The sequence below is a fragment of the Mauremys reevesii genome, linkage group 10 (assembly GCF_016161935.1).
Source record: "Mauremys reevesii isolate NIE-2019 linkage group 10, ASM1616193v1, whole genome shotgun sequence".
NCBI lineage: Eukaryota > Metazoa > Chordata > Testudines > Geoemydidae > Mauremys > Mauremys reevesii.
The window spans coordinates 73,406,797-74,560,229 of record NC_052632.1 but is presented as its reverse complement, the minus strand read 5'-3'; the positions used below and the strand labels follow the sequence as shown (position 1 = coordinate 74,560,229).

The 1,153,433-nt window shown below is 45.8% G+C and overlaps 13 protein-coding genes and 5 long non-coding RNA genes across 72 annotated transcripts; 8 read left to right on the top strand and 10 right to left on the bottom strand.

The window, feature by feature from the left end:
- Positions 1-14,022: 14,022 nt before the first annotated feature.
- LFNG (LFNG O-fucosylpeptide 3-beta-N-acetylglucosaminyltransferase) lies at positions 14,023-33,129 on the bottom strand. Its single transcript, XM_039492213.1, has 8 exons — positions 32,539-33,129; positions 20,868-20,916; positions 19,147-19,246; positions 18,568-18,721; positions 18,132-18,217; positions 17,514-17,679; positions 16,807-16,892; positions 14,023-16,362 (listed from the first exon to the last, which is right to left on the bottom strand). The coding sequence occupies exons 1-8, from the start codon at positions 32,956-32,958 to the stop codon at positions 16,296-16,298; spliced, it is 1,128 nt and encodes a 375-aa protein (XP_039348147.1). The 5' UTR covers positions 32,959-33,129; the 3' UTR covers positions 14,023-16,295.
- Positions 33,130-62,036: 28,907 nt separating this feature from the next.
- On the top strand, positions 62,037-82,122 carry LOC120373858. Its single transcript, XR_005585762.1, has 5 exons — positions 62,037-62,126; positions 78,160-78,300; positions 78,701-78,786; positions 81,680-81,742; positions 82,029-82,122. It is a non-coding gene; the product is annotated as an uncharacterized LOC120373858 (long non-coding RNA).
- A 52,676-nt stretch (positions 82,123-134,798) lies between these two features.
- On the top strand, positions 134,799-140,092 carry GRIFIN (galectin-related inter-fiber protein). Its single transcript, XM_039492932.1, has 4 exons — positions 134,799-134,839; positions 137,657-137,736; positions 137,841-138,003; positions 139,301-140,092. Exons 1-4 carry the CDS (start codon positions 134,828-134,830, stop codon positions 139,463-139,465), a joined length of 420 nt encoding a protein of 139 aa, XP_039348866.1. The 5' UTR covers positions 134,799-134,827; the 3' UTR covers positions 139,466-140,092.
- Positions 140,093-153,220: 13,128 nt separating this feature from the next.
- LOC120374057 lies at positions 153,221-185,965 on the bottom strand. 14 transcript variants are annotated; one of them, XR_005585876.1, is made up of 7 exons: positions 185,709-185,965; positions 184,235-184,324; positions 173,380-173,495; positions 165,797-165,887; positions 165,578-165,692; positions 159,022-159,150; positions 153,221-153,889 (listed from the first exon to the last, which is right to left on the bottom strand). It is a non-coding gene; the product is annotated as an uncharacterized LOC120374057 (long non-coding RNA). The 14 variants fall into 14 exon arrangements; XR_005585864.1 differs by lacking the exons at positions 153,221-153,889; positions 159,022-159,150 and adding an exon at positions 164,178-164,348; XR_005585866.1 differs by lacking the exons at positions 153,221-153,889; positions 159,022-159,150 and adding an exon at positions 164,178-164,348 and having other exon boundaries at positions 185,723-185,965.
- On the top strand, positions 154,585-159,689 carry LOC120374056 (galanin receptor type 1-like). The gene is made up of 2 exons (XM_039493267.1): positions 154,585-154,775; positions 157,286-159,689. The coding sequence occupies exon 2, from the start codon at positions 157,453-157,455 to the stop codon at positions 158,782-158,784; it is 1,332 nt and encodes a 443-aa protein (XP_039349201.1). The 5' UTR covers positions 154,585-154,775; positions 157,286-157,452; the 3' UTR covers positions 158,785-159,689.
- Positions 185,966-199,854: 13,889 nt separating the features above from the next.
- On the bottom strand, positions 199,855-217,681 carry CHST12 (carbohydrate sulfotransferase 12). 8 transcript variants are annotated; one of them, XM_039490194.1, is made up of 3 exons: positions 217,462-217,480; positions 214,648-214,704; positions 199,855-202,001 (listed from the first exon to the last, which is right to left on the bottom strand). In XM_039490194.1, the coding sequence occupies exon 3, from the start codon at positions 201,905-201,907 to the stop codon at positions 200,648-200,650; it is 1,260 nt and encodes a 419-aa protein (XP_039346128.1). In that variant the 5' UTR covers positions 201,908-202,001; positions 214,648-214,704; positions 217,462-217,480; the 3' UTR covers positions 199,855-200,647. The 8 variants fall into 8 exon arrangements, with proteins under 8 accessions (XP_039346128.1, XP_039346125.1, XP_039346126.1 ...); XM_039490191.1 differs by lacking the exon at positions 217,462-217,480 and adding an exon at positions 217,053-217,104; XM_039490192.1 differs by lacking the exon at positions 217,462-217,480 and adding an exon at positions 216,985-217,063.
- Positions 217,682-219,668: 1,987 nt separating this feature from the next.
- Positions 219,669-247,192, bottom strand: LOC120372864 (kinesin-like protein KIF19). The gene is given in 21 exon segments (XM_039490306.1): positions 219,669-220,846; positions 221,429-221,536; positions 222,337-222,502; positions 222,928-223,386; positions 224,771-224,876; positions 226,191-226,327; positions 227,593-227,714; positions 227,941-228,211; positions 229,211-229,403; positions 231,669-231,843; positions 233,019-233,205; positions 233,801-233,923; positions 234,658-234,813; positions 236,335-236,529; positions 237,622-237,747; positions 238,467-238,603; positions 239,025-239,112; positions 241,689-241,799; positions 245,269-245,349; positions 246,972-247,115; positions 247,118-247,192. Coding segments are annotated over 21 exon segments (3,237 nt in total). The 3' UTR covers positions 219,669-220,769.
- Positions 247,193-250,590: 3,398 nt separating this feature from the next.
- EIF3B (eukaryotic translation initiation factor 3 subunit B) lies at positions 250,591-287,996 on the bottom strand. The gene is made up of 19 exons (XM_039492874.1): positions 287,325-287,996; positions 272,808-273,000; positions 271,030-271,149; positions 270,862-270,919; positions 270,295-270,423; positions 269,001-269,158; positions 267,528-267,659; positions 267,351-267,417; positions 266,630-266,676; positions 263,635-263,845; positions 262,956-263,028; positions 262,255-262,377; positions 261,185-261,263; positions 255,966-256,104; positions 255,257-255,382; positions 254,601-254,678; positions 253,886-253,994; positions 253,286-253,404; positions 250,591-251,146 (listed from the first exon to the last, which is right to left on the bottom strand). Exons 1-18 carry the CDS (start codon positions 287,827-287,829, stop codon positions 253,301-253,303), a joined length of 2,451 nt encoding a protein of 816 aa, XP_039348808.1. The 5' UTR covers positions 287,830-287,996; the 3' UTR covers positions 250,591-251,146; positions 253,286-253,300.
- Positions 287,997-288,198: 202 nt separating this feature from the next.
- On the top strand, positions 288,199-325,768 carry SNX8 (sorting nexin 8). Of its 4 annotated transcripts, XM_039492877.1 has the most exons (12): positions 288,199-288,479; positions 291,937-292,019; positions 308,384-308,574; positions 310,641-310,758; positions 314,439-314,560; positions 315,304-315,384; positions 316,462-316,622; positions 317,269-317,401; positions 318,505-318,573; positions 319,411-319,560; positions 320,050-320,199; positions 321,346-325,768. In XM_039492877.1, the coding sequence occupies exons 3-12, from the start codon at positions 308,434-308,436 to the stop codon at positions 321,457-321,459; spliced, it is 1,239 nt and encodes a 412-aa protein (XP_039348811.1). In that variant the 5' UTR covers positions 288,199-288,479; positions 291,937-292,019; positions 308,384-308,433; the 3' UTR covers positions 321,460-325,768. The 4 variants fall into 4 exon arrangements, with proteins under 4 accessions (XP_039348811.1, XP_039348812.1, XP_039348809.1 ...); XM_039492878.1 differs by lacking the exon at positions 291,937-292,019; XM_039492875.1 differs by lacking the exons at positions 288,199-288,479; positions 291,937-292,019 and adding an exon at positions 295,083-295,282.
- Positions 325,769-326,293: 525 nt separating this feature from the next.
- Positions 326,294-332,768, bottom strand: NUDT1 (nudix hydrolase 1). 5 transcript variants are annotated; one of them, XM_039492885.1, is made up of 4 exons: positions 332,640-332,768; positions 331,669-331,800; positions 327,308-327,453; positions 326,294-326,844 (listed from the first exon to the last, which is right to left on the bottom strand). In XM_039492885.1, exons 3-4 carry the CDS (start codon positions 327,405-327,407, stop codon positions 326,672-326,674), a joined length of 273 nt encoding a protein of 90 aa, XP_039348819.1. In that variant the 5' UTR covers positions 327,408-327,453; positions 331,669-331,800; positions 332,640-332,768; the 3' UTR covers positions 326,294-326,671. The 5 variants fall into 5 exon arrangements, with proteins under 5 accessions (XP_039348819.1, XP_039348818.1, XP_039348817.1 ...); XM_039492884.1 differs by having other exon boundaries at positions 331,641-331,800; positions 332,640-332,767; XM_039492883.1 differs by lacking the exon at positions 332,640-332,768 and adding an exon at positions 332,547-332,617 and having other exon boundaries at positions 331,641-331,800.
- A 13-nt stretch (positions 332,769-332,781) lies between these two features.
- On the top strand, positions 332,782-337,307 carry MRM2 (mitochondrial rRNA methyltransferase 2). Its single transcript, XM_039492879.1, has 3 exons — positions 332,782-332,930; positions 333,824-334,113; positions 336,518-337,307. The coding sequence occupies exons 1-3, from the start codon at positions 332,923-332,925 to the stop codon at positions 336,958-336,960; spliced, it is 741 nt and encodes a 246-aa protein (XP_039348813.1). The 5' UTR covers positions 332,782-332,922; the 3' UTR covers positions 336,961-337,307.
- Positions 337,308-339,352: 2,045 nt separating this feature from the next.
- MAD1L1 (mitotic arrest deficient 1 like 1) lies at positions 339,353-842,274 on the top strand. Of its 7 annotated transcripts, none has more exons than XM_039492582.1 (18): positions 339,353-339,447; positions 343,962-344,124; positions 346,669-346,809; positions 348,277-348,456; positions 349,912-350,036; positions 350,735-350,816; positions 352,869-352,999; positions 354,454-354,568; positions 355,572-355,633; positions 393,871-393,957; positions 497,520-497,664; positions 565,987-566,127; positions 606,472-606,528; positions 626,106-626,194; positions 635,552-635,642; positions 684,834-685,041; positions 724,938-725,128; positions 840,864-842,274. In XM_039492582.1, the coding sequence occupies exons 2-18, from the start codon at positions 343,975-343,977 to the stop codon at positions 841,020-841,022; spliced, it is 2,154 nt and encodes a 717-aa protein (XP_039348516.1). In that variant the 5' UTR covers positions 339,353-339,447; positions 343,962-343,974; the 3' UTR covers positions 841,023-842,274. The 7 variants fall into 7 exon arrangements, with proteins under 7 accessions (XP_039348516.1, XP_039348517.1, XP_039348518.1 ...); XM_039492583.1 differs by lacking the exon at positions 840,864-842,274 and adding an exon at positions 740,743-740,796; XM_039492584.1 differs by lacking the exon at positions 840,864-842,274 and adding an exon at positions 732,250-732,433.
- LOC120373761 lies at positions 511,237-562,952 on the bottom strand. Its single transcript, XR_005585699.1, has 3 exons — positions 562,895-562,952; positions 512,735-512,901; positions 511,237-511,454 (listed from the first exon to the last, which is right to left on the bottom strand). It is a non-coding gene; the product is annotated as an uncharacterized LOC120373761 (long non-coding RNA).
- Positions 525,090-537,324, bottom strand: LOC120373760. Of its 4 annotated transcripts, XR_005585696.1 has the most exons (4): positions 537,176-537,324; positions 533,443-533,655; positions 527,278-527,305; positions 525,090-526,844 (listed from the first exon to the last, which is right to left on the bottom strand). It is a non-coding gene; the product is annotated as an uncharacterized LOC120373760 (long non-coding RNA). The 4 variants fall into 4 exon arrangements; XR_005585695.1 differs by lacking the exon at positions 527,278-527,305; XR_005585697.1 differs by lacking the exons at positions 525,090-526,844; positions 527,278-527,305 and adding an exon at positions 527,306-527,425.
- Positions 842,275-874,310: 32,036 nt separating the features above from the next.
- On the bottom strand, positions 874,311-1,045,963 carry ELFN1 (extracellular leucine rich repeat and fibronectin type III domain containing 1). 9 transcript variants are annotated; one of them, XR_005585841.1, is made up of 5 exons: positions 1,040,989-1,041,058; positions 1,040,150-1,040,180; positions 948,182-948,353; positions 944,183-944,288; positions 936,986-937,838 (listed from the first exon to the last, which is right to left on the bottom strand). XR_005585841.1 is itself a non-coding variant. In XM_039493125.1 (4 exons), exon 4 carries the CDS (start codon positions 877,329-877,331, stop codon positions 874,941-874,943), a length of 2,391 nt encoding a protein of 796 aa, XP_039349059.1. In that variant the 5' UTR covers positions 877,332-877,806; positions 948,182-948,353; positions 1,045,447-1,045,734; positions 1,045,840-1,045,963; the 3' UTR covers positions 874,311-874,940. The 9 variants fall into 9 exon arrangements, 4 of the variants coding, with proteins under 4 accessions (XP_039349059.1, XP_039349057.1, XP_039349060.1 ...); XM_039493125.1 differs by lacking the exons at positions 936,986-937,838; positions 944,183-944,288; positions 1,040,150-1,040,180; positions 1,040,989-1,041,058 and adding exons at positions 874,311-877,806; positions 1,045,447-1,045,734; positions 1,045,840-1,045,963; XR_005585842.1 differs by lacking the exons at positions 936,986-937,838; positions 944,183-944,288 and adding an exon at positions 904,331-904,646.
- A 76,685-nt stretch (positions 1,045,964-1,122,648) lies between these two features.
- On the top strand, positions 1,122,649-1,126,702 carry PSMG3 (proteasome assembly chaperone 3). 5 transcript variants are annotated; one of them, XM_039492597.1, is made up of 3 exons: positions 1,122,649-1,122,806; positions 1,124,491-1,124,723; positions 1,126,156-1,126,702. In XM_039492597.1, exons 2-3 carry the CDS (start codon positions 1,124,508-1,124,510, stop codon positions 1,126,306-1,126,308), a joined length of 369 nt encoding a protein of 122 aa, XP_039348531.1. In that variant the 5' UTR covers positions 1,122,649-1,122,806; positions 1,124,491-1,124,507; the 3' UTR covers positions 1,126,309-1,126,702. The 5 variants fall into 5 exon arrangements, with proteins under 5 accessions (XP_039348531.1, XP_039348533.1, XP_039348529.1 ...); XM_039492599.1 differs by lacking the exon at positions 1,122,649-1,122,806 and adding an exon at positions 1,122,969-1,122,988; XM_039492595.1 differs by lacking the exon at positions 1,122,649-1,122,806 and adding an exon at positions 1,123,101-1,123,122.
- On the bottom strand, positions 1,124,720-1,141,527 carry LOC120373764. The gene is made up of 3 exons (XR_005585700.1): positions 1,141,439-1,141,527; positions 1,125,297-1,125,483; positions 1,124,720-1,124,836 (listed from the first exon to the last, which is right to left on the bottom strand). It is a non-coding gene; the product is annotated as an uncharacterized LOC120373764 (long non-coding RNA).
- On the top strand, positions 1,129,175-1,148,208 carry TMEM184A (transmembrane protein 184A). Of its 7 annotated transcripts, none has more exons than XM_039492587.1 (10): positions 1,129,176-1,129,376; positions 1,135,583-1,135,776; positions 1,138,023-1,138,280; positions 1,139,782-1,139,947; positions 1,141,700-1,141,790; positions 1,141,884-1,141,959; positions 1,142,987-1,143,078; positions 1,144,047-1,144,216; positions 1,144,382-1,144,579; positions 1,146,195-1,148,208. In XM_039492587.1, exons 3-10 carry the CDS (start codon positions 1,138,023-1,138,025, stop codon positions 1,146,443-1,146,445), a joined length of 1,302 nt encoding a protein of 433 aa, XP_039348521.1. In that variant the 5' UTR covers positions 1,129,176-1,129,376; positions 1,135,583-1,135,776; the 3' UTR covers positions 1,146,446-1,148,208. The 7 variants fall into 7 exon arrangements, with proteins under 7 accessions (XP_039348527.1, XP_039348521.1, XP_039348525.1 ...); XM_039492591.1 differs by lacking the exon at positions 1,129,176-1,129,376 and adding an exon at positions 1,129,457-1,129,589; XM_039492588.1 differs by lacking the exon at positions 1,129,176-1,129,376 and adding an exon at positions 1,129,908-1,130,057.
- The last annotated feature ends 5,225 nt before the right edge of the window (positions 1,148,209-1,153,433 follow it).

Below are 1,153,433 nucleotides of genomic sequence, written 5' to 3'. Positions count from 1 at the left end.
CCACAAATCCTCAGACTTCAGAATTAAGGCAGAATATTTTGAACCAGACTGTTTTACAACTCCCTGGGGTAAGTCATGAAGGAGTCTGGTGGTGGTGTCCCTGAACAAATATCAGGATTTGGAGGGTAAGAAGGGTCACTCCTACATCTGAAGATATTATCTCTGTGCTAGTGTGTCTCTCATAGAAAGCAGCAGCCACACGCGCTATGCTTGGCTTGAAAGCTATTTGGCACTCTTGAACATTACGCTGCTGTTGGAAACTTCTTTGAAATTAGGATAATTTCTATGAAGGGGGTAGATGTTTTGCTTTTCCTGGTGTCAGTCTGAAGCTGGATGAGGATGTGAACTTTCTTTTTATAGTTCTTGCTTGTTAATGTAACTGAAATCTGTATCCTTGTACTTGGATCTCAGCTAGGAATAATCTTATAAGGAGAGCAGTGTGAGCTGAGACAGCGTTAATGAGAATGCTGTGGCTTTATAATGCAACTGTCTTCCAGGAGACCACCCAGCCCTAGCTGTATCAATACACAGGTACAGTGCCGACTTCCCTATGTTGCCTTGTGAATAACATGGCAGGACTAGTCTCTAGGCAAGACTCCCTTCCCCCATAACCGCCAGCTTTGCTTCATTTCATCTCATTGTGGGCCCTAGGGAAAGCACTGGTTTTGTGTGGAGATGAAGTGCCTTTGTTCTCTACTTCCTTCCCCCCCTCCAACCTTCTATCTGAGATGATTAAACCTGAGCTCATCTCAGAGTGAGTGAGTGAGTCTCTGGCTTCCAAAGGAAAGTGTGAGGAGCAATCATTGACAAGAGAGGGAGTGCCTGTCCCGTTCACTGAGTAAATATTTTACCAGGTTTGATGTCTCCCACCAGGGCTCAGAAAGTGAGAATGCAACCTGCACAATGACCTTTAACAAAGCTATACCTCTCCAATGGTGCTGCCCTGCCCTTTCCCACCAGGGAGGGCTTGAATCCTTGATCCACACTTCTACACTGTCTACTCACGCACCAATATGCAAAGCACAGCTCTATGCTCAGGGACAATCTCCTGGGAGAACCGTACAGCGAGGGTTAAGTATTTGTCAGAATAAAGCGTTGTAGATGGAGAAGCTCAGTGGGAAGGAACAATTCTAAGTACTTTTTGGCAAAGGGAGGTGGTAGCTGTGATGGTGGGCGGTGAAGGGAGGTACAGGGCCATGTTTTCAAAAGCATCCCTTAACTTTTGTGTGCCCCACTTGTCAGTTGAAGTTAGTGGCACTTGCAGGTGCTCTGAAAATTGGACTCAGAGGCTCAAGTTAGGCACCTAAAATTCTTGGATGTTACAAACTTTGGAAGTGACTTGTTCTAAATCGCACACTAGCTCAGGGGCCATTATGTATTGCTCTTGGCTGTCTCCAGTTACAGAAGAGGAGGGACAGGAGACATCCCCTGGCAAACATCTAATGAGAGGGGCAAAATGCTATTTCTGTGGAGCAGGGGCTTCCAACCTTTTCCTCCCAACACAAAATGTGGAGTGTGACTCAGTTTTCTTGTCTGCCTGAATGCACGGGACGGGGCCTGTGCATGCAGCTCTGCTAGGGAGAAGGGGTGGATAAGTTAGAGTCCAGGCTGTCTTCTAGAGGCCATTACGCCACCTTAAACAGAAGTCTGAAGAGAGCAGTTGGATTCGTTTGACCACAGGGTGATGCTGAAGCCCCACCGTGGAGAATGAGAAAAGTCTCTGAAAAGTGAGATGCCCTGAGTACAAGCCAATAGAGGCACAACGTCACTCCCCAGTGGCTCGTCTGGTAAAAGACCCCAGCAAAAGAACCTTTCTCTAGGCCCAGCAGCTTGGGGCACTGCATACGGGAGTGGGCGCATAGCTACATGTTTCATTGTGCTCTGCAGCACAGTCCCATTCACAAACTGGCCCTGACGCTGTGGTTTGGTCGTCTGCCTCCAACCCTGGGGTCCTGGCCAACATTCCTTTACTTCCTACAACTGTTTCTGCACTGCAGGGCTATGGTAGGTTAGCGCTGAGCAGCCAGTGGGATGCCCCGCCCCACCCAGTGTCTTAATTCATTACTCTTCAAACCCTTGGAACAAGGAGCTGGAGGGAAGCAAAATCCCTCGTGGATAATTTCTCCAGCATCCATCTGGCATGATTCCCCTGAGCCAGCTCTAGCCCCTCAACCATAATGGGGCTTTATAAAGCCAAGTGCTGGTGGTGGTTCAGTAAGTGCTGTCCTGGTGCTGGGCGTGTCATACTGGAGGACAGCTGGGGTCCCTGCCGTGTCTGCATGATGTAAATGGGCTGGCAAGATCCTGTCTGACCTGAGGAAGGCTAGTGCGTGGTGCGATGCTGTACTCTAAGTGGCAGGGCCTGGCACAAGAAAGAGAGAGCAGGTGCCAGGCTGGCCACTGCACTATGAAATATGACTGGCCAGGAAGCTCTCACAGAAGCTCCTGTGCTCAGACAACCTTGACTTACATCCCACCCGCCAGGCAGGGCATGGAGTGTGGCTCCCTCCTTGGCCAGCCAGCTAATAACTGTTCAGAGCACCCTGCCCAGCGTGTCTTCTCTGGCTGCAGCCCGGACCTGCCTCCAGGCTTTAGGTAGTGGCTAGGCGAAAGGGCTGTGTGTGCTAAAGGAGAACGTCTGAGTCTCCGCAGGAGAGAATGAAACTCTCAGCGGAGCTGCACAAGGACTTTTCAGATTGCCTCCACCCCCCACCGGCTTGTAACACCACAGTGACTGTGGAGCGTGGCAGTGACACTCTCTGAAGTGTCACTTCCTTGGCTGTCAAAGGGAGAGGAGAGCTGCTGCTGCCTTGAGTGACAGCCCCCCTGGCTGTGTTTGCCATGGGAGTGAGGCAGGGAAGTGGGAGAGGGCCCCTAGCCATGGAGCTGGACAACATCCTTTGTTCTCTGATGGGTGGGGTGGCCTGAGCCAGGCCTGCCACACCCCTGTTTCAGGCAGTGTGATCCTAGTGGGGTGGGGGGGAGAGGAGAGCAGCTGCTCTGGGGCCTGGCTGTGTAATGACAGGCTCAGATGTAAAGAAGTGAAAATGCCTTCCATGGAGGGACTTTCTCTGCTGTGTCCAGTTTCATCTGCTCTGTTTTCAATTACACAAGCATTTACACTGCATTTCCCATGGCCAGTGTGGGATCCCTGTGCTGGGACGGGCTAGGGATTGGACCAATTAAGATCAGGACGTTCCTCACCAGCTCAAACCAGTTTAGAGACAAAAGCCCCAATTGTTCCCATTTAAGTCCTTACATAACTCAGTTTGCCTTCAGGCTGTGCCCCAAAGCTCGGCGAGGGTAGCATCCTGAGTGCTGTACCCATGGGAGCCCCTCGCACGGCCGGCTGTGCCAGCCATGCAGTGTGAATGCTTTCTGTTAGGCTATGGGCCTGATTCAAGGCCAGGGGGTGTCCCTAGTGTCCCTTTTTAATGAGTTTTCACTACTCCTATTCAAAGATTTCTGCTTGGTTGGAAAGGGAGCCCTGTTTTTTTACACACTGCAACCAGCCTGACTTCATAAACACAGTTTATCGCACCGTCATAACTATAAAGGGAAGGGAACAGCCCGCCTGGCCGGAGACACCAAAATCCTTTTACCTGTAAAGGGTTAGGAAGCTCAGGTAACCTGGCTGACACCTGACCCAAAGGACCAATAAGGGGACAAGCTACTTTCAAATCTGGGGGGGGGGCGAAGGCTTTTGTTTGTGTGCTCTTTGTTTTTGGGGTTGTTCGCTCTTGGGACTAAGAGGGACAGAGCGACAGGACATCAATCCAGGCTCTCCAAATCTTTCTGAACCAGTCTCTCATATTTCAAACTTGTAAGTAACAGCCAGGCAAGGCGTGTTAGTTTAATCTTTGTTTTCTCAACTTGTAAATGTTACTTTTTGCTAAGAGGGTTTACCTCTGTTCGCTGTAACTTTGAACCTAAGGCTAGAGGAGGTTCCTCTGGGCTCTATGAATCTGATGACCCTGTAAAGTTATTTTACAGAGATGATTTTTACCTTTCTTTAATTAAAAGCCTTCTTTTTAAAAACCTGATTGATTTTTTTTCCTTGTTTTAAGATCCAAGGGGGTTGGATTGGCACTCACCAGGAATTGGTGTCGGGGGGAAGAAGGTTAATTTCTCCTTGTTTTAAGATCCAGGGGTTTGGATCTGTGTTCACCAGGAACTGGGTGGAGAAGTCTCTCAAGGCTACTGGGAGGGAGATGGGTGGGGGAGGTAGACAGAGTTTCCCAAATAACTCTTAAAGGATTTGAGTGGTGGCAGTAAAACCAGATCTAAGCTGGTAATTAAGCTTAGAGGTTCTCATGCAGGTCCCTACATCTGTACCCTAGATTCAGAGTGGGGAAGAAACCTTGACACGCACTGAGGGTGTGATCAGCTGCCTCAGCCACTGCTTCCCACAAGCTGGGTGAGGCTCCGCAGTCATTTCTGAAACAGTTAAAACACAACCTCCGGCTCCCGCACAAACTGAACTCTTCTAGGCCTTGGGGCTTTTCCAGATCAATCACTTTCTCCTTTAGATTGTACCCTATTCAGAATACATGCAGCTCCTCGGGCGGGCCGCTGTTTGTCATGATGACCTGCTGTACAAGATAGAACAGTAGGGAAGGGTGTGGGGGGACTCGCTGGTTTTCCTCTGGGCCAGCTAGCTGCAGGTCCGTTTGCTCTACAGCAGCAGGATTGCCAACTTCAAGAGATCAAAAATCATGAGTCGGACTCTTAAAACTCATGAGATTTCAAAAGCAGATTTTGTGTGTGTGTGTGTGAGGTCAGTCTCTTGATGTTTGAACTCCCCTGCCCATCCCCAGGGCACGTGCATGTGACAATGATTTTTACCCTCTTTCCCACCTGTATCGGATAGGGAGTTCCTGCAGCAGGGGCCAAATTAATCCTGTCCCTTAGTGCCCCATCGGTTCTGTCCCCTTCCTCCCCCGCCCTCAGTTCAGTCCCTCTGCCCCCCATCACCACCACCCCATCCACTCCCGCTGCCCTCAGTTCACCCTCCCAGCACTCACCCCATCGGCTCAGATCCCACCTCCACCCTATCACACTCCCCCTCCTCACTTCACTCCTCCTGCTGCCCTCTGGCCATAGTTCAGCCCTCCCACCCTCACCCCTGCTCCTCTTAGGGTTTTTCAAAAAAACCAACCCAGGCCTAGGAGGGCTGCAGTGGGTTCCCCCTCCCACTTCCCAGGCTGGAACCCCCAGAAGAAAAATCCTGACATTTGAGAGTTCTATTGTGAGATCATGAGTCAGGCTTAGTTTTACTCAGCAATCACGTCTCTCTGGATGAATGTGTGAGAGTTGGCATGGTTGCTGCACTGTCCCTGTCCAAGCTCCCCCATACCTGGCCTCCCTTGTCCTCACACTTCCATGCTGCCTGGGCCTGGGTTTTGTAAAGCCATTGCTGGATTTAGGGGGCCCGCTTTTCAGCTGTGGGTGCCTGACATTGGGTAGGTGCTTCGGGGGCTCCCGTAATGATAGACTGTTGCTGATTTGTCTCGGGAGCTGGGTGAGGAGGCAGAGGTAGGTACCGGCTGTATGAGTGTTTGCGCTAAACCCATTGGTGACTGGATGATGATTTCTAAAAGTAAGTTTTGCAGTTAAGATGTAGCTATCCTCCCCCACCCACCCAGTAATCAGAAACAAAAGAGAGAAGCCTAACTGGGCTGGCAGGTTTCTAGGTCAACAGAATATCCTGTGTTTCCCTAAATAATATGTTTACAAAGGATGCCCCATGCTGTGCCTGCCAGGGACTGCTGAATGAGCTGATTTGCATTCACATTTACCATGCAGAACACTGATTGGGCTCAGGCCAGTTTTTCCTGTGTGAGCTGGTGTCTGCTGCCGTTAGGGCTGCTGCTAGAAAACTCTTCCCATGGAGCCACTTGTCCTAGAATCCTAGCGGTTAAAAGGAGCCGGTGCTTAAGGTTAATGCCAAAATAAGGAGCATAAAGGAAGTACTTTCTCCTGTGCTCTAGGGTGTGATTAATACTTAGCTTTAGTACAGAGTCTTTCATAGGCAACTCGCCACATGCCTTACAGCACTGATCAATCCCACAACACTCCTGGGAACCTGTTCTGCATAGGCAACTGACACAGAAAGGGATTTGATCATGGTAGGTCAGTCGGAAAGCTAGGAATACAGCTCACATGGACTAACTGCTGGCCCATGTGCCCACCACTGGACCATGCTGCCTCTAGCTGTGCTGTTATATACTTAGTGTTTTCTAGCACCGTTCAGTCATACATCTCAATCTGTTCTAGGAGGGAGGGTAAATACTAGCCTTGTTGCAAATGGGGCACCGCAGTAGGGTGCTCATCTGTCCCGTTTTGCCCAGGACAGTCCCTTTTTTAAGCCCTGTCCTGACTTTTTTGATCAGTTGGCAGGAGCGAATGGGACAAATGCCTACTTTTGTCAAAGACGTGGGGTGCAGTGCAGAGGAGCATGCGGGGAGGGGGAAGCGAGCGGTGATGCCAGCCCCGCACAGAGGGAGAGGCGGGGCTCAGGTGAGCAACGCCACCAGCCCCAGCCTCGTGTGATGTCCCATTTTCCCTTTGGGAACTATGGTCACCCTACAACTGAGGCGCAGAGAATTTGTGACTTGCGCCCGTCCTGGGAATAGAATCCATGAAACTGGACACCCAGCCCCTGTCCTGTCAACTGGCCAATGTGGAGCAGGAAGTTCCAGCTTCCCGTCCCTGTAATGGGCTCGCTGGGAGGTGCCGCATCTGAGACAGTGTGTGGAGACTGCACGGCAGGGGATGCCAGTGCTATTGGCTAAACCCTCCCAAAAGACACAGGCTGCTCTTACACTGAGGAAGCATAAATGCAGCAAGGCCAACGATCGTTAAGCCCTGCGAGGTGCTAGGGCTGGGGTGGCTAGGCAGGGCTTCGCAGTGTAGGACAGAAAGAGGAAAGCAGCTCTAAAATAGAAGCAGCAGGTTTATGTAGGACATTCAGTTAGTATTAGAGGTGACCCTTCTCTGGTTTCAGCCATCAGCTGTTGTCAGGCGGCCTCCCAGAGTCTGGAGCAATAGTGCAAATAGCAATTTAAAATGTCTATATGTGCTGGTAAATTCATTGCCCCCACACCATCCCGTTGGCCTGCCTGTGTGTACACACAACCTCCCGAGGCACATTGCACCCGCTAGGATCGCCCAAGGGCCCACCACACTAGATAGCAATACGTAGCAAAGAGCAGAACGACAAGAACCTGCCACAAGGAAAGTAACCCCCCGCGCCACACAGACACACACACAAAATTCTAGTGTGTCTGCCCTGGGCCTATGCCTTGCAGCTGGCAGTCTTAACAGCTAGTGGCGGGCGGGAGGCGGAGGTTCGGTTTGTGAATGGGCTGAAGATCTGGACGGCAAGGCCACCATCCCACTTTGGAAGCACACGTCCAGGCTTCAGCTTGCCAGAGGAAACGTTGATCTTTGCCCGCCTCACAAAACGTCCCGTGCAAGCTGTAATCACCAGTAGGCTGTGCCTGGAGAGCTTAGGACTGGAAGCAGGGTTGGGGCTGGGGATGAGGGGTGCAGGAGGGGGCTCCGGAATGGGGGGTGAGGGCTCTGGCTGGGGGGTGCAGGCTCTGGGGTGGGGCTGGGGATGAATGGTTTGGGGTGCAGGACGTTGGGGTGCGGGGTCCCGGCGTCACTGCGCTTCCAAGGATGCAGCCGCCACGTCCCTGCAGCATCTAGGCGCATGGTCAGCCAGGCGGCTCTGCATGGTGCATGCTGCCTTTGCGCCCCCCCCCCCCCGACACTGCCCCCCCGCAGCTCCCATTGATCACAGTTCTCAGCCAATGGAAGCTGGCACTGGAAGGGGTGGGGGGGCAGCACGTGGAGCCTCCCTGGCCACCCCGGTGCCTAGGAGCCGCAGGGACCTGGAAGCAGCTGCCGTGAGCTGCACAGAGCTAGGGCAGGCAGGGAGCCTGCCTTAGCGCAAAGCCTCTGACCGGACTTTTTACAGCCCAGTCGGCACTTCGGTGCCAACCGGCACCACCAGGGTCCCTTTTCGCCTGGGCATTCTGGTCGAAACCCAGCCGCCCGCCAACCTGCAGTTTAGCTTCTCTCATGTCCAAAGCACCATGCACTACAGGGGCACAAGGCCCTCGTATGCCAGACCAGGAATGGCCACGTGGGCGTTAGACCAGGTTACCTGCATTGCTCTAATGACACTGGTCAAAGGCCCCGTGTCGCCAAGCCCAAGAACTGCCCGTCGCTGTGCAGGTTCCAGGAAGGACGAGCGAGGAGCTGGTTAAAAAGAGCTGGATTTTTGCCCCATTGTCCCCCCACCCTGCTCTTAGTAACAGCCCAGTGACTCCCTTACACAGGACTGTGGGGGACATGTTAAAAAAAAACACCAACCCTCTGTGAAAGAAGCGAAAGCGCGATCCCACCCAAGCACCCCCTTTCCTGAGGAGAAGTGTCACCATGGCAACGCCTCCCGCTCACAATGTCTCCCCATTGCTACTTGGCCCGGGCTGTTAGGGGAGCTGTCTTTTTGTGCTCCCCCTCTACGGGGCCAGCGATGTGTGAATAAAACGAACCCGGCGCGGACATGCACAAACTGAACAGCGTTCCCAAGTCAAAAATCCACGCTGCATTCACAGAGGAGGCGCTGCCCTTCCCAGCCCCTTGTCTGGTTCTGTGGGTGGGGAGAATGGGATGGTTGTATAAAGTGGCTCCGGTTGGCGCTTGTGTGTGTGGGTTATTTGTTCTCCTTGAACAGAACAATGGGGAATGTTTCCAGCTGTTTTAAGATGCTGCATTCAGCTCCTTTGCTCATCCCCCGCTCGCTGCCTGCCAAATGGCAGCAAGAACTAAAACCTTCCTGCTGTGGCGATGAGGTCAACCCACCCTGGATGGGTGCTGGGAACCCACCGGATGCAGGAGGGCATTCTGGCCTTCCAGTGAATGTCAGGGTACACTTAAAATTCAAGGGGGGGAATTGTTCCCACCTAAAAGGAATTGGGGGGGGGCATGAAAGAGGAAGTTGGAGAGGCTGGTGGGAATGTGTGCTCTGTGCAGACATGGGAAAGCCTGGATTTGATTCATCAGCCAAGCCCCCTCGCTCTGTATACCAGCAGTGGCTGAGAGGGAGCGGAAAGCCTCGCATGGCTAGTCAGCCCCCTACTTGGGTAAGCAGCAGCAGTGACAAGCCTTCCCGCCAGTCCCCCTTGAACCGAACAAAAGGAGCCCTTCAAAGGCACTAGGCTAAAATGTGCATGTGACGGGGCAAGGAAGGGGAACTGTGGGACCCCGTGAGACCCTGTCTGCAGGGCTTTGGGGAGTGCCTCCAGGGGAGGGAGCGTACCAGGTGAGGGGCTCAGTGGGCTTTCACCTTTGGCTACAGGGCTGGTCCAGTAACGTTGCATGTAATCTGATTGCTGTACAGTGCAAAACATAGTTCAGATTGTTCTCAGTTTACTGTTCCTGGCAGCCCTCTCATTCCTGCTTGAAGAGTCAGCAATGAGATCACGGTCCAACCCCCCCCGCCGGCTCTGTGCACAACACAGAGGGGGATCAAAAGGTCTACGTAACTACTTACCTTGAGAAAGGCAGCAGTGTTATGGAACGGCTTTCCTCTCTGCTCCACGCCGCACTCATCGTTAACAACCCCGGTTCTGAAGTCAACTCATCCTTAGGTTGCAACAGAAATGAGTTTAGTGGCACCTGTATGGATGGGGGGTGGTTGTGGTGTGGAAGCTTTGCACTGTGCATATGTGTATGCGCTTGTCTCCCTTCCCATGCAGCACAAAGGTGGAGAATAATGAGTGTCTGTTCAGGTGCTGATGACCAGCCTACATTGGGTTTGACTAGGTACTTTGACGGCCTGGGTTGCCTGTGTTCTGGTTTCCATAGCACCAGGGATTGCTTTGGAAGCATACATACCGGTGTGCCTTTGAAAATGCATTTCCTTTCATTGCATGGGCCATTTTGTGTTCATTTCCCAAGAATAGTCTAGGGCCCAAGTTTATGGGCCAGAATGGCTGTGGAAACAGGAATTTCTAAGTAAATGTGTGAGAATACACGTACTAAAGTGATTTTTTTTTCTTGTACTTGCAAATATTTGCACCAGCAAGCTGATGTAACTGAGAGTTACGCTCGCCCCATCAGGGAATGACAACAAGTCCCCAATCAAAGATAACGAGCACAGCTCAGATATCACATATGCACAATAAACAGCATGTGAGCAATGGGCCAGAAAGGAATTAGTTACCAAAAGTCAGGGGTGACTAGTAAACCCCTAATTGCAAAGAGACAAAAATTAAGCAGATAATTTATTTGCCCAATTTCCTTTGTTACTAAGCTTTCCTACTCCAATGCTGTTATTTCCAACCTCAGCATGAGCAGCGGGTATCATCACCCCTCCTCCCCCCACTATACCCCCCGCCCCCATCCAGGTCCCCTCCTGCAGTTCAGAGCGCTTTACCCTGGCCCAGGCTGGCTGGGTTGGGTGGCCTGCAGGGACTCGGCGGCTGACACGCTGCCAGGCGCATTGGGTGGGGTGGGGGTGCTGCAGCCTGGTGCTGGCAATCCCGAACACCAGGGCGGCGGGGGTGCTGTGATCATGCTGCCCGGTGCTGGGGGGCCATGATGGAGGTGCTCAAGGCTCCGGGGAGGGACGGGGCCTCGGGCCCAAGGGGAGGAACTGCCGAGTCACCGGCCACCCACGAACCTCAGTAAAGCCCATTTTAAGTTCCTCAGTGCGCTGTCTGAGCTCAGCCACAGAGTGAATGAGGAAGTCCTGTTGCGGTTATGGCGCCATATAGTTGCTTGGCCACAGCAGTGGCCTCATAGCAGGCGTTCCAACAGAATGGAGCCTCTTTTAGCCAAGTTCCCAGCCACCCACCCCGAACACATGCATGTGTCCAAAAGGTACACGTTATCAGAGCCAAAATCTTTCTGTCTCCGTTGAGCCAGTTAGCGTAAACAGGATGTCCGGCAGAAGAGAACAGGGGACCAGATGAAAGTGGTTGGGGCAGACACACAAGTCAAGTATTTTAAAACTGCAGGCTTTTCTCTTATGCCTGCAGAAAGCCTGGGGCAGACACTTAGGAACATAGGTCTAGTCAGAAAATTGAACAGATTTTCATGGCTGTCATGACTAGCATGTCTGTATGAACATATGAATGTATGTGTTCTTTGTGCAGCTCTGAATGTGCAGGTATAGGGAGAAGATGCATGTTCGGAGAAGGGTGGCTTGCTAAGGGATTTTGCTGCATTTTTAAAGCTCTCCCCCCCCCCCCCGCGCAAGTGCTTGTGCCCATCCTGTTTTTCCCAGCCTTTTCACACTGCATTATGCCCTGTGACGCTTTACCCTGCCAGGAGACTAGGATGTAAGGACGCTGAGCTTTGTAACTGGCTTGATGCACCATGCCAGGTACCAGTGGGAGTTGCTTTGCCTTATTTTCTGACTGTGCACCAAATAAACCTTCAACACAGGGGTGATGCAAAGCCTACATCATGACTTTGCCCCTGAGTGGCATTTTTTTGCGATGAAGGCGCATCCTGCACGCTAATCTCTGCAAACCAGCATGTTTGCTGCGGGGGACACACACACTCACTCTCTCTCTCTCCCCTCCCCCGCCCCCGGGCTTTGGCAATTGGGGAAGGAGATCAGTGATGCATGAGTCTCTCTGGTCCATGCCTGCGTGCTGCAGGTAGATCTCAAGACCATTCATGCAACTGGTCTGCTAGCTCCCTGAGAGAGAGAGAGCGCACGTGTGCGTGTGTGTCTTTTGCTGCACCCAAGCATTTACACAGGGACATGCCCGGGGAGACTGAAGACCTGAGGCCTGTCTAAGCCAGCCACTTAAGGTGGGGGGGGGGGGTGCACAGGGCCACAAGATGCAACATTTCACAACTGAGTCTAGTCTCACTGCACACCCTCCTTGAAGCCTCAAACACAGCCCTGGAGAGGTGACACCTCTGCCCCATGTACACTGATGGAGACATGATTTGTAATAGCAGCAGCACGGAGAAAAGAACGAGGCCCAGAGAGATGTGCCAGACGTTGAATACAAACCACACAGAGTTGAGTTAGTGACTGGCACGGTGAGTGTGGCCTGTCTAAATCACACTGGCAGGATCCGCTGGAAGTTTTAAAGCATATTGAATTGCTTAGTCTTGCTCTTCTGCTTGCTATTTCTGGCTGATTGAAATTTACACCTAAGCAGTTTTTGGTGGGCGTGCAATGTAGCTTCTGCAGTATGTACCCCTGAGCTAAGAAGCTGGCACGCTGGGCTGTTGAATCTGGCTAGCTAGATTGATTCCAAAGTCTGTATTAACCCCCAGCCAATGAAAAAATTTCTTCAGATGGCAAATGCCCAAACCTCACTGCTGACGGCGCTGCCAGCCACATCAATACTGATTTGGGTCACTGAGGCATTGCAAGCTTTTCATGTGAGCTACTGCACTTTAGTTTCCCAGCAGAGTCTGGGCCAATGTTCTTATGTGTTGAGCCCTGATGAAACCACAACAGAGCGAGCAATAGGAAAATACGCAGGCAAATATAGCCTGGTATCATTTCCCAAGGATGGCATGGGCCTTTCCGGAGCCTGGAACTAGTGAATGGCTCAGGAAGAACTTGCTGCACCCGCCCTGGGGGATCATTTTGATGCTCTCGAATGTGATTCATGTTCCAATAGTGCTTCTGAAGTCTGTTTCACTTGACCTTTTTTCTCCCTGTGGGTGGGTAGTGCTGTGCCCGCTTGCAGTTGGTGCTGGGTGACTCATTGCTCGGAAGGCAGGCTTGTGGGACGTGTGATAACGGAGGAGCGGGCGCAGAAAGCAAGTGCCAAAGCACACCCAGCACCAGCCACCAGAGTGCTTTTTTTGTTTGTTTGGGTGTTTTTTTTGCTTTGACACATGCTAACTTCCTGTTCGGTTTGCAGCTTAAAAATACACCCCAGGATACGCAAGAAATTCAAGTGAAACTGGAATTGACTGTGTCAGATGAAAAGTTTGACACTCGCATCACAAGCCCGTCTGGGGTTTGGGGGCAGGGCGGGCATGGGGAAGTTTCACTCTGGGCCCAGGGTTAACAAATGATTGTTTCTTACTACTGGGATGTGTGTGTGTGAGACGTCGCTGATGGAACCAAGCTGGGGGGTTGGGGGCGCGAGGACACTACAGCTCAGAAGCTCGAGAGAGCTTTTTTTAAACAGAGGGTTGTTGGCTAACGTGATGTAGGCTCCGGGGTTATTGGGGAGTCCAAGTGCGTGTTCCCAGAGAGCAGGAGCTTTCCGCCTGCCCTTGTTCATTAGGGTGAAGTACCAGGGGTTAGCAGCTCTGCAGCAAGCCCCCTACCAAAAAGGGGTGTAGGGCTGTGCCTGCTTGCTGGTGGTACACTGACCGGCAGGAACGTGCATGGAGGTGTGGGGAGGAGGGAAGCAGGACCATGGGCCTCCCCCATAATCAGTGGGGCCACAGTACTCCTCCGACTGCAGGGCCATGGCAGGCAGTGAGCAGAGAGAGCTTCCCGGCCCCAGGGCCACAGAATATGCCCCTGCAAAGGCAGTCAAACAAATTTCCATGCACACCCCTGCAGACTGGCCTAGTTTTGAGGCTCTTAAATGTAAGATTAGTGCTAGAGTTTGCACGGCCCCCGTGGGGAAAAGGGACCGGCAAACCTGCCCCCTGAGTGATGATGGCTGCATAGGAATCTCCCTGTATTTTTTGCAGTCACTGCAGGTGCAGGCTTTTGGAAGAGGGCTCCATTAGACAAGCCTCCTCTTGAGAGTCGGACGTAGGTCCAGGGTGGAGAGAATGCGACGCTGGCTCAGGTTAGCTACTGCAGCCTGTGGGGCATGTTCACGGAACAGCCTTGTTGGGAGTTTGTTGTTGGTCTATCGTGTCGGAGGGGTATGGGCTGCAAAACCTTCGGCCCGAGCCATCCTTGAGGACCTTTATGCAGGAAATGGTTTGCGGTACGTCTTTGTATGGGAGTGATGCCAAATACTCAGGATGCAGTTCAAACTAGAGACAATAACCATGTGCCAGTGATCAGCAAATAAGCTGCTTTATTGAAAGCAAAGAATGATGGTTACCACAGGGTTTCCATGGTAACTATCAGGTTTAATTCCCTGAGAACACGTCATTTCTTTTCCAATCTATTTCTTTTAAACACATACTAGTTATGAAAAGCAGAGAGTGACGTTCCAGATACTGGAACACATAAATTAAGGTAAGTGAGCGTTATAAGACATTTCAATTTCATTTTCAAACAGATTTCTCAGAAGATTTTGTTTTTTTTTCCGATCCACAGAAAATGTATAAAAAAATTTCAACCCTAGATCATTCTCAATTAAAAAAAACAGCACAGTAAAAAAAATTACTGTCGCAATAAGATATTTACAGACGCACCCATTATGGGCCATTTTCACTCAGCCTCTCATTGGAAACATACAGTTCTGCCTCTGCCCACATATCCATGCAGAGCACAATTAGCCCTCACCCCCTGGGCGAGGAAGCTTTAGGTCAATGTTAGTGCAGGAGCAGGGGATTTGCACAGCCAGGAGTGTCTGTCCACTGGAGCAGGTTATGCAGCAAACTACAGTTGTCTCCCTTCAGCTGCGGATCCTCCATTGACCAGAGGGGGCACTGTTGAGCAGCGCAAGGCGCTCCTTTTCCCACAGCACTAAGGCCCAGATCCTCACAGGGATTCAGGCTTCTGACTCCCATTGCGTTCAGCAGGCCAGCGACCATGATCCAGCATCTATCTTGAGTCTCCACCAGGCCCCTAGCTACTGGGCCAGCCCAGAAATGGTGCTTGGGAGAAAGGGGTGTTTCTTGATAGCTGCTTGCCCAACTTCTCTCCTCCCCTCGAGCTCAGTGGTGAATGGGACCAATAGCTGTGGCAGAGACTTATGCATTCAGGGGCTAATGCTGATCTCACAATACCGACGGGACTAACTCCATTGTAGCCAGTGGAATTGCACCAGTGGGGCACCCAAATTGGACCCTTAGTGGCAATCCTCCCAGTACTCTTTATTCCCCATCTGCATGAGCATCTAATGCCCCCGGACAGACCCAGCCTGAATGTTTTCGCTCCACTGAACCTGAAGTATTCATTGGTATACACAGTGCATTGTATGTATGTTAATAATTGGCCCTGATGGACACTAGTGTTAGGGACAAAACATTTGTAGCACTTTTCCCCCTCCGCGAAGATGCTCCAGAGGCAAGGGTAAGTGGGCAGAGACTTTGCACTGAAGGGAGACGTTATGTCTCCATATAAATATAGCATAAACATGGACACAGCATGTATGCATCTCTTTGCAACCCTCCCCCACCCCCTTTATAAATGTCTTTAAATTATCCTATATAAATACTGCATAGCTTTATAGTACTGAAAATATTTCAGTGAGGCATAGGGAACTCCAGTGAACAGAGTCAACATTGATTCTCGGCTTCCACCACCAATCCCTCTCCTTGCTCCCCTTCCCCCAGCCTGTCTCCCTTCAGTGCTACAGTGAGCTGGGATTCTGAGAGTCCAGCTCGAAACACAACAAAGTACAAAATTCCTCCAGGGCATTTCCTGGACTCAGATCCAGTGTGTCCAGAGAACTGCCCCTGGAGCCAGCAAACTTCCCCTGCTCCCCCCAGCATTGGAGGGAGGCAAGAAAGGGGAGCAGAAGGGAGGTATTAAACCCCCCCTCCCGCCACAACTATTATCAATGAACCTTCATCTGAAACAGTATCCGGAGCCGAAGGGTTGGGGGAGGCAAGTGAATGGGGTGGGTAGGTAGTGGAATAAAGCAGCTTGGCTTTCTGGGAAGCGGGAAGAGAAGGGAGCGAGGGTTGGGCAGAATGGGATAGAGAGAACATTTAAAAGTAAAATTCCAGGGGAAAAAGAACGCCATGGCAGTAAAGAGCTGGCCCAGGGCACACACTTATTCCACATACATTCTATGAGAATTGCAAACACTGCAAAGCAACATGTAGAGCCACGCAGGCTGGTGTTCAGGACACTTACCCTTCACAAGCCAGCCTGGACCCTGGGCCACACGTGTAAGTGCTCAGGGCCGAGCCTTTCCCACCTACCCCCGGCCTGTCAGAGGAGGCAGCAGACAGCACCACAAAAATCTGCTCTCTCCGCCTGCAGGGGAGATGAGGGGCCGCACAGCAGCCTATAAACCACACACACTGTGCATTATCACAGCAATAATAACCATTCGCCTCGCAGCAGGGAAATCACATGCACACATACAGGTCCCACAAGCCCTTCGGATACCAGGGAAACTTGGGACGAGGTTGACGGGGACAAGCGTCTCCTAGTACACCACATTCGGGGGGCACCATGGCGTGTCTGGGTACAGCAAGCAGTGAATGGAGCGGAACCTGCAAGAGAGGGAAACACCAGCGATCAGCACCCGAGCCAAGACCTGCTCACAACACTTACACCTCTTTCCCATAGCTGCATGCAGCAGCCGGGCGAAGGCTAGTTCTTTGAGGGTCTGTCTACACTGCAGCTCCGAAGTGGGACTGCAGCACGTGTAGACAAACCCGCACTACAGCAAAGCTAGCTTGAGTAACAATCGCAGCGAAGCTGCACCAGCATGGGTGGTGGCCATGTGGGTATGGACCCAGGGCCCTAGGCAGGCAGCTTACAGCTAGCTCAGGTACGTCTACAAGTGCTGCAGTCCCACCTCCTGATTGCCTGAGGGTCATTTCAATCGCTCTTTGCCTGTCTTTAAAGCCCAGGCTTCCTCGTTGTACGGGGGTAAAAGGAGGAACACATCTGGTTGCACATGAATGTGGGGGTCTGAGGAAGATGCAGCTCACCTGGATGGATCCTCATCAGCGGAGAAAGCTCCCTTCATGTGGATGGAATTCCTCTTGTTTTCAAACATGCCATAGCTCAGCGTCACCTGGAGAGCACAAAGGTGAAGGTGTTGCTAGGGCAAGACGCTGCTCTTGACAGAGGGGCAGCATGGCCCAGTGATTAGGGCACTAGCCAGGACCTTGGAGACCTGGGTTCCAGATCGTGCTCTGCCACAGACTTCCTGTGTGACCTCGGGCAAGTCACTGAGTCTCTGTGTCCTATCCGTACAATGGGGTAACGGCCTTGCCCTGCCTCACAGGCAGGGTAGGAGGGAAATACAGTAATGACTGCAAGGCACTCAGGCACTGTGATACGGTCCAGTAGCGAGGTCGCTGTCTCGTTTACAGCACTAGGAGAGCTCTAGCAGAGATAACCCAGGGGTTTGGAGCCTCCTTCCTGCTGAGGTGGTGTCACTTTGGGTTCAATCCCAGGTTCTCAAGAGTAATTTCCTAAGTTCCTGGCCCATTGTGCACTGGGATAAGGGGCCTGCTGCTCATTGCACACAGCTATCCTGGTCCTGTGCCCATGCAGGAAGGGGGAGAACAGAAATAGCCCCGCTCTCCTGTTCTACCTGTGACCATTACCAGGGCTCTAGGATCTGACTATGTGGCCCTTCCCTGGCCTTTGCACTAACTCTAAAGTGCTTCTTGGATGCGGCCAGGTTTACCTGTTTGTGAATCTCTGTCTTGGGCACCTGGTGGAGGTTCTCCAGGTGGGAGTGGAAGAGATTACTCCGGATAAGCTTCACTCCTAGCACGGACTCTATGATGTACCCGATGGTGCAGTCATCTGGCAGGCGGATCTTCTCTGCTGTGCTCATGAAATGACCCCCACTGTAGGAGACAGAAGGGAGCACGTGAGTTCACCCTGCACTGAGTTAACTATCCTCAACGCTGCGCCAATGGGTCTCAACCCGGAGTTGGAGATGCCCTACCTCCTGATGGGGCAGGGGTGGGAGGAATTCAGCCTCTCTGCCCTTTCAAATGACCTCAACCCTGGCTTACAGAGAGAAATGTCTTTAGGACTAGAGCAATTTAGTCTCCCTCCTAACTTCTTTGTGGGTCTCTTCTGAACACCCAGTCGGATGATGTGGACTTCAGTCCACTAGATGTTGGGATGGAATCAACGAAGTCCACAAAGAGTTGGACTTCAGGATGCAGTTGAATTTCAAGTCACCAGTGATCTCTGATCTCCTGTGTCCTCCCCCATCGTGACCTGCACAGAGGTAATCCAGGACTTCCTAGAAGTTTTATGAAACATCAGTGCCAAGTGCTGATTCCCTTACCTCGCCCATGGGCTCATCTTCAGCGCCAGCCCGCGACTAATACAGAAACCTGCTCCCCCAGTGGCAAACCAGAAATGAACAGGATGCTGCGAAAAAGACAGGAAGCAAAACAGTGAGGCTTAAGACCAGTCCTTTTCCCTGTCTCCTCGTGGACTTCTTACTAACTTAGGCAACACAAAGAGAATTCTCCCAATTGTCTCGACTGCTCCTGGGTGGGTTAAACTGACCCAAATCTCCATCTGCACACAGGAGGCACATCCAAGCCTGGTGCTGAGGAGTGGGTCCCTGTTAAAGTCATCATTTCGGAATGGAGATGGACATTTTTCAACATATCACCAGCTCAGTGAAAGCTGGAAACCCCCCACTTTGGGCTCAGTTGGCCAATGGACTTTTGCCTCCTGTTAGCCCAAGTAAACCCACTGTCCTACTCTCTTACCATCTTGTTCTCACTGATCCGCTCTGTGGCTTGAATGGGTCGGTCCAGACTAGGTTTGCCGATGTAGATGTCCTGTGTGTGGGGGTAGCCAGACAGCAACTTCACCAGGGTCCGGACATTCACATAGTTATCATCATCCACATGGCAAAACCACCTGGAGCAACAGAAGCAACCCAGTTAGTCCGGTAATAGTCAGCACTCCCAGAGCTCCTTCCAGCAGAGTGCTTTACAACGCAACCGTAGGTAGCTGTTATCCCCATTCAGCACAGGGAAAATAAGGTGCAGAGAGTCTGAGTGATTTAATCAAGGCCACGCAAGCAGAACCCGCTCCTAACCCCCTGCACCAGTCACTAGCGCATCCTGGGGCAAGGCCTGTCCATGGAAACTGAAAGAATCAGGCAGCCACATTGTAGCTGGTCACCAGAAGGCTCTGCAGCTTGAGTCCTCCCCCGCATTCCCAGCACTTTCACCTGGCCACACATGTGGTCTCACGTGTGTACAAACTGACATGCATACGGACACACCCAACACGCACTCTCTCGCTCGCTGTCTTTCTCTGGACATTAATTTCCTTCTTACTTTCTCCCGGACTCGATGAACTTGTCGTACTCCACGGCCATCTTGCAAGACAAAGCCTGGCGGCTGTGGGCAGCGGAACAGTTGGTGTTGATGACATTGGCTGCGGTGGGAAGAGGGTGGGGGAGAGAAAAGGGACAGGACAGTCAGTCCGATGAGTCTCTCGCTCGCTCCAAAACCACAATCAAGCTGCTTGAACGAACGAAACTGCCTGTCCACCAGCCAAGGCTGCCCAGGAAGCAGAGGTGGCAGGGAACTGCCCCCTCACTGAGTGCAGGGTTCACAGGCAGCAGCAGGGGCAGCTACTTTCCTCGCCCGTACAAGGGAAGGGAAGGGAAGACAGTCCTGTTATCCTCTCTGTAGCTGGCCAAGAGAGAGCGTCCTAGGAGCAAAGGGAATTGTTTCCAAGGCTGCGTGAGATAAAGTGAGCTTAAGAGTTCTTACAAAGGGGTGTTGCCGAGTCACGAGAAGGAGAAGGGATCGGCCTATCTCAGCACTACCCGTGCTAAGCACACATTTGGCCACCACATCCCTGCATTGCAGGGCTGTGCACTCAGCCCCCAGAAAGGGGGCGGGTGGAGCCTGTGAACTGGATCCTCTAGCCCCTCTGCTAAGGTCTGTTAGCCAGAATCCTGGCCTATTCATGCTGCATTTTCCCAGCACCGGCCACCTGTTATTTGCTGGGCCATCTCAAAGGGAATTGATTCAGGGCCTGAAAGGGAATCATTTACATCAGAAGAATAGGGAGGGCCTGCCCCAGACTCGAGGGGAGGGGCTGCTGAATAAACACTCACTGAGTAAGTCCCTTTCCCGCCCGCTGGTGAAAGCTACTTGGGTTCCAGTTAATCACAGCGCTCTGATGGGAAAAATCCCTAGAAAGGCACCTTGCTGCTCTCCCCTGCCTCAGAAGGGAGGCACAGGATCAAACCGCTGCAGGGCAGATGGCTGCACTGAGCGCTTTACCAAGGGCAGGTCGGGGAAGGGATGATGGCACTGTCGTTTGTGACCTCCATTATCTCTGACAGGGGAATCTCAGCTGGGTATCTTCCCCAGAGGCCACCACTGAAACAAGCCGCCTCGTTCTCAGAGCAGCATTCTCCTCACTCTGAGATCCTCAAGGGGGCGCCACCACCGCATTCAATTTCTGCCCCAGCCTTGAAAGCCACCTCCTGAGTCCTGGCTTGGAGTAAGACCAGGCCAAAGGGCACAAATCGGGGTACTGTGAATTAGTAAAGGGGACAGCCAATGATTTCAGTGGTGTCACACTGATGTAACAGAGGGCCAGACAGCCACAGGTGCTCAGCACCCACCAGCTCCCTTTGTGACCAGCTTTTTCAGAACAGATCTGCGCCCAAATTGCTCAGCTGGCTTGAAAATCCGGCTGCCTGTTTTGCACCTAAATGCTGTTTCAAAAATCTGGTGCCAGCTCTGAAAATTCCAGCCCAAGAGCAAAAGTTGGCCTCTTTTAACTATTTAAGAAAAGTTTTCTACCATCTAAAGCTCCCCCCATCCCACCCCCCAGATGGTTTAGTCCTCTCGTTCCTGAAATCATGGAGCGGGAGGGAGGGAAGTAACTTGGGAGGCAGAACTACTCCAGCCTCAGAGAGCAACGACACGTTCATCTTGCGCTTACTGCTGGATTCAAAGAGCCCACTGAGGTGCCTAAACTTCTACCAGGCTCGCGCCAGCCAGAAAGGAGACCAGCATGGGACTGGTGGACTCACCTGTGCGTTTCTTCAGTTCCTCATCCTCCCCATCGGTGAAGATGAAGGTCTGAAAGAGACGATAACACGTCATTAGAATTGACATGACCGCAGGCCTGCAGCTTCGTGCCTTTCCCTTGGGGGAATCTACGTCTGCTGCATTCCATTTTCCAAAGACTTCCAGGCAGCAGGTGCTGCTGGAGGAAAAGGGCCAGCTACTGACCACGGCTATTGCCCAACCGCCCTAACTGCGGGGTCGGAAAGGGCAGAAAGTGACTTCAGCACAATCAAGGCCTGCTGGAAGGGGGTGTTGATCAAGCTTTTTGTAATGGTTCTGTCTTAGCTGCACTAGAGGCTGAACCATTCAATACCCATCAAGGGGTCGGGGGAGTGGGTGCTTGTCACTCATTTCTTCTTAAGGCCCAAAGCTTAACCCTAGATCCAAGCACCCCTGAACTTGGAGGCAGTTTGGAGACCAGCTCTGAGCTCTGTGGCTCCAGCCCGTCTCTGCTTCTCTTTAAGGAAGCTATTGGGTTAAAAATCTCAGCCTAATGACCATACTGATCACAGCCCATCACAGAGCGAGGATAACAATCAATACACTCATTGGAAGTGGGGAAGAGGGTGGGTACCAGGGCTGTGCGCTGGGATTGCTGGACTGGAGGAAATTTTGGAAAACGGAAGGATTTGAAGGATCTCACTGAAACACACACACAGCAAACGTCTCCCTGACAAGAGGGAAAGGTGCCTACGGTTTCACCCTGAAAGCAGGTGTTTCCCCTTCAAAGTAGCTGGGTGAGATGCACACCCGCTGCGCCTTCCTCTGCAGGGAGCCAAGTGTCTTCATTTTAATCCCCATCTCTGCCCCCCGCCACACACCCCGTAAAAAAAATAAACAGCACAGAAGGCCTGACAGGGAAGCAAAGGGTTAAAGCTCCCCTTGCCTCAGGGGAGAGAAAATGGAAACAGTGTCTGCACCGCCTGCTTCCCAACCTCCTCTGCGGTGGAGGTGTGTCGTCCCCCCCACCCCCCGTTTTGAGCTGCAGTCACAGTTACTTGGGTTTTACCACGCGTGTCTGCCCACATCTCTGGAACATCATTTCACTGCCAGGGCCCAAGTGTGTAACAACATGGGCCTTCAGCACAAAGCCACAGGGCAAGGGGCACAACCTAAGAACGCAGCGGAGGCCTCAGTTTCTTTAATTGTATTGAGTTTTCCATGATCCTGCTGTTGAGCTACAGCATATGCTGTGAATAAGCACCAGTGGGATTGCACCAGATAGATGTGGGGTGGAGAGGGATGTGGGGCTGAGTGGAGGGACCTACAGTCACATGTAATGAGATGCAACTGAGCTGTGGCCTCGCTTAGAGACAACATGCTAAGGAGCCACTCTTGCTCCCATTGAAACCAGAGGGGTTCTGTCACTGACGTCAGTGCTGGCTCAGGCCCTGAGGCTCATGAGTGGAACTGTGTCTTTCCAAAGGCTTGCCCTGGTCAGCCCACCTGGCTCTGCTAAATACTGTGTGCACGGGCCACTGCATGGCTATAAGCAGGTGTGTTTGCACTGCTTGTCCATGGTGTGCAGAGGCAGCCTGCTGGCTTCATCCCACACCTGTGTCAACAGCATGCACCCACTTGGCTCTGTCCCAGCACCCTGAGCTAGCACCCCCCCCCCTTCTGCGGCCTCCACGCCTGTCTCAGAGCCTTTGTTTATTGAGCTGGAGGTCAGGTGGCAGCAGCTGCTTAGCTCTGGCACGAGCCCGGCTTCGCCCAGCTTGCTGGGACCAGGGTGTCAGCCTTGATCAATGCAGCTCCCTGCACCTGTCTGTGTGCTCGTGTGTGTGCAGAGCGGGGTGCACCTCCACCCCTGCACTCAGCCAGCTTCCCAGGTAACTGAATCGCCTTCAACTGCCGCTTGGACTGGTGCCCAACGGCAAACTCCACACACACACCCCCCAATTACCTGAGCCACCTGCCTGGCCGCACTCCCTTATTTACATAGCTAATTCTCAGCATATGTTGGCTGGCTCCAGGGGACCATCTTACTGGTTTACCCTGGACTTTTTTGGGGGGGAATGGGGGGGTGGGAGGCAATGGAGGGGTGAGAAAGCAATCTCAATCAATCAGCGTGTAGCAAACAAAGCCACAGAGAGAGAGAAGAAACCACAACCAGCTGCCAAGCGCTGTAAAAACCAGACACGCACAAAAGCGCAAAGGAAGAAAGACAAAGAGAAATTGGAGGGGGACAGAGGCCTGGGAACGATGAATTACAAGTGAACTGGAAATTCGTCGCCACCCATCAGTCAGTCCAGCCCCACAGTGGGATTTTTTTGTTCCAGGAGTGGGGAACAATAGCTTGAATGCGTCTGCCTGACTTTACTCAGTCCAGGAGAGTTAAGCAGCAATGCGTTTGCTCCCCCATTAGCATACAGCTGGGCTGGTTAACTCGGGGGAGAGGGAGGGGAAGCCAAGTTTGTTTGCTCAGGTCCCCGGGGTAGGGAAGTGGCTGGGAAGAGCAGACACTGCAGGGCTCCTGAATGGAAAGGGGGGGCTGGGCCCTGGGCTCACTGGGGGTGGTGGTTGCAAGTGGCCTTTTTGGTCTAAGAGAACAGAGCTGACCTGAGGCATGAAAGCCAATCTACCAACGGGGGCATGTAGCCATCGCGCAATTGCATATGTGCCAGTGCTTCCAGGAAAGGTACAAGATGGCTTGGACAGACAGCACCTGAGACCGGGGGGGCAAGAGTGCACATGGGCTTTGCTCCTTCCCTAAGAAAGGGGATCCCGCATGGGGGGGAACCTCACACAAAGGGCTGGGTGGTGTTACAATGCCTAAGAAGAGTTTGTCACACAAAGCAAAATAAGGAGGCTCAACTCTCAGGCTTCACGGCATTAGCTGCTCAGTTACAGGGCCCACGGAGGAATGCCCCCCGCCCCCAACATGGGCTAACAGGCATGGGGCAGTCAGTTGGAGGGAGTGTCACGGAGGGCAGGGCATAGGCATCACCTAGCTGTCAGCATCAGGAGCAGGATGCTGCACTAGCGGTGGTAGGGCCCAGGCTAGGTTCAGGGCTGGGGAACGGGACGGTATGACTTGATCCTCCCTGTGGCACAACGGAGATCGCTCACCTGGCCTGGGGGGCGTGGAGGGAGAGGGCAGGCAAGAGAGAGAGACAGACACACACACCCCCACCCACCCCCAACTGGAGAGGCGAGGCCTGTGGCTGCGACTGCATTCTGAGATGAGTTGGTTTGGTCTCAGTCACGGTGACTGCCAATGGTGGGCATCCTCCCCCTACTATCCATTTAATCACTCTCTTTGGAATGTGTCAAAGGGGGCCAGCAGCCGGGGGCGGGAGACCAGATCCCTTGCAGGATGCCCACGGGGGATTTAATGCAGAGGAAAATGTTTGCTTGATTAGATCAGGAACGATGTCTCCGGCAACTGTGTCTTTGCCTGCTCCAAAAATAACCCCCCAACTAATCCTCCAGCTCAGCTGCTATAAATAGGCTGAAGTGAACATTTGTTTATTATTAGCCAGCATTGAAAGTTGTTATTCCGATGATGCCGCCCCTCCCACACACAGGAGACAATAACTATCTCCCGGCCTCTCAGAGGAGCACTCTGCCACTACTCCTCGCAGGCAGGGAACTGCGTGACCCCTTGGACGGAAACTCAGCCTGCCCGCCTGTCTCCCTGCTGCCTGGGCAGGAAGGGTAGAGCCTGCACCCAGCCCTACATGATACCTCAGAGGGACTATCTCGCCTTTGCAGGTTCACCGCCTCCCACCCTCTTCCTGCATCTCCGCAAAGCAGGAACCCAGCCAGAAGGTTCAATTAAAACCAAAACAATGACAGCCTCTCTCTCTCTTTTTTTTTAATTAGCTTGTCTACATTTCTTGTAGATGAGAACTCCCGTTTCTGTGACCTCCCCCCCTCACGGGCAGGTTTCCAGGATCCGCTATAGGACACAGGGCTCTATAGGCAGGTCAGCTGGGAGGAAAGATGTCTGGGGAGAATGGAAGGGAGGAAATAGACCAGAAGAGAGGAAAAGTGGAAAAGAAAGGCAGATGGGGATGTGTTTGTTCCCTGCCAGGATTACAACAAAGCCTGGGGATTCGCTGCCTCTCAGCCACACAGTTCATCCTCCTTGGGCCTGGAGAGTCCCCTCTCTAAGGCAGTTACGGTCTCAGATCTGCTATGTGGTTAGATAGTCAATGGATGCAGCGCCCCATCCTTAACACTCCCCTTCGATTTAGATCAGGGGTTCTCAGACTTTTGTACTGGTGACTCCTTTCACACAGCAAGCCCCTGAGTGCAACCCCCCCTTATACATTAAAAACACTTTATATATTTAACACCGTTATAAATGCTGGAGGAAAAGCAGAGTTTGGGGTGGAGGCTGACAACTGCTAACTTACATTAAAAGCTTTTCTATTCTCTCTCTGCACATCCCAGATACCCAAATCTCCAGCTGTGATGCTCAGGTCACAGCTGAAGCTCTCTTGCTAAAGCACAATAACAGAACTTTGCACATTCCCACTGATGACTTGAGACTCAACATGTATTTTGAAGCTGCTAGGAGAGGGATACAATGAAAAGCCAGGACAGAGCCTCCCAACATGGTCTTCGTTCGTTGGGAAGCCTCATTTAACACTTGAAGAGCCTTCGTGGGGATCCCAGCAAATGCACAGCAGCAGTGTATTGTGTAAAAGCCAGTGTCCCAGCCAGTGGGAGCTCACCACAGCATCTGCAAGGAAACCTTTGGTGATAGGTGGGGAGATAGTTGATTTTTAGTGTAAACTGTAAGGTGCGAGGATTAGCCTGTGCACATGTACACACATAGTGCATCTATCAGCTCTGAGCCTGATTCCCCTCTCCCCCCACGGTAACTCCCCTGACTTCAGTGCAAAATGCTGGACCTGACCAAAGTTACTCCTGACTGACAGTTGTATAAATGGGAGGTGAATCAGGCTCTGTAGGCCTCCACTTAGTCATGAGTTGCACCTCCCTAGATCTGGGATTCAGTTCCATAAATGTCTGGAGGACCAAAGCACGGGCCAGGCTGCTGTTAGCGGGCAGAGGTGCTCTGGCCTCTGTGAACACTCTCCCTTCCCCTCTCCTTCAGAGTCTCTCGCTTGGCATTGGTTAGAGCTACTTCTGCTTTAGGAGTGCAAGGAGTTACATCGCTCTTTTCTCCCCCACGCTTAAGTCCCCTTGTCTCCGCTTGCTCAGTGGCTGCATTGTCTGGCCAGGGACCCTGACTCGGGACACACAGGAAGCCTCATTGTTCTAAAAGCTGCAATTTAAAGAAACACAGGATGCCAAATCCTTCTCCAACAATAGCGGCCACCGAAGAATAAGGCCAGGACAATGCACTTTACCCTGCCAGGTTCCTTAAACTGCGGCATAATGGGGCTTGGAGAGAGACATCAAGCCACTGGTGTGCGCCTCCCCCCCCATTCTGTACCACAGGGATTTGCTAGAGGAACTCAGCTCCCAGCACAGGGTGCTCTCCTATCTGTTCTGCTGCTGCACAGCATGTCCTGCCCAGCCTGGCCCAGCTCCCTGCATGGGGGAAGGAGAGACTGCCAGTCCAGACTGTCACATGGGGGAAAGGTTTTTCCTCCATTTCTCTTTTCTTAGTGACTCACTTCCCCTTATTTGCAGTGAAATCCTAGCTCAGCCCTTGCAGTTGCTCACAGCTCCCCGGCTGATCTTACTTGGTGACTAACAGTGTGGATGGCAGGATCCAGCCATAAGGCTCCTATTCCACCCACCTAGCAACCAGGGAAAATTGGTCCCGACCATCTCTGCTCTTGTCCTTTGTCCAAGAGCGAGTCTCAATTTTGTTGCATCTTAAAAACGGACCAGAAATACCTTCAGAGATGACACTCTCAGGAGACAAACGGCTGTGTCTTACTGCTGACCCTCTCCTCACCCACTCCTGCCTCAATTGAATTGAAAACAGGAACCAACATGATGCATGTTGCACAAAGGACCTTATGACCATCCATTGCACAAGTCTCATCCCTCCCTTTCCCGGCACTGGTGTCATTTCCCCTCCATCATGCGTGACGCTTGGCCTGATCTGGTAAGGGGCTGCGCCCCTTCAGCTCCCATTGAACCCAAGGAGAGCTCAGGTGCATACAGTTTCTGGGGTCCTTGGAGCGGGGGCTTGCCAGTGTTATGTGTCTAAAGCACCATGCTCTCCTGCAAGAAAGAATGCAATGACTTTAACCTGGAGGACAGTGCCTAAAAGTAGACAGCCCTCCCTGGCCCTAGGATGTTTTGGGGGGGAGACACCTGTGCGCATTGGTTGATCTGTCAGGTGGCAACTGTGTCATTTTGAAATTGGCACTGGGAGGATCGCAGCAGGTTTGGCTGGATGGTTCCAGTTCATCGCTGTATCCTCCAGATGGAAAAGTCACTACTCAGGGGAGGAAGGAGGAGAGAATTAGCCGCTGGAACAGGTTCCTGCCTGGCTTTTGTCCCCTTGCAGCACATGTTTACTGCAAACAAACCCAGCTCCAAACAGCAAGTACAAAGCTAAAAAAAAAAAAAAAAAAGGCAGCTGGGGAGAAAGTCACCAGCTCATTTCAATGATTAGTTCGATGGCCCTGGCCTCTTTCTTGCCTAGCTGTCTGAGTGTGACTTTCCCCTGCTGCAGGGGCTGGGGGTGGCACAGAGACCCCTAATCTCAGAACATGATCTTTTTAAGCAACAGGAGCACGTGAATCCTGAGGTTACAAGGCATCCCCAAACAGGAGCAGCGCGCGCTCTCGCCCCTTCGCTTTTCAGTAACAGGAAGAGTCCTCTTCTCTGTAATTTAAAACGCTATTATTTTTAATAATCCCCCTTTGAACAATGAGCTCCTTGTGCAATGAGGGACCCACCCCTCTCTCCCCCTACTTCACGCTCTACACGTGTCTTTCGCAGACTTATATTTCAAGTGCTTTTATTGAAGTCTGAGTAAAAATACCTCATTGCTTGGGGCATGCAATTAACAGCATTACACGCCCCCAGATCATCGGGTGTCCAAGGATAACCCTGCCCTCCATTTAAAACAAATACCGTCTCCCATAGAATACACCCCTGCCTGGGAGATCTGCCTTCATACAGGCCTGAGCCTGAGAAGGAATGAGCATCTACAGCTCCTGTAGACGTCAGCTGGTGTTGCAGCGGGCTTAGCACCTCCCCGATTCAGGCCCCATATGTGTTTGTCTTTAACCTGCCCAGGTTTGACGGGAGAGGAGCTGTGCACTTAACCCAGGGAGCTGTCACTCCCCTCTGGACGGGAACTGCAGTGGAGTGGCCAGAACTGGCTTGGCATGGCTCCGACAGCCAAGTTCCACCTGCTGGGTTGGACAGAGCCCACACCTGTGTTTGGAGTGTAAACAGGACACAGAGCTATACTTGCTGTGTACACATGAATGCATAAGGCCCATTGGGAGCATGTCAGCACACAGCACACCCCAGCAGGCCGTTACCCCCGAGGACAGGGATTCTAGCCAAGGTGCTAGGAAAATTTGGGAACTGCCTGTGCTCTCTGGAGGTAAACACATTCCTCTTAAGTAAACTAGCTGGAATAAGTATTAGGACCTGCAATTATCTGCCAGACTTCTGGAAATGAAAATATCCTTGCAACAGAGTTAATCACGTTGCTCTTCCATGCATCTCCCGGGAGCAAGCCCACCAAGCTGCTCGGAGAACATTCACTCCGGGCCCTGTACCAGGAGCATGGTCCTTGTGCAGTCCTGTCACTGCAACTCCTCAGCCTCAGCAGGAATTCGGGGGGTGGGAGGGCTGGATGAACTTGCATTTATGATTTTGTTCACAATGTTGGGGCTTTTTTTAAGTGCAAACACTCCCCAGACCACTCTGTTGCATGCAAAGTATTGAAGTGCTGAGTCAGCCACAGCTGCAAACTCTCTTCAAAAGATGCTGGCGAGGAGGAACAACCTCTCTCCAAAAAACAGCCTGTCTGGGCTAGCTCATTTGGAGCAGGGGACTAGGCGCAGGATTGGGGGGCAGGGGTGAAGCCCAGGCCTATCCACTCTGCTCAGATAAAAGGAGGGGGGGGTCCCTACCACATGATATCATTGCAATATCTTGGATCAGACAGAACACAGGAAACCGAGGCTATTGTATGTTGAACAAAGAGTACCCATGAAGACAACACAATAGCAGTTCCCCCTTCCTATCATCTCTCCAAACTGGAACCACCTGGCAGATTTAACCCCTTCTCCCCTATTTTACTTAACCCTTTAGCCATTCATTTAAAAACAAACATGGCCCTGAGTGCAATTACAAAGAGGAAGGTTCCGATTTTGATTCAGAAGGGGAAAGGGGGATGGACGGACAGACCGGGAGGGTTGTTCTCTCTGCTTTGGCAGAACTAGACGTGTTTATTAGCCAAAGGGGATTCTGGGCGAGTCCCTAAGAATTTCCACTCCTGCCCTGCAGCCAGGGTGCAGAGTAGCATGAACGCTGGGAGGCTGTTGGCAAAACAAAAAAGAGCTGGTCCAGGACCCAGAGAAGGGAGGCCTGACTCAGACTTTTAGCACAGGCAACTCCTCAGCCGAAAACCCCCCTTAACTAATCCAGAGCGATGTTCGTATGAAGCACTGAGCTTCAGCCAGCTCTCTCGCAAGGAGAAGCTTCCAGCAAAAGCGCAGAGCTTACCCGAGGGCAGGAACTCACCACTATACCACCCACACCTCTAGGGCCCCCCCGCACACTACACTCTAAGGTGCACAGATAGACCATAAGCGAAAGCAAAAGAGGAACTAACGGTTCGGGAAGCCAGGGGCCCCCGAAGTTGCTGTTGCAGAGCTTCTTGGTAGGAGAGGGTCTCAGAGAGGAAACTGTGCAGGGGCAACAAAAGCCGTCAGGCCCGTTGAGATGGAGGGTCAGTTTCCTGGTTACCGCAGCCAGGCCAGTGTGGAAAGACTGGGACACATTCCCCCCACCCCCTCGCTGTCCTTCCGCCTGCAGGAGTTTTCAGTAACTTCAACTCTCTCTCCAAGGCTTCTCCCTCAAGTGCTGTACAAGAGCATCACTCAGCAGCTTGTCAGTTGGGCACCTCTCTGAGCTGCAGCCCCCCTGGCTTCCTGGCCCTCATCTCTAGGCAACCTGACCTGGACACCGCAAGCTCCAGCTCCCCGGTTCCCATGGAAAGCACCACACAAGAGGCTGTGAAGCCTTTTCTCTGCGCTTGGGAGAAAAGAGGCTTTGTTAGCTTGCCCAGGGGGACAGCGTGAGAGCTGAGACTCAGGACTCTGGGAATCCACACGGACAAACGAAACAAAACAAAACGCCAGAAGAAAGCCAGAGCCCATGAGAAAAAGAGAACAGCCATTCCCAGGATCGTCCGTAGGTGCTCAGGGCATTTCTCCACCTCCAGCCCACCCCCCTTCTCAGAGGCTGACGAACATAAAAGAGCAGCTAAGAGTTTCCACTAACTAACCATGGCAGGGAGAAAGAAGCAGAGCCACTGCCAGGCCTTTGAGATCTCCTGAGTAAAGGAGCAGGTCCACTCCCATAGAAGCCAGTGGCACTCACAGAGACCTTACAGCTTGTCAGCAGCAATGTGTGACTGAAGTGTCCAATGGAAGTGGTGCCGCAAGTCGGCTGCAAATTATTCCTGAGTGAGAAACATGAGTCCACCTCACCGCATGGCAGGCCCAGAGTGAGCCCGTAAGGCAATGGGTGAGGATGGAAGGGGATGAATTGGCGAGAGAAAATGGGAAAGTCTCATTCTGTTAAGAACAGGCATAATCTGCTTGGGAAGCTGTTTGATGATCAAAATAATTCCAGAGTAAGGAGAGCAAATGGCAACAGCAAGTTTCCTAAGGAAACAAGTGAATTTACTTTTTTTTTTTTTTTTTAAAGTACTAGAATAACGGACAAGACACTGGTGGAGAGTGTGAGACGACTGCTCACAAATACAGGGGGCAGAGGGAGAACAGATCAGGCTGGTGATGAATTCTCTCAGCCAAAGAGCATACTGGTGGCCAGACACAATGACTAATAATGGTCTCTTCTGGCCTTAAACTCTACAAAACCCCACAGTATTTCTGGTTACCAAAATTTCCACCCAAGCTGACTGTATTCCATAGCTCTCTCAGCCCCAGAACCCGGGGTCAGCTGATCTCTCCCTCTGTCTGTGCATTTTGAGCACACCCACCACTGCAGTATCTGGGTACCAGAAATCTACCCAGTGCCCTGCAAATGATGTCGTAATTCAGACTTGGCCTTGCACTGAAGTATCTAAGTACATGCCTGGCTTCTGAGAGGATACCACAAGAGGAAAGACATCTCCTTAGGCATCATAGCCAAGGTGCTACAGTCTACAGATGCTGGGTTCTATTTCTGGCTCTGCTGTTGCAACTTGGTGTGTTACTTTCCCTATCTGCAAGACTGGAATAATGTTAGTCACCGTGGTAAAGTGCTTTGAGATCCACTGGCGAAAAGTGCTACATGGCTGTATTATTACTGCTTAGGCTCCATATCGAGGTATGGGCCAGACGGAGCCCTCTGAAACAGAAATGCTACTTCCCCGCCATGCATACTGCTAAGACAGCCTTGTGTACAGGCTTTTAGTGAAGGTGACACGTCTCTGAAAATGCAGCTTAATTCCTTCTTTAAATAGTGAGCTGACAGCCTAGACATGGATACTCCAGGCGAAGGAAAGGGGTTTGATGTTTGCGGGGTCCCCCTCAGCAGTCTCTAAACAACCCTGAGAACTCTCAGTCCCCTCCCCTTTTCTTTATGTTAAAGAGCTCTGGACTTCAGCCCCTGTTTTACATCTGACAAATCCAGGCCAGTGACACAAATTGCATTTCATGCTCCTCATCCCCAGTCTCCTGGGGGTGGCAGGCAGAGGCAGCGAGAGGGGGAGGAATAAACAGGCACCTGAGCACTGAATACAGGGTCTCATTAAAGATCCCTGCTGCTGAGAGAACAGAGCGGCTATGCTTCAGAGGCACTTTAACCAAAAGGCTCTGGAGTGTGTAGAGGCCAGGCCCAAGATAGGACCCTGTTTCAGAGCAGATTGTGCCTATCAGCTGTGCAGGGACACTGAGTCCATCAGGATGCACCTGAATCCTCCAGCTGGGGGAAGCAGAGGGCCCCTGCTGAAAAGAGGTGAAACTTTTTTTTTTTGAATACCTATCTCATAGAACTGGAAGGGACCCTGAAAGGTCATCAAGTCCAGCCCCCTGCTTTCACTAGCAGGACCAAGTACTGATTTTTGCCCCAGATCCCTAAGTGGCCCCTTCAAGGATTGAACTCACAACCCTGGGTTTAGCAGGCCAATGCTCAAACAACTGAGCTCTCTCTCTCCCCCCTCTGCTTCACGTTAACTCCCTGGCAGCCCGGGCATGGGGAGGGGGAGATGATCCTCCCAGAGGTCCGTCCCCGCCCCCCCCCAGCAGGTTTGTTAGTAGAGCTCAATAGCAATGGAGGAACAGGGGGAGGGGTCATTGCTGGAATGTGCCTCAATTTCCCTTCCCGGGGTCAAGGGCGGGAGGCTCTGGCTGGAGGCGCTTGGGCGTGCAGGCACTAGCCGGATCACTCGGGCCTGGCACGGCTCCCTGCTGCCCCCAGGCCGGGGAGCTCACCTGCCGAAGGCTGGAGAACAAGCCCCGGTCGCAGGCAGGCTGCAAATCCCCGCGCCCCGCCACTCACCAGGTCTCTGTTCCGGGAGATCCAGGTGTCCAGCAGCAGCTCCAGCCGGGCCTTGTGGAACTTCTTGGTGGTCTTCACCGCGATGAAGACATCCTGGGCGGTGATGTCCTCCAGGGCCGGCCTCGGGGTCCCCTCCCGGCGCGGGGCCAGGCTGCCGGCTCCCTGCGCCTCCCGCCTGCCCCGGCTCAGCTTGCTGAAGTAATCGGTGAAGCTCGTCACCTCTCGCGGGGCCAAGCCGGGCTCGCCCTCCTGCGGCTGCGGCTGGCCCGGGCTCGCCAAGCTCTGCAGAGCTCGCCTGCCCCCTTCTCCTCCCAGGGCCCCCACCTGCCGCTTCTGCTGATCCGCCATCAGGACCAAGAGGCAGGTGAACATGCACCCGACCAGGAACAAGAGCAGTTTCCTTCCGCAGCTCTTCAGCATCTTCCCAACCCCCTTTACTCGGCTCAAGGCAACGCTGGCTGCACGCAGCGGGACTGAAGCGGCTCTGCCAGTGCAGCTCGGCTGCCCCGCTAAGTCCCGGCAGGTGTCCGTGCCCGGCGCTGTAGCCCCGCTCTCTCCGCAGCGACTGCCCCAGTCCGCCCGCTGCTCAGCGGCGGCAGCAATTTAAAAACTCCTCTCCCCACGCCCCCCGCCCAAACTCCCATGCCAGGCTGCCTCGGAGGGGCGGGGCTCGCCCAGGCCCCGCCCCTAAAGGGGCGGGCTCAGAACGTAGCCGGTGTCCTTTGGGCAGGGCTCCGCTCGTTCTGCTGTGGCGGCGAGTCTCCCACGTGGGCGCGCTGCCGGGGGCTGGGAGCAGGCGCCGCCACGGTACTAGCCCGGCCATTGCCAAGTTCTCCCTTATGCATCGGGCCGGTTGGGAGGCTGGGCCGTGACAGCCGCTCTTGAGACAAAGCAGGAGCTGCGCTCAGTGGGTGTTTACAGACCAGCGCCGAGGTTGTTGCAAGAGCGTTTTCTCTCCTGGTAATGCCATTTTAAGGCAGAGTGTTTCATGGGCATGGTCCAGAAAACTCCGGTCCTATGCACAGTGCTTGTACATACGTGTCACCTAATGCAAGGAGTGTTTACACCCCCAAGAAGTGAGCCAGAGAATAAGCATAATGATAATAGTATTATTATTAATAAACTACTTTCAATTGTAGCCTCAAGAGATGCAAACATTTACCCTAAATCGCCATGTCATCCTCTTGCTGTAATCCTTATCCTTCCCCACCCCATCCCTTCCCTGCTTCTCACAGCATTAACACTAGCTCCTGATCCCACCCTCAGATCTACTCAGGGCCCGTGCAAGGATGTTTAGCACCCTAGGCGAAACTTCCACCTTGCACCCCCCGCAGCAGCTACCCCCCTCCACCCTGAGGCGCCCCAGCTCACCCCTGCTCCGCGCACAAGCACCCCGAGCACGCCATCGCTGCTTCACTTCTCCCGCCTCCCAGGCTTGCAGCACCTAAGCTGATTGGCGCCGCAAGCCTGGGAGGCGGGACAAGTGAAGCAGCCACGGTGTGCTCGGGGAGGAGGCGGGGCAGGCGTGAGCTGGGGCGGGGAGTTCCCCTGCGTGCCACCCCCCCCACTTGCTGCAGGCGGCTCTCCCCTGCCCCAGCTCCCTCTGCCTAAATGCCGGCGGCGACTGGGGTGGCCGAAGATCCGGCCGCCGAGGTCGCTGCCGAAGAAAATGGCGCCCCCCAAATCCCAGCGCCCTAGGCGACTGCCTAGGTCGCCTAAATGGTTGCACCGGCCCTGGATCTACTCTCACAGACCCCTCTTCCCCCATCTCCGACCTGGGTGGAGCAGAGCCCACCTTTCTGCACTCGCAGATCCGATTGCAGGATCAGGGCTTTAGAGTGTAAACTCCTTGGGGTGTAGACTATGTCTTTCTCTTTGTTTTGTAACGTTCCTAGCACTCTTCTTGGTATTGAAATAATAGTAATAGCAATGAGCATGTGCCAAATCCCCAGATTTGAGCACCCCTGAATGTTGGAGGTTTTAAAAATGTAAACTTGGAGCCAGATCTAAATTTTGCAAATGGATTCTCTCTTTAAATGGACTAAAACAAACTCTTGATCTGAATACCTTTGAAATATAGAGCTTTCGAAGTCCAGATTCAAATGTTGCTGCTGGAGCTCATCTCTAATGGTTATACATTTGCAGAGGAAAAGTGTGAAAATCAGTCCCGGAGCCAGCTGTATTGCCCAATCGACTTAGCTTTGTCAACTGAGCTTGGGAATTATGTAATATTATCATAGTTTCTCAAAGTTTCTAGACACATTATTCCGTTGAGGCATCTCAGGGAAGGCCGTGAAGAAATTGCCTTCTCTACTTTGCATGTGGTACACCAATGCAGTCTTTTCCAAACTGTCTGTCTGAGCAATCCCCTTGCCACCCACTTTCAGCTGTCTCTAGCCTCCAGTGATTCTTTCCCCCTTGCCTCTATACTTGCTGTTATTTCACAAAGGTACCTTCATCCTCATGATCTCTGTGGTGGTGTTGAATAGTGTCTGTACAGCCCTATTCAGTCCCTCCGTATCCCAGACTCACCATCCTCCTCCACTCACGCATGGTGATATCTTTAACTGAATGGAAGCTCAGTCTACAGTATCTTTCTCTGTGGAACTGTTCCCTGTTCCCTTGTGCAGGAGTTGTCAGCATTGCCTGCCCTGGCTTCTGTCCAGCTATTGCTGGCCCCAGACCCTGAGAATCTAAAGCTGTGTGTTGATCTGGGACTGCTACATGGCTGTGTAGTGTGACCAAACCAAACAGGGAACAACCTTGTTATAAATTGAATTGCCTCTTTGGTTTCTATTTCCCCCACTTTTCAATTTCTGCCTGATTTATTATGGCAGGCAGAACAGTCAATGCACAGGGACACTGATTAGCAGAGACCAAAGCAGGACTGGGCACAGTGGGGTTTTCTCACAACTGTATCCAAGAGGTTACCATGAAGCGGACCACCCAGATCACATACCCAATTCATACTGTAAAGTTTCTCACCGGCCTCTTCTAAGGCTGGTAGTACTAACCCCTCTCCCCCACCCCGCAACACTACTTAATTTCATATTGATCAAACCGAGAATCAGGAGTTTGTTCCCATTCTTGTCAATGGGAGCCTGGGAAAAATCACAGGTTAACCCTCTGGGTCCTGTCTGTACAGTACTAGGCTATTTGCTGTGATTCCCCACTGTCTCAGCTCCACTTTACGGTAGGAGAGCTAGGCTAGATGGTGCCCACTGGCATTTTAACCATGTCATGTTCTCCTGCTCTGCGCAAGGATAGATGACCTGGTGCTTCGAACACCAGCTGCCACCTGGAGCTCTGCATACACAGTGGAGCTGAGATGGTGGGACATTTTAGCAAACATATTCCAATGCAGCTATGTGCTTTCAGTTCCCCGTCTGGACAATGATGCTGATCCTTCCTTGTGAAGCTCTTTGAGATCTATGGATGAAAAGTGCCATGTAAGTGCAAAGTATTGTTACCGGTGTTTAGTTATCATAATCCTCCCTGGAACTATTACTGGAATCTGTTGCTGGGTAGATAGGCAGGGTGGTCCAGTGACTCGGACGTTGGCTGGCTACATGAGATTGTTTCTCAGTGTATTTGCACTGTGCCTAGCAAAAGGGGACTGAGTTGGCCTGGGGTCTGTAGGCACCACCATAATACAAATAATAATGGACTACAGCTCTTTGGGGAACGGACCTTGTCCCGTTCACTGTTTTGTGCCATGTTCATCTCTGATGCTGTATAAACAATGCTACTGATACCAACAGTGATGAAGACAGGGAGAATATTTTCCAAGGCAAGCATGACTATCTGCATTTTCCCATATTTATGATATTCATTGCTCTGCTCAACCCTTTAATCATGTTCCTGGTGTAGGGGATGCACAGGAAGCCTTTAGACATGGGTTTGTTTTGCATGGCACAGGGAGAGTCTGAGGAGGGAGCCATCAAAAAAACCCTCAGAGAAGCCTTATTTTAATAGACATCAAACCAAACAAATACAGTAACCGAATCCCAAACTCATGACTAAACATTATTTCTGCAGCTTGGGGTTTTGATGAATTTTTTGGGTCTCTGAGTTGATTGCACAGAAACCTCCTGTCAAGAGGCTGCAGAAAAGCACCATAGGCAAGATCCTGAATAAAAACAGAGCCCCTTTTTAAAGGAGCCAAAAGGGAGGAAATGTACTTTCTCCTCAGCCAGCTGCTCATCCATTCTCGAGGTCTCGGAAGTGACTGGGGATCAGCGCTGCAGACAGATGTTCAGGTCCCTGGCAGGCCAGCTGCTGCACGGCTGCCAGCCTGCCGTCCATGCCAGCAGTCGCTGCACAATGACAGCAACAATAACGAGTCTGTCTGCTGCTGGGCTCCGAACGATGTGTCAGGAGTCTGTGGAGTCTCAACACTGCAAACATCCAGACAAGGCTCCCAGTCTTCAGGGCACCATGTAAACTGATTACTGGAGCCCCCCGTCCCTGTTCGCTGCAGGCGAGTAGCTGGAGGTTTCAGCTGTATGCAGAATAGAACCTTTCCACCGAGGGTTAGTGGTCAGCCAGCTGATGCCAACTGCCTGGCAGAGGAGACGCCTGACTTTCTTTTTCATTGTTCCCTTCTTCTCTGGGGAATATGCTGAACTCCAGCTGCATGTCCACAGACTTCCTTTTCAGGCATCTCTCTTCTGATTCCATCCTCACCCACAGTAGATAAGCCTCCTGCAGGGGACCTGTTTCCCCACCTCAGCTCAGGAAAGTCTAGCCGACGGAACATCCTCTGGGAGATTCTTCTCCTCTCACCACGTTCTGCACCTGCTTGTGCCCATCCCAAGATCAACATGGTACCATCCAGGCCTTGGAAGCAGGAGACTGGTGTTCGTGATAAGCTCTAAGTTAATTCTTTCCTGCCCTGTTCATTTCTGTGTAGCCACCATGGAGTTTGGCATTCAATGGCATTAACCTGTCTCCACGTATTCTCTGTTCCCTGGGTAATCAGGGAGAGGCTAGCATTGCTAACATGCCAGCTAAATGCATGCCTTAAGGGAGAAGAAAGGAGTATTGCTTATTTGTCTTGCACCAACCACTACAGTGCCCCTTTCTTTTGACCTGCCCTGACCAGGAAAACATGCTATAGACAGACAGCCCTGGAGACTGGACTGTCTTCTATATACTCAAAACAGGTCCAGCACAGGACTGCAAGTTACACACACACACACACACACACACACACACACACACACACACACACACACACACACACACACACACACACACACACACACACTCTCTCTCTCTCTCTCTCTCTCTCTCTCTCTATCCCAGCCCTGATCTAGGGGAACCACCTCTTGGAGGAGAGGGGAATTTGGGCTTTATGGTGTCAGCATTTTGTCTTCTGGGTTCTTGCACGCATGATGCCATTTACGTCCTTGGTCTCCTGCACAGTCAGGCTTGGCAGCCCTAACAAAGAGAGGCACTGAGCTGGATTTTCTTGGCCTGCCTCCTGAAGTTGGGCTGCCAGAATGCAGCCCCCAGAGTGCATGCCCACCCTTGCTCTATAACTGCAGGGCAAGAACAGAACTGATGAGCTGCAGGTTTATATTTGAGATGGCTGAACCGAACCCACCCAACTCTTGTTCCGTTTGGATCTCCATTTGTGACTGACCCCTAGAGTAAGCTAGATGGGTCAGAGCACTTGGGGCTGAATTACCTCCCACTTTGGGGACATTAAACTCCAGCTCCGATATTTGATTGTGCAGGCCCATGTCTGGCCTTTAACTGCTGTTGAACAATCCCTTTCGATAGGCCTCTGAAGACAAATACGTCTTGCCAGTGCTGCCTCTGTCTCACCAAGTTTGAGAACCTCTGTCCTACAGGACTGTTGAGCGGGTGGCTTTTGCAGTTAGTTGTGCTCCTGAGGGATGAGTTGGAGTCTCCCAGTACTATTAAAAAAAATTGCAAATAAACCCATCAGAGTAAAAGTGAATAGATCATCAGAGAGAAATGCTGGGCTTGGTGTGTATACTCTGAACAACTTACATGCCTCGCTGGCCATAGCTTCCAAGCTCTCTCTTGAATACGTCAGTCACTCTATTATTTATTATTATTTTTATATGCAACCACACCTGGAGGCCCTGGCCTCACTGGCCTAGGCACTAACACATTAAAAGTTGGCCCCCAGAGAGGTTACAATCTAAGTATAAGACAAGAAACAACAGGTGGATACATCAACCAAGGGAGGGGAACACAAGGTAGCAATGAGATGCAGTTTCAGATGTAGCCTTCTTCCTCCTTGGGTAATAATCTTTTTCGTCTTCTCATAGCACAAGAGACGTTGCATTAATTACTGTTAGAAAAAATGATGGCACCAAATTTACCCTTCTGTGCTCTCCACTTTTGATTTTAGTTAACTTCTCATCATCTCCTGGGTTTTATTTCCAGCTTTGTCACTGATGTGATGTGTGACCTCGGGCAAGTCGGATTGGCCTCAATTGGGTTCAGGCCCTGCCGGCCTCAGCTTCACACATCCGTCTAATGGGGCCAGTAACGCTTACCCCACAGGGGTTTCATGCGGCGAGCTCCACATAAAGCGCTTTGAGATCCCAGGAGGGAGGCGGCTATAGAAATGCAAAGCGTTATTATTTCATCAGGCTGAAGATGAAGCCTGAGAAAGGTTGAGCAAAAGACACAGTGAGAGGAGGAACAGCAGGGGATTTAGCTACTGAAAAGGAGTTGGGGAAAAAAGCAGAGGAGTCTCATTGTGTGTTGGGCAGAGGGGGTCACAAGCAAGTTAAACTGGTTAATGTATTGGAGCCGTTTCCTCAGCACTGCTGTAAGAAAGCGAAGCAGCACGACAAAAGGCCCAGGGAGCATTCTTGTGGTGAAAGTGGGCTCTCTTTAAAGGGATTTGATTTCTTTTCTGTCAGTTGAATGGAATTTAGTGGTGACTCCTTCAGGTCTAAGAATTTTTTTTCTTTGGTGGTGGCAGGGGTGGGAGGGGATGATTTCTCCCCGCCTTCCCCCTCCCCTCCGCATTCTTCTCTGTGTGGAGACGTTTACAACACCCTTGCCCTGAGATTATAGCCCTCATTGTTGCTGAGGGAGATTGGCTCAGGGAACACAAATGGTCCCGCCAAAACGTTGATCCCAAAAGAAAGCGAGGGGCACAGGGCCATCCCCGCTTGGCCTGGTTTCTCATGCTCACTATTCAGCCTGATTTTGGCGCGGGAGGGAAGTTAAATAGGGTGAAAGGGGAAGAAAAGAAGGTGTTAGAACATCTCCAGCTGATTAAAGGCTGCTCTCCAGCTCTCTCCGAGGCAAGGCCAAGATTGCTCCTCAAGGTCTTTGCCAGCGCAAGAAGTGTGTGTGTGTGTGTGTGTGTGTGTGTGCGCGCGCGCTTTCCTTTCTTGGGGAAACTCATTTTTAATTTTAAAAATATGATTCAAGCTAAAAAAGAAGCGGGGAGGGGAAGCCACCTGCAAGAACCGTATGGGCATCACTAATCCAGCGTTCACAGATTGCGCATTTATCCCATTCCCAACAGTGACTCTGGCCGGGAGAGGCTGGAACCGGACTGTCCATAGCCCTCCACACAGCATTCATTCAGCACACCGATAAAGGCTGGGGTTAGACAGAGCCAGCATTCCTATACCATTCCCGGCAGTGATACCTATTGGGAGAGGATGGGACTGGAGGAGCTGTGAGACATCAGACTGCATGCAGCTTGCATCTCACTGGCAATATCTTTTTATCCCAGCTGACAGCAGATAAGTGAGGCTGGGCATGTTTTGGGGATGGAGTGTTCTGGGCCACAGCATTACCATGACAGAGTGAAATTGAAAGGCAACGCACATTTTAAGCCAATGAAAGAAAATTGTTAATTTCACAAAGCTTCATTTACTTGTGGGACTCACTGCCACAAGATATTAATGAGACCAAGATTTTAGTAGGATTCAGAATGGGATTAGACATTGATGCTGGGATTTTCAGGGGAGCCTATGAGAGTTAGGCACCCAAATCTTATTGCATTTCTGGGACTTGGACACCTAACTCCCTTAAGCTCCTTTGAAAATCCCACCTTTCTGAATAACATGAACAGCTGCAGTTACCTGAAGAGGGTAAATGTCGAGAAGGGATTAAAATGTCCAGGCTTTAGGACATACACTGATAAGTAACTGCAGGATGTTAATAAAAGAACTTCCCCAATGGGCTTATACTAGTGCCTACTTATCCATTATAGGGGTTTATGCTTTCTCTACAGCCCTGGCACTGGCCACTGTCAGACTCAGGCTCCTGGACTGGGTGGACTGTTGATCTGACCTGTTAGAGCAGTTCCTAGGATCCCATACTGCACAGTGCTGACATTGTCCTGATAGTTCGAGGGTCTAGGGTTAGAGCACAGAACTGTGAGTGAAGGATGCCCAGATCCTCCACTGACCAGGCCCAACTCACATAGCCAGTCTGTGCCTCAGTTTACTGATCTGTAAATCAAGTGCAATTACAAATGTCCAGCGGAACAACCTAATTAATGCTTGTCCAGGGCTTCGAATATTTCAGCTTGAAACGCTGATATTACTAACGGCTGAAATTATTTACTAATGAGGCCAACTAGACATCCCCAGAGAGCCGGAGGGGCAGAAACTCTGCTTGCACACTGCATTTAGGCCACAGATTTGCTCATGTACAAGGCAGGGCAAAAGCGCTGCATGATGACATCGCAGTTTAGGGCACTGAGCGTGGAGGATGGCCTCATTGTCGTGAGAGTAATTGGCCCTTGTAACCAGTGATGGGAGTAGGGAGACTTTCACTGTTGATGGCCCGATGTTCCATTCAGTGCTGACTTCCCTAAATGGGGAGCCCTGGATTCCAGTTCTTCCCTGTCCTTCGCCGGACCTGTTCCCCTCCCTACTGCTTTTCCAGAGCTGAGTAGGGAGCAGGGAGGCTGGATCAGGCAGGCTGGGGGCAGGGGTCCCAGCGGGAGCTTGGGCACGTTGGCTCTTGTTCCTCTCAGCCTGCTGCACCTGTCAATGATCAAACCCCTTTCTCCGCCTTCTCATTGCATCCCTGCTCGGCTCCACAATAAACATCTAAGGAAGCAGCTGGTTCCCAGGTGACCTTCACCAGTCCCCAGAGGGTCAAAGGATTTGGTGGCATGTGCTGTAGCATGGATACCAACCTGTTGGGGTGATGCCACACTTTTGGATGCAAGTGTTAAGGTTGGGAACCTGCAGGGAATGAGTTCCCCAGCCCATTACGGACAAGGCAGAGGTAGCAATAGCAAGAAATGGCATCTGGTAGGTTTCTGATGCCCTGAGTCCTGGACAAATGGGCCCAGGAAGGGCAGGACCAGGACATAAGGGAGGGATGAAGTGGAAGCAGGTGGAGGTGCTGTGACACCACAGGCAGAGTCAGACTATTGGCTGTGGACACTCCATACTTCACCCCAGCCCCCCTGCACTTCACCCACATGTGCTGGCTGAGTGGGAGTCACAGACACCCCATGGCTGCCTGCCCTCTCCCACCCCCTTTTCTGTCAGGATGTGACATGAACTCAAGGGGTGACGGAGGCACCATGGCCCCAAGGTCCTTCCTGGGTCCTGCACAGAGAGCAGGTGGCCTATCAGACAGGCTCAGCTGTGCCCAGGCAGCCTGCAGCTCACTGCCACATGGAAGACTCCATTCCATCATGGGCCTGGGTCCCAAGGATCCTGCCACAATAATTCCCTTAGCAGCCACAGGCAGGGACATTGTAGGGCCCCAGCACCCGTTGCTTTAAGGCCCAGATGTTCCTGTAGATTCACATGTGATGCAGTTGCTAGACCAGCTTCTGCTCTCATCTACGTGCATGCGACTGAAAGCGGAGTTGGTTCTGCACTCAGTGCAGTCCCTGTTTGGGGTATTTGCTTTGTTCCTTGGTACAGCAGTCACTGAGCCAGGCTGTGTGCTGTGGTTATTTAATGGCTCTGGTCACTGGAGATGCTTTCTTGGTACAGTCACTTCCAGTCTGTCTGTGCGATTAATGGGCACAGCTTCTGTGTGTGGTTTCCAAATGCAGCTCGCAGCGTCTCCAGCCTTCGTCACTTTCATTGGCTTCCTCTCCATCTCCAGAACTAATTCAAAATTACCCTTCTGCTTTCCAGAGCTCTCCACGAATCAGTGCTGCTCTCTCTCTTTGGCCTCACCCACCCACACCCCTGGGCACTCCCCCTGCCTCTTCTCTGCCACTTGCCTGCAGCTCTTGGCAGAGAGAGGCTGGTGTCCCCCTCCTACTGACCTCCAGCCCCCTGCCCTGCAGCGACCTGGAACTGAAGCCAGAGTCTCTTGAAATGCTTTAAATACTTTTGCCTCTTCAAACCCTTCCAGGAGAAAGAGGAGGCCAAGAAGACGGACAAGTCATGTTCAGACCTCAGCCTTGATTTCACTGGGGTTGCATGTGTTTCACTGGGGTTGCAATGGAGGTTAGAAGTCCATAGACATACAATAGAGAAGCCATGCCGATTCAATCCCAGCCCCCCTCCGGTGAACAGCACTGGCCCAGGGGACTGACGCACCACCCCGACAGAGGTCCCCGGTGCAGGGGACATTCCGGGCAACACTGAGGCATACTGCCAGAGGGAGGAGTGAGTTGAGGCATGGCTGGGGTAGTTCTGCACCACAAGCCCCATAAGGGCAGTGAGAGGTAGAAGTTAGGGTCACCTTAGCCTCTGCCTTGGCAGCTCCTAAATAGGGGAGATGCACACTGTCACCCCGCAGTCCTTGTGCCAGCCCTAGTGCTGGTGCAGGAATGAACTAGGCTGAAAGAATAATGGGAATCCCGCTCCCAGCTCTTCCGCCTTTGACATAAGCCTCAGTGTCTCTCCCCTTAGTGCCGTCCCACAGGGACATGCACCTCCAGCCTGCTCCTTATGCACAGTACAGCTGCAGGGAGCTGAGAGAATCCCAAGTCTCTACTCCAGATTGCCTGAGTTGCCACTCTAAAGGCCCCATTCTTTGTGCTGCAATCAAGTGGGGATGCTGGGTAGGCCCATGGCAGTCCTACCCTCTACAATTGCGAGTGCCACTTGTATGTCACTGAGGCTTCATTATGCTCTTGACAAGCTACGTCTAAATGTTGGCTTCTCCCAGGCCCCTGGGATAACTGGCTTTTCTCTGGCCCCCATAGTTCTCGGCTTCTTCCAGACTTCCAGGTCCCCAGCTGGGCAGTCTGTGATTTGTCAAAGGACTGAAAATAGGTGAATTGGTGAGGTGACATTTAGTCAGAGCTTTCCCCTGCCGTTCCTTTGTGGTCCCAGCAAGACCCTTCTCCACTGCAAACCACAGAATTTGCCTGCCCCTTCCCCATTCCCCTTGCAAAGGGCCATAAAGTAACTTCGTTTTTCATTGGATGTTAATTTAAACAGGGCATCTAACTGCTCAGACTTTGCATGATTTCAGGGAGCTCTTTACTGGAGTAGAAGAGAGGCTGATATTGCTTTGTGAAGGGGGAAGCAGTTGTGGGGTGGAAGACAGGATTAAAACAACTCATTAGAATTTCTGTTTTTGGAAAGCTCTCAAAAATGTTGATATGTAGCATGACTAACGCAGTGCAAATGTCAGCCCCGCTCTGTGATTAGGGGCTCTCCCTCTGCTAGCAACAAGCTGGCCCCCTTTTAAGGCAACAATATACAATGAGAGGCACAATGCAGGAATTCCAATGTGGAACGCTAATTGTTCCCCATTCACTGCTGTTAATTGCTCGGCTGAAATGTTTCAGTGCACTGGGCTGGAGCCCACATGTTTTTCAAATTTAACTGGAAATTAAAAGCTGACACCAGAAAATAGAATGAGCTAATAGAACTAGGAGTTGAGAACAGAATCATGTTACCTAACCAGAGAGAGAGGGATACTGCATCAGCCTTCCAACCTGGTCTGCAAGGGACTCTCTGAAGCTAGTAGCTGGCTAGAAAGGGACAGCACCTTTCAGCATGCTAGATTTCGTGGTATGGAAGCTGTTTAGCCCCAGTGGGAGAGAGCAGAGGTTCGAGGTGCCTTACCCATTGCAGGACAGAAGGAATGGGAGAGGCTAAATGGAGACATGCTCCCTCTAACCAGAAACAGTTGAAAGAGATCAAACATTTTCTTCCAGCTGTCCCGATGACCACTGTGAGGGTAACACACAGTTGAAACCCGTTTAACTCTTCACCTTAGTCCATGACTAGCAAATGCTGAGCTGTAGCAGATAGCAGGTACGATGGCTCCATCACCCCATGGAAATGGGGTAAGGAGGGAAATGCAGGAAGTGGCTTAGTTTAAGGGATGTGTTTGTCTAACTGCTCACCATTTTGTACCTTCTTGGGAAAGTGGAAGTTTAACTATATTCTTCGTCTTGCAGGTGTTCATGTAAAACAGCTTCATCAGATTAATGCACGTGGACACTTTGACCTTCGCTGCATTGGACTCCAGTGTGTGTGTGCTTCCTTTTTAAAGAGATCAGGGTGAGCAGATGAATGAGATGGAGCCTGCATTCACCAACATTTCCTCAGAGCAGTTCCCAGGCACCCTGGGAGTAGTCTATACGTACAGTTGCCTCTGTATCCTTTGGGGTATATTTGTGGAGCTCCACTGACCGCAATGCCAATTTACACCCAGAGGAAATTTAGCCATGTGCATGAAATCCTGACTCCATTGGAATCAGTGGGAGTTTTAGCCAGGATTTCACCCTACATGTCCAAAGCCCCAATCCACATAGGGCGAAAAGAGACTGCGGCTGAGCAAGAAAACTACCAGGCAGGGGATGGAGTTAACAACCTATCCCCTATAGAAGAATATGGTTTTCTTATCGGTACCACTGGGGAACTGTGTCCTCCCAAACTCAGTGCAAAGCCGCTGACTATGTTTACACTCCTGCCTTTGCGATCAAAGCACAGGATCGTTTTGGGAACTTCACAGAAGCCACTCATCTCCTCCATGCAAGCAGGGTTTACTACTGACTCCCCATCTTTCCTCCCCATCCTTTCTAAGGATAGATCCTTCCTCATCCCCCAAATATCCATGGCCCCCGCTAAGCCTGCATCCAGTCTGTGCAATTATCTAGAGCAGAAAAAACAGCTAGTATAGAGGAATCACTTTGCCCATCACTGAAGTGCTGCCATCTCTGGAGTGAAACCCAGCAACACTACAAGGTATCTCTTTATAAAGGCAAATAGGGTGACTCCAGTAGCCAAGAATTCCTTCCATGGGGTTCATAGCTCACCTTGCGTGACACCCCAGGATTACTGTGGTTGGCAAGAAGTTGCCTGCCTTGCCTATGCCAGAGAAACTTGATTTACCATTCGCAGTTTGGTGCCTCTTGCATGCATGTAACCCACTTCTTTTCCATGTGTCTAATGTTCCCAGTGGTGCACACAGGCAATCATGCAACTCTTTAGATGAGCCTTGCCCTAATCAAAACTAACTGCTGTGTGGTTCTCCCTTGTGGCAGCCTCCCCGGTGCAGAGCCAGCTCTTCTCCTAGGCAGCGTTATTGTGCCAGGTCTGGGGACTAAGCTCAATCATTCAAGTGTGACACAGCAGGATTGTGGTGCTGCTCTAAATGCAAACCTCAGTGCAACCTAAACTACAGTGGTGCTACTGACACCTCCATAATATATGTGCTTGGATGGCACCTTTCAGATGGATGAACTTTATGGACTGATTGCACATGCTACATAGGTGGCATAATTCTTCCCTCAGCAACCTAATGAGGTATCACCTGTGGCTGGCTCCACCTTCTCCTTTGGGGTGATGTGTCTGGCCCTTGCACAAGTTTTCAAGGGGGGGGAGGGGTGGATGGTTCCTTCCTTCCCACCTAGCTTCCCGCAAGGGCCACTGACATTCTGGCATATGGTATATAGGACTCACTTTGCCCATCACTAAAATGCAGCCTCCTCTGGAATGAAACCCAGCAATGGCTTCACACCACACAGCAATGTTATGAGTAGGGTGACTAGATAGACAGTGTGAAAAATCAGGACAGGGGGTAATAGATGCCAAATCACAAAAAGCCCCAAATATCGGGACTGTGCCTATAAAATTGGGCCATCTGGTCACTCTAGTTATGAGGCAGTTTAGGACATGAAGAACAGGTTATCCATTTGAAACTAGCAATGCAGAACAGACCAGAGGATAAAGTCGCAGGCTGGGCCTAAGGGAGCCTACAGGTGCGAGAAGGGCATATGTTCCTGTTCTGCAGCACTTGGCTGCAGCAGTGAATGTTTGTATACTTTGGAAGAAGGGTGGTGAAAGCAAGATCAGATGGGTGAGGGCATCTCACTGGGCATATCCGTGTTACTTATGATTGTCTCTAGATAATCGAGGCCATTAATGGAACTTACCCTGTAGTCAGATACTCCATTTTAGCCAATTACAGTCCCGGCTGTGTGTGCATCCTACCAGCCAAGTAGGGTTGCCAGTTTTGGTTGGAGGTGTTCCTGGAGGTTTCATCACAAGGCATAAATTCTAATTAGAGATTAATCTGTAATTCCTGGAGACTCCAGGGCAATCCTGGATGATTGGCAACCCTACAACCAAGATTAAAACCAAGACTCTGATGGGTCACTGAGGGTGGCTATACCAGGTGGAAGTCTTCATGGAAACTCAGCTGGTAGGAAGTGAGCTAAATATCACTTTGCTGGAAGCTAATCTTGCATTTATCAGAGACAGAGGAAGGCAGAACACAGATCATGTTTGAGTGTATATGATCATCAGTGAATACAGTGGATATGACCATGGAGAAATCCAAAGAAAAACCATTCATTTCTGGCTATGTGGGAGTGCAGGTGATGGCAAATTCCCTGCCACATTTGTACTGTAGCAAGGGTGAGCAAGTCCCTACAGTCATTAAAACGAGCACACCCATTCCTTAAGGCAAGCCTACTCAAAAATATGCTGTTTGCATTAGAAAGGGATTTATTCCAAAGAAAGGCTCCAGGGTGAAAAAGTACTGCTGCGTGTCTCTTTTTAAAAAAAATTCTTTGTAAATGCAAATTGAATGCTTGTAAGTCAATATCTGCTCTTGTGATATTGGCATGCACTGAAATAGTTTCTCAACAGAAACATATTGTAACACAGCTGCTCCTGGATCTGGCTAGTTGAGAAGTACTCAGCTCCAATTGTGAAACTCCATTCAAACTGTATTCGTTTAAAGCCCTTGGGGAGTCGGAGTCTTTTATGACAAGTCCTTCTCTCCTTTCAAATCCACCAGAGCTATGGAATGTCCTCAGGGAATTGCCCCTTGGGGAAGGGGATAGTTTGAGCCCCAAACACACACAACTCAGAACAAATCCACACAGCAACAAGATGAACTTTTAGAAAATTCCGATGCTTTTTGAAGAGTAGCCACATGAACACCCCAGAAGAAATGGGCTTGAATATTGTCTCTTGTACCTGCAGATTCCTAGGCCAAAATGTTCAACCATGGCCACTGATTTGAGGCTCCCTGTTTCTGCGTGCTCCCTGGGGACTAGTATTACTGTATTGAAAGCTCTTCAGCACCTAGAGGGCCCAACTGATATCGGGGCCCCATTGTGCCAGGTGCTGTACATACACATGGTAAGATACAGTCTCGGCCCAAACAGACAAGCAGAAGCCAGTGGGCCAGTCTGTTGGCCTGGGAAGGTAAACTAAAGCTCCCAACACCGATTCAGGCCAAGACCCTTTCCCCAGGGCTGGCTTTATTTGCAAACAGTAGTGCAAGAAGGGTGGTACTCTCCAGTATGCAGTACCAGCAAGAGATTTTTAGGGAGTACGGAGTACCGGAAAGACTAGGGGCTAGCCCCGCCTTCCAGGGGAAGGGTGCGGCTGCGCTCTGCTCCTTAAAGGAGCAGAACACAGCTAGGCAGGGGTGGCTCTAGACATTTTGCCGCCCCAAGCACGGCATCATGCCGTGGGAGGCGCTCTGCCACTCGCCGGTCCCGCGGCTCCGGTGGACCTCCCGCAGGCATGCCTGCGGGAGGTCCACCAGAGCCGCGAGACCAGCAGACCCTCCGCAGGCATGCCGCCAAAGGCACCCTGCCTGCCGCCCTCCTAGCGACCGGCAGAGTGCCCCCGCTGGTCTGGAGCTGCCCCTGCAGCTAGGGAGGGCATTCATTCTTTATATGGCTTTAACAGCACAATGCATATGCTAACAAACTTAAACAAAGTCTTTGTTTATGTTTGTTAGCATATGTATTGTACTGTTAAATTGGTCAAGAGTCCTCAGTGGTGGGGTGGAGGGGGAAGATGTTTAAACAGTGTTTTTGATTCTATTTCTCCACATTGGTCTGAATTATTCACGACATTCATACTGCATCACATCAAGTCCAAATCATTAGAATGCCTCTGCTTGCACTGACCAGAGGATGTTTGGATTCTGATGTCAGCCCAGTTCTGCAGCCTGACAGGAATCAGGTGTTGTCCCCAGTGTACATAGAATTCTTCCTTGCAGCCAAACTAGTTTAATATGCATTTTGTTAACTGGAACTGGAGAAGCAAAACAGAGAAAACAAATGCTTCATTTTCCAGCTTTGTGGGTGAGAGAACTATAAGTGAAGATTATAATGCTGGACACTGACGGCCTTAAACCAGCTGCCTCAGGAATCTGCCAAGAACTTTGCTGAAAACATTTCCCTCATCTTAGCAATGGAGCATCAGCCCACCTTTATTCGATCTGACAGCTCCTTCTGATCTGACAGCTCAGGCATTGTCAGTTTCATCTAGAACAATTTACAAATTTGGAACCTAATCCTGTAAACCCTTAATCATTTGATCGATCCCATTGAAGACAATGGGACTATTTGTATGTCTATGGACCACTTTTGTGGTAACGGTTTCAGGAGTCTGTTCTGTTCCTATAAAGGAAGTTGAATCTCCCATTGAAATGCAATGTTTGGGTACAATATCATAAAGCAGTTTAGGATAAGGTTCTACTTAAAATTTGTCTTTTAATAAGTCCTACATATGCTGAAATGACTCCTCACCCAACTTCCATATTCCATCTAAACAGACTGAAATACTGCATATCTGGGGGGCAAGTGAGTAGTTTAGCATGTTGATGTCTGTATAAACAAACACCTATTTCATCACTGTACTGGAAAATGTAGCTGAACTTCATTTTCTATGGAATTTGAAGACAGTTTAACAGCCCCAATTGTTTTCTGTGGTAATCAGTGTGAACCTGAAAAAAATGACAGGCCTTCTAAGAGAGAAGAATCAGTCCACACTTACTGAAAAAAAATTCTTTCCAACTGGTGTTCAGAAGAGTGCTACAAGACACATACATAACCTCATGCTCAGAGGGCGGAGAGGAGACCCTCCCATTATGACCAGCAAAAAAAAAAAAAAAAGAAAGAAAGAATAAAATCCCAAAGAGGAAGAAGTTCACAGATTTGCAAACCTAAAAACCTGTGTTATGCTTTAAACCACCTCAGCACGTACCAGGTTTATGAACATTAAAAAGTTAACGGCAAAGGAACACTGAAGCCCATTAACCTGAATGTGTGCCAGCTGGGATGCCCTCATGGACTAAAGGTGCAGTCACACCTGAACAGCTAAAAATTAACCTTCCCCCTTTAAGCTAAATGGAGTCATGTCACTGGCTCCATCTCCGTCGTTACATAACAGTGGGGCATGGTGCTGGCACATAGGGTCTCAGGTACGTAGTGTGATTTTTCAGAATCTCTTTTGGGAATGTAGTCATGTAGGTGAAATAGCTGGTACTTATGATTATGCTATTTCTATGCATGTATATTCATCTTGTTATCTGAGGTTATGAATATTAACTCTGGTTATTACGTTTGCTCCTGTGGTAACGCCCACAACGTATTTAGCCAGCACATGGAGGGATATGGCACATTGAATGGCCCATTAAGGAACACTTAGCTCACAGTGGACCTTGGAAAATGCCTGTCTACACTTAATGGACTTTTTGTGAATGTTCTAACTAGAACATGGGTGGGGGTGATGGACATGTAACTTGCCCATGTGACTCCAAACGCCTCTTCCACAGGAAGAACAGATTTCCCTTTACTTGGTCCTTGGCAGCAGCTAAAAGGACCTGGCCTGGAAACATCTCCATTTTGCCTCTTTCCTGCTCCAGCCTTTGGACTATGAACATCTACTAATGGGAGCGTTCTAACCAAGGGACTGAGGACTTTAAGGCAATCTGAAGCCTTCATGTTTCCTTGATCCTTTGCAGATGGACTTATGAGTTGGATATGGTACAGAAACTGTTCCAGCCTCATTGACTGCTGATTTCTCCCTTACAATGGACAAAGATCAGATGTCTGCTGACTTTCTCACATGAGTCAGCAGCCTTTGATACCTGTGGTATAAGCAGCACAGCCCTTGCTTGAGTGGTTTTGTTCTTTCCTCTCCAAATGTTAAAGCCCAAACTCCTTTTGATCTTAATGGGAACCGGATTTGGCCCCAAGAGATCAGAGAATGTGATTTTGATCAATTGCTTATCTGTCCAGAGACCGTTCTCATGCATGTTCTGCCAGGCTGATTTCGATTGCCTCTCCTCCATGTCATGCTGAGGAAAATAATAAAACAGTTTGGGCTGTAGTTCTGTCAAGATGCACATGGCACAGACAGTTCTATGCCTCTTTTCCATCAAACCCAGAGGGTGCAGCATCTTTGCTTTCCTAGTGCCTGGCGGAGAGCAATACTTCGATAAAGGCAACTGGCAGAAGCTTAGTTTGGACATAAGGGAGGCACTGATAGTGTGTTAAGGGAAAGTGGGGTGATTATCCTTCCTATCCTTCTTTTATTTAAGAAGTTTTCAATTTGGGGTGCTGCTGGATCCTCAGTGACACCTGGAAGTACAGGGGGCACCCGGGGCCCAAAGCATCACTGCTTCTGTTACAACTGCAGTTGTAAAATTTTAGCCAGGTAAGGGGGGTGTTGGATAGGACGGAGAGAGCGTGGCGGCCCCTTATTGTCCTTGGATGAGAGAGAGAAAGAAAGAGCATCAATGTGGAATTCACAGCAAATATCTCAGGAGAACAGGGCAGCAGAGAAACCAGGCCTTTCTGCTTCCTTCTTGATTTCACCCAAATAATACTTGGCATTTACATGAGGGATTTGTGCTTAAAACACACAGTCATACTCACTTGACAGATTCATGTCAGGAGGCTGGGCGGGAGAGCTGTGTGTGAAGGAAGGATTGGTATAATTTAGGTGAGGGATTTTCAGACTGGGGCTTGCAAACCCACAAGGAGTCAGACAGGTGACAGGGGGTTACAGTCACACTCCCTTCCCTTACTGCTAACTAGGAGGGAGGATCCTGTCCATCCCTGCTATAGAAAAGGTAGGAAACCACTGGTTCAGGTCCACACCACCTCCTGAAATGGATGACAGGACAAGCAGCTCTGGTTACTTTCAGAAACTCGGGAGTGTTGTCTACCCTTCCCCAGGCTGACCCATCACAGAAGCACAAAGTAGCAGCAGGTACAAATAAGAAACGTAGCGGAACAGCGACGATAAACCTTCCCAAGATGGCTGCCATCATGCTCTGTCCATGCGCTGCCCCCTCATTCCAGTTCTCTCAGTTTAAGCTTCTGATGTCTCAGTCCCTTCTGGTGTCTGCGGAATGCACGCCCGTTAACTCTGGCCATCCAATCCATTCATAGGGTTCCTGCACAATCTCTCAAGGGCAACAGGGGGTGTTTCTCCTCTTTTCACTGCAACGAAACTCGTAAGCTGGTTTCACATTTGTTTTTGTTTTAAACTTGAGGCTTTGCAGATATTAAAATATAATCCAGGAAGAATTTGCTTTGTGAAGGAACCATGTGGGATTATTTTTGGGAAGGAGGTCAATCGGGGGCTGATGGGGGAGGAGGGAGAGATTTTCATTTCCCCTCGGTGTCCCTTTGGGATCCATGTTTATTCTTGTCTAGAAACAATAGCAGCTGGTATGGGAACAAAGTCGGAGACATTCAAAATATTCCAGCTTTCACAGAGCCTCCTGAGCAGAGTGTGAAGCAGAAACACTAGCCCATGTCATCTTGGGAGACCAGGGCTGGGAAAAGAAAAAGGGGATGGATGTTGGGGAGAAGCACACAGCAATATCAAAGCTGTTTAGACCAGGCTGCTACTTCACAGACGACAGGGCAATAGGGACCCGGGGAAGAAAAGCATTCAAACAAAAATTGCTTCTGCTATTGGGTTGTTGAGCCTGGTATAAAGAGTTAGTACTCTGTGTTATAGGTGAAGAGAGGAACAAAACACTGGGTATAGGAAGCCATGAGCCCTCTCCAAATCCAGAGACATGTTTAGGAGATAAAGAAGAATTCTAGAAATGTAGAGAGGCTTAAGGTGATTACCCAACACACGAGGCAATAAGGGCAAAAACCAGATCACAGTGACAGAGGAAGCGCTAAGAGGGCAGGCTGATAAGGGCAGTGAGGTCATCACCGCAGAAGTATTGTAGGAAGACTTTCCAAACATAGCTAGAAGACCAAGTTACGCTTACACCCAGCTACCTCAGAAGCTGTGTCCTGTTTTTTCAGCGATGTGCGGGCAGTGAAGGTCTTATTAGCCCAATATTTATATTTGATATGAACGGAGGGCCAGATTCATCCCTGATGTGATTACACTGAAATCAGTGGAGTCATGCCAGGGTTAATCATTTGACCTAAGATCCTGCTATACAGCACTAAGCATTTTGCTTTATTTTAAAGGGAAATGGCTAGTTTGATAAAAAAAAATTAAGTATTGGGTGGTGCAAGCTATTCCCTGGGTTTCAAAATGTGAGTGGCCCTGACTCGTAAATTCTTATAGTTTGCATACGGACCTTACACAGTGTGGGGCAACCCATTTAATGGAAACAGCAGGCTCTAGGGGCTTTGGCTACACTGTATTAATAGAGGCCTTTATATACTACACTTTTAGAAAGCGCGAGTCGCAGCCTTAGCTGACGTCAAACTGTGTAGCTCTGCTGACTTTAGTACAGAGATACTGACTGATAGTCACTAAGGGTCTCAACCCTGGGGAATGTGGATTTGAAGCCATTCAAAACAGCCATTTCTCTTGACTGAATATCAGTACGGGACATGGACCAGAGTCAGAATGAATTTGAGAAAGACAAGCTGCCATCTTGGCTATGGATTTAAGTATGACCCACAACATATGGTGAGATCACATTTTCTTCTATGCTAAATATCTATTAGGACTGCAAGGCACACTAGTGGGATGGTCTCCAATCCACTCTAAAGCCAAATGAGTTTGGGTCAGATGGTTTGTTTAGGTTCCTGATATTCCAGAGAATCAGGTTTCCTATTTATTTTGGATTCATCTAAGGTTGGCAGTTAGGATGCATTCTGCCCTTGTTGTCTGGTCAGTAGCAGTTGTATGTTCAGACTGCCCTTGCTCTGCTAAGTCAAGAAGCATCCATAAATCTTTGTGTGAAGCAGAAGTTCAAGGCTAAATACACTATTGTCCCATAGTCCTCTGAGCTACCACTTTGGCCATTTGAACCTCCACTGACATTAGTAAACACAGAAGTCCCAAGTACAAAATCCAATAAGACGGCCAAAATAAATGTAATGATCTTGTAAGAAGGGTCAAAATTTTCTTTGTGGTTGTTACTGAAACATTTTGGCAAAGGACAAGGGGTTTTCTTGGGTTGTCACTTCTTTGCCGGAAGTCTTCCATCAACAGCAACAACATAACGGCCAATACTTGGCTCAGCAATGCTGTTTCAGCACTTAGCTCTGCAGTAGCCTGTTTGAGTAGTCACAGCACAGTCAATGGGTTTTCTATCACAGTCCACTCTAGCCACAAGAGCGCTTCATCATGGTCTCCTTCTAAAGAAGCATCCTGGAATGCCACCACCATTACCTCATTGGCAGTCTCACTACCATGTAGAATTCCATTGGGTAAGTACATCCTGAGCGCGTTTGTCTTAGGGTTTGCTACTCTGCGTTTGGCATCCTTTCAGAAGTTCCCTTTATGAAGCCAATAGAGAACAACTAAATCTTTTCCATGCAGTTATATTAGACCCATCGTCCCTCTTGGATCACATGCCAGAAAACCAGATTGAGCTTCTCAAGACTCATTCATTTTCCTGTGAGATGTGTTTTTTTCAGTGAGCTGTAGGAAGAGGAATCCGATTCAGGAGGAGACTGTGTGCATTATGATTGTTTGTGCTGATTACCGCTTGATCAGATTTGTTCCTCTATTTCGTTAATCCTTTGCTGCTCTTCCTCCTTTTGTGCTAGATGAATTGCTAGAGCCCTCCACTCAATGGTACTTTTTCCAGTGGTTATTTAAAAGCCCTTGAAATCAATGGAAAGACCAGCATTGACTCAAGTGAGCCTTGAATCAGACCCTGTAGCTAGTAGAAAATCCTTAGTTCTTGCCTCTTCTGAATGCTCTTGGAAAGGGCTGAGCTGACCTGGGCACGAGCTCAGCACTGCTTCCCAGGAAGCATTGGGAGAAGAACAGAGGTAAAGAGGACCATGTGTGAATGGACACATGGAGCTGATCTGCTTTTCTCCACTTGGACTGAGGAGAGGGCGGTGAGGAGGACTGGATTCTCCGAGGCTGTTTGAAGCAGATGCACAGCTGATAGTAGCTGCACACATTCAAGTGTTTGTTTGAATTTCCAGAAAGCCTTTGATAAAGTTCCACATGGCAGGCTCCTGCTGGAACTATACAAGCTCCAGGAATCATGGGAACAGGAAGAACCATCTGTCCATCCGTGAGAGGACTTGAAAGAGAGACTGACCAGCCAAACATCCACATGACTCATTTAGCTAATCACAGATCCCTTCACCAGGAATAAGGAAGGAGTGAACAGAAGTGTAACCCTATAAGAGGTGTAGGAGTTAAAGCAATCCCCTGAGCGAGGACTAGACTGAAACAGGAGGCCTGAGAAGAAAAAGAAGATTTTTCCCTGCTTATGTCCTAGGGTGACCAGATGTCCTGATTTTATAGGGACAGTCCCGATTTTTGGGTCCTTTTCTTATATAGGCTCCTATTACCCCTCACCCTCGTACCGATTTTTCACACTTGCTGTCTGGTGACCCTATTATGTCCAGGCATTATGTGGGAAGCAGAACTGAGAGCTCCACATGCACTCTGCCTGGGTAGGGTTGGTAGACTGAGGTTGGCAAGAAGTCAAGAGAGGGAGATAGAAGGTGAATCTGTGCCCATGGAGAATCCTGTAAACCCTTTCACAGTCACTGTGGCGAGCTGCCCTTTATTTCCTCTCTGGCTGCTGGGTGAAGAATGTTTGCTCAGTAACAGATCCAAAGAAACCAGCTGTGATCCATTACTCTCAAGTCACTGGTCTAATCTTGTAGCTGCACCCATTGCTAGGCCCTGTGAAGATGTCTTACCTAAGATGTCTCCTGTGTATTCCTATCATGTGCCTTCCTATTCCCTTCATCCAGGCCAGTGCAAACATTTAGAAACACCCCTCTTCATGCAGATTTGGCCTGTCATGCCTACACCCACAGAGAGCCCTCTCTGCATTCCTAGGCTGTTAGGTAATCCAGGGGATCATTCCTGACATCGAGCACCCCATTACAAATCACTGCCTTCACAGGTCCAACCTGTTATGCACCCAGTGTTACATATTTCCAGCCCATTAGGTGTGGAGGGAGATCATCCTCCGCCATCCCAAAGAGGGGCACCACTATACATGATTTTGTATAGACTGTATGCACTGCACTGTACCTGCAGGGGGAGTCACTCCTCACTGAGAAGGTGTTTAGACTCATTGACTTTAAGGTCAGAAGGAACCATTGTGATCATCTAGTCTGACCTTCTGTACATCGCAAGCCACAGAACCTCGCCCACCCACTCTTGTAATAGACCCCTAACCTCTGGCTGAGTTACTTTGAAGTTCTCAAATCATGGTTTAAAGACTTCAAATTACAGAGAGACTGCCATTTACACTAGTTTAAATCCATGCCCCATGCTGCAGAAGAAGGTGACTTCCCCCTCCCCCATCTCTGCCAATCTGACCCATGGGAAAATTCCTTCCTGATCCCAAATATGGTGATCACTTAGACCCTGAGCATGTGGGCAAGATACCTGGGAAAGAATTCTCTGTAGTAACTCAGAGCCCTCCCCTTTTAGCATCCCATCAGCGGTCATTGGCGATATTTGCTGCTAGCAGTTGTAGACTGGCTACATGCCATTGCAGGCAGTCCCATCGTACCATTCCCTCCATAAACGTATCCCGCTCAGTCTTGAAGCCAGCTAGGTTTTTTTGCCTCCACTGCTCCCCTTGGAAGGCTGTTCCAGACCTTCACTCGTCTGATAGAAACCTCTGTCTAATTTCAAACCTAAACTTGTTGATGGCCAGTTTATATCCATTTGTTCTTCTGTCCACATTGGTACTGAGCTTAAATAACTCCTCTCCCTCCCTGGCATGTATCCCTCTGATGTATTCATAGAGAGCAATCAGCCTTCTTTTGGTTAGGCTAAACAAGCCAAGCTCTTTGAATCTCCTCTCATAAGGTAGGTTTTCCATTCCTTGGATCCTCCTAGTAGCCCTTCTCTGCACCTGTTCCAGTTTGAATTCATCTACTTAAACCTGGGAGACCAGAACTGCACACAGTATTCCAGATGAGGTCTCACCAGTGGCTTGTACAATGGTACTAATACTTCCCTGTCTCTACTGGAAATACCTCGCCTGATGCATCCTAGGGCTGCATTAGCCTTTTTCACAGCCCCATCACATGGGCAGCTCATAGTTATCCTATGATCAACTAATACACCCAGGTCTTTCTTCTCCTGTCATTTTGAACTGATATGTCCCCAGCTTATGGCAAAAATTCTTGTTGTCACTCCCTAAATGCATGTATTTGTAGGGCCCAGGTCAGAAATCCACCGGTTAATGGTCTGAATTGGACTTAGGGGCTGAGGTGGGCAGTATCTCTGCTCACTGTGAAATATGTTTTCCATGCAAGAATGATCAGTTCAGCCACCGATGCTCATTTGTTTTCTCCCCACTATACCCATAGCCCCCCTCCCTACCCCCCGTGTCCCACCCCCTACCAAACAAAACGGGAACAGAAGTATAGCAGTACTGCAGAAATGGGGCCTTAGGTGGATTAACCCTTTCACTGCCACACCCTGTGTGCAAACCGGCTGTATTCTGTGACTTACAAAAGGAAGTGGGCAACCGCAGGCTGTCTGCAGGAGGACCTCTAGGGGGCTTGGCCTACATTGAGCTCCTCCAGGAACATCCCAGGGGTCACAAAGACACATCATCAGCCTCAGGCCCCAAATCAGACCTGAATAAGGGGGGTTCACGGCCAGGACCAGGTGCCTTTAAACAGGGCAATAGCGAGCAGCCATAAGGCAGCATTGGAGGGCGGCAGCGGCAAAGAGAAGTGAATGCAAGCTTGTTCTTCCTCTTTTGGCAGCCTCTGATAACCGCACTCAGATATTTCCCCTTCCCTTACATGCAGACAGGGTTGCTCACCTACCCTACAGCCGGGGTCAAACAGCTGGTGGGGAAGATGTACACCACAGCCACCCCAAAGTACACCGTGTCCCTTCTGAGTGTCGCTAGCGCCGTGACCCAGTTTCACTGCGGCATGTCACAACCACAAGCTTTTTCCTCTCCGCACTTCCTCGCCTCCCCTCCCACCCCCGCCCACCGGCATTTTACTTTTCTCCTTTGATGCTGACTGTCAGGTCTGGGGAGACAGAGCTTACCAGGGCCTTGTGTCCTCCCAACCTTTCCCCGCCCCATTGTCCTCCCCTGGCATTTGGAAACAAGTGTAACATTCAGACAATGCCTGCCTGACAGGAGTAATACCTCAGGCAAGTATATCAGGTATCGGCTGGCGCAGGGCACCCGGTGGCTTTTCACTGCGTCTTTTTTAGGAAGAGCTTTCTCAGTATCTCTCAGATTAGGTTTTATCCCCAGAGAAACTTGCTGTGTCTCCATTGTACGGCAGCTGTGGGAATGGAGAGGCACAGGTTTTGATTGGATGGTTAGGACAATGGAGAATAGCATCAGCATCTTTACTTTGCCAGAGATAACTCTCTTCTTTTAACCCAGATGGCCTGTTGCTCTCCCCCCCCCCACCACACACACACACACACACACTAAATGTAGAGATGTATCAACAGCTGCTTCTCCCTGCTCCCTTTTCTGTATACGTAAGACACGCAGATTCAAACAGTTATGTACACATGCAAGCAGGAGTGCTGGAACAATTTGTATAGTGGGGGTGCTGAGAGCCATTGAACCAAATTGTAAATCCTGTATGAAATGTGAATCACTTCCAGCCAGGGGGTGTGGCAGCACCCCCACCACCTATGCATGCAAGCACACGATGCCACATGCAAACATATACACACACATCCAGCACATGCACACACCAAGGGCAAGTCCGCCATAGACACATTCTATCTATGTTTGCTTATAAAAAGGGAAATAATGATACTCCACAAACCAATGTTGAGTTTGAGAATGCTTAGCCCAGCAGGGTTTTTTAAGGGGGAAGAGAACACCTAGAGGACAACATTTCACTCTTTGCACTCTCTCTGCCCTGGGAGGCTAGGAACGCTAGTGCTGACAGTGGCACTACTGACCCCATAAAGGGCAGGGAAGGATATGGCTCACTCAGGATCCTGCCTCCCAGGGTGTCAGTAACATTTTTAATTCCCACAGGCCCTGATCCAGCCAAGCATTTAAGCACATGCTTAGTTTGACTTCAGTGGGACTATCCATGTGCTTACAGTTAAACCTGTGTTCAAGTATCTGTATGATCAAAGCCTTAATCTTTCTGCATAGCCTGCACTCTCCAAACCTTTTGCCATCCTGGCTATTCTCCTTGGCATCTTCCTCAGTTTCTCCCCTCTATAACCCAGCGCTCCAGAGTATATGCAGTTCTTTATATGTGGCCTAACTGGCTCTGTGTGAGAGGGGAAAATTACCTCCTTGTATATGAGGAATCTGTTTGTGTGTCCCCAGGCTGCATTTGCCTTTTTAGCCACAGACTCTCACTGAACACCCAGCTTTCTTTTCCCATCAGCCTTTCTTCCCAGAGCTGTTTCTGCATCAGAGCTGTTAGCCAATGAGTTCCCCGTGTTGTGCTTATCATTGTGGTTCTCCTTTCCGATTGCACTTACCCTTGTTACAGTTCACATTACTCTCCTTTCATTTATTCAGCCCAAGCTGGAGTGTTGCTGTATCTTCAAGAATGATCAGATAGTCTCCCCACACACACACCTCACATCCAGGCACACTTTTATGTCAGTACGGGACCCGGGGTGGCGGGGGATTTGATGAATTAAGCATTTTGAGCCATGTGCAGGATTAGTGGGGAAACTGGGAGCACACACACTTTGGGGAGGGAGCAGGCTCCCAGTGGGACCTCTCTCCTGGCACTATTGTCTTCCAGAAGTGATAGGTCTGAACGAGTTATCATGGCTCAGAGTCAGAGGGTCTGCAATCCCATCTCGGGTGTGTGTGGGGGGGAGCTGTGCCTATGCTAGTAGAAGAGGGTAGATCAACCTGCAATTCTACCCTATTCTGGAATATTTCAGGGGAGGGGAGGAGACTGGAAGAAGCTTGTGGTTCTGCTCCATAAGAAGCTGCTCTTTTAGGCTCAGAAGTGCCTCCTGCTCACAGCTGCCAACTTGCCTTGGGAAGCGTGTGAGTGTGTGGTCACAGGGCAGATGTAGACCTGACACAGGGGTTTGGGAGCTGGTCCTGACTCATGCAAACTGGGCCATCTCCTGTGCTGACATCCTCAGTGCAAGAAAAAGGCTCCTTGGCAGAGAGATGTATACGCGCCCAATGGACAGGTCCCTGGATAAAGCCACTTCCCTCCAACACATCTGGAAAATTGATCCCATCTTCTGGCAAACAGACTTTCAGAGGAGGGACTGGACCAGCAGTGTCCTCCCTTTGGGATATAATAGAGCCAAAGTAGGAAAAAACACACTGCGAGTGGAGGATATGGCTGTTCCTACTGTAACACATGCTAAATATTTACACTGGAAGCAAGGGACTTGCTGAGGAAGGGTTATGAAGGGCGTTGTCAGAACCACTGATTCCAGTGAACTTTCTTCACACTTACGAAAAGGACCCAAGGAAGAAGCTGTTTCCTAAACAGAGAGAAACTCAAAGCAAGAAAGGAGTTGGGACAAAAGTGCTTGACATGAAAGGGAGGCGGGTTGGATCTTAGGGAGAGATGCAGGGACTGGCACCAGGGAGGAAGACCAGTCTCTGCAAACAGAAAGGAAAAGGGCTGAGTATTTCCCTGTACCATAATCACAGCTCCAGGATGAACAATGGCACGGAATGTGTTTAACCACAAGCCGAGGGAAATGCCAGGAAAAAGGAAGAAAGAGAGAGAGAGTGGAACTGGGTGGCTAAAGATTGTTAATGAGGGGAGCTGGTCTGGAATTTCCCTCAAAATATTTTTTTGACAGAAAATAGTTTCTGAAAAATTGAAGTTTTCCGGGGGTGGGATTTGGATTTCACCAAAATGTTTCAATTTTCAATTGGGAAAAATAAAAACAAAGCGTTCCATTCTGGGTGCCATTGACGCAGGTGGAAACATTTTGGATTGTCAAACTGAACTGAGATGACAAACAGACCCAAAGAAGCATTTGGTGGCTGTGCAGTGAGGTATGTGGAGTGAGTTTCCTCCTCGCCTTTGTTTCTAGTGGACACATGTCCACATTGGCAAACCATTCCATTCACTCAACACATGGAAGCTTCTGTCTCAGCCTTTCAGGCCCACCCCACCCCCAGATCAAGTGTGAAGCACATTGGTGTGGCCATCTATAGAGGAGGCTTGCCTGGCTGATGTCCCCGCTTGTGTAGAGAGAGGGCAGCAGGTCTCCAGGTATGTCAATCTGACACCCTTTATGACCACCAAATTCAGACTCAACATTGTTTAGGTTTTTTTTGAAAGCATATTGACAATCGATGGAGAAAAAGAAAGGTTAGCATAAGGCCTGGTGCCTGCCGCTATAATGCATCAACTGTAGGTAAGCCAATGCAACAGGGACATGGAAAGAGCAAAAATTAGCTTGTCACAGAGCTGCCCATTCTCACAAGGAGAATTGGTGAGAGAGTGGTTTACTCTACGCAGAGACAGTGGGGATTTGCTTAAATCTCTGGTAATAATAATTCCATTGCAGCTGCCGGAGAGGAGGCCCACAGCTATTTTGTTAGCAATTGAAAGCCCAGATCTGGATAAATAAGGAAGCTCGAATCTCTCTCTAGAGGGGGATAAGAAAAATAGCTTATTCTCCGGCTTCAGGAGACAGCTAGCCCTGCTTGCTTGACTGAGGTTCAACTCCAGGGAGGATGCTGGGAATGAATCTGCACCTTTTGTCTCAAATTCTTTGTGTTGGCCTGGAATTCTCCCTTGTGCCCCAATCCCATCAAAGCTGAAAGTGCTGCCATGTTATTGTTAATCAGCCAGAGGGCCTCTTGCAAATTACACCGGCTCCTTTGTCTCAGTCGCCTTTGGGAGAGCTGCTGTACAAGGCTCTGGAATGCTGGGACAATGGGACCGGTCAGTTCTTAATTAGACTGGATGCAGAAGAGAGCTGGCCCAGAGCACTGGTGTGTTCCAATCCCCTTGGAGGAACTGGGGCAAGAGGAGTGTATGCTGGGAACTGGTGAGCAATCCCGGGGAAAAAAGCCAATGAAGGGGCATGAGGGTGCATGCTGATGAAAGGAGACGTGCAAATGGGAACTTGTTTGTTTCCTTTTCATGCTGGAAATGCTTCTTACAAAGGACCCAGAGTCAGCTATATCTAAGAGCTACTTGGGGGTGGGAGGCAGCAGCTCATGAAGGGTAATTTTTACATCTTGTTTTCCGTAAGGGGCTGAACTACCTGCTACCTAGGGAGCCAGCCAGTGTGTCACCTTCATTAGAAAGCAGGGGGAGTCTTTTGAGTAATGGGGCACAAAACAGCATGTGATTGAACATAAGAAAGGCCATACTGGGTCAGACCAAAGGTCCATCTAGCCCAGTATCCTGTTTTCTGACAGTAGCCAATGTCAGGTGCTTCAGAGGGAAGGAACAGAACCAGGTCTTATCACTTCTTTAGTGTCTCATAGCAAGGCTCCGCACAATGAAGACAGAGATAATTCAGAGGTTTTGCAGGGTTATGTAGTCTGGTCTGGTCCAGTCCAGGGTACAGACGCTTAAGAACACCATGCAATGTACAGTAAACACATGCTTGATTAACCCTGCAGTGAACAGGAACATCATGGTGATGTCTTGCTGTGACATACTGCCTTTCTAGGGGCTACCAGCCCAGGAGCCTCCCTTTACAGCAAAGAGAATCCTTCGATAAAATCCAGGAGTCACCCTGGCTGAGCTTTGACCTGATGAGTTCAGCTCCAGTTCCAGCAATACAGCATCATGCCGTAAATCTTTCTGCAGCAGCACATAGACCTTTATCCACATGCATGGACCATACTCGCACGGCCAAGGGCGCAGACGGTTCCGTGTGTCTAAGACGTGCCCAAGGGAGCGAGCTCATGGAGAACAGGCTTTTCTCAGGGGAATCAGCTGATAGGACTGGGCTCTCCAGAGGAGCCTGAAGGGCAGGGGCAGCGTCTCCAGAGGAGTCTGAAGGTGCCAAGCCCCCTCCGATGACAAGGTGTTATCTAGAACCTGCTGGACATGTACAGCACTTCAGAGCCAGGATCTCAGCTCTCTGCAGTCAGAGTCACAAGATCTGAGCATTTCCAGACACCACAGCTGTGATTTACTGTTAACCATAAGAAAAAGGGACTGTGACAAGCACTAGCATGATGAGTCAGATGCATGAATAGTCAGTGGCTGGAGCAGCTGGCAGCAGGGCTGCCTCCCAGTGAGATGGGAGCTCACCCCACTTGGGCAGCCCGGAGCCCAAAGGACTTTTAAAAATATACTTTGAAGGGTTTTTTAAAATGGGGGTTTGAGGCCTCCCCACCTCTCCCAGTTCAGGCCCAGCAGCGTCTCCTGTGGAATCTCTTAACAAAGGCCTTAGTTCAGCGTCAGTTAAAATGCACCACCAGAGCCTCCCCCGCATCTTGCCACATGGAAGGAGGACAGGCCCATCTGCTCTGGGGAGATGCACAGGGTTCCCAGGCTCCTGTGTACCATACCAGCAGGTTGGGGGAAGGGCTGCTTAAACAGCAATGAATCCTAAGACCAGATGCTCTGATTTGCTAAGGGGGCTGAAGAAACTCTGGACCCAGTTCATGGGAACGCTCCCTTCCCCACCACATGCACATTAACCTCTTCACTGCCACTGCTCGCTGCCCGTGGCTCCATAGCCATCCTTAATGCCATGCCCAGAGAGGAAGGAGGGCCTTGTGGTTAAGGCACAGGCCTGGGAGGCAGGAGACCTGACTTATATTTAGGGTTGTGCCACACACTTCCAGCATGACCTTGGGCCAGTCACGTAATAGTACAGTGCCTCAGTTTCCCCACTTATAAAATGTGGATAATACGAATCCCCTACCTCAGCATGAGGCTAAGCTCAGCGTGGGATCTTCAGACTGAAGGTGCTATGGCCCTGCAAGGCATCATTATTAGTGACTATTGTTATTATCCATTCATTTGACGGAACCACTGGGATACAGGCACCCAATTGTTCAAGAGGGGAAAGGATCTAAAACCAATACAGAACAGCAGGAGATGGAGGAAGATGGGAAAGGGCCATTGTAACATGGGATTTCACTTTGGTGGTGGCTCACTAAAAAATAAAACTGACTCACTCCTACTCTCATGGGTTGATTTCCAAGAGCTAATGCAGCTCCTTCTGCCCAGGCCTTTATTCAAGGATTTCTGCAACACAATCAGAACATGCAGTGGGGAGGCAGGACCAGAACCTTCATCCTCCAGCTCCAAAAACAGGTCCCTTCACTTGAACTGCAGGACAAGCCATGTAGAACGTCCCATTAGTAGCACCCATAGCCTCTGTGTGCAATTCATAAGCACTCACTCAAAGAGAGCCAGTACATGGCACAGCGCCCTTTAACGTCTGAATTTGGGCACAGCTGCGGTGAGCGAGAGGTGGGAGGCCCTGCTGCAACCATACATGGCAAATCACTTAGCATTCCGGGCACCTTGTTACCTGCCAAGTCCTGATGAATTGGAAAGGGAGCTACTCCCCGTCCCATGCAAAGCTGCATCGTAGAACCTGGAAATGCAACGAGGATTATGACGCCAGGTGTTTCAGATCTGATGGGGGAGGAGATGAGCCTGGTTGCTGTGGTAATTTCTCTGCAGCTCTGGTGTCCAGCCCAATCTGTCTGCTTGTTACCATCCCCTGCCTATTGTTCAGGGTCACCCCTACCCCAGAGAGTACAGCCAGCAGCTCTGCTCCAATTAGTGAGAGCTGGAAACAATGAAGTCTGGCGTGGGGGCGCTGGGTGCTGATTTGGCCTCATTTGATTTCCCCATGGATCCACACTCTGGATCGGAGTTTGTCTCTGCGACCTTTCACATCCGCCGTCTTTCCGACAGGCACCTGCCATACACAAAAACATACCGAACACGTCAGCTGCCTGCCTGCTGCCTGGGGGACCGAGGGGGCTCTATCTGGGCAAAGGCTTTGAAGGGGTATGGGAAAATCCCAGCTTGATGGAATGTCTCCCTGTGATACAGGAGCTGCCTCTCTCTCCTTGTGTCCTTCCTGTCACCATGCACGATGAGTGACCCGTACAAACCACTGCAAGGGACTCCCTCTCCTCTTACAAGGCCAGATCCTGCCATCCCACTGGGTCTGATTCTCCACGGCCTTGCCCCATATGGAGCCATTTACACCTGCATAAAATGCTATGATTCTGATGCACTCACATGTGCCCTCTACGTTGCACGGGTAGAAATAATAATACAAAGTAAGGCATGGGGTAATCAAGCCCATTGACTTCAATGGTGCTACTTGCCTGAGCAGAGGATACTCCTGTGAGCAAAGGGTTGCAGGATTGGTTAGTTTCACTAGTAAGCCTACATTCACCAGGATCTCTTCTTTACCTGCAGCCCTAGAAGCTCCCTTACCGGAGATGAACACTGAACAGCATGGCAGTGTTACTTTATACAGCCTGAAGTAGCAAACAACTATTCCCCTGCAAAGCAGATCTTCAGTATATAGCAAATAGCTGTGTCCTATCAAACAGATATTACTGGTTCACAAGAGTTAAGGTTGGGGCTAGCTTACTGTTCAACAGCTGATTTTTCTAAGTTATACATCCTGGCTCCCAAGCATGTATTAGCAAAGCTGTATCTGGCGCATACTATGCAAACATATCCATTAGCCCTTGTAGATGCAGCAAAAGACAGCAGGGTCTTGGGGGCTGACTATGTGACTTGGAACCAGAACTGCTGAGATTGAATATTGGCTGTGCCACTGATGAGCTGAGTAGCTTTGAGCAAGACACTTAACCTTGTTGTGTCTCAGTTTTTTCCCCCGTCAGCAAAGTAGGCGTAATACCGCTCAAGTGCCTGTCTGAGGAGGGTGTAGTGAGGATTAGTTAACTATACGCGTTATAATTATTGACTGTGGTAGGCAAGATTTAGGTTTTTTTCTTTTGTGCCAGAGGGGCCAGCTTGTTTCATTTAGGGGCAGGGGACATGAATGGCTGGGACCCACAACTCATGACAAATTAGCACTAAGTATTTACCAGGGAGTCAGAAACTTTTGACCGCTCCTGAGCTGGTTTGAATTCAAACCAGTAACCTGCAGGTGAAAGGCTTTTAATTCCTTTATGCAGCCCCCTAGCCAACCAGGCAGCCCTCTTTAGTAGCTCCGTTACTCTCTCCCGTTTGCTTCTTTCCCCTCTAAATTCCTTTTCACCAGATAACAAAGTCCCTCTAAGGCCTTTGCGGTCCCAAGTCTCGCTCCAGGGGACCTTACAGGTGGGATGTGAGCCTCTCAGGCTCAGGGTCCTGTTTGAAAAGGCCTTGACTACTGAACCCTGAAAAATCTCGCCCTTTCTGCTGGCTCCTTCCACGCTGCTGGTTCCCACACAGTTCTCCAGCAGACATGTGCCTCCTGGAGAGTCACATGATCTCCCTTCTATCTAGCTTGGTGTTGTGGGAATCCGATTAGCAGACGGCACTGGCTCCGGGACTGGGCAAAGTCGGGCAAGAAAAGGGCTAGTTCCTGGGAAGCGTTTTCCCACCGTCTGTTCCCCCACTGCAGTGACTGCAGAGGAAATCGTCCATATCTAAATGTGTCCTGATAGCTGCACTAATCTAAGACTGAATATGCAGCTTGTGGTGGGCTTGTTGGCAGTGAATAGGGTATTAGTGGAACACATGGCCTGCATTCAAGATAAAACAATGGGATGTATTCTCTTTGCGCTGTCCCCCTCCCCAGCTCTTGCCTGGCCTATTCAGACTTTAACCTCTCAAGTGGAAACACTCAGCCGAGATCGCCATGGAAGAGGGAAGAGGAGAAATCGCTGAGAAATGGGGCCGTGAGATCTGGGGCTGCCAGGCGTAACATTCAAACGTCAGGCGTCTCTTCTTATCCTGAAGCTTCAGGGAGCTTCCTCTGCCCGTGCACACCTTCCATTACCGCTATCGCGGTGCCTCACAGGAGCCTTACTCACAGGCATGGACGCTGCGGCCCGGAGAGGGGAAGGCCAACGTGTTCAACGAGTGGCCACTGAGCTGGAGTTCCACAGTTTCTGGGTGCCCAGGTTGAGACACTGGAGGTCTGAGTGTCAAAGGTGCTGAGTCCCCCAAACTCAGTCAAAGTCAATGGGAGCTGTGAGTGCTCAGAATCAGGCCCCAGAGAGGCCTTGGCTGGACACCCAATGTAAGAAGGTGCTTCCAGAAACTGCGTGCTAAGTGACCTGCCTGGAGTCCATTCTGCTGTCCAAGGCATCTCATAATGCTGCCCCGGGCTCTGTTCTCCACCTGCCAGCCCCAGCTCTGCCCGAGCCCTCTCCCTAGAGCTCCTTTTGCTTCCTTTGCCGGTCTTCATGCCTGGAACATCCTCCCATCTAAGGGCTGTCACCGTCACAGCCTGTCAGGTCCCACCCTCTCCTTTCTTCTGCAAACTCACCTGTTCTGCTGGGTTTTAGGGACTGCACCTTGTTGTCAAGGCCCTGTCTACTCCCTGACAAGTTGGAGCCGACTGCTTTGGTGGGGGGCCCAGCTTCTGGGCTGACTGGAAATGCCACAATACCGTCATCTGAATTTTGAAAATGGAGGTGTTTAATTAATTAGAGGTGAAAATGAATCACACACTCAGCACAGCGCCCCCTGGCTTATTTATTGTGAGGTTACATGCAATTTGTTTTGTGCTGGCCCCTTGGTTTCAGTTTTCAGTGCCATAGATCATAGAATCATGGAATATTAGGGTTGGAAGAGACCTCAGAAGGTCATCTAGTCTAACCCCCTGCTCAAAGCAGGACCAACACCAACTAAATCATCCCAGCCAGGGCTTTGTCAAGATGGACCTTAAAAATCTCTAAGGATGGAGATTCTACCACCTCCTTAGGTCTAACCCATTCCAGTGCTTCACCACCCTCCTAGTGAAATAGTGTTTCCTAATATCCAACCTAGACCTCCCCCACTGCAACTTGAGACCATTGCTTCTTGTTCTGTCATCTGCCACCACTGAGAACAGCCGAGCTCCGTCCTCTTTGGAATCGCCCTTCAGGTAGTTGAAGGCTGCTATCAAATCTCCCCTCACTCTTCTCTTCTGCAGACTAAATAACCCCAGTTCCCTCAGCCTCTCTTAATAAATCATGTGCCTCACCCCCTAATCATTTTCGTTACCCTCTGCTGGTGTGGGATAAGTAATGAGAAACACTGAGGTTGTTTTGCTTCTGAGATAAATTAATTACGCTGGATCTGCGTGTAAAGACCTGGCTCTGGGTTTGTTTTCATTAGTTAATTAACTGTAATTAGGAGAAGGAGCTAGACAGGTGTGTCGGATGTTAATTATCCCAACTAGTTACAGTTGTTTCTGTTACCTTAATTAACCAATTGATCATTACCTGATTGCTGAATGAAACTATGTATAAAAGCATGCTGGGATAGAATAAAGGAGAGCTCTGCTTACAATCGCATTTTTGGCTGTCAGACTCCGTTCCTGTTCTGTGGTCCAACAAATGGTGACCCCGATGTGATGATTGAAGATAGTGGTGGTGGCCTGAGTTGATAAAAAGAAAAAGAGGGACGCGCCTGAAGTTTCAGCGTCGGGCGTCAGAGAGAGAGAGAGAGAAGGGGGCACACCTGAATCTAGAGGTGAGCACTAAAATGGGAGCGTCTGCAGAGGAGAAAATGGTGCATGAAATTCTGACACGCATCACGGAGCGACGGGGAGAAAAGTTCCCCTCTGATGCATTATCCCGCTTACTACAGTGGGGACGTTTAAGGGGACTTTCTGTTTCACCCAATACAATATTTGATAAAACTGTGTGGGAGCGGATGGGCTGTGAACTTTGGAAATCAGTGGCTCAGGGTGACAAGGAAGCCTTCTCCCTGAGTCCAATATGGAAGAAGACAACAGAGATAGTGGAAGCCTTTGCAGCCGAGGCAGGAGTACAGGCGGCTCTCTCAGACCTTTGTCACCCAACGCCCGGAATACCCTCCGTTTTGCCGGTTGGAGCCAGGGATTTTTTTGGTGGTGAGGACACAGTAATACCCTTGGCTTCCGACCCCTTCCCTATGGACGATGTTGCCTCTGCTACGATGCCATTACCCTCCAACGTAGCTATTGGCCCTGATATAATTGATCCTGCTTCGGTCCCGCTACCGCCCGATACACCCGAGCCTATGGAGACAACTTTGCCATATGCACCCCTTTCAAAGCCGTGCCGTATCCACGGGGCCTGGGGGTGTCATGAATGCGGGGAAGCAGAGGAGGCTCGGGTGAAACATGTGCCATCACAGCCATGTTCTGATTTTACTCAGTTTACCCGGTCTGATGCTCTTTATGAGGAACTGCAGCGCCAGGGTCGACAACTGCAGGCCATTTTTAACAAATTGGATCAAAAACAAGGTTTTCCAGCTGGATCATCACGGTCAAGTCTTCACGAGTGTTTCCGTCCGACTTGCCCTTCTGCCCCACCTGACCCCGGGGACCCTCCGGACCCAGTACAGCGTTGGCATGGGGTCATAAAGGAAGCCATCCTTGAAGGGCTGACACCTGAGGCCTTTCCAGTAATTACGCCAGACCCTCAACATCCTAATCACCGACAATGGGCCCCTTTGGATTGGAAATTGATCCGTGAGGCACAGAAATCAATTATGGCTTATGGACTAGATAATCTATATGTACAGTCTCTTATCGAACAGGTATTTACGGGCCAGGCGATGTGTCCATATGATGCAATTAAACTAGCTGATCTATTTCTTACACCCACGCAAAAACTGTTGTGGAAAGATGATTGGGCCAAGAGAATCGACTTGGCCCTTGTCCACAATCTGGATCTACCGGACGGTGATCCCCGGCACGTGGCCACTACTGAGATGCTTTTGGGAGCCGGTCGTTTTGCTGACCCACATCTGCAAGCCCGTCTGGACCCCCGAATCCTGCAGCAATCACAGGAACTAGCTTTGGCTGCCTTTAAGGCGGTGCCCCAGATGGGGAAGCCGCCCTACGCTAAAATTACTCAAGGCCTATCAGAACCATATTCCACCTTTTTGGATCGTCTCCGAGAAGCTATTGATAGATCCCCTAATCTGACGCCAGAAGCCAGGACTGCAGTTGGCCTTGATCTCGCCACCCAGAATGCGAATCCCACTTGCCGCCGTATCTTAGCTACTTTGCCCAAAACTGCGTCCCTAATGGAAATGATTGAAGCATGTAATAAGGCCACTATGTTTGAGGAGACGGATAAGGCAGCAATTCATGCTGAGGCACAGGCCTCTGCACTAGCCGTGACGTTACGACCTCTGCTCGGGCGACGATGGGGGGCTAAAAGATCGACCCGGCCGGCTGGCCCTTGTTTTAGTTGTAGAAAACCCGGGCACCTCTGGCGGGATTGCCCAATGCAAAATGGGCAGCGAACCTCTGATATGTCATCTAGAGCTGCAACAGGCGCTTGTACACGACGTAATAGGTTTGGGCAGCGAACCTCTGATATGTCTTCTAACTCTGCAACTGGTGCTTGTGCGATGTAATAAGTTCGGACATCATGCCAATGATTGCTGGGCGTTACAAGAAAGATGGAACACCGCTGCCGGAAGCGGATCACGGAGCGCCCCTCGGAGGAGCGCGACGATACAAGTACCTCCACCTACCAACCCGGCTGCCTGGAACACCTCACCGGAGCACCCCGTGGCAGTGCCGGAGTGGACCTGGCCACAGCATCAGATGTAATTCTAGAGACTGATAAAGTTCAAGTTCTTCCTTCTAACACTGATGGCCCATTAGGATTTGGACTAAGTGCTCTTTTGATTGGCCGTTCGTCTACATCAAAACAGGGTATTTTTGTTTTACCTGGCCTTATTGACGCTGATTATACCGGGAACATTGGGATAATGGTACGCGCCCTCTGCCCCCCTGTAACTATAATTGCTGGCACGCGCATTGCTCAACTAATACCCTTCAAGGGATGTGTACCCCGATCGACCCCGATTGATCGTGGGTCCCGAGGATTTGGATCCACTAGCCCTCCCCAAATTGCTTTTGTTATGGACATTACCGTGCAAGCCCACCCGCTGTTCGGCTTCAAGGGTCCGATGGGCGCAGATTAGTCCTGACGCCTTGCTGGATACAGGGGCCGATGTGACTATAGTCCCCGCTCGGTTCTGGCCGGAATCTTGGCCCTTGCGGGATGCCGCCACACCGGTGACCGGCATTGGTGGGACTCAATTGACTCGCATTAGTGTAAATTTTATTACCATTTCTGATGTGGAAGATCCGGCCACAAGCGCAAAAGTTCGCCCCTATGTAATGCCGGCTCCGATATGGCTTTTAGGTCGGGACTGTTTAAGTCAGTGGGGCATTGTGTTGCAAAATTCACCTTTTGCTTAGCGGCCACTGAGGGGCGACCGATCCTACAGCTGGAATGGACAACCACCACGCCGGTCTGGGTCGCTCAGTGGCCGCTGCCTAAAGATAAGCTCGCCCGGGTGCATGAACTTGTGCAGGAACAATTGGCTATGGGCCACCTTGAACCTTCTGTTAGCCCTTGGAATACCCCTATTTTTACCATTCCCAAAAAGTCTGGGCATTGGCGTTTGTTACAAGATCTACGCGCTGTCAATGCTGTTATGAAGGATATGGGTGCCCTCCAGCCTGGGCTGCCCACACCTACTATGCTTCCGCATGGATGGCCTCTGCTTGTTGTTGATTTAAAGGACTGCTTTTTTACCATTGCCTTGCATCCCGCGGACCGCGAGAAATTTGCCTTTTCTGTGCCTTCTATAAATAAGGCTGCACCTGCCCGGCGGTATCAATGGACTGTTCTACCACAAGGTATGAAAAATTCTCCTACCATTTGTCAATCTTATGTTGCTTGGGCTATAGCACCCCTGCGATTGGTGCACCCTGATTGGATTATTTATCATTATATGGATGATCTTTTGTTTACTGGCGCTCATTTTGCTGTGGATGCGGCGATTGCTGAAATTGACTCAGTTTTGCGAAAGGCTGGGCTGGTAATTGCTCCCGAAAAACTTCAGCGGCAAGCCCCATATCGGTATCTTGGTATGGAAATTACGGATTCAATTGTACGCCCGCAGAATTTGACCTTTCGGATGGACATTCATAATTTACATGATGTTCAGCGCTTGGTGGGCGATTTGCAGTGGGTTCGCGGTCTTTGTGGTATAACTAATGAGGATCTTGCACCCTTGGTTCAACTGCTTCAAGGTGGACGTGCTCCGGATGAACCTCGCTCTCTGCAGAATCAGCACCAGGTTGCCTTACGAAATATTGCAGATAAACTTGCAACACGTTATTCGGGGCGTATTTATCCGGACTTGCCCATTTTTTTGGCAATTTTTTCCAAAGATGCCTCTTTGGAAGCTTTACTTTTTCAATGGCATGAGGCCCTTTCCGATCCACTGGTGGGCATTGAATGGCTTTTTCCACCTTCGCACTATACCACAACTGTGACTACGCGGCTTGATGCGATTGCTCACCTCATTTCTATGGCCCGATGCCGTTTGCTGGCCATTGCAGGTATTGACCCTCATACCATTTATTTGCCCTTTGATGATGTTACTGTGACTCAGTTGCTTGCTACTCACCTTTCTTTTGTACTTGCCACCATGGATTACGCCGGTTACTTTAGTAGCCATTTTCCCTCACATCGAATTTTTGCTACCACGCTTCCTCTGGAAAAAGCCCTAATGTTGCGATCTAGTCCAGTTGATGGTCTCACCGTTTTCACCGATGCCAGCGGCAGTGCCCAGCGTGCAGGACTTCTTTGGTTTATTGACGGCCATTGGCATCATGAGTTTGTTCTTGCTGAAGGCTCCCTGCAGGTTCTAGAGCTTCGTGCTATTGTTCGCACTTTTGAAAAATGGCCCGATACCCCTTTGAATATTGTCAGTGACTCTCTGTATGCTGTAGGTGTGCTTCAGCGTTTAGAACGCTCCCTGTTGGGCCGTGTTACGAATTCTGTTTTATGGACTGCTCTTCTTCAGTTATGGCATCTCTTAAATGCTCGACGGTGCCCTTATTTTGTTATGCATATTAGGAGCCACTCTGGATTACAAGATGGTCTTGCCGAGGGCAATGCGCTGATTGATCAGTTAGTTGGCGTTGCCCATGTTCCGAATTCATTTGCCCAGGCACGGATTTCCCATGAATTTTTTCATCAGTCTGCCCGTGCTTTAGCACGTCAGTTTGCGATTTCTATTACTGACGTATCGTGGCCTCCTGCCCTGATTGTCAACAGCATGTATTGCCCCTTGTATCTGGTGTTAATCCCGTGGCCTATTGTCACTTCAAGTTTGGCAGTCTGATGTTACTACGCTTGCTGAGTTCGCACCTTGCGCAATATTCATGTTACAATTGATACCTTTTCTGGCTTTATTTGGGCGACAGCTATGGCCTCTACTAGCTCTCGTGATGTGATTAAGCATTGGCAAGCATGCTTTGCCGTGATGGGGGTTCCTGCCCTCATTAAGACTGATAATGGCGGGGGTTATGTTTCTCATCGCACTGCCCAGTTTCTTTCCCACTGGGGTGTGCAGCATTCTACGGGTGTACCTGGCAATTCTACTGGGCAAGCTATTATTGAGCGTGCTCACGCCTCTTTGAAGGCGCTCCTCTTAAGACAAAAGGGGGATTCAGAGGAACGGGCAGACGCTTTGGACAAGACACCTGCCGCTCGCTTACTGAAAGCTCTTTATGTACTTAACTGGTTACATGTTGGTAAAAACAACCAGGTGCCCCCTGCAATTAAACATATCAGCGGGATGACTGGGGAAGAGCAGGGTATGGCCCCCCGACCCTTGGTCAAGTGGTTCGATTATCAGCAGCAAATATGGAAAGGACCAGTTGACTTGCTAACATGGGGCAGGGGTTATGCGTGTGTTGCCACTGATGCAGGTCCCAGGTGGATACCAGCGAAGTGGGTCCGGCCTTGGCTGCGTCCTCCGGAGCGACGGCAGGCAGATGCGGAGGAGCCTCACGAGACGCGCTCAGACGTCGCGGATCCAGAGCCCCCGGAGGAGAGCTGTTTGTTAGCTTTGCCAGGACTTTTTCAGTCTGATCCTTCGTGAATCAGTTACTCGCTTGGAATGATATTTGTGTCTGAAAGAAAATTTGTGTGGCTATATAGGTATTTAGTGTACCATGATGTTTTGTGTTCTCTGTTATGTTTTGTGTTGTCTGTTTTCTGGCCAGAATCGTTGTCGTGTTGTCATGTGGTTTGATGTGTCTTTCTTAAAGACCCCCCACCCTCAGTGTCAGCTTGATCACCTGACAGCTGAGGGATATTTTCCAAAAAAAGGAGGGGGGGGTTTGCAGAATTTTTCTCATCTTCTGTTTATTGTGTCTTTGTTTTGTTCGTTTAATGTTTTTTGGAATTATGCCAAGGATTGTATGGTCATACAGGTTGATTTTATTAATCCTTATTTTTTTTTTGTGTGATAGGTTATAGCGTTATGTTATTATGAGTTGGGAATGTTTCCTCTCTCTTTTTTCTTTTTGATTTTGAATATAGGGGGGAGATGTGGGATAAGTAATGAGAAACACTGAGGTTGTTTTGCTTCTGAGATAAATTAATTACGCTGGATCTGCGTGTAAAGACCTGGCTCTGGGTTTGTTTTCATTAGTTAATTAACTGTAATTAGGAGAAGGAGCTAGACAGGTGTGTCGGATGTTAATTATCCCAACTAGTTACAGTTGTTTCTGTTACCTTAATTAACCAATTGATCATTACCTGATTGCTGAATGAAACTATGTATAAAAGCATGCTGGGATAGAATAAAGGAGAGCTCTGCTTACAATCGCATTTTTGGCTGTCAGACTCCGTTCCTGTTCTGTGGTCCAACATGCTGGACTCTCTCCAATTTGTCCACATCCCTTCTGTAGTGGGGAGACGAAAACTGGACGCAATACTCCAGGTGTGGGCTCACCAGTGTCGAATAAAGGGGAATAATCACTTCCCTCGATCTGCTGGCAACGCTCCTGGTAATACAGCCCAATATGCCATTGGCTTTCTTGGCAACAAGGGCACACTGCTGACTCATATCCAGCTTCTCGTCCACTGTAATCCCCAGGTCCTTTTCTGCAGAACTGCTGCTTAGCCAGTTGGTCCCCAGCCTGTAGCAGTGCGTGGGATTCCTTCTTCCTAAGTGCACTTGTTTGCACAATGTTTGCATTGGCAGCACACTGCTACACTGGAGAAATTGTTCTGGATGAAGCTGGAAGGGTTGGCAAGTGGGTAGGGGCAGCTGGAGTTTCTGGAGTAATAGGAGGCAATTTGGAATTGTGCAGAAACAGATTAGCTGGGTGCTTCTGCCAAAATGATCAGCAGTGAAGTAGTTAACAATGTTGCCATGTTGAGTAACATCTTTAGGTTTCAGGGTTAACATCCATTTGAGACTAATGGGCCATTTGCACTTATGTGAGAGCTATTGTTTCCGGCTGTCTGCAGACTCAGGCAGACATCACTGCATCGGATTGCATTCATGCCACGTTTGCAAGGTTCACTTTACAACCATAAGGACTAGAGACAATGTGGTTTGTTTTTAAATGAAAGCATGGACTGCAGAGCACTGCTCTGTGTGCAGGGCTGGGCTTTGCAATACATCCCAATACACCCCCATACTGTACCCTCCTGTGCCAATGGAGACAAATCCTGTGGTCCGTACACAGGCAAAATTCCCACCCCATGCTCATCCCAGGAAGGGGGCCCATGCAGTACAGGTCTGAGCCCTGGCTCCGATCCATGGGTGACCTCTGTACATAGATCGGGGAAGGGAGTAGGCCCATAGCGTATATATGGCAGAGTCAGGAATGGAATCCAGCTCTCTCCTCTAAGCTCCTTTTAACTAGCATTAGCAGCAAAGCACTGCTGCCCGCTCTCAGCGAGAGCACTGTTGATACCACTCCCTCAGCAATACCCCCTTTTCTCCACTCCTGGCACCCTTCCCCACCCCACGCCCAGCCTCAATCCCAGCTGTGTGAAATCCCTTCTGCCCACCTTCCCAACAGATCCTGGTGGGTGTAAGCCAGGCAGGTACATATAGGGGATGGAGCCACTGATTTAATCAGTGGAAATGAAATGATCATCTCAGGATTCAGTCAGTGTTGTTAAGGGCAGGGGAAGACAGCAGGTTGGCCGGATGGTGAATCCTTCAGCATCGTCCTCCTGGGCCCTGTTGAAATTCGCCTGTTTTAACTTGTCTGTATGCCTCATTGGGGAGATGTACTGGAAAACACAAGGCAGATCCAAGCAGCTTTCTTCACAGGAAAAGCTTTCATCACATAATAGTCTGAGGCTTGTTTGATGCCTGGTTTGAAATGCAGCTGAATAAAAACAGAGAAGGAGTTTGAATACTAATGGGCAGCTAGAATGACAAGAGGCTTTTTCTTCCCTCTCCTGCTGTAGAAAATACCACAGAAATTTTGTGGGGGGGGGGAATGAGGGGTGTTGATTCACAGTTAATCTTAAGACTACGGCTTCCACTGTAAATGAAAGTAAGCACTCATATTCCAGCCTTGTTGCCATGGGGAGAGCAGTTTAATTAACCACAACCCTAATGCCCTTCATGCCACAAAAGTGTCCAGGAAAATATTACGGAATTCTCTATGAGATGCTTCCATTCTGTCATTATTTTCTTGGTTTTTGCTTAGTGCCAGAATTTGCTAGAAGTCCTTCAAGTACTTAGTACAACATAGTGCCACACAGCTTTGCTGTACATGCAAACTGAGCTGGGATGCTGTTGCAAGAAACATGGTATAAGGGCCTGGGTTAAACAGAAAAAGAATTACATTTAGACTAAATAAATAAGACCAGTTTCCCTGGTAGGGTCTCTACACTGGCTGTGGAACTTGCTTACTGATGGGGCATTCCCAGGGAGAGAGAACCTGTCCCTCTAAGCCCCCCTTTATGTTGCACTAGGACAATGCAGAATTGGACTTGTCATCTCTTTATTTGAAAGTACGCACGTGGTATAAATGTGTTTGGTCCCAGCTAAATTACCTGTGGCCAGTGGAATCTATTTAACTAATCTTATGGACTATGGCTTAAACAGGACAGAGTGCTGGGGGTCCCAGCTCCTTGGAGCAAACTGCCTTCGCCTTGCATGGCCTGCACATCAAGGCAGGATGCACATCTCTGGCAGTACACAAGACTTTACTCAAACACAGGCTCTTCACCCTGAGCACAGCAGCAGAGAGACTCTAGCCTAGCGATTGCATGGAGGGGTCTGAGGCTGCCAACCACACTGAGGTGGGGACCTGGCATAGGCACAGGAAATACAGCTGTCAGGAAGACTCCAGCATGCTCACCCATCCCTGCCCTGCAGCTCCCCTTTTTGAAGCGGAGAAGTGCTGTTTGTGTTTTAGACAGTGCTGATCCTGTTGGCCAGCCTCTACCTGCCAGCGTCTGTCAGACACTGCAATAAAGAGTAACCCCAGGGCATGAACAGCCCGCCACAGGGACCCCACCCACAGAAACCTCTCCTCCCCCAGTGATGCAATGCCTTGCTAACCCAGCTGCTCTCCTTCACACCAGCGGCCCCCGGGCTCGGCTTTGTAATGGGTGTCGGAGTGCTCTCCTTCATAATAAGTAAGAGTTTGGCAGATCTTCAAACATTTGCTCAATCCCAACCTTGAAACTGAATCCAAACACAATCTAAGCAAAGCCTCCACCTCATCAGCCCCAAGGAAACACAGCAGGGTGAGGAGCCACATTCCACTCTGGGCTGCAGCCCCTCACAGCAGGTCCGGTCACAGCACGGCACAAGAGCTGGCGGTTACTTCCTTGCAGGAAGGCTGGTCAGCGGTTAGGACGCTAGCCTGGGGTTTGGGGCTCCTGGGGGCCCAGTTGTTCCCTGTTTTGCTGGCTGCCACAGACTCCCTGTGATATCTAGGCCCAGTAACAATGTCACTGTATCTGAGCTCCTTGTGTGGCACTGCCCTGCTGCCTGGAGATAGCTACATTAAAGGTTGCGAGGTGCTCAGACACTATGGTGATGGTGGCCATGTAGGTACCTAATGAAGCTCTTAAAGGAAAACTCTGCTTATTCCTAATCTTCACTGCATTCTGCCATTACAGGGGAACTTTCAACTGAGGATCTGATTTAGGAAGGCATCAGAAGAGCTAGCCTTTCTGAAGGCTTGCGGTTACAGCCCTGGCCCTCTGCTGCTCAGGTCCTGGACTCTTGGGACCTGTCCTAGTCTGACGGCCATAAGCCAGGTAAGATGTGCAGTAGCAAAGGCAGCCAGTCAGATGGGACAGAGAGGGTAGTGGGAGTACGCAGCAAGGGGCTGAATTTATGGCACCCTCTGGCCAGAGAGCTCTGTGTTTGCCACAGACCCAAAAGCCACTGGCTTGGAGATGACGAAAGGCTCAAGGATGATTATCCCTGGGGCAACAGAGACTCAAGGCTGTTAAGTGGCTTGCTCAGGGTCACATGGAAAATCAGTAGCAGAACCAGGAATAGAACCCAGTTTTCCTGGCTCCCCTCCCCTGTACTAACCTGTACACACACTTGTGAGCATGGGAGCATTGCTGCTAAACAGAAGAGAAGTCACCTCTCTCTCTCTCAGACTGTGGAGCCTTCCTACGCCACTCATGCCGTTGTGCTTTTTAACAGCGATGGAACACTGCAGTGCTGCATAATTCTGATCGCTGGAACCTGGAGCGCTCGGGAACATACAGCCACGGAGAGCTACCATGCAGGTCAGACCAGGAGCTGGCACAACTGGCGCTGACCAGGCACACCTAAAACAGGTGTCAATATAAAGGGCGGTGTGCAGTCACTGGGAGCTCCCGGGTACAATGGCGAAATGTAACGTGCCTGGTTGGCTGTGCTCTGCCTCCGCCACAGGGAGCAATGAGGCCAGTTCTTCTCTGACACTGGTTAGGAGTAATGCCACTGAAGCCACCGGTGTGAAAGAGAAGAACAACAGGCCCAGAAAGCCAAGCTGGGTCACTTCTAACTGGACTTAAATCTGAAGATTCAGCCCTGGTGGTGAACTCGGTAGGAGAGCCTCCCTCGGCACAGCAGGAATGAGGAGAGCCCATGTTGTGTGGGTTTGACCTTTCAGTGCCGTGGGATGGCACACCCAAGAGCTCAATAGGATTAAATCAGCCATATCATGCTCAGGGGCATCAAAATCCAGTGCTGATGCCAAAAAAGTACAGTGAGGTTCTACAGGCAAGGTTTTATCAGCCAGATCCTGATCTCAGTTACTCCGGTGTAAATTTGGAGCAACTCCACTGAAATCCGCTTAAGGCAATAGAGTCGATAGACATAAGTGGGTTTACTGGAGATTTACCCCAGTGTGCCTGAGAGCAGCCTTTGGCACAGAATCCTAAGGAGAAAACTGGGGTAGCTGGCAGATGAGATGGGAGATACAGTATTAAACAGGATCCGTAGTGGGAGAAACTTGAGGTATTGCAGATGAGGAAGGGCCAGCTGGCAGCTCAGCATTTTCAGATCATCTTGACCTTGTCTGGAGGGACTCACTTCTCTGCCTTAGTGAGGGGGGTATTTTTCCCTTGGTGCTTCCCTAATTTAGAACCTCATTTCCATACTTGGGCTCTCTTGAGAGCCTGAGGATTCCTTCACTGTTTTTACAGTTAGTGCAGCTTTCTCTCTCCCTCTTTTGCCTTTTCCTCTCACCAGTGACATGAAACTGAATTAAATCTGATTGGGGTGGGGGGAGGGGGAACAGAGACAAAGCATCTCCTGGGCTTTGTGGTTTCTTTACATTTTCCAGAGATATAGACATGACTCAAAATGCCCCTTGAGGTGTTGTCAGACTGAGTGGCTCAAAGGGGTTTGTCCTAAGGCCAAGAATGGGAGGCTGCAGAATTAATAATACTCTTAATTATTTCACGCAGTGGGGTTCTCAGTTCTTTTGGTTCAGGTTCTGATCCGATTCTGCCTGCAGCCCCTGCTGAGGGAGTGAGATGCTGGCGTTGGTAGAATTTCTTTTCGGAGCTCATGCTGCCAGTACCCTCCAGGTACAGGAGAGAGGTGCTGAGTTTGTCTGTAGTAGCCTAGGGTGAGCTGGTGAGACAATAGGTCAGCAGGTCTCGTGCTACTGCCAGGTGAGCCAAGCAGATGGTGAGTCTATGACATTGGCGTCACTGAGATGGAATCTGGCTGAGCCAGCTCTGTGATGGGCTTGTTGTACATTTGTGCAATGGTCTGTTACCTGCACATTGTAGGGCACCCACCTTTACCCAGTTCCTAGGGCTCAAGGCATAACCTGGCTGATTTAGGCACCCCCACCCGTACCCAGTTCCCTAGGGCTCAGGGCCAGTGCCACCCATACCCAATTCCTAGGGCTCAGGGTGTAATCTGGTTAATTTAATTACCCACTGATACCCAGTTCTTAGGCTCAGGAGTGTTCTTCTGCAGGTTTGCAGGGCCTTTTACCAATGAAAGAGCCTTACACAGTAATATCCTTAATCTCTATTTATTAACAATTACCAAACCAGAAAGCGCGCCCTAAGCACACAAGGCTCACCCCTCCCAATAAGGCAGACAAACGTTTCCTGATGGCCAGGCAGGATCAGGTCATCCTAAGACTCCAGCTTCTGCACGGTGTGGTTGGCAGGGTGTTGAGGTCAAGCAGCTCTGATCTTGGGGCTGTGTCCTGGAGCTGGTTCCAAAGAACTTGCTTTTGGACCCCAGTTTATACAGTGAAACTTGAGTCCTGCTTTGCTGTATCTTAACCAATCAAGTATCAGAGGGGTAGCCGTGTTAGTCTGGTTCTGTAGAAGCAGCAAAGAATCCTGTGGCATCTGTTAGTCTATAAGGTGCCACAGGATTCTTTGCTGCTTAACCAATCAGTTTACTAAAGTCTTACAAAATAATTCTTTGACCAATCCTAACATATTGTGAAACAATTCTCTACCCAGTCATACCCCACCACCTTAGTTGATTTACACCTTGCAAAATTAGTTATGTAACAATCAAAAACCAGACAGAAACCAGACAGATAAACAATGGAGAAGTAGGGACCATAAAGGTAAAAAAATAAAGAAGTAGATCTGTCACACCCACAACTGTTGATAAGTGATTCCTTGTCCCACAAAATGCTATCAAACGAAGTTTTCTTTAAACATCTTAAGAGATTCCTTTCTTATCTGGTGATGGTGAGTACAATTAGGCGGGGTGCCTTCTTAACAGCTCCATATTACATTGTTTTGATATAATTTAGAAGGAATGTGAGGATGTGATTTTCTGCCTCTCGGCTCATGGCTGCTGCTGTTCTAATGTGGCTGCAGGCCTCAGCCCTTACAGGTCAGAGTATTCAATGCCTTGCGGGTGCTGCTTACCCTAGCACTGGTTAGCTTGTATCACCTTGCTCTTGTGGTGGCCACCATCTTGGCTGACACACTTGGGACTGAAGTCAGGGGCTCCAGCATTGAGAGCAGCTAGAGCTGGACAGCCCAGCTCTGTAGCTGGGGGCTGAAACAGACTCAGATTGTCTGCGGCTCAGCACAGAATAGGACACGCAATTCACACTGACCGGTGTTACACTCTCATGCGTGTATGTTAATGTGGTGTTTGATGTGCCGCCATTCTGTCTCGTTGAAAGCATGCATCTCTTTCCAGTGAGGTTGGCATGGAGACAGCATGAAGACCGCGTATACAGTATTGCATGAGGAAGCTTGCATGGTAAGAGTCCCCTCTTCCTTGCCTCATTCACCAGCTCAGGGACACGGTCGGGGGAAGAACACTCGTGGGAACTGTCCTAGTTTGAGGACCATAAACCGTGGACAATGTGTAGTAACCAAGGGGTGGTGGGCTAAGTGGGATAATGCAGAGAGGGCTGAATTTATGGCACCCTCTGGCTCCTTTAGAGGTTGCCGCATTTGACAGAGAACTAAAAGCAACTGACTTGGAAGGGGAAGGATGAAAGCCTAAGAGAAAAGAAAGGATTATCTTTTTTTTTTTTTTTAAGCAACGGAGGAAAAGAAGAAACCATAGCAACAGCGGGGGTCCTTTGGACTTAACACTCCACAGACAAGGCCTTGATGTTAACATTCTGCCTGCACTCAGTTTGGACAATCCTCAATAAATCTTGTTAAGAGGCCCCCATCCCGAAGCTCCACACACCCACACACCCCTTCTGTTCCCTGACCTGCCGTTAGAAAAGTGGTTTCCAGAAGATGGAATCAGTCACAGCCCTGTGTTCCCATCTTCTCTGTGCAAAGGAAGAGGTGATGGTGAAGGCGGGGGGCTGAGGGCAAGGGGGTGATCCTGTTAACAAACCTTGGCTAAACAGGCTGCCTCAGGCCTTCCACACAGAGTCTGTCCCCCGGCATTGATATTGAAATAAGGTGCAATCCATCACGCTACCAATAGGCCCCTTTCACAGAGGCTGAAAAGAGCCACTATCAAAAGGAGGGAGAAAAACTTGTTAAGGGGAAGGCCAGACTAAAGCATGGCAGGTGTGTTATGGAGAGGGAGCCTGTTGGAATGAGAGGGTGATTCATTGCCCTTGTCAGGGGAACAGCTTCATGCTCTTGCCAGGAAGGGCTCTGTCAGGCAGCAGCAGAGCCCTGTATGCAGCTCCAGGGTGGGGGCGAGGTGCCCCTTGGTATCGGGAAGGCAACAGGAGAATGATCAGATGCAGAGGAATGGGGAGACAGCTGGCTCTGTACAGGCCCAGAGAGAGCACTGGCATGTGGGATGGAAAATCGCCTTTCTTTGTTCATATTTATGGGAATCCCCTTTCTGTAGGCGTCTAAGTAATTTGGAGAGTGAGATTGGGGAATTCTTGTACATTTGAAAGGATGATGGGGACAAACATCTACTGAGCAGGGCTAGACAGAGACTCCCAAACTCTTTTTACTTGTAACCAGAGCCCAGGCCTCAAGAGGCAGCTTTGTATGTTCACTCACTGCACCTCCTGGAGCCACAGAAGAGCGAGACCTTGGATTAATGGACGCTAGCAAATGCTACTGTGCGATCCCATCACCAAATCAACCCGTTCTAATCCCCACCCTAAATCCCGTTTTAATCCATGTTCCTGCAGTTCTCTTGGGACCACTTGGTTGCCTTATGTGTTCAAGCTCCACAGTAGGATTAGGCTGGTACCCAGTCAGGGAGGTGCTGCACTCGACGTTTGGTGATACACTCACCCTGTGCTGGCGGCTGGGCATGAAGAAGTTGAAGATCACATAGCACTTTTTGAAAAGCATTGGAGACCCTATGAAATAAATGACTTGGTCAATGCCATAGACAGTGGTAGAATTAGAACCCAGGAGCTGATGATGTTAAACTCTGGGCTTGAACTGCTAAACCACTGTGTAGGGTCTAAAATACCTCGTATATCTTAGAGTCCATTCCCCCAATAAGGGTGGGCCATATCAGACAATCAATGGTCTCTACAAAACAGATGCTAGCATCCAGTGCTATGTACAGCATGAGCCACTGCTAACCACACAAAGGCAATGGCATTGCCATATGCAGTCACTGCACTCCCAGTGTCTAACTACCTGAAACCAGATGCAATGGGAAACCTTAAGTCCTAGCAAACTAGAGATAGGCCTGAACCAAAGCACCCAGATGGGAAAACCAACACAGTTTGGGGGAGCAGGGCAGTCTCTGACTCCAGATCCAGAGCTGAAATTCCTAGCAAGCCCTTTGCCTACAATGGGCTGAACTCAAACCCAGGACTCAAACACTCTTGAACTTTGGGGTATTCAAGACCCCGATCTCAGTTTGGTAGGTCTGGCCCATCTCTGTAAAAAAATAATAGAATTTGTTCTACGCCACTAAGGGCCAGGTCCTGCTCTGAGTAACACTGGGGTCACTCCAGAGTAACTCCATTTCTGGCAGCATAGTTACTCCAGACTCACACCGGCTTTGTCCCCAAGTCTCCATATTCAATGAGCACTTGGCCTCAGTTCTACCCACCTGGATGACATCAATGAGCCATCCTGAGAATGCAGAATGACCATTGAGATCCAATTATATCCAATCCACCAGCAGCTGCTGTTTATTTACTAGGCTGCTTCCTACCTATGAAAGACAGAGCAAGGGGACGACGTGCTTCTCATATCCGTTGAAGGTGCAGCTAAGAAGGAGCTGTGGTGCACTGGCAGGGCCATTGTTCTGAAGCTAACAGAACTGACTGTGACACTGGATATTTCCTCCTCTAAGCTGTAAACATTGTCAGGCCCTCGCTGCAGCAGGTTTGGCCTTTCCCACAGCAGACAATGCTGATATGTGGGCTAGGGCCCTGGGGAAGCTCACATCTGCCGGCAGAGGAGGGCGGCCAGCTAGAGTGTCCTCTGGGGGAGGGGGCTGGAGGAAGGAAAGCAGGAGGCTTGGAGAACCACACTAGCCCAGGGGAAGCCGGGGGAGGGGGAATTTATTGGTTTATTTATTTAAAGAAAACCATATAAACCTTGTCATTAATTAAGCAACAAACTCAGACACTGAGATCCTCTGGCTTGCAGCTATGAGAGCATTTCGGCTTCCATGGAAAAATCACTCCCCTTCTTACAGCCTTTGTCATGCTGGTGCCATGCTCCAAATTCAGCCTGGGTCTCTCCATGCAGCAGGCAAGGATTGCAAAACACCCTCCCCATTCAAAGGGGGCACTATGGAATGCTCTTCTTCCACCCAAGGTTGTGTTGTGCTCCAGGGAGCAGCGATCTCTCCTAGCAGCTCCCTTCACCCCATCCCTAATTCTGGCCCACTGTGGAAAGGAGGCCCTGGGGGGTGGGAGGAGGGACTGGAGAGTGAACCTGCCCTGTACTCACCCTATAGTGGTGGTTCCTGTCCTGCTGGAGTGGGCCTGGCTCCCTGCTCTGGGGGTTGCGACCTGGCGTACAGGGTCAGAGCACCACTCAGGTTTGTCCAGGCACCTCTCCGTCATGATGGAGGGGCAGCTGGGCCAAATTTGAGAGAATGCCATTGCAACCTGGCACGTGGAGTTGCAGCCCCACTTGGGTTTCTCTGGGTCTGACTGACCCATGAACCCATGCCAATGCCTCCCCTGCTCCAGAACGTGTCCCATTTCCCCCCTTCCTCAAACCTGCACTTTCTTCAGCCAAGTATCACATGCATCCGACGAAGTGGGTATTCACCCACGAAAGCTCATGCTCCAAAACGTCTGTTAATCTATAAGGTGCCACAAGACTCTTTGCTGTTTCTTCAGCCAGTGCCCAGGATCTGTGTGAAATCTACTCCTAGAGCAAAGTCCCTGGGCTAGATCCCCAGCCCGCACAAACGGATGTTGCTCTATTGACTTCAGTGGTGCGGTCTTGAGTTGTGCTAGCAGAGGATCTAGCTGCCTGTACAGCATATACCCAAGTGTCTCCCACCCTTTGTCTGTCTTGTCTATTTAAATTGTGAGCTCTTTGGGACAGGGCCTGTGCGTGCAGCGCACCTAGCTCTAAGCCCTGCTATCACACTAATACTAAATCCGATGAGACGAGTCCACTGGGGGATGTAACAAGACAGGGGAGTCTATGGAAGGAATCGCCAGTTACCACATCTTACTGGAATTAGGACATTTATATTAGGACTAGAGCTGTGCAAATAATTGCTTTTTCATTTCCCTGCCTGAAGCAAACGACCCTTTTTACACAATTCACCTGGGCTGGACCTGAAGCAAAATATTTGACCTTTTTTTTACAAACTGAAAAATGTTGAAAAAAAATGTAGTTTCGGGGCCAACAAACCATTTTGTTCGCCACCAAAACAAAATGTTTCATTTGCTTTTTGCCTTTTTATAACCCTGCTAACCTACTTTAATGAAACGGAAGCAAATTTCAAAAGGCAGAGTCATTTCGACTCGAAAAATCAAAGTGTTTCGTTTCAAAATGTTGACACAAACGTTTTGGTTTTTTGGAACATTTTCCCCTTTGACTGAAACCATCTGGTGAATTCAGCGCAAAGTCTCAAAGAGTTTCGGTTGCCTCTAATTTGCATTCTTCAGCGAAAAAAGTTTCCATCCGAAAAATTTCACCCAGCTCTAAGTAGGACATAGGAGCTGTCATAGTAGGCCATCAGGTCTAGTACATTCCTGCCTTAGCATCTTTCAGAGGAAGGAAAATGACCCCATAATGCCTCTGTGCCATTCTGAACATTGAAGGGGCTTGAAAATTCAGATGATACCCTGAACCATGAGATTTGATACCCCTTATTTAGCATGAATAATGAAAAATTCTTATTAGCTATATGATCCATTCCCTTTTAAGACACAGTACAATGTTTAGCTTCGTGACCTCCTCCTTATTGTTACATATCACAGGGCAACTCTGTGTTCCCACAAGTGCTTTACCTATCACTTGAGGGTTTCACAGCAGTACCACGAGTTCATTCTTGTTCCCCACATGTCCATTTTACTGGAATATTTGACAAATGCCTTTTGATTATCTGCCTGTAGACACTACATCCTCCTTTATGGCTAAGATGCAGTTTGGTGGGTGGGAGAGGGAAAGAGAGATGGGGGGAAAAGATAAATGCCCTCTTTGCTCCTCCCCAGAGCTTGCCGCAGCTGCTGATACACAGCATATCGCACTTCTGTGACAGCAATCCCCTATATACTGGTGGCCATTGGAACATATCAACAGACCACTCAGGAGAAAGAGGACACTTCCAGTCCATTCCCATACACAGCAATGTGCAGCCTCCTTTAATCCCTGCTGCGTGTGTGTGACAGAGGTTGGAGGAGAAAGAGGTCACAGATGGGGTGTCCGTAGCTACCATGAACCTGTGAAGCCCATTTCCTTGCTGAACTTCACAGAATGTTCCCAGGCCAGGGAAAGTCTGGCTGTGGAACAGAGGCTCCCTGCCCTGGGAATAAGCTGCATGATCTAGACGTAGAAGTATGAACGCCTCTGTACCGAGTCCTGCCAATGGAGCAGGCCTAGAGAAAATGAGCCGATTCTACTGTGTTAGACAAATAAACACAGATCTCTGCGCTCACTGGGTTTCGAAGGCAGTGACCGATGGCAGTTTAACAGGTCACCGGGCCTCTGCAGCTACCATCTGCTACTGCAACCTGGGGGTCCCCGGAGAGAGCAGCGGAGGAATGCGAGCCGGAATGATGAGTATCTGATCCATCCGCTTGAGGGGAGAGGAGCTTGCCCTCGTGGCCTCAGCAAGTCAACGTACAGGCACAGAACGGGAGCCTCTCAGTGAAATCCTCGGTGTGCGGACAAGAGGGCAAGGAAAGTGCCAGCCCCTCGTGGTAGGGAGAGGGCACAGAGCCTGTGATGGGAGGGAAATGGGACAAGGCAGAAGGGAAAGACGAAGAGAGGAATGGTAACAGGAGAGAGCGATAGACGGGGAAAGGGGGAAGGAGAAGAGAAGAGAAACCACTCGATGTATCAGGAAAGCCAGTGCTGTCCTGAGGCTTTCAGAGACAGTGTGAAAATGGACTGCACAATGGGGCGATTTCTTTTCCTCTCTGTGGTGTATTGAGGACAGGGCCGCCCAGAGGGGGCAGGGGCAATTGCCCCAGGCCCCACGGGGCCCCACCAGGGCCCCCTGGGGCCCCCTGCCAGGGTCCTGGGGTCCCTCCCGCCTGCGGGGTGGGGGGGGGGGGGGGGGGGGAGGGCTCCCGCTCCCCCTTTCACTCGGGGGGGCCGGGGGGGGGGGGGGGGGGGGCCCCGCTGACCCCTGCGGACCGCACGAGACGGCCCGACCGGACGCCGCGCCGTTCAGCTGGCGCGGGGGCGGCGGGGGGCCCGCTTCGGACCGGCGGCCGCCCCCCGGGTGTGACCCGCCCCATTACCCCCGACGAAAGACTGGGCTGCGCGGCGGGCGCGGGCCGGCGGCGGGTAATGGCGGGGGGGGGGGCCGCGCCCCTCGTCTTCTTCGGGCGCGGTCCGTCGGGGAAGGGCCCCCGCCGCGGAAGACCCCAGGCCCCGGAATCCTCTGCGGCCCTGATTGAGGACAGTGTGTGTGTGTGTGTGTGTGTGTGTGTGTGTGTGTGTGTGTGTGTGTGTGTGTGTGTAGGGGGGGTTCTGGTGCTGCTTGCAGGCTAGGAGACTCTGTAGGGAAGTGTACGATCAATTTGTCTGCAGAGAGCCATCAGAAAGCAAGGTGGGGTGAATTGTACTTCTTTGCTTTATGGAGCAGCCTGCTTTGTCTCTCTCTGGTTTTAGTTACTGTGTGTTATCATACTGGAGTCTAAGAATAAAAGTAGCGTTATGTTGCAGCCTTCCAAAAGAGTTATATTTGTATCTAACTTTTCTGTGAGTATGCAGAAACATAAAACTCTCCAGCTCTCTGTCCTGCTGTTCTCCCTATACGGTTTCATACCTTTGAGGAGAAAAGGATGCAGAATCCCGCCATTGGTTTCCTTTCTCCTTCCACAGCAAGTTCATCCTTGCCTGCAAAGCTCTGCTCCTACCTGTATTTCTTCCCTCTTTCCCTTTGCTCTGGCACTGCACCCCTCAGCCCCTGCCCTGCCTTTCCTCTTTGTGCCTTCTCCCTTGCTGTCCCACCACACCTGGCTCTCCCTCCAGTCCCAGCCTCCCTGGCTCTCCCTCCAGTCCCAGCCTGCCTGGCTCTCTTCCTCTTGTTTTCAAATACCTTCTCAAAGCTCATGTTGGGCCTGATCCAAAGTCCACTGAAGTCATTACGAGTTTTTCCATTGACTTCAATGGCCTTTGGGTTGGGGGCTTTGTCTTTGAGATCCACAGACATTAGCTCACCTACACATTATAATCCATGGACACTTTCTACCCCCAAAGAAGTGCTGTAGACTGGACCCCTCTTCTGAGTGTGCCAGTCACTTGGTGCCCACTTTGTGTTTTCTGTCATTCACACTGCAGGCTGCTCAGGCCAGGAGTTGCGTCTGCTTCTGTTTCCTGAAGAGTGCTGAGCTCACTGTCAGTGTCTAACAAATAGCACAGAGCAAGGGTGAAGGAAAAACACACTGATTTCATTCCCAGGCCCCTCCCCGTCGCTTCAGGGGGCCATTGACAAAGGGGTGCCATTGTGGTTACACTGCTTGCCCATACTTAGTATCAGCTCTGCAACTGCATGAGTCGGAACCCGAATCTTTGTCCCCGGAGCTCGCTGGGGATTCACCTCTCACCCGTGCGCCATTAGAGCCTGATGGAATCCCTAGGGTTGTCTTTGTCCACTTGAGAGAAAAGCTACGACAAGCTGAACTGGATTTCCTAGCCCGCTTGGCCCAGTCTCTGGTGTTTACAGGGAGCAACGCTGCAGCGTTGTAGCCGGAGAATCCATTTTCCAAGAGAACAAAGAAGAAGAAAAAACAAGATAGTGGCTTGTTTTTAGCTCTGCTGTTAACATAGGGACCATTACACTTGACAACAGTTAAGCTGCTGGCGTGCTGATACTGCTGCCTATCATGCTGGCCAGTGCTGTCTCACTGTTTCCCGGTAGTCCCCCATCTGTATCCACCTGTTATCTCTTGTCTTAGACTTTGATTTTAAGCTCTTTGAGGCAGAGACCGTCTTTTTGTTCTGTTTGTACAGCACCTACACAATCGGGCTTGAGCCATGACTAGGGTTGCTAGATGCTACGGTAATACAAATAACAATAATAATAAACATAAAGGCTGTAGCAGGCTTAACTCTGTGTCCCACCCACATATCTCAACACCCTAGATAGTGCACAGTGGTACCTACTTGGATTAATAAAATGGAGTACAAAGGAGTTAGGCAAATGCACTGTCCACCAGTAGAGTTTCACAAGGAGGGTAAGGTAATAAGTGGAGATATACCAATCTCCTAGAACTGGAAGGGACCTTGAAAGGTCATCAAGTCCAGCCCCCTGCCTTCACTAGCAGGACCAATTTTTGCCCCAGATCCCTAAGTGGCCTCCTCAAGGATTGAACTCATAACCCTGGGTTTAGCAGGCCAATGCTCAAACCACTGAGCTATCCCTCCCCCCAACTGAGGGGCACGCAGTGAATTTGATGGACAGAGGCTGGGTGAAGCTAGCAATACAGGTGCACCAATCCAATCTTTCCCAAATGTGTATGGGCTTCTCCAGCCAAAAAACTAGACAACTAAAGTGCCAGGTGAAGAGAGAGGAGGACAGATAGTCTTGTCGTTAAGGTGCTGGCCTGGGACTCAGGAAATCTGCCTTCAGTTCCTAGCTCTGACAGTGCAACCATGGTGTCATAGGGCAACCCTACCTGGTGCACTCTTCTACCTCAGGCTATGACACAACAGATGTGCCTGCCTCGGTTTCCCCTTTCTTCCATCCATGAAAGGAACATCGATTCTCAGTGTCCAATACAAAGCCCACATCTGGGCATTTTTGCTGATATCCATCAGTGCAGTCACTCCCCCAAAATCTTGTAGTAAAACCATTCTCTAGCTCCCACAGCAAGTCTATGCAAATACAGCAGCATTTTCCATTCCCTTTTCCAGGGACATCACCTCCAAGTCACCCACCCGGAGTCAATAGTAGCATTTTGTTCCCTGTTCCTTTGGTCTCCGATCCAGGACCCCACTCTCCAGGCCTGCCTGCCACACAGAGAGTGACCAGTCTCCTTGCAGCCCTTCACTCAGGTCTGTATGGCTCCCCCTCACACAGTATTCCAGGCCTCCCTGCTCAGGGGATCCACTCTCTTTCAGTAGCCCTCTTGCTTCAAGGCTCAACTTCGCCCAGTACAGTTGGATCTTCCCCTTTTCCAACGGGCCACTACCTGAGCCTTCTGCCCATGCGGAGTCCCCTGCTTTGGTCAGGTCTCACCAACACTTCCATTACAGCTCCCATCCAAACTCAGCTCTTTCCACTGGGTTTCCTGGAGCTCCCTCCTAAGCAACTCCTGCCAGCACTTCCTTGCTGCTTCCTAGCTCTTGGAATCTCAGGCAGCCCTCCCCTGCACCTGACTCTCCCACTCTCCTTCCCTCTAGGGCCCAGGTGCCCTCGCTTCAGTCTACAGCGAGGTGAGGTGGTCACTGAACGTCTTCCCTCTTGAAGGGGCAGTGTTGTACTGTGACACATGGGTAGGTAATTAATTGCTCCGTGCATAGGTTCCCCATCTGTAAAGTGGGAATAATAATAATACTTTTGTGCGCCATGGAGGTGTTTTAAAGATAAAGCCACCAAGGCTTGGGAAGGACTTGGGTGTTAGTTATGTGAGGGCAGAGAAATAAAATGCCCTATAACTGAGTAAATTATAGAGAGGGATTCCCAGCCTTGAGACTAGAAAGACTCTTACAAGGACCCAGGGTCAAAATGACCCAGAGCAAAACAGTAGCTAGCACATTTTGGACTGTGCAGAGGGACAAGGTTTCGATAAACTGACACAAACCATTGTTTATCTCCAGAAGAAGTTCTAACAAGGCAAATGCACATGGAGCCATAAATTACCTGGGAAAAATCCCACTGTGTAGGAAGTGGTGCATAAAACACAACCACAACTCACCGTTAATAATTCAAGGAAAGTCACTCTGGAGTTTTTGTTCTCTTTCAACATACAGTGCAGCTGCAAGAATGCCTCCTGCCTGATTTTAATGAGAGACAATCATATCCTCTCAGCCCTGAATGCTGCAGAGGGGACCCACTGAGATAACTGGCTGAGTCACACAGTGATAAACACGTCAAGAGAATGAAAACTACAGCTTTCTTTAAAAACAAAGGCCCAGATGCTCCCCTGGTGTAAAGCAGCGTGGCTCACTGAAGTCAATGGAGCTGCACCAGTTCACACCAGTTGAGGATCTGGGCCCGCCACACAGAGTGTGATGAAATGGTGCCTGGCAATCAGATTTTCAGTGTTCTCATATTTCCTTATCTAAAATAAACTGTTTGGTGACTGTTATGGTTGGGAGGGATTTAGGGGAGGCTTGAAGGCAGATAGGCTGTAGGCATATGTAAAAGGAGACCTGAATTTCAGTGACGTAGGCAAGGGAGAAGGGATGAGTTTCTAGCGGAGATCTGACAAGAGATGGAGGGTGGGTGCAGACAGTGACAAGGAGGCTGTTCCATTGGGCAGAAGCAGCAAAGGAGAAGGCTCCTGCCAAGCAGAGAGCTAGGATGAGCTACCAAATGCAGCTCTGCCTGCCCTGTACCTCTCCCTGGACTCAGTCCAAAATTGCCGCATCATCCCCCTGTTCTTCCAGGCCTGGACTCCAACATGACTTTGCCAAAGTAAGGCTATTCTGACCTGACCCATCCCAGCTATTCCAGCCTGGGGCCCCTCTTGAGGGGAGGCTGCCAATGTCGTTGAGTCTGTAATGTGGAAAAATGTCTCCTGGGAGCTTGGCTGCAATCAGCAACTCCTCTAACGGGTGGCCCCAGTGCTATCTGAACCCACGTCTCCAGAGGAGAAAAGCTAGCGCACTAGCTCTACCAAATCCTCTAATAACATCTTTAACCATTAGCCTGTTGCCCCACAGGCTTCTCTTCCTTGGCTTAGCAGTGCAGGGCGGGGCCTAGAGGAGACTGTGTGTGGGTCCAGGGAGCTAAGCACTCAGCACTGTCCTTCATGCTGAGTAGGAGTTGACCAAAGCCCTTGCTACACATACTCTCTCACGCTCAAGACTAGGCTGGGTAACAATGGAGTGAGGTATGGGCACAGTTTGTGTGGGAGGGTTGGAGGGAGAGCAAAGGAGGCGCTTAGCTAAGTTTTCCCCTCCTAGGCCTCAGGCTGCTCAGCAGCACCCTAGTTAATGGGGGATCCTTTTGTTCCATATCCTTGGGTGCATGACAGTGATTCAAGCCGAAACCCAGCTCTGCATAAAATCTACAAAATGGAAGGAGGCGAGGGTGTCCGAGGAGGGGGTGAGACATATCCAGGAGGGTGTCTGTAGGGGTGTGTGTGTATGTATGTGTTTGGACTGCCCCTCAGGGTGTCTTGGGAGGGTGCGCCAGGTTTTCCATGTGGAAGAAGAAGAGATGCAGAACTCCAGCCTTGTTGAAATGATCAGGGGCAGGACAGGGGAAGTAGGAGGCTGGCGGTCACCTCCTTTGCAAGATAAACTTCCCAAGCAAACAGCCTCTTTGCTTCCCATCACAGAAGCCGCTTGCGCCGCTGACAAGCTGATGTGCTGCTTTCCCGTCTGCTCATGGCACTGTTGTAAGATGGGAGACTCAGTGATGACCCCCGTCAGCAGGAGCATGTGCATGTGGGATGGGGGCAGGCAGCTGTATTATCCTCAAAGATGCCCCCAGCACATTGCCTGGGTAAAGCACAGGTGTCAGCTGGAAAGCTGCTGAAGAAAATGTTGCCCTCGGTCCTCTCCCCATGGCCCTGAGATGAAAGCAGCTAGCAGGCGCTCAGGGCTTCGGACTAGTCACTGATTAACCAGCGCTGATGGGATATGGGTCTGTGCAGCCTGGCAGGAATTCCAGGGACAGAGAGACATCCCCTTTTATTGTATTTGCACAACAACTGGTTTACTATTCCCCTCTCAGCAGCAGATGTTTCAGCCACACTGGGCCAAGACTGGGGGACTTGGCTGGGGAAAAAACTCAAGAGACAAAAACAATCTCCCTCACTTTCCTCCCTGTCCCCCCGCTCCCCAATTTCCTCATTCTCTCTCTTTTCCTGTCTTTCTTCTCCCTTCCTCCCTGTTGCTTCATGGCTCTGTCTACTCCCCACCCTCTCCTACATGATCTTAAGCCTTGGCATCACGGAAGGGTTTAGCTGAAAGACATGCCAGAGGGGACAAGTCAAGGCACTGCAAACACACAGATGCACTAAGACAGCTCAGCTAAGTGTGTTCCAACAGCCCTGTTTTATAACTCGCTGTCCTCTGTGCAGTACACTCAGTGAAACATGCAGCAAACACATTAGTTATCTGCCCAGGCAGAAGGAAAGTGACAGGAAGGTTACAAGAGAGATAAATATGAGGAAAAAAGGGAAGGAAGAGGAAAAAATAAATATCCCACCACTTGTTTAGGTAAGACACAAGACACCAGTCTCCAGCAACCACCTAGGGGGAGAGAAAATAGACAGTTGCTGGAATCAGGGGCAGTCAGATTTTTCCCTCCCTTTTATATTTTCAATTAACTTTCATTTTGTTTGTGGATTCTTTTCCTGTCCAGAGGCTGCTGCCAAGCGCTCAAGTCTCAAGGAATTCCGCCGGTGCTGAGAGTGCTCAGCAACTCGCAGGATCAGGCCCGTGAAACACATCGAACAACAGCTTGAAAACCGTGTGCTGCGCTTTCTCCTCCCACAACTGTTTGAACAGAGCTGATTTCCACACACAGACTCCAGCCTGCAAGAGCCCATAAACACAGATTAGTTCTTATCTCTGGCACGCAGCAGCATCGTAGGCACAAGCTCGGTGGTAGAGGGGGGACTGAGGCGTGGCCCCGGGTATTCTTGCTGGGAGAAGAAAATTCATTTGAACACTGGAAGACAAACGAGCTGGGGGCAGCGTTTCCTGGGAGAGGAACCCTGAAAAAATGATCAAACCAGAAAGGCCTCTGCTGAAAAGCAGCCCCCAGAGCTCTGGGAAGAGAAGGCAGGCAGGAGATGAAGCAGGGATTAAAAAGCCTGTGCAGTCAGGAGGCAAGAAGTGTGATCAGAGGAAAATCTTTGACTGTTTTACCGTTCTTGATAATCAGCTGACAGATCATCCACAGAGGAGGTACCAGTCCCTTCCTGTGGTCTCACCACTCCACACACCCTGGCTGGGCCCACACCGTGATGTGCTGCCCTGCCTGTACCGCCCATACGGGCACACAGGACTGCTCTGTATCCATCTAGTCTCTGCACATGAAGTGCTGCTCGGTGTCCACCCTGTCATACACGACGCATGCAACACTGCTCTGCATTATGTTATTTGTATTGCAGTAGTGTCCAGGAGCCCCAGACATAGACTGGGACCCCCATCGTGCTAGGTGCTGTACGAACACAGAACAAAAAGATGGTCCTTATGCCGTGAGCAGGCATCTATCCTTTAGGGAGACATTGCTCTGTAACAAGTATGAGCTTCTCAATGCAACACAGCTCTGTAGCCCTCCACGAGACGTACATTCGCTGTTTATACACCCCAGGGGACACACACGCTACACTGAGCCGGTCTGGATCCAGCTGCTGAATGTGTATGCAATGTTCTGCACCTGCTCTTACGTGCAAAATGCAGGCACCACCCACGTACGGTCCTCCAAAAGGAGAATTTCTAGCTTCCTAGAAAGAGGCATGTGACACAGCTCTGCTCTGTCCCCATAGAACACAGTTATATCATCTAGAGTTCATTCTTTGCTATGATTTCTACCAGCCAGCAGGACAGGCAAGTATATACACACACACACACACACACACACACACACACACACACATCTCTACCTGTTTCTGTACAATACAGGGAGAATGCAGGAAGAACCATTGCTTGGGACATTTAAAAACTAAAATAGCTAAAGCACTAGAAGATGCACACCAGAGAGCAATCCTACATTGACCTGGGAGAGACTAGAAATCCCAGCCATTTCTTCCATCAAATGCCGTTCACCAAACCTAGCAGCTCAAGCTTGCCCTTGCCAACCTCACACTCACCACCCTGCCCCCAGACCAGCTCCAGGAGCCTAAGGACCATCCACCCAACACCATGGTTTCTTGCTGTAAACTGAACCTCATCATCCTTTGTGGCTTCAAAAGGACTATGAGACTTATTTTTGGGGTTCTGGGTGGGGAAAATTGAGAACTAGGGGACAAGATGGCCACTTCCAATGTTCTATGGCTCTCATCATCCGTCTCTGCATCTCTATCCATGTTTGTATTTCACAATGTTGCAAGATGGAGTTGCGGTAACTCTGTTAGGGCTGTGGACAGCGAATAAAGAGCCAGAAGAGGTTGTCGTGGGCTATCCCTTTATTAGTCTACATAAAAGTAACATGAGCAAGCTTTTTGGAGTCCCACTCTCTTTATCAGGGCATCAGTAGGACGTTGCTCTGGTTTCTAGTCCCTGAAGAAAAGAGGGCAATCATACAGGCAAGCACATTCACTCATTTGGAGCTGTGTGAGGATTGGTGTACAGTTTGTTTAAATCCAGGCAGGAGGGAGGTTCCAGGCGGAGAAGCAGAGAGAGGGTCTATTCAAATAAAGCTCCTTGTCCAGTGCTAGAAGAAAGCAACATGGTGATTCTCTACCATTATCACACAACAGATGGATTACTCATGCCAGTTGCCTTTGCACTTGGAAAGTGAAGTCAAAGGGCCTATTTGCATGAGCAAGGGCTGGTCATGGGTGCAAGGGTTTGCAGCATCAGGCTCTTGCTATTAGTGAGTCCACAGAAAGGTGCCACCTAGGAAATCCTTTGTTCTTATGTCACAGCCAATTAACACTAGTTGTGCTGCAGTTCTAGAAGCCTGAGCGCTGGAAGAACACTGAAGCCAGCCTAGTGTGCACACCTGGTACAGACCACGCAGATGGACAGGGGATCCGTATGCACAGTTAAGACCTTGACTGTCATTCACAGCAAAACACACTTGCCGAGCCCCTATTCTCCTTACTTAGTAATGTTCATCAGGTTAGGCCAGTGTAAGCAAGAACAGAGTTGGGCCCTCAGCAAGCCACAGATCAGAGACGAGAGAAAGAAAGATCTTTTTGGAAAGCCCTAACCCTTTCTCTTTATCTCCCTAATCTGTATTTCCCCCCTAAAGTCCCTTTCTGTGCAGGATGAAAGTGGATTTCTCCCCATTATTTTTGTTTTCTGTGCCCTTTAGGGAGGCACTTGCTTGAGACTAATTGAATTTTCTGCCCATGGATAGAAAGACACGATGTGGAGTGAGTTAAAATCTGACGTCAGGATGGGGCGAAGAAGCCGTGTTAACTGGTGTGGGGACAGCCCCTCACTTAACAAAAGCCTTTGAGTCTGTCCCTTCTTGTTAAGAAGGAGGGGATATTTATTCTGTTTCTTTCTCAAGGTTTTTCCTTTCAGGTCACAAAGTGCCCCCTCCCCCGAACCATGCAGGCCTCACCCCCCCTTCTCCTCTTTTGTGCCAGAGGCAGCTGGTAGGTTGCAAAGGGGACAGCTTTTGTCTCTGGACACACTTTAACATTTCTTTACAGAACCAGGGAAAACCTCTTCCCTCCCCACCTCATTCATTTTGTTGGGGGAGGAGGGAGGTAGTAGGCAAGTTAAGGCAAAGGAATGAGAGGGGGTGAAATGTCACAATAGAGCCCAGGATCCAGAGCTTTAACATAGGGGGAGAGAGGAAATACCTAGCTTTGGTGAGCAGATGGTGCTGCGGGGTGGGGGACATTACGGAATTCAGAGGAGGCTTGTGTTGAGCAGCCAACTGAAGAAAAAAAAGAAAGAAAGACATGAAAAAGGCCAGAGCCCAATAAAAGGGGAGTTCAGGGGCCGCTTCTTCCCAAATCCAACAAAGAAACCTCTTCTTTTCAATCATTACCATCCCGGGAACAGGCCCCAATTAATCTCCCGGCTGCGACATGTGGGGGATTCGCTCGGTTTGTGCTACAAGCCTGTAGGCGAGCCCCTTTTCCTGTAAAAACCACCATCAAGCCACTAGGGAAGGCGATGCAAGCCCCTGAGTCACCCCAAAGCTATTCCAGGTGCAGGTGGCTCACTCTCTGGGCGTGAACTGGGTCATTTTACAAGCCTGGGCGAGATGCAGCATTGCGGTACTCCAGCTTTACGCCAAGGTAACTGTTGCTTTCAGTAACTCGATGGAGTAACTCAGTGATGGAGCAACCAGGGAGTAACACAATGGTGGAGGAACCCTGGAATAATGGGTGAATCGGGCCCATTCATTTTCTCCAGATGTCTCTGGCTGAATTCAATCTTCAGCAGCCTGAGGAACGGACAGAAGTTTCCAAAGGGAGGGATAAATTAAATACATAGATATCTGCTTGGCTCGGTGATTGAAAAAGGAAGGGGAATGATGGTCCAGTCATTAGAGTTGTAACTTCAGACTTAGGAAACATGGGTTCACATCCCTGCTCTGCTACTGATTCCCTGTGCGACCTTAGTTAAGTCCTTGTGCTTCTCTGTGCCTCACTTCCCCATCTACAAAGTGAGAATAAACTTCCCTCCCTCCCTGTGGGGTTGTGAAGATAACCGTGTTAAAGCTTGTGAGGTGCTCAGATGCTATGACAATAGTGGCCCCATAAGTACCTGAGCTAGTCAGGAGATTAATATGAGAGAGCAGGGGGCAGATTCTCAGCCATGCCAGTGGATATATATTTACCTCAGTGGTCTTGTCTTCCCTGCGGAAAGAAGATGTATTTTTAATTCAGATTCACTAGCGAGAGGTAAAACCCCAGTGAAAATAAAGCAGTCTGTAACAGTCTCCGCCATAGCCTTTAACTTCACTTGCTAACTTGTGTGAAAAGCTACAAACTGCCTTGTGTCACTGGGACTTTCCCTCACGTTAGGTAACCTGAGTTATGAACACACCTTTGTTTAATAGTGAACACGATGCCCCAGGAGCCTGATTATAATTATTACATAGTTACATTATGGTAGCAGCTGAAGGCCTCAAATGGGACCGAGGTTTGACCGGGTTGGGCGCTATATGAACACAGAAGAGACACTCTCCCTGCCCTGAAGAGCTTTCAGTGTAAAGGCACACAAGATGAAATGTACAGACGGGGATACAGCAAATGAGCCATTCTGCTCCCAGATTAGGAGTAACTCCATTAGGAGTAGTGCCATTAGGGCTTATGCTGGCCTAAAGCTGGTGTGAGTGAGGACAGCTGCAGGTCCTGGATTTCAAAGTGCAACCTTTCTCACTCACTGGACATTTCCAAAGTGCTTTGAGAAACAGCTGGTTCCCACAGGAGCTGGACGCCTGGCCCTCAGGAAAATCCCTAGTACATAGAGATGTTCATTAGCCAGATTCTCTCACTTCTGTGGTGACGCTTGCTCGAGTTAACCCACTTTGGAAGATGCCCTCACCGCTTCATAACACACCAAAGGTAAATATTGAGAGAACATATGGAGCAGGAAACCACCTTTTAGCGCACCTGAAACAGCTGCTGTGTCTTGAACTGCCCATGCATCAAGGTGCTTATGCCTAATTAGGCCAAAGGGGGGAATTGCCTTCTGAATGGGGAAGAATGTCTTATGTCAAAGGCATTATCAGAGCCCTGCCAAAGCAGATCACTTATGGAGCCTATGTGGTAGCTTTCATTTCTGCCTTCGTGAAGGATTTGTAACTACTCAACCCCGGTCACTAGGACTCACGGTTGCATTTAGTCTAAGATGGCATTATTCACTTTCACATTTATATAGAAAACCCCCAGTGATGTGTCCCATGTTCCTCTGTGCAGCCCAAGTGCTAAACTAGGTCCACATGTAAATATTTGTCTAAACTATTATTAGAACAGGTGCGTCCACCCAGACAGCAACATTTCTACATCTTACTTTACACGCATGACTCCGCTGAAACACACACCTTTGGAAACAGTGGTGGATTCCTGCCATCATTCTGCAGCATAACTCTATGGCTTTGGTTTTCCAACTGTGGGGTGCACCCCCCATGGGAGGGCATGATGAGGTTATTAAGGGTGGTGAGGTGGGGCATGGGGCTGTGGATGGCCAGGGCAGGGCAGCAGCAGGGAGCCTGTGCAGGGGGTCCTCACTGTTTGGGGGGCAGAGAGCACACCCCTGCCTTGACAGCAGCCTCCTCCCTTCCCTGATCATTGGGGACTTCCTGAGCACTCTCACAGCTGCAGCCCTGCCCAGGCCCAGACACCCAGCTAGCCACAGCCCTGCATATTTTAAACCCTCCAGATCCTAAAGGAGCAAGAGGGTCTGGGCAAGAGGAAAGGAAGAGAAAAACCCTGGTCCACTCTGCCATGGGTTTCTCCAGGGACTGATCCAGCTGGGTCCTGGCCTGCCCAATCCCCTGGGGGGGGTCACTTTCTGCCCTGGATAGGCAGGAGCTGAGGGTGGGGGTGTTATGTGACTCCCACAGAGAAACGGGGCTCAGCAAAAGTTAGGGAACTCTGGGGTGCTCATACAACTGGGCAGATGGTACGGTAAGTATCTGACAAAGGGCTTTTCAGCATGTTTGCACACACAGCATCTTCCTTCAGTAAGTGGGTAGTTTTATACAGAAGTGTTGGGAATTATATGGGCCGGTAAAGCTATAGGTTAGACCTGCATGCAGGGGAGTAAGCAGCATGGGCAGGTCTACATTCTTCATAGGCCCAGGTGGCGTGGAAATATTTTAAAATGATTGAAATGTCTCATGTATAGACCATGGCCCAAATTCATTGGTGGAGCAAACAGGAGCAGCTCTATTAAACCCAGTTTTCGCCTGTGGTGACTCCGCCCTCTGTTTGCTCAGAGGCACTCATTAGGTCAAAATCTACTCTCACATACACCAGTGTAAATCAGCTTCAACAGCAAGGGAGAGCAGAATTCTCCCCGGTGTGTAGTGTTTGTGCACATCCTTAAGGACTCACCAATGCCTCTCTCTCACCCTAGGAATGCACAAGGAGCTGCCTTTACAACCATGCAGCAAACTAACCACAGGCCTCTATAAACTTCAGCAGGACAAGTTTCCCTCTTAGCTGGGGGCTGATGTTTTTTATTCATGTGAAGTTCAGATTATTATTATCTATTTTAGGCTAGTGCCTGGAAGCCCCAGCTACAATCAGGGCCCTATTACAGTGGTTGTTATACAAATATAGTAAAAGACAGGCCTTGCCTGGAAGCACTTACTATCTAAAGAAGCGCTAATTTGCCGCCTCTGCACCTTGCAGACCCAAAGCTGGGGAATTTGTGGGGTGGTTAGCTCTCCGAAGCATCTCAGAGACAAGCTGGGGTTAGATTCCCTGACAGGGTCTATTTTTTCCATACTGACTCATGTTTGAGAAGTTAAATATTTACAATAGCTGTTAAATATTTATACTGAGCTGCCCCTCAAGTAAGAAGCCACCCTGTTGTGGGCTTCCTTGGGTCTGCCACCATGTCAGTCAGATGTCTGCACTCGGCCCATCTTGGTCTGGCTCCCAAGTGCAAAAATGGATGGATTTCATCGGACTGCTTCTGGAGAGTGCTCCATAGCGATGGGATGAAGGGTGGGAGGTTCCTAGGGTGGAAGAAGGGAAAGGGAGGAGTCACAAACTTCAGTACAGTAAAGCCACCAAATAACCAGAAGGCCAATTATTTTGGGGTAGGAGGAATCTGTGGCTGTCTCGCATGCAGTGAGGGGAGACTCTGCCACAGAGGGGTTTATACTTCATAAGATCACAGAGGGGAATAAGAGTGGGGGGAGGAAAGGGAGTCACACATGACAGTTGCTGAAAGAAAGAACCAAAGGCTACCAGGCTTACAGCTGCTGGGGAGCGAGTCTTTCACTCCAGGCCCCACAGGCACCAGTCTGTGTGTCACAGAGAGAACTGCACGCTGCCTTGGGTCATGTATTGGAGGGCTGCAGCCGGTCTGGCTAAGAGAGTCACGTGCACCTGAGTCATGGGGAAGGCGCGTGTGCCATAGAGCAGGACTGCCCTGCGTCGGTGGGTGGGCGCGCGTGTGAGAAGGCGGAGGAAGACAGCAGGTCTGCTTAGGGGACGCTGGGTTCAGTCCTGTGTCTGTGAAAGACATAAGCATGTTCCTGTCTTGGGAATCTTTGCCCATTTCCATTTGCAACGGATGCCAGCTGCACCTTTGTCTTCGTTTCCTGATTTGTCCAGCAGGCTGCATCCCAGCAGGGCCGGCTTTAGGCCGATTCGCCTGATTCCCTGGAATCGGGCCCCATGCCTAAGAGGGCCCCGCGCCTGAGGCGCCTTTTTAATTTCTTTTACTCACCCCGGCGGCAGTCTGCTCCACCGGGGTCTTCGGCAGCCCTGCTCCCCTGGCCAGAGCGCCAGCTGGAGCACGGCAAGCCCCGCGGCCCCGCTCTCCCGGCTGGAGCTCCGGCTGGAGCACGGCGGCCCCACGGCCCCGCGACCCCAGCTGGAGCATGGCAAGCCCCGCGGCCCCGCTCTCCCGGCTGGAGCTCCGGCTGGAGCACGGCGGCCCCACGGCCCCGCGACCCCAGCTGGAGCACGGCAAGCCCCGCGGCCCCGCTCTCCCGGCTGGAGCTCCGGCTGGAGCACGGCGGCCCCGCAACCCCGGCAGGAGCATGGCAAACCCCTCGGCTCCCCTCCCCCGGCCGGCAATCCAAAGTGCTGCTGAAGACTGGGAGCACCGCCCGGTGAGTACAAGCCCCACCCCCAGGAATCGGGCCCCGCACTTGCTAAAGCCGGCCCTGCATCCCAGTGCAAAGATTAGGCTGCACAGCCACACAGCTTTTCCCTACAGGAAATCCCCCTGTACGCTTTCTAGATCAGCGGTTCTCAAACTGTGCATCAGGACCCCAAAGTGGGTTGGGCCCCCATTTTAATGGGGTCGCCAGGGCCGACATTAGGTTTGCTGTGACCCCGGGCTGAAGCTGAAGCCCGAGCTCCATCACCACCCAGGTTGGCGGGGCTCGGGTTCAGGCTGTGCTCTCTCTCTCCCTACCCGAGGCAGCGGGACTCGGGCTGTGGTCTGCCCCCCACGGGTAATGTGACTTTATTGTCAGAAGGGGGTCATGGTGCAATGAAGTTTGAGAACCCCTGTTCTAGACAATCAGTGCATGGCTCCTTACTGAGACCAGGGGGCTCAGTGCAGATGCTTGGTGTGACCAACAGCAGCTTCTCTGTTCGGCAACACTTTGGATTGCCTGCAGTCTGGATCCTCAGGTAGGAGGATGCTGCAGGCATCTGGGTATTGCAATGCAGATTACGCCAGTTGGAGAGTGGCAGGGCATGCGGCATGGCAAACACTCATCATTCTCCTGATTTGCTGGGCTCCGAGCAGCATGGCATGTGGGACTATACCAAAAGCTGACGGCTGGTGCAAACATAGGGATCCTCATCACAGTCTCACAGACCTCTTTACATGACACGCAGCCTGGGCATGGCACGCGAATAGTTGCTTTTCATGCAGGGAGTGTTTGTGTGAGGACGCCAAAGCTGCTTGCTAGGAAAATCCTTATCATGCTGCTCTACAAAGTGCAAGCAATTCCCAGCGCTTCTGGGAGAAACCTGCTTGACCCAGCACGGAGCGAACACCAGCCTCTGGAGTTTGTTTCACTCCCGTCTTCTAAATCTGGCCTCTCTGGGGTTAATGTCTGTTCCAGCCAGAGTGCAGTCTCTCTGCTGGAACAGGGCCAGGTGGAAAGGGCCTCCATAGTTTCCCTGTTTGCTTGGAAAACAGGCCCGATGTTTTCTCCAAAGGGCAGGAGGGATGGCGGCAGAGCATTGTTTATCTTGGGCCGGATTCAATGCAGTCTCATCACCCCTGACTCCTCTGCCCCTTGATTCATCCTGCCCTGGATCAGAAGGGAGGAGGAGAGGCAAAACCTCTCCAAGGAGCGCACAGTGTCAGGCGTCTCCACCCCACGCCGGGGTCAACCTTCTGAGGGCGTCTGCCTTGTGCGAGCCCTCGAAGTGCGCTCTGTACTGCCCTTCCTGTTCCTGGCCCTTTCCTTTCCTCTCCGTTCCAGCAGCAGGCTCAGGGCTGGGCCCGCCCTTTCCTGCTTGGCATCCCGCTTGTCGGGGACAGAGAGGATGCCTGTCTAAAGCCAGCACATTATTCCTGCCCTCTTCCTCCCGCCTACCACAGGAGCCTATCTCCCCAGCATCGTCCCAGGACATTTAGATTAAAGGACATTTAGGAAACTCTGGCTTTTATAAATCAGTAATTGCTACTGATCTGCCCAATTCTATCCCTAAACCTCCCACTGCTGCAGGATGCAAGGTGTGTGGGTGTGGGTGTGGGTTTTTTTCTTGCTCCCACTGCTGCAGAATGCAAGGTGTGTATGTGTGTGTGTGTGTGTGTAGTTTTTTTCTTGCTCCCACTGCTGCAGGATGCAAGGTGTGTGTGTTTGGGGGGTGGGGGATGCTTGTGTGTGTGTGTGTGTGTGTGGTTTTTTCCTTGCTCTCCTTACCCACGCAAACCTACCGCTAGTTTGAGAGTTTTGCCTGAATGAGGACATCATGGTCTGGCTTTTTCAGTTCACTATATCGACCTCTGTACCACGCACTCAGCCTGGTGGGGAGGGGAAAGGAAGATGCATATTTTGGCTCAAGCTTCCTGAAGAGACAGGGGAGAGAAAACACACACATATTTGGCTAACTTTCTAGCCAGCGATTTTCCCAGCGGAGAGATAAAACGAGACAGCAAGAGAAATATCACAAATGCAGATCTTCTCAGCTGATCAGAAGTTGTCTTTGGGCCTGGAGGGGCAGCGGGGGAAAGGAACGCTCCATAGGGACATTTTTCAAAAATAGAGTCATTCTGGTGCAACTCCAGCAGCACGATCCATCAGACATGACATTACTGCTGCCCCCGCTGCCGAAGTAAAGCTGTGAGGAGTCCTGACCCGGCTGAGACGCGCTTGTAGCAACTTGAACACCCCCTCCCCCTTGGGGTCTGTGACAGCTCTCAGGATGAACAGGAGTGCGCGTAGTCAGGCACAGAGCAGCCTGGGAGCCCTACAGCAGAAAGGGATTGACCAGTTCACTTCCCTAATGGTCCAGCAGTCATCTCCTCTTGCTCATCTCCCCTCTCACTAAACATGCCCATTTCTCCCTCAGCATGGTGGTGTGCAGCTCCTGCCTCTGAGTTCTCCTCCAGAGGGCACCCTGTCTGGGCACTCCGCGGCCTGGTCCGCTGTGCGCGGGCAGAGGCCTGCTAGTCATCTTTGCACCAGGATGTTCCCCACACGTGAGCTATGGCTCTGAGAGCCAGGCGGCACAGAGGGCTCTGGGAGAGCTCGGTAGCCAGGAGTCAGGGTTACAAGAGGTGTGAGGCAGAACGGGTAGGAACCTGCCCTCTCATCCCCTCCTCCCAGCATGCACCTATCATGACCTCTCTGGTTATGACCCTACCGCCTTGAAAGGTCATCTTAGCCACCCAACCCTTTCTGGACCCAACCCACGATCCAGGGAGGAGCTGAGACCCTCCATCAGTCCTTAAAGACAGAACTATGATTCAGTCTTCCATGCCATCTACTGATCCCCTCCATCTCCACCCACAGTGACAAGTATCTTGATTCTCCCTCCCCAAGGGTGAGCTCCCCCCAACCACCACTTAGCGCCAACTTCTACCTACACACGTTACATGGGCCCCACAAAGACTAGGGCTAATAGATCAGTAGAATCCCCAGAACATCCTCCAAACTCCAATGGCTTCAAACACTGGGCTCCCTAAATTGACAGCTCCCCTCTTGGGGCTTTTCTCAGCGCAGGCAAATGTCCTGGAATGCTGTTCATGTGGCTCAGTCCAGCACTAACCAGAAAGGGAGGAGGGATCGGTAAGCCCCATGAGAAACACCAAAACGCTCGGTGATTTCTTCTTTCACGGGGAAACATGATGTTGAATGTTCTCTCGCTCGAGGGACAGGGTGCAACTTGGCAGCGTGACTGTGAGCCCGAGTCCTAAAAGGGCTGCTTAAAAATAACTGCGGGGAGGGGTAACAGAGCAGAGAGGTGAGGGGGAGTAGGGACACGAGGGAGAGAAAAAGAAGAATAAATCAATCACTAGCGGAATAATAATTAATGAAGAAAGAGAGCACAACGGTGTGGAGAAGAAAGTGTGGGTAGAGTTGCCCTTTGTGTATAGACAGGCAGAGACGAACTGCTGTTGATGTGGTAGGAGCAGAGACGGTGCGGTGCCCTCTCTGTCACACATACATATATCATGCAGGGCTAAGGAAACCCAAGGCGTCAGATGGCTTGGAGCTGGACCAGCCAAACTGCTCCGGGGCACTTCCTTTCAGGCCCAACTTCCTTATAATAATAATTTTCAAAATCAAGAGGGGATTATGGTGATGATGATCATCCTCATTAACCTCCTTTCATCAATGAAATTAAGCCACCCAATAATCCCCTGATAGCAGCTCCAGTAGGGGAGAGATAAGCAGCAATAACAAAAGGAAATCAACTTCTCCACACTAACCTTTAAAGGGATGAGGGTCAGCATGCACTCCTAGCCTAACACAGGCAGATATTCCTGGCTATTATGCCAAACAGAAACATCTCCTCACGTATCTTTCCAGCTTGCCCAACCCCCGCAGCCAGTACTGTCCCCCAGTGGGCTGACCATTCCTACATCACCCCCTGATGTGAGGAACTGGGACTGGAGCAGCTGGGACGCCCACTAACCCCACCCCTACCCCGCCAGCCAGCACTCCTGTACAGTTTCCTGCTGGGAATAGAAGAGCTCCCCACTAACCAGCACTCTTAGGCCATTCCCTGTGGTGACTCCTGTTAGGCGAAGCTAGAACTGTAAAAGCTGTAGACACCCAACAGCCAGTACGCCCTACAGTGAACCCCTGTTGGGAGCCATTGGGACTGGAGTACCCTGGGCTCCCCCACACCTGGTACTCTTGGGCCATGCCCAATAGTGCCTCCTGCTGGGCAAAATGGGAGTGGAACATCAGTGAGCTGCCCACTACCCAGTTTTCCCCATACCAGCCCTCCCTAGAATGTCTCCTGCTGGGAGGAAAGGAGACTACAATAGCTCACAGTTAGTGCTCCTGCACTATTCCCAACAGTGCCTCCTGCTGGTGCTGGCAGGGACTGAGCTCACTGCAATTCTCCCCACAGCCATGGCCTTGACAACATTTTCTCCAGTGCCCCCTGTTGGAAGAGGCTGTGACTGGAGTGAATTCCTCCTGGGCTACCTTCTTATACCCCTTGTGCTCCTAACATTGTTCAGTGCTACCCGCACCTTATACTCTTTCAGAGCCCACATAATGAGCATCCTGCGAGAGGAAGGAAAGATATTAAGGGAAGAGGAAAAGGAAGGGGGTAAACAAAGATATTTAATTAGTCCATGTCAGAACCTACATGGCTGAACCGAGCAGATGTTAGCAAGACATATTCACAACATTGACATGACAACGATATGCTAAGATCAATGTGCCCTGAATAGGTTTCAGAAAACACTTATCATCCTACCCCATCTCTCTCGCCTCCTCTGCCTTCATTTGCTCTGTTTCAGCTCCATCGCTCCCCTTTCTCTGTGTGGTGCAGCGGGAAGGAAAGGTTATATACAGCAGGCATGCATTTAGGACTCAAACTGGGGTCTAGGAGGCAAACCCTCTCCAGTTCCAGCCACCCACTGCCACCCAGGTGTGATGATACTGGGGCTCTCTCAGAAATCCTATCTCCAGACTGGGCCACCTCACATTAGAGTGAGTTGCAGATCAGCCTCCCAGCAGAGTGGCTCACAAGGAGGTAGGACACACAGCCCTTGGGAGAGGTTCCTGTTTTGAGGGAAGGAGGAAAGAAACAGATGAGGCCACAGGGGACGGCCTTGCTAATAGAAACCCTCTGTGTAAACAGGGAGAGGATCCGACAGAGATCAGAGATGGTTTTTCTTTCAAGAAAATTAAACATTTAAAAAATTTGAGAACACACGCCCTCACCCCCTGGACAGTAATTAACTTCTTCCTGTGCAGAATATGGAACAGTTTCCAAAAACAGAGCTAGATGAATTATTTTTCAAAGGAAATGTTATTGAAAGAATCTTCTGTTATGTCCTAAAGTGGGGAAACAGTCACAGTGACCTAGGAAGAGCGGTCTTGATACACGTGCAGCCTCTCTGGATACCCAAGAACACAGTGGCACTCATGGGGACCGAGTCTAGTGCAAGCTGGGGAGGCTCCAATTTTGTGCATTTGGTGTCTAGCCAGTGAATATGCAGCTGTTCTGCAATGACTAATTGGAAAGTAAGTCCTTCTTGAATCGTTACAAGACTGTACAAATGGATGCAAAGAAAGCTAGTCGACAAAAATCAGTGTGGCTATGGAGAAGCTCCATTTTTGGTGACGATGTTTGTGGAAAATAAAATTCCATAAGAAAAAGGTTCCATTGTGCTCCTGAAAGTCAAAACAAAGGGGAGAGACTGAGATCAACACAATTAGACCCACAAGATGGAATCTTCAATAGAACTGGCAGAAGGATAATTCAGTGTCGCGACAACTTTTGAGGTTTTGACATTTGTTTTCATTCCTCACTGGAACAAAAGCAAAATCTCTCCGATGTTTTCGCAAACCAGACTTGTGTTGAAACAGCAGTTTCCCTATCATAGATCTTCTCCCTACCAAAAGCCTGATTGCTCCTGCAGTTCCTTTATGTAGACGTTGTCCAAACTCGGTTTAAGCATCACTTTAAGCAATGGCACAATCTAAGCCCTGGTCTACACTATGAACTTATGTAGGTATAACTAAGTCGCTCAGGGGTGTGGAAAACCAAACTCCCAGTGTGAACAGAGCTATGTCGATGAGAGAGCTTCTCCCAGGGATATAGCTACTGCCTCTCAGGGAGGTGGGGTACCTATGCCAATGGGAGAAGCACTCTTCACTAAGTGCTACAGTAGTGCAGCTGCAGCGCTGTAAGTGTAGACAAGCCCTAACAGATTTCACTCCTTAAAAGCTTTTCTTGATATGCAGCTTGAATTCTTCTCTTTCATCATTTGTCCTATTACTCCTCATTATAATCCTGCCGATGCTAAATAATTCCCAGTTCTTTCAGATATCTATATACTGCTATTTGCCACCTCAGTCTCAGTCTACTAAAAGATATTACTTCACCCACCTTGTCTCTCTAATATCCTGAGACCGACATGGCTACACCACATACTTCAGCCTTTACTTAGCCAAGCTAGAGAGATTTAGCTCTCATAATCTTCCTCTTAAAACAATCCCTGCAGCCTGCTGATCGTTTTTGGTGCCTTTCTGTGAACAGCTTCACAACTGGTCAATATCATGCTGGTAATTTGGTGCTGAGACCCCAGCTCCAAAGAATCATTTCAAACACTATGCATGTAGGTGGAAGGACAGGGAATAATGATTCAAAGAGAAGCGAGATTCTCCCTTGGGATTGGGACCAGGTGCATTGAGGGAGAGACTATAAGAAAGAAAGAAAGAAAGAAAGAAAGAAAGAAAGAAAGAAAGAAAGAAAGAGAAAACAAGCCATTTTGATAAGGTACAAGGTTGCTCTGTGCCTGTGAGTCTATGGAGCACAAAGGAAGAGGAATGTGCATTGTTGTCGCCAAAAGTGTTGCAAGCCAATCACCTTTGGCTCTTTGTTCTCTGCTCCCTCCCTGGGTATTATGTTCCCAATGCCTTCAGGCAACTCACTCTCAGGCTCTCTCTTTCCCCACCATCTGCCACTGCAAATTCCATCAAGCTTCCACTCTCTAGGAATAGAGTTTCAGGCTATTGTAGAAGTAAGTGTGAGAGAAACCCAACCTGAACAGAGCTCCACTGTATTCTGGTACATTTCCATCTCACAGACAGGAGACGTGTGGGTTTAGGAAGCAGAACTCCCCATTCTTTGCTTCAGTCCAGAAGGTGTAAGGGTAGCAACCAAGCTACCAGCAGGTGCCATGGAGCTGTGGGGTCCCCTGGCCTAAGGCCTTTGCACCTGGACTCACTGTGTCAGTCTCTTCACCAAATGTCCTTTCTCACTGGACCCAGGCTGATGGACAGATGTGGAATGTCATCCTGTGCCTGCAGCATGATCCCACTGCCTTGTAGGGCTGGAGCCATCGGCCTCACAGTCAATGCTAATCCCACTGTTTCAAATTACAAAGCCGCCAGAATCCCATGGAGCCACCTCCGATCAGAGGTTAGCACTGCTGGGCTGCTTTGAAATCTAGACAGGGGTGCCTCCTCCAGCAGGCAGCTTTTAAAACAACAGCTGGAATCCTTCCCAGCAGGGGACAGCGTTGGATGTTGGGGACAGGGATTTGGGACATGGAGCCAGCATCTTACCCACTTCCCCTCTCCTCATTCAGTAGCACTGTCAGTGTTGCTGCTAGGAGCAAACACCCAAAGCCTGTTTCATTAGCTGAGATGATATCTCAGTTTCCAACATCAGATGTTGCACTATTCTGCCTGTATGCCAGGCAGAACAGTGCTGGTAGGGGGCTGTATTAATTCAGCTGCAGTGGCACTGCCAAATCAGTTTCCCTAAACTGGGTTTGAAATATCCCAAAGTGTGAGGGGTTCTGATCAGACTTTTGGTTTCACCCCTAGAGGCTATAGTAGCTACCAACCAAATTCAGATCCATATGCAGAACCCCACTGAAGTTTGAGGGTGTTTGTAGCCAGGGATTTGATTTAGCCAGATCTCTAGTAATAGCAACTATCATTCACAACTTAATAACTAAGTCAGACCAGATTCTCTGCATAGATGTTCTGCCATTGTGTCTTAGCAAGGTAGTTTCTGGATCCAACTCCTCCAGATATTCCCCGCACATCTAGGACTGGGTACATCATAAGGAACCTGGCCCTGGCTCTGTCTGTTAGTGCCTCCTATTAGCTTCTTGCGTGTGACCTTGGTGTGTCTATTTCCCTCCTGTGGAGCCACTTGGCTTGCCAGTGGCAGGCATCTTGCAGGGCACAGTGGCACTGGGAAGCCGAGAGGCTGATCCAATTCTTCATGCATTGTAAGTCCTCTAGATGGGGGTCTGAGGATGAGAGTGCAGGACCATCAGTGGGACAAACTTGGTCATGCCCGGCAACATTCCTGCCTTCAAAAGGCCCCTGGGTGCAGGGGCCTCAGTGGACAACAGCCTAAGAAGATCACATTACTCAGAGGCCTTTGTACATTTAACAGCCATGACAGAGCAGCAAAAATCTACTGGAGCGTGTGTGACTGAGCGGGAGGGTCAGATGAGAAACGATCCTCCAGCGCTCAGCCCAGTTTTAATATCTCTTACAGATTAATGACACTTACTGCTTTGAAGAAGAGAAAAAGGAGAGGGGGGACTAATTGGGAAGTGATGCAGGGGAAAGCCTGAATCTAATCCCCATCTCCTTCAGCCAGGCCTCAGGGGAATGACTTCTTTCCCTCTGTGTCCCTGGTCCCTTATGCGGGATCTCCATTCACCCCAGTGCTAGATGTGTGTCTCGTATATCAACAGCAGTGGATTTCTGAATGCTTCGCTGCTACTCACTCACCTAAACGTGTTCTCAAGAGAAAACAGACTAATTTCTTGGGTGCTGGGAATCCCTCTGAGCTTGCTGGCTGGGCCACCAAATCTCCAGCTGTGTCAGACCCAGTACGAAGGGCCAAAACATTCCTCTGTTGGGAGGATATTACAGACCCAAATCTCTGGAAGGGTACGTGCGAGAACAGAGGGCTACAGTGTCCCTGACTGAGAAGAATCCAGATACTCCAGAGTGCAGGATGCCTGAATACAGTGAGATAAGGGCCTGGGTGAGAGTTTTAGCTTGAGTTGGCCCAGAGAAAAGGTTGGATCTGAGAGACATTGTGCTGGAAGCAGTGGTAAGATTTGGGCACAGCCTGAATGTGAGGAGCGGGCGAGAGGAATGAGTTCAAGCCAGCTCACAGGTTATAGGCCTGGGGGATGGAGAGAATGGTGGGATTTGAGAATGAGAGGCTGGGGAGCATCTGTGAGGAAGGATGAGGAGTTCTGCTTTGGCCACGTTGTTTTTAAGCATCCAGAAGGAGATGTTGAAGAGACAGGCTGGGATATGGGTCAGGACGGAGAACGAGAGCTCCCGAGCGGAGAGGTAGGTCTGAGAGGGGCCGACGTAGAGACGGTAGTTAAAATGGTGCGAGTGGATGAGATCACTCAGCAGTCAGGTGGCGAGAGAGAAAAGGAATGGCCAGAGAGGTAGGCCCACCAGGAAGGGACTGTGCGGCACCAGCTAGCAGAGGAGAAGCTGTTGAGTAGGAGGGTGTGATCAATACTGTCAAACACAACAAAGAGGCAAAGGAGGAGGAGGATGGAGTGCAAACCCGGACATCTGACCGGTAAAGACCTCCCTTCAGGAGTGTGAATAGGATGGAAGCTGGGATGAACTGGAGGCGAGGAATTCAAGGCAGCGGTTGGCTCTTTCATAGATTCTAAGGCTAGGAGGTGAGACCATTGTGTTCCTCTAGTCTGACTTCCTGTATAGCACAAGTCATGGAACTCCTCCAGAATAATTCCCAGAGCAGATCTTTATACACACCCACTGCACTGGCCATGCCCAAATGTCCACTTGCATGGCCAGCTCCATCAGAGAGTGCAGGCCTGATCCCACAGATAATGCTGCCGCACAGCCTGCATATCCAATACACCATTTGACATTCCAGCATCAGAGGCACCCCAGTGCCAGTGGCTAAATTCAGAGCTTGAAGACGTTCCTTAAGCCCTGGTACACCCACGCCTCAGAACCAAGTGCTGCCTGGATAAACCCTGCCTGTTTGCACAGTGGCTGGAGGTATGTTGGCCACCAGCCAGCTTATCTCGGACCCGACTGTCTCCCCTCCACCCACTGGATAAGACACACTCAGCCTGGGAGGGAGTGACAAGCAGGTGACTCACTTCACAGGGTTCTCATTCCTCTTGCCAGCTCCAGTGGCACCACTGGCCTGAGTCGGCCTCCCTGCCCCCACGGTGCTTTGCTCACTCCCGATGACCATCGGCACGTTGCTGATGCAGCGCAGCAGAAGACAAAAAGCACAGCGGGACTGAGTCTGCTGAGGATTCGGCACCTCTTTCAGGATGCTGACACCACTCAGTTCCCCGCTGCCCGCACTCCAAAGAAGGAGGAGCATCATTTGCAGGGGTCAGGAATTCCCTCCTTCCTAGTCTTGAGTTTGCCCTGGAAGAGTTGCCATCTTGGCTGGCCTGGCACCATGGGATTGAACTGGGTCCCATACGAGCTCAAGCCATGGTTCTTCCACCTAAAGTGCTGAAACAGCCCCATATCCTCCATGGCTGAAGTATGCAGATGCCAGGGGGACACTCCCATATGCAAAGCTTGAAAGGCGCTAAAGGATTATCTTTTGCCCACTCTTCAGCTGTATCTGTTTTTCCACTGTCTGCAGCCACAAACATCCCCAGAGCTACAGCTGCTGAAGCCATGTGCTGCTCCCGAAGAGGGACTAAAGGTCAATTTACTCCTGCCCTTTACAGCAGGAGAAGCGCTTAAGCCTTCTGAGCTATATCTGGGCCACTGCGGGCAGGAAAGGAAAATAAACATGCATGGGAGCTCTGGGCATCTCTTCCTCATGAAAAAGTCAGAGGGTCAAATCTTCCAGTCCTTAATCAGGAAAACTTCTATTGCCATCAGCGCCTCCACTCATAGGTATAAACATGTGCTCAATAACTATCCGCTTCATACTTAAAATAGCTGAGCCCTCTTAACCAGGGCTGCATATCCTATGTGCATTGGCTCACGATCTACATTTTCTGGCATATGCTGAACAGTGCTCTGCACACAGATGGTGCCCAGTGAATACAGATGAAGACAATAAGCATTGACTTTATGGACTCTGTGGATGCAATTTCTGTTCTTTGTTCTGGAATTGGCGTGGATACAGCTGAAATCTGAAGAGTTTGAGGCATAAACACATCTGATACTCAGACGACACTCTCTCATTTCTTCCTTTTCTCAAACTCAGAACAAAAAACAGAAACAAAATGGTTTTCAGTTAAAGCATAACATTGCACATCAGCCATTGCCCTACACCCAGCATGGGGCAGAACCTGCCAGTCCTAGGGAGTTAATTGATCTCCTCTCATCTGAGTCACCTTCTCTCTTTCTTCATCCTTCCTCACCTTTGTGCTGCTTTTCATGCTGTCAACCACAGGAGCCAACTCCGTGGGTGCTCTGAGACTGGAACACCCACAGGGAAAAAATGGTGGATGCTGAGCACCCACCCCCACAGCACCTCCCACCTGCCGATCAGCACCTCCCACTCCCTCCCAGAGCCTGTTTTGTGGAGTGCAGACAGGAGGCTCTGGGGGGAAACGGAAGGAGAGTGAGGACAAGGCAGGCTCGGGGAGGCGGGTGGAACTGGATGGGAAGAGGCGGGGCGGGATGGGGCCTTGGGGGAAGAGAGGGAGTGGGGGTGGGGTCGAGCACCTCCGGGCACATTCGAAAGTCGGCTCCTGTGCTGTCAACCATGACACCTTTCCCAATCGCCTGGGACCAGTTGCTGGAGTTTCTGAGACTTGGCCTTCTTGGTTTTGCTTCCATCTATCAGAGTCCTCTCTTTCCTCAGCATGCAGCAGAGAGATAGGCTGGTTGGGTGGATAGGGTGCTAGCCCTGAGAGACCTGGGTTCATTTCCTTAGTGCCCCTAGGGACTTCCTGTACGACCACAGGCCAGTGTCTTAGGGGCAGAGTTTCAAAGGTTTTCAGGCATCTAGTGGGGTTTACGAAGAACCTGATCTTCTAGGCACTTTTGAAAATCCTACTAGCTGCGTAAATACCTTTGAAAATCTGTCCCTTAGTCTCTCTGTGCCTCAGTGCCCCACCTGTACAATGGGGATAACAGCACGGCTCTACCTCACAGGGGGGCTGTGAGGAGAGTGAGGCGCTCAGATACAACAGTGATGGGGCCACATAAATACAACAGGTAGAGCGGAAACTTCTCTATACCACTGCTCTCCCTTCTCCAGGTATTTTTGGCCCTTTCTTTTCTCCTATCCCCCTCACAGCTCCCTCCCTTCTGAATGCAACCTTGGCTGTATTTCTTCTATGCTAATATTATTAATCCCCTGAGGTCTCTCTTCAATACCCCTGTGCAGAGTGATTCCTGTTTTACAGATCTAGGAACTAGAGTGCCTGGCAATGCTTTCAGGTTCATCTAATGACTTCCAGATCCTTAATTTAATTTAATTACCAGGCCTTTCTTATCTTAATCACCCTGCCTCTGTTTATAAACAAAATACTGCCTCCCTGCCCTGGGGGCTGCAAGCTGGGAGCAGCACCTCTCCTCTGCAGAACTCATTACATTCCACACTCTGCTCATTGCCTTTGCCAGATGTCTGCACAGAAAGTCACGCAAGCTGGGACTGGAAATCCCACCCAGGAATGAATGTATACTGGCTGCTTTGCTGCCTCGGCCCAAGTGTTCAAAAGTGGCTTCGTATGTTGGGTGCTTCCATTTTTGGATGCCCAAATTGAGACACATCCTTCTCCCTCCTGAACCTTGGGCCCTCACACAGCAACAGTGACATGGCTGTCACTGTGACGATTGATGATAAGACACTGTCCCTAGGCCCAAGGAATCTAGGGCTCCATTTTCAAAACTGCTCATTACCCCGACACTCGTATTGTTTTCCCTGGAAGATTCAGGGTGTTGAGTTCTTTTGAAAATCTGGCCCTTCGAGGCTAAATAATCCTGTCATGACGCACCCTGGTTATTTCAGTCTTAGGCCTCTTCTGAGCAGAAGTTTGGAATCCTTCCAACGTGGTGGGTTTTTTGGGAGGGTGATTTTTGTCCCCGTGTGAATCTAATTCTAATCTGGCCAAAAGTTGCTAACTCAATCACTTGCTCTATAGAATTAAAATAAATGTCCACAACCTGGAGAGAAAGAGAGAGAGAGAGACCTGGAATCAGCAGAAGACAAATCTGCATGAGGCAGAAATGGAAACCAGCTTTGGAGTGTACGTCAGAGGCTTCCAATAAAAAAAGCACTGACAACATCTGTGCATGTGTAAATGCAGGTTTTTCCATGTGCAAATGGACGCTGCTGTCAGTTCGGTGTGTGCATTTGTGGAAGCGATTGGAAGTTTTATTTCTAAGTTATTTGATGAGAACAAACCCAGATAAATGCGCCCTACTCCCTGACAGCAATGCATTGCTCCAGAACCTGACTGTTCCTCTGGAAACAGAGGTGGACAGGGCTGCATGGGATGGAGGGAGACTCACGTTGGTGGGGAGGGGAGCTGAGGAGTTTAACATCCTGCTTTTATTTTCCACCATCTAGAACCCTCTGCAGTATCTGCTTTGTTACTTAAGCTTCCCTTATGAATCTGCCCTTCCAAATGCCATCTACACTAGAGAAATGACATAGTTGTCCCCTGACCTTATTACAACATAGTATAATGTAGACAGGAGCTAACTGTGACATAACTGGGTTGGGTAACCAGGCTAAAGCCTCGGACATGCCCTGATTGCAACCTGGAGAGGTCCCATCCACACTACAGCCTGCAACTGTGCTGTCACTGGATCCCTGGACATAGCTGTATGTGAAGTGTAGACTGAATCCGTTGCGGATTGTCACCAGCACACTTTCTTTGTAGCCATTGGCCAGAAATGTTTGGGAGCAGCTGGCCCCTTCTTATGGAGAACATTAACTTTTGGTTGTTTTGTTTTCCTGAAAGGCTGATCTCTATTAACCTCGCCTTTCCAATCGAGAGCTCCTCTTACAGAACGTCCTGGGTCACAGATTGCCATGATTCCTTTGCATCATGCTGGGTGAGAGACGGTCATGCCTGAAGCCCAGATACCGCAGCCCAAGGGACAGGTACAAACCAGACATCACCAGACCACAGCTGGATGACACAGAGATTACCCTGCACCAGGCTAATGCCAGTTAGATGATAGCTGGGGAAATATGAGCGTATGCACTGGTAACCGGAGAAAAGGAAATTCAAATGGAGACAAGGACACATGAAGTCCAGAGTGTCCATTTGTATAAAACTTTTCCATAATGCTCACATTCCAGCTCTGAATTTCAGAGAGGATCATCCCAGATCTCTGCAGCGAGAAGACCTTCAGAGTTAGGATTGCCCCAGATATCTGGAAGGAGATCACCAGCTCTTGGAACCACAGCAAGGTTAAACCCCAAACCTTCGGAAGAGAACCACCATTCCTCAAAGCTTTGGAGAGAACCTTCTGCTCCCTACAGGGCATTCAAAGGGCTGGAGTAGCAGCCAGAGGGCAGGTATGTTCTGAACCACAAGTGGGGCGTTCTTCTTCCTGCGGTGCTACTGCTGGTTTGAGGATGCAGAGGTTTGTGAACAGCCTTAGAAGAGGCTGTGTGAAAAGCCCCTTTGTGTTTGAGGTGAAATCCCATAGAAACTGCTTGGGGTAATTCAGGTTGTTCAGCAGATCCCCTCTGAATGAGAGCAGAGAGTGGGGAAGGAGCATGGGCAGAGGAATTCATATCTGGCTCCCTCACCAGTAGGTCACAGGTGGCACACAGGTTTTTCTTATGATAGCTTTGCCCTGGTACCAATCAAGCTTCTTTAATCACTGTTTATCACACACACACAGACTCACAAAGGCACACACAGAGCAAGCGTTCAGAGACAGCCGGCACCTAGCAAAATCATTACGTGCCACTTTAATTTATTTCAGAGCTGACAAAAAACCCCAAAAACTCGCACAATAGTAAAACTTCATAGGCCATGATTAAAGTGTGCAGAGGTCAGCCACTATAAACAGATCCCACCCACCTTCTCCCCATAACCTTCCTGCAAAACAAACCCTGCAGCAGAGCTCAGAATTTATAATGCTCTACGCTCCCCTCGCTCCTTGCAGCCAAGAAGCGTAAAGGGCCTCACAACCCAGTAATGAATTAAGCCTTAAAGAATCCCCGCAAGGTGGATAATTATTATTCTCCCCATTTTTCAGATGGAGAAACTGAGGCACAGGACAGGCAAATGACTTGCCCCAGACCACACATGAAAGTCAGTGGTGGAGCCAGGAGTATAACCCCATAGTCCTCACTTATAGGCCTCTGCTCCAAAAACTAGAGAACGCTGACGCCAAGTATATAGAGTGGGAGCAGACAGCTTCTCGGAGCTGGGAGGCATCTCATACCAGCATCATTCCACCTGTACAATTATACCATATAACTCCCCACACGGAGGCTCTAATATGAGGCCTTTTCTCAGTTTAGCTTATGTCGCTTTGGAAGTGACATTTACTAAACCGGAAAATGTCCTCCCATTCCAGAATACAAGTGTACAGGTGAGCCATTATAGGAGTATCATTGTAGCCGGTGCTCCGACGGCCTGCTTCACCACACACTGGAGTGCCTAACAGTTACTTCTGGATTTGATTCTTTCAACACCCCTGTGAGGCAGGGAAGTATTGTTCCCACTGTACAGATGGGAGCCTGGAGCACAGGGTAGATGGAGTGACATGCCCAAGGTCACAGAAAAAGTCTTTGGCTGATCTGGGAGTGGGACCCAGTTCTCCCAAGTCCAAGTGCAGAGGCCTGGCCAATGCTCCTTCCCATGCTCCTCATCCTTTATTCTACAGTTGCCACTAGAAACAGAGAGAAAAGCATCTATGCACAGAACACATTTTGCATGGGATAATCACAACCTCTCCACTCAGTGCTACGTGCTGTAAACCTGGGGCAGGAGAACAGGGCCGGCGCTACCATTTTTGCCACACCAAGCAAAAAAACATTTAAAAAAAGCCGCCCGAACTGCCGAAGCAAAGAATGATGGAATGCCACACCTTAGCATGTGCTGCCCCAGGCATGTGCTTCCTCTGCTGGTGCCTGGAGCCAGCCCTGCAGGAGAAGGCCATGACTGCTCAGTCCAGGGTGGAGACAGACTCCCCACCCCCCACACCCCTCGGCACAAAGCGACAAGCAAGAGGGAAACTCAGCCTATGTCTGCCATCTCCCCTAGTTGGAGCCTGCAATGAGGGGGGCCATGAAAAGGGAAAACAGTGAGACAACATCCCCTCCACCCCCGCCATCCCTGCCTCATTACCCAGGAGACCCATAAACCAGACTGGCAGCAATAAAAGCTTATCAACTTGTAAAACACCCCCACACCGCCCCCCCAGCACATATCCTGGGGCAGCTCTGTGATAAGAGATTCAAATGCAGGAAACAGGAGTGAAAGCACAATAGAGTGGGCTCCATAACTAGGTTCTTACATAAACAATGACTGGTCTGCGTGTTAATAAAGGGAAGGCGTATACAGCACCTAGTTCATTAGCTGGTGTGTGTGTGTGTGTTCTGCACTAGCACAGTAGCTGGCACAGAGGGCCTGTTTATTGAATGCTTAGTTCTCAGCATCTGGCTTGATTTCGCCACTTAATTCTATGTTCTCAGTCCCACCTGGCCACCTAGAACCAAACTGAGCCCTGCAGTAGTGAATGCAGCTCCCGCTGAAGTCAATGAAAGTTGTGCCAGGGCTGACCTTGTCCCCAAATGTTTATGCCCAAGATGTCAGCTGCTAACGGGAAGGTTAATTGAGGGTACAAAAAGGCCCCGTCTGCCTCGGAGAGTCAGGACACCGCACCCAGTAACTGTTATTTAAATATTTGCAAAGGCAGTCTGGTGTGATTAAATCTGACCTCAGCTTCGTCATGTCATTTCTCCTTGGACAGATAGACCAATTTGGAAGTAAAACATTTTGTTGGCAATTTAGTTCACTCAAGACTTTGTTTTTTCCCCCATGGATCAGAGAGCTGTAGGTTGAAGTCTTTCATCAGGCCTGAGGCTTACGCTCAGTGTTGACACTGCAGGGCAGCACTGGTAGACGTGCCAGCCTTCAACTGGGATATTTAACCCAGGTGCCTCTTACCAGCTCCAAAAGCTGCCCAGGTAGAAGTTAAAGACTCCCTGGTACTCACTGGACAACTGCAGGATGTGCTGGTCAGTAAAACAGTTTGCATTGTTCAAGAATGCGTGCAAACTGTTGACAAGCTGGAGCAAATTAAGAGCTGTATGAAAATGATTCAGGCTGCAAGGGCATGGGCAGCTGGTTTTCTTCTGAGACACTTTCACTGCTTCACGGAATGGGAGCAGCCCCTGGATCTAAGACACCAAAGCCTCCACCCTGCCATTTACAGCCCAACTCCACATACAGGTGTGAACATGACTTAGTGTTCGTTAGAGCCAGGTATGGTATAAGCTAGATGCTCTCCAAGCTTTTCACAGAACTCTGCCAAAGCACCTGGATCCTAACCTGTAGATTCTCCTGCTGTTGCAGTCCTCATCCACCGCAGGGCTGTGCACTTTAGTCTTGTCTTGCAGCTGCACAGCCGTTCCAGGCCAAGGTCTGGGGAGCAGAGACTGCCAATCATACTAAGTTGGGCGGTGGTTTTGTCACACGGACAAATGGCCCCTGGGAGTAGCATGGAATTTTCAAACCCATTTCATATGTGAGCTGAGTCAGGCCTTGAACCTAGGTCTCCAAAGGCGATGGTCTAGTGCATTAACCCAGCTCAGGCCCCGTTTCCACCGGAAGGAACAGATTCCACTCCAGCTCCATGAGTTGTTCCAGATGTTTTGGAAACCTCTTTGCTATTCAGTAAAAGCTCCAGAAAAATGTCTTAAAGCAGGCCAATTTAACAAAAAAAGAAAAAGAGGCTGTGAAGAGCACAACCAAACCCTGGGAGCCTGGAACCCGTCCCCAGGCTGAAATCTGCCTAAAATGCAAAACAGAAGAGATGGGGAGTGCAGGCAGCACATACAGGCTAGAGAAAGGTTCTTAGAGGCCAAAGAGAACATATAGAGTTTTGCCATTGCTTTCAGGCCAGGATTTCACCCACACTCTTTCTCAAGGGACTGCCCCACGCATTGCTGGGTTAGAATCCCAGATATCAGTCTGGACCGGAGGACAGAAGACGTGTTCTAGCGGAAGCAACAGGCTTGATCCCCCACAAGGAAAGTGACTGCTGCGCTTAACTTCAGCATCCCCTATTTGTTGGCTAGAGAGCAACATTAATAATGGCCTTGAAAATGTTGGGTTTCAACCTCCCAGATGAGTAAACCACAATGTGGTGAATGTGGGGTGGGAGGGGTAAGAGGAGAGACTGCAACATCCAAAGGGGAAAGAAGCACTAGTGAAGCTACCTTATGCATGCAAAATAGGGACTATAACAGAGTCCTTTTTCTTTTAAATAGCCAGGGCCTGGGTTTTGTGAATTTCACAGCCCACCTTGGGCTTTTCCCTCTGGAAATAGAGGAACTAGCTCCCACTGGAGGAGAAAGCTCTAATTGCTGGAGCTGTTTGAACAATCCAAACCCTGTCCCATCAGCCACATCTCTGTGCAAGGAGACAAGGGATGGAACAGAGGGTCACCGGTGTGTACTAGTAGTGTAGCCAAGTGAAAGCCAAACAGCTGGAACTGCAGAATCTAGCACCAGAAGGTTCTTTTGACTTGTTTATTTTTGAGCATACCTGAAATGTAGCAAGTGCAGAGCAGGGGCTTGAGTCATGGCTCACAGATTATACACCGCAGCGTATCCATTCCTGCTTGATGCAAACACAGATTCCCATAGCTAATATTGCTCCAGGAGCAGCAAAAACTCAGGCTGGGATTTTGATTGCCTCTGAAGGAATCTGTTTGTGGCCCCTTACTGAGCTAGTCTCAGACATCCAAATCCTGAATGTGCCTCTGAACTGTCCTATTTCCTCCCAGTTTCCATTGCTTCCTTTCTGTCTGAAATCCTGGTCTAATAAGTCTTTGATTTATAAAACACCCCTTTTTGCCACCACCTCCAGCCAAAATGCTTGGGTGCTGCACAGCGGTATCAAAAACAATTCAATCAAACACCAGAAAGCGAGCGAGACCTGAACACCACCCTGGATCCAAACACCACCAAACTCTAGAGACGTTCACAGCCAGATCTGCACTTCTTTTCAGCAATAAAATAAATAAGAAGCCAATACTCCAAAGTGCTAATGCAATGCAAATAAATAAATAAATACATAACAATACTCAGAAAAAAGTGGAGGGGCCTATGCTGGACCAAGAGAGATTAAAACCATTGAACACGTGGGAAAAACAGTGTGTTCCAGATGTTTTTAAATTCAGGGAAGAATGATCAGAAGCAGACAGGTGGCTGCAGCTCAGCCAGAACCCCAGTACCAGGCCTTTGACTCAAGGCATCTTTTAGCTTGCACAAAATGAGGAGAATGTCTGGGTTGCCATCCACTAAGGAGCTCCATCTTTCAAGAGAAAATGACCCACCCTTGCACCAGGATTTGAGAAGTTGAATTTTTATAAGTCAGTGCTGAGTCACCTCATGTTGAGTCACCCAGGTCACATCAGGAAACATATGAATTCAGTTCCCTAAATAAAAGGAGATCTTGGCTAACTTTTTCATTTTTTCCAGTTTTGTTCTTTGTCAACCAAAAACAAAAAATAAAAAACTGAAGCCCCATCTGCCCTAAAAAGGTCAGAGCCACGTCTCTCCCTAGCAACTGTTTATAGATATAAAGTCTCCAAACCTGCTGCAGAAGTTGCCTGAGCTGAGAAGCTGGATCTGACCCTCCCCAAAGTCCCAGGGCATTTGGATTTCATGCCCTGGGTCAAGCATGTCTTTAAGTGGGGTGGGGGGAGGTGTCACATGGCTACTGGTGCACTTTGAGCGGTATAACGGGGCCAGTCTCATATAATATGGAGCCTCTGGCAAGGGCAGGACTAAAGCTGCTGGGAAAGAAAAATTAGGCCATGCTTTGCCTCCTTGTGCATTGGTCTTACTGCCAAGGGGTGGGGGGTGTCTGATGGTGAGTTTTTGCCTGCTAGTCTCTAGTGCCAATAACTGAGAGGTAGGTAGAGCTGGCCAGTAAACGGCAGAACCTGAATGGGATACAGAACTCCCAAATGAGGGGCCCCTGACTGTCTGGCCATCTGCTTTACTAGTTGCTTACGGCTGACCTGGTGTTTCAAGGCATTTAACTCCCAATACTAGTGCCTGTCCGAGGCTTCACAGAGCCCTATGCAGCATAACACTTGCATCATCCCATCAAGCTTCCAGCTCACCTGTGGCTAGGTGCTGCTGCCGATATGTGCTCACACCCACAGAGTGACTCTCATGGGCTTGTGAGTCTCCAGGGCTTTGGTAACCCTCCAGCAACCCCACACCTCCCAGGAGAGTCTGCAGGTGCAGTCGAAGCATCACTTTACAGGGGACGAGGAGAGTGGGGTTTAGGAAAGGGTGGGTCTGATTCCAAACTGTACCTCTCAGGCCTCGTTTTGTACCTCCTGGATTCCTTCTGCGGGCTGGAGCAGTTCCAGGGGTGAGTTGAAGCAACCCCGAGGGGCTGATGTAAATCAGAGCAACCCCCAGGGGCTGCTCCAATTTATGGCAGCCTTATTCCAGGCTGCCTCTGGGTTAATCAACACCCAGAATAGCTGCAGCAGAAAATACTCCAACTATTTCATCTCTAGCTCCATCCTTGCACTAGTGGCTGTGAACAGGATGAAGCGTAGGTTTGCATATGGTGACTCTATACTACATCAGTGCCAGGAAAATTCCCCTGGGGCCATTGTGGTCCCTTGACACCACCACATCTGATGAAAGAGGCCACTGACGGGTTGGAATCCAGCCTGTAATGTCTGTTGCAGCCTGCGGGTGGGATCAGAGGTGGTGCTATGGGTGGGGACATGGGGAAGAAGGAATGGGGTATGGACCTTCTGGAGGAGGATTGGTTCCCAAACCCAAGTATAGCAAGATCTAAGGCTGACGTTGCAAAAAACACCAGTGTGCACCAGTAGCCAAGCAGCGGCTTATTGCTTAGTTCCTGGATGCTTTTCTCTTCCGGGGACCGGAGCTCATCCTCTGCTGAACTCTGTAAGCCCCTGATGTCATTGAGTTCCTTTGTTCTTCAGATCTGGGCAGGGCTCATGCATCTGTCATCATCAGCACTACTAACAAGTCCATAACCTGAGCCACATCCTATTGTGTCCCAGGACTATCCACCGTTGATCTGCCCCAAGGCAAAACCGCACATCCTGGTCTCCATGCAGGAGGCAGGTAGGTGAGAACGGCTTTGCTGGAATGACAGACCTTGCCAGCAGCTCTGACCCCTCCTAGGCTGTGTGTTTGCTGGGATATTGTTATGTCAGCAGCAGCTAGGGCTCACACACCTTTCTGGTGGGTAAAGACCATTTGCATGCTGGGATGTGTGGGAAAGGCCAGCCAGAATGAGGCTGGCATCTGATTTAATGGTGCTGGAAACCTTGTGAACTAGTTATTCACATAAGGGATCAGCCTCAAATGGTGGAAGCCTCTCAAGGTCTTTTCCCCATTTTGGATCTGACCCAGAACCAATGCTGTAGGGCAATTATTCTCAACTATACCAGAGCTCCCCCTCCCATCTAGCCAGTGTCCCTCCAACACAGACACTTACATGATATGGGCAGGATAGTGTGGTCACAACCCCCCTGATGCACCTGTTTGTAACGGCTAGGTCAATAACCAGCTGCTCTAGGAACAGATTTCCCTATCTAAGGTACTTAGATGGCCCCTTTATGGCGGTATCTGACCACCACGCAATCTTTGTTTAAATGTATTTCTCCTCACAACACCCCTGCAAGGCAGGGCAGTAATTTATCCCCATTTTACAGATGGGGAACTGAGGCACAAAGAGCCTAAGTGACTTACTTAAGAAGTCTATGGCAAAGCAGGGACTCAAACACATGTCCTCCTATTCCCTAGGCTAGCGCTCTCACCACTGGACCATCCTCCCTCTCTGGAACCTCAATGACATAGTCAAGGTAAGAGGGACTGGGAACCTGCTCTGTTTGGGAACTTGTGTTCTAACTCACTGGGCTTCAAGCAGATGCTCAGCCATTGACATCCCAGCCACATTCCACTAGAAATGAAGAAGCCCCTTTTGGCTGCAGACTCACAGAGGAACTGAGCCTACAGAACAGCTACTTGTTTAAAGCAGGGCTCGGTGGGGGAAGGAGCGGGAAGCAGGCGCATACTGTGTAAGGAGAGAAAGCAGGTACTGATACACCCCCCATCCTCGTGAGACAGCACCACTGGGGTCAAAAGGGGTGGGGACAATGCCCCTCAGCTCAACGGAGGAAAGAGGGCACTCTGGGCTTTGGGGCTGTACCAGAGGCTGTCTGAAGAACAACCTTGCCAGTGCGTCGGGGTACAGAGGCAGCCTCCTCCCCATGTGGGACACAGCGTGCTCAGATGGAAAGAGGTTCTAAGAGGCTGCTCCAAGTGAATTATGTCTCACTTGAGCACTCTGTCTGTTCCACTTGCCTTTCTTGTTCTCATTCCCAGCTGCTGAATCACTGAAAGCTGCGTCCCACCTTGCACTACAGGTTCTTACAGCTCCCAGGAGTAATGAGAACAGCTGGTAGGAAAACAGCACTGGCTTAGTCATCTGTAACTTCAGAAATCCTGAAGTTACAGATGACACTTTCCATCTAATAACCTTCAGCATGATCTTTGCTGAGTGGCGGGGTGGGAGGGGTCCTGCCACCCAAAACACACCAGCTAGTTCCAGTACAACAGCACTTCATTCATGAATACTTTGAACCCATAGTCACATGAAAGGGTGGAGTTTAGTGCCCACGACACCCTTATGCCTGGTGCCATATGGGAAGTCAAGTTCTTTGGAGAGGTTTCCATGTTCCAGGTAAATTACACAAAAGCGGCAGGAGATCAAGTTAGCTAGACATTGACATGCCATTATTTGTACCCACAGCTGATTGCAGGAGCAAAACTGGAGGCCAAGCCAAGGCCCCTCTGCCAATGTGTCCCTTTGCCTTTTAGGTGGGGGTAAAAAACAGGATTAGCTACTAAGGGCTGCAGATCCCCCCACATTCAATAGAGTCTCTCACATGCTAAATACACTAGGAGTTGTGGGGTGCCTTATCCTGAAGGGACAGGACCTATCGACTAACTCTGGCTACATACCAGTGGGAACCCAATTACCTGCCCTAGTAGCCAGGTATCACAGAGACCCTGGATAAATAGTGAACAGGGTGAATTCCCACATGGTCTCCCTCCTTTCCCAGGATCTGTCATTGTTTTAGCTCTAAGCCAGTGACCACCATGAATGGGCACATAGCACACACCCACGTGCAGCCTCAGGAACATGGCAAGGGCCAAAGCCAGCCCTGAGACGTCTCCGTTACCCCTAGTTAGGAAAGACCCCTAAGAGCAGCAGGAGAAATCAGGCCTGCAGGTAATAGGGCAATTATTTCAGGCTGATCAACTGCTGGCTAAAGAAACCCTTTGCAATAAATGTCATTCCATCCCAGGCCCACTGTTGACTTTTCTCCAGCTCAAGCCTAACACCAGGCTGCAAAAGGATTTTGGGGACAGCAGTAATGGCAATGCTCCAAACCCTCAGATCTAGGGGACTGATTTCCAGATTATGCAAGGAGTCACCCAAATTGGGACTAGAACCTACACCTACTTGTATGAAATGATGAGATATCCCTTGATGAAGGGATGCCTCTGTAGCCTCTAACATCCTTCCCCTGTGTAACTGACAGGAGAATCACTGGTTGTTCCAAGGGGCCTCACCTCTTAAGAAAATATAAACAGATCATTTATCTCACTGATGTAATCCACTGACGAGAGCATTCGTGTAACAGGTCCTGTCTGTGCTGATCTGCAGAGGGTATGAATTGTTGCAGCCCCAGCTGCAGAGTCCTGGTGCTTTAGCTCAAGCTGTAACAGCCGATGATTTTAGCTCCGGAGGTCCCTGTGTGTCAACCATGAGAGTGGCCATCACACTGGCATGTTGGCAGGGATGAGGCAGAAGGGTCACTTTACTCACATTTAAGGGGAATCCTCATATGAGAGTATATTAATCCCAAATCATAAGCCAAACTCCCAGAGAAACATTTCTAATCTGCCCCATGGGGGCTGGAGTGGTACAGTCTTCCTTTAAGAGGCAGCTTGTCTTAAAAGAGAAACACTTTGTATTTCTCTAGCGCCTTCCATCCAAGGATCTCAAAGCATTTTAAAACACAGATCCTGGTCAGTGAAGGGGAGTTTTACCATTTCCCTTCAGTGGGTCCCAGCTGATTCTGGCTTGTGGGGCTCAGGCTGCTGGGCTAAAAATTGCAGTGTAGATGTTTGGGCGCAGGCTGGAGCCCGGGCTGCGAGGGGGGGGGGGTCTCAGAAGCCAGACTCCAGCTCAAGCCTGAATGTCTACACTGCAGTTTTTAGTCTTGCACCCTGAGCCCTGAAAGCTGGAATCAATTGACCTGGGCTCTGAGACTCTGTGCCACAGGTTTTTATTGCAGTGTACATGTACCCTCTGATCCCTAGGCACTTGTCTGAAAACAATCTTTCCTCCTTCCAACATAAACGGAACTTCACATCCAGTGGCTTCAGCAAAGATGCAGCCTGGATGAGCCTTGGGGAAAAAGAGAGCCCCCGGCTGCTGTTGCCTAACTGAGAACACTGTGGGACACTGTGATGACAGCCTAATTAATGGAAAAGCTGACAAAACAAATGAGCAAAACCTCAAGTGATGAAGCAATTTCCCATGGTTTGGCTGCCCCTTGTGGACTCACAAAACGGACACGTTAACAACATATTTGAAACTCCATCAATATATTTTAATATGAAGCTTGACAGATACAGGGCGAGCCTGTGGGTGTTAACTCTTGCCGCTTCTCTTGCTACATTGCATGATGCACTATTTTTATGGGATTCTACTGGTCTGCATCTTAATTGTGGCAACAATCTGTCTCATTTGAAGAGAGAGAGACTGTTGCACACTAAGGGGCTGATCCAAATCCCATCAAAGCCAATTAGGGTGACCAGACAGCAAGTGTGAAAAATCGGGACAGGGGGTGCAGGGTAGTAGGAACCTATATAAGAAAAGGACCCAAAAATCGGGACTGTCCCTATAAAATCATGACATCTGGTCACCCTAAAGCCAATAGGAGTCTTTCCATTGGACCGAATGGGCATTGCATGTGGCCCTTACAGCATCTGGTCCTTACCTCTGTGCAGTATTTTTATTACTAATATTTTTTGCATTAGTGTAATGCCTAGAGTCCTAACTTAGACCAAGGCCCCATTGCATTAAGCACTGTGTAAGCACATAGGATGATACAATCCCTGCCCTGAGGAGCTTGCAAACTAAAGGCACAAGACAGACAAAGACTGGGAAGTGAAAGAGAGGCAAACTGACTTGCTAGTGATCACGCAGTAGATGAATGGCAGAGCTAGGAACAGAATAGAGTTCCCCTGTGTCCCACTGCAGCAGCTGATGAACCAGGCCATATTGTATGAATACCTGCAGAGGAGTAGCATGTAGAGTGATTTTTTATTCTTGTTTTACTCAGTTGTATGTGTGATCACCCGGTTGCACAGGGCCCCAAATAAGATACATAAAGTAAGATCTTAATAATCTGCATGCCCTCAAATAAGGGAGTCGGGGTGCTTCATTACTGTATTATTAATAATGATCAGTGTTAATATATTGATGGGGCTATGCAGTATAAACTTGTGTGATGGGGACTGTGGTAGACTCTCCTGTACGCATGTGATACATACTCAGTGTCCTTGGAAACAGTGCAGGAAGCTTTAAGACGTTCCAAGCTAATCACCTGGTACCCTCATCCCTCTATCCACAAAGCCTTTAAACATATTTACACTCTCCTCCCCTAGTGGCTAAACAAACAGTTGCTAAGATTAGTTGTGCATAGGGACACAGAAGGAAGAATACAGGAAGGTAAATAAAGGCACACCTGTCAAACTGGTCTCTGGTTAAGCATCTTTTACAGGTCAGGTGAATGGTGTTTGCTTTCACATCACTCACAGCCCCAGTTTGCCTGCAGAACAACAGAGGCCTTTTCTTCCACTGATCTTGTTGCGCAACGTGGGGCCTGCTGTGCAGTAAATGCTGAACCACCCACCCTCTGCCTTTCAGGCCCCTTCAAAGTGTCTCAAGTTGGGTGCCCAAAAATCCATTTAGGCTGCAACTCGGTGGATGTGTTGACGCCCAATTTCCCACTGTTGCTACTCCTCGGGCACTGGGACGACAATGGTGAGCACACGAGCATAAGCCCACTCCATGTTGTAACTCCCATGCCCTTTAACCCTGCTCAGAACAAGCACAGAGAACACGTTAGATTACAGCCCCGGTGGGCCGTCAGTGCCAGCTCTCCCGCCATTTCCAGCCCTCACAGAGCTTCTAGGGATTAAATGGAAAATGCCAGAATCGGCGGAGCTACCATCTGTGGCGGGAGCTCCTGCCTGCCCATGTTTTGTGTGCTAGAACTAGACTGGGATTTGATCCTTCCAGGACAGGCCTTTTGCCTGTCATCTAAGCAGGTATTTATAAAGGCCTCTGATTCCAAAAAGAGGCTGCAACCGCTTGGGGCTGTGTGCAGAGAGAGAGAGGTGTAGTGCCCATATGGCTGTAATGAGACTTAAATATGGCACCTCCATATGTAGAAAGAGAGACATTTCCACCATAGACCCTTCCACTGCCCCTAAAACAGGCTCTGCTAAAACCCAACTCAGTGGCCTCCTTTGTTTTCAGTCTGGCCTTTTCACAGGAGAACCAGACTGAGACGGGACAAGCGGGGACACTTTGGAACGAGACCTGTAAGTCCCTGCCAGTAGGGAAGCAGGACACAGAGTGAATCTGATCGAGTGTATAGTCCAGCGCCTCTTCTGGAAACCATTCGGAATGATTCTGAACTGCGTGTGAATAGCAACAGGCCAGTTCACAGGCTGCGAGGCATGGACAGGGTCTGAATTTGGTAACCAGTCTAGCCTTGTCTTTGATACTTTGAGCTTTGCCTCATGACTCCCTCCCCTGAAGTGGTCTCAAATTCCCGCCTCTATTGTGTTGCCCGATGCTGCCATCTGTAGCACAGAACTGGTATTACTGCTCCAGTACATTTGTTTATTGTGAACATTGCCAGCAGCCTGTCACAAGGTGTGTATTTCTCACGGCCACCTAATGGTGAGGTGAATGGAGTCTGTTGAATAAAGATGTCTAACTACATACACGCAAGTCTCATCTTAGGCGGGGGTTTGGTTCTGCGGTTATCGCGTGAAGGAAAACCGCGTATAGCCAAAATTATATCCCCAAGCCCTTTAAACCCCGCCCGCAGCGCCTGCAGCCGGGCGGGGAGAGTTTTTTAAAGGGCTCCACCGGGCTCTCCGCCGCCCTTTAAATGCTGGCCCCGACCCCGCCGCCAGAGCTGTGGGTGGGGTTTAAAGGGCTCCACCGGGCTTCCCACCGCGGCGAGGAGCCCGGTGGAGCCCTTTAAATCCCGCCCGCAGCTTTGGCAGCCGGGCTGGGGCTGGCATTTAAAGGGCCCAGAGCTCCACGGTGGCGGAAGCCTCGGGCCCTTTAGTTCGCCACAGGGGCTACCAGCCACCTCTGCAGCTGGGAGCCCCCTGGGTGATTTAAAGGCCCTGGGACTCCCAGCCACAGCTGGTGCCCCAGGGCCTTTAAATCTTGAGGCCACGCCCCTTGCTTGAGACCACGCCCCCACTCCGGCAGTACACGTATAGTTGAAATCGCGCATGTTAAATGCGTGTAAGTTGCGAGAGACCTGTAGCTGTTTTCATACTTGCTCATGTCTCTCCCGCCAGGCACCTGGTACTCTGTATTGCTTTTCCCTGACTCCCTCCTGCCTCCTGGAGTCTTTCTTACCATGTGCTCTACAAGGGGCCGCATCTTAAATCAACTTGGAAACCACAGCTGGAGCAAAAGACCTACTTCTTAAGTGTTATGTGCTCTGGAATCTGCACTGGCTGCTTCTTGGTTGAGTCAAATGATTTTTACCTATAAAGCCCTAAGTGGTCTGGGATCTCCTCCCTGAGCCCTCCTCCATGCCATGCCACACTTGAACTCAGAGGGGCGGGTGCTTGAGCTGAACCCCCTGTGGTGAGAAAGGAATGAGCTGGTAGCAGGGTTCTCTCTGCAAGTGGCACTGAGCTCCCCAACTGCTCTAAAATAGCCTGAACCTGTGGGTCTTTAGGGCCTGCCGCAAAGCCTATTTGGGGAGGCCTGAAATCTGCAGAGTGGGGGAGGTTTGGTTGAGGGTGTGGGGGGACTTTTAGCTGAGGAGGTTCGGGTTTTGTGGTCGCTCTGGTTAGCACATCTCAGGTTTGTAGCTTGCCTTCATCAGCAGCGATAAAGGTTGTTGGGTTGTCTCTCTGTTGGACTATGTTTTTAACAATCTGTCCAGGGCACCAGAGCCTGGGATAGAAGCTCTCTTTACCTACTGGAAACAAAACAAATACATTAAACAACATCAGCCTTGAGGCCCTGCGTGCACGCAAGGAAAAAGACACCATCCAGTTAGAACAGTCTAACCACAACCTGTGAATTCCTGCCAGATCAATCATGGAACATCCCAGGCTACCACTGGGGAAATATAGCACGTGTTTCTTATGCATTTGCACCATCAAAAGAGGGCAATGCACAGCAGCCAGCCACTAGCAACCCCAGCAATTGAAAGGACTTGGGGAAACAGCAAGATGGCACAAGGCAGCCCTCAGCTGACATGGAAAACCCTTCCCCTGGCATGGAAAGATCATCCACCTGGAAGGGAGGAAATTTTCAGCTGGCAGAGGGGAACCCTGCAGGTGGTATGGCAAATCCTTCCAAGTCGTTCAAGGAGGTCACCAGAAGACATAAGGAAATCCCTCACGGTGGCCCAGTTAAACATCACTGGCATTGGAAACCCAACACCTGGCATCCGAAACAGGGAAACCTTCCAGTAAGCAGGGGTAGAAGAACCCATCCGGCAGGGGAAACCTAGCCCCAGTAAAATCCCACCATGTAGCACAATATGATCCATCCTCAGTCACAGGGAACCCAGGGAGTTGCAGAAAACAGCAGCCTCCCATATGGCACAAGTTACAACCCAGCTGGTTGTGATGATCCTTCTGGTTTATCTGAGGTTTCCCTACCACCGGCATTGGGAACATGCAGTAGGCACGCACAAAAAGATTCCTCCAACCCCCATCTTGGTACAGGGAGTTTCTGGCATAGGAGGCTAGTTGGTGTTGGGGAAAGAGGCATCTATTTGCTTTCTCCCTTTTGGGCAGGGGTGGTGGAGGCATACATCTGTGGGTTGTGCTGGTGGTGGTGGATGTTTGAATTCCTCATTTCTTACCCCAACTACCCTTGATAGCAACCAGCTGCCTCAGTGAACCACCCCCATATCTGCCAGTGCTACAGCAGCAATGACGGATAAGCAGGGGGGCTAGATAGCTGTGCTTGAAGGATCACTGGTGAAATATTTAATGTTGATATTAAATGTTGTTAGGCTTTAGAGTTAACATCATGCTGAAGTGAATGAAAAGAGTTCACACTTCTCTCAGAGCTATTGTTTCAGGCTGGCTGCAGACTCAGGCAGATATCAGGCAGTATAGTCTAACGGGGGAAGCACTGTGGCCTAGCAGACAGCGCACTGGCCTGGGACTGAGGAGAACTGGGTTTTATTCCCAGCTCCACTGCTGGGTACCTACCTATTGTTGCCTCAGTTTCCCCATCTGCAAAACAGGGATAATGAAACCAACCTCCTTTGTAAAGGACTTTGAGATCTACTGATGAAAAGTGCTTTATAAGAGCCAGGTATTATTATCAGTGTCATTGCATCTAGTTACCTTCTGTTCACATTTTTACATTTATTGTTGCAACCACAAGAGCTAGGGGCTTATGTTGTAAGCTTAAATACAGGAGTACATTATGCAGTCACTTAAAAACCCTGCAATATGCAGCTGTTATACATGACAAGCTAATCACCTTATAGACACAAGTGTACCTATTTTGGGGGACACGGAGGCAGTCCTACCTGAAATTCTGTCTTTGGCCCATGTAGAGGTATTCCCTGGCTGAAGTTAATTCATCTGGAGATGTATGTTAAATAGGCAATTCCTCACCATGCTTCCAGCTGAGAGAAACTGATATTACAACAGGTCAGAGGTGCTGGAACTAGGGGTGCTGCCGCATCCCCTGCTTGACGGAATAATAACATCCCAAATACATGGTTTCTGCCTTCAGCACCCCCAACTATAAAAATTGTTCCTGCACCACTGCAGCAGCCATAGGATTCCCCACAGCCAGTGCTCTGCAGCGGTGCTGTGCAATATGAGTCCCCCGCACCCAGCACTTCTGCGCCGTTCCCCACAGCGGCATTTCCAGAACATTGGAAAGCTGAGCCCCCACCAGGAAAAGAAAACCAGTTGCACCCCCGTTCAACCCACTATCTTAGCAGGGCGGCCCGGGGAAAGCTTTCACTGCCCAGGGCCGCCCAGAGGGGGGGGCAAGAGGGGCAATTTGCCCCAGGCCCCGCGCCCCACGGGGGCCCCCACCAGAGTTTTTCGGGGCCCCTGGAGCAGGGTCCCTCACTCGCTCCGGGGTGCCCGGCAAACTCTTGCGGGGCCGGGCGCAGGAGCTTCTGCCGCTCCCGGTCTTCGCCGGCGGGGGGGTCCTTCCGCTCCGGGGCACAAGGACCCCCCGCTGGCGAATTACCGCCAAAGACGGAGCGGGACCCGCCACCGAAGTTCAGCTCGGTCTTCGGCGGCGGGGGGCCCTTCGTTCGGGACCCACCGCCGAGTGACCCAAGACCGCGGCGGGACCCCGCCGCAGAATTACCGCCGAAGACTGGGCTGCGCTTCGGCGGCGGGTCCCGCTTCGGCGGTAATTCGGTGGCGGGGGGGGCCCCACCGCGGGTCTTCGGGGCACTTCGGCGGCGGGTCCCGGAACGGAAGGGCCCCCCGCCGCCGAAGACCCCGGGCCCCCGGAATCCTCTGGGCAGCCCTGTCACTGCCACTCTTCACTCCCCTCCAGAGTGATGCATTCCACATGCTGGGGAAGGCTGCTCTGCAGTGACTCCTGCTGGGGGAGGCGGGAATAGGAATAGTTCTGATTCTCCCATACACACACACACACTCATGTACATAATACTGAACTCCTGCACCATTCTCAACAGTGACCCCTGCTGTGAGAGGCAGAACTGGAATTGCTGTGAGAGCCCCTCACAGCCAGCCACATTCTTACACCAATCTCTATAGCGGCTCTTAGTTTTCATTTCATTTCTGTCCTTGGCTTGGTGCCTTTCAGCTCTGGGAAATATCCGCTCAGCCCCAAAATACATGGATTGCACCGTGCGAAGAGAGGGGTCAATGCAATGTGCTGTTACCAGCAGAGTGTTAAATCCTAATGCGCTGCTGACAATCCAGGCTTTGTCCGGTTCTGCCTATCGGAAGCAGCAAGGGGGCTGTGAGGCGGAAAAGCGGCTGTGACAGAGCTCGAATCAGCTGATTCTAAGACAGGATTACAAATTACAAAGAATTAGAAAAAAAATGGGCAAAATTCCTCCCACATACACAGAAATCATCCTCCTCTGGCGGGGGCAACACAGAGGACGGGGAAGAGGGAAAGAGGCATGGTTACTATTTTCCCCAGAGTAGCTATGTGAACCAAGAAGACTAATATTCTCCCCAATCATGTTCCGGTAGAGCTGCACCAACTTGAAACTGGAGGAACAATGGTGATGCATGTGCTAAGGCTTTTTGACCTATTACATGTGTGCTTTGGATATGCTTTGCTACTTACTTAGGAGTTCAGCACATTAAAGCTGAGTTACAGGTGTTTTATGTTGATACAATATGTATATTTACTAATGTATGAAGTCTCAACTGCTGTTGCACAGATTTTTCCATTAGATAAAATGTCCTGGTAAAGCGTTAGTTAGGTTTTGAATATAAGTGCTTTATCTTACAAAAACACCCAAAACCAGATAGATTTTGGAGACACTCACACTGACAGAATTACCAACTTGAGATCATGTCTGCTCTCCCTCTGCAGTCCATTCCTGCCCAGGGCATGGACCACTGGTATAATCAAACTCCTCCCCTCCAGGTGACTTCTCCCCAGTCACCTCTCTCTCACCAGGAGTCTTGTCCTAGCCTGTGGCAGAATCTCCCAGGGGATTAACCCACAGGGATTTCTTCCCAGCTAGGAGACCCATCCTAACCAAAGGAAGGCCTAGTGCAATAAAGACCACCAGGTGTTATCTGGGTTTGCAACTCAAACTCTCTACCCTTGCTTCACTGTAATAAAATGATGCCACCATGTCCCCATTCTGGATTGTTTTGTTGCTGTTGCTATTGTAAGCAAGAACACAAAGTCTGGATTAGTGCTGAGAGAATGAACTGTCTGACTTTGCAAGGCAGGCAGGGAGTGGATTTTTCCATTCTTCTCCTCCCACCAAGGGTCAGGAGGCTAGCTCGCTCCTCTGTCTCTGATAATTCCGCCCACACACACACACGTGGTCAGCAGCCCTTATATCAGGCCTTGCGGGCTGAACATCCCGCTGTGGATCGGTCTGACAGTGGAAAGGCAGGCGAGCAAGATGGCACTGCGGGTAAGGGAGAGGGACCAGCATCTGGCATAACCCACCAGCTCAAGCTAGTGGTCAGTGTCTGGGGTTCTGCTAATTCAAGCACAGGATAGATAAAGAAAGAGCATTGCAGCTGGGGGAAAAAACCAGAAATCTGGCCAGAGCAAAGCTAGAAACCAACAGGTTCATGGGGGTTCTGCTTATAGGGCTGCCCTTCTGTTCCAGTAATGAGCCCCAAAATGTATCTCTGTTATAATCGAGTACAGAAGGACGTTTTAGGGCAACTGGCCAGATTGTGGTCTCAGTTAGACTGGTGTAAATCCAGACTAACACCACTGACTTCACTGCAGTTATTCCAGAATGACAGTGTTGTGCTGAGATCAGAATCTGGCCCAGTGTCTAGTGGAGCAACCCGAGCAGGTGTCTGTCTTTTGTACGTTAAAATAATCTCTCCCGGGACAACCAGTATCAGAGAGGGAGTTGCTGTTGTGGGGTTGTGGAGCACGTTTCGCCGTATGTGCTGTAGTGACTTTAGAGGTGAGATCCAAGTGAAGGCCAGATTGGGATCCAGCATGACGTCCACCCTGCTTACACCTTACAATCAGCTTTGCATGACCCAAGTGTTTCTAAGGGGGCAAAATGTGTGAGTATCATCATATCTGGTGGGGGGTGGGGGGGGAACCAGCAGCATGAGAATGGCGGGGAAGTGTTTAGTGGGCTCCGTCTTTAGAAGTAGCAAGACAGGAGGCTGGAGATTAACAGCGGAGCTGTCTGAGATGATTGCGTTTCAGCTCCTGCCCTAAGGACGTGCGCATCCGGGAGACGCTAGGCCTGGTTTGAATGGAATCCAGTGGCAGAGTAAAGGGGCTGGATAAGTGAAGCCCCTGAGGGAGAGAGACTGAATGCTCTACACGACGGGGAGTGAGATCTGGGACTGGAGCAGAACCCCAGAGTGTCTGCCAAAACCAGGAGTGATTTCTCCCAGCGATGGGGATGAGCATCATTCAGTGCGGGGAAGGGGATTGTAATAAAAGGGACCATGAGAGTTTATTATTATTTATTATTTGTGCTGTGGTAGCACCTAGGACCCCCAGCCACAGACCATGATCCCTTTGTGCTAGGCACTTGACAACCACAGATGGTCAGTGGTGGGTAGAGTGGAAATACCGCTAGCGAAGGGAAGCAGGTCTCATTCCCCTGGGAGTATGGGGAAGAGGGCGAGCTGTTTCACATGAATTCATCACTTACTTCAGCTCCCTGTTCCAAATCCTTATGAGGAAGATACGCTGAGCCCCAGCACTTCACTGGGTGAGGATCTTACTAGGGAGAGTGTGACACCTCAGGTCCCATCTGCTCAGCATGGATATGACAGATCCCAGGGTATTTTCCAGAAGAACGGTGGCTTGACTAATTTTTCATAGCCAGAATTCCTCTTTTTCCCATTGTGTTGTGCTGAGCTGTGGGCCACTTCGCTCCTGCCCTCCACCCTTAGTGGAGCCGGCTGCATTTCAGTGGTGCTGCTGCTGTGTAAGGCACAGGAGGGAGAGTCAGTGCATAGGAGCATCAGAAATGGGAGGAAATGTCAAGCCTTTCTTATGAAAAATGGGTTGTTCAACAGAAACATGAATTATTGAGAAACAAACCTGCTCTCTCGTCTTTTACATGAGTTTAACTCCTGAGACTGGACAAAGATCCCAGCCTGGAAAGCATGAGGTGCGTAGCAGTGATGGCGCTTATCCAGCTGCCCATGTTCCACTGACTTGAAGGAAACCATGAACAAATAGGAAAGAGTCCAGAGGAGAGCAACAAAAATGATAAGAGGTTTGGAAACTATGACCTCTGAAGAAACGTTGAAAGAACTGGGCACCTTTAGTCTAAGGAAGGGAAGGCTGAGGGGGGACAGTTTTCAAATATGTAAAAGATTGTTAGAAAGAGGATGGTCATCAGTTGTTTTCCATGTCCACCAAAGCCAAGAGGAGAAGCAATCAACTTAGTTTGCAGCACAGGGAAATTTAGGTTGGATAGTTGGAAAAACTTTCTAACTATAAGGAAAGTTAAGCATATATAACCAGGTTACCAAGAGAGGCTGTGGAATCTTCCTTAGTGCAGGCTTTTAAGAACAGGTTAGACAACCATCTGTCTGGGATGGGCTAGGTATGCTTAATCCTGCCTTAATATGGAGGGATGGAAAGTGACCTCTTGACGGCCCATGTCTATGATTCTCTATTCCCCTCTGATCAGTTCCTGCCGTTCCAACCATCCCTCAAAGCACCTCAAAGTCTCATGCTCAGGACTCTGAAGATTTTGCACTGTTGAGGATGAGGCAGGGAAGAAGAATTTCCTTGATTTCTTGGCAAACAGGATTTTATGCAGGTTTTTTGCAGCAAGAGCCCTGGCATTTCTCTGCCAGTTGGTGCAGAGCAGTGATTTCTCAGCTATCAGCAGATGAAACGGGATTGGCCACCCCAAAACATCTTTTATAAAAAGCTGGGCTGGACTGGAGAGAAAGAAGAATTCTGAAAGCAAAAAAGGCTGAGCTGCTTTATGTTTATTTTATGGCATTGCTGAGTGACAAAGAGCTGGAGGGGAGAGAGGAAGTCGAAGACAAGAGGAAGAGAAGATGGGAAAGAGAGCGAGGATGAAAAGTGACCCAGTAATAAAGCTGTGGAAGGAATGGGAAAGGAGAGAGAGGGCAGGGGAGAAAGCTGAGATGTGTTTCTTTATTGCTGGAAAGCTTGTCTCTCTCGCCCACAGAAGTTGGTCCAATAAAAGATATCACCTCCCCCACCTTGTCTCCCTCCATTGCTGAGTATCACTGACGTGGTTTTTTTTCGTTCACAGTTCGAGGCATCGTACCCAGAGGGTCTGTGTCCTGGCTGGAGCATGATACTTAAAGGTGAAACAAGCTCCAATGCAAATATGTAAGGGCATTATCTGCAGCCATTTTTCAGAGCCTCACAGTGTCCCATGGGACCCAGCTGCCAGGCTTTATGGGTTTGAATCACTCATTTCTCTTGTTTTTTAGGTTTGAAATTAATTTCCTCTGCAATGCAGGAGACCAAATCGCTTTCCACTTTAACCCTCGCTTCGCTGACTCCAAAATCATCTGCAACTCCTTCCTATCCAATCGCTGGGGGCCGGAAGAAGTAACTGACACTTTCCCCCTAAAAGCAAAGGAACCTTTCCAGGTAATTCAATATCAACCCACAAATCTGCTGGGAGAGACACACGACTGCCAGCCCTGGAGTTGGGACCAGCAGCACAAATCATTCAATCCTTCCTTCAATGCACAATTCTGCTCAGTTACACTGTTGTGAACCTGGAGTAACTCCACCGACTTCATTAACTCCAATGACAAAATAGGAGAACAGAAATTTGACCTCGTTAGCACTCTGAGCCTGGAATAAAGATGCAGGTGTAACCCCCTGGGCTCCGTTTAGCAGGGATGTAAATGGTAAGGTCAGCTGCACATCAGGTATAAGATGACTATAAACAGATGTAAGCGGTTAAGTGGTGGGGCTTGCACTGCCATGCTATACAGGGGCTGTGCAAAGCAAGTGTAATGTACAAGGCAAGTGGATGGATTAAGGGCACGTGTGATTAGCAGGAAAATAAATTAACAAGAGGGGGTCAGACAAAGCATGCCCCCCTTCACACACACACTTTAAATTATTCCCACAATGCCTATGGGGCACTGCAGACCTGATTTATCCCCTCAGAACACCAAAAATCAGTGTATGCCAGTGGTTCTCAACCTTCCCAGACTACTGTACCCCTTCAGGAGGCTGATTTGTCTTGCGTACCCCCAAGTTTCACCTCACTTAAAAACTATTTGCTTACAAAATCAGACATAAAAATGCAAAAGTGACAGCACACTATTACTGAAGAATTGCTGACTTTCTCATTTTGCCATATAATTATAAAATAAATCAATTGGACTATAAACATTGTACTTACATTTCAGTGTATAGTATATAGAGCAATATAAACAAGTCACTGTCTCTATGAAATTTTAGTTTATATTGACTTTGCTAGTGCTTTTTATGTAGCCTGTTGTAAAACTAGGCAAATATCTAGATGAGTTGACGTACCCCCCTGGAAGACCTCTGCACATCCCCAGGGGTACATGTACCCTGGTTGAGAACCACTGGTATAAACTACATTTGTTTTGCACACTCCCTGGATGCCAAATGGATGCAAGTTATTCTGCTTTGCCATTTCCCATCTCCACCAATGAACCCAAAGCCCCTGTGTTTGCATTCAGTCTAGTCTCTGGGCTGTGGTTTCAGCTACCACTAAACAAAGGGGTGTTATAATTGTTCCCTTAGTTAGTCTGAATGGAAGGTGGCTAGCACACCCATCCGTGTCCTAGAGGGTTGTCATTGACCACAGATCAGACATGCTTTCATTTGTGCTGGATCAGCTTCTCCGGTGATGTTTCAGACCAATACCTGGAGATCCTAACTCTCATTCTCTCTCTTTCAGATCGAAATCTACTCTGACCCAGACTATTTCCATGTTTCCATTGATGAAAACAAAATCCTCCAGTACAAGCATCGGCAGAAACAGCTCTCGGCTATCACCAAACTGCAGGTCGTGAATGATGTCAGAATTTCTTCAATGGAAATCACCAAACGTGGTCTTTATTAGGCACTAAAGCTGGGACAGGCTCTCCAGCCTATCCATCCTTAAGAGCCCTGCCCCAGTAGGCAACTGGTTACCCTCTCTCCTCCCTCTCCCACCCATCATCTGCTGTCTCCAGCAGGAAAGATGTTGCTGGAGAACACTATAGCACAGAGTTGTCATGCCCATGATGTACTGTATCCTAGCAATACAATGGCAATACACAGCGAGCTCGTTAATGTCCGTCAGTCCAGAGCCCTAGAGTCATTCTGACGCCATGTGCCCTATGATGGAGAACTGGAAGTCTAGGCATTTTCATCCTTGTTTGTCGTAATGAACAATGGCCTTCCGCACAGCAGTTTGTTGTGTGTGGCAGTCTGCACTGAAGGGAAAGAACATTCAAATTTTATCTGAGAAAATATTCCTACTCTGGAATAGGGTATGGATTAGCTACACTTCTCAGATGTGGAGGCATTGATCTGTGTAAGAATGATGCCAGCAGAGAGGGGCATGTGCCTACTGGAGCTTGGTACAATGTCAACATGATCACCAATAAAATCTGAAAAATGGCACCGCGTGAAGTGGCTTCTACATTCGTTGACCCCGTGTCCCGGCTCACAAGCAGCCCCTTGTCCTCCAGGAGAGGAGATGATCCCTGACCGACGGTAGCAGAGGACTATGCTCCTTGCTCCTGCCCTCATACAGAATGAGGCCTGCCCATCCCCTTAGAGAAAGCCCTGGTTTAAAACTCCACCAGTTGGTCAGGTCAGCTGAATTATTCCTTCCCTGGGGCTCTAGCCAGGGTCTAATCTCCAGCCACAGGGTACAAGCAACTCTCATTGACTTCCGAGGGAGTCACTTGTATCCAACAGAGGGAAAATAAGGCCCTTTGGCATGAAAGGAGGGTGTGACCCAAGCTCCTGTTCAGAACCTGGGGAATAAAATTTGTCACATAACTAATTTTGCAAGACTTCTCGGAATAATTTTGTCCACACTGCAACGATATGCATATCTGCTCTGCTCTAACCCTGCCAACTCTCCTGTTATGATACAGATCCCAGGAGTGATTTTGTGGTCAAAAAGGGGAGGGGCTTAAAGGAGCACTGAGCCAAGGTGATTTCGTCAGAACGCAAGGCAGGCACAACTAGAGTCCATGCCAAGGGATCCTCGAAGGACCGAGTTCTAGCAATTATGTTTTTCAGGATAAGCACAAGGTGCCATATTTTTAGCGGCTAGACTCAATCTCTCTCTCCCTTTCCTTCTTCCTCCCTTCTCAATCCAATGGAATCAACACACACTCACTTGTTCTCCTGTTTCTCCTTCCCCTTTTCTTCTCTGACATTGTCCACCTCTTTCTCCTCTTTTTGGGGCATTATGTGTATGATCCCTTGACTGCACTCCATCAGAAGGGCTGCTAATGGACAAGCTTGCATACAGTGACATAAAAACATCACCATTGTTAAATATGAACGTGAATTAATTCAAAAGGGCAAGTACAGCTGCCCTCAAATCATCCCCGGCATTAGATAGAGTGTGTTCCAAATGGCAAGCCATATAGGAAGAGGACAAATGGCTGCTATCTGCTGTTGCTGCCAAGAGGATACACTACGTACTCATCACAGCTCCTGTACTATCTCTGGTCATTGGAAGGAGTCATTGGAATTGTTATCTGTCCAGTGAAAAGTCAAAGTTTTGCTCTGGCCTTTTCAGAACTCTTTAGTTTGATTGGCTGAGGTTATTCTCCTTTCCTTCTATTTATAGTCTTAATGACCTAAGAGGAAGGGGTGAACAGTCTGCCAATCACAACACAGAATACTGCAAAATCTACATTATGAGTTTTAAAAGTGTACGATATTTCCAGACTATAACTCGAGGACATTATGTTCTCATTGCAAAGACTGTACTGGGAACACAGGAAGGCCCAGAATAGATGTGGTCACATTAAAAAGAATAGAAAATATGTTTTGTAAATGGCAACCATGCCGGTTACAAGACAGAAGGTGGAAATTGTGATAGATGTACCTGGGTGACAGGAGTCAGCACTTAGTCTCCTTGTTCATCAAGTCCTTACCACACGCCGAGTCGCACCTTGACCTGGAGAATCCCTCTTTTTGGAAGTGAAACACTCTTTCACTCTCCCTGTTCATTCCTTTTTGGAGCTTCCAACCGCTCTGGAGTAAAACAACCACTCCTGGGTTCCACTGCCCAGCTGGGGTTCAGTCTCAGAGGAGCAGGCTTATTTCCAGAGGAGCTGCATTCATAGTCTGATCCAGATCCAAGTGACAGTGGCCGAAATCCACAGTTAACTCTGCTGAAGTCAGTGCAGTTACAGGGGCGTAAAACAATGCAAGTGCGATCAGACATAGGACCTTTATGGCATAAAATTCGCCCTGTCTCTGAGAACGCTTACTTACATTTGGAAGAAAGTGCTCTTTTTATTTGTCCCTGGAGGGAAGTTTCATGATACTGATTATGCTTCATGGGGGAAAACTGATGACGGAATTAATAATAATAATACTTTGCACTAAGCCCCATCTACGTCCCACCACTATATAAATATTCCATTATTCCAATTACTTCAGTCATTGAGCCTGGATGAACAGGGCCAACATATTTCAGGTACAACTAAATAAAAAGAGGTGCCGTAAAAAATTAGCCAGCAACATCCGATTGCGCCGTGTCTCTTCTAACACACAGGCTCCCTCAGCCTGCCCAAGAGCTAATTAGCTGATCTTACTCGTTCATCATTTGCATAGGGAAACAGAGCGCAAACTTTCCTGACACATCAGTGGAGCTGCTGTTGGGGTAGAAATGTTAACCACTCCACCCTCACACTGAAACTTTTGCTTCCCTGGCAATGAAAGGTACTTGATGACACCTGGCTGTAGCATGTCTCATTCTTGCAGATAGAAATGCTGATATGGAGCAACTAATAGCCATAGAGGATCCCTGGAGGCAAGACATACACCATAGTTCAACTAGGGTGACCAGATGTCCCGATTTTTATAGGGACAATCACGATATTTGGGGCTTTTTTTATATGGGCTCCTATTACTCCCCACCCCCATCCCGATTTTTCACACTTGCTGTCTGGTCACCCTAGGCTCAGCGTTGTGGAGTTCTCTCTCTCATGCCTCCACTGGAACTGGGACATACCCCCTGGCTCAGAGTAACCCTCTTCTGCCATTTGTTGATCACTACATTTGAGAAGGAGCTTGAGAAAAAAAATTAAGCAGCCTGATGTTGATGGTGATTTAGGCTTCCTTTGCTGGCCTGCCACTGCCTGCATCAGGCCTCTGGATCAGTGTCATCTACTGCTGCTCAGGTTAGTCTGAGAGGTTTGCTGAGCCCCAGTAGCCCTTCTCAGGAGAGGATGAGGCATGCTGATGGTGGCAGGAGGCTGCTGATTACTGGTCTTTTGGCTACAAGAAAAAGAAACGAGGCCTCTTCCCCCAGCTTTAAACAGGCTTCATATTAATGGTTAGGGAGCTGAAACAGGTGGGAGCTGGTGAACAGGATGCTCCCCCATAGATATATATGAATCCCTTGGAGAGTTTAAAACCCTGTTAGAAGATAGAGGGGCAGAATTGGCATATGTTCTGCAGCCCTGATGGAGACTAATTCACCCCCAGTGAACACCCCTAGTCTTATGCATCCCCAAAGCCATAGCTTCATTGCGTCCCATTTAAAATGACTGTGCACAAGAGCTGGAGCCATGCTCAGAAGCATCACAGAATGCTCCCAGCTCCTGGATATGTGGGGAGAGGCTATCTGTTCTTAAGCCTCCTTGGCGGGGTAAGACATGACTGTAGTTATAAAAACAGAAGCTGCTGCTGCTGTTACTGGTTTATGTAAAAGAGAGAGGAAACCTAAAAGAGATGCTCAGCTCCTACCCTAGAACAGCAAGAGAGAGGAATATTTACAGGCTAGAAGAGACCATGTGTCTGACAATAGCTGAGACCCCATGATTTCCAGTCTGAAAGAGTCCTCTCCCTGCCTGAGACATATTCAGACTGATTTAGCAAGAGTTTCTGGCCTGTAACTGTCTCAGGCTAGAGTTTCTTGCCCAGGAGTTTCCTTACTAGGAGGGAATGCTGAATCTCAATGTACTTAAACAGGTCGATGAGTGTCTTTTTATTGACAGTGTATTTTGTCCCTAGTTGTTGTTACCTGGGACAATAGAGAAGAAGTCCTTATACCTGTAGCAGGGCCTGATCTTTCTCTCATTTATACTGGTTTTACATCGTAGCTCCAGCATCCCTGATCCTTGTAATGGATTCCGTGCCTGCTCTGTGACTCTGCGGTGGCCCCCTGGGTCAGGGCCCCACAGGGCTTCGCTGTGTCAGGCAGCGTCACAGAAAGGAGCCCCGCAGGTGTCTATGGACGTGGTGTCCGCTGATGCCTGTGACAGTCAGAGTCTGGTCATGACTCTGACACTCTTGATAATTGTCACATTTCTCTGCAAACAAGCTCTGGCAGCTCCCCCACAGCCAGCTGAGCACCCTGGCTCACTAATCAGTGGCAGCCACGTCCAATCAGCAGAGCATGCTGTCCAGTGACATCAGACTAAGTGGTGTTCTCTCTGCCAGCCTTAACAATGGGCTCTTCTCTGACCACATGGGTTGCTGGGTCTAGGGTGACCAGATGTCCTGACTTCATAGGGACAGTCCTGATTTTTGGGTCTTTTTCTTATATAGGCTCCTATTACCCCCCCGCCCCCACCCACCCCTATCCCAATTTTTCACATTTGCTGTCTGGTCACCCTAGCTAGGTCCTACCTTGGGAAACCTAGTGCAGGGTGCGAGTGGGATGGGAGAAGTGGCTCATTGCCAGTGCTGACCCATTTGAAAGGTGGAGATGCAGAGCCAGCATGAGGTTTGCAGCCTTGGACAAGACTGATTTGCCCCCACTGCCACTGTAATCCCTTAGCCTTGTTACTAATTCTCCAGTGATCAACTTCCATTCTGCCTTGTTTCATTCCCTGGGCAGCGACTCCTGCTGGAGAAAGCAGAGCTGATTGCGGCAGGCCACTGAACTTTAGCCAGCAATTTTCTGTGAACATCAGCCCGTGTTTCTAAATTACTCCCTTGGCCATTGTTCTATAACACTTGTAATCCCCCCGCCCTTCCCTCCCCACCACACCATTGTCACTGAACCTGGTGCTGGGGCAAGCAGAGCTGATTAGCAATAGGCATCTTCCTCACCCACCACCACTCTGATCTCATCTCAGGATATAGAAGACTCCAGCCTGGGTTTCTCATTTACTGCCCAGGCCTCGAAGCCCCATAAATCCACAGGATTTGTGGTTTGTTTGTGAGGGAACTGCAGGAAATGTGCCTTCTTTCCAAGAAAATGGGTGGGGGGATGGAGAAATAATTCACTATTCTAGGGTGAGACAGTGCCTAGTGCTACCAGCCAGGCCCAGCTGCATGAGGACTGCCACAGTTTGGAACAGTGAGTCTCAGTGGAGACTGTGCTGGAAAGGGGGTAGATGCTTTTTCTTATGGAGTTTGTGGCGAATGGGATTTCTTAAAAACACAGGACAAAGCCTGAAGCATTTGAATCATTTCAACTTGGATGAGACACTCCAGCCTCGTGGCTGTGGGGCTAGGGGTGAGGGCAGGTACCATCCTCAGACACTTGCTGCCTGGTGGTTCTGGAGATTAAAAGCAGGTTTAAGAGAGATTATCTGAAACCAATAGACATAATACAAAGGGACGGGTATTGGAAGCTGAAGTCCTCAGATTATTTGACAGTTGTACTATTATATAATACCAGTGACCACGGAAATGTTATTTATTAGCCTATGACACACTCCAGTTCTTGTGGTCTGCTCAGAACCCTCCTCCATCAGCATATTTGGATGCAGCACCACATCACCTATAGGTAATAAAGCTAATCAAATCTCTTGCTTCATCAGAGCAGAAGATGATTGCCTGTTGAGATCAGGAATTAATTCTGCATCCCATCCCCTGTAATAATAAAAATACTTAGCTCCTATATAGCACTTTTCATCGCTCTACTGCAAAATGCTTTGCAAGGGGAGAGCAGCACCATCACCTCATTTTACAGGTGGAGGACCTAAGGCACAGAAAGAGGAAGTGACTTGGCCAAAGTCACAGAAGAGGTCAGGTCAGTGGCAGAACCTGAAATAGAACCCAGTTCTCCTCAGTGTCCTATCCATGGGAATACACTACCTGCCTGCAGCCTTGTTCTTCATGGCCTTACTCTGAAATCCCAGCTATCTCCTACCAGCCTTTATGGACTAATACACTGGCTTTCAACCTTTCCAGATGACTGTACCCCTTTCAGGAGGCTGATTTGTCTTGCGTACCCCCAACTTTCACCTCACTTCAAAACTACTTGCTTACAAAATCAGCCATAAAAATACAAAAGTGACACAGCCACATTATTACTGAAAAATTGCTGACTTTCTCATTTTTACCATATAATTATAAAATAAATCAATTGGAATATAAATATTGTACTTACATTTCATGTATAGTACATAGAGCAGTATAAACAAGTCGTATGAAATTTTAGTTTGTACTGACTTTGCTAGTGCTTTCAATGTAACCTGTTGTAATACTAGGCAAATATCTATATGAGTTGATGTACTTCCCTGGAAGACCTCTGGGTACCCGCAGTGTTATACCTACCCCTGGCTGAGAACCACGGGACCAATACATAGACCCAGGATTGCAAACCATCCCGTTAAGTCTGCGTTGCACCACTCAGCAAGCCAGATCCCACATTCTGTGTGTCATGCTGGACCACTGGAGTTAGAGAAGGGGCCTAAGCCTGTGAGCAGTGAATTAACCTAAGGTGCATTATCTTCTGCTGCTACCAGCTTTTCTTTCTATGCTTGGGGCTATACATTATCCTTTCTCCTACTTCCTTTGTTTCAGATTCCACACTAAGTGCTGAGCTAAGTGCCATGCATATCCCTGTTTACTTTCCTTGCCTTTAACACAACATCCTGTCCCAAAAATAAGATGTCTGGGTGATTTACAGCACCAGCTGCCCCTTGGCTGTCAGAAACAGGAATAAAACTGAGGCTCGGCCATTTTCAGCACTTAACCTTGGCCTTTGCCCTAAGCCCTAGCTGCGGTGCTAGCGCATCTTGGCTGCCACACTAAGCCCAGAGGTTGCTGCCTCGCAGAGGCCCAGCAGTGGATGACCAGCTATAGCTCTGTAAATTACCTGGGGTGCTTGTTGGAGAACCACTTCACTGATACAGATTATGCATTATTACTGCAGAGAAAAGGCAATCTCCACAGGGGATCCTTTTCTTACCAAGGACTGAAAAATGGGGATTTTGAACCTCTCAGAATGTGGGGGTGTTTGGTTCAGCCTATTAGAGAAAGCAGAAATATTCAGAACCAAGAGTTGGGGTACTCAGATTCCAGGTACGTCTCCCTTTGTTACCCTCCTAAAGGCAGCAGAGCAGGAATCCTCACAATTTCCTGCGTTTGTACAGAAAACATATCAGGTTTTATTTGTAATACATGTCATTTGATCTCCAGCCATTGTTACAAAAATGGCCCTACCACAGCAACTCTAGCTAACCTAAACCATATAAACCCCAGCAGCTCCAAGCAGAAACAAATAGAGTCAGGGTCAAAGTGTCCCCTGGGAGATAGACTTACTCCCTCCCTTTGTATTTTACTTGCTCTATTCTCCCTGAAACCATTTACTGACAATAACATTTTTATTCTAATAGCTCTTTTCCCTCTGCCTTTCCTTCCTGTCTCTTTCTGTTTCCACTCCACTTCCCTCTGTGCCTGCAGCTGGGAGTGGGTAAACCACACTGTCAAATTTAAAGCCTTTGTCATATGATGCCCCCAATTAGCAGTCAGCTGATCCAACTGAAAATCCTTTGTCATGTGATGACCTGGTAGTCAGTTGCTCATGCTTATGGGTGCAAACAGAGGAAGTCTGTTAGAGTTTTGCAAGCCTGGAAGTGTTTAGGCAGACTGAGATTCATGTAGTGCCTTGGTGATTGGGAAATTGATGGTCTCTGGATAATCTAGTAGCTCTTTGCCATCCTGAGCTCTTCTTCTCAGTTGTACTGGCATTATTCAGGTGTAATGCCACTAATGTGAAACCGGTGTAGCTGAGAGGAGAAGCAGAACCACCTGACTGCTGTGGTTCACCAGGTCTTGTTTATTTGGGCTTCATTTTCAGGCAGGTTCTAAGTATTTCTCCCTGGTGATGAAGGAATGTGTGTTTTACTAAGAGAGTGGATGTGTCACTGGTCATCTAAAAACAGACAGAAAAACAAACCTTCACTTCATTAGACTGACCTTAGCTGTAGCCCAGGAGAGAGAAGGTGCAAGACGCTAGTACTGCCTGTTGCTTTCCTGCTGGGATAGGAGGGGCATATAGATTAATGCAACCCTTTGGGGAAATATATGGGTCCTTGAAATTAACAGGAGCTGCAGGATCACAGCCCCTCGGGAAACTTGCACATAAGGTCTGAAATCCTTGACTTTCTCGGCAGGGGGGAATCTCAAAAATATCATCATCTGATTTTCACGAGCACCAAATTCACCTCCTCCTCCACGCCCCAAAAAAATCCTGAGTGAAATAAGCAGTGGCAGCAAGGCTGGTCTTTGCCTGAGAGTTTGTTCCTCTGGTTTTCCCCTTTCCTTCCCAGACACCTCAGTGCATTGCGGTGGGAAATTCACGGCTCCCCTCTGAAAAGCCCATCATGTTATAAAACATATTGATCTTTTGGATGGGGTCAATTTTGTGAGAGAGATGGGTCTGACTGAATATGAGCTCAAGATCACTTGACAATCTTGCTTGTGTATTTGTGCTGAAAGTTAGATACATACAGTATTGATTTCTACTGGCAACTAGTTTCAGAGCTAGTGCAGCTCTGCTGTTTATATTCACACTGGCTCGCTTTTTAATGAGGTTGGGTCAAATCTTCCCCCCCTGCCTCATGCATATGACTTCATTCATTTAAATAGAGGTCCTACAGGGGTGAATTTGGCCCAGTATTTCTCTATCACTCCACAGATTTCTATGTGCTTTCCCTCCTGCTCAATCCAACAACAAACTATTTGGGGGAAAATCACTGTTTCAATCACACTAATGGCAACATGACACATTGTTTGGCCTTGACTCAATTAACACTAAATCAGACCAATTCCTGCCTTTATATAATTATCTTTTTATTCCAGCCATTGCGTTTCTGTACAGCTCAGTCCATGAGACTCCTCAATAACAAGAGTGGTAGCTGCAGAACTTGCCTTACATGTATGTATGAAAACAGGCATCCAGGCAATTCACAGTCATAGATCTAAAAAATGACATATTGGCCATTTAAAGTACTCAAAAGGACACTCAAAAACTTAAAATTAGTCGTTCTTTGATGCTTATAATTATTCTTAGGAAATTGAAAAAATGTCTCTCAGTATTGTTCTCTTCCATTTATCAAACACTGATTTCCCATTTGTTTGTTTTTAAATAGATCTGAAACGTACTTAGCTGGTTTGGTGTATTATCTTTAAATGATATAGCAGATGCGAGTCTGACCTCATGCTAGATTTACACCTATGTCAATCCATTAACTTTGGTGGAGTTACTCCTGATCAAAACTGATGTGAATGCAGAATCAGGCCCACGATGTCTTATGCCAAAAAATCTTTGTGCACCAACAGCATCCATCACGCCAGAACATTTCTGGAAATGGATCGTGTTTGATTAGCCAGCAGAGGGAGCAACAAACCCTAATTTAGTAGGTCCCAGAAGGATGGTTCTTTGTTTTTATCATGGCTTGGCTATGACTTAGTATGGACTTTTTGAATAATAAGGTACTGAGACCTCAGAGGACTTACCCTGTGAGGGTAACTTTGGAGGAGGGTAACATTTAAAGCTAAAGTACTGTAACATCCTCGTTAAGGCAAGATATCAGTCCATACACACATAGAGAGAGAGGTCTCTATTATTTTGTTGCTGCCATTATTCACCCTGCTTGTGTGTTCTATCCCTTCCTCCACCCTGTGTTTGTCTTGCCAAATGGATATAAACTGGACACTAGGAAGTTTAGACTTGAAATTAGACGAAGGTTTCTAACCATTAGAAGAGTGAAGTTCTGGAACAGCCTTCCAAGGGGAGTAGTGGGGGCAAAAGACATATCTGGCTTTAAGACTAAGCTTGATAAGTTTATGGAAGGGATGGTATGATGGGATAGCCTAATTTTGGCAATTAATTTGGCAATTGATCTTTGATTATCAGCAGGTAAGTATGCCCAGTGGTCTGTGATAGGATGTTAGATGGGGTGGGATCTGAGTTACTACAGAGAATTCTTTCCTGGGTGCTGGCTGGTGAGTCTTGCCCACATGCTCAGGGTTTAACTGATCGCCATATTTGGGGTCAGGAAGGAATTTTCCTCCGGGGCAAATTGGCAGAGGCCCTGGAGGTTTTTCACCTTCCTCTGCAGCATGTGGCACAGGTCACTTGCTGGAGGATTCTCTGAAGCTTGAGGTCTTCAAACCACAATTTGAGGACTTCAATAACTCAGACATAGGTTAGGGGTTTGTTATAGAAGTGGATGGGTGAGATTCTGTGGTCTGCATTGTGCAGGAGGTCAGATGATCATAATGGTCCTTCTGACCTTAAAGTCTATGAGTTTATGAGTCTATTTACTTTGTAAATCTTTGGGGGAGGGACTTTCTACGCCTCTGTTTGTACAGCACCTAGCACAAAGGGGGTCCCACTCATGGTTAGACTTAGGCTCACCATAATACTAATAATTTGTATGGTATTTAACAGAGCTAAAAGAGCACATGGGCCCTGCCCTTAGGGTAAAAGGAAAATAGCAGCATGAACTAGATTCAGGCCAGGGCATGGAACTGAAACAACATTAGTGACACTGATGGATGATCTCCTCCTCTCAGTGGATAGAGGGTCCACATCCAATTTCAGCCTCCTGGATCTCTCTGCAGAATTCAGTACTGTAGACCATGAGACTCTTCTGTCATGCCTGAGAGAGATGGCAGGGGTCCAGGGGAATGCACTACAATGAGCTGAGTCCTTCCTGGAGGAATGCACCCAACCACTACTGATGGGAAACTGCCCTTCCACTACTAGATCTCCCACTTCTGGAGTCCACAAGGACCAACTCTCTCTCCAGACCTTTTCAACATCTACATGCAAACACTAGGTGAAGGATCAAACAGTAAGGACTCAAGAGCCAGCAATATGCAGGTGACACAAATCTCTACCTATCCTTTACCACATACAACCACACCACTGCCACCAAGATGGCCTGGTGCTTGGATGAGATCAGCTCATGGGTAAAGAATGGCTGACTAAAGCTGAACCCAAGCAAACCAGAGATGCTACTGATGGGCAAAGGAAAGCACTTGGAAGAACTTGCAGCCATGGTGCTGTCTCCTTTTATGGAAAGTACACAACTGTAGTTAGTCAATTCAGTCCTCAGCTTGAGAGTTCTCCTAGATTCTTCACTGATGCTAAACCTTCACATAGCATCTGCATGTAACCCTCTCTATCACCTTTGGCTGGCTAGGAAACTCCATCCCATCCTGGCGGATGATGACCTGGCCTCAGCTATTCACGCCTTTGTCACCTCTCAGCTGGACTACAGCAATGTGACAGACCTGGCCATGAAGCCTTCAGCACTTAGGAAACTCCAACTAGTTCAGAATGCTGTAGTGAGTCTTGTCAGCAACATAGGCCACCGTGAACATACCATGCCTGTCCTCCGCTCTCTGCACTGGCTTCCCATAGAATTTCAAACCAAGATTGGGGCCTTGTCTTCAAAGCGCTTCATGGCCTGGGTATCTAAAAGACCACCTAAAGCCCTGGGATGAAGACTGTGGTTGACAACTCAGCTTTCGTGGCACAATAGAGCTTGCTACACTAACAGAAAGCTCATCTGTGTCAGAGATAGAACTTTCTGGGGGACCAGTCAAATCTATGCAATGAACCCCCCCAAGAAATAAGGACCATCCCAAACCTCACTACCTTCTGCCTCAAGTGTAAGGTGCATTTCCTTTACCTTGCCTTCTCGAACACAAATACATAGCAACATGTAAATTTAAAAAAACACCTAAAGCCCTACCAAAAGAAGACACTCCACTGCACGCTCTTCTTCCCTCTGGGCAGTGGATGAGAGGAAAAACAAAACATGACAGATGTGCAGTCAAGTTGTTTAATGCACTGGAAGGCACTCAGACACTATGGTGATAAGCGTGGTATAAGAACCCTATAGAATAAGGGCGTGTCTATATGCAGGGTGAAAACCTGGTCCCATTGAAGTCCATGGGAATTTTGTCATTGACTTCAAAATAGCCAGGATTTTACCCACAAACTTTAAGTCAATTCATTACTGACATAAGATAACAAAATATAAGCCATTTCTTAACCATTTTACAGAGTGTCCACTCAGGGGTTTGCAACAATTTAACTAAACTGGTGCAAGCTTTGTGAGACAAGCCCTAACTAATCCTCACATCACCGCTCTGAGGCAGGCAAGGACCATCCTGCCTATTTTCCAGATCAACTCAGAGGATCCAACTGTCTATTTTCCAACTCAACTCAGCTGAGAATAACACTTAATACCCTTATATTTGGAGAGGAGAAAAGTTGAATTGTGGGGTGTCATCAATTGAGTGGTTTGCTGTAACTGTATGCTGAACTGAAGGAGCTACTCCTCTGTTGCACTCCCACGTCTAGAAGTAGATAGGAGTCACATTGGCCACTGGCATAAACTAGGGAAGCCTCAAGGCTTCTCTAACCTATGCTGATTACAATGGGTTTTAGGATTGCCAGAGCAAATCCCATTCCAGCCACATAACTCCCCGCTCTACCACACAGCCCTGGAGCACTCCTACACTATCGTGTCAGGAAAAGGTGGCATTGAGCCAGCTATGCTGCCTTTGCCCTACCCAAGGATCCCTTACGCAGCTGATCCAAAGGCACAGTTCAGGTTTGAGCATTTGTATTATGTTTACATTATATAGGGAACTACTTACTATGAGCTCTTCTGAAATGCTGGCAAAGCCCCAAAGTGGCTGAATTGGCCTGGTTCTCTTTTCACACCAATCTTGCACAACTGTAATTCCATTGGCTTTAATGGGGTTACTTCTGAATCATGCCTTTGAGAGACCAGAGTCAGACCCATAATATGCAGAGGTGAAGAATGGACTCCTGTATATCTGATTTGGCCTTCATACCAGAGTAAACCAGGAACAGCTCCACTGAAGGCCAACTAGAGTGAGAGGCGAGAGAATTTGATGCTCAGTGTGTTCTCTTCATTGGGATGCTCTAGCAACTTCCTTCTGGCTGCATGCCACATCTTGAATTATTTGGTGATTCTGAACTTGTTATCAATATCCTTGTTCCTCTCTCACCATTATATATTCCCCCCCCCCCCCCGTGATAATGTGTCCTCTTGATCTATGAGTTAGAGATGATTAGGCACTTGTGCATCATGCCAATGCAGTACAAAGTTAGATTCACTGCCAATACCTTATTTATATTGCACCACTGATCATCTTAAAATGTTGTTTGAGATTTTAAACTTTAGATTTTTCAGGTTTCTTGACAGTGGGCCATGTAAGGTGCCAGTGGAGTCTGTGGCCATTACTACAATTAAATTCATTAGTTTGGGCTTTTGGAATCCTTTACTGTATGAATATAGGCAGACATGGTCCACGATCTATGTTTAACATCTCTTAAGGGGCACTGGCACATCTCTTTGTTCTTCACCTGGCTTTTTATTAACACCCTGCTAGTGCTGTATGTCTACTTGCCTCTGCAGTGTTAATGTTGTGTACAATGACATGTCTACCTTGGAAAAATATGTGATGTGTGAGCGAGGCCTGGGGGTGATGCACATTTCAAATGACTAGCTCTGGCCTATTCTTGTGAACTGCCCGTTAGTGATGTAGCCGTTTGCTTTTGGCGTAGGTATGAAATTATAGCAGATGTCAAGGATCCAAAAGGGTATTTGTGTATTTCACTGGGAGGGCTGGGGGACTATAGTGTGTGTCTTGCACTTTGAGGAAAATAGTAGAGTTCGTTTGTAGAAGTTGTTTGTCTCTGGTGTCCTACAAATACAGGTATGTGAAACGGAGAGGAAATGGATGTTCACATGACCAGAGCAAACACTGTTCTAAGGCATGCCAAGCGATTTATACCCAGCTCACATTTCCCCCTCAGACTGGAGGTTCTATTGCTGATTTTTATTTCATTTCATGGCAGGCAGACTGGAAATATTTCCCTTTCCCTTCACATAAATAGATGAAAATAGATGGAGGTTTTTCCACTGAGTTCAAGGGCATTTACAATTCATTGACAAACAGCTTCCACCTGTGAAAAGGGAACCTCAAAACCAGGACTGGATTATCATCCTCGCCAGCCTTCTCTTCCTCCCATGTGCAGCATATGGGGAGAATTCATACTTTTTTTCCTCTGGGGAGGCAAAAGGAAGAGAATGAAGACTAACCCCACCATGTTTTTAATTGCCTTCCCCCTCCCCATGCCATCATTTCAACTTTACTCCCTGATGGAGACCTCACACTTTTTAGTGACTTTATTCCATGATTTAGGCCTATGTCTTAGGGCTTGTCTACACTTGCATAGGTACAGAAATAGGTAAGACAATCCCTTAGTCTTCAAAGTTTTGTTCAGGCAAGGACAAGATTCATCCATCCATCTATGGTGTTTCTAGAGGGCCTATTGCCATCATCCTATTTGCATGTCTGTTTATTGATCTGAATTAACCACAAAGATAGGATTACAGTACAATTAAGCAATAAACTTCCCAAGTCTCTCCCACAGGGGGCAGGGCTGCGGCTGAGCCCAAATAATCAACCATATCTGAAGCTCCCCGGCTGTCATTCGCTTCTGATCCATTAGCTAGTTATTAAACCTCTTTATCTCTTATTACTGATCGAAGATCCACTGCCAAACAAGCTTAACTCAGTTAGCTTAAAAGGGAGCATAGTTCGGCTGTATTAAACTCCCCTTTCCTGCCCTGATGGCTTGGAGTCAATGGCTTTTAATAGAACAGCATGAGAAGGTGCTTCAAGTGGGGGGCTGTTTTTCCCCCTAAATGTAAAGCAAGTAAGGATGAGGTGGGATCTAACCCCAACTGAGCACAGTCTCAACCAATCATTGAAGAGTAGGACTGGAGCCAAAGACGCCGGTGTCCTAGAAGCAAAGCTTTGGACACTGATTGGAGACATTTGTCAGCGCTTTCAAGCCACTGAATTGTTTCCAGCAGCGAATCGATCCCTTTCCTTCCCGGCTCTGGCTCTAAACAATCTTCGCTCGCAGCGCCTCTCCCGGCTCCCAGGTGCGCGCTGGCTGGAGGAGTAAGGGCAGCGTTGGCTGGGGCAGAGGTTGCGGCTCCTGGGCAGAGCCCAGTGAAGTAACACCGAGGGGGATTAAAGACGGAGGCTCGCAGCAGCAAGCGGGCAAGCCCTGGCTCCAGGGCCGGCGGGCCGGAGTCCCAGGGACTCAGCTCCCGAAGCAGCCCCGGCGCTGGAGCAAGTGGGCAGCCGTGGGGAGAGCTCGGGGCTGAGGGCCGGCCCGGCTCCGGGGCGGGGGAAGGGGCAGCCGGGAGGAGACAATCAGCAACCCACCGCCGCCAGGCCAGGCGGGGCGAGCCGCAGGAGCGGATTGGCTGGAGCCAGGGGCTGGGCGAGGGAGGAACATGCCCGAGCTGCCGCCAGCCTGAGCCACGCCGGGTTCCAGGCTGCCCCGCCGGGTTCAGGGCTCACTCGGCCAGCGCAGCCGGGCACGGAGCCCGGGCAGCCGGGGCGCAGAGCCAGCCCCGGCCGCTCCGCTCTTGGCGCTGTCCGTTCAGCACCACGGGGATGCGCCTGCCCCTCCGCCAGCAGCCGGCCGCTCCAGCCGCCAGCCGGGGCGAAGTCCGGGGGCAGGCGGGGCCCGGGCCGCTGCCACCGGCTGGGGCTTTTCATGGCCAGCCCCAAACTTTCCTGCTCGGCGCCTGAGACGCCCCAGGGGTGCAGGAAGCGGCAGCTCCCAGCCGGGCAGCCAGCGCAGGGACTGGGGCAATAGGGAGCCAGGCACAGAGCCGGGTGTGTGTGTGTGGGGGTGTTTGTGTAGAGAAGGAAGTGTGAGTGTGTCTGTGTGTGCGAGAGAGAGTGCAGGGGGGGTGTCTGTGTGTAGACGGTGCTGTGTGTTTGGGCGCAGAGGGGAGCGCGTGTGCATGCCGTGAAGTGTGGCTGTGTGTGTGAGAGAGAGTGCAGGGTGTGTGTGTCTGTGTGTGAGAGAGAGCCCAGGGTGTGTGTGTAAGTGCAGGGTGTGTCTGTGTGGGAGAGAGAGTGCAGGGTGTGTGTGTCCGTGTGTAGCCGGCACTGTGTGTTAGAGCGCAGAGGGGAGCGCGTGTGCATGCCGTGAAGTGTGTCTGTGTGTGTGAGAGAGAGTGCAGGGTGTGTGTGTCTGTGTGTGAGAGAGAGCCCAGGGTGTGTGTGTAAGTGCAGGGTGTGTGTGTGTGGGAGAGAGAGTGCAGGGTGTGTGTGTCCGTGTGTGTGTTAGAGCGCAGAGGGGAGCGCGTGTGCATGCCGTGAAGTGTGTCTGTGTGAGAGAGAGAGTGCAGGGTGTGTGTGCCTGTGTGTGAGAGAGAGCTCAGGGAGTGTGTGTAAGTGCAGGGTGTGTGTGAGAGAGTGCAGGGTGTGTGTGTCTGTGTGTGAGAGCTCAGGGGGTGTGTGTAAGTGCAGGGTGTGTGTGTGTGTGAGAGAGAGTGCAGGGTGTGTGTGTGTGTGTGCAGAGGGCAGTGTGTGTTTGGGCGCAGAGAGGAGCGCGTGTGCATGCCGTGAAGTGTGTCTGATCGCGTGTGCGCCCGAGGGGAGCGGGCAGGGGTGTAACGGGTCTGCGGGTCAATGGGAGCAGCTCTCAGGGCCACCCCCGGGACTTCCCCGAGTTGGACCCACCGGTCCGGTTCGCTGCTCTCCGCGGCCAGGCGCGCTGAGCTCTGCACGCAGCGTCGGGCATCGCTCCAGCAGCCGAAGCCGTTCGGCCCCGCTCCGGAGTCCCGGCCGCTCTCTGCGCCAGGTGAGTCTCGCCTTTACTGCGCCGGGACGGGGGACGGGGACTGCGCTGTGCGGACCGGGGAGCGGGGCTTGCCCGGAGAAGGGGGCAGGGCTGCTGGCCACGGGCGAGGGGAGCTGGCTGCTCAGCACCACACCTGGGGCCAGGCGGAAATCCGACTTGAGGTGCCCGGTGAAAGTCCAGCTGTGACACAAGCGCAGGTGGAGGCTTTTCCCCCCTCCAGGGGCATCCCCCCAGCGAGCGGGGCTGACACGCCTGGGCTGTAGCTAGGACAGGCATGGCTCTGGGCTTCTGCCTGCTCCTCTCTCTGGGCGATGCGGGAGGACCCGTTTTTCCAGGGATGCAGTGTCTGGAAATAACCAGAGACTCCTACAAGCAAGGACAGTGCTGTCCAGGGGTCAGAGCCTGAGGCTTCTGCCCAGCATTTACTCAAGCACTTTCTATGGGAGGACATCAGCCAGCCTGTGAATACTGGGGCTGAAATAAAACCTCTCTAGCGGCAGGTTATTCCATCGCATGCAGGGTTCTTACACCTTCCTCTGAAGCATCTGGTGCCACCCATTGTCACAGCAGGATAATGGACTAGATGGACTATGGGTCTGAGCCAATCTGACAATTCCTATGTTCCTAAGGATTTAAAGGCATTGCCCTATGCATGGAGCTGATAAATTCACCGGGAATCCATTTCTGACTATGTACAATTTCCCACACATGACTGAGCAACAATTAAGAAAGGAAAATATTTACAATAGAATATTCTGACCCCTCTTCATTTACTCTCTTTCCCAGGCTTGTATGAGTCCATTGAAACATGCTAGAACCGCTCCGGGTCCAGCGGTGGCAAAGGAGCTTCCAGGTCATAGCACCTTAGAGTTCAAAGCCGGAAGAGACCACCAGTCTACCCCTGAGGGGTGGTGTTTCCCTGGCTGCTTCTGTGTGGCTTGTAGGGCGCAGCAATGAATTCCTCCTTCCCTTTCCCAGAGAGCCACCTCAGCCTGCTGGAGCTTTTGAAAGGGGAGAACGTGTCCCTGCCTGGAGTATGGAATGGGAGCCGGGGGCTGGACTGGGAGGAGCTGGAAAAGATGCTCTTCCTGTTTGCAAAGGAGCCTGTCACCATCAGCCTGACCATCCTGTACCTGGTCTCTTTTGTTGTGGGATTTGTTGGGAACATCATGTCCATCAAAGTGCTCACCAGGAAACGTAGCAGCCGGATGCCCAGTCTGAGTGCCACCAGGAGCCTCCTTATCAACCTGGCCATCTGCGACTTGATGGTGGTGTGTGTCTGCATGCCCATCACAGTGGGGAACTTGATATACAAAGCCTGGGTATACGGGGACTTCCTGTGCAGGGCTGTGCCATTCATCCAGGCCGTGTCTGTCTCAGCCAGTGTGCTCAGCCTCACAGTTATAAGTGTGAACAGGTATTACAGTGTTCACAACCCTCTGAATGCCAGGTCCTTCTTCACCCAGAGGAAGATCCTCAGCGCCATCCTGGTGGTGTGGGTCCTGTCCTCTGGGATCTGCATGCCCCTTATATTCATGAACAAAAGGGATGAGATTGGGGCGGTGGAGGGACTGCCACTGGTGTTCCCAATCTGCAGGGAAATATGGCCTCAAGAGAAGCTCAAGCAAGCCTACAACTTCCTGCTCTTCTGTGCCCTCTACTGCCTGCCCGTGCTATTCAATATGGTCATCTGCTTCCTGACCGTGCGAAGACTGTGGAGCTGCACCAGCCAGTTGAAGGAGTGCAACTCACTGAACCGATCCCTGCCAGCCTCCAGGCTGAAGATCCGCAAGAAGGTGGCCCAGATGGTGGTGGCCCTGGTCCTGCTGTTTGCCATCTCCTGGCTGCCCGTCTACATGATGGACATCTGGATTGACTTCAACACCCCCAACTCTTTGCAGGATGTGACTCCATCTCCCTGGGTCCTGCAGCTCAGACCTTTTGCTCAGTGGCTAGGCCTCACCAACTCCAGCCTCAACCCCATATGCTATTGCTTTGTTGGGAACCTCTACAGGTCAGCCAAAGAAATGAAGAGCAAATACCATCAGAGGATGGTCTCCCTTTTTAACTTCTCTCTGTCTGAAGGGACTGCACCTTCTTCTGTGCCTGAGTTGCTCTCTTACAGGAGCTCCATGGACTCTGCAAGGAAAGAGTCCAGCTGCACCCTAGCAATGGGAAAGAGGTGTCAGGGGGACTCTGACCCTAAGAACAACTGTGAAACTCTACTAATGTCCTGCCAGCCTCTGTCTCTAAACACCACGTCTAGTGAAAAGACTTCTCTATAATCTTGTTCAGGAAGAACACCTATTAATACATTCATCCTTACTAAGAGGTGCATCAGACACAGCTGATGCCCATGTAGTAGGTTTTTCTGAATCTGATATTCTAAAGAGGGAGAAGAAACCTAACATGCCCTCTCCCCACCTCCCCCGCCCCCAAATAAAGACAGAGGAAGGAAAGAGAGATAAAGAGAAAAAATGCAGAGAAAAAGATTATTTCTATTTAAACGGAGATGAACTTACCAAAAAAGACAAATTATCTCTATCAGAGACACCTGGGCACAAGAAATGCACAATCCTCTCTCATGTTAAAAGCTTTCACACTAAATAGATAAACTTCCAATCAGATGTTCTCCTCCTGCAGCTCCATCTCTGCAAAGATGCAGGTTTGATACATTAGCAATTATACTTTGACCGCTTGCTGCTGCTTACCCTCAGCTGATAAAGTCCAAATGAAACAAGCTCTCCTCGCTCCAAATCACATCAATCATAGTTGCAAGCAGTAAAGAAACTCTAGAAACCATATAACATAAATAGTATTAGCAGAAAATTTCACAGGCTCTGCCACTTGAGACGTCATTGTCTGATCTGTAACACACCAAGCTGCCATACAAACAAGTGCTACTGAAGTGAATTGTCTGTGACATAACCATTACAGTTCTCTATTTGGAAATTCAGAAGCGATAATGTGGCCTCAGAGCCCCTCTGAGAAGTGCAGTAGGAAAATGGGCTCTTTTGGATTGGGAACTTTTTCCTTCTGGTGGTTTGGATATAACTGGATTTCTGTTAACACATTTTACACTCAGAAAGTCAGCTCGCCCACCGCTCTACCTGTACAAAGCAAAGACAATGGCATGTGAAAAGAAAAGTAAAAGGTGTTTCCCAACAATAAAATCAGAACCAAACAGTAATCTGTAGTCCTGTTATATTTCTCTGGGGAGGAGAAATTCAAAGTGCTTTTATTTTCCTAAAGAGGACATGCAGGTTAAACTGTGTGCTATTCGCACTTCTAAAGGAGTCTTTGCTAAGTAAATAGTCGTGATTGTTTATTTGTACTATAGTAGTGCCTAGAGCAGAGGTGGGCAAACTACGGGCCGTGGGACCATCCTGCCTGGCCCCGGAGCTCCTGGCCCAGGAGGCTAGACCCGGCCCCTCCTCTGCTGTCCCCCTCCCCCACAGCCTCAGCTCGCTCGCTCCACCGCCGGCGCAGTGCTCTGGGCGACAGGGCTGTGAGCTCCTGGGGCAGCGCAACTGCAGAGCCCGGCCTGAGCCGGTGCTCTGTGCTGCATGGTGGCAGCGGCGGCGTGGCCCGGCTCCAGTCGGGCAGCGCGGCTGTAGTGCCGCCAGCCACCGGTGCTCCAGGCAGTGCGGTAAGGGGGCAGGGAGCAGACAGGGGTTGGATAGAGGACAGGGGAGTTCAGGGTGCTGGTCAGGGGATGGGGGTGTGGATCATAGGGGTTGGGTTGTCAGGGGAACAGGGGTTGAATGGGGCAGGGGTTCTGGGGGGGCAGTCAGGAAGGAGAGGGGGTTGGATGAGGTGGCAGGGGGCAGTCAGGGGACAGGGAGAAGGGGTGGTTGGATGGGGCAGGGGTCCCGGTGGGGGGCAGATCGGAGGTGGGGGCCTCCTCTAACTGGCCCTCCATACAATTTACGAACCCCAATGCGGCCTTCAGGCCAAAAAGTTTACCCACCCCGGCCTAGAGGCCCAGGCCCAAATTGTGATTTCATTGTGCTGTGCAGGGGTTCTCAAACGTCATTGCACCAGGACCCACTTCTGCCAACAAAAATTGCTACACAACCCCAGGAGGGGGGAGTGAAGCCTGAGTCTACCTGAGCCCCACTGCCCTTGACAGGGGAGGGGCAAATCCCCAGGGCTTCGGTCCCAGGCGGGGGGGCCTATAACCTGAGCTCTGCCACCCAGGGCTGAAGCCCTTGGTCTTCGGCTTTGTTCCTGGGCGGTGGGGCTCGGTTTTCAGCTTCGGCCCTGGCCTAAAGCAAGTCTAACACCAGCCGTGGTGACACCATTAAAACGGGGTCACAACCCACTTTGGGGTCCTGAACCACTATTTGAGAACGGCTCTGCTAGGGATTCTCAAAATGGGGGACATGACCCCTCAGGGGGTCGTGAGGTGGTTACATGGGGGCTGCGAGCTGTCAGCCCCATAGGGCTGACAGGCCTGAACCTGGTCATGCATGGGGCTGACAGGCCCAACCTTCCATTAAATTAAATTAATATTCAATTAAACTAACTTCCCCATGTTTAATTTCTAAGGGGGAGTCACAGTCAGAGGTTTGCTGTGAGAAAGAGATCACCAACAGAAAAAGTTTTAGACTCACTGGTATATATTAATAATAAAAGACCAAGCCTCTTCCAATGATCTGACAGTCTGAATAGACAGAACAGGTAAAGGGTGAGAGAGAAAGATACAACATACAAGTAGAAGATTGGGATGAAAGTCCAGGACCACTTCTTACAATATGTCTGCAGAGTGCCTACCACAATGGGGCCCAAATCTGGCTGTGGCCTCCTGGTGCTACCACAATGCTTTGTTCTGTGCTTACTCACTCAGCAGCGCTTCGGAGAGTAGGGGTGTTGTGTCAGAAAGCATCAAAATGAAGGAAGCAGCGTCTGTGGCAAAGGATTTCACATACTGTGAAACCTAAACTTTGGAAGACTAGAAGCAATCTTATGAGAGAGCAGGGGACTCAGTGTTCTTGGGGAGCACACGATTCAAGTAACATCCCACTGCCTCCCAGGGAGCCTTTTGCTATGAGAGTTCAGAGAAAGCCAGACCGAAATAGCCATCTGTCCCAGCAGGATTTCCACCTTTTTAATGATCATTAAAGAACATTTCATGTTACTAATGATCTGCCTGGAAAACAAAGGATTGTCTCCTAACAGACAGTTGCATCCAGAGTCTGTTTTCCCTTCTTTGTGTTAAATGGGCACAAAAATCACAATTAAGCATTTTTACAGCGAGTGATAAATGTCTCCTGACTGCTGTGCTCAGTGTGAAAATGCCATTTGCATTTCTGCAGGTGATAACTCAAGGGACATGGACAGCGCCTGTTGCCTGGTACATGAAAAGCTGCCTTTTAATACCCTTCAGGGGAACATTTGCAATGATTTAATTTTTTCTTTCAAAGCGTATGTTAGTGTTGGTGAAAGCTGCCAGGCTGAGGAGAAAAATCCATTGATGTCAGGGGGCTTTGGCTCAGACCCTGTAAATTGAAATCCTCTACCCACAGACCAGGTGCAGCACAGCACTGCAAAACTTCCCTTATGTTGCCTTGATAATTGTACTCAATCTTGTTCTGAAGGATCTGTGTCTAGGGAAATGAGGGGAATATAGGAGTTGCCATATCAGATCCATCTGGTCCAGTATCCATCTTTGAGAATGGCCAGTAGTGGATGATGCAGACACTCGTACAAGGACTCCACAGTGAACAATTATGGTATAACCTTCCCGTGGGAGAAGTTTCTTCCTGACCCCATCATTTATTGGGTTTATTTGTGCCCTGAAGTATGAGGCTTTATGTATCCCTTAACAAAGTCTTTAGAATCCTATTGAATGAAACTGTGGGTGTTGTCATTACCGATAAACATTTCTAACCCTTTCATGACTCCTACAAAGCTCTTTGCCTCAGTGATATCTTGTGGCAATGAGTGCCACAGGCCAATCATGCCTGCCTAAAAATATTTCTTTTTATCACTTTTAAATGTATTGCCTTTCAATTTTATTGAACATCCTCTTGTTTCTGTGTAAAAATAGGAGTGTCCAGTTTAACTTCTCTGTACTATTCATTACTTTGTCTGCCTCGGGAGGAGAGGAATAAGAGGGAACATCATCAATTAGAGCCTTGGTCTTTCCACAGAGCAATCTCTCCTTGCTTCTTATCATCATTACTGGTACTGGAATCTCCTTCCCACTCCATACCCATTCACTCCTTGACCTCTCTGCTGAAACTACTCAGAGGCCTATCAATTATCCTGGCTTGTTTCTGGGACATGCACAGCTGTTTACTACTGAGAATACCAATTTATTTTACTCAATCTACACAACAACTGCTAAATAGTAATGATTTTCATTCTCTATCACCCCAGGGCAGATTTGAATCAGTGATGTAAGCGTGAAAGTCTCTGTGTCCCATGAGACACCCTGTCCCTCAATAGGTCTGGGTCATTCAGCCGTGTCTGTGTGACGCATGCAAGCTCGCCGAGGCACAACCGCAGCATTTGGGAAGGTGGCGTTTTTCCTCCCTGCTCTATGACAAGACACAGCTATTTATAGCAGACCAGATCCCCTTGGGGTCCTGCAATCTCCGTGTTTCTAATGCCTGACAACCTGACGGGCGTCTAAATGCCATCGATGCTTCAGGCCCTGTGAGGAATACACAAGAGACACATCTTTGTATACCGAACACAGATGAATTCCCTGCAAGGAGCCAAAGCTAAAGGTCTTGCTCACGGTGTGTAGATTAGCAAACATATTTCTCTGTACACAGTGGGGGCTGGATAGTCTGGGAAAGTGCATTTGAAAGATACTGAATCTTTTCCTAGGAAAGCCCCAAGAAGTCCAAAGGAAATGTCGTAACTATCCAATAATCATTAGATAGTCCCAGGAGCAAATGGGCCCAGTTTAAAAAGCTCTGGAAAGAAAATGCAGCCAACAGTCATCATGGTTTCACAGTCTTTGTTTCTCTTTATCCCCATCAGTCCTTGTTTGCCTCTGCTGAATCCCTCTCTCTGGGAGCAGTCGGACAGGACAATGATGACCAGAGAATGGCATTGCTGGGAAGCTGAATTGGCCTTCCTCGTTCCTAAGGCCCGTGGGCCTTGCTGAGTCCAAACACATGAAGGCTTTGGCCCTGGGCCATAAGAACAGCAACACAGGATGCATTTTGGCTTCTTGATTAAAAGACGACTCAAGGTAACCACGACCAAACTTTCTTCTGTCCCTCCCTAGGGCTCGTGGACAATCACTGCCCAAGGGTGGATTTCATCAACTGAAAACACACCCACGCTTGGATCTTTGTGCTGCATTTAGTGAAAGGCTCAGAGGTTCAACTTGAGGTTAGGGGTTCTTCTTATTTGAGCTAAACTCATTTCTGGTCCCTAGTTACTAACCTCTCATCACATCACATAGCAACTACCCAGGACATGGAGGCTTTGTGAAAGGAGAAGTCTAATTATCCAAGCAGTAGAACTACTAACTGTTTCCACAGGAAACAGACAGTGAAATAGGTTAAGGGCATTGACTCATTTTCCATTAACAATGCGGTTAATACACCCCAGCTCCACTGTTTACCCTACAGGACCTCACCCTATTCTAAGCTTTGTCAGACTGGCTGTAGTTTTGCCATTTGAATCAATATGGGCAAATATGCTGCAAGGTGGGTGGGTTTAAAGTAACTTTATCTGAATCCCTTTGCTGCTGCAGGAAGTCACAGATGGTTGCTCTGTGGTGCCTGGACTGCCCTACTGTCTCATCCTCTGCCAGCGGTCTTGTGCTCTCAGTTTTGTCTCAAAGCCTTCAGCACCTGGGGATGTATTTTCTGCCAGTGAATCACTGAGGAGACACAAAGCTTTCACAGTAATCTTATTCCAGAGACATTGGTTCTCTCTCACTCCTATTCATAAAGACATGGGGGGCTGAATTCAGACCTGGTGTAACTCTATTAAAGGCAGAACATTATGGGTTACATGGGACATGGACTCTCTCCTTGCCGGCTGCAATAACTAACTGTACATTAACGCGGACACAGCAGAGACTGGGGAAAGCTCTTTCATTCATTAACAAAACAAGTGAGTGCTACTGGAGATGCTGCAGGGGTGCCCCCCCCCCGCTTTCCTCCCTTCACCCCATTTTCCTTCACTGCTCTCTCAACTCTCACTCATTCCCTCCACCCCCTCGGCTTCTTCTCCATCATCTGCCCCTCTATTCACTGTCTCCATCCTCTTCCCCAATTCTCCATCATTGCTCATCAATGTATTATTATTTATTCCTCACAAGTATTAGTAATGATTATTAATAATAATAAGGGTGTATATGTTGAGTCACTGATGTGCATAGCCATGAGCAGAGACATTTAATATTCTGGTCTCACTTACACTGCTGTAAATCAGGAGTGACTCCGTTGGAAGCCGAAGATGTTATGTGGGTGTGAATGAGATCAGAACTGGGCCCATGATCCTGCCCCAGAAGTTTGTCATTTACATGGATTTCCTTCAGCCTTCACCGCTTTGATTTTCCCCCATGGCTGGTCTCCAACTGCAGGCCCAGATCCTCAGCTGTGCCAGAGCACCCCAGGTTGCAGACGAGGACAGCGGAGGAAGCACACATCACTGTCAGCCATCTTTCTACTCCCTTGAACTTGGGACAGCTAAGTTGAACCTCCGGCATAAATTAGAGCAGCCTCAGGAATCCCCAGCTGCCTGGTTTAAAGTTGCTATTCTGGGGGCACAAAGCAGCCTTAGCAGAGGTCAGGATCTGACCCTGTCTTATTATTCACCACCACTTACTCCTCAAGAATCTCAGAGGGCCTGCCCCATGCTTGCAATAATCCAGAGCAGGGCAAGAAGAGGGTTTTGCATATTTACTTAACTAACCCCTGCCCCCCCCCAGAGATGGAAATATCAGGCAGGTTAAATGCAAAGCCAGCAGCACAGGGGTCAGCTTTGGGTTTCCCCTTCAAAGCTCTTTTGTTCTGGTAGTAAGTCCACCACCCAGACACTTAACATACTCTAAAAGTAAATCAATGGGAACAGCAACGCCACAGGCTGGCTGTGGCCTCCTACCTTTTCTTATGTCCCATATGGTGGAGAAGGAGGAAGTTCTTAAGAATATCATCCACATCTCAGTTTTCCCATTTGATATTATTCTCCTGACTGCATGGAATTAAATCAAAGGAGGCTGTTGGGAGGAAACAAACAGGAAATGAAACAATGACAAAGATATGGTACTGCCATAGCTTAAGGAATACTCAGGTGCAGAGGGCTGGGCTGAATGGAACTTACCCAAAGCTTGCAAGGTAAGAATAAAAGTTAGGTCTGACCCAGGCGGATAGGCCTTTTGTTGTTTTATCCCTATGCTCTGAATGCGATATATCTGTGGGTAATAAATAATATTTTGCATTGAAGAAGCTGTTTGAGTCACTTTAATCAGCTGCTGTCACAAGCTCCCCGAGGAAAGGGGTTAAACACAGTTGGGTCTGTCACCTTATCATGGTTGGTAAACAGGATGACTGCAGCCCTAAGACCCAGCCTAGGACCACGGGGCTCTATCCAGAGAGAGGTGAAGGTACCACAACCTGTCACTAAAGAGGTGCACTAAAAAGGGTCTAAAGTGCAGCTCTCCCTGTAACCACGATCTGTGTTATTAGTGAAATCCTTAAATCAAGCCTTTGGATTCAATGGTAAAGTATCATGATTGCAGTGTTCTTATAACAGCGAATACACAGCCAAAGTTCTGTCCCAGCATGCACTGGGCTCACTATAAAATCTGGGATGGACACTGTCAGAGGGAGCCTCGTCTTTTGTTGGTCTAGAGTCCTGGTCAGGCATGTGGAAGGGGTCCCCCAGCACATTATATTCATCTCTCCAGTATGCACCTTTTTTGGGCATTCATAGGAGACATACTCCAAAACTAACAAGTGGGGCTGTTCCTTATACTTGCATATCTCCTGCACTCCAGTCCAGCCAGCAGGTGTCCAAACAGTCCCTTTGCCTTCCCTAGCAAGGATCATGCCTCCAGATTCCCTTACAGGCCAATCCAGGATTCAATTCTCTGCTTCCTTAGCAAGTCACTTAGTGTCTCAGTGCCTCAGTTTCCCATCTGTAAAACGGGAGGAATGGTACGCCCCTGCCCGCAGGTGTCTTGTAAGGATAAGTACACTAGAGACTGTGAGGTGCTCAGATACTACAGTAGTACGGACCATATAAGTACCTAGATAGATTCAACACTTGCAAACCAACATTTTTCCAAGTGAGGTGTCTCCAAATCAAAGTCCTTCTGCTTGGTGCCCCTTGCTGATTGCAAGAAGCAGCCTGAAGAAATCATTGCCTGGAGCATTACAGTAAAGAAATGGTCTGGGGCTGGCAGAATCAGGGGCTGGTTAGTTTGTCGTCATCATCATCACTGAATGGGGGAAGAGAGTTTTCATGGAGCTGAAGTGTAACCTTTGATTTTGCACGTTTTCGGTGCAGCAGCCTGTTCCTGTTGCATAGCTCCATGTTAGCCAAAACAATGCGTTTTGGCAGATAATTAAAAAAAAAAAAGGCAAGTACATTTCAAATATCTTTTATGGGAGATGATTCCTGAACTCTGAAAATACTCAGGAGGTGGGAAGCCTTGATCCCTTCCATACAAGCTTACAGACAAGAGACAGATCGGAGGGTACTGTTCCCCATGTAGAATTGTTTTATAATAGGGAAGCAGTTTATCATTGGACCTGACTTTCAGAGGTGCTGAGTTTCCATTGACTTTGGCTGGGTTTGTGAGCGTTTAACACCTTTAAAAATGAGGCCTTTATTATTTATAAATGCCTCTCTGCTCACCGTGCAGTAGCTTCCTGGGTCTAAAATGGGTGTTTCTTTGTGTATGTCCAAATATGATCAGATGTGTTTCTGATATGCAAATCTTTGCGAATCCTCTCCAGAACATAAACTGATCCCCGTCCATCTCAGGTGCAGTTAGCTTCATACAAAGTGAAGGGTTCTCTAGCTTGACTCCCCTTCCCCATGCTGTGCAGCCCAGAATTTTGTCACCCTTAGCCGGTGCAGGTTGGTGAGGCAGTGAGACTATCAGTCATTTCTGATTACCTTAGCAAAGCTGAACTTGCGAGGGATGGTCATCCCTGAAAGCACCTTTCTCCACGGCTGCCTATTGACTATGAGTCAGAGATCCACCATCTGTCTCCGACTCCTGCGTCAGATATGGATTACACATCAAATGCATCCAACTCGGGTGTTGCATAATCCATTTTCCACTTGAGGGTTTTTTATTCAATTCCCAGGGTTTTTTTCTCAGCTATTTGTTGCGGAAAAGTGTGGCTGCTTATGCAGGATGTGAATAAAAAAAAAGCGTATGATGAATGTATTGTTTAGGCAGATTTATCCCATTATCTAGTGCTCACAAGCTAAGGAGTTGTTATTTCTCAGGGCAGTGAAGGAAAGTGTAATACACTATATGGAAAATAAAAGAAAGAAAGAAAAAAGAAAGGAAAGATCTAGACAGTGAAGTGAAACCATCTTAAACTAGTTACTGGCAAAAAAATAGAACTACTAATAATATTAAAGCTCACAAGTACCTGCTAATACATTACGATAAAGATCTGGACAGTTAAACTAATAAAGCTATGAAATCTGCAACAACCACACAGCCTGAGGATCTCAGAAAGCCGTTAATGCTCAGAAGAGGCCTTTCCATTTCCAGAGAGATAAGGACATTTCCATATATTAACATGCATAAGCAGCAACAGGTAGATGGTATGTGAAGCCCAGATGACAGTATCAACCTAATCCCCTGAAGCTCCAATATCTCTTTAATTGTCTTGACTTCCTCCAAAAAAGTTTGCAGGTTGACGCATGTCAAACGTATTACTAGTGATGGGTCCAAAGCATCTCCTTGCCTTCTTTCTTGTCTCTCACGACAAGTTACATTATTTCGTTACTTCTGCCTAGTGCACGGGGATCTTTCTGCAGTTCAGAGCATACTCTGCATAACAACTAGCATGGAACCTGCTGTTTTACAGGCTATCTGCCTAGGTACCTAAATGGCACCATTATTGTAATTCCTCAGTGCTTCATGATCATTAATAAATGTATCCTCTCGGTGAGATAGGAAATTAGAATTATCCCCATTTTAGAGACAAGAAACAGAGATGCAGCGACTGGTCTAATGTCACACAGGGGGTCTCTGGCAGAGCAGGGAAATGAACCCAGCTTTCCTTTGTCCCAGCCTAGTGCTTTAATCACAAGACATCCTTCTTCTAGACTCTCTAGGCTCTTTTGGGGGTACACAGTATTTATAGGAAGAACTGACAGGTTCCTTTACAGCTCCATAGTGCAGCTCAATAGTCAAAGCTGGAGTGGCTCCCAGAAGCTCATCTGGGGATGGGGAGTACCACGTAAAAACTGATGGCACAATATGGCAGATGAGCATCAGGGAGAAGATATGCTACAAAGACAGGAAAGGCAAAAATTCTCCTCCTAGAGCCACCTTGGTAGTAGCCAGCTTCGATATTCTGCTCTTCCTACACATGGAAACCTGCACATGCAAGGACAGCAGCACTGCAAAGTCAAGCCTTAGCAGGAGGCTTGTCCTTTATGGGATGGTAGGTGTCCTCTTGAGAACTAGAGGTTCTTCAAGTGAAGTTGCAGGCAGAGGAGGAGCTCTGTAAGGATAACAGGTTGACCTCCAGGCTTATATGTTCTCAGGAATTTGCAAATTGCTTTGTTCGGCGTACAGGTCAAGCAGTGATTTTTCTGACTGCCAGCCCTGTAAGCTCCAACTCCGATCTGAACATCAAACAGGGCTCTGTCTGCCTCCCACACCAGCATCATCAGGAATAAATATAGTCGAGCATTTTATTGATGCTCAGTACAGAAGAGAACCCAGCCTGCTTTCCCATGCCAGTGTTGGTTCTGCAGTGCCAACAGTAGCAAAAACTCAGTAGAGTAAACAGATGTAATTCAGTGACTGAAAACACACAGGGCTTGATTCTCCTGCACTCATTCTGCACCAGTGGAGCCTGTTGACTTTGGTACACTTATTTCTATTAGTGTGAGATTGGAACAAGGCCCGCAGGGAACAAAATACAGTAGATGCAAAGTTACTGTCATACCAGTTGCTGTAATTCCGTTGACTTAATATAGTTACTTCTGATTTACAAGTCAGAGCTGGATCAGGCACCAGAGGCAGAGTAAGAAGGTGCCATTTTTATATTGTCAAATTTACTTCTGAGAACAAATACCAAAAGAGCACTTCCTAAGGGTTCCTAGCTTCAATGTGCTCATTATTCTGCCTATGAAAGGATGGAATTCTCATTAATGCTCTCAGGTAACCCTGAAGTCTCAATGTCTGGTTTGCAGCCATCCGTCTGCTCTGCATGTGCCCTCAGGGACTGACGGGGCAATTGCATCCTTAAATAAATCTTTAGGCAATTTGTGGCATTGGGTATTGAGTTGCCCTCCTGTTGTCTGGTATTTCCGGAGAACAATGCAGTGGCATGATGAGGCCCGTACAGTGATAATTCCAATAATAAAGAAAGAGAGAGATTTTCATCCACATGGGCTTTTGTTGGAACTTTCAGGAACCTGATCTCAGCTAATAACGACCTCTCCATCTCAAGTTCCAAACAGCCCCGTTCTGCCCAATTCAGTGAACACCTGCCTGACTGCAGACTCTGCAAACAAGCAGCATTTAATGGGCTATACCAGCCACACACCATAAACCAATAATCCAGCACCAAGTCGGAGCAAAGCTACTGCCTCCACACAGCTCCCTCCTTTTTAATCCCCCAGTAAGAAGCATCTGGTCACAGGACACAGAAATAAACCGTTGTCCTGCTGGCTACGACACCAAGTGTGAAGCCAGTATCATAATCCCTGCACTGAACCAGTACTAGACAATTACCATGCAGAAGTAAAATGCCCATCCACATTGCCAGGGTATATACACTGCTATGAAAATGCTCCCACTGGTGGGGACATAGATGACAAAAAGACATTGGAGTGAAGAAGCTCACACTGGTGGTACCCCAGCCACTAGCAGAGGCACATACCAGATCATAGCTGTTAGGGCAGAGAACTGCCGAGGAACATATCACGCTGCTTAGGGCCTCTCTAGATGCACATCTAATCCAGTCTATTTCAGGTATTGCTAGGAGAGCCACTACAGGAGTACCCAAGCACCCTACACACGTATTACATTTCCCATACAGATGTTTGCCATGGGCATTGGGATGTACGCTCTTATGAGTGGAGTTAAACTGAAAAGGGGGGACTTTGCAGAATAACTAGACACCGGGTCCTGGAGAAACCCATTCTACAGTAGGTAACAAGCAGATGTATTGCAGTAACTCCTCAAACAGGGACTTTTCCTTGCTGTTAAGGTAAAGAACAGTTAGTTCTCTTGGCCCTTGCATCTGAGTAGTGAACCGCATGACCTCTTCATGGCCACACCTTGGGAGTAGCTCTCGACTACTCTGACGCCCCTTCCTTCGGTTGCTCACTCCATCTCTCTCCCTCTCTGGACTCGATTGCTCCCTCTTCATGGCTCAACCCTTTGAACAGGTCACTATAATTTTCCCCTTACAGGATACCAAAGTCCCACTGGACAATCTGTCTCAGGCGGTCTTCTGTTCCACTGCCCAGACCATGCCACATCCCTAGTGGCTGGCAGGGGAACCCGGGCCTGCCCACTACTCTAGGTTCCAGCACAGGCACCCTATGCCCAGCAACCTTGGTCTACCCAATCTCAGACCTACTGCAGTTCCCCTGGGCTCTTCCTTTCTTCGTCTACTGGCCCACCCTCCAGGTTACCACTGGAGCCTCCTATGGTTACTTCACCCTCTTTCAGGTTCTTGCCAGCTTCTGTATTCTGAGGCAGGATCCCAGGGCTTACACTCCCCCTAGACCTGCTCCTCGTCTCTAGCCCACTCCCCTGCATTCTAGGAAGTGACTAAGAGTTCCTTCCTGTACCACCAATTTCCTCTCTATATGTCTCTCCCAGCTCTTCCCCCAGCTGGGCTTCATCAGCCGTTAAGCCCAGCCAGCCCTGACTCTCCTCCAGGTGCAGCCTGTGACAGGGCTAACTGGCCCTTTTTACCTGCTCAGACCTTGTCTTGTTGGGGAGACCCCCCCACCACCACCGTGCCGTCCACAACATTTCCCGTCTCAAGTCCACGAAGGAGCACTCAGAAGCCAGAAGATTGATATAACTGTCAGGCAGGCAGTAAAGTGGTTCCTTCCAGGGACTAGAGTAACTGAGCTTCCCCTCCACACCAGGATCAGCTACTTCGGTGAGGAAAACAAGAGATGATGCTGAGTCTCATCCACTCCCATTGCCTTCAGGATGTCCGGCCTCTTGTGGCTGGTAATGTTCATGTTACATGGTTCTGAATACACTTCTACTGGCCACCGAGTTGTGGCAAAAATAAACTTCTTTCTACCTTTTTCTGTCCCCAAAGGCTATGTGCAGTGAACTGTCCACTGCCTTTCAGTGCAGGGTCAGCTGGCTGTAATATGGGCAACATGACTGAATGGCAAAGACCAGAAAACTGATAAACTGATCATGTATCAAAAAAACTTAAACAACGAGCCGTAGGCAGGAAAATGTTACAGGAAAGTAACATCAAACAGCAGAAGTTCTTTATCTGACTGAGGTCTATATCCTGCTTCAAGACAGCAAAGTTCTGTCAGAAAGACGGACAGAAAGGAAGCGAGAAAGAGAAAAACCACAGTGTTTAATTTATAACCCTCCATTTTCTGCATGTGCTGATGAGCCCAAGCATGTTCGATCAAGAGGCTTTTTCCCCAGTGGGTGTGTTCTGATAGATTGTTTTCTCAAGTCCTTCCTCAGCTGAGAGAAAAGTTAAGAACTTTCTTTCAATATCTTGGCATTCTGTGCTGTACAAGAGAATTCTGCAACTAAATTGGTTCAGGGGGTGCTGTGTTTTCAGACACACAGACCCAAACAAGCACTATGAGTCTAAAATGACTGATTGCAGATTAAGGAAAACTAGCAGCAAGAAAGAACAAATGTAACGCCTCCAGGAGAGAGCACGGTTTATGCCTCTCCTCTGTTAGTAGCTGCAGCCACTCTAAGAACAAGATGGCTGAGGGAAATTCACCTGCAGAGGGCTAGTGCAATGTCTACGCACTGTGGTGAATATCCTACCCCATAGGGAGCTCTTGTTTGGATAGGAGAACTTTTCTCTTAGGCTGGGTTACAGATGCATCTGCATAAGATATAAATGCAATGTTTAAAAAAAATTAAAGCTGAAAACCTGCAGATTAGAGCAGAAATGGAGGCAAGGCCACAGAGTGGTGGAATACAGGGTTGTTTTTTGCATGCTTGTGATTTTCTCCCATTCCTGCATATACAGCTGAGGGTGGGTCTGTTAATGATTATTAATAATGAGCATTAGGCTGGAATGGTCGCTTTACCACCAGCCCTGGCAAAGGGCAGTGCTCACTGTGCTGCCCCTGGAGCAGAGTGAGATGCTAGTCAGTGCACTGGGGGGCAGGGGCAGAGCTCAGATCCTGTCCCTTCCCCACCATCCACCTGCACAGTAGGGAAGGGTTTAGTGGCTCTGAATTACCTGCTGTCTTCTTCATGCTGCAACCGGGCACAGGTAGCCGATGCAAAGGAGTGAGGGATGCCTTCCACTCCCTTATGCTGCCAGGCCATGAGTTAGTCCTTATGAAAGGGGCTTTAGAGAGAGATCTAAGATGGACGGTTCCCAGCCTGAAGGGGATTGCAATCAAAAGCCTCAACCTGGCAAAGAGTGGATTGGGGCCATACAGATCCCACTGCAGGATCAGGGCTTCTATTAATGGATGGTTGTTCACATATATTTGCAAGCATTGCTGTTCACCGTTTCCTTTCTTTTTTTCTCTCCTTTTATTGCCAGTTCTTTAAATGACAGAGATGAGATCTCCTCTGGTCTCTTGTCCACGGATCCATTAAACAAAGCATTCAAGCAATCCATATCTATTAAATAAAACAGTAAGAAAAGATAAACACATTGAAACTGCCATCCATTAATGCCTGCTGTTCCGAGGCAGATATAAGGATCAAATTAAAGAGGAAAAGCAAGAGGGGAGGCGAAGACAATTACTTCAATATGTCCCCGTGGCATTCTCCGATAAGTGCGATAAGAGAATTAAGCATCATTTCGATATACTTTGCCTATTTATGAGGTGTTTGCACTGCACAAAGTCACTAAGCAAAGTAAAAGAGGGAGAAGCAGCAGCAGAAGAAAAACAAGTAAATCCAGGGATCCAGGTGACTACGCAGCCCACAGCAGCATCACCAAGTGCAGGGTCAGACCCCAGACCTCCTCTGGCTATTCTCTGTGCTCCTAGGGCCCAACCTTGTGAGGTGCTGAGAGCCTTCTGCAAAATGCTCAGTGGCTTCAACTCCCATTCATTTCACTGGGGAGCTGAAGGCACTCAGCACCTGACAGAATCAGACCGCTAAGAAAAGACTTAACGGGCCAGATTCTGATCCTGACTCCAGCCCCTTTGCACCTCTCTGGCAGGGAAAGGGGGATGGAAAGGTGAGGAGGAATCCGGAGCAGGCTCACCCAGGGCTATGAAATGTGAATGCCAGAGGGCCCAGGAGAGGATGGGAATTCCAGAGATGGGAGAGGAGCTGGAGTGATCGCCAGCTCTCCGAACGGCCCTTGGGGGCAGGTACGAGTTGCCAGCACAGGTTGCATCCCTGAGGAGCTTTGGAGCAGCTGAGGGTCCAGCCCTAAACTATCATCAGATTGACAGAATATGTATAACCCCTTTGTATATCAACTGTAACTTTGCCCTCCTGGGGCCTAGTCCCCCCCCGCCCCCCTTGCACCAATTTGACACCAGTGTAACTTCATTTCCCACAATGGAGCTGATCCTGATTTATCTCAGCAAGAGGAGACTCAGACCCTTTGCATTTATGCTTTTAACACAGTCCTTCATGGAGGACAAACATCTTCCTTCTATTCTGAGCATCATTCTATTTAGACGTGCAAAATATTAAACTCGCTGACCCTGGAAATTTCCTCCTTCCACATGCCGAAGCTGATCCTTCCCAATAATGGAAGAAAAATAATTAATGCAGCACCAGTAGCAGGTTACAAATCCAAGGTTATTTCCTCCGAGTTACTGGCTGGCATTTAAAGGTAACTTTCCCTGACTGAATTCTGAGTTTATTAGGCATGTGAGACATTCCGTCAGCGTGCACAGGCGACACGAAATGCAGACACAAACCCTCGGCCGGCGATTGTTCAGCTTGATTGATCCTTCTCCTGTCCAATTGTCAGCCCCAAGATTTGTACAGTGTATAGCTGCTACTTCGAATCAGAGTTTCTACAAGTTCAGACTCCTATCTCCCCCATTCATCTATTTCCCTTGCTTAGCTGTTTATGAATCGCCTCAGAACCTCCACTCAGTTCGTTCCTATTAAATAAAATATTTTCTTTGATGAAGATATCCTGAGAGAGCCCTGATTGCAGGGCTCCCAAGAGTGAATAGAGGTAAAGGTTCCCCAAAGTATCAGGGCAAGTGGACACTTAAAACGCTGCATCGGCGCAGCTGCACCAATGCAGGTGTAGTGTTTTAATGAAGACACTCTAGGCCAATGGGAGAGAGTTCTCCAGTCGGTGTGGTTAACTCACCTTCCCGAGAGGAAGAAGCTACGTCAGTGGAAGAAGTCTCCCACCGGCATAGCGCCGTCTACTCGGGGGGTTAGGTTGGTATAACTGCATCGCTCAGGGGTGGGTGGATTTTTCACACCCCTGAGTGATCTAGCTATACAGATACAGGTCTGTAGCGTAGACCAGACCTCAGATTCGGTGGATGTGACATCCATTCTCTCCTCTAATCCTTGGAACCTTGAAGCAAGAGTCACCTTCCTGCTCCACCAATAAATGGCTCCGCTTTTTAAAGAGACCCCGCACCCCAGCTCCCCATTTAGTGCCTGCGGTTCTGACCCCTCAGATGACTACTGGAGTGATTGACTGTATGCAGCCAGCTGCCTCCATGACTTGCGGGGGCCAACCATATAGTCAGGCAGCACTTGCACACGTAGTTAATTGTATTGCAAAATCACTTTCATATTCACAGAGAATTCCAGGCCCTTAACATCAATTAATCATGTTGTTAAAGTTGCTGCTTTATATGCTGATAGGACTGGCTGCCTGGTCAGTGTGAGGTGTACAGAGGTCAAATATGCCCTGAATATATATTGTTAATAAGTTACTATAACTCCCTTTCTGCTTCAATCAGGAAGCAATCAGTCTATTCCACACTCCATGACAAGCAGGATTTAAGCAATCACTTCTTCGCCTTAGTCAGGAATAATTGAGTGTCCTGATTTGAAAAGTACTGTCCAAAGTAAAAGTAGATGTGAAAAGAACCTGGGGTTAAAATTAGCAAGCTAATGCTCCTGAACTCAAGAAAAATGATCATCACCTTTTTGGCAAATCTGAGAGGGACTTGACCTCCTTGCAAATCAAGCACCAGCTGTACTGATCTCTGGCAAGGAGCTTAAGATGGTCTGATTGTATATTAAGTTTCTGTTCATCACTGTCAATCTTTTCCTGTTATTACAGCTTTTGGTGGCCACATGATCACAGGCCATGTAGTGGCATTGGGATGACCAGGTGTCCTGATAAAATCGGGACCATCCCGATATTTAGGTGTTTGTCCCGCGTCCCAAACGATCTGAGGTCGGGACGCAATTTGTCCCAATATTTCACTCCGCCAGCAGCACTCAGCTTTTTTTTTTTTTTTTTTGCTCCACCGGCGGACCCCCGCCATGTGTCCCGATATTTTTTTACTCTCATCTGGTCACCCTAAGTGACCAGATGAGAGTAATGCCAGATGAGGCATTCCTTGGTACACACGCTTCGGAATTCTTTGGTCTTCCTTTCTTATATGTCTCTACCGAGTGAGCCAATAAAATCAACCACATAAGGTCTTTAAAACATCTAAAACCGTCTTTCACCCATTAAATGGGATTGGCTTTTTAAAAATTCTGTACTGAAGTTCAGGGCTGGCCTCTCAGTCTGATATGGTCAAATTTTCAAAAGTGCCAAAGTCACGTAGGAGCCTAAGGCCCATTTTCAAATGTATCATAGGCACTTCAGGGGCCAGATTTTCAAAGGTATATAGACAGCTGAAGAAGTAGACACCCAGTGAGATTTTCAATAGTGTTTAACCAGCTCAGGTGTTTCTTTGAAAATCCTGCTAGGCACCTATCTGCTATTCTGACACCTAAATACCTTTGAAAATCTAGAGCGTAAAAAACCTAAGTCTTACTGAACATCAGTGGGACTTAGGGTCCTGAAGGTAAAATTTTAAAAAGCATCTAAGCTTAGAAGTTTAAGTCCCATTTTCAAAAGTGACTTAGGAACATAGGAGCCAAATACCTATTGATTTTCAATTAGCTCCTAATGCCCAGATTTGTAAAGGTATTAAGGTATTTAGGCATTTCTGTGCTCAGCATTGAAATTCCTAACTGATTTAGAAGCCTAAATATAATTTTCAAGAGGGTTGGAGACACTTAGAAGCCTAAATCCAATTCACAGTCAATGGTATTAAAAGGAGAGTTAGGCTCCTAAATCAGTTAGGTGTTGCAGTACTGAGAGCCGTAAAGCCTAAATGCCTTTTAAAATCTGGGCCTATGTGCTTTTGAAAATTTTGCCCTAAGTCTCTTTTGAAAATAGGTCTTAGGCTCTTTTGAAAATGTTATCCCTAGTAGCTTATTTTCTCAAACTGATGCAGAATTTACCTTAGGGCTTGTCTACATGAATACTTAGTTTGCGGCAAGCTGGGGGGTAAACCTACCCCGCACTAGCTTGCCATGCTCTAAGTGTCTGGGTGGACCCTGCTGCTGTACACTAAGAGTTCCCTAGTGTGCTTTAATCTATCCCTGCTTCAAAACAGGGTTTCAAACCCACTGTAATGGGTCCTTCAAATGCTTTGGCTGATTCTGCATTAGCAACTAACCCATTTTCTACGCCAGTTGAGGGAGCACTGGAATTCTGGTTAACACCTGTTGTCAGACATGGGTCCGTTTTCCTAGAGTAGCGAGTCAAACACTGAGGTCTGTACTTTGCTCTGTCATCTTGGTCACCCTGACTGGTAATAATGTGTCCGTGGAAGCATTTTGTTACCACTTACTAAGCCAGTGCTATGCCTCTCCTTCCCCGAAAGCAGTGGGAGTGCCGGAGTCTGGAGGGCAGAAGTTCTCTTGCTCTGATGCTGGCACTGGTGTCTTTTCAGTCTCTGCTGCCCAGGTTTTATTTTCACCTGCTCAGATGTAAGGAGGGAGGGGGTTGGGCAGAACTGGCTGTCAAATGCAGGAATGAGATGGGAAGCATTTGAATTGGTTTGGGTCTCAGTGACTGGCGAGGCAGGCTCACAGCCATCCTCCTGCTGCTCTCTTACCGAGCCAGAACTCCAGCCGGACATCTCTAATGGCAGGAAAGGGATCCGCAGGCTGGATTCCATCAGAGGGCAGGGCACATCCCTCAGGCTTCTGCCCCTCCCAAACCAGCCCCTTTCCTACCTGCCTTAGTACTTAATTGCTCCTGTGAATGAATTACTTTGACCTAAACTGTTGTTACCGACTGCAGACACAACACTGGGCCATAAACTGGCCAAGGTAGACCTGGGGTGCCTATGGAGTGGAATCAGTGGGGACTGGAAGGGGGTCCCTGCTGGGAGGGCAGGGACTGGAATTTGCCCCATTCACGAAATATCTGAATTGGCACCACTGCTTCCTGTGTTGTGAGTTTTTGTGCCTCAATCCCTGAGCTTTGCAGGATTCAAACAAAACACTGACAACGATTTAGTAGTGATGGTGTGACGCTCGGGGGTGGGGCTTAATCCTAAACCCACTGACGTCAGTGGAAAGACTCCCATTGATTTCAGTAGGCCTTAGATCAGGCCATAAATGGTCAAGTCTTATTGCATCTGCCTATCTGAGATGAGTCAAAAGGTGCATTGATTGCTACTGCATCTTGGGCTTAGTGGGTATGTGACAGGGTGGTTGCATTATGCTGGGGACAGGGGTGAAAATCATAGAAGTGATGGCCAGATGGCTTGGTAGTGGTGGTGGAATTTGTGTACCCCTGGGGGTCATGGGCATGGTGATGTGTTCTTTTGTTTGCGTGAGGAGGGCGGTGGTGGTGGGTCTGATGAGGTGTAACTAAAAGGTGCAATTTGAAACATGTTTAGTTAAACCAGTGCAAACTCCAGTGTGGACATTTTTAATTTGATTTAAACCTAGCTCCCAGCTGTTTCACTTAGTTCTGCTGGCAAATTTACAGGCACAAGCTCACCCAAGAGAATCGATTCTAAACCCAGCTTTGTGTCCCCCTACAATGGTTTTGTGTTGATTTAAGTGCATCTTCGGTGTGTGCACATGGCCCAGGGGTGTCTGTAATTCTGCCAATGCAGAGAGTGTTTTGATTTTGTGTTACGAGGACATTTTGGAGACTGTGTGATGTATGCACTTGGAATGTCATTGATCTCCTGTAAGTTCCATTTTCACTGCAGTGACCCAAAGGTTAGCAGCTGCCCAGCAACTCGGATGCTTTAGGCCTATGTCAAGGAAGAGAGATGTCAGGGCTCTAGCCGTAACTTCACTGATTATGTGGAAGAAGAGACCAGGGGCGGCTCTAGGAATTTGGCCGCCCCAAGCAGTCATGCCTGCGGGAGGTGCACCGGAGCCGCGGGACCAGCGGACTTCCCGCACGCATGACTTTGGAGGGTCCGCTGGTACCGCGGCTCCAGTGGACCTCCCGCAGCTGTGGAGGCAGGGCGGCAGCCGGCTCCGGCGGACCTTCCGCAGTCATGCCTGCGGGAGGTCCACCCGAGCCGCGGGACCAGCGATCCGTCCGCAGTCATGCCTGCGGGAGGTCGAATGGGGCCGCGGGATCAGCGGACCCTCCGCAGTCATGCCTGCGGGAGGTCCGCTGGTCCCGCGGCTCCGGTGGACCTCCCGCAGGCATGACTGCGGAAGGTCTGCCGGAGCCAGCTGCCGCCCTGCCGGCAAAATGCCGCCCAAGAGCGTGCTGGGGTCTGGAGCCAGCCCTGGAAGAGACTATAACCTTCATTCAGGTTTCCTTAGCAAAATTAATCCATGTTCCTTATACTATGGTTGGCAGTAACATAGAGTAACCCCAAGGCCCTAGCAGGGAGGGGACAGTAATTCACTGTGACCATTCAGCTTTCTTTATATACTGTTAACTCAAATCTGACTGGAAGTTCTGAAACTGACCGACAGCCCCAGGCGCTCAATCAGGAACTCCACATTGCTTCTGCAACAGGCTGCATAAAACACCGCGGAGAACCTATCCGCTAGTCCTCCCTGGGTATGTGCATAGCACCCTGTCACTGTGCAGGAAGTCAGACTAGATCATCATAGTCGGATCTGTAAAAACAACAAAAAATGTGGCACCTTATATAGACTAACAGACGTTTTGATGAGTTGAGGTGTGAATACCCACTTCTTCAGATGCAAGTGGGTGAAAGAAGTGGTATTCACCACGAAAGCTGCTGCTGCAAAAAAACTGTAGTCTATCTAGGTGCCACAGGATTCTTTGTTGCTTTTATAGATCATCATAATGGTCCCTTCTGACCTTAAAGTCTATGAGTCTACGAGTCTCATTTGGAGCACCCTAAATAATTCCCTCCGTCCTCTAACTTTTCACATACTTGCACTCCTGGGGCAAATCCTGGCCCCACTGAAGTCAATGGAAACATTGCCCATTTTGAAGTCAGTGGGGCCTGATCTTTAGAGAAAAGAAGGTGCTGAGGGTGTGTGGGCTGGTTTAACACAGGCTGCCTTTGCCAGGAATGGAGTCCGGAGCTGCTGCTGGGGTAGGGGTAGCCCTGTTACCCAAATTGAAAGGAGTGAAGCACCCCCTCTACTCAGCTCTTTGCCACTGTTTTTCCCCTCCCTGCGTTTGCTGTTTTCTTATTCCACTGGAATCAGCCCCTCGGTGTGATTGGTGGATCTGGCAGTTTCAGCTTTTAATACGTCCTCAATCATTTCTGGCTTCCCTTCCCTGACAAAAGCGCTCCCTCACTTGGCCATAAAACATTGCATAAAGCATTTCCCCTCATAGCCTGGCTGGAGAGAACTGGAACAAACCACTGGAAATTTCATCCTGCAGGCTGTTTTCTTTAACCCTGAGTGTGCCACATTCCCCAAGTGTGTCCATGTAACAATCATTCTTTGCACTTATAGAGCCCCTTTATTGGACGTCTCAGAGCACTTTATCCCCATTTTACAGATGGGGAAACTGAGGCACAAGCAAGGTAGGTGACCTTGCCCAAGGTCAGTGGCAGTGAGGACAATGGCCAGGTCTCCTGACTCCCATTGCCACTTAGTCTATTCACCAGAATACGCTACCCTCCTGGTAGTATCCATGGAGGTAACTGTGGGCCACAGGGCTGCCCTGCTGCTGGCCAGTTGTAATAACAAGTGACAGTAGTGCAAGGGGCAAGTGGGGAAGGGGGTTGGGCTGGAAGGATGGCAGCTCACATACGTAACCTCAAGGACAGTAGACTTGAGAACAGGGTGAAATTAGGGGCAAAGTATCCTCACAGCTCTGTCAGGGATGCAGGAGATTCTGGAATCGCTTACTCCCCAATCCATGCTGCGTGACTGGAAGCCATTCAACCCTACCTGAGATGATTACAGGGGGTGGTGCTATCCATTTCACAGGTGGGCATACTGAGGCTCAGAGAGGCCATGTGGCTGAGTCCTGGGCAGAGCCAGGACCACAGCTCAGGCCCTGCACTCATTCCTTCAGGCCAGGCTGCTATCAGGGAAGTTAAATTAAAAGCAAACAAAGCCAATGTCCCTTGGGGGGGGGGAACGAATAATTTCACAAGGAGCCACCTTGGCCAATAGAGCACTGCCTGGAAGTCCCACCCCAACACATGCATGGGGAGGAAGCTCTCACCCCTGCTCTCCCCAGCTCCCGGATTATCTTGGCTGCACAGTCAATTAACCACACAGGAAGGTGAAAGTCAAGAATCATTTTGAATATCTCCCCGCCCCAACCCAGCCTGGTTCTCGTTCTGAACCCAAACCTTGCGAAGCCAGAGAGAGCAGCTCCCCCCCTAGAAACCAGAGACAGGCACAGAGGTTTGGTTACTCCGCGGCTCTTGGCGTCGAGCCAGCAGGGGCACCGACTGCACTACAAACAAGGAAATGAGCGGTAATTTTCCAGCCCTACTACTGCAGCTGCTGTGAGCGCCCGATCTATGCCAGTGGGCACTTTGCACTGAGCCAACCACTCGCAGGGCCGTGTAGCCGCAGGGCAGGCAAAGCCATCTTCACCTGGAAAGGTCTGTAATGCAGACACAGGAAACGTAGTTCTGTACAGCAGGAGTGTTTTCGGGAGACCAACGGCACCACCCAATTCAACATGGTGTTTGGAGTGGGAGAGGCACCCCTGCCCATTACTGAAACCTTATTGGCTGTCTGGCTGAGAGGAAGAGAGACCTGTACTTTTGGGGTGGGCTTTGGAGACCCAATTTCCAATATAATTAGTGGGAGCTGGGTGCCCAGGTTCTCTGGGTGGCTTTGAAAAGCTCCATCTTTTTGCTTTTCTAATGACGTGCACAAAGTCACGCATACTGTCACAAACAACTGCTGGGAGGGAGAATCCCTGCAACCTCCTACAAGGGCTTTAGCTCCCCTCCCCCCACCACCTACCCATACAAAATTCAAGCACTGGTGTAGGGGCTTTGTCCATCGCTGGGCATTTTTATGTTAATAGAACCCTTGCCAGAGCACCTGTCTCCAGAGAAATGCACCTCTCCACATTCTAATCCAAATGATTAATAACATCCATTGTGCCTGGGTGTAATCTGGCTCTGAGTCACCCCAGGGGAAGAATCTTTGGCTTCACAGGGATCAGTGGAATCTGAAAACCCTCATCCCGCATATAGATCAGGACAATAGACTTACTGCTTCTTCACGGGCAGGTACCAACCCTCTCATCCCTAAGCAGAGAACAACTGATGCATGTAGCAGGTAACAGGACAACACATCGGAGTTGGTTCTTTGTCACAAGGGGACCCAAGAAGGGCACTGAGGTGAAGGAGTTTGCAATGCTGGATTTCTAACTGGCCCTGAAGCAAAGAAGCCTCGTGAATTGGCAAGGGCAGATACTATGAAGGACACACTTGGCATTGGGCACAGCTGCATTCTTTTACTACTACTTCTATGTTTTGGTTGAATCCTGCAAAGCTCAGGGATTGAGGCACAAAAACTCACAACACAGGAAGCAGTGGTGCCAATTCAGATATTTCTTGGATGGGGCAAATTCCAGTCCCTGCCCTCCCAGCAAGGACCCCCTTCCAGTCCCCACTGATTCCACTCCATAGGCAACCCAGGTCTACCTTGGCCATGGAGTCTCCCCTCTCTCTGGTACCGTGAGCTGGTACCATCAGGTGTCAAGTTCTTGGCGTACAGGAACAGACTCCCTGTGCACCAGGTTCCCATACCATTTGGCCCGGGTGCTCCTCCAGCTGGATGGAGGGGCAGCCAGGCCAAACTTGACTGGCATTGCAAACCTATGTGCCACTCACTGAAATATGGCGGGCTTGTAAACTCCCTTGCTTGAATAGTCAGAGAAAGTGAATCAGATACCAAGACGGGCGCTGAGAAGATTGGGTTGCCAACTCTCCAGGATTGGCCAGGAGTCTCCAGGAATCAAAGATTATGTCATGTGATGACATCTCCAGGAATTTGTCCAACCAAAGTTGGCAACCCTATGAGAAGACCTTAAACGCACGCACGCACACTAAGAGGTGCAGGCACCTGCCTAGGGGACTGAGATGCATTACACATTGCAAACCTGACAATGTCCTCGGCCCACCATCTTGCTTACGGCTAAACATCAATTCAGTGAAACACACAAAGACACAGCTCAGACAGAACAGGGAGCTCAGTGAAGAACAATCAGACAGGGACAGGAAAGTGACAGCAGCCAGGCGGACTAGAGGAAATGGTAAGGGGGATGGGGGCGGCTCTGGCTTGCTTGGTTTCTGAGACAATTCTGCCCTCTGCTGGTCCACATCATTGACAGTGGTGGAGAGCAAAGATGCAGAACTTTCCTCCGGGCACGTTTCCTGCAGCAACTCTGCCAGGTTCAGTGCTTTGGATCTAGCTTGTTCGCCACGAGGAGTTGCTGTGATGGACGGTGGTACATGGAATGCTCATGGGTTCAGAGGCCAGCAAAGGACCGCTGTGCTCATCCTGTCTGACCTCCTGCATAACACAGGACATAGCACTTTCCCTAAATCAGTGGTTCCCAAACTTGAACAGCCCGTGAACGCCTTTCACTAAATTGTGAAATCTTGTGAACCCCTTCCTAAAAATGGATATTTCCAGGGATTTCAGTTTAAATTTCCTCAGTGTGATGGATGCGCTTGCTTCGCTCTGCACAGTTCTTGGAAGTTCGGAACCACTGCCGGCTCCCCCGCTGATGGGGGCAGGGCTCGGGCTGCCAGCCCCAACTGCCCGGCCCCGCTCTTCCTGCGGCTCACGCTGTCTGCCCTGCAACCGGGTCCCACCTGCTGCCTCCAGTGCCCGCCATTAGTGAAAATTTTCTGGCAAACTCCCTGTAAGTTCTGCGAACTCCCAGGCGTTCGCGAACCCCACTTTGGGAACCACTGCCCTAAATGATTCCTGCGTGAACTACAGTTTCCTACCTCACTGCTGCTGCTTCTGTCATTCTGGCTCTGAAGGGCCTGGACCAACCTCAGGTGAGTTTTCAAGAACAGAGGGGTGTGCATTTGTGCCTGGCGAAGCAAGAGACACTGGGTGTCTTCCTAGAGTATATTGCTGGGAAGCGGTCAGCCAGCCCCGCATGTTAACATAAGAGAGACTTGGATCATTTTCACAATTCGGGTTTGCACAGCACTTTGAAAGTGCACAGTATCATTGGGCTGGATGCTGCTGTCCTTGCTCAGACAAAGCTTCCCTTTAAAGTCATGATATATTATTATTTTAACTGGGCAAATGAGAGACAGGAGAGGAACACCACCCACTGAGAGCTGCCATTAAATTATTTCATGCTCCTGGGTTTTAAATAATCCCCCTTCTATCCTCCCTCTTGACACCATTAGGGCTACTGTGAATTTACCACGTCTTCATATAACTTTTCTGCTACTTCTCTCTCCAACACAGACCCCATCCCCACCCGCACTCCCTACTTTATCAGCTCCAACATCATATTAAGTGGTAGCAGGGTACATAGGGTGACCAGACAGCAAGTGTGAAAAAATCGGGACGGGGTGGGGGTGATAGGAGCCTATATAAGAAAAAGACCCCAAAATCGGGACTGTCCCTATAAAATAGGGACATCTGGTCACCCTATGGGTACATGGCATTAATATAATCCAGTCTTTCTGCCTCTTTTATCCTGGAGAGATTGTGCTAATTGATGTTTCCAGAGACCTGTCAACTTCTTATCAGAGTTCACATTGCAATGAGGCAATGATTTTATATCTCCAACTGTTTTTACAGCTGAGGAAACGGAAGCAACAAGAGGTTAAGTGACTTTGCTGAAGATCAGAGTATGAGCCAATGGCAGAGCTAGGAAAAGAACCCCAGGCTCCTACTTCCTTAATCATATGTCCTGGCCGCTGAAAAACAGCCACCTTCATAATGCTCTGTATTCTCAGAAAAGGGTAGATGAGTGTGATTCCAATACACGAACACCAATGTGGGGTTTATTAGTCATAAACTGCCAGTTAAACAGCACAGGAAGGTGACTCAAGTTTCCTCACACTTCATTTTTTCACTTAGCATGTTACAAGATTTCTCTCTGTTTACAGGGAACATCTCCCAGACGAGGATGAGAAATGTTATTCAGGGGAACAGAACCTTTACAAGTCAACAGGCTGCCAGTTAACCCATTGACTGCTAGCATTTTCCATCTTGCCAGCCGAAGGAGAGCAGAGGATAACAGACAATGTATGTCTGCGTATATTTCAGAGGGGATACTTACAACATCTTTCCAAACTGAGTTCCTGATAAGATCTTGCTTCATAGTGATAAGGAAAGTAGGTTACTGTTAGGAAGACTGCCTCCTTATCTGTCCCTCTTAAAGCAACAATTACAGACGCCTGAGTTAAAGTTGTTAGGGGGCTCTCATCCCAGGGCTGAATTCTGCAGACTCACCTAGTAAAACCCACCTGTGCTGACTTGTTCTTAATTTTTAGGCCAGGGTAAAGTGAAGGTTCATTCTTTTTTATTCTTTGTGCCTCTGAAAAAAAATAATGAAAAACAAATCACCTCACTGTGACTTTATGGATGAAAGGTTACACATGGAAAACTCACGAAAGTCAGTTAACCACCGCAACTCTGTTCAGGCCCCTTGCCTGGTGTTTTCTAAAGTTATATAGCGTAAGGAATAAAAGTTAGGTGCAGTGTAGCAGTTACAGTTACCATGGGAACCATAACCGGTGTGTGAGAAAATTCCACACCAATTGTTTGCATCAAAACAATTTCTTGTATTTAAAACAACAGGAGTGAATGACCATCAACCAAAACTACAAGCCTGGCCCTACAAGGAGCTGATTTTTCAAATGGGGGGTCAGGACCCCTCAGGGATCACAAGGTTCTTACATGGGGGGTCGCGAGCTGTCAGCCTCCAACCCAAGCCCCGCTTTGCCTCCAGCATTTATAATGCTGTTAAATATGTAAACAAGTGTTTTTAATTTATAAGGCGGGGTCACACTCAGAGGCTTTCTATGTGAAAGGGGTCATCGGTACAAAAGTTTGAGAACCACTGGCCTAAGGTCACCCTGAGCTAGGAGCACTGAACCCACAATACAGATTTTGTTAGTCATGTTTTAATCACTGAGACATGTTTAAGAACATAAGAATGGCCACACTTGGTCAGACAAATGGTCCATCTAACCCAGTATCCTCCCTCCCAACGGTGGTCAGTTCCAGATGCTTCAGAGGGAATGAACAGAACAGAACAATTTCAAGTGACCCATCCCCTGTTGGCCAGTACCAGCTTCTGGCAGTCAGCGGTTTAGTGACACCCATAGCATGGGGTTGTGTCCCTGACCATCTTGGCTAATAGCCATAGATGGATCTATCCTCTGTGAACTTCATTCTTTTTTTAACCCAGTTATAGTTCTGGCCTTCACAACATCCCCTGGCAACAAGTTCCACAGGTTGATTGTGCGTTGTGTGAAGAAGTAGTACTTCCTGTTGTTTATTTAAAACCTGCTGCCCAGGAATTTCACTGGGTAATCCCTGGTTCTTGTGTTGTGTGAAGACCCTGGTTTTGAGTTATGGGAGGCGCAGAGTATCTTCATTTTCCACTTCTGAAATCAGAAGCGTCCTAGGTGCAAAAAAGCAGCCAAATATTTGTTCAAAGTATGAATGAAGCGCCCATTTTCCTCTCCATACTCTCTCTCTCACCCCAAACTAACTGTTGCTGATCTTCCTGGGGAAAATATTTTCTTTGGGTTTAGACCACACAAGAAAAAAAATTTCAGCCTAAGGGTTAATCTTTGTGGATACGTCTAAAAAAGGCTTAAAGGACAATGCTTCCAGCTCTGACCTCAGCACAATGCAGTCAAACTGCTGCTGCTGCACCAGTGAGCTGCAGAAGCAGAGTACCTTGAGATTTATTGTTAGTGTCAGAAAGGCTGCCCCGAAACCAAAACTCTCTGGATATCCCCCTTTTCTAGGGCTCTGCTTGTAGGCTCAGGACTGAGCCCAGAGAGAGAAACAAAGCCGCAAAGTCACCAAATGAGATCCTGGGCAGCATCAAGCAGTCAGAATTGTAACGATAGAGACTGATTCCAGCTTTGTCAAAAGAAACCCCTGCAAGAAATCCTTCGAGCTCAGTGTGACAGATGGCAATTTCCCAGCAATATCCTGGACAAACCTCATTGAATGAAGCTGAAGTATTTTGGGGTCCATTGTATTAAAACCACAATTGTTTGCGTGTTATGGTGAGACTGTATGCTATTTCGCTGGGATGAGGGGGGGTTATGTTAATGAACTTCCTCCACTGAGCAGCTCTTTGAAGCTTCACCCCGGGGAGTGGGCCCATTGTCTGGCTGATTACCTATTCAACATCTCTTCAAAGGTTCAGACTGGATTCTCTGGAGACTAGCAGACAAAGAAAGGATGTTGGGATAAAGAACCTGGTGGCGAATTGACGCAGGGCTTTTGTTCTTATGCAGCCAGGCCTCTGGTCCACAGAGGGCCCCAATCCTTAGGGAAGGGTTGGAAAGACTTTGACCTATGAAGGCCCCTTACGACTGAGTTCTCATTTTGAGCAAAAAGTGCGATGAACTTGAAAACCCAGGGGAAATCCCTGTGGGGGAAGAGGGACATTTTGAAGGACTGCTCCTGCCAGAGCCCTTGTTGGAGAGGGATGGTCTCTAGTAAGCTTATTCGCATGCATGTCGGTTCTTTTATTGTTTCTAATATGTTTTCTCTGTAGTGCTTTTACCTTAAGAATAAAATAGGCTTGCTTGGAAAGAACAGTGTGGTCACTTATAACTGGGGCAGTTATCCCATGTACCCTCTCTGAGGGGAGAGGCAAAGCAGGCCTGCTTAGGCAGACTGTCTTTTGCTGGGAATTACACAGTGACGGCAGGGACCTGTTCAACCTGGAAATACCCCAGTCAGAAGGGAGAGAGACACAGGCCTCCACCCAAGAGAGGTGATGGCTGGGAAGCGAGAAGCCTGCAGTGGGTGATGCCCTTAAGGACATAAGAAGGGCCATACTTTGTCAGACCAATGGTTCATCTAGCCCAGTATCCTATCTTCCAATACTGGGCCCTTTGCTGGACCTCTGAGGGGAAATAAAGGTGTAGTTGCCTACAACTGTGACACTCGTTGTTTAAAAAACAAGTCAATGACCATTTGTTCCTCCAGGCAGAGGACAACATCATCAAACAATCAACACTATTTTAACCAAACTGGATCTATAGAGAAATTACATTTGGCAACTGCTCTGTGCTGGAAATTCTCTCCCAGTCCCTGTCCTTCCAGAAGTCTTAAGTCTTTAAATGTCTCTTGTGGAAAGAAGCCAACACTTTCAGCATCTACAACGGAGACAAAATTAGAGATGAACATCCCAGCTCAGAGGTGAACTTTGCAGCTGGGCTGTATTGCTACAAGCTGGACTAAAACCTGGGATATAAAAAAAGGCAAAAACTTTCTTAAAGTTTAGAATTGTAGGCAAACTTAATGGCTCTTCCCCAAGAGAAAAAAAACACCTATGTAATAAATAGAAACTGGGACACTATTTGGAAACTGCTTGAATTCATATTCACACTTGCTGAGGACTGAAGCTCAGCATCATCTTCATACAAATTCACTCTCTCAGATACAGAAGTCATGTCTGCACTAGAAACTGCTGTGCTGGGGGAAAGCAGTTCAGCATGGTCAGCAGTGGTAAGGTGGTGCAATATGAGAGGCCTAAACTGTATGCTAAGATACATGTCTAATCCATGCTGCATCCCTGCTAAGTGCGAGGCTGCAGTATGGATCAGCAACATGGCTGGGTTCCATCTCGTCAATGCTGCAAGATGTTTTACTGTGTAACAACCTCAGCCCCTATGACCCTAGTTTCTACAGCAGAGGGAGAGCCCAAATGTGCAGACAATGTAAAATGAATACCGAGGAGAGAGCGATACTCTGATCTGGAGGTATCAGTGGAGTTACACCAGGGAGGATATTGGCCCACTGTATAATGTATTCTTTGTCCAGCTACATGCGATGGTGATGGCTATTACAACTTGATGGGAGAAAAGGATGCAAGAAGAGAAAGATGAGTCTTATGGAGAAGAGGAGAGACTGAGGTCTGACTCCAATATGACTTCAGCTTCAGCATTCTGAGCCAGGGACTGGCTCCAATCTCTATAAAACTAGGACTTGCAGCAATACGTAAGTCCCTGAAAGAAAAACCTTATCGTGGGCTCTGCAGCCACCTACTATGGATGTGTTTAGTTTAATGTTTAGCTGCTAATGCTGGCTCGGTTTCAATCAGGAAAAACACAGCCAGGCTGTAAGGCCATGGCTGGAGAAATGTCCACACCCACTTATAAATACAGCTTTGAGTCTCCCACACCCATTGCAATAACAGCCTGCAGCTTATGGTTACAGAATCTGAACATTTCCAGGACACGAGTATTTTTATATACAAGGGGACTCGTTTGGAGAGCACATGGAGAAAGTGAAACTCCCTTCGTAGAAATGTAGAAGGGCGCCCCTGTGGCTTGCCACCCCAAGCAGGCGCTTGGAGCGCTGGTGCCTGGAGCTGCCACTGACCTAGGCCCTTTGTTGAGAGATTCTCAGGCCTAAATTGCATTTGCCTTTTGCACAGGCATGAATGTCACTCTTTACGAAGTTCCACAGTATCTGGTCAGGCATTTCTGACATGCTTGTTACAGTGGGATCCGAGCACTCTGTTACCCTGCGTGTGTCTTCGCACAAGGCAAAAATACATATAAAGATGGTGAATCTCAAACGACAACAAAGCGAATTACATTAATGACAAAGCAAGACACACTGGTCTAGGATTAATTAAACCAGTCTTTAATGTTTATGTAGGAAACTGTAATCTGGGATATCCATGGGGAACACAAACCCGGATCTGTGATGTATTTCTATTATGTATTATCAAGATTGAGGTCCCATTGTGGGAGGCACTGCACAAACACACAGGAGACGCCTACCCCCTTTGAGTTAACTGATTGCTAATTAACTCAAGGGAGCTAAAGCCTTTGTAAAGTTAGTCAGGACACTTCCAAAACATTTGTTCCAGGCTACAAATGTTTGTGGTTTACACTAGAGATCAGCCTACCACAAAGAAAAACAGACCAGACAGACAAAGGTTGTGTGACAGTTACGCAGGAGGTCTGTGGCACAGCATACAACCAATTCCTGCTCTCCGGCACCCTTACTCTAACCGACCACCTTGTTGAACCACTTTAAAATACTTTTAACAAAGCGCCTGCGGAGCACTTAGCTCACTAGAAGCTGGCTTGATTTTTTCTTTTAATATTTTTCTGTGCCGTTTTCATTCCTATCAAAGGTGCTGGGTTAAACAACAGGCTCATCCCCTGCTTGGACTTGGAACTTGCAGAGAAGTTTCAGAATTGGCCTAGGACCTCACAGCAATTCCTACACCCGCAGACGAGTGCCACAAACACTGAGCTTATTGCAGGTCGGGCTGGAGAAGCTGGGCTGTCAGAGGGAACCTTCTGATTCCAATGTGGGTGAGAAACACCCTCGACTTGCTGGCAGAGTAAATTGCTTTTTGCAGAACTGCTCTTCACTTCCAACGTCTGGAAGCCCCAGCCATCTCTGCTAAAGCAATCACTATTTCAACGGCTGGCTGCCCCCGATTCCTCAGCTTTTGTGCAGTATGTTTTGGCAAACTCCAACCCAGGTCAAATTAATTAGTTAATTTCTATGCTATTTCCTTATCATCTGCCCTTGGCTCCCTGCTCTTAAAAAGCACAAGGCTTGATGCTATTCAAGATTCCATATGCTTTCTTGATATTCCCTCTTGCTCATCTAAGGCCTGGTCTACATTACAAACTTATGTTGGTAAAACTACGATCCTCAGGGGTGTGGAAAATCCACACTACTGAACAACAGTTATACCAACCTAACCCTCAGTGTAGACAGAGCTATGTCGACAGGAGGGCATCTCCCATCAACATAGCTACCGCCTCTCAGGGAGGTGAAGTACCTACACTCAGGGCCGCCGAGAGCGGGTTCAGGTGCCCGGTGAAAAAGTTTTTTCGGGCCCCCAGCAAGGGCAGACCAGCTAAACAGGGCCGACGAAGCTGGGCCCCAGGCCTCCTTCCAGACTGCCTGGTCCCGGTAATTTGTACCAGCTCCCCCCCCACCCCCCACCGGCCCTGCCTACACTGACAGAAGTTCTGCTGTTGGCATAGGTAGCGTCCACACTAAGCATTACTACAGCATGGTGTAAAAGTGTTTATCCATCGAGCTGTAACCCCTTTTTTAACAGCCCTCTTGATTTTCCTCCTCCCCAGCCTCCTGTCTTTTATACTTTGCAAACCCACAACCCCAGCCCCGCTCCACTCCCCGCTGAACACTCCATTGGCTGCTGGCCTGCTTTTGACACATTGGTTTTATTGCCTCTTCTCTATCCCCAGAGCCCCTCCCGTTTTTCCACAGAGAATTGTCCGGGGTCCAAATAAAACAAGCCTCTTTTCCAATCTCATTTTCTTCCCTCCATTTTGAATTCCTGCAACCCGGGGAAATAAACACTGACACTGGAGCTTCTTTGCTGCAAAGAGCAGCTCTCCGAGGCCGTGCGTTATTCATCTGCTTGGCAAGTAAAAAGACAAGTCAAGTCAGTGCACTGCGACTTTTATTCATCTGTCAAGCATTCCAGTCTGACTTGGGGTGAAAACACATTAGATGCCGACACGTTCTGGCACCAGGATCCTGCCTAGATCTGATCATTTTAGTGACAAGGGTCTGTGATAAAATATAGAAATATTAAAGACAAAAAGCAATGGCCCCTTAAAGTGACCAGTAATGTCCATAGCAGGCTTAGTCCCTCTCCCTCTCCCTGCAGCACTGGGGAAAAAGTAGAGCTATGCAGCATTTCCCTGCCTTTCCGGTTACCAAGATGGAGCCTGGAAACTCATTTTTGCTGCTTAAACATCTGGGGTAGCCTGGAAGCCATCCCAGATGTGGAATGCTAAATAAAACACTGACCCACACACATTTCCCAGTCTGACTCTTCTCTGGGGACAGCCCAAGCACTTGAGATCTTCATGGGGCAGGCCCTTCTGCATCCGAGAGCCTGTAGGTTAGACTCTCATGAGAACAGCCTTCCAAGGTCGCTCTTTGGTAAAGGAAGTCTGAACTGAGTGGTGTTGCTGCACTTTACATAAGACCAATCATGTTTCGCTATCGCTTGCACCAACATAAAGAAGGGAATAATATAACCCCCACACTGCTATCTCACCTCCCAGGCAAAGAGCTTTACAAATTAGTGAATCACACCCTACAGCCCCGCATGAGGCAGGCAGTATCTCGCCCCCTTTTACAGATGGGGAAACAGCACCGCACGGTTGAGTGCCTTGCTCAAGGGCGTACAGCAAGGGGAGCAGCAGAGCTGGGAATACGAACAAGCCCTTCTAAGTCCCTGGTCCTGTGCTTTCACAGCTAACCCCTGGTCCGTCTCAGACAGCTCTGTCCTGCGAGGTGCCAAGCTCTCCAAATTCCCACCGAGCGCAAGGACTCGGGCCAGGAGCACTACGACCACTGGATGATGGGGCACAGGGGGCATTTAGGACTCAGCGCTGTGATGATTTCCACAGTGATCATCAGTGAGGCAAGAAGAGTGTGTCTACACTGCACCTGGGAGTGAGCTTCCCAGCCTGGCTCCACAGACTCACGCTAGTGCGCTAGAAAGAGCTGTGTAGACAGCGCTTTGACCTTCCAGTCTGGCACTGAAGCCCGGCCTCCCAAGCCGGAGTTCCAGCTGGAGCTGGAACGTCTACACGGCTGTTTCTAACACGCTAGTGAGAGCCTGTGAACCCAGGGTGGGAGGCTTGTTCCCAGATGCAGTGTACACATACCCCCTAGGGCCCACTGCTGGGCAAACCAGATGTCCACATTAGGAATGTCTGGGCCTGTACCCAGCTGTGTTTGCATCAGCAGCTTCTGCTGTCGCACTCTGCCAACTAGGCCTGGCTTCAGCTCCCCGTTCGCAGAAGCAAAGCTCCCCATATGCATCAACAAGGAAGATGGCTGGTGAGAGCCTGTACACAGGGGAATGAACAGGGTCAGCGTTGGAGGGGGAGCACTTATCGCTCTTGACTACCCAGTCACATATCCCACCCCCTCCATATGAAATTCTATTAGACTCTCACCCAGAGATGAAACCAACAGGGTTCCAGGGCCGCCCAGAGGATTCCAGGGGCCTGGGGTCTTCGGCGGCGGGGGGTCCTTCCGCTCCGGGACCCGCCGCTGAAGTGCAGCCAGGTCTTCGGGGGTAATTCGGCGGCAGGGGGCCCCCGCAGTGGGTCTTCGGGGCACTTCGGCGGCGGGTCTCGGAGCGGAAGGGCCCCCCGCCGCTGAATTACCGCCGGAGACCTGGCTGCATTTCAGCGGCGGGTCCCGCTTCGGCGGCGGGGGGGTCCTTCCACCCCCAAGCAAAAGGACTCCCCAACGGCGAAGACCGACCGGGAGCGGAAGCAGCTCCGGGGCCCCCAGAGCGAGTGAAGGACCCCACTCCAGGGGCCCCGAAAAACTCTCGTGGGGGCCCCTGCGGGGCCCCGGGCCTGGGGCAAATTGCCCCACTTGCCCCCCCCCGCTCTGGGAGGCCCTGCAGGGTTCTACAGAAATTACTCTACGAAACCCAGAGCTATGAATAGCAATTTCCTTTCTATAGGCTTTTTGGATCCATCCTGCAGAATTCTGTAGCAGGGGTGCGGTTCTCGCCTCAGGCTGACAGGATGACTCGAACAAGCCGCCAGAAAGACGGCCATTCTCTGCTAAGTGCTACAGCCGCTTTCCACAGCCTGAGCGCACTAGCCTCTCCCACACCCCACTCACTGCTCCCCACCAGGAGAGAACGAATGGTTACACTGAGGCAATGGAAAACAGGATTTATCCCGTAGAAAAGGAACCGTCAACCGCACAAAGCCACTTTCTCCTCTGCCAACTGCGTCGGCACCCTCCTGCTGGGTCTTTGGCACACTCATGGGCCTTAGCTGCAGGTCATCACCTTGGGCATACAGCACTGCTCCTTCGAGTTTAGCGGTACCTTTGCATTTGGGGAAACTATGTTCTCTGGGCACTGGGGAGCCGGGCCTTCCTAGTGTGGCTGAGTGTCCTATGTAGGTTTTATTTAGGGTGGAAACATTCAGCTCCATAGCTATAGGAAATGCCATGTTTTCAAAGGAGACCTGACTCTGCCAGAACCTCGTGACAGCCTCAGTGGAATTCTCTCCCCACACAACCAGAATGGCTTTCCACTTTCCACATGGAGAATTCTCTCTCCTGTGGCTTTTTTAAGGCCGGGGCACCAGACCTAACATTTCCCTCACAGCAAAAATCACACCCCAGTCTTGATACTTGCATGATCCTGCTGCTATGCCTGTCCCACTTACATTTACTATATCATGGAATAAGGAAAGGAACCTGCTGCAAAAGCAAAGCCGAAGCAGAAGAGAGAGCCCCCTCCCCCCTGAGAAAGGATTAACCAAAGGGTCCTGTTAGAACTGGCACCTCTCTTAGCCCTTTGAAGGGTAATTCCAGTGTGCGCAGATGATTAAGCAGCGGCCGTAGAGCTGGTGTGAGTGACATCAGGTCTCTATAACAAGCATTGTAACAAAGGAGGCGACCCCACCTAAGGTACCAGAGCGTGCGCTGACGGAGCACTTGGGAAGTTTTTACTTGTTGGGAAGGAACTACCACCAAGTAGGTATTGGGGGGGCCTTCTCCTCCTACCAAGACAAAGATGACCAGGGGACCTCTAAGGCCTTATGTTACTAGTAACATCTGGTAACAGCAGTTTGCCCAAATAAAACTCGCTTGAACATTTCATCCTTAGTTCAAGGCAGAGCTGTGTTTTCTTTGGGAGTTTAACTAGCTTCAGGCTTCTTACTCTAACAGGATGGGGAGGGGCTGCACTGCCCCAGTCTAGAGCAGGGACTCAAAGCGCAGGGTAGAACGGTCGGAGCCTTGTTCAAGCAGCCAAGTGTCCCTGAAAGAGGTTTGAGATGTTCCCATTCAGGGACCCACGCTCGGGAAAGCGAAGCTGTGCACAGCTCTCCGTGGGAAACAGGACTGAGAGCAGCAAGTCTATTGTGCCTGGGCCATCACCTGGCACTGGTTTTCTATCCCTGCTGCCCTGGCCCGCACAGGGACCAAAGGTGAGAGGATCTGCAGCCCACATCCGCTTTCCTGAACCGTGCATTCCCCTTCCAGTTATCTGCTATCAGACTGCAGCATCTCATTACAAACCCACCAATTCAGCTGTGGCTCCCAGCAAGGTCTCACACAAAGAAATCTCTCTTCTGACTGTGCCCAATCCAATCCTATCAAGCTGTTCTGATGACAAACCTTGCGCCCCCATAATGGGAACTGCATCCTTAATCTACACATTGACTTAATTCTCTTTGTGGTTAAATTACAAGTGTGCCGCTCACCCTTTGGTCTCTCAGATACACACGATCCTCCCCTCTCCTCACCCACCCAGGACCCTCCATTCATTGTTATCCTTGGCTGGAGAGTTTCCTTGGGGAAATAACGTGGACAAGACTTTTAAACTAGTCACATGATCACTTTCCAGTCACCGCATACAACCACCTCCCCAGTTTCATCTTGTACCTCAGCAGCACGAGATACAGACAGGACACGAGATGTCTCTGCTAACTGCGGCAAAGGTTCTGCTTAGGCAAGAACAACCCCCCCTCCTCCCACATTCTTCCCCACCCCTTCAGTACTGGCATTCCTCCCCTGCTCATGCTCATTCTGAACCCCACCATCAGGAATTCAAGGGCACGGTCACAATCTTGTGTTTTGCAGTCTCATGTTTGTCGGCAGATCTACCCCACGTTTGTCCTTTGCTATCAGGATGGCTACTCTGCCCTCCTCCCCCTAACTCAGCAGCCTGGTAAATCTTAAATGGTTAAAGCTGCTGCCAACTGAGATACAGACATAATCCACACACATCAAGCCCTTAGCCGGGAATTATACAGACACAACCTGTGAGGCAAATGCCTGCACAACTTCACAAACGTGGGTCTAGCTCTGCCGTCCTTACCTAGACCTTCCAATGATTTCAAGGGGAGCTCTAGGTAGGTAAGGACTGCAGGATCAGACTGTGTCCATCACGCTGCAGCAGTGCACGGTACATCATGGCGTGTGCAACTGCACTTACAAAACGGTTGCATGGAACACATCAGCTGAGACGCTAAACTGACACCGTGTATGGTCTCAGTTACACACGCCTTGGAATTCTTCAGTCAGACTGTTCCTTATAAAATCCCTGTACGTTCAGGCATCTACTCACAGGCTCAGTCCAGTTAGCAATGCAGCACAGCAGGTGATCAAGCATGGACAAACCTTACTTTAGACACGGAGTGCATCTGACAAAGCCAACTTTACTCATACATTGGAATGGGGTGGCCTGGAGGCACCCAATATTCCCCAGGAAATTAGTACTGCCATCACAGCTGTCTCAGGCACTGCAGTCGGCCAAGGTTTTAGCCCCTCTATTGCTTACAGTATCAGTACAGGTGCTCAAAAAGATTTCTTCCCCTTCCAATCAATCCTTTTCCATTTGCCAGGCCTGGCTTCCCTGGGTTTCTAATGGAGCTGAAATTAACATGCCTGGCTGTACTCCCCACAGCCCCCGTTCGCATCATCAGAACAGTCCAAGAAGCGTGTGGCTTCAACTCGCATCCACCCACAAAGCAGGAGGGTCCATATCTCGGCTCTGGGAACGCAGTTGTGTCACCCCAAGGTTCTTGGCGCTGTCCGTATAATCTTGGGCTTTTTAACCACAATTAACCAGCAGAGCGGGAGAGACAAAACAGCAGCAATGAACAGACATTTTAAAACTGGAGACCGTTTCCTGCCAGATGAATGTTCTATGGAAGGTCAAATGTCAAGCTTTATTGTTCTACCCTGTAAGGTCCTGAGCACCCTAAACTCCCATTGGTACACAGGCCTGTGGCTATGTCTACACTACAAGCTGGGGGTGGGGGGTGATTCCCAGCTCATCAGATAGGCTCACATTGAGCTGGCATGTTAAGAATAGTGTAGCCACTGTAGCACGGGCTAGCTGTGCCTGAAGCCCCTGAATGAGCACTCAGCATGGCTAGCTGTGCCACCGCTGCCCTACTACTGTTTTTGGCGCGCTAGCTCGAGGTCTAGCATGTCTACGTGAGCTGGGAATCACACCTCTTGAGCCAAGTGTAGACATCCCCCTCAGTCCCAACTGGGACAGTCATCCTGCTACTTGGCTTTTCCGACTCCAAGGAGCTTTCACGCAGTAGAATGGAATTAACTGTAGCCACATCCTAGACTTATAGAGCGGGAGATTCAGGAATTCTTTCTCCAGCGGGCACAGCAGAAAATAAACAGCCCGGGGTGGCAAGGCAAAGGGTTCTCCGTGCCACCCTTGTCATTCTGGGCTGCTGCTGAGGCCCCCAGCATAAACCGGAGAGCCTCATGCTGCTCTCATTTGCAGCAACCTTCCAAGAGTTGCTAAATAACTTGGAGCAGCACAGAATCTCCTTAGCACACCACACTATGGAGACTCCCCTGGCATCCTCCTCTCGCCCCTGGGGCTTGAGGGAGGGGTGGAGAGGCAGTGTGGGGATGACTCAGCACCAAGGATAATCTCCCCTGTTCAGCTGTGCCTCCGGAATGGGGCACAGAGGCTGTAGTGGAGGGGAGAACCTCTCCCCATTTCTCTGGGGAAATACCACTCGGCTCTGAGAGGGTGGAGCAGTTTGCCATTCAAATCTTGCTGAACGTCAGCAACATGGGGTTTGCAACTGTTTCATGAGCTCCCTGCCAATTGCAAAACCAGCCCACTGCCATCGAACATGACACTGCACTAACGAAAACAGTCGCAACAGCAACCGCCTAGCAACCCATTTCTACTCTGTCTGTATCAAGCAATGTGCCTCTGGTGATCTTAGCTGAGACCCCAGTGGACTGTGTGGGGGAAGTAGGAGGAAATGCGTGTGGCACATGATGTTTGTGGTATGTTTGGCACTAAGTCTGCATTACATTCCCGGCCTCTCATGTCCACAAATATTTAACACCCATTAAATTCACCAGGGTAAAAAAATAATTGCCCAGAAGATGGATGAAAACATCCAAAATGTATTTTTAAAAAGCAGAAGCAGGGTTGACCGACTCTAACCACCCCGCCCTCCGGAAATTAGGGAGCTGGGAATCATCAAGAGACCCCCATTACTACTCATTAAGTGAGATGAGACTCTTGAGCATCTTTCAACTTCACAGCAATTTGCTGGGGATTGAAAAAATTAACAAGTGAAGAAGTCAGACTTGATTTATTTTTTTTTTTAAAAGCTTGGAAACGGTTGCTTCCCTTTAACCCTTCCTTTTCGGTTCACTCTCAAACACTCCAGTGCAATGGAGGGCTGAAAAACACTCTGAGGACCTGATTCTGGTCTCCCACTGGTGTAACTACACAGGCAGGATCAGAATCAGACCCTCCATTTCTAGTCTGGCCATGAGGTTTTAACCTTTCATTGGCAGGTGACACGTTTACTGCAGTGGCTGAGTATTTATCAAGAACTGGAGCCAGGAGCATATCTAGCAGAATGGAGGGGAGAGAAGGCAATAGCAGAAAATCTGGGAGGCAGCAACAGGAGAGAAGACTATGTAAGGAAGCTGGAGAGAGCCAGAGAAGACGGAAGGAGAGATCCCTGCCTGCAGACGCCCCTGGAAGGAAAATGAATAAAGGTAAGAACTAAGGTAAGATCATGAGGCCAGGCACGGTGGTAGCATCTGAGGAGCTGAGCAACAGGTAAGTTACCAATATCACTTACAGGCCTGTGAAAGGGTTAAATACTGTAGCCCATAAAACGTTCACCAGCCTACCCAGAGTGCTGGATGCCAAGTCCTTATTTAGTAAGAGCGATGAAAGAAAGATTCGGCCAGAGACTAGAATATTTCTAAAAGCATAAATTTTCTTTGGGAACAGCCCACATGCCTCTGGCACGGCAAGCAAGCATCCCTCCCTGCCGCAGTGTCCATCAAAGCAGATGATTAAACCCACATCAATCATTTGGTGTAAACAGAGAGTCAAGGGGACTAGGCCATCATGGCATGAGCAATGGCAACACACCTCTCTGCTTTGCTTTAACACTCATCTGGCAGCAAGTATCCCAGCCATGCCCCCCCTCCAGGTTCTCTTAATGAGTTTGGGGCTGTGAATGTGTCATGTGTCTAGAGATTGCATGTGTTGAATTAGAGGCCAGTGATAGAGCCAAGCGGCTTGGCCCTAAAAACAAACACCCGGACTTAGATGGATTGATGCTCCCAGGTGGCTGTTCTCTGTTTAGCTGCTTTTTGTTTATTTGAAACCCGGTTGCTGATATCTGCAGACGGCGTCATCCAGGAGCAAGCTCAGCACACAAGCACGTGGAGAGGTAGGAACGACCACATAAAAGAGAGAAGGAGAACAGCCTCGGAGCACTGACAATGGCAGATCTGAGATAACAGCCCACTCCCACGCGGTTACCACAGAACAGGATGCTGTTAACACAGCCGTACCATGCACACAGTCTGACGGAACTGCCACGCTACTGCTGAGGAAAAGAGGCTTTACAAGTGATCTGGACTTCCTATGGGTGAAACTCCCGCCGATGCCTATACACTCACACAGGCCCATGGAGAATTTCTTCCTGAAACAAGAAAGGGGTTTTAACTCTTGGGCACCAAGCGTCCCATCCCCTCTTCCAGACCCACTCTCTTTGCCCGACCTGCCTTTGCCAATTCCCCAGTCACCTGCTTTGGTCCCCATGCACCAGTCTGTCATTGCTTGCACTCCAGCTGTGCAACGTCATGCTCAATCTAACCTACTGGGGGCCAAATTCAGACCCGGCATAAGCAGGGACAAGTGCCCTAAGATCAACGGGGCGGTGCCTGCACACACCAGCTCTGAGTTTAGCCTCCAGTGTTTTGTAAACCCCGGGCACTCCTGGAAGTGGTGCCTCCACAGCACACGACAGCACTGAGACAACACATAAGGGCAGGGGCATTGTTTTTTACTCCACCTCTTCCTTCACCACAACACGCAATTTGTATTAAATATTTTAAATATATTAATTTAAAAAAAGTATTAATAAAAAGCGACCGAAGGACACAGCCGACAGAGTGAACGAGGAAGTCTTCTGATTGCAAAGGGAGGGAGGGGGGAGGGTCTTCTGGTGATGCTCAGCTGGCTGGAGTATCCTGGATTCTTGCAAATTTGGAAGGGGATGAGTAGAAAAAATATAATACATTTTATCTTCCTGGGTTGGGAGATTAAAAGGAGGATACTGTGAAGTTTTAAATATTTTTGGTAACCCCCCTCCCCCCATTTCCAATTGCTTTTAGTCTTTAAGCAAATTTTCTGGTTTGGGGTAGCCAAAGAGTACAAAATCAGCTTCGTAAAGTTTGTAGAGCTGCTGCCTCCAGGCCAGAGGGATTTTGGCAAACCAGTCCTCCTCCCAGCTGCTGGCAGTCCTGTTCCGGTAGCTGGGGGGGAAACGGAGGAGCCTGTCCACCTTGAGAAGCTGCAGCAGATGAGCCGCGTCTTCGTTGAGGGTCTCCAGCTTCCCAACAAAGTCATAGTCTATCTGGCACGGATGGCACAAGCGGTAAACTTGCCTCCAGTGCTCATTGAAAGGGGCCATCTTCTCTGTCCGGGGGTCCAGTAAGTACTGGATGAAGTCAGGGAAGGAGACTTTGAGGCCCGCCCCGAAGGCCTCGCTAACAGAGGTGGGGAGGTTGGTGTGGTTGGAGTAGAGCTTTAGCATGGGTATGGCAAAGCGCCGGTAGAACTCCTCATTCTCCAGCTCAAACTTGCTGCGGAAGGCAGAGATGAGCCGCACGAAGGGATCGCGTACAAAGAGGAACTTGGTGTATTTCTTCAGCTTGATCTTCATGAGGTGGCGGGAGAACTTTCCGTAGCGGCGCCAGAACTTGTTGAAAGTCAGGTGGGTGCTGGAGTTGTGGACGTGCTCTCGGGGAATGTCCAGGGGGTCCCGGTAGGGGGCACCCTGATCCAGCAGGCTCTCACTCAGCACGATCATCACCCGCTTCCAGTTGGTGCAGGCCACTTTGGGGACATAGCAATAGATGATGCCGTGGCGGTCATCCACGATCAGGTGGTTCAGCTCGTAGTTGGGGATGTCGTCAAAGGAACGTTCCTTAGCGGGGAAGGCGAAGCTGGAATTGGCACAGAACTCACGCAGTGTCCTCCGCCGCTCAGCCTGCAGCTTTTTCTGGTCCAGACTCACTCTGGCAATGCGGGTGGACCAGTCATAGCCTCTCACATTCTCCTCCAGGTTGCCCAAGACAGGCCTGCTGGAGCCCTGAAGTGGGGCCTGCTCCATCTTTCTGTTCAAGGGGCCATTCTGCCTCAGGCCAGAACTCAGTAGCTTCTCTAAAAACTCATCCACGTCCAACAAGCCTTCGCGGTCTTCATCCTGAGCAGCGGTGGGTGGAGTGCCCAGTGCATGAGGCCTGGAGAAGGACGTGTGCAGGTAGAAATGAGCCGTCCCCACGTTGTCCCAGTACACGATGATCAGCAGGATCATGAAGACGGAACCCAGCACCACCGAGAGGCGGAACAGCCGTGCTCTGGTCATCCTGGCTGTTGCTAGGGTGGTCTCTTTCTCCTGAGTTCACCTCAGCCTCACACAGTGGTGCTTGGGATACCACATTGTGCTGCTGACAAGGAGCCTGGAAGGGTACAAAAAACAAAGTTAGTCAGTCTCCTGAGCACTCTGATGTGGAGCGACCCTGCAGGGTAATGGCTTCCATGTGGCCATACATACTCCTCACCATAAGGTTTTGTATGACAGGTGCTGTATGAAACATCCTGTTCTCACCCAATTACACAAAGACCACTAGCCCTCATGAGGTTAAATAAAGGCCTTCCCCCTTGATGTGGCCCAGCATCAGACATACAAGTCGACAGCATAACCAGTTGCTGCCACCCCACTTACTGGGTTGCAGGCGGTTGGGGATCAGAAAGTGAAAGTAACTGGGTTCTTAGGCATGGTGCTGCATGCAGCCAGGTTAGTGCGGACAGGCCCTGCCAAGAGAGGACTCTGGCTACATTAGAGGATTGTTGGAGTCAAAGTCAGTTGTCATCTCCTGCAATTTCATCATGAGTGTTGCAACAGTCGGTGTTTTTCTTAAGGACTCCTGCTCCGAGAGTCATGTGATTACTTGAGACTCTCCACTTCCATTACAAAAAAATAAAAATAAGATTCCAGCCTGTAAACATGAACCACTAAGTCTCAAAAAGCAGAAAGAATATAAAAATTAGACAGAAATTATTTTTTTAAACTCATTTTTTAAACCAATATTATTCATGTCGGGGGGCCTGCCTCATGATTTTTGAATACTTGACGTTAGCAATCCCATAACGTGGTCTGACCTCCTTCATTCAGATGCCCCTAAAGCCACAATACTGTGTTGAAAATAGAGATTCTATTAGGTGAATGGGCATGAAGGGTGTCATTGCTGGGGACATCAGAGGTCAAAATTCCTCTCTCTCTATGGACTGTGAGTTGGCCCAGTGCTATGTCTTATCTAATCTCTGTTTGAATGTATCCCACGGATGATAACTCAATGACCTCTCTTGGCAGTTACTCCCTTGTCTATTTGCTTTTGCCACAAGGAGTTTTTCCTATGATTTAATCCAAACTTGCCTCTAATTTATAAAGGGACCTGGCCCCGATAAAAATCCTATTTAACGTTCTTCAGGGTTTTACATTGGCTGTGTGACTACTGAGATCATGCAGCTTCTGGGTTCCTCCAGCCAAGAGAAACCTGTCCTGCTTTTCTGGAACGTGTTCAGCAGGGGAGCTCTTGTCAGGCCCAACATATTTTGCATTTCTTATAGCATCCAAGCCATATTAGCTAAGCCTCACACGCCCCGTGGCAGGCGGTGCTATCCAGTTACAGATAGAGAAATTGAAGCACAGAGGTTAAAATACTCGCTCAGTGTCTGTCACCATAGATTGTGTCAGAGTATGGAACAGAACCCAGATTTCCTAACTTCCCCTCACTAGCTGCACACATGGTCCCAGAGGGAGGTTTGTGGAAGGGCAACAGCTGTATACCCAACTCCCAAGCACGGATGCATTTTTTCTAAGCAGGGTATCCATGCAAGGTGAGGGCTGGGGAGCCAAGCAAGCTGAATGCAGTGGCCCTCAGCTCCTCCCCAATTTAGCTCTTCATGTAGTCAGACCCGCAGCAGGGAAAAAGCTTGAGAGCTGAGGACTGCCCCACAAGCAAAGCCTCTCCGGTGGCTTAATGCAAGGTAAGAGGGAGCAAGGAACAGACAGCGGGTCAGAGCAGCATGGCCCAGTGGACAGGACACTGGACTGGGGACTCAGGTTCTCCATGGTCTATTCCCACCTCTGCCACTGACCCGCTGTGTGACCCTGACAGGTCACTTCACCTCCCTGGACCTCTGTTCCCGCTCCCGTCAACTTTCTGTCTGTTTTGACTACAGAATCATTACAGCAGGAGCTCTCTCTTATAATGGGATTGTACAGTGCCTAGCACAAATGGGCCCTATCTCACTTGGGGCCTCTAGATGCTACTGTAATACAAATAATCAATAATAATACACAAGAGGGGAGAGAGACACTGAGTTGCCTTTTTGCACCTCACTCAGCATGGACGGGGAAACTGGCCAGCTCTGTTTATTGTCAATTTCACATCTTAGTTGTGATGCAGGAGCCGGATTCTGCAGCATTCGGCTCTCACAAAACCCAAACTGTTTGCACTGAAACCGATGTATTTATTTACTTTGAAGTTTCATGATTTCCCCCCACCCACTAAAATTCTATTTATTTTCTGTAAACAAAACCAAGGTTTTGGGGATTAGTGTCATTCAAAGGTCATCGCTCCTGATTTCCCCCCGCCCCCCAATCAACTGCAAATAATTCTTCTCCTTGCCCTCTTGCAGTATATCAAGACTAATCAGCCACTCTCTCTGCTCCTTAAAGGACCTTAGAAGCATCTTAGACAGTGCTCCTTTCATGAAGGTCAACTCAAACTAGTGAGGGCAGGACAACAGTTCAAATAACTGAGCTGGGACTAAGTTGGTGACATTTGGAAATTCAATTCATAAACCCCAAGCAATTAGTATTATTCTTTGAATTGCTGTAGCACCTAGGAGCCCTAGTCATGGCAAGGAGCCCATGGTAGTAGGTGCTGCACAAACGCTGAACAAAATAGATGATCCCTGCCCCAAAGAGCTTACAAGTAGCGGTAACGCTGTGAGCATTTGTGCACAAGTTAACTTCCTGCAAAATACACGTGATGCTTCCCCCTCATTGATATTAATAGCACTACATGCACATGTAGAAAGAAAACAATTTGGAAGGTAACTGAGCAGAGTCATGTTTGCAGCCAGCAGGATAGCAATGCAGGTTGCTTGGCTCAGCAGCCAAGGGAAAAATGGTCTTGCAGTTAAAGCAGAAGGCCAGGAGTCAGGAGATCCAGAGTCTATTCCCAGCTCCCTGTGGGAACTTGGGCCAGTCACTTGCAGCCAAATGTTCAAAAGTGGCCTCTGATTTTAGAAGCTCAACTCAAGGCACCTTGAACGCTCTCAGTGCTCACTGACTTCCAACGGGCACTGTAGGCACTCAGCACTTGTGGAAACCGGCCTCTTGTTGGGCTCCCAAAAACCGACCTACCCAAAATAAGTGACCACTTTTGAAAATGTTGGTCTTGGCCTCCCTGTCTCAGTTTCCCCACCTGTAAAATAGGTACAGTGTAGGTGAGTATTATGACAGGGTAATTATGCTGTTTAGTTCATTAATCTTTGTAAAGCCCTTTGAGATCATTGGATGGATGGCAGGCAGGGGCCAGGGAAGTGCAACACAGAGTGGTTAGAAGGTTCCCAGTATTTTCAGAGAAAGAATCATTTATCTATTTTAAAACCTCTCTCTTGGATGAGATGTTACTTAGGAAGGTGAATAAAAAAGGTGTTAACTGCACAATCACACTCCCGAGGAGCATTTAAACTATCAACAGAGAAAAGCACCAATTAAAAAACCAAACCCCCTAAAACACAAAAGCAGCCCTTTCTGCTGACATCTCCATTCTGTTTAACAGCCTCAAAACAAACCATATCCACATCAGTTATGAAAACAAAACCATTTGTGCACATTAAGTAGCTCTGAAAGGAGCCTTTTCAAAACCAGCGCTGGGTTTCTTTCCTCCCAAAACGCTGAGGCTGTTTGCCAGCCAGTTCATACACACATGGCCTCTCAGGGCAGCAACAATTCCACGTCGTAAAGGGAGAGAAATTAAAAATAAAGAGCACCGGCCAAATCCGAGCAGCGCCTGGCAACAGTACGTTTGATTTAAAATACAACATCTGAAGCGTATTGGGATTCATGGCTAGGAGGGGATTCTTCATGGAACCTCATGTGCTGCACCACACCCAATGGGCACGGAGACTGGGATTGGTTAGACAAACTCTGAAATCATCGGTAGTGAATTTTCTCTACATATGGGAAATTTGCAGGGAAGGGAAGAATCTAAAGAAGCCAAGAGCGAGGCCGTTGGATTATTGGCATGCAAAGTTAGCATGGAGTCAGCATCTGCTTTGAGACACTGCACTCCATCCAGATGAATCAGGATAAACAAAACACAGCAACCAAACCCCTCCCCCGGTTGTAAACTAAACAAAAATGGCGCAGAGGGAAAACTCCACAACAAAGTCCAGTAACACAGCTCTGGGTACATGTGCCCTGGAGACAATCACACTTCCCTCTTTCCCACATGCGAGCCAAAGCATCACAGAATCATAGAACTGGAAGGGACCTCGCGAGGTCATCTAGTCCAGTCTCCTGCACTCATGGCAGGACTAAGTATTATCTAGCCCATCCCTGACAGGTGTTTGTCCAACCTGCTCTTAAAAATCTCCAATGATGGAGACTCCACAACCTCCCTAGGCCATTTATTCCAGTGCTTAACCATCCTGACAGTTAGGAAGTTTTCCTAATGTCCAACCTAAACCTCCCTTGCTGCAATTTAAGCCCATTGCTTCTTGGATCTTCAGAGGTTAAGAAAAATATTTTTTCTTCCTCCTTCTTGTAACAACCTTTTACATACTTGAAAACTGTTACCAAGTCTTCTCTTTTCCAAACTAAACAAACCCAATTTTTTCAATCTTCCCTCCTGGGTCATGTTTTCTAGACCTTTAATAATTTGTCGCTCTTTTCTGGACTCTCTCCAATTTGTCCACATCCTTCCTGAAATAGTGGTGCCCAGAACTGGACACAATACTCCAGTTGAGGCCTAATCAGCACAGAGTGGAGCGGAAGAATTACTTTTCATATCTTGTTTACAACACTCCTGCTAATACATCCTAGCATGATCACTTTTTTTTTTGCAACAGTGTTGCACTGTTGACTCATATTTAGCTTGTGATCCACTCTGACCCCCAGATCCCTTCCCGCATACTCCTTCCTAGGCAGTCATTTCCCATTTTATGTGTGTGCAACTGATTGTTCCTTTCTAAATGGAGTACTTTACATTTGTCCTTATTGAATTTCATCCTATTTACTTCAGACCATTTCTGCAGTTTGTCCAGATCATTTTGAATTATAATCCTATCCTCCAAAGCACTTGCAACCCCTCCCAGCTTGGTATCATCCGCAAACTTTATAAGTGTACTCTCTATGTCATTATCTAAATCATTGATGAAGATATTGAACAGAACCAGACCCAGAACCGATCCCTGCGGGACTCCACTCATTATGCCCTTCCAGCATGACTGTGAACCACTGATAACTACTCTCTGGGAACGGTTTTCCAACCAGTTTTGCACCCACCTTATAGTAGCTCCATCTAGGTTGCATTTCCCTAGTTTGTTTATGAGAAGGTCATGCGAGACAGTATCAAAAGCTTTACTAAAGTCAAGATATACCACGTCTATCGCTCCCCCCCATCCACCAGGCTTGTTACCCCATCAAAGAAATCTATCAGGTTGGTTTGACACAATTTGTTTTTGACAAATCCATGTGACTGTTACTTATCACCTTATTATCTTCTAGATGTTTGCAAATTGATGGCTTAATTATTTGCGCCATTGTCTTTCCGGGTACAGAAGTTAAGCTGACTGGTCTGTAATTCCCTGGGTTGTCCTTATTTTCCTTTTTTTATAGATGGACACTATATTTGCCCTTTTCCAGTCTTCTGGAATCACTCCTGTCTTCCACGACTTTTCAAAGATAATCGCTAATGGCTCAGATAGCTCCTCAGTCAGCTCCTTGAGTATTCTAGGATGCATTTCATCAGGCCCTGCTGACTTGAAGACATCTAATTTGTCCAAGTAATTTTTAACTTGTTCTTTCCCTATTTTAGCCTCTTCTGATCCTACCTCATTTTCACGGCATTCACCATGTTAGACGTCCAATCACCACCAACCTTCTTGGTGAAAACCGAAACAAAAAGGCATTAAGCACCTCTGCCATTTCCACATTTTCTGTTATTATTTCCCCCCCACCACTTATTGAGTAAGGGGTCTACCTTGTCCTTGGTCTTCCTCTTGCTTCTAATGTATTTGTAGAGTGTTTTCTTGAAACCTTTAATGTCTCTAGCTAGTTTGATCTCATTTTGTGCCTTGGTCTTTCTAATTTTGTCCCTAAATACTTATTTGTTTATATTCATCCTTTGTAATTTGCCCTAGTTTCCACTTTTTGTAGGACTCTTTTGATTTTTAGATCACTGATCAACTTGGGTTTGTACCCCCACAAATGCATTGCAATGTAGACAGACTACAGACCAGGCCCTCTGCTGCAGCACACCTGCTTAATGCTGCACCAATGGCAGACTGTGGCTGTAAAGCCAGATGATCCCTCCCCAAAGGGAATCCTCTGCTTAGTAATAGAGATGGGGCTGAACTGAAATCCCCAGGTCTGAACATCCCCAGGCTGTGGGGAAGTTCAGATCCAGGTTCAAATGGGGCTCCCCCTTCTGTAAGGGGCCAAAGTAGCCATCCAAACACCCACAAACTCATCCCTGCTCTCTGAGCACTGTCCTAATCATCCCAATTAGCATTTTGACCCCACCCCACCCAGGGCTCTCAAAGTACTTCTCCAGCTTTAACTAGACCCTCTCTGGGAAGACCATTTCAAAGCCAGGAAAGAGACTGGATTTTCAGAGATGCGAAGCACCCACGCTCTCACTGACTTCAAGTGGGGTGGTAGGTGCCCAGCACCTCTGAAGTATACACAGGCCCAGGTGGCACAGTGGGTCCGTGACAGAATGGGATTAGAACGCAGGAATCCCATTACCTAGCCCCTGGATCTAACCACTAGGCTACCCGATTAGGACTAGGCTAAATACGTGCTAATAAACAGAAGAGCAGTGAAAGGTTAGGGCTTTGAATCAGCGTTTCAGCTCAGTTTGTCCAAAAACACTTAAAATGCACAATTTAGGGATTTTTTTTAATGCATTTGCTTGCACTGATGAGGTATGAAAGGGCCAGCGACCAAGAGTGGCTGGTGATCTATCGCTTTGCACTGCAGCACCAAGCATTGAGATATGGGTCTTGGACTCAGCCTCTTGTTCTGTACGTCAGCAGGGATTGGAAGAGGATAGAATACATTCAATTCTGAGGAGTAAGAAGGCAGGTATTACTCAGCAATAATTCTCTAGGCGAGGTCAGTTAAGACGAGGACTGACTGGATCTAAGAGATGCCTAGGAAGATGCAAAGGGGTAAACGGTAACGTGTGTGTATATGCAGGGCGCATGGCAGCACGCCCTGGCTTGAAGTGGTTTCCATCCTATACAGGGTTTACAGTTTGGTTCAATGGCTCTCAGCACCCCCACTATACAAATTGTTCCAATGCCACTACGTGGATGTTTATATGCCAATACTTAGGCACGCAGTCTCAGCCCCTTCATGGGAGATTTGGAATGCTGCTGCTTGGCAAATTGCTTTTTTGTTGTTTGTCTGTATCTGTCGGCCTGGCTTGTCGGTAGGTCTGTGAATTCTTTGCAGAAGGGACTGTTTTCTATTCTGGGTGTGTACAGTTGGGTTTGGTCCTGCTTTGAGCAGGGGGTTGGACTAGATGACCTCCTGAGGTCCTTTCCAACCTTGAGATTCTATGAATAGTGGGTTCCCCCAATTCTGGCTGGAGGCATTAGACGCTACTGGGATGCAATTAAATAATAATAATAATGTTTCAAAGAGAATCATTCACTTGCAAACGCTACACCAATCAGCCTCCATAACATGGTGCAGACACAGCAGCCTGCCAGCACTAGTGTGAAATCTCCCACGCCAGGACGCCCTTTCTCAAGTAACGGAAGTGTTAGCCTTACCAAAACGCAGCGTTTAGCATTGTAACAAACACTCACAGCCCTCTGATCATTGGAAGGATGTTCATTTTGAAAGCCACTGAATCCATGCAGCTTTACCCAGCCCACCCCAAGGGCTCAAGCCTGCTTTCCAGGGTACAGCACACCATCTGCCAGAACACAGAATGATTTTCCAAGATACATAGCAATGATCGGCAGAGGATCAAACCAAATCCTCTCCTGTTAACTCGGTCAGTGCCATATTCACCGACGGGATTTCTATCAGAAACCCTTAATGGGACTTAGTTAAACTAAGCCAACTAATGCAGGGGGAAAAACAAGCACATTCTGTCAATTGTTATTTTCTCTCTTTTTCAGTGTCAGTGTGATTTTAGTACTAATAAAAGATGCCAGGCTGAAAGCATTGGAGACTAAAGGTATCTATATATACACACAGAGAACAGGGGTCTGAGCCAGGTGCCTGAGCCATAACCTGAAGAGACAACCTCTACAGGTGAGTAGGGAGTTTGCACACTATATGGCACATGCAGCCCTTGGTCTCAAAGCTGGGAATGCCAGCAAGAATAGCCTTCAATGCCAATTAAGGTGGTGGTATTTGTGACGTGGATGCCTGCCAAGTGGGACCTGGGCTAAGCACCAAACTCATTTCATACAGGCCAGTTAACAGCTATTGGATGGTAATAACTTTTAGCTACGACTGACCTGGTCTGGATTGGAACCAGTGACTGGCTCTCCCTCTCATTAGTAAGCATGGCTATTTATCTCAGGTGACAACAGGCACAGATGTCACCGTAACCACCAGAGACAGTGGCTTCTAACCTCTGGCATAGAGCCAGGGTGTTTGTCATAGGTGATACCAGACACCTCTGTGTTGTTGGGGAACCAGGGTGCAGTATCCAGCCTGACTCATGAAAGACTTCCCTCCCACCCCCCAGCCTCTGCTTAAACCAAAACCCATCAGAGGAAAAAACTTGCAGAGAGCAGTGAAGGGTGTTGGGAGACCCCTCCTGACAAGGGTGACAAGATTAAGACATCCCCATTAGCATACAGAATGGAGAGCAGAGACAACTCCCCTAGCCTTATCTGCATGAAAGATGGAATAGGAAGACATCTCAATTTGCATACGGAATGGAGAACCAAGAACCACACTGAATTCTGGGACCAGAAAAAGCAGGGAAGCACTGCATCATGGGAATCTCTGCTCCAGATGCTAATGAACCTATGTCTGCACACACCCAGCTCAGCAATTATCAGACCAATTCTAGTAATGAATCCTTAATTGATATCCAAATAGTGAAGCCCCTAGTTGCATTGTGAGCTCCCTGGAAGAAAACACCACCCATAGCCAAGAGTGATCAGCTCCTTTTGTCTAGTCTAAAGAAAACCCTTGAGTTATCAGCCTTGCCTATAAACAAATCTATTGTTCTCCCTTGAACAATTGTATTTTCTCTACAAAAATCCCTACTCACCCTCCAGTCAGGGTTCTGATGCTTAGATCCAAACTCTGCATCAGTTCCACTAGGACTCCGTACTCTCCTGACTGATCGTGCTGGGGAGTCTGCCTGCCTCCTGCCCTCAGGACTCTCAGCTACCAGCATCATCTGGGAACCCCGACCAGTTCAAAAAAGCTTCAGGGAGTGGTGAGATCCCCTTCTCTCTCTCTCTCTTTTCATTTTTCCTTTCTACCTTAGGTATTAACCTTTAATAATGTAGGTTATGTTGGTTTAGGCTCCTTGTGTAGTTATCACCAGTATTCAATAAATAACTTGTATGGTTAAGCTGGTTGCTTCTCTCTCTCTTGCTGAACCTTATTCTTTTGTGTTTTTAGTTCCCCCATTCACTCTGCAGCAACGCTTCTTTTACCTAAGCTAAAGATCCCTGCAGTGCCCAAAGTACTGTGGGGTTTGCTCATCAAGTAGGTTACTGCCAGTACAATTGTGATGTGAGAGTGGGGACAGGGCCGTGCTGAATCTGGGACGCATAAGGGTAACAGCTTGAAAGTGCTGCTTGACCCAGTCCATGGAGCCCAGGGGCATATAAGGAGAGTCAGCTTGAAAGTGCTGCTTCCTCCAGCCCAGTGAATCCAGGGATATATAAGGGGTCAGCTTGACAGTGCTGATTGACCCAGTCTGCTCAGACTTGCTCTGTTAATGTATGTGTGGGTGGGTGTGTGTTCACCCAGTTCTTGGGCTGGAGAAACAGGTCCTGCAGGATAGCTCCATTGGAAGGGGACTTGTAGAAGGGAGAAGGAGAGCTCCATATGAACACACAAAGTGACACAAGCAGTACATTGACAGAATTACAGAATCCCCTTCCCCAGAAAAGTAACCCGAATAAATGAGCATACCTCAAAGTAATGGGCAAATCTGGTAACATAGGGGTCAGTGCCCACTGACTCCAGTGATTATTATTGCAATGGATTCCAGGACCCCCTCTTCCCCACTCCTAGGACTTCTGGCTACACTTTCCCCTCCAGAGAAGCTGAAGATGCAGACCAGGCCCTCATCAATGAGGCTTAAGAGCTGTTGCTATGACCCATTTTCTTCTGTTCCTGGTCCTTTAACATTTTTTTTGGCGGGGGGAACTTGCACAATATAACAGGACATGAGACTTTAGAAAAATTGTCGCTTGCATTTTTTTGCCAAGACTTACCACATTTTTCCCCCATGACTGCCAGGGAACTCTGCTGTCCGTCACCTGAGCCATCCAGCCCCCTGACTCATAAATCACCAAACCTCCAGCGGGATACGTTTAGTCAAGCGCATTTCAGGTTTTTATTTCAATATATGGTATAAAACGTTTGAGACCAACTCAGTGCTGAGGATCTGCTTTCTCCAAGAGGGGAAGCTCAGCACATTCTGACATCAGAGTCAGACCAGGACTGTGCTGATTTAGCCAAAACCAAGAAAGAATTTTGCTTATTTTCCCAACATTCAAAATAAACTGCTTCTCCCCCACACTGCAAAAATGCAAAGGCCTGTCTAGACAAGATACATTTGCATCAGTGTAACTACATCAGTGTAGTCACACGGATGCAAACCCCTAGTGCAGACACAGATCGGGCTTACGCTAGTGCAGCCGTTCTCAAACTGTGGGCTGGGACCTCAAAGTGGGTCGCAACCCTGTTTTAATGGGGTTGCCAGGGCTGGCTTAGACTTGCTGGGGCCAGGGGCCAAAGGCCAAGCCCCAATGTCTGGGGCCGAAGCTGAAGGGCTTCAGCCTTGGGGCTGAGATTACAGGCCCCCGTCTGTGGCTGAAGCCCTTGGGCTTCAGCTTTTACCCCTCCCCCCCGGGGCAGTGGGGCTTTGCCCCCCCTCCCCCAGGGTGGCAGGGATTGGGTGGGCTCAGGCTTCAGTCCCCACTCCTGGGGTCATGTAGTAAGTTTTTTTGCTATTGCATCTTAGCACAGTGTGGGCTATATACCTGGGGGGTTGCAGAAGGCTGCAATTCATATTGTCTGAGTTTACACTAGAAACCCCTTTTGTAAGGCCAATTTTCAAGTGTTTATAGCTTTAGCACATTTATAATTTACAGCTGTGATATTTTACTCCGTACTGAAACGTTGCCTATTGGGCTTCAGTGCAATTAATAAATTGCTTTATAGCTTAGTAGCTTTATAGCTTAGTAGTTAAGTGGGTTAGCAAAGGGCAAGTTCTGATGGCAACACTAGCTTGCAGCAGCCCACATGTTTATGAAACAAAGATTTCCCAGGTAAATGGTCATTTACCATTTTTCTTTCTGTCGTATCTGATCAAAGTCTGCTGTTCTCTGGTCTTTAGAGCCCAGGAGAGGGGACACAGACCTCAGGCTATTTCATACCCTGTCCCAACTCAAGAGTGAAAACTTTTTAAAATGTCAAATGGGCTATTTTAAAATTATAACCCTAAGAGTCAGAGAGAAAAAGAGAAGCATAAAAACACCAGAGTGGGGATTTCCCCATCCAGTCACCACACCACAAACTTGTGAAGACCAATTAGGGACTGCCAGTTTTCAAAGCCATGGAAATGACCTGGGCTAATATAGGAAACACACAACTGAGTTACAAACCCCATTACACCGTGTATTGAAACAAACATGTTATTCGGCTGCACGTGAAAGTGCAGAGTTCCCACACGTCCCAGCCAGCCAGGGCTAGGACTATGGAGGAAGATGACTGCACCACTCAAGTATCCTCTAGGACAGTGGTTCTCAAACTCTTTTTTCCACAGACCACTTGAAAATTGCTGAGGGTTTCAGCGGACCACTTAATGAGCTTTCCAAATGCTGTTTGTACCGTTAGCTTTGGATAAAAGCGCTATATAAAAAAAACCCTTAATAATAAACTTTTTTTGTTCTACAAATAAAAGCACACAACTCATATTTTAATATCAGTAGTCTTACCTTTCTAATGCGATTGATGTGCTCTCTCTACCCCGCCACAGCAGCCCCTGAGCAGGGAAGGAGCGAGGGGGGGAGGCAGGGGGACATCTCTCTCTCTCTTCCCCACCACAGCAGCCCCCAAGCTGGGACTAGGATGGAGGGGGGTCTCTCCCTCTCTCCAACAGCCCCCTCACTGGGACTAGGATGGAGGGGGGTGTCTCTCCCTCTCTCCCTCGCCCCGGCAGCCCTGAGCTGGGGCTGGGAAGCAGGGCCGTCTCTCCCCAGCAGCCCTGGAGCTGGGGAAAGTCGCCACTTTCTCTGGCCGCTGCAGCCCTACAGATCCCAAATGCCCCCCTCCCCCTCTTCTCACCCCACTGCCCCTTCCCACCTACCCCCTATTCCCCCCAAGGTCACCACCTCACCCTTACCTGCACATCTTCTCCAGGGTCCAGGCATCTAATTAGTGGAGCCAAGCCTACGTGGCTCCACTAATTAGGCAGGTGGCCCTTCATTTTCTTGTGTGCGGCTGCCCAGGCGCGCACCTTAGAGGGAACTTTCCACTGGTGAGCCGCAGACCACAGTTTGAGAACCTCTGCTCTAGGACTTAGCCACAGAAGAGAATTACAACTTCAAAAGGATTTACCAGCCCTTTTAGGCATAGCATACCTGCTGCTGATCCACTGGTGAAGGGGTGGGCTACATAAAGGTCTCATCATCCAGGGCCTAAATGCATGAAAAGAAGATACATGACCTGCTACAAATAGCAGTCGATACAGATTATCTTTTATCAGATTTCTGCTCCCTTCTAAATTTCCATGCTAAACCCATGCAGTTATTTAAAAACCTAATATTACAGATCTGTTGTCCCAACTGTAGCCAGACTTGCAAATGTCTCATTTCATCAGCCTGATTGATATAGGGTAGTGAGGCGCTGAGCTAACCCTTTGATGGTTGCAGTATAAATACAGAGTGTCTCCACACCGGTTTGGAACCAGAGTAACTTCACTGACTTCAGCTGAGTCACTTGATTTACAGCAGTCTAATGAGCGGCGAATCAAGCCCAAAGATTAGATTGGGCTAGAATCAGGGCCATAGATTCCCACATCATAAGACTAGGGCCTTTCCCATCAAGGACAAAACATAAAACCCAGTCTCCACGTAGGCACTTCCACTCCTTCCCAGCTATTACTCTGCAATCTTGCTTCTATTTCTAGCTTCCACTGATTTTCGTTCAGATCCAAGCAAAGAAGGAAAAAGGCAAACGGATGAATACACACGAAGGGGTGGGGAATATAGCAGGTCCAAAGTGATAAAGTACAGCTGGACGACATAAAGGGAAAATCACCCACCTCGTACCCATATCTGTATCAAGCAAAGTCCAGTCACAAGTGTAAAAGCTGCTTTAATGCTACCAAATTCCAACATCTGGGTTTGACAGAGATCAACAGAGACTCCCCATGGCCCCCATTCCTGGCAGCCAGCTGTTTCCAGCACCCTTGATATCCACAGCACTATCTCCCTCCCGACTCTCTGTCAGGTAATATCAGGAGCCCTGGCTGGACTTAGGCTCCGATGCTGCCGAGAGTCCCCTGGAACCGTGGCCAGCAGCATTCCTAGCCCGTTCTGTGCTTTCCCAGGGGCACCCTGGGCTACACAGAGCCCTCTGAAAGCCTCACCCACAGCACCTGGCTTTCTGCCTTGAGTGCAGCTGCAGGCACAACAAGTCACCCCCGCACTGCCATCCCTCTGCACATACGCGGGCCACCAAGATCAATGACAGGAAGCTGGGCAGCTGGAGGAGGAACTGAACTGGTCGGTCTGAGCTTCCCCATTAGTATTCACATTAACAAAACCGACGCAGCATTAAATGCAGGGAAATAAACCTGGGGTCAGCAGCACTGATGGCCAGCTGTGCCTAGAGGGGAGGGTCAGGTGTGCTGCACCCCAGGGCTAGCAGGAAGCCAGCCTGTGCCCTGGTGGAAGGGGCAAACCACATACCGTTGGCCAACTGTGCCCGGAAGGGAGGGGCCGTTGCACCCCAGGGATGGACGGGGGAACCCAGCATCACTGGCCAACTGTGCCCAGAAGGGAGTCACTGCATCCTGGGGATGGAGAGGGGAATCCAGCACCGCTGGCCAGCTGTGCCCGGAAGGGAGGGGCCGTTGCACCCCGGGGATGAAGGGGAGAACCCAGCACCCCTGGCCAGCTGTGCCCGGAGGGAAATGGAGGGGAGGGGTCGTTGCACCCCGGGGATGGAGGGGGGAACCCAGCACCCCTGGCCAGCTGTGCCCGGAAGGGAGGGGCCGTTGCACCCCGGGGATGGAAGAGGGAACCCAGCACCCCTGGCCAGCTGTGCCCGGAGGGGAATGGAGGGGCCGTTGCACCCTGGGGAAGGAGGAAGGAACCCAGCACCTCTGGCCAGCTGTGCCCGGAGGGGAGGGGCCGTTGCACCCTGGGGATGGAGGGGGGAACCCAGCACCCCTGACCAGCTGTGCCCGGAGGGGAGGGACCGTTGCACCCCGGGCATGGAGGGGGGAACCCAGCACCCCTGGCCAGCTGTGCCCGGAGGGGAGGGGCCGTTGCACCCCGGGGATGAAGGAGGGAACCCAGCACCCCTGGCCAGCTGTGCCCGGAAGGGAGGGGCCGTTGCACCCCGGGGATGGAGAGAGGAACCCAGCACCGCTGGCCAGCTGTGCCCGGAGGGGAGGGGCCGTTGCACCCCGGGGATGGAGAGAGGAACCCAGCACCCCTGGCCAGCTGTGCCCGGAGGGGAATGGAGGGGCCATTGCACCCAGGGATGGAGGGGGGAACCCAGCACCGCTGGCCAGTTGTGCCCGGAGGGGAGGGGCCGTGGCACCCCGGGGATGGAGAGAGGAACCCAGCACCGCTGGCCAGCTGTGCCCGGAGGGGAGGGGCCATGGCACCCCGGGGATGGAGAGAGGAACCCAGCACCCCTGGCCAGCTGTGCCCGGAGGGGAGTGGGACGCTGCGGACCCCTCGCACCTGGCTAGCGAGTCACGGCTCCATCCCAGCGCCCGGCCGGAGCCCCCGCCCCCGGGTCCCGCTCTCACCTCCGCCCGGAGCCGCTCGGCCAGCGGAGCCTCCAGCGGCGGCAGCCCCGACTCCGCCCCCTGAGCCGCCGCCTCTCGCGAGAAGCCGGCCGGGGGTCCGGCCAGCGGGGCCGCAGCGCAGGCGCCGCTCGGTCCTGCCGCCCCCCCGAGCCCCGCGCCGGCCGCTCGGCTCCCCCCGCCGGTGCCAGCAGCCCCGAGCGAGGTTCGGCCCCGGGCTCTCGGGGCGCCCGCCCGGCAGCGGGACCGAGTCAGGGCGCGCCGCAGGGGTGAATTCCTCCCGGGCAGCCGCGTTGTCACACCCGGGAATGACTCTCCGCCCCCCTTCTCCCACCATAGCGGCACTGCGTGCAGGGGGCCACGGGGATCCACTCCACGGGGAGCAACAGGGTGGGGGCGAGGGAGAACTGACCTCTAGTCCCCACTCTGCCACCGACCTGCTCTTCATCCGCGGTCAAGCTGCTTCACTTCCATGCCTCAGTTTCCCTGTTTGTAAGATCTGGGCAGTACCAGCCTCTGTAGAGCACCTGGAGGCTCATGTGAAAGGCTTGCTATAAATGCAGAGTATGGATCCAGGCAGAAGGGCCCAGAGTATTTGGAGTTCATCCATCCAGGCTGAACGGCCTCTCTGTTCAGTCTCATTCACTGAGTGATCTATTCATACTGCCTTAAAGCAACTCTCTGCCAAGTCCCTCGCCCCTGCATTGCCTACTGGGACAGCTCTGCTCCCTTCTCTGGGACTTTTCCATGTCTCTTTCAGGGGGCAAATATTTCCTAACGGAACTAAATTGTTTATCCCTGTGGGTGGCTCTCTCTCACATATTCATTTGCATTCTAATAGCAAACAAAACTTCCCCCTCTGCACTGGACTGGAGTCAGCAGGAGAGTTTGTATGTAGCATCTGAGCTGAAGGGCTGTCAGTCAAGCAGCAATGGCAAGCCTACAAAAATGCTATACAACTTCCCCTCTGTAAACCAGGCCAGAGACTGAGGGATTATAGTTGGCATCAGATTAGAAGGCAGTTTCCATGAATATGATCTGTTGCTTGTGGCTCAGGTGCCAATAGCAACAGGTACTCAAAGCCAAGGATTGCTCATATTCTCCTCTCAAGCAGACGAAGCTAGACGAATATGGGTATAACAATTAAAAAAGAATCTTAGCTCTCTTAAAGGATGTATGGGAAACCCCCTGCACTGTAAAACTATATTCCAACCAGTTATTGGTGGTAGGAAAACTTGTTAGTAGTTGTATTAACCTAAAAATCATTATTGAATTGGTTATTGATTTTGTAACCATCTTGAAGGAGAAAAAATAATTTAGGCAAGCTTATTTTGTGCAAATATTTAGTTTTGTGTGGATCGTGGAATGCCGGGTGCCTAGAGATGAACTGACAGAAAAGACCGGTCGTGCAGCAGGGCCTCTTTCTGTTCCAGGCTGGTGCTTTGGTTCTGTGCTTTGGGGGAGAGAGGCCACTTAGAAGTGACCTGCTCGGAGGTAGGCATCTCGGCTGTGCAAATTTGCATGGTGAGACCTGTGATCTCTGCCTGCTGCACCTCCTGTGAAGATGAAGGCAGCTACAAGCTATCCCATTTGTGCAAATTCAGTGCAGCCCTTGGGCTTCCAACAAGTTGTCAATTATGTAAACCTTAGGTGGGCAAAGTTTGAGCTCCCCTAATTTAACGCACCTAAAAGTTATCACACAAAAGGCCCAGAGGAGTTTAAATTCTTGTCTCTTTCCTCACGCGTAAAAGGCAAGAACAGGAGAGTCTGTCATTCCAGGTCAGAGGCAATGTCCTTCATCTGCGTTCTGAACATTAGTGCCTTCTCTCTCCCCTATGATAGGGACACTCAGCTTCAAGAGATGGGAGACCGACTCTTTGGAGTGCAGAGCAGCAACACAGAGTTACTGACTTCAAGTGTCTGAGGTCTCTCTCAAATCTCTACATTCATATTTTTTTAATTTGCACATTTTAAATGTAGGAAAATGATTAAAAAACATTGCATACAATGGCTCCGATTCATCTTCAGCTGTGTGGTGTTCCTGGAAAATTAGCATCAGGTTCCATTTGTTTCCAAATGCAAAACCTCCAGTCTGAGTTATGTCCACAAACCAGTGCCTTAGTGTCAGGATTCAAAGTAGCAGCCTGTGAGGGGAACAGAATCTAGCTTCTGAACACTGTGACTTTTCAGAGTGAATCAGCCCAAAGGTATTTAGCAGAGATGTACACATTTGGAACACATTCATGGTATTCCATCGCACTAAGTTTCTTGCTCCCATCTGGTTCACATGGTGTCCTGTAAATAGAAGACTGGCTCAAGGCCTGCTGGAATGAGTTTATTTTCACAGGGTCTGTGTTTATTTTATCTAGGTGTGCTTTTTATTTCTTTGAAAGTTCTCCTGGCTCCTCTTGTCTACCGTGTGACTCATCAGGCTTTCTGCTATTTAACAGAACTCAAAGAGGAGTGTCCATCAGACCTTATTACATTCTACTGAAATAGTGAATAATTCGTCATAATACATACTTTGCACTTGTATTGCATTCCATTCAAGGATCTCAAATCAAGCCTCTCAATCCAAGGTGAAGTAGTGGATTATTACTATCCCTAGTGGACAGATGTGGAAACAGAGGGCCAGAGTGGTTAAGTGACATGCCTAAGGTTGCACAGTCAATTAGTGGCCAAACTGGGGACAGTATCTAAGCATCCTGACTCCACTGTCCTGTGCTTTAGCTGCACAAAGACCCTTCATAATTTACGTTCCCCTTGAAACTGAATGAAGTCATAAAGATGACATTTCCTTACAGGCTTGCACTGACTACCAAGCAGGTGGCAAAGTGGGTGTGGAGAGAAGCTATTCATATTGGGGAAATAAAGGCAACATTTATTCAATGGAATGGCCACCCTGTGCCACTTTATTTGCAACGTGAAGAAAATAACAGGGCTAAGAAAGGAAAATGGTAAGTCTAGTATTGATTTACAAAAGGCATGTCCCTCCAAGAAACCAGGGAGAGAACTGCTGGAAAGAGGGGTTTGGTTTTTAAGAAGAAAAACACATTGCCTTTGTTCACCTCCAACTCAGCTCATAACAAAGTCTCTGCCAGCCACCAAACCTCTTTTTCACGCTCCTGTTAGATCTGAAATGCTCTGCACGTGGCCAAGTGCTTAGAACGCCGCTGGCTGCTCCCACCGCCAAACATCTGCTCAGCTGAGCAGCATTCCAGATAGGCTTCACCTTTTGCAGCTCCAAGACAATGTGTATAAACCTCTGAGAAGCGGGTAGGGGATACTTCAAAAGAGTGCAATTTCTTTTGATAATTAAATAGCCTCCCCCCTCCCCCCCACATGTGTGGGAGGTTTCCACAGAAAAGAGAGGATGTGCTGCATGCAGAATCCCACATGGTGGACTCCATACTGCTGTCTCCTGGACTAAGAATGCTGATGGACAAATGGGGTTTCCTTTTCTTTTACATGTTATTAACAAAAGAATCCGCAGTTCATCTTAAAGGAAACTAACAGCTGGAGCACAGTGAAAAAAAAAAAAAAACTGTAGAGAGGCTGTGGGGGAAGCACCAATGCAGTGTGCACACCTCCCCTTCCACTTCCCACAGCCTCAGAGCATACTGCTTAAAATGCGTCTTAAGAAAAACCCTCCCTACTTTTTAGTACCCTTGTAGTCCTGGTCCCTCGGGAACAGATGGAATCTTGCTCTCCCTGGTGATTTTATTTTGACCTCGGCAGGTTCTTGAAGCATGTGATCGGTTGGTTCTTCGGCTGCTTGCTGGCACCATCTATGGGCCCTACGTGTGAAGGAAGATTGAGATGTTTTTTATCATCATATTACAGGAGAAGTGTCTTGCCTCAGTCAGTGTCCCAGAGTAAAGGAAGCACTAAGTCTTGAGCCTCACTGATCAGCATGAGGCATTCTCAGAATTGGTCAGAGCTGGAAAGAGATACAGGTAGTTTTGGGGCCAGATGGAAAGCCAGCTTTTCATTCACTTCCTTAAGCGCTTGAGAGAATCTTAGTGCAAGGCATTAAATAGCAGGAGCACATTCTCATACAGCTAGTTCATAATACTGCAGTGCTTCCTACATGGATCAGACGGGGATTGTGAACACATCTGAAAATGTTCTCCTCTCCCCGCAAAGGAGTTAGTTTTGGCCAAAGGGGAGGAGCAATGTAACTGAGATGTTTGGAATGTTGTGAGTTATCTGCTGAAGCGTGTGGCTTAAAAGTTTGCCTGTAAGAGACATACCCACAGGATTGTGTTTCCAAGCATGCAGCTTGTGTGGCACCTACAATGCATTCAGTTAGGCCTACTACAGAGCGTGCGTCATAAGGAAGTATTTAATAGCGGAATATTGATGTTTTCCATACTGACCTTTGACCCGCTTTTGTAGGACCTGGCCTCTGGTCTGACCTGCATTGCTCTGCTGAACGGTGCTTGGGGGAGTGTTGCTTATCTCCAGCACCTGTAATGGATTTTCTTCTTGATAGCATTAGAGAGAGACAGAGACCTTTACTAGAAACAGTGGGAAAGGAACACAGCTTATGTAGCAAGCAGTGACCATTCAGTATAGGATTCACTAATGGACCAGCTGAAATAAATGGAAGGGCTGCAAATGAAATGTTAACAATATCTATCTTTGGGAAACAAACTTAAAAAGGAAAGAATTTAGCAGTGGTGGAAGGGACCAGGATGGGGATTGAGACTTTCAAAGTCTTCCCAGGGATCTGAATGCCTGACTCCAGTTAGAATTGAATGGAAATTGGGCATCCCGTTCCCCTAACCAGCTTTGAAAATCCCACCCTGAAGTCCTCTGTGTTCAGCCACAGATTGGGTGTAGCAGTCTGAGCACAATGTGCCTCAAGCCTGACCAGGATTGGCAAGCCCTTGGGCTGTGAGATGGTTATACAACAGGCTTATTCAGTCTTTGGCCTTTGCTGAGGATGCCGAAATGGAGGTTAGCTAGTTCCATTTGTGGACACCTGTCTGCTGGGCACTGGTCAGAAACCAATAACTTGTTTCATATACGACACTGAACAGAAGTGAGATGATAACTTTTGGTCACTACAGTATAGGGACATATCTGAGCCAGCCACTTCCAGAATCCCATTACTCATCAGGAGCCATCAAGTCTACCTGAAACACAATTTGTGTGTGTAAGTATAAGGCTCCTTAGATAAGTTCATTTTCAGCATAAACCTCTACTGTGGCTTGTTTCTCAGAGACTAATCCACATGTTGCAGCCATACAGATGGAGTCACATCAGGAACCTTGGGTCCTACCTGTATGGTGACTGATGGGGAATTTGACCTTTGTGGCAGCAGGAGTGGCATGGGATAAATTGCTCATGATCTTCAACGGCTGGAAAAGTTTAGCTCGGGGCAGCTGGTCCTCAGAAACATTGTCCATATTGTGGCTTGAGGGAGTCCGATGCTTTGCTTTGGAGATCTGAAAGACACCATCAAGGATGCTGTTGACTTAAACCTCCCAATTCAGGAGGCTCTATTCTCTGACCATGGGCCACATTACACCAAAACAGGTTCCCTCACTCCCTTGTCAGTCTCTTTGGCTCAGGCTGCCCTTTAGGAAGGGGACAGAAGTGGTGTTGGGAATGTGTGACATGTCAGCGTGAGTTATTTAAAACATTATCTGTGTTATAGCTCAGTGCTCCCTCCATCTTTGGACATAGCTTTATCCTCTGGCACTACTGTATGTGGCCTGTTTCCCCACCCACCTCTGTCTGCTGCTGCTGCACCTATCCCCAATGGCTTCCTTTCACTACTGCCTCCAATACCACCTCTGCTAAGTCCTCCACCTGGTCTCTACCTCTTGATCTACCCATCCCCCCTGAAAGAAACATACAAAGTGTCTACCTTTTGGGAGGTTGGTTCAAGGGAACGAGATCTTTTCTTCCTGGCTTTCCTCTCAACTGATTTCTCTCGTTCTTGATCCTTCTTCAGTTCTCTCCTGGCTGCATAGTGCAGCTGCTCCTTTCTCTGGGACTCTGCTGAGAGGCTCTCGATACTCACGGTGTCTTTCACGTGAGGCTCTGGAGTCAAGCTGGACTGCAGATATTTCGGCTCCAATATATCCTCCTCAAAGAAATGCCCCAAGGTGAGTTCACTCCCATGGTCTCTGTGTCGAGCTCTGGAACGCCGACTGGCTGCAATGCGGGAGATGCTTTTGGTGCTAACAGCAATCTCTGTCAGGGCCTCTGGACTCAGTGGGGCAAGAGCGATCTCTGCAGCTGACTTTCTCCTATTTAAGTCCAGGGAGGTGGGGGAACATAGCTTGGAGGTCATCTTTCCTACAGCAAAGCCAGTTGGTTTCTGCTAAAAATCAAAGCCATGGAATCAGACAACTCAGGATTTGCTTTTTACTTAACACTTAAGGCGTTTTTCATCTTCCAAGCATGTTAGAAACATTAATCAATCACTACCATACTCCAGACAAGTTGGTAGATGTCAGTATATCCATTTTTGCAGATGGGGAAACTGAGGTAGCAAGAGTAAGGGAATACCCAAGGTTACAAAAGGAGTCAGCCTCGGGATTAGAACCGGGAATAACTAAATAATAATAATAAACAACTGCCTCTTGGTCCTGTGCTCAGGCATTAGGCCATTGTCATAATCTCTCCCAAAGTGTCCACAAATTAGCCCCAAAGGAATCATATGTGATTAGATTCTTAAAAGAATTTTACAAAGGCATCATTACATGAGATGGCACCAGAAAGTACCAAACTCCATCCAGCTTCAGCTTTTGCGGGGAACATTCCTGGGCTGAGTATTGCAACATCAACAGAAATGTCAGAGAAGCTTGACACCCGAGCAAGAGTCCCTTCATCATCTTCCTCCCTCCAGATAGACACGGGTACAAATATTACTTTGTGCCTTTGATGCGCTGAGTAGAAAATACATTGGTCTAGAGGAACTGGCTATTGATCTGGAGGTATCTGTCATATCAATTCCATGTCTCATAATTTATGTTGTATCTAGAATCATAGAATATCAGGGTTGGAAGGGACCTCAGGAGGTATCTAGTCCAAGCCCCTGCTCAAAGCAGGACCAATCCCCAACTAAATCATCCCAGCCAGGGCTTTGTCAAACCTGACCTTAAAAACCTCTAAGGAAGGAAAATAATTGTAGACATACCTATCTCCTAGAACTGGAAGGGACCTTGAAAGGTCATTGAGTCCAGCCCCCTGCCTTCACTAGCAGGACCAAATACTGATTTTTGCCCCAGCTCCCTAAGTGGCCCCCTCAAGGATTGAACTCACAACCCTAGGTTCAGCAGGCCAATGCTCTAACCACTGAGCTATCCCTCCCCCTATCAAGGTATTTATATGACTCTCATCGCAGGAGTAACTGAGCATCCCACAAACATTCATTTATCCTTCCCGCCTGTGTGGTAGGGATTACTACTGTCCCTGTTGTACAGATAGACAACTGGGGCCTGGAGAGAGCAGGTGATTTGCCTAGAGATCAGGTGATTTGCCTAAGTCTATCATGGAGGTGGGAGTAGAACCCACAGCACTTGAATCCCAGCCTGTGCCTTATTCCTTATCTTCCTCATCTAGAAAACTAGCCTTGGACTCCTCACTGCATCATACAACTTGCAGCCACGATGGGTCTGACTGCTCCGTGCACCCCGCTCTTGCCAGAGGAAAGTACTCTCTGTGGTAGCTAGACCTTGAACTCTGTGCCTGCCAGTACTGACCTGGTGCAGTGGGGTTCTTGGCAAGCGAAAGAAAGTAGGGCTGAGATGGGTATCTGGATTCCCCAGTTTCCTAGCAGGTGTTGTTTTAGATGATCTGCAGCTGTCACTGTGAAAAACACACACACGGAGGCGTGAATAGATTGAATTACATGTACAAGAGCCAGGCACTGGGCCCTTTAGAGGGAGAAGGGAAAGCTAGTCAGCCTTTCTGGAGTGTTTGGAGACACCTGTTTGGATTAACTCCTCCAAAATGTAGGGGAAACCAGGACTGATTTAAAAGCAGGGGTGGGGAGGGAAGATCCAGGGTGGAAAGAGAACTTCAGAACTCAGGGAAACAGAGAGAGGACCCTGACCCCACTTAAAAGAGCTTCATTAACATACATTGGTTAAACTCTTTCACGCTGATTGGTTTAGAACCGAAGTCCCCCCCACCCTACCCCACCCCACCCCACCCGCTCACTCCCTGGAGAAAATTCTAAAACACAGAGCTACCTAGCAATTGCACAATACAACAGGGACTTCTTTCCTATTGGGTCCCTTTTCTGGGGGTTCCTTTAACATGGTCACTCGTTTGGGGATCTGGCCTCTAGGAACCAAGTCTGGCTTGGGACTCACATTGGAGCGACTTTGGGGGGCTCTGCATCATTGGGCAATGTTGACCTTAGTAAATATGTTACTACAACATCTTGGTTTCCCTTTTCCTCTCCCCTGCCCAGCCCCCATAGAAAGCTCAATGCAAACAGCTAGCTGTTCGTACTGTCTGTCAAGTCACCTCTCACTCCTGTTTTATTCTGTCATTAGTTTGATCTCCGCATAATAAATTGCAATTTTATATTTTCCATGTCAGATGATACCTTCCTGGGCCTGATCCTGCTCAGACTGAAATCAATAGGGGTTTTGCCACTTAGTTCAATGGGATCAGAATTAGGCCCTTCGTGGAACATCTGTGTTATTGAACCCGTGAAGGACTAAATCGCACAGGGTGAGGGGCAGAGGTTTCCGAAAGGCTACAAGATTTTTCACCTCTGTGCTTAGCAGATGGCATGTTCGGAAAGTCCAGGACTAGGGCAGGACATGAAAAGACTGCAGAGTTCAAACCAACACCAAACCCCTGTGGCCCATGAGAGTCACACATCCCTGATTATGTGTGGCAGACTGATATTCCTTTCAACCCACCCATAACAGCAGATAGTTGGTGCTTCAGCCACATTCAGAATATAACCTCAGGCTCTACACCAGCCACACACAATCCAACTCAGAAAAGATAATGGGCAAGTTACATAGTATAAAATGACAGTGCCGACAGACCTCTAGCCATAGCAGCACAGGTAGCACTCTGAAATTAACTGCTGAGCTGCAAGGCCTGGGAGAATGGGGCCAATGATGGGCACCTAGACAGACTAGATGGAAATGCATTCACCTGTCTGACTCCAAGACAATGGACGGAAGCTCAAACTTTGCTCCAGAAGGAAGACCCTTCCTGTTGCCAGACAGCCCTTTTCTGGCCTCTTCTTTGTTTAGGTCCAGCTGCTGAGCTATATTCAGAGCAGAGCCACCCTGGCGCCACAGAAAAAAAGGGAGGTTGGTGGGACTGTAGGCAGACACAGCATAGATTTTTTTCAGTACAAACCCCTCTTCACACGCAGATCTAATGCAATAGCCACCTGCCCTCTCTCTTGAATCCCTCATTACAACCTGTATTTTATTTTCAGTTTGAGACATAGCTTTGGCCTGGCACTGAAGGAGCGAAGAGAAAAATCTGAAAGCAAGGGGCATGTAAGAGGATTTCCCCACTTCATCTGCAAACCCTCCAGCCCACAAACCTAATGGGCTTTGTTTGGCTCAAAAGGCACCAATCCACAGCACAGCACATTTTCCTACACATGCTCAGTTACTGTTGGAGCCTTTGCAACAGATCTAGCCTCCTAATCAAATGCAGGGAAGTTGGCTGATGAAGCATGTGTGGTTTCCTTCTTCAGGATTCAAAGCCACAACCTGCCATCACCCATTAACATTAAAGAGAGTGTCTGGAATAATTTTGGTTTCTGTATATCAACATGACTGACAGCAAGTTTATTATTCCGAGTGAAAACCAATTCTGTGTCAGGCTTATTAGAGACAAGTCATAATAAAAGTGAGGAGCTGCCACTGGGGAGTCCCACCTGTTATTACAAGACATTAAGACGTTGTCAGTAAAATATCACCATCGCAAGAAATACTCACAAAATCTGCAAAATGAGCAGAGACTGGCAATGTCTTCCCTTTTCCTTCTGACCAGGAGGTCCTAGGGTTCGAATGCTGGCTGTGTTTTAGGCCACAAGGACGCCTTTAGAGGTGATGGACACCTTTGGTTATCGGGAAAGCAGGTTTACCCACAGTAACCCTGGTTCTCCAAATGTATTGTCTCCACAGAGCTCCACTGTAGGAACTGACTGCCTGGCCACAGAATCTTCTGAGTCGTATTTGTCAGTGATGGGGGGTATATATATATCCCTCAACCCAACATGATGGGTACTCAGGGGAATAGCCTGCCCCTTCCAGCTGTCTCTTGGTTCCTCTCTACCTCCAGCAGCCCGAGGCCTTAAGCTCTGAGACAAACAAGAGTGTAGAACCACTAAATAACAAGAGTATCTCCACTTAGGTAACACCTGAACACTAGCCAGTCCTCAGGAGCTGGGCTGAGAGGACCATCTGCTGAATGGTGACTGACCTATTGTTTTCCCCAAATCAGCATGCGATGTGCTATTGAGGCTCCAATCCGGAAAAGCCCTTAAGCCTGGCACTGAATGGAATTCACTGAGCTGGGTTCAGCTCTGCCTTACCCTCAGCGTGCTCGACATTACAGAGTGAAGCAGGAGCAGGCGGCTCAGGGTCCCCTCCTCTAGCTCACGGCAGTGCAGCTGATACAGCGTCCCCAGCGTCTCTGGGACAGGGATGTCATGGCCTGGAGCACAGGGTGGGAAGGGAGAACGTTAGGGATCACGGCAGAAGGAACAGCTGGCCTGATTTTTCAAAGGTGCTGAGCACCCACAGCTTACATGAAAGCCAATGGAGGACAGTGCAGAATTTGGCCCCTGAGCAGGATGGCCTCTAGATGGAATTATTTCTAATGTTCCCCATTTGTCATCAGCTGCTCTCTCTCCACAGCAGGAGTGGTGCTGGAATTTTACCTTTGATCAGCATTTGCTGCTGCTGAATGATTTCCTCGCAGAGCAGTCCGTGCTGCTGCTGCCGCTGGATGACAAAATCCTTTTGGCACAGCAAATTCTCCTTGTACAAGGCATTCGCCTGCAACTCCGTGTGCCCCACCTCCAGCTCATGAGCCTTGCAGAGAAGCCTCAGCACCTCTTGCTGGTCCTCACTGGTGATTTGTTTGGGTAACAGCTTCTCCATCTGGGAGGCTTTTTTCTTGGCATTGGCTAAGCGCTGCTCCAGCTCCGACTGAAAAGGAAAATGAGGTTTTGTGTGCACCAGCAGGTCTGCACTGAGGTTTGGTAACATTTATTTATTAAATGCTCAAGATACAGCTCTGGTATCTGATCCGGTCCAGCTATCTGCAGCAAGAGATTATACTTCCCTCTTCCTGGAAATGAGACCGAGGCGCATTTTGTTTAGCAGTGATGATGGTGAAGATCATACGTGTTCTGGTATTGCTCACAATGTGGCTAGGTAGTGTCCACACACACAAGAGGAGACAGTCCCCAGCCTGAAGAATTTACCAATGTGAAATGCTGTCTAAGCATAAAGAATTACTGGAGTACCCTGCAAACACCAGCTAATGAATCCACACAGCACCCCTGCAAAACATGATTATCCTCATTTTACAGATGGGGAAAAGGAGATGGCCAAGTCACAAACTCTCTCTAAGTAAGAAGAACTCAGTGACAGAACCAGGATTAGAACTCAATAATTCCTAGCCCCTACCACTATCCATGTTACCCATATTTAAGTTCCTGTAAACACCTCTGCATGAGCATCTGAAATACTGGTGTGGTAATTTCCCAAAGCAACACTCCCCAGTGACTCATAACAAATATCCCTCTGCTTCCCAGGGAGAAATACAGGTACAATCTCTTCCCCTTGCTTTTATCACAGTACGTGCAGCAGTGTCCCAAAAGCCTGTGATATAGAGCCGTCTGTATACTGATACCATATTCTCAACTTCTCAGCTTCAACCTGCAGACAGGGCTCCCAACATCCATCAGAACTAGGGTTATATGCTGAGCGGCCAAAGGGTACGCGAGGACCTCTGCACAGAGTTGACTGCTCATGTGCATTTTCTATTTCCTCTTTCAGGTCCTCTAGCGTCTACAGTGCTGGCTCTGCCTCCATGTAATGGCCCACTATGCTGCTGACATCACAGCCACCCTGGGACTCCAGCTGGAGCATGGAACCAGGTTATGGAGAGGTCAGGTAAGTGCTTTATGCTTGCTCTCTCACCTTTAAGGTTGCTGTTTTTCGCAGCTCTGCCAACAGCATGTTGATCTCCTCTCTTGCTACAGTGACTTCATGCGGTTCAGGGGAACTTGCCCCCTCTACTTCTCTGTCTGCCTCCTCCATGTTTTCATCTTCCTTTCCATTCACCAGCTTGTTATAACATTTCCGAGCATGCTGAGTCTTCTCTCGTTCCCAGCTGCCAGCAAAAATACAAGAGTGAAAACCCTTAACCACTACGGGCCCAGCAACAGTCACTCAAATACTAGTTAGCCAGTGACCCAATGCCATATTTGCCCAGTCGTCTGGTGCTTTCCCCATCTCTGCTGGCGTGGCAACCTCTGAACTAACTACACTAAGCCTGACAGCACCATGGTCAAGAACATCACCTATAGTAGCCTGCAAACAATGTCCTAGTTCTGGGGTAGATATAAAGAGAGTCGCCAGTGAGATGTTTAAACAGCAAAGGGAGCACTGCCTCTGACATTACTACAAGATGCTGTAGCAGCAGCTGTATAGAGATATTTACTGGACATACGTAATGTAATGGAGATTATTTTTCTGAAATTTACCTGAATTTTATAGTGCTATAAAAATGTACAGAGGTGTTGAACAGACTGACAGATAACAAATAAGCACCGTACTCAGAACTTACCACAACTCATAGTTTGTCCAGTAGCAAGGACTGGTTTAGCTCTGTTTACAATGGAAACCTGTACAGCTGCAGTATGGGAAGGTGGAGAGAACACAGCAGAAGTACAGGGCAAGATACCCCAGAGTTGAGGATGTTAAGGCCAACAATCCAGGTTTGCCATGACGAGATAACATAGATTTCAATGAAAAGTCAAGTCCAGGATAGTGATCAGACACAGGCCTTTTTTTTTTTTTTTGGTGGGGAATCTACCATTTGCACTCTCAATTGTGGCTCTAAACTTTATGCTGGAGAAAACGGGCAGAACCACCTGCTCAATGTAGTATCATTACTTTGTATCAATGATACTTGTGACCACAAGCAGCATCTATGAATGAAGAACTAGTCTAACTCCTCGCTTACATTTCACAATGGCGGCTAAAAGCCACAGAGCTTCCCATGCTGGAGATCCAGTCCCTCTGGAAAGACACCATCTTACGTTTCTACATACTGATGTTGCAACTGTAACAGATAACTGCAGTGTGTTGAAACCTGACCTCAACTGTGCTATCTCACTCCCCTCAGAAGCGCAAGGAGGGATCTGGTGCTTGTGTCCAGATGGCAGAATCTCCCTCCTATCATAGTGCAGCACCCAATTAAATCATTATGCCTCTATTAGGTTATTCTGTCTAGTGGTCTGAGACTCTCCTGCCTCAAGACCATGTTGAACTACCGTGGATGTTTTATCCCTTTTATCTAGAAAAGTCTTGTTTCCAAACAAACTCAGATACAGATTTAAATATTTTTAAAGGAGTCTCTTCCCCCTGCAGAGCCCTGAAATAGTGAAAGCCACCAAATTCTTGCTCTGCAGAACCCCCTCCCCACCCTGGGGAATGAACACATGCAGGATATGCAGGGAACAATTGACTTCTTGCTGGATAAGAGACATTGTTTACAGGCTCCATCTGTAACAACCCAGTGCTGCAGTAGGAATTGAGGGCACTTTGCTGGAGATGCCAATGTCCAGGGGCGGCTCTAGGCATTTTGCCGCCCCAAGCAAGGCGTGCCTGCGGGAGGTCCGCTGAAGCCGCGGACCAGCGGACCCTCCTCAGCAAGCCGCCGAGGGCAGCCTGTCTGCTGCCCTCGCGGTGCTAGCAGAGTGCCCCCCGCGGCTTGCCACCCCAAGCACGCGCTTGGCGTGCTGGAGCCTGGAGCCGGCCCTGCTCATGTCCCTCCATAATCAGGCTTGAAGGTTGCTCTCGCCTTGTTAGTTCAATCTCTCTTGTGCACAGATTTCCTCTAACCACTAGAACAATTGCCAAAGGGACAGTCATGTGAGCTGTTCTGTATACATATATATGAGACTGGTGTGTGGCATGTAGTGAACCAAAAAACCGGATCTGCAACACTGTTTCTTACTGAAAACGTAGGCTACGTTTACACTGCAATTGGGAGGCAGGATTGCAGCACATGTAGACATCCCGGTGCTAGCTTGGATCGAGCTAGCTCACTACAAATAGCAATGTATCTGTGGTGGCATGGATAGTGGCACAGGCTGCCTGCCTGCCTATGTCCTCAGGGTCCCAGGCCAGACTGTACTCAGGTGGCTAACTTGTATCGCCAACAGTGCACTGCTATATTTAGCAATCTAGCTTGAATATGCCTTCACCGGCTGTAGTCATTCCTCCTGTTTGCTATGTAGACACACTCTAAGTGCCTTTGGCAGGGAGCTGCATCTATGTTACATTAGGGTTTCTCATAGTGATGGCAGGGATCTGCATATTAACTTTGTGCTCATCAGTAAGCGCCCAGCTATGCAGTGCTCGTACTCACTCGGCAATCGTTAGCAAATGCCTGGAGGTATCAATGTGTAGCTCAATGTTGGTGTTCTCCAGCTCCATGAGGCTGCGGCGCATCTCCATTTGCTCCTTGAAAGCCCCAATCAGCTGCTCCCGTAACTTGTTCATCTCTTGCTGGCTGTACGCCTCTGAATCCTGACGTGCCTCCACTGGGGGAGAAAACAACAGCTCTTCTGTTTCCAATCTGCCAGCATCTCAGAACAACCCCTGGGACCGCTAAGGCCCAGAAGAGATTCCTTTGGGGGCTATCATCCATTCCATGTGTTATAAGGCATGCCTGATACGAACCTTTGTTATTCGGCACTCCAGTGGGTCAGTGGTAGCATTGTACTTTGAAGCCAACGGGACTATTAACTTTCAACATGTACTTAAGTGCTATGTTGTATCATGGCCGCTTAGCCCAAAATAGTTTTCATCGGTGCTGCTTGGGAGGGAGTGGTGAGAAGAAGCCTGCATTGCAGGGGCACTTACCTAACTCTCAGGGAGGGAAAATCAGAATCTGCTGCATTGTTTTCCCCTTCCTTGTTACCTGGGAGCTGTTTTCTTTGAAAATGGTTGAGAGTATTTTTGGCTGAGATCCACTAGCCTTTGGGGGCAAGGGGGATTGTCTATCAGACACCTTTACTATTTTCTGTTATTGGAAGGAACATTCCCCACGGTGAGATCAATTGAAAAATTACTCTGAAAACAAAAGTACTCCAGGAACTGAAACAAAGCTCTCTGGCCTGACACAGTTAGTATCAGAGCCTGGAGATGCGTGGGCAGCAAAATAATAATTACATGATATCATTTGCCCTTATATATAGACTGTTGTCATGGGATCTCAAAGCACTTTTCAAAGGCAGATAACCCTCGTTTTCCAGTTGAGGAAATTGAGACACAGAGAGGCTAAGTGTCTGCCCAGAGTCACACAGCAAGTCAGTAGTAAAGATTGGAATTGAATCCGGGTTTCCTGACTCCTAGTTCTCTGCTCGGACCACTAGACATTGCTGCCTCTTCCACCTTTTTAAAAGCACCATATGTCAGCTCTGTAAATGTAAAAATGGGACAAGGGAAAAGACTTGAAAAAGCCTCTGTAAAGGAGACAAGGACAACTCAGATGTGATAAAGGGAGACTAGAGGGGAGAGTTTGATGAACCCATACTATCATAAGTGTATAAAAAAAAGGGTTTGCTACAAATATATGATCAGCATCTGGAAAAGCTAGAGCCCGTCTACAGGAAAGCCTTTAAAGGACACATGAAAGGGACACTATGGAGGGTTTATGATAATCACTCTCATCAACAAGATGATTACAGAGAGGCACAATAGACAGAAATGGAACCTTGACGAGACCAGCATCTGCTCCCAGCTCTTCCTTGTACATCCCTGAGGTCAGAGCTGATTGGACTCTTCTCCTTTTCCTGATTTTCAATCTTTGCCTTCAGACCCTCAATCTCCCTGCGTAGATCTGAAATGATGTTGGTGTACTGTGCAATGTGATAGGAGACATTCAGCAGGTTGCGTTTTACCTGGTGGGTGAGAACACACATGGTCATTAATCCCACAGCCTGCTTTGTCACTTCGGAGCACTGAGAGGGATTAAGTAACCCTCATTCTATGGGATAATTGTTTGTAGATTGTTATCTATCTACCTTCACCCCGCAGGCCTTTCCTTCTGCCACATTCACCAGCTTTCCATTTTCTCTGTCTCCATTCACTCCTTTCTGCTGTCCTCTCAGCCATTATGGTATCTGCCCACTTCTTCTTGCCATGCGCATTGCTGTCTTCCTTCCACCACACCCCGTATGCTGTACGTTGTCCTCTCCCTTTCCATTACACTGGCTTCCCCGTCCTTTCGCCATGTTACTAACTCCCCGCCTCATTGTAAGGCCTTCTCCCCACTGCTTTCTTCACCTTCAACCAGGCGGCCTTTGTTCTCTCTCCCATCAAGCCTTCCAACATGCATGCTGTGCCAACCACTTGCCCTTTCTCTCCCCACCATACACTGTATCCTCCTTTCCAAGCTCAGTGTGTTTATCCTCCTTTCCCCCCAGCATACCTTCCTTTTCCCCGGGCACGCTTTTAGTCTACACAATTTAGCTCCTGGATTGCTTCCTTGCTTACCCTTGTCTTGATGTTTTTTGCTCGATAAGCATAGATCAAGGTGGTTCGAGATTCTTCAAAGTAGATGCTGGCAGGACTGATGTGGGCAATCATAACTGTCCTGCTGTTCCCCCCTAATGAGTCCTAAAGGAATGCAACATTTCCACTGTTTAGCTTTAAAAGAATAGAGGCCAGGCGTGTTTGAAGAAACAGGAAACACATACCAAGTGAAAACATACAGACCCTAAAGAAACACTCATTAAGATGCTCATTTAGATTCCAATGGAGGATATCAACTAAAGGCTATAGGAAAAGCTGGTCAAAATATTTTCAACAAACAGCTTTTTTTGACTACCTGGGATTTTTGCTGGAAAATCTCTGTTTCCATCAAAACACCAAAAACGTTTCACATTTTTTATTTTAAAAGTCTACACATTATTTTAAATGTTATTTGTTCGTTTGTTTTCAATATTGTGTGTGTTTAAATATATTTTTCAACCAGCTATAGCAGTAGGATCAACACCACGTACTTGGGCTGAGATTCATGCCGAAAGCAATGAAAGCACCCTAGGATCCATAAACAAATACACCAAATGGCCATGGTTACTCAAGTCACCGCTGAAGTTCACCATGTTACCAGTAACAGCGCACTAGCATAGTCCAGGACTTCCAAACCTTGACCTTTTATTTATGTGGTCACAATAAATTACTGGGTGGGTTTGAAATCCCACACAAGATCCTGGAGTGATTTCCTAAACTTAGGAAGATAAAGGGGTCAGGACATGAGGATCAGCTCTCAAGTGCCACCTGACTTGTGCACCGGTACAAGCCAGCAATCCAACATGTTGATTCCCTTCCTAACCAGTTGCATACAGTACCTTCAACAAGCGTGTGAGTTTGCTGTCTCGAAAGTTGACATACTGGGCCCGACTTCCTCCCTTCTCACTCAAGGCACTGATGCAGTTCCCCAGAGCTAGCAGCGAGCGGTTGATATGGGCTCCCTCCTTCATTCTCTTGCCTCGGTTCTGAGTCTGCTTGGAGAGGTAGAGAAGTCACTTCAGAAAGACAGAGTTGTACTGTGGGAATGGATTCACCCATGCAACGTTAACATCAGGATCTGCATTTCAAAGCATGAGCTTCTCTCACAAATCTACATGGAAACCAGGACCAGTCAGCTCTGACATAAGTGGGTACAGTGTCCATTGAAATCTCACAACAGAACTGAATCTGACCCACGGTCTTCATTAGATGTTTTGCAGTAAACTAAAAATCACCCTCCCATGATGTGTTTTCTGCAATTGGGGTTGCATAACATAGAAGATTTAATATCTTTCTGTGGAAACATCCTTCCATCCATTCATTCCGATATTGGTCTTCTACTGCCAATCATTTCTGTGTATCTCTGTTGATATATAATAATAATGCCTAACTTATACGGCATTTGTCATCAGTAGATCTCAAAGCGCTTTACAAAAAAGAGGTCAACATCACGCTACCCATTTTACAGATGGGGAAACTAAGGCACAGAGAGGTGAAGTGACTTGTCCAAGGTCACCAGCAGGCCAGTGGGTGAGCCAAGAGTAGAACCCAGGTCTCCTGAGTCCAACCAAGTATAGTGCCCTGATGGCATCCAGCCATCTCCTTATCCCACCCTTCTTGTCATTGACCCTCCCACTGATTCATAAATTCTTCCTTCCACCAAGAGGAGTCCAAGCCATGACCTGGATGCTGCTGGAGTCCTTGGAGTCTTAAGCCAAGGCCCATCACCAGCATCATCACACATTTTCAGGGTGAGGACAAAGCTAACCATTTGTAGATTTTTACTGCTTATTAATTCAAATAGCAACAGATTTATATTCATCTTTCAGGAAGCCACAGGCAAATGCCATGGTGTGTAGTGTGTTGTGTACATCCTGCCAATTGCACAGTTTGTTATACGGCTGTTTAGTGCAGTCCTTGGGCTCTTGGCAAATTGTCATGGTGGCCTTTAGTACTGCAAAGTGTCAGTACTTTGCTCTAACCATTGATCTGGCCACCTCTCCTTCAGTATCTCCTTCCATCCATCTAAATATTACTTATCCCCATCAAGTGGTAAAGAAGAGTACCAAGAAGTGGCAATCAAAGCCTTCAATTCTCCTGCCTGCTTGTCCACCTCTTTCCCACCCAGTTCCGTATTCAGTGAATACATTTTCACTTTCCTTTTGACATCCATCTACCATTCTGAGCCCTTTGCCTAAGAGTCCATCCGTCTTTTCAGACAGACTGCATACCAGTCTTGTGCATCCATCCTTTCTGTCTTACAGCATCTGAATTGAAATGTTGTAGTCTCACAGTTTTTAAAATGTCAAATACTCATGCAGTAATCTTTTCCAGGAGAGTAAAACACACACACACACACACACACACACACACACACACACACACACACACACACACACACACACACACACACACACACACACACAGTGTGTGAGCTCTTTCATATCTACTCATTTCATGACATGCCAAAGAATTAAGACTTGTCTTGTGAAAGGCTGATGAACTACAAGTTGTACCTGGGCTGCTCTCTCAGACCCTGCCAAGTCAACCATGAAAAGCCTCCCCACTCGCACTTCCTCATTAGTATTCTTCACCCGACTCTTCTGTTTCACTGTGACCTGGAGGACTGCATGTGAGCGGGAAGATGTCTTGTTGGCAGCAGTGGGTTCCTGAGTGCGTTCTTTGTTTCCTTTTGTTAACAGCTGCATGATCTAAACAATGCAAAATATGCAGAAGTTTAAAGATCTTCTCAGGTAATAGCATGACTCTCTCCTTCAATGACAGCCTCCTAGAGGTGTGACAATGAGTAAGCAAACAAGATAAACCATCCTGCGTGTTTGCCAGCACTGGACCAAGTTCGGGTCTCACTGAAGACGATGGGAGTTTTGCCTTTGACCTCACTGGGACCCTGACTTGGCTCATTGACTACTAATTGTATCATTATTGGGGTTTCACTTTAGGAGGCTTTACAATGGGCTGAGATACGTTACCCTGGGATGCACAGGGCCTTGGCATGTTGTCTCCCATTCAACGCAAGGCAACACTGCATGACACAATGGAATACAATAACATGATGCTCCCTACCCTGGTAGCGTGGCATAACCTTAGAAAAACTGCAAATCAAAGGTCAGGTTAAAGTCCTAGCATAACTTACCTCACAGTACACATCAGTGAATTACAAAAGCATGTTTCAGTTATCTCCTCTCTACCTCCAAACAGTTTTGTTTGATAGGGCTTGTGAACACAGGCCTTGGCCTTCCTATCCTTCCAGAAAACTGGCAGTCACTTAGGGTATGTCTACACAGCAACGAAACACCCCCGGCTGGCCCATGCGAGCTGACTCAGGCTTGTGGGGCTTGGGCTGTTAGGGTTGTTTTATTGCCATGTAGACATGTGTGCTCGGGCTGGAGCCCGGGCTCTAGGACCCCGTGGGGTGAGAGGGTCCCAGAGCTCAGAAGTCTACACAGCAATGGAACAGCCCCACAGCCCGAGTCGGCTGGCATGGGCCAGACGTGGGTTTTTCTTTTCTGTGTAAACATACCCTTAGCCTATTACTGACCCATATAGCCGATCTTGACTGCTTAGCTACGGATTTCATCCCGGTTTCTACTATTCTTGTGCCTGCCTGATTAATCCTTTCTGAGCAACTCACTTCATTAAGTAAGTCCCCATAGGATCCTGTTATATGATATGGCTTATACCAAGGAAGGCTATGCCAATATGTAGATGTGAGAGCCTCTTAAAACATCATTATTCTAGTGCACCGAACACCTCCCTCCCCCTGTAATTTCTTTCAGATTTACCTCCTGCGCATTTGTAGTGGAGACTTCAGTAATTCCTGCTATCTGAATGTTACCCCTAGCATCCTCTCTGAGGTCTAGGAATCCAGAGGATGGATTCAGGAGGTCACGGATCACTTCGTTATAAATCTGAAGGTGGAAGAGAAAGGCAAAGGAAGTTTGTATGTTTGCACTGCTTTGTCCATAGGTCAATAATAAGGATGGCGTGCTATTTAAAATATATTGTGCGTTACATTGGCTTGGTAGAGGAGAGGCAAGCTGAGCCCCACTCCAGTGCATGGCTGATACAGGAGATAACAGAGATAACATGAATGGATGATTGAGGAAATGCCTGTTACTACTGAGAGCTGTCACAGAAATAATGGCAGATATACTGCTTCTGCTTTACAGTTTTGTTACAGGGAGTCTGAGGCAAAAAGCCATTTATCAACTCCTTTATGTATCTTAAATTATACCCAGGGTGAGTGCAATGCATTTGTCACTGGCCCCGACTGTGAGTCACCGGTAGGGAATGAGCCTGGGATTATCAGCACCAGAAGCGCAGGCTTTTACCACTTAAACCAGAGGCATAATGATTAGCCAGTAAAAGTAGTAGGTTCTTATCCTCTATGCCTCTCTAGGGAGAAATGTCACATTTAGCAGCATGTTATGCATTAGAATAAAAGAAAGGAAACAAGAATTCTAGACTCAAGGTAGGAGTCACCACAGGGGAATGAATGCAGGAGCCCTGGCTCTGGATTCCCAGCTTCTAGAAGTATAGCTTCTCCCAGCAGGAGTGTCTCTACGCTATTCTTTCAAAGCATCTTCTACACAGAATTGGTCCATATGACAAAACAAAGACACCTCACCTCTAGGTACGACATGGAGACAGTGTAATCCATGTTGTCACTGGTTGCCTCAATGGCTTTAAAGAGGTCATTTAGGGTGCAGATGTAGATCCCAGGATCACAGTCTGTCCCTAGCATAGTGTAGGTTTTCCCTGCCCCTGTGAAAGGTACAGGGAAGAGCAGCACAGATCAACTTCCAGAGGAAAAACATCTTCTAATATAATCCACGGCAGTTTATCAGCAGCCGGATGTGCCCTCCTGTGTGATCATCACACACAGACTCAGCTTTGCACAGAGAAGCCCTCCTTTCCCTCACCCTTTTTTGAAAGGAAAGATTTCTCTCCAATGTTAAATCTATTTTCAAAGTTACTACAGCTTTGCTGTTGCTTTAACTTTTAAACTAAAGATTCACATCTCGCAGCCAGAATGGTATTTTTGCTGCTCTGCTCTGAAGTGATCAATTAATTGGCCTTGTTACTTCAGATCAAGTCCCTATAATTATCGCTCCTCAACCCTGGCTCCAAATCCAGTCCCTGCAGCTATTGCTCCCTCTGTGGTATAATATTTTATTTATGTTACCTGTTGGGCCATATGCAAAAATGGTTGCATTGTATCCAGAAATGACTCCTTCCACCAAGTTTTTGGTCGTGGACACGTACACCTCCTCCTAGTCAGTCAGAAACAGCACAGCTCTTAGGTCAGGCATAAAAATATTTTCCAGCTGACACAAGTATCCAATGTCTAAACTTATCACAACATCCCTCTCTCGTTCTCTATGGTTCACTCAGCACAGTCATTTTCTCTTTACAAAGTCTGTGGGCTCCAAAACCATTTCTGGCTTCACAGAACAAAATGATTTTGCCAAATCATCAAAACAACTAACGAGGTAGAGGTCTTGCTGAAGTATCTAAAGATGCGTGCGGCATGTCAGGGTCCAAAAATAAAGTTTGATTATTTTCTTAGATTTTGAATTGGGAACGTTTCATTACAGTCCTCAGTCCACCACAGACACTTTTTAAAAAAGATACTTTATTATAATATAACCACAGATGTGGAAGTTACATACAACAGAGAGACTAGATGAAGACACTCACACTGCATTCCCTCTTTCACACATACACATATAATATATTTTCATAAATATACAATCTACTAATTATAATATCACATAAGGCAGCGTTTCTCAAACTGGGGTCCACAGACCCCTAGGGGTCTGCAAAGGTAACACCAGGGGGTCTGCCAGCCCCGCTGATCAACTCCTCCCCCTCCCTCTCCCTCCCAGTGCCTCCTGTACACCGGGGAACATATTCAGTGGCGTGCAGGAGGTGCTGGGAGGGACGGGGAGGAGCAGGGACGGGACGCGCTCGGGGTAGGGGGTGGAAAGAGGAGTGGAAGAGGAGGGGCAGGGGTGTGACCTTGGGGGAAGGAGTGGAGTGGGGGCGGAGCAGGGGCCTTGAGGGTCTGCAAAAAAATTTAAATCAAAATGGGGGTCCTTGGGTTGCTAACGTTTGAGAACCGCTGATCTAAGGGAATACTCTGTGGGGAAGTATAAAGGGTCTGTCGCCACTCATCTGAGATGATTGCATTACTCACAAGAGCCGCGGCCATGTGTGTAATACAGACCATCCCGAATAAGTGCCAATAAAGTCTTCAGATCACACCATAGCGTAGATGCCAAATACAGCATAACGCAACAAAATCATTAGCTATATGTTAAATATGTTAAGGAAAATTTCTTTATAAAAATGCATTGGAACTCTTTCTTGTATCCCTCTGCCTGTAAAGCCAGGAATTGGCTGTGCCGGGCTCAGAGGGAGAGAAAAATTAAAATTCATAAATGTAAAATCTTCAAAAAATGACCCAATATAGATTTGCTTTACATAAATATCACTGTTCTAAAGTCCAGTACCCAGGCCCTTCCAGGGCTAAAGCAGGGTCTGTGACCCACTGGAAAGCTGGAATTACCCCCTCTCCATGGTATAAAGCTCCCATTCTCCTATTTCTCTCCCCACGGGACCATGAGTTATTGGAATTTAATGCAGCGACATTTTTATTTTAAAGCTGTGGACTGAATCTTGTCCATCCTGGACTTCAGACAAAAGGATTATTCTACATGCAAGGGGAGCCCTTAGGGAACCTTGTCTGGCAGGTTCTTCTAAAAGAATGAAGTTCATAGCTCCATTGCCTCCAACAGAGCCGTGACTATTTATACCAGCTGTGGATCTTCCCCAAAGTGTCTGTGTGAAGCTGCTAACAGGTTTGGAATATTTAAATAAGTCCCAAGGAGATGGATGAACAGGTGTTGCAGTCATAGACCTGTGATAAACTGCACCAGGCATGTCACCTCTACATGCACAGGTGGTATTCTCAAGGGGGTGTAAGTCTGGAATGGGCTATCAGTAAGAGAGACCAGTAAGCCGGACCCTGGCCATCTTCAGAATATGCTGTGACACCCACCTAATTAAGGAGCCTTCTAGGGCATACCATGTGTCAGGGATACACTGATATGAGAGGCAATAAAGAAATACTCTAGAAGACTCCCTAGAACCTCCACTATGCAGTCAATTCTGGACCACATATTGTGGAGATTAAATACTTGTTGGTTGCTTAGAAGATATTATGATGACAGGCTCTACAGTAAATCCTTAGATAAATAAACTGTGATGTCTTGATATCCCTGTGATAGACCCGTTAGGCATTTGCCGATAGGCAGAACAAGTAACTTCCCATGAGTCCATTATTTCATGCATTGATCAGTTTCTCAGCTCATCTCACCCCTTCTATTGCAGCACACAGCTGTGTGCATCAGTCCTGCCTAACTGGACTAGGGCTCAGGAACATGCCTCCTTTTACAGAGCCTTGTCCATCAAAAACAACAGAGAAAGATGAGAGGAGCACACATAATAGAAGGACCCAAACCAGATAACTATGACCTCATTCACCAGAGGCCCCAGGAGTTCTGGCTCTCAGTTACAGAACTCTGCTTACTCATAGTGTAGAGCTGGGTGATGCTGTCCCTAGGGAGGGAGAGATAAAGAGTGAGTTTTATACTGCAGACCACAATAAAGAGAAGAGAGCCTTTGCTGCCTGCTTCTACTTAGCGCTACTGCCTTTTCACTGGACACCACGTAGATTCTGGGATGCACATTATTACTCACATTGTCAAACCAAATATCCATGGAAAGGAAAGATTCCCAATTGTAAACCACACCACAAACCTTTTGGAAAGAGAGGGAACGTTACCTGGGTCACTTTGTGATCAAAAACCATATCAAATATAAATGTCTTCTCTCGGGATCGATTGGCTCGCAAGATGTCGTCCGGATCTTCACTTGGGTCCATCAGAACCACCATCTGTGACAAAATAAAGATGGAGAGAAAATCTTTATATCCTTAACTGGGTCTGTAACGGAAACCAAGTGGAAGCTGCAATCAAGAAAAGCCAGTGGTTCTCCCAGTCATCTATCTTAGGATCTTCTATAATGTCAACTACTAATATTTATGAACCATCCCAGGAGTGTTGCATTATGGCAATATGTGGGGAAAAAAACACATACATGCATAATACCAAGTCTGAGATGCTTTGCGGCCTAATTTAGTCACACTGAAGCACTACAACTCATCTTATCACCAGCTGAGGTCACATGGGTAACTAGCAATTATGGCAGAAGACCACCCTTTACTGTGCATAAGAGGAGAACTGGCCCCTTCCATTTTTATTGTTAGGCACAGGGTGGGAATTGGAATATTCTCAACTGACAAGGGAACCAATAAAGAAACAAATTAAGTTCACTGGGATCAAAATTGCATGAGGAAAATGCCTCCAAATCTTTCCTGTGTAGGGATCAGTGGAAGTATCAGCTCTACTCAAGACCAGAAACTTGCTCCTTTGGTGACTTTTATTAGAAAAAAAGGGGGAAAGACAAAAGAAAAATATTTTATGGCAGGTTAGAAAACAGGTTTTGTTTTTCCTGATTCCCTTGGGACCAATTTTGCTCACTCACATAAATACGTAATTATGGTGGAAAAAGTATATTCCTTCCCTTCTGCTGGAACAGCTCATAAGAGGTGTTCTGGCCTCAAGAGGAGAAACCATGCACCATATCCTCCCCAGGAGCTTTTGTCCTCTCTCAGATAAATACCTAATTAAGTGTTTACAGTGCAGATCATCAACCACCTGATCTACAAAATAGTTACAGCATTTGGTTGCTAATCTGTAGTAAAATCATGTAACTAGATAAGGCAGATGTAGGGCAAATCCCCAGCAGCTGGCCTGGAAACTTCAAGAGCTTGGTGGGGTTTTCTGTTCCTCTCCCTGAGCCTAAAATTCCAAAAGTATCCAGTAACCATCCCAGGCTAATTACTTGCACAATTTCACTTGCTAGAGAAAAGCAATTTTTTCTGAGCTATGCAGATGAAAAAGAATTGAAAACAGTAACTATCTAGGGGCAAACGCCCAAAAGAGCCTCTTGATTTGTGCCCACAATCTGTAGTTGTGCATGCAAAATGGGTAAATGCATAAGCGTCTGTCTGTGTGATTTAACATTGGATTCCACCCATACAACTGGGCACAGAGAATTTATGTTAGGCGTTTTCTTTGAAAATGTGAGCTGTAATACGTTTAGGCCCTGATCCTGCGACTGATTTCATGTGGGGTCGGGATCAGTGCATCAATGGAATCGTATATTCCACCTCACTTTAAAGTTTATTTTTAATTAGATAGCGAAAACAAGGTTAGTTTCATTCGTCCAGGGTTAATGCCTTGTTTGATTGACAGGCACTGTGAAAACGTACACAAAATTATAAACCATTCACTAGTGGACTGAACTGCTGCGGCATAAGACTTTCAGTTTTGTTTTAGGCATCAGTGAAGGGATGCAAATGGCTCCAACTAAACTATACTTGAGATCAGAATAGTAACGTTATCTAAGAAAACATCAAGGATATTCAACTGCCAAAGAACCCATGTTCACTTCATTTGTTACAGTCATTTTCATGGCTAAGAGAGAGAGATTCTCCAGGGTAAAAATTATCCTTAAACCAATGCAATATCTGAATCCTTCCCTGTCCACTGGAGGAAAATAGAGCTCAGCGCTGGTGAGGGGGTCTCTAAATAAGCTCTACAAAAATAAAGTTTGTGATCAAGCCAGCTTGATGGCCTTTAACGAATGATGTCCCACAAATAACTCAGTAAATGGAAACCATACTTGTAAGATAATTTGTACAGGGAAAAATAGATTTGTTCCCTTTTCCACTTCTTTATGATGTAAAAGGCAGCCTGGATGTTTCACAGCAGTTCCTAGTTCCCACATGACACAGTCCTAAGGTCTGCTCAGCTGGAATACTGTGTGCAGTACGGTACTGGTCACCCCATCTCAGCGAGGCTATTGCAGAATTAGAGGGAGTTCAGAGAAAGCTGATGAAACTGATTAGGGACCTGGAGAAAATGTCATACAAAGAGAGATTGAAAAGAATGGGATTGTTTGCCTTAGAAAGGTGATGATGAATAAGAGGGGACATGATGAAAGTCTATATAAAAATGACTAATCTACAGAAGGTAGATGGGGAGCTTCTGTTCTCCCTTCTCATAACACATGAACAATGGGACATTCCATGAAATTAAAGACGGCAAATTCAAAACTGCTAAAAGGAATTTTTTTCCACACAATATGTGCTGAAACTGTGGAACTCGTTGCCACAGGACATTGTTGAGGCAAAGAATTTAACAAGATTTAGAAAGAGATTGAACATTTCTATGGGTATCAAGAACATCCATGGTTATAACAGTTCATGTTAACATAAATTTTAGAAGGAATATTAAACCGAATGCTTCATGGTTTAAAGCAGCGGGTCTCAAAGTGTGGGTTGGGACCTCACAATGGGTCACAACCCCATTTTAATGGGGTCGCCATGACTGGCATTAGACTTGCTGGGGCCGGGGACCGAAGCCTGAGCTCCACTGCCTTGGGTGGCAGGGCTCAGGTTACAGGCCCCTCCCCCCGAGGACGGTGGGGCTCAGGCTTCAGCTTTGTCCCCTGCTTGGGGTGGCGGGGGATGGGCAAGCTTAGGCTTTGGTCTCCCCTCCTGGGGTCGTGTAATAATTTTTGTTATGAGAAGGGGGTTGTGGTGCAATGAAGTTTGAGAACCCCTGGTTTAAACCAATCTCTAACTACTAGGGATTTAGAGACCTGATGCTGGAGGGAGATTATCCTATATCTGCCTAATGCGAGGTTTCTTGCGTCTTCCTCTGAAGCTGCTGGTACTGAGCATTGTTGGAAACAGGATACTGGACTAGATTGATCTTGGGTCTGAACCAATCTGGTAATTCCTATATTTGCAAAGTTTCCAAAATTCATGGCTTTGTCTTTGGATATAATGTCTTTCAAGCAGCCCCGGTGAATCCTCCATGGTTTGGTTCCTGGGCAGTTTCATGAACTTAGCCCTGCAGGCAGTTCACACAGGTTGAGAAAGAACCAACTCCTGTAGGAGTTCTCTCAAGGGTAACCTCCTTTTCTTCCCTTCCTTCCTCCCAAACAAATGTCATGAAAGCAGCTCAGTCTCCTACCTTCCTCTTGGCTCCCAGCCCTGGGAATCTGGGGACTTCTCAGGAGTCTGCAAATTTTGTAGCTACCCTAACGATCACTGCCCAGGTTAGCAGAACTTTTAACACCTCATAACCCTTTCCATGTTCAAGTGAGTCACTGTGTTTGTTCTTCATCATGACAGAGGCACCAGCACTTAAGCCCCCGGGTTCTCCTTCCAAGAAACCATCAGCTACCAGCTCAGCTGTAAACTCACCCATGCTGCTCTGCTCCAACCTCACCTGGTCACCCACTCTGTGGGCTATGATAGCAGCGTTTTCCTCCAGCTCGGCTTCATTGATTGGACGAATCCGAAGAGCCACCTGCACACGTACACAGCAATTGCCCTGGTTATAAATACTCCCCCAGCCAGCTCAGACTGATCCATCACTGAGTCATTCTCTCTGTTCAAGTGACATGGTTACCTACTTAGAATAACTTTATATTGATTTTTTTATTCTCCAGGATTTTTTAACCCACTGGAGAAGCTTAAAATATTTAATTCCCCAATAATTTTCACTTTTTCTTTTGACGAGTGCTAATTCCCTATTACCCCCTCTGTTTCTAAAGTAACAAAACCCAAGACCATTCCGTTTTGCTTACTTCTCTGCCCACCAGTTCTATCCCCATTCACAGATGTGGGAGTGTTTCTGGGTGCTCCAGAGCTATTAGACACATTCTGTTTCTATTGTGTCCCCAAAACACTAATTACAATTATCTTATTTACTTCTTGGTGTCAGAGTAGTGGAATTTAAGTTGAGTGAGCACCCAGATTTGAACATTTTGGCCTTAGAATTTGAACATCATAAAAAAATTCTCATCACTTTATATATTAAAAGGACTAAAACTTAAAACAAACATTAGCTGAAGAAACTAAAGAGGAGCCCTCAAGTCTCTTGTTTAATTTCACTACCATATGGGTGAAATTAGCCATTTTGCAGGACCTACAAAATCACAACAGTTTTTGCTCTTTAGCGTCCTCATCTGAAACGATAAAGAGCCATAGACTTACAAATCCAGCGACAGTCAGGTAAGTACATTTTCAAATGCAATGAAGAGTCCTGTGGCACCTTAACAGACGTATTGGAGCATAAGCTTTCGTGGGTGAATACCCACTTCGTTGGATGCATGTGGTGGAAATTTCCAGAGGCAGGTACAAATATGCAGGCAAGAATCAGTCTAGAGATAATGAGGTTACACCTCAACTGCTAGAAGAGGGCCTCATCCTCCCTGATTGAACTAACCTTGTTATCTCTAGATTGATTCTTGCCTGCATATTTATACCTGCCTCTGGAAATTTCCACTACACGCATCTGACGAAGATGATAAATATTTTACATGCTATTAGACATTATTACAGAAGAGAGTCCCGTGACCTGCAATAGTTACTATATGGTTTAAAGCTCAAAGTAGAGATTTCTGCAGATGCAAGGTCATGGCAAAAATAAGTCTGAGGAGTGAGAGATTTTTGTAAATTATATATATAAAAACACACACACACACCCCCAAGAAACTTGGGAGCAGGATTAATTAAAGAACTGTCTCTGTGCACAATCATTACTGAAAAAACAGCAAATGATCCACACAGAGAAATGTCAAAATCTTGGAACTCTGATGAGTGCAACCTACCTGCTTTCTACAACAGACAATTTCAATTCAGATGGAAAAGCTCAGACGCTCAGTTGCCTTGGAAAAGTCTTATCCCAGGACGTCCAGAAGGAAACATGGGGCAAACCTGCTAGCGCATCCCGTCCCACCCTCTACCGCTTCAGGTCTGTCCCCTGCAGGGTGCTTGCAGCCCTCCGAGGCGCCAGGGCTGGAGCGGAGCTGCACGGGGGTCGCAGAAGGGGTCTGCGGGTGCAGCCGGGGATTGCGTAGTAGACGGGAAGGCGGGTGCCTGGCTGCGCCCAAAGCAGCCTGAATGCCCCGGGGCAGCCGGACTCACCGCGAGCTGCTGCTCCACGCTCGGATCCTTCCCGGCCGAGCTGGGGCTCGGAGCCAGGCCTCCTGCTCCTGTCCGCCGCTGCCCCGCGCTGAGAGGGCTGCCCAGGGGGGAAGCCATGGGGCTGGGCCCGGCCCCGCCCGCGGGCTGCAGGAGACAGGGAGAGCGGGTCGCAGCCGCAGCCCCGGGGAGGAGACCTGCGATCCCCGGGCGGCAGGTGACATCAGCGCGCGGCTGTAGCAGCACGGGGCGGCGGCGAGCAGCTCCGAGCTGCACCAGCCCCCGGGAGCCACCGGGCGGGACAGAAGCGCTCGCTGCCCTGGCGGTGGAGGATGCAGGGTTTGCGCACGACTCCCGCACGCCCCATCAGTGCTACCCTACGGGACCGGCCCAGAGATGCTCAGCAGGTGGGTGGCCCACCCGCCCTCTGCCTGCAGGCTAAAGCGCCGCTGGGTTGTCGGTGGCCGTGCCCGATTAGCGCCTGCAGCTCCAGCGCTGGCTGCTTTCAGCGCAGTTAAACCCGGACTCGGCCTGGAGCTGGCGCCCTAGCAGCACAGGGCTCCTCGCCTCTGCCTCACCGTGACGGCAGGGCACCTCCTCTGCCCCCAGCCCATCAGCGCCTGGGGCATAGCAGACTCCACTGCTGCCCCAGCTCCTCCTGGAACTGCAGCTCGGGAAGAACCACGTTCAGGGGGCCGGAAGACCAGGAGCCCTGCTGACCCCTGGGAATTATTTGAGATGCAGGGAAAATGAACCCCATCGCTAGCTGCATGTGGCTCCTTCAGCAAGTCAGGGACAGCATGGTTGAAGATGCCTGTTTTCCCAGGCACCTTCCCTACCCGCTCCCGCATACTTAAGCACTAACCCCGCCGTTGTAACAGTTATAGATGTTTGAGGTACATCGCCTTAGTGAAATAGTTGAGTTTAAGAGGCTATTGTCCTTGTTCCTAGTCCTAGGTAGAATGCTTAATAGTGGCAGGTGAGAGGGGTAGACCTGCAGCTCTTAGAGTTCCTGCTACAGTTTGCTGCACAGTGAACAAGGAATATGCCTTCTATTTTAATTACTGGGGTTTATTAGTACAGAGAATTATACCAAGCAAGACTGAACTAGATGAAACACTAGAGCTTTAATTTAGAGGGCTCAAGCCTAAGCCTAGCCCTAAGAGACAACCACTGAGGTTAGTTAACAAAGAAGAAAAAAACTGGGTTCATCTACTTCCATTCACAGCAGGAGAAGGAAGAGGGATTGTTTAATGAAAGAAAAACATTTCAGGAGAAAGTAATTTTATTTTTTATCTAAACAAAGAACTTGACTAATTTTTAATATAATGGACCCTGAGCTGTCTTATTTTAACAGTGGTGGGACTAAAGGTATTTCAGAAGTCAGAAAAAACATGAAGTGATTGAGGCGCACACACGCTTTAAACACAAAACAGGATAGAGCAACCACTAGATAAGGGGAGTCTTCTTCCCAGTACAACTCCTTTAGTTGTCTAGTGCCCTGTCAGATGGAAAATATTGGGGATTGATCACACACTAAGCACACTGGACCAGGACACTCTTGAAGGAGAGGCAGGAAACAGGAATGTAGATGTTTCCCCTCTAGATAGAAACATTGCAAATGCTCATAGCCTCTCTCTTTAATTATTAAAGATTCAATGACATTTCTCATACAAAAAAGTGTTAGCAGCACTGTTCCAGGTAAAATGCTTAGAATTTTCCTATAGTCAAGTGTTGAGTAATGTTGCTCTACCACATTATTGAACAGCTGTATTTCAGTGGAAGGCAGAGAGATTGCAAACTGTGTAGTGTAGTAAAAACACTTAAGGTAAGTGCTACAAAAAGAAACTCCTCTAGAGCAGCAGCATGAGTCGCTAGTGACATCAGTCAATATTGAAGTTAAAAAACCCAACTAATGATTTGGTGAAAGGGTACTGACTGGTCTTCCAAAGTGCCTCATACAACATGAGCATAAGTAGCAGACTACATCATAAATATTTAAAAAAAAATACACTCCTTGTTCACTGGTGACCTGGAGAGATAAGAAGTTAATATCTTTCATCCTGAAGGAGCCCAAGGTTCTTTACAAACTTATATACAACTGTAGTATATAAAGGTCTCACTTCACGCATCAGTTGTGTGCTCTGAGAGGGATAAGGATTAAACCATAATAAATCCACTTAAAACCAGAAAGGAAATACAGTAGACAGGATTTCTTGGCTTGTGATTGTAAGGTACAAAACAGACCTTGATATTATTTGCATTAGTCTAGTGCAGTGGTTCTCAACCCTTGGCCTGCAGACTGCTTGCTGCCTAATCAGCACACAGCTGCAGCCCATCCTCAGGGTGTGTCTCTCTCTCTCCGGATCATGATGCTTTAGGTTACTATATCCAAACACATGTGTCCAGCAGATCTGTCTCTAGTAGTTTCACCGCTCATTATTGCCAAAAAGTACAGAGTATCCTGTACCAAAAGGTATATCCATCACTGTAAAACTAGAAGGCATATTGGACAAGACTAAACTTATTCTCCCAACAATTAAACAGAAATTCAGATCACAACAATGTGTTATGGGAGAATATTTCCCTCTTCAGAAATAGTCAGAACACTTACCTAGCTGTCAAAATGGCAGACAGTTTGACATTTCACAGTAATGCGGTTCACAAGCTGAGTTCTGGGACTGTTGATGGGTAGAGGACAAATCACCCCCACTACAGGAATTACTCCAGTCCCATAATAAATCCTGTATGCCAACCATGAACAAAACTTATTGGCAACTGATCTTTGGACTTCCACAAGACAGTTTCTCACTACTGAAGTGGTATTAAAACTACTACTTTTATTTAAAAAGTTAAAGTATTCCTTCAACATGCTATAACCTTGCAGAATCACATCTGAAAGATTTAAAAAAAAAGATTAAGGGATAAACTTGATTATGGATTATCTAAAAAAAATTTAATTATCTACATTCAGTGTGGGTATCTGGAATTCTGTTTACGTCACCCATGATAAATATTGTTTATTTTTCTGAAGGATGAAAGTTGATGGGTACAAGAAAGACAGTATTGATTTGTATTTTCACCATAAAACATGTTCATTTAAGAGCTCTTATCTGCTAAGAACTAGATTCTTAAGGTTTATTTGGTTTTGCTGCTGCTGCATGGAAGTCTGCTCAAGAGGAGTTGATCCAGAAGTTAAGTACTCTGTACTTTCTTCACCACAAGGCAAGGGCTCCAGACATCAGAATATAGGCTTCCTTGTATATCCAAAGGTACACATGAAGAGTGTGCTCCTCTGAACAGATTTTCAACCAAAGCTTGCAAATAAAACCCAGGAAATCTCTCATAATCCTGCTGTTGCCAATAGCTACACCTTGTAAGTGGGTCTCAGAAATTCATACACTGATCTTCAAATCACTGCACTATAATTATTAAAAACATGTAAGCCAGTCTGCCACCTAATACACCATGGACTAAATAAAGATCAGTGCAGCCATGAAGGAACTGGGATACAAAAAACCAAATGCAGTTGCAAATTCTGAACCCTGACAGATTCATATTCAGATAATGATCAACTCTGGTCATTCAGGGGAAGATTTCTACAGAACACACGGACGGCCTGTTTTTAGTATAGGTCTGCTTTTATTTCCACATTCAACCTGTTGAATCCTGTCACAATCTGAATGGAGGAGGGTACAGCCCACTGTAGTGCTGCTTCAGCACACTAACATACATCATATGAAAAATGGTTCTCCTGCTGATCTTTCCCCATGCAAAACAAACACCTGTCCATGCACCTGGGACATAAAAAGAGTCCTCTGCAAAGAGAAGCATCGTGAGCGTGCAAGACACTGGAAGGTGCATAGATAATGCTCACCTACTGGCAACAGTTCAAAATTGCCAACTGGTAAGGAATGCTCAGGAGTCAGACAGCAAATACTGGTGGTGGATTTAAAAAGAAAGACAACCCCCTCCTAAATGAATAAAAATTTAAAAGCAGTGCCTTTCAAATAGCCCCACTGCTGACAGCGAGGTTTAAAGGCACTACAATATGTCAGAATGGAGAGAACCTGGTGCATTCACCGTCCAGAGTGAGAGAATATGGATTAAAAATTCCAAAGATGGTGTAGGCTTTCTGAAAATAAATGAACCCCTTTTCAGTACAAGATATGGTGGTGCTGCAGAGAAGGGGAAAAAAAAGGAAAAAGTCAGTCAGTACCTGTGCCTCACACAAAAAAAATCAGAACTCTCACAGCTGCTAACAAGGGAAAGGCAGTTCTCTAACTGCACTCCACTCACCCTTCGCTGTTGTGCTGCCCCAGTAACTCATTAGTTGAAGCCTACTTAATCCAGAAGACTGCTTCTCCCCCTTTTTTACCTCCACTCTTCCACATCCCCCAAATACTGGCAAGAGGACGTACCTGGCCACTGGAACTAAAAACATATTTAGAGGGTTTAAGTGACATCTGTGCATTTTTGGATGGGTGAGGGGGTTTTAGTATTCATCCCTTACACTGATGGGGCCGCTGCCTTAATTCCAGTCACTATGTGGTTAAGTGACTTGCCTATGGTCAGACAGAAGTCTGAGATGGTACAGGGAATTAAACCCAGATCCCTTGAGTCCTGGGCTAGTGCCATAACCACTGAACAATATTTCCCCTCTAACACAAAAGTGATTTAAGCCTTCTAAGTACACGTTTCTCAGATCCAACAACTAGGGCTATCCTCTTGTGACAATCTGGGGAAATCTCTGTATGATTTAGGAACTCATATTATTAATTCTATGCAACTTTATCAAGCTGTAAACTCCATTCGGAACGGTTTGCCCTTTCATTTCTCTGCCATGTTATTACCTCCATGTTGGACTGAAATTCCAAGATGTGGTGGCACAGGGCTAACAGTCTTGATAGTTCTCTATTGAAAAAACAGCATCTTGAGACAAAAGCCTGGCTCCTACCCAGGAAAACTGTCAGGGGAGATGTTGCCTGGCAACAAAGTTACCTGCAGGGGTCTGTAATCACCTGAGGAGGCTGATCGGAGGTAACTTCACAGAGGAGACTAGAAAGTTAGAGGGCAAGAGCTGCTATACTTGGGGTCTTTCTTCAGCCATTTCCCCTCAGTTTGAGCTGGTGAAGCTACTGAAGAAGCCAGATGAGGCAGGAGGGAATTCTGCCTATCTGAACACAGATTGTCCCTCAAAGTAAAGATGTGCTAGAGCAAAGGGTACTGCATTCAGGGTGTTATCTTGTAAGTGATCAGTGCTTTCTTGCTGAAGTAAAAAGCCACGGTGTCTTTAGAATCGCATGCAAAGTCTGTGTGTTTTGTGCTACACCTCATGTTCCCCTGAAGAGTTAACTTGAAACTAGAGCACCCACTATGGCTGGAATTCTGGGAGAGGTGTGTTTAAGCGACAAGGGACCCTGAGCAGTCAGCACTGGTCCCAGAGGTTAGGCTCGGCTCTCAAGAGGGGGTGCTAGAAAGAGGAACTGCATCCTAACAGTGTGCCTAGACACACCAAGCCAGACAAGTGCCCTGTTCAGATTCCAGAGGCCTACAGTGGGATTCAGGGTTTGGATCTCCTTCACAACAGTCTGGAAAGTATCCAAGAAGGAAAGCTCTACTAGATCTGCAACACCTATTGCCAATATTTGGGGGATATATTGGAGTATGCAGCAAGGTAAGCAGCCTTCTGGATGAAAACAGGCTTCAAATAAATGCTTATAATGAATAAAGCACTTTCAGTAACACTAAATACAAATGTTTGTTACATGTTGAAATCTCAGTGGCATTTTTAGGAAGAGGTAGCAGAATGCATGAGGACTTTTGTCAATTCAAGAGCAATACCTGACTTAAGAGTATGCAACAAATTTGTTCAGTAATTAAAACCTTCTTACATAGTGCATGAGAACATTGTTTACACCAATTCAAGGTTATATGGTTCCAACAACCAGAACACAAAATTTACCCCTCCTCTAGCATAATTATAAAAATTTCTCATACTGCACAGGCACTTTCGTCAAGTGCCTGCAATGCATCATGTTTAAGAATTGGCTCAGAGAAGGATGCACTCTGCAAAGTGCCAGTAGATTTACAAGCGGACCTAACCATTCACTTCGAAGAAAGAAAGCCTTTATCATTTCTGGCCACTAGCACTACAATTGCCAAGTACAAAAGCCAAGTCAAAGGTATAGAAACATTCATTTTTGCACTCTATAAGCCTTAAGCTTTCCCATAAAAAGTGCTTTTACGCAGGTTGGAGGTAAGCTGCAACAGCTGATAGGAAAGATATTTCTCAACTGAAAGGCAATCTGTCTTACCACAGTTTTATTGGACTACTCTGGTTCTGCAATGGTAATAATTTCTTCATTGATAAAAAACTCAACAGTCTCCTCTTCCCAGTCATCTACATTGCTGTCCAACTCATCTGTGTCCACCCCTGGAGGAAAAGAAGAGGCATTAGTCCTGAATACCTCCACCAAGGCGGCAAAAATGCCTAATGTATTTGCTAAAAAGGAAAATACACAGCAGAGAAGCACCTTTAAAATAAGGCATTTTAATATCATCACTGGCCTCCAGCACGTTATGGGCAAAGCCATCAGTACTGACCACACTGGGCAGCAACAGTAGCCTTCTCCCTACTCACCACCTCAAGATAGCAGATGGAAAAAACAAAGGATGGGAAAGAGAATAGCTGAGGAGTGAGCAAACGTGCTAGGGCCTGGGTCGAGGGATTATTTTTGGCAGGAGGGGGAATGTTAAAAAGGGACCCCAACCCACCACAAAGAGGAGGTCTTCGACTCCCAAACATTGATCCACTACCAAAGACTGCTTCTATAGCCTGAGTGATGTTTGTTTGGTGCTTTTAAAAATTTACTGATAAAGCCACATCTTTACAATGCTGCCAGTGACTAGTTTACCTCCTCGCAGCTCTAGACGCTCATTCTTCTGTTCCAAATACAATTCTTGTGCCATCTTGCGGTATTTCTTGAACTCCTCCATCATTGTACGTCTTCTTTCTACGAGCTCCTATAGAAGCAAAACAAGAGGTTAATAAGCCCATCAGTAAAGTGTGTCCTTGTGGGATGCATTTGGAAGTGATCTAGGGGTTTTCTGCTTATGAATGCAGCTATTGACAGATAATCATCAGAGTTTAAGACACCTTTCTCCAGCGTGGCAAGATGAGTTTATGGTTTGTGAAATTTTTATACTAAAACTGGCTAACAGGCAGCCACCAGGAACCCACAAGTCCCAGCCAAGATTACTCAAGTATCTTTACTTAACAGAAATTTTTCCTGATTCCTCCTCCAACATATACCAGTAACACCATGCCTCAGTTTCTTCAAGTGAAGAACCAGCAAATTCTGCCTTACTGCCTTCTCTACACATATGCTTGTGCTTGAGTTCATAATGTTCCTGGCTGGGTCATGTGGGGACTGAATCTGGGAAACCAGGATCTAAAACACAATGGCCTCTCCTACTTGACAAAAGGGACAATGTCTATTAAAATGGAGGCAGCAGCAGACTCAAAACTATATGGCTCAGTCAGTGAAATGAGACAAAGGCACACTAGATTAGTATGGATTACAAGTGCATCAGCTGCCTTTCATTGATTGTGTCCCAGAAGCTTCTTACCTTTGAGGCTTTGGTTTGGCTTAGACGATCCTTCTGTTCAAAAATCTTGGAGTACCTCTTCAGGTCCTTCTTAATTTGCTGCAACAGAGAACTTATGTCAACCAGTACTAGAGACCACCATAATGTATAAGAGTGCCACTTCAGGCCTGCTTTGGCATACCCAGCATTTTTGCAAGTTTCCTTATGTCTATTAAAAAAAAACAAAAAACCCAACAACAAAAAACACCCTCTCTATCATTTATAGTTTCTCTTCCTTGCTTAGGCCTATAGATACTTTCAGTTTTTCTGTACATGGGCAACCACTGGAGTTTGGATAGCCAAAGTCTGCTCCTTATCCAAGTTTTCAACAGTCCTCTCTGCTCCTATTACCTTTCATTCTAGTTTCCTCAGAACGTTCTCCTCCCCACCCCCCCCAACACAAAAACAAGTTTGTAATAGGAATAGTGACAACTCAAACTGAGTACTGTTACATACACTGAACCATTTCAACATACAGATTCCCCCAATGAATTTGTGAACAGCTCTCACTAAGCACAGAGAGAAAACTCTACAGCAGTTTTCCATTCCCCAGTTTAAACCACACCCTTGTGACTCGACCACTCTTGAATTCTCTACACCAATGCCCACACCAGAAGAGTTAAACTGAGATACAACACCTTTATCTGATCCTGGCTGAGCAGGGTTGGAGGTCGGGGTCTCCACAGTAGCTGGCAGAACCTGTCTTTATTGTTTTTCTGAAGGAGACGACCCTGGAAGGTCCACAGCCAGTATGCATTGTCCACCTGGAAAACAGTAAGTGAGAAATCTCACTCATGTCTAAGGGTTTTATACTGCGCTACCCCATTGCCATATATCTGAATGCATTCCATGGGAAAATCAACAGGAAAGTCCCTAATGGGACTCGAGTCTCTGGAACTTCTACCTTTTCAGAGTGAACACACTGCTTGAGGTAGGTTTGGTGTTTTGGTTTCTCCTCCCCCCCCCCCTTTCTTATTTTAACTTTAAGTTGAAGTAATGTTCCAACAACAACAAAAAAGGTTATACTGCTTCAAAAATGAAGCACCTATGAAGTATCCAAAGCAGAGGTATCCACCAGCACTTCCAAGATATCTGAACTGCAGTAAGAAAGCTCCTGAACTAATCCCAAAGACTAAAAACCTTGTACTTGCATATAGAAAAGATAACAGTACACTGATTGGAACAACAAGGAAGTAGTTCATTGACACAGGAAAGCAACGAGTTGGTATGTGGAATAGGCATGCAAGAGATTACACCAGGAGCTATTACCCACGGACAGATACAAGCAATGACACACACACACACACACAGATACCCAGGGAGACATCACAGCAGAAACTTTAGTACCTTGTGGCTCCACCAGGACACAGATGTCACAACGTATCGGCCTGTAGGATCCCACTCTACATCCGAGGCTGTATAGTGTTCAGCAATATTCATCACGGTGCAGTCTGATGTATCAACAAATGTTAAGGCACCATTCATGCTGCAAAGACAAACAATGAGGAACAAGATGGAAAAGTGATCCATGCCTGCTGACACTTTCCTCCTGACACCCCCCCCACCCAAATAAATAAATAAATAATAAAAAAAAAAACCAGCGGGATCTATACTAGGAGGTGACATTCTTTATGAACACACCCACAAAATTCCATCAATATTAACAAGATTACCATTTTTTCATTGCTGGTGTTTAAATGGGTTCTCTCAAGGTTTTTAAAAAAAAAAATCACACCTGTTTCTTCATATTTTTGTGAACAAACAATGGGGAATAGTTTTAACCCTTGTATCCTTCTAGGCTTAAAGTTCCTTAACATGTTTTTCCCCCTCCAAAGTCATAATGAAACCACATTATGAATGCACTTGGGGTACAGTCAAAATTTCACAACCATGGTGTAAATATGGTTATTTCTGTAGCAAAGACGAAGTAAAAAATAAAACATTTCTAAATGAGAAGCAGGGCTTTTCCATTAAGGTGTAAAACCCAGTAGTACACAGAATAATCACATGGGTTTTCATAGATTCCAAGGCCAGAATGCCATTATGATCATCTAGTCTGATCTCCTGTCTACAGGCCATAGAACTTCCCCAAAATAATTCCTAGAGCATGTCTTTTAGAAAAAAAATCTTAAATCTTGATTTAAAAATAGTCAGAGATGGAGAATCCACCACAAACTGTTCCAATGGTTAATTACTTTCACTGTTTAAAAAAAAAAAAAATCCCCCCCGCCCCCCCACTGGATTGTGTTAAACCTGTTAGACTGAAGAATCCATTGTTAAATATTTGTTCCCCGTGTAGGTCCTTATAGACTGTAATCAAGTCACCCCATAACCTTTTATTTGTTAAGCTAAATAGACCACGCTCCCTAAGTCTATCACCATCATAGCTGAGTGGCAGACACACCCTCTCTACACACATGCACATCATTTGAAAGCTTATGAGATCTACTTTAAGATGAAGTATGAGAACTCTCAAGTGGTGCCATTACCACAGAAACAAGGATAAACAATGACACCATCAACATGTTGAAATGACCACTTTGAAAAACGTGTGTGTTATGACCCTATGTATTATTTCAAGGCATAAAACTGAATTTCTTTGAGATCTCACAGCATCACAACAATCTAAAAGGATAAAACAAAATAATCAATTTGTACAGGTGTCACTGAAATGTAACACTGTTGGTCACATTTCTAGTCAACATTATCATCTTGTCCAGAACAAAGTGTTGAGAGCACATGGATTACCAATCTTCACTGCCTTCACAGTTCTGTGCAGTGAAGGATTGTTCTGACTACAGACAGCTGATTTTGCAGTAACCCTTTACTAGTAATGGCACAAATAAGGTCTTGTAGATGCTTAGAGGACATTGAGCCCTTGAAGAAAATGGAAGTAGTTCATCCACATTTTTCCATCCATGTTGCAATGGTGATCCAATATTTGGTTTACCTATGCACAAAGACATCCAAATCTTTGTTTGCCAAGATGCTCTGCTGACATACTCTTCAAAACCATCCTCACATAGTGGGAGTTTGGCCAGTGACTTGCCCTTTTTGATAGCTAAGCTGAAATGCAAGCATTTCAGGTCTCTCTGAGTCTCCTTTTCTCTGTCTTGTAATGCAGCACTGCTACCAGATTCCTTGCTGCAGAAATTGTCACTGGTCAGTCACCGCTTCAGAGATCTCGCCAAATGGGGAGTAAGTTCCCTATGTTTCTATAACATTAAATTCAGATTCTTTCTGCAATATCAACTAGGGAGAACAGTCACAGCCTATTAATGCATGGACAGCAGGAAATATGTTGCAGAAGTCAGGAGGGAGTGCATCTAATTGTATGCACAGGTATGAAGTGACGCTTGTCAGTGGTGCTGGTAATAATGCCAGTTTCAATCCATATGTCATCTGCATGTTCCATTTTTGGAAAGTAATGAACAGCAAGGACCAAAACATCTGTATCAATATGGTTCCTTTGACATCCAGAGACCCAAAAGCCGTACCTGGGACATAACAGCATTCAGAAGCATCTTTGTCTCTGCTTCCTCGAGTACTGTGCTAGTCTGAGCTTCTTTCGACACTTCTACTGGTGATTTATTTTACTACTTCCCCACTGGAAAAGCCTCCAGCAAGAAGGTGTGTTCGTACCCTGGTTGCTCCTACACTGGTGCATTTTGAACCATATATTCACAGAGGAATTTTACAAGTGACTGCTTTTTGGACACCAACTTTAGAATTTCTCCATATGGAAGCAGAGGGCATCCAATTACTTGGTATTTCTTGCATCCCACTTTGGAACCTGCCCAGCATGATCTGAATGAGTGAAACTTGTCTCCAGCCATCATTTGTATGACCGCCATTGCATCTCTGACGTACACTGTGGAAAACAATTTTTGGACTAATAGCTGCTCTGATAGTCCCTCCTTTTCCAGACTTAAATTTGGTGGTCTTGGCCATGTCAGTAAATGTCTTAATGCCAGATTTCTTGACTGGGCTGAAGCTGTTTCTCCCATCACAATACAACACATCTCTCACAAGTCTTCCAATTTGTTCAACAACATCTGCTGTTTTAAGTAGAGACTCTTTTATATCTGATGTTACATGCAGTTCAGTAGATATGTTGAAAAGCACCTCCAGATTCAGGGTCAAAAGGGTTTGTCATATTGTTGGTAAGAGCTGTAACCCATCTCCAGTACAGAGGCAATGACTGTCTTCACTATTTTTTTTTGTTAAATCACTTCTCTCATAGCTTTTGCATATTCATAATTTGAAGCTGTAAATTGTCCTCTCTGACACTGACATGTGCATTGTCACTGAATTAAAAAGCTAGTTTCTATACTATTTCAAAGTTTAGTACTGCTTGGACAGGCAATTTCAAACTAAAACCTTCTACCAGGCAGACTCAATGCTATACTGTAGACACAAAAGCTTACAAATGGAGAAGCATTACATTAGGAATTCATATGCATTTCTATCTACCCACTATGCAGCACAAACTGTGGGCATGCAATCTACTCATACTGGTGCACAATCTTCAGTCAGAGACTGATCTGGTCAGCAAGTTTCAACTGAAAATATAGAAAATTATGATAATCACTTGAGATATTTTGACAATTAAGAACATGTGATGTGAGTACATTTCATGTTAGTATATTGCAAAACACCGATATTCACTATTTTTGCCACATGCTAAAAAGCTTAATCTTTTCTGGAGAAAAAAAAAATACTACCCATGCAAATCCGATGAAAGTCTTAATACATTTTCATTTGGTAGCTTTGACCAATAAACACTACATTAAGGTGTTGAATTTAACAAACATTAAAAACTGTAGTCACAATCGTGTTGCAATGTTTCTGGAACTATGCATAGGAGGACACTCGCTTTGGGTTCTATTGTTTCATCTTGCCTAAGGCTTACAGCTAAAGGTACATAGCATAAGCTTTGAAATGACATATGATGTGGGTGTATGTAAGGTGGGTACATTAAACTCTAAAAACATAGCTTTTTGGAGAATTGCTGCATGCCTAGAAGGCAAATTTTCTAATCCTTCTCATGGCTCCTCTCCAGTTTTTCCAACATCCTTCCTGAACTGGATACTGTATTCCAGTCACCCCAGTGCCAAATACAGAGGTGATAAAACCTCCTTACTCCTACTAGAGATTCCCATTTATACATCCAAGGATTTTAAATAACTGACTAAGAGAATGGTCTAAAAAAAAGTTACAGCTAACATTAGTATGGTTAATGAAAAGGAAAAATGGTATGTACAGGGCATTTATAAGGACATACAAGAAATCTTTACCTTAAGAAGCCATGACCTGAATGCAATCCCTAACTTTTTGAGATCTTCTATGACAGGAAGACAGACTTGAGGAAAAAGTGATTGCTCCCTTCAGTATCAGTTATACTTAGGCCCCTAACAAATTCATGGCCATGAGAAAACACACCTCAGACTGTGAAATCTGACTGTTGTGGGAGAGTCATGGTATTGCCATCCTTACTTCTGTGCTGCCTTCAGAGCATGGTAGCCAAAGAGTGGCAGCTGCTGGCCGTGAGCCCAGCTCTGAAGGCAGCGCTGCCGCCAGCAGCAGCACAGAAGTGATGGTGGCATATGGTATTGCCACCCTTACTTCTCCACTGCTGCCTGAGAGTCAGATTTTGGGTCAGATCCCCAGTTTGAGAAATGCTGACTTAAGAGGGTTACATGTTTTAAATACATATTCATGATTTATGACAAAGAAATTTAATATTTAAATAATATCTGTAACCATGAAGGTCAAGATGATTTTAAAATGCTATGACTGATTTACCAAAATTGGCAGGGCTCCCTAGTTATATTTAAGCCACAAAAAGCCCTGTTATTTTACCTGAGATTTTGAAAATTCTTATAAAATAAGTCATTTGTATTGCTGCCTGGGGGGAGAAATCTGAGGGGCTCCCTGAATAAGTACATCTTTATATTTAAACTAAGGAAGTAAACAGCTGAAGTGAATTCTAAACTTAGCCAAGAGACCAGCATGGTGGGTGAGATTAAAATAACCTCATTCCTCATCTTATATGACGGCAGAAGAGATAGCCAATATAAACACAGGCATCTCATTAGTTGTTTTCATAGACTAAATAAAAATGGATTTTCTGCTAGCCACAGAACAAGAGGTGTTATCTTATCTACTGCACTACCTACCTTTGCAATAAGGAGGCCAGCTACTTCAGGAAATTAAATTTCAGGCAGAAGAGGGCAAGATGCATATGAAAATACGTAGACGTTACAAACAGGTAGATTTATCTTCAAGAAAAACTCAATCACTTGCAAACAAATTAAAATCCATGTAGACCTTGGAAAGGCCAGCTGACAGATTACCGTATGTCAAAATTAGATTCTTCCAAACAAAGATAATCCTCTTAATACAAGCAGGTTTTCTACCATAGAATTGACAGATGGTTAAGATTTTGGCTATTTGTCTTACAGATGTCTTTACACTGTAGTGTGATGAAGACTTTTTTTAGATCTTGGAGAGCATTACACGGACTTAAAATGAGCTCGCTCAGAATGTCAAGTAGTGATACCCACCTTCTCAGGCCAGCCAATACTAAAAACTGCCCTTGCGGACTCCAGAATATCGTATTTGCTTGCTGCTTGTCAAACGTTTCTGAAAGGAAACAGAATTTGTATTTATGCCAACATAAAAAGGATGGAAGTTTCCACCCAATGGTATCAAGAAGCTTACTAGCAACTACACTGACAGGCATTCCAGAGAGTCCTCAAAAAGGCACCTCTGAGCTCTGCAATTAACAAGCAACATGTCTACTACAGTAGTACTTTAATTGGAAGAATGAAACCCAACATGGATCTGCTCTCACTGATTAAACTGAAAACAATGGGATGATCAAACATTCAAAGAAGTGCATGTGCAGGCAGGGAGAATCAGGAATCCCCAAAGCCTTAGCAGACAAATTGTACCAATTTAACTAAAATTGTTTAGAAATGGATGTAGTTAAATTGGTTCAACCTCTTATGTGGATACCTCTTCTGGCATAAAAAAAAAAAAAGAGTGCTTTTTCACAATTTAGTTTAAGCTGATTCCTTGCGGACTTAAGTTAAATCAATATAAGGCACTCAAATGAAAATGGAGGGCAGGGAAAAGAAGAGAAATGTCCAAACTGAGAAAGGGAGGAAATCCTTAAAATACTGGGGAGGAAGTATAGAGGTGGTGAATTAATGGAGAGAGGAAAGGAAGTTTCAAAAATGCATTTTTTGCCCTGTCACAGGAAGGTGGTATTTAACTTTGCAGAATGTTCCCCTTTTGCTGGCAGTCAGGCAAGGCTGCAAGATTAATATCTTACCAGTGAACTTTTCAATTGCAACCCCCAGACTCTGAATAAAATGGTAATTTGGCTCTCATTACAGAATAAATTGACACCCCTGCCCTCGGGGCTGTTCTCCCAGCCCAAGACAGCTGGAGTGCAGCATGCTCAAGACATGTTCCCTCCCATGCCCTCTGCCAGGGCCCAGAAGTATCATAATCTGTCTTTGAAAAAGCAACTGTAAGAAGTCTACAGGGTAAACAGGTTGATACCGTCATGTAAAGTGCTTAATGCCTAGATTCTTCCACCTGTACTTCTGCTGTCAACTCTACTTACTGATAAGCTCTATTTTCCCATTGTTTTTGACATGATAAAAGGAGATAGAAATTCTGGGAGGCTCTCCATGCAATACAGCAAACTTGCTTCCATTTGGTTCCCAGGCAAAGGCTATAATGCTTTCTGTAACAGATGTAAAGAAGTGTCAAAACCCAACACTGTACAACGAGAAAATTATTGAGTTAAGTCAGTCATGCTCTACACAACTTCCCTTCCAAGCAGTTACTGTATACAGGACTGAAGAAATCCTGGATGCAAAAGAGAACATCCATTATGAGGAGCAATTTGGTATTAAGATTTCTACTGCTGTTTTGCTTCTAGTGAGCCAACCAGATAAATGCTTATGGGGTGTTCAAAATCACGTACCCCAGCTTTTCTCCAGCCTGGTACAGAATATCCTCAGACAGAAAAGGTAAATATCAAATTTAGTCACCAGTCTCCCACTAGGGAAGCTTCTCTTTTGTTGTTAAAGTACAGCAACTGAAGCAGAAAACAGTCTGCCGGGCAGTCTTTTTAGATTAAGAAATAGCTGGGCAAAGAAAGAGAAGTTTGCCACCCAGTTGTCCTTCATCTGTTAAGAGCCATTAGTTGTAGAGCTTTACACAATATTTTGTCAGTTTATTCACTGATGAAAACTGTACGAATAAATACACAACATCAGCAAAATAGCTAGCACATGTATCTCTAGGTCCATGATTTACCTTTCATTTCTACCACATCCACAGGGACCTGCTTCTCTCTCATTCGGAAGATCTCAAAGTTGGTCACCACACCCTGTGAAAGTCAACAAAGGTCAAGTATCTAGTATAATAATTGTACAGAAAGTCATTTTAATACAGGACTAAGAGGATGACTATGCAACTAGTCTAGTTTAGTACTTCAAGATAATAAATCTAGACTCTTTGGTGCTCATTTCCTTAGAGGGTGGAAGATAACACGGAAAGATCACTTATTTCTAAACAGCACCTTTATTAAAATAGGATTTTCTTCAGCAAGTTGTGTGTTAACAAAAAAGGCTCTCTCTGGTACAGAAGTTGAGACTATTTCAAGAGGACTGAAACGTATGGTAGCTCATGCAGCGTCACCTGTGGGACCAAAACCAGCTGAAACAAATACAACAAATGCTGAAAGAAAGGGGTCAGAAGTAAGACAGGCATACTTGGATTGATCTTGCAGAACCCTGATAGATAGTGATGTCAAGTCCAATGCTCATTAAGTGCCCATGGCAGCTCACACGTAGCCCTTAAAAACGTAACTGAAAAAATGAAAGGGTTTTGACACCAAGTAATTAATTTACACATTTCTATCAATCCATATGGAAATGCAAAAATCAAAGCAGAGATAGAACCAGTTTTATGAACACACCTAGGAAGCACATACCTGTGTACCTTTAGGAGTCCTGTCTACCTTCACACACAGATAATCTCCATTCTTTTGCCAATGCAGCTTGCAATCCACCACATTGAACAGATTCCGCACACGGATTTCTTGTCTGGAGGGGAGCTGCATCAGTGTCACTCTTGCTGGGATATCTTTGTCTTCAGGCACCCAAAACGCAATTATGTTACCCCCTGGAGACCACGAGAAATCCCTACAGGATTGAAAAGAAGGAGACAAGATTTCATTAAAAAAAGTCCAATTTAGTAATCAGTTAAAGATATGTTGCAAGCAACATAAGGAACAGTATTCTGCATTGAATTTGATACATTATGGTGAATCAATCAGTTCCCAGGTAGCTTGATACTAAAGCTAGGCTACAGACAGGAATTCTAACTCTAAATTCAAGTGCAATGAGAACGATTAAAAATAAATTTACCAGGACCAGTTTGGTGACCCTGCAGAAAACCCAGGTTTGATTTGCCATTCACAGGCAGACAAGGAGTGATGCAGAAGCAATACATTTACATCTAGGAAAGGTAGAAAGAGTACCTCATCTCATACTGCAGAATCCCAAGTGATTTGGGAGATAGGTTAATAAAATGAATTACAAAAAGACAACCCATTAAACTATGTAGGAGAGAAGTGTACTTTTAACAATCTGTCACACTTAGATTTCTAGCTCCCTTGTTCTGGAAGCTACTTCACAGGTCCCCATTCTCTGAGAAGCCTTTTGGAACCCTGGAAAGGTGAAAAAAGTCAGTCGTTTCTTTAGGAATTATGATGAGACTCATATAGAATTATACAATAAGCCTAGCTACCTCAGTGCCAGCAGGTGCGGGGAGGGATAGCTCGGTGGTTTGAGCATTGGCCTGCTAAACCCAGGGTTGTGAGTTCAATCCTTGAGGGGGCATCTTAGGGATCTGGGGCAAAAATTGGTCCTGCTAGTGAAGGCAGCGGGCTGGACTCAATGACCTTTCAAGGTCCCTTCCAGTTCTAGGAGACTGGTATATCTCCAATTATTATTATTATTATTATTATTTTTTTTTAGTTAAAGTATAGTGCTCTCTTACTTAAGACTATGGAAGGCCAAATATCAGACAAGATATCCCCTTATTGATGTAATATCCTTAACTCGAGTTAAATGCATTTTGGTTCATCAGGAAGTACCATTTTGCCAACATGTATCAGGAACATCAAAAGTTAGGTCCTTAGATCATCAAGCAATTAGATATTTCAGGCATCATTGCTAAGTTCACAAACTGTCACCAATGCATGGAAAGAGAGAAGTAGTAACAAACAGATGTCTTTACTTCTTCCCCATAGGTAGTTTCTCCTCAGACGCAGAACACACAACAGGATCATCATCAAGGAAAGTATAAACATTGACAAGAAACATGCTATCCTATTGAAATTCTAAGTATTAGTTCTATTACTGCACCAAAAGCATAAGAGTTGAAGAGTAATATTATTCTAGTTGACTGATAGCCAACACACACTGAAGGCTTGGCTACACTTGAAAGTTACAGCGCTGGGAGTTACAGCGCTGGTCGTGCAGCTGTGTAGGGACAGCGCTGGTGTGTGGCCACATTTGCAGCGCTGTTGGGAGTGATGCATTATGGGCAGCTATCCCAGCGTTCAAGTGACAGCAACGTGCTTTTCAAAAGAGGGGGGGTGGGAGGTGGCATAGTGTGACAGGGAGCAGGGGGAGAGAGAGAGAGAGAGAGTGGATTTTTGGAGCCAACACTGTGTGCTTAGCTTCCTGCCTTGAAAAATCAGAAAATGTTCCCGATCCCTTAGTCTTAACTCTTAATTGCAAACAGCCTGCATCCAAAGGGACTCCCTTTCTCTGTCAAGCAAACACTCACTCCCTGCCTGCCTCATTCACAGGGATTATCTCATTTGATTGTTCACAGCAAACAGGAGCAGTGTTTGTTTTTTAGATAAGCAGCTCCGGATCACGGAGTTCACAACAAAACAAAGAGAGGCTGCATAACAAAACAAAGAGTAATTTATAAAAGCATTCTGGGATATCTGCTAATACCCTGGAGGCCAATAACAGCGCTGGTGTGTGCCCACACTTGACGAGCAGCGCTGGATCACCAGCGCTGCAATCGCTACACCCCAACCAGACCAGGTGTACAGCCAGAGCTGCAGCCAGGGAGTTGCAGCGCTGGATGTGCTTTGCAGGTGTGGACGGTTACTAATTGCAGCGCTGGAAAGCCTCCACCGGCGCTGCAACTTTCAAGTGTAGCCAAGCCCTGACATAGGCATCTGCCTCAGCAAAAGAGAGATTAACAACTCCTACTACTGACCACCAATATAGGAAGCAGATGGTTCTGGGCTAGATATTTATTAATTCTTCATTGTGTAACCACTACACAAATGCAAAGTTTTCGGTGCAAATAGATATCAGGCTGAAAGGCTGATCCATGACCTAAGAAAGGGGATGTTCTGGGAAACAGCATTTAACACTCTCCACCCAGAACTACATCTTATAATGAGAAAAACTGAAAGAGCTCAGTCTGCTTTTCTTTGAGAGGCAAATTGATTACACTGTATAAGTATCTTCATGGGGAGAAAATACTGGGTACCAATAGGCTCTTTAATCTAGTGGAGAAAGGACGAACAAGAACCAAATGACCAGAAGCTAAAGTAAAAAAAATTAAATTAGAAATAAGGCACACAGATATGGTTTATTTTAACAGTGAGGGTGATTACCAGTGGAACAAACCATCAAGGGAAGTGGATTATCTTTCTTTTGATGTCTTCAAGTCAAGACTACATGCCTTTCTGGGTGATATGTTTTAGTCAGACCCAAGTTGTTGGCCTCAATACAGGGATAACTAGGTGAAATGCAGTGGCTTGTAATATATAGGAGGTCATGATTTAATGGTCTCTTCTGGCCTTTAACTCCATGGTACTAGAATCCTAACACAATAATATCTCAAGAATAAAACAAAAGAAAGCAGAACACTTCGCAAGAGAATAAACTCACTTTATCCCGTTGATTTTCAAACTTTTCTTGTCCAGCAAACCCATGGACTGCAAAAAGAGAAAAATGATGAATTTGCAAGTTAATTTAAATAGAAATACTTACATAGGTAGGTTAACACCCTTATGGAGGTAGTGATGAAATGGGGACATTTCCCTATCTGGATATATAGTATAAAACACTTGTCACTCATCCCCATAATCCTAATTCTTGCATTAGCCACCTAGTCACCATAACCCTGCAAATTAAAAATATGCAATAGGATGAGGCGGCATACTGGAAAATGGAAATACTGTTGCTTACAACCTGCTCTATTAATGGATTTAGGGGGGTTTTCTGGTAGTGATCTGCTGACAAAAGTTGGGAAGTATTAAACAACTATGATACTGTAAGACTGTATTTTCTATGCTCCATTAAAAAATTTAAGTTGCTCTCCTCATCTACTTCCTTCCAACCTTTACTACCCCAGTGGAAAATTAAGGAAGGGGAAAACAAAACACAAAACAAAACCACCACACCACAATCCCTGAACAGTGGGGATGTTGGGAGCCCAAGGAAAGAGCAAGACAAGACGGTGGGTTTCTCACCCTTTAATAGGTATTTACTGGAGAGTCAGATATTTCTTTTAAAGAAATTTTAGCAGTAACTAGCTTCAAAATAAAAAAAGCAGCACTTCAGGTACAGCTGACATTATAAAGCAGGTTTTATGTAAAAACGCACTTACAGGTGTTTCATAGATGCTGAGGGTGTCTAATGTCATTCGGGCAAAAAATTTACCATCATGACTCCACCTGAACAAAGAAGAGGAAGACAAAGCATCAGATCTATCATGTTACCCCTCTAGTAAGAAGAGTCTAGTCATTTAGTGTGCTCTGTCCTCTACTACTGTTACCCAACCTACTTAAAAATGGGCCAATGAGCTGAGCTTTCACAGTGGAACCCTCGCTTCTTCTGTCCAGTTAGGGTATCCCAGATGATTATGGCCTGAGGGTCATCTTGTGTGTCCATTAAAGGGCTGAAGGTCACTAAATACCTACAAAAAGGGGAGAGGGAAAATGACTAGCTTCACTTTTCATATGGTGTAATGATCATTTCAGCACAAATATGCTTTCATCTAATTGTGAGAAGAATCTGCTAAGCAAAGTTCAAGAGGCATGCACTGAAAGAGGACACAGCCAGAATTGGGGGAACGGGTAGAGTACAAACACTTTTCTCCAATCCACCCCTACACAAAACTAGTGAGGGAGTTGAGGGATGGCTTGAGTATTAGATAGCCACCCATACACCCCTTTTTAATCGAGGGGAAACTCTCTAGGAGTAGAGTAGCAGAGAGCCTTATTCACCCATCTCATGAACCAGCAGTTACTATGGAGATGTGGAGCAGTACCACAGTGTAACTGTGTTCCTGCATGTTCTAGGAGGACAGAGTCCTTTCTCTTTCAAAAGCTAGAGGGGATGAAGCTTTGCCAGCATTTAGATAGACTGTCTGATTATATCAATGTTCCCAGGCAGGGTCCAGCATTCTTTCCAGTACCTAGATGTATCAGGGGTGGTGTTAGGCATCCAAACTATGGTATTGCCTCTGGATTCCTCTGGCCAAAAAACCACCCAATTCAAGCAAGAAACCCACCACACCTGGGTGTTGTCATACATTGATGATGATGATGATGATGATGATGATTCCCCTTTACAACTAATGAGGTACATAGTATAAAACATGATGGCCTGGAAACAAGAATTTATCAGATGGGAGCTTTCAGGACAGGAACATGTTTTCCTATTAAGAGCCCAAGCACATCTTAACTACAATAAAAATCTAAAACCAAAATACTCCCAACAAGTCAATCTTTTCATTCATAAACACAAGACAGAAGCTTAAGCTTCACAAGAGATAAAAATAGGTGAAGCCTTCACAAAACCATTTGCCTGACAATCTCCACAGATGCCATCATAAAACAAAAAGCATGAAGAATTATTCATCTGAAAATTACAACCCTTGAAGATGCTGAAAGACCAGAACTCAACTCACAGGCATTGCTGACTGAGTTCAAAGATACCATCTGTGTGTGTATTAAGGTGCTTGTACCAGACAAACTGAAGTCAATGGGGAAGATTTTATTAAATACTGTCGATCATTACTCTGGATTGTGTTCTTTAAATACTTTTTCCAACTTAAAAAGTAGAAAGTCATGTCAAACAGAATTATGGATACACACAAACATTCTAAAAATATTTAATGAAAAAAGGCAGCAATTCCAAAGAGCAGAGAAATGAAGATTGAAAACCCATGATACCTAAAAGTAGGTAAGGCAGAATAAACATGCTTTGTGTTCTGTTCCCTAAGGCGTGCTCTCAAACTGCTTTTATACCATACCTTTCACAAGGTGAGAAGTCGATAAGCTGTACCCCCTGGTGACTGAACCTCTGAATCTGTTTGAACTTCTCTCCTCCCCATAGAGCAATGCCTCTCTGATGGAATGTAGCCAGGTAAGTACCTTTTGGAGACCAGCGTACATAGGTTTCCGTCCACCGCTGTAGGTAAAGTGTACAGTATACATCAGAGCTGAATTACATTCAGAAGACTCAGTATGTGCAGTTTGTAGCTTCACTCCCCCTCAAGTAATCCAGCAGCCACCATTTACACAAGCTTAAACATGACTGGAGTGCAGTTCTTATTTCCTTAGTCTGAATGTTTCCTGGAAAACGCCTTTGAATGAAACTTCAAGTTTCAAGCACTCACTAAACAGAAGAATAAAACTAGTGAGCTAGAGGTGGATGCTAGTGGGAAGCCTTCAGCACTGTCTAGAACTACTGAGAAGCTCAGCATGCCACTTGTTCTCTGACTACTGGGAAGGATGTGTTCTAATCTTCCTAACAAAACATAGCTCCTGATCCTCACCTAGTGTGAGGGAAAGGGCATCTTCTATATGAACCTTGGTTAATAAGCATCTAGTGATTTGGAATAATGTTCATCACCCCCAAAATCAATTTCTCCCTACTTCTTGCCTTCCTCTAAACCATAACAGAGGAGCTCCTTGTCCTCAGAAAATTCTTGTTGAGGTCTTCCCTGGGCTCAAGAGCAGATGACATGTGAGCTGCTGGTGATGGACTGCCTCCAGTACTGAGCCTACCACCAATCTTCAGTGCTCCTTCTCTCAGCAGAGACACAATAAAGAGGAGCTAGGGAGTAGCATGCACTTGACAGCAGTAAACTCCCCCTCACCACTGATGTGCAAAATCAGAGTTTGACAGATCTCTGCTCATCTAGGTCTTTTGATTCAAACATCTTAGTCTGATTATTATCATCCCTAATTTACAGATAGGGAGGTTAATTGAAAATCACAGCAAGGTAGTAGACCAACTCAGTTCACATTCAACTTTATTTCCTTTCTAAAACAGGCAACCCTGCCTCTAAATGAATGACATTATCTCCTTTAGAAGATTAAAAACAAACAAACAAAAAAGTACTCTGAACAGCAGGAAACGGAGAAGTTGTTTTCATCAAAGAAAGCGAGTGTTACAACTCTATTCTGCACATCCCAGCACACAACAATTGAACAAGATCATCATCTCACTACTGCCCCCGTTTCCTGAGTTCACCACTTTTTCAGAGCCTTAATGACCATACTGCATTTGGAATATGCAGCTGTTCCTTCAGGGACACTCACTGGTCTTTCTTCAATTGCGACTGGTTCCTTTGCATCATTCCAATAGATGCAAGTTCGGTCTCCTGACTCAAAGATCACACTGTATTGATCCCTACAGTCTGGGTCCTCCAACCAGTAGCGAAGATTCCCCTAAAAAGAGAGTCAGGAGCTAAGGAAGCAATTTCTCAAATACCATATTCATGCTCCAAGATAAAAATTCTACTTTATAAGCACATGCTAAAAAAACAAAGATAATTACAAGCCACAAGTTAGATTTCAGAAATTTAATTCTCTAGCTATATTGGCTTAAAACTTTGGAAAAACACATTAGCAATTTGAAATATCTGGACCTCATTTCCCTCGTTGCCCAAGAACTATGGCAAGTTCTTTGGATGAGCTGCAGCTCTCCATCATGGGGAAGATAATTCTTATATAGTAGCAGCGGTCATTATGAAAGCAACATAGCTTTGTTCTGTATTTTTTGTATGAATGCCACAGCAATAAAGAGTTTTAGAATATGGAATATTTTAATTTAAAGCTTCACATAACATATCCCTTTAATCTTTCAAATAAACAAAAGAAACATACCAAGTCTTTAAATGGCTGTTTCTCTGGGATGTCCCATTCTTCACTGATTGTCATGTATCTAGAAGAGTGATTTGATCAGTTACACATATTACAGATGCCTTTGATCAGAAGTAGGCTACAACATGGTCTTTAGGAATAAAGACAAGAGAACATGATGGCTACACTCACTTGTCAAAATCTGTGAAAAGGTTGACTCTGAAAGTGTGCTGCTTGTCCAACTTGTATCCATCTGCATTTTTCACAGCATCCACTGCATGTGCTGGGGACATGTACTCCAGGAAAATATACCTAAAATAAATGAGATAAGTGTGATTACTCAGTAGCAACCTGCCTATAGTCAGCATTAGCCATTCGGTGGGTGAATTAACTGAAAAACTGGTACTCAATCCAGAAGGCAAGATTGAAGAAGTTGCCATTTCTGGTATAGGAGAAGGCAATTAATCTCCACTTTGCTCAGATAAGTATTTTTCTTAATCATATATACATGATTTGGATCAAATTTTTCTCTGCCTTCTTCAAACCGCATGGAACAGATTATGAAGGCATATTCTCACACAGCAGAATTGCAATAAGCGCTACCATCAGGTGGATGGGTAAGCAGCTAGGTAATAATTGGAGATATACCAATCTCCTAGAACTGGAAGGGACCTTGAAAGGTCATCAAGTCCAGCCCCCTGCCTTCACTAGCAGGACCAATTTTTGCCCCAGATCCCTAAGTGGCCTCCTCAAGGATTGAACTCACAACCCTGGGTTTAGCAGGCCAATGCTCAAACCACTGAGCTATCCCTCCCGCCTCTTCCCATTAGAATGGCAGGACATGTTTGAGAAGTGAGCAAATTCAGAGTGCTACATAAAACTTTTTCATTCATATGTTCTGGGCCCAAAACTACTACTCTTCACCAATGTTCCCTCTAATTTTTTATATCCATGTGCGGAATTAATTTTGTCATGTGCACCAATATGGAGGTGATGTGTGGTGAAGGTGGGGCCGAAGGGTTCAGAGTGTGGGAGGCGGCTCAGGGCTACGGCAGAGGGTTGGGGTGTGGGCTCTGGCTGGGGGTGTGGCCTCTGGTGTGGGGCCAAAGATGATGGATTTGGGGTGCAGGCTGCCCCAGGGGAGAGGCGCCTCCCCCTGGCCGTGGCCCTGCACACCCCCTACCTCTCTCCTCTCCAGTCCAAGCCCCCGCGGCTGCACAGCCCTTGATAGCCTGCTGTGTGGCCACGCAGCTTAGAGGGAATTTAGCTCTCCACTTAAACAAAATTATAATCAAACTCCTCCTTTCCAAGGAGAGTCCAGTCTGTAACTTAGAAAAAGCCAGAATTCATGGAACAGTGGACGTAGGACCTAATAATGTCCCACAGAAAATTATTTTCAAGGTACCTGGATTTGTTTTGTAAGTTTTATCCTGACTGAGTTGAAATCCCTCCAGCCCACAGGAATTATTCCAACCCTACAACTCTAGGAAGCCTATACTGAATAATTTGACAACAAATTACATTCTCTGATCTGCCATATTAGGTCTCCAAACCCCAAAGAGAAATATGCTACTCTCCAGCCACCTTACCAGTCTCATTGAGCTGAAAACTGGGATAGTGATAATCAGAAGAGAAAAAAATAGTAAGTAACTCAGTATTGCAAAACAACAGCTAAAATACTACCACCCAAAGTCTGTAATTACCTTCCCCCAAGCCCAAGATGTTTGTTACCCATTTGTTCAACATGACTACATCTATCTTCCTGTACAGCTATAGTCTAGGAAACAATTAAGCCCTTCAGTGTCCTGAGGATCTTGTGTCTATATCACTGAGATAGCATGCCAAAGTGCCTGTATGGACATCATCCTATTCTGTTATGTCAATGTCAGAATTTTAGCCCACAAATGTCTGTCTATTAGCATTCAAACAATGTTCCAATCCCATTTACAGCAGGAGTTCTCATTACTCACCCCTTTGTCTTCCCATCTGCTTCTGGGTAAAATTCATTGGTAATTTTCCCAAACTTGGAAAAGATTTTGTGAATAACATTCTTCAGTTTCTCAAGACGGTCTGGTCCAACTTGGGGAACATTATCCACTAAAATTACTGAATCGATTCCATCTGCCTCCTGTGGCTGGTCTTTTAGCACATCACCAAGTAATTCTGCAAAGAGAAAGAGGGAAAGACTCAGCACCAATCTCTGGATTGAATGGGGAAGGGAGGAAAAAGATGAGAATTCAATAGCTAGTTACCTACACCCTTCTCAAACACCTTTAAAAAGTTCAGGAGTAACTGAAAACTGTATGGAACACTGAGCTTGACTGAGTTTAGTAAAACATTACCAAAATCCCCCCCGGCCCACACTATTTTAACATAGGTGTAATCTACTAGGACATGCTCGCTATAGGGCAATTTCCTGAAGATCACAGATGCTAGCTTGACATGACAGACCATGTTCCATTGTTTCTCTGGGAAAGATCTCAACACTTTATATTTAAAGACATTGTCCTACGAGTCCCACAAAATTGCTCATGAATCAGAGAACTACAACAGTTACCCACAAACCCACACTGAACTAAATGCTGACATCAAGAATTTTGACATCACCTTTCCTCCCACATCAAAAAAGCCTTAGCATGATTCTCCATTGGAAGCCCTGTATGTTGCAGCATCACTGTAATTATGGTTGGGAAGTCATGCTCATTCTAAACCTTTAATTAGAACTTTGGAGATGATGCATGGGGGGGAGGGGGGGAGGAGCACATATGTCCCCTCCCCCCAGATTTCTGCCAAGGAGGGTTCACACCAAAAGGTGGCCAGCAGCAGCCTTTCAGCACTGTGCTGGCAGGAAGGGATGGGAGCTGCTTCCAGCCATGGGGAGGGAGGGGAGGAGGAAAAGGAGGAGGGGCAGGGAAGAACTGGCCCATGTCTTTGCAGAGCTCATCCCTTCCCAGATTCTTGCAGGCTGGGCTGGAAATTGCTTACCCTCCCTACTCCAGCACTTATCTGAGGGGGTGGGAGGCTCCCCTGTGCTGGTGTTACAGGCGTTTGCACATGCAGGGCGTGACTCCTCTTGGGCAGCTCCCTGAGCACCGACTCGACTCGGTCAGAGGCAGCAGGGGAGGAAGGAACCTGCCAGGCAGGCTGCAGGTGTGTTGAGCGCGCCCGCCAAAGGCTGGCCCTCCACACAGCACTGGGAGCAGAATGTACCCTGGCAGGGGTTTATGGAGGAGCAGCGGGGCTGGTAGGGGGCAAAGTGGAGACAGGACAGCGAGGAGGGGAGCATGTAAACGGCAGATGGGTGGGCAACAGAGGTGACATGTAGGGTGGTCACATTACCCCCTCAACCTTAATATTATTCCCCCATTATTGGCAGTTACAAGTTGCCTATGGAAGTAGGGTTGCCACCTTCCAACTGCACAAAACCAAACACCCTAGACCCGCCCCTTCCCCAAGGCCCCGCCCCCACTCACTACATTCCCCCTCCCTCAGTGGCTTGCTCTCCCTCACTCTCACTAAGTTTTACTGGGATGGGGCATGAGGGTGGGGTGCTGGAGAGGTGAGGGCTCTAACTGGGAGTGCGGGCTCCAGGGTGGGGCCAGAAATGAGAGGTTATGGGTGTGGGAGAGGGCTCTGGGCTGGACAGGGAGTTGGATGCGGGAGGGGCTGAAGGCTCCGGGATGGGACCGGGGATAAGGGGTTTGGGGTGGCAGAGGGGGCGGGGCTGAGGGGGGCTGCGGGTTGAGGCAGTGGGCTGGGGTGAGGGGTTTGGGGTACAGGAGAGAGCTCCAGGCTAGGGCCGAGCAATTCAGAGTGTGGGAGGGGGTGAGGGCTCTGGGGTGGGGCCAGAGCTGAGGGGTTTGGGAAGGCAAGAGATTGGGGCACAGGCTTAATTTGGACAGCTCCTGATCAGCAGCGCACTGGGACTAAGGCAGGCTGCCTGGCCTGGCAGCGTCCACACTGGGCCTCAGAAGTGACCAGCAGGTCCAGCACCTAGGTGGGGGAAGGAGGCACCACATGCTGCTCTTGCCCACTGCCCCTCCCAGCTTCCATTGGCCGAAATGTGGAGCTGATGCTTGGGGCAGGGCCAGTGTGCAGATCCCCGTGGGCCCCCCCCCACCTAGGAGCCATACCTGCTGGTCACTTCTGGGGTGCAGCCTGGTGCTAGGACAGGTAGGGACTAGCCTGCCTTAGCACCGCCGACCGGACTTTTAACGTCCCGGTCGGTGGTGCTGACCAGAGCCACCAGGGTTCCTTTTCGACCGGGTGTTCCAGTCGAAAAGCAGATACCTAGTCACCTTATATGGAAGCGAGGAAAATTTGTTAAGCCATTTTAAGCATGTGGCAACTGAATGTGTCTTCTTAACCCTCTTGACATTCTGACAGGTCATCTGTATCCTGCAAACCCTCTTAGCCCCTCTCCTACAACACCCTTTAAATTGCCTGAGAAAAAGCTTAGCTGGTAGGATGGTACAATGCTTCAAGTTTCTATTTGGAAGAGGAAGTTAAAAGCAAAAAATAGTCTTACTCTAATATTATGGTTAACTCCACCAGAGAGGTCCTTTGGGGCCATCTGCCTGTCCCAAGTCAGGGTAAAGGAGGAGGGTTGGGCGTGGGGCTAGCAACTCCACCCTGTAAAAATCAGCTTGCTACAGAAACGCCAACAATAGAGTTAACAGAGACTTTTAGCCTGGAAAAAGAAGGGTCTTCAACTCGAAGATGCATGACGCTGGGTGGTGAAAGCCGTGAGGAAGCCACTAAACCGATCACCCTTCTTGCAGCCAGGAGGATTACCATCGGCACATGGAACGTGAGGACCATGTACGAGTCAGGAAAGACGGCGCAGGTTGCAGCAGAGATGAGGAGCAACAACCTGACCCTACTAGGCATTAGCGAGACAAGATGGACGCAAGCTGGACAGAGACGACTGTTGACAGGAGAGCTGTTGCTGTATTCAGGACATGAAGAGAGCGATGCACACCACACACAGGGAGTAGGCTTCATGTTGTCCAAGCAGGCACAGAGAGCACTGATTGGTTGGGAAGCACATGGTCCCAGGATCATCACAGCATCCTTCAGAACTAAAATGAAGAGGATTAAGATGAATGTTGTTCAGTGCTACGCTCCAACCAATGACAGTGAAGAGGAGGACAAAGACTACTTTTACAACAGACTCCAGAAAATATTAGAGACTCTCCCAGACAAAGACATTACCATCCTTATGGGAGACTTTAATGCCAAAATTGGACCTGATAACACAGGATACGAACAAGTCATGGGGACCCATGCTCTGGGAGAGATGAGTGAGAATGGAGAGAGATTTGTGGATCTGTGTGCACTTAACAATCTGGTCATAGGAGGCAGCATCTTTCCTCACAAGCGGATCCACAAGAGTACCTGGGTATCGCCAGCAGGCATGACAGAAAACCAGATCGACCATGTCTGCATTAGCAAGAAGTTCAGAAGATCCTTGCAGGACGCGTTAGAGTTAGAAGAGGAGCAGACGTGGCATCCGACCATCACTTAGTGGTGGCCAGATTGAAGCTGAAGCTGAAGAAGAACTGGATAGACGTCAGACAGAAGAGCGAAGTACAACGTCAACCTTCTGAAGGACCATAAGACCAAGGAAGATTTTGGATTGACGCTGAAGAATAAGTTTTCAGTACTACAGGATCGGTCTGAGGAAGAGGAAGACAGTGTACTCAACAGATGGCAGAAAGTGAGAGACACACTTAGGTCAGCATGCCAGGAAGTGCTTGGAATTAAGAAACACCAGCAGAAAGAGTGGATCACAGCAGAGTCCTTGACAAAGATAGAAGACAGAAAGAAGAAGAAGGCAGCAGTCAACAACAGCAGGACTAGAGCAGCAAAGGCCAAAGCTCAAAAGAGTATGCTGAAGCCCACAGAGCAGTGAAGAGGAATATTAGGAAGGACAAGAGAGATTATGTGGATGGACTGGCAGCAGAAGCAGAGCAGGCAGCATACAGCGGTAACATGAAACAGCTGTACGATACTACCAAGCGACTGTCTGGAAAGTTCAGCAAGCCAGAACGTCCCATTAAAAACAAGCAGGGAAAGTCTATAACAGGAATAGAACTACAGATGAACAGATGGGCGGAGCACTTTGAGGAACTCCTGAACAGACCAGCACCACCAAATCCACCAGACATCGACCCAGCCAACGAGGACCTCCCAATCAATTGCGATAAACCAACCAGAGACGAGATCAGAAAAGCCATCACCATGATGAAGAACAGGAAGGCAGCTGGACCTGACGATATCCCAGCAGAGGCCCTGAAAGCAGACCTGGATGCCTCAGTGGAAATGCTGTACCCCCTCTTTGAGAAAATATGGGAAGAAGAAGTGATTCTGGCTGACTGGAAAGAGGGATATCTCATCAAAATCCCCAAGAAAGGAGACCTCAGCAACTGTGCCAACTATAGAGGAATCACACTCCTGTCGGTGCCAGGGAAGGTCTTCAACCGAGTCCTCTTAGAGAGAATGAAGGATGCCGATCCACAGCTACGAGATGAACAGGCAGGTTTCCGGCAGAACAGATCATGCACGGACCAGATAGCAACGCTCCGCATCATAGTCGAGCAGTCTATGGAGTGGAACTCCTCGTTGTACATCAACTTTGTTGACTATGAGAAAGCATTCGATAGCGTGGATCGAGAGACCCTCTGGAAGCTCCTTGGCACTATGGCATCCCAGCAAAGGTGGTCAACCTGATCAAGAATTCATACGACGGCATACACTGTAGAGTGATCCATGGAGGGCAGCTCACAAACAGCTTCCAGGTGCGAACCGAGTCAGACAAGGATGCTTGTTGTCACCACTTCTCTTTCTTCTCGTCATCGATTGGATTATGAAGACATCCACTTACAAGCGTAGGAATGGAATCCAATGGTCATTGTGGACCCAGCTTGATGACCTGGACTTTGCCGACGACCTTGCACTCCTTTCGCACAGTAAACAGCAGATGCAAGAGAAGACCAACGTAGTGGCAGCCACGTCATCACAGGTTGGCCTCAACATCCACAAGGACAAGACCAAGATCCTTAGGATCAATTCCATCAGCAACGACCCAGTCACACTGAATGGAAGCCCCCTGGAAGAAGTGCAGTCCTTCACCTACCTAGGTAGCATCATCGACCAGCAGGGTGGCACAGACGCAGACATCAAAGTAAGGATTGGTAAGGCAAGAGCAGCCTTCTTACAGCTCAAGAACATCTGGAGCTCCAGAGAGCTGTCTTTGGCAATAAAGATTCGACTGTTCAACTCCAACGTGAAATCAGTCTTACTGTATGGAGCTGAAACCTGGAGGACAACCAAAACAACCACCAGGAAGATCCAGACCTTCATTAATAGCTGCCTCAGAAGGATTCTCCAGATCCGCTGGCCAGACACCATCAGTAACATCCACCTCTTGGAGAGGACCCATCAACTCCCAGCAGAGGAAGAAATTAGAAGGAGAAGGTGGGGCTGGATAGGACATACACTACGCAAGCAGCCAACCAACATCACCAGACAGGCACTGCAGTGGAACCCCCAAGGCAAGCGGAAAAGAGGCCGCCCAAGAAATACCTGGCGACGCGACCTTCAGGTTGATAGCAAAAAAATGGGCTATACCTGGAACCAGCTAGAGCGAATGGCCCAGGATAGAAGACTATGGAGATCTGTTGTTGGCGGCCCATACCCCGGTTGGGGTGACGGGCATGAATGATGAATGAATATTATGGTTGAGGTTTTACATATACAGAACTCAGGAAATTCAGAGCTATAATTCCTACAGAATGTACACTACAAATTAAGTTCTCACTAGGGAGATAGTGGTAGTTCAAGCTATAACTGAACTTCTATTCTAATCCTCCATTTTCACACACATATATTAAGGCATAAACATTATGTATGTGCAATGTATCCAAGGTACAATTGCTCTGGGAACCATAACTTTCACATGCACATAAGTCAGAGCATCAACAACAATGTTGCATTTATGTAGTTTTTCCATTTCATATAATGCAGGTCAGATTTCTGGGTATCTCTAATTCTAGGAGTGTCTAGTGACAGCCCCCCCCAAGATAAGAAACTGACAGACTCTAAACTAATCCCCAACATCAGTACTAAGACACGCACTGACATCAGATCCATTAATCAAAATGACATCACCCGGACATGTATAGAAACAAGGACTAAGTGCCAACTTTATATCTGCTTTATCTAGCAAAGCCCAAGATTTATAAACAGTGCATGCCATTACCTCGTTACACTATAAGACTGAAAAATATCTCCTTCAGTTTTACCAAGGGTTCTAGTTATGCTACCTATCTGACTGAGCGGAACAAAGTCTATTGATGAAAAGGCTAAATAGGGGCAGGAAAAGGAGATCTGGAAACAACTGCAGAGCAGAAATAATTCTGACAATCCTGGTTCCTTCACATACTCAAATAATTATCTGAATTCAATCAATTTATGCCTATAATTTCCAAAAAAGATGAATCATTGCAAAAAAAAACCACTAAAAAAATATAGCTCATAAAGAAAAAAAGAGATAGGTGTCATTTCACTTTTGAAATGCAATTTAAAGATGCAGTCTGGAGAGTCAGACTGTGTAGACAGCATTCAGAGATCAGGAAGATTTAATAAGCACCATGAAAACACTTAAATACCAGAAAATGTTACAAAGTGTTGGCAGTGCTTAGAGCTTTAACCACCAGTTTTTGCCAGTTGTCTAGTAACTGACGTGATCAGAATTTTTCAATTATTTACCCAGAGGCTGAAACTGGCAAAGAAAAGAGGACAGTGTTGGGAAATATGTGGCATTGATAAATGCTTACTCAATTTCAACCAATCAGAAAACAGAAAATTAGGCCTTGTGTTATTTTTAATTCAGTGAATATACAATTCACTTGTCTGTTAAGCCTGCTATAGTTTGTTCCAAACTGTTCAGGTTTATGCATAACATTACCAGGACTGACAGTTACTATACAGTTTTTGGCAAACTGTTATCTACCCTTCATTATAATAATACTGTGGTGCTAAATGCAAGGGTTTTTTTTTTTTTGTTTCTTTATGATGCAAGAAGTCTATAAACACAGATTCCAAGGCCAAAAGGGACCATTGTGATCATCTAGTCTGACCTCCTGTATAATACAGGACACAGAACTACCCCAAAATAATTCCTAAAGCATATCTTTTTGAAAAACATCCAATCTGGATTCAAAATTCACTAGTGATGGAGAATCCACCATGACCCTTGGTAAATTGTTCCAATAGTAAAGTACCCTCCCTGTCAAAAATGTACACAATGTTTTCAATCTGAATTTGTCTAGCTTCAATTTACCACCACTGGATATTATATCTTTCTTTCTCTGTTAGACTGAAGAGCCCATTAGTAAGTATTTGTTCCACATATAGATACTTATAGACCAACCAAGCAACCCCTTAACCTTCCCTTTGTTAAATTAGACTCAAAAAGTTCAATCACTAAAAGGCATATTTTCTTATTCATTAATCATTTTTGTGGCTTTTCTCGCCAATTTATCCACATCCTTCTTGAATTGTGGGCACCTGAACCAGACAGTACCCCTGCAGCAGTCACACCAGTGCCAAATACAGAGATAAAATAACCTTTCTAGTCCTGCTTGACATTCCTGTTTATCCATTCCAGGATCACATTAACTCTTTTTGACCACAGTGCAGTCCTGGGGGAATTCTGCACCACTGTGTTCACGCAGAATTCGTGTCCCTCAGCAGAATTTCTTTACTTCCCCACAGAACATGATGAGGAAGCAAAGGAAAGACACACAGAGTCAGGGGAAGGGCTAGTGATGCCCATGCGCATAGTTTTTTGGGGGGAGAAATTGCCCCCCAAATAAAGGCAAGGCATGGGGGGGAAGAATCATGTGGGGTCATGCTCCCGCCATTTCTGTGAGCTTTCTGTGAGCGCAGAGCTGCCCAGCTGAAGGAATGTGCAGCTCAGCTCTGCAGCTGGATGCCACCTCCTGGATCCTAGTGCCAGTCATGCTCCCTTTCTGTGTGCTGGGAGCCATCCTGTTATCTGTACAAAAGTGAGGGCCTGCAGTGGGGCAGGGCAAGGGGATGGCAAGGGGGAATGGGGGAAGGAGGATGGGATGTGGAAGAGAAAGGGATGTGGGAGCCCAGCATGTGGCATTCTTTTGGCGGCAGCAGCTGCTGCTGGGGATCCCGTTAAGCAGGCCCATCAAACCCAAACTCCCCCTGCACCTGGACCACCCCGATGAACCCCCCACATCTGGAATCCCAAGCAACTACATTTGGATCCCCACTCCCCCCAGCACCTGGACCCCTCCTGAGAAGCCCCCTCCTCCCATGCCTAGACCCCTGCTCCCAATGAGCCCTAACCACCTGCACCCAGAACTCCCCTCAATGAGTGTGTCTGGATGCCCTACTGAACTGCCTTCACCCAGATTTCCCCATACAGAATCATCTCATCCCACACCTGGATCCCCCCGCCATTTGAGTCCTGCTGGGCTGAGCCTGCCTGCCTGCACCTGGAATGGAGGGGCAGGCTCATCTCTTGTGCTACATTAGGGTCAGGTGCAGTAGGGTGATCTCCCACCTCCATGCAGCCAGTGGCCTGTGCTCCTCCACTGCCATGCTGGAGCCTCCACATTTATGTATTGACAACATTTGTAGAATTTTAAAATATCATGCCCAGAAATTTTATTTTATTGGCACAGAATTCCCTCAGGAGTAACAGTGTCACATTGGGAGCTCATGTTCAGTTGATTATGCTCCACAGCCCTCAAATCCTTTTCAGTCATTTCTTCCCAGGACAGAGTCCCCCATCCTGTAAGTATGGCCTATATTCTTTGATCCTAGCTGTATACCATTTACATTCAACTGTATTAAAATGCACATTATTTGCTTGCGCCCAGTTTATCAAGTGATCCAGATGTCACCAGATTCAGATCACTGTCTTCTTCACTATTTACCACTCCCCAATTTGTGTGTCTTCTGCACACTTCATCACTGATGATTTTATGTTTTCTTCCACATCACTGATAAAATTGTAAATAGCATAAGGCCAAAAACTGATCCCTGTGGGACCCCGCTGGGAGGGGGGGTGGAGGAAAAAAAAAACACCTCACTTAATGAGGATTCCCCCTTTATAACATTTTGCAATCTAGCAGTCAGTTTTTAATCCATTTAATGTGCGCCATGATAATTTTATATCATTCTAGTTTTGGGTTTTTTTAAATCAAAATGTCATGTGGTAACAAGAACATAAGAACAACCATACTGGGTCATAGAATTCGTCCATCCATCCCAGTATCCTGTCTTCCAACAGTGGCCAATGCCAGGTGCTTCAGAGGGAATGAACAAAACAGGTAATAATCACGTGATTGATCCCCTCTTGCCCATTCCCATCTTCTGGCAAAGAGAAGCTAGGGACACTTCAGAGCACGGTTTTTCATCCCTGCCCATCCTGGCTAACAGCCATCAATGGACCTATCCTCCAGGAACTTATCTAGTTATTTTTTGAACAAGTCAAACACCACTAATTTTGGATAAAGAATGGATTTGTTAAAAGATTAGACACATGTCCCCTACAATTCAGGGGTCAGAGGTCACAAAACAACCCTGAGACCCTGCAGAGGTCCTCCAGTGGAACCTGGGGAGATTAGACAACATTAAAATAGGTAACCTTAATTTTTTAATTTTTAATTTTTATTTTTTCAAAAAATGATCTACTATACAAGTAACAACTAGGATAAGTGAGGAAAGGTTAGCGAGCAACCCCACCACCCCTTTTCCATTTTGTTGTCTTTGCACACTTGACAGCAGTATGCATAGTCTATGTCACTGTTTCTGCTGCATAGTCAGTTTCTCCTGTTTGTGTTGGGATTTTAAAAACAGAGGAAAGAAACATTCAAAATACACACAACTGTAAAACCATAAATTGCCAGGAGGAATCACAGCATAGGTGAACTACATTAAAACTATTTCTAAATGTTGAAACCAACTACAGTCAAGTTGATAGTACCTATTTAAAAATGACAGATTATATATTTAACAAATTTCAGGATCTCTCAAATATGCCTACTACCCATATTGCTATACATGTCAGAAACCTGGACCCTGCTACAGGCAGACTTGGAGCCGCAAGAGGCATTCTATATGGGCTGTCAGTACCGAATCCTGAGTTTAAAAATAAATAAATAAAAAAAATAAAATAAAAATGGATGGCTTTGTGCAAGATGTCACAATCTCACAGACCTAACCTCCCTTCAGTCACTCACCATATCCAAAAGTGGCATTGCATGCTTTTCAGCCATGTCACCAGGATGAACAAAAGCATCCCAGGACACCGTGCGCTCTCCAATTTCCACTGACATGAGAAGGGGTGCACTCACTGACCCTACCTGGCATTGCCTGTGGTGCCACCCCAGAGACAACAGTCCTTAGTAGACTGTGCATTGTATTAATTAGAGTGACCATGGGCAATGGCATCACACTCGGCATTGTGTAGCGAATTTCTCAGAGCTTAATCCTGTGACTCAATGAATTTCTGAGGCAGCATGTAAGAGAACATATTAGCGTTGTGACGTACTGTTTCTCTTCTTGTCAGTGTTCACAAGTCTCTTGTCAAGTCACTACATGGTAGGCCTTTAGGATCTTTAACTTACGAGGAAAAGATCAAGCAAAATTTATTTATGTGGTCTTATCCTGCTGATAGCCCACAGCTGACACAGAAGCATGTTTATCAGTTAATTCCTCCTCACATAGAGGTCTGGGGCAGTGACCATCTTTTTGTTGTGTTTGTGCAATGCATAGTACAGTGGGGTCTTGGTCCATGACTAGCACTCCTAAACACCACCATCACCAGTTTGACTGCTACTTGCTTTTAAGGTTGCATTTACATTAAGAAAGTGGCCTACTGTATTGCTGACAATGGTGATCAGCAACAGGTCCCCTACGATGGGCCAGTTGTTAAAACTGATTTAACTACCACTGAGTGAAATCAAGATCCTCCTCCACTGACTCTCAAATCACATTTTCTGCAGTGGTGTTGAAAATAGGTTCACCTAGTTCACATTACCTCTTAGTTCAGGACAAACTGATGCAGATGACTTCTGTCAGAAACTAATTAATTTTCTAGTGCATACAGGGCTCTCAGGATGCACATCCAGAATTTGCAATACCATTCTCCTAGTAGCCAAGACAGCAAAATACATGAAAGACATGGAAGTGTAATCACTCTTGTCTGGGATTTAGGTATTGGTAGTTTAGTTTGTATATGCAATAGACACTTCAGGCCCCAGAGTGAAAGAAGGAATTTTGAAATCTCTGCAGGGACATGACAGCTAACCAGAGAGGATGAATTTTAATCAAACATCAATATGTTATTTTACAGTATTTTTCCTTGCCTTAGCAAGAATTAAAAATATTTTCATATATATAACAGATAGAAATGGAAGCATTTCCCAACAAGAAGTGACAGACCAAAGGCCAAAGAGGAGAAACTCCACTGAAGAAATGTTTATGATCAGACAGAACCACTGACTGTATAAGGAAATCTCACAGTTAAGATTTCTGAATGTCTTAAAGTCTTTTACATAATCAAGTTCCCAGACACCTAGATAGACTGAGTAATGCATATTTAAACTTGTTTTCAGTAGATTCTCCCTGCTGTACTATATACACATAAACACAGCTTTACCTGGATTGAATTAGGGTTGCACTGCAGGAAAGACCTACCAGACCAGGTTCCTTGGCCTGCTCTCCTCATGCGGCTCCTAGCTAGCAATAGCTCATAGGGCACAGAGCTAGTATAGCCAGCATGTATACTCCACCCTACAGTGCAGACAATCATGTCAGGCAGGGATGGGGTGCAGTGCTCCTGGAATCTTCAAGTGACAGATGTTCCCTTGGGGACCATTACCAGCTGATCTAAACTAGGGAGGACATGCAGACATTAGGAAGCCATTAGGAACCCCCTCCCCCAAGATACCTGACATAGCAGAGGATTTGGTCCACTGCAAAGTAAAAGGAATTAACTTACCAGCACAGTCACAATCAGTGAAGAGTCAGTGGATCAGAGTGGAGAGGGTTGGGACTAAAGATATTACAGAAAAAAGGCTTTCCAATGGCTTTACACAAGCACAAGATTATTCTTAGTTCAATGACTGAGATGGACATATTACTTCCTTTTTCCTTCAAAAAATAGATCATCAAGGGAAAGGGAGAACAGTTCAAGAAGCAGTGAGCAAAGATGGAAGCGCCAGGCTAGCTGGCCAACTAGCAAGAATTAGATTAAAATCCTGTATCCAGGTTACTTATATGACATTACCTAAACACCAGGAAGAGTTTAACCCTTAAATAATGAAGTGGGAAGGGAGAGCCTACCTGGTTCTGGAATGGAATGAAGATAAAAACTAACATAGTCATTCCAAACTCAGCACAGGGTATGTATACTCCACAGTTTAAAAAAAACTCACAGCAGTTGACTCAGGCTCACAGGGTTTGGGCTAAGGGGCTGTTTAACTACCTCGCAGGATCCTAGAACCAAGGCTCCAGCAGTAATGTCTACATCCCGATTAAACAGCCCCTTAGCCTGCACGACCAGCCAAGGATGTCTAATTGCAGTGTAGACATACCTAAAGGGCATCTCCCAAGATGGGGTTAAAAAAAAATCTAACCAAGCAGTTTTCACTATCTGCTTTAACTACTGCACAAGTTTAGAAAAAAACAAAACAAAACATACAAATAAGTTTCTTAGTCTAAAGCAAATTTTGTACAGTTTTAGAGTTTAACTGTTCTAATGTAGTAAAGTAACATCTCACTGCCCTGCAATATACACACCATACATGTATAGTTTACTAGTGGAAATAACTGATTTTCTTATTTAATTTATATGCAAATCAGACACTGCACTTACTAATTATAGGCTCTCATAATGTCTGTCTGTTTCAATACAGTAAATACAGGTACAGAACAACATTGCTTACAAGATTCCACTGCGTGCAAGTTTAGCTGGTTTACCAAGGTCTCACTATAGTAAAGACATGGTTTTTGAGTTGTTTCTCCACCCCCCCACCCCTGACCACAACACAACAAATTATATGCATCTCTAGATAATTACACAGGATAGCATTCAACTATATTTTCCACATAGTCACACAGCTTGGATTCACTAGTACTACAAAAATTACTCTTCAGCTATTGCATTCTGAAGATCACATAAGAGCAATCCTATCCACTCCCTGATTCAATGACCCTTCCCCACCGTTCTCAAAACTTTTCACTCGGTAGACTTTGAGGAGGGGTCCACCAATTACTGGTGTTGACAGGCTAGTCTGAAAATTCCTGTGCTAGATAATCCAAAATAACTAAAGGATGAGATCTGGGAAGGATCAAGTGAATCACTTCATTGTCCTTCGCTGGCAAATATGCAGATACTTACAAATGTTAGTGGGTTTAAGAATAAAAGGCAATTAAGTTTACCAAGTATTTTATGGTACATTAATATGAAAGGTACTTAAGAGGTTTGGTTTAATAGGTTTTATATGATAATAAAAACACTTCTTTAGCATGCTTCTTGTTTGTGTACTCGAAATACAGCAGTACTAATACATTGTACTAATACAGAAGAGGCTCTCTACTGCTCACACATGTTCAGAAGCCACCTGCTAACATTGTGAGCCCGTCATGATAGAGACTATCCCCACTGTGCATTTGTATGTATAACGAAGTGAGCACCCTCTCCTGAAGGGGATTGTGAATATGCTGCTGTACTAGAAACACCACATACTAACAGCGTGGCTGGCATGTGCTGGATGTAAGAGACGCCTGCTCTGGGACCCCCGGTGCGAATGCCAAGTAACACTACACACCGCGCAGCAGATCATAGGGGCTTGTGATAGCATCAGCTCGAGCTGTACTCACTCCCTCCCCCCGGTGCAATCGGACCAGCTGGCGGCGGGGGGGGGGGGGGGAAGAGGGGGAACCCGGGGTCTTGAGGACACCGAGCCTCCCGCGCACTCCCAGCGGCTCGTCAGCAAGGGGACCAGGATACACGGCCCCTATGGCGCCGTTGCAGTGGTGCCCCAGCCTTGCTCTTCTCAGCAAAGGGAGCGCTCGGCGAGCCGGGCCTAGCGATTCCCCTCAGGCCGTCGTCCAGCGAGAGCTCGGGCAGAACACGGGCGCCGGCCTCCCTCACGCGGCGCCGGGGACGGGAATGCAGGGGCCAGCGCAGCACGGCCTAGCTTGCGGACTCTACGCCCCCGCACCGCGGCCCGGGCAGGCACCCAAGGCCCCGGCCTCTGAAAGCTCCGCGCGCCCCGCAGCTCGCCCCTTCCCGCCTGTCCAGTTCTGCGCTATTCCGGCTGCCTCGGGAGGCCCAGGCCCACCCCCCGCGCCTGGAGGCCCGGCCCGGCCCAGCCCAGCCTGAGCAGGCCGAGGCCCCCGGCGGCCCAGCCACGCAGCCCCGGCCTCCGCACCTTCCTCGCTGATGTCGTCCACGAAGTCCTCGGGGTCGCTGAAGGAGATGTCGTCCTCGGGCTCCTCCGCGGGCTCGGCCTCCTCCCGCTCCTCGCCCTCCGCCTTCTCCTGCGGGGTCTGCTGGCCGGGCGGCTCCGCCTGGCTCACGCCGCCGCCGCCGCCGTCCTCCTCCTCCTCGGCAGCGGGCGGCTCCTCCCGCCAAGTGGGCGATGGCGGCGTCTCCTGCGAAGTGGGCGATGGCGGCGCCGGCTGCTCCTCCTGGGAGCCGGGCGACGATGGCGGCGGCGAAGACTCTTCCTCCCGCTGGGGGGGCCCGTCCGGCTGCTCGGGCTCGTCCCCGGACCCCTCGGCTCCGGCCGCCGCGGGCGCCTGGCTCTCCTCCGTCTCCTGCATGGGGAGGGGGTCGCTGCTGGGCCGGCCGCGCTCAGTCAGGCTCTCCGGGGAAAGGCCGGGGGGAGGGGAGACTCCTACTGCTGGGCCATGTGCGCGAGACCCGGCGGGCATGGCGAAGCAGAACACACCAACTCCTAGTGCGTGGGGAGGGGGGTGTGGGTAATTTTCCACCCAGCACCTTCCTCTCGCCACACGCTCTATAATCACCGGCCCGCTTCTCCCTCCTGCTCCCTACAGCGCCAGTCGCGACTTCAATCCCTACCTCCCATCAAAACCAAGTCTCCCTTTTTTCATACACCCGTTTGGTTTAGTCCAACATGGTGGCCCTAGGTGAGGCCTGACTGAACCATCTTGGAAGGTGGAAAGGGAGAGAGACCAAATATCCCTCTCTGTATAGATTAAAAATAAAATGCACCCTGGGTATCAGATACCGCAGCATATTTAAGACAAGGGGGCAAAGTGAGAAAACGGTGTAACAATAGGATAATATATCCCGGGTACTCCCACAAATGTTGTGTAATGGACTTGTCCAACGCGTGGACGCTACCAATGCCAATCGAAGGGAGAGTAATATGGGGCGGTAAAATTAGAAAGACCGTTTGAACCCCCAGTGAGAAGGGGTCACGTTCAGGATGGTACGGTCCAACGAGGGCCGCCACATCAGCGCTCGCTCTCTTTCACGTGGTCGGAAGAGCACTTCTGAGGGAGGTTTCCAGGCGCTGGGAACAGGGACGTGTGACCGCCATGACACTAGAGGCAAAGTATGAGCGCGAAGTGACCCTGGTGTACCAGGGTTACGATGAAACTCTGTTTTCTGTCTGGGGCAGGGACCTTGGGAAAAGGGGTACGGACTTACTCACCTCCAGGCGGGAGGGATAGCTCAGTGGTTAGAGCATTGGCCTGCTAAACGCAGGGTTGTGAGTTCAATCCTGGAGGAGGCCATTTAGGGCAAAAATTGGTCCTGCTAGTGAAGGCAGGGGGCTGGACTTGATGACCTTTCAAGGTCCCTTCCAGTTCTAGGAGATTGGTATATCTCCAATTATTACCTTTACCAGGGAGTCCCCATCCCAATGTCACACCTGAAAGGGGCTAGGCTCTGGGATACAGAGCAATGAAGCTTTAGGGCACCATCTGCAATCAAGCCACAGCCTAAATAAGGTATGGGATGATGTGCTATTCACATGGGGTCCCATGTGCAGTGAAGCCTTAGATGGATGGCCCTGAGTACGGGGACATGGGGGAGCCACTGCCTCATCAGAAGCAGTAGAAACCAGACACAAAACTGTTTTCTCTGTTACTGGTGCCTGGATAAAGAGTGGCTGAAGGTGCCATTTGCTGATGCAATGAGAGATAGTGACTGCCTCAAAACTATTTTTTTAGAAGGACATCGTCAGCTTGAAATCTAGTCATTTTGTAAATATTACAAAAGTCATTTCAGGTGACTACATCAGTTGCTGTGCCAATTTTTGTGATTTTATAATCAATCACATTTTCACCCCTTTAAAAATATCTCCTCTGCCACCAGCCAGGACACTGTCTGATGAAATGACTATTTAGGAGAAACACTGAATATAATTCTATGTAAAGTGCAAAGTCATAACATAAAACTGGAAAACTAGAGAAAAATAATTTTTCTCTAAGCTCTTTTCCGTGCTCTCTAAGTGTCATTTGTAACAATATTGGGTTTTAAATTTCAGTGTGTTTTCCCACATTTCCTACAGAGGCGATCGGCAAATTATTTTCTGAGCAAGCCCACCTATTATTTATGGGTGCATTACCTGCCAAGAAGCCATGTAAATTCTGGTAGGAACTCTTCAGGCCTAAGGCCAAAGGAAAGAAAATATGAAGTATCATTTGAAGTTTGACACGTATGATGTATTCAGAGTGGCATATATAAGTCAGGATGTGAACATGGGTCTTAGAGTTGATTGTGGATATCTTCTCAATTTTAAAGTGACATTTAGGAGAAGAAACTTGAGGGGGAAAAGTCAGGAAATCCAGATTTGTTATTTTGCAAACTAGTCACAAGATGTCACTCTAACTCCTCTCTAATCTAGCTGACTTGGTGTACAGTAACTCCTCACTTAATGTTGTAGTTATGTACCTGAAAAATGCAACTTTAAGCAAAATAATGTTAAGCAAATCCAATTTCCCCATAAGAAATAATGTAAATGAGGGAGTTAGGTTCCAGGGGAAATTTTTTCACCACACAAGACTATATATATATATATATTACAGTATATATATATATATATATATATATACACACACAGTATAAATTTTAAACAAGCAATTTAATACTGGTTGAGGCTGAGGAGTCAGAGGGTGGGATATTTCCCTTACTGCTAAATTATGAACTAGCAATTGGCTGAGCCTCAAAGGTTAACTCTCTCACTACAAGGCAGCAGGAATGTGTGTGTGTGTGTGTGTGATGTGCATTTGCCCTTTAAGTACACTGCCTTGTTAATTAGATCAGATCGCTGAGACTAGCTGCTGCAAGCTCCCTCTGTCCTGAGCCCTGATGTGTGTCCCCCCCCCCGCTCTATGGAAGATGGGGTAAGTGGGGTGCAGGGGCGGCTCTAGCAATTTCACCGCCCCAAGCACGGCGGCACGCCGCAGGGGGCGCTCTGCCGGTCGCCGGTCCCGCAGCTCCGGTGGACCTCCTGCAGGCGTGCCTGCGGAGGGTCCGCTGGTCCCGCGGCTCCAGTGGACCTCCTCCGGTGGACCTCCTGCAGGCGTGCCTGCGGCAGGTCCAGCGGACCCTCCGCACGCACGCCTGCGGGAGGTCCACCGGAGACGCCTGCCGCCCTCCCAGCGACCGGCAGAGCGCCCCCCGTGGCATGCCGCCCCAAGCACGCGCTTGGCGTGCTGGGGCCTGGAGCCGCCCCTGGCAGGGTGGAGGGGGACACTCTGATATTAGCCCCCCTCTTCCTTCCCTCCCCCCCCCCCCCCAGCAAGCAGGAGTCTCGGGGAGCAGCTCCAAGGCAGAGGGCAGGAGCAGTACATGGCAATGGGGGAAGGGACAGCTGCAATTGCTAGCCTGCTGGGTGGCTGCAGCACAGGAAACTTAGGGGAGCGGGGAGCTGCCGATCCACTCTGGTTCCAACCCCCCATCAGCTAGCTGCAATGGGCTGCTCTTCCTGCAAGCAGTAGACAAAGCAGGTGGCTGCCAAATGAAATTAGAAGGGAGCATTGCACAGCTTTAAATTAGCATGTTCCCTAATTGATCAGCAAGGTAACAGTGAAACAACATTAACTGGGATGACTTTAAGTGAGGAGTTACTGTATTTATCTGGCAGTTACATATTCTCCCCTGGGCCCCAATCCTCAATGGTATTTAGGCATCTAAATAACTTTGAGGATCTAGGCCCTGAAGCTCTTAAAGAAGGAAATTTAGAATGGGCTATTTTTATGCAATGAGGGATCCAATAATAGATTTTTTTTTTCAGTTAAATTGTTGATTTGCATATCAGGATCTTGACTTTAGTCTGCAGGAACATTAAGTGAAGGTGCTAGGGATGGAGCAGAACTACCTTCAAACTAACCATTCTTCCTTTTGTTACCACTTGAATTAAACACGACCTTTTCCCACTCTCTTTGCCTCTGCAGTCCCCCTTCATTTGCAATAACTTTCAGCTTCTCTTCTTTTTTTATTTCTTTCCATTTCTATTGAAACTGCTCCGCTGCCCATATGCCAGCTGTTTTTCACTGCCTTTTCATTGTCTCTCTTTCCATCCTTAATCAGCAGTTTCAGGATTGTGTGGGTGTGACAGAATGTACCCCTGTGTCCACACCCTACACACTGTCGTAATAATCTTTGTATAAAATAAGGCTTGTGAGGTATCATCTGAAAACTCATAATTTGCTGGTCCATATTGTTCTGATAAAATGTATGTGTCAACATTGTATGTGAAGTTATAAGATTTCCCTGTATAATGTTGTTAACATGTTCCAAACCTGGCAAACAAGTCTGTCTCAAACAAATGAATTTGTGCTCTGATTAATTTACATTTATGTAGCAAACAGCATCATCAGGCAGGAAGGGTAGACAAAGAAACTTCAAACAGGTGAGGAAAAGCAGCAGGGAACATCCTTCTCCGTAGACTGTCTGTGTCTTGAATCTCAGCCGGGATGGGGGGACTGACACTGTAAAAAGAAGGAACAAACACTCCAATGTGCCCTCCCTCTCTCTTTCTGTCCATTGATTCACTGCACCAGAACAGATAAAGAAAGCAGCCACTGAACCGCTGAAGGGGTCCTGAGATAAGAAGTCTAATTAATAAGACTGTTGAGAACATGTGGTAAGAAAACTTTGCTTTGAATTTAACATAATTTGTTAAGTTGGGGACCAGTTGCATTTTATCTTTATTTTTTTTTAACCATTTCTGACTTATTCCTCATTACTTGTAGCCCCTTAAAGCCTATCTCTTTGTACTTAATAAACTTGTTTTATCTAATGCAGTGTGTTTAAACTGAAGTGTTTGGGAAACTCTGTTTGGAACGTCAAGTATGTGCATATTATTTATATTAAAGCAATAACACACACACACAACCTGAATTGTCCAGGAGAAGGCTGGGCAGTACAGGACATACATTTATTGGGGAGGGAGGGGGAAATCTAAGAGTGAGTTGGGGTCACCCTGCAGTATAACTGAGGTTGGCATGAGCCAAGGTATGGTTGGCTAGCTGCAGCACACACAGAGATATAGCTGGGAGTAATTTGCCTGCTGGAAGCTGTTTATGAGCAGTCCAGACTGGGCTAAAGCATCAAAGCATTGTAAAGGGTACCCCAGGTTAGAGAGTAGGGATGACACAGCTACTCATTAGTCTGGATTGTACACAATGGGGGAGTTTCTAATGCTCAAGGTTTTAAGTACTGACAGTTGGGGCTGATCATGTAAACTCTTTACATACAGGAAAATGTAGGTACATACCCACTATGTTTGTAGCATTGAGCTCATTGGTTATTATTTATATTACACTAATTCCTAGGGGTATCCTATCCACTAGTCCATGTTGCCTCTTATTGTGTTTATCATAAAAATGAAGGGGTCAATGGCTTATGCTAAAGAAGACCTTTTAAACCCTATTCAGATACCATTTCTGCAGTTGGATTACATTTTTCCACAATATTTTTCTGCGTGACTACACCTATAGTGTGCAAAAGCAATTCTAAATGTAGAATGTCATATTTGTATTTGGGCATAATAATAGTTTATGAAGATAAATACAATCCAAGACTTATGGCTAAATGATTCTGCTGTATATTTTGTTTCCAAATTATACTGTATATCTACACAGAAAAGAGCATGGGGCTTGATTTTTAGAAGCGCTGAACATTCACAACTCCCTCTTCCTTTCCCGTCTATGAAAAGTACAAATGGCCTAGCAGCTCAGATATCCTCAACCCATTCCTATCACCCTGTACAGAAAAGGGCTCCTCAGCTTCAAGATAGCCCTACTGGTTTGTTAAGAAGATGGAGTATCTGTGCTGTATTCTTTTAATTTAATAGTCAGTTTTACTCTGCTTTCTATTTTATTGGGGGAGCACAGCATAAGAAGTGCTAGGGCAAGAAGGAGAATGAGAATCTTTGGGTCATTCACATCTTTTGGGTGGGGAAGCAGCATGAAAAAAATCCAAGGGAGAGTAGCATGCTCATGATTAGTGAGGTCTACAAGTCTCCCTTAGTAAAGTACCTTTCTGTGTCTCAGTTTCCCTATGTAATAATGAGAATACTAGTTACCTATCTTGCAGGAGTAAAATGAAGATTAATTAGTGAATGTATGTACAGTGGTTTGTAAATTAAAAGTGAAAAGTATTACTGTACTGTAGGTCGGTAGCATTGTAATGAGAAGATTCAGAATTCATAAATGTTAAATTTTACATTCCCTCTGCTTTCTTGGATGTGTTTTCACAAAGACCATTATGCAATATGTCTTATTTATACTAGAATCAGCCATCTACTTCCAGATTGAGAAAGAGCTATTAGTAAAATAAGATGGAGTTATGCATGTCTGAAATCCTCATCTTATGTACCTTTAGAAAATACATCTGTATGACAAGTTTCTCATGTTTGTATGCTTTATGATGCATGAAGCATACAAACAGTCTCTACTGTATTTGTATCTCATGCCTCTGTTAGAATGAAAATTATATAACTATTGATACAATATTTTCCCAATACCTTTGGAAAAGACATTAGATATTTATTTCAGTTTGTTGTTTATAGTGGTGTTGCATAGAAGTTGACATGCATCATAGGTTTATAGTGGCTAGAAAGCAAAACATTTTATTGAAAATGTTGAATTTTAGGGACATTGGGGGAACTTTCTGATTGTGTGATCAGACAGCAACAAAATTTCCATGCCATTAACAAAAATTTAGACTCCGCAACAACAACAAAAACCAAAAGTTTTCCTGCAGTCTCTCAAAGGGCAGGGCTATTGAGGTAAGAAATTTAGCCCCACTTTGACATCAATTACAGGTACCGACAGCACTGAAGGGGCTGAACTTTTCAATTAATTATTGATACGAACTTATTTGTCTGCTTAATTTGTTTCTCATAGTATGTGTGGGGATATCTACAAGGAACTTTATATCTCGAGTAGCCATTCTGGAGAGCAACCACTTTATACACCTCTACCCTAATATAACGCAATCTGATATAACACAAATTTGGATATAACGCGGTAAAGCAGCGCTCTGGGGGGGCGGGGCTGCGCACTTCGGAGGATCAAAGGAAGTTTGATATAATGTTGTTTCACCTATAACACGGTAAGATTTTTTGGCTCCTGAGGACAGCGTTATATTGGGGTAGAGGTGTAGTATCCCCTTCTGGTTTCCAGTACAATGTTGGTTCTACCTTCTAGCAAAGTCTGTCACTGTCAGGTAACTGGTTGTTGGACTGGTCACCTACATAATGTTTTTTCTACATTTTATGATGTCTTATTTATTATGAATCAATATTAAAATGTAACTGCTTTTACAGTACTCCAAGACCCTCAGTCAGCAGACAGAGATTACCACCTGTTCTAGTATTTTTGAATTTAACAAGGTTGACGGTGAGAAAGCTGATGGGTCCCAAAATTATCTTGAAGCCATGAAATTTAAGTGTGTGTGTTAAGTGCTTTGCTAAACCAGGGCCATTGTCACGTTGTGGTAGGATGGCATTTAGCTGGAATACAATGATGTCTGGATGTGATGCGCTCCTGTCAGAACATCGCAATGTTTTGTGTTGTGGCAGGACCATGCAGCATAATGGTGTTGCATCAGAAAGCCGTGGTATGGGTGTCCCTATCTCCCCTCTCTGGGTCCCCTCCCTGCCTGGGGACCCCCCCCCCCGGCCCCCTTCACTTCTCAGCCTACAAGGCCCAGCAGCCCCGGACACCTCCCCTCAGCCCGACCCAGGGCAGGCGGAGTCGGACTCTCCCGCCCCCGCTCCGCCCCCTCAGACGGGCGGGCGCTGAGGAGGAAGGGGAGGGAGGCCGCTGGGATCCCGGGCTCACATGACCGCTGGCGAGATGGACGGGGAGGTGCCCGCAGGCTCGGGGGGAGCTGGCACAGGTACGGGGCTGGGGGGCTGTGAGGGCTGCTTCGCCCCGGGAGCTGGGGCTGTCTCTCCCCCTCTCCCCACCACCGCCATCCACGGGAGCCGGGCGCAGGACGAGGGGGTGTCGGGGTCTGTCTCTCTTCCCCCCTAGACCCAAGGGAGCTGGGCGCAGGAGGAGGGGAAGTCGGGGTCTGTCTTCCTCACCACCACCCAAGGGAGCCGGGCGCAGGACGAGGGGGTGTCGGGGTCTGTCTCTCTTTCCCCCTAGACCCAAGGGAGCTGGGCGCAGGACGAGGGGGTGTCGGGGTCTCTCTTCCCCCCTAGATCCAAGGGAGCTGGGCGCAGGAGGAGGGGATGTTGGGGTCTGTCTTCCCCCCCTAGACCCAATGGAGCTGGGTGCAGGAGGAGGGGGTGTCGGGGTCTGTCTTCCCCACCACCACCCAAGGGAGCTGGGTGCAGGAGGAGGGGGTGTTAGGGTCTGTCTTCCCCACCACCACCCAAGGGAGCTGGGCGCAGGAGGAGGGGGTGTTGGGGTCTGTCTTCCCCACCACCACCCAAGGGAGCCAGGTGCAGGAGGAGGGGGTTTCGGGGTCTGTCTCTCTTCCCTCCTAGACCCAAGGGAGCTGGGTGCAGGAGGAGGGGGTGTCGGGATCTGTTTTCCCCACCACCACCCAAGGGAGCAGGGTGCAGGAGGATAGCGTGTGCCAGGGCTGTCTCTGCACCTCTTCCCTCACCTAAGAGTGTCGGGCAGAGGAGGAGGGGGTGTCGGGGTCTTTCTCCCCCCCCACCCAAGGGAGCTGGGTGCAGAAGGAGGGGGTGTCAGAGTCTATCTCTCCCTAGGGCCGGATTTCCAATTAAGCGTGTGTCTACTGTGCCTAAGGGCGCTGGCATTTTAGAGGTGCCTTACCTCTCTCAAACTGTGTGCAAGAAGATGATCAGCTAGGGGATGACAACGCTGAAGATGCTGTGCCTAGGGGCGCGTAAGGTGTAAATCTGGCCCTGTCTTCCCCACCCAAGGGAGCCGGATACAGGAGGAGGGGGTGTCAGGGCTGTCTCTTCCTTCTCTCCACCAACTGGGAGATGGACATAGGAGGTGGCAGGTTTCAGGGCTTTCTCTTTCAGTTTAACTGGGGGCGTCAGGAATGCCTTGCTCCTCCCCGCCTCCCCAAATGAGTTAGGCAGGGGAGGGTGTTTGTCAGGGCTGCCTTCTCCCCTGCCCTTACCCCTGACAAAATGCTGAGGAGGAGGCATGTAAGAGCTGCCTCCCACTCAGGAGAGCTGGGCGGGGGCCATGTGGTGGCGTGTACCTGGGCTGCCCCACTCCACCCATTTCCAAAGAGAACTAGACTCACAGTGTTGGTCTGCAGAGATGCCTCAGCCAGTCCCATTCCCCAGGGACTTGGGCTGAGGGGTATTGATGTGCCCTCCCCATATCTTGGTGATGACCAAGCCACAAAGAGGCAAACTGACGTGCCTAGTGACTCTGTGGATCATGGGCTCTGTTAGTACCTGGTTTACTGAACTAGTCTTTCCAAGGTTTTGACCTCAGGCATGAGTCGAGTCCATTCTCATCTTGTGTTTAGCCTGCCTCCTCCTGTAGGGAGAGAGCTGGTAGTGAACTCATGTATCTTGGCTGAGGTTGGTGCCTGCCTGTAAGGGAAGCTGTTACCACTGGAGGGTAGAGAGAGTTAATGGATTGCAAAGTCAAATGGTTTTTATACTGAATGAATTGTGAACAAGATCGCAGTATGTTCAGGGCACTATTTGCATTTGTTAAAGATGTGGATACATTTTTAATGGTTCCCTTCTCCATAATTTAATCTGAAAACTGAATAGTCTAGCAAACTGTGAAACACTCTCACTGGGAGTGATAGAGTGGACACTTTCATAGCTGCTAAAATGAATATTTTTTAGTGTGTATTGTTTTACTGTGGCTATGTAAGTGGATTCTGTGACACTTTAAACACTTGGTGAAATTTATGATGCAGTCTGCTAGGTACTGTCATCATAGACAGTCTGGGCAGACTCTCCATGACGTGGAATACTTCTCCTTTCCCAATTGACGCAAGCCAAAAATAAATCCTAACTTGAAAAAGACATTCAGCTGCATTTTCTTAAAACTTCAGCATTGGGAGCTGCTCTTAAGATCATGACCTTGGGTGAAACTTGCAGCACTTTCTGCCAGTGTTGGTTATCCAATGAGAAAGGGAGGGAGCTTCTGATGTCTTATTTATTTATTTTTAATATATGTTTTTTAATTCACTAGACTCCTGGTAATTAAAGATGGGAGGGTCAGTTGTATGATCATCTCCATCTCTCTGAAAGGTACGTGCGTCATTTTGTTAACCCTACAGATATGGGGTTATTGCATTTCTCCCCCTTGGTCATGTTTGTAAAATAAATCTGGGCTGTTGCTGCCAAGGACCAGTGTAAGAGATTAAAAGAAGTGTCTTTGTGAGATGGTGTTCTATAGTACCAGAGAGCAAGCTTGGTTAGGTGTGTCTGTTGTGAAAAGTTCTGATCTGGCTGCTGTAGGAGGCTTATAATGATGAAACAGTGATGGTGTTTTAGCATAGCCTGTTTCTAATCTGATTTTCTGTCTGGTACTTCTTTAACTGACTGACCTGCTCATCTTCATTTGTCTTCCTCTGACAAATCTTGTATTGTAAACCGTGGGAGTGAATCCTTATTGGGTTTTAGTGAAGGAAGCCTTGGCTGTGGAAGGGAGGGTAGACTGGATGAACTTGCAACGTTACTTTTATCTTTAGCATCGTGGTGTGGGTTTTATGGTCCCTGTTTAGTTTGAGATGGTTGAGCTCCTTTTCTGTAAACCACCATAGTTTGGCTGCGTATGCTCTAGGAAGGCCAAAGTCTTCTCTTCTCTACAATAGCGAGGCTTCAGACAGGCTGTTGATGGATTTTCTGTTGCAGGACAGGTGGACTACTAATCTGTTTGCCTTTCTTTGTCCCTAGAATGAAAGGTACTTTTTAACAGAATCTAATTATAAAAGGTTAAAAAGTAATTTATATTATTGATGCAAGTCACTCTTTCAGAAAATAGCTGGCACTAGTAAGTTAACTTTTTGGTTGTTTATGCCTGTACTGCAGCTTGTTTGGAGCTGATGATTATTATGGCTAGTCCTGAAAGCCAAGTGCACTGCTAAATCCAGATGTTTATTTTTCTTTAGTGGTAAATCTTTAACTGTGTGTGCAGACCCTGTGCACCAGAGAGGAGAGAATTGTACTGGTTGCAGGCAAGTGGAATTTGCAGTCTCCCCTCCCCCTGAAGCTTTCAGTTCTGAACATAAGGTCTGTAAATGCATTGGCTAGGAATTCTACTCTTCAATAATATTTGGAAGGGGGGTGAGAGATTGGTTTAATTGGTGTTGTCACCAAACTGGTCTTTTGCCAATGCACTTGTTTTACTGCATGATAAATCTATAGTTAAAATACTTTGTCCCTAGTTTTCGTCTTAGATAGCTGCTTCACGTGCAAGGGAGGAAAAAATGATGATAGAGCAGGATAGTTGTTTCCTTTGGATGAGGTTCTTCAGGCCTGAGTAAACAAGGCAGGGGGACTGCAGAAGCTTGACAGTTTCTAACTTTAGAACTTCTCATGGAATGTACCTAATGCAGTTTCATCTTGCTGGGGGATTCTAGCAAGGCTGCTGTGGCTGGTGACTTCCTGAAAACCATCTTTAAACAGGAAAGTCTTTTGGACAGCAGTTACATGCCTAGTCATTAAGCTCAGGTTATCTTTTGAGTTTAGGGTGCTAAGCTTTGTTTCAGTTACTGTTTACTTGCTTTTTATCTCTTGTCACACCCATATGTTAAGAGCAACAGTTTATTGATCTTGAATTGAGGATTGAAATTTGCACTGGCCATGACTTTGCTCTCTCTGTAGTCCATGGGAATATTCCTCAATGGATTCGTTCCTATAATCCTGCTATTTCTCCAATTTGTAGTTGTATCTCACTTTATTATTATTATTTGTATTATTGTAGCTGCGCATTGGGACTATGATCTTCTGCCTGGTTTGTGGATGGAATGTGCTCTGTGTACAGTATAAGGACTCCTTGTCTTATCGAGACTTGGAAAATCACTTGGCGAACAAGCAGCATGGTTGAGTGGACAGGGCACAAGGCTGGGACTCAGGAGGCTTGGGATCAATTCCTTGTTCTCACACACAATCACTGTGTGAGATTGGAGAAATAATTTAATTTGGACACAGGTTTCCCTTCTGTAAAATGGGGATAATGATACTTATCTTTTTTTGTGAAGCATTTTGAAGTCTGTGAAAGGTGCTGTAGAAATGCTAATTGTCATTATTTTATTAAACAGTCTTCAGGTAACATAGTACCCGAATGTTTTGAGTGGTGCCATTAACTCCCTGCCTGATCCACAGAATCGGAAGTGAAGGCTGGAGCAGCCCTTGCAAGTGCTGAAGCTCCAAGACACATGCTTGAGACTAAAAGGTTGTCACCAGGAATGCTTGGGTTGGACAGACATGAAAAGTGAAGAGCAAGATCTTTCTAGTCCCCACATCATAATGCTTTGTAATTATCTATTATGGAATTGAATAGGTGTCCTTTTTGGGTGTGTGGGAGGCCGGTGTGGGGTGGAGGTTGCAGGCAGCTGAATATTGGTGAGAAGGGAGGAGCAAAGATAGTATAATTCACAAGCCCTCAGCTAACAGAAGTTACAGTTGAAGGGAAACCTAATGGATAGTTTACTTTGAACCTGGTCAGAAGAATGCCTTCTCTTTCATGTTGAACACAGACCTGCATAGTAAATAGAAGACTCTCCTGGACAAAGTGGACTGGATTCTCCTGGGTCTCGCCCTGGTAGATCAGATGAATTTACAGGAGATTTAAAAACAAGAAAAACTCCTGACAGCTGAGTATCAAAAGCATCCTAGGCCCCGTGATGGGGAAAGGAAGGGCTTCCTTACAACACACTTTTAGAGTTACTGTTTTCTGTTTGAGATTTCAAACTATGTAAGACCTTTCAACATAAGATGAAGGAGGGAAAACAAATTGAATTTTCAGTTGGGGGACAAGCCAGATGTTCAAGGAAGGTTGGTATGGACAAGAAAAGAGGGGAATTAAGAGGTGAGGGGATTGAGAGGGGTTGACTGATACAGTAAATAGATTATATGTTTATTCTGTAACTCCTGAGGTTTTGGTGGAAGGGAAAGGGAAATGCTGATGAATGATACTTATATTCTTGTTTCAATGCTCCTGGCTCAGAAGTGTAAGTGAAACATCTGTTTTTGCCAAGGGGAAATCTGAGGTCTCCCCATGCATAAATGTACAGCTCTGGCTTCCCTCTTTTGAGATGTGAAGCCACCTCTTCTCCCTGAGGCTCTGACCTGTGATAATGATGAGGAAATTTCAGCTTCCCTTCCTGAAGGGTTAGCTTTGTTGCTTCCAGAACATTTTTTGTCGTCTTGTAGGAAATCTGCTGTTGCTAACATAATAACTACTTCTATGGCACCTTATATTGGATGCCTAAGCCCTTTAAAACCATGAATTAATTCAGCCTCAAAACCCACTAGTGAGGTAGGGAGTTGTTAGTTGTTATCCATCTGTAAAATGGGGATAACAAAGTTTGGAGAGTTTGACTTGACAGAACTTGACCAGGAATAAAACTCCTATCCCTTGATTCTATGTCCTGTGCCTTAACCACTAGACCAGGGATTGTCAGCCTTTGGCACTGGGCCCGTCAGGGAAATCTGCTGGCGGGCTGGGACTGTTTGTTTACCTGCAGCATCCGCAGGTTCGGCCGATCGCAGCTCCCGTTGGCTGTGGTTCACCATTCCAGGCCATTGGGGGCTGTGAGAAGTGGTGGCCAGCACATCCCTCGGCAGCACATTACCTGCCCGCCAGTGGCTTTCCCTGACGGGCCGCGTGCCAAAGGTTGCCGATTGCTGCACTAGACAAACCTTCCTCTTTTAAAAGTAAATGTGCATACATGCATGCATACAAAAATGATGTAGTGTAGCAAAGAGACCTGCACTGGCAGGTGGAATCTGCACAATATGGACTTGGAGGTCTTGTGATCCCATGGATGACCAGTTATAGAGAGTGCAAATTGGGAGTCTTCCTGTCTTGTTGAACTAGGTGCATGCATGCAGGAATTTATCAATGACTTGCCATTACTGCAATGGATGGATGGTATCCATGACTATTTTTACCCATATTTGTGTATCTTGACATAAGAGTGCAAAAAGAGCAGCTTCCTTTGAGTTATTCTCTAGGTAAAGGGATGGATTGCAGAAGGTAGCTAAATTCCTTCTGTTTGTTACTAACACTCCCTTATACTGTCATGGAGCACTTCATACCTGATATCTCTGGTATATATACTGTCCTATATATGTAAACCTTACTATATGGTGGTCTGCTGAAATCGAAGGGAATGTTTTCACAGGTGTAGCTGTGCAGTTCTACACAGGGCATACATAACAAGAAGGGTTAAATATTTTATTATTTCGAAGGGGGTACTTTTAACTTCTATCAGTTGGCTGAATGCAGCTTCTCATACCAATGAATTCACACCATTATTCACTAGTTCAGGCCAAGAATCTTGGGTCTGTTCCTAAACTGGTTTCTTTGTCAGTAGAGTGAAAAATGTTGAACAGCTTTAGAGTGTGTTGTTCTTTAGGGTTAATATTAATTCTCTAGTAGTGTTTTTCCCAAAATACTGGCAGCTGTTCTGAAGTTATCCTTTTGTGTTCTCTGACTGTTGGTCTGAGAACACAAGCAGCACAAGTGCAAGTTTAACCTGCTTGGTCACCCAGGTTGTATTACACATGCTGATGTTTTTGAACAATTATTGTTAATATGAGGGCTGTCAAGTGATTAAGAAAAATTAATTGCACGATTAATTGCACTGTTAATAATAGAATACCATTTATTTAAATGTTTTTGGATGTTTTCTACATTTTCAAATATATTGATTTCAGTTACCACATAGATTACAAGGTGTACAGTACTCACTTTGTATTTATTTTTGATTACAAGTATTTGCACTGTAAAAAAACAAAAGAAATAGTATTTTTCAGTTCACCTAATGCAAGTGGTGTAGTGCAATCTCTTTATCTTGAAAGTTGAACTTACAAATGTAGAATTATGTACAAAAATAACTGCATTAAAAATAAAACAATGTAAAATTTTAGAGCCTCAAGTCCACTCAGTCCTACTTCTTGTTCAGCCAATCGCTCAGACAAACAAGTTTGTTTACATTTGCAGGAGATAATGCTACCTGCTTCTTCTTTACAATGTCACCTGAAAGCAAGAATAGGCGTTCTCATGGCACTGTTGTAGTCGGCGTCGCAAGATATGTATGTGCCAGATGCACTAAAGATTCATATGTCCCTTCATGCTTCAACCACCATTCCAGGGGACACGCATCCATGCTGACCCACCCATTCTGGGGTTCTGCTCAATAACAATCTAAAGCAGTGCAGACTGATGCATGTTCATCTTCGTTATCTGAGTCAGCTGCCACCAGCAGAAGGTTGATTTTTCCTTTTTGGTGGTTTGGGTTCTGTAGTTTCCTCATCGGAGTGTTGCTTTTCTAAGGCCTGGTCTACACTAAGGGGGGGGGGGTCGAACTAAGGTACGCAAGTTCAGCTACGCGAATAGCGTAGCTGAACTCGAACTACCTTAGTTCGAAGTACTCACTCGTCCAAACGCCGTGGGATTGAAGTCCGCGGCTCCCCCGTCGACTCCGCCACCGCCGTTTGCGGTGGTGGAGTTCCGGAGTCGACGGGAGCGTGTTCGGAGTTCGAACTATCGTGTCTAGATTAGACGCGATAGTTCGAACTCCGAGAAGTTGAACGCTACGCGTCGACCCGGCAGGTAAGTATAGACGTACCCTAAGACTTCTGAAAGCATGCTCCACACCTTGTCCCTCTCAGATTTTGGAAGGCACTTCAGATTCTTAAACCTTGGGTTGAGTGCTGTAGCTATCTTTAGAGATTTCAGGGGAACGTGAGGTACCTTCTTTGCATTTTGTCACATCTGCAGTGAAAGTGTTCTTAAAATGAACAACGTGCTGGGTCATCATCCGAGACTGCTATAACATGAAATATATGGCAGAATGTGGGTAAAATAGAGCAAGGGACATACAATTCTCCCGCAAGGAGTTAGTCACAAATTTAATTAACACTTTTTTTTTTTTTTTTTTTTTTAACAAGCATCATCAGCATAGAAGCATGTCTTCTGGAATGGTGGCTGAAGCATGAAGGGGCATATGAATATTTAGCATATCTGGCACATAAATACCTTGCAGTGCCGGCTACAAAAGTGCCATGCACATGCCTGTTCTCACTTTCTGGTGACATTGTAAATAGGAAGAGGGCAGCATTATTTCTTATAAATGTAAACAAACTTGTTTGTCTTAGCGATTGGCTGAACAAGAAGTAGGACAAAGTGGAATTGCAGGCTCTGAAGTTTTACATTGGTTTGTTTTTGAGTGCAGTTATGTAACCAAAAAAATCTACATTTGTAAGTTGCACTTTCACCACAAAGAGATTTCAGTGCAGTATTTGTATGAGGGGAATTGAAAAATACTATTTCTTTTGTTTATCATTTTTACAGTGCAAATATTTGTAATAAAAAATAATGTACACCAATTTCAATTACAACACAGAATACAATATATATGAAAATGTAGAAAAAACATCCAAAATATTTAATACATTTCAATTGGTATGCTGTTGTTTAACAGTGCCATTAAAAGTGCAATGAATTGCGATTAAAATTTGTAATCATTATTAATTTTTTTAGTTAATCGCGTGAGTTAACTGCGATTAATCAACAGCCCTAGTTACCACACACATAAATGTGTATTATCATAATTGATGCATGCACGCATAGACATGCATGCATCGACAGTCTTGCAATTTAAATAAGCTACAAAACATTTCAGGAGAGATTGGGTCTGGGGATTATTGATGAGGAGAAGGGATTCTTTAAAGAGGTGGGTGTTAGGCAGGGGACTAGGAAAATAAGGGGGTGCTTGATAATAGATGAAGACAGGAAGAGTATTGCAGGTTTTAGGAGTAGCATGCTAAAATTTTGATGGGTAACACATGTCTGGCAGAGATCCTCAAGATGGGCTTTCATTCTGCATTTTTTCCCCTAGTGTGCAGTGTGAGCCCTAAACCCCATGAGGAATCTAAGGCCATTCACATTATTAACCCTTTGGAAGCTGAATACTTTTCATAGGGTTGCTCTGAACATTAATTTGGGTGGATTTATGCCAGTGTTCTGAGGGTTACAGCTAAATGTTGGAGGATTCAAGATTCCTCCTGCAGGTTCTTTTCCCCTATGGTCCTCAAATTTTGGATGCCTATCTTTCCCCTCCTGTCTGTTTCTAAGGATTGCCATTTCTTGCTGAATCTCTGGTTTGGAGGAGTGCAAGTGTCTTATTGTGGAATTTTTACTTTATTTGTCAGCAAGTAGGGTGATGGGGAGTGAATACTGGCATACGGAGGAGGGGGTTTTACATTAGCGTTGGTTGACCCTGTCCTCTCAGAAAATGGGTGGGTCACATTTTAACCAGTCCCTGGTTAGAAGATTGTTTTCCTGTCTTTCTTCCTCTGAACGTGAGTTACTCACATGACAGCGCAGAGAACCATGGAGTTCTATGTGAGGTGCTCAGATAGCCCTGAGTCTACACATGACATAAGTTATTAAATAACCTGAAGGTGGAAAAGGGAGCTCTCAGCGAATTGGGTTCAGGTATGGGGCAGGGATACAATAAGTCCTCTCCACAATGGGATGTTCAATTGCATGTTTTTATAGATTCACAGATTTTTATTACCAGAAAGGACCATTAGATCATCTAGTCTCATCTCCCTGTGTATCATAGGCTACTAAATTTCACCCAGTTATCCCTGTATTAACTTGTGTTTGGCTAAAGGATATCTTTCAGAAAGGCATCCAATCTCCATCAAAAGATGGAGAATCCACTTACCGTAGGACAAGGGCTGAAATGCTATATTCTGCATCTGGAGACAGTTACTTTAAGCATGCCCTTGCGCCAGGCCTCCTTACTCTGTAATTTGGAACAAGCACTGGGGTATTTGTTATGTAAATGGTGCTGCCTGTGTATGCTGCACTGGGAGAACTCTGCCAAATAGAAAACCAGTCTGTGTCCCAAGGAGTTTCCAGGCTAAATGCATGAGAGGGTACAAATCAAGAGAACAAACTCAAGCTGTCCCAGTATGGTCACTATTGCTAGAATGCTTCATGGGAATAGGTGGATATTCAGAAGCCTTGTGGTGGTGGTGGTGAGTTTGGTATGCTTCAGAAGGCTGCTACAGATGTCTGAGGCAGCATGGAAGAAGGCCTGAAGTCAGAAGTGGGTGAAGTTGCTGAAGAGTGGTTAGGAGAGAAGCTTGGATGGCTCAGAGGGCCTGTGGGGTGTGGAAGGAGAAGAAATACCCAGCTTCTTACACTCAAAGAGCTTCTGAAGCTGATCTAACTAGTGATTAGTCTCCCTGATGAGACAGTATCTCTGTGAAAGAAGCTGTGGCCCCAAATTGTACACCTCCTAAGAAGGCAACCAAGTAAGTAATTGAAAATCCCCCTTGGTGTTGGATTAGGAAAGGAGAAATCATCTCTTTCTGGGGCTCTTCTGGTTGTAGGAATGTGAATTAATTCTGTGGATTGATTTTTAACATTATGGGATGATTTGAGTCTGTTGGGTACTGTTGACTGAAGTGCTGCCCTATCAAAGATGAAATGGGGGAGGCTTCTTCTACTGCATTAGAGAACCTGTCTTTTACCTCACTACTTTTGTCCTGACCTCACTGTTTTCTACCTCTCCTTCCCTCTTTCCTAGTCCAGTAGAAGCCTTTGTAGCATCTGTCTCTTGGCTGGAAGGACAGATATGTTGCAATGTCATCCAGGAGTAAACAATATTAACATTAAATCAGATTGCACTGTTTTCTTCCAAGTTACTGGCACGTAAATCTTCTAGAAGCTATTATATAGGCAGTTGCCAGGTGATTTGTTATCTTGAGCAATGCTGAGGTTTCAAGGCTCGCTTCTTTGAGTCACATTAGCAGGAATGTGACGACTAACTAGACTTGTGGGGTATGGTCATTTGTCCTGGATTTGGTTTGCTTTACTTAACAAAAGTCAAATATCTGTGGAAAACTGAACAAAGTGCCTGATCTCTTGAAGCAGTGTGTCGGTGGAATTGCAGATGGACTAGTTTTCTGCTTTATCTGGGCTTACAGCAAACAGGATGTAAAACCTTATCATAAGGACAGGGCTTTCAAGTTAAGAAAAGGAACCTTTGATTCTGCCTTCTATGAATGAATTTCCTTTTCCATACCCTAGTGTTATACCCTATTCCGTGCCCTTCTGTTGAGCTATTACTTGAAGCCCCTCTGTTATGTCACTGGAGGATGTTAACATCTATTGATCCTAAACTAGCTAGCTCTTTTCTGCTCACAAATGTTTAGCCCAGTTCAGCCAGCTTGGCTGCTTGGAAGGATAGCATGGTTATAGCTTCCCTTTACAGTGGGATTGGAAACAGGAAAGGAATCTCTATTTCCCATGACCTGGGAAGCACTTATATGAATTTACCTGTTGCATAGTATGTGTAATTATGCAGTAAAGTCAAGGTGTGTAGCTGAGCTGCAGTATTCTAGTAAGGGAGTACCCCAGATTATCACCCCCTTTCTGTATTAGGTTGTTCCCTTGGGAAGTGCTCTGTATTTCAGAGCCATTCTGAGTCACTGATAATGCATTGCTTAGAATTGTTGGGGAACCTGTCTGTCCAAACTGCACAGCTGGGTGCTTGATTTCATTGTAAGAAGCCTCACCACCTAGGATGCATAACCCTTGGTATGTGAAGTTGGAATCATATCCAGAGCTTGCTCTGAGTGAAAATTTGCCCAGTTGGCTGCCCTATTCAGGAAGCCTCTTGTCTGGAGCTTCAGTGCATGGAGGTGCTAAAGTTATTAATGGGGCTAATTAATTTCCACATACCCCACTGTACTATCATAGAGATTAATTAAGTTCTGTCAAGTGAAGTGCCTCCTTTCTTTCTAAGGCAGGGGCAGGCAAACTTTTTGGCCTGAGGGCCACATCGGGTTTCCAAAATTGTCTGGAGGGCCGGTTAGGGGAGGCTGTGTCTCCCCAAACAGCCAGGCATGGCCCGGCCCCTGCCTCCTATCTGACCCCTGACGGCTACCCCGGGACTCCTGCTCCATCCAATCACCCCTTCTCCCTGTCCCCTGACCACCCCTGGAACTCCTGCCCCGACTGCTCTCCGCCACCCCAACCAACCTCCCCCCTTCCTAATCCCCTTGTTCCTTGCCCTCTGACCGCCCTGACCCCTATCCACACCCCCGCCCCCGACCACCCTGCCCTCTATCCAACCCCCCGTTCTCTGACCCCTTACCATGCTGCCTGGAGTGCTGGTGGCGCTACAGCCATGCCTCCCAGAGCACCGGGTCAGGCCGCGGCTCTGCAACTGCGCTGCCCGGCCGCCCAGAGCATTGTGCCTGTGGTATGGCACGCTTGAGGCTGCAGGGGAGGGTCTGGGGATTAGCCTTCCGGCCCAGAAGCTCAGGCAGGAGGGTCTTGCAGGCCAGATGTGGCCCACAGGCCACAGTTTGCCCACTTCTAAGGACATGTGAAAGTAATATATTAATTCCTACTCTGCAGTTTAAAATAACAGTTTCTCTCCTTCCACAATTTGTTCTAGACAGGATCCAAGAGTGCTGAGCAAGGTATTCACTTAGCTTGGCAGATTCTGCTGTGGTGGGAGCTGCACAGACAGGAAATGCAGGCCTCATAGCTGATTCACAGGACAAATCTGGCCTGTAACAGAGAAGCAGAGCTGGCTTCATGACTAAGTGTAATAGGCGATGCTCAGGGTGTTGTGGAGAGGGAGGTACCGAGTATGCTAAGAGTGAGAGAGGTAGTTAAATGGGCAGAGCCTCTTGTGGAAGGAGTGCCTTGGTTGCTCTTCTGACTTGTGTTGAGGTGCTGTGAGAGGACATAGCAGAGGAACAGGATATTTTAAGATGACTCCTTCTTTCATTCAGTTTTTCTTCCAAAATCTGCAATTTTCTCTTCTTTCTTTTAGACTTGGCAAAGCCTCCAGTAATTGAGCCAAAGGATCCGGAACAGCTGCTAATGCAGACGCCCCAGGGAAACCCGCTGCTGCTTTCCCACACCCTACAAGAGCTGTTGAGCAAGGACACTGTGCAGGTGGAGCTTATACCTGAGAAGAAGGGCCTCTTTCTGAAACATGTGGAGTATGAAGTTTCCAGCAAGGTAATGTGGGAGAACACTCGTGTCTGTGGGAGAACGTGTTCCCGTAGGAGCTTCCATGCAATTGTTTAACCTGTATTAAAAAGCCAGATACTTTTTTTTTTTTTAATCTGTTCAATGTATCGGTGATGCTGGTTTGAGTCAGGCTTTCATGTAGGTATCTTTTACAGTTTTGCCACTGCAGCTTAATCCTAACCTCTGCTTTTCCAATACTGGGCCTCTCCAGAGCAGGGACTGACAAACACTGTTGCTGTTTTGTAAGGTGAATGGACATCTTCTGAGGACTAGAGTGTAACTACCAAACTCACTTGAAGACTAGACTGTGTATGAATGCACATACGGCCCAGCCAGCAGCAATGCAAGTTCTCCCATGCCACTCCCAATTCACTTCCCCAATCCTGACTGTAGGGACCACCTTTGGAGCAAGAGGGGAGTTCAGTTTCTATGTCCCATTCAGTTTTTATCCCCTTTGTGAGACTGCTCACTAGTGTCTCTTGTGATGGGGTGGGTGTGTTTTTTTTTTTTTTTAATGAGGCTATCCGTCCAATAAGAACTGGCCCAAGAGCACCAGCTCACTCCACATAGGTCACCAAAGAAGCAACTGTCTGATAGTGTTGTAGCAATTTTCAGTGACTATTCTCCTTAGCCAGAGTCACCTTCGGATCACAGCTTTGAGAGACTTCTTAACCCATTACCAATTCCCTGAACCGTCATTCTTCCAACAGTTCTCTTTCTGTGTAATGAGATTCTTCATAAAGAGGCAGTAGCTGCACCTTGGGCACCAGCTCAAATCTGCAAGAACAAATCAGACTGCTGATTGCAGATCGGATATGAGGAAGCCCTAAGAGCTGTATCCATTATGCTCCAGTTATTTGTCCCTTTGGGTTATTTCTGAAATTGCACAGCTCTGCAATAAGAACGAGCAGTGTACGATGCAAATGTAATGTGGATTGATGTGATGACATTTAGTCTTTTCAACATGCTATTTCATCAGCCAAATGTGTTTTTTAAATGACTTGCCAACGTGCCTTTCAAGTGTCTGTCTTTATGTGCTACATCACTCATTTTGGACCCAAAGTAATCTCCAAAACCTGGGTGTTCTCACTGTTCATTCCTGCACCTGACATCAGAAATGCAAAAATCTTGAAACTAAGGTTATGAGAAACTTTAAAGCTGTTTTAGGAATCCCACAACCAGCAGCGGCTCCAGGCACCAGCACTTCAAGCATGTGCCTGGGGCGGGAAGCTGCGGGGGGCGCCCTACTGGTCCCTGCGAGGGCGGCAGTCAGAATTCGGCGGCGGATACGCCGAAGCTGCGGGGACCAGGGACCTCCTGCAGACGCGCTGCTGAAGGCTGCCTGCCTGCCGTGCTTGGGGTGGCAAAAAAGCTAGAGCCGCCCCTGCCCACAACAATTCCCACTTTCTCCTCATTCTGCTGCATGACTCACTAAAAAAGGTCAAACAACTGGGTTTTGGAGGGCTGGGAATTATGTTTGCTTAAAGCTATTTTGCTTCCCCTGTCATTAGACCTGGTTTGGTGGATGTTACCAGGAACTGGAATCGTGACTGGAGTACATCAGCATTGAAATGCTCCTTTATGATGATAGGGTGCTCATTGCAATTGTATTGTTCCTTTGTCTTTGTGTGATGCAGAAGAGACACCGGTTTGGTGGAGGAATTATGTGGAATCACAGCAAGTTTAGGGACATCTATCACCTCCTTCCAGTAACCCACAGAAGACATCTCCCCTTTCCTTTATAAAATGTATTTGCCCCATGTTTTGTGTGAATGGAATTTGAAATGTACCCTTTGCTGAAACTCTTGTTCCCAAAGGGACCTAACCCACCAGCAAGATATCCAATTTATATTAAGCCATCCAAGGGCATCATTGAGAGGTGGCTGAGGGTTCTGTGTGACTTTTATTATTATTATTATTATTATTTTTAAACTGTTAGCTTAAAGCAAGTCATCTGCAAATCCAAGAAATGTACCAGCCACTCTTCTTTAACTTTACTGAAATGCTGCTATTGTTCCTGTCTGAGTGTTCTGAGGTTTCTTTCTCTATTGCAGCGCTTCAAGTGCTCTGTGTACAGGCGATACAATGACTTTGTGGTATTCCATGAGATGCTGCTTCAGAAGTTCCCATATCGTATGGTGCCTGCACTTCCTCCAAAGAGAATGCTGGGAGGTAAACCTGGGTCTTCCTAGTGACTGGATGGGCTCTGGTATGAATGTGCTCATGAGAATACAGTCAAGAATGCATGTGTCTCGAAGAATCCATAGCATTTGTTCTCTGGTTCAAAAAGCAGTGCTGACAGTGTAGTGCATACCTTGGGGAGGCCAGCACTGCATTGCTGGAAGTCATTTTCAGATAAGACATTAATGTAAAGTTCCACTGGTGACTCTCCAGGTGTAAGTTGAAAATCCTATGGCATTCATGAAAAGAATAAGGCTAGTGCTAGGGTGAGGGATAGACCTAGAATAGGGTAGAGTTTCAGCTATTTCTTCCCCGGTAAAGTAGGTTATAATGTCGGTGGTGCTGACGCACATTGACGAGTGCAGAATGGCTACTGTACCATTAAGCAGTTGCAGTATGTGCTGTAGCACATTGCTTTGTGAAGTGCTCTGAGTATGAAAGATGCTTTAGATACCCCTTCTCTCTTCTGTGGTGGGAGAACCATAGAGATGGAAAGTGGGGGAAAATTCTTTGCATATGAAAAGGTTTAAACACTCCAGGAGAAATTAGTGTATAAAACATGTTCACATCCCTCACTGAGAGTGTGGCTTACTCCAACTTTTCTTTGTTCAAGCTTATGGCCTTTATTTACAAGCACGGAGACTGTAAGTAAATAGCTTCTCCAGGCTGTGTCATCTCTCCCGGAAACCTTTCTATACCAATATTGGCCACATGAATAAAGTAACTGTCCATATATAAAAGGTATCTTCCTATCAGAGAGATTCTTGTTCTTCTCTTACAAAAATCACCTATCTCAGGAGTAGCTTTTTTCTTGTTCTGCTTTAAAAACAGATTGCCTAGTTATGTAGAGTCAAAATAGAAACTAAAAAGATGAATGATGGGTTTGGAATCAGACTGTCATTTCCTTCATATTCTTATGGTTACAATGTACTTGTGGATAGTGAAATACTCCAAGCTTGACTACACATCAAAGCTACTTTGGATACATTTTTCTCTAGTCTGAAATCTTGACACTGTTTTTAAGTTTTATTTTTATTATTTAATACATTACATAAGTCTTTTATACAGTTTTGTTTTGTTTCTGCTTTATCTGCTAAAGAACAAGCCTTTCACTGTCTTGTCTTCTGCCCATATTGCCAAGCTTAACATTTCACAATAAATTATTCATTTAATTTAAGGAGTCCGCATTATGCCATAGAAAAAGAAGAATCAGAAATTAGTGAACGGTTCTGGCGCAGTGTTTAAAGTGAACCAGAACAGGCCAGAATGATAATTCTGGAGCTACTCTGGTAGTGTTGTCAATCTTTGCAGAATGTAAGATGTCAGGGGCGTGGGTTTTTAAAAAAAATATAACTCTTGAGGTTTCAAAGATAATTATTGAATATCATCTAATGCAGTGCAGTCTGTGAGAATTTGAAGACCTACTGCCTGAAACAATACCTGTGAGAAGAGTGACCTGCTCCTGTTAATATTAGTGGAGAGTTGACGCTTAAACCTAACCATAACTAATGGCAACAATACGGAATATCAACACTATTTCACTGCTGATTATTTTATTTAAGAGGATTTATCAGTGAGTACAGATATCATAGAAGTTAGAGATGCAAAACATCTATGAGGTTATTGTTTTCCAGCCCCATATTAGTACTGGATTATTTTCTACTGTGTATCTTCCACTCCTTTATTCTGTGCGTTTCTAAATAATCCACATGTTGGCGCTTCCATCACTTCCCATGGGAGACTATTCTGTAGTCCAACAGATCTCACATTTAGGAAGTAATTTGCCTTCTGATTTTTTTCCCCCCATCTTAATTTTTCCTTTTTAAAAAAAAAAATCTTCTTGTTGCTAGTTCTCTCCAGGGTTGTGTATGAGCAATAAAGAAAGGGAGTGGTAGCAGCCGCTAGATGGAAGCAATTGGAACGGAGCAGAGTTTCACCACTCTCTCCTTCCCTTCCTTGCACTTTGACTTGAGTTTGTCTTTCCATGCGTGGTTGTAAGTCCTGATGACCTAGAAAACTTTACAAGAAATAGAACTACTGTTAAAATTCGTCCTGGTAATTGCTGTTTCACTGCATGTTATTAGTGGGTGGATATGTCTAGTTAGATTATTAAAACAGGGAAGCTGAATTGCAGAGCACAAGGTTTTAGTGGACTTGTGACTCGAGCAACTGAAAATCACTTGGAAGTTAAGGATCATTACGGGACCGCTGGTGGCCAACAAACTCAAGTTAAAGGTGAACTGGGAGGCAAAAGGCTGTGATGTCCTTCACTTGTCCCTTTATGATGTGAAATGTTGCCAGGGACAATTCTAATAAGTTGTGGTGCGGGGTCACTAGGCTATTTGTGTACTTAGAAGGCTGCATGGTTTTCTTTGCAACCCTTTCTTCGCCCTTTAAAAAAAAAAAAAAGTTGCTACTTTTTTGTTTTGTTTTTTAACTTTACAAATATCAGCTCTGTTCTTCACTTCTTCCTGGAAGACTTTTTAGCATGATGTTTGAATTACTTGGATAAGGACATGACAGTAGTCTGAAATCTGAGCCCCTCCCATTTCCAAGAGGATGAGTTGCTGAACTTCTTGCAGCCTGACAATTAAGATCTCGGAGAACTGCACCTTAGGGTTTAGTTTATTGTGAATTGTCCTCCAAAGGTCTCAGCAAAGTCTTCCATAGAAAAGAGGAAAACCAGTTTTAACAAAACAAAAAACAAATTAACAACAACAAAACACAACACACCAAACCAAAACAAAGAAAAAAATCCCAACCCAAACAATGTATGGGGCAAGGGAACTTCTGGGGAAAATATTTTGAAGCCATCTTTCCACAACATAGAGGAGCAAAAAAGGGTACAAATGTTCATTTTGCTTTGCACGTCATCTATTAAAGATATGGGATGATTTACTTGTCATTGGACCAGAATTGGTAGCTGGTGCTTATAAAAATTACCTGTATTGGAGTAGTGCCCAGATGCTCCACACAGGATAAGAATCCCATTGTGCCAGATGCAGCATAAAAATAAAGGAAGAGAAACTCCGGCTATGTCTACACTATAGACGTTGCAGCGGCTGCAGTTGCGCTGCTATAAGGTCTCCCATGTTGCTGCTCTTTGCCGACGGGAGAGAGCTCTCCTGTCAGCATACTTAAACCACCTGCAACGAGCGGTGGTAGCTATGCCAGCGAGAGTCGCTCTCTCGTCAGCATAGCGCCGTCCATGTCGGCGCTTCTGTTGGTGAAACTTACGGGTCGGTCAGGAGTGTGTTTTTTCACACCCCTGACTGACAAATGTTTTACTGACAAAAGTGCTAGTGTAGACATAACTGTACACAAGAACTTGCAATCTAAGGCTCCAGTCCTGCAAATTCACATGTGCTTAACTTGACTCACCCGGGTAGTCCTGTTGAGGTAAATAGGTGCAGAAGGGTTTGTGGAACTTAAGACCAGCTTTAACAAACCATTTGAGGGAGTGGGGGTTTGCAGTGTTCTGCTAATCAATGGCTAGACCAGTGAACCCAGCAGACCTGTTGCATGGAGCTGCCAGAAGGCACAGGATTTTCTTGGATTTTGCTGCAGATGTAAATGCAAGGGAGCAGTTGGACTTGATGCTGCCTTTCCCTCTTTCTGAGCCTGTTGCAATGCCTGATACATTAACGCTAATGTAGTGTTCCCTCCTGCAGCTGACCGAGAATTCATAGAGTCTAGGCGGCGGGCTCTGAAGCGTTTCATTAATCTGGTGGCTCGACATCCCCCTTTCTCAGAAGACGTGCTCCTGAAGCTCTTTCTCTCCTTTAGTGGCTCGGTGAGTACTTGTTGGTGATGACACGTGTTTGCATATCCTCCTATGCACTCAGAAACAGTTACCGAGTTTAGAGCTGCCTATTGCCTGCACATTTGTCATCCCCACAATTGTGATCCTGGCTACAAGGAGGTAGTGGAGCATATCGTCCACACTAGTTACCTCTGCTACTGGACAGTGAGATGTGTCATCTCTGCAATGCTGTAGGCACGATCTCTTGAAAATAATGCTCTTTCCTGTGTGGCAATATATATCACACCACTCCTTATCTCTGATACTCCCCAGGAAGGTATTTGACCGGGGGGGAGCTAAGAAACGTTGTTGTTCTAGGACTTCTGAGTCTCCTAATGCAGACTTTTAGCACAGGAAGAACTTTCTCCTCAGATGAATGCAGCATTTGAGGTGGAGGGTTAACATTTGTATGTGTTTAAATTTTAGGGGAAGAGGGTGATTCATAGAGATGGGTCAAGGCCTACAAATGGGCTCAGTATATGGAATCACTTTTTTCTGTGCCGCTTTGGCATGAGAGGTTGATTTACCCCCCCTCCCCCCCGGAGGAAGGGTTAAATGCCATGAAAAGGTGGACCCTTTCCATGTGTAATAAAAGCAACCATCAACTGTGGATTGTTGCTTTAGTGCATGAGGAGGCCCAGGTTTTAACAAGATTGAAATTGCCTTTCATTGTCACTGTGAGAATTGCCAGATGGGTTTAATTGATTGGTTGGTGGTTTCTTTTGCTTTTCCAGGATGTGCAGAACAAGCTGAGGGAGTTGGTCCAAGGTGTGGGAGACGAGTTCATGACTTGTCAACTAGCCACCAGGGCCAAGGTATTTTTCTTTATGGTGCATAATTGCAATCTTAATCCTGGTAGCCCATGTGCACAAGGTCTTGTATCTGTTGGGTAAAAGAGAGGGGCTATAGTTGAAGAGGAAAGGAACAATTTCCACAGAGAACTGTAAGGGACCTTCTTTTGACTTGATCTTCTGTTTTCTTCATCACAAAACATATAGTTGGTTATTTCCAGGCCCAGAATGTCCAGCCTGGATCTGCTTAGTAAAATGGTACAAAATTAGTGTAAGAGGAGTCTTTGTCCAAATGCACATTCTTTCAGTAACTATAAATAACCTACACAGTTTGAACGTTCATCCTGTCGCTTGCTATTCCTTTGTGTCACAACCCCTCTATGTCTATGAGAGAAGCTTTGAATCTCACCATGGTTTGTTTGTTTGGGGAAGGCTGCTGTACCCTAGTTGTGTATCTTGCTTGCTGAACTTGACATCACTGCTCCCCTGAGTTGCTTGCTTTTATGGAAGTTCACCCTGGGGTGAGGGGAAAATAAAGCAGCCAGTGAACGGTTAAATGTTGGTTATGGGTTTTTTTTAAATAAGGCTTTTACAACACCTAGTATAATGGGGCACTGGTCTGTGACTGGGCTCCTAAGTGCTATCACAATACAAATTAATAATAAAGATGGTCCCTTTATTACTCAGCAGTCCTGCCCCCATGTGTGTATTATTCACAATGCTTGACACTAGGGACTATTCAAACTTTTACTGATGTTAGCTCTGATGTCAGCTATGGGAGACTGAGGTGGATCCTATTGTGGCCCATGCGTCACCAGTGGAATTGTTAACTAAGCTCTGGTTGCACAATCTTTTACTGATGAGGTACAAGCCAGAAGCAGCTCAACTCAGCTTGTAATACGTGGCTAAGTTTGCAGGGCTGCAGTTAAGCGTTCTGACCTGGAGTCACTGATAGGCCTGGAACATCATAATGCCATTTTCAATGGCTCCTCTCAGAGCATAAAACCATTTTCAGTATCACCAAGTTAATACTCCTAATCTCTCTCTTTGTGACTTATCATGCAATTGAGTCCATTACTAAGCTTTCTTTTGCTGCCTCAGGACTTCCTCCCAGCCGACATCCAGGCCCAATTTGCTGCCAGTCGAGAGCTTATCCGAAACATCTACAACAGCTTCTACAAACTGCGGGACCGTGCGGAAAGAATAGCTTCCCGAGCCATTGATAATGCCGCAGATCTTCTCATATTTGGAAAGGAACTAAGGTAGATTAGGGTGTGAGGACTCCCTCTAGAGCACACTTCTGTGAACAGTCTTGAGTTTTAAAGAGAGCAAGAGGTGTACCAGCAGAATGTCTATGGGGATGAGGCATGTATTTCTGAAGATGCATGGCACAAACCAGGTTCACTTTTTCCTGTTGCTGAGAGAAGAAAACATAGTGAGTGTGTTCCCCAGGGTGAGGGAGAGAAAACAGGATTGACATTCTGGATCTGATTTACATTTGCATGAAATGGTACAGCCCCCAAGTACATGGGTGTGTGGTCGTGCACATTCATAGACCCTTTTACATGCTGTATATGTTCACACACTCTGCATTTTTGTTTTAAATTGAAAACACTAACGGGCTTGCTAGTGCACAGTTCCTTTCATTTTCTCTCGTGTGTGTGTGCATACGCTCACCCACATATACATGTCCCAACCTGCTATCACTGCACTTTGCTGCTAACTTGACCCTTCTTGGGGAGTAGATATAAACTTATTGCCACCTGATTCCTAGGGGACTCTATTTCCCCAGAGCCTACTAGTGAGTTTTGAGGGGGAACTTCCAGTAACTGCTGGGATGGGTAAATCGTCAGACCAACCTAGCTGCTTAGTGGGATCTGACTCACTGCCTCTTCTTTCCTCTCCCAGTGCTTTGGGCTCAGACACTACACCACTTCCCTCCTGGGCTGCTCTGAACAATAGCACGTGGGGGACTCTGAAACAGGCCTTGAAAGGCTTGTCTGTCGAATTTGCGCTGTTGGCCGATAAGGCTGTACAGCAGGTGAGTTCCTCTGCCATTTGCTTCTCCTAGATAATTGCAATTGCTGCATTGAGAGAGGTGTGTTTTGCCTAGTGTCACCTCTTGATTCAAAGGCCTTCTAGGCATAGGTGCCCCAGAAATTACTCCCCCTTTCTTAGCAGCTATGCAGGTGTCAATCTAAAGCCATGTCCAACTGGCCAGGTATGCTACTGGGCTACATGTTCTGACTGGTGGAATTAAAAAACTCAAAGGTGTTCAATGAGGAGGGGGAAAGTGGAGGGGGGGGAACTTTTTAAATAGGTTTAAAAAATAAAGTAAATAGTGACTGTCCCAAGCTGTTCAAGAATCCTGCCCTCTGCCTGGCTAAGATCATATGGTGAATATAGTCCAGCAAAACCTGTCTCCGTATCCAGTTGTGACCTTCACCACTTGTTAAACACTACATGAAACTCATTCAGACAGAACACAAGAGGTCTCATTGCTGTTGAAACGGCACGGTGTGATGATGAATAACACGAGCATGTGACAATCCAGAAAGACGAGTGATAGTTTCTCTTCACTGCAACCATCACTTCATGCTGCTAAAGATGTTCTGGGTGCTTTACAGATAAATAAAACCAGTTTCCTGCACCAAGGAGCCTAAGTTCTAGAGAGCCACATTTGTGACACAGACATAGGAAGGGAAAAGGGCATAAGAAACAAACAGGCAAGTGCTGAAGTTTAGTTCGTGTCTTGTCAGCTCTGCTTTTTGTTTCATTAAGTCTTCTAAGGAGGAAGTGCTGGTGTTTATAGGTCACCTGGAATAAGTGTGTCTTAAGGAGGGAAGATGAAAACCTGGTGGATTCTATGAGTGCAAGGGTTCCAGACAGAGCTGCATGGAAAACCTCAGAGGACTCTTGATGCCAGCTTCTTGTTGCAGTGATCAGGCAATCCGAATGCTGTTCCTACTCCAGTTAGTTCTGGGTTCATCCTGCTGTCCAAGCTTAAGATCCTCCAGTCTCATTGTGATAGCCGGTGCGCCCTGGAGATTACTGTGGAGGGTCAACATACTGGGTGGGTTTGAGGAGCTGTGATGTGAGCTCTTGCCAGGCTTAAATGAAATGTACTTGTCTCTTGTTTTCTAGGGAAAACAGGAAGAGAGTGATGTGGTGGAGAAGCTGAACCTTTTCCTGGATTTACTCCAGTCCTATAAAGTGAGTGCTGCTGTTTCTCTGCCAGTGAGACAGTTGTTTAGAACAGTTTTGTGCTTTTTAGAGGGTGTAACACCAAGTGAGTGGAAAACTGGCTGGACAGTCAGTTCAGAGGCAAACTGGCATCATGTAGAGTGAGGGGAGTGATTCTCATCCTTGGCTAGCTCTGAAGTGTTACTGATCTGCTCTCGGCTCGAGAAAAGTTTTATGGACACCAGACATTGCAAGGAGTTGAAGATATCCATCTGCTTCACTTGTAGGAATCCGCTAATCTTTTTCATAAGTCAGCTATTTTGGGGGCAGGGAAAGAGAATGAATTAGTGGACCTGCCTTTTACATGTGAAGACATTAGTTCAATTACAAGTGAAATGAGTTTTACGATCTCAGCCTACTCCTTCATGGACACCCTGCAAAAAGCATCTAAATACAGTTCAACACAGTTGGCAGCCTTCCTGAAGAGGGGCTCTGTCCAGGATTGGAATAGCAGGGCACTGCAAGCTAACCCGAGGTTAATTAGCAATGCTTAATATTGAAAAGGGATACACAGATAGGAAGTTTTGGTGTTGGTAAAGTTCAAGGCACATTGACAGAGATGCAGCTTCAGATCACCTGCTGTACCCTCTGTTTTGGATCGGAGCAGTTCTGGTTCTCATTTAAAAAACAAAGACTTTATTTGAAATATTCCACAGTTTAGAAGTTTCATGGGACACCTTTCATGCCCTCAGCTGTGTACCTCCCAGATGTGCACGTTCTCTTCTCCCCACCCTCTCCCATGGCTCGCTTTCCTGTATCTAGGCTCTGATATGGGGTGAGTACTAGTTGTTTCCCTTCTTCCTGAAGGATCTGTGTGAGAGGCATGAGAAGGGAGTACTGCACAAACACCAGCGAGCTTTGCACAAGTACAGCATGATGAAGAAGCAGATGATGAGTGCCACTGTGCAGAACAAGGAGCCAGAGTCCGTGGAACAGCTGGAGTCACGAATTGTGGAGGTAGCGCAGATGTTTTTGTGTGTAGTAGTAGTAGTAATGTGTAGCATGTGTGTTGGATGGAAACCTCTTCCTAATACTGCCATAATGTGGCTTATCAGTGTTTTTGGAACAGGCAGAAAGGGTCACCCATAGATCTTAGTCTTATTCAAATTAATTGCTGTTCTGTAAAGAAAATGCATTTGTTCTACTGACACTTACTGCTGGTGTTTGGTGTCAAAAACAAGGTGGTCCAATATAGCTGCCTGTAGGAGGTGCAGAAATGCACAGTCTGCATGGTGGAAAGTACTCGCTATGTGACCTCTCCAGTTGCTGCCAAGCAAAATGGGCACAGGACTGTGTTTTTGATTTTTGGTAAGTGCTTGAGTTACAGGGTAGAGAGAACTTGCGCTCTGCTGGTGTGAGTGGACACTGAAGATGATGCATTTCTTCCAGCCGCTCTTGCACCACCCTTCTGGGCAATGAGGTTAACTGGTTTTTTTTGTCTCTCAGCAAGAGAATGCCATCATGACCATGGAGCTGCGGAATTACTTTTCTTTGTACTGCCTGCACCAGGAGACACAGCTAATCCATATCTACCTGCCTCTCACTTCCCACATCTTGGGAGCTTTTGTCAACTCCCAGATCCAGGGCCATAAAGAGGTAAGTTCTTCAGTCATCTTGCTTCCCTTTCCCCAGTTGAAAATACGTATTTGAGCTGTTTGTTTTTTCCCTCTTTCTCAAAGAGTGGGGCTGTCCTTGGGAAGGTGGTGCTGACAAACCCAGGGGAAGTGTAAGTGTGTGTGTGTGTATGTATGTGTATTTTTTCCAGTCCCTGCACTTCCCAGGGTGACTTTAGCTTTGGAGCTGTCTGAGATAATCATCTGTGGAATGCTGGGTTATTCAGTTGTGGATGCTGTATATTTGCTACATGGATTTGCTTTTTTGCTATGTGTTAAACAGAAATTATATAGCAAGTAAAAGGACCTAACACAGGGGTGGACAAACTATGGCCCATGGGCCGCATCTGGCCCATCAGAGCTTTTAATCTGGCCCTCGAGCTTCATTGCCCCACTCTGGCTAGGGAGTGGAGTTTGGGGCTTGCTCCGCTCCGGCACCCTGATCCCGCTCCCCAGCAGGAGCGCGGGCTGGCAGGGGGAGTGGGGCAAGCCCCTGACCCCGCTCCCTGGCTAGAGCAGTGGGTGGTGGAGTGGGACAAGTGATGGGGTGGACCTGCTTTGGATGATAAGTGTGTGGACCACGGCCCACCCAGACCCACTTGTGGCTACGTCCTGGCACAGCGTGCCTTTTTGGATTAAAAAAAAAAAACATTGTCATCACAGCTCTTCGTTCATGGCCTGCCATACAATTTCCATACCCAGATGTGGCCCTCAGGCCAAAAAGTTCCCCCCTTCTGCCCTCCCTCTCCCCTCGCTCTAACAGGTTGCCTTGTTATGTGTTTAAATAAATCATTCAGCATTTCCTAGGTTCAGACTTCTTACCATGCATTGCTTCATGGAAATGTGTGTTAGGGGAGACAGTTTCAGTAGAGGGCTCTAACCAAGCCTTCAAAACTCTGTCTCTTCCCTGCCTGCCTATTTTGGTAAGGATGACAGAATCTTCAGAGAGCTGCATTAGAGCACCAGTTTGATGGAGAGGTGCTCTGGACTTGCTGATTTTTTCCATATAACATTTCTGCAAATGCATTGGCTTTTGACCAACCTCCAACACAGCTTAGTGCTGCCATGAACTCAGGCCTTTGAGTGTGCTATGATGACCCACTAAGCTGTTTTGCTTTCTCTTCTCCAGATGAGTAAAGTTTGGAATGAACTGAAGCCAAAGTTGAGCTGCCTGTTTGTGGGACCCCACAACATGCCAACACCACCATTGTCACCCCCAGAGGGCAACTTCTTTGCCAATTAATGCTCTGAGATCTGACACTGACCAAGTCAAAGTGCGGTCACGAGAGGGGTGTGACCTCTATCTCCAGATATTAAAAGGAATCCTCCAAACAGCTATTTTTATACTGCTGCTTTGAGCTGCTCTCTGACTTATGGACAGACTGGAAACAGAAGCACATACAGAGAGAGAGAGACAATCTCTTGATTTTTGTTTGTTGTTCTTTATTTTGAAGTGCCCTGGGACACGACTGAGATTCATTGCCCCAGAGGCCCTCTGCCTAAGGACTGGAAGTGGCTTGGTACATCAGGTGCTGCAGTTCAGCTGTTGCTGAAGTCCCATGCTGCTCATACTAACTGCCCTCTTACAGCTATCAACACGTATACTAGCCAATGTGTAAAGTGCTGAGACGCACAGGATGTCTGAAGCATTCCTTGCTATTTAAGCTTGGGGCCCAACCTAGAGGCAAATATGGGTAAGGAGAGCTGAAGGCTAGCCTCCCTTTCTCCCTAGGTTCATTAGTTAGATGTTTGATTTCACATTGCTAGATCCACATGCAAAACAGGGGAAAGCTTCTGGTGGGCTCTCTAGCTCTGCTGGGTGGGTCAGTGCTGGAAATGATGTTTCCCAGTGTGGGAATTGAACTCATGTCACAGGAGAGCACAGGGCATATTTGCTTATGAGTAGTAGTGTGTGACCAAAGATGACCTTGTTGAACAGCATTTCTTATGGGAGTCTGCTGGTCACATGTGTAGAAATTAGCTGATTGAAACTACGATACATCCCTTAGAAAGGGATAACTTTTCATACTGTTGAAGGACAGCTCTGGGGTGATCAACTTTCCTGGGAAGAGCTGGAGTCTTCACTCCTGGGTGCCTGTGTTACACGCTGGTATCCTCAGAGGACGGCTGCCTGTAAGAGCCTGAACTGGCTAAGGCTGATGTTCCCTCTGAGCTACTATCAATTGTTACATAACCAGGACAGGACTGAAAATGTTCAGTTCATCAGCAAGAGTCAGTATTTATCATGGTGATGCTGCTACTCTTTTTTGGCAGTACCACCATGATCATCGTCTCTTGAAGATGAAGACAAACGCCTTGAGGTGAAGGAGGCACTAAGCTTCAAGTGAGTGAAAAGGAAACACACTTAACTAGGAAGAATGAGCTGTCAAATTTGGACCATAATTATTTCCCTATTCTAGGCAACTTGCCCATTAAGGGGGCGGGGGTATATTCAACTTCTCTAATTCTAGAATTCTGATTCTTATAGTGTTGGCTAGTTTCTACTGCAAGAGGAACTATGATTGAAATAACCAAAGTTACTTGACATATGTCAATAAGCTAATCAGTGTTCTGGTGTCTGGGACAGGCAGGGCCCTTTCACCTTTGAGAAACCACCACTGTGGAACAGGGGCTACGCTAGATTGTCCTACATACAACACTGTTTGTCTACACTGCAATCATCAGATGTGACTGCAGCATGTATAGACATCGCCAAGCTCGCTTTACCCTACCTAACTCAGCTACTGGGAGCAGTGAAGCCCTGGCAGTGCACAATTCAGCACTTACTGTACAAATGTGTCCAGAACCTGGGTGATTACTTGGATGACTAGCCCATGCTGCTATTGCTTCACTCCTACTCACACACAAGCTAGCTTGATTAAACTAGCTATGTGAACTGCAGCCACACTCTATTAATGCAGTGTAAACGTGCCCGGTGTGTGTATCTTGGTGCTGGGGCTAGGGAGAGCCGTGGCTTTTGACACTCTTAAAAGGGTGAATGTAAAAACAGATCTTACACAGAATGCATTGCTTGTTAGCAGCTTAAGTGCTAACTCTTTCTAATGCTTGCTCAGAATGTTTCCCTTGCAACTAATCTACCATGCTTTGCAAGAGCCTGAGACAGGTGCTAGCGACTCTTTGGCAGAGAATACAAAGCAATACAGAAGAGATTCTATTCACAAACCAGGACAAATTGCTAAGACCATAAATGTATGTACAGTGTAATAATAATCTACCATCTTGAGTGGTAGACAGGAAACATTTCTCCATTTCACCTTGTTTAGACTAGGAAAATAGGTTGCTTTATGTTAGCTTACATTTTAATGTGATTTTAAACACTAGTGCAGACAGTATCAATGCTTTTAAAAATGTGTTGCCTGGTTGTGGTCAACCCCAGCTCCCGCACCCCCAGCATAACTCTTTTTATTTGTTTGGTAATCAAAGAGTAGCGTGTCTACTGTTAAATTAAACAAATAATCAAAATAAGAAAATACTGTACATTATCTTGGAAAAGTTTGGATCTCCCATATAATGGGGAGCTGCATTGCCTGCATCAGTTGTCTGATAGAGGGTGATTGTCAGCATAGCAAAGAGTTGGCTCTAGTAGAAAGAAACTTTGCCCTTTACACAGTTATAAAAAGCCTGAAAGTGTAACAACTATTTCTAAACTCTTAAGCTCATATTCAAGTTAGCTGTCCAAGGGATAACTGTTCATTGCTGTTCTTTAAGCAGCAGCCCTTACAGGCTCTGTTTATGGAATTCAGTAGGATAATCAGGTTAAGCCTGTGACATATATAAATCTATCTTAAAAAGAAATGTTTCATTGGAGTCGCTGAGTGAGAATACATCCATTCGTGCAGTTGCCTTGTTCTAGCCCCTGAATGAAGACAGGGATGAGCATACACTGTTTCAGTGAGGACTGCAGTTGCCTTTCAACAACATCTGCTAAATTTTGGGCAGCTTTCAAGAGAGAATGAGTGCCTCGTGTTCATATACCTGATACAGCCAATGCCACATCCTGGGGGACTGCCCTGGTTACTACTCCCTCTGTAAGCATCTTCCTCTCATACTGGAGTTCATACAAGCTTTAACTTGCAAACCTATTTTTATAGACTTAGCCATTCTGGTCTGAAATCCAAATGGTGGTGGCATGACTACTTCCAGCAGCAGCAGAGAAGGGGCTTCTGCACTTGTATTCTCCTCTCAGTTTAGGGTCAATGCAGTTTGCAGAGACAGCGTCTATTACAACTTCTCTGCTGTGGAAGAGGGCTGGGTAGAAAAGTCAAACTGACTTCAGTTCTCTGTATGGGCCATATGCAATGTAGAGGAAGCTAAAACAGCTGCTTCCATGGTCCATGCTATGTTCAGACTAACAAACAGAAATAGTGAAAACAAAACATAATGCATTGAACAAGCAGTTCCCAACACCAGAGCTGGTAGGGCATTAGCTTGCCCAATTTTCTCTGATGACTGGAATTAGTTTTGAATTGATGTTAAGCACAACAGGAAAAGAGTTGAAGAGGGCATGCCAGTTAGCCAAGACCTGCTGTTGCTGTGAGCTCTAGAACCAAAAAGTTAATGTGCCTTTCTGAATGGAAGCTTTCTCTGCACATATTGACCTCATGGGGGCTTCCACCCATTTGCGATGTGACTTTGTAGATAAGGCATCCAGATGTATAATTTTCAGTGCGAGTGTGTCTGCACCAGAATGTCTTGAAGAAGCCAGGTCTGTAGATGAATATGAAGCCGGAGAAGAGAACCTGACTCTTCAGTACCGAAATTGGTCTCCTTTCCACCAAAAGAGCCATGTAGCCTGCCTTTCCTATTGCCACTGCTGTTTCTATCCGGAAGGGGACAACATGCGGTGCCTACTCTGACCAGCCGCACAGAAGGTGTTTACAGATGGGGAAACTTTCCAAAATATCACTCTCTGCTCCCCTCCCCCCCCTTACCTGTGACTTGCTCATGGGATCACTATGTTTAAACAGGGCCTTATTCTCTTCTTGTCTCTGCTCCATCTGCTCTTCCTTTTTGATCACCCATGGAAGTCACTGCTGAATTTGTAACAGGCTAGCTGCACAAGTTCAGGACTGTGACTTTACTGAAAGATGAAGCAGCAGCTCAGGTGAGGACAGAATTCAAAATACTGGTCTCCGCCATAGTAGCAGAGGCAATAGAGTGTAATACAGAATGAATGGCAGGGGTACAAGGCACTAACTCTTATCCTTTGCCTTCAAGCCAAGGCTTGCCACGTGCATGAGGAATGGCACTTTGACTAGTACAGACTATTCAGAGCAGCTGGATGGAGATAGGAAGAAGCAGGCTTGGTTGGAGGATGTGAATTTTACCTGTTTGGGAAAACCCTGTATCTTTGCTTGGCTCAAATAGTCTTATGTATGAAGCACTTTATCAAACTGCAGGAATTAAAAAACTATTACTACAGCTGATAGACTGGAACTGTTTACAGATTATATTACATTCCAAGATTCTGTCTCCAACTGTTTAAAAAATATGTATTTGTAAGACAAAAAAATACTTGTATAAGAAGTTAAGAGTGGCTTTATTATTTCTGGTATGGACTGATTAAACTCACTGCCCTGCATGCTGAGTTGGGAGCAGACCCAAGCCCTGTACAGCTCACCTGCTGCTGTCCTGGGATGAAACCTATTAGAAAGCCCCTGCTGAAGGTTCTGAGCTTTATAGCACATGTTCACTTGTCAGCATCAACAGCTGAGCAGGAGGGACAGTTAATAACCATTTAAACAGTGAATGAATAGTTAAGAGAAATGAGAACCTGGGCAAGGCCTAAGCAATGCTATGCAACCACATTGCTTTATTTTACCCATTGCCACAACCTCCTGCTGCTTCGAGAGGAAAAGAACTAGAGCCATGCACAGGTCCATGCCCAGCTAGCCCTGAATAAGAGGAAGCAATAGACTGTCCCAGTTTGTAGGATGGGTGGGGAAGAGAATTAAGGGGAGTGCTAGTTCCAGTGCTGTAGCCTGTGAAGAAAATGGTTAACTATTACGCTCCAGTCTCTATGCTGCCTGGGGGCACGTCTCCTGCTTCTGGGCTACTTTAAAGGGCCTTTCAGAAATCATCTTGTCACTTCCCTGGAACATGAATCAGACCACGAACGCTATATTCATTTTAGTATTTTAATGTAAAAGAGGGCCATCTGAGAAGGAACAGATTATTGAGCTAACTGTTAAAGGAGAAGGGATACCATTGAATTATGGGAGTCATTACCAAGCCATAACTGAAATACCCCACACCTTGGAACTGCACCAGCACAAGAACTGCTGTCTTTTGTTCTCCCTCAAGTCTCCTCTGCTGAGAAAGGAGAGCACTGCATAAAGTGGTCACTGCTATGGCGGGTTAACACCCAATAGTTGGGGCCTGGCCCAATATGGGCAATGATGTATTTGGTGAGGGCGGAATGCTGCTGTTTCCTCTTAAACCTCCTCCACCTGCCTCAGCGTGTACTCCAGAATAGTGTCTAGGCCCCGGAACTTAAAATAGCCCCGGAACAACTTCTTTTGGAGCAGTAGGGGGAACCAGTAGACATCATCTGGCCACATGTGACTGAAAGGCACCTGATCCAGTTGAAACCACTGCGGACGCATTTCTAAAATAGGAAGGATAAAGAGGTTTGGGTAAACTTACTTCACTGCTCTTTTTTTTCATGCGGGGTGTCCTAGGAGGGAAGGAAAGCACTCCAACAACTATGATCCATAGGCCTGCACAGCTAGCTGGCTTCCTTATGGAGGGATTGTAGGGGGAAATTGTCCAGAGGAAGAAGCAGGACTCAGGGAGGCAATGGGCTGCTAATGTTGCTCAGACAACATATCCCTACTCAGCCACGACCTGCTTTCTAGTAAACCCTAGCAGGAAGCTTCTGATCAGGAGAATGAGGGCTGAAAGTCTAAAACTAATATTGAGGGTAGGGGGGGAAGAGAAATTCAATGTGCATCACAGAGGCCCACATAAGATTGGGACCAGCATCCCCCCTTCTCCACATAAGCTTTTAAGTATTAGGAAATCGGGGCAAACAAATCTTCTTTGTGCTGCCACTTGCCCTGTGCTCCTACCGTCACTTTCTGTTGGCTCTCCGTGAAAGGTGTCCGCCCGGAAGACGTGGACTTCCATGAGCTCAGAGTTACCTACAAACTCAAAGGTGATCTGACCCATCTTCTGCAAATTGTCTACAGTCAATCCGCTCTCTTCCAGCAGCTCCCTGCAAGAGGCACAGATATCTTTGCATGAGGGCGAGCAGTGGGAAAACACAAACTCAACAGTCAACGTCTATACACACACCACTCTGGGGTGAAAGCAGAGAGACAGCCTGCATCTTTTGCACAAATGTGGACAGAGAAATTGAGGGGGGAAGTTGACAACTTTAAGGCAGGACTGCCTAAAACTTCCTCAGCTTACGATCACATTGGCAACTTGTCAGGAGTGTAGAGGGTGCACCTGCCAGTGTAAGATGAGAGCAAAATGTAACTCAAAGTGCATAGGTCCCAGCAAGTATTGGTCCAGCTTGAATTCCAAATTGCCAGCCTACTTGGACCAAGATGGCTTGGAGCATGCTGGGACCTGCAATCTGCTGGGGCCACACACCTGTGTTAGATGAGCCCTATTAGAGCAAGGGCTAATGAGCCATTCCTAAATGATACATCATGAAATCCAGAAAGCAGGGAATTGTTAAAACTTTGTGTGTGTGAATGTTGCTGTTTGGATAATAATGGTGTATTCCAGACTCTACATGGGAGGATTGGCAGAAAATGGCACCCTGTGAGTAGAGATCTCAGTGGATTTAGGACAAGCCTACTGCCCATTGCCGGAAGCAGGCTTATTAAAAATGTTGTATATACTTGTTATAGGAAAAAAATCAATATTTAAAAAAAGAGACATTCTGGAGAAATTAGGTAGAGGAAAGATTAGGTTTAGCCTTTTACAGTTGAACTCTGTACTTTTGTACTAAATCAAGTTATTCAAACATTACTCCTCTTGCAAGGGGCAGATCCTTTTTAAGATACACTACAGCTGGGTGACAACTCTCACCATCTCCACCCTCACTTTTAATACTGAGCAGCTTTATGGGATCCTTCCCCAAGGCAGCACATAGTGCTTTGCAAATATCAGTTAAGCTTTCAGACATGTTGGTGAGGAAGGTAAGATATATAGGGATGTCTGCATTTACAGTGGAATTCAGCTACTGCTGAGGCTGAATGAAACTGCTGTTTAATAGCACAGGATACTAGGTAATGGTTCGAGACAGGAAGTCAATACTATATCCAGCTGAAATGCAGGGGGGATTTTGGAAGGTTGGATGCAATGATCAAAGCTGAAATTTGTTCAGAACTGTTGGGCTGGTATGCCTATTGTTATGAAAAGTGTCAATTTCTTCTCTGATGAGCACAAATAGCCACGTTTACATCTTATCTGAAAACACCATGCTGGGGGCTGTGCCACTGACCCAGAGAAGAGTGTTACTTTTGACTTGTCATCTCTGCTTCCAATGTGCACCTAAGGACCACAAAAGGTCTCTCATTTAAGTATTGATCTGGCTCCCCTTTTAATTCAGATATTCTGAATCTTCAGCAGTATTTTATTGGTCAAATATGTAACAGCTTTCATTTGCAGGTCTGAATTGCCAGTACAAAAACCTGTAGTGAACTGTGTTCAGAGGACAGAACTGCTGGGCTTCATTCCAATACTAATGCAGGATATCATCACAATCCATGTGATGCCAAATATTTTACATCTTATTTAGACCAGTGTAAATTGTGTCAACCATTACAAAAAAGCAGTGACTACAGTGAACTTGCTGTGTACACACTATGTGAAAGTAGGAGAGGCTAAAGGATATACTTAAAATTCTGCTATGTCTTCTCTGAAGTTGCCAGCCAGTTCCCCACTTCATCACACAGGGCTTGGGCCACTTGGGGAAAAAAATAGATGAACTGCTTTATTTACATAAATGCACTTTAGGCAGTTTTTTGCCTGCCCCTGACAGATTAGGTATGGAACTGTGAGCTTAGTCCAGGGCTCTTCCAATGTACAGCAATAACTCATAGTTTGAAAGCTACTGTATATTCAGCTGCAGTATTTAATTAAAGTTAGACTTGACTTTAAAATGAATGTGCAGTTGGATTTTATTATTATTTTTGGCAGGGCAGTAACTCCCAAGTTAAGTGTAATGGGAACCTTCTGTAAGGTATCAACCTCTCTCTGGCATCAATCCCATTTCAGAATTACACACTGATTTCATGGTTTGACTAATTTTAGTTGATCTTCCTGGAATAGATGATAGTGTCTAAAATAGATGTTTTCTCAGCAATAGAGCGTAAAGCTTCATTTCACAGGCTTCATTTCACGGGGTGTGACACTGCTATGGCTTTCTAAGCAGTTTGATACATCTGTGTACAGTCCAGTTCCCTACACCGTGGCTGGAAACATAATGGGTAAAAAATTAAACTAGAATAATGAACCACTTCAATGCTCCCTTAATAAGATAATGACATGGTGAACAATGTTGGGCGTTTGGGGGCTCTAGGGGATACTGTGTATCAAGTGAGGTACAGTAGCCATTGAAGCAGGAAACATAATTTGATACGTCTCAGATTAACAGTTAGTCATTATGTAGGCTAAGCCCTACCCAGAGATGGGATGGCACGAGAGAGCCAGATCCAACAGGCTGGTGCAATTGGTGGCTGAGCTAGTTCCCCAGAGTGCCACTGCTGCCAGCTCTGATGAGCTGCTACACGAGGGCTCCAGCTCAAGCTGCTACACACAGTCCAGAGCAACCTCCTTTGTCAGGGTGCTGACCACGCCGCTTGTGATCGCTGAAACATTCCAAGTATGGCTAAAAACTCCTACATGTTAAAGCCAAACAATGGTGCAAGTGGCCAGTGTACACCTATGAAATAGAACCTCAGTGCTGGTGTGCAGTACTTTGAGAACTTTACAAATACTTATTTAATGTTAAATTATTCAAAGCATCCCATTTACCCTATTTTCAGCAGTAGCAAGAGCCTAACAAACCAACAGCACACTGAAGAAAGGAGGCTCATCTCCCTCCTGCCATAAACTGTCAGTAACTCATCTGAAAGGCTGTTATATAAAATGCAGCCGAACAAGCTCTGTGAGAGACCAGTTGTCTGCAAAGTAAACTACTCTATGCAGAAGGGAGCTTCGGAATTCCCAGAAACAAGCAAAGCTAGCCAGTGTAACATACCCAGAGATTTACTGTAGCAATGCCAAACTCCCTGCCGTTCTGAAGGAAAATTCAGGCATTTGTGAAAGGGCTGGGAGGTTGGGAGACATGGGCTTATGTCAGAAGAACTCTTCTATATGAAGCTGACATTAAATTTTATATGAAATTACTGATTCAGCTGTGATCTGCCATGTTACCTTCTGCTGCAATCCCAACAGATCTCAAGACAAATAGGAGTGGGCTGGTTCAATCAATAATTGGAGAGAGACCCAAGTGCTGCAGAAAGTCAGTATTGGTGACTCAGTAGCTGGCACTCTTCCTTTCAGCCCTTACTGAAACAATCCCACAACACAGCCAAGGCAACTCTGTGCTGCTTATCTTTTGGATGAAACTTAAAACAGGTTTACCAGAGTCTCTGGCACTTTCAGAAAAACAGAGATATTAACTTGGTATCCTGGCCAAATTACAACTCATGTAATTACATTGTTTAGCACACTTCATCAGTCACGTCCTCAACTCATGTAGTGCATAGAGACTATTGCAATAGGTGCTACTTACAGCTCAAGGCATTTTCAGTGATGGGTGAAGTGATTCTCTACATAAGCCTTAGTAACCTGCCATACTTAATTAGTTTACAAAGTGCTCAGTGATCTTCCCACAAAAGACTTGCCACGTAATATTTAACTGGGCTAAGGCTTTTGTAATAAATTATGTTAAGGGGGGGGAAAAAAATCACCTGATCGGTGCTGCCGACTCTTGTGATTTTATTACAAGTCTCCTGATATTTGATGTTTTTCTTAAAGCTTCAGCTTTCATTTTTCAAAGAAAGTTTCCAGCCCTCAACATTGAAGATAAAAAACTTGAAAAACACAAACGGGAAAGATTCAAAACCCAAATGGCAAATAAACCCCCCAGTGTTTTTGTTTTAAATTATAATTTTTAAAGCCATCATGATTTTTTTAAAAGGGAGGCTGACTCATGGTTTCTAAATGCTAGAAGTTGGTGATACTCTCTTGTTACACACCTGACTTGGAGATGCCTGGCCAAATGACAGTTTGAATAGTTCAGAGAGAGGGACCACCCAGTCTGCCTGCCCCTTCTGGTTCAGTAAGGAGTCACCAACTGACCCATCAGTGCCCCATGTGGTCTTGCCTCCCACACCCCCACAGCACACATGTGCCCATGCAGTGCCCCACCCATCTCACCTGTGGGCTGCCTGCTCTATGGTCTCACCCGCTTGCACTTTGCCCCCGAATCCATTCCAGCGCCCAGCCCCGAATCCACGTTTCTTCATGCCCAGCAACACCTGCTGGGGCTGCACCACCAGCACCAGTGTGAAGAGCTTGCTTGTGAACATCGCTCCGTCTGTGCAAAGGGGAGATGGGTCTGAGCTGGGCACTGCTGGGAGATTGTGATCACACACCGTGGCCTGCGCCCGCAGCGCATGGGATACACAGGCAGGGGTGCTAGAACAATTCATCTAGTGGGGGAGCTGAGAGCCATTAGCCTAAACTATAAACCCTGGGTGTGTGATGGAAACCACTTCAAACCAGGCTGTGCGGTAGCACCCCCATTTCCAGCACCTATGTACACAGACTGCGTGCAGAGAAGGGGCACTAGTCAGTGGGTCATGCCCGCCCAGTCCTGTCCCCCACTTAGCCCCGGAGATTGCTGATTAAAGCCAATCCCCTCCCCCCCTTCAGCGCCCAGCCCATCACTGACCTATCCGCTCTCGGCCCGGCCGCTCCGCCCCCACCACCCATCACTAAGCTGGCCTGGCCTGGCCTGTCTCGCCCGCCATGACTAACCTGGTCTGCTCCGCCCTGCCCTCATCACTAACCTGGCCCAGCAGGACTCCCCCCCATCGCTAACCTGGCCCGTCCCGTCCCGTCCCGTCCCACATCAGTAACCTGGCCCAGCAGGGCTCCCCCCCATCGCATCACTACCTGGCCCGATCTGCTCCTCCCCATCACTCACCTGGCCCAGCAGGACTCCCGCCCCGTCCCGTCCCGTCCCGTCCCGTCCCACACCAGTAACCTGGCCCAGCAGGGCTCCCCCCCATCGCATCACTCACCTGGCCCAGCAGGGCTCCCCCCCATCGCATCACTCACCTGGCCCAGCAGGGCTCCCGCCCCGGCCTGGACCGTCCCACACCAGTAACCTGGCCGCCCCCGGCTCGGGCCGCCCCGACCCCCATCACTCACCTGCTCCGCTCCGCCCCCCGGCGGCCCCACGTGGAGCGGCCCGGCGGCGGCGGCGGTTGCTCCGTCGAAAAGGGCCCGGACGGAAGCAGGAGGCGGACCGGGCGCCCGAGCGAGGCTGCGGCGCGCAGAGCCGGAAAGCCGCTTTCTCCCCACCCCAACCCACCCCGCGCGGGGCCCAGCCGGAACCCGCGGCGCAGAGCGTGTTTCTGGGCGGGGAGGCCTCGGAGGAGACAGCGGGAGCCGGGCGCGGGGCTGCGGAGGCGCTTGGCTGCCGGCCGGAGCCATGAGCCGGTGAGGGGCCCGGCGGGGGGCTCCGGTGCTGCTGCCCGGGATCGGGGCGCTCAGCCCGGGTTGTTCTTCCCGCGGGCGGGCGGCACAGCGGGGAGCAGGGAACGGAACCGAGTGACAGCCCGGTCTAGAGACACTTGTGACTAGCCCCAGCACCGGCCCCTGGAGAGAGGGGTTTGAGGGCTCGCAGGGCGCTCCCTGCCCGTGGTGCTTTACGGGGCGCGGGGTGTGACTCCCCAGTGCTAGAATAAGACTCATTCCATCTCCCTTGTTCTGTTCCTCGCTTTTTGGGCCTGGAAGAGCTGTGTGCGCGCAAACAGCCTTTCCCCAAGGCCTGTCGCATCGGATAGGGCAGGGTACCACTTTTGAAAAACTTCAGACTTGTTCATATTTGAAATCTAGAAATAGGGACAGTTGGGGAGAAAAAAGGTGGGGCGCAGTTGTTGAACTCACTCAGTGAACTTGGTTTGAAATCTCTGGAACGGAAAGAAATTTTTGGTAGAGATGCAGAGGATTAACTGTTGTATGCTAAAACAACTGTCCCAAATGGGGAAATCAGTGTGTTATGGGGACAAAATTCTACTGCATGAGTCTGACACTGTGATGTTGAGCTGATACATTCCTTTGCATTATCATTGCATACCATGTGACAATGGGTTATGGCCCCTGAATAATGTGATACAATAATGTGACGACAAGCAACATCATCGAGAGGCGTCGCCGCCGAAATGCCACCGAATTTCGGCGGCATTTTGTCGGATGCTCGACCCCCGCCACGATCCTTCGTCTGGTGCCCGCCAGACGAAAAGGTTGGGGACCACTGCTTTAGAGACATATGGTTGTCAAGTGCACAGTGGTTATGCAGAAACAGATTAACTTCCCTTTCTTTTTTATAGTTATCAGAGGTTGGTGAGCACTTCCCTTCAGTGCCAATGGTTCCACACTGCAGCAGGACGTCTAAAGAGCAAAACGGGGGCAGAGCACCGCTGGCTGGAGCGACATCTTAAGGATCCATTTGTGAGGGCAACAAAACAACATAATTATCGTTGCCGGAGTGCTTTCAAACTGCTGGAGATAGATGACAAACATAAGGTTCTTCGTCCAGGGCTCTCTGTGATAGACTGCGGGGCAGCTCCTGGAGCTTGGAGTCAGGTTGCTGTACAGCGAGTTAATGCTTTGGGCACTGGTGAGTGCACATGCTTCGCACCCATAAGAACTAGACAATGCTGACTCAACCTGCAGTCTGTGAGGAGTGTCTTCTGCGCTACCAATAGATTTAGCTGAATGTGGGTGTGTGCTTACATTCAGCACAGTCATTAAGAGCTGTATAAAGTTTTAAGTATGTGGGGCTTTTTGTAACCATGATGGTCATAAAGAGGAGCAATTCCTATGGGGTGGAGAGGCCATCTTTAGGGACTACCCAACATTTCTCAAATGCGGCCACCTAGGCTTTTCTTGCGGCCACAGCCTCCTGGACAGTGATGGGGGTAGGAGGGAGCAGTGGCCCCTCCACCGGGACTGCCAGCAGTGGTTGGGCCCTGCTCCCCTCTGGAGACACACAAGCTGGAGGAGCAGGCGCCTAGTGAGTTCCCCACCTTCCCAGGGGCAGTGGGGTCAGGCTTCAGCCCTGGCGTGGTGGGTGGCAGGCTCCAGCCACGGGGCTTTGAGCTTCATTCCCCGGCCAGGTGGTGGTGGGCTCTAGCCCTGAGTTCACCCCCCATCACCCAGGCCCCGTCTGCCTCCCGTAGTGTCCCTCTGCCCTGGCCCCCTCTGCCTCCAAACCCACCACCCCATCCAGGGCTTGCCGGGTGGCTGAGTAAGTCTGCTGTGAAAAGTGATATTTGTATGTTTGTTAATATCACTTTTCACAGACTTAATATCTAGCAAGTCTTTAATAAAAAAACAAAACAAAAAAGCAAAAGAAGCAACAAGAAAAAAGACAAGAATGTGCAAAGCATCTTATTTGTGTTTCTGTTCTGTTTAGGTCCAGTAAAGAATAGAGACAACTGTACATTATTTTTATTCTTGAGTTTGCAAAAAAAAATCCTACATAAAAATAAATTACAATGATTTGGACACGTATATGCATAGACACCAATTTCCTCTTTACCCTGGGGAGTGCTCAACCCCCCTTCTGCCCCAGGCCTGCCCTCACTCCACATCTTCTCCCAAGCCCTGGCTCTGCCCCAGTTCCAGACTCAGCTCCACCTGAAGGCCCTGTCTCGCCCCTTCCTGCCTCTGCTCTGCCCCCAGCCCGGCCCCCACTCCACCCCTTACCCCAAGGCCTCATCCCTGTCCCACCTCTGCTCTGCCACTGCCCTATCTTTTTCTGCCCCCCCCCGAGCATGCCCCATCCCTGCTCCTCTCCTCCTTCCCAGTGCTTCCTGCATGCCGTGGAACAGCTGATTGTGGCGGGCCGGGAGGTGCTGGGAGGGAGGGGGAGGAGTTGATCAGTGGGGCTGCCTGCAGGTGGGCGGGAAGCAGTGTGGGGGAGCTTGGCTGCCGGTTGGTGCTAATCATCTGCCAATTTTCTTCTGTGGACAGAGTTGGCGCCAATGCATATATGTGCATACACCTCTACCTCGATATAACACTGTCCTCGTGAGCCAAAAAATCTTACTGCGTTATAGGTGAAACTGCGTTTTAGCGAACCTGCTTTGATCCGCCGGAGTGCGCAGCCCTGCCTCCCCGGAGCACTACTTTACCGCGTTATATCCGAATTTGTGTTATATTGGGTTGTGTTATATCGGGGTAGAGGTGTATTTATTTTTTTTCCCCCAAAGTTAATTAAATATTTTAGGAAAAACTGTCAGAGCGGCCCCCAGCAAGAGTTGGTGGCCACACTGTGAGGCCACCAGAAATGTGTTATGAGAACCCAGGAGACAGATGATCTATTGTAGAAGTGGCTAAAGCTCTTACATTGAGCTACTCTATGGGGTATTATAGAGGGTTGGGCATAGGGGAAATGGGGGGCTGTCCCCATCTCTGCCACTAGCTTAGGATATGTCTATGCTAGAAACATGCTGCACTGTAGATACTTACTACAGTGATGGAAGAGGTTGCTCCATCGCTGTAGTAAATCCACTTCTCCGAGACCAGTGGGTAACCTTAGGCAAGAAGCTTAGCTTAGCTTCTGTGTAACTTAATTTCCTGTTCTGTAAACATGGTGGTAACATTGACCTCCTAGAGGTGTTGTGTTTTAATTCATTAATGTTTGTAAGGTGCTGTATACCAGGGAAAACTACTATTGTTATTGGCTGACTCTGGCACAGTCTTACTGTTGACACACTGGGTAGAGATGGATGAAGAGGCTTTCTGGAATATCGATCATTAAAGGAAAGCTTGCTTTTCTTTTTTTAAATTTGCTAAAAATAACTAGGGTGAGATGAACATCATAAATGAGCATCCTGGTTATAGGAGGGCTAGACGGCACTTTGTCAATGTGTGGTATAGGTTTGTGTATTGAACTCTGAGGAAACTCATGAATATGACTTTTGTATTGTTAGCAGCTCTTGTAATAAGAGTGATTAATTTGGAGGTAAGGAGGTGTCTTGCATCTTCCATTCTTGCATTAACTCTTTCTTTCCTAGATCCTAATGCCCCTGTTGGTTTTGTCCTTGGAGTTGACCTTCTTCATATTCCCCCCCTGGAAGGAGCAGTCTTCCTTCCCAATGCTGATATTACAGATCCAGTCACGCTTAAGAAGATCCAAGAGCTCCTTCCTACAGAGAGGGCAGATGTTATCTTGAGTGACATGGCACCTAATGCCACAGGGATCCGAGAGCTAGATCATCAGAAGTTGATTAACTTGTGCTTGACCCTTTTGGATCTGTCCCAAAGTATCTTGCGGCCAAGGGGAACCATCCTCTGTAAATTCTGGGATGGACGGGACACCCATCTGCTCCAAAACAGACTAATGGAGCACTTCCAAGATGTGAGAACTATAAAGCCTCAGGCCAGCCGGAAAGAGTCAGCAGAGATCTATTACTTGGCAAAACTGTACAACGATGGAGTGAAACATCAGAGACACTGATGATTGTGTCTGCCCTTATTGCAGTGGTTGTCAGTCACTGACTGGATACGTTGATCTGAAGCGTACTTTAAAAAAAAAATCACAGCACTGAGACTCTGAAATTGAATTGCTTTATTTTTAAGCCTAATTTGGTGAAATCTGTCATTTATGTAACACCATAGGTGTCCATCATGGTTTATAGATACAAAATAAAACAAGGTTGTTGCCCCACTGAGTTTATAATCTAATTAGGCAAGTAAGAACATCCAGTCTAACTCCTCACCTGGGAAGAAAGCTCTTGGAAATTATATAAAACCTGCCTGTGGAGGATGGAAATACAAATAAAACACTAGTTACAGATTTGTTTACATGTGTATGTTTATTCCAAATTGCTACTCTGTGACTGTAGTCATGCTTTGGACAAAATGTAAGGCAGTTGTCAATCCGAGAGTGAAGAGAAGGGAACTATGAGTCAGTTTTACTTCCTCTGCATTTTTCATAAAAGTTAGTGCAATGTATTAGTGCACTCTTTGCCAAATAACCACATGGGCTGAAAATTTTCATGTCAGCTGTTTTCTGGAAAACTTCAGCCAAAATGGTTAAGCTGTTTCTAAGAAAGAGGCTAGGAAAAATGCATGTTTTACCTGTATTAAAAACTTCAGGTGATTTATTTTTTTGAGAAGGTCTGTTGTGCCCAGGCTTTGGAGCAGGGTCTTGAAGCTTGGAAGAGGAGTGGCCTTTTTGTCATGGCTGTGCCTTTTGTTGTCCCCATGACAATCCAACCACATGTAACCAGCTTACAAGCCTCTGAAAAATCAGTTTTTACATGTGCTCAAATCGAGTCCTGTTAGAGCTTAGTAGCTAAATTCCCTAAAGAGTTTGTCTTCACTTGGCATGCTCTAGCCCTGGGCTGAGCAGGATTTTCCCTGCAAATACAGCTCTAGCCTGCTGAGCCCCAGAGGCATAGAAAGCAAAGTGCTGGAGGCTCTCTCATGCAGCCTCAGAAAAGAGCTGGTCAGAGTCACTTGTGTGCATGGTGGAAGCATAGGTGGGAATCCCAGTTTAGCAGTGTAAGGAGGTTTACAAAGTTCACATTTTAGTTACTGTGATTTATTTTGGATTTCTGTTTAAACACTTGGTTTGATTAAACTGCACCCTCCCTTGAGAGTGGGATGGGCATGAATGGCTGAAGCTAACAGTGGGCATCCTTAGGGCTACTGCTGGAGAGGGGAGACTGGGATGTGAATTGCTGAGTTTCTCAGCCTTGTAGCCATCATTTCTAGGCAGAGGTGGCAAAGGTGCAATTGCATACCAAAAAAGAGTGAGGAAGGAAAGTGGGAGTGAGAATTCATTAATTTTTATCTACTTGCAGAGGGACGGCAACAGGATCTTAAAAAAGGACACAACTCTTCATTCCTTCAGGCCTCTTCCAGTGCCAACAGTGCACTTTGGGCATATTCTTCTACTCCTGACAGCACTAATGCTTGTCACTGATGTGATTCCAAATCCAGTGCATGCACAGTTATATTGCTACTAATGTTTTTTGTCCAGGTTACTCATTTATTTTGCTCATTTTGTAAGCTCTTCATCTCTTCTGGGAAGGAAGCAAAAAACATGCTCAGTAGAGGACAGAATGTGATCAGGTCTGGCTGGCTGGAAGTGGGGCCTGTGGGGGTGTATGATCCTAGAAGTCCCTCCTGATGCTTCTGTCTGTGAAGAAGTGGCAGGGGAAGGTTCTCTGCAGGTGTCCGGTCCAATCTGATAGCAGAGCTGCATGGTTCAAAGGATGGAATGCAGGCATTGTTGTCACTGTGGTCAGGCGTTGTGAAGATCTGGGTGGGCCAGGTGGGATACTCACTCTCCCTGTGGCATGCTGGCAGCACAACTGTAGCATGGTGCCTCCTGCCTAGTTGGCGGAGGGATGGTCACCTGCAATGGGGCCTCATGCCCTTTGTGTCCCCTATTAGAATAACCATTGTTGTTAAACATTTGTATTGCACTTGAGCTGGGAGGCCCTAAAAGAAGTCCAGCTCCCAGGGTGGTAGGCACTGTACGTACACAGAGTGGGAGACAGTCCCTACCAGGAATAGCTGATACAGTCTAAAGTACCCAAGGAGGAGAGAGAGGAAATATCACACTGAAGCACAGAGTGAGCAAGGTCACAGCAAAGCTGAGACTGGAACCCAGCTCTCCCGAACCCTAGTCCAGGGTCTGAATCACAAAATCATCCTTCCACTCCGGAAGAAAGTGGCAGGTCTCCCATATACAGTGTTGCCATGACACTCAGGGGTTTACTCTACCGCGCTGGGGAATAAGGAATTGCACGCGTGCTCCCGGCATTACGGTAAGAGGAGAACAGAGGCGCTAAAGCTAGGATACAAGTATAATCCGAGCATTACGGTAAGAGGCGGGGCTGGTCTCGCGCGAGCTGGGCGCGAGTTCTCGTGAGATCTCGGTGCAGGACAAGGAGGGAGATCCAAGCAGGAGCGACGGAGCCGGCTGCGGCGGGTGAGCGTGAGAGGCCCGCGCAGCGCCCCGCCGGCCTCGACCCCAGGGCGGTAGCTGGACTGGCCGCTCCCTCCCGCTCCGTGGCATCACGGGGCCCTCCTTCCCCACAGCCCCCCCCGACACCGGGCAGCGGCACAGGGCCCAGCCCCCCCCCGACAGCGGCACAGGCCCCTGACCCCCCTCCGCCGGGCAGCAGCACAGGGCCCCGCCCCGACACTGACACCCCGACACCGGGCAGCGGCACAGGCCCCTGACCCCGACACTGACCCCGACAGCGGCACAGGCCCTGACCCCCGACGCTGACACCCCCGCCCGGGCAGCAGCAGAACAGGGCTCCCCGCCGCCACCGGGCAGCGGCACAGGGCCCCGCCCCGACACTGACCTCCCCGGCACCGGGCAGCAGCAGCACAGGGCCCCGCCCCTGACACTGCCCCCGGGTAGCAGCACAGGGCCCCGCCCCCAACACTGACACCCCCGCCGGGCAGCAGCATAGGGCCTCCCACCCCCGACACTGACCTCCCCGCCCCTCGCCCGGGCAGCAGCAAGGGCCCTGCCTGCCCCCGCCCCCAATCCCATCCCCCTGGGGCAGCAGCACAGGGCCCTGCCTGCCCCCCCGAGACCCATCCCTCGGGGCAGCGGCACAGGGCCCCGCTCCCCCCAAACCCCATCCCCTGGGGCAGCAGCACAGGCCCCTCCCCCGCACAACCCCATGCCCTGAGGTATCAGTACAGCACCCTCCCCCCAGCAGAACCCCATCCCCCGGGGCAGCAGCACAGGGCCCCCCCCTGCAGAACCCCATCCCCTGGGGCATTAGCACAGGGCCCTGCTCCCTGACACTGAAGCTCCCCCTGAACTCTTCCGGGGCAGCAGCAGCACAGAGCCCTGCCCCCAAAAGGACCCCCGGGGCAGCAGCAGCATAGGGCCCTGCCCCTTGACACTGACCCTCCCACGCTTGGGCAGCAGCGCAGGGCCCCGCTCCCCCCGACACTGAACCCCCTTGGGCAGCAGTGGTTTTGGTTTTGCATGTTGTATGTGTAGGGCCCTACCAAATTCAATGTCTATTTTGGTAAATTTCACGTCAGAGGATTTTTAAAATCTGAAATTTCACAATTTCAGATATTTAAATCTGAAATTTCAAATGGGTGTAACTGGGGGTCCTGACCCAAAAAGGGGTTGTGGAAGGATCACAAGGCTATTGTAGGGGAGTTGTGGTATTGCCACTCTTACTTCTGCACTGCTGCTGGCGCTGCCTGCAGAGATGGGCAGCTGGAGAGTGGCAGCTGGTGGCTGGGAGCCCAGCTCTGAAGGCAGCGCCACTGCCAGCAGCAGTGCAGAAATGAGGGTGCCATGGTATGTTGCCACCCTTCAGTGTCACCACTGGAGGTGGGTCTGACCTGGCCTTGGGAGTGGCCCGTGCTGGGGAAGGGGAAGTCCCATCCCTCCACTGCCTGGCTGGGGCTAGCAGCTGGAGCCTGGAGCAAAGTAGGAGCCCCTGGCCGGGGTGCCCCAGGCCCTGCTCCTCCCAAGTGCTTGGGTGTTAAAGGGCCCTTGGGTTGGCTGTGGGTGGGTGACCCCCAAATCCTAGTGAGGCAAATAGAAAGGAGCACAAACACTGCCAACTTAAGTGCAAGAGTGTAATAAGAAAAGCCAAAGAGGAGTTTGAAGAACAGCTAGCCAAAAACTCTAAAGGTAATAACAAAATGTTTTTTAAGTACATCAGAAGCAGGAAGCCTGCTAAACAACCAGTGGGGCTCCTTGATGATCAAAATACAAAAGGAGCGCTTAAAGATGATAAAGTCATTGCGGAGGAACTAAATGGATTCTTTGCTTCAGTCTTCACGGCTGAGGATGTTAGGGAGATTCCCAAACCTGAGCTGGCTTTTGTAGGTGACAAATCTGAGGAACTGTCACAGATTGAAGTGTCACTAGAGGAGGTTTTGGAATTAATTGATAAATTCAACATTAACAAGTCACCGGGACCAGATGGCATTCACCCAAGAGTTCTGAAAGAACTCAAATGTGAAGTTGCGGAACTATTAACTAAGGTTTGTAACCTGTCCTTTAAATCGGCTTCAGTACCCAATGACTGGAAGTTAGCTAATGTAACGCCAATATTTAAAAAGGGCTCTAGGGGTGATCCCGGCAATTACAGACTGGTAAGTCTAACGTCGGTACCGGGCAAATTAGTTGAAACAATAGTAAAGAATAAAATTGTCAGACACGTAGAAAAACATAAACTGTTGAGCAATAGTCAACATGGTTTCTGTAAAGGGAAATCAATGTCTTACTAATCTATTAGAGTTCTTTGAAGGGGTCAACAAACATGTGGACAAGGGGGATCCGGTGGACATAGTGTACTTAGATTTCCAGAAAGCCTTTGACAAGGTCCTTCACCAAAGGCTCTTACATAAATTAAGCTGTCATGGGATAAAAGGGAAGGTCCTTTCATGGATTGAGAACTGGTTAAAGGACAGGGAACAAAGGGTAGGAATTAATGGTAAATTCTCAGAATGGAGAGGGGTAACTAGTGGTGTTCCCCAAGGGTCAGTCCTCGGACCAATCCTATTCAATTTATTCATAAATGATCTGGAGAAAGGGGTAAACAGTGAGGTGGCGAAGTTTGCAGATGATACTAAACTGCTCAAGATAGTTAAGACCAAAGCAGATTGTGAAGAACTTCAAAAAGATCTCACAAAACTAAGTGATTGGGCAACAAAATGGCAAATGAAATTTAATGTGGATAAATGTAAAGTAATGCACGTTGGAAAAAATAACCCCAACTATACATACAACATGATGGGGGCTAATTTAGCTACCACGAGTCAGGAAAAAGATCTTGGAGTCATCGTGGATAGTTCTCTGAAGATGTCCACGCAGTGTGCAGAGGCGGTCAAAAAAGCAAACAGGATGTTAGGAATCATTAAAAAGGGGATAGAAAATAAGACTGAGAATATATTATTGCCCTTATATAAATCCATGGTACGCCCACATCTTGAATACTGTGTACAGATGTGGTCTCCTCACCTCAAAAAAGATATTCTAACACTAGAAAAGGTTCAGAAAAGGGCAACTAAAATGATTAGGGGTTTAGAGAGGGTCCCATATGAGGAAAGATTAAAGAGGCTAGGACTCTTCAGCTTGGAAAAGAGAAGACTAAGTGGGGATATGATAGAGGTATATAAAATCATGAGTAATGTTGAGAAAGTGGATAAGGAGAAGTTATTTACTTATTCCCATAATACAAGAACTAGGGGTCACCAAATTAAATTAATGGGCAGCAGGTTTAAAACAAATAAAAGGAAGTTCTTCTTCACGCAGCGCACAGTCAACTTGTGGAACTCCTTACCTGAGGAGGTTGTGAAGGCTAGGACTATAACAATGTTTAAAAGGGGACTGGATAAATACATGGTGGCTAAGTCCATAAATGGCTATTAGTCAGGATGGGTAAGAATGGTGTCCCTAGCCTCTGTTCGTCAGAGGATGGAGATGGATGGCAGGAGAGAGATCACTTGATCATTGCCTGTTAGGTTCACTCCCTCAGGGGCACCTGGCATTGGCCACTGTCGGTAGACAGATACTGGACTAGATGGACCTTTGGTCTGACCCGGTACGGCCTTTCTTATGTTCTTATGACCATTGCCTCCCTGGCCCACGTCATCCACCCCTAAGGCTGTCTCTGTCATCCCAAAAAGTGATGCCCCCCCATACCATGCTACCCTCACTTCTGAGTTGCTGCTAGTGGCAGCTCTGCCTTTAGAGCTGGATGCCCAGCTGGCAGCCACTGCTCTGAAGACAGTGCAAAAGTAAGAATGGCAATACTACGACCCCCCTACAATAGCCAGATTTCATGGTCTGTGACTTGTTTTTCATGGCCATGAATTTGATAGGGCCCTATGTATATGGGAAGAACGTGGACTCCAGAGCAGGGGTTTTCACAACAAATTTGTTGGTGGCCTCAGAGTGTGGCCACCAACTCTTGCTGGTGGCTGCTCAGAGAAACCTGTCTCTGTCCCTGCCTCCCGTGGCCCTTCAGTGAGAGCCTCACCCCCACCCCAGGTGGGTCAGGAATTCAACAGCTGCCTGTAGAGTCCCTGGTTCCCCATGCCTGACTGGGAAGGAATGAAGGAGCTGCCTGGGGGAGCATTCCAGCAACTGAAAGCTGCAACCGCCTCCTCTGACAAGAGCTGCCTCCAGCACTGCGCACACCGTGTCTCCAGAGGCACTGCCTGGGGCCCCTGAGGAGGCTGTGCTGTGCAGAGTACCAGTCCCCGCTGCAGGGAGGAACTGCTGCTTTGCCCCCACAATCTGCTCCCCCCGCCCCTGCTTTGGAGGCTGTTGTGGCTGAAAAAAAATCCACTGGTGGCTGCATATGGCCCTGGTGGCCGCATTTGAGAAACTGCTGCTCTAGAGTGACTTGAAGAAAGCGGGTATGCCTTCCCTGAGGTACAGCAGTGAATCGGATTGTAAGCTGCCCTGGATGTTTCACTTTTGGCTTTGTGTGTTTGTGTTTACAGCAGAGAGCTCACAATGGAGAACCTGGAGGATAATACAACTGTGTTCTCCACCCTGAGATCTTTCAATAAGTTCATTTCACAGCGTGTGGAGGGGGCATCTGGGCCAGCCACACCAGGATCATTTCAAAGTACCTTGCATATGCAGTACCAGCAGAGGGTGCAGGTGAGACATCCCTGGCTCACTGACAGCTGAAGTGTCACTACAGTCAAGAGTTTAGATTTCGTTTGGTCTTGCACATGGAAATGTTTTTTTAGTTAGGCGATGGGGGCTGTCCCTTCTTACATTGCTATCCCTACATTGTCAATGATGGAGATAATTTGCACCCAAAATAAAACTCTTAATTCCTTTAATTTTTTTTTTAAAGTGAGTTATGGGCCTGACTCTTTGTCCTGATTAATTAAGGGGCTCCCTTAAATTCTTCCCCATTAAGTTATCTGTAGGCCAACTCAGGCATCTGTATTGTGATTTCCCTTCATCCTGCCCCACAATTGAGCTTAACTGATGGCTTGCTTGCAGGGTTGGACAGTTTTTCCTGGCTTGGATAGCTCTCTCTTGAAAACGTACTGTCAGCTGGGCTAAACTATCTGTGGTGTGTTTATGATATTGACTCTGAGGACTGAATTGAGATCACCAAATTCGTTCCATTGAGGCCCTTTATCTGGGCCAGAATTGTAGCCCTGGAAGCATAAATGTCTAATTTACTAAACCAGTCTTCATGGATACTATGGTGTGACGGTGCTGCCCGTGGGAGCCAGCTGAGGTCACTCAATCAGGGTGAACTGCAAACCAAACGGGGCAGACAAACCCCAGATGCTGGTGGTTATTCCAATACTTAGATTTACCAACCAGCACAAAACAGCTTCTACAGCACCTCACTGGTCACTTAGAAGTCCAAACCACGCAGTTCCCTTAAAGTGCCCAGCCTCAGGCCTCCGTCCAGACACACCTGTCAGATATGATGATGATTCCTAAGAATCTTACTTCATCATATAAAAGAAAAGGTTCTTCCAATCCCAAAGGATCAGCCACATACCCAGGTCCAATTATAACTTAGATCTTACCCAAAATACACGCTACAGCCAATTCTTATTAACTAAGCTAAAATTTATTAAAAAGAAAAGATAGAGAGTGTTGGTTAAAAGATTAATCTACAGACAGACTTGAATTCAATTCTTGAGGTTCAGATACACAGCAGAGATGAGCTTGTAGTTGCCAAAAGTCCTTTTAGAAATAGTCCAGAGGTTATAGTCCAAGTTCCATATCCAGGGTGGCTCCAGTCAATGACTGGGGATCTCAATCCTTGTGGCTTAAGGTCTCCCCCTCTTGAAACCCAAAGCAGATCTGAGATGAAGAAGGATCGTGTCCCAGGCTTCTTATACATTTCCAGCAGCCTTTCAGCCTGAGAAAACAATAGGCTCAACTCCTTCTCCCAAACATCCTGGCAATTAGCACAGAGTAATTTACCCATTAAACAGTTCAGATACAGGTTAGCACAACCTTCAAAGAGACACAGAGACAATAATACTATTTTACTCAAGTATCATTATAAATGTTAATATTCCTTTTTTTGATCTTTGAATTAAAACTATAGCAATAGACAAGACTTGTTTGCTGACATCCCAAGCCCTGAGCAAACATCTCCCCTTCTACCTCTAACAATGCAGGCTTGCATTTCAAAGCTCTAGTCATTTACATATCTTCCTAACCCGTCCTTGAGGTTCACCCCTGGGTTAGGTCAGTCGGTGAGGTGAGTTAATTAACTCTTTCTGGCCCTGCCATCTTTCAATGAGATATTGTATCACAGTCATAACGTCACATATGGTGATGGCATTTCAGCAATACCTAAGATAGCTTAGACAAATCTCCCTTAAAGTTCTTGTGTTCTGTAGCTTTGTTTTGGATCTCTAGTTATGTTTCTGAATGTAAAATAAGGCTTTGTCATGTTTATTTTAATTTCCATTGCATTTAAAGTTCTGACTATAATATTTTAATCTCCTTACTCTTTTTTTGTGTGTGACATATCGCTGGTTGTGGAGTCTTCAGTGAATGTGTGTTGAGGTCTGGGATTCTGATTGTCTTTATGAAACATGAATATTTCCTCCATGTTCAAAGTGCTCTGTTGATTCCTTCAGTGCTCCTAGATTGCACAGGAGTACTGGCAGTAGTTTTACAGAAAAAATGCATTCATGTAAATAACAATTAGGTTGTACCTTGTATGTCTAATTGCAGTGGGAAAAACCTGCTACTTTGCTTAGCACTTAGTTTCACACATGTAAGTATGGGGCCTGATCCCTGACCCTTGACTAGCTCCTGTTTCTTCTTTGAGAAGGCCAAAGAAATCTGTAATAGGAGTCTTTTTAGTTTTGTGTGTGGTAAGTGTATTGTAGAAGGGAGCTTCTGTAATGATTGGTGTGGGAAATTTGGAGTCAAGATCCCAAAATTCACCCATACTCCCATTTTTAGCTATCACTGAGTCACTGTGTGATCTTGGGCATGTCACTTAACTCTTGGTCCTCAGTTTCCCCATCTGCTAAATGGGTATGATGATACTTATCTACCCCATATAGGACATGATGGGCTAAATATATCCAGGTTTGTAAAGTAATTTGAAAGCCAAAGCTGGAGGGCATTGTAGAAAGACAAAATATTATTGCTTTTCTGCTGATTGTGTGTTTTTATGTCTCTCTTCACATGGAAACTGATCAGATGGAGGAAGAAGCTGGGCAAATCCGTTCCAAATCTCAGCTCCTGCAAGTGGAACGGGAGAAGATGCAGATGGAGCTGAGCCACAAAAGAGCTCGCATTGAGCTGGAGAAGGCAGCTAATACTAATGCTAGGAGCTATGAGGTAGGTGTGGTATTCATGTTATCTGACAGCCAAGGCTCCAGTCAGAGCATCTTGAGATCATTAAAACTTTGTTGCATGGTTGACAAATAGTCTGATACTGATCTGGCCACATGATAGTCTATAAATGCATTTATTTAGCACTCTGTTGCTCATCAGTATAAAACAAAAGGAGATTCAGGGCTGCTGCATTAAACCTTGTTTCTTCCAGAAGCGTTTAAACTTCATTTGGCACAATTGCAAACATTTGGTATGTTTGACTGTAATGAAAGCAACACCAGTCATGCAACTGCCATACAAGAGAAGCTGCACTGATAAGACGCTGAGCTCTAGTCAGCGACTATTAGCTTCGTTGCCTTCTGGTTGTATGCCCAGATGTGTTTGCTTAGCTCTGTTGCTCAAATAAGCAGCAGAGTTTGTGGGCTTTGTCATCCTATAAAGCTCTTAGCGTCTCTCCAAAGTTCAGCTGCTTAAAAAAAAAAAAAATCAATCCAGCAAAATATTATAAGGATACTGGGAGACAGATTTACTCTGTAGCTGTGGGTCACTGAGTAAATTCCTGGTTCTGCCTCAAGTCAGGTGATCTTGCAATTAAGCCAAGAACAGTTCAAACCTGAATCGAGCTGAGTCAGTCACAGAAACCCTTAAAATACTGGTACAAAAAGGGAGCATCACTAATCCAGCAGTGTGGTAATTACCCTGCTCAAATTTGGTGCTTCATGAGTCACGTGGATAAAGATTTTAGGAACCTTGCATTGCTTTGCATAATCCTTGCTTAGTATGTAAATCTGTGGCCCGATTTGCTTTGATTAGCAGAGCAATTTGCTTTACAATTTTCAATAAGTGCTAATCAATTTGAGTTAGAAATGAACTTGAAATGGCATGTGAAATGCTGTCAGAGTGCCAATAAAATAAATAAATCTAGCTGAAAAAAACCCCTAAATCTGCCCCCATACGTTGGTGGTTTTGTTGCACTGGTTGTTTATACTGTATGTTTAAAGTTGACTTATTTAAGTTTAAAGTATTTTAGACTTAAAATGCTCTAATGCAAATAGAAATTTGACAGAGAAACTTGTCTTGTTACTCCAGATATTAAGGTCCCAGGCTCAGTGAAATAAACTTGTTGTGCAATGGTAATTGATGTATCCAGGGTTTTCATGTTTGAGCCTATGTAAATTATGCTGTGCAAACCAGGAAGCCAACTCTGTGTGCTAACGTCCAAACGTCAGTTCAAGAAGTGCTTGGAATTTGTCTAGTAATTTTCTGGCTTCATTACCCTGAGTTTCATTCCCCTGTCATTGAGAAGCTTTGCTAGTGAGGGGGGTTAAAGAGTTTGGCTCTGAAACGCATTGGTTGGTGGGGTTGCCTGTGGGACTATAGTGAGGAAGGGGGCAAAGAGGAAAGGACAATGTCTTCACCGTTGTGGTTCTTTCTTCTTTATGAAGTCCCTTTACATTTTCCCTTCCCTAGCGAGAGGCTGACCGTAACCAGGAGCTCCTCACGCGTATAAAGCACTATCAGGAAAAGGAAGTGGAGGCTGAGGCTAAGCTGAAGGAACAAATGGAGATGAATAAATCCTATAAGAAGAGCATGGAGACTGTGAGCAAGAAGCTGCAGGAGAAGGAGAGCAAACTGGCCGAAGCTAATGAAGTAAGAGCATAGCAATTTCTTATTTCACCCAGTGCTCTAGGTGACTTTGAGGGTCACCTGGGATCGGAGCAATCCACTCTTGTTACAATTGAAACAAACACAGATGAAATTTGTCCCCTACTCCAAAGAGCTTACAGTCTAAACAGGACAGGAAATGGGATAACAGTGAATATGGGGATTATGAGACGACATTGCTTGGAGAGGTGGATTTGGAGGAGAAAGACAGTTGCAGGGCAAGGACATGGAGAGCGTTCTGGGCATGGGGGAAATCAGGATAGAAGTCATGAAGTGAAGAGGGCAGGAAAGCAATGAAGGGAGTGCTAACATGAGAGGGAGTGAAGGAAACGAGCAGGAGAGTTGGAGGAGCTGAGATTTAGTTTGGACCAAACTACCAAGAGAGGGGACATTTTCCAAATATGTCTTAAATGGCAACTTCCTTTACTGGCATTTGTTAGCTAAGCACCCACAATTTAGGGATTTAGGGACCATGAGGAGGGGTTCAAATGAGTAGATTTAACTTGCCAATTGGAATTTGTGGCAATAAAAGTAGGAAGACACTGTTAGAGGTTGGAAGAAAAACTAAACCAATAATTTGCAGTCCCCTGCAACTGACCTATTTCTATGCCACTTTTATCCCCACATCCCTCAAATTTGGGTCAGGGATCTTGTCTCTTTAATGCATCTAACACATTTTGGGTGCGATCCGATATGTTTCAGAATGCTAAAGGTGGGAGTGAGGTATGAGGGTCAGGTGAATAATGGTTATTCGAGCCAATGTGGCTTATTTTTCAACTTTGTGAAGTTCCTTCCTCTGCTTTGCTGTCTATATTTGCTATATAAGGTTCGTCAGTCAACTAATTTATTTCAGACTTGGCAGTACTGATGTTTGTCCCTCTGTGTGTGTATTTTGAGTGAGTCTGAGAGAGTAAGAGCTGAGCCTAGTAGCTTAGTAAAGGAGTAATGGCAAATGCTGCTGTGAGTACTCTCTTAGCCATATCTGTTCCTTGTGCCAATCACCATGGTAGCTAGACCTCTACTGAGGACTTGTCTCTGCTGTTACTTGGCTGGTTGAAGATGTTTGGGTCTCTATTTTGAAACCCAATGCTTAGGAGCATGTGGCTGAGGTGTGATGGTGGGATAATTGTCAACAGTAAGACAGATCCTCTTGTGAGCACAGATTCTGGCTTTGAGGTTTGTTTTTTGCATACCAGTTTGAGGTCATACACTTAATGAATAATGGAATGTCAATTTGGGTGGCAGATGAAAGAGAGCAAAGAATTTTCTTTGACTTTGTTCTGAGGTGGGTTTGCAGGTCTTATTGTGAATTATTTCTAGATTCAGTGTTTCACATTAGTCAGTTTGATCTCAGCAGTTTGCATTCCATAATGTTCAGCCTGGAGGTCCATTGGTCTATTTGTGTGTTGTTTATTCTTCCCCTTCTTTCTGTGAATCCAGATGATCAGCGGATTGAAGGGGAAAATATCTGAGTTGCAGTGGAGTTTAATGAATCAGGAGATGCAAATGACAAGTCAGGAATCTCAGAAGCAGGAGCTGATGGAACAGCTGGATGTGCAACACAAGTGAGTAGGGGATCAACAACTGCCAGGAAAAAACAAACCTTCAGTCTTATGCAGCTGCTGTCATTCAGAAAACGTTCAACAGCTTTTTATTTTTGCTGTTCAAAGGGCTTTTTTGATCTGGATGTGTAGGTTATAAAATTTGCCGGAAACTAGCACTGAGCAGCAATTTAATTCTACCTTAGTTAAAAAAAAATCCAAGCTTAAAACCTCCCTTACTTTTCATATTCATGTTAATACTTGATTTTGTACTATGTGTAGTTGAGGGGTGATTAGAAGATCTGATGAGGTGTGTGTCTGCCTGGTGCAGCCTCCTCTTTCAGCTCCATCTACCAACACTTCTTTTTAGGACCAAGGTTTAAATGACTTTTTCTATTATGTAATGTAATCATGTATTTGTTGGTGTGGGCATGGGGTAACTTGATCGTGAGGATCTCTACGGATATATGGAATCAGGTTTTTTTTTATAAGAATGAATATTTCTGCTTATCTAAATAGAGGTAATCTGTCTCCACACTGAATATCTCAGTTGCCCCAGAACCTTAAAGAGAGGTCCTGGGGGGCAGTTCTTGCTTTTGGTCTTGGTGGTAAATGATGCTTGAATAAGGGTGTGCCTCTAATATACTTCTATATCTATAATAGATTGTTCCCCTCAAGTTATTCTTGTATGTAAATGAATCTCCTATGTCTGCTTAAAACAGAAAATGTCAGGAGGCCAACCAGCAAATCCAGTTGCTGCAAGCAAGCCAGTCTGTGTTGGCAGAACACGAGCAGAAAATTAAGGTGAGAGTGTGTGAGACCCACGCGGAGTGTCTGCTTTTCATTTTTACATAGGAAAAGTATCTGAAAGAGTTACCCTTGCAGTAACTGAGAGCCACTCTGTCATATAAATGGCTTGCCTGTTAGGTGGCGTAGAGCTGAACTTGCCTAAATTCAGATTTCAAGGCACAGAAATTAGAAGGGTGGATTACACAGTCTATAATATTCAGCACTTATACAATAATTCCTCACTTAACGTCGTCCTGGTTAATGTTGTTTTGTTACGTCGCTGGTCAATTAGAGAACATGCTCGTTTAAAGTTGCGCAATGCTCCCTTATAGTATTGTAGGTTATTTGGCAACCGCCTGCTTTGTCCGCTGCTTGCAGAAAGAGCAGCATGTTGGAGCTAGCTGGTGGAGGTTGGGAACCAGGGTGGACCGGCATCCCCCCATCAGCTCCCCTAAGTTCTCTGTGTGGCAGCCGCCCCGCAGGCTATCAATTGCCTGGCAGTTCAGCTGTCCCTCCCCCCACTGCCCTGTGCTGCTCCTGCCCTCTGCCTTGGAGCTGCTTCTGGAAACCTTCCTGCTTGCTGTGCAGAGCAGGGGGAAGAGGGGTGCTAATGTCAGGGTGTCCCTCTCCCTCCGCTCCTGCCCCACCTGCTTCTGTACCCTGTCTCCACAGAGCGGGGGGTGCAGGACAGGGCTCAGGATGGAGAAAGCTTGCTGGCAGCAGCTGCTGTCTCAACTTGCTGATCTACTTAAAAAGGCAATGTACTTAGAGTGGGGTCAGCGTACTTAAAGGGGCAATACATGTCTCTTTCTCTCACACATGGTGTGTGTGTGTATCTCTGTCTCTCTCTGCCATGCTGTCTCTCCTACCTCCATTCATGCGGCCTTGTAGAGTGTGAGGCTACATTAACAATGTGTTAACCCTTGATGTCTCAGCCGAGTGCTAGTTCATCATTAGCAGTAAGACATTCCCTGGGAAATATCCCACCCTCTGACTCCACTACCACCACCTCAACCAAGCTTCACAGTCATCATTGTTGTGTACAATATTAAATTGTTGTTTAAAACGTATACTGTGTGTGTGTGTGTGTGTGTGTGTGTACATATATATATAAAAATAAAAATATAATCTTTTGTCTGGTGAAATTTTTTTTCCTGGAACCTAACCCCCCCCCCCCCTTACATTAATTCTTATGGGGAAATTGGATGAGCTTAACATGGTTTCACTTAAAGTAGCATTTTTCAGGAACATAAATACAACGTTAAGCGAGGAGTTACTGTGTAACACTCTTTGTCTTTTCTGTATCAGAGAGTCCAACTGGTCAGAAGCTGTACAGATCCCTTCTGTGTAGATAACTGCTTTGCATCCTTGCATCCTTATGTAGCAGATTATTTGGATGCCAGCTCAGCCTGGTCTTGTCTGGTCACTCAGGGCTCTGGCACAATACTTTTAGACATGTTTGCTTTTTCAGGGCAAACAGTGAGCCTTGCAAGTCTGAGCGCAACCCCTGTTCCTGGGGAAATCTTTCCACTGGAGTCAGGGTATCCTTTTTTAATATGCATATAAAGTACAGTTAGCTGCAACACTTTTGATTGCAGATGGACTTGTTGGGGGAAGTGTGGAGGACGACAAACTGCAGTACTGCTCTAAATAAACTCTTAGTTTGTTGGAAAAAACAATGTGTAGAGTTATACCAACATGAAGGAGGTGTGGACTGCTTGTTGCCCTCTGTCTCCATTGTGTGTGTATGTTCTGTCCACTCCTAATAAGTCCATCAGAGTACTAATTTCTTATATATATTACCTTATGGTAGGTGAGAAGAGCCGACCTTTGGCTTATTACTTCTTGACAAATAGGGAATTGATGTGTAAGAGGGAGGGCAGATGTCCTTTTAAATGTTAGCAGAACCCATTTCTGATGTATGTTGGAGTTAATGTAAAGATAGAGAGAGTGCTAGAGAGAAAAGGATTTGGACAGGTTTAGCAGTCCAGTGGAGAGGTAGCTCTTGAGCCTTCCTGAGCTAAACTCAGTTGTTGTCTTGTTCTGATGTCATCACTTGCCTTCCAGGATCTTGAACAGAAGCTCTCCCTGCAGGAACAAGATGCTGCAATTGTGAAGAACATGAAAACAGAGCTGGCCCGATTCCCAAAGATGGAGCGGGAACTGCTCCAGCTCAGGGAGGATAATGCCTACTTCAGGTGAGAAGGAAAGATCTGCCTTCAATATGGGGCATATGTCAAAAATGACTATCTTCTGCTGTGGTCCATCCTCCTATAGCTGTCATTTTCTGACTTGGGTGCTTTGCATTATACAGAATGGAAATTTCCAAATAGAATGCCATGGAAGGGAGTTTAAAGGTCTTCTGTATCTACTGTATATAAGGTTGAGCCAGTGTTGTAATGGTTACTAGTTATTGTGATTTGGAGGGTTCTGGATAATCTCCTTTTGCACAGAGTGAGGGGATCATGTAATGAGGATTGGTCATTTTGGAAGGTGAGACATATTTACCTTCTAGCTTGGAACAAAGGGAAGGTTGTGCATAGTAAAGAGGAGATTGGAGAGGGATCTGATACTAAAGATACTTGCTGATGATAAATCCTTTCTATATGGGATTTGTGATGGGCTATCTCTTCAATCTCATGACATTTCTAACATGTCTATCTCTGTAATATCTCGGCAAAGATTTTAAATTCTTATTTTGTTACCAGCCAGTCAGCATTTCCACTAATGTTTTGAAGGCATTCTTGTGCCAGTGTATCATTTTGAAAGACTGGCTGCTGAAGTTTATAAATTGCTCGGGTGCTGCCTCTTTTAGAATCTGTTCTGTAGGTTTCCAAAGTACTAATGAATTTTGAAACTCAGTTGTCCTGTGTTATGGAGTAATCTGGTATTACTTTGATATGCTGTTATCATGAGAGAGTTTAATTTCAATCTCTGTGTAAAGAAATGCACAAAAAGTCTGAAGTACATGAGTATCTGATCTTGCCAGCTTCCCTTTACCACAATTTAGAAGACTAGAGTCTAAGCAGGCTCCTTTGAGTTTGCTCTTGATTCAGTGACCATTTATCATGGAAACTTTCCAATTGCCTCTATGCAGTCCTTTCTGTGTTTGGAAATGTGAAATGTATCGTAGTAGAGTGGAAACAGAAGCACGTTGAAAGATTAGTGGTTTTATTTTTGACACCATTGGACTGACTAATGTACCCCCACAAAACCTATATTAAAATAAACTCTGGGCTGAAGAAATCTTAGTATTTGTAAACGGACAAGAGCACTAACTCTTGCTTGTTTCCCTACTTGCTGAGTTCCAGACCTGCATTCATATTGACTTTGGATCATAATGTCAAGACTGTTGTGTTACTTTAAATTCTGTTTTTGTACAATCGGTAAAGCAGGTATGAAATTTTAATATGTTTGGACATAACTCAGAGCATTTTGAAGTGGGTAATCTCAGTCCAGTGAACGCTGCCTTCTGTGTAACAGTCACTTTGTAGCAAAGGTTATAGAAGGTTACCACTTTGGCTCAGTGTCATAATGGCTTTTTCAATGCCTTATGCTTCCCTGTAATTGTGTGTGTATCCAGGAATTTGCACAAGAGAATTGAGTTGCTGTTGTGGCTTTTTAACGGCTTTGCCCTTTCTCTTTTTCTCAGGGAAATGAAGGAAAACAATGGGTTACTTAGAGAGGAGGTGGAAGGTCTCCAGAGGAAATTGGAGCGCTATGAGAAGGTTCAGGCAGATCTAGTGACCCTTGAATTGGAGAATGAGGTGAGAAGCCGAGAACACTTGCTGTATAAGTAGAATTGGGGCTACTGCTCTTGCTTGTGTGAGCTTTTAGGGATCTTTAGTTCCTCTATGCATAGTGAGGGTATAGACAGTGATTGCTGTGGTTCATGGTTCATACTGGCGCAACCCCAAGACGTAGCCTAAGATGTAGAATACCCATATGAGGGGAGTGTTCGTAGTGAGAGAAAAACAAAAGTCTGTCCATTGTTCATCTTAAAGACTTCTTCAAGTAGCAGCCCATCTTCATTGTGGCATCTCCCTTTCACCTTACCCCACCTGTGAATGCCCTTTTGGTTCCTGTGTGCTTACCAGAGGTGTTGGTATATGATACACATAATGGGAGCCTATAGCATACCCTCAGATCAGTGCTGCTGGTAGAAGGGGCCACGTACAGTCTTGTATCAATACAATTGATTTCTTTGTCTTGCTGTCACCAGCAGCACCCCTTTCTCTCCACCCTCTATCAAAGGTAAAATGATTTTTCAAGATGATTACCTGGTCATGAAAACTCTTGTAGTGCAGAGCTATTATAAGGGCTAGATCTGACTTGGGCTATCCAATCTGGTACTGGGATTGAAAGCATAGAGAGTTGTGATGCATATCCCTGTGGTGGGGGAGGAGAATGGGCACAGCAGCTGGTATAGAATTGGCATGTTTGGAATACCACTTTAATTTCTTTGATCTCCGCAGTAACCAGGATCTAGTACAGTGGGGGTTAATTCACAAGGGTAGATAATGGATGACACAGAAATGGTACATTGTGCCATGTAACTGTGGTGGCTGGGAAGATTAATGCTGCTGCTAATAGTGTCTTGAGTACACAGAATGATGTTCCAGCAGTGCTGGGCCATGCATAGATGATAAAGTCCACAGGACTAAAGTGGAAAAGGCTAAGTTGGAAGGAATGGAAAATGCAGCGATAGGAGTTGAGATGCAAGAACGCTCACTTGGGTTTCTTTATTGATTACTTTTGCCTCCTCCCTAGAAACTTCTGGGAAAGTTGAAAAGCTGGGAAAAACTAGATGAGAGCACTGGCTTAAATATCAGGTAGGTGCTGATGGAGTTAAACCTTCTGTTCCACTTGCTTTACTTCTTAGTGATCTTGATGGCTTAAGCTTGTCAGGCTGTCCACCTTATCAGTCCTCAAACTTGTCTGTTGGTACTCCTCTCTCTCACTGCTGTGCAGCATATATGATTATGCCTCGCTAAATACTGTCAGACAGTATCTTTTGGGGATTAATTTGTGAACTGGTGACTAACAGCCTGACCCAATCCATTTGAGACTGAGGTGGGTGGGGAGCTGGTTCAGCTCGTAGTTCTCTAGACATCTTGCATATAACTACATTCATATTAAGAAGGAATTGAGTTAGTGTGACCATATTAAGCGTGGAGCGTTTCATGAGATGTACAGCAAGTCATTTATGTGAGCCTGTGATGCATTATTGTAAGTATAATTCCTGTAATGAAATCTCAGGAATGTTGCATTAGACTGACCTGACGTGTTATTTTCCAAAGTAGCCACTTAATTTAACAGCCCTTTCTCTTATTATCCTGTGTTTTATATGATGGTAGAGGTGTAATAAACATTTTTCACTTTTGGTGCTGAGAAAATGTCTCTAGAGACAGTGAAATGATTGTAACACTAGTCAAAGTGCGAGCTGACGTGTAACAGTGTAGATCGGGGTTCTCAAACTTCATTGCACTGTGACCCCCTTCTGACAACAAAGTTACTACATGACCCTGGGGTGGGGTAGGTGTGGGAGCAGAGCCCAAGCCCAGCTGCCCTGGATGGCGGGAGAAGGGGCCACAGCCCGAGCCCCGCCACCTGGATGGTGCTGGAGCTCGGGCTGCAGCTTCAGCCCTGGGTTCCAGCAAGTCTTAATGCTTGCCCTGGCAACCCTATTAAATGGAGTCACAGTCCACTTTGGGGTCCCGACCCACAGTTTGAGAACCGCTGGCTCAGTGGTTTGAGCATTGGTCTGCTAAACCCAGGGTTGTGAGTTTAGTCCTTGAGGGGGCCATTTAAGGATTTGGGGCAAAAATCTGTTTTGGGATTGGTCCTGCTTTGAGCAGGGGGCTGGACTAGATGACCACCTGAAGTCCCTTCCAACCCTGATATTCTATGATTCTGTAATACAGAGATTGACATTGTTTAGCATTAAACTAGATCACAGTTCTGGCTCTTCTAATTTGTCTGTGATGTAACCAAAGAGTGGGATATGATGCATCTTCCCAGGAATAGCTGCTGCTTTGCAAGAAGAGTAATCTGCGAAATTAGGGCCATACTCAGGTGTCACTTTTGCAAGGGCCGTGGCTCTCTAAATGTTTCAAGTGTGATTGTGCTTATTGGTGGGAAGAGAGGTGTTTTGCTCAAAAGAACTGCTTTCCTTTGTGCATCCTTGCATTGAGAGCTGTGCTTTAGACAAGAATTAGGCTTGACCTACAACTTTTACGCCAGATCAAACTTCCCCACTCGGGCCCCTGTCCTTATCCCATCAATTGCAGCTGCACAACAAACAAAAACAGTGGAAGTTGCGCATGCAAAATGATGGCATAATTTGGGCCTAGCCTTGTTTGGATTTGGGATTCTATATTGGGTACACTGCTACTTTAGGTAAAAGAGGATTGTCTCTCACAAGCAATGTCCCCTTAGTTTTCTCATAATTCTTTGTGGTGTTCAATGTACGTGATGAGCTACCTCTTCCTGAATGCACATCAGTAGGTAGCACTGCTGAGACTGTCTCCTGCCTTTGCTCAGGATGCATATGTTCAGACTTGCAGGAGAGTGAAGTACTGAGTTCTTCCCACCAAACTTTTTCTCTGCCAGACAGTGGTATGGAAGCTTTTACTTACCTCAAGCTGTTAAAGGTTTAATGAGGTAATTTCACAGTGGGAAGGAAATGGAACCAAGTGACTCTTCCTGCTGAAGTCTGATAACCTCTTCATTTAAAATCAGAATATTCGATGCAAAGTGTTAGTGAGGTTTTTGATTGTGCACATTGTTTAGCAGTATTAAGGGTGTTTCTTTGTACAGAAGAACAAATTGCTCTCAAGAAAATCACCTTTTGCATGTGATTGCACCAAGTGGAATTGGGGCAAGTTTTTTTTATCCAGGCTTCTTTCAGCATGAATTATGTTCATTTTCAGCCAGGAATACAAGAACCAGTATAAAGGGAGATCATTGTCCCAATCATATTCCTGGAGCGTACCTCTTGTGAAAGCTTGAGGAAAGTTAATTGCTAGACAGTGAGTAGGAGAGAATGGGAACAGTTGGATGGTTATCCCAAAGAGCCAGTGCAATGTGCTGTCTGTCTGCTAATAACTAGATAAGCAGGAAGAAAGGGAATGCATTATGTCCCTGTATCTCTTCTTATTAGTTTCTCCATTTATACATGGAATGCAGGGGAAGAGCGCACAGCCTCTGGCTTTTTGGGGGAGGATGGTTTCTCATTTCCTCCAGCTGTCCTCCAGGGCTTCTCTTCTGTGTCTGCTCGCAATGGCTTTTGTTCACTGATTGCATGGTCCCCGCAGGTTCCCTGTCAGATTAATTTATGAGCAGGGATTTTGGTGTGTAATTTTATCTAATGCTATTTGGAAGGGGAGGGGGCATCTTCTTGGAGTGTTAAGGCCAAACATCTCTGTGCTTATCTTTTTGGGGAGTTTTATGGGAGATTTGGTGGTTGTCTTCCAGTGCTGCAACTTTGGTGGAAATAAACTATGAAAAGTGCAAAAACTATAAACCTTACTCAAAGGTTGCTCTCCCTGTCCCATAGTCCAATGACCACAACTTCTGAATTGTTACCATCTCAACTGGGTGATGGGAATCAGTTCCATCTTCTTGGAAATGCGTGATTTCCCCCTTGCCTAAGCATTAGAAATTATAGAAGACTGGCTAACGTTGTCTCCTAGCCCTCAGTTGTTTTGTGTTGTCCTTCCACTGCTCCTTTTCATCCTCTCCAAAGTTTTTCCTACTCTTATGGTGGTAAGAACAGAACATGCTGTTTTTAATTATACACTATATATAATGCAGCATAACTTCAACAGTTTACCAATATGATGGACTTATAAATTGCTCCCCTCCATACCCAGATTATAAAGTCACACATGGCATTCTATCAGTTACAGTCCACTTGTACCCAAATCATGAAGTTGTCAGCAGCCTCATATGCATTTGACTATGGATTCCTCTATATTCATGTCCTAATGCTGTCCACTTTCCAATTTACTAGACTCTGTTTCTTAAAGAGTGGTGTAGTTTGGGTTTGCAGGAACTCCGTCAGAATTTTGTGTGCCCCTTTATATTTACTTTGTGATGGACTCTCAGGGATGCTAAGCCTTCAGTTATCCCAAATCTGCAGTTCTTCTGCAACATTAGTTTTCATCTGCAGAATAAATCTACTTGCTGTGTATTAAGTGTATTAGCCTCTTAATTTTGCTCTACAGGCTACTCTCTTTAGAAGAGGCACGGCTGGCTGACATAAACTATTATAACTCTTGATTGCTAGGAATGAGCTGTGATTCTATTGTTCTGTGTCAGTAAAGTGTGTTCCTCTTATTCTGACTCTCTCCCTGTGGTGCATTGATTACAGTAGATTTTTACAGATCATGGTGGATTGGGTGGTTGGTTATTTTCAGAGAAGGACTTAGTGAGGGGCACCAGTACAAAACTTTCATAGACTTCAGTGAATATTTGCTTTGCCAGAGGGCACCATAACCTCAGAGAGGCCTTCTAATGTAAATAAACCTTGCAAATATCAGGGAAGAAATTATTTTTGCAGAATAATAGTGTTCCTGGAAGGGAGTAGGCTTTCTAGGTTTGTAAAAAAGAAATGCAGTTAATTTTGATGTCAGTGTGAGGAACTGCCCGCTAGATGGCACACTTTCTCTTGTTGTATCAGAAAAACATTGATTTCACTTCATTGTGGTATGCTCTGACTCCTGTACAAACATCAATTGGGCACCGTAAAAAGGTCAGGCATTAGTCTAATTAAAGTTGTTGGCTTGTTAAAATCAAATGTTTTAAAATCTATTTTAAAACCACACCAGTGTGATCACTTTCTCTGTGTGTATGTCTAGTGGAGTTCCTGTTTGTTGCAGCTATTCTGAACGTGAACAGAGATCCACACACAGTTTCTCCAGTGACAGAGTGCAGTACATATCTCAGTTTCTCACCCATCTCAGCAACCCGCTTTTTCTCCCTGATTCCCTGTCCTTTCTGTCTTCTCAGACTTGTTCAGTCTAGTTCTATTCTTCTTCACTGTTATGTCCACAGAATCATCCTTGAGAGGGAAATGTTATTTTAAATCTAATCATCCTGCCATTCTTTCCTTCCCATTGTTCTTTGTTTATATAATGCTCAGAGCCTATGAGGCACTTGAGAAATACACAGACAAGATCCTTGCCCCTGTAAATCTTCTAATCCAGTGATTTTCAACCTGTGGTCTGTGGACCCCTGGGAACTCTCTGACTATGTCTAAGGGGTCCACGAAAGGTGGTAGTTATCATAGTACAGTGGTTTTCAAGCTGTAGTCTGCGTCTGCAGAATATGTCTACGTTTTCCAAAGTGGTCTGTACCTCCATTTGAAATTTCTTGGGGTCAGCAAATTAAAAAAAGGTTGAAAACCACTGTTTTAATCTAAATAAGTTTATAGCTCATCTGGCAGCTCCTTCTTGTACCTGCCTCGTCTTGTCTCTGTTCAGCTGCTGTTGTCTTCAGCTACCTGTAAATCACTCACAGCTTAGTGTTTTTCACCACCAGATCTATCCCAGAATGCTGGTTGCAATAGTTCAGCACTGGAGTAAGGGTAGTGTGCTTTAGGTGGCTTGTTTTAAAAAGGAGGTACAGCTCAAGATAGGCTGTTCCCATCTGTTGTTGCTGGTATGCTTAGTTCTGAAGTGACCTCATGTATGCTCTCAAAGATGGGAGATTACAGTGTTTGGAAAGACTCCTGGAAGATTATGCCGATTCCTACAGTCAGATGTGGGGCAGAGGTGCCCACAAATGAGAAGCCACAGGAAGCCTAGGGTTCTGATCACTCCAGAAATCTTTCTTTGAAGAGAACTGGTGCAGAACTGGTGTTCTGTTTTATTTTGAAATTGGTGGCACTGATTTCTGAATCGCAGCACCACAGGTAGGATAATCTGCACAGACACAGATCTGTACGTAGAACGAATCTCTTAAAGCTGTGGAGGATGATGACATTGGAGGACTGACTGGAGTGATGAAGTGGGGACAGTTTAGGCATATACAAACTTCTCTCTAGCTAACTAGGTTTCAGAACTGCGGCTGACCCACAGCTATTAGTACTGCTGTGAGGTTTATTGGTGGTTCCCCCTTTCATGGGATCTGCTGTCCTATGAGAGAAGTCTGCCTGCTCAGCCCAGGAATCAGAGGGCAATGGAGTGTTCTGCTTTGCTCTCCAGGATTCTTTTCCTTCTTTCTATCTCCATGCCTGGCTGACTCTGGAGGGAGCAATATCTATCTGTCTTCATAGGAAGAAGGTTCTACTCTGTTTGTGTCATCAAATGGGGATGAGGGATAAACTGGGGGTAGAGAGGTATGAGAGAAGCCAGTATATTTGTATCAAATTAGAAGTGTTGTGGTGTTTAATATACTGTGATAATGCTCAGAGGTCCCAGTCAGAATTTGGGCCCCATTGATCTAGGTCAGGGATCAGCAACTGTTGGCACATGGCCTGTCAGGGAAAGCTCTTGGAGGGCCGGGCTGGCTTGTTTACCTGCCGCGTTCACAGGTTTGGCCGATTGCGGCTCCAGGCCAGTCGGGGCTGCGGGAAGGGCGGCCAGCACATCCCTCGGCCTGTGTTGCTTCCCGCAGCCCCCATTGGCCTGGAGCAGTGAATCGCGGCCAGTGGGAGCCATGATTGGCTGAACCTGTGGACGCAGAAGGTAAACAGGCCCAGCCCGCCAGGGGCTTACCCTGATGGGCTGCATGCCGCAGGTTGACGGTTCCTGATCTAGGTCCTATACAAGCACATAGGAAGACAGGTCTTTGCTCAGAGTGTTTACAGTATAAGACAAGTAACATATGAAGGGTGTCAGGGAGAGGAATGCAGGTGAGTTGAAGAGCTAATTTTTAAAAACTGAAAGCCAGGTGGAGGAGGAGGAGGCCTTAGTCAGCATTGGAGCATGATGTCCCATGGAGGTCTTGGGATTGATTATCCCCATCATTTCTAATCTTTGCATTTGCTTTGGGCTGAAGCCGTCCCATCTCAGTGTCTGGTGTTTAATTCAGCAGTGACAATCTCTGCACGAGACATTTCGGACTGGAATGTCCCTTTCTGTAGTGATGACCTTGTTAGTGTGCCGAAGGTGCCCTCTGAGTTAAATGAAAGGGGTACCAGTGGATTTATTCTTGTACTGAAGGAATTCTTGGTTTAACTGAGTAAATGAGGCAATAGGGAGAGATCATGTGATCTTTAAATCACTGGACTAGGGTTGGCTAGCTTCTGCAGTGATATCACATTAGGGCTGCTTTGCCTGCTTGGTGTCCCAGCGTATAAAGAGAAGCGCAGATTTGACAGGAATTCAGGCCAACGCTTAAGGAGCATTTTCACTTTCTGTGGAGCCTGCCAGCTGCAGGCAGCAGACACCAAACTGCTGACCTGTCATCTAGAGCCAAAGAAGTGAACCTATTAGTCCTGACCTGGTTTTCTTCCTGAAACATCTGTGTGCTGGCTGGCTGACAGATCTTGAGGACTAGTTTTCTGCAATGTCTGAAACCAATTAAGGAGAGGAGCAAGTGTGTGGGTGTGTGCATTTTCCTCTAAGAAAGGAGCTAATTAAGTGGCAGGTGTCTCTATTTAGTACACTGGCTAGCACAGTTGTAATTCGTAATTACACAGGTGCAGTACTGAATACCGGAATTCCTTTTAGCCAGGTTACCCTTTTGTAGCAGGGTTGTGGCGGGGGCAGGTATAGGGAATCATGTTTCTTGATTTCTGATTTCTTGATTGTGGATTAGAGTTTCTTTTGCAGTGTAAGGGAGGGAGGAGAGCATGGGAGTATCTTTTGCTTTAAATCCTGGTAATTACACTAGGCAATACTAAATTTTCTTCCATCCAAAGCTCTGAATGTACTTTGCAACCACGAATGAAGTTTCATAATCTCCTCCTCTCCCACAAGGCAGTAATCTACCTTTCTATGAATGTCCATCTAAAATAAGTGACTTCCAGTAAAAATAAATAAATTTTCTGTAGCATTATGCTAATGTGATGACTTTGCTAAAGCTGGATGCCATCATGTTCTGCCTAGCAAATCAGGATTGTAGCAGTTGACCCTGGAATTACTCAAACATACTCCCACTGCACTGCCAGTTTAATAGTGGGCACAGATTAGTGGCATTTCAATGGCAGCCCACCTTGCCTGTTGGCTGAGCTCCGATAGCAGCTGAGCCAGAGGTGCACTTAGTGGTGCTGTCTACCTAATCTTCTTGCCATTTGGCTTCAAGTTATGGCTCTTGCCATTTATGCTCTTGCCATTTATGGGTGATTGGGAAGCCAGCTACCTCTAGTGACTGATCCAAACTCCACAGTATCTGGCTATTCTCTCCCCCTAACTGCCTAGCACCTGTGGTTATATGTTGTCTTCAGAAATAATCTGTGCAATATTTTTGTAATTTAATCAGGAAAATCCCACTCTATTTCTGTATTTAATGTACTAGGTGGAGTATTAAACTGTAATATGGGTTTATTGGTGCTTTTTTGCCTTTGGACAAATTGTAGATAATATTTTGTGTATAATATTTATGTAAAATACTGTGGCATCTTGTTTGTACTCTAGTTTTGGACGAAAAATCATTGTCAATCTGAGAATATGGTCCAACAGTGTCCCTCCTTTCTAACCACTACGCAACAACCTCATTATAATCAACTGTACTGAAGGGGGTGGAATGCAGCCATGGTGTTTGTTTTTAAAGAAAGTGTAGGGGGTGATCCTGGACATCACAGACCGATTGAAACAGTAGGTTTAAGAATAGTACTTACATTAATGTATGATAGAAAGAAGAAGGTTTCTGTAAAGGAAAATTGTGCTTCCCCAATCTATTAGAATATTTTATGTCATCAAATTAATAAATAAAGAGACCTAGAAAGCTTTTGTCAAGGTCCTTCACAACAAGTATTGTCATGAAACTATGTATTTTGTGGCTCAGAAACTGGTCAAGAGACAAAAGACAAAGAATAGGAATAAACAGTCAACTTTGTTACATGGTGAAAAATTTAACAGTAGGTTATTGTACTAGGTCAGGGAGTGTTTAATATATTCATAGTTTGGAAAAAGGGATGAACAATGAAATGGCAAAATTTTCTGAGACAAAATGAAGAACGTAAGAATGGCTATGCTGGGTCAGACCAATAGTCCATCTAGCCCAGTCTCCCCTCTTCTGACAGTGGCCAATGCCAGGTGCTTCAAAGGGACTGAACAGAACAATCAATCATCAAATGATACATCCCCTGTCCTCCACTTCCAGCTTCAGGCAACAGAGGCTAGGGACATTCAGAGCATGGGGTTTTATCCCTGACCGTTTAAGGATAATCAAGGTAAAAAGATGGAGGAATTCCACACGGATATCATAAAACTAGAACAAGGGGAAGTTCAGTGAAACTGAAGAGCTAAATTGAAAATTGATAAGCGGAAATGTGTAATTAATGTGTAATTAATTTGTGGAATTCATTGCCACAGAATATTGAGACCAAGAGTTTTGCATGATTCAATACAGGGTTAGATGTTTATGTGGATAATGAGACCATCTGCAGTTTAATTAGCCAAACTAACAAAAGTGCTATAAACTCTCATGTTTAATCCAACCTCTAACTGCTTGGTGTTAGGAAGAAACTTCCTCTCGGGGCTGATCATTTCATAATTATGGATTTAGGGATTAATGCACCTCTTCGGGAGACATCTGATGCTGACTACTGTCAGAGAATGGACCACTGGTCTGATCTTGAATGGCAATATCTATATTTTTTTTACCTCCTTTCTCTGGTTGGCGTCATAGTGACCACTCTGTTTTAGAGCTAAATGGCTCTAATTGGGGAAGAAGACAGGTTACTACAGGTGTAGCATGTGGAAACTTCATATAATGCATGTAATATAGCCGTAATTAATTGTAATTTATGATCTGCGAACATATTGTAACTTGCCTGACTGCTGTTGACAAGGCTCCCCACTTACAACAAGCTGTCGCATCACAGTGGGAATTCCCTGGGTACAGAAAAGAAAAACAAATACAACATGTATGGGAACAATTTAAAAACTATCACTACTATTTTTGTTAAGTTACCTCTTTGCACTTGCAAAGGCTTATCTTAAAAATCCCATGGAATGAGCATTTTATGCTCTCTCCTCATGAACACACACTTTTGGTTAACTATAAAATATAGTATTTGTATTCCCCTGTGGGTTTGGGGACAGAATAGGCCCTCTGCTCTTTCTGCATGTCGTAGGAGGAGCAGACTAAAGGGGGCTGCCTGGAGAGGGATGAGTGCCGCCATGTTAGAAATTTTCCCGAGACACACCATTTGATCAAGTCAACCATGTCCATACTGGATTGGTCATAGCCTGGGTTAATAATGACCACACCATCCATCTGCCACCAGGGCGGATGCGACAAGTATACTATTTGTGTAACCCCAACAAAGAGGATCCATGGAAGAGATAACATCACCATGGCCACATGGAATGTAAGACAAATAGGGAAGTTGAAAGAACTCATGTACAAAATGGAACAGATACACCTGCCACCTCCTATTAATGGAAGAAGGCCATGTACTCTATTACAGTGGAGAGGACAAACATGTCAATGGCATAGGATTTCTTGTGCATAAAGATATCAATAATTCAGTATTAGGATGCTGCCCGATATCCATCAGGCTTATTTCCATCCGTCTAAAGGCAGTACCGTTTAAAATCACAATGGTTCAAGTCTATGCCCCTTCAACAGACTACAATGATGAGCAAATTGAAGATTTTTACAATCAGTTCCAAGACATCATTGATAAGGTACACAAGAAAGATATCCTGATTGTACAGGGAGATTGGAATGCTAAAGCAAATACTGACGCACAGGCAGATTGGCGAGGTTATTGTGGTCCCTTCTATAATGCAGTAACCAATGAGAGAGGATTGAGACTTTTGGAGTTTGCCAGCTATAACAATCTGGTTCCTGTAAACGCATTAGGAGCGCATAAAGCATCCAGATGATCAATGTGGCACGCACCTAATGGTCTACATCACAGCCAGATCGACTACATCATGGTGCAAAACCATTTTAATTCTGGGATTAACAGATCTAAAACAAGGATCTTCCTGGTGCTGACATTGGAAATGATCACAACCTTGTGATGCTAAATTTTTGGCTGTGGCTAAGGAAAATCATCAGGCCAAAGTTCACCAGAACCAAGTTTGACTTAGAAAGACTCAGAGACCGAAACATTGCAGAGTCATTCCAAGCAATGATCGGTGGAAAATTTGCCCTGCTGCTTGCTCTAGAGGAAGACGTAGAAACAATGATGAACAATTTCAAAGCTGTAATGAATGAGGCAGCAATGGACATCCTTGGTAAACATCTTAAGACAAAACCATGGGTAACAAATGAAATATTACAAATGTGTGATATTAGAAGAGAACTTGAGAGACAAGAACAGCACTGAGGGAGCTGATAAATACAGAGCGATTGGCAGAAAGATCAAGAAAGGAATGAAGGTGGCCAATGAGATATGGATTGAAAAACAGTGCTCTAAAATTGAAGAGTGCATCAATAATAAAAATAGCGAACGAGCCTTCCAGGTTGTAAAAGATCTGAAGGAAAGATGGACCAAAGCTAACGCAATTCAAGACAAAGAAGGGAGCAGTCTTACAGAAGAAAGGAACATCATCAATAGGTGGACAAACTACTGTTCTGATCTATACAACCACCAGACAAATGGAGATCCTAGTGTCTTAGCCCAGATTCAACAGAGGAGGGTGACTTTCCAATACCACGTGAAGAAGTGGAGACAGCTGTGAAGTCACTCAAGAATGGAAAGGCTACAGGTATTGACAACATCCCAGCCGAATAGATGAAATTCAGAGGAGAAATAGTAATAGATGTACTCACCAAGATCTGCAACAAGATCTGGCAGACCAGTGAGTGGCCCTCCACGTGGACACAGTCACTAATCATCACTCTGCCAAAGGAAGGCAACCTGCAATTGTGTCAAAATTACCGGACCATAAGCTTAATTAGCCATCCCAGCAAAGTCATATGGAAAGTCATATTGAACAGATTGAAGCCACAAGTGGGGAATATCATCGCTGAAGAACAGCCTGGCTTTCGTGCTGGAAGAAGTACCACAGAACAGCTTTTCAACCTTCGTGTCCTATGTGAGAAGTACTTACAGCATCAGCAGGACATCTACCACGTCTTTATTGACTTCAAGAAGGCATTTGACTGAGTATGGCGTGAAGCTCTCTGGGCAGCCATTAAGAAGTATAATGTTGGCCATAAGCTTATTCTTACCATTAAACAACTGTATCCCAAGGCCAGCAGTGCAGTTCTTGTCAATGGCACAATAGGAGAGTGGTTTCGCACCAGTGTTAGAGTCTGGCAAGGCTGCCTTCTTTCGCCCACACTGTTCAACATCTACTTGGAGCGCATAATGACTGATGCCCTAGAAGATCGCATATGCACAGTCAGCACTGGGGGGCGAACGATCTCAAATCTTTGATTTGCTAATGACATTGGTGGCCTGGCAAGCAGCGAAGATGAACTTGCCAACCTTGTGAAATGATTGGATGAAACCTCTGCAAAATTCGGCATAGAAATCAGTACAGAGAAAACCAAGCTTATGACAAAAAAAGTGACTGGATCAGCTGGAGACAGTGAAACAGTTCAAGTATTTGGGAGCAGTTATCACTGATGAAGGATCCAAGGCAGAAATTCTGGCCAGAACTGTGCAAACAGCAGCAGTAGCAAAGCTAAAGCCAATTTGGAGGAATAAGAACATCTCCCTGGAATCCAATCTGAAACTGCTGCACGCATTGGTCATCTCCATTTTTCTGTATGCGTACGAGATATGGACCCTTACAGGAGAACTTGAACGGAAAATACAAGTAGTAGAGATGAGATACTTCTGTAAAATCCTGGGCATCTCCTACTTCGAGCATGTCACTAATGAAGAGGTCCACAACATCGTCACCCAATGTGCTGGGTCATATAAAGACCTCCTGATGACCGTGAAGAAGTGCAAGCTGAAATGGTGTAGCCATGTAACAAGATCATCTGGCCTATCCAAGATCATCCTCCCAGGGACAGTACGGGGAAGAGGAGATAGACAGATGAAGAGATGGATTGACAACATAAGAGTGGACAGGAATGGACTTCCCTGAGACTCAAGCACTGACACGCAGTTGTCAGGGGTGGAGACAATTGGTTGGTTGCTCATCAGTGATGGTTCCCCAGTGACCAATGCGGTTATGGGAATGATGATGGTGATAGTATTTGTGCACTTCTAAAAGTAGCAAAACTTATCATCAAATGTTTTGTCATTCACTAAAAGTAAAATGATACAAGCTGAGCACAGTGGTGAAATTCATGCTATGCAGAGGCCAGAAAAATCCTCACAAAAACTCTCAAAATAGATGGGGACTTTTGCTAGCCCTCTGTACAGTGATACGTGCTGTGCAAATGTTTGTTGCAAAATTCTGCCAGTGCAACTCAGTCTTGACCTGCAGTGCTCATGCTCTTCCACATTGTAAGGTAGTGGGATGGGAATATATGGGAATGGTGTTCTCACACTGTTGACCTCCCATGCAGTGTACATCTGAAGTCACACTCCATGGAGGATGCCATTTTAAACAGAAATGCACCAGGAGTGGGAGGTCCCACTGATGGAGTGAAGTTACCTGCACTTAAAAAATCAGGACTGCCCCCTGCTCTGATTCAGGTTGGGGTCAGGAGGAGACTGAAGAGTTGGAGTTGAACTGGAGGAACTTTGTGAGACAGAAATCTTTGGGCAGCTCTAAGGTAGGCAGTTGTCTCTAGCTCTATCAGATAGAATTAATTCCCTCCTGAAACTTGCAGTTGTCTAATTGTGGTTCTGCCCTTTCCGCTGAGGCCACCATTCTAAATATGGAGAGATTTTGGAGGTAGCCATCATGTACAGAATGCGACGTGCTGCATCTGCTGGAGGATTGCTCCAAGCCTTTTCCATCTTAGCCAGACCGTCATCTCTGCTAGAAATCACATCATTCTTCGCTTTGTCACTGGTAGCTTAGAATTTAGCTGTTCTTTGTGGGATGCCTTTGGCTTTTGAAGGAAAAAAAAGTCACTCAGGCAGATCGAAACCTAAAGTCTCTTGTTTTCATAGTCGTCAGAATGAAATTTTGGAAAGCATTATGCCAAAGGGTGATTAGATGGCCTAGTGGATTCATTTATTAGCATTTCATCTCTGGAGGTCTGGCTTCAAATTTTTGCTGGAGTTCACAAATGAAAGAGTTTGGTCTCTCCTAGTCCCTCATGGGCATTGGTCCACATAATCAAATACAGCACTATTTGACCCCAACGAATGCCTCTGCTCCTAGGTGTGTAAAATCAGAATGTTGTAGATCAGGTCTGAAGTGCCCTAATCAGATGTTGGACAAACTTTTCCTCTATTAAGAATAGAAGCATGTGTGCGCATGTTGTCTCTTCTATAGCGGATCCTCTCTGAGTACCAAAATCCCCATTTTCCACCCCTGGAAGGGAACCAGTGCATCAGACACATCATTGCCCATTGCTGCTGTATTTCTTGCAAGTGGCGTTGAGAGGCGTTAGAAAAGCAGTTGGGTGAAAGTAGCTTTTTCTCTTTTGAGAGTGTGGTGACCCTTGTATTATGTAAATAGCTTGAACTCTGGTGCTCACTCTGCTGTGAAAGAAAAGATTTCCAAAGCACAGACCTTTTAAAAAAAGCCACTTTAATGCAACAGTACTGGCTTAATGTAACTAAAGTGAAATTATCATTTAAATAGCAGAGACTAATCAGCAAGGGGATGGTGTGCTGCTGTCAGAAGGCTCAAATGCCCAGACTTTATTTTTATTCAGCCTTTCATTTTGACATTTCCACAAACACAATAACTGCTTAAGTCGCTAGCTCATGTATAATTTTAACCTTCCATTTCCATTTAAGTGTGTCTCATATTTCACTTTTGAACTACACTGCCCATGTACTCTCCCCTCCCCCATGTTACAATGTGCAGCACGTAAAAGTCTTCATGATAGAGAACTGTTTTTAACATAGGTGTAAAAAATTACTCCTGCAAATGCCAGTTGGACATGGTTATGCCGGATGGTGTTGGTGGAGCATGACACGTATTCTGTTCTTTAAAGCCGTTCTGTTCTTCAAGATAGAAATATGAACATATTGTAAAAACCATTCATTAATTATTATATACTTCAACAAAAAATGTGCCCCCACCTTTCACAGTCTATAGACACAGCTGCTGCCCCAATGACCTTGTTATCGGCCTTATCTAATCAAATAACAGTTTACCAAGGATTGTGGTGGATTCTCCATCATTGCCAATTTTTAAATCAAGATTTGAGGTCTTTCTAAAACATATGCTCTAAGAATTACTTTGGGTAAATTCTGTGTCCTGTGCTATACCGGACAAGATGATCTACAGTGGTCCCATCTGACGTTGGAATCAGTCAAATCTATGAAGTAGTGTATGGGTAACAAATAGTATGGCAGGGAATGGGCAGGATAAGGGTTGCAGTAATAATATTATGTAATAACAGTATTTAAACATACACACTTCTTGATGGCTAATTAAATGTGATTTAATAAAAACCACACTTATGCTCCAGTGATGCCATCTGGCATAAACATGTTCATATTGATGAAGAAACCATTTTATTTCAGGATTTAAAAATGGTTCCCTAACATGGGGGAGTGGGGGAGAGAGTCTCTAGTGCAGGGGTGGGCAAACTTTTTGGCTTGAGGGCCACATCTGGGTATGGAAATTGTATGGCGGGCCATGAATGCTCATGAAATTGGGGGTTGGAATGTGGGAGGGGGCTCCGGCTCCAGCTGGGCGTGCGGGCTCTGGGGTGGGGCCAGAAATGAGGAGTTCAGGGTGTGGGAGGAGGCTCTGGGGTAGGGGTTGGGATGTGAGAGATAGTGAGGGCTCCGGCTGGAGGTTTATTGGACCAACTTCAGCGGGTGAAAAAGACAGGTTTCAAGCTACACAGAGCTCTTTTTCAGAACCAGTCAGATCCTGCTTCCCTGGGTCTGAGGAAGGTCTCATTGACTTGTTTACAAACGTTTTAAGCAAGCACTACACAAGCATCTCTCACTTTAGGAGTTTGTTTGGAGAACAAATGACAAAAAATATTTCTCAGGTGACATGCCCCTTCCAAAAACAAAACAAAATTCAGTGTCATTTAGAGAAATGAGTACCTTGCATAATGAATAATACTTAAAACCATGGGATTTCTAGTGAGTAATTAAGGCTGAAAAGCCAGTAACAGGTGATTAAAAAGACATTAATCCAAACTAAAACTTGTAATAGTTACCCCAACCACTAAGAACCCATCTAAGTACACTGAAGTTAACTTTATACAAAATCCACATCTAAATCTCAAGTGCAAGACACAGGGACGCTGCTCTCTCAGTTCTATCTTGCAGCCATGGGCCCTATTCTACCCTTTATACCCTTGAGTGGAGAGTGGGAGGCCACAAGGAAATGCGTGGCACAGGTGCAGCTTAACAGACACTGCTAGCCAGAAGAATCCGATATCAAGAACATAGGGCACTTGCACACCAGAAGTGGAATACATACAGACGAGCACTCAAAGAACTGAAAGATTAGAGAAGTGAAAAATACTTTGTTAATTTTGTGCATCTGACAGCACCTTGTGTACTGTCAGTTTCCCATTTGCCTGAGTCTCCCACACAGCAGCAGGAAAGAGAAAAAAGAAAGAAGGATTTAAGCAGCTTTCATGCTCCAGGGCATAAGCCAGTCTGAAAGAAGTTAGGAACACATTTCCCCAATAATTGTCGACTACATAATTCTTACATGATGCTCAGAAGCATCTCATATGGCCAATATCAGAGATTGAAAACTGGAACAGATGGACTACTGGTCTGACCCAGTATGGTAATTCTTATGTTCTACTTCTTTAAAAACAGGAAAATGCAATTGGCAGGGGGTCTCATGGGCAGAAATCAAACTAATTTGTGCTCATTCTAATTATTTTTAATTGACTAAGTTGTCAAGTCCACTATGTGCCTTTAAAGGTGTGCTTGAAAATATCATGTCTTTCCTATTAAAGGAAATACGTATTTTTTCCCAAAAAAGAATCTCTGTGCACACACCCTTTTATAATATGGGTTGAGGAGGGGGTTTGGTGGCAGAGGGAAATCTAGTAAACATACAAGCTTAATTAAAAAAATATTCACTGATACAGGGGCTGCAGGAGAAGAAAGATTTCAGTTGTTAAAGAGCTTAAATAATATCCCTTAGCTCTTAGGTTAGTTCTGCCAATGGGAGCTGCAGGGGCAGCGTCTGTGGATGGGGAAGCGCACAGAGCCGGTTGGCTGGCGCCGCACCACCATGCAGGAGCCGGAGGGGGGATATGCCACCACTTCTGGGAGCTGCGGGGATGGCGCCTGTGAATGGGTGGCACGCAGAGCAACCTGGCTGCACCTCCACATAGGAGCCAGAGGGGGACATCCCACTGCTTCTGGGAGCTGCTTGAGGCAAGCACCGCCTGGAGCCTGCACCCCTGACCTCCTCCCAAGCCCCGGCCCCAGCCCTGATCCCCCTCCCACCCTACAAACCACTCGGTCCCAGCCCAGAGCAGCCTCCTGCACCCCACACCCCTCATCCCCAACCCCACCCTACAGCCCTCATCCCTCCTGCACCCAAACCCTCTGCCCCAGCCCAGGACCCCCTCCTGCACCCTGAACTCCTAATTTCTGGCCTCACCTCAGAAGCCACACCCCCAGCTCAGAGCCCACACCCTCTCCTACACCCCAAACCCCTGCCTCAGCCCGGAGACTCCTCCCATACGCCGAAACCCTCTGCTCCACCCCCAAACTCCTCCTGCACTCCAAACCCCTCATCCTATTCTTCTTGCACTTTTAGCTGAGGAGGTGAAATCAAACACACAAACCTGGTTGTAAACTTGTGATCTGATTTGTTTCTTGCTGCCTTCCCGCCTCTCTCCCTTGCTCTTTGATGCTTCATTTGATATGCTGTTAAGTGCAGTACTGTGGGTTTGCTGGCTTACACCTCTGTTCTTCCAGAATTGATGGGGAAGAGTTGCAGACTAGAAAGAACTGCCTGAAGCGAGCAGGCTGAATGAAAGCAGACACTGAACTGGGTCATCTAGGGAATTATGTCTGAGAAATTTGCAAAGATTTATGTTTTGAAAGCAACAATGGGAGGTGATGAGGCCCCAGTGAATCTGTGTGTTTAGTAAACACCTGAAATCAATTAGTTTCCTATGATAATTTTGAAAGCGCTGACCTGGACTGTTGAAATGAAGTGTTCAGGGCTGCTGTTTTAAATTAGGATTTCTGAGGGACTAGAATGTTAAATGTGTAGAAAATGGAGCCAAACCTTCTCAGCAGGAGGCAAATAAAACCTGTCCACAACTCAGTGTAGCCTAATCAATTACCATAGGAGGGGAGGGCAGGAATACATGCCGTCTCTTATGCAGTCAGGGGTCCAGGGAGCATACCGAGAAACTTTTTTTGCACATTTAGTGGTTTTTGCCTAATGGCTGCTGATGTACTGGATTATGTTTTGCAAACTTTCCTAGTATAGTCACTTGACAGTGGAACATTCTCATACTGAAGTCATGTTGTATACGGAGCAGCTTTGCAGTATGAGACTCATGAGCTCTGGAATGGCAGTTGCAAACTAGCTAACATTGAAACAGTTCTTAATTTTTATTGTACCTTGTTATAAAGAGAATTTGAAACTATAGAGTTGACTCTGAGCACCATCCAGTGTATATGCCATTTTGGCCTTTCTAGAAACGTCTCCATTGTTCTTGAATCTGTCTTCTCTCCTTTTCTGCCTCCTGCCTCATTCTCAGTTCATATCTGTTCCCCTCCTTACACCCATCCTGATCTCTGATGATGTCAGCCTGGTTTACAAGTGCTGTGTCTTCTGATCAGTGTAATAGAAAATGGTTCTCGTCATTGTTGCGTAACTTAAGAAGTCCTTTTTGGAGTTTGTAGATTGTCACTGACATTGAACTCTACTTACCATTTCAGTTCTATTCCAGAAAACCTGATCACATCAGTGATATTAAATGTGAGAGGTCAGGCTCCCTGGGAAAGTGAAGATAGTCAGGAAAACTTTTCTCCATGGCAATGGAATATTTGGGGTAAAGAGAAATCTGAAATTCCAGATTCCGCCTCAAGACACATCCTGCTGACAGGAGAACTGAACAGTTTCTCTTTCAATGGGATCTCTTCAGCCAGGGGTTTGGATAGGAATTGTCCCTCTGTTTCTATTATATACAAAAAGCTTTTAAGGGAGGTCTTGGTATCCTGCTGGCTTTTCTTTGGGAGGGCAAGTGCAGAGCATCTTGCTCACTGTCTTTGATTGGAGGTGTTAGTGCTTCATATATATGTCCTGAGATGGGGACTCAACTTCTAGTCTATTCATCAGTTGGCTTGGGTAATTTCCTGTGATTCTTCACAGATCTGCTGTTGACTCTGGTTGAAAGTTGATAGTTTAATCCAGTTAGGAATTCCCTTTCATTCTGTTTGGCTAGTGCATGTCCAATTGGCCAAATTACATTTTGCAGTTGGTCAGTGATTTCTGTGTGCTACTTGTATTCCCAGACTCGATGTTTTGTGGCAGCTGGTGGTTGCCTGCAAATTGAGCATCCACAGAGTTCAGGGCGACATTGATGACATGAAACCTGCTGGTGATTAGCATCCCATTTAGTCCTGATGGCTTCCAGTGGGATTTTGGCAAGATGTCTCCTGCCTTCTGCATAGCTGGACCACTTGTCTTGGTGACAGAGTACCTATCATCTTGTCTGTTTGGAAGTGGTTGGAATGCAGTTGGCAGTGCCCACAACTGGTATATCTGAAAGTCCGTTAGTGAGAAATAGTTACTTGGAAAAAGAAAATGGTCTAACATGGTATTGTATTTCCACATCTGACCGTGGAGGAGGTAGGATTAGGTGGCTGTGTGTACTATTCTTTATATACCTTATGATACCTTCAATGATAGAACACCACACTATTTCTCAACTAATCCATTATAACATATTTCACATTTTTCTTTAACTGTAGATCTGAAAAAACATCTTGTGATATGTTGACATTTGTATATACTTGCACTGTTTTAATTGTAATGGTCCATTATATTCTTACAAACGTATACTCTTCCATAAGTTCTTTTCTCTGTAAGGTTTTTTTCTTAATTTTTGTTTCCATGTCCTGTACATTTTTATTTCAACCATGATGCAGCCTTACTTAAGTAGAATTCAGGGGATGTGGCAGTTACTTGTGATGCTACCATAGCTGCAAAGTAGGTGACTTATGGATGACATACTTAAGTACAACAATGTAGAATTATCTATCTATAGTATACAGTTAATTGTCTGTCCCCAACATAGAGTACCCAGTAATATAAAGTGCCGCACATGTGTATCTAAGGCTGTAAGAAAAATATGATATGTTTGAGAAATTGTGTGTCCACATAAGTAAACTATTTTCAGGCTCTGATTCAGGCAAGTGTTCCTACTTAAGGGAATTTCAGCACATATTTAAGCATATGCTTAAGTTCTATTTAAAGTTAAGCATGTGTTTAAGTGCTTACCTGAATCAGGACCTTAATGCATACACTGTAGGGGGCAGAGCTAAGGTTGTGCTTACAATCTTCACGTTGCAATTTACTGACTTTGGGGAGCTTAACCATGCAGTTTTAATATTTTCTTAAGGTCGTCTTATGTGGATTTATATAACACTACAATTTTGTGATAATTTGCAAGAAAGAGACAAGTTCCTCGCACTAAAGAGCTTATACAAACATGACAGGAGATAAAAGTAAGGTAAATGAGATACAAAGAGATTATTGGTGACAAAGACAAGAAAGGAAGTTGTTGATTAAGAAATGAGTCCGAAGGGGAGAAAGACAGTGATTGGTCGATTGGAACTCGGTATTGTTTCAAGAGGAAGGAGCAATATGAAAAGAGGCATAAACCTGAGTGGGGTGGGGGGAAGGAACGAGAAGAGAGGAGTAGGGAATAAGAGCGAACGAGTGAAAATGTGTTAGAGATTGTATAGCGTTTTGACTTCTGCTGGGATCTTCTCTTCTTCTAAACAATGTTCCTGTGACTTTTCAAAATGGAAAACTTCTGGCAGCTCGTGGGTGCGTATTAGATTTGCATGTTTACATTCTTCCTACTGCTTGTACAAAGTCCACTTGTCTGTCTGTCTGTGTTGGCCAGGAGATGATCGTCTACTTCAGATGTCAGATTGGGATTTAGACATGGTACATGGGGCCAAATTCATCTCCCATTGACTTTGATGTAATTACACCTGGTACTAATTTTGCCCATGATCTCTTAAAATCATCTGTGTTTCTCTTTCCCTAGAGAGAAGCCCCTGCAGTCAGATCATTTTTAAATCTTTCCTGTTTATAATGGTTTGAATTTCTCACATCTGTGTGTTGTTACTTGCATTTTTCATTTCTTACTCACTCTCTCCCTGGTGAGTTTAAGGTGCTTAGCTGAAGAGGGTAGGAAACACCGACCCCCATCATTGCTTGTTTCTCCTCTGTAACCTGCTGTGTTTGTCAGAGGCAGCTTGAGTGCCCAGGTCATCATGCTGTTGTAGAAGAGCTGCAGTTCCCTTCTGTCTGAACAATAAGCTTTGTATCTGTTTGTACAGTAATGAACTGCTTTTGTTTCTGTCAGAAACGTGCTCTGCTGACTGGAGTATTTCCATTTACAGGCAACCCTTGCCAAATTAATTTTATTTAATTATCTCCCAGGGCTAAGCTTGAATACATTTTGTGTTAAATTCACCATTTCTCCCTCTTCTGAACGAAATGGACTTAATATCCTTGTTAAAATCTGATTAAAACTAAAATTGAGTTTTTTGAAGTCTGATTATCCCATGAAATGGAATTTTTAAACCTAATTACGAATGGATTTGCATACATTTCTCAGCACCATTGAAAAGAAAGTTGAAATAAATTTATTAATGAAATCCTCCTTTGCTGTCTCCTTGGGGCGTGACATGATTGCAGGCGAGTGAGGGTGTGAAGGGGGAGGGAGGAGGAGAAAACCCCTCCTTCTAGTGAAAATTCTCTCTTCCCCAAGAAATTAGTTCCAGAGCAGCCCTGACCCAGTCTCATATTTATTCCTTTCTCTGTCTCATAACCAATTTGGGTAATTGATGGCTTTTCTGAGGGTGACTACCCAGCTGAGCTATTTTCATGTATTCAAAGCTTTATGCTTTTTTTGAGGGGAGGATGTAGGAGGGAGTGGGACTTGACTATTATGTTCTCTTCACCCTCTTGTCTGAAGTAGCCCTGATGTGAAATCAATAAGCAGCTCCCCCTCCTTGTCTGTGGGCAGCTTTATGCATAAACATTTTTTTTAAATTAGGTAAACTGGACGGCTTTACGCAAGTGCTGGTAAATGTGCATGTGGGATTTTTGTTTGTTTACATGCTGGCCAGGGTTGGAAGATGGAGCTTCCCTGAAGGAAATATTTGAATCTCCTATAGCTGGTCATGCTTGTTGCACTAGGAGTTTGAGCATGGTCCCTCCAGTGCTAGTGAAGAACACATCTGGTTCCAACCTTCAAGGGTAGCTGTAGTTGGGAGACAAACATACAGGATAATGTTGGTTTTATTTTAGAGGCTAATACTTCTAGCCCCTTCCGTATTCTTTTATTTCTTAGGGCTTGTCTACACTACCACATGCGATCGATCTAAGATACGCAACTTCAGCTACGTGAATAGTGTAGCTGAAGTCGACATACTTAGATCTACTTATCGCAGTGTCTTTACTGCGGTAAGTCAACAGCTGACGCTCTCCTGTCAACTCCGCTTGCGCTTCTCATTCTGGTGGAGTACCGGAGTCAACGGGAAAGCGCTCAGTGGTCAATTTATTGAGTCTATACTAGATCGCTGCCCTCCAATCCAGCGAGTAGTGTAGACAAGTCCTTAGAGGGATTGTCCTCTTAGATGAGAGGTAGAGCCCCTGAAAAGACTTGACGTCATCTTGTTCATGTTCCTTTGTTCTGTGGGATAGATCCAGTCCTAAGAATAATACCTGCGATTAGGCCTTTTATAACTCATACTAATTCAATGCAGAGAGTGCATTGTCTCTCTCCAGTATGCTGCAGATTTTGTTCATCAGTGGTATGATGAGGCTCTTCAGGACAATTCATTATCTGAGTCCAATAATCTTGGATATATTACATGATTGTCCAGTGAATAAAGCACTAACATTTATGCAAAGTGACTCTTAAGCAAAGGAACTTGGCTTCCTTAGGCCTTTTTTTATCCTGTTTTTGGCAGTTTTGTTAATTATGAAACGTAATAGGAAATGTGCAGTTCTGATCTTTCCATTCTTGAGAGAGAGTGCTGAAATCAGTGGGTTTCATTAGGGAAAGCATGACTCAGTGCGGGAGGGAGGGCTGAGCTGGGACTGGAGAGTGCCTTTCCACTAACAGAGAATCAAGTTGAATTCCCAGCACTGCTGAAGTGGTTTGAAACACTCCTTAGTAAATAACAACAAAGTTTGGGATCCAAAGGAACTGAGGAAGGGAGGAAGCCAATGAAAGCAGCTGTGTACTTGTGACTCAAATCTGCCTACTGGTTTCACGGCAGCTTTATTTATTCATTTGTATGTGTTCTCTGCACCCATCCCAGGGGCTGCATCTGTTACAAAATTTATGTAAAACAATTTTAATGCCCACATTCCAAAATACAGATGGCCTACAATATCTCCCCAATCTCAGACAACCTCTCCCAACTGTGACCAGCCTCAGTTGGCCTCTGAGGTCCTGTGCATACGTGATGCTCCCTGGCTTCAGTCATGAAAGTGTTGTGTATGCGCTTCGTAGCCACACTACTAACATGCAGGAGCAGCAAGCCCCAAATCCCAGGGAGGGTTGGGTCTTAGTAAGTAGGAAATGGACAGCTAGCTGAAATCCAATGTGAGGCTCAACATTTCTTCATAGGTGAAGCTACGGTGACTGGCTCTGGAATGGCCTCACTGCTCCTCCCCCCCTCAAAAAAAAAAAAAAAAAAAAGAAAAAGAAAAAAATGATTAGTGGGTTATAGGTGCCTTTTTATATTGTGGTTTACAGCACACACAAATCAAATCCTAATGCAGAACTTGTGTTTATGAGGGAAGAGCAGAGAAACAGCAATGTAAAGTATAAAGCAGTTACAATGGTTTCTCTTTCTCTTTACTGGGGAGAATGTGCATCTCTTCTCTAATCCATAAATACATTTCAAATTTTATAGGCTGTAGATCTGTTAAGTTTATTAGTGCCTCCCATAGTAGCTTCAGGCATTGAAAGTGACTGAAACTTTATTATAGCGGTAAGCCAAGATGGTGTCAGAGTGCTTGTGACACCAATCCAACCCTTATCTTAATCCCAGTCACAGAAGCCTGTGGCAGAGAGGCAGGGAAGTTGTAATTGCTTTTGGCTGTTCTGAACCCTGTGCTTGATGCAGGCAGCTGAGCTGACGTACGGGTTTGATGGAGAGTGAGCTGGCAAAAGGAGAACAGTAATTGCTGAAATGCTGCTGTTTACATCTTTAATGCGATTACACTCCAGCAGTTGCACTTTCTATGAATGAGTCTTTAAATCTGTTTGTTTCTTTCTGAAATGAATTATTCATTATTTGTGGGTGATGGTGATGGGGGTTTGGCTTTCACTGGAGGGTTTATTATATCCATTTATAATATAATGCCTTTGGCACACTCCAAGACACAGTTAGTTCCCCACCATGTGTACTTATGTCCATCACTCTTTTTGATGTTGAAACTTTCAGAGTACATAATGCAAACTTTTTTATTTTTTGGGAACAGAATGCTGTTGTGGGGTTTTGCTTGATCTGTAGTGCTAAGCGTAAAACGACACAAGGATTTCATTTACATTGATGCATGCTGATGAGATGAAGTCTCTACTGGCATCTTGGGTTGGAGGATTTGGTATTAGGAGGCTTGGAATTGGGGTTCTGTGGAGTGGATGCTGTGGAGATAAGGCAGAAGTTTGGAACTAGATGGGTCTTCTGCCAGTGGGGCTGATGTTTTGTGCCCCGTAGTGAAGAGAAGAGGTTAGGGGGCTGGTAAGATTTTTGTGGTTTGTAGCACTGGATTGGGAATTGCTCCTGTCCTATCCTGGGGGTCATGTTGGGTGTTCCAGCACCCCATTAAAAACTCGGATGCTTCTCTGGTTCCGCTTTCTATTCTAGAGATTTGACCCAGTCTAATAGTGCTGAAATTCCTGCATTAGATCTTGCTGAGTCATTTTACATTCACCAATGCTGATGTACTAGTGGGCTTGCATAAAACTTTTGGTTTGAGCGATTATTTGTCCTTCACTTTGAATATTAATTTTTTTGTAAACTTTAAAAAATAAAAATTCAAGCGAGAGCATTACTGCATTTGTTTAAAGTTCTGGAAGCTTTTTTTAGCTAAACAGTTCAAAGAGCGCATCTCACTAATCAGGAATGTTCTTGCATCCCTGGGGTGGTCACACTGTTTTAATTGGAACTCGGGCTTCTTTGAAGTCCTTTTAATCCTCCCTGAGCTGGGGGAGAGGGTTTGAAGGCAGCTACTGTAAATCTGAAATTTCTTCATTTTATTTACATGTGTCTGGGGATGTGTGTAATTCATTTTCCTGAAGTTATTCAGCTGAGTTGTCGGCTTGTGGACAGCTGAGCGAGAACGGTACTTTGATTAAGTCAGAGGCCTGAGACTGATGGTGGAGGCCTGCTCATTGTGAGAGATTGTGCGCACAGTGTTTGTTAAAACCAGGATCTGACAAATGGGTTGTGAATGGCCAATGAACAGAGTGGGGAGCAGTGTGGAAACCATGCAATAGCTGAACAGGAGGTTAAGGCCATGCAAAAACCTGAGCCTCAAGTTGAGGCAGGATAAAATGGTAGACTCCTAGAATGCACTTGAAGGGAGGGTCCTTTGGTTAAAGCACTGGTCTCAGATTTGGGAGACCTGAGTTCAGTTTATGGATTATGACACAGACTTTTCAGGTGACTGTGGGAAAATCACATAATCTCGCTGCCTCAGAGGATCCCCATCTATAAAATAAGATGACTTCTTTTCTCTCACCCTTTGTCTGTCTTGTCTATTTAGATTGTCAGCTCTTTGGGGAAGGGGCAGTCTTTCCTAGATGTGGGTGTTGTACCTAGCACATGGGGCCCTGATTTCAGCTGGAGCCTCTAGGTGCTACCATAATACAAATAACTGTGCAACAAATATGCCACTGATCTATGCCAACAGCTTCCTTAACTGTTGTCTGTTTGTTGTTGTTTTTGTTCCACTGTTGATAAATAACAAACAACGGCATAAGCCATTGATTCTTCACATTTCCGTAAGGATTCTTACCTGTTTGCTGAAACCAGCATGATTCACGTTCTGTCACCACCGGTGGTGAAACACCTGTTGTTACAAACCTTGAAGTAGTCTGTGTGAGTTGAAACAGCTTTTAATTCATAGCAACAGTGGGCTTAACCCCATTCCCCTACCTGAAAATATCCTAGCACCCCATTTAAACCCACATAAGCACTCTATTCTTCTTTCTAAGTCTAATTTCCCCTGTGACTAAAAAGTCATTGGGTGAGTTTTAAAAAAGAAAAGATTTTTCCAAGTTAATGTAGCTTTAACTAAAATGGTAGCTCCAACTCCTGTTGAAAATGGCAGTTCTAGCTGTGAGATAGAAGAGGTATGTGATTATAAGTGGGTGTAAATAAGAATAATACGGGAGATGCCAAATAATTTCATACAAAATGACTAAAAATATAGTGTAGACAGACAGTCATTAATAATAGTTCCTCTTGCCTCAAGGTCAGGGATTTTGTGCTACTGCTTGCTAATATGCAGGTCTGATAGGAATCTAGGAATACAATGTGATCAGTAAAAACTATGAAAAGAATGCAAAACTTCAGTAAATGAGTTTATTTTACAAGGATCATCTCAGGCAAATATTAACAATGCCAAACCATAAGTTCTGTGAAATCTATAAAGTAGACAATCAAATGCACATTGCCCGTCAGTTGCCAGTTTGAATTACAGTAGTTAACTCCCTTTGCTATCAGAGAGCAGCTCTTAGAAGAATAATACTCTTGTAATCTATAACATGAGGTCTTTCTGCTGTGGTATCTTCCCTCTAGGGGAAAGTTGTGACAGAAAGGTGTATGTTTGATAGAAGAGTTTTATCTTAAAAAGAATTCTACTTGCTCTGTCTTGCCCTTCTAGGTTCGTCCAGATAACAAGGTCTTACCCATGCTATTCTGGAATTTAACAAAACAGTCTGGGCCTAATGCACTAATACTTGATCTTTAGGCCTTCCCTAGATAATTCTGGTTGCTGCCTGAACAATAATTTCCATGTGAACTAACTGATGTTAAATTCTAGCAATACCTCATGCACCCATCAGGTCAGTCAAGTGATCTGCCTTCAAAGCTAAGTTGTTCTTCTGTAGCATAAGGCAAGTATTGTCAAATGTCTTGGGAAGTATCTTTGCACAGTAGCACCATCAGAGGTTCCATAGAGTTGCTTGAGGAGCTGCAGGAGAATCTAGCTCCTTGCGGCTGTTTGTCATTGTCTTTCCTTTGGTTAATTTGGAGGTTCAGGAGTTAAATTTCCCAGCAGCGATCCCTCCTCAGAACCTGTAATTCCATAATGGTTCTCAGGCTAGTGGGAGTGGGGTCTGTTTACTGGCTTCTATCCACTGGTTTGAGATCTGGAGAGAGTGACTTTCATGAATGGTTCCCATTTAGTGGCATAACCCGAATGATGGTCTTGCAGATTCACAATTTCACCATGTTCTGACTGGCAGGAGGTTATCCTGGGCTCTCATTTAAGCTCATTTGTTGGCCGAGGGTCTTCTGTGGGTGTTCTAATGACCCTCTATTCTTTGAATGGTTGGACTTATTTGCATATGTATGCCTAGAATTCACTTCCAACTGATATATCTTCAAATTCATTTTGTTCTGGGGTTTTCATATACTATTTTTTGCTCACAATAATCCAAATATCCTGAAAAATATCCTTTGCTGGGGTATCAATGTGAGTAGTTTTTATAGTTGTTCTGTTGATTCTAGATCTGTTCTTTAAATTTTTCTGATGGAGCTCTCTCTAATAATTATTTACCATTTTCCTTTGACATATCACAAAGATTGTTGTCACAAAGATTGTTCTGAGCCCACAATTTCAAATTTAGAACTTTATGAGTAACTTCCATAGTGACTTCACCATGAAATAGTATACACTAAACATTGGGCACTTTCTTCTACTTTGATTCTTTTAATTAATTAAATATTTTACATAAGCTCATATTTTGTTAAAGTGGTATTAACTGCTGCTATAGTACATTTTACAAAGAAAAATAATTTAATTAAACAATAGAGCATTGCATTATTAACAGTGTTTATATTTCATGTTAGAATCTTAAGGCTAATAGGTGTAAGATCCCACAGTGCAAGAATATCCTTTCAGCATCAACATTAATAAATATTAAGTTTGCTAGATTAAATTGCAAGTTCAGGAAAACATTTACTCCCTTTATTGCAAAGTTTTTGCTAATATATATTACTCCAGGAGTGGCAGTGACCACTCTAGATAATATTGTATGATATTTGTCATTCCAATCCCCTGGAATCAGGCACTAATAACTTGCTGAAACGTCCAGATTTTGAGCTGAAATTTTCCAGACATGATTTATAACAGGAGTTGAACTTTTGGAAATTTGAACAAAAATAATTGTCATCCACAGAGTTCATTTTAGAACCTTTGAAAACAATATAGGGCAAAGCTTACAGTCTCAAATTTACTAAAGCCTAGGATTGTCCTTAATACTGAAAGATCCTTCCTGGACCTTGCCATAGATTTATTTCATACAAAACAAAGTTGTGATAAATCCTAGTCAGTGACAAATGGAAAAAGACTGGGGAAAAAACAACCATGCCTGCGGGTGCTATCTGAATGTAGAAGGAATTCTGCCACATATTCTGTGGGAATGCTCTGGGGCTAATGGTGTATCCCAGGATTTCTTACACCTCCCCCACAGCTGTTCATACTGAGAGCATTTCCAAGGGCTTTGTCCCTCATTGACCCCCAAATACACTGGATTCTCCCTGCTTCCCTAATAGTTAAAGAAAAAATGCTGCAGAGATGGAAGGCCTCAAACATCCTCATGCAGAAAATAGTTGAATTAAGAACTGTTTTATCTGGCAGATTGAGAAAAGAGAGCATACAAATGACTTGAGAAGTTTGAAAACATAATTTTTATTCCTTGACGCGTATGATCAGTGATCCCTTGTTTACACTGTAAGCCATGCATCACACTTGCACTTCATAGGCGTGATCCAGCCTATTGCATCAGTCTGTTGTGTGGTTGGCTTAATACACACAGTCCTGTTTAAATAATCCATAATGTAACACTCTCATTTGGGTCTCTGGAACAATACGTAGTGAAGTGTGATAGTTAGGGCTCTGAGTCCGTCACAGAGGTCGCGGATGTCATGGATCCTCGACGGCCAGTGTGGCTGACACCCAAGCAGCTGGTTCCGGGGCTAGCCACACCCGAGGCTGCTGGAGCGGCCCCGCGCACAGCCACACCAGCCGCTGCTCTGGTGGCTCCCTGCAGTGATCCCTGGTTGGCTGACCGGAGCAGCTGCAGTCCGTGGCCCCAGGCAGCGATCCCCGGGTGGCTGGCTGGAGCAGCCACGGCCCCCGGCAGCTGGTGCTGCTGGCACCAGGTGCCTTCCTCCCAGCAGTGCCCCCCCTCCCGACACCTCCCCCTAGCAGCACACCCCCTCCCCCAATTTAGTCACAGGTATTTTTAGTATGGTCACAGGCTGCGGATTTTTGTTTATTTCCTGTGACCTGTCCATGACTTTTACTAAAAATACCCATGACTAAATCGTAGCCTTAGTGATAGTATATGCTGCTATCGGGACTTATTGTCTGATGTTTCATAATAAAATTAAAATTCCAAAAAACAGTTTCTTCTTGTGATGGTTTCGGGGTGGGGGAGGAAGCATTAGGAATCTAGAAAACTATATTTCTGGATGCTTTATAAATACCAGGGAGAAGTGAAGGATTTAGAGTCAGCAGTATTTTTTGAATTATTCATGTAATAAAGCATTAGCTTCTGTGCTGAAAAATCAAAACCCATTCAACTAAACAGAGAGAAAAGAAGGGTTGCCCCCTGTCACACTTACTAGTCAACTCTGTGCTGGAACCCCGGTAATGTGAAACAGCAGCGCAATTAAAGGGCACTCCTGTGGGTTAGCAGTACTACAAATTGAGCTTATATGTGGATGTGCTTGTCATTATTAAGAGCTGGAGTCTATTTCTCGTTTCCAGCAAACTTATCTGTGTAGTGACTTAATTGGAATAAAATCTGTATAGTGATTTAATTGGAATAAATCTAATCTCTTGAACATCTCCGTAAGGTTAGATAAACAACCTGTTCTCACATTCTCACCTCAGAGGTACGGGTACAGAAAACATACCCTTTCTGGGTTTAAAGCTTCAAGTTAACTTTGACTGTCAGTGAAGTCCAGTTTTGATATCACTAAAGAGAATCCTTAGGAGAGACAGATGTCAATGACTCTCTTTTCTCTAAAGTTGAGAGAGTGACAATGAATATAGCTTCCGGCATTACATTCCTCCCAGGAATTCTTCTTGAATATGAAAGTAGGCTTCCCAGGAGGTACATAAAGCCAGAGGCAATATTCACTACTTAGCAAGGGAAAGAACAGTGGATATCTGGTGAAATAGGCACTGTTGGACTTCTCAGCAAATTCTTAAGAGCCAGGCTAACAGTTTATATGGGTCTCCTGGATTTGTGCTTGTGTCATCTGCCATGTTTCCTCTCCCATCTGGCCAGATGGTTCCCGCTATTAGAATACATGACTGCCAGTTTGGCTGCAGAGAGATCTGGAAGCCTACAGTGATGACTTGGCTGAGCTGCATCCCCTTTGAAGGACAAATCTCTTATTCATTGCAGCCTGAAGAGCATTGTAATCCTGCCTAAACATTTTCAAATCTAACTTTAACAGCTCTGCTTTTCTTTCCCTGTGGGGCACCTCAAAACTGAAGATTGGATGTCATGTTATGTGGAGTGCCGTGACTTCCGTGTTGAAGGCAAGCATCATTGACTTCATTGTTCTTGAGAATAAACAGAAAATGTTGCAACACAAAATATAGTACACAACAAAAGATAGCATTGTGCCTTCTTTAGGACTCTGAAGCTTTTCACTTGCAGGACACGTTGATATATATGATGTGTATTCTTGCTGAGTTTTGTGTTCCACCCTTCTATGCTTGACATTTGAACAGAATGACCAAAAAACAGGATGCTACAATAAAATGCAAATAGTGTGTAGCTCCCTATTCTTTATCTTTTTTTCCAAAATGAAAGACTAAGCAGATGCGGTTGAACCCTGGCATATACTGAAGGCAGGACTGAAACACAGGAAACCAGTTGTTGGGATGCCCATTTTGATTTAACTTGTGGGATGTGGGGAAAAACTGTTTCGGTCCAAAATCTCTGATGCTGAGTAGAATCTCTCTCAGCCACTTGTCTGACTCTTGTTCCCAAATTATGCATTTTTGGGTTCATTGGTGCTCTTGTACTTGGTCCAGCAAAGAGTTAGCAGTTACGTTTTCCAAGAGCCCTGCTAAAACACTTTCACACAAGTGAGTCCCTTTCCTGCTCCAAATGGTTAGCCAGACTTTCAAATGCTGGATTTATAGATGAATTCAGTTTTCACTTTTGCCAGAAGGAACTGAATTTGCTGATACTACTGTCCAAATATGGAGAGCATTTTCTAGATGAAGAGACCTCTAGAAGTTGGGGTTGCTTGTGGCTCCCTCTTTCTTTCAGATGAGTACTATTCCATTCACTGCTCTGTCTCCTCGCCCCCTTCTTTTTTTAAATGCAGAAATATTAAGCATGTGAAGACTTGTCACCTTTGATTGTGCTGGAGGTCCAGTAGGAGGTGTAAGTTTAGGTTTTTTGTGAGTTCTTAACAGGGCTGCCCAGAGGCGGGGGCAAGTGGGGCAATTTGCCCCGGGCCCCACAAGGGCCCCCACGAGAGTTTTTTGGGGGCCCTGGAGCAGGGTCCTTCACTCGCTCCGGGGGCCCTGGAAAACCCTTGCGGGGCCCGGGCTCCCAGAGCTGCTTCTGCTCCGGGTCTTTGGCAGCAATTCGGCGGCTGGGGGTCCTTCCGCTCCGGGGCAGAAGGACCCCCCTGCCGTCGAATTACTGCCAAAGCGGGACCCGCCGCCGAAGTGCTGGGAATTTGGGGCACTTCGGCGGCGGGTCCCGAAGCGGAAGGACCAGCCGCCGTCGAATTACCGCCGAAGCGGGGGCCCCCCGCTGCTGAAGACCCCAGGCCCCCTGAACCCTCTGGGCAACCCTGGTTCTTAAAACCTTAAATTTGAAGAGTTGACATTTTCCCTTATTCAAAATGTAATTAGTCAGCCATTAGAAGTTAAATAGGTGTTTAAAATGCACCAAAATAGGTGTTAAATTACACACAAAAAGTTTTAAACAGACTGACTTAGGCTGGTTTTAGTGCTGAAAAGCGCCAGTATAGACAGCACTTTATTGCTGGGAGCCCTGATCCCGGCGATAACGCTATCACCACTCGTTCGGGATTTTTTTTTTTTAAATCACTGGGAGAGCTCTCCCCCGGCGATAAACCGTATCTACACTGCTCATGTCACAGTGCTGCCATGCCCACGCTGTAACGTGGGCAGTGTAGACATACCCTAAAAATCCCTTCCTATCTCAACTTTCAGCTCACTCTTCTTGTGAGATTGCCACCTTACTGTCAGACATCAGAGGCCTGGTCTACACTTAGAAATTTTGGAACGCTGGTTTACACTTAAAAATTAGATCAAACTAGCTATGTTGCTTGGGGCTGTGAACAATTTCATGCCCTCAGTGCCGAAGGTAGGTCAACCTCATTCCCCAGTATAGACACAGCTAGGTCAATAGAAGGCTTCTTCTGTCAACAGAGCTGCTGTCGCTTGGAGAAGCAGATTAACTACATTGACAGAAAAAATCCTTCTGTCTGTGTAGGACACGTATACACTATAGTGTAGACATGGTCATAGTTTTCCAGCCGGGAAAGAACCTGGGTTTCAAAATGTAAAAGCAGAAGGAAAAAAACATTTTTTTTGTATAGTGTTGGAAATCCTTTCATGATGCCTTAAAGAAAGAAAGAAAAGCACAAACCAAACCTTTTTTATTTTGCAAGTGCCTTTAAGGGGTGAGAGCATTAGCAGGGTTTAGGGATTTGATGAAGAGAAGCAGTAGTGCCTGGTAATCCCTTTCTAATGTTTACTTTTGTTAACAAGCGTTCAGTGACTATCTTTTGTCAGTAACTGTGTTCTAGTCTGTTGAATAGTCACCGTTTTATACTACCTTATGGAAGTGTTTTTTTTTTTTTTTAAATTGATTAAAATAAAGTTTTGTGTCAAAAGTTTGGGCATGCTTTGCTTCAATTCAACATGACTTCAAATTAGTGAGTTGCAGAACCCAGAGTGTATGTCTGTATTCCTGCAGAGTTAAAGCAATATGCAGAAATGTTGCATGAAGAGACTTTAAACCCGTTATGCATGAGCAAAAATCACTACTTTGAGCATTTTAGTACAGTGCACTGCTTTGATAAGAATCACATCCATCCCAGATGGTCTGAGTCTTATAAGCAGTTGATTCGTACAAGCTGTGTATTTTAGTTAGCATAAGAGTGATTTTGTCCCAGTGGTTTTGATCACTATATGTGGTTGATTCTTATATCAGTGATTCTTATAAATGGAGTGCACAGTATTATACAAATGTAAATATCTTGGTGGCTTCAATAGTTTATTTAAGAACCAAAAATCTAAAAGGCCTCAATCCTCAAAACATGGTAGCCTCAATTTTTTTTAAAACAATTTAGTCTTATTTTTGCTTTGCACATCCATAGCTAAAGAGTAACTTCAAAGATCTAACTCAAGTCAAATCGTTTCCCTTTGCTATATGACTGACACACCTGCAATAAGATGTGGATGTTCTAATAAATTTTAAATTAAAAACATTTTATCCAATTTTACTTTTTTTAAAACCAAAAAAAAAGTTAGCATCTGAGCTGTTTACTGAGTCTCAGCTCAATGCTTTTAAAAACAGCTAGTTCTAAATGCCAAAGTATTGGAGTTTATAATGGAAATGCTAATAGCCTCTTAACTAAGACAGCACAATGGAGAAACTTTTTGGCAGTTTTATACAAAATTCCAGTTGAGTGGATGAAGAAAACCGTGGCATAACGTTTGCCAGTGGAAGCCTGAAAGCTCATTGACTGAAGCAGAGTAACTTGGACGGGCATCCCATTGAGCTAATTTTTCACTTCATTTGAGCAGTTGTGGAATTTTTTTTATCATTATTAAATTGCTCCTTTTCAAATTATCTGTACTTCAAAGAAAATCGGAGTGCTTTGGGTAAGTGTAATTTTGTCTCTTGACTTCCTTACTCCAGCTGTAAGCCTTGCTCGGCTAATTTGTACCTTAGGGCAAAAACCTTGTTTCTAAATTGGCATCAAATGCTCCTGACTGTTTGGTTATTGCTTCCCAGACACTGAAAAGGAGGACTTTGCTTTTAGGTTTATTGCAGAAGGAGATTTGATCTCTGAGGGGGAAAAGCAGCATCCAGATTTCAGTTCCTTGCATTTTGCTCAAGAATCAGACAGGAGTTGAATGACTGGATATCAAATACAGAAGCTGCTTGGAGTCTTCATTTGCCCTTCTGTCCATTCTTCATAGTCATTTAGTGGATGAGTAAATACTAACAACCTTGCATCCCAAAATCGGGTCACTAAGTCTGTGTATATAGTTGTGCAATTCAATCAAACTTTCATTGTGGAAGCACAGGTCTGAGTTCTCCATTATACGGTGAAAAATCCTTGTCCATGAGTTTGCTCTGGGTACATGTTACACAGTGTGAGGAATGGCCTGTTCCGTATGCATGCCTGGGAAATATTGGGGATAAAGCTGGGAGAAATGCTAGATGCTTTAACTTCTTTGAAGTAGCACTGGGTGCTGGGAAAATATGGATATGAAGTTGGTTGCTAGTTTTACAGGGCAGATCCTTTCAAAATGATCTGGCTGATTCTCTAATAATCACTGGTATGAACTGTGTTATAGTTACTGGGTGGTGGTATGTTCAGTGAGGCAAATGAAAACGCTTGAGGCAAACAAATGCAGGAGCGTTCAGTGTGTACTGGGATGCTGACAAGTAATTGCCATCTTTTCATTCACCACTATTTCCATAAACCTCTGAAGAGAGAGGACCATTTACATCAGCGAAGGTCCATTGCTAGTAGAGTGAAATGTGGGCTCTGACCTGCCCTGTTCGGTACCAAAGCTGGGCTGGTTTAGTTTCAGTGCATGTGCGTATGTTTAAAAAGCAAAATGGGAAAAGTGCGAGGAGTTCGGCTTTGATGACCTAGAAGGCACCTTATGTGACCTGGCTGGAATTTTGATGTGAATAGTTTTTGGAATCCGTAATAAAGGTGTGACATAAACGATTACTTGCAAGAGCCTGGTTTTATTTCCTGGCTCCCGTCATATGTTTAAGTTTCTAGAAAGCTAATGCCCCTGTTACATGGCAGAAGGTAATATCTGTTAACTTCATTGTCAATCTTCACACTCCTTCTTTTAAATCAAATGCTAGTAAAACATGTCAACCAAAAATAACCACAAACCCCAAAGCAGCCAGTTAATAAAACTAGGTTGGAAGTTAGATTGTTGACCTGAACCCTGTGACAGAGGAGGATGATTTGGCCTCTGATTGGAAATCTGTTGGCAGCTGCTATCTCTGAACATCATTGATTTTCTGATCACTTTCCATTAAAAGACCTTGTTTTGCAGTTGCTTATAAGTTTCCTAAACTTTAACTGAAATCTTCCATGCTGGGAGTCTGCCTACAGCTGATTTTAAGTTTCAGCAAAAATATTTCAGGCATTTCTCAGAATGAACGGAGAACTTTTGTTCATGTTAGAAAATTCATACAACTGTTTCACTGAGAAGTTTTAGTAATTTGGAGCAGGGACTCAGAATTTGGCAGCAGTGGTCACCTGCTGTCAGGGATTTTCCTTTTGCCATTCTTGTGAAAATCTGCCCACATCTGGATGAGTTGTAAGCCTCTGAGAATTGCAGCTCACATATGTTGTACTGACTTGTTAGTATTTGGCAGCTAAATTCTCTGAAGATTCTGCCTGCACTGAGAATGCTTCATCCGCTTAAAGCTCTGTGTTGAACAGCCTGAGCAAGCACCTTCCTCACAGAGCATGCTCCATCCCAGGACTGAACAGAATTTCCCCTATTATTGCTCCTCCTCATTGTTGGGGTGCTCTAGTGCTGGGCACCAGAACTGAGAGCCAGGAGATGGTCTCTCCTAGTCTGTCAGTGCTCCCTGTGCTGGTGCCAAGGCAGCACTGAAAAAGATGCAGCCTGTCTGAAATAGAGAAGGGTGATGAGCTAGTGGGGAGACTGAGACAAGAGCTGTGCTGAAGATCTAAAGGTCACAAAGTTTTTGTGCTTGGTACAGGAGTAGCTGGATGAAATTCTCTGCCCCATGTTATCCAAGAGGTTAGCTGATAAGATCGAATGGTCCTTTCTTGCCTTAAAAATCTATGAATGAATTAACTTTGCTATTGCAAATGCAATATGGCTCCACATGTTGAAATTTCTGATTTTAGGTTAGCTTTTTATAAAAAAACAATATAGTACAGAACACAACCTGCCTCTCCTAACATTAAAAAGAACATTAAGATTACAAAGGCAGGCACTCAAAGATTAGAAAATTCCAGAATAAAGGTTGCCTTTACAAATGTGATTCATCTTCCTTGTGTTTATGCATTATGATGATCTATAATTACTTGATCACATACTATATTTTCCACATTGTTTCTTTCGTATGTAACACAGCAAATAATTTGCCCTCTAATTGGTCCATCTTTTTAATTGTTTAAATTTGAACGTCTTAGCTTGCATACAAAGATCCGTAATGATCAATAGTCTCACTTTGCACCTCATTTCTTAAAACTGTCTCTTTCCCAGGTGACATTTTTGCATGGTATGAATGCAGAAAATGTTTAATAGACAGGTTTAGATTACAGTGGTGATTTATCCTGGATATACAGCCGCCAGTGTAACTGTGCCAGTGGAAACATCTACTGCAGGCAGGCGAATCTGCTGTTAGGGGGTTTGCATGGATGCAACTTATCCCAGTATCAGGCAGGGATACAAATAGTGGCTTACTGCATTTTTGCCTGTCTACAGTGTAGGGGTTTACACTGGAGACTTGTCAGTGATGGCTGAAATCCCAGAGTAGACAGGGCCCTAATGTGTAGGTTTACAGACTCATCTTTCTTGGTTCCCCTCCCTTCCCCTCTTATGCTGCCACTGGAATGAATTTAGATCTTCAGTGTCTATGAACCTGCCACATATGTGCATGTGGAGGATTTCAGTCTCTCTTGATTTCTCTGCGCTGCTCCTTGCTCCCATTAAATCTTGGAAATGCTGCCATCCCCCATCCCTCCCGGGTTCTCTGTCTCATTCCCTTCCAAGTTGGGAGATTCAGATGGCTTAATTGGCTCCATTTTTGCCGAAGGTATAGTTTACTTCTGACACCATGTAATGTGTGACATGTAGGAGTTCTGGTAAGAGACTATTTATTTCCTGGCCTTAGTTACAAGACCTGAGTCAAGGTTTCAAAATATTATATCCTTGACATATGGCAGGGGTTCATGTCTGCTGAGTCTAGTGAGCGGAACTCCCACTAGGGATAGAGGAGGTAGTGGAAAGGAGAACATAACTGGTTTGTATGAAAGCAAATTCCCCTTGTCAATTGTAATTCCCCCTGTCTTATCTCTTTTCCGTTTATTCCCACCCCAGCCTAGGACTTTCTAGGTAGACAGTGGGGAAAGAGAATCAGCATTTCTTGTGAATTGGATCAGAGTCCCAAAGGCTGAAGCCTGGTTTTGCAGATTGGAAATTAGAGAACTGAATAGCAAATGACCTATCAAGCTAGAGGAAAAGCAGTCTTTGCTATTAAATCTATTTTCCTTCAGGTTATGGGAGCAAGTGAAGTCAGCTCTCCACCATTTACTCACATCTGTTACCCTGTGACTCTCCTGCATGCAGCACTGGAAATAGGTGCAAAGCCTTTAACTCCAAAAACAGTGCTTACTTGATGTGTTAAACTATGTCTCTTCTCTTCAAGCTCAGCTATGTGAGCTAGCCTGACGTGTTCCATCCAGTAGAGGGCAGTGCTGCTCAGTGTATCAGAACCTTCTCCGCCTGCAGGCTCCAAGATTCATATTCTGTCTTTTTTAGTCAAGAATTGAAATTCATTTACTTTCTTGAGTTTTAAAAAGTAAACCAAGCAGAATCTGCAGTCTTTGGTTATCTTGAATGTTTAGTCGGTTTGGCAATACTGTTAAGTGAATTTTGGGTCTTGAGACTATTTTTGGTATAAAATCACTGTACACCATCTACTTCCACTGTGCTGTAAGAAGAGTCTTTATAGCACACACTTTCCTATAGCATGTGTGTTCATTGGCCATATAAACAGAAGGAGCTGTGTCTTTAGGAGATGTTCTGTAGCATTTGGTACAGGCAGAGATAATTGCAGTGCACTTTTTGGCAAATGCTCTTCTCAAGCAGGGAAACTTAACTATCTTAGGATAGGAAATGTGGTCTCTTAGACCCTAAGGCTTGATTTGGTGTGAAGTGATGGGGCTGATGCCTCCTTGATTGGAAGGGGGTGGATTAGAGTGCAGCAGGGGTTGATGTTCTAATGACTATAACTGGCTGTGTGTGCTTGACAATACACAAACCTGTGATCGTTCAGCTGTTGTAATGGACTGTGGCAGCCTTAGCCTATAGCAACAATCTTGTCTGCCTCTCTGTCATTCTTTTATTAGGGTCATGTCTGGGACTTAATTGTTCAGGCACTGGCATGTCTATGTTCATTAACTCTTCCCATTGTTGTTTTAATTGTTTAGGACCCCTGATGATCTCTCAAGGCAGATTGTTGCCCTGCAACAGAGGGAGCTTATGCTGAAAGAGCAGAACTCTACCATCACAAACAGGTAGGTGCTGCCAACAAAGAATGTTGTGTTGCAGGAATTTGTTACTTTTTATACAAGTAAATAGAAAATAAAAGGCTGCAGTCCCAGATACTTTTTGTACTTGCTGCTCTTCATTTTGTCCTACTGCCTCCAAGAAATCTTCTGTATCATCATTATCTTTACTATGCTGATGGTGAAGGTTACATTTGTCACTGTAACTTAAAGGAACACCATATATTTTGGAAGGGTCTTGGGGACTGGAGATGTAGAAATGTGTGTGGAGCACTTTATCCATGCTTACTTCCTAGGCTGAAATGATTTCAGGGTGCGAATGGAATGTGAGCTGCTTTCCCAACCTTTCTCACTGTTAAAAGGGATATTAAAGCTAAACCGACCAGTCGCCTGGATGTAGAGTAGGCTTAAGAATCCTTGGGTCCATGTGACTGATTAGGCTAGTAGAAAAGATCACTTTAAAGACTTGGAAATTTGTCTTGACGAGTGATGGGGGAAGACTTTGAATTTCTGGCTTCAGCTAGTGGCATTCTAATAGTAGGCTACTCTTAGACATTCAGAGGAGCCTGGATTACTGCACCTTCGGCCCTCTTCCTGAATTTGGGTTTGGGAGTGTTTTTTGCAAGCTAATTTGTTGCCATATTATAGCTGGTATAAAATTATTCACTGTAACTGGACTGTATAGGCACTGTGGTATTTTACACTGATGTGGGAACGAGGGAGATATAACCAGTGCAACACTGCTTCTTGCACCCTAATATGTAGAACTGGTTTCAGAGGGACATGTCAGTTCTGCTTTTTTGGTTACTGAGTCTGGTCAAGCCAGGTTGGCCTGAGGACCAATATCCTGAGATTTCTGCAGGAAATACTGAAAGATCTGGTTCCTTGAAGTAATTCTCTTTGACTCCCTATCTGGCTAGACCATCTATATCAAAAGGCATGAATTGTATATTTTGCTTCTGACACTCAGAAAAAGTAAAGGATGTGTTTTCATTTTGTTTAACCCTTCCTGGAGATATGACATGAAGGGAAGGAATTTGCTTTAACTTTGGAATTGCAGAAGTTGTTGTCTTGATTCTAGCATCCCACGCAGACTTAACCTATGAGAAATATACCTCATTCAGTAGTGGGCCTGTGATGGCTTCTGATAATTGATTGAACTCTTCTGTTGGGATTATTACTTATTTTATAAGGAGCCACAATCATGGACTAGGACCCGATTGATCTCGACACTGTACAAACACAGAATAAACATACAGTCTGTTTCCTAAAGAGCTTACAAACTATGCAATGACTGAGTCCTTTGTTCTTGGACCCTCTCCAGAGACCTGCTGACTATACTGTTACTGCTGTAGCCAAGAGTAAAAAAGTATATTTTGATGCAATACAACCTTTAATGTTACTATATTGAGGTGTTTCATAAGAGGACTGAGTTTGTTTGCCAGGCTGTATCTGTTTACTTCGCAGGCTGAGATGGTTTCAGGTGGCAATATTTTTTAGCATGGGGGGAGGGATAGCTCAGTGGTTTGAGCATTGGCCTGCTAAACCCAGGGTTGTGAGTTCAATCCTTGAGGGGGCCACTTAGGGATCTGGGGCAAAAATTGGTCCTGCTAGTAAAGGCAGGGGGCTGGACTAGATGACCTTTCAAGGTCCCTTCCAGTTCTAGGAGGTTGGTATATCTCCAATTATTACCTTTTTATTACTCATTGCAAGAAGGAAATGTGATTCTGCTGTTGAGTGTGCCCTCACCCTCAACTCATGTGCTCTCTCCTGTTTCCCAAGCCATGGCGTTTCCTTGAATCCACATGTCTGTTCTTGTTAGAAGCAATACCGCAACATGTAGCTAAAAGGTTTTTTGTGTTTGTGGCTTTTTATGTTGTCAAGGTGTTGGCTGAGATGTCCAAGCAACAGACATGTCTGTGCCCTCCCTTACTAATGACATGCAGGATTCAAGCAGGGCAATAAAAGCTTAGTATAAATACTCTTTAAGTGCTACTGAAACTGTTTAGCCAGTTGTTAAAATTGTTAGCCCAGGGTAAAATCCCCTGGATGCAGCCAGCTAAATTGGTTCATAGTTTGTTGTCAAGAGGCTTAAAGGGGAAAGCCAGTTTGATATCTTTTAAAAAACAAAAACAAATGACCAAAGTAAAAATAAAAGTGGTGGTGGCAATGTTTAACAGTTATTGATTTTGGAGGCTGCTGCTCACAGCCTGCCAGAGAAAATGATTTTGTCTAATTTATTAATCACCAGGAGGAATCTTTTTGTTGAGAAAACAGCCCTTTGGAAGTGCCTGTTCAAGCTGGTCACAATTGGATCAATTTAACTTAAAAACAAAAACATGATCAAAATTACTTTTTGATTTTCAAAGGCGCCTTCAAATGAAACAGGCAGTAAAAACTGGCTCAAATTAAAACTTTTAAAATCTTCTAAGACACAATCCTGTGAGTTCAGTCTTTAAAACTGACAAGTTCTCCTTTCTTCTGTCTAATATTTTATTCTGTCTTAAAATACAGGCAATCAGGTACGTTCTAAAATCTTCCATTACGGATTATTTGAAAGTTCCCAGGAGAAGATCATGAGTCTCTGACAGTAAAGTGCTTTTTAAGAAAGCAAATCTGATTTTTCTTTTTCCTTGAACGACATCCAGAATCAGCTGATTATCTATTCTTTTATTATTTGTTTCCTGTAGTGTCCAAAATGTGCCTATGTAATACAATGGCCTACTGTGTGTGATCATGACTCCCTCTAGTGGTTGGTCCCAATAATTATACAGCCTTCTACTGTCTCACTACTAAAGTAGTTCTCTTTTAGCTTTACTGGTAGGATCTTGGGTCTTAGGGTTGAGCCTGCTGACAAATGTGTTACCTGCATAAGCATGGGCCTATGCACTGTAAAAACATCAAGGAAGACAGAGTCCCTGTTCCAAAGAGTTTTGATGAGTTTTCTCAGTAATTGCTAAGAGAATTATTTTAGGATCTCTACTACCTGGATACTTAGGAAAATCATGACCAGAAGTCAGCATCCTAATCTCTTTTGGGTAGTGGAGCAGGAAATCACTAATAAGGCCAATTTCCATGTTGTTATGGTGAGAGATCTGATGGCTGACAGAAGAGGGTTGAGTGTAAGGTGTGGTTAGTGATGAAATTACCTGCTCATGGACTTATTCCTCATTAGTGTATCTAACTTTTTCTCCTTAGTGCCAGTGGTGTAAGAAAGGGTTTTAATAACTAACTGATCAGCAACATCCCACTTGCATCATGGCAGCACTTTCCAAACGACTTTTGCTCATGTGATCCCGTCTGCATATTCATTAGGTCTGGATATGTTTGGTGAAAGTGCTGTTGATGGTGGTTGTTTTATGGAATAACTTGTGTGAACTTTTACAATACTAGTATCATTTTCCTGATGCTCATAGTATAATTTTTACTGGTATTTGATTTTGATTGGGGGAATCTCCTCCCACCTTCCCTGTATACTGATTATTGTAGACATTTTTCAATCTGCTGTTCATCCTGAAGTCTGACAAACAGCCCCCCAGTTTCCTTTTAATGGAGAAGATCTCGCTGCTAATGTAGTTGAGTATGAGCAGGACTGGGCTTCAGAAAACAAACCATAGAATCATAGAATTCAAGATCAGAAGGGACCATTAAGATCATCTAGTCTGACCTCCTGCAAGATGCAGGCCACATAAGCCGATCCACCCACTCCTGCCCCATGCTTCGGAGGAAGGCGAAAAACCTCCAGGGCCATTGCCAATCTTCCCTGGAGGAAAACCAGGCATGGAAATGATGGAATGGGGGTAATTTGCTACACGCGATCACATCTTTCCTGCAGAACTGGAGAGCAGATTTAGCTCTATATGGAGCCTGTTTTTGTTCGGTTTGCCCTGGGAGATCTAGAAAGAGGAGGGTGGAGAGGAGGGGAGAATACATGGGTAAAATGTGTACACAACAGCATGTTGCATCTCTGAGGAATGAACAGACAAAATCAATTTCACTTAGCACTTCCCTTGAATTTCTATCCCTCTAGTTCTATAGCAGGGGATCTCAAACTGGGGGTCGGGACCCCTCAGGGGGTCGCAAGGTGTCAACCTCCACCCCAAAGCCCACTTTGCCTCCAGCATTTATAATGGTTTAAAATATATTAAAAAGTGTTTTTAATTTATAAGGGGGTCGCACTCAGAGGCTTGCTGTGTGAAAGGGGTTCACCAGTTAAAAAAAAAAAGTTTTTGAGAGCCACTGTTCTATAATCCTCCTGTGGTGCCAGTGTTTCCATTATTAAAAAAATAATAAAAGGCCACTGGACCATAAAAGGTTACATTATCGTAACATTACAGCTCTGGTTTAGCGTTGATTTTTCTGGCTTTTGGGAGTGTAAGCACAGCCAGTGCTTTGTGTAACTTGTTGTATGTCAGTATTTCAGGGAACTGTAGAGAATAGGTGATGATGCAAATCATATATACGACACTACCTAAGTAAATTGGGGCACTTGAGACACACACAAACCATAGGCCAGAATTTCCTGATCTGTGAATTTAAGTCAATTTCTTTTGAGTGTGGGTTGATGTTTTGCTTGTCTGAATTATATGGAGTCTCTCGGAGGTTGCTAATATTTGCTAGGTAGGAGAGGAAAATTCCTCCTATACTGCTGGTGAGGAGGAGAGGAGAGGGTCGCTGCCACTCTTCCACTGGGCACATTAACTGCAGCAAAAAAACTACTTCAGCACTGCTGATTAATGTAGCAGAAAGCGCCGTTAATAGCGCATGATGGAATCTCACCTCCGTTTTGGAGCGTGTCGCTGTGAGTTGTGTAAATAGAGTAAATTATACTTTAGGTGGCAGCAGCAGGAAGTATTGTGGAGCCTGGGTAACTGTAGAATAAAGATAACAATCCAAAGGCTTAGAGGAACAGAGGATAATGAAGACTGCTTTGGGATCATTTTGATAGCTTGATGAGATGTAGCCTATGAGAAATTGGCCCTATTTAGGAGGAGCACTGTGTAGGTAATGAAAGAAACAAGTTTAATTACTAGGCCCATTTAGCTACTGTGATTAGCTCCTTTCCTTTTCCTTCACTCCTGAGTACAAAATTAATGTTCTAGAAACATGTCAATCGTGGCTGCCTTCCGCCGTAAGCATGTGCTGTGATGAGCTCCCATGCATGTCATCTTCAGGAGATAAAGGAGATGCAGAGAGAGATCTTAGACTTAATACTACCTGACTCTTCTTAGTGAGTTCAGTCAACCATTAAACTTTTTCCACTCTGCTTGTCCCCAACCATATTTTTTTTAAACTCAATTGGTTGCTCAGATGTTATGGTGATGATGAGTGCCAGAGAAGGGCCTATAAATCTCCTCTTCATATATTGCCCAGCAGTCTTGTGTGTTTATAAACAAGTGTCAGGGCATGTGTTGCTGCAACCTTGACACAAAGAAAGCACTAGAAAGGAAGGTAGCCCAGGTAAGTGCTACAGAGGTGAGTTGCTTTGGAGAAGAGCTCAGTACTTGAAAGCTCTGAGCATAAAGATTTGCAGACTCACTATGTCCTCTTTGAATAGGCCTCTGGTCATTGGCAGGTCTTAAGCCACGGACTCCAAATATTTTGCAGCAGGTTTGCCTTGGTCTTCTCTTTTCCTGGAACCGAAGCAATGAGGTAGACATGCCGGTAGTGAGTTTAGAGAAGCCTTCCATTAAGAGGTCTATCCTTCTATTGTTTGGCTCTTTTAAATAGCAGTTTCACCTACTCTCCTCCTGATGTCAGACCTACTTCTTGATGAAATTACTTCTGCATATCTCTGCTACAAGAGACTCATGAAGTGCTTTGTGGTCTGGGAAGAGTTCTAAAACAGCTCAATGGGAAACAGGTATGTGAACACTGACAAATGCATCAAATGTTCTTCTTTGAGTAGGAGTAGTTGTGTATTCCATGTAGGTGTGCGCACACGCAGCTCACTGGAGCAGAAAAACTTTGCCTAGCAATACCTGGAGGGGCGATGCTCGTGGCCTGCAGCCCTACCCCTTCCCCATGTCATATAAGGGAGGCACCAATTCAGCCCCTTCAGTTCCTTCTCATCAGCCATGGATAGAGTTGTTGTGGTGTCTTCACCTCACACTTTTGGTCTCAATTTTCCTTGTATGTAGTAGTAGGAGTAGTAACTTAGGTTTAGTTCAATGTTAGTTTGCTGCCCTATGTGACGCCCTTACCAGGGTTCAAGCATTGTCCATCATGTAAGGGTGCTGTCCCCAACAGTGACCCTCACATGAGATGCTTGCTGTGTCTTGGCAAGGCATACATTAAAGAGTGGTCCTTCATTTGCAAGTCGTTCAGAAAGAAGACTCAGGTGGCAAGAGACTTGGGGATAAAGCAGCACCTTTTAGAGCAGGCCATGAGGCCTGTTTTAGTACTGAAGCCCTCTTCTGATCAGCAGTCGCCTTTGGATCTGGCAAGTGAACCCGCTCCACATTCAAGTTCTGATGTTTCCCTGAAGATGAAGAGGGGTCGTTCCCCCTCCTGATGCAGTGAGAAAAAGGTCCCATAAAATGAGTTGGTACATTCCAGGGCTCAGGGAGACTCCTCCTCATCTTCTGAGAAAAGTGCTGACCGGCATTGTACTTCCCCCAGCATGTGGGATGGAGCAATTAGTCCAATTAGTCCCTGGTACTGTGACGAGACCAGCAAGAGCCCATAGTGTTGACTCCAGTTCCGGCCATAGGGCATCTGTTGAGTCCGGTACTGATGACATTGGCACCAGCACCAACTGTCTCTGTGCTGGCAGCATACCAGGCGGCCTCAGGCCTGCTTTGCATCTCAGTCCCAGACTCTCCACTGGTTCAGGAGTTCTCTGGTGCCATGGCTTTTACCAGGACAGATGCCAGGGGAACAGACTCTCCAGACATGGTGTTTAATCCTTATTGGGCTGGGAAAACAGGCCAGTAGCCCAACAGACTGAGCCACTGGCTGCAGAAACCTAGTGTTACGGTTGGATTCAGTTCAATAACAAGAGATGACAAATAGCTAGGCTTACTCAACTTTATGAATTCTAGTTTATTAGTCAAAGATGATTAGCACAGCATGCCACGGAAAGGAAGATCAATATGTTACCACCTCTCTGAGAGATAGTAGTATAGCTGGCCAACTGACTCAGAAGCTGAGCTGCACTCTACCTCTGTATATACTAGGGTTGAGGGTTTTCACCATTTCCGCTTATCGTTACCTTCGACATGTTTTTCAGGACTCTTTACTAGGCTTGCACAGACCTTCAGCAAACATGACAAAGTTTGTAACCAGTTGATTATCTTGTTTTGACTGTTCCAGAAGTCAGCAAAACCTTAGAGACCTACTTCACAAGTTATAGTGTGGTGCAGGTCAACAAATGTCAACAAAATTTTGTCTTGTCCTTGTTTTGTGTCTGTACTTAAAACTGAAAATACAGTACTTCACATCTCTCCTTCGTTAAACAGCTTAACGTAAGTGAAAAGCATTTGGTGAAAAGCTGAGCATGAAAAAAATTAGTAGATACACAAAAACATATGTGCTATATATAATATTATATCTTATACTGGCTAACACTGTAAACCTTCCAGAATTTCTCTTATCTGGCGTCATACAGTAGCAAAATACCTAAAGACTTGGGTTAAGTGCATTTCTCAAACCTTGTTGTATTCTCTTGCTACATATAGAGCAATCATCATCCAGAGGTTACAGCCCCTAACTGTAGTACAGTTTTAGAGTTATATAATTCAGCATTCTAAATATACTATACTATACTTATTCACCATTGGCTACTTTCTTATACTGATTACATAGCTTCTCATTTTTAATCACACTTATAGCTACAAGAAACAAATTCCATGATTTGATTAATACATTTTGCTTGTCAGCTGAATGCATCTATTTTCTATTAGCTAGCAAAAAGCAGTTTACATTCCTGGTTAATAATTCTGTTTGTGAGAGCTGTTTTCCTAATATATTCTGTTTACAAGAGCCAGCTCCACAAACCTTGATTACGTCCATTCCTTCTCTGGTAACTACCCCTTACAGCATTAACCAAAGCTAAATCTTCGCAAGCTGTGTGTTTCCATTTTGCCTTTGGCCTGGCTACGAACACCATGGTCCCTTGGATTAGTTCAGTCAACACTAGTGTGTCTGTCTGAAAGTGTTCAGATGCGTGACTCCTGTCACGTATGTCCAGAACTTTTTAAGCATGGCTAGAGCCTTGGGTCTGTGTCTCGCTTCTTTTCCAGGTGAAGCCCAGACTCTTCACAAGATGGATTTTTCTTCTTGGCTCATGCTTCCCATTGTATTGGTTCTTTCATCTCTTCTCCTGGAAGTTCCCAACAACACCAGGAACAGAAATGCTGCCAAGCCAGGGTCCTTGTTACAGCCCATTAAACCCATATGGCTCTTCTGGCTTCAAGTTAAACCTCCTTAAGGCTCCTCTTTAGAGCATCCTTTGAAAAGGAAGGAACATTAGAAGGAAGAATTGCTATATTATTTAGCCCATAGGCATCCTAAATCTGGAGTTGAGAATCCATCACATTCTGCACGTTCATCTGAGCTTGTCTACTTAAGACAGATCTTTGATTCAGAAGAGGAACAGGATTCTTTTTTCAACATTTTTGTCACTTTAACAGAATTTAATGCCATCTTTAACTCTTCATCTTCCTTCTGGTTTCATTGAGGACTTCCAAGAAATAGTGATGTATTTAGCTCAGGGTTTGGACATTCTAGGTGCTGTCGTCCAATAAAAGCTTCACAAACACTTGTCATTTTGGAGACGTGGTATGGACCCTGCAACAAAGATGTGATTGATATATATGTTTTAATTCCAGCATCCTTCCCTGATGTCTTTGGTCTTTGCTCCGGCAGCCAAGTCTATGGGTGGAAGATCTCCTAAAACAAATCTGAGGACAAAGCATCCAGGAATTGGAAATGTTGGGGAAGGTCTTTCTTCCCATCTATTCTTTCCTGTGAGAATTGTCAGTTGGTCCAACAGTGATGGCATGACACAACTTATATTTTTGGAATAAACTCTTCGCTGTTGTGGATTTTCAGTCTGATCCTTACAGGCATACTGTGAAAGCGGATTTTTGGGGATCTAGGATTTGGCCAGACACACATGGTATGCAGACTACAATACCTCTGCTCTTATGATCAGGAAGCATTCTTAACTTGAAACCTTCAGTTAAGAAGAACCAAACTAAAGGTGCTAGGAAGTCCATCAGTCAGAATGCTATCATCTTGAGAAGATTGAAACCAGAACCAGTTCTTATGTGGAAGAATAGGATGTCTTTGTTTAATCTATTTCCTGTTCTTCCCTCATCTTTTTCTTCCTCCTAAAGAACATATCAAATAGTGACTTTATTTCAAGAAATCTATTTTAAATGGAAAGTTCCTTTTAGGGGCATTGAGGAAAGGACCCCTTCCTGCTTGAACATGCAGCTTCCTGTGAGGAAGGTGATTCTGAAAATATGGCTGATTAAATGTTTTCCTTCCCAGAGTGCTCAGAAGACTTCTGTTCCGTTGACGCTCTAACATCACATTTCTTCATGTCCATCATAGGCTCCATTTGTGTAAATCAGATGTGTGTGATTTACTGATTTACTCTCACACACAACCAGAAAGAGCAGGTTCTTTGAATGTATATCGTAAACAAACCAACCACTTCAGTGAAAGAAAGGGATAGAGAGGCTGCAAATTCCACAGGAAATGCCTTTGAGTTAGGCAGCAGGGATTCTTTTTAAACAACAGTGAGTGAATTATAACAAGCTGGGAGCTGTCCATCTCCTCAAGTATTAAGTCAGATCCGTGTCATAAACCATCATCCACTGTCTGTTTTCCTCACTTCCTTGGATGTCCCAGAAAACGTCCGTCACGAATATAAATGGAGCCTGTCAGACTTCCTTCCCTAATCTTCTTTAGGCTTGGACAGAAGTTTAATTACAATGAAATGTCCTTTATCTAAAGGAGGAAAAAGTGCTGGATTTTTGATGGTTTCTGTAAGTTATTTTGCTATCAGGAGAAGAAGTTAATGTGTCATATGCGCTCTAGGGCAAGGACAGGCTTTCTTTCTTTCTTTCTTTTTTTTTCTTTCCTGTTTATATATAAGGGGCGCACACTCTGGTGTGGTTTGTGTGTGGATGTGTGTACGCACATTTACATAATACTAGACTAATGTTCACAGCACTTCAGGGTGGTATTAAATACTTTCCAGCATGTTCTGCATTTATATGTATGAAAAGACTCCAGTTTATATTAAGTTTTGCACAACCCCATCCTTTTTCTAAAAACGTGCACAAAATAGCCACTGTGGACCTGAAAATAGTTGTCTCTTTAAGAAACGACCAGCACATTCTTCTCTCAGCAAATACATTCAGATTGTAAGCTCCACGGGGCAGGGTTCTGCATGGTATTTGTCTCTAAAGTGCCATGCTTAACAATCGTGCTGTAGAAATAATAAATTGTACATTTTTCATTCTCCCCTTATCCTACATTGGTCCCTATTAGAAAGCAAGGAGGCAAAAAAGAACCATTAAGGCCAGTATAAAGGCACTAATCTCTTTCCACCTCAATAGGTTTCCTTTGTCCTAGAATCATAGACATCAGCCCCAGATCGTGGCTCATCATACTCATCTTCATTGTCCCCTCCCTCCCTTTTTTTTGTCTTTCCCCCTTGAGCTTTTTTTTGTCTTTCCCCCTTATCACACAGCTGGGGCGGTGTGATAAGTTTACCCTAATGGTGAGTGAAAGTTCATAAAATGTCACAATAACTTATAACACATGTTGCTGGGGAAAAGGTATGAATTAGTCCAAACCAAAAGACCTATTGATATCATTCAAGAACTGTGTTAAGATTACGTCTCGTTAACAAGAACTGTGTGAGTCTGAAAATCAATTAACCAGAATTGGTGTGTTGGAAATTAAGTCTAATTGGTGGGCAAAATAATCATGGGATGGGCTATTCCACCCATCGCTCCCTTTTGGGGTTCTTTGAACAAAAGACTTTGAAGAGAAAAATTGGCTACTGGAGCGAGCTTCATCATCATGCCAGCCACCCCCACTGTCTTCTGGGACCCCAGGAGAGGTGTCTTGACCAGACTGGGCCTGAAAGACCTCACCACCTCTACTGACTCCGGCTGAATCCCAATCACCACTTAGTATGGAGACTTTGTCTCCTCTGCTGTATCTTATTCTTCCCTACTTTATTTCTTCTCTTTCCAATTTCTCTCCTTTTTTCCTTCTGTCTGATAAGCATTTGTCTTAGCTAGCCAGGATGGTGAATTTTGCAACATTGCTATATACCAAACTCTGAACCTTGTTTGAAACTGATTAACGTTAGGGAGTCCCAGGGTCATGTTAACATCTTTGGCTGTTAGGGACCATATATTCCATCAAAATTAATGAATAATTGGAGATATAACTATCTCCTAGAACTGGAAGGGACCTTGAAAGGTCATCGAGTCCAGCCCCCTGCCTTCACTAGCAGGACCAAGTACTGATTTTTGCCCCAGATCCCTAAGTGGCCCCCTCAAGGATTGAACTCTCAACCCTGGGTTTAGCAGGCCAATGCTCAAACCACTGAGCTATCCCTCCCCCTGAATACAGCCACCGCCCCTCCGCCCCAGTCATGATTGGGGCCCCATTGTGCTACCCACTGTAGAAGCACATGAAGACATAGAGGATCATGCCCTGAGGAGATAGTGCTAGGATAGCTGAGAGTGGCCACTGTTATATTAATTTAGATGGAATATATGGGCCAAAGGTGTTAACGTAACTCAGTCCCTGTCCAACGTTAAACAGTGTTAAGCAAGGGTTGGGATTTGGTATACAGAGACCTTAGCCTGCTTAGTAAAGTGGCAAACACACCATTAAGCGCTCTAGTTTCCAGTGCGATCCTGCAGGGATTGGATTTTGGCCCTGTGCCATTTAATATTTTTATCAATGACCTGGAAGAAAACATAAAATCATCACTGATGAAGTTTGCAGATACAAAAATTGGGGGAGTGGTAAATAATGAAGAGGACAGGTCACCGAATCAGAGCGATCTAGATCACTTGGTAAACTGGGTGCAAGCAAACAATATGCATTTTAATACGAATAAATGTATACAAATAGGAACAAAGAATGTAGGCCATACTTGCTGGATGGTGGAGTCTATCTTGGGAAGCAGTGATTTTGAAAAAGATTTGGGAGTCATGGTGGATAATCAGCTGAACAAGAGCTTCCAGTGTGCTGCTGTGGCCAAAAGAGCTAATACAATCTTGGGATGCAGAAATGGGAATCTCAAGTAGGAATAAAGAGGTTATTTTAACTCTGTATTTGACACTGGTGTGACCACTGCTGGAATATTATGTCCAGTTCTGGAGCTCACAATTCAAGAAGGATGTTGATAAATTGGAAAGGATTTGGAGAAAGCCATGAGAATGATTAAAGGATTAGAAAACATGCTTTATAGTGATAAACTCAAGGAGCTCAATCTATTGAGTTTAAAGAGAAGGTTAAAGGGTGACTCGATTACAGTTTGTAAGAACCTACATGTGAACAAATATTTAATAATGTGCTTTTCAGGTTAGCAGAGAAAAGTATAATGTGTTCCTATGGCTGGAAGTTGAAGCTAGAAAAATTCAGACTGGAAATAAGGTGAACATTTTTAATGGTGAGAGTAATAAACCACTGGAACAATTAACCAAGAGTCATGGTGGATTTTCCATCACTGACAATTTTAAAATCAAGATCAAATGTTTTTTCTAAAAGATCTGCTCTAGGAATTATATTGGGGATGTTCTATGGCCTGTGCGATGTAGGCGATCAGCCTACAGGTCCCTTCAGACCTTAATCTATGAATCTTTTAACCTTCCATTAAAGATACAGAAAAGAGGAAAAACAGTTAAATCATTTGAAATGTAGAAGTATTAAATAAGCCTTTCATTTTAACATCTCTTGTTCCTTTTCCTTTGAGCTGTAGAAAGCTTTTAGAAGAAAAAAAAATCCCTTGTTGGAAGTCTCATAGATGATGGTAACTATTCTTTTTGGGGAAAAGAGAAAAAAGTTACGATGGACAGAACTGTTGCTGCCGCTGTTGTTAAAGTCTGATCCCACTTCCTAGAAGATGAAGCAAGAAAAAAAAACACACAAGAAGGGAGAGGAGAACAGCAAAAATAAAAATTGCAGCTTCTGTCTCCGGTGTCTCAGTTGCAGCCACACTGCTAGAGAAACAGAGGCCTGGCATGTGGTCTTACCAGCCACTCCGAGACCTGGCAAACTTGTACCAGCATCTAACTATTTAGGGTATTGCTTTTAGCTGCCTCTTTGGTCACAGCAGCAAAGAGTACTGTGGCATCTTATAGACTAACAGATGTATTGGAGAATGAGTATTCGTGGGTGAATACATGCATCCGACGAAGTGGGTATTCACCCACAAAAGCTCATGCTCCAATACGTCTGTTAGTTTATAAGGTGCCACAGGACTCTTTGCTGCTTTTACAGATCCAGACTAACATGGCTACCCCTCTGATCTTTGGTCACAGGCTCACAGCAGCGCTGTTAAATATAAAGTCTTGGCCTGCTAAGCCATACTCTTATTAAACAGATGGCAAAAGGTGAGAGAGAGGAAAGAGAATAAGGTAGGCAAGGAAAAGGACACACAAGATGGGGGGCGAGGGCGAGTGTGGGGGGAGAGCGATAGTCTATCAAACCAGATGGTGTTTGGGATTTAGCCAGAGCGGGTGGAGGTGATGGTGTCATTTGAGTTTCCATCTCTTTGGCCTGGTCTCGTCAGGATATCTCTCAGAATCAGGACAGTGAAGGTGCAATGGTATTAGAGTGCATCCTATGGTCCCAGAAGATGGTGGATGTGGTGGATATGATTGTACCTTTCTTGTCTCTCATTTTCAGCCTGCATTCATATTCATCCATCTGTTCTCCCCCTTTTTCTTTTTTTTTATTTTAAGAACCCCGAAATCCAGACTCATTCTTTTGTTCACCAATTTTGGTCCATTAATTTCTGGTCTCAGGCTTCTCTTGTTTACTAGATATGATATTAACACTGTTCTTGAGTTATATAAGTAGGCATTTTTGTTTGGACTAATTTAGTCTGTGTGTCCTTTTTCACCTTTTCCCATCAATGCTTGTCGTTGCAAGTTATTGTGACATTTTATGAACTTTCACTCACTTTTCATAATGGAGCTCACATTAAATTTGTAGGCCCACTTATTACAACCGAGGGTCCTCTGGATGTTACTGTCATATAAATATTAAATAATAATAAAAGGAGCTAGACCTGATTCCGACAGTGTCTTGCGTTGTGCCAGCCACAGGGAAGTGGGGAGAGGGTGACAACAAATGATCTATATTAAGATCTTCTCACAGGGACCAACTCTCGTCTTCTCTCTTCCAATTCTCTTACACACTAAGAGGGAATATGAGCAAATTTGCTATTAGGATGAGGATTTTTCTCATGGTACGTTCTCTCTGAGGCCAATCTCCTTCCATTAATTTTCTACTTGTCTATACTGTAGAGACCATTGCCCTTTATTCCCTTGTGGTCTCAGCACTTTTCATGGAAATCTTCAAATGCAAAACCAGTAGACCCAATAAGGATGGCACATAGTTCCTCCATCTTACGTTTCTTATGCAATGCCTTTTTTCAGAGATCAGAGCATTGAATGGGAGTTAGTGTAATTCTGCAGCTCTTTACTCTGGTTATTTGTGATTACCTAGCAAAGTTCTTTGTAAAAGCTGATTTTTTTTTCCCACTGTAATTCTCACATTTTGTTCTTAATTATCCATGTTCTAGAAGTTTGTTGATTGAAATGGTATGGGTCCACTGAGTCTTTATTCTAGCCTCTTGTGGCTCTTATTTTGTTGAAATAGAGTGAATGATGACTTTTATGAACTAGTGCACTTCTATATGAGAGGCTGTCTGCCCAGCATTTACCTGTGCCATGCCTGGTTCAAGCCAGTGTCCAAATCCCTTGCCTTCATGAGAAAAACATTCACTAGGCCCTAGATGAAATACACTGTTAAAATTGTTCTGCAATTCCTAGAAACTAGAAATGATATTTAAAGTGAAATCCTCCTCCTTTAAATTACTTCTCTCTTCCTTTTATCCATTTCTTATTACCCCATCTTGGTCATTACCATTGTTTTTGAATATGTGTGATGATCAACCTAATGATTAACTCTGAGCTGATGAGGGAGAGGAATACTGTCCCATGTCCAAATCATCTTTGATGCATGAATACAAAAGGAGACATTACAATCCCCTGCTACACAGCAGACAACTGCCAAAAAAAAAAAAAAAAAGGCTCTGAAACGGCATTAAAATGTAAAGTCTTGATTTCAGCCTGTCCCAAGCTTTGTCTAGAGCTCTTGGAATTGCAGTGACTTAACTTTCAAACTGCCGAAGGGGTTCTCTTTTATTTCTCCAGCAAAGTTGCAAAGTAAATTCTGGGGAGTTTTATGTGAACTGCAAATGAAGAGGCCCTTAGGTTTGGTTACTACTTGAAAGTTAGGCTTGGAAGAATGGACCTGCGGATAGAGCAGTGGACTGGGATCCAAGAGATTTCCTGGCCAAGCCAAACTTCTGTGCACCCTTGAGCAGGTCACTCAGTCTACATTGTCCCTCAGTTCCTCATATATAAGGGAAGTAGTATCCCCGTATCTCTCAGTGATGCTGTGGTGATAAATTCATTAGTGATTGTGAAACACTCAGATATGATGGTTGTGAGGGCCATATAAATTTAAACAAATCAAATCCCTACTCCTCTGCTGCTTATCTAGTCTGGACCTCACTTCTTAACTTTGTTTAAAAAGTAAATTAAATAACTTAATTCATATATATCTTCATAGAATCATAGACTATCAGGGTTGGAAGGGACCTCAGGAGGTCATCTAGTCCAATCCCCTGCTCAAAGCAGGACCTAATTCCAACTAAATCATCCCAGCCAGGGCTTTGTCAATCCTGACCTTAAAAACATGTAAGGAAGGAGATTCCACCACTGCCCTAGGTAATCCATTCCAGTGCTTCACCACCTTCCTAGTAAAAAAGTTTTTCCTAATAGCCAACCTAAACTTTCCCCACTGCAACTTGAGACCATTACTCCTTGTTCTGTCATCTGGTACCACTGAGAACAGTCTAGATCCATCCTCTTTGGAATCCCCTTTTAGGTAGTTGAAAGCAGCTATCAAATCCCCCCTCATTCTTCTCTCCTGCAGACTAAATATTCCCAGTTCCTTCAGCCTCTCTTCATAAATCATGTGCTCCAGCCCCCTAATCATTTTTGTTGCCCTCTGCTGAACTCTTTCCAATGTTTCCACATCCCTGTTGTAGCGTGGGACCCAAAACTGAACACAGTACTCCAGATGAGGCCTCACCAATGCCGAATAGAGAGGAATGATCACATCCCTCGATCTGCTGGCAATGCCCCTACTTATACAGCCCAAAATGCCCTTAGCCTTCTTGGCAACAAGGGCACACTGTTGACTCATATCCAGCTTCTCGTACACTGTAACCCCTAAGTCCTTTTCTGCAGAACTGCTTCCTAGCCATTCAGTGCCTAGTCTGTAGCAGTGCATGGGATTCAGTGACTTATATAACCGAATAAATTAACACTAGGGTAGTAGCCGTAATTCTCAAACTTTTTCCTTAAGTGTTCAAGGCAGCACACTTGAACGGTCGCAACTAGATTGTGTAACTCTTTGTTTGATAATTTGTATTGGGCTAAGTGTGTTACAGCTTTCTTGAGCAGCAGAGAGATTCTGAAGTGGGACAGTTGAGAGACGGCAGAGCGTCTGTGTTGGCTTTATGCTTGCACGTACCTGGATATCATGCCTGCAGTTGCTGTAATGCTAGCTGTACAGAATATCTTGGACTTTCAGAAGCTTTTCAGGATAGTGTGCATTTTAAATAGGGGAATGATGACTTCCTAATGAGTTGTGAAGAATGGGGAAGGGGGAGAGTAATAAAGTAATTCCAGAACGTGCTGAGTTACTTTGCAGAGGTAAATGTCTGTGATCTGAAGGTTTTTAGAACTATTATAAAGCACCCGTCCACGGGAAGGACTGGCTGCAAAATATTATGTCTAAAAATAGATTGTTTTAGCTAGGGTGTCTCAAAGTATTTAACAATAATTATGTGTAAACTTCATGTCCGGCTCTGAAGTTAATCAATAGCGTAACCAGTTCCCATCTAAACTGTACTCATGCCAGATCCCTGGTGTGTACTAGAACCTCAGAGTTACGGACACCTCGGGAATGGAGATTGTCCGTAACTCTGAAGTAGTCCATAACCCTGAAGATGTTACGGACTTCAGCCTCTGGGGGAGGAAGGGGTGGGGGAACTGCGGCCCCGGGGGAGCTGGGGCTTCTCACCCTAGGGAGCACCAGGGCTTAGGGCTTTATACTTGGGAAGAGTGCTGGGGCTTGGGGCTTCAACCCCGTGGCTCCGTTCCTGGCTTCAGCCCCACAACCCCAGGGCTCCACTCTGTTTCAGCTAGGGTGGTGGTGGGGAACACGCTGGGGCTTGGGGCTTTAGCTATAGGGGGAGTGCTGGGGCTGAAACTAGTGCTCCCCTCGTAGCTAAAGCCCCGAACCCTGGTGCCCCACGCGGGGCTGAAGCCCTGAGCCACAGCATGCCCCCTGGTCTAAAGCCCTGAGCCCCCATTCTCCTGAGGATCAGAAGCCCCCTCTCCGGCGAAGATCTCTGACCATCCCTCGCAGCTGCAGCCCCCCCCAGCGCGGCTGAAGCCATGAGCCCCAGGGCTAAAGTCCTGAGGTAGTACAGTATATGCTGTTTGGTGGGGTGTGTCCATCCCGGATATCTCCCCACCCCCCGTTCAGTCTCTGCTGCCTTTTTGACTTCTGGTTTCACAGTGTGTCTGTAACTCTAGTGTTCGTATCTTTGAGGTTCTACTGTCAGACTTGCAGCCTAATATTAGGAATGCTTGAAATAGTACGGCTCATTATATACACTTGTAGATAGTATTTGGAGACCATAGTGTAATGTACAGTGTGGAGCAAATATGGTAAAACATAGATGATGTGCAATGGTATTTTTAGTCATTTGTAAATTTTTCCCTAATGCCATAGTTTACCAGTCTGTACAAAAGACTTATTGCCTGAGAAGTTTCATTTAAAAAAAGTAGGCTGTCTAGTTTTTAGCTGTTTATGGCAAAAAAACAAATGGTCATAAATTGCAAAAAAAAAAAAAAAAGCTGCATTTTTGCTGCTCGGAAACTTAAATGGCTAAATAGATGTGCATAATTTATTTGAGCATCTGGACTGAAAACTTGCATACCAAGTTTCAGTTCAGTCTGATCAACAATGGCTGAAAATTGGGATTTATAATGGAAATGCTGACAGATCTGAACCACGTATAAGCTAAACCGGTGCCTGACAAACCTTTTTATTGTGCAGTGCTGATTGTTAAATACATTTTTTTCCTGCTTTAATTGCATTTTTCCACACTCTGCTTAATCTAGGCCTTTTCATGTCTTGTTGTTTTAGTTACACTAAAGATTTAAACTCTGTTTTTCATGAATCTGCATAAAACGTGTCAGGTGACTCATGATACTTCTAAGCCGGAAGATTGGCCTGAAGATGTCTCATGCCTTACTTACCACATTGGTGGTGGAAAGAACAGCAGCTGTAATGTAACTGTTCCATTGCAGTAACATGCTCTTAACAGAAGATGGTGCCTTCAGCCTTTGCAGGTGTTTTCTCCCCACCCCCACTTTTTTTTGCCTAGCACAGCCAGAATGCTGTCACTAGGATTATAAATTCTGGAGCCAATTAGACAAATATTACAAATGAAAGGAAAAAAAACCTAAAAAGAGGAGAATATCTTGATGTGCATATGCCTGTCTCAGAGAGCTCTTCCTGGGGAGTGCTCAGATGTGGCCTTTCACCACAGCTCTAAAAAAATTTCCATTAAAGCATGAGGCACTCTTAAGGCATCTGTTGAACTAACCAAGAGTTAGCTGGCGAAAGTCTGGAGTAAGGGGAAGATGGGCAAGGAAATCACACCATAATAGCTGAATGTGTGAATTAGGCTCTATTTCTAGGGTCTTTGATTAGGAATTGTAAGGATCCTGATGGGTGTACTGATGCCTTCAAGATATTTTCTCGCTCCCCCACTCATGAGATCCAGTACTGTGGCAACTTGAGTTGGAGGATGACAGGGTGGGTCACCCTTGAGAGCCCATCACATCTCTTCCTGGTTTATGTACCACATCACAGGGGAGCAATATGGCGACGTAGTCAGTTCCTCCTTTTTTCCCTTAATTACAAGAGAAGGAATTTTAGGAGTGCCCTCATACTAGTTCTTTGCTGCTTGACCCTCTGGTAGAGTTTCTTGGATGGGATCCCTAAGAATTTCTAACTGCTCTCATACTTCTGCATACATTTGGCATTCCCTGGATTGTGTGCTGCTTTGGCTGTGAGTTGACTGGTGACAAGGCTTGTCACCTTACCGGTTTTCCAAGACGTGTGCTCAGGGCTGCTGTTCTTCATCTCCAGTCTTTCATTTGTTACCTTTGTGTGCTGCTTCAGGGGGGATTTGCTGCCCTTTTTTTGTGTTTTGGCGTTGGCAACAGGGGGATGGCTTTATAAAGTAAAGCTGTAGACGCAGTGCAGTGATCAGCTTCCATGTGCATCTCTTCTTCTGTCTTTTGGAATGATTGGTTGGCCATCTTGGGAACCTGCCCTTTGTTTCTGCCATGAATATTTTTACCCACAGTTCAATACTTACTTAGCCATAAATTTCATTGTCTGCAGATTAAGGAGGAATTGCTGGCAACTGGTCAAGTTATTTTGCTGCAGATGGATGTAAACTCTTTCCTCTGGGTGTCTAGAGCCGAAATATTGCATTTCTTTTTCAGTATTGTAGTGGGACCTGGCATTTCAATTCCCTTTTAAGTCTGGATGGCTGGTCAGAGTTCACAGGCCTCATACATCATTAGAGCTAGGAATAACATTCTTGAAAAATGTAATTCCATTCCATTAATATTTATGTACTGTTTATACATATTTTCTATGTTAATATTTAAAACATTTACATATTCATAGGTCTTTTTAAATATTTTTTTATTGTTAAAGGAGGTGTAAATGGGTAAAAATATGAAACTGCTTTTAGTCAAGCAAAAAAATCAAATCCCCATGAGTAAAATAAACTTTGGAGAGCTTTTCAGTTTCTTAGCCAGGAACAAGATTTTGAAATACACAGGGAAATGTCTGGTTTATTTCTGTTTCTGGCATCTGCATAGGAGGAAGTATCAGACCCAACCAGTAGAGTTGCAAGACATATATTAAAAGAAGAGAGTGAATGTTCACATTTTAAGAAGACACTGTCAGAGAATAACTAATTTTGAAAGGGCTCCGTTATCAAAGATGTCACAAACCCGTATGATAACGATAATAAAAACCCCTTTCCTTACTCCTGCCTCCTTTGAGTATGCCAAGGGGTATTGTATTAATTGACTCCTGGAAATCAGAGTGATCATCTTACTTGTCTTCACCAATTCCAAGAGCAGAAGTCCTCCCATAGCCCTGCATCTTGTATATGGCAGTGTAGTTCTGCTTGGTTCCCTTCCAGATGAAAGCTTACCCATGTGCCATTGATGGTATAATTGTAGTACAGGTTGTCTGACTGGGTCACCCCTCCAAATGTGATGGTTAAATTTGCTCAACTATGTCTCGTGCCTTGTTTATCTAGCATACTCTGGTTTTTATCGCAATTTTGCACCAGTGTTTATTTGAGCTGGTTGACCCAGATGGACTTTGATTTCATTCAGAAAGGAGAATCCCTCTGTCTAGCAGAGCGTCCGTGAGGCAGGTACAACATGTATCATGGTTACACTGAGGCCATCTATATACACATAACTTGGTTCACTGACTCAGAACTGATTAGGAGAGCTGTAATTTAAGGGTCTGGGACTTCAATTTTGTATTCGCTAAAAATATTCTTTTCTTTATTGTCAATGAAATCATTTTTTATCATATTGTTTGACTTATCTCCTCTGGGCACGCAGCTGCAGCAGCCAGCCTGAACCTGCCATCACAATGACTGTTGAGTGAGTCTCGCTTCGTTTGGCTGAATGTGTTCTAGGATAAATGTGTTTTCTAAGGGAAACAATTTCTGCCTCTGGGAGTTGTGAAAACAGTACCATGGGCTATGCTGACGCTGGGAAAGGTCTGTTGTGGATACCGGGCAGGGGAGTTTTTGTAGCAAAATCAATTGTAAATCTGAGTAATCTTTTTAAATTGGTGGTATGGTCTAAGCAGTTTGTATGTTAAATTAAAAAAAAATACTTGTGCATGTAAATGTTTTATCTACACTTGTTACATGTAATACCTAAGATGACTAGTTGAAAATGTAGGTTAAAAAAAAAATACTTTCCCCCCAGTTTAGTTTGTCTGTTTGGTAGCACTGTGTGTAATCAGGTTCACTGTTTCAGCTTTCAAGTCAGTGAGTCAGGGCACCATCTTATTTGTGGCTCTGTCATGTGATTGTAAAACCACAAAAAATACTAAGAGGAATTGGGGCTGGAATAGTGCCTGAAACTACTTTTTGAAAAAAAACTGATTAAATTTCATGTGGATGGTGATCCCGTAAAAAGCTTTGTTTTGCATGGCTTGGGAGTTCAACTAGGAAATACCTGTGCTGCAAGAGAAAACAAAGTACAAGGCTGTGTCTACACTGCCACTTTCCACACTAAAACTGTAGTCGTTCAGGGGTGTGAAAAAGCTACCACACCTCGTTCTGGGTGGTTATTTTTTATTGCCGGGAGAGCTCTCCATCGGCGATAAAGTGTGACTATGCTGCCCATGTCACAGCAATGCCGCACTGTAACATGGGCAGTGTAGACATACCCCAAGTTATGCACTCCTCTCTTTAAACTGAAGTGCTGCTTCATGCATTGGTTTCTCTGCCTATAGAATGTACATTCAGAGGCTCATTTTTTTCAGAATGTTGTTAAAAAATGTTTGTTCTGATAACTGTAAGGAGAAGCATTGTCCTGTGGAGGAAGGGGATTAGGTTGTATCATTCTATAATGTTTCAGGGGTGGGGGGGGTGTTAAAAAGTATAAGAGGGACATAGCTGAATCAGTTGGGCAACCACACATTCATTCTAAAAAGCCAGAGTAAGTGTGAAATGATTCCAACCCTACTGTGAAATTAGTGTTTTTATGGCAACCTTTCATTTACTATGGAATGAGAAAACACAAATACTGGTTCAAGTGTCCTGTAAGTTTACAGCAGACATTTTTTAGCGCTTATAGGATCTTGTAGCTAAGGAGTGTTTTCTCTTGTATCTTATTAAAAAAAAAATCTAAAAATATCACCTTCTCTAAATTAGTGATGAAGTAAAATCTGGAGTAGACTTTGGGAGAATAAGGATGAGATTTGAGTAGTCTCCCCTCTCTGAGGCTTTTCTTTCAGTTTTGAGTGAGAACTTGACTAAAGATGGAGCTGTGGGAGCAGCTCATGAATAGTGACGCTGTCATCCAGACTGACAGGAGTGGGGTGAAAACATTATCTAAAGTTGTATCTACTCCCTGTAAATCTGGCAGTGCTGGTCAGATGTCTTCTGACTCTATTGGTATTGATAATATAAAGTGAGCGACTCTGTTTGTGTGACATCTTTGTTAACTTGTATAGACTTCCGAAAGAACTCTTCATGTGCTTGAAGAATTTGTCAGTTCAAGAGGTCCAAACTTTTCCATCTACTTTGATTTACCCAGAGGTTGCCTGATGGGTATTGACCTGGATCAAACCAAGGAGTTAATATAGAATTTGCCACTTCTGATCTGGAAGCAAGCGACCAAGCTAGTTTTTAATTCTGTTCCTTGCACATATCAGGCCATCCTACAGGCTCTTTAAAAAGTACAGGTTCCTTCCTTCCCAGTAGTCCCCGCTATTTGAAATTTAAGGCAGCCAGTGTTTCCTGTACAAGGTACGTACACAGTGTGGTCTGAGAAGCATGTCCTATCTGGAATGCTCCCTTGGGTTTGAAAGACTGACATCTTTAAATGAGAAGCCTATACTTGCAACCAAGCCACCTGGGATGAAATCCAAGACAGGCTTTCACTCCACTGTCATTGTAGAAGTAGCAGTTGAGTACGGTGACAAGTCTACTCTCATTTAGTAACAATTTCTATTGTTTCAAATTGGGATAAACCATTCAGCTAACCACCAAAAAATTCCATATACCCAAAGCAGAGTTTTAAATAGCTGCATTGATAGTGTAGAAAGAAGCACACTTCGTTTGGCTGGGCTAGAGGGCAGACATGGGGACCAGTGTTCCCTCTAATTTTCCCCACCCCCATGTGTGGAATGAATTTTGTTATGTGCACCAGTATGGAGGTGATGTGTGACACATAACAAAATTAATGTGGCAGGGTGGGGCCAAGAGGTTTGGGGTGGAGAGAGGCTCAGCGCTGGGGCAAAGGGTTGGGGGTGTGAGGGCTCTGGGGTGGGGCTGAGGGTGAGGGGCTCAGGGCTGGAAGAGGAGGCTGGGGTGAGGGCTCTGGGGTGGAGCTGAGGATGAGGGGTTTGAGGTATAGGAGGGTGCTCTGGGGCTATGGTGGAGAGAGAGGACTCCTCTCAGCTCTCTCTCCTGCAGTGTCACCTGAGCTCAGGGGGAGAGATACCTCTCCCCACTTGGGCAGCTCCAGGGCTGCCGGATAGGTCCGGGCTGGGGCTGGCTTCGGGACGGGGGAGAGGTGCCCCAGCCATGCTTGGGTCCATGCCGCCCCGGCCACACCTGGGGCCGAGCCGGGCCACCCAGGCTGCAGCAGAGTTGGGACCAGGGGAGGGGCGCTGCGGCAGGTTGGGCTAGGTTGGGGCTGGGGGAGGGGTGCCCCTCCCTGGCTGCAGCAGGTCCCCGGGCATGTTCCCTGAGCGCCTGTGTGGCGCAAAATAGGCTGCTCCGTGGCTGTGCAGCTTACAGGGAACTTAGATGGTGACCCAAACCCTGTATATATCATAGAGAAGGCTATGTGCAACAAAGCAAATGACATATATAACATGTTATGAAGAGGTGGAAGGAGGGTATAGTAGATTGAAAAAATGTTTTCTTTTACAAAATTCATTTGAGGGGAAAACTGACAGCACTTCTGAATGTTCTGTATCCACTTGTGCACTCTTGACTGGCCCAGCAAATCTCTCTGTGGTACAGACACTATTGTACAGTTCCTTCCTAAAGTACTCAGTAGTGAAAGCCTTCATCATTGCTGTCTGTCTAATCTAATACAGTGCTTTGTCGAAAGTGCAAGATTTCTCTAGCTTACAGGGAGGAGGAAGATATTGGGATGAAAATTCAGAGGTTTATGTAAGGATCGGGTAAAGAAATATCCAAAACTCAAGGGGCTATACCAGACAATATATTTTTTTATTTTCTTTTTTAGCTGTAGCTCTCCTGTAGCTTCGGTGGGGAGTTCTGGTTAAAAATTGATGGCATGATATAAGCCAGGGTTTTTGCATGAAATACAGTGTGTCTTCTGCATTGTTTTACCAATTGTTTCCTGCTGCTGTCATTGTTAAAGGAGTTCACATGATCTATTGGTTAGAGCAGTGGTTTTCAACCTGTGGTCCATGGACCCCAAGGGGCCTCAGACTGTCTAAGATTTCCAAAGGGGTCCACATCTCCATTTGAAAGTTTTTGGGGTCTGCAAATAAAAAAAAAGTTGAAAACCACTGAATTAGAACAAGAAGACCTGGGTTTCTAGTCCCAGCTCTGACAGATTCGCTGTGTGACCAAATCAACTAACCTCTGTGCCTTAGTTTTCCAATCTGTAAAAAGGGATAATATGTATCTCTGTAAAGCAATTGATTTCTTTAGATTGGAAAGTACTATAAAACGTACAAAGAACAAATATTTGATTATTCATCAGAGGATATTTTTGGAGGCTGCTAGTGCTTGCTACTTCAGGACAGAGCATAGGAGGTATCTGATACGTTCTTCTATAGTTGCCCAATGGAATACTATGAGGCGAAGCCACTATACCAGGGGTAGGCAAACTTTTTTTGGCTTGAGGGCCACATCAGGGTTCCAAAACTGTATGGAGGGCCGGGTAGGGAAGCCTGTGCTTCCCCAAACAGCCTGGTCCCCAACCCCTATCCCTCCCCCTCCCCCTCCCACTTCCCGCCCCCTGACTGCCCCCCTTAGAACTCCTGACCCATCCAACCCCACCTGCTTCCTCTGACTGCCCCCTGGCATCCCCTGCCCCTTATCCAACCACCCACTCCCTGCCCCCTTACCATGCCGCTCAGAGTCCCAGGACTGGCAGCCACGCTGTCGTGCAGTCTAGAGCGGTGGTTCGTTCCCAAAGCCAGTCTGCTGCTTGTTCAGGGAAAGCCTCTGGCGGGCTGGGACAGTTTGTTTACCTGCCATGTCCGCAGGTTCGGCTGATCGTGGCTCCCACTGGCCGTGGTTCGCCGCTCCAGGCCAATGGGGGCTGCAGGAAGTGACGTGGGCCGAGGGATATGCTGGCCACCATTCCTGCAGCCCCCATTGGCCTGGAGTGGCGAACCACGGCCAGTGGGAGCTGCAATCGGCCGAACCTGCAGACAAGGCAGGTAAACAAACCAGCCCGGCCCACCAGAGGCTTTTCCTGAACAAGCAGTGGACCAGCTTTGAGAACCACTGGTCTAGAGCACCCGGGCAGGCCGGCAGCTCTTGCAGCCGTGCTGTCTGGCAGGAGCTCGCAGCCCTGCCGCCCAGAGTGCAGGTGACATGGCGAGCTGAGGCTGCAGGGAGGGGGGACAGCAGGGGAGGGGCCAGGGGCTAGCCTCCCCGTCCAGGAGCTCAAGGGCCGGACCGGATGTGGCCTGCAGGCAGTAGTTTGCCCACCTCTGCACTATACCATACTGCTGTGCATCCTGTGCAGTTTCTGGAGTGGTGATAACTTTGTCTTGGCGCAGTGACACAATTGGTTACTACTTAGATCTATATCTATTTGCTTCTATGTGAACTTGCTTGTTCAATTTGCATTGTGAAGCTTCTTGGTGCTGTATATTCAATGAATGTGAGCATGGATAAGTCAGGGTGCAAATAAATAGAGAAGAAACAGAGATGGGGAGGGGAGCTGAAGTAATTTTCTCCAGCTCTATCTTATAAGGGAAATTGGGTGGAGTGGGAATTGAAGAGAAAATGTGCATTCATTACCACTGAACCAGTCTATGTTGAACACAGGTATGGGGATGACAAGTGATTCATAAATATTTCAGATCACCATTTCATAAACAAATTTAAGAAAACAAGCATGAAGAGCTGTGGAAGCAATGCTGGGGAGGGAAGTGGCGGGGAAAGAGCGTGTGTGTGTGTGTGTTTGTAAGTAATGTCTCATGGGACTGGGGCTGTGGTAGGCAGGAGATGGAGAAATGATAGTTTGAATTTTAAATTGGCTTAAAGTCCCTTCGATTTTGCAGTCTCTGCCTGCTCTGTATGTATTGCCACTGGAAGACAAGCAAAGGATGTTTAAGACACCCTCATTTCTATGCTCGGCTAATTTTATTGTCCTCCAATATTTTCTAGCTGTAAAAGTTGCAGACTTTATTACATTTAAACCAGTTTTAATATAGTTTGTCATAAAAAGGTGAGAAGCAGGAGAACAGAAACATTGCCCACTGCAGTGATGTACTCTGTGCAGGGCCAGTGCTCTCTAGTCATTGAAAGGCTTGCTTTAAAACCTAGATGATCAGCACCTAGCTATTGTAGGTTGTTCAGTAAAAAGCAGGAGTGTCTCTCCTGCAGTCGAAATCAAGTTTCATTTTGTGATTTAAAAAAAAAAAACTTCTTCATCCTTCTGCCAGTCGCTCTGTTGTCTTCTACCAGACACAGATGTGGGGTTTGCACTCTTGTGCATAAATACAAGCGTGAAGAGAAGAAGGTAGGATGGAAGAGAAGCTCAGTTTCCTTTGTTTTCATATAAAGATGCCCAGGAAATTTGTTATAAATGGAATGAAGCTAGAGCCCTTCACAGCTGATTGCTCATTTTTGCCCAAGTGTTATGAACGGTTTCCCTTGGTATCTGGATTTGTCCGGAGTCCGGTGGCACCTTAAAGACTAACAGATTTATTTGGGCATAAGCTTTCGTGGGTAAAAAAGTGAAGTAAGATTTTTTTTTTATCTATGAAAGCTTATGCCCAAATAAATCTGTTAGTCTTTAAGGTGCCACCGGACTCCTTGTTGTTACAATAGGGATGCTATGCCTATGAACTGAAAGTAGATAGTGTGGAATTTCTGGTTTCCTACATTATAAATTGGCTGTGATCAGTGCCAAGTGCCATACATCTGGCAGCTCTGTCATAACTTCCCACATACAGGTAAAATGTTAATATATTGAAAGGGGGAGGAATAGGGCAAGGGAGAGACCGTTCCCACAAAATACACTGTAGCCCAGGGGAATGTATACTGAGCTACAAGCCAAAAGACTGTAAGTTACAGCTGCAGCTTTTCAACTGGCTGCTGTCAATGTGTCCTTAGACTTCACAATCCATATTAACTCAGGCTCATGCACCTTACCTGGTGGAGGTAGCTATCAGCAACCCATTTTAAAGCTAAGATAACTGAGGAAACTTAATATAACTTTCATAGATAACCTTAATTATGAGATTTGCTAACTCTGAATGCTTGGCTTTGCAACCTTACCATTTTTTAAAGTATAGATTAAAAAAAAAATCTTATGTATCTACAGGAGCCTTTCTTAAGTTGGTGTGGAGACCTAGTAATAGTTAACAGTTGTTGAAATTATATGACATTGGAAGACGTATTTAGAAGTGAAAGTTATATTATTATTGTTTGTCTTTTGGTTGCTGGGAGCTGTCCTTTTAACAGCAGGTTGTGGTATTTGATTGTAAGATATGTTTGCAGGAACTTCAGAATAGGGTGTGAGAAATTTTGCCTGTGTCCTGAGAATGGAAGATCCTGCCTGTGTGAGTTCCAAACAGGTTGGAGCTTGATTTAATCAACTTACCTTACCAGAAAGGAAGCTTCATTCTTGAAAGTGAAACATTAGCCCTGACTGGGGACTGGATGCCTGAGAGCATTGCTAATGAGCTGCAGGGCCTTTCACTTGTAGTTCACTAATTTGAATCCAGCCCAGCTCAGCAGAAATTTAAAAGTTTTCCCCATAATGGCCCATTTGGTGGGTCTCACTTCAAGCTCCCACATTACAAACTTGTATCCATTATCAACCAATTTACACTAATTGGCCCACTTGGAACAGAGGCCAAGAAATGCCCAGGTCATGGAGACAAGCCTACTCTTAGTCTGGCCCTTTGAGGTCGTCTCTCTGCCCTACCCCAGATCAAAGTGAGGCTGGCTTGCCAGGGTATCGTGTTTGGAAAATGTGACTTGCCGCTTCCTTGTAGATAGAGGATTTAATTAATCAAGGCTGTTAAACTGACACCTTTCATGACACAACTAGAGCCACACATTTTTTGAGATCTGAAGTTTGATTATATATATATATATATATTATTTGTAAATATGCAAATGAGCTAATTAATACATTTACATAAAATGTCACATGGAGCTGCACAAAATTTGGTGGTGGTCACATGTGCTGGGGCTGAGTGGGAAGCTATTATTCCCAAACGCTTGGTGGTGGGTTGGGATGACGATGATGTGGAGATTACTGGCCCTGTCCAGGTGTCTGAGTAGTTTGCTAATATGTCTGAGTAGTTTTTGCGAATGGTTTAATATAGCTTCAGCTGTATAACTGTGTTCAGTTAAATTATTTCAACAACTGGCTGAGGGCATCCACACTATCCTTCTGGGAGCCATTTCAGGTTGGCTTTGGAATGCATGAAACAGGTATCTCATGATTCATCAGATCATATCCCCATCTGACCAAGTGGTTGAGTGGGTTAACCCTTTTCTTCCCTTTTTAGACTTGCATTTTGTCCTGGTTCTCTAGAAATGCCCCCAGTCTCCTCTGCGTTAATTTCCTGCTGTGAGAGTGATCACTGTATTTGATTCTGCATGCATCTTGTGGCATTTTGAAGATTTTCCCCATATTTTAAAGGTTACCTGAAAGGAGAAAACAAATAGTGTCCTATCTGCTGCTTTATAAAGTCTCAAATCTTTTTAAACACTTTTTTAAAACAAGAAATTCAGTTTTTATCTACTCTGTTTTTCCTGGAAGACTCTTTATGGCTGGAAAACTAGTAGGATTATTAGATCACATGTAGGAAGGACGTGAACTTTTAACAATTGGGAGAAGAATGGGGTTTAGACAGACTATTTAAAACACTTTGATATTGTTTAACACTCTCTAACTGATGAATAGTTGGGAGGAAATGCAACATTTTTGCTCTTTCTAATAGAGACTGAGAAACTTGCTCCAGCTTCCTGATCCTCCAAGGGAAACATTGTTAAAACAGGAAACAAGACTTGTTTTGATACTTCAGAAATATCAGGAATAACATCTTTTTTTTTTTTTCAGGCCTTCTTTATACATACTCAAAAAACAAAAAAGGGCCCAAACCAATTTTCTGTTGGTTGCTGCTGCTGCTTCCATCTGCTCTGTGGTGTTGAGATTGACTCTTTTCCCCCCCGTGCTAAGGGTTCTTCTGAAGGTTTCTCTTGGGGTATCTCATTGCCTCTTACCAGTTGATTTCCATTTGATATCTTTATGTGGGAGCCTGTGTATTGGCAGCCAGAGTACATGGTCCAAGTACATTTAGTGTTTCTCATAGACTTTAAGGCCAGAAGAGACCATTAGGATAATCTAGTCTGACCTCTTTCACATTGTAGGCCAAAGAACACCCCGCCACACCCGCGTAATAGACCCATAACCTCTGGCTGAGTTACTGAAGTCCTCAAATCATGATTTAAAGACCTTGTTACAGAGAATCCACCATTTACACTAGTTTAAGTCTGAAAGTGACCCGTACCTCATGCTGCAGAGCAAGGTGAAAAACACCCAGAGTCTCTGCCAATCTGACCCGGGAAGAAATTCCTTCCTGACCCCAAATATAGTGGTCAGTTGGACCCTGAGTATTTTGGCAAGACCCAACAGCCAGAGACTCTTGGGAAAGAATTCTCTCCAGTAATTCAGAGCCCTCCCCATCTAGTGTCCCATCACTGGCCGTTGGGGGATATTTGCTAATAGCAGTTGCAGATCAGCTATATGCCATTGTCATACCATCCCCTCCATAAATTTATCAAGCTCCGTTTTGAAACCAGTTGGGTTTTTCGCCCCCACTTCACCCCTTGGAAGGCTGTTCCAGGACTTCACTCCTCTGATGGTTAGAAACCTTTGTCTAATTTCAAGACTAACCTACTGCTTCTGGTAGCAATGAGCTGCTGGTTGTGACTTCTCTGATCTCTCTGTTGGTAATGAAGATTTTCCAGCCAGTGCCCAAAATCTTGTGTAGGTACTGTATTTTTTTAAGGTATCTGGTTTTCTGTCTGACATCTTGGTAGATCTCCAGGTTTTGCAGCTGTATGTTAGCATTGAGCTTTAGTTTGCATTGAAAATTCTGAGGTTTGTTCTGGTGCTTTATATATATGATTTCCATAGATTAAGTTTGTACATGCTATGGATGGCTTTCCAATCCTTGACGTCACTTCTTTTTTAAGGTCTCTATTGGCCAATATGGTGCTGCCCAGGTAGATGAACTGCTCTACTTTCTTGATATTTTTGCCTTCTAATGTGGTGATTACTTGATATCTGGGTTTCAAGGATGTTTGTTTTAGCATAACTAATTTTGAGCTCTGCTTGGCCTGCAGTTGTTGCCAGGTTGTCTGTGTTTGGTTTTTTTTGTATTTTTGGGGGGTGCTGCTCAGTAGTGGAATACCATCAATAAAGTGTAGGTCTTCCAAGCTTTTACCGTCTGCCCATTCTATGCCAGTGTTTGTGTTGCTAATATACTTTATCAAGTCTGTGGAGATGTCAGACAACAGTGGGGATAAATTGCAGCCATGTTTCACACCTGAACCACTCCGCTGTCTGGTTTTTCACCTTTACAGAGCACTTCACATCTCTATACATGGCTTTCATGACAACTTTGGCCGGGATTCCATAGGACTGAAGAATATTCCACAGTATGTGTCTGTGCAGGCTGTCAAATGCCTTTTAAAAATTGATGATGAGTGGAGCTTGCCATTCTATATGTTTTTCTGTGGTGGTCCTTATTGTGAATATCTGATCTACACAGGATCTCTTAGTCCTGAATGCAGCCCATTCTTCTCTAAGTTTTGTTTCCACTGCCTCTTTCATCCTGTGTAATATCAAGCTGCAGAAAGCTTTCCTTACAACAGAGAGTAGTGTAACCCCATCCAGTTGTTATAGGCAGTAAAATCACTCTTTGGGGGTATTTTGACAGAGTCCATGTTTCCACTGGTCAGGAGGGGCATCTTTTTCCTAAACTTCATTGAACAGTTCGGCCAGTTTCATTAGAATAATGGTCTAAAGTGCTTTTAGGATTTCTGTGTGATTTGGTCATCTCCCACCACTTTATTTTTACACTCTTGATTGCAGCCTGTACCTTGAGTGTTAAATTATTTTCCTTGAAATGGTCTAAAAGCTGTAATGAAGGCAGTGTTTAAAGCACTCTGTGGGGAAGAGGAGGTTCTGTTGGCTGGTGGGAGAAGAAGAGATTGACTTACACTTGAGCTCTATGTGGCTCTGTGGAGGTTCTGTCAGTCAGTCATTGTGGTGAGCTGCCTAATACCAGACTTGCATCTTATGTGTGAGTTCATGAGAGGTGCATGCAGTGTCCTGAAGAGGCAAATGTTGCTCTGGAGACCATAGCTTGAATATAAGATCCCTGAAATCTTGTCATGAGAGAGATTTTATGAGTGGAAGAAGGAAGATGATGTGACCCAAAGTTCAGGCCATTTGAAGGAAGACAGAAGAAAGGGAGGAGGGCATTGTTAGGGCCTAGGGTTAGAATTTTGATTTTATGCTGTAGTATGGGTGGGCATAAATTGACGTCGGTGTCTCACCATTTAATCCTTTAGTGGCGGTTAATTTTCTGTCGACTAGGCCAGTAAGACTGACTGCAGTAGCGGTTACCATCATACTGTTTGATAAGAGAGAGTGACTCCATGCATCTGAAGAAGTGGGTTTTTTACCCACGAAAGCTTATGCCCAAATAAATCAGTTAATCTTTAAGGTGCCACCAGACTCCTCGTTGTTTTTATAAGAGAGAGTGGAGACCCTTGTATGCTGCTGATTCAGCAGAATCTCCTGGAGATAATGTATTCAAAATGGGTAACCCTCTACTGGGCTACTTTAAAATCTTTCCTTCTGAAGAATGATTTGTAATAGGTACTTTGCTATCTAATTTGTATTTTAAAAAGTTTAATTATGGAGTGAAGTGTGAATTGACATTTCTTCACCTCCTGGATCTGGTGATTTCTCAGTAAATGTGGAAACTGAACAGGCCCTTTCACCTCAGAAAAGTAAGTTCCCTTCAGAAGAAGGTTGAACAGTGTCTTCTATCCCAATGCTTACGTTTTCTGAGATACAGTAGGGGTGATCTTTTTGGCTTTGTGGTCCACTGATTGAATCATTTTCCAGAAGCCTAAACTTGCAGACTAATTTGCCAGAAGAGATTGGAACCTCCAGGATAAAGTATTTTGACATGAGGAAGTGTAGTGAACTTTGCAGTCACCGTTTCCTCTGGCTACAGGATCCTGCTAATGATTCTGCTCAATGTTGCTGGGAGTGAAGTTTGCTTGTTAGTGTAATGAGCCTCTCAACACAAGTCTGAGTCCCAGATCGGAGGATCTTTTAGAATTGTCAGGGATTCCATCATGGTAGCGCGCTGGATGTTTCTGTGCAGATTTTCCAAACCCTACCATAGAGGTCTTGTGATTACTTGGACAAATCCCTTCACCTGTGCATACCTCAGTTCCCTCAGCTATGAAACCTCCCTCACCAAGATGTGAGCTCATTACATAAAGTGTTTTGACATCCTTCAGATGGAAGGTGCTGCAGAAATGCCAGGGTAAGTGCATTTTGGAGGTGGGTGAAGAAATCCTATATCCCTTAACTCCAGAGGGTGTTTGTGAATCTTAACTAGTATTTGAAAATATTTGTCTGAAAAATGCTATATAAGTACAAAGTATTGTTCATCTAACTGAACGAGCCACCACTGGAGCCTGAAATCCTCTTGAGAATATTAATCTCCACGAGAAATTTTTGGAGTGAGGCTGGCTCCTTTGGTACTGGTGCCTTATTTTTCCTTCTGGCTGCCTCAGGTAGGTGCTATGAAAGTTGGAGTTGGTATTTTCATATGTGTACTTTTGGTCTGAGTGAGCAGGCGAGCTCAGCAGCCCCTTATCGAGCGCCATATACTTTGACTAGTGACCAGACAAACGCTGAAATAAACTAAGCAGCTCACTGAGATGAGGCTAGCTAGAGATAAAAGGAAAATGCTGCTTTTACTGTGGCAGTCAAACCTGGCAAGCTGATTGAAACTTAATGTATGTATGGCACCCTCCCCTGTACAGAAAGAGTGTGAGGGAGGGACATGTCCCTATTATTATGACATTATTTGTATTCCTGCTTTAGTCATGCACCAGGACCCCACTGTGCTCGGCGATATACTCCATCAACAAGAGTAGCCAACATTGCCAACCTCAAGAGATCAAAAATCCTGTCAGGCTCCAAAAAATTGACTTAAAAATATTGCTGGTTCTTTTTATTTGCTTTCTGTGTTTTGAGTCTTTAGGTTCACACTTGGGTCACATTTTCAAGCATTTTTCTGCAACCGTAAGAGTTAGAAACTCTTACTTGAAATGAAAGTTGATATTTTCATGTCATCAGCTGCCTCTAGGAGCTGGGGCTATCAGAAAAACACCAAATTTTGCAAGACTTGTAATAAAACCACAAGCACTGGCAACAAAGCTAGGTACAGTACACGTTCGCAAAATGGGCAATCTGCATATTTTTAGCACTCTGGGCCACTTCTGAGAGAGCTTACCTGAGTGGAATGGTTATTAAAGTTCTTAATCTTCTCTTTGAATCAGGACTTTCCTGTTTGAATGGGGGATAGAAGTGTGATGAAACCATTTCTAAGTGCCTCTTTAATTAGGGGAGAGTTTTCTCTCTAGCCTTTTGCAAAAATTGAAGCATATATTTAAATCTGAAGACATTGCTGACTTCCAGGACAAAATTCAGTGCCTTCCCTTCTGGAGTGACAGGTTTTGGATTATTTTGGGGGTTTGAACTCTAAGTTAGCCAGGAACAGGAGGTCTGGAGGGGTTACTGTATGTATTATTAAAAAGCAACAGAGTCCTATGGTACTTTATAGACTAACAGACGTATTGGAGCATAAGCTTTTGTGGGTGAATGCCCACTTCGTCGGATGCATGTAGTGGAAATTTCCAGAGGCAGGTATAAATATGCAGGCAGGAATCAGCCTAGACATAATGAGGTGAGGTTAGTTCAGTCAGGGAGGTGGGGCCCTCTTCTAGCAGCTGAGGTGTGAACACCAAGGTGGGAGAAACTGCTTTTGTAGTTGGCTAGCCATTCACAGTCTTTGTTTAATCCTGAGCTGATGGTGTCAAATTTGCAAATGAACTGAAGCTCAGCAGTTTCTCTTTGAAGTCTGGTCCTGAAGTTTTTTTGCTGCAGAATGGCTACCTTTAAATCTGCTATCGTGTGTCCAGGGAGATTGAAGTGTTCTACAGGTTTTTGTATATTGCCATTCCTAATATCTGACTTGTGTCCATTTATCCTTTTACGTAGGTACTGTCCAGTTTGGCCGATGTACATAGCAGAGGGGCATTGCTGGCACATGATGGCATATATTACATTGGTGGATGTGCAGGTGAATGAACCGGTGATGGTGTGGCTGATCTGGCTAGGTCCTGTGATGGTGTTGCTGGTGTAGATATGTGGGCAGAGTTGGCATCGAGGTTTGTTGCATGGATTGGTTCCTGAGTTAGAGTTACTATGGTGTGGTGTGTGGTTGTTGATGAGAATATGCTTATGGTTGGCAGGTTGTCTGTGGGCAAGGACTGGCCTGCCTCCCAAGGCCTGTGAAAGCAAGGGTTTGTTGTCCAGGATGGGTTGTAGATCACTGATGATGCGTTGGAGAGGTTTTATAGAAGAGAACCTTATAAAAACAAATTGAAGAAAAGTGACAGTGTGTCCCTAATCTGGGGATCAACCCAGCCCTGAGACTTGCCTTTCCTCAAGCAGTCTTCCCCTCCTTTCTCTAGCAGTACCTCCTTACAACCTTTGCCCTGAACAGTGAATACCTGTGAAAGGGGAGGGGAAGCTGGGGGTAACCCCTTGTGTGCTAGATTTCAGGTAGTGCCGCTACACCCTTATGCAATATATGTCATAGGAAGCTCTTTAGGGGGTGACTATTCATTATTTCACTACTCAATTACAGAGGTCAGGAGTTACTTAAATTTACCTTAGTCTCCTTTAATTTCTGCTCTTACTTTGAACATTCATTATCTTTAACTTTTTGTTTTTTCCCCTTTCTTCATTTCTGTCCTTTCTTGTTTTTCCTTTGTACTAGGTCAGTCTATTGATTTTTGTCCTTTGTTGTTGTTGTTTTTTTTTAGCTCTGTATTAGTCAGCCACTACTTAAAATGATCAGCCACTTCCACAACAACTTTTTTTTTTAAAGTTTCCAATATCTGATTTAAAATTACCAGTTTGAACTGACCATTGGTTGACATGTAATGTTCATTTCTCTACTGCATTAGTTAAGGTTTTCCCTGACTACAAGAGCAGAAGATGAAAGAGTTCTGGTTAGTGGATTCATCCATGTCCTCACTCAGCATGGCCCCCTATATAAATCTCAATCGTTGGCTTCCTCTAGCAGCAGGAACAGAGATTCATATGATGCTATGGTCATTCAATCAGTGTTGCAAGTGCTTTAATCTTTTCCATTCCATTCCATAAATGCTTTCTTCCCTGTTCTGAATTGTAGATCTCTGGAGTCCCCATTGTTATAAGGGTAGGGGAAGAAGAGAGGTCATCCCATCCAGTTAGGTGTTAGTTGTTCAGTGATGATGCACCCTGTTATTCCTAGAGATTCTGAAGGACATTTTGTACGTGGCCCTAGTGGGGAGGTGCAAATTTGAATCCCTTGAGTGCAGTTGGGGAAAATGAAGTATAGGATGGAAGACAGAGAAAAATTTGGATATTGGCTGGTTACCAATTGTGGTGATCTTGCTAAAACAAGGAGAGCTTTTATTCAGCAATTCATTTATTTTTTACCTCTGATGCAACAGAAATCAAAGCTGGCTGTTGGCAGCAGCCTGCAGTTTTGTGTTCTGCTGATTGCTGAACAGTTGCAGAGCCCTACATCGCTTCATGAAAAGTGATCGTTTGACCTCTGCAGCCTCTTCACACATCTCATACAACAACAGCAACTGGCTACTTGACAGACAAGTGAAGGTACGGTCACCTCTGATACAAAGAGGTACCGCGTATGACCTGAGGGTTGGGGCAGAAATCTAGCATTCTGTGAGGCTGTGGATACTTAATCTTTTTTTTTGTTTCACTTCATAGCAGCCACACAATAGTGTAACACAAGCATCTACTTGGTTGCTTTATTTTGCTCTATTTGCTGTATTGATGTGAGTTAATAGGGCAGAAGCAGAAGACAGGCTGGGCTCAAAGCAGAGAGATTTTATGACAAAAGGGATTGTAAAATAAGAATTACAGTACAAAGGGTGAGTACAGAAGGGAGCTAATGGCTGGCCAGACCACACGGTGGGCCTGCAAGTAGAGAGAATCCCAGAGCCTTAAACTCCTTTTTGAATGAAATATTTTTTCTTCGTTTTCAGCAAATTAACATATGTCACAAAATCATAGAATGTCAGGGTTGGAAGGGACCTCAGGAGGTCATCTAGTCCAGCCCCCTGCTCAAAGCAGGACCAATCCCCAGACCTCTAAATGGCCCCCTCAAGGATTGAATTTACAACCCCTGGCCAATGCTCAAACCACTGAGCTATCCCGCCCAGCTGTTCCTGCCATCTCTTCCCTATGGTGCTGATGATCCTCTTTACTGCTTATCTGGAAATTGAGGTTTAGGCTAGACCTGTTTAACAACTCCCCCTGACATGCCTGGTTTAAACACACTTTAATCATAATTTTAGCTTAAATCCATAACTCTTAATACCCACCACATACATACATACACTGTGCAAGAATATTAACTATCAGAGAGTTATTAGTTTCCAAAAGATATTTCACGTCCTTTTTTTTTTTACAAACATTATTACAGTAGTGTGGAGGGTGTGAATGTAGTGGTGCTTAGTGTCAAAAGATTGTGGTCCTTTCTAGTACTTGTCACAAAGCTATTTTCATATTGCTCTTTTATGAGTCATTGTTTGATAGATGGATCATTTTATTAAAGCAGAGAGCCTCCATTTTTAATGACTATAGGCCTACATACTCCCTTGATTTGGCACTATACAGTATGTTAAAAAAATGGAAATGGGTGTTTTAAACAAGATCTCTAAATCTACAGATGATTAGAAGTTGAAAGCAGGACAAATTCTGATTAACAGTGTATTAAGATCCGAAATGATTTAGATGATTGACCAATTGCCATATGCAGTGCAAAGTGGAAAAGTTTGAAAACAAATAGTTTGGGAAAAAAGGAACTAATTAAAAAATATGAGCTTGTGATACACACAGATAATAGGATTTGGGGGGGTTCTTGTGTTCAATTGTTAAAACATCATCCCAGTGTGCAGCAGTGGTCTGAAAGTCAAGTGAAATATTTGGTTGCATTAGCAAATGGTTTGAACATCAAACAAGTTAATAGTGTTACTGTACAAGGCATTGTTGGATCCTCATTTAAAAAGGATATTGATAGGGCTTAAAGTCAGCTGGAGCCGAGCTCCGGTAAATATTTTCAAACTCACGGGAGCCCTGGCACCGCTCTACAGGGCTGAAGACCCGAGCCCCGGGGCTCCAGGAAATACTCGGGGAGAATTTAAGCCCTGGATATTGATATTGCCTTAGGCAGAGAGTAGCCTCGGATAACACATTAGAGCAAGTGTAAAGAACCCAAGTTGTTGGGGCAGTTTTAGAAAGTTGGTCTGCTGCTCACTGAAAAGTAGATGAAAGGAGACATATGATATCTTCTTAATTATGAAGAGAATGAGTTTAGATCAGACGTGGGCAAACTACAGCCTGTGGGCCCGTCCCGCCCGGCCCCTGAGCTCTCGGCTGGGGAGCCTAGTCCCTGGCCCCTCCCCTGCTGTCCCCCCTCTCCCGCAGCCACGCTGCTGCGTGGGCTGAGCTTTGGCCTGGCGCTCCCGCTGGGGGCATGGGGAGCGCAGCTGGCTCTGGCCGGTTGTCGCGACTGCAAGCTCCTGCTGCTGGTAAGGGGATGGGGAGTGGGGGAATCCTGGGGGGGCAGTCAGGGTGGAGGGGGCGGTTGGATGGGGCGGAGGTTCTGGGGGAGTGGTCAGGGGCTGGGGAATGGGGAGGGTTGGGAGTGGGAGTCCCAGGGGGCCTGTCAGGGGGTGGGGACGTGGATAGGGGTCGGGAGGGCAGTCAGGGGACAGGGAGCGGTGGGATCTCAGGGGGCAGTTAAGGGTGGGGTCCCGGGAGGTGGTCAGGGGACAAGGAGCAGCCGGCGGTTGGATACGGGTGGGAATCCCGGGGCTGTCAGGGGTGGGGGTGTGGATAAGGGACAGGGAGAAGGGGGGGTGGATAGGGGGCAGGGGTCCCGGGAGGGGGTGGTCAAGGGACAAGGAGTAGACGGCGGTTGGATAGGGGGTGGGAATCCTGGGGGGAGCAGTCAGGGGTGGGGGTGTGGATAAGGGACAGGGAGAAGGGGGGTTGGATAGGGAGCACGGGTCCCGGGAGGGGGTGGTCAGGGGACAAGGAGCACGGGGGGATTGGATGGGTTGGGGGTTCTGAGAGGGGCAGTCAGGGGTGGGAAGTGGGAGGGGGCGGATAGGGGGTGGAGGCCAGGCTGTTTGGGGGGCACAGCCTTCCCTACCTGGCCCTCTATACAGTTGCACATCCCCGATGTGGCCCTTGGGCCAAAAAGTTTGCCCACCCCTGGTTTAGATGATAGATTATTTAGATAGCATGACAGAGTGCTGGGAATGAGCAAGTGAGCCAGCACTCTGGTCACTGTTTAACCAGTTAGGCTCCTGGAAGGGCCTGATTAAGGAGCGAAGTCATTATCAGATAAGATTGGGGCTGGGAAGCTAATGAGCTAATTAGCCTATTAACAATGAGACTGGATAAAAGAGGTGGTGAACCAGGGGTCTCGGTGGGGAAGTGAAGTGAGTGAGAGAGAACAGTAGGGCCCAATAAAAGGGAGTTTAAAGGAGACTTTTTAGTCAGTTGTCAATTGTAAATGTTTCCCTAATGCCACAGATGGATTAGGAATTAAAAAGCTAGAGCTTCTGTTAAACATTAGGAAGCTAGGAGTGAATGGGATGCTCAAGCAGCTCTGTTTGATACAAAGGATGATAAATGTACGGCATAGTTTATGGAGGAAGGAGACTGAAGCACTGGGTAGGTACAGTGTAAGGTCTATTTATTTGGCCAGGCTTTTGATTAGTTTTCTAACTGGGTTTTGTGGTTTTTGGTAGCAAGTGGTTAGCAGGTGGTTCTGTTATATTCAGGTGATTGGTAATTGATTGTTTTTATTGATGTCAGGTGCCTTGGCAATGAGCACAAATATACATTAAAAAAATATAATGAGACCCTGACTAGTTGAGCTCTCAGAATGCTCCTGCTGTGTCTGGATGTGGGAGGGGGGGGGACAATTTGGGTAGAACTAGAGGGACAGAGAAGTCTCACTCAGTGAAACGAAGACAAAAATATTAAAAGTATGTCTCAGATTAATAATGTAATACTCCATAGTTTCTCATGTGAGAGAACACCCCAGTGGGAGTCTTTTGATCTCAGTGACTATGATCATCTCAGGAGAACAGAGAGAGAGCAGCAATAAATGAAGCTTCCTTTTTACACTGGCTCAAATCTCATTTGTTCAGTGGGTGAAAACTTTTATAGCTATACATATAGTAAATGGACCCCTGCTTGGATGATATGGAGATACGATAATAGGACAATGATACAGGTATATATGTAAATGTCTTGGTGGGTGTGCATTTCACATTGAACTTTAAATGGGGCGTAATCTAGTTGGACTAAAGGCTTACTGACAGGTATTGACTTTTTTAAATTGGGTAGTGTCTTAGGGGAGAGAGGCTTTCAACTTGGAAAACAGCTGTTGCTGCTGAAGATTCAGTCTACAGAACTGGCAAAAATGGGTGGACATAATGGATTTCTGCAGACTCTGAGGGCACGTCCACACTTGCCATTTGAAGCGCAAAAAGTCCCTTTTTTCTGCAAAAACTGCAGGGGCGTCTACACTTACTAATGACTTTTTGCGGTGAAACTCAGAAGTTTCATCGCAAACAGAAAACCACCTCCACAAGAGGTTAACAGTTCTTACCGGTGAAACTGATGTGGTGATGTGCAAGTGAAGACACGTTCTTCTTGTCTACACAGATTTTAGCCTTCAAAGGATATCCCACAGTGCCTAGGTGACCACTCTGGCCAGCAGCGCTGCTGCTCTGATGCCAGGTAAACAGACGTCCACCCCTCCCCCTGTAAAGCCCCAGGAATGAATAATAGTAAATTGTATGGTGCATATCAGCTGTAGCATTTTAGGCATCTTATCCATAACAAGATAAAACTCATTAAAACACTAAAACATGCTGAAGATAAAATTGCATAAATTCAGATTAAATCATAGCAAGCACCATGGCAAATGCTTTTCTGAATAGTCACCAAACTTCTTGTAAAGTAGCCTGAATCTGTGGTGTTACTTGCTTACAAAGGGAGGGCATGCCACAGACTGCAGGCAAGTGGTACTCAAATATGCAGAGTACCTGAACTGTCTTTGAAAATCTTACACTTTCTGCCCCTAGAGGTGAGATGGCAGGTGTCAGAAGCTCTGCAGGGGATTTGGAACCCAGTACAGCTCAGGTTTTAAATGTTTTAGTACCTAAGGCTGGGTTTTTCAAAGGGCTTTAAGAGATATGCATGCCTAAATCCCATTGAATTTCACAGAGATTTGGTCACTTAACTCACTTAGGCTCCTTTGAAAATTCCACCCTTAAACTCTATTCAGTCACCATTAGGCAAAGCAAAAGAATGACAATAAGGGTATGTCTACACTACGAAATTAGGTCGAATTTATAGAAGTCATTTTTTTAGAAATCATTTTTATACAGTCGATTGTGCGTCTCCCCACACAAAATGCTCTAAGTGCATTAAGTCGGCGGACTGCGTCCACAGTACCGCAGCTAGCGTCGACTTCCGGAGCATTGAACTGTGGGTAGCAATCCCACAATTCCCGCAGTCTCTGCTGCCCATTGGGATTCTGGGTTGAGATCCCAATGCCTGATGGGGCAAAAACAGTGTCACGGGTGGTTCTGGGTACATGTCGTCAGGCCCCCCTCTCCCTCCCTCCCTCTGTCCCTCTCTCCGTGAAAGCAACAGCAGACAATGGTTTCGCGCCATTTTTCCTGGGTTACCTGAGCAGACGCCATACCACGGCAAGCATGGAGCCCGCTCAGCTCACCGTCACCGTACATCTCCTGGGTGCTGGCAGACGTGGGACTGCATTGCTACACAGCAACAGCTCATTGCCTTTTGGCAGCAGGCGGTGCATTACGATTGGTAGCCATCGTCATCGTACTCCTGGGTGCTCTTTTAGCTGACCTCAGTGAGGTCAGTCGGGGTGCCTGGGCAGACATGGGAGTGACTCAGCCAGGTCATTCCCATCTTCTGCCGAGCACCCAGGAGATGACGATGGCTAGCAGTCCTACTGCACCGTCTTCTGGCAAGCAGCCAGAAGATGATGATGGCTAGCAATCATAATGCAGCATCTTCTGCCGAGCACCCAGGAGATGATGATGGCTAGCAGTCGTACTGCACTGTCTGCTGCCAGCCTAAGATGTAAAAGATTGATGGAATGGATCAAAACAAGAAATTGACCCGATTTGTTTTGTGAAATCAATGGCCTGCTAAACCCAGGGTTTTGAGCTCAATCCTTGAGGTGGCCATTCTGTGTGACAGTTGTTTGTGTTTCTCCTTGGTGTGTTTCTCCACCCCTTTTGTTGATTTTAATTCCCTGTAAGCCATGTCGTCAGTCGCCCCTCCCTCTGTCAGGACAATGGCAGGCAATTGTTTCGTGCCTTTTTTTCAGCGCAGAACCAGATGCTACAAAAGCAAAACCAGGCGAGGAGGCGACGACAGCACGGTGACAAGAGTGATGAGGACATAGACATGGACTTAGACTTCTCACAAAGTATGGGCCAGGCAGTGTGCCCTGGCAATGTGCACATCATGCTGATGAGTTCTGCATGAGCTCTGCTTGGTCACCTGTGCTGATCAGCTCGCCACGCTGGCCAAACAGGAAATGAAATTCAAAAGTTTGCAGGCTTTTTTGTGTCTACCTGGCCAGTGCATCTGAGTTGAGAGCACTGTCCAGAGCGGTCACAATGGAGCACTCTGGGATAGCTCCCAGAGGCCAGTACCCGTCGAACTGCATCCATGCTACCCCAAATTCGACCCAGCAAGGCCGATTTCAGCACTAATCCCCTCATTGGAGGTGGAGTAAAGAAATCAATTTAAAGAGCCCTTTAAGTCGAAAAAAGGGCTTTGTTGTGTGGATGGGTCCAGGCTTAAATCGAGATAACGCTGCTAAATTCGACCTAAAATCGTAGTATAGGTCTTACTAAGCCTAATCTCTCTTCCCAGTCTCCTCTAGAGTCTAGTCAATGGTTCAAATGCTGAGTTTCTGTCCCAGATGCAGGTGATGGATCCATTTCTAGCAGACCTTACTGTATCCAGAATGCATTGCAACATTTTTACTGTAGTGTGAAGGAATGCATTGTGACTGCAAGATCAGTATAAGGAGAAGGCTGCAGTCTGGTAACATTTATAAGATGAAAAAACAGTCCTGTCCCTTGTGGCCCAAGCTGACACTTGAGTTTTCTAAAGACCGCACTCGGTTGAGGATCACACCTAAAGTGTGCAGCCGCTCAGTCTGCTGAAGCTTCTTCCCATCAAAATCAGGAGGCCTGGGGAAAATGTTGCTCTTTTCACACCGCCTGCCTGAACCAATTATCATAATTTCAATTCTTTTGAGATTCAGTCTCTGCGAGTTGTCAGCTACTGCTGAATTTCAGTAATATAATTCCTTAGACCTCACAGGCCTCCTCTCAAAGTTGGACAGTAGAGGAAATGTAGCTGGCTGTGGGTTGCATAGTAATGATTATCCAAAAGCCATATCTTTCAGATATCCCACTCAAAGGTGGTAGAGATGCAAAAATGTATTGGAGCCTGAACTGTTTCTGAGAGTACATCTTTTACAATCTCAGCCAAGGTGACAAAAAATTCCCCTCCTTCAGTGGCTGGGTCCACTTTGTCTCCTAACCAAAACCAGTTCAGTACTGTCCTGTTCATATACCTCAGATGAGCAAGCAGAACACAGTGATAAATCATACTGAAAGCTGCAAGCAGATGATGTAATATAACCATCTCTCTCCCTTTTGTGCTAGCCAGATCATTCAGAAACCTGATAAATGCAGTCTTGCTACTTTCTACACATTTGGATTAATAAGATTTTGTACTTTAGAATTTGATTTTAGAAAAACATGTCTGTCCTTAAGCCTCTGGGCACATTTACACTAATAGAACACAATTTAACATTTTGCTGCCCGCTATTGGCTGCAACAAAGAACAATCCTCAAATTTACAACTACTCTCTGCCACCACAAAATGGACACACAAGTATGACAACCACAGTCTGAAACTTGAGCAGTTCTACAAACAATGCATCCGTCACAGTTAATCTGTCTCCGAAAAAAGCAAAGCCTTTGTGAACAGATCGGGTTTTCATTGTGGCCTGAAGGTTAACAAACTCAAGCTGCTCTTGGACCAATAGGAGAAGCAAGTACCAGAGTAAAAGACTGTCAATCTGGACTGGAATTTCATAGGTTGTTACTTTCCAGATGTTCTTGTGGCTTTATTGACACAGCCTTTTTCTAGTTCTGCATCTTAACCAAATGCTACGTGGCAAGTTACAGACTGGTTGATAATCACAGTAATTTTCAGCACAGCTGGATAAAGCAAGTCCTCTATTTAGATAGAATAAAAAAAAAAGCAAGCATCATAGCTATTGCCTTTTCTAAAGTCATGGCAAAATGCCCTTGCTGCTGTGGTAGCGCGAGTATTGACAGTTTGGGCATTGGTGACAATAAAAAAGGGAATTTATTGGCCAAGGATACTGGCCATATGTGGAGGGATGGACTTATGTCAGTGGTTCCCAATCTGGGTTGGGACCCCAAAGTGGCGTTAGACTTGCTGGGGCTTGGGGCTGAAGCCAAAGTCTGAGCCCCACTGCCCAGGGCTGAAGCCCACAAGCTTTGGTGCTTCCCAAGGCGGTGGGGCTTGGGTTTTGGCTTTGGCCCCCCTGCTCGGGGTGGTGCGGCTTGGGCTTCGGTCCCCCTTCCCGGGATCGTGTAGTAATTTTTGTCATCAGAAGGGGGTCGCGGTGCAATAAAGTTTGAGAACCCCTGGACTAGGTTAATCTCACTGGACATGTTAATCTTGTAGCTGAATCATAAACCGGTCAGAACTAGCTCTAGTAAATTAAGAAATGTGTAATATCCCAATCTCAAAATAATCCTCTAGATTGCATGGCAGAGCACTGAATCATTAGGTCACCTTGCTGTCTTACTAAGTAACTGATTGCATTGTGCTCCAAAGGCAACTAACTGTTTTGGATTTACATTCCTAAAGTTGGCCAACCCTGAAACTACCCAAGGTAAATCGGTCTAATCTTCTTTGCCCTTCGTTTGAAATTTTTGAGAACCCCAAACCACAGACATCTGAGAAACCAAGATGGTGTTAGTTATGCTCTCAGGATGTTAATGGCAGTGGTTAGTACAATATTGTAAAATTTGTCTACTTTGTTAGCATCTCCAAGACAAAGAAGCAAAATTCAGATTTTAAGTTTCTCACCAAGTTTTATAGTTAGTTAATAAATACTTTGTTTGAAACCAGAGACATTTTGGAAAAAAACCCCAAATGTTTAGAGTCCATAGTCCGGAAGTTGTAATGAAGAGCATTATCATCAGATTTCTTTTTTCGTGATTGACTATATAAACTCTTTGGGTGTGACCCAGACCACCAGCAAAGTCTACGATGTTGCCCCGTTGCAATTGCTATACAGCCACGCTAAATCCATTCCAGCAAGTCCATTAGCTAGTAGAACTTGATAGCTAACTGATTGGAGTTCTGCTGTTCTTGGACACTGAATTCTCTTATAAACAGGGTCTCTCTGGTTTACAGTTACATTATTGAGATGAGCTCTGCAAGTGCTTTGATGAATGCCATGCTGACATGTGACCAATCAATCCGGAGAATCCTAAAGCTTTGTCCTACCATGCATGTAAAGGCCAGATGCTCAGTATATCTCAACTTACACCTGAGCTATGCTCTACATTCATTATGAGATCAGATTAAAACTGATTAAATGTTCACTGTGTATTTATGTTTGCTCCATTTTGAAGTGAGGTCACTGCTCATTTCATTAATTTTCTTAGGAAAATTGAATATGCTTTTAACTTCTCCAGTGTTTTGTAATACCCAATTAGATGCCTGAAAATAAAATTTCTCTCTACTGACTTGGTGATTTTTCTGGTTGCCAGACAGTGGGTTTTTTGTTTCAAATGTCCAAATGGTCTAGGATTGTTCACAGGTTGGTTGGTTAATGTCTCAGGTAATCTTACTAAAAGTTGCTGATTACTGGGTTTGAAAATTCATCCATTATATACTGAATTGCTTTCTGCTAGAAAGAAGAGATTTCTGAAGTAATAGGGTATTTTTGCAGGATGCTTGCAAGTTTCCACTGAGAGAGGGGCTCATCCATGTCGTCTCAGACTCTGGACAGAACTTGGTGTACATTAAAAAACCAACAAATCCCTAATTCAATTGCAGCGTGGGTTTTTAAAATCCTCCTTTTTGTATCTGGGAGTAACTCCGATGAAGTGGGCTGTAGCCTACGAAAGCTTATGCTCAGATGAATTTGTTAGTCTCTAAGGTGCCACAAGTACTCCTGTTCTTTTTCCGTTAGTGGCTTGCTTTGTTTTGCTATGCCTGTGTGTTCTTTCTTTGCTCCAAGAAGTGAGCTGAAACCATCAAGTCTCACAGTAGCCTATTGGATGGTGTGTTGCTGGTTGCTGCATGGTGTGTTGCTGTATGATTGAAATATGACCACATACATCATTGTTGCTACCACTGTTAGATAGTTGCAACAAATCTTGTACAAAGTATGTCACGTAAGGTGTCAATGGAAAAGTTATGATTGGCTAAATATGATTATCCTGTTTAAATCCATATGTTATCACTTTAGCTGAAGTTATGACTATTGACTATGTATCTATGTCTTAAATGTGGTGTTCCTGGGATAACACCCAGTTTACATCCAGCCTAGCCAGCACATTGTGAATGGACTATTCAAGTTTAATGGCCCATTAAAGGACACTTCACTCTAACAGTGGGCCACAGAAGAAGCTTGTCCTACCTGGTGAGTTTGCTATGGGCATCTCAGCCAGAATATGGATAATGGCTGCCCCTGTGGGTCAGCAAGCCGTGCAAGGACATGTGATATATTCATGTGATCCTGGACTCCATTTTGTGCCAGTAATTTTCCACAAACTGCTGTGAGCTTCATTTTGGGACAGTAAAATTCCAAGCACATGGCAGAGGGTATAAAAGACCCTTGAATCATCTCCATGTTGCCTCTTTCCTGCTCTGATTCTCTGGGCTGTGGACTTACAACTAAAAGGAGCATTCTAATCTATGGACTGAGGATCTTCCAGTCTTTTGGAAGTTACTGTAGACTTTACAAGCCAGCAGTTTATTCCATCACTGCTACAAAACTCATACAAGAACTTTGCAATGATTGTATGTATATGATCTATTAACCATTTTAACCTGCTTCTTCTTTTCTCGTATCAATAAAACTTTAGATTTTAGTTACTAAAGCATTGGCAGCAGTGTGATTATTGGGTAAGATCTGAGTTATATATTAACCTGGATATGTGGCTGATCTCTTGAGATCAGAAGAACCCTTTGTTTGATTAAATTGGTTTTCGATAATCACTCATCATAAACTCTAGTGTCTGGGTGGTGAAATAAGGGCTGGAATGCCTAAGGAGACTTCCTTTTTGACGACTTGTTAACCAGTGTGGTGAGGCAGAAGTTCACTTTTGTTACTGACTTGGTATATCTAATTGTAACCCTTCTGCCCAACAAGGGCTGGGTTTAGTATCTAGGGGTTCCGTTTCAATAACGCAATGCAAAATCGTTTTGAGCCCCCACCCAGTGACCTGGGACAATTACTTACCACCCCCCGGGCACCTCTAGGAGGCAATACTTGCCCTCTCGCAAGCACAGAGTCTGAGTGTAACAAAATCCTTTTAATAAAGGAGGGAAACAATGCGGCATTATGTTGGGGAAACACCACAAACCGGATTTATAACACAAACCATGAGCAAAAGACCCACTCCTCAAGTAAGTTTGGCAGTATCCTTTTCCCCTCAGGGTCTTAAGTTCAACCACCCAAAAGATCACCCCAAAGTCCCAAAAGTTTCTTGAGTCCAGCAACCCCAAAATCACCCAAAAGTCCAACAATCCAAAAGTCTCTGTCCCTGGTCAGTTCAGACTCAGAGTTCAAAAGTTTATCTGCAGAGTTCTACCCCTCCCCCTGAGGTGGGTGGAATTGGTGGGGGAGAAAGGGGCATGTGGGGTGTTAAGGGGCACCTTACATGGTCCGAGGCCAACTGTCCCACCTCTCCGTGGGGTCCTGCTGCAGCCTTTGCCTGCTCCACCAGTCATCCCGTGAGCTGCTTCAGCCATCCACGAAGTGCTCCACTCTGCCCCGCTTTACTCCATTCGCTGTCTCACAGACTGCTCCGCTCCGCGTCCTATGGGCTGCTCCAACTGTCCCGCAAACTGCTCTGCTCTGCCAGCTGCTTAGCAATAGATCTTCAGGCCCCCCCACTAGTTAACATAGCACTCAGTAATTTCAGTTCTTAGTAGTTTTCACTCTTTAGTGATTTTAGCTCTTAGTGATTTCTGCTTGTAGTAGGGGAGCCCTGGTACTGGTGCACCCTTGGCCCAAAGTGAATTTAGCACAGCAGCTGTAACTAGACTCTTAATGGAATCAAAATTTGCTCTGCTATTCAACAGTGGAGAGAGGAGGAGGTGCAATTGGTTTTTCAGGCCCTCAAACCAGGCCCATACCATCAGGTACATGTGCCTGTCCCCAGCCTTTCTCAATTCACTGGGTTTTGGAACCCATGTCCCTTGTTTAGCAAGTGCTACTTAGGTGATGGTGAGTCCCTCCATCATAAAACAGTTTCACTGGCCTTGATTTACATAATCAGGGTAACACTTCATTCTTCTTGCCCCAATAACAGAGAAATGGGGATCCCACAGCAGCCAGAGTGACCATTTGGGCAGCTATGGGCTCATGCTAGGTGGGGTGGGTGTGCCTATGCAAACAAGATCAGCCCTTGAAGTTTTTTTCCCACAACTCACCACCAGATGTCAGGGTAGAGCTCATCCTGACTCTGCTTACATAATGATAGAATAACCATCAGTTTGGGGTGAGTCTGCCCTATTTCTCATCAGTTTGTCCTGATTCTGGTATTCTCAGCTGTGACCCACTGAGGCACAGTGACAGATAGTTACAGTTTTGTCACTGTTTGACCATGGCTGGATTTGAAACAGTTGTTTTGTAGTGAAAACCCCTTGCATCCGACGAAGTAGGTATTCACCCACGAAAGCTCATGCTCCAATACGTCTGTTAGTCTTTAAGGTGCCACAGGACACTCTGCTGCTTTTACAGATCCAGACTAACACAGCTGCCCCTCTGATACTTGTATCCAATTGCTAATCACCAGACCCTTCCAGTTCTTCCAGAAACCCACTTGAGGATAAATGTAAGTGATGCATGCTCTTTTTATAATGTACATTGCCTTTTCAGGTACATATAAAAGTGTCTCCTCTGGAGCCCAACTTGGCTGTTTTATGTTTCAGGAATTTGTGTCTAGGAACTCAAGGATGAGCTGAATCTCAGATTAGAATGATAGCTAAAAATTGTGGGTGATGTGTAGATGAGCCTTTGCTTGCTTGCACCTGTGGATGTGCACCTTTAGCTCAGAGAATTTGCCTGTGGGTCTGGATTTTAATCTTGCCTCCATCTTCCTATATTTTAACGAGGTGTTTTTCCTTTGTATTTAAGATAGGCCTTCGGGAAACTTATTCTGTCCTGATACTCCCTATGCTGTACCTGCACTTCATTTTCTGGGCCTGTCAGTCCAGCCTCTTCGCTTTAAGAAAAACAAAATCTATTTGAATCTGTCTTGTGCTGCTTCTATGCATAGGCAAAGTGATCCATATCTAAGGGATCTTGTCTAATAGCTGCTTTTTTAATTGTAATATTTGTCTTGTAGAGAGTTTCTCTGAGATCATAGTTGATTTTCTTAAACCTTTTTCCTATTGACTTTTTTCACACTGGCCTGTGATGTCTTAATATCTGCATTTCAGTTTGAATAATTTCTGTGCTGTATTTTCCTAGGATGTTCCCATTGATTTTTAAGGCTTGGCTGGCTTGATGTTTTGCTAATTTTAAAAGGGTTTGTGGTAGAAAAATGTAGGGCAGTCAGTTCCTAAAGTGGGTGGGCTCCTTCTGACATATACTGTTTTACGTGTGCATTGAATTCCTTTAGCTTTTACTTTTTCATCATGAACCTTGACTTCCTTTCCCTGCTATATGATTGCATAACAAGGTGCTTGCACTGCTTTTTTTTAACCACATCTGGGGCTTGTGGGAAATGTAAACAGTTACTGTTTGCAAAGGGAAAACCTAAGGAATTTCAGGAATATATTGACTCTCATCAGCAGGTGGGAAAGGAGGAGAAAGAACGGGTTTCTTCTAGGTACATATGTACATACCCTCTCACCTGGATTGCAAATGTCATTTTATTAGACAAGCTGGCACAACACTTCAAATAGCTCACAAAGTTTGTGCTCCCCACACAATCTCTTCCCAGACAATGTCTCTGAAATTAATTTGTGTCTTTTTATATAGAGAGAACACCATCAAATATCCTAGTATATAAAACAGTGCTACAAATATTTTTGGATTGTTGTATTGGAAAATTTGAGTGAGAATATATAATCTTATGTTTATAAATCCCTCCCACCCAAAATATCAATTTGCCAATACCAACAAACATGCAATTAGATCTATCTTAAATTGTCACTAAAATGGTCACTCCTTTATATTTCTTGATAAGTTGATGACCAGGGCAAACTTGGAGACTTCAGGTACAGAAAAGACAAATGCCATCTATGCAGATTTTCCTTTGAGGCCTGTTAGTGGAAGATACTTTTGTGCACACTCTCACAGTTCTGACTGTGTGCTTAGGGGCTCATCTAACAGCATCAGTTTAATAAAAAATAGGCTAACTATTTACACAATGTTTTCCCCAAGGGTAGATGGGAATGTGGTTGTACTCACATTCTACTCAAGTTCTGCCCACAATACCAGAGTAGCTGGATGTTTCCAATTTAATTGTAGCAGAAGCGTAGTAGTGAAGAGGCACTTAACTCTGAAGTCTACTGATAATTTATTAGTCCCTTGAGAAGAATGGGTATTCTACATATCTGTGTCAGGTTTTCTGTCTGAAGGCGTATTAACAGAGCAGTGTACTAGACACCGAACAAAAATAAGAGCCAGTGCTTGCCTCAGAAGAGTTTACAATCCAATTTAATGCAATATTTAACAGGAACATAACAAACAAATGAAAGCAATGGGAAGGGGAGAGTGAGGGTCAGAGTGATAAGAAATGTAGCTCCATAGATTAGATGTATGCACAACTAGATGGTTTCAAGCCTGGGAAGAGTTTGAAGATAACAGAAATCCCTGGTGGACACTCCACCATTTTACAGATGAGGAAGTTGAGACAGAAGCTACGTCTACACTGCAATAAAAGAGCCGCAGCATGGCTGAGGTTGGTCTGAGTCAGTGGAGTCAGGCTTGTCGGGCTTGGGCTGTGAGACTATAAAATCACAGTGTAGATGTTTAGGCTTAGGCGGGACCCTGGGCTCCAGCCTGAGCCTTGATGTGTACGCTGCCATATTTAGCCCTGTGGCCTGAATCAGCTGACCTGGGCTCTGAGTCTCCGTGCCTTGGGGTTTTTATCACAGTGTAGACATACCCAGAGAAGTTCAGTGACTTGTCTCAGGCTAACCAAAGGAGTCATGAAAGCTGGGATTAGGGCTAAAGCAGTCCTTACTCCTAACTGTGTTTTTGCATCATTGAACTATGCAGTTCTCAATAAAACACTTGGAATATTGAAATTTTTGGTATATTGTATAAGGGAAACTGTTTCCCTTGGGTTGAGGAGGTAGTCTGCCATTGGCACTAATACCTGAATCAACAAGTACATCCAGATTCAGTCTCTAAGGTGCCACAAGGACTCCTCGTTGTTTTTGCTTCTCCAGGGAGTCTTTCGGGCATTATGTTTTGGAACTCTAGTTTGAAATAGTCTTCTTCCCAAGTTGGTATTTGAGTTGGTCTTTCATTTGCAATACCTGTCCCAATTCTAAAGTTTATTCCCACAAGGCCGTTGGGTTTCTTTGATCCTTTTTTTACTCACGGGGTTTAGCTTTTTATTCCTTTTGAATCTCTTCTTGCATGGTTGAAGGGGAACTCCAGGACTGATACCAATTCAATCTTATGATTCATTTGGATGGCAGCGTGGTCTAATAGATAAGGCACTGGGCTGGGATCTGGGAGATCTGGATTCTGTTCCTGGCTCTACTACTGATTTGCTGGGTGATATTGAGCAAGTTACACCCTCTTTCTGTGTACTGGTTTCCCATCTGTAAAATGGGTGTAATGATACCAACCTTCCTTGTAAGGTGTTTTTAGATCAACTGATAAAAAGCTGTATACAAATTAGGTGGTGGTAATATTATTGGGTAGGTGGTTTGTAAGGGCAAGTCAGTATTTTTCTCCTCACTTTTGCAAATCCCTAGCATAGGAATTCAGAACTGCTATTCACACTGGTGTAGTTTTAGTCCAGGTTGAAATAGGGGTAAGCTCCCCCACTACTTAGTGGCTTTGCTTGTCTACCCTGGGGGATTTCCCTAATGCAGCTGCATCAATGGCTGGCCGTGAATGGATGTCAGAGTAAATCTGCACTGTAGGCAAGGTCTAAGAAGTTAGGTCACATGAGTCAATGGTAGAGCTAGGAATATTAAACCAAGAGTCCAGACTCTGTCCTCTTCTGTAACCACTTAACTTACTTTTCCCCTACCTATAGACATGTTAGTAAATAGTAACTTTTATGATTTTTGTATGTTAGACACTTATTCTTTTATATGTTAACCACAAGCCCATTTATTTTGTGTCTATATATTTATTTCCCTATATGTATTTAAACTAAAAAATTCTTTGTCCTTCAATTGAACCTAATGGGTGAAGGAAAAATGAACTCAATAATCGAATGTGTGTAATCTTTTAACCCTGGATTTTACCCTGAGTTTACTAATGTAGCCCAGGTGTCCAGGGAAAAGACCCTTCAAACTAATGAAAGTGTCCACAAAAGTATGTTATAAACAAAACGAGGTTACTTGTTATTGCAGATGGGTTCTGTAATGGAGGAAATGACCTATTGAAAGATGTTTTTAACTCATTGAGAACTATTGGTTGTGTCAGCTGTTAGTAATAATGACTGGGTTATAGATTCCTTTTTACTAATCAATCAGGTAAACTGAGAACCATAAAACTGAACATGGTAAAATTAATAGGGGGGAAAGGATTTTTCCCTCCAAAAAAAGGAGTTTAGTTGTGTCTTATCCTATAAAAGGAAAGAGGGTTGGAAAGTTAGATTGGGAATGAACACTGTCAGCATTCCACCAGGTGCAGAAGAAATGACCCAACCATCTTCCCTTCACCATCTACAGGGGATGGGAAAGCATATATTGTTTCTGTATAGTTAGAGCCTTGCAAATCCACGGATATCAGCTTTCTATCCGCATATATCCGCATCCGCTGATGCAGATATCTGCGGATCGTTTTTATAGATTGTGAATGGATGCGGATCCAAATTTTATATCTAAAGTCCTGCAAATCTGCAGATAGGTGCTTTATATCAGCAGATCATTCCTGCAGGTTGTGAATCAGATCCGGATACAAATGTTGTATACACGCAGGTCTCTATGCGTAGTGTTGTATTAATCTTTCATTAATAGTATTTGATTAAATAATTCCATTTGAGCTTCTTATGTGACTCTCTCCAATCGCTAAGTTCAAACACGCAGCATGTTGAGTCTGTGCTTTGTTAAATATATTAGAATGAGTCTTCTAATTCAATACTAGCGTGTGGAACAGGTTGGCAACGGTGACTTTCTCTCCAGGGCTGACCTATCCTGTATGAAATCTGTGGTAAAGCATAGGATGGTCAATATTGCTATTTCTGTGTCCCTCTATGCCAGGGGTGGGCAAACTTTTTGGCCCGAGGGCCACATCTGGGTGGGTAAATTGCATGCAGGGCCATGAATGTAGGGCAGGGGGTTGGGATGCGGGAGGGGGTGTGGTGTGCAGGAAGGGGCTCAGGCAGGGGGTTGGGGCGCGGCGAGGGCTCAGGGCAGGGGCTGGGGTGTGGCAGGGAGTTGGGGTGCAGGGTGAAGGAGGAGTTCGGGGTGCAGGCTCCAGCTTACCTGGAGCAGCACCGGGGTGGCAGCAGCGCACAGCGGGGCTAAGACAGGCTCCCTTCCTGCCCTGGTCCTGTGCCACGCTGCTCCTGGAAGCGGCCGGCACCACGTCCCTGGAGCCCCAGGGCGGGGGAGGAGGGGGCAGGAGGCAGAGGGCTCTGTGCTGTGCTTTCGCCTGTCGGTACCTCCCCCTAAGCTACCATTGGCTGCAGTTCCCCGTGCCCACCCCCACCATCCCTCAGGGGCTGCAGGGACGTGGTGCTGGCTGCTTCCGTGAGTGGTGCGGGGCCCGCTGCCCATGGCAATCCCACGGGCTGGATCCAAAGCCCTGACGGGCCGGCCCGCATGCAGTAGTTTGCCCACTCCTGCTCTATGCCTTTGAATAATGTGTGAGCAGTTTGTTTATAGCTTATATTTCCTTATTTGTGCTCAGTGCTGTCATATTATTGCTATAGGATGACGACAGACTCCTACATTTATCTTTTAACGAAGTGCGAGTGCAGTGCAGTGCTTGCTGTTAAGCCCTGTGCTGCTAATAGCATAGACTGTGGAAACAAAAGGGTGCTGCTTAATTCCGAGTTTTTAGGTATTATTTTTTGTTTGTTCCTGAATTGTAAACAGATTTGCTTCTTGTGTGGGAGTAGAGCAAGGCACTTGCCTGATTGATTCGTTATTTGCAGGGACATAGAGCCAAGGGGATCTATTGATTCCCCCCAGCCAGCTGAAGTCAGTCTGTAATGCACTTATTTGCCCTTTAACAGACTTCACTTTATGTACTCATTTCTGAGTTTAGAAAGAAAGTTCTTTGAATTCACAGTCTTATTTAAGATGATGTTCTGCATATTATGGTAATATCTTTGGTGAGTGAAGGACTGCTGGCAGTGGCTGTTTCCAGGTATAGCATGAGCCAGTGCTATGCAGGTTCTCCATACAATTCAGCCAATCTCTTTGATCTTTTGACATTCCAGTCTTTGATTCCAAATAGCTCTGTCACTACCCTTCTGTTCTGATTTGCCCCATTATTCCCTTCTTCAGAGATTGGCCTTTTCTGAACAGACTGCCAATCATTCTGAATCTGTGGGGGTGTCTTTTGTTGTGTAGACAAATCTGTTGGAGGCTTTGTCTACAACACTCAAGTAATTTATGGCTAAACTCTAGAGTCAAATTCTGGTCTCCACTGTTGGTGGCAATTACTTTCGGATAACACCTCATCCTGTCTCACAGGGCGTTGGGATTCATCATATAACCCTCTCAGGTAGATTTATCGGGCTTCAAAATCGAGTAAACGCCTATTATGCTTAACTGTCCTCTTAATTTCTTCAAAGTTGTGAGTTTGTTTAAAGGTGTCTTGGAGAAGATTATAAAAAATGTGTTTGTGCCCTCTGTTGCTGCTTTATAATGTGTGTGTAGAAGGCCTGAAAAGTGTTAACTATTTTGTCTGTTTTTTTTTAATTTTAGAAATATCTGAAATGTAAGTCAAGGTGTTTCCTGGTTTTCCTGGTGAACTGTGGAGTCTCATGTCTTTTGAGCTCTTACACTTTAATTGAAGTGAGGGAGTATTGATTTTGTAAATAAGACGTCGTTTCCCTGGTGTTCATTAGTCCCTTGAGTTAAATATGTTAACAAAAACAAACAAAAGCCAGAGTTTAGGCAATGTGACTGAAAATTCCTTCCCATCTCAGTTACTCAGTGTCTGACTCTTGTGATATCATTTCACTAGTTCTCCAATCACCAGTCTTCCAGGGTAGCAAAAGACCTGTATTTCCAAGGTGGATACAAAAACCAACAACTTTTCAACAATCTGCCTTTATCATAAAGAGGAAACCTTCCTCCGCCCTCCCCAACACATATGATTTTGATTTCCTTTTTAGGACATCTTTAAAAATCAAATGGCCGTTATTAGAGCAGCGCTGAGTAGGTTGTGATGTCTGATGGAACTGTAGGCTGCATCTCCCTCCTACCCTCTCAGGTGCTGGGTGACCTTGATGCATATTATCTAATTCTTGGCTGTGTCAGGGCTAGTGATGGAAAGAATAAAAGTAGCTTGTTAGATAAACTTCCAACTTTTTATCTTCTAAACTCAGTCCAGCCTTGGGCGTTGTGGATAAATAGCTTGGAAAATGGGAAGATGTGCTTTTTCAAAGGCTCTTGCTGAAGCTGGTAAAAGGACATTCTTTGTAAGAATAATCTATTTTGTGGCAGCTGAGTTTACATAGTGCTATCTGTATTTTAGCAGAGGGGAATAGGGTTGAATGGGCATAACACTATAATGCATTTTAGAAAGATTCCTGAGTTGGTTTGAATTACACAGCAACTTTCATGAAAGCTGGGGTGAAGACCAACAAATGGCTGCAGTTTTTCGCCCAATTATTTTAAATGGGAACACAGTGATTTGAAGCCCTCCTAATTTCTTCACTGGCAATTCCATCAGTGTCCTAACCTAGAACTCTAACTCCGGCCCCTTTCATGTACCTCTATCTTGGGATGTAATCCTTGAGAAGGCAGGAGAAAATGTCATAAGTAAATAATTTTGCTAACGAGTTTTCCTCCTGGAACAGCAAAGCGATGCCAAGCAATACATTGGGAAGTGCCAAGCAGGAGGGTAACGGCTCCTCTGTGCAGTCTGTTGTAAACGGGATGTGGTTTGTTTACAGGCCCTATCTGCTCTCTGTAGTCCTCCGGTCAGAGCTGTGCAGAGATGACTCCCACTATGGCCCAGAGGAATGAGAGGTTTGTGAGCAAATATTGAATATCTAGTCAGAGGAAAATGTGGCTTCAGGCTTAGGAGCAAACAAAATTAAGCTGTGTATCTTGGACTCTTCCATGCTGTCCTGGGGTATTTATCATTCCGACTGCACGGCTGCATTGTAGTTGACTGCAGTGCAAAGGGAGTTTATTAAACTGGGAATAACCACTCTTGGGTGACTAACTTTATGAGATTATCTGAAAGATGGTGGGTGGAGATGGACTGGGAGCGATGGCTCTTTTCTTTCTCAGAGAGTTGCATTAAACTTTGAAGAAACACTTTTTTGTGTATATTGCAAAAAGAGTCAACTCTTCCCCTGCACTGTAGGTTGATCAGTTATTTAGCTAATTAGCCTTTCCTTTTTGGAGATCTGGGTAGAAATGTTGCATTGGTTCCAGCATAGTTTCCTGCTAATTGTGAGTGGATATAGTTGGCCATTTAAAAAAAGGTTTGGTATAATAGCTGGCAGCCTTTGCCCACCCATAGCCCAGGACTGGTGTTACAAGACACATAGTTAGAGCTGTGTGAGGGGAAAATCACATAACCCCGGCTCTGGTCAGTGATATTAGTTCTTCATTTTCATGAGTGCTGAACTGACTCATAAAAAATAAACTACTTCCTATAACAGGGTGTTGTAATCTTCTGTTGATCCACCTTGTAATCAGATGATGGAGCTCTGCATGAAAATATAGGGGAGGTGGTGTAGAGGCTTTGTAGGTAGAAGGATATAGGGTCTGGGGCATGTGGATCCTGGAGGGAAAAACCCAGGAGCAGCCTCACTTAGGCTGAGCTTTATACTCTTTATTTCAGATGTCAGTAATAGAACCTCCCTGGGAAGATAGGTGAATTCAGGCTCTAGCCCTAAGATGTGTGTTCTTCATTTGAGCAGGCTAAGGATTTACGGTAAAATTTTCAGAAGTGTCTAAGTGGCTTGGGAGTCTGTCCCATTTTAAAAAGTGACTTAGGCACCTGGTAGCCAAAGTCTCATAGAAAGTCAGTTGGATTTAGGCCCTTAAATCACTTTGGCACTTTTGAAAAATTTGTCCTTAGTCCATTCATGCCGCCAGACCTTGTACCTTGATAAGGAAGGGCTCTCAGTGGAAGTCAGTAGACCCAGTATTGTTTCTAAGTAATGTATGGGGTCTCCTAACTGTGTGTTCTAATTCACCATGTATTTCAGCCTTTCAGTACAACAGGTTGGGGCAAGAGTGGAGCCAGCAACATGAAATCTGGATCTATCAGTTAATATTGATGTATTTTAATTTTTGAGGTTTAATAGATGCATGCAGTAAATCTGTAATGCTACTTATATCACCCATCTGAACGTCTTTCTTTATTTGTGTATTTTGGAATTTTCCATCGCCTTTTAAAATCTGTTCCTTGGTTCCTAGGCCTTGTGTTATTGGTTTGGGATTTATCCAGGTATCATGGTTCACATTTTATTTTCTGGGTTGCACTGACTGGTAGCTGTTCCTGTGTAAACAGAACCTTTCTTTTTGACAACTTGTCTTTCTTGCAATTTTTTGATAGTATGCTAATAATTCAGTGTGTTCTCTTTACCACCTATAAAGCTGAAAACTGAACGGGTTAATTGGGGCAGGGAGTAGAGAGGAAAAGTATGAAAATCCAGATATTTGAGAAATGCACTTGTTTTGTGTGTGAATTATGTGCTGTGAGCTAAGGTGATCTGCTTGTACAGTATTTCTCAATCTGAAACTGAGGAACAATTTACCTTCAGAATATGAACAAATTATTCATCTAGGTTCCACCTAAACTCTCTGTGGTTGCAGATCTTTTGAAGGTCTGTGGGTGAATTCAGAAGGTCTCGGGCCTGGCTTATCAGGAAAGTTTCTGTTGTGTCCTATTCTGAGTTCATTCTGACAAAAGACCAGAGGTAGAAGTATTGCGGGCAGGCGGCATTTATATGCATGTTTTTCCTTTTCTTCCCCAATAGTTAAGAATAACTTAAAATAGAATGAAGTCATTCCCCAAATAATCTGTATTACTACTACAGTACTACTGCTAATGAAAAAAGCTAGCTACATGCAGCAACTATAACACTACAGTGGCAAGTGCTTCAGGAGACTATTTCTCACATAACTCTTAAGTATGAAAAGATGCTAAGGATTTTTTAATCTGACTTGAAAGAGAAGGCCTTAGTTCAGATTGCAGCAAGCTAACAGTGCTCATCCCACAAAAACATGGTAGCTGCTGTACTTAACTCTTATATCAAACGACAACTTAGAAAGTATTTGTGCTTCTGATTGCATTTGACCACTATGCTCTCCTGCTCAACCCTGGAGGAAGAGTAGTGGTTTGACAGGAGAAGAGTCTTCATGAGTAAATTAAACACTGCAAATGTGAAACTGTCAGCCCAGCATGGGATAGCCTTCTTTTGCGAAAACACCACTTAGCCATGAAAAATTTAAGATTTTCACATCTTAGTACAGGAAATACATGGTTTTTTTACTTGTCAAGCAGCTAGCAATCTGTGGAGGAAGATATAAACCTGACTATTAGTAGTATTACGATTATTACCTGTCCTTGATTGTAGGCTGTTGATAGCTAAGGGAAGCAGCCAGGGCATAAGGTCTGAGTATGGTGTTCTGAGGAATTCTGAAATGCGTCTCCCCCCATGAAATTATAAGAGGAAAGAGAAATGTGAAAAAATAAACAAAGAATTAAAAACAAAAAGGGTGTGATCTGTTCTGCCAGCAGTGAAGGAATCTAGATGTTGATGCTGGGTTTTAAGAGCTTAGATGTTACCCATTAAATTTTTCAGTGGTTTCTGATTACGTTGATTTAACTTGTGAGCTGCTGTTATAATGGGAAGGATCTGAGGAGAGCCAGTTTATCAAAGGTTATTTGGGAAGCCTGAAAAATCAGAGTGGCTTTTTGCACTGAATATATCCTGTAGAGCAGTACCATAGATTTGTTCAAAACTCTGACACTTCTGTTAAGATAACCAGGAGATCATGAAGTTTTGAATGATGGTGTTCAGCCAGTATTGTTTGCTTCTCAGGCAAGGGCTAGTATGTATGTGTCATTGCTTTCATCTAGAAACTAAGGGATGCTATAAATTCAGTAACGCAATGACTTTTGAGATATCCCTGACTGATTAAATCGGAATTTCGTACTGGAATAGGCCAGTTGTCCATCTAGTCTGCAGTCCTGTCTCTGTCAGTTATCTAAATCAATGAATGCTTCAATGGAATTTGAAAAACACTGTAGTGTATCTGTTCAAATATGGAGACAAGGACTGGCTTGTGTGGTAATTTCTTCATGACCCTGGAACTTTTATCCTAGATAGTGTAAATGTAGATGCTATTTAATCATAGAAATGTCTAATTCTTTTCTGACGTTTACTAGTCTATTTGTGTCAATATGCTGTAGTACTGAGTCCCTTTAATATGTGCATTGCAAAAATGTTTCTCCTTTTCAGTTTAAAATGTGTTGATTTTTAACTTAATGAGTGTTTTCCCCTTTCCCCTTGTCATGTTGTGTGCCATGGAGACCTGAACAGTGTTGAAGGTAAATTTTGGACTTTGGAGCTGGTGTGGAACCCTATTCAAACCTCCATTCATTAATGTGGGCATGTGATTTAAAAAAAGTGATGGTACTCTGTTGTCTGGATTTGGTTCTTTCTGTGCCTTCAATATACCTGACCTTTTCCTAACATTTTCTGTTATCTATTCAATACCTAGCTCTGCCTCCCGTTGTCCTTGGAAAATTGATTACCAGCGAAAGCAGAATCCCACAGTCTATTCTTGTAAAGAGAGAAACAGAGTACCTGAACCTATTTAATAAAAATATTTCCTTATCCTTGGTAAACCTTTCAATTAAATGGCACAACTGTTTCTTTTGTCTCTATACCTTGTATATTGGAAATTATGCTATTTCAGGTACTTTCTGAAGTTTGCTGTTAATCCTTTGTGCTCCTTTGTTTTTTTCTTTTGGCTTTTTTAACTTTACCAATCTTCTGCTTTCCCAGATTCTTTGTATATATTTTTTTAAATGTTCTTTCTTGTACTGTTATTTACCTCCCTACTTAGTCACATTGATTTATGTTGCCCTTTTAGCTTTTTCGATTTTACAAGGAAGAAGCTTGATTTGTAGCCTCCCTAACTGTACATTAAATACTTTTCACTTACCTACTGTTGATTTTCCATACATATTATTATTGAATTCCAGGCAATTTCCTTTAAAGCTTTAGAACTTTATAAACAGACTTAAATTTCATATTATTTTAAAGTCCCATATTTACTTATCCTTTCTATGCATCCTCATTGACATTTCACATCTTATGATCTCTAGAGCCTAGGTGATCTCCTATCTAAATCTTCTTTACACCTGGTACTAATTCTTTATCAGTGATACTCCATGACTTGTTATATTCATTCATAGTGATCTTCATAGAGGTCATGCTTTTGTCTAGGATTTGCAGTCTACATTGTCAATAGCTGCACTGCTTCCACAGATATCGTCTCTGGTCCAAGCTCTAGGCCTTCTTTGAACTGTTTTTGGCTTTCTCACTTGTATTCCTCTTACCTTGGAGCAGCCCACATACTTCCGCATTATATCCCATGGCATTATAAGTCCCCTTTTCAGCATTTTGTTATGAAATTGGTTATTAGACCTATAACTTTGCGTAGTACTTACCAGTGAGACTTAAGGTCTCTTATAGTTGTAATGTACATTTTGTAGCTCAAACTGTAAAAATTTTTTCCCTTCTCCTTAACAAAATCTAGAATTTAGCAAAATTTGGTCGTTTTTTACTTTCATAAAAGTGTGCGGGGAAAAAAACCCCAAGATTTCTATAATTTGTTTTTTCTGTAAATTGAATATATGTATTGTGTTTGGAAGGGGTTTACATCATGGATTTCCCACTACCTATGTTATTTTGATAAAGCAGCTTTAAGTGCCAGCTATTTTTTTTGAAAAGCATTGACTGATAAGGTTTAGGAAAACTCTCTCCCCCTGCTCCTCCTTTTCTCTCTCTCTCTCTCTCTCTCTCTCTCTCTCTCTAATATGACTGATAATTGATCCAAAGGAGCAATCAGATCAGGGAACTAAATAGAAATGTTTTCAAACATCATTGTTGCAGCAGGCCATAGTGGCTACTGACTCATTACAGATGACTTAAGTGAGCATGAAAACCGTAAAATTGAGAGACAATTAAAATTTTAATGAAAGAATTTTGACATCAGTGAGTTACATTAATTTAGTCCTTGATTTGCCACAGCCATTTTAATGATCTTTTAGGTCAGGCTTTGAGCCAATGGTCTAAATAGGTCTGGATTTTAAGGCTTTCATGCTTACTTAAGACTCATCTGTAATGAGTTAGTAGCCACTATGCTGCATCATTGATGTTTTGAAGACATGTTTAATTCTTTGATATGATTGCTCCTTTGGATCTGTTATTGTCAGTGTGGATTGTGAACAATACACTCATTTTAATAATGCCCTAATTAGACATTTACCTGATAGTCTAAATTAGTTTATTATAGGGCGCATGCAGTTATGGAATATAAAATTATATAATTGTTACGCTTTTTTAAAGCTTTCTACTATGGATAACACAGAAGGAAATACAAATATAAAAACGATTTAAACCCACACAATATTTTTTTCTCTCCAGGAGTCACCCAGGAAAGCTGTACTGAGGTTGAACACAAAAACAAACTCCCTCCCTCATTTTTTGTACAGATCTTGTAGGAAATGAACACAGTTCCATTATACATGTGACACTGCAGAAATGAGTGTTGAAGCTGAAGGTCTGGGCAGACATTTGGGCCCTTAATTGACAACAGTGGCCCTTTTGTCTTAATGTACTGTGACATTTGGTTAAAGAGCCCTTCTTAAATGAAACTTAATTCTAGCATTCTTGGCTTCTGTGGGTTTGTTGGACCTAAAAAATCACTTAAGTTGTACGTGTCACAGTTCAGGGAAAACACTTTTATTTCCCCTCTATGGTCCAGCAAGGGCTCCCACTCCTACGCTTCTCGCTCCCCAGCCATTGCCTCTCTTGGGCAGAGACGTGCTTCTCTCTCTTCTGACGGGGGTATTTCCAGGCTGCACAGCTCCCTGCCAAATCTATGAATCTCATGAGTTGGTGAGTTCCTTCTTTGTACAGTTTTGGTTTTTTGGGTTTTTTTTCATCTGTCCTGATGTAACAGATCCTCCTAGAGGTATCCCCGGAAACCAGCTTATCTTTAAAAGTTCATTGTTGTCTTGGCCCATTTTTCAAATATTCCTTTGAAGCCCCTAACACTTCCCAGGGTTTACATTAGTCACGTTTCATACAATCCCACAATAGCCCATAAACATTTGCATTTTTAATACCAGCTCCTAAGATACCAAACCTTAATTCAGTAAGGTTTAACTTAATTCAATAAGTTAGTCCAGGATATTGCAGGAGATTGCAATATCTGTCCCAATAGGTTTTATACTTGAATATTTTGTTCATCTAATTACTGTTAATATTAGCAGTGACTCTCTATCTGCTCACAAACAACCCAAGAATGGAAGAATTTGCTGAAGGCTAATGTTATGCCCATAAGCTATCATTTGTATTAGTAGGGGTTCACTTACATTGCTGGTGGAGGAGGAAAATCCTCTTGTATTTTTCTTCATTTACCTTGAATACAAAAAATCCATGCAATTAGTAAAATGGTTGTTCATTTTGTTGTTTGACATCTGAAAAGTGATGCAAGGTTTTTCTTTTCAAAAGAGAACCTAGAGCAAAAAACCTAGATTACTTTGAAAAACAGGCCTTTCCTGGTAATCAAGTGTTTACAGAAAGATGTTTTGTTCAAACTCTTTCTGGGCTCTGTATGTTTAAACAAAGAGATTTTAGACTTAAACACAGCTGTTCATTTGAAAATGAAAAATCAAATTAAGCAGAACCCGCTTTTGAAAGCTAATGCTGTATAGCAACTGAAACAAAGGAAGAAAATACTGTGTTGTACAATTCGCTTAAATAACTTTTTTAAAATAAAAGTTTTCAACTAAAAAGTGTGGTTTCAAAGCCGCTCATCTCTTGCCGTATCCCGCAATAGAACATCTGCGCTCATTCTGATGCGGATGAATGACATGAATTAAACTAAAACCGTTGAAGTGCTCTTTCTAACATAATTACACCTTGTTCATTTTTGAGACACAATGCAGGGATGAAATGCCAATTAAGCCTGGTATGTTAATGAGATTGAGACTGAATAGCGGATTAGAGCGGACACAAATCCCACTGGAATTGATTTGATATAATCCCTCAAGTTTGTTCTGTTTTAATAGAAATGTTATCGTACATGTGAAAATCTCCAGGCACAGTTTAAAAAAAAAATCTTGATCTATTTTGTTGGGATTTTACTCAGGAAATTGTAAAATTGGTTCAGTCCAGGTAAAAGTTGGTTGGTTTTGTTGTTGATATTCTCATTACTACTGAGAAAAGTTTTTCCTAGGTGGTTGACTTCTTGCCTTGTGTGTTGGCTCGAAATTTCCTTTTGCATGCACTTAAGATACAGCATGGAGTGCCAAGCAATGTAGCTGTTATTTTGCTACGTAGCTCCCAGCTTGTGAAGGCCCGAATATGCAAATCCAAATAAGGGAAGAAATGTAAAGGGGTGTATTTCTTCAATAAGAATCATGGTTTCTAAGCATCGAGTCATTTTTTTTTAAAAAGTTCTTTTGCTAAATAGATGTAGAAGAGAAAATATATAGACAAGAATGCTTTCCAATGTAATTTAAAAGCCAGGGATTGGTGCATGCATATGTTACATGTTTTTGAAATTATTACACACTGTCAATTATTACAGACTAACTTAATGACCTCATTAAAATTAAAGTAATTATTCACTGGTCCCTATAGTCTAAGGAAAGACTCCTTGTTATATTTAGAAGCATACGTCCTCTCTGATGTGTAAACTGTAAGGATGGAGTGCATCCATTAGTCAATAAACTCAGTCTTTCAAGCTCTGCAAAATAACTTCATAATAGCTGTTATTGATATATCTGTTTTCCGATGGTTGAGTGGTTCCTTTATGGTGAGTGGTTCATGTTCTAATAAAAACATATTCAATGTTAATTTAGATTTTTATACTTTTTGGGGAATGATATGTTACTTTTTCCAGTTTGACAGAGTGAAAGTAATTGCTAGATGTAGTAGGTAGCATAGAGTATAATATTGTATCTAGTGTCCTTGTAGATTCGTGAAGTAAGAGATAGGATAGATGATCTAGCTTTTCTGATATGAGCAATATAAAGTACCAGCTGCTTGTGACAGAAGTAAATTTGGGTCCACAAGAGACTAGAATGAGTGATAAAGCTGAGATGTTAAGCTCTATATGAATCATTACAATTCCTGGCATCAAGTGTTTGCATCCTGTCCTATTTGTAGAGAGTCAAAGGGGCAAATAAACAGACTAACTGAATGTTGCCCTTCAGTGGTAAATAATGGGTCAAGTCTCTTAGAGAAGCCACCATCTTCCTTGGGTTTACTACTTCCTTTGCTCTATCTGTTCTTCATAATGTAAGACAACATGACTGTCACCAAGCTAGTTTGCCCAAGACCAGCTCCTGAGTGAACAGCTGATTGGTGTTGAACCTGAACATGGTAAACGCCCTAGTGGTTGGCAGAAGAATACACTTGGAGGAGTTTGCAACCACTGTGCAGTCTTCTCTGATTGAAGATTCACACTCACAATTGGTAAAATTGATCCACACCTTTTCACTGCTCCTGGGTTCCTCGCTGTGGCTAAGCTCTCACCTTGCAGCTTCTGTGGGTAATACATACTACCATCCACCTTTGGCTCCTGATGAACGATGACCTAGCCTCAGTAATGGATTCCTTCCTCACTACTTGACTGGGCTAGAGCAATGCAGGTTACCAGAGCATGAAACCACCAGCCCTCAGGAAGCTGTAACTTGTACAATATGCAGCAACATGCTTGCTCATTAATGTGATCTCTGGGGAGCAGATCAAACCTGCGATCCACTCTTTATGTTGGATCATCACTGAATATCAAATAAAAGTCAAGGTCATGGGCCTTATCTTCAAGACCTGAGATGTCTAAAAGATTGCTCACAGTGATAACTGAGCTCCTTGGGCACAATGAAATGGCTGCTGTCAAGACAAAGATAATTTGAAATGATAGACAATTTTCTTAGACTAGAACAAACTGGATCTAAGAACCACCACAACCATATTGTACAAGTGCAAGGTGCATTCTTTCAACTTTGCCTTCACTAATAAAACAACACACATTATGTTGGAAAAAAAATAAAATGCGAATTTTAAAGAAGTGCATGAACTGTTTCCCCCTGGGGCAAGGGAGAGAAAAGGAAAAAGCCATGTGTATTTGGTGCAGTACTGAATGGTATTCAGATACCACAGTGCTGGTCATGGTCTAAGAACCTGAATAGAGCAGAATATATTGTGAAAGAGAAAAAGCAGTTCTGTGACTCAGTGCATCATGCACCTGTGCAAACTGTACTGGCAACTGTTTCAGTGCTCTGGACCTGATTCAGTGCAGGATTATCGATATACTTACATGATGCTGCTTTTGACTTGTCTCTTTACAGATTAATTTAATCGTTTTTAATTTGAAAAGTGAGGCATTGGAGTGTCCCAGTTCATGGCTACTGCCTATGCCTGTGAGTAGGATAAGGGAGGAGTAAGTGTGCCCAGTGGTCTGTGATGGGGATGTTAGATGGGATGAGATCTGAGTTACTACAGAGAATTCTTTCCTGGGTGCTGGCTGGTGAGTCTTGCCCACATGCTCAGGGTTTAACTGATCGCCATATTTGGGGTCAGGAAGGAATTTTCCTCCAGGGCAGATTGGCAGAGGCCCTGGAGGTTTTTCGCTTTCCTCTGCAGCATGGGGCATGGGTCACTTGCTGGAGCATTCTCTGCAGCTTGAGGTCTTCAAACCACGATTTGGGGACTTCAGTATCTCAGACATAGGTTAGGGGCTGCAGGAGTGGGTGGGTGAGATTCCTGTGGCCTGCATTGTGCAGGAGGTCAGACTAGATGATCATAATGGTCCCTTCTGATATTAAAGTCTATGAGTCTGAGTCCCATTTCTGGACTTCTAATTTTCCATGGTGCTTTAGGGGGTAATGCTGTGCTTGGGAAGCTGACACATCCTAGCATCCGTATCACTTAAAAATAACAGGCTGCCTGCCTGCTGTCTGCTGAGTGGAACAACAATGATTGATACAGCTAGCATAAATCAGATTCACCTGTGTGCTGATAATTAAAATGGGATTTGGAACTGATGTCTTTAATATAAAAAACATTAGGAAAGTCGAAATGAGGCATGTAAGTATAAAATAGTTATGTTTTCAGGCTAAGAACTTAACAAGAAATAAATTCATTTACCAAGAGAGATGGCTTAACAGGACGGCCTGATTATAAAATGTGTAACTGCAGCTCTCTCCCTGGCACTTAACATTTTTTCTCATTTTTACTTCAGTCTGCTACAGCTAGGGGAGGTTAAGACTGGAGTGGTTATGAACTCCAGGATAGCCTGGTGCTCTTATGTTGCCCCTAGACTAGAGTAACTTCTGCTGGCAGAGGTTGGGTCTGGAGTTCATTGTCAGCTGTCTGCTTTCAGCTGCTCTCACTTTGGATATTCATCCCAGCTTGTGTTGGAATTGTGCTTATTTTCTGCTCTTTTCCAGGAATGCTTCAATACATTATTTTTTTTAAACAGAAGTCTGGGAAAATGAGCAACATTTTATTCCATGTTGAATCTTCCAGGGTTTGTTTTGTCTTTATTGAATGTAAGACATATAATTTACACAGAGAGCTAGAATCTGCCACTGAACAGCTGGGGTTAAATTGCTGTGCTGTTGAGCAGTCAGACACTATTATCTGTGGTGCCTTTGTCCCCACTCACTTAAAATGGGGAGATGATCCTTATTTGTTTCAACACAGGTTTCTTGTAATCAAACCTCAGTGACTTTAATAACAGATATTGCCTGTCATGCAAGCTGGGCTATGAAGCTCTGATCATTACTTATCTGACTGTAGATGTTTCGCTCCAGGCAGCTGGTTAGATAAATTCCTATCTTTATCTTTAGGTTTCTAGATACCAGCTACATATTCCCTTCTCCATGATTCTTTTCTTGAGTGTTTTGCAGTGAAGGTTTCCCATGGTGTTTACTCACTCTTGGATATCATCAGGGTCTAGATACACTATTAAAGGGGTCTGTGAGTTTTGGGACCTGGTTTTGTCAAGATTACAACTAGCCAGTAGTTCAGCTTTGATGTGTGTTACCAGATGTTATCTGTGTTTCTGAAGTACAGAGCAAACAGAACTAAGATTAAAACTAATGGCACTCTTAACCTGTTGTTATCCCAGATGGGTAGTGGAATTTTCTGCCCTCACTGAGGCATTGTTTGGAAGCTCTCTCTCGGCAATGGCATTTGTTTATTACCAACTGTTTCTCATGTAGACAACTGCGAAAGCAGCCTGTTATATTTACCGCCTCAACTATAATTTATGACTCTATTCCTGAAACATTTGTGCATTTTCAATTCTGGTTTAGATTTTGCATTACGGGAGCTCTGCTGCCTTTAGTTGAGGTTTTGTAATGGCCCAATGGTTAAAAGAAGAGGGTAGTGAAGTTCTGGTCTAACCGTAGCCGTAATGCTATTTTCCTGGGCATGCGAGTTTGAAGCTTTCTCAGAATCAGATGTGTTGACAGTACTAAAGCACGTAGTGCCAAATCCTGCTCCCGCTGAAGTCAGTGGTGTAGTTTCAGTTCATTTGGTGAGACCATGATTTGGCCAGAAACTTTGCACCAGAGACCCTGGTATAATGGTAGTTAATAGATGGAACAGTAATAATTGTATTCATAGAATCATAGAATCTCAGGGTTGGAAGGGACCTCAGGAGGTCATCTAGTCCAACCTCCTGCTCAAAGCAGGACCAAACCCAACTAAATCATCCCATACAGGGCTTTGTCAAGCCTGACCTTAAAAACCTCTAAGGAAGGAGATTCCACCACCTCCCTAGGTAACCCATTCCAGTTCTTCACCACCCTACTAGTGAAAAAGTTTTTCCTAATGTCCAACCTAAACCTCCCCCTCTGCAACTTGAGACCATTACTCCTTGTTCTGTCATCTTCTACCACTGAGAACAGTCTAGATCCATCCTCTTTGGAACCCCCTTTCAGGTAGTTGAAAGCAGCTATCAAATCCCCCCTCATTTTTCTTTTCTGCAGGCTAAACAATCCCAGTTCCCTCAGCCTCTCCTCATAAGTCATGTGCTCCAGCCCCCTAATCATTTTTGTTGCCCTCTGCTGGACTCTCTCCAATTTATCCACATCCTTCTTGTAGTGTGGGGCCCAAAGCTGGACACAGTACTCCAAATGAGGCCTCACCAGTGCTGAATTAGAGGGGAATCGATCACATCCCTCGACCTGCTGGAAATGCCCCTACTTATACAACCCAAAATGCCATTAGCCTTCTTGGCAACAAGGGCACACTGTTGACTCATATTCAGCTTTTCGTCCACCGTAACCCCTAGGTCCTTTTCTGCAAAACTGCTGCCCAGCCATTCGGTCCCTAGTCTGTAGCAGTGCATGGGATTCTTCCGTCCTAAGTGCAGGACTCTGCACTTGTCCTTGTTGAACCTCATCGTATTTTTTTTGGCCCAATCCTCTATTTTGTCTAGGTCCCTCTGTATCCTATCCCTACCCTCCAGCGTATCAACCACTCCTCTCAGTTTAGTGTCATCTGCAAACTTGCTAAGGGTGCAGTCCACACCATCCTCCAGATCGTTAATGAAGATATTGAACAAAACCGGCCCCAGCACTGACCCTTAGAACATGACAGTGGCCCTTGGGGCACTCCACTTGATACCGGCTGCCAACTGGACATGGAACCATTGATCACTCCCTGTTGAGCCCGACCATCTAGCCAGTTTTCTGTCCACCTTACCGTCCATTCATCCAGCCCATACTTCTTTAACTTGCTGGCAAGAATACTGTGGGAGACTGTATCAAAAGCTTTGCTAAAGTCCAGGTATGTATTCAACTTGTCCATGCTGATCTGAGTGCTCAGCTGTGTGGCAACACACTTCTGAAAGGACAGCATATGGCTGTATAATAAATTACATGAATGTGGAGTTTCTAAGATTGTGTGTTTAACCTGGGAAGGAAAAAATATGTTCATAATATAATAATTTTACCAAACCTGGATCTTCTTAAAAATTTCCTTAGATTAGGAATATAAAAATTCACCTGGCAAAATAAATAGGGAAAGTTGCTGCCAAATTTAAGTAAAATTAAAAAGCCTTTCTCAACCATTTTATTCTGATTGTTGGTAAGTTATTGAGATGAGTCTGTTTACTTGTTTTTTTTCCATGTTCTTTTGGATTAGTCATTCATAATACACCGCTATCTCGATATAACGCGACCTGATATAACACGAATTCGGATATAACGCGGTAAAGCAGTGCTCCCGGGGGGCGGGGCTGTGCACTCCGGTGCATCAAAGCAAGTTCAATATAACATGGTTTCACCTATAACGCGGTAAGATTTTTTGGCTCCCGAGGAAAGCGTTATATCGAGGTAGAGGTGTATATGGTGAATATCTGTTAAAAACGGAGCAGAAATTGAGACTGTTGTTAGAGCCCATTGAAAATGAAACATTGTTTCAGTGGCGCTTTCCCTAATTTAAAAGGAAAAGAACCTAACAATTCAAAGTTGGTGTTGAGAAATCCTGGTAATTAGAAAATTATTCTTCCAGCTCACATCTGACAGGGAATTGTAAATTGCATACATTTACAAAAGGGGAAGAGAAAGGAATGGAGTACAAATTGGCACCTCCTCTCCCCCTTTTCCTCCGCTGATGGGAAAAGCAGTTAATTAGGTGATTTTTCTCTTCCTCTGACACGTGTAAATGAGAATCTGTTAATAACGGAGCTGTAACATAAATGATAAAAATTAAAACAAAAAAGTCAACTTGTCAAGTATGCTCAGGGAGTGAAGTTGAGTCTCTGGGGAATGCTCTAAGTGGAGTGTTCTGAGATTACCGTGCTTGAAACACTAGGCCCAAGCCAGTACCATCTTTCCAGAAATCCCTCCCATAAGTCACTGGGGTTTACTGCTCTGGTGATAGTAGTGAGAAATCTGTCATTTGATGCAGTCCTTCTGAGCTCCTTCTGGTCTGAAATAATTTATTTTGTAAAGTGTGTGTGTGTGTTTCAAGATGAAGTTAAAATAAAAGTGTGGTGGTGGAACTCATGGAATGCTTGGTGTGCTATTACAGTGGCAGTCTCATTGGTGTAAAAACAATACAGTGCCATAGTTGTGTTGCCCATATGGATGCCAGCAACTATCAAAATAAATTTGGGGTACATCTGAGGAATAGATGTTGAATGTGAACCAGGGAAAGCCATCAATAGCCATGATGGGAATGTTTGCATTTGCTCAAGGCCTGAATTAAACCTTTCCAGGAATACTACTGGCAGAGAACCATAGCCCTCCCCCCTTATACCAATGTTTCATATCATGAAAGGGATAGGCTGGCTGTTGATTCTTTATATTAGAAAAGGAGAATTACCAAGGATTACCAAACAGTGAGTGTCATGTGATCAGAGAGACTGTTACGTTAATTCTCTACGCACGCGCAGGCACACACACAGCGAGGGAGGTCACTCACTTTTTTTTTTTGGGAAGGTCAGGGTCTTTTCTTTTTTTTTTTTTTATGATTTTTTTTTGCCATGCCATCCATTAGGTATTTCATTTCTCAACAGCTAAAGATCTTGCTTTGTTTTTTGAAAGGAGAGGCAAGCAGATGGCAGATTGTCTCATCAGGGTAGTGAGCGCTCTAACTGAGGATAAAAAAGCTTTCCTCAGTGCCTCTAGTTCAGCTTAATCTATAATCTTGGATCTGGAATGTCATTATTGGTGGTAAAGAGGGACATGGAACAACATTGGGCTTGCTGTCCTCTGAGCTCAGCACGTGTTTTGTTTCAGTGGCAGAGCTATTGTCAGCTCAGTGACCAGTGGGTTTTTAATCAGCCCTTTCCTTTTTGCGTTTGCACTCTGCCCTACTTTCTCATTAAATGGTGATAGTGCATTGTTGAAGAAAGCAGTCAAGTGTAAATTTCATTTTTTGCTTCAGCTAATGCCACCGTTAGAGGTGGATTTACACAACTGCGAATATTCCCTGACTCCAGGCAGGAGGCGTAAAATCGATACAGTTTAAATGTTTTAACAAAATAAAATATGAGAGGGGGTGGTGGTCTACAGGAGTGATTTAGAGAATACTGGCTGTGTTGATTACAGAACCTTTCCGGTTTCACATACTAATGATGGCTTCTGGTAACTCTAACCGTCATGCCCAGTTTACATAAAATAAACAGAACAATATATGTTTTCCCTCTTCATGAATTTAAGGATGCAACGGACATTAAGGTATGGGTTTATTGGCAGCAGCGGGGGACCTTGCTGTGGGTGGAGTCTCTTTCTTAGCCAAGTGTTTGATTCTTTTGCTGTGAAAGTAAAAGGGATTGAAGTGAGAATGACTGCCTCGATTGGATTCTTTATAAACTTTGTTAAATCAGGGAGAACTGATTCACTTTTCAGTGACTTCGACCTCCGGGTGGTAAAAGTGTTGTTTAAGGTGCTTTCTTCACATCTTGCAAATTGACAGTGCCCTAAGTTTTCTGTTAGGGGCTGTATGTGAGAGAGAGAGAGAGCCATAGGCTGAATTATAGAAGTTAGAGATGAAAAAGGATGTTGGATCATCCAGTCTGTTCTACCCAGTGCAGGATTGTTTCCCTCCAGCATATTCCCTAGTCTCTCTTGTCCAGCCTAGATTTACAAATCCAAATCCTGGGGCTTCTGTCACTTCTCAGAGGAGACTGTTATATAACCCAACAGCTAAGGACACCGGGGGTAAGTCAGGGCTTGCTTTCTTTCCCTCACCCATACTGGACCAGAAAGACTCTCCCAGCCCAGCAGCTTTTTCTCCCATCCTCTATATGAAGAGGAATATTGGCAGCTGGGAGAAACTTGCATTTGAGGGGGAAAGCTGCAGACTTTCTGAGCTCATTCACCAAAGCAGGCAGCACCACTTATGGATAAAGGTGCAGAAGGTATTTAGGCACTTCCCAGCTCCCGGAGTCTTCTCTCATCTTGCCTCGCCTCCCCTTTGATGCAAATCCCCTGAACTCAGTGGTACCATCTGGGAAACCAGACTCACAGGGACCTTCATAGCCTCCTAACAGCAGCATATTCACTTGATTCTGAGACTTGAGCTCTGGACACTTTTTTCTCATTGGCTGTTGGTCCCCCTTGATCCTCACACTTCTCCTATCAACGCAGTCCTTTAGCTGCTCAAGCCCTCTCTACTAGCTGCTTCTCCCCCTCCAATTCTTCTCTCCCTTCACCAACTTCTTCCTTAATACCTTCTTCCCTGCTTCTACCCCAATAGCTCACTAACATAAATTAAAAAAGCTAAAAATATATTTGAACTGGGCAAGGGGGCGGGGAGGAATCCTTCACAAATAAAATGCCCATTAAGCTGCATGCATGGATAACTAAGGGCTTGTCTACACTACAAAGTGAAGTTGACATAAGGCAGCTTATGTTGACCTAACTGCGGAGGTGTACACACTGCAATGCTCCTCCCACCGATTCAACTCTCATGCTACGCCAACATAATAAAACCACTTTGACGAGAGGCGTAGCACTTAGGGCGACATAGTTAGAGTGCCGCAGTGTCAGTGTAGACCCTGCATTGCTTATGTTGCCCTAAGTGGCCTCGAGGAGGTGTCCCACAGTGGCCGCTCTGGTCACCAGTTTGGACTCTGCTGCCCTGCAGTCAGGTACACAGGCATGCACCCCTCCCCTTTTTGCATTTTTGAAATTCTTCTTCCTGCTTGCTTGGCATGGAGCGCTCACATAGCATCTGCGTAGCTGACCATGACAGCTCCCTGGAGCAAACACGCTCCTGCCTGGAGTACACCAGAAGTGGTGGGTCTGTGGGGAGAGGAAGCTGTGCAGTCACAGTGCTGCTCCAGCCGTGGGAGCTTTGATATCTAAGGGCAGATTGCTCCTGGTGTGGGGAAGGGGTATGACAGGGACATGCATCAGTGCCATGCAAAGCTCAAGGAACTGAGGCAGGTGTCCCAGAAGGCAAGGGAGGCCAATAGTCATTCTGGTGTGTCACCAAAGACATGCTGCTTCTACAAGGAGCTGCAAGCCATCCTTGGTGGTGACCCCACCTCCACCACCAAGAGCCCCAGGGATACTTCAGGGGGGCTGGAGACAGTGGCCAGGTGAGTGCACCCTGAGTAGGACGTGGTGGGACAGACAACAGGGACACATGATGGCATGGTGAGCCAGAATCTTTTTTTTTAACTCCAGAGGGGTCTAGCCAGTCCCAGCACTCCAGCTCTGGCGTGCCTGATGCAGGAGAGGGAAGCTCTGGTAAGTACTCGTGCTTCGATACTGTAGGGAGATGTGAGATAGTGCTCTGCTTTTTTTAATCAGGATAGAAGAGGGGTTGAAATACAAACTACACCCTATGCTGGCTACCTGCTTCTCATTCCCCTGTGCTGCTAGGCAGAGCGGGTCCTGCGGAAAAGTTTGTTTATGCCACACTGGGATGTATAGTAGAAAGACGCAGTTAGAGCATTCTGCTGCTATATATTCGCTTCTGCTGGAGGTACTCATCCTTATTGCCCGCCTTCCTTCCTCATTACTCACTTTTTGATCATTTGTGCTGTCTTACTCGGGAAGTAATATTTTGTGGTATCTTCATGTCGTATCTTTGGCTAATATAGTTTATAAGCTCTTCTGGGCAAGAACGGTTTCTTTAAAAAAAAAAAATCTGTAAAGCTTCATGCAAAGTGTTGACAATATGTAACTGTTTAATGTTGCAATCCAGTAATCAGGGGCCCACCCTCCATGTAGGAGAGTATTAAGCAAGTGTCCAGTTTTCAAATGAATTCCTAAATATTGACAGGGAAAATTCATTTTACTTTAGAATGAGCTGGGATTGAAACCTTCATACCTTGAGATATAGCTACACTTCTGGCTGCATGTAGAGAGTACAGATACTGCACTGTCAGCTAGCATGGTTCTAAATAACCGTGTCAACGGTGAGACACCGGTGAAGTGTTTAGAGTAGAGTGCTCCTTGGGGCTGAATGGCTACGTGGACTCTTTTTACACCCAAGCCGTGCCTCCATGCTATTTTTAGCAGTGCAGTGCAGCCTGCTGTCGTAGCCTTTTTCCCTACTCTCCCCCCCCCCCCCCCAGCCAGAGCCTTTCCTTACCGCCTCCCTGCTTCCGGAGCCTTTAACTGTGGTGTGTAGCTACACACCACAGTAACAAGTGTAACACAGCCTGCCTTTCACTGTGATGTGTAGCGCCACATATAGTGCCTGTAGTGTACGCTCCGCCATAAATGTAGACACAGCCACAGTGTGTTATCTGCCAAATCACCCAGCCACTTACAGCCTCACTGGGTGTTTAATTCACAAACCGTTTAAATGATCTGTCGTCCTTCACAAAAGAACCCCAGCACTTACAGCCCTTGTGCATGTTAAACTTTCATGAAACGTCTTCAATTAAAATGAACCTTTTGGAGCTCACACTGTTTATATGCAAAAAAATGGTTATTGCCATAAAAATCCCAGGAGGGGAGCTGAGAAATGCAATAAAATTTCACACTGTTTAATACTTATCACCCCTGGGTATCTAGTAGGTTTCCACTAACTAAATGTGAATGTGAATTCCATTTTCTTTAGCTGCTGAATCTGCTTTATCAGCCAGTGTGCTTCTGTTGCTGCCCACAGAGAAGACTGTTATGAGTATCTCCCTTTGAAATGCGTTGCATTTGTTCAGATTTCCTCTGTCCTCACTTACTGAGCTACGTTTCTTTAAACTGGTTTATTTCCAGTGACATGACTGAATCTCATATTTGGACTCATTTGGTCAATTCTTGGCTGCTTTTGGACAGAACTTTGTAGAAAGTCTGTAAGGAAAAGGGAAGTTGATTATCCTCCGTTCTCCCCTAGGGCAGCCTGAAGTATCAGCATCAGAGCTGGATGTCCCAAATTTATGCTTAGGACCCCAAATGGGACCCTCTGTTTCATCATCTGACAAAATTCGCTTTAAACACCATTTAACCTTTCAACTTCGCTGCAAGGCAATATAGTGAAAGTTTTGAGCAAGCTAATGCTTCTCTGGTTCCTTCTCCCTCATCCGAATCTCCAAACCCCTCCTTCACCCAGAGTCCTACGGGAGGCTGCAAGAAGAGTGTTTAGGCTTCCTCTGTCTTCAGTAATTCATCCTCAAGTGTGCTGTGCACACCATTAGGCTGGACAGAAGCAGCAAAATACTTTTCGTCATGAAGAAATCACTGTGCTACCCGCGCCACCTGACGCCACCATCTCCGCCTCTTACCTTCCCCTCCATAAATCATAATTACTGTGTATTCTCTCTAGTTTGGCTTCCACTGAGACAACAGGGGATACCCAGTTTCCCATCCATAACCTTGGAACAGCACTAACCAGATTTGTCTGCTCTCATTTCTCTTCTGTTATCTGAAATTAAGGTGATTTTTCCCCCTAGCTGGCTGTCCAGATCCCAGGCCTATATCTCTTTTATTTATTGTATTTCTGCATTGTCCCTACAGATACTGAGTGAAGACTTTGCCCTGTCTTACTTTTGACACTTACTTTGTAATGACTTCAGTGCTTTATGAGGTTTTTGCCTTTCACAAGGAGGTATTATTATTCCTGCCCTAAATGTGATTACAACAAAAGCGTGGCTTTTCTGTTGAATCCTATATATCTATTTTAAGTACTGATAGAGATTCCATTACCATAATATCTGAGCTCCTCATAATTTTCATAATGCATTTATCCTCATGCCTTCCCTCCAGGTAGGGAAGTCCTGTTATCCCCATTGTACAGCTAGGAGACCTGAAGCACAGAGAGTCTTAAGTGACTTGCCCAAGGTCATACAGGAAGATTGTGGTGGAGCAAGGTCTTGAACACATTTCCGCAGCTAACTTTTAATGACTGATACAAATGCAAAACATGAAAACATGTGCGTGGCAAAGCACAAATGCAGTAGCTATTGTCCCATCTGTTACAGATGGAGGTGACTGTCAAGAGCGAGAGGTTCATTCCTACTTTTTGAAGTAAAGTATTATGGCAGAAGCAAAAGTAATTGCCATTAGGGTCCTAAGTCTGGCTTCAGTCTAAATAAATCCCAGTCACATCAGATATTGGTAGCCTGTTGTAGATTCATACTACAGGCATCATTTCGCTGAGGGCTTGCATGCATGCTGTTGAAAACCTGTTAAATCATTAACTTCAGTTGCAGCCAAGGTGTGAGAGAAAATCCTTCTAAAATGTGGTAAGTTTGCAATGGTATCAGTTGTCCAAAGGAACTGTCACCACTTTAGAGAAGGTTTTTGCTTTTAGAATTAGTCATTTTTAGCCATAGAGGGAAATATGAGCATCTTAAATATGCAAAAATTACATTTTTGTAACTCCAAAACCTAATAGGTTGACCAAGTTAACTTTGCTACCATGCTGAGAACTCATATAGTGGCACAACTTTGATTGTAGAGGCGCACATTGTTTCATATGTATAGACAAGTATATGTACGGTATACAGTTAGGAGTACACTTTGTAATTACATTGCTTATAGTGCTAGTAGCCTCTACATCAGTGGCTTTCAACTTCTTCCATGCAGTGGGTCTCCCATCCATTTTGCCATTTCCGAAAGGAAGTGGTCACACATCCCTTAAGCCTCTTTGCAACTCCCATATTGAGAGCTCATGCTCTATTTGTTTCCTGCGTATCAGTAGAGACAGTGACTGCCGAGGAAGCTGTTTTCCTCCCACAAAAATGTAGCTAGGTGGGGAATGGAAAGTATAATAGTATCTGACTCTTGCATAACACTCTTCATCCATAGATCTCAAAGTGCTTTAACAAAGTAGGTTAGTATTATAGCCCCATTTTACAGATGGGGAATCCGAGGCACTGACTTTCTTTGTATAAGGTCTGGGTCATGAGTGAGAATAGTTTGTATGAAGACTGCATGTCGGAAGGGTTATTTCTAACCCCAGATATGTGTAAGTGTGTTAAGGGTGTGGGACCCTAGGGGTGAAAAGTGATTTTATTTGTTGTTACTGGCAGATTGGTCTGAAGTTTTTTGGTACTCAGGGTTAAGATTCATCTTAGCTAGATGTGGCAACAAGAATGACAACACTGTATAAGTTAATTGGTTAGATATACGTGTTGAATTCATCCAACCTCTTTTTGTATAAATACCTGCTGTGTATCATATATACACTATTTGAAAATGCAGCATGAGAGATCCTTTCGAGATATGAATGGATATTACCAGCAGCTGTTGTACCTAAAATAAAACCTCTGGAGGGAAAATCTAAGTTAGGCTGTGCAGTACGTATTGTTTTGTTCTTTTTATACCACTCACTTGCCAGTTTTCCCCAATCTAGGGCAATTCTAATGGAAACTTTGACCTCGTTTCTGTATGTCTTAGCAGAGGGTAAAATCTCCTGGTCTTTGTAATACTGTGCTGTTCAGTACAGGTTACTTCAGAGTTGCAGTGATCTTGAATTTGGAGTAAGAGCTTTACAGTTGAGTTTTGTTAGATGACTGCTGGCTGACTGGGTGTTTAAATGACTCTGCTCTTTGGGTTTTAATGTGCTCATGTAGTCTATAGTGGTTGCATGGGGGAAATAGTGTGCCTGTTTCACAGAGACAAAAGAAAAAGGGTGTTTAACACCTTGCATGAGGAGATTTGCATTGGAAAATGAGATGAAAGTAGAGAAATACAAAAAGCTAAATTAATCCCCTCAGCACAGAATGGGTTTCTCATCTGATTTTAGGGTGGTTAGGCTGCTTGCCCTCTCTGTTACCATGAAAAATGAGGAGTCCACTTACATCTGTAGATTTTACTGTTTTGTTTCATACTGGATCCTGTGTCCATTTGGAAAGTGTGAATGTCTGGACTGGTTTTTAAAGTGCTAATGTCTGCTTTTGGTCCAGATCGCTCTGATTAACAACTAAGAACATAAGAACGGCTGTACCAGGTCAGACCAAAGGTCCATCTAGCCCAGTATCTGTCTGCCGACAGTGGCCAATGCCAGGTGCCCCAGAGGGAGTGAACCTAACAGGCAATGATCAAGTGATCTCTCTCCTGCCATCCATCTCCATCCTCTGACGAACAGAGGCTAGGGACACCATTCTTACCCATCCTTGCTAATAGCCATTTATGGACTTAGCCACCATGAATTTATCCAGTTCCCTTTTAAACATTGTTATAGTCCTAGCCTTCATAACCTCCTCAGGTAAGGAGTTCCACAAGTTGACTGTGCGCTGCGTGAAGAAGAACTTCGTTTTATTTGTTTTAAACCTGCTGCCTATTAATTTCATTTGGTGACCCCCTAGTGCTTGTATTATGGGAATAAGTAAATAACTTTTCCTTATCCACTTTCTCAACATCACTCATGATTTTATATACCTCTATCATATCCCCCCTTAGTCTTCTCTTTTCCAAGCTGAAGAGTCCTAGCCTCTTTAATCTTTCCTCATATGGGACCCTCTCCAAACCCCTAATCATTTTAGTTGCCCTTTTCTGAACATTTTCTAGTGCTAGAATATCTTTTTTGAGGTGAGGAGACCACATCTGTACACAGTATTCGAGATGTGGGCGTACCATGGATTTATGTAAGGGCAATACTATATTCTCAGTCTTATTCTCTATCCCCTTTTTAATGATTCCTAACAGTCTGTTTGCTTTTTTGACCGCCTCTGCACACTGCGTGGACATCTTCAGAGAACTATCCACGATGACTCCAAGATCTTTTTCCTGACTCGTGGTAGCTAAATTAGCCCCCATCATATTGTATGTATAGTTGGGGTTATTTTTTCCAATATGTATGTAACCCCTCTGCCAGGCTGAAACAATAGCAGCAAGGGCCAGGTTCAATACCTAGGGGTCCCTTCCCCACAACGTAATGCAGACCAGCTCGAGCCCCCACCCAGTGACCTGGGAAAATCTTACACACACCCCTGGGTGCCTCAAGGAGGCAATACTTCCCCTCTCGCAAGCACAGACTCTTGGTGTAGCAGAAAAGGTTTAATTACATAAGATAAACAACAACAAGCATGAAATTTGGAAAATACCTCAACTGGAGTTCATAGGTCAAACCGTGAGCAAAGACCCACCCCAGCAACTTGGGCCGTGTCCTTCTCTCTGGGCCCTTGAGTCCAGCAACCCCCCTAAATCACCCACAGTCCCAAAAGTCCCACAATTCAAAGTCTCTGTCCCGGGTCAGGCAGCCCAGAGTTCAAGAGTCTCTTTGCAGAGGTCCCCCTCCCCAGCCTAGGTAGAAAGGGGCACCTTACGTGGTTCGGGGCCAACTGCCCTGCCTCTTCGTGGGGTTCTGCTTCCACTAGTCATCCCCGCAAACAGCTCAGCTCCGCTTACTCTGTGGGCTGCTCCACTCTGCCAGCTGCTCTGGTCCACCAGCTGTCCTGTGATCCGCTCCAGCCGTCCTCACGAGCTGCTCAGCTCCACTCACCCAGTGGCTGCACAAACTGCTCCACTCTGCTCTGCCAGTATTGCTTCAGGCTCCCCCACTCATCAGCACAGTGCTCTCAGCTCAGCAAGTCCAGCTCTTCAGTGATTTCAGCTCCACTCATTAGCACAGTGCTCTCAGCTCAGCAAGTCCAGCTCTTCAGTGATTTCAGCTCCACTCATTAGCACAGTGCTCTCAGCTCAGCAAGTCCAGCTCTTCAGTGATTTCAGCTCATAGTAGGGGAGCCCCAGTACCAGTGAATTCAGCTCAGTAACCTGCATCTAGATTCTTAAGGGAATCAAAAGTTAACTCTGACATTCCACAGTGGAGAGAAGCATAGGTGGAACTGGTGCTTCTGACTCACACAAAGAGCCTGCACCACCAAGTACAGATACCTGTCCCCAGCCTCTCTCTTTTCAATGGGTTTTGGAACCCATGTGCCCCATCTAGCAAGCGCTATCCAGCTGACAATGAAACCCCCCATCACAAGACAATTTTGTAGTTCCCCATTTACCCAATCAGGGTGACAACATTTCATTCCTCCTGCCCCAATAACAATGAAATTGGGGCTCCCACAGCTGTGAAAATAACCATCCCATGCTGCTTTGTGGTATGCTAAGTGGGGTGGGAGTGCCCATGCAAATAACCGAAATACCAATGCAACACTTTCCGCACTCCCCATAATTTACCACCAGATGTCAGGGTGGGGCTCATCCTGACTCTGCTTACATGTATTACTTTACATTTATCCACATTAAATTTCATTTGCCATTTTGTTGCCAAATCACTTAGTTTTGTGAGATCTTTTTGAAGTTCTGCACAATCTGCTTTGGTCTTCAGTATCTTCAGCAGTTTAGTATCATCTGCAAATGTTGCCACCTCACTGTTTACCCCTTTCTCCAGATCATTTTTTAATAAATTGAATAGGATTGGTCCTAGGACTGACCCTTGGGGAACACCACTAGTTACCCCTCTCCATTCTGAGAATTTACCATTAATTCCTACCCTTTGTTCCCTGTCTTTTAACCAGTTCTCAGTCCATGAAAGGATCTTCCCTTTTATCCCATGACAGCTTAATTTACGTAAGAGCCTTTGGTGAGGGACCTTGTCAAAGGCTTTCTGGAAATCTAAGTACACTATGTCCACCGGATCCCCCTTGTCCACATGTTTGTTGACCCCTTCAAAGAACTCTAATAGATTAGTAAGACATTGATTTCCCTTTACAGAAACCATGTTGACTACTGCTCAACAGTTTGTTTTTCTATGTGTCTGACAATTTTATTCTTTACTATTGTTTCAACTAATTTGCCCGGTACCGACGTTAGGCTTATCGGTCTGTAATTGCTGGGATCACCTCTAGAGCCCTAGCAGGAGTTTTGTAAACAAATAATTCTTACGCTCTACTCCACACTGATTAGGCCTCAGCTGGAATATTGTGTCCAGTTCTGGGCTCTGCATTTCAGGAAGGATGTGGACAAATTGGAGAAAGAGCAACAAAAATGATTAAAGGTCTAGAAAACATGACCTGTGTGGGAAGATTGAAAAAACTGGGTTTGTTTAGTCTGGAGAAGAGAAGACTGAGAGGGGACATAACAATTTTCAAATACATAAAAGGTTGTTACAAGGAGGAGGGAGTAAAATTGTTCTTAATTTCTGAGGATAGAACAAGAAGCAAAAGGCCTAAATTGCAGCAAACACAGTTTAGGTTGGACATTAGGAAAAACTTCCTAACTGGCAGGGTAGTTGAGCACTGGAATAAATGGCCTAGGGAGGTTGTGGAACCTCCATCATTGGAGATTTTTGAGAGCAAGTTAGATAAACACCTATCAGGGATGGTCTAGAGATAATACTTAGTCCTGCCATGAGTGCAGGGAACTGGACTAGGTGACCTCTCGAGGTCCCTTACAATCCTACAATTCTCTGATTCTGTGAAAATATACCTTTTTTTACTTCAGTCTTAAAATATTCCAACATAAAAAGCCAAGGTAGGGAAAAAAGTCAGTGATGTAAAGAAGCAAAAGGCACCAAGTTTAAAGATGTTTGCCATTTAACTGGCCAAGATAGGAGAGGGCAAATTTGTTTCGCCTCTACTCCCAACCCACAGTCCTGGCATTTATAAACCCTTCAGAGCGACCATTGATACCACAAATTGTACTTTCATCTTGATCACTTCAGTGACTTTCTCATAGTTAATTTGGTTCCTTTTGTGGGAAATACACATTTAGGTGGCTTCTTTTCAGCATGTCTATTTTATCTGGCATTGCAGAAAGTTGCTTCTTTACTGTGTGGGGAAAATGAAATGGACTAAATTGACATCAGTCTTGCCTGGTCTGGTAAAGCACTCAGTCATTACTTATAGAACTTTGAAACACAGTGCTATTGAGAGATACACTCCAGACCTTTTGAATCAGTCTCTACACTTGTCCATTTGCGAGAGAAAGCAATCAAAAGGTAGCTTGTTAGACTCACTGTACCTTCACAGATATTTTAAAGACATCTGGCTTATCAAGCTAGAAATTACACCGGCTAAAGAAGAATTTTTAGTTGACCACATGGTTGTAGCGACACCAGACAACACACTCAATCACATGCAAAGTCATATTTTAAGTTGCAACAGTTATGGAAAAATGCATAGCTGAGGAAAATCATGTTATATGTGATCTTCCCTGTAATCCTACACTAGAATTTAGTCACCACTGTTCCCTGGCTTCTGGTGATCTGTTTCCCCTGGCATCTGAGATTATTTCTCTTGAAATGGACAATTTCTCTAGCAAATGGACAAGTTTGGAGACTGATTCAAAAGGTCTGGAGTGTTCTAGGTCTGCCAGTTGGAGTGTGTTTGGTTTATTGCACTTGGTGTGGGTTCAGATATCCAGTGAAAAGGTCAGATTGTATGGGTGAGAGGGAGTGATTGTGCCAATGAAATCCCAGTTCCACTCTCCATGCCAGGCCCCAACCACAATCAGAGAAGTTGGATGTTCCCACTAAAATTATCAGCTCTAATTATATTGAAATGTAAATTTCAATTATTGCTATTCTTCACAGTTAACACACTAGATTAATGGGGAATTTCACATTTGTCTTTGAATTATGTGTGCAGACTTTAAGGCTGTACTGATTATATATCTGTCATGTTACCTTCCCAACCATATGGGCGATAAGCTAAACATCTTTTAAAATCCTGGAGAAATGGAAAGGGCCAAGGGAGAAATTCCGTTGTGGTGTATTCCCAAGTACCATGTTAGTCTGAATCCTGCTCTGAAATGCCTTGGGTGAAGGTACACCAACCAACCTGTCTGTGTACAAAGCAAAAAAAGAGTAAGAGAGGAGGAATTTAAACATAAAATCTGTGTACTTTTAAGATTAGACTAGAAATTCAGCAACCAGAGCTGTTCTCTAAATGTAAATTGGGGTTTAGATAACATGGCCACAGATTACTGCACCAACTGGTGAAACCAAGGCAGTACATATTTTAAATCTTCAATTCAGTTGTGCAAAAACCCAAGGCAACTGAAGTTGTTGTTTGCTCTTAGCCCTTGTTTTGCTCCCTTGATATTTAAAACTACAGCCACATTTTCAAAAGTAACCAGTAGGTCTTTGTTCCTTGGTTTCTGGGTGTCAAACCCAGGGCCTGAATTCTGGAAGTGCCGAGCACTCACAACTTCTATTGACTTCAACTGGATTTATGGGTGCTAAGCACTTTTGAAAAACTGGGGCCAGTATAGCTTGAGCTCTCAAACGAAGGCATCCAGAATTGGCTATTGTCATCCACTGAAAATGTAGGGCCCTAGTCTCCCCCATCGACTCGCACTCCTTACCTTTCAGTCAATTCAGGTGTTACTTTCTGAGCACAGTACCCCACCAGCTTTGCAGGCCTTGGCTTCCCCGTTTCTGTACCACCATTCACGTATGAAACAAGTGAGAATACCAGCAATTAAATAATGTGAAACTGATCTCTGTTTGCAAGATTCAGCAGGGAGTCTCAAGAAAGCAAGTGCAGATTGGTCATGCTGCTCTATGGATTAGTTTGCTTTTCCCTCTTCAGGCTGCTGTTTACTGGCTGAATGATTGAGATACCAATTAAAATACGTTGTTAACTAGTTTTATAAAACTAGGCTTGACTATATTTAACACTATTGCTTGCAGTGCTCTTACAGAAGCTTGAAAATGAAATATTTCCAGACTAATTTGTTCAATTTTTACATGACGAATATCTGTCTGTCTGTCTCTCTCACACACACGCCTCTCTTGATGCTTCTAATGGAATGAAAGCCAACATGGCTACTGTCATTACTTGCTTCTGCAGTGGCATCTACAAGGGCAGGAGGAATGTGCACAGTGCTGAGTGCAGTATTTGCTATTTAACTGATTATTGGAGGACCTCCTGGGGAGCTTATAATTGTATTTGCTGTTTCAAACCAAATTGTTGGCACTTCTCTTGAGTGAGTGGTGGATTAAAAAAACATTTTTAAACCAAGAAGAACCTGAGGACATTTTGGACTAGCCTATAATAGTTCTTAAATGTGCATAAGAAGTTGTAGACTAAATGAGAGCATCCTATTTTAAACAAAGGCGCTGAAGACACTGATTTAGTTACACTTTCCATCTTCAATTTGTGGAAGGGGGGAAAGAAAATGTCATGGACTGTGTCTGTCCCGGGAGAAGATATTGGCTCTTATACTTGGCATTGACAGGTCTTTTTGGATAAAAGAACTGTTGACTACTAGGGGCCAAGCAGTAGCTGTGTGTGCTGTACCAGGCTTGGGGTGTAAGATGGGAGATGACAAGGTGAAATTGTTAGATGACTGGTGACTCAGTGAAGGTTTTTCCTACAAGGAAGTTGGCAATAGGTTTGTAGTATAGAGTGGTCCATGGGGTATTATTGTTTTTCTGGCTTTTTTTCTTTCTTTCTGTGCATGGAGATATGTTAAAAGTACTGGATACCATTACAGAGTTTTATTTTAATTGCTTTTGGTGTGTCAACTGCACTAGAACGCTGAGGGCCATTTATCTGTCTTAAATTTGTATCATGTGGTTAACTTGGGTGTGAATATTTCTTGCATTCTAGAGACGATATTCAGCTTCAGGTTGCCCAAATTAGTTGAACCTTTGCAATATTGCCATGAAAATTTACCCGGGACAAAATTTACTTGTATATCCTTACCCTGTTGAAGATAATGAAAAAGCTAACAACACATTTATTGTCTGTTTTTAAAAAATAAATAAATACAGTGACTTGCCTCAGGTGAGCAGAAGTATTCAAGGATCCTTTAGTTAATGTTAATTATACGGCATTTGGTGCTATGTAAATGTTAAGGATTATTATCCATATAGGAATCTGCATTCTCTTATTTCAAGGTAGTGTTTTCTTTATAACATATACATCACCCCACTGGATGAAATTAACTATTTTAGAAACCCCTTAAAAGAACTGGATTCACGCAATTTGAGTTCTATTCAGAAAACATTAAAGGAAAAGTGTCCATTTTAAATTTGACTGTAAATAAAATTCTTTGCAAAAATAAGCTCTGCAATTACCTACAGCTAATAGAAATGTTTCCACATATTTTGTAAAAAGGAAAGCAGTTGTTTTTAAAGAATTTCCCTCTCCATATTAAAAACACAAATATTGGAGCATTAAGATCCTGAAAGTGAAAGATGATAAACAAAAGTGAAGCTGACTTAATTGATTTTCATTGCTGAGAGAAGTGAAAGATACAGCACCAATAAAGACAAGTAGATTGGGTTTTTAAAATGTACGTAACATAATCCGACGTTTTATAAACAACATATGTAAAGCTTGTAACATATAATTTTAAAGTTTATAGCGTCTCTTTAAAATGATTCTCTCACTTTTAAAAAACATACAATCAGTAATTTTTTTTATTGGAGCCATGAAATCATTAGCCTCGAACCAGATTTATGAATTTGGTAGAACTAGGGCTATTTTGTTAAACTGGTTAAAATAATTCTCTGTGGAACTTTTGTTTATTGAAGATATTTAACAATTTCATTAAACTGACTACATTCCTGTGAAGTTGTTTGACTTTTGACTTATCTGACCATTATGTCAAGCAGATTTGCATTACACTAAAACATCTATTTGTAGAATACATTGAACATGTGAAAAGTATACAACTTTTGTGACTGTGATTTGTCTGGTAGATAACCTTTTAAATGGCAGTAATCTACCACGGGAAATCACTTTGACTGGTTGTACGAGTTGACAAACTGGTAATGCCAGTAGCTTTTACAAAACTGATTTCAGAGCTATGAAAAGCTGTATGCATAACTTCAGTATGTCAGCTCACTTGTGTTTTTGACTTGACCAATAGTGATGGCATTCAGAGTTGCTTTGCGAGTTACCCTTAACACGGGAGCATTTTTATGCAGAACACTTAAAGGAGCATTTCACAAATCCTTGACTGCTTTCATCACAGAGCTCATGTAGAGTTTCCCAGCTGCTGAGCTCTCAGTTTGGAACATCATTTACACCTAGCATCTTTTAGATGAAGTTTAGCCATAACCAAAATTCAGTCTGTGAACAACCTCACCTGTGTTCTAGTGAGAGGTTAGTGGGGTGATGTCTTTTCCCATAGTTTTGTAATTGTCTCCTGAAATCGTCTATATATATATATATATATATTTGCTAGAAACCAACCATAGTTCAGCTTGGAATTTCCTTCATTGTTTTCACACAATGGCTAATTCTTTTTTCACTGGGTTGATGAATTTGATAAGATGGCTGGTTTAATGTATTTGTGCAAGACTCAGAAGAATTTTAATTATTTTAAAAAATGGATATTTTCATGGTTTCATGAAACTGTTCATTCATCCATTTGTTCTAACACATATATTTTAAGGTTTGGAGTAGAGACACGCAGTCTGGCACATTTGCTGTAGCAGATATCTGTCTGTAATGTATGAATCCAGATTTTGAGAATGGTATCTCACAGACAGATGGCAATACTTTAACAAAGAAACTTTCAACTTTCAACAAAGAAATTGTATAGATAGAAGCTTTCTCCTTTTTAACTAGCCTGCTTCACCTGCCTGATTTCTTTGGTGATTTGTTGTTTGAGCTCCAGTGATAGTGATATTACAATTTGCAACTGTGGCAGTAACTGTATTAATGCACCAGTGATGGAAATCAGTGCGTTCCCATGTCCCTCCAGTCAAAGCACTATTGAATCCTGTCGGTAGGCTGTCAGTAATGAAAGAGACAGCGCAGGATTGCTCATTGTGCCTAAGCTGGATCTCTTGCAGCTGTTTGTTCTTTGCAGAACTTGTTTTCTCTCTCAGTCCTTATGTAAAAGGCCAGGAGAATACCAGCTCCCTGTTTTGAGTCCCTAAGACCCTTTTGAAGTATCTGCAGTAACTCTAACCTATTGCAGTTGCAAATCCTCCTGCCGTTCTGCAAAGCGACTGGAGAGGATGTGAAGCGCAGGATGCAGAGTTGCTGAATACTTCTTCCCACTTTCCTCCTGCACCTTCCTCTTGAAGGAACACCCCCCACCCCCCACCCAAGAACAACCAACGTGTCTCATTTAAGAAGAGCAACAAGGGTAGAATAAGTGTTTCCTTCTTTGAAAACTGCACTCAGGAAATTGCATGTAAGAATTATTTAACCTAGCAGACTTTTTTTTTTGTAGAAACACCACAATTTTACCCAAACCTCCCACTCTCTGCACTTTTTCTGCCTTTCTTTCTCCAGTGAGTCTAGATTCTTGTGAATAAAGTAAAATAGAATCATCCCCCCACCCAATTTTTTTCTTCTTGCTTGAGAGAATTGATAATGGAGAGAGAGCTTGCTAAAGGAAAACTGCACTATTATTAATCACCTAAATTTCCATCTCCAATTAGAAAGAAGAAATCTTGACACATCATATAATAAGATGGCAGTTTCCTGTTGCCCTCTAATGTTTAGTCATATGTGGGTTAACACCAGGGAAATGTAGTTTATAATACTTACATAATTACAGTATGAAAACTAGTGCTTTACATTTTCAAACCACCGTACAGAGGTTAACTAAACTCACTATGCATCGGGCTTATGTTTTTCAGACTTGTAATTTTGTGACTCACAACAAAAGTTGGTGACTAAACACTGTTAAATCTACCATTTAAAATAATTTATTGTACAACAGCTTGGAAGGTGTAAGCTTTTCTCATGCATTCCAGCGGTGAGCACCTTTTTCTGTGACCCACAGCAATCACCTGTTCAGCAGAAAGCCCAGTCTGAAGTATCAGTCAGAAAAATGGCAGTACCACAAATGATCAAACAATGACAGCTACTTCTAAAAATGGTGGATTGAAAAGTAATATATGTATATTCTTAGTGCAGCTCTGATACTTGGGGGAAGACTTTTTCAAAAGCACAAATAGCAGTTCGATGCCAAACACCCATTGACGTGCAATGTGGGTTAGGTTCCACCTTTGAAAATCTCTCCATCTGAAATAATATACCTGACTGAAAACTACAGTTTTCCTTTATGACTCTGATCCCATCTCCAGAACAAATTACCACTTCCCTTTCTCCTCTCTTAATTTTTCTCAAGGCTTCAGACTAAACTATACAGACGCTGACAGGTCGGTTTTATTATCAATAACTTCAACCTGTGTTGTACAGCTGTCTGTCTGTTTGCTTGGAGAGTCTATAATAAACTTTCTATTTAGAAAAGAAATAACACATGTTGGCCAGAGCAGCCTTGGGAACTCCTTGGAAAAGTCATGTCTCCCCTTAAGTAGGTTCATCCTATGTTGGAAGCATTTCTTTTCTGCTACTACTGATGGCAGAGTAATACTTCATACTGTCCACTGGAGTTTTCTGAGATTACTAGATCCTTAAATTCTAGAAGGCATCATCATCTCGAACATTTGACAGCATCAGTAACCAAAAACTCCTGAATTTAAATCCCAGCTCTGCCAATGACTTGTTGTGTGACCCTGGGCAACTCCCTTATCCTTCTGTGCTTACATTCCACATTGACAGAGTGGTGATGCCTACCTGCCTTACAGAAATGTGGCGAGGAGTACGTAGTTAATGTCTGTGTAGCGTTTTATACATTCAAAATACTATATAGGTTGTAAGTACTATTAACATGTCAGAAAAACAAGCTTATTTGCCATTCTTCAATATATTCCCATATCCATTTGAGCTCCAGATATGCTCCTCATGAATTTCCTTTTGTCAGAACTCTTAGCCTGTCTTCTTGTTGCAACAAAACTCCTGAATTGCCTCTAGTTGAGCATCTGATGGGGTTAACTATATGGTGAGCTTGAAGAGGGGAGTGTTCTGGCTATTAGTGTGGCAAAAAGCATTATCTATTATTTGTCTCACACTTCCATAGTGTCTTTCTTCAGAGAAGATGAATGAGCTTTACAGAATGTTTGCACCTTATAAAATACGATCACTCCCTTTTTACATATGGGCAACTGAGTCAGAGAGATTGTGACTTGGCCGAGGTCACATTAAATCAGTTAACTATTCAAAAATAGAATCAGAATCCTAACTCCTGGTGCCCTGCCCTACACTACAAGTAATAATCACACTAGTCTTATTTTGTTTCCTAGTTGTAGTGGTTTGGTTCCAGATTCTAGGTTCTGATGTCTTGTGGTCTAATCTACCACTTGTGATTGTCAGTCTTCCCTGAGGTTATGACTGCTGTCTAGAGTTTACTCATTCTAAATTGGATTATAGGATTATCATCATTGCACAATTCATCTTCTTTTCTCAAGCCTTGCAAGTTGGGTCACCAGGTCTCCAGTCTAGCGTCCCATAACTGATGGAACATTGGTGGAGCATTGTGTTCTGCTTGCCTGTGGTGAGAAGTGGGTGTTTGTATAGGAGGTTTGCTTAGTAGTTCTCCCTACTGTGTAAGCCGAGAACACTTTTATCAATTCCTACAGGAACTAACCCTGCCTTTTTAAAGGTCACTTCTGTCTCAGTCAGTTCTTAAAGTTCAAAAGGAAATAAACTACTTAGGGCTGGCATTTTTCAAGTCAAGTGTCAACTTTCCAGGCCCCCAAGGCAGGGAACACAGAGGAGGTAGAGATTAATAACTGAGCCGCTTGGCTGATACAGAGATTGTGCAGGAGCATTCCCTGTTTCTTCTTGGTTCTTTAGGGGTGAGGGGAATCAAATGGAAACATTGCTCAAATAGCTCACTTTCTCTTTTTCACTTTGCAATGCAAAAGTATCAGAAGCTATTTAGAAGTTTTCTTTTTTCATTAGCGTGCTGACAGCGAGTGGAGGGTTTGTCAGCTGCAGTGAAGTAGGACACAAGGAACATTTTATGACAATGCCAATATGTAGAAGTGCCTTCAACCACAGAGCCCTATTATGCAGGGCGGGGGAAAAATGAGGTTTCAGGAGGCATTTGTATGGTGAGGTCTCCAAGCAAGTGCTACCCCTCACTGCATTCACTTCTCTTGCTTACGCAGGGGACAGCAAAATCAATAAGGAAATAAACAGGGAGAATGGGCTTTATTAATCAGGTACAATGGAGGCAGCAGGGGAGATTATAATGGAACACAGGTGGCAATCGAAGGGAGAGCTGAGCATAGACAATCAACTGTAGGCTTCCAAAGTGTCTGTATTGATTGTGGGAGATGTAGGGTACAGAAATATCAGAGCTGCTAATTGGGCTGTTGGATAGCTCCAGAGAATGAGCACTGTGGATTCCTGTTGTAGTTTTTTATTGCATTTTGTAACAAATTTTCCCCCTTGTGTACGTGCTCTGCTGGCACATGGACACTCTCATTTAAGGCACACATGCACTCTTCTTTACATGTGGAGACCTGGATATTCCCACCTTCACACACTTCCACGATGTGAGTGAGGGGAAATAACTCTTCTTCCTTGCAATAGGGTTTTATTACAAAAATAAGGTTGGCAGCAGAATTATGTTCCTTCTCTGCTTTACCTCCAGAAAGATGAAAGAGAGAACTGTTTTTAAAGAGATAAATAAAGGGCCTTAAAGTTTTCCAAGCTAGGCACTAATCTACTCTTAGTCTTACTGTGTGGGCTGATACAAGGTATTGTGATAATGAAACAGCTATCAATACCTTGGGCAAGTAGAATGTTGTTAGTTGGGCTCTGTCTGAGATTTTTCCTTGGCTTCTTTTCTTTCCTTTGTTCATTTGTTGACTGAAATGTCTTTAAAAGAACATTGTTCATCTACACAAAATTTCATAGCGAGAAATGGCTCCTGAGTAAATCTGGGGCAGGTATATTGAAAAAAAGATTGGATTCAGAGTCCTTTTTGTCCATTAATCCCGTTAGACCAGAATGTTTGCACGCAAACCTGATTGGGGTCTGGGCACAGATTAGCATGATTGATTTGAGGACAGAATTTCTACTTCTCTACCCACTACCCTTATCCTAAATACTGTATGCAACAGAGCAGGCACCGCAGTCTTAGCTCTGTCTCCTACTGACACCAGTCTTCTATCACCCTTTTACCCGACCTTCTGCATATACCTGGTTACTTAACTCATCGCTTCCCAAACCACCAATTGTTATGCCCATCATTCAAAACTACAAGAGTTGGGTAAGAATAATCTGATAAAGGGATGTATGCAGACACAAGGGGAGAATTAACAGTATGGTGTATGTGGTTTGTGGTGTATGGTCGTCTTGGTAATGGTAAGAGGTATGCTTATGGGTGGAGCAGTAGAGGGTATGTACTATTTTAATTTCCTGGCTTTTGTGCGTTGTCAGGGATGTTGTGTGTTGCTAAGTGGATTGCAAACAGGGGTGGGGTTTTTTTTTGTATTAATAAATATACCTGATTTCTGCAGTAGATAAAACCACAGCAATTGACTCTAGGAGAGATTTGCATCCAGGATGCCCCATGATTTCATCTGCCTTCAATGTTTTGGATGCTACATCTCTGAAGTTCACCTTCTTATCACAGCTTCACAGAAAAATAAAGAGCCTGGCCTTTCTGCTCATCCAGTAGAGACCTTGAAACATAAAATCTCAATGTAAGGGCTGTTTACTCCCCCACCTGACTGATTTCTGTCTGAAATATTCATTGCTGGGAGGCATCATGGTATGTAATGTTGTTTTCTTAGTCATTTAGAAATATGGATGCAGTAGAATTGATAAAAGCAGCAAAGAATCCTGTGGTACCTTATAGACTAACAGACGTTTTGCAGCATGAGCTTTCGTGGGTGAATGCCACTTCGTCGGATGCAAGAGTGACAGTGGGCATTCACCCACGAAAGCTCATGCTGCAAAACGTCTGTTAGTCTATAAGGTGCCACAGGATTCTTTGCTGCTTTTACAGAACCAGACTAACACGGCTACCTCTCTGATAGTAGAATTGATGTAACTGAGCTCTGAATTTAGTTGCTCTGACAGTTCATTCTTCTATACACGATAGTTTATTCCTGTAGCCTGGTGTTGGTTTAAAAGGCTCTTTAGGCCAGTTGGGTGGGATGAAGCTGGCAGTGGGTAGGGCTTTGTGCCCTGCGGGTAACTTGCAAGAAGTGTCAACCCAGTGAAAGACCCAAGTAACACAGTGACCTTGGGCTTCTATTTTCTGGGCCATATAAAGCATGCTATGCATTTGGAGCTTCTTGGGGAGTAGGGGCAGGTAGGATTCCATTAACTGTTCTTTAATTTAGCATCCTAAAACGTTGGATCCTATCATTCCATACTAGAAAGGATTGCCACTACAACATGTGGTGGCTTTGAGAAGGGGTTTGTCTATGCTTAGCTATCTGGGGCATAACTGGCAAGCAGAGTGAGGGATTGTAGTTGCACTGTGTAGCCAGGATCTGTGAAAAGTGGGCTTGTAGAAGTGTGAGTCATTTCAAACAGACCCAACTACAGGTAGTCAGTTTGATACTCATTCAGATTGTTCTCCTTTGGATAGATTCCAGCTGTCTTTAACTGGATGGCTGATACCAGACACTTAAAGCCTGATTTTCATCCACCTTTATAGCTGTGTAAAGTGGATGTGAAAAGTGGTTAAAATAGATTGCAACAAGCGAGGTAGCTCTTGCTGCACCAGCCAAGGAGGTGGGGGAACTATCCACTCTACCTCCTTTACTTTAACCCTGGGCATAAAATGCTACTATTCCGACCTGGTAATGTTACATTCACTTTGCACAGGTGCAAATGCTGGTGCAAAGCAATATTAAATTTAACAGCGGCCCCAAAGAGTTCTGGAGTGACTTCTCTGGGAGGTATATGTTGTGAAATCTAGAGTTGCCCAGTGGTTGACAAAGCAGACTTTTAGCAGGCATTTGTTTGATTGGTTGTTTTTAATTATTTTTTAATATTCTTCATTCGTTACTTTTAAATAGCACAACATCCTCCTGTGGTGCTATATTTAGTGCAATTACTGTCACTCTGGATTGCTTTGCTATAAAATTCAGGAAGTGGCTTCAGTCACTGCTGTCCAAACAAGTGAAAGCCCTTTTTGATGTTCTGGGGAGGATGAGGGAGGTATGTAGTGAAATTAATTTGATGCTATGAAAGTGAAGGATAGAAAACACTGACTATATGTAAGCATTTCTAGTAGTTAACCAGATGCTTTCCCAATCATCTCTGCACTTTGATCCTAACCATCTATTTTGGACAGATACTGTCAGTGGTGCCTAATTGTGCGCTGGTTATCTGGTTTGGACAAGTATCTATTAGGAACTCGGTAGTGACTAAGGTGACCAGATTTGAAAAATTGGGACGGGGGTGGAGGATAATAGGCATGTATCTAAGACAAAGCCCTGAATATTGGGACTGTCCCTATAAAATTGGGACATCTCGTCACTCTAGTTGTGATCTTCATACTTATTGCCTCTTGAGTCAGACTTTTAGAGACAAAAGGGCCAGTATTTAGTTCCTGGGCAACAGCCTTGCATTTTACTCAGAATTATAATTGAAGTCCCAGTTGTCAAAGAATAATTTTTCAAGTATTCTTTCAGAAAATTCTGTTTCTATAAATGCATTCAGTAGCCTAAGAAAAGCATTCAGTTAAAAAATGTGAGTGAACAGCAGTGTATGATGCTCATTTCATGCTGGAATACTATAATACGCATTGGAAATGAAGTCTGATTGGAAAAGGTCATCGCAGACAGTTGTGTGGAGCCTTCATTAAGCAGTAATGAGTCACAAGTCTGTAAGGGCTCCTTGTCATTAGATTGCAATGGAGGGTTTAAGGTTTTGTTTTTATCATCCAAACACTTTCTGACCCTCTCTTTATTTTATTGAAATAAGCTATTATCTTATTGTCAAGAGTGTAGAATTTCAATAGATTTGTTTACTGACAAGTCAATTCTGTTTTCCCATTTCCCTCCTCCTTTCATTCCCAACCTCCAGGCAGATTTTCCTTCTTCACTCCTCTCTCTGTCAGTCCCCTCCCCCTTTATACCCTGCAGCCTCCTCAACTCTCAGACTGCGTTGTCCAGAATGATGTTCCTCCTCACACTGTAGGTATTACTTCAACTCTATAACAGAACCTTCAGTTGTTCTTGATCTTGGAGCCCTGTGCATCTCCTCTTTAAATGGTGTGACGGGTTGGATCACAGAAACCCCCTTGGGACCTGCCAACCAATGTGCCAAGGCTACTTCTACCCCTGTTTTCCCTGCCAGCTCAGGACTTCAGCACCCTGTCTTGCTGAGCCAGACACTCCTGTCTACTTCAACAAAGACCCAGAGTCTGAATTACCAGCCCCAAGGCTGCAGGTTTACCTGAAAACAGCTCACAGAAGTGTGCTTGTCTTTAGCACCCAGATGCCCAACTCCCAATGGAGTCTAAACCCAAATAAATCCATTTTACCCGGTATAAAGCTTATGCAGGGTAAACTCATAAATTGTTCACCCTCTATAACACTGATAGAGAGAGATGCACAGTTGTTTGCTCCCCCAGATATTAATGCACACTCTGAGTTAATTAATAAGTAAAAAGTGATTTTATTAAATACAGCAAGTAGGATCTAAGTGGTTCCAAGTAGTAACAGACAAAACAAAACAAGTTACCAAGCACAATAAAATAAAATGCACAAATCTATGTCTAATCAAACTGAATACAAGTAAGATCCTCACCAGTTCCAGAATGCGCCCTTTCACAGACTAATCGCCTTTTAGCCTGGGTCCAGCCAGGGCCGGCTTTAGGCCTATTCCACCAATTCCCCCGAATCAGGCCCCGCGCCTAAGAGGGCCCCGCGCCCAGTGAGAATCCCTTCCTTGGCTAGAGGCGCCTTTTTAATTTTTACTCACCTGGTGGCCCTTTCAGTCTTCAGCGGCACTTCAGCAGCGGGTCCTTCACTCACTCCGGGTGTTCGACGGCACTTGAGCGGCGGGTCCTTCGCTTATTCTGGGTCTTTGGCGACAGTTGAGCAGCGAGTCCTTCAGTGCCGCTGAAGACCTGGAGGGAATGAAGGACACACCGCCGAAGTGCCTCAAAAGACTCAGAGCACCGCCCGGTGAATACAAGCCCCACGTGTTTTTTTACATTTTTTTTTTAAGTCATCCCTGCCAGGTCCCCATCGAAACTGTTTGAATTGGGTTCCGCATTTCATAAAGCCGGCCCTGCTTAGGAACCGTAACCCTAGCTCCAAGTGCCCTACCCATAGGAACCCTAACCCTAGGGCAGAAATCCCTACCCATAGGAACCCTAACCCTAGCTCCAAGTGCCCTACCCATAGGAACCCAAACCCTAAGGTGGGACGGCCTACCCATAGGAACCCTAACCCTAGGTCGGGAAGCCCTACCCATAGGAACCCTAACCCTAGGGCAGAAAGCCCTACCCATAGGAACCCTAACTCCAAGGGTTCCTACCCTTAGGAACCCTAATCCTTAGGGTGAGAAACCCTACACATAGGAACCCTAACCCTAGCTCCAAGTGCCCTACCCGTTGGAACCCTAACCCTAGCTCCAAGTACCCTACGCATAGGAACTCTAACCCTAGCTCCAAGTGCCCTACCCTTAGGAAGCCTAAACCTTAGGGCGAGAAGCCCTACCTATAGGAACCCTAACCCTAGCTCTACGTGCCCTACCCTTAGGAACCCTAATCCTTAGGGCGAGAAACCCTTCACATAGGAACCCTAACCCTAGCTCCAAGTGCCCTACCCGTTGGAACCCTAATGCTAGCTCCAAGTACCTTACCCATAGGAACCCTAACCCTAGCTCCAAGTGCCCTACCCATAGGAACCCTAACCCTAGCTCCAAGTACCCTACGCATAGGAACTCTAACCCTAGCTCCAAGTGCCCTACCCTTAGGAAGCCTAAACCTTAGGGCGAGAAGCCCTACCTATAGGAACCCTAACCCTAGCTCCATGTGCCCTACCCTTAGGAACCCTAATCCTTAGGGCGAGAAACCCTACACATAGGAACCCTAACCCTAGCTCCAAGTGCCCTACCTGTAGGAACCCTAACCCTAGCTCCAAGTACCTTACCCAAAGGAACCCTAACCCTAGCTCCATGTGCCCTACCCAAAGGAACCCTAACCCTAGCTCCAAGTGCCCTACCCTTAGGAACCCTAACCCTAGATCCAAATGCCCTACCCTTAGGAACCCTAACTCCAAGAGCCTACTCATAGGAACCCTAACCCTATGGCGGGAAGCCCTACCCATAGGAACCCAAACCCTACGGTGGGACGCCCTATCCATAGGAACCCTAACGCTAGGGCGGGAAGCACTACCCATAGGAACCCTAACTCCACCTCCAAGTGCCCTACCCATAGGAACACTAACCCTAGCTCCAAGTGCCCTATGCATAGGAACCGTAACCCTAGCTCCAAGTGCCCTACCCATAGGAACCCTAACTCCACCTCCAAGTGCCCTACCCATAGGAACACTAACCCTAGCTCCAAGTGCCCTATGCATAGGAACCCTAACTCTAGGGCGGGAAGCCCAACCCATAGGAACCCTAACCCTAGCTCCAAGTGCCCTACCCATAGGAACCCTAACCCTAGGGCGGGAAGCCCTACCCATAGGAACCCTAACGCTAGCTCCAACTTCCCTACCCATAGGAACCCTAACCCTAGGGTGGGAATCCCTACCCATAGGAACCCAAACCCTAGCTCCAAGTGCCCTACCCTTAGGATCCCTAACCCGAGGGTGGGAATGCCTACCCATAGGTACTGTAACCCTACGGTGGGACGACCTACTGTTAGGAACCCTAACCCTAGCTCCAAGTGCCCTACCCTTAGGAACCCAAACCCTAGCTGCAAGTGCCCTACCCTTACGTACCCTAACCCTAGGGTGGGAATCCCCACCCATAGGAACCCTAACCCTAGCTCCAAGTGCCCTATGCGTTGGCACCCTAACCCTAGCTCCAAGCGCTCTACTCTTAGGAACCCTATCCGTAGGGCGGGAAACCCTACCCATAGGAATGCTAACCCTAGCTCCAAGTGCTCTAACCGTTGGAACCCTTACTCTAGCTCCAAGTGCCGTACCCATAGGAACCCTAACCCTAGTTCCAAGTTCCCTACTGTTAGGAACCCTAACCCTAGCTCGAAGTACCCTAACCTTAGGAACCCTAACCCTATCTGAGTCCAGCAATCACTCACACCTCCTGTAGTTTCTGTCTTTTGTTCCAGTTTCCTTTGAATATCCTGTGGGGGTAGAAAGGGGGTCCTTCTTTAGCCAGCTGAAGACCGTATGGAGGAGTCTCCCACTGGTTTAAATAGACCTTCTCTTGTGGGTGGAGACCCCTTCTTCATTCCTATGCAAAGTCCAGGTCCAAAATGGATTTCTGGAGTCACCTGGGTAAGTCACATGTTTATGCATGACTCAGTCTTTACAGGCAGAAGCAATTGTCCACATGGTATCTTGTATGTTTGCAGAAGGACTTCTTATGTGGATTGGAGCCTTCCAAGCTCTTTTGTCTGTTAAGTGTTTCCTGATTGAGCACCTAATTTGCACATTCCTTTCCCAAGAAGTGACCAAATGTTCTAACTAAGACTACTTAGTAATCAAGCAATTATACAGCCAATGTTTATAACTTTGAACACACAAATGGTGCCTGCATACAAGTAGGATGAACATAACTAGTAGATCATAACCTTTACATAGATATGTTACATGTCATATGTAGCAAAACCCTATTCCAGTTTTATCATACATACATTTATGAGCACCCCCACCCCATAAAGCCTTATGGAGTATACTGTCACACATGGACACTGTGGACTTGAATTCTGTGTCTGACAGCTGTAGGAAAAGAAGAGTGTTCATCAGATTTGGAGCAGTACAGGGAAATTCCCAGCTAATATTATTATGATCATATTTAGTACAGTAGTGCCTAATGGCCAACCAAGAATGAGGCCCCACTGTGCCATGCATTATAAAGTAGTATACAGTCTTTGCCCCAAAGAGCTTACATTATACATAGACAAGATCTACAGGGTCTGGGCAGAGCTAGAACACACAAACAGAGTGAACAAAGTGATGGCAGTAAATGTCATGTTAGTTCCACATTTTTTGGGGGGTGTGATGGGTGTAGTTAGAAAGGGAATCTGTTAAGTGGAAGGAGAAGGGAAGGAGGGGGACAGGGCATGGAAGAAAAAGAGTGAGAGGGTCAGGTATGGGGTGAAACTGAGGTGAGGGGATAGGGAGGGAGAGGGTGGAATGAAGAGTTATCACAGGTTAGGAGAGAGCCTGCCAAAATTGTAGAAAGTTCTCTGTTTAGAGGTTTCTGCTTTTGCTCCTATTAGCTCAAGTCTCTGACAGGGCAGTTTTTCCCTGTGGGAGAAAGCACCGCTTGCATCCTAGTGCCCCTAGAGTAGGGGAATCCCCCTGCATAGTTTTGGGTCCAAAAAGGTGGCCATGGCTGGTCCCCATTTTATCCCCTCTCTCCAGTGCTGTTAACAGAGAATTGTGAAAGAGGTGAGAAAATAACCTCTCTGTGGGACATAGCCCTCTCAGTCTCCACTTCAACAATGCAGTCAGTTGAGATCCTCCAGGCAGAACTGTGCAATGGTGCCTCTCTCAGGGCATTATCCCCATGTGAACAGACAGTTGGCTGGAACAGTACTGGCAGGGTAGTTTACAGGGCTGGTGAGAGCTTAGGACAAAAAGTGTCAGGGACCGGCTCTCTTCATCTCTTGCCTGGCATGAAAGTGTGTTCTCCAGCACACAAGTGTGTGATTACGGGTTGGTAACTGATGGGGCAAATTGCATTATTCATTATGGTTGGGATTGAATTGAAATTGCGAGGGCAATTTTCTCTCTCACACTTCAAGGTCAGATGAGAGTATTTACCGTTCTCTCTCTGTTTATCTGTGAATGCAAATTGAATTTGGTGATGCAAATTGATGAAATGTTAGAAATATAAAACTCATCAGAGGTGACATGGAGAAAAATTACTGGGTAGAGCTGGCCGGTGGCTTCGCCATCCCATAAACGGGCTTCTCCTTTGATTAGTAATTATTTCAGTCTTTGCTTTCTTTCATTCTCTTGGTTTTAGTTGTTTTGATTTTTTGTTTTCAGAAGAAAAACCGTAGTGACACTCTGAAGCATTTGGAATCAGAATTAGGTGGTGCAAATAAAACCAGCTGCAGAAAGGCTGCTTGTGTTACAACTGGTGAGGACAGGGTTTCTCTTGAACTTCCTTTTGTTTGTTTGCTTGAGGTGTTTGTCGGTTCACTTTCCTTTCTCAGGAATTTTGCTTTCACATGCCCAGGCTCCCAAGGCCTCCACAGAATGCTTGGTCCCTGATGGCTGGAGTGATAACTGAAAGAGAAGATACAGTTGGTTCTTACTTCTAAACATGGCAAACTATCTGAAAACTCCTTGTATTTCCTTATTGGCACACAGCTGTTGGGAAGAGGTGGGGAGAAGTTGGCCAACTTATATAATAGTGAAGGATGTATCTAGCCTGGATCCTGATTTGGGGAATAACTTTCCTCTAGCAAATGTGTTGCAGCAGCACACCTGGCTTTTCTTTTATCTCTTTGTTAGTGTGTGGCATGTGACCTGTTTACCTTTGCTTGTGTAGTTCTTGCAGTGCCTTTGTCTCCTACATTTTCCTTTTTCTATGTCCCTGACATCTTCTTTCCCTCTGTTTTTTACAGTACTTTTAGCATCCATAGTATGCAATATGGTCAGGGCACTGTTATTTGTCACTTTCCTTCCTATCTGCTGTCCCTGACAATGTGTCCCTGTGCCATGTTCTTTAGAATTGCTTCATGACTCTCACTGTGTTCCCCCCCTCTTTTTTTTTTTTGACATCTGTGCACTGTGGTTGGCCCTGTGATCTTCTCCCTGATTGGCTGTATAGAATAATATTTCTAGCTTCTTGTTTGCCCTCTGTGGTGGTTTTCTCAGTATTCGTTGGGTGTTAGGTTGGTTACTGAAAAGATTGAATGATAGAAACAACAATAGTTTTATAGTTCATTGAAGGAGAGCTGACAGCTGCTCTTGTAAGTTTTAAGGAGGTTATTAAAATGTATCTTAGCTGCTATATTCATTGTCTGCCTTTGTTTTTCTTTGAAAGGCTAAGTATGGTCTTGAAGGTGAAGTTTTATCATTAAGATTATATTTGAGTAGAAAGGAAGAGCAAAGTATGAGGAGAGCTTCTCAACAGTTCAGCAAAAAGAATGAGGAGTACTTGTGGAACTTTAGAGACTAACAGATTTATTTGAGCATAGGCTTTCGTGGCAGTTCATTCAGTGGCTGGGGCAAGGAGCATAGGGACTGATAAACAGAAACTAATTTTCCATGTGAAGGCCAAGAACATCTACTTTGAACTTGCAAAGGTTTTGGAAAGTGACAATATGCTCAGTGTTTAACTGAACTTTGGGAATTTTGATTTTTTTAAATTAGTTTGGTTTGAGTGAGTGAGTGGCATTAAAGAGCCAGAAATGTCATCAGCATAGAAGAATGTCTGAGAGTAGTGACATAATGGAGTTTGTTGCCGTAAACCTGGCTTTGAATCCTATTTGTGTCACTGGGGAGGGTAAGTTTGATATTGTCCACCTGGTTTATAGAGGACATCTGTTCCTGTTATGATCACTGTACTACTTGGTAGAATTACCAGTCTGTTCTTAATGACTCAGTCTTTGCTTAGGCAAGTCCAGATTGCAGTGTGTTGGAAGACTTCTGAGGACTTTAAATATTGGTTTTCCTATTGTGTGGTAGCCTATGAATACTAAAACTCAGTCCAGAGGAATGAAATTGCATTACTTTCCCTTGGACAATCAGCTTCCCAGCACTTACATTTTAACTGACCAGCACAATTGACCTGAGACTGAAAACCGAAACGACCTACCTCAGTTTCTGTCTTAACACCACTGAAAGCAGAAGAAATGAACAATCTGCTCATGTGGCCATTTACTTTGCTATATTTTTCCTATGCTTACTCATTTGTCTCCCATACTGCGCCTGAGGAAGAGCACACGGGGCTAGATGTGCGTGCTCTCCCTAAAGTGCAACTGGTATATGGATTGCAAATACTTTTTATTAATGCTAACGAGGAAACTAGGCAGGAATCTATTTTCATCAAGTGAGAAAATATGACGATCAGTCAGTGCACTTAGGATTTATAAAAGCAGGTCAAAACTTTGAGGGATATACATACAGTTTAATTTAAAAAACAAACAAAGCCTTCATTGGGCTCAGATCTGGAACAGCAGATTAAATCTAACCAGTAAATTTAGCAAGGAGGAGAGAATTTTTATATCACGTCAAACAAGGTTTGAGTGTGTATCTAGTCTCCAAAGGGTTACAATAGTTTTGTTAATGTGGTACTCATCATAGGTTAATAGCCTGATGTGTTCTATACTTCCTGGGTTTACATATCTCCTTGTGACATCTTACTGGGACTCTGTTTTCCCACAGGATTCTTGATCATGTTTCACAGTAGGACTGGAATTCTAATGTTGACAGCTGAGAATATCTTTTTGATAGAGATTGATTTCTGAACATTTGCAGCAGGCTATCATGTAATGGTGGATTTATCCAAAAAATGAACACAACAAAAATTTAGATTCTCTATTTACCATCTGGAATCCTTGATTGCTGACCAGGAAAAATGCTGATATTTCTATTAAAATTCCATAGAACTTGGGACATTTGCACTGAGCTTATGATGGAGAGGGAATCAGCCTGTTAGTGAGAGGCAGACACCATCTATGTCCCATCAACTTAGAAGATGCTGTTGAGCACCGATTTCTTTTTGTGTAACTAATTAATTAAAAGAGAGCCAGGGAAATAGTGGGACTCTGGTAATTAAATTATTCATTTTCAAATGCAGATTTAAAGCCCTCTTAATGAACTTCCCACCTGAATACACAAGTGAAGAATCTGTTTCACACTGCTGGATTATCAAATTGGTCTGTGAATGGTTCCAAATTAAACTGGAACTTTAAATAGCCTTTTAATTCATCTAGAGTTTTAAAGTGCGTATTTGTTGTTAGAGGGAAGGATCAGAGGTCGGGAAATCGCTGATTGGGGATTTATGGCAATTTTCCTAGTAAAATTCCCAAAGAGCATAAGTTGTTCTGGCAATCAGGATGTAGGAGTGCCACTTTTCTGACATATCTAAACAGTGCCTGAATAATGGTGATATTTTATTTGTTGAAGGATATTTCATTTATTATCTTTTGATTTATAATGATAAAGAGCACCTGGTATTGGTGCTTTTAGTCTGCGTGAAGTTTTGTGTTTGGTACACTGTAATTTTCACTTTCAGGGCTTGTTCACATTGAAAATACAACTGTTTTTGTGCTCTGGTTGTGAAACTCTCTTCTGCCTGAGTTAAATAAAGCTGAGTTATTCCTATACTGCAACTTTTTTTCATTAATCATTCAGGTTTGTTGCCAACATCTACTATAATGCCTAACTGCTTGTACTAATGCATTATGGGTGAATATAGACAGCTATTCAGTGCCTCAGCAAGGAATAGAGAGCCCAGAGGATATGCGCACAGAGCAGCTCCAAGAGCATGTGGGTCAATGCTGTTTGAGATGCCTTGCTGCACAGAGAGCTGAGAGGAAGGGGAAATTGGCTACACAGGCATGGTTGGGAGTTCTGTTCATGTTGCAAAATAAGTGCTGTTACCCAGTCACAGGAACACAACCTATGTGCCTGCTTAAGCTGCTAGCAAGAACACCACAAGGATAGTTGCCACAATTACTAACCAAATATTAGCTATGCTTGAATGCAGATCAGGTTTAATGGCAATCACTTCCCTAACTCGTTAATATTTAAAGGTTGTGGTGATGTCTAAGATCCATTATTACACTGATGCTGAAGAGTTAAGTATTTATCCAAAGGTAAAATAATCGATTTTAAGTGTAAAGTATATGTAGTGTTTTATGACTTGTATAAGTAAAGCAATATAATTGTTTTGGGGCTAAGCAGTAAGCTTGGCCATTGGACATTTCTAACATCTCTTTGAAAAAAAATGCTGATAATACATTCCATTGCTATTAGTACTTCCCCTAAGTTTTTCCGACCGACATGGGTATGAGGTAATATTAAGATCTGACAGGTATCGTCTGTCTTTTAGTGCCAGGATATTAGAGAAGGCTCGGCAACAGCTACAGGAAGAGGTATTACGGATCCAGAGCCAGCTACTGGATGAGAAGAAAAAACGTGAGCAGCACGAAGGTCTTGTCAGACGCTTGCAGAAACGAGTGCTGCTGCTTACCAAGGTATGGCATTTAGACAGAATTTAGGAATGCAAACCCTTCTCCCCACCCGTAGATACTGTTCCCGCAGTCCTCTGATTTCTTTCCTTGTCTGCTTTGTAGTTGATGATTCAGTACTATTTGGTCTCAGTGTAGTGGATGCTGTAACAATGACTTAAGTCTTGTCTTTGGGTCTGCTCAGAGTAAATGCACGGGTGTCAGTGCTGGTCTGCTGGCGCATGGTGCTTATGTAGGCTGCAGTTATGTAGGTGACACACCTCTTAATGTCATCCTTGGCATCTGTGTTAGGAAAGAAAGTTAAGTCATGTTACCGTAGGTGTATTTCTGTGTCTGAGTCACTGAATGGAGTTTAAAATGGCCTTGATAGCTGCCTTGCTCACTTCCACAACTAGAAGAAAGGTGCTATACTGTGTGCAAAGTCCTGTGGAGAAATGGAACTTAGGGAAAGATGAGATGGTCACATCACCCGTATGTAAAAGTCCTTTCAGATTTAATGGTAGGAGTTAAACCAATTAGTTTAGAATCTCTTTTACAGATTTTTTTGAACCAATCTATGGAGTTTGGTAGCAGGACTTTAATTTTTGATTAAATTCTATAGAATGTTTTAAAAATCTGTAGAACTCTCATAGTTTTATATTAAATTCTATGGTACTGTTGCCTAAAGACAAATTATGATTATTTATTACCTCTCTCTAGCCACAAAGGTGTGAGTGGCACCTTCCAAAGACTCCCATGCGTAACTTCACTTGTCTTCGCAATCTCATTGCAGTCAATAGGGCTGGTCATGTGAGCAAACTTACACACATGTATGTTTGCAGGATCCGGCTGTAAACTAGATGTGCCAATGGCTGGGAGAAGCAAGACAGTAGGAAGGAGAGATGAAGGTAATAAGATTATGTGGTAGCTTAGCTCAATGAGAGCTAATGCACAAGATATAGTGAGGATGCTGGTGATGCAGCTTTACTAAATAGATGCATTATTTGGATTTGAAGGTTGAAATTAGGCAGGGTAATTCTTTCCAGCATAGTATAGGGATGTGGCCCACCAAAAAAAAAAAAGAAAGAAAGAAGAAAAAAAAAGATGTTGTGCTGCTACTGCTTCAGGCTTGAAATTAGAATGTTGACTGCAGGATCTTGATTTGCTTTAATTGTTCTGTGCTCAGTTCTGTAATTCTGTGTCAAAGCTGAGCCAATGAGGCTGTGATGTATGGTGTACTAAGCAGGGCTTTCTGGAGCGTGAAGCAGTTGTTTCACAAGAGGGTATTAGTTAAATCTCTTTCTGGCTGCAGTATTTGATACCATGGAGAGTCCAGTAAGTGAGAAAGAGACAGAACTGCTGTCGCTTTTCTTGACACATTACGGCAGGCATTGCATTCTGAGTGGCTGGGAACTACGAGAGGAAACCATTTCTCCCCTTGGCTCACTGAGACGACAAGCAGCACAGACAGGATTTTCCCAGCCCTATACACTTCTGGTTTTGGTATGGTCTGTAATGGGATATCTGTGGTTATAGACATAGTTGGGTAATTCCAGGTATTAGGAAAAAGAATACAGTACTTGGTAAGACATTGACAGCCTTTAGATATCTGTACTATTATATATAGATATATATATATATATTTATATACACACAATACACACACACACACGAACCTCAGTTAAGAACACGTCAGGAATGGAGGTGGTTTGTAACTGAAATATTTGTAACTCTGAACAAAATGTTATGGTTCTTCTTTCAAAAGTTTACAACTGAACATTGACTTAATACAGCTTTGAAACTTTACTGTGCAGAAGAAAAATGCTGCTTTTAACCATCTTAATTTAAATGAAACAAGAAACAGGTTCTTCAGAATAGTGTCAGACCTGAGCAAGCGGTTCTAAAAACAGTTGCCCAGTAAACTACCAAAATATTTCTTTTGTTAGCCTATTTCTACTGTTCAGCTGACAAATATGTTTTGTGGTAGAACAATAGGATACAGATTGGTTTTGGATTGAAAGATCACAGACCGTTCCCTGCAACGTACCATGTGGTGGTCCATATCTTAATTTCTATATTGAAGACATGGAGCCCTTTTGATTTGTTCTTCTCTGTGGTTTTATTTCTCTCAGAAAAGGAGAAATCACTGGAAATGTCCTACCTGAATTCATAGCAAATAAACTTGCTTTTTGAAAGTTGAACCTTTCAGTGTGCTGTATAATATTTCATTTGAGCTACTTCAAAGGAGAAAGGGATATCTTTGTCCTCAGAAAATCTGTTTTGTCCAGGATTATATGGGATCCTTTGTGTAGAACCACACGTACGGTCAGAGCTAGGGCAGGAATTTAGGCATTGTTTCCTCAGTGCTGTTTCTTTTAATGGTTGCTCTGCTCATGCAAAATTAGGAAAAGGAATTTAATTTAATTAAAAAGAAATTATGATCTTGTGGTTTAAGATGAGATTGAGCAAATAGATTGCCTTTAAAAATAATAATTTCACAGTGAAAGCGTATCACCTAGAGTGGTATTTAATCATCTAATTAGTGGCATCAGTCGTAGACTGTACTGCTGTCTGTGTCATGAATAGAAAGGAGGAGGGAAGGAAGAGGAGTTCACTTATCCAGCTCGCTGGTGAATCTAGTGTGATTTTTTTAAACAGGACTATAAAAATCACATTTTGGGAGAAGCAGTGTTGTGTGTGACATGGTCCTTACTGCTCCCTGGTAGTGTATGTTTGTTGTGGTTGTCACCGCCTGCTCCTTTGAACAGGCAAAGATCAGTTACCCTATCCTAGCAAATAAGGAGACCCAGCTGGTTTGATAGTAAAAATGTTATGCAATGACTGTATCTTCCTTTCTTTGTGGATCAAGGCAGACCTTGTGTGTCATAATTCTGCGTTTATCACTTATTTAAAATCAACCAAAAAGGAGAAGCTAGTTCTTCTCTTCCATTGCAGTAGTGGTTGATATTAATGTAATAAATGTATCCACTCCTTCTCCTTGACGCTGCTCTAGGAGCCACTTGCTCTGCTGCTGTCACCCCTTCTCAACCTTTCTTGGTCATTCTTTACTCTTCCTTTAGTCTCAGTCATTTTTTTGACCATTCTAGAGTCCTCACTTCACTAGGGCTCTCTCCTTCATTCCCCACCTGCCACAGTGTCTCAGCCTCACTTGGCTGCTCTGATCTCCCTGTTTCAGTGTCTCTATCCTCTCCTCCCTTTGCTCTGGGTCTTCCTGCCTCATTTGCCCACTGGTTCCTTGGTCTTTCCCATGCACTATAGATGCTTCACTGTGACTTAGTCAATAATCAAGATTAGCATAATTCTCTGCCAGCTATCAGTACATGAAATTTTCATGAATCACCTGTGACTTCCCTGGACTGCATGTGCTAGGCTTGGAAAAACAAGTGTCTGGGCATCGGTCTTGGGTCTTTAATACAGCATCACTCAGATTGCTACTGCTAAGCCACCGGTCTGGCCCTATCATTTCTATCTCTACCAGTGGAGTAGGTTCCAGCATGTGATCCTGGGCTCTTGGTGCAGTCTATATTGTGTGCCTGGCAGCAGTTTCCTGGACTTGAGTTCAATTACAGTTTTTACATGCATGTTTTAAATAAAGTATTAAGGCTAGATTTGGTCGCCCAAGGATTTTTCAGATATCCCTGTTGGTTTAAAGGCTTCCCTGAAAGCCACTATGCTTGTTAGACAATAAATTCTTTGAAGGGGTATATTTATTCATTTTCTGTCTGCCACAGTTCCCCATGGCTTAATCCTGGTGTCTGTTTTGGTGGTGAAGTTTCTCTGTGTAGCTTTGTTTATGCTCAGAATTTTAGAGAAATCTCTCACAACGGCTCTAACTCTGGAGCAGCTCCACTAATGGTAGCAGTGAGATTTTCCTGAAATTCTGTGTGACACAGCCTGCCTCTCTTGTCTCTCCCTCCCCTGTTTGATTTGATGCCAAATTGGCTTTGAATGCTATATTTACTAAGGTAGCTTTTTGTTTGACTTGTGTGTTGTCCTTAAGCTTGTGTGTATTTCTTTCTCCTTTTCAGAGTTTTGCACAGAGCTTATGGTCTTTGCTTTCTTCATAGGAAATAAAAGGCAAAGCTGCCACAGCTGGAGTTGAGTCTTTTTAGATTTTTTTTTTAAATGACATTTAGGTCTCTCACAATTGTCCTTTTTTAAGATCCCTGGTCTGAATATAAGCTGCTGACTGAGTCAGGGTTTGATAAAAGGAAAGCCCTGAGATGCTTGTTTATTGCGTGACGTGAGGACAGCTTGTGACATCAGTGGAGGTTCGAGGACAAATTGAAGCAGGAGTCAGGTTAGAAAACAGAAGGGGTGGTATTCTTCCATGTTTCCCAGAGTCTGCTTGGTTGGGGTGGTCAGACTGGGATGCCACTCATAGTAGTTTGGGTGGCGCTCATGATGTGGTCATACTTCACCTTTCTTGGGTGTTTTAATCAGTAATAAACAGCAATTAACTATTTTGGCATTTAATGTGCCATTGAGTTTCAGGATTAATTCGCTCTACACCTTCCTTAGAACCATTATTTCTGCTGTATGCAGATTTGGGCAGACGTTTTACATTTGATTCCCTTTAAAGTTAGGGCTAAAGAGGCAGGGCAGTTCTTTGGTGCATTTGGCTCCCGGCTGCACTGTGGCAGCACAAAGAAGCTAGAAAGCAGCTGCGTGTGGTCATCTGAGAATTCCCTTGAGACTCCGGAGTTCTCAGCTGGTGCAGAGCATCACTTGCCCACTCCTGGGCCACCTCTCATGGCCAACCCCTGGCACGGGGATTGCGACAGGGCCTGGAAGGTTGTGCTGAGGGTGTGGCCAGAGTGCAGTGTATTCTGGATATTCACAGCTAGTCGATGCTGGTTCTTTGAGGCCATTGCTAGCTGCCACAGGTCAGAGCTGTCCCCAGGCTCTTGTAATCTGTACGAAGACTGAGACCAGCACGGATTCTGAGAACTAGGGACTCCCTGATGGCACCTGACCCTCATTTGCTGTGGTGAATTGAAACATGGCACAGCAGAGAATCTGGTAATTGGAAAAAAGGAGAGCTCAAAATCTGGAATTGGCCACCAGATAAAAATATTGTCAAGCCCCTGCAAACTAGTCTAGATCAGGGGTCCCCAACGTGGTGCATCTAAATGCGCCCGCGTCCTGGTCGGCGGTGGAGCGTCTGCCAAAATGCCGCCGAATTTCGGCGGCATTTCGACATCGACGCCTCTCAATGATGCCGCTTGCTGCTGACAAGCGGCGTCATCGAGAGGCGTCGCCCCCGAATTTCTGTGACATTTTGGCGGCGACGCCTCTCGATAATGCTGCTTGCCGCCGACAAGTGACGTCATCGAGAGGCGTCGCCGCCGAAATGCCGCAGAAATTTGGTGGCATTTCAGCGGATGCTCCACTGCCGCCACGGTCCTTCGTCTGGCACCCGCCAGACAGAAAGGTTGGGGACCACTGGTCTAGATCAATCCCTGTACAGTAGACTTTGACTTGAACTTCCACTGCCCTGGTCTTATTCATTGCTCTCATGTAGCGGATTAGACTTATTTTCCTGAATGTTGTTCTGTTTGTTTGTAGAGTCTCCTTCCTGTTTGTAGATTGTCTACCTTTGGGTACTCCACTTTCAGCAGGAAAGGCCATAAATTTCCATTCTCCTTTCAGTGTGTTCAACCATATCATGTGTTCTGCTTATAAATTTACTTTTAGTGAGACATAATTTGTATGGTGGTGGTTTGAGTTTAGGATTAAGTAAGTATTGATTAACTAACACACTGGCTGATTTACACAGATTGTCCCTGGAAGGCATCTTCTCAAAAGTCAATACTAACTGTATGAGTGAGTCTCAGAGCCTAGAACTGCAGAGATCCATTAGAAATTGAGCCGAGTGATTAAAGTGTTCTTAAGCATGGCAGATTCAGAATTCCTGACTTGATTTACCACCTGATTTGTTTTGTAGCTGCAAAGGATTCAGAATAACACTGTTGGTATCTTTGCCACATTGGACTCTGCGGCCAGCTCTTCCTTGGGATAGTGAATGCTCTTTTCTTGCAGCTGGTCGTGAGGAGTCAAAAAGGTTCTTCCTACTCTGGGAGCTCAGTGAGATAACTCCTTTTATACTGATCTATAATTTTATCTGGGCTGTGAACATATTTAACTCTGCCAACTTGATTGTTTTCAGTATAACGGATGGATTGGTTAAACAAAAGCTCTGCAACAAACTTTCCTCTGGGTCTCCCAGTGCATTTTGTGGTGCAATTCTGTTTAGACTGTAAGCTCCTTGAGGCAGGGATCATGCCTTCTCTTCTGCATCTTGAATAGTGACAAGCTCCCCATTGGTCCTTAATGAAATAAGTAGTAATGGTTTCTAAGCTGGCTCCCACCTCTGATTCAGTCTATGATCTATTATGGATCATCTTGAACACTGGCTTGTGTTTTGCTGAGTCTCAACTCTTCCTCCGCTGAAACCCTTGCCCCAGGCTTTTATTTTCTCTCATCTTGACCTTGCCACTCCCACCATAAGTCTGAGCTCTGCAGATTCTAGCAGCCACACAATGCTTTTGCCTAATTTTTTTGTACACGCAAAGAGGCTTGACCACATCAGCCATATTTTCAGACAACTCAGCTGCCTTCCCTTCACGTTTTGATTGAGTACGAAATTCCACTCCTTATTTTGAAAACTCTTTCTGAACATGCCCCCCGTGCTTCACAGACTCCAGGCCAGGGACACCCCTGGAGCAAGGGTTACCCCTTCTGTGTTTGGGTGGCAGCTGCATTCAGAGGTCTTCACCTGTGGGATGACCACCCTGTCCAGGAGGATTTACCAGGGCTCCTTAGGAAAGGTACTCAATGAGATTGGCCACTCCTCTTCTTTAATACATAGTCTGTACTCATGATTGAATCTGAAAATACTGTGCAAAGGAAGGTACACATTATTATCCTTATTTCACAGATGGGGAGACTGAGGCGTAGGGGGGCAGTGACTTACTAAAGGTAATGTAGCAGGGCACTGTGTGCAGTTGAGAATAGAACCCATGACTCCTGTCTCCTAGTCCTGTGCACTGTTTCCTGGAAGATGTTCCCTTCCTTGGCCCACCAATTCTGCCAACTGGCTCCCAAGTGGAATGGGGTTGTGGGTGCCTCCTCTCCCTAAGGACTTTCTCCTGTGAGGGCTCACAGAAACCTGGCCTGTCATTTCTCTTCCTCTCCCTTTTCATGTGTGGGACTGGCCAATTCATCTCTCCCAACTATTTTGCCATGCTTAGTACAAGCTTATCCTCTGACGCTCCTGCCATTTGGAACAGCTTTTCTTTATCTATATTGTTGATTCCAATTCCAAATCACTCTTCAGATCTCAGATTTTGATATTGTCTTTTGTGGGTGTACCTCTGAATTTCTGTCTGCCTCTGTTTTGTTTAGCTTGATAAATACGTAATGGAGCTCAAGGGTAAAGCATTTGGGGATGTGATGTGCATGGAGAATGCTGTAGAAAGAAAAGTTTTATGTTATTGATTTGCATCAATAACATCAATTAATCTTTGCTCTTTTAGTATCATATATACCACTCTTCTCAATGGCATATGGAATGTTTTTATTAAATAAAGCAGTAGAAACCAAATAAGGCTATTCTTTCTGCACCCAGTTTCCCTCGCAAACTAAACTCAACAGCCCCAGGAATCATTTTGGTTACTCTCAATGCCCCATTACAATCTGTGCATTAGTCTTCCCATAATGCGGTGATCAGCATTACACAATATGCTCAATGTAATCTTAGAATAGTCTTAGACAGTGCCACAATAAGTTATGCTGATTTATACTTTGTGCTTCGTTATATTCATTGCAAGTTCTTATTTGCATGCTTGACATTTAAATATACTGTATTTTTAATGTCTGATTTTTATTTTGAGACCTTTATTAAACAACTCCAGTCTAAGGGTTTAATTGTTACTGATAGCTAAGAGTATAATTGCCCTGATAAAATATCATGACTATATTAAGCTAATGGAAATTGCTTCTAGAATTGGATGAACACAAACCATTTTACTATTTGAAAAAGGCTGTTTCAAGAGAGCCACTAATATCATTCACCAATACATCTGCAGAATCTCTTTATTTGAGCGAATGAACAGATGAGATGAAAGGGATGTGTTCTGGGAGGAAGTTGTTTGCAGTAATTTTGGGGCAGTATGCGAGAACAAGTATAATTGGAAGGAGGAAGCATCTTCAAATTAAAAAGAAAATATTGTAATGGATACCTAGTTGGAGACCTGAAGTGCTTTGAGTGGGGAAGAGAAATCAATATTCCCTGATACAGACATGCTTTTCTACTGCTTCATTTTTCCTTTGTAAGCCTAATCTATTTGCCTGATTCCATGATGTTTGTACCTGACTCTGATTTCATTTAGTTCCTCTACTTCCCAGCTAAGGAAGTGACAGTGGAATGTAGTTCTGTTAGGCTCTTGTTAGTCTGCAACAGAATTACTCTTGAAGGCTCCATCACTTGCTTTCTTATCGGACTGGCATTCTGGTTCACATGTACATCTTCATGCAGTTCTAGGGCCAGAAGTGGTCTCCAGACCAGAAATGATTCCTTCTACCTTTGCTTCACTTACTATAACCATTAGAGAGACAAGATGGGGGAAGTTATATATTTTATTGGCCCAAACCCTGTTAGTGAGAGAGACAAGCTTTTGCGCTTACACAGAGTTCTGTGTAAGCTCGAAAGCTTATGTCCAATAAAAGATATTACCTCACCCACCTTGTCTCTCTAATATCCTGGGACCAACACGTAGAGCCCTCCACAGATACAAAATGTGTATCTGCATCCGATCTGCAAAAATGGTCTGCAGATATAAAGTGGATAGCCACTGATTTGCAGGACTTTAGATATAAAATTTGGATCCGCATCCATCTATGATCTGCAAAAATGGTCCACAGATGCGGATATCTGCATATATAAAGCAGATGTCCGTGCGTGTGTAGGGCTCTACCAACACGGCTACAACAACAGTCGTATAACCACTAGAGCAGTTTGAAATCTTGGGCTGTAGTCTGTTCTTCTATACTAATACTGCTCAGACTTGTCTTGGTAATATCTCACATAACTGATTCATTTTATTGTCCTAATTTTTCACGGCTAGAGGGTAAATCCTGCTCTGACTCTAACCTTGGAGGTTTCCTGATCTAGGGTGATTGTAAAGCACAGTGGAGGGCAGGATTTGGGGGAAGCATCCAGGTGGTATCTGCTATGCTGGGAAGGGGCAGAGTCAGGGGATTTACTGCTACACAGGTCTTCTCTGACTTTCCCTGTAAGCGGGGAGCCGTGAAAGGGCCCACAGAGTTCTCCAGCCATTGCTCTGGGAAGAGAGTTCTTCTTCTTGGCCTCTGTGCATCTGCCCAGTGCTTAGCTCCAGCAGCTTGCGCTGAGTTCTGGATTTGCATCAAAGTGCGCAAAAGTACTTATAGCAAATATCAGAGATGATTTCTATGCAGAGAGATGCTAAATTACTGTCTCTGTTCTGTTTTATAAACACAAGCTCGTACCTTTTACTGATGGTGTATCTGACAGTGTTTTTAATTACAACAAAGGTGTTTAGAGCCTTTTAAATGTGCTATAAACCGTGGGGTCTGTTCTCAGGGGTTTAGAAGTAAGATTCCTTCTCCCTACATGATGACTAGGTTTTGTTTTCTCCTAGCAAAGGAACATTAATATATTCTAAGAGGCTAGATTATGAATATTAGAAATACACTCATAAAAGAGGAATTTATTTGACCTTCAGTCTCCACATTTCCCCTCAATAAAGGTCTTTGTGGCCTCAAAAGCTAAAACATTTTATATTCAATAAAAGAAAACTAGGTTAATCCAATGATATGGCTGAGAATTTAAACACACCAGTCAGGCAATTCAAAGTTATGGTTCTCTCAGCAACCAACCTTTTTATGCATCTCCTGTGCTTTCTTGCTGCATGTTCTGTGCAGTTTATTTCTTAAGCCCCCAAGTCTTGAATTATGAAAGGTGGTGAGTGGGGATAGAAGAGAAGACTGCTGGGAAGTAGACTGGGGAGGAAGAGCTGCAGTTGAGGGAAGTAGGGCAGACAGCAGAGACATCTGGTGAGCAAGATGAAGGCTGAGGGTGAGCTGGTAATTACAGTAGCTGATTGAAGTGGGTGGGGAATGGCTTGGGCAGCATCTAAGGGGTAAGTGCGGGAAAGGAATGATTTTTGGGCAGGATCTAAAAGCATTTAGAACATGGTTGTGATGGGATCCCTGGCGTGCAGCCTGGGACTGTGGGACCGCTGTACCTGCTGTACCCCCCTTAACTCTCCAGCCTGGGTTATCTCTCACAATGCTTTGCTAGTGACAAGCAGCAACCCCCTCCAGGTGCTGTTATCACTCAGCACAACCATATGTGGAGTCCCACACCCAGCTAGATTGCATGAATGCTCCCAGAGTCACTCATGAATCACACAGCGTGAGGCACCAGCCAAATCCCCCCAGCTCCCAGGCTCGTACCATAGGAATATACCGTTTTGCACTTTTCAAGACGAGCAGCGCAAATTTGTTAGTTGGTTTAACACTTCATATGGAAAGTGGACATACACCAACCTTTGGAAACCTGAGCAGATTCACCAGATACTTCAGGCAAACTCACTGTTAAAGATAAACCATTAAACACATTTATTGACCACAAAAGATAGATTTTAAGTGATTATAAGTGGTAGGTTAAAAAGTCAGAGTTAGTTACCGAAATGAAATAAAATAAAATATAAGCAGGCAGTCTAAATTCTCAACCCTGTTAGACTGGGCAACATCTAGATTAAGCAGTTCTTCTCATCCCACTGGATATTGCAATCCTTAATATACAGGTTTGTCCCTTAAATCTGGGCAGTCTCCTCTGTTGGAGTCTTCTCATTGTCTTTGTTGCTTGCAGCATAGGTGAGGGCAGGAGAAAGGCCAAGCATGGGGCCCCTGTGTTCTGTTTTATAGGCTCAGTCCCATGTGCTTGGAGTCCAGGCATGTCTGGTGGGCATTGCTGAATCCCTAGGCAAAATTGAGCAATCCCTTGGTGTGGCCTTATGCTGGTGAGTCATTGAATTGTACAATGGCTATTGATGGTTCTTTGACACCCCCTCGGGCATTGGTTACTTTTCTTTCTGTTGTCTCTGGGGAGCTAATATCTGAGCGCTTCTCAAACCCACAGCATATTTTAGTGACAACCATACAACACACTCTCATAACTTCATGTGCATTAATGATATACATATTTAGATAGAACAGTGACTTTCAGCAGATCATAACTTTTCCCCGATACCTCACACTGCCTGCTTTATATGCAAGATCATAATTATATATAAATAAGGAATATGGGGGTTACAGGATTCTCCTCCAAGATATAGAATGTCACAATGGCCATTGTGTCTACGAGAGGGGATCAGCTGTGTGAGAGGTTTACACAGTTCTAGCATAAGCATGAAGGTGTTAGTATCTGTGTGCCATTTAGAGAGTTACCTTCGCTGTGACGACTACAACTTTGAATTCCTCGACTTCTGTGCTTTTAAGTCCTCAGACGTAAAACTGGGTTAGCAGAGTTTAAAAGAAAAAGAATAAAAAAAGAAGTGGGGAGAGAGACAATCAAGCGATTGCACAATTGGCTTATTTCATGTGCGATAGGAGGCTCTAGTAGAGTTACACCTCACACACTCCATCGTCAGCCAGTCAGAGTATCTTTCTTTCAAACAATGTCCAAGGGTTCACCGTTGAATTTTAAGGGGTTTTAGAATGGCTCTCCACCTAGTATTGTTCAGTAATAACTTTCTTGTTCAGTGCCTGTTTGCAGCACCTCTTTTCGACTGTTGTGAATATTTGATTAATATTTTAGAAGAAAAATAATTCATCTTTGAGTGATTGCACATGTGCATTACACTCTTGGTGTGCGCTCACCACACACACCATTCTTACCTCCCCATGATGGCTGTTGGAATTGCATGGCTTACCTTGCCTAGCTGATAAGTATTTAATTAATATTGTAGACAGGGTTAGATTCTTTTCCAATCCCTAGTTTTGGGGTTTCTGTTTCTCGGGTCTGAGGGCTGCCTTGGTCACCAGGCTTCAAACCCTACATTTCTTGTGCTTGGCGGTTGCCAATGAGCAACCCACACTCAAGCTGCTTGAAGTGTTTAGGGGAAGCTCATTTTCAGTATCGTTGCCAGATTTGCAAAGACTTTAAGCCAAGGACAAAGAAAGACAGAATAGCCAGGCTAAAGTTTTTGCTCATGGAGGTCACCCTGAGACCTCTGTCAAAGCCTAGCCGTTCTGACTCAGCACCGAGTGCTTCGACATTGATCAGGAGGGCGCCTCCTATGTTGTATTGGCTCTGTACTTGGATTTTGAATGTTTGCTCCTGGGGTACCACCCACAAGGTAGCTAGCCAGTACATCTTGGAGGGACTATTCAAATGAAGTGGCTGATGGGAGACGCCCCTCTACACTGAGTGGACTGTCATGTAGACGTTATTTCTGGAGTGTAGGTAATGGCTTCCTGCAATGAGTGAGCAAAATTGGGCATGAACATGTGACTTGCCCATGTGACTCCAAACTCCATCTTGTTGCCATAATTTTCCACAGTTGGAACAATGGGATGCCCTCCACATGGCAAAAGCTATTAAAGGCCCTGGAAACACTTCCATTTTGTCTTCAATCCTGCTTCTTACCTCTGGAGGAACTGCTACAGACTGAAGCTCTGAACAAAGGACTGAATGACCCATCCAAGCTGTGGATGTATTCCAGAGACTTGACTTAAATCAGCAGTTTATTCCATCACTGCTACAAGCCTGAACCAAGAACTTTGCAATTATTGTATCAATTTGATTTTTTTAACTCTCACTTTTCCTTCTTTTTATGAATAAACCTTTAGATTTTAGGTACTAAAGGATTGGCATCAGTGTGATTTTTTTGGGGTGAGATATAAGTTATATATTGACCTGGGTGTGTGGCTGGTCCTTTGAGATCAGAAGAACCTATTATTTGATGGGACTGGTTGTAAAGAACCACTCATCTCTGAATCCAGTGTTTTTGGTGGTGATATAAGAACTGGAATGCCTGAGGAAACTGCCTTTGTTTTCTTGTTAGCCAGCATGGTAAAACAGAAATTTACTTTTGTCGCTGGTTTGGTATATCCTATGGGGGATTAGCCTCCAGTCTTGGGGTGTATCTGCCCTGTTTCTCAGCAGTTTGTTCTGTATTTGGCATCCTCAGTTGTGACCCACTCTAATTTTCTCAATCCCCTTCAACCCCCAATTCTCTGGTGGTGGTAGCAGCCAATGAATAGGAATGGCAGGGCCAACAGGCAGCAACCCCCACATCAAAGGATAATAAAAAAAATCTGATGAAGTGGGTATTCACCCATGAAAGCTTATGTTCCAATACATCTGTTAGTCTGTAAGGTGCCACAGGACTCTTTGTCACTTTTTACAGATCCAGACTAACACAGCTACTCCTCTGATACTAAAAAAAAACACCTTAGACTTTCTTGGTAGAAAAGTTTATTCTATTGACAGGTTGCAATTCAGAATTGCCAGCCAAAAAGCCCTTTTGGGACATTATGATTTTAATGTTTGGGGCTCGGTGTTAAAGTTTAGGGACATGTTGCCAGACAGCGCTAGACAGGAGTTCTCCACTTTAGTTTATGAGGAGAAATCTGTAGTGAGAACTTCACCGCAGGCTGCACAAGATGTGGCATACTCGGCTGCTAGGACCATGGCTTCTGTGGTTTCCATGCACAGGAGCTTTTGGATGGAGTCCTCAGGGCTTCTGCAAGAGGTCCAACAAACAATACAAGATCAGCCCTTTGACGGATCTTCACTTTTTTCAGAGCAAACAGACTCTAAGCTCCATGGCTTGAATGACTCTAGGGTGACTTTAAAGTCTTTGGGGTTGTCCTGGGACTTGATCAGGCAGGCATTTCCCCACCAAGCAAAGTGACTTTGTGTTCCACAAGATCACTAGCTGCCTCAGTTGCATTTCTTGTACAAGTCCCTGTCCAGGAAATTTTGTAGAGCGGCAATCTAGTCTTCGTTCCACACCTTTGCATCCTGTTATGCCATCACTCAGCACTGTAGGCACAATGCTAAATTTGGATGAGTTGTACTCCAGTCTGTGTGTTTATAGACGCCTTTCACTCCTACCTGACAGCTTGTGGGTCACCAAGAGTGGAATGCACATGTGTAATCATTCAAAGAATTAAAAACAGTTGTTAACCTTCTGTAACTGTTGTTCTTTGAGATGTGTTGCACATGTCCATTCCATGACCTGCTGGCCTACCCCTCTGCACTGGAGTTGTCAGGCAAGAAGGAACTGAGGGATCTCTGGAGTGGCTGGGCTCTTTACACTGGTATGCAGCAGCATGAAACAGCACAGAGAGCTTGAGCCACCCTGACAGATAGCACTGCGGGAAAAATTTCTGACAATCGTGCATGGAATGCTCAGACATGAAGAGTGGAATGGACATGTGCAACACATCTCAGAGAGCAGTTGCGGAATGTTAGTAACTTTTTTTTAAAGAAACACAGGATAAATCATCTTTGACCCTAACTTGTTGTATAAAAGAGAAATTAAATGGTCCCTATTCATGAGTATTTTCCACGCTAGTATTTCCAACAGAGAAGGCAGAATGGTTTAGTATGCACTGAGCTGTGTGGGGCACTAGTTGCTGGTGGTCTGTGGAGATCTGGCTAGTCATAGGATTCTAGCTGCCACTCCTTATTTTCAGCAGGCATTCATCTTAAATGTCTAAGAATAAATTGGGTAAATATCTTCCTAAAATTACTTCTCTGTGTAAGGAGTTGTCTAGTTGCCACAAAGCTATAGGATGAGATAGTGAATTGCACAGGAGATGGTCAGTAACTGGAGAGGCAGTGCCTATTAAGTTGTGAACCATACTGTGAAAATGCTTGAGAATCCTTGGTATACTGAACTGAGCACAGGCCTGGGAGCAAAAATTGACTAAATTATAATTCTGCCTTTGACACTGACTTGCTGTTTGGTCTTGGGTGAAGGTCATGTGTACTCTGACTGCAATCAATGGAATTTACCTAGAAAGCCGGCATTTTGTTGAACTGCTGTGGCATTCCATGTTTTGGCTGTTGAATCTGCCATTTCTCTCTGCTTCACCAGGACTTGGCTGTTGCTTCTTCATTCTTTGAAGCTTTCACCACAAGGGGGAGTGCACTGCAAAGCTCTCATTCTTTTGTGCTGCTGCCTGTAAAAGGGGAGACATAAAGTAGAAAAGCAGTTCTTCTAGAAAGTCAAGTATAAAAGTATAATAAAACAGACCAAGAAAGAATCTGAAGAACAGCTAGCGAAAGAGACAAACACCAACAGCAAATTTTTAAAGTGCATCAGAAGCAGGAAGCCTGCCAGTTGGTAGGGCCACTGTATGATTGAGGTGCAAAAGGAGCATTCAAGAAAGACCAGGCTGTTGTGGAGAAACTAAATGAATTCTTTGCATTGGTCTTCAGTGCAGAGGATGTGAGGGAGATCCCCATACCTGAGCCATTCTTTTTAGGTGACAAATCTGAGGAAGTGTCCAAGATTGAGGTTCAGTAGAGATGGTTTTGGAACTAATTGACAAAATAAACAGTAATGAGTCACCAGTACCAGATGTTATTCACCTATGAGGTCTGAAGAAACTCAAATATGAAATTGCAGAACTACTACCTGTGGCATGTAACCTATTGCTTAAATCAGCCTCTGTAGCAGATGACTGCAGGATAGCTAATGTAACATGGATTCTTGAAAAAAGGCTCCAGAAGCAATCCTGGCAATTACAGGCCGGTAAGCCTAACTTCAATACCAGGAACATTGGTTGAGACTATAGTAAAGAACAGAATTATCAGACAGATAGAGGATTATGATATGTTGAAGAGTCAGCACAGTTTTGTGAAGGGAAATCCTGCCTCCCCAATCTATAACAGTTTTTTAAAAGATGTCAGTAGGCATGTGGACAAGGATGATCCAGTGGATATAGTGTACTTGAACTTTTAGAAAGCCTTTGACAAGGTCCCTCTGTGACGGGTTGGATCACAGAAACCCCCTTGGGAACTGCCAACCAATGTGCCAAGACTACTTCTGCCCCTGCTTTCCTGCCTTGGCAGCTTAGGACTCCGGCACCCTGCCTGGTTTGAGCCAGACCCACTAGCTTTCTGCAAACCCAGACCCAGGTCTGGACCACATCCCCTAACAGCTGTAGGCATAAACTGAAAGCAGCTAACAGAAGTGTTTCTGTCTTTAACTCTCAGAGGCCCAACTCCCAAGGGTCTAAACCCCAAATAAATCTGTTTTACCCTGTATAAAGCTTATACAGGGTAAACTCATAAATTGTCCACCCTCTATAACACTGATAGAGAGAGATGCACAGCTATATGCCCCCCGGCATTAATACATACTCTCAGTTAATAAGTAAAAAGTGATTTTATTAAATACAGAAAGTAGGATTTAAGTGGTTCCAAGTAGTAATAGACAGAACAAAGTGAATTACCAAGTGATATAAAATAAAACACGCAAATCTAAGCCTAATACATTAATACAACTGAGTACAGATAAAATCTCACCCTGAGAGATGTTTCAATAAGTCTCTTTCACAGACTGGATGCCTTCGTAGTCTGGGCACAGTCCTTTCCTCTGTACAGTCCTTGTTCCAGCTCAGGTGGTAGCTAGGGAATTCCTCATGATGGCTCCCCTCTTTGATCTGTTCCACCCATTTATATATCTTTTGTATAAGGCAGGAGTCCTTTGTCCCTCTCTGGTTTCCCACCCCCTCCTTCTTTAACATTTCCCATTTTAACTTTATTAAAAAAAAAAAAAAGCATCTAGCTACTTCTCGGTGGAAAAGCACCAGGTTAAAGATGAATTCCAGTTCAGGTGCCATGATCACATGTCAATGTAAGACTTCATTACCCACTTGCCAGCACACATGTATACAGGGAGAATTACAAGTAAAACCAAGCTATCGGCAGACAATTGTCCTAGTTAATGGGAGTCATCAAGATTCCAAATCACCATTAATGGCCCACACTTTGCATAATTACAATAAGCCCTCAGAGTTATATTTCATATTTCTAGTTTCAGATACAAGAGTGGTACATTGATACAACTAGGATGACCACACTCAGTAGATTATAAGCTTTGTAATGATTCCTTGCAAGAGACCTTTTGCATGAAGCATATTCCAGTTACATTTTATTTAAACTCATTAGCATATTTTCATAAAATCATATAGAGTGCAACGTCACACCCTCACCAGAGGTTCTTAACCAAAGTAAGCAGTCATGGGACAGAGAATTTCCTCTCATAGATCAATAAGCTGTTAAAAAATAGGAAACAAAGGTTAGGAATAAATGGTCAGTTTTCAAAATGGAGAGAGTAATAGCAGGGTCCCCCATGGACCTATATGGGAGCCAGTGCTGTTCAACATATCCATACATGATCTGGGAAAGGAGGTGACGGTGAGGTAGCAAAGTTTGGAGATGATACAAAATTACTCAGGATAGTTAAGTCCAGAGCTGACTGTGAAAAGTTACAAAGGGATCTCACAAAACTAAGTGACTGGCCAACAAAATGGAAGATTAAATTTGATGAAATTCAATGTTGGTAAGTGCAAAGTATTGCACACTGGAAAAAAAATCCCATCTATACATACAAAATGATGGGGTCTAAATTAGCAGTTACCATTCAAGAAGATGATCTTGGAGTCATTGAGGATACTTCTCTGAGAACATCTGTTCAATGGGCAGCAGCAGTCAAAAGAAAAAGCTAATAATGTTAGGAACCACCAGGAAAGGGATAGCTAATAAAACAGAAAATATTATAATGCCATTATATAAATGCATGGGATGTCTGGTTTCCCGATCTCAAAAGAGATATATTAGAAACAGAAAAGGTATGGAGATGGGGCATGAAAAATGATTAGGGATATGGAGCAACTTCCATACCAGGAGAGATTCAAAAGATTTGAGACTGCCAGCCTTGAAAAGAGAAACTAATGAGGGGTATGATAATGGTCTATAAAATCATGAATGGTGTGGAGAAAGTGAATAGGGAAGTGCTATATAGGCCCTTTCACATAACACACAAACTGGGGGTATCGCCAATGAAATTAATAGGCAAAAAGTTTAAGACAAATAAAAGGAAATACATCTTCACTCAGCACACAGTGAGCCTGTGGAACTCATTGCCAGGGGATGTTGTGAAGGCCAAATGTCTAACTGGGTTTGAAGAAAAAAAATATAAGTTCATGTGGCATAGGTCCATTAATGGCTATTAGGTAAGATGGTCAGGGCTATGGGTGTCCCTAAACTTCCAACTGCCAGATACTGGGACTGGATGACAGAGGATGGATTCCTTACCATTGCCCTGTTCTGTACATTCTCTCTGAATCATGTGGCACTGGCCACTGTCAGAAGACAGGATTCTGGGCTTGATGGACCTTTGGTTTGACCCAGTATGGCTATTCTTATGGCTAGCTAGGACCACCCGTGCCTATCTTGAAGGTAGATGCCCTGGAGAGAGAATGTGGCAGCCAGAGCTGCAGGTGCTGATTAGAAATCTGTGTGAGTGGCAGCGTGAGTCGCATCCTCTTGGGAACAGCAGGTGCAACAGCAGGGATCCCTTCTCCCTCCTCCTATCTCTCCCCATGGAAAGGTATGGGTGTCAGCAGGGCAGAAGGCCCAATACTTACCCAGCAGCTGGGTGGGTCTGTTTGGAGGGCTGGATAGGCGTTATGAGGATTAATTCCATGTGCTAAATGTGAGGATTTAATTTAAGAAACTGCATGAGTGTGCAGTAATTTACTCCAATTTATGCTATATAAAGTGAGCATCCACAGAGTGCATGCTGAAAGAAGTAGTGATCCATTAACTGTGTAAATACCAAAGTCATTTTAGCTCTAATTTAACATTTCCCATTTTAACTTTATTAAAAAAAAAAAAAAAAAGCATCTAGCTACTTCTGCTTTTTGGGAGGCACACCGGTGGAACAGACGGCAGGCGCTTGCTCACTCTTACTAATTTAACATTTGCTCTACTTCGTAAGATTCACTTTCACAAATGAGGAAAAGTTCCTTTTCATTTTAAAATTTAATTTTCAGGTGTTAATATATTGCCCTTTGAGGCGACCTTCCTGGGCTGACATTTCTATTATAGTCATTTAAAAAAAAAGCAAAAGTCCTGCCTATTTTGTTACTGGGAAATACCATTTGTAGTGTTATTAGAAAGCTGACTTTTTCAGAAATATTGTTGCATTATCCCTAAGGAGGCCAGCTGCAACTTAGCGTTGAGGAAAAAAATACAGAAAGAGAAAAGCAATTTCAGGAAATATAATGAAATCAAAACAAAATGCTTTTATCCCTCTCCGTTGTGAAGGTGTTTATTAAGATAGGGTTTGTGGGAGTTTTGGTGCCTGGAAGAGAGGTGCTTGTGAGCTGCCTCAGGCACTAGTTTAAAAATGGAAAAGGGGGATGAGGGGAGGAGTTGTGACCTTTTGCATGAAGTGAATGTGAAAACACAAATGGCATTGCTTACTCCAGTGGCATCTCTTCCCCTCTCTCTCCTAATCCACCCCATGATTTTCCCCTTTTTCCTTTTTTCTGACTAAGGCGTGAATATGCACTCGAGAGAGCGAGAATGATCAAAGCCTCTTATTTAAGGCTATGTGACAGCATTTGACAGAATTTCTGTTGCTCAGAGCAGTCCTCTGGAAGTAATTCATTCTGCAATTCCTTTAAGTAAAACCTTACCTTTAGTTCTCTCATTTGCTCCCAGAACAAATGCCAAGCTTGTCACCCCTTTTTCCCCTCTTCTTCATCCCCAGTTTGGAGCGACTGTGCCTTTTATTCTCCCTGAGCCGATGCTTTTCCTGTTTAGAGCATCTTCTCGGGGAACAGTGCAAATCCCATGGCAGCTCTATGCTTTGGATAAGTGTGCCATTCGTGCTGCGTTAGTCAAAGGAGCTTTAGTTACTGTTTGCTACAAGGAAACTCCTATTTAAATAATTTTGTATATTCCCAAGCAGAAATGTAACACATAATGGCCATCTCTCTGTGGAATGCATCGGCTATGACAAGAGGCAGTGGCTGGCTGATGCCGCCAGACTCTGCCTTCTCAGTTTGGTGTAATTACCACAATAGCACAGCTCACAGGTAGGTCAGCAAGAACAGAGGAAGGTGCATAATGGAGCAGATTTATCATATTAGAGGCTACAACTTCAGCCTCTTCTACCAATCAAAAGAAACCATTAAAAAAAGAAAAGTAGTTTTTAAATAAAAGCGCTATTTGTCACCGGCCAAGATGTTGAGCTCTGAACATCATTGCACATCAGTTTCCCACATGAGATGTTGATCTGTAGATTTCTGGCCACCTACCCCCATCCCTTTTTCTACTCTGATCAAAGTAAGGGAGGAGGTTGAAAATGCTGGCATTGGTGAATGTCTCCTGAGTGGAATGCTGCACAACTGTAAATAATAGCTGCTGTATGCTGGCGTCTGTCAAACCAGGTCAAGATATATATAGATATAGATATATATAGATCTCAAGGTGATAAATATAGACTATTCTATTTTTTACTTGATACAAAGTTAAAATTATCATATGGAAGATCGTGTTAATTGGTGTGAACTCACTGGCACGGAGTGTTAGTAGTAAAACTCTGAGGAAAGCACATTCTACTGGGGTGGTGGTGACACTGGAGTGGTGGCGGGAAATCTTTTCACTTGCAAAGGCGATGGAGATATCTTTTGGGCTGTTTCACTCTTTATACTTTTTCATCCTCTTCTGTCAGAATCAAGTCCAATCCTGCTTGCTTCCAGAGCTCATTCAGTTCCTACTTCATTTCAAGCCTCACTAAAAAACCCCAAGTTCTGTGTTCCTTATTCAGACCCTAGTATGTTCACTAACTTCTAAGAAATGTAAATCTTGACACTACTCAAGCACCGAAGAAAAGTAGGTCATGTGAAAATTGATTGTGGCATTCAGAAAGCTCACAGATGATACTGCTGCCAGAGGTTTTCTGTTAAAATAGGTTTAATTTTTTTTAAATCTGAATGCAGTTTGAGACTGTTCTGAAATATGACAAAATGCAGCACTGGGTTAATTGGTTTCCAGCAACTATTCAACAGCTGCCCTGGCTTATTAGAATTGCATCTACGTGGAACATGACAACAGATTGAGTAATTAAGACCTGTGATATAATGTGAAGAAAGCAGTTTGGGTTTGTGTGTAGAAGCGGGCGGTACTGAGGAGTTGACACAGGATTCTGAAGTTCTTCCACTTTGTTGCCACCATTCCTGGGCTCTCTATTGTGATGACTATTCTGTGCCTGAGTTGGTCAACACTACTCAAAGTGATAAAAATGTGTGTTTCTGGTCCAACTTACTTGAGCCAGCTCTTGTATAAAATTAAGTTAGTTATGGATTTAAAAATGCACTTTTTATACATATGTATCATCTTGAAAGACAGCATATATCAAATGACTAACAAACCCCAAATAGGCCTTCAGATTATCCTCAAGACATGGCATATACATTTGTAGTAATGAAAAAAGGTGTGAAGTCCATGTGTTCTTGAGTTGTACCTTTGTGCTGCACATGTCTGGTGTTTCTTTCCCGTTCTTCATGTGCTTTGCGCAAGGAGTCATACTGGAACAGGTAGATTTACCCATTAATTTTTTTTATTAACTGTTTATTTCAGAAGTTTTAACAGATTTACAAATCTATGCCATGTAAGTATCAAAAACAAAACAGTAATCATTACAACAGTAAGCTTTTGTTTAAAGAGACATTATACAGGATTATACTCATCAGATCTGTCTAACAAGGTATTACCATATTACAGAGTGAGCATCATTACGACATCCTTGACATGTCGTTTCTAGAGAGTTTATGAAATCGAATGGAATCTCTGATTACACATATTTAACAGACCAGGCATGTCTATCAATTGTTAATATTCAGAAAAATTGGACAGGCATAGTGGTTTCTCTGCAGGTGAATGTACTTTGCTGAGTATTGAATAAATGGTTGCCAAATACCTAAATATCTATTTACTGTCGGACTATTTTCTTTGGTGCATTAATATTTCCATAAAAACATTTTCTATATTTTTCTGAACCTTTCTTCTAGAATTGGACTACTTTTCTTTTTCCAGGAGAAAGATAGCAATAGCCTATCAGCTATTAGCAGATGAGAGATTAATTCTTCATTTTCTTGTGTGTGACCGTTTCCATTTGGCAGCCCCAGGAGGATTATCAAAGGATCGTTTGTAATAAACATCCAACAGTTTGTGATATTTGGTTATGAATTTCATCCCAATATTGTCTAATCATTGGACATGACTACCATATTCATAAAATCTCCTATTTCTCCACAATTTTGCCAATGTTTATCCCCATTCAGTATCTATATTTATATCTATAATAACCTGACTGGTCTGAGGTACCACTGAAATCATATTTTAAAGACATTTTCTTTTACTGTGCTACTGATTGAAGTGCTTGTTCTCTATCCTGTTCCTCTGGGATAGTTTGTCTATCCAGATCCTTTCCCCAGCATATCAGATATGGACAAATGTATTTGATAGGAAAGTGGTCTGAAAAGATTTATATACATTATTTATAATTTTTAGTTACTAATTGGCAAGATGCCATTGCATCTGTTAAAGTTAGCTTTCTGTATATAACAACATTTCTAGAAAGTTGACAAACATAATGCCTAACTTGAAAGTACTGGTACCATGGAAGTGTGGGCCCGTTAAATTTAGTTTTGGGCTGTAAATGAACGATGTTTCTTTACTAAGTAGCTGGCCAATCATTTGTATTCCATGGCTCTTCCAATCTTTAAACCTCTCTGGGTCGTGATTTGCATTAAGATCTGGATTATTTGCAATGAGTGTCATTGGCGAGGGAACAGAATTTATCTCTAGTTCTATCCCAAACTCCTAGAGCAGCGTTTGTTTAAAGCATGTGTATTAGTTTCTGGAGGGTGTGATGTTTTCATTAATCCATGGTAGCCTTGTGATGTCTACTCTGCCACGGTTTTCTTGTTCAATAAAGACTCAGTTTTTGGCTGGGTTAAAGTGTCCCCAGTCCACTACTGCTTTGAGTTGGCTGTATTGATAGTGCCCTAGAACATTTGGAATATCTAGTTGACACTGTTTAATGGTCTCTACAAGGTATTTGCCCTCACTCTTGGTCTTTTCATAGACATTCTAACAACATCCTCTGTATTCTTAGGGTTTTATCTGGGATGATTACGGAAGGATTTTGAAACAAGAAAGATAACCTTGGCAAAATGTTCATTTTGACTGTAGCTGTTTCCTAAACCAAGAATGTGCTTACTTCCCCCCAGCACTCCAGAACTTTTTTTGTTCGCTGAAGCAGTGGTTTCACGTTTAAATCATAGAGCTCTTCTAGGCTGGTTGAGATTTGAATTCCCAGGTATTTTATGGAATTTGTTGTCCATTTGTACCCAAATATTTAGGAAGAATAACTTCTCTGGATCTGGCAAATTTGTAGTTAGGCTTTCAGATTTGGCATGATGTACTTTAAATCCAGATGCTTTTCCAAAGTCATGGATTTCTTTGGATACTAATTTTAGGGAAAGATTCGGTTTAGATAAAAATATTACATCACCTGTATATAAAGCTGTTGTCTGATGCGTTCCTGCAAGATTTTTCCTGTGATAGATTGATTGTTCCTAATCCTCTGAGCAAAAGGCTCTACTCATCTCCATCTTTGTAATATGTAATGGGGAATAGAGGGGAAATTTTGTACCTTATTTCACGAAGACTCACTGGCATGCAGTCACTTCCAAAATGTTCATCAGTTGTCAAACAAAGCAGAGGGGAGAGGAATGTATAGGAGAATAAATAACTAGATGGCATCAGTGTAGCAATACTTTCAAAGTGTGATCTGATATGGTATGTGATGACATATGATCTAAGATAATTTTACTGTCAGTCAAATAAATACATTCTTCCCAGTGAGAAAGTTCATACCTGTGCAAAGGCTCTGCATGAGGTCTGCACCCCACTTAAGTCCCATGTAAGCACTCAGAATAGGATGTAAGTAGCACATAGTCCTTGAGCTGACCTTCTGCACTGAATTTTATTCAGTGTAAATAAATCAGCTTATAGCACAGTAGAACAGAAAGCTACTACCAACTCGTGGTCTGCTGTACTTGAGAAATCACTCATATTGTGTGTTACATTTTTACAAATTAGTTAAAATTGCCACTTTCTTCATGGAAAACTTTCAGAATTGCTAGGTGTATTGATCCAGCATACCTAATTCCCTTTTCACACAGCTTTCTTTCCAGTTGTTGTGAATAACCCTTGGAAGAGAAATTCCACTTGTTACTTATCTGTCCCTTCTGTTTTGCTCCTGTGCCAGGGTTGAGTTTTTTCCATATGGTATGTCTAATGGGGGGACATTCTAGCTATTAATTTTAGGTACTTATATGGCCCCAATTACCATAGTACCTGAACGCTTCGCAATCTGCTCAAAGTCCCACAGGAAAGCTGTGGTAGAGTTAAATATGAGCTGCTAAATCTTTGGCCAAAATAAAAGATTGCTTTGCTCCCATTGATTCTCTCATGGAGCCCTATGATGCTTAGATCATCTGACTCCAATTTTTCCTTTTACCTGCTCCTCTCTTGAGAAAATCGCCCTCCTTCAAGGCTTGACTTTTTTGTTGCATCACATACGTGCAGCTCTACATCCCTGATGTCGCCTCTTCTGCTTTGAGCCCTGTCACATCTCAGGGGAGATCCTGGATCATTTGGGGGAACCTATATTGCCATGGGAATCTTGTTGTCTTATGGGAGGAGATTGTTGAACTTGGTTTGTATTTGGAGATGTTGGTTTTTTATTTATGTAGACTGGCTGGAGTCCTGTATTTGCAGTGATGGAATCCTTAGTTTTGGGCTATACCGTTATTGACCAGTTATCTTCTCAGGTCATTGTGTCCCACAGGGGGGCCTAGATCACTTATGAGAGAGATTGCACTTAGTGTAAAAGCTGTATATGTGCACAGTGCAAGTAATGGACATTTTTTCCCCATTTATTTTTTTGCCCGTGTTCAGTTTATTTGCCTTGTTTCCCAATTGCTAGTTTTGTTAGGTCCTTCTGGAGTTCCTCACAATCCTCTCTACATTCAGTTAACATTATTAACATTTTGTGTTGTCAGCACATTTTGCCATCTTGCTTTTCATCCTCTCTTCCACACTAATATATATATATATACACACACACTGAATGAAACTACTAGTACTAATCCCTAGTGCAACCTGTCATTAATTGCTTTCCATGCCAAGAAATAATCCTATAGTACTACTTTAACTAGCTCTTACCCAGTGACAGCTGTTTAACTCTCATACTATGGTTATCAAATCAGGGATACTTGTTAGTTTATTTAGACTTTGAAAACCTGTGGCAATCAGTTCTCCTTTGTTAGCTCTTCCTTAGAATTCTAACTAGCTAGGAGCCTAAATTACTCTTAACAAAAGCTCATATTTACCTGTCTATATTTTATCCTATTACACTCAACTGTAGTAGATGCTTTGTTATTCTCTGAGCCTTCTCACCTAATTTTCCTGGTTCTCAGGTAAAGTTTGCTGGTTTATGACTGTAATTTTCCCAGACCATCCTTAGCTCATTATTAAAAATCAGATAGGATATTTTTCCACCATAGTAGCTGCTGTTCTTAATGACAAATTACATTTTTTGTAAGCGCCTCAGCTACTCTGCTCTTGGGTCCCTTTATAGCTCTTGGGTTATTACATCTGTTCCATACTGCAGTTTAATTTCTTGAGAAGTTTTGCTATCTCAATATCCAGTAATGCTTTTTCTTCACATTTTGTGAAGAGTAAGTATGCGGGTACGAATCCCGTCCCCTACACCACTCCTCTGGTGAAAAACATAGTGGAGAAATAATTTAGCTTCTCTGCAATCTCCTTATCTTTGATGGGTCACCTTTTATAACCTGATGGACTAGCAACCACAGAGTTACTCAAATTGTTCTTATTTCTGATGTACTTGAAGAATTTTTCTTTATCTTTAGCTATTCATCTTGGCTATCCTCCTGTAGTGTTCTATGTCTATATTGTTGTAAGTCTAGATGCCTTTTAAATTAAAATGGAAACCATCATTTCTGCTTATTCACTTCCATTAAAAAAATCCTCTGTTGCCTAATAAATATATTTCCATACCTGCTTTTTGTATGCTTATCCAGGCACTGAGACTCTTTGAATCCCTCAACGTAGATAGTCCTCCACATGAAACTGATAACATTTTTAAAGAAATACTGTCAATCTTGTGGGCTTGTGACTTCTTTCTAATTGAGATGTAGGTTCCAGGATCTCTTGCTATATCTTGTTTCACTGTTAGATACTGATGTGTATCATAATCGTAGTCACGTAGAGTTAGCAGAGAATGAACCTAACAGCCTTGCAATCAGTAGGCAAATTATGGTTTTCCTGGTCAAAGCAAAAACAGCTAGATTCCGGTGACTGCCCGACCAATATTGCCTGTCTTTCATGAACGAAGTGATATCGGGCACTCAGCAGCAACTGTAGGTAGCACTATTGGAGGACTAGACTAGTGCTGTTCTTTATAATTCTGTCTACATTTCAAATACTATTCACAGTATTACTGAGATCTTTGAATTTGTACTTGATTTTGAAATAATTGAATAGTCTCATTTCTGATGTACAGTCTCAGATTGATGGTGACATAGTAATTCAAAGCAGAGCAAGCAGATAGCAGAGAAATAAATGTCTTTGGACAATCAGCAGTAACAATACGGCATGCATCCGACGAAGTGGGTATTCACCCACGAAAGCTCATGCTCCAAAACTTCTGTTAGTCTATAAGGTGCCACAGGATTCTTTGCTGCAGTAACAATACTGTTTTTCATTTTAGTTGTAAGAATCAGACTACAGTTCAAAAATGGAAAACAGATTATAAATCTTAGTTGCCTATGGAAAAACAATCAAATCCCCCCCTTTTCCACTCCCAACCCACCCGAAACAACCTGGTTGTTTCAATTCCTTCCTTTGTGTACTTGGCTGTAGTTCACAAGCTTAATTCAGATAGAGCATGTTTTTGCTAGAAAATTTCAATCAAAGTTAGAACATGACTCTTTGAACTCATGTTAACTAATACATTGTTAAACATGGTTTAGCAGCCATATAGATGGGGACTGTTGTGCTTCATATCACTCTGCTGATTATGGGTAAACAGCTTATCATTTAAGAATTAGCTTCTTATTAGAGATTGCTCTCTTATACCAGCCAGAGTTGGTTATGCTGGAATTCACAGTTACTGCCTCATTAGAAGACTTGTTCCTCTGAGCCTTTTTGGTCACAAAATCTCTTGAGTCTACCAGGCTGTTAATCCCTTGTGCTTTTTGTACAGAAAGCTGGTGTGGATTCTGTGGATACAGTGAGGTGGTAGCTGTTGATAAAAGAACAGCATATAAAAGAAGGGAAAAGAACTCCACAAACTTTGACATTTGGTTTTTATACTTATTGCTGGTTGAATGGCAGATAAATATGAAATGGTGATGAGACTGATGGGCTTGGTGAAGCAGTGCGTGAGACAGTTACAGACTGATGCTGTATAACTGTTTCCTGAATCTGAATGCTGTTTCTTCTCTCTGATACACTGTTGCACGTCGTCTTTCTCTTGTTTCCTGTGGCTTTCTTCTTTACTCTTTGCATCTTCTGGGTGTAAAACAGACCAAGTGACATTCCAGGTGTACTGGATGGCTCAGGGTATTGGGAATGGCAGATAGAGCCTTCCATTTCTAACAGAATTGCTGCTCCCTTCTGATGGCTCTTTGGTGGCCTCTGGGTCCTGGTGGGCTTATGTCCGCATCATAAACACTGCTAACACCACTGACGTAACTAGCACCCTTACTGGGCTCAGATTGAATGGTCCAAAGAGATATAACTACTCACCCAGCCCTAGAGTTGGCCTCTTCAGCTCTGAGTTGTGACATGGTGGCTGGGCAGTGTGGAGAAGCCTGCTGCTTCTACTTCCAAAGGCCCATCTGACCTGCTAAATACGGTATTTGGAAACAGGTACAGAGATCTCAAGTGACTTATATTTAGCCAGTTAGATTGGCCTTTGGAAGTGGAATCCTGCTGACTTATGGGAGTGGGTTTTAGTTATTTATGAGTGTCCATTGTCAGAAGGCTTTGTGAGCGGAGAACTGCCCTCCATTTCTGTTTGGTCTTCTGCTTCTCCCTCCCTCAAAATTTGTTTTAAATTTACTGTAGTACAGAGTAGAATGAATAATCTTGGCCTCTTAGATATGAGGAGCAATTCCAGTTTGTTGGGTTTTAGTTATATTGTCATATTTGTTTTTACCCAAGTCCAGGAGGACTGTCTACAACGGGGTAGTGAATAGGCAGACTATGGGCCAAATCCAGACCCCCAGATGCCTTTGAACGGACCCCAAAGTCTTTTATTTACTACTTATCATCATTATTATTATTTTTATTATTTTCTCTGGAGTCTGTACCTTGCAATTACCTTGACCAAGAAATGTGGACCTTGACATAATATAATTGACTATCCCTGGTACAGTACAGGTCTTATCTGGCAGCATAAGAATTAAGCTGCCTCACTCTTCAGTATCTAGGAATCTCCCTTTCCTACAGGCTGAGGATGGAGGTGTAGTACTGGCACCTTGGAACCAAAGGCTGGTTAGCTGGCTGGCTGGTATGTGCATGCGTGTGTGTGTGTGTGTGTGTGAATGGGATTTGGCGCTGGTGCCCCTGAAGCAGAGGAGGATTGGATTGCCGACTGGTATGATGAGAACTGTCATCTTGCTGATGACATCTTTGCTTCCCATCCAGACTTGGACTGATGACAGGTTTGATAATAGCAGATGGCAGTCAACAGGGCAACATTTAATAGCAGAAAAATGTCCAAATATTGTTTCCAAAGTTGCCTTTTTTGTTCTCTGCACTCGTTTTGGTCTGGCAAGGATCCACAGACAGCATTGAGGGACCTCCTAAGAAGATCCTGTGTAGAAAACTGTCAGAACAGATTGCTGTACGGATTTGCAGAGGATTAAAGTTAATTAAAGAGCTCTTCCTTGCTTTCATTTCCTCGTATCTGCCAGCTATTTACATGCTAATGTAGGGCCTGCCAGGGAGAATAGGAGAGGTGTCAGCATTGGGCATATTATCATACACGGAAAAAGAAAATAATGAGATGAGCAATTTATATATATATATATATATATATATATATATATATATATATATATATATATATATATATATATATATATAAAGACTTCACAATTGAAAGTCAGTAGCACTGTACTTTTGCATATTTTTGGGAGTGTGATCTAGCTGAATATAATTCACTCCATTAAGGTTACATCTTGCACTGAATAATTTAATACATTATACATTGTAATATTTCAACATAAGCAATTTTATAAATAAAGAGAATGAAGTGGGTAAAAAAAATCGCCAAGTTCTAAATGAGAAGCTGTTTTCTGGAGAACTAATAAGTGATTCTGTCAGGAAAGTTCACTTAATTTCCTGGCGGGATTGCTATAAGTGCTTACCTTCTGTTGGAATGATAGGGCTGAGTGCCTGGGGAGGAAATGAAGAAAGAGGAAGTGGTAGTTTTCTGCTCCCTTATGCATCCCACCTTTGCCATCATTTCAGGGGTTTTACTAACAAGCAAGTTTTTCTGCAAGTTGCATTTGAATGCTATGCAAAAAGATCAGAAGACTTGCTCACTACAGAAGTGGCTGAACAATATCGATCCATATTAACAATTCATCCTGCTCCAGTAGAAAAAGTAATTTTTTAAACTTAAAAATCAGTCCCTTTTCTCCCACCACCCCAAACTCTCAGAAAGAAATAGATGCTTGAGAAAAAATATAAACCTTATTGATTACATTTTAAAAGAAGACAGTCAAAAACCGAGTACTGCTGGGCATAGAACTTCCAGGTGCCCAAAGCAATCCAGATAGTTTTGGGTATTCTATGTAATTAAATTCTAAGGAGCAGGGGCAGTCAGATACAGAATGGTTTCCTGCAGCTTAGGTAAAAGGTAATAAAGGTAATATACCAATCTCCTAGAACTGGAAGGGATCTTAAAAGGTCATTGAGTCCAGCCCCCTGCCTTCACTAGCAGGACCAATTTTTGCCCCAGATCCCTAAGTGGCCTCCTCAAGGACTGAACTCACAACCCTGGGTTTAGCAGGCCAATGCACAAACCACTGAGCTATCCCTCCCTCCATTGTTTTCCATTGTGCAAGTGAAATATTAAGTGATTGGCTTAGCAGAATAAAAGATGCAGTTATGGTAGGATAACACTGAGTTGTGATTCTTCCCAGGCTGGTATCTCCTTTGATATGAAGCCTCTGTTGGAATATGCCTCTCCCTTTGTTTTAGTGGAAAATAGTCTTTTCAGTATCTCTGCTGGCTAAATCCTATGGTTAAGCTGAATTCGGTGGGAGACCTTGGTTTTAACGGCCAGTGGGAAAGAAACGAGAGTTAAATTATTGATGAAGGGGAACACAGAGACAAAAGAGAGTGATGGTCAGTGTGAAGGAAACAAATAAGTGGAACCACATAACCTGTAGAATTTCTGTAGGATCTGAGATGCAGCTGTCTGCCCTCCAGTAGGGAGGTCTGACAGTCCTTTGTGAACCCATAACTAAAGGAAGTGGGAACCAATGCAATAATAAACATAATTTATTTATAAAGCTAGAACTAGTAGATCTCATCCTTCCACACCTGGTTTTTATTCATAAATTTGAAGAGGGAAACAAATGTTCCTGCTTTTTGAACTCCAAATCAGTTTCTTAACTTGGAATGAGCTGGTTATTGAACTAGTTCAATAAGCTGAAATGATGAAAATATTCTCTCTTCACCTGCAGAAGAGAGTACTAGTGTCAAAAGTTGGTTTAGCATGTCAGCAAACTCTGATTTCAGGTATTTAACTAGTGACTTCCACCAATTCAGTACATCTGACTTTCTGTAAAAATTGGCAGCAAACATATAATTATCCACGGGGCCATTTTTGAACAAGCATGCAGGAGTCCAATACGCTCTTGATGTGATTTTTAAATTATTGAAATTTCATTATGAACTCACTAGCAATTTCTTGCAGAGCAATATAAAACAGATTTTAAAAAAACGCTACAACAGGGGCCGGCAACCTTTCAGAAGTGGTGTGCCAAGTCTTCATTTATTCACTCTAATTTAAGGTTTCATGTGACAGTAATACATTTTAACGTTTTTAGAAGGTCTCTTTCTATAAGTCTATAATGTATGACTAAACTATTGTTGTATGTAAAGTAAATAAGGTTTTTAAAATGTTTAAGGAGCTTCATTTACACTTAAATTAAAATGCAGAGACCCCCGGACTGGTGGTCAGGACCCAGGCAGTGTGAGTGCCACTGAAAATCAGCTTGTGTGCCACGTTTGGCACGTGTGCCATAGGTTGCCTACCCCTGTGCTACAAGATTAAATAGCTTTACTCCAACTGAGGATAGGGTAAAGAAAATGTAGGGCCCCTGCTCAAGATTTTCAAAAGATTTTAAGTTGAGAAACTTAAAGGAACCTGATTTTCAGAAACTGCTGAGCTACAAGCGTCTGATGAAAAAATCAGCCCAAATCAGTTAGGTACCCAAAATTCACCCACTGTTGTCCCACCAATAGCCTGAGAACGGCAGCCCATGGACCTGTTAGGCTGGGCAGAGAGAATACGCAGAGATGTCACCAAGCAAGCATGATTGCATTAAACTGCTAAAATCTTAGCACATGCAGGTTTTTAATATTGCTTATAACTTTTATTTTGTGAAACTTTTTTTTTCAATCCTTCCATGCTTACTGCCTTGCAGATCTTACACGGGTGTGTGCTCACGCAAAGGACAAGACTTCAGGCATGTTGGATGTAGCCCCCATTTTATTACATTTTTGACAAGGGGCCGGGGGACAATTTTTCATTCACCCGTAACTCAAAAATGACTGAAAGATTTTTGCTGAAACTTAAAAAAAAAACAGCACGTTTAAGCAGAGCTCCAATCTGGTCTGTTTGAGCCCCAAAGGGTACTGGTTAAAAAGCAGTGTGGATAAAAATCAATTAAAAAAAAAGTTAGATTTTTAAAAAAATTAAATTATATTATTTTTCTTTAAAAAAACAAACCTGTTTAAAATGAAATCTAAATTTAATACAAAATATACTGAGGCCTAAATTTAATTTAATCTCTTAACACATTTAAGTAAAAAATAAATATGCTGAATCCATGAACCTCTATCAAAACTTTGAGTTAAAAGCTGTTTTTGTATATAAAGAAATAATTAGGAAAAACATCTGATGTCGGAGGTCAAGATTTATAATATGGCACAATAGTCAGTCTAAGTAATTTAGCAGACTCCCATTTTGAAGAGACTTAGGCAAGTAGGAACTTAAGCTCATGTCACTTTCACTTACGCATATTTGAAAGGTTTCCCAGGCTGACCTGAAATAATCACCTGAAATGACCTAGAGAAAAGCTCTGGATAGCTCAAAAGCTTGTCTCTTTCACCAACAGAAGCTGGGCCAATAAAAGATATTACTTCATCCATCTTGTCTCTCTCAAATAATCAGTTTAATTTACTGACTACAGTTAATCCTTCTGTTTAATAAATCATTTAGTTGTACATGTGAAACATGTTTTGATAAGAAAAGCTTATGTATCCAAAACACTGAAGGTAGTTTTGTTTAGTAAAAACAATTTTATATGCAGTTTTGTGTGGTTAATTAAATTCCAGTTACCATCCTAAGGCAGCTTGACACTAATCATGAGCAAAAAGTTAATTATCTAGTAAATAAGCTTGTATAACGTACTAAAATGTACAATTAATAAGAATCTGAAAATATGAAGCCTTATAATTGCTTAAATAAATGTAAATAGTTTTAGCGGACCCTGCTAGGAAGCAAAGAGATGCATCAAATCTAGCGTAAGCTAGCATGTTTTAGTGATTATGTCAGCCAGTGAGAATGCACCTTGCTTTAGAAAATAATTGAAGTACAAATGGAGAATTTGATTAAAATTGCTAATTTAAACTGAGGCTTTCTACTTGGTAATTTAAATCACCTTGATTTAAATCAATCCACCCTGAAGTTAGGTGCATGTGAAATTGACCATGTTTTCAGCCTTCACTAGTGATTACTGCTGATCACTGCTGTAAGAGCCAGTGAAGGGTTTGTCAGAGTATCCAGTAACCTGATGTCTAGCAGAAAAACCCATCTGACCCTGTGAATGTTAAAAGTGTATTTTGCTTCTACTTTCTGCAACATTTCAGTCTCTGTGGAATGTCAAGTCCTGACAAACCTAATGTTTTTCCCATTGGGAGAAAAGCATAAACAAACCTTCGTAGAGCATCTCATCAGAGAACTAATAACCCATCAAGTGCCTTTGTGTCTCATTTATGGGACACTAGTTTCTCTCTCTCTCTCTCCCCCCCCGCCTCCCCACCTCGGATACTTCTAATTGGTGCTTTTGTCTGTGGGGATTGAGGACAGGGTATGGTCTTCAGAATACAGGTGGATGGAACAATTGGAGTATTTTCCATTGGCAGGTTGATCTGATGGTTTTTTCATGATTTTGATTTCTGGATTTTAGGGCCAGGGGAAATGGAGATGGAAGAGTATCAGAGAGGTAGCCGTGTTAGTCTGGTTCTGTAAAAGCAGCAAAGAATCCTGTGGCACCTTATAGACTAACAGACGTTTTGCAGCATGAGCTTTCGTGGGTGAATGCCCACTTCGTCGGATGCAAGGAGATGGAAGAATGCTCATTCACATACGGCCTGACTGATCCTCTTGAGCTGTCAAGTCTTGCATCAAGAAGAACCCTGATAAGAATATGCTTATTTAAGATTTATCATTCTAGATTGAATTGGAGGTCTTCCTTCCATTCTCATTTATCCTTTGAAGTGGGTTGTAGTACTGTTGCTGAGGGAGTTCAGCCATTGGCTAGGAATGCAGCTTGGTCCTTCGTATTATGATTTTATCATGTTTTTTTCTATAACCAGAGTTGGTGAGTCTGGTGTTTTGTTTTTCTTATAGTCCTTGAATATGTCAGTGTTTGACACGTAGAGGTGCTTAAAAATCTGAGTAGATGTTACGAGTTTCCAACTTTGGGATTCATTGTAGCTCTCAGAATTTTACTGTCCCGGTTGCCAGAATAGAATGCTGCTGTTATCACAGTGTCGCTGTGACGTTATTGATATAAACTGGGACCATATAGAACATGGTTTGCAACCAAGGTCCTGTAGTGGCACCAAATCTTATGTAAAAGGGGTCATATAAGGTGTCTAAGACCAGGTTATGGGTTGCTGGTTATGATTATGCTGTCTGTATGCATGTGTCATTTTGTAGTTGAAGTTATGAGTACTGAATCTATACTGTCTGTATTTCAAATTTGTGCTGTGTTTTTGGGAACATCCCAGACAAGTTCGTGTTGCTCTGCCTAGCCTGCTTGATGGCCCGTTAAGGACCATCAGCTACACAATTGACCCATTGAGAGGAGGCAGATACACCTTGTAACTCAGCAAAGTATGCAGGGACTTGCCCGTGTGACTCCAGACTCCATTTTGCTGTAATTTTCCACAGTAAGAACAAAGAGGTTCTTACACCTGGAAAAGCCTATGTAAGGCTGATGCCTCATCTCCATCTTGTCTTCAATCCTGCTTCTTGCCTCTGGAAGGACTTTGCTACAACTGAAGCGCTGAACAAAGGACTGTTGACCCATCCTAGCGGGGGATGTTCTCCAGAGACTTGATTTAAGCCTGCAGTTTACTCCATCACTGCTACAAGCCTGAACTAAGAACTTTGCCATTACTATATGTAATTGATTCCATTTAACTAATTCTAGCTCTCATCTATATCTTTTTTTCCTTTTATGAATAAACCTTTAGATTTTAGATTCTAAAGGATTGGTAACAGCGTGATTTGTGGGTAAGATCTGATGTGTATATTGACCTGGGTCTGAGGCTTGGTCCTTCGGGATCGAGAGAACTGTTTTCTTTTATTCGGGTGTTGGTTTTCATAACCATTCATCCCCAGGACCAGTGGGACTGGTGGTGATACTGGGAGACTGGAGTGTCTAAGGAAATTGCTTGTGTGACTTGTGGTTAGCCAGTGGGGTGAAACCAAAATCCTCTTTGTCTGGGTGGTTTGGTTTGCCTTAGAGGTGGAAAAACCCCAGCCTAGGGCTGTGACTGCCCTGTTTAAGCAATTGGTCCTGAATTGGCCCTCTCAGTTGGGTCCCGCCAGAACCGCATCGTCACAGTCACATTGGGTTTGGAGTCGAGTGTTAGGATTTGTCTGTTTGATGCCTTCACTGCCTCTCTGGTACTACCCTGATTCTTCAAAGGGACCTGCTAGTGCAGGTCCCCACTGAGTTACTATGCTGCACAGGGGTAAACGTCTATGCTAATGGATTCCACTGCAGGTCAGGGCAGAAGTCAATATTAACACATTATTTTACCATCTCTTTCTGGGGGCCAAGTCTAAACTACCTAGCCTTCCTTCTGTTGACCTAAAGAACAATGGTAACCCCTGCCCACCATCCACTCCATCTGTTGAATGTCTCCTTGTTTGTCTGATTTCGTTTTACAAAGTGTTTCCAGAAGGTATCACCATATTTTTACAAGGAACATCTATTATTACAGCCCTCTCACATGTCCCCTGGATAGAGCATTAATACAATAAACATACCAATACTTACTGGTAAGTCTTTTAATCCAGCACGTTATATAACCATTGTTCTCCATCATTTGCCATCTTGACTACTGCAACCTTTGCTTCTCTACCATTCCTGACATTCAGCTTGCTTCCTCAGGTCTATTCAAAATATTGCTGCTAAGATCATCTTTCTGACCTATTGATCTGATCATACACCTCCCTTATTTGGGTTACTCCTCATGCTTCCTCTTCTTCACTGCATCAGATACAAGTTTCTAGTTATTAACGTAGACTCTCCGCAACTTAGCCCCTTCCTAGTTAACTTCTCTTTATCATATTATGTTGCAACAATGTCAGAAGTGTCCACCTATTTTTCTAATTTGCCTATAAGAACCTTTGTGCCAAGCTGCCCTGTGTGCATGAAATACCTTCCCTGTACTACTCCATAGCTCTGCACATTGCCCTCTTTAAGATCCTTTCTCAAGACCTACTTCTACTATGATGCCTATGGGAAACTGCCCTCTGATAGAAACTAGGTACATGGCCCATAGAACTGTGGATAGTTTTTATTTTGTCTTTTTTATAAGAAATTAACTGATTCAAAATCAGTTAGTTGTGTACATATCTGGCCTAGGCAATCAATACTTAATATTTATTATTTGAATTATTCTTACTACCGTTTTTCATATCCTCCCATCCCTATTCCTTCTGATTGTTTTACAGTCATTTGATCCATCTTGTCTTAGACAGGCTCCCTGCTCTCAGTTTCAGTGTCTGGCTGCATCCTGGTCTTGAGCAGCTAGTAGCTGCCATTACAGGGAGAGCCTGGTTTTGTTCCTGTTGCCCTGGATTGGCACATGCTCAGTCGCTCTGAGGAGAGGATGGTGCATTTGCAGTCCAATCCAGTGAAGGAGCTAAGGCATGCTTGAGCATGCCCATTGAGGATGGAATCATCGGTGAGTTTAGCAGCTAAAATAAAAAATCTCTACTGAGCATGTGCAAAGTAACTTTTTTTTAAGGGCTTATAACTTGGGCCGATTTTCACAGGAATGGCAAAAGGCACACAAAGGTTACCCGCCACCAGATTTTAAGCTCCTGCTCCGAAGTATGGGGACACTAGAGTTGTTTAAAGAAAAAGTTATCAGAATTTTTTAACATAGGCAAAACAACGTTTTTCCCTAGCCTTGTTCTCAGAAATTCCTGAACTGTTTTGGCTGAAACTCCTCACCCCACCCTCCCAAAACTTAATATTTTATAAAAGTCTATGACAGACACCTAGCATGGAAAATTTCAGCCCAAACAATTAAAGTTTGGTAAAGTTTTATAAGCAACAAAATATAGGATTTTATAATGTGAAGTGTTAGGCAACCTTAATAGGGGATGCTACCAGCCCTGCCTCTAACAGTGAGGTAAGAGTCAATATGATCCTTTGGCAAAAGCCACTTAAAATATTATTTATATAGAAAATAAATAAAAATAGCTTCATGCTGGATATACAGTAGGTATCTTTTCCCTTGACAGCATTTTGTTTGTGTCAAGAACTGTGAGATTCCCTCATGGGTCCCTTGATTTAGGAGGCATAGCAGAACATGTGCTTCCATTTAATTTGAAGGGATGTGATCATCAATGTGGTATGTCTGCGATTTGTAGGCGGCCTGGATGGTGGTGGAAGTTTGTTTCCTTTGACCAACGAGCATAGATGTGTGGATTTTGGGGTGGGTAGTTGGAGGCGATGCTTTCTGGGAATTCAGAGTTTGGCAGACAGTAAGAATTCATGCAGTGTGGGGCAATGGAAAGCAATTGCATCTATTATTTTGTTCCTTGGTTGATTTTAAGTCATGAAGGTCTTTCTTTTATTTTTTTTACTCCCCCTGCAAATTTTAATTTTTAATAAACTTTGCCCAAGTAGGATTTAAAGCTTATCTCACAAGACATATTTAGAGCAGTGCCATGGTGAAGTGATTTGGGAAAAAATACATACAGCTGAAAATAGGATATTTCTGCATGCCTGCTTCAAACTCTAGCAAGAGTTTTCATTATGGAATAACTTGTCGTCAGACTAGTCACTGTGCAAGACCAGAATTACTAATTAACAGTCAGAACTTGTGCCTTTTGGGCGTGCCGCAGATGGGTTTTACTGTAGCCAAAAGTTCTGTAGCCCCCGCTTCAGTGATGCGGGCAGGCAAGGGGTGGTGTAGAGGGAGGGAAGAGCAGGCAGATCTGTTTAAATTCTGTAGATGAGCTGGAAAGGTTAGTCTGTTGATAGCAGGCTGTGAGTTGACTAAGCAAGCGCCTCTCAGGGCCATGAGCAGCCTTTGATGAGAGGGAGGGGGACCAGAGTTGGTGAAAAGTGTAGACCCTGGAGGCTGTAACATTTTGTAGACTAGCCTGGGGGGGGGGGGCAATCTGTCAAATGGGACAGGGAATAAGGAGGTGGAATTTTGCCATAGTCTGACTGGCGAGGATTTAAAAACAAGAGTTACCATTGCTGGAAGATAAACAGAGCTTGTCACAAATCTGCCAGTCCTCAGCACCTGAGAGATTTTGTAACTAATTCAAAATAGTTAAGCTTAATTGTGTGCATGGCAGAGGGAGTTCAGTGCATCTGTTTTAAAACTTACTGAAAAGCTCTTATGAATTATAACCCTGCAGCCCTGAGTTTTATTCTGCTAAGAGTTAATTATGGGAAGATATGGTTTCAAAACATAGTAAGTGCTCTCAGAGACCTGTGGGCCATTCATGCTGGAGACAGGAGCAGAACCTGTGCCAGGGCAGGTGGTTTGAGCCTCTGAGTGTTATCTGCAAAACACAGGGAAACGCGTACAAATGTTCTGACCTCTCTCTTCAGAGCAGCATTACAGCTATTCAAAACGCTGACTGCCAGGAAGAGCTCTCTTGTTTAACCAGCCTCCTCTTAGGGTTTATCTGGGTGCTTTTATTTGGTTTTTTGTGTTTTGGACTAACCTCACTGTGTGCAAATTTCTTCCGTGTTATTACACGTACAGCTGATCATTTTGGCCACTGCTTGAATGCTCCCAAATAATGACGGGCACTTACAGGAAACTGGAGAGGTTTTTCATGGGTGAGGATTTAATGTGCCTCCTTATGGATTTCCCATATTGCACCACCAGTGAAACCTGACCCCCTGAGTGTGTGTGGGGGAGTAGGGTTGGCCTTTTCTGGGTTTGGAGAGGAATAAAATCTCTTTGTGTAGTCAGTCAGCTGTGGGCTTTCCAGCTTCTCCAATAAGCTAGAGCAATCCCACTGCTGACTAGATGAGACAATGTGAAAGGGACGAGTTGTTGAATCACTGTTGCAGTATTTAGCACATTAAAACTGTGTTTTGCAGTGTCTCCTGTTTGTTTCTTCTTAGATAAATATCTTGTGGGGCATGCAGAAAGTAAAAAATAAATAAATGAACCAACAAAACTTAATTTCCAGACTGAGATTTTTCTTTTTTCCTGAACCGGGGCCATGCTGCAGATGATTTCCCTGTAATTAGAGCAGGCTTGCTAATTGGGCAGATCGGACTTGACCTTTGCGCTCTGCCTGACTCTCTGTCTCATCAAGCACATTGATTTCAGCCTGTAATTAGTCATTGTAGAGCAAGTAACCATTAAGTGGAATCTCCCTTAATCTGTATGTTTAAAATGGCATCTGAGCCTCTTAAGCTTTTTTCAGTCACTTTGGGTGCATCTTCTCTGCAGAGTTAGCCTGGGCTCTTACCAGGCTGTTGTCCCTAACTTCCCTCCTGTCCACACACAATAATCTCTCACCTGAGTTTCGTGGTGCTTTTAACCTGGGCTTTCTGGCACTTTCACTTGGGCTGATAACCTCCCACTTGGCAGTGAGGACACTGGCTAACGTTTAAATCACGCAAGTCCTGATAGTCCTTCCCACAATTCCATGTGTGCTTAGAAGGACAGATAAGTTCTCCCACAATTCACTGGGAAAGAATCACTGAATGGCTCAGTTTATTGCAGCACAAAGAACCATGGGACCTGCCCCTGGAAGGGCCTAGTGAAGCACACAGGGGAGACACAGTAACTTGGGTAGGACTTTGCAGAGTGACTGCTCACAACTGGGTGCTTAGACTCACGTGCCAGTCACATGGGCTAACTCTGCAGTGATGACATACCCTTAGGGTATTTCTACACTGGAGCTGGAGATGTAATTTTCAGCTCCGATAGATGTACCTATGCTAGTTCTGATTGAATTAGTACACTAAAAACAGACTGTAGCCATGGCAGTGTGAGTGGCAGGATGAGATTGCTAGGACACTGGATAAATCAGAGCTAGTAGGGGTATGTCTACCAGAGATGAAAATTACATAACATAAGAATGGCTGCAGTGGGTCATTCCAATGCTCCATCTAACCCAGCATCCTGTCTTCTGAGAGTGGCCAATGCCAGCTGCTTCAGAGAGAATGAAGAGAACAGGGCAATTATCAAGTGATCCATCCCCTGTCATCTAGTCCCAGCTTCTGGCAGTTAGAGGCTTAAATTCACCCAGCACATGAGGTTGCATCCCTGACCATCTTGGTTAATAGCCATTGATGGACCTATCCTCTATGAACTTATCTAATTCTTTTTTGAACACAGTTATATCTTTAGCCTTCACAACATCCCCAGGCAACAATTTCCACAGGTTGACTGTAGGTTGTGTAAAGTATTTCCTTTTTGTTTGTTTTAAACCTGATGCCTCTTAACTTCATTGGGTGACTCCTGATTCTTGTGTTCTGGGGAGAGGTAAATAATACTTTGGTATTTATTTTCTCCATACCATTCATGATTTTATAAACCATTATCATATCCCCTGAATGGTTTCTTTTCTAGGCTGAACAGTCCAAGTCTTTTTAATCTTTCCTCCTTTGGAAGTTGTTCAACACCCCTGATAATTTTTGTTCCCTTCAGTGTACTGTTTCAATTTCTAATATATCTTTTCTGAGATGGAGTGACCAGAACTGCACACAGTATTCAAGGTGCGAGCATACCATGGATTTATATAGAGGAATTATATTTTCTGTCTTATTTCCTAACATTCTTTTGGCTATTTTGATTGCTGCTGCACACTGAGCATATGTTTCAGAGAATGGTAACCAGCTAATTTAGACCCCCATCATTTTGTATGTAAAGTTGGGATTATGTTTTCCTGTCTTCATTACTTTGCACGTATCAGCATTGATTTCATCTGCCATTTTGTTGCCCATTCACCCAGTTATGTGAGATCCCTTTGTAACTCTGCTTTGGACTTAACTATCTTGAATAATTTTGTATTCTCAAACTTTGTTGCTCCTTTTTCCTGACCATTCCCGAATGTGCTGAATAGCATTGTTTCCGGTACAGATCCCTGGGGGACCCTGCTAATTACTTCTCTGCATTCTGAAAATGGACTGTTTATTCCTACCCTTTGTTTCCTATCTTTTAATCAGTTATGGATCCATGAGAGGACCTTCCTTCTTATCCCATGACTGCTTACTTTGCTGAAGAGCTTTTGGTGAGGGATCTTGTGAAAGGCTTTCTGAAAGTCCAAATACACTGTGTCCATTGGATCATCCTTGTCCACATGTTTGTTGGCCCCCCTCAAAGAATTCTAATTCAATTGCATGTCAACAAGTTTCATATGTGTGTTACCTGCCCATACTGGTGTGTAGAATTCAGCTGCTGAGTAGACGAGGGCAAAGGTGCCTGTTCACAAGGTCTGAGCATCTGTTTCCCAACTGGTCCCAGCTAGTTTGTGGATTATATTGTTCCTAGCCATTATCTTGATAGCAGTCTTTGTCAGATGTTGGTGACATGCGAGGCTGCAATCCAGAGCCATGCTGAGATATTTCGGGAAATCGTTGTGAATGAATTTGCTGTTGTAGAAGATGACATTCAGGAGCTTCTTTGAATGGTGGTTACTCAGGTGAGATATGGAGGCAGCTGTTTTTTGAGGGTCAGTCAGAGTTGCCATAACAAATAGTACTCCAGTTTTTTTCAGATCTTCTGTGAGGATGCATTCTGCTTGGGTGAAAGTGCTCGACTGGCTGATGAATGTGAGATCAACCGACAATCCAAATTTGAATGCTGATATAAATATTAGATGATGGTGTCAAGATGGATCTCTGTGGGAGCCCATTGTTTAGTTGACAAGGTCAGCTGATCTGTTTCATTAGATGTATGTAAAACTTGCAGTTGGTGAGCATAAGTGTTAGTAGGTGCAGTGTTGTTGTGCAATGCGAGATTTTTGACAATTTCAGAAGCAGGCTATTCTGCCAAATGCTGAAGAGAGGTTGATGCTCCTGTCTGAATTGGCTATATTCTCATGTATTTGGTGAACCACTTTTTCTGTGTAGCTGATGCAGTGTAGCTTTGGTAGTGATGTGATTGGGGGACTTGGAGACCAACGTGTATGACGACAAGACAGTGTTGGGCATGTGGAAAATCATTGAGGGTAGTTCATTCTGCCACTAGGAACCATGCATTCCGGTCACAGGACATGAAACAAGTTCAGTACATAGTCTTTTCTCCAGTTTGTGGAATGGAAGGTTTCTTGACTGCTTAGTAGATGGTTGTCTTGATCTGAGATCCATTCGAGAAGCTGTTCACCCATAATATCATTGTCGTCATAATCTGAGGCTGTATGACTGCTATTGACGTCTGCATCCCCTATTGAAGGGTGGCTGTGATTTGGTAAGACTGGTTTGGCTAGGCGACATTAGGTGGCTTACAAATGTTGATTATCATAAACTCACCCATTTTTTGTTGTGATGCATATGGTGTTGAACAGTTTGAGTCCATGGAGCAGATGCTCTTGAGCTCACAAATGTTGCCAGTCCGTGTTTTGGGTGGTGTTGGCTTGATGCTGGAATGTGATATTTTGATGGATTTTTCTGTATCTGATAAGTGAGTCTCATGTAACATGACGACATTGATCTTCTGTTTGTTTAATAGCTTGGTCAGGTAATCGCATTTTGCAAGAGAGTGGCCTTCTGCATTGAGGCAGCATACACGAAGGTATGTGTCACTTTTGATATTTGCCCTGAAAAGAGGCATTTTATTTGAAATTGTTGCTTGAATTGCTTTCTAGACTGCAAGACCTTTGATCACTGTTTGGTTGCCATGTTGATGGCATTGGTCATGTGGAAGCACTTAACAGGGGTGAGAAGGCTTTAATATAGGACCCCTGGATAGAGCAGCAAATCCTAGAGGAAACCAGGACAGCTGAGAGAGGATGTATCTTCCCTTTTTTTGTGAGGTTGCAGTTATCTTCACGAATCTTGCAGCATTTAATCTGTTGTGATTCTCTTAAATATCTCACTCTTCCCCTATCTTCCCCTTCCCCAGGGCTGCAAGTCACCAGCAGTCTTTCAGTGTTAATTTGTCCCAGTTTGCAGTGATAGCATCATTAGTGGAATGATGCTGCTGCTGTAATTACTGTGGGATTTGTACACAGCAGTGTGCTATTTCATTGTAGCGTCCCAACTCTTTAATCTACGCAGGCCATCTGCTTTATTTCTTAACTAAAAGTTGTTTCATTTCTGCTTTGGAAGAGAGAGTCTGTTGCTCCTAATCTCCGCTCTTTAGAAAAACAATGCAGCAGGAGTAAATAAAATTGTACACTGTTACTCAAGTGGAAAAGAAAATCCCTCTTTGATAGGTCATGTTCATTTTCTGAGACTTTTTTGAGTTCATGCCATATATTTTTGCTGTGTGTAAGTTAGCTCTCCTCTATGGCTTCAGTGACATTAAGATCAGAATATTATTAAGCCCAGTCCACAGTATGGACAGCGACGACTATGTTTAAGGCTGACACACATGCCCATATTATAAAACCCATCCATTGACTCTCTAGGGAAACTGGTCTGTATTACAGTTAAAACAAACCAACCAACCAACTTTCAGGGGAATTCCTGCTGAAACGCTGCTAGCAATAATGATTTTTTAAACCTGGTCCTAGCTAACCATTTCCAATTGTAGTGCAGCCAGAGCCTGAGATTTCAATATGGTTGGAAGGTCTGCTCCTTTCCTTGAATCATGCTGGCCACTGTCAGAGATCGAATATTGGACTAAATAGAATTTGAATTCCAGTCTAGTAATTCCTGTGTTCTTCAGTCAGAGTGACTGGAATGCATTGGACTCCAGCCCCTCCTCCCCTGATATATATCCCCTGACCTTCCCCGGAACAGCCTCTGTGCATAGGACTGACTGTGCCAACCATTCATTAGCTGAGGATTTCCTTACCCTAAAGGAAATTCTCAGATGCTTCCTTAAGATGCTTACTCCTCTTTGTGCCACACTTAAGAGGGGCTCGGCTTCTGATGTTTAAGGGAATGTTATTACCTGAATTTTGATAGTCTTCCTTTGGTTTTAGGGTACAGCCAGGCCATATGATAGTGATTTTGAGTGATAATCCTTGCCATGCAGTCGAACAAAGGGTTTCATGTGTTTGGGAAGAGTTGAAATAGTTGTAGAGTAACTGGTAAAGTGTTTGAAAGTGTTGGGGTACTGGAATCCTGTGCTGTTACTAGCATTCTGAAAGGTGTGATGTGTCTCTGAATTTTGCTTGTGCCATCTAATATGCTTGTTAGAGTTTACATATTTGTCCCTAAATGAAGTTAGGAGTATGGTGACCCACGTCTGTAAATAGTACAGAATGTGTTTGAGGAATAATCGCCTGTGTCTATAACAGTTTATTTGTCTCCTAACAAGGACATAACCTATTCCTGGAGTCTAGTCTTTCCTGAGCACTGGAAGCTGTTACAGTCTGAGACAGTAGAATAGTGACATTAAACCTCTATGGTATGCATTTATTTTTTTTTAAAAAAGACATTTTTTCTTAAAGTTTGGAGTGGAGCAATCATTCAGAAAATGTAAACCTCTTTGTTTTGGATCCTCTTTTGTTTCCCCCTTTAATCTAAGCAGCTGTCTTTCCCCTTCCCTGTGGGAAGTCATAGAGGGTAAATAACATGGAAATTTATTTGAAGATGAAGACATCAGAGGTTGGCATGGACAATTAATTCATTGTTAGACAGAATTAATTTTATTTGCTCCCTACATGGTGGTGTTACTGCATATAAATGAGTTAGCCCACAAGTGAAATCACCGATAAAAGCCTGTTGAAGGAAGGGAGTTTTGTGGTGGAGGCAGCAGAAATCTCCCTCCCTTAGCTTAGAGTCAGGAACAGATCACCTTCAAGTAATTAACTTCACCCACTGGGGGAGAAAAAAGAACAGGAGTACTTGTGGCACCTTAGAGACTAACAAATTTATTTGAGCATAAGCTTTCGTGGGCTACAGCCCACTTCATCGGATGCATAGAATGGAATATACAGTAAGAAGATATTTATACATACAGAGAACATGAAAAGGTGGAAGTACCCATATCAACTGTAAGAGGCTAATTAATTAAGAGAAGCTATTATCAGCAGGGGAGAAAAACTTTTGAAGTGATAATCAAGATGGCCCATTTCAGACAGTTGACAGGAAGGTGTGAGGATACTTTAACATGGGGAAATAGATTCAATTAGTGTACTGACCAAGCCATTCCCAGTCTCTGTTCAAACCTAAGGTAATGGTATCTAGTTTGCATATTAACTCAAGTTCAGCAGCTTCTCGTTGGAGTCTGTTTTTGAAGCTTTTCTGTTGCAAAATTGCCACCTTGACGTCTGTCACTGAGTGATTAGAGAGGTTGAAGTGTTCTCCTACGGGTTTTTGAATGTTATGATTCCTGATGTCAGATTTGTGTCCGTTTATTCTTTTGCATAGAGACTGTCCGGTTTGGCCAATGTACACAGCAGAGGGACATTGCTGGCACATGATGGCAATATCACATTGGTAGATGTGCAGGTGAACGAGCCCCTGATGGTGTGGCTGATGTGATTAGGTCCTATGATGGTGTCACTTGAATAGATATATGGACAGAGTTGGCATCGGGCTTTGTTGCAAGGATAGGTTCCTGAGTTAGTGTTTTTGTTGTATGCCGTGTGGTTGCTGGTGAGTATTTGCTTCAGGTTGGGGGGCTGTCTGTCTCCCAAGATCTGTGAGAGTGAGGGATCATCTTTCAGGATAGGTTGTAAATCTTTGATGATACGCTGGAGAGGTTTTAGTTGGGGGCTGAAGGTGATGGCTAGTGACGTTCTGTTATTTTCTTCGTTGGGCCTGTCCTGTAGTAGGTGACTTCTGGGTACTCTTCTGGCTCTGTCAATCTGTTTTTTCAATTCAGCAGGTGGATATTATAGTTTTAAGAATGCTTGATAGAGATTTGTAGGTGTTTGTCTCTGTCTGAGGGATTGGAACAAATGCAATTGTATCTTAGAGCTTGGCTGTAGACAATGGATTGTGTGGCGTGTCCTGGATGGAAGCTGGAGGCATGTAGGTAAGTATAGCGGTCAGTAGGTTTCCAGTATAGGGTGGTGTTTATGTGACCATCGCTTATTAGCACAGTAGTGTCTAGGAAATGGACCACTTGTGTGGACTGGTCTAGGCTGAGGTTGATGGTGAGATGGAAATTTGTTGAAATCATGGTGGAATTCCTCATGGGCTTCTTTTCCATGAGGGAGAAAGTAAATGTTAGCTGTCATCTCCTGGGGATGTCTGACCTAAAACCCACCCTCTTCTGCTGGGCAGTTGACCAATGGATCCTCAGGTTCCTCTTTACTGTTTATCATCCAAGTCAGTCTACTACTGATCACTTTAACAGAACTTAGTTTGTCTGGATCTGTTAGTACTAACCAGTGACTTAAATGGAAATACTGGAAAGGAGAACCCTCCCCTCTCATCTCCTGAGCACATCAGGAGATTGGGGATGGTGGAACAAAAAGCATTTTGGAAAAGTTTATAGTCCTCAAATATGGTTACGTTGGGTAATGGCTTGATTCTGACCTTGCCTTTCATGAATAGCGACCTCAAGAAAGGCAGCATCTCATAGATGGCCAGACTCTGGCAATCAGCTTGTTCCTAAATAGCCACAGTTCCAGCAATACATCAAAATATATGTTTTATTATTGCTGAATTCCGTTCCTGGCTTTGCCACTGATCTGCTGCGTGACCTTGGTCAGGTCGCTTCATTTCTCTGTGCTTCAGTTTCCTCATCTGTAAAATGGAGGTGGGGATATTGACCTGCTTTGCAATGTACTGATGGAAAGCAGAATAGAAGAACTATTTAGTATAGAAGTTATTTAGAACAAGAAGTTGCTGGGAATTCTCTTTAAATGTCCTTCTCTTTACATGTGCATCTTTGCCTGCTTTCTTACTCCTTGTATTTCTCCTGTTTGCTGCCTGCCCTGCTTGCTCTGCCCATTTCTCTCTCAACCTGCCTGTTCTCTCTCTATCTCCTGCCTGTGGAGAGTTGTGGTACCAAAGATGAAAGGTTTTGAAAATAAGAACTATGGGATGCGGTAGGAAGCACTAAACACGGTAGGAAGCACTCAACTCAGAGAGACCTGTGGGAAGACTCTAAGTATGTGAGGAGATGTTATAAAGGGGAACAAGATCAATTATTTTCATTCGGCAGTGAGATCAGAAGAGGAAACAATGGGCTTATTCTATAATTGGGAAAATGAGTCCTAAAATATTTAGACAATGGGACAAACCAGGGCGTGGAAGAAACCAGGGCATGCGAAGAAATTCAAGGCTGAACTGAGCATCCATTTGTCAGAGAGGCTTTAAGGGTAACGAAATCAATTCTGCCATGACCAGCGGGGGAAGAGAGGAAAAAGCGAAAGAGAGCCAAATACCTTCTGGTGTTACATCCCATTAGCTGGAGGTGGAAGAGTGGTGTGAAAAGAAGCATTAGTGTTCAGTAACTGTCCTCCCACTTGTCAGTGAATTGGAGGTATGCACTAGTAAATGTGTAATGATTGCCTTAACCACCTAGCACAGACAAGCAATCATTTCTTGGTCAGTAGCCTTGTGATTGTATAATGTATGTTGGTAACAAATTCAGTGGAAGCCACATAGATTTTTCTTAATCCTGAAATGAGCCCATTTTATACCTGCTTCCCATCTCTCTCTCTCCGATGTGAGACATTCTGATTTGTTAGTGTATAACTGACTACACTTGTGACATACCAGTGGCTACAGGTGCAAATCTCTACTCTGTAATTTCTACATACAAATTAATATCAAGCAGAGAATAATCACTAACATAAATAACCCATTTACATAAACTTTTCAGACATTTATCAGAGCCATCCTTTGCTATGCAACATGATGTCTTTCATATGCCCACACATGTGCTAAAATACGTGGCGTAATTTATGTAAGACACACTGCCCATATATTAATAATTGAAATGTCTGAACTTAAACCAGTAAACTTAGTCTGTGTTCAAGGGTGCCCATTTCTTGTTGTGAATGGTGTAAGGGAGGTAATTAAGGTTGATAAAGGGAAGAAATGGTTGGAGTGTAGATATGGTGTTGCTTTTCTCTGTTTGCATTGCAGGATAAGTAGTCCAACAACCTTAACTCAAAGTTTTAAAAGGTGAGGTTTTGGGGTGGGGGGTGTTGGTGAGGATATATGCCTATAGCTATAATAGTCTTTGAAGTACTAGAACATTGAATGTAAAGAAGAATCATATTTGCAACTCAGTGCAGTGAGTGATATTAAGAAGGCAATTACATATGATTTACAAAATAAAAAGAGCCCAGTCGCCTTAGTGCATGATACCTGCAGGGTTTAACAGCATTCTCTCTAATCTTAGCTAATAAGAGTGGTATATAATATTAGAATTTCCCTTGTCAGAGAGCCTATTAGTATAACAGTGTGAGAGCTATGTGTGTGCTGGAAAATGAGAGCAGCTGCTTGCTGCTTGTTGCCACAGGAGGTGGTGGAGAGGCTGTTTCTAAAGGGTTCGGTTTCCTCACAGGGCTTTTATTTATAGTATTGAACTGTTAAGATGTAAAATTCATACGTGTCAGTAAAAACTTAAAAATAGTTATTAATAGTGTGAATTTTATAAGCTGCAAATGGAGATGGTCTTCCTTTTTTTTTCTTTTGTTCTTCTCAAGAGTCCTGAGCTTTGTAAAAAAGTTTGACTTTTCTTTTGAAATGAAAAAGGGAATTGCCAAGAAGTTCAGACTCTATATTTCCCTGACTATTACCAGCTACAGGTTCTGTTCATGTCTTCATCATTCATACCCACTGAACTGATATTCTTCTCCCTGCACAACTCAGAATTTAAAAACTCAAAACAATTGCAGTCTGCATAGTGTGTCCACAAAGAAAGATATCCGCACACAATCCACAATCAAAGCTTTAATTGTGAGGGGGCTACAATTAAGATTCCATTTGTTTTAAGTTCCACGCTATAATGATCAATATTAAAACCAGGTGGGTGTAACCAGTAGGATGTGCAGCTTTAAAAGCTCTGTAAAATTTGGGGCCTGAACTACTGTTTCGAATAATAGAAGCTGACACTTGTGTTCCACTTTGATTTGTAGTATGTCTCCATGTGGTTCCTGTATTTTTCTTTATGGCAGCTATGGTAGTCTACTCTATGATGTGCTCTGAGTTTTCAGTTACTCAGTGCTTTTATGTTATTACTCCCCTTTCCATTCATTCCTGACACCTCTTGTTCATCGGGCTGGATGACTGTGTTTTTGAGATGCTGTAATGACTTCTCTTGGTTCCTGAGCCAAACTAATAAATTGCTGACCATCTAATGTGGAGTCCAAGCCACTCAAAGGTGATAGTGTGGGTAGCTCCTGTTTGACTCCTAGTTTGGAAGAGGAGTAAATCATACAATTAAAATAAATGGGCTGTAATTTGCAAGGAGAGATCAGTATGAAATTCAAGTGGAAGTGTATTAGGAAATCTGTTCCTTCTTCTACCTGTAAATTTTGCGAACATTTTACTAGAAGGTAGAAATTGCACGAACATGCCTATTAAGAAACAGGTAGCACTTCTGTGTAATCCACCCAGCCATTTCAGGCATGGAAATGGGGCTTCACCAATAAAATGAGAAAATACAGCACCATTGTACCATCTCCTAATATCTTCCTACAAGGTAGTGTGACCACAGAACTGAAGAGACCTCCTTGCTTTGAGAAAGAAAGATCAGCAATCCAGCAGAGAAATGTCTGAAAATGACATTGTCCTTGAGGAACAGAAACCAAGGCAGAAGCTGAACTCTTCATATTGGTAGGGGAAGAGGAGGCAACAGAAACTTGTTTCAGAGTGGTAGTTGTGTTAGTCTGTATCAGCAAAAACAACAGGGAGTCCTTGTGGCACCTTAGAGACTAACACATTTATTTGGGAAGTGGGTTTTAGCTCACAAAAGCTTATGCCCACATAAATTTGTTAGTCTCTAAGGTGCCACAAGGACGCCTCATTGTTTTTGCTAATAGAAACTTGGTCATACTGCAGCTGGTAGGGGAGACATGAATTACCTTTTGAGCTGCTACTGTTGTAATTCTGCCAAAAACTTGTGTTTAAACCTGGTCCTTCCCCACCCAGATAATTACTTTTATGTCTAGGGAGATTTGATATCCATAATATAGCCAAATACTGTGTGCCCAAGTGACTGGCAGACATTTCAGCTATGGTGCTAGTGAGACAGTAAGGATTGGGCAAACAGTTGTCCAATACTGCATGGAAACAGCCCTTCAAAAGGACGGTCAACCTTCATTTAAAAAAAGATACACCATTCTACAATAAATGTCCCAAACATTTCAGAAATATGATAAGTTAAAGTGATTGGGGCTATTCCTGTGGAGTTCTGTTGAATATTTTTTAAAGGGAAAATGGTAATTCCTTTGTATAGAATAGAAATAAGACTTGCTTAATTTGTGAGAGAGCACTGCATTGGTATTAAATTGCTGAGTAGGCTATTTCTGAAGTTTGGTGTGTGTGTACTGTGACACCGTGGGAGACTAATTTTAATAACTTCTAGAATGGGATTCAGCCCATTTCTGGGGTTGCTACCAGATCTAAGGATCCAGTGTTGGCACCTGCCCAATATTGTGTTGTAAGCTTGAGAGGGAGAACCTTTTTCTGGCTTTAGTAGGTTCTCTTCCCACACCCCCATTTCTCTATAAAGTTATGTGAACTTGTTCTAGGGCACTGGCATTAACAGATACAGAATAGACTGATAGGAATATCATCTACAGCCACAGGAGTCCTCCCCTTTCCTCCCTCCAAAGTATCTCCTTGGATTCCTGCTATCTTAAATCCAGATGACAAATTCTATGAGCTAGCCTGTCCATTCTGGTGAGTCTGAGATGGGTAGGATCGATATTTCTCTAAATGTAACTGTCAGAGCTCCAAATGTGTGGTCAATGAAAGACCAGTTAGTCTGATACCTACCTTTGTGTGTCTCGTCTCATTTATATTCAGTCTTGAACTTGCCAGTAACTTCCGCAGTATGTTTCGGAAATGCCACTGGAGATGGTATGCAAGGAGAGCAAGCGCAGCATATCTTCAGAAATTGTATGATTCCAAAGAAATACGCATATACACTTTTGGTACTTGCAATTTCCGAGGGTTCAATAATGGCTACTGTCTAATGTATATCTCGGTTTAAGTGGGTGCTAATTATAAACTATTTTTCAGTAACTCATCATATTCAGAAAATAACACTAAAAGGCTTAACAAATCATTGAAAACACTTTCTTGCCCACATGTGGCTTTGAAGCAGATGTTTTGCCATTGGCAGGCTGTCCCAGTGCTTCCATATGGTACTGGTTGAGTTTGTCATGTCTTGCATAGTGTGATATGCATACAGCGACCAAAGCTGAAAGCATTTAGAACTCTCTGCTGCTTTTTATGCATTCCTTTTCTTGTGTACTTCATCAGTTGTATAGAAAGTTCTAATGCACTAGTAATCTCTTCCACTGTATGGTGATGGTGGCAAAACAATGTATTAAGGTATAATCCCAAAGTTACGCCTTCTTTTGGTATGCTAGTGGTTTCAAACGTGTTGAGTTCATGTGTATTGGGGTGGGAAGTCAGATCCAGAGTCTAAAAAATAATGGAGACCTGTGAAATAGAAAGACTTTGCTTTGAGGTGGTTGAAGGGAGCTTTGATGTGGTCATAAAGTCTCCCAAAGTGATTTGGTCTTATCTCCCTTTGTCATCTCAGGGCTGGTCTTTGCTACCGGGAGGATCGATTCAGAAGGGGTCGATTTAATGAGTCTAGTGAAGACCCGCTAAATCAACAGCAGAGCACTCTCGAGTTGACCCCATTACTCCAGCAACACTTTTTCAGATTTGTCACCTAAAAAGAATGGCTCCCTCGCATCCTCTACAGTGAAGACTGATGTAAAGAATTCATTTAGCTTCTCCACGATGGCCTTGTATTCCTTGAATGCTTCTTTAGCACCTCTATCATCCAGTGGCCACACTGATTGTTTTGCTGGCTGCCTGCTTTTGATGCTTTTGCTCTTAGTTTTTGTGTGTTTTGCTAGTTACTCTTCAAACTCTTTTTTGGCCTGCCTAATTACACTTTCACACTTGATTTACCAGAGTTTATGCTCCTTTCTGTTTTCCTCATTAGGATTTGACTTCCAATTTTTAAAGGATGCCTTTTTGCCTCTAACTACCTCTTTTACTCTGTTGTTTAGCCATGTTGGCATATTTTTGGTTCTCTGACTAATTATTTTAATTTGGGGTATACATTTCATTTGAGCCTCTATTTATGGTGTTTTTAAATAGTTTCCATGCAGCTTGCAGGCATTTGTGTCTTGTGATTGTTCCTTTTCATTTCCATTTAACTAGCTTCCTTCTTTGTGTAGTTCCCATTTCTGAAGTTAAATGCTACTGTGATCAGCTTCTTTGGTACCCCCCAACCCCGGATGTTAAATTTAATTGTATGATGTGTGCTGTTACTGAGCAGTTCAACTATATTCACCTGTTGGACCAGATCCTGTGCCCCACTTAGGACCAAATCAAGAATTACCTCTCCCCTTGTGGGTTCCAATGACTAGCTGCTCCAAGAAGCTGTCATTAATGGTGTCTAGAAACTTTATCTCTGCATCCCATCCTGAGGTGACATGTACCCAGTCATTATGGGGAATAGTGGAAATCCTTTATTATAATTATTATTATTGAGTTTTCTGTTTTTATAGCAGCTCTAATCTCCCCGAGCATTTCACAGTCACCATCACCATCCTGGTGAGGTGGTCGGGTGTATATTCCTACTGCTATACTCTTATTATTCAAGCATGGAATTTCTATTGATAGAGATTCTGTGGTACCGTGTGATTCATTTACAATTTTTGCTGTATTTGACTCTCTGATTTTGTTCATATATAGTGCCATTCCCCCACCAACATGACCTCCTCTGCCATTCTTATGTAGACTGCACCTTGGTATTACCATGTGCCATGGATTGTTGTCATTCCACCAAGATTCTGTGATTCCTATTATATCAATATCCTCATTTACTACCAGGCACTCAAGTTCACCCATGGAAGTATTTAGACTTTCAGCATTTGTATAAAAGCACTTATAAAATTTGTCACTCTTTAGTTGTCTGACTTCATGTGATGTAATTGAGTGGGACTCTTTTTCATTTTACTGTTTCTCTTCATTTCATGCCTGTGCTTTATCTCCTCTTTACTAGGATATAGAGAATCCCTGTTAATAGATCCTCCCCTGTGGAATGTCTCTGTCTGAACCTTGTACTCCCCTGCACCTGTCAGTTTTCTCTCAGCCTGTAGTTTATAAATTCCTCTGTGGCCTTTTTAATTTTACATGCCAGCAGTCTGGTTCCATTTTGGTTTAGGAGGAACCTCTCTTTCCTATATAGGCTTCTCCTTCTCCCAAAGGTTCCCCAGCAAAGGTTCCCCAGTTGCTAATAAATGTAAAGCCTTCCTCCCCACACCATTATCTCATCCATTCATTGAGACCATGCAGTTCTGCCTCTCTAACTGGCCCTGTGTGGGAATGGAAGCATTTCACAGAATGTTACCATGAAGGAGTGTTGGAATTCTCTTCTTCTCTAGTGCCGATACAGTTAGCTCACGTCTGCTCCCATCCACTTTTTATGATAGCACCTGCTCAGAATACAGCTCAGTTCATTTTCTTGATCTTCTGCCATAGAAGATTGGTTAATGGTTCTTAGCTAGTTAAAACTATAGTAATTTGGTTGTTGCAGGAGAGATTTAGAGGCCATCTTAGGGGGAGGTTACTTGCTAGGCAAGAGTAAAAACCAGGAAAAGAGGGAATATGTAAGTGTGAGTTCACCCTTTAGAAGCAGCTAGAGGAACAGAATTTAATGCAGCCTTGCAAAAATATACTTGTGTGGACTAAGATATTTTTTGATTGCAGAAATAAAATATTAGTTTTCCTCATGCTTTCCATGAATATGAATGAGTAGATTTTGTGCCTAGGCAGGTAATATTTTCCTATGTGATTCCTCTTTGCTGTAATGGGAATCCAGTGAGAAGTTATGGGTGAAGTATTCTTTAAATTTCCTTTAGAATAGTTCCTTTGTCATATAAACTGTGAGAACAGTGACTGGTAACTGTTTCAGAGTATAAGAGAGTGATTTTAGTCCAAGGTGACTGATCAAGGGATGTGAACACACAAGACTATACTGACATGGCCAGATTAGTTGTGGAGGACTTGATTGGCTGGTCTCGAACAGATGTGAATAGGAAATATGGTAGGAAGAGCTCATCTTGAGCTGAGGTGCCAGCCGTAAACCGAGACAGAATCAGTGAGTTCATATTAGAGAGGAGTTAGGTCTGAGTGGGAATAGAGTCGCATGGATGGATGGAGGTGATTGACTAATAGAGGTAGAAATTAAATGAACAAAAACACAATAAAGTTATTTTATAAATGTGGGGACTAGAAAACACATCTAGTCATGTTAAAATGCCTGTGATATGAAAAGAAGCCAAAAGAGAGAGACAGCATAGGTGATTTGATCAGATGGTATTGTTTACTGTACAGAATATAAATTGTATGACTGCTTGCCGTGTGGCATCTATATGTGCAGTGAGCAATGTAAGGCTTTCAGAGACTGCGTAGAACTTCTCTGGGTGACAGTCAGTGATAGAGGATTTGTTAAAGAAAGAGAATAAAACAGATGCAATGGGTTTACTCACCCTGGTCAGCTGCTGGGAGTGTAAGATAGAGATGTTCCTGCAGTGATGAGGAGTCCGTGGGAGCAGAGCAGGGAAGAGGAGTAGAATGACAGTTGCCTGAACAGTCATGGTTATGACACACACATCAATGGATAATCCATGTATTTAAATAAAATTATAAACAGAAAGGAACATTAGAATTGCAGAGGCAAGCACCCAAAAGTTAGGAAAAGCCAGGAAATGCCAAAAATAAGGCTGTATGCAGAGTCCTAGCCCAAGCTCCCAGTTCAGATCACCACCCCTTGGAGTCATGGCTCCAGACCCAGTCTCCTTGCTCAGCCAGTGCTACTCTTGCTCCCTGTCCGAGTCCCAGTCTCCCGCATAGGCTTCTTTTTCCAGGCTCCTTGCCTAGCTGGGCTCTTGTCTCCCACTCAGGTTCCGGATCTGATCTCAGTACCCCCACCCCAGTCCTAGTCTCTCCCTTTTCCTGTCCCACCAGCCAAGTTCTTTGTGCCCTCTTCATTTCTTTGTCCACACTGCCTGGGTGCCAGCCAAAGTAGCATAGAGAGCACAGGAGACAGTCTCTCTACTCACAGTTCCTGTGCTGGGTGCTACTGTGGCTCCCGGCAATGTGGAGGAGCAGTTGCAGGGAAAGTCCTGCTGAGCCCTTGCAGCCCTAGAGCATGCTCAATGCAGATGGAAGCATTGGAGAATTTTGTTGCCAAACTCTAACAAGTTTTTACTGAGCAGGTGGGGAAAGAGATTTTTCAGTGGGCTTACAACTTGTCTAACTATGGGTGTTTTTTCATGGGGATGGAAAAAGACACATCCCTCACACCCAGGCAACCCTCCTGCCAAATGTTGTAAGATGTATTTATTTTTAAATGTGGGCAAAACATATTTTCTCTCTTCTCATTCTTGGAAATTGCAGAACGTGTTTTTTTGAAAAACACAGCCTGAGACAGACACCTAGCTTGGAAAATTTCCATCCAAACTGTTAGCTTGGTAAAGCTATAAGCAGCTGAAAACATGGTCTTATAATGGGAAGTGTTGGGCAGCTGAAAGAATAAGTGGCATAACGAGCTTCATCTATCATTAGTGGTCCCAGACTGGATTGATCCCATGTCGAGATATTGGGTTTGTGACTCATGCTTGGCATGAGTCCCTAGGCTGGGAAGCTGGTGTTAATCCTTCCTTAATAACTATATGGTATGTTCCTTAACTATAAAACTGCTTCATTGGGAGATAGGCAGAAATGGCACAGGGTCAGAGAGAAGCAAGAATGTCAATTGTGGGATGGGAGGAGAACTTGGTGGTGGGATATATAATTTGTGGGAAAGGCTATCATGAGGAGACTGTGAACTGTTGAAGAACCCATCTGCTTGTCTTGTCACCTGTCTTTCCCATCCAAGTTACAAATGGCTGAGGTGGACATGGGATGGTAAAGCACATGTTCATTTGATTCTGAGAGAAGCATTGATTGAGTTGAATGAGACAGTATATTTCAGAGTTTCCATGTCAGGTTATACCATAGCCTCAGCCCCTGAGAATAAGACTTCATTCTTCCAGGACTAAAAATGCAAGCAAAGAGTATATGTGTGGAAGGACACTTATGGGAAGCAAGAGTAATCTAGAAAAAAATTAAGCCCTCTAAGCTGCTTGGTGTCAGTTCAAGGGTAGCGAGAGCTGCTTGATATTTTTATTTTTATGGAGTTAGTCTGGCTTTTTTCTAAATACTGTTTTAATTGAGGTCTCATCTAGAGAGTCATTGATATGTATATACATGTGTGTCTGCCTTTAGTTCTAATTTACAAAGTAGTGTGAGAATTGTCAGCCTCAGAGAGAACTATTGAGAGGTGTCTGATGAGGAAATTGTTTGGTGGTTTGTTACTAGAAACCTTTGGAAAGATGACCAGCAAAAGAGGTAGAGAAGGGTGAGGGAGAGGAGAGGCGAGGCTTGCGCCTTTTTTGTAGTTGTTGCTTTTATGGTTAAGGAAGGTTTGAAAGGCTTTTCTCGATTTTATTTTTGTTTGTTTGTCCACCCTGCAAGACGCTATAGTGAAATTATGACATCACAAGAGAGTGAAAGCTGAGAAGGGAAAGGATTTTTAGTTGGACTGGTTACTTAAAACTTTGTTTTTTGTTAACACCAACTTAATGTACTACTGGAAGGTGCTCAGATACTACAATGCTAATTGCAGAACAAGAATCTGTATCAAATAGATTATACTAGAATAGCATCTCAAAGATGTCTGTCTGTCAAACCGAAATAAAAGGTGGGTTTTATGCTCCTTTTTACTGCAAAAACAGCAGCTTGTGAATTCCATTTATTCTCTATAACTTTGGCAATGTTTGGAAAACCAGGGTGGTACATCATAGGAGTCTGAAGCTGTCCCTGCTAACAGGGAAAAGGTGTTGAGACTTTTAGGCCTCTTCTTCACTAGACTTATTTTCCTAAAATTCATTAATTTTTCACAAAAGTTCAAAAATTTTGGCCAGTGTGTTAAATTATTTCCCCCCAACTGACCTAACCACTAAATACAAGGATTACTAGATTAAACTCTTTTATAATATAACTTGTAAGCAATTGATATGGTTGCCACGGGGATGCTCTGTGACCGCAAATGGGATGCAGATGGGGAGGTAGCAGTCTGTGAGATGATCTTTCTATTAACATGCAGTCTGACCTACAAAAAGGTTTGAGAACCCCAGCCTAGGAGAAGCCATTCATTTCCTTCCCATCTTATGTTGCCTGCTGGGCCAGTTGTTGGTCGTTTTGCAAGTTAATTGTTGTCTCCTCCCACTTCCCCCTGGAGGAGTTTTACTTCTTTTATGCAGGATCTTTTTCCAGAAGAGCGGGTTATTAGATTTCCCTGGGAACACACATTTAGCAGCATATTTTTATATACTTCAGAAAGAAATTTGCCATGTATTTATATTAAATATTCTATTTTGCATGGTAACTCAAATTGTCTTGCATATGCACATACTGCGGTAATCAAAGGGCACCTATTACAATCTGTCCCAGTCAGTCGCTATATAGGTCACCAGGCTGTTGTGAGAGGACCCAAGCCAGCTGGATCAAGATAGTCTTATCACTGTTTCTAGCTGTGGAACTCAAGGGCACATTCCCAGGCTCAGATCTGCCACCCTTTCTTCGGACTTGGGATGCCTCCATCCAGCTGCCACAACCAGTAAACCAGTGTCTGAGACCTTCAAAGCCCCGCAGTTTCTTGCACATGCTCCCTAGTTTATGGACAGTCTGGAGACAGTGTGGTAGGAAAACAAGGAATATGGGCTTAGAAAAGGAGTTTGTCAGTCATAATGTTTTTACTCTTAAAACACTTGAGAGTTACAGATCTTTGAAATAACAAAACTCCTGGGATGCACCACTGAGAAGCTCCAGGGCCTCCCTTCCTTGTCATGCTTTCCTCTCTGTGGGCCCCTGTGTAGAAGAAACATTGTTCCATAGGGGTTGGCCAACCAGCAGTTGAGAGGCCATCAAAATTGGTGGGCCCCGATTGCATTCCTGATGACTTTTCAGTGATAGTCCATCTTTGCTGGGCAGGGCAGCTGTCTGGAATGCAGTACTGCCTGGCTGCCCTCAGGCCAATGCAGAGATGTGTTTAACTCAATACAAAATAGAGTTCCTAATTTGATACAGATGTATCCCACTCTATCATATCATCTACTCCTGATGAATTGATGAGCCAAAATTTGCTTATTGTTGTACCATTACTTCTTCACATTTATGTTAGAAAGCATCTGACCTAAAGATTTAAGCTAAACCCCAGTTCTCTGGAAAGTATGTCATATATGAAGCCATCCCTGTACAGAAATATATATCCATCAAATATGTTGAAAAGGATTTGGTTCACTTGACATTCTACCCACATTACTTCCGTGGTGTCTGTTTTGTCTGGGCCAGGGAGATTTGCCTGTATTAAGCCCGATTGTGAATGGTGACTGTTGAGGCCTTGCTTCTTGTTTTGAAATTTCCTCTTGTTTCCATTAATTGGACTTAGGAGTCTGAAAGGGGGTGGGGGGAGGGGAAGGAAAGAACTTCAGTTGATTTCCTCATAATGAAAATGTCTATTAACATTCTCTTTAAATCACTGTTAATTAAGCAAAAGGCAAGTTTAACACTAGGAATGGGAACGCTTCCATACCATCAAAAAGGCACCGAGTAGAAAATATCATTACAATTCTACTTTCCAAAGCAACTCTTTGCGCTCCAATCCGCACAGAAGCGATAGAGCAAGCGAACTGTGTGTTTGCTTTTGGATTAATATTTGAAGTTAACTCATGTGGAAATAAAGCGGATTTTACTGTGACTAGAATCTGTCATTAAAAAGCCATTATCAAAGCAGACCAGTACAATTCCTGCTCTTTTATTGCTAACAACAAAACAATCTCTTCTTTAAAAAAAACAACAAAACACAAAACAAAACAACCCCCAAGCCTCCCTCTCCCTCCCCCTGCTGCCCCCCCCCCCGATATTTTCTCTTAGAGAATGGTTGAGAAGTCTAAACAGAAAAGAACCTTGGTGAAGTGAGGCAGTTGAGAGATTTATTGATCAATAAAGCAGACAATTACAGCTTGTTTATAAAGGGAAAAAAACCCCTCGGCCCTGTGAGCAACACTGAAACTGTAATAATGATAGCTCTGGCATCCAGCTTGAAACTATAAAAGTCAATAGGAAGATATAGGATTTCAATAAAATTATGACACTAGATAAACTTTACCCCAGGAACAAATTTTCCCTAGGTATGTGACTGACTCCAGTTAGATTTGTAACTTTAATTTCTATCTTATTGATTTTTTTCCTCTACAACTAATTAGAAAGTCAGTGGTGGATTCTGTATGTGTGTTTGGGGAGGAGTTAATAAGCACCAACAGGAGTAGAGGAACACTCCAAAAATGAGTGGGTCAAATTGCTTTTTAAAAACATTTTTGTAAGCTATGTTTTACTCTTTCCTTAGCTGCCTCTCCTGTTCAACCCAGGAGTCCCCTCTCGCTCCTATGTTTGTGTTCCTTGGAGACATGGTTGGGCACTCTAGACACTCAATGTTACTATATCAGTGGTATGAGATTTCTTAATAGAGAAGACTGTAGCTATGTATTTTATATGTTAGCAGCGTCTCTCTCCCTAGAATCCACCTGTAGGAGGCAGCAGGACCTGCTAATAGTATTGTAGCTCCTAGATCACTACTCTCTGGTGCCTACACTCTAGTGGAAAGTGACCTTCCTTATCTTGAAGCCATTCTTCCTGGCAGCCAAGTTATGGATTCATGTAAGGAAATAATTAAATGGGAGGAGTATGGAGAGAAAGTTGATCCTGAAGAGAGTATTCTGTGAAGATGCGATTCCTTAGGTGAATGTAACTGGTTTCCAAGGGATTGAGTCCAGTTCATGTCTGGGATTACAACTCAGCTTTCCCTCCCAGTTACTCTGCATACAGCAATGACAGGGCAAGAGTCTCTTGGGTGAATCTCTTATCATTAATCATTTCCTCTCCTCCTGCTGATCTCACAAATCTCCTCTTTCAAGCTTATTCACCAAGATGTTGCAGAAGAGAATGAAAAGATACATGGAAGCAGCAGTTGCAGGAAACAGGCCAATTTCAGACCACGATGAAGTAGAACAAATGAGCTATTTGTGATCAGACAGATATCAGAAAAGTACATGGAACATACCAGAACCTGCTACAACTTTATAGGCTTCAAACAGACTTTTGATAGCATTTGGCAGATGGGATTATGGCAAATTTTGACAATATATGGCATCCCCAAGAAATAGATGAAGCCGATAGAAAACATTTACAAGAAGTCCATGAGTACAATGAGAGTAGACAAGAAGCTGGTAGAATGGTTCAGGAAAACCGCAAGAGTGAGTCAATACATGTTATCACCAGATTTGTACAACTTTGTACTGGAAGTAGTAGTGGTTATAGCACTGGGAGATGAAATGGGAGGAGTCATGTTATGTGAGAGGCTAGCAAATAACCTTAGATTACAGATTTGAAGCATAGCACTGATGAAGGAGGATTTACACAGAATAGCTGACAAGGTATTCCGGGAAGCGGAAGATTTGGATTGAAGAGCAGTACGGAGGAGACAAAATTCTGGCAACAGGAAGAGGTAAAGATCAAAGTTGGAGACAAAGAATTAGAAGAAGTGGAAAAATGTGTGTACCTTGGAGGATGAATATTGAAGAATAGGAATTGTATAGATGAGGTAAACAGAATAGATTAGCCACTGCTGTATTCAGAAAACTTTGCAAGACCTGGGATGTTAAAGACATTTTGATCAAAATGAAAATCAGCGTATATGAAACAATTGTTATGGTGACACTGCTGTATGAGTCAGAATGTTGGAGTCTGAGGAAATCTAGTAAACGAAAGATATTGATTGCAGAAATGAACTGGCTGAGGGGCATACTAAGTTTCAAGACTGGAGAAGAAAATGAAGTGATAAGAAAATGGCTAGGGCAAAAAATGATGCTGTTATAGAAGATTCAAGAAAGATGACTGTGATGGTTTTCACAGATGTCGAGAATGGACCAGGAAAGGATACCGTACCTGGTGATTCAGAGTGCGAGGAACTAGAAATAGAGGAAGACTGCGAATGCATTGGATAGACCTGGTGAAGAATAACATTGAACAAAAAGGTTTAAAGATGAATGAAGCTGTGAAGCTAGCATAAGGCAGAAAGTGGAACAGACTTATTTCGGCCACTTTGTCACTGCTGAGCTGAGAGATAGGAATCAAAGAAGAATATGATGTTTTAGAATCCTGTGCAAAGTCTGTGTACGTGTTATGTGTTACATTTATCACATGCACCTGAAGGAGAAAACTGTAAATCCATAGTGCCCTCACAGCTGGAGTACTGGGAAAGAGCGTGTTTAAGCTAGAGGGCAATTTGGTGGGAGGGGGAGATGTCAGCACTGGTCCCAGAGGCTGGGCAGTTGGACAGTGAGATCTCAGCTCTCAGGAAGGGGTGCTAGAAAGAGGATTTGCACCCCAAAATGTGCCAAGAGAGACCCTAAGCCAGTCAGAATGCCTGGATTCTGTTCAGACTCCAGAAGCTTAAAATACATGAAAATACAGCATTTGGATCACTTCCCAGCAGGCTGGTGTATGTCCAGTAGGGGGAGTCAGCTAGACATGTGACAGGGGTCATTACATTATTACCCCAACAGCATGGGAAAGCTAGTGCACGTTTCCCCGCATGCTCATCAGGTCAGGGAAATCAGGTTAGAGAGCAAAATGAGTACAGTCCACTGAAATAAATCAGAGAGCAAACACTTCTGGCTGTATGGCGGCTAATCACTCTTTATGTCACTACAGTTCCTGGCTTCTCAACTGAGATGACCAGCAATCCCTCTCAGCAAAACTGGAAACTAGGTTTTATTATCCAACTATTCCTTGAACACATGAAAAGGAGTGAGCTGGAGAAGGAGGAGAGTGAGCCAACCAGGACTAGAGCAGAGCAACAGGTTGATTGGAAATGCTCTGTTGTAGGACATAGCTGAGCTGTTGGCAGTGATACGGTTAGCATGGGAATGTCTGTAGAACAAAATTATCTAATCAAAGGGCAGTCCCCATGTACCACCTGCTGGTGACCCAAAATCCCTGTGTACCACCTGCTGGTGATCCCAGAAATGTCAGTTCTGATGATGGATTTTGTGATGTGGACCTGTCCCCTCAGAACTGGACTAGCAGCACAAGCTTGTTTCATTCTATCCAACAATGGCTTGATGACTACTTTTGGTGATTCTCAACCAGGCTAGACATGAACCAGTGGCTTAGAGATGACGGGGTCCCCCTCTCATCATCTTTGATCTGAGAAACCCAGTCTTCCTTAGGGAGAAGATATTTTAGTGAGTGGATTTTCTTAATCTAAGCATTCAGAGACACTCTACAATTTTTCCTGCTACAGAGTTAAAAAACAAAACCACAACACATGGTTCTCGGGGAAGGTGTGGCTTCTCTTGACTAAGAGGCAGTGTGCCCAGGATAAGGCTGGAGTACATGCCACCCAAATTAGGATCATCTCAGCTTCTTTCTTTAGTGCTGAGGTAAGGTGGGTGGTCCTGTGAACACTTATTAGAATTTTGTTATGAAATAGTAGGATTGAGGTGATTTACCTTGGTCGAAGGCAGTTGGGGCTCGCAAAAATACCCTGAAGTGCAATTTATTTATGTATTTATTTAATTTTTTGCTTTTGGAATGGACCACATTGTTCTAAATGTCAGGTATTTTAAACCAACTGTCTTGGCAGAGAATATCCCCTATAACAGGGGTTCTCAACCTTTTTCTTTCTGAGGCTCCTCTCAACAAGCTATAAAAGCTCCTTGGCCCATGTATGCCACAATAATTGTTTTTTTTCTGCATATAAAAGCCAGAGCCGGCATTAGGGGGTAGCAAACCAGGCAGTTGCCTGGGGCATCACAACACAGGGGGCCCCCATGAAGCTACATTGCTCAGGCTTCGACTTCAACCCCTTGGTGGACCTCCTGAAGCCTGTTCACGGCCCCCAGGGGGCCCCGGACCTCTGGCTGAGAACCTCTGCCCTACAAGGCCTCTGAAAGTCCACCCTATGTAAAGTGATACAAGTTGAACGCTAGGCCATTCTGTGCTCAGTGTGTTGTTCAGGAACAAAATATAAACATCTCCAATGAAAGGTTGCTCATGTAAAACCGTGTTTGTCAAGTGCTGCCGCCTCCCTTCTTGCTAAGAGTTAGAAGATAGTCTTTCTGTGTAAATGGGAAAAGAAATAAATGGGGTCCCTAATTCTTCTCTGGAGAGCGAACACCCTCGTGATAAACAGGATTTATCATATGCTAAGCATGGAGCTTTCTGTGGGGGCCCCATAGTAGCCATACATCACCAACATCAGACAACAGATACTGCCTGCCTCAAAGATGCTGATGGAGAAAATAAATGGGAATAGCAGTCTGAATGGCAATTCAAAACGTCAGGTATGTTTAACATGCAATTCCCATTTAGAGAGTGATATGCATATAGAGATTAGATGGGTGATAAGGTATTTGATTTCCTTTTAATTGCATTGGAAAATTTTGGTTTTTGTCAAGTCTGAGAATTCAGGTTATACAGCAGAGCCAAGCAAATAAGCGTGGTCCTCTGGAATAAACCTGAGAGCAAAAATTCCTCCGGAATCCTCTGCACTGACTTTTATGTTGTTGCCAGTTCACCCTGATGTATAAATGCATGAAATCTGTTGGTATAGAAGCAGTTATGGGCAAATTTTATTACAAAAATGCCAAAACAGTATTAAAAATTCATTTAGCTTTACAATTGTGCAGCTTGGACTCCACACCTGGCCACCTATGACTCCAGACCTGGCCACTGTTGTGATTTGTAATCTGAGGTTGCTGTCATGGACATTGGCAACGTGAGCTTCTTCACAGAAGTACCTCCCATCAGTGCCGCTGGCAGCAAGCGCTTCCTCAGTGCGTTGAAAAGTACCAGACAGGACCTCTGTGATGTGAACTTCCTCTCACAATGCCCTATAAATAATTGAGATAAATCTGCCAGGATTTGCCAGCTTAACAGTGCTGAAATGCTACTTCTGTAGCCCGCTCTCTGGGGAGGTATCCAGTCAGGAGTTATCAGCGTATTTTACTTAAATGACAGAATTACAAAAGTGGTCCCCCGTCCCCCCCAAAAAAGGGGGGGGGAAGAAACGGGCTACATTTCCGAAATAGTATGTGTGATGTTAACAGCTCAACCCAGCAAGCCTGTATACCGGGACTGTCTCCTGCTTCACTGTCCAAATGTCAAACACTTAAATACAGTGAGTGTGTGTGTGTGTGTGTGTGTGAGAGAGAGTGCACGTGTGGGGAGAGGGAGGGATGTACAAATTCAAGGTGTGAAAGGCAAGGTGGGAGATGCCTGCTGAAGAGGCTGCAAAAATGTGTTCAAAACATTTAACATACTGAAAGGTCAACTAAGAAGGTTGAGGTTGGTTCAGCCTTGTGAAGGGACCTTGGAACCAGACAACAGCCTAGAGCTGGAGGAACAGAGTTAATGAATGAAAACAGGTTTTAACATAAATAATATCTGATTATTGGGCTTTGCTCAGACCTGGCTAAAAGCAAACACTTTGCCGGAGAGAGGGAAGTTCTTGCCATAAGCTACAGAAACAGAATTATTGACCTGACAGATATAAGAAAGGAAATTTGCTTTCATGCTGGCCCAGGAGGAAGGGTACCTTTACCAGCCACTTTATCTGTAAAATATCTCCACAAATACAATAGGGAAATAGCAGTGCAGGCAGTGCTGTCCTCCTCCTTAGGACAACCCGCCTGGAAACTTACCTTTTCTCAAGGCAAACTTACCTTCACCCAAGGGAAAAGGATGATGAAAAAGCTGTTTCTTGCCTGGCTATTCCAGAGTCAAGGGTTAGAACACATCAGAGGATTTACTGGGATGTACAAATTTGATCTTTGGATATGCTTACAGCTCAAGATACGGTTGCAACACTCTCATCCTCTCTTCTCTAGCCCTTGTTTTCCACTTCATCAGTGCCATAGTTGGACAGAATAGTGGTCTCTCGCCATTATATCAAGGTCTGCCCGACAGCCGTAGCACTGTTTCAACTGAAAAATCAAACGGAACCCCATCAGATTTAAACATCAAAGAGATCCACTCTCTGGATCCTTTCCCAGAGGTCCAAATCCATCTCTGCACTGAGAAAGCATCCACATTTAGAGATGGACAAAGAGTGGCTCTTAAGATACAAGACTTGGCTTCCAATCCACTGCTGAATGATGTACACTTCAGAACAGATCCACAGACATGTTTTAGTAGTTTCCTACATTGCTCAACTACCAAAGTGAGGACCAGAGAGTCTCTATGGGATCAGGACAACTTTTTGAGGCCTTGTCTACACTGCCACTTTACAGTGCTGAAACTTTGTCACTCAGGGGTGTGAGAAAACACCCCCCTGAGGGATGCTAGTTTCAGCACTGTAAAGTGGCAATATGGATAGTGCACCAGTGCTGAGAGCTATTCCCCTCACAGAGGTGTGGGTTTTTTTACAGATTTCTCCTTCTCCTAGCTCTGGTGCCGCGACTACACAACCATGTTAAAGTGCTGCTGCGGCAGTGCTTTAACGTTGGTAGTGAAGACATACCCTGACGGTATAACTTCTTTGTCTCTAAAGGAGTAGGGGATGAGCGGATGGGTTCTTGCCTGTCAAGGTTTGTCTCTGATTTGAAAAGCAAACAAGCTATGAGGGAATGTATAATTTAAACCACAGTGCAAGCTTTATTCAGTAATTCTACTGATAAATCAAAACAGATAGAAGTTCTAACTGAAAACACTCCCTCCTGGTGCTTAGCTCTGGACTTCATTTCTGAACACAAATACTGTAACAAAATCTATTCTCAGGCTCCCAGCAGGTTGTCCCTAGCCCCGTTTTCTCAATTCCTCTTCACAAGCACAACCCATTCAAATTTTCCCCCTATTTTCTTAAGATCATGTTAGTCTGGCTTCCCAACCCAGCAGTCCCTGCTGAGAAATCCCTCCACTGACTAGGCAGTGGCACATTCCCTGCTTCACTGGCAATCTCTCAGATGATTCCAACGTGCAACACCTTGTGTTGTCCTGCGTGCCACAAAGTGAGAGGAGACATTGGCGCCCACTGTGTACTGCACTTTGTATAGCTCTTTAACATATTCTTTCCATTGGTTATTCGTTGCTTGTTTGTCCTCAGTTATTTGCCTGAACATGTCTTTCATTGCTGATGTCTTCAACTCATATGTCCCACTCTGTTCTCTTATCTTGCGGTATAACCTCTGTGTCACATTTCTTTGTGCATATTCTTCTGCTTCTTTGCATTGTTTGCTTATCCATTTGTTTCTGTCACTCTTTGCATTCTTTTTTTAACCTCTCTGTTCAGCCTGCTGTATTCAGCTCTTAGACTTGGATCTTCCTTTTTATTCTCCTTTAATTTTCTATGCTTGTCACTCAGCTGCGGCACTTCATCCATTATCCACCTTGGTTTCTTTGGCTAAAACATCATTGTGCTTTACTCAGTAGAATGAGAAATATACAGATCTATACAAAAACAAACCCTACATGCATTTCCCTGCCTCAGTTTGCTCACCATTCAAGCATTTATTGGGCTGGGCTGGTTCCTCTGGGATAGTCCAAGATCCTTCTGCTGCAACTCATGGCTTAATTTCTGAACCATAGAGTCTCTCTCTTCCTAGACCTTCTTTGGTCCCACAGATAAACGGAGTCCCCCTTCTACAAAAACATGCATGTCTCTTCCCTTCTCCTGCCTCAAACTTCCTGTGTCTCTCTTCTCTTAAGAGTCCTTTTAAAACCCCTACTTTGTCACCTCCATCTCTTTGGGAATTTTCCACTCTCCAAATGCCCAATCCCCTGTTGAGGATTGGAGAAAACTGGCTCTCCACATTTTAGCCAACCTCCTTAGCATACCCATTGTAAAGTCAGAGTGCAGTCATTAGTTAACTACCCTCCAATTGTCTCTAGTCTGATGGATACTTTCTAAAGGACCTGACAGCCATGTTGGATTCTACATTTACATAGAGAGATTGAGTGATACAACAATTTTCTTAGTAACTTCATAGTATCAACCGGACTTCATAAGTTGTACATACAGTTTCCCCAAACAATCATAATCTCTACTGTGGAACTGCAGGGATTTGAACCCAGGTCCTTCATTATCAGAAAGTGTGTGTCTAACATATGAACTGAAAGCATATGAGCACCTCCATATCTGTGTCCATTTTAAGCTTGGAGGGGTATGGACCACTTCCAACTTTGCTTGCCTCATGCATTGTGGGCACTAATGGAAATAAATAATTAATGTTTTCATTGGTCAGTGCTGTCTACTGGGTCCCTTCTAGTATCCATTCATTTTTTTTCTTCAGCTGTGGATTAACCTAAATTTTTAATGACCACATTTGAGAAACCCTTCATAAAATGAGAATTTAATCCCTCCACTTGGAAAGTAAAGTACTCTTTCTCCATGTAATCCTATCCAAATCCTGTTTGGTGTGGTGGATTACACTAAACACATCTATGCTGCGAGAATAAAGTACTTGCTTTATATTTAAGGGCTCTTCATTAGAAGACGTCTGCACTCATCTTCGACTTCACTGATGGCAGAATAAGGTTCCCTGATTTAGCTCCCATAACTCACTGCTGTTTTCTCTGAACAGCCACATTGAGGTGTCTCCAAGAAGCATCTTCTACTTGAGGGCTCTAATTTCATTTGTTCTTGGTATATACGTATAAAATGGCCAAAGTTATACTGTGTGCATGTTATCATCTAAAAGGGATGTATGTGTTTATGTACATTTCCAACTCTCAGAGCAAGAGATTTTTATAGCTTTCTGTTTGTGTGATGTGCATATACAAAAGAGTAATGGAAGAACTTTCTGACCAAAATAATGTTCTCCGCCATGTTGGAGAGCAATAGTAAAAAATGTTAAATTTAATTGGATGTGTCAGTTTGAAGATGCAGGCTGCATGTATCCAGTGGAAAGTCTAACCAGTCTGTTTCTTTCTTTACAACAGGAGCGTGATGGAATGAGAGCAATTCTGGAGTCATACGACAGTGAGCTGACCCCATCGGAGCACTCGCCCCAGTTGAGCCGGCGCATGCGTGAAGCAGAAGAAATGGTGCAGAAGGTGCATGCGCACAATGCTGAGATAGAGGTAATGAGGAGGCACTGTGCTCTAACCCCAGTATAGACATAATCTATATAGCACTGGGCCACAGACTCTGTGGTCAAGAGCTACAGTACGTGTTCTTTCCCATCTGGTTTCTCTGATTCTGTATACAGCGTGCTTGTGCATTTGGAGGGGGATGAAGCCACCTGTTGTGTTCACATGCTGAGTTCACATGGTTAAGTTGCCTTTTGGAACCATTTACAAATCCTTTATTTAATTGCATTCAGAGAAAACCGCAAAGTCAAAGACAGAGTTTGCAAAATGCCTTTTGCAAAAACTTTTTAATGAAAGGTTTTTAAGAGTGGAGGTGATTGGGCGTGGGTTCAAAACACAACTTGCAGAATCAACACCCATATGTATGTATACACACATAATAGAATTGTATTCTCCCCTACCATTATTCATAAGAACGGTCATACTGGGTCAGGCCAAAGGTCCATCTAGCCCAGTTGTCTTCTAACAGTGGCCAATGCCAAGTGCCCCAGACGGAATGAACAGAGCAGGTAATCATCAAATGATCCATTCCCTGTCACCCATTCCCAGCTTCTGATATATTACCTGGTGCTTTACTGAGAGCTAGGATAGAGAGTGGATGTGATACAGAACAGGAGACAATGGTCCTCATAAAAGGCCAACTAGGTACAGTGGCTTTCATAAGGGCAGAAAGCGGAAAATGGAGTAGAGTAAGAGAAGAGTTGAAATACTACAGAGAGGGAATTACAGCTATAAGGGATGGCATAGAACAAGGCACAAAGCACTTAAACGAGGGCAGAGATGAGATTTATCCGAACATGAATGGGAATGGTAAGAGATGGTAACATAGATGCAGACAATGGCAGAACTGTTAGAGACTTGACAGGTTACGAAAAGGTCAAGGGAGATGTAGAGTTTGGATGCCTAGGAAGTGAAGGCACCATGTATTTGGTGATTCTATGGCAGCAGAATTGGTTGCAGAATTCATGCCTTGCTGAAGACTTCTGTTCCAGAATCTCATCCTCTCAGTTACAGTCACCTGGCGTACCTAAGTAATACAGATGACAATAGAGGATCTGTCTTTTGAACCACGAGCATTGTTTAGTGCTAAGGCTGATGAGCTGCATGTTGGATTGTTTTGCATAAAAGTGTGAAAAATTGACATGCAAGTTTTAAAAATAAGGCTCGTTCTTATCTGCTAAAAGGCAATAACAAAATAATAAATTAAAGGGTTGGCCAAAATGTTAAATAGCCAATAAAGTTATAGCTGTGCTTATTTGTACCTTATTAACCAATTAGCAATTGCTTAATTGCCTGTATTAATTGTATAAATAAAATATGCTAAAAAAAAAAAATAACTTAGCTGCCAATCAAACTAACTAAAAAGCTTTGTTCATGCCCGCTTAAAAGGCACCAAAACGCAACAGCTGCACTCTTTTTAAAGGATTCTCAAGTGATTTTGAGATCTTTAGGAGTGTATATATCAGCACGAGAGAGACCAGCTAGGCTTCAACCCTATCAAAAACAGTCTTTTTGGTCATATCAGAGACCATCTGAATCATGCAAAAAGAGACAGAGATATCAGAAAAGATCCTCTTCATCAGCTGCTTGTCCACTATCATAGTCTTCATGGCAGCAGATTTGACTCGTTGGTCAGGAGCCATATATATTTCTTGAAGGAGCATCCATCCCCTCGCTGGGGTTCCCCTAAAGACCTTTTCCAGGCTCAAGCTGAGGGGTGGGTTCTGGGCATACCACACATCCAAAGTTACACAGCAAACTTCTTCCTTTAGATACATTTATGCATTGCATTTACTGTACATTGCCTGACACGTTTCGGGATTGGCTGGTTACTTTGTAGGAAATGATCCCTGTACAACATGCTCGGTCCATACACTGTCCATGTATGACTTACTCTTTATCTCATTTTTACATTCCCAACTTACTTTGTCCTTTGTAAATGGTTCCCGGGTGTTCCTCCCTGTCTTACCTAGTACAGACATTCTGTTTCCAGACTGCTGATTCATATACCTCCCTAATCCTATCCCCCAAGAAATGAGGCCTCACCCATGTCCAATTACTCATGTCAAGCCAGGCCAACATTCCACTGTTTTTGTTTTTCTTTTCTATATTAGCATATGTTTTATGTGCATTGTATTTTTTATTTGTTTTGATTTTGCAACACATTTTTGAGGCTACAGTAGTTGTAATTATTTGAACCACTATTGATACCAGGCTTAAAGTATGAACCAGTGGGTGCAAACTTACTTTTCATGGTACAGCCCAGTGATTCTCAAACTTTTTTCATTTGCGGACCTCTAAAAAATGTTGAATGGCAGCAAGGACTCCTTTGGAAATTAGATAGTCTACAGACCCCAGGTTGAAAACCATTGGTATAGCCCACCAGGGTGTAATTTTCTGTTATAAGCATGCTTTGCTTTTAAAGCATTTTTGTGTAATTTAAACTTTGCTTTAGTTACATGTTAAACTGGTACAATATTTTTTTTCATTTATTACCACAGGAAATTTAGGTGTGAAACAGCATATAGACCAATTAAAATAACATTTCCTGGGTTTATACCAGAAGTATGTGTGTGGGTGGGTGGGAGTTAGCCACCACATCCTAACTATGCTTTTAAGCTTTGATGGGCTGTAAAGACTTCAGTGGCTTAAAGGAAAACTACACAAGAAAAAAAGTGCCCTTTACTGTTTTTATTTTGTTTGAATCTCCCCTTCCCCACAAAAGTGTGTTCATTCTTGTTGTATGTCAGGAAACCTATCTTTCCTCTTTTTATTAGAGACCCCTTGCAAGATCTTCAGAGGACTTAGTTTGTGAATCACATAGGGCGGAACTTGAGTTGTAGTTGTTAAGCCCTATGGCTACATCTACATGAAGATCTCTAGGGAATTTACTAAACCAGTGCAGTTCCACTGGTGCTAGCATGGGAGACACAGAGGAGACACAGTCCCTATTGTGGGAGGGAGGAATGGAGGGGGGCACACAGGAGTTCTGCCATGGCGAGGAAAAGGGAAATGGGGGACACACAGAGCCTCTTGCATGTGAAGGAAGAGGGAAATGGGGGTCACACAAGACTGCTGACATGGGGGAATGGGAAAAGGGGAGGGGGACACACACAGCCACTTGCATGCTGGAGGAAGTGGGGGGTTGCAGAGAGTCCCTGAAATAGGGGAGATGGGACAACAGCACACATGGAACTTGTATGGGAAATAAAAGAACGTAAGAGCCACTGGGGGGTGTGCAAGTGTGCATGGCCTGCAAAAGCAACAGAGTGCATGGCCTAGTCAATCTAATGTTTAAAAATAAAAAAAAAGGGCAGAAAAAACACTTTAAGAGGAAAAAGTTTGAGTCAGTCTCTGTACAGCGCATAAAGGCAATGAGCATAACTTCCTTTATGCATTGTAGTTTACCTTTAAGAAAAAATGTGTCCTCTTTTCTCATATACAGAATAATGCCCCCACCTACCTGTCGTGTCTTATCCCAGGGTTTTTCTTTATCTGAGGTTTTCATTTATTTAAATCTATTCACACATTCCCAGCAAGTAGATTCCTTTGTTAGCCCTATAGCTATCTGACAGCTTTTTGCTTGTGCGCTGTAGAGAAAAGGCTGTTTTATGATCCCCCTGATTTGTTACCAGCAGCCACGCCTCCTCCAAAGAAATCATGCAAGAAAAAATGGGTTTTCTATACAGGCATTTTCTTATATATATTATTTTTTCCCCCATGGATTGTATCAGCAGTTCTGGATGAGAAAAGAAGACATCCAGTGAAGATGAAATGGTGGCTGATAATGATATAGTGAACAAGGCCAGGGAGGCAGGAAGGTTGGAGTATTATCTGCTTTTTGCTCATGAAGTAGATGAGGGCTGGATACTCCTTTGCGGGATGTGTAAGTTGAGTTTAAGAGGAGGTGGTAGCAATCTTCTGTCAATGCTAAATAGAGAGAGCGCATGAGAGAGAAGCTTTGAGTTCTGGTAGTTTGAGTGAGAAGCTCTGTGCCTGGAACATGCACCCTGAGACTATGTCTACTCTTTGAACTTGGGGATGTGATTTTCCTGTTCACGTACACATGCCCGTGCTAGTATGAGTCTAAGGGGCCATGCAACTGTTGAAACTGGTGGGTATGTACTCGGCACAGTTCAGCCCTGCCTGCACTGCCACTACCTGTGCTCTTGAAACTGCAGTGCTAATTATACTCACGCTATGTGTATGTGAGCAGGGGAATCACACCCCTAGCTATTAGTGCAGATGTAGCCTGAGTTCCTAGCACTCAAAAGAGTTAGGGGTGTGTGTACATGTAAACACACATGAATGATAGTTGTTTCCTTCCCCAAGATCATCCAGTTTTTCTCTCTCTCTCTTTATCTCCCTCTTGTGTGCTCCCATGTGGTTTTGCCCTATGAAATATTAATTGGTGGTGGTGAGAATATGACATCCAGATGTAAATCAGAGAATTTTTTCCAGGCTCTGGGCAGATTACAACATTGATATAACACAGTTACAATAAAACATGAGAACAGGATACCCAGCCTGACCGACATCCATAGTCACAGAAGGAGAACGCTGCAGATGATCTGCAGTATTTTCCCAACCCCTAAATACCACCCAAAACAACTTCCTTAAGCCCCATCGTCAGAACCTCCTCTCCCCCAGAATAAGTCTGGGAGAACAGGAGGATCTTGAAAGAATATCTTTGAAGTTCATCAAATACATCATCTGGCAAACCAAGGGGGCATGCAGTTTCCCTGGTTTTCAGTGAGGGTACCCTGTTTGTACCAAGAGGATGCTGTCAGTTTGAGATGATCTGAATTGCTGAGATAATGCATAGACAGAGAAGCATCTTTCATAGCGAGAACCCAAACCAATTAGGGCTTTATAAATCAAAAACACACCGTATGCAAGGAGTATGCGAGGAGTTGATCAGTAGCCAAGGTATATATTGTGGCCCAGGTGTAATGAGCTCTTGGAGCAAAACCCCACTTAGCAGGTGGGCCATGGCATTCTGCACTAGCCACAATTTCCACATATCTAGACCATGTAGCCCAAATGGCTTATAGCGTGAAGCGCACACATGCACTGATATACGCAGTTTGGGCGCCATCTTTAATCCAAATTGGATCAGGACTGTAGAAACAAACCTGCACAGCTAAAGTGTTAAGTAAGACCTGGTTGTGTTTATATACATCCCCACACCTGCAGACACAAGTCCATAAATGCACACTTTGTTCTGTATTTTTCTGTGTCCTATTATCTTGAACACACGGATTCAAGAATACGCTTTTCCAAAGCCTTGAATGTGAAGCAGGCAAAAGAAGAATGCCATGCGGAATTGTGGCCAAAGAAACCAGCAGAATATGTCTGTCTGATCTGAGCGGTTAATGACATGTCTTGCCATGTGTATGTGTGTGTGTGTTCCGGAGAGTACAAAGAGCTGAGATGGGATGACTTTGCCCCTAGATACCATGCCAATTGGAGCTCTATAAATACCTAAAATAAACAGAATCCAAGCTGTGTCTGTAACTAGAAATGGATTTTCATTTTGACACTGTGACGTCAGCGACAGCCACTAACTTGATGAATTTTTACTTGCCCGGCACCCACTAACCTAACCTCCGTGTGAATAGGAGAAATCAAGAGATCCTCTGACTAGGGGTTTCTGTCCTGGCAGTAATGATTATTCCGAGAAAGCCCTGTGTGAAATGTAGGGTTTGAAAGGTTAACGCCAGCTGCATAAAAGAGAAATCATCATAAATACAACTCCATTAATGGCCATTTTATTACAACACATTTGGCTCCATATGAAACATTAATGAAGAGAGATTTGCAGGGAAGACTCACACTGACACCTTCAATAGTCCACAGCATTTTTTACATTGAGAGATTTATACTGTCTGTGAGCTCCATATGTACTCTGATCAGTTAATTATGAGCCTGACAGTTTCAGCACATCGAATGCCATATGTTATGATTTTGTTCACCAAGGAGATTGGGAGCTGTGCTGGTAACTTCAAAACTCACTGACCAAATATCATCATCATATCTGTACCTAATAGCTGTGGCACAGCTGCTGGTCGTGCAGTCTTGGCATTGCCAAGACTCGTAATGTTAGTCATAAAACTGATCTTCGCAAAGAGAGGTACTTAGCAGTCACCCTGTGTTTAAAGTGCTTAAAATTTACATGCAGATGAAATAAAATGTTTATTTGGATAATTAACAGCTTCTCCTTGTCTCTCAATCAGCCTCCCTCTCATTGTTTCCCCTCTTTGCATCATCTCCTTTCTCACTTGCTTTCCTCTTCCATTTAACTCACTCTTTGTTCTCTTCTCTGTATTGATCTTCCTTCTACCTATCTTTCTGCTTCTCTTGGCCCCAAGGTACATGGCTTCTTTACTTAGAAAAAAGGAGTTTCTGTGGTGATGGGAACCTGCTGGAGAAATTTCCTTCCTTCTGTGCAAGGGAGAGAGAAGTTTATTTTAATTCTCAGATCTCTTCTTCCTCCACCCCCAACCGCTGCCACCCCATTTTACTGCACTATTTTCCTCAATGGAAACTGACACTGGCAGACAAGCACGTCAGATGGATGCCCATAAGAAGCAAGTCCTAGTCTCTAGATATTTCTTGCCATTCCAGTGCGGCACTGCCTTCACGCCCCCAGCTCACTGCTGTCACTGAAGCATCTCATCTGCAGCTCATAAGGGAGAAAACTGACTCCTCTGGAGACTAAGTTAATGTGCTTCATGCATCAGCTACTGCTGAGCACTGAAGCAATCACAGAGCTGGCTATCTTCCACTGAGAGAACAAACACCTTGCCTAAACAGCCCTCCCATCATGAACACTTCGGCATCTTCTGGTAAGCCCGTGCAATGTTTTGTGTTTCTTTCCTCTTAAGATGGAGTTGGATCTCCATCCTTCAGTGGTCTGCAGAATGGGTCATCTTTGGTTTTCCCCCCACTTCCACATACTGTATCTTTCCTTGCCCTGGCAGCTCTACAGTTTGTCAGCTTCGATGACATCCCTCCTCTTCTCTCCATTACCCATCATTGTGTGTTGTTTTGGGAGTGAAATGCTAAGACTTAATATTGCGCCTTTTACTGAGGATCCCTAAATACCTAACTTCTGTTATGCTTCACAAACATCCCTGTGCAATAGTTACCTTGAATACTGAATGCAGATGTGGGTGCCCCATCTCAAAAAAGATGTATTGGAATTGGAAAAGGGTGACAAAAATGATTAGGGCTATGGAACGGCTTCCGTATGAGGAGAGATTTATAAGACAGGGACTTTTCAGCTTGGAAAAGAGATGACTAGGGGGATATGATAGAGGTCTAGAAAATCATGACTTGTGTAGAGAAAGTAAACAAGCAAGTGTTATTTACTCCTTCTCATAACACAAGTACTAAGGGTCACCAAATGAAATTAATAGGCAGCAGGTATAAAACAACAAAAGGAAGTATTTTTTCACACAACACACAGTCAGTCTGTGGAACTCTGTGCCAGAGGATGTTGTGAAGGCCAAGACTATAACAGGGTTAAAAAAAACTAGGTAAGTTCCTGGAGGATAGGTCCATCAATGGCTATTAGCCAGGATAGGCAGGGATGGTGTTCCTAGCCTCTCTTTGCCAGAAGCTGAGGATGGGCAACAGGAGATGGATCACTTGATGATTTACCTGTTCTGTTCATTCCCTCTGGGGCACCTGGCACTGGCCACTGTCGGATACTGGTTGTGATGGGGTGGGTCACAGAAACCCCCTTTGAGATTGTTACCTGATGTGTTGAGAGTACCCCTGCCTGTGCTTTCCCTGCCAGCTTAGGACTTCAGTGCCCTGCCTGGTTTGAGCCAGACACGCTAGCCTGCTACAAACCCAGACCCAGGTCTGAACCACATCCCACAAACTGCAGGCTTAACTGACAGCAGCTCAAGAAGTGTTCCTGTCTCTAACTCTCAGGTGCCCAACTCCCAGTGGGGTCCAAACCCCAGATAAATCTGTTTTACCCTGTATAAAACTTATGCAGGGTAAACTCATAAATTGTTCGCCCTCTATAGCACTGATAGAGAGAGATGCACAGCTCTTTGCCCCCCTCCCCAAGGTATTAATAGATACTCTGGATTAATTAATAAGTAAACAATGATTTTATTAAATACAAAAGGTAGGATTTAAGTGGTTCCAAGTAATGACAGACATGACATAAAGTAAATTACGAAACAAAATAAAATACGGTAAAACATGCAAGTTTATGCCTAATACAGTAAGAAAGTGATTACAGATAAAATCTCACCCTCAGAGATGTTCCAATAAGCCTCTCTTACAGACTAGCCTGCTTCTAGTCTGGGTCCAGCAATCACTCACACCCCCTGTAGTTACTGTCCTTTGTCTCAGTTTCTTTCAAGTATCCTTTGCCAGGTGCCCCAGAGGGAATGAACAGAACAGGTAACCATCAAGTGATCCACGACGTCGCTTATTCCCAGCTTCTGGCAAACAGGCTAGGGACACCATCCCTGCCCATCCTGGCTAATAGCAATTGATGGACCTGTCCTCCATGAATCTATCTAGTTCTTTTTTGAACCCTATTATGGTCTTGGCCTTCACAACGTCCTCTGGAAAGGAGTTCCACAGGTTGATTGTGTGTTGTGTGAAGAAATACTTTATTTGTTTTAAACCTGCTGCCTATTAATTTCATTTGGTGACCCATGAAAATATGCTTTAGTCAAATACATGTTATGTTATACATCTGCTTTAGTCAAATATGGTTTAGTCAAATAAATGTTATTGGACTCAATAACAAGGTAACTAGGTGGAATTTAACAGCCTGTGATATACAGCTGGTTGGACTAGATGATCTTAATGGTCCCTTTTGGCCTTAAAGTATATGAAACGATGAACCACTTTCATCATCAGTTAAAAGGGTGGGGGGATATCAAGAGGGTCCTTTTGCTGACAACCGTTATGTGGGGGTGTGTATGGATTAAATTACCTTTTGAGGTCCCTTCCGGCCCTGTATTTCTGATCCCACTAGTGTAGCTGGAGCCCAGGGCTCTTTGTTCCTAGTTCTCTGTTGTAATGAGTAGACCACATGCCCTTGCCTTGCCTGCACTGGGAATTTCCCCCCAACATTTCTTTCTGGGGCTAATAACTATTCATTTCCACCTATGTTAGTAGTGCTGGGAATATAGACAGGGCTCCTGCTTCTTCCAGCTTACAAAATACATTGTATTCTGATCATATTCAAAACAAGTCAAATCAACCCTGTGCTTTGTATGTAGGTGGTGGTAGCAACAGTCCTGTCTACAGTAGGCTTCTCACCAATGTTATTGTAATCCACTGGTCAGCGTGTACTACGGTTCCCCTCTCTGCGTGATCCACAACTCTTGGCTAGAGAGCCTGGCTCTTTGCCTCAAACTGTAGACACACCCATGCTTTTTGCTCGGGGGAGGAGAAAAGGAGGCCATCCCTGGTTCAATCCCTGATGCTGGCCAAAAGTGTGGCTGTCACACTAACACCAATGGAGTTGAAATGGTGTTCGCAACAGTGGGAGACTTTAAAAAAAAGTCCCTGGCATAGACAGGCACCCCCTCCCTTCCACCCACCAGATAGTTTTGTGTCTAGTGATAAGGTTCCTGTAGCATAAAAAGCTGCTGCTGACTGAACTCGGTCTTCCATTATTCACTTGGTCTTTTGTTTGTAAAACAGTTACTCCACACTTTTTGCTGTCCAGTCCTGAGCTCCTTTGGGTATATCTCCTTTGAAATTATTTAATATGTAGTTTGCCTGGAGTGGTGGTCTCAGCGATAATAGTGGCATTTGTCAGCAGTTGCTGACATTATGAGCAACCAAATTCAAATGAGGCTCAATCTGGGGAGCCTGGGTCAGCCTTTAAATCCACCTGGCCTTGGGAGCCCAGAAAACCAGATGAAGAACTAGGTCTGACTTTCTATAGAGGATTTTAAATTGGCTGCTTTTTTAGTGAAGGTTTGGAAGGAAGAGATAACTAATATACATTTATGATTCATTCACATTTACCACAATGGATGAAAAAATAATTCATGTGGGGCTGAGAGTTTTGATGTGCTCTGTGTTGTAAAGTTTGTTTGCCTGTTTTTGGAGATTTAGCATTTACAATTAGTTGCCTTTATATGTATAAGCGGGGGCGGGAGGAGAGGATATATTGTGAGCAAAACCATTCTTACAGTCCCCACCAGATGGCAGCAGATAAAGGCTTCACAGTAGAAGAGCTTCCTTTATGGAACATGGTGCATACCTAGTGTTCTATATGGCGTAGGACAGGAGTAATCAATTATTTTTTGCGAAGGTCCAGCTTTCTTGGTCAAGGTACAGTCAAGGTCCAGACTCCATAGAAAATAATAAAAAAATGATGATGATAAGTAAATAAAAAGATTTTGGGGTCTGTTCAAAAGTGTCTGGTGCTCTGGATTTGGCCCACGGTTCGCCTGTTGACTACCGCTGGTGTAGGAGCAGGGTGGGATGGTGTGGGTGGATGCTTGATGCAAATATCCCTTTAATGATAAGGCCTGCATAGGCACAGGTTAGAAGGAGAAAAGCTCAAATTAGCAACCAAAACACCTTAGGGGAAGGGGGCTAGGGAGAGGGCAAGGTAGTTTCCAGTTTTTAGCAGGTGAAAACTTGAAAGTGTATAGATGTGGGTATATGTCTGTGTCTGTTCTCCAGTTTCTCTTTACAGCAGCCAGCCAGTGTAGTCTGTAAACCCAGAAGTCAGACAGTTGAAAGCCTGTTGTCCATTTCCTCATGGTGTTAACAAGTGTTCTCTGCAACCATCAAGGAACTGGAGTTGCATTATTATGGCGACCCTGCATAGTTACACTTGAGTTCCATTTTGCGCTTAGAGGAGGGGTTCATTCTCTTTGAAACTTTTTAAAGCTAGAGACATTATGACTCAGGGACTGGGGCTCTCTTCATCCCCCTTCACGTAGTGAGTGCTGTCTCAACAACACAGACCTCTCAATTAGAAAGTCAATTACAAACTAAGGGTCAGATTCAGCAATACCCAGCTAACTGGCTGGTGCCACACTGGCTGTTCTGCGCTATTCTGACGAACTAGTGAAGCAACCCTTAAAATATGAAATTAAATATTAAACAACAAAATCGATACTGCGTGCTGTCAAATCATTAGAAGTGTTGCACAGTGGGATCATTCTTTGTGGGTTTTTTGGTTAGTATAACTATATGAAACTTTTAATAATTTACAAAAATCAGGAAATTCCCATGAGGAGGTGAAGGAACTACGTTAAGATGGAGTTAAGGTTGAAAGTACATATCTAGTATACCGGGGTGGACAAGCTATGGCCTGTGGGCCGGATCCGGCCTGCCGGCTGTTTTAAGCCGGCCCTCGAGCTCCCGCTGGGGAGTGGGGTCTGGGCCTTGACCCGCTCCAACCAGGGAGTAGGGTCGAGGGCCGCTCCACGCAGCTCGCGGAAGCAGCCGCATGGCCCCGCTCTGGTGCTCCAGCTGGGGAGCAGAGTTGGGCGCTGCTCCACGTGGCTCCTGGAAGCCACGGCATGCTCCCCCTCTGGCTCCTACGTGCTCCAGTGGCCCCACTCCGATGGTCCCCTCTGGCGCTCCAATGGGAGTTGCAGGGGCAGTGCCTGCGGACGGGGCAGCGTGCAGAGCCGCCTGTCCGTGTAGGATCTGTAGAAGGGACATGGTGCTGCTTCCGGGAGCCCCTTGAGGTAAGCGCCGTCCAGGGCCTGCACCCCTGAGCCTCTCCCAATGCCCCAACCCCCTGCCCCAGCCCTGATCCCCCTCCTGCCCTCCGAACCCCTCAATCCCAGCCTGGAACCCTCCTGCACCCCAAACCCCTCATCCACAGCCCCACCCCAGAGCCCGCACCCCCAACCAGAGCCTTCACCCCCTCCCACACCCTAACCCCAATTTTGTGAGCACTCATGGCCCTCCGTACAATTTCCATATCCAGATATGGCCCTTGGGCCAAAAAGTTTGCTCACTCCTGCAGTATACCTTAACAATTAATTACAGCATCCCTATTTCTATTTAGTTACAATTTATTTTTAGTCTCTTAGCTCTGCCCTGTAATGAAGCCAGGAATTGTGAGGGAGAGAGGAGAGAAAAAAAGGTGTTAGAAATCAGTTTTAAGTTCTTTGGTAGCAAAGCACTAAAATGCCTTAATCCTAATAGTATTGCCATTTCACATGAGTGCAAGGCAGAGGTAGGGTTGTCTGGGTGCCTTAGCTGTGCATTTCCATACTTTAACATGTTTAGATTTCTTTTTTGTAATTTTAACTGTGAATTTCCCTGAGATGTTTTTAACCTGTAAACTGAACTGAATTTTAATGTAGTTTTTTTTGTTTTGGGGTTATGAAAGATCTCAGCTTCTATAGCTGGGAATCTGGGATATCATCTGAAAATTACTAGAATAATTAAAATATTACTGGGCCCAATGGCCCAGAAATAATCCAATCTGGAAAATGGACAAAAGGAAAGAACCCAGAAGGGAAGAACGGGTAGAAATGGGAAGCCGTAATAATTGAAGATAAACTGACCAGATTAGAAAAGGCCTTGCAGTCAGCTTGGTTCCATGCTATTAATGCTTTATTTGTTTCTACAATTCATGCTTTTAAAGGGACAGTTGACTTCAAAATCACACTTCTTCCTGAAATTTGTAGTTGCACATAACACCTAAAGATTGTTATAGACAGATTCCTGGTGGTTTACTACTTTTCTTTTTTGCATTTGGCAGCACTTTACATAGTTATGCAGTTTCTGAAAGATCCTTATGAACATCCAGAAAGGAGCAGAAAAAAGATGTCAATTTTAAGGATTTTTTTTAAAATATCCGGTTATATTCCTTAAAGGGTACCCTATAAAAAAACAGGGATTTAAAAAAAATATAAAATCAGTTTAAAAAAACCCTCAAATAATAAAGAAGCAAACCTCAAACTAAACCCCCCCCCCCCCCCCCCGCCCAAGCCTGGCAGTTTCTAGGGTCTACCTACAAACCGTCTCTGTATCTACCCATAGTTCCTTTTGCCTCAGAGAGAAACTTCAGTGCTTCTAATACTTCTAGATTGGAGCTGATTGGTCCCACCTGATCTAACCTCAGAGTGACTCAGCAAAAATATCCCTGCCCCTCTCTGCAGTGTTAAAATATCTGTCATCAGGATGGTGTCATGCTTAAACCCTTGCACTCCCATACAAAGTGCTAGTTCACCACCTTGTTACATATCTCAGTCACATTGGGTATGTCTACACTGCGACAAAAAAACCATGACACCAAATCTCAGAGCCCAGTCAGCTGACTTAGGCTTGCAGGGCTAAACATGATAGTGTAGATGTTCAGGCTCGGGGGGTATTGGAGGGAACACAGAGAGCGGTTGGCATGGCAGGGAGTATGGGAAATCTTGGTACGGCAGGACGGGGATTGGAGGGCACACACAACCTGTTGCCTGGGGTAGGGCGGCGAATAGCGGACCTGGTAGGGGCTGAGAGGGGAATGGGGGGAGACAGATCTCCTGGCAAGGGAGGAGATTTGGGGGCCTTCCTATGGCGTAAAGGAAGGAATGGGAGGCATTGGGGAAGGGGGTGAATGAGGGGACACAGAGCCACTGGCATGGGGAAAAGGTGGGAATTAGGTGGGATGGAGGCCACACAGTTCCTGCCATGGTGTGGGGGAAATGGGAGTGTGCACAGAGCCACTGGCTTGGGGTGGAGAATGGAAGACCCTGGTATGGAGGGGATTATAAGATAATGGCCATACTGGGTCAGACCAAAGGTCCATCCAGCCCAGTATCCTGTCTACCAACAGTGACCAATGCCAGGTGTCCCAGAGGGAGTAAACCTAACAGGTAATGATCAAGTGATCTCTCTCCTGCCATCCATCTCCACCCTCTGACAAACAGAGGCTAGGGAATGAAAGATGATAGATAGGGTGGGGATTGGCCATGAAGGGCCTGGAAAGTGAAAAGAATCAGCAAGTTTTAGATATAGCATGACATGAGGATCTAGAGAGAGGTCCAAGTTGAAGATGATAAGAATGGATGGAGGAATAGAGGACACACACAGCCCCTGTCATGGGGCAGGTGGGGGGGGAGACAGGGAAAGGGGGATCACAAAGCCCTGGGTATGAGGGAGAGCATGGGGGAAGTGCAGAGAGTCCCTGAAGTAGAGGGGTTGGTGGAGGGGTGTACCCAGAGTTTATGGTGGGAATGGAGGAGTGCAAGAAGCCCCTGGTGTGTGCAATGTGCTCGGTGTACAGAAGCTATGAAATATGCAATCCCCTAGTTGGACTAGAAGGCCCTGATCCAGCAAAGCACCTCAGTATATGTTTAAGTCCATAACTGTTCAACAAAACACTTAAGAATATGCTTAGATGCTTTGCTGAATTGGGGCCCAAGAGCGGGGATCTGTTGCAATTGGTGTGTTTTGGACAATGTCTAATTATCTACATGTAATAATTGTTCTCCAGAAGTATAATTTGCAGTTGCTCCCATGCTCATGTCTATCTTTCCTTCAGAACTGGGGTTCTCTTTACACTGCAGCTTTCTGTCCCCCCCTCATTGAGAAGGAACTCAGAATTGGGGCAGTAGGAATTTGTGCTCTGTCAGCAGGGAGCATTGTGCAGTGGACAGCACATCTCTAGCCTGGAAGTGGTAGCCTGGTTTCATGCTGCGATCATGGACCAGGGTGTGGCTTTATTGCAACTTGTACTTTGGGGAAAGAATACTTACAGGTAAGTCATTACAAATATCTCTCTTTTTCCCTTTTGGCGTGAGGCTAGTTCTTTCGAATTTGAAATAGCCTGACTGGAAGCAGAGAAAACAGAAATGTTAGCTTATAGAGGTTGGCACCATGCCATGAACAAAAACTTAACTAAGCTGCAGATACAGATCTGGAAAACCTACTGGTCCCAGTACATTGTAAGGAACTATTCAGTTCTTTCAGAGGCTTTGCAGTTTATCCAGTTGATTTAATTAGTGTTAATGTCAAACATGCCCTGATTCTGGTAAAAGCTTTTCAGCAAACAATCTGAAAGTGTTGAGTTTTGGAGAAAACCAGCAGTCACTCCATAGTTTAAGCTATACATTTTTTCTCTTGAATTTTATTTATGCTGTTTAATAAAACAAGCAGTAATACTGAACAGTACATGTGTCATGAATCCAACTGTGATGACAATAACCGATATGCAGTGCGTGACATTCGTTCGGCATATTGAGCTGATTTATGTTTTCAATTTATTTAAATGAATATAATAGTTATAGTGAGCTTAGCTTTGACAGATGTAGATTCAGATTTCAGCTCTGTGCAAGTCTGCACAAAAACAGCAATTTTTTAAAAATAATTGATTTTTATCCACTATGCATTCCCTTGTCTATACTCCAGTATTCCCATTCACAAACAATGCACCTTGCCAAACCACTACACTTTCATAAAAAGGACTGATTTTTTTTTTAACTGTAGGTACTTGGGAAAAGTTACTAAACTTTCAATTAATTTTAATTTTTAAAGAAAGCCAATATGTTGGAGGACATGTTATACTAGAATAGTGACTATGTATAAAATTCATTTATGAAGAGGTACAGTGACTATGGCAGTGGACAGAATGAGTAGATCTAAATGTGATGAGAATTCATTATATACAAAATATGCTTAAAGGGAGAGATTCTTACAGGTACGTTCATACAAATTGAGGGTGTGAGGACTGCAGCTATACATTCATTATGTATATGAATAAAGTACAAGTGCCTGCAGCCATATCAGTTTGTGCTGCTGTCCTGTCAGAAACCACAGGCTAAACAGGTTTATAGAGACCTCTCAGGATCACCCAGAACAGGTGAGAGTTAGGAGGTACTGTGATGAAGACTGTCATCCTGGGTCACTAAAAATCACATGATACATAGAATTGTTAAGTCTAATATTATAGACAAATCTGTCTTGGGGACTCATAGGCTTTAAGATCAGAAGGGACCATCATGATCATCTGGTCTGACCGCCTGCACATTGCAAGCCACCTTGCCCCCACACTCCTGTACTAGACCCATAACCTCTAGCTGAGTTACTGAAGTCCTCAAATTATGGTTTAGAGACTTCAATTTGCAGAGAATCCGCCGTTTAGGCTAATTTAAACCTGCAAGTGACCCGTGTCCAATGCTGCAGAGGAAGGCGAAAAACCCGGAGGGTCTCTGCCAATCTGAACCAGGGGGAAAATTCCTTCCCAACCCCAAATATAGCAATCAAACACTGAGCATGCGGGCAAGACCCAGCCGCCAGGCACCTGGGAAAGAATTCTCTGTAGTGACTCAGAGCCCTCCCCATCTAAGTGTTCCATTACTGGCCGTTAGAGATATTTGCTACCAGCAGTTGCAGATGAGCTGCATGCTGTTGTAGGCGGTCTCATCATACGCTACACTCCGTAAACTTATCAAGATCAGTCTTGAAGCCAGCTAGGTTTTTTGTCCCCACTCATCCCCTTGGAAGGCTATTCCAGAATTTCACTCTGATGAGTAAAAGCCTTCATCTAACTTCAAGCCTAAACTTATTGATGGCCAGTTTATATTGTGTGTTCTTACCTGCAGTTTTAAATAGATGCAGCACTTTTCTTTGCTTCCTAAATAGCTATTTCATTCTACTGCAGAGATGTCTATACATCAATGGTGGACAATGTGATCCTTGTATATAACCTATATGGCTCTCCACATGCCCAAGCAGTGCCTCCCATGTCTACGCTACTATTTTTAGTAGTGCAGTTCCCCACTGCCTCCCCTCTTCCAGAGCCTTTCCCTGCCATATGGAAAAGCTCTGGTGGGGGGAGGCATTGGGGAAAGGCTTCTGCAGCTCCCCGCTGCTGGAGCCTTTTCCTCACTGCCTTCCTGATGCCAGAGCCTTTCATGGAAACATGGGGGTGTGGATGCAGCCACCTTTCATTGCAACGTGTAGCTACATGTGTAATGCCTGTACTGTGTGTTCCCTTGTACATAGACATAGACAAAGCCAGGGGGAGGGAGAATGGATTACCCACGTGGGCTGATATCACTGGTTCCATATTTTTTTAAACCACTGGTTGTAAGTATCCCAGTGTTATTGAATTGCTGGTTGTATTGCTGGTTCCATTCACTAAAAGATTTCTCTGAGTGGACTTCCTTATTTGTACACCTGCTATAGACTGAAAGTGTCTCTCTCTGACCTAACGATATTGAAAATGGAAGGAGTCATTAGTGGGAGGTGTTATGGAACAGGTTCAGAGACGGGCTACTAGGATGATCCGAGGAATGGAAAACCTGTCTTATGAAAGGAGACTCAAAGAGCTTGGCTTGTTTAGCCTAACCAAAAGAAGGTTGAGGGGGGATATGATGGCTCTTTATAAATATATCAGAGGGATTAATATTAGGGAGGGAGAGGAATTATTTAAGCTTAGTACCAATGTGACACAAGAACAAATGGATATAAACTGGACACTAGGAAGTTTAGACTTGAAATTAGACTAAGGTTTCTAACCATTAGAGGAGTGAAGTTCTGGAACAGCCTTCCAAGGGGAGTAGTGGGGGCAAAAGACATATCTGGCTTTAAGACTAAGCTTGATAAGTTTATGGAGGGGATGGTATGATGGGATAGCCTAATTTTGGCAATTAATCAAAGATCAATTGCCAAATTATCAGCAGGTAAGTATGCCCAGTGGTCTGTGATGGGATGGGATCTGAGTTACTACAGAGAATTCTTTCGTGGGTGCTGGCTGGTGAGTCTTGTCCACATGCTCAGGGTTTAACTGATCGCCATTGTAAGGCCTACATTGTGCAGGAGGTCAGACTAGATGATCATAATGGTCCCTTCTCACCTTAAACTCTGAGTCTATTATGTCACCAAGTGTTGACTTTTCACTTCAGGATGAAAATAGTAAGTGTGTTGAAATTTCAGCCCCAAAATTGTCAGTAGCCAAATGTAAGTTTCCTAACCGCTATATACAAATAGATATATGTATACGTGTGTGTGTGTGTGTGTGTGTGTATGCACGTATGCACCTGTGTATACTGTGTGTGTGTAGAAAATTTGTATCTCTTGGATTCTAATATATACATTTTCCTTTGACTTTAAAGTAACAAAGCATACATGGAAAAATGCTGCAGTCTTTTTATTCCTTTAGTGTATACACTACATTTCTGTAAAAGGCAGGAGGAGTATTCTTAACTGTACCGACAAATGGCATTTATCTTCACAGTGCAGGCATGACCTTATGACACACAAGTGGCATATCCCCCTTTCTGAGATAACAAGGGCCCTGCTTTTCAGTCTAGACAAAGCTAAAGTTCATGGTATCTGATTTTTTACAGCTCAGCATCAGCCTCTTGATTTTAAATACACATTATATTGTTGTATTTGGTACTGATGCTAGTTTCTGTTGTTCGGGAGTTGAATGCTACTAACACTTTGAATCAAACGCTCTTCCTGACTTCTCATGAGTGGAGAAAAGATCACTCAGGAGGGAGAATTTCACTAATCTGTACTTCCCTGGGCTCCAACATTCTGAGAGCTGCTTCATGGCACACCTCCAGCCAGATGACTGTACGTTATACAAGCTTCCAAGATTACCTCTTCTGCAATTAGAAAGTGCATGATGAGCTGTTTTGGCATCTGTCAAGCTAACAGTCAAGTGAAGTGGTTCTTTCCTGATGTCAGGAGTGTGAACGAGGCACTTTGCCATTCAGACAGAGGTAAAACTTTGCAGCTATTTAGATGCCTTTTTATAAAGAGAGACAATTTAAACATAAAACTGAAGATTAGCAAAATATATGTTCAAATACCCTTCCCTCCTCCCTGTAAACATTACAACATGGAACTAACGCAAGAACTATTTGCTTTTAGTTCGCATGGCGTATGAAGTGCCTGCTGTGTAGTTACAGCCATTGTAGCTCCTAGCCTGCCACCAGTTGACAGAAGCTTGTCAAGTATGATGTAATTGTCAGTTTCTGAAAACTGCCATGCACAAGCAATAACACTGCAATACTTCTTTGTGACTTTGTATCTTGTCCTAATGATGAAAATTGCCATGTAGTGGTGATTTCTTACCCTTTCCCCCTTTGTCCAATCAGTTTGCAGGACATGGAACAGATTTGTCAAAATTCAGAGACTGGATGTTTCAGAGGATTGGTAATTGGACACACAATAGAGCCTTTTTTACCATTACATTGCCAATTAAATCGAACTAGGGTCAATAGTGATTGTAAGTTGTTACTATCTGATGGCTATTTGATTGCTGCTTTGAAATGAGTTGTTCAGCCCACTTCAGAGAGTACAAGTGTTCATATCACAAAAACATCATCACCCCAATCTGTACTGCAGACCTATATTAGCAGTCCCAGCAGAAAGGCCAAGGATTGATTGGACTGCATCTAAGACTAAATACCACTGTTCGTTCTCCATAGAGGTAATTGCTCCAGATGAAAATTGAGGCACTCTGGTGGGGCAGCATGGAGAAGCTTGTACTTTTGTTTCTCATGCTAAATCTATTTTGTGAATAAAAACAGGACTTCAGTCTCCAGAGCCATCCATCCAACACTTTTCCTTAGCATTAAGCTCACCTACAATTTTTTACAAAGGAAATTAAACTGTCAGGTGAATTCATTATTGCTGGCAATCCTCGAATGTGTATTACAAATGGCCAGCAGCTGGAATTGAAAAAAAGATGGCTTATTTTTTTTTCTGTTCATGGCATTGGAGGTTGTACACGTTCCTTACACTTTTTCAACCCTTTCACAGATTAAGAATAATAAATAAATGATGGATTGTGGAGGTTAATGCATATCACTAGTTTGGTAGACGATTCTGATAACTCCACAGTCTTCACTTTCCCCACATGTCAGAGGTGAGATAATTTTACGCATAGTTGCAATTACAAATATGTACAGAACCATAGATGCTGACTCTGTGGGGGCTCTGGGGCTGAGGCACCCTCGGGGGAAAAAAAATAGTAGGTGCTCAGCACCTAACAGCCACCAGCCGATCAGCTGTTTGGTGGCGGGCAGGAGAAGCTTGGGCATGGGGGGCGGGAAGAGGCAGAGTGAGGGGGGGGGCTTGGGAAAAGAGGCAGAATGGGGGTGAGTCCTTTGGGCAGAGTCTCGGGGTGGAGCACCTACCTGGAAAGAAGAAAGTCAGTGTCTGTGTACAATACCATGACAACATTAAACATCATAGAGGTATTTAAAAATTAAGCTATTTCCACATTATAAACTTGTGTGTATTCATTGTTGGAAACTTTCCTACATATTAAAAAAAAAAATGTTCCTGCCTGTTAAATCAATAGCAAAGCTAATAGATCATGAGTTGAGTATTCACTGGTCTAACAGTGTGGGTGGCATGTAAGTCACAAAGTTTTATTTCTACTCTTTTTGTTTGGATTACCAACAAATAGAGGCCTGTAAGATGGCTGCATGAATTCTTCCAGCACAATACTCGAATAACTATGCCAGTGGTATCCAGGAGATTCTGAGTTAAGACTGCATTAATGCAGATGGTTTAGAGCTTTCACTGTAAAAGCTGGAGGTGTCCCTCGGCTCTTCCTGTTCCGTTCATGTGGTAGAGAATAGTGTAGTCTCTTATGGGCTGTGATACTTTGGTCTAATTTTGGGTGTTGAGTGTGCAGGTGCTGGGTGGTCCGGGTGGCCTGTGATATACAGAAGGTCAGAAGAGATCACCTAGTGGTCTTTTCCGGCCTTAAACTCTGACTTTCTCAGTGCCTTGTTTTCCCCTTTAATTGCATGGGGTTGATGATAATTATCGCAAGTGCCTCACTGGGCTGCTGTGAGGAGCAATTAGTTTATGCAGTGCTTTGAAAATGTAAGCACTAGTATTATTCTTTATCATTAAGAAAGGTCTAATCTATCATTTGGGGGAGATGTGTGTCCAGAGAACAGGTGCTTCATGATCATTGTCTCAGATGTAGAGTATTACTGGTGAGAGTACGCTTGTTTTCTGCTTTATGTTTATTTGGAAATCAAATATTGTTTTAAATGAACTGTTGGGCTCATGAAAGATGCTGGATTGGCCAGAGTTTTCTTTCTATCCACAGAATGGTATAAAATGACAAGCACTAGTGCTAGCTTCCTTATTGCTAATACACCCACGTTTGTTTTTCTATTTTATTCAGCCCTTGGCCACTTTGCAAGATGGTCAAGTAGGGGGCGGCAGCAGCAGTCGCAGAGTTGGCTTTTGTGATGATGTGAATATTCGGCCACTAAAAAGTGGACTGGAAATGTCAAATCTTTTCACATTGACCACTGGAGAGCCATGAGTTGGTAATGACTTTGGTCACTGCTGACCTAGGCTGCATTTTACTCAGTGACAAAGTGTAAGACTTTATATCTGATTAGCTGCTAAGTCATCCAGCAACTGATGTAGTTTCAAATCTAAAATAGAAAACCTATGTCTGTTACACTTCCATCAGCATCACAGTGTGTGTAGAGAGAGAAATAGAAAGCAAGGAACACAACAAGAGTGGAGAACTATCCTATTATTTTTACCCTTCTGCCCCATGCATTGGTATGATTTTGTTCTCAATTTTACGTTCAGGTAGGTCAGTTGAAGTTAGAACAGCTGTCAGGACTGATCAACTGTACCAAGCATACTACTACTTTTATCATCTCTTCCATTGGTGGCAAACTGCTGGCTACCAAGACTATGTATTGTTGGAGATATCACCCTGGTAATGCAAATTAGATTGGAATATGATCCCTGTGTACAGAGTGCTTTGGGGGTTTAGGAAAATATTCTTATCCTTTCCTCATCTTTTGTATCTCCATCTCCTCTCTTTCCTGCTATTTTATAAATTGGATTTCATCCTAAAAGAAACTCAAGAGCTTAGAAATTTAAATTGGCTTACAAACTGGGTCATTTCACCTGCTGGTGGCAGTTCTTTTACAGTGCATCACAACGCTATTCACTTTTTCAAGACAAGAATAGGAGAAGAATCTACTTCTGCCACTAATAATAATGGCTATATCTGAAGTAGAATGTTTGCTTTATTAAACCACACAACTAGGCTGGAGATCTGGAATATTCTATTGGCTGGAGAGACCAGTCCTAAACTAGTTCTGTCTACACCTTAGAACGAGCAAGGGTTATAGTTACAAACCTTACCTCATCCTAACAAACTGTCAGTGGCTAATCATATCCTGAGGACAGGACACTGTTTCCTAGCAACTTCTGAGAGGTGATTAACTCTTGTGGATCAGATACAGCACAGCTACCTTAAGGGGTTGAAGTTGGAAAGGAAGTTTTAGATAGATATGTGATTCCACTGATTTTTGAATGAGTAAATGAACACTGGGGGGAAATTTTTGCCAGGTAACTTGCAAATAAAGACGTCAACAAGTAAATTTATTTTAGTTTCCTCCAGCCATCTAGCCTAGTTGGAGCTGACTGGCACAGAGGGAGAACATACCTCCAGGAATGGGGAGGATCAAGTGCCTACCCAGTCGGAAGGAGATACAGATAAGATCCCAGAGTGGCAGAAAAGGTGGCCATCATATGGTAACTGCTAGTGTTAGTATTTTTTCCTTCGGTATGTGGATGAAAATGCCAGTGTTGATAAGGATGCAGATTTCAGGCCTGGAGTCATGCCGTCACTAATCTTAGGGAGGTAGAATGAAATTACCCAAGCTAGAATTTGTCCAGGACATCATAAACACCCTCAGTATTGCAGTAAATCCCGAGGGATATTTGTAACCACAAACTGCCAGGGCCCCTCTTTTATTGTTCGTCCAAAAGATAGTGCTCTAGCAGCACAGTGCCTCCTAAGACTGGGATGGGTTAGTACACAATGAGAGAAGAATCTTAGTTATTGCGTCACCAAATACCATGTGCCACAGTATGTACCTAGGTGATCATTTGAGGATTCTCATCTGAATAATGACCCGGCTCTCTTCAGTTTAGTTTTTGAGATTTGATCACAGCACAGTGTAGAGCAAGGCAACTTTCTCTTCAGTATTTTGATTTAAATGATTTGTTTCTCTCTCTCTGCGTGTTTTTGCTGCTTAGAGCACCATGAGCTGGGACTTGCCTAATGTATTATAGCATCCCCTGGCATAGACACAAGCCTATTTTGGTTCTGGCCTGAGAAGATTGATAGTTTTTCCTGCCAGATCCAGGCCACTCCTGGCCTCTGCAATATGATCACCTCCTCTGACCCCCATGCCCACAGATCTCCAACTCCCTGCCCTGCCCCTCTCCCATGCCACCCGACCCCCCCTCTGCAAACCACCAAAAGCCTCAAAAATCCCTGCCTCAGCTACCCCCCAAGCAAGCGGTCAAATACCCCCGCAATGGAAGACTATCAACCATACCCTCTGGAAAAATTGAACTAAATCATTCCCTCCACACACTGTGTTACCATATTTATCATAAACCCATTCTACTTATACTTAACTATCACCTCATCCCATCCACTCCATTCATCTCCTTCATTTAGCTTAGTCTTTCCCCGGTCCCCATCTCTTCACTCCAAGGTCAGGCCCTTCCAGTATTGCACCACTGTAAATTTCCAAAGTATAACCTTTTCTCTAAATTTCCCTCCTAGCATTCCTAATTTATAATTCAATGTCCCCATTCATTCCCCTGAAATAAAATTAAATTCTCTCCTCATCTATCTGCTATTATATTTATCCTCTTATCCCCTTAATCCTTCTTATCTCTCTTCCTCTTAAGGAGAGGAAAACAGGAAAACAAACTCCTCTTCTTCTTCTTTTCCTCATCTCTCCTTTCCTTCTCTTCCCCTTCATTCATCTTCCTTCCCTTTTCTTCCTCTTCTTTCCATTCTTCCAAACTTGTACTCAAACTTCAAAAAACACTCAGCACAATACTCCAAGACTCCTTCTTATCCCTACTAGAAATACTCCTACTCCTAATCATCCCTGACTAATACTTCTATACCCCATCCCAGCACCGTGCTTTTGCATGCCACTCCTACATCCCACTCTCATTGTCATCCCTCCTCCTCCTGTCCTGCAACCTGCTCCCTTCTCCCCTCCTAACTTGCCTAGGTTATAACTATCCTCCTCTACTTGCCTTACAAGTTGCCCTAACTACTACTCCTCACACTGTTACTCATACTCTTACAATTACATACATCCCATCCACCAATCTCCCTGGAGGATATCTTAATACTCCTTAGGATAATCCGATCCTCCCATACAAACTCCGTCAGCCCACTCTTCTCAGTGGCCTCCCCTTACTTGGCAATCACCAGCATAAAATTGGACCCAAAACAAACTTGGTTCCCAAAAATCCACCAAAAACAACCTGAATAACCCTCTCAACTACCCTCTCCAACCCCACTCATACCACTCCTACCCCCTCCCTCTGCCTCCTTTTCCCAGTCCCACCTTCATCCCCATTTATTTCCCCAACCTTCTCCCATAATTTCATATTTCGCCTTTTCCAAATCTAGATATATTAGAATAGATATATTTCATTCACTAAACTTCTGATCATTCTAAAATCTGAACTCTAAAAAATAGAGATCTTGGTTTTCGTTTGCAAAAAACCTATCTAATTTCTCAAAGATGCCAGATGCCATTGCTCTTCATCCCTGCTCTAAACTCCATCAATCACTCTCTTTTCTCAAATTTTACTATTTAAACTAATCTAACAATCACTCTCTTTTTTAATTTTTTTTTTTTTTTTTTTTACTTAGCTAATTAAATTTTTTTACCTTTTCAATCTCAGTCTATTAATTTAAAAATTTAAAAATAATCGCTAACAATCAATTATTTAGAACCGCTATATCACTAATATTCTAATTTGGATAAATCACTAGCCCCGATTTTCGCTAGTCGATTTATTTTCGTTAATTGCTTCCGATCCTAATGCTTATTTCTAATATACCATAATACCCCATATCCTCATTCCCACTTCCCCCCATATCTCCTCATTCCCACTATTCCTTAGCCTATTATTTAGCTCCTTCACTATTCATCGTTCATTCATTCCAGATTATCCATTCTTAGAAGCTTATCTCCTCGTTAAATTTTTATTTTCTTCTTCCCTTCTTTCTTTTTTGTTTTTATTGCTTAATGGTTTTCTTCTTTTTCCTATTTATTCTTTAAATCCATCTTTTATCTCCTCTTTTTCTCCTTTCTCATTCTCCTCACCCCAATCGTTCCTCTGCTCTCAAGGTTTTTTTGCTGATCCCTCCCATTTTCCAGTCCTTTATGCTTTCTGTTTTTTTTTCTATCCCCCCCCCTCGCTGCTTTTTGCTCCAGCTTTTCCTAAAAACTGCTACTACTTTTCAGCCTCCTCCTTTCTTGCTCCTACACATCTCCTGCATCTCAAACCTACATAACCTGAAGTAACCCCAGGCGTCATCTGCCCAGTAACCCCAGAATATATTAGCCCCCTATCCCTACTTATAGTTTTAGCCTTTACTTTAGTTTTAGCTCCTAGAAAAACCCTACCTTAGTCTCAGATGCACTATTGATTTATTTTTGAAACATTTATTCAGCTCATTCATTTACTCACAAACAAATTTTTTCAAACCAACAAGGTTTCAGTCACACAGGTCCTCTCAAAAAACCAAAATCCAGACCATCCCCCTAAATCCGGTTCAGCCCCAGCATGATCACTTCATCTCAGCTATCACGTCTAGGAATCTGAGCCCCTATCATTTATGTTAAAAGTTTATTTCCCCTTTATTGTATATGTATCCCTAAAAATCCCCCATGATCAAAGAGTTCTCCTTTCATGTTTTACCTTTTTAAATTCTCTCTTAATCTCTCTATCATCTCATTCTAGATATCCCCCCCAATCACTACACCCCACTAGCTCGGTATCCCGGGGTAGTTTAGTGAATTTTCTCCCTATGTACCCCAGACTGTGACAGACCATGCTATTTATTTGCATTTTCATTATCCATTATATCATATTACATTACATATCATTATTGATTTACCTTTGCCTCTCCCTTTTTAGCACAAACAGCAAACACCTACCCTCCATACCTACCTACCATCCCCCATACCCATGTTTCTCTTACATGTATTCTTATTCCGGCGATAATTGGCCACAATTCTTCAGTTCCTCCATCCACCATTTTATTTTTTTCCTCTTTTTCTTGCAAACATCACATTAATTTTTTGGGTTTTCTTTCTCTCTTTTCACTCAACCCAACTTGGACACACAGTACTACCAGCATGACCTGTCTATCTAGTATAGTCCCCTCTCCTGCTTCCCTCTGCCCCACCTCTGCCTCTATCTGTCTGTATGTGTTTTGTTGTGCTGTAATTGTTGTTTGTGGAATGTGTAGATTTGGCACCTCTCCCAACCCCTCCCCTCAGTGTCTAGTTTAAAGCTCTTTTAATCAGGTGAGCCAGCCTCCTCCCTCCCTCCTAGTCTACTTCTTCCCTACTTAGGTGGAGCTCCATCCCGTGAGTTTGTCTGTCCCAAAAGCCTCCCAGTGCCCATACATCCCAAAAAGCCTCCCTAACAACACCACCCTCAGCCAACTGTTAATCGTATCTATCTTCTCACACCTTTGCGCCCCCCCCGGAACAGGTAGAGGATCCCTGAAGATCAGATCACCTGAGCCTCAATTTCCCTTCTTACAAACCCTGGCATAGTCTCCCTTCCTCCTGTAGCGAGAAAAGAATCAGTATCATTCATTCCACATGAAGGATGATCATCAAGGGGGTTCCCTGCCCTCTCTTAGGATCCTTTTCAACCTTTTGTCATACTTGGGGTTTGTACCAGACTATTCTTCCACTGAAGGGTTAAAAACTTAGCTAGACGAGGAGTAATAGAGAAGGGGACCCCCTCAATGTACCTACTGCCTGCTAAGATTGCGCATTTAGCAGCTGTTTTGCTATGGGAATGTTTCTGTGCCCAGGAGGAGTGCATTAGCTGTGGAGTTTCTTCTGTGATGTTCCAGTGATGTGGAATGACTCCCTTGGAGTCCACCACCTTTGGGAATTCACTCATGTGTGACCGTGAGTTGCTGTCCGGGTCTGCTGCATAACTCTACCAGCAGTAGGCTTGGCAAAGATTCATCAGTCAGGCTGCCCTTCGCTGTTGAGGAAGCATCTGCAAACTCACATTTTGTTTGGCAGCATTCCTTCTCCAGGGGCTGCAGCACCATTTGATTCGAATGGAAGACAACAGACCTACAGAAGCAGTATAATATCCCCAGTAGATCTTTGCTAATCCTCTGGTCTCCATACTCCTCCTCCCTTCCAACATCTGAAAGGAAAACACCAAGGAAAAACAGGAGGAAATGAGTTTCTCTCTTGCGTCTCAAAATTTCACTGCACTTCAGAATGCAAAATCAACAGATGCTTTCTGTGGTTCTGAGCTGTTCTTATAAATCAGGCACTTTTTGCAAACACAGGAACACCTAAGCCCTTCTGTCCATCAGGAGTGCACCAATGTACCTTGCACTGAAATTGCTCCAGGCTAAAGCCAGTGGGGCCTGATCTCCAGCGAAGGCTTCCTGAATATGTTTTAGTGATCATTCTACCCTCTACCAGACCATCTCCTCTTGTTGCCTCTTAGTGCTATGTTCCTTAGCATCTCTGAATAAATCCCCCTCCCCTCCCGCCCCCATCCAGTTGTCATCTTGAGCTTTGTATTTAATGTCAGAGTTGGAGGTGGACTTGGCCTTTGGGATACAAAGAGTAGGAGAGAGGGCAAGAAAGTGCTTCATTGGAACACAGTGGGCACTTCATGCGTGGACCTAAAATTAAGTGTTTGATGTTTTTAGTGACTCAGCCATCTGGGTTGTGCCGGATGCATTTTGTGTTAGTTGCAGTAATATCTTGCACTTGGATATCTCCTTTCATCCAAAAATCCCAAATCATGTTACAGAGTAGATGTTATCTTTTTACAGATGGAGAGACTGAGTTTCAGAGAAATTAAATAACTTGCCGAAGGCTTCACAGCAATTGTTTGAGCTGGGAATAAAAACTAGATCTCCTGACTGTTACAGAGCCATGCAGCTGATTTTGGGCCAAGGTTAAGTACTTTCCTGGGTAGTCAAAAAAATAAAATAAAAATCTCCTGTTGGAAGTCATTATATTCCACTTTGTCATATGAACACGTGGGTCCCTCCTGATTCTGGATGAACCCCTTCACACAGCAGTAGCACTGAGAATTTAGGATGACCTGTAACATTATAGTAAACTTGCTATCTGCAATTCTTGACATCACCAGCTAGTGAATCTGTCACTTAAAACAAAACAGAGCAAGAAAGATTGGTCTGTCCTTGAAACTTGAGAGCAAGGGAAAGATTTGGCCATTATCTCTCTGTCCAGTAAATCTTGATAACGACTTTGACAGGAGCCTGTAGCTCGCAGATGTTTTCCCTGTGTCTTCAGTAATTATAAGGGTGACTCCAGCAACTTTCCAGTTTCAAATATAATTTTTTGTGTGTTAACATCTGAGTTCCTTTTCTTTATTCATGCATCTCACGCCCTGGGAGTTAACCAGCTGCCTATATGTCTCACACTTGGGGGCGGCATTTCACTACTACGCATCATGTCCAGTAAGAAGTTATTTCTCTGTAACATCCAGCAGCTCTTGCTTATATGAGGGAAATAGACTTTATTACTCTGTACAAAACAATGTCATTCCTCCCTTATGTGGTTGAGTTGCCATCGGAGGCACAGGGAATACTGGTGCCTTGGCAGCCTTGGGATGACTTTTTTACACAGGTTTGAATTTCCGTTGGTTTAAGTTGCTTTAGTTTCTCAAGGGACTGGAGAGGGTGGCTGAGACCAAACTACATTAAAACCCATATAAGCAATTATCTGTGAAACCTATTTTAATTACAACTCTCCACATGTGGTAAGTGACAACAATAAGAACATGATCTCTGTTTTGCTCGTTACAACATTCCTATAAATCAGAATGAGCTTCGCTTCTACAGCAGCAGTGTATAAACTTGTGTGTTTGAAAGTTAATAGGAAATTTTCCTCCACACTTCTGCGTGGTTATTACAGAGAGGCTGATTTCCCCTCAACTCTGTCCTCTCCCCAACTGCTGTGAAATTACATTAGGTACATTTTTGTGTTTGACACTTTGGGGACTATTAGAATTTATTTTGTAGATGTTATTTCCCACATATGTCGTGTGTGTGCTCTCAATTTAATAACCAGAAGAACTTTCCTGAGAGCAGTAAAATGACTTGAATCATTAAAGCAGTATGGAAATTATTTAACAGTCTTTGATATTGAGCTCCTTCACTTTCAGTTTCCCAAATAATGCTGCTGCATGGAAGATTAGCAGTCACCAATGGAAGGCTTCAAAGTAACATATAAAATTGTCCTAGACCATTAAATCCTGTGTAAATTTGGAGGACACTGTGGAGTGAATGAAACCGCTCCAAATCTCTGATAATCTGCACCAATACTGGGCTAAAGGATTGATGAGAAGATGTTGAATAGCGTGGTATAAATGGGCTATATAACTTCAAAGGACTAAGCAGGCAAAGGGATTTTTTAGCTGTTGAAAGTTGCATCTCTTGGCTGCGATGTCATAAGTTGGCATGTTTCACTAGTGAACATTTCTTTTCATTTCAGCTTTCACAATATTTTAATACATAGGATTGCAGTATGCAAATAAACTGAAGTCTAACTGTGACTGGCTGAGTTACGTCTGTCACAATCCCTGCCACCCACACGAATGAGCTGTTCACAGCTGTCTTGAAAGCAAAGTTTTCCTCCTGTTTTCTTTCACTGAACAGAATCTTACAAAAAATCGACATGCAGGAGGGCACCAGGGACATTTTATATGTGATTTTAACCCTTTCTTCAGTACAATCTCCATGATACTGTTCAAGCATTCTAGATAAAATATAAACATCTTCAGATTCTTACGTTACAAAATAGTCAAATAGCAGTTTCATGACCTCAGTGCCTCACGATCAATTGCCTCACGATCAATTCTGCTTGGCTCACCTGGGGAGTAGTGGGGAAGGGAAGAGGTGGTGTAACACTGTCTTTCTGCTCCCTTTCTCCCCACCAAATCATGGGATCTGGGTCGGTTGACCAGTGTCACAAGTTGAAGCAGACAAAGGGCACAGCGTGCTCCAGCCACAAACACGTGGGAATTTAGCCCAGTCAGAGGATCTGGCCCTATATTTCTTTTGTGTATATTACACAGGTAAATATGCAAAGTTATACATAGATTTTTGATTAGCTCAAGGCAAACACCAGAGTAATAATGAAGGGTTTGTGATATCAGACCCCCCAAAAATGAGACTTATTTAGGTTTCCTGTGTTTCATGTATTTGAAACATGATTTTAAAATAGCGTTTTTTTGATCCTTACAAAATATTCCTCAGTATTTTTAAGGTAATTTGCCAAAGAAGCACACAAGGCCACCTTATATGGTGGGAGTTTGGGGCCTCCTAAGTAAATTGGCCAATCACCACAACGGATTTCTTCAATGTGCATCTAACGTTTCTTTAAAATACTGCTACGGTCAACTTAGGCTTTTGTCACATGGCAAAAAATGTTACATTTTGCAGCTATGTCATAACCCCTGGAGGCTTGGCTTCCCCTTGTTAGTTCATGAGGCAGCTGCCCTGATGGGAAATTCACCACCATCCTCACAGCCCGTCTGTTAGGAAAGAGGAGCTCTAAGGTGTGTCTGGGACTCTACAGGAATCCTGGGCGAAGATGCTGTACAAAAAATGCGCTGTATCAGTGTCTCCTAGGTGTCCTTTTCAGTAAGTGCTGCACACCTAGGGGTTGCAAACTACAGCTTGTCACCGAAATCCCGGCACCACCAAGAGGTCGCTTGTCTTCCCCTGGGGACCTTGGTCTGGAATTCTGACTAGGAAAGTTGGCACAAGCCAGGAGTAATCAGCCATGTATGTGGATAGGTATATTACTCGGAGAGTGCTATGACTCCTCTTTTTTCTCCATAGTAGTGAGACTTCTGCATATCTCCATTCATCGTGAAGGACAAACATTTATATTATGACTGTGTTGAGCTTCTTCACATTTCCTAATGAAGACACAAGACTTGAAAGTGTTATGCCTCCAAGTCAAAGTTGTTTTGATTTATGACCTGCGTGTAACACACACAATTTTTAATTGTGTCTCTCTTTGGCCGCTGCTAACTAGTGTGTGTGCTCCTGAATGTGAGATACTGAGTTGTAAATTACTGTGGGTTCACAAAGGGAGTACTTAGATTTGCTAATTGCTCATAGAATGGAGGGGGTTTTGTTGTTGTTGCGAAAGTTTGTTCACTAGAGGTTGAGGAGCTTAATTTTCCCTGCAAGTGTCTCTGTCACTTGAGCAGCTTGTCCATAACATAGGGCAGCTGGCTCACATTCATGCTCCAGAGGAGAGACTGGGGCCACTGATGTGGCCAGCTTAACCACCTGCCTTGTAATTAACAGATTGTTTGGGGCTTGATTCATTAATCCTCAAAGCTCTGTAGTTCTGACCAAACACTTCCTACTCCGGAGCTGGCATTAATGGCTGTTTGACAGACACAAGGAGCAGATATGAGGAGAGCAGTGATCTTGACCTTTTTGATTCACTCCTATCTGGTATTTTCCCCATGTTTGTGTTTACTTGTGAAGGTTTGAAATATGGCTGATGTAGCTACAATTGCTGCTTTGGAAGGTATTTGAGAAGAGCCATTAACTCAAAGAGCACAGGGAAGTAAACTGAACAATTCAGAAATGTCTCCCTGGTATTTGAATTGGTTCCCATGCTCACAAACCATTTATATTATTGCTTCAGAGTCTGGATAGCAGATCCAGAATATGATCAGCTTACAATTTATCATACCTCCTAGGAAGAGGATGTAATAGTACTAGGAAATGGGTTACATTAGGCAGCGTTGTCCCATTGGGTGAACTCTTTAAATTGACAGATGCTTTTCCCTCTCCCACCCCCCCTACTCAAAGGCTTTTTAAAGTGATTTGTTAAATGCTGAGCAAGATGTTTTTCTGGCATACTCTGCTTAACTGATTTTGATTGCCCGGACCACACTGTGTGGTTAGTGTGCAAATTGTTGGTTGGCAACTTACTTACCTATCCAATTCTTTAACCCAGTACCTTCAGATTCCTTAAAGCTTGAGTAATGTGGTCCATGGGAATTGAACATAGTACGTTAAGTAATGGGAATGTCTTGGGAGATGAAAGATAACACATTTCCATTTTTGTCTGAAAATTCAGTGTCCATGTCCTTGCTACTGGGAGAGATCCTCCAAACACCAGAGTGATGGGTACAGCATAAAAACCTGGATAGAACAGACAAGTCACTTAAATGTGGGGATGTTGCTTTTTTACAGGAAAAAGCTCTGAGATTACAATGACAAACTTTGCTCCAGCTTCTGCTGTATGTTTTATTCTTCTGGCCTGAATGGCAAATCTGAGAGTGCACCTTGTTAAGGGGATGTACATTTCCATTAATAAGGTGGAAAGTGGGCATGATAAATTGCAAAGAGTCTTAAGTGGCATGAGACCATGTGGCCTAAATTGGTCTTGGGTCCAGGGCTGAAAATGTATGAATTGAGCAGCCTAACTGTTCTGTACCTGAAAGGCAAGCGACAGGAAACAGTACAATAACATTCCCCTCAACTCCTTCTGAGGGGGCCCTGTAAATACCCTCCATGTGCCTGATTCAAGGGGTGCAACAGGCTACTATGTGCCATTCAAGGTCTCTCTCCAGCTGCTTCCTTAAGCTGTTGCAGTGGCTGCCAGCTTTTCTGAAGTGCTCTGATTAAGTGAGATGTTGGGTAAGTTCAGAGCCTCATTTCTCCTTTATAATTAAAAAATGTGTGTGTGTCTCATGCCACTGTCTGCTTAGTTTGCATTTTCCTGTGGCCTAGTAGGAATATGGCAGTGAATGATGCAAGCATCTTTCCTGTAACAGCTGAGCTAGGTTCAATATTTGATTTGGGCTAATGAAAGGGCTAGGGGGTAGGCTAACATTTCAGGCTGTTGTGATAAAACATAGAGATCAGCTACTTCACAGCCTGGTAGAACAGTCCCAGCGGACCACTACTAGATTGGTACATTCAGTGCTTGGCTAACCCCCAGTGCGTGTGGAAGAGAGAGTTCGGTGAGAATGTCTTCCTGCTGTACCTATCAGGTACTTATCAGGTTCTCAAATTCTGATAAGCAGATCACTTTCTGTTGGCTTGTAGAACGCTGGCTGGGCCACCTTCTTATTTGAAATAATCTGACATCAGGAATCATAACATTCAAAAACCAGTGGGAGAACACTTCAACCTCTCTAACCACTCAGTGACAGACTTGAAGGTGGCAATTTTGCAACAAAAAAACTTCAAAAACAGACTTCAAAGAGAAACTGCTGAACTTGAATTAATATGCAAACTAGATACTATTAACTGTGGTCTAAACAAAGACTGGGAATGGTTGGGTCATTACACCAATTGAATCTATTTCCCTATGTTAAGTTCACCTCACACCTTCTATGGGCCATCTTAATTATCACTTCAAAAAGTTTTTTTTCCTCCTGCTAACGATATAGATAGCTCATCTCAATTGATTAGACTCTGCCTGTTGGTATGCATACTTCCACCTTTTCATGTTCTCTGTATGTATAAATATCTCCTGTCTGTGTGTTCCATTCTATGCATCCGAAGAAGTGAGCTTTAGCTCACGAAAGCTCATGCTAAAATAAATTTGTTAGTCTTTAAGGTGCCACAAGTACTCCTGTTTTTTTTGCGGATACAGACTAACACGGCTGCTACTCTGAAACCTTCTTATTTCAAGCTGCTGGGTCATATTAAATGACAGTTAACAATACATTAAACATATCTCTATTACATTTTTATTTGAGCAATGGCTGTAGTTGCCACAGAGATGTAATATGATCATGAATGATATCTAATTCTACTCCTTTCTAGCACCCTACATAATTCCTCTCCATCCTTGATATTAAGACCCTTTAATATTTTCTCATGGTGATTATGCATTTTGTACACTCTCATACTCCTCCCAAGACTTATGTCTCTGAGTAAAAAGAGTTAAAATGTATAGTTTGGCGTTTTTCATAAATGATTTCCTCCAGCCACCTAATCATGTTTGGTTGCTATTCTCTGAATTCCCAGTAGTTCCTCTTCCCTTCTTGGCACTGAGCTGCCCAGAAACAAATGCAGTAGAGAGAGCCTATTTTGTGATTTGATGCTTCTGTGATTACAGCCCAAAATCATATTGGCCTGCCATGTCATGCTGCAATTCGTATTTAACTTGCTGTCCACTCTTGCCTCTAGGTCTCTGTTGGCGTAACAGTGTGAGAGGTCTGTTCCTCCCCATGTATGTTTTTTTAAGTTAAATCTTGTGTTATTTCCTGTCCATGTTTTTAATTTCTCTTGATCCTTTCCTTGACCTCTTCAAAAGGTTTTTTTTGCAAACCTGCCAAACTTCGCATCTATGTATTATGTTAATGTGCTTTGTGGATCCCCTGCTCCAAATTTCAGCCAAGATGTTAAATAACACCACACCATAACTCCCATTCTTGTGGCATCCCATTACACAGTTCCCCAATTGATACATTGCCATGATGACATGTTGTATGCTGCCCAAACAACAGATTAAGCCTTCAAGTAAATGAATTTCACTTGTTTGAGCAGCAAGACACATGGATACTTCCTGTTTTAAGAACAAATTTGTTTCCCCACTGTTTAATTTTACCAAGGCTTAAGAATTTGGTAATGGAACACAAGGTCTTAACTCTAGATCACTGGTTCGAATCTCAGTTAGTCGCTCAGTGTCATGGTCAGGTGGGGCAGAGAGGAGATGGTTGACCCAATATTATCCCTGCAGTATTTGTCCTCTGGAGAAATAGAGGATTTCATTTTCCTGAGTTCTCAGTACAGAACTCTTCACCAGTGCTCATTTCTCATTAAGCAAATTTTTTGTCAATAAATCAAAGTTTAGAGATATTACCAGGGCTGGACTTTTCACAGGTTCTATGCTCAAGTACGTGAGAGGGATGGAGGGCTTTTCTATCCAGCAAGTTACTGTGCAGCAAGCCAGGGTGTGAGTCTACCGTGCTCCACTCGACATACAGTGGTGTCCCGTGTGGATACTGCTACAGCACAGTGAAGGTACCGGAGAGCAGTTACTGCATGGCAAGCTGGTGCACAATAGATTCACAGCCTAGTGTTCTGCACAATAACTTGTCTTATATACAAGCACTTAGTTCCTCTTACGTCTTTTTGTTTCTATCAGAACAGTGCATGTATGTCATAATTTCTTGTGAGTCGGGAACTTTGCGTGCTGTTCTTTGCTTCAGTGACTGCACTCTGCCCTGTGTCTAAGTTTTGGAAGGTGTGTAGGTATCATCTTTTGCATCTTGGACAGCTCTCCTCCTAGCCAGTTTGCAGGAGCTTAATATTAGCCTCAGCCATTGTGTAGGTCAAATTTGAAACTGAAGAAAGAAGTGGGAAAAAGAATATGTGCACAGTATGGTAGGGGAGAGTTACAGTGTGAATTCTAAGTAAAAAGCGGGTTGTAAATGTGCTAAGCATCTATAATTTGTTCTCCTCTATTACTTTGGGTTGGGGACAAATTCCTTATTTTGGAAATACAGGGCTGGAGGAAAGTATCCTGTGAAACACACACTTGTTAAAATGTTTGGCAGGGTTTGTGGTAAACGTAATTGACTTTCCTAATATGCTCCTCCAAGTACCATTTAGATTTAGAATTCCCTTGGGTTTACAGCCTACAACATCAGACTCCTATCTCGGTCAGCCTCACTCTAGCCTTAGTGAAGTGCCCTCACACCTGGGCATTTCAATCTGTTCATGGATTGCTTTTCGGCACTCTTTGTCTTTGGTCTGTTTGACTTTTCCTTAGTCCAAGACAGATCCTCACAGACCAGAACCAGTAGTAGGTGTAACCAGTGGTTATCAACCTATTTACCACTGTGGGCCTCACATGCAACTTTCTATGTGTTATGTGGGCCTCATCCACACAATATATATACTACCTGCATGGCCCTGGGGATGTCACATGGGCTGCAGCTGTGTGCTAATTGGGCCATGGGTTGAGAACCACTGGGTGTAACTGTAGAGTAGAATGTAACCCTTAATCATTTTTTAGTTTCTAACTTAGGATGGTGAAATAGTCCTTGTCTGATGGTTAAAACCCTCTTTATGTAGACCTGAGTCCATTACAGATGTTGGAAAGTTTATTTACTGCCTATCCACTGTGTTCATTCCATCCGTTTGTGTGTGTGTTGCAAAGGCTATTCCAGCATATGAAGAATGTCTTTGCAAATGTGGCTCTTTTCTGACTCTAACCTGGTGATAGATTTCTACCCGATTAAATATTTGTGGGGAGAAATCGCTCCCAGGTGTCGGTGAATTTACAATCGGTCTCCTGACATTTCAGTATTCTTGTGGTAATTTCAATTTTGCTTCTCTCTTGTTTGTGCTTGCTCTTTATGTCTGCACAGGGCTGGCATCTCCTGTAGTGTTTAATGAGTGTGTTTCATTTCCCTACACCAGAACCCAGGTTTATGTTAAAACCACATTCATCTTGTATGAGTGCCTGTTCCTTTAATAACATGACATCCTTATAGGGTCTGCACAGCTAGAACCTGTAACTTTCTTGGCGCTTCCACTGAACTGAGGGCTGAGGCAGACTTGGGCTCTGCCTAATTGCAATGTTTGTTTCTTTGTTTGGGGAATTGACATACGCATTTTATGCTGAACTCTGAGACTGTAATTTTTTGTTTGCTTATATTTCAGTGCAATTAGCTTTTGTAGCTTAATGTTTTTCATTTAATTGTCATGAACTGCTTGTTGTTCACCTCTTTTGGATACGGTGCTCGTAAAGCCCATATCATGTGGTGTAGAGATGTCATTAGAGAGATTCTGGAGGGTTTAATGAATATCTTGTATGAAAAATTTTAGTTTGTATTGGGTTGTTTAGACTGGTTAAATGTGTTTTGCTTTTCTTCTTTGAGACTATCCTTCAAGCTCTGTGCTAGCCACGGGGAGGCTGATCGGAGGCTAGCATGGTGTCATGGAACAGAAGAGGCGGAAAGGAGTGACAAAAAGTATTGTATGTGATTTCTCTGAACTAATTCTACAATACAGTTTCCTCTAGCGTTTTCTCTCATAAAGGCCCATCATCACCGAAGAATCATAGGAGTATCTTTAACTCAGAAGAGATGCCAACTCTGAACCAAGATTGCCTTACTGCTTTCTCCTAGGGGAACCCAGTTCCTCTATCACTGCACCAGCTTGGGGTTTCTTTGAGAGAGCCTCTGCCAGGAAAACTCTGTAAGCCTGCTTTGCAACGAGAGTTCATCAGCCCCAAAATATTCACCATGCCTTTGTCTCCTTGAGAGAACCCAAGCCACCTTCACTTCCCAGGACTCTACCACAGCATCTTCCCATCAGGGTTTCTCTACAGGAGTTCCTGAACATACCTCTGTTTAGTCTCCATGTGACATTGCACCTCATAATGCTTTATAGAAATATGCTGATGAGTGTAAATATTGACACAACAGGAATGTGTTTTATGCTAGATATGCCATGTAACATATCTTTGCAAAGGTTATGTTCTACTGAATGCATTCATCCTATTCATATGCATGTATCATTTTTATAGCTGAAGTTATGAGCGTTGGCTCTATGCTTGTATTTAAAGTGCTTGCTGTAGGAAGCACATAAGGCAGTTTTGGTCAACATAGTGTGAAGGGGTTATTCAAGTAATTGGGAGCACTTAGCTAACAATGGACCTTGGGCGTCGCCAGTCCACATCAAAGCTTTCCTGGGAACGTTTTAACTAACGTAAACAATGGCGTCGGCCTGCAAAAAGCTGAATCATTCATAGACATGTGACTTGCCCAGGTGACTGCAAAACTCCATCTTGTTGAGGGGATTTTACACAGGAGAAGAGAGGGGTTTCCACCCACAAGAGAGTGACTATATAAGCCCCTGAAAACCTCTCCATTTTGTCTTCAGCTGGCTCAGGGGATAGCCTCTCCACCCCAAAGAGGTGCCTGAAAGAAGCTGGAACAAAGGACAGTAACTACAGGGGTGTGAGTAATTGCAGGACCCAGACTAGGAGGAAGTCTAATCTGTAAAAGAAGCTTAGTGGAACATCTCTGAGGGTGAGGTTTACCTCTATTTAGTTTCTTACTTTATTAGGCTTAGACCTGCGTGTTTTTGTTTTATTTTGCTTGGTAATTTACTTTGTTCTGTCTGTTATTACTTGGAACCACTTAAATCCAACTTTTTATATTTAATAAAATCACTTTTTACTTATTAATTAACCCAGAGCAAGTATTAATACCTGGGGGAGCAAACAGCTGTGCATATCTCTCTATCAGTGTTAGAGGGTAAACAATTTATGAGTTTACCCGGTATAAGATTTATACAGAGTAAAATGGATTTATTTTGGGTTTGGATCCCATTGGGAGCTGGGTATCTGAGTGCTGGAGACAGGAGCACTTCTTAAGGTATTTTCAGTTAAGCCTGCAGCTTTTGGGGGACTTTCAGACCTGGGTCTGTGTTTGTAGCAGGCTAGTGCGTCTGGCACAACCAGGCAAGGTACTGAGGTCCCAAGATGCCAGGGAAAACGGGTTTAGAGGTAGTCTCAGCACATCAGGTGGCAGTCCCAATGAGGTTTCTGTGACACAACCCATCACGTTCAAGTTCTGCTTCACAAAGGCAGGAGCTTTTGAACTGCTCTGCCTGAAGGCTGCAAAAATATCTGTGAATAGTCTTCACTACATGCATTTCCATGAAAGGCAATATGGTCCATTGGATAGAAAACTGGATTAGGGTTTAGGAGAGCTCAATCTATTCCCAGCTTTGCCAGTGACCTGCTGTGTGACTATGAGCAAGTCACTTCCTTTCTTTGTGCCTCTGTTTCTGCACCTACTCTTGTATTTCATGTGTCTGTAGATTGCAAGCTCTTTGGGGCAAGGACTTTTTCTTGTAACAAGGCACTGATTTTGATTGTAGTCTCTATTCACCACATTAATACAAATAAATAATAATAACGGTCCAATATGTCACAATAGATCCTGTGTGTGTGTTATTGGGGGCTCTCTACAGTATAACGTGATTAGATATGTTCATGCTGTATTTCATGCAATTGTAATTTTTTTCTTATGGGGAGTTTCATTCATTACAGGATAATGAATGATTACCTCTGCTCCTTGTCTGGCTACTTTCATGGTGTTTGAACTACAATTGGTATCCTATTTGGCGGGCTTGTTAAAGAGGTCAAAAGACAGAATAGGTCCGGAGACTGTCGAGCTGCACATCTCTAGAAGTAGATCCTTTTGGATTAGAGACACGCTATCAAGGTGGTAGCAGGAAATAGCTCAGCTGCAGTCAGTTTTGTATTTGTTTTACATGTAGCTGAAGACGTTTCATCTTGAAGGCTTGTAGCAGATCGCTGACTCACTGGCGCGTCGCCTCCTGCTGGTCATTCAGGAATTAGCTCTCTCAGCCCTGGAGCGCCCTCTATGGCTGGTGTCTCGCCCTCTGTTACCTACCCCTTTGCAGTCCCTTTATCTCCACCACGTATAGGCCCCACGTCCCTCCCGGACTACGGTACCCCTTACCTTGGGGTGCTGCCCCTCACCCAGGGAGCCCCACTCCTCTGAGCCCACCTCGCTTCAGTGACCAGTGCCAGTCTTCATCTAGCCCTTATACTCAGGGGCAAACTGCAGACTGGAATGGCCACTCATCATTGGCTAGGGGGTTGGACCTGCTGCCTTCCCTGCAGCCCCAGTACCTCCTTAGGCCTTCCTGTCAGGCCTCAGCCTAGGAGGTTGCCAGGCCTGAGCTCCCCAGCTCAGCATGCCCCTTCCCCAGCACTGCTCTGTTGAAGGTACCCTGAGCTCCCAGGCAGCCCGGTCCTTCCCACCCCAAGGCGGGAGTGAGACTGCCTGCCTCCTAGCTCACAGCCCTCTTTATACCAGCCCTATTGGGCCCGGATTGGCTGATACCTGCCTTCCCCTTATTGGCTCCTCGGGGCAGCCTTTTTCCAGAGTTGGTTTTAACCCCTTTCTCTCTGGAGCGGGGTGCTCGCCCCACTACAGGCTATAAATGCAACATCTTTCACCAGCCTCCGAAAAATATAAAGAGAAGAAAGTGCATAAATGTGGGGTTTTTTCCTTTGATCAAATAAAAAGAGACTTGAAAACCTCAAACTTTTAATACATCATCTGAGCAGAAGCAATCCGATGGGCCCTGCGGTGTTTGAGGTATTTAGGTGCTACTTAGCTCAGTCCACATTTCCCAGAACTGGAGTGCTGGGCACTTAGTGGTGGCAAACTGTAATAATCAATAATGTTACTGAACAAAGATCATAGTGGCTAAAAACACTGTTCTGATTTTTTATTTTCTTGAAGGCTCAGCTGTCCCAAGTTTTGGAAGAAGTGGGGACCCAGAAGCAAAGAGCAGATATGGTATGTGTTAATTTTCTTTTACTCCTTGTTTCACAGTGGTGAAAATATGATGTGCAATCATAAGAATGTGGATCCTGAATTCAAGATGTGAACAGGCAGTGAACCTTGCAAGGGGGAGAGTGTGTGTGTCCCATTAAAGAATATCACAGGTCTGGCCCCTTGTCTGTCTCCATATTGACTTGGTAGAAGCCCTGCATTCTGCTGAGATTACTAAATGCTGCTTCTCCTTCGAAAGCCTGGATTCTTCCTGGCAATTTGCCTTCTATTCATTAGCAATTCTAGAAGGAAAATAAGCATTTTACTTCATAATGAATCAGATATTTTCCTTGGGTGGCTGCAATTTGTGTTAGATGTGACAGAATCCTCTGCAAACTAGTTTTTATTATTTATTAATTTTTCATTTGCACTTGTCTATTCAGTTGACTCTAACCTTCTCAGAAACAGGAAATGGGCCAGAAAACCAGGAGAAGCGAGGTTGTGCACAATTCAGTTGCTTTACTATACGTGATCCTTCATATTCAGGAATGAATAAGACATCAACATTTAACCTTTCAAGTCTTGTGGTGTGCAAATGAGCAGGTCCCAAAGTTTCAGAATTTTTTTTATTGTGGACAAAGCTGCATGGTCCAGAACAAAAAGATAAACAATATAGTATTGTTTTATGTTAAATTGAGTGAATTTTAACAGTCATGAAAGTGAACTTGTAGGACTGGCAACAGTCAGCAGGTGCTGAAGAAACCTCTGGTCTGAAACCCAACTGCTATCCGCCGCTTCTGTTATCTTCCTATGGGCCTCCACACAACTCTGCTAATGCACGTTGGTCTTGATCTTCAACCCTCTTGCTATTCTTGCAGTGAGTTGCCACACTTCTGTCAATGCCTCTTAGTTTGACTGTGTCATTCATTGCTGTTCCAATATTGCACTTTCCATAAACAGAGACTGCCAGTTGTGTCAAACGGTGCGGTGGCTGGCTGACGTGGACAGATCTTTTTGAAGGATTAGTCAATTTCACATTGACTCGAGTCAGATGTGAGCTGAGATCTCCAGAGAAAACACTATTAATTCCATTTTATCATCTAGTCTCTAAATTACATGGGCTCTCAGTTTTAAATTTGGTGCATTTAGCACTGGGCCCGTGCTCGCTGGACGTATGAATAGAAAATTGTACATCTTCCAGGTTCAGTGTGGTTTCTGTAAGCATCTCAGAAATGACTCTGGCTCCAGTTTTCAGTTGCATATCTCCCGTTGATGGCTTGGAGCACTAAATGTGCTAGCAGATAAGATTGGGAAAGTTTAGTTCCTTGCGTTTACATATGAAAAGCTGTTGTACGCTATTGTTGAAGAGGGGGATACAAGAGTAAGCAGTACCCAGTGTATACTCTTGGGGAGTTTTAATTTAACAGAACGCTGGAGGTGTTGTGGTCGTCCTCATGGAGCCTATGCCAGTCTGGTAGAAAGAGGCTCCTGACTTCTGGCCCTAGGCTATGGTAGTTTGGAGTATGGATGGCAGAGTGTTGAGATATGAGCTTTATTTAGATTGGTGAGTTTCATTCAGTAGACCAGAGAAAATTGTTCCATAGCATGTAACAATCTGTTCTCTCTCTCCCATACTCATATCCCATTTGAAAGAAGCTGACTTATTGTAGCTCCTCTTCAGAACTGGAGGTTGGCTTTGCAGATGTTTTTCCTCCTTCCACAAATAAAATCTCCCTCTCTTATTTCTTTAGGGGTGACGTGGTAATGTTCCCTTTGGATGCTGCCATTCCATTTCAGACCACCTGAGGTCTCAAAGGATTGTAGCACTCTCTGCTACTGAACAAATGTTCTCTCCTGGCATGTTTCTCCAACTCTCTCTCTCTCTCACCTAGGTGGCCTTATTTTCAGACTCATTTTAAATTGACACGTCAGCAGATGTTTCCCTGATTTGGATTCCTTGCATCTCCTTTCCCTTGTATCCACCTCCCCATTATTTACCAATGATCTTCTTCTTGTTAGTTTGATGCTAAGCTTTTGTGGCTGGGAAGATACAAAAAGGCTGCTGCTTATCCTGTGTTCTGACAAATGTGGATATTGCTTTTCACCAGTTAGTCTCTGCATGAGCTTAGTCTATGGCTGTGAGTAAAATGGAATAAACACCTGTCAGGCACTATCACACAATCCAGCGGGTCTTTGGGCTGCTGATTGGGATAAGATGCTGTGCAGGTGACATCTCTGCAACCACCTTAATGAGTGCTAATAGTTCTCCCACACTGCTCACAGTGGTGAAGATGAACTGATGTGCTGTGAGTTCAGTGGTGTAACAGATTTTATCTCATCAATGGGTCGGAGTGGGTGTTTGTCTACTGTGGGCCCAATGAAGGTAACTCAATTTGGACATACTGATATTTAAAATCCAAGCCTCTGCAGCATTAGTGCACTGGGAGAGTGGCCTAGACTAGAGTGACTGCATGCTCTGCGCTGCCAGGAGGAGAGGGGCCCAGTTTCAGGGAGACATGTGGGCCCAGAGAATTCTAGAAGAGTGGTGGCATGTGCCGCTTGCTGATAGTGCACCAAAATGCACTGTATCAAAAAGTGTAATAGACATGTTGAGTTAACTGACATAGTGTATTGCAGCACATGATTCAATTATTTCTCTGCTAAAAATCAGTTTACTACTGGAAAAAAAGAAATTAAACAGCTCCAGCTAATTGCAGTTGACAAGACAAAGGCAGTTTGACTTTCCAGTATTAATTAGCAAACCCATACTAATTAGCTTGTATAAGCACAATTCATGCTTCTTTCCCTAAATGCAATTAATATCGCAACTGAAGACGTCTCTGGGCTGTGCTGCTATCATTAACATACTTCACCCTAATTAGACATGGCCAGTAGTGGCTGGAGAAATGAGTTTGTGATTAAGCCATAAAACACGCTCTAATATTTTATACCCTTCAGGGAACTTGAACCTAGAATTTATTTTCTGATTTAATAGAAATTACCCCCATCATTGAGTTGTTTAATTATTTTAATGGAACTTTGATTTTCTTTCCCATTTCCTTTAAGTTATTTATTTTCCCTTATTTGCTTTTTTTGGGTGTTTGTGTTCCCATTGTGGGGGTGTGTTTTTCTGCAGAGGAGCTGTGTGGCATGTGATTACAGGATGGTCGGCAGCCAATCTGTCAGGACTTCACCAAAAACTGGGTAACCATTTGTTCCTGATTCTGCAAGAAAAAAGTTCAACTTCATTTGTTCTTGCTGAAAGCAACTTTTATTTTGTTCTTTTCAACCCATTTTTCTGCAAGTTTTGTTTTGTTGGTTATGTCAACGAAGGAGTTTTTGAAATAAGTTAGTACTCTTGAACAGCTTTCTCTGCAACTTGTTCGTATATCAGGGGATCGTTCAGTGTGCTCATCAAGCTAAGTTTGTGGTTCCAGGATCTTTATATGTGTGGCAATTTAGTTTAATGCTGTTTGTGCGCATATTGGGTTGACAGTGCATAAATCTGATTTCCGTTTCCCCTTGCTGAGACATACACCCAAGTGTTCTTCGCAGGAGGTTTTGGTTTTTTGAATTCCTGACTTTGTTTCCCTTCACTCATATCCTCTTGTACTCATGACAGAATTATCTGGCTCAGGCACGTTATCCAAATAGTGGCAGGGGTCTGTGATCTCCATCTCCCTTTAGTCCCTTTAGCGGGTGGCATTTGTGTCTAGACCTTTTTCACCATTTAATCTCTGAGGGAAGTGATGTTGGTGTTTGGGTATCAAAGAAGCGTGCCTGTGTTTTCGTTTTCCAGAAGCACTCTGGGCATCTCAGGCTTTTGTCTCAAAAAGGCAGCATGGCTTCCAGGGCAAATGTGAGCTCTGAAGGCTTCAGACTGGTGATTTGAAAAGATTCTTTTTTTTACCTTCATACAGATTTAAGGGGCCAGGTAGGGGAGTCAGAAGTGTTGCTGAGCGGGGTAGGAAGCAAAGGAGATTTGGAAATGTAACTAACAAAATAAATTAGAGGAACTGGAGGCCATAACAGAAGAAATTAAGAAAATGGTGGGAGAGGGATAGAGAGAGAACATAGAAAGGTGAATACAAAGAGAGTGATTTACAAGCTGGGAAATAGCCCTGGGACCAAATTGTATAATGAGTGTGATGAAGGTGTAGCAATGTGAAGTGCCTTAAATTTCAAAATGCTAAACTGTATTTGTGTCTTTAGGGATAACCAAAATGAACACTTAATTAAGGAAAGAACATAGAAGAAACAGGAATAGTGAAACTGAAGTGAACAGCATTGCTCTGCAACAATTATGAACTTGAAAGAGACATAAAGATCATTACAGAAGCTGAGCTGAGAAAGAACCAGCGTGCACCAAGGGGTAGGCAGCAGAAATCCACAGATTAGAAACATTTAGTAAATGGAGGAGCCTACAAGCCTTATCTTGGATTTGATCTTTGAGTGAAATACCAGCTGAAACAAAAGAAACTCCCACATTTTAGTCTGTGTGTAATGGGAGTGATAATACAGAAGAGTGAACATCAAAATAGACCTATGGTGGGTAGCTGGGCATTAGGGCTAAGAAATAAAATATCCATTGTATCCATATTTAATAATGAAAGGTGATCAAACATGCAGTTAGGAATATCACCAGGACAACAAGAGTGATACAGGTGAAGGTTCTAAGAGACAGATAAAGCCTGCAGATCATCTACAAATAGCTGGCAGTTAAATCCGTAGGAATTAGAGCACTAAGCTGCTGCAGGTATAAATAAATCTGAAGCTAGTATAGAACCCTGAAGATCACCCATGTGGGGGGATGGCTGTAGAAGGACAGGGTTTTTTTCCTTTTGTTTTTCAGACACAAGCTGCAAAAAAGGAATGATCAGTAAAATAGCTTAACATCTATGAGAATGCAAAGCTTTGGTTTCCAAACTAATTTAGATGACAACAAATCTCCGTAATATTTCTACAAGTCCTAGCTTCTTACACAAGAAAAACCCAAGACAGATGACTGCCTGGATATTCACCTTAGCAACAATGTGATCTTAACAGACATGTAGTAAGGCAGTTTAGCGAACTATCCAGTGCTAAAATTGGATTGAAAAGGATGAATGTGGTTATAAAAATACAGCAAAAACTGATCCCAAATGAGATGATAACAGTTTAGATGCAAAGGGGGAAAGAATGGTTCAAAATTTGAAAAAGTTCCTGATGGTTTAAGTATTTAAACTAGGCTTCTTTATACCTGGAATAACCAACACATATTTAAATTTAGATGGTAAAATTCAAGAAGTTAAGGAAGAATTAACAATATCCGTAACAGTGCCTGTGATACAAATGAAGGTCTACAGGAGTAGAGCAGAAGTGATAGGATCAATCAGTTAAGCAAGTTGTTGGTTGTGCTGTAGAGATCAATACAAGAATATTGTAATTTGAAATGGGGGGAATGAACAGCAGGAGTCAGAAGACAAGGGAGAATGGTAAAGAGGAGGATCCAATATCACCAATACCACTAGAACAGCATTGTGAACGAACCCTGCTCACCAGGAGAAATGTTAACTCCTCAATCATGTGCAGTGAATCTGAAAGAGATTGTTGTTTAGGATCCCCTGGTGTACCATTACCTAACTGCCATGCTGATTGGTGGACTAGAAACATGTATCTAGAGAGAGAGAGAGAGATACTTAAAGGAAAATATAAGAAGGCGATCTTCTGTTAGTCTATAAGGTGCCACAGGATTCTTTGCTGCTTTCCCCGCACACACTTTCTCCTGTCCTTATCCTTTAAATTAGGGGTATGATTTTGCACTTTCCCTTGGAGTTCTGTTCCTTCAGGAAGTTGGACTGATGGGAAGGGGAAAAAGCTATGTATTGTAGGAGGGGGAACTGATTTTTCCCCCCCTCCATCCATTCTACCTAGATATGGAGCCGTAGTTCTCATGGTAAATTCTTTCTTCAGGGAAGGGAAAGAAATACAATGATTCTGAGAATATATCTACCCTAGTACTATTCCTAGAAAAGAGCTCAGCCTCTGTACCCATTATAATATTCATAGGAAACTTGTCCCTCTCTATTCCCTGTGGAGTGGTGTATACTAACCTGTAAGGCATGGAAACAGCATCTATTTCTGACTCCCTGTTTTAGCAGATTAAATGAATGGTCCCTTGCAAAATTTCTTCTGCTGGCATTTGCTTTAAGTTCCATCTCTGGAAATTCATGCTCAGCACACAAGACACTGGCAAAATCAAAAACATCTGTTGTATATTACTGGGGATGGAACAAATAGAGACAGGGAAACATCGGGATCTTGAATAGGTGAATAAATCACGTATGACACAGGGAGGGGATCAGCATGCTGCACTTTCACATGCTGCTGTATCAGTGCTACTTTAATTAGGTTAGAAGAGGAGACTCTGTCATTCGATTGTACTGGTTTATTTCTGTTTTAAAAATCCATCTAGGCACATGGGATCAAACAGTACATTCTCCTCGAATTAAAAAGAAATAAACTGTCTGTTTAAAAGTCCCATTACACAAATGAACCTGCTGTTGGAACCATTAACATTAAAGTTTTATGGAACTCGGCAGTACCATTTGGTTTGAGCAGGACAGTTTACATTTTCTCATTGAAGACAATCACAGCTGACATGGGGTTAAGGACTTTCATGCAGCAGTGGAAAGGACTTGAGTAGTTTCCAAAGCAGAGAGAGCCTTTCTCTTTCTTCTTGGGCTCCTGGCTCCTCATAGGAAAGGCAGCTATGATATGTGAAAAGGGAAACTCGGTACCTGAGCTGTATGGTGATTCTAGCTGAAATGATGCTCTTGAAGGCAAAAAATGTGGCTGTGGTGATTCAGTCTTGCCTCAGTGCTTCATGCCCAGCCTTGGAAGCTTCACTGGAGTCTAACAGAGTTATTGCAGTGTTGGCTTAATGCTGCATTTCCATCCAGGAGTCTGGCTGTAGTATCATAGAGTTGATAGTTATAACTTAGTATTATTTACATTCTCTGATCCTAACAATATTGTTGGGGAGCCTGCTGCTCTAGAGTAATGAAGTAGTACTTGCTTTATTCAAGATGCTTCTGATTGCTTGAGAGCTCTTGGAATCTCTGGTCATTTGATTCAGTTGTGTGGAGGTACAATTTCAGGATCCTGGTGATGCATGATTCCTTGCTGTCTTTTCGAAGTTGTCTCTCAAAATAATTCATGGGGACTTTCCTTTCTTTACCAGGTAGATAGTTCCCTAGTCACACATCACCTGGATTTTGAGGCTTCAGTCTTTTCTGTCAAAACTTAGGAGTTTGAAGATGATGCTCTTCAGTCTTTCAGATGTCTGAGTTGATAGGCTACTGCAGCCATGACTCCAGGTTCCCTCATTATGGGTGAAATTCACTTCTTCCAATGGACCAGTTCCACTGAAGTCCCCTTAGGCCCTATTTTGAAGGCTTTAGTGGTGCACAGGCCTTGTGTTCTGCACAGGGGTGAGGGTCATTCTGTAAGCGCAATCTCTCTCTGCACAAGGATAAACAGGAATATTGAAAACACCGCTGACAGGGAGGTTTCAGTCTGGGCTCGTCACCCATTCCTCCCTACTTGCCGAACGTGCTGTTTGTGAGAAGTTTGTTCAGTAAGTAGTGCCTCTGCAAGCAAACCCCAGAGGACTAGGAGGCTTTAATAATAAAACCCACCTTCTTTACATAGCTGATATTTCTGCCTTTTGGGAGTTTGTTATATAGCGAAACCAGTGAACTGATTGGGGTCTGATTTGTGTTCTCCCTAATGGACTTTCACAAACAAGGCAAACCTGACCATTAGCAATAGCAAAAAGGGATATTTCATTAATTAGACTGAATGAAAAACCTATAGACTTGAAAATCTGTCAACTTGGCTTTCCCACCTAGTACCAGCACCTGTAAAAGCATCTGCGGGAACTTGGTGAGGACGCTGAGGTTAGGACATCCCTCCCCCACTCTTGTAGATGACGACTGATAATCTCAAATGATCAGGGCCTCAATTTTACCTCTTCTTTGAAAGACATCATCTCCTACAGCATAGTGTCTACTGTGATTATTCTGGATTATTAGATTAGTGTTGTTTGAAAAGTGCCAGCTACTCATTCACGAACACCACTTTCTTCAGCACCTAGGTTTTCCTAGATCTCTCACTCGGGTTCTGACCAAACCTGACTGTGCTGAGCTTGTGAGTTCGAACAAGAACACAGAACTGCTGGAAAAGGAAGGATGCACCTGTGATAGTGGGATTAGAATTAACATCTTGGCACTGTGGTCAGATGCTGCTGATGCGATCAGTGAAGTTTCAGCTCGTGACTTTTCCATCGTTATGTAATGACCCTCCCGTTAAGGATTGTCAGTGGAGACTGAACCCTTAATCGTGAGGGCAAAAAACAGACAGACCACCACCCCCTAAGGCAACAGCACAACAGTAGCTGTAGCACTAATAAAGTATTACCCTCTCTGTAACCCTTCCCCGAGGTATTGGCACCAACAGAAGTTGTGTTCAGAGAGGTTTAAGAGGAACGCCTAGGTAACGAACACTACTGGCTCCTCCCGCTACCCAGGATTCCGGCGATCATTAAATACCTTCCCTGGCAGCCCGTAAAGGCACTACTTTCCCACTCATTAACACTGAGTCTGCATACAAAACAAGGACAAATGTATTGGGGGAAAAGGGAATACAGCATCAACTTGGGAAAACACAACAGCATAATTATATGAATGATAAATAAAACACTCCTCCATGGTAATTTTGGCAGTAGTCCATTAACTCTGTTCCCTACGTGCTGCTGTGACCATCCAATAGGCAAATGTTCCCTTACCATGTCACTTTATCTTTTCCCCATCTGCTAAACCCCACTCATGGTTTAGTGTAGTGCAAGTCCTGCGGTGCATTCAGACAGACACAAACCTGTCTCTAGTCCAGTCCCTTGGGAAGTGCTGCCTGGTCTTGCCCTGAGATGGCTCCACCTAACCCATCTGTAGTAATTTTTATTTGGCTGGGTACAAGGGGGTTCTCCAGAGTTCACTCAGCTCTGCTGCTGTCCTCTACAGCATCAGGCAGGATCCCTGTCTACATTGCACTGCACTGAAGAGCTGCCTCTTTTATCTGCCATTGAAGAGTTTTCTCAACAGCACAGGATACTCAGTGGTGAGGAACCAGTAGTATATGGGACCCCTGAGCAGAGTCCTTGCCACTGGCAATACACTCCTTGTCACAACACAAGGAACGCTTTCCCCTCTTCTGTCAGTTGTAATACACAACTCTGAGTTTGCATATGGTGACTGTGACTCTCAAACTGGAGGAATTCTGGGTAGAAAGTGTATGCAAATAAAGCTCTCTCTAGCCATTCTTCCCCCTCTTTATCCATACATTGGATGGAGGAGGAGAGAGCTCCTTCCTCTCTGGAGCTTCTGTTCATCTGCGGTTCTGTGTTGAAAAGCTTATGAAGATGAAGCAGCTCTGTGGCCGTTCTTCCCCCTGCTCGTCAATAGAAGGGGCAGAGAGCTCCTTACCCTAGAACTTCAGGCCACAGGGCTCACATACATGTAGATTAGCCAGTAGAGGGAGGCATGATGCTTCTCTACAACCTGGTGAAGAGTATTTGTTTTACTTGCGCACATTGGTGCTGTGAGGAATATTGTGTTCCTTGTTAAGGGCAGGTGAATGTGGTCTAAAGGGTATGCCCTGCAGTGCTGAAGTAGATGATCTGTAACAGATCTTGCTTTCCACTTAAAAGGATCACATTTGAAAGCCTTGCTTTCCAAAACTTCATGTCTATTCAGAAACTGGGCGATGGTTCACAACATGCCCTGACCTTTACAATGCAGGATTATGACTGAAATGATGGCAGAACAGAAACACCAGGAATTTCCTCCTTTTTGGTGCAGATGAGTATGGGTGGAAAGCTTTATAAGATGTTCCCTGATTTGAAAAGCAAAGTCAATGCTCTTTAAATACAGAGCCTTTCTGTTCTCCATGGTCTGTGATGAATCATGCGCTATCTCAGGGTGACAGGGTTTGATTGTATTAGTTGGGTTAAAGCTGCTTCTAGAGAGGAGTGAGGACTTTCTGCTCTAGTAGGTTGTTTCGGAGAGGGACGGAGGGAGAAGTATCAGGTGTGAGTTCCTCGATTCTTCTGGGATTTCAGTTCTGTCTGACCTGGAAGAGAGAAGGAGCCTGGAGAGTGATTAGTTCTGCACAGAGAACATGCATGTAAACAGGGCACAACTTGAATTCCTTTGACCACTGCTCATCAGGGGAGGGGCAATAATCCTTAACTCCTTGTATCATCCTGAGGGATGAGAAACAGCTCTCAGATCCTTCTCCCTCCCATTCCCACAATACTTATGAGCTATACCGGGGCAGGGCATTTTGCTTTCTTCAGAAAAAGATGCTTCCCCATTATTTATTTTGCCTTCCATCTGCGCTGTGTCTCTGTGGCATGAGAATAGATTGTCAGCAGTGCTTTTGGCTGCCAGAGGCGTGGTGGTGGTGGTCACAGTTGGGGGCGGGGTGTGTCTCTCTGAACTGTTCTATCAGGGCAATAAAATCCTTTGGAAGAAGCTGCAAAACCTCATTTATCCACAGAGACTAGAAGATCATATAGCAGAACTCTTCCTATGACCTCTTGGTAAATAATGAATGGTTCATCCTACCTTTTTTGGAGTTGCTTAACTGAAGCTGACAGCTCTTCGTTGTATTACAGGCTCTGGCTTGTCAGGAGAATTTTTACTTATTTATGGATATTTCATTAACCTCTAATGACTGGTTGTATAAAAGCAAGCTCTTGCCAGGCCCTGTCCTGTTGGTGCTGCTTCCAGTGCTAATATTTTCTACTGCAGATCATTTCACACTTCCCCTTCCCCTTTGTACTGAGCCTAAGAGGTTATTGTTGATGGCAGTCAGAGCATGTGTCCCAAAGGCTGGGAAAACCCATGCTAAAGCAATGGTATTCAATGGTGTGTTGCTTTCTGGTTTTCTTTTTGTGACCACTTGCTTTGGTAAGGGTAGTGTTGATTGAAGAGGGCCATAGGCACACGTTGCAGGATAAAATGGGAAGGTCTGACCCAGAAGCGCCTGCTTTATTCTTTTTGTTGTGTTCCTTTTCTTTGCTGTAGCAAGAGGGTTTTGTGATGGCTCATTTCGTTGGAAAACTTGAGTGCTTCTAAATCAACTCTTCCACAAGCTGTTCTTGGGAGGGGTTTGAGGAACAACAGGGATGACTTCAAGCATCTGCCGGTGTTTCTTGGGGGCCATTGGAAGCCCCTGCTGAGAGAGCTGCTTCTTTCACATAATGCTAATTGGCTTCCCTGCACAATTCCCCGGCTTCCTATAACAGGGAATTCAGAAAACAGGCTGAGTATGGCCCCAGCTCTTCCTCCTTCTTGCAGCCAAGACAGGAGTCAGAAGAGTGCCTCCAGCATAGCGAACACCTGCAAAATTGTGGCTGCTGTGTTTGCAGGAATGTGAAAGAGCTTTGCTCAAACTGGCACCAGTTCTGAGGGGGCTGCATTTGTGTTCAGGGAACCACCTCAGGATGAGATGTGTTTGAAAACTGAATCAAGCACTCAGTCTGCCAACAAGGGCTTCTTAGCTTCCTATGAAATCAAGCAAGGACTGACATTATCATGCATCTGTCCTGGGAGACAGTGGAAGCACAGAGCTGGAGTTTAGACTTTTCTTTCCCCATCATCCTTTCTCCAGGTTAATTAGTTGAAATACATATGCTCATTGACAGTTTTCTCTAACCACTTATTTGATGACTTGCTGGCAAGAAAACTAATATGGAAAAAAACTAGAATAAGTAAGCCACCATCAAATCACAGTTCTTTGGTGGAATGCATTGGCAGTTCTTTGGTGGAATGCATTGGCAGTTCTTCTGTCATTTATGGCTTTGTACATGAGGAGGTGGAATATCTCTGCAGCCTCATTGGTGGTTTTGGTTCTGAATTAGTTACTAGGAGGCTCAATTTGAGCAGACATCCCTGCTCCTTTGAGGGGTTTATCCTATTCTCTTGGGAAAAGCACCCTTTTGCTGCTTTGTCGAAAGCTGGGAGACTTACAATGCACTGGTGCGCCTGACTGCATTAGATGGGATTCTGGCTTACTGACGGCGGAAGCTTTGTCAGGTTCCCTGCAGAGATTGTTATTCAATGTTACGCTGTTCCTAACCAGGGGTAATGGGAAGGAGGTGTCAGCCATTTAAGTCTAATTACTCTGGAGCTTCTTTGCTCTCAGTGGACACCAGCTGTTTTGCTCTCCCTGGCGGGAGGAGCTTTCTGTAATAATTAAACAAAACAGTCATCTAAAAGCTGGTGAAAGTGGTGAAGCGGGTCTGATAACAGCTGAGAGGATCTGAGCTGATGAACATGGAAATGATCCCCCTGCAGAATGAGCTGTTAGAGGCTGGAAAGGGGGCATTGTTTTGAACCTGGGTTGTTTCACAAGCTTTTGCTGACGCATGGCTTTACAGATGGGCTCCATGGTTGGTGCTGGAGGGCACAAAACAGGCAATAGGAGATGGGAGTGCAGCTAAGCAAAGAGCAGAGAGAGGATCCATGTTTGCTGCTTTCTCTAGAAGTGAGAAGAGGGGAATACAAAAGAACTTGTATTCATGCCAAGCACTCGGGTCTTATGAATCTCCTTGTGCCCACTTGGCCTAGGCCAGCTTCTTCTAGCTCCATGAGGAGGGTGCCTCCTGTGTTTCCTTTTCTCAGGATGTTACTTCTCCCCTGGAAGTTACTTCCTGAATGTCTGATGTCAGCTTCCTTCCCCTGGAAGCACCTGATACTGCTTATCCCTAGGGTTGCCAGGCATCCAGTTTTTGGTCGGAATGCCCCGTCGAAAAGGGACCCTTAGCAGCTCCGCTCAGTAATGCTGATCGGGCTGTACTGCTGATCGGGCCATTAAAAGTCCGGTCGGTGGCACAGCGGGGCTAAGGCAGGCTCTGCGCAGCTCTCGGAAGCAGCTTGCATGTCCGGCCCGTAAGCGCAAGGGCGATCAGAGAAGCTCTGTGTGCTGCCTCTGCCGCCAGCATTGGCTCCACAGCTCCCATTGGCCGGGAACCGCAGTTAGCTCCCTAAGTTGTGGCCAGAATCAGAATGGATTGTTGTTCATTTTTTGTTTTGTTTTGTTTTTTGCATAACTTCTAAGACTCTGCTTATAATAGTGGTCTGAGGTTTTATGCCCAAATATTAAACTCTTGGACAGCTAGTTTTACGTAACACACATGCATCTCTGTATGTATACGCACTCAAATTTTTTCCAGTGGAATTGCATCTCTCTGCACCAGGGCTGAGTTGGGCCTATAAATTTGTTTGCAACTTCACCAATATGTCCCTGCAACATCCCAGTGTAGAAGGAGATGTTTTGGGGGAAAAGCCATGAACTGCCTTGCAGATCAGGAGCAAAGAAGGGCGTGGGTGAAAAGCTCATTAGGGCTCTCTTGGATTAGATCAGCTAAACTTTATTAGTTCATGTACCACTTTCTTTAAAATTGTGAAATGAATTAGGTGACTATCAAGTGCATGTACCACAGTTTGGGAACCTCTGGATTAGATGAATTAGTTAAAACCTATGCTGTGTTTTGAAAATACAAATGCTATTTCAGTGCTAAATCTGATTATTATTATAATCTTCCCTTTTGTGAGGTTGCTGGGGGTGGTGGTGGTGAAGAGTGACCTTGGAGCCAAATTTTAGATCACAAAGCTGTGGTTCGTTGCTGGCAATAACAAAACCCAGTGTTCTCTGTTAGTTCAGAAAAGCAAGGCACAGAGGTAAGGTGCATCTGGGAGGAATGTTGTTTGCAATTGATAGCTGTTCCTTGACAGCTGAAGTAATTTTGTCATTTGTTTTTTTTTAGACTGTCCTGGCAGGAGGGGAGGGGTTGATTCCTGCAAGTGAACAAGTCCTGCTGATGGGATGGATAGAAACTGCCTCATAAGCAGGATCCTGGGGGTGGGAACCACATGACAACAAGGGGAGGGGAAGGTGGCTGCTGCAGGCGTCCGGCAGTGACAGCTCCTTCTCCCTTGGCACTTTATTCGCTTGTAGCAAGCGCTCCTAGTAATTACGCCTCTTAATTTAGGAGAGCGAGTGGGAGAAAGGAATATAAATTTGTGTATTAGCTTTAGAGATTGGAAATAGGGCAAGCGAACCTTCTCTCCGAGAGATTATATTTGGAAATGAAATAGAGTGACATTCAGTATAAACTTGAAAAATTGCTCTCTTTAACAGCAACAGGGGGAAAAAAACACAATCCATATTGCATTGGAGAGAAGCTGAAGTCTGTGTGTGTGTATGTGTGTGTATTCACACTCACATCTGTTTATCTGTATGTATATATGCAATTATATAGCCATACATGTGTTTTTAGGAACCTATCTGTTGGAAGACTATTTAACCTTAGCCCTCCCTTCCCACTGATAAAGGACACTGACTTTGTTGTTACAGACCAATTAGCCTGTATAGACAGTGGGATTCGGGGCATGTCTGATCCAGTTAGCTCTTGTGTTTTTAAAACATTTATAAATGCGTTGTTGTTTTTTGCTTTGTTTCAGTCAAGTGTGAAATAGTTCTAAAGCACCATTATTTGGCCTCCAGTTTTTCTCCATGTGGTCCTCGTGCTCCATAAAAGCATCAAGGATTAGCTTGCCTAGGAAAAAGCCCTAACTAATCCTGTACCTTTAGCCCATTTCTCAATGGCAAGTCATATAATATTTTTGTAGCAAATACTTCTGTGTTTCTTTGAAGAAGAGTTGGGTCAAAGGTGAGCAACCTGCTGCTCAGCTGTTGAGAATCCGGTGCTGCTGGCTCTTCCCAAATGTTTTCTGCCCCTGATATTTTAGGTGACATTTGCATTCCCCTGTATGTTGCGGGTTCATGGTGAAGCTGGTAAGAGGCCTTGTCTTTGTACAGAAAAGCTGATCAGAAGGGATTGAGTATGGAGTTTAGAGCCTTAGTATTATTGCCATGTACCCAAATGACTATGGCCAAGGGAGAAGGAGCTGTTACCACCAGACACCTACATTAGTCACCTTCCTCTCCTGTCATGTTGTTCCTCACCCCTAGGATCCTGCTTATGTGGCAGTTTCTTATCTATCCCATCACTAGGACTTGTTCACTTTTAGGAGGCAACCCCTCCCTTCCTGCCAGGACAGTCTTAAAATGGCTGTCACAAGGGGTGTGGGATCTTTGTTCAGACACCACATTTGTTTGTTTGGAGGCAACTTGAGACAGGAGGTCACCAGACTTGCTGCACTGGCACGTTGGAAGGGAAGTAAATAAAATTCATATTTATTGATGCATCCTTTATAGATGATTACAACTGATGTTACTAGAATAACTGATGTCTCAAGTGTCTGTCGGAGAGTGATGCATTTCATTTTCAAAGCTGAGCGTGTGGCCCATAAGGGCCCCTTCAGAACCTAAGAATGGCCATACTGGGTCAGATCAATATCATGGTTCTGCCCTTTCCGGGTAAAACCTCGGGTAACTTAAAAAATAGCCTGGCTTCTTCTGGAGCCAGTAATATATTCTATGGAATGGGGACAATCAGAGGGCCTAATCCTGAGCAGTTTGAGCTCCTGAAGCGCTGTTGGAAATAGTTTGAGCTTAGCACCTTTCTGGATCAAGCCTGTTATCATCATGCCAGGAGATGCAGTAACCCAGTGATGCATACCCACCCTGGGCTGAGATTCCCACTCCTGCTTTAGCCTCCCGTATGCCAGGTAAAGGGGCTGGAGCAGCATAAAGGAGCTCCTGAGAGTACGTCTGCACTGCAGAAAAGATACTGTGGCAGCAAGTCTCAGAGCCAGACTCGGGCTTTCTCTAGGATACTGAAAATAGCAATGTAGATGTTCCTGCTCGGGCTCCAAGACACACCCCGTCACCAGGTTTAAGAGTCTGAGTGGGAACCTCTACGCTGCTGTTTTTAGCCCCGAAGCTCAAGTCCAACTCACCTGTAGGACTGGGTTCTGAGACCTGCTGCCATGTTTGGGGGGGTGGGAAGGGTTCAGTGTAGAGGTGGGTCAGATGTTTTCAAACTGTGGGGTGCACCCCCCTAGGCGGGCATGGAGGCACATTTTAGGGGGACAAGCAGCAACACTAGCCAGCTTGTGCCAGCCCCCATTGGAGGACTGAGAGTGCCGCCTGCACCCCTGGTCTCACCTCAGCAGGCCACCCAGATTTCCACTCCTGCCAGCCTCTGCACCTTCCACTGGCTCCGCCCCCAGAGACGGTCACACGCGCCATGCGCCACCCCCCACCCTGAAAACCTGAGGGCGGAGGGCAGAGAAGCGGGTATTGGCCTTGCTCTAGGGTGCATCCTGGCTGCAAGTAGAAGCAGCTCGCTGCTGAGGAAGCCTTGGCTGTGCCATTATTAAGTATCTGTGTGTCTGAAACGTACAGGTGCCGGTAATTTCATTAAAGTTGTGTTAAGGTCTGTGTTAGATTTATGAGCAGGGTATCAAGAATATTTCTGGATGTGTCTATTTTTGGCTGGGGAGGGAGGGGCAACCAAATATTGTATCTCAAGAGGAGCTTAGCTCAAAAAGTTTAAAAACTGCTGACGTAGACGTACCCAAGAAGCCCCAGATCTAGCTAGAGGGGAATTCCCCTGGTGCAGGCGCTGAGTAAGACACCCAAAAGCTGTCTTCCAAAGACCCCCTTGCAAGCACAGGGGTGAGGAGGATTTTGGGGTGGGGGGGCAGCACGTAGCACTGTGGAGTTTCTGGCAGCATTGTGGCCCAGAAGAAGACAGGGACAGCTGCTGGGATTTAGGCATCCTCCTCCTCCCCACAGCTGTCTAATTTACACCGGGGATTTTTGTGGCCCCAGGAGCAGCTCAGAATTGGGAGGGCACGGAGGTTACTTAAAATCCTCTTACCTCACCCCACCACAAGCCCAGGTTGCTCATAGAGGCACAGCACCAAATCTCACCTGGGTTCTAATAGAGCGGCCTAGGAGGTAGTCGCTGTCTAGTTCCTAGAAGTGTGACACTAACTCCTTATCAAATAGGACTTACACTGACACTGTGCCCTCCGGAACAGATATGAGCACGTGTGTACACACAGACACATCTCCCCTCTCCTCTCCCCATTATACACTCAAACCCTTTCCCTCTGCACACAACAAACACATGCAACCCCAAACCACCGAAAACAGATTCCTAACCCCCCCATCTTCTCCAAAGGAACCGGCAGTGATTTATTGGTTCATGTCAGTTAACAGGTGGCAGTTGGACTCAAGGCTGAGGCCGCTTAGCCTTTGATAAATAGCATATTTACCAGTGCTCCATCTTCAAATGCTATCCACATGTGGCCCAGAAAGCAGCACAAAACTATAATAACAAACCTCATCCCGGCCTTCTGCAGAGCTGGGAAGCAGAGTGTATAATGAATGTTTTCCTGCTAAAAGTAGGTTGGAACTGAAGTCTGCTGCCAGTACCCGTTCCTTGATTCTCATCCCTGGAATTATCTAGAGTGCTTGCTTTATCCCAGCCATCTGTAATGAACTGAGCTGGGACAGATAAGCTCAGTAATCAGAAAATTGAGGGAAGCATTCCTCACTGTGATAATCTTGTCAGCCGGCTAATATACATGAACATTTTTACAGCATAATGATGCAGGAGGGCTTTTTGCTTCTTTCTTCTTTCTCTTTGCTTGAAAGGGTTTTGGCAAATGGTGGGAGAATATCAACATCTAGTGTTCCAAAGAAGATTTTGGCTAGAACCTCTTCCCCCGTCTTTCTCCTTTGCTTTAGCCCCTGATGTATCCAAAGGGGTGGGGAATCAGGCTATCCCTGTCCCTAGCTATAATGCTGCCATGTTTTTCATGCCTTTCCTGCAGCTCACAGGTGTGCGAAGATACATGACACTGGAACTTTGTTTCTGGCTGAGCAATGTGACTAGGCATAGCTCTGCAATTGAATGCATGTTCTTTTTGCCACCTACCCACTGTCCCCTTCTTGTAAAAGCAAGACACTGATACCAGCTGGCTGCATTTGGACCTAGTACATCAGTGCAGAATTATGATGCTCTACACGTCTAATCAGCACAATTGAAGGGTACTGTTTGTTAATGTGTTATCTCCCTGATGTTGAATACTGAGCCCTCTGTGTTCATATGGTTTGCATCTCTAATTAGGGTTGTGTTGCTTATTATTTCCCCGGTAAATGGAAAGCGTAGCATCTGGCCATAGATTTATGAGGGGGAGTTAGCGATCAGGAGGTACAAGACAGATGCTGAAGGAAGAGCCAAAGTGTGAGGAGGGGAATAGGTGTACAAGAACAGACAATGAAGAATGAGTGGGGAGGGTATCCAGGCTGGGAGGAGACATAACAGGGCTGCAGGGTGTCTGAAAGTTACTTACGCTCAGAATTGGTTGTCTCTGCTTAGAATGCCTGAGGCTTTTTGGATAATAGTTTAATAGCAGGTAAAATATACCATTTCTCCCTCCCCTTTGCATGGACTTTTGGGCGCTGGATGGGGGACACAGATTTGCATAGTCAAAGGAGACCGAAGCGATTTCTACACATTCCTCCCTCTGCTCCCAGCCTGACAGTTATAGGGCCTGAGTAAGAGATTCCATGTGTTCAGATTGTGGCTTGAGTTCCCAGCATAAAGGGAGCTGAGGCAAACTGTTTTCTTAATTCTTCATCCACTGTTTCTCCCCGCACCCCACCTGGGCAACTTGTATCTGAAAGGGCTGGAAATTCTCCCCTGTCTGATGGGTGCAGTGTAGAAGCCTTGGACAGAAGTTGGACTGGACAAGGCAATCTGATCAGCTTATTTCCTCTGGGCGTTATTGGTGCTAAATGAGGTTGCATTGCCAGTATAGAACTTCAGGTGCTAGGCAACTCCTAGTTTCATGCAGAGAGTTCTCCACCTCGATTTACTCACCAGGGGATGGATGGGGAAATATTCAGAAGAGGAGCAGTGGCTCCGCTTGAACGATATCAGTCCTCCCTCCCCTCTCCCATACAGCCTTTGAGCAAATGTTGGGAGAGATAATTAGAGGTGTGGCAAGAGAGGGTGTATTAACTGGGGAGCTGGTACTTGGCACATATAAAACTGTTGTATTTCACAAAGTACGTTGGAATGATTTCTATACTGAGAGGGAGCTGGCTGTGGAGCATTAAATGGTTGCCTTCCTGCTGTTTCTTAACATCATATTATGAGGTGAAGTTGGTTTCCAGTTCTGTTGTCTCTAAGCTGAAGAACCACATGACACTGGACACAGCTGCCTGATGGAAATGAAGGCACTTATGTGCCAGTAGGATCATAGAATTTGCTGTCGTGGGATGGATTGTGAGCCATCAGGTTGTTGTAATTGCCTGATGCTTCCGAGGAAGGTGAAAAAACCCATAATGCATCTGGCCAAGTGTACCTCCATGAGGCGTACTAACGATAAATTCCTTACTGCAAACTTATATTAGAAAAACTGGTGTGCCATGGCCCATACTTCAAAATATTGAAGTCCCAGGACTCCTTACTCCCTGGGAGTCCTGGGCATTCAGCAGTGTGATTCAGCAGTGTGCACCCATGGCTGTCATGTCTCTGATAGATGAACTAACCTCCTGTCCTATTCCTGCAGTTGGAAGTGGAGCTAAAGAGCCTGAAGTCTCAGGCATGCACAGCAGCTCAGAGCACCTTCATCACTACTGAGGAAGTGAACGCACTCAGGTGAGCATGTGCTAGGAGCTGTTCCTTCTATTGGTTACACAATTGGGGAGAAGGGAAAGGACCAAGTTGATGTTATAAAAGGAAACAAATGCTGCATCCTCATTGTTTGTTATTTCTCTTGTGGTAGCACCTGGGAGCCCTGGTCATAGACCAGGACCCCATCTGTAAAAATGTAACACCGACACCCCCCGGTCGTCAGCAGGCAGGATTGAACCTGGGACCTCTGGAGCTTAGTGCATGAGCCTCTACTGCATGAGCTAACAGCCATATGGGTCTTAGCTAAGGCTGTAGAGCAGACTCATTAATCTCTAAGTGGTCTCGGTGCCACTACATGAGACAGAACACCACACCCAGGTGGTGTGTGGGTTACACAAACACACAACAAAAAGACAGCCCCAGGAAGCTTACAGTATAAGTAACTAAGCTTTAGGGCTGGTCAGTACACTGACCTTTTCCTGATAGGATATCTTCATAGTAGAATCCTTCTTTGTCCACCTACCTTCACCTCATGCTCAGGTCACCCCCCAAAACCCCATAAGAAATTCCAAGAGTCATGGAAAAGCCCCTGGGGTCTCTATCCTTTCTTACACATTGTCATTTTCAGACCGGTTTTCCACCTTGGGTTTCTCCATGCTCTGTTTTGGAATCTGCCTGAGTCTCTTGCCCTCTGTTAATTCATGTTGCAGTGGCTCCTTCATCACCCCATTTACTTCCCTCCCTGTGCAACAGCTTTGCTGTTTGTTTTTTATTTTTACTGGATCTGGACTTTAAGTACAGGACCTGGTGGCATCCATGGAGAGAGGTTTAGAAACAGCCTTTTGTAATACTGATGTGCTTCCAGTGCAGGAGAGAAAAGAAAAATGGTTCCCCTAGTGTGCAGTTGCAGATGGCAGAGGGATACATGTTGTGATTCAATGAGAGAGAAGTTACAAAACAGCATTTCAGCAGAGGATACATAAGCACGTACAAAAGCTACAATGAAACTAGACAACCTTTCAGTGTATTTATTAAAGTATTTACAGCTCCCATTCCAAGATAGGTGAAACAATAAATACTGAGCGCAGAAAGTTCATCTGTATCTAGAATGTTTTAATAAAGTTCCTTCTTTTTAAACTGAGCCAATCTGTTCGATCTTGACAACTTGCATTTGTTGTTCTGAACTGATGTGAGATTTTGGCTGGATTTCCTTCTCTTAATTCTTTTCTATTTTCAGTTCCATCATTGTAAAAGTATTGCTGCCTCTCAGGAGCGAGAGCAGGATTTTGCAGGAGGCACAAATTATTGGCCTGCATCTTATGGATTTTCTAAATTTCCCCCTCCCTGCCCGGCTTGTTTTACAGCTCTAGAAGGGTTGCTCAGTATTCGAATGGAATGGATTTGAAAATGGCCAGTGTTCAGCTAAGCTGTTCTAATACAACAGAGAGCTCTTAAACTGCCCTTTGGGATGTATTTCTCAGGGACAGCTCCCACAAGACAGAGTGGCAGAATTTTGGAGGCCTCTCTCCACCAAATCTTCTTTTAATGAGATGGTACCGTAGGTCACACCGTGATTTTGTTCCCTCCTCCCATGAGGGTAAATCAGTTCTTCCTAAATCCTTATTCATGATGTGAATGTTGGTTTGAGACTTGATCTCATTCTGCCTTTCGCTTTCTCTGGGGAGCACATAGGACTAGCCTGAAGCATGGTGTTTGCAGCGCTACAGGGGTGTTCAAAATCTCTCCAGCAGCAACAAAACTCATCCCTTATTATGATTAATATTATGCTTCTCTATCAGTAAAACCAGCATCCTGTTTGCTGTCTTCTGGGAGCTGGAGGCTTTCAGGATGTTTCTACAGTAACTCCCCAGTCTCCCCCCTCTCTCCTGGTTAGTATGGACTGCAGCACCCTTTCCATTTAGGAGCAATTCCAGTCTCTCTATTTTCACCTCCAAGATTCATTATTCAGTGTTTATCTTCATTAAACAGCATTTGCCATCTATTAACTGAGCAACTTCAAGGACAGCAGAAAACAAAATGAAACAGCTGGATTTCCACATATCCCAGGACTTCATGAGATTGCCGATGCCTTCCTTACAGTGGAAATGGATCTCATTTCTCACTTTGTCCATCTTTTCCCTGGTTTGCAAACCTAGCCCCTGAACTGAGGCAGACTTCACAAACAGCACCGGCAGATCCCTTGCAATGATTTTATTACTGAGCGCTAGTAGTGTGCTAGGCGCTCTGCAAGCAGAGGAAGCCCCTATCCTGCTCTTTAAGGCATGGTGGCTTCTTTCATTTAAATTGTGCCTGTGAATTCAAATAGAGTGTCCCCAGCAAAGCCATTTATATTCTGGAACAGTTTTCCAGTGAGGGAGCAATAAATTGAAGGCAGAATTGAAAGCTGTGTCAAGCTAAGAGACCAAGTTTCTGCGGTTGCCTCTCATAGCAGCACCGTCCTCCTCCCGCCCCACCACCCGCCCACCACAAACACTTCCAGGACCACACACTGCTGCAGCTAGGGTCATCTGAGACATTTGACCTATAAGATTGTTTTTGTTAGATTCCCAGTGTAGCTAAACCTTCTTTGTTCAGATGGAAGTCTGTCATTGGACCATTTTTTGTTGCAAAGGTGGTGCTGGTGTATTTAGTAAAATACAGAACATGTTCTAAACCCTGATGATGGTGATTTGGCGGCTAAGCAGGCTTGAGTGGTGTGGCTTCTGCATGCAAGGATGTGAACCTGGGTTTCTTTCCTTTCCGCGTCACAATGTTATGACTCTTTTTGCAAGGTGGATGGAAACAGTATGAAGTTGCTCACTTGGTTTCATCCCTTCCCTTCTTGCTGCTCAGCATGTGCAAGTTCTGTGGGCCATGGGTTTCTAACAGAAAACACACCCTGTATGAAGTGTTTTCTTTTAGCTGGAGGTGTCTTCAGTCTGGGGCTAGTGGGCAACTTCCCATCCCCTTCTCCACACAAGTAGATGGACTGCTCTGCTGCTGCAGTCTGTTTTCTTCTCAGAAGCAGCCTACTCCAAATATCATTGTTTTCCTTCTACTTTCTGTCCAGCAGAACATGGACTTCTCTTCCCTGCAGAATTAAGGAGAAAGCACTTTGTTTGTGGCTCCAGAGTTACCCAATCTAGGAATGGGGTAATGTTCCACCTCTCCTGCTTCTGGCACCCCCCATGCACTGGGGCTGGAGACCAGTAAAGAGCTGTAAATCATGAGAAATTTTCACAGGGTTCCCCCTTGCATGGGGACCAGGAATAGTTTGTTGTAGTTGTCACGTTTCCAGAGGTAGCTGCACCTTCCTGGGCACTTGTGATCCTCCTTGTGGCCACCTCACTTAGATCTCAGGCCTCTAGTCATCTTTCTTGAGGTGGGATCTCGCTATCCACTCCCTCCTGACTGGCGTCTTAGGCTGCAGACTCCTCCAAATCTTTAAGATTATCACAGCAGGTCTGACTTTAGTTCAGCACTCATAGTTTTGTTCTCTCAGAGGCAGTGACAGAGTTCCTGGTGACCAGCCGGGTGTCCCAAAACAAAGTACTATTTATTCAGAACAGAAGCGTTACAGAGAAAAGGCACCTTACAAACAGTAAACATCTAGCTTATCAGGTGTCACCATCTTCCACATGGAAACCCTGTCAGTTTCCAAAGTACTGCAGGGCCTGCCTCTCTCTGTCACAGTCTCGTGTCCATTCTTGGATGAAATGTGAATGGCCCTCTCCAAGGTCAGGCCTGTTCTTTGTTTACCAGGCCTCTTGAATCAGGTCAGACCTATACATGCTATTTCCCTTAGGGGATGAAATTTCCACAGAGTATTTACCTGCATTAGGAATTTGCTCTAATTACCCCCTGCCATCCTGATATTAGTTCCTGCAGAAAACCCTTTGGCTTCCCCCATTTAGCCAGGAATAAACCACTAGCCAACCCATAAAGATACAGATAACATTTGTAAAATCAATATAATTGTTTTTAAATATTCTGTGTGTCCATAGCTTCTCTCGTAGTGGACCCTGGCAGAACCCGTCACATGGCTGACAGCAGGTGGGTGGGTGTGATAAGGAAGGGAAGGCGGGAGGGGTTTTGGAGGGTGGGAAGGGGAATCAGGTGGGGAAGGAATAATTGTGCCCTCCCCTCCTTCTCCATTACAGTGTTAAGGTTTTGTCTACGCTATCAAGTTTTGTCGATAAAACTTATGTCGACACCCAGAAGTTGACAGAACAAAAATCGCCAAAGGGTGCTCACACTTGCTCCCTCTGTCCACAGATCATGTCCACATTGTGTGAGCAATGCATTGTGGGTATGTATCCCACAGTGTAATGTTGTGGGAAGGCAGAGCTGATTGCTGCACATCTTGGGAGGATTCCCTCCCAGTTCTCCCAGAGCCTCCTCAGCTGCCAGGAGTAGCATTGTGTAGCATGAGTAGCATTGTGAGCTCTCCATGCTGAGGAATGTCACGGCAACAGTCTCTCCTTCCCGCCTCCCTGCGACAACAGTCTGCCTGCCCCTGTGTTCCTAGTGCAGGGCAGAACAGGAGCATTCCAATGATTTGCTCTTTGTTCCCCAAAGGGAGCAGCACACTCAGCTGTCAGATACTTCCAGCAGCTTTGCAAGGGGAGGGGTGCATGCTTGCAGGGCAGCAGAGATCAAAACACTGAGCAGAGCATCAGGGCAGGCATTGTGGGATACTGGCGGAAGCCAGTTCTGTTGGCAAAACAAACAGCAGTGTCTACACTGGCTCTTTGACAGTAAAGGGAGGGGAAAAGAAAAAAGTCTCTCATGGGGTGAAAGTTTTTTGTTGCTGAAACCGGCCGTTTTTCCCGACAAACGTCACATTGCAGGGTGTACGCTCTCACTGTTTTGTTGCCAAAAGGCAGTTTTTGGCGACAAAACTTGGTAGTGTAGACAAAGCCCTAGAGGAGCTGTCCCTGTGGGGTTCCACACGACCAGTTCACACTGCTGCTCCTTGTTTGTGGGGTGTCTCTAGTCATTGGAGTCTTGCCTGCTGCCAGTGGGGATGCAGGAACTAGGAACACGACTGTACTTACATTCATTCCCTGTACAATTTGCCATCACAAATTCACTGTGGCAGAAAACAGGTGGAAGAAGAATACAAACTCTCCAAATTGGAAGGTGGGGAAAGAAACCCCACTCCTCATGAGGGAATTATTTTCACTGCTAACGTTTACCATGGGCCTCAGCACACCATTCACCTTCAATCCAATGTTCCCACTCTCCTGGACTAAGCCCAACCCCACCAGTTAGCTGCTCTCCTGAAGGAACCTGAAAAATGGAAGGGAACCATCAGAAGCCAGGGAAAGGAGTGGGAAAGGACTGTGTGCCCCCAGGCATTTCCATATAAACTTCACTGTTAAAAGCTAACTTCTGAAAACAAATGCAGGAAAGCCACAAAGGACAAAGAAATCCACATTAATCCCCTAAATCTGTATTCACATCCTGTGAGGGAGTGAAAGCTTTAAAAAAAATCTTTTGTCTCCTTTTTCTTTAGTATGGAAAGTAAATTTTCAGTGAGAAGCTTGAAAGACTTTATCAGTTTTTCTCCTTCTCCCCTCGAGAACAAAGTGCTCTTTCGTCAGCCCATTTATAGCTCTAAATGTGAAATTCTTTCCCAACTTTATTACTTCCGAGGAGACAATAAAAGCTAATATTAATGCTGTCATTCCACACACCCCTTGTCCCCTATAAATCATATTTGCCATATTCTTCAGATCTCATAATGGGAAAGGGTGGTCAAACAATTTAGTTTGTTGACCACAGGGTATAACAAACCGTGTTTTAGTCAGTAACCCATTTTACTTGGGTTGTGATAAATCTGGAAAGACTGTTGTTTTAGAACAAATAAATAAAAGTAATACATTAAAAAACAGCTTTAGTAAAGACTTAAGTGGCAACAGCTGAAGGACCTTTTCAGCTGGAACAAATCTGAACTTTTTCTTTCTGCTGTCAAACAGAAACTTGAGTAAATCCTAAGTGTTGTCTATGAATTTAGTGAGTAGGTAGAGTTACAGTGATTCAAAAGAAATTCATGTTCTTGCCAATGCCTGTTAGTCACACTTGCTGGAAATCTCTGCTCCATTCCTAACACCATCTCATTGCCATCTGGATCCCTTAATAGTGTCTTCTCCACACATACATTTTCTGTTCCATTCAGTAATTTCCAGTTCAGCAGTAGCTTTTCTACATGGCAGTGCCCTCTTCACAGATGGGGCATACTGTGAGAGGTGCCCCTATCAGCGGCAGTACTATGCTGCCAGTCACACTGTGCTGTGCTATATCTGCCAACATTTTAATCTTATAAATAAGGACAATAAGGAGAAAAACAGGAGCACCTGTTAGCTCCATTGGACTCTGAGAGCTTTTTGGAAGGAGAGAGTTGGAGAAATACTTCATTATTTCCTGCTTAAAAAAATAGGACTGGTCAGTCTGTCTGCCTCAGGTGTTACTATGGCACCCATTACCATAGCATATAAGCACTTCCCAGATAAATGAGATTTGCATGGCGAGGTCTCTCATGGACTTCATGGTTCAGCCTTTCCTGGTAGAAGAGGCTTTGTTGGAGATGTAGGGTTTTTTCCTTTGTTGTTTTGTCCTTCTAAATTGAGACAGTGGTATATATGCTGTGTGCCCAACACCAGAATGATTCCAGCTATCTGGAATTGGAAACACATGCAAGACCAAGATACTGGGGTAGATACACAGGTCAGAGCAAATGCAACTCCTTGGTGATCTTTCACTAACTAGATCTCCCACTTAGAGCTTGGGAGACAGTGTCAAAATATGTTGTGCCAAGTTTAGAGTCTTCTCTTTTGAGTTACTTTTAGTTTCACTGCATCTGCTCCAGGAAAGCCCTGTAAGAGATTTGAAGCAATCTTGTCAAGAATGTAAACCGTTGCATGTTTTCAAGCTTCTCTGTAATGAATGAATTGGTAGATATTCGGTAGTGAATTTCAACGATGCTTCCTGCACCAGTAAAACTCAGCATTTTATAGTCTCAATATTGTAGCAAGTAAATGACATTTCTTTCCTCCTCCCACTGAAAAGCTGAATTTGTAGTCAGTCTAGGTCAAATGTTAAACTGGTAGGTGATGGGACTGAGCCTCTTTCTAGTTTACTTTTTGTCTTTCCTCGTTTGAGTCTGTCCTGGGTTGTTCTCCTTACTTGCAAACACCTGTAGAACAGCTGAGGAAGAGTAACTCTGGTGCACAACTTGAGACGTGAGAATTGGGGATAAAATGGATGCCACATTTTTTGATTGTTGGCCCCTAGATGGGTGGAGCACAAGGTTGCATGTAGGTTAACACTGCCTTTTTGCCCGTTGGAGAATCCAAATACAACACTAACTGGGCCCTGAGTCGGAGTTTACTCAAATGAAAAATTTCAATGATAAGTAATTATCTTCTCTGGTAGTTTAACTGCCAAATGCAAGTGCTCTGCTATGTTTATAGATCCCATGCCTCTCTCTCTTTGCCACTGGGAAATACTCCCATGGGCTCTTCAGGAAAGACCAAGCAGCACAGACTGTTTGCCTCTGGTTCTTAGTATCCCCCAGTGGAGATTCGGGGCACGTTACAGTGTCAAACACAGGCTAGCGGAGGAGTGGCCTATAAATAGATATCGTACTAATGAGTCTTTAAAAATCTCTCTGGCACTGAGAACAGCAGTGCCGGTCCCAGTAGCCAGCACAAGAGACAGGCCATTGCTTGGGTGTGGAGGAGGGGTGCCAAGTCAGTAAAGAAGAGAGATTGCACCCTGGTTCTCCATTACAATGGGGGTGGGGAGCAGGTGCCTTTGGTTGCAGTCTGTTGGGGTGCTTCTACACTGCAATTCAAAACCTGCGGCTGGCCTGTTCCAGCCGTCTCAGACTTGCAGGGCTCGGGCTAAGGGGCTGTTTAATTGCGGTGCAGAGGTTCAGGCTCAGGATGGAGCCCAGACTCTAGGATCCTGCGAGGCAGGAGGGGTCCCTGAGCTTGGACTGGAGCCAAAGCCTGAACATCTACATGGCAATTAAACAGCCCCACCATCCTGAGCCCCGCAAGCCCAAGTCAGCTGGCACAGGCCAATCACAGGTGTCTGATTGCAATGTAGGTGTACCCTTAGATGCTCCGTTGCATAAGTGCACCTCTCTCTCTTTGCAGAAGGAGGCAGAGTGAAAATTTAAACAATTGAACAATTCAACTGGCTGAATTTTCATAAGACAACAAGTGAAAAATCTCATTCAGTGACCAAGGGGGAAAACATTAGACAGACTGTACTGCAAAATGGCAGACATCTCAGACTATAACATAAACCTTCTGAACACACATTCTCTATCCCACTAGAACAGCACCAGTGTATAAAGCACCACATCTCCCTGGGCATGAAATTAAGGACAGGAATCAGTTATTAAACCTTGAAAGTACATCAGAAATACCATATAAGCATCATGGCTCAACCATAATCTAGTTTCAGCTTGATCCTTTTTCAAACCATGCTTTCTCTGGAGACACATTTGATACTGGAGGGCAGCAGGAGCCCTCATCTGGTGCCACAGTGCAGAGTGCTTGTTCTGTAGGAGGCAAGAGATAAACATAACCCTTTAGTTTTGGAGGGAGGGTGGTGATGAGAGATTTATCAGAGGTTTTGAGCCAAAATGTGGCATATTGAATATGAGGATGTCATTGACTCTGAACATCCTAGGTATCTGATTCTGACCTTCAGTAGCTGCTATGTTGTTTCCTTACAGAAAAAAATCTCTCTTCCTTTGCATTGTCCTGAAGGGTTAAAAGCACTTTTAAACATAGTGTGAGGAGTATCTCTAAGTTACATCTGAAGATGCTGTCATGCAGCAGCATCTTCTGGAAAAAGTAGGTGCCCAGGATGTTGGTGGTTTATATGTAATGACAGATGAGAGTGCCTCTCACCCTTTTCGCCAACCACTTTTTACCTGAGTGATGTATGACTTTTCAGTGTCTAGAACGTTATTAAATAGCTTAATGTGTTTTTTCTCTTTAAAAACCAACCCCACCCACTCTGAAAAAACACCCCCTCCCCCCAAAATAAACATTTAGCAAGAACAAAGAGGAACAGAAGATTATACACGTGTGAGATGGCCAAGGTAACATTGGTGTAGGAACTGTAAATATTGAATTTTCCGATGAGTTGCTCTTTTACCTGTGTATACTTAATGGTGCAATAATGGTGTTTTATTCTTTTCTTTTAATGTGGTGTCTTACCATTGGAAGAATATTTTATGGCAGGTGTGTGATTTCTGTCTTTGGGTCCTCCTTATTTTACTCTTTCCAGTGGTGGGACTAAAGCAGGGTTAGAGCCTTGGGAGTTTCAGTGTATTTCTCCCTTCCCTCCTCTTTACAGGTTAAAAATTGAAGAGTTGGAGGCTGAGCGAGGGCGGCTAGAAGAAGAGAACAAGTCTCTGGAAATGAAATTGGAAAAGCTCACTCTCCAGGTAAGAGGTGGGGCAGGGCCAGAAGGGCTGCTTAGCTTGGCACAGTCTAGCCTTGGTGGGCGGGTATACTGACAAACTTCCTGAAGTTCCTTTCACACTCCACAGATCTTTCCCCTTCGGTCTGGGGAAGGATCCCGCGAGAAGCCCAAACCGAGCCCATCCCACACGCCCGTATCTGTGTACAATGTTGTCATATTGAGATTTTGGTGATGTATTCAGGCATGCAAGAACAGATGCTTTTTCCACTATCCTTGGGTAGAACCTCTTCTGTTTAGAAGCCTCTGAACCGTTGTCTGTACTAGCAAACTTCATAGCCGTAACTAACCACTGCTGCAGCTCTAGCTCCGGGGGCTGTTGTATACACTGTGTTTTCCACTATGATGACAGGTTGATAAAAATGCCTCTGCGCTGTTTAAATTACAGCTTCCCACCATCATTACCATTAGTGCTGAGCAAAGCTCAGTAGCTTGCGGCCTTATCTGTTAGGAGCTATTCAAGTCCAGAACATGATGATGGGGTATGGAAGGAACAAGTTGTAGTGGCAGGGATCCACACACTCTTCCCAAGAGGAGGAAGGTATGAAATCTGAATGAAAGAAAAGCTAAAGTGCTGATTTCACCATGGCACGGCAGGATTTTCCTATCTTTTTGCTGAGGCTGATGCTTCAGCCTTCTCATAAGCAAGAGTTTCAACTTTTTTATTCTGGATACAGCAGTGAAGCCTTCCTCTCCCTGAAGCTGGCAGCAATAGAAGGAGCTGTTTACTCGGGCTGCTCTCGTGTCTCCAACACTGTTACTCTGTGAAGAGGGAGGGGTGGGAGTGTTGCATTTAAAGCGTCTTCTGTTTGAAAGAAGCTGAAGTGAGCGAGAAGCGAAGCCTATTTTGTGTTTAATCAAAGGCCATCCTGCTCTGAGCAGTGTTATCTCTCTCTGATGTGCCGAACAGCCCAGCCTTGTAACATTTCATTCTTTTAATTTTTCTTTCTTTCTCTCTTTTCCCCTTTTTGTGTAAATTGCTTTATGGTGGTAGAAAACCTGCAGGTTTGAAATTACCCGAATTTCAGACAGACCATTGATTTTATCTTGACACCTATTAGAGGCAAATCAAATCTCTTTTTTATTACCAATTCCTGGAGACGGGGGAAGTGACAGCTTTGATAAAGCGGGGAGTTGAGAGCTGCTGAGCGCCTCTGCCGAGCCGTGGTTAGCGCGAAACCTGTCACCCAGCTCTCCTTTAATTGGGTTTCTGTCATCAGAAGGAGATGAAAACATTGGGTTTGGTGTTCTGATGCTCCAGTCTCCAAACATACACAACAGCAGCTTTGGTTTCAGAGCAGGTTACAACTCACTCAGATCATATTTAATCTGTCCCCACTGCTTCAGGGTAGCTGCCAGCTCCCAGCACTGGGGCATCACCATTCTGGCCAGAGTGTTCACTGTTTTGTTTGGGATTCTCAGAGAGATCTAGTGTTTATAATCAGTGTCAGCAGTGCCAGTAGCCCAGCCCTTGCGATGCTAAAAGCACCAAACTTCTAAGGTCTGTCTGCAGCAGGAAAGGTTCAAAGCCTTTCATATAGTTTTGCTAATTGTCTTATTTTAGACAGAAGTGGGTGGGTAGGTGTGGTCATTTCGGTAGCTGAGCTCATTTAATGCTGTGAAAATGAGGTAATGATAAAGGCAGGGATCAGGACATCAAAGACAAAGCTGAGACAGAGCCTTCATGTTATAATAAAACCACTAGCCCACCATGTAAGCAGACTCTGGTGGCGCAGTGACTGTTGTATTCTTCACAAAATTCACAATTCAAACAAAAGTCATTTAAACTCGTCCCAGACTCTAGTACTGCACATCACAATAGTACAATTCACTGGCAGTGCTCAGAACCCCGGAGTTTAACAATGGTGTTGTGCAGATCAGAGCTACATGAGGGGACTGGAGAGGGACAAAAAAGACCTGGGGATGCAGGGAAAAGGAAAAGATGTGAGGAAGACAAGAGGCCAGGCAGGCATAGAGAAGGAGAAGAGGTCATCTGTCTGAGCTGGCTCAAGAAGGAGAAAGCAGCCCCATCAGTAGAGGTTAGATGGAGAACCCACCTGAGGAGAACTGGATTAAATTAACAACATTCTTGGTTCTAGTTTGGGAGGGCTAAGGCTTGGTCTTAGTTATTTGTTTAACTTCTCCTTATCTGCTCACTCTTTGTGCATACCTTATAAGCTTGGAGTTCCGGTTCCTCTGAATCAGGAAGTGAATAGCAAGGAAAAGAGAACACTAGAGATTAACTCCTTGGGCAACTGAGATTTCTCCAACTGGAGATGGATCTGTGCAAGTCCGAGTGCTGAAAAGGTGTGAATTACTGACCAGTATCCACCCAGTTGAGTGGTCAAGAGTTCAGAACTGCCTACAAGGAAAAAACAGCCTTGTTAACAGGGGTTCTGGTCCTGGAGGTGCAACAGCACCCCCTGGCTTGAAGTAATAATAGCAGCCGAATGCACCATTCCACCATATTCTGGGTTTCTGGTTTTGTTCAAAGGCTTTCAGCTCCCTCAGTATAAAAATTGCTCAGTGCCCCTGCCTGCTAATGAAGACTCATTATTCATTACTTGAGTGCCAAACCCCCAGCAGGCCCAGGCTCAGAATTACATCCTGTGTAAACACTTCTGTTGACTCTAGGCACTGCTGTGGACTGGGTTATCAGCTGCTGAATCCCATTAAATATGGGTTATCCCGCTATTAATCTCTTCAGTCAGATACTGCAAGGAGAATATGTTGGAAAAAGGTAATTCCGCACTCAAATGGAGTCACTGGAACATGCCCAAGTCAGTTTATTATTTGTTGCTCATTCCTCAGGTAGAAATCAAGGAGATGATGGGTTAAAATAATATCTTTGTCAGAAAGAAAAGCAAGAAAGGAGAACAAATGGCAATGGTACAAAATAACTTTTTAAAATGTACTGAAGAAAAAGTCCCCTAGTGAAATTTCAGAAATGGAAAAAACAAAGGATCAGAGAAAATAAGGAAATAAAAGAGGTAGAAGACAATGAACAAATTAAAAAAAATCTGCCAAATCTAAATCTGTAGCACTTCCTTTAAAAATAAATAAATAAGCCCTTATTGGAATAAATGACTGCAATAAATAAAAGTTACTTACAAGAGAGTGTATAAAATTTGATGATGTGTTGGGGAGATGGGGGGTGATAGAAAGTGAGTGAAATCAAGCGTAACAATTTAAGCGCACCAATCTTTATTTACTGAAGTCTGATCAGTCCATAAAACCATATGCAGTGAATTCAAATCTGAAGGGACATGTCCAGCCTTTAGTAGCCAAGAGTTCAGGACCATCAAGGTTTGACTGTATTGACACATGAAAAAGTTATCTTCAAAAAAATTCTCACACATTATTACATGCCTGTGTGTCGGAGTATGGTCATTTTGCCTTTGCCTGTCCCTGAATTGGCTGCTGGCACTGATACTGCATTTCAGCAAACTGTATGGCACTAACTGGGCCAGAGGGCGGGTATGTGCTTTGAAAGCTATCGTTGTATTAGGAGGTATGTGATTTATCCTCCCCAAGCCTGTATTAGCAAGTGAAGAAATTGATGAGTATCTGCAGCAGCGTATATAGTATCTGACGTTTCTTTGTATTCTCTGCCTGCATGGGGACATCTTCAATTATGGCTAGAAGCTTCATCAACCTTCACACCATTCAATTCCCAATACCCCTTTGGCTCTTGACACCTAGCTGTGGACTGCATTGATTTTCCTTCACTGGTATAAACACAATAGCATGGATATTACTCGCTGTTCAGATCTTTACGGCTAATAAAACACCACAAATTGCAAAAAAAAACCAAGAAAAAATGTTTGGATTGTAGGGAGATGACATCACTCCTTTCCCATGACACATCTAACTGAAATCTTTTAAACCTGAGGTAGGGGGAGATCAGCTGGTATGAAGGCGGAGGGGTCACATACAGTTAAGTATTCACTCATCTGCATCCATTTCTGCTACAGCGACCCCTGCTGGAATGGGAGAGCATATCCGCTGCTGTGACTTGCTTTTGCATATTGTGGGCAGAGTGTTGCTGCTGCCTCAGAAAGTGGCTTAGTTTGTTAAACAGTCCAGAACACTTCAGGCAATCGGCCCTCTACTCATTGGGGGAAACTGCAACTTGAAGCCAGGAACAAAAGGGACTGATCAAATCAGTGCTTTTTGGAGAAAATGGGAGGAAAGACTTCTGAAGAGTGCTCAATTAGCATTTATTACTGCTAGGAGCCTTGTGTTTACAGGCAATGGAGCGGATGGTGAAGTGTTCCTTATGCAAATACTACTCTCCTGCTTTTCCTGCTCTCCTCAGCTCTTCGAGTTGAAGGAGAAGAGATTCTTCAAGTTTGGCTGCTTCAAGGAAGATTGATTAAAATCAGCTGCAGTTTGACTTAATTGGATCCATATGTTTGGAGAGGGAGCTTGACTAGTTAGAACTTCTTGTAATTAGTTCACAGCTGGTTGGTGAGAAAAACAAAACTCCGGTTACAGTTCAGAGAAGTGGATCTGTAAAGATAAAGAACATCTTCCTGTCTTTATATTCATACATTTTCAGGCTCTGTAAATTGTCTAGTCCTCTAACCAGGCTAGCAGGCTGATTCCTGTGTGAGACATAAACTAGGGTGTGCAATTTGCCTTTGTGTTTCTGGATGAGAAGAATCAAATAAAGTTGGAATAGAAATAGATGCTGATAGGCAAGGAAATGTGACTAAGCTCATATGGAAGACAGGAGAGACTCCATGTTATATAGGGCAGAATCAGGAGTATTTTTGGCTATTTGTGAACCTTTGGACTAAGTCAAGAGGCTCTAAACAGGATGACTCTGGAACCAGATACTCGTTGATTGAGAGCCCCCTAGGAGTAAGAATTAGAATTGAATTTATTTATCTACATTCCTTATTAAAATGTAATAGAATAACAAATATATAGTTGTATATTGTACTAATATCCTTATAGATACTTAAAAAACAATTGAACGTGCAAATTAACCAGGGAGGAGAGATTGAAGGGAGGGTACAAACTAAAGGGCCATCAGTGAGGATTGTGAAACCACTTTTGGGGGGGGAATACCATCATTCAAGGTGCTTTTTAAAGTGAGGATGAGTAATTTCAGAGGGGCCAGTTCTATATGATAGACCCCTCCTCAGCAAAAGTACCATCTCTTACTAGCATCACACCCAGTGCAAGGATCTCTAGGCTTGGTCTCCACTAGGAGTTAGGCCTTGTCTATGTGGGGAAATTGACCAGGACAGAATTCTGAAAAGCTGTCCACATGGGGAGGTTATTTCAAATCACTTCTTCTGAAATAGCTATTCCAGTCAATTTCCGAGATAGACAAGACCTTTTCGGGTTGTTTGTAGGTGTTAGCTAAAAGATGCTAATGACTGCATTCTAAAAATCCAATGTAGACAAGGAAGTTTAGACTTTAACACAGCCTAAACTGGTCAGTTTCAAGCCTGGAAGGAGCCTCAGCTTTAACTTGACCAGCTTAGCACATGTTAAATAATAAACTGCCCTGACTGATTTAGACTCTTAGAACATGTATGTTAGCACACGGTAGCTAACACCTTCTAACATGCCTGTACATTTGAGCCCGATCAAAACCTGTCTGATTGGTGGTGGGAGAGCACACACTAACTTACTGTCTTCATGGAGGATGCAGAAGCTGCAGAAGGATGTTTCTTCTCTTTTAAGCATTAATGACTCATTATATAGTTAGGTCTTCACCCTCTAGACAGTAACTAGTTGGGAATTAAGGGCCTCAGGCAAGTTTAGGTCACTTAATAGTCTAACTGCTCATTATGTAAAGAATGGATGAATCATTTACATTGTTATAAAACTTAAAGGGACACCGTCAGCCATTCTAGGTCTCCTAATTGACCTATCAAACATGCATAAATCTCATTCCCTGCCTAATTTGTACTGGTGACTTCACTTTCACAAACTACCTCTCTCTCCCCTTTGTCCTTTCTTACATGCCCCCAGTCCACATGAGACTATCTCCACATCACAGCTTGACCTCAGTGAAAACGTTCTCTGTACCCTCACTTAGACACCTATTCCTCCCATCCCCCTATCTTTGGCGAGGGCTTCTTGGATGCAAGAGGAATTACGCAAACTGCGTGCATCTTTTCAACCGGGCATGGCTTTTTGGATGATTTGTCATTGATGGGGATGATTACGTGTATCCCTGGTTGAGAACCACTGCTCTAACCCTCTGTGTTCCCTCCCCAGCTCCTACCTGGAGTTTTGTTACATTTCTTACGTCCGTTATAGGCAAAAATCCTCTTTGGAGCATGACATATTGCACCACATTCTTCACTGTTGTAAATGGACTTAGGTCCATTGACTCCAAGCTGTGGGTCTGGCCCTCTGTTTGTGGGACAAAATAAGTTCTCAAACTATTAAGTCACATCTGATTTATACAGCTGTTATTTCCTTGATCAAACTTACGGTATTTGCCATTAAATATTGACCTAATCTATCACTAAAGTTGCTGTACTGGCAGCTGCAGCGCAGCAGTACAGCTACCAGCGGCCAGCTGTGGCTCACTGCGCAGCCAGCGCTGTGTACCAGCAGGCAGCTCACAGCTGTACTGTGTGCTGCAGCGAGGCAGGTGTGGGCAGCTGTGCTGTTGAGCACTTGCCTTTGCTTTGCTTGCCGCTTGAGTATCGCCACGCTTTGGCGTGTGCGGGGGTTTGAAAAGGTGCTTCTGGCGGGCCAGGGTGTGCCCGTGCCCGTGCGCTCATTGTTGTCAGCGTCATTCATCCCAGCATCCCAGCATCGCGCTCGCCATCCAGCATCTTTTCCTTGTACTCTTCTGAATCTGTTTCTCTGTGTCATTGCTTCTGTGTCTCATGGGACTGCTGATGAGGGTCACATTGAGTTCTGCACGCACAACTCGCTAGGAGTCAGTCAGCACATGACAGCAGTGAAGTGAGATATCAATGAGGAATGGAGCGCGTGTGTGAAGTCGCGTGTGGATTTGTCTGCGCGAGTGAAATCACGGTTGACACCAGCACGTTGAGCGCGCCGGGGCTCGGGGGGAAACAAGCACTGTGGTGGGATCACATCGGCATGGAAGTCTGGGATGACGCAAAGTGGCAGTGGCTGACTGTGAAGATGGGCTGACCACTTCTGTGTGCACTGAGACACAAGCTGACACTCAAGGACGCAAGAAGGACACAAGATTGAAAAGCGGGTGTGGAAAAAAGCCTGGAAGTGAGCAATCTGGAAGGGGCTAGGCAAATCTGGTCGAGGCATGTCCAGACAGCTACTGTGGGGTCGTGGTGAGTTTTGTTGAAAGATGCAAAGAAGCAAGATGTTTTGCGCATCGCAAAGTTGGAAGATCGTGGCAGCTCCTGTGCAGGACATTTGTGGTGCTTTGCAGATGGGTGGATTGTACATGTGTGGGCCCTAACTGTGGAATGGCCTTCCCTGGAGCGCAATGGCCTATCCCATGGGGTATCGTTCATCGTTAATCGTGGGATCAGGAAAGGCGTTTTTCAAGGGGCGCTTTGCTGGCTGGAAAGGGCGTGTGAGACGCATCTTCTGAACACACACAGACTTTTAGAAGATGCAGGCAAAGGATTTTTTGCCACAGCAAGAAGGAAGAGGCAGGGATCAGGAGGAGCCACCAGGAGGGATTTTTCCCCCCCCCGTGGATGCCTTACAGCCTTTGCGAATGCCCCCCCCAGGAAGAAAGGCATGAGCAGACCGGTGCAGGAGCAGGCTGAGAAGCAGACCGCAGGCTGAGCAGGAGCAAGACGGTGCAGAATGCTGCTGGAGATGCTGGGAAGCTGTGCTTGGACGCTGCTTTGGGGCAAATAAAGGCTGCGCCCGTGGCTATAAAATTGGATTAGCAGCATGAAGGGGTTATGTGAAACATGTGAAGGCATGATAATATGAGTGAAGGTCCTGGAGGCTGTCAGTGCACACACAGAGAGCAGGAGGCATTCGAGGACAGGCAGACAGCAGGAGCAGAGCAGGGGGCTTGAGGCAGGAGGGAATGAGGGGAGGGGGGCAATTTGGAGCTTTGCTGAAGGATTTTTGAGCTGCTTTTGTGCTGCCTCTGCTATGCACTGTGATATAATTGCACTGCTTGCACCTTATTCTCTTTTATAATAATATTTAATTCTTATCTGCTTTACTTCAATATTTGCTATTTCAAAAAGTGTTTTTTACTAAAGAAAAAAAAAATACTTGACAGACAGACAAGAAGACAAAACAACAAAAACAAAAACAAGAGGGACAGACAGAGGGACACACAACATTTTGGTACAACAAAGGGCAAGGGTGCTTGGTTGTGGGTTGTCTGGATCCTGTTTTCATGATGCATCATTCTGCATTGTATGATGATGGGCAAAGGGTGGGGAGGTGGTGGGGTAGGGGGGGGGGGGGGGGGGGGGTGGGAGGTGGTAGGGGGCAGGTGGTGGTCAGGGCTGGGTGGTGAGGCAGCTGGTGGTGGCTGGAGGGCTGCTGCTGGTGGTGGGTGCAGGGCGGGTGGGGGGGGGCAAGCGGGAAAGGCAAGGTTAGGGGGGTGGGGGGGTAGTGCTCTGTGCTGCGCTTGGTGCTGGCAGCTCGCTCTGACTTGACAGCAGCAGGCTCCAGCTTTCCGCTCAGCCGCCTCTTTGCTTTTCCTGTCTTGCTTTCTTTTTTCTCTTTTCTCTCTTCTTTTCTCTCTGCAGAGTCTTGCTCTTCTCTTCTTCAGCCTCTGTGCTTCTCTTTTTTTTTTTTTTTTTTTTCTTTTTTTTTTTTTGTTTTTTTCTTTTTATTTTCTTCTGTGTCACTGCAGGGCAGTCAACAACACAGTACACACACACACAGACACATACAAACATTCCACACATGCGCATTTACACACCACATTTCCAGACACTCATTGTTACACTGAGGAGTGCACTTGCTCACTTGCATTCACTTCTCCAAAACGAAAAAAACAAACAAAAGAAAAAGAAGTGAGAGAGAAGAGGAGGAGGAGGAGGGAGCTTGGGGGGGAGGGGTTGCTGAGAGAGTTGGGGTTGAGGGTGAGGTTGAGAAGAGGGGGAGAGTCTTATCTCATCTCTCTTTCACTTTTTCTCTCATTCTCCTTTTTTTTTCTGTTTAATAATAATCCTGGAAGACTAACTGACTTTTTAGGACAGGGGGGCTCTTTAGGCCAATGGGGCCGCCGGGCGTCCCTGGTGCCCTATGCCTGTGCCTGTGAAGGCGTGGGCCCCCGAAGAATGCACTGGGACCACCAGTGGTCTGGTGGGAAGGACACAGTGGCTCTGGCTATAAACCTGCGCACGCCTGGATGCTCTCTCTGCCTGATGAAGCTTTGCTGAGAGAACTGAGAGAGATTACGCTGACGACCACATAGCTCAACCGGGCCACCACACCACATGCATGCATCATTCCATCCTCCAACCCCCCATCTCTCTCCAGAAGAAAATAAACCAGAAAATAAAAACACGCCACTCTGCCCCGCCTCTGCTGCCTGCCTGCTGCCTGCTGCTGGCTGCTGCGCTCCTGGCTTGAGCCTCCTGGCTGGCTGCATGCTCCCAGGGATCTGCCTTCCCCCCCCCTTCCCCCCCTTCATCTCTCCCTTTCCCTCCCCTCTCTCCTCCTCTCCTCCCTCCTCCCTCCCCCCCCCCTGCTCAGAAGTGTCCATCGTTACCCCCCTGGGGATTGGCAGTGGTCACCCCTGTCATGTTGTCCATCTCCTCAAGCAGGGGCGGGGGTCGGGGGGCGGATCGGATCCCCTCTTCCTCTTCTCGGGCTTTGTAAGGCAGCTCTTGCAGCTCTTTAACTTTCACCCTGCATTGTAGTGCGTCCTCCTGATCCCCCCTATCCAGCATGATTGATATCTGCTCAAAGATATATCCGGCCGCGGCGCTGAGCGCACACCTGCCTCACCCCCAAACACTGATGAGGTCCTGTCCCTCACCTGCTGCACCCTCTGCATGGCTCGTTTGCGCGTGAGAGGCATGTGGCTGTAACCTGTAACCCTGTAAACTGATAACTGATAACACTGGGCACAGGCTGCAGGAAACAGATTTTTTTTTTTAAATTTTTAAGGGGGGCATTTAAAGGAGAGCTGAGAGAAGAGCAGTGAGAGCAGTGCTGTGTGTGCAGAACAGGAAGGAGGAATTCTGGGATTCCTCCCTGGAGGGAGGAGCGGCTGGTGAGTGTGTGTCCTGCTGAGCAGCTGAGCAGGCACCCAGCGCTGCGCTGCACTCTTACCCCCCCCAACCCGGATTTTCAGCCAGCGCTGCAACCAGGGAGTTGCAGCGCTGGTTGTGCCCTGCAAGTGTGGACGGGGTGTTAATTGCAGCGCTGGAAAGCCTCCACCAGCGCTGCAACTTGTAAGTGTAGCCAAGCCCTTATTGTGCAGGCACCTACCTGGCAGATCTTTTAGTTCATTGTCTCCTTCACAATGTATTTTCAAGCATTTGCAGCTGCCTTAACTCTGTTTAAAAGTCTCCCTTTGTGACCTGTGTGCCACTCAAGCTTTCTGTAGAAATGTGATCTGAGTTTTATTGGCAGCTGTGTATGACTAATTTGCAAAGGTGTGATGCATCCCCATTTAAAAAAACAAGTCTTTAAACCTGATTTTAGTTTAAACTTGCTTTACGTCCAGGATGATCCACACAAAGGAAAACCTGTGGCCACACTAGCCTGCATATGGGTGTGTATCACACCAACAGTTTTAGGAGAAAGGATCACTCCTGATTCTGCTCTAGGCCTTATTCCACTTGAAGATTCCATTGGCTCAGGGAGTATTTGAGATGGGCTGCTAACAATGTTTAGAGTCCTGCTGAAGTGGATTCCACAGCCAGGCAGGAGGAGCACTGCCAGGAAATTCACTTGTGGGTTTGAGTGTTCTGAAAGTGATGACTACTAATGAATGAGGGGAGGTAGTTGAGGAAGGGGTGTTGTATGGGAAGGTCTAGAACTTGTTTTTCCAAGTGACGGGAAAGGGGGGGAAGAGTATTACCTTGTTAGGGATCCAACTTTCTGGGAATCATGGGTTATTAAACTAGCTAAGGCTCCACAAGTGTGTGCACATTAAATCTGAATGCACTGGGACTCTGAGAATTGAGGGGAAATGGAAACTTGCTGTGGGATCAGGAGGTCCTGAGGGGTGGAGGAGAGTTCAAGTATTAGTCATAGGGACCACTGAGATAATCCTCCTAGTCCTGGCATAGGCCAGGGATCAGCAGCCTTTGAGAAGTGGTGTGCCAAGTCTTCATTTATTTACTGTAATTTAAGGTTTTGCGTGATAGTAACATTTTACATTTACAGGGGCCGGGAGATGGAACCCCAGAGTGGCAGCAGGCTGAGCGGGGCCAGCAGCCGGGACCCCAGACCGGCAGTGGGCTGAGCTGCTAGGCGGGGTTCCGTCCGTTGGCCTTGCTCAGCCCACTGCCAGTCTGGGGTTCCATCTGCCAGCCCCTGACAGGCAGGGTCACATCTGCCAGCCGCGCTCAGCCCGCTGCCGGCCTGCGGTTCCATCCATCCAGGCAGACAGTGGGCTGAGTGGGGCTGGTGGCCGGGACCCCAGCTGGCAGCAGAGTGCCACTAAAAATCAGCTCACCTGCTGCCTTTGGCACACGTGCTGCAGTTTGCCAACCCCTGGCATAGGCCATACAGTTTCACCAAGTGATTCCTGAATCAGGGCCCTAATTTCTGGGTGAGCTTTGAAAGATATTCAGTCTTGACTTCAAGCGATGGAAAATCCTCACTTCTCTAGGTAAGTTGACCCAATGGTTAATTATCCAAATTATTTTTTCCACAGTCACCTTCATGTTTTATTTCTACCTCATCCTGTATATACAAAACATCTTTCTTTGGGTGGTCCACAAAGCAACTCAAAGGTAAGCAGAGATAGTGATCAGGTAGTTCTGCCATTTGAACGACAAACTGTTTCTTGGCTTGATGTTGGCCCCGCTGAATGTGATGTGCAAAATGGGTGCCTAGTAAAACAGGGACACCTGCAGTACAAACTTGCTAATGTTTGTTAACATCAGGGACTAAAACCAAGTGCAGACATGCACATTTGTGCAGTGAAGTATTAACATGCACTGACTTTTTTTTAGAATTATGGACATTTAATATTAAACCCCTGAAGTTCCCAGTTGCACTGCCAGAACCAGCACTGCATTGCTTATTACATACAGCACCTTTGTGGAATTTCTGCAGGCACTGATTAACATTCACATAATACATTTAACATCACATAACAAAAATACATAATAAATGTATTAACATTCTTCTAGTGTCTCTGAAGACATCAGCAGTCCTGCTACATCACACAGCTCATTTAATGAGCGGAAGGGGAAAGAGTGCACATTGGTTTCCTGAGCAGCTCGCAGACATGAAAAGGTCACTGTACCTACCTGAGTAGAAAGCACTGGCATGGAGAAGTCACCACAATGCACTAGTGCATGTGAGCAGAAAGCAAAGCGCATTACCAGATCACTGTGTCTAGTGCACTCTAACAAGTGACCTAAGTGTGAAGAAGAGGTGGTTGCACTAGTGTGTGCAAATGGGGTACAGGCACAAATTGAAGGTCATTGCATTGGTGCACATGAAGAGGAGGTAGTTTTGCTAGTGCATCCATATTGGATGCACAGGCACGAAGAAAAGGTCATTGCACTAGCGTACACAAAGAAGTTGCTGCCATAGTGCACATCAACAGGGGTCCCGGGTACAAAAAAAATCACTGCTATATTTAAAAGTGTGACCTGCAGGAGTGGTGGACTGAGGTGGCTCTTTCTTTTCTGATGCCTAATCACAGGGCATAGATCAGGGCTACAAAAATGTACAGCCTGTCACATGGCAAGGATCAGTATCCACTAACTCCAGCGACTACTGCGTGCACAAGTGCAGATGTAACTAACAGAAACCAAGGTAGCTTCCCTAGGGCATTTGTACAGGGAGCAGAACCAGGAGAGAAGCAGATAAGAACTAAATATGTTCAGTAAGGCAAGTTACAAATAAAGTACAGAAATGAATATTTTTAGATTTGTAAAATACCCCCAATGCACAATCATCAGGTGCGATTACAGTGGCTGTAATATTAATTAATAAATATAAACTGCAAAAGACTCCTACGCCAGAAGAAAGCTGTGCCACAAACATCTCCTCAGGGTAAAGCCAAGCTGGAGTAAACAAAATATAGATGCAAAACCATTTTGAAAAGAGACTTCACTTTTGAGTTGTAACACAGCTGAAAACAAGCAAAGTTTTAGAAAACAATTCAGAGGTTAACAGTGACTACCCTTCTATGTTTTTTCTGGTTATATAGTCATTTGATTGCAAGAATTACTTCAATTATTGTTCCTTTATTTTCTGTTCTGCTGCTGCTGTTTTTGAATTCCATTGTGATGTCACAAACACAAAAAAGAATGTCATTTGGAACCTTAGGGAAAGTAACATTTAGAAAGGTTTTGTTTACTGGGGCTTTGTATTTTTTTGTCTTGGTTTCAATGAATAAACACCATGTCCAGAGGAAGCTACAGCTCTCTCCAAACTTGGCTCTTCCTTTTCAGTTCCTTTGATGTCATTTCAGCCTTTGTTTGCTGACCCAATTACTTTATGTATTTTTATCAAATAATTCTAAAGATATCACAATTCCTTCCTGTCATCGTCAGTGCTGCTGCTTCTGTTAGGTTCTCATTTGATCCCTTATTTTATTTTATTTTATTTTATTTTATTTTATTTTCCTCTGGTCTATGTGAAATCAGAGGCTTACGGTGATGTTCTCTAATCTTTTGTTGCTCTGAAAGAAGAGCAGCCAGGACATGCACCAGAGTTATGGGAGAAGAGTTGGCAGGGCCGTCCTTAGGATTTATGGGTCCCTATGCAGTGTTATTAGACTGGTGCCCCTATACCCGACAGCAGCCCAGGCTCTCATGTGTATTTTAGATAAGGGTGGTATTTGGAAGGATTTATTTAAAAAACTATATTTCTGAAGATCCAAGCATTTAAGGCTAAAGATGAATACTCAGATTGTGCATCTAAAAATCTATGCAAGGATTTTTTAGAGAAGTGATTTTATAATCTTCAGCAACACACGAATGAAATATTTTAATGCAAATTTTAAACTAAGGTCCTGTAGACTAACACGTTCTGAGTAAATATTACAGTAATGCACAACTGTTTTTATCTGTAAATTTGGAAACTGACAGTACATACCTGAGGGTTGGCAAATGCCTGTTAAATGACTTCATTACCACTTGAGTGGCTCTTTAACAGTTTCGTAGATCCCCTCCGGAGAAAGACTCACCGGGCTGCGGCAGTCAGCTGTGGTGGGAGCCTGCAGGAATGGTCAGAACAGTGATAGGGGTGCCCGAAATTTTCGGGTGACCTAAGCAGGGGTTCCGTATGCCTATGGATGGCCCTTGGGAGTTGGAGTCTGTCAAGTGGTTCTTAGTGATTGAAAAGGAAGAAATCCGCTGGGTAATTTCCAGTTTCACAGTAAGGGCGGACAGGTAAGAGCAGTGTCAGAAGAAAGTGGATAAGAAAATGGGGAGGTACTTTGAACCACCTTCTCCTATACTGAGTTATTGAAGTTTTTAATGTTGCACGGTTGGAAGTGAACCCCTGGCTAAGTAAGTGGTGGAGGGTTTGGATTTTGTGGAAGATTGATCCATCTTCTTTGGGGAAAGCTGACGTATAGATTAGATCAGTGGCTCTCAAACTTTTTTACTGGTGACCCCTTTCACATAGCAAACTTCTGAGTGCGACCCCCTTTATAAATTAAAAACACTTTTAAATACATTTAACACTATTATAAATGCTGGAGGCAAAGCGGGGTTTGAGGTGGAGGCTGACAGCTCGCGACCGCCCTTACCTTGTTATTACCTTATGACCCCCTGAGGGGTCCTGACCTCCATTTGAGAATCCCTGGATTAGATGGCCTCCATCTCAGTAGAAGGGGAACTGATCTTCTCAGGGACAGGCTAGCCAGCTTAGTCAAGAGGACATAAACTAATAACACATGGGGAGGGTAAAAAGAGGGGAGAAATGAGCACACTTTTAGCACAAAATTAAGATGTTGGGAATATAATTATTCAAGTAATCAAAGGACACAAAGAGAAGAATTCTTTGCCTATACACCAGTGTTAGACGCCTGGGTAACAAGAATTGGAATTATTAATTTGTAATCATAAACCTGATCTAGTTGGTATTAGTGAAACCTGGTGGGATGATTTGCATGACTGGAATGTTAAAATCAATGGTTATAACCTCTTTATGAAGGACTGAGGGCTTGTCTACACTGACAGTGCTACAGCTGTACCGCTGTAGTGCTTAGTAAAGACACTACCTACACTGTCGAGAGAGCTTCTCCTGTCAGCGTAGTTTATCCACTTCCCCGAGAGGTGGTAGCTATGTTGACAGGAGAAGCCCCCTCCTCCCCGTTGACATAGTGCTATCTACACCGGGGATGGCTTGGGAGAACTAGGTCGCTCAGGGCTTGGCTACACTTACAAATTTGCAGCGCTGCAGCAGGGTGTGAAAACACACCCTCTGCAGCGCTGCAAATTGCGGCGCTGCAAAGCGCCAGTGTGGTCAAAGCCCCAGCGCTGGGAGCGCAGCTCCCAGCGCTGTACGTTATTCCCCACACGGAGGTGGAGTACGGACAGCGCTTTCTCCCAGCGCTGGCGCTTTGACTACACTTAGCGCTTCAAAGCGCTGCCGCGGCAGCGCTTTGAAGTGTAAGTGTAGCCAAAGCCTCAGAGTTGTGGATTTAAACCAACATAAGTTTGTAGTGTAGCCCAGAGCTGAGTGGGCAACAGGGAAGGAGGAGTAGCACTTTGTCAAAAATGACATTACCTGTTTCAGTGTCACTGACAACTCGGAAAGAAATGATCTTCAATGCTTATGTCCTAACAGATAAAGCATAAGAGATAGTATTCATTTTTCTGTGCTCCAGAGCACCAAATCACACTAGGGAACAGGATAATTGGCTCCTTAAACACCTTATGTGTCAGGGGAAGGGGGGAGCTGCGTGATCCTGGGGGACTTCAATTTGAGTGACATGCTGGAGGTCTCATGCTGCCACTACTAAAACATCCTTGGAATTTCTGAATATTATAGATGACAATTTCCTCATTCAAAAAGTGTTCCATCCGACACAAGGGAATTCTGTATTAGACCTCATCTTGACAGATAGAGGATTTGATCACAGAACTAAAAATTAGTGGTTGCTTAAGTACAAGTGATCATGAATTGATCACACACAATTGGGAATTGTTGAGGAAGGAGGCTGTACAGGTTTCAAAAAGAGCGTGACTTAGAGGGTTAGTGAAAGCAGCTATAAAAAACAGTAAGTAACAAATGGAAGAAAGGAGCAGTCAGTAGTAATGAATATAAATCAGAAGCTCAGAACTGTGGAAAATGGATAAGTGACACAAAGTAAAATCTATGGTCAGCAAAGTTAAGGATAATAAGGAGGAATCTTTTAAGTACATTAGGAACAAAAAAAGAATCCTAACAATGGCATTGGTCCATTATTAGGTGGAAATGGAAGAATTATCAATAATAATGCAGAAAAGGCAGAATAAATATTTTAGTTCTGTATTTTGGGGAAAAGTGAGATGTCATATTATATGATGATTATGACTTTCCATTCCAATAGTAACTCATGAGGATGTTCTACAGCAGCTACTAAGGTTAGACACTTTACAATCAGCAGGTTGCAGATAACTTGCATCCAAGAGTTTTACAGGCATTGGCTAATGAGATTGCTGGATGGTTAATGTTGATTTTCAGTAAGTCCTGGAACACTGGGGAAGTTCCAGAAGACTAGAAGAAAGATAATGTAGTATCAATAATTAAAAAAGGATAAACGGGATGATCCCGATAACTCTAGTCTGGTCAGCCTAACATAGATCCTGGGCAAGATAATGCAGCAGCTGGTAAGGGATTTGATTACTGTTCTTTAATTCTTTATTAATTTCATTATCACCAGTCAACATGGGTTTATGGAAAATAGATCCTGTCTTGATCTCTTTTTTTTTAATGTGCTTATAAGTTTGATTGAGAAAGGTAATAATGCTGATGTAATAGACTTCTGTAAGGCATTTAACTTGGTACCACATGACATTTTGATTTTAAAAAAAACAACCTTAAAATGACACACAATTAACATGACACACATTAGATGGATTCAAAATTAGCTCACTGAAAATATAATTGTAAATTGTAAATGATGATTATCATTGGGTGGGTGTGTTTCTGGTGGTGTCCTGCAGGAATTGGTTCTTGGCCATATGTTATTAAACATTTTTATCAGTGACCTGGAGGAGAACATAAAATCATCACTGATAAAGTTTGCAGGTCACTCGAAGACCAAGGAGTGGTAAATAAAGAAGAGGACAGGTCACTATAGAAAGTGATCTGGATTGCATGGTAAACTGTGCACAAGCAAACATTACGCGTGTTAAAACAGCTAAATCCATACATCTAGGAACAAAGAATGTAGGCCATACTTACAGGTTGGAGGACTCTATCCGGGGAAGCAGTGACTGAAAAGATTTGGGGGTCCTGGTGGATAATCAACTGAACATGAGTCCCTGTGTCATGTTGTGGCAGAAAGGGCTAATACGTCCCACGGATACATAAACAGGAGAATCTTGAGTAGAAATAGTTTCTCTCAATTTGGCAATGGTGTGACTGCTGCTGGAATATTGTGTCCAGTTTTGGTGTCTACTGTTCAAGAAGGATGTTGATAAATTGGAGAGGGTTCAGAGAAGAGCCATGGGAATGACTGAAGGATTAAAAAACCTGCTTTACAGTGAGAGATGCAAGGAGCTCCATCTATTTAGCTTAATAAAGAGATGGTTAAGGAGTGACTTTATCATAGTCTATAAAAACCTGTGTGAGAAATAAATACTTGATAAAGGTCTCTTCAATCTAACAGACAAAGGGACAACACACCACAATCCAATGACTGGAGGTTGAAGCTAGACAGATTCAGACTTGAAATAAGGGGTAAATTTTTAACAGTGAGGTAATTAACCGGTGGAACAATTTACCAAGGATTGTGGTGGATTCTTCCATCACTGACAATTTTTAAATCAAGATTGTTTTTTTAACGATCTGCTCCAATTTGAAAGGAATAATTTTAGGGGAGTTCTGAGGCTTGTGTTATACATGAGGCCAGACTGATCACAGTGGCCTTGGAATCTATTGTGGGAGTAGTTCACAATTTGGTTGGAACTGTGGGTCACAATTTGGTCGGAGGCCGTTAAGATGCTGCTGTTGGTGTGTGAGGAATTCTGATTTGAGTAAAACAGTAAAGTTTTCATGTCACCATTTGTATTAGATGACAACATTCTTAATACCTAAGAAACAGACTGGTCTCTCACCTGTCTGAATTCCAGAGAATTCCCCAAAGAAAATGTGTCCCTCTAAAGAATTCTATGTAAATTAAATATGGGGCAATGAACTTGCCTCTCTCAGATGAGCCCTTGGAAACTCAGTGACTCTATAAAGCAGCTCTGCTAAGTAACTGGAGCGAAGGTCAAGAATGTATCCAAAACAAATGATGTAGCCAGGCAGTCAGTGCTGAGCCAAAACACAGACTAATGCCATGTTGATTACATTCACTTCCACACTGGAAGAGCTCTGATATCAGATTGGAATACAATCTCCATTCAGCATAAACTGCCAATTGTGGATCCGCTTTATCTTTCATTTAGTTTGAGGCTCTAGAAAAGCAAAAAGTGGGACCCCAGTGCCCCTTCATCCAAAAATGTACATTTGTTGTCCGAAAGACTGCCAATGTTTTATTGCATTGACATTCCCCTGATCCTGTCCCTGCTGTCTCTGTGGCAAATGGTGGTGCTGAACGGAAGCTGTGGAATTATTGGCCTACAGCGGAGGATTTAAATGATGAAAATATTTAGGTGTCCGATCAGTTTGATTCTATTTTTATTTAAATTTAAAGGGTTAAGTATCTACACAGACCAAAAAAGGTTGTCAGGCTTTTGATAGACATTCTACCCAGATCTGATTGTCAGCGAGAGAGACAGGAGCAGCAGAATGGACAGTGACACTCAGAATCTAAGAAGAAGGAGATGGTCCCTTTAAATCAGGATGGATACTCAGGACAGCTGGATCGGGGATTGCTGTCTAGATGTTGCCTTTTTCTCAATATGTAGTGAAAGATGGTGCCAAGTGTTGTAAAGGAAGGTGGTGTCTTTATAAAATTGCATCCTTAAACATGTGTTGGCGGTTCCTGGATGATCTGACATGTCTCTGCAATTCACCCAGGCGTGGACTTGGCACGTCAAGTTCACCATTTCTCACTGCCAATTAATGTTTAAGCCTTATGGGGGCATTAATTAATGCAGAAGCTGTATCTCTATGGGTTTTTTTTGGCAGTACACGCAAAACAGAATAAATGAAAACTCCCCAAAAAATATTGGACACAACTTAGAACTCTCACTCAAGGTGATGGCCCTTCAAAGCAAAGTCGGTGTTTCAAACATCAGGTTCATCATGCTGTGGACTTTAGAGAGATCAGAAACAAACTTGAGACAGCCAAGTGTTAAGGATCCGTATTGCAGCAGATCTTCACAAAGATCCTAATTTTGAAGAGGACGGAGATGTGGAGTGCTGCAGGCCAGGTATTCTCCATAAAGGGTTTTCAGCTCTGGAACCACTTTCGCTCTGATCCACCACAGCTGACATTTGTTAATGGTACTGAAATGTATTATGCGAGAAAAAGATGCTTAGATATGTGGCGGCCCTTAGGATTGTGATTATAGCAGTAATCCTAAATACTGTATTTAAAAAACATGTTTGAAATTTACCAGCAGTGTGTTTAGTTAGTGTGTGTGTGTATATATATATATATATTTGTGTGAATATACGAATGTTTTCTTGTTTTAATCTTTTTCAATGCACTCAGAGTACATTCTGCTGCCAGAAATAAGTCTAAATAAATAAACCAGGTTAGGGGCTTGTGAATCATTTCCCATCTCTAAGAATTGGATTTTCTGGGTCCAGACTCTGAGATTCTTGTAGACAACAAAAGCCCTTTACACCATTAGAGCAATGTAAAGAGGCCCTAGCATAAATCAGAATCAGGCCTTTTGGTTTTTGCTATGTGTCATGACAATAAGCAGGCTTTCTGCCATGGCTTAGTCTCTCAAGAATGGAGCTACTTAAGGTTCTTAGATACTGAAATGATGGAATTGATGTAATCTCACAAATTATATCTGTGTTTCTCTTCAGGGGAGTGGGGGGAAATGGTGATATACAAGCAGAAGAAACATTTCCTCTCTCTAGTTGTTGTTTAGCATTTACATCATAATAGTGTCCAAAGACCAACTTCTAGTGCTGGGTAATTTTAATGGCTGGAAGGTCCTATGTGTTTCCCAGGTCTCTGGGCACTCCTGAGCAATATGATGCTACTAATGCTAACCACTGGGAGATTGATCCCCAGTCCAATTTGCAGGTTTCTGTGTGGAGTCCTGTTACCACTAGTATAATGCCTTGTGTCGGTTAAAAGAGTTGAGCTCAGGATTATAGCTGGCTGGAAATTTTCCAAAGAAACGTAGTTTAGTTGGGAAATACCAGTTTGGTAGTGTGAAATGTTTCTCTGAACTTAATAGAGATTTGACAAAACTTCTCCTGAAACAGAGGCAGGTTTCCTGGCAGGATGCGGGGTACCCATGTCTAGGGTCCTCAGCTCCAGGGCACTCCAACCATGCAGATTGCCTAGGGACCATTGCGCTGCTAGGCTGCCTGCTTTGCTGCAAACTGGCAGCCCCCGCTGGATGAAACCAAATTCAGAAATAATATAACATTCTGTGAACTGAAAACCCTGAGTTTCAGCCAGCTGTCCTCAGTCCCATGCGTCCCTGGCTGAATCCCTTCTCCACTAGAGCTTCTGAGCCACACCCTTGTGTCCCCTCTTCTTCTCACCCCCATCTCCACTCCAATTCAGTAAAACTTTGTTGGTGTGGCAAGTTGTCCAAGTGCTTTCAAAGGATAAAAGGGAGAAAGACCCCTCAGGTATGCATGGGAAATGCAATAAGTGTCCTCCTGCCTGGCCACATGCCCTCTGTAGGACTCCAGCATGCATGGAAGCTGTGCTCCTGAAGTACTGGTTATGTAGCTTACAACGCTGAATTCACTGCTGCTGGCTTGGAGCAGTTTACACAACATCCCAGGGAAGCTCTTAGGTAGTCTAGCTCTGCCCCATAGCCATTCTTCTTACTGTTTCAGTTTATCCGTAAATCTCCCTTGTTCTTTTCAATCCTCAATGAAGATATGACTCTTACCGTTTGGAAAGGCATCCATGCTGCTTGGAGTCCTCCTTGCAGTGGCAGGAAGAAAAACAATTGAGCTTGGAGTTTGAACAGGGAGGCAGATAAGATCGCCATTAGATTTTCACAGCGCATGCAGAATACAGACCTCACTAATAGGTTTCTAGCACAGTCTGACAAGTCATTGAATTGCTGAGTGAAAAGGAGGGGAGGGAGAGGGAGAAGCTGATTTTTGTACAGGTCCCAAATTCTGTAAGAGTAAGAAGTGAAAGGCTGTTTCAGTGTGTGAGATCCAGGGAGATGTTTGTCAGAGATACAGGGAGCTAATTAAAATGTCACTATATGTACATGAGGGTGACGAGGCGGAAAGGGCTGCTTGCCTCTTTGGTTCAAGGGGCTCGACTGTGTCTTTGCTCCTATCTACAAATTGTGTAATCTGCTGCAGCAAGTAATTTACACTTTGGGGGTAGGAACGAGGCCACCGTGAGAGTCTGGCCTGTTCCTCTCTCCTGGGTATGGCAGAAAATAAATTAAATTTTTTTCTTGCTCCACTGAAATTAATAGGGCAGTTTCACTCCAGCTGGACAGTTGCAAGGAGGAATTTTCCTCCTCTCCCCTTGCAATAAGCAGAACTGCACTATGCCTTGCCTGGACCAAGTGCTGGCAGAGGCTGGGGAGGGGTTGTCTGTGGACTTCCCACAACTTGCCCTGGAGCTGGAACACACCCTAGGTACTGCAGTATATACGCACATGGATGTAATGAAAGCATCCTTCTCCTCCAATCTTTGTTTAATAGCACCTGACTTAGCAATAGTGTGACTAAAGGTGATATAATCATGTACCCTTCGGTAAGTTCTTGTACAAACAGCAGACTTGTTGTTTCAGGTGGCAAAAGGAGTATAACAGTATGGAATCAGATGGGGAGGGCTTATGAGGGGTGAAATTTAGGTTGATCATCAGGGAAGTTGCCCTAGTGGTGAGATTAATTAGAATGCAGAATGATTGAAATTGGACTGGACAAAGCATTGGATAGTGAACTGACTCAAAGACTTTAAGGTCAGAAGAAGCAATCATAATCTAGTCTGACCTCCTGCACATTGAGGGCCACAGAACATCACTCACCCACTCCTCTAATAGACCTCTGACCGAGTTACTGAAGTCTTCAAGTCATGGTTTAAAGACTTCAAGTTAGAGAGAATTCACCATTTACACTAGTTTAAACCTGCAAGTGACCCATGCTGCAGGGGAAGGTGTGGGTAAAAACTAACTGAAGTAATGTTTTTTTTTACCCACAAAAGTTTTATGCCCAAATAAATCTGTTAGTCTTTAAGGTGCCACCAGACTCCTTGTTTCTGTGAATACAGACTAACACAGCTACCCCTCTGATACTTGATACAATAACCTTGTGACCACCCCAAAACTCCTTTTTGGATCAGGACCCCTACAATTACAACACTCTGAAATTCAGATTTAAATAGCTGAAATCATGAAATTTATTATTTGTAAACTCCTATGACCATGAAATTGAGCAAAATGGACCGTGAATTTGGTAGGGCCCTACAGATGAGTGCTTTATGGCAAAAAGTTTCCTGACCTCAGCAATGCTTTCCTCACCCTCACCCCTCTTCTGAGTAAATAACCATTTGATTATTTTTCACAGAGGTGGGGAGGGCATTGTGCCCATTTTCCCTCTGTTTGTATCTCCAGATTGTAGTAAGTAAGCGGGGGGAGTTGGGCCATCCATTTGTTGTAAGAAAAGGATGAGCTTGTTACAAAAGAATTGCAGTCACGCAGCTGTGCAGTGAATATGTAAAGATTGTTCTGTGTGGCTTGTATTTCCTGGATTATTTTCTTTCTCCTCCCAACCTGACCTCAAATGAAATTCCTCCACTTCATCTGTTTCTTTGGGCTGGGCAATCAGCAGATACAATCTGGGTCTGTAGGGAATTGCAGTGGCCTGGCATACAAAACAGTTGTGCAGAAATGAGGAGCCAAGAGTAGTGGAGAACAATACCAATAATGGAAGCGTAAGTGAAATGACAGGGAAATATGACTCAAGAAGATGCATTGGGGATCAGATTCAATAAGTGTTAAAATGATGTGAAGTTTACGATCAAAGACTTACCTCAAACGTTTTAATGACAGTCATTTAATCCCTTGAACGCAGATAGATAAGGAGTTAAGTGAAATCTACAGCACTCCTTCTCCCTCTGAACTGTTTATGAACCTGTTACTGGACATAGATCACTGGGAAAGGCTCTGGCTGGGTGGCAGCTGTAGTAATTATTGAATTCTACATCATGGGCTACGATTCCTTATATACTGATTAGCCTACAAGGTCAGCAAAACTTAATGCAAAGGGCTAGCTCTTATGGGCCTAGGATATACCTTGGAAGCAATATGTGATGTTGCTCAGAGGTTTTAAATGTGCGCATTTCAAGAAAGAGATTGTGTGTGAGAGGTTGTTTGAAGTGTGGGGGGAGTCATCGGTATTTTAGGTCCTTGTTTGCAATAGGCTGTTGTGTAATTCCCAAAGGGTGCACTCCTCCAGCAGTACCACCAGTGTAAGCGATAGCACAGATCAGGGTAAGCTGGGCTTGGGCATTTTAATTACCATGTCATCTAACCCTGACCGAGCGCACCTGAGCCTTGTCCTCCTATAGCTTCCATTGGTGGAACTACCCTTGTTGGGAATGAAGAGATCTGAAAAATCCTAGTGTAGACACAGCACAAGAGTCTCCTCACACATTCACTGCTGGCCGCGCTTTACCCCCCTTCATCATCTTCCTTCTTGACTCCACCAAGTTTGGTTAATCTCCTTCCTATTTTTTCCCAGCAGAGCTCTGGAAGAGCTTTATGTGTCTGCTAGTGTTCGGTTAGTCAGTCAACTACTCGGTGGGGCTGTTTGTGCTGAGATTTCTTTGTCTTTCAGCCATTTGGCCACTTCTGTCTGAGGTACTTGGAGCCAATTGTTCACCCACAGCTGAAGTCCTGAGTGTGTGGGGGTTTTGTATTTTGGAAGTATTTATTCCCCCTCCTTCCGCCCCCCCATACACACACACTCTGCTCATTATGCAAATGTGAACAATACAGTTGAGTCATCAGGCCCCTGTCCCCCCTACACACACTTCCTCGGAAAACAGCCACTTTCCTCTCTCATTAAACACTTAGTCTATGTACACATATTTTTCGCAGCTGTAGAGAAACAAGCAGAGGGGGCTCTTTCTCTACTCACTACTCTAGGCTTGTTGAGCTGCTGGAAGCAAAAGAGCTGCTGCTGCTGCATTGTTTAAGGCAGTGTTACAGCATTGTCAGTGCATGATTCAGACATACTGGCAGAGTTAGTATCAAGCGGGTAGGGAACAGGCAGAATTGCCCAGGGGCTGTGGGACATCTTGTTTTCCTCTTCCACTGAGCATTGCTGTACTGTAGCAGTATTGATCAGTTTTGAAATAGGTAGGTGATAAATGGAGATTTCAGGTTATTTTGGTAGCTGTCACTGCAATGGATGGAACTGTTTAAATCTAGCCTAGAATATTTCACCTTTATTTCTCTGTGTTCTCTCCTATCCTGGGAGGGAGGAGTCTGTTTCCTTACTGCTAACACACAGTAACAACTAAACCATGCAGAAGGTCTTATTCCTCACTTCTTGTTCCTAGTGTCCCCTCTCTTATACTCTACAATGGAGCTACTGCCTAGCTTTTCACCCCTAAGTTCTCTCTCCCCTGCTAACTCTCTCTGCCTCATGATCTAAAGTAAAAGACTTTTGCCTGTCTTGTACAAAGGCGATTCTCTAGGGTGCATTTCACATCTGCTAAGAATTGTGCAGCTACATGTTTGAGAGAAACCTTGTGAGAGTTCTGCAGCAGTCCTGAACAAACTAGTTGGCCTGTCATGCACAGGCAGTTGCATCTAACCCCCATGACATAGTGGGAAAGTATTTTTTTCCCAAACTTATGAAGTCTCTTTAAAATATTAGCACCAGAAGTCAGTATCCCACCGCACCCCAGTTCCCTGTCATTTTTTATTGTCCTGTCATTTTCCTAGTGCCTGTTCTGAGCTCTCAGCACAGATGTTGACCGCTTGAGATCTGACTTGTGGTAAACAATGCATAAAAGATGAAGGTAGGGCACAGATTGAAAGCCAAGTTTCTCACTCTTTGGGGTGCCTGTTACAATCACTCACTGTTTTATTTCAGGAAGCAGAGAGTGAACAGCTACCCACGCTAGAATTGACCGTACAGTGACATTCACACCTGGGATAGTTTCTCATTTCCAAACCCTCGGCTAGAATGAACAAATTGGTAATGCACTCACCTGAATCAGAGATTACTCTGTGGGTCTTACTTTAGTTAGGGGCTTTAGAATCTGAGAGAGACCCATCAGCAGCAGATGCACATTCCAGCAAAAACATTCCCATCCATGAGGCATACATTAAGCTGACTCCACCAGGAGCTTGTGGACAATGATTGGCTTGTGGTGTCTAGTGTCTCTTGTTTGCTTATTTACCTATGTCTGGGTGAACCAGCTTATTTCTGTACAGTAAAGAGCTTTGCAAGTGCTGACGCAAATAACTGTTCATGGGAGTGTTTGCATCAGAGAGGCTTGGGCTTCTTGGCGACTCTTTGTGGGTTGGGAGGTGGATGGAGTGAGGTTGTTACAGTGGAGCAAGAGAAAAAGATCTTCAGTAACAAGGAGAAGTGAGTGGGGGTGGTGTGTGCTACTGCTGCCACAGTCAGCCCAGCAGCACTTCATTGCCAGGGATGCACCTGAATATGAGAGTGTTCCTGGCCAAACTCCATGTGGAGAGGAGGGAGAAAAGTTCTTCTGAGACCTGATGACTAGTGGCAATAGAGAAGAACCAGAGACTGAGGAAGCTCAATGGACCGGGAGAGTGAGGGTGGCAGGCATGTGCTGGGCTGATTGGAGAATATCGCAGGAGCCAAGGACCAAGGAGTAGAGCAATGGTACCTGGAGAATAGAGCGACAAACCCTATCCTAAAAATAGATTACTGTTGAAATTAAGCAAACAGATTTTGTGTCATTGAGTATATGAACCATAGCTGGAGAGGGGAGGAGGGACAGGAGCAGAGGAACAAGGAGTATTCCATGGCAATAAAATAAATTAATGTTCCCATGGAATTTAGGGGTTGTTGCTACAGAACTTGGTTTCATTGTGCTGCAAGGTAAACACACGGGGCCCTGATGATAGCAACTGCTGTGCTAAAATGCTACTTAGAGGAAGTGGTTGAGGGGGACATATTTGATGTTACACATGCAGGAAAGGGTTCTGTGTTGGCACACATCCACAGTACTCTGTTAGATTTCTGTTTGACCATCCATGAGGCGTACATTAAGCTGACTCCTCCAGGAGCTTGTGGACAATGATTGACAAACCCAAAGCCCTCTTCTACCAACCCCGAAACTGCCACCATCACCTTGTTGCTGTGCTTCTCTGAATAGCATAACATGGGATTGGAGCCCTGCTGAATGCACTCAGCCTCCATGTCAAATCATCTTTGCTTCCAGAGGTTTTTTTCTCGCTTCTCCTCAGAAAGGGAAAGGCGCCCATAGTATTTTTAAAGCACACATCTATGTACTGTGTCGCTGCTATTCACATATTTCTCTGAGATGGTAGTTCCCATCAGTGTATCTAGCATTTGTGTGCCATGTCTGCATCTGTGCTGTTGTTTTCCCTTTTACCAATAGGGTGTTCATCAGAATGACCTGCCTAAAGCCTGCATCATCTCCACTGATGGGTTGGCAAAGGTCTCGAATTGTGATGTGCTGATAGAAACCCTGTGTGGCACCTTGCTGCCCAAAAAGTCAGTCCAATATATGGTGTGTGGAATTTTACCTTCAGCTGGCAGTAGGGAAGTTTGTGCTTTTACTGAAGATCTCAGTGGATGCGACGTACAGTGTAAGACTAGATGAAGTGAGTGCAGAGTTTCTGGGACTGTACCTGGAACACTCTCCTTTTGCACCTCCTTGGAGGAACTCCTTCAGCACCAGCCTGCTGCACTGCACAGAGGAGGGTATATGTGGGAGATGGCTGTCACGCTCCACCTTCCTTGCATTTTCATACCATGAAACCACGGAAGGGAAAGGAAGTTGTCAGCCATGCTCCTGTGACAGCACACAGGTTTTCCAGTGTATCGATTACAGGGTATTGCTTCTCCAATCCATATGTGAAGAACCAGGGGTGCTGGCTGACATGTTGTGCTGCTGACCCCGGGTGCCACTAGCAAATGTGTTCACTGGTTTGACCCCTGATCCACGTGGCATGGAGCCATGTCCACTCTAACTGCTTTATGACACTTCTGCAGCACAATGCATCATCGTCTTTGTTTGTTTTAGTCATCTGTTGTCTCATTGCCTTCTAAGGTTGTCCCTTCCCCAAGAGCGTACGGCATTTTTGTTACATGTGTACAAAGTGCTTGACTTCGTGGGCCCCCAGTCCCTGGTTGCAGCCTTTTGGTGCTACCACAATACAAATGAAATTGTTTGCTCTAACGAGTAATCATGTCATGTCATGTGTAGCAGAAAGATAAGATCTCTGCCTCAACGAGCTTGCAAATGTAAGTTAAACATACTGTAAGACAAGGGCTGAAAAAAATAACCGCAAACCCACAACCCATAAGGGGAAAGAACAGTATGCTGGGCATTAGGGGGGAGAGGTTTTAACATGTTCCGGTATGTATTTTTGGTTTTGCACACTTGAGGTTATAGACATTTGAGTTCTCATGTTATAGTAACTTTTAGGGTTTGGTTGTTTTTTCCCCCAAATATAATTAAATTATTAGCACAGGAGATGCAGTTGGGGTCCCATGTATAGATTAGTGGCCAGTGCTTGTTTTCTATGACAATTACCATTTTATGGTCGGCTGCTGGAGCTGGCCTTGGCCAGGGGCCCCCACATAGAATTCTAAGGTTCTCCAGGAAGATGGACTTTGAACTAAGCGCTAATAATTAATTACTATTTGATCCAAAATTCGGTTTGATATATGTGAAGTACCAGTACTATGGTATGGTCCTGATAGAACCGAAGTGACCCGAGAATAAAATGGAAAGGTTATGCTTTTGGACTTTTTCTCTTCAAGACATTATTCCGAAGAACAATACTATAGTTAGGCCACAAGAGTACATTCTAGAATGATTTGCAATAAAAGAAGAATGTACAGTGCGGGAAAAGCAGGAGCTTGTGGTATACTAATGAGGAGGAAAGTAGGTGAGCGATTAAGCTGTGGGTATGTGATAAACACTGGAAAAATACATTGGAGTACAAGATGACGAAACAAAATGGAGTGTGATAACTCTGACAGTTCTCTCTAGTTCCCTCTGTGGTTTTGCTCCCCACTCACCAAAAGCCTTTTTTAAACTATAGTTTTCCAATATGCTGGGTGGGGGATTATGTTTGCGTTCATGATAATGTATTTCAGTTGCCATCGGGGTTGTGAAAAAGTTATTTAAAAAACAAATCAGTGTATGTATTCAGGATCATTCTGCACTCAAGTTTTTTAACTTCTCTGAAATATTTAAATGAAGATAAATACACGTTTGAAAGCATTTTTCTGCTAGAAACATTGGTTTTCATTTAATTTGTGTGTAAATGAAAATTCTGCTACAAAAGGTTAAAATGGATTTGCTGGACCATTTAGGTTATTGTTTTGTCTATTAGGAACCAATAAGAAAGTTATAGAAAACTGTCCCAAAGCCTAGAGAAGGAGAATGGATGGAGTCAGTGCTGTCAGAGAGGCGGGTATAACTGATTACTCTTGGGTGTAATCAGATTTCATTGGATATTGAAGAAAGGGGAGTGGGTTGACTTAACAGATTTTAAGGCCAAAAGAGGGACCATTTATTATGATCTGCTGTATAAGACAAGCAACAAAATTCCATAGTGATTCCTGCATCTAGTCCAATAACTTGTGGTTGATCCGGAGCATGACTTTTAGTAAGTCATCAAATATTGATTTAAAGAGACTGGATGGAGTGATGGAGTATTTATCAGTGCCCTTGGTTATCCGTCCCCATGGGTAATTACTCTGTTAAATAGTTGTCTTATTTACAGTCTGAACTTTGCTGACTTCAACATCCAGCCATTGGATCCTGTTAAGCCTTTGTCTGCTCAATTAAAGAGCCCTCTAATATTATATATATCTCCTCCCTGTGTAAGAAATATAGGCCATGATCAAATTGCCTCTTTAACCCTCTCTTAGTAAGTTAGGCTGAGTTCCTTTAGTCGCTCGTAAGGCATGTTTTATCTTCAAGTGAGACTTCCTAAGGGTATTCACTGTGGGTGCATGGGCACTCTGTGTGTCAGGGACTGAAAATTCTTCAGGAGCAGTGTCTGTTGGTCTGCACCTGTGCCCTGCACCTCCTTTGTCTAGGTCCCTCTGTATCCTATCCCTACCCTCCAGCGTATCTACCACTCCTCCCAGTTTAGTGTCATCTGCAAACTCGCTGAGAGTGCAATCCACGCCATCCTCCAGATTATTAATGACGATATTGAACAAAACCGGCCCTAGGACTGACCCTTGGGGCATTCCACTTGATACCGGCTGCCAACTAGACATGGAGCCATTGATCACTACCCGCTGAGCCCGACGATCTAGCCAGCTTTCTATCCACCTTATAGTCCATTCATCCAGCCCATACTACTTTAACTTGCCAGCAAGAATACTGTGGGAGACCATATCAAAAGCTTTGCTAAAGTCAAGGAATAATATATCCACTGCTTTCCCCTCATCCACAGACCCAGTTATCTCCTCATAAAAGGCAATTAGGTTAGTGAGGCATGACTTGCCCTTGGTGAATCCATTCTGACTGTCCCTGATCACTTTCCTCTCCTCTAAGTGCTTCAGAATTGATTCCTTGAGGAACCAGTCTATGCCTGGGACCTGAACCTCTTCCTTTGTGTCCTCATGGGACCACATTGTGACCTGTTAGCCTCTTGTTCCTTCCTGCAACTGTCCTTCAAAGTTGCCTTTCTGTTAGCTATTTCCCTCTCAGAGATTTGCAGACCAGCCACCTGGGGCTCTGTGCACACTTTCACCAGGCATTATGCTCTAGTCCAAATTTCAGCTGCAGATGCTTTCTTTGGCTCAGAGATTCTCCACTCTGTGGTACAGCATCCTTCCTATCACCCTCCTCCTCAATGAGTACTGTTTTGGAGTTACCCACAGTGAGTATCCATAGGGATGAGTACTTGAAGAAGAAAAGAAGGTTACTTACCTTATAGTAACTGGAGTTCTTCGATATATGTGGTCCCTGTCGGTATTCACGACACATCCTCCTTTCCCTCTGCTCAGGTCAACCTGATTTGCAGTAGAGTCAGAGCTGGGGGAAGAGGGGGTGGCTGTTGGTCCGTGCCGCTCTTTATGCCCCCGGATGGAAGCACCAGGAGACACGGGGCACAGGCGTGGACCAACAGATGCTGTCGTTTAAGATTTTCTGGTCCTGGGAGCACGGAGCGTATGCAAACCCACAGTGAATAGTCAGAGGGACCACACATCCGACATTTCCATGCTAGCTGGTTATTTCCCGTTAACAATGATCTTTTGATATATATCAATTCACCAGTATTTAATCCACTTAGTATGTGATGTATTGATGTTTGTACTGTGCTAATTTTAAAACAGACTGTCTTGTGGTATTAAGCCAAATGCTTTACAGAATTCTAAGTATATTTTGTCAACACCATTATCTTTATCAACAAAATTTGAAATCTTGTCAAAGAACAATATTGAGCTTATTGAGCCAAGACCTATTTTCCATGAAACCATGTTGATCAGTATTAATTATATTTCAGATCCTTTAATTCTTTGTTCAGATTTATGATCTGGAAAATGGACAGGCACCCAATGACTTGGTTCTGTATAAAGCTGGCTAGCTCATTTTTCATTCTTCACAGTGTTGAACTCACTAGATCTAGTGGTTTCTCATTCCAACTGTAGTAAATGTGAAATGTGCTGATCAATACTGCAAATGGGTGATTAGTGATTACCAAACACTGTGTGAATTTGTCTGACTCAACATGTCTAAAGTTAGAGGAGGTGGAAGAAAAGAAGCAATTGAATGGATTGATGTAGTGAAAAGAGATAATTCTTCTAAAGCAACGTGTAAACATTGTCAAGAGTTGTTAAACAGGAAGATAGTAAGGATTCATGCTCCTTTCAGAATGGTTAAAACATTGTTTTCTCTGAATTCTTCAAGATCATGTTTGCTACTTTTTTGGATCACTTTTTCTGATGAACTGAAATTTTGTCCATTGAAGTGGAAGAGCAGAACTTAGATGAGTTTATGCAAGTAAGACATTTTAATGCCATTGTTATGGTCATTTTATCATGAGTGGCTCAAGATCATGAGTGCCAACCTCAGGCAGACTGTCAAGAAGCAGGGCAGAGATCCCAAATTGGTTCTATGTGCTATAATTAGATTTCACCAACCGGGTAACAAAAGTGAACTCCTAAAGCACAACAACAATCGTACCATGGAGTCACAGACAGTCCCCTTATGCATTCCAGTCTATCTTGGCACTCAGGCAAGCTGGACTTTGTGATAGTTGGTTGCTATACTACACCGAAGATCACAAAATATTCAAGTTGCTCCCAGTCCCACAGACCAGTCACTTCCTCCAGGTCAGTTTGTACCTTAGATCTCTCACCAAAGACAATGCTTGTAGCCAGTCCTGTAATAAACAAATTAAAGATGTATTTTAAAAAATGAGAAAGAAATGAGTTATTACAATGTTAAAGCAGGCAAACATATATAGACAAATGAGTTACAGTATGTGGTTTTAAAAGGCATCAGAATTGTTGTAATCTGTCAGCTCTGAATGTTTTATAGGGCTAATCCAGGTTGGCCTTGGGGATCTCTGCTTCAGTTTTGTAGTTCTGGTCCTGTCAGAGTCCAAACAGCAAAAGAGATGAAAAATTTTCTCGTCTCAACTATTTTTATTTCCTTCTTCCAGAATTCAGGCTGATGGGACAAGCCCCTTTGCACTTCATGGCTGGGAAGGGGCAGTTAACAAAGTCTGTGTATTATGATGTCCCACGATGGCCCATTTAGTTTTGATAGGGCTTCTCGATGGTTAGAGGGTCCCTCCTGACTGGGTTCACACTTTCAAAGCAAACATTTTTAGAGTCGTAAAGCAAAAACTTGAATATTACCTTTTAGCATGTGATAGAAATATTATACATGATATTAATGCATGCGGAAACTTACAAGCATTTCATACAGACAAAACACAGCGTTAGAAGTTCAGTACCTGTCTTAACCATACTAACATACAGTTGAAACAGACTGGTTTCCAGCAATGCATTTGTCAGTGCTTGGCTGAGGCCTAAAGCCTTGGCGAGAGCTGGCGCCTTGTCTGCCAGCATCACAGTTATTATCATAGCTATGTTTCAACTATGGTTTTTAAGTTACTATGTTCAAGGATGCCCAGCAGGTATTCGACATTGGCTTTGTTCAGGAGTTGTTTTTGTTTCTTATCAACATCCAAAAAAAATGTCAAAAATCAGTTAGTGGTTATGCCATTGAAAACAACTGAAAGGCAATGGAACTGAATATAAAAGGATGCAGCCTTCTTTTATACGAATACCTCCACTTCCACAGAATTAGCAAATAAAATAAACGATTGAAGGACTTTTAACTGGATATACTTCAAAAAGATTTAAATTCAATTCCTCTTCTAAATGCTGCAAATGAAGAAGTGGAAGAAAAATTAAACAACTAAAAGACATTGACATTAAGACAAGATGGTTGGTCAAACATGAGGAATGACCGTGTAATGGTTACAAGAATCCACAGAGGCAAAAAGGATTTGATTCTACATCCAAAAACATTACTGGAGAGCAATATGTCCTATACTTGAAGATGCCCTCCAAGAATGGACAGTAGAATATGACAAGGAGGGCTTGCCATTTGTGCAGACAACAGAAATAAAATGGAAAATATGAGAGAACTTAAGTGCAGCAGCCTGAATTTCTGATTTATGGGTGTGCATCTTATTTAAATTTTGTTGGGAGAGAAGTGGTATTTGACACAGTACAAAAGTATGTGGTGGAAGTTCAGAAACTTGCACAACAACCATCTACCTCCTGGTTGGTTAGCTAAAAATAATTAATGCCCTTTTTTTCCCTCATATGCACCACAAGTCGATATCTAGCTTGTTCAGCCATCTAACTGCTGCATCATCGAGGGTAGAAAGGTGTTGCAGTCCACCCTCCAATCTTCTGATTGTGCACTACTCAGACTCATTTACCATCTGCATTGCTGCTCTGAAGTCACACTGATGATTGGGTTAAGTCAAATTTCCACATCGTGGCAGCCTCTTTGGTCATTCCAGTCAGTGGCCCATTAAGCCTAGTCCAGGATTTGCATCCCAGGTGCAAACAGGGTGGATGTAGGTTAGAGCATCTGAAATTTCATCAGCAGGCCCATCTCTCTATCCCAGAGGTGCTGCCACTCTGCGAGGACATAGCTGTCAGCATGATATGCCATTGTTCATCTGAGGTTGGCACTGGACATGAGTGCATGAAGGGATGCTGCCAAAGGACATTGCAAAGTAAGTTTTGGTGAGTCAGCAGGACCTGCAGAATGTAAGTGTTTTCTTCTGGAGGCAGGCAGATCTTTTTATAGGAAGTGTGTGTTGCTTTTTTGCACCTATTGGAACCATTGTCAGTCTTGTGTGAGCAGGTTGTTTTCATCCTTCATAGTCCTGAATGCAGTTTTATGGGGAATGGCATCTTGTCAAAGTTGAGGGAGCTATATAAGCCAACACATATAAATTAGCTGGTAATGTGTGGCTATGGCATCCACTAATGATATGGCTGGCCGTATTCCACTCTATAGCAACAAAATGTGTGTGCTGACTTCTGCCCTAAACTGCTGAAGCAAATACCAGAACCAGGCTGAAGTTTGTAAAACATTTGCCTCTGTGAGAGGTGATCTTTTTCTTGAAGTATTCTAGATAGAACCAGTAAGTTAGACTGCAATCCAGTTTGATTCCTAAATAAGTGACAGCTGGCTATAAAAGGGAATGGACTATCCTCAACATGACTGTAAGGGATTGATTGGCCAGGCGATTGTTCAGATGGATGTTGTGGCCACCGTCTTAGGGTACGTCTACACTACTCACCAGATCGGCGGGTAGTGATTGATCTATCGGGGATCCATTTATCGTATCTAGTGTTGACATGATAAATCGATCCCCAATCGCTCTGCCATCGACTCCTGTACTCCACCGCAGCGAGAGGCGGAAGTGGAGTAGACAGGAGAGAGGCGGCAGTTGACCCCGCGCTGTGAGGATGCGAGGTAAGTCGACCTAAGATACGTCAATTTCAGTTACACCATTCTCGTAGCTGAAGTTGCATATCTTAGGTCCACACCCTCCCTCCCCCAGTGTAGACCAGGTCTTAGACTCACTTACCTTTGTCAGTGGAGACTTACATTATGTGGCCAGAGCAATCATGTCCTGGCAGAGTGATCCTTGGATATCATGTTGATCCTTACCCACTTTAGCGAGATAGATGTTATCTGCACATACATACTTATCAAGTTTAGTTATTGGTAGGTCATAAGTATATATGTTTAAAAGGATTGGAGCTGGAATAGATCTTTGTTGAAGTTAGTTATAGAGACACCTAAGCTGGCTGATTTGTCTCCAGCTTTCAAGATGAAGCTCCGATTCATCATCATTTCTGTAATGAATCACACCATGAGCTTACAATGAATAGTAGCATTAGTCCCACATGCCAGACAGTATCATATGCAACTGACAAATCCATCGGAACAGTGCCATTCTGTTCGAATGATGCCCCAGTTTCCTACTAGAGCACCAGGAACATTGTGTATTTGCATAAGAAAGGTGAACTTTAGACTGAACAGAAAACTTGATGAAATCATAGCCTGTATTTTATACAACAAGGAGTTCTTCAGTGAGGCACTGTATTTTGAACAAGGTTTTGGAGGGACGTGATAGATTACATGTTGACGCTACTTTCATGGACTCACTGGAAGCCTGGCTTAATTCATGGTAATTAACAACAAAACTGAAACTACCCAAAGACAAAATGGAAAAAATGATTCAGAGAAACTATGGAAGCTTTCCTTTAATTTGCTGATGTGACTGATCCAAAATATGAAAGTCATGGATTGATCCCAGAAAAAAATAGAAGTTTAAAAACATGGCTATTGAATATAATCCTGAATTCAGTTGTTTGTTTCTAGCATTGAAAATAATAGACTATCCAGATTTCTACTACAAATCTATATTGGTGAAGATAATTGTTTCACTGTTCACTGCATGCAACACAGTGGAAAATTGTGGAAGTAAAATCATGGAGGACAGGACAGCTGGGAATGAGAATTTTGTCATTTAAAAAAAAAATTGCAGTCTTGTCCACACAACTTCGCATCTGTCAAGCATGTTTTTGAGCATATTCAGGTTCATTTGGTCTAAACTTTGTAATATGCTAGGTGCTGAACAATCAGATATGTTGTTAAAGATGTATTGAGATCTAAGAACAGGTACTGGAGAAGTAGTAACTCTAGTTAGTTAGTAAACTGGGGACTCTGTTGTTGTATTTTTGTGTTTTACTTAAACTTTTCATTTTGGATAATGTGTGCCTTTTTATGTTCAAGGAATAAATATGCTTACACAGTGAATCACATAATGTGTGTGTTGCATTTCTTTTCATAAACCTTTGTGCATGTTTTCAGTCCCCTGCCCCTGGGTCTAGGTGAATACAGTACAGTTACTCATTGGAAAGGTGGATAGGTAGCTACGGCCTTGTGGAAGGGTGGACTAGGTCTGGAGGCCTCATGGCCCTGTGTCACCCTGCCCCAGAATAGAGCAGAGAGAAGTCCTCCAGGCAGCCTACAGTGGCTGCAAAGGAGCGGCCAATCAGAGGGGCTGATGGAGCAGCCAATCTGGGGCCAGAAGGGCCTTTTATAAGACAAGCAGCAGAGCAGCAAAGTTCAGTTGCTGTGTGGAGCTCAAGGAGTGAAGACCTGGTGACTGGAAGAGCAGCAGTACCATGGACAGCTCACTGTGGCGAGCTCACTGAAAACAGGACTGTAGTGCAGGAAAAGCTGCTGAAGACTGGGTGCCTGGCTGGCAGGAAGAGCAGCAGGACCAGCAGAATATCACTTTGGGCAGGCTGAAGCCCAGAGGGACTGAGTATAGAACCTGGCCAGGCCAGCGACGGTACCGAGATGGGCCCTGCTGGTCTGATTGAAGACTGAGCCCAAGGAGGCCTGTTGAAACACCACCAGCTGCGGGTACTGAGCTGGGCCCCGGCTGGGTGGTTGAAGAAGGCAGTGCCTCTGGGAGAAGCCTTAGGGGTACAGCCCCATACCAAGTCCATGATAAGAACTTGGACTGTGTACCCCAGAAGGGGGGACAGTGGGTGCTGCTCAGCCAGTGAGCTGAGTTGCCAAAGACCCACTGAGAGAACCATCGGCCAGGGGACACTCACTAGAGGCAGATGCCACCCTGTTATAAGACCAAAAACCAAAAGAGAGCTCACACCCAACCAACCAAAGGGGTCACCTGCGAGAGTGGATGCCACCCCAAAAAAAGGCGGTGATCACAGGCATATCCGCCAGAGAAAGGAGGCGCTCGCGGGAGGCAAAGTGCTAACCATGGTACCAGCTTTGTCTACATGGAAGATTATTTTCAGTATAAGATAAGATGTGAATGTAACCTGATATAATTTATATTGATACAACCCTCGTGTGGACACTCTTATTGTGGTATGAGAGTGGGATTCTTTGATTTAGTTTGTCACTTGGGTAGTGAGGTTTAAAGTAAACCATACTCTTGCAGCAGAATAAGTATAACCCTGGTTTATATTGATATAGTTCTATTGGTTTAGCTGGTAAAACTTTCCCATGTAGGCAAGGTCCATTTTGTCATCCTTGTTCTGACTGCATAATATAACCCAACACACTTTTTTTCCTTACTCTCTTTTCCCTTCCATTCTCACTTTTTACATCCTGGTACATTACAGTTGAAATTCCCTTTGTAGCCACCCAGGATTTTTCTCATGTGCTGAGGTTTTCTAGGGTCTCATCAAGATGACAGGTAAAGCAACAGTAAGTTACCAGCTCTTACTTTCTCAAGCTGTACATAGCTAGTAAGGAGGAGTATTGATTTAGTTTTGATGCCATGTATTTTATAAATATGCATGAGGATTTGGGGTTATTTAACTGTGCTTTTTAATTCTCCTTGCATTGCTGACTCTTTCAGTCAAGGATTTCTTTGTATGCACAGCAAGCTGCTGTGTGACAGCCCTGTTCTCACTGGTTGGGACCTTTCCAGTGTTTGTTAATCCCAAGTCTGCAGAAACTTTAGTGTTCAAAGAATAAAAGGATGAAGTATCTCTCTTCTGTAAAGCTCAATAGGAAAATACTCCATTGCTGACAGAGGTTGTCAAACGTGGGTCCTCCAAACTATTCAGAGTTTGTTGCATTTTCCGCAATGGTGTTGAAGAACAGAGCCTGTCGCTCTCAGGAGACTGGAACAAGAAGACATAGAACCAAGGGGCACCTCCCTCCCTCCAGGGGGAAGGAAGAACAAAAGAGGCACCTGATTCCCTTCCTCCAGGAAGAGGAGAGAGGTTCATTTAGCTGAGGGTTCTTAAAGAGTGTTTAAATGAAGGACATAACCTACAGAAATGGAGAAAAAGAGATTCTTCAGGGAGGGCAGGAAAATGCAGCAGCATCTGTTTCCATTGAGAAGGTGGAAGTGGTAGAAGCCTCTGGTCTATATTTGGAATGGAGATTCACAGTTCCCTCGCTCTGGGAAGAAAAGAGCAGACCAAAGAGGTATCTATATCTTCAACACAGTTAAGTGAAACTCTAGTGAACAATGCTAGTAAACACTGTAGATAGCTACATGGTTAAATTGTGTATGTCTTGTGTGTGTGTGTGTTTGTACACTCTTACAATAATGAGGTGTTTGAAACCGCCCTCATGACTTTCCCAGACACAACAATTCATTATAAGGGGAGTTTATCTCCTCATTAGGAGTGTGAGAGTGGTGGGGGGATAGTGGCTATGTAAGATCATACCTTCCTACTTGGAAAAGCAAGATTAGTGGTGCTTCACTGACCACAGAAAGTGGCTGCAACAAAAAAATAACCTGTCTGGGTGGTGAGAGTGGCTTCCTTATTAAAGATTAGCTCCATGGAACCTGTTTATATGGAGTGAATGTTTGGTGTAAAGCTCAATAGGAAAATACTCCATTGCTGACAGAGGTTGTCAAACGTGGGTCCTCCAAACTATTCAGAGTTTGTTGCATTTTCCGCAATGGTGTTGAAAAAAGTTTAGTCTTTTCTACACTAGAAGTTAAACCCTTTCCAACACTAGTTCAGAGAACCTATTGCTGACAACCACTGTCAGCAGAGGGTTAGTTTCCTAGTATAAAGGGAATGAAAGACCATTGAAAGGTACTGAAACAATTCAGGACTTCCACTGCACTTCACTGCCATGCTGTAAGTGTAGACAAATCCTGAGTTCAGAGCTCCCTGAGTTCCAAGAATTAGACCACAACCTAGTGAGCCTAAGCAGTATATGATTTTCTTTTCTTTCTTTTACCCAACCATCCCCACTCTGAATCCTCTTGCCATGTGATTGTTAGACTGTGTTTCACATTCAAAGCCCTTCCTCTGTGGGGTTTGTACAGAGTGCATTGCATTCCATAGAGCATATCCAGTTTGGTGCTGGGTACAAAAGAAACACCTGTATTGAAAATGGGATCTGAAGGGCTTCAGCATATCTGGTAAAATTTAATGCATCATGAACATTACAGCAGTGCTCAAAATGTGCTACATGTTGTACAGCCACATAAGAAGATCTAGTCTGGGGTTAAAGAGATGAAAGTCACAGTGCGAAGAAGGGGTGAGGGTGTTGTTTGTGATACATCTAGCTCCAACTGCCTCTTTGCCTAGTTGCTAATTTGCTGTAGGCACTGCAATATGAGAGCGTCTAGGGAGGAATTTCAATGAGGAGACTGTAGTGTGGCCTTGCAGATCAGCTCAGGAAGGTGAAGGTGCAGACGACAGAAATGGTTGTGGAAGAAGCGGATGAACAAGGGGTCAAGGGTGGCATCTGTGAGGGAAAGATGTGGTTGGATAAGTAAGCAGGGAGGAGTTAGGTAGGTCCATGAATGTGAGGTCAAAACTCTTAAACATGATGTGCTGGAGAAGAGCACTGAGGGGACTTGAAGGAGGAGTGAGACACATAAGTCAGATCAACAAGGTACAAAGAACATCTTAGCAGCTGTGGGTTTTAAGGACTGGAGGGGGGTGATGTGGGTGCTGGGAGGCCAGTGAGGAGGAGGATACAGTAATCAAGGTAGGCGGGAAGAGTGATCAAGAGTTTATATTGTCTGGACAGAAATAAAAGGCTGGATCTCAATGTTGTGGAGGTGGGAGCAACAGGATTTTAACACAGTCTGGACAAGGGGAGAGGAAGGAGTGAAAGACAACTAGTCAGATTCTGCTGCCAGTTTCCAGTGTTGTGACCCCTGTAGAGGACAGTCACCTCAGGGTGATAGGGAGTGGAATTTGGAGAAGAGGGAGGAACATGTATGATATATGACTTGAACAAGCATATCCTTTCTCGACATCCCAGCGGCCTTCTTTTCTCAGCTCTTTCTATTCCAAGTGAGTGCGCTTCTGGCAGAGCAGCAGGGAGCAGGTGGTGTGTGTTCATGATTGGTTAGTTTCCTTTGTCTCATCTTTGCAATCCATCTCTGTGAATACAGTTCCTGTTCTGAGGGCTTTAAAGATCTCTTAGTGTGGTTATCTTCTGCAACAGAGGGAGCTGGGGTTTGGTCAGTGTTTTGTGCTTATGTACTTTGGGTCTGGAGGGAATTCTTGGATATGGTTTAGTTTGGATTTTGCTCGAATCACTTTTAACAAGCTTGAGCAGTGAAACTAGAGTAAGAAACTGAAATTACTTGAAAATGGTGTTTTGTGGGATGGGATAACACTTTATTTTGTGGCTGTCATCTGCTAATATAAAGTGGGCGAACAGGCTTCTTTATGCCCTTGCAGCAGAGAACTAAACAGAGACACTGCCAGAGTAACCACAAGTGGAGACCAAATACTCATGCAAAAGTTTAGAGAGAGCCATTTACAGGCAAAACTGCTCACCCACACAGCCAGCCTGGCTCGACTCAATGCAAGAATGTGGGATAATCTACAAAAATGGAAATGAAGCCTCCAGATGTAAGCATGAGAGTGCTGAGAAGAAGAAAAGACCATATGTAGAGCAGGGTGTTCAGGAACCCTTTCACTCCTCCCCTCTTGAAAGACCATCCAAACTTTGTCTTGCCTTTTAGCTCTCCATTTAGAAGTAGTTTTCCCAACCATCGTCCCCTGCACATAGGTGCAGAGGTCATTTGGGATTTTCTGCCAAGGGGGCATTAAACCATCTTTCCTATCAAGTTGATATAATTTACTAAGCAACATTAGATTCTCCTGATTCCTGCTTAAGTTCCTTTGACACGGTCCATAGATTGCATACATATCTAATTCCAGAAGCCATATGGATTTCTCTGTTAAGAAATCTGTATGAACAGGCTCTTCAGTTGAGAAGAAATGTTGTGTGTTGTTTGTATTCTGGTATCACCCACAATGTCCTAGGAACTGTCCACACAATGGAATAGACAATCCCTTTCTGAAAAGCTTACGATCTTTCTCAGTTGGGAATATTGCCATATGCTCCAGTGCAAGGTAGAAAAGATTAAACTCCGCTGTCCATATGTTGCACCAGAATCTATTGTGCTCCCCAGAAAATCTAATTTTTTTTAAATTTTACAGGCATCAAGGATATAACAAATATATTCAGTACATTGTGCCACTTGTGATAAGTGCATATCAGATTAATCTGTGGGTGTTGACCTGTTTTCTCTCCAAGGCAATGGAACATAGTTGCAGTACATGGCAGTGTAAAATCAGTTGTTAAAAATCCTTGATAGCTGTAGCAGATGTTGCTTCAAGCCAATCAGAACCTTGATGAAGTGTCTGAGTCTTCTGCATTTTAGTTTCATTAATGAATAACAGACCGACTAATTTGCAGTAGTTGAGACCACTTCCTTTGCTCCCAGACCTCTCTTCTCAGGAACTCTGAATATCTGCAGCATACTTATAAGATTAAATGCATGTGCTGGGCATTCAGGGTTTGATATAAAAATGAGTCACATTCTTTTAAGTGCTTCATTCATGCCCATACACCCCTCTCAATAATTTGTGAGTAGATATCATCTTGAGAGAAGCTTTTATGGCTTTAGGAGAAGGGCCTACCTGAGTCAGGAGTATGTAGCTTCCAAACACTCTTACTGAAATGCCAGAACCATCTTCAAGTATAAACATGTTCAAGATGGCATCACTGGGAGTTCTCTCTCATCCACACTCTTTCTATAGAAGAGATCTCTGTTTTTTAATTAGATTTAAAGGATTCTTACCCTCAATCGTTAGTTCATCAATGGACTTGTAAAGCTAAGGTTTTCCATTATTGCAAGCCAGAACCTCACTGAGTAGCTCACCCATGCTGCGACTGTGTGTCCCTATGACATTTCAGAAGATAGAACCTGTCACTGGTCTTTCCATGACTGTTGCTTAAGATGTCTGTGTGGGATCAGGACAGAGATGATATGGTGATTGTAGTTGCTCAGCATTCAGTGGGAAGATTTCTGTGGGAGTCCACCCTTTCCCTCAACTAAATTCCCAGGCAGGCCTGTTTAGAAAACTAAAGGCAGCACATCAAAACAACCTGTTATAAGTTGTGGAACATATGAACTTAAGAGGCATCAACTCATCTCTATGGAGAGGCCTGAGCATCATTGAGGCTACCAGAGCTGAGCCATTTGTAGAAATGGGTAAAAGATATAGATCCATTTTTGCACAGATGTGGTTTTGCTGCCTCAAGCACCAAATCAACTAGTTAGCATCTTACTTTCCAAGAATGAATAATTCACGGTACTGCTCAAGTGTCAGCCACACCTGGTGGCAATCAATCAAGTCATTTATCACTTCACTCTAAACTGACAGTCTTTGCACTTCTTTCTGTCACATCTGAATTACCGGTTCAACATTATTCCATGAAGGAAGATCCAGTGAAGGTCATTATTATGTCTAATTCTTTAAGTTACTTTCTCATCCCTACACTTCTCAAATTTCAAGGGCACTGAAGGGAACTGAGAGAGAAGAAATGTGGCCTGCTGGGGATCCTAGCACTAAGTGCATTGTACCCTTCACCAAGTTTATTGCACTTATTAGCAAAATGTTCAGTACGTCTACCCAGTTTGAGTCACAAAATAATGTGCTATTGAGGAGAACAGACCTTCTACCTGCACAAATGCCAGATGGACTGAAGCCTGGTCTACACTGTGTGGGGGGGTCGAACTAAGGTACACAAGTGCTGAACTCGAACTACCTTAGTTCGAACTACTTACCCGTCCAGACGCCGCGGGATCGAAGTCCGCGGCTCCCCCGTCGACTCCGCCACCACCGTTCGCGGTGGTGGAGTTCCAGAGTCAACGGGAGTGCGTTCAGAGTTTGATATATCTAGATGAGACGCGATATATCGAACTCTGAGAAGTCAATAGCTACCCGCCGACCCGGGCGGGTAGTATGGACGTACCCTGAGGAATCCTTATTATGTTTTTCTGTTCTTCCAACAAGAAGATTGTCTGCAGGCCTCACGTAGGGTCTCTCTTCAAAACAAGTCTCACCATTTCCCTATAAGAAATGCTCTGAGCCTGGGAAGAGCCAGTTGCTTTTGCACATTAATTCCAGCAATCCAAACTCCGAACAAGCTTTTCACAGTTCTCTGGAGACCACAGAACACGTTTTACATCAAACTGAAACATGTAATAAAAAGATGCCTCTTTCTCTGCTTTGGTTCAATACAGAAGCAACATCCACAACAGATGGCTCCTGAGTTGCTCAGGTTTGCCATCTCTTGTTCAAAGAATCCTGTGTATTGTACATCTTCTGTATCTCTTCTTGAGTCCACTGTTTCTCCTCTCCCCGGGATTTAAGATTAGGTGTGCAACCCTCCAACATTTTGTGTCCCCTACTTCAAAGTCAAAAGAATGAAAAACAGGGTCAGCCATATTTGATAGTATATTGCAGGGGGAAAAAATCAGTAAATCACGTCCTGTCGAGCTGCTGGGATTCCAGTATGTTGCTTGCCTTTTTCCAGGCCCTTGCTCCTGACCAGCATGGGGCTCCAGGCTCCATTTTCCCTTCACATGGTGCTGGGATTTCGATGCTCCCTTGCAGTCTGGTATCCTTAGCCACTGCCTACCATGTCCGTGCCTAACGCCAATCCAGATCACTTCTGGCCTTCTGAAATTTAGAGGAAAATTTCACGTGAAAGGAGTCATGGTACCATTTTTGCGGTCTAATATTAATGTATACCCACCTCTGAACCCCTGTTATCTGAAGTTGTGATGTCCCCTACTATGCAAAATTTCCCCCTTTGTCTGAAACCCTGGTATTGTAAATAAATTCTAGATTTCCCAAATGAGCTTCTACTGAGTGCTTTACATTATTATATTTTGTATGAGAGGCAGTGTGGTCCAGTTGCCAGGAAGAGGACTAGGATTCGGAAGACCTGGGTCTGTTTCCAGCTCTGTCACCGCCCTGCTGTTTGATCTTGGGCAAGATAACTCATCTGTCTGTACCTCTTTCCCCTCCCACCCTTAGTCATCTCGTCTATTTAGATTATAAACTCTTTGGGGAATGGTCAGTCTGTACAGCTCCTAGCACAATGGGACCCCATCTCACTTGGTGCCTGTAGATGCTACCGCTATAGAAAACATATATAATAACATTTTAGCCCTAGGGGAAAATAGTGATCTGCACTGTATAGAATAAAGAGGAAGCCGTTGTCCCTATCCTGATGCTGGAAGGAACAGAGCAAATATGCTAGTGATCTTTCCCAGAAATTTAAAATGAGATTGATTCTATCATGGCCGTAAGATACTGTCTTCATACCACAGCAGGTTTTTAAATGTGTGCCTATCTGTATATGAAGTGTAATGTCAGACTAATGAATTCACTAGCTATGTCAGGAGAGCTGGTGAGCCCCTAGGACTGAGATTGCGTTCCAGTGCTGATTTAAGAATATGTTCTGGCAAGAGTATGTGTTATAAAAGGGAGGGAATATACTGGGCTGGTAGAGAGAGAAGTTTTGTGGCAATGCCTTAGAAAAGCTAGACTGTATTACACAGAAAGAAATTGGAGTAAACAAACTAGTGCCTAGCAGGTCAAAGTGGTCTTGACAGGGAAGGTGTCAGTAATCTCCAGTATTGTCTGGTTTTTTCAGTTTAGTATCCAGCACATGATTGTGTGAGAGGAGCTAGATTAAGGTGCTCAGATCCTGCAGTGGTGGATACAGCATAACATCCTAGTTGAAGAGAGTGGGAGCCACACCTTGGATCCTGTAAACATTTTTATGGGATGAGTGTGTCTGGAGATACCAGCGTCCTCTCATCAGGCAACCAGTGCGGTTAACTGTGATTTTGAACCTCTTGCCTTCCCTGGAAAGCAAAGTGAGGGCAAAGACTGGAGAGAAAACTCCCTGACTCAGGACCTGCCAGTTAGCCTGCCTGTGTAATAGGGGAGGGGAAGGAGAGTCCTGGGTTCAAATGATCTTGGGTAGGTCGCCGTCTCAGGGAACAATCCACATTCATAGATGCTGATGTGTGGTATGTTTGCCAGGGACAACTTGCCTGATAAGCTGAAGGGGGGGGGGGGGACAGATTCCAGCTCCTGGAGGGTCATGGTCACATGGTGTAGAGTTTGTAAGGCTATTTTCTTCTTCAAGGGTGAGGGAAGGCAGGAACTAGCCTAATCATCACCAGTGTGTGCCTCAGGGGGGAGGGATAACTCAGTGGTTTGAGCACTTGCCTGATAAACCCAGGGTTGTGAGTTCAGTCCTTGAGGGGGCCATTTAGGGATCTGGGGCAAAAATCTGTCTGGGGATTAGTCCTGCTTTGAGCAGAGGGTTGGACTAGATGACCTCCTGAGGTCCCTTCCAACCCTGATAGTCTATGATTCTCCCCAACTTTGATCTGTTTGAAAACTTCTGCTCCTCAGTCTGTTCCTCCCCCGAATTCTGAATAATCTTTACTCTTCATCTACATGATCACAGGCTTCCCAGCCAGTTCTCAGCACTGGCTGCCTCTCATCCTCTTTAGGAGGCAGCTGCAGGGGGTGGTGCTGGGAGATGAGTGCATGTTAGTTACAGATCAGACAGCCAGCAGGGGGCCACTGAGGAGCTGTAGGGCACTACTGGGCTCAGAGTACAGCAGCATTCCAGCTAGCTGCCTGCCAGCGACAGTGTACGCCCACACACATGCATACCGCTCACACCCAGTCCCAAGCAGGCTCGCCTTCCCTCACAAACACCCCTGCTGTCACGCACACCCACTCACACAGATACTCTCCCCCTCCTTCCCTGCCAGGACAAAACCTAGCAGCCAACGTTCAGTAGGGACAGGGCCGGCTCCAGGCACCAGCAAAACAAGCAGGTGCTTGGGGCGGCACATTTCTAGGGGCGGCGTTCTGGCGCCGGCCATCATAGGTGCTGACTCTGGGGCATGAGGAAAAAGTGCCCCCGCCACCCCAGCTCACCTCCGCCTGCTCCCCTGAGCGTGCCGCCGCCGCTCGGCTTCTCCCCCTCCCTCCCAGGCTTGCTGCACGCAAAACAGCTGTTTCATGCAGCAAGTCTGGGAGGGAGGAGAAGCCGAGCGGTGGGGTGCTCGGGGGAGGCGGCGGTGGTTGAGTGGAGGTGAGTGTCCTACCACCCTAGCTCACCTCCGCTCCACCAGCTCCCCTGAACGCGCTGCTGCTCCGCTTCTCCCCCCTGCCTCGCCTGAGAGGGAGGGGGGAGAAGCGGAGCAGCAGCGTGTTCAGGGGAGCAGGTGGAGCGGAGGTGAGCTAGGGTGGGAGGTCGCAGGGGGCCCCCAGGAAGCAATGGGGGGTGAGGAATGCAGCACGCCCGGGGGAGGAGGCGGGGCTGGGGATTTGGGGAAGGGGAGAAGTTGGGGTAGGGGTAGGGGGGCACGGAAAAAAAGGGGGGGGCGGCCAAAAAATTTTTTGCTGGAGGGGGTGAAAATCCTAGAGCCAGCCCTGAATAGGGAAGTTGCAAGTAATTCCTAGAGGGAAAGCAGAGCCAGGGAGTAAAATGCTTTGAGCTGCTGGTCCTTTTCCTGTGGGGAAGGAGCTTCAGAGAGTGAGGAGCGTACCTGCCAAGAGCTCCAGGACACTAGGCCTGCCTGGGATGGATGTTCAGAACGTGGCAGTTATATACCCTTTTACTTTGTCTGCAGAGTCCCTGTCACCAACATGTTTTCCATGGGAATATTACTAAAACAGGAAAGCTGAGTAGCAGTAAGAGCCACTAGAGGGCACTAAAACAACTGTAAGATATTTAACCCTTAAAGTTCTGTTTCCCTCACTGACATTCTGTTCTAAAAAGAAAGAGGGGAAAATTTGTCTTTTATTTGCTGTTTTTTTCCTTACTAACTGATTGTGAGATCAAGGATGTAGTGTGAATTCTGGCGGGTAAGTGGTGTCAGGAAAATGTAAGTTAGCAGGTTGTAGAGTTAGTTAATAAGATGAAATTGGTGGATATCACACACAACCTTTAGGATCTTCAGTTAATACAGATCAATGTAATTGAATTTATAGAAAAATCAATGTACATAAGCATAAGAATAAGATAAGTACAGTAAAGTGGTTCCTTGCATTGTTCAGACTTACAGTCTTACACTGGGCATATTTAAACCTTATGAAAACCATCAAAACAAAAATGGAAGAAAAAAGTAAGTAGAGATCCTCCAAGAGGATGGAGTGTGGGGCCAGACTTCCTACGTGATTATCCCATGGCGTCATCCCAGTGTCCCACCTCAGGATGGGTTTGACAACCTTTTATACACCTTTCCCTATTCCACTCACATACATCCAGGACCATATTGAATCAAGTCAAGTATCATCCCTTTATTCATATTGGTATTCTAGGAGACCGATATTAGGGTTCTGGTTGTCCATAATTACATTTCCGACAATTAACCCGACTATTTGCGTCAGTCCCTTTTGCAATAATTTAGGTACATCAATACAGTTAGCTCTTACTACAAAAAAGCCTCTAAGATGCTACCTCTTTGTTTGTGTTTTACTTATTTATCACCAAATGCATTACTAAACTATCACAAGAGACATATTGTAAGATTTTATAAACTTAGGTCAAGCACATATAATTCCATAACTTTTGGTCAAGCAGATAATACTCATGCTATCTTATACCAACTGCCAACTTCCAGTAGGCCTCACTCTAATCCCTCAACATTTAATGCTTAAAACCTATCGCCCAGCCTATTGTTAATATATATATTTTGGTTTATGTACTTGTTTGTTACAGCTTTGATAACTTCCATATTATTTTACCCAAAATTATAAACCCTCCAAGATCAGGTCAGGGTCAATGGTCAACAAGATTAGTAGGTTTAACAGTCTTTTTGGTTAACATGGCCAAAGAAGAAGAGTTTTTACTTTTCAGAAATGCAGACATTGGGCACTTTAGTTCCTATTGTTTTACCAGACGAGCCTACAACACAACAGTGTCAAACGAAATCTGGAACAGACTCTATAGCAAGCATCGCAGTATCTGTAGGGAATGTTTCTACTGGAGAGAAAAAGTTCCTGAGAGTCAGGACCCCTGGGTTCTCTGCCTGGCTTAGCCAGTGAGCTGTTGTATGATAGTGCTCAAGTCCTTTAGCCTCCCTGTCCCTCAATTTGGCCTGTCTGTAAAATGTTTAAACATCTAGCGCATTTTTAGTGCTAAATAAAAAATGAAGTTGGGATAATACTTACCATATGCTTGGGTTGAGATTAATTATTGTTTGTAAATTCACTTTTGAAACTCAGATGTAATGGAAATGTAAAATATGATCATGTTTAACACCGTTTTATGCAGTCCACATTTCTGGACTTCAGCTAAGCAGGATGCAGTTAGAGCCAGGGTGAGCAGAGGTTTTGCTCACTGCTTTTTGCAGTCCAGGTGAAGATCATGTCTTTGAAACCACAAGTATAATATCAGTGTTGCCCTCTCACTTTGAAGGGATATTCATCCATTATTTTAGGATTTGGCTCGCTAGTTAAACTGCTATAAATCTAATTCACCTTCAATAAAAGTGTAAAATGAAATGTGTCTACTTGCTTGGGACACACTGATACAACTCACCAAGGACTCCAGCACTGGACTCCTGTGGACATCAGACTTGTACTAATAAATTAGGCTGGCACTACGTGTCCTGCTGCAGTTTAAGGCTTCATTATCAACTCCTGCTATCAGGGGATTTCAAATGCAACCATAAAACTTCATTTCTGGAGTTAAACTTAACAAGGAAGGTGTCATCCAGGAGCAAGTTCTGTTCAATCGAAACAGTGGTTCTCAAACTTTTGTACAGGTGACCCCTTTCACACATCACATCTCTGAGTGTGACCCCCCCCTTATACATTAAAACACTTTAAAAAAATTCTAACACTATTATACATGCTGGAGGTGAATCAGGGGTTGCAGTGGTGGCTGAGCTCTCGTAACCTCCCCCATAATAACCTCGTGACCCTCTGAGGGGTCATGACTCCCAGTTTGAGAACCCCTGAGTTAAAAGGCTTTTACTGAGGGAAAGCAGCCCCTTCTCTGACTGGTTTTCATTGCTGGAATTGTGACATTAATGCTCTGTAAGTGTACAATGTCCCATGTGTGTCACTGCTGTGTTTTGCCTCCTTGTGCAGTGTGTGGGGCCTCGGGCCAGTTACATGGTTTGCATACCATCTTTGGGTTTTGCAGGGTGACTATGACCGCAGTAAAACCAAAGTGCTTCACTTCAGCATGAATCCAGCAAGCCTGGCCAAGCAGCAGCGAAAGGAGGAGCAGCACCAGCTCCAGGAGGAGTGTGAGAGGCTGAGAGAGCTGGTCAGGGTCCTGGAAGGAGGAGGCTCTATCCCTGGGAATCTTGAGATGGTCGGAAGTTTGCAGTCACCCCAAGAAGTTGCAGGTACTTTGCTGGCCTCTAGCCGTGTGTCTGTCTATCTCATATATATACAGTAAATGAAGCGACCTTGGCTGGGCAGTGCTGATAAAGGGCAAAAAGGAAATATCTCCCTCCTTCCATGGCTGGGCTTATCGCTGGAGGTCTCATGGATAGCAGAAAATAATTCAGCTGAGGAAAAATAAGTGGCTGAAATCTTTTCTGACCTGGTTTAAAACAAACAAATATTGTTTATCAGTATATATGTGCTCCATTAATCACAGCGAAATTCACTGCTTGTGAAAATAGTACAGCTACACTTCACAGAATCTCAGACTCTCCTGAGTACAGCGTCTTTCTTCCATTCAAATACAGGACTGAGACCTTATAATACAGTAGCTGTGAGGTTCAGCACCCTCCCGTACACAGTCAAAAACTCTGTAAATCAAGGTAACAAATTTAGCAAAGTCTGACTTGTCACCTAAAGCCCTGAGAAGTGACTGGGCAGAGTTGATTCACACTGCAGAACTCAAGAGAGCTAACTATTGAAACTCAGACCCACATGTACTTGCCCTCAAAACTTCCTTGCGATAGCTGAAGAGAAAAATAAATCAATCTACACAACGGAAGGAAGGGCTGTGGGGAGCTAACGTGTTGTGATGCTGGCAGTGCACGTAAGGTTAGTGCCTGCAGGGAATGATGCTCTTTAAGGTGTGTGGCCCAGAAGACGGTGCTTTTCTCTAAGGCTGCATATGTAGGAAATTTGTGACCCATGAGCCTTCTCAGCCGTGGTTTAAAGAAATCCCCAATGGAAGTGGCTCTCATTGTTATGGCACTGAAGTATTCTGAAAATAGCCTGCTAGTTTTTTCATTAGCTAAAATGATTGTATTTCATTATTGGGTTTATCCCAACATCTTGGTGGATTATAGCCTAAATAAGTACAAATAATTACACAGAAAATCCAGGTGTCTGAGTAAGGTGTGGCATTAACTGCTTCTCTGTGGGGAGGGAGGGTTAAGAGGTCACTGAGGTTACAGGTACAGGCTCAGTCCATCTGCACAGTTGTTTATCTATTCATGGTAGCACCCACTAAGTGCTAGGTGCTTTCCGAACATTTAAGGAGGACTGTTGCCACTCCAAGGAGTTTCCAGTGTAAGGGTCCCAGAGAGAGAGAGGGGGAATTCTCAGGGATGGTGTTTGCACTGCAATTCAAATCTGAATGTTACTGTTTAAATTACAATAAGCTTGGCTGTTTAGTGCCTGTCTCCCTTTATGCTTCTGCATAGTCTAGTGCATCTAATGCTGCAGATCTATATGTGGGTGTCACTGCTCCCCAAACCCAGAGGGTATTGTTACCATCAGTGGCAGAGAGGATGCAGAGGTGAGGTCATATATTTGGCTCTGTCACTGCTGAATGAATCTCTGAAGTATAATATAGAGTAATTAGACCATTTTCTCTGGCAGGGGGTATATTTCTCGTATATGCCCCCTATGATTTGTTGTTCATTTTTATTCCACGTCCTGTCCCTCAGTTTGCTTGTAGCTGTTCGTCAGGCGTCTCTGTGCCAGAATGCTACCAAGTTTGTCTCTAGCTCATGGGAGAGATACATTTTTAAGTTGTTTTCTATTCTTTCTTTGATTCTGACAGTAAAACAAACAGCTCTCTGGGTTTCAGTTTATTTTCAGCTTGTCATGTCTAGTGCGTTTGTGTCCCTTCTCTCCCGAGCCCTCTGCTACGTCATTCTGACTTTTGTTTGCTGACTTGTATGGAAGAGAGACCGTCAGTTGCAGTGTCTAGCCCTGCGGGTCAGATATGCTTTTGGCTGCAGTCTCTAGTGATTGTTTATCACAGTCACAGGAGGGACCCCTGCAGCCTCCAGGTGCATCTCAGTGCATAGGGAAATATTCATGTAAACAAAATAGAAAAAATAGCTAAGAGCAATGCACCAAGAGGGACCGCTGGAAGGACTGCATAATCAGAGGGAACAGACGTGCTATTGGTTTGTATAAAGGAGAAAAAGAAGAGCCCCCCTTTTCTCATGTTTCATGACCACGTGTGAATCATTCTAATGTAGAAACACTGCTGACAACAATGCAGTAATCAGTTTAACGCCTTTATTTTGCTGCAGAACCATGCTTGTTTTCAGTGGCGTATTCTTGTTGCCATTGAAAAGAATGTCAATATTGGGATGTGCCCAGGTATGTTGGGCTATACAGGTGGAGCACTATTTGAAGACATGCATGATACTGTTACATCACTTAGCAGTGAAAGGGCTAGTTACACCTGTTTCTCACTGTCCTAGGGATGCTTAGAAAACACAGATGACTATGTCACCAAAAAAACCAAGCCCAGGTTTTCCCCAGATGGGTAATGAGAGATCCTCCTCTTTCTCTTTTCATGGGGATGAAATCATAAGAACATCGCCTACAGGAAATGGTGGTGGAGCAGGTCCTGCCACATGCCTTCCGGTGTAGCTTGTATACAAGATGCAACTGAATGGCTTGCTGGGGAAACTCTCTTTGTTCCCACTGACTGTCATTAGTGTTCCTGGAGCTTATGGTGAACAGTAAGGGGCTGATTTTTACTGAAGCCAGAGGGATCCGATGTTTCCATGCAAAATGTCATGAACTGAATATTTGCATCACTTTTTGGGACAGTTGTTGTCTCTACCTTTGCAAGGAGATGGGCACGTTCAGCACTCTAAACTTTGGAGGTGGGCAAACTCTCCAGGTTAGGGCTGGACTGCCTTGGTGGAGTTGGATAGGGGAAAACCTCAGACTGATTTCTCCTCCTACAGGAAAAAAGCGGCTGTGTAGGTCAGGGTCAAAAAGACAATGAGGGGCCATGTCTAACTTTGCGTTCTAGCGCTTGGCAGGTAGGTAAATATAAACGTTGATTGTCACATTCTGCTAAGCCTTGTCCTTTAGCCGTACCCATATGCACTGAATGGGTCACTGTCAGAGATGAGAAATATGGGTGGCCTTTAGCCAATCATCTTTGCTATGTTCAGCAAGCTTGTCTGATCTGCAATTATGCTTAAGGTTTGAAGGATTATAATTACAGCAACCAAAAAAGACATTAAGGACAATGATGTTGATGGTTTTGATGATAATGTGTTGGCTATTATTAAATTTCCTCTTTGGGCTGGAATGCAGCACGTTTTCTCTGACCACGGTTCCAATTCCTGGAGAGGTAATAAAGAAATTATTATGGTGGACGCTAAAGCTCATTAAATGTGACTCTATTAAAAATCAAGGTTATATTGGACTTTAAATCTCTTTTAGCATAACCACTGGAGGCTGCAGCACAGGTTGGCAACTTGCCATGGAGTTCAGTGGTCCTTTTCTCTCATTTATGCCGTAACAGTCTCTATTAAAATGGATAAGATGGCTATTACAAAGGAGAATTTTGGACAGTGTGAGCTATAACCACTTATTGTCCTCTGTCCTGCAGTATAAAAATGGGACACAGGACTATGTAGTATTAATGGGGCAGACCTGGGGCAGCCCCATTATTGGAATGGGCTATAACTTTATGGGTGGTTTGTTTCTCTTTTGGTGCCTTCTTGGATCTGGATTGTTTAACAGTGGAGTGTGGACCAAGGTCAAGCTGCCATCTGGGGAGCTCTAATTTTGCTGTCCCAGAAACAGGAGTGCACATGATAATAGCTTTGAGAAGGTAGGGGAAGGGAGGCAGTGCCCAGGCTTGGAGTAAACTCCAATCCTTTTACCTTCTCTGTTTCCTAAATTCCTTCCCACTCCTTTTCCTGTTCTGTGCTGTGTCTGCTGCATATCAGAGACTTTCCCCATCATCACTGCCAAGACAGGGCCTTGTAATGGAGATTATTAATTGGAATTAAATTGGGTAATGAATTAATATTAAAATAATCTAATTTTGTTGAAGTGACAAGCCAGAGATGGCAAAATTTATCACTGTCCAGCATTCCTGTGCTGGTGATGAATGTGTCTGACTGCAAAGGAGGCCAGAAAGGGAGTGGGTGGCATTTAAAAGTTGCACCTGGCTGCCCACTGTTGGTCTCCTTGTTTCCTGCTACCTGTTTACATTAGAGGGCCTGCACCTGTAAATTAAAAACAGAATCTGTCTGACAGCAAATAGTTAGCGGATTTTTCTGTGCTTTAGTTTCTTTTGCCTGCATCCATATCACGCTGTGCTGTTTTGTCCTCAAATCTTGCTAGCTAAGCAAGGTTGGGCCAGGTGAGTGCTTCAGGAAGTGATGTTGGTGCCTCAGTAGGTGCCACTCTTCCCTCTGAGTCAGTAACCACCCAGTTCCCCCTTCTGATGATAGGGAGCGCGGTACTGTTGCAGGTGCCTTCTTTCTAATGAGACTAACATCAAAGTCCAGGCCACTTGCTGTCACTTAAGGTGTCGTGTCACTTTTTGCAAGAGTAGGTTGTTAACCTTGGTGTCCTGGCCAAATTCCAACCGAATTCTGCTTACCCTAAATCCCTCTGCAGTTTATAGAAAGCATTTTGTCACTTTCTTTCTTAAGCTGTTTGTAGTGCTGCTGTACGCTGATAATCCGCTGCTTTCTTCCACTGCAGAAGTGGCTGCGTTTCGGTGTTGGGGAAAATGATCCTGAGCCCTTATCTGCCTTACAGACATGTCCAAAGCATTTGGAGAACCCCAGATGAAGGATTCTATAGAAAAGCAGAATATTGGGAGGCAGTGTTGCCTAATGGATAGAGTACTGGACTGCACAAATCACATCGCCTCTCTGTGCCTGAGTCTCCCCATCTGAAAAATGGGGGTAATGATGCTGTTGTCCTCTGTATAGTGCTTTGAGATCTACAGATGAAATGTGCTATACCAGAGCTAAGTGTTATATTACTTCTTGTGGTGTTAATTTCTCCATTTCAAGCTACATGTTGGTCTGAATGACACATTAGGGCTGTGAATGAGCCGATAATGGACTGTTCATGAGAGAAAAATCATCCTGCTTTCCCTCCCTATCATAGCCCTGTCCCATCTTTCCAACCCAGGGCTATATATGGCTAGTTGGTATTGCTGTGTGTACCTTCGTTTGCCCGACGTGGTTCCTGCATTTCAGTATTGACTAGGTTATAGTTGGTATCTGTACATTGCCTGTAAATGCCCTTCACATTATACTGAAGGATAATATGTTATACCAGCGGTTCTCAAATTGTGGGTAAGGCTCCATTTTAATGGGGTTGCCAGGGCTAGCTTGGACTTGCTGGGGCGCAGGGCCGAAGCCTGAGTCCCACCCCCCGAGGCTGAAGCTTGAGGATTTTAGCCCTGCGTGTTGGGACTCAGGTGACAGGCCCCCTGCCTGAGGCTGAAACCCTTGAGCTTCAGCTTCTTCTCCCGCCCCCGGATCAGTGGGCCCTGCCCGGGCTCAGGCTTCAGTCCCCCCTCTTGGGATCCTGTAGTAATTTATATTGTCAGAAGGGGGCGCGCTTCAGTGAAGTTTGAGAACCCCTGTGTTAGAATGAAATTGGACAGCCCAGAAATAGGGAAAACATCTTACACAATGAAACCTTGACTTTTTGAGTGCCTTGTGCGTCCTGTGTCCTTTTAACTGCACATGCTTTGCTCTTCTTTTGCTGGGATGCTGAAATTACTGCATGTGCTTAGAAGAGCCATATCCCCAGATGTGTATGGAAGCATGCTACTCAGACGGGGGTAAAAGCCAGGCATACGTATGGAAACCTTGCAAGATAAAGAATACATTACCTTTACGGTATATAACTCCTCTCCTCCAGATGGATGCCAAAGCTCTTTATAGACAGCACAGGGATGAAGTCACCCACCACTGAAATACATCTACCTCTTCAGTGGGAACAATGCACCCATTCTATGGCAGCACACCACAGGTCAATGGAAGAATGAAAGAAATGGGATCCAGAGCCTTACTTAGTCTATGTGCATTGAAGAACTAGAACCTAGGCAAGCCAATGGTAGCCACAGACTGAATAAATCCCAGGGGATGCCTCAGTCTTGCAAGTTGTTGGAACTGTATGAATGATGTGAGGCTCTAGTGAGACACTGAAGGGACTTTAAAAATCCAGCAGCTGTCTGGGGAGTCAGAAGTTTGTAATAAATCCTGTAACTTAGTCCTTTTGTATCCACTGAATCTGTAAGACTTGGCATCAATCAAAGGTTACCCCATGGAGTGCACTTATCCTTCCATGGTGCGCAGAGGAGCTGCACGTTTTCTTCCTTCCCCTTCTCTTCAGTAGGATTCGTGTGTGGACTTTTAAAAAGCTAGCAGTCTTTTTGCTCAGATGTGTGGGGGAGGGGACATGCTGTGCTGTGTTTATAGCGCTCTAAAGATCCCGCACCCGATATACAGAGTGTTTCTATTTTATGTACTTAATACGTTTTAAAAGCACCTGTCACCATCTCTCTGGGCACTGTTTAAAAGTTAAAAACAATGATTAAAATACAAGTGGAGCCGTTGGCCCGGAGAAAAGCGGCCACTTTGCCAGAAAAAAGGGTAGAAAACTAGCCCAAAAAGGAAATATAAAATAGGCGCAGATACAGCAACGCAAATAAAAAGACCTTGGAGCCATTTACAAAGGGACTGTGGGCAGGGAAGGAGTTCCATAGACAGGACCCTGAATCCAGAATTCCTTGCTCTTGATCTAGATGAAACCTCAGAACGGAGACCTTAGCAAACATCCATCAGTCTTTAGGAACGTACTACGGGGGTGCAAGAGTCACTCATTCTCTATGGTAGATACCATTTAATCACAGTAGACTTATGTGACATAGCCTTGTTTTTGTCTCTGAAAGGGAAGGTTTGATGTTTGCCTTGGGCAGGGGTAGAAGGAACCATTCTGGCTTTTGGGACCATGTAAGTCAAAGGACAGTGGGTGGATATTGCTGGAGAAGCATACACTGGGATAGCTGACTTACACCTTGCTATATGTGTTGATGAAGAAAAGACACAATGATAAAAACTCTTCATTTTTACATCTCTGCTCTGTGGAGGCTCTCAAGCCAGGACTGATTGTGATTCCTTCCTCCCAGACCAGCAGTAGGGGGAACAAGTAAGCCCCATTCCTTGCTGTCAAAAGTATCCTTTCAGGCTCCAGGAGTATCCTCATCAGTCTCTCTGTCACCGGAGGAAGTAATGCCAAAGGGACAGGGAGAGAAGTCATTGAGCAAGGAAGGGATCAAATGGTCTCTTTCCTCATGTTCAAATTCCCCCCTCCCCTCCATATCTGGCATCAGATGCAATCTGCTATATTGTGGACAGGACCTAGGATGTCCATGGTTCTTGTATGTCTGTCTCTGGTGATGGTTTCTTTATAATCCACATACAAGATGTCAGTTGTCAATATGTTTAGCCTGTAGGCTTCAGTAATTTGGCAGTTCTATTTGCTTAAGAGATTTGCCTTGTGTGTGTTTGAAACCAGATCCAAATATGCTGATTGTACAGCTCCCGTCTTGGTGTCATTGTTAAATGGCTGGATGCTTCTGCTGGATTCTTCTCTGCAGCCCTGCAGATCCCCTTAAGAAACAGAAATTCATTGTGATCTCAAACTGCCCTTCGGATCCTGTGGGATTGTAATATAAGCTGCCTGTTAAAGCAGTTTACATCACAGAGCAGCCTTTGATTAGGAATGATGTGCCATAAGGCCTCTGGTTGTACACAATTGAAAATGCTCTTTCATTCATCAGCAGGAATGAGAAGAAAGGCTTGTGCTGATGTCTCAGATTTGGGCCTACACAAATTCACTGACATTAGAAAAACCAGCCTGCCAATGTGGCAGAATGCTCCAGCAGGGGAGAGTCTTTGATCTTTGCTCTGTGCATTGTCATTGTATTGTTTCTCCTCGAAATCAAAGCTTGTGAACAGCCCAGAGAGGTAGAAATCTATTAAAGAGAGTTTGCTGTGGGTGTCAAAGTTACTGGAAAAATGCACTGAGACTCATACTGTCAATGAGGTGATGGTTTCTGGGGCTGGGGTTATTCAGAATTTATTAGAGTGAGGGAGGGAAGACAGATAGGAAAGGGAAAATACTTGGTTTATTGAATTGATAGAAAAAGTTTCCGGCTTAACTAAATCCAAGATGGTGGTGCTCCTGCAAAGCAGAAAAATTTGCTCAATTCACTTTTTATCTCCAGAATCCTGAATTTCAATTTCCAGGTCAACATTCTTGTCTGGGGGCCAAGATCTGGCTACATTCATGAATAGAGGAAATCCACAGGCCTCTAATTCCAGATGAGTGGAGGTGGAAAAAATAGAGCAGCTCTTCTTGCTCCAAAATCGTAAAGGGGATTGAGGGTCAAATAAACTGCATAACCCAAAGGAAAACAGGCCATATGGGCTTGCTGTCTGCTGGGTTTGCTGTTCCTGACTGTCTGTGAAGCCATTTCCCCTGGGAGCGATAGTTTTCATTTGTACACCCAACATTTTAAAATTCTTGCTCCAATGCTCCAGGGGCTGCACATGAAGTGAAATATAGCTGGGCTCAGTATTCTGGAGGAGCGGCTGTATATAAGAAGTTTATTTTTGACAAGTAAATTGATGACACTGCATTAGGTGAATGTGATGTGCAAACTTGTCACTAAAGTGTAAACATGGTGACAGCAGGACCAACAATTCCCAGCTTAATCAAGTAAACTGAGTAACACATTCTTTGAGCTATGAGGTACTAGAGACTGATTTCCATATTAAATGAGAGAAACACCATAAATTCAACACTTAAATTCATATTTTAATCACACAAAAGTCAGGAGATTCAAAGCTATGATTCCCACAGCAATTAGGTTGTCCCTCATATGCAAATGTAGCATTTTCAATTACTTTATTTATTTGAACTTAATGTGCCTTAAAAACATTCAATGTCAGCCAACCTACAGCCATCATATAGGGTTGCCAACTTTCTAATTGCACAAAACCGAACTTCCTAGCCCCACCCCTTCCCCGAAGCCCTGCCCCCTGCTCACTATATTCCCCCTCCCTCAGTGGCTTGCTCTCCCCATCCTCACTGGGCTGGGGCAGGAGGTTGGGGTGAAGGAGGGGGTTGAGGGCACCGTCTGGGGGTGCAGGCTATGGGGTGGGGCCAGGGATGAGGAGTTTGGGGTGCAGGAGGGGGCAGCAGGGGCTCGGGGTTGGGGCGTGGGTTTACCTTGGGTGGCTCCTGGTCAGTAGCACAGCAGGGGGGGCTAAGGCGGGCTTCCTGCCTGTCCTGAGTCTGCGCTGCACCCCGGAAGCAGCCAGCATGTCCAGCTCCTAGGTGGAGGCGTGGCAGGCAGCTCTGCGCGCTGCTCCCGCCCACAGGCACCTACTCTGCAGTTCCCATTGGCTGCGGTTTCCGGACAATGGGAGTGCAGAGCCAGTGCTCAGGGCAGCGGCAGCACGTGGAGCCCCGTGGCTCCCCCGCCTAGGAGCCGGACCTGCTGGCTGTTTCGGGCCGCAGCACAGAGCCAGGACAGGTAGGGACTAGCCTGCCCTAGCTCCGCAGCACTGCCGACCAGACTTTTCAATGGCCCAGTCGGCGGTGCTGACCAGAACTGCCAGGGTCCCTTTTTGTCCAGGTGTTCCTGTTGAAAACCGGACACCTGGTCACCCCACAGTCATGGGAAATATAACTTTGAATATCCTTATTTTGAAACTGGACTGAGACTTTGAGGCAAGCTAAAGAGTTTCTAGTTCTGTTTCAAAATAAAGAATAATATAAACAAGACACAGACAATCTCACCCTTAAGCAGGCAGGCAGAGCCTGATCAAAACCCCACTGAAATCAATGGCAATTTCTCCCATTTATGTCAATAGGCTTTGAATCAGGCCCTTAATCTCCTCTTCTTTTTTTAAACGAATAAACTTTATTTAATTGCCAGGTCACACAAACACACTTGCACCATTAAGAAATCCATCAGTCCATGGATTCAGTCCTTGCTGTGTATACTGGTTGCAGCACTGATCATGTATTCAGGTAAACATTCAGTATACAGCTATGATTATCTCTGCATGCTAGTGTGCTGATATGTCTGTGCTTGTTCCCTATACTCACTGAAAACTATTCAAGTGACACGTCTGAAGACTTTTTTAAACTTTTGAATTCGATTACAAAATAATATGTCTGAAAAGTTTGGCTGATGGATACACTTTTCTTCCTAATCATGAATAATAATTCAGACCACTGAAAAATGATCAAGCAGAGTTTTGTTAAGACTTTCCAGATCAAACCTCTTCTGGGCTGAGAACAAACAGGTGGAATTTTAGTTTAAAAGAAAATCTATTTGGAAAGTAATCAGTGTATGTAAATAGAAGATTATAATTACTGTGCCATCTTATCCATGACACTGTCATCAGTACCATGATGCTGTATAAATTCATAGCCTTTTGAAACTGGTGCTGAGATAAAATGCACGTTCTTCACTTAATATATTCAGATCTACCCTCCCTCCACTGCTAATGCCAAGATGGACTTGGCAGCTGGTCCAGAAGGTTAACAAATGAGGACTCTAGAGAAGCAGTGGGAGGGGAAGTTAGTTCCAAAGTTATGGACCCTTCCTGGAGAACATCCAGACAGCATCCCCGTCTCTTTTAAACCGAGAGTGTGCTCCAGCTCAAGTGCCACTGCTGATAGCAGCCTCAGATGGGAAAGAAGGCAATCTCTGCACGGGTCTGCGCTACATCACTTGGGGTTGCGGAAAATCCACCCCCCTGCGCAATGCAGTTATGCCAGCCAAACTCCCGGTCTAGACAGCGCTATGTTGATGGGAGAGCTTCTCCGGTTGACACAGTTGCTCCCTCTCTGGGAGGGGAAGTACCTACGCCAAAAGGAGAAACTCTCCCGTCGGCATAGGTAGTGTCTTTGCTAAGCGCCACAGCAGCACAGCTATAAGTGTAGACAAGCCCTCAGAGACTGAGGTTTAAAACCATCTCAACACCTTTAAATGAAAGCCAGCACCATGAATTCCCCCTGGAAATGTATTGGCAACCAGTGCAGAGTCTAGAGCACTTCTCTTATGAGCTCTCTGTCTGCAACAACCTAATAAGTGGGTGGCTGATTCTGCGGTAGCTTTGGCTTCCATGTAGTCTCATCTTGTATTACAGTGAATAGTCTAACCCCAAGGTGACAAAGGTATGGTTTGCTGTGGCAAGGTTCAGCTCAGAGAGCAAAAGTCACACCCATCTCTGTCTGATTGATAAAAAGGCTCTTGACTACAGCTTCCATCTGAGCATCCAGGAGCTGCCCAGCATATTTAAGACAAAACCAGACCCTCCTGATATGATGCATGCGCTCCCTTAGTCAGCAGATGCTGATACAGTCTTCACCAACTCCTCCAGCTGCTTCCCCCAGCTTCTCCACATCATCTCTCTGCTGTCTGGACTGAACCTCAGTTTGCTAGCCCTCAACCCGCCCAGACCCATATAGGCAATTGGTCATGCGTTCCACTGCACAAGCCTGGCTGGACATAATGGAAACACAGAGCTGGATGAAATAAGCCTGCAGAATAACAGCAGCTGACTGCAGAATATCCCCTCACTGATTCTCTTAATAGCCTCATACACATATTGAATAAAGGGAGTGGCTAAATGCATCCATGCAGTACCAAGTATAGCAGGTTCCCTGGGCCGGGTAACCCAAAATTACTCTGTTAGATGATCAGATAATACCGTGATGGGTACACAGTATAAGAACTTAAATAATATAGAATAGAGACCTCCATAAAGAAAGGATCAGAGGCACTCAAGCGACTTCATCCATCCTTGCTAGAGACTGCAGATGTGTCATCAAAACTTCATGATTAGTGGCATCAAAGGCAGCTGACAGATCTAAAAGAATCAGCATAGGCACTTTGAATAGGTCGATAATGTTGATGATGTGTAATTCCCTTATTAGACTTTGTTGTATTGTTATCTTTGACTATAATGAAATGAGAGAGAATTTGAAAAATTGTTTTTAAAAGAACAAACTTTAGCAGAGCAGGGTTTGGAAAGTGTATTTTAAACCGGCAGTCGTGTTCACTAGGTCTTCTCCCACATAATAGGGGTATGCCAAGGTGGCTTCATCTTTGGACTCCATTTTATCCAGAAACCCATGGTGGATGGGGTTGTTTCCCTTGACACGTGAGTCAAGTTCTGTCACCTCCCCAAGACATGGGGCATATGCCACAGGGGTTTGGTAGCTCCCCAAAGCATGGGCTCGGGTATCTGTGGTGCTCCTAGTTTGGCAATTCTTCCACACCTTCATCCTAAACCACTGTTTTCTGCTTTAGGATCCTTCCCTTTCAACACCCCCAAAATAGATCATTGGATTTGGGGCAGTGCTAAGTTGGGACTGACAACACCAACTCTTTCCATGTGTCTCGTTAGAGTTTCCAGTCAGACCAAACGTTTGCCAGGTCCTAAATGCAGAGAACTTGCGCAGTAGCTGGAAATGAATTCAAAATGGTAACTACAGTATTGGCTAGATAGATGGCCATGAGTCCCAGCTCTCTAACTCCATATTGGTTAAAAATTGAGACCCATCCATGTACCAAGCCCTGCAGTATTATAACTATATCAGCAGCTGCCCCCTTTATTATTGTAAGCATAGGTGTTTCTTAATGGTAGGACAAATGAACAGTTAGCAAAGAGTCGGAGAAAAGTGTTTAGAAATCTATACACTTGCACTGAAGGCTTATAAAAATTCTCCCCCTGCTGTGTGCATGGTTTAAAATTGGAATGTTTGACACTTAACAGAACCTGGATAATTCTTTGTTGTTTCCCTTTAATGTTCAGAATGCAAGGGAAGGGTTTCTGTGACAAGCTGGAGAAGTATTGCAATGAAGTTGAGGCTTTTTCTAATTAGAGAGTCCCTCGGATGACTTACTTTCTGGTGGTTGGAGTGCTGGCTGGTTTGTGTGTGTCAGCAGCCCTGGCCAGTACAGCGGAGTCCTGTCAGTTCAGAATCTGCTTTGCCCTTCAGAAATCAAGAGGTGCAGCCTATTTGCTCTAACAAGGAGAGTCTGTGATGGGAGAAATTATAACTGCAGCCAGCCGTGCTAGCGACTTCACCATCTGTTGTGAAGTCTGTGGCTTGAATGCCAGCACTGTCGGTTGCAAGCATAATGACGACGATATTTTGCGCTTCTATAGCACCTTCCCTCCGAGGGTCTCAAAGTACTTTGCAGACGTTAATTAAAGCTTCACAACATCCTTGGGGAGGTAGGTAAGGTTCTCCACACTACCCTTTCCTTGCTTGCAGAGTGGAAGAGAACGTGTCACGATTGTTTGGGAAACAAGTTCTTCCGGCCTTCCATTACCCAGCTGCCTCAGGGAACAGTAAAGCCTTGGACACTTGGGTTAGTGCAGGTGAATTTAAGTCAGTGATGCAGTTATGAAGAATAGCCTGAAAGGGGTTAACCGCATGCTGGAATCTGGTACTGGGAATGATCTTGACATACCTGCCATTTGTGCTGGCTCAAACTGGAAGCATCATTGACCCCTGAGCCCAAAGATAGGTTCAGGTCTGACTTTGGAAGAGACTCTTCCTCCTGACCTCTGCCTCCTGGAGAGTACTGTGGAAATGGTACTCCAGGCTTGTGAGCAGAGGGAACTTTGTACCTCATTGTCCCACAACAGTGGCAGGTTGTTTTGCATGGTTGTTACTGCCTCTGAGGAGAGAGTTTCCTTTTCCAATAATGGAGGGTGATAGAGTAGTTAGGGGGGAATAATACAGTCCAACCTGAGCCAGCCTACCTATCTGAGCCGGTTTCTGGGGAACTGAGTGTCCCATTGGACTTGGCAGGGCTACTCCTTCCATTCAGAATTCAAAGTATATAGATATATTCAAAAGATACTAAAGAAGTACATTCTCCTCAGCACCTCCAAGAGGAAATGCAGAGTTATCAAATAACATTATGTGATGGTGGGCAAGTTGGGCAGGAAGGAGGGTGAAGGACAGTTATCCTCCAAAGTTTGTAGATAGGCTGAAATGGGGGGAGCCCACGTTATGCTAAATTATTCATAGAATCACAGAACTGGAAGGGACCTTGAGAGGTCTTCTAGTCCAGGCCCCTGCACTCAAGGCAGGACTAAGTATTATCTAGACCCGTCCCTGACAAGTGTTTTTCTAACCTGCTCTCAAAAGCTTCCAATGACAGAGATTCCATAACCTATTGCTGGGTACTGTGTGTACACCTGTCTGTTATTTACTTAATTTTAAATGCCAGATACTAAAGGGCATCGGCATCAATTAACTGTTTAATTGAATTTGTAAAGAAATCATGTAATTTAGTTATCCAGTTACAGATACACACTTAAAAGAAGGGAAAAAAAACCTGGCCTTTCTTTTCAGTCGTTTTGTTCAATACTCTTTGTCCATTATTTGCTTTTATTGTACACTAGTGTCTCTCTGGAGCAATGGCTATATGCCGTATTTCTCTCAAATGAAGGAATTCTCTTTCTCGCTTCCCACTACATGCTGCTTCTGTTGCTCTTTATTTTTGGTTGATTTAGCTACTGCTCTCTTTGTTTCCCTCTAAATTCCTTTAATTGAGTTTGGCTGAGATGCCTGTGTTGGTCACGGTGCCAGGATTTGGGTACTGCCTGATTGGGATTATGGGCAGAATCCAAGCTCATACTCTCTCTTCCCAGTCTGCACACCTTTTGATGCATGCTCTGGATGTTTATTCTCTTGACAACAAAATACCTTCCCAAGCTTTCCTCTCCAGTCGGTTAATTTTCATCATCAAATCCAGTAGTACATTGCTACAGTGATATAAATAATAAATGATGATAACCAGTAAAACACACCTTACCAAGAAATTTTGTGGTGAGGGACCTGCTCCCTTCACTACTGATCAACAGTAGGAAATGGTCTTTCTTTAGCCCTTCAGAGCTTGTCTCCCTTCTTCTGTATATAAAGATTTATTCAAAAGTGTTCATTTCTGTTTAATCACGTCTTAAAATGTTGTTCTCAAACTTTTCATTTTCTTTCAAGGTGCCTTAACCAAATACTAGTCACAGTGCCCTATGCTTCTGTGTCCGGTGTGGGTTTGTTTTCTTCACAGGCAGAACTTTTTTCTTGACCCTCACTTCTTATCACTGTTCTCACACTGGTATCAGCAACGTTATGTCACTTAAGTGCATTTGCAGTTTCCCATGTTTTACACCTCCTGCTTTCTTCATGTTTAGGTGCTTGAAGCTGTTGACATATTTTTCTCAGATATTCCAATACCTTTCTGAAAACAAGATGTTTTTCTTCTTCTGAGCTCGGAGCTTAGTTCTTTCTTCATGCTCATGTTGTCTTTGTCCTCTCTGATAGTAATACTTATCCCTTATGTAGTACTTTACTTCTTCAAAGCACTGTATAAACATTAGCTAATCAAGTATATATATATCATGCCCTAAAATATGGTAAAGGAAAACTGCAGTGGAATTTAAAACAGTTTGCAGTCACTTGATCCAATGTAAAACCTGATTGAATCACTAATTATTTCTTGAAAATGCTGTGCCTAATTACATGTATCAAGACAGGAAGATCAGGACACAGCAACCAGAAACCCTGGAAGCTGCAGACAGACAGATGTAAGTTCTGTATTATTACTAAGGTTACTTTGGATGTATATACTAATAATAAGTAAAACAAAAAACTCTCTCCTGCGTGGCTGCAGCTTTCTGATCTTTCCTGTTTTAATACATATAATCAAGTCTACATTTCCTGTTGGAATTTTCATTAAAGTTGCAGCCCCGATGATTACACAGCTGCCTAATTCAGATCAGTGGGGCTCCTGAAACATTTTCAGATATTTTTAAATACTGCTGTATAACTTCCTTATTTACAGTATTATGATTAAGTGAAATGTTCTGAAGTCATCTAAGGTTTTAATACATGTGGTTTTCTTTTAATAAATCTTTCTTATGAAACAGCTGCAAACAATACAAACCATAATTCTCCTTTTCCTTATCTATTACTTCTCAGTATAGCATGTTTGTAATTTGTTATGGCTAATTAAAATATGCATCCAATTACATGATTTCTTTACAATTTTTATTAAGCCATCATTTGACTTTTGGTTTCAGAACCTTAGTACAAATAAATAAAATGGAGAGAGCAGCATGACAAAAAGCACTAATAAAGTCCAGCAGATGTCCCTTGTTTTCAGCCCATGGTACACTTTTGAATGTAATTGTTGATAATGTACATCAGCCAAAATACTTGGAGTATTTAGTCAATATTTACTGACACATGCATAGCCAGAGAAAAGATCAGAATACACAGAAGATGAAAATGCATTAAGAGATCTTCAGATGATGGTGAGGTCCTCACCTCACCATCCTGTCCTGTTGCACTGGAAGAAAATATATAGATTATATTATTTCCAACTACTTTGGTTTAGAACTTTCATGTGTAATGTTCAAGTCTGCACACATTATTTTGTTCAGTGACTTAGTCTGTTAACTTTAGTTTTTTTACTATTTCAAATCCCGTTTCCTTGCTATTTCAAAGGCACTGATACAATAGTGCAATGTTTGAGTTGCAAACTCTACAGGAAAATATCTAAATCAAAACATTTTGGGAAGGGATGAAATAGCAGATGTTTTCCATCTCTAACTATCTAGGATTCTCTAAAAAAGCTAACAAGAATGAAAAGGTTTCTGTAAATACTAGATATGGTAAAAGCTTTTAGTAGTCTTGGTCCTAACCTACCAGATAGTATTCCTTTAATTTTATTTTTCATTAAAAACTCATGTTAGTTCTATTTTTTAACAATCTAGTTTTTCTGGTGATGGTGGCAGCATGGCTCCAGAGAATAGGGCACTAGACATGGAATCTAGATACACAAGGTCTGTACCTAGGTCTGCAATGTCTTCCCCATCCCTTTGACTCCCCATATATTTCAGTTTACCCATTCATAAAATTGGGATACCAGTGTATGCAAAGCCCTTTGACCTCTACAGGTGGAAACTGTTAAATAAAGACTGGGTATTATTAATTATTATTTTATTAACATTAGAATAACATCTCACTCATCCAAATCTGAGTAGAGCTGTCGAAGTAGCTTACTGCACATAGAAACAGACAACTCAATATTATTATATAGGTATTGTTTTCTCTAGGTACCTCAGAATGTATGCAATTATGGAAAATTAAAAGGAGTGCTTTGAATGTGCCATGGAAAGGGAATAGGATAGAAGAAGATGGAAAAGGCAAAGGGCTGCCCCCTTATCACAGGATATTGATTATATGGGACTGCCCTTTGCGTCTTAGTGGGTGATTCCCACTCCGTGCTTCAGAGGAAGAGGACAAATGTGCAGGGCTGTGGATTAGAGTTACAGGATTTTTGCAGAGATTATTCATGTGTATGAGCAGGCCAGCATACAGCATGGCCTTTAGTGTTAATTTTTCTTTATGTACAAATTGACTATGTTACATCATTGCGTAAACTTAGCTGAGCAAGTCTACTAGCAGTTATTTACAGATCTTGTGTACAGAGAACTTCTGTGCGTGTCATTGTAACAGGTTGTGCTCACCACCGTGGCGCCTCATGCTGGTTGCTCCAGGAATTAGCTCTGTCCATCAGCAGGGCGCCCCCCCTCTGGTAGTGTCTCACTCTCCGTCACTGCTTCTCCACCGTCTCCACTGTCTGTGAGGACCCATGTTGCTCCCGGACCGTGGCCTCCTCTTCAGGGCACGGTCCTCCAGCTGTGCCCCAACTCCGTTGTCTCCTCCCTTCCGGGGGAACCGGCAGTCCTTCGCCCGGCCTTTCGCCGCAGTGGTGAACTTCAGCCCCTCACTCAGGGGCAAAGTGCAGCCCTTTGGCTGGCCACTTTCTTCGGCGGCCGGTGGGGCAAGGGGGGGACAGGCCCACCCACTACTCTGGGCCCTGACTTAGAGACCCTATAGCTGGCAGCGGCTCACTGCCTCTCCTTCCCTTCTGCCGATACCTGCTTTCTCTGGGCCACTTCCCCATAGCCCCAGCACCTACTCAGCCCCTGTATCAAGGCCACAGTCTGGGAGCCAGCCAGGCTGGAGCTCCGCTTGTTCCCCTGACCCTGCCCAGCACTGCTCTGTCCCAGGAACTTCTCTCTACAGGCAGTCAGTCCTTCTCCCTCAAGCTCCAGGGAGAGACTGAGCCTCTCTCTGCCCTGCAGTCCTCCTTATAGGGCCCAGCCTGGCCCCGATTGGCTGGGTTCCACGCAGCCGCTCCAAGGGCTACTATTAACCCTTTGCCAGCCAGTGAGGGGTAACTGCCCCGTCACAGTCATTCTCCCTCTTCTTCTTCACTCCACCAGTATGATTTTATCTAAAACCCCAGCCGATCTGTTCCAGCATTTGGCTCCATTAACAGTGAGCAGCACTTTGTCCATGATACTCAATTTCATTGACCTCATCTGGAAGAATTCATGGGAGTCCAGAATAAAACCCTTTTAAAAAAAATAACCCCTAGTTTAAATGATTGTTGCTCTTGGAAATCTAGGATACTGAAGAAAGGACCTGTGTGTGTGTGTGTGTAATTGTGTTTGTGTATTCACATGGTCAGTGTGATGATTCTTGGGAACTAAAGAGTCGAAGCTCCATGTACACAACTCTTCTCCTGCACTAGAAAAGAAATACCCTTATATTCCACAATAGCACAGGATTATGGAACTCCATGTCTGGGAAGACCTCATTATGACAGTACTGTAAAAAATAACCATACCTCTCCCCTCCCAAGTGCCCACCTTTGATTTAGAGTAGAGGAGAGTGAGGTGGAGGAGACTGAAGCAACACAAGGGGCAAGCAGAAGATCATCCTAACCAAAGATGTGCACAGAAGAGAGGAAGGAAGGCGGAATCAGCAGGATGGATATGGGGAGTGAGAGTTCAGCTGGAAAACGATAACAAAAATATTCCGGGTTGGCTATCCTTGGAGCCTTCTGCAACAGCTGTTGTTAGCAGAGCTCTCTGTGATAAGCATGTCAGACTCCCAAGGGATTCCCAAAGTGCTCTGTAAACTTTGCAAACTCTATGCAGGGATTACTTCATCCATCACTGAAATACATTCACTCCTGGAGTGAAATTTAATACCACAGAGCAACAGTACATGGTAGTGAGGGCAGGAATTGAGGCATGCCTTTGTCGAGTTGAAACCTCAGTGGGAATTGAAGTAGCCAGAATGTTATTACCTTAGTTGGAATTTGTTTAGGACGTTGTAGTTAACATCCCATCTCTTGACAAAAAATGTCATGGACTCTAATGATCCGGACCTACATTATACATCTCTGAACCTCCAGGAGCACTGTGGTCCCTAACACCATGCTGGGACCTTTCAGTTCAGTGCTGATTCGGAATCAGAGCGCCATCAATTGAATCACAGGGTGAGACTTAGTTAAAACGTCAGAATTGTGTCTGCTTACATAAAGGCAAATGTAATCTAGTCTCTTCTCCGGAAGTGCTTATACCAGAGATATGAAAGTCCATGCGCCTGAGACACCGATGTAAGGGCTGGGAGGCTAAATAGGCTGGTAGAAAAGCACAGCTTCCCAGTCTGGAAGAATGACACCAACAGGGTTGGGTGAGGTGGATGAAAGCTACAGCTGTGTTCTAGGGTGCAGTGGGGGAGGAATGTTTTCATGACAGCAAGAGGAGAAAAGAGGGGCTGTAACTCCCTTATGCTGGCCTCCAGGTATAACAGAAATGAGACGCTGTTTGTTCCTTGTTCTGAGAAATTCTGCATGTGTCAAGCATCCCAGGGTAATGATTTCCCACTAGCACTTTCCTGATTTTTCACTCGTCTTCCATGTTCTCTGTGGCCTTCAGCAGTTTTTGAACTAAGTTTGCAATCCTTTGAATTTTTCTCTTCTGCAGTTTGTGATTTAGAAGGGGATTAAAAGCTTCATATCTATAGGGAGAGAAGAGCTTTCCCTTCAAGACATGCATTGGCTTTCATAACTATTCTGTGTGTTAAGAGATTTGAGATGTATGTTGAATGATTCTGCATCTGCTGTTTGGGATTTCTCCATTGTTACCAAATTCCATCACTCGTCATTAGCAAAGGGATGTAACATTGATACTAGCCAGTTTTATAGGCCCCATATTACTCATTTGCATCTGAATTATGCTGAGCGTAAATTTAATTATAATCAACTGGGTTGCTTGTCCTCCATCAAACTATCTCTATTGTGTTTGCTTATCTCCAAGGTTTTGCTGCTTTAGAATTCTGCTGTAGATGTGGTTTTAAAGTGGTCAAATTCCAGGGCCAAGGTATGAATTTTACCAGTAAGCAGAGAGAGATGTTGTCATAGTATGAGCACAGTTCTGTAAGGTCAGGAGTTCCTGAGTTAGCCCAACTTAATTAACGCTGTAGAATTAAGCCACACATTTGATTTTTCTTCCTCAGTTTCCCCATCTGTAAAATGGGGACAGTACTTACCTCAGATTTTTGTATGGTATAATTGTTTGTCCAGCACTTCAAAGATGAGAAGCTCAATGTAAGTGTTAAGTATTTTTTTATGTATTTAAATGATTTATGATCTGTGCAAAAATGCTTATTTTTGCCCCTAACACAAGCTCACCTGGGAGGCATTGCAGCTGGACCCAACCAACCAAAGAAAAGAAAGGAGAAAAAAAAATTCCACATGGGACCTTGTGTGTTGTTACATAACAGCAAAACTAGCTGTTTCAGGACATTTGGCAAGGGAAACCCTGGGTCAAGAGTTTGGGATACAATGGTATATTTATATGCATGGAGCTAATTTCCTTTAAGTTATTCATTTCACTTAGGGAATTTCCTAGCCTTATGAGAGAGACTAGGAGCAATGATTCGTTTATTCTTTGTCTCATTCAGCCCCAGGCAAGCCTGAAGAGTCCCTGCCACTTATAGTTCTGCTTTTTTAACTGATTCCATTAATGGAGCTTAAGGATTTTCTTCTAGCATTAAAAGGGTTAAGAATTCTCTCTCCCCCCCCCCCTTCCATTCCCTCCCATCCTCTTTATATGGAGAGTTCTTTCTTTCTTTCTCTCTTTTTTTTTTTTGGCATCTCCAGCTGTTTCTACAGTCTTCTCCCCCTAATCTGCCACTATCTGAGGAATTTATTACATTTCAAATCAGAAGACTTGCTGCATACATTAGCAGGTTTTAATAGACTTGCCATGACTCAAAAAGGAAGGGGGGGGAAGAGAGAGAAGATTTAAAACTCTTGTCTTGCCGAAAGCAGACAGATTGACTCAAAAATGACTCAGTCAATAAAAGATGAGTTTTGAAAAGGCTTCCCTCTGCTCAAAGGGAGCTCATATTCCAGGGAATTAGGTTTTTCTAAGCCCACTGTCAGAAATTAATAATACATACAGCATGTAAAATGGATTTAGCCCTGTACAGCCTTATACAAGCATATCTTTGACTTGCTAAATGTGGCATGACTACCAGGATTTCCCAGCCTTTATCCCAAGAGTTTGTCATCTCTCCAGAATGGTGACCTCAGTGGAATTTTTAAGCACATAAAAAAACCCCTAGTAAATGCGCTTTTCATTTAGAATGTCTCCCTGCACCCAACTCCCCATCTAGGAGCGACTTTTATTTTCAGTGAAAATTAAGCCAAAAGCTCCAGTTAAATTCTCAGGCTGTCGAGACCCCTTTACCTAGTGCCTTTCAGCACCTTTACAGCTAAGTCGGAGAGATAGAGCTTTCTGTAGTATAACCCAAACCCCCAAGTCTGTACATTTTTTCACTGCGGCGAAAGCCCCATAGGCCATTCCAATGTTTCTTTCTTTCAGCGGTTGAAGGAAGCTGACCTGTCCTCCTAGATCTGCCCATGATGCCCTCCTTGGCTGCAAATACATAGGGTCTTCTGTGGCACAGGCTTTTGTCAGAGCTAGCTTGAACACACACTGGTCTGATATCATCCTCTTTCCCCTTCCCAGCTTGACCCCAGCTGGAATTAGTACCAATCTTAAAATATTTCATGTTTTGCTGGATACAGGCTAGCTTACTTGAGTTGACTAAAATCCAGCTAGCATGGGTAACTATAGCAGTGAAGATACTGCGGCATGGGCTTCCGAACAGACTGGCCAGCCAAGTATGTACCATGTTGAGATTGTACATGAACACTGCCATGTACATTGGCCAAACTGGACCGTCTCTATGCAAAAGAATAAATGGACACGGATCTGACATCAGGGATTATAACATTCAAAAACCAGTAGGAGAACACTTCAACCTCCCTGGTCACTCAATAACAGACCTAAACGTGGCAATTCTTTAAATACAGACTCCAACGTGAAACTGCAGAACTGGAATTAATTTGCAAACTGGACACCATCAAATTAGGCCTGAATAAAGACTGGGAGTGGTTGGGTCATTACAAACCTGATTTCCCCAAACTAATTTCTTCCTTCTGTTACTCACACCTTCTTGTCAACTGTTTGAAATGGGCCACTCTCATTACCAATACAAACATGATTTTTCCTCCCTTAGTATGCTACTATTAATTGAATTGTCTCATTAGACTGACCTCCCACTTGATATATGGCAACTCCCATCTTTTCACGTGCTGTGTACTTATACGTGCTACTGTATTTTCCACTCCATGCATCTGATGAAGTGGGTTCTAGCCCACGAAAGCTTATGTCCAAATAAATTTGTTAGTCTTTAAGGTGCCACAAGGACTCCTCGCTGTTTTTGCTGATACAGACTAACACGGCTACCACTCTGAAACCTGTTGGGATTGTATTACTTGTGCCGAAAACCACACTGTACTGCATTCATTGCTGTGTCACCCATGCCAGCTGGATTCTGGATTCAAACTAGTTCCATAGATTAGTCTGTGTTCAGCTTTTGTTATGTTCACATACCCTAGACCAGTGGTTTTCACCTTTCATTTGTGGACTCCTAAAAAAAATTTCAAATTGAGATGTGGATCCCTTTGGAAATCTTAGACATAGTCTGCAGACCCCCAGGCCGAAAAACACTGTTCTATGGTAACAACCTTTTGCGGATCCCTTAGACCAGGGGTTCTCAAACTGGGTATCGGGAACCCCTGAGTGGGTCGCAAGGTTATTACATTGGGGGGCTGGAAGCTGTCAGCCGCCACCCCAAAGCCCGCTTTGCCTCCAGCATTTATAACGGTGTTAACTATATAAAAAAGTGTTTTTAATTTATATGGAGGGGTCGCACTCTTAGGCTTGCTATGTGAAATAGGTCACCAGTACAAAAGTTTGAGAACCACTGCCTTAGACAGAGTCTGTGAACCCACGGGAGTCTGTGGATCACATATTAAAAGCCACTGACCTAGACTATCCCTTGCTTCAGCATTGAGAATGGCCCAAGTGAGCTCTGAGTACCTTCCAGATGTGTTGTCTGTTCTAGTACACCACCCGGTGAGAATGGAGATATGTAGCTACAGAGAGTGGGACTGTAGCAGAAGCCTGCTGTTACTCAGCTGTATTTCATTTAGTGCATGTTGGGCATTGGAAGGGGGGGGGTGTTTTTTCTCTCTTCCCTCATTTTTAATTCTTTGCAAATCCCAGAGCCCTCCTTTTCACCATTCCAGAGCACTCTACCCACTGTTGCAGTGTCTTCTGCATCCTGTTTATTAGCACAAATCTTCTCTCTGCCCGCTCTCATATATTCTAAATTTCCCACTGCCTATCTCTGTAAACTGTTTCCAACATCCTCTCCTCCTGTCATGCCCTTTCTTTCATCTGTCTATATCCTGCTAAGTATTTGCATCGTTGTCCTATGCTCACAAAAGCAGCTGTATGAAATGCATTGCAATGACATGACATCTCTGTAAAAAACGCCACAGTTCCTCAAACACTTGAAATACACCCTCCAGACTGTGTGGAGCAACCTTTTAAAAGAAGAAACAAATATTATGAATGGCTCCATTTTAACTGATATGCACTGTACAGATATTTCCTTGGTTGGAAGTGTGCAAAACTGGGCATAGTCTCACAGGCGCCGGCTTTTTCCTCTGCCCGGGGGTTCTCAGCCTCTGCTTAGGCCCTTCCCCACTTCATCCTTTCATCCAAGCCCCCACCCCCACCCTGCCACTTCTTGCCCCCGCTCCGCCCTAGGCCCCGCCCCCGCTCTACCCCTTCCCCCAAGGCCCCGCCCTGCCTCTTCCTGCCCAGTTCCGCCCCCTCCCTAAGCGCTCCCTCTCCCCCCAGTGCCTCCTGCATGCCTTGGAACAGCTGATCTGTGGTGGGTGGGAGGTGCTGGGAAGGATGAGGAGAACAGGGAGCTGGTTGCCAGCGGGTGCTAAGCACCTGCCACTTTTTTTTCCATGGGTGCTCCAGCCCTGGAGCACCTACGGAGTCAGTGCCTATGCATAGTCTTCGTGTGTTCACACATTCCATAGGAGATTAAACTTCTTAGAAGTGCAGAAATGCACCAGAAGATTGTAGTGTCAGTTCTTTCTCCCACCCACTTTTCCCATCAGCACAAACAGCTGGTCGGGATTTCCTTGCATTACTCTAGGTCCCTCAGCAGAGATTTCTGAATATGGGTGTTGGGGTGTTTGCAGAGGTGAAAGTAAGCTGTTACGGTCCAGTATAGCATACCGGCTCTTGCCGGACGGGACTGACTTCCCCAGGCTGGCAATTTAAAGGGCTCGGGGCTCCCCGCAGCGGCCGGAGCCCCTGGCCCTTTAAAGCACGGCCAGAGCCCCAGGGTAGCGGCGGCATGTGGTTATTTAAAGGGCCAGGGGCTCCGGCCGCTGCGGGGAGCCCTGGGCGTTTTAAAGCGCCGCCTGAGCCCCGCTGCCAGAGCCCCAGGGCAGCAGGGCTTCATCTGCGGTTTAAAGGGTCCAGAGCTCTGCTGCGGTAGCAGTGGCTGGAGCCCCGGGCCCTCTAAATCACCCCTGAGCCCCGGGGCTCCCAGCCGCCTCTGCAGCTGGTAGCTCTGGGGGTGATTTAAAGGCCCTGGGGCTTCCAGCCACAGCCGGAGCTCCTGGGCCTTTAAATCTTGATTTAAAGGGCCAGGGTATTTAAAGGCCCTGCCTCTTCCAGTTGAGGCCACGCCCCCTGCTCAGGACTCTGGTGTACCCGGTAAATCCTTTAAGTTACTTTCATCCCTGAGTGTTGGTTCATAAGAGGTCTGCATCCAAAACACAGTACCAAACAGAATTTTTCAAGACTGGTCTCCCTGCAAGCTGGTAGAAAGAACTTGCTGGTTCAGCAACCACAAAACGCTTCAGTCAGCAAAGGCTCCTCCTCAAGTTTTTGTTCTTGAGATTTGGGAGTGCATTGGTTAGAATAAGGAAAAGAAAGAAATGGGTTACACTTAACTGGAAAACAAGCCAGTGCTACAGCACAGGGTGTAGAACTTTACTTTCTCTGAGGTCTTCTCTGTAACATTACCAGGTTTCCTTCCAAGAAAAAGCCCCTAAATTCATGTAAGAATTATCATCTCCTCCCCACCATATAGCCTCCCGCAACTCAGGTGCAGTCAGGAGGGTCAGGTTTCCTACTAAAGACATATTTCTGGTGAAATTACAGAGATGATCAAGGCCAAAAGAACAAGCTTTATTATTTCTTTTGTTTTGTGTTTGTTTGCATTTCAGTTTATTTTCACTTTAATTTCTTCCATGTTCTCTTGACTTGGGAAAGGGAGCTTTCCCAGCTAATATTATGTCACTTTAGCCTCCAGCTGTTGTGCTGGGACACAGTCACCCAATAATCTCGTTGGGGATAATTGCTGGTGTCTTTTCAGATCATTTTTGTGAAAGGTGACAAACTGCTTGCCAGAGTGAGATGTTAATAACACAGAGGTGCCCCTTGTTTGAAAGCCGGTACAGAAATTACCCAATGCGGTTGTTTGAGAGTCAGAATTGTAATCGTAAGATGTGAAGAATGGATCTGTTCATTTGCATATAATTCCAGGGCTTACGTGTCATCTTTGTGTAAACCATACAATTTCCAGCGCAGTAGGGATTGTGTGCTTATAATATAGAGAGACAGGAAGATGGGCTCTCCCTCTGCATGGATCATGGTTAAAGAACTGTGTCATCTGTTTAAGGAAAATAGAAGGCAAGAGCTACTAGCGGGGAAACAGACAGCAGTATGTACTGCTCTTGTGTCCAGTTTTGTCCCATCTGAACACTATATTAGGAGAAAGGGAAGAATCTGCTTCTTCGTTGTTTCTATTGCAAATTGGGTATAATATTTTCTCTTAATTCTGTCACAGGCCATTGGGATGTTTTTCTTGTTCTTCTGATGGACAAAGACTTCTCAGCTGTCTTTAAATTGAGACTCATCTCTGTATGAGACATCTAGATCAGACACACAGACCCTTTAAACTGAAGGATAGACCTTTCAACCTGTTGCAACTACATATGGTTCTTCCATCCTTTTTTAAGAAGGAGAGCGTTTTTGGAGAGTGTGAATGGCCCAATTAGATGGGGTCGTTAAGTGATACTGAGTCAGAGTTCTTTGAGTATTTGGTTTTTATTTCTCTCTCTCTCTAATAAACTGGAAAGCCACTCTGCCTAGCCAATCAGCTGCCAATGATAAACTTAATAATTAGAGCCTTAGTGCCCAACTTCCAAAATTCCTAATAAAATTATATGAATATTTAATGCCCAATTATTAAATATTTAAAAATTGAAAACTGAAATAGTTTGAAAGTTACCATGTGATGAATAATTCAAAAGTCTGAAAATGAGACTCCGCTTTTGGGCTGAGCATGATGCTACCTTACCTCCCAGCCTAGCAATTAGTTTGGGTCCTACTGCTGGTCTTGGGACAGTTGTTGCAGGATCTGTGGAGACTTCAATTCTGCATTACTAAGGGAAGCAGAATTAGTGCAGTGTGTAGTTATGGGACTAGCCCTTCACATTAACATTTACACGTCAGGATCATGTGATGGAAATACAAGATTCAAAGGCACGATAATATGATTGAAAGTCTGGCTATCCAGAAGATGGCTCTGTTACCAAGCATCTTGTCAACCTCTGGGGAAAACATGATTGTTCAACCTTACATTTTTGTCACATTCCTGCCGTTTTGCTATTTGAAAGGATTTTCCCCTGTTGCTGCTTCGCTGCTCCATGGTGAACGATCATTTTGTTCACCCTCAGCAATATTAACTTTAAAGAATTGTTTTCATAAAGTGGACTGCAGGAAGTAAAGTAGAATATGAAAAATGGGCCAATAAAATGGGTCAGCACCTGCTTTTCTTTGAGCTTGAGAGAAGAGGGCAAGGGCATTTTAAAGCATGCACAAAGGAAATGTCTAGTGTAGTTAATTAGCAGATGGACCCCTTCAGGGCCCAGTTACTAGAGCATGAGGAACAAAGGAGGGTCTGACGGGAAGTTGAACTGTTTGGTGTGAAGAGGCAGTGCTTCCTTGGTGTGAAACGTGTTGGAGGGGGTATCACTACTTTTAAATAGCATCCAGGAGTTAAATACAAATAGAGGGATCTAATGGAGGTTGCACCTTCTCGCTGAAAAGTTCAATATGTGAGAATCTCTGTTTAAAAATAAAACAAACAAAGAAGAGTTTGCAGTGGTATTTGTTTCCTGCTGGGAGGGTAAAATGCTATGCATTTTTTTCCTCTCGATCTTCTAGGAACCACTGGCTTGCCTCCTTGCTGCTCACAGCAGAAGCAGTTCCATTAGTCTGGGGGCATGAATACAAATGAAATGCCAGTCTGACCTTTTGGCAAAGCTGGCTTACCTGGGGAGTGGAGGGAGCTGTACTGGCTCTGGGAAATGAGTGCTGGAACTCATAACGATACATACAGTCCATCAGGGGTCAGCAGGGGGATTAGTCTAATGTCTAGTGTAGCACACTTGTGTATGTCTTCAAAATTTTAATTTTACTGAGGAAAATAGAAAACATAAATTCTGGCAAGTCAAGTGTAAAAGAATAATTAGGCAGGCAAAAAAAAATTGAAGAGCAACTAGCAAAAGACTTAACAACAACAATTAAGAAACAGGAAGCCTAACAATCAATCAGTGGGGCCACTGGACAATCAAGGTGCTAAAGGAGCACACCAGGAAGACAAAGTCACTGTGGAGAAGCTAAATGAATTCTTTGCATCAGTCTTCACTGTAGAGGCTGCGAGGGAGATTTCCACACCTGAGCCATGCTTTTGAGGTGACAAATCTGAGGAAGTGTCCCAGATTGAGGTGTTAATAGAAAGGAGGTTTTCAACAGATTGATAAATTAAACTGTAATAAGTAACCAGGACCATATGGTATTCACCCAAGAGTTCTGAAGGAACTCAAATGTGAAATTGCAGAACTAGTAACTGTGGTATGTAACCTATCCCTTAAGTCAGCTTCAATACCAGATGACTGGAGGATAGCGAATGTGACAGCAGTATTTTAAAAAAAGACTCCAGAGATGATCCTGGGAATTACAGGCCAGTAAGCCTAACTTCAGTACCAGGTAAATTGGTTGAAACTGTAGTAAAGAACAGAATGATCAAACACATAGATGAACAGAATTTGTTGGGGAAAAGATGGGGGAAGTCTAGGTTGGATATTAGGAAAAACTATTTCACTAGGAGGGTGGTGAAGCACTGGAATGGGTTACCTAGGTAGGTGGTGGAATCTCCTTCCTTAGAGGTTTTTAAGGCCCAGCTTTACAAAACCCTGACTGGGATGATTTAGTTGGGGTTGGTCCTGTTTTGAGCAAGGGGTGTTGGACTAAATGACCTCATGAGGTCTCTTCCAACCCTAATCTTCTATGATTCTATGAACACAGCTTTTGTGAAGAGAAATCATGCCTCTCCAATCTATTAGAATTCTTTGAGCTGGTCAGCAAACATGTGGACATGGGCAACACAGCGGATATAGTGTTCTTGGACTTTCAGAAAGCCTTTGACAAGGCCCCTCACCGAAGGCTCTTAAGCAAAATAGGCAGCCATGGGATAAGAGGGAAGGTCTTTTCAAGAATTAGTAACTGGTTAAAAGACAGGAAACAAAGGATAGGAATAAATGATCAGCGGGGTCCTCCAGGGATTTGTACTGCGACCACTGCTGTTCAATATATTCATAATGATCTGGAAAAATGGATTAACAGTGAGCTGGCAAAATTTGCAGATGATATAAAATTACTCGAGATAGTTAAATCCAGAGTAGACTGTGAAGAGTTACAAAGGGATATCACAGATCTGGGTGATTGGGCAACAAAATGGCAGGTGAAATTCAGTGTTGATAAATGCAAAGTAATATATATTGGAGATCATAATCCCAGGTATACATACATAATGATGGGGTCTAAATTAATTGTTACCACTCAAGAAAGGTCTTGGAGTCATCTTGGATAGTTCTCTGAAAACATCTGCTTAGTGTGCAGCAGATGTCAAAAAGGGTACCAGGATATTAGGAACCATAAGGAAAGGGATAGATAATAAGACAGTAAATATGATGATGCCACTGTCGTCATGATGCCATAAATCCATGGTGCCTTGAATACTGCATGCAGTTCTGGTTGCCCCATCTCAAAAATATATATTAGAAATAGAAAAGTTGCAGAGAAGGACAACAAAAATGATGAAGGGTATGGAACAGCTTCCACATGAGGAGAGATTAAACAGACTGGGACTGTTCAGCTTGGAAAAGAGACAACTAAGGGAGGATATGATCAACATCTGTACAATCATGAATGGTGTGAAGAAAGTGACTAAGGAAGTGTTATTTACCTCTTCACATAACACAAGAACCAGGCTTAAAACCCAATTAAATTAATAGGCAACAGGTTTAAAACAAATGTAAGACAGTACTTCTTCACACAACGCACAGTCAACCTGTGGAACTTGTTGCCAGGGAAGTTGTGAAGGCCAAAGATATAAGGGGGGGGGGTCAAAGAAGAATTAGATCTGTTCATGAAGGATAAGTCCAAAATGGCTATTAGCCAAGATGGTCAGGGATGCAACCCCATGGTCTTTTGGTATAACTACGTTGTTTAGAGTTATGGAAAATCCACACTCTATAGCAATATACTTATATCGACCTAACCCTCGGTGTAGACAGTGCTATGTTAGCGGGAATGGAGTACCCGCGCCAATGGGAGAAGCTCTCTCATCAACAAAAATAGCGTCTTCACTAAGCAGTGCAGCTGTGTCACTGCAGTGCTGTAAGCATAGCGAACCCCTAAGCCTCTGGCTGTCGGATGCTGGTTCTGGATGACGGGATGGCTCACTTGATAATCGCTCAGTTCTGTTCATTCCCTTAGAAGAATCTGGCATCTCCACCAGAGAGGTCCTTTGGGGCCATCTGCCTGTCCCAAGTCAGGGTAAAGGAGGAGGGTTGGGCGTGGGGCTAGCAACTTCACCCTGTAAAAATCAGCTTGCTACAGAAACGCCAACAATAGAGTTAACAGAGACTTTTAGCCTGGAAAAAGAAGGGTCTTCAACTCGAAGATGCATGATGCTGGGTGGTGAAAGCCGCGAGGAAGCCACTAAGCCGATCACCCTTCTTGCAGCCAGGGGGATTACCATCGGCACATGGAACGTGAGGACCATGTACGAGTCAGGAAAGACGGCGCAGGTTGCAGCAGAGATGAGAAGACAGGATACTGGGCTAAATGGACCATTGGTCTAACCCAGAAAAGCTGTTTTAGATTTCTGGGCTTAGAGAGTTGTAAATGCTTGGGTTTGGTACTATTTTTATATCCCTCTGCATATACAGATGGGCTACCTTAGTATCATAGAGTCCAACCATAAAGACCAGGGGGAAGGAGGGGTTATTGAGAGAAAGGGAGACGACATAACTTACACAATTTAGAAACCTATAAAAATAATCTAAAATAGCCTTTCCATAAATAGCAATGTCAGAATTTTAATGTCCAGTATCTGGGGAACTTTCTGGAGTAAAAGTAAAAGTTCTTTGTCCCCTTGGGAAGCTAGAAATTGCTCCTTTCCAATGGCATCAAGCTCCCGTCTCTAATGCTGATAAGCGATGAAGCAGTGAACTTTAAACATGCCTCTGGTGCAGGATTGGCTATTGTTCACCCTGCAGCTTGGATGAGTGTGTAATCCCTGGGGGAAATTCCTCGTTTTGGAGGAGAGAAGAAACAAATGTTTCAGGTGCAGTTTATCTTTTGAAATAGCTGCTGTTTGATGCACATCAGAGGCTTTAAATGTTGGTGGCAGTAGTAATAATAGTAGTGTCCCAGTGGACATGAGTTAGTGGGTAGATAGAGTGCAAGGGAGGAGATCAAAGGACTCTAATATCTGGTGGTTCTGCAATGTAACACATGTAATTACTGGGGGGGGTGTCCCCAAAATCTCAAAACCGCTGCCTTTTTCTGTAAAATAGCCAACTGAAGACATGATTTCCCCTTCTCTGCCCAAATGTAGAAATCACACCTCTGTGCTCTCGATTCATATTATCTGGGACTGTAGCCCAAGAACTAGTCTCAGTCGTTTTTTTTTTTTTTAATCTCTGTATTACTCTCTGACATAGATGGTCTGTAATGTATCTGGTACGTGCTCAATATTTATTGCCTGGGATGGCTAAAAAGGTTGTATTGTGACTTGCTTAGGGAGACCTGCATTACTCATTCCCTGATTCACACTTCTGACTAGTGTGATGACCGTAACCTCTTGCTTATAAAACACTTCTACCATTTCATACCCTCCTGTGTCTGAAGTGTGCGTGTGCACGTGCACACAATTTTAATATATTAATTACTATAGAGGTGAGGTTTGTGTTTAGGAAACTGTTTGCCTGGTGGGTTGGAAAAGAGGTAGGTACTGTATTTTTCTGTCTCCTGTGCATGAAATGCCCCCTCAATCCATGCTGGAAAATCAGAAGAGAAGCAAAGGGAGCAGCAAGGCAAGAAGATGGAAGCAGAACGAAGGGTGCGTGTGAGGGAGCCAGAGAAAAAGGGAATAGAGATGTAGAGTGCGGCAAGGTTCTGTAGGGCCTTGAAGAGCAAGATGGGATGAAAGTGATTCTATAGTATTGTGCGACATGCAGCAGCTGACCAGGGGAAGCAGAGACTTCATACATTAGACTTTGCAGGGACAGTGTCTACTCTGCACAGTCCAGGAGCTTGCAGGGACTCTCCCCCGGCAACTGGAAGGGGGAGAGAAGGGCTGCCTAGCCCCCACTATTGCTTAACTCCTCTGCAGAGCGCAGTAGGCTGATGACTCCTCCATACCTGCCATATGGAGCCATGTCAGTGCGCTATTAATTTGGGAGAGGAGGTTTGGCCTGAATCTGCTCCCACTCCCAGACCTTTATGAATTGGCTGCCAAGCTGAGCAGCCTCCCTTCTCTGCACTGACCACGGTAGCGTGCTGGTCCTCAGCTTTTTCCCTACTGTGGCAATAATATGGGAAGGGCCAGGTGGTCACGATCCTCAGAACCCTTGCGGTAGCCATTCAATCAGATGTAATTCTTCTGCATAGGTAGAACTCCATTTGCAGAGTCTTCAAACCTCTCTGATCTCTGCAGCTGAAATGGAGTTTGAAGTCCTCATGTATATTGGTAGGGAAAACACACAAAAAATCACTGGACACCTTAGAGTCAATATTCAGGCAGCCCGTGGCAGTAGAGATAGTTAATAACTGCTATCTTTGAAAATTCTTCCCGAAGTTATGTGAAGGGCTTGGTTGTGGATAGAGATTGTGGGGGCAGTACACAAAGGGAGGTGGAGGCTGAACCATATAGTATATGCCGTTTAAAAATAAGCTAATTTTGACGGATAAAATAAATACCATTTAGGACTCGATAGCTGCTCTAATGGAAGTGAGCAGCCAGTGCTGCCTGTTTAGTTTAAAACTTTTTTACCTCTAAGAAAAGTTATAATTCATGATTGTAATGTTACAAATTGCAAGTTTCCAAAGCCTAAATCAAATCCACTAGACCATGTAGTTGTAGAGAGATATAAGCATGGTCTGGAACAGCTATGCCATTCAGATTGCATGTTCTTCCCCTCCCACTTCACCCCACCGCTGTGTGCAAACAGTCCCATAAAATCTAGCAAATTTTATTTCTAGAGAGCGGTGATCATAAACTTGCCTGGATCAGAAAATACTCTGCTCCTCTCCTATTAGCCTTTATTTAATGCAGTGCAATTTAGTTTTTATATGGTGTCCTTCACACAGTATCACAAACTCTTTACAGAGCGTGTCCATCATAAACCACAGCTGACAAAGGTTTCAGCCCAAGGTTTAAACAAAGGAAATGACTCTAAGGGGTCCAGGTACATGGGGCAGCACAAGAGGGTGGCAGAGCGTTAAAAGGAGGAACAGAGTCTAGGTAGGTAAGAGTTAGAGAGGAATATTGGGGTAACTCAGCAGCAACTTTGCAAACTCAGTATGGAAATGCATAGAGGCAGTCTGGGTAAGTGAGAGAGGAAAAGGCTGGTGCAGTCTTGCTTCTTGGAGCAAAGAGAATAGTGCCTCTGCATCTGATCGCAGACCCTGTGAAGCTGAGATGGTGCTGACTTCCACTTCTCTATTTCTAGAAATATGAAACTAGCTAGTCCTTGTTTAACATAGAACAGGATTGGTAAGAACTAAGGCCTGGTCTACACTGTGGGGTGGGGGGGTTTCTAACTAAGGTACGCAAGTTCAGCTACGCGAATAGCGTAGCTGAACTCGAAGTACCTTAGTTCGAACTACTTACGCGTCCTCATGGCGTGGGATCGAAGTCTGCGGCTCCCCCGTCGACTCCGCCACCGCCATTCGCAGTGGTGGAGTTCCGGAGTCAACGGGAGCGCGTTCGGAGTTCGATATATCGCGTCTAGATGAGACGCGATATATCGAACTCCGAGAAGTCGATCGCTACCTGCCGACCCGGGCGGGTAGTATGGACGTACCCTAAGCATCACTCATAGCGACGTTAGCATCCCATCCTTAATGCAGTCTTGCAAATGGAGTGGCTGAATGGCCTACAGCAGGAGTGTGCAAGCTTTTCGGCTGGAGAGCCACGTCTGGGGATGGAAATTGTATGGCAGGCCATGAATGCTCACGAAATTGGGGGATGGGCTGCAGGGAGCAGTGAGAGCTCCGGCTGGGGGTGTGGGCTCTGGGATGGGGTTTGGGGTGCAGGAAGGGGCTGCGGGCTGGGGATGGAGCAGAGGGGTTCGGAGTATGGGAGGGAGCTCTGGGCTGAGGAACTGGGTTGGGGTGTGGGAGGGGGTACAAGCTCTGAGATTGGGGTGTGGGTTCCAGGGTGGGGCCAGAAATGAGGGGTTCAGGGTGCAGGAGGGGGATCTGGGCTGGGGCAGGGGATTGGGTGTGGGGGGTGTTGAGGGCTCCGGCTGGGGATGAGGGTTGCAGGAGGGTGCTCCGGGCTGGGACCGAGGGGTTCGGAGGGTAGGCGGGGGATCAGGGCTGGGGCAGGGGGTTGGGGTGCTGGAGGGGGTCAGGGGTGCAGGCTCTGCATATATACAAAAACCTGTATATATACAAAAACCTGTAGGAGAACACTTCAACCTCCCTGGCCACACAATAGCAGATGTTAAGGTGGCCATCCTACAACAAAAAAACTTTAGGACCAGACTTCAAAGAGAAACTGCTGAGCTCCAGTTCATCTGCAAATTTAACACCATCAGCTTAGGACTAAACAAAGACTGTGAATGGCTTGCCAATTACAGAACCAGTTTCTCCTCCCTTGGTTTTCACACCTCAGCTGCTGGAACAGGGCCCCATCCTCCCTGATTGATCTAACCTCGTTATCTCTAGCTTGCTTCTTGCTTGCTTATATATACACACCTGTCCCTGGAAATTTCCACTGCTTGCATCCGAAGAAGTGGGTATTCACCCACGAAAGCTCATGCTGCAAAACTTCTGTTAGTCTATAAGGTGCCACAGGATTCTTTGCTGCTTCTACTTAACCAGAGTTAGTGTGTGGAGTTCAGGCATTTCAAAGCAGCTGTTTAGATCCACCCTGGTGACTTTCTTGCTGTTCTCCAGTTTCCAGGATACCTGTATGCTCTTTAGGGTGGGGCTGTAGGCAGCTCCACAGCAGAGCCTGAGGCTATGTCTGTCGTAGAGAGCTGACAGTGGTGCAGCTGCGCCCTGCAAGATCTCCACTGTAGCCACTCCATGACGACGGGAGAGCGCTCGTCCATCGATGACATCCACCCCCAACGATTGGAGACTGACCTAACTGAACTCCTCTAATCTGGGTCTGAAGCCAGAGCCTAAGTATTTCCGTGGTGAATCTGTGGCTCATTTTCAAACTTTGTGAGCATTAAAAGCAACGGAATAAAAAGCAGTGACATTTTCAATGTGAAAGACAAAAAACACCCACTCCATAATTTATTTATTTATCCAAAATAGTATGAATTATTCATTAAAGTTGATGTGAGTGTTTGAAAATACAAGAAGTTTGAAGAGGAGGTATTATTAAGAGGAAATTAATAATTCGGAGCTATTGATTTCTTAACAAATGAATGTGATTTTTCATAGAGGGTTTTTTTCCATTGCCCTCTTCAGTATAGGCTGGATTTTGTCCCGGAGTTTGCCCTGAATGCCAAGCACTCCCAGCGGTATAATTTTATAACTCGTTCCCAGGCTCTTTACTCTTCCTCCCTCCTCTTAGTCTTCTCCAACCAAAATAAATGGTGTATGCAGTGCCTGAATGAAGAAAGAAGCAAGGCTTAGTCCTATCAAATATCCTTCCTTTTGTTCTTGCTATCTTGTTGTCCCAGAGCCCTTCTGCACAGGATGGGCTGTTGTCCCCGCTCTGGGACATGAAGTGCATCTACCCAACGTGCCATATCCATGCAAGAGCTCTGCAGAGCACATCTGCAACTCCTCCTGGCCACTTTGTGAAAAAATACAGCAGTCAAACACAGTGACTGTAATGAGTGCTCCAAATATAGGGCTTTGAGTTTTCAAACGCTGCCTTTTAAAGATATAATTAAGTGTAGTTCTCCAGAAGTTGTGAAGGAACGCAAAAGAATCAAGCCATTCACTGTTCTTGTCGGTGGTGGATAGTGTGGGTGGCAGTGGTAATGCTGTCATCTGAACCCTGTTCTGCTAATACACCTTCCCCCTGCCCTGAATGCAGCCTCCTCTCTTGAACTGTGTCTTGAACTTGTGCAAATTGTGGCTTAAAGCAATTTTGCCTGCCTATGATAGGGATTTGGCGGGACATCAGTGGCTGAAATCCCCAGTAGCGGCGAGGCCTAAGAATGATATGTGCACCATTGGCTTAAACTCAGGAGCAAAGCATACAATGAACTGTATTTTATGTAAACATCTTAACTTGGGGCAGAAAACATTAGAAAAGAGGTTAATTAACCTCCTAAAATCTGTTCTTTATGAAGCTCCTAGCAGCCTTAGTCATGGACCAGGACCCCATTTTGCTAGGTGCTGTGCAAATGCAGAACAAAATGCCAGGCCTTGCCCCAAAGAGCTTAGTCTCAAGTATCTGTTCTCGGTGCTTATATGGTACTTGGAGCACCTCAGAATGGTTAATGAATGTAATGTGTTTCCCTTCACAGCACCCTGGTGAGGAGGGAAGGTGCTGTTATCCCTGTTTTAGTGATGGGGAACTGAGGCCTAGAGATGCTAAGTGACTTGCCCAGGGTCACACAAGAAGTTTGTGGCAGAGCAGAAAATTGAACCTGGGTCTCCCAAGTCCCAGGCTAACACCCTAACCACTGTATCGTCCTTCCAAAAAGAAGGCTTTTACCGACCGAGAATCACCTGGAGGCTGGAGCTATTGCAAATGTGGGTTGGGAGCCCCGTGGGACAACTCTTCAAACAAATATTTTTATTACTATAAAATGCAAAGGTGGGAGAGGAAAATCAGAACTGAAAATGTTTAGAGACTGCACTGAACACAATCCTGAATGAATTTGGGAATCACCCAAGCGAGAGGCACCACTTTGGAAAGCAAGTCATGGCTGACATTAGTTAGCAGCAGCGGACTCAGCTGAACTGATGCTGAATGTGATTTAGCTGTAAGTGTAGAAAAAGGCAAACAGGTTTTAACCCCCGTTTCTGAAACAGTGCTGAACACATTCTGTCTTTGTCTACACTTGCAGCTAAACCACATTCAGCTGCTGTATCAGTTGCTGACACATTATCAGCAATGTGTCATTTTCCTATTGTAGACAAAACCCTTTGGCAGGGGCCTTAGATGTGATAATAAGCCAAACCTAATGAAGAAGTCTGAAAGCATAACAAGGCTGTGAAGAGTACAGCAGCAGGGAGGGGTCTGACAGGCAGGGTTAGAGGGGGGGAGAAAAGGAGACTGCTCTCTAGAAATGAAAGTCTGTTACTGTATTGCAGTTAGACCTGAAATGTACCTACCTAGCTGAAATCTTGCTGTGTATGAAACTGGACACATTATGTAAATGAGGTAGCAGAGAAATGGTGTCTGTAGACTACCCCACTCAAGACTCCTGGTCACAAGTTCTTCACTAAGGAATCTTCTTCCATAAGGTGCCCTGCTTGCAGGGCTGCAGTCCAGTGGGCACACAGCACATGCATAATGATCATGATGAGAAATTATTTTAAAGGACAAAAAGGGACCAAGATCCTAACTGTTCATTATATCAGTGAGTAGCAAGAGACCTCTGTTGTATACAGAGCTATTTATCTAGTTCATGAATTAGAGCCCTGTCCACCTCCTGACTTTATAAAATTCAGCCAAGACGTACTTTAAGATCTGCAGGAAAGAGGCATATTTACTTCTCCAAGGCTGTCCTTTGTGTGTTAGAAATTTTTAATTTTATCCACGTCAGCTATCTGAGATGTATTAAAGCCAATGCCGTCTCTGACAGTGGTGAAATATGACCACTGAAATGTGGTCAGTGAATTTTTACTTTCATATGTAGGATTTTATCCTTAACAGTTCTGTTGTAGGAATGCAAAGCTGAATGAAGACTGGGAGAGTATTGAGGTCAGAGCTGCCAATTAACCTCTTGATTTCAGAGGCTGATTACTCCATTAATCAAGGGGCCAGAAGCAACAAAGATGATGGGAAGGGTTGTAGCTGCAGAATAACAATTCCATGAAGGACTGATTTATATTGTCCAGTGATGAATGTGGAAGAAAGGGAAGAGCGGGTGGTCAGGGATGCACCGACTTCTCAAGTTCACGAGCAGGTGAAGTGTATCAGCAAGAGGGCCTCTTGTGCTTGTGAACAGGGTTTTGTAGTACTTCACTTGCTTTATCTCCCTTCCGTGATCAGTAGTTTCCTTTCATAGCCGTGCCTCAGTGAATGTTTTCACAATAAATGTCCCTCCTGGGCAGTTAGATTTGAAGTACAGTTGGGGCATGGGGTGGTGGATTAAATAACGTGGAGTCTGAGGGCTCGTCTACATGGGGACATGCAGAAAAGTTAAGACAAAGTAACAAAAAGTGTGACATTAAAGTGCATTAGTGTAAGCACATTATATCCTGTGTGGATGCCCTCAGAAGTAAAGTAGACTTAGGCTATGTCTGCATATAAAATGCTACAGTGATGCTCATGACAGCAACAGGAGGGGTTTTCCCATTGCTATAGTTAATCCACCTCCCTGAGAGGCAGTAGTTAGGTTGACAGAAGAATTCTTCCTCTGCCTAGCACTGTCTACACCGGGGGCTAGGTCGGCATAGCTACGTCTCTCAGGGATGTGAAAAATCCACACCCCTGAGAGACGAAGCTATGGTGATGTAAGTTTTTGGTGTAGATCAGCCCTTCCTTTGCTTTAGCTTAATTCACTTCTAAATTAAGCTGAATTAAGCTAGACTGAATTAAGGCCATTTTAATTCAGATTAAGTGTGTCCACACAGGGATTTAATTCAGTTTAACTCAGGGCTCTGGAGCTGTTCTCTGGCTCCGCTCCAGCTCCAGGCAAAAACCTGCAGCTCCACTGCTCTGGAACTGCTCTGCGCTCCAGCTTTGGGCTCTGCTCCAAAGCCCTGGTTTAACTAATCAACTTTAAATGTTAGTTTGTTTTAACTTTCCTGAGTTGTCCTAATGTAGACCCTTTTGGCCCACCTGAGATGCTTTAATGAAACACTGTAGAAAATAAGGGGACACTGAAGCCCGACGAGGTGTCTGCAGATGATCTGAGGTTCAGGTGAACCTTGGGTACACCTTGGTCCTTCCTAACCTGTGATTTGTGAACATCAGTGTCAAAGAGAAGGCAGGAGATTTTTGAATGAGTCTATTGGTTTGTTGTTAAAAAGCATGAGCCTTTTCTTAACCCTGGACTGCAGTGTTGATACAACAGGCTGACTTGGGAAGCGTCTCCAGTGTATATTTAAGTAAAGCCAATCGCTGCAATTAATGGGGGATAAATTGAGGTTTAGTTACTCAGAAGGCACCTTTGGTGAAAGATTCTTGGTAATTGTTATGTATGCTCTTGAAGGATTCACAGCGCTAGCAGCTCTCTTTGGAGTATTAAAATACATGGGTGAGTGGCAGACAGCCCCTATGGGCCTCTTTTCCAGAGACTAGTCCAGTTAAGGCAGCAAACTGGAAGAGACAATGATGTTCTTCAGGCATTTTGTAACAATAAAACCCCCTTCCACAAATCTTAAGGGATTGCTAGACAGTTTGACAATTTGAGATCAAAGCACTTACAGTCAAGTCAGGTGTGCACTGGAGAAGATTTCCCCTATTACTGGCTTCCTCCAGACACATTTCTGTACAGTTGTGTCTGCAGCTGACTAAAGAATAACAGCTTTTCTACTGTCCTGCCTCTCTGAAACTTAAACCGTTGTCTTGGGATCTGTAAAGGAAATAAGAACAGAGGAGGGAAGAGTCTGGTATATCTTTGAATTTTTGTAGATCATAGCTAAAAGGTAATCCCAGCAAAGAACTCCCACCCCACCCCCACAAAAATGGTCTGTCTCTCAGATCCCATGTTAACTTTTTCAAACGACCCTAAAGTACCTTAAAGCTCAGCCCCATATCATCCTTCCTGAGCTGGGAGAGGGCCTCTCAGCTCCTGACTTCTCATACCTTGCTTGCTTGTTCCTTGAGTAATTAACCCTTTCATCTCACTTGGCTTGGCTAACACCCTAATTACAATGCAAGATCCATTTTGTGCTAATGTACCTTATACCAAGATACCCCTTTTTTCCTCTCCGCCCTTTCCTAGAGCTGAAGAAGCAAGTGGAGAGTGCAGAACTGAAAAACCAACGGCTGAAAGAGGTTTTCCAGACCAAGATCCAGGAGTTTCGCAAGGTGTGCTACACACTGACAGGATACCAGATTGACATTACTACTGAGAACCAGTACCGGCTCACCTCCATTTATGCTGAGCACCAAGGGGACTGCTTGCTCTTTAAGGTAGGCCTGTATTCCCCAACCCCACCTGACTCTTCGGGATAATCGTGATCAGCATGCCAGAATGCTCTCTCCATTCTAATTGCTGAGAACTGTCAAGTTAGTAGTTCCTCTTTGACTGCCTTCTGTATTTGAATACAATGAGAGTGGAGATGCTTCCTCCTTTTAAAGAATTCTGTGAGAAGAGTTTGGGTCTAATTCTTCCTCTCACTTATACCAGAGTAAATTGGGAGTAATTTAGGCTATGTCTGCACTTAAAATGCTATAGCGGCGCAGCTGCAGCACTGTTCATTACAGCGACAGAAGAATTCCCCCCTTCTCTGTGGTTAATCTGCCTCCCCTGGAGGTGGCAGCTAGGATGATGGAAAAATTCTTCCGTCAGCTTAGCACTGTCTACACCAGGGGTTAGATCAGCAAAGCTAGGTCTCTCGGTGAGGGGGATGGGTTTTGAGAGACGTAACTATGCCAATGTATGTTTTCAATGTAGACCAGCTCTCAATCAAAGTCAGCAGAGTTACATTGGTTTAAAGGGAAGGAGAATAGATGCTCCAGGAACCTAGCCTCAGAGCTCACCATTTTCTACCATCAGAAAGATGTGCCACATCTTCTTCATATCCTCTAACCTGGCCAGAAGGATGTGTGTTTAGCAGGCTACTCTTTATGCTTGATCCTGCCTCAGTGTGGGGAGAGGACTAAATGACCTCTGAACATCTCTTCCAGCTCTACAATTCTATGATTCTGTTACCCAGGACAGGGCCTCATCCATTCATCCGCTCCAACATTTCAGGCTATTGTTTCAAGTGGAGCTTTCTCCTGGGTTTAGTTGCAATATCCAGTGCTCGAGGGACATTCTGACAATGTGGAATTACTAAAGCATTGAATGTATCAGAGCTCCACAAAAGAAAATCTTAGTTACAGAAGATGAGCAAGAGGGTTGTTAGTTCAGAAATCAACAAGCCATTTACGTGCCATTTATTTACCCAAGATTAGTTGGAATGTAAAACCAGCTGCCAAAGCCAGCTACAGAAGTAAGTTTCTGTATACGTTGTTCCCTTTTTACAAATCTTTATGAACTGCTGGAGTACTGAGGATTTTTTAATTAGCTGGTTTGAACTGGCTGAGCAGTTTTCTGGAAAGAAGGGAGTGGTGGGGAATAGACATAGGCACTGAGGGCTGTTTATACATTCTAGGTTAATAGAAGGTTATTTTGTAGTGGTTTCCAATGGAAATTGTTTATGATGTGGTCTTCCACCACACCACACTCTTCATCGCATCCTTTTCTCCTTACAGTCCTAAAAGCCACTTCTTTAAGGAGTCTTATAAACTGTAGCCTTGTAACAGGGTAGCTGGCTCATTAAATGAAACTAGGCTCAGTTCTCCTGTTCCAGTCCAAGTGCTCCCAGTTGTGCCAGTTAAGAGGGTGGGACAGCACCTGGGGGCTATAAAAGGTCAGTCAGAAGTCAGACAGGAGCCGGGCAAGAGATGAGAGCTGCCAGAGACGGAATGTGGTTCCTGGAAGAAGGCTGAAGGCAGGAGAGCGGCAAGAGGAGTCTGCTGGCTACTGTCTCCAAGCCACAGAGCTGGGGCAGATGGCTGGAGAAGGCTGAAGGCAGGAGGATCAGCAGAGGAAGATGCCTGCTGGTTCCAAGCTGGCGAGCTGGAACCAAGCAACACAGAGGACTGAAGGAAGGGAGAGCAGGAGAGGGGCTCACCCATAGCCACCTTCTTGCTGAAGAGCTGCACCCAAGGACCAGTAAAAGGACTGGGGAGAGAGTGATCCTCCCTGGCAAGGATTCTCCTAGCACAGAGACTGTGGGCATTCCAATTGGGAAGAGTGGGATTGCACCCCAGAAAGAAGGTCTGAGATGATTGCTGCCCTGGCAGAGTGATGGAAGAGGACGTATAAGGAGCCTAACCAAGACAGAAGACACTAGACCATGGTGAGAACAAGGACTATATGCACGTGGTGGTAGGGACTATGGTTTGGGACTTTTGTTGTAGATTCTTTGTACAAGGTTGTTGTAATAAACTGTAAGTGCCTGAAGTGGAGTCCATTGGGTTACCCAAGAGGGAAACTGAGTAGAGGGTCCACTTGCGGGGCTGCCCTGAGGACCCGAGAAGGCACCTGGAAGGAGGCCACTCGTTTGCAAGCCTAGATAAATGTATTTTAAGAAAACTCAAAGTGATATAGCACACGAGGTGCATGCAGGACTCCACCATGCAAAGGCATAGCCTTCTTATGCTTTTCATCCTCCTGCCTGCCCCTGTGTCATCATCTCCTCTTCTGGTCTTGTCTTACATTGAAATCTCTAGGGCAGGGACTCATCTTTGTTTTTGGGAAGTGCCATGACATCTATAGGACAAATAAGTAATATAACATTCTGATTCCCTGTGATGGGAAGTGCCATCGTGCTCTGGCTATATGGCTAAGCTTTGGATACTGTTTTCCATATGAGACTGTTATCTCATAGGCAGCAGTCTTGGGTCGCTATATTAGATAGCCGAGGTCGCTATATTAGATAGCCGAGGTGTGTCGTCAGAAGCATCAAACAGTTTAGTTACACCCTTACACTTTTTAATACCATGGGTTTTATTTGCACATACAGTAAAATGCCTGCATCTTAATCTTCATGCTCCTCCTAGCATGATGCATAAGACTCTTACTGCTATTTTTTGTCATTCTGTTCTAAATCGTGAAGTGATATAATTAAAAACAAATCATGAAAAGGAGCCCCCATCTCCCCTAGTGTCTCAGTGTTGGTGATAGCACCTTGCCCATCACAGCAGGTGTTAACAGCCTACCTTTATAGTGCAAGTGGGAGCGCTTTCTCCCTTATAGAAAGTAGGCAGCACTAACACATGCCAGACCCGGGAGGTCACAGAGTTCTACAGGGGAGCACTTCCCCCCCACCCACGGCAACTGCAATTAGCACATAAAATCATATCCACTCCCAGTTGGTCCCATGAGGGCATGTGTCTTGTTTACAGGAAGGAAGAGGATGCTGGAGAAATTCAGTAAGAGAGGAGGATGTGCAAGCAAAACTTCCAAGGGTTCAGCTTCAGCAGACTTCAGGCCAGTGTGTGTGCAGGCCCGAGTCTTATTTTTTAGGTCATGAGATTAATGTTTTCCTGTCACTATACATTGGAGCTCCAAAACAAAACTCACCAGTCACAAGCCATTAACAGTGAAAATGAAGACAGAAGTGAGGAACCTGGGTAGGAACTAGGATGAGGCCTAGCAACAGTACCGTGCTTGGCTTCACGGCTTCTGATTTTGTCCTGGACCAGCTGGGGAAGAGACGCTGTTGAAGGAGAACACTCTGCCTCTAGGAAGAAGAAGCATCTTGTATCACTTTGGAGAAACTATCCTTGGACAACCAAGGAGCAGCCATGTCCCACCCTCCTTGGTTGGAAGGCACTTCACATGCATCAGATCCCTGAGGACACCTTCACCCCTTCCAGAGAACAGCTGGCAGCTAAGACAGAGCAATGAATTAATGTGATAACCTTAATGCCTCTGGAATCCTGTGTTCAAAGATGCCTTGTCATAAGTTAAATGAATATGGCTCATCCTGGCTCCTAATATCTTTGGCCACATTATACCCAGCACCATATAATTTGGTACAACTAACAGCGTTTTCTGTAAAGAGGGCAATGGCTTACTAGCAGAGATGTTACATGCAGGTCAGGGCTGAGTGCATTAGCAAAGCGGTGTATAGGAAGATTGCACATTGCCCACCTGAATTATAGCTCCCCAGTGTCCTCATTCATTTACCTCCAAATTCTTCTTCACGCCGTACCAAAATAAACTGGCCAGTTGTTGGAAAATACTAAGTGAGCAGAGACGCTTATCGCTAAATACTGATCTTGCTTTACTTGCTTCACTTACGGCTTCATTCCCAAGTGTTTCCGTAGAACTAAATTGGATGTCACCAGACATGGCAGGAGAAGTTTAGAGCGCCACCATTTTCAGGAGGCACCCTTCAAGAACAGTCTCACAGAACTGTTGATTGATTTATAGGCTTCCCTTGCACGTCGTACCTCACGTCCCAAAAGTGAGGAATGGGTTTCCTTTATATAAGAAGAGCAGATTTGAAATTCCTGTGACAACAGAAGCCCCGCAACAAAATCTTGGAATGTTTCTCATGCCTTAACCAGTTGCATCCCCAAAATCTATTGTTCAGATTAAGAGCAAAATATATACATCAAATTCTTTCCTGCATGAGTACAGATTGCTGATGGCCAGATATACAATAAGGCTTGGATCCTGATTATGGCTTCTCAGTGGGGTTGTATGTTTATGCTGTAGAATCTCTGAGCTGTAACTGACTGTGGGTGTTTGTGTGCATTGCATTAAGCTGGAGAGGTCACAAGGCAGGAAACACTGTTTGTATTTATTTCACTCAGGCAATTTATGGAGCAGGTTCTATATAATTAGGACCAAACAAGTCCCTTCACACTTTACAAGCTTCTGCAGCTTGTCTGTAAACTTTAGGGCACGTTTCAGTAATACAGCTGGTGGCATTTAATTTTCATTGAAACTTGAAGAGTCAGCTATGCAAGAGTAGCTACTGTAATGGATGTAACCCCTTCATAGCAGAATGATGTGTGAGGTATTTCCAGGCAGAATTTTCCTTCGTTGTGGTTGGCCACACTGGCTTGTATGCTGTAACTTTCCAATCAGTTCACGATGTAGAAAGTGGCTGCTGAAGTATGTGTTAGAGCAGCAGTGAACGTGTTAATTCAGAACGACTCGCTATGAGAAATAAAAGACTGTCCATAAATGAACACTGAATTCCAATGAATTTTTTATCAATGCATATTGGAGATCCCTATAGACACAACAGATGAGCTCATCAAGATGAAGGATGTTACAATGATTTTCAGAACCCCTGGATGTGTGCGCGCATAGGCTGGAGCATCTCAGACTTCACAGCCCTCTCTCTCTCTCTAATTAAATGCTATGAAAAGTCATGTACAGACTCCTTACCAGGAGTTTAGTTTCAGATGGTTTTGCAGAAGGTAATGCATTATAATTATTGGGTTACTTGGCAGTTTCATATTCTGTCACTGTAGCTGGTTCATTAGATACTTTCGTTTGTAATGCATATTCTTTGCTTTCTGCGTAAGTGCCTGTAACATAACTCTAGGCCAGGCAGCTCAACAAGAGCTACAGGGGCTGCACGGAGTTTACTTACTGCCTTCATTTTTCCTGCACTAATCAATTTCTTTATAACAAATCTGTTAGAGCTGATGCCTATTTCTAAACAAACAAACATATTAAATGACCAAGAGAAACTGCCAAGAGTAAGCTTAGTTGAATTTTTATTAAGCTGAAGGGTGGGTCACCATAGCTTAATTGAGCATATATATATATATATATATATATATATATATATATATATATATATATATATATATATATATATATATATATATCATGCTGTTTACCCTGTTCACAGGGTGGATTCTAAACAAGCAGTGGGAACAGGGAGAAAATAGCAGTGGAAATTGTTGGAGGCAAAGAAAGGCCTTGGCGTGAAGCGAGATTGAAAAGATTTTCGGATTGTTTAGAGAAGTGATGAGTCAGGGTGGTCTGAGAGGCGCACACACTAACGAAAGGTACAGAGAAGATAAATTGGGGGCCTTTATTTACCCTTGCTGTATTATGTAAGAGCGTGGGACTATCAAAAGAAGCTGAAAGGCAGTACATTTAAAACCGATGAAGGGAAATCCTTTCTTACACAGTGGAACGCACTGCTACGAGATGCTGTTAAAGCCGAGAGCTCAGTGAGAGTTAGAAAAGCATTAGACATTTCTGCAGCCCAAATGAGAACATCAAGAAAAAGGGATATATAAACGCTTTTGCGTTGGGGCATAAAGCCATTCCCTAACGGAGGAGATTAGGCAAAACTTCCCCTGTGGGCAGGTTATTCCAGAATTGTCTGCTACACCATTTCATGCATCTTCTTCTGAAGCATCTGGCCCTGGCTACTGTTGTTGATGGGGTTCTGGGCTAGATGGGCCACTGGGCTGATCCAGTATGACAATTTCTATATTCCAATGTGAAATTTGGCAGTGTTTAGAAACCTTGATGGTTTCAGGTTCTCTGCTTGCTCAAAAAAGGCCAGACCAAATGACCTAATAATCCTTGTATTAATTATTTGGCCCTATTTGGTTGACAAGCAAATTAAAATCTCTCTAATTTTTTTCATTATCACAGTGAGGTTGCGTTCCTGATCTGGTAAATATCAGCCTCTCAGTTTCTCATTTTCTCCCTTATTTCCCATATCCTCAGAGTCTAATTCTCTAGGACGGGGAGCTCTACCGGGTTCCACCTCTTAGTTATGATGTTCTTTGCTGCCAAACTTATCATAAGCAAGCACAGCTCCCCATAGTGATTCATTCGGAAGCATCCCCGAGATGGAGCTTTTATGGGTTTAAAAGGAGACTCCCCAAGATTTTTGAGAAAAAATAAAAATGGAAGCATTGTGACTTCATATGAGAAGAATGCTAGACAGCATGGGGCTGGCAGGGCTCTCTGCAAATAAAACCTTTATTCAAGTCCAGGTGGAGTGGGTTTCATGGAGTAATATAAAACCAGCAACTTCTTTGAACCACACTTGTTAAGTAGTTATTTAAAGGACTGGATTTGAAGATGCATAAAAAGCAGCCAGCCCTACAAAACTTCAAGGCAATCTGAAGAGCTAAAGCTGGCTTCTCATGTGCTTTACTTTTGTTTACTGAAGCAGAGTGAAGGGGGCGGAACAGAAACGAGTTTTGCTGACCTTTACTTCCGTTCTGTCTGTGGTAATCGTTGCCCCTCCAACTCCCTTCTGTGAGAGTTTCCCCTCCTTTGCTTACTGCTTATAGCATTTAAGGCTGGTTGATTTATTTAGAGATTTGACAGCTGTAAGCAGAATCAGTCCCCTTCCCAATAGTGCTTAATGCTAAATTCTCATCCCTTTTCCTCTCTCAAAATGTATGTGAATTCTGTCGTGCATGCAATAAAGGGATTTTCCCATGTGTGATGAAAATTTCCATCAGGAGGATGAACAGTGTTGATCGCCTAGGTAGTTCACATAAAGTCTTATTGATTGTTTTTGTTTCTATTACCTTCACAGGGTACGACATTCCATGCAAATTGAAATAGTCCCTTTGCAGGGACGCATGTGTTGCAAAGCCAAAACATAAACCAATCGAAAAGTATTAAAATAACCAATGTTAAGATAGGAGACGTGATTCATAGCAGATGTGGACTTGTGTGTATTGAATGGAGAAGCCGTGAGTGAGCTGTGCATTTCCAGAGAGTGCTAATAAAACCTTTATATCACACCCTCATGCATCCTGTATGCAATACTATGTACATATGCCACGTTACAGAACAGAGAGCAGCATAAAAACCTCAGAAAATGACCTAAATTATCTGTTCTATGTCTAAAAATGATATGGCGAACAGAGTTGCTGCTTCCTGTCACTTTGCCGCCCCTCACAGCAAAATCACCCCATGACAGCCCAGCTTCTCTCCCTGAACCCCCAGACTCCCACTCACCCCCTCCATGCCACCTGCTGGCCTAGCCTGCCTTTTTGGTGTCCCCAGAGTTAGGAGTGGTGTGGTGCCCCTGACAGGCTAATCTTTGGACTAAGGGAAGCAGGCTGAGCACCCTCAGTGAGCAGTAGTAGCATTGTCATCTTTGGAACTAAATGAGGTTATAGCGAATAAGAAGAAGAACGTTGCGGTTAAGTTACATACCGTGAAAAGCTGCTCTGTGACTGAGCTGCTACCAGAATGTGTGTGGAGTCAGTGTGACTCTCATGGGTTAGCTAGAGGGATCCAGAAAAACATTAGAATTCAGGGGAAGTTTCAAAAAGGGCTCGTTTTTAAATATTTCCTCTGGCAAAGTTATTTAGTCTTTGACCTAGAAATTAGAGTAGAAATTTCAACTAGCCTAGGAAGAAGTAGTGGGTTAAAGTGGGAGACAAAATGCAACCATTTATGTGTGAAATAGACAGTTTTAATCCTTCTTTAAGTACAAATCTCAATGCAGCCTTAACTGTAGAGTAGTGAGGGCCCCTCCATAATTACTGTATATGTCTCAAGATGAGCAGTGTAATAAGTGGATTGTTTTTCCCCATCTGCCCTTCCTGTCTGAGTGTTGTGCTTGCTCATTATATGTGGATGTGGGTGACGTGAGCTGTCAGTGGTGTGGAAGCTCTGGGGCTGTGTACATGTGCTTAGCATGCTTGCAAGATCAATTACCTCCACTTTGAACTCACCAATAAGTGTCCTTCAGTAGCATGTCCCCAGCTGTTCGTTTCTTTTTGTATCTTTCTCTTTCCCCTCCTCCTCTCTCCTGGGTGAGTCTCAAGAGTGAAAAGAAGTCACAGTTTTGATAGAGTGCTGTTCTTCCAGCAGCCGTCTCGCACTCTTGCACACACAATCAAAAATAGCAGTGGTGCTCGTCGGTGGAGCAGGACAGGCAGAGGGAGATTGATTGGAGATTGCAGGCCTCTATTAACTCCTCATTCTTGTTAATTACACGTTATTTTATTTTTATATTTAGTTTTTCAATTTCCCTGTGTGGTTTCTGAGGATTTAGTTTCTCCTCCGCTCCAGGAGGCACACGCCATTTGTGTGAGAGCGTGATGCGTTAATGCCAAATGTGCTGCATTAGAATTTGCAGCAAAGGTCAGCCGGGAATTTTTGTGGTCTCCGAAATCAACAGCTCTAAAGCAGGATATAGCAACCAGTCAGTTGGGGTTATGAGTAAATAGTGTATTTAAACCCATGCGGCATCCCCCATACCTGCCTCCATTCCACATTGGTACACTGCTTTAATTCTTGCCCCGTCTTCATCTTGCTCCAGTCACTGCATGCTCCAGTTCCTGCCCCAATCTCGATCTGGCTGCATGTGTTTCTTCCTGAAATAATTTCCCTTCCTCCTGACTGAGTCTTAAGTGTGTATTTTTTTAAACTAGTCTGATCGCCTCAAGAGTCGCAGAATCCAAAGGAGAAACCAACAAAAATAAAGCCCGTTCAGCACGAGCTCTCAGGAGCTCAGTATGGGGAACCACAAGCCCCAGTCATCTTTCGATCTGGTATAGTGTCTGGTCTAAGGGAGTCAGAGAAGAATACCCTCAGCGTCACTCCTTAGCATGGCAGAGGGTAGAGAGAAACCCCACGAGGCTGGTAGTCAGTGATAGTTGACATAGAATTCTTCCAGGTCTCAGTGACTGAGTCAGTGTCTGTGCCTACTGAGAAGAGACGGGGATGAGTGAGGTTTTCTGAAGGACCTGCGTTTTACTTTATGGTGGAATCCAGGGAAGAATGGAGACACATTCAGGTTTGTCTCTCCATGTAGGAAATGGCTGTCATGCTTAAGTACTGATCCAGTTACACAGCCTTTGGCTTTAAAAGCTGAAAGCCATTTTCAGGGGGAGATGTGAGAACTAGGTTGTTAATGTGGAGCCACTCAGCATGCCCTGTCTCTGTGTTTGCTCTGTAATCTTTGCTGTTAGCCACGGAGCTGCTTTCCCAAGTGCACTGGCCCATGCTTATTCAGGCCATGATGGCAGAAGCTCACAGATGGGATTGTCGATGCATCATGGATTTCCTTTGGCATCTGGAGACCTCGCCAAGCAGCTCTGCCAAGTGGTTAACATGAGCTCGTCCCCTCCCTCCATGCTCTCCTCAGGCTGGATTCTCTCCCTCTCTCAACAGAGGAACCAGTAAAAACTGGGCAGCCTTGAGGTTGTCCCTGTATGTTCTCTGCTCAGCCTGACTGCAGCCATCCAAGCACAATTCATGACACTCCCGTTGGCCTCATCTGTGCAAGTGAGCGCTGCAGACATCAACTGGCCCAGCTGAAGGACCCCTGCCTTGTTCAGCATCTGTCTCCTCCACTCCTGGCATAACAGTAATTAACCTAATTACCAACTTGCCAGTCCTTTGCACAAGTCTGATTCTCCCTCTCCCCGCTCCTGCCCCCGTCTCCATTTTCTCATTAAAATGTCTCTTATTTCGTGAAATGGGCTACGATGGGAGAGGTGGGGAGCGTTCTGACTGGAGAGCATCACAGACAACTGTGGCTGTTGTTCCCCAGGATGGAAGGTTATACTGAATGGACAGGCATTGGGAGAACGTCACACCAGAGCAGCTGGGACTGGCATGGGGGCCTGCACAGGTGCAGGGGCATTTGAGACTTTTGGGGGTATGATCCCCAGCTCGAGGAGACATACCGGTGCTAGCTCTGATCAAACTAGCATGCTAAAAACAGAGTGTAGCCTCGACAGGCAGAGCAGCAGGAGGGAATAGCTGCCCTGAGTATGTACCCACCTGAGATGCTAGGCATACACTTGGGGTGGCTAGCACCTTATGCCACCGCAGCTACACTCTGTTTGTAGGGTGCTAGCTCTGTCAGGGGTGTATCTCCACGAGCTGGGACTCTCACCCCCTGCTCCAAGTGAGATGTACCCCTTGTGATCCTGTGACAACAACAAAGACTGCAGGCCAGGCCAGGGAGTCCCAGGAGCTGAGCTGCCATCATGCCAATTATAAGTTTGAAAGAAGCATAGTCTGTCCTGGTGAGTGCTCTAAATCAAAACAAAACTCTTTTCCTGCCAACCGGTCTTTATTCCTATATGAAAATATGGTCACAGTCTAGTTCACCACATGCAAGCTACCCACCATAACTGTATCTACCTGGTACCTTGGCTAGCAGAGAATGGGGTCTGTATCTATTCAATATTGTGCTTGAGGAGGGTGCTCTGTATAGGGTGACCATAAATCCTGTTTTGGCTGGGACAGTCCCTATTTTAAACCATATTCCGGCTGTCCCGCTTTATTTATTTATTTATTTATTTTTGGCAAAAGAGGGCATTTGTCCCATTTGCTTTTGCCAACTCGATCCATTGGCAAGAGCAAACAGGACAAATGCCCATTTTTATCAAAAAAGTCGGGTGCGGAGGAACATGCAGGGGCGAGGGGTGATGCCAGCCCCGCGCGAGGGAGGGAAGGCAGGCAGGGCTGGAGCAAGCAGTGATGCCAGCCCCAGCCTTGCGTGGGGGTTAGGCAGGGCTCGGGTCAGCCCCATGCGGAGGAGGGGGCTCAGGCTAACCTACACGGTGTCCCGTTTTCCCTTTGAGAAATGTGGTCACCCTAAGTCTGTAAAACTCTGTGACGACCCAGATCTGGCATGTGTTAGTGCTGCAAACTTTCTAGTCCCATCTCTGCCACTGACTTCCTTTGTGACCTTGGGCTAATCACTTAATCTACCCATCTTTCTCCTCTTCTGTAAAACGGGTGCAGAAAAATGCCATTCACTTACTTTGTGGGGGTTGAGAAGCTTAATTAAATGTAGTGCTTGGGGCTTTTTAGGTGGAAGCAGTGTAGAGATACCAAGTGTAAAGCGCTTTTATTAGCAGTGAGTAGACAGGGCAGACTGCTTCTTAGAGGTGCCTTCAATCCCGCTTGGGGTTGAGGGTCATTGGTGGGACACTGTGAGGAAGCCTGCATGGTTGCTTCCCAGGCTGCTCTGTCTTTTCTGTGGATACCTAGCACTTTTCAGCCACACTAAATTCACTGCAGACTCGGTTTTTTAAATCCTTGGTCTTTTCAAAGATAGTTTTCAGTTGGACTTTGTGTGATCAGCTCACTTGAGAGGAAAGGAGATGACTCCAAGACGGCGAGTTTGGGGAATACAAAGACCTCATTACAGAACACATGAAGTGGTTGTTTTTAAAAAGCAGCTTTTGATGCCTGCTTCTGATGTTCCCTGGTGCTGTTGTGAATTTGCAGAACACGCCGAGCCGTGTCACCAAACCATAACCCCACTGTTTCATTCACAGTTCTTTATGTACAAAGCCTCAAATGAAAAGGAGACTTTGATTTAGGAAGCTCAGAGTTCTCTGATACCAGGGTATCGCCGCAGATTGTCAACTCAGCTGCAAATTCCCTGACTATTTCTTATTTCATTAAGGACTCCTTTGGGGAACGTGCTAAAGGGGAGCTGTGCTGGTAGCCTTCAAGTCCTAGACTGAAGGAAGTGAGCAAGTGTTTGCTATTACCATACAGGGTAGGACGCCACTGTCTATGTGGACGCTTGAACTCAGTTTCTTCCTTTTGTTGATTTGTCACAACCTTGATCTTGCTCAGTTATTACAATACCTTGTTTGTTCCATCCTCACGTAACCATGGAGCTCTGACTGAACATATATTGTTTTAGGAATAGTCTTATTCACCAGAATAAGTAATCAATAAAAATGAAGAATAAAGAGAAATTGCATGTTGCCTGTACAGAAAGATTCTCCTGGAAATGGAGGTTAGAGGGAATAGCGCCGACATGTCCCAGCAACAGTGTATTGGAGATAATATGCCGAGGCATCAAAACAACGTGGGCCTATAGAAAGAACAGATATTTGGACTTCATTATGCATTGGTCCCTGCCTGAAACAGGGAGAGCGAAGAGGACAGATGCTCCCATGACTTGGTGTAGGATAGCGGCAAGCCGTTCTGTTTGTGCCAAGAGGCCCTAAAGCCAGCTTAGCCAGCTGCAGCAGGATAACCTGAAGGTAGTGGCTCTGACACCATCCTTTCCTCCTTGCTGCTGATAAAGAATAAATTAGGATTGGACGACAAGGCTTCTGGCCAGTTTTCCCAAGGTCAGCCTGCTCAGCTGGGGTGCTTACAGGCAGGGGCACTTGAGAAGTAGAATCAGAATGGAGTGTATGTTCTGGGGAGGAAAGGCACTGTATGGTCACCGTCCATTCAGCCCTTTGGCAGCCCTAGAGAGGCCGTACCACGCCAAGGAACAAGAATAGGGTAGGGAGCCCAGAACTCCCGCGTTTTGTTGGGCACTCTGATACTGCTACATTGACCTGGGGTTTCTAAGGATCTAGAGCACATTGCATAAACCAGCCTGTATGGTTTGGATTCTGCACTTGGGAAAAGGGGCCCATTTAACCCATGCCTCAAAGCCTGTCAACCAGCCCATGGTTTATATGAACTTGTGCTTCTCTGAAAGATGCTGTCCCCTGCGGCCTTTCCCTAATCAGGGTTTACCCTGCATTTCCTTTTTCTGAACCCATCTGAGCGAAAGCAAAAATCTCAAATAGTGCTCTCCTCTGTTACATCATTGTGTCTTCCGCTTTGCTTCCCCGCATCTCCAGTTTATTCCATGCCAGTGATTGCTGAGGATGGTTGGAAGCACACCAAGTGTTCGTTCATGGCATGCCTCAAGATTCGACGCACTTCACAGCGTGGGGATTGTAGGCACGATGTACCATGCTGTCTCTTCAGATTTATTTATAATGTGCCATGTCCGGGTGTCGTATGGACCTATTAATCTTTGTGTCACACTGGGTCAGACCAAAGGTCCATCTAGCCCAGTATCTGTCTACCAACAGTGGCCAATGCCAGGTGCCCCAGAGGGAGTGAACCTAACAGGCAGTGATCAAGTGATCTCTCTCCTGCCATCCATCTCCATCCTCTGACAAACAGAGGCTAGAGACACCATTCTTACCCATCCTGGCTAATAGCATTTATTGGCTTAAACTCCATGAGTTTATCTAGTTCTCTAGTTTTAAACTCCATGAATTTATCTAGTTCTCTGAGGCATTTGTGGATGTGGAGTATGGTTGCTATAATAGTAACATCAGTCCCAGGCTATGTTACTGACCAACACGCTGTGAAATTTCATTGTTACAAATATTTGTAAAGGATCTCAGTAAATAACTTGGGTGAATTGGAACAGAAATAAGTGTCAGAATGTAATACAATTTAAGTTGATTTAATACACGTACTTTGGAATTATAGAAAAACTAAACCTGTTCCCATATTTCCTTCTTTTCACTGACTCATACGTGAATCAATCCAAAATGCATTTACAAGGGATCTGCATTCAGTAATTCTTTCGGTCTATCTGAGCGTGATTAGTTATAGGAATAGGTGATTTCTCTGTTGACACTATTTTAGGACCTTGTATTTCATAAGCAGAATTGAGAACTACAGTGCCTCTTGTTTGCCAACTGCATTAAAGCATCTTTAGGGCAAGTAATTCGGGGACTTACTTCTTGTCAAGTCTGTTTGTATAACCATTGTGACAAAGTTCCTCCTCTACCTTGGTGGGTCCTGCGCTTATTGGCGGATTTTGCTAGCCTCGAAGATCTTCTTGTGTTGGATCAGGAGTTGGGAGGATTTGGGGGGAACCCGGGCCCTCCCTCTACCCTGGGTTCCAGCCCAGGGCCCTGTGGACTGCAGCTGTCTAGAGTGCCTTCTGGAACAGCTACACGACAGCTACAATTCCCTGGGCTACTTCCCCATGGCCTCCTCCCAACACCTTCTGTGTCCTCACCACAGGACCTTCCTCCTGATGTCTGTTAATGCTTGTACTCCTCAGTCCTCTAGCAGCACACCCTCTCACTCCCAGCTCCTCACACCTCTTGCTCCCAGCTCCTCACACGCGCACCGCAAACTGAAGTGAGCTCCTTTTTAAACCCAGGTGCCCTGATTAGCCTGCCTTAATTGATTCTAGCAGCTTCTTGGTTGGCTGCAGGTGTTCTAATCAGCCTGTCTGCCTTAATTGTTTCCAGAAAGTTCCTGATTGTTCTGGAACCTTCCCTGTTACCTTACCCAGGGAAAGGGGACCTGCTTAACCTGGGGCTAATATATCTGCCTTCTATCATTCTCCTGTAGCCATCTGGCCTGACCCTGTCACACCATTTTAACTAAAACGTGTACTTCCTTCCACCTCCTTGGGGAAAGTAGGGAAGCTGAGATCTGAGAAAGGCTTCAGACTTTAATAAGTCCCAGGACTATCCTTTGGGGTTGTCCCCAGTTATTAGTTAAAGAAGATGAGCCTGCCTGTGTTTGGGGGGAATATGTCGGTGTGTACTGAACAATGGTTTGCACAGTATAATGTGCTCTTAATCTATATTAAAGTTCAGTTGAACTGAATCATTTGAGCATTAGTGGTAGCACTTCCATGTAACTGGTTAGCTTGGGTCTATTTGAACATGTCTGGAGGAACTGCCATAAACGTCAACTTCAGAGTGAGGGGTTTGCCGCCCTTTGTGGTAGAGCCTTAGTCAGTGTTTTGTTTTATAGCTGTGTCACTTTATGTAGACAGGAAAGCTGGATCTGGAGAGGGAATCTCTGTGTTGATGGTATTTACGTGTTGGCAGGAAGTGGTATTACTGTGTGCAGAATGGAAGCTCAGTGACCCTGCACTCATGTAATCCAGACCTGATGTGGTGAGTTATGGTGCAGTTATGTTTAACAAGCATTTCTCCTCACATTTTCTACAACCTATGGTCCTTATCCTGCAGCTGTGATGAACCTTCAGCCGAGGCAGGATGCAGAGGTAAGAGGAAGTTTGTGCGCCGCTGGTAAAGCTTTGATGCCTTGGGGGGTCAGGGCTAAGATGCCAGTTTGCAGACACGGTGAGGCGCAGGATAGCTGTCCTTTGTTGTACTTCATATAAGGTCATTACATCTCCTTTTATTTCTCTTCTGGGGGGAATTTTATCACATGACACCGAGAAAGCAGGGGAGATGTCCTTGGCTTTTGGCAGGAGAGTTGCTGAAGCCCAAAGATGTTTTTCTTTGTGTAATTCCATTAGTGTGATGACAGTTTGGTGTTGGAACAGAATAAGATCTGATGAAAGGACCACTCTGTAAGAGGGAATGACAGACAGAATGGAAACAGTAACTAGCAAGGTAATAGACTGTGATGGATCTATAATCTCTGAAGCTGCTGTAAGCAATAAATTCCTAAATAGTGTCCTTTCAGCCTTAACCTATTTATTTGCAAAGTGCTAAATTTAATTTTCCTTAGTCTGCAGGAAAGCAGCATCCCAGGAATAAACCTTTGGCCCAGCCAAGAGCCTGTGCCAAGCTGCTTGTTCCAGCATTTCCATTTCCTCTTGCATCTGCGCAGAGCAACACGTCTATTTCCGTCTTAATGTGCCATGTTTTAAGGTGTGTGTGTGTGAGTAGCACATAATTGAAGTTAACCTTGGTATAAGGTAGGGAGTCTTCTGCTCTGGGGTTCTTTCAGAAGAGAGGGGGATTTAACAGCCACCAACACAATGAGCAGTCTCAGTAGAGAGGCCTGAGCTGAATGAGAATGGAGAGTGAATTACCCTGTCCTGCAGGTAGCAGGGTTGGCCATGCTGGAAGTGTGTGGGGAAGCTAGCATTGCCATTACTGATGCTGGGTCTGTGCTGTGGCTAGAGGACCACAGTGCTGAGGGCTGTCAGCCCAGAATCCCTTGAATACTAAACATCACATAAAGGCCACCTATTCTGCAATTTTTAAAAGGCAACAACTTCAGGAGAAAAATGGTGAGTGCGTCAAGCTAAGCAACCAGCATTCTGCACATGTATACCTTAAAGCATCACTAGGCAGGGTCCTGTGTGTTTCCAGTGCTCTGTGGTGTTGCAGCAGGTACTGTATGTCACATACAACACATAACCCAGCTGGAGGCAGCTGAGCCAGACAGGTCCCTGTTTTCTCCAAAAATTCACAGTTTGGTAGAGCTCTTTAAATACAGACGTACCAAATTCTCCATTGTCTTGAAAGCTGACTCTAGTGTTCAGCAGCCCTCCATATTTGGGCATTGCTGTTCCAGTCTAGGGCTTGTCTACATGGAGACTTAGTGCATGGCAAGCAGGGGCATAAACCTACCATACCCTAGCTTGCTGTACACTAAATCATAGAACTGGAAGGGACCTCGCGAGGTCATCTAGTCCAGTCCCCTGCACTCCTGGCAGGACTAAGTATTATCTAGACCATCCCTGTTTGTTTAATCTGCTCTTAAATATCTCCAATGATGCAGATTCCACAACCTCCCTAGGCAACTTATTCCAGTGCTTAACCACTCAGAGAGGAAGTTTTTCCTAATGTCCAATCTAAACCTCCCTCGCTGCAATTTAAGCCCATTGCATCTTGACCTATCCTCAGAGGTTAAGAAGAACAAGTCTTCTCCCTCCTCCTTTTAGGTTCTGAAAACTTGAAAACTTTTATCATGTCCCCTCTCAGTCGTCTCTTTTCCAGACTAAACAAACTCAATTTTTTCAATCTTCCCTCATAGGTCATCTTTTCTAGACCTTTAATCGTTTTTGTTGCTCTTCTCTGGACTTTCTCCAATTTGTCCACATCTTTCCTGAAATGTGGCACCCAGAACTAGGCACAATACTCCAGTTGAGGCCTAATCAGTGCAGAGTAGAGCGGAAGAATAACTCCTCGTGTCTTTCTTACAACAGTCCTGCTATTACAGCCTAGAATGATGTTTGCTTTTTTTGCAGCAGTGTTACACTGTTGACTCATATTTATCTGGTGATCCACTATGACCCCCAGATCCGTTTCTGCAGTACTCTTTCCTAGGTAGTAATTTCTCATTTTGTATGTGTGCAACGGATTGTTTCTTCCTAACTGGAGTACTTTGCATTTATCCTTATTGAATTTCATCCTGTTTATTTCAGACCATTTCTCCAGTTTGTCCAGATCATTTTGAATTATAATCCTATCCTCCAAAGCACTTGCATCTTCGCCCAGCTTGGTATCGTCTGCAGACTTTATAAGTGTACTTTCTATGCCATTATCTAAGTCATTGATGAAGATATTGAACAGAACCGGACCCAGATCTGATCCCTGTGAGTCCCCAATTGTTATGCCCTTCTGATAACTACTCTCTGGGATTGGTTTTCCAACCAGCTTTGCACCCACCATATAGTAGCTCCATCTAGGTTGCATTTTCCTAGTTTGTTTATGAGAAGGTCATGAGAGACCGTATCAAAAGCTTTACTAAAGTCAAAATATACAACATTTACCACTTCCTCCCCCACCGGCCCACCCCATCCACAAGGCTTGTTACCCTGTCAAAGAAAGCGATAAGGTTGGTTTGACACAATTTGTTCTTGACAAATCCACGCTGTTATCACCTTATGATCAATGGCCATTTGGAGCCTGCTATTCAGCAGTATGTCAGAGCTCACTAGTAACTTTTAGTGCATGGTAGCATGGTCCACACAGCATCCGAACCTGGCTATGGGAGATAAATTTTAAGTTGTGTGGAGTGCTGCTCTTCTGGGCCTGGGAATAGTTCAGCTCTTACTCCTACAGTCATTTGGGTGCTTCAAATGTCTTTTCAGCTCATCTAAAAATAAGAATAAAAACAAAAACATCATTTCCACCACCTCCCCTTGTGTTGGATGACGGAGAATGTCCTGCCATTGGCCTCACTGAGCCTCAGCATTCCTCCCAGTCCCTAGTTCAGGCTGGCACTGATGTCTGAATGGAGGTATTCCAAACTTCTCGGGGTTGGATTAGTTGGCAGCCTTCTCTCTGTTTGAACCGTACTTGGGTTTTCACTCACACAGAGGTTTAAATCTTTGCAGAAGACTATGGGAAAGGCAGTCTTCTTTTTTTCACCTGCTTTATTTCTGCCATTTTTTTGCATCTTAGGAAAGAAAATTGAGTCTGTCTGGTTACTCCTCTGTCTAAATCTGGAAAGCTAATCTGAGCTTCTAGGTTCTCCAGTCCTCTGGGAGCTTTGAGAGATTTTTCTCTCTCAAGTTTGTTTTAAAATAAACAAAAAATACCAATGCTGATTATTAGGGAGTCCACTGCAGAGAACCAAGCATAATTCCTTGGCCTGCTCATTCCTCTGATACAGGGCTAGGCAGGATAGAGTGACGTGACCAATCACAGCTCCTCCAGATCCCAGGGGAAGTCCCACCAGGGCCTCTGCTTTTCTGGGGTGGGGAAAAGTTGCCAGCCTAACCAGTGGATACTGTGTGATCCTTGCCTCTCTCTCCTAGAAATCCCCAGTACTTTGGCTGTCACTCTGGCCATTGGTGGGCCCATTAGCTGGTGGGAAGATAGTCTGTTTGAGACTAGAGGCCACTTCTCTCTTATGATGCCATCCGGTGCTCTCATCAATTTCAAAATATAGTGTCAGAAAATTTCACTCATTGCACTGAAATTCTGTAGGCCTAAAATCAGATTGAAAATGGATAAGAAAGATATCTCATTTACTCATTAATTTTCATGTTGGGATTCTCCCTTGTCTACGGCACAGTGTAAAAAGCCACAAGCGGTCTTGCCTTGGAAGACCCAAGGTTTTTCCTCTCTGTGGAAAAATCAAGGGTTGATGAGGACGCACAAGTGAAATAGTTTCTCACACAAAAATAAAACTTGAATAACTTAAAAACACATTTCCCTTACCAGATCTTCCCCCTTTGAATTAGATCTATAAGGGAGACTTTACATGCAAGCCTGTATTTGAGCACCATGCCAGAGGCCCCCAAATTGCCTGAGCTTCTTCCATCTCTTTGGGACTGAAGTTATAATCATTGAATTAATTTTTCAGAAAGCAGTGTGTAAATTTGTCCCACCTGTCTGACATTCATTATTAATGGAGGGAAGAGAAACATTAGAAGAGGAAAGAAAGGCTCTCTGCTTTTCAGCCTGCAGATCTGCCCGAGTCTCCTCCATGCTCTGTCCAGTGAAGTCAGTTTTATTTCCATCCAGGGCATCTTTCGATTATATTTTCCCTTGACTCTGCCTGAATTTATTCCACCCTCTCTCTCTCTCCCCCTCCCTCCCCGCACGATAAATAGGCGAGACATGAGTAGGCTGGAATGGCTCTTTTGTGTACACACAATCCCAGCCCTCATCTCCAAAGCATCCCTTGGAGAGTTACGGGGGCTTCAGTGCATGTGTCTTCTCTGCGCTGACAAACCGCTCCCAGTGCCTAGTGAAAAACGGCAGGCTGCTTGTTCACCTGCTCCATCAGCTTTAAAGGGGACAAGCCCTGAAATGCAGCCAAGATTCCAAGTCTTTCTGCTCCATTGCTGGCTGCGTCCCTCCTCTCACAAAGGGGGTGTGGAATTGTTTTTTAATTAAAGGTATTATATACCAGCAGATTAATTAGAAATTCAAGTGATATTTCTGCCGTATCAGTGGAACAGGCCTATGCCAGGCTACTGCTGAGTGGACCTGGGAGTTCTCCCTTTAATGGATTGCAGGCAATTTGCCTGTGGACAGCTATCTTATACATAATGGATGTTCTCACAAATTTCCCCAATTCTCAGCCAGAGCAGGTGGTCTTTATTATACCATCCAGAACAAATCAGGAACAGCCGGGCTTTTCCATCCACAGCTGATGTGCAAAGAGGGGCAATTCCTCATCCTATTTCCCAGATGGACATTTAGACTTTTTGTGATTATGTTTTTTTCCCCACTTTGAGCTCTTCAGAAATCCTGTCAGAGAAACGGGATCATTCTCTACTGTCTCATGGTTGCTGTCGCATGGTCCTGCCTGTGAAGTGGAAACACAGGCATTCAAAGATGGGTAGGCATGTTTGCAAAGCAGGAAACCTCTCCAGGCTATACAGATGAGCTGGTATTAGCCATATGCTCACTAGTGTCAAAAGTGGGACAGGCACAGATGTGTGCACATTCACATGGTGACAGAAAATCACCAAGGCTTTCTTATTGTCCAGTAAGTAGCACAGTAAGTGGATGATCCTTAGCACCATTATACTAATCTTCAGAAATGAGGATATGATTCACTGAATTGTCCTTGCTCCCCAGTGACTATATTAGAAGAAAAATCCTCTCCCAGAAGAAAGCTGCCTTGTATTACAAGCCCACAAGTGGTGCAGAGGTCTCTTACCGACCCTCTGCACAGGTTGGAATTTCACCCTGGATGCAGATGGACAGAGCCTCAGATTTGCCCTACCTACAGTGCCTTTTACCCATCTCATCTTCTCTCTGTTAGAAGTGAAAGCTTGACTGCAAAAAGATCAAGGTGAAATTTCCTAGCTGCAGGGAGTTTCTGTGGCCGGCAACCACCAGGTTGAGCTGGAGGATGGGGATTGGTCCAACAACCTTATCCACAAGTCTAAATACAGCAGCTAAAGACGCCTTCCACTCGGCGAGAAGAAAACACAATTACTAAACTAGCAATTTGGCTCAATGGGGCATGGGAGCTTGTCCTACCAGTTTCTTGCTACTATCTATTTCCAACAGCTTTTCCAGGCAGGTGAAGTCCAGACTAGGGCTTTTCATTTTAATGACTCCAACTAAACATACACTGCTCCATGGAAGGTGCAGTCCCAAAACACACAGACTAAAGGATGCACATTAGCTCTCCAGTACAAAGAGGAGAACGCGCTCGCTCTCTGAGAAATGCTGTGTGCCCTACCTTCTCAGCTGGGTACTTGCTGTGAGTAATGTGTAGCAGTGGCCTGTTCTCTTAGAAGCTGTGCTCCCAGTTCAGCGCTGATAGAGGTATATGTGTTTTCATATTATTTATTAGTCATTGTGTCTTATAATTTAGCTCTGTGCTCCGCAGACTGCACAGAGGTTCCAAGAGAATATTATTTGAGATGATTTTGGGGGCAGAGGCAGGAAGGGGATTGAAGGCATGGTTAGAAATAGCTGAATGTTTGTTTCCAGTTCAGCAAGTTTTACTGTTGTGTGCTGTGATAATTGAAGGTTTGCTGTGAAATCCTACAAGCCTGTGCTAGAGGAGAAAACTTGGTCTGCCTGTCCCCAGCCATGGTCTTGTGCAAAGTCTCTTGCTGCCAGTATGAGAATGGAAGCTACTGTTTGGCCTTAAGGCAAGGGAGGCCATTTCAAAGGAAATGAGAGGAATATTAGTGATAGCTTATCCAGACCTGAATGTTTTCAGGGGAAGCCATGTTTTGCAAGGCAGAGGTGCTGTTCTCTAAGGTCATGGAGGAGACAGCTCCTGAAGGTTCCTGACTTGTATGACAGTTCCCAGGTGTCGTTCTGTAGCAAAGGCTGAAATGGACCTGTTGAGTTCTGCACCCAGGTGGTTTCTTTGTATATGTAGGAAAAAACCTGCTCAAGAGAATTTTGCAAAGGAAAAGTGTCTCTCTCCCGACATCCAGATCCTAGCCCTAGCTTCGCTGTGACCATGTCCAAAACCCACTCAATGGAACTGAAAAACAAACCAACAGCTCCCACACAATAAGGTTTATTCAGTTGCGATTTGTGTAGCGAGTGAGAACATGCTAAGAGTAAAGGAAAATTCAGCTGCCAGAGCTAACTGTTGCTCAGCGTTTCTTATTAACTATTTTTAGATGTCCCAGTCTTCATCAGTGGGGCTAAAAATTCCTAGGAGTTAGGTGCCGTTGGGTAAATACTTCTTGGGCAGGGAATTTACAGTTAGACAGTACCATGCCTTCTCATTGGGGATGAAATGCCCATGTCTTCAGAGACCCAGCGCAAGACCTGGGCACCATATAAGTCTTATTTTAAATAGCTTAAGCAAAGGATGAATTAAGCAGTACTTAAGTAAATTTCACCCAGGGGTCACCTACATGGGTCCTGCTGGTGTTTTAAACTTAATATGGAGAGTAAACACCAAGAAAGGGAATGGGAGAGCAGTGGAAGAGAACCAGGATGAGAGAATGAAAAAGAGAGAACAAATCTCTTCTGGATGCAACACAAGATGTTAGCGACAATCTGATATCCTGAATGATCTGAAGCCCAGTTATTTGGGCTTCTCACCCTACTCCCTGGGCTACTCCTGCTGTTATGGTCTAGATCCTGAAAGCTTTTCTCAGCAAAAGGGATTGACTTTGGGATTTGGGATTTGCTGTCCTGGAAGTCCAGAAGAGCCAGATTTCAACAAGCCTCAAAGAGGCTTGCTGACGGGATTTGTACTTAATTTAGCACATGGTTCACTTCACTTTTGCCTTACACCACAATGACAGTGGCAGTACTTGTGCTGCTCGTTATGGGGAGCTCTGTAGTTCATGTGCTCTATATGAGTTGTTTAGATAACTGCTGAATAAACCGTCCAAACGACGGAGCAAGGAGGAGACAATTGAGTGCAGTCAGTGGATGGGTGAAAGAACAACAGAGAAGAAGGGGGACACTTTGATGGTCTGTGAATGGAGAAGAGCTGAGAGGAGAAAGTGAGAAAGACAGAAAACAGGCAAAAGAAGAGAGAATCTGAAGGGGAAGGAAAAGCAAAATGAGAAAAGAGAGAAACAGGGGAAGGCCTGACACAATATAGAGATTAATGAGATGTGTTTTTATCCATGTTCTTTTGTACATTTGATTGTATCTCTCTGGCAAGCACCGCACAGCTGTGTTAATGAGACAGTGGCGGCAGGCGGTGATAGCAAGGATGAGGTTGCTGATGGGGGACTTGAATCAAATCGCTGTTGTCACTGTTGGACGCATGACTAAATAAACAGTACAAAATATTGCTCTGTATCCAGCCTTGTTGCAGTCTTGCAGAGTCACTTGACTAGAGGCACATTGTGCTAGCTCTGAGGCATTATCTGTGCAACGCTTACAGTGACCTGTGCCACTGAGGTCTGTAAAGCTGCTAATTGTTGATCTGGTCACATTTTCATACAGCCCGTCTCCCAGCCTGGGAGTTGGCTCAGATATCTGTTTGGGAGAGCGGTCCTACAGTCCTTATTTAATTGGTACTCTGCAGCTTTCCTCCAAGAGATTTGTTACTGCTAGCTCATCTTCCAAGAGTGGGGATCGGCAGAGGCAATTTTCAAAGGAAAAAGAAAGGTTATTTACCTGTGGTTGGAGCACATTTTCACCTCAGATCCGCTCTGTTCCCTGGAGTCTGGGAGTTTTTGCTGCACCTTTAACCATAGGCATATGCTCTCCATCTATGATGGAAATGCAAAAATCTCACTGCAGAGGTGGAGTCTTCTGTTCCTGCAGATCTTTCCAGCTTGGTAGGGTTCACTGAAGCATTCCAGTGAGATGGGTGTGATTTAGCCTAACCAGAAACAGATTTGCCTTTCCATCCCCTGTGCTGGAGAAGATCCCTTATATCAAGGCTTGTTGCATTTCATCGGCTCCTTATTCATTTCCTTTTTCTTTTCCAAGTTCATTGAACAGTAATGTGCAATTTTCAACAGTGCAGCTTGCACAAGTGTCCTCGGGTTGCTGAACTGACCCTTAATAATCACGAGAGAAAGCAAAAGGGAGGGGATGTTCACAGAGACCCCCAAAAGCTGCCCTTTTCTAGAGTATGACTCCGAGAAGCAGAATGCTGAGATGCCCATACCTATGCACATTCTGGGTTTTTATTGATGGCAGGAGAAAAGCTCTGTAGATTTATACACACTGGCTTCTGGCAGGAGTTTAAAGTCTGGTGGATTATCCACTGAGCTAGCGACAAGGTGAACAATAAGGGTTTATATTAAGGAATGTTTCTCCTGCCTTCAGCACGTCTCCTCTAGATCACACCCCGTTCCTTGATTGCAGTGCAATCTCACTCATTACTCTGTGGCTGTAACCTCCTCTCCCTGTCTCCATGGCTAGGCAGTAGAGAACCAGGAGCCAATTTGTGTCCAGAATGAAGGTTCTGACCCTCTCAGCTTTCCTTTGCTCTGATTGGCTGCTGGAAGTCAAAGGAAATAGACTGGAGGCTTTGTGGTAGAAACAAAAAAAATTCTGATCTCCAAATTGCTTGCTTATATGTTTTGTTTTCCTGTGGCTACAGACACAGTGCTCAACAAGGATGGAACAGGGTTTGAAGTCTGTTGGATTTGTCTGCATTCAAGGAGGTGGTGGGGGAAGGACTACGTTGTGTCCATCCATGTTTTGGAAGTGAGGCTAGAGCAATTCTATACTCTCTAGTGTGAGTGAGGTAACTATACCTAGTGGTTTCACCTGCTCTTGGGAGAGAGAGAGAGGCATCCACTGGTGGTTGGGAGTAAAGGACAATGTTCAAGTTGATACTAGCAAATAAGTGTTCAAACTTTCAGGTGCAGGGCTCACCACGGAAACTAGAATTGTATTTTTTCTTTCAGAGAGGAGTTGGAGAATTTTGTCCCAGCTGAACTGAGCACATGCTGCTGGGCAGCAATGGATTCAATTGCACCCTACAAATGTCCAGATGAGTTTTGTAGGAGGAGGCGCAGGCATGTTTTTCTAGATGTCACTTTGGACTGTCAGTTTAAAGGGAAGCTGCAAAGATTCCTTGATGGTGAAAAGACTTGTTTAAGATGCCGAATCAGTAACAGCATATAAATGTAGAAGGCCCTGATCTGCTTACCCAATATTACCCAGTTTCCAGCAGGAACTGGAAATGCTGTTAAAATGGTACACTCATCAGCCGGGGAGAGTTCCTCCCCCTTCTTAAAAGCAACCCTCATTGTAGCCAGGGCCAGCGTGGTGTTGCCTGTCTCTGTCTGAAGGATGGTAGCTGCATCATGGAGCCTTCAAGATGAAATATAAGGCATAATCTGGAGGAGCACCCAAGGCTTGAAGAAGGACACCAAGACCCCTTTCATAGTCCTGGGAGTAATAAGAATTTGTTGTATTTGTGGAGTGCAAAATTGCAGGAAATTATATTTTACAAAGAAATATATGAACATCTGTTCCTCTTCCACTCACCTGCCAAGTCTTGAATTCAGGAGTCTCTGTTGTTTCTGCCACAGTCAAATAATCCAGTTGTCACCTAAAATACTGCATAGAGTGCAGGTAGAAAGAAAAAATCTCATGGGGGAAAGTACTTTTGATTTAAAAACGTGTAACAACATCTGTAAGAAGAAGGGGAATGGGGCGGACGTGAGAAGAAATCATGTTCAAACTCCTGACTTCAGTGGAAGCTGCTGGCGCTCTGCCCCTGTGAAATTCAGGGCACCCGTACTCTAGAGTTGGAGCATTTCATTCATTGAACTGCACCAAGTAAAGAGAAGGTAGATGCTGCAGTAATTTTCCCCTTTGTTGAATTAGGGGAAGATTTCATCCAGTTTTGCTCCAATTTACTGTGTGGTAGCCCTCACATCTGCCCACTTTCCTCATTTGCCACATGTACAGCATCATCATGTTGCCTCTGATTGCTTTAAGGTGAAAAGCTGCACCAGCTGGTTGGGAGTTTTCATGATGTGGGGGAGCCAGGGCAAACAAAAGTTTAACAAGCCAAAGCACTTGGCTCTCTCTCCTTTTTTCACCTGCTGCAGTAACGCATCAGAACAATTTAGAGTTGCCCACTGAAAGGGACATTGGCTGAGTACAACTGTATTCAGCTGGGTAGCAACTTCATTGGGGTTGTGGTTGTTTACATCCAGGGTTCACACCCTGCCAGTCCCTCTCACGTCCTACCCCAGTCCATCTCTGTCTCTCTAGTCCGGAGTAGTTTGTTTATATATTTTTAGCATAAATCTCAATGTATGGAGGAGTCCTGAGCTATAAATATTTATCTTAATATTTATCTTTTGTTTAGCCCATCAGGGAAGCTCTTGGGTGATGGCAGAGATCCTCTAGCAGCTGCAGCCTTTCTTCTCTTACCAGTCACTGAGAAACTCTAATGATAGTTTAGCATGTTGCAGATAAGAAGCATGTTCTCCATTTAGACAAGACTTGCACAGAGGAAATTGAAGTAAAAATAGATTACATTTTTCCATCGTTCACTAGCAAAAAATCACCCATCATTTGCCTCCTCTTCCGAGACTCATTACAAGAGAGAAATGCTCAATCTCAGAACCCCTTCATTTTTAGAGGGGCTTTATCCCTCTTCTCTCCCCACTGATTATTTTAATTCATTCCTTAAGGCAATGCCTTGCGAGGGGAATGCAGAATCCTGAGCACAGGAATTGGTGGTCTCTCACCGTGGCTGGAGAAGGCCTTAGAATTGGACTAAATGCTGGAAATCCTGACCTCTCCGGAGATGCACTCAGCATGGGCATTGGGGTTAAGCAATATTAAAGATGCTTTCATTTGGAAGCTATGCCCATCTTTCTCCTCTCCTTCCATTAAGAGCCTTCAGGTTTATTGTTCTCCTGGGAGCTCAGAATAGTTGATTAACTCATTACTCACTAGTTCTTGACACATGGAACATAAAATGCCACACTGATTAACAATTTTCATTCACCTCTCTCCCCCCACATACACACACCTTTTCACTCGAGACTTTTTCAAGCCTTTAGAGGTTTTAAACTTAAATCCATTTTAATTTCATTTTTCCGATGGTGAGCGCTAATATGTGAAAACTTTGGGCTGTGTGGTTCAGTGGCAGGATGTGTCTCTGACAAAGCATTTGGAAAGCAAGTGTGTGATCACCTGGAGAGAAGAGAGGTGCTGGCTCGTGGAGGAAGCCAAAGGCTAGCAGCAGGGGCTGCGTGACGCAGAAAGGAAGCAAATCAAGGACAGACTTCCCACGTTTGGCCAATACAGTGCAATGTGCTCTAGCGAAAAGGAGCTGAAATCCACTGCAACTCGCTCGGTAACCGACAGGGGGCGTGTCCAACCTCTCAGAGCGCCTCCTACCTGTGTCTCTCAGAGAGTGATGGGGGAGAGCCAAATCTTCACAGTGCTTGTAGCCAGCTGTGCAGTACAAATGGGAGGATGTCAGATCTGCCCCCCCTTGGGCAGCCTTACAGCGTTGTAAATATTTATATTAAAGCAAAAGTGCCAGGCAGATTAGCTGAACGGCCGAAATGGTTGTGTCAGTTGTGCTGCCGCTTGTAAAGCCATTGTGTAGTGCCCAGGGTGCTAGGAGTGCAGGATGCAGACCTCCTGTTCTTACTATAGGTTAGTTCTGTATGTATTTGTATTACCATCAAAGGCTCCCACTGCCTTCTCAGCTAAAGCCTCAGCAGAGTCTAGGTGCACTTTATCCGGCAAGCAGAGCTGGCTTTCGGACTGACTTGGTCCAGCGGTTAACGCTGGTGCATGGGACACTTTGGGTATGTCTACACGGCATCTGGGAGTGAGACCCCCAGCCCGGGTAGACAGATTCTCACTAGCAGGGCTGGAGCTAGTGTGCTAAAAATAGCAATGTGGACCTTGTGGCTCTGGCGGAGACTCAGGCTAGCCCCCTGAGCTCAGACCCATGGGGTCAGGTGAGATTGAAAGCCTGGGCTTTCACCCAATCTCCACACTGCAATTTTTAGTGTGCTAGCTCGAGCCAAGCTAACGCTAGTCTGTCTGCCCTGGCTGGGAGGCTCGCTTCCAGCCGCAGCGTAGACATACCCTACAGTTCAGTGCCTGGTGTTAGAGTGCCTGGTCCCGCAGGGCTGGTATGAGAGGTGTTCTTAGCCGTTAGGGCATAGGTTAGCTAATATCCCTCTTCAGGAAACCTTGAGATTGGGAAGCAGATGGGGGAAGGCTCTCAAGTGTGTTCTGTCCAATTCTCCATGAGGAACTGTGGAGTTGTGGTGTTGGTTGTGGGGAGTTGTGGTGGGTCACAACCTCAATACGAGTCAGCAATGCAATGCTGATGCAAAAAAAGCAAATTCAATTTTAGGTTGCATTAACACAGGCACAGCATGCAAGTCATCAGAGCTGAGAGTACCGCTCTACTTGGCGCTGGTTAGGGCTCATCTGGAGTACTGCATCCAATTTTGGTCACCAATGTATAAAAGGGATGTAGAAAAACTGGAAAGGCCCCAGAGGTGAGCGACAAAGATGATCAAAGGGATGGAATGCAAGGCATATACAGCAGACCCTCGCTAGAACGCGCGTCTTTATAGCGCGGATTCGGTTATAGTGCGGGACCATGCATGGATCCCAAATTTAATTACTTTCATTGGAATCCATGGTAACGCAGTCCCCGCATTAACACAGGACCGCCCATGGATCCAAAACCCTGTGTTCTAGCAGGGGTCCAGTGTAAGCAAAGGCTGAAGGAACTGGCCATGTTTAGTTTGGAAAAGAGGAGATTAAGGAGTGACATGATAAGGGTCTTCAGCTATAGGAAGGACTGCCACAAAATAGAGAAAATTTGTTCTTTTTTGCCACAGAGGGCAGGACAAGAGGCAGAACTACAGCAGAGCAGATTTAAGTTAAAACTCCAGAAAAACTTCTTAACTGTAAGAACAGCAGGACAATGGAAGAGAAGACCTAGAGAGTTTGTGGAAGCTCCTTCACCGGAGATTTTCAAAAGGAGCCTGGAGAGCCATCTGTCTTGGATGATTTAGCCACAACAAATCCAGCATCTTGGCAGGGTGTTAGACTAGATGACCCTTGTGGTCCTTCTAATCCGGTGATTCTGTGAGGGGCAGCTGCTGTGATTTGGGGCTGTGAATACGGGGCGGGTGGGGTGGTGAGGTTGAGGTACAGCATTTGAGAACAAGTATAAAAAGAGTTGTTTTTACCTTTGGAGTTAATACTGCTTCATGGCCAACAAAGCAGGCCAGTTAGTCAATGAAAACGTTGCTCCTATTTCTATCCTTCCAGCAGGCCAGCAGTTGTGTTTTTTATGTGTGTTAAAGTACTAGCCACCTTACCCTGCCTCTCTGAAATATTGTATTCAACTGACCTAAGCACAGGACAAGAATTCAGAAGTTCCTGGATTCTAGTCCCAGCTCTGTCACTGATTGTGTGGCCTTGGGCAAGTCACTTAACCTGTTTGTCTCCATTTCCCCATCGGTAAAATGAAAATATTATTTACTCACTCCACATATAAATTATGTCTACACAGTGCCAGCAAAGCATGATAGAGAGGACTGTGTTAATGTGAACTAGGTACCATTTAGAGTGCTCCTGCAGGGTCTACACTGGGCAGTTAGAGTGCAACTCATTAGCGCGCTTTACAAGTCACACCCCTCTGGCGTGCTGCCGTGCCAGGTAGATATACCCTTAATGTGTGTTGAGTGCTTTGAACTTGTAAGATGCTATTGAAGTGCTGAATGTTATTGCTTGCAGGAGACACTGTAGTATTCACCTACAACAAAGTGGTTTAATCTCTGCTTAAGATGCAAATCTCAGTGCAACCTAAACAATGGAGCCACTGTGATACCTTCGTAATTAATTTGTTCTTAGGGTTTGGTAAACCTAGCTACACAATAGAACACCTTGTGAATGTGTAATCCTCCTTTTGAATCTTTCTGAACTCTTGATTTCAGTGCTACCTTGTGGCAATGAGTTCCACAGGTTAATTATATGTTATACATTTTTTTTTCTTTTTATCAGTTTTAAATGTATTGTGTTTCAGTTTCATTGGGTACCCGCTTGTTCTTATATTGTGAAAGAGGGTAAATACTGTAGCTACGCCATTCATTATTTCATATTCTCATTTAGGCCTTCTCTTCACTGCTGTTTTTACCTGGAGGTAACGGACACCTGTGAGTTATCCTAAGGTAAAAACAAAGTGAATATAAGGCACTAGGTGAGGTCAGCGCTATCCCTGCATGATAATGTCATCTGCATAATCTTGCCACCTCTCTGTTCACTCTTTTATCCATATAGTTCATGAATATACTAAACAAAACTTATTCCCTGGGGCACCCCACTGCGAGCTTCTGCTTTGTAGAAAGTTGACTGTATATTAAACCTCCTCTTTTCCTGTGACTTTTAGCCAATTTCTAGATAACAATAGAATCTCACCTCGTACCCCGTGCCTGCTTTGTTTCCTTAATAGTCTTGTATGAGGGTTTTTCTCTCATAGGGGTTTTGGAAAATGCAAATAATTAAATCTACCCTGATTTTACAGCATTACTAGCATCCAGGAGAGAGGTGTCTCTAAATCTCTATTGCTCCTTTAACCTCTGAAGTACCTTCAGTCCCAGACAGCTAAATTTCTCTAGACCATCACTGCACCCCTGTACACTCCCTCCCTGCCAGTGGATACTTAGGTAAATATCCATGTGTAGACCTTCAAATGAAGCTATAATAGCATGTAAGCATTACAGCATGGTAAAGTATTTAAAACCCTATGCCCTAAATAATCCACTCTGTACTTCCTTTGTCAAACCACTTAGAACTCATGGTTAGATTATCTTCCATTGTCATCTCAATCCAAACTGGCCCCTCTGTTCTCCCTGGCTGAAGACAACTAAAGGCTCATTTTACGCTACAAGACCAAGGCCTGTCTAAACCATATTATGAAGATCTGAACAGTTTGGATGGTACCACCATTCCCCCACATCTGCCCCATATCACCAAGAAGCAGGAGCAAAGGAGCAGAGCCCAGATTCCATAATCAGTAGACGGGTTTCAGAGTGGTAGCCATGTTAGTCTGTATCAGCAAAAAGAACGAGGAGTCCTTGTGGCACCTTAGAGACTAACAAATTTATTTGGGCATAAGCTTTCGTGAGCTACAGCCCACTTCGGCCAAGCAGCACCCTCGAGTTGCCAGGAAGGCTAGACACGTCAGAGTTAATTTCAGAAATCTACTATGTTTGGCTTCAATGTTTAGGACTATTGTGTTGGAAACGTCTGAGCCCTCCTGTCACATCCAAAGAGCCAGTGATGTTTTGACAGTCCGTGCCTCGTATCACAGCAATTAAATGTCACTGAAGTGTGGGGGACCAGCTTGGGAAAGACCATACCAGTTGAACCCACAGAGAACTAGGTTTTCTATTCCCCAAACACATCTGCTATATATTGATCGTGCCAGAGATGCCCGGGAACATATTAGAGGCTGATGTAGATGGAGGATGAGGGGAGGGGTAAGATACGCATTTTATGAGAGCATGCAGATTTGGTGAGTTGGAAATTAACCCCTGAAATTAACCCCTGACTCACTAATGCCAGATGGGGAGAGCACTTCCTTTTACTGTAAGTGTTGGGTGTTTTTCTGTGCGTCTTCCTCTGGCATCACAAGACACTTCAGCTCCTCTAACTTAGCTTCTGGGACAGAGCAAAAGCTTAATACAGCTCTTGGAGTAATTTCTACCTCCATTGCCGCTGACTAGATTAGACCATAGATAGTACTGGAGTGAGGCAGAGCCTCAGCTCAGGGGGAGATGGAACGTAATTACAGTAGATGAAGGGCACTCTGCCGCTTTTCCAAGAGTGCTGAGATTAGACTGTAATCACTGTTTGTAAGCAGACAGGAATGAGGGGTAATCAGCCAGGCAGCCTTGACACGTTATTCCAAGAATTAATATTAGCTTCCAGAAGTCGCTCAGCAACTCATCCTTGTGTGAAACTGTGGGTCCTGTGTGCTTACAGCTGGAGTCGCTCAGTGAGAAGTGGTGTAGGTAGTGTTAGCAGTGAGTGCACAGTTCACGCCAGTCTAAGCTGCTCCCGAGTGGAGCTGCTGTAGTGAATGGTGCAGGGGCACTGACTATGGGAAGTGTGTAGCTACTCCAGGCCAGTCTCTCCCAGCAGGCGCTGTAAGAAATTGTAGGGGAGTACCGGCTTTGGGGAGACATGCGGCTCTCCAACTCCCGAGCTTTAGTATGAGCTCTCTGGAGAATTCAGTAGTTACTGGCTTGAAGTTACTGCAGCACTATCCTCTCCCAGTAGGAAGCAGTGTAGATTGTTATACTGGAATTGCAGCCTTTATTTCTGCTTACAGGAACAGTGGGTTTCTGTGCAGTGAGATGACTCTTCTTGTGATGAGGAGAGGGAGGTGTTTGTTGTTTTCCTAAGCCCCCAGAGACAATGGCAGCTGCAAAATGACCCGCAGGGCTCAGAACTGGAGAAATATCCTTTTAATTTGTAAAAAAAAAAAAAATCTTTGCAAGTGTGCTTGGTGCTGCTTGAAACCCTGTCCCTTAATTATAAAGCCTGCTGGTATTGGTGAGCTCAGTGAGAACAGTCAGTGCAGACACAAAGCTAACACCAGGCAGTGAGCGTCTTGATGTTCCTCTGATGTGAAACAAGAAGAAGAGAGGGAATGAAAGAGCTACAAATCTGGCCAGAAACCATTAGGAGAGCAAGAAAGCGTATTCATAAAAGTGCTCCTGTGTGTGAAAAGCAAAAGACAGAATTAGAAACCCCAGAGGAGACCCCGAGAGGGACTGATGAGTAACGAAGTAGATGATAATGTGCCTGTATAACTCCGAGACCCGTGGGGGTCATTTGGGTTTCAGAAAAGCGATCTGTAGGTGTAGCTGCACATCACTAGCAGGTGCCCGTACAGCGTGAGAATGCTGACCTGCCTCGCTGTTCTGCTTTCAGCAGTTCAGAATGCTCAGCCCTTTGCTCAGCTCCGTTTCAGAATAAATCACCAAGCATCATATTGATTGTGTCTCTTCCAGCGTTTGCCACACATTGGTTTATGTGCGTTGACTGTTTAATTATGCTGCAGGTTTGACAGGTCACTAAATACTACATGGCTTTATGGGCAGGATTACTAATATTTCAAGGGGCAAAGGTTAGCCGCGATTATTGTAATTCACAGTAATATCATTTATGTTACAGTCGCGCCTAAAGGCCCCAATCTGGACTGAGGCTGCATTGTGCTCTGGAGAACTTACAGTCTGAAAAAATAAGAACAAATGAAGGGTTGAGGATGGAGAATAACACACAAACCAATGATGGTGACTGGTGCAGTCTTGTTAGTTACGTGTTTTGTGGTGGTTGGTTTGTTAACTGGGGTAGAGAGAGGTCGAGGGAGACGGCAGGAATGGGACAATTAGTAAGGGGGAAGGAAGGAGAAGAGGGGCAGGCCCAGCCTTGATCAGAAGCCAGGGTTTTGTGGGGTTCACGGCCATGGTGAGTCGTAGAGGGATTTGAAAGCGGACAGGGCAGGGGACGCTCGGATTTTATCAGGGTTTTTTCCTTTGCGTAAGGGATAGGCTTGGAAGGAAGCACAGGCATGTTTGAGATCAAAGCTGCCCAGGAGCCAGTAAGGGTTGGAATCCTTGGCAGAGCGAAGGTGGCTGTTGATGTCATGGTAAATGAGTAGGCAGCTAGGTAGAGCAGGGCTAAATGGGGAAAGCCTGTGTGGGAAACAAGAAATTTGTGTTTGAAGTGAAGAGGAGGGAGCCAATGGAGCGACTCAAATTGGGGGTTGAGGTTGGCAGAGCAGCAAGCCACAGCAGCAGCAGCATTCTGAACAGACCCGGAGTGGACAAGGCCACCCTAGTCAAAATTGGAGAGGAGCAGGTGCAAACCCCTGCTCCTTTATGCTGATGATTTAACTTCATGGGATCTGCCCCGGCTGCTAATTGCCATCACTCCGTGTCACTGAACTGCCAATGGCGAGGGTGGTCGAATGACAGGTTTCCAAGGGAGTTTTGAGACAGTGCCAACGCAGGCCTGGTGCAGGCGCACATTGTGCAGTGCTTGAGAGCATTTCATTCCTTGTGGGCTCTCGTCATTGAGATGGCAGGCGGCAGACACCCTGACCCCTCCTGGGTGTCACTCCATTGATATGTTTAGTTCCCATAATAGTCACTGTTCAAGACGGATAAAACTGGGAGGAGAGGGGCACTATTTGCTCTGGTAGGTGGCCGCTGAGAGAGGGCAAAGGGATTGGTTTGGTGTTGACTATTAGATTCTAGAAATACATTGTGTTCTCCATCCTGCTGCTGCCTTACTGAGGGCCTGGGACATAGATCTAGTTCTCAGAATCTTTCCACATGATTGTCACATTTCCCTGAAGACAGGGCAGTAGGAAGAATAAATTCTCAGGTGGGAGGGAGATTATCTTTGGGTGACATTCTCTCTGTGCATTCACTCCGTGCTCATCTCCGTCATTTTTCAGCGCATAGATGTTGTATCTCAAGTTCCTGGAGATTGGTGTCAGTGTCTTTCCTGATGGATTATTAATACATCCCAAAACCCTCGTAGCCTATCTAATAAAAGCAATAAGTGTCCTGGTACCTAGCTGCATGACTAGAAGATTTATGGCTAAGAGCAGCAAAAGAGCAACTGGGGAAGTAAAGGTGTTGCTCAAAGAAACTTTAATATCTCCAGCCCCAACCTTCCATCTCTTCTATCTTATCTTTACCTAGGAATGTATCAAATTAGGGGGCCCAATGGGAGCAGAGAGGGGATGTTATATCAGTGCTGCTGTAGTTGGGGTTGTGTCAGCACTTCTCATTAGAAACCCCTTTCAAAGGAATATAACTAGTCTGTAAAATCCACTCTGGGCAGAAACTTAACATAAATGGTCCCGGCCTGGGATTAAAATATTTAAATTTGAAATGTAAAAATTGTTGTATCTAAATGTTAACATATATGAAATTAAAGGGACAGCAGCATTGCCAATCTCAGGCATTCAAAAGTCATGAGAAGAATTATGAGACTAGTTGAAATATTAGATTTTTTTTTAAATTGGGGTTCATGTTATTTGTCTTCTGGTACCTGAGGTCATGTCTACACCTAAACCCCTACAGTGGCAGTGCTGCAGCTATGCCACTGTAGTACTTCAGTGTAGACACTGAATTCTTCTGTCAACCTAGTGCTGTCTACACCGGGGGTTAGGTCAGTATGGCCATGTCGCTCAGATGAGTGGATTTTTCACCTCCCCTGAGAGATGTACCTATGCTGATGTAAGTTCCCAGTATAGGCCAGCCCTGAGCCTTTACATTAAACTCAGGTCACATTTTGGAGGTTTTCTCTGCAACCATGAAATCTAGCAACTTTCTTTTTAAATGAGAGCTGAGATTCTCACCTACCCACTTGACTTCAGGAGCTGGAACTTTAAGAAAAACACCAAATATTTCAAAACTCAAGATACAATCGTGAGAGTTGATGAAGCTTGGAAAGTTGAGTAACGTAGGTATCTGTTTCTGGGCTTTTTTAAAGGTAGATTTATCAAACAAATTAACACACAAAAAATCTCTAGGAATGTACATTGAGATCGTATGGTTGGACCCTCATAAGTTAGAAAGTTCTCTAACTCTAAGGTGCTCTGTCTCCAATAACACAATAGAACATCATACCGTTTTTTTCTGCACCCTTACATTCACATGTAGCTAAAATAAGATGTGATCATAAGTTTTTAATATTTAATTTCCTTGGCTGCTTAATAAGGGAAAAAAAGAAACTCTCCCCCAGTCTGTAATTAAAAAAGCAATCAGCAAAGAGAAATTAGTGTGTATATATATCTCAATCCCTCGGGCCTGCAGGTCGACTACTGTGTATTAGAATTGCAAGACTGCAAGCTAAAAGGTAAAGACCCTCCGCTGCAGCAGCATCGTTATGGAGATATACGGGAACAGCTGCAGTTCAGCTGCCCATATTGGGCAGGATTTATTATTTGTGTTACCATAGCATGTAGGAGTCCTAGTCATGGAACAGGACCCCAGTGTGCCAGGTGCTGTACAAACAACAACAAAAATTCCCTGCCCCAAGAAACTTAAAATCTAAGGCTAAGGCTATGAATTCACTTAATCCACTACAGCGGCGCAGCACTGAACACAGTAGTTCACTGTAGTCACTCTCTACAGCGACAGGAGGGGTTCTTTTTGGCACCTTTGTGTCTCCCCCATTTTGGGACCAGTTTGGAACCAGCCCAATCCTCAGTGTATCAGAGTAGTGTTGACGCTTCCTGGCTGCTCTAACCTAAGCCTGGCTGCCTATGGTCCGAAGTGTCTGTTCCGCCATCTGCAGTTCACCACAATGTAGACACATGCTGGCTATGCTTGTGACCTCTTGTTCCCAGCCACTCCTCTATGCTGGGGGCAGAGTGGTATATGGAGGTTCTAAGCCACTGGGATTCCCCCATCCTGGGAGAATCCTCCACCAGCTGAATAGCCAACTCTTTTCACCACCAGAGTTGCTCAAAGCAGCCATATTGGGCCAAAGATCCACCCCAAAAAGTGTAACTCACCTCTGTAGTTTCACTGTCCAAGCTGAATGAACTGAAAAAGTAAATATAACTATTGAAAAGTAAATCTAAGTTTACACAAACTTCACTCAATGTTAATAATCTCTAGTATGGTTGATAACACCTGTATGGAATTAAAACTGGGAGTTTTATCTTGACAATCCATTTTAAAAGCAAAACAGAAATGTCAGAAATATCTTTACTTGCCCTCAAACTCGGAAAGTTTCAAGTTACAAAGTTGAAATGTGACCACAAGAGAGCATAGAAATGGTAATACAGGAAGCGTCCTAATGGAATAGCCCAGTTGTCTCTCTAGCCCAGTATTTTGTCTCCAACGTTGGGCAGTGCCTGATATTTCCAGTGAGAGGCATTAAAACAACACACTGCTCCTGTTGGTGAAATAACGTTTCATGGGGAGAAATTTCTCCGTGACCCCATTTGTTAATCTGTTTATGCCGTGGAATGTTGAAATTACGTACCAGATCTTTTGTTCATATGTACATCTCAGTTGTGTAAATACTTAATCTCTAAGTGTTACTAAATATTTTCCCTCAGATATCCTGCAGCAGTGAGTTCCAGAGCTTAATTAAATTATATGTGGTGTTAAATATTTGCATTCCCTTTAAATTTTATTTCATTTCAATCCTGCATGCCTTCCTGTTCTTTCTTGGACAGGTAAATAAGAACTCCCAGCTAACCCTCAATATCAGAGCTGTTATTTTATACACGTTTGATGCTTCTCTTACTTTTCTCCTTTCCAAACTAAATACTCACTGACTTCTTTGTTTCCTTATATGAAAGCTGCCTTCCCCCTGCCTATCATTTCCATTGTCCTTCCCTGACCTTTCCTACTCCTGTGCCTTAATTAAATGAGGGAATTATATTTCAGATGAAGAAATACCATTAATTTATTAAATGGCATTAAAATATTTTCCACACATTTCTCCATCTCCTGCTTTATACAGCCCAATACCGTCTTTGGTGTTTTTGACCACCAGTGCACATTGAGCAGACGCTTTCATTAAGGGGTGCCTAGCTCTTTCTTCTGAGAGAGACAATCCCTTGAAGTTTCTCCTAAGAGGTTCTAACTATTTTAGAACCCAGGAGTGTGTTCCAGTAGCTTTAAATTGTTACTTCCGCTTCCATTATTTTGCACTTACCTGGGTTGAATTCTACCTGCCACCATGATACCTATTTGCCTAATTTAGTGTGGGAACTCTGTGGTTCCACACAATCCGTCCTAGCCTTGATGAGCCCAAAACATTTAACGCGGGTAGCCATTTTTGCTGCCGAGCCCCTTCATCTGAGCAATTAAAGATACACAGGACACCACCAGTCCTAGTGCTGGTCTCTGAGTGCACCACTGCGAACCTCAAACCACACAGGGGACTAGCCATTTATTCCTGCTCCTATTGTTACCCTGTTTTTAATCCACAACAGGACTTTACCTCCTTCTCTATGATTACTAAATTTTCTTAATAGCCTCTTTGGAGGCACTTTATCAAAAAGCTTTTTGAAAGTCTAAATAAAGTATCTCCAGCAGTTTCCTTTATCCACTGTTTTGTTAACTCTTCTAAGAATTCTAACAGATTACAGAGGCACAATTAACCTTTACCCAAAGCCATGCTGGGTTTCCTGATTGTATTATAGTGCATTAGATGCTTTATATATTTCTTTAACAATTTTCTTCACTACCTTCACTGGCACTTGAGTATGGCTTACTAGTGTAAATTGTTACGCTCTCCCTTAGCACCCTATTTTAAAAAGCCATTAGCCACTCTGTCTTCTTCTGGCATACTTAGTTGTTGCATGCTTTAATGATGAATTCCATATGTATGTGATGTCTATTTATGATGTAGCCATTTATGATGTTTAGATACCATGGTGACAGGCACACTATAAAAATGCCAGGCTTACTTCTCATCTGCAAATCACCGCTCAGTTTTTTTTTCTCCCTTGGGCCTTTCCTAAACAGAAAATTTTCCTATTGTGCCGAGTGTTGCCAGCTGATTTAGCAATTTTGGGATGGGGAAGAGTATATGTCAGAGACCACAAAACTGCTTTGCACTTGCTGCCAGAGCTAAAATGTGACCACACATCCTGAGGTGTATTGTGTATTAAACAGACTGTGCTACTAAGCCCTGAAAAAAGAACAGGAGTACTTGTGGCACCTTAGAGACTAACAAATTTATTTGAGCATAAGCTTTCGTGGGCTACAGCCCACTTCATTGGATGCATAGAATGGAACATACAGTAAGAAGGTAGGTATAAATATTTTCTTACTGTATGTTCCATTCTATGCATCCGATGAAGTGGGCTGTAGCCCACGAAAGCTTATGCTCAAATAAATTTGTTAGTCTCTAAGGTGCCACAAGTACTCCTGTTCTTTTTGCTGATACAGACTAACACGGCTGCTACTCTGAAATCTAAGCCCTGAAAGTTTAGGTTGAATTAAGACTTGCAGCCTAGAGGTTGTTTCCCATTTCACAGTTTAAAGGTAAAGAGCTAATGTCTGAAATAAGCAAGTTTAGCGTCACTATTTTGCATATTGTCATCTATCTCATAACAGAACGAACAACACTGGAGGTGACTGACAGCAAACTTTTCCTGTAGTAACCACTGGCACTGCATTGTTGAACTAGATTTAGGGGCTGCAATGCAAACTGTTCTCCATTTGCTAACCAGTGAATGTTCTTGGTGATCTGTGGTCTTCAGTCTGCTTGCTAGATGCTTACACGGAGTCGTTCATTCACAGTCATTAGAAAGCATTACAAGCTCTGGGAGAAGATAAAATAAGACAAATGACTTGTGTACGAGTCTGTATTTCCCTGGTTACTTCAACTCGGAGGCATTTGCATTTGACATCTGCTCCATCAAAAGGTCCTGTTTCCCAGAACTGATAGTAGTTGGTCGCTTGTCAGTAATTTAGATAGTGATGTTTACAGAAGCCGGGTGTGTAAAGTCTCAGATGGTGATGTTCCTGTATCTATAAACCCAGCAGTAAAAGACTTGGAAGCCGGATAGGGGGAGGTTTACATAGTGTGTCTGTAATTAACAAGATCAACTGTGCCGCTTTACAGACTCCCCTCAGCTCATGTTAGAAGTGATGGTGCTAATTGATTATTGTAATTCATTACAAATGTACCTTAATTAAATTACCCATCAGTGGCTGTAAGATTAATGATGATAACGTAGGTGAGCCCACGATTAAATTTAGGCTTGTAAACTTTCTCAGTTATTATAAAAAAGTTTATTGGGAGCAAAGAAAGGGGAGACTGCAAAGGCTGACGAAAAGGATCAGATTGTTTTTCTGGAACACAACTAGTCCAGCTATAGGCTTTGTTTTGTGGGGTTCCTTCAGTGTGGGACAGAGCTCAGACCTCAAGTAGAAGAACGTCTGTTAGGTTTGTCCCACAGTATCCGAGCACTTCACAGTCTTTAATGTTTTCATCCTCACAACACCCCTGTGAGGTAAGGGGTTATCCCCATGTTACAGATGGGAACTGAGGCACAGGGAGGCTAAGTGACTTGTCCAAGATCACACAGGAAGTCTGTGGTGAAGCAGGTTCATAAACCCAAGTCTCACGTGGTCCAGGCTCCTTAACCTTCCCCTCCCCCAAACTCATCTGAAATAATTCCCATTGGAGCTAGAGCAGTGATACGCCGACTGATGCTTGTGAGCCACGAGTGTCTCTCTAATGTGTCTCCTGCGCTCTTTGCAGCACATTATATTAAAACACTGTGTGATTTTAATTATTAACCAATCTAAGCACCAATCCGGATGCTTATACTATGTTGTTAACCAATTGTAGTTGATAAAATAATAATACTTGGTCAGTCATTTTGCTGTGAGGACTATAGATAGATAGATTAGATATAATTCGCACCACTGTGGCCCCTTTGGGTAACGTTGATTGCTAATTTGGCTCCTGAACCATTGAGGTCTGAGTATCACTGAAGTAGAGCTTATCTTCTAGAAAAACATCCAACCTTGATTTAAAAATTTCTAGTTATAAATCTACCATGACCCTTGATAAATTGTTCCAATGATTAGTTATGCTCACTGTTAAAAAAAAATTAGGCCTTACTGCCAATGTGAATTTGTCTAGTTTCAACTTCTAGCCACTGGATCTCATTATACCTTTGTCTGCTAGATTGAAGAGCCAATTATCAAATATATGTTCCCTGTGTAGGTACTTATAGGCGCCGATCAAGTCAACCCGTAACCTCCTCTTTGTTAAGCTAACTAGATTGAGGTCCTTGATACAGTCTATCACTCTAAGGTATGTATTCTAATCCTTTAATTACGGTATTCTTGTGGTTCTCCTCTGAACTCTCTCCAATTATCAACATCCTTGAATTGTGGACCCCAGAACTGGACACAGTATTCCAGGAGCAGTCGAACCAATGTGAAATACAGAGGTAAAATAACCTCTCTACTCCTACTTGAGATTCCCCTGTTTATACATCCGTGGATCGTATTAGCCATTTTGGCCGCATCATCACACTGGGAGCTCATATTCAGTTGATCCTCCAAATCTTTTTCAGACACTGCTTCCCAGGTTACAGTCCCCTATCTTGTAAGTATGGCCTACATTCTTTGTTCCAAGAGATATAACTTACTTTACATTTAGCCATATTAAATATGTCATGGCTGCTAATGAGGGGAAAGCCTTTGCAAAATGTTTTGAATTCGTAGAATCATAGGAGCGCAGGACTGGAAAGAACCCCAGTAGGTCATCTAGTCCAGTCCCCTGCACTCAAGGCAGGACTCAGTAATAACTAGACCATTCCTGACAGGTGTTTGTCTAACCTGTTCTTAACAACCTCCAGTGATGGAGATTCTGCAACCTTTGTACGCAATTTGTTCCAGTGCTTTACCACCCTGACAGGAAGTTTTTCCTAATGTCCAACCTAAACTTCCCTGGCTACAATTTAAGCCCATTGCTTCTTGTCCTGTCCTCAGAGGTTAAGGAGAACTATTTTTAACCCTCCTCCTTGTAACAACCTTTTACGTACTTGAAAACTGTTATCATGTCCGTTTTCTTTTCCCAAGACTAAACAAACCCAGTCTTTTCAGTCTTCCCTTATAGGTCATATTTTCTAGACCCTTAATAATTTTTGTTGCTCTCCTCTGGACTTTCTCCAATTTGTCCACATTTTTTCTGAAATGTGGCACCCAGAACTGGACACTACTTCAGTTGAGGCCTTATGAGTACAGAGCAGAGTGGAAGAATTACTTCTTGTGTCTTGCTTACAAAACTCCTGCTGAGTTTCCTGGTCGAAAAGGGACCCTGGCGGCTCCAGTCAGCACCAGTGACTGGGACGTTAAAAGTCCAGTTGGTGGGGCTGGCTCCGCGCAGCTCCCAGGAAAAGGATGGCATGTCCCTCTGGCTCGTAGATGGAGGTGCAGCCACGAGGGCTCCGCGTGCTGCCCCCATCCCAAGCGCTGACTCCACAGCTCCCATTGGCCAGGAACTGCAGCCAATGGGAGCTGCGGGCAGGGGCAGCGTGCAAAGCCCTCTGGCTTCCCCCTCCACCTAGGAGCCCGAAGAACATGCCGCCGCTTCCTGGGAGCTGCCTGAGGTAAGCTCTGCCCGGAGCCCATACCCCAAACCCCCTCCTGTGCCCCAACTCCCTGCTCCAGCCCTGAGCCCCCTCCTGCACCCAAACTTGCTCCCAGAGCCTGCAACCTGCACCCCAACCCTCTACCCCAGCTCAGAACCCCCTCCCACATCACCTCCCTGAGCCCACACCCCGAGCCCCCTCCCATGTCCCATCCCCCTACCCCAGCTAGGAACCCCCTCCCGCACCCAAACTCCCTCCAAGAGCCCACACTCTGCACCCCTGCTCCATCCCAGAGCCACCCCGCCCCCCGCACTCCAAATCCCTCATCCCTGTCCTCAGCCCAGAGCCCTCACCCCCTTCACCACTCCAACCCACTGTCCCAGCCCGGAGCCTCCTCCTCCACCTCAAACCCCCGATCCCTGGCTTCATCTTCCTCCAGAGCCCTCACCCCCTTCTGCACACCAACTCTCTGCCCCAGCCCGGTGAAAATGAGTAATTGAGCAAAGGTGGGGGAGAGCGTGTGACAGAGGGAGGGGGTTGGAGTGAGCGGGGGGGGGCTTGGAAAAGGGGCATGGCCTCAGGCAGGGCAGGGGTGTTCGGTTTTCTGCGAGTAGAAAATTGGCAACCTTAGTTACACTGTTGACTCATATTTAGCTTGTGATCCACTGTGACCCCAGATCCGTTTCCTCAGTACCTGGGCATCAGAAAGAGGTAATGGTCCCAAAAAGGAGAATAAGATGAGGTTCACACAGTAATCAAAGTTTGGAGAGAGATGCCAGACAGTAGAGGCCTGTTCCAGGTTCTGTCGTAGAATTTGGACCTTAGTGAATTTTTTCTTCTTGCTGAATACACTTGCTGGTGGCAACTGTGCCTCAGAAGTCAGAGGGGTGTCTGGAGTGTGCTAATACGGCACGTGATTCAGGATAAGAGAGCTATTACCACGTTTGTGCTAACACTCTCCAGATTCATGGATTCTGAGGCTACGTTGTGACAGGCAGGCAGCTCTTATTAGCTGTGCAAACTTAATTAGCTCACATCAAAGTTTGTGGAAGACATTTCTCTAGGGAGCCTGTGGTTAGCAAGAGGCTCAAACTCGGCTTGGCGGTGGTGATACTAATATTGAAAGTACCCATCTCAGGGTTTTGATGACCTTGCTTGTGTTGATAAAAAAAAAATGCATTTTCCAGGTTTAGTTGGTTATTTTCAGCAGTTTTGTATATACTACTGAAGTGATTTCTCCAGGGGGGGAAAGAAAGGGTGGAGGGTGGGGGGCGACAGAGATTTGCTACAAAGATTAGTCCACTGAAGGCATCCAGCCCTGCACTGGGGTTTCAAGGCATATGCTATCAAAAGCTAAGATATATAGGCCATCAATAAGCATTTATACCAGTGGTATCAATGGATCTGGGGAAAGTAGGATGGGGCTGGGGACTGACTTTTTCCAGATCCAGTGCAAATCAGTGAAGGGATCGTCTCCAGTTCAGCAGCCTGATGTCGGCTGTCAAATCAATAGGCTCCTCTTGCACGCAGGCAGCACAGTCTGTCGACTCCGCACAGTGTAAAGGTAGCAGGGTAGCCTGCAGCGCACAGTGTCCTGGTCACATGTCATTTTTCCTTCGGAGAGTTTATAGCTGCTTCCCACAATCCAAGCAATGTAAATACCTGTACAAAGCACTGCTCAGCAAAGGATAGCAACCAGGCAGCTCAGCTCACCCATCTCAGGGAGCCTCACCCACAAAGGCTGATCACTGCAGGCGGATTCCGTCGGCTAACATCAGAGCACTGTGTGTCTGGCCCACTTCTTTCTCTTTGCAGAGTCGGCTGACCCTGGTGCTGCACCTTGATCTGGCTTGTGATTGCCTTACAAAACTGAAGATTTTTAATCAGTTTCCCATTGTTCGTTTGTTTGTTTTTTCTCCCCCATTTAGGTCACAAACCTGTGTGGGAACGTGCGTGTATGTGTGTTACTCTGCTTGTCCTTTGCTTTTTTCCCCAGCCTGCTCCCGCAACAGGGATTGTTAGGTTGCGGGGGAGGAACTGGCTCACATGGGCAATCACTGAGACTGTCCTGTACAGCTGAGCTGCTGAGAAGGGAGGTCAATGCATTTGGCTTGGATAGGCACCCTTAGCGGCACACTCAGCAGAGAGGGTAAAGATTTGAACAGGCCATGGAGACTGACCTACTTGGTCAATCAAGGGCAGGGTGAGGCACGCTCTTGGTTCGTTGTGGGGAAGTTTGCACTGCTGCTTGCACCTTTCCTATGGACTTCTGTCTCCAGAACTGTCAGTCTGGCACCTTTCAGACACACACAGGCCAAAGTGGATTGTGGGTGGAGAAGGCACCAGCTTGGATGATTCCACTGGGACCACTCCAGAAGAGGAAAGGAATCAGACATGGACTCTTCAGCAGCAGCTGGATTCTGGGGGGGAAAGCTGCAATTTCCCTCTTATAGAACTGGGTTTGGGCTGTTATTTTCCCCCTCGCTGTTCCCTAGGATCATTGTTTCATGCGCCAACTCAGCTGGGCTGGACATTGTATGTGGATGCCAGATTCTCGCCTCCCAAAACAAGTGTCCTACTCTCAGCTCACCCATGGTCAGAGATCCCGTGGTGGTCAGAGGAAACACTACAGAGACACATGGAAAGCATATCTCAAGAAAACTGATGTGGACATCACAAGCCACCAACCGACCTCAGTGGCACCACATCCTCCATCAGGCAGTGGCATGCTTTGAGGGGAAGCACTTTGCCCTGGAATCTGAAAAGACAGAGAGAAGGAAGGGAAATGAAAGAACTTCCTCCCAGCAGGCAGCTGACACACCAGGAAATGCTTGTACCTACTGTGGGCGGATCTGTGATTCCAGGCTTGGACTCCTGAGTCATTTCAGGACCCATCTGTAAATTGGTGATAGAGATCGTCCTTGAATCGAGGAATTGCCAATGATGATGATGTTCCCTAGGGCACCGTGCCCAACTTTGGGGTAAATTAAAGATGGCTTCTGGCTATTGGTCAATAGAAATGTCCCCAGTTTTGCCCCTTCCTCCTGTCTGCTGGATGGTTTCTTTTCATTCTGTGTGTTGGCCCCATCCAGGTAGCTGTGGGGACCGGTGAAGGCCTAATCCCTCTGCTCTATCTGAGCAGCAAGCAGCAGGGAGAAGGAGCAGCAGATGTGATAAGTAGTCCTGTCTCAGGGCATAGCCAGTGCCTGGAGTCAGATGTTTTTCCCCACATTGGCCTGCAGCCAGTGTGACTTCACATGCACTGGAGCCATCCCCACCTCCCCTCCAAGCCTGGCTAAAGTAAACTGAAGTACAGCTTTTCAAGGCAACACAGTACTCTAAACACCATAGGCTATGGGAAGTGAGGGTGCCTCCCATCGAGATGACACAGCTCTGCGCATGCAGTGCCTGGCAGCCCCCATATTGCATAGAAGAGCCTTGTGAGGACTGAGCCTGCCAAACTCTCTATCCAAAGTCAAGATGTTTTCTTCAAAATAAATAAATAAATCTCTGCCTCAGCTGATGCCTATTTCAGGCTGATTAGCCATCTGAGACAGTAACAAAGCCTTGGCATTTGCCTTCACATCGCAGGAGATGGTACTGCCTGTAGGGCAGAGCTGAAGTGCTTTGGAGACGCCTAGGACTGAACAAGCATTGAGACTGAATCCCCCTCTCACCCTATGTGTGCTGGGTCCCGCCAGCTTGTAGTTAACGGTTTTTGATTCTGTGGTATGTGATCTGAGTGGTCAGCAGATGGGCAGAGAGTTCAACCTGATTCTGACTGAGCAGGACTAAGGGGAAGTTGCCTCGTGTCCCATCCCATATGGTGGCTCCTGCTGCTGCTTTTCTCTTGCGGGAAAAGTTGTGAGCGGCCTTCTGGTCTTGAGTCCAGCTGCTGTTCTTCCTACTTGAATGAAAGAGTACACTGGGAACACGTGCTGTATCGCTGTCAAATGCATGTTGCACACAAGTGGGGACATTTGATATTTGGTTCTGCTGATATGTGTGAACTGGTGCTTCCTCTTCCCTAGTGGATACTTCCTCATTGCCTGGCAGACGCTAGCCTCTCATCATGGTGATGTAGCAGGTTAGTTCGGTCATTGAGGAAGGAGCTGAACAACTAAACTGAGGCCATTTGGGTAGCTCAAGCTTATTCTCCTTATTTTATGTTGGAAGCTGTCACTCGGGATTAATCATATGTATTCGCTGTAGCTTCTGAGGGTACATCTACACTGCAGCTGGCAGTGTGCTTCCCAGCTCAGGCAGACAAACACATGCTCGCTCCGCTCGAGTTAACACACTAAAAATAGGAGTGTAGCCAGGGGTAACACAGGTGGTGACTCGGCCTAGCCACCCAAGTACATATCCAGGGGCTCTGGGCAGGTTTGTACTCAGGAAGCTAGTCTGAGCTGCCACTAGTGCTGCCCCCTGTGTGTTAGCTCGAGCACAGCTAGCGCATCTGTTTCCCTGAGCTGAGAAGCACACTTCTCTCTGCGGTGTAGACATACCTTAGGCTTTCCTCAGCCACAGCTGATGTACTTGGTAGAATGAGCCGTCTTTCAGGTCCTTTTGTGGCTCACTTGGCTCAGAGGAAAGGGCAGATTTATTTCTGGACTCAGCATGCCAGTGAGGGAGCATGAGGGGCAATGCAGGAGGGCAAGTACTCCTGTCTCAGGAGTTTTCCAGTGACTGTCTGCAACCAGTGTAGGTAACACCCAAAATGGTTATGCGCCATCTTCCTAACACCACAATGGCCACCTTTGTAGCATGCCAGAAACCCAAGTTAGATGTGATATGACCTTGAGTGCCAATCTGAAACGCTCATCACCCTCATGCTGTCTCCCTCTCCACCACCCCGCCCGTGCTCCTCTTGTCCTCCTCCATCCTTTACTTTCTCTGTCCCTTTCTCTCTTTCCCCCTCCTTGTTTCCCAACTCCTCACCACACACACTCTTGCTGTCCTGCCCCAAGCCTGCCCAGTGAGGAGCTCTCCTCATGCTGCTGCTGCTGCACATGCTGCACCACTTGTGGCCTCTTGTCCTCCCCAGACTCTGGAAATGTGGGCAGATGCCAGCAGGTTGGCATATGGCTCGCAATCCCATCGATTCATTATTACTGCTCAGACCTATTGAAATGTGAAAGGATGCAGCATGCTGTTTTGAAAGAGTTCATAGTACCAGGAAACCCTGAATGCAGGAGGTCACACTGGTTTACAAATAGCCACAACTCCAGTGTCCCTTAGAATAAGATCACGATTTCACTTCCAGCTTGTCCTGCTCTCTCTTCCCCAACGAAGTGACTCTTGGAATGCTGTAGAAGCAGGAGCAAAATATTGCAGGAGCTCAGAGCTACCAAGCTCCCCCAGCCAGAATGATCTAGGAGTGCAGGCTGGCTTTGGAGGAATTCCTGCCTGCTTAAGGCCTAGTTCTTCTAGCAAGGAATCCTTATTGTGATGATTATAGTGCACTAGTTCTGACAGGACTTAAAAAGACTTCCCAGGTGTCTCAGCAACTAGTGGTGTAGGAGCTTTGGGTAAGGGGGAGCTCATACCTCTTCCTCTCCTAGCAAGAGTCCCTGTAGGAGCGCTGTTGTTAGATGCAAGTATGAAAGAGGTGGCTTTACAGGGAATGGTGCTGCCTTCTTTGCAAGACTTAGCAGCAGAGACTGTTGCGCCGTTTCTTCCTTTCTCTCAATTTCCCAGTATAACCTTACTGCATCTACCTTGACAGCAACAGACAGGGAAGGTTACTTGTGCGTGGATGGCTCCTGGTCCTTTGCTGATGAGGGTTTGGCGTTTCTGTTCTCATTCCATCTGGGGAAGCTGGAAGGGAGACAGTTGTCTGAAGCACATCACTGGGCTACCTCATTGCAGATTGACTGGGGACGGAAAGTTCTGAAGAGCACTGTCAGTTGCCCCTGATTCCAGCAGAGGGGGTCATAACGAGTTGTGTTCAGTATTGGACTTTGCAATTCAAGATAGCTCTTTAAATAGCAACATTCCTCAGTCTGTAGTCACTGGCTCAAAGCCCAGGGAAAATAGTGGGTTGAAAATACAAACCGCTAACTTTTATTTAGTGCTTTCAAACTATACATCTGTTTGTTTGAAAACATTAATCAATATAACCACTGGCAAAAAATTACCTGCCTGTATTCCTCATTGTTACCTGTGTGGCTAACATGGCGGCTGTGGGTTGTTTTCTGTAGGTAATTAAAAAGGCAAAGGGCTGAGGTTCAATTATTTGACTCTTTCTTTTCCTTTATTTGCTTTTCTTCACTAAATATAAAAATTGGCGACAGCTTTATCTGTTCTGGTTAAAAATGGTTTCTCTTTGGACTGTGGTCTTCTCTGGTCTCACAAGCTAAGTAGGGTCCGGCTTGGTTAGCACTTGGATGGGAAAACTCTGGATGGTGCAGGAAATGGTGTGGGTGTTTAAGTAGCACTCTTCCTTCTGAGTCAGAACTGAGCCCTAGTATGATATTGAGAAGTGCTGTGGTGCTGCAGGTTTTGAACTGTAGAAGAGATAAAAAGTCACTTGTGGTTCTTATGGTCCCATGGCACTTTTCAAAAGAAATGAGGTGCTAGCCCCAGCATTGCACCAAATTTTAATGTAATTGCATTCTGCCTACCTAAATTCCACCTGTATGTTCATGTGGACATAGATGGTATTCTTTGCTTCCTGTTCTAAACTCTTTTAGTGTTGATGTATGCTGTTAAGCAGAGGCTGAATGGTAAATATCATCCGTGGTATTTCAAAGCGCTTTACAGACAATAACTAATTAACCCAGCTTGATGCTTATGTGGGTGAAGTGATCCCACTGTGCTATTTGTACATCAGTTTAAGTTTGTACATTGCTCTGAGATCATTTGGAATGAAAGGTCCCAGGCACGTGATCATCATTATTATTATTAAAATGTGCAGGGTGCCAGCCACTCTTCTTGGATGCCTATTTTGTGTGAGTTCAGCACAGCTGCCTCCCACATCCCAGATGTTCTGGTTAAAAGTGGCAAAGAAAAGGCATGGGGTCACTGGAGGAGCCTCCTTGAATCTTGCAAGAAGCATATCAGGAAATCACCAGACCCTTCATAGCATAAAGCTTCTTGAACAGCAGGTGTGAGGCCCGTGAGTACTGTAGTTATCTGAAGCAGCTGGAAACATCTGGTTTGGATTTCTGACTGAGGATTACATGGATGACTGAGCTAGCACAAAAGATTCAGACTGGTACAATAGCTCACTCCTGCATATGCATTCACATAGACTAGATACATAAGTAGTGAAATTCTTGGTCAGGTTTTGCTACTATCCTTCATCTTGCATGTTTTGGGAGGGACCATTCCATTTTGCACTTGAAAGCTGCAGCATAAATGGGGGACAGATTCTCAGTCATCTTCCCACCTTTTATTCTGTCTGAGCCAGAAGAAAGGGACAACACTTCTGATCAGTGTAATTTACACATTGTCACACTTATGATTGCTCCTTAGGTTGACTTAAATTGTGTCCAGCTCTGTTTTCTATTCCTCCAGGGGCTTGTGTTATCTGTTGGAGAAAGTATATGGGAAGCTGGGAGAGGAGGAAGGAAAGGAATCCATGGGACATATACTTTTATTTACAACAGTCTCTTCTGATTTTTATACATCATTTTGCCGGACAATGTCATTGCTTTCTGAATGCTCCCCCCATGTGTGTTATCTGTCACTCCTATTGGGTGCATCCAGACATGTCTGTCTGACTACCTGGGTGAGACCTCCTCTCTCCAGCCCATGGCAGGTCTGCGTCTTAGCAGTGTGATGACATAAGAGTGCCCTCCATTGGCTTTTCCTTCCCTCTCAAGTGTTTGCAAAGCAAGCAAGCAAGAAACCGTGGAAGGTTTCCTCCATTACTGCGAGCTCTGTTTAAAGACCCTGGAAGCTCTGCTGTCCATAATTGCATAATTTCTTCTGAGTGGTTTCAACAGCCACTGAGCCACTTCGGTAGGTGAAAGCAGGCAGAATAATGCAGTGTGTCAGAGTCTGTAGGGGAATGCTGCTGAATGGGGAATTGGGATTAAAGGGTAGCAGAGGAGGAAATTAGAATCCAGGAATTGTTGAGAGAATGGGACATAAATCTAGTGAGCAAAAAGGAAGAGTCAGAGTGAAGAAACAGCCAGCCTGTATGTTTTTAACAAGTGCCTCTAATTTGTTCTATTCTTGTGATTCTCCCAGCACTGATGGTTTAGTTGAGGCCCGCAATATGGAAATAAATTTAACTTTTGTTTTTCAACAGCTCAGTGCCCAGGAAAGCATCAGATAGCTTCAGTTTCAAATCAAAATGAGATTGCTGTGGTTATACTGTTGTCGTACCCGTTCCGGTGCTGTGGTCTCTGTGAGCAGGAGGCATCTTTAGGGAGCAGGTCCGGCCAGGCTTGGTTGCTATGGTAAAGTCTCTGCTGAAGCCTGTTCTCCATCTGTAATTGCTATTCAGCAGCTGTTTCCAGTAGTTGTCTCAAGGAGCTCATGCAAGTTAGGGACATGAAGTCCCTCACAGTATCTCTGCCTTCACCAGGGCTCACCTCTGACAAGTGACATGCATTAGCTTCTACACTCTCCAGTAATTAAGCTGGTTTGAGACGCATTTTGCTGAAAGTTAAAGCTGCGGGACGGGGGGAAGTGGCAACTTTAAAAATCAATATTGCAAATGCAATGCAAAAGAGTGTAATTAGCATGTTTTGCAGGGCCTATTAATTCCTCTGAAATGCTGTTTATTAGGCAGAAGAACTCGGGAGCCCATCAGTGGATTAAAACAGGTTCTGTAATGAAATGTAAATGGTGTAATTGGGCTCGTTCTGAAAGTATTTATTCTTCACCTGCGACCTGCTTGATTGCGGTTTGACAACACGAAGGAGTGTGCATCTCTTCGTTAATGACAGCTAATTCCCCAGAGCTAATGGAGTGGGACGCCCGGCCGCCTGGTTCCGGGAACGGCAGGTCGTGTCTGGAGCTCTGCAGTGATTGGCACCAATCCGAGCACAATGTAACTTTAATTACAGTAATTCCAAATCCAAAGCAAGCATTTAGCTGCCGGAGAGAGGCTCTTAATTTTGCAAATAGATGCTGTCTAATAGGCTGACCTTTTATTAGACAAATATTGGTTTAGGTAAGAATGCCATCCTCCAAGAGGCAGGTAACATTGCTGGCTCCCATTAGCTCAGTGAACATGAAAGGAGTACAGTCTCACTGCCAGGTTAAGCATATGGATTGGCTCATAAAGTATGACGAACAGAAGCCATGAGGGAAATGTTGTGCTGTGCAGTATTTAAATATTCTTTACACCAAGGCATGGAATTCCTTTTCCTGGAACAACTGGTCCTTATGAGTGAGTGTTTCCGTAAACTACAGGATTTTGGTTTCTAACAGCAAAACCATCTTATCTGAGCTGAAAGATGCAGGATACCTCCAAATAAAAAAGAAAGTTCCTTCTGGTCTTGACTCCCTCGGACAGTGTGTGCAAACTGGAGTTAAACACACTGCACTCTTTCATCGCACATTACTGCAGTTGCTCTGTAATTACCAACACTCGTGCTTACTGCTATCTATGTCCTGCTCACTTCAGCTCAGGGGTGTATGCCTATCTATGGACAAGCACGAAGTCTCTCTTTTACCTTATCATCCAGAACACAGCTGTGTCTTTCAAGGCTCCCCTCTGAGAAGGAACCGGTGGAGACAATGAAGGACTGATGTGGAATAAGGAAAAAAAATGGGCCTCCTCGAAGCTGATGAATCAGTAAGGAGAACCTTGCTTCCATACCTCCACCAAACTATGCAGTGTCCAGCCATGTCTGCTATGCCATTAGCCTCCCGGTAAGCAGCGGCCTTGTTAGAGTAGAAATGAGCCCAAGCAGCAAGGATGATATCCAAACATTCCCACAGCTAAGAAGGTGGTGTGTGGATCCAGGGCCATCTCTACCTCAGGAAGTGCAGAGTTGTGTGGTCTTTAACGATTGAGAGTGGAAGCAGTACAATGCTATCAATAAGTTGCCTTCTTTTTTTCTCCTCCGATCTTTCTCCTTAGCCTCCTTCCATCTATGAGCAGCATAGGAAAAGGTGAGAGTGAAGCAGTATTAGAAGATCTGTTTGCATTGAGGACCTTTGAATCAGCTGGTGCTGCAATGAGTAGACATATCAAGGACAGAGTGGGGAGGGAAGGTTGGAATGCAGTTGCACTCCAGGTAGAGTCCAATGGATGACGCTGTGATTGTTCACTATTTGGCTACCTGAACAAGTGGATGAGAATCAGCAGTCAGGAAGGATTTAATGAATGTCAGAGAGAACTGCTGTGGGATCAGATGCCATTAGGCAGTGGCATCTGATACTTACTAATTGGCTGAAACTAGACCAGCAAAGAGGAGAAGGTTGAAGGCAGAATGGTGAGCGAGAGAGGACAGGAGGAAGTAACATAACAGGCCAAGCTTGTAACCTTTTACCAGCAGATGGCTTCCAGTCCAGACTAATTAATCTTGATACAGAGACCACTATCCCTGGATGAGGTCACACTCCTGTTCATGTTTATAACGTCCTCTGTGCTTCTGAGGACTAATTCTGTGCTTCACAGAGAGTAAATTCACAAGCACACTCCTGATAGCCTTGGGCTGTTACAGCAGCAGAGCCTCTGACTGCATCACAACTGCCATGGAACAGAACTCCACCGCAGGCAAACACGACTCGATGGCTGCTACCCTATTCCCTAACGTGTGGAAGATGTAGCTGCCGAGCCCTGGGAAGAAGTCTGACAGGAAGGGCCGAGAGCAGAGTTCCGTGGCGAGCGGAGCAGTAGCATGTTCCTGGGTCATCATTAGGAAGGCCGTAGTCTCCAGGTTTATTGTCACAGGGACATCCACTAAAATGCCAGCCTGCACCATCAAATTCTTTTCTCTTCTAGTCCCGCAGGGTGACTCGATGGCCTGTCCCTGCCTTTTTCTGGGTAGTCTCAGCTTTGACCCTGCAGTCAAGTAAGGCCTTTGGTGTGCTAAACATTTTCAAAAATGTTCTTTAACAGATAGACTCAGACCATAGGCAAAAACGAGCCAGGACTGCATCTGGCCTGTAATGCCAACAATAAACCCAAATAGGAGATAGATGTTATTTCTATAAAGAAGTCAAATCTTCGGTGGTTTTATTTAGACTTGCAGCTGCCAAGCATGCTTCTTGCCATCCTACAGAATTTGACTCTCCAAATTCAGACACTGTTTGGTACACACCAGTTGTGTGAACATTGGAAGTGTTCAGGTCCTGACTCTGTCTTGTCTGGGTATTTGGGGTTGCCTGAGAGTCATAGGTCTTATTTTTTTCAATAACATATGATCAAGCCCTTTGTGTCTGAATTTATGCATAGGCACAGAACCCTCGTGCATGCAGCACAGGAAAATTACTCAAGTGTTTTGCATGCAGAAATCAGAGGAAGCAGCATTGTCCAGTGATTAGACGTGAATTCTGTTCCTGACTTGCTGTGTAAGCTTGGGCAAGTCACTTGACATAATCTGTCTGTGCTTCAAAGCTGTATGTAGAATAAAGATAATAAAAATGCCCTGTTTCTAAAGGAGATAATGATACTTGCTTGTCTTTTTAAAGCACTTCGCAATCATCAAATGAAAAGCAATATATAATGTCAAAGTATGATCCTCGGACTTGCAGAGTGCAGGACGTGAATGATCAAAAGCCAAGGCCCTTGCCTTCTGGGGATACTATATCTTGTTAGGACCTGTCTGGCTGCCCTTCCTGACCATTTATTTTTATGATTTAGGAAAAAGGAAGATTAGGACAATCCCTCCAGGAGCTCAGAGTGATCTGCCATCATTGTAAAATCAGCCAGTCCAAAGCGAGTTGTGTTAGGCTGAGGGTGGCCAAGGCATCAGGAGGGCCTAGTGCCCATATTGTGGTCTTGAGGTTTGGACATAGTTGTGGCTAGTCAAACATTTGTAAGGCAGGATGATGAAGCCTCAGATTGCCCTTGTCCATTCTTATCCCCCCTTATCCTCCCTTTCTAATCTCTCTCTTCAACCCTCCCCCCCACAAACACCACCTCTTCTTCCCCTTCTATAGCTCACCCTGCAAAAAACCACATGTTTCATGACATGTTTTAGGAATCTGTAATAAGCTGTTTAAAATACCCCTGTAGCCTTGTAGAAGTACAGAGCAATGGAGTGCTTTATCTGTATACGCCCATTCTGCCAGCCTCTACCCTCTACCCCTTGTGTCGGTCTCCCTTCACGCATTTTGTCTATTCCTAGCTGGAAAGCTCTTCAAGGAAGGGACTCTACCTCTCTTACATTCTCGCAAGCGTGCGTTGCAATTTGGGCATTAAACAACAAATAATGATGACAGAGAGCCATCAACGGGATTAACTGTTGCTCCCATAAATAAGTGAGACTTTTGGCTTGAGAGGGAGCAAGTTTCTCAGCCTGTCTGCACTCGGGGCGAGCAGCAGTTTCTGATCATTAATGTGGAACTTTGATCTCTGAAGGAAGAGATTGTTCCCTCATGCCCCGTTGGCATGAGGCGCCAGTGACAGACTGACAGCAGTAAAGCATGGCCATTTGAGAGGCTCCTCCAGCATTTTACTGAGATTAGAACTCCGACAGGAGCCATTAGAAAGCAAGAAGTGATGGAATGGCAGGTTATGTGACCACTGTGACTCATTAATGTTACAAAATTTATGTCCAGAGTACTGAGCAGTACTGGTGGGAACCAACTCTTAAGAGTTGATTTCTTTCCCTTCCCCATGCTGCTGTTGCCTAAAGGCCTCAGTGGGAAACACACTGCTTTCTTTAATTGCCTCCTGCTTTTACAGTGAGCATCCTGGATCCATTTGTAGAGCTCTGGCTATGTTGTTGGGACTGGAGTTAACGTTGTCCTTCTGCACCTGTAAGGTTGTGCCTCTTTGCACCCGCATTTGTGAATGGCAGCCTTCTGTTAAACCGGTACGTTGAAAAAGCAATCACATGGGAATACGTATCTTGCAGTCTCTAATCTGTAGGTTTGTTTGTTGCCAAAGTCCCTTTTGTCGGGGAACCATGGGGGCAAGAGAAAATCACAGAGGGCTGATGAGGGAAGGCTGTTCCTTATTGAATACCAGTCCGTTTCCAGAAAACCCACAGACAACAATTCTAAAGTGAAGGGGGAGAAATGAGCTCCCACTGTTGTTAGCACGGCTGTAGGACTGGTCAGTAGAGACTAGATCCTTTCAGCTGTAGGCCATCAGGTCAAATCTGGCCCAGGTCATTAGTGACAGAAAATCATTCCCATTGGACAGCAGCTTCTCTCTGTGAAAGAAGTTCCCAGAGAGCAGGAACATACTCAAAGCAGAAACCACCACCCTGGTTGGCAGGTTGTCAACACACTACAACCCACCATGCTAGCTGCTGCCAGAAAGGTTGGGGATTTGACTGAAGTATCCTTGCTCAGAGCAAGGGTTCAGGCGTGCTGGCAAGGCACTCTGAGAAAGCAGGCGCTGCTGCCACCTTGCGGCACTTGTTCTGTGGATTATTAGCATTGAGTTTCCACTGTTCACAATCAGTTCTTTCCACCAGTGCTAAATTCACTTTAAATTAAACAACCCAGACACTACCTGGAAAGGCAGCCCACGTGCTGAGCTTTATGTTTGTCACTGCTGCTGGGGAGAAAAATCTCTGCTCTTTATAACTGGGGAGAAATCCAGAGAAAATGGGCTTTGGAATCCTGCTCTTTAAACAGACTAAGATAGTGTTTTAAATCCTCCATTTCCTGAGCACTGTTAAGTCCCGTTGTGCTAAGTGTCAGTTCAACATTTACAGAAGAACACCTGAAAGACAGAGGAGAGGAAGAAAAGCAGCAGAAGAATTAAGGAAAAAATCCTATTGTCTTTGGTACCATTTTTTCCATTTTATTGGCACCAAGCTATGACCTCTGCCTTCCCTCCCACGTCTGCCTCCTTCACATAAAACAGATTAAACTGATACGGGAAGAGCATGGTCCGCTCACAGCACCTTCAGCAGGTTTGCTGCATCCCAGTTGTTTCCTCCTTTGCTGCTGTAAAGTTGGATCCTGTTCCTCTTTATCCTGAACTCCAATAATCTGAGATCAGATGCTCGTTAATGGTCCAGTACTTCCAAATATGAATTTATAAACTTGCATTGCTAGTTGCTGGACTGGCCTTCCCCTCTTCCCTCCCACCCCCATATACCTAGTATCGACCCTGGCACCCCTCTCCCTTTGTCACTCTACTGACATAACCATCACATGACTGCACAGCCCTGACATAGATGTAATTACAGTCATTTTTGATGTCTGGAACCACCATTACCAGTCAATTTAAAGCAAATCAAAATATGCCTGCGATTGCACTCCAGTTCACAGAGTGAGGAGAGATGATTAATGATAAATGCCGCCTGCTAGTGCCTACCATGAGCTTCTTGAAAAGACACACTTTTGCTACCTTGAAGTAGTGCAAATGTGGGAGTAATCAAAGAATCAAGGTGACAGCCCAGCCCAGCTGTTCCCACCCCGCTTCCCTACCCCTTCAAGTGAATAATGGAAGGATGTCACTTAGGGATCCCACAGGGAAGAGGCAGTAGTACCAAGGAGTTGTGCTGCTGTATGGCACTTGCTCCATCACTTGGACACAGGCTATTTCCCTAAAAAAACGATGGTGAAACCTAGAAGTACTGAGCAGCTAGTGTTGGTGCTAGCAGGCCTGACTGAAAGAACGAAAGAGTAAGAGGTCCGTGTTGAGATGAGGTCAGAGAAAGCCGGGGTTCCAGCTACCGTGGCAAGGGGGAGAGAGCATGTACTTACGGTGAGCTACCAGCAGCAGCAGTGAGAGAAGAGAGGACTTGGTTAGAGCAGCATTGAATGGAGGGAAAAGATCAGTGCTTGTTAAGAGCAGCATTGGAGAAGAGATGTCCCGTGGATAAAGAGCAGCACTGAGGGGAAGGGAGCCTAGATCAATAGTCAGACAGAGGAGCAGTGGGCAGGGAGAGGACATGCCATAAATGTAATGTGTCCAGCGGCTTGTCTACATGGTCAGCTAGTGTGCGACAAGCCGGGGTGTGACTGTAAAATGCTCTAGTTAACCAATGATTTACAAGCTTGGCTCCAGGCCCAGACACAGCATCTTTTCAAAAGAGCTTCAGCCCCTCCATGGATGGGATGGGGGCAATCAGTGACACACTGGGTAGAATGCTGTTTATTACTGAGAATCCTGCAGTGGGCTTATTGCTTTTGCTCTTTAAGAGGCTGCTTGCTATCTCAACACCTGTCTCCTCCTCTCAAGGCGCTTTACCAGCTGTTCTCTCCTCCAAGGCTGTTTTGCTTTTTGCTGCCCATCATGCCGATTACCTAAATATAATCATCTCTTCCCCTAATGCTAACAGGGCTGCTTCGTCCCAGATCTCTTGGACAGTTCTCTCCTCTTCGCCCAGCTCTCTGTCACGTGCGCTGGCCAATGTTACTAGGCACCTGTGCTTGCTCTCATCCTTGAACAAATTCTCTGCTCTCAGGGCTTGTCTACACTGTCAGTTAGCATGCAGCAAGCTGTGGGGTAAATCAACAGCGCTCTAGCCTGCCACACACTGACTGACTGCATGGACACTATTACCATGCACTAAATGCTCCAGAGTGTGCTGTGACATCCTAGCGCATTACGGAGCTTTTAGTGTGAGGTGGCAGGGTCCACATGGCTGGCATCTCTTTTAGAAACAGACACTCAACCTTGATTTAAAGACCTAAATATGACCCAAGATGGGGGAGACGGAATAATGTAGAGAACTGATGAGTGATGCAGAGCACACAGCACAATAGTTGGCATTTTGTCTTATTACCATTTTTAACTTGGTGTGTCATGAAAACAATGGGACTTCTTGTTGGGTGGCATCCTTTTCTATTGCCTGCGACTTCAGTGCTAACAGCAGCAAGAGACTAAAGCCCAATCTATATAGCTTTAAAAAGAGAAGGTGAATAGGTGACTTGATCACAGGTTATAAGTACTTACATCAGGAGATTTCTGATAGTGAAGGGCTCTTTCATATAGTCGACAAAGGTTTAACAAGATCCATTGGGCTGGAAGCTGAAGCTAGACAAATTCAGATTAGAAATAAGGGGCAATTATTTTTACGGGAGGGTGATTAACCATTGGAACAACTTACCTGGGAATGTGGCGGATTCTCCATTGCTTGAATTCTGTAAATCAAGATTGGTTATCTCTTTCCAAAAGAGCTCAACCAGAAGTTAATCGCTTGATGCACAAATTGCTGGGTTTATTTCAGTGGCCTGTGTTGTGCAGGAGGTCAGACGGGATGGTCATCATGGTCCCGTCCGGCTTTAAATATCTATGAATCGTTAAAAGTGCGGGAACATCACTGGCAGGCAGGGTGCCTGACAATGAAAATATAAATCATGAGAGTGAGACAAGGAGAGAGAAGCATATTCAGGCCCTTTTCTAAAGACTGACTAAACAGAAGGGCACACAGAATTGTAGCCTTTATTACCAGCTAGATAATTCTGCCAGGATGAAAGTGGCTTTGCTCTGCTGTAACAGTGACCCGGCTGCCAGCTTGCCTTCAATGGAGGCAGTCAGAGACGCAGCCTAGCCACATATTCATCTTAGTGTAAGAATGAACGTTTGTGGTTTTTTGTTCTTAACAGAGCCCGTGTACGGTAGCTTTCATCTTCTAAGCGTTTTCCAAACCTAATTAATCTTCAAAACCTCCAAGTGAGATTGGTTAGTATTACTATGCCTGTTTCACAGATGGGGAAAATAAAGCCCAGGGAAGTGAAGGGACTTGCTCCAGGCCATAGGAAGAGAAATGGTCAGAGCTTAGATTCAAAGACAGGAGTTCCTGGCTCCCAGACCTGGGCTCAGTCCACCAAGCAACATGTCTCTTAATAAATGTAAAGGTAAAACGGGGGGGAAAAAAACAACAAAAAACAAGTGTTGCTGGTGTAGATTGGCTTTTTTCTTCACTAATGATAACACAAAAGTGGGGGCATACTTGGGGGGGGGAGTAGAAGTCTTAAGTCACGACTCTGTAAAGCCTGTTAGTGAATCCTGGCAGCTCCCCATGTGATTTGTGTCCCCGTCAGCCTGACCATGTGTTGAGGAAAATCTCATGAGGAAAATCAAGTTGAAAATTAAATTTTAGATGTTAAACCAACCAATTAAAAAAGCAATCACATAGAAACATGCATTTTTAAAAAGTTGTTGTTTACTCTGTCATAATTAATTTATTCAGCAAGTAAACTTTTGTTTGTGCAAAATGGTTGTTAAATTGATCATGAGCAGCTGAGGTGATGGAGATGCACTTCCACCCACAGAGGCATATGGCACCAGCATTTTCTTTTTTGTTAAAGTAACAGACCCCTGCAGTTAAGCTTAAGGTCTGAAGTCTGGTTTCTCTTATGAAGGCTTATGTGAAGGCTTTTAACCCGTCCTGGATGCATAACCTACTCTGGACCAAATACAGTGTGGTTTCATAGTAAGAGCATGTGCCTTGCAATTAGGACTCCTGGGTTCTGTTCCTGGCTCAGCCACTAACTTGCTTGCTACCTTAGTTGAGTAATTTTACTACTTTTTGCCTCAATTCAGCTATTTATAAAATGGATGCAATAGCACCTATCTGATGGGGGGTTTTGACACATATTTCATAAAAGTTTGCATCGTCTGCTGAGATGGTTGGATAACATAACCATCAAAAGTGATTGTTGTTATTTAATCATGGTATTTAGCATCAGCAGAGGGAAAACAAGCAATGATTTCCTGTGTTCTCCTGAAGCCTGTGTCTACATTTCTGTAACTTTTGTGGGGTTTTTTGCTTGGAGCAGATTCCACGGGTCAGTTTTCCTTCTCTTAAGCCATAAACATGAACTTTTCTTGGCGTTCAATTGTGTGTCATTCCTTTGGAGTTCAGAGGATTTCACTATTTGATTGGTCACATTTTCTTAATGAGATGGTAGGTTCCATGTCTGTCTTTTATTTCCTTTGCATTTTAATGTATCAGTTGCAAAAGCAAGAGGTTTATTTTAGCAGGGAATTTCTGAAAGGTGCTTGACAAAATCTTTCTTTCCACTCTTACCACTTCCAGGCCCTTCCTCCTTCACCACCATCCTCCCCTTCTCCCCTCCAGAGCAAATGCTAATAAAAATTTGAAAATAGCAGCCATTATCTGCTATGGAGATTAACAAAGTGATCATGGAGCGTGACACTTCCATAACCATTCTTGCTGCGTTACATACCATCCCAGCAGCAAGATGGCTGGGCCGGACAACACTAACACATGGATATTGGTTCTTTAACCACTCTTGAAATCCCTGTATAGTGAAAATGATGAGTGCAAATTTCTAAAATGAAAGCGAGGAGGAGGAAGCAACTGTTCAAACTGAATGTTTTGTCCACCAGGAAATAAGAGGGCTTTAAAAATATATAGATACGCACTAGTCAGCAGCCTAGACCTACCAGCCTGAGGCCAATAGGAAAAATGCAGAAGGTGGGTCACCAGTGAAGTCCAGGGGCAATATATCTAACACCTTGACTGCTGTGTATTGTTTTCCCAAGCAGCAGCATTGTGAAATAATTCACATAATTCTTGTCCACTCCTCCCCATAGGGTTCTAAGTAACAGCAGTGAAACTGGCCATCGGAAAAAAGCCTCTGAAGTTGCTTATTCAAGGTTTGAGGTTAATGAGATAGCCAGATTGAGTGTAAGAAAAAGCTGCGTCTTATTTCTGAAGCCTGGGTAGAAAGAGTTAATATTAACTTAACATCTTAAGAAATGAGGTTTCCCTTCCATTATCCAGGAGCAGTTAATATGGTGGGGAAGTGTAGGAATTTGGGGTTCAGAGACTTGAACTTGCACCTGATATTTTTCCCCTCACTCCCGTATTTGCTCAGCAGAGCATGGGGACTGGAAGCAGCTATTGTAAGCTTGCAGTTGCCTGAACTTTTCTTTCTTAATTAATCCCATCTTTATTCATACAGCACTTTCTTTGCTATAGACAATGGGTAATAAACACAGATCAAGCAGGCAGCAATGATAAATTATCTATTTAATAATTAATTAGCCCCAACAGATGGAACCAAAACAAAATCTTCTGTACATACACATAGCACAAGGCTTGTCTTTCCTGATTCGTCAGCCATGCAGTGTTCCCATGTATTTCAGAATAATTCTGTGTTTGCAGGTTTGGCTCCTTCACCTTCCACGTTTGCATGGCTGGAATTTATCTCCAGATCAGCTATGGCTCTTTCAAGATCTAGTATTCTCAGTGTGTTGGGGTGAGAAGGAATGATGTGGAATTGTGGGGGAACAATGGAGATATCTTGCGGAGGGAGCAATGATGGAGGGAAGAGGAGATTTTAGAGATTTGCTCTAACTTTGAGATGTAGTGCATAGAAATGGAACACCTGTCCATTGTGATCAGTAACAGAATGGCAGAAATTCTGGTTCTCAGTAGCACTTCCAGCATTATCCTGCAAAGAATAAAAAGCCAACACACAATCGACTTAAATAAATATAAGGCACTGCAGTCGTATGAACACAGTATGAGCTGACTTCCCATACATTATTTAGCTCCACTTATTATTAATGATCCTTCCCTAAAACCATCATGGTTCCATTGCTTGTGAATTTATAAGGTCATTAATAATGAGTGGAAATTAATAATATATATTTAGTAAGTCCACTGGATATATTTACAGCTTTCATAATGCATTCAGATAACTGGTTTGAGGTGTAAAAATAAAATCAAAGCTGCTTCTGTGGGCCTTCACCTTTGTTATTTTGAAGTGTTACTATTTTAGTAGATACTCCTCTCTGCTACCACTTCAGTGTGGCCATAGTGTCTCAGGGTATGTCTACACTACCCGCCGGATCTACATCGATCCCCGAACGCACTCCCCGTCGACTCCGGGACTCCACCAAGAGGTGGAAGCAGAGTCGACGGGGTAGCGGCAGCCATCGATCCCGCCCTGCGAGGACACGAAGTAAGTCAATCTAAGTCGAGCTAAGATACGTCGACTTCAGCTACGCTATTCTCGTAGCTGAAGTTGTGTATCCTCTCCCTCCTTCTTCTTCCCCGTGTAGACCAGGCCTAATAGCACATCACCTTCCACCATAATGCTTATAAAGGGCTGGATCAGAATAGGAAATACCATTATGTGAAATCTAAAGGTAGATGATCCACACATGGTTAATTATCAAAAACAGCCCCAACAGTTATGCTCTGGTAGGAAAGGGGAAAGAGACAGCACTCCTTTCCAGTCTCCTCTCTTGGTGGTGTTTGTTGGAGACTAAAAGATGACTGATGTGAAAGACAGAGGAAGGGATAAAAGTAACAGTTTGTCTTATTTTTCCTCTTAATTTTAATTGGTAGTGGTATGTGGAGCAGTCATCAATGAAAGCTGAAGAAGGGCTGTCCAAAGTCATCCAACATACATGTCAGGACCTGAGGCTCATTATTGCAATGCTGTTCTCCTTTAACGGCTCCAGGGTAGCAGCAAAAGAGTTAAATTTTAAAACCTTAATTAATGATCAGAGATGAGAAGGCATAACTGTAAGTAGAGGCCATTGATTAGATCTTCGCGGAGTGCCAAACTATCCCCAGACCTGATTGCAAGCATTCTTCTCTAGATGCTGTGGGAAGGAATCTATTAATTATGAGATAACTAATTCTAATTTGGGACCATTCTGACATGGAAAGTAAAATAAATAATAATTCTTATTTAATTTAAAAGAGCTTGGGTTCCGATGGTGGGTGTTGTGTGTTTTAAAACTAAAAAAAAGTCTTTGGAACTGCCTGCAGTCTAAGCATGGTAGACGGAAAACATCTTCTAAGCACACTGCCTGATATTCAGAGAGATGGCATTTAGATCTGGGAAATTTAAAATACTTAAAATAAAAGCTAGTTTTGTAGCAATGAGGATTTCTATTTTATCCCCCTAATAAGATTTCCCAATTAAGCCCTAACTGTAATGTGTGATTGGCTGACTGGATTGGAATCAGAGTTCACGTCCCAAACGGCTGTTCAGGTTCCACCAGGTGTGAGGTACTGAAGCAAGCATTGGGGGCTCTGTGTGCTGCATGCATGTTCAGGGAGAGTTTGAAAAGACTTTGAAGAGGTAGGAGAGGGTGGGACTCAAACAGGCGAAGATAATAACATTTTTCCATTGGCTAGAACCAAAGTGGGGTGATGAGAAGTAAAGCTAAGGAGAGCTCTTGCCCTGATGGGCTAATTTCCAGCAGCGCTGAGCTCAGCCTGTGGGAGGGAGCCCTGCATTTCCCACTGTCCTTTAGGATAGTTTTCTAGAGCATTTGCTCCTCTGTCTCCCCTAGCCCCACACCCCACTATTCCTAACCGTTGCTCTTTCTTTGGGAGGTAACTTACCAGGCTGTGTTGAGTTAAATTCTCTCTCTCTTCCATACTCTCTTGTTCATTTGTTGTGCCCACGTTCAAAGCCCAAGTCTGTTGGCTGCTCTGCTTAAGTGGCCTAAGTTAGATGGGAACTTGTGCAACCGCTTTTTCCATTGGACGACGTTGTCAGATCAAGCCTGCCAGTGACTGATGTAGTCTAGAGTCAGCAAGTGTGTAGAGTGGATAAATGTGCCTGACGCTTTGTGATAGAGCTGGTAATTACATTTCACAATGAGTGATATTAATAGTGAAAGGAGGCTTTGGCACACTGCATGAGAATTGGTCATATGCTGTAGGGGGAGAGGGAGTCATTTTTTAACCTGACGAATTACAGAAAAATGGGCTTTCCTCAGAATGCAGAGTGGCTCTCTTGGACGTGAAGCCTTCTGAAGAGCTGCCTGGGCTCTGATGAGTGCTCCTGACATTGAAAACTGCCTGTTTATCCCAGCACAGTGTCCCTGTTATCAATCACCTGATACTCTCCCCTCTTGATCTATCACCCTCTGAGCATCATGCTGTTGTTTTTGGTAGCTAACCAGACAGTGTTGACAAGAGGTAAGGCTTGGCCAATGACCATGGGCCTCAGAAGATCTGATGATCTCCTAAAGCTTTAAAACCAGGATTTGGTGGTAAGGGAGAGAAGGGGACGTTATCCAGGAAGGTTTTGATGTTGGTCCAATGTGGACTCTTCTTAGACGATGGGCAGATTTGTGGAAGCCAGCACTCTGCTGAACATGGCTGTATCTCAACAGGGACTTGGTAACGGATGTCCTCCTGTGTGAAGGATGCACTGTAATTCTAGTGGGCTCACTGGAAAGCAGCAGGAGCTTTAGAGCCTCAGGTTCGTTATAGGCAGTACTGGCACAGTGGTCACTGCAACTTCCATAAACATAGTTTTTAAATGGAAAAAATATTTTTTTTCTCCAAATTCCTTTCTTTATGCTGCTGTCCTCAGTCCGTCCTCCCATCTCTGCTTCCCTCCTTTTCTCCCAAGCAGCATTCCTTAATCTCCTAAAGCCTTTGTCAGCGTTTACTGTGCACCCCAACAGTGCTTCGACTCTGAGGGCTCTATCTCTGTTTCTTCTACACCCCAGCAGCAATGTGGGGGTGGCAATCTAATTCCATATTTTCCTGTTAGCTCTAGGACGGGATCTAACATGCCTCAGAGCAAAGGCGTAAGTGCTGACATGCTCAACCTACAAAGCCCCCAGGCTGCCTCACTCTCTACCATGTTGTGTAGTCTCTCTTGGGGTTCTTGAAAGGAACAATCTGCCAACCCCAAGAGGGAAGACAACAGAACAATGGAAATAAGCCTTTGCCTGAGAGAATAGCCAAGATATGAAGTTATTAGGAGTGCTCCAGAACCGGAATGATTTAACGGCATGATTACTTCTTAGTGCAGCACTTCACAGGGCTTTTTATTAGATTTTCTCCCCTTCTTTCCTTCCAAATGCTGTAGAAGCATGCTAGCTTGGAACAAACACCTGGGGCTGTTATACTTTATATCACTCAGTTTAATTAACTTTTAAATCATATAATGTCACCCAGATACCTTTTTAAATTCCAAATTCTATGAGCTTCGGAGAAAGCAGCAGTGGCTGCAACTCTGTTCAGGATGCTGATCCTGATAAAATTACCTACAGGAGACAATAGTGTTAGCCTCCCTCACTTCCTAGCTGCCAGGAGTGCACTTATTCAAAGAACAGGCTCTAAAAAATGAGCAGTAGCTTAATGACTTGAAAATATGGCTTCATCGGGTCGGTATTTGGGTGGGGTCCTTGTGTTCCTGAGCTAACAGGACAGCTCAGTGGAATCTGACACCAACTTTTATAGTGGGTGTTTTATGACCTCTAATTCTGTTGGTTGTTATGCTCTGCGATTACTAGAAGAACATGCCCAACAGAAGGCAGACACTCAGCACCAAACATGGGCCGGCAAGAATGCTCAAGGGTCTCATCGTGGGCAAAACTGGGAACACGAGAGATTGTTCCTGGAATTTTTTGTCTGAAGTTGAAACATTTCTGGATTTATCTGTTTGTCTTGGTCACAAAAGATCCTATGGCACGATTCTCCCATTTACTAATGTTCTTCCCATCCCCTACTATAAGAAAGGGCCTAATATATACTTCCTGCCCCTCCCACCTTTGGAGCAATTAGACCTAGGAAATACATGCAGTAGTATCCACCCCTGGGCCATTTTCTAGCTATTGGGTAAGGATAAAGAGGGAGTAGTCTCTGTCCCACAGTTAAACCATAAGAAGAGGGCTAAGTTTCTGTCCTATGAAGAAGATGTACCTCCTAGAGAATTCATAAATAACTGTGAGGAGTAACTCTTTGGAATAAAGTTAATAATCCAGAAGGAGGATTGTGAGTAGCGTGGAAGAATTAGGAGGCAAGATGGTGATGGTAATGGGATTTGCGCAGCACTTTACATTTTCAAAGTGCAGTAGAAACACTATCAGTTAGGAGAAAATGAGTTTGATAAGGCAGAGAGACATCTAAAAAGAGAGGCCAGGGAAGCAGCAGGAGAGGTCGGGGGAGAGATTTGAGATTAATTTGCAAGAATCGGTATCAGAAGGGTTAATATGCTGGAGATCCCAAAATAAAATACTGGTTGGGGATTGGTCCTGCTTATTCTATGATTCTGTGATGAGGGAGAGAGCATGCAATGCTGAAGAATAGAAAGTGGTGGTGAAAGCGAGGTTTGGCAATAGAAATTGGGAAGGTCTTGTTTCCAGTAATCTCACTGCTGTCAGTTGAGGCACTGAGCTGGTCAACCTCACATAAGTTTAACTTCATCCTCTTCATCTTCTTTTAAAGTTCCTTCTTCAGTACGTCGGTTCTTTTTACTGATTCAGCACTGCACGTTAAGGAGAATGTGGTACACTCTGCTGCAGCTGTTCTGGACTCCCCTTTAACAGAACAATTCTTTGGACATACAGAATTAAAGATCCTGGACATAGCCCTCAGCTCATACTGATTCCCAGGGACCCCAAGCGCAGCTCTAACTAGTTTTATTTGTGCTCTGCAACTCCCAGATTTTACATACAAGGATTTTCCCTGCCCCAGAAGTCAGAAATCTTAACACAACCTGGTGCGCCAGTCAAACCAAAACATTTCCAGGGCTGCTAGTGTGTAACATCTTCCTACCGTGTGATAGTGGGATGGTTGTTATAAGGCTCTTGACAGACCGAAGTGATGATAATGCATTTGTGGGACATTATTAAGCTCCCAGAACCTCTGTGCTCTAGTCAATGTGCAAGTTAAAAAGCCGCCAGTATCGCTGTGATAGCGAGAGAGGTTGGTGTTTGTGAAGCAAGTTTTTGTGGTGAGCTGCTCTTCAGTGATGTGTGAGAATACAATAGACTCAAAACCAGGCAGGACCATTAAACTAGAGCATTGTATTTTGATCCCTCACCTTCAGTGCTTTTCAGGCATTTTTTTTTCCATCTTTTTCTCTCTGTCTGTGAAATAGGAGTGAGCTGACGTGGCTGTTTCCCATCTCTGCATTGCCGAGCATGCATTGACTTTGTCTCTTTACGTTGTTAATGGGAAGGTCAGAGGCAGGACTTGGGGGAGTAGCGAGCAGGAGCTCCAAGGAGACAATCAATAGGGGGGATGTGGGGGACAAGAGAGCAGGAGAAGTGCGATAACATCTAGCCCATGTTTAATATGAAGGGGAAACAGGCACAGGATTGGGGGTGGGGAAGCCACGTCAGGGTGATTCTCTGCATGATGATGAGTAGGTGATAGCAAAATGACAAGTCAGCAGAACTGGCCTACTTGGTAATGTCCAGCTTTTCAATTCCAGGCAGGTACTGCTGCGTTTGCAGCTGTGACTTCACAGGAGCAGGAGGCGTGCATCTGTGAATACCAAAACTAGGAGGAGAGGGCAGGGTGAAGAGGAGGAGGAGGAGAAGGCTGGGAAATGGTATCTGTTAGCTCTCAGCTGTTTTTAGCTCAGGATAAGCATGAACACAGCAGAGCCCCTTGAACTAGGTCCAAACAGAATGCAGGGAAAGAGGAGTTCCCTGGATGCTGTTTTAGCCATTTTGCTCTGGTTTCAGGCCAACAGAGCTGCAGTTGCAGCAGCAGGAGAGTATTGCTGCAGAGTAACTTCTAAAACTTAGCGCAATTATCCTGTGTTTTCAATGTGTGCTGCCTGGCTGTATTACAAGCATCCTACAGGCTGGTTATGAATAGGACTATAATGGAACTGTACAGTTTTTAGAGCCAAAAATTAATAGTCTTCTAACAGAGTGTTACAGAAAGAGCTGAATGAGTTTAAGCACACATCTTGTAAGGCAGCAGAAAGGGAGGAGGTGCAATGATGTCTGGTGGTAAAGGGTCAGTTAGATGGGTCACATCCTGATAATGTGAATGAAACAAAATGATATTCCACACTGATTGGCTGGTTAAACAGCCAATTTCATTAATGTGATTTAGGATGCTTTTAAAGAAAAACTACAGAGCTATACCCAATTATCTACCGAATAATCTGTCTGACTGGGCTTTATTCTGATAGTCCAAAACCCCTGAGTAGTGTCAAACAGATACTGTTTAAAAAAATTTGCACTTTCCATAATGTGCATCATTTCAGGGAACATCTTACAGGTTCTACACAAGTGCTGCTTCCAGGGCCGGCTCCAGGCACCACCAAACGAAGCAAGTGCTTGGGGCAGCCAACAGTGAGGGGTGGCACGTCCAGGCGGCAATTCGGTGACGAGTCCCTCTCGGAGCAAAGGACCCGCCGCTGAAGAATGAAGCGGCGCGGCTGAGCTGCCGCCGAAGCGCTGCTGATCGTGGCTTTATCTTTTTTTTTTCGCTTCGCCTCTTGGGGCTGCAAAAAAGCTGGAACTGGCCCTGGCTGTTTCCTTTCCAGCTGGTTAGTGAGGTGTATGCATGTCCGTTCACACACACTTCTGGCCCAATATCCTATAAATAAGAGGAAGATGCAGGCGGTTTGCCTTTTTCTCTTCCTCTTGTGCTTTCTAGTTGCCTCCTCCATTATATTCTTTGCTCATTTGTTCCTCAGACTCCTTCATATCAGTCTCTGAGAATGATGAATGGTAAAATGAGGTATGCAATAGAGATGACTGTCATTCCATCAATGCACACTGGGATTCTGTGATGATCTCAATATTTCTCCTCCTTCTGTCTCTTACGCAGTGGAGTATTCCTGGAAAAGCAGGCCTACCCCTTTGATTGGAATGTCGTGATTGCATCTCCACTACTCAGAAAGAGGAGTTGGGGCTTTTAAAAATGTTGTGTCTCTGTTCTTTTAAATGTAAACCTTGGCTATTCTTTCTGTCCACTCTGTTCTTTATTTGAAATCTCACCAGGGCCAACTAATTAGAAATGAAAAAGACCTAGCTCATCTAGCCCACCCCTTGGCCAAATTGGGATTGTTCCTTACAGTATGTTTGCAGATGTTCTGTTCAGTTTCAAGAGAGTTTATCCTGTGGTCAAATAGACATTCATGTTAAGAAATATCTCCAGTATCCTCCTCTTTTTTTTCCTGCTTAATTTAAATTCCTTAGAACAGTCATACTCCCTTGGACTAACCTCCATAATTCCCCTCTCCCCTTGAAACAGTCGTAAGGAATCATCCCATCTCCCAAGGCAAAATGCTGAGAGACACGGTTAGCCACCAGCATTCTGGCTGGCAGTATTCAGCATCTCTGTGTGTCACACTACCAGAAATGAACTCAGGACAGGGATCAGGAGAATGAAATCCACATGGACAGGATCCTGTTTCTTTGGGGAAGGAGATTAAATGGATCTAGTGTTTAAAGCATGGTATAAATCACAAAAATATCACTTGGCACCAATTACATTTTTAAACCTAAAACTTCACAAACTTTTGAAATGATTTCCATTCTGAAGAATGGATTTCCATTCTCTATAAACTTCTCTAAAAAGTCAGCAAGAAATCAGAAAGCCAGGTTATTTATGCAGGACCTATACAAAATCCTTGATGTTTGCCTTTGCCATCCTCCTAATGTTCATTGTGATGATTCGCTTCTAGTTGATTACGCTGGTTCATAAGTAAAATAAGCCTTTTTAATTTCAAACTCCTTCAGAAACATATACAGGGGAAAAATGTAAAGCTTACTAACTAAAAAAGGCCAAAATCAGCAGGAGGATAGCTCAGTGGTTTGAGCATTGGCCTGCTAAACCCAGGGTTGTGAGTTCAATCCTTGAGGGGGCCACTTAGGGATCTGGGGCAAAAATCAGTACTTGGTCCTGCTAGTGAAGGCAGGGGGCTGGACTCCATGACCTTTCAAGGTCCCTTCCAGTTCTAGGAGATAAGTATATCTCCAATTATTATTATTTTATTATAGGAAAAGATATTATTTTCAAAGGTGTCCTTTTAATTAGAACAGTAATTAATTCTCTTTCTGTGACACATACATACAGATTATTCTTTTAAAATATTCCTAGTTGAAATATTATGACTTCAAGATACATAAGGGAGGAGATGGGTGAATAGAATACAAATCACAAGGCTGAAGGAGGAAGTCCAGTGCCAGATATGATTTGAAAATTCTTTTTAAATTAAAGTGGTCATTAGAAATCAGAGTCCTTCTGACTTGGCACAAAAACCTCATTGTAAGGAAAAGAAAATCCCACGGTATAATTCCAGAGCCATGTGACAGTGTTGAGAACAAATAGTGGCTCTGTGCAGGCACATGGGGCTGATGAAGCAGAAAATGCAGCTAGCACATTTTGCGCACCCACATTTCAGCAGCTATACTAATTTCACAGGGGAGGCAGCATTTCCTGCTTTTGGTATAGGCAGAGTTTTTTGTACCTTCTCTGACATTGTGGATTTCAGGGGCTTGTGCAATCAGAGTTGGATATCGCACCAATCCAGGGGCCGGGGTCAGTGGGATCACCATCCCAGTTTTTGTGGCTGCAGTTTGGTGATGGAAGTGCTGGCTTAAGTTGCCCTCCCAGTTTAGATGGAGATGGAGCTGTACGTTTTAAGCATCATGGGAATGTGGCTCAGGTACTAAGGTTGGATTGATGCATTCTTGTTCAGCTAATCCCTCTCAAACCAGAATGGCCACTGGCCACTGTCAGCAGACAGGATACTGGGCTAGATGGACCTTTGGTCTGACCCAGTAGGGCCGTTCTTATGTTCTAAAGGGGCAGAGCAGCACTTGCAATAATGCCAGTTGTTTGAAAGGTGCATTCTTGATTTAACAGCAGGTTCCAGCAGTGCTCTAGGGGGGCCATGATCACCACCCCACTTCAGAAAGGGGGCTGGAGGTGGGTCAATGGCCCCGCTTCACCCAGGAAAGGATGGAGAGGGGCCAAGGCTTCCCAGTTGAGAAGTCAGGAGCTGGAGCAAGGACAGCTTCAGTTCAGACAGTGGAGGTTGGCTGGCGGGGAAGGGAGGCAGAGTCATCAGGAGCTAGCAGGGTCTGAGGGGAATCTAGACCCAGCCCAGTTCTGGTTGTGCGGGTTGGCAGGTGTGTGGGGCCTGGGAGAAGGACAGACCCTGGTTCAGGGGAGGTAGGGTTGGCAGGTGTGAGGGGAATGAGGCCGGGGTGGCCCCAGTACTGGTGGCAGTGGCTGAGCAGTGTGAGGGCAGGGGTAATGAAGCAGGGACAAGTGTTGGAACCGCTGTGTGTGTGGTTGGGGTTGCGTAGAGGGGAGGATAAATTTGGGGTGAATCCCAGTACCCGTTTCTCCTGTCGTTTCGACTAAACTCTCTAACAGTTTCTTTTTAATTCTCTTGGAAGCCCCCTGTGTATTGCTCTGTGTGTGAGAGCTCTGCCCGCAGCAGTTTGATCCACATTAATTTTGTCATAATCCTTCATTGGTGGTTGGAGTTCAGTTTCCTGTTGCCTTGTAAAGCCAACAGAATGGATTCAGAACTGCAGGGGGGCAGCTGACGGTATCCCTGTAATTAGAAGGGTGAGGACACCACTGAGTGGAAGATGGGCCTATAGAGGGGAATTTTCCAGAGGGCAGATCCTCTGTGTAGGTGAGGCTAGCACTTCAGAGAGGGACTCTGCGGTCACAGTTGCATCTCTGAATTCTGCTACCCAAACATCCTTTGATTTCTTGTGGTGGTGATTAAAATTGCTCATTTGGGGATATAAAAGGAGTTGAGTGCTAATTGCAAATACAGATATTTCCAGGCATAACCTGAAATAGGACCAGGAAGGTACAGTGTGTAACTCGACAACTCTGTGCAAAGTAGCCATAGTGCTGAGCATGGGGAGATTGGAGGGCAGAAGTGAATAAAAGCTTAAAGGAGGTTTTCTTCTCTAAACAAAATAATGGTGAGAAATAGCTACCAAGGCTGAGCCTGAGCTGCTCACAAAATAATCTGCCATCTAGAAGGGAAGTGTGAACATGCAGGAGTGATAAAGAACTCATGTTGTGCTTGATATTTTATATATATTTGTCTGCTCTCTGCACAGACTCCCAAGCCCATGGAAATGCAGTCGACACATCTCACCAGCCTGAGCCTTAGTGGCATTAATTAAGCGAGAGAAAGAAGGACTTTCTTTTCCCCTTCATCACAGAGAATCCTGCACATGACTTTAGTCCCTGTTTTTCCAGGAGGCCAGCAAGCCAGGGAAATTGTTTTGCTTTGTTTGGTGCTGTTAATTAAACTGGACCTGAGAGAGCCTTGGCGAACAGTAGGTGCCACTGAATTTGCAGAGAGCTTTGTGGCACTGAGATAAAGTGCTGTAGACCTAGCAAAGTACTTTAAGGTAAGCCCCGGCAATCCATGAAAACCTCGTTTTGAGGAGACAGGAGAACTCTCACTGAGCCAGGCTCTGTCCAGATGTGCAAAGCAGAAATATTCCCCATACTTCTGCTCACTAGAGTGGTACAGAAATTCCTTAAAAACATTTTTTTTTTACTTTGCGTGAACATGTCTCATTTTGTGACCCCCTGAATTGCACGTTTTCATGAACTTTTGGTGCACAGAGTAGTCATAGAATCATGTGAAAAATGCAGGAAAACATTTTCTCATGAAATATTGAGAAAAAGGAAGCAGCCATCTTTGAAATGTTTCTGCTGTGTGGAGGTGAGCGGGAGAATATGAGATTATTTACATTGTGTATATATACACACACACACACACACACACACACACACACACACACACACACACACACACACACACACACACACACACACACACACACACCTTTTATTGATGGACAGGGGAGGAAAGTGAAAAAGAAGCTCTGTGCACAGCTGATGGTCATGCAATGGGGTCTTCTTTAGGAGTTCCCATGCACCATCTACTGCACACCCATTCTGCTGCCTTGTTGCCAACAAACAGCAACCCCTTGTGGTGTTAGTGAATTCCTCTTGATCAAAGGGTCCCCAAACTGGGCCCACTCAAGAGTTCCATTGACAAGCTGCCAGAAGGAGGAGGGAGGCATGTAATTTGTATAGCAGGGAGTTGGTGGCCACCAGATGCATATTTAAATGAAGTCACTCAGCATACAATGCTCCATCCTAATGGAAGCTCCTACCTATAGTCTCTGCAAGCTGTACCACTGTATAAAGAGCCATGGGCTTCACTTTAGAGTACCCCATGCTTTATAATTTGCCCTCCTCCCACCCCTTGATAAACATGCCTCCTCCTAATTGACACTTGTTAGATTTATTTACACCTTCAGTCCTGGAGTTTCTTCTCCAAGTGACATAGGCAGAGACTAATAATGTTGTGTCCCACTCCTGTACAACAACCTTTCTTCTTTTTCTGAATGCAGTTTGAATTTCCTTAGCATTTCTCACATGTTCTCATTCAGCACATGGTACTGAATCAGTCCAGATTTGACTTTCCTAGGATGACAGCTGTTTTCTGTTAGACAGTCCTTGGTTTAGAGGGATTCTATCTGTCAAGGAAGGATCCAGGCAGATTCAGTATGGGATATAAACGGTTAAATCTGTCCCAGCCTGACCTCAGAACAATTATTCTTTGTTTGATGGTGCTTCCAAGTTTTCAGGACAGCTGAAGGTGATGGAGATGGCAGCTTAATTGAAGAAGGTCAGAGAGCTGTGTGTCGTCTTTACATTAATATTCTGTGCATATTCCTTACTAAACCCAAAGGCTCTGTCCATTGTTCCTCCTTGGCCTTCAAAGAGAGAGCTCCTTGTAAAATGCTTAACACCAGATATTAAAGGGGGAAAAGAGAACTGAGAGGGGAATTATAAACCCAATACAAATTGCTATCAAGTAGAAGTAATTAGCTGCATGGGGGCTGAGATTGAGTATGTGGCCAGTTGTGAGATACCTCAGCCATGGAAAGTCTGGAGTGCAGCTCTTTGCTAAGTTAATCATCAAAGACAGGCAGAGGACACTCAGCTTCTGAAAGCGTAAAGTCAGAGATCCCCTGATATGTACTGCAGTGGTTCTGTCCCTAGTTAGCTTTGGGATACTGGTGGAGCAACAGCTGTAGGGGAAATCTCTTGGTGCTTGTTCTGAAACTGTCCATGGTTCTGGAAAAAGGATGTTTTTGCAGAAAAGGAGGCAGGCAGGCTGATTTGCAGTTAGCACTCCTTGTGTTTGTGTAAGGATCCCACAGGACTGACTCATTCACTTGAGGTGCTGGGATTCAGAGGTAGTGTATTTGTGGATCTCAGGTTATCAGTCAGGTCTGGAGAGTTGGGGATGTGAAGTGAATTTAGTAGTTTTGAAAGATTCTGGATTGATAGCAATGGGTAGCCCTGTGAGTCTTCCCATAGGCCTCAGTGATCTTCTAGAGTGCCAGAATTTATGGGGGTAAAAGGTAGTTCAGTCATTATGGCCCTCCATGCAAGGTGTATGAAGTGGCTTGTGTAGATTTTTTGAAGCTTTTCTAAGAGCATCTGCCTCTGTTTTGGGGTAATTGCTAGTCCTAGGATCTAGTAGTGAGCATCTCGTTGATGGAATATAAAAGTGAGCAAAATGTCAGTTCGGCACTGCATGAAGGCTTCACTGACACACAGGCTTCTTCTGAAATTGCTGGGCATCAGCAAGGTAGCTAATACTCATGGTACTACATGCAATGTGGACGTCTATCCACTAAGAATTGGATATAGACCATCAACTTGTCACCTTAGATTACCAACCAGCAATGATTTTTCATCACTGTTATCCTGCCCTAATTTGAACCCCGTGATGTAGGGGTGAAATGCTCCAATCTCATTGCCAAGCAGCTGGCCAGCCAAAGGAAGTAACATGTAATTCTGCCTCCACTTCTTTCCTTAAACTCACCAGTATTATGGGCAGAAATATCTTAGTTTAAACCCATTCTTTCTGTGAATGTTCCGTGTATCTATATCCTCCTTCTAAGCAGCAGAGTGGGTGGGCTTGGAAAAAGCATGATGCTGTTGCAACCGCCCTCCATGCAAGGTGTATGAAGTGGCTTGTGTAGATTTTTTGAAGCTTTTCTAAGAGCATCTGCCTCCGTTTTGGGGTAACTGCTAGTCCTAGGATCTAGTAGTGAGCATCTCGTTGATGGAATATAAAAGTGAGCAAAATGTCAGTTCGGCACTGCATGAAGGCTTCACTGACACACAGGCTTCTTCTGAAATTGCTGGCATTTTTTTCAGTTAATTGCCTTTTTAATCGTAGTGAAATTGCTCCTATTTGCATGAATATTCCAGCAGCAGGATCAGTTTGCTGTTGTCACAGATTCTCGCAACATATCATATTCATAGTTTTGTTTAATATGCCTCATTTTTGAGAATCAAACTTTTTCTGTTGTTCATTCTGCCTGCCAGAGGATAAGAAGTGCAATTGCTCTCTTATATATTATAATAAATTGTTCTTTTTCTTCTGGCACCTGGTGCCAGCACGCCTATGGGTGCCTCACAAATTGGAAAACAAAATACATCTTAAAACTAAAACGCAGACAACTTGACCTAATAAATAAATACCAACACCAGCACAGAAACAAAACACAGGCGTGCACACACGCCAACCCCAGCCAGGCAATAACTAAGAAGCCTTCCTTTAAAGAGTATAAATCTAAAAAGTGCACAAAAACAGTGAGTGTCATGCCGAAGGATGCCAGAGATGTACCCTGATGTACTGTCTCATGTTAGCAGAAGACAGAAGAAATGGTACAAGAAGGCAAGCTGTGGGTGATTTGTGATTGGCCCTAATGCAGTGAAAAGCACCTTCAACCCCACAGGAATACCCGCCGCGTCGGAAACCTGCCCGGCAGGCACAGAACTGGTGTAGACAGCTCTACATGTTGCCAGCAAGAGCTCCTGGTGCAGGAGCCAGCCATGGCTGGGGAATTCCTATGCCCTGTCTATGCTATGGAACCATTGCTCTCAGGGCCAAAAGTTAAGACAGTCCTAGTGGCTATTCTAACCAGCACTGGAGATCTAACTGGCCCCCACAGCCTGAGAAAAGGGGAGTCCAAACTGCTTCCTTTTTGATCCTGTGCCAGGTTTAGCACATTGGGGAGTGGATTTTAAAGGTATGGGAATCGGCAGGGCTCTGTGACAGACACACACACACAAATCTACCATGGTGTGTTCCAGGTATCTCACATGAAAGCTCTAGCATTTTGGGGGATTTACAATGAAAACAAATGTTTAAATGAAAATTGCTGTGAAGGAACACCACGCTGGTACTGACCAATCCAATTCCAAGGGCTTAAAGTATCCAAAATAGACAAGGCAGGGAGTCAGATTGGGTTGTCTGTTTTCAAGCAGGAAATCTCAATAGCATTCAAAAGTGCTCCAATAAAATCTGAACTTGGATGCTTCAGTACCAGCGAATTTTAGTAAAAAGCCATTGTCTGGAAGTAATTTAAAAAGTAATTTGGCTCATGGAATCAAATGCTCCTGTTTGAACTCCCCTGATCCTAATTGATCATTGCCAAAATAGCTACTTTACAAACCTGCCGTTAGAGCAGTTGCTGCCCTGGTATCTTCCTGGTACTACATTCAGCACCACGAAGAATAACATCACATTCCCTTATGTTAATTCTAAGGTCCCAGAGCGATGATGAGAGATAGATTGAGTGAGAAAAATAAATCAAGTGCAGTCACGTGGTTTGTTCAAAGTGAGTCTTTGAGGTTCAAGCATATGAATGAGGAAAGAACATTCTCCCACAAGGAGCAGAAACTGCTAGTCTAAAATTAACTGAACCATTCAGAGCACCAATAGGCGATTGGTGAATCTCTATGGGTTCGTCGCGCTGACAGAGCTATACATACATCTGTAGAGGACTTGGATGTAATCTGCTCTATGCTCTGAATGTATCAAGTGTAATAAGTTCCTGGAATTTGGTGGGTTTTTTGTGAGAGTGATATCATGGGCAGAGCTGTGATGAGGGGCATGAATGGAAACTCTTTTTCTGAAATGTAAAATTTGCCACTTCTTATTTAATTACAGTCATGGCTGTTGCTATGTCGAAATGCTTCTTAAAAAGCCTTTGTGAGTAATTAGTGTCAAAAATATAAGATCTACAAAGCCATAAACTCGCAGCTTGGTAATATTACCAAGTACTAATTAAAAAAGAAAAAAGAAAAGTCTCTCTTTCATGATCAGATTTCCAGCATAGCAAAAGATAAAAATGCAATTTGCAGATGATAAAGAACCGGGGGAGACAAGGGGGAAGAGGAAGAAAACAGTCAATACAAACAAGGCTGTGGAATTCAGAATGATTTGATTAGATTAGCAATTGGGGCAGGGAAGCGTGGAGGCTAGAGACCAAAAAAAAAAAAAAAAGAGGAAAGAGATTCTCTGAGAGGGTCTTAAGCCACAAAACAATGATAAACTGGAAGATCTGGTATTGTGGATGAGTGGGATAAAAACACGCTTATATTTGGGACTAAACACTCTGACACAACTGTCAGCAGCCATAAAATGTTACATGGACATTTGACTGGCATAAGTGGAGATATCGAACACAAATCAGAGGAAATTATTCTGGCATTTTATGAGGGATGGATGAGATCAGATTTGGATTCCTCCAAGCAGTTCTGGACACTTTATTATAATGATATTCTAGAAGCGGAGCAGTCCAGCAGAGTGCAACCAGATTGATATACAGGGACTTGGAGAATGTAGTTATACTGAGAGGAGGTGTTTATACCTTAATGAGGTCTCCTCTTAATCTCCTGTTTTCCAGAGGATAAAAAAAGCCCTGCTGGGAATAAAGGATCATGGCTGTTCGGGTTAATGTCAGATATATATGTGTCAAAGGTCATAAAGCTAGTCTAAAGAAGGGCCAGACTCCTATGAAATGCAAGCAAAATTATTTTATGTCTATATAGCATATAATAATGCATTACAGTTATAATGTTTAGCATATCTGTGGTGCCTTCCAACTTAAGAGCTGCAAACACTTTACAAACATGAATGAATGAAGCCTTCCAACACCTCTGTGAGGTAAGGCAAGTATTAAGAGTCTAGGTGATTTATATAAAGAGACACAGTAAGTCATTGACGTGTTTTGTTTTAGGTTCAACTTTGTCTCGCTGCTTATTGATCAATTGAACATAAGAACGGCCATACTGGGTCAGACCAATAATCCATCTAGCCTAGTGTCCCGTCTTCCAAAAGTGGTCAATGCCAGATGCTTCAAAGGGAATGAACAGAACAGGACAATTATTAAGTGATCCAGTCTCAGTCTCAGCATCTCGCAGTCAGAGGCTTAGGGACACCTAGAACATGGGGTTGCATCCCTGACCATCTTGGCTAATAGCCATTGATGACCTATCCTCCATGAACTTATCTAATTGTTTTTTGAACCCAGTTATAGATTTGCCTGCACAACATCCCCTGGCAACAAGTTCCACAGGTTGACTGCGTTGTATGAAGAAGTACTTCCTTGTGTTTGTTTTAAACCTGCTGCCTGTTAATTTCATTGGGTGATCACTGGCTCTTTTGTTATGTGAAGGGGTAAATAGCATTTCCATATTCACTTTCTCCACACCAGTCATGATTTTATAGACCTCTATCATATCCCCTGAGTTGTCTCTTCTCCATACCCTTCATAATTTTTGTTGCCCTTTTCTGTACTATTGCCCTTTCTAATATATCTGATTTGAAATGGGGAACTGCTCACAGTGTTCCAGCTGTGGGGGTACCATGGATTTATATAGTGGCATTATGATATTTTTTTCTTATTATCTATCCCTTTCCTAACGATTCCTAACATTCTGTTCGCTTTTTTGACAGCCACTGCACATTGAGTGGATGTTTTTAGAGAACTATTCACAATGACTCCAACATCTCTTTCTTGAGTGGTAACAGCTAATTTAGACCCCATCATTTTGTATGTATAGCTGGGATTATGTTTTCTAATGTGCATTGCTTTGCATTTATCAACACTGAGTTTCATCTGCCAGTTTGTTGCCCAGTCACCCAGTTTTGTGAGATCCCTAGGTAACTCTTTGCAATCTGCTTTGGACTTAACTATCTTGAATAATTTTGTATCATCTGCAAACTTTGCCACCTCACTGCTTACCCCTGTACTGGTCCCAGTACAGATCACGGGGGGACCCCGCTATTTACCTCTCTTCAGTCTGAAAACTGAACATTTATTTCTACCCTTTGTTTCATATCTTTTAACTAGTTACTGATCCATGAGTGGACCTTCCCTCTTATCCCATGACTGCTTACTTTGCTGAAGAGCCTTTGGTGAGAGATCTTGTCAAAGGCTTTCTGAAAGTCTAAGTATACTATATCCACTGGATCTCCCTTGTCCACATTTTTGTTGACCCCCTCAAAGAATTTTCTAGTATATTGGTGAGGCATGATTTCCCTTTACAAATGCCATGTTGACTCTTCCCCAATAAATTGTGTTCATCTATGTATCTGTTGACTGCTCTTTACAATAGTTTCAACCAGTTTGCCTAATACTGAAGTTAGGCTTACTGGCCCATAATTGCCAGGATCACTTCTGGAGCCTTTTTTAAAAATTGGTGTCACATTAGCTATCCTCCAGTTATCTGGTACAGAAGCTGATTTAAGCAGTAGGTCACATACTACAGTTAGGGTTCCTTCACAACTTTTGGGTGAATACCTTCTGGTTCTAGGGACTTACTACTGTTTAATTGATAAATTTGTTCTAAAACTTCCTATATTGACATCTCAGTCTTGAAAAGTTCCTCAGATTTTCACCTCAAAAGAATAGCTTAGGTATGAGAATCTTCGTCTCATCCTCTGTATCATTTAGCTTCTCCACAATGGCCTTGTCTTCCTTGAGTGCTCCTTTAGCACCTCAATCATCCAGTGGCTCTACTGATTGTTTGGCAGGATTCCTGCTTCTGGTGTTCTTTAAAAAAAATGTTGCTGTTAGTTTTTGAGTCTTTTGCTGGTTGCTCTTCAAATTATATTTTTGCCCTACCTAATTCTACTTTTACACTTGACTTGCCAGAGTTCATGCTCCTTTCTCATTTCTTCCAGAGGATACATGTTTGTGGCTGGAGCAGAAATTGCCTCCATCTTTGACTATGCACATTTTTGCATGGCAAATCTTTATAATTTTCTGACATTTTTACTTTAGATGATCCTGTCAGTGTGGCATTTATCAGTTAGTGGAGGGCAGTCCAAAGTCCTTGAATCAAGCAGGTATAGAAGGAAAAAGGAGAAGAAGAGGGCAGCCATCCATTGGAGTGCCATATCATTTGGCAGAAAGGCTCTTTACCTGATGTTCACACATGCTGCTTTCAGCACCTGATGCACTTTCAGATTTTAGATGTATTTCCTGGTCCCTTGGCACCAGCAGTTGTAGTTATATCTCTGTCGCCGTTCTCGGTCCCAATGGAATGTGCGTTAACAGCATCAGAGGAACCTGGGGCAAAGGGAAAGTTTTCAGCTCAGGGATTCCTCAGGAAAGGGGAGAATGCTATCAGCACTCCCTTAAGAGCATCTGATGATATCAAAGCACTTTGCAAGGCGGGGAAAGCCTTTTGCCCTAGCCTGAATCCATATGAGTGGCTCAGGGAAGGGGGAAGATTTCACTGCTGTGGTATCTAAGGCCTATCTCTTGGTCTGTTTTTCAACTTCCAAATTGTGCAATAAATGTAACTGAAGTTTCTCTAGAGTGGGATGCGCGACTATGTTGTGAACATGACAGTTACCCAGAATGAAGATGCTGTTTTTTCATGCAAAGCAGGCTGGACCTGTGTGCTCTGAATTCAGAGGTGTGTGCTGTTGTTTTCACCTTGGCAGTGGTCTTGCAAGGGGACCATTAGTATGGGTGGCAAGTCAGCGCGAGGCAGAATTTTCCTGCCAGTTAACGAGCCAGACCTGCCTGACCTTGAAGACATTGTTTTTTTCCCCAGCATAGCAAATTAAGTGATATTTGGACGGAGGTGATTCAGGAGGGCAGCTGGACCCTGTAAATTGGTCAGGGTAGTGCTCAAGTAAGTGGATTGGAATATATCCAGTAAGCACTATTATTACAGGCTCTTTGGTGCTGCAGACTCCCTATGTTTTTGCCTAAATCCTGTTTTTTAAAAGCAAGTGAGGCACCTAATGTTTCGTTGAGATGTTACATCATCTCTCCATTAGCTTCTCTTATTCACCTACTACCCCTCGCGGGGTTATTAAAATACAGCGTAGCCGTGCTTCAACAGGTACATCTTTAGGCTCCCATGAAGCAGCTCAGGTGCTTGGGAAGTAGGTTTTGCTATATGCTGTCAGTGCATGAGCAGGTAGGTTCTAGGCTAGGGACATGTAGGAGGAGGCTGCATTTATGAAGGAGACAGAGAGCCCTACAGTCGTCAGGTTGGAATCAAAGCAATCCAGTTGAGAGGAGAATATGCTGACGTGGTCTAAAACCCACTCCCCCTCTGCCCTCCCCTCCACCTCCTGTGTGGGTGTGAGCCTGTCTGCTGGTGGTGAGGAGCATGTTTTTATACAAGGCCATCGTGGGATCCACAAGAAGACACAATAGTTATTTTTTTCTGTGCATTGACTTCATCCTTCCTAGAAATGGTTTCAGCTTTTCTGCTGGACTTCACACATCTTATAGCAGCTGCTACAGAACCACTTCTTGACTTCTTCTCCCACTCTGAGAGGAGCAGCTGTGTGCAGCAGTGCTACAGCCTGGGAATTCCCTGTTGGAGTTGCTCTTTTGTTGCTTCACTCCTATTCCATTGGCTATACCGGTGAGGCACATCTCTGCTTCCTCGCTCGCACTCAGGGGCTCACCTGGACTTTTTGATTATTAATGTGTTTTCATAAGTGAACACAACTCTCATTATCAGAGCCACCCTTGACAGCACACACGCAGTTCAACATACAGCGAATTGGAAAACTGAGACAAGCACAGTCCCTTTATGTGCACATGTGCGCCTGCACGTCGGTGTTTTGTGTATATATAAAAAAATATTATTTCTGTCTACGTGCACATTGGGCTATAATTTACATTCCGATCCAAGGCAGTAAACGTGAAGGACACAGAATCCACAAATTCAAATCTTTCTTTACTCCTGTGCATGCTTAGATAAAGGGCAAAATGTAACTTCCACTAATGAGAATCTACAATCATACCATTTCAGCCCAAAGTGTTGGTGGGACGGTGTGATCTTGTGACTATTTGTATATTTCTTGATGCTTAGGACAAATCTTATAGAAAATATATCTGCCTTTTTGTCCTGTTTGCCAGAACATTGGGGCCATATTGTATTCCTTCCTCTGCACAGAACATCCTAGTGGCTCTGTTAGAAGCTTTAAATGCTTAATTTTAGTTTTTAAAGATTAAAAAAAAAAGCAGCATTGGTCATAGTCCAGTTAAAACTAAGCCTCAAACATAGTTGTAGGCCGTCCTGGGTTACAGGGGAAGAGTTCAGGATAGTCAGAGAATAACAATCATAGACTATCAGCAGGGGGTGGACTCAAGGGTCAACAGGTGGTCATCTCCCAATCCCCCAGTCAAGCATCCCCCCAAAAGCATCCAGCCAAAGGCAGCCCAAAAATGGGCCTTAAAGAAGGAGAGACCTCCACCCACCTCACCACCCCATTCCCTTTCCCCCCCCTCTCCAACCTCCTCCCCCCCACCCCCCAAAACCTCACCCACACCAACTTCAAACCAACCCAACCCTACCCCCATCTACCTTCTTCCTCCATCTCTTAACAGTCTATCCCATCTGGATCCATCCTCTTTGAATCCTTCATCTTTCAACTCCCCCTCATTCTTCTCTTCTGCCCCTCTTCTCTCCCTCCTCCTCATAAATCATCCCAGTAATCCATTCCTCATTCCTAAATCATCCCTCTCCCCTCCTCCATTTCCCCTTTTTCTTTTTCCCATTTTCCTTTCTTTTTGCCATCCTTCTTGTAGTGTGCCCCAACCTGTCACCACCTCCAGAAATCAGAGGCCAGGATCAGATCACCAATGCCAAGGCAAATCTCCCCTCAAATGCCTCCAAATCTCCCTTAGCCCAGCCCCAATGCAAGGGCATATTAGCCTTCTACACACTGCTTCTGTTGACTCCTATCCTCATAGTCCTTTCCTCAGCACTCTGTCCTCTAGAACCTCATCCTGCCCCTAGTCTGTGTCCCTAGTCTGTAGCAGTCTCTGAGTTCTGTCTTGTCTTCTGTCCCTTGTGCAGCATTCTGCACTTCTCTTTTCTTCCTCTTGATTGTTTGTTTCTCCTCTTCCTCTCTCATGTCCTACCCCTCCCTCCCTCTCCTCTCTCCTCCCTGTCATCTGCAAAACATCCTGAGTCATCCATCCAGTGCAATCCATGCCATCCTCCAGACCGCCCCTTCCATCCCTGCAGCTGCCCAGCTGCCATGGCCACAACCCCCCACTGCCAAGAGCCCAGCCAGCTTGCTGATCTAGCCAGCTTTCTATCCACCTTATATCCCATTCATCCAGCTCCATCAGCCCATACCTCTGAGAAATACTTCTACAATACTGTGCAGAGAAAACTTGAAAGTCAAGGAATAAATCTTGACTCCTTTCAGAGCCATTCTTTTCACCTCATTTCCTTCCTCCTTTCTCCCTTCTGCTATCTTATAATTATTAATTATTATATTAATATATTTCTCTATTACAAGATGGAAATGTAGTTAATAAAAATAGAAATGTGTAATAAAAAAATTTGTTCTTTTATAAATATTTTAAAACAGAATGATGTGATGATATATCATATGATGATGATGCTTCAACTCTCTTCATTCAAATAACTCAGAATGATGTTAAACAGCACAGTTTTTTAGTAATTTTTTTTAAGTATTTTAAAAAACTTGGTCTAAAAAAAGGCTGGGAGCTGGCTGGCTGAGGAGCTCTCTGCTTAATGCTGGTAATGCTGATGTACAATAAGTCTGAATACTGAAGTTTCAGAGGACTGGAAGAGAGCTAACGTTGTGAAAAAAAAAAAAAAAATGAAAAATAAAGATCTGAGATCTAGAATTGACAGCCTGAATCTGGTCAAACAATTGAAAAATTTTATACAGTACTTGATTTATAAAAAAATAGATTATATAAATATAATTAATATAATCAATATCAATATATATGGAATAATAGAGCCTGTCAAAGTAATTTATCATCATTTTTGGAGATTACAAGTTTAGTTGATAAAGTTAATAGTGTTGATGTAATATATTTAGACTTCTATAATATGATGAGTTGCTGCATGCACATTTGCATGAAAAAAAAATTAAAAAAAAAAAAAGGCTAAAAAAAAAAAGGCAAACTGGAGTAAAATAATAAAAAAAAAATAAAAAAAAAAAAAAAAATTGAATTTAGATAAAGAGGAGCAAGAGGTTAGAGCATTGGCATGAGGTTTGCTAAAGCCAGGGTTGTGTTTGAGGGTTTTTTGGGGGGGGGGGGGGGATTTAGTTAGTTGTCGGTCCTGTTGAGCAGGAGGTTGAGATGAGATGATCTCCTTCCTTCCAACCAACCCAGTCTAAGAAAGAGAAAGAAAAAGAAATAGGTCCTATCAGGGAAAGAGAAGGAGAAGAGGCTGATGAAAAAAAGAAAGAAAACTTACTTTTTTTTTTTTCTTCTTTCTTCAAAAAAGGTTAATGATGGGCATACACTAACACAGTTAATATTGACAAACCAGAGAGAAGAAATGAAGCCAGTATAGAAAAAAAGAGATAAAGACTATTTAAGAAGATTAGAGATATTTTAGTCAGCAGGTCCTGATGAAATTCAGCCTAAGGTTCTTAAGAAACTAGCTGAAGCAACCTTGGCGCCATTAGCAATTGTCTTTGAGAACTCCTAGAGGATGGGAGAGAGAGAGGAGGGGGAAAAAAAAAAACCTACTATCTTTAAAAAAAAAAAGGGGAGGAAGGAGGGAGGAGGAGACCAAGTGGCTTAACTTCCTTACAATGGGGGGAAGGATACTGGAGGAAAGTATTAAACAATCAATCACACCTGGAATATATAAGGTATGAATAATAGTCATATGGATTTGTTCAAGAACAAATCATGCAACCAAACCATTTTCTTCTTCTTCTTTTTTCTTGCTCTAATAAATGGATGGGGCAGTAGATGTCATATACCTTGATTTTTTTTTTTTATTTTTTTACAGTTCCGCATGACATTCTAATAAGCAAACTAGAGAAATATGGTCTAGATGAATTTACTATATGGTGAGTTCACAACAGGTTGAAAGACCGTACTCAGAGTAGTTATCAAGGGTTTGCCGGGGTCAGTCCTGGATCTGGCACTATTCAATATTTTCATTAATGACTTGGATAATGGCATGGAGAGGATGCTTATAAAATTTGCAGCTGACATCAAGCTGGAGAAGTTGAAGCACTTTTTAAATTGAAATTAAAAAAAAAAAATGGCCTTGGAAAATTGAGAAGCAATTGAAATTCAACAATGAAGACAAAGGAAAACACACACAAGTGCAAAGTACTTCACTTAGGAATGCAAGGCAAAATGCAGATACACAAAATGCAAATGGCAGGGTGGGCTGGTGTGGGCTGGGGGGAAGCATAGGACCACAAACTGAATGACTCAACAGAGTCATCTAATATGACACAAACAGCTAAAAAAAGGCTATGATAGTGGGGGGGTGTATTAACAGGAGTGTTGTATGTAAGACACAGGAGGTAATTGTTCCACTCTACTCAGCCCTGGTGAGGCTCCAGCTGGAGTATTGTATCCAATTATGGGCATCTCAATTTAGGAAGGATGTGGACAAACTGGAAAGAGTCAGAGGAGAGCAACAAAAATGATAAAAGGTTTAGACAACCCCCTGACCTGAGGAGAGAGAAAAAAAAAACTGGGCATTGAGAAAAGAAAAGAAAGAAGACTGAGGGCAACCTAGTAATTCTTTTTAATTAATGTTTGTGTTTTACAGTTAGTGATCAGTTGTTCTCAGTGTCCACTGAAAACAGGACAAGGAATGATGGCTTACTCTGCAAGGGAGATTTAGTTTAGATATTAGGAAAAGCTTTCTAACTATAAGGGTTGTTAAGCTCTGGAATGGGCTTTCAAGGGAGGTCCCCATGGGTGGATCATCAAAAAAAAAAAAAAAAAGGACAAACACTTGTCAGGGATGGTCTTGGTCAGTGGTCACCAACCAGTCGATCGCGATCTCTGGCAGCATAGCATGGCTACTGCTAAGACAGGCTGCTTGCCTGCCCAGGCCCCAAGCCGCTACAAAAGCTGCTAGCATGGTCCTGGGGGCTGGAGAGCAGGGGTCTCCCTCCACATGCTGCTCCTGCCTGCAAGCACTGCCCCCTCAGCTCCCATTGGCCCGGACTGGGGAGCTGAGGCCAATGGGATCTGTGGGGGCGGTGCTTGCAGAGAGGGGCAGCGCGTGGAGCCATGTGCCCCCCTATCCCGGAGGTAAGTGCTGCCCGGTGGGATGCTAGAGCCCGCTTCATCAGATGCATGAAGGGAAAAATACAGGAGCAGGTATAAATACATGAAAGGTGTGAGGTCAGTCTAATGAGATAAAATCAATTAACAGCAGGAATCATAACATTCAAAAACCAGTAGGAGAACACTTCAGTCTCTCTGGTCACTCAATAACAGACCTAAAAGTGGCAATTCTTCAACAAAAAAACTTCAGAAACAGACTCCAACATGAAACTGCAGAACTGGAATTAATTTGCAGACTGGATACCATCAGATTAGGCCTGAATAAAGACCGGGAATGGTTGGGTCGTTACAAAACCTAAACTTAATTTCCCCATTACTAATTTCTCCCTACTGTTACTCACACCTTCTTGTCAACTGTCTGTAATGGGCCACTCTCTTACCACTTCAAGAGTTATTTTTCCTCCCTTGGTATCCTGCTGTTAATTGATTTCTCGTTAGACTGACCTCACACTTAGTAAAGCAATCCCCATCCTTTCATGTATTTATACCTGCTCCTGTATTTTTCACTTCATGGATCTGATGAAGTGGGCTCTAGCCCACGAAAGCTTATGCCCAAATAAATGTGTTTGTCTCTAAGGTGCCACAAGGATGCCTTGTTATTTTTAATAGCGAGGGTAATTAACCATGGGAACAATTTACCAAAGTTTGTGGTGGATTGTCCATCACTGTGAATTTTTAAATCATGATTTGATTTTTTTTCTCCTAAAAGATAATGCTCTAGTTCAAAATGGAATTAATTCAGGGAAGTCTTATGTCCTCTGTTATACAGGACATCAGACTAGAGGGTCAGAGTGGTCCCTTCTGGCCTTATCTATGAATAGCACTAGTAGAATACAATTAGATTGCTTGATTTCTCCAGTGCATCTTACAGAATATATAGCTATTGAATGCTACCATAAAGCAACAGAAAACAAGGAGAGTGGTATCGTCAAAACCACTTGCAGATTTGGTCTAACTGTTTCCATTTAAGTCAATGTGAGCATAGCTGCTATTTAATGGGAAGCCAATACAATGTGGAGCACTGGTGTGATGTGCTCAGTAGGATGAATGGTCCATCTGAAGCTTCCATGTGTTGCTACACATTCAACTCCAGGTAGAGTGCATTGAGGGAAACACAAATCACACTGTCTAGGTTCACATCCAGTTGGAAGTTACTACTGCTATGTGAGTGTCTAGCAAAAGAAACCTGATACTGTACATGTCTTGAGTAGATAGGGGGCATGTTCCTTTAGTGGAAGATCAGAGCAAATTTTTTGCTAGGTCCTTTCCTTGCCTGCAGCACCTCTGTCTTATCCAGACTGTGCTTGAGCCAGATGCTTTTAATTCCAGGTACTTATCTCAGTCACTGGGGCATCTGACTGATGCCACTGCTTCTGTTTAATGATAGCAGGAGATAGAGCTGGGTTTCAGCATATTGACAGTGAAGCCTTTGGCACCTCACAGTCTTCCATAATGGACTGACATCAATGTTGATTGGGAAGGTGGGAGAGGATAAAAGTCTGCAGGGACCCAGCCAAGTAAGAGTTCTGGGCAGGAGGAACAGCTGCCCATCACATTCTGTGGTGATCTGTCTAAGAACAATGAGTGGAGCCAGCTTAATGCAGTTTTGTTCACTGCTGCCAGGTTTTGTAGGCCAGCCAGAAGTGTCTCATGGCCAATGGTCCCAAAAGCTGCTGAGAGATATATCAATCATATCCGCATTGATGCTGTGCCTCCCCCAGTGGCTATGGTGTGATCATCTGGCAGTGCTTCCTCCATATGATATCCTGGTCAGATGCCTGACTGGGAGGGCTCTTGGGTAAAAGCCGTGGTCAGGTGCATGTAGCTCCCTTCTCAAGAACATTGCTCGGTAAAGAAGGATGAGAAATAGGGAGCCAGTTGGCAAGATTGTATGGGAAATGGCTTCTTGAGCACTGGCAAGTCTATGGTGTGATTTAGAGTTGCTGGTAGGCAGCTTTCTTTGTGAAGTCACTGACAGATTCATTCAGCAAAGGACCTAGGTGCTTCTTTCTGGCTTTCGTTTACCTCTGTAGAAACAGGTTCATTCACTTTTGGCAGCTCCAGTTTCACCCAACAGTTTCAGGACATTTGCTTGCTAAGTGGAGCCAAATTGTGTTCAGGCAAGTCCTCTTTGTCACCAGTATATTTCACTTGCCTTGAATCTTGAGAAAATGTCTTGGGTTTGACTGATCTTTTCTGCAAAGTAGGCTGGAAAGCTTTAGCAGAAGAAGTACTTGGGTCCAGGATGAATTAAAATCAGTCTGGTTTGACTAGTAGACTCGCTGTCTTGAATAGTTCCACTGGTTGGGATTTTACAGACTTTAAGGTAGCAAAAAGAAGGCTCTCTAGGACGGTCACAGCCATGGTGAGGGATAGTAGGAACTCTTTGTGCTGCAGTCATTAGTATTCGGTGTGAGTCTTCCAAGATCAGAATTCTAAGCTCTTGTTTCCGTGATTCAACTGATGTAGGTTATCTGTGAATCAAGGTGACTTGTGAAGGCAAGGGGCCTCTAGGACTCTGTAACTGTGGGTGTGGATAGCAGCTGATTTTACTGTTTTATTAGTCCATCAACTCAGCTTTTGCAGCTAAATGCTGTTCAGTGACCGTGTTCTGGAAGCTTGCTGGGTCTTTGAATCTCTGGGGAAGGGGAACCAACACCATCATCCCCTCCTTCACTTGGGAGGAAGGGAACTCCTTGACCTCTGTGTGGAGGAGGTATCAGACTTGAGTGAGGGTTCCATCACTTCACTCCCAGTATCTGGGACTGGTGGTCTTCTGGGCTTACTATGCTCAGTATGTTCTGTTTGAGGATTCTGAGGGAACTCTAGCATTTTAGTCATGCTTAGAAGCTCCTCAATAATATTACATGTTTACCCATTGGTTCCTGTTATTACAGTCCTGCTGTCCTTATTATTGCTATTATAATTTTTGTGTCACTTTTCTGGATTTCTCTTGGAGGGACACCAGAAATGTGACACTGTTATTTAGCTCAACAATGGGCAGGGTTCTGTGCATCACATATTTTCCAGTAGCTGAGAAAGGATAGTGACTTCTTCCTTGAACCTGCCTTCATCAAAGTCCCCAGCTCAGTTTGAGTTGCATGTTTGTCTGATCCTTTTAAGAGTTGGGAATGGCTGTTTTGAAGTCTCACATCTGTGAACATGAAAGACTTCCTTCCTACTCACTGTGCAAAGGGCAGGGCCATTCCTGTCTCTCAATCAAAAGTGTAATCTAAGATCTCACTTCTCGTAAAAAATTTATTAAAAAGAAGAAAGAAAAGATGCAGCATTTTTTGTTTGGCTTCACTGCTGGTTTGCTTCCATTTCTGCTTTTGTGCTGCTTTCACCCCTGCCTTCACCAAAAGAGACCCCACCTTTACTCTCCCGACATCTCTGAAACAGACATTAAAAGTTTAATTGCAAACTGTAGAGCTTTGAGAACAAAAATCATTGTATTTGATTCAAGTGAAATATTGATCGTCCTTGAGCTCCAGCACAGCAGATATTGGCAGTGTTTTGTCAGCCCAGGGACCAAGCAGCAAGATCACAGCAAGGAAATAAATATTCCAATTGAAAAGGAAGGTTCTTAGCCAGGAAAATAACTGCCGCATCTCTCCCTCTCCCACAGCTGCTTCACAAGAAACGGTCTGTTGACCTGATGTTAATGTTGCCAGTTTACAGTAGGCAGCATTTTGCTTAAACAAGCAACTGATGCAGTGAAACTAGGGAATCAAGGGGGTGGAGAGCAGATTTGCAAAACATACTGAGAAAATCAGAACGTACCTTGTGTGTCTGGGGAATAGGAACATGCCTCGATATGTGAATAACTCTGAAATGTATAGACATATGCTCTCTATTCTCAAAGACTTTGTGTCTTGAATCACACTGAATTATGGTGTCTTCAATAATAAGGTGAAGTAAAAATATATGCACCTACATAGAGACCACTGCACCTGGTCCTACATAGCATCATCTTCTCGCGGAGCACCATCCTTTTGAAAAAGGAGGAGTCCATTAAAGAGCATGATTCAGACGTTTCTTGAACCAGTGTGTACAGAACTAGTAGTTTAATGAGTAAAAATAATGCAGTTGGCTTTGTCCATCTTCAAGCCACAGGAGAAGATTAATTCTTAATTAGCAGAGATCATATTTTCGTATTACTTCAGTTAAAAAGAAAGATAAAGGAAAGAGAAATCCAGAAAGCATTAGCACAGAATTGTTTGTTCATTCAGTTTTTCATTGTCTTCCATGAGACCCATTCAAACTGTCCTCCTCCTTTCTTTTGTTCCCCTCCCACCACATGCTTTCTTCCTCCTTCTCCCCTCACTTCTTTCATTCGGGCCAGGAAAAGCCCCTCCAAAGAACCAGTTTAGCATTAACAGAGATTAGCAGCAGTAGTGAGTCCAACATTTGAATGGATTTCATATGTAGGGACAATCGGGAGTTATATAAATGCAATATGAACTGCCTGCAATTAATAATGTGAATAATTTTCACATACACATTGTGCTTTACAAACATCAGTTAATCCTCACAGCACCTCTAGTAGCAGGTAAGTGTTTCCATCCCTATTTTGCAGGTGAGGGTATTGAGACAGAGATGAAGTGACTTGTTCAGGGCCACGCTGGGGAATCAGAGAAAGGACTAAACCTCAGAAGCTCCTGACTCGCAGTGCCTAGATCATGTTGTGATTCTTCAGACCATTCTGTAATATATCCATATCCTCTCTAGGAGTGCTTTTCATTAACACCTCAAAGCTAGTCACTCAGGAATTGAAGAGATTACCTCATCCTATCAATTCCACTCTCCAGATACATGATCAACAAAGATAATACTAGAGCTGCTGGAGTTTCTACATGTATTTCATTACGCTATGATAATAGCTACCTACAGATGGGCCTAAGCCAAAATCCTGTTTGTAGACTGCAACACTCACCACTGGACTGGTGCCTTCTCCTGGTCACGCTGCAGATTAGCTCAAGGATGATGCCCCCAACCACGGTTTGCACCCCATCACTCTGTCTCTGCTTCCGCCAGCAGCCTCTCCAGGAACTGCCACGTCCTCTTCATGACTCAGCCCTCCATCCATATCACCATCTGTGTTTCCCCCTCCCAGGGGTCGGTACCTCGCAGTCCATTCAGCCAGTCACTTCCCTCAGTGGCGAATGGTGGGGGACCCCGGCCTGCCTGCTACTGCAGGTCCTGACCCAAGGATCCTGTAGTTGGCAGCTACTTGCTGCATCCCATCCAGCTGTTCAAATACATTTCCCTAGGCCATTTGCTCATGGCCCTTCTTCACCCTTACTTCAGGGCCTCTGCTACTCAGTCCCAGCAGCCAGCTAGAAGCTCCCTCTCACATACCCGGTCCCTGCCAGCAACTGCTTTGTCCATGGTGCTAGCGCTTCTTTTACCTGCTAGGAACCCAGTCCTTACCCCTGGAGCCCTAGACTGCAGCTGCCTGACTCTGGCCCCATAGCTCCTTTTATGTGAGCCCTGCTAAGCCTGGATTGGTTGCTCTGAATGGTTGCGGCCCACGCAGCCCCTCTAGGCCACTGGGACTCACCTCCACCGCTCCCTGCTGGGGTTAACCCCTCCCATGCAGTGTGAGATAGACACCCCATCACATAGACACGCACCCTAAACAAGAGGGCAGTTTGAATCCAGATCCATACTTGTTGACTCTCACCATGTCAGCTTAGTACAGTTAATAACTTCTGTTTAGCTGAAACCCAAGAATGAACTCTTCACACATGGAGTTAATGAGATGACACCACCTACTTCTGAAATCCAAATGATCCAGCCAAATGAAATAAGATTCCCCATAGAAATGTATAAACTAGTCTCATGAGTGTGAATTTAAGAACTGTAATACAGGAGTAGAGCAATGCTTCATCTAAGCTAATATCCTGCTTCTGACAGTGATCTATGTTAGATGCCGCAGCGAAGGCATAATAGAACTTTGGGGAAATTTCTTCTGGAAAACAGTTGGTAAACATTTATACCCTAAATTACAAGGATTAATAATGCTTATACTTTTTATTTTAGCTGGTAATGCTTCTCTTATCCATGCACATTTCTATCCTTTTCTTAAATCCTGCTGAATTACAAACCTCAATAGAAGTGAGTTCCACGATTAATTATTAGAGCTTGCTGGAAAGATTCAGATGAAACAGTGTTTCAAAGTGTTTCACAGAAATAGTTTGATTTCACTGAAGTTCCAACAGAGTTCTGCCTGGTTAGCTGCCATCTTGGCCACCTTGCTCCTCAGCAGCCTGGATTACCAGGGAACACAGTTCCAGGACCACCAAGGAGGACTGCCTCAGAGCCAGGGGGCACCCTTCCTTTTTGTGGAGAATTTCAAAAATTTGGGGTCATAATTGGAATGCAAACAAATTCAAAATATCAAACTCTTCCGTTAAATGGAATTAACTTCTCTCCACATTATATATTGTGCAAACATAAATAAACAATTCTGTTTGATTTTTGTCATCTTGTATTGGTAAATAGTAGTGTCTGACTGTCCTTAATGTCTGTTATTTCATATACTTCTGCTTTATCTCCTTTCATTCTTCTCCATTCCACCATAAATAATCCCAATCACTAATTACTGTTTTTGGAGAGAACCCCCTCTCACCTCATCCTATAGTCATTTTTGTGTGCCTTCTCTAAACCTTTTCTGTTACCAGTCTACATTTTTATGAGGAGGTCACCAAAGTGTTCAAGGAGAGGATCCCTATCAACTTCTGTAATGACGATAATATTTTTCACATTCTTCTTCTGTCCTTTTCTTTAATATGCAGTGGCTGACATCTTTGCTGTTTTTAATGCCACTTCCCATTGAGCAGTTGTCATCTTTAAACTGGCTACAATGACTCCTAGTTCTTGTTCCTGAGAGGTTACAGTCATTTCAAAATGCATCAGCATGGTAAAAGTCCTTTAAATTGGCATGACAATGTGCATGACATTGCACTTGTCTATACTGAATTTCACCTGCCCAGTGACCTACTTGTTTCTCTTTGGCTGAACTTGAATTAATATGCAAACTAGATACTATTAACTGTGGGTTAAACAAAGACTGGGAATGGTTGGGTCATTACACCAATTGAATCTATTTCCCTATGTTAAGTTCTCCTCACACCTTCTATGGGCCATCTTAATTATCACTTCAAAAAGTTTTTTCCTCCTGCTAACGATAGCTCATCTCAATTGATTAGACTCTGCCTGTTGGTATGCATACTTCCACCTTTTCATGTTCTCTGTATGTATAAATATCCCCTGTCTGTGTGTTCCATTCTATGCATCCGATGAAGTGAGCTGTAGCTCACGAAAGCTCATGCTTAAATAAATTTGTTAGTCTTTAAGGTGCCACAAGTACTCCTGTTTTTTTTGCAGATACAGACTAACACGGCTGCTACTCTGAAACCTGTTAGAATCCTCCAGAATCTTGACTAACTTAAGTAATTTTCTTGTTTCACGATTCTCCCTCTCTTCGAAGTCATTAATGGTACACTGAAGACAATCAGTCCTAGGCCTCTGATTACTGGTGTCTTCTCCAGAACCTCATAGAACTTAGCAATAGGCCCAGTCTAGAACAATAGTCCATACCCACCTGATATTGGAAGGGGAAGGAAGAGTTTGAAATCCAGACCTAAACATTTCTCAGTTTAGAGTCTAATGCTCTAACGCGCTGAGCTAGAACCCCAGTTCAAAACACTCCCACGTTCTGTGCCTGGTGAGAAAAGGGGTCCTGGGAAGAATAGTCAAATCTAGACTTGGAATCCTGATCCAAATTTTGTGTCTTGCACCTGTGTCTAATGAAAACAGGATGTGCATTTCTTATGGCAGTCTTAGAGAGCAAAACTATAACTCACAAACTTAGAGCACTGTTCTGTGAGGCACCCCGCTATGGATTTATTTCCATGCTGAGAATTGGCCATCTATTTTTAATCTTTTTTTCTCATCTTTTTACCAACTTTTAATTTAAGGCAGGACTCTACTTCTCACTGTGCAGTTACTAAGTTTCCATAATAGGCTTTTGTGAGGGACTTTATCGAAAGCCTTTTGATAATCTAAATAAATTATATCCACTATTGCATTAACTCTTTCAGCTGTTCTGTTTCAGAACATGTATTATAACTGATTTTTTTCCTCAGGATTTTTTTCCCCCTATATACTGAACTTGACCAATTAGGTTCAGGAATAGATTTTTTTTTTTTAAAAAGGGAAAACATAGCAACGATAGCATGGCAACAGCAGCTGCTGCACAAAAGCAAAATAGAGAAATCGACTTCCGAAACATGAATTCTCTGTTAAGTTATTTTTGTTGGTTGGTGAGTGTGTGGGAAGATTATAACTAAATAAGTGAGAAAATAGCTTACAAATAATTCATAAGATACTTAAATTGAGAAGACACCTTAATGATTGCAGCTGCCTTCTGGCTAGCCCTTGTGATGTATTAGTGTCCTCACTCTTGAAGATAAAGGTCACATCAGATCTAAGCTCTTGTACATCAGCATGTCTGTAGTAGTCCATCCAAGAAATAGCATTAAGGAAGCATTAAGGTTGAGTAATCAAGCACTTAAAAGTCAAGAAACATACAGTTGTGGTTGAAAGCACAACAATAATTTTGGTCCCTTGTGCTTCTATCTGGAAGAAAAGGCTCTTCCAAACTCTTGGAGGCAGTGTGACCTGCTGTGTGATCTTGAGCAAGTCACTTCACCTCTCTGTGACGCCTTTCACCCTTTGTCTTGGCCATGTAGGCTGTAAGTGCTTCAGGGCAGGGATTGTCTCTTCTTATGTATTTGTGCAGTGCCTAGCTCCATGGGGATCCAGTCTCAGCTGGGGCCATGAGGCAGTACTGTAAACAAAAATGATAATTGGGATTTACTGCCAGCCTGTTGTCCAGACTGCAAAATATTTTGCCACCGGCCCCCTGAAGACTTCTAATTCTTGCCATGAGCAGGAGAATTTTTTTAAACTTAACTTTACCAGAAATAACTACTGATGAAGCTTTGAAAAGCAAGCTTTAAGTGTAAGGGAGGGTTCAGTAGTTTAAATACATTCACAATTCATTGTGCCGAATGATCCTGTCTTCCTGGTGAGAGATGTTCCACACAAGACACAACAGGAGAAGTAGAGAGTCTTAGGCCTTTTCTAATTGACAGGCAATTGTAGTGCTGAGTTTTTCTTGCCACTCTCCAAGGAAAACCCAATTCCGAGATACAAGGACAAAAGTGGGATAAGACTTTCCGCAACTAAAACTGGATTCACCCCCTAGACTAGTGGTTCCCAAACTTGTTCCACTGCTTGTGCAGGGAAAGCCCCTGGTGGGCCAGGCCAGTTTGTTTACCTGCCGCGTCTGCAGGTTCGGCCAGTCACGGCTCCCAGTGGCTGCGGCTCGCTGCTCCAGGCCAATGGGAGCTGCTGGAAGCGGTGGCCAGTACGTCCCTTGGCCTACGCTGCTTCCAGCAGCTCCCATTGGCCTGGAGCGGTGAACCGCGGCCGGGGGAGCTGTGATCAGACTTGCGACGCGGCAGGTAAACAAACCGGCCCGGCCCACCAGGGCCTTTCCCTGCACAAGCGGCAGAACAAGTTTGGGAACCACTGCCCTAGACACCCAAAATCTGTCTGTCAGCTTGTCTAGCAGTGGAACAGCCAGTGGTGACAAAACAACAGCTTCTGGATGAATAGGTTGGTTGCTAATTTATACTTAACCAATAGCTAGGATCGCTGGTTAAAACAATATGGTGGCCTTTAAAGGGTTATGTCATTTTGTCCCCCATTTGTTGCACTCTCCATAGAACCACTACTGAGATCTGAGATTACTTGAAATTTGAAATCTATTAAACATTATTGTTTGCAAAAATTTACATATTATACATTTTTCACAGTCCCCTCCAACCTTACCACCCGATAGTTTAGAAAAACTCTGGGCTAGAGGGTAATTCAGGCAACTGGGAGTCAGGAGTTTTGAGTTGTTTCCATGTTTCTACCACTGACTTGCTGTGCGAGCTATGGGTTGTCATTCCATCTCTCTTCGCCTCTGTTTCCCTGTCTGTAGAATAGGGCTAATGCTTACCTACCACACAAGTGTTATGGGGATAATTAACTAACAGTTATGAAGAGTTTGAGCTCTTCAGCTTACAAGTGTCGTAGAAGTGCAAATTACTGCTATCATAGTTACACTTGCTGCTGTGTGTTTGTTTGTTGTTGCAATTTTGGATATACAAAATGTAGCAAGAGAAGTTATTGGTGCTCTCCAGAGAACATAAAAACGAAGAAACAACTACTAAAGTGTTTTGGTTGCCTCTAAGGCTTTCAGAAATGATGTTAAAAGCAAGCAAGCGAAACGTTGGGCTTAAAACAACTTCACTTTTATCTGTAGTACAATTTCTGTTTTAAAATTACTTCCTCTTAACATCTTTGTTTACAAGTCTCAGAGATAGCCCTTACTTTTGTTATCTCATGTGTGTTTGTCTTTCACTTGGTGTGCCCAAGAGATTGAGAGAGAGAGAAGGCATCTATTCGTACACATACAAGCACTCCCAACTTGAATTGTAAAATACGATCCAGTTGGTCAGGATGGGATCATGTGATCTAAAACACTACCCTCTCTTAACTGATTTTGTACACCAAAAACTGACTAACCAGCTATTTGCTAAGATCGGGTTAGGTGACCCTATGACCTTCTATAGACTATCAGCACGTTAGCTCTGTGTCTGACATATATTTAGAGCAAAAACACTATGAATTTGAGATGACTAAACTTATAACAGCATTTGAGTCATACTGCTTTGTTATTTTCTTTGCTTTTGTGTGTGAGAAAGAGAGAGAAGGAGAGGGAAAAAATAGGCATAAAGATCATTGGTAGATATATAACAACAGGAACACTTCCTGGTGCCTTTTGGGGCATGGAAAGGCATTTTTGTTTGCTTTGATTTTTACATGGTGTTTCAATCCTTTAGTGCTGGAGCTGATGGTTGTAAAGTAAAACTGCTGCCCCAGTGTAGGTCTGACTTTTTGGTCTGGAAAAAAAAAATCACAGAAAATTTGTTTGTAATAGGGTTATGTGACCTCTGTTAGCCAATGATGAGACTGGTCAGTGGTGTGGCAACTAGTGAAAAATGGAAAACTATTTTTAAGCTCAACCATTTGATAGTGTTAGGCCATGCAAGGCAGGTAGACTTAGTACAGAGAGAAAGGATGCTATCCAGGTAACTCGCAGAGCATCAAAGAAATTAGAGATAGAAGAGGTCAAGATCCCCCTCTGCCAATCCAGGATTTTGTAAGAGTAAAGGTTGGTCCTGATGGGGTTGGCCAGAATTTCTCATCCCCCACTGTTGTGCACTGTGCTAGTTAGTTACCATCTCTCACACCAGTAGTGGCTGCATGTGAATGCTGCGGAACACACATAGTTTGTAGAGTGCAGTTTGGGCTCCTTTGGGAACCAATAGGCTCTATAACTGTTGTGACAAAGCTCTGTCCTTGCCTCCATGGGTCCTGCGTTTCCTGACGGATTTCGCTAGCCTCAGAGGCTCACTGTGGCCCTCCCCTTAACCCTTCTCTCTCTAGAGACACGGGTCACAGTCTACTGAGCCATTTTCATCATAAGCCAGCGAGGGAGGTGAGGGGAAGCTATCCTCCCTTGCACAGTCTCTGTGGTCTCCCAGTCTCAGTGATTAATCAGGGGGCAAAGCAGGGGGAGCCCAGGCCTGCCCTCTACTCCAGGCTCCAGCCCAGGGACCCTAATAATATCAGCTATGGTAGCTGACCTTTTAGGAACAGGACACGTACAATTCCCTGGGCTACTTCCTCAAGCTCCACTTCACCCTTACCCCAGGGCCTCCTTCCTTGTACCTAGTATGGTGTGTACAGCTTGGTCTTCCAACAGCACAACTTCTCACAGCACCTGACACGTGCGCCCACCTGACTAACTGGGAGGCTTTTTAACTAGTTTCAGCCAGCCCCTGATTGGCTTCAGGTGTCCCAGTCAACCTAGCAATCTCCACTGCCTTCTGGAAAGCTCTTAATTGGCCCCAGGTGTCTTAATTGACCTGGAGCAGCTGCCATTTACTTATCCTGGTACCAGGGATTTGTTTAACCTGGGGCTAATATATCTATCTCCCATTACTTTTCTATAGCCATCTGTCCTTGCCCCGTCTCACTGTAAAATGCTCAATTCAGTACAGTGCTGTCCCTTTAAAAGTGTGGGGGAAACATGAATTGTCATGATGCTTCTTGCAGGTAACATTTTGGATTCATTCTTCAGACAGAACAAATCCATGCTGGCACTTTCCAAGTTTAAAGGCTCCATTTTGGGTTGGAGGCCCAATGCTCAAATACTGCATGCTACTGCGGTTGCAAACACAGCCTCCCATGCGTGGGGACAAATGCAAGATGATGGCTTTGCTTTGCTTCTCTGCGTCATAACCACAGACTGCCCTCTGTGTATGTGTACATTAATAGTTTTGAATGGGAATTAGTCTTAGCCATAAAGTTCACTCACATCCAGATCAGAAAGGGGGTGGGGGTAAAGCTTCTTTTATTAGTGTCACGTTTTTAATACTCAAGCTTCAATACCATGGTGATGGGAGCCACATATGTACACAGATACCATAGTACTGTCCCTAAATTCAATCAGAACATTAATATTCCACATAATGAGCAAGGCAATATACGAGGCCTTTAGTCTGTGGATTTAAAATGTTTGGAAAATATTATATTTTCCTCCTGTCTATAGCTGATTTGCTGCCAAAAGAAGATCTGGTCTACAGTTAATTTTAGAAAGGTTAACACTATTTACAAAAATAAACCCAAGCACGGAGAGATGAAAACCAGATGGATGGGGAATAATGGGCTCCTGGTCTGCAGAAATCATTGTAGAAGCTGATCTGACAGATAAACATGCAAAATATATCCTTTTTTTCATTTTCAGTATGCAAAGTGGGGATGTGATCTGAAAGCTCAAGTTCTCCTCAAATGACCTTGCCACCTTTACAGCATATGCCACCCCGTCCTCCAAGAGGCAATAGAATGTATATATGTATATTTGTAGATTGCTAGTGGGTTTTCGGGAAGATTGCTGAAAGACTTGGCACAGGGAAAGGGCAGATTTTGAAGAGCTCCGGGGGCTGGAGAGATTGCTGTTTGAGTGGCTTGGCTGCCTCGAGGTCATTGCTAATTAGTTGCATGTTGCCTAAAGAACTGAACATTAAATTTTAATGCTGCTATGAAAACAGCCACCAATCACACTGTCTCCCCTTTGTGTCCATGCTGCTGCTTGCTTTGCTGTGGCATCTGGAACAGAGAATAAAGTCACACCAGGGAAGGGAACAGAGCTACCTTAAAGTGTGTTTAAGAACACCGAGGTAGTATCGGCGCTCAGATGACAGAGGCTGTAGCATGACAGCTGTTACTGAATCGTGCATACAGGCCCGCTGGCAAAATGCATCAATTTGTATGATATCTGGGTGTCTTTTCTTCTGTTTTCATAATTGCCGAGATGATGTCTGCATAAATCTTCTCCTCACTGCACCTCCAGCTATAGGAGCTGACTGGAGGATGGCAGACTGTCTGTGGAGAAACACCAGCATTGAGGGAGAGTGAATCAAACGTATGTCAGCCAGAAAGGCTTCCTACCGAAGAGGGTGAAGAGCACAGGCAGATTCTTCAGAGTCTGCTGTAACCACATGAACCAGCAGTGCTGTCCTCCCAACTAGGTACCAAGGACAGTACAAGGAGCCTCATAGGGTATGTCTACACTTCAAGCTGGGGTAAGATTTCCAATTCAAGGAGACATGACCATGCTAGTTTTGATCAAGCTCGTGTGAAAACAATACAGTGTAGCCATGGCAACACGAGCAGTGAGAGGGGCTAGCTGCCCCAAGTACGTACCTATGGCCTGGGATGGGCCGTTAGCTCCTCACACTGCTGTGGCTACCCTCTATTTTTAACACGCTAGCTTGATCAGAGCTAGCACAAGCATGTCTCTTGGAGCTGACAGTCACACCCCCAGCTCAAAGAGTAGGCATACCCTTTAAGGGAACTTCAATAAATCTACCTCGACCCTAACCTGTGTGGGCATCTTTTCAAGGGATGAAATGAAATTTACTTTCCATTCACATTCAGTGTTGGGCTTCCTCTGCTATTCCTTCACAGATTTAACTTCAACTCTTGTTGGGTGGGTGAGATGGGAATTCAACTGCTCTTCAGTCAGCCATGGGCTTCCTTCCATACATAACTGATCTTATGTGTATGCTGGAGGAGCCACTGCCTACTGGATGGTAAGGGAATTCCCTCTCTTTGTATTACAGATTCACAGAATCTGTGCTACACCCCAGCTATTAAACAGTCTCTTGGAGGAACCCCTTCAGTGTGCCAGACCCCCAAGGGGCTCACTCTTCATTCAGGGTAGGCCCGGGAGCCTCACTGTCTCTGAGACTGAGCCTCTGTCCTCCAGCACTCCTGCTTCATGCAGTGAGTTTTTCCCAGTGAGTCCAAGTGAAATAACTGCTGGTTAGAGGCTTGTGCACTCTTCAAGGACCGATGCACCTCAGCATGTATTTGCAGTGACACCAGACAGTCTATTCAAAACAGTAGGTTTATTAGTCAACTGGAACACAGCCTCTGAAGTCCCTAGCACAGAGAAGTGAAGGTCAAAATAATAGTCCATCTGGCCAAGCCAACGCAATCCACCAGCCAAGCTGTAATGGATTCATTTCAGGCTCTGTCTGTCTCTGAACCCTTAGTCAGTTCCAGATGAGAGAAACCAGATTCTTCTAGAAGCCCAGTCTTTATCCCTTGCTAGTCACCTCCCAGTCCTTTGTCTCCAGGCAAGGCTGTGCTGAGTTCACAACCTCACCTGCTGGAGCTTACTGCTGTTGAGTGTCGATTGTTCAGTTGTTAGGGCTTCTGTTGTCCATTTGGCTGCTCTGTTGATCTGGGTTGGTTTCAACCAGTTCCTTAGTGACCCATTTGTTGTGGCCCAGACAGCAAGGTGACACACCTCGTGTACTGCATGCACTGCCCCCAAGAGCAGACTTAAACCTTTTTCCTGCACTGGGTAGCAATGCAAAGTACAGGGGGAAACTGAGGAACATATAGGAGTCATAAAAATATTACAGAAAATTCCCACTTCCTCACAGTTTAACTCTAGGCTTCCCAGTACAAGCCCATTCATTTCAGGTCTGACTTTGAGAAAACATACAGTAACTCCCCGCTTAGTGTTGTAGTTATGTTCCTGAAAAATGCGACTTTAAGCAAAATGATGTTAAGCTAATCCAATTTCCCCATAAGAATTAATGTAAATATAGGGGGGGTTAGGTTCCAGGAAAAAAATGTTCACCAGACAAAAGACTATATATCTATACACACACAGTATAAGTTTTAAACAAACAATTTAATACTGTACACAGCAATGACGACTGTGAAGCTTGGTTGAGGTGGTGAAGTCAGAGGGTGGAAGAGGGTGAGATGTTTCCCAGGAAATGCTTTACTGCTGAATGATGAACTAGCACTTGGCTGAACACTCAAGGGTTAACGCATTGTTGTTAACAGTAGCCTCGCACTCTAAAAAGCAGCCTAAATGGAGGGAGGAGAGACAGCATGGCAGACAGAAACAGAGACACACGTGTGTGTGAGAGAGAGAGAGATGCGCATTGCCTCTTTAAGTACGCTGATCCCACTCTAAGTACATTGCCTTTTTAAGTAGATCAGCAAGTTGAGACAGCTGCTGCTGCCGGCTCCCTCCGTCCTAAGCCTTGTCGTTCCCCCACACACACTCTATAGAGATGGGGTAAGTGGGGGGCAGGAGCGGGGGGGGACACCCTGACAGCCCCTCCTCCTCCCTCCCCCCTTACCACAGCAAGCAGGAGGCTCCCAGGAGCAGCTCCAAGGCACACGGCAGTGCGGGGAGAGACAGCTGAACTGCCTGGCAATTGCTAGCCTGCTGGGTGGCTGCCGCACAGAGGATTTAGGGGAGCAGGGAGCTGATGGGGGGCTGCCGGTCCACCCTGGGTCCAAGCCCCCACCAGCTAGCTGCAATGGGCTGCTCTTTCTGCAAGCAGTGGACAAAGCAGGCGGCTGCCAAACAACATTATAAGGGAGCATTGCACACCTTTAAACAAGCATGTTCTCTAATTTATCAGCAACATAACAGTGAAACAACGTTAATCGGGGTGACGTCAAGTGAGGAGTTACTGTACTGTATTTTGGGTGGAGGAGCTGTTGTTCTATCCCTCTTCCTCTTCCTGCCACTATCTTCTTCACTCCCTTAGTCTCCTGCACCACATTGGTTTCCCTCTGGCTCCTCACACTACATCATCCCCTTTCGTCTCCTGCTCCTCCCCCATTCTCCTGCAGCCCCTAAATCTATCTCCTGCTCCCTCCTCAGTCTCCCCATGCATGCTTTTGTAGTGTCATCACAGCTTTCACATTCTCTGTGTCCTATTGGGGTGTCCTCTCTAGCCTCTCCAACCATGGATTGGCAGCCATTTTGCCTCTGGGCATGTCTTTGGTCTCATTGAAAAGTAGGAGGTGGCAGTCTTCTTTATTAGTGATCGTCTCAGTGCCTCATGCAGATAGATTGTAGTGAAATGGCAGACATCTTGATTGGATAGTGCAGGGGTCGGCAACCTTTCAGAAGTGGTGTGCCACGTCTTCATTTATTCACTCTAATTTAAGGTTTCACGTGCCGGTAATACATTTTAATGTTTTTTAGAAGCTCTCTCTCTATAAGTCTATATATTATATAACTAAACTAGTGTTGTATTGTAAAATAAACAAGGTTTTCAAAATGTTTAAGAAGCTTCATTTAAAATGAAATTAAAATGTTGATCTTAGGACCTCACCCCTATCTAAGCCTCCTGTTCCTTGTCCCCCTGCCTCCTGACAGGACCCCAGAACTCCCAACTCGTACAACCCCAGCTCCTTGTCCCCTGACCACCCCTCCAGAGACCCCCCACCCTAACTGCCCCTCACAGGACCCTCCTTGCTCCCGGTCCCCTGACTGCCCTGACCCCTATCCACCCCCTGCCCCCTCACAAACCCCGGGACTCCCATGCCCCATCCAACCCCCCTGCTCCCTGACTGCCCCCTCCAGAGACCCCCACCCCTAGCCACCCTCCCCAGGATCCCACCCCCCCATCCAACCCACCCTGCTTCCAGTCCCCTGAGTGCCCCCCCCCCTTATCCAACCCCCCCGGCGCTGGACCCCTTACCATGAGGCTCCACACAGAGCTAGATACGCTGCTCCGTGGGAGCACACTGCCCCGCCCCTCCAGTTGAGCGGGGAGCATGTCTGCCTCCCCGCGGAGCCAAACGCTGCCCTGCGGGAGCACGCAGCCTCAACCCCCAGGGCAGGACTCCAGGGGAGGGGCGGCAGCTTGCTGCGCTCGGCCCGGGAGCGCGGACCCCGCGGCTTGCCGTGCCAGGAGAATGGGGCCATTTGCCCACCCTGTGCGCACGGCTATGCTTCTGCTCCCTGCCCCTGCGGGGGGAGCAGAGGCAGAGGAGAGCGGGCCGGGCTGGGCAGGATTTTTAATGGCACGCTGGAGTCCCGGCAGGCTCCAGCATGCCATTAAAAATTGGCTCACGTGCCGTCTTTGGCACGCGTGCCATAGGTTGCCGACTCCTGGGATAGTGATTGGAGAGGGTGGATGTTTTGAATAAGGTGGACATTTTGAATAAGTTGTGAGTTGGTGGCTTTTAGTTGTTTTCATGAAACAGGTTAAAAAAAAAAAGCAGAATTTCTAAATTCACAATAAAATGATGAGAGTTGACAACACTGAGCCACAGAAGTTTCAAGAGTAACTGAGGTTACTCTGCTGCCCAAATGAAAACTTAGCAATGGTAGACAGCGATTATATAGGAGTCATAAAGCACCAAGATTCAATTCTATGCAAGGACAACTGGTGACAGGTTGAAGTCTGATATTTCATGCCTGGAGCCTCAGAGAGGGTCAGACTCTGAGGCTTTTTTTATATCTTCATGTGGCTATATTTTTCTTTCTCCTTTTTGAACAGTGATTTTACTCCAGATAGTACAGAATGTGCTGCTCTGCAGTGACTTTGCATACAAGAGACTAAGGGCGTACCATTGCTTTTCTTGATTCTGGGTTTAAACCCAAATTTTGCCCAGGGAGCCAGATTAGAACTAAATAAGAACTAGAAGAGGGTAATTTGCATCAAGTTTATTCATTATCAGTGTAATCTGCCATCTGGCCCATATGTTACTTCGCCCTGCACAAACCCTACACTGCTTGGATGGATAGGAGCAGGCATACTTTTTATACACCACCCAGTCCCATGGTCAAACTCCTAAGGTCTAATATCTGATTGTAGTTAAGTTAATCACAATGGGTTCCCTAGGACAGTGATGGTCACAACATCTTTTTGTTCAGTTCTCTATCCTTTCCCCTTCCCTGCTCATGACAACCCATCCATAAGGCTACCAAGGAGATGAGAAAGATAAACGTATTAATCACACACTGGTGTCTGCTGGATAGTAAAGTAACAGTCGCTCCAGTGAGACATGCCTCATAGGCATCTCATATAATCTGCTCATTTAACCATTCCCAGCCCCTCTCTCCCCTGATGTGCAGTCACCCACTGTCTCTGGCAAAGAGAAAAGCCCATCTCCTGAAACAAGAGGAATTTGTTTTTCAGCTGGTAACTAGTGAATCCTGAAGTCTGCACGACCCCCTTGCTCCCTGAGTCACATTAATCACTGCAGCCACAGGCTTGTGTCTATTTTTCTGCCTATTTGTTATAATTTGGAGAAGGGAAAATAAGGAAACTAGAGGCCCCTGGCAGGAACACAATGCAGAGAGACTGAGCAGAAGAGTGGTGAGTGTCTGTGGAATCAGTGTTAGCATTCAGTGAGTAGTGAAGATGCAGGCAACGTCTTTCTCATTGGTGAGGGTCGTATGCTGTCTCTTGAAGCTCAGCAGTTCATTGCACCAGCAGCAAGGTAGTTTATGAAATGTTGCCATCTAAATTCACCTTAATACCACTTCCGTCTCTTGCACTCACACAAATATTTTGCAAGCTTTGTTCTACATGTTCTCGCCCTTGTTTTACCATTTAGAACTACAGTTCAGAACAGAGCTAAATGGCTCCCTGTTACAGGAAGCAGCAAGCATAGAGACCTATTAATCAGAGCCTATACAGATCATCCTAGTCCACCTTCTTCTTTCTCAGTTGTTAACCTCGTTGTTCCTGGAAGCAGGTATCTTCTTTCCCTTTTTCCTTTCAATTCTCCCAGTGAGGAAGAGAAGAACTTTAAAAATGAATCTGCCTGTTACTGTAGCTAGTTCCTCTTCTAAACTGGGGACTCTCAGATACAGGGTTCTGTTCCCAGGCTGTATCACCTCCCTCAAGTTGTCTGCAGTATGGGGTCCATGCTGGTTTTTGGTCTTCATAGTGTGCCTTCTGGGGAGCCAGGTGCTGGCTGGCTGGAATTGCAGCCATGTTTCTGTCTTACTCCAGAACCTCATGCTCTGATTTTATCAAAAAGGATGGAGAATCTTATCACTAGTCTCCAGAATACCTTTAGACGGGAGATCTCAGTAGGCGAGTCCACGGCTGCTATTTTCCTTTATTTACATGGAGAGGAGAAATGTAAATTTAGCTAAACAATAGCCCCTAGCATTGCAGTGTAAAAGTGCAGAGTCATTTTAGAGGAAGTAACGAGAGATTTTTCTGTGTCTAATTTGTCTGTCCTACAGTGGATTGGCATTCCACTTTACAGAGCACATGTGGTAGAGGCTGTTAATGCTTGTTAACCATTCACTCTGTCTTCATAGCTTGTTTGCCATTCAGTCCTCAGTCTGACCATTCCGATATGGTCACTGCACAGGTGGTCAGGAAGTTGCAGCATGGACATCCTAGCAGTCCAGCTATTCAGATGCTTTACTTTGACACCAGTTATGTTAGGACATGTATGTCCATTTCTCTGTAGGTGCAATACCAATGGCTGAGAGGTTAGTACCTCTTCCTTGCTTCTAGAACTAAGATACTGTAGCAGCACTGATTTTTTTTTAAAGGTATCAAACTCTTTACCAATGGACAAGGAGGAATTTGGTTCAAAGACATAATCCCACATTTGGGATTTTTATTGGTTGGTATTTGAAAAAAATCTGTGGCTTCCATACCTTATTCTCTTAAGCACTCATTTTGTTTTTTGATGGAAGACATTTTTAAATACCTCAGAGGTAGGTCCAAACATCAGCTATTTCTACTAGCCAGAGGCCTGGTAGGAAGTTATGACATAGGATCTTACGCTTAGCCTTGCTGGGTATGTCTCCACTGCAATAAAAGACCTGCAGCCCTGGTCAGCTGACTCAGGGTCATGGGGCTCGGGCTACGAGGCTATAAAATTACAGTGTAGACATTCAGGCTTGGGCTGGAACCTGGGCTCTGAGACCCCCACGACAGGGCTGGATCTCAGAGCCTGAGCTCCAGCCCAAGCCCAAACGTCTACAATTGCGATTTTTAGCCCCACAGCGTGAGCCCAAGTCAGCTGATCCAGTCTCTGAGACTCTGCACCGCAGGTTTTTTATTGCAGTGTAGGCATACCTGTAGGCTACCAAGAGTATTTTGTTTAGGGGATGTCCCCTGGGTGTATTTTTATCTCATTAGAATATGGTATTTGTCTCTTCCTATCCTAAACTGTTGTGCAGTGTTTCTATGTGCCATTAAATAGTTGCCAAATTCCACCCCAGAGGTAGCTGCCTCAGTGGTGAGGTGAGGTTGTGAAAATAATAGTTTGTAAGTACATCCTTCAGGATCAAAGGTGCTATCTGAATAAATGAATGCAAGAAATCGGTAGTACTTATCAAATAGTATAAATATTTATAAATTCTTCCCTTTATTTAAAGCCTGAGACCTTTCCTCTCATTTTTGGGTGTCACTTTTTACTATCTAAACAGCAGCAATTTGTGGGAGACCTCATGACAGAAGAAAAGTTATCCATCACACACACTTTCTCTCCCCAGGACTAACATCCACTGGTTTACTCCCCAAGAGAGAAGTGGATACAATTTGGCAAATGTTGGTATTCGTGTTTAAATTTCCCTTTTTGCCATCTCCTGGGCCTGTGCAGATGTATGCACATAAGTCAAAGTGCGGGGTTGTGTGAAGGAACTTGCCCATGTGCAGCACTGCACTTACTCGTTTCCTGTGACACTGAGTTAGTGTAATAGCCGGTGCTCAGGCAGTTTTATCACTTGTGTATATAAAAGCTGGGTCATGTTCCAGATTAAAGATGGAAGTGCGTGAGATAGATGCCTGTACTAAAGAGACAGGAGTTGTGGTTCATCTCAATATTGAATAATAAGCAAGAGACAGGAAGTGTTTGTCATAAATCTCGACATGTGCATGGGGTTGTTCCTCCCTTACCCTACCCCAGTATTCAATTTTCATCCTGGATTGCCAGGCACTTGGTCCATTTCGCTCAGCAGTTAAGAGCAGCTTTTTCATTACGTTCCCTGGAAGGCACTTTATAGAGACGTCCGTCCCCCTCTGCCTCATAAATCCACTTTATATTTCAGGCTTGCAACATGGGGATCAGAGGTCTTGGCAAGAAGCAATTATTATAAAGAACCAGTTCTCCCTCTTTTAGGTTACAGAGAGAATATTAAGGGGAAAGGGAATTTAGCTGAAGACAAGGAGAGGTCATTTTTGTGAAAGGCAGTGTTCCCTGATTGATGGACAACCACACAGCCTTATTAATGCTTGGTCGTTAAGTGTCCCATAGGGCATGCTAGCATGATGTCACAGGCTAACAAAACCTGCTGGTTACTACAAAAATAAACGAACAGAAGCAATAGACTGGGAGTTCTGTAAACTCATAAATATTTCCAGGCACAACCACATCTTGTGGGCAAATTTGGGTTTGGTTTTTGTTGTTTTGTTTTTTTAATATTTCTATCGTTTTAAATGAACAGCCTCTAATTACAGTGATTTGCTAGCTACCTGGGGACCTGATATTTGAGCAGGGTGTAATGCTTAGGAGAGATTGATTAATGAAGCATAATTCAATTGGGGGATTTTGATAATGATATCGCCACCCAAGAGAGCCAAGTCTGAACAATTATACGGATCCTCAGAACCCTCCTGATTGAATTGTATAATTTCAGTAGTCAGTCTCCCTGTCAACGCCCCTCTCCCCCCCACCTCTGTGTCTCTCCATCCTTTAAGCTTTGAAGAGATCTTCTAGAGGCCTGTTTAAAGGGGAAAAGATACTTAGCAAGAATTACCCTCTCTACAGAGTAATCCCATGGTGCAGACACTAAAGAGTAGGCAGTAGTGCACCAACCCATGGAGAAAAATGTGGCCATCAGATCCTATCTCTATATCCCACCCTGCCCTGGCCTAAATTTACAACATCAGCCCTAGCTTTGAAGGAGGAATTGATTGTGGTATTTTTAGCTGAGCAGTCAGACTTTGCAAATACTTTTATTCGTGTGTGTTCCTTTGGGGGTATGCGTGTGCGCACACAGACTCTTACACATGAGCTTTGTTTTTAACATGTACTCTTTGCTGGGCATTGGAAGCCCGAGAACAGGCTTAGGGCCCTCTCTGAGGCTGTGCTGCCTCCCTCTCTCTGACAGCTGCGTGTGGACACTAGGCCTTTGACATTTAGAAAAATCTCAGAATCTAAAGCAAGAGGCAGAAAAGAAAATATTTTCTTGTTTAAAGGTCAGAGCCGACTGCTTTAAAAAATGGTTTTGAAATTGGTTTGTTGGACTGTGACAAGATTTAACCATACTAATGGATGGAGAGACCATGTGATCTGGGGTAGGCAGAAAAAGAGAAACCCTGCAGTAGACTGGCTGAGGAAGCTATAAAAAGTAAATCATGCAAACTAAAGAACTTGAATTAGGGGTTTTTTTATGGCTTACAGGAGAGCAGGTGTCATGTCCAGCTAGGGAGCTGGCATACAGGTTTTGCAGTGGTCTATGATAACACTGCTGAGTGATGTGGTATTAGGGGGGGTAAGAATGTTGCAGAGTTCCTAAGAGATGCCCAGGTCGGTGCCAGAGGAGTTTTATAAAGTGAAAAGAGTGCCATAGAGCCCTGAATAAAGGAGGGTAGGTAGTGTGGGGCTCCCCGGCTTAGACACAGCAGAGCTGGGGCCTTGACGTATGAAAGGTAGTGCAGCAGGAGGTTCCATCTTGTGAGTATCAACAGATGAGTATGATACCAGGGGGTGAGGAGGGCAGTGCAGGTGTCTTGATGGATGAGTCCATAACACATGAGGGAAAGTGTCATGGGCTGAAGAGAACGGTATGGAGAGCATCATAGATCCATGGGTATTAGGCTTCACAGTCCTGCCCCCTGCCACATACAGGATTGTTCCCTGCAATGTATTCCGAGTCTTGGTCTGTTAGGAGGTCACACAGCAGGTGATTCCACAGAGTGAGAAGAGCAATGCAGACATCTTAGCAGATGAAATGAAGCAGCCTAAGTAGCTTCCCTGAGTAAATGTCACTGGGGCAACAGGTTACTTGTTCATTAAAACACCTAATAAAACGTAGCCTTGAAAATAAAGGTGCCCCATTCACTTTGGAGTATTGCAGAGTTTCATCTGCACAATAAGAAAGTTCCTCACTGTGTCAAGGGGGTAGAGAGTCACTCTGCCAATCCGGTTCAAGCAGCACATCCTCTTAGGCCTTAACCCTTTGTATGAAAACTGTCACTCTGTGAGGACCCTGTAGCACACACTGCATACATGCATCTGGATGCTCAGAAGTGTGTTCCTCCTACATCGTGCATCTATTTTGTACATCACCCATGGATAGAGCAGTGGATTTTCCTATGAAAAGGAGGTGATTGCCCCACTTGGTGGTGAAATCCTGAATTGTATCAAACATCATGATGGGATTTTCTCCTCTTCTCCCTTTCCCCCACCCTTGTTCTCCCCTGCTGCTTCTCCCCCCAGCCAACCTTCTTCTGGGGCCTCTGTAGCCTCCCTCTCTTCACAGCACTCCAGGGGTGCAGCGGAGGCAGAGGGCAGTGATGTGTTTAAGAGTCATTCATTTGTCAGACTTTCCCACTGCAAGGTGGGAAACGGGGGCAGAGGACACTGGCCAACACACTATGGGGTCGGGTTTGTTTATGGCTGCGAGCTTTTGAATGTGCTTGTGGTGTTTGCCGAAACAATGCTTGGTTCCCTTTCCCATGTGTTGGCCAGCATTCTGTCACTGTCTGACCCATGTGTTGTGTGACCTCTTGCCGCCAGCTGGTTGGTCTACTAAGAACTGATGACAGTTCACGCCAAGTTTGACTTTATAGATTTTCGTACATTATTTTAATTTTCTAGTTGCAAAAGTGTTCCTGGGGACGGGGAGTGTGAATTGCTGTCCCTGTCCCATACATCCATCCGAACCATTTGAGTGTCTTGTAAACAGCCAAACAAAATGTTATCAGACCTTTTAACAACATCATCACCAGGCTGGAGAGAGAAATTTCAGCCCAGGAGATCACTTTTTTGGAAAGTTTATAAGTAACAAAGGCTGAGACAGAAAGTGTAATCTCGACCATACCTGTAGAAACACTGGCACACTCGGAACCCATGTATATGTCCTGCTGAAGTGACAACGACGAGTGATCCTCCTTTGTACTTCACACATCGCTGCATCACTTACAAACACCAGCATGGTCCTGGCAGCTGCCAGGGGTGACCTCCTAAGAAGGAGACGCTTTACTTTTTGCAGCATCTAGTGTCCCTGGGTGTTGTGAGCATAGTCTGCTTTAGATCATTATTGTGCCATGCGTGAGGGCGATGCCTGCTGGAGGTGAGAGGAGCTAATGTTTGCTTTCCTGTGATGCTCACGTTACAGACTCTTAGCCTCTCTGTAAGTGCAGCGATTGAATGCATACAGGCATTGCTCTTTTTCTAGGCCTGCAGCAAGACTGATCAACCTGGCATTCATGAGAGGAGTGGGGTGGGAGAGGCTACTCTGCTCCGACACTTCTCCACTTTCCTAATGCCAAAATAAATCTGCAGCTTGAAACACAGATATTGACTGAAGTGTTTGGCTGCAGATGGAATGAGCAGAATGCGAGACAAATAGAAAGTTTATCCTGTGACTGAAAGGGAGCCAGCAGCTCCCTCGCTGGGCTGCTCACCTCTCTCGGGCATTCACTTTCCATGATTAGCTTTAGATCCCACTCAAGCCTTCATCTCCTGCACAGACAGATAAATAGAGTGGAACAAATGGAAAGGGCACACAAGTTCCAAGGTACCTGGTTCTCTTAAAGGACTGAGTGCTGACACAAGGCTTTATCTGTAATGCAAGTCTCTGCCTTCAAAAAAAATATAAAAAACTATAAAGCCTTGAATAATTTACCAATTTCCAGAGTTAAAAGGAAGATTTATGATGTTTTCTTCTGACCGGGAACAGCTAATCTTGTCTCTTATGGAAAAGCAATTGTACTAAAGACTCCTTTCTCTGAGGAGGTTGAAAAGCGACTGCTGGAAGTTCATGTCGCCGCATAGTAGACGGATCCCACTTGTCCCATTCTTACCACCTGGCCAAAAAGCTGCTTCTGATTTTGTAATCACTCAATAGGGCAATGCACCCTAGAAGTACAAAGCCTAGTGAGGTTCTTGGAACTCTTAGCCTGGGTCATGCACATACCAGCATGTAGTAGAGGGTGTTTTGCCTCATTTAAATTGCTTTCCTGATAAAGATCCTTCATATTTCTGAATGCAGAATGGAGTGATAATGGAAACAGGCCAAAATTGAAATGTCTGTTCCCCAAAATGTTGGTGGGTTGGATAAAATAGAACCTGGATCTGAACCGCCCTGGCTTTGGTTTTGCAAACCCCAAACAAGCCACCTTGATTTGCCCATTAACCAAAAGTGGCAAAACTAGGCCCATAACTTAGGTATCCTCTTTGACTCGGCCCTCTCAGTGGACCCACGTATTCAGTCCAACTCTAAGTCATGCTGCTTTTTCTTACACATCTCTAAAAGTAACAACATGCACACGACTATGAATAAGACATTTTCATGGGTTTGGCCCCAGATTAGATTGAGATGATTTGTAAAGGCACATTAGACATTTTTTTTCTCCCATCTGCCATCACTACTGAGCAGATTTAAGGTTCTTTAGGTCCCCTGTGCATTTCCTTGCCTGACCATATTTGGCCTTTTTAAGTTTGGCTTTAACTCCGAATCTCCTGGCTTTTTAATGCTTCCTTTGATGATAATTGCATTCCTGTAATGTATTTTACCCTAAATTACTGACATGTCCTTTCAACCTTAACCCTATCATAACAGTGTTTTTGTCTGGCAATTTCCTTGTTTGTCTGGAGATTATTTTTTAGTACATAATAGCGTATGTGAACACTAAGAAATGCAAAGAGAATGTCGCGTGATATTTCTTGTGATTTGAAAATACTAGTTATCAACTTTAATTCATTTTTATTTCAACGTTTATGTCCAGATTCATTGGTACACTCTGGCTGCTTTATGTCACCGTAGAGCCGTACAGAAGCAACCAAAGTGTACTGGCAAGTTAAGCCAATGAGTAAACTGCTTTGATTCACCAGGACCAGAGCACTAAAAAGAAGCAAGATTGTTCAACCCCAGTTTCTTCTTTCCTCTTGTTCTCCAAATTCCTGCTGCCTCTCGCATCTTCCCACATGGTCCTGCACACACGTCCCAATTTTTCTCTCTCTCCTTCCCTGCACAGTCCCCTGCACATACACACACCTGTTTCCTCACTCTCAACATTTTCCAGGATGCACATCCTGATTTCTTCCTCCCTCCTGTGGTGTGTCAGGCAGATTGGGTGCAAAGACTAGTGGCTGAAAAGAAATATTTAGGATTATTATGGTCATTTTTTTCCATTTTTCATAAATGATAATTTGTGTCAGCTGAGGTGAGTAGGTAAAATTTTCTCCTCCTTTTCTCCCATTGTTCTCGTTAAGACTGAAGTTATAAACTGATCTTAGTTAAATTGCTCTCTTTAAAAGCAGGTACCACCTCCTATTGTTCCCAATGAGAGTGAAGCCAAGCTACCATCAGGGAAGATGGTGTCCCTCTATGCTGTCAGGAGGCCAAGGAACCCTCAGTCTTATTGAAAACAGTCAGAGATGACCATGGACATTTTGAAAGAATGAAGCTCTTTATGGAATTTTCTGTAGTAGAACATTATTATTCTGCCTCTGCTGAATCAGAAACTTTCATAATAATGGGGGACAAATGACAATTAATCCTCAGTAAATAAACAAGTATTCAAAGTAGTTTGCGCACAAAATTTCACTGAGTTCTAACTATACAGAGTTTTGAAGCATTTGGGTAATTCCATTACTGAGCTCATAAGGAACAAATAAACAGTCTGACAATGGGAGCTAATCTTCTTAAAGAACCCTTTTAAAATTAATGTAAAGTCCTACATGGGTTTTCTTGTAATTTGGGGGAGGAGACACTGTATTTTTCATACATAGCAAAAAGTTGCAAAAGTTAACTCAGCCTTGACTAAAGACAAAACTGGTGCCTCCATAATATTTGGATCTTCCTCTCAGCCTAAACTTTAGTGTTTCAGGTCACATAGAACCAGATCCAACACCCATGGGCTTGGATTTGCAAAACCAAAATCTGGCCTCCTCGGCACATCTCTGATTGATAGCATCTGGCCTATGGTCTAATTCAAGGCTGTGTGAGAGCTCCACACTGTGCCTGGGCTTGTGCATAGATTGCAAATGCATATCCCTCACTGACCTAGTTCCCTTTCTCTCTGTCATTTGCCAGTTTTTCATCTTTCCCAGTCTCTTCAATTTGTCCCTATCTGACCCAGTTTCACCATGGATGCTCAGAAAGCAAGGCGGGTGGCTCCGCTAAACAAAGGATTAAGGCTCTAAACTTCGCCATCTGGAGTAGTTCATAAAGAGAAATGAACATTAAGCTGAACTGAAGTGGAAGAGCTTTAAACAAACTCTTAATTTACTTTTCCACTATAAAATCTTGTCTAAATTCCCTCCCCGGCATTGGTGTGACAGCGGCTTTCCTCTGTGCCTTGCACGCTTCACAATCAGAAGTGACATTTACGTGAGAAGTTCATAATGAAATTAATCCTGACTCCTGAAAACATGAAATTGGAAACAAACAGATCCCCGGGGCCTTTGGTGCTTCCCTGACATTATTGCTGCCCTTCTGGCAGGTGAAGATACATGCTGCCTGCGTGCACAAACACCCACAGCTCAAGGCATTGATATCCCTTTTGAGAGAGGGCGGTTCCACCTGAGCTGCTTCAGGGTTGCCCTTCTGCTGCATAGACTGTGGATAGGGAATGTCCTGTTACCGAAGCAGGTTGGACTGTTAGGCAGTGCTTGTGTTGCCTCTAGCTTTGCTTCATTAAGGGGGTAGATGAGGAGCAGTGATCGTTCCCCAAAGGGAAATGTCTGGGGAGAAAAATTTCAATTTCCGTTGTGATAGTTTTGCTGGTTTATTAATAAACAAGCAGATTTTGTGCTGCCTGTGGCATGAGGGGCTCTCAAAGCATCCTTTGGCTCCTTTTGCATTTTGCTTCTTTATCCTTTTTATAACCTATGTTATGACGAGAGGAGATTTTCCCCACGTATTGGGATTCCACCCTTCTATGTGTGTGTCTCTGGAATAATTTCTCCCGTCAGCAAAGCACCTGGGTATGTGAAGCAGGGCTGTCTATACTGTGATAAATAACTCACGGCACTGAGTCTCAGAGCCCAGGCGCTTGGCTTGCAGCGCTGTGAAATTGCAGCGTAAACGTTCGGGCTAAGGCTGGAGCATAGGCTCTGAGACCCCACTAGTTGGCGGGGGTGTGTGTCTTGGAGCACGGGCTCGAGCCCAATTCTGAATGTAGACACTGCAATTGTATAGCTCCATAGCCCGAGCCAGCTGACCTAGGCCAGCTACAGCCATGCTCTCAGTCTTTTATCGCAGTGTAGACATACCTGAACTAAGGGGGCTAGTTAAAGGTAGATCATTGGCTCATTTAAAGGGAATGTTCATTGAAAATATGTCTCCTTATCCTCCAAGAGAGGAGGGGCTTAAGGACTTTGATTCTTAATGGAGAAAGAGCTCTTTGAATATTTCCTGCCTCCCAAGACCAGGCTATTCAAAGATTTCTCTTCTAAAGCATCCCTGGTTCTGCAGTTTCTGCTGTGACTGCATGTGTTAATTGTTCAGACCCTTTAAAGTTTGTTTTCAAGATATTTTAAACATTCTTCCTACTGCCTTATAATTCATTATTCATTTGAGGCTCACACGGGGGGTATTGTTCAGAGATTTTGGAAATGCAGAACTTAATAATGGTCCAATTAAATCATGTGTTGAACACCTGCTCTGCAGTAGATAACGTTACTTTGATTAGAATAAGATGCACACTGAAGGAGACTCCATAGCGAGAGTGCTAGAATTCGTCAGCATTTAGCATGAAATAAAACCCTACTGTATTAACAATTTCTTTTCCTTTTCCCCTCCCTCCACCTCTTCCTTCTCCCTTCAGGCTTCCAGCTCTTCTGGTGGGAAGATGCAACTTCTGGAAACTGAATTCTCTCTCACAATCCGTGAGCTCATTGACCTGCACCTGCTGCACCAGGACAGCATACCAGCATTCCTCAGCGCTGTAACCCTCGAACTCTTCAGCCGGCAGACCTGTGCTTAGCCCTCACTGAATCCCAGCCTTGCACTTTGGACGTGTGACTATCATTGTTTCACCACTGACCAGCCTAGTGCAGTGGAAAGGGGATCCATGAGCTAGCCATGCCAAGTTCTTTTTGTTTCTTCTGCTGCATTCGGCTGCTTCCAGTTTCTTTTGAAGTCCCCTCTCTCCTTTTCTCCCAAAACGCTTCATGTCTGTTTGAAGAGGCAACCAAGGAGTCTGAATGAAGAAGGCATTTCCTGCTTCCTCCTGAGCTGGAGTCACATTCCTTTGGCCCAAAGTCCAGTTACTCCTTGACAATATTTGTCCAACCCAAAGGCCTATCTTTTTATATGTTGATTTTACTAACCAATCTCTCTGACAGCTCTCAGCCCACCACACACATGCAGATTTCCACAGTAATATTTCCAGGGGAGAGCATGTATAACTCCAGGTCAGAGTTCCCTCTTGCCAACTCCCTACCCCCTATTTATGAACATTGAGACCTTTTTATTAAATTGCCAGCCTCTTATGTAGCCAGTCTCAACAGGAGTCGCTGTCAGGAAGAGCATGAGAATGCCAGCTTTGGGGAGCTGACAGCTGCTCAAGTCCCAGCTTCTTGCAGGACGATCCTGTTGAATTGGGTCTCAACCCCTCCCAACTGAAAGCTCTTTAAAACAGAGACCACAGGCTCTAGGGGAGATGACAGCTCAAGCTGCCACCAACTAATGAGGACTAAGGGTTGCCTTCTGGGAGTGCAGGACATTTGTGGAGGACTGGAGTCACGGATGGATAGTTGGGCCCTTTGGATACAGCCTGCTCTCATAGACAGCTCGCTGATCAATGCGAGTTGACAATCTTTCAAGACATAAAACTTTGCGAGATCTAGTCCTTCAGAACTCCAGATCCTGGTTTGCCAGAACTCAGCACCCGTCTCTCTTTCTCCCTCTTGTGCTGTATGCCCAGTTCTTAGATATCGCTTGAGTGCTTTTCCTTCCTTGCGCAAGACTCTCAGGGGTTGCTTGGCTTATCTCAGGAACACAGGGAAAGGAGCAGGGAGTGGATGGCCTCTTTGTGGTGTATTCACTGAATTGCTGTTTCGTAGCCCAGTGTCCATAGCCGGGGTTGTCACCTTCTTGTATTACTGGGTGTAACTCCCACCACCACCTTTCTCTCCTGACTATGCTGAGGGATCTTTCTGACAGCTCTGAAATCTTGTACTATGACGGAGGGGGGTTGGTTAGTTTGTTTTTCAGAATAAAGTGTCACTTCCCCATCTGGGTGTATGCTTCTTTTATTGAGCGTTTTCACCTTCTGTGGTGTCACTGGTATCCATTTGATAACGGATGGTCAATCAGTGATGCTTGGGTTGATTTTACCACAGGAAGGGAGGGCGTATTACCCAGCCCTTCAGTTCTCCAGGCACATCTCATCAGTGCCAGAAACGATACTAGCCTAGGACATTATACAACAGAGATTCCTGCCAATACAATGGCTTCCCCTTGCCATCCCATTATACTTTATTCCGTAACCCTGTGGGAAGGCAGTACCGCATCTCTTCTCAGCAGGAATCATATAGGAAAGTTAGTTCTGAGGACAGTCACAGCAACTCTAGCCCCAGTCTTTCCCCACTGAAGTAACTATAGCAAACAAAGTTGGCGCTACTAGCACAAGAAGAAAACAGTTGCTCCAGACCCAGCTTATCATAAGTGATGGAAGGAGCAACTGCTACGAAGGGATCACAGCTCTCCCATTTGCACAGTAGTTGCAGGCAGTTAGCGTAGCCATTTGAGTGAAAACCAATAGCAAAAGTTTGCCATTTTCTCTGCTGCTCGGAGAAGTCCTGGTTGAAGATGGATTGCCTGGCATTCTGTGCCAGGGGAATGCCGTCTGCTTCGTATGCGCAACATGGAACCGAGAGTCGCCTTCATCAGTCATGGGGAAAATGAATCATGACATCAACCACACTCGACTTCTCGGCCAACATAATAGCGGAGCCTGGCTGCTTCTGGAAATCTTTCTCCTGGCTCCTCGCAGGAGAAATGAAGTAATTAATAAGTTTACAATAAACCCACTATCTTAGCGAAACAGAGGGGATGTGAGAAGCAGTGCTGGATACTGGCAAGGGAAGGGAGCCTCCTGCCCATTAGAAAGTTGCCTCGCAAGGGTGAATGGATAATAGGCTGGGTTAGAAGAAATATCTCTCTTCCGAGACTCCCTCAGTGTGGGGGGGAGACATTGAGATGAATTGCTGCTTTGAGCCATGTGTTTCCAAAGAAGCTAGTTTGTTCAACAAGGTTTAATAAACCAGCACTCCAGTGAATCAGAGCCTCTGCCCCTTATTGAACAGGGCTTCTGCCGGGCATCCAGGAGGTACTCTGGTGTCTAAGAGTCTGCTCTCTGCAGACAAGAGCTGGTGGCCAGAGGGCAGTTCATTTGTACACACACTGCCCCTGCAAATGGCATGTATTAGCTCTCCCGTTTTCTTCAAACAGCAGCTCTGGCCTTGGCACGCAAGAGGTGCCCTGTTTGGAGGTTCCCCGTGGAGCAGGGCCTTGCAAGTGAGTAGCAATTAGCTCTGCATCAGACAATGACCTTTGGGAAACTCAGTTCCTGTGTGGTTTGCTCACTGGTGCGGGAGTGTTCAATGGAGAGTGTCGACTGCAGACTGAATGAGAGAGAAGCGTTGTCTAGTGGTTAAGTGTCAGGGATGGGAATTACGAATTCCGACAGCCTAGTCTTGGCTCTGACACTGATTTGATGTGGCGCCTTGGACAAACCACTTAACCCCCCTGACTTAGTTTCCTCTTGTATAAAGTGAGGTTTATAATGCATACCTATCTCACAAGGGAGCTGGGAGGAATAATTCTGATGCTAAGAATTGCAATGATTATTTATTACACGCTGAGCCACTTGAAGCTAAACTCATCATCTAAGAAGCCCCACTGCTGTGAAATCACACGATGGCATTGCCTCTCTCACTGCGTTACTCCTACTAAAAGGGGAGGCAAAATAATCACATAGGCAATAAAAACAGAGGCATGGAATGGGCCCTGATGTACTGTAGCTTTAAACCGCTCCTGGCTCTGTCTAAGTGCCAGGTGTGTCCGAGTCATCACCAGTGAAACTTGGGTCCCGTTTGGAGAGCAGTCTCAAAAGCCTTGGCTGATCAGTAATAAAAGTACAGTCGGAGGGGAGTGGAGGGAGTTTTAACAAGAGTTTATGTATCCCACTTGGGGGTAGGTGCATGCTAGCTGGGTGTGTGTGCTATAAACTGTAAAATATGCGTTATTAATGCACACCAATGGGGCCTCATGTTCAGAGCACTGATTTGGTGGCAGCTTTGCCTAAAGTTTCTCTTCCTTGAACTGCTTGCAAGACCCTGTGCTTTTCCGCTGACCAACTCCTTCATCCACATACGTGTATAAATATTTGACAGGGAAAAAGAACCTGGAAGTTCTGCCAGAAAGTCCCTGAAAAGCAAGAAGCTCCTAGTTAAGCAGCCAGTCCAAACTTCATGCCTCTCTTAAGAGGGCAAGTTGCACCTGTGGAACTTCAGCCTTAGACTCTGGCTTTGTGGGTTTTTTTTGGTTCTTTGTTGGCTTGGGAGTTTTTGCTTTGTTTGTGCACTGGGCGGTTGGCTTTGATAAAAGCATATGCCGGAGAAAAGAGGAGTCTAAAGACCACTGCTGGAACGTTCCAGTTCCGATCACTGGCTCATGAAACCTAATTACAGATCACATTTGTTTGGATGTGTGCTGCAGGAGAATAGCGGGGTAGGAGAGGCTGGGGAAAGAGGGCAGTGATCAGGACCAAAGGAAATGGAGGAGGTGAGGGAGGCAGCAGTGGGGGAGGTGGTGAAGGGAAAGGTGGGGCAGTACGGCTGGTGAGGATGATGAGGGTGTGGCAGGGTGGGGATGGTGAGGAGCAGGAGGATGGAACAAGCTGAGGAGGGTGATGGGTGGTGAGGTGTGGAAGAAGCGAAGAGGAGCGATGATGAGGGGCAGGAGAACCTGAGGGGCATGGCAGGTGGGTGAGAGAAGCTGATGAGGGGAGCGGTTGGTGATGAGTGGGGTGTGAGGAGGAGCTGGAGGATAGTGGGGAGGGGAGGGGGGCTGTGGGAGATGGTTAGGAGGAGGGGAAGATGGGGATCATATTGGGGGCAGCAAGGCAGGGTTGGTGAGTGGGAGAATGGGGGAAGTTGTGGGGTGGTAAGGGAGGGGTTGACAATAGCAGGGGATGGCGAGAAGATGATGAAGTGGGGTGGTGGGAATGGGACGGTGAGGAGGTGTTGAAGGAGAAGCTGGGGGACGAGGGGGGCATTAGATCAGGGGTTGTGAGGAAGAGGAGAGGTGATGAGAGGAAGGTGGAGGAGGAGGAGGATGGGGTCAGCAGGCCATGGATGGTGACAAGCAGGAGAATGGAAGAAGCTGGGAAAGGATCCATGATTTGTAAATTAAGAGGAGAAAAACAAACTAAACGAAAGCTGTGTCTACACTTACACTGCTACAGCAGCATGGCTGAGCTTCAGTACAGACACTTACAAGAGTGACCAGTTCTCCTGTCACTGCCACCTCCCTGAGAGCCAGTAGCTAGGTCAGGGGAAGAATTCTTCCATTGACCGAGCACTGGCTGTGCCGGGGGTTAGGTTGGCTTAACTGAGTGTGGATTTTTCACGCCTGTGAGAGAGGTAACTTTTCAGGGTAGACCAGGCCCCTAATGCTCTCTGTCCTACTGTCCTGGGAGATCTGGGGAAATCAGCCATTCCAGGCTTGGCCTCTCCCAACAGGAGACAGAGTCTGTGTAGGGAACAATGGAGGAATATTGGCTGAGGGAGGCTCGCTAACTCCAGTCACCGCCTCTCCCAGCAGGGGCCACCAGTGAGGATGGTTTGGGACGGGTCACTAGCATTGGGAAAGCTCAGTCACTCTTGCCCAATCCTCTCACCCTGCTGCTCTGAGTGTAAGGAAGAGTGCAGGAGTTCCTGGGGAGTTCTCAGCTACTCCTGTCCCAGCCCCTCTCAGCAGAAGTCTCTGAGAGAAGTGGGGTGAAATGCATCAGCCATTGCTGAAGTGCACACAGTGGATGCCAGTCTCCAGCTGCATTTGTTGCCGTAGAGATCAAGTTGGAGAATACTATTTTCTGCGCAGTGGTTGAAACAGCCTGAATTTTACATCCTGTCTCATTCCCCACCCTAAGAATTTAAAAGTCTCTCTGAGTCTCCGGTTGGGCTAATTCTGCAAAGGGCTCACCACAGAGTGGGGTGGAGAGGACCGGGCAGCAGTCGCTTTATCTTCAGAAGCCAAAAGAGGAGGAAAAAGCTCCTATTCTCCTTTTATTCTTGTCATACAATATTGGGAAGGGAGAGGAGGCAGAGATTGAAAAGCTTTCATTCCGGGGGGTGTTCTTTCTTGTCATTTTGGGTCAGGGCAGTGAAAGATATTTTTCAGGCTCCAATGCAACCCCCCCCCATTGTATGTGGTAGCGAGAAGCCTTGTTTTCCTGCCTCCATCCTCTCCATACGCAGATTAAAGACCTCCTCTGTTGTTAGACTGCTGTTCCAATATTTAGAGCTGATTTGCATTAGGAGCCCAGCCTTGCTTGCCTTGGGAGCATGGCACATTGGCCATGGTTGGTGGCAAAATGCCACCACTGAAGGGACGTGGTTTAATCCAACCCGGAAAGTTGGCGTGTTCCTAAAGAGACAGACTCATCACACGTTGACATAGCATTGAGACGCTCCCAATGATTCAGACAGAGAGGAGCAAAGTCTCTTTAGCTTCTCCTCCATGTAGGACTACGCTCTACACCACACACCTGCAGTGAACACTCCAGTTCCTTTCATTAGAAATATGAGCTCTGGATGCTGAGCTCCTTGAGAACGCACAGCTTGTGTGCCTGCTGAATTCTAGCATGTCGCTGGCTTTTCATTTGGTTTTGTTGTTGATATTTACGAGTGGATTCTTAAATCTTTGATAGCAGGGCAGGAGCAAAGCACTGCCACGCCTCTGAACTTCAACTCTGTTGCAGTTAGGGCAGTCTTGTTATCTGAGCAAATTTGATCTGGAAACCATCGAAGGATGGATAGTGCCTACCACACAGGGTGCCCAGATGATATTTGTTCAGACACATTTTTCTGATTGTAACTGCATTTTTAAAGACAGGGCTAGGCTCAAGCACAAGTGATGGGAGTGACTGCTTGGAGCACAGGGACATAAGAATATTCAAATGGGCTCCCAAGTGCAAATTCAACGTGCACCCCTCTGCAAGCAAACTACAAAGAGCCCTTTTGCCAGTCACCCAAATGTGTCTTAACTCCCACCATCCTCATCATATGCCATCGGGCCCTCAGCCAGTGGTGGTACTGTCTTTCTGCACCCCACCTCCATTACTAAAGACCCTAGTAGTTTTCCTGACTCCTCTAGGACCAAGAGAGGTCTAACCCCTGGTATCTTTGCCCACCATTCCACTGAAGCTAAAGGCTCTCATTGTGAGCTGACTTTGCTTGGGTTTATTGTCACAGCAGATAGATGGGCAGACAAACAGCTTCAGGGGAGGAGCAGCGGCCTCTGATGACTGCAGGGCCCTATGGATTCCCGGGGCTTCCAAGCATCGCTGAGGTGGGATTAACACCCACATTGAGGCCACTCTCAGAATCATGGTCTGGCCCAGTCTCTTCCCTGTCCAGCAGAGGGCCTGAAGGAGAAGCAACACCCTACCACTTACATAGGAAAGGTCATGTGGTTAACCCAGAGCTGGGAGATAGGAGATCAAGATTCTGACTCCTGGCTCTGGCACAGCCTTGGACAAATCACTTAACCTCTTTCTGTCAAGGTCTCTATAAAATGGAAATAACACTTCCCCATCTCTCAGGGTTGTTTTAAGACTTAATTAACCAATGTTTGTAGAGCGCTGTAAGCTTCTCAGACTGCAGCTGAGTTGTTTATTAACATCATCTCATTGTTCCACTAGTGAGATTGAAGGTGAAGGCAATTTGTGGCCTGGATTTCTCCTGCTCTGACAGCCTGAGCCCGGGCATATTGTAAGAGCTAGCCTCATGCAAAGGGGATGACAAAATATTGCAGCCAGACATGGGCACAGGTGGCAGTGTTACAGCTGTAGAATCCCTTCATGGCTCCAGGAAGAGGGACTCTGCATCCTCAGCTGATGGGTGGCTTTAATTTAGGGAGGGCTCTGGTTTTTAGAGCCATGGCTAGTTCCAGCATGTCAGAGAAACAAGGAAAGGAGATGCAACCAGCGTCCTTTCCATTTTCACACCCCCTGCTGAGGGCTTAGAGACCACAGAGAACAGTGTGACTTGGGCTGACAGGAGAACACGTTGAAGCAAGATGGGAGCGGGGGACATTGCTTTCTTAGGACATCACCAAGGTAATACTAGAGAGCTTGTCAGCCAACAACACATGGTACTGTTGGTGACGCAATGCAGGCAGGTTTGGTTCTGTTACAGTCTTTCACTATTAAAACATGTTAGGATAGTGACTGTTATGTCGGATATGAAGCAATTGTAGCTAATAGCTGTAAGTCTCCAGCAGGAGAGCCCAGTGGATTGAGAGGACAGCAGGAAAAGCGTGCTCTGTTTTGGTGTCAATCAATTTGTGCTGTCTGCCATGACGGTGGATTCAATGACAATGCTAAAAATTGCATGATATTTAAAAGCTACAAAATGCACCCACTCTTACCAGGAAAGGGACATTTAAAAAAAATCAGAGAAGCTTTCTCACTAGATCTTTTTAAAACATTAAAATCCCCTCCTTTCCAATGGAAAAGCTTTTTCGGGCTGAGAGGAACGACTGTATGATGACATCGCATTGACACGTGTCTAGAAAAATAGGGTACAAACGTATGATCCGTTCTGAAAAAGAGCCCTGGCTAATATGAAATGTGCTGATGCTACTTTTAACTTAGTGACTCAGGTTTGTTACAAAATTGATGGAAATCCATATTTGAACTTGGTTGCATTATGGGGGGCAGGAGTTCTTCTTTTACGTTTTTGTCAGAAGATTTTCAATTACTTTGGAGAATGTCAGAAGTTAGTCTGAAGAGGACAAGGAGTTGCTTTAATTGGTTTTGATCTAAGAACTCTAGCATCCAAAAGAAATGAGGCAGATTTCTCTCCAGAAAGAACAGGAGTACTTGTGGCACCTTAAAGACTAACAAATTTATTTTAGCATGAGCTTTCATGAGCTACAGCTCACTTCTTCGGATGCATAGAATGGAACATACAGACAGGAGATATTTATACATACAGAGAACATGAAAAGGTGGAAGTATGCATAACAACAGGAAAAGTCTAATCAATTGAGATGAGCTATCATCAGCAGGAGGAAAAAAAACTTTTTGAAGTGATAATTAAGATGGCCCATAGAAGGTGTGAGGAGAACTTAACATAGGGAAATAGATTCAATTAGTGTAATGACCCAACCATTCCCAGTCTCTGTTTAGGCCAGTGTTAATTGTATCTAATTTGCATATTAATTCGAGTTCAGCAGTTTCTCTTTGGAGTCTGTTTTTGAAGTTTTTTTGTTGCAAAACTGCCACCTTCAAGTCTGTCACTGAGTGGTTAGAGAGGTTGAAGTGTTCTCCCACTGGTTTTTGAATGTTATGATTCCTGATGTCAGATTTGTGTCCATTTATTCTTTTGCGTAGAGACTGTCCGGTTTGGCCAATGTACATGGCAGAGGGGCATGAAAGAGACTCTGAGGGGAAATCATTGGAGAAATCCTCCATTAAGCTGGGCTGCTGGTGTCCTGGGTGGTGGAATGTTGACCCTCTGCAGAGAGATAGGAAGAGAGTGGTGGCCTCTTCCTTGCCAGGCTAGGCGTTCAGTATTGTCACTTCCAGGGCACAGGACAAGACTTGCCTTATTTGTATGACCTTGCCCTCAATGTTGCATGGCAGCCTATCAATGTAGACCCTGAAAGACAACTCCGATGAATGATACCATGTAGGACTGCAGCTTAAAACAAAGGGCAGAGCCCTATGGTCTTTCCCTAGACAGAAAGAATGCTGCTCTACATTTTGTATATAGTACTTAGATACTGCGGCAATGGGAAATGCCTGGAATCGTTACATTAAGTAGTGCTGGATACTGTCCCCATCCTCTCGCTCCCCATGGTAATGGAGTGCAGGCACATGACAGAGCTCCTAGTGGAGCTGAGGAGGAGGAGTGGGATATAAAATTGCTTCCTGCTGGTTGACCTTGCTGATTGACCCTTCTGGTGAGACTAGAGAACCTTTGTGGCAAATGGCTCCAAAGGGAGCGTCGGGACATAAAGTAAGCAACGTAAGGGTGTTCCTGAAAGTGAGAGCTGGAGAACCTCGGAGAAACCACATGCTCAGATGACAGGCAGGACAAACCATCCCCAAAACCTGAGAGAGAGTTGTGGGGGAGTTTCCATCTGGCCCTGTTTCCCACATACTGTATAACACTGGCTGAGGCACATGTCTGCTCAGCGCTACTCTACCTCACTCTGTTTCATGGCCCAGGCTCCATCCCTCATAGTTATTAGTGTTACTAATTATACTGATACTTCTTCCATCTCTCTTTGACACTCTCCCCTTTTGAAGTCTCTGGCTGATTGATGGATTTCTCTTTAATATGTTTCGTTATAATTGATTCCTTCTTTGGTTTGTTGTTGGGTTGGGGGAGGGTTGAATTCTCCCATCCCCGTCTGTTCTCTCTGCCTCCTTCCCTCTTTCCTCCCCAAGGCTGGAATGATGCCAGAGCCCATCAGGAGGTCATCAACACACAGACGGTAGCTGGATTTAAATAAGGACTGGATAATTTTATGACCATTAGCAACATTTGCTGCTATGCAAGCTAAAATAATAAGGGCAATTATAGCCTATGCTTCAGGGACCAAGCTGATTGCCTGCAGGGATTGCGAACGCAATTCTCCACCCCTCCTTCCCCCCCACCCCCAAATATTACACGTTTAGCTAAGTGCACTGGATGGACCTGGGAAGGGAGGATGCCAACTTCTTGGGGAAGCATCAGGCACTGGCCACTAATGGAAGCAGGAAAGAAGCCGCATGGAGGCGCCTCTGTTGCAAAGCTGAATCCTCATGTCTAGGAAGAGTGTACTTAATGGTGGCATCTCCCCCTCAGTGCTCCCATCTAAACTTCCGGCAGATGAATTCCCCGCCCCACCCCCCTCAGTGATTCTCTTTCTCTCTGGCCTCCTCCGTCCCAACTCCTCCTCAATGTTGCTTCTCAGTCTTTCTCTCCTCTCCGGTGTGTGCATCTCTCTCCTTGTTGGACTTGTTTTAGGAGTCACGCTCCAGCTCTTTGTGATATACGTGCTCCGCTCTAACTCTGATCGCACTGTTACCAAACAGAGCCGCATTTGATTGGCACGCTCTGAAGTGACAGCGCCCCGGCTATCATCATTGGAATTCTTCTTTCTTGAAAAGAGGGAGGGGGACGGGGTGGGGGTGGTGGTGAAAGAAGCCAAAGGAAAAACCTGACAGACATGTTGAAGCGAGAAGGGTTGATAAAAGGTCCCCAGATAACATCTCTCTCTCTCTCTCTCTCTCGGGTTGATTTAATAAACCTGCAGTTATAGTTTGTCAAATCCTCCTCATGCTGGCTGCCAGGTGGGATAGAAAAAAATAATATACTGAGGGGAGGGCTAGGAGTTTGCCTTTGGATAACAACAGTTCCATTTAAATGCCAAGAGCCACCTGATATCACAGACGCTGGCTTCTGGCCTTTCTGAAATTGACACAGTATCTTTTGTATATTACTCAGTCAAGTGTCTGGCCCTGCGATTCATTCCCCCCGAAAGATATCAGGCTGGATCGGCAGATAGCTCCATCACATGCTGCCCTTTTTTTAGTGAACAACCCTGAGGTGATGTTGAGAGGATTACAGCTCTTAACAAATCACTCGTTAACTACACTAACTCATTAGAATATGCCAAATACAGAATAGTTCTTAAGCAGGCTAATGACTGATTTTAAGGGATTATTGCCGTGGCAAACCATAATTAACAGTTTATAACAGCAGTTCTTATATAATTATACTCAGGCGGCGCTGCAAGGTTGTGTAAGGTTGGTGAGTGAATGAAGAGCCATGCACCAGGACACCAATGCCAGGTTCATGCTTCCAGCCTGTGAACGCAGTGGGGGCTGCACAGTGGTATACCAGGGTCCTGCCTCTTGCTGTTAGGTTGGTATGAATCAGGAGTTAATCCCCTGAAGACGATGGATTTACATTGGTGCAAAATGGCCCTAGGACAGAGAGTATTATAGGATTAGGCCAGTGGCTTTCAAACTTTTGTACTGATGACCCCTTTCACACAGCAAGCCTCTGAGTGCGCCCGCCCCCCGTAAAAATTAAAAACACTTTTTATATATTTAACACCATTGTAACTGCTGGAGGCAAAGCGGAGTTTGGGGTGGAGGTTGACAGCTCACGACCCCCCCCCCCATGTAATAACCTTGCAACCCCCTGGATTAGGGTGACCATGCGTCCCATTTTGGCTGAGTTTTAAGCCCTGTCCCAGCCGTCCCGACCTTTTTTGGCAAAAGTGGGCATTTTTCCCACATACAAATGAGCCAGTTGGCAAGAGCAAATGGGACTTTTGTCAAAGAAGTGGGGTGCGGAGGAATGTGGGGGGAGCAGCGATGCCTGCCCCACACAGGGGGGCAGGCTGCACTCAGGCAGGGGGCAGGCAGGGCTTGCGTGAGCAGCAACTGTAGCCCCAGCTTCGCACGGGGGGACTGGCAGCACTCGGGCCAGCCGTGGCGCCAGCCCTGCATGGGGGGCCCTCGGACGAGCCGCTCAGGCCAGCCCCGAAGGTGGGGGAGGGCTCGGGCTAGTCCCATGTAGAGTCCCATTTTCCCTTTGGAAATATGGTCACCCTAGATAGGAACCACACACACAGCGCTGGCGCCAGGCCTGGACCCAAAGGACCTAAGCACCATAGACTGACTATATAGCACAGCACTAGTGTCACAATTTAAACTCTTGGGCCCCATTGGCACAGGGAGGTGTAATTTGCAGCTGGTTGATCCCCTCGAATCCTAGGGCAGAGTAACCGACCTGGGGGGCAGGCACTGGTACCTCCACTTGCCTTTTTTCTGGGTTTCCATCGAGGCAGGGCAGGTTTAAAGCCTGCTCTCAGAAGCTGCTGCGGGCTGTGCTAATGCAATGCATTCTACACTGCCCTGGCCGCAGCCCTTCCCCGGCCAGCCCTGCCTACATTTAGGAGGATGCTGGATCCTTTTTCTGTAGCAGCTAGGATTGGGGTGGCAGGCTCCAGTGTTTTGCAGCTGGGTGTTCTGCTGGTGGAAATCTTGGCTGACTATGGCCCTTTGGGTATATCTACACGGCAGACTGTCCGAGGTGCGATCGCAGCAAGCGTAGGCGTAGCCGAGCTAGCTTTGATCCGGCTAGCTCCGATGACAATGGCAGTGAAGCCGCAACGCCTTGGGCCTAGCCACTCAAGTTCTGGGTGGGCTCGCACAGCCTGTTCTGCCCAGGCATCAGGGCCGGCTCCAGGCACCAGCGCAGGAAGCGGGTGCTTGGGGCGGCCAATGGAAAGGGGCGGCAGGTCCGGGTCTTCCCTCAGTCCCTGTCGGAGGAAGGGACTGGCCACCGAATTGCCGCCGAAGAATAAAGGGGGCGGTAGAGCTGCCGCTGAAGTGCTGCCGATTGTGACCTTTTTTTTTTCCCCTTCACCGCTTGGGGCGGCAAAAAAAAGCTGGAGCTGGCCCTGCTGGGCATCATTGCTGCTGTTAGTTGAGCCAGCAAGAGCAGAGCTAGATTGGGTAGGTCTACAAGTGCAGCACTCATACTGTTGGACTAGACTAACTGGTATATTTCTGATGTGGGAAATGTAAGAAAGAGTGACTCCACAGAAGACCCCGGGATTTGGACTGACCTTTAGAAAGAAATATGTCACTTGGCCTGCTCTCTCAACCTGCCGAGTTTGTGCTAATTGAAACAGGCCTGCCAGTTTGCAAGGTCTATGCTAATTGTAGAAAAACATCCAGAGACAGAGAGTTTGCTGGTACAACTTTGTTTCCCTGAACTCTGGAATAAGATGTGTGAACCCCCCACTCTTGCATGCGTAGCTTGTTCGTTTCCTTTTAGATATAAGAAATGGGATGAACAGACTTATTGAAGTCTGCCATGTCCCAAAACGAACAGGAGTACTTGTGGCACCTTAGAGACTAACAAATTTATTTGAGCATAAGCTCTCGTGGGCTACAGCCCACTTCATCGGAGGCATAGAATGGAACATACAGTAAGAAGATATAGGTATAGATATACCCACACACACATACAGAGAACATGAAAAGGTGGAAGTTGCCCTACCAACTCTAAGAGGCTAATATCTTCTTACTGTATGTTCCATTCTATGCATCCGATGAAGTGGGCTGTAGCCCACGAAAGCTTATGCTCAAATAAATTTGTTAGTCTCTAAGGTGCCACAAGTACTCCTGTTCTTTTTGCGGATACAGACTAACACCGCTGCTACTCTGAAACCTGCCATGTCCCACTGATTTTAGAATGGTTATGTTAAAGGATGGGTAGGTGATTAAAATGCAGATGTGACAGGATATACCTTGGAGTATGATTGTGTGTATGTATGATTGAATGAGGAATGAAAGATTAAAGGTTGAGGTCTAGCTGAAGAAAGCAGTGGACGAGATAGCTCGATAACCCTGAGGGCATACTTGTCCCCAGGACAGGAGGGCCGAAGAACAAGATAACAACATACTGTCATTTCATCATTGCTTGGCCATCTGCATGATTGACTGTCACCTCAAATGTGAGAACAGTGATTGATTATCACTTCAAACATGAAAACAGCATGATGAAGCAAACCCTATAAACTTGTATGAGGCTAAATCCCTATAAGAACAGACCCTGAAGACTGAGGACTTTGGGTCTGATTCTGCAAACCAACCTCCAGGAGCATCGGATGCACATCTGACAAAGCCCTGCTCCACTCTCATGTCCAGGCCACCTGGCCAGTAACTTGGCATGAGCAACTCCTAGGCTGGTAACTATAACAACTTTGCAGAACTTGTGTGTGTATGTGAATGAGATGTTATAACTATAACTGATTGCTTACTCTGATTCTTTCTGTATTCACAATAAACGTGGCATTTTGCCTTATCCCCTTTAATAAGATTCTGCTGGTTTTTATTTTATTGGTATAACAATACCTCTGACTGCAGTGTAGACATCCCCTGTGTGTGGGAGAAACCTCACACCATCACACTAGTGCTAGGATCACAAACTCCCAACCTCTGCTACACAGGATACCCAGAAACCCACACACAGTGTCAGGAGCTGCACTAGTGCCAATTTCTTAACTTTCCAGTTCACTCTGGACTAAGACTATGTCTACACTATGGAGTTTTGTCGACAAAATTTACACCACTTTAGTTAAACTACTGTTGCATGTCCACACTATGCTCCTTGTGTCAGCAGAGCGCATCCACCCTAGCAGCTCTTGCATCGACACAGAGAGCAGTGCACTGTGGGTAGTTATCCCACTGTGCAATTGGCTGTAGGGTGCTTTGGGAAGGGTTTGCAATGCCTCCTGGGGCAGGGACAGCATCACATGATGCATGTTTCTCAATCCCATGGTTCTGTGGGCATCCTACTTGATTGCCAGCTGCTTTTCAACTGAAGTGTGTGGGGGAGAGAAGGGGGAAGAGTGTATGACAGGGAGCATGTGTGTTGGGGAGGGAGACAGAGAAACAATGTGCGTGTTTGGGAAGTGTGTGTGAGACTGGGGGCGGGGAGCGTATATGTGAGAGAAACAGTGTGCGTGTTGGGGGAGAGTGTGTCGGCATGCTGACTCTTTAAGTTCAGACAGCTGCTTGAGCAGTCTCTCCACCCCTTTGTTGCCAGGCAAGGTACTAACAAACTTCATCAGAACTTTATTTTTAAAGTGGAAACCTCTTTACCAAGCTGCTGCTGCAGCCTCTGTAACTCTCACTCTGCCTCCTCAACTCCTCCCCCCTCCTTCCTGTTTCCTGTCCTGTCAGACTCCCAACAGCTAGTGCTCCCAGTTCTAATAATCACAAGCAACATCTCACCACCACACCCTTTCCCCCACCCGGCTCAGCCTGCAATAGCAACATTCCACAGTAATGGTTCTGATTCCTTCCAGTTCTCCCACAGCCTCCTCAGCTACCTGGAGCAGCATCCTCAGCAGCTCTGTGAGCTTTCCAGGCCAAGGAATGGCAAAGCTTCCCAGAGCTTTGAAATGAGAGGGCTGCATGCCTTCAGGGCAGTCAAGTTCCAAGCAATGAGCAGTGCAGTCACGGCAGGCATTGTGGGCTACTGGGGGAGGCCAGTTATGTTGACATAACGAATGGCAGCAAAAAGCTTGATGCCTCTCGTCGAGGTATTTGGTCAGCGAAGTAGCAGAGTGGTGCCGCCAAAAGTAGCTTTGTAGTGTAGACACCTCCGCCTTTGCCGACAAAACTGTGTAGTGTAGACAAGGCCTTAGACAATCACTGTAACCCGTGTTCAGTGTACTGAATGATCTTGTCCTCCTTGTTTGTCGCCTCTTTAGTGTAACACTGTAATTAGCTTAATTAGCAACAGATTCATTTTTTGTAACTTAAAATGGAAATTAAATTTTGCAGCAGGCTTTACAGGCTGTTAACTGGAATCGAATAATCAAGCCCGACTCCAAGTCCTTGAAAATGAGAATTAAAAAAGGTCTGAATTTGCATATTCATGTTTTTAATAGGGTTCAGAAGGTATATTTGCAACTGATGAAAAGGATTAATTAAATCTAATTTGCATGGGAAGAGTTGTTTAACCCTTTGGATCCCAGCAAGACTGACATTAGTATGAACAATGCTGCTGTAGGCTGAAGAGGTATGACTGAACTGCAATCAATCTCCTAATGAAAATAGCCGTGATTGTGCTCAATGTTTTCTTCCAAGTTGATGAGTTGCCTTCATAGCAACATCTTTGAAAGAGTTCAGAGCTCCCAGAATTACCACCACTTCTGTCCATTTGGCCTAGTATCACAGGGCACTTCGCAGGTGTTCAGTGTCTGATCATCATGGTAGCAATGCTGCAGCTTGTTTTCAAAATCATGTGATGTGTTAGTCTGGAGTTAGCTTCTGTTCAGGAAATTTGAAATAGTGGCAGGTTCACTTCTTCCTATTCTTGTCCATTAATATCAAACACCAGTCCTGGTCTAAGGTCACAGGGCAACCCTTCCAACCTCCAAACAGGGACCCTCGCAACTTTTGATAGCAAACACAAACTAAACACCCTTCTTGGCAATCCCCTGCAGTCATGAGATCAGCAGGTGCTAACCTTGCCAACGCTGTCCTATCTTGACTCTTCTGTGAAAACTCAGAGATATAGTTGCTCGCACACGCACAGAGACTCCTGCACGGAGTGAGAATGTGTCACCTCCCAGGGTGTAATATATGTTATATCTGCCTGAGTTATGGCGACTGCATCAATCACAAGTCTCAGATGAGAGCAGAGCCCTGAGTCAGAGATTGGGTCATACTAGTAAGTGAAAATAAGGCATGCATCTCACTGCAGCAAGCGGTGTGCTGCATTTTCCCGGTAACGACTTAGCTGCTAATTATTTTGGGGGTGGAAGTTGCTGTATACAGAGCACTGGCTTCATTAAACAGATATGGCTTTGAAGTGGAGTTTGGAACTGATGTCGGCATATGTAAATGTATCTGGTGCCACAGAGAGGATAGGTATAAATGATGCATGAGGTCCAGGGAGTGAGTAGCTTTTTGTTTATACACACCCGTTTGGCTTGGTTATGCCTGAAATCTGCTGAGAAAAATTAGCCGCATATTGTATAGTGCACAGATGTGTATGAGCCTTTAGCAGAAGCAAGCATGATGCCATTAACGGAGCTCACCCTAAATGTCTCTGGCTCCTGGAACGTGTGTTTGGAACCTACATGTTTCCTTAACATACCAGTTCTTAACATCTTTCCACAAACACACTCACACACACAGAAGAGCGCACCATGTACAGTAAATCCTGTCCAAACCCTGCTATCCTAACACAGGTACAACTCCCACCAGTTGGCGTTTGCCTTCAGTAAGATGTGCAGAATTTGCATGCAGGATTTGCTCATGATGCTAAATTCAGGGACGTAGCCATTATATAGTCTCTGCGTGTGCTTTTAATACAATTAAATATTTCAGGGCAAGGTTGGAGATTTTAAACCCACACATCAGCAAAATCAAATTTTCGGTCACGAGGGCCCGACCTTTACCCCCTTTGTGTGATTGTGAGTGGGTTTTTTTATGTAGCACTGGGCAATGTGGCATGCTACAGTGCCAGGCAGATATTTTAATTCTAAATATGGACTGTGTGTGTGGATGCATAGTAATGGGCCATTGATTAGAGAAATGAGGCATTCCTCCAGGGATATTAGAAGGAATGTGTTGTTACAAACGGCCAAATACGTTCAAATATGTCTTGTAAGTGCACATGATTTGTCGACGTTAATAGTAAAATGTCTGACATTATTATTGAATCCTGAGTCTCTTCCAATAAATATTTTATCCTGTTGTGAACTGGCTCATTTGTATGTGAGGCACTGTCCTCTGCTCGATGGAATCTGCACTGCTCAACTGGGTATCATAGACCCCATGCTGCTAGCTGCTAACACAGTCTCTGACTCCAGTGACAAGGGCCTGTGATTTTGGAGTGGGAGGAGTTGGGTTCTATCCTGCTCCCCCGGGTGGTTGGAGTGATCATGGTAGTAGTGACAATCTAAGTTTTTAGGCAAAGCAGAGAGGGCACATCGCTGAGGTGAGGTGACTTGCCTGAGGCAAGTGAATCAGTCGCAGGATAGATGTTGGAACTGAGGATTTTCTGACTCTCACATTCTTTCCTCTAGGAGGTCACACAGTTTCCCTGACCTCGATTTTATATTACCAGGGACTTCAGTTGGAAAACTGAATTCATAAGCCTGAATCTCAGAGCTCTTGAGCACCCACAGCTTCCATTGACTTCAACTGATATTGCTGGAGCTCAATTCCTCTGAAAATCAGACCCTATGCTGCTAAGAGTCCATTGTCTCCTGGCACTTATTCCTCTCAGGTCATAGTCTTTGTCTGCGAGATCTCTCTCAAAACGTTGCCCACTTTTTCCATCCATGTAGTTGTATTCTAACTCTTTTGAGATAAAACTCCAATCTGTGTGTTTTATTATTAAAACCATTAAAAAAATGCAAAGAGAATATTATAGAAGAAATAGCGGCTGCCATTTTAGGAAGCATTACATTCCAGGGATCAGAACGGGAGCCATTTTGGAAAGCACTCTGTCCCAATGGCTGTCATTTTGGATTAAGTGGGTAAATGAATTTGTTCTTGGTTCTCAGCTGTTTCGTCAGGGTAGTATGCAGAGGGGAGATGTCAGAGCTGGATGTTGGGTGGTGGGCAATATTGCCAGGAGGTGGTTGTTTTGGGTTGGCGTGCACAGTGAATAAAGTAGAGATGAGCTGGTGGAATGGCTGTTGACCTGGGGGAATGAACATGGGGTAGAAATCAGAGCTATACAAGGTATTCAGAAGGAATGGCTGCTCACCTGGGCTCTCTGATGGAGGAACTATACCAGAGTGAATGGTATGTCATAGGCAATGAGGAGAGGATAGCTATGTTTTGCTGTAACTGCCTTTCAGATCTTTTTAGTCTCTCGTTCACGTCTGGTTTCACACGGTCTGGTCTCACTAGAACCTTTTGATTGACGTCAGGACCAGCATTAGCACCTGTGCATTGGTCGCTTTCATTAAGCAAGCCTGAGCTAGTGGCAGATAATCTAGGAACTGACACTCCTCTACCCTTTGGGTTCTTATCTCCGCCTGCTTCGCTGCGACTGCGAAAACAGGCTGGAAATTACTGCGATGAAACTTTGTAGTCCATTTTCCCAGCAACATTTATGAAACCGCTTGCTCATCAAACACTGCGAGCAGTTTACTTTTTCAATAATACAAACACAAAATACCTCTGTTTTTTATTGCGGTTTGAAAAGCTGCCCGGTAACTCTGGTTCCTGTGCTTGCCAAGCAGGGGAGAGAAGAAGGCTGCTTAATCAATCCACATCACCAGAGGCTGAATCACTTGTTCCATCCATTACAGGGGATGTAAATACATTTGGACCGGTATTTACTGGACTGCCTAGGAATCCAGCCAGCACACAGCCTGCCAGCAGTGTTCACAGTCTTGTCACCCTTAACCCGGACTGAACGGTACCTCCTCACTCGGTAACATTTCTCCTTCCTCTCTAGTCCTGAAGAAATGACCCCAGCAGAGTCCAGCTGTCTTCCCCCTTCGCTTTCCCCTTTTTTTAAAATAGTGGCGCACACATCCTCATCTGGGGTGAATTTGTGCAGTTCCATTGACTACACCCGGTGTACAGCAGCTGTGAACCTAACCTTTTCTGTGACTCTTCCTTGAAGCCAGGGCAGCAACAAATACAAGATAACGCCCAACGAGGCGTGCGCACACATCACGTTGTGTCTAACTTTGTATCCTAAAAAACAGTGGTGAGGGGCACTCCTGTGCCTATGTACGGCTCCTGAGTAAACTCCACCGTGTGGAAACATGACGACTACAGTTGGGTCCCAGAATAAGACACCCTGAATGTTGGGTGTGTTTGAAACCTGGATCTGAAGTTTGCAACTCAGGCCTGTCTCGGGTCTCTGATAAGATTAAAGCATCAGATCTGCCGTAGGCTTCTGTGTAGTTGACTGGGTCAGGACAGATACTAGGCATGGTCTGGACGTTGCTGTATTGGAGGGTATGATAGAACGTGCCAGGCTTTCTTCATTTTTATTCTTCAAAATGTTTATTAGCAAAAGCCGTTATTTTCCTTACGCTTTATTGAGAAGCTATGAAATAACCAAACCAACCCTCATTATCGTTTGGACAAGCTCAAGAGCAATTAGTTAATGGCTGGCCAGGATTTGAAGTTGTAAAGCACACAGTAAGTGCTAAGGAGTATTATTTTCCATGAAAACATTTTTCTGAGTATTTAATTTAAATAACCCCTCCAATTACATGAACTCTTTCTATCAATTCCACCCAAATTAAATGCAATGCCAGTGACAGTTCAGCCATCCCACTTGATTTCTGGCTCTTTTAAATCCTGCCCATACCTTTTACCTGCAATATTAGGCTGAAGTGGTCCTGGTTCTGGGTCAAGTGTCCACTCTCTCTCTCTCTGCTTTTGCTGCTTAAAATCAACCCTGTCCCCATCACAGGTACATGCTGTACTTTGATGTAGGATTCCTTTTTGTTCTTACACAAATTACCCCCCTAGTTAAGCTGTCTCCACCGGCTGGCATCTCGCATCTGTACCGTACACTGTTTTGCTTTCCTCTATTCTGAAAAGGGCGACGCGTCAGCTGCCGAAAGGACGACTTGTGTCCCCCGTGCCCTTTATCGCCTTGGAATCTCACTCCACGTAGGTCAACAGATCTGCTACTGAGCCCAAAACTGCTGGAGATAAAGACAGGACAGCACTGGCTCCTATCTCAAGAGTGGAGAATGAATCCCATAACCACGCATTCAGCTAGCAGGTGGGAGCTGTACACCACTAATTGATAGATTTTGTAAAGGGGAAGCCAGGGGCGATCGTTCCTTGGCTCTAAACCTTCAGTAAGAGGGCATATATATTCCCTTCCTCTGTGTGGTCTGTGAGTCACACTGTCTTTTGATAAATGGATAATGACGTGGTATTTCCCGTGGGAGCAGCTTCCAGACCTCTGTGTGGGCTCTCCCAAGCTCCCACACCAAAGCATTGCTCACATCATTCTATGGAAGGCTGGACATTTACTTACTGAATGGTACTTAAATGTATCCTGCCTGTTCCCTGCCCAGTACGTTGCATTCTACCATCTCCAGTCTCCTAGTTAATGTCTTACGCAGTACTTTGGAGTCTGCCTGTGAAAGTGGTTTTTGAGGGGCTGTGACCTCCCCTCAGAGCTGGGGGACACGCGGTGGAACAGCTCGGAAGGCTGGTCATCTGGCAGCAGTTGAAGTATCTCCTATGCGAATTTGGGGGTGGGGAGATAGTCAAGTTTGAAGTCCCCATCCACCAATAATGCAACATTTCCTATAACCCCTTAGGCTGTCCGTTCTGCCAGCCACTCTCACCCTGACTGGGAAGAAGTTAGTATGTACTGGGCAGTGGGACGCTCTGGAACGGCCAGCCCCCCCACTACTACAGATCACATATCTGCGTTGGAACACGCGAGTCACTGATCAAGACTGTCTGTCCCCTGGTAGTGGGCCTGCCCCTGTTGTCTGGGATGGGTTTGGGGCGGTGTTTGTGCCTCGCCATTACGATACGTCGTCTCCTGCAGCAGATTCTGTGCTGCATTGTGTCTGTGCATTTTTCACCTGTCTTCACTGGGTAGAACGTCTATACTTGCCTGTGTGTATGTATGTGTGCGGCAGGGAGGCGAAGGGGTTACCAGGACGATCCACGAAAGATGAGTTTGGTACATATTGACTCTGGCTAATTAAAGAGTCACTACAGATATTTAGATGTCCCCCTCCCATCACCATTGCCTCCCCTCCACCCTCCTGCCTCCTGCCACTCTGGGTGTGGCCTCCTCCGTGGCTGGTCCCTGAGCGCCAGCAGGGGGTTCTGGAGTGCCAGGCTGCGTTCAGAGAAGCAGCCTGGGCTTCCGCAGAGGCATGTAGAAGTGATGGGATTGTTTTCCCTACATTGTCATTCCTCGCTCTGATGAGCACTCAGAAATGTAAATAAATTCTGACTCGGGTTTCCAAACTCCTGCTCTGCTGGCTGCACTAAAAATAGACCAATGCAGTGCGCGCTGTCTTCAGTCACCCTCCTTGATCTGCCTGTTCGTGGACTGGTCCAGCAGCACAGCACCCTGCACCAGGTCCTCCTACACTCCCTCACCCTCCACCCACCTCCGCTTTGTGTGATTGGGCCACAAATCTCTCTCCCTCTGCCTCCTCCGCCCGTGCTAACTTGCTTCTCATTCACACACGGTGAGTCATTGCCGTGCACACAGTGAACGCGATGTGGAGCCGGGCGAGAGTACCAGCGTGGGCTCTTGCAGCAGTGCATTACTAGGTTTGTCACTGAAATGAGTTTGGTTGCCAGCCCCTCACTTGGCAGTCTCTGCCTATGGAAACCCAGCCCTGGTGCAGTGCAGGGGTGGCAGGGTCCAGGAGGCTAGGGCGGAGGTGTATTGGCAGAGCTGTAAGAAGACTCAGAGCTGGAACAGCGGAGTTTGCAAGACTCAGGATGAAAAGATCAGAGGGGACTGCAAGTCAGGGTTGATGTGAGCGAGAGGAATGCTGGTTCCATGGGCAGAGCACTAGCCGGGGAGTCAGATGACTCAGGTTTAAAGCCCTGCTCTGCCACAGACTTTGTATGTGACCTTGGGCAATTCACTTAGCACCCCAGTTCCCTGTTTGTAACATGGAGATAACATTTCCCTACCTTCCAGGCAGGTTGTAAGGCTATGTACATTAAAGATTGTGAGGTGCTCAGATACTAGGGTTCCGGGGGCCATATAAGCACCTAAGCTAGCGAGCTAGAAGTGCATTGCCGAGCGATCTGAACTTCAGGCTAGGAACAACAGGGGTGCTTCAGGTTCCGAGTCTGATGCATTGACAGACCTGTTCTGGGGAAGCCTGCTAGGCACCTGTCCACCCTATCTTTACCACGTGTGCGTCTACTCAGAGGGAGCAAACAATGGGATAGCGAGAGGTGCTGCAGATTGCCCGAAGGCCTTGGCAGAGTCTGGAGGGGAAGAGGGCTCTGTGGTGATCTGCATTACAGACCTGTGTTCCCTCCGTGGCTGCACCCTGTCCTTAGCCCCAGCACAACTGCTTGGGAGGCCCGTCAGAGGGCTGGAAAACCTGGGGCTGTATCAGCTGGCCTGTCAGAGATGTGGAAGGGGAAGCTTGAAGAGTAATTTCCACCCTATGGCAGGCTGTAGGCAGCGCTGGTCCGCCAGCACTCACGGAAGCCAGAACCTTCTCCAGCTACTAGAAAGCAGTGGCGCTCGGCTGTCATCGCAATGGGTGCAATCAAAATACCCAGAGAGTCACTCCCCCTGTGTGAGGTGGGTGAGATGGGGACTTGCTGGGGCATTACAGAGCTGTCCCCTGACCCCCAGGTCACTGGCTTGATTTGATGCAAGTTAGCAGAGTCCAAATATTGCTGGTGTCTGCCTGATCCCTATGCAGCAGCTCTCCATGTGTCCAATGAGTTAGTGACCTTCCTCCATTTCCTAATGGCCATAGCCACTGTCACCATCACCATCGGCAGACTCAGCTGAGAGGTCAAGGCCATACCTGGAGACTCAACTACTCTCCAGCCTCTGCCCCCCCAAAGGGTGCTCTCCAGGAAGGGGCTGGCGAAAGAAGCTTGTGCTGCTGCTTGCTGTTCTGTGTCATCTATGAATAAAGAGCCGACTTCCCTCTCCAGAGCAACCAAATTCCCCTAACAAAATGAAATGCGAGCGGCAGCTGCTAGCGCTGTTTCCTTGGGGACGATGGGTAAACCCCTTGGGTCCTCTCTGTTTGCTCTGTGGTGATTGAGGAGTATTCTCACAAGATACGTTTCAGAGTAGCAGCCGTGTTAGTCTGTATCCGCAAAAAGAACAGGAGTACTTGTGGCACCTCAGAGACTAACATATTTATTTGAGCATAAGCGTTCGTGGGCTACAAGATATCTCACAAGATAGCATCTGATTGGTAACTCAAACTCTCTAGCCATGTGTACATTGCTTGCTACTCCCCCTGCTGGCCAGCCTGTAGTTTCAGCCAGGAAATTTTACTTGAATAACTTACAGTGGGACCCAAACTCCAACTAACAGCCACAACCCATGGTTTGCACATGTATGTTGTGTGATAGAAATGTTTTGCACATGTGTGTGTGTGCGAGGGGCCCGAACAGGGGCTGTGCAAACCAGATAGGCTTGCGCCTTTTGGAAAAGCTGGCCCTAAATGTATCTCTATTTACATTCATTTTGTCTGATTTAGATCCCACTTGAAAATTGTGGGTTTCAGATTTCGAACAGAACTTGAAACCTGTGAGGTTTGAGTTCCTTTTGTCTCTGGTAACATGTGAGTCCTGAGCTGTCGGCTGCAAGGCACGAATTACCTTCAGACAAGAGCCTTTGTTGTTTGCCTGGCATGGGATGTCAAGCAGTTAGAATGAGGGGGCTTTCCAGTTATTTCCCTTGAGGAATGATGCCTTCACTGAAAACTGTGTTGTACACATTTTGAAAAAGTTTCACCAAAAGCAGAAACTTGTGAAAGGTTTCGCTGCTTCCCCGCCGCTGCCGGGTTCCAATGGTTCTTCCTTTTATTCTTACGGAAACGGAGCAGTTTTATAAAAGCAAAAGACCTCTCAGGAGAATTGGAAATCGGGGAACTGGGTTTGGAATAATCTGGGTTAAATAGCAAGATGCAGGACAGAGTGGGGAGGAGGGGCAGACTGTCTGTTTCAGCCTTTGTGGAATCAGCTGCACGAATGACCTAGCCGCCACCAAGATTTGTCCTCATTTCTCTCTCTCTCCAGCATTTCCTCACTCCTCTTTCCGAACCATTCTCTGAAAAGACCCAAAGAATCAAGGCCTAGTTTTCCCCTCCTCTTTCCTTTTTTTCTGGCCTCCCACCCCAGCTCTTCTCCCTCACCTCATTCTCTCAAACACACATTTCATCCCTTGCCCCTGCCCCCCAAATTCTCCCCTCTTCCAGCAGGGGCCTCGATTGTCACAGACCTCACAGCTGTCAGATGTTCCCTTTACCGGCTCCACTGGGACAGAACTCAGGAGGACGTTCTGCTCTGAAAACATGGGCCCTTGCCACATGGGCTAAAGGCTGTGAGCTGTGGAAGAATGAGGGGCTTCTCTCCTGCAGCCTTTAGTGCAGAGGTTCCCAGGCTGTGCCCTGGGGATCACTTTCTCGTCGTTCATGGACAAAATGCCTGGTCTTATCCTAGAAAGGGCAAAGCACTGATCACAGCTGAAAATACATTAAATAGTTCCTGGTGTTACTTTTCCATCAGCCCTGTTGCTATAGTTTCACAGGATGCAATGAGCTCACCAGTTGGAGGGGGGTGTCAGTATAGTGGTGAATGCGGGTGTGGGGGGGGTGCAGACAGGCCCATATGGGGGAGAGTTGGCCCGGTGATGGCAAATGCGAGAGCAGAGGAGGGGAGAGGAGCCAGGAGTTAGTGAATAGGAAGAAAGGTGGGTTCACAGGACTGCCTCTTTGCTCCAAAAGGGAGGTAATCTCACTCTTGAGCACATCTGACATTCTATCCAGTAGGGAGCGGTGTTGCATTAAACACACCAGCCAGTTCAGTCAGGGGGATGGCTAGAGGATTTGTAACATGGCTCGCACCCCTGCACAAGATTATGGTTGTCACCGATACGTTCACATTTCCCTCGCGTGTACACCCTGCTCCCGAGCCAAAGCAGGTAAGGGCGAATCTCGGTTTTCTAGCCACACTGGAGACTGTAATTACATGGCAGGCTGTGGTACAGTGAGGGCTGTTGGAACAGGGACATCCTTCCCATTGGTGGCAGAATAGGTTTGCTTAGCAGGGAAATCTCTGCCCCCTGCAGGCAGCCCAATACCAGAGCCCCTCAGCGTGGGTGCCTCTGCCCTCACCATTCCTGTCCTCTGCAGCTGGCAGCACATCCAGCGGAAGAGCCCCCTTCCCAGAGTGAGTGATGACTGAAGTCAACGCCCTTCAAATTCATCCAGGAGTCTGTATTTCTGTCTCTGTCTCTCCCCCTACCTATGCAGGTCAGGAAATTTCATGGGTCCGTTCAAGAAAGCCAGTGATGGGTCCCTCTGCTCCTTTTCTCTGTTTCCTCGCCTCAGGGAAACAACTGCTCACTCATAAAATCTCTCTTTTGACGGCTTTACTCTGTGCCTTCCCCAGCCTCTCAGGAGACTGCCTCCTGTCCAACACACAGGGCACAGCTGTTCTCTCTCGCTTCCTCTGGCTCTCTCTTTGTCTCTCCAGCCTCTCTCTCTATCTCTCATCTCCATGCTCCTTTCATCTCACTCCCTTTCTCCCTTCATGGCTTTCCTTGCTCTTTCCCTCTCTCCAGTGGCACAGTCGAGACTGCAAAGCCGAGTGACAACAAGCAGGCACAGCCGCATTGTTCTGCTCTTTCCATAGACACTGAGAGGCCGTTGTCAATCTGGGGCCTCTCTGTGGACATTTATGCTGCTGTAGCTGGCAGCAGGAGCCGACCTGCTCTGTTTCTGTTTTGATTCGAAGGCCGCTGCTCCCCAGGAGAAGCCCAAGCCTGAAGGAGATAGTGGAAGAAGCCCTTCTCCAGGCTTCCTTTCTCCTGGGCCTGTCAGAGCTTCCACACCAGGTGGCTGACACCTGCAAATGGGCGATGGGGCTGCAAACCCCTTAGTAGATCTGGCTCCTGACATTCTCCTGCCTTTGCCATTTCTTTCTCCGCTCATTTATTTATGTGTTTATTTTTAAATTAAAGCACTGGAGACACCGTGTGGATTTGGTGTGGGTGGAAATTACTATCTATGCTGGAGTCCTTTAGTTGTCCACATAGAATCATAGGATTGGAAGGGACCTTGAGAGGTCAGCTAGTCCGGTCCCCTGCACTCATGGCAGGACCAAGTATTATCTAGACCATCCCTGACAGGCGTTTGTCTGACCTTCTCTTAAAAACCTCCATTGATGGAGATTCCACAACCTCCCTGGGCAACTTATTCCAGTGCTTAACTATCCTGACATTTAGGAAGTTTTACCTAATGTCCAACCTTAACCGCCCTTGCTGCAATTTAAGCCCGTTGCTTCTTGTCCTATCCTCAGAATTTAAGGAGAACCACTTTTCTCTTTCCTCCTTGTAACAGCCTTTTATGTTCTTGAAAACTTATGTCCCCTCTCAGTCTATATACATAATATCAGTTTTGGAGCAGCCCTGTAAACTTTGCATACAGACCATCGGCTGCTATCCTGCCTCAACCCTGCTCTGCAAGGATGACGTCTAGCAGTAAGAGAGGGCATTCAGCCTCCTTCCAGCCCTTGGCCTTTCTGCTGAGGCTACAAATAAGGCGGTAGGTTTTTTTGCTGTGGCCACTTATACGGTGAGATCTGGACTTCTCGCTCTGCTTCCCCTCTTCCCAGCTCTGTGCCTCCCCAGGCATCTCAGGCCAACGTGACACATGACCACGCTCCTGGGTGTCTCTGTAGCAAGTTAGAAATTCCATCAATAGCAGGTGTTCCACAGTGAGCATTGGCAACTCCCCAGTAGAGTTTGAGAACTCTATAATAGATCCTTTGGTTCCCATTTTCATTCTCGGCCTGACCGAAAGCCCATTGAAGTCACAGCAAAGAGGCCCATTGGTTTGAACGGGTGTGTGCAGATAGTCACATCTCCACGACAGGTAAGCTGATTAGAATTTTTCAGGCCCTCATTTTGTCTGAAGAGCTGCTGACCCTTTGGTGACAAGCATTTAACACAGACTGAACAATGCTTCTGTTGTTTCCCCCGCCAGGGCTCCCACTGACTTCAGCTGGACTTGTGGGTGGTCAGAACTTCTGAAAATCAGTGTGATTTGCCTTTGGTCGTACAGGGCTTGTTCTGTGACAACGCTGCAAACAGAGCCCAGATCTCCTGGGTCCCAGCCCAGTGCCTTAATCACAAGGCCATCCTTGCTTCTGTGTTGTTCTCTGGGGCTGGGCAGAGAACCAGACAGATCTGCCTCCTCATCGGTCCATGGAGAGACCCTGACCTCTGTCTCCATTCTAGGAATGGGCTGGGGCCTGGACTGTCTGTGGGTGGGGAGGGGCAGCTATGTAGGTGGACAGCTACCCGGGACAGCTGCATTCCTGTGTGCAGTTGGAGAGTAGGGTGCTTGTCTTCTAGCTGGTTTAAGCTGCTTCTCCTCTCTGTGACTCCCTCATACTTCTTGCGCCAGGTCTTGGTCCCTGAAGGCCGTGGGATTCCTCTGGGGGACTGACAGGGAGGATTGCTCACAGGGCCACAAAACCTGGATGGGTTTTATCCTGTCACAGCAACTACAGCATGGAGGCTCCAGGCTCCGTGTTCCCTTGTGTATTAAAACTTGCTCAGGAAAAGCCCCAGTGAGAGGTTCCAGGATCCTGGTCCTTCATCTTGTGGGTTTGCTGTGAACTCTCAAGCCCAGGGGAGGCTGTATTGTTGGAGGTGCAGGAGAACTAGTTGGGGTTACTACCCCGGGGCGCTGCTCTTTAACTCTGAACCTCACCATTGCCCTAGGGGAGGAGGAAGGTCAAGTGAGGAGAGGGGGACTTTTAGCTGGAGTCCCCTGTTGGGTCAGTTTGTCTCTGAGACACCTTGTGCTTTGGGGTGAAAGAAAAGCAAGTAAAATGAACTAGGCCGTGGAGCAGGCTTGCACCAGAGACTGGGATCTAGTGCAGTGCAGGGCAGGGGACTGGCTTATGGATAGACCCCCCTGCTGTAGTGGTGGGGAAGTGCACCTTCACGTGTGCCAAGGTCTGAGGGAAGCATGTCTGCTAGCGACAGCTCATCTGTGCAGAGAACCAGGAGATGGCGCAAGCACATTGTCTACCACCAGAAACGGGAATAAGGACTGCATCCATGCTACCGGCCAGGCAACGGACTATGGGGCACGTACTTTGACACGGTGGCCAGGAACTGGAATGTGGGACTCAGACCTTTGTGCTGAGGGCTGGGCTCCGGGTGGTGGGGAACACCAATGCTTGTGTTGTGGCCGGGTTTTGGGGAGCGTAGCTTTGCTTTTGCTCAGGCCCAAAAAGAAAGAAATGGCCCCTTCATTTGTAACACCTGTGCTATAGGGAGATGGGACAGTGCAACGTGGGGCTTTCTCCTTGGCCCCAGAGTCCTTGAGCCCCATCACTCACTGGCTTGAACTAGAGATTGGGCTGTGAGGAGCCTTCAGACTGTGCCAAGGCGTAGGGCACCGGTGTGTGCTCACTGGCGCTGACATCGGACCTACATTGATACACCCTGGCAGCTGCAGAGCCTTGGCTTCATAGCGTTTCCTGCCTTGTAACTGCCTGGCTAGCTACAGCTCCTTGACTTGGGTTGTGGCGTGAAGACAGCACATACCCTTAGGCAGTGCTCTCTTCCTTGCCCCGTGCTCACAGCTCATCTTGAGCTCTTAGGGCCAACTGAGTCTGTTATAAACTCTCCCATGACTTAATGCCCCAAATCCGTGCACCTCAGGAGATGCTGCAAGCAGGCCAAGGGTGCCCTGCCCTCAGTCAGTGTCTCTCTTGTTGATGCATCCCTCTGCAGTCCCAGTTCTCCAGGAGGCCCTCAGGAGATGTGAAAAAGGAGGGAACTTGGTTGACGAACTCGCTTAGTCGTTAGTACTAAAGCAAGGGATGATATTTACTCCCATGGGGAAAAGGGTTGGAGCCAGGGATGGGATTCGGGGGGTGGGTGCTTTTCCCTGCCCTACCCCCAGGACTCACCTCTATGACAGGTGAATAAGATGCAGGCCCTGGAAGCCGTGTGCCTGAGAGAAGCTCTGGGGCTTTGAGGAGCTGATGAAACCTGCCTTTATTTATGCTGAGTGAATATATTCCTGGGGAAATTGTCTGTCTTTTATAATGAAACCCCGTTAATGGCTTGTTGTCTACACAAATAACCACGGGGAATGAACTCGTGCACTTCTCAGCCTGCTCCGTGTCTCCCTTGCTCAGCTCACTTTCTGAACAAACATAACCTTTTGCAAGAACGTCTGTCAAAATCACTCTGAAATATTGAAATAAGACAATAGGACACAGCCTGTTCCTGGGCCCTAGTGCCTGCCAGGTTGGGCTAAGTGTCCTCCTCAAAGGTGACTCGACAATGACAGCCAGACACACGTTGGGAATAGAACACAGTGGGCTTTGCTTTGGAATCAATATGCAGGCTTTTTCAAATCACTACGTCACATAGCTGCAGGGCAGTGACTGTGTCAGCAAATGTGATGGCCATTGTAGGCTTAGGCATGGTCTACACTTAAAATTTAGGTTGACTTAGTTACTCCAGTCAGCGGTGTGAAATAGCCACCCACCACGCAACCAAGGTAGCTATGCCGACCTAACCACAAGTGTAGGCACAGCTAAAGCGATGGTAGTTGGTCAACCTAACTACTGCCATTTGGGGAGGTGGTGGTCCTAAACTGATGGAAAAAAACGTTTTCCATCAGTGTGGGCTGTGTCTACACTATGCGGTGATGCCAGCACAGCTACAGTGCCAAAACTGTGTTGCTATGGGCCCTGTAGTGTAGATATACCCTCAGAAAGAGCTCACCAGACAACCACCATCTGTAGAAGCTGTTGTATTGACAGAGGGTACATTGGAGAGAGTTCCAGTGTTACTACCTCAGGGATGCCCAAGAGATGACAAGCTTGAGTTAATGTCTCATTTGAAGCACGGTGCCTCCATGCAGTACAATCTTATTCTCCGCTGAAATGTCAGTGTCAGGTGTGAGCCCAGTGCTTGGTGTGGGATTTGCACTCACAAGAGGAACAGAGAGAGAGAGAGAGAGAGAAAGAGAGAGGAGACTACTAGCCATGTTTTGTATCAAGCATGTCGCATTCCATCCCCCATGCTTGTCACCATGAAAGAACCTGAGGTTATCCACTGCTCTTCTCCTATAAAGGGCAGAACTCATTCCCCGTGAGTTTCAGCGGGTCTGAATTTACACTCGGAGGCTGCTTTCCCTTTCAGCTCAGCCCCTTCCTCACAACAGGGACTTCTCCATCGGCCCTGCACATGGGCTTAAGGCTCAGCAGCGGTGCCTGTCAGAGTGTCCCAAGGTCCAAGCTAGATGTGGTGAGGTCTGTCTCCTGGAGGTTTTCTTGGGGCTGAAGAGATGTTGTTAATGTAGGTCTTGGCTTATTGGACACACTCGGGTGTTAGATACTGGCCCTGCAGCAGGTGTGCAGAGAAGCCCTGATACAGTCACCTGTTCTATGTTAGAGCAATGGCTGGTTGAGACACAGGCTATCCCCTGTGAAGGGCCACTGATGCTTTAATTTCCACCTGGACATTGTCTCAGTACTAGTTTGTCCTGCTGCAACTCGTTCCCGCCGAGCTTCTCAAAGGGTATTACACCCATTTATGGAATGAGCCTCAAAACATGCCCCGCACCAAGTAGGGAATAGTGCAGCCTCATTTTAGAGCTAGGGAAACTGAGGCTCAGAGCTGTTATTCAGGCCCAAATTTTCAAAACTGACTGCTGCTTTGGAGTGACTCACTATTTGCAAGCTCAGCCAGAGACACCGAGAGCCTGACTTCTCAGAGCTGCTATGAATCTACGGCTCCCGCTCAGCAATTCAAAAATGGGCCCCAAGGTGCCGCAGGGCGGACAGTGAAAAATGAGTGGCCACGTCTACCCTGCAGCTGGGAGCGAGCCGCCCAGCCCGTGCAGCTGGACGTGTACCAGGGAGGCTCATGCTAGTGCACTAAAAATAGCTGCGTGGACGGTGCAGCCCTAGCGGATGCTCAAGTGAGCCGCTCAAGCCCACCCTAAGCCTGGGTCTGAGCTTGGTAGCTAGCCCGAGCCTCTCCCAGTGCCACAGCATCCACGTAGCTAGTCTCAGCATGCTAGCATAGCCCCACTCTCATGAGTCTGTCTACCCGGCCCAGGAGGCTCCGGTCCCAGCTGCAGAGTAGACACAGTCTAAGTGACTCCCTCAAGGTCAGCGTCCGAGCCGGGCGTAGACGCCTAGTGTCCTGCCTCCAGGCTCTGTACTAGACCACACGGCATCATCTTGCTAATGCCACTGCTGTCACTAATGCTGATGCCGCCAAAATCAGCTGCTCTTCAGAGTGTGATAGTGACCTTCCAAAGCCATGCGAGAGACTCAGTGGTGCCCAGGCCTCTTCCTCTGCTGCTCCAGAGACACCACAGAGGTGCTCTCCTCGCCGATCTCGCCTGGGACGCTGCCCTTTGTGCGGCACAGAGCTCTGGAGACGAGAGGGCTGTTTATTGCCCTCAAACAGCCAGTGCTGCCTCATGGGCGTGGGCAGGGATGGGACGTACCATGTATTTCCCTTCCCATTCATGTCCATCCAATTTAGCTACCCTAGCCAAGACTGAGACGCCAATACCCCTGGAGCTACGCCATGCAGCTGGAATGGCAAAAAATGTAAGAGGCAGGGCTGAGGTTTAAGGGGTGCACGGGTCTGAGGGCCTGAAGTCGCTTTCACTTGGCTTTCACAGGAGCAGGCTCTGAATGTTTAGCACCTTTTCATTCATACTGGGGGAAAACCCACCACCTGACTGCATCTCTCGTGGAGGAAGAGATGGGGAGACCATTCATTTCCACCCCCAGAAGCACAGATGACTACACTACAGAGTAAGGGGGTGAGGCAGGCTGACTCATTCACAATAATCGCTACCATCCATTAGCTATGCAGTACACTCTTGCTGGGGAATAGCAGATAAGTCATTTCTGCCGCTGCCTCCTCCTATGCTGTAGACATGCAGGAGGAGTATTTCACCATCACCCAGGGCAGGATCATTCCAACATAACTCGCAGGCTGCAGGAGGGCCAATAGCAGGGGACAGGGTCCATATCTCTGGGATGGGCCAATAGCTAGCGGTGCTAAAACATGCTCTGGGTCCATCAAGCTATTGACTGGATGCAGGAATCACTGGGTGAGACCCTCTGGCCTGTGTAATATGCAGGAGGTCAGAGTAGATGGTGTCATAGTTCCTCCTGGCTTTAAAAAAATCAGTCTATACTCTAGTACCAATGAATTACCCCTACTCTAACCTTCTGGCTACCACTGCCCCTTCCCACAGAGACGGGTTCCATTTGATGTTCAGAGTTTCCATTGCCTTCTAAATACATCCAGCTAAAGAGAGAGAAAGCGAGAGAGAGACTGGTGTGTTTATTTGGCAATCAAATGGTGACTGGTCGGTTGCACCAAATGGGCAGAGAGAGCTCCCTCCACTCCGGTCCCCTTTCCAGCTCCCAGAGGAGGCAGGCTCCCGTCACTTGAATGGAATAACGAGAGGGACGCTGGTTTTCTATTAGAATGTGCCTTTTTTCGTAGTGCACTTGGAATCAATCAGAACTCGAGACACAGACATTCACCGGAGGAAAAAAACAAAGTAAACAAAAAAAACCAATGCCCACCCTCCAAAATCCCACACCAGCATCAACCCCCCTCCCAAACAAACAAACAAAAACACCCTCCAAATCAAATCCAACCTCTTTGTCTAAAATCCATGATTAAAACCTGGTACAAACAGGTGAATATATATATATATATTTAGTAGATGTAATATTATTTTTTCTCTCTCTTTCTTGTTATACAGCAAACATTGCAAATATAGAAATTTTCTCTGTACAGTAGGACAACTTCGGTTTACAATGCAACATGTGGTAAAACCTCCCAGTGAATAAACACATGAACGAGCCTTCGACTGGATGAAAGTCTAAGCTGGAAGACTCCATTTGCAAAAAGCCCAAAGGAACTTTCTCCTTCTGGTCTCTTTTTGGTTTTTGTTTTGTTTGGAAGGGAAGGAGAAAGAAGAAGACAAACTGTACACAAAGAATCCACAAAATCACGGAATAGGGAATCATGCGATGCAACATTGGAATACTCCAGACCTCAAATCTCTGCCCAACCTCCACCCCTTTTTATATATTTTTTCTTTTTTTAAAAAAACAAAAACAAAAACTTTTTTTTTTCACTCCACAGGTTTGTTTTTTTTAAGTCTCTTTGTGTTCAAATTTGGTGCGTATCTCATAAACAGGAGATCTTTTGTAATCTTTCTCTCTCATACATTATATAGACTAATTATAGATTTTTCTCATAATTTATGGTTTGTTTGTTTGTTTGTTTGTTTGAAAGACAGTCTAGATAAAAATAGCTGCTGCGGGTTTCTTTTGGTCCAGTTAGTGTTAAGTCACGAGCTGCGTGAGGACTCAGGACTTGTGCTGGGCAGACACACCTTTCCAGTAGTCTAGGATGTCGTGAAGATCCTCGTCTTTGGCAAACTGGACCTTTTTGCGCAGGGCATGGCCGGCCGCCATATATTCCTCCTCGTCTTTGTGCCGCTTCCGGTTGAGTTTGAAGCGCTCCCAGATGCTGTGTGATGGTTTGCATGTGTACTCTGGGCTGGAGCTGTAGCTCAGGTTGTGATACTGGGGAGAGAGCTGAGAGTAGGCCAGGTCTCTGGGGCGGGGTCTGGTCAAAGGTTCCAGAATGGAGGGCTTACGCCCGCCCAAGCTGTCGTGCTGCTCCCCCTGGTGTGAGCCCGGGTAAGAGTGCCGATGTTCGCTGTACTGTCGGATCTTCTCGGCCTCTGCTCGCAGAATGGCTGCCGCTGGTGTCACAGTGAGTATGGTGTCTGCGGTCGGGGATGTCTTCTCAATGTACTTGGCTTCTGACTTGTGGCCGGAGCCCTCAGAGCGGAAGGATCTGGGGCTCCGTATGGAGCCGCTGGAGGAAGTGCTGGAGCGTTTGGGAGGTACCTCCATGCTGTGATGTCTCTGCAGCGGGTGGCTGTAGCTTTCCTTGTACACAGGGGACAGGAAGCCATGTTTGCCAGAGATCTGTTCTGATAAGAGTACCAGCTGAGGCTCAGCGGTGGAAATCGCCCCCGATTTCACCCCCTGGAAGGAGGTGGACTCTGATTTCAAGGCATCAATGCAGTTGTTGATAATCTGGTTCACCTTGTCCACCTCCTTGGTGATGGTGGAGATCTCAGCCACGGAGCTCTGGCTGTCAGGCGGCATGGACAGCTCACACTCTCGCCTCTCGGACTGCTCCCCTGTCCGCACTTCCATGTAGTTCCCCTTGGTGGTCTTGGGGGTCTCGCTGCTGTCTATCAACTTGTACTGCTCGACTTCCCCAGCAGAGGGCAAGTAGGGGATGCGGGTCACTGTCTCCCCACCCAGCATCTGCCCCTGGGACAGCTGGGTAATACTGGTTGTTTCCATCTCTGGCCCATACTTTAGCTCGATGATGGTCTTCTTCATGCTCCCAGCTGCCTTCTTGTGCTTCTCCTCCTGCTGACGCCTCTTACGGAGGCAATAGTATACCACCCCCAGAACAATTACCATGCCGAACAGGCAGCCCAGGATCGTCATGATATAGTGGGTGGCGGTGGAGGGAGTGGGCACTGGGTCCTCTCTGCTCATTTTGTTTGGGGAGAGGGTGAGGCAAGTGTGGTTGTACCTTAAGACGTGGTGAAGGGAGACCACACAGTAGGTATAGTCTCTTTGTGCTACAAGGTTAGTCAGCTCAATGTCCTCCTTCTGTTTTTTCAGCTTGGTGATGACGGAAGAGAAGCCGTTCTCGTACTGCGCCAGGATGTACATCTTGCTGAACGGGTACGGGATCTGCACCGTCAGCGTGGCCGAGTTGTGGGTGAGATGCTTCACCCGGATGTTGGGGCGCATCTCCGTCTCACCCACGGGCGTGTGGAGGGAGACCTGGGGCGTCGTGCCGTCCCCGGAGAAACACTCTTCCTCAGAGCATGGGCTTTCTGACGGAGCCGTGGTCACTTGGTACCTGGGTGGGATAAAGCGAGGTATCATGGTGTAGGAGCTGCCAGTGCAGAGGGTGGAGAGCATGCCCAGAGCATTGCGGTAACCGGTCCGGCCTTGGCCTAGCAAGAAGTAGCCAGTGTAGTCTGGCGGGGAGTCGCACTGCATGCGGTCATAGGTGCGCGTCATGTTGGTGAAGCCTTCCAGCCATTGCAGGAAGCCTAGGAGTTCACAGGAGCAATAGAAGGGGTTGCTGTAGAGTTCACAGACTGAGAGTTTGTTCAGGCCCCTAAAGGTGTTGCTGTCCAGTCTCTGGATCCTGTTCATGGACAGGTCAATGTTCACTATGTTGGGGCACTCCCAGAAGGCATTGGGGGTGACTGCCTCAATGAGGTTAGCCTGGAGGTAGAGGTACTCCAGCTTTCCTAGGCCCCGGAGGATTCCCTCGGTCAGGTTCCTCAGGCGGTTGTAGCCAAGCTGCAGCACCTGGAGGTTAAACTGTCCTGAGAAGGCACCATCCTCGATGTAGGAGATTTCGTTCTTCGTCAAGTTGAGGTATGTCAGGTTACCGAAGCGGCTGAGTGAGGAGTACTGCACGCTTTTGATCTTGTTGTCGTTCAGTCGCAAATCCACAATGGTGCTGTTGATTTGCTGAGGGATGGACTCATAGGGGGGCTGGTTCTGGCTGCAGATAGCCAGCCAAACGAAGCCCTTGTCACCCTCGATCAGCCAGCAGTCTGCCTGCACCCCGCCAGTGTGCAGCAGAGAGACGGCCGCCACACACATGCACAGCGCTGACGTCACTGCCCACTGACGACCTGCCATCTGGAAGGGCAACGCGGAGAAGGAGTTCCCTTATCTGCTGGAAGCGGGGAGGGGTGCTGAGTCCGAAAGCAGGGAAGCCTTGGGTTAATGTTCCTTGGGCACCTTCGCTTTTCTCTCTCTTCTCCTCATGGTTTGGATCCAGTGGGAAGTGGCCAAAGGAAAATGAGAACCTCCTTGTCCAAGCTGCCCAGTGACCACCCACGGGGTGCCACCACCACAGGCTTATGGGGGGTGATCCTATGTCATTGGCCCTTCTGGCATCTTGTCGGGCTTCCGCTGAAGTCAGGCGGGTCTGGGTAGGTACTTGGAAGGGGACTCTCTCTGGTTTAGAGACACGCTTTTCTTTCACTTTCTACAGTGCCTCTCCTTGTTTTCTTTTTGCTGCCCATCTCCAGGTTGGCACCAGGCTTCCTCTCCATCTGCCTCTCCGTACCGTCCGTCCCTCTCAGCGCCCTTGTCTGGTCAATGGGCTCACCTGCAAAAAAACCAAACAAAACCAAAAAACACAAAAGCGAGACAAAATAATGTTTAAGGGCATTTGTCACACTGCAGCAGCTTCTGGGGCAGCGATGGGACTGGCTTTCCCAGCCCTGTTTTTCCATTAGCACTAGGCGCCAGGTTTTTTAACATGGCTTCCATTATTTATTTCTTTGCGGGGGGAGGCACACATAATTGAGCCTGCAGTTAATTTTGGGCACAGATGCTGGAATTTAGATGTCAATGATGTGACGTCTGTATGCACAAAGCTGGTAGTTAGCCATCTATGTCCTGGCATTTGTGACCACAGTTATGGCAGCATTTCACCCACTAATTGGATGCAGGTTGAGGCTTCTTTCAAATTCTGCCTCTCTCTAACTGTGTCTGTAGCCGCTTGGTACCTAGGATAAAACCCAGCACTGGAATTCTAAGCTGTTTCTAGGAACTTGGGTGGTAACTCCAGGATATGTTTGTTTCCAGGGAACATCCAAGCCCCATCACTATCTTGATCCTCACCACTACCCATCATACTTGTCTTTGTGGGGGTGACTTCCAACCCTCTTCCCCCTTTTGCTGTCTCCAGGATCTCCTCCCTTGGATGTTCAGTGTCAGGAGTGGAGGAAATTCCAGGTGGTCACTCTCCTAGTTTTTTAGTGGCCTAACACATATGCAAAGGGCAAAGAGAGACCCTTCCTCGCCCACTATAGCTGTCTCTGCTGTAAGACTCAGGAGAGGGGACAGGGAACCCTCTGGGGATCCTGGTGACGTCACAGTGCTAAGGAAAATCTCAGAATTCCTAGTTAACGTTTGCTACAGAGTTCTTAGTAGGGCTGCTCAGCATTTTCCATTGAAATGTTTTCTGGGTTTTTGAGTGAAGGAAAATGTTTGCAGAAAGTGTCTCTGCTTTCCTTGAAGAATGATGTCTTATTGGAAAACAGAAATTTGAAGATTTGTTCAGTTCCCGACAGATTTTGGCCAAAAACATTTAGGTTTTGGCTTTTCAACAAAAAGTTGAAATTTCCAGTGGGAAAAAATCCCATTTTGAAACCAGCTCTACCCCTGAAGGACTCACTAGCTAGTGTGCTGTGCCTTATGGGGCACTAACCGCCTCTGAGCTTACTGCTCTTGAAGGAGAAAGAGGCTTTCCCTTTACTGCTGACCTTTGGGTGAGAAAGCTGCTTCCTGGTCCACCTAGCAGGCCCTTGAGATTTGGTGGGGCCGAAGCCGTGTCTGGAAATCCTCCATCCCAGGAAACCGTAGGAGGAAGAACAGAATCTACCAGGACCTGGTGAAGCCATCATTGGTAAGTAGTGGGGTGTCCTGGGCCTTAATAGGGGTGGTAGTTTGTGAATTTATCTCCTGTGAATCTTCTTCTGTCACATTTGCAAAATTTACCAAATCTGGAACCCAGGGCTCAGGTAGGGTGGGCCCAGGGCTCAGAGTGCGATCAAGGGTTGCTGTGAATATTTGCCAGCCAGAACACTAGTACTCACGCTGCTGTCTGGGAACCCCCCAGTGGCCCATGAAGCACTTACTGAAGCTCCACACAGTGAAATATCTTGAAAACCACATGGGAGGGAAGGTGGGTCCAGAAGAGGGTCTCTCTTTCACCAAGGGCTCTGCAGAACACATAGGTGGTTGCTCCTAGGAACAGACACGCTCCCCAGATTTCATATGCTCACTGTTATACTCGCACCAAAGCTAGCCTACGGTCCTCTGCTCCCAAGTGTTAGGAAATGACACCTGGGTCATTTGAAAGCGGCCAACAAACTGGTTCATAACTCACAAGTGGACAAGAAACCAGCAAGTTGCCTGGCTTTCAGACCAAATCCGATTCGTGCAGGTAGAACCTGGTTGCATGGGAGAGCACGCAAAAGTTGCCTTCTTCCCAGGGTAGCTGCATGCTGCTTGGGCCTGTCCTTTCCCAGATATTAGGAAATAACAGATTGAAAAATTAAGCTGCTATTACTCCCTAGGACTTGTCTGGCAGTGGAGCTGTGGCTCATTAACGTGCACTTCTAACTAATCCAGTCTGTTTTCCCACCTCCCGCCTAGCACTGGGGTAGCTACATGACTCTGTGCTGGGTGGGGCAGGTCGATGAGTTGTATGAAACATGGCAACAGTGGGAATTTCGGGCCAGATTCTGCCTCCTCCCGTTGAGCAGGACCTCATGCTGAAAGCAGTCCCGCTGAACTCTGGCCCTTATTTTCCATCTCAGACTCACAGAATATGAAACAGAATATTTTTCAAAGCTGAGGACCCTGTTAACCAGTCACACTTTATAGCCTGGTAAACAGGCCAGTAATAATGAGCAGTGAAACAGTTTATTTGTCCTTACTGAATAGTGAACAATTAATATTCCAAAATGGAACGGTTTGTTTTTCGTTACATGAATAACAAAATCTGCTCAAACTTCAGCTGTTTGTGACAGGAGAATATCCAGCCACAAGTACCCCCAGCTGGAGAGACGTTGATAATGTCTTTGGAGAAAGCCAAAAGCTACTGACCATTGTGTCCCATATGTAGGCCAGGTCTACTCAAGAAACTTTTGTTCGTCTAGTAATGTTAGGGGCGTTTTTGGTGACATTTCTATACCAGCGAAAGCCCTAGAGCGGACGCAGTTAAACTAGCAAAAAAGGTGCTTTTTCTGGTAAAGCTTCTTTTGTTTGGTGCACGGTGGTATAAGCTGATTCTCCACGGGGAGAGTTTGCCAGTATAACTATGCCAGCAACCGTCTTCTAGTGTAGACTAGGCCTTGGACGCAGCACGGAATGGAAAAGGAATTCTGCCCTCGGGTGTTTCAGTGATTAGCCTCAAACACCTTACATCCTCCCTTCGCTAATGGAAGGAGCCAGAGGTTAATGACTACAGCACAGGTCTGGGAGTCACGTAGATGATACTCTCAGATATGCCACTATATCCCTTGTGGGCTTGGGCAAGTCAATTAACCTTTCCATGCCTCAATTTTTTCTTCAGTAAAATGAGGACAATGAAACTACTTCCCTGGTTCACAGAGTGGTGGGAGGCTGAAGTAAAGCGCTTGGAGCCCTTGATGAGAAGATGGGGAGCTCTCATCTGGAGCTCATGTTGTAAACACACGCCACTGAACGTAATCTCTGTTCACATGTCATGTGGGCTCTGGGCTTCCTCTCTGAGTCCATCTCCTGCCCTGTAAACCCTGCGCCGCCCCTTTGCATCCTCTCCCGATACAAAGCAGACTCGGAAGAGAAGCTCACAGCTTGTTCCCAGTAGGGGCAGGCACGTTAAGTTGGGGTTGGAAGCCATGACTGATGTTCTTTACGTTGTATATGACACCTTTCACCCAAAAGCTCTCAACGTGCTTTACAAGCCAATTGGCTGACTAGGCTTAGATTTTTTGCTTACTCGTGTGGTTAGATTTCTGCTGGCCTAAGAGCCTTCTCCGCTCTGTTTATGGATGGCTGCCAACCACAACTGCAGCTTCTTGCTTTCCCATGTCCAGAGATCACTCACTTGTTCTCTGGGGAGCAAGCCACCCCGAAAACGGTGTGAGAAGTGCACCCCCCCCAGCCACGCCACACCCTAAGGGGTGGTGTGGTGGGTGCTCTCTCCCCATCCCCACCCCCGTGTGCTGGGACCTCCCTGAGACCCAATACCTCCTGGAGCTCCTGCTGCCTTGGTGCAGCACAATACTGCCCCCACACAGGCCTGTGCATTAAAGGCACAATCTGACCTTATACACTGTGAGAATCCCTTCACTCCCCACTGTGTGCCCATGACACAGCCTCACAACACAGGACATCAGGGCAGGGAATGACGAATCCTGGCTAGTTCCTTCCTTCTCTTTGGTGGGCAGAGTCTCTGCCTCCTCTATCTCCGAGCTCCCACTTTAGCCTAAACCAGCGTTTCTGAGCTGAACCCTCAAACTCTGGGGATGTCTGAGCCTGGATCTATCCCCCAGAGTGGCTCTGAACCCAGCCCTTGAATCTTGGAGAGGCTCAGCTCTGGATCTCCATGTTGGCTTATCTCTCAGCCCTGGGGCATGTGGCCCACGGAGCTGTACTTTGGCTAAAGTAGCAGGAGCTTCTAGGGAAGGAGAAAGTGGAGACAAAACCACAGAGGGGATAACACAGCTGACCCCAAGGTGCCTTCTCATGCAGCCTTGCCACTCCCCCCAGGTCTAACCAGGGTGGAGAAGGCTGACTGTAAGTGACTCGAACAGGTTCAGTAATGCTCATGCTGGGTGTTTGCTTTTGCTGCCTGTGTGCTACCTATCAGTTGAGTTCTCTCCAACAACAGAAACGGAAAAAGGGCATTCTATCAGCGGCAGAGTTTAATTCCAGCTCATTAAAGCAAGCAATTTGCTGGTTTATTTGCTTTGCAAAGTATGAATAAAATGACAGCATTAAGGAGATGTAACAGAGGAAAGAGGGGCTAATCTCCCTCTTTATTAGATTGCCGGGACATGACTGGGGAGCTGAGACACAGGCCTTGTTGTTTTGCACCAAGAAGATAATTGCTCATCTTGCTGGCACTTGGGAGCGTGCTTCCCGGCAGTGTCTTTGGGGTGGGATCCAATGTCAGGCGAGGGACTGAGCGTCCTGCAGTGCAAGGGAAGCAGTTAAAGGAGACCTGCAAAGGGTTACTCATTTTGTTTTATTATAATGGATAAAGAAGGTGTGTAAGTGTTCAGTTTCTGCTCTGCTCTGGGCTGTTCTTCCCACAAAAAGCGTTTCCTTCTGTTGGCTCTTCCTTTAGAAATAGTGGGCTGGATTCTCAGCTGGCGTCAAACGGTGTAAAATAGCTCATAGTCTAGGCGGCCCCACCAACTTCCACCAGCTAGTAATCAGCTCTGTTATATCCCACCTGCCCTGTTTTGCTGGAGGTCTCCTTGGAGGCCTGGGGAAGTAAGCTCTCCCTGCCCTCCACTGAAAGGGTACAGGGTGTTGAATCTCACTCTGTGATCTTTGCTCCCTGCTGTTTGAGTTGGTGTTGAGAAAAAAACAACAAAATCTCCACAGGTTTAACCAGCCTGACTACTAAGTCCCTCCTCCCCTGACCCTGGGCGACTCCTCTTTCACTCTCTTGGTACTTGTGAGATCACAGTTCTACCACTTTTGCAGTCATCCGTAGAGTGTTCCAGGAAAAACAAGGGAGAAAGCACCTGCATTTCTAATGTAAAAACCAACCAGAAAAACAAAACATTTTCATAAAGAACCAAAAAAAGGAAGAAAGACACTGCCTCCCTAGGGTTGGGATAACAATACCCACTGATTTGACATGATTCATTTAATCTACACCAGAGATGTCTTGCCCTTTGGTTTAATATGGCTTCATTCTGCCAGGTGTACGTCGTCAGTGACACCTTGGCTGTCTACTGACTGGTGGTCAGCCAATGGAGCACACGTCATACAGTCCCCCAGCTTGCGGATGGACTCTGTGAACGGGTCCTGTACATTACCACAGCCAAAAGTCTAACCCGGAGGCACCAGCTGTTAAGCTCCTTAGCTAAAACAGCTGAAGCTCTGCTAAGCTTAACTCAGGAGGACTTTACTCAGTGCACGTAACAAAGCAGGATACTGCTGTATTTCCATTTATGAGGGAATATGTTTAATTTCGGTGCTTGAGAAAATGGGATGCTAAAGCCAGGAAACAAGCTCGGTACGTTTCCCTCACACCCTTCTGCTGATGCACCTCACTCCTGACCTGTGATAGCCCTGCTACGCCCTGGATCCACACACAGCTTTGCTGCTCCTCGGTCCTGATCTGCAACATCCTTATTATTCTGTGCCTGGGCCTTTACACATCCCTGGGACTGCTGTGGTTTGTGGTATCCAGTAGGGACTAGACGGAGAGCATCAAACTCATCACTTCTGATCTCCTAGAGCTCCAGAACCAGAGTTCTTGAGACTGAAGGGGCATCACCCAGGCTCCAGAAACAAATGTCAGGGTGGTTGGATTTTGTTTCCATCTCTTGACTTATGGCATCAGTAAATTAGACCCGAGTAGCAGCTGCAAGGAGAGCCACCACTGAAATAAACAAAGCAGCTGAGAGGGGAGTGGCGGGGAGAGGGATCTGGGCCGCAGATCTAATAACACGCAGTCTTTGGCACTTGATTCTTAATTGTATTATTCTACTGAATGAGTTATTTCAAGCTGTGGATTAGATTTACTGACTAGGGGCAAAGAGCCAGATTAGCGTGCACCCTCTCTCCCTTTGGCGTATCCTTTCTTCCCTACCTTCTGACTCCATCTGGCCATATGTCAGCTTCTCTTAGATCCTCTTTCACAGTCGCACAGGTCAGGTTATCAATAAATGAAGGAGCCGCACTACAAAGAGAGCAATAGCGACGCGGCAGTGATACATTACAAATGATAAATGTTTAATCATGCAAAGAGGTGGAGAGGGAAAATTTGGCTAACGGGGACCAAATGTTAAAATGAACCCAGGCTATTCATTATGTGTAAAATAATACGAGGAGACAGCTCTAAGATGGCAGAGAAAACATGTATTAATGATGAAGTTTCCCCTAAATGGCTTAATGTCCATTCCGTATATGTCAGGTGCAGAAAGAGTGCTCCCAGGCAGGGTTTCTTCTAATTCATATTCCCAGCATCAGTTTACACTCCTCCTGCCTGGTCATATCGGTTAGCATTGCCACTCCATTGAATAATAAAGGTGCCCAGGCCAATCAAATCCAGGTTCCTCTTCAGTACAAAGGTGGCATTTGGATTCCTTGCTAAGAGATCAATACGGCACAGCTTGGGTTTGCATCATTGTACTAGTAGGATTTTATGTTTGTATTTTGTATAATTTAGAATGAAGGCTAAAGAACAACAAGATAATAATGTAGTGTGTATTAAATGTATTGATCTGTGATTTGACCATATCCTGCCAGCCACTCTTTTTGAGTAGCAGAAAGGAATGGCCTAACAGCCATTGGTAGAGATGCATCAGCCAGAATTTCTCTGTGTCTGGACGGATTTCAAGGCAGTAACAGACCTTTGAGGGTCACCACTTTGTTGTAGGTTTAGCATTTTAAAATAAGTAAAAGAATGCCGTGATTGTTTTTCTTTTGCATTTCAACTTGATTTCCGGTTCAAAATGTTCTGTGTAAATTAATTCTGTTTTGTGTGTGAATGAGGAATGGGTGTTAAGAGATAAGTGTGAAGGCCATCACTGAACCAGATGTTCTAGGGAGAAACTGGAGACAGACGCAAGGGCACCCAGAGGTTGCAACATACCCCGGTTGAAATGTCAGAGGAGGGCAGATTGATGACTCTAAAGATGAGACAGGCACCTATCAATGGGGATAAGATAGCTGTGATCAAAACCAGCCTGGGGTAACTCCCTGAGAGACTTGATGAAAGAACAAGATAAAGGATGAGAAGGACAATTTAAGAAAATGAGCACTCATCGAACAACAATTGATTACAGAATGATGGTAAAAAACTCATTGGTCCCAACGAAGGAAAAACACAATATAAATGGGGTGCCGTGCCATGAAACTTTGGGCTCGTCCTGACAAGACGTTCCCAGAGCATTGTGTCATGACCAACAGAACCCAGCTCCTACCTACCCGTGATCAACCTAGCTGGCCACTAGATTGATCCGGACTCTGGACTGGTAACTACACCTCTACCCCGATATAACGCGACCCAATATAGCATGAATTCGGTTATAATTCAGTAAAGCAGCGCTCCGGGGGATGAGGCTGCGCAGTCCGGCAGATCAAAGCAAGTTCGATATAACACGGTTTCACCTATAACGCAGTAAGATTTTTTGGCTCCCGAGGACAGCGTTATATCGGGGTAGAGGTGTATAACATCAACTGTGTGTGTGTGTGTGGTGTGACTGAATGCATACGTTAATTGTATCTTTAATAAACATGGCATATTGCCTTTTCCCCTGAAAAAGATCCCGTGTGCTTCTTATAAGCATAACCTCGTGGCCGACCATCTATACTTGATCCCCAGGGCTTTTGGGCCAGGGTTTGCCAGGGCTGAGGCCCGGCACCTCAGAGCTTGGCAGTTCATAGCCCCGGCACCTCTGAGCTTGCCATGTCGGTTATGAAAGTAAAAAAATTGCTTGAGCCCCTCTTTCATTACAAATTAAGTACTGTTGATCCCCAAATGCTTCACAGAGTCAGATAATAGCGTTCCCCAGTCAATTTCACTCTCTCTCTCTGCTATTATTTATTATTTAAGAGGCCGAGGCAAGGGAGGAAAGAGATGTTTTCAGCTGAGGTTTGAAGGGAGATGAAGAGGCAATGAAGCAGAGAGCTGCAGGGAGGCTGATGCACGAGAGAAGGCTTTTAGTGAGACTGTGGGGAGGAGCACAGAAGAGGTAGGGGCTAGAGAGGTGGAGGCAGCAGAGAGGTGGAACAGAGACAGGCCAGTTCTGTTGCCCTTGGTCTGTATGCAGAAGTGCCATGGACACAAGCAGGTGCTCTCTATATAGACTGAGGGCCCAGTGGGTTATTTCCATGCAGTGGAAGTTCAGAGGAGCTGGCATTTTGGCCTGTCATTGACACATGTGAAATGAGTGCCGAGCGGAGGTCAAATGCTTCCAGTCTGATTTGGACTGGTGGCCATGACTCCACTCTGGGCAGGGTGGTGGAGAATCAGGCCTAGCGAATGCCAGTTTGTGGAGTTCAAAACTTGTCCCTTTCCACAATGGAGGGTACAGTCCGCAGAAGTTTCCATAAAATCAAAATTTTCAGCAGAAAATTTTTGATTTTGCGGAAGTGTTTCTAAACAAAATATTTCATTTTGGGTCAGCGCAACATTAAACTGCATCTGCCTAAAGTGCTGCAGTGCCTTTTGGGAGTTGTAGTTCAGATGCTTCATGCCCCCATTCTCTCCAGTGGGCCAGACTCCTTGGCTAGACTACAACTCCCATGAGGCACAAAACACCAAAACTAAATATTTCCATTTAGAAATGACTAGACATTTCTGCATGGGCATGTTTCATAACTTTTCCTTCCACGAAAAAATCAGTTGTTCAACTTTTCATCCCAAATCAGGATGAAAAAATGTCAAAATATTGGAGTTTCCCAATATTGAAATGCCGATTTCTCAGCTCACATCTGCAGTCGTTGACGCTGCTGTATTCCTCCCCACACTGCTTAGCTTTCCAGGTCTAACAAGATTGCGGCCCTAGATAGTACAGCTGCAAATCACTGAGTAGAATAATATGCAGTGTTCAAATATCTTCCTGAGTAACTGACCTTCTAAAACCAGCTGGTTACCTGTGCATTAAACCAACCTCTTGAAATATCACAGTCGGCAGAGTAAATGTCATATCGAGCTTATGGTAGAGCAGCCAGCTCTTAAAGAAGCAACAAACATAACCATAAGAAGAAAAGAATTAGAGGAAGGTGCAAAGTTTTCAGCGGATGAGGAGAAGCCAAGAACTCTAATCAGGGAGATGCAGATATAACATTTACAGAAAGGAAAAATATCTTTCGATAGGGAAGAATTCCCCTAAAATTGACCAGATGTGTCTTGTATTTAGAAATAATGTGCCTGATTTGCCACTTCATTACTCTAAAGTATTACTGAGGTTAAACAGACATAAAACTGGAGTAATGGAGTGGTGAACCAGCCCCAATATTTCTCCTAGAATAACACAATGATAAAGATTAAGGCATTTTACTTAAGGCTCCTCCAATGCCTCAGTACAATGGAGCAAGCTAAGAGGTAAACAAGGGAACAAATGCCCTATTGTTCTTTCACGGTGAAAGAAGCTAAACTGTCCCTTTTCTCTGCGCTGTCGTCTTCGCTCAAACCTTTGCTGTTACTTGAATAGTGTTTTTACTGCTTGAATTTTTAAATCTATTCTTTTGTAAAAGGCCCATATGAATCATTCACACTCCTGACAGTAAAGTTTGCTTTTGTTCAGAAGAAGAGCCCTGTGTAAGCTACAAAAGCTCGTCTCACTCAGCAACAGAAGTTGGTCCAATAAAAGATATTACCTCCCCCACCTTGTCTCTTTGGTCAGAAATGGTTTTGGCAATGGAGCTAAAATATTAAAAGAGCTAGTCAACTTTTTAAAAATGAACTTAAAGCAGATTTCAGTCCTATATCTGCCCCTGAGTTGTCCTGCAAATGTGTGTGGCTTTTATAATCACATTTTCCTAGTATTTTACAAAGTGATTCTCTCTCCTCTATGTGAAAGATCCATAGGATATGGGGAAACTGTCTGACACAGGCTGTAATCCCACAATTGGATCCATAGGTGTGGATCCTTGTGCCTATACAGGGGAAACAGTGAAACTGATTATAGATGAAGTGTTAACAAATACACAAAGGAAGCAATCTGAAATATATTAAATCTGCTAATCTCTTTCAGTTCTAGTATTATCAAGGGTTACCTGTAACAAAAGTGTCAGACCAAAGACTGATTTCTAAGTTGACGGTGTCCTTTTAATGTTCTACTTTAAAAGAAAAAACGACAAAAAATCTTGCATCACAAACAGATATATAAATCCTGGACAGAATCTGATACCAAGATCCAAACTCAGGCACAACTGGGGAAACGAAAGTAATTCCTTAAAGTCACGATAAAAATAATACTTAAGAAACTTCTTTCTTGTGTTACTAATACCTATGGCGCTTATTATAACGGAAAGAACTGCAGACAGCTAGTTTACTTGTCTCGCTCTTGCTGTCTTTTGTGTGTTCCATTCAGCTTGTGCTAGTCTAGTTCACTTTACTATAAGCTGAAGCCTCACTGTCTGGGGTTTGTTTGCTAGCACAATGCTATTCTGTTTTCTGTTGGACTAAAGCTGCAGAGGAAGATTTAAAAAAAAAACAACACTTTTTTTTTTGTCTTCTTTTCAAATCTTCCTGTTCTGTTTGCTAATCCAACCCACCATCATATTTAGCATTTTACAAAAACCTGCTTTTGGGGGCTGACTTAAACTGATAGTGAACCGTTAGGGAGAGGAAGAGAAGAAAAAAAGAATTCCCTTGTGTTAAATACTTACTAGTCGAGTCCTGACTGAGGCCCCCCACCCTTTCCTTGGCAAAAGATATGCTTGTGTATGTTAGGACAGAGGTGCAAATTATGGGGCCAGTCATGAGCCCCCCGTATGACCCCATATGGGGGAATAACAAAATGGAAGGTGCTCCTTTACTCCTCTACATAAGTTACCTGCATCCCAGGTTCCAGCATGGAGGGGAGCAGCCAACTGGTGGTGGGGAGTGGACGGGCAGGGGCAGGGAGGTGCCTTGACTCTACCCCCACCTACCCACCACCACACCGGTGCTTGCCAGCACAGAGGGGGAAGTGAATGGTACTGGTTTGAGGGCTAGCTCAGCTCACTTCCCCTACTGGAGCAAGTGTGAGCAGGGAGCTAGTTGTGACTTTCTGCCTCTGACGTGTGACTCTGTCCTGTTCCAACGGCTGCACAGCTGCGCTCTGCCCCTTACTCAGAGCTTGTGGTAGCCCTGTGCTCTTGCCCGAGGTTGGGGCTGCTGTGCAATTGCGTGCCTGGCTTGTAGGAAGGATGCTTAGTTGCCCTGGATTGCTCCAGCCCCGTCCTGTTCCGTGTGCGTACAGGGTCATAAGCAGGCAGGGGGTGAGGGGTTTCTAGTCTGCTGACGACACCCAGCTTTGCATCTCTATCTTGTCTGGTTTGGATGTTGAAGTTCAGCGCTTCTGCCAATGTCCTGGATCCTGGATGAGAGCAAGGTGGCTGAGGTAGAACATATTTAATTGTGTGTGTGTGGGGGGGGGGGGGCGGGGAAGCCCACCTTTGCCGATGCAGATGAGTTAGCTGTGAACGCAGGTGCTGAAGGGTACTCACAGCTTGGCAGCCGCATGCACAGTTCCCCATCTTGAGGGCGCAAACCCAACACACCTGCAAAAAAGTCAGGTTGGAAGCAGTGGCCTGCTGAAAGTGTGGCCATTTGTGTGCCAGATTCCAGCCTGGGAGACGCTGGTCTGGTGTGAGTTAAAACTCTGAAAAATGAGGTTGTATAGGAAATGCTCGCGCTACCTCAGCCAGCAGTGGGCACGCTGCTACAGGGAGTCAGTGTGGGCCGGTGGGCTGGGATTCAGTTGACTAGAGCGCTATTCCTGCCTCCGCCACATGGTCTTACACAAGTCACTTCACCTCACGGTGCTGTGTTTTCCCCTCCCACACATTGTCTGCCCTGTCTATTTAGTCTGTAATCTCTTGGGCGGCACAGACTGGCTCTTACCGTGTGTATGTACCGTGCCTAGCACACCAAAGCCTCGGTCTTGGCTAGGACCTTTACTGTACTACAAAAGTGCATAATAGCGAGGAGAATCACACTCCATGCCTCTTTGTATCCCTGCTGGGTAACAATAACTTCCAAAGGCCGTGGAAAGCTAAAGGACAAGGCACTGGGATATGCCCAGTATGCTGATCATTTTCATAAGTATTTCATACGCAGGTTACCCAAGATTTAAAAACCAAGCTAACCCAGAACTCCCACTCTCTCTGGAGGAATGGAGTTTATCGTTAATAATCTACTGCTAAAAGGGTAACATCTGTTTTGGACAAATCATAATGAGATTTCAACCCCAGGTGGAGGGAGGACTCCACAGTAATAAATGACTTGCTGTATGTCTAAATAGTTTTAATTTTTTTTCTGGCAGAAAGAGCTGCTTTTCACCTCGGGCTTCCGTTCGCCAGCTCTTTTTGTTTAATGATTGCTATTAATTTCCAGGGTGGCAGATGGATTCTAGTCTAGTGGTGTTTGAAATGAGAACAGCAGCCCGTGAAGGTGTGTGCTTGCCACGGGTCTGTGCATGCCACGCGTGTCTATATGGGCAGGCCGCGTGTGTGTTTGCTTTGGGGGAAGTTACCGCTGCCTGATGGATGCTCACGCTTGGGTCTTGATCTCTTTCTCGCCTTTGAAAGGGAAGGAGAATTGAATTCTGTGCGCCCTGTCACTGGGTCTGCTAGTTTAGGCCCTGATTCAGCAAAGTACATTGAGGTCATTGGGACTTCAGGGTGTGCTTAACGTTAAGCACGTACTTAAGTGCTTTGCTGAACTGGCGCTTTAGTGACCTGAGAACAGTCTCATCAGAGTGGGGTAAATGCTCACTACCAATACATTGAACCAGCAGTTCTGCTGTCAGTGGTTTGGTGTCATCAGGTAGGATTTTTCCTGTTGGGCAGAGAATGTGGTCTTATCCCATTTGAAAACCATTTCTGTAGCTTGGGGTGGGAAAACGCATCTGGCCCTTCAGATGTTTTAATCCAGCCCTCGAGCTCCCGCCGGGGAGCGGGGTCAGGGGCTTGCCCCGCTCCACATATGCCATGCTCTTGGAAGCAGCGGCAAATCCCTTCTCCGGCTCCGACACGTAGGGGCAGCCAGAGGGCTCTGCATGCTACCCTCGCCCCAAGCACCACTCCTGCAGCTCCCATTGGCCGGGAACCATGGCCAATGGGAGCTGCAGGGGCGGCACTTGCAGACACGGCAGCGCACAGAGCCACCTGACCAGAGCCTGCACCTCTGACCTCCTCCTGTGCCCCAACCCTCTGCCCCAGCTCTGATCCCCCTCCTGCCCTCCGAACCCCTCAGTCCCAGCCCAGAGTACTCTCTGCACCCCCAGCCCCATCCCAGAGTCTGCACCCCCTAGTGGAACCCCCAACCCAACCCCCTGCCCCAGCTCAGAGCCCCATGGGTGTTGCAATAGGCTGTAATGGTCACAACAAGGTAGCAGATGGGCCGCACCCCCTCCTGCCCTGCCACAGTGCCTTGACCCTGGTCTGGAGTCAGAGGGGAATTCACAGGCCACATCCCTTTGTCTCCTTACTGTGGCTGTGCCAATTAATGCCAACTGCGCGAGAACTGGATTGAGCCCAAGACCTGCCTGTCTGTTTTGGTGCCCATCATTATCTCAGCACCAAACACAGGACACCCAATAGCCGTCAGTCACAGCTTTTGACCACAGTCAGCTTGAGCTGGATTTGAACTGGTGACCAAGTGCTAAAAGCCTCTGGGTGCTGGCCTCCGTCCCCTGAGTTAGCCAGTCTGCCAAAGCTGGGACTGTCAGCGGGGCTATGTCTACATTACGCAGCTTTTAGCGACATGGCTGTGTCAGTATAAGGCGCGCAGTGTAGCCGCTGTTTGTCGGCTCTCCTGCCGACAAAAATCTTCCACCCCCAACGAGCGGCGTTAGCGTTCACCCCAGCGCTTGTCGTCAGCAAAACTTTTGTCTTTTGGGGAGCGGGGGGTTAACACCTCTGAAAGACAAAAGCCTTGTCGTTCGGTTGCCAGTGTAGACAGAGCCTGTGTCTTGTAGGTCGTGGGGGATGGGCCCATCAGACTGATCTGGATATGAATGGCAAACGCCCTAAGAATGGAAACTTCTGCTCCAGTCCCTCTGCTGCCGCTGGCTCTTTCCTGAGAGTTGCTGGAGAGAGATAATCCTGATTAATGCCAAGATGTGACAGCTGGGTTCTCCCTTGTTTCCCATCCCCCCTCTCAGAGCCATTGCACAAGCCCGGCTTCCCGTCAAGCCCGGCATAAAGTGCCGGGTAGTGGACAGATGCCAAGGGCCATGTTGTGTATTGGAGCCGGTATGACAAGGAGCCCGGCCTACGTCTTTTCACTAGCTGACCGGTGGTAGTGTCAGACAAGTCAGGTGCACGACTGTACTAGGATATCAGCTGGCCTAAGGGGGGGCAGAGGGAGGGGGCGAGGAGGTTTCTATGAGCTAGTGAGCCAGGCCCTCAGGAACTGATGACAGGGGGCAGAGATAGAAAGTGCAGCATCTCAGGTGATGCAGATAATCTGCTTTAATCTCCTCCTCAAAATAACCCAAAGTCAAGTAAAGGAGGGCTTATATGGCCTAACACTGTTATCGCTTGTGTGTGACAGACTTAGCCGCCTCTGAAGGCTTGCGGAGGGGGAAGAGGAGTAGCAGCATTACTGGCCTTTTGGAACTGCTATGTCTATGAATAACCTGCGTTGTGAGCCGCTCCCTCAGCGGGGAGTCGCTCTGGCTGGTGCAATCCACGGGGCCTGTTCTTGTAGAACGCACAGGAATCACCCCCCGCAGAGGGCAGCAGAGGAACCAGAGTTGGCAGTCAGCTGGCAGAATCTCTGCTCTGCCATATGCCGTCAGAGCCTGCTTCCCTCACTCCCTGGGTCTGCTGGGACCAAGAGCCCAATCACAGCAGTACCTCACCTTGCCTCTGAGAGACCCTCTGGCTGGGCAAGCCAGGGTGGCATTATGGGGTGAGTGTCAAGAAAAACCTGTGTATTGGGAGAGAGGAACAGCTGGGTATGCACTTCAGTAGTTGGAGAGGGCGGAGAGAGATTCCAGATAAAGACAGGGCTTTCAGACCAACAGCAACAGATAAAGACAGGGCTTTCAGACCAACAGCAACATCTGATCTTACGTGCTGGGGCCTGTCCATTGGCTCAGTGCTACTTACATTACTTTGTTCTGATTTCCTTAGGACACAGCAATAGCCCAAAGCGGGGCAGGAATTTTCTGACAAAACATGTTTTCATTGGAAAATGCTGATTTGTCGACAGCAACACTTTTGTGACATTGTCATTGGAGAAGGTGTCTGGGGTCCATGATGGAATTGCTGAGCGAGAGAGAGAGAGACACCCCCATCCCAGAATAGCCATTAGCGTAGTGGTTTGGGCACTCATCTGGGATGTGGAAGACCCAGATGGCTCCTTGCGCTGCCTGAGTCAGAGTAGGACCTTGAACCTGGGTCTCTCACACCCGAGGTTAGAGCCCTTGCCACCAATAACTTCAAAAGGCCCTGGTTTTGTCCCCGTGTGGAATGGGAATTTTTCTGACAGCTCAATAAGCTTTGCAGGAGGGGCAGACTATTTCAGCACCCTTGAGGAGAGAGAACTATCAACACTTCCATTTTACAGATGGGACAACTGAGGCACAGAGCGGTTAAATAACAGAGTGAGTGATGGGCAGCATCAGGAACAGAGCCCTGGCTGCTCATTGCTAGTCCCCCGTTCCAACCACTGGCCCATGCTCCTTCCCTGCTCCCTGCCTCCTTTCATCTATCATGAGCCCCTCTCCTGGCGCTGTCTGTCTCAGTCATTCTCTCTGCATCCTAATCAGGTGCTGGCAGGCGACTTCCTGGCCCTCCCAGCCCTTTGGGGGCATACTAGCAATGTCCACCTTGGTGTCAATCACCTCTGTACTCGAGCTGCTGGGAAAAACACAACCGAGCAGGCTCATTCATAAGCTCTCAGTGCCTCTCAATAATGGCTGCAAGGCAGCGGCAGCGTGGAGCTGGCCTTAAGCAGGTACTGGCGGGGGGGCGGGGGGAGAGCCTCTTCATTTTAATGAGACTGTCCCTGCTTAAAAGAGAGAGCAGGAGAGAGGCCATGGCAGTTTAATAAACTTCAGCATACAGATTTAATCAGACGGCTCATCGTTCCTCTGCACTGGGATGAATATATTAAAAACGATTCAAACTTTCCCCTTTTGTTTTTCATTTGTATTATGTGCTTCAGTGCGATAAAACATCCCGGGGCCAACGGATGAAACAATAAAGGAGAGATATTAAAGGGAAGGATAACATTCATCTAGTGCAATGCAGCCTTCTCCTCCTCGGGAAGGAAGGTTGCACGCAGGCGCAGAATTAGAGGGCACGGCGCTATCAAACCCAGCACCGAAAGCAACGCTCAGCTTGGAGACACGCACAGGGAACGTTCTCGGGGCTGGTGGAAGGCGTCGGCCTACTTGACTTCCAAGAAGTGGGTGGTTTCCTTTGGGGCTCCACTCTAAGGCCTCAGAGGAAGGGAGGGACCATAAAGATACAGAGGAAATCTTGGGCCAACTGACAATATAACAGGGATGGGGCTGCGGTGCTGAAGGTGTCTCATGGACAGTGCTGGAGGTGGAAGGCTTGTGTCTAGCTACAGACAGGTTCGTGGGTGTGAAGGGCTCCTCATGTTGCCCCGCGCTACAGCTGGGAGAAATTTTGGGGCCAAACCTTCTTTTTTGGCAAAGGATGTAGGTTGTGTAGCATCAGACCCGTTTGTGACTGTGTGTGGGTTTTGCCTTGGCAGACAGCAAATTGTTTAAAAAAAAATCCAAGTGTTGCCTCGCGACGCTTCCGAAATGAAACTTTTTGATTTTTTTTTCGGTTTGAAACAACTTTTGGTTTCAAGCTTTTCTTTAGTTTGATTTTTAAAAATCAAAAAGCCTTTGGAAGCGGTCAAAAGTGAAATGAAATGGTTGTGCCCTCAGTCCAAGCGAGACGTTTTGTTCGACCCAAAACAATGTTTTGAACTTTTGGATTCCCTGAAAATTTCAAAAATTCTCATTTTGGGGCTGGCCCCGAATGATTCATTTTCCTGACTTTTTGAAATTGCCAATGAACTTAAAAAAAAATGTTATTCACCCAGCTCTATGCCACCCTCCAGACCTGGAGAGGCCCCTCTAGAAGTGGGAGGGGAGAGAGTTGTCTACACAGTCGTGGGCCTCTCTGCTGAGTCTGCCAGCACAGGGGCCAATTTGATGGAGTTTTTTGGCAAGAGGGGCACCTGCCGTCTAGGAAACGAAGCACAGCTCTGAGCTCATTGCCCACGGGCCTTCACACAGTCAGCACACGGTGCCAGCCGGGGCCTTTCCATGAAGATGGAGGAGTTGGCCATGATTTACGCTTATCTGCTAATCAAATCTATTTTGCAGTGACCTTTCTATTAGACAGGAGTTGAAGCTTCACTCAGGAAAGAAACACATGTCCTCTTCCTAACCCAGCTCTCTACAGGGCTCCCACCCTGCCCATCTCTGCATGGCTTGGCTTCCTCAGTCGGAATCACTTCCCTCTTCCTTCCTCCTTCGCCACTTTCATGAGCTGACTTGCTGAATAACCAGCTTCCCATCGCTTCAGATCTCTCTCGCCCAAGCCGTTTCCTATCGCCTTTCCCTTCCGTTTGATTTCATTTGCTGTTTGTCCTCCACTCGATTTCTTTGTCTCCCTCCCTTTTACCATGCATCTCTCCTCTGTGACAGCATTTCCCCCTGGTTTCTGCTCGCCATTAACTCTCTCATTCTCCTGCACTCTCTCCTCTCACTCCTTTCTTCTTCCCATCAGTCGCGCTGTCATTCTTCCCTCATCTCCATCACACACTTTCACTTCCTGCTCCCTTGTCAGGCTCCGACTTTGAGCTGGAGCTAGAAACTGGATCCCAGGTGCTGTTTTTTCCTAATTAAGCGGAAATAAATGTCTGCGTTTGCAAATTGGCGCTGCAAACCACCCAAACATTCCAGTGAACACTGAGCGTGGGAGTTCTGAGCAGGAGGGGAACCGCTTTCGTGCAGCACCCCTTGCTGCCTGGACTGCACACCATGCTGGGCCTTTCATCGCCTCAGCGAGACCGGGGGGTTGATGCTCACTGGGTGTGGTGTCCGTTCATCATTGCGAAGAGAAAAAAAAAAAGACCGTCACTTTGTAAAATCCACATTTGTGTGTGCTTACATTCTTTGTGTGTGCACCTGGATACATACGTGTGGGCAGGCTTTCATGATGTTTGTGTGTCTGAGGCCATCTCTGTGTGTATACGTACGTACGCATGTACCTACCGCTCTGCTCATGACTGTTTGTATGCATGCGTCTGTGTGTGGGTTCGTATGTGAGAGTCCAAACAGTTCACGGCTGGCTGGTTGTGTAGGTGTGCCTGCGTATTTATGTATGCATACATGTTTGTGTGACACTCTGCATATGTGCATATGTTCATGTGGGAGGGCATCAATGTTCATCATGCACCCATGTTCGTGTGTAGGTCTGAGATTAAAGCCGGTTCAGGAAGAACATTTCTGTGGCCACTCCTGGGCACATCACCTGTGCCAAGCAACAGAGAGCAGCTGGTGCAGTTTCCAAAGACCGACTCCCCCTCCCTCCCTCTCGCTCACGCGCCTGCTCAGGGGGCCTAGAGCTGCCTAAATGGAAACCTCACCTGCTCCCCGGCAGAGAAGCTTGGCTCACCGTGGCCACCGCTCAGCTAGCCGGGTTTGTTTTAAGAAGCTGTAACTCCTCACCCTTTTTCTCTCTTTTCTGCTCACCAGCCGGACTAAACCTCCCCCTATCCCTGAGCAATGTGAATTGAATTGGATTGAATTCATGTATTGGGCTGTGCGGTTTCTTACGCAGCGCCTGTACGTTTTTATAGTACGGCTACTGCTCCCGCCCCCACCCCCTCCAGCCTGGTGCTGTTCTGGATGGGCTGGCTGTGCTTATAGCTTTTAATGGCACTTTTCCTGTGGGTATACATGTCAAAAGTTGTTCCTACATGAAGAAATAGTGGATGATTTCTGGCTCAGCTATTTGTTCTGCTCCCAGACAAGAGGAGTTGGTTTTAATAGGCTGGGACAAGGCGTTGCAAGATTGTCTTAATTTTACACAGTATCCTAAAAATTAAAGCCATGCCTGCAAGTCGGCTGCCAGTTGCATTAGTGCCGGGTGCATTAGCTCCTGGGAGCAGCTTGTATATGGTCTCTCCAAAGTGCTATGGATGGGCAGGCTGCATGCCTGGGCTAGCTCTGAAATCAGAATTTTGGCAGACTGCTACATTTCCCATTTCAAGAAAGTAGCAACAGCCTTCCCTGATTGAGGCGGAAGGCAAGATGGTCTTGTGGCTAACACATGGCATTGGGAGTCAGGAGATCTCGGTTTCACTCCTGGCTCGATCACTGATTTCCTTTGTGATCTTGGGCAAATCACTAAACTTCTTAGTGCCCGAAGGTATGTCCACACTGTGTTTGAAAACCCGTGGCTGCGCGTCTCAGAGGCTGTGGCTACAGGCTCAGGCTTGAAGGGCTTGGGCTATGACGTTCAGGTTTGGGGGTCTGAAGTCTACCACCCTCCCTGGCCCAAGAAGGAAAGTGAGTGAGAGGGAGGAGGGTTCTTTCTTTGGAAACAGACTCTGAGCCCCACGGCTGCACAGCTGTTTTTTGCACCATGGCATGAGCCCAAATCTGTAGACCTGGGCTCTGAGACTCGCTGCCACCAGGTTTGAAAACTCAGTGTGGGTGTGTCCTCAGTCGCTTCATCTGTAAAATGGGCCCGATGATGACACTTCTTTAAGAGGTGCTATAAAAATTCCAAGGAATTCTTTCCTTTAAATTGGAAAGATGCTTCTAACCTGAGCCATATATTGCCCGCTATAGGAGCTGTTGCTAGCGTCCATTGGTGGTTAAACAATATTGTCACATTTGGCCTCTTGCACTCACATATGTTATTGCGTCGTTATTTCTTTGTGTATTTGATTCAATAATTAATCACGTTTCTGTTCCTATTATTATTTAACTGAGTTGTTAATTGTGTTTTAAATGCTACCTTTAGGTGCTTATGCATGATAGCATCTTTGTGCGCCCTTTCTTAGTTGTGATGGATTATGCATTTTAAAATCAATTACAAGTTTGTACACTAAAAGGTACAGTATCCTTCAGTAATGCTCTTGCCCATTACTGTTTATAAGAGTCACTAGAGCATGGTGGCTCGTTACCATAGAATGCTGCAGTCGTTCTTACAAAGGGCTATGTAAATATACACGTATGTATGCGTGTGTACCTGTGGTTTGGTCTTTGCTTGTGAGTATTGCATAGGGTGTTGGTGTGTATTAGGGGAGGACGCGTCAGTGTGTTGGTAAAGTGTCAGTCAGTATCCTCCCCCGAGCACAGGAAGTTGTTGTTGGGTTACTTTCATATTTCAAGAGACTGTTTCTCCTAGATCAGGGGGTCTCAATCTTTTTCTTGCTGAGGCCTCCCTCCACATGCTATAAAAATGCCCGGGCTCAGTGGGGGTGGGGGACCTCAGGGCTCTGGGGGGCCCTTGGGCTTAGGCATAGTTTTACATCTATTTGGGGGGGGGGAGGGTGCCAAGAGTTGGCAGGGCTTGAACCAGGTCCGCACAGCGGGGTCCAGGGAGGAAGCACCACCTCCACCCCAACTCACTCAGGAGGCCACCCAGCCTGTCTGGGCTGTGGGGGGATGCAACCAAAAATATAAAGAGGGGACTTGGTTCAAAAAGTTTGAAAACCACTCAGGGTGCAGGGAGGGGGTAGCTAGGGGCTGGGTGTGGGCAGGGGGTAGCTCAGGGTGCAGGGAGGGAGTAGCTAGGGGCTGGGTGTGGGCAGGGGGGTAGCTCAGGGTGCACGGAGGGGGCATAGCTGGGGCTGTGTGCAGGGGCTGGGGGGTAGCTCAGGGTACAGGGAGGGGGTAACTAGGGGCTGTGTGCAGGGGCAGGGGTAGCTCATGGTACAGGGAGGGGTAACTAGGGGCTGGTGCGGGCAGAGGGGTAGCTCAGGGTGCAGGGAGAGGGGGTAGCTACGGGCTGTGTGCAGGCTGGGGGTAGCTCAGGGTGCAGGCAGGGGGGGTAGCTGGGGCTGTGTGCAGGGGCGGGGGGTAGCTCAGGGTGCAGGGAGGGGGTAGCTGGGGCTGTGTGCACACAGGGGACTGGCTGTGGGTTGAGGGGCTGGCAAGGGGCTGTGTACCGCTCAGGTTACAGGGAGGGGGTAGCTAGGGGCTGTGTGCAGGCAGAGGGGTAGCTCAGGGTACAGGGAGAGGGTAGCTACGGGCTGTGTGCAGGCAGGGGAAAGCTAAGGCGCAGGGGGGTAGCTAGGGGCGGGGTGTGGGCTGGGGGTAGCTCAGGGTGCAGGGAGGGGGGTAGCTAGGGGCTGGGTGTGGGCAGGGGGGTAGCTCAGGGTGCAGGCAGGGGGTAGCTCAGGGTGCAGGGAGGGGGTAACTAGGGGCTGTGTGCAGGCTGGGGGTAGCTCAGGGTGCAGGCGGGGGGGTAGCTGGGGCTGTGTGCACACAGGGACTGGCTGTGGGTTGAGGGGCTGTGTACCGCTCAGGTTACAGGGAGGGGGTAGCTAGGGGCTGTGTGCAGGCAGGGGGTAGCTCAGGGTGCAGGCAGGGAGTAGCTAGGGCAGGGGTGGCCAACCTGAGCCTGAGAAGGAGCCAGAATTTACCAATGTACATTGCCAAAGAGCCACAGTAATACGTCCGCAGCCCTCATCAGCCCCCCATCACCACCCCCAGCACCTCCTGCCAACTGGCAGCCCTGCCGATCGGCTCCTCCCCCTCCCTCCCTGTGCCCCCTGGCTGGGGCAGGAGGGGGGACCGCCGGCTTGAGCCCTGCGCTGCTCCCAGTTTCAGTGCTGGGGCTCAGGACACTGGGTTTCAGCCACGAGGCTCCACGGGCCCCCTGAAAGGACTTGTGGTTCCCCAGGGGGCCCTGGACCCCTGGCTGAGAACCGCTGTCTTAGATCTCAGTGCAGCAGAGTTGGCATTCAGGGCTCCTGGATTCCATTTCTGACTCGCCCATTGACCTGCTGTGTGGCCTTCTCCTTAACCGCTGAGGCTAGGCCAAGAAGCAATGGGCTAAAATTGCAGCAAGGGAGGTTTAGGTTGGACATTAGGAAAAACTTCCTAACCGTCAGGGTGTTTAAGCCCTGGAATAAATTGCCGAGCAAGGTTGTGGAATCGCCATCACTGAAGGGTTTTAAGAACAGGTTAAACAAACACTTGTCAGGAATGGTCTAGTTATTATATAGTCCTGCCTTGAGTGCTGGGGACTGGACTAGATGACCTCCTGAGGTCCCTTCCACTCCTACACTTCTATGCTACCACATAACATCTCCATGCCTCAGTTTCCCCATATGTAAAATGGAGATACCTTTCAGGAGTGTTGTGAAGCTGATGTTTGAGTGCTGCAGCAGAAAAGTGCTGCAGAATTGCAAAGTATGGCATATATACACCTCTACCTCGATATAACGCTGTCCTTGGGAGCCAAAAAATCTTACTGCGTTATAGGTGAAACTGTGTTATATTGAACTTGCTTTGATCCACCGGAGTGCGCAGCCGCCCTCCCTCCCCCCTCCCCCCCGGCGCACTGCTTTACCACGTTATATCCAAATTCGTGTTGCATTGGGTGGCATTATATCGAGGTAGCAGTGTAATTCTATTCTATTATCTGTATGCATGTGTGTGTGTGTGTAATCACTGGTATGTGTGGTTAGGGGTCTATGTCCATGCTGTAGGGGTGAGGATTTGTGTGTATGGTGCTGTTGTGTGGAGACATTGGTTTGTAAGTCTCTGGGTTTTTGTTGGTAGGTGTGTTCCTGTGGGGGTACCTGACATGTTTGTCCTCGGTGGCGTGTAGTGTAAGGGCAGGTACAAATACATACATGTGTTTGTGCAGCTGCTGTGTATGCAGGGAGATGGTGTCAGTAAAACAGCTCAGGAAGGTGCTGGGATTCCTGCAGACTCATCGGTTCAGAGACATTTGTCACTCACCATCCCCCTTCCCCGTCCGCTCCATGCAGCATAAAAAGCCCCAGGTGCCCCCAATATAGCTGTTGTGAGCACTCGTTAGGGGAAATCACCAATCTTGTTAAATGATAGAGGGACTGTTCGTATAAGCACCGGAATAGGTTCATATTAACTCTCCCACTTGCACTGATGTTAATGAAATAAAGAAATATGATGGTTCCAGACTTTTAAACTTCTTATGGCTTGATTTGCATAATGGCCACCGCTACCCTGAGTTAGGAACTGATCTGTCTAAAAATATTGTTTCACTCCTCTATCATTCAGCTCGAGTGGAAGGCGCAGATTGGCCCACAGGGTCTGTTTTCTTACTGATGGAATAGAGTTTGCCAAGCACTGAACATAAAAAGCTAAAATTAGGACTCAATCCAACATTGTCAAAAAGAAATTGGTTAAAAGTTATAGATCAATAACTGTTAACGTGACTATATTTTAAAGATAGATCATGTTTACTGCTAATGGTTTAGACGTTCTCTTACTTATTACATACAAGAGGGTTCTTTCTTGCCGGGTGAAGCAATGGAATGTTATTTCTACAAAGAAGCATTAGCCTGGGCCAGTCTGCTTGTGATACTGGACGCAAAGGGCTTGAAGTCAACCAAGTCTTCGCTCTGAGGGAAGGGAGGCAAGAGAAAGAGATCTGGCCAGATACAATTTGAAAAGTCACTTTAATTTGGGGTAAAGATCCTGCCAGACTATTAGGAAAGATTAGACAGATTTTGTGGTGAAGGCGTTAAACTAGGACTCTAGGGATGTGGGTTCAATCCCACCTCTGCTTCAGACTCCCTGTGTGACTCTTGTCAAATCACTTAATCTCTCTGTGCCTCCCTCCCGCATCTATAACAACACTCCTTTCTCTGGCTCATCTGTTTACACTGTGAGCTCTTTGGACCAGGGACTGGCTCGTATTACATGTATGATCAGCACCTCGCACAGTGGAGCCTCAATCCCGATTGTGGTTTTTAGGCTCCCGATTGTGTAATATAATTAGGGGGGTTGAGGTATGGAACAGCTTCTGTATGAGGAGAGAATAAAAAGACTGGGACTGTTCAGGTTAGACAAGACAACTTAGGGGTGGGGATATATAGAGGTCTATAAAATCGTGAATGGTGTGGTGAAAGTGAGTAGGGAAATGTTCTTTATCCCTGCACATAACACAAAAACTAGAGGGCATCCAATGAAGTTAATAGGCAGCAGGTTTGAAACAAACGCAAGTACTTCACACAGCGCACAGTCAACCTGTGGAACCAGTTCCCAGGGGAGGTGGTGAAGGCCAAAAGTAAAATTGGAGTGAAAAGAGAACTAGATCTGTTCATGGAGGACAGGTCCTTCAATGGCTATTAGCCAAGATGGTTAGGAACGCAACCCCATGCCCTGGACATCCCTAAATCTCCAAATGCCAGAAGCTAGGACTGGATGACAAGGGATGGATCACTCAAAATTGCCCTGTTCTGTTCATTCCCTCTGAAGCAGCTGGCATTGGTCACTGTCAGAAGACAGGATACTGGGTTAGATGGACCTTTGGTTTGACCCAGTATGGCCGTTCTTATGTACAATAATATCAGGGATGCTCTGGTGCTGGGTGGTGGCTTAACTTTTCAAACTGTTTGTTAACATTAGATTTCCTGCTCTGCATTCAAGTGTCCTACTCAGAAGCCTCAGGGACAACGCTTCTGAGTAGGACACTCTTTCTTTCTTCCTTCACCCGCCTCCCCCTTTCCTGTACGCTGAGATGCTGGAGCTGCTTCCTGCCCAATAGAACCAGAGGGGAAATTTTTATTTTCAAAATATACAATTCAATTAGGGCTCTGAAATAGAAAAGCCGCTAGTCTGTAAAAAGGGGAGAATCCCCGGGCCCAGTCCCAAACCTGCTGAGCTCAATGACAAAATGCTCCTTGACTTCACTCAGAGCAAGATCACTTCTGAGAGGAGTGGACACCACAGCCGGTACTAACCAAACTGTGGTTCTTCACGATATGGAAAATGTATGATGTGAAAATGGCCCCAATTCACATGCTTAAGTGCTTTGCTGAATCAGGGACAATATGAGTGCAGCCTTGGTTATGGGAAAAATAGCAGCATGGAAACCCTCTCTATGTAACATCCAGCTGAGTGAATTACTGAAAATCTAGCATTTACCCACAAAACTGCTAATGATGTAGCTGGCTCTGATGCCGGCTTTGTGGCGAATTCTCTCCAGAGACCTGAGATATGTTTGTCATGCTAGAAGGCTGCTGCAACGGGCCATGCCCAGTACTTAATTTGTGCCAGGCCTTGTCAGGGCTGAGCCCCGGCACCTCCGGGCCTGGCGGTTCGGAGCCCCGGCACCTCTGGGCATGGCGGTTCGGAGCCCCGGCACCTCTGGGCCTGGCGGTTCATAGTTATGAAAGTAAAAAAATGGTGTGAGCCCCAGCACCTAATTGGTTGAGCCCCGGCACCTCTTTCATTATAAATTAAGCCCTGGCCATGCCCATCTGCTGTTGGTAAATGGACTTCCCTCTGTCTGGGACAATGTAAGGGAGGCTCAGGCCCAGGTAACGCACATTCACGATGCGTAACTGACCACGTTTCTTGCCTGTATTTGTGTCTTCGTTGAAAGCACTTACTGTGCTGTTGCTCACTAGAAGTGAGACAATACTAACAATTCTCATTAACAGCCCTTTTAAACGAAGCCCCTAACGTGTGCTTGCCCTAGCTGAAGTATCTGCCCGGTCCTGCTGCTCGTCTACCTTCCCTCTGCATCGTCCAGCCTGTTTGTTACCCCCGTTTGCTGCATCATGGCTCCGACGAAAGCTCTTTTGGGTAGGGGCCACGTCTTTCTGTTTATGCTGTACAGCGCCCATGGCACGAAAGCACCGTCAAAATAACCAAGGGTCGTTCTAGTCACACAGAAGTGCATGCGATGCCCAACGCTAAATATGAGGGCGCACTCGTTGCACTGGGAAATGTTTGATTAGCTCTAATGGATATTGTCTGTCGGGAGCCTAAAGAAATAGGCTGTTTCAACACTTATCATCCCTGGATTTGGCAAGGTCGGGGTGTTGTGTCACTGACCAGGCCTGGCTTTGGCTGGGCCTGCCTTTGGCAGGATTGGGGTGCTGATTGTGCATTAGTGGGTATTAAGCGAGGCTGTAGTCTCAAGATAAATTAATGCTACGCCTGGATTCCAAAGCGATGCTTTATTCTAAAACCTGCCTCCTAATTCATTTGATATTTATCCATAAAAGCTTGGCTTTTGTTTCTGAGAGCTGCAGTCTTCTGTGAAGGCCAAGTTCCACACGGACCTGACTCAGCAGAACACGCTCGATTGAACCTGGGCCTGGATTAAACCCGAGACGCTGGAATCAGACCGACCGCTGGCCTAGCATTCTTAACGGTGTCCCAGATCAGGGCAGCTGCTCCCAATGGGCTGGGAGAGGGGCAGTCAGAGGAACAAATGGAGAGATGGACAGAGAGACCGATGGGGAGAGGAGAGGTGGCGTTCCCAGCGCGTGCCCTGTCTTTTCTGGTTTGTGCAATCCACACTCTGTTGACTTAAAGTTCAGTAAATCTGTGATGGGGGAAAAAGAGAAAAACCTCCCTAAGTAAACCCCGTAAGCAATTAATTTTCAGCTCCGTTGCTCAGCAAAACTCTGGGTAGGGGGGGTTACTAAAACTCAGCTGATTAAAATATCATCCTTTATCCCTCCAGGATGCTACAGGACGGGTGCGGTTCCCCCCACACCAGAACAGAGGCACTTCTGGTCAGAACTTTGACTAAGTTTATCTTAGGCCTTGGTGCACAGCCTGCCTCTGTGCTCCTTTTTCAGGGCTGCCTGCTGCATTGGGTCACAGCCATAGTGGTGTATACAGTGTATCTTAGCTTCTGGGCATTGCTAGGTCCGGCCTCAGTGTTTGTGTTCATGGCATAGCTCTGCCCTAGAGTGTCTGTCATTCCAGAGGCCTCTACCCATTGTGAATTTAGCACCTGATCTAAAGTCTATTGAAGCCGCTGAGAATCTTCCCATTGATTCCCATGGGCTTTTAATTGGGCCCTTACTGTTTGGTCCTCCGTGAGTGTCTAGGCTGGGCTTTTAATTTCATCTTTCCGTTTGGAAGCCCAATGCTGCTCATTACTGATTGCCTTATGTGGGATGCTGAGCATGCTCAATCCCAATGACACCGGGCCCCTCGGCGAATTCAGTACCTCTCAGGATCAGGCCCATGAGGGACGCCTCCCAGGATCAGATCCTGTTTATTGATCTGTCTTGTGCTCCTCACTGTATAGCACTCAGAGTCTGGATCCCTCATTAAAGTTTCAGATGCAGCCAGGTGTGCGAAAAGGCTCCAGAATGACCTGGTTTGTGCTACGGGGATAGATGAGAGTCTGGCTGACCTGGCTGAAATCCTGCTGATGTAGATGGAGCCGGGTGTTTGAGAAACCCTGTTCTAGGGCAAGGTTAATGTCAGAATGAATGGGGGAAAAGAGGGGAGCGGAAAGAACATCACTAGGACTTTGCTAGACACTCTCGCTCTGCAGATGATAACTTTCATCCAGGTTTCACAATAAGACAGAGGTCCCATGGATCACCTCTAGCCAACAGAGACCTGGCTGGTGATCTGCGGAGAGCTGGCTAGTCACACGACACTGGCTTCTCCCTATTTTCACCTATTCCAAGTGCACTGACAAACAGATAAGCAACTGCTGCAGTTGCCACGGGGATCGGTGTGGTGTGAATGAGGGAGGTGCTCTGTGCAGTTATACATGGGAGTCAATTATGAAAAAACAAATCTAACGAGAACACCAGTGACTCCCAGCTCTAGCTTTATGTTCGCAGGCACAGGAATATAAGAGGTGACTCAATTCACACACCTTGGCCAGAATGGGCAAGCCAAGGGGGATGTCCAGAAAGAAATAATGTCACAAACTGGCAAGGTGCCAGCTGCCTTCACCAGCTTAAACAAGATTATTTGGCCATTACAGACCAAACGATGAATTTTCAACTCAAATGTTATCTCCACCTCAACATATGGATGTGCACGCTGGAAATCCACCAAAGGTACAGACAGACGTCTAATTGCCTTCCAATGCAAATGCCTCTGGAAAGTACTAGACATTAAATTGAATGAATTTATAACGAATGCCAAGGTTGTCAGAAAGTTCAGCAACCCCCTTATCTCTGAGGTCTTGTCTACACTACGGAGTTTTGTCGACAAAAGGCATCTGTAGTGTAGACAAGGCCTCAAGCTATCCAGAAGAGAAGATGGAAATATCTGGGACATGTTCAGAATGAGGCATGCCAGAGGCAGGTGGAAGAACACCGCGGAAGGGCTGAATGACAGAATGGCTTCATTGACCAGTGCTTAGAGTCAGAAAACTCATGGGACTGAACACCACAGAGAACATACAAAGAGAGGCCCAGGATAGACAGGGATGATGGAGCCTTCTTTGTGCCCAAAGTGAAGTTTGACAGCGCAGGGAGGATTCAGATCTCCAGGGCTGAGCATCTGCCCTCTGAAAACCAGGACCCTCGAAGGTCTCTGAAGTTGGGCAAACAAAAATTGTGGCACCCCAAATTTTGGCCTAAGAATATAATCAGAGGCAGTTTAAGAATGATTGCAGGCGGGACCCTCCAGTCAGACAACAAGTGAGATGAATGGAGTCACACAGCCTCTGACACACCGAAATGTGCCCAAGAGCAGCTGCGACTGGTTTTACTGTGATGCTGTGCCATGTGACTGATGCAAAACCTGTTCTTGGAACCTGAGAACAGCAGCCCCTCAACTCTTCTAGCTCTGTTTTATATCTCAGCTTGCCCTTTCCCACCTGCAATAGGCCATCCCCTCGCCTGGCACCAGCACAGATCAGAAGACAAATTGCTTTCTCTCTGTCCTTTATTTGGGGTGGGGGAGGGGTCTCAAGCCACAAAAACGTGCCCTGAGTTCCCAAACAAGTTTCATTGTCTTCCTCCTGTTTTAAAGAAGGCCGTAACAATTGCCTCTCTTCCATGATGACAGGAGTTTCTCCTTCATTAGTCTGATCCTTGCGAGAGATAGCCAGTGGCGGGTTATCTTTTTCTTGCTGTTCGTACCACTGGCTGAGAAAAGCAGTTGTTTTATTTACATGTAGCGATTTGTTTTGGGGGAGACTGTCTATTCTGTATCAGTTCTTATCCAGCTCTCATCTGGGTGCTTTCCAGCCCTGCATTAAGTGACATGACTGACATGCGTTTCATTTTCTCTCATCCTCTCCCCAGGGGCAGAATTGTGTGTGCTTGGTACGGTTTTGTTTTTGTAAATGTTTTGCAAATGGTCCAGATCCTGCGCTCAGCTCCTGGGGGAAGAGGTGCGGGAGAGGAGTGGCCCTTCCCTCCGCTAGAACATTCTGAACAGAAACGAGCCGATATTAACCTGGTGGAACTCTGAGCAGCGCGGAGGTATTATTCATGTAGCGGCTAATGGAGCTCGCTCAATCCATAAAGATTTTAAGTCAGGGGTTTGATGTTAATTACGGATCCAAACATTTAATAGCCTGTTACGCTTCCACCAGGCATTTTTTAAATTAAAAAATGATATATTGTAAGGGGGGGAAGGAACAGAAAGGAATAATTGGATATTGTTTTATTCATAACTGCTGGCAATGGGTGCAACATAGGGCAGGGGAGACATTGATGAGATAGCACAGTGGTAAGGGTAATGCCAGTGCGGAGAGCTTCCCCACAGCAGTGCCCTGGTGACAAACGACTCTGAGCATATATGTGCACAAAAGCAGACATATTAGCGTTGGGAAAACCTGTTAGACCATCTGGCCCATCCCCTGCGAATGCAAGAATTTCCCCTACAGAATATTCATGAGAGCTTTCTCCAGTCCAGTTTTAAATGACACACGCTATGGGGCTTCCGAGGGGAGGAGGAGGGTGCGGTTTAAGTGTCAGAGGCGGCTAAGAGCATCTATAAAAGGATACAACTCAGCAGTTCTTGGCAGTGTGGGACCAGCATCTTGGCACCACACACCTTGGCTGGTTAAAAGTGGTTTAAGTACTTAAAGGACCAACACTGTTTTCCTTCGGATGCACGTCCTTGTTCTGCCAAGCTACACTGTCACACAGGATAGACTGAGCTGGCCTGGGCCAATGATTCAACCCAGTGGTTCCTGAAGTCGCAGAAGAGGTAAAGTCTCACTCTGATCTCACTTCCACCAGTTCTACAATGGTGTAATTCTGTTGAAGCTACTCACAATTTAGGCTGTTGTCTTTTACTCTTATGCCACAATTTTGCTGGAAGGCAGGAAGTATTGCCCAGTGGTTGCAGTGCTGGCCTGGCCTGTGGGAGACCAGGGGTCCATTCCTGCTCTGACATCTTGGGTGACACTAGGCAAGTCACTTAGTCTCTAGATGCTTCACTTTGCCATCTCTAGAATGGGGCTAATAGTATTTCCCTGCTGCACAGGAATGTTGCAAGGTGCTCCGTTACTATGGTGATAGTGGCTATAGAAGTGCCTAAGATAGCCAGAACAGTACAAATACCAGGCATGGTGTTGGGCAAATAATTTTGCCTACTGAATATACACAAAATGTGAATGCAGTGAGCGCTACGAGAGGTCTCTCAAACTATTTAAAGGGATATACCCAATTCCTCTATGCTACGTAAAAGAGAGGAGAGTCAGGCCCAAGAGCTAGGACTGCATGAGCAAACACTCCTCATCTACACACCCGCGGGCAAAAGGCCCAGTGCCAATACCAGAAAGCAAATGTTCAGAACAACATTGTAACACCAAGTCCCCGCAGATGTTTAGCCGATCGCATTGTTTGACCAGCTGAACGTTCTGATGCCCAGAAGAGAGAGCGTGCCCAGCGCCTCGCAAGTGATGGATTGCTCCTTTGTCTTTGCAGAATGCGCAGCTTGTCTCGTGATTTTTTTTTTTAATTTAGGGGCTTTTTAATTGAAAAATGCCTAACATCTGTGGCTGCTGAATAACACCTGTGCACGACACGGTTGCTTTTCAGCGTCGATTGTCATAGCGCTCGCCGTTCGGGCAGCCCTGGGCTTGCTTTGTGGGCTCCTCTGAACTATTCGTGCGGGGAGGATACTCAGAGGGCATATAATTAACAGGCAACACAAAACAAAATATAGCTTGGGAAGAGAAAGAAGCTATGAGAGGCAGCCATTCTAACAAGGAAGAGCCCGGAGGCAAGCAAGAGACTACTTTGTGATACTTCTTCCTAAGTAAAACAGGGTTAGATACATATTAAGGGCCTGACTGATTTATGCATGTGCCACTGAGAACAACGTCTGGCCCATAATCTTTATGGCACTATGCAATAGCAAGGCCAGAGAGGTACCATTCTCTCCTTTACGCCAACCTGTTGTGGGACCACCAATAGCAACGTTACCATTTTGGCATTTGCCCCAGAGCTCTCTGGGATCATTGGCTCCATGGATACAACTCCCTTTCTGGCATTTACATGAAATCTCCATGGTAACCATCCGTAACTCAGAGTCACTACTCTAGCATTTGCACAAGGTCTCTGTGGTATCCCCACCCGCTGCAGTAAGTTACTACCACCCCGAAGGCTGCAGAGGTACGTGAATGGGCTGCAGGAACTTATATGGTGGAAGACGAGGTGTGACTAACCCATTTGCTGTGGACAACTGACAAAATTATTAGCTAAATCACAGACAGCCTTGGATGGCAAACAGCCAGAACCTTGATTTTTCACCTCCCCAAACTACAGCCTAAGAGGAACCTGGGTAGTTAATACTAGTAGTAATAGGGCCCTCATTCTTATCATGGGTCACCAGGTGGTGCTGACATTCACTCGTCCACATCTCTAGTCAGTGACAAGAGGCTGCTGTGAACACCCGTCAGCTGGGCCATGTGATGAAACAGTAATGATCGCGTCTCAGTTCCCAGTTCTGCATCGCCTGCTTGGCTTTATGGAGGGGGAGACAGACGCTGAACAGCCATTGACTTTCACTGGCAGTCCGAGTCAGGAGCCTAAAAGCCCGCAGGGTCTTTGAAATCCCCTCCCCCCAGGAAAGCTGCCTGCTGCCAGTCGGTTTCAGCCAGGGCTCATCTCCGTTGCATTGTCTAGAGGCAGTTCTGCTGAACACCGCCGAGCCTCCTACACCTATGGTTGCCTCTGACATTTACTTACACAGGAACGGAATGACACTGCTTACAGCAGCCGAGGCGATCTCACACATTTGCATATGGCATTGCCAGTGGCAGGAATGAGCAAGAAGTACAGGGAGTGAATAATACTCTGTCTAGCCCATACACAAGATGAGCAGTTGGGTAGCTGAGAGGTTTGTTGCTGTCAGTAGCCACCTTGCCTACAGCTCTGTAGGTGTTGCATGACTGCTCGTGCCTGTAGCATAAGCCTGGAATCCTGTTTGTGTTAGATTGCAAGCCCTGTTGTCGCTGTATCTTGATCCTGCAGCCCCTCCCATTCAGGGCCCTAACATAAGATCAGAATCTTACTACCCGCTGTAACGGGAAGAGTACTGCTGGCTCTACTAATGACCCATCCCACCCCCCTACTCAGCTTGCCACTCGTGGCATCCCCAGGGAGAACCGGGAGGCTGCCGGCATTTGAGAAGACCAGGGGCACCAAACCAACAACACAGCAGGCAGACACGCAGAACCTCGGCAGCAAGAGCAGCAGGCGGTGATGTTTCTAGCCAGTGCCCCACCTCCAGGGTGCAGAGACGTGCTAGAGCTCTGCTCGGTCCCCAGGTTGGTGATACCTACCAGCCTGCCTCAGCTCATCGGCTGCAGCTGGAACCCAAGTTCTCAGCCATGGGCTGCCCCCTGAGGTGTTTCAGCAAGCAACCCCCACTGCCCCTTTCTGGCAGCAAATAAGGGTGCCTCAGTGCAGACACCCACATCCCGCCACTGCAGCTGCCGGCCCTCGAATGTGCGCTGTAAACACAGTGTATCTGGGTAACAGTGACCCCACGACCAAGCCTCAGCCAGGCTTCCAAGCACCCTGCCCTGCCCCGATGGACTTGGACTATCTGCCGCCTCTCTTCTCCCCCCGCACCGCCCCCCGTGCCGGACCCGTCCCTCTTATACTTTGCAATCTCAGCAGCAGTCCCCCACCTCGCGCTCAGGCTGCGAATTCGCCTCCTCTCTCCGAATACATTAAAAAAAAATCAATCTAATTATACAGCAAACATTAATTATAGCTGAAAGACTATTGAAAGGGATTGAGCTGGCGGAGAACGCTAGTACTCAGTTAGTTACAAAAACTGACTAAATACCAAGCAGCCAGGGGCTGGGGCAGTGAGGGGAGGGGTGGTGAATGGGTCTCCCAAATAGACGGGAGGTGGATGGTAGAAAACTCAGTTTTCATGATGACTGTGGACTAATTCAGGAACAGATTGTTGAAGGGGCCCATCACTTCAGAGAGAGCGCGTGTGTCTGTATGAATGCCTCACCTCGGTGTGCACATGTGGTTGTGTGTAGGAATGCAGCACTTGGGCAGGCATCTGATGAGCGTGGGTAGAAAAATACACTGCTTCACTGGGTGTATGAGAGAGCGAGCATATTTGTAGGAATGCATCACTTCAGTGTGCAGGTGTGTGTGTGTGAGGGTCTGTGTAGGAATACATCACTTTGGGGGGGGCGTCTGGGAATGCATTGTGTCTGTGTGTGTTGGCACATGTGTAAGTGCATGTAGGAATGCAGCACTTGGGCATATGTGTGTGTGGTGCATGTGAGCATGGCTGTGTGTAGGTGTAGAAATACATTGCTTCACTGTGTTTGTGGTGCATGTGAGCATGGCTGTGTGTAGGTGTAGAAATACATTGCTTCACTGTGTTTGTGGTGCATGTGAGCATGGCTGTGTGTGGGTTTAGAAATCCATTGCTTCACCCTGTGTGTGTGTGTGTGGGGGGGTGTATGTGTGCGTGGATGTGTGTAGGTGTAGAAATACACTGCTTCACTGTGTGTGTGTGTGTGGTGCATGTGAGCATGGCTGAGGGTGGGTTTAGAAATCCATTGCTTCACTGTGTGTGCATGAGACTGAGGTAATGGTTGATGCATTCTGCAGTTTTTAAAACAACAGTGTCGAACTGTCCCCAATCCCTCACACTGTTGGAGCCCTGCCGCCTCCTGGATCAGGGCCCCTGGAGCTTTATTGATGTACAGCTTTGTTCCCTGGCCTCATGAGAGTCACTTCTTGTTTGTGGGGGAGATCCCAGGGGGACCCCGAGCAAACTGACTGTCTCTAACCGCCCTCTCTAGAGCTGCTGATTCTCTGGGCTTTCCCAGCGCACTGGAGGAGGATTTGGGAAAGGGGCTTGCGAAGGACATAAAAAGCCTCTTGCTACAAGCATGCTGGAGGAGCCTGACCCTAAAGTGTTCCCTGTGCTTCCTGAGGGGCTGCACACCCTCAGCGCTCACCAACTACACTGGGGTTGGGGGTGCTCAGCATCTCGCAGGATCAGGCCCTAAATTTGCAGTTTTGCGAGGTGAAATGCAACAGGCGCCCCTTGGATCCTGCCTGCACCTGGTGCCTGGGGTTATAACAATAGAATCGGACAGTTTTCTGGAGGCACCCATGGGGTGCTCAGTATTGGGTGGTATGGGCATGCCCTCAGCCTTTCCCATATGTCACGTTCTGTAGGGACAACTCAGGCCGGTTATATGCATTGTGTCCAGAGTAGTGCTGCAGTCATCTTCCAGACCCCAAACGGGCTTTACAGGAGCGCTGTGAGTGAGACAGCTGAAATCACCAGGACCCAGAGGAGCAAAGCCTCAGCTGGAATGTGGCAGTGAACAGCAATCACAGGGACCTCTGGAAGGAAAGCAAGGCAAGAATCTCAGATGGACAGGCTGGTTCAGGTCATCAGCAAGGAGACAGGAAGCTTTTTTCCTCTAGTCCACCAGCCTGAATCCAAGTTGGGTTGGCCATGACCATCCAGCTGGTGTTCAGTAGCTAGCATGAAACAAATAGCTGGTCTCAGCCTGAGACCCAGTGGACAGGAATACCCTGCATCACAAATGCCATCATCTCCCATGGCCTGTTTACTGGTGGTCCCAGCAGAGAGGCCAGTGAGACTGAAGGCCTGTCTACGCTGCCTTCAGGAGATGTGATTGCAGCAGTTAGATCAAAGCTAGCTCGAGTAACAATATTAGTGAAGCCACGGGCACAGCCTAGCTGAGCCTGTACTACCGCCATTGCTGCCAAAATTAGCTTGGGTGTATCTACATGTGCTGCAATCCCACCTCCAGATTGCAGAGTAGACATCCTCTGAGTTGGGCTGGAAAGACGACTCTACTGGTAGTGTTAGAGGTGGTTCCTCTGAACCAGGTCTGGACTGGCACATTGGCAGGAATCTTCACCATCACTGATCTGTGTTGACAAAAGGACTTTAGGCCCCAGGGCTGTCATCCAGCACCTTGTAGCAGCTCTTATCTAATGGGAAGTGCAAAGATACTGGACAGTCTGTCTGGTAGGCTAGTACTGACGGAGGTGGACATGCTAGCCAACTGAGCACCAAGAACAGTATCAGATGGAAAGAAAGTTTGGAGAGCATGAGGGAAATGTTAATGGGTCCCTGTGACACTGAAGCATAGTTAACTGCTGTGGTGCACTGGTAAGGCCCGGTGCCTTGGGTTTTCAGTAGCTTCAAGCCTTCACCCCTTGACAAGAACCAAGCTACTGATCTGCAAACACACCACAACCTCAGATTGCTTCCCTATGCAAATCAGATGAAGAGAATCCAGGGCCTCGTGTATTCAACTCTTCCCATTCACTTCAGGCGATCCTTTCCCTGAGATCTGTCCTGATATCCCAACCCCTCACTCATGCGGGATACTGTAGTATCAATTCTGAAGACAATCCCAGGCCTTCGGTCATGTCTATCCCCATCACTGCCCCAAGCACCCTTCTTGGGGACATCCAATCTAAGGAGCAAGTTACTCCTCCCACCCTTCACTTCCACTGTACTACCCAGGCCCCAGGCAATCTCATGGTAGCCCCCTTCCATGGCTCCCCCAGGCCATATAAACCAATCAGCTCCATTGCTTGTTGGCCTGGGGAGTGTTTGAACCACGTCCACAGTGGTTCTTCCATGGCCCAGTGAGGAGGTGGGCATCCCCACTTCAAGACTGTTCCTGAAACAGAGCAACGCCAACAACTCCCCAGATGTCCATCTCATCTGTTTTGGGGAGCATGACAAATCTGACTGGAATCTGCCATGACTTGGACGGCTAGGGGAGCTGGGCATGCGGCCTACATGGAGAGGGGAAAGGAAGGAGGGGCGTTAAGTCTTGATTACTGCTGTCACATCACAGCCCGGATGTCAGAAAGCTCCATTATTTATAAAGCCTGTAGCAGAAAAAGATGCCTGAAGCACAGATCCTGTCCCAGCCATTCTCTGAGGTAGAGCTCTCCTCCTGACATCTCCACTCGGGCCTGTTTATGGAACATGCTAGCCTCCAGCAGGCAGCTGGCTTCAGGGGATAATTACAGACATATGGTTGCTCCCCATGCCTTCCTTTCTTCCCCCCTTCTTCTCCTGACAGCTCGACAACGACATCCCCCGGGTGAGCTCAGGTTCGGGGAACAATTACCCAGGTGTGGGGAAGCTCTACCTCGCAAACTTTGCAACGGCACTTGCTGCTGAGCAAACGCCTATTAAGTTTCTACTCTTCCACCTGGGGCAGGGGAGCCAGATCCGCTGGCGCTGCTCTCACACCGGCGGAGGATGAGAGGCAGCTGGGAGAAAAACTCTCAGGCTCTGTGGGAAAGAGGCTCAGCAAAGACATCGTGCCGTGGCCTGGGTGGCTAATCGGGCTGGGATCTGAGTTACTACAGAGAATTCTTTCCTGGGTGCTGGCTGGTGAGTCTTGCCCACATGCTCAACTGATCGCCATATTTGGGGTCGGGAAGGAATTTTCCTCCAGGGCAGATTGGCAGAGGCCCTGGAGGTTTTTCGCCTTCCTCTGCAGCATGGGGCACGGGTCACTTGCTGGAGGATTCTCTGCAGCTTGAGGTCTTCAAACCACAATTTGAGGACTTCAATAACTCAGACATAGGTTAGGGGTTTGTTATTGAAGTAGGTGGGTGAGATTCTGTGGCCTGCATTGTGCAGGAGGTCAGATGATCATAATGGTCCTTCTGACCTTAAAGTCTATGAGTCTATAAAAAAGGACGAGCTGATGAGACTCAGCACGAAAGGGGCAGCATTCCTGCTCTAGAAACCCACGGAGAAGAGAGCAGGGCGGGTGGGACGATTAAGGGAAGGCCTCAACGGGCCAGAGAGGCTTGCCCTGGCAGTTTGACATGCCAATGGTGCAGAACCAGACACAAGATAAGCCCTGCTCTGCGTACCCTTTCAAATCTAAGTAGCTTATGAATAATTAATAATCCCTTATTCCCAGTGCCATAATCTATATTTAATTAAGAAAATGACTAAACAGGGGGAGCAGGGGGGGCGGGGAGACGAACGCTGTGAGATAAGATACAATAACTACTGTAACAAAAGGCACACGCCGCGTGGCAGCTTCCACCATGGCCAACCACCCCAGGGACCTCCAGTGACCTCACTGCAGCCAAGCCGACGGCAGTAAAGTTCCCAGCAAGGTCTGGCACAAAAAGCGTCTTCAAAGGGCAGGCATGCTGGGAATTCAATTTGGGGTGGGTGTATGGTACAGGAGGATACACAGCTAAATGGGATCCCGTGTTACCTGTTGGGCACATTACCCTCAGTTGGGTCACAGGTTGGTGCCTATTTCAGATGAAGGGCTGTTGGCTGGGCACTCAGAGTGTGATTGTTTTCCAAGGCATCAATGCACCCAGAGCAGCAAAGTGTTCCATGCCAGTGTACTGGAGTATTCAGCACCAGCAAACCAGGGCATTCCCTGCCACCCCCATCAGCACGTTCCCCTCCAGTGCCCAGAGCATGCTGTGACTCCATCTGTGTCACGACACCGAACATTTTCACTCTGCAAGTGAGAACATTCCTTGCCACTAACGAGAGTTATATACCATTGTGCCCAAGCCTTCCATGCCATCCCGCTGCAATGTTCCATGCCCATAAACCAGTGTTCCGTGCCAATGCCCGTGTCAGCACATGGGGCATCCCACGTTAATGTGCCTAACAATGCTATGCCAACACACCAGAATGGTCCATATTACCATTTAACCGCTGCACGTTACAGCACCCGGCCGGAGCGGTTGCCAACCCAGTGGCCCAGTGATGAAGTTCTCTAGCGCCAGGCAAGAGACAAATGTTTGATTCTTTCCCTGATCGCCACCCTCCTGCATGCACAGGGCTGAGAGTGCTGGGCATGCAGCATATGTCAGTGCTGGACAGGAGAGCTTGTCTTACTCCATGCAAGACCAAACCTATAGAGAAATGAGAAGGGGCAAGGTGGAAAGTAGGAAAATGAGGGAATGCAGCAGGGAAGAGAACCCTAAAATGTTTCCAAGTATTTTGCATCTATGCCCCTAGACAATTCCCACCCACACCCTGGCACACTCCTCACATACACTACTTGACTGGTCCGACCTACGCCCCGGAGAGCTCCCAAACTCACCCCTCAACCATTTCTGCCTACACGCTAGAGTGTTCCACTGTGAATAGTCCAAAGACTTCCTCTTGACCATGCCAAAGCACTTCCCGTCCCCATCAGAGCACTCAGGTGACATTCATGTTGGAAGCTGCAGGGTTAAACCCTTCGGGCTGCTTGGTTCTTTGTAGGTGGAGTAGGACGACAGGTTTTTGCCTCTGCTTCCCCAGCTTGTCAACAGTGGAATTCAGCGCAGATCTTAAACGTTTGGTTACAGGGGAAAAAAAATCCCTTAATCCATATGTTATACATTATAAATAGGACTTCTGGTTTTAGGTTGAAAAACAACAATAATCACTGCTAAAAGCCTGCCGAACAAAAGCACCATATTGCTACTGGGCTAGAGACATTTTTTTACCTAAAGAAACCCAAATATTTTTCCAGCTGTTCCTGGACTCCTCAAGCTGCCAGCGTCTTGCTGCTTCTAGGCACTTTCATAATGGGGAGCTGTGTGAGGCTGACATGTGTGGGTGGAAGCACCAGGAAAGTTGTGGGGCCAGCGGTTAAAGCAGATGCAAACAGGAGGGTAGCACTCACTGCACAGCGGAGGGAGATTAATGCAGGAGCCCTGCTTACCCCAGCTGGGAAGGGAAGTGGGGACACCCCTCTGCTTTTAGCCGCACTTCCCCCGCTCCTCCTACTGTGACCCTAGATTAGGGCATAGCTACATCCTGACTGGAGCAGTTATGCAGCTTCTGGGAGCCGTGTGGAGCTGATGGCTTGGGTGCATGGATAGTGGGAGTGGTGCCAAACTGGCAGTTGGGCTGAGTCAGCTCCACCAAGGAATGGTGTGGGGATGGGGGGGGCAAGCTGGCTGAGTGACCCAGGAAGTAGCCATACAATGCCACGCTGAATAACGTTTTTCCTTTGGATAAAGGGCGAAGAAAACAACTCAAGAAAGAACAAAAGTAAAGTTTGTGTGAGAAAGAGCAGTGTGTGTGGGTGTCTCCTCTGTAACATGCTCACATAATGGCAGCTGCCCCTTCAGACAGCAGACGCCGAGAACTTGAAAGGGGCAGTTCAGAGAAATTTGATTCTTCACAGTTATATAGTTAAAATAAAATATATGCAATGCCTTGGCCTTGCTATCGGTGCAACTGGATGAAAATCTTTGTCCTGTGTTATATAGGAAGTCAGACTGACTAGCTACATATACAAGGCACAGCAGATACAGAGCAGTCCAGACATGGGCACTACAAATGATCAAAGGCCTGGAAAGACTTCTGTGTGCAGAGGGATTGAAGACCAAGGCTGTTTGGAGAGGCAATGAATAGGAGGAGACATGAGACAGCTTTGTAAAAGAATGACTAGTACTGCAGCGAGAAGGTAAAGCACAAGGATAGCAGCGTAGGCTGCTGAATGGACAGGTGCCTTGGGCCAGCGGGGAGCTGGGAACCTGGCTGAGTGCATGCAGACTGGGGGGGCCGGGACAGTGGTGCAGGGCCCTGTGTATTTTGCAATTCTGTGGGCATGGAGTTTGCACTGTGCTCCAGGACCTAAACTTGCCTGGAGGCAGGTGTCTAGCACTGATCATGTGATACGTATTTAAACGTGACTTACCTGTGTACACAAGGTGCAAAGCCGTGTCTATAGTAATGCTAGTTAAAATGTCTTCACTAAAACAGCCATTTCCCCTTGTCTAGACATCCCAAGATGGTGTGAGGGTCTGTGGCCAGGCTGGGTTCACACTCACCAGGAACAATGAGGGGGCTGGTGGCCAGGAACAAAGATACACTGAACACTAGACTTTTCATGTCGTTTCTGGGCAATCCCTCCCTTCCCTGCCTTGTTCCCACAGCCTAAATGACCACACACTAGCAAATATTAGCAAGCAATCCCCAGGACTCCTACTCCCACCTGCGTCCACCCCCCAAGAGCCAGTGCAGCACAATGAGGCATGAGATGGCTGAGCCCCGCAGCCTTCCAAACTGCCTCCTCTGCCATTGTGCCAGGGCAGGTGGAGGCCACCGAGGCAATGGCAGATAATGGGAAACACAGTTTGCCCTGGGAAGAACTCACAGCATGAAGGCTGGCTGGGTGTATAAGGCCCTGATTCTTAGTTACACATTGATGCCACTCTGGCATTGTAAAGGGGCCTTACAATGGGCTGAAATGGCTCTCTGAGAATATCACTGTGCACAAGGCTTCTGTGGCTGGTGTAGAATTGGAGTAAGGGCCCTACTCCAGTCTGCTCCCCAGCCCTCGGCATATGGGATTAGGGGTGTGGTCACTATAGCTGGTATCTGCTTCCCAGGGCCTGATGGGGACTCTGGGAAGCAGAGTGTAAGTCAGAGCAGCCTCAGAGGCCAGGGCAGGGCCTGGCAAAGCTCAGAACACATAGAGTGCAAAGGTGGCTTCAGGCCATATTAACGCCTCTTCCTGTCCATCCGTGCACGGGAGCAGAGTAAAGGAGAGCCAGGCCCCTAGGAGAGCACCAGTCACTCTCATGGCCTGACAGCACATGCCATGTTTGTCACACCGGGATTGTGGAAATACCCCGAAAACAAACAGCAACTTGGCTGCCGGTCAGGAAGCTGCATAGACAGACAGCAAAGCCAGAGGGTGCATGGCAGAGCCATTCCAGCGACCAGAGGAAAGGGATTGCCAGGCCATGTGTCACCCCCCTCCCCAAAGATTTCTCCCCCAATCTTGCCTTGGTTTCACTCACCCTGGTATTGTCTGGCAAGGAGGAGAGTGAATGCCTGGGCTTGACTGCCCCCAGGAATCTGCAGGCATCTGTCTCTGGGCTCTGCTGGGCGTGCTGGGATCTGCCAGGCGGGCACCAGGCAGATTGATTTTTCACATAAGTGTCAAAAATAGAAAAAAAAAGTAACATTTTGAAACTTCCAAGTAAAGCTGATAAATTACAGGGCCCCAAGGCATCGCTTCTAATTTCCTCCATTGCCAGGACATTGTACGGCACTCTTCCAAGGAGCCCAGAGCCCGCCGGCTGGCTGCTCCATCTCATCTGTCATGTCCTTAATAAAATGATCATTTCCTATATAGCACTTTTCATCAGTAGATCTCAATGTGCTTCACACTCGTAAATGTATTTCTCACCACAGAACCGCTGTGAAGTAGAGGAGGGCTATTATCCCCATTGTACAGATGGGGAACTGAGGCACAAAGGGGCTAAGTGACTTACTCGGTGTCACACAGGAAGTCCAGGGAATTGGATTTGGGTCTTCCACATCCAGGGCCAGTGCCCTGATCCCTGGACCATCCTACAGGCACAGCACAGCACCCTGGAACCAAACAAGGGCAAACAAATGACTCAAGCAGATTGGATGCTGGAGCTGGTGGAGCTAACGTTGTTTTGTCGAACTCTGAGTCTAGGAGTTTTAGTCCATGAGTCACAGGGCTGGTCAGTGTTACACAAAACTAATGTGGAGCCAGAATCCGAATTACTGCAGAAGCAGCTCCTGATGCTGGATTCCTACCCGGGTGCTGTTTCAGGAACTGCTGTAAGGAAGCTCCTGCTCTAAGCCTGCATCAAAAGCAGGTTTTCATGCTGTGGAGCTGAAAATATTCTGCACCCCTGTCCATCCCAGTGTCCACACCATTGTTAGCACTGGGTTCCTGGTCTGAGTGGAGATGCATCTTTGCAGTTTTGCCTGACACTGGCTGGGCACTGCTGGTGTTTTAGCATGGCACTGCTGGGAGGAAATTCACACCAGTGAAGACTTATCTAGCACTGAGTGCTGAATATTCCATGCCGGTAGTTGTTATGGAGCAATAAGAAAGGAGGAGCTTTGGAGGAGGAAAAGGAAAAGCAAGGAAACCAATTTAATAATGACTATATTGTATAGACCTGCCATGCCACTTGCCTGCTGGCATGGATTAATATCCATAAATCAAAGAAGAAGGGACCGTTCTTAACGCTGGAGATGGCGGCTGGTCCTCAGAAAATTGCTAAGGGGGTATTAATAAGGAGAGACATCTGGGAACAGCTTCAGGTGCATTGGCTACATGCATGGGAAATTCTTCAGAACTGCTGTCAGCTAAAATTTATTCCCGTGCAATGAAGTACACATGGTCTGAAGAACTAGAGCTGTGAAATCAAGGATCCAGATATAAAGGACCTCATCTGGATCAAATGTGCCCCCAAGGAGAAGGAACCGGATCGCTCATTCTCTGCTTCACAAGGAACTTCTGGCCTTCCTTTATCAGGGCAGTTGCTGGTGAGTCAATTCATGAGTGTGAAAGTTGGCCCATCCTATTGACTTTTTCCAGGTCCTAAGCCGTGGGAGCAGTCTGGGTAAGTGGCAGGAGAATCTAAACCTCATCCTTAGGAGGATGCTAATTGGGTGCACGTGGGATACTGTACAACTGTCTCCCCCTATTGAACAGGGTATGCGGCAAATAAATAGTCTGACATTATGGATAGCTGGAGTCGTCCAAACCCCAGCTCGTCATTGTGCCCACAATTGGAAAACAGAGGCGCAACATTATTCCCACTCAGATACCTGATAGCTTAGCTTACTGCTCAGTGCAGTTTACAAAGCCTGGTTTTCATGCACTAGCCAAAAAGTTGTGGTTATGTTTCTAACAATACAGGACATTGCTCAGTGAAGACTAGAATTCAACATCATCAGGATCTGGACACTTGCTGTACAAATCAACACATGGCAGCTGGGTGCAATGTTCCCGTTTTCTGTTCTAGGTTGCTGTATCAGATGACTAAAGGGACAATGTTAAGTCATGTAGGCCCCAAAGCCACGTTTTGTTTAACAAGGGGTTATTGGGGGAGGTAGAAGCTGCAGAACCCAGTGTGACTAGGGTGGTTGTGGTATTGGGAAGACACTGCAGTGATCATTGCATTTCTAAAGAATTGTATCCTGACCCAGCATGGAAGAACAAGGTGTCACCCCATGAAACTGGCAGACAGTGCATTTAAAGAGAAAATGCTTATTTACACAGCACAGCATCAACTGGCTGATTTCACTGCTACAGAGGGGCACTGAGGGCCAAACTACGTGTCAGGCTTTTTTTCTTAAGGGCTGGAGAATTGTATGAATGTTATTAACGTCTGCCACTGTCACTAATGACAGGGAAATCAAACCTCATGCTTCAGGGAGTGGGCTGGTTGCAGGAAGGAATAGCCCCCTCCCCAACTCCACTGTGGGATGTTTTCAGCTTTGGGTACTGACCATTGATAGGTCAATGGGCTGATCCACTACAATGTTTGCTGTAACCTAATTCTGGCCCAAGATTTTCAAAAGTGACTAGTAATTTTATGTGCCTTATTTTTTCGGGGGTGCCCAACTTAAGAGACCAGTTTTCAAAGGGGTGTGGGTTGGGTATCTAAACATTGAAGCACCCCACATCCCTAGTGACTTTAGTCCCTACATGATTGGGCTCTGATGAGAGATGCTCACAATGCTCCTACTGAAACACAAGCATTCCATATCTGTGGCTGGTACAGACAGACATTCCTTATAGTACATCTGCTGAGTAGCACCTGTAACTTCTGCAGACTGTAAGTTGGTTTTCTTTCTCTGTAAATACTTGCCATTAGAAAGGAGATATCCAGGCTACCTTCTCCTAAATTGCTGTTACAAGAAACAGAGAACAGGAGCACCGATAAGGTTGAAAGAAAGTTCAATTGTCCCACCATGCAGATGCTGGATATCAGCTATATAGGGATTACTACTACCAAAGTTTTTCGATTGCACCCTTAATTCATCTTCCATTAGAGATTGGAGGCTGACATCAGTGCCCAGGCATTATGGTTCTATATACCCTAGAAATAAAGTAGGCTCGTTTCTCAAGCCTTTTGATAGCACAGACCACAGCTGAACAGCAACAGTGTGTCCTGAATTATCTCCCCTCCCATTCATGCAGAAAAGTCCTCTCCAGATCTGGCCTTACCATGAGGCGAACTAAGGCGGCCGCCTCAGATGCCAGACAGTGTGTGTGTGTTTGGGGGGGGGAGCACTAGGACCCAGAGTGTAGAAAATTGTGTCTGCTGCTGGTGCATATGTATTCTCTCTGCTCTAGATGCACAGAGATGGTGGAGTGCTGTGCTGGAGGAAGGAGGGCACATAACAGGCAGGCAGGAGAAAAGGTGAGAGGGAATAACAGAAAGCAGCAGGGGCTGCAGGGAGAGAGAGGAGGAGGAGCCTCTTATGTACCTCTCTGGCACCCCCAGGAGCCTGGACTGATTAACACCAGCTTCTCAGGGAGCTTCCTGTTTCCTGCTGTTTCCCTGGCCCCACTTGAAGAGAACAGGCAGTCAACTGAAGTAGTAGGAGGCAGTTAGGCCCTTTAGATGCTGATATCTTCCCTCACTCAGGTCCTGCTACTAGTCTGCTTATTTGTCCCCTTCAACTGAGTGTTGAGAGCCACTCTAGCTGGCACAGAACAGCAGTCAGGAGTGAAAGAAGATGACGCCCCTCTGGGGCAGCATTCAGAAAAAGAAAGCAAGCAAAGGAAGCTTTTCTATCTAAGCAGGAAGGAGCTCTCCTGAGATACAAATGTTCACGGTGAGCCTTCCGGCCCCAGGGAGGATGTGAATGGTGAGGAGATGCCTGATCTTCCAGTTAGTCAGAGTGCAGGTGACCGGCAGCTACTGCAGCATCCATATCTCCCATCTCAAATGGATGTAACCATGCACATTCCTGAAGAAAAGTGTAGATCAGAGAAGAGCGTGGTGGACGCACAAGAAACAGCTGCTGCTGAGTTTAGTTCCTTAAGTCTAGATGATCCAGGACTGTGGACCCACTTGAGCAGTAGCCTGAGGGACTTCCTTGTACTGCATGGGCCACAGCACATGTTCCCCAAAGACAATGAAAACAGACGTTTCCATCCAACACGTTACTGGTGTGAAATCCGCAATGGTGACAAAGTGGAGAGGCCATGGCTTATGTACTCAAAAACCCAGAATGCTGCATACTGTTTTTGTTGCAAACTCTTCCATTCTAATGTTCTAGCCACATTGGGTTCTACAGGACTGGAAAAAGGACTGGAAAAATCTGGCTGGAAATCTGGCATGCCATGAAAAGGCAGCAAATCACCAGAGAGCATTCCACAGGTGGAAAGAGCTTGAGATGAGACTAAGGTTAAAGGCCACCATAGATGATCAGCATCAAGAGAAGATTGCATCAGAGTCTATTTACTGGCAAAATGTTCTGAAAAGGCTCATTGCCATTGTAAGAATGCTTGCCACCCAAAACCTAGCACTACATGGCACTTCAGATCACCGTGTGTGCCAAACAATGGAAACTTCCTTAAAATTGTGGAGCTGATGGCTGAGTTTGATGCTGTACTACGAAGAGCCAACACCCAAGAAGTGTGCACACACCACTACCTTGGAAAAACAATTCAAAATGAGATCATACAGTTACTGGCAACAAAAGTCAAACAGAAGCTTATGGCAGATCTGAAGTCAGCAAGATATTACTCTGTTATTCTGGACTGCACACCTGACATCAGCCATACAGAACAAATGACTTTAATGGCGTGTTTTGTAAGAACAACAGAACCTAGTGAAAATGTCTCTGCAATCGTGACTGTCAGAGAACATTTTCTAGAATTTATTGACATTGATGATATTACAGGAGCTGGTATGACAAATGTGCTTCGTAAAAAGCTGGAAGATACGGGAATTGCGATGGCTGACATGAGAGGTCAGGGCTACGATAATGGTGCCAACATGAGAGGAAAGAACAGAGGAGTGCAGACATGGATCTGAGAGTTAAACACTCGAGCTTTTTTTGTCCCATGGAGTTCTCATTCATTGAACTTGGTGGTCAGTGCTGCAGCATCAGCTTCTAGTGAGGCTGCTAAATTTTTTAATGTAATTCAAAGCATCTATGTATTTTTCTCTCCATCAACTCATCGATGACAAATTTTGAAGCAACATCTGGGAACATCCTCTCTGACACTGAAACCACTGAGTGCCACACTATGGGAAAGTCGAGTGGAGGCAATAAAGCCTATCAAAAACCAAATTGGGAAGACAGATGTTGCCATAGTTGCCATTATGGAGGATAATGCTATGACAGGAACCGTTCTTGGGAGAACAGTGGCAGAGGGAAATGGAATCACCAGAAACATACATAACTTCAAATTTTTGTGTGGCTTAGTGTTGTGGCATGAGATACTGTTTGAAATAAATGTTGTAAGCAAGAGACTCCAAGGTGTTGACCTTGATATATCTGGAGCAATGGAACAACTAGACAAAGCGAAGTCATACCTACAGTCTTATTGGTCAGATGAGGGATTTCAAAATGTTCTGAAGAGTGCCGAGAGAAGTTGGCAGAGGAACTTCACACTGAAGCTATTTTCCCACCCATTCAAGAATAAAAGAGTCACCGGAGAAGAAGACATTTTGATTACGAGGCACGGGATAATCCCATAAGAGATCCCAAACAACAATTCAAAGTTGAATTCTTTAACCAGGTGCTAGATTGTGCAATACAATCGGTCGAAGACCGTTTCATGCAGCTCAAGGAACACAGCAGTATATTTGGGATACTTTATGATATTCCAAAAGTCCTCACTATACCTGAAGAAGACCTACACCAGAAACGCAGGGCACTAGAGACAGTGTTGACACATGATGACATGCGCGATATTGATGCGAGTGATTTAGGTGATGAACTGAAAGCCCTTTCAAGATACAATTCAGCAGGATCAACTCCAAAGGCTGTTCTGGAATATATGTGAACAAATAAGAGGACCACTCTCTTTCCAAATGGTTTTGTTGCTCTGCGCATACTTCTAACACTTCCTGTAACAGTTGCCAGTGGAGAACGCAGCTTCTCCAAGCTGAAGTTAATAAAAACACGTCTATGCTCCACAATGACACAGGAGAGGCTGGTCAGCCTTGCAACCATCTCAATAGCGCATGAGCTGGCTCAGACTGTGGACCTTCAGCAGGAAGCAGTTCAAATCTTTGCAACCAAGAAGGCACGGAAAGCACCTCTTTGATTATTCAAGCAGATAAAAATGCCAGTGTTTCCTATGCAGACAAGAAAAGTTACATTTGCTGTTCAGGCATTTGAAAGTTAAGTGTTACTTAAAATTTTTGAACAAGGCATTTTAAGTTGTTAGTTCTCCTTTATTGGGGTAGGTAGCAGAGCAGTACCATGAGAGGAATAGAACAGGAAGAAGGCAGAATTGAGACCTTTCAAAGTTTTGGCCCAAGCCAGGGGGTATAGGGGCATCATTTGAGCTCCCCGCCTCAGGTGCCAAAATGTTGTGGGCCGGCCCTCGTCCTCTCTCATTCACTATCAAGTAGACTACCTCCTCTGCCTTCTGCATCAGCCACCTTCTCTTTGTCACAATTATGCCCTCCCATTTGCAGTTACCAAACCTCCCAATGGATAGTGCAGCAATTGCCTGCATGCAAAAGTAATATTAGAAACATGATTTAGCAGCTGAGCCCAGGAACAAGGAGGAGGGGCCAGGACCATGTTCTCAGCTAGCTTTCCACAATCTCGCAGCAAGGGACATCAAACCAGACAAACCCTAGAATTCCACTGGGCTCAAAATCAGATATTTACAACTCAATGGATTCAAGTATCAGGCTGAATCTCGGTCTCAACTACACCCAGTGTAAATCTGCAATGACACTCAGTGGAATGACTCTGGATTTAAACTGGTGTAACCGAGAGAAGAATCTGGCCTGCTCAATACCCCAACTGCTCACCCAAAACATCCAAAGATGTTCTTATGTTCAAAGAGCAGGAACTGTATCCAAAACCACGGTCACCAATGCCCTAGCCACCCCTTCCCTGGCGTTACGTCACATCTGCCAAGTCTGCAGCTCAGCTTCAGAAGAGGAACCGTCTGAAGGGACTCCAAGGAGAACGAGCAGAACATCCTCAGAACCATGAAAATCACCCAGCCATTATGCTGGAGCCTCGGTACATAAATCTCTCTTCCAAATACCAAGGAAGCAGCACTGGGGGTAAAAGAAGGGGGATTGGCCTAGGGCTAGAAATTCAATTCAGAGACAGCCTTCCACCCCCCAGTCCCTTGCCAGGGCGCGGTGCCCCCTTAGCTAGCCCACCCTACCCTTTTTCATTATCGAACCACCCTCTGTATGGCAACGCAGGACTAGTCCTGCACTTCTCTCCCTTAGGAATCAGAGGGGACTAGGGTTAGAAGCATGGAGTTGACCCACTGCCACAGTAGGACACTTGAGGGTACAGTGTATGGAGACAGCCCTTCTCAATGTGGCTGGATAGCAGCCTGGCCTGGAGACAGCCAGCTTGCAGTGTGAGACCAGGAGCCTGCATGGGTGGCGAGTTATATGGGCCCGTGGTGCCCATGCTCCACCAATATTCAGGAACGTGGGACCAGCTCCACCAATATTTGGGCTTATATTTTCAGAGCCATCCCATCCATAGGATGGACCAGGGCACCCTACCCGGGCCATGAACTTTGGGGGGGCCCCGTGCTTCAGGGGACGCGGGGTACCTGGCGCTGGCAGCAGTGAGCGTCCCTGCCTCTTCCCGCCCCTGCTCCACCCCCACCCCACCTTTCCCCGCCCCTGCTCTGACCCCTCCCCGTCCCATTCCACCCCTTACCCCAAACCCCTCCCCCAAGCGATGCCAGGATCCAGCAGGGCGGAGCAGAGCAGGGCAGGCTGGGGCCGGATCACTCACTGCTGCCAGCGCCAGGCCCTCTGCTAACCCTCCAGGCTGCCCTGGACCCCGCATCCCCCTGAAGCATGCCCTCCCCCCCGAAAGCACGGGGCCCGGGGAAGTTACCCTGATCCGTCCTATGGACGGGACGGCTCTGCTTGGACCCATTCTGGGCACCACCAAAAATTATACAAACCTGGCGCCCATGGGAGCCTGAGCATTAACACCAGGCATTGCCCTCTCCAGCAGGTTTTCTTGATATAGGGATTTCCCAGTGACACTAACCTCCATTAACATGACACAGCCACACCTTTCAATAGCCCTTGGAATGCTTTGTACCTAGGGCTGATGTTACGCCGAGGGTCAGTTCTCTCCATTGCAGCTAAGACGAGGGCCCCGAGTGCCAGGATTTCATTAATCGTAGTTAGTACAGTTGTTGTTTTTTTTTTTTAAAAAAAAAACCTTGAAATCCTAACTTTCAGAGCATCCTCATCTCACTCCCCTTCTCTTTTCCCTCCCCTCAGCTCACGCTGTAACGTGCCAGTCGCCATCTCTCGTATTTGCTTCCTGTCTCTATTCCCTGGGCCGCCTCCTTGCATACTCACTGACCCACTTTAACTGTCAGATGTACAGTTGAGCGGCTCGCTGGAGGGCAGGGATGGATTCACAGAATACATTTACAGAGCCAGTCAGAGAGGAGTGAAGTGAAACAGGGTCAGAGAGAGACACCCACACCCACGAGGGAAGAAAGAGGAGACTGACACAGGGGAGGAAAAGGAGCGAGAGATGGAAGTGAAAGGAGTTAGTGGTACAAATGGAGCTGGGGATATGGGAAAAAGGACAACAGCGAGGAAGAGAACGACAGATGAGGAGGAGGGGGGCAAGCTAACGAGGGAGCGGCTGGGTTAGTACAGAGTCCCTCAGAGAGGCCAGCCACACAGGCGAAGCTGAGGGAACAACACTCACAAGGGCAAGCTGCCATTTTGGGTGTTGTGCAGGTGGGGGTAGACGGTTCTGGCACCCGCACTGGAGTTGGGGGTTGCGGGGGAAGGGAAGGTGCAAACATACTCTAGCTCAAGGGCCTGGGGCTGAGCAGGTCACAGTAAAAAGTCCTCGTCATGTTCTACAGAGTGACTGTGACCAATGCATTGTTCTTGTTCTTTCCACAGGGCATGCACAGTGCTTGGCTATTTATCTGGAGTGGCTTGGTACCCTATATATCTCCTTACCGCAGCAGGGCCTGCTCCATACACATGTCCCCCCAGGCCCTCTTAACTCCACCCCGTGTTTCAGACTGGGCTCTGTCAGCTTCTGTCTGCAAATCTTGTAAGCTCTGGGGTTGTGAGGTGAGGGGACACCATGCACTCTGGCATGTCTCTGACCACGGGGGAAAGGTCTGGGAAATGCAAAGTCTGGAGCAGAGCATCTGCCCTGATCCGAGCAGGGAGTGGGAAACCTGGAAGCCCTTGACAGGATGACAACAAAGGCAAGGAGTTGGCTGGGGTAGGCGCGAGGGAGTCAAGGTGGATGCCTGCTTAAAATTAGGAAGAGACAGTTGAGGGGCTAAGGAAACCAATTGGGTGTCTGGAAAAGGAATCTGGGGGCGGGGGGAGACCTCTTGGGGGCTGAAAGGAGAGAGCTGTGAATCAGAAGAAGGAAAGACTCAGGATGGTACCATATATGGAGAAGAAAAAAACGGAGAGAGAGAAATGGGATGCTTATAGGAGCGTCCAAACATCTTAGGGCTTGTCTGACTGAAACCACAGAACTATTTGAGGTTTGCCCTCACTAGCTGGACCAGCCACAGGTTCAGGCAGGAAAGCTGGCAGGAAAGGGAGCTACTGTACCAGGGTCTCGGTGGAATGAGTTAAATTCAGTCAAGAGATGCAGAAGGTTCGTAAGCGCAAACCTGAGCGCTGTGAGCAGGCTGTGCCAGGACTGCACTCAGAGCTAGAGACAGACAGAGCCTTCGGAGAGCGGGAAATTTGCTGCTTGCCTGTGTCTCTTTCTGGTTTCCCTGGTTTTACTGTGTTTTGTTTAATTAAGTCACACGAATGTGGTGTAAGTTCTATAAGGAAATGAGAAGGTAAATTAACATTCCAGAGGAGGCAATGCCAGCAGCACGCGTGACGCTGAAACAGCAGAGGGACGCGGAGAAAGCTGAGACAGGAGGAGGGAGGAAGAGAAGAAGCAAAGAGAGAAAGTGGAAAAAGGGAGCAAAGGGCAGGGGGAAAGGGAGAAGAAACCTGCAGGGTGGGCATAGAAAGATAAAAATCAGGAAAGGGAAGAGGAGGAGAGAGGGGGATTGAGCAATGGAAAAGAGAACAAACAGAGAGAGAGGCAAGGGGAGGAGGAAGGACTGAGGGGGAAGTGAAAGAGTCTGGAGAGAGGGAGAGATTTTTATCATTGCTATTTCTACAGCACTCATGTCCTAATTGTCCAGGGTTCTTTCCTAACAGAGAGGCAGCTATAGTCCCTGCCCCGATGATCTCACATTCCAGCGGTAGCCATGGCACAAGAAGTGAGCACTACGCCAGGTGTGGAGAGACAGGGGGTGGGGGAGGATGGAGAAGAGATATAAACACGAAGTCATAGGGTTACTTGGCTGTTCCCCAATGTCCGGTTACAATCAATGTTCCCTAAGATGTACAAAACTCCACCCCCCTCACTCCCTCACTAAAGTCCCCAGCCAGGGCACAGTGCCCCCTTAGCTAGCCCACCCTACCTTTATTCATTATCCAATCACCCTCTGTATGGCAACGCAGGACTAGTCCTGGACTCCTCTCCCTTAGCAATCAGTCCCTCTCTCTGTTACATTCACGGCATATACACAGACAAGTTATATAAAAACATAAAATATTCTTGCTGGAAGGATGCAAAGTAACCCTCCTTTATTTCTTAGAATTCAGAACAACGCCACACAAGAACTCCAAAACAGAGAGAGACAAAACAGGCTGCTCCCCAAAGAAGCCCAATTCACCCACTTCGTGCTACATTCTTCCCTACAGAGCTCCCTAGCCTGCAAGCGGGACCAGAAAACCCATTACAATTTAAAATGATAGTTTGTAATTTTAAACACACTTTTGGCTGGGCTAGTCTCCCCTGGGCCACACTGGAATAATCACTGTGGCTGGTACTATTTCTGGCTCTTAGGAGGCTGTTCTCCTCTCCACCCCCAGAGAAGTCCTTTCTCCATCTGACAGAGGATGTTAGACACACAGCCCAGAGATAGTCATATGTGATATAGGGTTGCCAATGTTGGTTGGACGTATTCCTGGAGGTTTCATCACATGACATAATCTTTAGGGGGGAGGGATAGCTCAGTGGTTTGAGCATTAGTCTGCTAAACACAGGGTTGTGAGCTCACTCCTTGAGGGGGCCACTTAGGGACCTGGGGCAAAAATTGGTCCTGCTAGTGAAGGCAGGGGGCTGGACTCAATGACCTTTCAGTTCTAGGAGATTGGTATATCTCCAATTAAAGATTAATCTTTAATTCCTGGAAACTCCAGGATAATCCTGGAGGGTTGGCAACCCTAATGGATATTTAAGAATGTTTCTCTGTGACAATGGGAAATAGACTGCGAACAGACTTGGTCAGCCGGAGTAGCTTGGAGAAGCTGAGCAGTGTCTGGGATTTCCTTTCCAAGGACTGCATTCCCAGCAGCCACAGGCTGTGATAGAGGAACTACCCCTGCCCAGTTTTCAGGCTCTGCTTCCCTTGTTTACACACAATGCTGGGCTGCTCAGATAGACCCCAAGAAGGTCCTGTTGAGTCTAACCTTCACCCTTAACTAGAGACTTGGCCTGGATTCTCTCCTGTGCCTCCGCTCTACTTCGGGCAGGGTGGGAGTGGGAACAGTTCCAACTCCCTGATTCTCACACCCTCCTGAGAGCCTGAGCTGCTTCCTAGCAGTTTTGACTTGACTCACAGATGTTGGGGATTTAATGCACTGCACCTGTGGAGGATAGCATGCCAAGCCGCTCCCTCATGCCCCTTCCAGGGTTTTGACCTGGCACATCTGCACTGCCAGAGAGTTCCCCTCTGACAGGAGAATTTTCTGCTGGCTTATTGCAGCCAGTTTCTCACCTTCTGGGTGGCACAAAGGCAATGGAGCTGTGTAGAAAGCCTGCTCCTTAATCTCGTGGCGACAATTGATGGATCTGCCAGAAAATGTGTTTTAACAAGCAAAGTTTACCCCCCTCTAGATGTAGACAGGGAGGACAAGGCATAAAGCTGGGGGTCGGGGGGTGGCGGGAATGGCTTCTGCCACTGTGTCCCTACCCTGGTGGGCTCACTTTCTGAGGGATGGAGTTTCACTAGCACCAGTGTTCGTGGACACCCAACTTTAAATTTGCACGTGTGTGCATTCGTGTTGGGAGTGCCCGCGGGCTCAATCAGGCAGGGAACAGAAATGATACCATGTGATTTGTCTGACCAATCACAAACAAACAATGCTGATGGCTCCTATGTATCCTATGCTCCCAGCAAACTGTTTGCCATCAATCCACAGAGTGAAACAAGTTAGGGGGGGAAAGTGTCCAGTGACTGTGACTAATGAAATCTGCTCACGAGTTCCCAAAAGGTGCTGAGCACCTGCAACTCTCACTAAAGTCAGAGAGGCAAATCCGGAGGTCCTCACTCAGGCAAACTCCCAGGGCTCATCACCTCTCCGGATCAGGCCCTCGATGACTATTCCTTTCCTGCTTATGGGATGCGCAATTATAAACCTCAGCCATTGGCATGCAGAGAGAAAGTCTGAAGTATAGCTTTGCCAGTGGTGGCTAGAACAGTAGGCAAGAAGGCAGGGGATCCAAAGGAAGGTTTGGAATATCTTGTATAATTGTGGAAAAACAGAACAGGTGACATTAGAGGCTGCTGGCAGGCCCATTTCAAAGAGGAAGGCTTGGATCCATGTGAAAGGCTTGACTGAAGCTCTCTGGCCTCAGTTTGTCTCCCCCCAGCTCATAGTCCCTGTTGAGAAGGTTGATCAGGAGACAGTATTGCCTAGTTTCCACATGGCAGTGTCTGTTCAAGGGATTAACCAAATACTCCAGATTGGTCTGTGAGCAAACCGAAGGTGAATGCTGAGCACCAGTTTGTAAGATTAAATCTCTTCTAATGCTGGTAAGTGAGAGGTTATAGGACATTTGTATCGAGGGCGGGCTGCCTTTCACAGGGCTTACAACTGCTGAGTCACATCTAGCTATGACGCCACTGTGGTAACCAAGACAGTTATTAAAGTGAGCATGAGAATCGCACGCACATCAGGCTGTGTGAAGGAGAACTTCAAAAGGGCTGACAGTCAGGGAGCCCAGCAGTAACCTTTTGCTAATTAGCTGTCTTGATTTCCCTGCAGTTTATTTTTATACATCTCAGGCTCCAAAATGCATTTACAGTAATGTCATAAAGGTCACGGTAAATAAAAAGCTTCCTGGCTGTTATTACCACCAATCCCACAGGCCTTTCAGGAACGACGTGGCCATGGTTTGCTCAGGACAGGGAAACTGATGATACCACGATCACATCTTTGTCCTGCAAGAGGATTTGCTGAGGCTGTGGCGATGATGAGGGCAAAGAATGACTATTCCCGTCAAGCGGTAGAGCCAGTGAAGAAGATGAGAACTTGTTACGGGTGTGGTGAAGGCAGAGGAGGAGACATCAGGCCACGGAAGGAGCAGCAGCACAAGGCGGGTGTAAAGTTGTGAGATGCAGGAGGGGGTGGTCAGAGAAAGGAAAGGACGGGAAAAGATAAACTTACTAACTATAGACTTGAGTCCTGAGAGAGAGAAAGAGCGAGAGAGCGGGAGGGAAGGGCAGGGTGATAGAAGAAGACCAGTCATTACAAAGCCATGAGGAAGGACATACGTAGAAGACAACACATGGGAAAGGAAGAACATACATGGAGACTGATTTTGTGGCTCCAGGCATATGGAAGAAGCCATAGAGATGGGAGTGGGACTAGGGAGCCGAGGCAAGAGTGACTTTTGGGGGCACGGCTCTTGGAGGAGTTTAAGGAAGAGATAATGTCAGGGGTCCAGCTCTGAAGAGCCTTAAAATGTGTCTACACTACACACTAAGTGCAGGCTCTGGCTCCGGGTTGAGCTCAAGGCCCCCTTCTGTCCACAATAAATCAGCCTGACTCAGGTTGGCAAGCACTCGGGACCTGGGTCTTAGTCTCTTGGGGTTGGAGTCAGAGCCTGAGTCAGAAGGTCCGCATAGTGCGGCATGGATGCATTAGCACATCGGTGAGACCTGGGTCCAGCAATCCAGGGTTACAATGCAGTGTGGATGGTCACGCATGGGCTTGGGAACACTGAGTCCACAAGCCTGGGCCCCATAGCCCTGGACTTAATATGAAGTGCAGACGTACCCATAGAGGCACAGAGCTGATGCTGACTCTTCATACAGGAAAAGATGGAACGCCATGTGGTGGAGCCACTTGTGAAGTCAAGTCGGGATCTGAGTGTCACTACAACGCCTAGCCACCCTGCCTCACTGTGCTAGTCTCGCTAATCCAAGCAGTCTGGTTTTGCATCTTCTTTGAGCCAACCTTACCCCTCGTTCTACCCACTGTTACCACTGAGATCTCAGTTCTCTCTTTACGTTCATGGACTATGGCTTATGAAAGTACCAGAAGGTGGTTGGTTTGCTGTGATGTTTCTCCCATGGGCATAATTAAACCACACCCAATGAGCAGCGGTAGAAACTCTCCTGCCAACATAGCGCTGTGCACACCACCACTTATGCCAGTGTAACTTAGGTTTTTTTCAACCCCCTGAGCGACATAAGTATTGCCGACGTAAGTGGTAGTGTAGACATGGCCTTAATGTTCCCTGCTATCTGAATCTATTACTAGAGCGTCCTCTGAGCTACAGCATTAACTAGTGCTGGGCCAAACCCCAGGCCAGAAGTTTAAAGACATGGACTTTGATCTCATTTATACCAGTGTAACTCCTTTGACTTCAGTGCAGTTATTCCTGATTTACACTGAGTGACAACTGCTGCTTCAGGCCCTTTATCTTTGAGAAGCCTCCTCATCTTGTGAGTAATGACTAATGGTCATGGGCACGGCATTTAGCTGGTGGAACTGACAACCAGTGACCTGGGATCAAATGACTAAGGCCCACAGTTTAAAAAAACAGTGCACAGAAATGTGCATGGACTTTTGAGAGGTTTTTTTTTTAATTGACCCCAAGTCTTTCTCCATTGAGCATCTACAGTTAAATACTAATAGAAAAGGAGGAGGCTGGAAATTTTGCCTTTCAATCCTAGATGTTATTTGAAATCCCAGAAAAAATTGGGAGATCCTCGAGATGGAAGATGGCTGTGGAAATTAAATTGGCTTCACTCATCGTTCTCTTCACCCAGGCCCGCTGTGGATCTCTCTCTCTCTCTCTCACACACACACACGATTGCATGATCTCATACGGATTGTTCTGATCTCTTTGGCTCCTTTCTCACTCCTGCCCAGCAGCACAAAGAGCCATTTTTACCTACTCAGGGATTGGTGGCTGCTAGGGACAGGCAGGAGAAGTGAAGATGGGATGTGCAGTTTATCAGACGAAAATACAAAGGGTAAGAAAACAACTTCATTATTACCGTGCTGTTCTTTCAAGCACAAACCACTCAATATTGGGTCCCAATGGATCCCAAACACAGAAGATCAGTTGAAGAGAATTCAGAGTTGAAAGGAGAGCTGTGCTTGTTGTATTAAGAATAAGAACCTCAGCAACGCTCATCTGCCCCCAGGATCACTAATATTTTATTCAGGATGTCTCCAAATAGCTGTGGAGGGGTGGCAGGCACCTGAGGTGAGCCCCAAAACACTTCATGCAGAACTCTCCCTCCTTTTCTGCTCTCCAAGCCTGTCTTCCTTGGTAACGGTGCAAAGGGCTGCCCTGAGGACTTGTCAGAGAACTCACTGCTAACTAAACTCCAGGCTGTTATTTTCTTTGAACTGGAGTGAAAAAAGCCCTTTGAATTTGACCTTTGACTCTTTTTTTCAAAACAAGTGTCTTGAATTGAAGAGACAGATCAACATGAAGTGCAATTTCAGCAGAAAAGCTTTCGCCTGCTTCATTGTACTGCTTTGGTCCTGCTGGCAGCAGCTGGGTCTTGGAGTTCTGAATCCCAGCTGCTTAGCTCTAGACACCTAGTTCTAAGGGTCACACCATGACATCCTTACTCAAGCAACGTCAATAGGAATTTTACCTGTCTACGGGTTGAGTAAACATGAGAGAGACTTCCCAATTGACTCTACAGTGCTAAACCCTCTAAGCTCGCTTTCCAAATGCCCTTTCCTAAAAGGCTAGATCCTGATATTTTCCGTTCTCAATCCCATTTTTACAATTAAAGGTCACTGTACCTTAGATTCTGGATTCATTGCTCTTAGCCCTGGTCTACACTTACGAGGGGGTCAACCTAAGATATGCAACTTCAGTTACGCGAATAGCATAGCTGAAGTTGGCGTATCTTAGGTCGACTTACCTGGCCGTGAGGACGGTGACAAGTCAACCGCTGCTGCTCCCTCGTCGACTCCGCTTCCGCTTCTCGCGAGCTGGAGTTCCAGAGTTGACGGGGAGTGTGTTTGGGGATCGATTTATCTGCGTCTACATGAGATGCGATAAATCAATCCCCGATGGATCAATCACTACCCGCCAATCTGGGTAGTGAAGACCTGCCCTGCGATTATATTTGATCATGAACTAGATTGGTAATGAGATACAGGGCCTCATTTCCAGCCTGACCTTAACTAGACCTCAGATTTTACTCTCACAATTTTGCTGGTGCGCTGTAGGTCATTTAGGGACCAATTTTCTGGAGCAACCTGCAATTATGCTCCTGCATCTTTGCACCTGCAAATAACTGCAGATGCATTTTATGGCACTTAGGTATCCAACTGAATGCACCTGGATTGCACCAGCAAATCAGCCACACTGACACGCCAAGTGTTATAAAATGTATCTACAGTTATTTGTGCCCACCAAACTGCAGCAGTAGCGAAAGAATCACATGGCTATAACGTAGCCATGGCGTGGCACAGAATGGACTTCCACCTCAAATGGTTGTTTACAAGTCTTCCTTCATCAAGAGTCAGTGTGAGAGGATTTAGGCTTCTTAAATCCCACCAAACTGCACCCATCTTTATTTGCAGGAGCAGTGTCTCGAGACACTGGATTTATGGCTTATTATAACTCACTAACAATTCCCCACAGCTGCCTTCCCCCTCCCGCTTCCTTTCCCCCTATGACCGGAGGAGTGTTAACGGGCCACTTCACCTTGAGTGGTCCCTTGAAATATGTGTTCACTACTTACTCTAGACAATCTGTTCCACTTGGTATTGAGTGGTGACACTGTGAGTATATTCCCCAGACCTGAAGAAGAGCGTTGTGTAACCTCAAAAGCCTCTCTCTCTCTCACCAACAGAAGTTGGTCCAATAACAGTTATCACCTCCCGCAGTTGGTCTCTCTAATATCCTGGGACCAACACGGCTACAACAACACTGTCATCTGATGGCTGCTTATTGGCTTATGTGAAATAATTAGTTGTCTCACTTCAGATCCCAGCAATTAAGTAAACGCCTCAGAAAACGTACCATCCCACATGGCCCCCTTGTTGGCATTCTCCTAGGACCAGGCATGGAGACCGAACAGAATCAAGACTGGAGGTTTTTCTAAAAGACGTGCTCTAGCAAAGCTCAAAGTTACAGGCCAGATGCGGGAATCATTGGCTGGGTTCTGTGGCCTGGTACCAGTCAGGAAGGGCTGTTGCTGAGATCCAAGGTTATATGCACAGTATTACCAAGCACATAATGGCTGCTGCATATGTCTATCCAATCTCTGCACCACCGCCTGTCTGAAATCATTACTATGTGAAGATCGTTGGTTGACTGAAGTATGAGAGACGCTATAAAATCCCCATCTCAAACCTATTTTAATAGTCAGAGGAGAGTGGTTATCAGACAGACAAAGAACAGTGGTTTCCATGGAATTTCAGGGGTGGGGAAGATAACCAATGCCTTCTTTCTAGGGTGCAGTAGAGATACAAGCAACACACACAGAGTCCATTACCTTTGTGTCTGTGCGCCTGCATCGCTTAAACAATTGATTAGCTGCCTAAGCACCGCAATGGCCACCATCGGCTCCAGATCAGACAGGTGTAAACCGTAGTGCTCAGCAGAGAGCTGGTGGGTGGCCAAGAGTGGGATTTTCTGCCTTCACTGAGAGCTGTGACAATTCTGCACACATGTCGGCCTGCATAACTCACTCTTCATTTGGCTGACACGCAAAAAAAAAAAAAAAGACATTTGGAGGATGTTGCATCTAAATGATGTGAAATGGCCCCGGTGTATCCAAAGGGGCTGGCCGTATTGAATCTGACACCATGACACAGTGCTGTGGAAAGCAGAAAAGGTTCACTGGGAAAGTGTCAGCCTGGTGCACCTCCATCACACTTCCCCTTTCCTGACAGGTTCCCCTCTCTTGTTACCGCCTCAGCTGTTTTCTCCAGGACTGACTTTCCCCTGCTCTGAGATTGCTGCCAGCTTGGCTTCCGAAGATACACGGGTGATACAGGAACACCTTGACGGATACAATACAACAACCATTACTGACAATGGAGGATTAATGAGGCAGAAGCATCCGACCTGCTGCTATGGCTCCAACGCCTGTCTCTGAGCATGCCCCACTCCTTTCTCTTTCCCATCCAGGAGGGCAGCAAACACCCTCAATAAAGGACAGATTCTAGACTTTACACCATTGTATTGACTAGTTATCTAGACTGCATGGGAGTTCCCCCAAGGCCTATCCCTCAACATCTCATTTGGAAGGAGACAGCACATTGGTAGCACGGTGGAGCACCCTGCGGAGCTGGCATTCTGTACAGTCTGAAACCTCCATGGAGCACCACCTGCTGGCTGACATGTAAGATGGCACTGGAAGAACTTAGCTGCTTTTTCTCCCTCCCCCAACTCTGCCTACCCCTTCAGTTCAGGGTCGGATACTGTGCCTCCAAGTGTTTCCCAACTGTCTCACTGCATGTACGGCAGGAGAGAGCCAGGCAGTGGCTCCAAGAACTTCAGGGACTTGTTTAACATCCAGTGGTCAAGACTCAAAGCAGTCAATGCACAAAATGCCCCCACCCTCCGATCTCCCCCGTACATCCATGCAACAGTGTCCTTCGACCTTGGAAGGAGTGGGTTTGGGGGGCTTCCCTCGTCATTTGCTCATCCACAGGCAGTGACCTGCCGCTAGTAGTATTGAATTAATGCATTTCATACACAGTGCATTTGTTGTGCTGGGTGGGGACGGGGGTGGGGAGGAATGCTATTCAGTATTAATTTCATGGAGCAGCATGTGGGACTTTGCCATGAGCTAGATGATGGAGGACAAGTCTGCTCCATCCATTTCCCATTTCTCCCTCTCTAGGCCTGCTGGTCCCACCCATTCCAATTTGTTCTATTCAGCCATTAGCATGAGGTCAGGGAGGGGGCACAACCAAAGGGGAAAAGAATAATAATATCTCACCTTTATATAATCCCTGCCATCTCCAAGCACTTTGGGTTACTAAGACATACACCGAGTTAATTATCATTACCACGGTATTACAGGTATTCTTACACTCAGTAAAGGGAATACCATGTAATACTCTGGCAAGCACATCCTTCCACCTTTTCTGTTATTTCTACAGAGTCGTAAGTGCCTGGTACTTTACAGATAAATAAAAGACACCATTCCTGCCTGACAGACAGACATTTCAAAACAGGGGGTAGGTAGCGTTTTACTTGCAAGCATTAAGGCTGAGCATTTCAAAGCTGCCTCTGGGATTTGCCATTAAAGTTAATCAGGACTGGGTATCTGACTCTCCACGGTGGCTCTGAAAAATCTCAACCTCAAAGTCAGCCTAAATGTTTTAACGGCCCTCACTGTGCATGTGTGGAGATCACTCCACTCACCACAGACATGCGACCACCTCTAGGTGGAACACAGCAGCTGTTTACCAGCGAACAGCCACATCATACATAGAATACTGTGTCATATTAAAATGGGAGGGGAATATCAATAAACAAGAAGCAATTTACTAATTACTCAAGTTATGATGGGGCCAAAACTGAGGTTACTATTGCCATGGTTGCGTTAGTGTCGACAAGTGATAAGGATCTGCTAGATTTTATATATCCTCCAACAGGCAGCATCTTCCTGCAGCACCATGCACCACAACCCAGTGCTGGAGCCTTAGTTCAGTCCAGACTCAGAGGAAAGACTGCACTTCCATACACAACACTTCCAGTAGCATCTGATTTTCTCTTGGCATTCTCCCATCCAAGCACTGCCCAGGCCTCACTCTGCTGAGATGATGGGAGGGAGTTTTAAAGCTCCTAGCCATCAAAATCCCACTTTGAAAATTTGCTCTAATGGCTGTAAGGTGGGAGGGAAGAATGGGGAAGAAAGAAGATAGGTGGAAATATAGAAGGGATGAGACAGGAAGACACGAAAAGAGAGGCAGGAATTGTAGAGGAAGACTGGCTTCCTTAATAAGGCTTATTTACTTCCCCCAAAGAGAGAGCTGTGGGGTAAAAACAGCACCATTTAAAGGCAAACTAGCAATAATAATCATTGTCATTATAACCATAATCTCAAACTGTTAGCTCTTTATGTACTAACGAGCTTAATGGAAAATGCTTTCCACACATCAAACCATTTTGTATTTACTTAGGGCACATGGGCCTCTTTAATACCACTTGGTAGTTAGCGCCAGTTTCGTCTTTAAAAAAAAAAAAGGAGGCCCATTTGGGCCAAAATTTTCAAAAGTGACAAGTGATTTGGGATGCCCAATGTGAGGCACCCTAAAAGGGTCCAGTTCTCAGAAAGTTAAGGTGTCTCATCTTGGGCACCCCAAACCACTCTTTACAGCTGCGTGTTATTTGCCAAGACTGGTTACATATATAGAATTTAATACCAACTAGAAACCACCACAGCCTTGCTCCCAGGCAACGCATCCATTTTTAAACTGGCCCCACCAAGGACCTATAATTTCTGGTCAAGTGAAGTTGCACTTGGTGCAGGACAAGTGACTTTATAGCATGTTTGCAGAGCCCAGGGACTAGTTCCGGCCTGGGGGCGAGTTCCGTCCCCAGCATGATTTAGAGCAGCCTTAACTGCTCAACCCTGGAAGTCTCTAGAAGCTGCATCTCTTTGAACAGGGGGCAAATCTGTGGCACTTTGCTCTCGGAAGAGGAAGAGGAGACGCAGGAGAGCATGTGACAAGCCTGCAGCTGAAGAAGCCAAGATCCGAGTGCTCTCTGCAAGGCCTTCGAACAGGGCGCCTCATTCCCTCCAGTCCAAGCAGGCAAGATAGAATGGAGGGTATCAGCAAGGTGGTAAAGCAGAGGCTGATCCTGCAGCCTATATTCACCCCGATCAATGAGTGTAGGCGACTCCCCTAGGAAAGCTAACAGGATCACATCTAGGCCAGGGGCACGTTTAGTTCTTATATCTCAGGACAGTCTCAGAAGAGGTTTCAGCATCGTCAATTCTGGCGCTACACAATTGTCAGGTACTGCATCAGGCTGTAAATAAATAAATATCCTCTTCTGCCTGGGGACACCTTTTAATCTTCCTGTTATATTTTATACACTGTCCCCGCATCTCAGCTGGGTTACACTGTATCTAATTTGAACATCTGACATATGGGGTTGTATTAAACCAAGGCCTTCGTTTTATATTAATCATCAAATATAAAAATACTGCTAGCTCAATCCTGCTTCTCAGGCACCAGGCCAGAGCTGCTCTTGCTGCTTCCACCTCCCGACGCCAGCCTGAGAGCTGCACCATAGAGGAGAGGCTCCCACTAGCAGAGGGCAGCTGTGTTTCCCAGCTCCATCTACCCTCTGGGTTTCTGCATCCTATGGGGGCGCCACAATAGCCCAGATGGTGGAGGCTGCAGCAGACATTAGCCAAATCAATCATGCCCCCACTCCTGGCTGGTCCCACTCACTTAGCAGGCCTTGCTGGCCCCTTATGTGCCCTCTGTTGGAAGGACAGTTGCAGATTTGTGCAACCACAACCTTTCTCCAGTAGACTTTCTGCCCCCAAGAGCCCTATGCCAGGGTCTATGCTGGCAGAAGCTGCCATAAGTGAATCTGGCTCTGTATCCACAGTCACGATCAAGGGTAGTCAATTATTTTTTGTCAATGTCTAAATCTCTTGGTGAAAGTATAGTCAAGGTCCAGTCTCCAGAGAAAATAAATAAATAATAATGATGATGAAAACAAGTAAATAAAAAGATTTCAGGGTCTTTTCAAAAGCCTCTGGCAGTCTGGATTTGGCAGTCCGTCTATTTACTACCCTGGTCTAGATGTTAGACTAAGGTAGATACTCAAGTGTGAGCGTGATGGGAGAGACGACAGATGAGATAGACTATTTCTCTATCGCCATATGTATCTTTCTGTCTATCTCACAGGCAGGCCAATGTACATGTTTTATAGCCACATTTCCAGGAGGCTCATTTTCAGCTGCTGCGTGCTGCCTTTCACACTGGTTTATTAATATAGGCCTGCATGGGGTTATTAAAATCCATTCAAATCCAATGCAGGCATTCCGATGTTAATGTCAATGGCTGGGAGGCACAGAGGATGGGAGTGGGAGTGAAAGGTGCTTTGATGGCTAATTTCCAAGCAGTCTGGTTTAACAAATAACTCAGAAAAGCTCAGAGGAAGATTCAGGCCGTGGGGAAGAGGTGAGCTATGGATGGTGCCCTTCTGGGTCACGATGCCGTGCCGAAATCCCCACAAATTCTCTGTCTCGTTGTGGGTCTCCGTGTGAGACCATGTGCTTTTCCTTCTCCAGGTGGGAGCAGCAGTTTAATCTGATCAGCCAAACCATTCTGTCTGAATTTTACTTGTCAGCATTGACTCTTTGCCTTTTGTTTCAGAGGCACTTTCGCAGCCAGACTCAGGCTCTCTGCCGGTGAATCTGCCGGAGTGGTTGGCTCCAGTATGATGGTTACACCCTTCTTGTCCAGGTTTGATTCACAGGACCAGAATGTCAGGAGGGACTGGGTTACTGCACTGAGAAGCTTCCCATCACAGACATTTAAGATTTCACACATCTCCTCCTCTTTTACTGGTGCAGGGAGGTAAACATCCTCTTGGGGGAAGGGATTGTGTTTACCTGTGTGTCCATGCAGGGGCTTCTAGGGGCCAGGTCATAACAATAAAGGCTGCTGTAGAATTTGCTCCCATGGGAGGACAGCGAGTTCAATAGCGTGGCTGCATTTTTAAAAGATCTGGCTAATTTTAGGAGCTATGTGTAGTTACTGTTAGGCAGGCTAAGATAAACGCAATCAGAGCTTCAGGCTGTAAGCCGATTCCTTGTGAATATCAGGAAGGAATTAGCCCCCTCTCCCATATACGCTATTTGCATATTTGGCTACATGCATCATGGGAGATTTCATGTTCCTATTTGGCATCAGGTACTGCCTGCCTGCGAGACGCGGGGGAACAAGAGTCTGATCCGGACAGCAAAGAAAGTCTGACTGCAGAATATGAGGCATGTGCATCGGAATCTGAAACCCTAACTCTCGGTGAAGGTGGTTGTGGAGCAGCAAGTCCAGTTTCTGCTGTTCTCTACCTATGATGCCCCAGTGGCAGGTATTTGCCCTAACACTTTACATATGGATGTCAGATCACACACTCATTCAAGTGACAGAGGAGAAAACGGAGTTCATCTCCCTTCCCCACCCCTGGCAATGCAGGATTGTCCCCTTCAGCACATCTTTGTCCAGGCTGGTTTTAAATGTCTCTAATAGTAGAGTTTCCACGTTTTGGTCAGAGATTAATCCCACACTCTAACAGATCTCTGTAGCTGGAAGTTTTCCTGATGCATACAGTAGTGGCCTAATTTCATACTACAGAAGTGCATGGGACACAATTAGGCCTATATATATAGGGCATACATGACTTAAATAATACTAATTTAGTATTTGTCACTTCATAGAATTTTAGGCCAGGCGGGACCCTTATGACTAGGGTCCTACCAAATTCCTGGTCCATTTCGGTCAATTTCATGGTCATGGGATTTAAAAAAAACTATAAATTTCATGATTTCAGCTATTTAAATCTGAAATTTCATGGTGTTGTAATTATAGGGCTCCTGACCCAAAAAGGAGTTGGGGGGGGTTGCGATACTGCTACCCTTCTGCACTGCTGCTGGCGGCAACACTACCTTCAGAGCTGAGCAGCTGGAGAGCAGTGGCTACTGGCCAGGAGCCCAGCTCTGAAGGCAGAGCTGTCACTAGCAGCTGTGCAGAAGTAAGGATGGCATGATATGGTATTGCCACCCCTATTTCTGTGCTGCTGCTTGCAGAGTTGGGTGGCCGGACAGAGGCGGCTGCTGACTGAGGGCCCAGCTCTGAAGGCAGCAGCGCAGAAGTAAGGATGGCAGGTATGGTATTGCCGCCCTTACTTCTGCACAGCTGCTGGTGGGGTGCTGCCTTCAGAGCTGGGCGCCCGGCTAACAGCTGCTGCTCTCTGGCTGCTCGGTTCTGAAGTCAGCGCAGAAGTAAGGGTGGCATTACCATGACCCCCCTAAAATAACCTTGTGACCCCCCTGAAACTCCCTTTTGGGTCAGGACTCCCAATTTGGGAAATGCTGGTCTCCCCCGTGAAACCTGCGATGGTTTTGACATAGGGACATCTGGACTGAGCCCATCATCTCATTTCCCACTACAGGCTACCAAGCTGCTGCCAGAGGACAACGATTTTTAGCCAGCCCTTTTTATTCCTCTGACTGGTCTCCAGGACACCTACGTGGTTCAGAACCTCCAGCAGCCAATCACATGCCTCCTTCCTTCCGGCCCAATAGATAAAGAGGTTATATTCTGAGGGCCCAGCACTAACTGGTGCTATAACCTTCCCTTTACTAACGTCACTTAGCAGATGGAGTCACTGAGAGATCCTTCAGTTTAAATGAACGGCTTGCACTGGAAGGGCCGCAGTCTGGGCTACTGGCAGGGTTTTCACGGCTGATGGCCTGGAAAGAGCGGGGGAAGAAGAGGTTGGCAGTGAGATTTCATGGCTGTGGCGCCGGTCCTCTATGCCAGCAAAATTACCAGGCTGAAATCCTGGAGCTAGATAGGGCAAAGCTGTTCAATGCAAACAATTTAATTGATGAATGTAGCAAATTCCCCACAAGAAGGCTTCGACTTTTACTAATCTGTTCATTGTGTGAAATCATTTGGCACACGGTTTATGCAAACATCTCAGCCTAGGGGTTACTCCTCAGCCTCCTGTACTTGCTACCCAAAATTCACCTGCTTGTGCTGTGCAATAGTCACATGCTATTCTTGCTGTTTTCTGATGGGATGACTCCCAAGACACTGACTGCTCTCAGGGTGGCTCTGCTAATACTTGTGTAAATACTTATCTGTGCAAATATTCGTGGCACTTTCCCTTCCTGCTGCAAAGAGCCTGTGAATACAAACTTGCTTGCATGAATGTTTGCAGGAAGTGGTAAGAGAGACTACACATTTTGCCAAAGCCAATGCGTGGCTTTCATTGGAAGGTATGTTCCCAGACACTAGGTTGACAGCATTTGGCCAGCTCTGCTAGGCTGGGGCAGAAGGGAGGTGGAACAGACAGAGGGAGAGGAAGGCCATTCATCATGATTATCCAGTCTGCAGTGAGCAAAATCCATCTCTTGTTGTGTCCGAAGAGACCCATCCCAACCTGTTCAGCTTAATAATTCTCAAATCGCTTGTTTTCTCCTATTTTGTGGCAGGAATAAAGCCCTTATCCTGCTCTTGCTGCAAGTTCCATTTTACATCCTTGATAACTCAACATTAGACTTTATAACAGTCAATTGAGAAAGCCCTGCGGGAGTCTTTGATATAAATGCCTTCAAGATGCAGGGCTTATAAACTGAGATAACAAAACTGTCTTTTGTCCTTCCTGTCTCAGGCCTGCTGTCTTAGTACTGATGTTTGTAATTCGCTGCCTGGGTCTGGGTCTGTCTCCGTCAATACACAGATTGCTGTCTGTCTGTCATGCCTAGCCAGTAGCCATGTGTTTGTGAACGGGGGTAAATTTTCAAAAGCACCTAATGGGATTTAAGTGCTGAGGTCCCACTGACTTTCAATTAAACAGAGCCTAAGCCCTGGTCTACTCTGGGAGGAGCGGGGTGGAGAATCGATCTAAGTTACGCAACTTCAGCTACGTGAATAACGTAGCTGAAGTCAACGTACTTAGACCTACTCACTGCGGTGTCTTCACTGTGGTGAGTCGACTGCTGCTGCTCCCCTGTCGACTCTGCCTGCACCTCTTGTGGCCCTGGAGTACAGGAATCGACGGGAGAGTACTTGGCGGTCGATTTATGACATCTATGCGATAAATTGATCCTCACTGGATCGGTCGCTGCCCGCCGAACCGGCGGGTAGTGTAGACATACCCTAAGTGGCTAAGTCACTTTTGAAAATGGGACTTAGGTGCTTTTGAAAATTTTGCCCCTGGATTAGGAATTTTCCTATCTTTTCCTGCCTACCATCACTGACTGTTACCTCTTGGTTCCATCTGGCCTCTACCTCTGTCTGTGTGTTTCCAGGACTTCTGTTTGTCTGTCCCTAGGACTGCTGACTCTATAACCATCTCTCAGGGTTTGTCTACACTACAGCGGCACAGCTGTTGTGCTGCAGCTACGCTGTTATAGTGCTAGTCTAGACACTTGCTATGGCTACGGCTTTCTTTGTCCCTGTAGTAAATCCACTCTCTCGAGAGGCAGTAGCTAGGTCGATGGAAGAATTCTTCCATCGACCTAGTGGTGTCTATACCGGGGCTTCATCAGCTTAACTACGTCTCTGAGGGATGTGCATTTTTCACAGCCCTGAGCAACGTAACTAAGGTGACCTACGTTTTAGGTATAAACCAGGCCTGTCTCCAGGGCTGCTGATGTAACACCTTTCACCAGTGCGCAGTTTACTTAAAAGAATAAAAAAGTGGAGTTTGGTAAAATAAGGTAGTTGCCATAAACCTGACTCTACTGGAAATGGAGGCTCTAAGCAAACTTATTCCTGAAGTTGTTATTCTCTTCAGTCTCAACAACCCACTTAAGTAATGTTTAAGCTCACTTTTTAATTCCATCCTTGCTCAAATTCGCCTGTCTTCCCAAGCAATAACACAAAAAAATCTTTTTAATCCAGCTGTGCATTTTCCTATACAAATTTGTTTCCACTAAATTGTTCCCTTTTGTCCTCTTAAAAAGCATATTTTAAATAACAGTGCAAAAAAAATTACACGCTGCCAAAAAAAGAGTACTTCACTGTGTGCCTTTATACAACAGTTATCTCTCTCAATGGATGGATGAAAAACCTTTCAAATGGTTTTGAGGTGGAGACAAGAAACACAAAAATTCCTAGAGCTCCCCGCAGCCAGACATTTCAACAGCCAACACATGGCAAAGACTAATCTTAGAAAACTAAATTATAGAGGTGATGTGAACCTAACGTTCTCTTTCTGCTTTGTGAAAAACCACAGTTTTGTGCAAGTTGGGGTGAAGGCACATACTGCACTTCAGTTTTGGAAAAACCATTTGTTCCGTAATCCATAAATTCAATAAAAGAATGTAAATTCAATCTTAAAAAAAGCGCACCCAACTTTCACCCCAAAAGCCACATTTTAGATAGAAGGGTCATAATTCACGAGTCAAGATGTATCCACCGTTACTGCACAGCAGAGCTGGTTGAATACTGTGTGAGAGAGAGAGCAAGAGAGAGAGGAGGAAAATGAATGAGTATTTCAAGAATTCACTTTGATCTGTCCATTTTCTAGCTGCTTCATACTCAGTGAATACACGTACTTGACCCCAAACTAATGTATGTATTGTAGGCCATGTGCAGCTACCTATTAACCAACTGGAATGACCAGTTTGGAAGCTTGCAGACTGGCCACCTTCATGTATAATGCATATGCTGCTGCTTCTTCACTTGTGAGTTCCTTTAAGTGCAGTTGAGAACTGCAAATAACAAAGGCAAAATTTGCCAAATGCGTTTCTCGACTGCTATTTCAACTAGCTGCATCTCGTAGGAAGGCAAGGGAGTCTGCAGTGTTTCCCTAACTCATCAGAGACAATAATTTTGAGATCTCCCCACTCTTTTGTTAACTATGGCAATGGCTGACTTCATAAAAGTGGCCACTGTACCTGGCCTTCAATTGAAGATTGGCTCAGAGTTTGAATATAGAACACCGCCAAACTTGTGGGGTGTATGGATTGAGGGCTGAGGTCTGGGCCATCTCTGATACTCTGTGGACGTGGTTCCCTTGGTGAACAGAGATAGATGCAGTGATTATGCAGGTGGGTTAGAGGGTAGCACACAGCATGCTTTTGAAAGTGCTTTGTTTAATTCTCCTTGAGATTCCACACTGGCCTGGCCCAGTAGATGCCACCCAGTTTTCAGCCAATGTAGCCAAGCACGTGGGTTACGGTGTTATTGTCACCATGACACTTTCCACTCCTAGCAGGCCCAAGCAGAGTACACAGCTAATCAGCTCATCGTTTCATTGCTTCCCTGTGGATGTGAGCATGGTCCATAGTTAGACTGCACACATAGAAGAGGCCTTCTGGGAACAATCCCAGGCTTTCAGCGTTTTCAGAAAGGAGTGGGAGAGAAACATATCTGGGTTGCTGCCTGCATCTGTGCCAGGATACAAACTGGCCCAAGCTTTCTCCTTTGGAATCTAAAGCTGTCAAATCACCCTCAGGCTCTGTTTCCATGTACCTTACCGCTACCAAGAATGGATTTGACCTTTTTGGTTTGTTATATCGGTATGATCCCCGTACACTGCTTCTCCTTCTTCCCCAGCTGTCCCACATCTGCCTGTTCATTGCAGTTCACTCCTTTCTCCTTTGGTGTGACTGAAAAAGTCTCCTCTTACCTTTGTGCCTGTGTCTCACTGCTGGTTCCTGACATCAGAAAGCTGCGGCTCAGTGGATTTTTCCCGGCTGATGTCATGAATGTTGCCTAATCATCATGTGCATTTGCTGATGGGCACAGGGGATTCGACATTAGGGATCCTTGAGGATGGGTCACCAAGTCCAATATTTGAACTGCAAGAAAAAAAAATATGAGATACATCAGGGACATACAGGAGGGCCAATGAAAGCAATGGATCAGTCACCGCCGAGAGATCAGAGCTATCAAACAGTGGATCAGACACAATGGCAACGACATCCCACATGAAACAACATAAGACAGAGGGGACATCAATTAGCAACAAGATCAGCTGTTGGACCTGGTAAATTAACAGGAAAGCAAGCCAGCCCTTAGAGGAGGAAGAAATCGAAAGAGACCTTTGGAGCTAAAAGGAGACCTGGGACAGACATAAAAACAGGAAATATTTCAGAAAGAAAAACACATTCTGTGCGGGATTTAGGAAAACAGGGCAGTGAATTAAACATCAGAGCAACGGATAGACCTGGGGCAGATCGACAGAGAGATCAGCAGACATAGAACAAATATCAGAGAGATGGACAACCTGAGACAGGCAGCGAGAGACAGACAGACCTGGGACAAGTACTAGGCTATATCCAGTGGTGTCAGAAGCATGCTAGTTACAAGCATGTTTAAATACAGTTGTTGCTCACAGAGTTCTGGCACAGTTCCTCTGACCTGTCTGGATGGTGATTTTTTTCTGTAAATTCTGCCTGCCAAACCATGCCATTGACCGGATCGTCTGCAGTATGATTTTATTGTATACAGCCATAAAATCCACATCCATACTTGTCAGAGAAATTGGGCTAGAACTCCATTAGAAACAACTGTGTTTTAAACATGGTTTTAACTAGCACTTTCCTGATCCCATTGTGGACAGGGCTCTAGAGAGATAACGTACCTCCCCTCCTCCCGAAGGAGAAAAGACAAAAGAAAGGCATCTGTGAGATGGATGGAGCTGAGACAGGGATCAGGGACATGGGACAGAGGCTGGAAGACACCAGAGACTTGTGAAAGACCAAGAGCTAACCTTACAGAGCAGGAGCAGGCCGGTGACATATACCAGGCAAACTGCAAGTCATCAGAACAATGGAGAACACAATTGGATAATCAATCAGAAAGACAAGGTTGAGAGGTATCAGGAAAGGCAACAGATACTTGGAGGTCAGTTAGGAAGTCTAAAATCGAAACTGGAAATAGGAGGACAATAACTCAAAAGCAATGACTGCTTTTCAACAGTGGAACCAGTATTGGCGAGGCGAGGCAGGTATCTGAATGCAGGATCAGTGTTTGGAGTGTAGCAAATGTCAGTGAGGAAAATCATAGACGAGATGAGAACGACTCTGGAATAATGAATCTAGTATCTGAGAGATACACCTTACATGGAAAAAAAGCTGAACAAGAGAAACTTTGAAGAGTGGCTCCGTTTTCGAAACAGCCCTTAAAAATGACCCAGGGGAATTCCATGTTAATTACCTCACAGGGATTCCATACCATGTTTGCTTAGGAGAGAGGGACAAAGATTTGCAGGCCTTGCAAATTCCACCAGGATCTGAATGTAATGTTGGGTATTTTCCAGCTCATGCTTCATCATCAGTAACCTTGACTCAAGAGAGACCTAATCTAGGTGTAATTAAGGCGCAATGGAAGCGCATACCTCTATATACCTCAGCATCTAGATTCTGCAAGTGGAACTTAGTTAATAATTCTGTTGAAGACGTGCAAGCCAGAATAGGATTTATTTCCAGCTCACTCTGCCACAGCGGGATGGGCGCAACAGAGACGGTAGGAGTTCAAGGTAGTACAATTTATTACTGGTACTAACCTAAGCAGAATACACCCAGGGAGCAGATCTGTTGAGCACAAAGTCATTGGTATGGTCACTATATGGAACTTAACTGCATTTTACAAAGACTTTGCATAGTCTTTTTAACAATGGTTAGATCTTAGCAATTGGAGCTGAATGAACAATTCACAGTGAATATCTCTGTCAGTGTTCCCCTCTTTTTCAATCCATGGGATGTTCACACATAGATTTCAAAGTCGTCATATTTATTTGTTATTAGAACTAATTTGCAATTTCCCCCCTGTGCAAATATCACTGTAGCACAGAGGTGGGCAAACTACGGCCCACGGGCCACATCCGGCCCGCGGGACCATCCTGCCCGGCTCTTGAGCTCCCGCCCGGGGCGGCTAGCCCCCGGCCCCTCCCTTGCTGCCTCCCCTCCCCCACAGCCTCAGCTCATCATGCCACCAGTGCTCTGGGTGGCGGGGCTGAGAGCTCCTGTCGGGCAGCGTGGCAGCGTGTCTGGCTCCGTCTGGGCGGTGCTGCTGCCAGACATGCTGCTCTGAGTGGCATGATAAGGGGGTGGGGAGCTTGGATAAGGGGAAGGAGGTTCCGGGGGGTAGTCAGGGGACAGGGGGCAGTTTGATGGGGTGGAGGTTCAGGGGGAGGCGGTCAGGGGACAGGGAACGGAGGGGGCTGGATAGCTGTGGGAGTCCCGGGGGGCCTGTCAGGGGGCGGGGGTGTGGATAGGGGTCAGGGCAGTCAGAGGACAGGGAGCAGGGGGGTTGGATAGGGGGTGGGGTCCCGGGGGATGGTCCCAGGAGGGGGCGGTCGGGGACAAGGAGCAGCGGGGGTTGGCTGGGTGGTAGGTTATGGGGGGGGCCGTCAGGGGGGCAGGAAGTGGGAGGGGGGCGGATAGGGGGCGGGGTCCAGGCTGTTTGGGGAGGCACAGCCTCCCCTACCTGGCCCCCCATACAGTTTTGCAACCCCGATGTGGCCCTCGGGCCAAAAAGTTTTCGTACCCCTGCGCTAGCGTTTCATTGGAAATATTCTTCATTTGAAATTCACGCCCTGTTGATTAGTTACATCACCCCGGTGGTACAGTTTCTGTTCCCCCATCGGATGATTTATGAAACGGACCGGCACAGCACTGTGAATTTCAAATCCGGCAATCAAATGGCCAATTTGAAATTTGTTTTTGGCGAGCAGGTCAGCATCTGAGCGTCATGTTTGTTTTTCCGGCATAGCAGTGCTAGTAAAGCTTGGCAGCCGGACCACGCATGGAAGGCAAATATGAGGAGGCCATGAGTGTGACTGAAATTAAATTCATTTTCAAATCTGAATGAACATCCACAGATCATTGCCCACCTCCTCCCCCACTCCATGATTTGCTTAGCTCTGCCACTGACATGGCAAAAATGGGCAGTGAAACAAGGGGCTTGGCATCATAACAACGGCTTAAACTAAAATGACAGGCATTTTAATGGGACGAGCCATGCCTTCTTCCCAAGAGTCACGGGGAGAGGGGCTCTTGCTGGCGTGATGCTGGAGGTCTGGGTGGGCGTGGCTCCTTCTGGCCTTAAACTCTTCATAGTTCTATGGGATTGTCTAGGTCCAAGTTCGCTCCACACAGGACCTGCTGCAAGGCCGCTGTGGTAACTCCACCCGCCCTCACTGGGACACGAGGCACCAGGCTGGCTCAGGGAAGTGTGGTTTACCTCTCACTGCACCAGCTTCAGGGATCTGCCCCACCGCCCAGGAATACAGCAATGCCAGATTCAACCAACGGTGTCCTGTCTTGGGCAGTGGTGTATGCCAGATTCTTCAGAGGAAGGTGAACTCCCACCCCTCATATCATGCACCTGGCCCTTTGCGCAATGCTGTACCCGGGGCAGCGAGAACTTCCTTCCTGACTGCTGCCGGAGACCAGAACAACGGGTTGTAGGATGGAACGAGACACAAGGTGTAAGGCAGAGATAAGAAAGCCAGAGAGTGAGAGAAGCACCAGGGCAATAGGAGATCGATGGGACAGACATTAGCCTAAGGGAGCCGGCAGCAAAGAGACAGGATCCTTTCCATTCCTCTCTCTATCTGGACAGTGGCAAAGAATGTTCTTTTCATTTAATAACACCTTATTGTTTGTAAATGATCCACCAAGCTATCGGCGCTCCCTTGGCATTAGCGATGTATTTGTGAAGGGAAACGCTGGTGCTGAAGACTGACTCCTAGCAGGATTTTATGAAAGACTCGTCGGGCTCCTAGTGAGTTGCAGCTGTGGAAAACAAACACAGACTGATACAAACACAGAGAGAGGCAGAAAGAGCTCTCTCTCTCTCTCTCTCTCTCTCTCTCTCTCTCTCTCTCACACACACACACACACACACACACACACACACACACACACACACACACACACACACACACACACACACACACACACACAGAGCAATTCATCAGACCAAGTGAACTTGAAGGGCTTGACAAACTCTACCTGGATTCAATTGTTTTTTAAAAGTCTATAGATGAATAATACTCTGTGATACTGAGAGAACCAGACTAATTTTGTGACTCTCCAGTTTCAGCCTGGGGAGGATGGGAGCTGTTGCCCTTAGTATGTTAGTGGGAGAAGGCTGAGGGAGAGAAGGCCGACCAAATTGCTCTTGCTCTTTCAAGGTGACCTGAAAATGAAAAAAAAAATGGGTGTGTCCTTTTTTATTCCTGCCTGTGTGATGCATAAAGCAGGCCCAAAGGGTTTCTTTTTCCTTCTTCTTTACAAGGTTTTTTCCCTGCTTGTTTTCTCAGGCCTTGGCTACACTGGCGCTCTACAGCGCTGCAACTTTCTCGCTCAGGGGGGTGAAAAAACACCCCCCTGAGTGCAGCAAGGTACAGCGCTGCAAAGCGCCAGTGTAAACAGTGCCCCAGCGCTGGGAGCTCCCGGCACTGTAAGCTAATCCCCATGGGGAGGTGGAGTACCTGCAGCGCTGGGAGAGCTCTCTTCCAGCGCTGGCGCCACGACCACACTCACACGTTTAGCCATACCCTTAGATTAGAAATTCAGCTCTTCTCTGCCTTGGAAAACTCTCTGGCTGTTTTGCTACTAGCATTTTTGATACTGTCTCCCACCGCTGCATCACCAGCAGTGCAGCTCCACTACTGGGAGATGACTTGGCAGCTGCAAAGCCAGTGGCTCGTGCATGCTAGCGCTTTCAACATGGAGCAGTGTGGTGACATGCAATGGTGGGAGAATTTAAGGAAAACCCTAGTGTGAAGAAGAGTGACGGAAGCTGGATAATTAGTGAAATGATAACATCATGAGAGTGGAGGGAGAGCTCAGCTGCTGAGAGGCTGCTGAAAACAATCTGTTGCTTGTTTTTGTTAAAACCTATTTCTCTTCAATGCCTAATTAACAATGGAAATGATGTCTTTGGGAAAGATTGAACACTCCCAAGCCTTTCAGTGAGGTCTGAGAGCTCCCAATACTCATCTCTGAGACATCCACAAAGACCAGGGAAGACCATCCTTGACATTTCTGAGGTGAAAAACCTGCAGACAAGAACCTAACTCCCCAATCCTCCATCCCATTCCAAAATGTGCGCACCAGATGAGTGACCAGATGTCCTGATTTTATAGGGGCTTTGTCTTGTGTAGACATTTATTACTCCACACTCCCATCCCGATTTTTCACACTTGTTGTCTGGTCACCCTAACGGACACACGCTCTCCCCTTTCAAGCCTTCTTTAGCCATTAGAAAGAAGTCAGAAAGGGTACACACCCAATTTTTCAAAACCTCTTAGCGGGTCCTTATGGCTGCCTTGAATGCTGTTAGCGGACTGGTCTGGAATGAGCCCAGACTTCAGTACCGAGAAGGGCTCATCCTGTCATCTTTTCTACCTTGTTTATCTTCTGGAGGGGCTGGGACAATGCAAATGGATGGAGGTTCCAGCCTCATGCTGGAACACTTCCGTTCAGCAGCAGGAAGAGCCACTTCAATCATCAGTTGCCTCTCAATGTATATGAATTATACGTGCCCCAAAGGCTCAGTACGCTGCCACCATCTCTCTCTCTTTTTAGCCTTACTGGGAGGAGAACTGAGCCCCTAGTTCCTTCCTGGACGCCTGCCTCTCTCAGCTGCTGCCCGAGGCCTCCTCCCAAGAACGCAGGAATTGCTCACATGCTGGCTGGCTATTGCACACACAGTGAGCCATGAGGCTGACGCCAAACCATTTAAAAGCACAGCAGGAATTTTAATTATGCCCATGCAGTGGGCCCTGATCATTACATACACTATAGAGATGTAGTTACTGTCTTGCAGGTGATAAGAGCCCCGTGACGTACCCCCTCTTGGTCAGGAATGGTTTGTGCTCCAGGGGTTAAGACTGGGGCCTGAGAAATTAGAAAATTAAAACTAAGCATCATCATTCAGGAGTCAAAGGGCAAACCCAGCATTTAGATTCTCAGATGGTGGGCACTAAAGACAAGAGATACATAGGTAGATATTCACCTCGAGCTCTCGGCAGAAACCACCCTGTGAATACAAGGCTACCCTGGGCTCCTGTGATGACGTTTCTATTATACATGCTTCCTCCAGCAGTTTCAGGCCTGAAGTATCTGTCTAATGTTTGTGTAATGCTGAGCAGCTCCACTACCCCATGCAGTTAGATTAGCTATCATTATATCTTGAGAGCACTGGAATTACCAAGTTGCAAAGTAATAGATTGGTACTTATAAGGCACAGCTGGACAGCTTTGGATTAAGTAAAAAATTGGGATTTCTTGTTCTTAACTGCCTTGAACAATCCTGAGCTTGACATATGAACAGCAGATTGTGAAACTGAGCCCTGTCCCTAAATCAGTAGAACATCCACTTCCCCATCTCCTCCCCTCCCCACCGCCAATGCCCGAGCCATTGCTTCAAATCTACTACCATCTTCTGGAGCGTAACCAGATGACTCTAAAAACCACCAATCACCCAAAGAGACAAATTCAGCCCTGCTGACTGACACCAGGCATTAACTTGGCCCAAGGTAACCAGCTCACTTTCTGAGGGAAGAAATCACTACCAAAAAAAGAAAAAAAGCAACCTCCAGACACGCTTGGAAAACAGAAAGCTCATATTTAATTGAGCCTTGCTTATGTCAGGCCGAATGAGCCAAACCCATTGCCGTTTCTGTTATTCGGCATCTATCAAAGTGTAATTGTGAGTCAGAGGAGAATATTCCACATGGCTGAAAGATCAATGGGTTTTAGCTTTTTCCACCTTGACATAAGCAAGGTTCCATTACATACGAGCTCTCTCTTTGAAAACATCGCAGCGGTTTTGATTTTCTTTCCGAGGTGATTCTTTTCCTTGCAAGGCTGCGCTAGGTTGTTTTTTGTTTATTTCTGACACTTCTTAAATGGCTGTTCTGCCAACCTGCTCGACTACGGCTCTGCTGTCGGGTACACTGCTACAGAGCTGGAGTGATTCCAGCTAAATCTACAGCAGCACCAACAGTGAGACTAAGAACAGAATCTGGCCCAGCATCCTGAAGGATATTTAGGACCAAATCTTGATCCTGTTGAAGTCAAGGGGAGTTTTCGATTGATTTCAGTAGGACCAATGCTTGGTGCTTAGACCCCTTGACCCATGAGCCTATGCAGAGCCCCATCAATGGTGTATTGTATAGGCACAAATTGCAGGGCTGAGGCCTTAATTACAACTTGGCTGGGGAGTGGCAGGTGTTTTGAGCCAGCCTCTGTCTTTATAGGATTGTATATTTTCCAATACTGATTTCCATCACATGCCTGACTTGAAACTGTAACAATGAACAATTGCTTTCTCCCTTCTCTTCTAATCTCAGTCATGGAGTCAGGGTCCGCTGGCACTAAACTCAAATGCAAAACGGAAATCACTGCACAGTGACATGTCTGTGTAGCTTCGCTGTCCATTTATTTGCCTTTTCAAAGAGCTGCTGTGTTAAGCAAACATCTTCGCCTGGATCCTATCGGGAGGAGTTTGTCTGGTACGGCATGGTTCCTGTTGGGGTGGGGGAGAGTGACTGAGTGTGTGTGTGTGAGATGGTGGTGGGTGTGTACCATTCTTCTGCTGTGTGTGTGTGTGTGTGTGTGTGTGTGTGTGTGTGTGTGTGTGTGTGTGTGTGTGTGTGTGTAAAATAGCCAGAGCTGGGAGAATACCTCAACCTTTTCTTGAATATTTGCTTGAATTCCAGCAGAGTGGGTACACGTGGTGGCTGCCATGCTGACATACCAGCGATTGAAAGGGGGACTTCCAAAGCTAAAAGCACAAACTGCTACAATTTGAACTAAAGAGTCAAAGTTGAGGCTATAACAGACTCAGATTTCTGCAGACTGGACGCAGAGGGGCACCTGGAACACACTCGCCCCTGGCTAACACTCACTGTTGTGTTGGCTTTCAACAAATAATTGAACATTCCTGCCAGTGAACCCATTTGCTAGAGTAAAGAGCAAATTTGAAGCGAATAATTTCAGACCATGACATCTGAATTGCAAACGTGAGTATTTGCACTTGATGAGCCTACGGACTGAGCTCACCCATTCAGGGAACAGAAACCTTCCACTCAAAACTAACCAACACAGCTCAGATTTTGAATATCAGTGCCACACAACAAGCTGCTCAGGAGGATGCTGCACAGCAAGATTTAACAGTGAAAATTGGTCAGCAAATAATTGCCGATAAAAATATATTTTTGAGACCATCATAAACTGTTCCTGGACAATTCCCAAATGAGAAAGAAGCTAAATCAATCTATTTATTTAACTACCTATGCTAGAAGTTATTCACTGATAGTAATATTTTCAAAAGCACCTCAGGGCTGGATTTTTAAAGGTATGTGGGCACCCAAATATACAGATAGGTGCCTAGCAGGATTTTCAGAAGTGCCGAGGCCCATGGGAGTTAGGCACTTACATGCTTCTGAAAATCCCACTAGCCATCTATCTGCACCTCTGGGTATCTAAATATCTTTGAAAATCTGGCCCTTAGAGCCTAAGTCTCATTTCAAAAGCGACAGACTCCTAAGTGCCTAAGTCATTTTGAAAATAGGACTTTGCTTCCTACGTCACTTTCAGAACTTTTACCTTTACCGCTAGTGAAAACTCACCATCTTTCAAGAGCATCCTAGGAAATGACTGTACAATGTCAGAACTGTTTGCAATTCACCCCAGCATGTTAGAGAACTTTGGCCAGGTTCTCCAATGCTTTACAATGAACTGGCACAAGGAAGACAGAATAGAATTAAAATATCTGTCAGACAAGAGGCAGAGATACAGAAATTCTTTATCTCCCCTCTCCTCTCTCACACACATTCACAGTTGTGGTCTGAGCATCTGACTGAGAGCCGGGAACTCCTGGCACCTGATTGTCTCATCTGATCCACAGCATTCTCATTCGATGCAAAACTGCATCTAATCCTCTCCAAAAAGAGAGGAAATTATACCAAGATAGTTGCCACTTCATAATCCCGGGGGAGAAAGGGAAGAAATAATGCAGTGCACAAGTCTTGCCCGTTTTTCAAGTGTGCTCTAGGGAAAGTGGGCGTGGCCATTCATTAAGGCGGTGTGTTCACGGCCAAGTCTCTTACTAAGTATGACCCTTTCCAGTATTGTCAACCCCAAGCATTCAAAAATCCTGGGTCAGGCCCACCCTAATCATGAGAGCTAAAAAATGATAAATGTTGGGTTCTTTTTATTTGTCGTCTAGCTTTTGAGCCATTAGGGGCCATGTTTTCATGCTTTTCTCTGCAGCCATGAGGGGTAGAGACTTCCTTTTCTTATAAATGAAAGCTGAGATGCTCACATAGTCACATGACTCCAGGAACAGAGCCTTAGGAAAACACCAGTTAATGCAACACTTGTGCTAAACATCACAAGAGTTGGCAGTACTGCCTTCCAAGAGCAGTATAAAAAGGGGAACACGTGAAAGTGTTTCTCAACCAGGGGTATGAGTTCCCCTGGGAGTACGCAGACATCTTCCAGGGGGTACTCAACTCATCTTGATTGTCTTTCAACCTGAGGGTTGCAGCCTCCAGGGAGATCCCAGAGCAGCCTTAGGAGGGGTTGCAAGTGCAGGGCTGGCATTGGGGGAGACAAGCAGGGCAATTGCCCAGTGCCCCATGCTAGGGAGGTGCCGCGAAGCTAAGTTACATGCTTCGGCCCTGGCTGGCAGGACTTTGGTTTCAGCCCCACTGCCTGGGGCTCAGAGTTCAGACAAGGCTCACAAGTGATAAACCGGCTCAACTATCACCCTGAAATATAAGTACAATAGTTATATTCCAATCAATTTATTTTATAATTATGTGGTAAAAATAAGAAATTAAGCAATTTTTTCAGTAATACTATAGTGTGGCTGTGGCATTTTTGTATTGTTAGGTCTGATTTTGTAAGCAAGTAGTTTTTAAGTGAGGTAAAACTTGGGGTGTGCAAGACAAATCAGAGTCCTGAAAGGGGTACCGTAGTCTGGAAAGGTTGAGAACCACTGGCTCAGGGCACTTTGACACCCCACAGGGGAGGTGGTGCGGGCCAGGGGCACTGGACTACCACTCAGAAGATATGAGTTCAAGTCCTGCCTCTGCCATTGCTTTGCTACATGACCTTGGGCAAGCTGCTTCCCTCCTCAAGCCTCAGTTTCCCCATCTGTAAAATGGGGATAATGATACTGCCCTCCTTTATAAAGTGCTTTGAGATCTATGGCTGGAACGAGCTAGGTATTATTATTCACACATAACCTAGAGCAGGTGTAGTCAATTACTTTTTGGTGAGGTCCAAATTTCTTGGTCAAGGTATAGTCAAGGTTCAGACCCAGAGAAAATAATTTAAAAAATTAATAACAAAAATGATAGTCCATTCAAACGCATCAGGTGGGCTGGATTTGGCTCATGGTCTGTCTATTGACTAATCCGGCCTAGAGATTGGGACTGGCACCTTTAATACATCAAAATAAGACAGGCATAAATAGAGAAGGTCATACTGCATGGGTCACATGATCCAGGATGGTGTCCGGAAGATAACTAGGCAGTTCTGCTTACCAGGACGTGAGGTGAAATCTTAGCCCTATTGAAGCCAATGGGAGTTTTGCAACTGTCATTGGTGGGGGCCAAACGTTTTTCACCAGAACATTTTGCATTTCTAGTACCCCTGCTAGATCAAGAACATGGTCACCTCTCAGAGCCAAGGGAGCAGAGCTGGAAGCGCAAAGTTGCTTCAGGGTCTGCTGCCAGGAAGAATTGCCCCCCTTGCAGCCTGCTCATGGCAATGTGCTCAGGCCTATAATGGCAAGGACTTCATGGGAAACCCTAAGCTGCAATGCTGAAAATCCCAAAAGACACGCAAAAAGGTAGAAGCCTGGCTAGAGAACAGCCTACTTCTCTGCACAGAAGAGCAAATGATATTTCAAATGGTGTGGAGAACTTCCAAGAAAGGCTTTGCCACATTAGGGGCACAAGGACAAAGAAAGTCCAGCTCAAATCAACAGACAGCAACCCCAAATTGTAAAGGTGCAGGAAAAACTGGGCACTATGGAAAAAAGAGTGAGAAGGTTGAATTTGAGGCTAGTAGGTCTGCCTGAGAGAGGAAGGAAGAGGACATTGGTTACCTTTTATAAATAGCTTTTTAAAGGAAATCTTTGCCATAGAGGTCTCTGAGCTTGTATTTGAATGAGAAAAAGCACACCACAGCCTTTTGCTAAAACCACCTGATGACAACCCACCAAGAGAGGAGGTAACAAAATGTGTGAAATCCCAAGATAAAGAGGCAGGTTTTCAAATTAACCACAGTAGCGGTCGCTAATTTACAAGAGGGATGGGGGGAGGTGGGGGCAGAATCAGATTCTTCCCTGCTGTCTGTGGTGCCACTTAGAGACTAAGGATGAAGTTTATTCCTGTAAAATGAGAACTGAAAGACAAAAGATCTTCCTTTGCTTTATGTTCTCCTACAAGACTCTTACAACTCTGCTTCTCTGGCGCAATGGAACTCTCCACAATAAGGGCAAAGTTGTCTGTGCAGGAGACAGAACCTTCTCAGGGGCTGGTATAGGATACTGGGATGAACTCCCCCAGTAGCTAAGGACCATCCCAAATCTCAACACCTTCCACCCCAAGTGCAAACCTCATTTCTTTGCCCTTGCTATAAATACAAAGCAACATGTACATTTAAAACAAGCAACCCCTTCCCTCCCCAAAACCAAACCAAACCAAAACCTAAAACCCTACCTAAACAAGACACACCACTGTACATGCTTCTCCCACTTGGGAGGAGATGAGAGAACAAATATGTGACAGTTGTGTAATCACATTCCTTAATACACTCCTGGAAGATGCTCAGATGCTGTGGTGTTGAGCACAATGTAAGAACCTAGATAGAATGGAATAAAACTCTATTTAGGCATCTTTTGAAATTCTTCGGAAGCTGCTATGGTTTCCTGGATCTTCTGGAAAATAAAGATGAATCTAATTCATCCAGGTAGAGCCAGTAGATCTTCACTACAGAGAGAACCCAGAGGATGGGAACAGAGGTGAACTCTACAGATGGGATTTTCAAAAATGCTCAATATTAGCTTCATTCTATTCCCATTGAATTCAGGTTTAATAGGAGCAGAGGAGGGCTAATGCTGAATGCTTCTGAAAATCTCACCCTAAAATATTGGTCCTATATTCTCTGTATATTCCAGGTCAAGTAGGGATTTTTTTAAAAGAAAAGATAGCAGTGTCACCGCAAAGCTGCTGGATGAGAATGTGCTGCGAGTTTATAATTCTACTATTCTTGTAAATTGAGATATGTTAATGCCTGGGGAAGACAAATTTGTTCCCCTTTCTTTATCATCTATACAAAATTTGCATTGGATCAGTAATGAACATCTGAAATAGGGCTACTGGTATGAAAATGTTGGGTACTGTTCCAAGTTACTATTATAATATCCCTAGTAGCGAGTGAAAGGAAGTGGCTAGTTGGCCAATATCTGTATTGTTTAAGAGTGAGCAATGTATCTGGTAGGCTGGGCCGGTAGCATTGCCTATAATTAAGGTTGCCTTACAACTCATTACAAGATCCTCTTTCAGTTACTTATAACTGACACATTTTAACCGTTTGGATTTCAGTCAAAACAGTTCAACCATTTCTGAGAACAAGGCGAAGAACAAAAATGGTGTTTTGCTCATGTTAAAAAATTCTGGTGACCCTTTCTTTAAACTGCTCTAATGCCCCCGTGCTTTGGAATAGGGGCTTGAAATTTGTCAGGGGAGTGACCTTTGTGTTAGGGAAGTGTCGTTTGCCATTCTCATGAAAATCTGCCCAAATTTGGCCAATTTATAAGCCTTGAAAAATCACCATTCACCCACATTCAGGAGAGAATTCTTAGAGAGTTTAACAGCTAAAACCTCCATAGATTCCATCCCTACGGAGCACGCTCCAGCCTGTTAGAGCTCCTAGTGCTGACCATCCCCACAGGGCAACTGAAAATGCTCCAGCCCAAAGCTACAGGGGTGAAGCTGAGTTTTCCCTGCAATGGCTGTTTTCAGCTGCTCCAGACTGGGGTGGGGCTGGGCACTGGAACCAAGAGCAGGGAGCCTGTGGCAGCTGTCATCTACGCAGCATGGAGGAGGAAGTTAAGCCAGGCCAGGGGGAGAGAAAGGAAAAGATGTGGACAAGGAGGCTGGTGGGACTGGAGGAGGAGGAAGAAAAACTAGGACTGGCTGGGAAAAGAAACTGGCAATGGGAGCTGGGGGTGCAGGAAGAGGTTTGGACTGGGAGCTGGTGAGAGAAACGGGATGAGTGGGAGCCATTTGGCTGGAGGGAACACACTGAAATCAGATGAGGAGCTGAAGGCAGGGGGAGAACTGGGACAAGGAAGTGGGGGGGGGAAGGTGGGCATGACTGAGATTGGATGAGGAAACTGAGGATGGAAACTAGAAACCAATAGGCAAGGGAGAAGAGAAAGACCAATTGGAAGAGGAACCAGGAGTGGGGAACTGGTGTTACCCAGGGTTTTCGGAACCCAAAGCAGTGGTAACTTAATTGTTTCACGCCGTCAGTGTCAGGAATAAATCAATGGGAACACAGAGCTTCCAGCTGATAAAAGATTGATACCAGTAAGCTGCTGTTATCTAAAACTACTATTTATTAGATTTAAGCACATTCAGACATAAGCAATAGGTTTAGAACATCCCAAATATATACCTAGAATCTGAGATGGTATTGAGTAATTAGCAGCAGGTCAGCGATGGCCAGGGCTGCCCAGAGGGGGGAGAAAATGGGGCAATTTGCCCCAGGCCTCGAGCCCCACAGGGGCCCCCATGTGAGTTTTCAGGAACCCCCAGGAGAGTTTTCGGCGGGTCCTGCAGTGCTACCGAACACACTGGGAGCGAGTGAAGGACCTGCTGCCGAAGACCTGGAGCTTCTTCTGCTCCAGGTCTTCAGCGGCAATTCGGTGGCGAGAGCTTCTTCCATTCTGGGTCTTCAGCAGCAATTTGGCGGTGAGGGCTTCTTCCGCTATGGGTCTTCAGTGGCAGTTCGGCAGTGGGTCCTTCACTCACTCCGAGACCCACCGCCAAAGTGACCCGAAGACCCGGTGCAGAAGGACCCCCTCTGCCGAAGACCCCAGGCTCCCTGAATCCTCTGGGCAGCCCTGGCGATGGCTGGTCACTTCCCTACTGGGGAGTATGGTGTCAGGAAAAAGTCTCTCAGGATAGCTTCAGAGAACAGTGCCAAAGTACACTGTAGCATCTAGTCTTTTTATAAATATTTTTTACAAAACACACAGCTCATAGTGACCCTTACTGTGTCATCACCTCTCCTAACTTCAGTAAATTACTTATCTACAAAACATTCCTAATCATCTTAGTCATAATAAGCTTCTATATCAAAGGCACCCCAAATCAAGGTCTCCATCCACTTATTTTCTTTCAGTCTCAATTTGTTGACTCTTTTCTCCCTTCCTCCCATTCTAATTAGCAGAAACTGCAAGCCTGCAGCTAGTATTTGACCTTGCTGCCAGAAGCCCTGCTTGTCCAAATTAACCCTGAACTGTGTGGAATTCTATTTTATTAATTCATGGTGGCTGAATGCACAGATATGGTTGCTTGATCAAATTCTGGGGTAACATCCTTATCAATTCCAAGGCAACTCTGGGACTGGCTGGACTTGGAGACTGGGACCTTGATGAGAAGCCTGGGGAGTGGAGACTGGGACTATGTAAGCCAGGAGAATGAAACTGGGACATGAAGCCAGGGGTGGAGAAGAGAAAGGGACAGGTTAGAGGGGTGGGAAGGAAGGGGTTAGGCTTGGGGGAAATGAGCAGAAAAGTCTGTGCCTACAAGGGAACACTTCCCGCCACAACCTCAAATGGCACCGGAGATTCCTGGGTCTCACCATTCCTCTGCTGTCAACAAATAGCTATGAAACCCACTTACAAAGTATGTTTCTCATCCTCCCCTAGTACTGATCCACAGAGAGGATGATAACCTACTGTTGCTATCATTGACTATATTAGCTCAAGTGGCAGAGGTCTGTGTGGTGGATCTAAAGAGTCCAACTCAGCTGATGGACCATATGAATGCCAATCAAGACACATAAATTAGGCAAAAAAAATGTTAAAATTGAAAGTTAGGAAATGCCAGAATTAAAGTGGCACAGGCAACATTGTCTGCATATATTATGATACAGTCTTTAATTACATGATCACATACTGAGTGCTTGGCTTTGCAACCTTAGTAGTGTTCTATTAACATAGTTGTTTTGTGTCTATGTATGTGTGTCTGTATATATACTTATATAAAGTATTATTTAATCCTACCTACTGTCTAAAAACAAAAAAATACCGAAATCCACTCTTAAAAAATAAAATTATTTTACAGCTGGGCGACTAGCCAGATCCATTTGTTCACCACCAGGGATATTCTATCTTTAGCAAGAACCTAACTATTCCATCCCAGTAGCATGATTTCAGGATGGATAGATAGATAGTGCTTCTATATAATGCTGTCTCCATGGACAAGCACTTATCTGGGAACAGGTATTCTTTCTATCTGCTTGGCCTGATACTCGTTAATAGCAGGCACACAATTCTCCTGTTAGCGAGTCATAATATTGACTCTCCTATATATATATATATGAGACCAATAATACTTATTAAATAGTCTCTTGGAAGTCTAATAGACTTAATTAACAGAGGCAGTGTTGCTTAGTGGATAGAGCACTGGACTGGGACACTGAAAAGCTGAGTTCTATTCTTGGTTCGGCCACTGACTTGCTGTGTGACCTTGGACAAGTCACTTTACCTTTGTGTGCCTCAGTTTCCCATCTGTAAACTGGGGATGATACTGACCTCCTTGGTAAAGCTCTTTGAAATCTACTGATGAAAAGCAATATATAAGAGTGTAGGACTTTTCTTATTTTAAAATATAATGAGTACTAGTCAAAAGGAAGCTCTCAAATGCAGCTGGTGGATATATGGACAGAATTAAATTCTGGAGAAAGACTCCACAATTTCATTCAATATCCAATATTAATCTTCCTTAACAGAGATTAAGTATGTCGATTGAAAACATTCATATAAAAGTTTATAAAACTTACAAAGACAATATTATTTTTTTCAGACAATCCCATGTAGGCTATTGAACACAATATAAAGGAGGAAAAGCAAAGAATGCACTAGATATTAAATGGTGCCCTAATACAGAACACAAAGCTACTATCACAGATTTATAAAGATGTTCTGGAATATATGAAATCAAATGATTCTGGGTTACTAGTGATGCTACTGTACAGAAAGCACTGAAGGCTGTAATTACAGGGAGATTTCTAGGCGTTCAGAAAAACAATTGTAGAGGATTGCCTTCCTTGAGAAAGAAATAAAAAGACTGGAAGCTCGACGTAAGGGCAGAGGAAAACAAAAGCAACATAGAACACTAAAAAGTGTAAAAGGAGCTCTTACTATATTGCTGAGTAAAATGGCAAAGCTGCAAATAAAACTAGTCAAAAGATTTTTCTATGAAAAGGGCATTAAGATAAAAGGGGTTGGCTTACCTTCTAAGAGGGATGCACCTAGGAAAGTTATCTGGCAAATTAAATTCAAATGGATATGGCAAAATAAATAAATAAATAAATAAATCTGAGAACTGTGAAATCAGGTTTTGAAGATTTCTATGCTAATTTATATATATCACGACATGTAAATTCTTCAGAAGAGATACATTATTTAGAAAAGAAGATGCAATTAGGTCTGAGACAATGCTATTCCAAACTAAAATTGAAAGGGCTACAAATAGCTTAAAACTAGGCAACCACCTGGGACCAGATGGCTTCACTGATAAGTAGAGCTGGTCAAAAAAGGTTCAAAAAGCATGTTTTTCTGGTCAGAAAATACTGGTTTGTCAAAACCAAAACTTCCTGTGAGAACAAATTAATTTTAATGAAATTCCATTTTGGAAAAAAAATAGAAAAAATAGTGTTTTGATGCAGTCAAAACATTCCTCTGATAATTTTGGAACAGAACATTTCAATTTTTGTTTCCATTTTTTTCTTTATAGAATATATTTTATTTTTAAAAAGTAAATGTCATAACCAAAATGAAACATTTTGATTGATCCCAAATAATTGTATTTAAAAAAATTCTATTTCATGGGAAATGATGAAATACTTTGTTTTCATTCCAATTCACAATAAAAACAAAATTTGAAATGATGGAATTTCCTGCAAAATGGAAACTCTGGTTCCTGCACAGTTCTAGTGCTAAGTTTTAAAAAAACGTTTCCCAGGAATAGATCTCCTTATTGAATAGGGTTCGTAAAGAAATAGCGAAAAGGGCAGACTCCTGGAGACTTAGAAGCATGCTATCATTTCTCTGATACACAAAGAAGGAAAACCAACAAACAAGCATAGGTTCTATTGGCTGATTTCACTTCTAAACATAGACATTAAAATTTAGGACAAAATATTGACAAAGAAATTGGATACCATAAACAAACAATTGACACATAAAGGCAGGTTATAGTTCTGGAAGACAGCCTTCAGAGAATTTACAATGCATAATGGTTTACATCCACTGGGGATTGGCGCTGCTTTGAGCAGAGGGTTGGACTAGATGACCTCCTGAGGTCCCTTCCAACCCTGATATTCTATGCTCTATACAGAACCAAAAAAATCCTGGATAAAGAAACAGCAACTTGTCAGTATCGGCAGATACACAGAAAGCCTTTGACTGGGTCGAGTGGCTTTCCTAATGAGCTCTCAAATTATTTGGATTTGGTCTCAAATTTAGAAACTAAATAAATACCATATACTTTATCCAAAGACCTAATGTGTTGGTAGATGGTTCCATCACCAAATAAACACTCCCCAAGAGGACACTTCTATTTGCCTTTGCAATGGTGCTACTTGCAAAGAAAATCACAGCAAATGAGAATACTACAGGGACCTGTATTTTAAACCAGATATATAAAGGCGCATCTGTTCTCTTGCACATCTACAAAATATAACTTTTACTGATATATTTAACTCATTCAACAGATTAATTCCATAAGCCTCTCTCACAAAAATTTTGGGACGAACTGGATATATCCCAGAATCAAATATATGTTACCTGGCTAAGTGGATGATGTGTCATTTGTCTGAACTGGCTTCTGCCTCTTTTCTACTAGTGTTAGATGCTACCTATAAAAATACCTAAGATCTTCTTCAATAAGTTAGAAAACACTTCAAGTAGAATTTTATTGGCCTTTAAAACACAAAGTCTTTGAGTCAACAAGAATTTATATGGCCACCTGTGGAGCAGGCTGGTACGTACTAGGCTTCCCAAACTTAAATATTAGTATTGAGCAGCAAATTTAAGAACAATAGCTGACTGGCATAAAGATGAAAAAGGATTCACATTAATCCAAAAGGAGAATCTCCAAATCTCCCCAGGCTTTACCATGACCAAACATAAGGAATCTAGTCTTGAGAAGCATCCTTTATCTCTGGGAACACTAGAGATCTGAGACCTGATTCCCTGTTGCCCGGTGTGGAGTCAATTACAGCAGTGTAGAGTGGGTATAAAATGCCACCAAAACAGAACGGTAGTGTGTTACACCCACTTTGTACTGGGGCAAATGACTTCACAAAGTGCAGGGCAATGGAGAGTTAGGCACTTGAACTCTCATGCAAAATGAAACTGGAATAATACACAAGGTAAGACCAGTTACCACAGTTAGAGAGCCTCCAGTTTTTGCCCCAGAAGGCCTCGACAATTGGGAAAGTAGCCTAGCTGAGAAAAGTATACTATATTAATTCTTATTTGTATGGTGATAGTGTCTGGGAGCCACAGTCATGGACCAGGAGCCCAATGTGCTAGGTGCTGTCCAAACACAGAACAAACATCTTACAATCCAAGTATAAAACAAACGACAACAGAAGACTAAAGACAGACAGGCAAGTACAAGAAAGCAATAAGACAATATTGGTCAGCATGATAGGCAGTGGTCTCAGCACACCAGCAGCCTGACCATTGTCAAGATGTTTGTAGGCATCAGAAAAATATTTTAAAAATAAAATTAAAAAACAAACAAATGAGAAGGCTCTTCACAACTCCCTTTTGGACCTCTCTCTCGCTGTATAACAGAAAAAAAATTCATAAAATGGAAATATCTCAAAATCTAGCTGATTTGGAGACAATTTTACTCCAGCGTTCTCAGTGGAAAGGACCCACAGGTAGAATTTATAAATGCATAGACAGTTTGAGCAGAATTAACAGAATAAGCCATCAAGATAAATGGGGGGAAAGCAATTGACTTCCAAATGGAAGAGGAAGAATGGAGTGAGACAATAACATGCGCCAGCAGCAGTGCTATTGCATGTAATTTGATAGCAATACAGAATAAGCCTTAATATAGCTTCTATTATACTCTTTCAGATTATGGGCCTTGATGTTACTGACTCATAAGTAGCGCTGGAGAAACAGCAATGGAGAAGGGAGCTTAGAACATGTAATTTGGTTCTGTCCTAAAATACAGATGTATTGTCAGAAAATAGTAACGATTACAAAAAAATATTACTGGAATGAAAAGTATTCAGTTCTCTCCACTGGAAACAATCTAAGGAATAAGCAATACTGAAATAGCAAATGCTAAAACACAAAGTTTTATAGAGATGTTGTCCCTGTCAGGAGAACGTGCCCTGATTCAGAAAAGCTGTTAAGCACTTCTTTAAATTTAAGTACATGTCCTATTCAGTAAACCACTTAAGCACATGCATAAATTTAAGCATGTGCTTATACTCCAGTGAAGGCAATGATTCTATAGCCTGTGTGTGTGTGTGTGTGTGTGTGTGTGTGAGCCCTGCTGACTCGGATCCACAGTAAGGCCATGGAAGGCTGTGTGTGTGTGTGTGTGTGTGTGTGTGTGTGTGTGTGTGTGTGTGTGTGTGTGTGTGTGTGTGTGTGTGTGAGAGCCCTGCTGACTTGGATCCACAGTAAGGCCATGGAAGGCTTTGTCTTCCTGCCGCGATTTATGAAACACTGTGCAGCAAGTTGTGGAAATGGAGCACTGGACTTAATTTCAGACCAAACTGCAGAACGTTAAAACTCGATGGTCTCCTTTCTTAGGTTACATGACAAAATATCCTCACACCCTCTGGCAGCAATGAAGGGAGACGTGGATGAATGGACAGTTTAAGATGAAATTGGACTGAGTCAAAAAGTCTGCCCGTGTGCACTTGTAGAGATTCCTTGGGTGCCTTTCTGTCAGTGGAATAAGGTATAGCATTCTTTTGTACACAGGTAAGGATATTAAAATCTGCATAGGGTGAAAGTCCCTCCATATACGTCAGGCCCATGTAGTCAGGCTTATGTGGGTGGAGCATGGGGAGACAGTTGCAATTCCAGTCTATGGGCAGCTGGAGTATTAGGGTCACCGGATCTGAGTAAACACAGACATGTGGCCCCTCCCTTCCCAGCGTGGCCTTTCCTGCTGGCCCATGTGGGACCATCCTGCACGGAGACTCTTTCTGTGCTGTGCAGCTGCTTAGCCAGAACATCCTTTCCTGCATCCCCTCAGCAGTGCTAAGGTGATGGAGGGGGTGCTGCTCCGGCCCGCCACATGAGAGGGGAACTGCACCCACACTGAATCCCAGCTATTAAGATGGGCCATCGAGCATATATACTCCCTGGGTTCAATTCACATTGTTGGATCTTTTTTCCCCCTTTACCTCTTCTTTGTTTTTAGCTCCATCTCACAGCTGCTGTGTAGACGTGTTAAACTTAAAATGACAGTAGCTGGGGATGGGATTTTCTAAAGCACTCCGTGTTGCCCTGACTCTGTTATCTCTGAAGTCAATGGGACTTTTATTTTGACTTCAAGGGGAGCAGTTAAGAAAAGACAGAGCATTTCTGAATAAAGCAAATGTACATATTCAGGCAGCTAATGATATCTGCTAAGAGTACAAGAATGGGATGTATTGATAAGACATCAGTGAAAAAGTTACATTCAAAACATTAAGCTTTGAAACAGAGAAGCGGGCTTCAAACCCGTTAAACAGCCAGATACCATGAGACAGTCTGCTCTGGAATTCTGAGAATCTCCGAAATGTAAAGAGAAGAGGGATTAGTAAGAGAAGAGGATGAAACAAGGGATTCTCCGCAGGAGAAGACACTGGGGAAACTGACAGATTTATTAATGTACCAGGCACTCTTGGAAAGTAGAGATTTTTAAAAGTGATTAGTGATTTTGGGAGCCCATATCTGGGAGCCCAACTTGAAAGACTGTCAAGGGAGCTGACTTCCAGAGAGTGGATGCTCAGCACCTCCCAAAAATTAGGCCCTCTTGAAGTGTCTTAAGTTGGGTGCATCAAAGTACATAATGCATCCAAAATTACTAGTCACTTTGGAAAATCTTGCCCTCCCTGTACCGAACCATCAGAAGCAGCACAGTGGGAGGATATGGGAAGAAGGATATGCTCGCCAAACTCCTTTTACTGGTACACTGACAGAGAGACACCCCACTCCACAGAAGCAGTCAGCTTTCCTGTCATGTGCTTAAACACAATGGCACCACCAGAGGCTTAAGAGGCAGGCAGACAGCAGGATCATTTCTCTTTTCCATGTCCCTCTTTCCACATCACTGACAACACAGAAAACAACTTAAGAGGGAATTCGGAGGATCTGCTGAAATTTACACAGAGGAAAAAGCCCGTTTAGGTGAGTGAGTATGTAAATAGAAAGAACGAGTGGCACATAATCACTGCAAATTGTTACTTAGCAAGGGATGTAAACAACTAAAAATATGTAGAGAGGAAAAATGGTGATGAATTAGTACTAATTACTTAAACCTAATTAAAATAAGAATGCTTCAAATTGAAATATGTTAATAGCACTGAACCTGCCGCTTCTGAGGGAATTTAAATACAGATAGGTAGAATACTAATGTAGCTTCAGCCCTCACCAGATGGGGGTAGAAAGTCAGTGTTTTCTTGTGGGTATTGACTGCAACAATGTATTATTTATGATTTCTCCTGGAGATGGAATTTCCTAGCAGGCTCCGGTCTCCTGGTCACAGGTAGAAATAGATTGGCTTGGATAATGGACATGAAGTGGAGACAATAATGAGACAAACACAGCTATATCCCTCAAAGCCAGATGAATCCTGAGATCTTTCCTCTGACTGGAAAGCAGCCGAACTGGGAGAGGGAGTAAGACAGAGGGCATAGAGAGAGGTTCAGCCGTACTGAAAGCATGAGCAAGAGAAAGGAGAAGGGAGAATCAGAGAGAGCAAGAAAAGGAGAAGGGGGGAGAGATTAAATGAAACAGACGGAAAGAGATGGAGAGACACAGAGGGCCTGTGGCCCTGACAAGTCATCGCTGGCTCCAGTTACATGAGTCTGCTGGGGGATGAAATCTGCCAAAGGTCACTGGATTGCTGTCTTTGCAATTAAGATAAGAGCAAGCCTCGAGTTCCAACCTAGGGCCTGGTCTTCCCGAGCATGTGTATCAGGAGCCAGTGGCAATGCCAGTGGTTATAACTGTTCAGATTCAACACCTGAACATAGAGCGAGGCCCTGACTCTGTAGTCTCTGCAGTGGGATGAGGACTGGGTCTCAGTGCGTGACTACGGACTAACGCTCACTGTCTGAACAGTCTCCCAACGCACTGCGCTTCACAAGCTCATGAGTGCCAGGTGCACAACACTCACCAATTCCCAAGTGTCAGGAGCTTGCGTCTTTCCTGGTACACCAACAACCAATCATCTCCTCAGTGTACCACAAATTGTATCTCACAACCACTCAGTAAAGAACCATGTGTCACTGCACAAGGGTCGCAGCTCCAACTCTCAGATGCAAAATGCACTCCTGATTGTCAGCTCAGTGAAACTGTTGCTACCAATTTTGGAGACCTTGCCTTTCTATATAACAGGTTGTGTACACTGGAGTTCTGGGTGCTCAGCACTTCTGGAGATCAGATCCAAAGAGTCTTAAGTTGGGTGCCTGAAAACTGAGCCAACCAATGCAAGAAGCCCCATCTCATATTTGCCTAAGGCAATGAGGTTTTTCCATCACATGTTTTTTGTACTGGTATAATTATGTTGCTTAGGGTTGAGACTTGCTGCCCATAGTAATTTGCTGTGTGTTTCTCCCTGTATTTCACAGGGTCTCTGCTGAGTGGGAGGTGAATGCATTCTGCTGGGACTGCAGGACGCGAAGCAGTTAGTTGCATTTGCTTCTTTCTGCCTGGTCCCCAGGCTCACACTCCTATTGGTGATAATCCCTGATACTGTCTTTAAAGCATGAGATCCCAACCCTAGAAAGCGCATTGAGAGGAGAGAATTTGCTCAGAAGACACAGAGTGGGACATAGCTGGATGGAAGCCTGAATAATGACACAGTCTTCACTTTCACTATAACTGCAGGGTAATCCATTGAGGCCAATCAGACCTGCACAATAGCGCCAGGTCCCGGATGGCATGCCTCCAGTTTATGAATCCGGCAGATTAGTATTGGGAATGCACTTACTGGGAGCTCCTGAAATCAAGGCACTGATGTCCTTCCAAAGTCAGGGACATAACGATGACCTCTAGCAACTATATAGTCTCCACTAGCCTTGTGTGTAAAAACGCCTTAGTGGGAGGGGCGGGGAGGGCCTGGTGCACATGCTGCTCCAAGGGCACTGCCTTTTTAACCTCTGTGTCCCCTAACCCTGCTCAGAGTAGGTTTACATGACCCAGAGGTAAAAGTGCTGGCAGTTGTGGGAGCCCTGTTTATAGCAGCACTCCCACCACTGCTGCCAGTGGGAAGGCGGAGCCGCTGGCAGCTAACCTGGGAAATTTTAGGCAAGAATCTCTAGGGTAAAAGAAAGCCCAAAAGACTGACTAAACTCCCCAAGTCCCGTCCCAGTGAGCGCCGGGCTCAGGAGAAAACCTGCAATGGATTTCCTGGGGCAGGGACTGAACTATGGTGATGGTGATAGATAGATTAGGTTGTTGAATTGGTTGTTCCAAAATGCTGGTCACGGGCATGGATGGAGGATCCCTGGCATATAACCACTAACACACCCGAGCGCTGCTGTAAGGACTCACACACCCTGCAAAGCCCACAGATCAGCGTGCCAGTAACGTGATTCTAAGTCTCAACTCTCCAGCACAGAAACAGTCACCTTCCAGTGAACTAGTGCTTGCTTTAAAACTCCCTGCCTTTCCCCCTGCACATTGGAGCTGTAAGTGACAGGTCCCTGTGAACCCATTACATGGGTCCTGGCACTGTCAGCTCCACTCTGCCTGACCCCATGACTCCTAATGAGGGGAAGTCCTGAGCATGGTTGTGAAGGAGATTCCCTCTACAGACATAAAGCAGTCAAGTGAAAGACATTTCTTCTGTTTTTCTGCTGGGCTGTAATGAATCCTTCCTCCCACTCAGGTCGGCTAAGTAAGAGAAGTTACTGTGAGTAATCCCTCTCCAGCATCTCTTGCTGTACTAGCAAAGAAATCACATTATCTTTTTTTTTTTTCCCTTGGAAAAGAAGGAACTCATCAAATTGCAAACAGTAAAAAAACCCCAACAAAACCACCAAGAAATGCACAACAAAAAAACCCCCCAACTTGACATTTGCATTTCAAACGCTTATATCAACTAAACAAATAACAGTAATTATACTATTTGCATATTTTGTTAAATAATTGTCTAAGTTAGGTGAAGAGCGTGTGTGCGTGTGTGTGGAAGAGGAAAGAGCTGACGCTAGCAAGCCTGATGAAGCAAAACAGCTGTTTCTTCTCTCCCCAGGTCCTGTGCTTGTTTCACAAAATGGTGATGAGATTAAAAAAAAAAAATAGCCCTTCCTGTATAGTGAGTGACATGAGAGAGAGCGGAGTCAGCTGGGAAGTCTGGGGGATGGGGAGTGCGTGGCTGTGCAGGTTCAGAGGTGATTTAATAAGCCATTACACTCCTCGCTGTTTATTCAATTTACCAATGGAAATCAAATGTAGCAAATAGCAAACTCAGAATAGGTGGGAGGCTCTTTGACATGCCTCCTTCTACCAGGAGCTCCTGGGGTGAATGCCATTTCCCTCCCTCCTCATGCTCCAGAGACTCAGGGTCTGTTGTGAGCTCACCCCGGTTACACTGGTAATTGAAAACTTTCCCTGGTGGGTTTGCTAAATATTGCACCGAGAATAGAAAACATTTAGCAATTCCCATTACGTAGAACCTTTGTGGTGGGCAAAGCATACTGGAAAAGTGTGCCCGGGAGAGGGCGATCCTTGCTGGAATCAGCGTGGGATCTGCCACACACTCACACATACTCACCGCTGACTCATCCAGTTGTGTATTCACCTGTACTTCATGCACACATACACACACACACGTGCAAACACAGACTTGCCTTTCCATTCATTCTATCCTTACTCATGGTAAGTTCTGAACATCAGTTCTAACGCTTTCTTAAACACCCGGGGCCAGATTGTGCACTGGCTATCCACTGTGCCGCTCCACTGAAGTCGGTCAGTGCAGACTTTGGCCATAGGGCACTGGAACACCCCTTGCACAAAAAATATTCTACAGCCCAGGTCCACAACACGGCAGTGCCTCTATTGCAAGCTGTGGTGTTTTGCACCATTGCTGAAGAACTCAGTGGGACATTATAGTGTAGCTCAGCATCTGAAGACTATAGGTAAGAGAAACACCATCATTTTGGGATCCCTTCTTAAGAGAAAGACCCTCAGAACCTCTCCACTCCTCAAAACATCCCAATTCTCATTACTTAGGCCCCAAAATATGTCATCCTGTGGGTCACCAGGAAGGGATGCCTTGTGGTCCATGGACCCCAGTCTAAGAAGCACGATGAGAGAAAGAGATTATTGTAATATTTGCATTTGTCCAAGCTGTGAGGAATTTGCTTTCATGGCATGTTTTGCCAGATTTGTAAGTACCCATTGTAACCCTTACTCTCACGTCCCTATTCTCTGGCTTTATACTGTGTCCCATGATAGTCTGTGAATTCACATGAAGGGGACATGACTGAATCTCTCCGGAGAAGAAAAGTGACTCCACCTGGTAGCTTCTGAAGAGGTCTAGTTGCCTCTTGGGACTGGGGCAGTTAAAAAAAGTCTTGGCCCAAAGCAGCTTTGGTTCCCAGTTGTCAGGTGAGCAGGGTAGCTCCTCGTTAACCATTACAGGACCACAAAGTCTTGCTCAGGCAAACTTCCGTTGAGTGAATCCTGATTAAGGACTTCAGGATCTGGTCCACAATGAGATGGAAGGGAGATTAATACCAGGCAACAATGAGAAGGTGAAAGGGTGGGCTTAAGGTTCCTACCATCCCCGCAGCAAAGCCCCTTGTCTTTCTGGAACATCACATTCAGCCTGTCCGGGTAGCCTTGTGGATTTCTGTTTTCAGCCAGACACATTCTTTTCTGTCTGTCTGATGGTGCCGCCTGGAACCAGAGCCCGTGAGTCCCTTTGCTGCCAGTTATTTTCCCATCTCCATATCCCCTGGAATTGTGCAAAGCCCTCTCAGCTGTCATCCACGTTCCTGCTCAAGTCCACAGGCAGATGGGCTAATTGAAGGGGTTTTCTCTAGTTCCTAGTACAGAATGCCCTGTGAATGCTTTTTAATCGGCAGAGCTCTCCTCCTGACAGGCTCTCTCTTCTATCCTCTATCCACCGACAGCCTCTTTTTATTTATTTATTTTGTAAATCGATGGACATGAATTAAGTGAACTAGTGGAGAGGTGAAGAACCTTCTGCCTCTCCTCACAGGGTTTAAAAAGGTGGAATTGAGCCAGAGCCAGTGAATCTTTTCACACCTGGCTGGAACCAGGTCAGGCAGTTAATGTGTTTCTCAAGCTCAGCGGCTACTTGCTGGAAACACCCAAACACTGCTCAGCTATTTAAGCGCTGGAGGCAGGGCGAAGAAATTCCAACGAGAGACATATGTGTAGGAAAGCAGACAGGGATCCGATGCATGGAAAACTAAAAGCAATGCAAGTGTGGAAAGCAATAAAAAACAGGCAGAGCAATAAAAATAGTTGTGGATTAATAGGAGAGCCCAGGAGAATCTCACCGACTTTCAAACTGTCACTCACAGCCCCAGTCAGGGTGAGTGGTTTTATTAACCGCAGGGGTGAGCATTTGTGCCCTTCGGAAATAAGAAATTGCAAATCTGGAGCCTAAAATGATCCACATGCGTCCAGTGCATTGGGAGGGAAGCAACACCAACTCAAATTCCAGTTCCATTTGACCCCGCACCCCGTTTGTTTCCAGAGCACAGAGCAGACCATCTCAGAGAGCCTACAAAAGAGGCTCTGAAATGTTCTGTGGTTGTGATCTCTTTCAGGTTACACCTTTTTATTATGGGGAGGGGGTGGCTATCCCACTTGAAAATGAGTAGAACTGGTCAAAAATAGTCATTTTTGCTTTTGGCAATTTTCACAGGAAATTAAACAATGTTTGCTTCATTCAAATCTTTACTGAATTGATTTTTCAGTGAAATGAATGTTTTTGGTTTCATTTCAGTCTGAATTCTAATGGAAATGAAAAGTTATCAGGTTTTGGGGGAGGGGGAGATGATTCCTTATCTCCACCCCCTTTCTTTCCCTTCCAATAGAAAAATGGGGGGCGGGTCGTAGAAAAAAGGAGGAAATGAAAAAAATAATTTAGATTCAAAGCTAATCAAAACAAAATGTTTCATGTTGTTGAAAAATACTGAATGATCCACCCCCCCCAAAAAAAAACCTTCCAGCAAAAATCTTCAGATAGTTCAATATGTCCTTTTTGTAGGAAAATACCTATTAGATGAAAAAAAATAGTCCAGCTCTAAAAATAAGCTATCTTTGTGAAGGCCTTTCCCTGGCTAACTGCACAATGGCCTGGTCCTTCACAGCCTTGCACCATCCTTTACAACTGTGGGAAGTGAGTGCAAAGCAGGGGTGATATGCCAAACACCCAGAGCGGCACTGTGAAAAGCAGCAGTGAATTAAAACAGAGTAGCCACTGCAGACACTCCATGTCATGTTGCCATACGTCGTAACTCTGACCCAGGGCAGATGACTGGGGCCAGAAAATGAAGTTTGCTGCCAGTGCTCCTGTGCATCACTCTTTATTTCGAGAGAATCAGACCCTTTGTCTTTTGTTTTGAGAGTGGTGGTTTTGGAACCACTCCTCTGCAATAGAGCTGATTTAGCTACTTAAATCTGGAGGATCTCATCAAGAAAAACAAAGGGCAGCTGAAAGTCATTTTAACTGGGTGGCCTGGACCTGGCATGTTGCACTTTGCAGAATGAGTGCAATGAAATGGAGTGAAGGGAGTCCTGGTGAACGCAGTAGTGGCAAGCTATAAGCTAGTGCCAGTCAAGGAAAGTTAAGATAAGCACAGAGTGCATGTGCTGTGATTGAAGAGGGTGCCTAGACAGAACGGCGAGAGTGCCAATGACCTTAAGAGGAGGCGGACTAGGCCCTGTTTGGGGACTGCTAGGGTGGCAGTATGGCTAACCAAGCATCCAAAAATCGTGAGATTGCTTTAAAAATCAGGAGATGGTAAAAATATACAAAGGTTGGGTTCTTTATATGTGTTTTCTGGTTTTAGAGCCTTTATCTACCTTTCCCCCATAGCCACGAAGGTTATACACTAATCAGCATAGACGGATCTTGCAATTCAGTCATGAATCTTGTGGTAGTTGGTGTTCTTCTCAAAAGCCCCAGCTCCTGGAGTCATGTGATTAAGTGAGACTCAGCTTTTCTTTAGAAACTTATGTTTGTTTTTAGCAATCATAGACATGGAGGAAAGCTTGAAAGCATGACATGACCTGAATGCACCTTCAAGGTGCAAAAGCCTGAAGGCAAATAAAAAGAACCCAAAATGTATTTATTTTTAAATTCATTGTTTTTAATCCAATTTCATGTTCTTTTGGGGGTCTGACTCACTATTTTTTTTAACACTTGGTGTTGGCAATTCTGAAACTTATTTTTTAAAAAGAAAGCTGAGATTCTACATATTCATGTGACTCCAGGAACTAGGGCTTTAAAAATGTCCTGTGTGTGTGAAATGCAAGGATCCAGGGGAGAGTGAGTGGCAAGTATAGAACACATGGCTCTGGCGAATGCAGTGCCTGTAGCATGCAGTGCAGTGAACTCAGCCTGCATGAGTTCAGTGCTTGTATAACGAGCAGGTCTGCTGTGCAGAGAGAGTGCAGAGTGACTGGCCATGGCGACTACACAGTGTGTACGGTCGCCGCAGTGAGCAAGTGACAACTGGACTGACAAGTGTGAGTAAAGCCGGCTCAGCACGCGGTGGCAGAACGAGGGACTGTGGAGAGTGGGGGTGACCCCTGCCGCAGCAGATGCAGCGACTGGTGGGAGTGTAGAGGCACTGGGCCAAACTCTGCTCTCAGGAACACCAGGGTAAACCGGGGAGGACTCCCCTGAAGTTAATGGGGTTACCCGCGGGTGAAAGAGGCATGAGGTCAGAGTCACGCCCAAGGCACCCAGTGAACAGAGTAACCAAAGTGCTGAGGCTGCAGGCCTGGCAAGTGTGTGTGCGTACTGTGTACACAGTCACAAGACTTTGGCTTCAAGCACGTTGGTCTTCTGCAGTTCATAGTAAAGCCAGTCCTTTGGGGGGGGGGGGGGGGTCAGGCTGAACATAGCTGTCTGGGGGGTCTGGCTAATATAGCCATGTTTTAGGGACAGGATGTAGGGAAGGTAGATTTGAGGAATTCCTGGTGCCTCGAATAGAAACAATGACATTGTTACAACGAAAGGTTTAGTCCCAGGTGCTTGGGAGCCATCGCTTCCACGGACGATGAGCCATTTAAGAAGAGCTGATATCTTGAGAAATATTTCAGGAAATCGGATTTCATTCAACGCCCCCTATGAATAATGAATCAAATATTTGACTCTTGAACACGGTCCTCAACAAAATGATTCAAAGGGGAAGAGGGTAATAGAACAGGTGACCCCATCGCCAGTGGTTCTTCAACTAGATGAGCATGTTGCTGCGACAGAGGGCTTTGTGCTCAGGCAGCTGAGGGCTGGGGGAGACAAACTGATGTCAAAGGGTCCCTAACGCAGCGACGGCTCTGCAGACTCAGCAGGAGAGTAGCGGAGACACAATCTGGCTTGGACGCATATCCAGCTGGGTTGTCTCGCCAGCGAGTTCTGAGCTTAACAGCACTGTGCTGTTCCCCATCCCCCATCCCGCCCGCCAAGCGGGGAGGAGAACAAGGAGAAGAGAGAGCGTCACAGCGACAGAGAAGGGGAGACAGAGAGAGGAGAACAGACCGAAGGAGAGAAAGGCAGCGTTAGAATTAGGCCAAGGTCTGACAGGCTGAGTCCACGAACTTCTGATGGCTGGAGAGCAGATGACATGCCAGTGTGCACTTGAGTTACGACAGCTCAAATCTAGCACTGGGAAGAGCATCAGAAATGGGGCTGTTTGCCGAACGCGGTGTCATTGGTCTGTCCCGCTGGGCCAAATGCTGCTCTTGGTTACGGTTACCAAAGTCAATGAAGTTACTCTGGATTTACACTGGAGTGCAGACTTTTGCCCAGTGTCTTTAAATCAAAGAGAACTTTTTCTTCTCCCAATTAAGATTTGATAGAAGAAGCAAGCTCCTAAATTTCACCGAGACAGGATCAGCCTGCACAAGCGCCGCCTCTAGAAAACACCCAAACACCCTTTGATAGAATGGGCCCTTCAGCACCCGCCCATGCACACACAGCCAGTCACTGACAGAGGGGGAGGCTGCTTGGTGGCTAGCTCAGGAAGGCAGGAAAACACACTGGTAATGAAACACCCCTGTGATCGTATGGTGACAGACACCAAGATCTGTTCCTGCAGAGCCTACAGGCAATGTGGTATCTGAACAGATAAAATCTCCCAAGCCAGATCAGTGACCTCTGTGCAATTCCAAACTAATCGAGGTCGCTTTTTCAGCTACATGTGCAATGTGTCTCTCCTTCATGCACGTAAAGAAACGTGTGTGAACAGAAAATGTGGCTATTTTCACACGTACGTGGCTGCCACCCTTTCACAAATTCCAACATATTTTCCTTCCTGCTCAACCCAGAGTTTCCCAGCTCGAAATGAATTCTATTCAGTTCAGCCTGTCAACCTCTTTTCAAGGAGCCATTCTAGCTTGTGGTGGGATTAATCCTGACAGATACCCAGGAAAATGTTATTGCATCTGGATAGGGGAAGGGTTGCCTGTGGAGATGTAGGATTGGCAGATTGAGTGAAGTGCAGGTGTGCTGGAGAATATAAATGTTCTGAGAGCAGTGCATACGTGGGCCTATGCATGTGTTTGCTGACCGTATGTGAGTGTGCAAATGGGTGTGCACACTTATTTGTGCGTGAGCACAAATGTATACTTCTGAATGAGGCTGTTTGCCCGCCTTTGTGTTTAAGTGTGAGCATGTGCATCTTTAGGTGTGTGTGTTTTAGTGTGTGCAAATGCTACACTCTCTTCTAAACAAGACTGGAAAATCCACTGTCAGGAGTGAGTGCACGTTGCCTGGAGTATGTCAAGACACTAAAACATGCATAGAGAGGGGACAACAGAAGAAGAAGATGAAACTCATTTGGGATGGAGCGGCTAATCTGACCTGACCCTCTACACTTTCATAATCCCCAAGCACAAGCCCTAATAATATTTCTTTCATCATTCCCCTTGCAAATCCATGTCTATCTTTTCTCCTTTTAATTCTTAATAAGTTCTAACTGGCTGAACACCTGCTTTAGCCGGGAAGAGGCAGGAGTTTTTGTGAGTGATGAGATGAAAAGCACTGAGCTGGAATAGCCAGTTGATGAAGGACTGTTAGTACTATAGGCAAAAGAACACACTTTGTCCTGCTTCCGAGACTTTGCTGTGGTTTCACACTGACACAGAGTCTCTGGAAAGGGCATTCGGTGGAAGGAGGAGTCCTTGTCAGTTGAATGCCTCATGACAATAGGAAGGGCCACAGTTCAGAAAAAAGACATGTTTGATGCAATGGATTCCATAGGGCATTGCATGGATGAGATGGAAGAACGCAATTCAAGGGCAGACACAGACTTCTCAGAGCTTAGTCTGGAGATCGCAGTGTGATGCAGAGATGACATTTTGGCTGCATTTCTTTTTCTTCACAGCTGACTGCCCAATTCATGTTCTAATGACAGAGCTAACTCCGCAGGGAGCTGTGTGCTCCACGGACCAGCAGTCCACATGGAGTTGCGGAGAAGGCTAATATGGGAGGCAGAATACAGAAGTGAAGAGGCTCGGAAGACACTTAGGTCAGGGTGGCTTCCATATCAATATTCCTCTCAGATCATCCCGACAGAAGGAGCAATCCTGCAGGCCTTACTTGGTGAAATTCTTATTAGAACTGGTCGAATATTAAAAAAACAATTAGTTTCTATTTTGTATTTAAAATGCTGAGTTCAGCTAACTTTTATCAATGGGACCATATCATTTGTTATTCATGCATAATTTACATAATCATCTGGCATGTGTCAAATTGATGGTGGATAGGGCTAAATGTTTTACAGCTTCTAGCTGCTATGAATGAATCCTCTGATCACTAGGACTGGTGGGAGGGTGGCATTTGCTTTTCCACTCTTGTGCGCTGTTCACTATTCATTTTTCCCTAGATAAAAAAGTTTCAGTCTTCCAATCAGGGATGAGAAACAGTACCACATGACTTGCATTCCCTATCACGTGCCTCAAATAATGCGCAGTTGTGTTGCAGTGAACAGGTCTCCATAGGCTGCACCAGTTGTTCTGCAGACATTTGGGAAGAAAAAAAAGTGCTAAGCTGGTGACGAGTATCGTTGACCATGTGACTTCAGTGAGTTTTGAATACCAGGTCTTGCACTACTGAAACCAATGGGAGTTTTGCCATTAAATTTGATGAAAGCAGGATCAGGCCCTCCAGGAGTAAGGATTGCAAGACTGGGCCTAGTATCTATATCAGAGAACAAGGGATATAGATGGGGAAAAGCAAAGGATTGAGAAAACGAAGAGAATGTAGGAACATGAACTCTCCTCTAAAACAATCTGTGGCCAAGTCTTCCTATGCTGCTTTGTGCTTTTAAGTGAATGAGGCTAATTAACTAATTTCTTAAATTATTAGGACTGTTTTTACCCTGGCATGAGAAGTTGGCATTGTCGCTAATTTCTTAAGACTCAGCAACAAACTCTTGCTTATCAGAAAATTAGTGAATCAAACTCATTGAAGAGGGAACATGTGAACAGGAGAAGCAGTTGACATAACAAGACTGGAGAAGGGGCGTGGGGGAGGGGATCTTTGTTACAGGAATAGCTAAGAGCAGGAGTGGTCAATAGCGGACCATGGTCCAAATCCGGACTGCCAGAAACTTTTGAACGGACCATGAAATCTTTTTATTTACTTATTACTCTCATTATATGGCTTAACCAGGAGATCTTCAAAGATCTAAAAATAAAAAATGAGTCCTATAAAAAGTGGAAACTAGGTCAAATTACAAAGAATGAATATAAACAAATAACACAAGTATGCAGGGACAAAATTAGAAAGGCCAAGGCACAAAATGAGATCAAACTAGCTAGAGACGTAAAGGCTAACAAGAGAACATTCTCCAAATACATTAGACGCAAGAGGAAGACCAAGCACAGGGTAGGACTGTTACTCAATGAAGGGGGGAAAACAATAACAGAAAATGTGGAAATGGCAGAGGTGTTTAATGACTTTTTGTTTCGGTTTCCACCAAGAAGGTTGGTGGTGATTGGACGTCTAACATGGTGAATGCCAGTGAAAATGAGGTAAGATCAGAAGAGGCTAAAATAGGGAAAGAACAAGTTAAAAATTACTTGGACAAATTAGATGTCTTCAAGTCACCAGGACCTGATGAAATGCATCCTAGAATACTCAAGGAGCTGACTGAGGAGCTATCTGAGCCATTAGCGATTATCTTTGAAAAGTCATGGAAGACGGGAGAGATTCCAGAAGACTGGAAAAGGGCAAATATAGTGTCCATCTATAAAAAGGGAAATAAGGACAAGCCAGGGAATTACAGACCAGCCAGCTTAACTTCTGTACCCAGAAAGATAATGGAGCAAATAATTAAGCCGTCAATTTGCAAACATCTAGAAGATAAGAAGGTGATAAATAACAGTCAGCATGGGTTTGTCAAGAATGAATCATGTCAAACCAACCTGATAGCTTTCTTTGACAGGGTAACAAGCCTTGTGGATGGGGCGGGACGGGAGGGGGAGCGGTAGACGTGGTATATCTTGACTTTAGTAAAGCTTTTGATATTGTCTCGCAGGACCTTCTCATAAACAAACTGGGGAAATGCAACCTGGATGGAGCTACTGTAAGATGGGTGCAAAACCGGTTGGAAAACCGTTCCCAGAGAGTAGTTATCAGTGGTTCATAGTCATGCTGGAAGGGCATAATGAGTGGGGTCCTGCAGGGATCAGTTCTTGGTCCAGTTCTGTTAAATATCTTCATCAATGATTTAGATTATAAGTGTACCCTCTATGCCATTAAGTTTGCAGATGATACCAAGCTGGGAGTGATTGCAAGTGCTTTGGAGGGCAGGATTAAAATTCAAAATGATCTGGACAAACTGGAGAAATGGTCTGAAGTAAATAGGATGAAATTCAATAAGGACAAATGCAAAGTACTCCAGTTAGGAAGGAACAATCAGTTTCACACATACAAAATGGGAAATGACTGCTTAGGAAGGAGCATGCGGAAAGGGATCTGGGGGTCATAGTGGACCACAAGCTAAATATGAGTCAACAGTGTAACGCTGTTGCAAAAAAACCGAACATCATTCTGGGATGTATTAGCAGGAGTGTTGTTAGCAAGACATGAGAAATAATTCTTCTGCTCTACTCTGTGCTGATTAGGCCCCAGCTGGAGTATTGTGTCCAGTTCTGGGCGCCACATTTCAGGAAAGATGTGGACAAATTGAAGAGAGTCCAGGGAAGAGCAACAAAAATGATTAAAGGTCTAGAAAAGATGGCCTATGAGGGAAAATTGAAAAAATTGGGTTTGTTTAGTCTGGACAAGAGAAGACAGAGGGGACATGATAACAGTTTTCAGGTATGTAAAAGGCTGTTACAAGGAGGGGGGAGAAAAAATGTTTTTCTCAACCTCTGAAGATAGGACAAGAAGCAATGGGCTTAAATTGCAACAAGGGAGGCTTAGTTTGGACATTAGGAAAACTTCCTATCAGGGTGGTTAATCACTGGAATAAATTGCCTGGGGAGGTTGTGGAATCTCCATCATTGGAGATTTTTAAGAGCAGGTTAGACAAACATCTGTCAGGAATGGTCTACATAATACTTAGTCTTGCCATGAGTGCAAGAAACTGGACTAGATAACCTCTCAAGGTCTTTCTGATTCTATTATTATTGTTATTGCAGTGTGAAAAAATTTCCTCTGGAGTCTGGACCTTGACTATACCTTGACCAAGAAATCTGAACCTTGACAAAAAATAATTGACTACCCCTGGCCAAGAGCATCTCTGACTGAAGGATCTGCATTTGGTTTTTGCCACTGACCAAAGAGCACTACCTGCAAGTATCCCAGTGCTGAAATCCCCCCCTACCCAAATTTTCCCACAGGCTAAAACTAGAAGACTTTGTTGGATGGATATCAGTGACTGATCAGTAACAAGAGCATTTCCTATTGGATCACTATTACCAGGCACATAAACAGTGTCCCTGACAATCCCACTCTGTACAATGCTGCCAATTGTGTATCTCAGATGCTTTCCTGAGATCTTATACAAAACATGGTGTGCAGGGCTCCATCCACCTTTGACTCCCCCTTCTTTGGGTACCCACAAACGCTCACCCTCCCCAGACAACCTGCTGCCAGGTAGCAGTCCTCCTTGGACTGCGATACTGCCTTGTGGCCCAGGAGCAGACCGAGCATCCATCCTGCTTCCCTGACCTGGGACAGAGGCTGATTTGGGAGCAAAGGTGAATATCAGAGAAGAAGGATTAAGTTTAAAGGCTAAGTCAATTTTCCAAGCTCAGATCTCTTGAACCAACATCAACAAAGGAAGGACCCTCTCAATATAAAGAGTGCCAGCCCTCTTAGAAGGAGATCTGTCCTGCATACCTAGACACAGCAAAGGCTGTGCACTCTGCATCAGACCATGAAAACAACCCATTTTCAAGCCTTGTTTCCTTGCTGTTGCCTTGGGGAGTGAAATAACTGCAAACTCAATCCTGCGTGTGCGGCTTCCAGAACTAATTGGCGTTTGCTGTGTTACAAACACTCAGTCTTGCAGAGCTTGTGAAAGTGAACAAGAACCTAACTAACCAAAACATGATAGTCCTTATTATCGCACTAGTGAGCTAAAGGAAGCACATGGTCGGGAACAGAGGCTATCCAGGACCCAGACACTGACCTGGCTGTGACTATATTTATCGCAGTGCGCCCATCAGAGACGCTCTGGATTCATGTGCAATATGTACAACAATACAATAGAACTTGTCAGCCCAAATGGTCTCCCCTGAATGACAGCCGCAATTTGACCTCAAGAGTCAGAGCAAACAGATGAGACTTGCACCGAGCCCTCTAGCCTAGTACAATTGTTTTTGTTTTGCTAGACCAAAAGGGGAAGTGAATTCCATGAAGAATACGTTGAGTGTTCAGTCCCCGACAGTAAAATACCTAGGCTTGTTAACAGACGCGTCCCTGCTGAACTCAGTGGTATAGAGGGAGAGAGGTGATCAGCCAGGAGCTGACAATGTGGGGATTTATGAATGAAGATCAGCACCTTGACTTGCAAATTGAAAACCAGATGTTATATGGCTCATGTGGCTAATAATGTTAAGCACACAAGTAGCTGTGTTCCACACACACACGTCTCACGTCACTTGGGTCCGTCTTCCTGAAAGTGCCAATCTGTTTGGCACAACAAAGACAGACAAAATATGTCACCATATCCATAGGCAGCCTTAAGATTCCCCTTCCAGTGGGGAGCAAAAGCTAGTTCTCCAGTGGATATTCCAGTAGACTCCATTAGAGTCCGCCAACTGATGTCTGTTAGTTTCTCCTGAAGGATCAGTACCCCCAAGAAAGCTCCTTGCACTGCGTCCACAGAGTAAGATAGCTGAGTTTTGGAAAAGAGCAGCAGGCCTATCAGCTGTAACCAGCTGGAATTCCCACTAAGGCTTCCTGGTCAACCAACACATGCCCAGGTTTGTTCTGGGGTGTGACTGAGGGTAAAAGCTTTTATTTTGGAAGGACGGGTGTGCTCACTTCTGGAGCTGCCAACACTGAAATGGAGCATGCAGAGGATTAAATTAGAGTCCAGTGTCCCAGCCACCAGCTCAGTGGCAGTCAGAGGAGACTTATGGCACACAGTATATGGGCTTAGACAATTGGAGACTTGGGGAAGATTTAGAAGCCCCCCCCCCCAAATTAAGAAATTGCATTAGTAAATAATGTAAGCACCAAGTTTGGAATAGAAGCTCATTTATTTCACTTTATTAAAAGTGGACAAATGTAGCCATGGCACAAAGCTATTCCTTAAAGGTATATTCAACAGCTGTTATTTTATTAATTTTTAACTCTAGCTTCCCCCATGAATAAAAATTGTTGTCTCCACACCTGCAGTAGTTCCCAAATACAAGTTGGTGTGATTCGTTAGTGGAACTACAAAGCTCCAATGTATTATATGGATCTATGTGCCAGATCCTTAGCTACAGTAAACAGACACAGCCCCATTAACCCCAATGGATCTGGCCCAATACACACACGCGCAAAATTTCTGCTAAACCATGCACCAAAACAGACCCTTGCCCACCCCCCAACAGACTGCGGAGCAAGGCACAGCCTTCTTTGGGTCAAGGTTCTGCCCAGAACGTTTGCCCCTCCTGGAAACTCAGTGGGAGTCTTTCCATTGACTTCATAGGGCTTTGGATTGTGTCCTTAGAAATATGAGCTCTTGGGGGCAGGGACTGTATCTGACTATGTGTGCGCAGCACAACGAGCCTTGATCTTAGCTGGGGCCTCTAGGCACTCCTGGAATAACCAATAAGTGCGTAAAGCACAAAACTGAGTGTCAGGAAACCTGGAGTCTAGTCCCAATGTGTGACTTTGGGCAAGCCATGTTACTTCTTTGTCCCAGAGTTTTCTGCGCTGTCCAATGGAAATAGCAATATCCCCGTTAGACAAAAGAGCCAGGCAACTTAGTTAAATGTTTGTGAAGTGCTTTGAGATTCTTTACTCCATCAAAACTGTTCTTATTGTTTCTGAAACTGGCGACCTAGCAACGAAATCCTAGTCCAGATCTGATCTGCCCAGCCAAAAGGGCTGCAAGCCAAGCCTACCCCGTCAATGCCATCCTTTGCCACGGCACTCAAAGCAAAAAAGAATGCACTGCCAGATATGCCACCTGGGCTGCCCACTGCCATTGCACTCAGTGCAAAAGCAAGGAAACTGTATTACCAAGGCTGCTCCACCCTTTGCCCCATAGCAAAGAACCAGCACCCTACAGCTAATATTGCCTGCTCTGCATGAATCTGGTGACCCAGCAGAGAAATAAGGACCACAATGGGGCTTTGAAGACCACTTGAGCAGAACCTTATCACCAGCAGCTGCAGACATTCTAATGCCTCTGAAGGCACCAGGGGAACATATGCAGGAGCAGAAACTGCAGCACCCTTCAAAATGGTGCAGCTTGCTCACCTCCAGAGTGACAGCCAATGCTCAGCTGGTGTAGAAAGGGGGCAGGGCCATACGCCCACCTTCCCCCCTGTTGTATGGCTAGTGGCTCTAGCACCCCAGCATTGCGCTAAAAGCGTGGGAACAATGGGATTTCAGCTGCCCTTGCGTAGGGCTCCCTGAATGCTTACACACCTCCACAAGGGAGCCAGGATCTACTCCAACATCCATATGGTCACAGCCGTCCTCTGCACCTGCAGTAGGGTGGCAGAGAGGCTGTACAGGCATTGGTGTCACCTAGCAGAGAGGATGCCAGGAAGGTCTGTCACTGTTTCGGGCTAATGAGGACAGGGACTCTGCTAACGCCCACCCTGCAACAGGGACATGCTCAGCCACTCCATTCGGGATTTGATTGTTATTTGTGTGCGTTTCCCGACAGTAACCCCATTGCAGGTATCACGGTGAGGTGACGGTAGGGAGGGAAGATGCCTCGGATTCAATGTACCAAGTGCCACTCTCTAGCGCAGTTGCAAGTCGGAATCAATTTCCCAGAGCTGCCCTTTGCATATTTTAGTCAGAGGCAGATTTACATATGTTTAAATACAATACAAATCCACCCAGTCACCATCAGACGAGGCCAAGAGCACCTCTCTTTTTCGTAGTGAATGTAATGCTCATGAAAGATGCCAGAGCTGGTGCAGAGGAGAGGTCTGCTTATCCCCAGGCCGGACACAGCCCAGGCAGGGGCAATGCATGCAGCCCCCACCCTGCCCACCAGTGTGCCTGACCCTTGACCTGGCAGCTCCATGGGTTGCTTTAGTATTGTGCTATAAGCAGGCACAATCCCGCAGGGAGCTGGGTGGTGAGGGTGGGGCAACCACACCTTCCTTGGAAAGGGTGGAGTGTACACTCCCCACCACCCAGGATCAGTTCTGTTAGCCAGTGCAGAGGAAGGCTCTGATCCTCCCCGCTCTATGGAGGCTTGCACCGCTGTAGGCAGCAACTCGGAGCAGTCCTTGCATTCACAGATGTGCAAGAATTACCTTTGCACAGTTTCCTCACACCCTTGTGCAGGGCTGGGAGTGCATTTTCTTCAGAGCACAGCACCTATGGTATTGCGGGGAAAGGATTTAATAGATCAGACTCCAGCCCAGTGCTGACTGAGAAACCAGAACTTCAGCTCAAATCCAGGCACAACATGCCTCTAGAGTAGGGAAATCCCTTAGATATTGCAGAAGTTTCATGGGAATACCCTGCTGGGTAAAAAATAGGGCATTGGGAGATCTCTGTGCAGATACAGGAGAACAATGCAACGCTTTCAAAGACACACTTGACAAAAAGGAGCATCGTGTTACATGATTAAATCCCCCAAGTACCTGCAGGAAGTGGGAAATACATCCTGCTCATCAGAGCTGTAAAACGTATTCACCTGTTGAAGGAATTAATCCTTTTTCTGCCAACAGAGAGTGGCAGAGCAGTGCACGAGGAAATCCTGTCTGAAATGAATCCCTGATAAAGAGGAAACCAAGTTAAAAGGAGAGTGTTCCTGCCCACCAAGGCTTTAGGTTTTTAAAAGGACTCCAGTGGAATTACTGTATTAGCCAGCTATTGTGAGCCGGGATTTCACAGAAACCACTATTTGCAGCAGCAGCAGCAACGGGGAGTGCAAGACCAAAATGACCCGCATCTAGAAATTGAGGCGAGGGGAGAAGAGGAGGAAGAGAACGGAGGAGGTGGAAAGGAGAGAGAGCGACAGAGAGATGCGGAGGAGTAAAAGGGAGAGGGCAGGCTATGTAGACAAGGAAAGCAATTGTGGGAAAAGATGGGAATAGAAAGATTGAAAGACCACCCGATGGTTGGCAATTGCATCACAGAGAAGAGTACGTTTGATTTCTGGATGAACGCACAGACAGGAGATGAAAGGTGGCTATCAACCCATCTCTGGATAGCCCTAAACCCCGGCACTCTCGGACACGTGTCCAAAGAGCACACAACAGGCGGTACAACAGGAGGGTAAAAGGAACGTGGGCAGAGAACGGGCCCTGCTAGCTCTCCAGACACACAGAGGGGCAGCCCAGCCAATGGAGCGCAGCAAAGGGAAAGGAAAATATGTGTGCCTGGCTGTGATAAACCTGTGAGGATGGGGAGCTCCTTGGAGAACAGGTGGACACTTTGCTTCTCTCTAGCAGATCCCATTGCTAAAGATTACCCTCCCCCAAGGCCCCCTTCCCCCAGCATGTCCTCCTGATTTCTCTTCCTATTGCTTTTCAGGCCCTGAATGCCATTTATTTTTGCTTGCTTGATTCACTCATTCATTGAATAAAGGCATCATCATTATTATTATTATCCTCGTCATCGTCCTCCTCATCACACATTATATTATTTGCATTGCAGAGCTGGAAGATTTCAGGTTGAGGCAGGAAATTTGTGCAAGTTGTTATTACCGCAATCAGATGAAGTGAGAATTGGATCTGCGAGGGGCTGCCAGAGTGCATCTCTCCCAGCGGGAGGTGGAGGCTCTGGCCAATCACGGGAGGCCGCGGCATCACTGTGCAGAGCCTCTCGTCAGTCTCAGACATGTCTTAGGCATCCCGCCCCCCCGCCCTCCCCATCCAAAGCTCCCAGCCGAGAATGGGGAATGTATAAATGGGGGGAGGCTTCAGAAAAGGCTCGGCGAGATTGCACATTTTCTGCCTTTCTGATGGTATTTATTAGGCAATGGAAAATAGCTATTTTACCATCTGCCTTGTAAAAAAAAAAAAGAAGGAAAAAAACAACCACCCTCATTAAATTAATGGAATGTGCAGCTGCTGCACGCTGCCATTGCCCCCGGAGAATCCCTGCTCTTGGAATCACACCAATCGGAGCCGCTGACAGTAGCTGAGTCTAGCTGGGGACTGCTGGCTCTGAAGCCAGGTCACACATACTTGGGGAGCTGGAACTAGATGGCTGGTCCACTCCAAGGCCACAGGCCTCTACTCCCACCCACTGAAGGAGAACTCTATTAGCTCTCTCTAATGGAAGGCCCCTGGTCTTCTCAGTAAGCCCAGTCACTTGATGGTAACATCACTCCCTCATGGATACACACAAAGGGCCTGGTTCCCTCAAAGGCTCCCGCTGCTTCGTGCCACTCCAGCAACATGATGCAGGTGTCAACTAATGCCAAGTGGCATTGCTCTCGCTTTAGCTGGCCAGCTCAGCGGGGTGTGCAATCTTTTTGCATCACCGGAACAGTACAAAGCAATCGCAGCATGACGTTACGGCGGTTGTCATTCTTTGGGGGAAGGGACCATCTTTCTGTTCTGTATTGGTACAGAACCTAGCACAGTGGGTTCCTGGTTTGTGATGGGGGCTTCTAGGTGTTACAGCAATGCAAATTATAACAACAACAACAACATTACACATTGCACACTCCTCCCCCCCCCCCCAATGCAACTGTCCAGTTCTTTCACATGGGACTGGTTCCACTAGGCTAAAAGAAGTCTCTTCTCTGGAGCTAAGTCTGGTTTTAGTGTTTTTCACTTCACATCTGAGTCTCTGACGTGCTGATCACTCTCAACCTCTCCCAGAAGCCAATGGGAGTTAAGGGTGCTCACCAGCACCTCACCTGACTTCATCCACAAAAGTGGCTGTCTCTCTCTCTCTGCGTCATGCACCCAGGAGCTTTCGTGAAGTCCAAGGTGGCATACGTTGTATCTATCACTTTTGAAGGAATAATCAGCTGTGTGTGCAAAAGTGAGCATGCAAATTTGGAGGCTGGCTGAGAAATATGTTCCAAAACGTCCTTCACAGATGAGCCTTCCCTCTGTGTTCTGTGTCTGGGAGAGTTACCATTATTATTATTTGGCATATGCAAACCTTTCAGCCAAAGGATCTGAGACATCTTCTCACTTGCCTCCTCAAGCCCAGGAAGATTTGGCTTATAACAATCCTAACTTCTGGAGAATTTTTCATGGCACTGATTAATGCACCCCTGCTGCCATCAGACCTATCAACTCAATCCTACTTGGCACCAACCACCTGCTTCAACACTGACTGGTTTAAAATCAGCTTTTCATTTTGTCTGTCTGTGGAGTCTAAAAGGGGAAAAAATATTTGACTGTGATTAGTGGTTCCAGAAATCCCTGTATCTGAGGACACAGGGGAGCAGTTCCAAAGTTTCTGCATCTCTGAAGGCTTCTAGGAGTTACTGATGCCACTAAGCGCTTCCCTAATACAAAATGACTTGGTGTGACAAAAGGTGTGGCTCTTGATGCAAGATGCACACCTGGATGTTAATATTTCCTGATTCTTATTTGGTTCCAGCAATTCATTCAGCACCAAGGACAGCGGCCAACTGGTTATTCTTCATCTGAACCAATAAATCCAGCTCAACATGATACCTCAGTGCTGACATAGCATATTGCTCATGTGCATCTCCTGGTGCTGTAAACCCTCTTGCTTCCTCAAAGATCTTCTGGGCATTTGGGTTCCTCCTTCAAAGCTGTGATCAATCCCCCTGAGTCCTCCCCAACACCCATTTGTGAGGGTCTCTTGCTTCTTATAGGTAGATCCTTGACCAATATGGTCCTTTATGTGCCTTCCTGGGTTTGATGACTTGCGGGGGGTGGTCTTATCTGTATGGCTTCTGTAGATGGTTTTATGAACTTGTATCATGAAATTACTGTGTTGGGGAAAGTCTATATCTATGTGGACCCATTTTTAGTTAACAGGGTTGCGTCATGTCTCTGCCAGGCCAGACAGAATGGTGAGTCATCAGCACTCAATGATGGTCTATTCCAAATTAAACACCTTTGGACAATGGTTTTGCTCTAGCTGGGCGAAAACACTGCCTCCTCTGGTCTGAAGGGAGACGGGGGTTGGAGGTAATGGAACATCATAGGGGGAGGGAGGAGACAAAAGGAGCTGGTGACCCCAGCAGCAGTCTATAAAGGGAGGAACTAACTGCAGGGGGGAGCCATTTTGCACCAGAAAAGAGGCGGGAAGCTGCTGCAGGGATAGGCTTGGCAAGGAGGTGGAGGATTCTGCTTCCCTGATGGAACACAGAGGATCTCCCAAAAGAAGGGTGAGCTAGTGACAGGCTTTGCATTTCGCATGTTTGATTGTTTTCTATGATCTGTGCTCTCCTGTGCTTTATGTGATTAAATACAGAGGAGCATAAAGATGTTAGCCTGGCAGCATGGGCGTGTTTGGACTGCTTCACAACTGCTGCGTGCCCCTAAGGGAGTTACACTGTCAACCACAAACTTCCCTCCTTAGGGGTGGAGTTCTGGGAGAGCGGGGTGTTTAAGACCGGGGTGTGTGAAGGGTCAGCACTGTGCCCAGAGGGGCTAAGTGGCTGGAGGTGGAGTCCGACACTTCGTGGGGGGCGGGACCACAAATACAAGGTCTGTGCCCTGATAGTATATCTAGGGACCCCGAGACTGGGCGAGTGGCTGGACTCTGGTCACACTCCAGGAGCCTGAAACACCCCAGGGTCCCAAGCACAGAGGCTGGGATTCCATTCAGAGCAGTCCTGGCGGGTGGCCAGAAAAGGGAGCTTGCTAGGATCTGAGACCCTGAGAGACATCGTTAAGCCAAGCTAAGCCACCCTGTAGACAATGCTAGGTTGACAGAAGAGGGGACAGATTTATTACAGTGATGGGAACCCCCCCTTCCCTAGCTGTAGTAAGTATCTGCACTACAGCGGCACAGCTGCAGCTGTGTCACTGTGGTGTTGGTAGCACAAACACACCCTGAGGAGCCTCCTGTTTCTAAACCTACTGCAACATCCGCGAGGGAACCTGTGAAAACCTGTTTGGAAGATCTAGCCCTGAGACAGTGAACAGACACCATCTTGGTAGGCTTGGCCTGTTGGAGAGACGCTGCCTCAGAATCAGCAACAGGGAAAACTAAAAGGGAAATGGCCTCTTGTATTTCACTTTAGCAGATTGAAATGGTGCCAGTTATACGCCTGCAATGTGGTCCAATTACTTTGTGCCTAAATAAATCCTGACATAACAAACCCTAACACCGCCAAAGAAGCTATTACTATCCATCATAAAAATAATCCACACTGAAAAGCAGAGATAAACACCTCTCCCCAGCCGAATAACATGGCTCTAGAGGATCAGTTCCAGTCAAGGACCATAATTTCATGTTTACCCAATCGATGAGGGCAGCTCCAAAAGGAAACTCTCTAGTTCCAGGCAACTTGCTTGTTTCAGCTGTTTCTTCTCCCTTTCCTTTATGTAGTTTCCTTAGACAACCATGATTGGGAAAGAGAGAAAGACCGACCCTAAAAACCAGAGATCAAACTGAAAATTCAGTAGGATGCGTTCTCGTCTTGATTTACACCCGTGTGTCATTCCACCCTTAAATGGCATGAGCTAAGGTCAGAATGGCAACCTGGCTCTTTCACCTCAACTCTGCATTCCCTGGGCTGTTGCATGTTAACTTCATTGCAACTTTCCTGGCATTGGTAACGTAAGCTTTTTTGACAGTTGTGTGTAGGTTTTGTAACTGCCAGGGCCGGCTGCAGGCACCAGTGAAGGAAGCAGCTGCCTGGGGTGGCCAATAGAAAGGGGCGGCAGTTCAAGCGCTCTACTTTAGTCTTCGGCAGCAATTTGGCAGCGGGTCCTTCACTCCGTTTCTTCCTCAGCGGCACTTCAGCGGCAGCTCAATTGGTTGTTTTTTTTCTTCACTGCTTGGAGTGGCAAAAAAGCTGGAGCCGGCCCTGGTAACTGCATATATATGTACAAGCATGTGTGTATGTAATACACAGGCACACATGCGTATATGTGTGTATCCATCCATGTGTATAGGTTTCTAGCAGAGCTGATCAACATTTTTTGTTGAAAAGACCAAAAAATGGCTTTTCAGGGAGAAAACAAAACCTGGAATTTTTCTAAACATTTTCAGGTTTTTTTGGTAAAAAAATTCAGTTGGTGGATTTTGAAAAACTAAACATTTCTGCCCCACACTGCAAATCCAAAAAATTTAAGGGGAAATTTAGAAGTGTCTCATTCACTCGCTTGCATAAATAAATTAATACATGCTTTTAAAAATGTCATCTTTTAACCAGCTCTTGTATGCAAGTACATGGCAAATACATATGTAAGTATGTATTTGTGCGTGTGCCCACACATGTGCATTTTGGCTGTTGTGTGTGCAGAAGGACATGTTTCGTGGCCTGGCATGCAGGTGCATGTTGGCAACTGTATGACTGTTTTTCATGTATGCATTTAAATATATCGCATGTTCATATGTTTTATATGCATATCATTACTGTGTACATATATGGTAGTGACTATGCATTATATGTATCGTAGCTGTGTGTGTACACATATGTATGCGGGTGCATTTTGTACATGTACCTAATGTTTTCAGAGGCAGGTGGATGTGGATACACTCAGTCTGTGTGTGCATGCGCACATGGGCCTGGCTCTGTGTGAATGAGTCAGTGCTCGGTGATTGTATGTATGAGTAGGTATTGTGAACACAGGAGCTTGTTTTCACATATGTTTGAGCATATGGCAGCTAGCTGAGGGAGTGAAAGGCAAAGCACATCTCACAGATTTCAGGTGACTTGCTAGCTCTGGGAGGATTGGTGGAGTAGAGGTCTTATGTAGTAACTAGGATTCTCTGACACCTTTCTCCAGTAATCAGGTCATAGTCATTGGCTGCCTCTGCTCAGAAGAATGTTTCCACTTAGTGCTCCAGAGGTATTAGCCAAGGATGAGCTCCAGTGATTAGTCAGTTTATAAACTTTGTATACATCATCTCCTACTCTGAGACGCAGGGTTGTAAAGAAAGAGCTTCTTAACCTTCTGTGGGCTCTGTCCAGTCAGGCAGGATCCTGCGTCCACCCACTTTCATCTGAAGAGACGGTGAACCAAAGGCCTCCTTCTTCATATCCCCCTGTAGGCTGAGACATGATAGCGCTGATGAAGCATGGAGCTAACAGCGATGACCCCGCTGACCCTGCTGCTGGGCCTACAAATAAATAATGGAAGGGCTAAGGAGCTATTTCATTTCATTACTGTGCTCTGATTAAGCTTCCTTTCCCTATGTGCGTAGGGGCCTATGTGTGTGATTCTCCACAGATTTGGCAACGCTAACAAATGTGAGTGTCTGCCAATGATTAAAGGAAACTTTCCCTTTTAAATTGCTTTGATTGAGGTTGATGGCTTTGTGAAGTCGGACACTCAGCTCTAATGATCTGCGAAAGTCTCCCCGCTGTGGCCGCCGCTTCCTGGCTGCAGTGAGAAAAATTCCACAGAGAGACCCTGATCAGAGAGAGAAGCACGTCATTTGCAATGAGACCTCACATGCTCAGGAGTTTGTCTGTCTGAAAGACGAAGCCCTTGGTCTGTAATAGGAATGGGGGAAAAGATCATTTTCTGCTGGCTTTTGTCTCTCTGCCGGGGGGATGAAAGGAATCAAGCTTGCTTCTTCAGCTGGTTGGCTTGGTTACTGGGAGGATCAAAGGGACTAAGTGATGGCAGACAGTCTGCAACAGTTGCGGACTTCATACATGGCATCTGTCTATCCTCCAGGCACATCCCTCCTGATGCTTGCGACATGTCCTCTCCTAGCACTCTTTTCAGATGCAGGGATTATTTGTTACTGCAATACCATAGGTGTGCATGGCCGTTTGCAATGCAGACATGATACGTAAATATCGTTCTATTGCAGTAGCTCCCATAAGCTACATTCAGGATTGAACTAGGCACTGTGCACACTTATGTGAAGACATAGTCCTTGCCCAGAGGAGTTTACAGCTGGAGCAGAGATGAAAATACTAGCATAGCAGTGGGAGCAGAGTTGGGTCAGACAGGTAAAGGACTGATTTGGAGACCATTCATTCACATGGAGAAAGAGACAAGACACGTATTGAAACAAACAAAATCATTACAACACATGTATGCATGGGAGTTGTTCCCCATCAAATATCTGCAGAGCCACGATGCTGTCCTCCTCTCAAATCTCTCCTCAGTTCTGCCATGATACCTCCAAACAACCCACTGATGGTAGGTGGCTGGTTTGCTGTAACCACTGCTTATCATGCTGATCACAACTGTCTTATCAGTGCCTTGTGCCCCCTCATCTCTTGTTGTAGCTAGTCTGATATTGTAAGCTTTTCGGGGCTGTATCAGAAAGCTGTACTCACCCCTGGACAGAGCTGCCTCCTGGTGGCTCTGGGGAGTGGGGATCAGCCCTCTCCCAGCTGATGCCCCTTCTGGCAGTGGCACTCCATCTTTTCCTCTCTCTATGCCCCGCCCCCCATTCCAGGAACTGCAGCCTCCTCTTCGTGACTTGCCCTCTGGCCGGGTCACTATGCGGTTTCCCCCTCCGGGGGTATCAAAGTCCTTCCACACGAATAGTCTCAGGCAGTCTTCTCTGGCACTGCCCTAATGGGACCACTTCCCCAGTGGCTGGTAGGGGAACCCACGCCCGCCCATTACTCCGAGTTCTAGTCCAGGCACCTTATACCTGGCAACTGAGGGCTGTTTTCCCTCAGACCCTGTTGCTGCTTTCTGGACTCCTTCTGGTTCCTCCCACTCTCTGGCTGTACCAGCTCAGACTCCATCCTGTAACTACAGATCATAAACTCTGTAGCCTCATATACATCTCCCAGGGAGTAACTGCAGACTACCTCCCTGCAGCCCCCTTCTGTTGCCAGCTTCCTGGCTTTATAAACCTGCCCCAGCTCCTCCCACAGCTGTACTTCATCAGCCAATTAGACCATAGCACTTCCTGGCTGTCCTCTAGGTGTAGCCTATAGGTTAAGTGGACTAATTTACCCCTTCAGGCCTTGTTTGGGGTGGACACCCCGTCACTGGGGAAAGGATCACCACTTTGTTATCTGATTGTACAACGGCTAGCACAATGGGGCTGGGGCCTCTAAGTGCTACGGTAAAGCAAAGAGATAATAGTAGGATCTGGATGCCTCGTCTCTCAGAATAGACACTGTACACCTTCCAAGTCACATGATGTTATTGATATACACTTCTTCATCACTGTTGCTGATAGTCTGTTCTTACTGGCAGGGCTACAGAAACACCCACCTTCTGGTATGAATGGGACTCAGATGGAAGCAGCTACATTTATCGACTCCCTTATTCACCACCTTCTCCCTGTCATTGCATTTCCAACAATGCCTGAATTCAAAGCAAATGTGAAACATACACCGACAGTTCAACCCCTCCCCTCAGGCCAATGACCTTTTCTGGGCTCCTGTTTCTGAGGTCTGAGATTTGCCTTAGCAGGGAAGAGTGAAAGATCCATTGCACAAAGCCAGACTGGCTTCTGCTGGCATCACGGTTTTTCCTCTCCAGAGGGGTCTAAAATGGGATGACCAAGCAGCATTGGCACAAAACTCTGGACAGTGGGCCTGAGGAATCCTATGGAGAATGACCCTCAATATGACATTGTTGGCTCTTAATTCTTAAGCCTGCTTTGGAAGGATTTCAGCAGATCCTATTTAATCACTGCAGTCCCTTCATCTCCTCTGTCTCTGTGGTGTGCAGTGTTATGAATTTTCCTCAGCCCTCTCATCAGCTAGTGTACGGCACCCACCCAAGTATCTCCTCCTAAGAACTGGAATGCTCTCACAGGTTCTTTTCTTCTACAGTATCCAATAAGCAACAGAACGTGGGTGCTTGCTCCCTCTATTTCAAACCAGCAGCCGTACAGACACAGCGAGAGACACATGAATCCACAGAAAGCGCTAGCCCCGCTGTTTAACTACAGCAGTGGGCTGAAGGGATGCACTTTCAGTTCTCAGTGCTTTTAACTCACAATGCCTGGAGTGCTTGTTTACTAACGAGTAGCTCAAATATCATTTGCTTAATTTTCACCCTATGTACACAAGGGGACTCTATTTCTTCCTAACAAAGGGCACAGCTTCCTGCAGGTGTTCTACAAACTCCCAGCCATTGGGTTTCGCTGTGCATAGCATTAAATATTTAAGCGCTTGTCAAAATGTTATAACAATTTTTTTAGTTTTGTTCCATTAGCTGTGTTTCCAAAAGCCACCATTGGAACTAACGAACATTTATTTCTGTTGAATCCAGCTTAGAAGTTATGATCTGAGAAGCTGTGAGACAGGACAGTAAGTTCTGCTGCGGTGTCTATTTTTCCCCGTTACTGCTTCGGTGAGATGCTGCTGGCTTTGAAATATTGTTTTTATTCCTAACTTAGAAAAAATAAAATAAAAGGATTGATTCTGCTGTCTGCTTGATTCTCTATTGCCTGCTAAAGAAGTTACTCAGGGAAGCCAAATAACTGATTTTTATGTAAGTTTGGGGTTTGTCATTTTAGATGTCTCACTTAATTTGTGTTAGTCAGTTGCTAGATTCATTCTTTCTCTCCTGATTTGTCCTGAAGTGTGAAATGAGGTATTGTCCTAAAGTCATTTTCATGTCAGCTGGGAATGTGTATATGGCATTACATTATTTTTAATACTATAATATAAGACAAACACTAAAGAAAGCAAGGAATGAATATATGTGTTCACATTAGGAGATGGGACTATGTGAATAAGTGGTTAGATCAGGGGAATGGAGATTGTAACTCCTAGATTCTTATGTTTATTATTAATACTACAGCACTCCCAAGCCATATCAGGAGCCCGCTGCGCTAGGTGCTGTACAAATACATAGAAAGAGACAGTCCCTGCCCTAAAGAATTTACAATCTAAATAGGCAACTTAAACAAGGAAGGATGAGAAACAGAGGAGGTAAGTGACTTCCCCTAGGTCACACAGCAGGTCAGGGGCAGAGCAGAACCCAGATGTCCTGAGTGCCAGTCCAGTGCCCTACCCCGGGACCATGCTGCCTCTCTACAGCAGGCTGACGTGTCACTATGGGTACGTCACCACTGCAGTAAAACACCCGTGCCTGGCCCATGTCAGCTGACTTGGGCTCACAGGGTCAGGCTGCAGGGCTATGAAATTGGAGTGTAGCTATTCAGGCTCCATCCCAAGCCCCAACATCCACACCGCTGTTTGATAGCTCCGCAGCCCAATCCCCATGACCCTCAGTCAGCTGACATGGGCCAGCAGCGGGTGTTTTATGGCAGTATAGACATACCATCCTGAGATCACTACAGGTAAGAACCAAGGGGAGCTTTTCAACGGCACCAATAGCAATAGGGGGCTTAACTCCCATTCACTGCCACTCTTCCAGTTCATTCTCTGCTATGCTTATCTTAAATCTATGTGACATGCCTGGATAATGCAGTGACTGGAGACCTGAAAATACCAAAGACAGATAAACCTCAGGAAAGTCACTTTCCCATCCCGTGCCTCAATTTACCTCCTCTGTAAAGCAGAGACCATGCTGCTTATCTAGAGCCTTGGAAGGATTAGATTTGTATTGTCAAATGTCCATAAATGCTGATTTCACCACACACGCACAAAAATGTCCATCAATAATCATCGAAATTTGAAGATATGCAAAGAAAGAAACATGCTGCTTGAGAACTTACTACCGTGTGATTTAAGGATATTTACTTGGCGTAGTTTGACATGTGATGTTGACAATTTGTGTTTCAACAGGTATAAGGCTTTAACTTTTTGAATCTGTAATTAAAGGATTATTGCAGGACACTCACTATTGTCTGACCACCCTCATCATTTCCTGCAATGGTGACAATTTAAATGGATAAAAATAAAAACTGCTTAAACCCCAGGATTTTGCACAACTGTGAAAACTAATAAAAACATTAAAATGCTTAAAAATGAACTGATATTAAAAAACAAAAAATAAAATTCTGCCAAGCCTGCTTATCCACAGTGCAGGGGTATTAGGAGGTGTAATTATATTGTTTTTAAAAAGTGCTCGGAGATGCTCAGACAAAAGGGTCTATGAGCTTGATCCTTCAGTCCTGATCCACTGGAATCCAAGAGACCTTGTCATCTGTATTCATGAAAAACTCCCAGTAGCTCTCAGGTAACAAGAGATCTAGACGGATTCCGCCACCTGATGGAATTAACAGGTGGTTTGAATGGAATACAAGGTCTTTTTCCTGGGCCTCACGTAGAGCCATTTATTGGTCTAATTTAGGGGAAAGAGGAACATTAAAAGAGCAATTTATTTTCCCAGGAACTTTCAGAGTTCTCAGTTCTCTCCCTTTCTCACTCCTTATTTCAATATATCTGCGTGAGAATAAAAAAGTGTTTCATCCTCCCAGCCCCCTTGTCTTTGTTTTTGATCCTCCGGCAAAGTTGTAATCCCCTGTTTGTGACATCACAGTCAGTTGCTATGGGAATGTCACAAACTCAGCATTATGACTTCACAGCTGGATTATCTAGGAGAAGATGGAGGGCAAGGGAGACAGCACTTGTTTAAACAAAATGTCTTGGGTAATTAGCAAAACTGGCAAGGAAAATTGTGATAAAAACACAAGATAGGAGCATAAATCCATTGTATAAGTATGATCCATTTGAAAGTGATCCCGAGTGAGAAAGAGCTCTTTAATGGCTCTTGCATTCTTAAGTAAACTGGAAAAGTCAGGGAATACAAGTATGAAATTATAGTGATTTGTTTTATTGAGCTTTTCACTGGATAATTAAGGCGAGGATTATAAATTGGAACATTAAAGGGCATTGGAACGCTCAGCACTGGTCTCCATTTTAGTGATTCCACTTTTGGATCGGCAACTGATTGCACCTAATTTGTGTATGCAAACAAGAGGTTTCCATGTGCATGTCTGATGCACACCTACGCTTGTGGATTCTAGCTGGTGCACACATGAAGCAAAGTGCGCCGGGGCTGAAAATGTGCCCCTGTGTGTACACAGACAGCAAGCATGGTAACCAGTGGAAGGTGAAATCTGGTGGCGGTGGCGATTAAGGGTGGCCAGAACCTGACATCACAACATCTGATGGCATACAAACTGTCTCGCTGCTTTTTGTCACTGGCATTTCATCATGCCACATTTAATTAAAGAGGCTGTGTGTGCCCTGCTGCTGCTCATGAGTGGTTTGGATGGAGAAAACTAAAACCAGCTCTGGCTGTCTAAGGGCACATCTATGCTGAAATAAACCACCCTGCAACAGAGAGTCTCAGGCCCTAGGTCCACTGACCTGGGCTCACGGGTCTTGCGCTATAGGGCTGAAAACAGCAGTGTAGATGTTCAGGCTCAGGCTGGAGCCAAGGCTCTGGGACCTGCCCACCTCACCAGGTTTCACAGTCCGGACTCCAGCCCAAGCAGGAATGTCCACATGGCTATTTTTACCCTCTAGTGTGAGCCCGAGTCAGTTGACTTGGGCTCTAAGACTTGCTGCTGCAGTGTGGACGTACCCTTAAAGTATAAGGGGGAAAAGTGCTGTGAGGAGAACATGTCATGGATGAAATACCTGGTGATGGACCATCACTGTCCTGTGGCTACTATAGAGGGGAACAGTGGGAGAGATCTGAAGAGTAGATCAAACCCAGAGGCGGTAGACATGCCCCCTCTCTAGTGGGGAACAATGAAAGTATTGCTCATTATTCCAGCTCTAATTCCCCCTTCTCATGCTCTCAGAAATTATGCACATACATATCCATAAACAGTAAAGAAACATCCACGTAGACAGTCACCCCCCTGCACATTGAAGACATTAATAAATAATGTATTTCAGAACTGTATTACCAGTCAGGAGCTTTAACTACTTTATGTAGTTGCTGGGTGGAAAGCCCCATCCCCAAAGAAAAAAAACATCTCCTCTGTACACAGCCAACATGCTTCCAAATCACACTAAAACGAAACATGGTAGGATGAGCCACACATGTAAACTGAGATGTAACTGGAAGGCGACAGGCCAGGGTAAGGAGTAAACAAAAAGAGGCCTGCACCTGGGGTCCTTGATTTCAAAAGGGAAGACTTAAAAAAATTATGGGACTTACTTAGGGAAGTGGACTGGTCTGAAGAACTCAAGGATCTGAATGCGGAGGAGGCTTAGAATGACTATAAGTCAAAGTTGCAGAAGCTAGCTGAAGCCATCATCCCAAGCAAGGGAAAAATGTGTGGGGAAGGGTTGCAGACCAAGCTGGATGAGCAAGCATCTCAAACTGGTGATTAAGAGAAAGCAGAAAGCCTACAAGGAATGGAAGAGGGGAGGGATCAGTAAGGAGAGCTACCTCTTGGAGATCAGAAAGTGGAGGGATAAAGTAAGAACTTCCAAAAGCCAAGCAGAGTCCGCCAGGGGCTTACCCTGAACAAGCTGCGAACCAAGTTTGGGAACCCCTGCTCTATAGTCATATAAATCAAAAGAAAACAAGGAAAGAAGAAGCATTCAGGATGAGATGGAGATTAAAGTTAATTTATGCATGGCCCATCACCTAAACAAATACCTCAGGAGAGGTATTTCCAGCACCATTATACAAGGCACTGGTGAGACTTCATCTGGAATACTGTGTGCAGTTCTGGTCTCCCAGGTTTAAGAAAGATGAATTCAAACTGGAAGAGGTGCAGGGAAGGGGTACGAGGAGGATCTGAGGAATGGAAAACCTACTTTATGAGAGGAGACTCAAAGAGCCTGGCTTGTTTAGCCTAACCAAAAGAAGGCTGAGGGGAGATATAATTGCCTTCTGTAAATACATTAGAGGGATAAATACCAGGGAAAGAGAGGAGTTATTTAAGCTAAGTGCTAATGTTGACACAAGAACAAATGGCTATAAACTATTTAGGCTTGAAATTGGACGAAGGTTTCTAACCATCAGAGGAGTGAAGTTCTGGAACTGCCTTTCAAGGGGAGCAGTGGGGGAAAAAAAACCCTAACTGGCGTAAAGGCTGCGCTTGATAAATGTATGGAGGGGAGGGGATGATGGGACTGCCTATGATTTGTGGCCCATTAGCAGCTGCCAGTAGCAAAAATCCCCAACAGCCAGAGATGGGACATTAGATGAGGAGGGCTCTGAGTTACCACAGAGAATTCTTTTCTAGGTTTCTGGTTGGTGGGTCCTGCCCACCTGCTCAGGGTCCAACTAGTCACCATATTTGGGATTGGGAAGGAATTTCCCCCTGGGTCAGATTGGCAGACCCTGGAGGTTTATTGCCTTCCTCTGCAGCCTGGGGCAGGGGTCAATTGCAGGTTTAAAGTAGAGTAAATGGCGGATTCTCTGTCTTTAAATCATGATTTGAGGTCTTTAGTAATATAGGCCAGGGTGAGGGGTCTGTTACAGGAGTGGCCTGCAATGTGCAGGAGGTCAGACTAGAAGATCGCAATGGTCCCTCCTGGCTTTAAACTGTATGAGTGTCATGGCAAAGCTTAGCCCCCTTTCAGCTTAACCCATTTCCTTTCATGTTCTGCCAACTGCCCCACTCACTAAAACAAAGAGCCTGTTTCGCTGCTCACCATCATGAATTCTTCATGCACCTGTGTGTATCTATGGGGCTGTGTTTGAGTTGATCTCAAGCAGCAAAATCCACAGCTGGATTTCAAACCCCCAACGTTTCCCCAAATTAATCTATACATTTGGTTCAGAGCCATCTATTATACGTTACGCACACTCACAGCCTCCTCCACCAATTTTCAAACAAGGATATCTTAATAGGATGTTCAAATCCCACATTTGGATGCTGAAATTCAGCACTCGGGGAAGAACACTTTACTTATCTGGGTGTTGATTTGGGTTTCTCTAGGTGGGATTTACATGTCCTACTAAGCAGCCCAGGTTGGAAAATTGGGCCGACTGGTGGAATCCACTTAGAGTAGATGCAGATATAGGGAACTCTGTTTATAGAAAGTCCAGGAATGTTTCAATGCATTTCAGTGACCAGATCACAATTCCAGTCAGCGATAGTGATCTCCAGTTTAGAGTGCTACTGCTCAGTGAAAATTACTTTCAGAGATGGAGTTCCACTGTATGAGTGTTCCCACAGACAGACTGACAGGGAAGCCTAAAGGAAACAAACTAAAGCATTACATATTACCTACAAACCATTTGTCCGAGAGAGAAAAAAACAAACACACACACAAAACCAGGTAAAAGTTTGTCTAACAGAAACCTGATACTCTTTGACATTTCAATTAGCAGTTCTGACCATCTTCAGGGAATAAAGCAGCTTGAAGCTGTTAGTTCAGTCTGGGGCCCACCTAGCTAATTAGGGAAGGGAAAGTAAAGAGTTTGCGAGACAGAGTCCTGGTCAGTACAGAAATATGTTTCTTTGTTTGTTTTAAGCAAACCGGTGTGACTGTATTATAAGGCTGAGGAGACACCATCCCCAGCTTGTGATATTGGCTGAGGTGCCAGTTTGCCTTATGTTACCTATCTCCGAGAGATGAGGCAGATCATAGGCATCATCCAAATATCATTGTGGGGGTTTCTTGCAGGAGTTAGTGGCCAAAAACAGTCAAAGCTAGAACCTTAAAGCTGGACACCTAAATCCATATTTGGGTACCTACAGGAACGCGACGTGGTTGTGAAAGGTAGCTGCAGCTCCCAGTTCAAGCTGAATGCTCAGCTCTTCTGAAGAAATAGGATGCTTTTATTTAGGTGCCTCCATGTGAATCTAAGCTGTGATTTTAAAGGGCCTGGCGAGTCCGTGTGAGTTTTAAGGCATCTAACTCATTTAGGTCCCTTTTGAAAATGCCAGCTTTAGGCACCTGTGTTTGAAAATGTAGTTCAGTGAGAGCGGCATGCATAGCTCTGTCCATTTAACCTTTACCAGAAACTGTAAGTGGTTTCTAGGTCAGAGGGGCAGCAATTTTAGGTGGGATGTTCCATTTGGCCTCAGGAAGGTGGTAATGGCAGGGAATGTGCATTGATAATGATGCTGCAGGGAGTAAAGGTAAAGCAGTCTCAGGCATTGGTCTAGAGTGGAATTTTCAGAATGGTCAGCCTTGGTCTACCTCAGGTCCTCCTAGATAAGCACAATGGTCCCTCCTGGTCTTACAATCTATGAAATTCTGCCTCTACTGTCATCAATGGGAGTTTTACCATAAATTCAACTAGGGCAGATTAGGCCAATATCGAACGCTTGTGAAAATGTTGCCGTTAGTTTATATTGTTGTTCAGAAATGACAGATACATAAGAATGGCCATATTGGGTCAGACCAATGGTCCATCTAGCCCAGTATCCTGTCTTCCAACAATGGCCAATGCCAGGTGCTTCAGAGGGAATGAACTGAACAGGCAATCAAATGACTCATCCCCTGTCATCCACTCCCAGCTTCTGGCAAACAGAGAATAGGGACACTCAAAGCATGGTGTTGCATCCCTGCCAATCCTGGCGAACAGCCATTGATGGACCTATCCTCCATAAACGTATCTAGTTCTTTTTTGAACCCTGTTTAGTTTTTTCCAGGAGATGTTGTGAAGGCCAAGAGTTCCACAGGTTGACTGTGCATTGTGTGAAGAAATACTTCCATTTGTTCGCTTTAACCCTGCTGCCTGTTAATATCATTGGCTGACCCCTAGTTCTTGTGTTCTGTGAAGGAATAAATATCGCTTCCCTTATTCATTTTCTCTACTCCAGTCAAGATTTTATAGACCTCTATCATATCCCCCTTTAGTTCTCTCTTTTCCAAGCTGCAAAGACCTAGTCTTTTTAATCTCTCCTCATACAGAAGCTGCTCCATAGCCCTAATCATTTTAGTTGCCCTTCTCTGTACCTTTTCCAATGCCAATATATATATTTTTGAGATGTGGTGTCCAGATCTGCATGCAGTATTCAAGATGTGGGCATACCATGGATTTATATAGAGGCATTATGATGTCTATCCCTTGTTGTCTATCCCTTTCCTACCATTCTGTTTGCTTTTTTGACTGTCGCTGCACATTGAGCAGATGTTTTCAGAGAACTATCCACAATCACTCCAAGATCTCTTTCTTGAGTGGCAACAGCTAATTTAGACCCCATCATTTTGTATGTATAGTTGGGATTATGTTTTCCAATATGCATTACTTTGCATTTATCAATATACAGAAGAAAGATCAGCTCTGTTCTCATTGGAGCAGTACTGGTCAACGTGCGTCCCAGGTAGTTTCAATGGCCCATTGTCTTCCCCATGAAGAGTGACCACGTTTGCTTACATGTTGTATGAGCCAGTTTTAGAGATTCTCTTCAGCGTTCGTTCATGCTGCTATGAACAGCCTCTTTTTGTTGTTGTTGCAACTAACAGGCTTTGTTCCTCGGAGAGGAGGAACGTAGGGTTGGACAACACATAACAGTTTGTACCTGAAGCCGCATCCTTCCTTTCACACCCAGTGGTTGTGAGTATGCGGCAGTCTCTCAGTAACTTTCCAACATCCTGTAGCTGCGGACAGATTTATGTACTGATCATGGTTGGAGGAGCTGATCGAAACAGTGGCGAGAAATAGGATTTTTAATATTGACCTTTGGATGTTTTTTATCCTGATTTTGCTTTCTTTCTTTTTTAATTTTCCTCTACATTTGTATAAATCTGGCTCTTTTCCCTTCTGGTAATATTTTCTTTATTAGAGGCAACTAGTCTAATCCCATACAAATGTCAGCAGGATTCCTGAATCTTGCCACACCCAGGCTGCACTGGCAGTTTGCTGGGAGTCAGAGGGCCGTACCCAATTTCCAAACAAATTTGCATGCTATTAAAAAAAAACTGCAATGGACCCATTTTTTCTTCCCTCCGAAAATGAAGTCACAGGACACGTTAACACCTCAGTACTAGGATGATTGGAGCTGTAGAAGCATCCAAGATAGGCAGGCAGACTGACCTATTCCTCACGTCACATTTTAGAACTCAGTGGGATGTGCTCATTTATCAGGCCCTGCTTTGACCACCTCAAAGGGCGAGAAGATGCCTTTTTCCCTTTAGCATCGTGAACTCTTTCCCCGGTGAAAACGAAGCCGCGAAAGTCTGCAGTGTTGCATTGTTACCGTGAATTGTCGACTGATGATTTTGTGTCTCACGTATACACTGAGAAAGAGGAGCTAATATAATGCAATTTTCCATGTTTAGTGCATTATTACAGTGGCTGCCTCTGCTGATTAGTTCCTATTTTTCTTGCCATCTCTTCCTGCACAGCCCTTTTATTCTGGCCTGTTTATCTGCATAGCAAGCCACCTAACCATACGGCTGGCGTAGCCGCAAGCAGGCTCAGAACTATAATTTCTCTTCCCTTCAGAACTAAATCTTGCAAACCTCAGTCTCGCTGGTATCACTATTATTTGACTGTATCTGATTTAACAGGAACCAGCCATTATTTTCGTCAGACTTTCTGCCTCAAAAGATAGAGAAAACTAATCTGACTGGAGGATAATGATGGCCCTTGCACTAATGATCCTCGTCATATTTTCTTGTAATGAAGCCAGCGTTAAAACAGGGACTTTCTGTTTACCTGATTCTCTACAGAATTGCAAAACCCTGACCCTTTGGCACATGAGGCTCCCTGCCAGTAAACAATATTGTACTGATCTCCTTAGGGATTCATTTCACTGCCAAATAGCTCAGCACGCTTCCTCATTGTCTTAACTTATTACCCAAACAGCGAATAAACAGCCGGAGCAGAGTCAGTGGCTTTCCAGTAACATGACTTTAACTGATTCTTGCATTCAATGTACCCCTATAAATCAGGAAAGTACTCTCATTCATAATTATTATTGACTGAAAGGCTTGCAGGAAAGAAATTACCTATCTCATATATATGTTTCTAATTATCCTAAAATATGAGAATGCAACAAATATTTCTTACTGTGCAGTTCTCTTAATATGGTGACAAGGTATTTTCCCCATGTCTAACATCTATGATTTCCATTTTAACTCCCATTTTCCTGCCTCTGAGTGAGCTATTTCACCAGCTAGAAATCATTCACAAAAGCACCACGCAAAATACGATAAACTCATGGCAAGCAGACCATCAAGCAGCAATTTATTTGTAGGGGTTATGGGGAGCTGAGCCTAGGAAATCCCCTCCCCTCTAAGCTATGTCTTCTCAGGTTCTAAATATCCAACAGTTTCCCAGGCAGGGAATGTATTTTTCCTTCCTCTTCTCCCTATTTTCCTGTGGTTTGCATTATCATTATTTGTTTAACACATTATGACGTGCTATTTGCCTTGATCTGTGGCTTGGAGACCTTTGAGTGCCTTCATCCACCCATTTAGGAATTTCATAAATGAAACTACAAGGCCAAACTCTGCTCTCAATTACACCAGTGTAAATTCAGAGTAATTGTACTGAAGTCCATGGAGCTGCTCCAAATGAATACCACTGCAGCTGGGAACAGAATCTGGTTCACTCTTTTCAAGATCTGAAAGATATATTCAGACACTCCAATATCCCCTTTTTTATGGATTTTTTTTGTCCATTACAAAACATAACCCCACATTTCAAAACTCATGCATCATTGCCCTGGTGATAGGCACTTACACAGAAGAGACTCGTAGAAATCTAAACAAAATGCTATCGAGGATATGGAGAGTCTGCTACTCTGGGATTAATAGAGACAATAGTCATAGCTTTGATCAATAGGGTTTGGCAGTATTTGTAGAGCCTCTGAGTTCACCGCCCTCTGATATCTGTGCACAGTTCCCATTCAGCCCAGCATGAGTTGCATGCAAGTACCCATGGTCAGAATTTAGACTGCATACACCAAGTAGATGAAGTGGGAGAGATTTGGTACTTTTTGTACTAATGAACAAACCATAACATGGTCCCCACTCAAAGCCAAGATATTTAGAGTTATGGATGGAGTGACCCTTTATTTATGGGGTCTCAGAGGAGAGGGCCAGGTTGAGGTTAAGCCACTCAGGGAAGGGACTGTCTACTACTCTGTGTTTTGTACAGTGTCTATAATGGGGCCCCATTCTTGGTTGGTCTTAAGGCACTATTGTAATATGATTAATACATAAAATAATAATCTGTCCCTAATGCCACTCATTAGGCCTCGGTCTTGCAGTGTTTTTAAAAATAGGTCTGACACAAAATCCTAGATATGAGCACCTCAGAACTTTGGATGTGCTCAATTCTGAAACCAAACTCTGCAGTTCATGGCCATGGCCCATTCTTAGAGAAGATCCCCTGTTCCAACTTCTAAATATATGAATAGCAGTAGATAGGCAGGGCAGGGAGGTAATAAAAATGCTTCTCTGTCTTCAGCCTCATTGAAGAAAGGGACCAGCTCTGTATGTGTGTCCCATTTTAATTATTTATCACGTGTATTGGTCAGCAGCTATCTTACTGGGCTTATGCAATGGCCTACATTTCCAACAGTGATTAGTGGTTTTGGATGTCCAACCTGAGACATCTAAAAGAAGCCTGATTTTCAGAAACTGCTCAGCCCCAGCCCCTTGCAAATCAACCCTTTTAGAGTGTTTCAAGATGGACACCCTAACAATTGAGGCTCCCAAAATCACTAGCCACTTTTGAAAATTTAGGCCATTGGTATCATCAGTGCAATATGACCGAGTGTCAGCAAAAGCACATTTAATTTAGTACAGAGCATGTCCATTCACTTGAATGGGATTTTGCAAGATTAAAACAACAACACTTATTAGGAGTAGTAGAAAGAGAAGGTGGGCGAGGTAATATCTTGCCTTTCTCACCAACAGAAGTTGATCCAATAAAAGATATTACCTCCCCCACCTTGTCTCTCTAATATCCTGGGGCCAACATGGCTACAACAACATTGCATTAGAAGTATTCCAGTAGCACCAGTTGAGATTGGGGGTCTATTGTGCTAGGCACTGGCCAATACCCAAAGTGAGAGAGGGTTCCTGCCCTGAACATTTTATAATCTAGGTAGACTCGAGAGAGACACAAAGGAAGAGCTCGTATCCCCATTTTACAGATGAGAATCTGTGACTAGTTCAAGCTCAGCCAGGGAGTCAGTGTCAGGAGCCAGGAACTGACCTCAGAACTCACCAGTCCCCATTCACTAGGCTATTCATCCCATCCTATCCCAAACACCATAGACTCATAGACTTTAAGGTCAGAAGGGACCATTATGATCGTCTAGTCTGACCTCCTGCACAACGCGGGCCATAGAATCTCACCAACCCACTCCTGTATCAAACCTGTGTCTGAGCCATTGAAGTCCTCAAATCATGGTTTAAAGTGCACCTCTTCAAGGTGCAGAGAATCCTCCAGCAAGTGACCCATGCCCCACACTGCAGAAAAAGGCGAAAACCCCCCAGGACCTCTGCCAGTCTGCCCTGGAGGAAAATTCCTTCCCGACCCCAAATATGGTGATCAGCTAAACCCTGAGCATGTGGGCAAGACTCACCAGCCAGACACCCAGGAAAGAATTCTCTGTAGTAACTCAGATCTCATCCCATCTAACATCCTATCACAGGCCATTGGGCATATTTACTGCTAATAGTCAAAGATCAATTAATTGCCAAAATTAGGTTATCCCATCATACCATCCCCTCCATAAACTTATCAAGCTTAGTCTTGAAGCCAGATATGTCTTTTGCCTCCACTGCTCCCCTTGGAAGGCTGTTCCAGAACTTCAATCCTCAAGCACTTCTATTAACGACGCAAAATAGACCAAAGCCCATAAATACAGAGTAAAACCGACACCGTCTAATGATGCAGCATCATTGCAAAGCAGGAAGCACTGCGTTTGCTTGCACACACATTTTCTTCCCAAACACCCCAAGACCTGCCCTGACATCTGAGTGCCAATTCTTTTGGCCCACTGCTCAGCGAGAGAAATCTGAACCAGGGTGAAATATGCCCATTTGTGCTGCTCTCTCTGAACCCAGCAGAACTGTAAGTGTTTAGAACAATGGTCGGCGAGGAAATGATATGCTAAGTTTCAGCTCAATGAGATTTGAAATGGCTAAACTCTTAAGCCCTGACAGTTAAGTTTAGTAAAAGAGAAAAAAGGAATAGAACCCATTGGCAGCTGCTCTTCAAATGTCAGTATCTCTGCATTCTTAGAACACGTTGGTTTTCATTATATCCGGGGAAAAACTCAGACTGAGAGTCACCATTGACTAAACACATCCACACACCCCCTCTCGGTAAAAAACACTGCAGAGCTAACCTTTGGGGCATGCCTCATCCAGCCCCTTCCCCTCCGCCTCATGCATAGGTAACATGGAGTGGCAGGAATTCACTGTACGACGCCAGTCCTAATGCTGATATCATGGTGGTCAGACCTGGGCATGCACAGGGTCATGGTGGCACATGGCCTGACCATCACCACCCCTGTATGGTATGAGCATGTCTGGATGCTGTCAGCAGCATGCTGGCGCCATGGCGATGCCGGTGATCCTAGACGCGGTCGTATATTTACAGTGTTCAGGGCTCGCAAATTCCAAACCACAGTGGGTTTAAATCAATCCTGAGATCGGGGAGTTCAAACAGAAATCCGAAAAAGGGAGAAATAGATAGAAAATATCTATTCAGCAGGGAAAATAACCAGTCCCTCTTGTTGCCAGTGCAGGACTGAAGCTCTGGGGCTTCCACTCTCTTCCTGTTACACGAACAACAAAGCTCACTATCGGGAATTCTATTCTGCCTTCATGTGTCCTTTCTGAATCCCACCCCATCCCATCCCACTCTGTTATTGTCCCCCCCCCATACACCACAGTGAGTGAGTCTTTTCAATCCCTGGCATTTACAGCCTTCAAACATTTCTAGACTGTTGTCACATCCCCCTACGTCGGCCAAACTATAGCCAGTTAGTATTTTTAGTCTTCCCTCGTAAATCACACTCAGCCACCTCCTGATCCTTTCTCCAGCTCTTTGATCTCCAGCTCTGTTTATGTGGTGCCAGAATTGACTGCAATGGGCCAAATTCATCCCTCAAGTAACTCCACTGAAATCAGTGGATTTCCAAGGACAAATTTGGCCCACCATGTAGGCATTGGGGTGAAATCCTATGTGCATCAGGGCAAAACTCCCATTGACTTCAACGAGACCAGGATTTTTACCCCAGATCTGATAGCTTTTCTCTATTACCTCCCTGCTCCGTGAAACGATGCCCTCTCGTTATGCAGTCCCAAGTTATTTGGGCCTTTTCTGCTTCCAAGTCAACCTGCAAACTCAAGTCGAATTAGCGTGACCAGCTAGCAACTGTGAAAAAACGGGACAGGGGGTGAGGGGTAATAGGCGCTTATATAAGAAAAAGTCCCAAAAAACAGGACTGTCCCTATAAAAACGGGACATCTGGTCTCCCCAGCTCTAATATGCTGTCGACTATCGCCAAGAGGCCTTTCCCAGAACTGTTGCTTCCTATGTATCTCCCTGTCATTACGGGTATGTCAGCACTGCACAGTTAACTTGGGCTCTTATCCAGGTTTTAGCCTCAATCCCTCTACCATGCACACAGAAAAACCTCTGACCTACGTTTGCAGGGGCTATAAACCCAGGCTAGCTTACAAGGCTGCAGGAGGTATGCGTGGGTGGGTGGGTGCTAGAACCCAGGCTCCATTTTAACTCAGGCTGGAACCCACCCACTTTGCAGTGAGGATGCAGCTAAATCACTAAAGTGCTGATAGTCCTCTAATACCTTCCCACAACTCCCCCTGAATGACAGACAAGTTCTCCGGCAAAGGACACAACTGACTAGGAAAGAATCCCAGAGCATCTCAGCACAAACAATCATGGAATATGCCCCCAGTACATACATGAGTGAGTTCAGGAACAGTGAGGACACACTGACACAGGTAGGACGCTGCAAGGTGGCTGCTCACACCCAGGCTAAGCTAACCCAGGCGCCAGTCACTCAGGCTAACAGTGCAGTGTCGATTTAGCCTAAGTAAACGTGTTACAGATTATTTCCCCACAGATTCGCTACCTTCATTTTTTGTAGCTGTCTCTCACTCGGTTATTTTCTGTTGTTTCTAATCTCTCAAAATTCCTTTGCATTGTTTCTCTGTCCAAACGGGTATTTGCAACTCGCCCCAGTGTTGCAGCATCTGCAAATGCCATTCAATGTCCTGTTTATTTCCTCTCATCCATACTGAAGATGTTCAATCAGAGCTACGTTAACACTGAGCCTGTTGTGGCCCCCACTCCAGACACTTCCCCACAATTCAATACATTGCTAGTCATCATTGCTCTTTGTTTAGGGTCATTTGGCCAGTTTTCAATCCGCACAGCAGTGCTTCTACACAAGCCAATTTGAATTGATTTTTCATGCAAGATTTCATGAGACACAATCTCAAATGCTTTACTAAAATCCATATATATGGTGACAGACCTCATGGCTGCAGTGCCACAGAGTGCTAATACAATGACAATCTAAATAGTGCTTGTTTCTGCTACTCTGGGCTGAGACAACAGGTGTGACAGGGCTGAGACAGTATCATTCTCCCAGGTGTGGACATGTAGAGATGACCACCGTGACGTGTCTGCTATTAGAGAAGTACTTAGACGTGAAAGATCCCTTCTGGGAAGATTTTTGATCATGAAGATTCCGTTGGGCCACATTTAAAACAAAAGCTAGGAAAACCTCATTCCCCTGCCAGTACTCTCATTCATTCACGTCTCTACAAAGAGGAAGCGCATCTTCGTCTCCCGATAAGGCCGTTGCTTATCCTAGTCTGTGCTTTGACTCTGCATCGCTTTGGCGCCATAATAAATTGGGATAAATAGCAGTGGGACAAAACCTAGTCTCCTTGAAGCTCTCTGAATTTTTTATTTTTTTTTGGGTGGGGAGAAGACAGAAGAGATTTTGAAGCCCTGGTTCTGAACCAGCCCCTGTGCTTTTTGGTTCCAGGAAACCCTGATTTCTGGTCCTTGTTTGTTTGTTTGCAGATGGAAATCTCCTGGGATTAACTGTTCTCGAAGTATTTCAGCTCCCCCAAGGCCAGGCAACAACTAACGCTGAAACAGTCATCCGCAAGCGGAAGAGCATGGACGATCCAAGCAAATCACCCCAGTCATTTCTGCTGTGCTTACTGTAGACCTGCAGCTTTTTTCTGCCTGCATAGCCACTGCACTGGGCAACGGGTTCAAGGTTACTACGGCCCATAATCAACTGCAACTAGGAAGCATTTCTCACCACAAACTGCTGTATGAGAACACAAGCATTGAGGTGGTCAAGTGCCAGTCAAATGGTACAGATAGAGAGAAACGACAGTCAATGCACTGTGGGTACCACTTGTCACTTTTGTACCTTCCCCCACAGGTAGTTTGCTGCTGGGGTCTCACAGACCTTTCAGAGGTGCGATCATCATTATTACTAATTAGTTTGATGAGATCACAGCCCCCACTGTGCTAGGCACTGTACACACACAGCAAGCAACAGGCTTAGTCCCCAAAAGCTTGCAATCTAACAGAGTGGGAGGGGAAACAAAGTCAGGGAAAGTAATTTGCCCAAGTTGACTCAGCAGAGTGGCAGAGTTGGGAATGTCTGGGGAACTTGTAATGATAATGGAATGATAAATGATCATGTTATTGCACGAGTCCAGGAGTGGCGTTTCCCCTGAGAATGCTGTCACAAAAGGGAGGAAAGGGGGATTTATTTAGGCGCTAGGCACCCTGACACCTCATTATTGATCCAATAAAATAACGCCAGCATTAAAAAAACCATTTCACACCTACAGAACTTCTTTTCCATCCCTTCATCGTTACGGGAAGCATCGCCTTAGGCCTCTCCACAAACCGTATGGAACAGATTTTGCCGCGTGCCTCGCAGGTCATCAAATCTGGGCTATTTTAGACCAAGTGGGGGAGCAAGTCCCAAAGTGCTGGAGCCCTCACACAGAATGACTTGCCTGCCACCCAGGTTCTTTTAAAACTTGGGGGAGGGGACAGGAAATCCATCTCAGTCACCCTCTGCTGGCCACATCACAGGGCAAACACTCCGTTTATGGTACCGCCAGTGGAGATATGTATCAATCCGAGGAACAGGTTTACTTAGAACATTGAAATTATCAAGCCTTCTAAACTGCAAGTCCAATCAGAGACTTCATTGCTAATTTAAGGGACGTTATCGCCATCTCCTGAGTCTAAGACGAGCTCATGTGACAGGCCCCACCTCATTCCCCATAGTCTCCGGCCTCAACATCAGGAAAGCCGCTAACCCTGGAATAAACTGAAGCCCAGAATCTTGTTTTTAAACCAACTGCTATACAAGGCTAGGATGTGCAGAGGAGCTTAAGGGTGTTAGGAGCAAGAAGATGACTAGTGGTTAGGATCTTAGCCTAGGATTCAGGTCCAATTCTTTGCTTGGCAGCAGACTCCCTGTGTGTCCTTGGACAAGTCACTTAATTTCTCTGTGCCTCAATTCTCCAACTGTACAATGGGGATTATAGCATTTCCCTACCTCATAGGGGTGCTGTGAGGAGAAATACGTTAAAGACTGGGAGGCACTCAGATACTGCAGTAATGGGACCATATTAATACCATAGCTAGTTAGCTGGGTTCCCAACTCCCACTGAATTTCAACGGTATTTGGGCATCTCACTCCCTTTGGATCCTTTCTGATTTTTAAACATATCTTTGTTTTTTAAATGATTTCCAAGGAGAGCAAATGGAGTCCATGGAAATCACAGGGTGAGCTCTGTAGAGGATATTATCAGGCACACAAACCAGGTGCATCTTTTCTTCTTCCTTTCATCGTAAGTGCCAAATTCTCAAAACACAATGCTCTTTGTAAAAATTGCAGCGACCATAAAAAAAATGTACCTGCCGCAGTAGGGCAAAACAAATGAACAGAGGGTGAAAATAAATAGGCTCCTCTGGTGTCTATAGGCAGGAGATGTTGTCTCCCTTAGTACTTCATTATTTTATGGCATATACGGAAAGTATTGGCATTTCACCACTTCGGACAGCTCCATAAAATATGAGCACAGAGGCTAAGGCAACCCAGGAGGACAAGTGAAGACCATTCCTGCCCCCTCTTGATTTACATGCATGCCGGCTTGTGTTCTCTGCTGGATGTATATTTCCCCTGGTGAGAGGCTGCTGAGCATGTAAACACGTAAGAACAGATTTGCCTCTAAGAAGGCTTTCAGTGTCTCTGTACTTTACTATGGATCACCAATGGGATCACAGGGAAACAACTCTTTTCATTGTTGTTACTTCCTTGTGTTGTGGTAGTGCCAGTCATGGACTGGGATTCCACTGGGCTAGGTACTGCACAAACACGGATCAAAAAAGACAGTCCCTGCCCCAAAGATCTTACAATCTAATTGGCTACCTCTCCATTCCTTATGTTCCCTGGGCGTATTGTAGAAGAAGTCCAAAGAAATGAGAGTGGTTTCCCATGGGTCATTATAGGCCAGGTACTATGTTGGCATATTTTCCCTAAAATTTTAGAAAACTCTTTGCCAAATGATTATTCACCTAGACACTAAGTATAACCAAAATTTTGTAATTGCAAAACAATGTACAATGGCCATTTCCAAGGCAAACTGGTTTAATCCATTGCATTGTACATTTTCCTGAGTGTATCAAATATCACAGTTCAGATGTTCATCCATTCTGAGCCATTCTGTAGTGCAACGGGCACTTATCGCTGCCTTTAGCAGCCAGCTGAGTATACCTCAGCACAAGGCGCCTGGAGGGTGTGGTCATGAGTGGGAGGAACAAGGCCAGAGTGCTCAGTGCTCTGCACAATCCTCAGCCAGTGGAGAGGTTCATAGAGAACTGCTCTAACCAGTGCAACCTGGAGCAGTCTTTAGGCTGCTCTAAGCTATGCTGAAGGTTGTTTTGGTCTCCAGTAAGGCCAAAGATCAGGGGAAATATAAATGTGGCGTATGGCACAAGTATGCATTTAGATCAAGTGTGATCTTAAGCACAGCTCAGGACTGAGACTCACATATTGTCTAATATACATCATATAGGGCTGGATTCTGCAAAGTACTTGGCTCACATGCTTAAAATTAGGCCTGTGATTATCACATGACTCACATGCTTATGTACTGACCAGAATCGGAGCCTTTGACTGTCTGCTTATCATAGCCAGGGCTCTCAAAACATTTTTTCTACATTTTCAAATCCCGTACCCCCCCTCCTTTCTTTTCCCCCCAGGACAAACAGCCAGCATTTTTCAGCCCGTCATATTGGACCTACTGTTGTACTCAGTTAATGCAATTAATGGTAGGTCACATCCTTTTCAACCACGTTTTTGTAGCAAGAACAGCTGTATTATGATACACATGTTCTTACCCACCAATGTCTTCCAACTATGGTACAGTTGTGTACCTGGGAGGTCCATAACTGGTGGCATAATGGTCATTTTTAAAGAACCATTGATAATCACATGCAGCATCTTTGTCAGGATCACTTGCAAAACAAAAAACACTGATCTAGACAACTTTACAGAAGAGATAGTTAATCCCAGTGGTGCACATTATATGATGAATATACTAGAAATCCTAGACCATGTATCATGTGCTTCACTGGGATTAAATATCGCTTCAATCAATGCTGCTGTTCACAGTACAATGCAATAGATGGTTTCTCTAAGTAATGCTGGAGTGGAGTATTGTTTTACTATTAATCATTAGCTACATGCAGGGCATCTGAATTCTATGGCAATTTCCGAGATGGGGGGTAGAGAATTTTGAGGGTGATACGTATAGTCAATAAAGCATGTTTTGTAATGCTAATACCGGCCACAGAACCCACTATGAGGTAGAGCACTCCAGTGATCCTGGATGCTCACAGTATGCACAAAAGGTCTGATATTACACAGCGCTAGGCTGGGAATACCAGTAAGCTATAGACTCCTTTCGGCAGTGATGCTGTGAACTGGTTGAAGGAAACCATATCATCATTTATAAAGCAACAGAGGCATAAATGGTGCTTTACAAGCATGTAGGAAGAAAAGATGCATGCCTCAAGGAGCTTACAAACTAAGTGGGATTGATTATGCGATCTAAGAGTGAAACACTCACCCTACTGAAGTCAATGGTAGCTTTGCTATTGACTTCAATGGGGCCAAGATTTCACCCCAAGTGTTTTAATCCCTTGGCAATAGTTGACCGATGCTGCCCTCAGAACCAGGCAGGGGGTTATTGCTTGACCTGAGAGGTAAGGTGAGGGTTGTGTTGGGACCCAGCAGGAGTCAAATGAGGCACAGAGGAACATGGATAGTGGTCAGGGTAGAACGTTGCTGTCTGTATGGGCACTATTGACCAGTAACAGTGAAGAGCACTGGGACCAGATCCTGCAAACTGGAGTATGGAGCTACATTGTGTACAAATAGTGTGAAAAATCACATACACGGATATTGTATTGGGCTCTCTCTCCCCTGCATTAGCACATGAGTGTGGGAGGGAGAGGCTGAGGGAACAGGATTGAACCAATATGTTCTTTTGGTGGATGCTGGTCCACCAGCCATAGGGGAGGCAAGTGCTGCTGGATTACAGCTCTGGCTCCATTCAGAGTTTGGAGTTTTAGACGACATGCCCTGACCTCATTCCACTGATGCTCCAGTGTATATTTAACAATGGGGCACTGGCCACCACCCACTGTACTGAAGGTGTGTATATGGGAAAGAGATGAATACATACGTGTACATGTGCGGGTGTATGGTTAATAAGAGTGAGGCAGTGTGATGATCTAGTGAGCAGAATAAGAACCAGGAACCCTTGAGCTCTCAGCCTAGCTTGTGGCCAAGCCGCTCAGTTTCTCTGTTCCCCTAAGGGTATCGAGAAGATTAAAATTTGAAATAAATATGGCCTGGTGTAGCTGTGCGTTGAGTGCTGGACAAGGAGCTCCAACTCAAACGTTCTCAGTTTACGAGTCAAGAGAGGGTTCTTCCTAACCATCACCCCTGCAAACTGAACCTGGGATCTGCCAGTCACACCGGCTTCTTTTGAGTGAGCGATGACTGATCTGCAAGCCAAATCCCTGTCCTGGATTCCAGCTGGGTGTCCCCCAACGTTTTCCATAGGGTCACTCAAGTGTAAGCAAGGATAGGGTTGGAACATAGCTAAAATTTCTGGTGATGATGTGTGAGCCAGAGGAGAATTCAATTCTCCCTCCCAAAGTGGCATTTACCGTGTGGGGTTAACAGCTGTAAAAAGTACCAAGAACTTACTTTTGTTACCAGACTAAGCAATTTAGACTCTACTCAACAGATCTGCTTTTTGTGTATAAGGAGGTATCATTTTTAGACAGTCCCTCATCAGAACAGAATCACACTTTAAATGGGTTTGTATCTGTAACATGCTATAAAGGTGCTAAGTGTTATTATTAAGCAAGCTGTGCCGCTATCTGGCTCCTTATAACAAAGAAACCTTAAAGGCAATAAACAATAGGTCAGTCTTATTTAGTACCTTTATATTTCCTTCAGTGTGTACCCACTACCAGCACTAATTTGGAGGGTATTCCCTAACTTTAGCGGTCTGCCCTGGCATAGAGCCAATCTATTTTAAGTATATATATAGCGCCACTGTTGCCATAGTATCTTCCTGCCTGGCAAGCTTTAAAGCATTTATCCTCACAACACGCTTGTGAGGGAGGGAAGTGTTGTGATCCCCATTGTACAGATGAGGAACAGAGGCACCGAGAAGCCGAAGGTCACACAAAGTCTGTGGCAGATCAGGGAACCACGGCCTCAGCGTTCCATAGGCTGGACCATCTTTCCTCACATATATATAGGGTATGGCTGTGACAGTCTGGGGGATGTGTGTGTGCAATTATGGATTCCATGTGGTTTTATGAACACTGGTTGTACTTGTAGCAGTCATTCTGAATTGGATCATCCGTTTGGTAGCAGGAACCCGGCATGCAGTGAGGAGCTAAGTCTGGAAAGGTGTGACAAAGCAATCAAAAGCTCCTCAGCCTTGAATGGCTCTCACCTGCTTCAACAAGGAGGTTTCTGCTAGTAGGGCCTTTGTGTAGATTAGCTTTTCACGTAAACCTGCCTGGAGAGTAGCTGGGGGGTGGGACTTGGAATCCTTCTATGCCTGAGCACATGCCTGAAAGAGCTGGTGCAATTTTTCTCCAGCTGACAAAGTGTCAGAGCCTGCTTTAAAAAGAGACATGCTGTAAGCCAGGAGAGCCATTCCAAAGGAGTGGGGACAGGAGGGGCTTTAGCACTCCATCCCCTAAAGATACTGACCAAACCCAAGGACTCTCAGGAGTGGTGAAGACTCAGAGAGGAGATAACTTGTAAACTGTGCAGAAGAGTTAAGTTTGTGGGTTTAAGAAGTTCCTTTGCAAAGTCCATGTTCAATACTTTACCTGACACGTGTCCCCAGAGAGTTTAACTATACAGCAGAAGGCCCACTAGGGTGGAGCCCTGGGGAAGAGTATGCATAAGCTATTAGGGAGACAGGACATTCAGCACTATTCTTGGGGCTTAAGGTAGTTCGACTGGCCAGACAGAGAATCTGCATGCCAGGAGTGTGCCTCAGAGGCCGGGCTAGAGACAGAGTCTGGACTCTGCCTAGACCCAGCTGGCTTGGAAGCACATGGGATCCAATGGTTGGGTCCAATATAGCAGACTGGTGACTGTCCACACACTGGTCTTAGTCAGGTATAGCCCTGGTTGTCTGGGAAAAGTCATTAGACCTATAGATAAAACATATATTTAATCAAACCAAATTTAGTATCAAGCTGTGCATTCAGTTATGAGACTAAATGTTTGAAGCCAAATCTTCAGTTTATGTAAATCAATTTGACTCACTGACCCTGATTTATACCTACTAAGGATCAGAAGAACCCCCCTTGATTTGAAATCATAGCACACAAGAATAGCGTGTTCCTTGAGTGAACTTCCTTCTTTATCTTCGCTTCCCTTCCACTTTCTGATGATTGGCAGAGCACGTCTAGCTTATTTACGCTGCAGATATTGACTTATGCAGCTTTTTCCCCTGTGGTAGATTTTGGGGGTGAGTTTATTTACTCAAGAGAACAATTTAAATATCCCCATCACGTAGGTTTGCCAGAAAGCCTTAGACACTTGTTGGGTATCTAAGGGCAGGATTGCACATGGAACGTATCATTGTATACAGGCAGGTTTCTGAAGCATGAAATCCATATTTAAATTTTGCACATAGGTTTCTGACTTCTTATAGCTCTTAGTAAGAGCCGTATCTCAGTATTTGCAGCTGGAGACACCTTTAACAAAAATCTTCAGCTCCTATTGATCTGGAAAAATTCATGCATTTCTACTCTCATGTAAGTATAGGCCTGGTATTCACCGCACTTCCCACTAAAGTGCAATACAGTAGGTGATAAGCCCTGAATCACTCATTGCTAGGAACCCTACACTTCAGTAAGAATGGACAGAATTAGGATAAAAAAATACCCTTAGACTCTAACTAACCATTTTAGCTGCTGAAGATTACAGAATCCCATTTTAGTGATATCAGAGTGCATTTTCCACAGCAGAAATGGGAAACATCTATTTAATCCTGGCTATAGAAAACCAGTAAAACTAGGTATTTTAGTAGCAAGAAGGAATCTGTGCAGTTTCTATATCCATTTTGTTTTAGACTTACAAGTGTGTTTTATAAAGGTAGATTTAAATATATAGATATACACACATTAGGCCAAAGTCTCCCCCATTTATACCAGAGTGACCTTATTAATCTCAGCGGGGTTGTGCTGGTGTGGCAGAAAGAATTTGGCTCATTGATTGTACCTTGTTGGTACACTTTGAATCCAGGAGTTTGCTTAATATAAAAGCTTTCTCTGTCATAAAATTTGCATCTCATCAGCCTGCATCACCAACAGCTCCCCAGAAACAAATAAAAAGAATCATCGTAATTAAATGCCAGCAGAATGCTCAATGCTGTACAGATGATGGCGGATGACACAGTCCCTGCCCACACTGAAGGACCGAATCCTGTGACGTTCGGAACACCTCCAACCAGGTGGTGGGCAACATCACCCCCCACTGACTTCAGGGTGCTCAGCACCTCTCAGGATTGGGCACAAAGGGCTCATCCTTTAGGGGACTAAGCTCATGAGGACCTGCAACTCCCATTGAAATCAATGATGCAAGATGTTGAGCATCGCTTTTTGAGGGATGCCAAGCACCCTCATCTCCCACTGAACTCCGTGTCAGTCAGTGTCGCTCGGGAGTGTACGCTAGTTAGTCAGACAAACCATTTCAGACACAAAATGACAGGAGGGAGGGTGACCTCTTAGAGCGCGGCAAGTCGCTTTGTTTTGTCTAGTAGGTCCATCAGAGCCTGTTTACTGAGGCGGGCAGGCATTGATGGGCTTGGTAGAAGACCTGAATTTTAAGGAGGAGGGATCTGAATGCAGGCCAGCAGTAGGAGGAAGCCCCTGGCACAAACTGCAGCATGGAAGGAGAACACAAAGAGAGGGAACTGGGCAGAGCAAAAAGGGCAAGAAGGGGAGGTGGGAGATACAAAGGCAGAGATCTAGGGTCTGAGTATGACTACACTGAAAAAAAGCTATGTTCTTAACTCGGGTTAGCAGCAGGAGTTCAAGCCTATAGGGCAGCTGGGGTCAAACTCAAGCTTCCAACCCAAATCAAAAGCCCAGTTGCTCTGTATTCACTGCTATTTTAACTCCAGGTAGCGAATATGGGTAAGCTAAGCCCAGTTAGAACACACTTTTCTTTGCAGTCTAGACATACCTATAAGCAAAAGAGTAGCGCAGGGCCTTGGACAGGAGATGAGGCGCTGGAACCGGATGATGTGAAGAAGAGAAGAAACCAGTGGAGGGATCTGAAGAGGAGATAGACATGTCCTGGCCAAGGAACCAGTCATTCAGTGGGTCACCCGGCTTTTGTTCTTCACTATGAATACAGTGGATTGGATTAAACCAAAAAGTTACTTTTGCTAGTGCACCATACCCACAGAACTCTGCCATTTGCTCATCACATATGCATGCGTATTACGATCTTCATTCCGGGCTCCTCCACGGATGAAATATTTAAATGGTTTATACATAACTATCCATTCTCATTTAACTGAGTCATAGTCACGCATAAATCTGACTTCATTTTACTTTATCTTCCTTCCTTTTTTTTTTTTTTTTATTACTCTTCCGTCCTACAGTCTCACCACTATGGGCTCTGATGAGATGTCATAGGCTAAGCGGCATGGCCCAGTCAGTATGTGGATGGGAGACCTCAGAGGAAACCCAGATGCTGCAAAATAATGAAATGGCTCTCGCCTCTGTGTCAGTATTGAACCAGTGCCCAGTCATGGTGTTTGGGGGCATGGTGTGATTGAAGGTGCCATCACGTGGAAGGGGTGTAATACCACGGGTAGTCATTTAAGAGACCATCACAATTTTAGCAAAGGCATCCTGGCCAAATTTCAGTGTAGGGAACTCTATTTTCCATGCCTAAAAATTACCCTGCAGTTTCAATCAGTAAAATATTCTTCACTGCATGCCCTGATCCACTGGTATTGTCACTGAACAATGCTGTACAGCTCCTACATTCCACCCCACAAGAGAGTAGCTGCATTTTAGTGGTTAGTGACATTGTTACGAGAGCAAGTGCAGGAGAAAGCGCCAGTCTGTAGTATGCTTTAGGAGGTGAGGTGCTGTATAAGGGTCCGTTTTCCTTCGCTAAATGTTATGAACTGCTATAAGGGGGAGAGGAGGTGGACTCATACTAGAGTCATGGAGTACAAGGCTGGAAGGAATCACCCAGATCATTTGGTCCAATACCCTGTATCTAATGGAAAGGGCCCCAGAGAATTTCCCACCCCACATCTTCACCGTGATGCTTAGACCTAGATGTTCCAATGAAGGCTACACTGAGTTCATTACACGTACCCTGATCTAAGATTATTTTCTGTTAAGCAGCCCTGGCTGAATTCCACAATAGCAAACAATTCCCCAGAAATGTTACTGACTTGTAAGTACTTTTATTGCTATGGTTTCAGTGATGCATTTGCACAAAGCCCAGCTGTATACAACTTAGGGTTTTGAATGCAGAAAACCCACTATTTCTGAATAATGCCAATTTGTGGTTTACGCAGCATAATTCTCCTTATGTCAGCAGAAAGGAAGCTCTTTACTGTTGCTAACCTTGTGCCTTAGAAAACCTAGGGGATTCTTGACTGGACTTCTTACTTCATGGCTTCATTTTCTAAACCTTCTTCAAAATGCAGATCAGACTAAAGGAGAACAGTAAGGCAATGAGCACGTATAGATCACTCACGTCAGCGAGAAGTGACATGAGCAAAGCACTGGAGAATGTGTTGTGGGAAATAATCATAAATTGGCAAAAGGATTAATCAGAGGAGCAAGAGGGTCCATCCAGCTCTAATTTCTGTTATTCTGCATAGCACTGCAGAGGTTCTGACATTATATCCAGGGATGACCAAGGCAGATGGAGAATGCAGAATATTGGGTGGGGAGGGGAAGATCTCTTGCTCACTGGTCTACAGAATCATAAAGCTGAAAAGCCACTCTAATAGTGTCCATGTTAGTGTGTGCACATATAGGCTCTCTCTACACGGCTCACAGTACCAAGCCACATAGACAGGCTCCTGGTAGTGGTCTAAAAATAGCTGGGTAGACAGCGCTCTGACATTCTGGCTTGATCTGGTGCTTGGGCACTGAAGCCTCCTCCCTCCCTAGGCTTCAGAACCAGAGCCACAACTTCAAAACACCGTCTACACAGCTATTTTTAGTGCTAGTGTGAGCTCTGCAAGCCTAACTCTATCAACCTGGGCTGGGAGATTTGCTCCCACGTGGGCTGTGTAGACATATCCATATCGGCCTCAGTTTAGCCCGTACTTAAATCCCATTGAAGCGAATGCAGTGTGCTGCAGAATCAGAGACAAAGAAAGGAAGCATCTTTGGTGGTTAAAGTGCAGAAGTGGGAGTCACGAGATCTGGATTCTAGCCCCAGCTCTGTTACTGGTTCACTGCATAACACTGGCCAAGTCACTGCTCCTCTCAGTTTCCTGTCCGTAAAATGGGAACAGCTGTACCTACATCACAGGGGGCGGTGAGGCTCAATTCACTATTGTGAACCACTGAGACTCTCAGAGAAGGGACGACAGAACTTAAAGGCTACTTCTAAACTCTTCCCTCTGGCAGGCCATTTGTGCACTACTTAATGAGTGGGCTGGCCAGTAGAGGAGGGGCTATTCCACATGCAGCTTTGGGTTGCATTTGAATATCTGTCTTCATATTATTCTGTGGCGTATGATCAGGCTTTACAACAATACACAAGAATTTCCCCTACAGAAAATAGAAGCCACACATTGAATGGTGGGGAAGGGAAGAACAAGGCCACGAGTGTGCTTGGTTCCAACTCATCCTGAACTAATTAAAATGAAAAGTGTATTACTGTGCTCACCCTGGCAAATTAGATTTACAGTGCACCAGAGGATGCGTTCTCAAAGCAGCTAGGGGGTATGTAAACATTTTAGTATTTTTATAGCTGTTCCTGTTATTAAGATGATGGTTGGGGGGGAAATCAAAACAGGACGGGACACAACCAGTAAATCTTCACAGGAAAATAAAATCTCCGAGTTTTTTTTTAAAATCAGTAGGGAGGAAACAAGCTACAAATGATTTTGCAACTAAACAGGGAGACGAGAGGTTAGTGGAGGTGACCTTCCCCAGAAAACTATTAGCGAAATTTAGGCTTAGCAAACCGATCCTAATAGCAAGTAATGTTAAAAACACCTCCAGTGTTTGGTCTCTGTGGTGTCATTGGTTTTGCTTATGACTGGTTTGCTTGGAAGTCTTAAGAATTCCAGCCCACTCTGATTTCTTTTAATGTGAATCACTTATGCGAACTCTGTGTTCTGATTTGGGTTACTTGGTGAATTAGGAAAGCAGATGAAATGTGATGATTTATTGATGTTTCTTTTTATTTCCCACTCTCCAGACTTCAGAACACTAATCTCTGTGGCTCATGAAAAATGTTAAAACAAGGGAATAGTAAATAGGAACCAGGTCAGGCATCCTAAATTTTCCACCCCACTTCAGCAGGAAGAAGGGAGAAAACCGGCAGATCCAGGGGCAAGGAGTACAGAAGGGAGAAGCCCCTCTATGGGCATCAGATTACATGGCAATCATGGTTTAGGTTGCGGTTGCAGTGTGGGAGGTTTAGGTTGGATATTAGGAAAAACTTTTTCACTAGGAGGGTGGTGAAGCACTGGAATGGATTACCTAGGGAGGTGGTGGAATCTCATTCCTTAGAGGTTTTCAAGGTCAGGCTTGACAAAGCCCTGGCTAGGATGATTTAGTTGGTGTTGGTCCTTTGTTGGACTAGATGACCTCCTTCAACCCTGATATTCTTTGATTCTATGTATAAAAATAGCCAGTGAAATATACGATCAGGTGACAGAGGGTATTAGCCTTTGGAACCCTCATCTCTATCATCTATCTGGGGCCAGGACAGCAAGTTTCAGGATCCGATATTCATCTGGCATAATTGGATGCGACCCCACTTCATATTACATAGCGATTACATGTATGCAGTCAAATAAAGTGTTAGTCTAAGGGCAGGTCTTCACTACCCACCGGATTGGCAGGTAGTGATCGAGCTATCGGGGGGTCGATTTAGACGCGATAAAAATCGATCCCCGATCGCGCTCCCCGTGGACTCCGGAACTCCAGCTCGCGAGAGGCGGACGCGGAGTCGACAGGGGAGCGCAGCAGTCAACTCGCCGCTGTCCTCACGGCCAGGTAAGTCGACCTAAGATACCCCGACTTCAGCTTCGCTATTCGCTGTAGACCTGGGCTTAGTGTCTGAACCATCCAACAGCTGAGGGAAGAGCACCATGCAAGTCCATGAGGAAACCAGGCAGCACTCACTGATGGGTGCAGTCCGCCATATGTGACCTACGTCTTATAGATTCTAGGACTGGAAGAGACCTCGAGAGGTCATCGAGTCCAGCCCCCTGCCCTCATGGCAGGACCAAATACTGTCTAGACCATCCCGGATCTTCTAACTGACCACAGTGGCAAAGGGAGGGAAGACACAAAAGCCCCACTTATAGTCATTGGATCAAAGATGAGACGGAAGATCAAAGCCAAGGGGCTGGGCTCTTGGATCCGTCATGAGATGGGGATTGGCTAGTGGTGATAGCGAGGTTCCTTGGAGGAATTGCCTTGAGCTAAGATGGCGGCTCGGTGGATTCATTAGATCTTTAAAACAGGGCTAGATGCAGCACATTGTACATGGGGACTTGGCGTCAGGAGGAGCGATGTTGGACAGAACTGGCAGCCCGGTCAGGTTGATCAATCAGCACCTGTTATTATATCCATGGTTTCATTCAGCCGAGCATCTACTCGTCCTGTGAGCTGAGGCACACTGGGAAGCAGTATAGCAGAAGACAAGCTCAGAATGTCTTGGGGCCTGGGCGTGGGCTCAGGTAGAACCAGCTAGTTTGCTGATCAGGCTGTTTTGTTTGTCTTTATTTTCAGTGAGGTCTTGGTAGTTTTAGTGAGGTCTTCCATGAAAGTCAAGGTACGGTCCAAAGTAACTCCTAGATACACAGGCCATGGTCCAGCCCGTGTCCATTCAGGAAGATGTTAAACTGTTGGCATAATGCAGCTACATTCCCGTTGGACACACTGCAAGTATCAAAGCTGTAACTAGCAGGCCACATCTTTCAGATCCTGGCCAGCACGGACTCTCAAGCAACCATTAAAGTCCTTGGAGCAGCACCCATTTACACTGGCTAAGGATCTGGTTTACCTGCACTCCTTTATGAATGCCGGACACATAACCAGCAGGGATGGATCGAGTTGAGGACAGAGATGGTTGCTTTCTGTAGTATCAGATGAACTTTAATGCTGACCCTGTCTGTATTTCATTCTGTTGGTTCCCTTACCACAGTGTGCAACCCTTCCCCAAGACGGGGGCTGGGGAGCGTTGACAGCTGTGTAACTCTATGGCCTTAGCAGATGAATTCAGGCAACGTTAAAAGTACAAGGGTTGGAGTTGCATACAAAGCAAGAGGTTATATTTTATTTATTGGTTTTAAACAGAACCTGTAGCGCTACCATCGAGGAGCTGAGAGGCATCTCCTCTCCTCTTCCCCTGCCTGCTGGACGTGGGATTTGCTGTTCTGCACAGCTTCCCTGAGAGAAGATGAAGCTCAAAGCAGCATTATCTCAGTGCCTTTTTCTCCCCCTTTTTGCAGGAGTTAATCTGTTCAGTGACAGCAACATGAGCAACTCTGTTCCTTTAACCTCTGACGGACGCACTACCTGCTTTTAGGATGACCAGATAGCAAGTGTGAAAAATCGGGACAGGAGGTGGGGGGGGGGTAATAGAAGCCTGTATAAGGAAAAGCCCCAAAAATCAGGACTGTCCCTATAAAATCAGGACATCCGGTCACCCTACCTGCTTTCCGTGCCACAGCTGGGTATGATTCCATAGGAGACGTCTTGCCTGGACTTTGGAGGCAGAGGGGATACGGAGTAAGTGCCTTTTTTTTTTAAGTGTCATTTGGGTTTAAGGTGACGCTGTTATAGGCACTCTTCTAACCCAGAGTTTCTGTTCAATAATGCCAGTGGTACCAACAGAGCTGCTCTATTTCGTATCAACGTCCTTCTCGTGATGCTCAGCCTTACTTAGGTTAGGCGTTTTAGCAGATTGTGGGGATGGCTTCTTTTGTGCTCCAGGAAGCGTAACCACATTTGCTTAGGAGCTGATTTAGGATTCGCCTTGGACGGTCACTATGCTGGTGACACACTTGCTTTTCCTCACCAGAGCAGCCAACAAACTCATCTGCCTGGGTGTCAGGTGGGGGAACACTAAAGAGATCCCAGCGCTGTGGCCATGGGCACACACACAGCAATAAAAAAGGTCGGAATGTTGATAAACTGACTGCACTGGCTGCCCCACTGGGAGATAGACTAGATACATAATAATGTTAATGGACTAGAACATGGGTCACAGGTTTACAGTTGCCCGCTAAACATCTTGGCGAACCGGCGGCATTTAACAGGAACCAGCGCTGAGGTGAAGCCAAGACATTTATCCTGTGACAATATTCCATTGCAGTGACTTTATTTGGAGGAGCCCACATGATTGATGATTACAGCTGCTGTCATTCGGTTTGACGGATTTTTAGTGCTGTAGAGTGACATTTGCTCAATGTAGCATTCTTGAAAAGCCATATTCTGATTAGCATACAGAAGAGACTTGCTCTGTGGGGTCAGCCAATCAGATGCCAGCTTATGCATAAAATGTACACAATCAAGAAAGTTTCTAGTGCTTTGAGGAATACAGGGCTAGGAGCCAGATTCCGTTGTGGAAACTTTTTTTAATGGTAAAGATGGGTGAATAAAGACTATGACACTAATATTATATGACATATGGAATTTCAACTGTTTATGTTAGCTGGCAGGGAAATGGATTGCTGATTAAAGCACAGGACTGGGAGTCTAGAGACCTTGGTGCTAGACTTGGCTGTGCCACTGACATGCTGTGAGCCCTTGGTCAAGTCCCTTAGACATAAATCTTCAAAGTTCTCTGCTATTTTGGGGTACCTAAATGTTGGGATGCCCAACTTGAGAGACTTTGGGCAGACTTTTGGACACACTGAGTAGCCACAACTCCTGAAATCAGCACACCTTAAGAAAAAAAGAAAGAGAGAAACAATTGAGCCCCAGTCAAGCATCTTAATTTGGGCATCTAGCTTGAAATTGTTGGCCTTAGCTTAGATACATAGAGGTTATCTCCATCTGTAAAATGAGGATAACAACAATTGTCTACCTCACAAGGGTGTTGTAAGGTTTTCTTTACATTAATTAATAAGTTGATTAATTAAAGTAGTTTCAGATCTTCAGATAGAAGGCTTTATAAACGTGGAAGTTATTATTCTAGTCAAGGGCTTGGTAAATCACACCTGCCTTCCAACTTCACTGGGGGCCTCTCTGTTTCCCCATATATACAGGAAAGTTGCCGGAACTACATCACATAGAGACACGTATCTTCACGAGAGACGGTCACCACAACATTTGTGTCTAGTGTGGGCCCCAAGAGGGATCCCCAACTCAGTGCTGGTCAGTTCCTGCTCTTCACTATACTTATTACAGATTTGAGTTTCATCTTGCCACATTTGAAAACTGTCTCTGGAGTTTAATGATTTGAAATTCACTCACCACTAAAGTCAACTGAGTCACTGCTGCTGCTAGTTTCTACCAGCAGCAGGCTGTGATGGTCTTTAGAGATGGCCTTTCTTTCCTGACACCCAATTGGAGGAAGATAATGGGGGAAGAAAACCAGAGGAGGGATGTGAAAAGGAGGAGATGGGGGAGAATACAAAAGATGATCAGGAAGAGAGACACAATCTTCTCACAACTGAATTATGTACGTGCAGAGTGAACATTTATATGGCTATGTTGCATGTATGCCAGATATATAGCTATCTCAAGCTATTTTTCCTCAGAGGAGGCATATATAGAGCAAAAATATAATAGCATGTCTCTGGAGGGCATTTTTTCTTCAGGAACAAGTGGGTAAGGGATAATTCCAGAGTGATGTAGCTACTTGTGATATTTATCTCCACTTGGGAGGAGAGGAGGGATAACTCACAACAGAAATGAGCTACAGTGTATTATGCATGCACAATGCACTGTTCTTTTCTCCTACTCTTTTTTCGGGACTCAAAAAGCTTCAGGTGACAGTTATGGCGAGAAAGAGTGAGAGAGAGTGTGTGTGAGAGAGAGAGAGAGAGAGATTTCTGCATGAAGTAGGAATGAAAGGGTTTGATAAACTGAAAGTGAAGCAAACTGCTTCGAGAGACCTTTGCGGGTAGGTGAACGTCGGCGTCAGAAGAGCCGGAGTTAGTGACATTGCACAGGGCTTTGCTTTTTAATGGAGCTACGACTAGGCGGATTTTCAGTTGGTCTCCAAATCTGCACCTGTGAGTCACAAATATCCCTCTTGTCTTGCACATGTAAAGTGTGCATGGCTGCAAGCACAGAACTGGCGGCTGCAGCCAAAAATTTGGCCCAAGCTTGTAACTTGCAAGCGGTCTTTATCAATAACAAAGGGGTATGGTATACTAGAGAAAAAATAGCACGTGAAACTCCCTCTAGCTGAGAATCTGGCCCACAGGGTTTCATCTCTCTGTGCCTCATGCTCTCAGAGCCCAATCCTGCAAGGTGCTGAGTGACTCCTGGGAGCTGCAGAGCACCCTTATCTCTCATGGAGCTCTGTGGGAGTTAAGGCCACTAAGTAGGAGACATTCAGAATCTTGGAAGACTGGGCTGTCTCTCTAATGATGGGCTTTGCGTCATGCTGTACAGCCTGCTAGCATAGAAATATTCACAGCTCATCACTCAGATATTATCAAAGAAATGGCAGTTCATGTTTTGCACATCACAGCTGTGTATTACGAGTCTCACTAAGCAAGGAGAAAAACTGGAAACAAAATCCACAAACCAAGCAAAATAAATATAAAAAGGCAATAAAAGTAAGCTGATGGTGTTGCTCTAATTTGAGCAAACATTCATTTAAAATGTGTAATTGAATTAATGCATTTTAAAAAAAAACCAGCAAATCTTGACCATGGATATAAATACATTATAGGGTTCTCCTTTGACATCACATCTCTTTCACGGTTTACGACTCACAATTTATTTTAATGTCACCAGAATCCAAAGGAATTATTTATGTCCTTGTCACTCACCACTGTTTTTTTTAATTTATCCTCTATATCTATATCCTCTCTCCACAATTACACACGCCCCATATGTAGACATCACTTCCATGTGATAAATTACCGAGCTGTGTAATAAATTAATTTAGTATGCGCCTTTGACTGCCTTGCAACACTAGGCCAACGAACCTAGCTCCACGGGACTTATTCTAAGAATCCAGACGTCTGAACAGCTTCAGATGCTTCGTTTTTAAAACATTAAATCATGCTGCCACAAATGTATTTCCTTTCTCCACCCCCTCCCCGCAAAAAATGTGAATCACCTCCCAGAACTCTGGCGCTGGGCCCAGAACAGGTAATATTCAAGTCTGAAACAGAGCAGTTCAAGGACCAGTTTCTTGGGACTCGCCAGTGGCTTAAGGTTCTTATTTCTAGGACACTAATGGGTGATTCTTAGCTACCCAATGGCCCTCACAACAGTTGCTTCTACCCTTGCAAGGTCCAGAGATAGCAGTCTTTGCATCTGTGACATTTTTAGGCCTATAAAAACTACTTCAAGCTATTTAAGGAGGGGCTTCACCTGTATTACCTGTCTCTGAGTACTTCGGAGTTGGGCTCATGGCAACTAAAATACACCAGGCTCCAGAGGAGGAGAGTCCCAATTAAAATTGTTTAAAACTTCTTCCACTTGCAAAGTAATGTGGCAGAAGCAAAATGTATTATTTATATATGCACACACACACGCAAAGTGTATGACAAAATACATAGACAATGCCAATGCATCCTACTGTTATGTACACGAGTACACACATATACTATACCAATTTATGAACATAGTTTGTAAAAGGATATTGGGAACCTTTGCCATGAACGATGCCACCAAGTGTAAAATGTTATTATCGCCACCTGCCCATTTTCAAAGGTATAGAGAGAAACAAGGTGCCAAATATGCCTGAGGTATTAACTCAATTTAATTGGATGAATGATGAGTCTGGCACAAGAAATCTATGCATTTACTGTAATAAACCTAAAGGCGGATAGAAGCCAAAACAGTATATCACATACGTTTCCATATACTTATTACCATTGATTTTTAAAATGACGTAGCTACAAAAGATTACACTTGTCCAACTCCTAGATTTTAATGCTATAATAGGATGCAAACTATGTAAATATTTTTCAAATGTATTGGGTCGTAGTACCTGATATTCAGCATGTGTAAATTGGCATAATTGCATTGAATTCAATAGAGCTACGTTGATTTATACTTGCTGAGGCTTTGCTCACTAAGTGTTATTATGAACACTGGACAAATCTATAGTGTATTTAAAATGTTGCATGTGTGTATTGTGTTCTGTGAAGCATTAGCTATAAGTCCTACAGCCCTTACCACCATGTTAGTCAGATTGCCTTCAGTAAAACTATTCATGATGTGCACCAGGGACTATTCACATGTGTAAAGGCTGCAGGATCTGGGCCTATCAAATACATATTCTCCAGCGGGTCATTCTGGTCTGTGCCAAGATGACTTCTCCTCCCTCAGTCACCAGTATTGCAGATTGTCCATCTCTTTTCACACCTCTGTCTTCAGTTCTTCCCTGATGCTATCCAAAGCTACAGATACCATTCAGCCTTGTCGAAGTGAGGAGCTATTCTAACAAATGCAGCTCGCCATGATTTCATTTCCACAAAGGGCTTTCAGAATATTTTTTCAGGCTGCTGTATCCTCTTGAATGTTACATTTAACTCCCATGTTGGGGATCATGCCAGAAGGGTATTACAGAAGGTTCTGTCTTAGCCAGGCTACACTGAAATGGCAGATTGAGAACCTCCAGCTGATTTGGTAGATTTTTTTATATGCCGATTGACATGGATACTCTACCTCCAGCTCCTTCACCTGCCCCTGTTTTCTCCTGACCTCCTTGCCCCACTTAACCTCTCATTCCCTTCTGGCTTCTTCCCCACCCCATACCATGCGTATTCCAGTTTCTCCAACCTCAAAAAGCCAACCCTTGGTCCCTCACCTGCCACCATTCACTTCCTTTCTTCCCATTTGTGTTACAGTAGCATGGAGCCCCAGTCATGGAGCAGGACCCCATCGTGCTAGGTGCTGTACACACATTCACTTCCACACTCACCAAATGAGTGCCCATCTTCCCCCTCTACTCCACCCGCTCCACCCCTCTGAAATTGCTCCCACCAAGATGTGTAATGCTCTCTTCCTGGCTAAGCCTCAGGGTCAGCGCGCCGTCATTCTCCTTGATTCCTAGCTGTTGTTAACACGGTGGGTCATGCTCAACCTTTTGCCCTGTCTTGTCTCTCCCCTACCTTTCCTCCATCCCCCTTCACTGTCTTTTTGGTGGGTCGTCGTCCTCCTCCTCCTGCTGCTGCTTTCAGTGGCAATCCCGCCAACCTCTGCTCTTAGATTTCTCTTCCCCCTCACCACCCTTTCCCCGGGTGAGCTCTCTGTTCACACACATATCTATTGACCATCCCAAAGCAGATGACTCCCAAGCCTATCTCTCTCTTTCATTCTGCCATTGACATCTCCTTCTGGGAGTTTCACCACTTGATGTAGACAAACCCTGAACTCCCAGTTTTTCCCCTTCCGACCCCCCACTTTGTGCTCTGTCGCTGTTGATCACACCTCTGCTATCTCTGTCACTCAGGTTCTTAACCCTGTGGCCAGCTCAGATTCCTCCCTCTAGTTCACTCCTCCCATGGGGTGGTGCCCAAGTCCTGCTGCTTCTTTCATCAAAACCTCTCCTTTCTATTCGGATAGCTAAAACTCTCATTTCCTGTCTTGATCACAGGAATTTCCTCTCCTCCCCCCTTCCAGTCTGTACAACATGCAGTCACCAGGATGATGTACCTGGCCCCTCAGTCCATGTCACATACACACACCTTTGAATCCCTACACTGGCTTCTTCTCCATTGAAAATTCAACCTCCTTGTCCTTGACCTCAAAGCCCTACCTACCCCTGTCTCTCCCCACTTCTCTGAGTTTCTCTCTGACTGCATAGTCCACTCATTCCCTATATTCCACCAGGGATGCTTCCCAGGTCACCCTATTTGCCTGCTTTTCAAACAGGCCCAATCAATGGGATTTCCTTCCCTTCCCTCCACATGGAGCAGCTTTCCTGAGCTGACACATCAGACCATTATCCCCTCATTTCAGTGCCATGATACCTACCAAAAAAGGCTCTGCTAAGACATTTCTATTATATTTAATATTTTAAGTCTCTTTGTTCCAGCCTGTTGTGCACTGACTAGCCTTTGCTAGGTAACCACATAATCCCAGGCCTTGTCTGTCCTTGGGATTAGCCTCAGTTCAGTAGCTGGTGGCCAGCAAAGGCTAGTGCTGGTGGAGCAGAGAGATTTAAAAAGAGACTTTTAAAAGAGATCCCCCCTCCACCCCCTGGAGTTTGCACTGATGCAGCTGCACAGATTGCTGGCCACCGAAATCTGCAGCCCAGGGACAGACAAGACTTTATTGATGCTGCTCTGTTACCCTCCCCACACTGCAGCATCACAGCCAGATTTAGATTATACAAATCTTTGGAGCTGTGACCATAGGGCTTTTGTTTGTTTGCTTGTTTCTGCTTGGACTAGGGAACAAATAAATAATCCCCAACATTCAGAATAATACTCCTCACACATCAGACGAGCGCGAAATCTGACCTTTCCTAGTTAATCCTTCCTGGTGAGGCCTTAGATCTTGTGCTGCCTGATGATCAAACAGGATTGCGTTAAGCAGACATGGAGAACAAGCTCTTATCTAGATATGATTTCTCTCCCCTCCAGGGGATCCTGTTCTCTCTCTCTCTCTCAGACTCCTCCCTCCCCCAGTTGCATGAAATCGGCCAAATCCATAATCTAATCTGGCTGGGACTCGAAGGTGGGGAAAAATCAAATCCTAATGCAGTGACTGCTCGAGTGGAGAATGAAGCCAAGCAGAAGCGCACTAGCAATCCCTTCTCAGGGCACCTCATTGAGGGAAGGGTAGGAAGCTTCTCATCAGCAAGCAGCGGTGCTCACTGAGCTCCTGTACATTGATTGCCACAGCCTCAGCCTGGGGCTTTGGCTGGAGAAATAGCAGCCGGAGTGCCCAGGACTGAGTTCACCCCGGGGCCTCGGAGGGGTTGGGAAGGTGACCCCTTCTCACGCATATCCCCTTGGTGTGTGTTCATGTTACTTTAAAAGGCTCCAAGTTGCACAAAGGGGTAGGAGTGTGTATTTCAGTGTCACAGGGTGTTTGAGTGTGAGACAGTCGGGTTGTGTGTGCCAGTGTCATGTTGTTTTGGAGTGTGAGGGGGGGGTTAGTGTCACAGTGTGGGTGTGTCAGTGTCAAGGTGTGCTGGAGTTTGAGAGTCTGGGTGTGTATACCAATGCCACGTTGTGTTGGATTGTGAGAGAATCGGTTTGTGTCAGTGGCATAGTGTGTGGGTGAGAGAGAGTCCAGGTGTGTGTGTCAGTGTCATGGTGGGTGTGAGAAAGAGAGTCCAGGTGTGTGTGTCAGTGTCACAATTGTGTGTGTGTGAGAGAGAGAGAGAGAGAGAGAGAATCCAGGTGTGTGTATCAGTGTCACAGTGGGTGGATGTGAGCGAGTCCAGGTGGGTGTGTGTGTGTGAGAGTCCAGGTGTGCGTATCAGTGTCACAGTGTGTGTGTGTGAGAGAGAGAGTGTCCAGGTGTGTTTGTCTGTGTCACAGTGTGTGTGTGTGTGTGTGTGTGTGTGTGTGTGTGTGTGAGAGAGAGAGAGAGTCCAGGTGTGTGTGTCAGTGTCACAGTGTGTGTGTCAGTGTCACGGTGTGAGAAATAGTCCAGGTGTGTGTGTGTCTGAGCGTGAGACAGTCGGTGAGGTACAGAAAGTGTCTGTGGCTACAGAAGCCAGGAAGTGCAAACCAACACTGCTGCGAGCACCACTGGCTGCAGAGGAGAGAGAAACAGAGGGGCCCGGGGGAGGCGGGGAAAGCCGGCCCCTGAGGAAGCGCTGCCGCCCAGCCTGTGGCGGGTCCTGCACTGGCAGCAGACAGCGCGTTTGCCTCTCGGGGCCGGGCTGCGTTACAACCTTCCCCGGCTCCATGACTTCTCCCCAGGCACAACAGAGGGCTCGCGAGGCGCCGGCTCGGGGCGAGCTCTGCCCAGTCCCTGCGCGGTGCTACAGACCAGGCAAAACCACACTGCTCCATAGCTGTCCCCCTACACACGCCTTATCCTGCCCTAACCTGGGGGGGGACGCGGCTGCACAGGGCTCTGGCCCCACTCTGCAGATGGCAGGGGCGAGCTGGAAGGAGCCGTCGGGGAGAAATTGCAAAGCCGGGGCCAGGGGGCACTGCTGTCTCGCCAAGGCCGAGCACAGGCCTCCCCAAGAAGGTATCAGCCGCCGGGGGTTAGGGAGAGCTGCCATTTCCATCCCGCTAGCCAGCTCCGCCAGGCATCTGGGGCCTGGCCATGGGATCCCCCCCTTCCCCTCCGCCACCAATCTGCGCTGCGCAGGAAGCGGCCGGCTCGGGAAGTCCCTGCAGGGTCCGGAACCCAGCAGGTGTCTGGCCGGAGCAGCTTCCTGGCCGCCCAGCGATCCCAGCCCCCTAGCCCTACAGATTAGCGCCGCGGGAGAGGAGACAGCCGGGGGCCCTGCTCCCAAACACCGGCCTGCAGCCAGGAGAGGAATAAGCGCCTTTCCTCCAGCTCTCCCAGCCTTTGCGCTGCGAGCCCAGGGACCCACAAATCTGCGCCCTGGAGTGTAATGAAGATGCAGCGAGTTACACGCGCAGATCAATGCCTTTGGGGAACCTTCGGGGCTGTTTTCTTCGATCTCGCATGGTAATGAGATTTCGCATTTAAGACCAGTACAAGTGGTTTCCCCTTCAGAAGGGAACGAGTTGCCTGCTTATGGCTTCGTGTGAAAGCTCCAGCGACTTGTCCCTTCGGCTTTGTGTCGCCAAGGGTGCAAACATCAGCAAACACAGCGCCGGGAAGCCTGGTCCCCGTAAACCCCCCCCCCCCGGGATTATTGCTGAGAATCCACCGTGGGGCCCCTCTCACGTGTCAGATGGAAGGATGAGAGCCCCCAGATCTGAGCGCCGCTGGCGAAAGCAGCACCCGCTCCCAAGCAAGTCCTGTGGGAACTACCTGTGTGAGTGAGGACAGCCCCGCGCTTCCTCCTCCACAGGGAGCCCCGCAACCTGGCTGGGTGTCTCTCCCCCGGTGCTTTGCCCTGCCAGGCAAGGGGAGACCTCCTGCCCTGCCGGCACTGCCCCAGTGCCGCTGAGACAGGCTCCGTCCCTGCCCGGCACACAGCACTCAAATAACTATGGCTCTAGACACACACGCACCCCGTGCACCCTGGAGCTCACCCCCTGCAAAGCCACTTCCATGCCGGACGGGTGGAAAGAGGTTGTTCCGCCCTTGGAGAGTTAAAGCCACGAGCCTCCCTGCTCGTCCACTTCGCCTCCCCCCCCCCCACTTTGTCTTTCTAGCTTAAACACAGCCCCCCGGAAAGGCCACGAGGGGACGGAAGGCGGCAGGGAGAAGGGAGCGAGCCGGTGGAGAAACTTCCTGGAAGTTTTTGCAATTCCACATTTTGAAGGGGGAACCCCCTCCCCTCTATAGGGCCTGGCTTTGCACAGAGCCCAGCAGCCCCTGTTGGGAGCAATGCAAACCTGCGGCGAGCTCGGGGCTTTGGAAGGTCTGGTCAATATCCACCCACAGCTGTCGAGCCACACCCAGCCCTGGGGACACTCGCGCACCTGGTGCCTTCGCCTCCCTCCCGCTGGGTGTGTGCGAGGAGCTGCCCCGGGGTGGACCTGCGCTGGCAGCAGGAGTTACCGTCTCCTTACCTGCGCTCCCCGCCAGCCCAGGTTTGCTGCCCGCTCTGCCTCCTCCGCGCTCTCACTCCCGCTCGGGGCTCTTTATGGAGATTGGTTCATTCATCGCGCTCCCATCGGGCCCTCTGCCGGTCCCTGCCTCCCGGAGGCAGAGCGAATGAGGCCTCGCCCATTCGGAGCGACTTTCTCATTAGAATGAAGAGCGCGCTCACAGCCCCGCGCCGGAGAGGGGGGGGACACGCCGGCCAGGGAGCAAGGCCCCCCCCGATCCCCCGGGAGAGGAAATGGGGGAGGGGAGGGCAACAAGGACCGGGATGCTGGGTATGGAGGTTACCCGGGGGGGGGCATTAGCCGGCGGTGACCTGTCCCACTAGACCTGAGAAGGGTGGGGGGGGTGTCTCTGCAGCACACGGACCAGCTCTGGGGCAGATTCTCTCCCCAGCTGATCAGCCCCTGTCCTGGTCTCATCCTTCGCTGTCCGTCTCTCTCCTTTCTTCATACCGCGCCCATCAGCGTGGTCGCCCTAACCCGGACTTGCCTCTGCCTTCCCCCAGCGGTACCCAACCACCCGCCTGATGAGCACACCGCGGGGGCTGTGAATACAGCTCCGCTCAGCCCCGACCCCCCACCCCCACCCCCGGGAGCCCCTAGCGCTGGCCAGGGAGAAGGGCCTTTCCAGGGCCAGTGGGTCTGTCCGTCTGCCCCTGGGCCAGGGAGGGAGACCCTCCTTTGCAGCCCCTCTCCCTGCGCCGGGGGCCATCTGGCCGGCTCGCCAGCCAGCTCCCCAGAGAGCTCCCCTTCCCTCGCTCCTTAGTCTTTGTTTTCCTCCCCGAGCTCATGCTTCCTGTCCCGTTTTCAGCCCAGGCTTTGATTTTTTCTCTTTCTCTGTACTCCCAGCACGATCTCAGCCTCTCTCCACAAAGCAGCTGGCCAATTCAAGCGGCATACAAAGGAGCTGACTCAATCCCAGAGACCGCGAGTGGAGATAAAGCCTTATGCATGGGGGAGAGAGGGCGAGCCGGAGGAAGAAGGGCCCCCAGAAGAAATGCACTGAAACCGGGTGTGTGTGTGTGTGTGTGCAACAATCACTAGGCATCCTACCCCAGATCTGCACAGGCACAGCGATGCGTTCACACCCCTCGTCCCTGTTCCGGGCGCAAAGGCAGAGCAGCTCTTACCCCGCTCCCCTAATTACACAGCGCTCAATGTCAGCCACCAGAGTTTCTTGCAGGGCTTTGAGCGGCCGGTCAGAGCGTAAAGGGTCCAAGCAAGATCATTTCCAGGTTCAACAGAGCTGGTGGGGGGGGGGTGAGTGGGTGTGGAGGGGGAAGGAGGGGACAGGGATATGCAGCCAGTACAGCGTGGGAGAGACAAAGCTGTGAAGTGTCTGTCTGGCGGGTACCCCTGTCCGTTTCCACGTGGCTCCCTGATTCCCGGGCTTTGACCTTTCCCTGCGAAGTCTGGACAGCGTTGTGTGCTGTGGGATGCTCAAGAAACGCAGGGATTTGTGGCCCGTGCCTTGTCACCTGCTTTATGTGACGCTTCTTGGCTGCAGTCCCTGCCTTTGGAAATCCACTAGATGCGGCTATAAAGATTTTAAGACAAGCCAACGCGGCAGGCCCGTTCTCCTAATATTCCTTCCCCTCGCTTCCTGAGACAGGCCCTTCTCCCAGCGCCGCGCCCCGAGCATTGGACTGAAAGCCTCTGGGTGTGGCTGGGGGCAGAGGGGGGCAGATGAACTCCGCTTTCCCCGCAGACCCAGCCAGGCCCGGATCAGCAAGCGCAGCCGCCTCCGCTACTCACCCCGCTTCGGTCCTGGCCATGCAGCTTCCTCCTAAGATTGGGGGAGCGAGAGAAAAATGCTGCCTAATTATTTATACAGGAAATGTAAGGTGAGCTGAGGAACCTCTAAAACAAGCCTGCCGCCTGCAATCCCTTCAAGGCGTCTCGATTCCCGCCCCCCCCCTTCACAGCGTCTGTGTTTTGGCGCTGCCGGAGACTTCAGAGCGACAACCCATTAATTTGGGAACATTCTGAAATAATTCGAAATGCACCTCGCCAGACACCGCCTGCTCACTCTACGGCTCCCGCAATAGCTGTCATTTACACATACGGTGGCACCCCCTTTGCAACCCCGGAATCAATTTATATTAATGATCTCTTTATTCACCACGGCAAACTTGTCAATGTTTAATACGGTGCAAACTGGCGATGCAAACGCAGCAAACTAACAGAAGGAGGTTGGTCCCGGGGCAGAGGGAAGGTGTCTGCTGCTGAATCTCGAGGACCGTAATTACAGAAAGGGCAAGGAAAGTGTACTCTAATGAAGAGTGCGCTAAAAGGTCACTATCCTCTGAGTTGCTGTTTGTACCTTCCCCCCACTGGGCGAGCCTGTTGCTAGCAGAAATTGAAAACCTGACAAAGCACCTTTTGACGAGCGGAAATCAAGAGAGGGAAAGGCGCCCAGCTGGGAGTACCAGGGCTGAACCCCTGGGCTGGGTGTTCTCAGCCTACTCCAGGCTATGCATTAGGAAAAGCGATAGCTAGCGAGATGGAGCCGGCGTGGCTAATGCAGCAATGATCAGCTCAGAGCTCGAATGGGGGAGAGTAATTGATACAGAGTTTAATCAGGAGCAACATACCAAGCAGAGCTGGAGAGAGATGGACGCTGGGAGGAGATGGGGACCCAACTCTGGATGCTGTCTGGCCCTCCTAAGAAAGTGTCTACAAGAGCAGAGTGACATCACCACAACAGAAAAGCCTGTGTGGTCTGTGACATCACGGGGTGCCATACCTTGGGCTCAGGGCTTTAGGAAGCTGGGCGACTGACAGGCTAAGAACTTTGAGTCAGGCTGATTTGTGAGACGGGGCCCAAGGCGTTGAGAAATAGAGGGAATTTGGCCATTTGAAAGTCCCCACATTACAAGAGACAGAAGAGACTGGATCATCTCTGACCCTCCAAATGCAAAGCGCCCTGCCACGGAGCAATGATGTAGGAAGAGAAAGAGTCTCTCGCGGGTGGATTTGGGTGTGTTGTAGGCCCGGGGAGAAAGCCCGGGCTAACAGTCGGCGCTCAGGAGCAGTGGTGTAGTTTGGAAGGTCGGTGGTAGCAGCTTCTCGGACAGCTCGGAGCAGGAGCAGAGCCGGAGAGGCTCAGCGCGCAGCGCGCTGCGCTTCGGAACGGGAGAAGTTCACGTTCTTTGCCATGAACTCCCGAGTCCCCAAGACTCCTACTCCCGAGTCCCTGGCACTCGTCCCCACCACTTCGACAGGGCGCACATAACAAACCCCTCGGCCCAAATGAGCCCCCTGGCCGGCCCCAGGGCAGCTGTGAGCGCTGCAGACAGGAGCCGTCCGGTGAGTTAGTCAAACCGGGCAAGTTACGCGCCCGGAGCGCTGCCCCTGCAAATGGAGCAGTGCAAAGTTTGGCGCATGCGAGGCCGGCTGATGATCAGGCTGGAAGGAGAAGGCGAGGGAGGCCCTGACAAGCCAGGGAAGGGGTAAGCCACGCGCGCAGCCAGCCAAGGACGTTGGACAGCAGCAAATGCTGCGCTCCCAGCGATTCCTTCCGGGGAAGGGGGGCACGGAGCGGCCAGACGGAACGTATCTGCACCACCCGCTGCGAAAGGGCTCAGCCCCCGGAGGTGGAGCAGCTTGGGGGTGCAGCCCTGTCCAGGGCTGGAAGGAATTGGACGCGGGCTGGGGCTGGGGATGAAAGGGCTGGGTTTGCATCCCTGCTGCACAGAAGTCGCTTCCCTGCTCCTCGCGGGAGCAGGTGGCACGTTGGTCGCAGGGAAGCTGACATTTCCGGGGAGAGGAAAACAGCAACCCGCGAGCCAAGCGGGTCTATTTGTGCCGAGGATGGAGGGCGTTAGTCAGTCGAAGGCAGCTCCGAAGTGAGGACTCATGGGGGGTTTGTTATTCCAATGAAACGGAGTGTGAAGGAGAGTAACAGTAACAGCACAGCGGTCTCTTACTGCCCCCCCCCCAGCACAGCCGGGCGGATCAGGGACAAGCGGCCTTCGCCGCACACCAAGGAAACCCGAGCTTTAAATAAATAAAGAGCAGGACCGGCATGACTCGTTTAGTGCATCAAGTACAGCAACTCTGGGGCTATCGAGCTGTAAAGCAACAGAGATTTTAAATGGACTGGAAGAGATTTCAAGGGTCCATCCGTGTGCAGCGCCTGGCCAAGAGTCTCCCTGAGCCCAGCCTAAGCGGAGTGTTTGTGTGTGTGTCCAGGCCTGGTTTAAAGACCTAGTTCACGCTGAGGTGGGTTCTGGGCACTGGGCTCAGGGGGGACTGGCCTGGCTTCATTCAAATGCATCATGAACATTACTTGGCAACTCTGGTTGCTGCTTAACAATGGGCTCCCTGATTGGCAAGCTCCTCGGCCCTCTGTGTTTATCATTAATTCTGTTACGGCGATGGAACTTTGCAGCAACATCTGTCATTATAATTAAAGCCGCAATGCATTCATCGGATAGCAACGAAATCGCTTGTACAACCTGAAACTACACAGTCTAATAGAGGAGAAAACCCCACTGGAGACCAATCAAAGAGATGGACTGTCCATCTGTCCAGCCTGGCTTTTATTGTTATTTTAAAACTTAGCCACTCCGGGGGACTCTTCGGGGGGAGAGGATGAGATGCCAAGAAGAGAGGAGCATTTAGGTTCAATAGTAACGTGTTTCCTTTAACAAGGTTATAACTCTCTGCAGTCCTCATTTCAATTAGAGTCACATATTGTTGGACCCGGGATAAGAGGGGATTAAAATCCAAGCCCACATTTGCGAGAGAGGTTCCCCCCCCCGCTTGTTCGTTTAATTAAAACTATATGTGTGGCACGTTTTTGGCTGCAAAAATAGAATTCATATTAAAGGGGACATGTGGGGAGTTGAAGCGGAGCGCCGCCAACTCAGAAGCAAATTAGCAACGTGTGATTTCAAGAAATCTATTGATAAACACACACACACACGCCGAGAAAGCCGAATTTTAAAACCCAAGCAAAGCCCCCCTGATTTGCAGGACTAACAATCGCTGAGTTGCAGTCTCTCAGGAATAGTAACCGTCAGGTCATTAGTCATTTTCGACAAGTTCCAAAGCGATCAGTAAACAGCTTTATCTGAGCACAAGTTAACCTGTCAGGAAGATTTCAATCGGCTGTTAAGAAACATTTGGGCATATCGCTATTATCCACCCACCCCTACAGCGCCCGCCCGCCCGCATACACACACACACACACACACACACAGGCGCACACACTCACGCGCGTACACACACATACACACTTTAGTGGGGGTTGCAAAACTCTTCCCTCCTCTGCCGGCAGACAGTGAGCCCAGCGAAGCCTTGCGAGCTTCCGCCTCCGCAGGGCCACAACTTTCCCCACCCAGCACTGGGCGCCGGATCGCACTTTGCTCCGGATCCCACTTAGCTCCGGATCACCAGACCTCGCTGAAGGCAACAGTTGCATTAACCTTCCTAGGGGCGAGGCCTCAGGGAGCTACTTTAAGGCTGAGTAAAGTGCAGGGAGAGGCAGGCGGAACCATTAGCTTCACCGAGGCTAGGGAGAAACCTAACTCCGGCTAGGAGCGAAGCGGAGCGGGGCCAGCCTCTGAGCTGGGGGTGTGGGAGGAAGAGGAGGGCTGCAGGCAGCGGCTTCCCAGTTCTTTCTACTCCACAGCCTCCGGAACTGGGGAGCCCTGTTCGCTGCTGGGGGGTGGGGGATCCCCTCTGCCCCTGGCTTTTGCCAGAGCGCCGGGGTTCCGCGGCTGAGATGCTCCGGGGTAGGGGCGCTGGGAGCTGTCCGCCGGCCGCCGGTGCTGAAACCTGCCCGCCAGGGACGCCGCAGAGCTCCGGGGGCTCCAGGCGAGGAGCGAGCGGAGGGCGAGCCGAGTTCAGCGCGCAGCTCGCCCCGCCAGCCGGGCCGGGCGTCGGAAAGTTGGGCGGGCCGGTGCGGCCACCCGCGGGCTGCGCCGGGCGTTCGCAGCGTCCCTGCCCGCAAAGGGGGCGAGCTCGGCTGGGCGCCTCTCCCAGGGCGCAGGGGCGGCTCGGCAGGCGGAGCGCTGGCCGGGGAGAGCCCCGGGAGACAGGGCTTATCTCCGGCGACATCTGCCGCGGGATGGGGCGGGGAAGGGGTCAGGAGGCAGCGCTGGTCGAGCTGCAAAGGGAGCGCGGAGTTTGGGCGGGCACCGGGGCTGGCTGCTTCCGGCGCACGTACGGAGCGGCCCCTTTCGCCAGCCGATCCCGGAGCCGCCGGGGGAAGGCGAGCGAGCGGGCGCCCGCTGCCCCGGTACTGCGGCAGGGGAGGGAAGCCAGGGACACGGCGTCGGCTGCCGGCCCCGCTCCCCTCCCTCGCAATCACACCCCGCCCGGCTCACCTACCTGCCTGTGACATGGGGGAGGGGTCCCTCGGCCGGGTCGGATGGTCCTTGATCTCCGCCCGGGGGGACACGTTCGCCGGCCGATCCACACCCCCCGCGCCGGCAGCTCCCACTCCAGACGGCAAATTTCAAACAGACAAATCCCAGGGCTGGACTCGGCCTGAGAACAGAGCGGGCTGCAGCTCCTCACTGCGTCAAGCAAGGAACCTCCAAGATCCAGGAAATGCACCGGGATTCATGCCAGGCGAGCCTCGGTGGAAAGCACTGGGTTCCGCTATTTGGGGGGGGGGGGAAGGGGTTATTTCAATCTATTCCAAGGCGGTCTGGGGCTGGAGAGGGGCCATCCAGCAGCCGCGATGCCCCGCGCTTAGGTAGTAGCACATTCTTGCCGAGCGTGATCAAAGGTTTAATGTAGGAGTCCGAGTGGGGGGAGGGGCTGGGAGCGGGGCGGGGGAGGAGGGGGGGAAGGGGGTGTGTAACTTCAGCACAAGGCGCGGGCGGATCCAATGGAGCGTTAGGCGAAGTTGAAGCATCAAAGCTTCTAATCAGATTGTTTGGCCGAGGCGTCTGTAAATGAGAAGGGGGGGGGGGGAAGCGCTCCCCACGGGGAAAGCCTCCTCCCCCAGTCCCCAGCCGGAGGCTCCCTCCCCTGCCCCAAACTTCTCCGCCTCTGCTGGCTGGCAGGCTGGGCTTGGATTCCTCACCAGGCCTTACCTTGCAGCTGGCTGTAGTGAAAACCCCACGTTAGGAGGGAGGGAGATTAACCTCGGGCCGGGCCGGGCTTGGGAGAGGCACAGACGCGGTCCTCACGCCACAGCACAGGCTCTGGGCTCCCTGCAAACTTTCACGGTAACTTTTTCGGGCTGCTGTTTCCTTTCCGTTCCGAGCCTGGCTGGGACTCAGGAGCCGGCCGGTTCCGGGGTAATTAGCGGCCCACCCCACGCCTCCGGCAGGCGCAGTCTGGAGGAGATGCCAGGCTGAAGCAGCTGCTCGTTAATTGTCCTGGAGAGAAGGGGATTAGCCGGGGCGAGAGGGAAGGGATCACCAGCCTAACGCAGCAGGGGAGTCGCCGGGGGCGCGGCGCTGGGGGTGGATCTGGCCCGGCACCTGGGTGTTAGGAAGGGGCAACCTTGGCTAGAGGAGTCTTCGGGCGCAGAGCCAGAGCCTTGGGCTGTAGCAGTGTCTCGGCCCCTCCAGCCCTTTCCGGAGCCCCAGCGCCATCCCGCAGAGCTCTCCCGGGAAACGAGCTGCCGGCACAGCCCAGCCCGGGCGCGGCGGTGTCGCCAGTCCCCAGCGCGGGGGCGGAAGTTTCGCCGCACGCGGAGGAGTAAATGACACTGCGGGGAGGTTGCCCAGCCCGCTGCAAAGCCCGGCGGGACCCGCCAGCCCACAGCGAGCCCGGGGGCGGGGGGTGACTTGTCCCCGCGCTGGGTGGACTCGCAATGGTCCGCCTGGGAAAGGGAACAGCTGGGAGGCCCGGGGACGGGCCAAGAGGTGGAGCAGTAACAGGTTGATTGATCCCCACCCCCCGTGTCTCTAATAACTCCTGGGGTGGGACGGGGGGGCACATATTCCCCTCTCCCCCCGTGAGGAGGGAGTTTCTTGTTAAACCCAAAGTCCCCCCAGGCCCGTCTCACCCCAGGAGGTGAAATCCCCCCCCCCTTCACTGCCTGCTGGAAATGCCGCCTGCTTCTGGCCCACGCGCTTCAACAGGTGTTGGGGGCCGAGAGCAGCTTTTCCGGCTGGGGGCAGCTCTCTGCTGATTAAGCTCTTGGCCTCTCCCAGCCCCTCCCCTCCGCTGCAAAGCGAGCGGGCCCCTTCTCGGCGTGGTGAAGTACCCAAGGGCCCCCCCTTTCGCAGCCAGCGGCCGAAACCAAACCGGCATCGGCCAAGCTCCCAAGAACAATTCACCCCACCGCCGCGGATCAGACACGTGCATTGAGACTTACTAGCTGCGAGAACCAAATCAATAGACACACTTTTAGCTGAGAGAAAATGCAGCCCTCAGGGAAAGGGGCTCGTGGCTTGCCTAGGAGCGAAAGAGCAGCTTTCCTCTCCATTACTCCTCTCATTTCCGGGAATTAATGAGCTGGAGAACTTCTGTCTAGCGCAGAGAGGCCTCCACACACATCAAAAAACGCGCAACGCATTTGCCACACAAGCCTTTGAGTCAGGCATGTTGCAGCATTAGCCCTAGAAGGGGAGGTGGGGGATGCAAAGAGATAGGCGAGATAGTGGAGAGCTGGGCTCTTCATTTCTTTCGGCTCAATAATAATAATAATAAAAATACAGCCAAGAAATGAGGCAAGATGTAATAAAGCTGGGAGACAGCCTGGGAACAAGTGAGATGGTGGCGGGTCTCCAGCTGACAGCTGGCAACCTGGCTTGCTACTTAGTCAAGTTTAAAACGGGGCTTCTGAAGGCAGCATCCAAACAAAGGGGGGATGATGGACAGGGGCAAGGCTGGGTCTGTCCAGCCAGTGGTTCTCAACCTGTTTACCATTGTGGGTCCCCTACGTGGCTCACAACGTGTTATGTGGGCTGCATCCAATACTACCTGTCTGGCCCTGAAGATGTCACATGGGCCACAGCTCTGTGCTGATTGGGCCACAAGCGGCCCACAGGCCACAGATTGAGAACCACTGGCCCAGGAAGATGCACCCCATCCTATTGTACTTGAGAGGCCTTCTCTGCTCCAGGGCCCTGGCTTGACCTTCTGGTCCTATTGGAAGCCTGCTCCTTGTACTGATATTTGATGGCTTTGGTGTTTCTTCTCTCTAATTCGTGTTACTGACACTACTAGAGGAATAGAATTAATCAGTCATCGCTGTTTGTATAGCAGCAGCACCTGCAGGGCCAGGGGCCTTTTGGGCTGAGCATTGTACAGACCTGCCTTTATATGCCCCTTTTCAGCTCCAAGCATTTCACAGAGCCGGGCAGCTATAATTATCCCCTTTTTGCCAGTATGGGGGAGGGAGATAGAGATTAAATGACTTGCCTGGGGTCTCATGGCCTGTCAATGGTAGAGGCAAGAGTAGAACAGCTCATACCCATGGGATCATGCTGTTCAGCCAGAGGCCTGAAAGTACTTTACAGATGGGGTGGGCCCCACCTTTAATCTGTTAGCCTCATTTTACAGAGGGAAGAAACCAAGGCCCAGAGGAGTTCAGGGTTCTTCCTTTTTCCCAATTAAGTCAATAGAAAACCCCCAATCAACCCAATGGGCAACAGATCCAGCCCCTGAGTAACTTGCCCATAACCTTTCTTCAAGGCAACATAAGCAGCTGAGCTAATTTTGGCCCGTTGCTTGGATCCACAGATCTCTGAGGCATTTGATAAATGCCTTGGTCAGGGACTGGGGGGAAAGTTAAATGAAGTAGAGTGAAACCCATTAATAATGGCTGCCATTGGGCTTCCACCTGGACTGGCCATCAAAAGATGGCTGCACAAGACCCGGTTCACCAAATAACCTTTCTGAGTCAAGTTCACGACTCAGTCTTCAAGGCGTTCCAGGTTTGCGTGTGCGCACTGGGGGATAGGAGGCTGGTTTTAGCCTGCATGGGGAAAGGGGAACAGAAAAGGGTAGATGGATCTCTGCATCTGGGCTCTATGTTCTAAGGAGGTGCACAGATACCTGTGCGGTTTTAGCTAGCCAGTCTGCTGCTCAGTGCACTAGCCTGTGCCTCTCTGCTCTTAAACAGAGAGGTCTGTGGATCCAGGCCTCCATTTAGGCAGATCCCACCTCTGGATGCAGTATAATGTGAACTATATGTAGTAATGTTTTCACTGTACCATGCACACTCCCCCACTGAGCACTTTTTCTTTGGCATCTTCCTCTTTTGTTCTCCCCCCGCACTGTGATATAGTGCCGGCTAATCAAAGCCTAGTTTGGTACAACAGCTTCCCTTCCAGCAGCATTAGTGGGCGGCATAATACACCAGTGCTGCTTATGGGACTACTCAGGTGAGTAAGGGCAGGCAGGATCAGGCCCTCAAAATGGGAGATCTGTGAAACCCCATGGGAGGCTGCCACTGGGAGGTGACCGTAAAGCAGAGGTATTACTCTAGTGCCATCCTGGAGCTCAACAGGCTGCAAGGCCCATCTTGTCTCCCAGCCATTTGAAGAATAGGTGGGCTGGAGAGTTTCAGCCAAGGTCAGTGTTTATCACTCACCTTATTTATCCCTGGACATGATCAGTTTGTTAGGGGTGGAATTTTCAAAAGGTCAGGTTTGTACCTAGCTCCCATGGGCTTTCAATGCTTCATCCCCTATAGGCATTTTTGAAAAACCCACCCGCTGTTCCCCTAGATAAATGAAAAAATGTTACAAGGACATCATTTGTAAGCATTGCTAGGCTGGCAGGTGCACAGAACAGGGCCTGGTGGTAGAACATCGTTACAAATCGAGATAACTGAAGAAAGAAAAAGAAATAGGGACTTCTAAATAAGCTGCTCCAAATGCATTCATCCAACAGGAACTGACTACTGTACAGCCTCGAGCCCTATATGTAGTAAGATCTAAATCAGACATTGATAATATTATTAAAGACAGGAAGACGTAAAATAAGATATAGTCTGGTTCAGATGACTGATCTATTTACACTCGTGGAGGGGAGGAAAGATGATACAATGAAGATGTCAGGGATCAGAAAAAGCTGGATTGACAGTTTCCCCTTAGCAGCAGAATAGACACACTGTTGACACAGCAGGTTCTAAAAAGTCCTAACCCAATTTAGCAAGCAATAACCAATAGAAGGTGATTAATAAAACATTTGCTGTTTCACCCGATTATGTGGAGGTGGAGTAGCAATGAGAGAGCTATTTGTCACAGCTCTCATGCTGGCCTCTGCACATCAACTGGTCCACGTGAGACTGGATAAAGTAATTGGCAAAGGATGTACATGATAGACCAGTGGCTAGTCAGTGGCCCATTTAACTGTGCAAAGTGGGTTTTGGATAATAAATTGGGTAGAAGAAGGACATTCCTCTGTAGTGTGACCTTGGGCACCTCTCTGTGCTTCTGTTTCTTTTCCCATCCTTTGCTTGTCTTGTCTGTTTAGACTGTAAGCTCTTCAGGGCAGAGACTGTCTATTACCCTGTGTTTATGCTGCACCTAGCACCAGCCCTTCCCAGTCCCCGATCCAGATTGGTTGGGATCAAGGTGCTACCATAATAATAAAAACCTCTGTGCTCAAAGAAAAATTAAAATGGTTAAAAGTTGACACAGACAAGACTAAAAAGGGGACATTTGTATTCCTTATACTTTTGTCTGCAGCGTTCACTCTCTTATGCTCTCAAACTGGAACTAACCAAGTCTGGCTACCACTGTAAATCAGCAGAATAGCTGTGTACCTCAGTTAGGTGAACCTCACACTCTATTACAGAAGAGTTCCCCCCCAGAAGCAAATGCTTCAAGTAATTTAAAATAATAAATGTCAAAAGGCAGCACTGGTGGGACGCATTACAATAGCAAACCATTATATGGTCCCAGCAGAGGAAAGTCAAATTGGCCTTGCCGCAGATTTTAGTTTCAAGAGGCTAATGCATAAAACTACTGATTGTGTGTGTGTGTGTACAAATAATAAAATTTTTTTGACAATGTGCTTTAACTAAAAAATGGAAAACGCTGCTTGTGACATAATAGTAGATACCAGCTCTAGAGCAAATAAAAATACAGTGGGCTGGATCCTCAGCTCTTGTAAATTGACAGCGCTCCAATGATGGACGTTGATGGAGCAGTGTCTATTTACAACAGCTGAAGATCTGGTCTTGCATCTCGAATCTCCACCAGTCACTTCCTTCTAAGAAAAACTGGGAATAGAAACACTTTTCTGTCAGTGGAAAGAGTGAATGAGCCCATGTTCTGAAGCCAATTCTCCTCTGCCAGCAGGAGGTGCTGTTACAGAATGAAAGGGTCAAAGTGCACTCCTCAAGGAGGAGGGGAGCTATGCAACATCAGAAAGATGAGTTTTTTTCAATGTTAGATGCTGTGTGTGTGTGTGTGTGTGTGTGTGTGTTTTACGCTCTATCTTAAAATCATCAGCTTAATTGGAAAACAAAAGATGACATTTTACAGGCTTTTAGTCTTCTGAGTGGACTAGAGCCTTACAGAGCCAAGCTCTTTCTGTTGGGGAAAAGAGTTACCATGTCTTCACAAAAAACTATATTTCAGAAAACTGTATTTTAAGATGCTCAGTCTTTGTGAGGATAAATATTTCCACACATCATTACTCCAATTTTTCAGCATGCTAATATTGCACCCGGGGCAAATCACATCTGCAGGAAACTTGACAGCCTGGATGCGTTTGTATAGATTTTAATTGGTTTTGATTTTATTGTCCATTGTGTCTTCAAAAACTTTTTTAAAAGCCAGTTTGGAGGCAGTGAAAGAGGCCAGGTGTGGCAACTGCGTGTCTCTGTTTAAGCACACTATGGGCAAAGACAGGGCATGCGTTAGCACACTGGCCTGCCAAATGTGCCCAACCATGACCTGGAAGGCTGGTTAGAGGATGATTCCGTTTCTACGGATATAGCTGTACAGTGGAACAGCTGCAGCATTGCAGACACTCATTACAGCCATTGGAGCGGGTCTCCCATCCTGTAGTTAATCCACCTTCCTGAGAGGCAGTAGTTAGGTCAATGGAAGACTTCATCCATCAACCTTGCACTGTCTATACCAGGGGTTAGGCCGGCATTGCTGTCTCTCTCAGGGGGTGTGGCTTTTTCATGCCCCATGAGAGATGTAGCTCTGCTGATATAAATTTTCAGCCCTAGGCCCATTCTCTTGGTCTGATAGCAGAGGCCTGGTCTACACCTCAAACTTACGTCGACCTAGCTGTGTCACTAAGGGGTGCAAAAAAATCCACCCCCCTGAGAAACGTAGTTAAGCCAACCTAAGACCCAGTGTGAACAGCACTAGGTCACCGGAAGAATTCTTCTTTCAATCTAGTTACCACATCTCAGAGAGGTGGATTCAGTTCATCACAGAAGAACCCCTTTCATCACTGTAATACGTGTCTATGCTACAGTGGTGCAGCTGCAGTGCTACAGCTGTGCTGCTGTGGTGCAGACACATCCTGAGACTGCCAGCAAGAGTGGCAGTTGGCACCAATTGGAGTAGTGGTTTAGGGCTGGTCTACACGGGTAGCTTACATTGGCATAGTTACATCTCTCAGAGGTGTGGAAAAGCTACAACCCAGAGATGGATCTATGCTGACCTAGCCCCCAATCTAATCAGTGCTAGGTTGAAAGAAGAATTCTTCCATTGACCTAACTTCCGCCTCTTGGGATACTACAGAGATGGAAGAACCGCTCCTGGTGGGTGAGGTGGTGTCTACTCTGAAGCACTACAGTCAGTCTCCAGTTGTATGGACACTGGTTTCACTAGAAACTGGATTGAGACCACTAAACTTATTGCACCTAGGGCAACCAGATGGTAAAAACTGTCCGTATCTACCAACCCAAGCTCTAGAGGTTTAAGACTCTTACCAGTGCCCTGAGCTAGCCCATCCCCCTCTCTTCCATCGTTTGCAACGCACTCTTTGAAGTGTGGAAATGAAATGTCACAGGCTCGGTTTGGGTTTGTTCAGCTTGGAAGGTGTTGATTGCCATCTCCCTGCCATACCCGTATTCTTACCTAGCCCAAGCCAATGTGACACTGTTGCTTTACTTCAGATTTTGGCAACAGAATTGTCCGTTATGTCACCCTCAATGTCAGCATGGTTCTAGAGGTGATTTATCCCATAGCATTGAAATCAATGGGCATGGCTTCCATTGGTTCCAGGGGACATTTTATGAGGCCCGAGGATGGGAGTTGGTTAGCTGATAAACCCACTACCACTCTACAATGGCATAGAACTGTGATCATTTACTACCAGAACCAAAGTTTCAAGTTTTGGGTTTTTCTAAAGTTTGAGTGACAGAATGATGAATTTTAAAAGATTTTGAGTCCAGGGCACACAAGAGTCACATAATGCATTACATTATGGGCCTAAACATGTTAATATTACAGAGATGGTATAGCACCTTCCACCTGAGGACCATCAAACAAGTAGCTGAGTGAACAATTCAGTGAATAATGTAATCAATGAAGTTTGCTTTTTTTCCTGTTTGAAAATTGTCTGTGAAGAGAATGAAAAGTTCTCGAATGTATTTGTTGCTCAGAATTATTCACAAATTCCTTCAGTGAATAATTTTGGTTCGCAAGACCTCTCAAACTGTGAATGTTACAAGCAAATATACAATTCAAAATGTGTTCTGTAGCTAATCATCATGGCACAAATTTCAAATTGTCTATTTGGATGCAATGTTCTCAAGTTACCAGGCTGGTTTGTTATGGACTGCAAATCAGCCAGTCGGGAAACAGGAACAATATCAGCTCCCCATTTGACAGCTGGAGAAACTGAGGCATGGCAAAATTAAGGCCTAAATTTTCAAAAGTGGCCACTGATTTTGGGTGCCTGGTCTGAGACACCTAGGACCTGTTTGTTTGAGGTGTTGAGGACATGCTGCTGAGTACCTATAACTTGTCTTCAGGTGGGGTTCAAATTAGACTCTAGGGGTCTCACATTAGGGACACAAACATTGAGGCTCCCAAATGTAGTGGACACTTCTGAAAATTTAGTCCAAGATGTCGTGCAACAAGCCAGTGTCACAGATGGAATCCCCTGTCCTGTGCTTTCACCATAAAACCCAGACTGTCTTTCATAATAAAGTCCCTTTGCTATCTCAGTTGTCGCCCACTGTAGCAAGCAGAAACCTGGCTGGAAGCCTGCCAGACAAGAACCACATTACGGAAATGCACGTGGAAAGTGATTTTTTATTTACACAGCATCAAATCATAAATTTCTTAGGAGCTCAGATTCACCCCTTCCCAAACCTTAGAACAAATAATCAAAACTCAGCCGACGGGCTCACAGGGCTTTAAAAGAAAGCAGGTAAAGCCATTACCCTCACTTTGCATAGTAAAAATGATATGCATAAAGCTGCATAGAACAATCCTGCAAAGCTCAAAGGAAACAAATGGGTGACTTACACCATGAATTTCAATGGGCCTTTGTGCAGTTGGAATAATAGCCAGTAAGACAGTGAAGTATTGCATAGAAAGATACTGAGCAGTTACACACAGACACACACACACACCCTTACTAATGCAGTGCAATATTGTGCAATATGGTGTAGAAAGAGATTGCACAGGAATTATGCAGTGGAAGCTGGAGTCATGCTGTGAGACTCCCTCTCTTCATGGAGTTGGCTTGGGCATGTTACAGTAATAATGATTTGTTTTTTAACTAGGAGGAATTACCCTATAACTTCCCAGGAAAGTTGGCTTTGCCATCCATTTATCCAGGACGTTTGGCTCAGATGCAGCATCTGGTTTGCAGTTAATTTCCTGCGCTTTACCCAATTTTTCAGCGGGGTTGGCTAAAGCACTAGGAGGTCCCATGACTTGCCCGAGGCCAAACAATGAGTCAGTAGCTCAGCTGGGATTAGAACTCGGGCCTTGAGTGAACACTGTAACCAAGTTTCTTATTAGTCCTAATAGCTGTCTGCCTATTGCAGTCATGGCTACAAAACCAGGCAAAAACCAATCTTGCTTCAGGTTCCTTTAGATAATGGTCACAGCTTAAGGATAAATGCAATCAATTGGCTATCACTGCCTTGTCAGGAGATACCTTAGGCCCTATGTGCTGACCCCCTGCCACATACACACTTTCCAATCCCTAGTTCCGCATGCTCAATCTCACAGAGACCCTCATTTCTTCCTATACCCAGTTCTAAATAAACCCACACCTACACCTGGTACTCTGTTCCATTTTACATTTACACGGAGCTGACCTCCAACATAGCATCACATTTCCCACCAACACCTGCCTGCCACTAAAGTTTTGTCCCCCAAGCAGCCTCAAACTGAGACAAACATTGACTACTCCTTTCTCCAGTGACACAACCTCCGTATGGTCTCCCACACATCCCTGCTTGCAGAGCTGTACTCAACACTGCCACAACCCTCAAATCCCCCTGAAACATGCACTGTCCCTCCTCCCACCCACACAATTACACTATCATATACTAGGTAAGAATATCCGCTCACGGCTACTTGTTACAAGGAAGACAGTTTGTATCCAGTACATGATAGTCTATTCTGTAGTGCCTATGATAGATAGAGACTATCTGATACTAGCAACTGGCTCCTTTGGGGACATTCTGCAATGCAAATTCAAGCTCTTCTCTGCAGTTTCATCACCTTGTCTTGGCTTCTCTGTGTATTTTCATAAAAGTCTAATGTGAAATGGAAAGATTATTTGTGAAGAGTCAACGTCAGCCTTAAATGTCACCTCCAAGGATACGGCTGGAGGACAAGTGTCAGTCTGACAGTGAGGGATGGATCCTAACCTCCTGAGTATTTGTTGCCTGTCATGTTAACCTGGTTGGTAGACTAGAATTCAGGCGGTCCTAGAAGGAAGTATGCATGCTCAGTGTACCAGGATGGCTGGCATTTTCCAGAGACGATTGTTTGGAGAATATCTACTTTACTAAAAGCTTCATAGTGAGAGAGAGAATACACTAAATAATTATCTGTCTCCTCCCCTCCCTACATTTTCTGAGCAGTTCTATTCATAAGGCTCAAGCAATGCTAACTGGCCCCAAATCTGCATCAATAGTTTCTGACAAGACCACTGTTATCTCCTCCCTGGACTTGAATGACCTGAATGCATGTGCTACCTATGAAGGTAACTGTTCTAGCTAACGCGTGCAGTCCAAAATTGAACATATTCTCAAGAAATCATTTATAGAAGCGTGGCAGGTGGGGATAATACTGTCGGCCCAACTTTCAAATTTGGGCACCTTCACAGGACAGCCAAATCCTGCATTCCCATGCTAAAGTGGACAGCTTGGTGGAAAACCCCTCTTGCTTATGCCTAGATACCCATCTGAACATACTGGACATTCAAATGCTACCTTAGTTCAGGAACCTGAGTTTGAAAATTACCTTCCCCATATGCAGGTCTCAGTTCCTCCCCCTCCTCCTGGCTTTCCTGACTGATGCAGAAAACAGCATGGCAGACCCTATTCACCATCCCAAACCTGCAGCTGGATGGATCGCCTAGTCCTGGGAAACCGGAGTGAGATGAGGGTAAAAGTGTGGATGCTTGAGAGCGTTAACACATAAGGGAGGTCCCAGTAGGAGGCAGTACCCAGCGTCATCTAACGGGAATGTTCAGGGGTTTCCTTTCTCTCCCCTGGCTCACCGTTACCCAGTGCTTCTGTAGAAAGCTCTACACAACCTTGAATTCCAACCTGTGGCAGCGTCAGTATAATCACTGTTATGGAATGGAATGCCTGTTGGCAAGGTTAGACAGAATCATCTCACCCTATCCATGCTAACGGAAGACTCTATAAAGCTCAGAAATACCACCCAGTGCTGAAGATGCATTTTAACAGCTGAATTAAAGGAAAGAATGGAATTAGTTAACGTGTTAATGCTTCTTGTTTAGCAGAGGAGCTTTTGACATTGGCAATTGGCAAACACTGTCAAAGGCATACAGCGAGAGACTTGTTACCATCCTAAAGCCTTAAAACACTGGCAGAGGCACCGGAGGGAGGGGAATAGCAGAGACACTGGCCCCACGCAGGTTGGGGGGAGAACTGTGTGCAAGGAACTGTGGATGGCAGGTATAGCAGTGTGATAGGCTGGGGTGGAGTGGGGATTATGGCAGGTGTTGGAATGGACCAAGGCAGGAGCTGGGCTGTGTTAGGTTGGATCCAGATGGCAGTAGTGGTGGGCCAGTCCGGAGGTCATTGCAGGCTGCTAGGGCAATACATGATATGGAGGTTGTGGAAGCTCCCTCACTGGTGGTTTTCAACAAGAGGCTGGATAACCATCTGTCTTGGATGGTTTAGACACAACAAACCCTGCATCTTGGCAGGGGGTTACACTAGATGGCCTTTGCAGTCCCTTTTAACCCTGTGATTGCAGAGGTTTGCAATGAGATTGGCATTTGGCTCCTATATTCTGAAACATCATCTTGCTTCTGCTATGCCCTTCCCCTTCCCATGTGGAAGAGGGCAACATTAATGCTGCTACAGAGATTGGAAGATGGGCAATAGAGCTGCCTTCTTTATCACCTGACTGAGCAAGCCCACCAAAAGCCTTATCCGCATCTATCCTAGGAGCCTTCCTTTCTCAGTCCCTAGGACTTTCATTATCTTCAGGTAGGGTCAAGACCTTTCAAGAAAATAAATACCAGACATAGGTGATTTAGTATTTTTTTAAAATACATTTGGCTTTATTTTTTTTATAAAAAGCATCCCACCCTTTACCAATAAGTCTGTGAACTATTCCCTCTCAACCCATTCCCACTGAGTCCATCCCAGATCAGAGCAGCTACATGGAAACCATCAGCCCAAGTCTACAACCCTGCCACAGACCTGAGTTGATGCTGTTGGCACAACCATACAGAAGCTGGACAAGATCTGCTAGGTCATCGGCTCCCTCTGCTGCTCTTCCTGCCCACCAGGCATCTCTTCTTCAGCAGCCTTCCCTGGGTTTAAATCCTGTCTGCAGTGAGCTGTCCATGGTACTGTTGATTTTTCTTCTTCAAGTCGCCCAGTATTCACTTCTCTGCTGCTTGTCTTATATAGGGCCCTTCTGGCCTCGGATTGGCTGCTCCATCAGCCCCTCTGATTGGCCGCTCCTGTACTGCCACTCTAGGCTGTCTGGAGGACTCCTCGCTGCTCTATTCTGGGACAGGGTGTTGCAGGGCCATGAGGGCTCCAGGAGAGGGCCTCTGGACCTAGCCCACCCTGCCACAGGTAACTATTCCAAGGATGCTGAGTTACTAGAACTGCTATGTTCTTAACTCAGGACTCCTGGGTTCCATGCTTGGTTCCCCTCATTGTATGACCATAGGCTCACTTTAGTCATATATAGTATGCTAGAATAATGATATGTACCTGAATGAATTCATGTTAGTAAAATGCTTAGAGATCCTTGGAAGAAAGGGGATATATAAACACAATGTATAATAAGAGAATTACTTTGCACCTATATAGTATTTTTCACCTTCAAAACCTTTTCACCTTTCTAAACACTAACTGATAAGTCCTCAGCAATCTGTAAATCAGTACTCCTGTATGCATTATTAGCCCCATTCACAGAAGGGAAAAATGGAGGCATGGAATGGTTAAATGACTTGCACAAAGCCACGGAGGGAATCGTGTAAGAGCTGGGTTTAGAATTAAGGAGCTGCTTCCCAACTCTGGGTTCAAAGCAACACCTCCCCAAGAATTATGATTATACTCAGTTCAATAAATACATGAACTGCTTGTCAACAGCTGCGGGGAGAGTGAAAGGACAAAGAAAAGCCCCTCAGCTAAAATGGTATTTCTTTGAGATAGGGGAAAAAAACAAGCCAGCTGATGCACATTGGCAATAGGAACAGTTATTCCACTAGATATGCAAACTCTTCAGACCTAGCAATCCCCTTGGGTGCACTGAGCATTTATAGATTGCTGATTATAAAAGCAGTAAATGAAAGGACACCTTTGAGTGAGTGTTTGTGAATTAAACTGTCTCTGGGTTTGTCTCCATACAAAATAAAGTAGCACAATACCAACTAAGGCCATGTAACTATACAGCTAATAAAACATGCCAGAGATGCCAACTCTCAGAAGATAAGCCCCAGTGGGGTCTTTAGACTTGATTTTCAAAGCATCTGAAAGCTAAGAGCCACATGGAAAAATGCACATGCAATGACACACTCAATTTTCATGACTGATTACCACAATTGTGCATGCAACTTGGATATTTGTGTTTGCAAATGGCCAACTGGACATCGAATGTCCATTTGTGCACACACTGCTGGAAATCTGCACACAAATTGGGCATTCAATTGCAAGCAGACTTTTGCCCACAGCCTTGGATTTATGATGCTCTGATGTTTGGAAAAAATCAGGCCTTTTGAGTCTGCAAAGCAGGAGACTGCGACAGCAGTAAACAGCATGAGCAAAGTACAGATCATAACTGGAGATGGGCCCACGCCAGAAATTCAGACAGGAATCCAGACTTCCAGCACCCCAAACTTCACATTAGGGGATTTGGTTCAGTCCCAGCTCTTATTTTAACATTGACTAGAGAAATAGTCTAATCATTAGTACACCCAGAAGGGTTAGTAGGAAATCTGGATTGACCTTTATCCACAAGACAGGCCATTTTTTCCCCCAAGCACCTTGGAGTGGAAACCCCCAGAACATTAATCTTTTCAACTGTACTTAAACCAATCTGACTGCAGCTTTTAAATAAGAGTCCCAGGAGTAACACCGACACAAAAACAAAGCATTAGGCCTCTGACTGCATCGTTTTGGTCATTTTCTTTTCCTTGACACCGCGGTGTTCAAAACTTTGCAGAACAATGCGGTGCAACTTGCCCCTGTTGAGAGCAAACACATCCAGCTAATTCCAATAAAAAAAGAGTTGCCACAGACTAATTCGGTGTTGTAGAGAAAATTGGCTACATCTGCTGAGTTCATCTAATATTATATAACCAAAGCAAACCAGCAAGAGCAACAAACCAACCAAACAAAAACAGCAGCTTCTCTGCTTAGACCGGTAAATCAGTCACTAGAAGCAGAGTCACTATTAGCATTGGAGGAGCCTTCATCTACCATCGCAATCAGACCCTTGCAGAATATTGCTCAGATCATGGGGGAATTGGAGGAATTCTGTATCCTCAATTCCAAAACCTGATTTACCTGCCCAAATGAGGACAGGCATGCAGGGAAAGCTATGGGAAGAGAAAAAAGGGAAGAGAGAAATCACTCAGAAACCATTACTCTTGGTAACTAAGACTCAGGATTGTTGATGAAGATGGCTAAACCCATTTTACCTATGATCTTCCACTTCCAGGGGGATATGGGGCAAGAATCATCGGCAGGGCAATAGAACTATCATGCTATAAAATGGTTGTTTTCTACCCCGGATCTGCATGAGATATTCCTATTGACATAACTGGGAGTTCCATCAGCAGGCCAAGTGCAGTATAGGCAGAAGTGACAATACCGTGGGACCTTGAGAAGCACTGATTTGTATTGCCTAATCTATCTGTCCAAGGTATTTATAGGACTGTGAGCATTTGGTAAACTTTGTGAGATGTGGGTTAAGGAAGGATCCCCATACAGCCAAATTTATCTTTTAAACCTCAGTGACCATAAACAACTGGAGCCAGAATGATAATTGGTGGATGAGGTTCCTCCAGCCAAACCAGTAAAATTGATCTTCAAACCAAGAACAGACTCTTGTTAATTCACAGTCTGTGCTCTCTCAGTACACTCTAACCTAGACAAAGCTGGGTCTGCTGTCATAGTTATTAGCCTCCTGGGAATCCACACCCCTTTCTCTGTGCCACAACTTATTTACTTCATCAAATCACCAGGAGCAACCACCTTGAAGACACACCAGTGTCCTAACTAGAAGCATCTCCGCCTATTGGCTGGGAGCAAGACACCAGAGAAATACCTGGAACGCTTGCAGTCTGGAAGAAAAGGACAAGTGGTTCATGCCAGAGACTGCCTATGGTGGGCAGATAGGTCCCACACTGGTAACGAGAGGGTTAATGAGAGGACACGGACCCAGTTGGTCTTGCCCCACTAACCTGCAGCAAAGGTCAGGCAAAGAGAAGGGAGTTAAAAGGAGGAGAACTAGCCCAGGCCTGACCCGGGAGGAGAGGAGAGCTCGGCTTCTCTTGATGGGAGGGAAGCTTGATTGCAGCCCAGAGGCTGAGCTAGCTTGCCGGCAGGATGAACCCCTGCTAGAAGGAACGACCAGATCCTGGGGGATGCATGGACTGTTTGGAGACAAGCCCTTGATAGAAAGGCAGAATCCCACCGAGGCTTCGTCTGATGATTCTGTTACCTGGAAGGGGTAGGACCGAACTGTGCCTTGGCTGGAAGGCAAAAGCACTACTGCCTCAGATCTCACAGAGACAGCGAGCTACTGGCAGAGACCCACAGCTGGGTGAGTCATGCCCTGAGGGGCCACAAGGGGGCGCCAGAGAGGCAACCAGGTCACACTGCCAGAAGGGCATGTTCCATCTCATTATCTCACTCAGACCCAATGCCTTTAAGGGGGTATCCCCTCTGCCTGAAGGAGGAAGTGGTATACATTTCAAACACACCCAGCCAAGAATACAGCATCTTTCCATCTGGGGCATGGCTGGTGTCAGATCTCACAAAAGAAATCCTATCAGGTTATGGATCCCAGTTTTATTATCTAGTAGAGAAGCCAATGACTGAATGCCCCATAGAGGCAGTTACTCTCACCTTTAGAGGAGGTAGTCCCTCTGGGTAAGGTTTGAGACAAGTTAGCAGGGCATTATGGGGAATGCTTGTGTACCTGCTCTGGTGATAAATTGAAGACTTCAGTTTCCAAGGATGCTAGTCTAACAACCTTCAGCAGCATGGCAATTCTCTTACAGAACTATGGGCCTGATTCTCCACGCTCAGCAATGTCAAGTCAGGAGTAATTCCACGGAAGACAATTGAGGTACATTAATGTACATAATCAGGCCCCATGAGTCACTACTGCCAAATGGAGAGTATGTAGTTGGCTCATGGTGAAGAAAAGAGGAAGGGGAGAGGTAACAGAATCGATTTTAATCCATAGGCTGAGAGACCTCCAATTTTGGCGTAGCTGCCAATAAAGGATCTACTTCGCTGATCATGTAGGGAAATCTCTTTGGAATCAAATTAAATGTTCTTAATGCAATTCTCTCAGAGGAAGAAACAAAAGGTTTATGATCAGCTGTCAAATGGTCTGCAGCTACAACGCCAACAAAGTATGACAGAAGCAAGATATAAAAAGCCTCTGAGGTTTCCTTTTATTGACTGGAAATTCTGTATTTCATGTCCTATTTATCTTTCAAACTAGCCAGCTACAAGCCGTACAATAAGGGAATTGAATATGATCACTGGCAGAAAGCATCTACCCACTAAGTGCATGCCAGTCACAGATACCTGAAAAGACCCATTGCTCACACTAAATGGGATTTAACAAAACAAAACACCTGATGTCAGCCCTCCTAACCCACTCGACTAGAGGTGAGCGAGATTCAGATTTCCTGCGTTGCTAAATGAATTATCTTTCTATAATCCAGCATTTAGGTCACATGGAGTCAGACCTCTGATTTATAATCACATACTTGAGGATCACAGGCTATGAAAATTATTGCTGTGTTGGCAAGAATAAATTATGGAAAGCAATGAGTTATCTGGAAGCCCACAACACGCACACACCTCGGTGATCTATCGCTCTCAGTGCAGATGTTCTGCTGCAAAGACATTTTAATTAATACATCGAAAATACATTTCCTGGCTTGTGTGAGATGGAGATGAGCAGGGAAGTGATGCTGAGGGAGAAAAAAAATGTCCCTCCAACAAAAATCAAAGGGAAATGTAATGACTCATAACTGGTCTGAACCAAGTGGGAGACCATCATGCCCTGCTGTTGCACTTGCACTGAACTACATGCAGGAGGTGGTGAATGAAAACGGTTCAGCTCTACCACAAACGTGGCAAAGTACTTACGTTTTATTTGTTCCACGCTAGGAGGGAGTGCTCTCAAATCCTCTATCTGGCTTCCCCACGCTCTCCTGGCCTCAGCCTCGGAAGTGTGCATGCATGTGCGATAGAGATGGACACAAAGGTTAGCTCAGAATCCACATGGCCTTAGCGTCAGAGACGTTTGGACCCAGGGGGTTGGTCCTGACCCATCTCGGTTTTTGGAAAAACGAGGGGGAAGATCCCTAGCTGGCACAAACTGTCACGGTTCCATTGAAATCCAATTTGTCCCAATAAGTCCCGATGGCCTAGCACTCCCCCCAAGGGATGGCTTCCTGCCCAACCAACTGTCATTTAAAGCAGAAACTAAAACATCAATCCTGAAGATTTATTTGGGCAGATCTTCCGGAAGTTACAATTAAATGGAAAGATGGAGTAGAAAGGCTGTCTACTTGGACGACAGCTGGCTAAAACATTTGTTTCCACTTTTTCTTCTGAAAAGTTAATTTAAAGAAAACAATCTTTAGGCCTCAAAGCAGACTAGAAGGAACAGGACATTCAGCTTAATTAAGAGAAGGATTTCTCCCCCACCGAATATCTGAAACTGCTGCTTGGATGAGGAGAGCCTCCCATACGGACCAAATCAAAGACTGTAGTGGCAGTAATTAATAAAAATGGGTAATGATCGACCATCTGTCCACAGTGTTTGTTCTCTAGCACAGGACCAGCTTCTAGTCCTCATTAGGTATTCATCCTCGGAGCTGCTGCAGATGTTAGAGGTGGCATATCCCATTGGATCACAAAGCGAAGGAGGAAATTACCCCATCAGAAGGTAGTTTAATGACCTACAGAGGGTGGGGGATCACAGTGAGGGAGGGGGCATATACCAAAATACTGATGTTAATTGAGGTTTACAGTATGAATGTTTAGGTCAGTTTAATCAGTTATGTGGAAAGGGGAGGATGGAGGGAGGAGGAAGACAGGAGACACAAAGGGAAGGCATGAGAGAGAAAAGATACAAGCCAGACAAAGGAGAGACACCCACCGAGTTACAAGGAGCACCTCCAGATGACGGACTCAGGGCCAGATTTCACTTTCGCAACCTGTTTACATGGGAGTAACTCCTCTGAAGTCACTGCTGTGGCTTTGGTGTCAGTGTACAGAGAATGAGGCCCACAGAGCTGGAAGTTTCCCTCTCCTCACTGAGTCACTCCAGGATGGACAGGTAGGAGGAATCTGCCTCTCTTTGCCTCTTCAGAGGAGCAGAAGCAGGGTCACATTTTCCAACGGAAACATAGATCCCTTTCATTTTTCAAACCCGAACGAAATGAACTGTGGGAAGGAAAGATTCTGGGCTCTGCATGGGCCTTTTAAACCAAAGCAACTTCTTTACCTCAGAGCTAAGGGCAGAAGATTGGGCTAATGCTCTGGCACCTCAGCTACCAAGAACAGCCTTGGATATAGGTACAGCCTGTCTGTTGTAGGCATTTCTAGTGCTCCATCTCTGGACTAGGCACCAAGACACTACAGAAATGAGGCTTGTGCTAAATGTGTCCCTAAAGGCTTCAGTCCCTCATCTCTGCTAGCTGCCACCATTCGTATTCAGAATGTTGCTTATCCCCTTCCTTCCATCCCCACACACAAGTGAGATGAGTTTGGCTTCATTCTTAGCAGATAATTGTTACAGCAGAAAAACCACGAAGGTAATTTGGCCCAGTTTTGCATGACTGGGGATTTCTGTTATATGCGTGCGCACGCGCACACACACACACACACACTACTGAAATAGCAAGGGCAGCTGTAAACAGGATTACAGTGCATTGATAAAGCCGTGGGGGAGGGGGCAGCAGGGGAATAGCACAGGGTGTTGCAGGCCAGGACTGAGATACACTGGCAGAGCTGCTTGGACTAGAGCAGAGGTAGGCAACCTATGGCACACGTGCCAAAGGTGGCACACGAGCTGATTTTCAGTGGCACTCACACTGCCCAGGTCCTGGCCACCAGTCTGGGGGGGCTCTGCATTTTAATTTAATTTTAAATGAAGCTTCTTAAACATTTTCAAAACCTTATTTACTTTACATACAACAATAGTTTAGTTATATATTATAGACTTCTAGAAAGAGACCTTCTAAAAACGTTAAAATGTATTACCGGCACGAGAAACCTTAAATCAGAGTGAATAAATGAAGACTCGGCACACTACTTGCCGACCCCTGGACTAGAGCAACAGGTGCTGCTTCAGGTCAGGATTGAGTTACACTGTGTCATTAGAGGTAATCGGCAAAGATTACAAAAAGAAAGGAGTTTAATGCATCTGAGGCCCTTGTGTGCATTACAGGCACTAGCCTCTAGCACACTGACACTGGTGAGCACTGGCACTCTGCCTCTGGCCAGGAGCCCTGTCAAAGCCTCATAGGCACCTTTCCAATGTAGGTAGTAAGAAAGCAGGCTCCCTCTACTGTCACTTTCTGGAGAACATCAGGCAGATGGAGCTAACGATGGTGGGATTTCAAACAGAAAGGCACCTCTCTCCATTGAACTCCTACTCTCAGGACTCCTTGCTCACTGGTCCAGAGGTAGAGCTGTGCTAAGTGGGAGCCTTGATTCAAACCATGCCTCATTCTCTCAGGGGCTGAACCAGTTTCATTCATTTCTAGTTTCCAGCCCTCCAGCTGGAAGCAGAAATGACGATGAGAAAGCCTCTCTCATCATCTTTCCAGCGAGGAATCTGCTCAGTCTTTCCAGCAAGGAACCTCAAAAATCCAGTTATCTGAAACCTCCTGAGATCTCCCACTCATGAGATTCCCAGCCCAATTTTGTAGAGTCATGAGGTGCCCATGAAACCCAAAGACGGAACCTTTGAAAGCTCACCCTTTAGTGACACTCCAAACCAAGCCTTCCATCGCAACCAGAACTCCCATCTCCTACCCAGTCGGGAGACCAGCTCCTCCGGCGTGGGCTTAGCGAGGCAGACATTGCCACATGAGCAGAATGATTTCATGCCGTCGCCTATGACAACATCAATGCCAAAACCAGAGTCCTGCCTGGAGGGCGTTGGCAAGTGCCTGGACAGTGTCCAGTTAACACAGGAACGAGACAGTAGGAAAATGTCAGCTGGTGATCCTGACCTTGGGGATGCTGTTCAAGAAACAGCACAGTCACTGGGAGAGCTGGACTGTTTCCATTCTGATTAAGGCGCTGGTGACTCAGACAACTTCTTCCACAAAGCATTTACTATCAAATGTTTGAATTATATTGTCCAGCAGCAATTACCATGACAAGTACTTCCTGCTTGGAGGCGGTAGGTGGGCTGGTCCCTGAAGTGTCCTTCAGAGCCACTTGGTATGTGGAGGAGGTAGGAGGAAGTTGTGATATGTGATTCACTGCTAGTTGGTATCTGCAGGGCTGTGGTGGGTGTCAACCTCCTTTTGGCTGTAGCTGGCATTTGCTTATTAGGGAGGATGTTATGAAAACAGAGTCTGTTTGGGAGGCATTGCATAAAATGCAAGATGCCACACCTAGACTCTGACCCAGGAGCTAAACTGAGCTGGTGCAGGTAGGCACCCAGGACTCAGCCAGGCGAGAAGCAATTCTGTAAGATAATTGTTACCTACAAGATCCCTAGAATGAGAGAACGGAGCACTGAGCTACAGGTCTAGCCAGCAGTCTTGACAAGTGCTCAGAAGTTACCATGGTGCAGGCTCCCTCATTATAGGAAGCAGAATCTATGATCTAGCAGAAACAGGACAGAGGCTGAGTTATCACAAAGAAAGGCACCTTAGCAATACCTCTGGTCTGACAGATGATATCCAGGATCGCTTCATTCCACTACAGGCCTTTCATTGCTGATCTCTGGGTATGGCAGCAGCTCACCATGTCCATCCAGTAGTGTGACATGTGGCTGGGGACATGACATTATTCCCAGTATTCATTATGGGCCCAAATTAGGAATTGTAAATCCAGACCTCTGTCTATTGCACCCTGGGAATGATGTCATGCCCGCAGAGGAAAGTCACGCTACAAGAAGAGTGTGATAAGATGAAATGAGACAAGCTGCCACCACACCCACAAGTCTGCAGGGAAAAGTCCTTGACAAGGTGATATGTACCCAGGTATCCCTGGAGAATGCATTACAACTCAATCCCTTTAATACAAAGGAAATCACAAAATGCTTTACAGAGGACTTTTACACAGCCCAGCTGACCCTAACCAGCCACAGTGCCACCCTTAAACAGGAAACAGGGCCTGTGTGAGTACCTGGATATATCCAGGGGGGAAATATATCTGGGATTAACCTAAATAGCCAAGGTACCACTTTTAAATTGTAACAGAAGAGCTGGAGAGATAGCTCTGCTTGCCACAGGAAATTCTCCTGTCCTTGGGAAGAGCAGGTGAGCCCTTCTGTTACCTTTAATAAGGGAGTTTAGTGATGTTATCTGTTTATAGAGCATCTTTCAAACCAGAGGATTCCAAAAATGACCTACGACCACTTCCGGACAGAACCACTGAAATGCAGCCTCCTTGAGGGCAGCTGGATAGGGGTTGGGGTAGGGGGCAAGAAATCAGCAAACACCACACTTTGTTATCCTGGGGGAAAGGGAAGTTTGATGAGAGAAACAGGTTTCTGCAGGAAGTACCCTAGGATCTGACATGGCCCCACGAAGTATGGCCTTGGGAATATTATTATGGTTGTACCTAAAAGACTCACACACTGTAAACTGAGCTCAGTGTATCTACCTTGGAAGGAGGACAAGATGCGTTGACCCTGGTAGGATTTGAACTTGTAGCTCCAGGAAATGCATTACTCTGGCACCACAACTGGAGTCTTGCAGAAAGTTGCTCAAGGAACAAAGCTCTGAGGTATTTCCATAATCTCCATTCACAAACCCTTCTTCCCTGCCAGTGTCCCAGTGTGTGGGGAAAGCTAGGTCAGAGATAACAGGGAGGAGACGGATGGGAAGGAAGGGAAGAGATGGGGGAAGGGGAAAGAGTTACTTGGTGAATAAAGGGCAGGAAGGTTGCTGAGAGGCCAGAAACTCATTTCACCTTGCCTATACTCTGCCACAAGAGGAGAGTCAGTGTATTGGGTAGGCCAGGGCTGGAGCCGGGCTACTGAAGAATGAGTGTGATGCGTATCTCCCAGCGCATCTTTTCCCCTGCCAAAACTGTAGTGTAGATAGCAGCTGTAGCAGCATAAGATGAAATGAAAGGCCCCCTCAGCCAGCTGCAGAAATTTTTGCGATTCTCGCTGAAATTGAGTCTGTGAGGCTCAGGTGTTTGTAGCCGTTCTCCTGCTCCCGGCTCAAAAAGAGAAGATTAATCAGAGTAAAGGTCTCTTTGTTTCCTGTGATGAAAAGCAGGGTCTCATTATCGCGTTTAGACCCGAGATTGATCAGCCTTCTCATGGAGTAATTGATGGCGCAGTGGCCAGGGGATTTGGAGACTGGCAGGGAGACAGGGTGAGTGGAGGAGGGATTTATATTCACTAGAACAGAGGTGGGCAAACTTTTAGGCCTGAGGGCCACATCGGGGTTGCAGCCCGGGCCGGGTGGGGAAGGCTGTGCCCTGTCCCCTATCCACCCCCTCCCACTTCCTGCCCCCCAACAGCCCTCCTTAGAACTCCTGACCCATCCAACCCCACCTGTTCCTTGTCCCCTGACCGCCCCCTCCCGGGACCCCCCACCCCGAGACACTTCCCCCTATCCAACCTCCCCTGCTCCCTGTCCCCTGACTGCACCAACCCCTATCCACCCCCCCCCCCGACAGGCCCCCTGGGACTCCCACGCTTATCCAACCCCCCCTGTTCCCCATCCCCTGACTGCCCCCCAGAACCTCTAGTCTATCCAACCTCCCCCTGCTCCCTGACTGACCCCCAGAACTTTCTGCCCCTTATCCAACCCCCGCCCCACCTCCTTACCATGCCGCTCAGAGCAGCATGTCTGGCAGCAGCGCCGCCCAGCCGGAGCCAGCCACGCCACCACGCTCCTCAGCAGGAGCTTGCAGCCCTGCTGCCCAGAGTGCTGGCGGCACGGCGAGCTGAGCTTGCTAGGGAGGGGGGACAGCAGGGGAGGGGCCAGGGCTAGTCTCCCGAGCCGGGAGCTCAAGAGCTGGGCAGGATGGTCCCTGGGCTGGATGTGGCCCGCGGGCCGTAGTTTGCCCACCTCTGCACTAGAGAAAGGAATGAAGCCCTATCAGAAAGCACAGGGCGGCTGAATATTGGAAGACTTGCCTGTGTTACAATGATCCCCACATCCTGCAGCACCCAGATTACACGCACCAGGGGGACACGACAGAAATCAGCTGGAAAGAAGGATGTCTTCATTTCAATCGAGAGCCTACCCAAGGGACAGGGGTCCCAGTCCTGCAAACACTTTAGGCTATGTCTTCACTGCAGAGTTAACTTGGGCTCTGACCTGGGTCTTATTCCCGTTACCCTTAGCCCCCTCCAATCCACACACAAAACCTTCTCACCCGAATTTACTGGTGGAATAAACCAGAGGTGCCGAGTTTCTCTTTACCTTGGGGGGGGGAGTGCTTGACCCCCACTCTGCCCCAGACCCCGCCCCCACTCCACCCCTTCCCTCAGACCCCAGCCCATCCCTTCCCCACTCCGTTCCAACCCCTTCCCCAAGCGCACCCTGTCCCCGCTCCTCCCCCTCCCCACAGCGCCTCCTACACGCCGCAGAACAGCTGATTGCAGTGGGCAGGAGGGCTGGGAGGGAGGAAGGGCATTTTCGCTGCCGGTCGGTGCTAAGCACCCGCTATTTTTTTCAGCACCTATGGAATAAACCCAGGCTAGCTGGCCTGGCTGGGGGCAGAGGCTACAGCTCGGGTGCTCCTTTCACTCAGGATGGGAACCTGCCCGCTTTGTGCGAGGACTACGGTTAAACAACCTGAGGCTGGTAGTCCTCCAGTGCCTTCCCACAATTCCCTCTGTGTGCCTAGAAGGACATATTCTCCCACAATTCACTGGGAAAGAATCATAGAGTTGCTCCTCTTACTGCAGCACAAAGAATCCTAGTGAAACACACCGGGAGGAGGGCAGCACAGGGAGGACACATCAACTCAAGTACTGCATTGCTAGGCTAACCTGGGTGCTCAGATTGGGCGCCAAATACCCGAGCTAAAACTCAGCAGTGAAGCCATCCCCCTAGGCATGTGTATGACTTTCCTCACACACAGAATCTTATTGAAGTCAATGGTGACTATTTGCATGAGTAAAGTGATGCACCTTCTTATGTGGCTGCGGGATGGGGGCCATGAGGGGTGGGTGTTACATGGGGAGGGGGACATGGGACACAATGGAGGCTGAAGACACCGCAGAGTGAGTTTACAAAACTGATATACTGAAAAGTTTGTACAGAGCAAGTTACAGCAGCAGATCTCACACTGCAACTGACTCAAAACAGGGTAGGCAAAGGCAGTCTGATGAACCCACCAGCGACGCATTGAAATCAGCTTGCAGGGGTAGAGTGCTTAGATAGACGATTGTATGCAAATATGGAAACAGATTTGATGGGGAGGTCAGGGTGAGAAAACAAAAGACTGCATGAGTTCCAGCTTGAACGCACCGGACAGTCAGGGCAGGGAAGATCAAGGATGTATTTCTGTGCCTGCCACTGGGCAGCCATGTACTGAACTCTGATGATGTATTACGACTTGCATGGATGTGATATACGTGGATTTGGCCACGAGGAGTGATTAATTCCTCTTTCCCTGCCTCTTAACTCACCCTCTCAAATTACTTTTGACAATGCCTAGCCCTGCATATACAGAGGGGATGGGAGAGAGCTATTATTTGAATGTTGAGAAAGAAAAGAAAAACTTGTCAGAACTTTACAGAGCTATTTCCATCCTTAAAATAAACTTGCAATTCTTCTCTCTGTGGCTACTTTGTGATCCAATCAACTGGGAACTCACATGGGCCTTAAGAAAAGTTGTACAGAGGCGGGATCGCAGAGCTCCATGCTGGGAATATCATTGGGTAACCAAGCGATTTTATTTGCAGCTACCTCACCCCTTGATTGACACACTGTAATAAAGAGACTTGCCACGTAATTACTATGCATTTGGGATGCAGTGCCACTATTTTTTAAACCCTGTGACAGCTTTAAACAGCAGTGGAGATATGTGTTTATATTAATACCATTAGTTATTTTTATGCATTTTGCTGAAAAGGCTTTTCCATAAAATGATGATACTACACACAGCAGCTAGGGCATCTATTAGACGTTTCTGTCTGGACTTTTAATCTGAATGACGTAAGTGCATGGGCGAAGGCTGAGTGGCTGATCCTGCATCAGACAAGTAGCCCTACTGGTTTCACTGTGGCTGCTTTTGGGAGTAAGAGATGCAGGGTCAGGTATCACTATCATAGATGTTATATACCTCTTCAAATGGCAGCGGGACGGAGCCATCAGATGAATGGAATCTAGAAGGTGCAAGGTCCCTAAGTGGGTACCGAGTTGCTCATCTGTAGCTTTTCTGATCACCTCGGAATGTGTGTTCATGCTTGGAAAGGTGAGGGACTAACAGAGCCAGGTCAAAGGTGGGCAGGTGCACTGCAAACTTCTGCCATGCAGCTCTGCCAATGCACCCCAGCCTGCATCAGCCCTGCTGGTCCTGTCCTGGGGTCCTCATGCAGCTCTGCCAAAGCATCTCGGTCCTGACCTACAAGACCCTCCGCTATTGTATAATAGGCAATCCCAGAGCACAGGAAGACATCACCCGTTGGCTCACTCAGCGTCACCGTCACAAAGGCGATTGCTGCGGATGGGAGAGAGGGGTGACTGGTCCAGATGTTTCAAAGCCCTGGAAGCCTTATGCGTGTACAACGTAAGTGGTCACAGAGGGCCCCATTTGTGCAACAACCCTATAGCACAGGGGTAGGCAACCTATGGCATGCGTGCCAAAGACAGCATGCAAGCTGATTTTCAGTGGCACTCACACTGCCTGGGTCCTGGCCACCGGTCCGGGGGACTCTGCATTTTAATTTAATTTTAAATGAAGCTTCTTAAACATTTTCAAAACCTTATTTACTTTACAGACAACAATAGTTTAGTTATATATTATAGACTTATAGAGAGACATTCTAAAAACATTAAAATATATTACTAGCACACGAAACCTTAAATTAGAGTGAATAAATGAAGACTCAGCACACCACTTCTGCAAGGTTGCTGACCCCTGCTATAGCATGTGTGCACATGCACACACACAGAGTCCACCACTATCCAAAGCACTATCTGTCCATCCTCAGGCCTGGTTGGCAGCAGGAGGAGATTGGATTCCCTCCCTCTCTCTCTGCTTGGACCTCTGCATTTTGACTCCACCTCCTGGCTCCCCAGTCTAGTGGGAGGAAAGAGATGTCAGAGCTTCACCAACAGATCTCTGAGGTTAGGAGCTGGCACTGCTGCCTGAGAGGAGGGTAACAGACAGGCAAGGGCTGAGGGCATGTGGGTGCTCTGGGTAGACACAGGAGGGAGGGATCCCCAAAGGTGGGAGGTAGCCTGAAAAGGTCTCTCAAGACCAATGACCAGGATGGGTTAGTGAGACTTAGCTGTAGACTCGAGCTATCAAGAGCACAAGTATATACAGAGTCAGGGACAATCCACCTCTGGCCAGATGCACTCAAGATATATTTCTCAAGATATATTTTCCATCTCTAGTCTGATATTCTGTGAGCATGATGGGACCAAGGAGCTGGGACCTGACACACACACACACACACACACACACACACACACACACACCCCTTGACTTTGCGACAGTCCCCATGACAGGGTGTCTGTAAGTCCGGGCCTCACCTCAGAAAGCACAAACACAATTTCAGCCAGAGTTGGCACAGTCCCTCTCATATTCCACTCCCAGCTCAGAGAAGGCACTAAACTAGGTTTATAATAAATCAAATGAGGAGGATGACGTTTAGTAGCAAAGAAAAATAATCATAAATGATGTTTTTTTATTAAAAAACATTACCAGGAAAGTTTACACTTATTTTAAAAGCTGCCCCCCTGTCCTCCCCCCAAAAAAGAGGTAGAAATGCAATAAGGGAAAAAGGAGACAGGGATATGAAAATTAAAATAAAGAAAATGATCAAATAACTACATATAAATATGTGCCTCAAGTCAATAACATCCAGGCTTCATGCTTGGCTTTGTTTTTTTGAATATCATATCATAAACTGATACATATTATCCTGGAATCAAAATGAAAATGGGAGATGGTGAAGATGAGGTGAAAAATGATCAGTCAAGTATGGCAAAATGGGCCATTCCGTCATTGTCACTGAGAACTGCCTGGGCCCTGAGACTGAGAAGAATTCGTCTCCTCAGACGTGAGGGAGCCGGCTCTTTTAGCAGGACCCAGGAGAAACGGGCTATCATGAGGCTGGCAGGACTCACTAGGCTTTGCGCCATTTTTGAGAAGCAAAGGAGTGAAGTGTGACCACTGTGATCACAAAAGGGAATCGAACTGTGGGATGAAATCTTGCCTTCAGATGCACAGCACAATGCCCCAGACTCCCTGTGTGGCTGAGGGCAGAATGTGCTCCAGGGTTTGGCTGGCCAGCATAGTCTGAAAACTTTACAAACAAGAAGTTCAGGCCTAGGTTAGTTGCTAGACTTGAACGTGGTAGTAGAAACAGGGCTTCCTCCCCTGGCCACCAAAACCGTGTCTGGAAGGGTTTTCACTGGACTGAGTTTCATCAGAGCGTGATGTTCTGCCCAACACCGAAGAATGGTGCGGAGTCCAATGTACACAGAGCCAAAGGGCGAGAGGAACATGGCTGAAGAGTGACAGAGGCAAGGCTCTACACTGGCTGTCTGCCCTAGCCGCATCTGAGGTCAATGGAAAGCCTCACTGCACAGGGAGTGGAAACTGTCGTCTTCCTACTCACACCAGTCTCCCATCCCCTCCACGAAATCCACCCTCCCTGATCTGCCGTGAGTCAGGCAAGACAAGCGGACTCACTGAGGCAAGAGAAGGAGCTCAGTCAGAGTGCTAGTGAGCTCTTTGCTGCCAGGCCAGTCTTTGATGTAGGCCTGCTTCAATTATCCCTTCCCCCTGCTCTGAATCCCCAGTGGAACTGATCCCTCCCGCACCATCTCCTTGGCTGCTTTGCAGAGTGAGCGACCTCCGTCTCCCTTGGCGGGCTAAGGAGGGAGTCAATCCGCTGGTTCTCCAAGGGGACTGACAGCTGTTAATTACAGACATTCCTGCAGAAGTCTGACAAGCAGGTTTATGCAAAGAGAGAGCAATTAGAGCCAAGGAAGAGATTGTCTTCTAGGGGAACCGGGAGTTCGTTTTGTTGGACTGTCTCAGGGTGACATGCCCAGAAAGGGAAACAGCGAGCAGACGGCAGGGCTGATTCCTTGTGCAGAGAGAGCAAAAAGAGAAATCAAATAAATAAAAAAGGCTTAAAGAGTCGGAGAAACAAAGGCATAGATTGAGCTGGATTCTGCAGGCTCAGCTCCAGGCAGAGGAAATAGGGAAGGGGATTACTGCACAAAAGTTCACAGCTTCATTCTGTCTGACAAGTATTATAAAATGTTCGAAAATGCAGAGAAGCAAATTGAGCTGTGGTTTCCTTGATGTTAGGCAGTGGCAGCCTACTTGCTGGGAGAAGGAGCATGCCCAGGGTGTGAATGGCAGCCTCTCCCCAGCCCAGAACTCCCTCTGCTTCTCAGTTCCCCAGAGTCAGTTCTAAGGGCTTGGGAAATAAGGCTGCGGAAATAATCACACATGCTCCCTGCCCACAGAGCAACTCCAAGCCTTTCTTTCAGGCCTGTTAGAATGTGTGCCCTCTGGAGGCGGTAGCGGGGGGGGGGGGGGGCACAGCAGCAGCTGAGCCTCAAAAGCCCATCCTGAACTGTGACTGGATTGCAGCCTCTGGGAAGATCTCCAGCTTGTGACCCATGAGAAGATCAGTGAGAACTCTTGCAGCTCCGTAGGACAAGTCAGTTCATTTCCTGCCCCAGGCCATGCGCCACACAGTAGAGTGTGGGTGAGAGGGAGAGCGTGGTCACCTGATGTCTATTGATGCAAGAACATGGAGGTTGGTGTCAACCAATATCTTTGTTCAATTACCTTCCAGGTCTGTGCTCTTAAAAGGTGCAAGACAGCCAGACTTTCCCTTCGGAGACGGTACCAGCCTCGCTATTTATTGCTTCATATTTGTACTGTGGTAGCACCCTAGATCCCAGCCAGGCCCAGGGCCCCACTCTGCTCAGTCTTGCACAGACCCCTGTCCTGAATTACTTACACAGGTGCAGGAGATGAGGGGAAGGAAGATCAATCTATTGTGTTTTATAGCAACTGAGGCAAAAAGAGACCAGACCATGCATTTCATTTGGGCTCATTTATTTCCAATGAGACTGCATTTTCTCTGCCACTGCACTGCATAAAAAACACTGCAGCACAGAGAACTCAATCTTGTCTCTCTTTACCACGTAGCTCGTCATTTGCATGGCTCCTTCATCAACAACCCCCTCCCCCCTACACACACACAACCTCTGTGCTTCCTATTTATACCTGCCAGCTTCCCAATAAGCACTCCATTAAGCAGCTCATCTGCAGTGGCTTCATCCTCAGACAACTGCATTCACTGTTGTTTTTAACCCTTAGATGCACCAACACACTAGCAAGTTGCAATATGATCAACTGCAGCTAAGTAGGGGTAAGCGGCAGCTGTCTTATGGCTCGGACGAGGCGGTCGTGCAATACATTCTATTTCTTCGACATGAAGAATTTTAAAGATGTATTGGGGAGTTATTTATTGTAATGCAGCCACTGGCTTTCTCTAAGGGCTTCTGCGCGTCCCCAGAAACACTTACCATTCCAAATGAGCTGTTAGAAATGAGAAATGGGCTTTCCTTTCTTCAAAAGCCATGCTCACATCTCAGGCCCCTGTCTATATACAAAAGTTGCACTGGTCTACAACCTCCCTAATATGGATGTTATGCAGTTATAGCTGTATAAAGAGGCTTTATACCATGATAGTTATTTTCATAGAGGAAGAGGAATAAACTATACCAGGTCTAAAGCATCTCTATACTGGTATAATTGCATGCACATTACTGGTCTAATTGTTTCTGTAAAATATCACCCCTCCAACTGACATAGTTATACCAGTACAAAAACTGTGTAAACCAGGGACAAATGTTGCCTCTGAAAACAGAATCACTAAGACACCCACCAGACACCCCAACGGTGCAGGTGTTATTACAAGCACAGGATGGAGCCAGCAAACATTCACCGGGGTCATCCATCCACAGGTCTTGACTCTGCTTCCCCGGTATTTAATTTTCTGTTCTCTCTGCACTTTCTAGCCTCACCTGCTGCAGAATTTTGAAGGGATCCTTTCTAAACAGCCCACTTCAGGCATAAACCCTCAGCCAAGCTGCCCGAGAAAGCCCATGACAGGAGGCATGTAAAACTGGGGCCAAACAAGAGCATTACTCTGTAAAATACCCACCAGTGCTATATTTCATTGAAGGACTTAAAAGACTGTAACTACGTGTAGGAAGCATGTAATTAAACGGGTGAGGACAGGAGCCTAGATCCCCTTTTAAATACTTTGTGAGCCCTCTAGTGGTGCTCACCAGCTTCTGTGTTTTAGAACCAGTCAGAGCAGCAATACGTGTGTAGCTAGGTCTTGCATGTTTGTGTATATTTAGCAAACACAGTTATTTGGGATACAGCTGTGCCCTTCACATTGTTTTTGCTGAATAAAAAGCAAAACAGACAACACTATCTTGTTCTTTGTAATGCAATGTTATGACAGCAGGGAAGAAGTTCAAATGCAGTGTTTCCACAGCAACCCAAACATGGCCATACCGCAAATCGAAACTAAAGCTCATCTCATCCTATGGGCTGTATGCCACGCAGCATGGGCAAGGTTGCTAGGCAGGGAGGGTGAACATGTGGAAAGTCCTATGTGTAACACACAATAAACCCGGGGCATTTTTGTCTCCCTCTAGTGGCTGGATCACAAAAGAAGGTTTATCAGCCGGGCGGCTTGTGGAGTCAGCTGAAAACAAGCAACGTTGGGCGTTGCATTTTGTTTAAGAATGTTAAGGTTTGGGGGCAATTGTGGCCCATGGGTTTTTTCTGCTTATTTAAATGGGCTGCTTTGGGTTTGTCTGCACTAGCTAGTGAAAAATGCCCTGCACGTGGCAGCGGAGTGCTAGGCGATACCTGCAGAACTACCAGAAGAGCTCAACAATGGATGTGGTAGAGTCTCCATCAACAGAAGTCTTTCCGTGTGAAGTGGATGTCTCTCTAAGAGAGATGCTCGAGCGCCACCAAAGCTCTTGGGCTGAATTTAGGAAGTTCTCTGGCTTGTGTTGGGCAGGGGAGGTCAAACTAGACGATCACAGTGGTCCCCTTCTGCCTTAAAAATCTATGACTCTAGTATAGTCGCACGGCCGATGTTAGTGACATGTTTCCATTCCCTTTGGCACTGTGTCCAACATGTCTGAGCTACTTGGTCAAGCAGAGGTTTCTTCCCATGGAATTACAGGGTGAATTTTTCTGAACCCAATCCCTCAAAACTCAGTCTATGCAGCCATTTTCATCGAGGGAAGGCCTGCATACAGAAGAGCGTTGTGCATCATGCACTGAATGGGCAAGTGTGGCCTCCCACCCTCCTGTGACATGAATGCTCACATCCGGTCATGTCCTGCTGCTGGCACCTGGGGGATATGCCCTCAGTTCCAAGAGCTTCACCATCCCTGCTGATTGCCCCGCCCTCAAGAGGTGGGACAGAGGCAGCCCTAGATGGATCAGGGCTCTTGAGATAAGGATCAGAGTCTGACCAGCCTTAAGAAATGCTGCAAAACCTTCCCCTTTCAAAAAGCCTGTCCGTCATCAGAATGACAAACACCGTCATCCTCTTCTATCCACCAAGCCTGCCAAAACCCCAAAGCCTGCCCCATGCAGAGTTTTACCCTGGAAAGGGAGAAATGTCAGAGGGCCATAAGTCATTGTTACTCTTGATTTTACATGGAAGGTGCTCAGATACTAGTGAGGGGTGGCAGTAAGAAAAGAAAAGAAAGATCCAGACTACAAAGCAGATGCAGGACTGAATGGAGCAGTAATAACCATACCCATTGTCCATGAGTCGCTGTTGAGAGGCAAAGCAGTAAGATGGTCAATGCACGTGCCCAAGTGGCCCATAATCGAACTCTTCCCCAAGTCAAGTGACATTCAAGCCATGGGAGATGTTACTTCTGTCATTGCTCCTTCTTTTGCATTTCTTTGTGTGACTACGTGACCCCCCATCTAAAACTTTCAGCATCAGATAAACAACTCCCAAGGGTCAATTAAGATGTCTTGAGATGATTAGAGCCTGACACTGATGAAACCCAGCCGTAATTCGCAAATTAAAAAAAACTTTTGATTAGTACTCAGCATAATTCCCTCCAATTATTCAAAGTTCATGACTACAGGGGGTGGAATATCTCCAGGAATATTTATTTATATCCCTATTTTTTCCCAATCAACTTTGTGAATCTAGTTAATCATCAGCTCTTGAACTTGTTAACTTGGAGAGTTTTGCAGAGCTGTCACTCTGCCTGATTGCTAGTGGCAGCTCAGAGTATGGGGAGCAAAGAGAATCCAAATTTGGGCCTCAAACCCCCCACTCCCTGCCAAACTATCCCAGAAAGGAAAAAAAAACCCGTTGTTTTCTCCATCTTAGTTCAGCACCAAATCACAGCTTGGCTGCCTGCATGTTCTACATTAATCTGATAGGCAGGGCTTTGCAAAGTTTGCTTTACTGACCATCTGCTGTAAAGGGGATGAAATCATTTGTTCCAGAAAAGAAACTTGTGTCTGCAAGTTCCAATTATCTGAAACGATCAGAAACAGCCCAGGCAACACAGATCAATCTGAAAACATGCCCCAAAATAATGCAAGCAATGAGTGGCCTCGAGCAAACAAGCACTCTTGCTGGCTGCTGGATTTAGTAACCCAGTACCCCCGCCTGCCTCCATAGTCTGTCCTGTTCCTGTTGTGTCTGGAACAATCCTGCCTGAGCAATTTATGGCCTCTATGGACTACAAGCGGAGGCAAGTCATAAAGCCTTGAGTAGCTCTGCAAGCCACTGTTACATGTACGTAAGCTCTGCTAAAATACTTTGTCCAAATGCACAGATAGTATGAGAACAACTCTTCTTCCCTAAATCCATGTGGGGTCATTAGCCTGAGGAGTAGAACCTAGAGTCACTTTCACTATCATATTATTCACTGAGTCACCTAACATGTACCTACCTTCAGCTGCTTAAAAAGAGAGCATGACCTGCTTCAAAAGCTGCCGAAATCAGAAACAATCTGGGCATCTGACACCAACCCCTGTAATAACCTGTCCAAGTTGTTTCCCATTAGCCACTCCTGTCTAACATCCGCGTCTTGAGTGCAGGAAGGTTGCCTGTCTTGGACCAGCTACATTTGCCTTATAGGACACAGCCACAACCATGTCACTTCTTGCTTCCACCCTGCTGCACCTTGATTTTGAATGGGCCTAGTTACTGAGCGATGAAGGGAACGGTTCTGTAGCAGAGATCAGTGGGAGCTGAGGGTATTCAGCCTCTCAAAAGATCAAGCCCTAACTGTGGGCCTAATCCTGCAGTCCTTACTCTAGCAAATTCTTACTGAAGCCAATGCAATTTTTTCCCAAGTTAAGACAAGGGTAAAAGTGGAGAAACATCTCAGGATCTGGCCCTGTTACTAGCCACAAGTGATTTTAGGGAGGCACACAGTGTGTTGCTCAGAGGCCTGCACTGTCGTGTCCTCACACACTCTAAGGGCCTGCACTGGTGTCATTTTGTCCCACCTAAGCTGCATTGCTGGAGGGCCCTTCAGTTTTGGTGAAGGTGGTGGAATGGTCATCACCTCCCTGCTGATTAAGGAGGAATGCTGAGGGGTTCCCAGCTTGAGAGAGCGGGTTCGCTAGGTTAGGAGCCGCAGCTCAGCAATGGACCCTCCTCCTTCTACTTCATTAAAATGTGCTTACCCGCAGGGGAGCGTTCTTAGGGATGGAAGGAGTCAGTCCCAGCTCAAAAGCTGCATGCTTAAACCTTTCAAAGCCATTTTTCATTGGACTTTTCTAAATTCATCACCGCAGACTAACAAAGAATTTCCCTCTAGTTTTCATGTGCTTTTTTTTTTATTTTAATCCTACCCAGCTAGAGCCCTCTAGGAAGCTCCTAACCCTGCTTTAATAACATGCTCATTAGCAAGGTTATACAGGGAGTGGTTTCTATTTGACACTCCAACTTCTTTCCAATTAATGTTGCCTTAAAACAAGCAAACTTTAAAAAAAGAGAATATCAAACAGCTCAGAGTCAGCCCTGCGGAAAGCCAGCAATTTCCCCTGGATTTTCATCTGCTTTCGCTCTGAAATTTGGTTCTTATTTCTCGCTGAGACAGCCAAATTAGAAGACTCTGGGACTCTGGGGATGTTGGGACCCCAAAACAACATTTAATGGCTAAGGGGACACTTCAGTGATACTATTTTGTATTATTGTTACAAGGACCACGGGAATGGGGCACCCTCTCTCCAGCTCAACCATTAAATCAGCTCTGCTTCTTGGCCTCTTGTCTATGCTGCAGCAGGAAGCAAGCCTCCCAACCCGGGTAGACAGACTCACGCTAGCTCTGCTCAAGCTAGCATGCTAAAAATAGCAGCATGCACATTGGCCCTCTAGTGGAAACTCAGGCTAGCCACCCAAGCTCAGACCCTAGGGGTCAGATGGGCTTGAGACCCTGAGTGGCTGCCCGAGCCACAACGTCCACACTGCTATTTTTAATGTGCTAGCTCAAGCCAAACTAATGTGGACCTGTCTACTCCGGCTAGGAGGAGACAAGGAAACTGGAGAGAACCACCCACAGTCAAAGAGGGTGGAGGGAGACCAGACCCCTCTGTACCTTAGAAAGTGGATCCACCTCTCCTACTTTCCATGGGACCTCCCTATGGATCTCTGGGGAAAGAAGTACTTTCCATCTGGCTGCAGAAAGGGAGGGGAAAAGACCTACAGGCTGAAGGGATGCTGGAAAGGCACAATGGAAGGCTTCACTCCTGTCATTCCATTAGGATATACTGCCTCCTGATTGGTTAAAAGCTGGGGGAATATCCTGGTTCCTCTCCATGGGCTGGATCTACTTTTTAATGTCATTTTTTTCCTGAAATGCATAGAACAGAGACTGTGCAACTCCCTTAGCAACAGCCTATTGCCTCATAAGGAGGCAGGAGGCAGTTTTACCCTTTGTGCCACTTTTGGAACAAGATGTTACAGTAAAGAATTGTGTGTACACTTAACGGGCCACATTCATGGCTGGTGTAACTCCACTGTCTTCCTTCAATGGACGGGCTCTGAGAAGGGATTGGTCCCAGTATTTTTAATTCAAATGGAGCTCATTTAACCTTTCTATCCATGGTCCCCCATCCCCTCCTCATTGTTCAGATGGAGTTTTGTAATTAACATCATTTAGGATTTATATATACCAATGTAAATGTAACCCTGCTCTCAGGTGTTGTCAGCAGCTGGCTTCAAACAGCTAAAGGTCCTTTTGTTGCTCTCCTCTGGACTCTCTCCAGTTTGATCACATCTTTTATCAGTGTGGTGCCCCAAACTGGACACAGAACTGCAGCTAAGGCCTCACCAAGGCTGAGTAGAGCAGGACAATTACCGCCCATGTCTTACATGTGACTCTCTGGTTATTACACCCCCAAAATATTAGCCTTTTTGGAAACTGCATCACACTGTTGGCTCATCTTCACTTTGTGATCCACTATAACCCCCCGCCCAAAGATCCTTTTCAGCAGTACTTCCGCCTACCCAGTTACTAGCCATTTTGTAGTTGCGCATTTGATCTTTCCCTCAGGGGAGCAGGAGCACGTGGGTGTGTGGGAGGAGCAGGCAGGAGGGAGAGGGGGGTGAGGTTGCGCTGGAGGAGGCAGTGAGTGTGTGAGCTCAGGCTGAGAGGGGGAGAGGGGCAGGCTGAGGAGCCTAGGAGGGGCAGGGGGGCCAGGCAGCGGGAGCCAGGCGAGCAGCGGCTGAGCAGGGGGCAAACAGGGCAGCCAGCAGGCAGGCTAAAGGCAGCGCGCACAGGGGCTGGGAGGCAGGAAGCCACAGCAGCACAGCAAAGCGGGAAGCAGGCCAAGCGAGGAGCAGCAGCAGAGGCCCAGCAGAGAGACCAGAGCAGCAGGGAAGAGAGCCAAGCAGCAGAGGCAGCAGCCAGCAGCCAGGATGCACCAAGCAGCACACACCGACCAGATGCATAGCATGCAGCTGCTGCATGTACATGGTCCTAAGGGGGACCCCCGACCAGTAATAGAGCTGCTGGAAGTGTCGCCTAGGAGAGCTGCTGAGGGAAGATCCAGGGCCTAGAGCTGCAGAGGAGGGGTTTGAGGGGGAATGAAAGGGGGAGGGGAGCAGGGAGGAGCAATGGGGGGCCCTGAGCAGGGAGGGGGACAGGGGCAGGGGGAGGAGGGGCTGAGGGGAGAGGGAAGGGAGAGAAAGAGGAGAAGAAGATGGAGAGAGAGAGTGGGGAGAGGTGAGAGAGGAACAGAGGAGAGCCAGTGAGGGAATGAGAGCTAGGAACCAGAGGGAAAGGTGAGAAGAATGAGGAAAAGAGGCGAGCAAACAGTCCCGTGGGAATAGACAGGAGAGAAGGGTCGAAGGAAGTAGCAGATGATGGGGGGAAGAGGAAGAGAGGCAGATAAATGGAGGAGGGAAAAGGATGATAGGATGGGAAGGAAGGGATAGCTTACAGGGAAACGGAGGGAGGGGAGGGCCCAGGGGAACGGGTGATTGGGGGGTCCACCGTGGAGGATAGGTTAGAGAGTGGTTGGACGGCCTGGGGTGCAGGCTGATCCGCTGTTGGAGAGGTGCTGGGTGGAGGGGGTGAACCTGAGAATGTGGAGATCCGGGAGAACAGAAGGGGATAAGAGGCGGGTAAATCACCTTTGGAGATCCATCCCCTAGCTGGATTCAAAGGAGAGACAGGCGGGTCTCGCTAGAGAGGATCAAGAGAGACTTCAGTGGATTAAGACTGCGGCTTCAGAGATGGGCCTGCTCAGTGGGGGGTCAAGGGTCCAGGCTGGGGAGGGGAGGGGGCGTGAAAGGGGAGTTGGCTGGGTAGTGGTTAATAGAGGAGGGATGAAGGGTAGGAGGGCTTATGGTGGATGGCGGGCTGCTTGGGAGGCTTGAGGGGACTCTTCAGGGATGGGAGGCAGGGGAAGGAGGGAAGGAGAGACTTGGGGAGGGAGGCTGGAGGCAGTAGAGGAGCTCTACTAAAGACGGGGGACTAGAGGGGAGGCGGTGAGAAGTCCTAGTGCTCTCTCCACAACGGGAATTTTCTGGGAGTGAGGACAACAACAACATAGATAGGGTAGGGCAGTTAGAGGGGGACAAGAGTGGGACAGGTGAGATCAGAGATCTATCTACAAATAGTACTGGAGGTAGACTGAGTTAAGAAAGAGAGTGAGAGGAGCCCAACAAACAAAATTAGGATGATGTTTCACCAATGCGACCAAAATAAAAGAAAAAAAAGGGGAGGAGAGCTCCTGGGTTTAGGTAACAAATGGAGGAAACGGGAATACTGGAAACATGATGGATGGTGGACCGGTAGCCTGGAACAGGTACAGGTGGTATAATGTATAAAGGGTTTAGGAAGGTAAGGTAAGGGGGGGGAGTGTGCTGTATATATCAATAATGATGAGGTAAAATGTGGAGAGATAACTAGCAATGGTAATGTCTGAAATGTAATTTTTGCAATGGTCACATTGGGGAGAAAACTCTGAGTTTGTGGAGGGATAGTGATTGGAATTATAGGAATAGACTGGGAGGGATCTAGGGATGAGATGGAGCTTTTTAGTGTTTTAAATCTAGTAAGGAGATGGATAACTGCTAGGAGATGGACTTTGGGAAACACTTTAAATAGAACTTAATATAAATAATAATAATATTAGCCGGATAGCTTTGATAGCTAATGAATAATCCAATAATAAGTAAGCTGTGTCAGCGAGACATCAGTAGTGATTGATTTTTAGATTTGATTTTTTTGGTATTGAGGACCTTGTTGAGGTTTTTTTTTTGAGGGGAATTTGCTTGTAGTTGGTGAATATGATTCAAACTCCAGGACAATAAATGGGATAATAATCAATCAATAGGATAAGTGATTTCCAAAGAGTGCATCTGAGACTATTAAGGCACAATTTTACTAGGACTAGTGGAAGTGGACTGGGCTACATATGTAGGGATCTAGGGCAGATGATCTAAGGGCAGATGAAGCCTGGGTGGACTCAAGATGTAGTTGGTGGAGGAAGCAGAAGGTATGTAGCAGTTAGGTAGCAGTTTTGGAAGAGGCTGGATGAGCAAGCGTCTTAGAGGAGTCATTAAGAAAAAAAGAAAAAGTAGAAAAGCAGAAAAGAATGCAGGGATCATGGGAGGAAGAATGAAGGAAACCAGAGAAAGCTGTAGCAGAAGCAGGAAGAAGGAGAAAGGAAGGGGAGGCAAAGAGAGGAGATGGGGATAAAAAAAGTTTATAAAAGATTAATATAAAATAAAAAGGAAGAAAAAGAAGAAAAAAGAAAAAAAAAAAAGAAAGAAGTAAATGGACTTTCTAAATGGATAATAATGGAGGGCACAATATCATGGAAGAATTCTTTGATGTCTTTAATGAGAGGAGCTTGAAGGTAGGAGATGAGGTGATAGAGGGAGTGATAGAGGAAGATATGAGGTAGAGATGAAGTAGCTGAGAGGTGAAGCAGCTAGTAGACAGCTTAAAGGAGTAAAGGATCTTCATCCTAGAATATTCATCCATCTATATTAGATATTCGAGGGGGATATGGAATTAAGGAATATCTTTACAGCCCGTTAGATATAACCTTGTGCTGATATTAAATAATGTATTGATTATATTGACTGGAGATTAGATAATGTTAGGGAAGGGGAAGAAGGGGAATGGGGATTCTGTAGTAATTAAAGTCATAGAAAAGTCATTAAAAAAAGTGGAAAAAAGAAAAAGAGAAAATGAGTAGAAGAGATGAGCGTCTGCATGATGGGATGAGATTACAGCATGGATTTGCCAATGAAAGGTACAACTTACTCTTGATTGAAGAGTTAGAGATTTTAGACAAGAATTTTTTAGGGATCAGGATTATAGGATCTTCAAATATCTGCTTTATCTCTGATAGTGATATTGATACTGGTTTGGAAAAATGGGGATGGATGAAAAAAAAGGGTGGAGGTGGGGGAGAAAAGAAAAGAGAGAGAGGAGGAGGCAGATGGAAGAGACTGACAGAGAGGGTAGAGTTAGGGGGGGAACCTCAAGGCTCGGTTTGGTTTTCGATTTTATTCATCCTTTTTTATTGGACCTATTTTTATTCAATCTATTTATTGCTGACCTTTAACCAAGAGAGAGTGGGCTGAAGGGGTTTGGATGTCAAGTCGGAAGAGGGGGATTGGATATTCTCCAGGATTTAGGAAGTATTGTAAGATGGAGATTTAGGAGTATGGAGAGAATTAGTAACAGGATGAATAAGGTTATGCATTTAGTTATGTCTAAGAAGAACTTTAGTTAAAAGCTGGTTGGAGTTTGGAAGAGGCGGAGGAGAGTTGGAGGAGGAGGAGGAGTGAGAAGAAGAAGGAGTCCTGATGATCGTGGCAATGTGATGTGGCCAAAAAAAATGTATCGCGGTCTTGGGTTGCATTAGGCGAGGTATTTTCTAGTAGGGAGTAGGGGAGTAGAGGTAGTAGTCCTATAGGCGCAAGAGTGAGTGATGAGTAAGTATATGGCAGTTTTGTTCTGGTCTGTTAAGAAGGATGAATTCATGGATGAATTCAAACTAGAACAAGAAGGAAAGAGGGAATGAATGGAAGATGGATGGCCTGAGTATATGAAAGAGACTGAGGAGAAGCCTTTGTTTTTCTAACCAAAAAGAAGAGAGAGATGATGATTACATTCTTTCTTTAAATATATCAGAGGGATAAAGGGAAGGGGAAGGAGAAGAATCAGTTCAGCTTAGTCCTAGTGGACACGAGGACGGACGGATATAAACTGTCAGTCAGGAAATCAAGGCTTGAAATTAGAAGGTTTCTAACCATCAGGGGAGTGCAATAGGGGGAACAGTACACCGGGAAACAGTGGGAAAAGGACCCTCCCGACTTTTTTAAGATTAAGCTATAGATGTGGAGGGAGGATGATATGAGGATGGTATGAAGTCAATAGGGGCTGTCAGTGCCTGTGCCTATTATAACCTTTCCACCTTTCCAGAGGGTTTGGCTGAGAGTTTGCCCGCATGCTCGGGGTTCAGCTGACCCATATATTTGTCGGGAGGAATTTTTTTCTCCAGGGAAGATTGGCCTGGCCCGAGGTTTTTCCCTCTCAGAAGGGGGGGGCAGGTTCTTGCTGAGAGGTGGTGGATAATATGGCCTGCATCTTGCAGGAGGTCAGACTAGATGATCATAATGGTCCCTTCTGATCTTGAATTCTATGATTCTATGATTCTATGATTCTAAGAGAAGTGCTTTGCACTTGTCTTTATTGAATTTCATCTTGTTGATTTCAGACCAATTCTCCAATTATCAAGTTCATTGTGAATTTTAATCCTATCCTCCAAAGTGCCTGCAATCAGGGCTGGTGCAAGGATATTTTGCGCCCTAGGTGAAACTTCCACCTTGTGCACACACACACACACACCCCGCCCCCTTGCACATCGGTTCATTGAGGGGCAAATCCCAATGAGCCTTTATAGACCCCAGGGGCCAGGGCTGCTCCTCAGACCATGTTCTCCCCTCCCCGCCCCCTGAACTCCCCTGGAGGGTGCACAGCCCCACTGGGAGCCCTCCTCCCCTCAGCCCTGTGGCCCCCGGCCCGAGTCCACTCACCGGCTTTGCCGGGCTTGGGCTGCTGCAGCAGCTCGGCAGCGAGGAGTCACCTTCCAGAGGCACCAGAGAGCCAGAGCGTCGGCTTGCAGGGGCGGCAAGCCCCAGCCATGGAGGAGCCAGTGCGGCGCAGGGGGGCAGCAGCCCTGCATAGGCGGTGGCGCCGCTAGCTGGGAGCAGCCGCGCCCCCTGCCCCCTGCACCCCCCCGGTTCCTCCCTCGCTGTGCTCGGGCTCTGCGGCTCTTGGGCGCGTGAGCCGTCGCTGCCCCTCCCGGAGCAGGCTCAGGGCCCCGCGCCCAGGCGGTGGCTCACATGCAAAGGAGCTGCAGAGCCTGAGTGCGGCGAAGAGGGAGCCGGGGGCATACGGGGGCCACCGCCCACATGCATCTGCTGCAGCCTGCAGGAGCCCCCTCGGGGGGAGGGCACCAGGCTGCAGCCTGGGCTGGAGGGGCAGGAGACGCAGCTGCTCCCCGCTACCGGTGCTGCTGCCTTTGCAGGGCTGCTGCCCTCCCTGCGCCACGCCGGCTCCTCCATGGCTGGGGCTCGCCGCTGCTGCAAGCAGGACGCTCTGGCTCTCTGGTGCCTCCAAAAAGTGGCTCCTCCCTGCCGAGCCAGGGCACCACTTTTTGGCGCCCCGGGCAACCGCCTAGTTCCCCTAGTGGTTGCACCGGCCCTTCCTGCAATCCCTCCCAGCATGGTGTCATCTGCAGATTTTATAACCTTCTCTCCCCTTCATTATCCAAGTCATTAATGAAAATATTGACTAGTACCAGAACTAGGACAGGCCTCTGTGGGAACCCACTAGACATGTCTTCCCAGCCATTGCTATCTACTCTCGGAGTACTGTTTTTCAACTAGTTGTGTGCCCACTTTACAGTAATTTCACTTAAACCACTTTTCCCTAGTTTGCTGATGAGAATGTCATATGGGACTATGTCAAAAGTGTTACTAAGATAAAGATAGATCAAACCTACCGCATCCCTCCAACCACTAGGCCAGTAATTCTCTCAAAGAAGGAATTTTGGTTGGTTTGCCATGATTTGTTCTTGATAAATCCATGTTGGCTATTATTTATCGCCCTATCTTCTAGGTGCTTACAAATTGATTGTTTTATCATTTGTTCTGGTATCTTTCCAGATGTCAAAGTTAGGCTGATTTGTCTATAATTCCCTCCTTTTTAAAGATAGGTATATTCTTGCCCTTCTCCAGTCCTGCAGGATCTCCCCCATCCTCTGTGAGTTCTTGGAGCTAATCACTAATGTTTTCGTGCAAGCACTATGTCTGTATGAAACCAGGAAAAGGGGACACACCATTGACTTGGGAAAACACAGCAACAATAGGTCTATATGAATGATAAATAAAACACACACACCCAAGTAACTTTGGCAGTAGTCCATTAACTTGATCCTCAATCTACTAGTTAGAACATCCAACAGCTGAATACCCTTTAACGTGCCCCTTCCTTCTCCACTAAATCCCATTCACAACAGCACAGGCATAGGTGCCAACTTCTCCTGGCGCCAGTGAGGGCTTGCGTCCCTGGGCCCCGCCCCAACTCCACTCCTGCTCCACCCCCATTCCAACCCCTTCCCCAAAGTCCCCACTCCAACTCCACCCCCTCCCTGCCCCTATTGGACTCCTTCCCCAAAGTCCCCACCCCAACTCCACCCCCTTCCTGCCCCTATTGGACCCCTTCCCCAAATCCCTGCACTGGCCTCACCTCCTCCCCTGAGCACACCGCATTCCCGCTCCTCTCCCCTCCCTCCTATAGCTTGTTATGCCGCAAAAGTTGTTTTGCAGCAGCAAGCACTGGGAGGAGAAGCGGGATGGCATGCTCAGGGGAGGAGGCAGAGGTGTGTTGGGGCAGGGAGCTGCCAGTGTGTGTAGAGCATCCACCAATTTTTCCCCATGAAGCACCCACGGAGTCCACACCTATGAGCACAGAATCCTTGGGGGAGAGTCAGTGGTATGTAGCACTCTTGAGCAGATTCCTTGGCACTCGAGATACATTCTTTTCATAAGATAGGAGCCCTTTTCCTCTGTTTTAGTTTAGTCCCACTATCCAACCACTTCTGAGTTTGTGTTCAGTTACAGTGGTTCCCATAGTGATGGAGGAATTCTGGGTAGAAAGCTTATGCAAATGAAGCTGTCTCTGTAACCACCCTTCCTCCTGTTCACCAATAGATGGGAGCAGAGCATTTCTTACCTTCTAGCACTTCAGGCCACAGAGCTTATAGAGATCTACATACTTACTATTCCCTTCCCTTCTACACTACAGTTTATTGCTTTATGGGATGGTCTGGAGATTAGGGTTCCACTCCCATCTCCATCCAGTGCTTAATTTCTGCCGGGTTTGCCAGGACTGAGCCCTGGATCCTCTAAGCTTGGCAGTTCATAGCCCCAGCTACTCTGGGCTTGCTGCATCAGTTATCAATGTAAAAAAATTGCTTGAGCCACAGTGCCTTTTTCATTACAAATTAAGCACTGCCTCTATCACAGTCATTTCCCGCCATGTGCCTCAGTTTCCCCATCTGTAAAACTGGGATAATGCTATGCACCTCACATGGAAGTTTCAAGGCTTCATTCATTTGTGTTTGTGAAGTGCTTCAAGATGCCCAGTTTGAAGGTATTTGTATTATTACACTGGGGAACTAGTTACTGAAAAACAGTTTAGAAACATGGTCAATTTCCCAGCATGGCTAGGACCAAGATGCTTCACTGCCTCCCACTTCTCCTGCTGCAGTAATGAGCCGGTTAATTTCATTTTAGCTGTAGAAAAAATCCAAGTCGGAAGCAGGAGGCACTTAAGATACTTGCTCCAAATGAAAAGAAATATTATTGTTGGCAAGTGGTTAGCTGCAGAAGGAGGCCTGGTGGGCCAAATTCTGCCTTGCTGTAGGCAGGCACCACTTAATTGGAATAAACAGAGCTGCAGCCACTTAGACCAAGTCTGAATTTGGCCCTACACATCTAATAGAAAATGTTGCATTTCTACTTGGGCCATAAATAAATTGAAGCTAATAAAATTGCAGGAGAAAAAGTTAAAAAGGCAGAGAATTTCTCATGCAGGTAACAATATTGAGAGGCAAACGGTATAGGGGTTTCCTCTATGTTCCCCTAAAGTTAGTCCCTACCATTTGGGCAGAATCAGAGGAGAATTGTGTTGCCTATCCCTGCTTGCCTAGAACCTGATAGCGCCTGTGCCAGTGAGCTCCGTGTCTGCCTGGCCATTTGTATGAATAGCGAAAGCCTAAATAACAACTTAGTTGTAGTCATCTTTTTATTATCACGAGTCTCCCTTAGGGTCTTCTCTTTTCCTGTCTCATGCAGAAATTTTGGCTGCTTCCTTGTTAATTAAATGACAACTCTCTGCAGCCACCGAATGAATTATCCAATATCACCTGCCTAAAGTGATTGCCGTTGAGTGGAACACGCATATCATATGAATGCAAAAATTGCTAGCCAGGTTGAAATGAGCAGAAGGCAAAGGCATGTGCAAAATGTTATTACCAGCACTGGGAAATTTTGTTCTCTGACGTTTACCCCATCCCTCCCCCACCCCACAGCTCCCCGCTGGAAAGGCTGGAGAACAAGGCTGGTGCAGAACAAGCTCTTTCCAAAGCAGTTACATTTTAGTGTTGCAAAATGACATGGGTTTGGAATGTGTGCAGAGGGAGACCCCTGGCCTCTAGATGGGAGCCACAGCTCACTCAAACCCAGGCCTGCCAGGTGGTGATTATTTCTTTTTTACATTAAGAGTTCAGTCCCAGCCCTTTCCTCCCTTGCTTTCCTGCTGTGCTGGAATAATGGAAAATAATGACAGGGATAGAACAAAAATAGCATAATTTACACCATAAGATGAAAGAGATGAAAGCAGTGCAGGTTTATTCATGGTCTTCTCAGCAAGGTGCCTACTGGAATTTCCTCTGGCCTGTTCCGTTCTGTCCTATGCTACCCTGTTAATGAGTTTCTGCCAATCTACCCCTTTCTCCATCTCACACAATTCAATCAGCCCTGTCCTTTCTGTTTATCGTGGAAGATCTTCCCAGGTGAAGTCCCAACCCTGCATGAAAAACATAACCTGGGAAGCTAAACATGAATTCCCCCAGGGCTGGGGAGGTATTTGGCAGCCTCCTTTCTAAAAAGCTGAACCTTTTTAGAATCACTGAGGAATCATCAGAGTCCAAAGAAATCCTCCCAACATTCTTTCATTGTAGTGGACAGCAGACCAATACGGATCTTCCCTTCCCACCGCTAGTGGCTCTTTACTCTTTCAGCAGCACTGTATGTGTTAAAAAGGCTCCCTCCTTCTGGCAGGTCCTGCGACAATTCTAGATGTACAGCACCCCTTTGTGTGGCCACAGGAACAGCTGTGATGCCATCCGGACAGGACTAGGATTTAGCTGCAGGTGCTGGGGTGGGGGAAAAGCAGGCGGCTCATAAAGAAGCAAAAACTTCATTCCAAAAAACAAACTCCCTCTGCCCCCAGAAGATAAATTGCAAAGAAGAAGGTGAACAGCCTGAGGGAAGACGAACCCACTGGTGGCCCTGTGAGATACAGGTAAAGCTTTCCCCCGCCGAACATTGAAAAGTTACATTTGTTTGGATGCTGGAAATAGACTCTCAGCTGTATTTGTTTGGAGCAACAACGTCATCCAGTTAGCTCATTCCTCTGGTGAATGCTTTATGAATATCCCAGGGGGTCTACAGCAGGGTCCTGTTTCCTGGTGCTAAAGTGGGTGAGACTAATTGCTGGTGTACAGTCATTTGTAGGGAAAGTCCTGGCCTTGTTCCATATTTGGGAAGTAATCCATCTAGGGTGACCAGGGTCCTGATTTTATAGGGACAGTCCCGATTTTGGGGGATTTTTCTTATATAGGCACCTATTACCCCCCACCCCCTGTCCCAATTTTTTACACTTACTATCTGGTCACTCTAAATCCATCAGCTGGTTCGGGTTAGCCCAGATCATGTGCCAATAGCCAAGGACTGTACCTCAAGGATTCATGATACTGGGATACTTTGGCGGCGGGTCCCGGGGCGGGTCTTTGGTGGCAATTCGGCAGCGGGGGGGTCCTTCCGCCCCGGGACCCACCGCCAAAGACCCCAGGCCCTCTGAATCCTCTGGGCAGCCCTGGAGGGAACTCTCAGATTCTGAGACAGAGCAGGGCAAGCTAGGCCGAGACTTGGAGGGTATCTGAAATTCCAGCCATGTCCAACCTCTCAATAGGGAGCCAACAACATACCAGCAAGCACATCCTAGCTGCCGGGGATTTGCTGCTTGCAGGCCCGGGGAGGATGCTTTGGAGACGCCAGGGCTGATTCTCCTCTCACGCTGGGGCAAACAGGGGGTAACCCCGCCAAAGGCAGTGAAGTACCACTGGGTAAAGCTGACGCAATAGGGACCCACCAAGGCTCAAGGTGATTTTAGTTGCTCCCCTGCTCTGAGGAGCTTTTTACTTGCCTCACAACCCAGCAACGAGGAAGGAGAAAGAACTAATCCAACCCACAGCAGAGAGGGTTAGTGGGCTGGCTCTGGAAAAATTAAGGCAGTTTTACCCCAGCAGTGTCTTCAGTCTCACCTTTCAGATTCCTCACCAGGTTCTGCTTCTCCTCTCCCTTGAGTGCTCCCTCGTCAGCAACTACCACTGAAGGAAAGACAGTCAGGAGGAAGAGGAGCCTGGTTGCTAGCCTGCAGCGCTAGGGCCACATGAAATGCTGAATGTTACAGACCCTGGATCCCGCTGTCCTCCTTTTACGTTAGTAAGTAAGTGGAAGTCAGACACTTTCCTGCCCCTGTTCTTTAATCTCATCCCACCATGGAGATGCTTCGCCAGGTCCCTGTTCAGCCTACAGCAAACGCAACAGCTAAAGGGAAAGGAGAGAAATCTCTCTGACGCCCTCCAGTGGGCTGCCCATTCCTATGGTCGGTAACACCTGAAGGGACTTCCGGAGAACTCCCTATCCCCACAAGAGCCAAATGCTGCTCTTAGTGGAGTTACACCAGGGGTAAAGGAGGGCAAAATTTGGCCCACTGATTCTACCAGCTCTGATGGTATAAACAGATTCCTGAGAGTTGGCATGATTTATGCTGTAGTCACTTTGCTGGTATAAATGCTTTGTAAAGAGTTGGGGATAGGATGGACACACCTTTTCCTTTGGTGGGCTGGCTGCAGAACTGTGTGTCACAGCTCCCATGCTACTAATCGCTAGTGGAGATTCTCCTTCAGTGGAGGTGGTAGGGATCTGTGCTGATAGGCTGGAGGATCTGGGATCCATCCCTGCTGCTGGGAAGTTCTAAGTGGCCCCAGCCTACAGAACCGGGACAGAGAGGAGGATCCTGGGCAGGTGGGTTTGTTCCAGTAGCTGGGAAGCAGGGTGTCCCTGCTGGAATGGTGGCAGCGTATCTGTGACAAACGAATTGCCTTCGTTTCTGAAGCTGGTGAGAAGCAAGCCTCGGGGGCCCATTCCTGAGGCCCCTTTGAATGCTGTGGGAGCTCTGAGCACGCATTGGGTAGAGGGCTGGGTGCACAGGGCTGAGTTCAGCATTGCACAGTGGTCACTTTACCCTGGGCTGCTGCTCTGAAGTAGAGAGAGAGTCTCCAGTGGAATTTCATCCCTGTCTGGGACGCCCATGGCCACAGCCCCCACTGGATGATAGTGTGGGATACGACCAAGGTGTTCCTATGCCACAGCCTGTAAGGCTACAAGTCTGGGCAGGCTTCACTGGGGCTGATCCAGCCCTGGCAGCTTCAGCACAGAGGAGATGCAAAGCCACCTGCATGGATACACTCCCTGAGACTTCACACAAAACTCTGCTCAGGTGCAGAAATGATTTGGCCCTTTAACATCTCAGCAACCTACCTACTCCAGCCACAGGCTCCAGCCAGATTGTGCGGCCTTTGCGGAGTCAGGCTGCTCCCTTCTGCCACGGCATCAGGTGCATTAAAGCAGAGAAAGTTGACCCACCCCACACCCTAGCAGCGCTCCAGGGACACTTGGAATGAGTGTGGGCTGGATACTGATCTCATTTACACCACTTGGATCTGCCACACAGCTGCTGCACACATCTGTGTAACTGAGACAAGGATCTGCCCTTTGCTTTGAAAACACTACCGGAATCAGGAATCAGTTATTTCCAACAGATGGCATGGCACATCTTATTACCCTGCTGCACAGTCAGTATCAGATGAAATTGAAGACATGTTATTTAGTATCTGACAAATCCAAAAAACCAGTGGATACATCACGTCCTAAGTAGAAGTGACAGTAAAAACAATTAACATAAAATGATGAGTCAGCAGTTGGTCGGGTCCCTTTAAGGTATATGACCGCCCCCCACCCCCCGCCACACACACACACACACACACACACACACACACACACACACACACGATGGATATTAGAGACACTCATGAGCGGATGCTCCTGCTCTCCCCTGCCACTAATTGCTGGGTCAGGCAGAGCTTTCGCTGTGGAACTGAAGGATTTACATGCTTGGATGTCCCTGCTTTCCCTCAGGGCCCCTGTCGCAAATGAGGCTCGGTTCACGTAGGTTTGCTGGCAACAGGAAAAACTGAGACCCCTAAACAAGTCACGGACATGTGACAAATGCAATTATGCAACTGGAGCAGGGGGTATTCGTGCTTGTCTCGGTAGCTTGGGACAGAAGCTGGCCCCAACCAGGGGTGAAGAGTGCTTGGTTAGGAGGAAGCTTTCCAGGTGGACTATACTTCCCGACTACACTGGAAGAAGGAGAAGCAAGAGAGGTCTTTAGAAAAGCTATTCCAGTATCCTCTATTACTGTAGTATTCTGCAGCAATGCTCCCAAATCCTGCCCTGACACTGTTGTAAGCTGGAGCACTTAAGACCAATCCTGTCGTTTATGGAAGAGGGGACAGGAAATGAACTTGATCCTGCCTTCCTTGTGCACCCCAAGCTCCCAGTGAAGGCCAAGGGAGTTCTGGCTTTGCAAGATTGACAGGAAAACCAGCGAGAGCGGAGAACACAAGGACGGAGAGGCTCCTGTTTCAATGCAAATTGTGGAATGTAGCTTTAAAAGGGAGTTTTCTATTGCTGTCCCCTTTGTGAGTTACCACCATCATCAAAGGCCTTCAAGGTCAGGTGCTAAAGAATAAGGTTCGTTTGGTATCAGCTTCTGGACTGCTCAGCTATCCCCTACAGGACAGCATCTGACCAGCAGCTCTCTCTCCTCTCCGCTGGACCAGCGACTGGACTCACGCAATTGGTACGTGAGGCTGAGACGATAATGAAATTGAGCCAGTGGTCTGAATTGTACAGGTTCAAAATGCCCCTCCCCTGTCCTGGGAAGGGTGTAAAGGACTTGAACTGGGTGGGTGGCCCTGTCAGAACAGTCAATTTAGGGAACTGGCTGTTAAATCAACAACTGCCCTGTAAACACTGTCACACACTTAGTCCAAAAATAAGGTCAACTGCCATATCAGTCGATCTGTGTACTTGCTGTCAGCCTACATTCCCCATGGGGCTGATTGTAAAGGTTTCTATTTTAGTTCACAAGGCTTTGAGCAGTCACACACCTTCATATTTCACTGAGCCAATTACCCCCTGATGCCCTTGTTCACACTCATTCTTCAGAGACGGGATTGCTTCAGGTGCCAGGGATCCAATTATGATTGCGTGGAGAAAGTACATTCTGCCATTACACAGGCGGATGAAGTCCACGGGTTAGCAACTGTATCAGTGCTAGAATCTGCTTTAGTTTCTTCAGCTCACCTGGGGAAATCAGAGTTTGTCGATATGGTGGCTTTTACGCCGTATGTTTCATGGTGTTTCTGCTGATTGATTAATAGGTTTGTTGTTGATTTTTTTTTTGTTACATTAATATGAAGTGTTCAGAGATGTGTCTCCACAAAAGAAGCCCTGTAGAGTTAAATGATACTTGTTCTCGCTGTGTCTTAGCAAGTCTTCAATATTTTAGCACCTTGGAGCCTTCAAAGGCCATAGTACTTTGAGGGGAGAAGTGTGGGAAAACCCAAGCTGAAGTGAGGCAAGACATTAGAGTAACATTCTCTACCCTCTCTCTCCAGGATTCCAGTCTATCCAAGTGCTGGAAGTCTTCCAGGATGACCTCCACCCTATTCTATTAACTGGCCTATGAAAGGGAGAACCCTGTCCTTTCCAGTCTCTTGCCCAGACATTGAACTGTGGACTCCTTGTATCTGGCATTCTATGCGTCCGATGAAGTGGGGCTTATGCTCAAATACATTTGTTAGTCTCTAAGGTGCCACAAGGACTCCTGTTCTTTTTGCGGATACAGACTAACATGGCTGCTACTCTGAAACCATCCATTTGGACTGGCACTGGTGAGTGGAAGGTTGGAGACTCTGCCAACGTGGTGCCACAGTGCCTGATCACCTCTTTGGCAAGGAGCAGAAGACAGACTGCCGCACTGCAGAGTTTTTGGGGAAATATTCTCTATGAGGCTTGGTGGCCTATGGAGTTTTCATGTTGGGGGCGGGGGGTGGAGAGTGTATTCCAAAACAGTGTGTTCTACTGGACAGAGCACTGAATTAGGATTTAGGATCTTTGGTTCTAGCCCCAACTCAACCATGTAGGGTATGTCTATACTGCAGCTGGGAGGGTGCTTCCCAGCATAAGCAGACAGACATCTGCTAGCTATGCTCTAGCTAGCATGCTCAAAATAGCATGCCTGGCCACAGCAGCATGGGCAGTGGCTCAGGCTAGCCACCCACACAGGAACCGAGCTACTGCCTTTGCTGCCATGGCCACGCTGTTATTTGAAATGTGCTAGCTGGAGCAGAGCTAGCATGTCAGCCTAGCCCTGCTAGGAAGCACGGTCCCAGCTGCAGTGTATACAAACCTAACTGGCTGTGTGACTTTAGGCAAGTCCTGCCTATGCCTCCATTTCCCACTTTTTGCAGTCTGATTTTGTGCAGAAGCCTTTCCAAGCCTCTAATCATTTTTGTTGTTCTGCTCTCTAGCTCTGACAAGCAATTACAAAAACAGAAGGACCCCTTAAGAGCATGAAGTGTGCTCCAAGTTATTCTGTATATTAGTGCTCCATGTTACAACTCTTCAGTGCAAGAGTATTTCCCTCCAGGATACAGTGGTGTCTTGGAGCATATTTAAGTAGCTCTACCAGACATGTTATTGCATTATTGAAGATTCAAGGAGTAACAATGTCCCTGCACTTAATCATCAGTTGTCACTGTGCTGTTGGCCATGCTAGCTTTTGGGTAAGACGTAAGACTAAGGTCCTGACCATTTGTGGTCACTGCAGATCCTAGGGTAATTTTTTCCAAACAATTAGGAATGTGAAGCCCAGCTTCCTGGCCAAATTCCAAATATTCTGCCTTCTGACATTCTTTTATTAAGAATGTAGCAGACAAAAAGGGCGTCATCGTAGTTCTCCATGGTGATTACATTAACGAGGCCAACCAACAACTCTGACATCACCTATTATAAAGAACTCAGAGAAGACCCCACACCACAATTAACCCAAGAATATCATTAAATCCTACCTCAAACAACTCCAAGAGAAACTCTAACCTTATCCTCACAAACCCCAGAGTCCTTTGATAGGCTTCTAGAGAAACACAAACAAGGGAACCCAAGCAGACCCATCATCTGTGGCCATGGCACTCTTACTGAAAGAATATTAGGACTCCTAGAAACCATCCTCAAACTGCACACCACACAAAGGGGCAGCTTCCTCCAGGACACAACCAACTTCTCCAGAAACTCCACAATATTAACAACCTCTCTCAGAACACAATCCTTGCCACCTCGCTGCATATGAATATCCCTCATGATGATGGCATCCCTGCCTGCCTCAGATATCTTTGAAACAATGGACAACGCTCAGAGATCCACCCCAAACCCATGGCCACACATTCACTTCATCCGCATCCATAACAATTTTACATTCAACACTTTGTCAAAACCATGGGAGGAGCCATGGGTATTAGGATGGTGCCACAACAGGCTGATCGCTTCATGGCCATCTTAAGGAAGAATTTCGAGACAAATGAGCCAAACAAGGACACTACACCACTAAAGTAGATCACATAATGGAACAGGCCACCCAAATACCCCGAGAGAACCTGCTTCAATACAGGACACCTCCAACTGTCACCTGCCACCCCACACAGGAACCCATATGGTGTATCATTAAACAATAGCAACCCATACTCAATGGAGACCACATTCTGAAAGAAATCTTTCCCAACCCCCCTCTTCTGGCTTTCAAACAATCCCCACAACCTTGCCAAGCTCATCATCAAAAGCGAGCTCCCCACAGATCAGGATCCACCTACTTAAAGTGGTATCAGATTCTGCCATAACAACAAATACAAAACCTGCAGACATATCTCCACTGCTACGATGATCAATACACCCTCTCCCCTGCAACCCTCTCAAGATCAATGGGTCCTACAATGCTTATTACGACATATGGTGTACCACATCCAGTGCACTAAACACTCCAACAACAACTGTTGGACACTCAACCAGACAATCACTATGCTCTTGAATGAGCGCGCACACACACACACACACACACAAATGATAAAAGATAAAGACACCATCTCACCCACAAGTGAACACTTTTCACTCATGACCACTTTATATCTGATCTCTCAGGGCATGTCTATGCTGCAATAAAACACCAGCAGCTGGCACCAGTCAGCTGATTTGGGCTCGCAGGGCTTGGGCTGTGAGGCTATAATATTTCAGTGTAGACTTTCATATGGGGGTCTGGAGCCCGGGCTCTGAGACTTCTTGGGGTGGGGGGGGTCCCAAAGCCCAGGCTCCAACCAAAGAGTCTACACTGCAATTTTATAGCCCCACAGCTCGAGCCCCGTGAGCCCAAGTCCACTGACCCAGGCCAGACAGGTGTTTTATCGCAGCAGAAACATACCCTCAGTCCTCTACCTCAAAGGAACCCTTCCAAAGACAAGCCCGGAAGCTTAAATTTATACCTTTACTAGACACTAAAAATCAGAGTCCTAATAAAAAGGTGCTGGATTTATGGTTTATTACAACAGTCTGTAACCCACTGACTCCCCCTTTTTGTCCTGTGACTGCAGAGGTGTTAATTGGCCATTTCACCTTGAATGGTCCTGTACCATATGTTAACTACTTATGCTAAACAATCTGTTCCACCTTGCATTTACCTGTGCTGCTCTGCATCCCTGCGCAGCTCTCCCATCAGTTTAATAACTCCACCTCCGTGAGAGGCGGTAGCTATGTCGGTGGGAGAAGCTGTCCTGCTGACAGAGTAGTCTACATGGCGGGGGGTGGGGGGAGGTAAGATTGGTATAACTACACCGCTCCTGGGAGTGGATTTTTCACACCCCTTAGTGATGTAGTTCTACTGAAGTATTTAGTGTCGACCAAGCCTACAGCTGGAAAGCTTGTCTCTTTCATCAACAGAAGTTGGTCCAATAAAAGATATCACCTCTCCTACCAAGTCTTTTTAATAATTCACTTGGATGAGATATTCACCTTCATTTTACTTCCTGAAGGGCTGTATAGCATTGTGGCCACTGCTAAACAGCTGCCACTTCCACCAGAGAGAGAACTGTAGAGCAGTGCTGAAGAAGTTAAACCCTCTGCATCGCTTGTAAAGTGCTTTGGCAGCATTGTATGAAAACGCAGAAGCACCGTCAGTCACTGATCAGTATCATCTTTTGACCATCTCCACTACATGCTGAACAAGCTGGAAGTGATTTTGATTCCACTGCTTATTTCTAAAGCTGGCTCCAATCCCTGGTTGATCTTACCATTAAAAAAAGGGCTTTTCTGTTACTTAAATTGAATTTTTCCCTCTTCCAGTTTAGGTCCTTATCTCTAGCCTTATCAGTTACTAATTAAGGAGAACAATTTCTCCATCTCCTCTCTGTAGCATTCCTTTATGTGCATATATCTCAGGATTGTATCCCTCTCCTCCGACTCCCTCTCACCCCCCATCTCCACGTTCCCAGGCTGCATATATTTAAATTCTCTTGAATCTCTCTTCTAGTAGCTCTTTATTGTCTCCGTTTTTGCACTATTCTGTCTGTCGTACAGGGCCCCAAACTGTATGCAGCTCAGCGATGATCTATCCAATGCTGTGTAAAGGGGAAAGTTATCTCCTGGGTCTTACATGCAATATCGCTAGTTGTATATCCCATGACTGCATTTGCCTTTTTACCCACATCATTGCATTGAATACTCTAAGCAATTACATCCACAGCTTTTTCAGCATTGCTATCAGCTGTGACTGGTTGTCCATTTTGTACTTGCATTCTTTCTTTCAGATCAACTTACATAGATGAGAGGATGGATCTCTCTCTGTTTAAGGCACCATTCTCAGGAGCTATGGGTTTAATTCCTGGCACCACCACATTGACAGTTTGTACATTGAGGTGCTAAGATACCATAACTGTGAATGCCAGAGAAAAACCTTCCGGGGCTTATTTATAGAACTGTCAGATAGCATGGAGCATCTGAGGTCAGGAGCACATGACGTTTAATGCCTCCAGGTGCAGACATGATAAATCCTGTATTCTCTTAGATCCTGTGGCTCTCTTCTCCTGATAGTTTATAAACTCTGCATATTCCTCAGCCCTGGCATAACTGAGTGCCGTAAATACTCAGGCAATTATTACCTACCATAAATATTCATGCTAATATTATCAAATGTGTGCTACAGGATTTTTTTTTTAAATAATGGATTTTAAGTTTCCTTAACTCTTGTGTTTATTTGATCCAAATCACCGGAGAAGGCTAACAGAGAGTCTGTCATTTTGATATGTCAGCTGGGTGATGTAGTAGTTCACATGCCAATCAGCTTAAACATGGGTACAGATGAAGAAATTGGCTAGGAGGAGGAATATTTACAAGAGCCCGATCTCCAGCTTTGGCATTAGAGAAACTAATCCTGCTACATTAAACAGCAGTGGTGATAGCAGAACAGTCACAGCTGCTGTTACACAAATGAACTTTCTCTTGCCAAAAATATAGACCATGTTTTTAAAGTGTAGAATACCTGGGCTAACATGACCAGCAGGAGGTGTGGTTCCAGAACAGGAGGTGGGATTCTAAGAAGAGAAATCATTCTGGAAGGGAGCAGGCTAGATAAGGAACACCATACTTAGCATGCAACTTGCACTAAATCCAGACTATCTGCAGGGCATTAGAACATCAATACCATTATCGCCATGCACCATGGACAGCTTATTGCTATTAATTATGTTAGCAAAATAAAGGCTCGTGTCTGGCTGGACAATGCTAAGCCAGGCCGGAAAAGCTGGATAAACCTCTTTAGAGAGCATTTGGCAGGGGGACAGATAAGAGTTTAGCAATTGCAGAAGTCAGACAATTTTAGGCGTTAAAAAAAAATGGTCCACAGCAATTGACTTTTCAGGCATAAGACCATGACTTTGTATCTCCCTTGTACTATGGGACAAATGATATTGTAGGATGAGGTGCATTGTACTAGCTTAAGGAGGAAAGGGCTCTGGAAACCCGCTTTTGCCTTTGTTAGCTATGCTCTATATTAGTCACTGTATTGCAGCTTTGATGATTCTTAAAAATCAACCCAATGGTTTGTATGTTTTGTTGGGTTATGATGTTTGGTCTCTGTTCTGAATAGCGAAGAGCAATGTTTTTGGGCTTGTCTACATGTACAGTGCTGCACTGGTGCAGTTGCACTGCTGTAGTGCTTAGTGAAGATGCTACCTACGCCAATGGGAGAGCTTCTCCCACTGGCATAGGTACTCCATCTCTCCTAGAGGCAGTAGCTACGGCAATGGGAGAAGGCCTCCCATGGATGTAGTGCTGTCTACACTGGGGATTAGGTCAGTACAACTACATCACACAGAGGCGTGGAAAATCCACACCCCAAGCAACATAGCTATATTGACATAAGTTGGTAGCGTACACCAAGCCTTAGCTTCCGGCCACATGGTGGGCCTCACACTGCACTCATTGAAGTAGGTGGCAGATCTCTCAGTGGGAGCAGGACCGGGCCTGGTTGGAGGATCCTCCTTTCTTGGCAAGAGTGAGGACTGCTTACAACCTTTGTCACCTTGCTATGTGGTACCTTCAGCACTGAGGCCATCAAGCTATTCCAGGAGAGGCAGTCAAAGAAAGGTATACAGAAGAGACTGGATGTTTATCCTAGTAGAGATGGGGGCCTGTAGAGGGGCTCGGCTGAGGCTCGTCCCTCTGCGGGGCTGTGGGGGATCCCACCGCCATGCAATAGTTCGCTATGGGCCCCGGCCCTGGGTCTGGGCAGGGCAGCAAACAGACAGTCTGGGGCTCAGGCTTCTGAGCATCTGGTGCGAGGGGGAGACTGCCACCTGTGAGTCGGGTGGCAGAGGGGATGCAGGCCCACCCACTCCACTGCGTCCCAGCCCGGGGCCCTAGCAGCGGCAGGAGACTCGCTGCTGTCAGTAGGGATCCTGGCCGCAACACATGGACATGGGTTCTGGCTGAGCTGCGGCCAGACCAGGGTCAACTGCCCCCAGACTCCCCCTACTTCCAGACTCCCCCTCGTAGGGTGCCTGGGTTAGGGCGGTGTCCTCGGAGGTTTCCAGCACCATTGGTTCCTCTGGGTAACGGGCGAGGGGTAGGCTGGGCTGGCCAGTCCTCGTGCTGTCCGCAGGCTGCCAGCATGTCCCAACCCAGAGCTAGGCCAGAGGCATCTGGCCTCTCTGGCGGCTGGCCTTCAAGTGAGCTCTGCAGTTGGGCTTTTCTGCTTCCTGTCCTGCGCCCTGCCCTCTGGGGGGCGGGTGCAGGACCCGCTGGCTCCGCCAACGTTGGTGCTAGGGGAGGCTCATCCCTCTGCGGGGTATCCCACCATCTTGCTACAGGGCCAAACACACATTCCGGACCTGAACATTTCCAAACTCTGGGAAGGTCAGATCCAGATCTTCAGGCGAAGTTTGCAGCTCACACTCATTTTAGTTTTCCAGAATATTAGGTAGATCACTGCAGCATCAAATCATTGACACCCTGGCTACTGTGACAATGGGTACAGATCTGATAGAAATGGTCCCCCTGTGCAAATGGGCTGCTCAGTCTTTTATGTGGGCCTTAAACTTGCAGCAAGAGCAGATTTGCTACTCCTCAGTCGTAAGGCTCTCCAAAAGGAGTAACTCTTCGCCTAGTGTCTGTGTGGGCAGTGCTGGCTCCTGTTTCCAGTGTAACCAGAGCGGCTCTGAACATTGGGAAGATGTAATTGAGGTTATTTTTGAATAAAGTATTGAACAGAAAGAGAAGTGGCAAAGGTCCAGTTTCAAAAATAACCGTTTCCAATAGAGCAGGGAGAGGCATTCAAAGAGCCTTTTGAAAAACCCATTAAGGCCCCTATCAAAACAAGGAGCTTTTCATGATGACAGGGACCTAGCAGCCTCTTTAAGCTCATTCACAGTAGTAGGAGAGTCGAGTATTTCCCTCCTCATTTCCTTCATTCAGATTCAGCCCTTCCAGAAAATCATTAAATATGCCACAGCCTCCCGGGTTCAGAAGAATGCAGCGATCTTTAAAGTTTAACAGATCCCCCACTGATGAGCCTCCAATCCGCTGTACATTCTATTCAGCCATTTCCAGCTCCACTGCATCTCCTCCCCTGAACGCTGAGAGCAGCTCAGCCCTGTGGTCCTCGTTCACACATTCCAGATCTTTAATGTCTAGAACTCCATTGAGCCTTCTCGGTGGTTAAAAGGTCTGGGCTTTCGCCTTTCTGCCTGGAGTCTATAAACACCTCTGGGCCTTTTGTAACAGCCGCTTCTGCTCCAGATCTTTAATTGCAATTTCTGCATGAGTTACAGCTTCCCTGGTATATTTCCTCTCACCATTCTGCCTTGGAGGGAAGATTTCATAGTAGCCCACAGCACAGATTGAGAAACCTCAGGCAGCAGAGTCACATCCAGAAAATATTGAATCTTATCTCTGACAAAGGGGAAAAAAGAAAAAGAGCTGGGCCCTGTAATAACAGAGTTATTAAGAGACCAGACTCCAGTGACTAGAGGAAGCCAGATTAAAATCCCACCGTTTTCCCTGCAGTAAACTTTCCTGATTTTAAATCTGGCCACCACTTCAAACCTGTGTATGTGACTGAGAATCCAGAGTTAAACAACACACATATTGTACGTCTAGAGTGCTTTAATCGGAGGCTCTCAAAGTACTTTACAAACATTAGTTAAGTAATCCCCACAATGCCTTCTGCAAGGTAGATTTTTTTAAATCCTAATTTTACTGATAGCCTCTGTGCATGTCAGCTTGCCTAAGAGCGGAGTTTTCAAAGGGGTGCATCTCTCAGGCACCAAAACACATGTTTCAGCTTTCAGAACAGCTCAGCATGTAGGGTGATGCCCTCTTTTGAATATCAGGCTGTCTCTGTCACAATGGAAGCGGTTGGATTCTGAGCATTTCGGAAAGTCAGCCCCTTATTTAAGCATCTGAATGAGAGCTCAGTCCTTTTCAGAACATGGCCTCAGCAGTGGGTAGTGAGAACTTGCTGGGGGGGGGGGGGGGGGGGAAATATAGCCTTAAGTGTCTTACTCAAGATCACACAGCACAGGTTGCTACCAGAGTGTCCTGCCTGGACATACTACAGCTCTGTACCCAATGCAATTTGTGCACAGATGTTCGGGAGAAATCAGATTGATATACAATGTATTCTATACTTGCTACAGCAATGCAATCACATCTGCCCAGGGGAAAAGGAGCTAGGTGGTTGTTGTCAGATCCCGGAGAAAGGCTGGGCCGACTCAATTAGAAGAGGTGCACAAGTATTGATTAATGTCAAATAGAAGTGGTCTGTCTCTCAACTACGGTGCAGTGGTAGATTTTCACCTCCTCTGGGTTATTCTTGATTTCAAAACAAGCATGATCCTTGTTGTTCCAAATGTACAATACAACCTGGTAATATAGCATAGCTTGTATTTCCTGGCAGATCCACAGCTCCTATTTGATAAATTAGTAATCTGTACATTCATCTTGCTCATTTTATTTTCTTAGAACTTGCAGTTTCCCTCCTTCTTGCCCCAAATACCTTTTCTTGTTCATGTTTCAAGAAAACCTCTCCCTCTGCAGCTGGCTGCCATATGGATTTTGATTGCCTTTAAGCTACACTGTTAAGATGACCAGTTCTGCTCCAAAGATCCTCTCCTCCGTGCACAGCCCTCAAGTATGTGGCATTCCTTTATGGGATTTGCTAGCTGCTCTGTACTATTTAGGCATTGGCCTGTGTTGAGGGTAGTAGAGATCCACCACCCCAGGAGTGCGCTGGGAAGGATAGTCCCTCAGGTGACACCATTGCTCCCTGGTAGAAACAGTAATGTGTATCATATGGATGGAGCTGCCCTCTCCATCCAACATGCTCAGCTCTGCAAGCCATTGCAAAAGAGAAGGTGAGGATGTGGTCCAGCCTATGCCTTGGGCCACCATGCTCCTTTAGGGAGAACTAGTAGTAGGAAGTACTTGGGCAGGGACTTCAGTTATGCCTTTGCTGTGCATGGGGGCTGTGTCCTTACAACTTCCTGCCTCCATGTATCTTCCTGTACAAGAGCTGAGCTCAAATTGGCCTAAGTAAGCAGGAGGCGGCTTCAGAGAATCATAGGACTGGAAGGGACCTTGAGAGGTCATCTAGTCCAGTCCATTGTGCAGAGCTAATTATCATCCAGACCATCCCTGACAGGTGTTTGTCTAACCTGCTCTTACAAATCTCCAATGACGGAGACTCCATCACCTCCCTAGGCAATTTATTCCAGTGCTTAACCACCGAACAGTTGGGAAGTTTTTCCTCATGTTCAACCTAAACCTCGCTGCTGTAATTTAAGCCCATTGCTTCTTGTCTTATCCTCAGGATATTAACAAAAATATTTTTTCTCCCTCCTTCTTGTAACAACAGTTTTCAAGTACATAAATGGTTATGTCCCCTCTGTTCTGGGCTGGCCTGACTATGAGGTGAACACAGGTGCCAGACTGTGGGGGGGCACCACTAGGACCCAGAGTGTAGAAAATTGTGTCTGCTACTGGTGCATATGTATTCTCTCTGCTCTAGATGCACAGAGATGGTGGAGTGCTGTGCTGGAGGAAAGAGGGCACATAATAGGCAGGCAGGAGAAAAGGTGAGAGGGAATAACAGAAAGCAGCAGGAGCTGCAGGGAGAGAGAGGAGGAGGAGCCTCTTATGTACCTCTCTGGCACCCCCAGGAGCCTGGACTGATTAACACCAGCTTCTCAGGGAGTTTCCTGTTTCCTGCTGCTTCCCTGGACCCACTAGAGAAGAACAGGCTAGGTCTATACTGGGGTGGGGGAGGAATAGCATAGCTGAAGTCGTCGTATCTTAGGTCGATTTACCTGGCCATGAGGATGGCAGTGAGTCGACCGCTGCCACTCCCCTGTGCTGCAGTGGAGTTCCGGAGTCGACAGCAGAGTGATCGGGGATCGATTTTATCACGTCACACTAGACATGATAAATCGATCCCCAATAAATCGATCACTACCCGCCAATCCAGCGGGTAGTGTAGGCATACCCACAGGCAGTCAACTGAAGTAGTAGGAGCCAGTTAGGCCCTGAAGACGCTGATATCTTCCCTCACTCAGGCCCTGCTACCAGCCTGCTTATTTGTCCCCTTCAATTGAGTGTTGAGAGCCACTCTAGCTGGCACAGAACAGCAGTCATGAGTGAAAGAAGATGACGCCCCTCTGGGGCAGCATTCAGAAAAAGAAAGCAAGCAAAGGAAGCTTTTCTATCTAAGCAGGAAGGAGCTCTCCTGAGATACATAGACATAAATGTTCACGGTGAGCCTTCCAGCCCCAGTGAGGATGTGAGTGGTGAGGAGATGCCTGATCTTCCAGTTAGTCAGAGTGTAGGTGACCTGGCAGCTATTGCAGCATCCATATCTCCATCTCAAATAGATGTAACCATGCACATTCCTGAAGAAAAGTGTAGATCAGAGAAGAGTGTGGTGGAGGTGCAAGAAACAGCTGCTGCTGAGTTTAGTTCCTTAAGTCTAGATGATCCAGGACTGTGGACCCACTTGAGCAGTAGCCTGAGGGACTTCCTTGTACTGCATGGGCCACAGCAAGTGAAAAACTTCATGTTCCCCAAAGACAATGAAAATACAAGTTTCTATCTAACGCATTACTGGCGTGAAATCCCTAATGGTGACAAAGTGGAGAGGCCATGGCTTATGTACTCAAAAACACAGAATGCTGCATACTGTTTTTGTTGCAAACTCCTCCATTCTAATGTTCCAGCCACACTGGGTTCTACAAGAACAAAGGACTGGAAAAATCTGGCAGGCCATGAGAAGGCAGCAAATCACCAGAGAGCATTCCATAGGTGGAAAAGCTTGAGATGAGACTAAGGTTAAAGGCCACCATAAATGATCAGCATCAAGAGAAGATTGCATCAGAGTCTCTTTACTGGCAAAATGTTCTGAGAAGGCTCATTGACATTCTGAAAATGCTTGCCACCCAAAACCTAGGACTGTGTGGCACTTCAGATCAGCTGTGTGTGTCAAACAATGGAAACTTCCTTAAAACTGTGGAGCTGATGGCTGAGTTTGATGCTGTACTCCAGGAGCATCTAAGAAGAGTCACCACTCAAGAAATGTACACACGCCACTACCTTGGAAAAACAATTCAAAATGAGATCACATAGTTACTGGCAACAAAAGTCAAACAGAAGATTATGGCAGATCTGAAGTCAGCAAGATATTACTCTGTTATTCTGGACTGCACACCTGACATCAGCCATACAGAACAAATGACTTTAATGGCGTGTTTTGTAAGAACAACAGAACCTAGTGAAAATGTCCCTGCAATCGTGACTGTCAGAGAGCATTTTCTAGAATTTATTGACATTGATGATACTACAGGAGCTGGTATGACAAATGTGCTTCTTAAAAAGCTGGAAGATACGGGAACTGCGATGGCTGACATGAGAGGTTAGGGCTACAATAATGGTGCCAACATGAGAGGAAAGAACAGAGGAGTGCAGACATGGATCCAAGAGTTAAACCCTCAAGCTTTTTTTGTCCCATGCAGTTCTTGTTCACTGAACTTGGTGGTCAATGATGCAGCATCAGTTTCTAGTGAGGCTGCTGAATTTTTTTAATGTAATTCAAAGCATTTATGTATTTTTCTCTGCATCAACTCATCGATGACAAATTTTGAAGCAACATCTGGGAACATCCTCTCTGACACTGAAACCACTGAGTGCCACATGATGGGAAAGTTGAGTGGAGGTGATAAAGCCTATCAAACACCAAATTGGGAAGACAGATGATGCCATAGTTGCCATTATGGAGGATAATGCTATGACAGGAACCGTTCATGGAAGAACAGTGGCAGAGGGAAATGGAATCACCAGAAACATACATAACTTCAAATTTCTGTGTGGCTTAGTGTTGTGGCATGAGTTACTGTTTGAAATAAATGTTGTAAGCAAGAGACTCCAAGGTGTTGACCTTGATATATCTGGAGCAATGGGACAACTGGACAAAGCAAAGTCATACCTACAGTCTTATCGGTCAGATGAGGGATTTCAAAATGTTCTGAAGAGTGCACAGAAGTTGGCAGAGGAACTTCACACTGAAGCTATTTTCCCACCCATTCAAGAATACAAGAGTCACTGAAGAAGAAGACATTTTGATTACGAGGCACAGGATAATCCCATAAGAGACCCCAAACAACAATTCAAAGTTGAATTCTTTAACCAGGTGCTAGATTGTGCAGTACAGGTCAGTTGAAGAACATTTCATGAAGCTCAAGGAACACAGCAGTATATTTGGGATGTTTTATGATATTCCAAAACTCTTCACTATACCTGAAGAAGACCTACACCAACAATGCAGGGCACCAGAGACAGTGTTGACGCATGATGACATGCATGATATTGATGTGAGTGATTTAGGTGATGAACTGAAAGCCCTTTCAAGATACAATTCAGCAGGATCAGCACCAAAGGCTGTTCTGGAATATGTGCACAAATAAGAGGACCACCCTCTTTCCAGATGCTTTTGTTGCTCTGCGCATACTTCTAACACTTCCTGTAACAGTTGCCAGTGGAGAACGCAGCTTCTCCAAGCTGAAGTTAATAAAAACATATCTGCGCTCCACAATGACACAGAAGAGGCTGGTCGGCCTTGCAACCATCTCAATAGAGCATGAGCTGGCCCAGACTGTGGACCTTCAGCAGGAAGCAGTTCAAATCTTTGCAACCAAGAAGGCATGGAAAGCACCTCTTTGATTATTCAGACAGATAAAAATGCCAGTGTTTACTATGCAGACAAGAAAAGTTACATTTGCTGTTCAGGTGTTTGAAAGTTAAGTGTTACTTAAAATTTTTGAACAAGGCATTTTAATTTGTTAGTTCTCCTTTATTGGGGTAGGTAGCAGAGCAGTACCATGAGAGGAATAGAACAGGAAGAAGGCAGAATTGAGACTTTCAAAGTTTTGGCCCAAGCAAGGGGGCATTTGAGCTCCCCGCCTCAGGTGTCAGGCCCTGCCTCGGTCTTCTCTTCTCCAGACTAAACAAACCCAATTGTTTCAATCTTCCCTCATAGGTCATGTTTTCTAGACCTTTAATCATTTTTGTTGGTCTCCTCTGGACTTTCGCCAATTTGCCCACATCTTTTCTGAAATGTGGCACCCAGAACTGGACACAATACTCCAGCTGAGACCATATCAGCACAGAGTAGAGCAGAAGAATTACCTTTTGTGTCTTGCTTACAATACTCCTGCTAATACATCCCAGAATGATGTTTGCTATTTTTGCCACAGCATAACACAGCTGACTCAAATTTAGCTTGTGATCCACTATGATCCCCAGATCCCTTTCCGCAGTACTCCTTCCTATGCAGTCATTTCCCATTTTGTACATGGGCAATTGATTGTTCCTTCCTAGAGTGGAGTACTTTGCATTTGTCCTTATTGAATTTAATCCAATTTACTTCAGATCATTTCTCCAATTTGTCCAGATCATTTTGAATTTTAATCCTACCCTCCAAAGCACTTGCAACCTCTCCCATCTTGGTAGTGTCTGCAAACTTCATCCTAGTGTCCCCCAGAAGAAATTCAGAGCATCCAGGGAAAGGAATCAGCTGTTGACTGAGCAGATAAGCTTTGCAAAGGAACAGATGCCTTATTGGACTTCTGGGTGCCCACCTCTCCCAGAAGTCAGCCCATGCATTTGGGTACCTAATTAGAGACTACAGTCACTCAAGGGTGGAAGTGCTGACCTATCAGTCTAGAGATCCTGCTGCTGAGCATGGACAACCAGAACTCATCAACTCATTAAGGACTACATTGACACACAGGCAGCTTTCCCCTCAGAGAACACCCCCTGCCCTTTTCCACAATCAGTGTAGACTGGGATTCTCCCCTACCCCATATCTGCAGTCTCCCCTCTGAATCTGCAAATGCTTGCCTGCTCACTGGCTGTGCAGGACAAGATTTAGGACATGGACGCCCCATTATATCACCAAAAGGATATTAAAAACCTCCATCTTCCTCTTGTCTGGTGGAAAAAAGTCAAACTGATTTCATGCAACAGCTGGAAATTAAACCATTTCAAATCTAGAGTGTCTGTTGAGCTCTTGAGGGGAAAGCTGGTATGAAGCAAGGTCCAAATTTTCTTCTGATACATGGCGTGTGACTCTAGTGTGATTGTACAGGAGAATTTGGTCTTATATTTATGGTGTCAAAATATTTTTTATTGGAAAGATATTTTGCATCCCTTTCCTGGGAGGATTTGACTGAATTCCAGAGTTTAGTGGGGGGGGTTGTTTGTTTGTTTTTTGGGAGTGCAAGATTTTCTTTACCCAGGAGATACAAGATTCCATTTTAAGGTACTTAATTCTTTATTTAATTGAATAACACAGAGAAGATTGTGGCAAGACTGATGAAAAAGTGGAGGGGGGTCAGAAAGGAGAAGAGGGAAATATTTCCCATGTCACACAATTGACCCAGCCTGAAATATACAAATGTAGGAAAAAAAGAAATCTTCCAAGTACTTTAGGGACTGGAATCCATTTGAAAAAGTTCCTGTGAATTCTGCATTGGCTGAGCATGCTCTATGGGACATCATCATCTCAACTGTGTCCGAATGCTAGAGCAGCTTTGACTGCCTGATACCCTGTGATGTGCCAACAGTCAGTGGAATGACAGCACTTTAATCTTTCCTGCTCTAAATGGCTGCTCTATTTCCTAGTCAGTGTGTCTGCATCACCAATTTTCAGAGCTCTGAGCTTGGTGATTGATGAGCATTTTCATACTTTACAGACATTCCTCAGACCAGCTTAGCCCTCCATCATTAACGAGCAGGATTTAAAACTCAAAGCTCTGAGCAGAATCTCATTGTTTCTGCCTATGCATACAAGGCTACCTGCCAATGTTACCTGCTTCCATTCCTCCGGGAGCCACCTGCCTCCTTTACCTTGAGGGCTTCTTGCCAAGGGGGGTTGCTTCCATTCCTCTGAGAGTTACCTGCCCGTTGTTCCTGCTTCCCTTCTTTGGAGGGCTGCCATCCAGATGTGTTGTCTTCCCTTCCACTCAGGAAGGCCTTCAGAGGCCTTTCCCTTCCCAACAGCTGCCTGCTATGAGTGAACTAACAATGAACGGAGACTGGCTCCCTAGTTAGACTAGGGAGAGCCCGAAGAGCAGAGAACAGGGCATGTAACAATCTACTCTGGTCTGCTAAAGCCACATCGGTACCCCGTACCTGGGAAGTCCCATGGAACCCAATACTGCGGGAATGGAATTCAAGCAGCTGTGATTATTCTGCCCTACTAATGAATCTTGCTTCCCTTCTCTAAAGGCAAATTGCAGAGAGCTTGTCTTCCATAAAGACTAACTACCAAGAATGCTTTCCCTGGAAGCTACCCACCAAATAGGGCTTCTTTGCCCCTTTAAGCTACTTGTCAAGTCCACCAGCCAGCCTTCCCCAAGGACTGATTGTACAGGGTGACAGCTTCCCCCAAGGTTAAACACCAAGATCTTCTGCTTCTTACATGGTCCCTGCCAAGGATTCCTGACTTTTTGAGGGTACAAAGGTGGCAGCATGCTTTTGCCAAGGACTCATGGGTGTGCTGGCTAGACAGCTGCGAACACACTGCAGTACAGGACACATATCTGTTCCTATGCAAAAGGAACAGCGTCTGAGCCAGCACCTTGGACATGGCGCTACCATTTTGCATTGCACTGCCAAGGCCATTTAACCAGCCCAGGAAAATCAGCAACAGTGTTCTTTCAGCAACACAGAGCCAACATAGGAGTATATCTCTCAAGCACACCCCCTGCAAATATTGGGGCATCCCACCCTTGCCCCTATGCCATACCAATCCTGGACTAAATAAATTTCATAGCAGCCTGAAGACTGCTCTAACACTGCACCAGGGGAAGGCCATGTACCCCGCAGCACATGGATCAGAGCTGTTCCAAGAAAGGTTTTAAACCAGCTTTGGCCCACCACACACTGATTTGCTCTCTCAGTTTTGGCTGTAACCAAGGCTCTGGCCCGCCATGTATAAGATGGTTTACATGAGCATAGGGGGTATTTATGAGTGTTGGTTTATACCTGTAGATATTGGTTTGTACTTGTCTGGCTTTGTATGTGAGATGATATAGTATGTATCTATGCATAGTGCATATGATCTTGTGTTTGAGGATACTGGACATAGCAGGAAGGTGTGTGTGAAAGGATATATGCCTAAATTCAGTATGGCTGTATGATATACATATGCAAATATGGATTATACATGAGATGGACATTGTGTAGCACATACCATGTGTGTAAAATGATGCTAAGCGTGCACATCACGTGCTTAATTCTGTTCCTAATTACACAGCCTAGCTTCCATCAACTCATCATGGACATAACTGACTGCAAATTTCCGCCTGCTCTGTCTCTGTGGGCACAACACGAGGTCATATTTGTCCCTAGTGTATTTCTAGTGGAGTTACACAAGGAATTAATTTGGCCCATTGTGCCTGATGCAGATTATGTCTGTGTAGTAATAGGTCTGATCCTCTACGCGAGTCCATCTGTTTCTCCACAGATAAATGCAATCAGTGATCATTTCCGTGTTTGCTGCTTTTTGAAAATCCAGAATGATAGAGCCCCACAACAGAAGAGAAAAGGTGAAAGTGGTTTTTTTAAAAGTTTAACCAGTCAGAGGGAAGTTAGAGGAAGCTTTGAGAATCCCAGGTGCAGCTTAACCTACAAATGAAAAATTATGAAGACAGAGAAGAGGAATATTAAATGAAGTGAATTCTTAGGGGAATCAAAATTTAGCTCATACACAAGCCAGAGATGCTGCAGAAGAGGAGCGGAAGACTGGGCTGGAGGAAAAGGAGAGGATCAGTAGCTCCCACAGTCAAAGAAGAAGAATCTAGGAAGTCTTTGGCTCCAAATAGGATGGGTAATAGCTTCATTTATTAGACAGCCTGGTCCAAATACATCTCTAGGGCAACTGCAATGAAATCCATGGGTTTAAAACCAGGGTGGATTTTGCCCTCTGCTTTAGAGATGAGCAGCAAAATAAACTTCATCAAGGAGCTCCCTGGCGTAGCTTCATAAATAGGGGAGGGGTTTGTAGGTTCTTCGTAAGCATTCCCTCTTGCACAAACACACCAATGCCCTCCTAGTTATCCCAGGTCTCTATCTTGCTTTCCTGCTCCTTTCTCACTGCCAGGGATGTTCTAGTCCCTAAGAAAAGAACAGAGTTCAGGGATGCAGTGGGGCTCCTACACTGGCCTTTCACCTCTGGAGACCTGGCTTCAGATCAGGCTGCAGGTTTGGTGGTCTCGGCCTAGACTCTAGTCATCATCTCACAGCCCAAATCACATCACATGCTGATGTGATTAGTAGGGGTGGTTCACTGCTTGGAGCCTCTTCCCATTCAAGTCAATGGCAAAACCAGACTCTTCTACAGCTAGTAGGAAGATTTAGGTCAGGATTGTGTAAGGGCCTAAGAGTCAAACAGCAAAGAGATCAGAGCTGAGATACATTCACAGAGCAACATGGGAAGGCTTAGCAGAGCCCCTCATTTCCAGGGGTTTCTTCACCAAGGGGAGCGGATGACTCAGGACTGATACTGAAAATGAGGCTTTGCACCTTTAGCTCATCAAATCCAGGCCAGCCCAGAGAGTTGTTTCTATCAGGTGGTCTCTGTGAAATGGATTGGTGGTCTCAGTCCAGTAGTTCATAAGAGTCTCCCTAACAAAAATCCATCACCACAGTTAGCAGCTTAGTTGCAACCTCACCACAGCACTGATAGTGGTGATTGTAGCAGGAACCTACCTGGTCTGGCTGCTGCATCAGCTTCCCTCCATTCAGACTCTCAGTCCTTTTGAAGATGAGCAGATCTAGGGCTTCTACTTCAGAACTTTAAAGAGTCTTCACCTGCCCTCTTCCCAGCGGGCACTCTCTCTGAATGCCAGCCTTCCTAGTCAACTCCTGCAGGTAGCACTCCTCTGTTTTTTTAACTCTAGAGCTAAGGAAAAACACCCTAACTGGCCCTAGGCTGTCCTTTATAACTCCCAGCAGGCCTGACACTGAGTCACCTGCTCCCATCACGTGATCCCTGGACTCATTCCATTCACCTGGGAAGGTGCACTAAAAGTCTGGCATAGGTGCAGCTGAGTCCCAACCCTTCCCCCTCACCCCCCAAAGGGCCAGCTTCTTACTCTGTGACAACGATGGACACTGCACTACCCTCTTTCCTCCCGCTCAGGGAAGCTTGTACTGCAGATGCCAAAAGATATACTTGTCCTGGAAACAAAACAGAAATCGCCTTTCACAAGCACTAACTTGGCTTCCAAACCGATAACAGATAAACTTTCTAAAAAGCAGGCTGAGTTGCAATGTGGGGCCCAGCTGCTTTCTGGAGCATTGTTCTGTTTGAAACCATATTTCACGGTGTGTAGCCACGACAGTGTTTTCTGAAGGAGGCCAAACGTGAGGGAACATTTCTCACTCCTTGAAAGCTAATGACGGATCCTCAGCACAGGTTTACAATTTAATTGAAAAATGGAGAGAAAGAGAAGATATGATGATGAATAATGTCATTAATCATAAGGACTGCTCGCAGCCGTATCTAGGGCCTGTGCTAACGCTTGAATGGTGTCATCCTGACCAGCCAGTAACATAGATACTGAGGACGGATAGGAAAAAGACATTGGGAAAAAAATAGACAGGAGGCCAAATTGTGTTCTCGTTTACATTGGGGTAAATCTGGAGTTCATGCATTGACATCAACACAATTACTCCACCCTAGTGTAAGTGAGAGCAGAATCTGACCCAGGGCCTTCTCTATAATGCACACTTGTCCCACCAGTCGATTCCTAAGCCCCTCTCCCACAAGCTACATAAAAGTGAATCTGTTGGCCTTTACTTGCAGTGTTTGCATTGTATGATTGGGAGACATAATCAGAATATTTTCTGTAGCACTATGAGCTAATCAGGTGGCACTCTTTCCTCTAAAGATCTGACTCTGGTCCATTGAAGACAACGGCAAAATTCCCTGTCTCATCTCTGAATCAATGTCCCATCATGATAATGAGAGGGTTGTGTTGCTAGGGGAGCTTGCTTTTGGAATAAAACCTACATCCAAGGTTACCCAAACACTTGTAATTGAGTGACACATTTTGCAAGAGTTAATCTGGGTGTCCTGGCCACAGTCCAATGTGAGCAACGACATTCTGCCAACCTGAATTCCTCCAGCAGTTTCAGCTAGCTGCAGTACTCTCCTTCAGTTTTGTCCTAAATGTGTGCATAGTATTGCTGTGCACTGTTAAACAGCTACTATGTTCCACCTCAGAAGTGACTGCATTTCACTGGTGGATAAAGCGATCCCTAAATCACCATGGGAGACTTTGAGACAAAAGGCACTATACAAGCCTACGTTATTAATAAACTGCTTGTATAAGATATTTGCTTTTACTTTTTTCAGCTATGCTCTCAGTTTCAAATGTAGAGCTAGAAAATTACTGAGGTTTCTCAAACTATTGGTGAGACCCTCCCAGCCAATCAACGTACAGAAGTGCGTTTTTGCTATAATCAATGCACAATAGCCAACGGTGTCCATCTATGATACAAATGAAAGCAGAAAGCTGTAAGGATTCCTCCCACTGGAGAGAGCTCTGACAGCCAGTCACTGGACCGAAAGGGAGAAGTGATCCAGATGGAATCTCTGTCACACTAATGAAGCTGTCTCATAACTGTAATGGAGACCTCATGTATCTAATGTGACACTTAGCAAATCCGGGCATGAATAAATAACTGAAGTCCAATTGAATTAACCTCCAGCTGATCAGCACAACTAAACAAATTATCCTAAACTCGGAAGAAGATTAGAAGGACTGGAGCAGGCCACAATCATTTGGTGGGAGGCTTAATTCAATTTAACAAGTTTAAATCTAATGCCCCAGTGTTCTTCTCTGATCTCAGGGTTTAGGTCAAACCTCTTCTAAAGTGCTCTTGTGGAACCTGGAAAGGAGGGTCACATCATATTAGTAACAACAGCAGCAGTGCACCCCAGAGTTGCCCGGAGAAACAAAGCAAGACACGTATGCATAGAGTAGGGGGGAGGGCACACTTTTTACAGGCACAGAAGAGAAAATAAAAACATGCTATTGATTTCCTGGTGGGAAATTCAAACCTAATTTCCAAGAAAATGTTTAACAAGATGGCATCACATTGATCTTCCTTTCTCCAGTGAGCACAAACAGAGACACCCTCCAATTCACATGTGTGTAAAAGGTCATGGTTACACAAAGACCTGGATACCTCAATATTGCTAACCTGGAATCCTGGCCCCATGAAGGTCGATGGCAGTTTTGCCACTGACTTTCCTGGAGCCAGGATTTTGCCACTAGAATGTATCCTCCAGGTGGGTTCCCTGCACCCCAGCTGGATTCTGTACGTGCTACCAAATCAAATCAATGCCAGGGCCCATCACCCCACATTAGAAGCCTGTAGGATTTCCTGTGCCATTTGGCCACTATTGTTGAGAAGCGAAACCCTGGGGCAGCCTTGTACCTATGTAACCTTTGTGACCACATGAGGTGCCACATCACACACACACGCTCACTGGCCAGTGCCAGCCCAATTCCTCTTCCACAGTTCCATTTGACCCTGGCCTCAGTGGGCCCTGACAGAGCTTGAATTCTACCAGCTTTCTTCTCCTGGTCCTTGTAGGGGCCTAGGTCACCAGAGGCCTCAGTGACACAAAGGGCCTATTCCTCCACACTTGGACCTCCCACTGGCTCCAGGCAGTTGCCATCCTCTGTGCATGGCATGTGTAGAGTGCTCCATTGCCCCAGGGAAACATGACCAGTTGGGCTGGGGGTATGGCAGGGCCCCACTCTCCACATGCCTGCTAGCCTCTGGCAGTAGATGCCATGAAGCATGCCCTCCACGACTTTCCTCAGCAGGTGAAGGGAGTGCTACGAAGTATACTCACCATGTCTGGCCCACACCAATAGCCTCCAGCCAGCTTCACTTGGTTATCACAGCTCTGCTGCCCAGCCCTCCAGCACTGCTCACAGTAGAAAGGGCATAGTTGGGCCCAAAATGAGAAAAATAAGGGGATCCCCGTTTGCTCAGCAATAGTGATGGTCACAAGCTGTTATTTAAAAGGAAGACGGCGGCCCTTAGGCTTTGCACTCCCAGATCAGAAAAATACCACTCCCACAACACAAACTAATTGCTGGAGAATGAATCATCTTGGAAAAATCATTGGGCCCGCTCCTTGGCTCCTCCTCTGGCTGCTTTGCAGTGCTCAGGCAGCATGGGATAGCCAGAAAGCTTCCTAACCGGGAAGCAGGGGATTCCAGCGGCCTAAGGGAATCTCTCAGTGATATCAAACTGATGAACAGAGCACCTGGGCACTCCTTGGCCAGCAGAGTGGTACCACAGGAGTGTTCCACCCATTAACTTATCTCTGCCAGGGGCCCAAACCACCCCCAACAGCCTCAGGATCATGGGAGCAGAGTAATTCCTCTCCCCACTCTTCTGTTTTGCAGCGTTTTGCTGAGGTTCTGGCCCATAGTCTGCAGCACAGAAATACAAGACAGAAATCTAAACCACAGAAGTAATAACCTGTAAGCTAATAAACCGTAAACTAATAAACCAACCAGATGCTTTGATAGCAAGGCTCCCCCAAGAGTGGAGATTATTAATGGTTGTCCTGAAACATCAGGTGCGTAGTTTTCTAGTGAAGGGGGAATAAATGTTAAGGCGCTCTGGAGCCTGGGTGTCTGCTCCAGGAGGTTGCATACCACTTCATATAAATAGAGATGATCATCAAGGGCTCCGAGGCACTACAGTAATACAAGCAATAAATAATAATCAAAAGCAGCCCTCTTCCAATCTAAAAGCACACAGACGCTTAATTGTTTTAAAAAGAATTCTCCTGAGAAGAAATGATTCAGATAAATAATAACAAATATGTAAAACTGCAATATGGTGGGCAGTTTTCCCTGGGGGAGTATGGGGCAGCAGTCTCACCAATTCTCTACAGTCTCTGAGACAGTGGTTCATATTTCTTGAGTAATTAGAGCAGGAAACTGGGAGGAGGGAAGGACTCCTGGATTCTATCTTAGCCTCTGTAAATGACTTATGTGAATTGCTGAATGTCTCTGTGCTTTGGTTTCCCTCTCTGTACAATGGGGGTACTAATTTCCTGCCTCATAGGGGTGCTCCTGAAGGCTAATTCACTAATGTTCATGAAGTGGTTGGAAATTTTTGGGTGAAAAGTGATATACAAGTGCAAAATATTATCTGTGGAGACAAGCATCCCTGTCAGCACCAAAGCTATCCAAGTACAGGCAGAATGAGAGGCAACAAGCCAGAGAAAGCTCACAATTGTCTCCCAACACTGGCTTGGTGTATGTTATGTCTCCCTGTAGTGGCTGGCTCACAGCCAGTATAAGAGCCTGCTACTTACTGACAGGTACTTCTTTAGGATACATGACAAAGGATATGGTTTTGGTGCTGAAGATGCAAGGTTCGAAGATGCTGCTGTCTGCCGGTACGTGGTCACAGGTTGTTATAGTCGGAGACTTTCCACAGGCCTTTGACAGGATGGCATTAGCATTTGATTCAGGGGGTAAAAGTTTCCCTACTTCCCAAAGTCATGCTTGTCCCTCAGGTGCAGGTAAGAGTGCTGTTTCCCTATGACCTGAGATCAAATGGCTCCGCCCATCCTCCAGTCATGTACAAAGGAGACCGGAGAGGTTATCAGGGACACAGCAAAAAAAAAAAAAAAAAAGATGCCAGGAAGGATCTGGCCCTTTATTTTCATAAGATGAAATTCTCCTCCAAGGAAGGCATAGTGGAAATAAACTTCATTCTTGAGGTGGCAGGAGAACTTATTGACAGCATCTGCCATTATCTCAGTCACACAGGCAACCCCTTGAATGCTTGTAGTAAACAGGAGAGAAATGTCGGTTCTTCACAGGGCTGGAAAACAGGGGATTTGCCAGATGATAAGGTATCAAGACTCCCCCTTCTGTGTATCAAGCAAAGGCAGCAACTTTAGTCTGTTCGGAGCCTTTCCATGGAACACTGTTGCCCTCTGGAGTTCTATTAAGGCACTCTCAACGCTATGACTAACAGTTAACTTCCTTTAAAGTTTCATTTAAACTTTTCATGCAAAAAACACTTCAGAACACTGGGCCTTTAAAAAGATGATGATTGGACAGATGATCTGAAATTCAGAATTCTTGTTGCCAAGATCGGTGTGTGTGGTGGGAGGGCAGAATGTGAGGGGGGAAATGGAAATAAAGGTTTGGGGGACATTTATTTTAGCATTATAGATAGCTTTATATAATTCATAGTATTACATACAGCAGTGCTGAAGGTTGCACTGGGTATTCTTTACAAAATCCTAATTTTTAGGGATGTGTATCTAGGCCAAAAATGTTATTCTGGGCTTAGCAAAGGTCAAGAATTTGGGGAAAACAAAAAGAAACTGAAGTTTTTAAGATATTTATTATATATATATATATATTACATTTTTAGTATTTTTTTGAACTGTCAAACAGATGTCTGTTTTCTATAACGAAATCTGTGTGCGGTAGCTTTCAATCAATAATACCGCCACTCTTATATAGTGCTTTTCATCGGTAGATCTCAAAGCCCTTTACAAAGGAGGTTAAATCATATATCCCCATTTTACAGATGGGGAAACTGAGGCACAGAGTGCTGATGTAAGTTGCCCAAGGTCACCTGTTAGGCCTGGGAATAGAACCAGTCCAGGGCTCTACCCATTAGACCACACTGCCACGTTAGACAAGCTACTTTAAATTATGTTTTTGATTAAAAAATGAATTAGGGCACATGAAGAATGTGGAACTGCTGAAAAGGATGTACAGTAACTGTTTGCATTACAGGATCATACACTGAAACCCCTAGGCACTAGAATAATGCAAATAATACATAATTATAACATCAGCCATGCTGCCTACCATGACAAGCCAAAAGGCAGGATTTACCCAATTTGTGGCCTGATCCCTCACTCTGCCCAGCATCCTACATCTGAAAACATTCCCAAAGAGTTCAATGGCCAAAAGAGAGACCCTGCCATCAAGAATGATCTCAATGACTCATTCAAATCTACAGGAAACAGCCATTACAATGTTCACGTCCAAGGATGCAAACACTACAGAGCATCAGAGGGGTAGCCGTGTTAGTCTGGATCTGTAAAAGCAGCAAAGAGTCCTGTGGCACCTTACAGACTAACAGACGTATTGGAGCATGAGCTTTCATGGGTGAATACCCACTTCGTCAGATGTTGCATCCGATGAAGTGGGTATTCACCCACGAAAGCTCATGCTCCAATACGTCTGTTAGTCTATAAGGTGCCACAGGACTCTTTACTACAGAGCATTGGACTTACAACCAAGAAGAGTCCCTTCCACTCAAATATGACAGGCCTGGTTTTGAGTTCCTTCCTGTTTGCCAATTTCAGACAGACCTTTAACATTTTGGGTACCAACATGCTGAGAGAAGGGCTGGGGATGCTCAGAACCACATACGGAAACAGGGAACCAAGCCATTTCTGAACTGCTATTCTCTGCTTTGGGGCTAAGATTCACCTTATCCCAACCTCCATCTCTCCATAGAGACCTTTACATTCTGGTCACAGATGGAAGCTGGGATTATTTGGAGAGAGCGAGCGACTTTTCTGCAGCATGAGTTTTGCTCTTGCTGGTGAATAGATGGAAACATCCCAAGAGAGCAATTAAAGAATTTAAAACATGCAGAAGGTAGCTCAAAAGGAAGTCAAGGCCATTTCAGAATGTCCTTGGAGTTTACACAGTCGATGCCTTAGAGATGTTTAAATGACTAGGAACATCAGCATTTCAACAGTTGGGTCAAGGCGGCTACCAAAGCTGGCTTGCCAGGCTGGAAAGCAGGCTCTGAGGGCCCCCAATGCACTCCCAGAGGGAACGCTTTCAATTTAAACATTTTATTAAGACAATGCTTAAAAAAAAAGTGAATGGTACAGAGTTTAAGCACAGAAGTTTCTGGTTATCAGGGAATAATGTACAGATTATTGAGGGGTGCGAAGTTCAGTTTAAGATCGGGTGTAGTAAGGAATACATAAGCTGCAATATCCCCGATTGGGGGTAAAAGATTGATGGGTCAAAGTACAGACATTGAGATATGAGGGTATGATGTTCATATAGTGGCTATGTTCGGGTATGGAGTATAATGAGTGGACATGATGATGATGATGATGATGGATTGACCCTCATTTGGTGAGATTTAATGTTCAGGGAGTTTATGGTTCCAGTTCATATCATCCAACAGAGAAAGTCTCTTGGTCCCTTTCTCATAGTTGAAGGACGATGTTACTAAACCTGGAGAAAGTGCTGTGCCTATATTCAGAGGGATTGAATCTGTCATATGAAAGGAGACTCAAAGAGCTTGGCTTGTTTAGCCTAACCAAAAGAAGGCTGAGGGGAGATATGATTGCTCTCTATAAATATATCAGAGGAATAAATACCATGGAGGGAGAGGAATTATTTAAGCTCAGTACCAACGTGGACACAAGAACAAATGGATATAAACTGGCTATCAGGAAGTTTAGACTTGAAATTAGAAGAAGGTTTCTAACTATCAGAGGAGTGAAGTTCTGGAACAGCCTTCCAAGGGGAATAGTGGGGGCAAAAGACATATCTGGCTTTAAGACTAAGCTTGATACATTTATGGAGGGGGTGGTATAATGGGATAGCCTAATTTTGGCAATTAATTTGTCTTTGACTATTACCAGTAAATATGCCCAGTGGTCTGTGATGGGATGTTAGATGGGATGGGATCTGAGTTACTACAGAGAATTCTTTCCTGGGTGTCTGGCTGGTGAGTCTTGCTCACATGCTCAGGGTTTAGCTGATTGCCATATTTGGGGTCAGGAATGAATTTTCCTCCAGGGCAGATTGGCAGAAGCCCTGTGAGCACGGGTCACTTGCTGGAAGATTCTCTGCACCTTGAAGTCTTTAAACCATGATTTGAGGACTTCAATGGCTCAGACACAAGTTTGATACAGGAGTGGGTGAGTGAGATTCTGTGGCCTGCATTGTGCAGGTCAGACTAGATGATCATAATGATCCCTTCTGACCTTAAAGTCTATGATTCTATGTTGGCTCAGAGACCTCTTCCTTCTCACCACCCTCCCTCATAGGCACTGGGCAAGGCGAGCCAGAGATGGGGCTGTGGCTGTCAGGTTAGCTGGGGTTCCTCCCCATTTGCCTTGGGGTATGATGAGTGTCCATAATGGTCTGTAGGACTGCAGGAAGTAAGGAGTGATCTGGTTGAAAGGGGGCCTACCTAGTTCTGTAGGGCAGGGGTGTGGAAGGGTCTCCCCTGCTCAGTGAGGCCATGGGGAATGGGGTGAGCAGGGTTCTGGAGGGCCTTCCCTGTGTATGGGGCTGGTGGGACCTGGAGGAAGTGCGGTGTGGTGTGCAGGAGACTCCCATTCTGTGGGGACAGAGAGTCTGTGGGGAATAAGGTACGGAGGGGACTTCCCTGCTCTGCGAGGGATAAGTGAGGGGGCTAGAGTGAGCTGGGTGCATGGACATCTTCCCCACTGTGTAGCTGGGGAGAGATGGGATTGGAAGGTGCAGGGGCGGGATCCCCACTTGGCAGGGCCAGGAGGGGAGTGAGGGGCACTCTCTGCTCACTGGGGCCAGGATGCAGGGGAGACCGGAGGGGATGGGGGGCTCCCAGATCGGATGGAGCATGGATGCAGGAGGGGCTCCCCACTTGGTGGGGCCAGAGAGATGCAGGGGGACTCCCATCTCGGTGGGGCTGGAGAGGTCCCGTGGGGGCCGGAAGGGGTACAGGAGACCTGCCTGCTCGGAGGGGCCCGGATGCAGAGGGGGCTCCCTGCTCTGTGGGGCCCCATGGGGTGCGGGGGAGGCTCCCCGCTCAGAGGGGCCCGGATGCAGAGGGGGTTCCCCGCTCCGTGGGCCCGGGGTGACGCCCAGGCCGGGGCGGGCTCAGAGTGACTCAGCGGCGGCGCCCAGCGCGGAGAGCGGGCTCGGCGGGAGCAGCGGCGGCCGATGACCGAGGGAGCCGCCGGGCAGGAGAGGGGAGGACGCGGCGGAACTGCCAGGGTGAGGCCGGTGCGGGCAGGCCCTGGTCTCGGTCGCCGCCTTCTTCCGGGCGGGCCCCGGGCCGGTCTCGCCTCCCAGCCGGGCCCGGCCCAGGCCCCTACTATGGCGCCCGGTTTTCTGGGCCTGGAGGCGGGGCGGCTGCAGCTGCCGGCGAGCTCCGACCGGGACGAGAGCTGGAGCTGGTTGGGCCCATAGCTCCCTACCGGGCTCCACGGCCCATGGCGGGCGCGACCCTTCCGCAGGCCCCACGGCCCAGCCCGGGGGTGGGATCCTGGCGGGCGCGACCCTGCCCAGGGCTCCATGGCCCAGTCTCGGGGTAGGATCGGGTGTGACTCTGACCCTGCCCATGCCCAGAGTCTGGGGGTGGGATCACGGTGTGAGTCCAGGGTCTAGTCGGGGGTTGGGATCCTGGTGTGATCCCGACCCAGCCTCGGTCCGTCCGTGGGGGAGCAATGGGTGTTAGGAGGACAGAGGAGACACTGGGCGAATAGTGGCTGTGAGTGATCAGCCCAAGTCTTCCCCCGGGATTTCGGTCAAAGTAAAACGGATGCATAATGGGAATCAGTGGCCTGGGAACGCCAGGCTCCAAAGAAGGGGTGCCCTTAAGCACAAGACGGGTGGTTCTGCTGGCCCCGTTTTATCTCAATCCTCAACATTTGGGTAGGGGAGTTTGGCAAAATGGTTCTGGATTTGATCCATCTTGAGAGCAGGGGTGTAGACACTTAGCATTCAGGGTCCCCCCGGCTCTGCTCTGGCCCCAGCACTTGCCCCACTGCAACCGCCTGCCCGGCACTCCTGTCAGGGTTGGGGCGTGGGTCTTGCTCCATTCTGCCTGGCTGGCACTTCTGCCAGGGCTGGGTAGAACGGGGAAAGCCCTGGTGTTCCCACCAATCCCTGGCAGGAGTGTCGGATGGGCAGAGTGGGTGGGGGTGCGGGAGCGCCCATTTTTCTGGAGGTCTGGGTTGGCCCGGTGGCTAATCCACCAATGGGAGGAGGGCAAGCGAGCAGGTGTCCGGCAGCGGTAGAGGAGATCTTCAAAAAAGGTAGGGTCACTGCCTGGGGGAGCCAGGCCTGGCAGTGGGACTTGGAAGGGAGCCGGGGAGCAGAGCTGGGTGTGTGTTCGGCGAGCCCGTGGCCAGAGGGTCCATCCATCACCCAGCTGCAGGAGGTGAGGGAAGGTGGGCCCCCATCCCTCGTGCCCTCCCAGTCCCTTCCCCGTAATTGCCCTTTCCCACCTGAAATCGGGACCCACCCAAATATCCCATGCTGGCTACGCCACTGCTTGAGAGAAACCATGCTCTAGTAGGAACCAGGAGACCTCGCTTTGGGAGTCAGGACCCAAGCCTCATACGACTATATGATCTGCTGTATGTGACACAAAAACAGTTGTAATCAGTGTCAAACTATGAATGGCATAAAAACCTATAAATAGCAACTCGTATGTGTAGCCTACGTGTAGCTCTCTAATGATGGGCAGTTAAAATTCACTTCTGAGTCAGATACACCCAGGCATCAGATGTTCCTGATTATTTATATACAGCTGCACCTGTTGCTTACATCGCTGGGCATATTTATATCATTAAAACAACTTAACCGGTATTTTAAATTTAATGAAAATATTAAGCCTTTTTATGGCCCTTAGTTACTGTTTTTATATCTAATACTAATATATTATTTTACTCAGCAATTAAGACCTCTGCCATGGCAGCAAAACCTATTGTGACTTCGAAGCAGAGAGAGGAGGTGGTGAGGGGTGTCCCAACAGAAGTGGTGTGCACGGCCTTCTCCAACTCCATTCTTGTGGTGGTGACGCAGTATGGGAAGATGGGAACGCTCGTCTCTGTGGACCCCAGCACAATAACCAGTGACATCAGCAAACCTTCACTCACCACAAAAGTGCTGCTGGGCACAGATGAGGTACAAAGCAGAGCACGTGGTCCTGAAGATTGAAGGGGAATCTCTCACTAGCTCAAAATTCGAGCCTGCTAAGCAGCTGATATGTAGTTGTGCAGTGGTAAGATTAAAGAATCCTGTATTAGGGGAGGAGTGGTTCATCAATAAAGCTTGAGCATTCAACTGGCATTTAACATAATGTCTAATTGAATCTACACTGAAGGCATATATGGGATCTGTCACTTCATACTCAGTTATTCTTATGGTGCTTTGCAGCTCCCATTGTCTTCAGTGGTGCAGGAGCAAGGGTAATGGCCTTCTAGCCTTTCGCAGGTGCATGTCCCAGTCAGTTTTCCCATCCCACCACTTCTTTTTCTCCAAACCTTTGCCTCTCTCATAATCGACTTCAGCTTCCCACCCACCCCCTAACTGTGCTTGCCACCAGTTGCCCTAGATAAGTCAGTTATCCAATTCATTTTGGCTTAACATGAGTTCTGATTGACTATTTTACAGAAATAAGAGAAGAAAATAATATATTTTGGAAAACATCAATTAGACAGGCACTAAATATAAAGTTACAGAATACTGCAAGATTACCTGGTTTTACAGTGAAGTCAGAACTATCTTGTGCTGCTTGCTAACCCCAAGGGGGGGGGGGGGGGCGACAACTCAGCGATGTGACAGGTTCCTGTTCCTTTTAGCTCATCTTTATGTAGTTCTCACCCTTCAATAATAGGCTTTCTTTTCTTCATGTGGGATGGTTACAGCCTTGGTGTGATGTGCACTGGTCAAAATGGAGCAGAAGAGCATATTCAGTTTCTGATATTACCTTATGTTAATTAGTGGCTCTTCCTGTTACTTATGGGAGAATTCATTTCCCCAAGTCTTGCATATATCTGCTCCTTTGTATTGTATGTTAATTAATTAATCTAAACAACCTTGAGGAAGACTTTGATTAACATGAGAACGAAGTACTTCCTGCCTAGCCTTTTGCGGTGATGCATGCTGCCAAAACCCACAAACCAGTGTTGAAACAAAACCAAACAAAAATAAACTTCAGATACATCCATCTTGCTACATATATTTAAGTAAATTCTGGACAAATTGGGCATACTTGTTAGAGAAACCCCAATTAAAGGGAATTATATCCCTTTTCTCCTGCTAATGCCCTTAGCCTCACCTTTTTTTTTTTTAAAGTCTACATTATTCTATCAAAATTATTGTGTGGCTTTAACGAAGGGCTATGATACCATTTCAAAGTCTGTGGTGAATGTAAAGACCTGGCTGTCTTTACATTTACATGTCAGCAAATCCAGTTTCAGTCCAGTATAGATAAGTCCTTAATGTACTTAATATGCTTAGTAAAAAGATATTCCAGGAGCATTCCATTAGTAGCGAATTAATAGGGTGGGAAGATTCTCTCAATTGAAGGACTGTGGTTTTTTTTGCTTTTCAGCCCCTCATCCATGTTTGTGCTAAAAACCTGGTGACATTTGTGTCTCAGGAAGCTGGGAACAAACCTGTTCTCCTAGCTATAGCTTTGAAGGACAAGAGCATGGAAGGAATAAAAGCGCTGCAGGAGTTGATTCGAAGTTGCCAAGTGTGGTGAAGCTGTGCTGTCTGAATGCAAGGAAGGGATCCTGGGTCAGTGACCTACCACTGTTTATTTAAAAGGACAAAACATGCCTTTATGCTGTTTTTGGATCCTGTTGAGGATTTCATGAATTTTCTCTACCATGTAGAACTTTGGGCGATTTTGCCGTTGTTGCTGGGTTTGGAGCCTGTGCAGTTAAGCAGTGAAGTTAGAATGTTTTTCTCAATACAAAATGAAATTTCATTTCCATCACATTGGGGGGGGGGGGGGATGTATATTTGGAAAACTGCACATGGCTTTGCAGCAGTGTCCAGAGAAGTAAATGGCTTCAAGCAATGTAACAATGAAATGCTGTGCTGCAAAGTGTAAAATGTGATGTAGAATGAATAAAAATACACATTGGCAAATGCTTAATGTTACCTGTTTATTTCCCATGATGATCAGTTTAAATTAAATATTTGGAGTCAGAATAAAGTCAGTGGTAATTGTATGCAGTTTAAAGTAGGGATAAATTTTGACACTTGACTAGGGTCCGTGGGAAAGAGTTGTAAGTATTGACAGTGTGAGGGAGTTAATACCATGCTGGGGTACCCTGTCTTCTGCCACTAAAGAGAAACCATCAACTTGAAAAGTATACTTGTTTGAAATATAGTACCCACTGTAGTGATGGGTAACACTTAGCACTGCTGTCGCTGAAAGAAATTATCAAATGAAAATATTAGTCCTTTTTTTCCCCAGTTTGTTTATTTTGTGATGATGAGCTTCACTGAATAGGCCAAGCCCTGATCCTGCAGTTGGATCCTCACTGGTGAATGCTTGGGTCTGTTAGAAGCCCCATTGACTTCAGTAGGGCTCCATACAGGCACAAGGGTTTACCTCCCTAGATCCAGTTGCAAGAGAGGGGCTCTAGTCAGTTTCTCCCTGGCTGAAAGGACCCTTATAAATATAAACATCGGTAGAGGAGTAGAAAAACCTTACACATTTGTAATATTTTTTTCAAATATCAGGATTGTGTATCAGAAAGTGTCATTTTAAAAGTTGGGTTTAAAAGCTTCAGGCTTGTAGAGTCCCCTTAAGGGAAATGCAATTAATTGCATTTTTCAGAATTTTATTTCCCAGTGCCATGGGGTTTGCATCTGTGTCATAATCTAAAATTCCTTCCCCCCCCCACCCCAATTTTACATTCCCCACTCTCATTCCCTTCCTATTGTTCTGACCAAGGAGGACTGGAAGACCTGCTAAAGTCTGTCAATATTATTTCTGTATTGATTTAGGGATTTCCACTGAAAAATACAAATCAGTTCCCAGTACTGAACATCTGAACATTGTGCTCCTACTGTACGTGCAGCCCCTACCAGCTCAGGGAATAAAGACATCATGCAAATTGAACCTGAATTGCACCCCCACCCATGACAATACACAATAGTACCACTAGGCTCTGAAGAGAATCAGTTCTAATTGCCTAGAAGCTACAAGGGCCAGCCACCATAGGTATTAAGAGATGCTGTTTGTCACCACATCTGCAGGCAGACAGGGAAGCTGGAAGCCAACTGGCTGGTCCTTAAGGTGGCAGTCGGCTAGGCTGGTATTTTACTGTCTCTCTACATGTTTTAAGTTAGAGACAGGCCCAATTTTTAGGAAGTGACAGGGAAGCAATAAACAAAAAAAAAAAAATTCAAAAAATTTAAACATAAAAAATAAAAAAAAAATAAATAAAATATTCAAAAAGTTCATGTTAAAATAAAATGTATTTTTTAAGGGATGTACAGTAGTATTTTTTTTTGTATTTATATGTTTTTACAGAACAAAAATTTACCACAAAAAAGGAAAAAGCCTAACCTGTCAAAAAATTTTCAATGTGAAAGGAAAACACCCCTGTTCCTGTGTGTCACCACCCTGTGTGCCACCCCTGGGTGGTGCCAGTGTCTCCCCCCCCCTGCCCCCCCTGGTGTGGGGGTTGCTCCTGGCTGGGGGGCTGGGCTGCAGGCAGTGGGGGGGCTGGGCTGGGAGGGGGGGGGGGGGCTGAGAGGGGGGAGAGTGGGGCTGGCAGGGGCTGGGGGGGGGGGGGGTGGCAGGGGGGGTGGGGGGGGGGCTGGGGGGGCTGGGGGGCAGGGTGGGCAGGGCAGGGGGCAGCAGGGGGGTGGGAGGGCTGGGGGGCAGGAGGCAGGGAGGGGGTGTGGGTGGGGGGGGGGGGCAGGGGGGGGGGGCTGCTGGAGGCAGGGCAGGGGGGGGGCAGGCAGGGCAGGCAGGGGGGGCAGCAGGGCGGCGGGGGGGGGGGGCGGCGGGGGGGGGGGGGGGGGGTGGGGGGGGGGGGGGGGCTGGGGGTGGGGGGGGGTGGGTGCTGGGGGGTGGGTGGGCCCACCCCCTCCCCCTCCCCCTCCCCTCCTCAGCACCCAGCAGCAGCAGGCAGCAGGGGGGGGGGGGGGCTTGGGGGGCCCCGGAATCCCCAGCCCCCCCCAGCCCCTAGCCCAGCTGAGGAGCTGGGGGGAGCGGGGGGGACTCGAGAGGGAAGGGGGGGGTGGTAGAAAAGGGGAGCCCTGGACTTTTTTTTAGCCCCCCCCCCAGCCCCCAGCCCCCCAGGCTCCAGGCTGGGGCTGTGGGGGTAAAAAAAAAAAGGGGGGGGGCTCCAACCCTGCTGTCCCAGGCCCTTAAAATTCCCCCCCCCCCTGAGCGGCCACCCCTGGTACAGCACACCAGCTCACCAGCCACGCAGTACAGGCAGGGGGGGGGGGGGGCCTGATTCAGGGGAATTGGTTGAATTGGCCTAAAGCCGGCCCTGGAGACAGGTGACCAGTGTGAACAAATCCATCAGGGCTTTATGCACAGCTGTGGCTCAAAGGCAGGTGTGTATCCCAATAAACAGAGCAATGGCCCTGACCCTTTCGGCAAGGGGAGCTCCCTGCTTGTCATTCCATTCCCAGCGAGGGCCAAGAATTGTGCTTCTCCAAACCCCAAACGAATTCCAAGTTTTCCAAGCCACAGTGCCAGCCTACGGCGTGAAGATTGTGTTTATTCGCTGGCCCCTATGCAAGTGGCACTTCCGTTTGGTTTCCTGGGCAGTAGCCAGCGCCAGGCGCGATTCGGTAGGTATCATGCACTGATCTACTATGAGATCCCAACCGTTTCAAAATACGGTAGGCGAGCATGGGAACAAGGAAGGCGCAGCTTTAGGCTGGGGTTGCTGGGTGTAGTAACCGTGGGGCTGGGCAGGGATTATGATTGCCTAGGTGTTTGCGGGGGAGGAGCTCTGAGCCAGGAGTGAAACGAAACAGCAGGGAAGCGTGGCAGAGTGAAATGTAAGTTCTGCAACTCTGGAAATAGGACTCTGGAAATCAAACCGGCCTCGTCTGCTACCAAGGGATCCGGGCGCGGAAGGAGGGGGGAACGAGTAGCGATAACGGGGGGCCTCTGTCTCAGGATGGGGCCAGGCAGGCGGGAGCCCGGCCAGGATCCGGGCACGGCTGGAGTGTCTGGGAGGCGGCAGGCACCGGGGGAGCGAAGTTGGGGGGCGGGGGGAGACACGGCCGAAAGTGCAGCGAAGAGGAGAGGCTGAGCCGGAGGGCAGAGGGCTTTCCCGGGGAGGGGGCGGTGACCGGACCCGGGGGGAGGAGTCTCCGGGGGAAGGCAGGTGGAGGTGCCGGAGAGGGAGGTGCCAAGGGACCCCGCAGGGCGAGTCCGAAGAGCATCGGTTCCCGGAGCAAGGCGCTGGGCGGGCGCGGCGGAGGCGGCCAGGCTCAGGTGGAGCCCTGGGCCGGCGGGGGCCGGTGAGTCCCCTTCCCCGTCCCGGATCTAGCGCGCATGGGGGAGGGAAACGCTGCCCCGAGATAGCGCAGGCTGGCAGGGGCTGCGAGCGCCACTGAAAGGGGGAGACACAGATTCCACCCCCCACCCCCAGACCCTCCCCCAGCAGCCTGGCCCCTGAGCCCCAAAGCCGAGTGAGTGGCCTTGTGAGCTGGGGCACAGCGCCCCTCAGGTGTGGAGCAGCCAAAAAGTGGTTGGGCCATGGCATGGCTGGACCTCCTGGCTCTGCGGCCTAGGGGTGGGGGCAGTCTGTGCCCAGTCTGGCCTGAGCTGGCTGCCTCTGGGGCCTGGAAACTAACCACCTGGGGGATGCAGGGAGCAGGTACCCTGACAGCAGAGACCTTCCATCCTGCCTTGCGGCGCTCCTCAGCCAGGGCTGCATGCAGCTCCGCCAATGCCCCTGGGTCCAGACCTGCACCCAGCCCCTATGTCCAGTGCTGTCCCCTCCCACAGCTCCGCCAATGCCCCTTGCTTCTAATCTGCAGCAACCTTCTCCACAACTCCATTTCAGGGCCCCTCATACAGATCTGTCAGGGGTGCCCATGCCTGGTCTACAGTCCCCACCCAGCTCTATGATGCACTCAGTCCTGAGAGCTGGCATCCTTTTGGATGGCCATGATCCCCATGGCTGAGTGACTTTGTCTCTGCAATCAGCACTTTGGGGAAGACAATCCCTTAAAATCTTATGCCATTCACCAGTCAGGGATCTGTTTAGGGATGAAGACGTGGCAGGTTGCCCTGAAAATGATGGCAGAGACTCTAGCATGGAAACCCAGCTGACTCGACCTGTCTGCTAAGAGGAAAGATCTGTGCTTCTGCTGGTGACTGGCTTGATAGGAGCTTTCCAATCCTATCCTATAGCAAACATAGGCTTGGGGTGGGGCATAGCTAGTGCCTCACTTATAGTGGCGTTTGTGTAGTAGTGGGTTAAAGGGCACTTCCTTCTAGGTCATGTGACTGCAGTGCAGCAAGACTGGTGCAGGTGAATGGCATGTTCTTTTTCATCAGTGGAAAGTGTCTGCTTTGTCCCGTGGGAAGTAGGACTGGTTTTTCTCCATTCAGTGGTCGGATATGTTGTAAAAAGTGCCTGCTTGAGTGAGGAACAGCTCAGTTGTTCGATGCTTATTGATGGGAGTTCTGTTATCCTTCCCAACTCTGAAGGGTGCAATTAAGGTGCAAGCTGCAGGCATGAGTAATGTCCTGCCTTGAGATGCTGAGTTCCACGTAGACTTCAATTTAATGTACAGTATAAAAGAGATTGAAATTTCAAAGCTGAAACTCAGTTGCACTGACTCATCAGAACCAGAAGGTATCTATGGGGTGACTTTGAATAATATGTCATGCTTCTTTTTGGAGTGTCTCAAACCCTAACTTTGCCTCACAGCAGCCTGGTGAGGCAGGTGAAACCTGTATTATAATCATCTTACAGATGCACGTGAGTTAGAAGCAGAACTGGGAATGGAACCCACAAACCCTGGTTCACAATTTGATGTTCAAGATACTAGACCACACTTCAAGGAGCCCCTCCTAGTTAGGATTAAGAGAAAGTTCTGTCCTTGGGTCACCCCAGTAATTGAAGTTATCTGTATTTTGGATTTGTTTGTTCTGGGATGAGTTAGCTGCCGTGTGATATTAGTTGTGATTGAACACTGGGGTGTGCAGTATCATCATCTCCTGCTTGCCATAAAGTGGTGGTCTTACACTGAAGGAATTTTTGATTCACTGTGACATAGCTTGACATGTTTAAGCTCTGGCCTCCATTAGATGTGGCCTTTAATATGGTCTGTCAAGGGTATGAGTTGCTTAGTTGCTGTATCAATTCTCCTTTCCCTAAACTCTCCTGCTGTTCTGTGTTCTGTTTTGGAAGCAAATGGGTCTTTAGCTGCTTGGAAATGACCAGTTACCCAGCACAGCTGGTATCTAATTACATTCCAGAGCTGGGAATTCTAACTCAGCACTATGTGGAGGTTTTTGTTTTTAATGAGTGTTGTTATAAACTGTTAATTAAGTCCTACAACAGCAGTAATCTCAGCAGGATTGACGGCTATGTAATCATAGCTATTCCTGATTGTTGCTCCTACTCCTTTTCAGCCTGGGCTAGGAAAGCTAATAAAACCTATTGATAACAACATTTTCCATCAGCTGGCTAAGATCAAAGCCAGAGACCTGCTGATGTGCCAGGGTGCAGCTGCTAAGAATAGGCGATTTGGCCCAACCATTTCCCATCCCCACCCCCAAAGCCATTTGTTTGGGCCTCTGGCTGTGTGATGCAAGCTGTGGGGTAGGGAGGAGTCATATCCTAAATGTTAAACCAGGGCAGCCAGAGGAGTTCAGTTCCACACAGTTTAGAGAGGAGGGATTGGGGGAGAACAGGGAAAGGGCCAAGAAGTGGTGTATGTTTTGTGGGGTGGTAGAGAAACGTTTCCTGTTAAAGCGGGGGAGCAGGAACCTACAATAGGCTCCAGTGAGGGCTGAATACAAGGGAGAGTTGGCCTGATGCCTCAGGGGCAGGTGCTATTATCTCCACAGAGCTCAGCTCATGCTCCGCAGTCTGTGGCGCTGGGGCGTCAGCACTAAATATCATGTTGCCATTTCAGCCTGTTGTTGGATGAAACTTCCGACGCAGGGGCCTCCTGTGGCTTCCATTTGGCTCCATGGCCTGGTCCAGCCTTCAGTTCGGTAAAGAAAAGTTGGAAGTGAGTGAATGGAGGAATGGACTTGACACAGCGGGTGTAGATAGGGGCTGGCCTGTGGTGATGGAGTTGGGACTAGAGGCCTGTCTGCTTCGGAGATTTGCCCTGATTCAAGCAATGGAGAGCGAGGCACCCAGGCGGTTGCTTCAGTGCAGGCCCCCAAGGCAGATGGAAAGCTGCCACTCGCACTGGGTAATTCAGTTCTGAGGCACAGTCTGCTAATTGTGTCAAATCAATTGTGAGGTGTGTGCAGATGGTTAGTAGGATGAGACCAAACACATTTTACTTATAACCCAACCATCCCTGAAGGGCTGAAAAGGCCAGTGCGTTTATGTAGGCCTTAATTATTTTACTGATGCTGGAGCAAGTGCTGTATCCTCTGAAAGTGTGATTCTGCTCTAAGTATCTGTTAAAATGGAATGGGGGGTGTGTGTGTCCCATTATTGTCACATGTCAATGATTCCAAATCTTGTTTTCTCATCTTACAGGTGAAAAGTGCCTCCTTCACCTCCCTTCTCCCAATCCCTTCCCCAGCCCAATGAACCCAGAATCTGACAGTCTTCCCCAGATCACTTTGACATATGGCAGGCTGGGTTCTTTCCTTCTCCCCCATCCTTGCCCATGATGCTGATAATACAGATCCAATTCTGCTCTGTTACTCCTCTGCAGCCATGCACCTGTAACGAAGACTAATTGGGGCAGCAGAGGTTGCAAAGGTGTGAACACAGGATGTGATCTGCATGATGTGATCTGCATAATGTTTGTTAAAGGAGGTGATTCATGAGCAGGAAATAACCCAGCTGGACTGCCTGGGCCTTGGATGAGTTTGTGGTACTGGCTGTTAGAAAAATATCTCCTTCCTCTTGTAAAGTGATCAGATTTGATTGAGATACAAGAATTATGGAGCCTCTCCATGCCATTTTGAGAGTTGTTTTTCAGAGCAGAAACACATCTGGAATTTAGCTTTGATTGAAGTGTGCCAATCTCCTTTTTTTTTTTTTGTCCACATGTTAATTGCTCTCATACCTACATGTTTGCCTCCCAAATGTTCTTGGGTATCTGGAGGATTGGGAGGGCATGTTGTGTTGTCTAGAGGCCTTGCAGCAACATTTTCCTCTATTTTCTTAAGAGTCTCTTGTTATATTTTGTGTCTTCTTCAGGCTGCTCATGGTGCTATTCCTTCTGTGCTTGCTGGGGAGATGTATCTCTGTTGATTAATTGTGTTATCAGAGTGAGTCATCTTGGCTTTTAATAAGAAGCTTCCGAAATTTTCCTCGCTTTCCGTAGGAGTCTGAACTGTGATGGAAAGTGCACCCATGTGCTCCGTGTTATGGCGCTCTTCAGATTGAGCGGTAGAACTCTCTTGATTTGTACGGCCCTACGTGGGTGCCCAGTCATCTATTAGAAAGGATTCTATTATCCTGAAAGGTCTCTGGGCCTGAGCCAAAGACAATGGGAAGACGCCCACTGACTTCAGTTGGCTCTGGATCAATAAAGAGCAGAATCGAAGAAGCTGAGTGTTTGGCGAGCAGGCAGGAAGATGGAGGCCCAGAGTCTCAAAAGTATTTAGGCTCCTACCTTCCATTGAGATCGATGGAAGGTAGGAGCCTAAGTACCTTAAGGATCTGGGCCAAAGTGCCCAGGGTCAGTTGGCCTTAAAGGTTTAGTTTTGGAGAGTGGAGGTTTTTCCCCCTCCTCTGAGTGTGCGACTCAGTGACCAAAGTAAAAACGCAACAGAGCAGCCCTGAGACTCTCTAATGGTGCGCAGTTTTCAAATAAATAGGTGGAAACCCACCAGCATAATTGGTGGAGCAGGCGCTCTCTGTGCCTCAAGACTGCTTTTAGCATCCATACGTGTCTGACAAAGCTCTCGGCCCCGTGCTTGGTGGAGCTGAGGCTGTCCATACAGATTCCCAGCAGGCACTGGGTTATGAAATGGCTCTCCATCCCATATGGCCTTCCTGCCTCAGACGGGTGCTCGCGTCAAGAGGTGGGGGCTGTTCCTGAGCTGCTTAGGGGAATCTGTGCAGACTGCCATTCTTGCTCTGTTTGTACAGCACTTAGCACGCCAAGGTCCTGGCCCTTGAATGGGGCTCCTAGGTACTACAATACAGTCGATAAATCATTTACTGCTTTGTCCTTCCCCTGACACAGCCTTAATGGGCAAGTCTTCTGGGTCTATGGTGCATCTCCTCCTTTGGCTCACTGCAGATAGAAGAAATAGGACTAGATAGGAACATGGCTCTCTTGCTTCCCTGTGTCATTACCAACCTGCCAGATATACCAATGCCTCACAGATTAGGCACTAAGGCTTTCCCTCCCTGTGGTGGAATATTATCTGCACTTGGATCACGTCATAAAACTGCTCCTCCCCTTCCCAGAGGAAGCAGGAGGGGTTGGACCCGGCCTGGCCGCCACCAGCTGTCCAAGCACTAACACACAGCTACTGTACCATGCTGTTCCAGGGCTGATCACAAAGCAAATAAGGAAGGGCATAGCTGTTAAAAACCAAACACAATCTTTACTCCGTCCTCCCCGTTTCCATGAACCCCGTGCTATCTATGCCGTCCTGTTAATGTTTATATGGCAGGGTCTCTGGTGTATCAGTTTGTCCAAAGGACAGCTCCCTGCTCTCCCTTGAATCCCACTTCCTGGACCTTGGGGGCTGTGAAATGAGCTGTGAATCCAACAATGTATTTGTTACACAGAGAAAGCTGGCAGTCAGGTGACTGCTTGGTAACCCGATCTTCGCCTTCACTCCACCTGTCTGTCTTTCTCTTCTTTCCCTTTCCCAGGTACAGATGTTCTGGGCGTGAACTCTGAGCTCTTGCCAACTTGAGTGGCAACACCGCCTGCAGTTGGGACCTCTCCATTTACATGTGAATTCTTCTCACCCAGCCCTTCCCCTACCAATGGGGAGAAGAGATATTTTTAGTCACTGGTGCATGTGGCTGTTGGCTTGACACCATCTGAATTCCTCTCCTGCAAGGTAGGAATTGTGCGGGGAGCGGAAAAGGAGGCTGCGTGGAGAATTCTTGCTTTTATCATTATTTAAATAGTTATTAATAGCGTGGATCAACCTCTAACACGGAACCTTCCTCCCACTAGCCCATGGGAGTTTGGGCAAACAAAACTTCTGGGTTAGCTTCAGGGAGATGCAGTTAGTTAATGGGGAAAATGGATAAATCTATTAATTTACTAATTTACAGGAGAAACTTGTTAAAGACTTTTTTAAAAGCTACATGTTAAACTATTTGGATTCCTGGAATACAGGGTGCTACACAAGCAGTTTAGCTGAAGAAATGAAAGACCAAAGATGGCAGCTGGGGTGTCTGGAGACCTTTGGGTCTGAGACCCCACTATAAATAGAAGTGTGTTGTGAGATTGGTTCTCTCTGTGTCCAGACATGAGATGTGGTGCCCAGAACATGCTGACCATTGTTTGCTCTGGAAATATGTTGTTCTTTGCCTTTGAGATCTGGCTTGAGAAGGGGAACCCTACCAGACACTGCGCTGACTCTATGGTGGTGATTTCCTAAAGAGCTGATGGAACCCCCAACTGGACTGCAGGACTCTAGTCTTTCTGCTATGCTTCAGGGTTGGCAAAATAGAATTTTTACATGCATCCCAAAGTGCTTGGCAAGCTATGAGATGCAGCACCACTGAAATGCAGCTGCCTCTGGGATGGAGGACATTGGCCGGTGCATGGTACACTGACCACGCGGCTAGGTAGAACAGCTATTTTAAGTGTTAAAAATGTATCCAGTTTGATCTTGGATACATAGACACTGTGGGAATTGCAGCCAAGGGCAGAATCAAGGTGCCCTTTGTGTCTTAGAACTGTAGTGGAATGAGGCCACTTCACTTTCCCTGAGGTTTTTCTATGCATCACCTGGCCCTAAGGCTGCTGTCTTGAAACCATCTGAGATGGGCAGAGATTGAACAGAGAGCTTATGTCAGCTCCCTGATCTTCGGTGCCCTCTGAATCTTGCGGGAAATGGTTGGTAGTTTGCCAGAGATTCCTGTTCTCATATCCTACCATGAAATGGTTGCAGCTTTTATTCTTTCTTGGCTTGTGGCTCTGGGAGCTGTGGGCAGCGCTTGTCCTCTGGCTTCTAGGGTTGCACCAGTGTTCGCTGCTGGTCTAGACCACCAAGGAGAACGGCAGCCACAAGTCTGTGCATTCCCAAGGCAATGGTGATATGTGCACAGCATGTCAGCAGGAATTTCTGCCTGGGCAATTGGTGCCTTTATGATTTATTGGCAAAGATCTACCTCTATCTCTGAGTGGGAAAGGGTTTGAGGTTCTATTGACTGACTGAGATGAGTCATTACTCCTGCCCTTAAATCACTGATCCTGACTGGCAAGGGAAATGGATCATAGGGGACCCTGAGCAGCAGGTCAGAGACTATTTCCCGCAGGTGCAAGGAGACCTTTTTCCTTCCCTAATGTGTGACAAGCCCCTGCCGGGGAAGAGTAGGAGGAAAGACCAGGAAGTGTGCACATGAAGCAAGGATGGACAAACAGGGAACCAAGCTGACTCTTGTGTACAGGAGACTCCATTCTTGAAGGTGGTTCTACTGAGCTCATGGGGGTTTTGTGGGCATCCTTCCAGTAGGAGTGAAGAAGCAGATGATGTAGTGATTTGTTGGTTTTTAAGAGACTCTCGAGTGACCCTCCATGTTGGACAAGAACCCAAAAGCCGCTGCTTCTCTGGGCCACATGGGAACCAGTTTTCTTGTAAGAACCCCACGATGCCCATGAGAGTCTGACTGGAAGTACCCAGGGAACTGCCTTGTGGGCAATATTTACCCCTGCCTGTGGGCAGAGCCTAGGAAAGAGGCTCCCAGACCTTTTTGTGCATTTCAGTAAATCCCTGCTTCGAGAGGAAGGCTACTGGGAAAAGGTTCTCGTGTTAGCCGAACCTGTCTGCCCATCACAGCTTCTAGGGCTAACGCCTGAGACCTTGTCGGGGATCAAAACATCTTTTCGCCTGCTGAGCATTTCCCTTCATGCTTCCCCTGCTGTTTTCCTCTCTCCTCTCCTTGTGCTTCCCTGCCCCTCGCTCCCCCGGCCCCTCTTCACACTGTGCGCCGTTCACACTGACTCCTGGTGTTCCACCGCCTCCTGCTGCTCACTGCTCTACCTTTGCTCATTGCCCCCTCTCTGTATGCTGCTTTGTTCCCTTAACTGCCTTCCTGGCTGTATTTACCTTTGCTCTCTCCTCTCTGCCAGATGAGCAATACCACGCACACCAACGTGTCCTCTTCCACCGAGGGCGGTGTAGGGGTGACCAGCATGGCTGGCAGCACGCTGCAGACCAAGATCTTCCCTCTGACAGACTCCAGCCATCTCTCCCCTGAAGACGACTCCCTGCTGAGGGCCCTCCAGAACTACTCCCAAGATGGCCAGCAAATTTTCCTGACCACTTCGGTAGCGCAGGTGATCTCTGGAATCTTTGTGTGGTCGGCATTGATTCTTACCATCCACCAGGTAAGGGCAGGACTCTGCAGGGAGAGGGGTGTTCCCCTGAATCTGTGTGCGTGCTGTCACCTGGGTGCATGCACACATTAGGGGGAGCGGGGAGCTAGGGAAAGGGAGCTGCTGAGCATTGCTCAGGGACTCAACTGAATCTCAGGATTCTTGAATGCTTCCATGCCTAAGCTAGTTACAGACTATTTCCTTGTCTCTAACTGCTTCCCTTACTTCCAGCCAAGCATCTCCATCTCCTGGCTGTGGCCTCCCACCTATTATAGTGTCTACGGCAGGTGCCTCTGCCAATTTCAGACCAGCATGTTACAGGGGGGGATGAGTCCAGCCTTTTCAAACCTGATGCTAACAGCTTGATAGAGCAGACTTTGTCCTTCAGCTCCCCGGAGTGGCTGCCTGCACGCCCTTCCTCGCTGTGTTTATCTGAAGTGCTTACACCAGAGGGAAGCTGTAACCGTTCCTAGAGCGTCAGCAGTTCTGAGGCTAAGGGAGTGTCCTCCATTCTCCTTTCTGGGGAGTCTGAATTTCCTAATGTCCCCATTCCCTGCTTAACAACACGTGAAACCTGCTGGCTGAGGCCGGGTCTCCTCTGTGGGTTTAACTGAAATTTTTGTCCGCAGAGCCCAGTTCTCGGTATGCAGGTGTAAATCTGGAGTAACTCCACTGAAACCAGTAGAATTACACCAGATTTACACTGGTGTGGCTGAAAGCAGAATGTATTAGCTCAGCATTAGTATTCGTATGGCAGTTAATTCCTGGGCCAGCTGGTGCAGTGGGGTAGACACGCTGACTCTTCACCCTGCAGATCCAAATTTAAAATTGGTTGGGATCACAAATGAAAGGAGTTATTTGATCTCAGCCCACTTGTTTTGTGAGATAGAATTCCCTGCCCCCTCCCATGTAACAGCAAAGTTCTTGTACTCTTGGTAATTGTTGCTTAGGAGTCCCAAGCTGAACGAGTAGGAGATGTGCTCCAACTCTACTTCTATATTGTGTGTGACAGGTCGGGACTAACATGCATTGGCAAAGCTGTAGAGGACCTGGGACGGGAATAGCAGGGTGCTTGGTGGTAGGACTGAGGTGTGGGCAGTACTTTGTGTGGAGATCTTAAGCCTCTAGCCAATGGGATTAATCCTCCCACGCTTGCACTTGCTCCCTGCAGGAATGCTAGTCTCTGATTTCCTCGGCATGATGTCTTGGCAGCATGTGTTTATGTGCTTCCTGCAGGCTGCAAGGACCATGTGGTGGCGGGTGGAGTCTGGCAGGGTATCTGGATGGATTCTGATTCAGGTGTCAAGAGATCTTGCTCCCTGAAACAGATCTAAAGTCAGAAGTGGGCAGGAGGGAGATGAAGACTGGAAAACCGCCTAGGGATGCTCCTTTCTGCCCCTATAAACAGATGCCTGCTGGCCTATTGCCAGGTCTGCTTCTAGGCTTCTCTTCGGGAGGTATCTCTTACGGTCTTAATGTCGCTACATTGCCTGGAGACTCTCCCTTTCCCCAGATCTACATGCACTTGAGGAATTACACCATTCCTAATGAGCAGCGCTACATCATCCGCATCCTCTTCATCGTGCCTATCTACGCCTTCGACTCCTGGCTCAGCCTCCTCCTCATTGGAAGTCACCAGTATTATGTGTACTTCAACTCTGTGCGTGACTGCTATGAAGGTTAGCAAGGCGGGGAGGCGTTTATGGTAGAGCTGGGGAGAAGAATGGTGCAGGAGGAACCTGTGGTGGAGGGCACAAGGATTTTCTGTCTCCCCTTTCCAGTGGAAGCTAGGCAAGATGCCACATCAGGGTGACTTGGCATCTCCCCCTCCACCCGACCCACAAATCAGATCAGTGTTTCAGGGTCCAAGAGGGAACCCAGGGAGAGTTTTCAGGCTGCAGATTGCCTGATAGTAACTCTTGGGTTTGTTGTTGTAGAGACCAATGGAAACAATCAACACCCACTCCTCTCCCTGTCTCCAAAACTGGTGCTGAATGGAGATGGGCCCCTAGGCTGCAGTGTTGCACTGGTGGAGGCTCTTGAGAGTAGGGGCTGTGGGGGCGGAAATGAATGTTCCTGGGAACGCCTGGTAAAATTCCATCACCAAACTGAAGGGGAGGGTTGAGGTGACTACTTGCTTCTGGAGTCCCACCTGAGGCAGCTAGCAGTACCTTGCCAGAGATGGCTAAGAGCAAAATGGAATAAAACGGCCATAGCCCCCATTATCCCTGTGGCTCAAATACTTCCGAAGAACAGAATTTTTGTCTCTGGATTGCGCCAGGTTTCATCAAACAGCAAATATTTCCAATCCTTTTCCAAGGGTGGATACCGCCAGCTGCCCCCCTTCGCATCAAATCCCAGAGGTCAGACTCCCTGCAGTGCAATCAATACGCTCAGAATATGTCAAGAGCAAAGTCTGTGTTTCCAGCAGTTTAACAGATGCTTGCCTGGGGGTGGGGGGACACTGCCTCCCTCTTCAGTGATCAGTTTCAACAGGACTGTATGTGCAGTCCCTCCCAGGCTAGCTGACTGGCCTGATTAGCTGAGCTGCTAGGGTCTTTCTCATCTGCAATGTCTGAGATACCCAGTCATGCTGTATGTGCTTGTTAGCTGCCTGGCTTTGCCAGGGGAAGGGGTTTGAGATTTTTAAGTTGCCTGGCTCACTGGGAGTGGGTTATGTTAAATGGTACTGCTGCACTTATGGGCGTTGGGGATTTTGTGTACGATCATTTAAATACAACGGCACCCGGTGTGTATGAACAGGCACTATCTTTTAGCATTTGCATGAATCAAAATAAAATCCCAGGCAGAGAGAGCCCAATGGAAGTCCAGCCAGGGAGAAAAAAGGCCTACTAACAGGGACCTCGCAGAGGCATAGTTTGTCTGCAGGCTCAGGAACTCAGCACTGTCTATCCACATTGTATTGGGAAGGAATTTTTTTTAAATCCAACCATTTGTGGCAGAAATGCAATATTTTGAAAGTGAAGGTTTGAGTCATTCAGAAACGGATGGACTCGGCCAAGAAGTAGGTGACACTGGGTTGTTTTGAGCCCTAAGCCCACTGGAGTTCAAGTTGGTTGGTTGACACCATTGCATTTTATACTGTTTGGAGTAAGAGTCTGAAGGTGAATGGGGAAAAATAACGAATTAGGTTTGTTAATGAAACTTACTTCAACTAGATGATCAAGCTGCCAAGGAAATGAGCTGATTGCAGGTCAGACCAGTTCAGGAAGCTCCACCCACAGAGCTCTCCCACTGCAATTGTTACCTCATCGGAACAAACTCTCCCTGACTCTTCCCTAGAAGGCAGGACATGGTTAACTATCAGAAAGCAACTAATAATACTTATGTGTAGCGTGTACGTAGCCCTTCCATGGGTACCTCCCTGCCTCATCAATCCACTGTTCACGTGCCCATCTTTGTCTTGTCAGCGTTTGTAATCTACAGCTTCCTGAGCCTCTGCTTTGAGTACCTTGGAGGGGAGAGCACCATCATGTCTGAGATCCGGGGGAAGCCCATTGCGTAAGTCCGAGTCTCTATCACGTTCTTTGGCCCCCTTCACTGGCTTTCTCTCTAGAACCGACATCACCAATTCTCATTGTGTTCCGATTCTAGGTCCAGTTGCCTCTATGGGACCTGCTGCCTGCAAGGAATGTCCTATTCCATTGGGTTCCTCAGATTTTGCAAGCAGGTTGGTCTCTGGCCTTGTCTGTTTAGCTCATAGATTAAGGCTAAATGAGAGCCCTGCTCCATCAAATTGGAGGGGTCTTTCTGGGCAGGCTGTTCTTCCCTGCTGCCTTTTGGAGGCGTTCATGCTTCCCTCCTGCTCCGGAGTTCTTGATATTTTCCTCCAAAGTGAAGCAGTGTATCGAGTCCAGTAGGCACCTAGCCAGCTGCAATCAGCTGTGCTTGGTGTCATGTGCTCTGCCTCTTGACTCACTCATTGCTGAGTCAGGGTCCCCTCCCGCTGGGGTGCCTAGATCCTGTTTTAAATCCTCCCAATCTCCTTTAGCCATGGGTACTGATTACCCAAGGTGCCTGCCACCAGGCAAGTTCTGGCACGTATCTGTATGGGTGCTGTCCTGGGCTGGAGGGAGGGTAGCTTCAGTTATGTATCCTAAATGGGTTTGCTGCTATTCATGACAATCCCATGGGGCTACAGCCCTGCTTCCTTACTGCGCTGCTCATGAATGAGCCCAGAGGGAAGCTCCTTAAGAACAGTTAACCTCTGGGCTGGGGACCCTGTGCAAAGTACGGCACGTACAACACAGACAGACCTGCCAAAGCTGCAGAGCACCTGGAGGGTGGGGAGGGGTTGATGAGGGGCAGGCTGTAGCTGACAGGACTGGATTTCTTGCCACAGGAAGGCCACAGAGAGACCTGGCAGGTGGGGGGAGGATTGGTTGGGTTGGAGCACTTCACTGGGATGCCAGGGAAGGGATCCTGCCAGGAAGGTGCACTGTGGCTGCAGACATGCCACTTGCCCAGGGCTGGTCTATTTCACTCCGTATCGCTGGCCACCCTTGCTAGTGGTGTAAGTGCTTGCTCCATAGGGAGGAATTTCTTTCTTTCTCCCCCTCCCCCTGCCCCTCCAAATGCCAGAGCTCCTTGCTCTCCATCCTGGGGAGGCCAGTGAGTGCCTCCGGTGGGAGGGTGGCGGGATCTCTCTCGAACACAGAGCTGGAAATAGCATGGAGTCTTTCCCTCTCTTGCTGCAGGCGACGCTGCAGTTCTGCATTGTGAAGCCCCTCATGGCGATCATCACCATTGTCCTGCAGGCATTCGGGAAATACCATGATGGCGACTTCAAGTGAGACTGCGAGGACTGTGGGACAGCCCATTCCCCCTAGGCTGAGATGGCTGCATCAGTCCTCTCCTCTAAGAACAGGCAGCGGCATTTCTCCTCCCCCTCCCAAATCCCCAGGGCACTCTTCCTCAATGGGAGCTGCTCTGAGAGTGGTGGGGACAAGAAAACCAGATATGGGGAAATTAAATGCTCTTCCTTGGGGCTGCTGGATCAGCACCATACTCTACTGGGGACCCAGCTCTTCCTAGCACAGTGAATGCTCAAGGGGGTTGCAGTCTATGGTAATCTTAATTTTGCAACAGGGCCCAGACAAGCCTTGGAATGGGGAGAGATGGTCTGTTGCCCTTACCATTTCAAGTTCCCGCACAGGAATGACTGAGAGCTCTAAGCCCTGTGATTGTAACCGCGGCCATGGGTGGGCGGGTGCGGGGTGTACTGGGGTGAGGAGGGCTTTGCATGCCTTCCACAGATCCGCAGGCCTCAGAATCAAGGGAAGACTTTTATGCTGTTAATCCAGATACAAATTTGGGCCTCTCCCCTCCTTTAACTCCAGGGCTAGACTGTGGCTGGTTTCCACTCACTGTATTTGTGCACTTTAAGTTTTGGACCAAGATCTTTCTGGGCCTCTAAACTCCCATCCTGCTACCAAGGAGCCCTTAGCCTAGTGAGCCACCCTGGTAGCAATTTCCTGTGTTTCTGTATGCTACTTGTCAGCCGGCCAAACGGAGCCCCTTGCAATAGGGCTGCAGGTGCCGTTATCCTAAGTGGGGAGGAGGTGTTGCAGCTGGAGAGAATAAGTTCCAGTAGGTAACACTCCCTCTTGATCTGGGTCTCTGTAGCTCCATGTAGCCTCTGTGTTGCAGATGAGGAGTGGCTGCAGCCTGTACCATTTAGGTTCCTGGCAACTTGCCAGTGTGATCTCTGGTTGGGTGTAGTTCCAGCAGCCCAGCTTAGTAACTCCCTCTCTTCAGCATTCACAGCGGATACCTCTACATCACCATCATCTACAACTTCTCTGTCAGCATGGCCCTGTACGCGCTCTTCCTCTTCTACTTTGCCACCCTGGAGCTCCTGCGCCCCTTTGAGCCAGTCCTCAAGTTCCTCACCATCAAGGCCGTCATCTTCCTCTCCTTCTGGCAAGGTGGGTCCTGGGGCTTGGGGTTTCCGGGAGAACGGCCCGTCTTCTCTCCCAGCACCTGATCCCTCCACCCAACAAGTTGGGAGGCAGCAGAAGGATCTGTGGTAGCCATACAACCTACTGGACGCCCTGAACCAGAACTGACTCCCTTTCTGCGTCTCTTTACAGGGATGCTGTTGGCCATCCTGGAGAAGTGTGGGGTGATCCCTGAGGTCCAGATCATTGATGGGAAGGAGGTGGGAGCTGGAACGGTAGCTGCCGGCTACCAGAACTTCATAATCTGCATTGAGATGCTATTTGCCGCCATTGCTCTGCGCTATGCCTTTACCTGCCAGGTATACAGAGAGAAGAAGGAAAACTCAACAGGTAACTACCCTCTGAAGCCATCCTTTCTACTTTCCAGGGTCCCCAGGCATGTAAGCAATGAGAGGATCGTGTTCTCAGCTGAACAGTAAAGAGCCTTAAAAGCTTCTTGGCTCTCTGCTGTTAAATCCTTCCTTTAGGCTCTCTTCCCCATGGTGCCTTCAGGCAGCTGCTAATGGCAGGGAAGAGCCCTCTCAGGAGGGATTGCTGGGACAGAGGATTGCCAATATTACAGCTAATGTTGTCAGGAAAGTGTCAAAGGATTCAGAACTGTCAAGTTGTGCATGTAGCTGACCTCTTGAAATGTGTCCTGGAGGCCCCCTCCCGTTCCCTCCCACTGCTCATTGTCCTGGCTTCTTGCCTTGAACTGGGCTGCCCACTCTTTTGTGTTATGAAGACATGGTTGCTGCTCACAACAGAGCCCGATATAGAGTGTGCCCCCCCCCCCCGGGTGCTGCTGTAATCATGCTGACAGTTGTTCTCTGTAATAGCATCCCCTTTATAAGGGATATTTCATCCAAGCTGGTGAGTTATCTCCTGCCAAGCACCAAATTTCACTTCAAATCCCATGACTGGCCTCTGTCTCCAGAGATGGGAATGTTGCAGTTACTACACTGTGTTACTACACAGGGAAGCCTTGTGTTATTCCAATAAGGACTGGCATTGCTGATGGAGGAGCAGCATGGCCTTAGAAGACTTCCCATCCAGCCCTTGCTGTCGGAGCAGGGTCTCCATGCCCTGGGGTCCTGTGGTATAGGTGGCAGTGTTTTCAAGGAATTGGACTCTTTATAATGGGGAGGTATCTGGCTGGTCCTTTGTGTGCTCTGTGGCCTTGGGTCCTTTGCAAACTCCAAAGGCTGAATGTGCAAGAGAATGAAAAGCGGGGGGGGGGGGCGGAGTTGGGGAAGGGACTAGTTTGGCCTTTTGTTCCTCTCCCCCAGGAATGGCAAACAAAACCCTTCACCTAAATGGTGCCATGGGATGTGCATCCTGCAAGGGATGGCCTCCCTAGGAAACTTAGAGAGAGCTTTACTCTGCTCGGAGCATCCTTCTCTCTCACTGGCTATTGACCTGCCTGTGATCTCTGGGATCCTGAGAGTCAGAGCAGGTTGGCTTGGTGTGGGCCTCATGCAAGGAGATGGATTTTATCTCTTTGTTGGAAAAGGTGTTTCACCCTTTGTATCTGGACCGTGCTATATTTCTGCATGCTACCCGCCTGCTAGCTTCCATGTAGGCTGTACTTGCTCATGGCTTGAAGAAAAGCACTAAGCTTTAATTCTTGGTCCACATTTCTACTTGTCCATTTAACAATGACACAGAACTTTTAATCTGTGGATGGATTTAGATAGCAATGGATTTAATCCTTTCTGTTGCGCGTTACCCACTCACTCATCTCAAATTCTACAAGAGCATATCAAAATGTAACCACTCAAAAATCAAACGTGTCCAGTGTGCTTTGATTGCTGCATATTGGGACTCGCTTTCTGTTGGCCAGAGGTTTTATACATCGCTAGGCTCAGGACCTCTGTCTGGTCCCTCCTGCCCTCCCATCACCCTTGTCTAGCGAGGCACTTCCTTTTAAAAGTGGATCACTCATAACAATTCTCTCTGCTTTCAGCAAACGTGGCCCCAATGCAGAGCATCTCTAGTGGGCTGAAGGAGACAATGAGCCCTCAGGACATTGTCCAGGATGCCATCCACAACTTCTCCCCCACATACCAGCAGTACACCCAGCAGTCCATGCAGGAGGCAGGGACACAAGCTCCTGGGCAGATTGGACACCCGGCACCCAAGGCTGACGGGCAAAATAGAAAAAGAAGCAAAAACATTGAGAAAAGAGTGCTGATGCTCTCAGACGATGAACTGTAGGTGAGAGCTGAGAGGACAGCGTCACGGGAGATGGTTTAAAAACTCATTGTCTCTGCAATCTGGAGCCAAGAGAGAGCAACAGACCTGGACCAGAGAAGCTAAGACCAGCTGTTGCTTTGGAAGGAAAAAGCAAGAACCAGAGAGGGGTGGGATGCTGAACTGTGCTTGACTTCTGCTGTCCTGTCCCTGTTGATGTTGGATATTGGTTCTTCTCTATTCCCATTAGGCCCCTATACTTTTGTCATTCAGTGGTTCCTGTCCACCAACCTGCCCCACTGCCAGTGTTTCTGATGCATGACTAGCATCTGTATCGGTGCTGTGGGAATGATGTGACAGGAAACAACCAGGACTCCTGAGAGTTCCTACCAGTGCTGCAAGATGGAGGCTGGAGTCCAGCTCGTCCTCTCACCTATGAACGAGGGCAAGGAGGGGAAGAGAACGGCTCTGCGTATCATGACTCTGCTCTAGTGACTCTTGGCCTAAGTAAAAAGATGAACGGCTCCCAAGCCTCCGAGGAGAAGAGCAGACTGGGAAGTCAGCTGGACATCTCCTTCTGCTCTGACATTTTGAAAGTTACCAAAGTTTATTTTGGTTAAAACTTAGGTGGGGTGGGGGGAATCTCAGGAATTTTGTATGAAAGGGAGGGAGGGAGAATTAATGAGCTATTTTCTGGTACCTACCTGCCTGTAATTTAATAATCCCCAAGGAAGTGGCTAAAATGAAATTAAAGTGCTGCTACTTGTACTGCTTCTGGGAGGGGGAACCTCTTTATTTGTGTCTTAAAAGGACTATGATCCACCTTGGAGTGGATCAAAAATTGAAATAGATTCCAATTGGCTGCTTAAATTGCTTTTCAGGGAATTGAACTGTCACGACTGTGACTGGCAGGGTTAGGAATTCACTTACTGGAAATTATTCTTCTTGAAAACATTTGCTATTAAGAACCCCTCCTCCTTAAATTTAAGAAGCAACTTTAATACCTAGCACTTGGCTTCATCTAGACGTGGGGGGAACCAGGACTATTCTTAAAAAAAAAAAAAAAAAAAAAAAAATTTAAACCCAAGTTCATATGTGGGAAGTGTGTGTGCAAACCCCTGCCCAGATCTGCCCTGCTGGGGTTACACTGATCATATACCAATCTATTGCTAGGGTCACGTGCACCTTTTTAAGGAGGCCATGTCCTCTATGTGAACAGAAGTGGGAACCTAAAATGACAGAGTGGCTCTGTTCTAGGATAGCTGGTGAGTGAAATATAAATAGGCCCGTGTCCTTTTGATGATGAACTGCACACTGCCATTTCTGGGAGACAAATGTCCTAATCTGGGATCAGATGGATTAATTCCCCTTTGTTGAACACCAGTGGATAGTGCACCTCATTCTGTGAACCTTCCTATAATCAGACCTGTATTTTAGATCTTTGAAGAGAACGGTACTAATTTCTATCCATACCTGGTCTCTCCTACCAGAATGCCTGCTGGAAACTCATTTGGGTGTTGGCATCGCTTTGTCTTAGTTCATGGGGGGCAGTTTGTGTGTCTTAAAAGGACCTATAGTGCCTCAAAGTTGCTGCCATGTAATAAATGTACAGTTAATGCTTATGGTTCTGTTTAGAAGTGGGCCCTTTTTTTAAAATCCATTCATTTTTCCCAGCTCTGAGATCCCTTGAGCCTGAGAAGTGGAAATTTTGTAATTTAACAATCCCACATTTTACTATTTATAAGGTTGTTTTTCCTAATAAATGGATGTTTCTATTACCACTCCAATGAGCGCTTCATTTGGCAAAGCCTTGTTACCCATTCGGCGGGGAGGGCCTCTGATGTAATCCAGCAGCTCTCTGCCATCCAACAGTGACACTTGTAAATTCAGAAGCATCACATTGGCCTCTTGACACTGTGGCAACTGGGGCACCAGAAATGCCTGCATGGACAAAATGTACCATGATGCCCTGGCTCTGGTGAGGAGTCCTCCCATCTCACTGGTTTTCACACCACCTCTTCTAGGCTGGAAGAACACAATGCTCTCCTCTGCATCCCTTCTACCTCCTTTCTTGTGCTGTGGAGTTTTCAGAGAGGTTACACCCACCTCGAGGCTAGCCTCAACCTGGGCTGACTAGTGTTTTGCAGCAGTGACAGGACAGTGGTAAGCAGACTTGATCAGAGAAGCTTCCCCGTCTCACTGAAAGCCTGTGATAGTAATACTCTAACAGCAGCGTGGCTCCCTCTGATTCTCTCCGGCACTGCTTCTGCCTGCTCAGCTGGAGAAGTAGCCTCCTGCAGGCTGCCTGGTTGGAGGTATAACTAGAGCTCCATGCAGGACTCATGCATGCAGCAAATCTAGTCTTGGGAGGGGCAGGAGGCTTCTGCTGTGTGTCTAGGTCTCTCTCTGTGACAAAAGAGCAGCTTCCAAGCATGACAAGGTGCCCTGTGCAGATACTGACAAAGCTTTACAGCACAGGCATCAAAGAAGCAACTTGAGCAACGAAGTCACTTGAGCTGAACACATTGGTCTTCCCTACCCCGGCTGCCTGGGGAGTAATCATGTCCGAGCTGGGACAGAGGTTGTTTCAACCACTGGGGTGAGGACAGATAGCAAAGGTGACTAAAGCACTTGCCTAATGTGCTAGGATAAAGACTTGCACAAGAATATAAACTTAATACAACTTACATGCCTGCATGGAGTCTGAACTCCAGGGCATTCATCTCTATTGACAGCAGGTGCAAGTCCCACCACAGCCACTGACAACTGGCTCCTGTGGCCAAGCCCTCATTCATTAGATGTAGGCCTGCTCTTGTTCTTGAAGAAGTCACTCTGATGTGCTACCACAGGCAAGAGTGTGCCATCAGCCTCCAGCAGCCCTGTGTGTAAGACTGAATGCTAGTGGCTGCTGTGCCCTTAAACAGCAGGCATGACCCACTGCTTACAATGCTTGGGGTCTGCCTGGCCTCTTTGCTGCTCTTTCATTAGGGTGACCTAATTTCAGTGTTGAAATAGTGGTGAACGTGCATGCAGAACAAAGACCTAGGAAGGTATCAGAGGGGTAGCCGTGTTAGTCTGGATCTGTAAAAGCAACAAAGAATCCTGTGGCACCTTATAGACTAACAGATTCTTTGTTGCTTTTAAAGACCTAGGAAGTATCTTAAACACAATGCTGCCTCTGCTTGCAGATGAGTCTTAGGCTCTTATGCTAATAAACACACACACACACACCCCGCCCAGGTGGCCAACCTGAGCCTGAGAAGGAGCCAGAATTTACCAGTGTACCTTGCCAAAGACCCACAGTAATGTCAGCAGCTCCACATCAGCTCCCAGCACCTCCCACCCACCAGCAGCCCCACTGATCAGTGCCTCCCCCTCCATCCCCACACCTCCTGATCAGCTATTTCATGGCATGTAGGAGACTCGGAGGGGGAGGAGCAAGGGCATGGCAGGCTATGGGGAGGGGGCAGGGCCTGTGGCAGAGCCAGGGGTTGAGCAGCAAGCACCCCATGGCATGTTGGAAAGTTAGCACCCGTAGCTCCAGCCCCCGAGTCGGTGCCTATACAAGGAGCCACACATGGCTCCGGACCACACATTGGCCACCCCTGCCCTAAATGAATCTAGAGCTGAATCACAGGCTTGGCCACTGTGTCAGTTCGTCTTGGGGACTGGAAGAAAGCCAGAGGCAGGTTCCAGGGAGGGCACCTTGTTGCTGACAATGACTCCCAGAACTGCAAGACTTGTTTCCTCCTAGCTTTTGGGGTACCGTTACTGCCGCTTCTGAAAGAAGAGGGGGACAACAGCTCAGTCCGCTGGTGTTTTACCCACCAGGGCTAGGTATCAACACAATCAGAGCCCTGTGTGGCTATTCTCTACAGCAGACCTCAATAAGAGCTACCCCCTTTTTCAAGTCCTGGCTCCATCTATTGTCTCACCTTCTCTTTTAGATTACGTCCCTGCCCTGGAGAGCATACAGTAATGCTCTGTTTGTACAGTGCCTAGCACATAGAAGTGCTAGTCATGGACCAGGAGCCTAGGGTGTTACCACAGTCGTAAGAGAATTAAGGAAGTTTTTAAGCTTAAAGTTGGGTGTGGCTTTGTATGATTGGACGACCACAGTGGGGTCAGAGAGCTACACTCCACTAAAAGAAAGAGTGGTCCCTACAGAGCAGGGCGGCCACCTTTCATCGCTGTTCTACTGAAGCTTCTCTCCTGCAGGTTGTAGCAGTTTCCCTGTAATTCTCAGGGGAATGGGGCTAGTCTATCTTTTGCAGGAGCTGGACTTCTGACTGGTCCTCTAGTGGCAAGTTAGGTCCTCTGAAGTCTAACTCCTTAAACGCTGCAGCCATCCTCTCAGGCTTGCGTCCTCCTCCTACACTGAACTGTCACTGAATCTAGTCCCTATCTTTGCAATGTAACAGTTGGGTCAGAAGAAGAGTGGTTTGGGGGAGGGGAATCTACTTTTACATCAACCACCACAGCCACTCTGGCTCCTCAGTGCTCCTATTGGTCTTACTGAAAACTAAGCCTTGCTCATTCTGGCCACACCACCAAAGTACCTTTACTCACTAGCATGTTTAGCCTGCTTATCCTGGCCTAAAGCCCCTATGCAGCTTTACCCTCCTTGATTCCTCTAATGAGGTAAGAAGGAAACTGAAGCACTTGAGGCAATCTCCCCTCTTTAATTAATGCCCTGTGTCTATTAAACACATGCCTAAGCCCCATGCAATGAGTGCCTAACCTCCATTTAACTCTCTCCTAAGGCTACCTACAAATGATTAAGGAAGGGATTAAATGTACCACCTCAGTCACCCCATTTTCTGTAACAGCAGTTCCTAAATGTGGTCTGTGATCCATGGCAGCTAGTGCTTAGGGTACCAGCTCTGTTTCAAGCTGAGAAACAGGCAGGAAAGGGGGAAAGCAAGCACATCATATTGAAGTTCAAAACATTCATCAATATTTTCCCCATGTGCAAATGCTGCTATTACATGATCATGAACAGACAAGGAAGGTGGGACATACGCATATTTGAGGAAAAACCATTCTACGGTGTAAGCTCTCCAGGATAGGAGCTGTCTTGTAGAGTAGCTAACGTACTGCCAGCACTTTAACTGGGTCCCTGTTGACTGAGACAGAAGAATATAACCTACTGAAGTGCTAGCACATGCTGGTTCCTGGGGGGCTTCCCATCAAAGTACAAACAATGCCTATTGACTATAGGTGGAGACTGCATGGCTAGAGACCACTGTGAATATGCAAAAAGTGCAGCTTGGTATAGAGGAACACACACACTCACTCTCTCTCCCCCCGCGCCCCCCAGATGAATCATGAAAGTAGAAGCAAGTGGGCCAGGGAAGATACTGAACAAGCAGATGCCACGTCAAAAATGACCAGGGCACCAAAAATTGTCAGGGGGGGAGGGGGAAGCCTGTTATGAAGGGAGTGGAGTTCACGCTAGCTCCCTGAAGCACCTAAATCAAGGCTTTGAGATGGGGTGAGTTGACTACCCCTGTGCTAAGCTGCTCTTTTAACAGTTTGCTGCTACATGGCCAAGAAATCCAGCTCTCCTGCAGCTCCTCCCCAGGCCTTAGCAGAGTAACACCTGCACATGCCCAGCCTGCCTTTTAAAGACACAGGGTTTTTTTTAATAGGAGGCCCCAACGAGCTATATAATGTACAGGCTGAAATAAAAGATTAGGTTTAAGAAAAGTGCTCTAGTGAAGATTAATTCAGGCTCCAAAATGCTGACCATACACCCAGCACAACTCTGAAACCAGAAAATGCTTTATTGGAAAGGTACAAAAAACCAGTCACTGCAGCTAAATTTACAGCAATAAATTACGTTGTGGCTGTCAAGGGGAAGTGATGGACACATACACAGGGCTATACGCCTTACAAACAGGAATCCACATTACTCGGTATATCAATAATTTATTTTATAATAAAAAAAGCAGCACAAAAATAAATATTGAAATGAAATTACTGAATAACCACGGAGGATAGCATGAGTTGGTGATAAAAAACTTAACAGAAGATCTACCATTAAAAAAAAAGAAAGCAAAAGATCCACCATCTACGGAAACACCCCAGCAGACTGAAATACAGATGACAAAGGAAAACAAACCCACATTACAAACGTTTTTTTTTCTTTAAATGAAAACAATCAGGACAAAGATTAAATGATCTGAGAGAAAAAAAAAATGCCTCCTCCTCCTTGGGCTTTGAGTCGCACAGTAGCTTGAATGCCCCAGTATCCCAGCAATACATAAACTTGCCACTCACTCTCCCCTCCCACCCATTATTCATTTTGCCTGCTGCCTTCCCTCGCTTGTCCCAGAGAGATGTGGCATTACAAAACACACAAACCTTTTGCTCCTTAGATGTTGTTTCCTCAGGCAGAAGATATAGCTGGGCAAGGTCAGAGACGCTAACTTGCTTCAAAGGGCTCCGGAGCTTCCCTAGTGGGAAACTATTCCCAGTCAGGCGCACAGCAAATGCACATACAAGAGCACAGAGAAGCCCCTGTTATTGCCCCATGTAAACATCCCACAACGCCCCAATTGTGGGTCAGGGGACATGCCGCTGGCTGCTTCTAATGTCCCCACCTTCATACTGTGGGTATCAGAGGAAAATGCTGGGCCTGGGGTTCAGAAGTGGAGCCTAATCCTCATGAAATTAAGACTCATTGCTTCCCTCTCGCGGTGGTGTGAAAAGATAAGGGGAGAGAAAGGAGCCCTAGTTACTGCAGTGAGGAGAGACAAGAGGGAGTGGAAGGAGGGTTGGAAGAGAGAGAAGCACTCCTTTTCAACAGGGCTCCCCTAGTGATTCTGCAAGCAATGGCCCAATTCCCCTCATGTGGCTTTTGCCCTGGGCATCAGATTTGCAAGTGCAGGACGGAACAGAAACAAACCCCAGAGGAAGAAGGGAGAGGGAGTTGTCTCTCCAGTGTGGTGAGCAGCTTTCAGATTGTTCCTCCCTCTGTTTTACCTTGCAATTCTGACCCACCAGCACA

Excerpts from the sequence above, each read along its gene's own strand:
- LFNG (XM_039492213.1), bottom strand. The coding sequence starts at position 32,958 with ATGCTGAAGAGCTGCGGAAGGAAACTGCTCTTGTTCCTGGTCGGGTGC. Across the intron at positions 19,247-20,867 it reads GGAACTGAAGAAACGCACAG|CCAATGTCATCAACACCAAC; the intron begins GTGAGTCCACCA and ends TTCCCACCGCAG. Across the intron at positions 16,893-17,513 it reads AGACAGAGATTCACAAACAG|GTGACGCTGAGCTATGGCAT; the intron begins GTAAACCTGGCC and ends TGTGCTCTCCAG.
- GRIFIN (XM_039492932.1), top strand. Across the intron at positions 137,737-137,840 it reads ACAAGCTCCAATGCAAATAT|GTTTGAAATTAATTTCCTCT; the intron begins GTAAGGGCATTA and ends CTTGTTTTTTAG. Across the intron at positions 138,004-139,300 it reads AAGCAAAGGAACCTTTCCAG|ATCGAAATCTACTCTGACCC; the intron begins GTAATTCAATAT and ends TCTCTCTTTCAG.
- LOC120374056 (XM_039493267.1), top strand. The coding sequence starts at position 157,453 with ATGAATTCCTCCTTCCCTTTCCCAGAGAGCCACCTCAGCCTGCTGGAG.
- CHST12 (XM_039490198.1), bottom strand. The coding sequence starts at position 201,907 with ATGACCAGAGCACGGCTGTTCCGCCTCTCGGTGGTGCTGGGTTCCGTC.
- EIF3B (XM_039492874.1), bottom strand. The coding sequence starts at position 287,829 with ATGCCCGCCGGGTCTCGCGCACATGGCCCAGCAGTAGGAGTCTCCCCT. Across the intron at positions 267,660-269,000 it reads GACTTCTCACCTTGTGAAAG|GTATTTAGTGACCTTCAGCC; the intron begins GTATGGTATAAA and ends CCCTTTTTGTAG. Across the intron at positions 262,378-262,955 it reads GGATGTGGTAGAAATGAAAG|AAAGCATTATAGCCTTTGCC; the intron begins GTAAATCATGGA and ends CATCTGTTACAG.
- SNX8 (XM_039492875.1), top strand. The coding sequence starts at position 295,225 with ATGACCGCTGGCGAGATGGACGGGGAGGTGCCCGCAGGCTCGGGGGGA. Across the intron at positions 308,575-310,640 it reads AGTATGAAGTTTCCAGCAAG|CGCTTCAAGTGCTCTGTGTA; the intron begins GTAATGTGGGAG and ends TCTCTATTGCAG. Across the intron at positions 315,385-316,461 it reads AACTAGCCACCAGGGCCAAG|GACTTCCTCCCAGCCGACAT; the intron begins GTATTTTTCTTT and ends TTGCTGCCTCAG.
- NUDT1 (XM_039492881.1), bottom strand. The coding sequence starts at position 332,198 with ATGGGTGGTGGGGGCGGAGCGGCCGGGCCGAGAGCGGATAG. Across the intron at positions 331,801-332,157 it reads GCCGGGCCGAGAGCGGATAG|ACGGAGCGATGTTCACAAGC; the intron begins GTCAGTGATGGG and ends CCCTTTGCACAG. Across the intron at positions 327,454-331,668 it reads CGGGGGCAAAGTGCAAGCGG|GGAGCTGCTGGAAGAGAGCG; the intron begins GTGAGACCATAG and ends TGCCTCTTGCAG.
- MRM2 (XM_039492879.1), top strand. Across the intron at positions 334,114-336,517 it reads AGTTAATGCTTTGGGCACTG|ATCCTAATGCCCCTGTTGGT; the intron begins GTGAGTGCACAT and ends TTTCTTTCCTAG.
- MAD1L1 (XM_039492580.1), top strand. The coding sequence starts at position 343,975 with ATGGAGAACCTGGAGGATAATACAACTGTGTTCTCCACCCTGAGATCT. Across the intron at positions 354,569-355,571 it reads CCCTTGAATTGGAGAATGAG|AAACTTCTGGGAAAGTTGAA; the intron begins GTGAGAAGCCGA and ends CCTCCTCCCTAG. Across the intron at positions 626,195-635,551 it reads GAGGAAGTGAACGCACTCAG|GTTAAAAATTGAAGAGTTGG; the intron begins GTGAGCATGTGC and ends TCCTCTTTACAG.
- ELFN1 (XM_039493125.1), bottom strand. The coding sequence starts at position 877,331 with ATGGCAGGTCGTCAGTGGGCAGTGACGTCAGCGCTGTGCATGTGTGTG.
- PSMG3 (XM_039492594.1), top strand. The coding sequence starts at position 1,123,717 with ATGGGCAGAGTGGGTGGGGGTGCGGGAGCGCCCATTTTTCTGGAGGTC. Across the intron at positions 1,123,850-1,124,490 it reads AGAGGAGATCTTCAAAAAAG|CAATTAAGACCTCTGCCATG; the intron begins GTAGGGTCACTG and ends TATTTTACTCAG. Across the intron at positions 1,124,724-1,126,155 it reads TGCTGCTGGGCACAGATGAG|CCCCTCATCCATGTTTGTGC; the intron begins GTACAAAGCAGA and ends TTTGCTTTTCAG.
- TMEM184A (XM_039492593.1), top strand. The coding sequence starts at position 1,138,023 with ATGAGCAATACCACGCACACCAACGTGTCCTCTTCCACCGAGGGCGGT. Across the intron at positions 1,141,791-1,141,883 it reads ATCCGGGGGAAGCCCATTGC|GTCCAGTTGCCTCTATGGGA; the intron begins GTAAGTCCGAGT and ends TTCCGATTCTAG. Across the intron at positions 1,144,580-1,146,194 it reads GAAGAAGGAAAACTCAACAG|CAAACGTGGCCCCAATGCAG; the intron begins GTAACTACCCTC and ends CTCTGCTTTCAG.